Source organism: Bos grunniens, chromosome 15, assembly GCF_055505025.1.
Source record: "Bos grunniens cultivar Pamir isolate PY7600 chromosome 15, Bosgru_T2T1.0, whole genome shotgun sequence".
Taxonomy (NCBI): domain Eukaryota; kingdom Metazoa; phylum Chordata; class Mammalia; order Artiodactyla; family Bovidae; genus Bos; species Bos grunniens.
Window position 1 is genome coordinate 38,430,356 of NC_141179.1, and position 1,098,708 is coordinate 39,529,063.

The following is a 1,098,708-nucleotide window of genomic DNA, read 5'->3' on the forward strand; positions in this document are numbered from 1 at the left end:
TAGGTCATGAATGGTGGGGGAGGAGGCGTGGGTCTAGAGGTCCGCTTGGAAGCTGGGAGGCATCTAAGCCTTGCACTTCCCTGCTCATGCTCAGCGGGGCATCCAGCCCCTCCTTAACCAATGAAGGACCACCCAGCATGACTCCAGGTAGCCGCGGAGGGTGTTGATTGGGAAAATGTATCGTGATCTCACAGAATCTTCTATGAACTTCTTCTAGATCCCTAACTGGGTGGAGAACAGGTACATGGTTAGTAATGATAGCATTCCTTCAAGACTGGAATATGATTCCCATTTCAGAGATAAGTATGTTGAGACTTTACTAGTTTCTAGCCTGCAATCTTATTACCTGGCAAAGTTACAGCTGGAACAGAGCTGAAATCTGTCAAAGTTCCTAGACTTCCACGGCTTTATCTCCACGTGCCCTGCTCTCCTACGCACGCTTCCTGCTGCCTGAATCTGACTCCCTGCTTGGGCACAGAATCATCAACTCTGCTGCGCATTAACCCTGAAGTGCTCTTGGACAGGGGTCTATGGTCAAATCAAGGGGATTCAGGATTCCCTGTAATGTTGGATTCTACCCTACAGAACTAGGAATGGAGTGGGATGCGTGCCTGTTCAAAACCTTTGAAACCGAACAGGTAAAATTAACCGTGACGTCAAATTGTCCTCAAATTCCAACTTACTTTTCCTGTGTTTTTCATTTGTCCTCACCAACCCCACTCTGTGTCCCCTTCCTACCCCCGCCATCAATGACCTCAGTGCAAATACAAGTGGGATGGTACTTCTGGATGCTCCATGTTCTGGATGCAAGTGGTGACATAATCCTCCTGGGGCTCACATCCTTCCCCTCATTGGTTGCCTGGAGCTCCTGGAACCCCCCCTAGACCCAGAGCAGCAGGAATAAAAGCAGCTGCTCGCGCTGGGAGGTTTCAGAGGCATTCAAGTGTCTCCACCACTTCTGCCAGAGTGCCATTGTCCACCGCCAAAGCTACTGCTGCTGCTCCTTCCTCTGCTCCCAGCCACCTGGTGCCGGCTATCAGGTAAGCCCGGAGATTCCTGCTTAGCTGGGATTCTGTTTCTCTTTCTCCCCTTGCTTCCCTCTCTCTCTCCAGTACTTTTTCTTAGCGGATCTCCTCTTGTCTCAACGGCTCTGTCCACTGCTGTCCAGGTCTCTTCGACACACTGCGTTACTCTGCAAGGCTCCTTCCACAGGTAACCCTGAATGGTCTCAGTTTGCAAACTCCCTTCTTCACTCTCCTCATGCCCAGGCTGGCTCCGGTCTCTTTCTCGCGGCTCATGTACTTAGGTCAGTCTGGGATGCTGAAGCTCCCCAGGGCACTGCAGGCTGATCCTGATGCAGGAGTACCTTTATGAAGCCAGTGCTGTCATGGGTCACATTTTATGTCTAGTGGACCAAGGGAAATGCGTTTCAAATCCAGGACAGTGCAGGCAGGTGGGAAACAGGGACAGGTAGCTATTAAACAGAAGCCCTCATTTGTGGGTTCTGGGAATTTTTTTTTTTTGCCAGTTTAAGTCCTGGGTCCCAATTTGAGACTTCCAGATTGATTCTTACTGGTCATATTTATCAATGTGAACAGCTGAGCATTGGAATTTGGTCTTTCAGTTTCTTGGGGATTCCAACAGCAGAAATTTGTCCTTGGGAACTTCCTTCCCCCACCATGTGTAGTAAAAGTCCCACACCAGCAGGACAGTTCTGGGTTGTACAAGCAGGAAACTGGTGGTCACAGGTACTCCCAGTATGTCCTAAGTGTGTACGGTGTTGGTAGGGACCTATAGACCAACATCTTTTCACCCAATTTCCTGCCAGTTTTCTTTGCTAAACCAAGCATTCTACAGGCTTACTGGATCATCTAGTGGTTCACTTAGCTATTGCGAATATGATGGTGAAAGGGAGTGAAATGACCAGCCTGAAACCAGGACAACTGGGAGTTAGAGGCATAGGCAGGAGCAGAGCCCAGGTCTGTGGGCTCACGGAATTTAGACCTGCTACAGGTGGTGACATTCTTTTCTTGCAGAGAGGTATCATGGGGTTCTCGAAGCTGCCCCTCTTTCTGGTCCTCAGCATGCTGATCATCCACCAGGCAGGCATGCTCCAGGCAGCACCATTCAGGTAAGACAGCCCTGCCTGGAGCCCTGTCACTTCCCACAGCCCCTGGAATTATACAATTCTATGTTCTCAATTGTGCTGTGCTGAATCTGGCTCTTATGAGGGGGTGGTAATGTATGAATGTAAACATGTAGATAAGTTTATCATAAATTTTTTATGAGATAAAGATGTATAGCACACAGTTTATAGACATATGATACATTATATTCCTTGCAAATTTCATATACTGTGAACCTCATAGCATTCTTTTGTTGATTTTTACCAGACATTTTTATCTTTAGGAAACCTAGTTACTAGTTTAACCATAATTTGTGCAATGAATTGCATCCTAATTTGCTAATTGCTTTGCCAATAAATGTTATTAAATCTGATATATAAAATCTGATATATATTTTATCTAATTTCTCACCTTCATTCAAATTACATTAAAGTGAAACCATTTTCAGATTTAAATAATTAATAATGGCTATATTTTATACTAAGCTCATAAAATTCCTGAAAATCTAACCATCACCTTTCACAAGTCTATATGATCCACTTGGACCAAGCCACTTCTCTAGGTCACACCAGATCCTAAATCCTGGTGAAGCAGCAATTTTGGATGAACAATGGCCTACGCCCTGTCCATTGAGAGCTGGTTTAGTCACATCTGTAGGGGAAGTCCCAGAATCCAAGAAACTTCATTGCTTATCCTAGAATGAGGACTTTCAGGGACTCAGAGCACCTGTTGCTCTTGTTTCTCCTCCCCAGGTCGGTCTGGAAAAATGGCCTTGTACCAGCTACACTCACTGAGGAGGAATCGTACTTCCTACTGGCCACAATGGTGAAATATTATGTGCAGAAGGCCAGTGAGCTGGAGTATGAAACTGAGGACTTCGGGTAAATCTGTGTATCCCTCTCAGAACATGGCTTACCTTCTCCATTGGCATACCAGGAAGACATATCCTTAAACATGAGATTGGGGGACTTCCTTGGTGGTCTGTGCTTCTGATGCAGGGGGTCCCAGTTTGATCCCTGGGTGGGGAACTCATGAGTTGGCCACATGTTGATCTCACATGTTGGCCAAAAAAATTGAGATTGGGATAGTGCCATAAGTGTCTCTCTCATCTCATAAGCCTTGGATGATTTTTAATTTACACAGAAAAGATGGCTGTTACAGATCTATGTTCTAAGACCAGTGACCCAAACCCCCTTTGTTTTATGATACCCCTGGAAATGTCTACAGGGAGTGATTGTAGTATTTTCCCTAATGCTCTAGGCTTTTCTACTGTGATGATCGTATTTAGCAGAAACATTTAAGGTTCACTGGTGCCTCTCAGAGTAGTAATTTTCCACTGATGGTCCCATGGGGCAGCACCTGCTCTCAACCTCTCACTGACAGATCTTTTCATTTTTCTCCATCCTACAAATCAGCATCATTGCCCAGGAGAGAACCAGTAATGCCGCCACTGGCATGACCCATAAGATGGCAGGCTTCCTGGGCAAATCTGGGAGCAAGATTAAGAGGAACATCATGTCCACCAACATGGCTCCAAAGCCTTTGGCCGGCACCACAGGGATCTTCAGAACCAAGTAGTGAAATAACTCCAGGAAGAAGGTGACCAGCCCAGTACTTCAAATGGCACAGCTGGTGGCTGGGTATTACAGACATGCATGCCACATTCTAACCCTCTCTTGGCCCGTACCTTAAAAAAATCCACAGCAGAGTTGCTGAGCCCAGTGTCTAGATACAGAACAGAGAGTCTCAATATCTGAAATCCCTCTAACTTGGGTTCATTTGTTTTCCAGTGTCTCCTGGTGATACTGAGATCATCTGCCGGGAAACATAGATCCTATTCATTTCAAAACACTGTTCCAGACTTCTCTGGTGATCCAGTAGTTAAGACTGCACACTTCCACTACAGGGGGCAAACGTTCGGGCCCTGGTTGGGGAACTAAGATCCCACATGCTTAAGATCCCTCACTGCAACATGCCACACCATGGTGCAGAAAAAGCAAGCATACAAACAAAAACTGCTCCTTGCAGTTATAATTGTGATTATTCTAGTTTTTGAGTTTGAAAGGCAAAGACCCGACCCTTTGAGAATATTCCCTACAATGTCATCTGGATTCAGAGATAGACTTGGGTTCAAATACTGTGTCCTCTACTATGTCACCATGGGCCAAACCCTCTATAAGCCTGTTTCCCCATTTAACTTGAAGGCAACAATACTAGCTACCTGTTAGCAGCTGAACTCTATTCTTGTAATTTGCAATGAAAGAAACTTGCAGAAAAAATAGCATGGAAGACCCGCATGTATGCATGCTTGATGTTGAAAATGTTCTTTTCCTTGAAGTAAACTGAAGCTAAATGCAAAATAAAATCATTTGCAGTTATCTAGTGTGCATCTTTTAAATATTTGATTCTATGTTCAGTAAATATGATTCATGTCTCATCGGCTTATCTGGCAGAAAATTAGGGCCCTGTCAGCCAACTTTGCCAAGAGGTATTACATCCATTATGAATTCAAACTAACTTAGTCTTCACAGACATATTTTGTCCTTAGAAGTATTTTGATTGTGAGATTTTTTTTAGTGATAATATATCTGACAATGTTTATTAAATGGCAACCAAACCCTTAGTTTAAAACAAACTTAGCCAAAATACACTACATTTCCCTTGTGCTCTAAAGTTAGAATGTCCTTAAAATAACTTTAATATTCTTTAATGTGTGTGTATGCTCAGTCGTGTCTGACTCCTTGCAATCCCATGGACTGTAGCCTGCCAGGCTGCTCTGTCCATGGAATTCTCCAGGTAAGAATACTAGAGTGGGTTGCCATTTCCTATCCCAGGGGATCCTCCCAACCCAGGGATCAAACCTGCACCACTGAGGCACCTGGGAAGCCCAATCTTCTTTAATAAGCATGTTCAGTTTAACCTACTGTTTATTTTGCTTCTTCAAAGTTAACTCTTTTTAGAAGCACAGTCTAAGAATATTTATCAAGATCTTTTGCAAAGCAAGAGTAAAAAGGCTTCAAATTAGGACTTAAGTGACTCTCTGAGCGAGGTTCACAGATTTAAAGAATGGACTTGTTGTGTTCTAGCTCCTTACTCTTCCTACTTGGCACTCAAAGTTCCATAGAAGCCCAGTTGCTTGAGAAGAATTTCAGTAAACTTTGCAGTCAGTATGACTGTGGGGAATACAAGTCCCTGGCTATGAGCTAGTCCCATGCCCCAGACAGCAAATTCTGACCTCCACTGATTACACTTCCTGTGTTATACAGGCTAATAATACTATTTCTTTACATCAGAAAACTTAACTATTTGTAATGATACATCTATTTGTGATTATTTGATTTATGTACACATTCCCCAATAGACTGTAAATACCATGAAAGTGAGGACCATAGCTAGTTTTGCTCACCATTACATCTCCAGCATTTAGTCTAGGAGGTGCTTAATAATTCTGTGATGAATGACTGAAGAAACATGTGCCAAGTCTAGAGCCCAGATTTCTGGTTCCACTGGTGCTGCCTTGCATTACCTTGGATAGAGAATTACATTTCCACTGAGTCTCAGATACCATGTTTGGAAGAGGGTTTTCAGCAAGATGGTCACTAAGTGTTTGTCCATCCACTTTAGACTTCTAATCTCTTTAAACATAAAGGAGGGAAGAGAAGTCGTCCAGATTAGAAAATGGCCCAGTAGGGTGCTGTAGGAGAGGCTGTGGCAGAGGGTGGTTGGCTGAGCATTCCTAGGAAATGGCATAAATGACTCCCGAATGAAGTGTGACCTGTCTACAGCCTTCGGAAAAATTGTGAAAGGATAGAAGTTTCTCACTGAAAACTACTTTTTTCCTTATCAGTTTCTTAAATCCTCATACCCACCACCATCAACATGACCATGCTGACAACTCCAACAGATCAGTGTCCTCTCACCTCCCATTCTGTCCTGACTCTAAAAAAAAAAAAAAAAATGCTAAAATAAACACATTCACATATAAGCGCACTTTTAAGAACTTTTTTTTTTTTTTTAAACACTTTACTCTCCTGCCATTGGGGTCTGCATTTTCCAATTTAAGCTGTTTGGGGGGATGTTTAACTCATACCAATTAAATAGTAAAGACTGAACTTCAGGCATGGTGGGAACTTTTTTTTAGTGGTTTAAGGGAGGCTTTCATAAGCTTCCTCAAATCCCATGCAGAAGTGCCACACTTTACCAGCTTTACCTCACTGCCTGACTCCTAGGAGCATCAACGAAATTCAAGTGCACAAACCCATCCTACATAACACTTTGTTAACAAAATCATCACTTAGGTACCCTTCCAGGGCTGAGACTCTGGTGAGGTATGTGAGGTATTCCCCTTGGGAGCAAATTAAGGGGGCACCAAAAAGCTTAGTAATCAAGGTGATATTTTAATGTTAACACTTTGAAATAAAAATGCAGAAAAAATTCATGATGAACAAGATACCAAGTTTTTAATGAGCCAACATCGGTATTGATTTTTTTTTTTTTTTTTTTGCCTTAGGCTTCAATACAGCTAGGCAATACGACTAGGCATTTGAACTCTTCCTCCCTTCCATTTGGATGAAACACAACTGTGAGTGTACATAATGAAATGTGCCAACAAGGCCCCTTGTGCTGATTGCATCACTGTAGGCTGGGGGAAGGGCTGTTGGGAGGGCACCCAGGGCTCAGACCATGGGAGCAGGCATCCAAGAACTGACAGGGAACCTTCAGAACGTGTCCTGGAGGGAGGCTTCCGAGTTCAAAAAAGAGGCTTCCGCTGGAGCACAGACACTCTTTAAAACCATTACCTGTCTGCACATAGAAACAGCAGAGCCATGTACAGGGTTTTCACATTCTTCAGGCAGCCATTCAGCCCTGCATACTGAAGAAGGGATCTCTGCCGTGAAGCAGTGAAATACTTCATTTCCTGTTCTACCAAACATCCCTGTCCTGATAAAGTCCAGAGACAAACATAATATTGGTTGTTTTCTCTCACTGTAGGAGCAAATGCAGGGAGGGGGGACAAAGAGAGGGCTTTCTCTTCGCTGAGTGCTGAGAGAACACAGTAAACGATGACAGGAAGGATCTGTGTTCTGAGAGACTCTAAGTGAGTCGTGACGACCTCCCACACAGTGTCCCCAAGGGGCAGTGGGGGTGGGGATGAGGCATCTCATCAGTGCTGTTAGTGAGTCAGGCTGCCGTCAAGGCTTCAGCTCTCCTCTGCTAACGTAGGCAGGGGGAAAATGCCAAAGGAGAAATGCTCCTTACTTTACGTGAAAGGGAGAATATTTGGGGAGTGAAAATTGATTATTTTTGAAAATAAATGATGGAAGGGGGCCACTCTTGAACCAAGCACCATACTGCCTAACAGCTGTGGCCAGCCAGACAACACAAGCGGGATGATGTTGGGGAAAGCAGGCAGGGCTGACCTCAGACATCCAGTAGGTGATATGACTCCATTCCTGGTGCTTCTGCATCACTGTGCTCCACCTGCAATGCCAATATCCTCCCTGGGCCATTTCCACCGACCTTTGGTTAGACACTGAGGACTAAGTTTAGAATGGTCACCTAACATATTATTTTTTCCATTTTACTAGAAAGTTATTGATTAATAAGAATTTTAAGGAATCCCTAAAGGTAATATATTAGGCATTTGTAATAGGCAGTAGGTAGATATTCTGTGGCTGGAGATCCTGTGAAACATACAGGACACTGGAGAAGTCCATTTACCAGATAGTAAGCTCAAAACAGTTAAAAAGGAAAACTTAAGGCTAACGAACTACCTAGCTTCCCCTTCAGTGTTCTTGCATCAGAGATACAGAGAGACTAGAAACACTCTCAGAGGACAAGGCTTGCTTAGCAGATGGGGGCCTTTGCTCTTGGCATTCCTTCTTTGGAGTATTTTCCCCATATCTCTTCCCCTGAGTGCCCCTCCATCCCTACCCCTCACCTCCAATATATCCACATCCTAATTCCCAGAACCAGAGTATGTTAGGTTTCACGTCATGGAGCAATAAAATGGAATTAAGGTTGATAAGGGCTTCCCAGGTGGCTTAGAGGGTAAAGAGTCTGCCTGCAGTGTGGGAGACCCAGGTTCGATCCCTGGGTTGATAAACATCTGTCCGTTGAGAAGTGGAGATTATCCTGGATTATTCAGGTCCTAAGTAGAAGAGGCAGGCAGAGAAGGGGGCAGAAGGGTCATTGAGATCCAATGTGCTGCCTTTGAAGATGAAGGAAAGGGAACATGCCTTAAGAAATGTGCATATCCCCTAAAATTTGAAAAAGGCAAGGAAACTAATTCTTCCATAGAGCTTCTAGAAGGAATGCAGGCATACAAACACCTAACTTTTGGCCTCTAAGACCCACTTTGGACTTCTGAGGACAAAAATCTGTAAGACAATAAATTTGTGGTTTTAAGGCACTCTAGTAATTTGTTACAGCAACAGTAGGAAACTAACACATCTTATCATTTGATCTAAGTTCAAATGTCATCTTCTTAAAGAGACTTCTTGACATCTCTCACCTGATAAAGGATTTTCCCATGCCCAAGCACTTTCTATAACACATTTTCATTTTGTCTGCTTATTATTATCTACAATTACTTTACTAATGTGTTTACTACTTTTCCCTTTCACAAGAATGTAAGTTCTAGGAGGGTAGTGGTTTTCTTTTCACATATCATCTCCATTGCTTTGCATACTACTACATGGAAGATACTTAAATAATATCTGCAGTATGAATAAGCCTTAAGCTAACAAGGACCATAACATTCCTGCTACTGCTCAGTCACAAAGGGCAGCTGTTACAAGTGTCTCGTGGCCAGCAAGTCCTGTGTTGCAAGGAACTCCCAATACAAAACAGGAATAGAAGCAGAAATAGCAAACAGAATTTTCCAAGTAGTTAATCAGTTGCTTAATTTTAGGTACCTGGAAGCAAAAAGTTTGAACAGTAAGCACTATCCCTGGACAACTGTAGACCAGACAGCCTTCTGTGACGGCCAAATAGTAACCAGTTGGGGATGATCAGAAAGCTGTGAAAACATATGTAATTCACTCAGGTTGCCTAAATATCATGTAACTACAATTCATAAGGGAATCACATGTAAAAACACCTTATAACGTAAGGACAAAAGGATAAATTAAAAAAGGCCAAATCGTGAGATTACTTTCTTTTTATATTGATAGGTCAATTCTTTAATAGAAATTCTGAAGAGTATCAGCTTCTGCTAAAGACAACAGCGTTGATAATCTCCAGTTGTCTGGTCAGATACAAGCAGACCTGGTTCTTAAAAGGATAGCCACAGAAAGGGCTGGCTGCCAGGGACGTTGGACCCGCCTGCTCCAGTGAGCCGCGCATAAATCAAAAGGGCCGCACACCCTCCCATACCAGAACAAAGCCAGCAGTAACAAACCCGAGGGCCCTACGCTCAGCCAGCCAATGGCCATAGAAATGGGGCGGGACCTCGGGGGTAATGGACCAATAGGATGCGGTGGGGTTGGAGCTCTCCCCGGGTCCTAGGGCAGCGCGGGTTTGCAGCCCCCGCCCCAGGCCATGTGGGAGCCTCACAGCGCCGAGGCGTTCGCGGCAGCCCTCGGCGGGGTCTTCTTCCTGCTTCTCTTCGCCCTGGGGGTCCGCCAGCTGCTGAAGCAGAGACGGCCGTCGGGCTTCCCCCCGGGACCGTCGGGGCTGCCATTTATCGGCAACATCTACTCACTGGCCGCCTCGGCCGAACTCCCCCATGTCTACATGAAAAAACAGAGCCAGGTGTACGGCGAGGTACAGCCGACGGAGGGCCCGCGCCTTCCTCCCCGGGGTAGGGGATGGGGGTGGGAGTCCGATGCTCGTGGTTGCCAGTTGTCGGGACCCTGCTCCGTGTGCGCGCAGCGTGGGAGCAAGCCCGCTTCCTGTGCCAAGGGACAAGGTCCTCAGGCGGCGCCACTGCCGGGGGCTGGGGAAAGGAGAGCCCTGCCCATCCGTGAGCCCCGCCCACACCGACGCCCGCGGAATCTGGGCGGGATTCTCCCGCCCGCGAGGGCGAAGAGGTGCCGCTCCCGCGCATGTGCAGTGGGACCCTGGACCCGCGCCGGACGCCCCGTCGGGCGTCACAGGCGCCGACTTCAACGTTCGTTCCACGCGCCCGGCTTCTCGGGTTCACGGAACCTCACGCTGCGCGCGTAGGTTAGCGTCCCCTTACGGCTTCTGGGGATTTTCAGGGTTGAGTTAATGGTTAATAGGAGGTCGTTGGGTATTTGCATTTGAGAACCGCTGGTCTAGGCGTCTGCTGTGAGGAGGAGCGCAGGTGAAGGACTGTGAAAGAGCGAATGAATTAATGAGTGAAATCAGTGCGGTGTCCCACTGCTGTGCTGTCTACCTGGAGATAGCGCCCTCGCAGCAAACACGGAGCCTCCCTTGCAGTGTGACCTCTCCAGGGCAGGTCTTCTAGTACTTTTTTTCGGCGGGGGAAATTTTGGCGCAGACCTGCTGAGTGACTTGTAGGGTTGCTGCACAGCTGCCAAAAGCAAGAGAAAGGCCAGAGTCCTAGCTTGCCTTGGGAAGAGTGTTCTAACGTGGAGGAGGCAGAAGTTTCCAGAAAACGCCTTGACCCAGCTCAGTTGATTTGTTTTAAATCCTTTCCTTTATAGGAAGCTACTAGCCAGACTCTGATAGGTTCTGTGATGAAGAGGTGAAGAAGGCAGTGTCAACATAAAAAAATGCCTGATGTGAGAGTTGGGAGTTAAATTTTATTTGGGGGCAAAATGAGGACTGCAGCCTGGGAGACAGCACCTCAGATAGCTGTGAGAAGCTGTTCCAGAGGCAACGGGGTAAGGCCGATATTTATGTGACTTTGGTGAAGGGGTTGTTCATGTAATCTGGGCACATATTTTTGCAGAAGGTTTTAGTAGTTGTGAGGAGAGGATGTCACCACGAATGAATTGAGTGCTTTTCTAGAAATGAAGAGATGTTAGAATTGGGTTCATAAATTCAGCTCCTGAAAATAGCAACCTATCTGAAGACCTGTTCTGCCAGTTTTTTGGAATGGAGTGCCTCCTTCCTGGTCTCCATCCTGACTGCCTTCAGGGCATATTGAAGGTCAGCAGGTGCAACAGCACTTGATGTAGAGGTAGATGGCAAGTCCCAATTGGAAGTAGTTGACAGCAGTCACAGCCTGATTTTAGGTAGTTACAGTCCAGTGAGAGAGAAGCATTAATGATCAACCACAAATTGTGTGTGTTGTGAAAAAACAGGACTGTTGGGCAGTTGTGGCATTCAGGTTTGGGGTTACATTCATATTTAAACCAGTTTTTACAAGAATTATTCGAAGTTTCTGCAGTTCACTAATGGTCTCTATCACTATAGGAAGGCTGGACTTAAAGCAAATATATATAATTCTTAGATTTTATTTTCCATCCTCCAGTTCGTGAGTGTATTTGCATGGTTTTCATCAAATGTATTTGATTTCTGGTGTGTTGGTATGAAGTATCATCAGTATTACAGAGAAATCAGAAGATGTGAAAGCACAAGACCAGAGGTTGAGTCCTCTTTCAAAAAAGGTCAACATTTCTTAGGTTCTAGTTGATGTGGTGGTTGAACACTTCAGGCTAATGTTTACCATTTAAAGAGAACTGGGATTTTTTTTACAGCTGATGCATTATCTTTGCTATTGTTACTTGTTTTGCATGATAAATCATTTGTTCTTTTATTCCCTTAAGATTAATTACTGAGACCTTGTACAAGGGCAAGTATCGTACTCAGGCTTAGATCCCCAGATGGCTTAGGCAGAAAATGACTTCTCTTAAGAAAGCCATTCCTGGTTCTTTCTTTCTGGGGAACCCCTATCCCATCTGATGATAAACAATAGAATATATGAATGTGTTGGAAGATTGTCATCTTGGGATAGGTAGCTCTGGTTTAATGGATTTGTGGCACGAATTACCAGTTTTTTTGCTAGTACAACTATTTAAGGCAGCCATGGATCTTTACAGGCTTTCCTGATCGCTTAGTTGGTAAAGAATCCGCCTGCAATGCAGGAGACCTCGGTTCGATTCCTGGGTCAGGAAGATCCCCTGGAGAAGGGATAGGCTACCCAATCCAGTGTTCTTGGGCTTCCCTTGTGACTCAACAGGTAAAGAATCTGCCTGCAACGTGGGAGACCTGGGTTTGATCCCTGGGTTGGGAAGATCTCCTGGAGAAGGGAAAGGCTACCCACTGCAATATTCTGGCCTGAAGGATTCCATGGACAGTATTGTCCATGGGGTTGCAAAGAGTCGGACACAACTGAGCAACTTTCATTTCCACTTTGGATCTTTACAAAGTGGTCTTTTTACTGAAGGTGGTAAAATCAAATAGGACTAACTGTGTTATTATATCCAAGAGTGGAGGGAGAAGAAAATGCAGAAATTGAAAGGATGTATGCATTGAAGAGTAGACATTGTTTGAATAAGTCTATTTTAGACTTAAGTTGAAAACCACCTGAAGTATTAACCCTTTAATCTGATTGTTCTTTATCTTAGTTGTGAAACACCCCTACAGGTCTCTCGTTGTCTTAGAGATATTTTCCAATTATGACAAAGTCTCAGAGTTGGTTTGAGTTTTTAATGTACTATACTTTTCTTGGAAGCGGAAGGAAACTATTATCTTCTATACTTCTAGAAGGTTGTGGAAAGTTTATATGTCTTATAAATAGAACTTATTTTTCTACTATGTTTCATGATGATCTGGAGATGTGTGCTCAGAGAAAGTCATGGACTTTAAAATTGCTTATGAGAAGTGACAATCACTTCAAGTGACAACTACTTTTATGAAGTCTGTGAATTCAATTCTCCTTCGTAATTCTTGAAAGGAAGACAGCCAGTCTTCAAGTCTTATACAGTCATTTTAAAGACATTCTTATATAGAAGTGTACCACACTGAGACTTAACATTACCTTAGAGATCCATCCTGAATGTGTAAGCTTCTGCAGTGACTAATCTTAACCCAGATTTCAGAAGCATTCCCTAGCTAGCAAAACTAGTATGAGGGGTTTTAACAGATTATTTTCAGGTAATGCACATAAGGATAATAAAGTAATTACTTTGAGGCAAGTGGAGTTGACAACCTATAATTTATTTATACAGTAAGCATTTATTGAGATTTATGCAAGGCATTGAATGAGATTTTATGGAGTGTTCGAAGATGAAAGGGATGAAATCACTGAATCAAAAGAGTTTATAATTTAGCCAACAAGCAGAAGATAAGCATTCATATAATGCTTCTGGTTTTTTGTGCCAGTGCTATGTTGCTTCAGTTGTGTCTGACTCTTTGTCTGTAACCCATTGTAACCCACCAGACTCCTCTGTCCATGGCATTTACCAGGGAAAAATACTGGAGTGGGTTGCCATTTCCTACTCCAGGGGATCTTCCTGACCCAGGGAGTGAACCTGTGTCTCCTGCATTGGCAGGCAAGTTCTTTTCCATTAGCGCCACCTTTGGTAGTATTAAATTAAGTGCCATGGGAGCTTTTAAGCATGTGCTGTGGTGATTCAAGGGAAAAAGAGAATGCACCAAGAAAGGCTTCATGGTGGTTGGTCCCTAAAGACTTGGTGGTTTGGACAGTATGGCAGTCAAGGGGGGCATTCCAAATGAGAATACAGCCCAAGCAAATATTGAAAAGTATATGGCAATTACCAGTTTTTATCAAAGGACTTTTTACATTCCTGTTATTAGCACTTAGTCTATAGTGTTGTAAAATATGCTTAAATGTGTTTCTCCACCACTTTTCTTTAATTCAACATATATTTATCAGTTGTTAGCATATGCTATGTACTATCCTAATTGTGGAGATTTAGCAATGAACAAAACAAGTGGAAATCCCTGCTCTTGTGTGGTTTATATTATAGTGATGGAAGGGAGGCAGTGAGCAGGATAGGAACAATGTAAACACAGTAAGTATATAACATGTTAGAGTATAAAGTATAAAATAACTAAATTAGGGTAAGGAAGATGAAGAATACTAGGGGGTGAAATTTTAATGGGTTAGAGCAGGCCTCACTGCAAAAAAGGCATCTGAGAAAATACTGCAAGGAAGTGAAGTAGCAGGCTATGGGAATATCTAGGGGAAGAACATTCCAGGCCAAGGGAACAAGTACTAAGGCCTTGAAGCAGAAATATGCCATGTTGAGAGTCACCTGTAAAGAGACAAGAGGCAATTGAGATCATATAGAGGAGAAATGAAAGATTAGAGTGATGAAGATTACACTAAATGAAAGATTAGTGATGAAACTGGTAAAAAACTGTCATATTTTGTCTGTATTGTTAAGTTGAAACATCATGACGGCTGAGAAGTGATGTGGGGCTTGGGTGAAAAATGGAGTCAACATGGCCAGCTCAGGACTTCCCTGGCTGTCCAGGGGTGAAGAATCTGTACTTCCTCTGCAGAGGGTGCAGATTCAATCTGTAATCAGGGAACTATGATCCAGCATGCTGTATAGTGTGGCTAAAAGAAAAAAAAAAATCCAAAACAACAAACACCATGGGCAGTTTGGGACCTGAATATAGTTTAGGACATCTACCTGGTGTCCCAGAATTACGTGATATATGGAAAATCACACATCTGGTGTTGTAAGTATTGAGTGCTGAAAGTTGAGGAGGCACACAGGAGAAGGATTTTTTCTTTGTATTTACTTAAAATTATGCTTCTGGGAAAAGACTTTAAGACCATCCCCTTACTGCTTTGCAAACTGAAAAGAGCCCCTCCTTTGCTCAGCTGATAATCACTTCCTTTGTACTGAAACTCTCACACTGCCGCTATTGACATACCATTGCTTATGGCAGTCAGTCCACGACTCTTCCCCAAAGTTCCGGGTGTACCTTCTGCTCCGTTAGCAGGGTACATCCTTGTGCCAAAAACTCTTTTGCTCAGTTTGTTGATTCTGTTGCTACTTGGAGGTCTTTATCACTTTTTCTTCTGTAAATACTTCTGTTGAACTTCAGTTCTCTGCTAAGCCTCCATCCCACCCCCCCAAAATTGTGTGAATCATGGCCAAAATCCATTCTGCCTGTTTGCACAAAGATGAGGCTTGACTCAGTATTTTTGGCACTCAAAAACCTTCAGCTAGGGACTTCCATGGTGGTCCAGGGATTGAGAATCCGCTTTCCAATGCAGGGGACATGGGTTTGATCCCTGGTTGGGGAACTAAGATACTGCAGGATAACTACTGCAACAGGAGAAAGCCTGGATGCTGCAGCAAAGAGCCCTGTACACAGCGATGAACAGGGCTATATGGCCAAATTTTTTTTTTTTTTTTTAAGTTCTCAGCCAGTGCCTGAGAGGATGAGGTTAAGCAATCATTGCATCTCACTGATAAGGTAGCACTGTTCCTTCACTGGATTAGGCCCCTATGTGGGGCTAACTAGAATAGAGTACCGGAGGTATGACATTTTAAGGGAACCTGTAGTGAAGCATGTGAGAAACTACAACAAGGAACAGGATGGATATTCCATCTTTTAGCTCAGAGGCAGCCACCTATACCAAAGTGGCAAATGCCTATACTCCAAGGTCAGATACCCTTAGGGCCCTCTGTTAACTTCATGGCATTCAGGGGCCTAAATAAATAAACCAGTGAGTTTCAGTATGTTTTGTTGAGGAAGGGGAAATTTTCCCCTCTGCCCCTCTTGAGTTCTTATGGCTGGACTAAGAATAGAATTGACACAAGACAGAGTAACAGGAGAGAAAGAAACACATTAGAATTCATGCGCATGGAGGTCTCGTAGAAATGGGATGGAGGAAATGACGAAAGCAGGCAGATTTTATATTTTTTAGATAAAGAACCAATAAATTTGCAAAGAATTGACAGGACAAGAAAAACTTTGGTTTTGGGTGCCCAATTAGTGAAGAATCTAAACAGGTCTTGTGATTGGGCAGTAAATTAAAGAAATAACAAGATTTGTTTAAAAAAGGCTTCTCAGCCCCAAATTCCCTGTCTTTGGTAATCGGCAATAAGGAGTCCTAGGGCGATGAAAGTGAAAGTGGAGGGTGAAAAAGTTGGCTTAAAGCTCCACATTGAGAAAACGAAGATCATGGCATCTGGTCCCATCACTTCATGGGAAATAGATGGGGAAACAGTGGAAACAGTGTCAAACTTTATTTTTGGGGGCTCCAAAATCACTGCAGATGGTGACTGCAGCCATGAAATTAAAAGATGCTTACTCCTTGGAAGGAAAGTTATGACCAACCTAGATAGCATATTCAAAAGCAGAGACATTACTTTGCCAAGAAAGGTTTGTCTAGTCTATGGTTTTTCCTGTGGTCATGTATGGATGTGAGAGTTGGACTGTGAAGAAGGCTGAGTGCCGAAGAATTGATGCTTTTGAAGTGTGGTGTTGGAGAAGACTCTTGAGAGTCCCTTGGACTGCAAGGAGATCCAACCAGTCCATTCTGAAGGAGATCAACCCTGAGATTTCTTTGGAAGGAATGATGCTAAAGCTGAAACTCCAGTACTTTGGCCACCTCATGCGAAGAGTTGACTCATTGGAAAAGACTCTGATGCTTGGGGGAATTGGGGGCAGGAGAAGGGGATGACAGAGGATGAGATGGCTGGGTGGCATCACTGACTCAATGGACGTGAGTCTGAGTGAACTCCGGGAGTTGGTGATGGATAGGGAGGCCTGGCGTGCTGTGATTTGTGGGGTCACAAAGAGTCAGACACGACTGAGCGACTGAACTGAACTGAACTGAGGGCTTCCCTGGTGGCTCAGGTGGTAAAGAATCTGCCTGCAGTGCAGGAGACCCAGGTTCAATCCCTGGGTCGGGAAGATCCCTGGAGAAGAAAATGGCAACCCACTCCAGTATTCTTGCCTGGAGAATTCCATGGACAAAGGAGCCTGGTGGGCTACAGTCTGTGGGGCCATAAAGAGCTGGGACATGACTGAGCAACTAACACCAACACAACAACCTCCATATGCAGAGAGTGCACCTTTCACATGAGAGATTTATTTCCTACTTTCAGGGAGATAAAAAGAGAGAGGTGTCCCTCATTTTTATTTATTTTTATTTTGGCTTGCAGGATCTTAGTTCCCTGCCAGGGATCACACCCAGGCCACAGCAATGGCAGTTCCAAGTCCTAACCAGTAGGCCACAAGCGAACTCCCTAGAGTATCCTTTTTGTGTTGGCCATTTCTTCATTAACTTTTAATTCAAAATAATTAATGTGCCATTGAGGCATATTTTGGGATTACATATCCCAGGCCCCAACAAAAGTTGTCTTCAGTTTCAAGTCTCTTGGGCCTTTGACAATCCCCTCCCCTACCTAAACCTAGAATAATAAATGATATATAGATGGAGTCACCTCCTCAATTTTTCTTGGAAATAAACAGAGGTTCTGAGAGATCATTGACTGTTTTGAGTTGGAATGAATTTTAAAAGCGCATATAACTCAAGTATTTCTGATTTTCTATAGCAGCCCCGAAGCCCAAAAACATTAAGGGTTCTATCCAGTGACCTATATCTGTTTAATGGCAAAGCTTAAAGTATAACCCAGACCTCCTCAATCTGGTACTGTTTGCATTACAGCATTTACAAGATTATGTCTTCAGTCATTGAATGTGTAATGAAATCATTGTGCTTGATAGGCACTCTAAACAGTCAACTTGGTAATAAATGCCAGTATTTTCAAGAAATAATAAATACTGAGAGAGCTGGACTTAGTACATGTAGATTTCTCTGGTTATATTTCTCAATATATTTTTCCATTTAAATGTTTTTCTTTTCTTCTCAAAGATCTTCAGTTTGGATCTTGGAGGTATATCAGCTGTGGTTCTAAATGGCTATGATGTAGTAAAGGAATGCCTTGTTCATCAAAGTGAAATTTTTGCAGACAGACCATGTCTTCCTTTATTCATGAAGATGACAAAAATGGGAGGTATGTTTGTTTTCACCTATCTAGTGATTTACTAAACTATTATAAATCGCAGTTCTTATTTTATGTAAATTTATTACATAGTAGTGACTGAACAACTTACTTACAACAACAGACTTAGGGACTGAACAACAACAATCACATAGTAGAGATTGGTTTCTGTTGTACTGATTAATTTATACCGTTCTGTTACAAGTCATGTCTGACTCTGCAACCCCATGGACTGCAGCACGCCAGGCTCCTCTGTCCTCCATTATTTCCTGGAGTTTGTGAAAATTCATGTCTGTTGAATGTGTGATGCTATCTAACCATAACCACCTCATCCTCTGCTGCCCCCTTCTCCTTTTGCCTTCAGTCTTTCCCAGAATCAGGGTCTTTTCCAGTGAATCAGCTCTTCACATCAGGTGACCAAAGTATTGGAGCTTCAACCTGGCGTCAGTCTTTCCAATGAATATTTGGAGTTGATTTCCTTTAGGATTGACTGGTTTGATCTCCTTGCTCTCCAAGGGACTCTCAGAGAGTCTTGCCCAGCACCACAATTTGAAAGCATCAGTTCTTCCGTGCTCAGCCTTCTTTGTGGCCCAACTCTCACATCTATACCTGACTACTGGAAAAAAAGTAGTCAGGCTTAAATTGAAGAAAATAGGGAAAACTGCTAAGACATTGAGGTATGACCTATATCAAATTCCTTATGATTATATAGTGGAGGTGATGAATAGATTAAAGGGATTAAATCTGGTAGACAGAGTGCCTGAAGATTGTGGACAGAAATTCATACTGATTAATAGGAAAGCATTAATTAGTTAATTTAAGTTTTAGAACCTAACATTTGAGGACTTTTAGGCTGTATTACACTCATATTTTACATGCTAATTCTTCTCTTGTAATCTAGTTCTAATAAATACTGTAAATGATGTTTTAAAGAATTAGCACAAGCAGGTTTTGTGAAACAAGTATACATATGTGTGCACACATACTGGAATCAGAAGTATGTTTTAAGCTAGTCTTGAGTGCTTGGTGACATTTTATGATCATTTTACTTCTAAGTTTATAAACCCTGAAACAGCCTTTCTTAACTACTAATTAATATGATATGTAAATGAAGAACTGTACGGTATGTGTGAAGGACTAGTATTCTCTATGGTTTAGTCTTGATCAGTATCAGATGATTATATATTCAACAAGAGAGAAAGGCTGAAAGTTAATGGATGAGAAGAAAGCAACAGAAGACTAACATAGAATGTTGATGTCTATACATCCGTTTTCATAGTTAATAGTATGAGTTTTTATGAACTTCAAAATTTTCCAATTTAACAAGAGCTTCACACTTCATTTCCAAGAAAAATGCAATAGCTTGGTTACATAGACTAAAATATACATAGATTTAAAATGAAGAAGATAAAAAGTAACTATTAAATTGCAAAGCCAATCAACTTGTGCAAAGAAAATACCAACTTAAAAGGCTGAATTATCAGGCCAGGGTATGATGAACCTTGAAAGCAATAGTATAACTAAAAAGCAAATCTCCAACTTCTTAAATACTCTTCTAAGTAATAATTAGACCAAAAAAGAAATTATACCACAAGTATAACAGAAGACCTTTTAGGAAATTATGAAAATGAATGATATGATCAGAATAATATTTAGGATAAAATATATGTTTTTTGGCATCGCCTTTAGTTGGAATGAAAAACATTCCATTAGAATTGGATTGGAATAAAAGCTGACCTTTTCCAGTTGTGTGGCCACTGCTGAGTTTTCCAAATTTGCTGGCATACTGACTGCAGCACTTTCACAGCATTGTCTTTTAGGATTCTAAATAGCTCAACTGGAATTCCATCACCTCCACTAGTTCCTAGTGATGCTTTCTAAGGCCCACTTGCCTTTGCATTCTAGGATGTCTGGCTCTAGGTGAGTGATCACACCATCATGGTTATCTGAGTAATGAATATCTTTTTTGTACAGTTCTTCTGTGTATTCTTGCCACCTCTTCTTAATATCTTCTGCTTCTGTTAGGTCCATACCATTTCTGTACTTTATTGTGCCTATCTTTGCATGAAACGTTCCCTTGGTGTCTCTAATTTTCTTGAAGAGATCTCTAGTCTTTCCCATTCTATTGTTTTCCTCTATTTCTTTCCACTGATCACTGAGGAAGGCTTTCTTATCTCTCCTTGCTATTCTTTGAAACTCTGCATTCAAATGGGTATATCTTTCCTTTTCTCTTTTGTCTTTAGCTTCTTGTCTTTTCACAGTTATTTGTAAGGCCTCCTCAGACAGCCATTTTACTTTTTTGCATTTCTTTTTCTTAGGGATGGTCTTGATCCCTGCCTCCTGTACAGCGTCACGAACCTCTGTCCATAGTTCTGCAGGCACTCTGTCTATCAGATCTCATCCCTTAAATCTATTTCTCACTTCCACTGTATAATCATAAGGGATTTGATTTAGGTCGTACCTGAATGGTCTAGTGATTTTCCCTACTTTCTTCAATTTAAGTCTGAATTTGGCAATAAGGAGTTCATGATCTGAGCCACAGTCAGCTCCTGGTCTTGTTTTTTGCTGACTATATAGAGCTTCTCCATCTTTGGCTGCAAAGAATATAATCAGTCTAATTTCGGTTTTGACCATCTGTCCATGTGTAGTTTTTTCCTGTGTTGTTGGAAGAGGGTGTTTGCCACGACAGTGCGTTCTCTTGGCAAAACTCTGTTAGCCTTTGACCTGCTTCATTTTGTACTCCAAAGCCAAATTTACCTGTTATTCCAGGTGTTTCTTGATTTCCTACTTTTGCATTCCAGTGCCCTATAATGAAAAGGACAACTTTTTTGGGGTGTTAGTTCTAGAAGGTCTTGTAGGTCTTCATAGAACCGTTCAACTTCAGCTTCTTCAGCATTACTGGTTGGGGCATAGACTTGGATTGCTGTGATATTGAATGGTTTGCCTTGGAAATGAACAGAAATCATTCTGTCATTTTTGAGATTGCATCCAAGTACTGCATTTCAGACTCTTTTGATGACTGTGATGGCTACTCCATTGTTCTAGGGGATTCTTGCCCACAGTAGTAGATATAATGGTTATCTGAGTTAAATTCACCCATTCCAGTCTATTTTAGTTCATTGATTCGTAAAATGTCGATGTTAACTCTTACCATATCCTGTTTGACCAATTCCAGTTTGCCTTGATTCATGGACCTAACATTCCAGGTTCCTATGCAATATTGCTCTTTACAGCATTGGACTTTACTTCCATCACCAGTCACATCCACAAATGGGTGTTGTTTTGCTTTGGCTCCGTCTCTTCATTCTTTCTGGAGTTATTTCTCCACTAACACATTCAAGTATGACCTAAATCAAATCCCTTACGATTATACAGTGGAAGTAAGAAATAGATTCAAGGGATTAGATCTGATAGAGTGCCTGATGAACTATGGATGGAGCTTCGTGACATAGTACAGGAGACAGGGATCAAGACCATCCCCAAGAAAAAGAAATGCAAAAAGGCAAAATGGTTGTCTGAGGAGGACTTACAAATAGCTGTGAAAAGAAGAGACATGAAAAGCAAAGGAGAAATGGAAAGATATACCTATTTGAATGCAGAGTTTCAAAGAATAGCAAGGAGAGAAAAGAAAGCCTTCCTCAGTGACCAGTGGGGAAAAACAGAGGAAAACAATAAAATGGGAAAGACTAGAGATCTCTTCAAGAAAATTAGAGACACCAAGGGAACGTTTCATGCGAAGATGGGCACAATAAAGGACAGAAATGGTATGGACCTAACAGAAGTAGAAGATATTAAGAAGAGGTGGCAAGAATACACAGAAGAACTATACAAAAAAGATATTCATGTCCCAGATAACCACGATGGTGTGATCACTCACCTAGAGCCAGACATCCTGGAATGTGAAGACAAGTGGGCCTTAGGAAGCATCACTAGGAACCAGTGGAGGTGATGGAATTCCAGTTGAGCTATTTAGAATCCTAAAAGATGATGCTGTGAAAATGCTGCAGTCAATATACCAGCAAATTTGGAAGTCAGCAGTGGCCACAGGAATGGAAAAAGTCAGTTTTCATTCCAATCCCAAAGAAAGGCAAAGCCAAAGAATGCTCAAACTACCACACAATTGCGCTCATCTCACATGCTAGTAAAGTAATGCTCAAAATTCTCCAAGCCAGACTTTAACAATATGTGAACTGTGAGTTTTCAGATTCAAGCTGGTTTTAGAAAAGGCAGAGGAACCAGAGATCAAATTGTCAATATATGCTGGATGATTGAAAAAGCAAGAGAGTTCAAGAAAAACATCTATTTCTGCTTTATTGACTATGCCAAAGCCTTTGACTGTGTGGATCACAATAAACTGTGGAAAATTCTGAGAGAGATGGAAATACCAGACCACCTAACCTGCCTCTTGAGAAATCTGTATGCAGGTCAGGAAGCAACAGAACTGGACATGGAACAACAGACTGGTTCCAAATAGGAAAAGGAGTGCGTCAAGGCTGTATACTGTCACCCTGCTTATTTAACTTATATGCAGAGTACATCATGAGAAATGCTGGGTTGGAGGAAGCACAAGCTGGAATCAAGAATGCCAGGAGAAATACCAATAACCTCAGATACACAGGTGACACCACCCTTATGGCAGAAAGCAAAGGACTAAAGAGCCTCTTGATGAAAGTGAAAGAGGAGAATGAAAAAGTTGGCTTAAAGCTCAACATTCAGAAACTAAGTTCACAGCATCTGGTCCCATCACTTCAAGGCAAATAGATGGGGAAACAGTGGCAGACTTTATTGTTTTGGGCTCCAAAACCACTCCAGAATGGTGTTTACAGCCATGAAATTAAAAGACGCTTACTCCTTGGCAGGAAAATTGTGACCAATCTAGTCAGCATATTAAAAAGCAGAGATATTACTTTGCCAACAAAGGTCCATCTAGTCAAGGCTATGGTTTTTCCAGTAGTCATGTATGGATGTGACAGGTGGACTATAAAGGAAGCTGAGCACCGAAGAATTGATGTTTTTGAACTGTGGTGATGGTGAAGACTCTTGAGAGTTCCTTAGACTGCAAGGATATCCAGCCAGTCCTTTCTAAAGGAGATCAGTCCTGAGTATTCATTGGAAGGACTGATTCTGAAACTGAAACTCCAGTACTTTGGCCACCTGATGGGAAGCGCTGACTCATTTGAAAGGACCCTAATTCTGGGAAAGATTGAAGGCAGGAGGAGAAGGGGATGACAGAGGATGAGATGGTTGGATGGCATCACCAACTCAAGGGACATGAGTTTAGATAAACTCTGGGAGTTGGTGATGGACAGGGAGGCCTGGCCTGCTGTAGTCCATGGGGTCGCAAAGAGTCAGATACGACTGAGCGACTGAACTGAATTGATCTCCCGTAGCATATTGGGCACCTGCACACCTGGGGAGTTCATCTTTTAGTGTCCTATCCTTTTGCCTTTTCATGCTGTTCATGGGGTTCTCAAGGCAAGAAGAATGCTGAAGTGGTTTGCCATTCCATTTTCCAGTGGACCTTGGTTTGTCAGAACTCTCCACCATGACCCACCCGTTTGGGTGGCCCTACATGGCATGGCTCATAGTCATTGAGTTAGACAAGGCTGGGGTCCATGTGATCAGTTTGGTTAATTTTCTGTGATTGTGGTTTTCATTCTATCTGCCCTCTGATGGATAAGGATCAGAGGCTTATGGAAGCTTCTTGATGGGAGAGACTGACTGAGGGGGAGTCTGGGTCTTGTTTTGATGGGCAGGGCCATGCTCAGTAAATCTTTAATCCAGTTTTCTGTTGATGGGTAGAGCTGTGTTTCCTCCCTGTTGTTTGACCTGAGGCCAAACTATGGTGGAGGTAATGAAGATAATGGCAACCTCCTTCAAAAGGTCCCATGCACTTCTGCATTCAGTGCCCCTGACCCTTAAGCAGGCCACAGTCAACCCAAGCCTCCACCAGAGACTCCTGGACACTCCCAGGCAAGTCTGGGCCAGTCTCTTGTGGGGCCACTGCTCCTTTCTCCTGGGTCCTGGTGCATACAAGGTTCTGTTTGTGCCTGCCAAGAGTCTGTTTCCCCAGTCCTGTGTAAGTTCTGGAGGCACTATGGTGGGGTTAATGGTGACCTCCTCCAAGAGGGCTTATGCCATTCATACCCAGGTCTACTGCACCCAGAGCTCCTGCCCCTGTGGCTGGCCACTGCTGGCCCGTACCTTCGCAGGAGACACTCATACACAGCTCTGGCTCAGTCTCAGTCTCTGTAGCATCTCTGGATCCTGGTGTGCACAAGGTGTGTTTGAGCCCTCTGAGTGTCTCTGGTGCATAAGGGGTTTGATTCTAAACACGATTTCACCCCTCCTACCCTCTTGCTGGGGCTTCTCCTTTGCCCTTGGACATGGGGTATCTTTTTTTGGTGGGATCCAACATTCTCCAGTCGACGGTTGTTCAGCAGTGAGTTGTAGTTTTGGAGTTCTCGCAGGAGAAGATGAGCACACACCCTTCTACTGTGCTATTTTACACCCCTGGAAAGAGTGTAATCCTAAAGAATTTCCAATCCCAAAGAAAGGCAATGCCAAAGAATGTTCAAACTACCACACAATTACAGTCATCTCACATGCTAGCAAAGTAATGCTCAAAATTCTCCAAGCCAGGCTTCAGCAGTACGTGAACCATAAACTTCCAGATGTTCAAGCTGGGTTTAGAAAAGGCAGAGGAACCAGAGATCAAATTGCCAACATCCATTGGATCATCGAAAAAGCAAGAGAGTTCCAGAAAAATAATCTATTTCTGCTTTATTGACTATGCCAAAGCCTTTGACTGTGTGGATCACAACAAACTGTGGAAAATTCTTCAAGAGATGGGAATACCAGACCACCTGACCTGCCTCCTGAGCAATCTGTATGCAGGTCGAGACGCAACAGTTAGAACTGGACACGGAACAACAGACTGTATATTGTCACCCTGCTTATTTAACTTATATGCAGAGTACATCACGTGTAACGCTGAGCTGGATGAAGCACAAGCTGGAATCAAGATTGCCAGGAGAAGTATCAGTAACCTCAGATATGCAGATGACACCATCCTTATGGCAGAAAGCAAAGAAGAACTAAAGAGCCTCTTAATGAAAGTGGAAGAGGAGAGTGAACTCAACATTCAGAAAACTAAGATCATGGCATCCAATCCCATGACTTTATGGCAAATAGATGGGGAAACAGTGCAAACAAAGAGAGTTTATAGTTTGGGCTCCAAAATCACTGCAGATGGTGACTGTAGCCATAAAATTAAAAGACACTTGCTCCTTGGAAGAAAAACTACGACCAATCTAGACAGCATGTTAAAAAGCAAAGACATCACTTTGCCAACAAAGGTCCATCTAGTCAAAGCTATGGTTTTTCCAGTAGTCATGTATGGATGTGAGAGTTGGACCGTAAAGAAAGCTGAGCACTGAAGAATTGATGCTTTTGAACTGTGGGGTTAGAGAAGACTCTTGAGAGTCCCTTTGACTGCAAGGAGATCAAACCAGTTAATCCTAAAGGAAATCAGTCCAGATTCTTTATTGGAAGGACTGATGCTGAAGCTGAAACTCCAATACTTTGGCCACCTGATGGGAAGAACTGACTCATTTGGAAAGACCCTGATTATGGGAAAGATTGAAGGCAGGGGGAGAAGGGGATGACAGAGGATGAGATGGTTGGATGGCATCACTGACTTGATGGACATGAGTTTGAGTAAGCTCTGGGAGTTGGTGATGGACAGGGAGGCCTGGCATGCAGCAGTTCATGGAGTCGCAAAGAGTCAGACAGGACTGAGCGACTGAACTGAACTGTTTTTTGAAACTATAAATTTATAGTTTAGACTATTTTTATCATGAAGAAATAATAAGTATTCACCTTAAGATTTTCAAGGAAATAATAAGAGAAAAAACAGAAAATTAGATGTGGAGTTTTGTTGTTGTTGTGGCCACAGTGTGTAACTTGTAGCATCTTAGTTCCTAACAAGGGATTGAACACAGGCAAACGACAGTGAAAGTGTGGATCAAATTGAACACTGAACTAACCACTAACCACTGAACCACCAGGGAATTCCCTAGATGTGTGATATTAAGATACATGTACACTAAACTCTATATACTCAGAACTGGGAGATCAGATCCACCATAAACCCACTGTTTGAATAGGAAAAAGTGGCCCCTTTTTGGTGGGTTTGGCCCATGCCTAGGCATACAGATTGGCCAGTGTAGGCTTATAATCAGGTTCCTGTGTACCGTCTTATATGTAATTATATGCATATGTTACAAACATGTATCCTATATGCATACATTTCCCTTGGGCTTGCTGTCATCTCAGTGCCTGTGCACTAGTTCTCTACCTGCAGTGATCTTTCCTTGGATATCTGCCTGACTCACTTCCATCCTCTATGCCTTTACTTATGTCACCTTCTCACTGAGTGTTTTCCTGACCACTCTTACGTCTCTTACCTTGCTAAAGAATTTGTTTGACTCTTCTCGGTAGTATGTAAGGTCCATGAGAAAGAGCCATCTTTGCCTCTTTTTTTACTGATATATATATCCCTGGCACTTTAGCTCCAGAAATACATTCATGTTGAGTGAATAGTCATCTGGGAGTATGGGGAAGAAAAGAGAGTATGGAATATAAGATTGTTGCACAGCCTTAAAGACCCTCTTATGTATGGTTAACTTTATCATCAGTTCAGTTCAGTCCAGTCGCTCAGTTGTGTCCGACTCTTTGCAACCCCATGAATCTCAGCACGCCAGGCCTCCCTGTCCATCACCAACTCCCGGAGTTTACTCAGACTCATGTCCATTGAGTCGGTGATGCCATCCAGCCATCTCATCCAATGTCTAAGTTCCAAATTTTGTGCAACAGCTGTTGCACAAAAGTTGTTGAAATGTGAATTATATAGGCACCTCAGGTAGACTAGAGAACATGACGTTTTTCATGATAGGTAGACCTATGTGCCAATTATAAATGAAATTCCAAGTGAACTACATGTTACATAAATATATGTGCCGAGGATATTTTTTTTCTTGATAGTTGATTTAAAGGGAAGATATTCCATAGTACATAGAACAGCAGAGTGTTCTGTGGAGACTCTGAAATTTTAAGGCAAGTAATATTAGAAGTTTGAGTTTCATGTTTGTCTTTTTAGTTTGGGCTGCTATAACAAAAATACATAGAGGATGAGTGGCTTAAACAATAAACATTTATTGTCACAGATCTGGAGGCTAGGAAGTTCAAGATCAAGGTGCTAGCAGAACAGTGTCTAGAAAGAGCCTGCTTCCTATAGACTGTAGACTGCTGTCTTCTCCTGTATCCTCAAAAAACCAAGGGCCATCATCTCCACCCACATCCCTTCTTATAAGGGCACTGAGCTCATTCATGAGGGCTCATGACCTAATATGGCTTCCCTGGAGGCACAGTGGTAAAGAATCTGCCTGCCAGTGCAGGAGACACCAGTTCGATCCCTCAGTCAGGAAGACCCCCTGGAGAAGGAAATTACCCACTCCCATATTCTTGCTGGGAAAATCCCATGGGCAGTGAAGCCTGGCAGGCTACAGTCCATGGGGTCAAAAAGAGTCTGACATGACTTAGCAAATAAACAACAACAAACTCATTCATGAGGGCTCATGACCTAATTACTTCCCAAAGGCCCCACCACCTGATACCATCACACTGGGAACTGGCAGCACGTTCAGTCCTTAGCACCTCCTTTTGGGTTGAGTATTTCCACTACCTCATTCAGGCCATCCTTGCCTCTGCCAGTTATATTATCATGTTACATATGCCTTTCATGGGAGTAATTTGCATTCTAAAATCTAGTCTCTCAAAGCAGAAAATTTCTAATTCTAGAAAGATGATTTTTCAAGTATGTGTTTAGTCCAGAATAAAAAGTTGCCAACAGAACACACAGTCATTTGTCTTTTGTAAAATAGGCTTGTAGTAGAAGTTCAATAATAAAGTCATCCATGCTTACTTCACCCAGGTTCAATTACACAACATAGTTCAGTTTCTTGTGATGGAGATTATAGGTCTTTTCTGCCTGTCCTCAGGGAAGTATAGATAAGTGTATCGGTTTATAGTATTCCATGGCTACTGAGGAGTAAAGAATCGGGCTTGACTGCTGGGTCTAGTTTTAGTTTTATAGAAAATTTGAAGAAGAATGAATAACCATCTTCCCCAACCCCACTCTGCCACCATAGCATTTTTAACTGTTAGATACAGGGATGTAGGACTAATAAAATTTTTTAATAGTTTTATAAAAAGATAATTGGGAGAAAAATTACTAACCATCCCTTTTATTTTATTTTTTTTAGGCTTACTGAATTCCAGATATGGCCGAGGATGGGTTGATCACAGAAAATTAGCTGTAAATAGCTTTCGCTGTTTTGGATATGGCCAGAAATCTTTTGAATCTAAAATCTTAGAAGAAACCAAATTTTTCATTGATGCTGTTGAAACATACAATGGTAGCCCTTTTGACTTAAAACAATTAGTAACAAATGCTGTTTCAAACATAACCAATCTAGTCATTTTTGGAGAACGATTCACTTATGAAGACACTGATTTTCAGCACATGATTGAGTTATTTAGTGAAAATGTGGAACTAGCTGCCAGCGCCACAGTCTTCCTCTATAATGCCTTTCCATGGATTGGCATCTTACCTTTTGGAAAACATCAACAACTGTTTAGAAATGCAGCCGTGGTCTATGACTTTCTGTCTAGGCTTATTGAAAAAGCTTCCATCAACAGAAAACCTCAGTTACCTCAGCATTTTGTTGATGCTTATTTAGATGAGATGGAAAGAAGTAAAAATGACCCATCATCTACTTTCTCCAAAGAAAACCTAATTTTCTCTGTGGGTGAACTCATCATTGCTGGAACTGAAACTACAACTAATGTGCTGCGGTGGGCAGTTCTTTTCATGGCCCTTTATCCTAACATTCAAGGTGAGGATTCTCATCATCTTAAGGTCTGTGCTTACATTTAGGGCTCACACATGTTTTACAGTCTTTGGCTGTATACAAAGCATTTCAGTTAGGAACTCCTGCTATGCTATCCAAAAAGTGAAGTACTGAATAGCTATAAGGTTTTAAAAACTGTTAATTCATGTAAAAACCTCAGATATAAATCTTACAATACCTGTATTATAAATGAGGGAAAAGGCTAAGTGACTGATTTGCCCACTTCCTTCTAGTTCTAAGCCAGAACCTGAACCTTAGTTTTTTGGGAATTTTTGTTTGTTTGTTTGTTTGTTTTGGTTTGATTTTGGTTACACCACGCAACATCCAGAATCTTAGTTCCCCAACCAAGGATTGAACCCATGCCCTCTGCAGTGGAAACATGTAGTCTTTATAGCTGAACTGCCAGGAAAGTCCCAACCCTGGCTTTTTTAAAATTATTATTTATTTTTAATTGAAGGATGATTGTTTTACAATATTGTATTGGTTTCTGCCATACATCAACATGAATCAACCATAGGTATACATATGTCCCCTGCTTCTTGAACCTCCCTCCTAACCTCCCACCCCAGCCCACCTCTCTAGGTTGTTACAGAGCCCAGATTTGAATTCCCACTGACTCTTTACATGTGGTAGTCTATATGTTTCCATACTACTCTCCATTTGTCCCACCCTTTCCTTACCCCCAACCCTGTGCCCACAAGTCTGTTTTCCATGTCTGTGTTTCCATTGAAAGTGAAAGTCACTCAGTTGTGCCCAACTCTTTGTGACTCCATGGACTGTATATAGCCCACTAGGCTCCTCTGTCAATGGAATTGACCAGGCCAGAATACTGGAGTGGGTAGCCATTCCCTTCTCCAGGGGATCTTGCCAACCCAGGGATCAAACCCAGGTCTCCTGCCTTGTGGGCAGATTCTTTACTGTCTGAGCCCCAGGGAAGCCCCTGAGTCCCCATTGCTGCCCTGCACATAGGTTCATCAGAAACATCTTTCTAGATTCCAAATATATGCATTAATATACAATATTTGTTTTTCTCTTTCAGACTTACCTCACTCTGTATAATAGGCTCTAGGTTCATCCACCTCATTAGAACAGACTCAAATATGTTCCTTTTATTCACTGAGTAATATTCCATTGTATGTGTATGTGTGTGTGTATATATATATATCTCTCTCACAACTTTTTCCATTTATCTGTTGATGGATATTTGGGTTATTTCCATGTCTTAGCTATTTTGAATAGTGCTGCAATGAACATTACCATCCCTGGTTTTTTTTTAATTGAAGTTTCTAATGCTTCATTCTTTTCCTTGATGAGAGTAATGTTGTTCTAATTCTAGATGTGTTTAATTTTTATTACCTACGTGTGTTTCACAGCACAGTTACTTGGAGTCTCAGGTACTGGTTGTATAAGATATGTGGCATGTATTTAAGTAGAACTCCCAGATAACGAAAAATCTGAATCTGAATGTACCCATGGCATGTTGGCTGGTTATCTTTTGTTTAATCCTAAAGAGAGTTTACTTTAGATATAATTCTAAGAATTGCATAATAATGGGAACACTTTTTCTCTTACAGGACAAGTTCAGAAAGAGATTGACTTGATTATAGGACCCAGTGGGAAGCCTTCTTGGGATGAAAAGTGCAAAATGCCTTATACCGAGGCAGTTTTGCATGAAGTTTTAAGGTTCTGTAACATAGTGCCATTGGGGATTTTCCATGCAACCTCTGAGGATGCAGTTGTACGTGGTTATTCCATTCCTAAAGGCACAACAGTAATCACAAATCTTTATTCTGTACACTTTGATGAAAAGTATTGGAGAGACCCAGAAATATTCTATCCAGAGCGATTTCTGGACAGCAGTGGACATTTTGCCAAGAAGGAAGCTTTGATTCCCTTTTCCCTAGGTAAGAGAGCTTTTTCACAGGGGCTTAACTTTAGAACAAAGTGTAGTGATGATTCATTATGTGTAACATCTTAATCTGAAGCATTTTGTTGCAGAATTAATATCCCAACTCTGAAAACAGCATTGACTCTTACAGGAGAGAATGGTTTAATTAGATGTCATTAACACCTGTTTCTACTCAAAATAAACAAGGCATAATTTAGCAGCTAGAAAGTAACTGATGAGAAGCTCTGGCTTTTATTGAAAATCTCTTGCTTGTGAATTTTGACTTGTAATCAAAAATTTGTAGAGCTGGAAGTCAGTAACAGGCACCTTGAGAAACTGAGACCCAGGGACAGGAATGGCATCATAATTTAAAGTGAAACTGGAATCTAGCTCTCCTGATTTTTAATGATTATACCTTATTTCCAAAAATATTGCATCTCCTGAGAAAAAGTACATAGATCACAAGACCCATGGAAGATGGCTTGGAGAAATCTTTTCATTGGGGAAGGGTACACATACAGTCATTTGAAATGAAATGAACTTCTCCCGGGTCAATAGAACTAAGTGTTACACCTTAGATCTTTCATGGCATATCTCAGGCTCCGTTGCAAAGGAAGCAGAGACTGGAACTAATGAGCTTACAAAAGTACATGACCTGACAAAAGAAGGTAAAAAATGGGCCCTGGGAACTGAAATGCTAGGGCCCATTTCTATTCTTTGGAGCTTAAGAAAATCCTTTAATAAACATAACTTCCTCTCAGTTCAGTCGCTCAGTCATGTCCAACTCTTTGCGACCCCATGGACCACAGCACACCAGGCCTCTGTGTCCATCACCAACTCCTGGAGTTTACCCAGACTCATGTCCATTGAGTCGGTGATGCCATCCAACCATCTCATCCTCTGTCATCACCTTCTCCTCCCGCTTTCAATCTTTCCCAGCATCAGGGTCTTTTTCAATGAGTCAGCTCTTCCCATCAGGTGCCCCAAATACTGGAGTTTCAGCTTCAACATCAGTCCTTCTAATGAACACTCAGGACTAATCTCCTTTAGGATGGACTGGTTGGATCTCCTTGCAGTCCAAGGGACTCTCAAGAGTCTTCTCCAGTACCACAGTTCAAAACCATCAATTCTTCCTTTGGCCCTCAGCTTTCTTTGTAGTCCAACTCTCACATCCATGCACGACTATTGGAAAAACTGTAGCTTTGATTAGACGGACATTTGTTGGCAAAGTGATGTCTCTGCTTTTTAATATACTGTCTAGGCTGGTCATAACTTTCTTGCCAAGGAGTAAGCGTCTTTTAATATCATGGCTGCAGTCACCATCTACAGTGATTTTGGAGCCCCCAAAAACAAAGTCAGCCACTGTTTCCACTGTTTCCCCATCTACTTGCCGTGAAGTGATGGGACCAGATGCCATGATCTTCGTTTTCTGAATGTTGAGTTTTAAGCCAACTTTTTACTCTCCTCTTTCACTTTCATCAAAAAGCTCTTTAGTTCTTTGCTTTCTGCCATAAAGGTGGTATCATCTGAATATCTAAGGTTATTGATATTTCTCCCGGCAGTCTTGATTCCAGCTTGTGCTTCATCCAGCCGAGTGTTTCTCCTGATGTGCTCTGCATATAAGCTAAATAAACAGGGTGACAATATACAGCCTTGACGTACTCCTTTTCCTATTTGGAACCAGTCTGTTGTTCCATGTCCAGTTCTAACTGTTGCTTCCTGACCTGCATACAGATTTCTCAAGAGGCAGGTCAGGTGATCTGGTATTCCCATCTCTCTCAGAATATTCTCCAGTTTGTTGTGATCCACACAGTCAAAGGCTTTGGCATAGTCAATAAAGCAGAAATAGATGTTTTTCTGGAACTCTCTTGCTTTTTTGATGATGCAGCGGATATTGGCACTTTGATCTCTGGTTCCTCTGCCTTTTCTAAAACCAGCTTGAATGTCTGGAAGTTCACAGTTCACATATTGCTGAAGCCTGGCTTGGAGAATTTTGAGCATTACTTTACTAGCGTGTGAGATGAGTGCAGTTGTGCGGTAGTTTGAGCAGAGTTTTCCAAATTTGCTGACATGTTGAGTGCAGCACTTTCACAGCATCATCTTTTAGGATTTGAAATAGCTCAACTGGAAGCTCCATCACCTCCACTAGCTTTGTTCCTAGTGATGCTTCCTAAGGCCCACTTAACTTCCTCTAACATTCTTTAAATACCAGAGTTCCTGAAAGATATGTATTAAACATAAGTTTTGGTAAATAATTTTAAAAAACCATTATGCCTGCTTTCTGTTTAGGGAGAAGACATTGTCTTGGAGAACAGCTGGCTCGGATGGAAATGTTCCTGTTTTTCACAGCATTGCTTCAGAGGTTTCATTTGCATTTTCCACATGAACTGGTTCCAAATCTGAAGCCCAGGTTAGGCATGACATTGCAACCCCAGCCCTACCTCATCTGTGCAGAAAGACGCTGAAAGTACACAGATGTTTTGTGGAACAAGTTGTTTGCCTCACCCCCAAACCTTATTTAATTCCTGTGTTTGGACAGGAATCACAGCATCATAAAACCAAATGAACAGAGATGTTTCTTTAAAAACATCTACCATAATAATATGCATTAGTGTTAGTCACTCAGTCGTGCCCAACTCTTTGCCACCCCATGGACTGCAGCCCACCAGGCTCCTCTGTCCGTGAGATTTTCCAGGCAAGGATACTGTAGTGGGTTGCCATTTCCTTCTCCAGGGGATCTTCCCAACCCAGGGATCAAACCTGGGTCTCCTGCACTGCAGGCAAATTCATTACCGACTGAGCTACAAGAGAAGCTCAATAATATGCCTTAGCCATTGTTTTTTCCTTATAAGTCTTATGACTTATAAGGTGGAATTATCTGAGGAAAACAGAGGTGCAGTCTATTCTGATTTGCTTCAAATAGCTGCCAGTGCCAGCTCCTTTCTAATCAGGTATTGTCATTAGTAGATTGTGTTACCACACAATCCAGTCCAGTTTCATAGTGGACTAAAGAAATTAGAACCCAAATAAGTGAGTTTGGACTACAGAGGTATTTTATTAGACTCAGTGATAGATGACAGAATATATATTACACAGTATATTTAATATAAAACCTGCTAATACTTTCAAGTCTTACTATAGTTTCATAAGAGTTGTATCATTTTTCCTACATATGAGGGTCCCTATGATATATAATAATGATATGATATTGATAATGATATATAATAATGTATTTAAAAATGACAGGTAGCATGACCTAGATGCTTCATGGTGTAATAAAGATCCTGTTTCTTCATATCCCTCAAGTTTGCTTTCCAGGTGATACTAGCTTTATCTTAAGGCTGGCTTATGGAAGTACATGTTCTTTGCCCATGTCCTTTCAAGATATTGAGCTTGGATTGTTTTTGGGAGAGTAAAGGAGCTTTTCAGATGTTCCCTTAAGACTGTTCTTTGTTTCCCATAGGTCCTAACTAAGCTATGTGTCTACTCATTAACACTATGTCTTGGGACTTCCCTATCGGTCCATTGGTTAAGACTCTGTGGTTCCAATGCAAGGGACACAGGTTCGATCCCTGGTCAGGGAACCAAGATCCCACGTGATATATGGCCAAAAAACCAAAATAAAAACAAAAAACCTGTCTTGTGAACATGAAAGCAACCCAAGTGCCCAGTAATAAATGATTGGATTAATAAAACGTGAGATATATATATGCTATTTATTTTCTTTACCTTGCATCTAAGGAAATGTTGTATTTTTCCCTAATCAAGGTAATGCAAACCTGATGAAAATTATTTAAGTATGTAGATTCACAACTTATTAATGTTAGAAGAGGTCTGATCTCACTTGATGTGCTCATTTTATGGCTAAGGAAGTAGGCATTCAGACAGGGAAATGAAAAGCATGACCCTCTTTCACCTCATCCATGTATTTTTTTAATCCAAACTGTTTATTGGGATGGTTCCTCATTCATCCTGATTCAGAGTGCTTTTAGTGTTTCCATCTGAAGGAACATCCTTTTGTAAGCCTTGTTTTTCCTGCTGTGGGTGGTGGAGTCTTGCTGACTTTGCCAGAGTCCTAGTTAGCACATGGCTAACCATCGTGGTGATCTTCACAGCATTCTGGGCATTTCATATCCATGAGGTAAGAACTGCGACTCTGTACCAGGTGCTTCTTTTTATGTATTCTCTTCTGAAGAGGGATGAAGGGGCTTCTTTGTAAGAGGCACATTCTTGTCAGGAGGTCATCAGACCATCTCTTATTCTTTTTACTCGCACCCAATAATTTATACTATGCTTTATAGTTCATATGAGTGACTGAACTGAACTGAACTTACAGTTCATAAAGTTGTTTTCATACTGTCAGCGCTTGACTCTTTTCAGCCAATTAACTGGTAAAAGTAAAATACTGCAATTTTAGAAAAATATAAATTAACATGAATTTAGTAAGTAATCCATAATGGACAATATTTCTTTTTTGGAACTACATTGTAACAGACTATTGATCTACTATAGTGAGAAGGCCTTCTCTCTGATCAGTCAGTGGTGAGCTACTAACTTAAAATGTTAGAATTCACTTATGGTTTAAGATAGCAACTGAGCATACTTATTTCTTTACAAATGCCACTGAAATAACCATAAGGATAGAAAAAGGGATAAAGGCATTGATGATGGGGTTGGAGGGATATATTAGTGAATCAGCTACTTCCAGGTTCTAAAAGATGGAATGTAAATGGGATAATATTGAAAGAACCACAGATAGGACCATGCATAGACAAAGCCTGAGGTAGAGATGGGAGCTCATTCTTCACAGCTGATTATGGAAAAAGCAAGTAGTGAAGGAGAGTAGTACATAAGGACAGCAAGAGTGGAAAGAAATCATGTTGATGCTCCTGTCCCCACCCTGCTTTCCCTTCTTGTTTGTGCAGTTATAGAATGTGCTCCCAGTGCTAAAGTAAATGTCTAAATAAATTGAGTACTATGTCTGGGAGCTAGTGGTGCTCCTGTATAGGGATTGGAGCTGTCGATTGGCAGCCCCTTAATTTGGTCTGATTTTGGACCTAAAGTTCTACATAATCCAAATGATTAATCAGGTGGGAGGGCAAATTTCAGTCAACCAAGTGATGACTGGGGAGACATCAGCAAAAGGGCTAGTGTTAAGAATTGAAAATATTTAACTATAGTACTAAGACTAAAACAAAGGCTGGAATAAGTGCAACAAAATAATATGTAAAAGTTTATACTCTGACAGTGTGGAAATAATGTATCTTAACAAAAATAAATGAGAGAAAAAAAGGTGGAAAGTAGAATAAATCTCATTGCTTCATGTATAATACTTAGAAGTCAAAGGATATAATTTGACAAATCAAGTAGTAAATGTGTGAGTAAATTTAAGAGTACAAAAGTAAATGGTAGTAATACTGCTTAAAATTGGGTCCTGGAGGACATGGAAGAAGAAAATGTCCATCCTAATTTATTATTCTTAGAAGAGAAGCAGATATTATCCAAACATATTATAAAAAGGTAGAAGCATAAAGATGACCACTAAATCAAAAATACAAGCCCACACACACAAAAAAAATACAAGGCTTCCTAAATGTCAGAACTAAAATTAATATTTTAATAAAGAACAGATTATATGAGAGAACTAAATAGGCTTATCTTACCTATTAAAACCATATTCAAATTGGATCACAGAGATAACTTGATGATATAGTTATGTTGTATATGAGAGACATCTAAAAAAATGATAAAAAGTTAAGAATATAAGGATGAGTAAGGTCATACCAGGCAAATGCAAATAGAAAGCATGACTCATGATCTTAATAAAACGAGGTAGAATTCAAGGCAGAAAGCATAAGCAAGACAAAGAAATTCACTCTTTAATTCTAAAGACTCTGATTCTAGAAGAAGTTATAATAATTATGAATAACTGTTGCACCAAAAAGCAGCATCTTTCATGAAGCAACGATGGCAAGAGGTACAAGGAAAAATGTATGGATGTATAGTAATACTAAGAAACTAACTCACTTCTCTCAACCTAAGACAAAACAAGTGGATCTCAAAAAGTGAAGATAAAGAAGACCTATGCTAAGAATCCCCTGGTTGTTCAGTGGTTAGGGCTCCACTCTTCCACTGCGGGGAGCACAGGTTCAACCCTTTGTTGGGGAACTAAGATCCTGCGTGCCCTAAGTGAGGCAAAAAAAAATAAAGTCGTCTGTACTCCATAATCAGTAAGGTAGAACTGAGGAAAACACATCAAATTTTATATCTGATAATAGAGCATGCCATTTTTATACATGTTGATGAAAATTGACCATGCAATGGATCAAAAGTTGAACTTTGAAAAATTTCAGAAGTATAAATATTACAGATTTCATTATTTGAACATAAGATAATAAGAATGGGTATTAATAACAGAATAATAAAACCAAAAACCAAGATTGCCTTCATATCTTGAAATTAAAATTGTAAAATAATCATTGGACAAGGGGAAAATGCAAACAATAATTGGAGAATTTCTAGAAAACATGATAAAAACATCAGAATCTATGGAATACAGCTGCAGTTGTCTTCAGAAGAAAATTCATGGCCCTATGTACTTGTTTAAATGAAAAAATAAATCTTGAGGATGAGCTAGGCATGCTTTTTTTTAAATTAGAAAAACAGCAGACCAAAGGAAAGTAGAAGGAAGAAATGACGAATTCTGGATAAACAGGAATTAATGAGTTAGACAATAGAAAATAAGACCAACAGGGTGTATCCTTTTTTAAAAAATCCATATGCTAAATCAGGGGTCAACAGTTTTATACTTCACAGGTGAAATCTGGCCCACCATCTGTTTTGTATGACCCCAAGTTAATGGTTTTTACACTTTTACATGCATGGTTAAAAAAAAGAATGGCTGAATGAGGGGAGTTAGGGTAAATGGATCAATATGTGATAAAGCAATATAGGAAAATGTAAATTCTAGCATCTAGATTGTTTAAGGGTATTTCTTCTATAATTCTTTCATCTTTTCTGTTTGAAATTTTTGATAATAAAATATTGGGAGGAACACTACAAACAAAATAATATTTTGTGATAAATGAAAATTTTCTGCATTTCAAATTTAATGTTCATAAAGTTATATCTCTTTCCAGAAAGAGAATTTTAATCATCGTAAGAAATTGATTTGTAGAACTCAATGCAAAGAAGTTTGAAGACCTGAATGAAATGGATAATCTCCATGAAAACATAATTTACCAAAGTCTAGTTTTCATAAGAGAAAAAGTTGCCAAAGATGACCTTCAGAAAACTATTTGAGTTCTTCTAGAGCATAGAATGAAGAAGGAAATGGCAACCCACTCTAGTATTCTTGCCTGGAGAATTCCATGGACAGAGGAGCCTGGCAGGCTACAGTCCATGGGTTGCACAAATCAGACACAACTTAGTGATTAGAGAGAGTGAGAGAGAGCAGAGAAATGAAAAGGAAATTTTTTTTTTTTGGCTGCTCCACTTAGCATATGGAGTCTTAGTTTCCAGATCAGGGATCAACCTGTGTCCCTTGCATTGGAAGCACAGAGTCTCTGAATCACTGGACCACCAGGGAAGTCCCCTGGATGTCAATTTAAATGTTCTAAATAAGTTATGCAGAAGGAAATGGCAACCCACTCCAGTGTTCTTGCCTGGCGAATCCCAGAGACAGAGGAGCCTGGTGGGAGGCCGTCTGTGGGGTCGCACAGAGTCGGACACGACTGAAGTGACTTAGCAGCAGCAGCACCAAGTAAGTTATTAAGAAAGGATCCAGTAGTACACTTAAAAATTAATACATTCCAATTAAGTCGTTACTCTGGGAATATATAATGGTTACAATATTAGAAAATGTTATTATTAATCATTTACAGAGAAAACTCATATGGACAAGCTCATACATACTGAAAAGACATTTGACAAAATTTAGCATTGAGTGAAATACAAATTGATAGAATGAATACATCAATATATACATATATACACCTCTAGGGGACTTCCCTGGTGGTACAGTGGTTAAGACTCTGAGCATAATGCAATGGTGGAGGTTCACTATCTAGTCAGGGAACTGAGATCCCACATGCTTCATGGTGTGACACACACAAAAAACCTATATATATATACCCACACATGCAAACAACATATATATACTATATATATATATATATAGCAAATAGTATATACATTATATATATATAAGTATAATGTGTATTATATATGTTGTTGTTCAGTTGCGCAGTTGTGTCTGACTCTTTGCAACCCCATGGACTGCAGCATGCCAGGCCTCCCTGTCCCTCATCATGTATTATATACACACATTCCAAAACTGATGTGAAAATATTGGAGGGATTCCCGTAAAGTTACAAACAAGAAAATGAGTCCACTTTCACCATTCTGTTTTCACATTGTATTGGAGGTGTTCGCTAGCACAGTAACAACATTAGATTAAGAGACTTTGAGAGAGTAAAACTTTTTATTTGCAGATAATATGACTGTATTCCTGTACAATCTATGAAAAGAAATAGAAAGTAAGATTATTTAATGAAGTAATAGGATATTTGCTGACAAAGGTTCCTATCATCAAAGCTATGATTTTTCCAGTAATCATGTACAGGTGTGAGAATTGGACTAGAAGGAAGGCTGAGCGCCGAAGAATTGATGCTTTTGCACTGTGGTGTTGGAGAAGATTCTTCAGAGTCCCTTGGACAGCAAGGAGATCAAACCAGTCAATCCTAAAGGAACTCAATCCTGAATATTCATCGGAAGGACTGATGCTGAAGCTGAATCTCCAATACTTTGGCCACTTGATGCAAAGAGCTGATTCATTGGAAAAGACCCTGATGCTGGAAAAGATTGAGGGAAGGAGAAGGGGGCAACAGAGGATGAAATGGATGATATCACCGACTCAATGGACATGAGTTTGAGCAAACTCCAGGAGATACTGAAGGACCAGGAATCCTGGTATGCTGTAGTCCATAGGGTCACAAAGAGTCAGCATGACTTAGCAGAATATAAGATTTACATATAAAAAAATCAATAGCTGTTATATATTACAGCAACAATTAGTAGATATATGGAAGAAAAAGTACTATTTTTCAATTTCAAAAAAAAATAAAATACTTGGAATAAACATAATAAACATAAATACTGGAGTGGATAGCCTTTCCCTCCTCTAGGGGATCTTCCCAACCCAGGGATCAAACCCAGGTCTCCCACATTGCAGGCAGACTCTTTACTAGCTGAGCCACCAGGGAAGCCCCTTAGAAACAACAAGAACATGCAAAAGATGAGTGGGGAAAACATTAAAACATTCTTGAAGGAGCTGTCAGGGAGAAAGAAATTTTCCTGTACATTTCTACATTCCTCTTGTATATCTAAGAATTAAATTGAGAGATTAACAAAAAATCAAACAATTTAAAAACATATATATATGGATGGGAGGGGCCTCAGAACACTGAGTATTGCCAAAATGGCTGAAGCCCTCAGGTTAAATACCTTTCTCAGCTAAAGACAGAAGAGGATGATCAAGGTGGGAAAAAGTCAGTTCTGGGAGTTTACCAAGAAAAGCACAATAAACAGGCGAGTGTGGGGCAGATTTAAGTCGTTGACTTCTCCCAAGAGTTTCTGGAGCTTTGTTCATTTTCTGGTACAGAGACACCCTTAAAACTGGAGTTTTCCCTAAACAGTGTAAACTTCACTGAGGTTTTAGAGATTTCCCCAAGTCTGCTGTTTCTCTGAAAATAATCAGCTTAAAACAATATGTCATAGAGATGAATTTTAGGGTGGTAAATTCTGCTGTCCTACAGAGCTAATGAGGAGACTTTGACAACTGAATAAACATGTTCTTGGATAAGAAGACAACACAAAGATGTTGGTTCTCCCTAGGCTAAGGTGTGAATTTAATGAAACCGTGTAGTTTCTTTTATTTTTTTTTTCCATAAAACTAGACAAGCTGTTTCTAAAATTCACATAAAAAGGTAAAAGAATAGCCACAAATAATACCAGTGTGGGGGTTTTACCCCATCAGGTTTTGAAATATACTTTTGAGTTTGGCTAATTAAAATAGTTGTCATGGCATGGATAGAGTTGAAAAGAAAGAAATTCAAGTACATAAAAGAATAATCAAGTCAGTGGAGTAAAGATGGACGTTTTAGTAAATGGTACGACTACTTTTAGTCATTTGGTAACCAGTTAAAACATTTGAACCCATATCCCATGGCATATGCTTGATATTACTACTATAGACTGAAAAAAATGGACAGTCTAAATGTTGAGGATTATGCTTTATTTGGGGTATTACTGAGGATTTAAGCCTTAGATACAGCCTCTTGGAGATAAGGGAGAAGGCAGGATATATTGGAGTTTGCAAAAAGCAAGCAAACAGAAACTCAGTGGTCGAACATTGAACTATTACTGCTAATTAAGGAAAAAGCAGACTTCTGAAGTTAATGAGTTTAGCACTTTTCTGTGTATGGATAGATGCACGTCTGGGCCTATTTAAACTCTTCCTTTGACATGCACCTTAACTCTCTATAGCCAGTATCCTGTTTTTTCTCCATTTAGGGTGTGCACAGTGGTGGTGGTGGGTGGGGGTGGGGTGGGGGGTGGGATAGCTGCTGCAATGGCTGAAGGTTGAATGGCTGTTGCCTCCTTCGTTTACATTCTGTAAACTTTTTTTTTGTTTTGTTTAACATGATTTATCCTGGTGATCTCTCCATATTGCTACATATAAAACTTTTTTATTCTTTATATAGCCTTACATATTCTATTGCAGGATATACTATAGAAACATAAAACACAAAATAAAAACAACAACATAAATCCACTACAAGGCAAACAATAGTATAAGTGGAAACAAGCTGGGAAGAAATAGGCAAATCTTATTGCCAACAAATGGCTAATCTCCCTAATATAAGAACACTGAAGGAAAAGTTTTAATAAATGCATTAGAAAACATTGGTCAGAAAAAAAGAAAAGAAAATGAAGTTGCTCAGTCGTGTCCAATTCTTTGCAACCCCATGGACCCTACCAGGTTCCTCCGTCCATGAGATTTTCCAGGCAAGAGTATTGGAGTGGGTTGCCATTTCCTTCTCCAGGAGATCTTCCCGACCCAGGATTGAACCCAGGTCTCCTGCATTGTAGGCGGACACTTTACTGTCTGAGCCACCAGGGAAGCGTTGGTCAAAGGGCCAGTTATGACAGTTCACATAACATACACCACATTGTAAACATCTAAAAGATAACTAAACCTCACTCAAAAAAAGAAATGCAAATGTAAACTTTACTAAGATAACATATCTCATTTATCATATAGCAAAAATCATAGAACTGTTAGGGGAAACACACTGACTGAAACTGCCCACCTGGCCAGCCACCATGGTAACCATTTGCTTGAGTTATTATGACAGGAGGCCCTTGTAAGGATCACGGAATTAACAAGTCACCAAAAACCGGCAGAATTCAGGAAAGGTCAAAAGGAGACATCTCATGTCCGACCACCAAACAGAATTCTCACTCTCATTCATCTTGGCTGAGCAATGCCTGTACCACCAGGAAGGACCCTGAGTCAGAATAATTGGCCAAAGACAATCTGGAAACTAATCCATTATCATAAAACCTGATGCTGTGAGCCATGTGGCAGAGCAGCTCTTCTGGGTTCCCTTATGCGTCTGCTCTCCACCTGGACACCCTTTCCCAATAAAATCTCTTGCTTTTTCAGTGCATGTGTCCCCTTGGACAATACATTTACGAGTGCTCGCTCTTGGGCCCTGGAAGGCATCCCGCTTCCTGCAATAGAACTTGACAATAATCTCTATTGAGAAGGTAGTGCTGAAACATGCCCTTTCATACGTGGGTGATGAAATTACAAATTCACACACATTTCCTCTGGAAGGGAATTTGGCATTATCTATCAAATAATAGATGTATTTTGCTTTAGAACAGTTCTAATTCTTAGAATCTCTCCTGCAGATACACTTGAACACTTAAGAAGAGACATAAGTGCCAGGTTATTCACTGATGTGTTATTTGTAATAGCAAAAGGGAACAAAAAAGGTCAATGTAACAATACATATCTATCAACAGAGGAATAGTATAGCCTGTAATAGGATATACTATTATAGTAGTAATAACTTTATAGTCAGGAAGTTTTCTTTGGAGTGATCTGTAGAGAGCTCCAGGATAAATCACATTAAAAAAAAAAACAAGGAACAGCAACATACAGAACGTGGTAGCCAACCTCCGAAAATACCCTCAGTGACCCTCACCTGGTCTAATAACCTTGTTAATCACAGCTGGTCAGTGGGAGGGATAGAACGTGATGAAAGTGGTGGTGTATAAATTCTAAGGCTTGTCTAAAAGCATTGCAGCTTTTCACCTTGGTTTCTCTGACTGAGGAAGCCAGCCACCACGCCATGACGACACTCAAGCAAGTCCTGGGGAGAGGCCCATGTGGAGAGAAATTGAGGCCTCCCACCAACAGCCAAAGAATTGATGCCTTTGAACTGTGGTGGTAGAGAAGACTCTTGAGAGTCCCTTGGACAGCAAGGAGATCCAACCAGTCAATTCTAAAGGAGACCAGTCCTGAATATTCTTTGGAAGGACTGATGCTGAAGCTGAAACTCCAATACTTAGGCCACCTGATGTGAAGAACTGACTCCTTGGAAAAGACCCTGATGCTGGGAAAGATTGAAGGCAGGAGGAGAAGGGGATGACAGAGGATGAGATGGCTGGATGGCATCACTGACTCAATGGACATGAGTTTGAGCAAGCTCCAGGAATTGGTGATGGACAGGGAAGCCTGGCGTGCTGCAGTCCATGGGGTCGAAAAGAGTGGGACGCAACTGAGTGACTGAACTGAACTGACCAGTTGCCCAAATCAACTTGCCAACCTGCCAACCACGCAAGTGAGCCAACTTTAAGGAAATAAATTCTCCTTAAACCTTGAGATGCCTGCAGACCTAGCTATCATCTAATTACGAACCCAGGAGAGAGATCCTGAGCCATTTCTAAATTCCTGATTCAAAAACTCGCAATAAATATAGTATCTGGTTTTCATCCACAGTTCCCTGGCTCACAGTTCCCAAAGCCTTGAAGGTTTCCTAAACAACAGGATCAGTGGGAGCAAGTTTTGTTACAGTATTTTGTCTGTTGTCCTCAATTCCTAAAAAAACTCTTCAGAGGCATAAAGGCAAAATGGGTGTCTTGTTATTCATAACAAGCGTTTTTCCACAACAATTGGGTTTATGTTAATGAGGTGATTTTGGACCGCACCTAAGGACTGGGGCTGGTTATCAGGGAACCAAGTTGATTAGAGGGTTGAAACTTCAGCCCCGCCCCCTGGTTACCTAGAAGGAGACAGATTCTGGAGATTGAGTTAATCACCAGTGCCTACAGATTTGATCAACCACACCTGTGTAGTGAAGCCTCCATTAAAAACCCAGAAGGCAGGGTTTCGAAGACTTCCCGGTTGGTAAAGCAGAATGTCTCTAACGGGCTGCTGTACCAGGCTCCAAACTCCAAGAGGACTGAATTTCCTTTGTTGCCCTACGAATCTCTTCATCTGGCTGTTGGCTCCTATGTTTTAATATCTTCAGTAAAAAGCTACTCCGTATGGTGAGTAAATTGGTTTTCTAAGTTCTGTGAGCTGGTCTAGCAAATTGAATCCAAGGAGAGGGTTGTGGGAGTCTGGTTTATAGCTGGTTGGTGAGAAGTACAGGTAACAACGTGGACTTGAGACTGGCATCTGAGGGGGAGAGCTGTTTTGTGGGACTGAGCGCTCAGCTTGTGGGATTTGATGCTATCTCTGGGTAAACAGTGTCTGAGTTGAATTGTAGGACACTCAGGTGCTCTTGGAGAATTGCTCATTGGTGATGTGGGGGAAACCACACTCCTACATAGAAGTTTGTTCCAGAATTTTTTTTTTAGGTTTGATTTAAATAAAACAAGTTTGACATTAAAAATCTAGATTTCTTGTAATATGTTTTTAAAAAATCTAGATTTCTTGTGATATCCATATTTTCAGCTTTTCTTTAAAAAAAGAAGTGACATTTCCATCAATGCTGGGCTGGCATTTTGAATAGCAAAAAACAATTAGAGCTGAACTGTGTTTTTTTACATGATATATACACATGTACTACACAAAGTCCACACCATCGAAGTTCATGTCATTATTTGAACGTTCTGTCTGATCTCATGGGTATTTGAACATGTCCCCCGCACCCAACCTTTAAACATTTAAAGAAAGCTTCCACTTTGGTTCCCCTGTGAATCTTTGCTTCTCCCGGCTAAAATATCATAGGTTCTTTATCTGATTTGGCTCTTATCACTCTTCTCTGGACTTTTAATTTACCAGTGTTCCATTTATTTTATCTGGCTCTTTCAGAATGGGGTGGATGCAGACAGTATATTTTGAGGAATGCAAGTTAAGACACTTTTTGCTTTTTTATTTTTTTCCTTAACCAGAGGAACATAGGTAATTGACAACAGCTTCCAGGGCTGTTATCATGAGAGGGCTTATTAAATCAGCCCTTCTCCATTTTTCTGAAAGCAGTTATTTGAACTTAAATGCAATGAATCATACTAAGTCTTCTTAATGGTGGATATTTTATATCTTTTTGGATCTTCTTTGTCTTCATTCAGGCTGATGATACTGAAACACCTATTAAGGGAAAACAGATCGAGACAAAGCGTTAGCAACCAGATCTCCACTTACACTGTCTGTCTTCCTGATGACATTTAACTGCGAATATCCTCTTTAAAAGCTTTCCTTTGAAAAAGCAAGGACCGCCCTCCCCCCGCCTCCCCGCCCCCTGCCAGCTGGGACTTTTGACTATGTGTGAAGCCTCAAGAGATTTTAAAGTGTGTCTGGGACCCTGAACTTGGGGATCATTTCCAAGCTGAAACTGGTGACAGCAGAATTTGATGCTGTTCTCTGAAAATGCAATGAAAGTGTTAGTCACTCAGTTGTGGCCGACTCTTTGCAACCCCACGGACTGTAGCCCACCAGGCTCCTCTGTCCCTGGGATTCTCCAGGCAAGAATACTGGAGTGGGTTGCCATTTCCTTCTCCAGGGAATCTTCCCGACCCAGAGATGAACCTTGGTCTCCTGCATTGCAGGCAGATTCTGTACCACCTGAGCTGATGGGGAAAAATGCAGTAGAAATTTGTGTATCGATAGTATGTGACAATAGTGCCAAACTTTCTATTTTGAATAATTTAATTCTTTATCTCAGTTCTTTGGGATTTCCTATCAGACAGTAATATCGTCTGTAAATAATGACTGGTATGTTTTGTCCTTTCCAATTTTAATGGATTTTATTTCTTACTGTTTTGGTTAGAACCTCCAGTAGAGTGCTGATGAAAAGTGATGGTGAGCATTCTTGTCTGTTTGAGGGAATGACTGACATTTCATTGTTAAATATGGGACACTGTCATTTCTTTTATGCATACCCCCCAAACTTACGTTTTAGGTTGATATTTTTTCCCTCTCTTCCATTCATCCATTCTTTTTTCATTCCTCTTCTTTTTCTTAAATGATTGACTTTTATTATTTTTTGCATTTATCGAGGTAGTAATTCTTTCTTCTCCTTTAATTGGTTAAAGTGCTTAATTACATTAATAAAAAATTTTTTTGAGGGGGTGCACCAAGCAGCTTGTGGGATCTTAGTTCCCTGAGTAGAGACTGAACCCTGAGCCCATGGCACTCATAACCACTGGACTGCCAGGGAACTTCCCAAATTTTCTGATGTTAATCCTTCTGTGCATAATAGCCCTCTTGGCCTAACTGCCTCCCAAAGGCCCACTTCCAAACATCATCTCACTGGGGATTAGGTTTCAACATATGAATTAGACCCATTGCAATGACCTTTTAGTCCAGCATCTCTTATCTGATAGTTCCTTACTAGTCCAAATTCTTAAGGAGGAATGTGATGGAGTAAAGCTTAATCTATGGGTTAGAATTTGGGTTTGGTGTAAATTCTTGGATCAGTCAACTGTGGCCAGAGGTCATATGGTTCCAAAAAGGTGGTCTAAACCACTGGAGACAATGTTTTCCAGAAAGGAAAGGTAGGCAATCAGACCTTTCTCTTTTCTATCTCTCATTCAATCCCTAAATTGTCTCAGTGTTGTCTTCAGAAGGTTAAGGCGTTGCAGGTATTACTGTCTACCTTTTCCTGCCAAGTTCAGCTATAACAGGTGGACCTTTACAGGCAAACTCTGTCCTGTCCATTTCTGAAATCGATGTATTCAGTGTAAGCGGTATTCAGTGTAATCGATGTATACAGTGTAAGTGTCCAATGTCTGCCAGCAGATGGGGTCTAGAAATTAGTCTGGCACACATAAGCAGAAAGTGTTTGTGTCTACAATATTGGTTTCCCCTCACCACTTACTAGGTCTTTTTTTTTTTTTATAGCCATAGTTAGCATATTTGTTTCATATGTGCAACATAACGATTACATATTTGTATAAGTGCAAGATAATCATCACATCAACCAGGGGAATGACCACAGTCTAACTTTTTCCTCCCAGAAGTCTCCTTACATACTGCAAATAATATGATTCAGTCAGTTCAGTTCAGTCGCTCAGTCGTGTCTGAATCTTTGCGACCCTATGGACCGCAGCACGTCAGGCCTCCCTGTCCATCACCAACTCCCGGAGTTCACCCAAACCCATGTCCATTGAGTCGGTGGTGCCATCCAACCATCTCATCCTCTGTTGTCCCCTTCCCCTCCCACCTTCAGTCTTTCCCACCATCAGGGTCTTTTCCAAGGAGTCAGTTCTTCCCATCAGGTGGCCAAAGTATTGGAGTTCCAGCTTCAGCATCAGTCCTTCCAATAATCTGGACTGATTTCCTTTAGGATTAACTGATTTGATCTTCTTGCAGTCCAAGGGACTCTCAAGAGTCTTCTCCAACACCACAGTTCAAAAGCATCAATTCTTCGGCACTCAGCTTTCTATATAGTTCAACTCTCAAATCCATGTGTGACTACTGGAAAAACCATAGCTTGGATTAGACAGACCTTTGTTGGCAAAGTAATATCTGTGTTTTTTAATATGCTAAGTTGGTCATAGGTTTTCTTCCAAGGAGCAAATGCCTTTTGATTTCATGGCTGTAGTCACCATCTGCAGTGATTTTGGAGCCTAAAAAAGTCTGACACTGTTTCCACTCTTTTCCCATCTATTTGCCATGAAGTGATGGGACTGGATGCCATGATCTTAGTTTTCTGAATGTTGAGCTTTAAGCCAACTTTTTCACTGTCCTTTCACTTTCATCAAGAGGCTCTTTAGTTCTTCTTTACTTTCTGCCATAAGGGTGGTGTCATCTGCATGTCTGAGGTTATTGATTTTCTCCCAGCAATCTTGATTCCAGCTTGTGCTTCTTCCAGCCCAGCATTTCTCATGATGTACTCTGCATATAAGTTAAATAAGCAGGGTGACAATATACAGCCTTGACTTAACTCCTTTCCCTACTTGGAACCAGTCTGTTGTTTCATGTCCAGTTCTAACTGCTGCTTCCTGACCTACATGCAGATTTCTCAAGAGGCAAGTCAGGTGATCTGCTATTCCCATCTCTTTAAGAATTTCCCAGAGTTTGTTGTGGTGTACACAGTCAAAAGCTTTGGTATAGTCAATAAAGCAGATGTTTTTCTGGAACTCTTGCTTTTTCGATGATCCAACGGATGTTGGCAATTTGATCTCTGGTTCTTCTGCCTTTTCTAAATCCATGTGGTTGCCCATGATCAAATGAGCATGAACTTGAGCATATCGACAAGGGATTTTTGTCAGTGACATCTCTGTGTAGCATTTGAGCTGCAACTCCAGTGAGTGTCCTGCCATGTGCACATACTTATCTCTGCTCCTGGGCTGTCCAGTACTTGTAGAAGAAACAGGAGATTCACCTTGTTGGTGTTGAAAATATTTGTTGAATGAGTGAATTAATAATGGATAAACAGTGCTGAGCAGCATCCCTCTTAATGGGAAAGATTATGGACATGAAAAATGTTTCCTGATAAGTGACTCCTGAGAGTCCTGGTTCCCAGAACGGAACAGTGCCAGGAGGTATCAGGCATCGTAATCTCGGCTGCTCTTAACACTCAAGTGGAGGACACCGGAGCCCAGAGGAGGGGTTTGGGACAGAAATTCCCTCTTAAACTAAGTAAGAATATGACTCCAAGAAATCTTTTCAAACACTAGGGCAGAGCAGGGGTGAGGGTGGGAAGACGGGGCAAAGGAAGGATATAGGAAGTAAATGGGGAACTGGTGACCTCTGCCCACAACATCTCCCCTGGGGCCTTTTCTAATTGGAAATCCCACCCTGGAGCCTGAAGCCTGGGTTCTGCAGGTCTCTTTTGCTGCACCTCCTCACCGGGAGTGTCTAGTTAACAAGAAGGATTTGAAGCCTTCAGTGTCTTTCACTTAATACAGCAGCTGGTTTGACACCACTCCATTTAGACAGCTCATTTCTGGTCCTTCATCCCATTAGAGGCAGCCCTTGCTTACCTCCATTTGTCTAAGGAGACTGGGCTTCTTAGAAGACCATTTACTGTAACTTATTCCATTAGAATCAGGAGCAAGAACAGTTTCTGCCATTGTCTGACAGACTAATCCAGGGCACCTAGAGATGGCTATGAATTCAACCCCCCCCCCCAACCCCCCACACCTCCAAGCTTACAGGATTCCCGACCAAGAATCCAGCCCATACCCCCAGCGTGGAAGCACACAGTCCTAACCACAGGAGTGCTCAGGAATTCCTGGCTGTGAATGTTTAACCTGCAGAGTCCCTTTGGGCCGTCAACAGGAAGGGGACAGCAAATGTAGGGGAAAGCAGTTAAGGGGTGTGTCCTGACCGGAGCTTCAGCAGCAGCCCTAGGACAGGGAGGAGGTACCTGAGGAGCAGGTGATAGAAGATGATGGTGGGGGTGACAGGCAGGGTAAGGCGGCAGATCTGGGTGTTCCTCCTTCATGCCCACCCCTCAAGCACTTCTAGTTTATTGGTTCTCAACCTTGGATGCTCACTGGAACCTCGTGGGACTTTTGCAAAATGCTGATACCCAAGTTCCACCCTTTCCTCCACATTCTGATTAAACCGGTCTGGTTTGTAGCCTGGGCATCAGGTTTAGAAAGCTTCCCAGGTGAAGAGCCTGTGAAAGGCTATGAAAGGAAATGAGAACATTTCATAGTAGAGAACTCGAAGGACCCCTCCAGAGCAAGGTTCTCAGGTGTAGCAACAGGCCAAGAGGGAAGGTCATCCACCTACAGTAGTTCCCTGCCAGTTTTCCCGTTTGTCCTCTTCTTTCGCTTTGCGTCATGTGGTCTCTGTCAAGTCTTGTTTTCCTCACCTGTGAAATGGGTGCATGCGTGTGCTCAGCCATGTCTGACTCTTCATGACCCCAAGCACTGTAGCCCACCAGGCTCCTCTGCCCATGGAATTTTCCAGGCAGGAGTACTGGAGTGGGCTATTTCCTTCTCCGGGGGATCTTCCAGACCCAGGGATCGAACTCCACATCTCTTGCATTGGCAGGCAGCTATTTACCACTAGCGCCCTCCTGTTACCATTTTTGACTCTGAAGTTATTTAGGAGCAATTTCTTAAATCTATCCAGCATTCATAGTTTTCAGAGTTCTTTGCTATTTATTTCTAATTAATTGTTTTGTGATCATGGAACATGGTTTGATACATCTTTGAAATTTATTGAAACTTGTTTTATAGACAAGCATGTGGTCAACTTTTTTTTTCTTTACCATTAGGATATTATTAAGGATATTGAATACAGTTCCTGTGGTCAACTTTTATAAATGTTCCTTCAATGTTTAAGAAAATATTCTTTGTTGGATTTGAGGTTCAGTGTATGTCCAACAAATCAAGACTGTTCATTGTGCTATTTTTACTAATTTCTGGTCTATTTAACTTACTGAGTGTTAGGTCTCCTGCTTGAGTTGTAGATTTGTCAATTTTCTCTACCAAAAAAGTTCTACCAACTTTTGATTTATGCATCTTTGAGACTAACAGATAAGTACATTTGTTTTATGTACCTGGTGAATTTCCTCCCTACAAAACAGATGATAATACCTATAAAGATTGTGACAAAAATATACCTACATTATGAGGGTTGTGACAATAATATACCTACATTATAAGGATTGTGATTTAAGCATCTTACATATTTTTTTTATCACATATCGAAGTTATCACTAAGAATAACGCCTAACACATCGTGAGTATGAGAAGATAATGTAGTCTTTTCTGGTTTCCATTGTTGGTGCTGAGAAGTTTGGATACTTTTAAAATTTCTTACTGCTTGTTCACCTTTGTCATTCCATATTTTCTTAAACATTTCATACATCATTATTTTGTATTGTTTTTGATAATTCAATGTATAGTCTGAAGATATTGGGACGTCTAAATCTGCTGTTTCTGCTATTCTTTCTTAAATCTGTTTCCTTGTGTTTGGCTATTTTGTCAAAGTTGTCCAGAGAGAGAGAGAACCAACAGAACACATACACACCTCACTATCACATCCAAAATCTCCTTCTCTGGCATACCCTACCTCTGTGAATGACACTGACAGTTGTCCAGATCAGAAACCTGAAAGTTACTCTCATCATCTTTCTTACCATCACATCCAATTAATTGGGACAAATTGATTCTATGTTTTAAATCTTAAGTCCATTTTGCTTTACTGTTGTCCTACAACCCATCCTAGTCTATCTAGATCACTGAGGTCTCCCCATATCTAATCTTACTCTTCTACTCAACATGGTATGTTAGTTGAATGATCCTCACAAAATGTGAATCTAATTGTCACTTACAGATTAAACTTTATTCCAAAGGGAAATGGGGAAAAATTGAAAGGGTTTTAAGTGTCCTGTTGTGCTTTAAAAGGCCCTTCATGAACCACCTTCTCTCTACCATTCCTTCTTGCACTCTTAAGTCCCAGCTACCCTAAATCTCTTGGCTCCTCCAAGGTGGGTATGCTTTCTCTTCTCCTGGCCTCTACACATGCTGTTATTCTCTGTCCACAAGGCATCACCTCCGAGCTAACTCATTAAGTCTTCAGTTCTCAGCATTAAAATCTCTGGGACACTTTCATCCCTGCTCCACAAAACAGTCACTGCTCCCCCAACCCCCAACAAACACCCTCTAGAGCTGCTGACTGGCCTGGCAGCTACAGTAAAGAATGGCTTGGCTTTACTTACTCATCTCTTGTGTGAAGGTTGTTCCTATGAGATGATACAATATAGACAGAGACTGAAGCAGTGCCAGAATTCCTAGGATTCTTATAAAAATAAGTATAAAAATTTAACAGCATCAGAGTGAGAAGAGCAGAACAGTCTTCAAATCATGAAGTAACTTTAAAAAATAGCCTTTTATGAGAAAAATGTCAGTAAACACACAGATATTATAGCACTACAAGATTATTTATAAGACCAGTGACTTAAAACAGCGAATTCATGATGAAAATGATTCTAATTAAAAAATTAGTCTCATTAATAACCAAAATAGGACCTGCAATACGACTGGCTGCAATTTCTCAAGTAAGATTCCATCTACTAGTGCTGTTTATACTTAACATACACTCACATTCATTTCTTACAATTTATGAATTTAAGTTTCAGGAAGAATACTTTTTTAGTATTTGGGTTATTTTAATATATGTCAATTACTTAGTAAAGGTTAAATAATTTAAAGGTTAACTTAGTTAATGAGTTTTCAGTAATATCATTTAATAGCATAAAAACATGCTGCTTTTGAGAAAATAAAAATATACATTAAAAAACCCAATACAATGTTTTAGTAAAATAGTAAGGAAATTTGTCTCATTATGTACATATGCATGTGTATGAATTTTTATATATATATATATGTACTTTTCAGTAGCAGAAATGTATTTCTGCAGGACAGAAAATGTACTCTAGAAAAACAGAAGCAAAGGATATATACACTGTAAGGGCAAACTCAGTAAATTAGATACAATTTTATTACTCAGTAATGAGGGACCGGTTTACAATGATGTGACAATGGTAGCAAAAATAGTAGGAAGGAGTTCAGCACTCAAAGTATCAAATAAATAAAGCTTAGTGATTCATTAAATATTCTGATATTATACAGGATCAAAACTTTCAACACTTCCATGGGTCCTTAACTGATATCTTTCAGATAGGCTATATAATCTAGATAGTTAAGAAATTGCTTGCTGACATCATACTTTAAAGGAATTACCTGGCACAGGAAACTCTACTCAATACTCTGTAATGACCTATATGGGATAGAACATAAAAGAGTGGGTATATGTATAACTGACTCACTCTGCCATACAGCAGAAACTAACACACTGTTGTAAATCAACCATACGCTAATAAAAATTAATTTTAAAAAAGGAGTTATCTTGGAAAACAAAAAATGTTACATAACTTATTTTCCAAAGCCACATGGATTCAAAATATAATATGGTCTCTTAAGAATAATGGAAAATATTGGCCTACCATCTTGCTATCATTCTGGCTTGTACTTTATATATTCAAAAATTTTTCACAACCAGGGTATATATCTGGACCCTAGCAAGTTTATAAACATTGTAAATATGGTTCATTGAATTATCTTAATATGCTTTTGTGTAAATGGTATTACCAAAATATTTAATACTTTTAATATAAAAATTAAATAAGTACTTCCATCATTTACTTTATCTCAGAAACTAGACTTGTAGTTGGGCTCCAGATGTACTGAGTAGTCATAGGTCATTTCTGTTGTGTAGTCTCAAGGCAAAAGGAGATTAACAGAAAGATGAACATGGGTTTTATAGTAACTAAACACATGACACCCAAGATAGGGATCTAAAGATTAAGCACATATTCAATTACTTATTCAACATGTGACCTTTAGAGCACACACTATTTCATTTGTTATCTTTGATACGATTAATTGCATCTGATTTTTGTAGTAAGGCAAAAGACAGACATCTCCTTTTCCTTGGCTTTAATTAGTCTCAAATTCAAGAAGAGAGAATAATGCTTGTTTCATAAAAGGTTAACGTCAATATTAGGACAGGTTTTTGTTTTTCTTCTGACAAATTTGTGTTTATATTAAACTCAGTGTTTACAAATACTAATCCTGAGCAAGAGTAAAAATAAGAACAGTTTTGACTAAAGAATAAAATTCCTTCATTGTTAAACCTAAACAGCTTTAAAATTCAACCATGGAATATAAAATTGATAAGACTGGAATTCAGACTTCAGATGTCCATGGCAAACCTGAATACTCTGAGAAAGAACATACACGTAGTAGTAGATTTAAAAACAAAACAGTAAAAAGCATCAAAAATTGATGCACCTGGGTTTTGTTAAATATAACAAAGGTTACTCAGTCCTTCATGGATAAACCTAGCTGGAGAACACCGAACAGTGTACTGCATTAAACAGACCCCTCAGGAAGGCAACACTGGATTTCTCTTTTTAGATAGACAAGAGACTGCTCCTCCCCACCTCCCCCAAAACAGTCAAAGACATAAAAGACACATTTGGAAATACAATATGAATGAATCCTGTTTTGTGGGGCTTTTTGTTTGGGGGTTTTTTGTTTGTTTTTGGCTGTGCTGTGCGGCTTGCAGGATCTTAGTTCCCTGGCCAGGGACTGAACTCAAGCAGAGATTAAACCTGGGCCATAGCAGTGAAGGCGCCGAGTGGAATTCCCTTGTTGTTTTTTCTTTTTTTTAAATCATGTCTTTAAGAAAGCAGAAAGTTGGCCACTTAGGAAACTACAGTGAATTACTTGAGTTTTTAGGTACAGCTCCTGCCTCATGAACAATAAAAGCCTTCTACTCAGCAAAGCAGTATTATGACAAAGTATTTATACACCAGTAAAAGCACTGAGTATGGGCTTGGCAATACAAGTCAACTGAAACCAAGCTCTTAAGGATACTTTTCGTCCGTGTGGTGAAAAAGCGCATGGGAGTGGGAAACGCTGGCACAGCAAGGATCCTCTCACAGTGTTAGGGCCTGTCGACCTAGGAGCGGTCAGTTCCAAGTCAGGGTGGTGAGCACTGGGCAATGACATCGACATATGGCATGGCCCAAGGCACTTCTTCAACATGCCTTTTCTTTTATTCCAGCTGTCTCTCTTCCTCTTCATCTGCTTCTTCAATGACCTGAATCTCATCTCCTTGAGGTAAGGAAGAATTCTCCATCTGCAGTTTATTCCCATCAGCTTTACATTTCTCTTCTTCCTCTATGATTTCCTTCCATATCTTGTGGTTTTCGGTGAGATGGTGCATTAGCTGACAAAATATTTGCCGTCTGCCTTTCCGTCTTTGTGGTTCTGTGAAATTTAACACATGTGTATTCTAATCATAGCAATATGATTCAATCATTCAATAAATATCTGAGCGCCTGTTACATCCCAGGCATTTATTTACGCACTGGGTTTAAAGTTATAGTAAGATTAAAATAATCTCTGCACCATGGGGCTCTCCTTCTAGTGGGAAGACCTAGATAAGCAAAGAAGCAAGACACTCGTGTGTTGGATAGTGTTAAGTATTATGGATAAAAATAAGTTAAGGTATTAGGGAAGATGGTGGGGGTGGGAGTTGTGGGGCGAAAGGAGGATAGTATTGAAATTTCAAATGATAATAATGCAAAGTTAAAAACCATCCTTCTAAGGGATTTTTTTAAAATGTGTTGAATTAAACACAATTATCAAAATTTTGGTGAGCATAAATAATTTTTACAAGTCAACTTTCCCAAGATGACATCAGATGGTAATGCCATACAATTACTCTTCACTATGCTACTCCTGAATACAAGGTAGGGTGGGGAAAAGTTCTTTTATTATCTTGTTCCACGCTATGTTATCTGTTCTGATTTATATAGCATGCTTGGGAAACAAAAAAAACAGCTAGATATAATTTAAATCCTACATTAAAGAGCAAATAACTAGTTTAATTTATAGTTGCAAAGGTGACAATGTCTTTTTCATCTTCCATTTACACTCGTTGGTTTATATTGCTTTATATAGAAAAACTATGAATTACAATTTGGTACTTCAAAGCCATAATGCTATAAAGCTTGGTTTTCCTCAGAGTCAAAAGAGTATATATTTTCCTCTTCTCCCAACTGGGTTGAATGAGCTATTCCCAAGTCTATATGAAGGGTATGTTAACAGGAGTGCATGGTGTGAGAAGGGGTCAGGCAAAGGAGGACTAGTCCTTGAGACCAGCCACCTCACCTAAGTTCAGATTTGGCAACAGCTCCATCATGCGTGCACAGGCAGAGCCTGCTGAAGAGCACTGGCTGGAGGACAGCATCTCCAGCGACGCTGCTTTAACTCAGAATGCTTGTTGTATGATAGCATTCACATGGTGCCCAAGCAGTAGCTACTCAAACCAAGATTATTCAGTCTGCACACTTAGATAGTACTTAAGATATAACTACTGTATCTTTAAAAGGAAAGACCCAAATCCAAATTAAATGGACATTTGCAATTAACAACATTAAAGAAACGACAGTATCCCTATATTCTTACTAGGATTTAGATTGTCCTCTATTTCTTCATCCTCTGTATCTAATTCTTCAGCATCTTCTTCCTCATAACAACTTTGAGTATCATCGTCCTCTTCTGATTCTATCCACTGACCCGGTAGCAGACCAGCAGCGTCATAGGAGTTACACAGGGGACCCACTATGTGGGTGATAAAAGATTCCTGGAGTTTTGCTAGTTGAGGAGAAGAACGATCCATGAAGGGACTGATGGGCAAACCAAGATTTGCTTCTTCATCTCCCTGATCATATGAAAAAGGAAAGTACATCTTTAACTGCTGAGAGAACCACTGAGCTTTGTTGTTAAAATTTACCTTGAGGTTTTTTTAATCAAGAACAGTCTAACTCAAAATAATTTTTAGAAAGAAGTATCAATGAAAATTACTCTGTCATTCCAACTATAAAACTTTTTCTACTATTTGAAAAATCCTAAACAAGACTTTATTCTCACACTCCCAGTCAACCAGTATGGTTGATATACAGGCAGCAAGAAAAATATACATCTTTTCAACTAAGTTAAGCAAATAGTTATGAACAAATCAAAATTATACTACTAGAATATATAAATTCTATATAAATTGTCAAAATTCTATAGTATCAGACATAGATCCTTTTTCCCCTAGGGGGGAGATGGTATAATAGAAACATTTTTTGTTGCAGTTGTACCTCAAATGTAGAGTTGACTTTTCTAATGCTTTTCAACATCTCCCTTTTTTTTGTAACAGCAGAACCCTTTAATGAATCTAAATTAGAATATGTAAAACAGAAAGAGGTAGAGCAATTGTGTTTGAGGTGAGGATTTGCCCCAACTGCCTGGCCGGCGATCTGTGGTCCCCAGGGCTCTGGAGAGCACAGCTGGAGATCAGACACATGATTACAGAACCTCCTTTGCTGCCTACAGCCTGTGTGGTGCTGGGCCAGCTCTATGCCTAATTCACGTGTAAGATGTGAATAATCATCTACAGGGTTGCTATAGGATGACAAGCAGTATATATTGAGCACGGTGCCGAGCAGTCCTCAAACAGTAGTAACAATATTAACATTTTAGTGCCGAGTATCTGAACTGGTGGAGGGTGAATACTCTTCACAGTGCACAAGTTCTGTAGGCAAGCAGTGCGTATCTGTGCTGAGCCAACACAATCCTGAGGAGACAACCAGAAACTGTCCTGAGATTAAAAAACTTACATGGCTTTGTTTCCTGTGAGGATGAACATTAATAATATTTAAAAAATGTATCTAGGTGGGTTTATTCATAGGATTCTACAGTTTCGTACATCTGACTTTTAAATAGGAGTTTGGTTTTTCTAAGCCCATGGCATGTAATGGGCTTTTTGCAACCTCTTGGAATTCTCCAGGCAAGAATACTGGAGTGAGTAGCCTTTCCCTTCTCCAGGGGATCTTCCCAAGGATCGAAGCCAGGTCTCCCGCCTTGCAGGAGGATTCTTTACAAGCTGAGCCACAAGGGAAGCCCAAGAATACTGGAGTGGGTAGCCTATCCCTTCTCCAGAGGATCTTCCTGCATTGCAGGTGGATTATTTACCAACTGAGCTATCAAGGAAGCCTGATGTAATGGCTATAAAAGTAAAAATAAAGACAGTATAATGAAATTAATAAAAAAAAAAAGGTTGAGCAAGGTTAGAAATTTGCATCCGTATCTAAAGAAAGCTGAATAGCATAACAAGACAGAAGGAAATCTGATGGTTTTGATGAGGGCTGACTTCCTATATACATTTAACCTTCATGACCACTGTGTGTTAGGGTTATCAAGTATATCATTTTTCTCCTTTGACACAGGAATAATGAAACTTAGAAAGATTAAGTGAAACTGTCTGAAATATTGTTTTCTTGTGTGACCTGGAATTATAATATTTTATTGAGCACTTATGTGTCAGAAAACTGTTCTAAGAACTTGACATGTATTAATTCACTTAATCCACAAAGCAACCTTATGAGGTAGGTACCATCAATATTCCTGTTTTCTCAATGAGGAAATTGAGGCACAGAGAGGTTAAGTAACTTACCCAAGGTCACATTGCTGGTAAGGAAGAAGAGCCAGGATTCAACCTCAGGCATGGCTTCCAAGTTTGCTTAATAAGAATTAATCTCTATACTTTAAAGATATATTATAAAATGCATCTAAATGAAATTATCTCATTTTCTTTCACTGAATTAGTGGATTTTCTAAAATGGGCATTTTCTACCACTTTATTACTAATGTTTGTACAGATAATATAAAGACAGAATTTTCCCTAGCATAAAATTCTTTTGTGAATATGAACTGAAGCCTGAGGCAGTCTTCAATTATCTCTGAGAATGAGGATAGGAATATGCAAACCACTATACATACTGCAATCTACAAATTAAATATTTATAACTTTATTTCTTAAAATTATACATAATTTAGTTCAAATGTATCAGTGAAAATTATTCTAAGATTATTACTAAGATTTTACTAATCTGTTTTCATAATTACACAGTATGGTATTTTGTTAACTTGTAAACAGCACAGTATACACTATTTTATTGGGATGTTTAGCTAAGGTAGATGAAAGACATGGTACATTTGCTGGTCACTCAGTACAGTCTGGGTGTGACAAGATGTAACAGATATGTGCATGGTTTGTAAGTATGCAGTGCATCACTCCTACCAGAGTAGCAACTCATGGTGAGAAAGCCATGACCCAGAAGTTTTACTTGGTAAACCTCTTGATCTTTCTTGATCAGGGTCTAGTAAGGATTCCCAAGGAATACAATTCCAGTTAAGAGTATGTATTTGTTATTTTGTATTTGAGATAATGTAACATTAGACTTGTGGGGAAATCAGTATTTTTCTACAGTGTAGGGAGCCTCAAAATTGTACAAAAAAATAGGTGAAGACTGCAAAATAGTAGGATCATTTTAAAGACAACATTTAAAAACCCATGAGAAAACAGCATGTTGATATCTTAGAACCCTGAAAGCCACTGAGTGACTACTTTGTCCCCATTTCTAGCTCTGATTTCTTACCCTTTGCCAGGACTTTGATCCTACATAACCCATCAACCCAGTTGATATTTCTAAGGCAGTCTTTCTATAGCAGGTTGAAAATGGCTTGATACTTTAAAAATACAGTCTAAATATATGCTGAATCAACTAAACAGCTTCTTTTGGAAATAAATTATGCTTAGGTTATATAGGTTTTCAAGGTTGAAAGGGATCTTGGAATCATAATGTAGTCTTCCCTTAGCTCTAGACTGGAGTATATTCAACCTACTCCAGATTGACAATAAGCTATTACTTTTTTTTTTTTTAACTTCTGTCTTTCAATTTTAGCAACAAAGGCAAAGGAGCTGAGACAATATTAAAAGCAGAGCAAATGCAACAATTTCTAACCATTTTTGGTTAAAGCAACTCATTTCAAGTATTTAATGTAGCTGTCCAAATCCAAAAGGCAGTGTCTTCAGATGACAGCTCTTAAAAGTCCCAACAATCCCATGTTTCAACTTACCTGCTCATAAAATTCATTGACAATGCCTTCTGTCCATTTCAAATGCAAGTCTCGAACTTTGGTTGGGCCATTAATATCTGCCAGTTTGATGCACACCTGGCACACTAAGAGGCGATCATTTTCATTACTCCATTCTATACCGTTACTATTTACATCATTGGCCTATCATTGGAAAAACAGAATTATTGTAGGTACTGAGGGCACAAGAGTCTGTTTTTTGTTTTGTTTATTTTTGGCTGCGCTGTTTGGCTTGTGGTATCTTAGTTCCCTGATTAGGGTTTGAATCCTCACCCATGGCAGTGAAAGCATGGAGTCCTAACCACTGGACTGCCAGGGAATTCCCCAACTTTTGTTTTTTACTGGATTATCTTAAAACTGTTTCCTGTCCTCTGGACAGGAAGGAATTTCAATAAATGTTTCTTTTGTTTGTGCCATGACATGTACCTGTATGGGTTAAATTTCTCTTTGAAGTGTCATTTACAGCTTTGTTTCAGTGGAAGTAGAGCACTGTATTATACAAGCAGAACAAACCATGAGTTTCAATATTTGTGATTACTGCAGAAAATTATAATTTGTGTATATTGTATACTGTACATATTAGTATATATGACATAAAATATATATGTATATGCAAAAGCAAATCATATAAGAATTGTAACTATTTGTCTCAGAAAGGCATGCTTAAGGATCTAACTGCAAAAGGCACAGTGATATAGCTGAAAGAATACAAGTCTTAAAAGCTGATCTCTATGGTTCTAAATCCTGCCTTAGTATGATTTACCAATCATTGAGTAATGCTGGAAAAATTACTTGAGCTCTTTGAGTCTATCTTTCTTCATCTATAAAATAGGAAAAATAATATCAATCTAGTTGTATTGCCTGAGGATTAATGAATGAAAAATGCACAGTTCATAGTAAACGCTAACATTGTTATTTAAATAAATGGTAGTTATCAGGCAAATTACCATGCCTTTCAAGAACTCAAATTTCTCTTGTAAGAAATAAAGTGAGAGGGCCAGATTAGTGACTTTGGAACTGTACTGTAATATTAGATTTTTAGTGGCATCCACCATCCTCCCTCCTTTTTTTTTTGGCTGTGCTGCATGACTTGAGGGATCTTAGTTCCCTAGCAGATTGAACCTGGACCTCCTGGGAATTCCCTGGCATCCACCCATTTTGTTAAAGGAACTCTATGTAGACCACCACCACAGAAAACAGTTAAAAGAAAGGCGAGCTCTTAAGATTGAAAGTATGTAGTCTAGGGAATTCCCTGGTAGTCCAGTGGTTAGGACTCTGCTTTCACTGCCAAGGCCTGGGTTCAATCCCTGCTCAGGGAACTAAGATCTGCAAGCTGTTCCCCATGTGTCACTCATGTGACATTTTCCTGAGACTACAAACAGATATCTCTGAGGAACACAGATTCCAAAGTTTTGGGCTAATCTTTCACCTGTAAAAAGAACTTCTGTTTACTTACTATGACTTAAGCGTTTAAATGAATTTTAAGTAAAAATAAAAATTAAATTAATAGAGCTACACAGCTATGAAGTAAGTTTAAAGGCAAACTGATATTGTGCTGATTTTTTTTTCATAAATTTTTCATAAAAATTTTCATAAATTTTTTTTTCATTTATCAATATCACAACAGTGACATATACAGGCCTCCTTCCAGGAGGTTAAGTGTGTACTCCTTTGACACCCAGCCCCTCTACCCTGAAGGTAACACCTTCCTTTAGGGCAAGGATGTTATCAAGAAAACAATGGTTTCCTGCCTGCAAAATACGGGGCCTCTTTCCCTCAGGAATCTAAAGCAGTGGTTCTCAACGGTTTTTCACCCCAACCTCTGAGGGATACAACACGCTCCCATTAGTACCACCATCACACAATGGCAGTGATCGATTCCATGGTGAATGTGAGCTCTGTGAGGACAGCAACTTCAGCCTGTTTATGCCTTATTCTTAACTAGGATGACTGCACGCAGTGGGCAGTCCTAATAGACAGCAATTCAATGAGTGCTTCATTCTCAAGTACTTCTCCATTCCCACACCAGCCAGTTAAACACTTCACAACATAGAGAAGGGAAACAGGTACAGCAAAGCAGGAATAACTGGCTTCTTAGAAACACATATTTAATTTCATAAAATGCCTTTCTTGGCACTGTGCATAACTTTCTCAAATCTGTCCCTGAAAGCTTCAACTGACATAATTGGAAATGTCACAAGCAATCGTTATTTTTGGACATGTTATAATTTTTTTAATATTGGCATATATATTGTCTTACCAGATTTATCATGACTTCATGAGTGATATTCTGACTTAATGTTAAAAAAATACCTTTTGTCAGTAACATCGACAATAATTTCTGCTTTGAAACCAGGAATTAATTTGCATAACAAACCTTGGCATTGAATTCAGCAAGGAAATCAAAATGCTTTTTAAGATCTGTGGCAAGGATTGCTTCTATGACTAAAAAACGAAAGCGCTTGAATTCCACATTGTCAAGATTAAGAAGGAAGTTGTATTCTGGACGAGAAAGATATAGAGTCCAGGCTGATGCAGCGTGATGATTTTCCAAAACAGATCTGTCGTTGTATAAGACTGCCTAAAAAGGAACAAGAAAAATGAGGCAGGCATCTCAAAAGATATTGAACTTTAGTAATAAACAGAGTTAGGATCATGTTGGAAGAATACAATGAGTATCTATTACATGCCAGGCATTTTAATACTTGTGTAGAAGGGTTGATAATTTGATAAAGGATTAGACTGAAGTGCAAAGAGGATAAGGTACACTTTTCCAGCATTCATAGCTAGTAAGTGAAAGGGTAATTTGTCTCCAAGGTTCATCTTCCTTGCAGACACCATGCTGCCTACCAAGAGATATAAAGTTGATATTTGAGGTCTGCTTCCTTAAAGCAGTGAAACTTCTCAGATAAAGCTTCTGTAAATAAAACCATCAGGGACAGAGAGAGCAGGTTTCGGGATATATTACTATTCTTTAGTTAGCATGGAATGAATGGTGGTGGTGACTTAAGGAGAGGAACCCAGAATATTCTGTGCATGGTGAGCTGGAGACCCGTAAGTATGAGAAAGGCACATCCTATACTCCCAGCTGACACAGGACCTGGGAGTCAGAGAAGTATCAAACAGGTAAAAGCACAAATCCTCTGTCCAAGTGGTGTAGATCTAGGCACTGTATTTCCCATTTCACTTCAGTGGAAGACCCTGAGGTACCTCCTCAGTAGTCTAGGATTTGGGAATATAGATTCTAAAAATCACTGGATTACAGAATTTTTAAAGCTTCTTCCATCTCTCACAAGTAAAAGTTTTTTAAAATTATTAAATATGCATGGTAATTAAGATGTTTAATTTGCTTCTGTTTTATGTATTGTTTTCTTTTTCCTTTTTGGCCACAAGGCATGTGGGGTCTTAGGTCTGACCTGGGATCGAACCCCCACACCTCTGCATTGGAAAGGGAAGTCTTAACCCCTGGACTGCCAGGGAAGTCCCCCAAGCATAGTAATTATTAAAAGAACTCTTATAGCTAGTGCTAAAGGCTGAGAATAAAAAATAAAAACACTGTCCCTATTTTCATAGCACTTTCTAATGGAAAAAGACAGATAAGAATATTGTATAATCTCAGCTACAATGCATATTCTGAGCCTAATTAGGTCATTTTACAGATCTGTAAAAATTAATTATAGTCTAGATATAAACATAGATATTTACCATTTGATTTTTTTTAAAACATCATTTGATTTTAATGTTAGCAGTGATGATTTAAACTTTGGGTCACAAAAAGGTTGAAAAAAATATATGTCCATCAGTGGGTGAATAGATAAAGAAGATGCAATATATATACACAGAGTGGAGTATTTGTTAGCCATGAGAAAGAAGGGCATCCTAGCCTGGATGGACCTTGACAACAATATGCTAAGTGAGATAAGTTAGACAGAAAAAGACAAATGCTGGTATCACTTATGTTTAATCTAAAACTGAACTCTATTTACAGTAGAACTAGGTGGTTACAAGAAGATGGGGAAATTGGGAGACAGTGGTCTAAGGGCACAAACATGCATTCAGAAGATGCATGGGACTTCCTTGACGGTCCAGTGGCTAAGACTCCATGCTCCCAATGCAGGGAGCACAGAATGAGATCCCCATGCCACAACTAAAGATCCTGTATGCTGCAACGAAGATCAAAGATCCTGTGTGCATTTACTGTACAGCACAGGGAACTACAGTCAAAATCTTGTAAGAGCCCTATAATGGAAAACGATCTGAAAAATAATATATGTGGTTCATGTATAACTGAATCACCTTGCTGAAACATTGTAAGTCAACTATACTTCAATAAAATTTATGTATTATGGAATAAAAAAAAAGATCCTGTGGGCAGCAACTAAGAATTAGCACAGCCAAGTAAATAAATATATATATTTTAAAGTTGAATAAGTTCTGGAGATCTAATGTACAGCATTGTGATTATACAATCCTATATTATGAACTAAAAAGTTGCTAAAGACTAGATTTTAAATATTCTTACCACACACACCAAGAAGTTAATTATGTGATGTGACGGAGGTGTTAGCTATTGCTCTGGTGGTAATCATATTACAATATACGTGTCAAATTTAAACACTGAACATGTTCAACGTCAAAGACTTGCTAAGAAGTCAACTTACATATAAAAGTGATTTAACTAACTCATGTTTAAATCCAATAAAGACTGATAAATGATCAGAACAACTCTGTTCATGAAGAAGTAATCAAACTCCCAGGTCAATAAACCACAGTGCATAATGAGTGTCCTATAAAGCTACTGGACTTAAACTCTCAGTTAATGAGATCAGTTAAAAAAACAAGAAAACAAAAACCAGTAGTTCAGAATTCCTGCAGCATCCAAATTGCCCTTTGACATTACCAAAGAAATATAAAATTGAGGATGGAAAGAAATCTGAATCAATATTAGAATCTAGATATAATCACAATACTAGAAGCTTTAAAGACATGGTAAACATGGGAATGGATTGAGGAAAGGCCATCTAAGTCATCGCCTAAGAAGGAAAAACCCACCTGGAGAAGAAGGGGACGGAGGCCTCTCCTGGACCCCAGTGAACAGACTGACTACCTCATGGCTTTGTGGAGGCAAGAATCATGGAGCAGTAAGGAAGAGGCAGATTCTACTTTAGGAAGAACACTGGATGGTCACACACATAGCAACAAGCAAAGCTTAACTTCAGGGAGGAAAACATTCCAAGTAAAACAGATAATGAATGAAGCCTCAGCTGGCTTTTACTGAGGGCACCTTGACAACTAGAAAATGAAGACCGTTTCCCCCCTAATTCAGAGCTGCAGTAACTTACATTCTTTGAATTTTTGCTAAAGCAACTTGCTACCTGCTTTCTCTAACTATGAATCTTCCTTATCTCCACAAGTAAATTTCTTCTCTAACATGGTAAAGCAATTTAGTTGGTCATAAAGTTTACTTTTACCCAGAGTCAAAAAGATTTGAAATGGAATGAGGTTTAATACAAAAGGATGGGGTTAATCTTAACAAATAATAAATACTTTTCAATAAATGAGCAAAAAGAAAAACCCATCAGACATAAACACTTAGATCAAACAGGAAGCTGTGACAAATCTGAACAAATGTCTCCTGTTGAACCACAAGAAAAAGGAGACGTTAAAGTAAATCTCTAGGTCACAGTCGTAAGATTATAAGAAGGTATTTTAATCTTTCTGAAGTGAAGAATCTTGGATTAAGAAGGACTGTTTTCATTAAAAAACGAATATTCCTAACTGAAAAGAAAATCCAATAGAGGCAGTAAACAAATTAGGTGCAGCAGAAAACAATGCAGCTACTTTTTTTTTTTTTTAAGAAGTGCTTCTCTTTAAAGAAACAGTTTTGATGAGCAGCTTCCATCTAGGGACTCCTTTACCCTCAAGCTCTGCGTCCTAAGATCTCTGGTGATCCTGTGTCTTCTAAGGCCCTTGTCATAGTTTATCACCCTTGTTTTGCCTCAAACACTTTTTTATGTACCTTTCTCAGATAGGATGGATGGAACATGATTTTTTTAAATCTTTGTATACCTTAGACTCTTTATTTTGCTCTTAACACTCAACTGTAGCTTAGCTGGATACAGAACTCTTAACTTGAAAATAATCCTTCTATGCCAGCACCATCTCCTCCCCTGTTTTACATTTTTCCTAGCTTTTATGTTATAATCATCTCTCTTTTACACACACACACTTGTTGGTTTTTTCTTTACTAGAATGTGAGTTCCATATGAGCAGAATGTATTTTTTGCCTGTTTTGTTCAACAGTATTGCCTAGAATAGTGCCTGTCCTTCAGTATGCATTTCATAGCCTTGTGTATGTTTTACTGCTAAGTCTCTTTAATTGGGAAGGATGAGTAGGAGGCCTGTTAATGTGGGTGGGGCTTGTTTACCCAGCAGGTTTTGCTTTGGAATTACCAGTGTGATTTCCAAAATGAGAAGGATTTACTCTGGAGTACTAAATCTCTTCTGGCCATTTCCTTCAGTATTTAAGAGATGTGTTTTCTGCCTAGAAGTGAATAGATAAGTCACGGTAGCCTTACTTTAAGGTGTATGGTGTATGTTATATGGGAGAGGTGTGTGTGTGTATATGTATGTGTGTGAGAGGTGTGTGTGCATGTGTGTAGCAGACAAGGGCAATGGCATCAGGAGTCACCAGGGTTCCACTCAAACCTTGGCTTCCTTTCTAGTGTATTTTAATATCATTATATTTGCCCACATGATTTTCATTTTCCAAAAACAGTATGAAATTCTTTAACTTACTGGTGATAATATCCTTCTGCCTACTCCTCTCTGTTGTAATGCATTTTATCTTTTATTATTATTTTGATCAGGAGGAAAGGGGGGGAAACGTACCTGCTTAGTTGCCATCTTGATCCATATTTGGGAGGACAAATGTTTATGACTGTCTCAGATCTATAGTTCTCAGTATTGTTTCCTTTGACCCCAAATCAAAATGTTTTGGCCAACTGCACTGGCAAAAAAGTTCGTTCAGTTTTAAGTACAAATAAAAGACATATATTTCATTTTCACCAAGAACTTTATTGAATGTGTTCACTAACTGAACAAACTTTTTGGCCAATCCAACTCAAACGGTAATATCTCAATCACTAATCAGCATCTTCCAGCCATCCATTCATTTGAAAATAGCTCAGAAATCTCTTATAATTTTAATACTGATGTCCCTCCAGGATAAACTTGACTGAATGTTTCCCCTTCTATGGCAGGGATTCAAAATAGTCTTCCTAAGTCTTCCCACACACTTCCTTACCATGAGAAAGGAGAATGCTTGGTCCTATTGGTGGTATTATGCCCTATTGTCCCTTTTTATCATACACCAGAGAAATAATATCTTTCACTAATTATGGCCTGATTAGACTTATTGAGCTTCCTAAAATGAGAGAGACTGCTTTATTACCTAATAAACAGGTTAAGCCTCACGTTTTCACAAGAGTCCTTATCTCATAGGCACTGGCTGAAGAAGGTCTGGTGAACCTCATTACTTGGGGAACAATAGAGTATATTTCAGACAAGCTTAGCAGCCCAGCAGAGCAAAGAAATTAGGCATCCTTCAACATTCAGTATATGTTTCCTGAATGCCTTTTGTGTGCTAGGCATCATTCTAGGTATTAGGGAATAAAAGAAAAATGTCTGGCCTCATAGAAATTCATATTCCACTAAAATATACACAACAAAATACATAGTATGCTAAAGGGTCGCTGCTGTGGAAAAAACAGAGGAGGAACATAACGAGTGTCATGGAGGAGCTTTTGAAATTTTAGGTGGAAGGAAGTCACAAAGGGATCTTTATAGATGTGTAGGGAAGGAGCACTGCGGGCGAGAGAACAGAAGGAGGCCAGGTTCTCAGAAAGGGAGTGTGCCTGGGACACAGGAGGAAATAGCAAGGAACCCAGTGAGGCTAGACCTGAGTGAGTTTAAAAAGAGAACTAATGGGGGCTAAGTCGTGTAGGACCTTCTGAGCCACTGTAATGACTGTCTTTTACTAGGAGTGAGGGTTCAGGGCAGAACAGGGCCCCTCTGGCTGCTGTGTGTTGAACCCGGACTGAAGAGCATCAGGAAGTAAGCGCAGAGACCAGGGAAAAGGCTATACTTTTTCACAGCTGAACTCTCTGATCAATTTCCTTTTCATTCCGGCCCTTCTCACTGCTTCATCTCTTGGCTGTCCTTAACAATGAGAGTTTAGAAATAACACATAGTTATTGACAGTGTCTAGACTTTATGTTTGTATTTTGTTCAGGACAACAGTTTTGAGTACATATAAATTATTGAATACATTCATGTGTCATTGTTTTAAACTATCTGCAATGCAAGACAAACAACACTAGAATTCACTGACTTGTAATAGCCTTGAAGAAGAGGTAATACACAAGTCTGACTCACCTATACTCAATGCTGATCAAGAGAGAATGAAAGTAGAGAGTGGAATAGAATAGTAAATAATTTCTGTCTACGTGATAATCTGATCCAGCAGAAAACTTCCCAAATATTATCTCTTTTTACCCATACTCACATCAGGTACATATTTTGAGGTTCAGAAAGTAAGGGTTAATTGCCTAATGTCACACAGCCAATAGTGGGTAACCAGAAATCAAGCGCAGGTCTCTCCATCCCAAGACTAGTACTTTTTCTATTGTGCCAGTCTGTGACTTGCTATAGAACTAGGATTTTCAAAGATTATGAAGTGCTAGGCTAGAGAAAATGGGCATCTGATTCTTGCAGAGTGGGATTGCAAATGAGGAAATGTGCTTATAAGTGGGTTCAGTTCAGTTCAGTCGCTCAGTCATGTCCGACTCTTTGCAACCCCATGAATCGCAGGACGCCAGGCCTCCCTGTCCATCACGAACTCCCGGAGTTCACTCAGACTCACGTCCATCAAGTCAGTGATGCCATCCAGCCATCTCATCCTCTGTCGTCCCCTTCTCCTCCTGCCCCCAATATAAGTGGGTAATATCTCCCAAAGCAATTCTTAGAAAGTGGAAAAACATTAATATCTAGATTGAAATTCATCTAAAAGTTACCTGGAAATCATGAGCTATGAATAAAATCTAATTAGAGAAAATGAATTACCTAGCACTTTTAATTTTCTCTCTCTCTCTGCATCCTATTCTTGTTCTGGCTAGAGAAACTATCTCCTATATTTTAAGTGCTGGAGTGTGTGAAAGAAAGAGAAATGAGAAGAGGAACAGGGAGAATGGCTATAAAAGATGAAAGAATCAGAACTGAGGTTTGAACGTAGAGCAACAAAGTGAGGAAGTAAGACGAATTCAGTAAACAATATTGACAACTTGCTCTTTGTAAGCCAGGCAGGCAGGCAGAAATACAAAGCTGACATTTCAGGAATCATCTGCCTAAACAAAAACTCACAACCATACTTTGTTTTTGTTTTTTAGTTGCTAAGTCATCACACTAAATTCTGCTTAAAACCAAGCACAGCCATCCCTCAGTATCTTCAGGGAATTGGTTCTAGGACCCCTGCAGATGCTCATATAAAATATATATAAAGTAATGCAGTATTTTCATATAACCTACGCACATCCACTGTATACTTTAAATCTTCTCTAGATTACTTATAATACCTAATACAATGTAAATAGTTACTAGTATGCAGTAAATTTAAGTTTTGCTTTTTGGAACTTTCTGGAATTTTTAAAATTTTCAAATATTTTTGATCTGCAGTTGATTGAATCCAGGGAGGCAGAACTCCTGGATATGGAGGGCTGCCTGTATTTAGTTCCAAGTCCTAATATTTAAAGCTATTACAATTACAGCATCCATTTGTTGGAAACTCCTACCTCTTATGCAAATTGTGACCCTAAAGAAATCTTGCACCTTATCAACTGTACTGAATTCAAAAACAATGTACTAGAAGATTTTTTACATATATGAATATATGCTGAGCTAAGAGAATGCATATTATGGCATGTCTTAGAGGATAACAAAAATAATAACAATTCTCAGTTATTACAGTTTTTAGGCATATGAAGGATATGGCTAGAAGGAAGAGTAAGTCTTAACAGCTAGTCAAAATCTTACCAATTTGATCAAAGGCAAAGATACTGACAGCACAGGACTCCAGAATTTTATAAAAACAGTGAATTATTCTTTCAGGAATATTTTTATTTATCTTCCAGTTGAATATCTTTCCCTAACTCTTTAGCACATGTCATATCAACGTGTTTTATCCAACGGCAAAATGCTTCAACTGAAGAATGGTGTGCAAAGGGGAATGTAGCCTGGCTGTAAAATCTCAGCATCATTCCTCAGACTTTCTGAAAGTTATCTCCTACCTGAGGGGCATTGGTAGCCACTAGGAACGCATTTGTCCGTCCCGGGTGGTCGTAGTCATGCATGGCAGCTGCCACATACAGAGCCATCAGTTCCAGCGCAGGAATGTTTGAAGATAGACAGCCATAGCTCTCATCTGGAATCGAGCAGCTCCTCGATGAAATGTAAGCAATTCGCTCAGGGTTAATTGCTGAGGAACAAGCAAAATGAAAGAGCATTACATATAAAATCCTTATAGTGAGGCTAAAAGGAGCTTCCCAAAGGTAATATGATCATCTTATTTGTTGACTTACCTAAGAAATACTCTCTAAACATGGACATAAAATAGTATGCTATTTCCAACATACATGCTAACAGAGAGGAGCAGTGTTAAACACAACATGACAGGATTCTCATGATGCTCTGTTAACTCAAGCTAGTGGTGATCTTTAGAAACCTCTGATTTTCTAAACTTTTGTTATTTAAAGGTTAAACATAATGGCCAGAGTAATAGGAAAAAACAATCTAGAGAATAAAATTACATGAAACACTATAGAGACTTAGGAACTTAATATATTAACAAAGCAAGCATTTCAACATACATGCTTTTCAAATCTTACCCAAATAGATTTCCTTTCATTTGTAACCCTGACTACACTACTTCCTCTTCTTTTCCCTTCCATGAAGCCCCTTATAAAATACTGTAAAGAAAAACTCTGAAAACTGAAAAGGTATGGAAAACTGAGGAGTGAGCCAGTCAGTATAATTCTTTGTATCTTCTAGTTAGAAACAATAATTTTACTCTCAGCACTGTGCTTTTGATGTCCTTAACACCTTACCATTTGTATCTCCTTTTTTGGTAATTTGGTGGCTATACCTATTTAGATGGTCACTCAAATTGTTATTGCTAAAGGTATCTTAAAGTATTAAGAAGGAAATAATAAAGTATATTGTGAGTAGACAGCAAAGAAAGCCACAAAGATATCAGAGAGATACAAATTTTCATTGGTTGTGTTCAGCAGGGGAAACAGAATAATGTCCTGGCTTGTCAAAGTCCAAAAGGGCTTTATCATGATTTAGTTCATTTAATATTTTCAATCACAAGGGTTTTTTAACATAATAACTTAAATACACAATACTGATAGTTATAAAGATACCTAATTATTTTCATGCTGTTTATATTTTGCACCTAAATTGAGTTTTAGAATTCCCCACACTAGAGCTTCTTTTAAAAATAAAAAGTAAAAACAAGATACTTAAATGTATGAATAAAGATATATTTAAACATTCAAGTTTCTAACAAGATTTAAATTACCAATATCAGAGTGAAAACTTTAATTTTTTCTGCATTATATGCATTCTGTAGTGCCCCTAGAATTTAGAATATATATATAAAATATAAAAAAATGCAAAAAATCCTTTTTATATACTTACAATTGACATATTAGGATCTTAATACATTAGTCTGTGTATGTTTAATCTGAAATTACTAGTATAAAAAAAATACATGGCAAGACAACTAAATGGCCAGACAACTAGACATAAGTACTGAAGATTCCGTTTAAAAGGAGGCCTCGGAAAAAGGCATTAGAGACTGAAAAGGAAGAGGCAGAACTATCTCTATTTGTAAATGACATGATTCTGTATACAGAAAGATCCTAAGAAATCCACTGGAAAAGTATTAAACTAAAAATGAGATCATAAAGGTTGCAGGGTACTAGATCAATATGCAAAAAATCCATTTTATTTCTCCACACTAGGGATAAATAATCAAAAAATGAACCCAAGAAAGCAATTCCATTTATACTAGCTTCAAAGAGAATAAAATACTTAGGAGTGAATTTCACAAAAGAAGTGAAAAACCAGTATCCTGAAAAATAAAAAACTTTGTTGAAAGAAATTAAAGAAGACAAATAAGTAGAAAAATATCCATGCTCATGGTTCAGGAGACTTAATATTGTTAAGATAGCAATACTCCCTCAAATGATCTATGGTTCAACATACTCCTGTCAATGTCCCAGCTGGCTTTTTTGTACAAGAGATATATAAACTGGCCCTAAAATTCATATGGAAATGAAAGAGATCCAGATTAGCCAAAACAATCTTGAAAAAGAATAATTTTGAAGTTTACTACAAAGCTTTAGTAACAAAAGATTGTGTGGTAATGACATAAGGATAGGTACATAGATTAATGGAACAGAACTGAGTCCAGAAATAAATCCTTATACTTACGGTCAACTGATTTTTGGATAAGGGAGCCAAGACCTTGTTGAGAGCCAACTATGCTTTGCATGATACAAGGCACTTTCATACATGTTGTTTCACTTAATGCCACATCTTAAAAGGCAGAAATGATTTTGTAACGTTTAAGAACCAATCATGTAGAATACATAAAGAAATTTTTTCAACAAATGGTGCCAAGACAACTAGATTTCCATATGCTAAAGATGAATGTTAGACCTCTTCCTTACTTCATCCCCTCAAATTAGTTTTAGTGGATCCTAGACCTAAACTATGAAACTCTTAGAGCACTATGAAACCCTTAGAAGAAAACATAGTAAATCTTCATGACCTCAAGTTACACAAACCCTTTGTAGATATGACACCAAAAGCATGAGCAATGAAAGAAAAAATTAGTTAAATTAAACTTCATCAAAATTGAAAACTTTATGCTTTGATTGTTGTCATTCAGTCTCTCAGTCAAGTCTGACTCTGTGAACTCATGGACTGCAGCACACCAGGCTCCCCTGTCCCACACCATCTCCCAGAGCTTGCTTAAACTCATGTCCATTTAGCTGGTGATGCCATCCAACCATCTCATCCTCTGTCATCCCCTTCTCCTCCTGCCTGCAGTCTTTCCCAGCATCAGGGTCTTTTCTAATGAGTTGGCTCTTCACATCAGGTGGCCAAAATATTGCGGCTTCAGCATCAGTCCTTCCAATGAATATTCAGGACTGATTTCCTTTAGGATTAACTGGTTTGATCTCCTTGCAGTCCAAGGGACTCTCAAGAGTCTTCTCCAACACCACAGTCCAAAAGCATCAATTCTTTGGCTCTCAGCTTTCTTTATGGTTCAAGTGTCACGTCCATACATGACTACTGGAAAAACCATAGCTTTGACTAGACAGATCTTTATTAGCCAAGTAATGTCTCCGCTTTTTAATATGCTGTCTAGGTTTGTCATAGCTTATCTTCCAAGGAGCAAGCTTCTTTTAATTTTATGTCTGCAGTCACCATCTGCAGTGATTTTTGGAGCCAAAGAAAATAAAGTCTGTCACTGTTTCCATTGTTTCCCCATCTATTTGCCATGAAGTGATGGGACTGGATGCCATGATCTTATGCTTTGATAGACATCGTCAAAAAAGTGCAAAGATAACACAATGTGAGAAAATAGCAGCAAATCATAAATTTAATAAGACACTTGTATCCAGAACATATAAAAAACTTTTACAACTCAATAATGAAAAGACAAATGACAAAATTTTTAAATGGACAAAGGACAAATATACATATGACCTAAAAAACATGAAAAGATGCTCAACATCATTAGCTATTAGAAAAATGTGAATCAAAAAATCCACAGTGAGATACCACTTCACACCAACCATAGAATGGCTATCAAGAAGACAGATAATGATAAATGGCAGATAAATTAATATTAATTTATTATAATAATAAATTGGGATCTTCATACACCGCATGTGGGAATGTAAAATAGTGCAACCATTTTGGAAAAGAGTTTGGCAGTTCCTCCAAATGTTAATCACAGAGTCACCTTATGACCCAGCAATTCCATAAAACTAGGTAGATGGCCAAGAGAAATGAAAACATAAACCCACACAAAAGCTGGTAGATGAATATTCATAGCAGCATTTATTCACAACCGCCCCAAAGTGAAAGGAACCCACACTTCCAGTAGGTATACCTACATCAGTAAATTCAGAAAGATCAACCATTACCTTCCTTTGTCTTGATGTAACACTTAAAATCCATTCCCATATATGTTCCTCAGGTTTCTGCCAATATAAATTTAGGAAATTATTTTGGTATTCAGACTTAGATTGTGGCAGATCTGAGTTTAATTATGGATCACAAAGAAATGAGAGGTGGTGGGACTAGGTTTAGAGGTGAACTAGCATAAACCTACAAGTCAAGAATCTCAGGTGAGGTTGTTACCAGGTCTTCAGGCAACCAACATAAGGTGAAATGATTGTTTTTCAGCATGGAGGTACAGCAAGATATGAGGGGTTCAGGGTAATCAGATTTATTGAAATCGACTCAAATATTCTTCCAATTATAAGGGTCCTTTCTTTTCCAATCAATACCACAGCTCTGACATAAGAGGCCTAGTTGAGGCCATGAACTCAACTTGCATTGAATTTCAGGTAACTTCAGGATCAAACTTCGGATTATGTTTTCAGAAGTTACGATCCTCCTACTATAATAATTAAGAATTTTTTTTTAATTAAAAAATCTAATTATTTTTGTCTGCGCTGGTTCTTCACTGGTACTCAGGCCTTTCTCTAGTTGTGGTGAGCAGGGGCTACCCTCTAGTTGCAGTGCTCCAGCTTCTTGCAGTGGCTCCTCTTTTTGTGGAGCACAGGCGGTAGAGGGTGTGTGCTTCCATAGCTGCGTCAGGTGGGCTTAGCAGTTGCAGCTGCTGGGCTCTAAAGCACAGGCTCAGTAGTCGTGGCACACAGGCCTAAGTTGTTTGGCGGCATGTGGGACCCCTTCTGGATCAGGGATCAAACTCAAGTCTCCTGCACTGGCAGGTGGATTCTTTACCACTTAGCCACCAGAAAAGTCAAGGAATTCTTTTAACTATCTGGTTCTCTAACCATTCATTAAAACTCTAAACTTGTTATTTCTTTTTTTATTGAAATATAATTAACGTGAAACACTGTGTAAATCTAAGGTATACAATGTGTTCATTTGATATATTTGTATACTGCAATATGATTACCACCTGTAGCATCAGCTAACACCTCTACGACACCACATAATTATCATTTCTTTTCCTGGGATGAGGTCAATTAAGATCTAGTCTCTCAGCAACTTTGAACTTTATAAGGTAGTATTTATGACTATAACCACTATGCTGTGCATTAGCTCTCCAGGACTTATTTATCTACGAGCTCCAAGTTTGTAACCTTAAACAACATATCCCCAATTCCCTCACCCCCAGCCTCTGGTAACCACCATTACATTCTCTGTTTTTACAAGTTCAGCATTTTTATATTCCATATGTAACTGACATCATAAAGTATTTGTCTGATACTTCATTTAGCATAATGCCCTTAAGGCCCATCTGCTGCAAATGGCAGGATTTCCTCCTGTCTCATGGCTGAATAATATTCCATTGTGTGTACATGTACACACACACACACACATCTTTATCCATTCATGGATTATTTTCATGTCTTGGCTATTATGAATAATGCAGTAATAAATATGGAAGTGCATATATCTCTTCAAACTTCTATTTTCATTTCCTTTGGATATATACCCAGAAATTGCTCCTTCACATGATAGTTCTACTTTATTTTTTTGAGAAATAAAAATCTCAATACTACTGTTCACAGTGGCTGAACCAACCTGTCTTCCCTTTAACAGTGCACAAGCGTTCCCTTATATCCACATCTTGGCCGAAACTTGCCTCTTGTCTTGATGACAGCCATTCTAACAAGTGTGAGGTGATAGCCCACTGTGGTTTTGATTTGTGTTTCTCTGCCCATTGTTTAAAAATTGGATTTTTTGGGGTATTAAGTTGTATAAGTTCTTTATGTATGTTCGATATTAACCCCTTATACTCAGTATATGAACTACAAATATTTACTCCCATTCTGCAGGTTGCCTTTTCATTTTTAAAATTGTTTCCTTTGCTGTGTAGAAGCTTTTTAGTTTGATGCAGTCCCACTTGTTTATTTTTGCTTTTGTTGCTGTTACTTTTGGTGTCATAGTCATTTTTTCTATTCTCTACTGTAGTCAGAATAAAGCAGTGCATTTCATAGTCCTTATAGTCTTTGTTTCTACCACAGTTTTCCATTTCAGCAGCTACTTGGTTTTCCAAAGAAAACTCTTTCTACATATACTTTATTCCATAATATTGTATAAGGACTTATAATATTGCTAGTAAGAACTCAGAAGGAAGTGAGGAGCACAGAAAACAAGACACTGCCTTAGGGAATACTCAAATCCTCTTGAACAGGGTGATGGTGGAAAACTTCTGTTAAGGACACTGCCAAGAACCCACCATTGGAAACTAAGGAAAAGGGTGATTGTTAATATAGCAGCAGAAAGCTTGGTTGCACTGTATTCATGGAAGACAAAACATGTAGACAATGAACTTAGATATTTAGCTGAGGAGATTTCCAAGGAAAGTATTAAAGACAAGCCTGCTAACTTACTGTTTGAAATAAAATGTAAGAGGAGAGTGAGGAAGAATTGCTAAGCAAGAAGGTAAACCTGGGAAATCCTCAACCTGTCCAGACTGCACAAAATACGAGGAGAGATTCACCATCAGGAATGTGTACTCTGGACAGAAAACCAAGGTTGTAGTTGTACCGCTTTTTGCTAATTCCTTTGAAGGATGAAAAGGTCAGGGTCAGAGACATACTTGAAGCTGCTATGCTGCTGTCTTTGAAGAAGGGGCCATTAGCCATGGAATGCAGGTGGCTTGGGTAAGTTGGAGGAGGCAAGGAAACATTCTTCACTGGGGATTCCAGGAAGAAAACAGTCCTGCTGACACCTGGATTTTAGCCCAGTTGAATGATTTTCAGACTTCTGGATCCAGAATAATAAGTTAATAAATCTGTATTTTGTTTTTGACCACACCACATGGTATGTGGGATCTTAATTCCCTGACTAGGGATCACAGAGTCCTAACCACTTTGGCAGGGAATCCCCCAAATTTGTATCATTTTAAGCCACTAAGTCTGTAGTAATTTGTTACAGGAGCCATAGGAAAATAATACAGATTTTGGCACTTGGAAGTAGAGTGTTGCTGTAACAAATATCTAAAAATGTGGAGGTAGCTTTGGAATTGGCTAGTGAGTGAAGGCTGGAAAAATTCTGAACAGTATGATAGAAACCAATAAAAGACATTAATTAATATATTCAAGAAGTTCACTGAACCCCCAAGTAAGATGAATACAAAGAATATAACCTGAGTGTACCATGCACAAAATGCTAAAAACCAAAAGCAAAAAGAAAAGGGACATGGTACCATTAAGGAGAAATAAACTTACGGCTGATTTGTCAACAGATATTATAGATGTCCGAAGATATAATGATATCTACAAATGTGCTGGAATAAGGATGCATTCTTCTAGGATAAAATAAATACATCTACAAACAAAAAGGCTGAAGAAAACAATCTCTGATGGAAGCACAGAACTACTGGAAAGAAGGAAGATCAGTATGAAAGTAAATATGGATGGCAGAGAAAAATGAATCAGTGACATCTGGCAAATCCATCAAACAATGGTGTAGTCCTTTAGACTAAACCACCAAAGAATGTGAAGAAGTGGCTAAGACTGAGACCTTTACACTGATTAGTATGATAACAATTCTCAGGCATTTGTAACTGAGCAAATTCTGTCCTGATTTGTGTGTATTTCTTACTGGAGTAATTCTCCTCTCTTTTTTTCAATGTTTTAAGATTTTGGCTGCAGAGCTTTCAGGATCTCAGTTCCCTGATCAGGGATTGAACCCAAGCCATGACAGTAAAAGCACTAGATAGAGGTTTCCTCCCCTCTTTTATAAACTAGAATAAAAGAGCTGTGAATGTTACAATTCATCACATTTGCATCAATACAGTTATATTTATGATAAGGAAACAAAATTTGAATGTTAACAATTTTTTTTTTAATATCACTGTTTAAATACTTATGTGAAGCTTTTAAACATGTCCCCCATCTGTTGGGAATGTTACATGTTTTAAATTTGCATGATATACCTAAAACAGAAAAAATAAGAACTGAAAGAAAAGCAAAACAGATTATCATCATATTCAGGATATTGGCTGTCTCAGTGAAGAACCAGCAGGGTGGGACACAGAAAAGAAACATGGTAAATTGAGTAGTATTGAATCTTCAAACGGGTAGTAAGTTTCCCAATTTGCATTCATCAAAATTTACATAATACTTTATATATACCCCTGGTGGCTCAGACAATAAAGCATCTGCCTACAATGCGGGAGACCTGGGTTCAATCCCTGGGTTGGGAAGATCTCCTGGAGAAGGGATGGCAACCCACTCCAGTATTCTTGCCTGAAAAATCCCATGGACAGAGGAACCTGGTAGGCTACAGTCCATGGGGTCGCAGTCAGTCAGACATGACTGAGAGATTTCCCATTCACTTTATTATAACAAAGGTGGCTTAATAAAAATGCTAAGAGAACAGAGATAATGAAATGAGATAGTTTGATTTATAATGCCTAATGAAATACTTTAAGGAAAGATTAGTAGAAGGGAGTACCTGTTTCATTTCCTGCTCCATGATCACTGTGGATCTCCTGTAGGCCAGGAATGGGCCGTGTTGTCAGATACCAAACAGCATGTAGGACGTCTGTGGCATGTATACGATTGTGATCTAAAGTCACCAAAATGTTTTATAAAAATGGTTATTTTGTTATTTTTAACATAGGACATTTTAAAAAGTACTTTCTAGTCTCACTGTATCCTCCTAAATAAAACATATGGCTTAGAATAATTTCCAACAATTAGGTTTTTGTTTCATCTTATTTTGTCGTTTCTTTCACATATACTATGAAAACATAGTACAGGGATCAAAGAAAAGGCATCATTCCGGGGCTAACTTACTTAAGGTTACTTTTGCTTGTTTTTGGACCATGCCATTTGGCTTGCAGGATCTAGTTCCCGGAGCAGGGATGGAACCCATGACCCCCGCAGAGGAAGCACGGAGTCCTAACCACTAAGTCTAGCAGGCGCCAGGGAAGTCCCCAGAGACTCATCTTAACCAGTATATCCTAACTGGACGTGACAGTGAAGACTCCTCACCATGGCTTTCTTTTTCTCATTCCTTTCTTTTTCCCATTCCTCTGATCTTGAAGTACACCTTAAAGTATCATCTTATTCCATTTGTAAAATTCAGCCACTTTTCAAAATACATACTTTGTGATAATTATAGTACATATAATGCACGTTAAACTATTAAGCATCATTATTATTAATGAATCATGCCAATTTAAGAATAATTGGCTATTTCTCCAAAGAATGTTCCCCTGGAGGTTAAGTGTAGAATGAATCATAAAGAAAATTGTATTTTTTTCTACTATAAAATTAAAATTCTATTTTATCATAAAATCAAATTGCCATTAAAAATTATTCCACAAGTCAGGACACAGTTAAAAAATTCTGTGGGTAAATTTTAAACATTTTAAAATAAGAAATTTAGGAAACTCATGACAATATTACCAAACATCTGAAATGATAAGGTATTCATATAAATAATTAACACAGAAAACTTATACTATATAATTACATGAAAAAGCAGACTATAAATAAGGTATTAATAGTATGATTCACTTCATAAAAAATAAGTATATGTATAAGAAAAAGTCTTGAAGGATATATACTAAAATGTTAACAGCAGTCAATTAACTCTGGGTTGGAGGATGTAGATCTTCTTTTTAAATTACTATTTTTCAATTCTTCCAAACATGCAATTTAAAAAGTGTTTAAGGGACCATCTAAAGGGAGTTTACAAGGAATTTCAAAACCAGTATTATTTCAAGTTAAATAATATATAATACTTACAAGGAATGTCTCGATAACCATTTTCTAAAGCATGAAAGTAGTTCATGAATTGTAGAGTGGGAATTTTAAATATCTCCAATAAGCCAGTGTCTTGAAATAAGGTATACACAACCTAAATGTCAATTAAAAGAAAGTACACTTTAAAAATCAGAATTTCTATTTCTAGTTGAGTATAATGTTTTTTGATTTGCATTGGCAAAGCTAACTATGTACATGTCTCTAACTTAATAATTTATTAAAAATTTTCCTACAATGATTTCTTTCCAAAACATGAAGGAAGATACTACCCCAAAGCCCTTGAAAACCAGAGAACGATTACCATATCATATCCCAGTTTTAAAAATTTTCCACTCTTCCCTTCAGCTTTTCAGTCATAATTTATTGAAGGGCTTATGAATTGTATTCTAGTATAGCCCTAGGCGTTAAAGAGATGTCAGAACAATATATTTATCACATTTCTGACCCTAAATTACTCAACATGCTGCTGCTGCTAATTCGCTTCAGTCGTGTCCGACTCCGTGCGACCCCATAGACGGCAGCCCACCAGGCTCCCCCGTCCCTGGGATTCTCCAGGCAAGAACACTGGAGTGGGTTGCCATTTCCTTCTCCAATGCATGAAAGTGAAAAGTGAAAGTGAAGTCGCTCAGTTGTGTCTGACTCTTAGCAACCCCATGGACGGCAGCCTACCAGGCTCCTCCGTCCATGGGATTTTCCAGGCAAGAGTAATGGAGTGCCTTGCCATTGCCTTCTCTGACTCAACGTGATAAATTATGTTTTTTTTTTCACATATTTTATCCTTGTGTTCTCTCATTTCATTAATAAGATACTTTGGAGTTAATGACAGTGCTATTTCAGGAAGATTAATCTGACCCTGTTGTGTAGACCCATAAGGAAGAACCTTGAGTCTGGGTGGTAAAATGGAAGTATTTTTCCATGGTTCTAGCATGAAGTGGACCACCTGGCCTTGGGTAAAGCCCAGGGAAAGGGAAAGTGAAGTCGCTCAGTCGTGTCTGACTCTTTGTGACCCCATGAACCGTAACCTACCAGGCTCCTCTGTCCGTGGGATTTTCCAGGCAAGAGTACTGGAGTGGGTTGCCATTTCTTTCTCCAGGGGATCTTCCCAACCCAGGGATTGAACCTGGGTCTCCCACACTGTAGGCACATGCTTTTACTGTCTGAGCCACCAGGACAGGGAGGACAGGTGAAAAAGATGAAGCCTAAGGAACACTGGACTGTATGAAAACAAGCTGGAATCAAGATTGCTGGGAGAAATACCAATAACCTTAGATATGCAGATGACACCATCCTTATGGCAGAAAGTGAAGAAGAACTAAAAAGCCACTTGATGAAAGTGAAAGTGGAGAGTGAAAAAGTTGGCTTAAAGCTCAACATTCAGAAAACGAAAATCATGGCATCTGGTCCCATCACTTCATGGGAAATAGATGGGGAAACAGTGGAAACAGTGTTAGACTTTATTTTTCTGGGCTCCAAAATCACTGCAGATGGTGACTGCAGCCATGAAATTAAAAGACACTTACTCCTTGGACAGAAAGTTATGACCAACCTAGATAGCATATTCAAAAGCAGAGACATTACTTTGCCAACAAAGGTTCGTCTAGTCAAGGCTATGGTTTTTCCTGTGGTCATGTATGGATGTGAGAATTGGACTGTGAAGAAGGCTGAGCACCGAAGGATTGATGCTTTTCAAGTGTGGTGTTGGAGAAGACTCTTGAGAGTCCCTTGGACTGCAAGGAGATCCAACCAGTCCATCCGAAAGGAGATCAGTCCTGGGTGTTCATTGGAAGGACTGATGTTGAAGCTGAAACTCCAAATTTTGGTCACCTGATGTGAAGAGCTGACTCATTTGAAAAGACCCTGATGTTAGGAAAGATTGAAGGCAGGAGGAGAAGGGGACAACAGAGGATGAGGTGGTTGGATGGCATCACTGACTCAATGGACATGAGTTTGGGTAAACTCCAGGAGTTGGTGATGGACAGGGAGGGCTGTCGTGCTGTCGTTCATGGGGTCTCAAAGAGTTGGACACGACTGAGCGACTGAACTGAACTGAAGTTTCAGTCCAAAGAGCTAGATCACCTTTCATGTCCTTTTAAATGTTAAGATTCAATAAAAAGTGAACCTTTATTACTTCTTTAGTATAAATTAAACCCCATTATTATGAACAATTAAACTACTTTTCATATATACATAAATTATAAGTACCTTATATTAATAGGAAAGTTATGACCAACCTAGATAGCATATTCAAAAGCAGACGTTACTTTGCCAACAAAGGTCCATCTAATCAAGGCTATGGTTTTTCCTGTGGTCATGTATGGATGTGAGAGTTGGACTGTGAAGAAGGCTGAGCGCTGAAGAATTGATGCTTTTGAACTGTGGTGTTGGAGAAGACTCTTGAGAGTCCCTTGGACTGCAAGGAGATACAACCAGTCTATTCTGAAGGAGATCAGCCCTGGGATTTCTTCGGAAGGAATGATGCTAAAGCTGAAACTCCAGCACTTTGGCCACCTCATGCGAAGAGTTGACTCATTGGAAAAGACTCTGATGATGGGAGGGATTGGGGGCAGGAGGAGAAGGGGACGACAGAGGATGAGATGGCTGGATGGCATCACTGACTCGATGGACGTGAGTCTGAGTGAACTCCGGGAGTTGGTGATGGACAGGGAGGCCTGGCGTGCTGCGATTCATGGGGTCGCAAAGAGTCGGACACGACTGAGCAACTGATCTGATCTGATTTGATATATTAATAGATTGTGCTTATATATATATATATATATGGCTTTACATATTATAGGTTTCTCTTTTCAAATTTTCTACTGAAAACTTTATTTGTGAAAAAAAAAATTCAATGAATAATGTTGAACTTATATGTAAACCAATATTATAATCTTTAGAATTTGCTTTTTATAAAGATTCACGGAAAAATTAAAGCAGTAGAGATGTGAAACAAACCTGACTGAGGATCCTTCCTGATTTCTCTCCCATCTTTTCTACAAGTTCAAAAATTTGAAAATTCCAGTTACTCATATTTTCTATTAATGAGTCATAATCTTCTATTAAAATCAGATCCTGTGATGCTTCTTGTTCAATCTGTATATGTAGGGGGAAAAAACAAACCAACTTAACCTTACCTTTTATAAATATTGTTGTATCCAGAGCTAAATGAGAACACTTAAAAATGAATAAAAAATGGTCAATATTATTTTTTATAACGGTTATTCTTAAATATAAACATGTCTTCTAGGCATCAAAAGACTTACTGGTCATTATACTACTTTTATAAATAAAAATATTTTATTTCCAAAAGACTACACAAATCTAAAATTTATCATTTTCATTTTGGAAGTTAAAGAGATCACGGGATAACAGAGAGAAACTTAGATCCTTATACTGACATTTGTTACTAGGATAACTTCTCAAAAGAAATGGATGGATTTTTTCCCCCTAAAAAGCTTGAATTTTGAAAAAAAAATTAAGAAAAAAATGTCCTATGATTTAGTAGATTATTTTCATTGTTTTTAATGACTGCACATACTTTATTGTCTCAGTTTAACATATATAATGAAAATATTAGCACAGAAAATAATATATTGACTATAAAACTAAAGAAATGTGTTCATTTAAAAGTGAATGCACTCAGTTCTAGGATGATGAATTTTAACGTAACTTTTTTAAATTCAAGGTTTTCCTTTTTTTTTTATTTTTATTTTATATTGGAATATAGTTAATTTTCACTGTTGTGTTAGTTTCAGATGTATGGCAAAGTAATTCAGTTATACATACACATATATCTATTCTTTTTCAGATTCTTATCTCATATAGGTTATTACAGAATATTGAGTCGAGTTCCCTGTGCTATACTTTAGGTCTTTGTTGTTTATTTTATATATAGTAGTCTGTATATGTTAATCCCAAACCCCTCATTTATTTAAAGAAATTTTTCTTTCAGGTGTCACAGCGACTTTTCAGTAAAAACTTTAAGAAAATTATTGTATTAAAAACCTTGTGCTGGGCAAAAAATAATAAACTTAGTACTAACTAATAATATATTTCACCTTAACATAATCATATTGAAAGTTTATCTTTTACATTTGGTTGCTCTTCATTCTGTGCTGCTGCTTTTAGGTGATTTTCACCTTCCCAAAGTAATTTTCTGCCGTCTCTGTTCTCTGTTTCCACTTCTTGTTGAGCTTCGGTAAGGTTGAATGATGCTTTTGAGAAAATGGTATTGTCTTCGCCACCTTTCCAAACATATATAAAGTAATAAACAAGAATAAAACTTGTCCTATATGAACAACTTTATAAGAAAAGTTTGTAAAAAATATTCGGATAAATTGAACCATACTGGCATTCAATCTAAGCTGACACAATTAAGTTGTACCTTGCTGGACCATTTGGCGTAGGTACCTTGTGCTCAGGCCATGTTTCACCTGATACAGCTACTCATGGATGAAAGAGATGTGTGAATATTCACTGTAAAAATGAGAAACTGAAAATGGCAGTCCCTCTCAATAGGAATTTTTTTAAAACCAATTTCAAGTAAACAATTTCTAATACTTGAAATTATTTGAGTTTTGGATATGAAAATTCTAAAGTCATAATTATGGATGAGATTAAGGCACATCTAAAAATTAAAACAATGTCATGAATTATTTCTTTACTAATGTCATTAATAATGTTCTTTTCCCCAAATTGCATGGAAATGGGATGTAGCATTGGTAGCTAACAGCATTCATTCATATGCAAAAAAATATTCATACTCATTCTATATGTAATAGATAAACAGGAAACTTTCCCCAAACCCATCAACAGTAAAATAAATAAACTGTAGTGTATTCACACAATTGAACACTGCAGAGCAAAAAGAATAAACTACAATCATAAACATCAATATAGTTTTTAAAAATACAGTATCAAATGAAGGAAGACAGACACAGGTATACTCTGTGATTCTCTTTATGAAAAATTAAAAAACATATCAAAATGATACACATGAATACTGAAAGACAGGATAAACATTATCTTTGGGGGAGCAATTCCTGGAAGCAGGCATGGGAGGAATTTCTGAGGTGCTGGTAATATTTTATGGATCTGGGTGCTGATTATATATGTATATTAGATGTATGAAAATTTACCAAGCCACAAACTTCAGATTTACTTATTTTTCAACATGTAGGGATTTTTTTTAATAAAAGTTTTTTTTTAAGTGTTTTTCAGAGCACTCATTTGAGTTGACTTTCAGAAAAACTAGGCTTATTTATTCATTTATTTTTATTGAAGTACAGGTGATTTACAAGGTTTGTTAATTTCTGCTGTAAAGCGCAGTGATTGTTATTCATATATATATATATATTCTTTACTTTCTTAATTTTTTAAATAAAAAAAAATTTTTTTGGCCCAGCAGCATGCAGGATTTTAGCTCCTCCAAAAGGGATCGAATCTGCAGCCCCTGCAGTGGAAGTACAGCGTCCTAAAACACTGGACTGCCAGGGAAGTCCTGCATTCTTTTACAGTCCTCTTTGCCATTATGATTTACCATAAGACATTGAATATAGTTCTCTGTGCTATTCACCAGGACCTTGTTATTTACCCATTCTATAGAGAATCCTTTGCACATCTGCTAATCCCTACCTCCCACTTCATCTCTACCCCAAACCCCTCCCTCCTGGCAACCAAAAGTCTGTTCTCTATACATGACTATCTAGTTTTAAAACGTTCACATCACCTCAAAAGGGGTTTCCCAGGTGGGGCTAGGTGGTTAAAGAACCCGCCTGCCAATGCAGGAGACAGAAGAGATGCGGGTTCGGGAAGATCCCTTGGAGGAGGGCATGGCAACCCACTCTAGTATTCGTGCCTGGAGAATCCCATGGACACTGTAGCCTGGTGGGCTACAGTCAGTCCATGGGGTCATAAAGAGTTGGACACGACTAAAGTGACTTCAAAAAATATCCTCATGCCTATTTACATGCCTTATTCTCAGGCAACTGCTATTCCAATTATTGTCACTATAAATTTGCATTTTCTAGAATTTCATATAAATAGAATCAAACAGTGTTTTATCTTTTTAGTTTGGTTTTCTTCACTTAAAATAATGTTTTAAAATTTATCCACATAGCAGCATATATCAGAAGTTTGTTCTTTTTTTGTTAATTAGAATCCTACAATATTTATTCAGTTACAAGTTGATGAACATTTGGGTCATTTCCAGTTTAGCACTATCATGAATAAAGATGTCATAAGCAGACACAATCCTGTCTTTTGAGTGCTCTTATTTTTTCTGAGTAAATTCTTATCCTTGTTAGTGCTGGGTAATATGGTAAATTTATGTCTTATTTTTCTGTTGGTTTGTGTTTTGGTTTTTTTTTTTTGGCTGCGCCACACAGCATGCGGTATCTTAGTTTCCCGATCAGGGATCAAACCTGTGAACCTCTGGACCACCAGGGAAGTCTCTATGTCTAACTTTTAAAGAAACTGTCAAAATGTTTCCCGAAGAGGGTTTATTTTAACATTTTATATTTCCATCAGCAATGCACAAGGTTCCAATTTCTCTGCATTTTTGCCAACACATGGCATTGTCTATCTTTTTGATCATGCCTGTTCTAGTTTACTGGTATCTCAGTATAATACTAATTTGCATTTCCCTAATGACATTAATCATTTTTTCATGTATTTACTACCCGTTCTCTATATCCTTCATATCCTTCACCAAAAGTCTTTCAACACAAAATATAAAATCTTTTGCTTGTGTTTTAATTGAGTTAGTTGATTTCTTACTATTGAGCTTTAAAAATTATATATCACAGATATAAGACCTTTATCAGATGTATAACTGCAAATTTTTCTCCCAATCTGTGGTTTGTCTTTCATTTTGTTACTGGTATCTTTTGAAGTGGAAATAAGTTTTGAAACCAGGTAGTATCAGTCCTCCAAATTTGTTGTTTTTCCAAATTGTTTTGACTTTTAGGTCATTTGTATTTCCATGTAAATTTTAACACCAACTTGTCGATTTCTACTTAAAAAAAAAAAAAGCCTTGTGGAATTTGATCAGAATTTGGATGAATTTATAGATCAATTTGGAAGAACAGCCCTGTTCAAAGTACTGTTTTTTCCAATCTGTTTGCGGAATTTGATCAGAATTCGGATGAATTTATAGATCAATTTGGAAGAACAGCCCTGTTGAAAGTACTGTTTTTTCCAATCTGTTTGCTATTGCAATGTCTCTCAATTTATTTAGACTTTAATTTTTCTCAACAATCTTTTATAAATCTATTTTTGTGTTAAATTTATTCTAACTTTATTCTTTTTGATACTGTTGTAAGTGGAATTTTTTTGTAATTTTATTTATTTTTGGCTGCATTGGTTCTTCGTTGCTAAGTGCCTCTGGTTTTGGAGTGTGGGGGCTACTCTCTCTAGTTGCAGCGCATGATCTTCTCATTGAAGTGGCTTCTCTTGCTTCAGTAGCTGTGGCACATGGGCTTAGCTTCCCTGTGGCATGTGGAATCCTCCTGGACCGGGCATTGAACCTGTGTACCCCTCACTGGCCAGGGAATTCCCGTGGTGTAGTTGTAAAGAATCTGCCTGGAATGCAGGAGACCCAGGTTTGATCTCTGGGTTGGGAGGATCCCCTGGAGGAGAAAATGGCAACCCACTCCAGTATTCTTGCCTGGAAAATTCCATGGATACAGGAGCCTGTAGGGCTACAGTCCATGGGGTTACAAAGAGTTGGACACAACTGAGCACGCACACACACACACCCTCACTGGCAGGTGGACGGACGGACACACACACACACACACACCCCCCCACAAACACCACCCACACACACACACCCCCTCAGTGGCAGGTGGAGTCTTGACCACTGGACCAAGAGGGAAGTCGTAGAAAGGTTTTCTTAATTTCAGTTTATGAGGGTTCATTTCTGGTATATAGAAATACAGTTGATTTTGTACATGATTTTGTCTCTTGTGACTCTGTGTGTGTGTGTATTCTTTGGAATTTTTTAACAAATGATCTGTGAATAAGAAGAGTTTTATTTATTTCCATTCAGGATTTCCTAATTTTTTTATCTTTCTAGAAATTTTCCTGGCTAGAACCTCCAGTACTATATTGAATAGAAGTGTTTAAAGCAAAAATCTTTCTTTTATTCTTGATCCTAGTGGGAAAGCATCAGTCTTTTTCCAGGAAGGATGATGTTAAACTTGTGTTTCTTTCAAAGATGCCCTTAATCAGGTTGACGAACTTTCCTAATACTATGTGTTTTCATCATGAAAGAGTGTTGGATTTTGTCAAATGTTTTTTGTGCATCTATTTAATTATCATGTGACTTCCCCCCCTCTTTATGGGGCGTATTACATTAATTAATTTTCAAATGCTATACCACCCCTGCATTCCTGGTATAAATACCAATGTCATGAATATGACATTTTATATGCTGCAAGATTCAGTGTGCTAGTATTTTGCTAAGGATATTGGCAATGTTAGTCTCTAGTTGTCTTGTCTTGTGATGCTTTTGTCTGGTTATGGTGTCAGAATAATTCTGGTTTTATTTATAGAATGAGTTGGGAAGTTTGCCCTACTGTTTTTGGAAGTATGTGAAGGATTGGTCTTCTTTGTTGTTGTTTTTTAATCTTTTAAAATGTAAACCCCCAAAACTATTATATTGTATACTACGGAAGGGTGAGTTTCAAAGTACGGGAAGAGACTGATATTCACCTGTAACCCCTGAAAGAGCCCATCTATTTCTGGTTTACCTTTATTCTTAAGATGCAGTACTGCAGAGTTCACCAAGTTAATCCTGTCATGGCAGCCTTTCAACTCGACTCTTTATCTCCGTAGTCCCACGAAGCTACCAAAAGGGACTGTTTGTTCTATCAGTACTGGCCCCTCTGGAAGCAGCAAACACCTTTTGGTAGCCCCAAACTCGAGACTCATTTCCTTAGTCTCTATTCTCCTCCAGGTCTTACACTGGATATTCTGAGGAGCCTATGAGTTCTTCAGTGGCTTCAAGCAGATTGTTGTTGCTAATATTAATAGTTTGTAACTTTTCTAGCCACCTTCAGGAGGTATGTTGCTCTGAGTTACCTAGTTAACTATTACTGGATGCTTGAGTCATCAGTGTTTTAAAATTATAAAACAACTGTAATTTTATCACCAACAATATTCCTTTTTTGAGGGTACGTTTCAGAATGATATAACTGACTAAATTTTAAAACAACTTGTTTGTGTAATTATTAAAATGTATGCAAACCCGAGCTTACATAATGCAATTTAAATTTCAATGTTAATATAATTTCACTATTTATGAAGCCTAACCGTAACATAAGACTATGTTAATTTATACAGCACATTTTTACCCTTCAAAATACTTTCACCATCTATTATTTATAATTTGCTAATAACTCCTCTGTAAAGTAGACAAAACATTGTAATCTTCGTTTTAAAGATGGATATCTTAACTCATTTATTCATTTTAAAAACAATGTTAAGATTGTTCTTAAAGTTAAAGACATATGACTTTTGCAGTCTCACCTGACTTTTCCCTGTGGCAGTCTGTACCAGACTCTGGTTCAGATGCTGAATCATATTTCAGTATTTGATGTCCACAGCTTGTAAAATAAAACAGGTAAATATGTATATATGACAAATGAGACAATTTTTGTTTTTATCTAAATACAGTCAGAAAATCTGTTTCTTTTTAAACTGTAAGATCCCAACTGCAAAATACCCTAATATTACAATCTCTCTATAAACTTAATAGGCTTTATCCTAGAAAACATCTTTGTCCCTGTGAAGGAAATAACATATTTTGAAAGTAACCCTGGGATTGGAGGTAAACACCATCGTAAAAGCAGAAATGAAAATGAACACCAAATGAACTGGTTACTGTAAGTAAGTACTAAATTAGTGCATAAAATTATTAGTACTAAAATAATTTTCATACATTTACTGATATCTTATGATGGATAAAATACCATTATATTTCCCCTTAGATGGAGATCATTTAGCTGGGAAATGAATAATAGCAGTGAAATGAAAAAAAAATTGTTTAGAATAAAAACTACTAGATGAAGAAAAGGATATAGTATTAATCATCTAGTTATAATACAGAACTAGAAAACTAGGAGTACTTTATTAAAATAACCTATATTTTGAAACCATAAACATCTGGGAAACTTACCTGTTACATAAATTGCTATCAGAATTTCTAAGCTGCTGATAAAAATCTGGTGAATTGGGTGTACTGCTCAGAGATTTGTGTAAAATGACAGGTGGTTTAGTAAGAAATTCAGCAGTATCAGGAAATTCTATAGGTGATCGGTTAGCTGGAGAGCCAGCAGACACTGGTCCATGACTGGGTGAATTCATGCTTGGTAAACCACCTTAAAAATTGAAAGAGAAGAAAGAGATATTATGTATGCATGTATCTGTTTATTGTCTATGTTTGGGTACTTATAAAGAGCATTCCCCTTCTTTAAAGAAAGCAAAGCATTTACAATTAAATGATAAAACTACATTTCTACATGGAGCTATCATCAAGACATTCTACGAATTCCGGCAGAATATAGACTATATTTGTTATCATCAATGACCGTGGAATAAGCACCCTGTGGCAGGATGACACATAATAGTAAATACTAAGAGTACGAGGAAAACGTACATAATAATGATAATAACATGTGTACACGATAATGTGTGGCACAGATTTTCCTAATCCATATTGATCTTCATCTGTCACATTTTGTGTCCCTACCAGCCTGATTATCCATTTTTACCATCTTTACTGTATTGTTTCAATACAATAAAATTCATTTTTATTTTGGAAACAGAGTTCTTAGTAGCACTAAGCAAGCTGAGCATGATAAAATTATATGAGCATATGATAAAATTATATAAACACAACAGCAGATCCCTTAAATAAAATCTACATCTTTCCGAGCTCGTTCATTCATTCAACAAGTATTTGAGAGCCTATTATATGCTGGAAAATGTGCTGGGTTTCACAGCAGAGAAAAAGATGCCATCCCTAAAAAAGGCTAGTGGAAAATACAAACAAGTGCTAAGTGAGTGCTAAAATAAGAGGGAAAAAGTGCTTCAGAAATACATCCCTAATCCTGTTGATTTATTCAAGAGCCTTTGCTAGGTGCCTTGAACTAAGGGTGTATCTGGAGAAGTGTAGGTAGATTTAAAACTTTATTTCAAAAAAAAGATTTAAGTAAAGTGAGAATCAGAGAAGAAAGCAAATAACAGTTATTAAGGTATCATGGTATTTTCAGACACAGTTACAGATGTGTGTGATGGTTAATTTTGTGTGTCAACTTGGCTGGGCTATCATGCACAGTTGTTTGGTTAAAATCTAGTCTAGATGTTGCTGTGAAGGTATTTTTCAGATGTGATTATCACTAGACTGAATAAAGCAGATAACCCATTGCTATGTGGGTTGGCCCCATTCAATGTGTTGAAGGCCTTAAGAAAAAAAAACTGAGCCCCTCCAGAGAGGAAGGAATTTTGCTTTCAGATTGCCTTCAGAGTCAAGACTGCAATACTGACTCCTGCTACAATTTCCAGGTTGGCAGCCTGCCCTAATAGTTTTGGACCTGGCAATCTGCCAAGCCAATGCCCATCCATCAGTCAATCACTGTCCCCCTCTCCAATATATGTGTGTGTATGTATGGCTATATACACATGCACAAACATCCTGTTCTGTTTTTCTGGAAAACCCTGACAAATACAATGTGTGTTCTTTTATTTAATCTTCATAATAACCCTGTGTATTAAACAGCATTTGCATTTTACATATGCAGGGCTGCCGCTGCTGTTCTATCAAACTGACCTGTTTAGAGGCTCCTATAATTTCATATAATGTTAGGGCTGAAAAAAAGATTTTTATAAATAATCTAGTCAAACACTTAAATGTTTCAGAAGAAGAAACTGAGGACTAGAGAGGGGAACTATCTTGCCTGCCAAAATAATGTTAGTTATTAACTGGAGACTAAAGTTCCAATTTTCAGCATTCTTTTCTCTAATTATACTGCTGCTGCTGCTAAGTTGCTTCAGTCGTGTCCAACTCTGTGCGACTCCATAGACAGCAGCCCACGAGGCTCCGCCATCCCTGGGATTCTCCTAGTGAGTGTCCAAAACTCTGACAAACAGGCTGAGAAGAATAAAGGATAAACTAATTTTAGGGTAGAAATTTGATATAATGTAGAAAAGCTTTTGAGGAGGACAGAATGGTACTGAAAACCCTTAGCAACCCTTAAGAAATACTTTCTACAATACAGAGTCACCATTTTTATTCTAAACCTTTTAAACTGTGAAATATAACGTACAGAAAAGTTATAACAGGAATGCTCACCACTCAGGCTAAAATATAAAACATGGCCAGAGATCAGAAACCCATGTCCAGTATCTAATTCTCAGTCCTTTCATTAAAGGAAAGCATTACTTTGACATTATGGTACTGTTTTTCTTGTCTTTCTTTATATTTGTACCACATATATATCTCTTTAACAATTTAGATTAGTTTTGCACTTTCTTTGAACTTTGTAAATGGAATCAGGCAGTATAAATGCTTTTATGCCTTGCTTACTTTACTCAACATTTTTAAAAGATATTTCACATGTTCACTCATTTTGAATGACATATAAAATTGTATGTATGAATATAGCACAATTTTATTTCTCTATTCAAGTACTGAACTGCCAAATTGTCTTCCAAAGTAACAGTAGCATTTTACTTTCCCATCAATGATGTATGAGTGTTCCTACTTCTGAATATTTTTCCAATTCTTGTTAAACTGCCTTGAGAATTATAGACACCATAGTGGGTGTGAAGTCATGGTTCACTGTGGTTTTGATTTGCATTTCCCTAATGACTAATAATGCTGAGTATCTTTTCATGTGGGTAAGGGCCACTGGTATAACTCCTCTGGAGAAACATCTATTCAAATCTTTCACCAATTTTTTAGTGAGATCATTTGTGTTTTTATTACTGAGTTGTAAGATGTCTTCTGAAAGACTCTGGCCACCTGATGCGAAGAACTGACTCACTGGAAAAGACCCTGATGCTGAGAAAGATCAAAGGAGGGAGGAGAAGGGGACAACAGAGGATGAGATGGTTGGATGGCATCACCGACTCAATGGACATGAGTTTGAGCAAGCTCTGAGAGTTGGTGATGGACAGAGAAGCCTGGCATGCTGCAGCCCATGGGGTTGCAAAGAGTCGGACATGCCTGAGCAACTGAACTGAAGACATCTTTGTCTATTCTGAATACACAAGTTCATTTTCAAATTATAGTTTGCAAATATTTTCTCCCATCTTATGGATTGTCTTCTCACTTTCTTTAGGTGTCTTTTGAAGTGCAAATGTTTTTAATTTTAATGAATTCCTATTATAAATTTTTTTCATTCATGCACTGTACTTTTGGTGTCATATCTAAGAATATCCAAAGTCACAAAGATTTTCTCTTATGTTTTCTTTTACAAGTTTTATGGTTTCATACTTACATTTGAGTTTATGAGCATTTTAGGTTAATTTTTGAGTATGATGACAGATATGGTTCAAATTCACTCTTTTTCATATGTGTATCTATCCAGGTGTCCCAGCATCATTTATTAAAAACACTATTCCTTCCCCACTGGATTACTGTGGCACGCTGGCTGAAAATCAGTTGACCGTGTAAGGGTTTATTTCTGGACTCTCAATTCTACTCCATTGATTTGGAATATCCTTAGGCCAGTGTCACTGTCAATCAGTGTCTTGATAACCACAGCTTGGTAGCAAGTTTAAATTTATAAGTGTGAATGAATCTCCATTTTTTTTTTCTTTTTTACTAAAGATTGTTTTGGCTACTCTGGGTCCCTTGAATTCTGACATGAATTTTAGGATCAGCTTGTCAAATTTCTGCAAAGAAGCCAGCACAGATTTTGTTAAGGATTGTACTAAGTTTAGAACAATTTGAGGACTATTGCCCTCTTAACACCACCAAGTCTTCTGATCCATGAATATGGGATATCTTTCCATTTATCTGGGAATTCCCTGACAGGACTGCACACGTCCACTGCTGGGGGCTCAGGTTCAGTCTCTGGATGAGGAACTAAGATCCCACATGCTGTGCAGTACCAACAACAAAATCATATTTGGGTCTTCTTTAATTTCAACGTTTTATAGTTTTCAGTGTACAAGTCTTGCACTGTTTTGCTAAATTTATCCCAAAGCATTTTATTCTTTTTGATGCTAACTTTAAATGGAATTCTTAATTTCAGTTTTGCACTGTTCATTGCTAGTATATAGAAATGTAACTGATTTTTGCATACAGATTTTGTATCCTGCCACACTGATTAATTTGTCTATTTGTTGTAATAGGTTTTAAGGAATTTCTTAGGATTTATAAATATAGGATGATGTTGTCTGCAAATAGTTTTACATCTTCCTTTCATTTGTTTTTACCTAAACTTCTCAGGGTAGACCTCTAACCCAATATTGAGTAGAAGTGATGACTATTTTATAATTATTTAAATTATTTTATAATTTTATCATATAATTTCTAGTTCTTTAAATTCGTTCTTTAGTGAGATATTGTTGTCATACTCTTCTTACTTTATGGTTTCCTTAAGTTCTTTAAAGATATAATGGTAGCAAATTCAAAGCCACTGCTAAATCCAAACTCCAAGCTCACTCAGGGAAATTCTGTTGGCTGTTTTTCATTGTCTACATGGCAAAAAATTCCTGTTTCTTTGCATGCTTCATAATTTTTTTTTAATTGAAAACTGGACATTTTAGATACTATACTGTAACAATTCTAGTATCAGATCTCTCCCACCCTCAAGGTTTATGTGGCTTATTTTGTATTTGTTCATTTTATTTCTGACTATTCATTGAGTGATCTCCTGAACTCATAATGTAGATTTTTTTTCACTGAGGTGTGTAGCCACTGAGTGCTCTGATGCCTTTTTTCCCCCTTTCCTCTTTGATTTATGCTTGACTTCTTAGAGTCACCCGTGGGTCAGTATGATTTAGTTGAGACAGAAAATTTCTTTAAATGTCTTGCCTATGTGTCGTCATCTATTGATGAGAATATGTTTGAAAAGTTACAACTTCAAATTTCCAGGCAGTTTACAAAACAGCTTTAGCTTTTACTTCCTGCTTGTGCAGCACTTCAAGGTCAGCTACAGGTGGAGCCACCAGGGCCTTCTTTCACAGATCTTTCCTGAGCATGTGCACAGCCCTGAAAATGTGCTCAGCCTAGTAGATCTTCAGGAATATACCAGAGCTTTTCACTTTCCTGTGGTCATCTAGTGTCCAGGATTTCCTTTTAAATTTCCAGTCAGTTCTTGTTTGCCTCAGCTGATATCACAGCTTTACCCACTCAAAATGTTACTGGCAGAGGGTGTGGGTGTTTTTTGTTGCTGTTATTTTTCTGAAGAGCTGAGCTCTCAGTCAAATGAATTATCCACAACAACCTGGGAACAAGGACTTTTTCCAGTGAGTTTGGACAAAACATTTACTGTACTCTCAGGTTGTTGCTTTTAATGCAGTTTTTAAAGAGGTCAGACTCTAATGACTGCAAAGCTAGTGGCTTTTAGCTGTAGTACCACCGAGCTGGGGAGAGAGGGTTTGGGAACTGCTTTCAATTAAATTGTCACAGAACCCAATGCCTCACCAAGGTTCAGTAGTTAGTTTCTCTTGTACAGATGATTTCTAGTGTGTTCTCTGGCCTTTGTTAACTTCCAAAATTCTGCAACAGTTTAGTTTTTTGCTCCTATTTTTGTCCCTGGTGGCTCAGATGGTAAAGAATCTATCTGCAGTGCAGGAGACCCAGGTTTGATTCCTGGGTCAGGAAGATCCCCTAGAGGAGGGCATGGCAACCCACTCCAGTATTCTTGCTTGGAGAATTCCATGGACAGAGGAGCCTGGTGGGCTACAGTCCATGGGGTAGCAAAGAGCTGGACACGACTGAGCAACTAACACTTTTTTTATTTGACTGTCACACTGGATATTACAGTGTACATCTTTGAAGTATTAGTTTCTTTTAAGTTTAAGAACTTTTTAGTACTTTTCAATCACTGCTAGTATATCCAATGTACCCCTTTCCCCACCCTTTATGCCATTGTTTCCATATACTTCTTTATACATTATGCAAACTGCAGGGAGTCATTGTTTTCATGCACCCACATATTTAGGCTTCCCAGTGCTTTTCATTCATTCCTGCAGATCCATGCTTCAATGTGGATCACTTTCCTCCTTCCTAAAGAACTTTCTTTGCTAAATTCTCAGTAGTGCACATCTACAAGCAATACATTTTACCTTTTTTTGTATAAAAAAACTTGTTATTTCACCTTAAATTTTAAAGGATATCTTCACTGGATAAAGAATTTCAGGTTGGCAATTTTTGTTTTTGCAATACTTTAAATATGCCATTTCATCATCTTTGGTGACTATAGTTAATAATACTGTATTGTGTATTTGAAAGTTAAGAGAATAGATCTTGAAAGTTCTCATCACAAGAAAAAAACTTGTAACTATGGTGACAGATGTTAAGTAGACTCATTATGGTGATCATTTTATAGTATATACAAACATCAAATCATTTTGTTGTACACCTAAAACAATATGTCAATTAACAGCCCCCACCTCACCCCCAAAGATTCTATTAAGGGTGGCTTATTAGGATATATCTTCCCTGATGGCTCAAATGGTAAAGCGTCTGCCTACAATGCGGGAGACCCTGGGTTTGATTCCTGGTCAGGAAGATCCTCTGGAGAAGGAAATGGCAACCCACTCCAGTACTCTTGCTTGGAAAATCCCACAGATGGAGGAGCCTGGTTACAGTCCATGGGGTCGCAAAGAGTTGGACACGAATGAGCGACTTTGCTTTCACTTTGCTTTGTTTTGGTTTATTAGGATATAGGATACAGTCAGGATTTTTCCTACTCTCATATTAAGTTTTTTTTTTCTCCCTCTACAATGACCATGCTACAAAAGAATGCCCTTTACTGAGGGTTTTCCTTTGTTCTTTGTCTACAACTATTCAGGTTAAATAGTTCTATATTTTATCCCTGAATCCTTAGTGTCTAACAAAGTTCCTGATACATAGTATATGTTCAAAAATTAACGAATGAGCAAATTGTCAACTAATAGCCAACCCAAACTGCTTAGTTTTATGTTAACTCAGAACACATAAAATGGTATTCAAAATTAGCTATGAATGTTGTTCTTCAGTTGCTAAGTCGTGTCCGACTCTTTGCGACCCCGTGAACTGCAGCACACCACGCTTTCCTGTCCTTCACTATCTCCCAGAGTTTGCTCAAGCTCATGTAAATTGAGTCAGTGATGCCATCCAACCATCTCATCTATGAATAGGTAATTAAAACCCTGTTCTCAGCTAAGAATAGTTTCTGTTCGTATCTGAGAAAATATATTCTCAGCTATTAATAGGTAATGAAAAGTTTGCACTACCATATAGTTTGAGACCTCCCATATTTAAGTCACAAAGAATGATTTCTTACCAGCTCTTCTTAGACCTACATGGTGAGTTAACGATACAGATGATGACCTTTGCTTCGGGACTGTCAGTAGATTTGAACTAAAAGGCCCATTTAGATAGCATCCTTGACTAAAAGGGAAAGATAACAGGTTAAGATTTTTAAAAACATGAAAAATTCATTTTTTCCTTATGGTCTTCAATTCATTAGCAAATATCTGCTTATACATCCAGAGTAAACCAGGCACCAGCAAACTTTTCTGTAAAGAACCGAGTAGTAACTACTTTGGACTTTGCAGGCCATAAGGTCTCTGCAATTACTCAATTCTGCCACTGCGATATAAAAACAGCCTTAACCAATGATAAACAAATGAGTATAATCATGGTTTTCAATATAATTTTATTGACAAAAAAACAGGTATGGGCCTCATTAGATCCATAGGCTGTAATTTGCTGAACCCTGGAAAGAAGCAGGTTATCCGTATCACTGGATTTCACCAGTGACTGGTGAAATACACTTCAGAGTCAAAGATTTCTGATTCAATAGGTCTGGGAAAAGGTCACAGATTGGCATGTCTGACAAGTGCTTAGGTGGTCCAGGGACCTCACTGACAATTACTGACCTAAAACATACAGTTTTTCACCATCTTCTGCTCCCCTTCTGCACAGATAATTGATTGCCCATTAACACAGTCATATCCTGTAACTGAAATATTTATTGTAGGTTTTAGGGTTCTTATGAAGAAATTAAATATAGGTGAGCAATCACAGTATACCAATTGATATATAAAATGCATTTTAAGATTACATATTTTAAAGCCCTTGGCCGAGGGCCATACATATAGTACTTCCTTTCTTAGATATTCACTAGCCTGTTTTCTTCTGTTAGTCAACGCTGATGTGGGCAATTTGCCACAGGATTAAGAACAAATCTCGAGTCTTTATTTTTCACTCAACATTTTGTTAGTATAGGCTGAGTTCTCAGTAAGCTTCCCCCTCCCTCCAACTCCATTTTTTGTGTACTCCCATACCCTTACTCAAGAAAGATCTATTTTTCTGTGACCTTAGAGGTTTTTGTCCATGTCTGTTACTATATATATCCATACCATATTACAGTTTCAGTGTTCACAGATTCTTATGCCTCACTAACTTGTGAATTCCTTTCAGGGGCCATAAGATACACCTCTTCATTCAGTTGTGGATACAGCACAGTCAGTGCCTGGTAAAGGTGTTCAGGAGACATTACTGGATTAAATGAATGATCTTGTCTTTAGATTGCTATTCTCACTTTTCAAGAGAACAGATCTTTTCTCTCTCCAGTTCTGAGTGAACGGACTCTTTCGCTAACTCCTGCTTTGGGGCTTTCTTTGGGCCTTTTTCTCTAAATCTAGTTTGTCTTATAATCTTATGAGAGAAAAAAATTCTGGATAACAAACAGAAGGCTTGTAAAAACAGTTGGCAACCAATTTATCAACAGAAAAATTTTCGTGAATAAAAATTATAAAAATAATAGCACTATTTTAAATATTACGTATCATCCATTATTTTAGGTAATTTGCATACTTCATCTCTTTTAGTCATCTGAACCACTTTGTTATTAGATAAGAAACCTGAGGCTTTGAGAGGCTTAGTACTGTGTTAAGCTAAAATTCACAGTGGCAGAGATAAAATTCAACTTCAAATTTCTCTGACTCTTAAATTTCTCTGACTCTGAAGTGTATGCTCTTTCCACAAGACAATTCTGATGTTATTTTTGTGTGTTTCTCCATCTGTTAAAATTAGAGGTTTAGAATAAAGAACTTCTACGATAACATCTAGCCTCTGCTGCTGCTGCTGCTAAGTCGCTTCAGTAGTGTCCGACTCTGTGTGACCCCATAGATGGCCTCCTACCAGGCTCCTCTGACCCTGGGATTCTCCAAGCAAGAACACTGGAGTGGGTTGCCATTTCCTTCTCCACTAGATTTTGTAATTTTTTTGCTCAAGCTAATAGTAATAATAATTTGTTCACAGCATTTAAAAAAGAGTCAGTATGTACATAATAACACTCAATAAACTCATCTCCCTACCAGTGTGCAATCATTCTTTGTATTTGAATATTCATTGCCTTCAAAAGGAGTGGGAGAGATGGGGAAAGAAGAGTAGCAATGCCACCCAGGGCAATATTCAAATAGAACAATCTGTGTACTCTACCAACACCTACTTCCTTATTAATATTCAAAACAAAGACAGGTTTTTCTCCTTCACAGAAGAGCCTTGAAGCACACTCCCTAGTCTTCTACCTGAACGGGGGGCGAGGAGGGGGTGTCTTCTAGTAATTAAAATGGTTAGTTGTTTAGAATTGAGAAGTATAGGTCAAATTACAGGTTTTCAGCTCAGTTCCATAATCATCCCATTAATTCTTTGCCTAAAACCAGATAAATATTTACTGTAATAAGATATATAAAACAATACTGAAGAAAATAGAGGGCAAGATAGGCTAGGAGTCCCAGTGATTATTAATAGTTGGCAGGAAGATGATTAAAGTCAGAATTACATTGCAAGAGATGTCAAATGTTATGGTCATAGAGTTAAACCATATATTAACAGCTGATTTCTAAGACAATCAATGCAAATTACCTTGACAAGGTTTATATCACTTCATGTATTATTATTTTTTAAGTAGCTGTAAAAACTTGTTGGCTGTACAATGTCCAGATTTTGCAGAGTCATTATCTTAAGAACTGAGTGGGATGACACCAGTTAGCTGTCTTGAATCTCTGCAGTTCAAATAGGGTCCAGGCTTTAGTATAATTCGCTAATAAATTATGAGACACATAATTGAGAAGCTGGTTCCCAAGTACATTATTTAGGGGACATACTATTGCCAGGCAACATTATTAGGTTTAATTAAAGAGCACTTTCCATGATGAATGATGAATCAGAATAGGTTAAAGGCAAGCCTCTTTCTTTGGTGTGGGAGTACCTACAGCTGATAGCCCTCAAAGTTTTGGTATGGGATTTGCCTGTGTTTCCCCAGGGAAAATCTGTTCAAAGGAAATGGGCTGTGAGCTCTGAATTTGTACCGTCTGTCCACAGGGAGGGTCTGGGTCCCAGCAGTCCATGGACAACAGTTCAGCCAAGCTTTCAACTCTAGATACTAACGCTGTGCCTGGATAATTCAACTGTCAGCTAACTCAAAACATAAATTCAACCTTGCTGGAATTTCCTGACCAGCAAAACTTCATCCTACGTCTGAAACTGAAGCAGAAAACAGTATCCAGTGTCATGTGGATAGCATACTCCTGCAGGATACTTGTTAAGCAGCTTTTTATCTTCAAAGATCTAATGTAATCCCAAACTCTTCACAGTAGTCCAGCAGGTCTCAGAAGGGTCGTAATGTCTAAAACAGGTAGGAAATGAAAATTTCCATGAAAGAGCAAAGAAAATGTGTTAAGGAGACTCAGAGGCAAAACAGATTACTTTTCCTTAGAGAACAAAGGAGGGGGTGTCAGGGTGTTACTCTGTAGCTGTGACATCTGAGCCCAGTCTTTAAGGACACACAGAAGTAAGGGTGAGAGGTCTATTCTAGGTAGAGGGGCACACATGTGCACAGAGGGAATATCAAACAGTTTAACTTGCCTGGAGTTTCAGATAAATGAAAGTGATACTGGAGTTATTCTAGTGTTAAAAAGTAATGGCCTTCTTAATTAACCTCTCAAGTACTCTCCGAGATGAACAGTGGCAAGAAGAATAGGTAACACAGCGGCTGTTCAACTAGAACTACCTCTTCTTATGTTTTGCCTAGTATACCTATCACAAAGTTTATAATACTTTTTTTTTTTTCTCCAGGCAAAGCATTAAAAAAAAAAAAAAAAGCAAAATTAAGTCCTGTATTACACTTTACACAAATAAGGCAGCTAAAAAGTATAATTCAGCTTAATTTTCTAAGGGAGTGAAACTAAAAAAGTTTTACGAGAAAACTTCAATGAAGTTTCCTCTTCAAGGAAGTGTCTTCTTTAAGGAAGACTCTAACACAACTTATGTGCCTGTTATTTTCATGTAGAGAGCTCCCCAAACCATTTTTCTACTCCTCTTTGAGGGACTGCTCATCTATCTCTGTTTAATTTTTCTAAGTAAGGGTGTAGCTTTGTCATGAGGGATTAACAGAATTTCAAATCTCAGGCTAGGAATTGGGACAGTATTCTACAGGCACGATAAAGGTTCAAAAACTTAATGATTAGAAGAAACAATAACAATTTTTTGTTATTATTTATATATGTTATATGTTATTTATTTATGTTATTTATATATATGTTATATATATAACATATATATATATGTTATATGTTGTTATTCGTATGTAATTATGAAACAAAATTACAATTTTGTTTAAGGACAATTTGTGGTGGAAGGTAGAAGATGGATTGGGTAGTGAAGAATATTAGAAATGGGAAGGATAATTCAACAGCCCACATAAGCAATAATGAAAGCATGAAATAATGTAGGCAAAGTGATAAAGGGAAAAGGGAACAGAATGGTAACAAGCTTTGGAGATTAGACGTGACAGCTGTTATCTGTAGAGTAAGGCAACAGGATGTAAAGACAACACCAAGGTTTTCTAGGTAGATCAGTTTTGTAAGCAACCACAAAACGAGAGGATTACAGCCAGCACTGTGCCAGGAAATGAGGACAGAATAACAGTAACAGAGGGAAAAGCAGCCGGAGAGATGAGAAATGAGGTTTCAGACACAGTTTCAGGGAACAAGAGGTTCAATATTTACATCATGTTGAAATCATGGGCAGGGTCATTTAAAATCATAGAGAAGCTTATGATCAGAATGTAGAGCTACATTCATATCAAAACCAGGAAATGTGCTCTCCATTCTGGAGCACTCTAATAAATTTGAAACAAATGCCTCATGAGTTCAGTCACAAGCCTGTTAGTTCTGTGCTTCTAAAACCTGAAGGTCCCCAAACAAAACGTCACCATACATTAAAGATCTATAGCTATGCGGTCTAATACGGTTGCCGTTTGGGTCTGTATGACAGCTGAGTATGGCTCTTTGTATTTTAACTAATTAAAATCAAATCAACTTTAAATTAAGTTCCTTAGTCATGATAGACACATTTCAAGTGATCAACAGACACACATACCTGGCGGCAACCAAACTGGACACACAGCTATAAAACATTCCCATCGTGACATCTCTACTGGACAGCACTGATCCAGAGACTTGAATTTCAAAAGGAAGAGGCTTGTAAATGCTTCACATGTTCCCCTTTACCCTATGTTCAGAGTACACTTAGAGATTCATTACAGAGCAGCTTCAGCTTCTGCACCCTAGAAAAATTCCTTCTAACCTCGCCTCTTTAAAGGAGATGTTTCATAATACCACCAATTACTTTATACTTTAAAGTTCTAAATCTTTTATGAGGCATAATAATTTTGTTCTAATGAATATTAAGTAAATATATTGAATCTGCCTGCATTTACCTTTAATTCTGAGATATGTTCATATAAAAATTAGTTTTCCTTGGACCATGTTTCTATTTTATTATCGATTATGTGGAGGCAGTAGGATAAAAATAACCTTAACTCAATGTATCAGACATTTAATTTTAAAAGCGTTGCTGTTACGTCAGTGTGACGGAAAGATGAAAAAATAGAATCATTTTCATCATTCTTTCTTAAACTCAAAACTATTCTCAAGATGATGTCTCCCAGGGTTAAGAAATACCTGTCGTATTTTCAGTTCCTAACGTCATTTATTTCGTCATATCCTGCTTCCGTTATAAAAAAAAAACAAACAAACAACAGCAACAAAAACTATTATCATGTTTAAGCTCTGGGCAAGCTTTGGACCAAAGCTCATTTTCCTGTGACGTTCTCTTCACACTTGAATCCATTCTTGTTTTATATATCATTTCACTGTTTTTCTTTTACAAAAATGCAGTTTCATTTAGTTGAACGTATTGCAGAAGATTCAAATTAATAAATCACAGAAGAATCTGGAAAATTACAATTCTCTGATATTTCATATATAAAATGCTAATACAGTTGAACAGAAATAGCTCTGATCCAACACTGCCACCTACTGTTTCAAATGTGTAACTACACAGATCAAGTTATTAAAGACCAACACATGCTCAGTCCTAAAAGAATGGTTTAATAGGAAATTTACATTGATTACAATTTTATTAACTATGGTTATATAACTGACTACATAGACGCCTATAACTCACACAGGAGATAAATATCTGTCCTGGCCATTAAAAGGCAAAGTACCGAATCCTTTGTTTGCAGAGTAAATGGATATGCTTACATTCAGAAGATCAGGTCCTGCTATCTCCCAGCCTCACCTGGCTGTAGTTACCGACGCACTTCCTTTGCAGGATAAGCACTGCTTAGTTCCAGATAAATCCTCAACAGGATACGGAATGTATTAGTAGTCTTAATTCCCCAGTAGGAAAGGGCTTGAAAGTGTCCTGCTACCGATATACTTCACGTCTGAGGCAGCATCTGGGGTGAACCTTGGGGGTGCTCCTGCTTTCACAAGTCAGAAACTATTGACCGACATGAAAACTCAGCCGTGGATGACGACTGCCTCTAACTTGGCCACCTCTACCGTGGCTTTCCCAGTTTCACATCTAAAACCGATTCTCGTTTTCTTACACTGCCTCCCTGGTTCATGTTCTTAGGTCTCCAGCATGCTTTGTACCCAACTTGCCTGTTTTGGGTGGAGAAGGCAGATTACCTTCTTTTTAAGGATCAGTTTCTCTACCAGGCCACGTTACAAACCATGCTGTCCTATACCTAAAACATTTCCAGGGTTCCTTTAGGCTTTCAGAATTATTTCACACTTCATTCACAGAAACAGAGTGGCTGTAAGAGATTCAGGCTTCTTGAAAACGCTCTGGGATTTTACCTTAAAATGCCAAATTCTTGGTGAGGCCGTTTGCCATTATTGCGTTCCCACCTTGGAGAAGTCTGGTCGATAGGTGGCAGACCTGAGGTTCCCGAGCTCCTCCTCAGATGTGGGGTTGGTAAACTATTCCTACTGTTCAGCCCCTGTTGAATAATTTAACAGTGGTTAAAATTGTTACCCTTTAACATGCTGTAAATGTGATGCTAAAGATGGTACATGAAAATATCAGTACAAAGTACAACTAATCCTTGAACAACTTGGGAGTTAGGGGCACCAATATCCTTCATGCAGTTGAATATCCAGGTGTCATTTACAGCGGGCCCTCCCTACATGTTCTTCCTCCATATCTGAGATTCTACATCCATGGATTCCACCAACCGCAGATGGTGTAGAACTGTAGTATTTACTACTGAAAAAGATACTGCACACAAGCGGGCCCACACAGTTCAAACCCACATCATTCAGGGAGCAACTGTACATTTTTAGCATGTATAGGAGAAGCAGAATGAATATGTTTTACTCCAAATATCACATTCTATACTGCTCTTTTATTTACCTTCCTCCTATTTAAAAATTGGTTTCTGAATTCCTGATAGTTTAACCAAAATTTTTTTCTTTTGTACATTTTATTCATAGTTTTATGAGAAATAAGCAACTGACAATTTTAAAAGTAGATGTACCCTGAAAAAACTACTTTTAGAGGCCAAGCTTAGAATCGGGGATGAGCCCTATTTCCTAAATCTTTTGTATTTTAAGTACAATGCTAATGTACATAGAGGCTAAACTGCAGAGTTCTGAGCTTCTGAATTAATGACTACATTAAATTCAGAACACCTTTCACATTAAGAATATTTATCCTAATTTTTGAAAATATTCTCTGGTTAATCCAAATGTTAACCCAGAATATTCCATTTTTGACCACTCTGAATAGGTTTTTTAGTGAAATTGACATAAAACCGTTTCTGCTTCTTATGAATTTCCCCTATGAGCAGACATGAAACCATCTCAGAGAGATAAATATGTCTTATATTTAAGTTTTCCCAAGGATGTTGATTTTATAAAGATTCAGTGTTAGTTACATTTACACTGAAAAAAATGTTTATGTAACATGTTAGTTACATTTACATTGAAAAAGTTGTTTATGTACCATCCTTTCTGACTATAATTTAGGTCCATATAATCTTTCTTAGTTCTTATCATGCATATAAGATATTTACTTTAAATCATCTCTTCTAAGTCCCTTTTCTTTACTTTTTTCATAAATGCTTTTGCTCTTTTAAGTAACACCAGGCTTTTTATATTCTTTTCCAAAGCAGAGATAAAGTAGATATGAAATTTAAGTAAGAAGTTAAAAGAACACAAAGAAAAGAAATAAGGGTTACTTCCTGATTCTTCTGTGACTTATTTCTATCAGTAAATTGGAGTACTGAAATAAACCTGATTACCTAGATTTCGTTCAGGAAATGAGGCAATTAGGCATCCTGTTTGTTTAAAATGCTTCTAAAATGTACAAGTACACTTTTCTACATAGTAAACATAGTAACAAACAGAATACTGATATCAATGTGATTTTTAAAATTTCTTTGCCTGGCTGCATGGCTTGCAGGATCTCAGTTCTCCAACCAGAGACTGAACCCCAGCCACAGTAGTGAAAGCCTGGAATTCTAACCACGAGGCTGCCAGTGAACTCCCTCAATGCAATTTTTATGCCTAACAGTTTTAAGAATTATTACTTTTTAAAATTACTATTTGAAACCTCAAATGCCAATGGAAAATATAAAGGAAGAGCAACATACCAAATGAAAACCATTAATAACTCAAAATGTATTAATTATTTTATTGATGAAGTTATTGCTATCCCTATTTGATGCTGTGATTAATCCTTTTCTCATGGGTAGAGTGCTTTAAAAAAAATGTGTGTAACTACCATTGGGTTTTGAATAAGGCAGCTGCTATTCTATACACTTTAAAAATAGAGCATCACAACTACTTATGATCCAGATTTGTGATCAATAATTACCAAAATTTTGCCCTAATCAGGCTTACTTAATTTTTCAACATTTCTATATAACAATGCTGAGAATTAACAAAATGAATTGATGATCAAAGTCTCCAAAAACTATATTTAACTTTTTCTAAACTCTGTATACACTATTACAATGAAAATTAACTGATTGGAATTTCATCTTCTCTTAGTTTCTTTAACCAGTAGAACAAAGCAGTTAAAATAATCTCTAATATTTCTATTTTTAAAGTTTTATGATATTAACTACAGGTAAAGGTATCAATTTGACTATTGATAGCCAAATAAAAGAATTAAAAGCACTCTGAACATGCATAATATATACCTATTTAGAATAGTACTTATTATTTTCTAAAGGAAATCCTATTTTGAGTCAGTGATATTTAAAGAAAAATCAATCCCATGTCTAGTGATGGAAAAATCAGTGCCTATTGGGCTACAGTAATCTTCAGTGGGTAGGTAGAGAGTTCCAAAAAATGTGAAAATCAGTTTAATGCTATGGAATTTCATGACTATTATAATGATCGTTTTTTTTTTTTTTATTGGTCCAAAAAGAATTCCTGGTTTCCAAAAAATAAAATAGATTAATGACACAATTTGACTACTAGTTTGCTGTACAGCCTGAAAATAAATTTTCCTTCTGTTCTCTGCTTCTTAAAGATAATAAAAAATAGTTGTTACCAATGAAGTTATAACTGCTAATTACAGTAATATTATTCAGAATGAAAACTGAAAGCTTGCTTCATACTGAACTATTTGAAATTATAACTACCTCTGAAGTCCCAAGCAACTCAATGTACTATAAAGGAACCCAGCCCTTTAAAAAGAAATTCTATTTTATCTAAGATTTAAAGGAGCAGTTTTAATTCAAAAACATTATTAAACATGATAAATAGGGCTGGCTGATTATTGTATTTTGACCTTGTGAAGTTTTCGATCTCCTTTCTCAGCGGGGTCCTCTATCTCAGAGCAGGGATAAAATCCAGGAAATGGTGTGAGGGGATTCATCTTTGGCCTACAGGAGCCTGAGAAAGCACCCATCAAGCTACTGATACTCCGTAGGGAAGCAATGACTTGTGGAGGAAGGGTGGGGTCAACCAGAAGATCTGACACCATATTGCGAGCCTCATTTAGCACTGAAAGATCAACTCCACTTCCACCTCCAGAAATCTAGAAAAGAAAAAAAAAAAACAAGACATAAAATAACATATTTGTTAGACACAAAATTAAAAAAAAAAACTTTAAATCAAAGTCCATCTAACAATAGCTTAAGTAATTGAATCCTATTAAATATTAATTTTCACTTATTTGGACATAGCATAAATGATATAAGCAGTATGATTCTAAGCTTAAAATTTTGATGAAGTATATAACAGATATTGTGAACTTTAATTTTTTTCTACATTATTCATTAGTATATCTCATGTGGTATCAAAGGAGACAGTGATAAACTGAACTGAATGGTTAATACGGAAGGAATAACATGAGGCTGAGTCCTGAAGAATAGACAGAAAATACATTTTTCTTAATTTATAAATGTTTCATTGATAAATACATATACTTTTACTTTTCAAAAATACATATGTATTATGTTCAACTCAATTACCCACAGAAATCAGTGCTCTGGTGATCAGAATAGTGAATTAAATGTTACTTCTGTTGTTTTATTGCACCTTGAATTTACGTTTGGGTGTGTTTATAGTTCGTAACTATTCATAGTATCTGTTGAGTTCACAGTTATGTATCCTCACCACATTTTTAAATTGAGAAGTGTTATGAAAGTTAGACCAATAATTAGCTTAATAATGTATTTGCTCTTTGAGGAATTCTTTTTTCTTAAGTATTATTTTGTATTACTTTATTTTAAAACATTCCCCATTATTGGGCCATAGCTCAGCTATTTCTAGTCTTTATAAGCGAACACCTCTCTTAATACGTCACTGTAGATAATTAAGCATATTTCTGATAGATAGCTTCCCGTTAACTTGAACTACTGAAGCAAAGTAAATGAACATGTTAAAACCACTATAAAACTACCCTCACATATGTTGGTCAAACCAGTATTTCCACAAATTGTATACAACAGTATCTGTTTTCCCACACTCTAAGAAATCTGTTGTCATTTGACTTGGGTGTTCCTTTATAGGCCGTGTGTCATTTCTCTCTGGCCGCTTCCAACATATTTTCTTTGCTTTTAATTTTCAAAAGTTTAATTAACATATTTTACAGAAGATTTGTTTTGGGGGGGGGGGAAACACTGATACTATTTGAGATTCACTCAGCTTTTAAATATATACATATATTTATTTATTTATTTATTTGGCTACACCAGGTCCTAGTTTCAGTATGCAGTATCTTTGGTTGCGGAGTGCAAACTCTTAGTTACGGCATGTCGGATCTGTTTCCCTGACCAGGGATTGAACCCAGACTCCCTGCACTGGAGTGCGGTGTTTTAGCCCCTGGGCCATCCAGGAAGTCCCTGCTCAGCTTCTTCAATTTGCAGAATTACATCTTTTGCAAAATTTGGGAAGTTTTCAGCTATTATTTCTTCAGATACTTTTTCAAACTCACTCTTTCTCCTGCTCAGACACAGATGATTATGAATCCAGGTGCTTAAGATTTTGTTCATTTTGCTTTAATTTCCATTATTGCATTTTGTAGCTCTATAAGCTTCCTCCCCCCTTTTTTGGTAACTTCTATTTTCTTTTTTTCCTGAGATTTTCTATTTCATTTACTTGTTTCAAAAGATTTGTAACTGCTTATTAAGACATTTTTATGATGGCCACTTTAAAATTCCTCAGTTCAGTTCAGTCATTCAGTTGTGCCTGACTCTTTGCGACCCCACGAACCACAGCACACCAGGCCTCCCTGTCCATCACCAACTGCCAGAGTCTACCCAAACCCATGTCCATTAAGTCAGTGATGGCATCCAACCATCTCATCCTCTGTCATCCCCTTCTCCTCCTGCCCCCAATCCCTCCCAGCATCAGAGTCTTTTCCAATGAGTCGATTCTCCGCATGAGGTGGCCAAAGTACTAGAGTTTCAGCTTTAACATCATTCCTTCCAAAGAAATCCCAAGGCTGATCTCCTTTAGAATGGACTGGTTGGATCTCCTTGCAGTCCAAGGGACTCTCAAGAGTCTTCTCCAACACCACAGTTTAAAAGCATCAATTCTTCGGTGCTCAGCTTTCTTTATCGTCCAACTCTCGCATCCATACATGACCACAGGAAAAACCACAGCCTTGACTAGACGGACCTTTGTTGACAAAGTAATATCTCTGCTTTTTAATATCCTGTATAGGTTGGTCATAACTTTCCTTCCAAGGAGTAAGCATCTTTTAATTTCATGGCTGCAGTCACCATCTGCAGTGATTTTGCGGCCCAAAAAAATAAAGTCTGACACTGTTTCCACTGTTTTCCCATCTATTTGCCATGAAGTGATGAGACCTGATGCCATGATCTTAGTTTTCTGAATGTTGGCTTTAAGCCAACTTTTTCACTCTCCTCTTTTCACTTTCATCAAGAGGCTTTTTAGTTCTTCTTCAATTTCTGCCATAAGGGTGGTGTCATCTGCGTATCTGAGGTTATTGATATTTCTCCCGGCAATCTTGATTCCGGCTTCTGTTTCATCCAGCCCAGCGTTTCTCATGATGTACTCTGCATAGAAGTTAAATAAGCAGGGTGACAGTATACAGCCTTGACGTACTCCTTTTCCTATTTGGAACCAGCCTATTGTTCCATGTCCAGTTCTAACTGTTGCTTCCTGAGCTGCATACAGATTTCTCAAGAGGCAGGTCAGGTAGTCTGGTATTCCCATCTCTTTCAGAATTTTCCACAGTTTATTGTGATACACACAGTCAAAGGCTTTAGCGTAGTCAATAAAGCAGAAATAGATGTTTTTCTGGAACTCTCTTGCTTTTTCAATGATCCAACAGATGTTGGCAATTTGATCTCTGGTTCCTCTGCCTTTTCTAAAACCAGCTTGAACATCTGGAAGTTCATGATTCACATACTGCTGGAGCCTGGCTTGGAGAATTTTGAGCATTACTTTGCTAGCATGTGAGATGAGTGCAATTGTGTGGTAGTTTGAGCATCCTTTGGCATTGCCTTTCTTTGGGATTGGAATGAAAACTGACCTTTTCCAGTCCTGTGGCCACTGCTGAGTCTTCCAAATTTGCTGACATATTGAGTGCAGCACTTTCACAGCATCATCTTTTAGGATTTGAAATAGCTCAACTGGAATTCCATCACCTCCACTAGCTTTGTTCGTAGTGATGCTTTCTAAGGCCCACTTGACTTCACATTCCAGGATGTCTGGCTCTAGGTGAGTGATCACACCATCGTGCTTATCTGGGTCGTGAAGATCTTTTTTGTACAGTTCTTCTGTGTATTCTTGCCATCTCTTCTTAATATCTTCTGCTTCTGTTAGGTCCATACCATTTCTGTCCTTTATTGAGCCCATCTTTGCATGAAATGTTCCCTTGGTATCTCTAATTTTCTTGAAGAGATCTCTAGTCTTTCCCATTCTATTGTTTTCCTCTATTTCTTTGCATTGATCACTGAGGAAGGCTTTTTTATCTCTCCTTGCTGTTCTTTGGACCTCTGCATTCAAATGGGTATATCTTTCCATTTCTCCTTTGCTTTTTGCTTCTCTTCTTCTCACAGCTATTTGTAAGGTCTCCTCAGACAGCCATTTTGCTTTTTTGCATTTCTTTTTCTTGGGGATGGTCTTGATTCCTATCTCCTGTACAATGTCACGAACCTCCATCCATAGTTCCTCAGGCACTCTGTCTATCAGATCTAGTCCCTTAAATCTATTATAATTTCTACTCAGTTTCAAATCTGATTCATCTTGGTGTTAATAATTGATTGTCTTTTCTCACTCAAGTTGTAAGTTTCCTGGTTCTTGATATGACAGGTGATTTTCAAAATTCTTGTCAATATTTTGGTAACTATGCTAGAAGACTCTGGGTCCTATTTACACCTTTTATAGTAAGAGGTGATCTTTCTGTTTAGGTTTAGTACTATGTCCTATACTGCTTTTTTCAGGCTGTAGTTCTAATGAAATTTAATTTTCAGGGCATTCACAGTGGTATTTTTAGTCTGCTTGATTTCCTTCTGGTTCCACCAGGGCTGGTGCCTAGGGGTGGGAGTTGCAATGTGAGAGACCTGGGTTTGATTTGACCCCTGGGTTGGGAAGATCCCCTGGAGAAGGGCATGGCTGCCCACTCCAGCATTTTGGCCTGGATAACTCCACAGACAGAGGAGCCTGGCAAGCTACAGTCTATGGGGTCGAAAAGAGTCAGCCACGACTGAGGAACTCCCCAGGTTGGGCTATCTACTGCAAAGTCGGGGAAGGGAGTCTGCAGGTCACAGGACAAAGAGCACTTTCTGGGCCGGGCACCTGTGTTGGGGAGACCTGGCCACCCCCTGCCTTGCTGGGGAAGGAGAGTCTCATGCTTAGTAGAGAATGAGCATACTTCTCTGGCCACTTCATATGAATGGAGTTCCAGATCAATTTGCCCTTGGTGTTGTTGGCAAGACTCATTCAGTTTTGAAGAAAGGAAGAGCCTACCAGCATCACAGTCTGTGGCTAGGTTGGAAGTCTACATTACCTTTTGCTGTTGGGTGACGGTTATAAGATATCCTATCACAGGTAGGGGTGTGTGGGAGGGGGGGAGTGTAATATATATATATATATATGTTATATATTTAAAAAAAGAAAAGAGCAGTACAAAATAAGGTTGGAGAAGCATGTTGGAACCAATATTTGAGAACATCAGATTCTAGAATAAGGAATATGGACGATGGAAAGTCACAGATTTTGAGCAGGCCAGAGAGAAACACAGCAAGAAAAAGAGAAAGGAAGTGATGGAGGGCACTGAAAAGAATGCACTACTTATGATGTTAAAACCCGACAAATGTGAACGAGCATTCCAGCATACAGGCTAGCACGTGCAAATCTGCGGAGGCAGAAGCCTGTCTGGCTAGTTTGAGGAATAACAAAGAGGCCAGTGTAGCAGGGGCAGAGTAAATGAAAAAGAATGCGTAGATGAAGTCAGAGAACTAAAAGGGAGGAAAGGAAGGGACCTTATTGTGCAGGGTCTTTTAAGTCCGTGATTAGGACTTTAGTTTTTATTTTGGGTGAGATTGCAGCATAGTGAGCAAGAGACTGACATGACCTGATTTATTTCCAATCGAACTGAATATTCAAAGTATTTGTTATAATTTTAAGTTTAACTTAAATTATTTCCCATCAGCTTATATATTTGGCAAACTCTTGTTTTTGTACACAGAGTCAAGAATAAATTCTACATTTTACCAGTTATTGCGGGAGTGGAGGGGGGCGCACATAGGTGGCTGTGTGTCCCTGTAAATGCTAAAATATTTGCGATATGACCCTTAATAGGAAAAAACTTGTTAACTCCTAACTTATGCTATAATTTCAGAGATGCTTAGTGTTTATTATTATTGAAATTAATATAATATTAGCTTATAAAATCCCTTATGATTATACAGTGGAAGTGAGAAATAGATTTAAGAGCCTAGATCTGATAGAGTGCCTGATGAACTATGGAATGAGGTTCATGACACTGTACAGGAGACAGGGATCAAGACCATCCCCATGGAAAAGAAATGCAAAAAAGCAAAATGGCTGTCTGGGGAGGCCTTGCAAATACCTGTGAAAAGAAGAGAGGCGAAAAGCAAATGAGAAAAGGAAAGATATAAACATCTGAATGCAGAGTTACAAAGAATAGCAAGAAGAGATAAGAAAGCCTTCTTCAGTGATCAATGCAAAGAAATAGAGAACAAGAGAATGGGAAAGACTAGAGATCTCTTCAAGAAAATTAGAGATACCAAAGGAACATTTCATGCAAAGATGGGCTCAATAAAGGACAGAAATGGTATGGACCTAACAGAAGCAGAAGATATTAAGAAGAGATGACAAGAATACACAGAAGAACTGTACAAAAAAGATCTTCATGACCCAGATAAGCACGATGGTGTGATCACTGATCTAGAGCCAGAAATCCTGGAATGTGAAGTCAAGTGGGCCTTAGAAAGCATCACTGCGAACAAAGCTAGTGGAGGTGATAGAATTCCAGTTGAGCTATTCCAAATCCTGAAAGATGATGCTAAAGTGCTGCACTCAATATGCCAGCAAATTTGGAAAACTCAGCAGTGGCCACAGGACTGGAAAAGGTCAGTTTTCATTCCAGTCCCAAAGAAAGGCAATGCCAAAGAATGCTCAAACTACCACATAATTGCACTCATCTCACACACTAGTAAAGTAATGCTCAAAATTCTCCAAGCCAGGCTTCAGCAATATGTGAACCGTGAACTTCCTGATGTTCAAGCTGGTTTTAGAAAAGGCAGAGGAACCAGAGATCAAATTGCCAACATCCGCTGGATCATGGCAAAAGCAAGAGAGTTCCAGAAAAACATCTATTTCTGCTTTATTGACTATGCCAAAGCCTTTGACTGTGTGGATCACAATAAACTGTGGAAAATTCTGAAAGAGATGGGAATACCAGACCACCTGATCTGCCTCTTGAGAAATTTGTATGCAGGTCAGGAAGCAACAGTTAGAACTGGACGTGGAAGAACTGACTGTTTCCAAATAGGAAAAGGAGTATGTCAAGGCTGTATATTGTCACCCTGTTTATTTAACTATTATGCAGAGTACATCACGAGAAAGGCTGGACTGGAAGAAACACAAGCTGGAATCAAGATTGCTGGGAGAAATATCAATAACCTCAGATATGCAGATGACACCACCCTTATGGCAGAAAGTGAAGAACTAAAAAGCCTCTTGACGAAAGTGAAAGTGGAGAGTGAAAAAGTTGGCTTAAAGCTCAGCATTCAGAAAACGAAGATCATGGCATCCGGTCCCATCACTTCAAGGGAAATAGATGGGAAAACAGTGGAAACAGTGTCAGACTTTATTTTTCTGGGCTCCAAAATCTCTGCAGATGGTGACTACAGCCATGAAATTAAAAGACGCTTACTCCTTGGAAGGAAAGTTATGACCAACCTAGATAGCATATTCAAAAGCAGAGACATTACTTTGCCAACAAAGGTTCATCTAATCAAGGCTGTGGTTTTTCCTGTGGTCATGTATGGATGTGAGAGTTGGACTGTGAAGAAGGCTGAGTGCCGAAGAATTGATGCTTTTGAAGTGTGGTGTTGGAGAAGACTCTTTAGAGTCCCTTGGACTGCCAGGAGATCCAACCAGTCCATTCTGAAGGAGATCGGCCCTGGGATTTCTTTGGAGGGAATGATGCTAAAGCTGAAGCTCCAGTACTTTGGCCACCTCATGTGAAGAGTTGACTCATTGGGAAAGACTCTGATGCTGGGAGGGATTGGGGGCAAGAGGAGAAGGGGATGACAGAGGATGAGATGGCTGGATGGCATCACTGACTTGATGGACGTGAGTCTCAGTGAACTCTGGGAGTTGGTGATGGACAGGGAGGCCTGGTGTGCTGCGATTCATGGGGTCACAAAGAGTCGGACACAACTGAGCGACTGATCTGATCTGATCTGATGTACCAGGCTCATATTATTTTAATCACCCCTCTGGAGGAACTGGTATTATTCAAAATTTATAGATGAGGAAATAGGTTCATAGTGACTTAAGTGGCTTGCCTATTTTTCAGCTGGGAGGGACTAGTTTGTATCAGACCAACTCTACTGCCTAGAACAACTAATCTAGAAAAGCCAAAATACACCAGAAATGTATCCATTTCAGGGCATCAAAACAGAGTCAAGCAGCCAGGGCTTGAAAAAATAGCCGTCTATGGGGTCACACAGAGTTGGACACAAATGAAGAGACTTAGCAGCAGCCCCAGCAGCAGAGAAGAGATTGAAGTGAACTGAACCCAATATTCTGTGCTACTTTCTCCTTTCAAGGAATTTGCTACTGATTCATAACTGACACAGGGCAGAGAAGATGAGAAGCAGAGAAGTTAAGAGGCTAGGAAATAGCATAGAGCTCTCTATAGTCTCAAGGGGCTGGGAGACCAAATATGGAATTTAGGGTTATAAAGACAGAGAGCTTTAAACGCTTCCAAGCAAGATCCCAGAGAGAAGAGGAGAACAAAGATGCAAGCCTGAATTTGAAGCTGCCTTCCCCGCTGGAGATATTTGCCAATTTGTAAACAGAGGCCAAAAGATAGAGAAACCAAACAGAAATCCTCAAAAAGATTTCTATTTTGAAAGTAAAATAAAGCTGTCAGCAGTCTCAATGCTGGAGGGAACAAAACCAAAGAGTTCCGAGAACACTATGAACAAAAGAAACAAGAAAAGACAGAAAGCCTGAATAGTCCTAAAACTTTAAGAAACTTAATAATTTAAAACTTGTCCATAAGAAAGCTCCAAACTGAGATAGCTTCACCAGAGTATTCTTCCAAAGGAAGAAATGAAACCCATCTTACTAGACTCATTTAGATAACAGAAAAAAAGTGGGGGGAATTTCCCACCTTATCTTATGAGGCCAGTATAACCTTTATGCCAAAAACATGATAAAAACAATAATCATAAGGCCAACTCTCATGTAAGCATGAATTCAAAGTATTAATAAATAAAATCCAGTGATATATATTTTTAAAAAGAAAACAGTTCTTGATCAAATTTTCTTTATCTGGGAATCCAGGGATGGTTCAACACAGGCCCATAATTAATTTACCACATTAATAGAAAAAAATGGGGGAAAATTCAGGGATCATCTCAATAGACACAGAAAAAGCATCTGATAGAATTCTAGACCCATTTCTGACTTAGAAGAAAAAAGTTTTTGGTGAACTGGGATTAGGATGGAACTTCATTAATCTGATAAAGGGTACCTATATTAAACATTAGTGGTGAGCATGTTGAATATTTTTTCCCTGAAGTCATGATGAGGACAAGGCTATCTACTAGTATCACTTCTATTCAACACTGCATTAGAAATCCTAAACCATATAGTTATGCAAGAAAAGCCTCATATGATTGGAAATAATAAGCCTGTCTTTATTCATTGATGACATTATTATATCCCTAAAGACTCTAAAAGGATCCTCAGACAAGCTATTAGAATTAATAAGTAAATTTAGCAAGGACACTGGATACATGGGTCAATATATAAAAATCAATTAAACTCCCATGGGGCAGCACAAGTGGTTAAAAACATGGAATTTCTAAAAATTGCTACCTTTTACATTTTTCAACTTTAAAAATTAAATATCAAAGAACAAATCTAACAAAATAGATGCATGACACCTGCACTGGAAACATTATTAAGATAAACGATGACTCAGATAAGTGAAGGAATATACCATTTTCATGTATTGAAAGCCTCAGTATTATAAAGATGTAAATTCTCCTCATAGTGATCTATAGAGTCAATAAAATCTCAGTCGAAATCCTAGTATATTTTTTTGGATATGGAAATTTTCAAGTTTATTAAAGAATAGCCAAGATAATTTTGAGGAATAACAAAGCTAGAGAACTTACACTATTATAAAGTTATAGTAATTAAAATAACGAGTCCGGTATCAGTGTTTCAGGAGAGACAAATTGACAAACAGAATAGAAAGTCCTGAAACAAATCTACATTTTGTCACTTAAAAGACAAAGGTGATAGTACAGTGCAAAGAAGAAAGATATATTTTTTTCAATAACTGGAAGTGGATCAATTAGATAACCATGTGGAAAAAAGCTGTCTTGATACATAAACCACAATACAGAAAAATCAATTCTAGATGTATTACAGATCTAAAAATGGAAAGTAGAACAATAAAACTGCTAGGAGGTAACAGGAGAGGGTAGACACCGCCCAGGGAGTAAACAAGATGTTCTTACGTAGGACACATACAAAAAACACTAAATAAAAAGGAAATAAGTTGACATAAAAGGAAATGATTGATGAATAGTGTTTTCAATAAGACACCATGATAAGCTACAGACAGGGAGAAGATTTCTTAAGGAATACTCATGTCCAAAATACATAAAGAACTCCTACTGATCACTAAGTAAAATGTAGATAATTGCTGGGAAAAAAATGGAGAAAAGATCTTCACCAGAGGATATCTGAGTAGCAAATTAACATGAAAAGATTCTCAACCTGATGAGCCATCAATGAAATGCAAATATTAAAACTACAATAAGATACTCTTCAACAGCTACCAGAATGATTTAAAACACACTACCAAGTGTTGACAAAGATGTGGATCAACTGGAAACATCTATATACTGCTGATGGCTGGGAGAAGTGATACAGTCTCTTTGGAAAATTATCTTGTGCTTCCTACTAAAACTGAACATATACATGCATACCCCCCCTCTAACATCCAACAAAAGACATCAAGAATATTCCAGCAGCATAGCTTGAAATAGACAAAAAACTGAAAAATAAATGTCAGTCTACTATAGACTAGATGAATTGATTGTATATTCATTCAATAAAACACTAAATGGGATAAGAGTGGGTGAATTACTACTACGCATAACAACAAATTAATCTTACAGAAAAATTTTGAAGTAAAACAGAAAACACATATGAGTGATTCCATTTACTTACAATTCAGAAAAAGACTAAGTTGTGATGACAGAAATCAGTATTGAAATAACACCTGGGAAAAGCTGATGACTAGGCAGGGGGCTTTTGGGGTGCTGAATTCATCTGAAAAATGGTCACATGTATATATTCACTCTGAGAAAATTCATCAAGTTGCACAGTTGTGACTTGTGCACTTTTATACATGAGTGTTACACTTCAAATTTTTTCTTTTTTTCGCCATGCTGCGTGGCCTACCGTATCTTTAATTCCTCGACCAGGGATCAAACTCGAGACCAGGACAGTAAAAACGCCAAGTTCTAACCACCAGACTGCCAGGGAATCCCCTACATTTCGATTTTTTTTTTTTAAAGGACTATTCGAAAGGAAAAGAGAGGTAGAAGAAATAAAATTCTGTGGGACTACCAGCCCATGTGTGAACCATCACTGCTTACTTATCTTTAGATTTTAGCAGTAATTTAGATACTCTTTTCCTGGAGAAGGAAATACCAACCCACTTCAGTATTCTTGCCTGGAAAACTCCATGGACAGAGGAGCCTGGTGGGGTCCATGGGGTCGCAAAGAGTCGCCCACGACTGAGTGACTGACTGAGCACATAGATACTCTTTTCATTGGAAACTGAGAATCTTGGTGGACATGACTGAGGCAAAGGCCACTATTTAGGTCAAGAAACCCCAGTCCCTTTTATTTAACAGGTCAGATGTAGCCTTCCTCACTTCACCTGACTAACAGTTACATCAGAGAATATAGGCTGTTGTGATTATGCCATTTATTGTTTAAAAATAAGACTCAACCATTCAAAGGGGTGTTCATTTTTCAAAGTGTTATGTTTGAACAACATTAAGTAAATAGATGTGATAAATAGTTAATGTTTCCGTACACACGTATGACAAGGATTTGATATTTATTAATGTTTATCTGTTAGTATAAAAAAACATCAGGTTTCAAAATAGCATATGGAATATAATATTACCATTTTTGTACTAAAATTATATAAACTATACATTTCAGTACACTGGAAAACTAGGAAAAGATCTATAAAGATATATATCAAAAGTTAACAAAGTTATTCCTTGATGTTTGATTTTCCTTTGTTCTCCTACACGTCTATTTTCAGTTTCACTGATACCAACATAAAGTGATGAAAAATCTTTAAAAAAGTCCATTTTGTATGATTCCATATGTGTATATCTATCTATATATATACATTTCATAAATAAAACTAATTTCTGGGAGTACGGATAGGGATTTTCTTTGGAGACATACGTAATGACTAGAATGGTACACAAGCGAGGCTTGTAGGACGCTGGTAATGTTCTATTTTTTGTTATGGGTACTAGTTACATGGGAACTTTAATTTGTGAAAATTCATTCATCTGTGCAGTTTTCTATTGATAAGCCCAGACTGTACCAGCAACATTTAAAAAGTAACTATATATGTTTGGTTACTGATCATTTTCTTTTCCTTTGCAATTAAAATTTATTTTTAAAAAATCTACCTAAATGAAGTTTTGGTTATTTTAATTCAGCTAAAGAAAAATCTTACGGCATAGAAATCTTCTGAATGTAATTTTATATGTCAAAAATTTGATTACAGATGTTAATTATTAGTGATATCATTTATATTTACCTGATAGTGAGGTTTATACCACTGCTTTAAATCCCAATCCCAAAGAATCATCTGAAAGAAAAAATAAATAAAAGAATTCATTTAGTTATAAAATGGAGCATCTTCAATTACAGATACAAAAACAGCTTAAATTTTGGGAGAGAAATTGGGGACGTGAGAATAAAAATGATCTCTAGATGGAATATTTCATTAATGACACAATCTGTGATTGAAAAAGCAAGACAGTCAGAATAAAGTCACTAAACTAAGCTATATTAACCTTTAAAATATCTATTACCACAGAACCAAAAATATAAATCCAAAATCACATCCATTTACTAAAAATACACGTAAAATGAGAAATCACCGCTCTCCCCCCTTCCCACCTTCTCCAAAGGCTCATAATTTGTCATTTTAAACCAGTGTCAGTAGGTGGTGCTACTTCCCTAGCAACAAGGCTCTGTTGTCCAAAGCACCTTTAAAAAGCTTGCCTGGGGTTTACATAAAGCATAAAAGAGTGGATTTATAAAAAGTTACACACAACCCTTTTGATTCACAGATTTAATTAGTTTCCCTGTTTCTCTTCTTTATAGATTATCAATAATAACTTCTTAGTACTAGACTAGTTTTTTCCTGCCCGTCTCTTCCTAGCAGGCTGTGGGGCTACTTCCCCATCCAACAGTCACTGCTCAAGGAGACAAAATTAGCTCAAATTTGGCAAGCTATAGCTGCTAACTATGATTAAAGCTAATTTCTTTTAAATTTACTTAAATTGATAAATAAGTTTCTTCCTTTTGCCTAAATAACTGATGTAATGACAATTTTCTACATAGCTTTGAACCCTAACCGTGAACATGAGCCTAGTTAATTTGTAATCCAATCACACAATTTCTATGTACTAAAATATTTGTTTCTAGTCATAAGGCTCCTGATGCAAAAGATCTTAAAATGTTATTTCTTCTTTCATTGGTCCAATATTTCATTTAGGAGTTGACAGAATTTTTTTGTAAAGGTACAAATAATTTAGGCTTGGTAAGCCACATAAGGTCTCCATGGCATATTCTTTGCTTTTTGTTTTACAATCCTTTAAAATGAAAAAAACAAATATTCTTAGCTCTGTGGCCACACACAAAAGGTTGCTAGCAGGATTTGGTTAGTGGGCTACAGCTTGGTGACCCCCTTTAAAAATCATTATTTGTCATTATCACCAACTTTTTGTCAACATCCTTGCAGAAGGTCATCTCTTGCCAGTGAAGAGAAACATATTTCTTCCCAAAGAAAATCCAGACATACTACAATCGCTTACAAAATTCATGGACTAGTACCTGCAAAATTGCTATGGTACAGCAACATGAAAAGAATTTACTATATATTAGTAGACTCATCAAATTTACACAGTATTTTATACAGTCCTAAGTGTGGTCCTCATAGAATTGCTTCAGGCTGTGATTTAAGCAGCATACAAAGACATTAATTAATGCAGTTTAAGACACTAATAACTTCCTAAGAACATTCACATTAAGATTAGAGTAACCTAAAATCCCTAAGTTTCTTGTATACTTGTCATAAAATGTAGTAGAAGTGTTAGTTGCTCAGTCATGTCTGACTCTATGACCCCATGGACTGTAGCCTGCCAGGCTCCTCCATCCATGGAATTCTCCAGGCAAAAATACTGGAGTGGGTTGCCATTCCCTTCTCCAGGGCATCTTCCTGACCCAGAGATGGAACCTGGGTCTCTTGCATTGCAGGCAGATTCTTTACCATCTGAGCCACCAGGGAATACATGTTCCATTTGCATGCTATGGTTACACAACTGGCTTTTTAGTCCCAAGTGCAATACCTTACTTCAGTTCTGATTTTAGCCTGTCCAAATTTCTTGGGAGAGTGGAATGCTGACTAGCCTATTTACCATTCTATTTACTATTTACCAATAAAAATTACCAAATTTACAAATTGTCATCATCATGACATTTGTAAATCTGATGTTTCCTTAAATTCACCAAAAAAAAAGTACAGAGTGGACAGGAATGAAGACAGGACCACCGGTTGGGTCACTAAAGATTACCTATGAGAGCTGTGTCTGAGTCTGCAAACTTGCCTAACATGCTATTGTCCAATCCATACTCCCACATTTCTTCTACAAGGGTACCATCAAATGGTGACATACCTGTGCCTCATTTCTCCTCATCAGTCTGAGTAGAAGTTGATTTCTTGCTAACTCCAGCATACTTTCATCATGAGGGTTTCTTAACATTCCTTGTTTCCCACCTACTACTCTGGTTTTGAATAAACTCTTGAGCAGTAGCTCAGTCTTATTTGCAGTCACTTTCTCTGTGATCAAAAATACATTTGCCAAAAAGCAGCAGGTCTTAGTCTAAAATCCCCTGCATATTAGGAACTGAAGACTGACTTCTGTGTAAACTGGACAAGTAGAATATTAGTGATTTTGAGAAAACAAAATTTCTGCCTAAGTAGTAGAAGATGTATGATCAGGAATCATACAGCTACAGCAAGACACATCTTAGAGCAGAGTTACTCAATGTGTGGTCCACAATAAAACAGTACAGAAATGAAGAGTAAATGTTTAGAGATGTTTATACCAATTTGATATAAAATTTGATATTTCATGTTATTTGAATATTGCTTTTATCTGTTGAATTTGCATTCTTGGCATTGTGTTACACCTTATGTCGCCAATCAAAAAAATAAATGGCTCAAAATTGGTTTCCTAAAGCTCAAGGTACTAACAAAAACAGTAACATAAATAACTCCCAATAAATGTTAAGCCTAAATCAAGAACAATACTCTAATACAAACTCACTACAAATCTGTGGGTGTGATAATACCACACAAAACCATAAAAGCAAAAATATTACTAAACTATACAACCAGCTAAAAACTGGAATTTTTTTTTTTTTAGACTGCATGTTATCTACTTTGAAACTTTTATGACAGTCACGCAAAATGTGAAGCCTTTTTGGTAAACCAGTAGAACTTTTCCAGAACAATCACATAAAGCTTTCTTATATGAAACTGAAGATTTCTGTTCCTAAAATAGAAGTGACATAAACTGGAGGCACCATTCAGATTCTGTGCTCCCCAAAGGAAAAGCATATAAAGAAGATAAACTATTGCCAAGAGATGTGTAAAATTAGCCACACAGATGATAAACTTTATGCTGGAAGAGAGAACAGACCAAAAAATCTCCAAAATGTATTTACTATGCAACACTTTGGAACATCACAGAACTGAAAAGGCATATAAGGTAAAAGTAATTACTGTCATATTTGTACATAGCAAATACTTTAGGGGCTTTCCTGGTGGCTCAAATGGTAACAGAGTCTGCCTACGGTACAGGAGACCTGAGTTCAATCTCTGGGTCAGGAAGATCCTTGGAGAAGGGACTGACAACCCTTCCAGTATTCTTGCCTGGAGAATCCCGTGGACGGAGGAGCCTGGTGAGCTACAGTCCGTGGGGTTGCAAAGAGTAAATGCACACATGGGGTGAATCTAGACCAGTTCTTGGTTTATGTTCAATACACACAACAGACGATGGGGGGCAACCTTTTTATCATTGAAAAACCCATACTACAAAATAGGATTTTTTTCCTATTTAATCATTATTTTGTGAACTATGATACAGACTTGGAAATGTGCTGGAATTAGTTCTCAATCAGTTATTGCACATCAAAGAAGAGCCTGGCTAAACAATGAGAATATCTCTTAACTGCAGATCTATCACTGCTTTATTCACAGAAAACGGCTGGTGGTTAAAACACACACGCTGGGCACGATTCAGTGGTAGAGAAATAGTGTAAGAGTAAATGCATTCAATGTTTGGCCACACAAAGTACATCTTTTCGGTGTGCTGTGGGAAAATGCAGTGCAAATAAAAACTATAAATAGCAGATAGAAGTATTTTTTGCAATAAAATGCAAAGAGCTTCTATTTCTCAAGTTTTTAACCATGACAATGCCCATTAACTTAGCAACAGACACAGCCTCAAAAGTAATCTTCAGTGAGAAATCTCTTTATGATTACAGGGTCCATGTTGAATTTCAGTATTCAGAATCAACGTCAAAAAAACTACTTGCTGCATTCCACTGTAAATTACAATTTTGCTTTAATTTTTTCAATTTAAGAAAATAGAGAAAAGAATCTGGTTGGATATACAGATTGTGTTATATAGGTTGTGAATCTACAACACACAACCGATTTACTCATCAGTGAGCTAAAACAAATATCTTTAATATTGCAAACAATGTTCACTAATTTCATTTTTAAAAACTGAGTCATTTTAATGCATTTATTTAATACTGGTAGGTAACCGCCACACATACTGAATACACAGTGGATGGTGCATGAATATTAAAAGTTTAAGAAACATTGGTAGAAGCATTCATTCCTCCAAAATAACACATAGCTCTTTTACAATTTTACTTCCAAGTAGCCAATATATGTTCTATATCAATTGTTCCAAAGTCAGCAAAACCTAAACTTCACTCTCAATACCAAAGGAAATCCTATAAATATATATAAGGATAAATAATTCAAATATTATTAAATTTTGAATCAAGTGAAAAAAGAGTTTTAGTGACTATGGTATGTTCTCAAAACATGGTTCTATTATATGATAAGACGTCATTTCATGAAAGTGAAGTGAAAGTGAAGTCGCTCAGTCATGTCCGACCCTCAGCGACCCCACGGACTGCAGCCTTCCAGGCTCCTCCGTCCATGGGATTTTCCAGGCAAGAGTACTGGAGTGGGGTGCCATTGCCTTCTCCACATTTCATGAAAGGATTAATTTTAATTGCTGTTTTTAGGAGCTTCCAGTACTCCATTTGTCTCTTTCCATCTAAATTCAAATATTACACAGTATCAGAAATTAGTATTTTCACACACTGTAGACATCTGTTCAAAAATACTTTTAAAAACAGTATTTTCAATTTAAGTAACATATGAGATACCTATTATTAAAAAAAATTCTTTTAGTTGATTTGATAAAGTAAATCCAAAACTGTGCTTTTATAAACTCAGCTTTTCTTTGTGGTTAAAAAGTTGAATCCTGATAAAAGTTTCTGTTTGAATATGTTTGTAAGTCCAACATGCTTTACAGAGCTCTATGAAACCACCAACACCACAGTGAAACATCAGCAGCACAACCAGGAGATGTTATCAGGTTCAATTACGTCAATGAGGTTTTACTTCATTGTTCCCTAATGTAGCCAAGAAGAAAAACATATATGTGTCCTCAAGTTAAGCTTACAGAACTGTGACATTTATGTGAAATTTGAAAGATTAGCTATTATGTAACAGCTGTGAATTAACTGTTAAAACATACTTTATTTTCAGCATTTTTCACTTGAGCTTTGTGTATAAATCTAGGTTAATTTCTCAAATTTCAGTACTTTCAACTTTTTCTGTGCCTTTCAACTTTAGGCCCATTTAACTATGTTTATTGACCATAAACCAAAAACATAAAATAAATGGACACCCTAAAAAGCTAAACTAAAACTGTACAACTGTACTTTCTAATAGTCTAAAGTGCAACGACAGTCATCTTGACCCCTGCATGACAAATAAAGGCCCCAGTCAGAAAACCTGAGAATAAGGGCAAGAAAAAAAGGGTGTGTGTGTCTCTCCTGTGTGGTGGGGTGGAAACCTGAGAATAAGGGCCAAAAAAGGGGGGGGCGGGGTGTATGGTGGGGGTGGAGACTAGTATTACTTGGAAACTAGCCTCATTTGCTATCCTTACCAATCAATCAAAACATACGACTACAGCTGTGGTGATTGAGCCTGCACTCTGTGCACCAGCACCGTCGGCCGCCTAATACACCATGGCTTCTTTAATCTTCACTAGAATTCTTTGTGGTAAGCCTATTTCCCCATTTTACAAATGACACAACAGAGACTAAAAAGGTGAAGTACCCTGCCCAGAGTCACATGACTAGTAAGTGGCAGAGACAGAAATTAAATTCAGATCTGTCTCATTGCAAAGCTTTTTAAGGATTCTTAAACTTTATGCTAAACGATCTTTTTTTTTTTCCCACTTTGTATCGGGGTATAGCTGATTAACAATATTGTGACAGTCTCAGGTGAACAACGAAGGAAGTCAGCCATACATATGCACGTATTATGCTACACCATCCTATATTATCAGCACTACTATGTGCTAGTAATATGGCAGGTGCTTGGCAGCCATGTGGAATCACAACAATTGTGCAAGTAACCCCATTTATATATGGAGAAGTTAAGGCTTAGTGATTATACTAATTATTCTCCATTTGCCTCTCAGATCCCTTCTTTGTCCTCCTCTCCATGATGGGAAGGCTGACCCCGACACTCTGCATCTCCCAAGCTGCCATGCAGTTGACTTCTACTTAGGTTGGAAGATGATGGCAGGAAACTGGAGTGTGGGAGGAGAGGAAAATGGTTGTGCCCTTTCTGCTGCCTCCATGACTACAGCTCTTAATCAGTTGGTCTTCCCTTCCCAACTTCAGCTGTGACTCTGGAAACACTATTTCCATCCTTGCTCTATCAGCCTCAGGTGAGGTAACAGCTTTCTAGTGTTACTAGCTCTCGAGCTGCCTAACCATCCCTTGATCACCCTCTTAGGCTTGTTCCTTCTCTTAAGGTTTATTTGAACCACCTTGGAGTGAATTCCATTAATATTTCTTGCAATCCTAAATACAGGGACATTGTGAACCAAGTTCTATCAGGTGTCAGCTAGTAAACTGCAGTGGAGAAGGCGATGGCACCCCACTCCAGTATCTTGCCTGGAGAATCCCAGGGACGGGGGAGCCTGGTGGGCTGCCGTCTATGGGGTCGCACAGAGTCGGACACGACTGAAGCGACTTAGCAGCAGTAGCAGCAGTAAATTGCAGAGCGAGTATCTGAACTCAGATTTATCGCCCTTCAAATTTTATTCTCTTTCTACTACTATGCTGAAAGGATAATTATTTAAGCTTTTAATGAGATTTCTTTCCAAAAATAATAAAAAAAGATCATCAAATCATCAGATTACCCTCCAATACTTGATCCCGTATTTCCTGCATTTCATTCTGTTAGTACAGTTGAACTTGCTGAGCTCTAGTCAATGACTCACTTTTCCATAAATGGTCTAGATCCAATCTGCTGGTACCTGCATCTTGCTTCAGAAGTGTCCGACTCTTTGCAACTCCATGGACTGTAGCTCATCAGGCTTCCTCTGTCCGTAGGATTCTCCAGGCAAGAATACTGGAGTAGGCTGCCATGCCCTCCTCCATGGGTTTGATCCCAAGATCCAATCCAGGTGTCCACCTGAGAATGCTTCACAAGCAGCTCTCTCCCTCGCTCTTCCATCATTTTTTCTCTCTACTAAATCATTGCCATTATTCCCGTTAGACTGCAAACATGCCGCAATTTCTCACCTCTCACACACACACACACTTTTTCATGATCTTACACTCAGCCTGTATCCCATTTCTTTGCTCCCATTTATAGCAGAGTTCCTCAAGGGTAATGTTTACTTTTTGTTTCCAATTATTCTCCTATAATTCTCTCTGAGCTATACTAGGTGGTCCTTGAACATGCCAGGCCACTCCAATGAAGATTTTTTCCTAAAGCTGTACTGATAATTCAGAATTTATAACATAGCACTTAAAGTGTACATGTAAGTTTGGGCTTTTTTCTCAAAAGTTCCAAACTAGAAACAACAATATTTAAAGGGATGGTACAAATATAGGTTGAGTGGGAAAAATATGAAGTACTGAAGTCATAGAATGTTTGAAAAAGAGCTTTAATCTTTAAAAGTACCAACTAAAACATTTATAGCCTATTGATCTTATGAGACTTGTTTTTATCATTTGATGTTCTTAAATTGAATTAAAACACCTACTTTATTTTTAATCTTTCAGAATCATTTTAAAACAGTTTAACACACCAAGGTCTCATTAGCTGTGCTAAGGGAATTCAAGCACAGAGAGTCATTTTCTAAATGTACGAAATAGCATCTATCTTATCAGTATTCTTAATCTCTTATCCACTCTAGATGTTTTCAAGTTTTTACCTACCTGCTTCTCTTCTAGACCCGTGTTCTTCTAGATGTATAACTTGGTACGTACCTCAACTAGTTTCTCTACCCTATCGTTAGGCAGAATTCTATCTCCATCTCAGACATGGTCTCTACATTCCTACTGAGAGATACATATTCTGGGGAGAATGTACCAAAAATAACTGAAAAAAAAAAGGAATTGCAAGCCTATAACTTCCGTTTTTCCCCCTAATGTGAATAGTGTTTTCCTTTTAAGTTACTGTATAATTTTACAGTATATAAGTTACTGTATAATTTTCCTTTTAAGTTACACCTGGGGCTTCCCCAGGTGGCTCAGTGGTAAAAATTCCACTTGCCAATGCAGGAGATGTGGGTTCAATCCCTGGTCTAGGAAGATGCTCTGGAGAAGAAAGTGGCAACCCACTCCAGTATTCGTGCCTGGGAAATCCCATGAACAGAAGAGCCTAGTGGGCTACAGTCCATGTGGTCACAAAGAGTCAGACACAACTCAGTTGCTGAACAACAACAAAAATAATTTTTCAGTATAGTTTAAGCAAAAGATTAAATTAACAATAGCTAATATTAAAAGACCTTACTAAAACATGTAACAATTCAGGATCACATGGTGGTGGTGGTTTAGTCGCTAAGTCATGTTCGACTCTTGCAACCCCGTGGACTGTAGCCTGCCAGGCTCCTCTGTCCATGGGTTTCTCCAGGCAAGAATACTGGAGTGAGTTGCCATTTCTTTCTCCATCAGGATCACATGAGGAATGTCTTAATAAATATTTTTACGAACAAGAGCAAAAGAGAAAAAAACGTTCCACACCTCAATAGGAATATGCTACAAACTCGACTGTGATTTGGAAAAAAAATTGGGAAATCACAGTGGCCTTCTGGGGATTTAAGGTTGATCTAAGATCAACCTAAAATCTAAAGACATGTTCCTCTATACTCTATGCCAGAGCCCAGGCTCTCAAACACTTTACTGTACTACTTCTCAGCTACTAAGCAGGCTACATTGCTCTGCTCCTCCCCGCCCCCACATCAACTCTATACTGCTCACAGAGCTGAAAGATCCACAAACTGCACAGACATTCAAGAAAAACAAAGGAACTATCTAGTCCTAGGCAGGCATACCCCCTGCCTAACAAAGCAAATATAACAGATTGTTTTTTTTTTTTTTTCTGTGATTGCCCGTTATAACTTATCTGAGAACAGATATAGTTTAAACTTAAGAATGATGAACCAACCAGACACCACCAGTCTTACTGGTAAAATAATTATATATATATATATATATATGGAAAATAAAATAACATGCAAATTCTCTGCTGGAAGTCCCTATGTTTAGGAATTCTCCTTGACTCTCCTGATATTTAGGACTCTAATGTTTATGCAGACACATAAGCTTTGTATTCCCAAACAACACAATGGAGAATCCCAATGGTATTTCGCCATGAGCAGAGAGTGTATTTCGCCAATAATGTGTAATCTTTGCCCCAAGAGGAGTACTTGAAGAGGGTTAGAATACTGCTGTAGGAAAAAATCTAGAAATTCCCTCTAAGGGTTCAGCTTCAGGCTTTGATACCCTCTTGCAATCTGCCCACTCCACCCTGTCTTCGATCATTAGAACTATCAGTGCCCAGAACTATGGGCCCAGAAACCATTCAGATTATGGAGATTTCCCGTCTTCAAACATGTCCAGCCCATTTGGAGAGAGGGTGGAAATCATTGTAGGTAATAGCTAAATATTGTTTGGGTAATGCATTTTAAAGAGAACAAATGGTGACTTTTAATCAGTCTCAAGTCTTTTAGAGTCCTCAAATTCCTACCTCATTGCAACTAAAAGTAAAACCTAGTTGAAGGGGGGAGGCAACCTCAAGTATGGCAAACCATAGGCAACAAAAGAGGCTCTGAAAACCTTGTGTTTACTACATTAGGTACTCTGTGGGAGCCTAATTTAGATATACAGGTATTATTACCTTCAACCTATGAGATCACTTTTTATAAATAATTAAAGTAACTCGTTGAGTGAATAAATGACTCACTTTTTAGTTCCTCCTTCCTCTTCCCCATAACAATTCAATTCGATCTAGATGTTTCTGATTTTTTGCCATAACCGTATTTTCAGATTTTTATCATATCAGGCCTTGATCACTTTCAACAGCTTCCCATCAATTTTATCTACTTTATACAGTAAAATCAAACTTCAAAGCCATATATTATGGTACGCTCCTGTTAGAAATATTCAGAGTATATTTGAACTTAGGGGAATTTAGAAGTTAAGTCCAGTGTTCTCATTTTACAGATAAAGAAAACAAGGACCAGAGTAATTAAGTGATTTTTCTTTGTCTTTCCTACTCTCTGCCTAAAATCACTCAACTAAAAACATCTACCTGTAAGCAGTCAAGTAAAACAAAGGAACTATTTGGTTTTAAATGAGACAAGTCTTCCCCTAAGGATTTGTTGTTGCTGTAGCTCAGTTGCTAAGTCACACTGGACTCTGCAATCCCATGGACGTAGCACGCCAGGCTCTTCTGTCCTCCACTATCTCCTGGAGTTTGCTCAAATTCATGTACATTGAGTTAGTGATTCTATCTCATTCTCTGCCACCCCTTCTCCTTTTATAATTCTACCAACTCATCTTTCCAACCAAATTCACATATGATTATCTCCCCAAACCCACGGGGGAAAATCTAACAACAAAAATCTGCTTACCACTTTCTACATCTGAGTTAAACCTTCCCAATTTCCTTGGTTCCTATTCTCTACTTCCTATTTCTTAATCTCTTAATGTAGCTGACCACTTAAAAGAAATACTTAAAGGCTACAATGGAGGAATTCTTTAATAAAGTTTTTTGAAAGTAGCAACTGGAAGTTCCTTTAGAAAGCCACAATCATGACTTAGATTATTCAATATGAACTACCACATTGCCAATATAATAAAGATTCAGGACCACAAACAAAGAACTCTTATTCTGTCAAATGGCTACATCTCCAAAACATAAGGGACATTTTATATAAAAAGGACTATATAGGAAAGTAGACAGGTATATGTAAGAATATTTTCTGGGCTTCCCTGGTGGTCCAGTGGTTAAGAATCTGCCTTGCAATGCGAAGGATGCAAAGGACACTGGTTTGATCCCTGGTCTGTGAAGATCCCACATGCTGGGGAGCAACAGTCCGTGCGCCACAACTACTGAGCCAGCGCTGCAGCTACTGAAGCCGGCGTGCCTAGAGCCTGTGCTCTGCAACCAGAGAAGCCACTGCAATGAGAAGCCCACACACTGCAACGAAGACCCACCTTAGCCAAAAACATAAAAATAAACAAACCTATTTTTTTAAGTGTTTTCTTACCACTTGTTTATATAACTTGTCATGGGTAAAACTTTAAGTAACAGAGATACATTTACTAGGCCTTTTTCTGTGTTTTATTTATTTTTTTTTTAGAACTGGGGTTTCCTTGGTGGCTCAGATGGTAAGAGTCTGCCTGCAATGCAGAAGACCGGGGTTGGATTCCTGGATTGGGAAGATCCCCTGGAGAAGGGAATGGCTGCTCACTCCAGTATTTCACTGCAGAATTCCATGGACAAAGGAGCCTAGAGGGTGACAGTCCATGGGATCACAAAGAGTCAGACATGATTGAGAAACTAACATTTTCATTTTTTCTTTCACCACTGGTTTATATAACTTCTCAGGGGTAAAATTTTAAGTAACAGAGATACATTTACTATGCCCTTTCTTGCCTTTTTTCTTTTTTTTTAAAGAACAGATTATTAAATTTAGGAGGTAGAAGTATTAAAGAAAATTATAAAAAGCATCAAAGTAGATTTTAATTAACCAAGAAACTTAAAAATGTATACTAAAAAAACTATTTTTCCACTTAATATTAAATTTTACCGCTTTTCATTTGGCATTTTTATCAGTCAGGTGGAAATTACTCAAGTTGGCAGCAGTTTATTTGAGTGAACAAGTTTAGTCATGATAACAGATAAAAATTAAGCAAAGATAATAGCCCCATAGTGACTTGATATGAAAATGGAACCTCTAGTCAAAAAAAAAAAAAAAAAATCAGATTTCCCCAGGGATCATCAAAGTATCCCACAGTATCCCAAACATATGAAACAAAATGTACTAAAAGTTTTATGCTTTGCATAGGGAAAATGACTTTAATACCTTTTAAATACAGAGATAAATTTAACACATTTAAATAAAAATTTTACCAAGAGACCACTAAACACTAATTTTCCATGTATAAAATCATGAAAATCTGGAAACTAATTTAAATTAGCTAATACTGCAATGTAACATGGATCAGCTAAAGAAACCGACAGATCAAAAGCAAGTTTCAAATAACTCTAGAGACCCTATCTAAAAACTCAGAGCAACTATTGACTCTTTTGTTTGCTATCAATTTATTTTCAAACATGAAGCCTTCTGACAGTGCTGCACAAATAATACTCACCATTAGTTACTCCAACTGGCAAAGAAAAGGGAACCGACTGTTATATTAAGGTCTACCAATGATCAATATATTAGTAACAATTTAAAAAGACTTCTTAACTATCTGTCCCCCTGCCCCCTCCCCCAATTAATGGTTACTCACTCATTAGGGGACAAACGCACACAACCTAGCATTCTGCTGAGATTACTGAGTCCAGCACAATGGGAAATGGTGCTATTTTTTGACCATGAACCTATTACAAAATAAACTAACCTACTCTTTTTTGTAGCTGATAGTTAATGAACTCAGCTCGATAAACTATCAGCCTGGCAACATGGAGTCAGGACAGGCACTATTTACTGATTCACCAACTATTAAATAAATCAGATGCAAATTATGCACCTTCAGCCTCTAGGAGGACAAGGTCATCCCACCATCTAGCAAAGTGAGCACCTAGCACATAAGAGTTGCTTAATAAATACTTGTAGAAAGAATTAACCTGTAACTTGTCACATTAGTTATTATTTATTTTTGGTTGCACTGGGTCTTCACTGCTGTGCCTGCATGCTTTATCTAGTTGTGGTGAGCAGGGGCTACTCTTCACTGCAGTACGTGGGCTTCTCATGGTGGTGGCTTCTCCTGTTGCCGAGCATGGGCTCCAGGGCATGTGGGCTTCAGTAGTTGCAGCACATAGGCTCTAGAGCACACGATCTCTAGCTGTGGTGCTGGGCTTAGCTGCTCTGCAGCATGTGAAATCTTCTCCGACCAAGGATCGAACCCATGTCCCCTGAACTGGCAGGTGGATTCTTATCCACTATACCACCATGAAAGTCCCACTTTTCCCATTTTATAAGTTTGAAATTTTGATTATGTAGCCTATTAATGCTAATAGTAGCTAAATATTTAGCGAGAGCTTGCTTACCATATGACATGCTGTCCTCATTTTTACAATTAATCACGGCTGCAAGAGACGAAACTGACCAAGTTTACATGACAGGTGAGTGGCAGAGCAAGAACTCAAACTGGTCTTTCTACCTACAAGATCCAGAATTTTAGTAACAATATGTCACTGGAATATTTGTAATTCATTATCATACTAAGAATCTCTACTATATAAGTCTCTCTTATCCCACAGCAAAGATCAGTTTACAAAAATATGAAAGTAAATGGGACTTCCCTGTTGATCCAGTGGCTAAGACTCCAGGCTCCCAATGCAGGGGGCCTGGGTTCAATCCCTGGTCAGGGAACAGGAGGTCCCACATGCTACAACTAAGAGAATCTCCTGCTGTAACTAAGATCCTGCCTGCTGCAATGAAGACCAAAGATCCCAAGTGCCAAACTAAGACTCGATGCAGCCAAAGAAATAAGTAAATAAATTTTTAGAATGTGAAAGTAAAGAATTTTCAAATGATAAATAATTATAATACATTACTTGCCTTCCTGGCATATAGTACTTGGTCTACTGCTGAAGCTGAGTTCTTAATCACTAAAAACAACATTTGCTTCTATTAGAGAACAGAACAACTTTATGCAATAGAAGAAAGAGCCTGCTGCTGCTGCTGCTAAGTCGCTTCAGTCCGACTCTATGCGACCCCATAGACGGCAGCCCACCAGGCTCCGCCTTCCCTGGGATTCTCCAGGCAAGAACACTGGAGTGGGTTGCCATTTCCTTCTCCAATGCATGAAAGTGAAAAGTGAAAAGGAAGTCGCTCAGTTGTGTCTGACTCTTCGCGACGCCATGGACTGCAGCCTACCAGGCTCCTGCGCCCATGGGATTTTCCAGGCAAGAGTACTGGAGTGGGGTGCCATCGCCTTCTCCTAGAAAACCAGGGGCTAAGCTATTTTGTTCCAGATGCCAGCATACAAAAGAATGCACTATCTTAAACCTGTTGTGAATATAAAATTAAGAATGTACTTTATAAAACATAAAGCACTACAGAAAATGCTCAGAAAATGGTATTTTCTGATTTTAATTGATTTTAATTGAATATAATTTCATCTGTTTATATGCTATTGTCCAAAATACATGTTGCCTAGATTGCTCACACTTAAGACTATGTTAGCGTGCATTGCTGTATAAACAATTTTGCTCCCTATGCTGAATATTCTCTATTTGTCCCTTCAGATCCACTCTCTAAATGGCAGTTTTCTCTCAGGAGGCTGAGCATTTTGGACTGCATCAAAAGGTTGTCATCTGGCTTTTCATGGGGGACTACAGGAGGCACCAGCAGGAGAGGAGAGGGCAGGAGGAGAGTGAGGCCGAGGTATTTGTAGGTGAGGATACCATCAGCTCCCTCTGAGACAGCACAGGCTCACAGTAGCTCAATTCCTCCTCTAAAGCTGCAGCTCCTGTGAGGGACCTTCTTCTGTATCTCCCAGAGTTTTATCCCTTGTCTCTTCAGGCAGTAGTAAGGGTTATTTCCGTTACCTCTCTTCACACTTTTACAAATTAAAGTGAAAGTGTTAGTCACTCAGTTGTGTCCGTCTCTTTTCAACCCCTTGGACTGTATGCAGCTTGCCAGGTTCCTCTGTCCATGGAATTCTCCAGGCAAGAACACTGGAGTGGGTAGCCGTTCCCTTCTCCAGGGTATCTTCCCAACCCAGGGCTTGAACCTGGGTCTCCTGCATTGCAGGCAGATTCTTTACCATCTGAGCCACCAGGGAAACCCCCTTCCTCGGTTGGTGGGTAATGCCAAGCGGCAACGCCACTGCTGGTCACCCACACCCCGAACCGGACAGGCCAGGTTCCTGCTATAAATAGTTCTTTATTAAATGATCCTGTGGTGGTGGTTTAGTCGCTAAGTCATGTCCAACTCTTGTGACTCCATGAACTATAGCCTGCCAGGCTCCAGGGAAGAATACTGGAGTGGGTTGCCATTTCCTTCTCCAGGGGATCTTCCCGATCCAGGAATCGAACCTGAGTCTGCTGCACTGCAGGCAGATTCTTTACCAACTGAGCTATGAGGGAAATCCTATAATGATCCTCAGTTATTCCATTTTAGTGTGCCATTTGTTTCTCCCTAAAACCATGGCTGATGTACTACCCTACATCATGTGATTTAGGCACTGTTTTTCATAATTCTCCTTTAATATCCTTAGCACCCAGCATGAACACCTGCATATAAAGTATACTAGAAAGGATACTAGACAGAAAATAAGAATATCTTACTTCTGTTTTTACTTCTACCAATGACTAGCGTCCACTAAATCAAAGAAGTTGGATTAAATGGTAAAGTCTGTTCCAGAAATGATGTCTTTTTTTTTTTTTTTTTCTATACTGACAGCTGAAACCTCACCAATAGACTTTTGTGTTTGGATAATAATGAGAATACTTAAAAACAAATGAGTAATTGTTTAGCACTTTTTATTTAAAGGGCCAGAGAGTAAATATATTAGACTTTGTAAGCCAAAAAGCAAAATCAAAAGCTACTATGTAGGGCTTCTATAACTACAAACATATTGCTACAGTTGAAGTTTTTGTAATGAAGTTCTGCCCATGGGAAGAATGAAATGAATCTGGAAGGAGCATTTCATTTAATTGGGACTCCTTTATATAGTTGCTTTTCCCTATCCTCAACATCAGTGTCACCTGTTAATGTTCATCTGTAATGATCTTATATATGTCACCTTTGAAAATTTCTTTTCATACAGACAGGGACTGGCAAATATTGGTACCAGCCCACAAACAAGTGATTTTAATTGAATATAATCATTACTTTAAAGGTATTTATAGAATTATATTAGGGTAACTGTACAAAAAAGATCTTCACAACCCAGATAATCACGATGGTGTGATCACTCACCTAGAGCCAGACATCCTGGAATGCAAAGTCAAGTGGGCCTTAGGAAGCATCACTACAAACAAAGCTAGTGGAGGTGATGGAATTCCAGTTGAGCTATTTCAAATCCTAAAAGATGATGCTGTAAAAATGCTGCAGTCAATATGTCAGCAAATTTGGGAAACTCAGCAGTGCCCACAGGACTGGAAAAGGTCAATTTTCATTCCAATCCCAAAGAAAGGCAATGCCAAAGAATGCTCAAATTATCGCACAATTGCACTCATCTCACACACTAGTAAAGTAATGCTCAAAATTCTCCAAGCCAGACTTCAACAATACGTGAACCATGAACTTCAGATGTTCAAGCTGGTTTTAGAAAGGGCAGAGGAACCAGAGATCAAATTGCCAACATCCTCTGGATCATCAAAAAAGCAAGAGAGTTCCAGAAAAACATCTATTTCTGCTTTATTGACTATGCCAAAGCCTTTGACTGTGTGGATCACAACAAACCCCGTAAAATTCTTCAAGAGATGGGAATACCAGACCACCTGACCTGCCTCTTGAGAAACTTGTATGTAGGTCAGGAAGCAACAGTTAGAACTGGACATGGAACAACAGACTGGTTCCAATTAGGGAAAGGAGTACATCAAGGCTGTATACTGTCACCCTGCTTATTTAACTTCTATGCAGAGTACATCATGAGAAACGCTGGGCTGGATGAAGCATAAGCTAGAATCATGATTGCCGGGAGAAACAGCAATAACCTCAGATATGCAGACGACACCACCCTTATGGCAGAAAGTGAAGAAGAACTAAAGAGCCTCTTGATGAAAGTGAAAGAGGAGAGTGAAAAAGTTGGCTTAAAACTCAACATTCAGAAAACTAAGATCATGACATCTGGTCCCATCACTTCATGGCAAATAGATGGGGAAACAATGGAAGAAGTTATAGGCTTTATTTTGGGGGCTCCAAAATCACTGCAGATGGTGATTACAGCCATGAAATTAAAAGAAGCTTATTCCTTGGAAGAAAAGTTATGACCAACCTAGACAGCATATTCAAAAGCAGAGACATTACTTTGCCAACAAAGGTCCATCTAGTTAAAGCTATGGTCTTTCCAGTAGTCATGTATGGATGTGAGAGTTGGACTATAAAGAAAGCTGAATGCCGAAGAATTGATGCTTTTGAACTGTGGTGTTGGAGAAGACTCTTGAGAGTCCCTTGGACTACAAGGAGATCCAACCAGTCCATCCTAGAGGAGATCAGTCCTGAATATTCATTGGAAGGACTGATGCTGAAGCTGTAACTCCAATACTTTGGCCACCTGAAGCGAAGAACTGACTCACTGGACAGGACCCGATGCTGGGAAAGATTGAGGGCAGGAGGAGAAGGGGATGACAGAGGATGAGATTGTTGGATGGCATCTCCAACTCAACCGACATGAATTTGAGTAAACTCTGGGAGTTGGTGATGGACAGGGAGGCCTGGCATGCTGCAGTCCATGGGGTTGCAAAGAGTCAGACATGACTGAGCAACTGAACTGAACTGAAATGACTGGACATTGCAGAAAATATTATCTTTCTATGGAAAACAGTAATAAATATGAGGAAATTTTTAAGTCAATTTTATTGACCAGTTTCATATTTATAAACCGGCTTCTTTTATTACGCTAAAAAAGTAAAAACAATATGGGGCCAGATGGTGGCCCCTGCTCCCCTCCGATCCCCTAAAAGGGATAAATTCAGACATCATTCTATTTTCAACTAAATTAGCTCTATCACTTAAACACAGGGGCATAAAAATAACAATACTTCTCTGGCAGAGAATGCTGAAGATAGGGGATGAATAGCTAGCTTAACATTTACCTAAGGAAATCAAAGCTATTGGATTCTTAAACAATTTTCAACTTTACTAAAGAAATCAGAATTGGCATCTGAGAATATGTCAACTTTAAACACCCAATAACTCAATTTATGAACCAAGGATTCAATAATGTCAAATGTTATTATTCCTGAAGAGATTTCATTTTTAAAAAATCCACCATTGAGAGCATCCAATTTTATTTTGACTTTAAAATTCAAGTATTTGTTTACATTTCTACCTTTTAGACTTTTTGATGGCAAGATGCCTTCCTTACTTATCCTCAGTCACTAACAAAGTACATGGTTCATGGAAGGCACTCTAAAGAAATAGAGAATGGATAAGGGAGTAAATAAAAGCCAGCTATCAAGGTGTGCCTAAGAAAACTGTGACCTGCTGAAATGTTTACAAAAACATCATCTTCTTGACATGAAATTTTTGCAGACTTTGGAAGCGTCTCCTTCAAATATCCTCACACAAATCACTAAACATTCAGAGAAAGTGCTGGTTTGGCATTGTGGCTCAGACAGTAAAGTGTCTGCCTGCAATGCAGGAAACCTGGGTTCGATCCCTGGGTTGGGAAGATCCCCTGGAGAAGGAAATGGCAACCCACTCCAGTACTCTTGCCTAGAAAATCCCATGGATGGAGGAGCCCGGTAGGCTACAGTCCATGGGGTCTCAAAGAGTCAGACATGACTGAGCAACTTCACTTCACTTTTCACTACTTGATTTTTAAAATAAAGCTGTTACAATACTCAGAAAGTCATCCAGCACAAATTTTACTCCATATGTTCGAGTGAAAGGCAAGCGAAAAAGTAAGTTAGTGTGATAGCTTTTCTAAGAATGCAAGTTTCACTGGTGCTGGTTAGGAAACATTCATATTTGGGATATACACCATGATCATTATCCCTACGTAACAATATTACATCAATACCACCTTACCATAATTAACAACCATTTATTGAAAACTACTATGTGAGATCTCGTATACCAGGAAACACACACATAGATACACAGTGGCTAAACAAATGCAGAACTCACTTTATCATACTTAATATAATCCCACAGTGCCACTCTGATTTTCCCTAGTCTTCTCTTTTCCTTAAATATTTTCATCTGTGCCACTGGCAGATCTATGATCTGTGCTCCCTCTTTCCTCTTAACTTTCTTTGCTGCTGCTGCTAAGTCGCTTCAGTTGTGTCTGACTCTGTGCGACCCCATAGACAGAAGCCCATCAGGCTCCCCCGTCCCTGGGATTCTCCAGGCAAGAACACTGGAGTGGGTTGCCATTTCCTTCTCTAATGCATGAAAGTGAAAAGTGAAAGGGAAGTTGCTCAGTCGTGTCTGACTCTTACTGACCCCATGGACTACAGCCTACCAGGGTCCTCCATCCATGGGATTTTCCAGGCAAGAGTGCTGGAGTGGGGTGCTATTGCCTTCTCTGTAACTTTCTTTAACTAGCCATAAAATAAAATGATTTTAAAATATGTACTGAAGAAAACTCCATGGATATTCGCTTCAGGATAAAACCACCTGAGCTGAAACTTTTATATTTCTCCCTCCAAAGAACTAAATTCCTTTTCCATTGTGTTAATAGTCAGCTGATCTTTCCTGTGACCCCATGTCTCAAAGATAAGGGAAAAAAAGGTGGGGCTTGGGAAACAGGGATTTAGGTTCCTGACAAAAGACAATTATGTTTGTCTCCCAAACATTACCATTCCTAATATCTGGGCTCCAAATAGTTTATCAGATAAGCTTTAATCATTGAATAAGAGTCCCAAGGCAATGGGATAAATGAGAGCAGAAAGGACAGTTCAGAATGTGAAAATTCAATAGACCATATTAAAACACTAGACAGCTTTCAGAGGAAGAAGGAACAGAACAGAGAAAAAAGAAGAAAGAATGGGGCAGGAGGGGGGAAAAAAAGACAGAAGCCTTTGTATTGCACAGACAGACAATAAGGGTCCAGTGCTAACCAGAACCAAGAAGCAAATGTAAACAGTGCGATCGCCATAGAGAGAAAGTTTAGACAGTCATATGTGACTCCTTAAATTTAAGAAAACATTTCAAATTTATCACAGAAAACAGAGCCATGATTCCACAGCAGAAAATTCAAGGAAGGGATGAACTTTAACAGAGCTAGGAAAAGAAATTTAAATTGACCAGTACATTCAAAAAGGCCAAACCTCAAAATCATCTATGACTTGTAAAATACAAGAGACATCAAAAGGGACTTTTCTGCTGTTAGAACTTATCTCAGAAAGTATTTTAATCCTAACAGAGAAAGCAAAACTCTGCCTCCTAGATTGTCCCATTTTTCTGTGTCAGGGATTGAAAAGATGTGAGCTAACATTGTAATGCTGGAACTAAAGCCCAGTACAGGTAAGTTCAATTTCCCTGTAAAGATGAATTACAGTCAAAGGATATGGAGAGAACTAACACATGAGGTCATTTCTAACTGAAGGATTCTAGAAACAAACAAATGTAATTTTCTTCTGAAAGGGAAAAGAAGAGAAAAAAACAACGGATTCCATAAAATGTAAAAGATAATTGTAGCTGGGACCACTGGCACCCCATGTCACAGCTCCTCAGCCCACTTCTGGTCATGGCCGTGGTGTCCTGGGAAAACTCATATTAACAGAATGCTGATTTACTGATTTATTGATTTTTATTATTTTGGCTGTACCATACGGCATGTGAGATCTTAGTTCCCTGATCAGGGACTGAACCTGTCTGTGACCTGCAGTGGAAGCCTGGAGTCTTAACCACTGGACCAACTGCCAGGGAAGTCCCCAGAAAACCACTTTAAACATGCATTAGCTCATCTTCCCATTTTCCCATCTCAGGGCTTTCAATGGCACTACACTGGGCCACTCAGCCTGTGAGCAAGCAGGTTAACTCCCCCAGGTTGAGGAGGGAGAGCAACCCTCAACTAACAAAAAGCAACAGTGGGAATTTCCTGACCATCCAGTGGTTAGGATTCCACGGATCCACTTCAGGGGGGCCTGGATTTGATCCCTGGATCTGATCTGATCAGGCAACTAGGATCCCACAAACCAAGTGGCACAGCCCAAAAAACCTGATTGGCATTCTGAACACTCTTCAGGAAATCCCAGCATAATCTAGTCCTGGTAATACATTCATATATGGGCTTTTCCTCCTTCCTTGTTTCACTCTCCTCTACTTCCTTCCAATTCCACTCCCACTCTCAAATTAAACTGACCACTCCACATCCTCGTCTTAGTCTTGATTTCTAAAGGAACCCAACACAAATAATGAAGCTGATATTAATGGATCAAAAACAAGATTTAAGGAATGAATTGCAAGAAATTAGGTGAAAAAGCAGGGATCAGAAATTTATATCAAGTCACTAGAAAAATGAATGACAGTCTCTTTTTGGACAAGATTTACTGTTAGATGGCAGATCAAAGAAGTGAGGCAGGTAAATTGTTCATTTCTCAAATCTGATCAAAATGGGGAAGTATGAATTTTATAGCACTATAATATAAATTAATAATTGTTCGAACTTAACGGTACTGCAGGTCAACTTGAAGAGACATAGCTACTGCAACACCTGTAATATTCTAATAGCATGTACGGTATAAAATAATGGGTTCCACATATGAACCCACAGACAACTGCCAGGAGTGCTATAAAATCACTAGGTGCAGAGTCAGTATTTCTAAGTGTGAGGTAGGACCGCAGAGTCTGTTTTTTACAGTTCCTCAGCTGATTCTGATGGGCACCAGGTGTGGCAATCTGTGATACAAAAGGTTTGCTTATCATATTTGTGGATGACAAAAACAAAGAGCAGAGAATACAATAATAGTAACTCAGAAATTATAAAGACTAGGACAGGCTGGCTCAAAAGATAGACTCTGGAGAAACTTGACTAATAAAATATCCAAATCCATGGATTCCCTGAATTCTGTTCATGGTCTGTGCCCCTGGTAGAGGCCATCTGAAAGACATTCTCAGTGATAGAGAAGGACAGTGTGACACATGAGGAATGACTGAAGGAGTTAGACATTTTTAATCTAGCAGAGAAATTTCAGCAATGAAGACCAAAACAGAGGGGCCACAAAAGCTGTCCTCAAATATTTCACAACTGTTATGAGGAAGGCAGTTTAGGGTATTCTTTACAGCCTCTAAGAAATCTAGGGCCAATGACTTAAAAAGAAAGAAACACAGGGAGACAGACTTTGCTTCACTATAAGCATTTCCTTTTAATTGGTTAATGATATTCAAAAATGAGATGTATCATCTTCAGAAGGACTGAGTTATTCACCATTGGCTCTGTCCTTGCAGAAGCTAGTATATTATTTAGGTATGTGTTCAAGAAAAGTAAGACTAGATGATCTTTTACTTCCTTCCTAACTTGAATATTCTATTGCTTTATGTATATACTAACCCAGATGGAAAACAAGTCATATAAAAAGCTCCTTGTATCATAGGTAAGTCTTTAAGCATTTATAACGTTAGCTTTTCTTTTAGTACTATCAGTGTAGTATAGATATTTCAAATGATGAAGAAAATTACCACTTTCATTTCACTTTAACTATACTGTAGTTAATACAGGCAGGTGCCTGGAGGCTGTCCAAAGCCATAATGAATGATATTAAGAGAGAGAGAGAGAAAGAGAAGTGAAAAAAATCAGATGGTAAGAATTTCATTGTTAATAATTTTTCCCATTTTAAAATTATTAAAGAATAAATGTAATAACCATCTATTTGGGTCAGAATTTAAATAATTACTCATAAGAAGTTCTATGTAAAAACAGAATTCTTAGCTCACTTTTATGTTAAAATAAGCAGTTATTTTACATAAGTGAATATTGTTATACAAAAGTCAAGCTAATATAAATTAATTATGTGATACCTGAAAGAATATTTATTTGAGTTCTAAAATCACCTCTGTACTGAAAAGCCTTTCTATTTCTGAGAAAGATTTTTAAAATACACAGAAAAAGTGTTAGTGTTTTAATTCATGGATGCTGCTTCTTCAGGCCACCTGCTTCAAATCAAAACAGCTACTAATGGTAAACTGAGATTGTGACCAATCTATGATCAATATGAAGCATAACAGCTACATAACCAAGAGAAGAATAAGTTGCAGAACAGCTACCCATTATAAAACCAATTCTGAAGTCTGAGGTCCAATATGAATAATATGGCTCTAAAATAATATTGTCTGAAGTAATTCTTAGCATTTTAAAACATAATTTTAAACTATGTGATCTAATCTTATTAATATTTCAGGTCTGTGTAAACTGATAATATAATTTATAATATGACACTGTTAAAGAAACTGTTATGTTACATATTGTAAATAAAGTATGGCCCCTTCATAGAAACAAAAAATTTGACAGAAAATATCAAGAACAGAGCTATAAAGGAGCAGAGTTTTCAAATACTATTGAAACTATGTTGGAATCAATTCAAACTTAATTGTTATGAGATGGGTAACAACTAAGGAAAAAACAATACAAAAAAAATCCAGAAAAAGATGGGAAGGCATCAAACCAGTACACGAGAAAATATCGATTAAAAGCAAAAGAAGGCACAGTGGAGAAATCTAGCAGGGAAAATGTATAAGGAAATAGAGGATTTGAACCACATTGTAAATCAACTAGACTTAACAGGTATGTACAGTACAACACACACAAAACTGTACACAGAACATATCCTAGGATGAGTCAAATATGTTAGGACACAAAACAAGTCTCAGTAAATTTAAAACAACTGAAATTATACAAAGTATGTTCTCTGAACAATGGAATGCAACTAGAAATCAAGAACAAGGACAACTGGAAAATTCACAAATATCTGAAAATTAAACAATATATTCTTAAATGGGTCAAAAGAAGAAATTACAAGTAAAGTTAGAAAATATTTTGAGGCAAATAAAAATGAAAACAACATTCTAAAACCTAAAACAGTGTTCAGAGAGAAATTTATAGCAGTAAATGCTTACATTAAAAAAAAAGAGAGAGAGAAAGATCACAAATCAAAAAGCTAACAGAGTAACTTCAACTCAAGAAGTAGCAGAAATAAAGTAATAATAAAGATTAAAATGGAGCTAAAGCAGAGAACAGAAAAGCAATACAATGAATCAACAAAACCAAAAGTTGGTTTCTTTTTTATCAAAATAAATTTGGTACATTTTTTAGTTAGGCTGACCAAGAAAAATCAGGAGGAAATTTGAACTGCTAAAGTCTAAAAAGAGTAGGGCCATTACTACAGATATGACAAGTAAAAAGAATCGTAAGAAAATGCTATGAATTCTATGTTGTTACCTTTTAGTCTCTAAGTCATATCTGACTCTCTTGCAACCCATAAATTAAATAACACAGGTGATATATGGCCAAATTCCTAAAAAAAAAAAAAAAAAAAAAAACTATCAAAACTGACTCTAGAAGAAATTCTTCAGAAAATCTGAACAAATCTACAAGAGATTCAATCAGGAATCAAAAACCTCGGAACAAAAGTAAAGCTTAGGACAAGATGGCCTCAGTGATGAATTTTACCTGACTTAAAAATTTAACACGAGTTCTCAAACTTTTCTGAAAAAGTGGAAGATGCAACAGCTAGTACACGGATCCAAGGGGCCAATCTGTTGCAACTATGCATGTGAGCCCATGCTGATTCCACTACCTCCTCTCTCAGGTACTCAAAATCCATGTTTTTCATCTTTTCAGAAAGAGACTAATGCCAAACAAATACATTTATTGTTTGTGGAACCCATTTTTCCTCCCTCTGAAAATCAGAGTACTGTGTACCTGTCTCCAGCATTTGAGAACTTTCCTCATTCTCTACAGTGCCTCCAAGAAAAATAAAGGCTTTTGTTTGCTAATCTCTTTTGTAAATTCTCTCCATACCCTGGGACAAAATCCATCTGTATTAGGATGTTTGACTATGTCTGTGAATAACCACATACTCTCCTATAATCTTCACTGATCTGAGACTTCAGTTCCCTTAGGGCAACTCTAGTTCCACCCTTTACAGTTAGAAAGTAGATCACTCTCCTTGCCAAAAAAATACTGAAATAAAATGTGTATAAAAGAGAGCTCATTTTCTTTATGATCTGAAAGCCTTACAAAATCTGCCGCAAGCAGCAATCCTGTATCCTCTTTAAAATTCTTGCTTTACACAGACACTCCCAAAGATGACTGCACTTCAACAAGCTTTTACCAACCCTTGGGGCTCTTGCGTCCTTTTATACTTCAAGCTATCTCTTATGTGCTCTTACTGAGCATCTTTTGCTCATTTAGTCTGTCAGACTGTGTTCTGTGCCTTGTTTCCAAGGCTATCCTCACCCTAGCTCTTGTACTCCAGTCACGGGCACACCCTACCAACACCCAGTCTCAGGGCATCAAGCCTAGATTAAAGGCTTAGCCCTCATTTGGAAGGGACAAGAACACAGATAAAACTAGATTAAAGCCTAAAGTGAAGTCGCTCAGTCGTGTCCAACTCTTTGTGATCAAGTGGACTGTAGTCTGGCAGGTCCTCCATCCATGGGATTTCCAAGGCAAGAATACTGGAGCGGTGCCACCTCCTTCTCCAGGGGATCTTCCCAACCCAGAGATAGAACCGAAGTCTCCTGCATTTCAGGCAGACTCTTCACCGCCTGAGCCACCAGGAAAGCCCATCAAAACGAGATTATCTATTTTCTACTATCTTTCTTCAGTATATCCCTATCTTTGATAAATTTTAAAAGGCTCTCTGCCAAATCCTGAATATATACCCCAAAAGCATATGGTGAGCCTAATGCAGTGCTGTCCAATAAAAGTTTTTTTCTTCATTATGGAAATGTTTTATCTAATTTGATTGCCATCAGCCATGTATAATTACTGTGCATTTGAAATGTGACTAGTGTGACTGAGGGATCAGATTTTAAAATTTTAATTAGTTTTTAATCGAAGTTGCACAGCTCTTTCTGGCTAGCCTGACAACTACTGTGTGGCCATCTCTTCTAAATAGTGCAAGTAAAGTGCTTTCTTTCACCTTGTAGTTCTAGACAATATCCCCTTATTTTTCCACTCTGTTCACCAGAAGATCTAACATTCTATTTAGGATAAATCTAGTAATATTTTTTAAAGTTTTTAAAAGCAACTTTTTCATCTATCCCCTTTCTTTCTTCTTAGTCCTGCTTCATAACCTCAAAACAGGAAATGTTAACAGTTATCATATAGCTTCAAAGTTCCTAGTTTTCCCCTTCCTCCTTTGCATCACATTCCTCTACTCCCTATTTCCCTAACATTGGCTCTGTACCCCCTGGATTTTGTTCTATCTAGGAACTTTTCACCTTCCTTCAAATTGGAGTACAGAGGTATGATTCTCAATGCCATCGCCTTCTTTTCAAGTACTGCAGTCAGTTCACATTTATCATACACTCATCTGAATGTTTTCCTTTGTTTGACAAAAAAGAAAAATGTGATATCTCTGGAAATTAGTACAATAGTCCAATAAAGTTCCATACACCTTGAATGAAGTTGAAATTTCAATGACAACTCTAATTACTGTCTTCTGGATTACCATCGATACCAATCTCAAGGGCAAAGTACCCAATCACTTCTGACTTTTCAGGTTTAGTAGTATGTCAAGTACAGCACAGGAACTCTGGTAAGTTTTGCTAAATAAAAAGAGCATCAGTGACAATGAATCAAGAACATGGACTTTAGAGTCAGGACTGAGTTCAAGTCCTAGATCTGCCACTTACTAAATACATGATTACAAGTAAGTTATTTAAAATATTCTTATGTTTATTCATCTAGAGGAGAGATAATAATAGTTTATACTTTCTATCAAAAAGATCTAGCACACTTCTTTGGTGTACTGTACCTTGAAAAAAAAAATCTCTCACAGCAAAGTTACCTCCAAGAATTATTGTGAAGGAGTAAATGAAGTAGCGTCTGCAAAGCACTTAACACAGCGCTGGGAATGTATTTCTGCTAGACATTTTAATTGTTATCATCCTTCTAACTACTGTGTTTTCTCTTTCTGGCCAGGCATATGGTTTGGTTCTTATTAACAAATACCATAATACAAGTAATATAGTCTCCCGGACATAGTTACCAGACCATAAACTGCCCAACTACAAGAAAATGTATCATTTAACTATTATTCAAATTTTTCCCACCTTCTAGAGTCTCTTATAAAAGTACATTCAATTTATGGACAACTTTTGAAGAAGTATTTTAAAGCTCTGAAGTCAATGTTGAGGAGACTGGCAAATACACTATGAAAAATTACTGCCAAACAACAAAAATGTGAGGTAGAAAAGTGGGCTGACACTAGAAAGGAGCACAGTATACAGTAAATACTACTGAAATACAAAATGATTTTCATAACAGAAAAAATATGGACAAAATTATTATTATTATCTTTTCTTCATTATTATAATACTTTGGGAGTACCTATAAGTGTCTCAGGCAAAAGATATCTAAGCAGTTACAGGCCAGGAGTAGACAGGGGAAAAGCACTGGGCTAAGATTCAAGAGAATACTTTTGAGTCCATGTTTTACCACATACTTGCACCATCTTCACCTTTCTGGCTTTTAACTTTTTTGTCCATAAAACAAAGGAAAAGACTATCAGAGGTCCCCAAACATCATGAGAATCACTTAAGAAACCTTTTAAAAAGTACAAATCTCTAGACTGAGCCTACTGAATCAGAACTCTCTGGGAGCAGGTACAGGGAAATAGCGTTTTTAAATGCAACTCAGTTAATTCTGAGGTGCAGCCGCTGGGGACCAGTGTACTAGAAAGCTAAGATTCCCTTCTACGTCTAAATTCCATAGTTTGTACACTTCTGCTTTCTTCGTTTTGATTTTCTGATAGCAAGACCTATCAGAAATTTACTCAAAATAGCTAGTCTAGCAATACTGCTAAGATTAGATGAAGCTGATCTCCCATCTCATGCCTTCTGCATGCACAGAAGTCACAGTATAACAGATGAAGGCACTTCAGAGGAGACCTGGATCTACATACTGGCCATGGGGCCTTGGGGAAGTCATATAACCTCTATATATTACGTTTCTCATCTGCAGGGTGCTACTGGACTAAAATGAGAATACTGTACTAGGAAATCTCTTATACATATTATAAGAGTTTAGTATTTAGTATATTAATATTCTAAGTTCTCTGTAACCATGAAAAATATAGTGTATATTGTGGTTATTAAACTTAAGTATGTATATAATACAATTTAAAGGTTTTTCAGTAGAAATGTTAAATTTACAGTGTTTAATCTATGTTTCTAAAAATACATTGTTGCAAATTTAACAGTCTATAAATTATAAATGTAAGAATCTAGTTAGGTAATAATAGATTTTGAAATCCAATGAAAGGCAATCTGCACTGTAATAACTGAAGAATAGAAATTCTAATCCCAGCAAGAAACACTAACTAGGAATATTACTGAGTTTAGCATCGATTCTGATTGCCTGAAGTACAAATGCTAATACCCAAATTGCTTATGGATGGACAAAACTATAATTTTAGGAAAAGTAAAAATGACAATGACAAAATCCAGAGTATGTGTTCTACCCTAAAATTTTCTAATGGAAAATTGGATCAACAGCAACAAAAAAGATACCCCAGGGTACAGTTTCAAAAGCCAATATTTTTTATCCTAGCCATAATATAGATTCATTTGCTTATTGTTAGTTTCTTTCCTGGATGAATGCCTACTGACTGTCTAAAAGACAGAGTAATGACCAACACGTGTTTCAAGAAAACAGAATTGCCAAGAACTGAGGAAGGTCAGATATATTACATCAGAAGTGAACTTTCTTCCACAATGGCACAATACAAGCATGAACGCCATACGTCAGAGAGAACAGTAAATGCGAGGCATCTTTGTCACTTGCTTTTCTTTTTAAAGAAGGAGGCTGGAACAAAAAACTGACTTGGTTTTCACATCTTAGTATTTTTTTTAACCAAGAACAAACAGCGGAAGAGAGAGTTTCTTGTGATTCACTACCATTGCCAAACCTTTTACATTCCTGTTTCTTCCGTTTCATGCCTTTTTTTTTGGCTTTCTTCATTATACCCTCTTGGTTTATGGTACCACAGCCTGTTCCACGGGCCTCCCAGGGACACCCTTGGGTGCTGTTTATTTAACCCATACACTTAAAACTAATTTTAAATTTCTCCTCTGTAATAACAATTCTTCCTAATTAACCTGTAAATTATTCTTGCCATAATTACCTTGCGTTTAACTTTAATTACAATGAAAGGCAGAGACAAAGAAAGAACTTGGATTATTAGTCAAACAATTTATCCAGACCCTACAATGAAGACAAATGAAATGCCAAAGAAAACCTATAGTTCTTAGAAAGCTAAAGTGTTAGTCACTCAGTTGTGTTCTTTGCAATCTCACGGACTGTAGCCTGCCAGGCTCCTCCATCCATGGGATTTTCCAGGCAAGAATACTGTAGTGAGTTGCCATTTCCTTCTCCAGGGGATCTTCCTGACCCAAGGATTGAACCTTGGCCTTCTGCATTGCAGGCAGACTCTTTACTGTCTGAGCCACTGGAGAAGCCCAGTGAAAGCTAAAAGGTGCATTAATAAATATCTGAACATATTCTACAACATTTAAAATATACTTCTTCAAACAAAAGTGCTCACTGTAATTGATGCATAATTATGTCACAATTACAAAACCAAAAGGTTGATAAAAATTAGGTGGGATAAAATTCGGGGGCAAAGGTCGAAAGATTTTCTGAACTTCTTTATAAGTACTTCTATCTTCCTCATTCTCCTGCAGCTACATTATTATCATTTTTTAAACTATCACATTTAATGTGTTAAGGGGCAGGAAAAGTAAGACAGTAATATTCTAGGCTTTGTGCCATATATATTCTTTCTTGTTGCTGTTGCTTTGAACATTCCTTTAAAAATTTAAGAACCACTCTTAGTTCACAGGCAGTACAAAAAGAAGCCAAATCTTGGATCTAGCCCAAGAGTTGTAGTTTGCTAATCCCAGTGTTACTATATGCCTATTACAATTCTAAGGATCTATAAATATTAAATCATTCTAGTAATCCTGTGAGGTTGGTGCAATTATTATCATCATCTCCATTTCAAAGCAGGGGCAACTGGGGTATAGAACTTGCCCAAGGTCACAGAACCAAGTAAATGATGGAGCTGAGATTCACATCTGGGCAGATTGGCTCCTATTCTCTATAGATTCTCTGTGTACTTTCTCTATTACAAAGGACTTAAGAGTATAAAATGTAGGAATTGATGCCAATTCAGAAACCTTCCTGTTAATAAAGAAAGGAACTGTCATACTGACCAACCCCTTCTACTTCCAGAGATTTTTAAAAAATGTCACAATCAGACTGGAATTCAACTTTCAGCAATACTGGATAAGAGAAGACAACAGAACCTTCCAATCTCTGAAGAACAGCAATGTCAAACAACTTAAAAACTATACATATACTATGTAATCAAGTCTAGGGGTGAATAAAGTCATGTTCAAGCATGCAAGAATTCAGAAAGCATACTTTCATACAGTCTTTCTTCAAAGGTTCCTTGAGAATGTACTTTAGCACAATGAAGGAATACACTGAGCAAGAGAAAAACAGTTCAATTATTATGGAAGTTCAAAGGAAGAAGAAGTTGTTTTTAAGGAAGAAGGTTAAGTAGGATCTGATTACTCCAGAAAAAAAGGGGGTTGGGGGGAGGAAAGGGATGAAAATACCGGAATGGGGGAGGGTAGTGAGAGCAGTGGAAGGACAGCTCATTTCAGACAGGGGCCATCTCTTGGTTATCCCTGTGGATTGCTCTTTGGTTAAAAAGGATCAAAATTAGCATCTGAGTAAAGTCCTTCTCAAATTGCAGTTCTAAAACAACACAGATTTTGTTAAGATCATCTAGGAGGTTTCTAACGTTTTCATGCTTTTTAACATGTTTATATTACTTTTGTATATGAAATGTATCAAACTAATCAAATTTTGTTAATAGCTGTCACTTTACCAGAATCAAGAAAGGCAACACATTCTTAGCATTTATTCTAGATAACAGGCGAGGAATCAGCAGGGGGGCCAAGTAGTCAAAGTTCTTTGAAACTTACTTAGCCTCTTTGTACCTCAGTTTCCTCATCTGTAGAACAGAGTTAAACAGATAACAGTAGCAGCAGCAATGCAATAAAGAGTATGGCTTTCCCAGAGTTGACTTCAAATCTTGGCTCTGCTACTTAAACAGCTGTGTGACCCTGGAAAAAGTTTTAACTTTGCCTAGTCATCTGTAAAAATGGAGCTAATTTTGTAATCAATTTCAAAGGACTTAAAATTAAGGACGATAACAGGTATAAATCACTTAACATAGTGTTTGTGTTTAAGCACAAAGTGTTCAGTAGATATTATTGATCTATACTGCCAATGCAGTTTAAATACATACATTGTCCTCCCACCCCAAAGCTTTACAGTCTGGATCTAACAATAAAAGTTACAAAAATTGAGCATACTGAGAAAATTCATTTGTTTTAGTAGCGCCCAAATAGCCAGCAGATATTATAGAAAAATTAAATGGATTAACCTCAACACCTCTACTGTAATACTCACACAATTAATTTTCAAGCTTTTTGTCTGTGGCAGTCAACCACGGAAACCAGATAATAAGACTATTGTGCCTTGAAGTCCAAAACAAACATTAGTTGGAAAAAATTAAGGCATTTATTCTAGAAATTCTAATATCCATACTGTATAGAAGTTACCCCTAGGCTTAGTATGATTCCTAACTAAAAAAAAAAAAAAAAATCACAAATACAGTGATGTCCTCTTGGGATAATCAACATATCTGATCTGCAGGTGTTTGAGTACTGGCTAAAGGAAAACTTAACAGCCAATTCTTTCCGTTGCAATGGTGAATGGAATTGTTTCCTTAATTTCTCTTTCTGTTTTCTCATTATTAGTGTATAGGAATGCAAGGGATTTCTGTGTGTTGATTTTATATCCTGCAACTTTACTATAATCATTGATTAGTTCTAGTAATTTTCTGGTGGAGTCTTTAGGGTTTTCTATGTAGAGGATCATGTCATCTGCAAACAGTGAGAGTTTTACTTCTTCTTTTCCAATTTGGATTCCTTTTATTTCTTTTTCTGCTCTGATTGCTGTGGCCAGAACTTCCAAAACTATGTTGAATAGTAATGGTGAGAGTGGGCACCCTTGTCTTGTTCCTGACTTTAGAGGAAATGCTTTCAATTTGTCACCATTGAGGATAATGTTTGCTGTGGGTTTGTCATATATAGCTTTTATTATGTTGAGGTATGTTCCTTCTATTCCTGCTTTCTGGAGAGTTTTGATCATAAATGGATGTTGAATTTTGTCAAAGGCTTTCTCTGCATCTATTGAGATAATTATATGGTTTTTATTTTTCAATTTGTTAATGTGGTGTGTTACATTGATTGATTTGCGCATATTGAAGAATCCTTGCATCCCTGGGATAAAGCCCACTTGGTCATGGTGTATGATCTTTTTAATGTGTTGTTGGATTCTGATTGCTAGAATTTTGTTAAGGATTTTTGCATCTATGTTCATCAGTGATATTGGCCTGTAGTTTTCTTTTTTTGTGGCATCTTTGTCAGGTTTTGGTATTAGGGTGGTGGTGGCCTCATAGAATGAGTTTGCAAGTTTACCTTCCTCTGCAATTTTCTGGAAGAGTTTGAGCAGGAAAGGTGTTAGCTCTTCTCTAAATTTTTGGTAGAATTCAGCTGTGAAGCTGTCTGGACCTGGGGTTTTGTTTGCTGGAAGATTTTTGATTACAGTTTCAATTTCCGTGCTTGTGATGGGTCTGTTAAGATTTTCTATTTCTTCCTGGTCGAGTTTTGGAAAGTTGTACTTTTCTAAGAATTTGTCCATTTCTTCCCCATTGTCCATTTTATTGGCATATAATTGTTGATAGTAGTCTCTTATGATCCTTTGTATTTCTGTGTTGTCTGTTGTGATCTCTCCATTTTCATTTCTAATTTTATTGATTTGACTTTTCTCCCTTTGTTTCTTGATGAGTCTGGCTAATGGTCTGTCAATTTTATTTATCCTTTCAAAGAACCAGCTTTTGGCTTTGTTGATTTTTGCTACGGTCTCTTTTGTTTCTTTTGCATTTATTTCTGCCCTAATTTTTAAGATTTCTTTCCTTCTATTAACCCTGGCATTCTTCATTTCTTCCTTTTCTAGTTGCTTTAGGTATAGAGTTAGGTTATTTATTTGACTTTTTTCTTGTTTCTTGAGGTATGCCTGTACTGCTATGAACTTTCCCCTTAGGACTGCTTTTACAGTGTCCCACAGGTTTTGGGTTGTTGTGTTTTCATTTTCATTCATTTTTATGTAAATTTTGATTTCTTTTTCGATTTCTTCTGTGATTTGTTGGTTATTCAACAGTGTGTTGTTCAGCCTCCATATGTTGGAATTTTTAATAGTTTTTCTCCTGTAATTGAGATCTAATCTTACTGCATTGTGGTCAGAAAAGATGCTGGGAATGATTTCAATTTTTTTGAATTTACCAAGGCTAGATTTATGGCCCAGGATGTGATCTATCCTGGAGAAGGTTCCATGAGCACTTGAGAAAAAGGTGAAATTCATTGTTTTGGGATGAAATGTCCTATAGATATCAATTAGGCCTAACTGGTCTATTGTATCATTTAAAGTTTTAACCTGAAATATTTTAAATTGTTCTCTTTGATTTGGCAAATACATGATCCATCCTAATATATTTTCTTTAATAGCTGTATTTTTTAATATAATTATTTTCCTCTCAAAACTATTTAACCATTAAAAATGACACTAAAAAAGGCCTCAAATTACAAATAGCTCTTCAGAGGATATTTAATCTGACCTACTCGTCACATCCAACTATTCTTGAGCCATGGTTTTCAACCTAGGTGCCCCAATAAAGTACAGTCACTCAAACCCCATCCATCCTCTGACATGCTGTTTGAGCATTAACAATTCTTACTAACAATGGAAACATTCAGCACAGTTAGGTACCAGTATGTAATCTAGATAGAAGAAAAAAATATTTCTTAGTAAGCTTTTTTATTATTTTTATCTTATCTCCTTTTACTTGCCCCTCTGCTTGCCCAGCTTTTGACAAACCGTCTCCTTTGCTTAACGTGAACATGTGAGACACACGCCTGTCTCAGAACCAATGCACTTGTTCTTAAATGTTCTTCTTCAAGATACTTGCATGTCTCCCTCGCAAACCTCTTTTAGGTCTTTTTTTTGCTCAGATGTCAACTTCCTAGGAAGGTCTTCCTCAACTATCCTGTTTAAAATTACAACTCCCCTCTCCACCCTCAGAACTCTCTTTTTACCTTTCCTTACTTAATTTTGACCATGGCCCTCACTTATCAACAGCTGACCATTATTAGTTTTCACCTTTATTTTCTGTCTTCTTCTACTAGGTGGCTCAGACGGTAAAGTGTCTGTCTACAATGTGGGAGACCTGGGTTCAATCCCTGGGTCGGGAAGATCCCTTGAAGAAGGAAATGGCAATCCACTCCAGTACTATTGCCTGGAAAATCCCATGGACAGAGGAGCCTGGTAGGCTACAGTCCATGGGGTCGCAAAGAGTTGGACACGACTAAGCGACTTCACTTTCTTTCTTTCTACTAGTATATCGGAGAAGGTGATGGCACCCCACTCCAGTACTCTTGCCTGGAAAATCCCATGGACAGAGGAGCCTGGTAGGCTGCAGTCCATGGGGTCGCTAAGAGTCGGACACGACTGAGCGACTTCACTTTCACTTTTCACTTTCATGCATTGGAGAAGGAAATGACAACCCATTCCAGTGTTCTTGCCTGGAGAATCCCAGGGATGGGGGAGCCTGGTGGGCTGCCATCTATGGGGTCGCACAGAGTTGGACACAACTGAAGCGACTTAGCAGTAGCAGCAGCTACTAGCATAAGGCCATTGAGGGCAGTTCCTTTATGGGAACTAAATTACAGCCAGATGGCTAAATAGCACCATACAGAAAAGCATTTCTACTAAGGAAAAAAAAGTAATAATATTGAAATAATAGTACATTATCAAAAAAAAAAAAACCATTAAAACATGCTCTGACTTAGTTATATACCAAAAAGTCCTTAAATAAAGTACATAATCACTATTTAGAAGACTGATCTGAAAGAAATCATTTTTCCTCTATATATGTCAATTTCCACATCTATAAAATTGACATTATAAGGGTGTCATAAGGATAAAATCAAAGTAAAAGGCTTTAAAAGTTTACAAACTATACAAAAGTAAAGTGACAGTAGTGGGGTATAATCAAGAGTTACTATTCAGAATAGGAACAAAATTCTAAACATAAAACCCATTTGAGAAATTCTCTACATTTCTTATCTGAGAAACGCTACATGTGAGAAATTCTCTTCCTGATGATTGTTGAGAAATTCTATATTTGAGAAATTCTCTACCTCAGAATTTGAGCATTTCCCTACCTGATGAATTCTGATGGCCCGCAGAGTTCACTTGCCCTCTACACAACCTGAAAACGTCAGACATTCACTTCCCAATCATTTCTGGAGTTATGGTATTAGCATATGTCTTTAAATCAACTACTCAGAAACACACATCAGGGCCTTAAATTGGGGGGATAATGATACAGTGGGGGGGAACATTAGAGAATCCATTCTGGAGACAGACGGAAACTGGTGATAGCAACACCAAGGTTCTGACATAACAGTGTCAGAGCTAACAAGTAACATTTGTGAGTTAGGATAATTAAGGTGCAGTAAGTAGTCACTGTTGGTGGCAGCCATACATATATTCATCAGATGAATGCTGTGCTGTGATTTGGGGCTGTAGTCCTGTCTGCTGCTGTGCAACTTCTCTTTATTTTTGTCCTTTTTTTGAGACTAGTTTTCCAGATTTCCCAGGGACTCTCTGAGCTGCTCTATATTCTTTCAGCATTTCTTTTTCAGTTTTTAAAACAGTCAAAATTGACTTCTGTTAGTAACAAATAATAGAATGTTTCAGTAGAACTTTTGGCTTACAAATTAAAATATAAAAAACTGTAAAATCTTGGTATTTCACTATGTAGTAGTTAATTTCTGCAACCAAGATGGAATAATACAGGGGGCAGTGAAAAATATGACTCAGTTTTACTAAAGCAATATTTATCATTATATAAATCTGAGAAACTACAACTAGCCAGGTTCCACCCAGGCTAGAACTTTATTGCTTTTGGTCAGAGGTCACTGGGGAAATAAGCACAATGCGATCTTTGAAATGTTATAAAATATAAAAAAGGAGTAAACACAGAAGTAAATTAATTATTCCCGTCTCTTGAAGAATTTTCCACAGTTTGTTGTGATCTACACAGTGAAAGGCTTTGGCGTAATCAATAAAGCAGAGAAAGATGTTTTTCTGGTATTCTCTTGCTTTTTCGATGATCCAACAGATGTTGGCAGTTTGATCTCTGGTTCCTCTGCCTTTTCTAAATCCAGTTTAACGTGCAAGTTCACGATTCACGTACTGTTGAAGCCTGGCTTGGAGAATTTTGAGTATTACTTTGCTAGCGTGCGGTCGCAAAGAGTCGGACATGACTGAGCAACTGAACTGAACTGAGATTAATTATATTCAAATTAATTTCAAAAAGAATCATCAAATTAATACATTACTATCATTTTATTTGGAATTCCTAAAACAACTGAACTATGATCATCAATAAAAGGCTTGATGCTTTCTTATTTATCTACAACAGTCAAGGATGCATTTGCTATTGGCGTTCTAAGGTAAATGCTAAAGAAAATATCTCCAAGAAACACTTATTATGCCCTTATCTAAAACTATATCAGAAGTAAAAGGGAAGGTTGTCTAACTTAGGAGCTCCTACAGAAGATAAATGAACTGGGTGGAGATAAAGATAAGATTGTTCATGAGTTATCTTCAGTATGGTAGTGAGCATGATCTGGAGTCACACTGCTATAAAAATGTCTGGGCTGTGGAAAAATATCAATGACCATACATATTTGAGACATTTACTTTAATTACTTTTAAGTATTCTATATCACTGACAGATAAGGCAGATATGCAACTCGAAAAGATATGCATCTATGAAAAGACTTGTAAGCATATTTAGAAGTAGTGTCGTATCTTGATGTTTATGATAACTACATGACTAAAATTTAAATATCATAGAAATTCTGCTATTACATAAAATAATTTTCTGCTTAGCAAGGTCAAAGAACAACTCCATGAAGCAAGAGTATAGTATCAAATAGCTCTGGATTTTAATTCTAATTCTACCTGTGTTGATAAAGATCAAGATAATCTTTGTAACATCAGTTTCCTCATCTTTAAAAGGTAACTGATTAATACTTACCCTACAAGAGTTTTGTGAGAATTAAATGAGATAATGTAGGTAAAAACCCTACCACTGAGTTTCTAAGAGTGTAAGAGATGCTCAAAAAAATATTACTTCCTCTTTCTTTTCTCTGATCCTCCTAACTTTTCTCCACTGCCTCTGGCATTCTTTATATTGCTAACATGAAAAGAAAAAAAAATGAAGTCAGCCAGTCATGTCCAACTCTTTGTGACCCCATGGACTGTAGCCTGCCAGGCTCCTCTGTCCACGTGATTTTCCAGGCAAGAATACTGGAGTGGGTTGCCATTTCCTTCTCCAGGGGATATTCCCAACCCAAGGATCAAACCCAGGTCTCCCGCATTGCAGGCAGACTCCTTACCATCTGAGCCACCAGGGAAAAGTACTGTCTAAATCTAGGTTCTTACAGTTTCTTCACAATGGTAGCAGTAAAACTATTTTAAATTTTAAATGTGACTTTCATAAAAACACAAAAATTTATTTAAACAAACTTTAGCCTTTCAATATTAGGACATCATCATCATTTTATCAGCCACATTTGATTTGGCCAATGACCTGAAATGAGTAAACTTAATTCATAATTTAAAATTTTAAATTCTAATTCTAAAATAATTCCAAAATTAAATTCTTAAAATCTCTTTATCTTTCATTAAACACATTACTAATTATCTTATAAAATCTACTCATATATTATAAACTCTACTGTAGGCATGTTGATAAGACCCTTCTGTATTAGATAAATGAAAGAAATGTGTAGAACTATCACATAAACAGTTCCAACATTCTTTTTCAATGATGCCTATGAGTATGCTCTTTATCACTGTCAAAATGGAATGTCATGAATCCAAAAGAGTATGTTTAAGAAGTGTGAACTTGATAATGGCTACTCTGACATTCTGGAAATTTTAAGTCTTGTAAGGTTAATTAAATTACTCACAGAATAAATAGTGCTTATTCATATAAGCACAAATAAATATAAAATTAAAGTTCATAGCTAACAGAGGTAGGCCAAAAAAGATACAGGGAAAGAAATGAGATTTAGGAAACAAGTCTATCTGATTAGTAAATTTTATTCCAGTCATTATTTAATTAAATGTTTCATCTATCTCTGAAACCTGATTATTGTAAAAATAATGGAATTACCAATAACCCAGTCCAAAACATGAATTCATATAACAGACATAAAGGGAGAGGAGGAGAATTCTTGACTACCAAAACGTTTAACCAAAGGCATAAATGTTTAACATACTTGAAGACACTTTCTTTGTTAAGGTAGAGACAGATTAGCGTAGTGCCTAAGAGCAAAAGCTCTCCGACAATACTGACAGTCACTTCCTAATTGTATAATCTTGAGGAAATTAGTTCAAGCTTTCTGCACCTCATATTCCTGGATCCTCTGTCTAGAATAATAATAGCACCTGTCTCCCAGGGTTGTTTTGAAATACTAACTCAATAAACACATGAAAATCTCTTCAAAATATCCCATGTACACAGTAAATAATACACATTAGCATCTTATTACGATCACTACTACTCCTGTTGACACTTGAAAGTATCTATGATGGCTATGCAATGCAATAAAATCATCAAGCAAAGCAAACAGCTGGAAAAGCTTAATTTACTAATGAATTATCACTTAAAGAAACAGAAAGCATTTATCAAGGACTCTAATGAAATGAAGAAAGAAAAAGTACCTTGGTAAATAGAAGGTTTAGGGAGGAAGCTGCTGCTGCTGCTAAGTCGCTTCAGTTGTATCCGACTCTGTGCGACCCCACAGACGGCAGCCCACCAGGCTCCCCCGTCCCTGGGATTCTCCAGGCAAGAACACTGGAGTGGGTTGCCATTTCCTTCTCCAATGCGTGAAAGTGAAAAGTGAAAGTGAAGTCGTGTCGTGTCCTACTCCTAGCAACCCCATGGACTGCAGCCTACCAGGCCCCTCCGTCCATGGGATTTTCCAGGCAAGTGTACTGGAGTGGGTTGCCATTGCCTTCTCCGGGGGAGGAAGCTAGGTTCTTGCAAAAAGACATTATAAGCAAATGCACCAGTTAACTGATGACAGCTCAACTTCAATCCAAGAGAAGACGGATGGATCCCAAGACGAGAAATGGATAGGAAATGTTTAAGCCCTCCCATGCTTTCATTTCCTTCCTTCAGTGATCTCCCAATTCTCTGTTCCCCTTCACAGCAAGACTCCTCGAAGGACTTTTCTACTTGTCTCTTTCTACTTCTTGACCTTTATTCCGGCCACTAAAATCTCACTTCTGCCCCAACCATCCCACTGAAATAAGTCCTGAAGCCCACAAAACAGGCTTCGCCTTGTCAAATTCAATGGTTAAATTCACAAACCTCATCTTGGTCACCCTCTCAGTATCATTCAACACAGCTGTATCCTTAGAATATTTCCTCTCTCTGTTTCATTGATGTTTCTTTTCTGGTATTCCTAATTTCCTGGGTTCTTCTATTCTGCTTTATAAGTGCAAAGGTAGCCCACAGCTTAAATCTGGGTCCCCTGTTCTGCTATGGCTATACAGTGCCCCTTGATAATCTCCTATGGTTTTAAAAAACCATCTCTATGCTACTCCTAAATTTACATTTCAGCACTGAACTCTCCCCTGAGCACTAGACTTAAATATTCATTCATTCAACAAATTTGTATTGAACTCACACATTATGCACCCGGCATTATTACAGGCTACTGGGATACAGAGATAAATCAGAAAAGGTCTCTGAATTTTAGATAGGGAAAAAGATAATAAACAAATGTGTGTCTGTGTGGGGTGGGTGGTAAGTGGAATGAAGAAAAATAAAGTGGCTTATGGAAATATAGAATGATAGGCAGTCATGAAGAGATGGTCAGGAAAAACCTCTCTTACAAGGTTACACCTGAACAGAAATTGGTATGAAATGAGAACAAGGTCTATGGAAATATACAGGAAGAGCATCGAAGAGGAAGAAACAGCAAATGTAAATACCCTAAATTCAAGAATAATGCTGATACTCTGAAGTAGAGTGAAAATGCATCTGAATGTGAGGTGAGAAAAGCAGAATGTGACCAGGTCTAATAGAGCATTATAGCCATGGTACAGTGTTTAAACTTGACAGGGAGAAAGACTGGAGTACTTAATCAAGGAAGTGACATTGTAAGATATTCATTTTCAAAAGACCACTCTGGCTGCAATGTGCCAGACAGATTACATGGGGACATGACTGCTGCTGGGAGGACACAGAAGAGGTTAGTGTAACTGTCTAGGTAGGGAGAACTGGTGATTTCCACTGAAGAGATAGTATCAGTAATCAAAGTAATCAGATTGGGCATGTATTTTAAAGAGAGTTGTCAGCAGTTATTCTAAGAGACTGAATATGGGATTTAAGACAAACAGAAGGAATAAAGAATGACTGACGAACTGCGTGAATGATGGTGCTATCTACTAGCCGGAAGCAGTCACTGTCACCCACTTGGCTCTCAGATACCTCAAAAGTAGCAGGCTAAATGAAAGTTCTTTATCTACCTCAAAAACCTTGTTCCTCTTTCAATCTTCCCCATCTCAGATGCTTCCACATAATCCCTTTCTATTTCCTTCTAGCACTTGTCCCTATCTGAATTATTTAGTTTACTTATATACTGTCCTCTATAGTGCAAGCTCTAAGAGGGTAAAGACATTGATGGTTTTGTCCACCGCCATACCCTAGATCCTATAATATTGCCTGATACATAGCAGGCACTCAAATATTCATTGAATGGATGAGTAAAGGAGTGAAAGAACCTCCTACCCTCTCTTTGTATTCTCTTTGGTTAGCCAGTTAATATGGAGCACCCCAATTTCTAGATTCTCCTCTCACTAGCTTTCACAAGGTATTCTTACCTAACACTTTAATCTCCATCTATTTGCCCATTTTTTGAACATTTTTACCTCTAGGCCAGAGTTCTTTGAAATCCAACCTAGTATATGTTTCTTAAGATTTCAACATGGATGAATCAATGGTATGTCAAATTCAGCAAGAGAGCTAACTAGTGAGCTCAAATTCAGTAAAAGCTACCTAGTGAACTCTAACTAGTTTGCCACCAAGCCTGTCCCACTTCCAATATTCTGTATCCTAATAAACAGCATCACCATCCATCCAGATAGGCAAGTCAGAAATATTTCAGTCATCCTTGATACCTCCTCCCCCAGCCCCTGGTAATCAATCTATCACCAAGTCCTGTGGACTTTATCTTGCAACCGTTTTTCAAATCTATTTCCTTTTCTGAAAAGACGTTCACCATCACCCTAATCCATCTTCTTTAGCTGAATTATTGAAATACTTCCTAATAATCTCCCCACAGTTACTTTGGTAACAGTACAATCTAATTGTCCGTATTTCAGCTACAATCATCTTTTCAAAAGAAAGCCTTAACATCTACTACATAAAACTTTTCAAAAGCTTCTCAGACCTCTTAGGGAGAATAACAATATGCCACCCGCCAAGGCTGGCCAGCCTAGCCCGTGCACATATTTCTGGCCTAATTTCACATCATTCTTCTTTTTGCTTTCTGTGCTACAACCACATCAGTCTTCTTTCAGCTCCTAAGCATGTCATTACTCACCTGCAACAGGCCTGTATTTCTATTAAAGAATCTCCCTGTTTCAGTTTATTTATTAAAGAATCTCCCTGTACTCAGTTTCATAGCACTTCCCTCAGGCTGTAAATACTTATTTTACTGATGTCTGTTTCTTTCACAAGATTATAAATGCTGTGAGAGCAGAGATTGTGTCTCACTTTCTTCACCACTGCATCTCCAGCATCCGCCAAAATTTAAGAATTCCTCAGATGCTCAGGCCATGGATTTCTGAACCTGAGAAGTTCTCTGATGGCAGTATGGTACACTGACTGGCTAAACTACAGTCAAAAGGCTTTGGATTTAAATCCCAAATGCATCTGTCCTTGTAACTTTAGGAAAGTTACTTAATCTCTTAAAGCCTGAAGTACCTCATGGGATTCTGTGAGGATCAAATACATACTGCACATAGGATGCTTAGCATAGTTTCTGACACACAGAAAAAGTTCACTATATGTTAGCTACTATTAGCTATTTTTCATTCATTCAAATAGCCATTTAGGTTGGCGAATTTAAGTACCTTATTTTTACCTTTTTCTAACTTATATTACCTTAAACTAAATTCAATATATTTTCATAAATAATTTTTTAAGTTTAGAAAATTATATCTATTCAACATTTAATACCAAGTACCTGCATCCTCAAAAAAAAAATCACAGCATAATAAACATATAGTAAATATATATTAGTTATCTCCTCTGGGGAAAAAATGTTATGCCAAACTGAGCAGCTTGAAACAAACTTTTTTTTTTTTAATCTCATAGCTTTGGGTAAATAATTTGAAAATGGCCCAGCTGAGTGTCTGGCTCCAGTTCTCATGAAGTTGTAGTCAAGCTGTCAGCCAAGACTGCAGTCATCTTGACTCAAAAGAGCTAAAAGATCTGCTCCTAAGCTCTTCACATAGTCGCTGGCAGACTTTAGGTCTTCAAAAATTTTTAACGAGATCTGATGTAAGCAATATGATGAAAATGTCTCCCATCATTTATAAAATTGTTATGAAATTATGCCACCCATTATGCTATTCAACATCCCCTATAAAAATTCAGTAAATTTCTGTTTCATCTTATAGAAGTTTTTCTCTTGACAAAATGGCATATGTCTTTTTACTATTCAAAGGTGTTATTTTTTATTGGATTTCTCTTTTTATTCTGATCGTTGGTATAGATAAATTTTTTGGTCAAACTTAATCTCCACCTAGACTTTTATAGACTCTTCTTCCCCTCCTGTCCTTATTCTGTCTTCTTTTATTATATGGCTCTTTCATCATCATTTTAATAATTCCATTATTAGTATATCACTTAACACTCACATACAGTATTTGGTATTAGGAAGAGTATATGTAATCAACTATTAAATTATTAACTAGTTTTTAATAGAGTTGATAATCTCAAATTTTATTTATGAAACCACCAAAAAAATTCAGTTCAGTTCAGTCGCTCAGTCATGTCCGACTCTGCGACCCCATGAATTGCAGCACACCAGGCCTCCCTGTCCATCACTAACTCCTGGAGTTCACCCAAACTCATGTCCATCGAGTCGGTGATGCCATCCAGCCATCTCATCCTCTGTCGTCCCCTTCTCCTCCTGCTCCCAATCCTTCCCAGCATCAGAGTCTTTTCCAAAGAGTCAAGTCTTCACATGAGGTGGCCAAAGTACTGGAGTTTCAGCTTTAGCATCAGTCCTTCCAAAGAACACCCAGGACTGATCTCCTTCAGAATGGACTGGTTGGATCTCCTTGCAGTCCAAGGGACTCTCAAGAGTCTTCTCCAACACCACAGTTCAAAAGCATCAATTCTTTGGTGCTCAGCTTTCTTCACAGTCCAACTTTCACATCCATACATGACTACTGGAAAAACCATAGCCGTGACTAGATAGACCTTTGTTGACAAAGTAATGTCTCTGCTTTTCAATATGCTATCTAGGTTGGTCATAACTTTCCTTCCAAGGAGTCAGCGTCCTTTAATTTCATGGCTGCAATCACCATCTGCAGTGATTTTGGAGCCCCAAAAAATAAAGTCTGACACTGTTTCCACTGTTTCCCCATCTATTTCCCATGAAGTGATGGGACCAAATGCCATGATCTTCGTTTTCTGAATGCTGAGCTTTAAGCCAACTTTTTAACTCTCCTCTTTCACTTTCATCAAGAGGCTTTTTAATTCCTTTTCACTTTCGGCTATAAGGGTGGTGTCATCTGCATATCTGAGGTTATTGATATTTCTCCTGGCAATCTTCATTCCAGCTTGTGCTTCTTCCAGCCCAGCGTTTCTCATGATGTACTCTGCATATAAGTTAAATAAGCAGGGTGACAATATATGGCCTTGACATACTCCTTTTCCTATTTGGAACCAGTCTGTTGTTCCATGTCCAGTTCTAACTGTTGCTTCCTGACCCGCATATAGTTTTATCAAGAGGCAGATCAGGTGGTCTGGTATTCCCATCTCTTTCAGAATTTTCCACAGTTTATTGTGATCCACACAGTCAAAGGCTTTGGCATAGTCAATAAAGCAGAAATAGATGTTTTTCTGGAACTCTCTTGCTTTTTCCATGATCCAGAGGATGTTGGCAATTTGATCTCTGGTTCCTCTGCTTTTTCTAAAACCAGCTTGAACATCTGGAATTTCATGGTTCACGTATTGCTGAAGCCTGGCTTGGAGAATTTTGAGCATTATTTTACTAGCGTGTGACATGAGTGCAACTGTGTGGTAGTTTGAGCATTCTTTGGCATTGCCTTTCTTTGGGATTGGAATGAAAACTGACCTTTTCTAGTCCTGTGGCCATTGCTGAGTTTTCCAAATTAGCTGACATATTGAGTGCAGCACTTTCACAGCATCATCTTCCAGGATTTGAAATAGCTCAACTGGAATTCCATCACCTGCACTAGCTTTGTTCCTAGTGATGCTTTCTAAGGCCCAAATACACTTAAAATAATATTCTATTTTTAAAATGTGTTTACTTTAACCATATGTGAGTGAAAACACTATCTGGTCAGCCCTTTCAATACCATACAGCTAAAAACATGTCAAAACTGTTTAAGCTCTATAAGCATGCTGTCCCATACAACAGCCACTAGCCATATGTAACAATTTAATCAAAATTAAACTTAAAATTCCATTTCTTAACCATACTCGCCAAAATTCAAGGGCTCAATAATAAACATGAATTACAAAGTAATATACATCTTTCTGTAACTTAGATCCACAAATAGAGAAGCAAGCTCTTCACATCCATACATGACTACTAGAAAAACCATAGCCTTGACTAGACAGACCTTTGTTGGCAAAGTAATCTCTCTGCTTTTGAATATGCTATCTAGGTTGGTCATAACTAGCACCACACACATACATACTCTCACACATTTACAGTCTCTCTGAATCTAACTGTCTCTTCCCCTGGACTAGAATCTCTTCCCTAGTCCCTTGTCAAAGTAATGAAAAATTATCACAGGTTAGATTACCTAGGATGCTGAGAAAGTAGGCTTTCTCTTTAGTCAATAATCAAACCACCTGCTACAGTCATTAAAAGTTGCACACACATAACCACCACCACCAGCACCATCCAGTACTACCCAGCTTGTGGTAAAACGTGTTTTCCCACAACTCTTCTGAAATACAAAACAGCAGTAGAAACACCCTGAAATCTAGCCAAATTGTATTACTTGAGATTGCTTCCATCACATGCTATTTCCTCTGCTGAAAGTGTTTTTCTTTACCATCTTTACCTAATGAAATCTTGCTATATAAGACTTTATAGACCTTAAAACACTGATAGTCGGCACAAGATATTTAATATATAATGCTTTGAGTAACAGATATTTGTATGAATGTAATTGGCCTAAAGACTATTTCTTGCATTTTTGTATTTATCATGGTGTCCTACATATAAACTGGTGATCAAATTTTTTAATAAATACTAAATGAAGCAAGTCTATGTGCCTGACAGTAAAGGATCTCAATATCATTCTTTCGTACAACTTCATGAGGCATTAAAGGAATCATAGGACAATCTCTAGTATGGTCAAAGTATTTTTAAGACACTATGCTTTATGACATTATTTAAACCTGACATTAGCAGGAGGACCTGTATGTAATTATACATACAATCTATTTCAAATCCTAAAAGATGATGCTATGAAAGTGCTGCACTCAATATCCAAGCAAATTTGGAAAACTCAGCAATGGACACAGGACTGGAAAAGGTCAGTTTTCATTCCAATCCCAAAGAAAGGCAATGCCAAAGAATGCTCAAACTACTGCAAATTGCATTCATCTCACATGCTAGTAAAGTCATGCTCAAAATTCTCCAAGCCAGGCTTCAACAGTATGTGATCCATGAACTTCCAGATGTTCAAGCTGGATTTAGAAAAGGCAGAGGAACCAGAGATCAAATTGCCAACATCCGCTGGATCACTGAAAAAGCGAGAGAGTTCCAGAAAAACATCTATTTCTGCTTTATTGACTATGCCAAAACTTTTGACTGTGTGGATCACAACAAACTGTGGAAAATTCTTAAAGTGATGGGAATACCAGACCACCTTACCTGCCTCCTGAGCAATCTGTATTCATGTCAAGAAACAACAGGTAGAAATGGACATGAAACAGACCGGTTCCAAACAGGAAAAGGAGTATGTCAAGGCTGTATATTGTCACCCTGCTTATTTAACTTATATGGAGGGTACACCATGAGAAATGCTGGGCTGGAAGAAGCACAAGCTGGAATCAAGATTGCCGGGAGAAATATCAATAACCTCAGATATGCAGATGACACCACAGAAAGCAAAGAACTAAAGAGCCTCTTGATGAAAGTGAAAGAGGAGAGTTAAAAAGTTGGCTTAAAACTCAACATTCAGAAAACGAAGATCATGGCATCTGGTCCTATCACTTCATGGGAAACAGATGGGGAAACAGTGGAAACAGTGTCAGACTTTATATTTTGGGTCTCCAAGGTCACTGCAGATGGTGATTGCAGCCATGAAATTAAAAGACGCTTACTTCTTGGAAGAAAAGTTATGACCAACCTAGACAGCATATTGAAAAGCAGAGACATTACTTTGCTAACAAAGGTCCATCTAGTCAAAGCTATGGTTTTTCCAGTAGTCATATATGGATGTGAGAATTGGACTACAAAGAAAGTTGAGTGCTGAAGAATTGATGCTTTTGAACTGTGGTGTTGGAGAAGACTCTTGAGAGTCCCTTGGACAGCAAGGAGATCCAACCAGTCCGTTCTGAAGGAAATCAGTCCTGAATATTCATTGGAAGGACTGTTGCTGAAGCTGAAACACCAATACGTTGGCCACCTGATGCAGAGAACTCACTCATTTGAAAAGACCCTGATGCTGGGAAAGACTGAAGGCGGGAGGACAAGGGGATGACAAAGGATGAGATGGTTGGATGGCATCACTGACTCAATGGACATGAGTTTGAGTGAGCTGCAGAAGTTGGTGATGGACAGGGAGGCCTGGCGTGCTGCAGTCCATGGGGTTGCAAAAAGTTGGACACGATTGAGCGACTGAACTGAACTTGTATGTAATTCTCCTATGCAACCAGTTGCAAAGGAGATTAGTTGTCAATCCACAGGACTATTATCTACTTTTAAAACACATCTCTTGCACACCCACGTAAACCACTTTTCCAATCTTGGGTAAAACTGAAATGCAAACACACATAAAGAAGCCAGAAGTACACATGGTAGAAGTTTTTGCACTATACTCTAGACACAGCGATCCTAAGACTTGCAACATGACTAAATTTTTTCTTGTTTCTCAGCTTAAAGCATTTCTATCACTCCAAGTATTCAGTGTGCAGCATGATTTTAAAGGAAATAATTTTCTTCCCTAACCTGTTCTCAGGTTCTAATCAAACTGCAGATTTGCATGTGGCCATATTATGATCCTTGGCCCCTATTCAGACCGACTATTCCAGTTGAGAACACAAAGAGCATTTTTACCAGCTGTGAATGCTGACACTGATTCATTACCGTTCTGGTCCTCTCGCCTGCATTCTGGTCATGCCTTAACTTCAGACAGGTTAGGCCCTGCTCACTCTATCTATGGCAACCCACTCCAGTATTCTTGCCTGGAGAATCCCAGGGACGGAGGAGCCGTGCGCTGCCGTCTATGGGATCACACAGAGTTGGACACAAGTGAAGCGACTTAGCACCAGCAGCAGCACTCTACCTGAGAGTCTTAAAAAGCAAAATCAGTAAAGAACCAAGATACGAAAAGCTGCAAATGAAATTTTATCCCCTTTTGACCATTATATTTTTAATCAGCGCTTATAAACGTGGCTAAGTTTCTAATTAAAATCATACTGCAATTTTTCTTTGCAAGTTTAAATAGAAATTTACTTTAAATATGGTATTCTCTGTAGCATCACTAGAAAGAATCATGTGACAAGAAAAACATCTTAAACTCAGGAATATTCCCTTAAAAAATTATAATTTTATGTCTTTCCCCAGGCATTTATCCTCCATTTAATGGTCTGTCAAACACCAGTTTCTGAATATTCAACATGGAAACAATAAAGGTAGCTCTTTGAGCAAGAAAAATTATTGGGACAAATAATATCATTATTCTACCCATCAGAACTCTGCATTGCAAGTGACAGAAAGCTAACTCAAGCCACATTAAGCCCCCCAAAAAAGACATTAGTGGCTTATAAAGCTGGGCAGAAACTGGCATAGTTCTGAAAGAAAAACTATAGAAAGGAGGGCCTCAAAAAATGGGAGTAGGTCTCCTTTGGTTGGTTGGTGTGTGTGTCTCTCCCTAACCACCCTCCCCCCACACTCAACTCTTATCCCTGATAGCGTCTCCTTAGCTTTATCATTTAAGCAGAACTTAAAGCACATGTAATGAGTAATGTGCCCACCTCTTTGATGGTTGGGAGGGCTAGGGTAGGGGGAGAATGGGTGGCCAAGATTCATTTCTAAAAGAGGGGTTGGGTTGAAGGGAATATCCTGAGGAACCCAAAACAATTAATTAATCAAAAAATTCAGCACCACACCCATGCCAGATGTCACACTAGACCTTTACATATGGTATTTCCGTGGAAGGCTCACAATAACATCATCAGAGTGGTATTACCATATCCATTCTCTAGATGAGGAGACTAAGGTTCAGAAAGCTTAAGTAACCAGTAAAAGTCCTGATTTAAAAGCAGGACTAATTCCAAGTCATATGTATACTCATTAACCTTTTCTATAATGTCGTCCCAAATGTCTTCCAAATCAGAAACGGACAGTGATACATTGTACATTGCAACCTCTCACCAAGGGAGCTTGAACTATAAATGCAGGTACTGTTTTACTTTTAGAGGGATTCCTCTAAGTCAGGCAAGATTAAAGATACTGTGAAACCATAAACAGGAATAATATAATTAAGGACATATATCCAAATAGTAGGGCTTCTCTGATGGCTCAGATGGTAAAAAATACGCCTGCAACGCAAGACACCCAGGTTCAAACCCTGGGTCAGGAAGATCCCCTGGAGAAAGGAATGGCAACCCACTCCAATATTCTTGCCTGGAGAATTCCATGGTCAGAGAAGCCTTGCCAGCTACAGTCCATGGGGTCACAAAGAGTCAGTCATGACTGAGCAATTAACATTTCCACTTTCATTCAAATAGTAAGGATGTGAAAGTTAGCCAGGAGGAGGGAAAAAGGGTATTTTATCACCATTATTCTTATAAGTAATGCTCAAAATTCTCCAAGCCAAGCTTCAACAGTATGTGAACTGTGAACTTCCAGATGTTCAAGCTGGATTTAGAAAAGGCAGAGGAACCAGAGATCAAATTGCCAATATCCGTTGGATCATCAAAAAAGCAAGAGTTCCAGAAAAACATCTACTTCTGTTTTATTGACTACACCAAAGCCTTTGACTGTGTGGATCACAACAAACTGTGGAAAATTCTTAAAGAGATGGGAACACCAAACCACCTGACCTGCCTCCTAAGCAATCTGTATGTAGGTCAAGAAGCAACAGTTAGAAATGGACATGGAACAACAGACTGGTTCCAAATTGGGAAATGAGTACATCAAGGCTATGTATTGTCACCCTGCTTATTTAACTTGTATGCAGAGTACATCATGAGAAATGCTGGACTGGATGAAGCACAAGCTGGAATCAAGATTGCTGGAAGAAATATCAATCACCTCAGATATGCAGATGACATCACACTTAAGGCAGAAAGCAAAGAACTAAAGAGACTCTTGATGAAAGTGAAACAGGAGAGTGAAAAAGCTGGCTTAAAATTGAACATTCAGAAAACTAGGCATGGCACCTGGTCCCATCACTTCATGGCAAATAGATGGGAAAACAATGGAAACGGTGACAGACTTTATTTTGGGGGCTCCAAAACCACTGCAGATGGTAACTGAAGCCATGAAATTATAAGACACTTGCTCCTTGGAAGAAAGTTATGACCAACCTAAACAGCATATTAAAAAGCAGAGACATTACCATCAAAGGTCCATCTAGTCAAAGCTATGGTTTTTCCAGCAGTCTTGTATGGATGTGAGAGTTGGACTATAAAGAAAGCTGAGCACCGAAGAATTGCTGCATTTGAACTGTGGTGCTGGAGAAGACTCTTGAGAGTCCCTTGAACAGCAAGGAGATCCAACCAGTCTGTCCTGAAGGAAATCAGTCCTGAATAGTCATTGGAAGGACTGCTGCTGAAGCTGAAACTCCAATACTCTGGCCACCTGATGTGAAGAACTGACTCACTGGAAAAGACCCTGATGCTGGGAGAGATTGAAGGCAGGAAGAGAAGGGGACGACAGAGGATGAGATGGTTGGATGGCATCACCGACTCAATGGACATGAGTTTGAGTAAGCTCCGGGAGTTGATGTTGGACAGGGAAGCCTGGCGTGCTGCAGTCCATGGGGTCGCAAAGAGTCAGACACGACTGAGCAACTGAAGTGATTCTTGTATACAACTAAGAACAAAAAAAAAAATGCCCAATATGAGGAGGGTAATAGGAAGCCCCATAATAAAGCTATGTCATAAAGTACACAGGAAAAAAGAGAAACGTATTATATGAAAAGCAACAGCACAGAAACTTATCTTCTTAACTTTGGCACAAGCTGAAGGTGTGTGTTGGGGGGCAAATAACTCTGCTTCAGATCTGAAACACCATCCAGAACTAACAGACTTGTAATCGGAATTCATACTACTAGTGCAGTTCAAATACTCAACCACTAAATTTAATTTAAAATGGTCTCAGGTTGCTAGGACCCCAGGCAATGCCAGAAGCAAACACAAATCTTTTATGCAAAAACTGACTTTCAACCCACACTGACACTGATTGTCAGATACCATCGATTGTAATGCACATCCAGATTCCAGAATTTTTAACACATCGGGGTTGGGGGGAGAGGTGAATATTAAAATAAATGAGGTACGAAAAGACTGGAAACAACACACTCTACAGTGGTAGCATTTAAATGAAAATTTACTTCCAAATTCATTTTCTCCAATTCTGAACTCTCTAGCCAATTCCTTCCAATTCCCCAATCTCACCTCACTACCCCTACTACCACACAAACTTTTTGCACTTTCTTCACAGTCCTAACATGTAGTCCATAACCAGTCTTTCTCAATTCAAGATTCTAAAAATATTTAGTTTGTAACACAATAGTTAATACCTGCTACTCATAGTAGCCATACTGTTCTTCATGAGAAACTCTGTGAACAGAATTAGTAGCATTTCTGACAATACAGCTAGATTTTGGAATTATTTCTCCCTACTTAGTACATGTTAATACTCTCAACTCAATGGACATGAATTTGAGCAAACTGTGGGAGATAGTGAAGGACAGGGAAGCCTGGCGTTTTGCAGTCCATGGGGCCACAAAGAGGTGGACACGACTTAGTGACTGAACCACAATAACTTGCTACATAATAAAATACCACTGATCAAAAATCTTTTGAGTTTATAAAAAAGATCTTTGGGTTTATAAACAGCTCATCTTCATTAAAAAATCTTTAATCCATTTTAAAAACACTTTATTTGAACATAACTGCAACCTTACAGAAGAGTTGCAAAACAAGATTTAATTCACAGAAGCCCTGTTTGTCCTTTACCTGGACCTGTCTATTGTTAATATTTTGTCCCATTTGTTTTATCATATACACTCTCTTGCATGCTTACTCTATTTTTTTCCTCTTGAAATTTTTAAGAGAAAAGTTCTTATATCATACCCTCTATCCCTAAATTCTTCACTGTAAATTTGTAAGAATAGGGATATTCTCTTACATAACCATACAGTTAACGTCAGAAAAATCAACACTGCTAAATGCTTTTATCAAATCTACTGCCCTATTCTAATTTTGTCAACCAGCCCAATAGTATTCTGTATTTTTTATTAATAGTATCAGATTGCTTGATCCAATCTATAAAATTTAAATCCATTTTAATAATTCATTTAAAAACTATATTAACTATATTTAATGACAGATAAAGTCTATACTGAGAAGTCTAAAATTGTACTTATTGTTATTTGAATTACATGAACTTTAGCTTGCATATAAAACTACTAAAATAAATATTATTAATTTTAATTGCTTTAGCTCATTCATGGCCTGTATTAATTTTCTAACAACTATGATGAGCACTGTGCTACTTATCTTTGAAATTAAATGTAAAATTCAAATTCTGCCATGTAAGTATTTATAAATATGACACAAGGGCCTAAAAAAATAATGAAAATAATTGGTACTTTTGCCATAACCCAAAATATTTTATCACTAAAATTTACCTATTTACTGTCAACTCTTCTTTTTTGTGCATTAGCTAGAATATGAAGGGAAAGTACTAGAACACAAACGTGGGGCATATAAACTGTTGCTACTATTTTGAAGGACCACTTGGCAACTGCTCTAAAACTTTTAAAGGCATATGCCTAAGGATAAACTTATACAAGATGCAAGTACACAAATTATAAGAAACTGGAAGCACCTTTATCAATAGAAGCCAGGTCAATACATTACACTATATTTAAAGAATGGACTACCATGCAGCTACTATAAAAAAACAAGATGGGTCTATGAAAGACACCTATAATAAATGTTAAGTGACAAAAATGTTGTATAACAGTACTGCAGGTCTTATATATGTAAAAAGAGAAAGGAAGGGAGGACATACTATATATGTAAATTTACATACACAAACACATGCTTACATGTGTTTACATAAGCATATGAAATTCTAGAAGGAAACACAAGGACCTGTTAGCAATGTTCATATCTGGGGAATAAGACTGGAAAGTAAAAGTCAGGAACTTTTACTTTCCATTTTACATCTTATTCTACTTTTTAAATTGCTAATCAAAAGCAGAGTTGTTTATATTTTTTAATCTGTGACAATTTTTTAAATATCAAAAGTAAACTAGCAATCACAACTGAAAGTGAAATAAAAAGAATTATCACCTGCTAGGAATAACATAAAACTGTATTTTTTCATATTCTAATTCTAGTCTCCAATGCAGAAGGGGAAATTAGCAGTTGCTGCACACACAGCCAATATTTTTCTATTATTATCTTTCTAGTAATTATCAATGGCACAAAATTTCTAGATGGCTGACCAGAGCAAAGGATACTTGTGGCCTATGGCCCTAAAAGAGAAAAATTACCTACCAACATGACAGAAGTTAAATTTATAAGGAAAAACTTGAACAAGTCAGCCAGTCCCTTCATAAAATCCATGATATTCAACTAAATTATCAAGTTGAATGAAGTAAAGAGTGACTTATTCACTATTCACTAGTAACTATTTAGTCACTATTCCAGTGACTGAAAGATTAACGCAATTCCTCAAAGTACATTCCCTGGAGAAGGAAATGGCAACCCACTCCAGTATTCTTGCCTGGAGAACTCCATGGGCAGAGGAGCCTGGTAGGCTACAGTCCATGTGGTCGCACAGAATCAGACACGACTGAGCGACTTCGTTTTCACTTTTCAAAGTACATTAATCCAAAATAAAAAATTACTAGCAAACTGCATAGTTGGTAATTCTATATAAATATGAAAGGTTCATATCTTGTAATAGCATTCATAAAACATGAACCAAAATTATTAATACTCATGTATGTGTCTAGATCTATTAGACTCCATTATATACATTTGTTGTCGTTTAGTTGCTAAGTTTTTTCTTTTGTGACCCCATGGATTGTAGCCTGCCAGGCTTCTCTGTCCATGGGATTTCCCAGGCAAGAATGGAGTAGGTTGCTATTTCCTTTTCCAGGGGATCTTCCTGACCCAGGGATTGAACCTGCCATCTCCTGCACTGGCAGGCAGGTTCTTTATCACTAAGTCACCAGGGAAGCCTTGTGTATATATACATCCACATATAAAAACATATTTATGTAGTTATATAACAAATACATATATAAATAATGGAAGGAAAAGGTGCTATATATACAAGTTTTCTCCTCCACTGCTTTTAAAACAATTTTTATAACCTGTTATTTCACTAAAAAGAAGCCAGGAATCAGTCAGGCCTGGTTTATCTCCAGAGACTATAAAATTAACAATTATTTCTTTTATTATACTTCCAAATCCCCAATAAAAACCTTTGTGGATATTTTTTTGGTTTCCTAAAAGCCACATTGTTAATATCAACCACATGTTTTCCATTCTTTTTTTTGTTAGTGACATCAAAGTTCACAGAGTACAAAATGATTCCCAGGGCTATATGTGAAATACATGTCCCTGCCTATCTTTACACCCTGTCTCCTTTATCACTCTTACACTCAATCATTATCCTTCAGCAATACTCATTTTCTAAAGTATTCAAATACACCAAGCCCATCAAGCCTGAGAAGTAGTTGCACTCCTATTCCCACTAAGCAGAAAATCCATCTCCAGTTCTTCATGAGACTATCTCCTCATCATTCGAGCCTCAGCTCAAATGTCCTCTTCTTACAAAGGACTTTTATAACCATGGAGTATAAATTAGTCCTTCCAGGCACACTCTACCCCACCATCCTATTTTATTTTCTTCTCAGGACTTATCACACTATTTCAAGCTGTCTTGTTCTTTTATGTATTATTTTTCCAATCATTTTTCCCCAGTATTTTCCTCAACAATGATTTCTAAGCCTTGTGACAGCAGGAATCTTGACTATCTTCTTCATTGTGATATCCCCAGTATCTGGTACACAGTAGTTACGCAATATGTATTTGCTAGATGATTGAATTAGGGAGAAATCAATCTTGCCACTACATTCTCTCAGATGTTGGCAATATAATCTAATATAGCATCCACCAAAATGTGAAAATATATGTATATGAAAACCACAATTATGTCTTTACAGCTATTTTGAAATCTATGAAAATGACCAATTCTAAAAAATGAATGAATATTGCTCCTGTCTAAATGATCATTACATAAACCTAATACACTGGCAACAAATATAATTTAAAACCCCAATCATATATATGATCTAAAATTTACAATATATTTTGTTTCTTTGAAAGTGTCATTACCAACATTTTTCTTTAAACTACATTATATTGCTTAGTAACACATATATTAAAATAGCCATAGTGAGATACAGAAGTTTTGCTTTTGATATGATCATGATGATGGTACGTAAACGTTTGTTGAGTAGTTACTATGTGCCACCACCTTAAACACATTAGCTCGTCTAATCCTTACATCACACTAGGAGTTGCAGTACTATTACCGTTGTCATTTTACAAATGAGAAAACTGAGAAAGCGGGCTTAATTTATCTAAGGTCACTTAGTAAATTACAAATTCAATCTACCTTCTTAACTGAAAAACAGATGTTAAGAATTAAGAACATGTAATACTTTAAAAGATAAGTCAGTTTATTGAGCCTTTAGTTTCAGGTATTATATATAATGTAGTTTGATTTTCATTCATTTAACTCAATTAAAAATTATTTACATTAAGTGTGAGCCTAGATCAATATCCGAATTTGACTTGCACTGCCATCATCAATAAGAAGGAAAGGGAGGGGAGAGAAGAGGTGGAGGAGGAGAAACAAGGAGGGAGGGCAATTACTGCTAGCAAGTATAATGCACACCATTTCCAGGGCAACTGTCAAAGTCCTGGACTGCCTGATTCAGCCCTTCTGCCTCTGTTTACAATCGCTTTATCAGTCTAAAAACATGGTCACTGCATCCTGTTTTGTACAGCAGTTAATTCAACATATACAAAAGGGTATTTAACCTTTTTTTTTTTTAATAAGCTCAACATGAAAGATCTGAAATAGTTAGTATCCACATATTTCTTTGGAGAAGGCAATGGCACCCCACTTTAGTACTCTTGCCTGGAGAATCCCATGAATGGAGGAGCCTGGCGGGCTGCAGTCCATGGGGTTGCCAGGAGTCGGACACGATTGAGCGACTTCACATTCACTTTTGAGTTTTCTGCTTTGGAGAAGGAAATGGCAACCCACTCCAGTGTTCTTGCCTGGAGAATCCCAGGGACGGCAGAGCCTGGTGGGCTGCCGTCTATGGGGTCACACAGAGTCAGACACGACTGAAGTGACGCTGCACATATTTTTTAAACAGTACACAGTTTTCACCTTATTACTATATAAGTAATAAAAACATTCCCAGTATTATACAACAGGATGCAATTGTAACATACACTTAAAATACATGCTATATCAACATTCAGTTAAAGGTTAAATTATTTCATTTCTAAATGAGCCAAGACCATACATATACTTTCTCCATAGTAAATATTACACATTCAACCATGAACACTGTAGTTTAACCACGAACATGGATTTGAAGTCACAAAATAAAAGCCAGAAGCTACAATTTCATCCCCCAAGTTGTTTTTGCCTGTTTTATTCTCTGGTTTCAGACTACATGTTAGGACTGTTTTGTTCTGTAGTATTTAAAAGCTACAATTCCCCGTTTGTTTATTTTTGGTTTGTTTTAGAAGAGGAAGCCCTATAGTAAAGATTCTATGCACACAGTGCACTTACACAAAGTTAAAAACAGAAGTTATAATCTTTCTTGAAATGTAATTCTGATTTTCAAATTTTAACACAAACTAAACTGTTAGTATAAACCCATAATGGTAAAGTAATAAATAAAAACTGAAAAGGACACATAATTATATACTACGATAATTGGACAAGAATACAAGATTGTCCAATCCAGTGCCACTTTTCTTAAATTCAAACTTATTGAAGTAAAAATTACTTATAGGTGTTTAAAATGTTCAGTGTGATGGTATTTGGCAAATACTGTATAACTGTGTAATTATCACCAAAATTAAGATATGACTATTTCCATTACCAACATAAGTTCCCTCAAATTCCTCTACATTCAATTCCCCCTACTGATGGCCCTAGGCAGCAGATGTTTTGTGACACTGTAAATTATTTTCATTTTCTAGGATTTTATATAACTGAATTATACAGCACTTATTACTTTGTATATGGCTTCTTCCATTTAGCATGCTGTTTTAGTGATTTGAGATTCACATGTTATATGTATTCATAATTCATACCCATTTATTAATGAGTAATATATTATGACAAACCTAGATAGCATATTAAAAAGCAGAGACATTACTTAGCCAACAAAGGTCTGTCTAGTCAAGGCTATGGTTTTTCCAGTAGTCATGTATGGATGTGAGAGTTGGACGATAAAGAAAGCTGAGCACCGAAGAATTGATGCTTTTGAACTGTGGTGTTGGAGAAGACTCTTGAGAGTCCCTTGGACTGCAAGGAGATCCAACCAGTCCATCCTAATGGAGATCAGTCCTGGGATTTCTTTGGAAGGACTGATGCTGAAGCTTAAACTCCAGTACTTTGGCCACCTCATGCGAAGAGTTGACTCATTGGAAAAGACCCTGATGCTGGGAGGGATTGGGGGCAGGAGGAGAAGGGGACGACAGAGGATGAGATGGCTGGATGGCATCACCCACTCGATGCATAAGAGTTTCGGTGAACTCCAGGAGTTGGTGGTGGACAGGGAGGCCTGGCATGCTGCAATTCATGGGGTCGCAAAGACTCAGACATGACTGAGCGACTGAACTGAACTGAACTGAGTATATTTTATTATAGGGATATACTACAATTTGTTTACCCACTCACCTGTGATGAACATTTGGATTGTTTCTAAGGTAGGGCTTTTACAAACAAAAGTGCTACAAATTCACATGAATAAGTTTTTCTGTGGATATATGTTTTCATTTCTCTTCATTAAATACCACAGAGAGAACTCCAAAATCATATGCTAAATTGCCAAATATTTTCTAATGGAATGTACACTTTTACATTCCCAGCAGCAGTATTTACATTTTTTGCCTAATTTTAATTTGATGTTTTCTTTTTATTGAATTATAAGAAATCTTTAAAAGTACTGGATAGAAGTCATTTATCAGACTTAGTATAAATATTTTTCCCAAGCTAGTGCTTATCTTTTCATTTTCTACTGATAGCTTTCAAAGAAAAGTGGTTAATCATAATGAAGTCTAGTTAATTTTTTTGTTTTTTTTTTTATATTCAGAATTTTTTTCTAGATGTTTTATAGTTTTGTTTTTTTAATTTTGGTCTATAACTCTTTTTGTTGTGTATGGTATGAAGGAAGACTCAGTGTTTATTTCCACACTGGGCTCCCCCACCCAGATTAGCCAGCCAGTTGTTTCAGGACATTTATTGAAAAGACTATAACTTCCTCCTTTAAGTGCCCTGGCACCTCTGCCAAAAGTCAATTGACCTTTTAGAAATGTGGGTCTATTTCTGGACACTCAATTCTATTCTATTGATCCATAATGTCTGTCTTATTACTACTACCACACTGTATTTAAATAAACCTTGAAACCAGGCAGTTTAAACTATGTCCTTTTTAAAACTGCTTTATTAATTTGTCTTTTCATGTAAATATATATATATATATATTTTTTTTTTTTTTTGGCTAGCACACAATATATTGGATCTTAGAGCTCCAACGAAGGATCTAACCCATGACCCCTGAAGTGGAAGCATGGAGTCTTAACCACTGGATTGCCAGGGAAGTCTCAAAAATTTTTGCATTAGACTATCAATAACTTTTCATACTGTTCAGAGATACCAAAGGAACATTTCATGCAAAGATAAGCTCGATAAAGGACAGAAATGGTATGGACCTAACAGAAGCAGAAGATATTAAGAAGAGATGGCAAGAATACACAGAAGAACTGTACAAAAAAGATCTTCACGACCCAGATAATCACGATGGTGTGATCACTCACCTAGAGCCAGACATCCTGGAATGTGAAGTCAAGTGGGCCTTAGAAAGCATCACTACGAACAAAGCTAGTGGAGGTGATGGAATTCCAATTGAGCTATTCCAAATCCTGAAAGATGATGCTGTGAAAGTGCTTCACTCAATATGCCAGCAAATTTGGAAAACTCAGCAGTGGCCACAGGACTGGAAAAAGTCAGTTTTCATTCCAATCCCAAAGAAAGGCAAAGCCAAAGAATGCTCAAACTACTGCACAATTGCACTCATCTCACACGCTAGTAAAGTAATGCTCAAAATTCTCCAAGCCAGGCTTCAGCAATATGTGAACCGTGAACTTCCTGATGTTCAAGCTGGTTTTAGAAAAGGCAGAGGAACCAGAGATCAAAGTGCCAACATCTGCTGGATCATGGAAAAAGCAAGAGAGTTCCAGAAAAACATCTATTTCTGCTTTATTGACTATGCCAAAGCCTTTGACTGTGTGGATCACAAGAAACTGTGGAAAATTCTGAAAGAGATGGGAATACCAGACCACCTGATCTGCCTCTTGAGAAACCTGTATGCAGGTCAGGAAGCAACAGTTAGAACTGGACATGGAACAACAGACTGGTTCCAAACAGGAAAAGGAGTATGTCAAGGCTGTATACTGTCACCCTGTTTATTTAACTTATATGCAAAGTACATCATGAGAAATGCTGGACTGGAAGAAACACAAGCTGGAATCAAGATTGCCGGGAGAAATCTCAATAACCTCAGATATGCAGATAACACCACCCTTATGGCAGAAAGTGAAGAGGAACTCAAAAGCCTCTTGATTTGGGAGAATGGCATTGAAATATGTGTAATATCATATATGGAACGAGTCGCCAGTCCAGGTTCGGTGCACGATACTGGATGCTTGGGGCTGGTGCACTGGGATGACCCAGAGGGATGGTATGGGGACGAGGGAGGAGGGTTCAGGATGGGGAACACATGTATACCTGTGGCGGATTCATTTCGATATTTGGCAAACCAATACAATATTGTAAAGTTTAAAAATAAAATAAAATTTAAAAATAAAATAAAATAAATGACCATTAAGCTAAAAAAAAAAAAAAGCCTCTTGATGAAAGTGAAAGTGGAGAGTTAAAAAGTTGGCTTAAAGCTAAACATTCAGAAAATGAAGATCATGGCATCCAGTCCTACCACTTCATGGGAATAGATGGGGAAACAGTGGAAACAGTGTCAGACTTTATTTTTCTGGGCTCCAAAATCACTACAGATGGTGACTGCAGCCATGAAATTAAAAGACGCTTACTCCTTGGAAGGAAAGTTATGACCAACCTAGACAGCATATTCAAAAGCAGAGACATTACTTTGCCAACAAAGGTCCATCTAGTCAAGGCTATGGTTTTTCCTGTGGTCATGTATGGATGTGAGAATTGGACTGTGAAGAAGGCTGAGCGCTGAAGAATTGATGCTTCTGAACTGTGGTGTTGGAGAAGACTCTTGAGAGTCCCTTGGACTGCAAGGAGCTCCAACCAGTCCATTCTGAAGGAGATCAGCCCTGGGATTTCTTTGGAAGGACTGATGCTAAAGCTGAAGCTCCAGTACTTTGGCCACCTGATGCAAAGAGTTGACTCACTGGAAAAGACTCTGATGCTGGGAGGGATTGGGGGCAGGAGGAGAAGGGGACGACAGAGGATGAGATGGCTGGATGGCATCACCGACTCGATGGACATGAGTCTGAGTGAACTCCAGGAGCTGGTGATGGACAGGGAGGCCTGGCGTGCTGTGATTCATGGGGTCACAAAGAGTCGGACACGACTGAGCAACTGATCTGATCTGATCAATAACTTTACAAAAAGACTCCTGAAGTTTGTATTAAAATTTCACTGAATGCACAGATCAATTTGTAACTCAGTGTTTCTTAATCTCTATCCATACATTAGAATTATCTGGGCACATCAAAAGATAACTCAAGCCTAGCTAGACCCCCATCCCAAACCAATCAAATCAGTAGGTTCTAATATGTAGTTATGATTCAGAAATGCTGATTTAATCTTTCAGAGAGAATGATTTCATTAAAATTAAAGATATTTGAGACTACAAAGAACTTTTTTGTCACAAATATTACTGGCGTGTAATTAGAAACTGGGATACCCATTTAAAAATTAATTTCCATTTGTTAGACTACAGATCTAATATTTAGATAAGACCTAAGTTAAATATCAAGCCCCTGGTCATCAAGCCAAACTTAAAAAAGAAAAAATTGGGGGGAGGGGGGACTTCCCTGGTGGTCCAGACTCTGAGTTTCCAATGCAGGTTTCCCAGGTTTAATCCCTGGTCAGGGAACTAGATCTCACATGCCACAACTAAAAGGTCCTGCATGCTACAACTAAGACCTTGTGCAGACAAATACATTTTTTTTTAAAAGAAGAAATCTGGAAATTTTTCAGAAGATATTTGAGGAAGAAAAACTCCAGAGAAAAAAAAACCCTGACAATCAAGAATTTTATGTCTTGGTAAAATATCATTCAAGAGTGAGAGTTAAACAAAAAAACTTTCAGACACACAAAAAGAGCTTATACTAGCTGAACCTAACTAAAAGATATTTCTATATGAGAAAGAAAAATATTAAAACAGAAGGAAGGAGAGTGGCACACACACAAAAAATACTACTAGCCCCGAACTCAGCAGTTCAAACACGCATTTCAGGAACAACTAACCCCAATTTTGTACAAACTGTTTCAGATTACAGAAAAAGAGGTAACACTCACCAACTTTTTTCATAAGTATAGTGCCACCCTGACATCAAAATCAGATGAGAAGAGACATTAAAAGAAAAGAACATTAAATGCTAAAATATCTTATGCAAATAGACACAAAATTCTCAATAAAATATTACCAAACTAAACAGCAAAGTAGAGGAGAAAAACCAATATAAGCTTAGCTGCCTTGGTATCAACAAGTGGTGGCAAGTCTCCTAAAATGTAATTAAATAAAATATCTTGGCATTAAGAAAAGGAAGAGAAGAGAAAAAACAGCACATCAAGACCTAGTTGGGTTTACCACAGTATTGCAAGAATTGCAAGTATATTTTTCTTTATACTTTTCCATAAGTTTGAAACACTATATGTCATAATTTTTTTTAAGCTCCAAAGGGGTGGTAATCCTCAGATAAAAAAGATTGAAACCTAAATAATGTCCATAGTAGGGAAAAAGAATAGGAAATCAATTTACTCACAGAACCCTCCAAATACTTAGAACTTGAAGATCTCAATGCCACAGAATGTTGGGGTAAGACTTCCCACTAAAATCTTGGGAGTTTGATTGAAAACCTACATATTCATACTAATTAAGATGCTACCTCCATCATGCTCAGTCAAGCCATTACTTCCCTTCAGACTGACAGACAAGAATGTTGGTCTCTGGAGGAATTCTACAGAGACCAGACATCTAGAGAAATTCTGCATTTGGTATCAGCAGTAGAAAGCAGACGTGACATAGCATACTGATACAGGCCAAAAGTAACAGGTAGTTAACCTCACCAGGAGCAACTTTAACCAACAAGGGACAGATTTTGGTAGATAAACTGCTCAGTTTTCCTGCACCTCAGATAGACAAGTCTGTGGTTATTACGCTCTAAACCACCAAGGAAATGTTTGATATTTACACTGTCCCATATGGTAGCCACTAGCTGCAAGTGGCTATTGTGCACTTGAGATGTGGCTAGTGTGAACAAAAACTGAATTTTAAATTTTATTTAAGTAATTTAATATTAAATAACAACACGTGACAGCACAGAGTCTGAGAGTCTCTAGTAATACTGAATCCTTAGCTGTGCCCACAGTGGTAACCTACTCAATCAATATACTCTTTACTATTAAACAGTTTTCCTCTTGTACTGTCTCACTTCCCCATTCTCTCTGATTATAATTCCTGGAATCATCTCCCTATCTTAAGAGTCTGCTTTTGCGAGACTAAGACTATAAGGATCTGATGAAAGCTTCCTGTAGAAAGGCAAAGATTAAATTGAGCCACAAGAAATTAGGAAACGACAGGAAAAAGAAACAGAACAAATCATCAATAAACTGTTATTAATAATCTCAGAGATAAAAGTAGATATTCTATGAAACAAAAATGTAATATTAAAATGGGAACAGAGAATAAGAAAGCTCTAGGAGAAATTAAAACCATGGCAAAAAAATTTTATAAGTCAGTGGAAGGATGAGAAGATAAAGTGAAAGACAGTAAGAAAAACAAAAATCCTAACAGTTGTACTTTGGAAGAAAAAAAAAAAGATTTAAAAAAATTATGCAATTAACCCAAGAGATACAATGTCCAAATAGGAGAAACAATGGCAAATTAATAGTAAATCCAGAAAGAAAGAATTGAAAAGAAGAAAAAAAAGAGAAATTATTAAAAAACTACAGGAAATTTTCCCAAAATTAAAAGATACCAATCTCCTAAATTAAAAAAAAATATATATCAGCACATGACTGAAAAAAAGACGGGCTAAGGCACAATATAACAAAAGTTCTGAAGACCAAGATAAAGAAAATCCTAAAAGCTTCCAGAGAAAAATCAAGATTAGTTTCAGACTCTTTAACAGTAACAGTGGATGCTTTTTTAAAAAGTAGACTTAATTTAACAGTAAATAATATTTTTATAATCTGAGAATGTAAATACCAAAAACAGATTTTAAAATTGGGACATAGCTATAGTAAAAGAATGGAATAAGAGTAAAAGGGGAGGACTCTGAAACCTAAAATCTCAATTACATACACGAATTACTTAAGTCAAGAAATTGGCAGAAGAGGCATATTATTTTTAATTATGTAGATAAATACCACAAGAAATAATGAAAAGAATTAGGAGTGATTATGTCTGAGGAGCAGAACTGGAGAGAGGGGAAGAATTAGAGAGGGGACTGCAATTTTTCATGTTAATCTTTTAGTGCTATTTGGTTTTTTAACCATGTGTATGTATTACTTTGGATGAAACAAAAATGTACTATAAAAGCAGAACAAAAATTTTATGCTAAAATGGTTCAAGTTTTTGAAACTATTTTTGATTATCAGTTGTAAAGAGATGGTATAATAACTGGAATCCAAAGATAATTGCAACACAGGAAATATCTACTACTCATTTTAGACATTTCGTTTAGTAAAACTTAAGAAAATGCTAACAGGAAATATAGTTAAAACTATTCATTTGTGCTAAGGGAAGACAGAATATGAATAAACCCATTTATTTTTGCCATTAAAATACACCAAGAAAATATAATCTGTTGGGAAGATGAAGCCTCATATATGGAGAACGTTAAGCTCTATATATTTTACAAAGTTAATATTAAAACTGGGTACTATCACAAATCAATGAGCTAGACATTCACAGAAATGTTAGGCACATAATCAGCCCTTAGTTTTGTTAACTAAATGACCAAAGGAGATACTCCAAGCAGGGCTCCTAAAAAAAAACAAAGAAAAGCCAGTACAAAAATAAAATTTACCATGGATAATATGCAAATAGCAATTGATAACTTAGTATATATTTAGTCACTTTTAGTTTCAGTTTCATCTCTTTTCCTTTCCAGCTAACCTTTTGCCTTTCACTGTGTCATTTTCCCATAAAATGACAGCCACGATAAAAGAAAGAGAAGAGAATGATGACATCAGAACATTTACGATAGGAGAATAAATTCACTAGTCAAGAGATCTTGCCAGCAATAAAATCACTTGAACTTTACAAGTGAGAACAGAGGTTAAAAGAAAATTTCATTTAGAAGAAAAAATTCACCTGGAATATTAGTGATTTTTCTTTTTATTCAACAAATATTTTAAAAAATAATACCCTAAAATTTTTTCCTAAAAATGAATAAACTGACAAGCCTTTGCTATGAAGTTTTCAAAGCACTGTACTGTGATATTAATTGTGGCAAAAGATTATTACAGTTGTCAGTTCATAAGTAATTCAACATCTAAACATTCCTTTCTAAATTCTCATTTTGACAGCTTACCTGGATAATTTAAAATTTTTTCCTGATTCACAAAGTTATTATAATAAAATCAATCCACTTCCTCTTCTACTATCTCAGAATTTTAATACAACTTTTAGGGCAAGCGTTTCTAATTCCATTAATATACAGAACCTCCAAACTTAAACTTTTATTATTCAGCACAAATAATTAACTATCAAGTCTATTCATTTGGTTTTATATAGAAATCAAATGAAATCCTTCTCATACTAATAATTAACCTCACTAAACATTAGAATCCACATATTAACCAATTAGACCTATAAAATGGCAAAAGAATAAGATGTAAAGTAAAAGACTAGCAGGCCAATACTTTTAACTCTAATATTAAAGGCTACCAAGACTAAAAATAACAGCTATTCCTTTATCTCCCCAATGGTTGTGACCACTGAGAGCAACAGTTGTGTTGCTTTCATAACTACAAGCACCCGGCACAATACCTAATGCTCTCCATCGAATTTTAGTATATGAAAAACTGAATAAATTGTTTATATATTATCTCGATAATATCTATTCCTTTAAATTAAATTTGTGTCTCCATTGTGGGAGGCACCCATAATTAACAAAGATTTTAGAAAGCAATAAATACTACATTTGTCAGCAAAATAATCCCATTAAGATATCAATATCCCAAGTACTAAAACGATTAAATGATCTCTTGGAAAAGCTTTCAGCTCTAAAACTCTGAGATTTCACTACCACAGAATATTTTTCTCCTAAAAAGAATTACCTTCTCTGATATTATTCTTTTGTAAGCTTCACTAAATAACACTTTATGCTTTAAAAATGAGAAAGTGTTTCAAAGGGAGCCAGACTTTCTAATTAACTGGAAACGAGAAAAAATTATTGAGGCTTTCATACGAAGGGAAGAAAATAATGTCACTGGCACAATATAAATTTTAGTGACTAAACAACATTATAACTTGCTGAAAAATCATAAAGGAATCAAGCATTTCCAATACAATTCTAAAAATAAAACAGAAAGTTATAAAATGAGAAGTCATTAATAAATAACTGCTTGAAAACCTAAAGTTTTTAGTGACTGACGAACAAGTACCCCTTTTCATGTATTTTGTGTCCCCTAGAAAGAGGAGATGCTTCTACATGGAATAAAAGTTAACTTTCTTTTTATAAGAAAGGGTCTCTGATGAGAATGCCTGAAGTTGAGGGGAAATAAAGTACTAGATAAGTCTTAAAAACCACCTTATATTTCCTTTGTATAAAGTTTTTTCCCCTATCCTTGGTCCTGTCAGTATAGGATAAGCTGACTCTCTGAACCTATCATATGCAAGGAAATATCTTAACTTCTACAAAGTCAAAGAACTTTTGCCAGGACTATGTGGATTTGGAAAAAGAGGAATTCCAGTAAATTCCAAGTAACCATTTGTTACCACAGAGAAATAAAACTGATTTGTTCAGTTTTGGAATGGACGAGCTTTTCATTGGACAGAGCCAGCTGAGAATTATAAAGCTAAGCTACTTTAACCCACAACCCTCACAAACAGCTAAGAAGCAGTCATCAAGGGTGTGATTCTTAGGCTAGCAGAAAGTACATTTTCAAAAGTTCTTTCAGCTTTCAAAGGAATAACTTCTGTTAATAATATTTCTTAAGACCTCCATATGACCACTTGGTCAGTCACTTTCCTCCATGTACATTATGCATCATAGGTTTTGAAGTAAGACAGATCTAGTTTTTAATAATCAGATCAGTAACTACCAGCTGCCTAATTCTGGTTCCCTAACTATAGAGAAGACAATCATACTCTATATTTTAATGACTACTTCATAAGCTTTATAAGAAAAAAAAAAAAGATGATCTCACAAATTAAAAGTAGCAGAAATCAATCTTACACAACTTTTTTTTTAGCAAATAGTGAAAAAAAGGAAATACTAAGTCATTGTATGAAGCCAGCATGACCCTAAAACCAACACCTGACATGGCCATTATGAGAAATGAAAATTATAGAGCAACGTCTCTCATAAACAGTGATGAAAATTCTAAAAAATTAATAATAATAATTTAGCAAGGCAAATTCAGCAAAATATAATAAAGGATAATACATATGACTAAGTGGGATTTATTCCAAGAAAACAATGTTGTCTCAACATTTGGAAATAAACCACAGTAACTCACCACATTAACAAAATAAAAAAGAGAAATCCTAAGATTATCTCAAACATGCAGAAAAAGTATCTGATAAAATTTAACAGTCATAATTTTAAAAACCTCTTAGCAATCTGGAAATAGAAGGATAATTCCTTAATCTGATCTGTGTTAAGTCGCTACAGTCCTGTCCAACTCTTTGCACCGCTGTGGACTGTAGCCCACCAGGTTCCTCTATCCATGGGATTCTCCAGGCAAGAATACTGGAGTGGACTGTCATTTCCTCCTCCAGTTTATCTTCTCAACCCAGGGACTGAACCCACATCTCTTATGTCTCCTCCACTGGCAGGTGGGTTCTGTACCAGTAGTGCCACCTGGGAAGCCCCTTAATATGATAAAAGGTATCTTTTACACAAAAAAATACACACACATCCTCACCTACAGCTAACATCAATTTTGACGTTTATATACTGACTCTATTCCCCAGAAGTTGGGGAGAAAACAAGATTGTCCACTGTCATCACTCCTATTCAACTTAGTATTGGAGATTCTAGTCATTACAATGAGACAATAAAACAGCAGAAAAGTATAAAGATCAGAAAAAGTAAAACTGTTCTTGCTCACAGATAACATGATTATATACATAGAAAATGCAAAGCAATCTATGAACAAGCAACTACAATGAATAAATGAACCCAGTAAGGTTGTTTTGATACGAGTTTAAGACTTTTCTACTGTATTTCTATAAAGTAACAGCAAACAAATGGAAAATGAAATTTATGAAACAGTATTATATAATAACAAAAGTCAAATAATGAATAAATTTTGCATAAGATAAGTAAGATAACTACACTGAAAAAAAATGAGAAAAAAATTTAAAAATGAAAAGAAATGGGGAAATACACATGGTTCATAGTTTGGAAGATTCAATATTATTATGATAACCAATTCCCCCCCCAATTAATTTATAGGCCCAATTCAATCCTAATCAAAATCCCAGCAAGATGTTTTGTGGAAACTGACAAATCAATCCAAAAATTTATCTGGAGATGCAAAGATCCTAGAATAGCCAAGTTCAAACTTTAACAGGAACAAAGCTAAAGGACTTAACCAAATTTCAACATTTATTATAAAGTGATAGTGTGACAATGGCCAAAGGATGGACAGATATACCAGCGATACTGAGTTCAAACACAAGTCCAGACATATATGGTCACCTGTTATGAAAAAGATGTCACTGAAAATCTGTGTGGAGAAAAGACAGTCTTTTCAATCAAAGGCACTAGAGTTTTGGAAACTAGTATGAAATAACAAAGAACCTTGAGCTCAATTTCACATCATTAACAAAAGTTAATTCAAGGTAGACCACAAAACTAAAAGTCAAAGGTAAAAACTACAAAGCTTCTAGAAGAAAATATAAGAAAATATCTTCATGATCTTCATGTAAGCAAAAATTTTTTTAAATATTCAAAAGGTCACTAAAACTGCTAACTAAAAACTCAAGTTACTAAACTATTAATAGAAAAAAATAAGTTATACTTCATTAAAATTAAGAACTTCTGTTCAGCAAAAGGGGTGCTAGTTCATCCCAAGTGGTGCTAGTGGTAAAGAACCTGCCTGCCAATGCAAGAGACAAAAGAGACACAGGTTCGATCCCTGGGTCAGGAGTATCCCCTGGAGGAGGGCATGGCAATCCCCTCCAGTATTCTTTCCCAAAGTATCCCATGGACAAAGGAGCTTGGTGGGCTACAGTCCATAGGGTTGCAAAGATTTGGACAGATGAAGCGACTTAGCACGCACGCACGCATTCATCAAAAGATATTCATGTTGATGTTTGACTGCCAAACATCAACATGAATATCTTTTGATGAATGCGTGCGTGCGTGCTAAACTCATGCAAAGAGTTGACTCATTGGAAAAGACTCTGATGCTGAGAGGGATTGGGGGCAAGAGGAGAAGGGGACGACAGAGGATGAGATGGCTGGATGACATCACGGACTCGATGGATGTGAGTCTGAGTGAACTCCGGGAGTTGGTGATGGACAGGGAGGCCTGGCATGCTGGGATTCATGGGGTCACAAAGAATCGGACACGAGTGAGCGACTGAACTGAACTGAATGCAACGCAATTCTGTAAAGCAATTATCCTTCAATTAAAAAATAAATTTAAAATAAAAAATATTAAGAGAGCAAACAGATAACCCACAGACCAGAAGATATTACCAGTACGTAAATCCAGAAAAGGTTTTATATCTAGAATTCATAAAGAATATAAAATACTACTATAAAGCAAGTGGGAAAAAAAAAGACAATCCACTGTCAGTAAAAAAAAAAAAAAAAGACAATCCATTTTCTTAAATGGGCAAAAGATCTAGTTAGGAATTTCACAAAAGAGAAAATCCAAATGGCCCATCAATATATAGAAAAGTATTCAAACATCATTAGCGTCCAAGAAATGCAAATTAAAGTGACAATAACACACCACTATCCAACTCATAGAATGGCTACACATTCACTGGAAGTGTTGATTAGAAAGTGGAACAACTGGAACTCGTCATCAACTACTACTGGGTGTGTAAACTGATACAACTCTGGAAAACTACTTGGCACTTAACTGCCAAGAGTCAAACATATACTCACTCTGTGTAAGAATATATACTTATTCTGCATGTGTGCATGTTAAGCTGCTTTAGTCGTGTCCAACTCTTTGCAACCCTAAGGACTGTAGCCTGTTAGGCTCCTCTGTTCATGGGATTCTCCAGGCAAGAATACTGGAGTGTTGCCATTTCCTTCTCCAAGGCATCTTCCTGACCCAGGGATGGAACTCGCAGCTCAATCATTACAGGCAGATTATTTACCACTGAGTCACCTGAGAAGCCTCCAATGATTCTGTAAACCCAACTCCTAGGTATATAGTCAACAAAAATTAATATATGTCCACCAAAAGATGTATAAGAATGTTTACAACAGCTTTATTCGTAAATGTTCCTCCCAAATGGTAGTAACTCAAGTGTCTATAAACTGGAGAATGAATAATACATTTGTACCATACTATACAGAACTGTAATAAACTAGTAATATACTGAACAATATTTTTGGATATTGTAGGTTATTTTCAGCAAATGAAACCAGATATAAAAGATAATGTACTATGTAACAATTTACATGAAATTCAGAAATAGGCCAAACAAATTCATGGAGATAGAACTTAGAATAGTGGTTAATATATGGAGGGAGTAATGTCTCCAAGAATAAACAAAGATTTCTTCTGGTGTGTTTGGAATGTTGTATATTTGGATCTGAGTGGTAATTACATATGTATATACCTATGAAAATATTCATTGAGCAGTATATTTAAGATTAGTGTTATACCTCAATTTAAAATTTCTGTATTCTCTAAATTTTAAAAAAAGCTTCAATCTGGAATTTGGAACTATCTGTAGGAAAAGAAAGCATTTAACAGAGGACTTGGTCAACTCATAACCTATTTGGTTCAAAAAAATGCATATAAAATAAATGGAAATAAAGTCATGCTAAAAAGGAGACTCAACATTTATTGAGAGTCAATAATAACTCAAGCATTGTGCCAAGGCTATACTTGCACATATATACACATACAGAATCTTATTTAAACTCTAACAAAACTTCAGGACAGGTACTATTATTAATAATAATAGAGATAAGAAATTTATGGTGAATAGATGTTGCTCCTATTCAATTTTAAATGGTTTGATCTTCATAAACACATTTTGGTTTGCATAAAATAGGTTTCTAAATATACTGACAAAAAGTGATTTGTTAATATCCCAACTGGCTTTCCTATCACTTTATCTAAATATCCTACCTGGCTTTCCTATCAAATTATCTAAATATCCTCCTTCAATACAATGTCATCTTACTCTCTCTTACTTTTCTTTATGACACACATTGCTATCTGATAATATATGTGCTTATTTGCTTATTTTCTATCTCCCCCACTAGAATGTAGGTTACACGAAGGCAGAGACCTTGGCCATGTTGTTCATAGCTCTCCCCCAGCACCTAGACGCATGTCTGGCATACAGTAGACACCTAATAATACTAGTGGATGGAATGGAAAAGTAGTAATAAATATCCTGACTCTCAATTTGTTCCCTTTTGCATAATATCTATAAAACTAAAAGAAGATGACTGTATTCCATGTCTTTGATAAAAATGTTTATATACCCTTACCAGCAAAAGACTTGATATATATCTTTAATATGGTTGAATCACTTCATACAAACAAGAATTTAGAAGACTGAGTTTAACAGGTTAAACTAATACAGATTATTATTTTCCAATTACGTCACAAATTGTGTTATTCTGGAGCCAACTAAGCAAAGAGCTGACTTCCCTGGTAGCTCAGCGGTAAAGAATCCACCTACCAATGCAAGAAACTCGAGTTGGATCCCTGGGTTGGGAAGACCCCCTGGAGAAGGAAATGGCAACCCACTCCAATATTCCTGCCTGGGAATTCCACGAACAGAGGAGCCTGGTGGGTTACAGTCCATAGCGTTGCAAATCGGACATGACTTTGAGACTGAACATCAAACAACAAAGCACAGAGTAGGTCACAGTTTCAGGAAGAAGTGCTTGGGGCTAGAAAACTAGCATTGTTAATACTCAGCATTAACACAGAGCTAAAACAGTGATAACTATACAACAACTGAAGTCCTCCATTATTTACGAATAGCCAAGATAGGCAAATAACCTAAGTGTCCACTGATGGATGAAGGAGTAGGAACTGTGATACGTGTGTGTGAGTCCATATATCCACAAATAAGCTACAGATTTCAGAGAACAGATTAGTGGTTTGCTACAGTTGGGGCTGTGGGAGTGCACGAAATTGGTGAAGGAGGTCAAAAGTACAAAGATCCAGTTATAAAATAAGTTGTGATTATTTTAATAATACTTTATTGCATATTTTAAAATTTCTGAAAGAGTAAATCTTAAAAGTCTTTGTCATAAGAAAAAAATTTTTTATAACTATATAAGGTGACGGATGTTACCTAGACATTTTTTGCATTAAACACAAGTACTGAATCATTATTTGTACACTTGAAAGTAATATAATGTTATATATCAATTAAATCTCAATTAAAAAAACACTACTTAAGTGTGTAAGGATGAATGTTTGCACCTTCACTGAATTCTGTTTAATGCACTCTCTTGTCTTAACCCCATTTCCTCACCTCTCTGCTCTAGCTACTATCTCTGCTTTGCTTTAACTTCTCTTGCTATTTTCTTTAATTTTTCCTTCTGTGCTATATATGTGTATCTATACATAGACACACACATATATATGCATATATAAATATATATATATATTTATATATATATATATATGGTTCCCTAATAGCTCAGTTGGTAAAGGATCTGCCTGCAACGCAGGAGACCCTGGTTCAATTCCTGGGTAGGGAAGATCCGCTGGAGAAGGGAATGGCTACCCACTCCAGTATTCTGGCCTGAAGAATTCCATGGACTGTACAGTCCATGGGGTCCCAAAGGGTTGGACACAACTGAGTGACTTTCATTTCACACACACACACACACACACATATATATATGTACACCATGTATATATCTTTTCCCTCTCTCTAACATTTTTTTTTTTAATTTGTGGTTGTGCTGGGTCTTTGTTGCTGCAGGGGGGCTTTCTCTAGTTACGGCAACCAGGAGGCTATGCTGCAGTGAACGGGCTTCTCACTGCAGCGGCTTCTCTTGTGGAGTACAGGCTCTAAGGTGCACAGCATTCAGCAGTTGCAGCATGTAGGCTCAGTAACTGTGACTCTCGGGCTCTAGAGCACAGGCTTACTAGTTGTAGTGCACAGGCTTATTTGTGCCACAGCATGTGGGATCTTCTGCGACCCCTAAACCCCTGTCCCCTGCATTGGCAGGTGGATTCTTAGCTACTGTACCATCAGGAAGGCCTCTCTAACATATTTAGATATGCATCTATCTTTGAAGCATACACACACATAAAACTTGCCTGGACCTTGCTTTAACCCCTGCAAAACAGTGTTATTTGACGTACTGCCACTTCCTTCAAAAAGTATACAACCTCCACTCCCTACTCCCAAATTCACATGACCACCAATAACGACCTTTGTCACCAAGTCACACTGCCTTCTGTACGACCTCAATGCATCATTTAAAACAGAACACATCCTCCATCTTTAAACTATCCTCATGACATCCATGACTTTGTGCCTCCCAGGTTTTGTTGGGCCTTGACTTTAAACAATTTAGGGGAACCTCTTTAAGTCAAAAAAGCAAAATTACAAATATGAACTTTGATATAAAGGTGAATACTTATCTAGAATGGGGGGAGAATCACAAGTTTCACTAAAATATAGAAAAATAACATCATAACTCTATCAGTAATAAACTCCCTGACAAACTTCCAGAATACGTCTTCTACATTTTAATTGTATATTTTTCATGAACACTTCTTCGTGTGACAATGATATGTAAGATTTTCTATGATTTTCCATGAGGAGATGGAAATACGTAAGATTTTTCATAAAGAGGCCGATTTAAAAAAAACTTTCTGATGACTAAATCACTACTCACATTTTAGAAAATATTATTTTAGGTTCACAAACTGTTACTAGCAATGTCATAAACTTAGTATTTAGTAAATTTACTGTGTCACAAATTTTAGTATTGTCAAATCTGGGGAAACTTACCTTTGTTTCTTTTCTTTATAAGCTATCAGATTCAAAAGAGTTTGTGTTTCTCTTACCCTATTCACATACTTCTAGTGTCAGATTCTGTAGAATGTGTCTATATCATCTATAATCTCTGGCCTTGCATATTTTTTATAACACTGAGTCAGTACAGTAAGTAACAAGAGCACAGTTGACCCTTGAACAACTGCGGGGCTAATAGTGCCAACCCTCAGAGCCACTGAAAATCTGCATACAATTTACAGTAAGCCCACCATATAGGCAACACCTCATAGCCAGGGTTCCACATCCACGGAGTCAACCAACTGCAGATAGCATAGTACTATAGTTGTTTATTACTAAAAAAAGAAAATCTGCATGTAAGTAAACCCCCACAGTTCAAACCTGAATTATTCAAGAGTCAACTGTATTCCAAATGTCATTCCCTACTACAGCAGAAGGAACAGGAACATTCCTATGCCTAACTATCCTCTGAAGTAATAATGAACCACATAAACATATGCTACCCAAACTAAATGTATCCCCAGTTCAACTTTCCTTTTCCATTAGCTGGATCCCAAAAATACCTATAGGCACTCCAATGCTACATGACATGAGGGAAAATGAAGAATGGGAAGAGACAGCACTCTTCACTTAAAATACTTTACTTTTGGAAAGCCTATAGAAATGTGTGGCCATGTGAACACCTTTCTCCCCAAGTCATAGAAGAAATTTGCACAAGTGGTAAATCTCCCACATCCTACCACTCTTCTTCACGGACTGCTCTGTGACATGCCAACCACTAAACAGAAGTATTTCCCACAATTTTTGCTTTTCTCCTGAAAACCTGCATAATACAGATACTTCCCAAAGTCATGTTGTCCTTAATTTTTTTAATTTCATCTGCACTTCTTTCCCACCTGCGCCACCCCCCGCTCAACATCTCATCTATTCTCAAGCTTCATCTATGACTTAGCAAATAATCCTCACTCTAGAATGTAGTGACTAGACTATCAACTCTATGGGAAAGTGATATGTCAGCCTTGTGCTCTGCAGGAAAAAGCCTGACCCCGAGGCATCACACTTCCCCGAGGCCTTCAGGGAAACATACTGAGTAGCTCTGAAAGTTGATCTCTAGACTCATTCTCTTTTCAAGCTTCAAACCTATAATCTTCAATTCAGAGTACTCCAGGGTACTCTGGAGTACTCTGAATTTCATTTTAGTAATACCTTTTAACGGAGAAGGCAATGGCACCCCATTCCAGCACTCTTGCCTGGAAAATCCTATGAACGGAAGAGCCTGGTGGGCTGCAGTTCATGGGGTCACAAAGAGTCGGACACGACTGAGCGACTTCACTTTCACTCTTCATTTTCATGCATTGGAGAAGGAAATGGCAACCCACTCCAGTGTTCTTGCCTGGAGAATCCCAGGGACGGGGCAGCCATCTATGGGGTCGCATAGAGTCGGACATGACAGAAGCTACTTAGCAGCAGCAGCAATACCTTTTAAACTCCTAGTAAAAAATTTTCAGAGTAACATTTAAGAAAATTAAGGCACAATGAAATTATAGGCCTTGTTCAAGAAGAACACAGATTATTCTACTGCTTAAACTTCCCTTTTAAAAATAAGTCACGTAGCTCATAAGCCATACAGACCTAACCTGGAATCACACTCAGTACCCTATACAAGAACACCGTAATTAGAAATGCAAAGCCTAGTGCAAGTTATCAAACATGAACAGATAAAAGACTTTTGAGAAAGAAATCAAATACAATAAATAAGACTAAATATCAATAACTAAATAACAATAAATATGCCTGCATACACGTCTTAAAATTTGTATACAGAATGTACTCAGACAACACAGAGTACATATTCAGTCATGTAGTCCTGCTCCAGTGAAAGACTCCATTGTAAACATACTACTAAAACAAAAGAGTTCCCAAGCAAATAGGACAAACTGCTGACATAAGCGTGGCACTGACGTATCTGTCTATTTGCCTTCAGTTGCTAGGATTCACTGTGTCCATTTTTCTCTAAGCTCTAAAACATGCAACTCTTTGATGTTATGAAGAGTCCATGGTTAAACAAAAAGTTGGCAGAACATTTAACATAAAAAGTATTTCAAATTCAAATCTCTAATTTCTTGAAAATACATTTTCCCTATGGTTAAAAATCAAATGTTAGTGAAATTTGAAATTTCTTTACCAAAAACAGCAACAAAAATCAATTTCAATAAAATGAAATGAAAAGGGAAACTGCATACTTCCAAGTTACTACCACAGAAATAAAATTCTGAATGCAACTATAAAAGAAAATTATCTCCTATTTAGTCAGAAACGTTTTGAACCTGTACAATAAGAGAACTACACATTTTGCGTTACTCAAAACAAGGAAACTATGTAGTGATTTGAGTAAATTCCTAAATTACTCAATTAAGATCCATTTCACCTTTAGAATTATAATCTTAAGATTATAAATGAATGTATTAGACAATAAGTAAAGTGAATTTTATGTAACCTGTATGATCTATGAGTGAAGAGGCGATAAGAAATATGTTTGGTAGGCAAGAAAATAGAAACAGTGGCAACTTTCTGTAGCTCCATAACTATTAATATAATCCTATCTCAAATTATACGTCAGTGGGAAAGCTCCCCCAGGAACTTTCATCTGCTCTTGGTACACCACAGCTGTGATGCATTAGATGGACTTAAACTACTTTTGATTAGCAGCAAAACCAATCAAATTTCCAGGAAACCTTCAGAATTCATTAATATTAAATGAACACAATTCCATTGTTTCTCTAACAGCATTTAACAATATTTCCTCACAGTCCCCACATGGCTTTCTAACTACTAAAATATTTTTCAACTTTTATATTCTTTGGGATACAACTTCCATTTCTATTTAAAAATTCAAATATTTCAAATCAATTCAATATAACTTATTATAAACTTACTATGATTTTTTAATTTAAATAAATATTTGGGAAGTCACAATTAATAATTTTTCTACCAATACAGTCCAAAGGGTCACAAACATTCAGACACAACTTAAGTGAGTGAGCACACGCACACACACCCCACACACACACTACCTATACAAAGTTTTATGTAGTTTTATGTAGTTATTTCACTTGCAAAACCATTTGGCATTATTCAAAACTGAAGCATAGACATAGCCTACCACCTAGAACTCTATCCAGGAAAAACACAGCAAAGAAAAGATAATACACAGGCATCTAATATATGTAGAGAATTGAAATTATATAAAGTTAACTGTAATAAAATTTAAAATTAGACTAGAAATCAACAACAAGAAGATAACAGAAATACTCCAAACACTGAGAAATTAAATAACTTCTAAATAAGCTATAATTCAAAGAGAAAATTTAAAGGAAAATTAGAAAATAATATGAACCAAATAAAAAGTAAGATATAACAGATTAAAATTTATGACATGCAGTTAGAGTAGTCCTTAGAGGGAAAGCTAAAACACTAAATGCCTATATTAATATTAGAAAAGAAGAGAAATCTAAAATCAATAATCTAAGCTTCTGCCTTAAATTAGAAAGAGAACAAAATAAGCCTATAAGCAAGCAGAAAAAAGGTAACAATGATAAAATCACATATCAATGAAAAAGCAACAGGAAAGCAAGAGAAAATTAATAAATTGAATATACAGTTTAAAGCTTTCCACAGAGAAAAAAGGAATCTCTAGTCCCTAATGCTATCACTAGAATATTCTACTAAATACTTAAAGAATAAATAGAACTAATTCTACATATTCTCTTCTGAAAACAAAAAAGGGAATACTTCCCAACTCATACTGGGACATCATTACTCCATACCAAAATCAGACAAAAACAGTACCAAGAAAACTATATACATATCCCTCATGAACATGGATGCAAAAATTCTCAATAAAATACTAACAAATCAAATTCAGCAATGCACAAGAATAATAATACACCAGAACCGAGTGGTACTTAACCCTGTGATGCAAAAGCTGGTTCAATATTCAAAAAACAAGCAATGTAATCCGACAAATTAACAATGTAAAGAAACAAAAAAGACATACTTTATGACCATAACACTTGACACACAAAACTCATTTGACAACATTCAACTTTCAGCAAACTAAGAACAGAAAGAGACTTTTCTAATCTAATAAAGAACAGGCCTGAATTCACTTAATAGATCCTTATTAAGTGCTACGTTAACTACAGCGCTACCTACGGAACTGAGGATAAGGAATGCAAGAGGGATGACACTGCCCCTGTGCTTAAGAAGCTCAACATCTAAACAGGAAGGCAATCACATACTTAACTACAGGCACTTTAACAGTAGCATATATAAAACATTATAAATGTTAAAAAAAAAGGACATTCTATCCAAGGGATCAGAGGGGTAGAGGTAGAAAGTCTACTGAAATAGTCCAAGCCAGTTTTCTCTCACTTGTACAACTGCAACAGCCACCTACCTTTCTGCTTCCACTCTACCGACTCCCCACCAATAGTCGATTAAAAAAAAGCCAGAATAGTAATTTTGAAGCATAAATTATACCATGAAATTGTCTCATGGCTTCCCGTTAGAATGCAGTTAGAAAGAAGTGCAAGTGTCAACATGGTCTACAAGGCCCTATGTGATGCACGTGCTTCTTACCTCTCCTACCACTCTCTACCCAGCCATCTTTCTTACTAACTCCCAAGTATGCCAGGGTCTTTCCCACCACAGGGACCTTATCTTTGCTAGGTCCTTCAGCCCAGAATGTTCTTTCCCCAGAGCTTATGTGACCAGTGCCTTTTCAACATTCATGTGTCAGTTAAAATGTCTCTTCAGAAAGGGTCTCCCTGACGATTTAACCTAAAGCACCACCTCCACCTCCACCACCCTGGCCTATTATTCCATTTTACTTTTTCATGAAATTTAGAATTACCTGAAGTTATTTTACCATGTTTTTATTTTCTGTTTACCTGTGCTACAATTTTTAAGACTCCATTAGAGCAAGAACTTCATGCATCTTGTTCACAGTACTAATCATAGTATCTAGAACAAAACTTGGCACATTTGTATGTGCTCAATAAATATTGCTAAAGAAAGATGACATTTAAGATGGATTAAGGAAGGGGGGAGGGCAGGAGGGATTGACCTTGTCAAGAGGAATAAACAGAGAAGGAGAAAAGGAAATCAACACGGTTTATCCAGTGTTTCAACTTTTACAGACTCTGAAGAATAAAGCTACAGTTGTGAGGTATCCTGAAGATTTTGTTGTGTTTTCATGATGCATTAATATTCTTTCAAACATCCCCAGTCTTTTCTTGAATACTTCGCCTGGCATGCAGATCATTAGCTCATGAAGTAATCAACTCTGATCAACACCTTTAAATGACCAAAAGATTTTCTCATGTTTGTCAAAAAACTGCCTGCTGCTGCTGCTGCTGCTGCTGCTAAGTCGCGTCAGTCGTGTCTGACTCTGTGCGACCCCATAGACACCAGCCCACCAGGCTCCCCCGTCCCTGGAATTCTCCAGGGAAGAACACTGGAGTGGGTTGCCATTTCCTTCTCCAATGCATGAAAGTGAAAAGTGAAAGTGAAGTCGCTCAGTCGTGTCCGACCTCTAGCGACCCCATGGACTGCAGTGCACTAGGCTCCTCTGTCCATGGGATTTTCCAGGCAAGAGTACTGGAGTGGGGTGCCATTGCCTTAATCTCAGTTCTGACCCCAGAAGTTCACATGAAAACAGTAAGTTTAATCCCTATTTTATAGGGCAGGCTTTCAAATATTTGAAGACAAGTAAAACCTCCTAAATATAATTTTTAAAATAGATATTAAGAACATCTCTTGACAGTGCCTGCTGGGCCCTGGGCTAAGCACTTCATATGAATGACTCATTTAATACTCACAACTTCTCTATGGTAAAGTTATGATGACTATGCCTATTTTACTAATGAGAAAACTGAGGCCTGGATTAGGTAATTTGTCCAGGTCATCAAGCTGGAAAATGAATTCTGATGCCAGACTACAAACACAGACAGTCCAATTCCAGAGCCTACATTCTTAACTATTAACCTCACTCTCTAAATGACTCCTGCTGTTTCTACTATTAGGGCTCCTTCACCATGTGCAACACACTCAGATGGCAATGCTAAGGCTCGAAACTTGACTCCATATCTTCTACCTAATGATGAAGGCAACACTGATTCTCATGCATTTATAAAAGCCATGATATAATGTAAATTTAATAACAAAAAAGAGGAAAAGCAGTGTAAAAATTAATGTTTCCCTGCAAATACTACCCATTTTTATGGCCTACTATTCCTCTTTGTTCAGCACAGACTCCAAACTGAAATACTTTCCATTTTCAGAGCACAATTTTTATTTCACTACTTCTCTACCGTTGTTTTCATGATTTTCTCTTCCTAAGCAGCTATTCCACTTCTGCAGAGAATGGTATATACTGTGTTTTTCATTTTAAAATTTTATTTACTTATTTATTTTTGGCCACGCCTCGCAGCATGCAGGATCTTAGTTCCCTGGCCAGGGATTGAACCCATGCCCCCTGAGTGGAAGTGCAGAGTCTTAACCAATTGAATCACCAGGGAAGTCCTCTACTATGCTTTTAAAAAGCCAGTTGTGCTGGGTATATTTCATTTGCCCCTCCAGAGCCATTCTCCATTTTTCTCCACTCTGTTGTCTGTCCCCAGAAGGCTGTCCTGAATAGACTATAATAACAGTCTCCTTTGCCCAGTCTTTTGGGTAAATTCAGCCAATGGAGACAGGAAAAGAATGAGCGAGGAGTAATGTCACCTCTAGTTAGTAATCTACCAGAAGCCAAAGCTTCTATTCAAATGCCCTCACAGTCTTGACAATAACCTCCTATTCCTGCCCTTACGTGTCCAAAGGCTGTGATAGCTACCTACTGTTGCTCACTAGATACTTCATTATCCCATGTCAGCTTCCCTTAACCCTTCCCACACTTCTATAAATCACTCCTATGGTAAGCTCTCCCAAGTTTACCTATTTGAGTATATCATCTATTTTCTGCCAAGGACCTCACTGACACATCACCACTCTTTGCCTACACCTTCTCTGTTTATACTTCCTTTATAGCACTTTTTTTTCCCTGCGCTAGATTTATCTTTGACTCTCCCAAATCATTAATTTCTTACCTGTAGTAGGCACTGAATGAATGTTTCAAGAGTAAATGGGGGTAGTGGGGAGCATTCCTGGTGGCTCAGTGGTCAAGAGTCCACCTGCCAATGTAGGAGACATGGGATCCCATTTGCTGCAGAGAAACTAACCCTGTGGCCACAGCTACTAAGCTGTGCTCTAGAGCCTGGGAGCTGCAACTACTGAGCCCCTGTGCTGCAGCTACTGAGTCTGTGCTCTGCAACAAGAGAAGCCATCGCAACGAGAAGCCCACATACTGCAGTGAAGAGCGGCCCCCACTTGCTCAAATAGAGAAAAAGCCCTCGCAGCAATGAAGACCCAGACAGCCAAAAACAAATAAAATTATTTTTAAAAGAATAAATGGGGGGACATAACATTAAAAAATCAAAAGAACAATACTTCATGACATAAAAAAAATACAAAAGCCAAATTTCAGTTTCTATAAAGATTCAAAGACAAGAAAGCTAATCTATTAGGATAAAGGTCAGAATCGTGGACATTTCTGGATGTGGCGATTAACTGGGCAAGAACACAAGGGAGCCACCTATGGTGCTGAAAATGCTCCTTATTTTAATCTGAGTAGTAATAATATAGGTATATACGTATACGAAGTTTTGTTGAGCTGTACACCTAACATTTGTTCACTTTACAGTATGTACAGTAGACCTCACTAAAAAAGAAAAGGAAAAATAAATCTATATGTGGCTGCTTATGTTGAATCAATACGGCTAACACCTCATTTATCCAGAGATTCTTTATTAAAACAAGCAAAAAAGGTCTCTGAACAGACAAAATAGATGTTACAAAGTCCATACACTTTATCCATGAGAAAGACTTTCAGGCCTTTTCATCCTTACATTTACACCCAATTCCAATTAGCTTGGTTAACTAGCTTCCTGACCTACTATTGATAATCAGTAGCAAATTGGAAAGGTAGGGAGGATGTGTGTTAAAGATTGATAAGTGAGAAATAACAGCGAACAATAAGCAAGCAAGCAAAATAACCTTTAAAGAGCAGGTAAAAACTCAAGATACAAAAAAGTCTGAGATCACTTACTATATGGCAAGGAGACTTTATAAAGCACTTAAGGCATCTTTCTATCACAGCACAGTAAGAGAAACAGTGTAAAATGAAAACTCTTACTTTTTAGGGAAATAATGAACTATTTTCATCAAGATCTGTCAGTAAGCAGAAACAGGGGGAAACATATGAGAAACAGTCACATTAAAAATGCTTTTAAACTAATCACCTGTAAAAAGATAAATGTCAGTTACCAGGCATAAATGTACTTAGTTTAAAATAACCACATCTCTGGAGCTTGCTAAATAATTACAACTAATAATTTACTATCATCTTCCTCTTTGGTTTCCCTGGTGGCTCAGAGGGTAAAGCATCTGCCTGCAACGTAGGAGACCTGGGTTCGAGCCCTGGGTGGGGAAGATCCCCTGGAGAAGGAAATGCAACCCACACCAGTATTCTTGCCTGGAAAACCCCATGGACAGAGAAGCCTGGTGGGCTACAGTCAATGGAGTCGCAGAGAGTTGGACACGACTGAGTGACTTCACTTTCACTTTCCTCTTTGGCAAACTATAAAAACTAGCAGATTTGTATGCAAAGTTCTCCCTAGAAATTTTTTTTAAAGTGCATCTAAGCACTGAAAGTTTCCCTTCTATCAACACTGGTTAACTGAGAACCATTCAAACCAAATTTTAAGCATTTTTTGTAAGCCATATCTGAAAAACTAACATCAAAGTTGTTTATAGCACTACTGAACCACTCCAATGTCACTTCAAATCACCACTGTAAGCCACTTCTTTTTTTAAGAGGGAATTCCTACCCATAAGGTCTACATTAGTCTCCCAGCTCTGAATGTTCTACACTTCACTTACAAACTCTGTCACTCCTAAAGCAATCCCTCCCCTGGCTAGAGAAGATTACTGCTGGGTTCTGTGATTTCAAGAATGTATTTTTTAGGAATTCTCCTCCTCTTGCTATTTTCGACAACGGTATTATAAGTGTGTGCCTGTGTGTTAGTAGCTCAGTCATGTCCAACTCTTTGCAACCCCGTGGACTGTGGCTCACCAGTCTCTTCTGTCCATGGAATTCTCCAGGCAAGAATACTAGAGTGGGTTTCCATTCCCTTCTCCAGGAGATCTTCCCAACCCAGGAATCAAACCTAGGTCTCCCATATTGCAAGCAGACTCTTTACCATCTGAATAACCAGGGAAGCCCTGGAATTATTAGTAGTATCCAGCGACTAGGAAAAAATAATGCCATGTTAAGTGATAAAAAGAAGAGTATTTAATGCAGTAATTCAATGCAATAACCTATTTGGTATATGCCAAGCACAGGGCATACATAAATGAATGAAAAACTATCTGTGCATTTAAAGAAGGCAAGAAAGAGGCAAGAAAGACCTGTCAACAAATATATTCAGTGTTAAGAACAATAGTAGGTGAACACTGAGAAGGAAGTGACTCAGTTTTGTCAAGAGAAGGAAAAAAAAGAACAAAAGTAAAATCTGTAGCAGTTTTAAAATTAAGTACATGCCATGCAACTATGTGAAAAACTACAGTAGCAAAAATGAGGCCATGCAAAATTTAAAATACTTGTTGCATAAAATGTGTTAGGGTTACAAATGGCTTTTCCTATTTTCATGTTGAAAGGCAATGCCTTGTCCTCAATCCTACGAGTTTCTGTGAGTTGGAATTTCCCCTAAACTTTCTAACCTCTGTGTGCTTAGTCACCCAGTCATGTCCAGCTCTTTGCAATCCCATGGCCTGGAGCCTGCCAGGGTCCTCTGTCCATGGGGATTCTCTAGGCAAGAATACTGGAGTGGGTTGCCATGCCCTCCTCCAGGGGATCTTCCCAACCCAGGGATCAAACCCAAGTCTCCCGCATTGCAGGAGGATTCCTTACTGTCTGAGCCACCAAGGGAGCCAAGAATGATGGAGTGGATAGCCTATCCTTTCTCCAGGGGATCTTCCTGACCCAGGAATTGAACCAGGGTTTCCTGCATTGGAGGCAGATTCTTTACCAGCTAAGCTACCAGGGAAGCCCCTGGCCTCTCGCTATTCCCTCACTATTTTTCTCCTAGAAGAATAGTAACTTACATAATTGGTAAGTTTAGACTAAAGAATTACTTAAGCATAATTCTACCTGTTGCTTTTTTGCTCTTGGGGGCCTACCTGCTAGCTGGAAGTAATTCTCAAGTGCTCCTCCACAGATGGGCTCTCCTAGCAAGCAGGGAGGATGTTCCTGGCCCTGTCCTGCCTGTGTGCAGGTATATCTATTTAGCTCTAGGCTTTATGACTAGAAAGCAAAACTGCCTGCATACATAACCTATGTCCTGCAACATGAGCTTTATCAGGAATAAAGGTGGTATTCTGATCTCTCATCTGTCACTCTTTTCTCAGTTTGTTCAGAATTTGGGAAAGAAATGTGGGTTTTATTTATTGAGACCCCTCAGACACAACTAAATTACAGTGTCTTCTCATTTAAAATAAAACCTTCACTTTCATCTTATACTAAGCAGCTGGGTGTAATATATGCACATGATTCTTCTTCAAAGACCTCATCATTCCTAGCAGAACTTTTGTCTTAGCAATGTTTGCTGAAGCAATAAATTTTCAAATAGTAAAGCTCATTCGTTATGGTGCTTGTGTGCTCAGTCACTTCAGTCATGTCCGACTCTTTGTGACCCTATGAACTGTAGCCCACCAGGCTCCTCAGTCCATGGGATTCTCCAGGCAAGAATACTAGAGTGGGTTGCCGTGCCCTCCTTCAGGGGATCTTCCCTGCCCAGGGAAACCCACATCTCCTGTGTCTCCTGCATTGCAGGGAGATTCATTACCACTGAACCACTTAATTTACAACAAAAGCAAACTATAAAATGACGTATAAAGTAGTAAATAAGGTGTTCACTATGTGTATGTAGGTATTTTCCCCCTAGCAAAAAATATTTTTCCATATATTTGTAAAAATTCACATCCATAATTATTTCTGTCTGCTTTAAACCATTACCATGTAAGTAATGAAAGATCTTTAGGGAACTTTAAAAGGTAGAACAGAGTGTTAAATTGAAGAAGCAGTAAAGCTCAGTGCCTAATGACTGGAGGGCTGGAGGAATCACTTTTTTTATACAGTTTCTCTTCCTTCTGTTCGATCATCTGTTGTCTATCTCTTATCAGCCCTGGGGTGGGGCTGCATAACTGTCAGCATGCTTAGCAGACAGTGAGCTATAAAGCAAGAATTATGAGTGAAGGCATTTGTTTGAAGTTCCAGTGTACCTCCAACCCCAAAGTGACAAACTGGAACAAAAGTTTAAGTGACAAAAATGAGGGCTGCAGTAGCTGACAGATTCTTCATCTGGTAGACCAAAGGTTCTTAACCTTTAACTCTGAAACTTCAAAAGATAAGAAGCCCCAATTATCCCTTTTAATCGCTTTTAAACTCATCACTTGCATCTTTGTTGTCCTAATAATAAACAACTGCTAAAAGATTTTTCCCCATATAATCCCTTATGCACAGCCTTTTTACTCAACACAGGCTGCAAAAGGAGTTCCAGGACAATAAAAAGCATTGTCTGAAAAATATAAATTTCAATTAACCTTACCACTGATTTATTGCCAACATTCGCTGGATCATCAAAAAAGCAAGAGTTTCAGAAAAACATCTATGTCTGCTTTATTGACTATGCCAAAGCACTTGACCATGTGGATCACAATAAACTGTGGAAAACTCTTAAAGAGACAGGAATACCAGACCTGACCTGCCTCTTGAGAAACCTATATGCAGGTCAGAAAGCAACAGCTAGAACTGGACATGGAACAACAGGCTGGGTCCAAATAGGAAAAGGAGTACGTCAAAGCTGTATATTGTCACCCTGCTTATTTAACTTATATGCAGAGTACATCATGAGAAACGCTGGGCTGGATGAAGCACAAGCTGGAATCAAGATTGCCAAGAGAAATATCAATAACCTCAGATATGCAGATGATACCACCCTTATGGCAGAAATTGAAGAAGAACTAAAGAGCCTCTTGATGAAAGTGAAAGAGGAGAGTGAAAAAGTTGGCTTGAAGCTCAACATTCAGAAAACTAAGATCATGGCATCTGGTCCCATCAGATCAGATCAGATCAGTCCCATCACTTCATGGCAAATAGATGGGGAAACAGTGGAAACAGTGGCTGACTTTATTTTCTTGGGTTCCAAAATCACTGCAGATGGTGACTGAAGCCACGAAATTAAAAGACGCTTATTCCTTGGAGTGTTGTGTCTTTTGTTAACAAAGTACAACAAACCTTTGTTGACAAAGTAATGTCTAGTCAAGGCTATGGTTTTTCCAGTAGTCATGTATGGATGTGAGAGTTGGACTATAAAGAAAGCTGAGTGCAGAAGAACTGATGCTTCTAAACTGTGGTGTTGAAGACTCTTGAGAGTCCCTTGGACTGCAAGGAGATCCAACCATTCCATCTTTAAGGAAATCAGTCCTGGGTGTTCATTGGAAGGACTGATGTTGAAGCTGAAACTCCAATATTTTGGCCACCTGATGCGAAGAGCTGACTCATTTGAAAAGGCCCTGCTATTGGGAAAGACTGAAGGCAGGAGGAGAAGGGGACGACAGAGAATGAGATGGATGGATGGCATCACCGACTCAATGGACGGGAGTCTGAGTGAACTCCAGGAGTTGGTGATGGACAGGGAGGCCTGGAGTGCTGCGGTTCATGGGGTCATAAAGAGTCAGACACGACTGAGCGACTGAACTGAACTACCATTGATTTTAAAGTAATCTGGCATAAAGTACCAAGCAGTTCAATAATGAAAATTTTAACTATAATAACAACACTAATATTGCATGGCATCCTTGCCAGGTGCCAGACACTGTTTCAAGAACTTCACAAGTTAAGATCATGGCATCTGGTCCCATGATTTCTTGGCAAATAGATGGGGAAAATGTGGAAACAGTGACAGATTTCATTTTCTTGGGCTCCAAAACCACTGCAGACAGTGACTGAAGCCACGAAATTAAAAGACACTTGCTCCTTGGAAGAAAAGCGATGACAAACCTAGACAGAGTATTAAAAAGCAGAACCATCGCATTGCTGACAAAGGTCCGTCTAGTCAAAGCTATGGTTTTTCCAGTAGTCATGTATGGATGTGAGAGCTGGATCAGAAAGAAGGCTGAGCACCAAAGAATTGATGCTTTCCAACTGTGGTACTAGAGAAGACCCTTGGGAATCCCTTGGACAGCAAGGAGATCAAACAAGTTAATCTTAAAGGAAATCAAATGTGAATATTCATTGGAAGGACTGATGCTAAAGCCGAAGCTCCAGTACTTTGACTACTTGATGCGAACAGTTGACTTATTGGAAACGACCCTGATGCTGGGAAAGATTGAGGGCAAGAGGAGGAGGAGGCAACAGAGGATGAGATGCTTGAATGGCATCACTGACTCAATAGACAAGAGTTTGAGTAAACTCAGGGAAATAGTGAAGGATAGGAAGCCTGGCATGCTGCAGTTCATGGGTCAAAAACAGTCAGATACAACTTAGCTACCAAACAACAACAACAGGTTATTAACTCATTTAATCCTCACAACACCACCTCACATCAGTGAGACAGATGCTTTTATTACATCCAGCTTATACCTGGGGAAACTGAAGTACAGAGAAGTTAATATTTTGCCTAATATCCTGGAAATACCCTCTGGCATCCAGAGATGCCATTTAAACTCTGAAGTCGTCTGGCTTCAGCATTGTACAACACATCTTATTGTTAATGAGAACTCCAAAGACAGTAGGGAATGGAGACCCATCTCCACCTAGAGTTCTTTCCTTTACTCAAGATCAACATGAACTATCAAGAGAAATGACAGTAAGAGTAAATACAATAATAGATAACCACTGTCAATTCCAAAATATACTATGAGAAATACTAAATAGAGATGTTTGATCCCTGTTGTCAGGAAGGTTACATCTCATTTGGACATAGCAAGTATGCACATGAGAAAACATGCATTAATCAAGAAAACCAAGCTCTTTGTCATTTCTCCTAAAGCAGGTGCTTCTCCCAAACTGCCTACATTGACTAACAATACCACTCACCTTTCAGACAGCCAGAGATGAAATATCTTCAGACCTCTCTTTCTTCATATGAAAATGTTCATACTTCTCTGTGTCTCCACTGCAGTATTCTCACTATAGAGAGAAGACTCTCAGGGCATCTCACTATTCTCATTTTTCCTTCCAAGGTAAAGGCTATTTTTTTCTAGTTACAGTTCTGGCTTGTTTTCCCCTCACAAATTTGGCGCTGTGAGTAATGTTTCAGGACATCAAGGCTACTTAATTTTACCTATATATTTATCACTAGCATTCCTTCTTGATTTCAGTTCTTCCTGTCTGAAGTATGTGTACTTTTGCTGGTTAAAAAAAAAAAAAAAACCTCAGTTTTTATTTCTCTTTCTAGAAGATTTTACTGGGCATTTACTAGTTTGACAGCCATTTTCCTTCAGCACATGACAAGTAACAGTCAACTGTTTTCTGGCTTCCATTCTGTTATTAATAAGTCATCTTTCAGTGTAATTGCTGTTCATTTTTTTTGGTAAGCAACTTCTCTTTTCTCTCTGCTCTCTTTTAGAACTTCTCTTCTGTGTGTGTTCTGAATTCTGCAACGAAGGCATCTAAGGGTGGATTTCTTTTTCTTTGTTCTGCTGGGATTCAGTGGGCTTTCTGGATATCAGCTGGTATTTTTCATCAGTTCTGTAAAGTTCTATTTTACAGCCATCATCTCTTCAGATATTGCCTGTTCTCCCTTTTATTATCTCCTTTTGGAACTTCAGTTAAATTCATGTTAAACTTTTTATTGTCTAACTTTTTTGATCCCTCTTTATAACTTCATCTATTTTTTTCTCTGCAAAACATTATGGACAATTTCTTTGGATCTATATTCTGATTCACAGGTTCTGTCACTCAACTGCTGTTTAACATGTGCATCAGATTTTAAATCTGTGATAATTTTTTCATCTTTAAAAGTTCTATTTTCAAATCTATATGATTATTCTTTAATCCTCTGTTCTGCAAACATTTCCCCAAGCTTCTATTTCACTTAAGCATATTAAACATGTTTTTGATATCTTATATATAATAGCTCCAAGCTCTGAAACCTTTGTGGGTTTCTTTTGTTGCATACCTTTTTCTGTAGGTTCTTATTCCTAGTGTCCTATTTCTTTGCAAGTTTTGTTCACTTTTTACTATGTACTGCTCAATTTCCTTGGAACTTCATCTGGGGGAATTATCCGATGTCTTAAGAAAATCTGAATTTACTTCTATTTTACTTAGAGAATTTTAATTTATTTCTATTTATCTGAGACCACTTTACATTTTTCACTTAAGGTTCCTAAGTCTACATATGCAGCATTACTTTAGATAAAAAACTAAATAAGTACTCTGATTCTAATTGTATGATATTTTTCTACTTGGGTCACTTCTTTGAGTCTCATTTTTTTATGAGGCTTCCATACACACAAAATTAAATTTGTTTTTTTCCTGTTAATTTGTCTTTTATCAATTGAATTACTAGCTCAGCCAAAGAGCCTACAAGGGAAGAAAAGAAATTTTTTCCTTCCCCATACTACTCCCACTTCTTTTTAGGGATCCAAGATTTTTCTTACTCAGTGATTTCTTTCAAAATATATATTCTAAAATGCTTAAACTTGTAGCTTACTTGTTTCCATTGGTTGAGTTCTTAAGGGCTTGTTATATACTGAAAGTGGCACTTAGCATATTACTTACCTACATTGACTAAACATTTGATATGTGCTCTCTCTCATGCATCCTTTTTGCTGTCCCTCCAATAAGTAATTTCATCCAATTTGTAAAGTTCTAGTCTCTACACATTTACCCACAAACTACGGGGGGTGGTTTGAAAGATCCACCAAGAAACTGAGATTTTTAATACTCTATCCAGTTTCTGACAGGTAAAGAAGATAAAAAAGTCAATAACAACACAGAAGGTATGACAAGGACATTTTACAACTTTATCAACCAGACAGCTAATAAATAGTGTACCTAACAATTGAAAAATGTATTTGTTCAAGCACATAGATTATTTATGAAAACTGGAGAAGGAAATGGCAACCCACTCCAGTGTTCTTGCATGGAGAATCCCAGGGATGGCGGAGCCTGGTGGGCTGCCGTCTATGGGGTCACACAGAGTCGACACAACTGAAGCGACTTAGCAGCAGCAGCAGCAGTAGATCACATGTTAGGCCACATATTTTGCCCACATGACACTTAGATCAGAAATCAACAACAACTAGAAAACTTGCACATGATTAGGATTTTTTCCTAAATAATTGTTAGTCAAAAAGGGAAATCAAAATGAAAATTAGAAAATTCTTTGGACTGAACGATAACCATACTACACACCCAAATTTGTGAAATTCAACTAAAGCAATATTTAGAGAGAAATGTATAACCTTAAATACATACGCTGGAAAAGCGCAAAGTTAAAATGGGCTTAGCATCTCAATTATAAATTTTAAAAAGGAACAAGAGGGAATTCTCCGCAGTCCAGTGTTTAGGACTCCTTACTCTCATCACTGCCAAGGGCCTGGGTTCAATCCCTGGTAAGGGAACTAAGGTCCACAAGCCTTCTAGTGCAGTCAAAAAAAAAAAAGGAACAAGAAAATAAACTCAAAAAGAGAAACAATAAAAGAGCTGATATAAATAAAACAAGTACCAGTCCCAAGAGTTGGTTTTTTAAAAAGATTAGAAAACAAATTTCTAGTAGGATTGATTCAGAAACAAAGAAAAAAGATAGAAAGGATGTTAGGAATGAAAAAGAAGACAAAAAAGCAGATGTTGAACAAAGTAAACATAATAAAAAGATATTATAAAGAAAATAAATTTGACAAGTTATACTAAAATTTCTAGAAAAATACAACTTAAAATTTTCAAAGTCAACTTCTCCTCTAAATTGTTCAAAAGATTTAATTCAATGGCAATCAAAATCCCAATATGAATTTTTGTAGAACCTGAGAAACTTATTCTAAAATTTATATTGAAAAGCAAAGGTCCTAATGTAAATGGCAGATTCTTGAAGAATAAGATGGGGAGAAAAAAATAAGAAGAAGAGGGGACTTACAGTATACTGTCACACTAAGCTATTGTGATTAAGACAGCGTGGTACTAACACAGGGCACGTAAACTAATCAATGAAGCAGAACAGAGAAGCCGGATAGACTCATACACATAGTGAAATTTGATACAGGACAGAGGCAGCACTGCTGATAAATGGAAAATAAACTTTTCAATGAACTGTGTTGATGTAAGTGGGTATATGGGTTAAAAAAGAGCTATATGGGTAAAAAATGAGCTAGGACCTCTGTATCACATTATACATGTAAATCAATTCTAGGTGGATGAAAACTATTTGAAAGGCAAAACTTTAAAACTCTGAAAAAACAACACAAGAGTCTATTCTGACTTCCAATAGGGAAGACATGGAGGGTCTCACACCATTAGAGGGCAAGACTAGTAGCCTTGATAATATTAAAAATTAGAACCTCAGTTTCAAAGACACCATGAAACCTGGAAGAAGATATTTACAACCGAAATAACCAATAAAAGATTATATCCAAAATATATAAAGAACTCATGAACTAAGAAAAAACAAAACTGAATTTTTAAAACAGCGCAAGACATGAACACATAATCCCTGAATAATAAATGCACTCCATAAACATAAAAAATATTCAGCCTTATTAAGTAACTATATAAATGCAAATTAAAATCTCAAAGTAATACACTTCACACTTTACTAGACGAACAAAAATTAAAGTCAGTAAATAGGAATCATTGGTTCAAGGGCATTCTCATTCTCTACTAGCAAAATATAAATTACGTGACCATTCTGAAAAACAATTCAACTTCCCAGAGGGTCTTAGTTTTCTACGGCTATGTGTATGGGTTGAACCCTGTCCCTCAAAAAAGGATATACTGAAGTCCTGACTCTCAGTACCTTAGCATGTGACTTCATTTGGAAATAAGGTCTTTACAGAAGTGATCAGATTAAAATGAGGTGATTAGGATGTAGGCCCTAGTACAATATGACTGGGGTCCTTATAAAAAGGGTAAATTGAGGCAGAGAGACAGGGCACAGAGGGAAGACCGTAAGAAGAGACATGGGGAGAGTGCCATGTGATGAAGGCAGAGGTGGAGTGACAAATCCAAAGGCTGGAAAATGCCAAACATTGCCAGTAAAACCAGCAGAAGGTGGGAGACGGGCATGGCACAGATCCTCCCCTCAGAGTCCTCAGAAGGAGCCAACGCTGGGACAGTCTGACCTTGGCTTTCTAGACTCCAGAACTGTGAGACAATAAGCTTCTGTTATTTAAGCCACTGGGTTTGGGGTGCTTTGGCATAGCAACCCATGCAAACTGTTAGTCGTTAATGCAAACTAATACATTCCGGTAACAAATTACCACAAACTCAGTCACATAAAACGAGTTATCATCTTACAGTTCTGCGGGTCAGAAGTCTGACACAGGTCTCACTAAGTTAAAATCAAAGTGTTGGAAGGGCTGCCGCTTTTGAGGACTTGGAAAAATCCACTTCCCTGTCTCTTCTACCTTCGAGAGCCTGCCTGCTTTCTCTGGCTCCTGGCCTTCTCCCACTGTCAAAGCTAAAGGTAGACTGAGTCTTACACTACATTACCCCAATCCTATTTCCATTGTCCCTTCTCCTCCGATCTCTGCTTTCTTCTTTCATTTTTTAAGGAAGCTGTGATTACATTGGGTCTAAAAAGATAATCCTGGATAATCTCCCCACCTCAGGATCCTTAACTTAATCCTATCTGCAAAGTTTCCTTGCTACATAAGGCAACACACCCACAAATTGCAGGGATTATTACATGGACACCTTTGGGGTGCCATTATTCAGCCAACCACACATAGTGAACTTGAATATGAACATACCTCATTGTTGTTTAGTCGCTAAGTCATGTCTGACTCTTTGAGACCCCATGGACTGTAGCCCACCAGGCTCCTCCGTCCATGGGATTTTCCAGGCAAGAATACTGGAGTGGCTTGCCATTTCGTTCTCCAGGGGATCTTCCCAACGCAGGGATCAAACCCAAGTCTCCTGCATTGGCAGGCACATTCTTTACCACTGAGCCACCAGGAAAGCCTTACAACTTAGCAATTCTAGATGCATGCATGCACCTAGGAGACATTTACCTCATGCGAAGAGTTGACTCATTAGAAAAGACTCTGATTCTGGGAGGGATTGGGGGCAGGAAGAGAAGAGGACGACAGAGGATGAGATGGCTGGATGGCATCACCGACTCGATGGACATGAGTTTGGGTAGACTCCAGGGGTTGGTGATGGTCAGGGAGGCCTGGTGTGCTGCAATTCATGGGGTCGCAAAGAGTTGGACACAACTGAGCAACTGAACTGAACTGAACTGTTTGGTTTTGGAGTCAAAGCAATTATTTTTAAGTCAAGTTTAGCTCATTTACACTGACTGACGTGGCAGATAAGTTTAATCTTAGTTCTTTTCGAGTATAGTGGTACATTTTCTGGTTTTAGAAATGTTAAAAAGCAAAAAAAAAATTTCACAGCAGCATTGTAGATAATAGCAAACAACTGAAAACCACCCACAGGTCCATAAACAGTGGAATGGATAAATTGTATTATGCTCATAAGATGAAATACTATACAGCATTGAAAAATGAACAACATCTATCCACATCAACACGAATGAATCTCAAAAGTTAAGCAAAAAAGTTACAGAAAAATTCATATAGCATGATTCTGTTTGTTAAGGTTCAAAAGCAGACAATAATGACAACATATTATTTCTATTATTTAGTAATAAATAATAATAGAGTCATGTCCAACTCTTTGCAACCCTAAGGAGTATAGCCTGCCAGTCTCCTCTGCTGAAGGGATTTTCCAGGCAAGAATACTGGAGTGGGTAGTCATTCCCTTCTCCAAGGGATCCTCCCAAGCCAGGGATCAAACCCACATCTCCTTTGTCTCTTGCACTGCAGGCAGATCATTTACCACTGAGCCATTGAGGAAGCCTATGTTCAGGGTAGTTATAAAGCCAAGTAAAGGAATGAATAGCAAAAAAAAAAAAAATCAAGATAAATGTATTGTCTCTGGGACAGAGAAAAGGGGATACAAAAGAAGTTAACACAAAGGAAATGAGTGGTAAATACTTGATATTTTTCTTTTTTGTCTTATTTTCTTCCTTAAACCATATTTAAAAAATATATATATATGTACAGTCTTTTATGTATGGCATTTCTCATTAACAAATATAAATGCTGCTGCTGCTGCTAAGTCGCTTCAGTTGTGTCCAACTCTGTGTGACCCCATAGACGGCAGCCCACCAGGCTCCCCCGTCCCTGGGATTCTCCAGCCAAGAACACTAACTTTAAAATATGCTGAAAGCAAGTTTTATAAAATGTAAGGAAGCAACCAAATAATGTACTCTATCTGATAGAGGAGGGAAAAATCTATAAAGATAAGATACCTTCCAGGTAAATCAATACTGGAGAAAAAGTTGTAGGCTATAAAAGAGGAAGTGGGAAATACTCCTCTTCCCCAAATTCCAAGAACAGACTTCCAACAATCTCTTAAATAAACATGAAGCAGCTTGTAAATAATATGGTGAACAATGTTATAAACTGTCAGGAACTGCCCGCAGACAGAGCCCAGCTCTACTGAAGTTCTGCTTGGCTAACACAGCTGTCCAGTTTGTTTTGGTCAAACTGAAAGCCCTTAGGTAAAGCAGGCAACAGTCCATTCACTTCCATTCTTCCTCACCTCCCCTCCTTCCTCAACATACAACGTAAAAAAAGGCTCTGTGGCTGGCCTCTGAAGGCACCTGAGTTTGAGTCCAGCTGCATCCTAATAAGTCACCCTGAAATAACAATATCAGGTACCAAGTTTACCTATGACGTCATCATGAACTATGTGATTTCAAGAGTACCTCCTGTCTCTCACTTCCCTTTCTCTCCCACCACTACCCTCAACCTCTTTTAACCAGGGACACTGTTTATCAAGTAATTGGAGATGGCTGGCAAATTAAGTACAGCCTTGGAAAACCATGACCACAGGCGCATATGCTCTTTATAGCAAGCACTAGGGGAACTTGGAGTCAAGACGAAGCTTCTAGTCCTGAATCCCAATAATATCTCATGTCATAACCTAGAGACAATATTCTTTCTCCAGAGCTGAATTTTTTTCCTTTCTACAAATCTCTTCTCTCTCTTCTCTCTTCTATATCTATATAAACATGCTAATTTCTAGACAAACTTTTCCAGCATGTATAGATTCTTTCTGCTTTAGGAAAGGTTTAAGAAGGCAGGAGAATTCACTAAGGAAACAGGCTGACTTGGTAACTGAAAGAGAACAAGGAAAGAGACTCAGAAAAGGGCCTGCCACTGAGAAGGATTAAAAAAATCAGAGGACAATGAAAAACAAACTTCACTAAACTTGACTGAAGCCAAAGTTTTACTTATGGCTGGCCCTGTTTACCTTCCACTCTGTGTGGGAAAACAAACTATGGAGATGTTACTGTTTCATGTGGTACAATGAAAATATTCTCTCACACATCATCACATCACTGCTCCACAGGACTTGTCAACTTTTATTTTTAAACGCGGCCAACTCTGCTACCACGCAGTTTTGTTCTCAGCTTATACACTTAATTTGAGCATCCCTTTGGTATCGAAAGGCTTCTTAATCTTAACACATTTTAATACATTTCTTAAAGGAGATTTCAATCAGTGTGAATGGTAAAAGCAAAACTCTACATACACATCAGGAACAATAAGCAGTCCTCAAACAGCTAGAGCCATGGATGGATGCAGGGAAAAGGTGTTCCATAAGTTCTAACGGCTTTTTAAAAAAACAAAACACAAGGCTAAAAACAGATTATTACGGGCTGTGCAAGTAAGGGTCAAGGGCATGAACCTTATTCTGTGTACAATGAAAAGCCATAAGAGATTTCTGAAACACAGCAAGTGATTTGATAAAAATCTGTTTTTGAACGATAACTCTGATGGCAAGGTACATATAATATTTACAAAATAAAGCATAAAAAACACTATGTAGGCTGATGTTTCATTGTAAAATATTAACACGAAATTAGAATTGGCCAAATTTCACAGTATTCTTTAAAAAATTCATAGAAGGTTATGCCTTGCAAATTCCTTAGGAGAATAATCACTTAAACTAAAATCTTTTTAAAACCTTCATACTACATGTGTATCCTTTTTCAAATAAAATTAACACTTTAAATAATATTTATGTGCTTTAAGGCCACAGAATTTTAAAATATTTACCTAACCATTTAGAAAGCACTCAGCATTTTAGGTATAGAAAAATATCTCACAAACAGACTAACCTCGTATTTACCTAGTCTATCACACATAAAATGATCTGGTTTACAGCTGAAATCTCCACTGTAGAAAGTATAATTAAAATGACACAGAAATGTAGTTTGTTAAATTCTGGCCAAAGTATCTCATGTAGGCAACTAAAAAAAATTTTTTTTAACTTCCTATTAGTTTCAGCTGAATCTTGGCAAATATACTCCAAACTTAGTGCTTCTTTCCATTAACCCAAGGAGGAACATAGTCAGCAGTAACTAAACAGTAAACCTAACTGTGAAAATCATGTTTTACAAACATGCTATTATGCTTCAATACAGTATCCAACATAACAATCTAAAAGTTAAAAATTACCTAACATCTACTTTCACACAATTAAAAACATTTTTATTGACACGAGTTTTCAATTGCTTTTCAAAGATGTTCATAAAAATGTTTAAATTCGTAAGGAAATGAAGTGTAATAAATTTATCAATCCAAAAATGAATGTCCACATATACGGGTTAAAAGAAAAGTTCTATTAAAAAATACAGACTATTTCTTCATATTTTTCAGTTATCATACCTTGGAAAATATAGGCTAGCAATATCAACATTAAACATTTAAGTAAAACTTCAAGATCTATTAACTTGTGAAGGTTTTTATACTTTCATTTGTAGCTTACAAAAAATGTAAACTAACTACAAGAAATGAGTTCTAGAATTGAAAGGTGGTATAGAATTCATCTACTGGATCCCCTGATTTGACAAGAGACTGAGACTCAGAAAAGCTCACCAACTTTTCCAATATGACGGTAGACCCAAGACTTTACCCTTGAATCTCTATGAATCCAGAGCACTTTCCCCAATATCAGATTCTACCCAAAACTGTTTGTCTCCCTTCATTTTCTGAAATAAGAGAGTGACTTTACAATGATCACATACAAAGTTTGGCACTTTTAAAATTAGAAAATCCCTTAATCTTTTACTTCTATAAAAGTATAGGTTTCCACTTAATTTCTTTCATATAACGTACATGCAAACAAAACCACAGATCCACTGCTGAACTTCAGGAAAAAAGCATAAGTAAAAATTTTCATTATTACAATGTCTGCCAAGTTAAAAACATCTAGTAGTTTCTAGTATTACCAAAAGAATATTATAGTTTGACCCTGAACATTAGCTAACCATATATAAACCCCTGAACTATTAGCATATACTTAAGACCCCCCCAAAAAATGTTCCTATTCATAGTGGAATGTGAAGTGTTTTCTGTACTAATAAAATATGCCTTTTTTTAAAAGCACAAATTGTATTTTCCTCTAATACAAATAACAATTAAAGCTACCTAGCATAACAATGCCACACCTGGTTAACTGTTGAAAAAAGGTTGCTGTGATGGAAAGAGCACCAAACCAGGAATTTTCAATTAATAAGATAACAGCCATAATTCACTACTCCAACACACTACAATTATGTTAAACTGTAATACTACTACGCTCAGGAAAAGTGTCTATCAGTGTAATGAAACTATGTTAAAACACTTTCCTGGTGTTAAAAAATGCAATCTATTCACACAAAGTCAAATGTCCATCCAATGTTATTCCTGTCTATGAAAATAGTTGGTATGACTTTTCTCTACAGTGAATCTTCTTCTGACAATTTTTCTCCTGATACATGTTTTCCTGGGCATTGTCTACTATTATCATTGGTAGTAAACTGAGAAAACAAAAGGCATGATATTTTTTGAACAATTTTTTTTCAAGCATTTGACCAAATACAGACCACAAAAGCGGCCTCTGAAAACACTTTTCAGGAAGCAAGGTGTTTGTCTCTTTGAGCACTACAGATAGTGTAGTAGTTTATAGATTATACTGAAGAGCAAAGAGCAAAAAAAAAAAAAATCAGAATTAGTAACAATAAGAAACTTCTGTTTCAGATATATTAGGTCCCCAGTGTAAGATGTTTCACTAATCAAAAAGTCTGAAAACCAAGGGTATAAACTCCTGCTGCTGCTGCTGCTAAGTCACTTCAGTCGAGTCCAACTCTGTGCGACCCCATAGACTTGCTCATTTAAGCAAACCTCTACATTTATCCTCTTAGCTGCTTAGAAGAAGGCATTGAAAACTGAAAAATCTAGGTTCAAATCCCAGCACTTCCACTGTTAATGATAATGTGTGAAGTTGGGTAATCTCTATAAGCCTCAGTTTGCTCATCTCTAACTTGAGGTTAATGTCATCTATTATACAGTGTCCTTGTGAAGGTTTAAGACAATACAAGTATTTTGCACTTAGTAAAATGCTCAGTGAATAGTAGCTATACTTAGTGAGTTTCTTCCTAATGTAGAACAGGTAAGATTTCCCTAGGCTATCAAAACAAACTCTTTCCCTAATAATGATTTCAATTCCTTAAAAAAAAAAAAAAAGTAAACCTACAGAAAAATAAATTGTAAACGTTTTTGGTATATTTCCAAACATTACTAAGATTAAAGGTTAAATTGTTACAACATTCTCCTAATTATGCAACAAACACACAGGACCACGAGTTAGTCTGTAAAAGATTATATTAGCTTATTACTGCTGAAATTTGGGGTGGGGGTGGGGGAAGAAACCTCTTAAAATTATCCCCAACGGTCTTTTCATCTAAGTTAACAAGTCTCTGTTCCAAAACTCATCACTTTTCTTTTAATTGTAAGACCCAAGATTTGTCCTATTATCAAGAATAATACTGATTATTTAATACCGATTAAAATTCACACATCTATATATTCACTAATTCTAACGGCTGTATGTTATCTTTGAGGGAAACAGCACCATTATTACAGCAACAAATAAACGACACCAGAAGTGTCATAATGTAATTCTTCAAATAATTCACTTCATTCTTCTGAGAACGCATCTACTGCATAAACAATCTCTTTAAAAAGTGTAGCATGCTTAGTCTGCTATTTCATTTCTATTCAAAGATAAATGGTACTTCTGCGTTTTTTTGTTTTTGTTTTTCTAAGCTTCCTGTATTTTAGGAGTTATTTCCAGAATAAAACTTTTTTTTTTTTTTTTTTTTTTACCCTGGAAGTAAACAAGCTTTCAAACGCACTAATTCAATTCGGGAACTGAAGCGATAAAACCGCCCTCCTTTCCTTAGCAAACCTTTCCTTTCTGGAAACATACCTGTTCTCTCGAGATGCAAGGCAACGAAGGTCTCCTGAACATTTTGCAACTGCCATAGTAACCGCCTGAAGTTTCTCCGAATGACACGCAGCTGGACCTCCTCCGGGGTCTGATCACAGGCACTTTTTCTTCTGCGGTACTGGACAACTGAGGTTGCTGGGGAGCTTCCCTGATTTGAAAGAAGTGATCCAACCCCAGGGCCAGCAGGCAGCCGACGCCCCCCACCAGGCAGGACAGCAGGGGCCGGAGGGCTGGAGGCAGCGCCCCAAGGCTGGTGAAGGACACCCACCAGACGAAGCTGGAGAAGAGCAGCACCACGATGCTGTGCCGGAGCCTCCCCGGCTGCGCGAGCGTCAACAAGCCCACGCAGCTCAGCACCAAGAACCACCGGCCCGCCACCGCTGGGGGTGTGTGCGGGACCGGGGCCCCGGCGTCTCCGTCCCCCCGAGACCAGGATTCCCACTGCCCCACCAAGAAGTCCCCCAGGTAACAGCAGGCGGGGAGTGCCAGCAGCCACCAGCAGCCGCCGCCGCTCCGGCCCGGCCCGGCGCCCCGCTTGGTCCGGGTCAAGAAGCAGGTGAGGAAGAAGAAGGCACAGGCGATGCTGAAGAGGGGGCTGAGGCTTTGCGAGCAGACGCTCAGCAAGGTCCGCAACCGGGCGGCCCCAGCAGCCCAGCTCTCGGGCCCCGAGCCGAGCAGCAGGGCGAGGACAAAGGCGGCCAAGGCGCCCAGCAAGAGGCGCGCCCGGGAGAAGGGGGAGCCGCGCCGCGGCTGCTGAGGGGAGGCGGGCGGCGGCAGCAGCAGCTCCACGTTGCAGAAGCGGCAGAGGTGGAAAAAGAAGCCGCGCGGAGGGTCCTGCCGCAGGGGGCTCACGCAGCCCTTCACGTAGCCGTTCCTCACACTCTCGGGGGGCGAGGCGGCCCCGTCCGGCGGCGGCGGGGACCGCATGGCTTTGGCGTCTCGCTCGTCCCTCCTCATGGCCGGGACGCCCGGTGGCCGCGGGGGCTCGGCACGCCCCGCTCGGGCCGCAGCGGCCGCTCGCGCTCCCTCCCGCCTGGCCCCCACGCTCGGAGCGCCCCCCGGCTCGGCGGCGCGTCAGGGCTGCGCCCGCCGCCGCGGCCCGGGGTCCCCGCCGCGCCGGTGGAGGAGCGGCGGGGTCCGGGACATGCTGGCTGAGAAGAGGGGCGGAGGGGGCTCCTCTCCGGGACTTCGGTGGCCGGACCCCGCCCCCCTTCCTGTTACCCCGGGCACTTCTTGGGACTGGAGTGTCCGCGTCGCCTCCCGGCTCCCGCGGGCTGCAACAGTTACCTCTCGGCCCCAGCCTGGTCCGTTGGGCGCGCGAGCGGCGGGCGGGCGCTCCTCCCCCGCCGCTGCCCCGGCCGGGTGCGCGCCCCGCCCGCCCGCCTGCGCGCGCCCGCGCCCCGGCCGGTCCGGCAGCCAAGGGCGCCGCCGCTCCTGCCGGCCGCCTGCCCCATCGCGGGCTGGGGACCCCAGCCGCCTCAGCGTTCCCAGACTGGGGAGAGCGCGGCTTGCTGCCGCCCGGAGACCGATCCAGGTTGGGAGGAATGGGAGGGACCCTTTTCGGATAGAAGGGGGCAAGCCCGCCATCCTGGGATTCCCCCCAGGCGCTCAGGTTCCTTTGGGGTAAGTCACAGACCTCAGGCAGGCTCCGACAGGTTACCACTGGGGGCGTAGGGAAAGAGGGCGCTTATGGTCCCCAAGGGGAGTGCCTAGTAGAGAAACCGAGTTGAGGTGGGGAGGCTACGGGTCCCGCCTTTACCCCCATCCCAGTTTAGGGTGGACCCTTGGGATGTCCAAGCCGAGCTGCGACCTGGTAAGTGCCAGTCCCCACCAAAGTCATGGGGAAGAAGCCTTGATCACTGTGGCTAGGTCTGTCCTTAACAGCAGCGTGGATTCTTGAGCCATGCAGCAGGCCCTTGCAGTGGCTTTTTAGGGAGGAGCACGCACGCCGAGCGCTCCCTGGGAGCATCCTGGTCGGTATTACCGAGTCTGTCTTCCTCAAGAACCATCTTAATAAAGGGAGGAGCTACCGTCCCATCGTCCCTTCACCCTTGCCAAACTACCAGTGGGTCCACATCTGTTTCTGCCTCAGGAAGCATGGAAAATCTGTTGTCGAAAAGATCTTCCCACATTGAAGGCTTTCCACTGTAACTACATATTGGGGGTGGGGGGAATGGGAGGATTAGGAGTTCACTCCAAGACCATTGCCACGTTTGGATCAGTTGGCCGTGAGAGAAGCCAAATAAGATGCTATCTGTGAATTACTGATGAAACTAGCTACATGTGGGAAACACGGACTCGAAAGCGGGAAGAACTGCTGTACGGAAGGGACTGCTCTGGAATCTCACCAATCATAACTATCTTAGTGACTGAACTGTGTTTCCCTCCTCCAAAACTCTCCCTTCCACCTCATGACAGGCCTGCATGTCTCAAAGAGCTAATTCCACATTTTTCCAGGGAGATGTGAAACCTTCCTGTGTGGTAAATCCCACAAACAGGCCCATTTTTCACCAATTAATCTTTGCCCACAGCCAAGACCATTTTTGTATATGGTCATAGTTCACATGCATAGCAGAAATCACAGTGAAATTAGCACAAGAATTGGACCAAGACGAAAAAAGACCAGAATTTTTGTCTGCTTCTTAGATAAAGGAAAAAATATGTAATAGAGTTTTCAAATTGATTACTCAAATGCTTGCCCTAAGAGATAAAAATCCATGGGGTCTTTTTTTCACCAGGACAGTTGAAATTCTTTTTAAAAATATCTCATTTCAACAGAACTCCGCAAATACATTTTTAAATGTATTTAAAAATAAACAGGACTCATCATTACCAAAGAGTAAATTAGGAAGCTTGATGGATACATTTTGAGCTTGTATGGAAGGGCATGGCAAGCTAGTGTCAGCGTCACTGAAATGCCCATTATAAATTCTAATTGGAAATAATAAATTGCTCTGATATAATAAATTCAGATTAAAGTTGTTAATAAATACAGTTGTTATCATTATTACTGTTGTTTTAAAACCTTAGGCTATCATCTGAAGTAGGATAGGCATGGTAATGGAAATAGTGGTAAACTAGAAATCCATTTCATTGTTTCTAGTCATGGCCCAGCCATTCATACCCCAGCATTAAGCAAGTCATGTAACTTTTACAGGCCTCAGTGTCCACAGTTGTAAAGTGAAGCAATTTGATTTTGATGATCTTAAAATCACTTCCAGTTTTAAAAAGCTGTGATTTCTACATGCCAAAAATATATAGGCATTTTTAGGATCCAAGTATTGCTAAGAGTAATAAAGTAAATAAGGCAGAGCACCAAAAAATTGATGCCTTCAAACTGTGTTCCTAGAGAAGACTCCTGAGAGTCCCTTGAACAGCAAGGAGATCAAGCCAGTCAATCTCAAGGGAAATCAACTCTGAATACTCATTGGAGGGACTGAAGCTGAAGCTTCAGTATTTTGGTCATCTGATACGAATAGCCAGCTCATTGGAAAAGTCCCTGATGCTAGAAAAGATTGAGGGCAGAAGGAGAAGAGGGTGTCAGAGGATAAGATGACTGGATTGCATTACCCATGCAATGGACATGAACTTGGGCAAACTAAGAGATGATGAGGGACAGGGAAGCCTGGCATGCCGCAGTCCATGAGATCTCAGAGTCGGACACGACTGGGCGACTGAACAACAACAATTGCTACGAGCAACCTTTGAATTATTCATACCACCAAACTAAAGCAAACTCTGTTGACAAAGATAAAAGGATTTGTATCCAAGGACTATTATCTGGAAAATAAAATGCAAAGTCCTCTTTGTACTTCCCAGTTCTCCTTCTCTGAACCAATTCCAGCACCTGAGAAGATTGCAAAATAAAATGTAAGGACATGCCCAAAGACCATCAGTTAACTTAACTAAAAGTGGAAGTGTTAGTCAGTCAGTTGTGTCAACTCTTTGTGACCCCATGGACTGTAGCCCACCAGGCTCCACTGTACGTGGGATTCTCCAGGCAAGAATACTGGAGAGGGTAGCCATTCCCTTCTCCAGGGGATCTTCCCAACCCAGAGATGGAACCCAGGTCTCCTGCATTGCAGGCAGATTCTTTACCGTCTTAGCCACCAGGGAAGAACGCTTTCACTTACTTAACTAAAAATATGAATCAGCTAGCGATGTTTATAACAACTTCCTTCTCTCTTTACAGTTTTTGTCTGAGATTATTAGTAGGTCACATGTCTTAGAGTTCAAATTATTTATTCTTTTGCCACTATTAAGCAACCAGTAGAATTATTTAGCTCCTGTCTTTGGGTTTAAGAATGTACGAACGTTATCTGTTGTGGAAAAAAAGACCTAAAGTGATAACATGCTTTTGACTTTTCTCAACCATCTCTATCTCAGCCTCATTTTTACCTGACTTTGCCTTCCCTCATGTCTTGACACATAATCTCCCCACTGGACTCATTCTTCCAGTTTACTGATCCCTCACATAGGATCCTGGTGCTTACCACCCAGCTCCTGAGTCCTTCTGGTGCAGTGCAACCCCCGTCTATTTCTGTATTCTGAATAGGAGGTCCTTGCCCTCAAACCCTGAAGACCCAGTTTTCCCATGTGCCCCAGTTTATAGGATGAGAATTTTGTTTTGTTCTCTATATTAGGTCCCCACATCAATAAGCTGCCAATGATGCAATTAATTATGGAAGAACTAAAATCGTGCCTGGCTCGTTCCAGTGTCAGGGCCAAAAGCTCTGCCCATAAACAGTAGTCTACTGGTAAGGACCCGATTGGTGGGCCTTCTAGATGCCACTGCCTGCCCACTTATCTAAGCGTACAGGCACCAAATGAGATGTCCCATTGCTGGGCTCAACCCAAATGTTAGAACACCCAGTTTTTCATGTGGGACCTCTGGGTCTCATTATTCCTTGTTTGGAAATTGCTCTCTGTGTGAATTCTCTTGTTCTGTCCTTTGTCCTCAAGGAAGCCAAAATAACACATGACCTCTTCTTAGGTCTTAGCAACTCCTCCCCACTTCTTCTGTCCTCTGATGAGTCTTAACTCCTCATCCTTATACCTTGTGCTTTCAGTCTCCTTTTTAAAAGAAGACAGGATTTCCTAAACTCTAAAATCCAGATGTAAAGAAAATCCATTTCTAGAGCAGGATTCCCAGAAATTCCCTTCCAAAATTAAAAATTTTAAATGGATCATAGTCCCTACACATATTGGTAATCATATTATCATGGAATATAAGTAGGAAAGGGTGGGTAAAGGTGAATGGATGAGGGCTAAGACTCTATCCAGTCACTATCACTGTTCCATGATCAAGTGAATTCTCAGGTTCTGACTCCTCAGCTCAATTTAAGGAGGAGCCTAAAGATTTGCTAAGAACAGTTGAACAGTAGTAGATAAAGATTATCAGTTCTTTAAGAACTTTTTAAATTACAGTTCTTATTCTGTATTGTCATCTCTCAACCCTAGTTTTCAAATTTCTTCAAAAGAATTGTTATGCAAATAAAAGCAGACTTGTTATTGAAGTGGGCCTCCCTGAAGTGGCTCAGAGGGTAAAGAAACCTCCTGCAATGCAGGAGACCTGGATTTGATCCCTAAGTCGGAAAAATCCCCTGGAGAAGGAAATGGCAACCCACTCCAGTATTCTTGCCTGGAGAATTCTATGAACAGAGAAGACTTGCAGGCTACAGTCAGTCCATGCAGGTCGCAAAAAGTTGGACAAGACTGTGTGACAAACATCGTTATTGAAGTGGAGATGTCCTGGGTCAGAGCCTGACTACTAGCAGGTCTCTGACACCTCCTACTCTGATCTGAAGCCCCTCTTTGGAATTCTTGGGCCAAAAGAAAGGAAGAAAGTAGAGAAGGAGGGAAACAAAGAAGGGAAGGAGGGAGGAAGGGAAAGAAAAGGGAAAAAATTTTGGAAGGGAGGGAGGGAGAGATGGGGGAAAGAAAGAAAGGAAGGGAGAGAGGGAGGAAGGAAAGGAGGAAAGGGGAGGGAGGGAAGAAGGAAGGAAGATTTAAAACCTCTGTAATAGACTGTAAAATGGATCTGAATTGGATTTTGGAAAGTGGTTAGGACTGCGTTCTCTTTCTAAAATGTAACTTTTCAGAATTCAGTAATAAAGCAATCCTAATTTTTCAGGGATAAAGATATAAAGCAGTCTGAAAAAGAAATTTTCATAAATAGCCAGTAAATTAAGCAGTGTCACTGAGATTCCAAATTCCAAAACTAGAACGCTTTCTTAAGATAGGAGAAAACTTTAAAAGGTATTGAAAGAATGAAAGAAATAACATTTTCAAACTTACATTTGAAAACAAGAAGACTGGCTTTTCTCTGGAAAGAAAGGTATATTCTATTCCTATGGTACAGAAAGGTTTGTTCTGTTTTCAATATGCAGTGGCAGTTGCCTAAGTATGTTGCTGCTTCTATTGCTGCTAAGTCGCTTCAGTAGTGTCCGACTCTGTGCGACCCCATAGATGGCAGCCCACCAGGCTCCCCCGTCCCTGGGATTCTCCAGGCAAGAACACTGGAGTGGGTTGCCATTTCCTTCTCCAATGCATGAAAGTGAAAGTGAAGTCGCTCAGTCGTGTCCAACTCTTAGCGACCCCATGGACTGCAGCCTACCAGGCTCCTCCATCCATGGGATTTTCCAGGCCAGAATACTGGAGTGGGGTGCCATTTCCTTCTCCATCTAAGTGTGTTAATACTACCTATTTTCCTTCCAGCTAATACTCATCTCAGAATCTGAACCTCACTTTGACTCACTCTTTAGATCATCTCAACAAGTATTTATTGATTGCCCTCTATATGCAGAGCGTCATGCTAGATGCTAGTCAGAACAATTAAAAACTACTGTAGAAACTTCTAGAAGCTTCCTCAAGATGCAGTTTTATGTGGGAGGTAGGGCCTATGTACATAGATCGTTAAAGAGCACAAGAGAATACATGATTAAAAAAAAAAAAAAAACTTGGGAATGTGCTTGAGAACTATTAAGAAAGGAGAGAGTCATTCTTCTCTGGAGTCTCCCTCCTGTGTGGTCATCTCAGCTCGTTTTCAAGTTTTGTCCTCTCCCCAGTATCTGGATGGCTGTCTTCCTCCCTCTCTCCCCTCTGCCCACCTTCTCTCTCTCATCTCTATATTTAATCCCTCACTTCTTTTCTCTCTCATCTCTATATTTAATCCCTCACTTCTTTTACTTCCTCGGCTCTCCTACGCACCATTCCCTTCTGCCAGCGATGAACCTCTCTCCCGTAATGAATGCATTCATTCATTCAACGTTTATCAAGTGCCTGACATTGTGCTGGGGACTGTGCTAGCTGACAAAGATACAATGATGAAAGATGGGATTCCTTCCCTTCAGGGTTCATGGTGAAAGCTAGAAAAGTAAGTAAGCTCAGTGTACTGAACGAGCTCAGAGGAGGGAAACTAACCCAGACCAAGGGTGGAGTATTGGGCAAGGAGTAATGCTCTTGAGGAATCAGAGAAGGAGATTTTGAGGCTCCGTACTGAAAGATGCCTTCCAGACTTTCCTGGCTCAGACGGTAAAAGCATCTGCTTACAATGCGGGAGACCCGGATTCCATCCCTGGGTCGGGAAGATCCCCTGGCGAAGGAAACGACAACTCACTCCAGTACTCTTGCCTGGAAAATCCCATGGACGGAGAAGCCTGGTAGGCTACAGTCTGTGGGTTCACAAAGAGTCGGACACGACTGAGTGACTTCACTTTCACTTTCATTGAAAGATGAGACATTAACTAAATAAAATAGGAGAAAAGATAGCCTGGACAAAGGAAGCAAGTGAGTTTAAAGTTTTGGAAGAACAGTGCATTGGGCTGGAGTGTAAGATATGAAGCGGGAAAGAACAAAAGTGTAAGGAATTGAGGAGGCTAGAGAGATGGTACGGAGAAGGCAATGGCAACCCACTCCAGTACTCTTGCCTGGAAAATCCCATGGATGGAGGAGCCTGGTAGGCTGCAGTCCATGGGGTCGCTAGGAGTTGGACACGACTGAGCGACTTCACTTTCAGTTTTCACTTTTATGCATTGGAGAAGGAAATGGCAACCCACTCCAGTGTTCTTGCCTGGAGAATCCCAGGGACGGGGGAGCCTGGTGGGCTGCCATCTATGGGGTCGCACAGAGTCGGACACGACTGAAGCGACTTAGCAGCAGCAGCAGCAGCAGAGAGATGGTATGGTCCTAACATGAAACTGGAATTTATTGTTACGATTTGTTATACAAATGTTCCATTTCTATTTGTTTGTTTACATAGTAAAGTCTTCAATATACTCCTCAAACATAAGAATCCTGTCTTAGTCTCCATCCTATGCATAAGCACTCAGTTAATGCTCAAAAATTTTTGAAGTAAAACAATTTACATCAGAGTTTTTTAGTTGCATGCCCTTTGGTTTTTGTTATTGTTTTATTAGTCAATGAGTTTTCACTGAAACTTTTAATACCTGATTTAAAGTTTCCATATTTTTACTGAAAAATATTTTTCTTAACATCCATTTGCACAAAATCAGTAAAAGAACACTTTCTCTTAGATTTATAGAAATTATTAAGCTTGATTTGATTTCCACTATAAGGTAAATGTTTAAGAGATGTGTGGGCGAATTATTTTTTTTTACTCAAGTGATAGTACCTAGATTTCTTTTGCCATGAAAGAATATATTCTACTGCTTTAAGAATTTTCCTTTTTTTATGTCTCCTTTTCAGAGCAACAACTGTATCTATGAAGCAAATCCACTATATTCTTACCAAAAGTAACTGGTCAAAGTATAGACCTGAAACTGTTAATCTGAAATTGCTTGGATTTTTTTTTTTTTTAATTAAACCTAAAGCCCGAATCTTGAACAATAAACAGCAATGCAGACTCTTTCCAAGTTTCCTGTTCCCTCCTTAGACAAGCGGTAGTTTCTTCAGCTCTGGCTATCCCAGCAGATCTGAAGGGTCACAGCCACGACGGTGGCAGCCTACCGTTGACACTGAACTTGTGGTTAATTGTGGAGTTCTGCCACAAAACCACCTCACTACCACAAGCTGGATTCTTGCCCAGGAGGGTGACACACTGCCAGGCTAAGCAACGTACAGGAGGCAGGAAGAGCAAACTGCCTTTTACCCCAGGCAGCCGTTGTTTCTGGATTCCAGTGGAGCCAGAAGTGAGGCACACTAGGAAAATTTAGAAGTATGCTTTCTCCACTAAACCTACTTCAAATGTATTTGTGTTGTTTTTTAAGAGAAGCTCAGAAAGATTCTTCCAATTCATTATCTAGCATCATCAACAAAGGCAAGACTATTCATTACTAAATTTTTCAAAATGAGCATTGGGATTGGAAATAAAATGATTGCTGTTAACTAGTAAGTGAGCCACATACATATGATCACTGCAAAGAGGAGCAAATAATGTGTCTTTGTGTGTGTTGCTAAGCTGCACACTGCAGCAGGGCAGCTCTGGGAATTTTGAAAGTCAGGGCAGCATGCTGCGAGGGAAGGAAACTTTAGAGTCAATCACATCTGGTTACCACTTTGCAGCTGCAGGACCTTGGAAGTTACCTAATGTTTCATGTTACCTGCCTCATCTACAAAATGGGAATAACAGTGTCTACCTCATAGGGTCATCGTTAATCTGTAAAATGACTACCAATGACTAGATGCTTTATAAATGTAAGTTTATTTTTCTTATATCCTATTCTCTTAACATTCTTCATCCTTTCCGGACTTTCCAGGATTCTATCGATGCTGGTTTTTTCCAAGATCCCCAGATTATATCATCTGTTCAACTTGTTTTCAAGAATTCCTTTCAATGCTATATCAATCAACCAGGAATCTGTCTTTCTAACTACACAGATAGATAAATTAGCAGCTCTCTTTCATCACAAGGCAAATGCTATAGGGATTTTATGCTCTATTCTAATTCTTTACTATAAATGCAAACAAATTTAATACATTAATTTTTAAAGGAATGACTACACAGTATTATCATAATTTTATGGGCTTACATATCTGAGAGCCCATTCTGCTAAAAAGATGTTGATTAAGGTCCCATCAGTGATAACATGGAGAAAAAGAAAAAAAAGTCAAACCTTACAACCAGTTTCATCCATAATAACATAAATCACAGTAAAGACAAACATTTTTATTTGCAAAAGTCTATTCATTCAGACTGTGCCAAGCATTGCCCTAGATACTAAAAGTACAAATATGAATAAGCTATAGCCTTTGCCCTCCATTTGGTAGAAGACAAGATATGTAAACATTGTAAACAAGTGCAGCACATATGAAATGCTCTAATATAGCTCTTTAAAAGTATCTGTAGACAAATAGATAAGAAAGCTATATACACATATACACAATGGAATATTACTCAGCTATTAAAAAGAACACATTTGAATCAGTTCTAATGAGGTGGATGAAACTGGAAGGTATTATACAGAGTGAAGTAAGTCAGAAAGAAAAGCACCAATACAGTATATTCGCTTATACATATGGAATTTAGAAAGATGGTAATGATGACCCTATATGCAAGACATCAAACGAGACAGATATAAAGAACAGACTTTTGGACTCTGTGAGAGAAGGCAAGGATGGGATGATTTGAGAGAATAGCATTGAAACATGTATATTACCATATGTGAAATAGATCACCAGTCCAAGTTCAATGCATGAAATGGGGGACTCAGAGCAGGTGCACTGGGACAACCCCAAGGGATGGGATGAGGGAGGTGGGAGGGGGTTCAGGATAGGGGGCACATGTACACCCATGGCTGATTCATGTCAGTGTATGACAAAAACCACCACAATATTGTAAAGTAGCCTCCAATTAAATTAATTTTTAAAAAAAGTATAGTGGTGGTTTGAAGACACACTACCCTGGGTACCAAAGAACACATAGAGGTTTCCCAGGTAGATAAGGAGAAGGTAGAGCATCCACACAGAGCAGCATGTGCAAAGACACGGAGGTGTGAGAGCACAGACACTTTTGGATCTGTTACCAGGTAGGTGTCATTTGGGTTGGAAGGAAGGTGGACATGGAGAAATGAAGCTGGATAGGTGGCTTCCCTGGTGGCTCAGATGGTAAAGAATCTGCCTGCAATGCAGGAGACCCAGGTTCGATCTCTGGATTGGGAAGATCTCCTGGAGAACGGAATGGCATCCCACTCCAGTATTCTTGCCTGGAGAATTCCTGGAGAGGAGCCTGGTGGGCTACAGTCCACAGGGTTGTAAAGAGTCGGACATGACTAAGTGATTAACACTCAGGTAGGTGGAAGTCAAATTATGGGATGCTCTAGAAGCCATCCTGAGAAGATTGGAATTTATTCTGTGAGAGATAAGGAACTTTAAAGGGGTTTGTTTGTTTTGGCGAAGCCGTGCAGCTTGTGGGATCTTAGTTCCCTGACCAGGGATTGAACTCTGGTTCACTGGCAGGAAAAGCCCATGTCCTAACCACTGGGAAGCCAGGGAATTCCCAGGGAACTGTTAAAGGTTTTTAAGCAAGGAACAGGCATGATCGTTTTTTTGGGAAGGGAGGGGCATGATCAATTTTAATTGTACATTTCAAATCTCAATGCTAGCACCACTTGAATAGTTTGGTGGAGTGTGAAACCAAAGCCAGGAAAATCATTTCAGAAACCTTTATAATAGGTCAGAGGGACGATAAAATTCTCTAAGGCAATGGAAGTACATTTGGAAGGAAAGGACTGAATTAGTAGAAAGCAACTACAGACCTTTCAGATCAGTCCCATAGAGGGAAAGGGGGAATTCAATGAGGGTTCCCTAGGTCTAGCCTAGGCGACTACAATATCTTGAAACCATTAACTAGGATAGGAAATATTAGAGTAATCATTGGTAACAGAGATTGTGAATTTCACCTTGAACAGGTTTAAATCCAAGTGGAGATGTTTCTTGGCAGTTGGATATATGAGTTTGAAGCTCAAGATAGCAGTGTGGACTAGAAAGAGAGTTTGAAAGCCTAGAGTATTCAGGCGGAATGGAACCCTGGGAGGGAAATGAGACACCCCCAAGAGAGTATATAGTGTGAGGACAGGATCAGTATCTGAATTCTGAGGAGTATCAGCATATAAAGGACAAAGAGCAAAAGAATTGCTCAAAAGGATGACTGAAAAGGAAGTGGCAAAGTAAGAGAATCAGGCAAGAGTGTTGTCACATATCAAAATAAGGAAGTTGCAATAAGGGGAGACAAAAGACATAAAGTGCCACATCCTAAAAAGATGACAATAAAGTATCCACAAACCATTGTCAACCTTATGTGGAACAGTGGATTGAGGAATAAATTAATACTTATGTTGACATTAAGAAAAGTTTTTTTCTAGAAAGTTTAGCCAAGAAGAAGCTTTACGTTTAATTTTATCATTATCTTTGTTAGTTTTAGCTAAATATACATAGCACACACAGAGAAATGTAAATAGCTTGCTGATACAATATAAAGACCACACACACATTTTCTCCTGTATTAAAAATAATAATTACAGATTTCCCTTAATGGTGTACTTGCAGGTTTCCCTACATTTTTATAAGTAAGTATTATAAACTAGTACTTATTTTGTATTCATTGTGGTGTCCTACAAATAAGGAATAAAAAATCAGACAATGAGGTTACAGATTCTATATTATACAGAAACAAACGTCTAACACAGCTCTGAGAGATTTTTTTTTAAACTAAGCGATTATTATGCAGCTTTAATGAGTAATATGATCTTAGTCTGATTCTTTTTTTTTCTCATATCACTTTGAAGTCAGTGAGAAATCCTTTTTTAAAAAGACTTGGATGATAAGATCATTTAAGTCATCTCATTTAACATTCTTTGTTTAAAATCACAATACTTTCACCACTTCTGGGAATAGTAAACAAGTCACTAAATCCAATGAAAAGCAAGATTTACATCTTGCTTTGCATTTGTATATTTAGAGCATTAAAAAATATATATCTGATTAGATAATTCAGACACAAGGAAGCATATTTAAAGTCCTTTTCCTGCTAAATAACCCAGACTCACTGCAATCCTCCAGTTAACCTAACTTCAGTCTTCAGCAGAATTATGCTTGGCCTGTTACCAGTGACAACTCTCTAGCATGGTTTGGTGCCTTGGAAACTATATTAAATGTAAGTGCAAACTGTGAAAAAATAACAAGAACCCTTATATAAATTCAAGATTTTAATACTGTCTTTTGGGGACATATAATCACATTTGAAAGGATGATAAACATCCACTCAAATATGGACAAGACTTTAAACAAATCAAAACTATGGTTTTTTAACCAGGAAATCTCATGGGTATGGCAGATTTTATTCCTGAGCAACCCCTCCTTTTCACAGGTGAAAAGGTTTACATCAGATTTCCGCTCATTAGAACCTCTCAAATGCCTTCCGCACCAGCAACCCACTTTCTTAAAACAAATACCAGCCAACCAGGAAGCCATGAGTTTTTATTGTGCTATAAAGTAGACCAGACATATCCAAACCTTCATAGGAATGATCCTGACTAAATCATTACTAAAAATAGTTTCAAAATGAACTGTAGGCTCCAAGTTTCTCTAACAACCAAAATTCCTTCATCCTTCATCAACCTCGTTTTCAAGCTCTTTGCTCTTTCAGAGCTACAGTGCAAGCAGTTTCTCTGGCCACATATTCATAATAAGAACTAAAGGGTCCACTTCTATTTGATTACAGGCACATGAGAATTGAGATAATGTTAGCTTCACTCCCTGTAAATATTTACATTTGTCAAAATTCTGTTTCCAATTTTCCCATACACCAGCCGCCTCCAAATTATGAGCTACTTCTTGTAGTATATCATGGGCATAAAAATAGTGTATTTTGCAAAGAATTAAGCCAAATCTTAAACTTGAAAAAATAGATCCCCTTTAATTCCATTCAACAAGTATTTATTAATTTAAGCCTTGTTCCAGTTACCCTTAAGAAATATATGCTGCGCATGTGTGTATGTGTTTGAGGATGGAATCATTTGTCAATGGCCAGTGGGGAACAAGGCCTATACAAATAATTATAATGCAAAAGAGAATACACTAAGAAATAGCCAGAATGCAATAGGGATTAAGAAAGGTGACATGAATTAGGTAGGATTAAAAACCCATCTAAAAGATGGGTTAAGATTTAGAGATGAGAGAGGAGGGCGTTGTAAGAAAGAAAAAGAGCATAAAGGTGAAGAAGTTCACCATTATCAGAACATAAAATGAAGAATGATAAGAAAAAATTTAAAAATTAGGAAACACATATAGCACACCAGGTCCTCTAATCTTCTACCTTTATTCCTTACAACAATCTGAAGGTAGTGATCTTCCCGATCCAGGGATCAAATCTGCATCTCCTGCATTGGCAGGCAGATTCTTTATCACTGAGCCACTAGGGAAGCCCAGTAATAATAATACCCATTTTACATATGGGGAAATCGAGGCACAGAGAAATTAAGTTCTTCAGCAAATATTACTCAGCTAGTAATTGTTGAAGCCAGAATTTTAATATAGGCAGCAGACTCCAAACTCTCTCAGTTCTTTCCATTGTATTGGTGACTATTTAACTTTGATACCCAAAAATCATTTAGATAGACAACTTTTATCCACATGGTAAAAACACAGATTGCTGAACCCCAAACCCCCAAAATTCTGAGTTAGTAAACCCAAGATGAGGTTGTGGAATATGCATTTTCCCCACACACCTCAAGTGATCCAGATGCGGGAACCACAATATCCTGAGACAGACCAGGGCAATATTTAGCAGGATCTAGGTGATGCTATGGAGAAGGCGATGGCACCCCACTCCAGTACTCTTGCCTGGAAAATCCCATGGACGGAGGAGCCTAGTAGGCTGCAGTCCATGGAGTCGCTAAGAGTTGGACACGACTGAGCGACTTCACTTTCACTTTTCACTTTCATGCATTGGAGAAGGAAATGGCAACCCACTCCAGTGTTCTTGCCTGGAGAATCCCAGGGATGGGGGAGCCTGGTGGGCTGCCGTCTATGGGGTCACACAGAGTTGGACACGACTGAAGCGACTTAGCAGCAGCAGCAGCAGGTGATGCTAGTGGTAAAGAACTTGTCTGCCAATGCAGGAGACATGGGTTTGACTCCTGGGTCAGGAAAATCCCCTGGAAGAGGGCATGGCAACCCACTCCAGTATTCCTGCCTGGAGAGTCCCATGGACAGAGGAGCGTGGCGGTCTATAGAGTTGCCAAGAGTCAGTCACAACTAAAGTGACAGCATGCACACACAGAATGGCCTTGAATATACTTAATGATTAGTGTTATGAGATTAATTATATCCCGCTTCAGTTATATGATGAAACCCTAACTCCCAGTGTGACTGTATTTGGAGATAGGACATTAAAAGAGGTAGTTTAGTTAAATAAGATCATAAAAGTGAAACTCCAATCCCAGATGACTGGGCAGCCTCACAAGAAGAGGAAGAGACACCTGGAGTGTGTTTAAACAGAGAAAAGGCCAAGTGAAAATGTGGCAAGAAGAAGACTCTGCAAGCCAAGTGGGAAAGCCTCAGGAGAAACCAACTCAGCCCACATCTTGTTTTGGACTTCTAGTCTCAAGAACTATGAGAGAACAAATTTCTGTTGTTTAAGCCCCTAGTCTGGTGTTTTGTTATGGTAGCCCTAGTAGACTAGCTGTAGTTCAGTCGCCCAGTCGTGTCCAACTCTTTGCGACCCCATGGACTGCAGCACACCAGGCCTCCCTGTCCCTCACTGTCTCCTGGAGTTTGCCCAAGTTGATGTTCATTACATTGGTGATGCCATCCAGCCATCTCATCCTCTGACGCCCTCTTTTCCTTCTGCCCTCAGTCTTTCTCAGCATCAGGGACTTTGCCAAGGAGTCATCTGTTCACATCAGATGACCAAAATACTGGAGCTTCCACTTCAGCATCAGTCCTTCCAGTGAATATTCAGGGTTGATCTCCCGTAAGATTGACTAGTACAAGTAGACTAGTACAAGGAGTTCCACAACTTCTTGCTTCTCTTAAGCTACAAACATCATTCATATATCAGAAGCTGTGCCAAAGATCCCTAATTATCATCACCATCATCAGAGCTGAGGTCTATATGGCATTTTATAGTTTACAAAGTCTTTTCACCTGCTCTGTTGCACTTGAACTTTGCAACAACCTCTAAGGTAAGGCAGACTCAGTAAGGCAACAGGACTGGTGCAGGTTTCTTACAAGTTGTAGGACTGAGTTCAGGACTTCCAATCACAAATCTTAAGCTTCTTTTTCCTATATCACACATATACACACCATCAAGTATGGTTATTATATAAAGGACCCATCTGGGAAAATATCTTTCTTTAGCTTAGAAAGCAAATACCTTTACCCCTATTTTCTAGTAAAGTAAGATATGGTTTTAGGAATTTAAGAGGTGTATTCAAACATAATAGGAAAGATGAGATCAGAATGCTCTCCAAGATTCCTAAGTCTGGTGTTCTCAGATGATCGACTAGGCAATAATATTCTCCCATTTATATGAATTAAGATTATGCTTTTAGGCCTTTATGGCACATACTTTTTGGTGGTTTTCTAGTAATAGGAATATGTTTGCTCAGATAGCAAGGAGATAAATGTGTGTAATACCAGGCTGTACAATGGACTACAGCTTAAGTAATAATAGAAACTAAAAAGAAAAAAAAAAGTGAAAGAGCAGTTAAAGAAGAGGAAGTGACTCCTCTACTTTCATTTTCTTTTGGTAGCACTTCCTTCTTTTTTAGGGTAGTGTAAACAATAAATTGTGAATTAGTGTTCTCAGATGACAATGCAAACATTATATCAACAGTTTGTAAAAGATCCAGTACAAGAAAGTAGGTTCTCTGAGGCTTAATACTCTCTACCATTTTCTTGTTAGAGAAGGTCTTATTTCCCCAATGGCATTATGTTAATTTGTGTCCTCTGAGAAGCAGATGCCAAGATAGAATTAGACATGCAAGAGATTTATTGAGGGAAATGCTGGTGAAGGTAAAGAAAAGACAGCGAAAGGACTGGGGAGAGCCTTCTGACTGGGATGGAAGCCTGACACCAGTGAAAGAGAGGGGAGGAAAGATTGAGGTAGAAGGAGTCTTACTGCAGCACAGCTCTGAGAAAGTTTCAGCCAAGCCAGAGGAGTGTCCTCAAGCCAAAGTCACCTGTTAAAGGAGTCGCTGTATCACAGAAATGGGCTTAGGTTAGTGTACTTTTATCACTGGCTAAGGGAAGCCCAAGGGATGTAATGGCCCCGTGCAAAAACAAGGGTGGATGCAACAGGTGAAGTTTGGGTCCAACGCTGCAGATTTCAGTGGCACAATTTCATGGTTTCCACAGTCCACCCGTACTCTGGATGAATCTGCTTCTCTGTGCAGATCCTCCATGATTCCTGTGGGCCTTTCTTCCTGAGAGAAAACTTAGAAGAAAGTTAGTGAGATGAACCAGAGCTCCATGGCTGCAGTTGGTCTTGGGGCTACAGCTGGTACTCACCCTCTCCCACCTCTATTGTCCTTTCTAAATTCCTATTACTCAGGAACCACCTTGGCAAGTCTTGTTAGCTTACCTCAGGGTGGAACATAAAACCTTCATTCCTGATGGGTAATAGTCCTTGGCAGTCATACCTTTTGCAAGTCAAGGGTGCTGCCCATGCCTATCCATTGGTACAGTGGGCCAAGGGAGTACCTGCTTTCCATACACATTCCTATCCTTGTGTAAAAGCAGCACTACCTTCTCCTGATGATCAGGATGGGTTACTCCTCCCAGAATGACGACTCCTTTTTTTGCGTCCTGGTCTCTGGACACAAGGAATCCAAAGTGCCCTGGCAGGATCCCCAGCTTATACAGTTCATTGAGATACTTGCTCTGTCCCTTGGAGAGTACACCCCTTCTGGGCACCAGAACCGCCAGCCCTGCAGAGCCCAGGATTTCCGGTATAGGCAGCACAGTGGTTTATCAGAAGTAATATAAGGCTATGCCTGATTCCAGAGCTTGGTGTTCATTGTGTTCTTCCTACTGGGGACATGACACCTATAAAGGTCTCTGATTTAGTCCAGATCCCCATGTCATCTACCACAGTGGTGACATCACCCATCCCTGCCCTGAGCTGATACCTATGGCTATATGGATTAGAGGGGGAGAAGGTTCTCATATGAACAGCTGGAGGAGGAGAAATAAAAGCCTGTGCTTTTCTCCAAAAAGATAGCACTGCATCCTTTCAGAGAGTCACTTCAGAGCAGTGCCCTTTTAAAGGCACTGTGTGTATTCCAGTGTTCTGTGAGGTTGGGTGCTTCTATACAGTACAGTATATGATATGGCTGATGAATCCCCACAGTCGTGAGGTCAGGCCTGTACCTCCTTTGAAGTGAAATGCATCACCTGTCCAGATGTTCATTGTGTAGGATTCACACCTGTGAATCAGGCATTCTTTAAGCCTCCAGATTGCAGTGCTGGCAGAGGCAATGCAATCAGGAAAGATAAAACTGTACCCCAAATGAGTATCTATCACTGTGAGGACAACCCACTAAGCTCTTGTAGTTGACTTAGTACTAAGTTCTCAGCTGGTCTTATGAAGAAATAATGATATATCAGCATTTGTCTTTGTTGTTGACAAGTTGGACATTCAGAAGCAGCAGAAGCAAGATTAGCTTCAGTAATGAAAACTCCATGTTACTGAACCCATGCATAGACTGTAAGACTGTCTCTGCTATCATGGCTACTTTGTTCATGTGTCTGTTATGGCAGTTCCAGGATGGCCAATGACAAAAACTAGCTTATGTCCAATAGTCTAGTTATTACATGCTATTCACTTCCCCTTCTATGGTGGATGCTTTCTGTTGAGCTGTAATGTATAATACAAAACTCTTTACGTTCATCTGTGTGTGTGTGTGTGTGTGTGCGCGCGCGCGTGCGTGTATATTAGTAGCTCAGTCTTGTCCAACTCTTTGCGACCCCATAGACTGTAGCCTGCTAGGCTCCTCTGTCCATGGAATTCTCCAGACAAGGATACTGGAGTGGGTTGCCATTTCCTTCTCCAGGATATCTTCCCATCCTATGGATGGAACCCGAGTGCCCTGCATTGCAGGCAGATTCTTTACCATCTGAGCCCCCAGGGAAGCCCTTTATGTTCACCTACATGCCTCTATCTTCTTGTCTCCAATTTTCCCATTTTTTTTCTTTCCAAGCCACTTCCCAAGTCTGCATATACTAGATAGACCACTTCTCATTCCACAAAACAGAAGCTGACTAGGGGTACTGTCTGCAGCTCTGCCCATCAAGAAGATTTCCCCTCGCCACTGTCTCTCAGGGTTATCCTTGAATGTGGCTATAACACAGCCATAGTCCATGTCCAGCCTATACCCACACCCATAAATCAAGCTGGGGCTTTCCCTTCTTGTTTAGCTGCTCATACAGGGTCTCCCACATGGCCCTAGAAGCAAGCTGAGGAAAGGTTCTGTTGCAGCTATGGTGAGTCACATACAGTTTACAGTGTCCTCTGTCTTACTGGCGCTCAGTTCTAAATGCATCATTCCCGTATTAGAATGGACTGCTATTGGACCTATCTGACTTTATGATTTGATATACTCCACAGAACCCAGCTCATAATGGGCAGCCCTGGATCTATAGTCACTTGGTGCCCCATGAAGAAGTCTACCTCTACCAGTCCCAGTATCTCACCGATAGCTATTCCTCAAAAGGCACATAATTCTATGCTACAAAAGGCATGGTCTTGCTCCAGAATCCCAGAGGCTTGCATTGTTATTCTCCCAATGGGGCTTGTCATAAGACACTTCATCTTTCTTACCCCAACACCTCCAACACCATAAGATCTGCTGGACTGTGTGGCCCAAGTGGTGGGACTGTTTGTTCTGCAACGTGGACATTTCCATTCAAAGCTGGCTGATGTCAGTGTCATTCAGTATATGGAGCAGTATTTGTAGATTTGGAATGTGTTGCCTCCAGAACCCAAACAGGCCTACTAGGCACTGTGTTTCCTTTTTCTGTGATTATAAATACAAGATGCAGCAATTTTCTTTTACTTTGGAGTAGAATACCTTGTCATGCTTCTGACCATTAGACCCCTAAATACTTCACTGAAGGTTCAGATTCCTGAATCTTCAGAGAATTTTTATCTTCAACCCTCTGGAACACTGTGTCTTACCAAGGCCTTCAGCACACTTCCGGGCTTAGTTGCTCAGTTGTGTCCAACTCTGCAACCCCCTGAACTGTAGCCTACCAGATTCCTCTGTCCTTGGGATTCTCCAGGCAAGAATACTGGAATGGGTTGCCATGCCCTCCTCCAGGGGATCTTCCCCATCCAGGGACTGAACCCAGGTTTCCCGCATCACAGGCGGATTCTTTACTCTCTGAGCCACCAGGGAAACCCTTCAGCACACTAGCCACCTCTTACTTGTCCTGAACAATCAGCATGATGCCATCAAAATAATGTATTGGTGAGATGTTCTGTGGGATTTCCAGGCAGTCCAGATCTCTTCAGAGTATATTATAACAGAGGGCAGAAAAGTCAATACAGCCCCAAGTCAAAAGCTTAAATGTATATTGTTGTCTGTCCCACAGGAATGTGAACTATTTCTGATCCTCTCTTCTAACTGGAATAGAAAAGAATTCATTCACCATATAGATAGCTACGTACCACAGGCCTGAAGCCTTATTAATATGCTCCATCAGTTATACAATGTCTAGCAAATCAGCTGCAATTAGAACTACTAATTACTTAACCCTGAACTACTAAAAGACAGAGTATTCAGCATTATACATATTTTGTATCTAGAACACTTAGCATTTTGCATACATTCTAGAACATTTGTATCTAGAACACCCAGTACTTTGCATACATTCTGTAAGTATTTTATAAATGATTTAATAAATTGGGAATTGAATTCAAGAAGATGCCTAGGGGTGGGATGAATTGCAAGATTAGGATTGACATGTATACTTTACTATGCATAAAACAGATAACTAATGAGAACCTATTGTATATAGCACAGGGAACTCGACTCGGTGCTCTGTGGTGACCTAAATGGGAAGGAAATCCAAAAAAGAGGGGATATATGTATACATATGGCTGACTCACTTTGCTGTAAAGCAGAAAATGACACAGCAGCATAAAGCAACTATACTCTAATAAAAAAAAAAAAAGTAACATGTTTACATGAAAAAAAAGAAGAAGCCTGCAGGTGTTGATATCAGTTCAGTTCAGTTGCTCAGTCATGTCCGACTCTTTGCGACCCCATGAATCGCAGCACGCCAGGCCTCCCTGTCCATCACCAACTCCTGGAGTTCACCCAAACTCATGTCCATCGAGTCGGTGATGCCATCTAGCCATCTCATTCTCTGTCATCCCCTTCTCCTCCTGCCCCCAATCCCTCCCAGCATCAGAGTCTTTTCCAATGAGTCAACTCTTCGCATGAGGTGGCCAAAGTATTGGAGTTCCAGCTTTAGCATCAGTCCTTCCAGTGAACACCCAGGGCTGATCTCCTTTAGAATGGACTGGTTGGATCTCCTTGCAGTCCAAGGGACTCTCAAGAGTCTTCTCCAACACCACAGTTCAAAACCATTAATTCTTCGGCGCTCAGCTTTCTTCACAGTCCAACTCTCACATCCATACATGACACAGGAAAAACCATAGCCTTGACTAGACGGACCTTTGTTGGCAAAGTAATGTCTCTGCTTTTGAATATGCTGTCTAGGTTGGTCATAACTTTCCTTCCAAGGAGTAAGCGTCTTTTAATTTCATGGCTGCAATCACCCTCTGCAGTGATTTTGGAGCCCAAAAAAATAAAGTCAGCCACTGTTTCCCCATCTATTTCCCATGAAGTGAGGAGACCAGATGCCATGATCTTAGTTTTCTGAATGTTGAGCATTAAGCCAACTTTCTCACTCTCCTCTTTCACTTTCATCAAGAGACTTTTTAGTTCCTCTTCACTTTCTGCCATAAGGGTGGTGTCATCTGCATATCTGAGGTTATTGATATTTCTCCCGGCAATCTTGATTCCAGCTTGTGCTTCTTCCAGCCCAGCGTTTCTCATGATGTACTCTGTATATGTGTTGATTTAGATGAGGTCTAATTCAAATGACCCTGATGCTGGGAAAGATTGAAGGCAGGAGGAGAAGGGGACAACAGAGGACAAGATGGTTGGATGGCATCACCAACTCGATGGACATGAGTTTAAGCAAGCTCTGGGAGATGGTGAGGGACAGGAAGCCTGGCGTGCTGCAGTCCATGGGGTCGCAAAGAGTTGGACACTACTGAGCAACAAACAGCAACCCTAATTCATAGGGTCAGTATGAGGATTAATTAGTTACTAAATGTAAAGCCTTTACAGCATTGCCTGGTGCCTAAAAAGCACATGGTGTACCTCATTAACTTTATTTTCTGGGTCATAGAGAACTAGCATATAGGACAGAGAGTTGTGACATTAGGTTAACTTCTTGACCGATGTTTTAAATGACATGTGACAGATGTGAGTTGCCCTTTAAAATGAAACTGCCTGGAATATTTTTCCTGAGGTGTGAAGTTTCCAAGGAAAATGCAAAAGAAAAATGACCTTAAAGCTATTATAGAAACAGACATTTAACCCAATGGGAGGAAAAAAGGTGGTTGCTGTGTGCCAATGCATTACAAGTGTTGCTCTATTTTAGATAATTTCATGAAGTACTGAAGTTGAAATTCTTGACAAATGTGAAACATGGTCTTAATATGAAATAAATGCACTTGTGCTCACTAGCCATCTCACAAAAATGACCTTTTCCATTACCTAAATGTCTGTTTAAATGCATATATTCACATTTTTCATCTCTGTCAATGTAAGAGCCAATATAGGAAAATGACAAAGTATTATGCCAGAACACAGACAAAACACACACACACACACACACACACTTAGTCTTCATTAGGACAAATATCTCTTTTTGGGGCATAATACTGTGATTAAGCAGACTCAAAGCTATTATCCTCTGGTGTTCGCTTAGTGGTTGAATTTTAAATGATGTTGATGACTCTCAGGGAACTGCCAGGTCTCATTAAACTTTCCCAACAATTGTCACAGCTGTGAAATAATTCCAGGGCTTCTAAGAAAGGATCCACACTTGCTACTTTTAAGAGAGCTAGGAAAAGGGTGTTGGACAAAATACAAACAGGACTTCTTTCACCTACAGAAAGAGCTGAGCTACTATGACACTTTCAGTACCCATTCGCAGTTACCAATATGCCATCTCACAACAAGCAAAGCTCAGACAACTTCAAAACTTAGGAAGTTGCTTTGTTGCTTTATTGCCAATATCTCTGTCCTAACAGTCTTCCAGAAAAAATCACCAGACTGAGTTTATTCCACCAGTGAGTCAGTTGCTTATTAGCACTTTTGACATCCAGATGGTTTGAGACAAAGGCTAAATTGGGGGTAACTCCCAAGTGTAACCAGTGGAAACTCTCTTTTGCTGAGGGACTCTCTTGTCTACTGGGCAGTGGGCCAGAATATGGGTTTCTTTCACAACCTCCCAGCACCACTGTGTCTTTTCTATTACCCTTGAAAATCGTGTCACCTGAGAGGCCAAGAGTTAAACTGGCTGTACTGTCTGAACTGGGAAGTTTGGAAGTAAATCAGAATGGACCAATAGCCTGGATCTGTTTCATGAGTAAACAGAGGAGTTCAGGCTTGAGACCCTATAAAGTAAAGTCAATATTAGTTATAGAGGAAATCCTGTTGTTCTTTCTTCTTTTAGAGTTGCTTTTAAAAAAGTAGAGGTTTCAGTATGTTCTAGTGCTAAAAATACCATTTCTTGCACATACACACCCACACGTGCACCAACACACACACACAAAAGCAAGAATATTTTTAACTGAGCAGAAAAAAAATTGCTATTGTCTTTACTATCAATATTAGGTCCCAGGTGGCACAGTGGTATAGAATTCACCTGCAGTGCAGGAGATGCTGGTGTAATCCCTGGGTAGGGACGATCCTCTCGAGGAGGAAATGGCAACCCACTGCAGTATTCTTGCCTGGAAAATTCCATGTACAGAGGAGCCTGGCGGGCTATGGTCCATGTGGTCGCAGTTGGATACCACTGAGCATGCACACAACACAAGAATTAAGGATGTTTTCCCAATATCCTTCAAGTGTAAAACTTAAAATGCCCCTATTTATGAAATGGGAGATGCTTGTCTAGATTCTGATACTATGTAGTCACCTTATCATAAATATTAAGATAAAGATAAGTGATGTTATTAAAACCCTTTGCTCTGTGTATTAGGCACAAATTTCTCCCAGTACTCATGACCTAAATTGTGTGCAACAAGAGCTGAGCAAGCATTTAAACTTCTAGAATAGCAGGACAATGATTTCTAACCCCTTTGAAGTAGGGACACCCCATCTTGTTTGTTAGATTTCACAACTCTCTCTCCTGACATACTGTCCCCCACAGCCCCAAGAAAAAAAGTTATCAATCTATGATATGGAATTTTTAAATTTTTAAATGAATTGAAATTAATCTTACTTTGCTTCAGGGTTTAATTTTGTTGTTAGTTTTTAAAAAAAAATAATTTCCTCTTCTCTGAAGCCTAAGTCACCTTAAAGCTAGCGCCTGAATTAGCCTCTCTTCTTGCTGTATTCTTACAGCTTTTATATAAATCTATATCACAGTATCTTAATATTGTATTTATTTATTTTTAGATGCACTGGGTCTTAGCTGCCATATGTGAGATCTTTAGTTGCAGCGTGTGAACTCTTAGTTGGAACATGTGGGATCCAGTTCCCTGATCAAAGGTTAAACCTGGGCCCCTTGCATTGGGAGCAGAGTCTTCCCTGGACCACCAAGGAAGTCCCCTTAACACTGTATTTTTCTTGATTAATTTTAAGTCTTTCTCCCTGGTTTACATGCAGGAACCAAATCATGTTCATCTTTTTTTCCCCCAGAATTTCTAGCACAGTGCTAAAACAGCAGATTCAATAAATGTTAGTTAAATGAATTAATAAATGAGCAGTAGTCTTGGAGACAGAAACACACCTAGGGTGTCAAAAACATAAAACAAAAAATCATTACTCTATCTAAAGATGGCTCCATATAAGATCCTCTGTTTTAGAACTCAAATCCAGTGAGAGAATGGGTGGGAAACATTTTACAAACCTGGGTAAATATGGGCAAATGTCACTGGCACTTATTATTTAGTAGCCTTCAGGGAATAGTTTCTAAATCTGTGAGGACAAGAATGAACTTGGCTTACTTCAGTAAGAGGATCATTAAAGGATTAGTAAATGGAAGCAAGATGACATGAAGTTGTCCCATAATATAGTGGCAGTCCAGTTTTGAAAAACTGGGTCTTGCTGAAATCTTTCCCAATTTTTCATTTATGGGCCCTAGTTTATAAATGACCATTTCTTTAGATGCTTAGGTTTTGAATAATTTCATATAGCATTACCAGAGATATGCGTTCCTACGTACAAAATACACAGACTTGATTGGTCAGGGAAACATGTGTTAGTTACATTTGGATAACTACTGAGAGGCTAAAATAACTGCCGCATTTTGAAGGGACCACTGGTAGTAAGCTTCAACAGTTCTGGAAGATGCAGTAAAAATATCAGGGCAATTTGACAAGCTACTGTGATTCAAATAGATGTCAGTGGTAGTCAAAGTCCACAATTATGTCAATGAAACTCGTTTCCATTAGTCAATCAGTAACTAAGGAAATGGTTAATTGAGATACAATCACAAACTAGAAAAACAGGATAAAGAAGTAAAAGGAGAAATCACATTTCTCGAGAGTCACATGCTATCAGAGAGCAAAATCTGATGTCTGGAAGATAAAGCAGGCTGATTTCAAAAATAGAAAGGGAGGCAATGAGGTAGGGTATGAGTAATTCCATCAAAGCAGTGAAACTGGAGCCTTTCTGAACAGTTGATGACGTCCTCGCAGAAGGGAGCTGCCTAAAAACTGCTAGAACGTAACTACTATACACAAGCATAATCTGCCCAAGGTCACACAGCTAGTAAATTGCAAACTGGGTTTTCAAAACCAGGTTGAAGGCCACCAAAATTCAAGTTCTCTTTTTTTCTACACAACGGAAAACCAAGATATATGCCAAGCTGCTAGGCTACGTTGTTTCTTTCTGTTGTCTGATTCCAGTTGCAGAAAAGCCATGGGTAGCAGCAGCAGTAAGTAGGAAGCTTTCCGCTTCTCCAGCTCACCTGTTACGCTCTTTTATTAAAAATAAAAGCCAGGAATTAAAGAGGCTCAGGATGACCTAAGGCCTAGGAGCTGAAACAACTAATTGATTCCTGAGCCAACAACAAATCCTAGTGTGCTGTTAAATGCTTACTTCTGTATTTTCTGGGATTTTTAGCAAAAAATTTGTTTGTTCTTTCACTTAACAAGCAATTATCAACCATGTACTATGTACTAGTCACCCAAGATTCAGAGATGAACAGAGAAAGATTTCTGCTATTAAGAAGAATGTAGGTGAGGCAGGAAGGAAGACGTAGAGACGGACAAGCAAATAATTGCAGCACAATGTAGCACTGATATTGAGAACTGTAAAAAGGAATGTGTATAGGCACATCACATTGAGGGGGAAATATCTCTTTCCAATTCCTGATGTTTCCTTCTAGATGCAAGGGGCTCCACTAGTGTTGTTATTATGTAGTTGCTAATTCGTGTCTGACTCTTTGCGACCCCATGGACTGTAGCCTGCCAGGCTCCTCTGTCCATGGGATTTCTCAGGCAAGAGTACTGGAATGGATTGCCATTTCCTTCTCCAGGGGATCTTTCTGACTCAGGGATCGAATCTGCATCTCTTAAGAATCCTGCACTGAAGGCATATTCTTTACTGCTGAGTCACCAGGGAAGCCCCTAATGTTAATATCCCTAATTTCCTCCACACCTCATCTTTCCTCAGGAAAGGAGAATTTACTCAATCTGATTGATGACTATGAAAAGAGAAGTGGCATGCTTAGGCAAGCTCCCTGTTTATCCCTTCTGTCTGTCTGCCTGTCTGTTATTCTCTCTCTTACTCTTTCTCTGCCTCTCCCTGCAACCAGCCTGCCTGTAAGGAAGATCATTTCTTTGCTCTTTCATGCCCCGAGTTTTCCAGAAACAAGTTCCATATAAGGAAGCGTGTAGAAGTTCAGGACTGCCATCACTAGAAGTTCAGTATTAGAAATCCTTCTTGTTCATAGATATAAATCTCCAACATCAGGTTTATCCATAATAAATGTCTCCCATTTCAAAAGGCAATATATCTGTCACTTAATAACATTCATGTGACTTTGGCCAAATTACTTAACTTCCTTGTGCTCCAATTTCTCCACACACAAAAACGGGACCGAGTATCTACTCACAGACTGTTGTGAAGATTGAGTTCATACATACACAGCTCTTAGAATAGTGCCTATTACAAAAGTGCTCTACCAATGTGAGCTATCGTTGCTATTATCATTATTATTTTGGGCTCCATCTGTCTTAGTCTTTTATTTCTCAATTTGTTGAAAAGTTGGGCAGGAAGGACAAGTGCTACTGATTGGGATCCTCCAAGTCTTACTTCCAACAGTTGTAAAAGTTTAAGAAACCTTATATGGTTTACAGAATCATTGTCCTTTTATTTATACTTCTTGGTTCCCTTATTATGTGAAATCCAAAAGGCTTTATTACTGGATTCCAAATGTCAGGCAAAGGATCTCAGACTTTAGCCCAAGTGAGGCAGAAATTGACAAAGCTAATTGTATCATTTTTCAGTCCCTGCTTTCTGATTTTCCTTTTAAATTTAGACTCTCTTTTCAGCCAGGTTGGCCCCTCTGATCAAGGCAGGCAGGCAGTTGCTTACCTGATTCTCAATGATTCCTGCCAGGTCCTTCAGGTTTTCTATACATCGTAGAGATCCCTCCTCACTCTGGCATCTGCCTGTCCCACTCTGGATTTTGCAAAGCCCTTCTAAGAGAGGAAGGCGCTTCTCTACTTAGTCACAAGGATTCTTTCTCTGGATTCAGACCTGCCCTGAGGAGTCTAATGGAGGAAATGAACAGGTAGGCAAAAATAATTGGAATACAATGTGTCAAATACAGCCAAGGAGATATCTAAATTGTACAAAAGCAGTATAGCAGTCAGGATAGGAAACAGATGGCATACTCAAAAAGAATGATTAAAGAGAGTTTAATAATTTATTTAGAAAATTGTAAGCAGATTTAGGGGTAATTAAGCATCAACATTGAAAAACTGCTCCCACTCCTAGTCCTAAACAGGAAAAGGAAAGGAGCTATTACCAAAATCCAGAAAGACAGCTCTAGCTATAAGGAAGGTTTACCTAACAGGAACTCTTTTGGTAGATTAATGCAGCCCTTGTCAATCCAAGGCCTGGGAGGAAAAGAGGGAGTTAGGGAAATATTACTACAATCTAACTCTCTTCTGCCTTCTGAGCTTCTTCCAGGGCCTCTCATTGTTTAAATCTACCAGAAAGTCAGAAAAAAAAAAACCTGGTTAATGTTGTCGAAAGAGGTCAGCCTCCCAGGGCACAAGATAGATGGAGAATGGTAGAGAGGGTGTCAAAAAGGTCAAGCAAAGAATAGCCCAGCACAGAGAGTAGCGGAACTAACTCTTCCAGAGGACTTCAAAGATAGCCTTTTAGAGGAGGTAATATTTGAGCTACATTCTGAAAGATAAGTAGGGGTTGCTGCTGCTGCAGCTGCTGCTAAGTCGCTTCAGTCATGTCGGACTCTGTGCGACCCCATAGACAGCAGCCCACCAGGCTCCCCCGTCCCTGGGATTCTCCAGGAAAGAGCACTGGAGTGGGTTGCCATCTCCTTCTCCAATGCATGAAAGTGAAAAGTGAAAGGGAAGTCGCTCGGTCATGTCCAACTCTTAGCGACTCCATGGACTGCAGCCTACCAGGCTCCTCCGTCCGTGGGATTTTCCAGGCAAAAGAGTACTGGAGTGGGGTGCCATTGCTTTCTCCCATATTCAGAAGCATGTGGATATAAAAGCAGTGTGCACAGTATATGTAGGCAAGCAGTCCCATGTGGTAGAAAGACATAATATTTGTGGAGACATGGGCCTGAAAAGAACATTTAGGACCAGATTACAAAAATTCTTAAAGGCCGTGCTATATAATCGGACTCAATCCTGTAGTTAGTCAGGATCCATTCAAAGACTTTCAGAGAGATAGAGACTGACATGAATGTATTTAAGTCAGAAAAAGATAACTTTAATGTCAGTAGAGAGGATAGAGTAGAGTATTGAGAAACCAGAAGCAGGAAGATCATTTTGGAGGCTCAGGCAAGATAAGGGTGAATGGCACTTAAAGCAGTGGCAAGGCTGATGAAGCAAAGAATCTGTTCTGAAGATAAAATTAACAGAATTTGAAGACCTGTTAAAATAACTACGGGAGTGCCAATGAAGATAGTTCTAAATGAGCATCCAATTTCTCGTTTGAGGAACTAGATATCAGTAGATGGTGGTTCTATTCAAGAAGACTAGGCTTGTAGGAGACTACATAGAGTTCAAGCTTTGTACACACAGCGTTTGTGGGCTTGTGGAGCACTAGCTGGGAAATGTCTGGTTGGCAATGAATAAAAGCTGGCTAGGAGTCTAGAGGGAGACTTGGGAGTTTGGAGAATACAGATACACAGTTTGGAGAACAACAATTTCTTTTTTGTAACCTATATGAAGTATTGCCACCAGATTTTTCTCAACTTCTGAAACTAACACAGGAAAAAATGTAACTCATCGTGTAATGAAGTAAATCACAATGAGAATCAAATAATCCATTGCTGATGCTCCTTGCCATGGGAAGCATTTTTCATTTGCTCATTAGTGATAGAAACTCATAACTGAGACTTGCATGGTAGTTTAGCAGTGTTCTTTACTAAACAAACAAACAACCCTCAGTTTTGAAAACTGACTACTATTTGCTTCTTAAGTTTAAACTAATTTATTTTGTAAATAAATTCTAAGTTTCTCGTAACAGCTTCATTTTATTATATGAACTCATATTTCATGACTTGCAATTGTTCTTCAATTGAGGCATTTGGTAATACAGTGCCCAGAAAAAGTGCTTTCCCTCATAGCAGGTACATAATAAATATTTACTGAGTGAATGGATGGTAGATGGATAAATGAAAGCAATAGTTTATATTAATGTTGATTTTGTTAGAAGTTGTGTGTATGTAAAAATCATAATCGAGGGAGAACTAGAAACTGTCTGGTTTTGCTTCATCAGTGGAAGAAAGTCAGAATTAGATAATTCCCCGTTTCTCTTTTGTGTCCAGCTGCCTTAACCACCTCACCTAAGAAGGACTGAAATACTTCTCTTCCAGTTCTTTGCTGTGTTAAATGATTATTGATATAGAGTCTCACAATTTTACTTCTTTGGTATAATTCCAGCATAATTTCTTAGAAATACTGTTTTAATTATCTGAAACCAGTGGAAGTCTACCATTAATAGCACACTCTGAGGCACATGTAAAACCAATTGATTTTTTTAAAAGTTTTTCTTTTACATTTGAGTAGAGTTAACTAACAATGTGTTAGTTTCAGGTGTCCAGCAAAGAGATTCAGTTATACATATACATATACATATACATGTACCTTTTTTTTTCGAATTCTTTTATCTTTTTCCGTTGTTGCATAACATTGAGCAGAGTTCCCTGTACTATACAGCAGGTCCTTGTTGGTTATCCACTTTAAATTGAATAGTGTGTACACGCCAGTCCCAAACTCCCTAACTGTCCTTCCCCCTTCCCTTCCCCTTACTTCCCTAATCATAATCTCATTCTCTGTGAGTCTGAAACCTGTGAGTTGAATTTTGACTTCTAACTTTACACATGATGACAGTGTGACTTAATCTACAAATCAAAAATTGCTGAATTTGGACTTCCGTGGTGGTCCAGTGGTTAAGACTGTGCTGCCAATGCAGAGGCATGGGTTTGATCCCCGATCAGGGAACTAAGATCCCACATACATTCAGTGAGGCCAAAAGATTTTTTTGTTAATGTTAAATTATTGCCTAAACTCTATTTTCTTAAAATCCTCTTCAAAATTTTATTTAAAATAACTTAGAAACAACTTTCTGCTTGTGAAATTTGGAGTGAGTCATTAATACACTTCACAACCATGTCCCTTTTCCTACCTTCATCTTAGTGTGGTTTCTTTGTTTTCAGTGGATACTATCAACCCTGAACCTTTTATCACTCATCCACCCAGCCCTCCCAGTCCCTGTAACAAGTAGAAAGATTTCTTTCCAACTGCTGCCTCTCTAAAGAATGAAGTGCAGATACATGCAGGCTAAAGAAAGCTGGATCTCAAGTTAAATCATTACACAGCCAGGCACCCACAGATCATCTGATTTCTGGGTAAACAGAGCCTACCTCTAAATGAGTTAAAGGTAACAGGAAGATGTAGGAATATTGAAGATGCTTGACAAACTTTATCTTTCACTGAATACACTGAGTTTCACTGAATACACTGAATAAGTACATGTACTTAATATGTCTCTCCTATAGGGTACAGTCCATGTCCTCATCGTCTATGTATTTTTCTCAGCACCCAGCACAATAATAGCAGTTGCCAGTGGAATAAACTGATAAACTGTTCCATACATAATTTTTCCTTCTTTCTAAATTTTTTGCATTGTCCACTTTTTCTTTAATGAATATAAATTGCTTGCATAATAAAAATAATGAAAAGTCCCCAAACTATTTTTAATGTGTTTATTTTTATATGGACCTGTGGTATTATACATAGTGTATATATATATATATATTTGCACACACATATGATTGTACTTACAATAAAAGAAAGTAAAAGAAGAGTTTAAAACTGACTTGTGAGTCTGTACATAACACATTTTCAACAACATATGATAATTTGATAGTTACAGAATAGTTAAATACCGAATATGTATTTGTATTATTTTAAAAGATGGCTAACAAAAACTGAAATGAAGGTTTTGGTTGTTTTCTTATGACACAACTGGGTGAAAAGCAGAACTACACAGAAGTTTCATAATAGAACTCCAAACTACATCAGGCTGGTTCACTGTCAGGTTTTGTTACATTCCCCCTAACTCAACCCAGACTCCCTGAGGCTGGCAAACAGGGCAAAGTTTGAGTCAAAACCACACCCTTCCTTTGAGCTTTGGGGATACACTTAGAATTCTGGGAGAAACCAAAAGAAACAGCAGTGTCTTCTTCCAGATGTGGCCAGCCTGTCACTTTCAGTGTTTATTAAATAAATTTCAGACTCAGCCCAATAACTAAAGACAGTTGCCTACAAGGAGAAGGAGGGGAGGGCAGGAGAATCCTAAAGTTCTGTTCCACTCTGAATAAGGTGTGGATATTGTAAGATTCTTTAGGAGAGGGAGCAGTTTGGAAGGAGGCAGGGTGAGGAGGGATGGAAGGAGGAAGGGATGTGAGGAGGGAGGGAGAGATGGGAGGAGGGAGAGAGGAACCAATGAGGACAGTGTGGCATAACCAAAGATTAGGATTAACCCAGTTCTGTGGTCCTGAGATCTGAGAAAAAACTTGACCAAATCATGTTCACTTGTCTGGGGGCTGTTTCCATGTCTGAAGTAGGTTGTATTCATAGATGAGCATTAAAAGGACAATGTAGGCATAGGGGTTTACTCTTTTTTGGGGGGGGAGGCGGTTACTGTTAAAAAAAAAAACCTCTAAATAATCCAGTATTGTAGAATTTGCTATTATGTATAATTTTCTATTATTTATGCTCCTAATTTATAATTTTTTAATTTACAATTTTCTATTATTTATAGTTTTCCCCTTTAGCTATTCCTATAAATAATGAACTGGAAAATAATTTTCATCTCAATATTTTAATTCTTTTTCTATTTATAATAGTCAACATTCATGGAGCTCTAACCCCTTTTCAGGCACTATGCTGAGTATTTTACATAGTTTCATAGGGTAACACTTGCTCCTCACTCCTGATATTGCCGTCCATATGGGAGAACATCCATTAGAGTAATTGTCCATGCCTGAATACACTGATTACTTCCCAGGAGAGGATAAGCAACTTTGATGAGTTTGGGATGAGACTCGGGGCACATGACAAAGACCAAATATAATTGATGGTCCTTGTTGTTTCTTTCCTCTTCCCCGTTCTCTTTCACATAGTCCAGTCTGCAAAAAAACATGTGTTCTGGTCTGCTCTCAGTGAGGCTAGCAGCAGAGCAGTACAGGTCCTACCCCTGTAAGTTTGGGAAGAGACAATGACAAGTCTTAAGTCCAGACCCTAGGTTTCATATTGACCTATTAGGAAACTGTCTCCTGGGAATATTATGCAGCTCAGAAAGGTGAAGGTAAGCATTTCTTTGCTTCAGGCAAACACAGTACATAGATTTCATGTCTCCCTATTAGAGATCCCACAAAGCAAAACTTAGAGGACTGTGTAAGAAAAACACATGTCTGGGCCAGAAAACAAAAACAGAGACAAAATTAAAAGTGTGTAAGAAAACAGAAGAAAGGAGAGGCTCAAATTCAGCAAACAACCCTAGCTTTACTATAAGCTGAGAACGAAAGGCAGCAATCTAAAATCAGGTTGAACCGTTACAAATTCAGATGAGTCTTTCTGAAAAATAACAGCAGAACAGAGGAAGGCAATGTAACACGAGGTGTCTGCTCTCTTGCTGCAGAAAAAGATGTTGCTGAAAGAAATGCTGCTGAAGGCTTGTGACATTCCAAGGGAAAGACAAGGTCTTCAGGAGGACTTAAGATAGGTAATAGAAACTCCCTAGACCCATAGGGGTACAGGTTCCAAAAGCAGTTTTAGTTCAGGTCACTGCTGAGGGTGATTATCCTGTTGAAACAATTGTAGGAAGCAAGAGGAAGTCATCCAGAGGAGGCAAGAGGTGAAGGCAACAAGCCCTGTGCATTGAGATTGAAGTGCTGTTCATAAGAGAGCATGTAGGCTATGTGAGGAGATAAAGCCCCACTCTTGAGCGTGGGATCCTAGAGCCATGAGACTCAATGGGAAAGGGGAAAGTAAGAGGTTTTGAATACATTTGACAGGAAGGAATGGTACTTCAATGTAAAACCTACTGATGGGAACTGACATCATGTGAAAAGTTTTAAATGTTTTTAGAAGCCAGAAGTATTGCAAATGTCGCTCCCTGAGAAAGGAGATCTGGCTCTTCCTTCCACATCAGAACTGAGAAATTAACCTCTTGATGGGTGATTTCTCCCAATTGAGTTTAAGCTCACATTTTCTCAACTCCAAAAATTTGGAAGTGACAGCCATCAAACTGTATATAGAAACCCAACTACTTATCACCCCTCTCACTGCTTTCACTTGGTCCAAGCCACAATCCTGTCTTCCCTAGATTATTCCAATAGCTTCCTAAATGATCTTCCTGCTTTGGTACTTGGTCCTTAGAGTCTCTTCTCAACCCAGCATCCAGGTGATCTTCTCAGTTCAAGTCAATATTCTGCTCTGACCACTCCAGTGGCTTCCAGATCAGACTGAATGCTCACATGGCTCCACATGTCTGGCTCTCTGTGTCCCTCTAATTTCATCTTTTATCACTTTTCATCGCCTTGCTCCCTAAACTCCATCCACACAGCCCTCCTTGTTTTTAAACATGCCAGGAACACTCCTGCCTCCCACCTTTCAATTTTCTCTGCCCTTAAGAATCTCTCTGTAGATTAACCCCAGGGCTTGCTCTTTAACATCTTCTAGGTTTTTATTCAAAATTGCCTTCCCTGACTATCCTAGCTAAATTTCTAATCCCCTCCCAACATGTCACTAACATGTTACATATTTACTTATTTACCTCATTTAGAGAATGTCTTCCCCAGTAGAATGCAGTTTTGCTCCATGAAGGCAAGGACTTTTCTGTTTCATTCACTGCTAGAATACCTCCAGGAACTTAGTAGGCATTCAATAATTATTTGTGATGTGAATGAATGAATCTTAGTGAGACAGAAATCCTGATTATTTTCATCTATTCACCTTGATTTGGGTACCTTTGATAGAGTCTTTGGCCTCATTAAGTGATGTGATCTGGGAGCATATTTTCCTGTGGTAACATTATGATCTAAGGATTAGTTTGCTTTATAAATTGTATAGTTTTTGAGCTAAGACTCTTTTAATCTGTATGTTCTAGGAATTCTTTGGACTTTTTATAGGAGTCGGGATCATGAAGACAAATTCTAATTTTGGGTTCTTGAAGGAACCATATCGATTTCAGGTGATTCGGTGCTGAGGGGACACACCCACATATCTGCTTTCTCTTGACTAAGATTAAGAGGATAGGAAAATGAGAGGAAATAAATTTTGGATTTTAATGTTTTTAACTTTAACTCATAAAGTTAAGAGAATTTGATCTAGGGTTTTAATCCTTTTGGACTTTAACTTATTTGGACTTCACTTCCAAGAAGGGGGAATCTAATTTTTTTTAAATATAATTTCTCCATAGAATTTGATTATGGGATGTGAAGTATCTTATTGTTAGGATGTTATTTGGAGTATTTTTATGTCATCACTTGGTACCATTGTGGAATCCCTAATGAGCTATATGCATACTATAGCCATGAACATGCACTGCTCAGATCTCCATCTGCAGGAAGTTCGATGGACTGACAGTCTCTGGATCCACCACCATGTTTACACTAAGGCCAGCTTTCCAACCAGCTACTCCCAGCCAACAGCTGAGGATGGTTAGAGTATTAAACAAAGTAGGTTGGGAAATAAGTAAAGAATTTATTTTCATCCTGGGGCACAAGGTCACCTTTAAGTTAATTTATTTAATGTACTCATCTGGCCTGTTTCAGAACATTCTAGGGTAGAAGCAACACTATGGACCTGGGATATACCAGGAGGACCCATAGAAGAGCATGACTAACTCCTCTGATGAAATAACCCTATGAAAGTAAGAACTGTACTGTCCTGAAAATCTGCTCATCTTTTCCCCTCAAGGGCACAGCCAAAGAGTCTGGTTGATTATAAGTTAAATGGTCAAGCCCAGTGGATTAAGAGAACAAATGTCTGGGAAATGTTTAGGGGTACAACTTTCTTCCTCTTATTCTGATGTTTTCATTTTAGAAGGAGCTTCACTAATGTAATACCCTTTGTCCACTCTCTGTCGACCCCTGTTTCCTTCCACAGGGAAAGAGGGAGTGGTTTTCTTCCTGATGAGTTAGAATAATTTTTAAATGCTTCTCTCTGCCCCTTCCTGTTTCATTTTAACTTGGGATCCACAGACAGCACGCCCTCTATCCTGTTCCTTCATGCTGTAGGATTGCAGTGTTGGGCTCCTGTGGGGCGGGGTTGTGGGGGACAAGCAGGTTCCACTGGGGTTGCATGTGGGAAAGCCTATGATGGTGATACATCTAAGCCACATATTCAATCCTGGTCTGTAGAAGTTTAGCAGGTGATACTTTCATCACCATCTGTCTTCTTTTCTGCCCCATAATTGGTGCTGAACTCTGGTATGGAGATGGATTATATATATTATATCTTTCCCTTTTTATCTAGGAGGAAACCGAGATACAGTGAGATGAGCAATATTCTCAAGATCATACAGCTAACAAGTGGCAGAGTAACAATTCAAGGAAAGGTCGAGTCCTTAGCTTCTATGCTTTCTCATTTTGTCATTTCTTATTATAGTTCTATTTCCATGATGAAAGTTTTTGATACACATGAATTAGAAACATTAAACTAGTGAGTACATTAGTAGTGTTGGTAAGATTTGGTTCTGTCATCTTGCATTTATTTATCTGGATTATTTTGAAACTCTAAATTGTAACATTTGAAATCTCTCACTGAATGTCTTGACAAATATTTCCGAAGAGGTTATTTGAAGGAAAACATACCTTCTAATTATCTTGTTCTCACATGCTGACCTCTAGCACAGGACAAGGAGTGAACCAAAATTGTGTTTTCCCCCAGTATTTTCATCTTTGTATTGGGAACCTGGAAAGGCTTGATTTAGGTATTTCAAGCAGCCTGAACATAATAGTCGAGGAATTAGAATTACAATGATAAAGAATTAATCTTAAAATTCAAGCAAAATTCATCAAACTTATATATCTATTCCACACTTTCTAGGCATTCACTCCTGGTCCTTGGTTCTGTTTTTCTGGATTGTTCTATTGTCTGTAAAGCACTGTTGATTTATGCAGTGATTTGAATATTTTCTTTAAACCTATTTTATAAAAATAAGTGGAAAGCAGAAAAATAAAATGCTAATACTTAGGACTATTCAAGTAAGACAAAGATGGAAATAATTAGGCATGCTACAAGCAGCACGTATTTGGCCTCAATTAAATTCTTATTGGATTTACACTGGTCAACTGTTTAATTACAAATGCAAGAAACAAATTTTAAGCATTTTTTTCAAAATGCAAAGATGTAGTGGCAGATGTAGATCCATAAAAGTATGAATTGGAAATCAGTATCAAGAAATATTTCAGGAGACTTCTCCACAGAGTTGGACATAACTAAGGGTGCCACATGCTTCCCTGGTAGTCTAGGAGTTACGACTCCATGAGTCCAGTGCCGGGGGCACAGGTTCCACCCATGATGTGGGAACTAAGATCCCACATGCAGCCAAAAAAAAAAAAAAGAGGAAAGATAATTCTAAAAGGAAGAAGAAATTTGCAAAGAGAATTTTTAGTTCTATAGCTCGGTTAACAGGGATCGAGGTTGTGACTTGATTCCTATATGAGGGGAAAAAGATGAATATTTAAGTTTCTCTTGAGTAAGTCAGTGCATGATCTGGTGTTTGATTCCCCACAAGTCCCCTGAAAAATTGCTTCTGGCAAGTCCTTCCCAACATTAAAATACATTTCTTCTGACCAAGCTGAGAGAGCTAGAATTTAAAGACGGACATTATTTTAGGAAACTCATTCTGATGTACATTTGGTGTTTAAATTATATGTAGAATGTCTGGTACGGGGTTAGAACCCTTGATAAAGTGCTCACAGTGAGAAAGCTTAGTCAGTTTCATCTGTTTGATGAAACTTGATGCTTCTGCTCCTCCTTTCCCTCTTGCCATCAGGCTGCCTCGCCATCCAAGGTGAAAAGAGGGAGGTGAATAGGAACTAAGGGGCAGGAAATGTCTTGCCTGACTGGCACCAAGGGACTCTGGCACTGGTTTTCTTTAGCTGTGGCAAAATGTTTAAAGCTCTTTCTTCTGGCTGATGTTCAAAGCTGACTATTCTTCTCATGGGTGGTTTCACGGGCACTTTGGAGGCTCCCACATTGAACTGCCTGTCCTGTGGGTAAAACATTTGCTTCCATCGGCTGACTTATGCTTCCTCCCACAGCAGTGGGAACCAGGTGAACCAACCCTCTGTTTGGGTCACTTCACAATTCTAAGGATAACTCTTGAGTGAAATTTGAAATGGGTCCAGGTCGGCTCTCTTCAGCTGAACCCACGTGGAATCCATGAGAAACGCCATCTTTGTCCCTGCTTTCAGTGTACTCAACGCAGGCTGCATTCTGTCTTTCTCTTTCTCTGCACTTTAGACCAACATCTTCAGCTTCTTGTCTTGTCTATCCAAGCTTGTTTATTTAAACTTTATCACCACCTCATCCATTGCAAATATGGCTACTCCAAGTATAAGCATAATTTCCTATTCCCCCTTCCAAAAAAATGTAGGGTCACACTATAAGCATTTTGTAGATTATAAACTTATAAGACAATAACAATTACATAGATAAGATGACAAAATATAAAATCATATTAATATTATAGTTACAGTATATAAACATTGTTTACAGCATAATTAATTATAATTATGTATATAATTATAAAATATAAAATTTTATGTATAAACAAGTTTCAATAACTATCATTCTTTCATGGCTTTGAAGGGAGCTGGAAAGCCTGGCACAGAGCTCCCTGCTTAATGAATGTACCAAGTCAAGGATGAAAGTATGAAACAAGGTCCACTCTTTTCTCCCAAACAAATGTCCCAGAGGTGGTGATGAATAAGACAACTTTCTGTGCTGCTCTCAAATAACTTGATGATAGCTGAGCCTTTTCATTGCCTAAGACAGCTTTGCCCAAGTGCCCATTTCTGGGAAATCATTTCCATCATAGTAAATGGGATTCCCTGTCCAATAAACCGTTAGCAGTTGGTGGGTTCCTCCATCCTGTGGGGTCCTCCGCCTCTGGTAGGACGTATCTAAATGACAGATGTGCCCACAAAGGTGGTCTCCTTGAGCCTGAGGGAGAACCCACTTACCTAATTGTGCTATGCAGGGTGTGAAGCGTGCAACTATACAGCTAGAGTGAGCCACCAGTGCTCCATACTGAAAATGAGAGGCTTTACTAAAATGTAGGTAGAAGTGAAAGGTGGGGAATTGTGACCAGTGAGGGAATCAGTTTCACTATGTTTTTCTGACTGCAAGCCCTTCACATGCTATTCCTTTTTTTTTTTTTTTTCCGGTTGTTCTGGGTTTTCGTTGCTGTGAGCAGGCCTTCTCCAGTGGTCAGTGGGGGCTTCTCTTCATTGCAGTGTGCGGGCTTCTCATTGCGGTGGCTTCTTTTGTTGCAGAGTACAGGCTCTAGCGCACACCGGCTTTACTACTTGCCACACACAGCCTAAGTATTTGTGGCATACAGGCTTAGTTGCTCCAAAGCATGTGGAACCTTCCCGGATCAGGGATCAGACCTGTGTCCCCTGAATTGGCAGATGGATTCTTATCCACTGTACCACCAGGGAAGTCCCACCGGATATTCTTATGCATGATTACTTGGGACAAACATTGACAGGTCTGGTTTAGCGTAATGGTTATGTACACAGATGTTGGGAGGTAGGTAACTTGGATTTTAATTCTCACACCTCTACTTAGTAAATGTGAAGCCTTGGACAAACTATCTGAGCAAGTACATGGAATAAAGGTAGGAGTACTCACTTCTGCTCCTTAATGAGATCTAAAAATCCACTGAAATCAGACTCTGAAGCCCATAGTTGTCAAATAACTTTGCAGGGAGCATGTAGACAGGGTTATCTGGGCAAAGAGACACCACCTGCCACTTTCTATTTTTATTGAGTCTCCATTCCTCCAGAGTAACCAACAACTCTCTAGATGCATCTGACAGGATATGCTTCTTCTCTAGGCTGTGTCTGGGGACTCTTAGGCAAGAATACAGGCAGAAAGTCTCATGTTTTGGGGTGGAAGGACAGAAGGCATTGTGGATTTCAAGTGGGAATTTCACAAGACCCACGGACAGCCATGCAACTGGCGGCATCCAGAGATGAGGACCTAGTGTAGGAACGGGAAGGATCCCTACAGCTCCTGGCTACAGTTGTTTGGAGCTCTTTACTCCAGTCTTACACTACTCACCTGACAGCTACTCTCCTCATATCTTTTCCAACAAAGTCCCGCTTTGACCAATTTAGCAGCAATCTTTGAGCTGGCACTGGCCCTCTCCTCTGTTGCAACACTGTGCAAACCACAGGCATAACAGGCCCAGCCCCTCGTCCCTGAAGCAGTCAACTGACAGCCACCTGAAATGGGGAATCATAGCTGAAACTCTGCCTGGCACAATGCTCCTCCCTGGAAATGAGTGACTTATTTCCTTATCTAAAACTGATCCCTTTAATATGCCCCCCAGGTTAGCCAGTTTAAAAAAAAAAAAAGTGGTACCTAAGAGAATAAGGAATAATCTCTTTTTCTGCTCTACCATTCTCATTATTGTTAACTCTGTCTAGTTCCAAGCATCACAGGCACACCCAACAATACCTCCCCAAGTGTCTCTTTTCCATGAACAGGCAAACCTTTCCCAGAAGCCCCCAAATAGACTCATCTTTAATGTCTCACTGACCAGAATTGCATAAGGTGACTGATTCATTTCTACACCATTCATGGACGAGGAGAGTGATTGGCTTAAGGAAGCACAAGACTGAGTGAAAAGGGTAAATTACAAGGGGAAACATGTTAGAAAGAGGAAGAAAGAGAACAGATGATGAGTAAACAATGCCAGTGTCTACTCCTCCTCCACAAAGGATCTGCAGGCTCCTCTGTGTTATAAACCAAACTTAACTTTCTGCTGCCTTACTTACTCAGTCCAACATACTGAACAGTCATAGATTTTGCTGAAAGAAAGGTGATCTTGTGCCTTACACTTAGGAGGACTATGTTTTGGTTTTTTGGTCTTGCCTGGATCTTGTTCTCCTCTATTGCTTTTTTGACAGTAACCCTGGACTGCCTTTGCTTTCCTATTGAGAAGACTTTTATCCCATATCTCTGAGGCTTATTAGGCCACAGGGGATTACAACAGAGTTATATGTTATTGATCTGTAAATAAAGCTCTACCAACTTTCCAGGCAAATGGGTCAGAAACTTTTTGGAAACATTTCCAAAATACATCCATGAAACTCTAGGAATATGCCACAAAAAAAAGAGGATTCTGCGGTCAAGTAGTTTGAGCAATGTTGAATATGGTTTCATTTTCTTGTAGATTGCAGACTGAGAGGCTCTGAGAAGTCCTGCAGTTAAATAAACTGACTCTGAGTTCTGGAATCAAACTGCATATTTTCTGGGCTCTGTCACTTTCTAGCTGTGCAAGCTCTTTAAACCTCTGTTACTTGAGAAAAAGAGGGTCTAGTAATGGGGGTTTCTGGGAGAAAGAGGTGAGATAATCCATGTGAAGCCTTTAGCACAGATCTTTTCAGTCATTTAACCTGACTACCTACTGTGTGTCGAGGTCCCAGGTCTTTCTAATGGAGGAGGGAGAGGACAGAAAATAAAAAATAAATAAATAGAATGATTTCAGATGATGATGAATACTATGAGTAAAATAAAACATGATGATGTTATTGATACAAAGTGTAACTAGGATGAGAATGGTAGTTTTAGATGGGAGGGTGAGATAATGCATTTCTGAAGAAAGCATTTTATTTCAGATCTGATATAAGAAAAAGACTGGAGTCCTTTAACATTTATTCATTCATTCACTCAACAAATATTTACTGAGCACCAACAATCTTTCCCTGATAGCTCAGTTGGTAAAGTATCCGCCTGTAATTCAGGAGACCCCAGTTCAATTCCTGGGTCGGGAAGATCCGCTGGAGAAGGGATACGTTACCCACTCCAGTATTCGTGAGCTTCCCTTGTGGTTCAGCTGGTAAAGAATCCGCCTACAATGCGCATAGACCTGGGTCTGATCCCTGGGTTGGGAAGATCCCCTGGAGAAGGGAAAGGCTACCCACTCTGGTATTCTGGCCTAGAGAATTCCACGGACTGTATAGTCCATGGGGTGGCAAAGAGTCAGACATGACTGAGCGACTTTTACTTTCACTTTTCAACTATGTTTCAGGAATGTTTTAGGCACTGAAAATAGAGCAATAAACAAAATTAGATAAGAATATCTGCTCTGAGGTTTCCCCGGTGGCCCAATGGTTAAGAATCCGCCTTGTAATGCAGGGGACAAGGGTTTGATCCCTGGTTTGGGAAGATCCCACACACAGAGGAGCAACTAAATCCTTGCACTCCAAATACTGAGCCTGTGCTCTAGAGTCAGAGAACTGCGACTTCTGAGCCTATGTGCTGTAACTCCTGAACCCACAAGCCTTAGGACCCATGCTTTGCAATAAAAGAAGCCATTGCAATGAGAAGCCCATCCACTGCAATGGAGAGTAGGCCCCCGCTTGCTGCAATTAGAGAAAGCCCCAAGTACAGCAATGAAGACCCATCACAGCCAAAAGGTAAAATAAATAAATTAATTAAATAAGTACATTAATAAATTCTTTTTTTTTTTTTTTTTTAAAGAATATCTGCCCTAACAGAGCTCACATTCTGGTACAGGAAAATAAAAAGAAATATATGTAGTGTGCAACCTGGTAGCTAAGTGCTATGGGGAAAAGCAGAAAAGGGGGGAAAAGAATAGTTAATTTTAGCTTTAAAGTTTAAAGGGGTTTCAAGGATCCCTCATTGAACATGTAAACACATAAGCAAAGGATGACCTGAAACAGATGAGGATGTGGCCATGCAGAAACCTGGGGGAAGATAATTCCAGCTGAAAGAAACCAGGTCGTGGGGCAAGAGTGTGCTTAACATATTCAAGGAATAGCAAATGGGTTAGAATGCCTAAAAGGAGAGTAAGTAAAAGAGTGGTAAAAATAATAATAATAATAACAGGTGCCAGATTATGTAAGGATAAGCAAAAGTCTGAAGTGAAATTCTTTCAGGCAGAAGAAACGGCAACCGTGAAAGTCCTCAATCAGAACCAAAGTTGGCCTGTTCAAGCTAAAAACTGTGACTGATAAAGCTGAAGCACACTGAGCAAGGGGAAGAGCTGATATGAGGTCCAAGAATTCATCTGGGTCAGATGAACCTCAGGCTATAAACATAGGCCAATGCAAAGAATTTACATATACAAATATGTGTATATATATATTCTAAGTACATTGAAAAAATAGCTATGACGGTTGTTATTCATGAAATACTATTCTGTTGCATAGATTGAGAAATGCTGCCTTAGAGCCAGTTTTAACTCACTCTTTTGCTCATCCCATATCAACCAATCACCAAGTGTCATGAGTTATACCACAACAGAAGAATCAGAGGAACTTGCTAAAAGGCCTCCAAACTCTCTTGTACTATTTCTTAAGTTACAGTTAGATCAAATCATTTCTCTCCTCAAATTTTTCTATTGATATTTTTACTTGTAGAATCAAATCCATGTCCATAAACTGGCAAGGATTTCAAGGTCTTCCTCGAGGTATCTGTTGACAAATTCCCATTAAAGGCATTAAATGGCATTAAATTGTAGTGAGTGTACATGCCTGATCAGAGCTTATTCCATTCCCTCAGCCTGAGCTCGCCTTCCCTGTGTTTGTTGCTTGTTGAATGTCTTCTCTTCTTTCAGAACCAGCAGAGTTCCCACTCCTCTGAAGTTCTGTCTGATACCCCTGGGCAGAGTCAGCACCTCACTCCTTCAGCCACGTACCATAAATGTCATCCGTGCCTCTGTTTGCTGTGTTCATCAGATTGCTTTTTTTGTAGACTTAGTTATCACTTCTCTCACTCCCATTAGACTGTAAGCACACTGAAAGCAAAGTCTTTATTTTTTCATCATTTTTTTTTCTAGAACCAGTGCCTAGAACAATTGCTAGTGTGTGGCAGGTGCTCAATAAGCTGCTGATGAAACAAAATGCAGAGGACTTCCCTGGTGGTCTAGTGGTTAAGAATCCGCCTGCCAATGCAGGCGACATGGGTTCTATTCTTGCTCTGGGAAGATTCCACGTGTGGTGGAGCAACTAAACCACGCACCGAGAAAGCCTGTGCTCCGCAACAAGAGACGCCACTGCAATGGAAAGCCTGAGCACCGCAACTAGAGAATAACCCTTGCTGACTGCAGCTAGAGGAAAGCCCAGGCAGCAACGAAGACCCAGCACAGCCAAAAATCAATACATTTTTTTCAGACTTTGTCTTTTTAAATATTTTTTATTTTTTGGCTGTGTTGAGTCTTTGTTGCTGCCAATGGGCTTTCTTTAGTTGCACAGAGTGGGGGCTACTCTCTAGCTGCGGTACTCAGGCTTCTCTTTGTGTTGGCTTCTCGCTGCGGAGCACAAGCTCTAGGTGTGCTTCGGTAGTTATGGCTCATGGGCTCAGCAGTGTGGTGCGTGGGCTTAGGTGCCCTGTGGCATGTGGGATCTTCCCAGACCAGGGATTGATGCCATGTCCCCTGCATTGCAAAGTGGATTCTTAACCACTGGACCACGATGGAATCCCTAATACTTTTTTAAAAAATAAAATAAAAATACAAGGTAGGATGTGACAAACACCTTTATGTAAGCACTAGGACATAAAGAGAATAATGGCATGACCATATTGTCAAGGAGTTTATAAATCCATAATAGCTGCTACCATTGATTGAATCCTAACTACAGTGCAGGTGTGCCGTTTAACACTCAAAGCAACACAATGAGGTAGGTGTTCTAACTTGCAGTTTACAGAATGAGGTTAAACGGCGTGTCCAAGTTCATAGAATAAACAACAGGATTCAAGCTTAGATCCCTCCAGCTTCCAAGCCTGTGCTCTTTTCTCTATACATTGTATCAATTGGGATCTAGCCAGGAAAATAAACAGGGCTTTCAGAGGAAGGGACATTTTTTTTTCTTACAAAGGATTAGTTACACAGATGAATGGAGGAGTGAAGAAACCAAATAGGGAATGGTGAAGCAGCCCAGAGATTTAGCAGAATCCAGAGGTCGTTCCCCTTGCTGTATGAGTGATTCTGGGAGAAGGCAATGTTACCAGAGCCCAGAAGCCTGGGCTGTCAGGCAGAGGCAGCTAGAACCACGGTGGGGACCTGCCCAAGGGAGAGCTGGGGCCAGGAAGGGAGGGGCTGTCCACCAGGACCCTGCCAGATTCCACAGGAAGCAGGGAAAGAAAGAGCGAGAACTCCCCTGGCTTCTCCCTTCCTCTGCTTCCAGTCTTTCCCGGTGCTTCTTATTGCTTTAACCTATCAAGAATCAAAGAACAAGAGAGCCTGTGAGAGCAGAGCCTGGGCAGGGTGGGGGTGGGCCTGAGACCAGGGCAAGCATGTTCTCTCCACCCGAAATGAAAAGAAATAGTATTTAACAGGGGGCTGGGCGGGCTATCGTCCATGGGGTGGCAAAGAGACAGAAAAGACTGAGCAACTAAATAGTAACAACAAAGGATGAGTGGCAGTGATTTTAAGCAAATTCAAAAGAAAGCGAAATTAACAGTGGCTGCAGTAGCAAGGGAGAGACCCCCCAGAAGGAGGAAGGCACACTGATTCTTAAAGAAAGGGAGAATTCCTGTAGGCAAAGAAAAGAGAGAAGGCATTCTTGAAGAAGGAACCACTTAAGCATTTTCCTGCAGGTAAAGAATGCTATTCAGTCTTTCAAAAAAATCTTCCTTCTCAGCAAAAACTATATATATGTGCACATTGTCAAGAATCAGATCAGATCAGTCTCTCAGTTGTGTCCGACTCTTTGCGACCCCATGAATCGCAGCACGCCAGGCCTCCCTGTCCATCACCAACTCCCGGAGTTCACTCAGACTCATGTCCATCGAGTCAGTGATGCCATCCAGCCATCTCATCCTCTGTCGTCCCCTTCTCCTCTTGCCCCCAATCCCTCCCAGCATCAGAGTCTTTTCTAATGAGTCAACTCTTTGCATGAGGTGGCCAAAGTACTGGAGTTTCAGCTTTAGCATCATTCCTTCCAAAGAAATCCCAGGGCTGATCTCCTTCAGAATGGACTGGTTGGAGCTCCTTGCAGTCCAAGGGACTCTCAAGAGTCTTCTCCAACACCACAGTTCAAAAGCATCAATTCTTTGGCACTCAGCCTTCTTCACAGTCCAATTCTCACATCCATACATGACCACAGGAAAAACCATGGTCTTGACTAGACAAACCTTTGTTGGCAAAGTAATGTCTCTGCTTTTGAATATGCTATCTAGGTTGGTCATAAATTTCCTTCCAAGGAGTAAGCATCTTTTAATTTCATGGCTGCAGTCACCATCTGTAGTGATTTCGGAGCCCAGAAAAATAAAGAATAATGAAAACCAAACACATACACACCATCCAGGCTTAGGAAGTAATAACACCATCATCTGCAGTTTATTTTTTAAAATATTTATGGTTTAAAAAACACATATGCATACACATATCTGTGTATGTATATATGATAACATTTACTATTATAGCCATTTTTTAATTGTACCTTAAAAAAGTGTGTATTCATACAATTCAGTGGCATTAATTACATTGACATTGTTGTGCAGCCATCACCACTGTCTGTTTCTGAAACTTTTTCATCACTCCAGGAATCTCTGTAGTCATTAAGGAATAACTGTAGCCCTTGTCTCCACGTGCACTGTTAATTAATTTACTTTAAAATATATTTAGGGAGTTCCCTGGTACCCTGGAGAAGGCAACAGCACCCCACTCCAGTACTCTTGCCTGGGAAATCCCATGGATGGAGGAGCCTGGTAGGCTGCAGTCCATGGAGTCGCTAAGAGTTGGACGCGACTGAGCGACTTCACTTTCACTTTTCACTTTCATGCATTGGAGAAGGAAATGGCAACCCACTCCAGTGTTCTTGCCTGGAGAATCCCAGGGATGGGGGAGCCTGGTGGGGTGCCGTCTATGGGGTCGCACAGAGTCAGACACGACTGAAGCGACTTAGCAGCAGCAGTAGCAGCTGGTACCCTAGTGGTTAGGATTCCAGGCTTTCACTGCTGTGGCTTGGGTTCAGTCTCTGGTTGGGGAACTGAGATTCTGAAAGCCACATGGCACAGTCAAAATAATAATGATGATAGTAAAACATATTTAAAAATAAGATGGATGAATGGATAGGTAGAGGGATGTTAATGGATGGATAAACATGGTAATGAAATGTTAAGAGATATATAGTCATGTATAATAAAATGCTAATGCTAAGATCTAGGAGGTGATGGATTTATAAGTTTTTTTCAACTTTCTTATATGTTTGAAATTTTCTCAGTGAAACTGGGGGGAGGTGGAGGTGGATTTCATGCTTGGGCCTCAGCCCCAGACATTCTCATTTAATTGGTTGTGCTTGGGCCTGGATGATTTCAGTGTGTGTTGCCAGGGTTGAGGACCACTGCATAAGTACGAGACAGCAAAAGAGACACTGATGTATAGAACAGTCTTATGGACTCTGTGGGAGAGGGAGAGGGTGGGAAGATTTGGGAGAATGGCATTGAAACATGTAAAATATCATGTAAGAAACGAGTTGCCAGTCCAGGTTCGATGCACGATACTGGATGCTTGGGGCTAGAGCACTGGGATGACCCAGAGGGATGGTATGGGGAGGGAGGAGGGAGGAGGGTTCAGGATGGGGAACACATGTATACCTGTGGCGGATTCATTTTGATATTTGGCAAAACTAATACAATTATGTAAAGTTTAAAAATAAAATAAAATTAGGGAAAAAAAAATTTTTTTTAATAAAAAATAAAAGCATGCTGTGGGATCCCAGAGCCAGGGTGAGCAGAAATTAGCATGGGATAAGCAGGAGAGGTTCTCATGGTAAGTACACTGGGGTGGTTTGCCGTTCTCTCCTCCAGTGGATCACGTTTTGTCAAAACTCTCCGCCATGACCCGTCTGTCTTGGGTGACCCTACACGGCATGGCTCATAGCTTCATCGAGTTACTAAAGCCCCTTTGCCACAACGCGGCAGTGATCCATGAAGGGAGGAGAGTGAAAGAGCTAGCTTAAAACCAAGTATTAAGAAAACTAAGATCATGGCATCCAGCCCCATTACTTCATGGCAAATAGAGGGGGAGAAGGTGGAAGTAGTAACAGATTTCCTCTTCTTGGGCTCTAAAATCACTGCTAATGGTGACTTCAGTCATGAAATCAGAAGATGTTTGCTTCTTGGCAGGAAAGCTATGACAAACCTAGACAGTGTGCTGAAAAGCAGAGACATTACTCTGCCAACAAAGGTCCGTATAGTCAAGGCTATTGTCTCCCCAGTGGTCACGCACGGTTGTAAGAATGGGAACAGAAGGCAGAATACCAAAGAATTGATGCCTTCGAACTGTGGTGCTGGAGAAGACTCCTGAGAGTCCCTTGGCCAGCAAGGAGATCAAACCAGTCAATCCTAAGGAAAATCAACCCTAAATACTTATTGGAACGACTGATACTGAAGTCGAAACTCCAGTATTTTGGTTATCTGATGCGAACAGCTGACTCATTGGAAAAGTCCCTGATGCTGGGCAAGACTGAGAGCAGCAGAAGAGGGCATCAGAGGATGAGATGCCTGGATGGCATCACTGATGCAATGGACATAAACTTGGGCAAACTTTGGGAGATGGTGAGGGACAGAGAGGCCTGGTATGCTGCAATCCATGGGGTTGCAAAGAGTTGGGCAACTGAACAGCAACAAGCAGGAGAAGTGGAAAGAGAGGAGAAATTTCTGGGTGCATAACAGAGGTGGGGCATCCAGGCGGAGCTCTTAAGTACTTTCTGTGGCTGGATAGCCGGATGGGCCAGTTCCATGTGAAGGAGGCAAAGCAGCTGCTCAGTAGGCCACTGAGAACATGGGATCAATCGGCGTTTTCCTGAGTTCTTTATATGGAACTAAGCAGTTTATACTTACACATTTACGTTTGCATGATTCATCATTTGCAACATTTCCTATAGCTTTAACTAAAAGCTAAGATACTTTAAGCATGTGAGCCCCCTTTAGCCCTTAAGAAGTATAAGTTCCATTTTCAACACATGTAAACATACATTTTCATGTTTTACTAACTCATCTTTAAACAATTTTCATGGAGGTGAAGAGATGAGTCTGTTGAAGCAAAAAGAAAATGTTGTAGCCTGGGTCACCTTGGGCTCGTGTGTCGGGACAGGGAGAAGAAGAGACAACTAGTCCTGGGTAAGATAGGGGCCCGTGAAGGAGCCTAGCTGTCAGGCTTGGAAATTTCACAACTTCAAAGAAGCTTCCCTACCCCAATTAATCAGTAATAATTGTCCCTCCCTGGAAAACTGATATCTGCACTACCCAGTTAAAGTATGCCCTCTGCAGTAGTACAAATATTTCCTGTAACCCTTCTTCCACTCCCAGGTATTTTAAGTCTTATTCTGGGGGTTGTGGTGGTGTGGAAGGTTGTCTCCGCAGTAAATGACTCCAATCCATTTAACCATTTAACCATGTGAAAGGAGTCAGGAACACTAACATCTGATCCCTTGTCATGGGACCCTAGCCTGGCTCAGTACAGGTGCCAGCTGGAGGCAGATCAGGGCCCAAAGGCAGAGGCAGAATGGCATATGAGGAAGAAGATCAAAGGTCAGTCTCAGAGCAGCTGTATCACAGGTGAGATCTAAGGGGAAACTGCCAGACTAAAAGCAGGAAGCAAACAGAAGTTCAGGAGCCAGAGGAATGCAAGAGCACATCGGGAAGCGGTGTGCACGACAGCAAGAGGATCAGAACTTCGGCTATGAATGAGGCTCATTCTTTTGGGGAACTCACCCCGTGGAGCTTGGGTGAGCAGGAAGGAGTTAGGAAATGCGGGGTCGGACGATCTTTACACACAAAACAAAGACCAAAAAATGTACGAAAAAATCAGACCATGTTATCGCACGGCCTATTAGCAGATGTTCATTTGGATGACCCTGAGCCACCCAGAAGAGGTTAAATGTGATGCCTCCCATTTAAAAAGGGAAGTGTAGAAAACATTTTGGAAAACACTGCAAATAATATGGCTAAAAAGAAAAGAAAAAAAAAAAGAGGTCTTTTTACCCTGGAAGGGTAACCTTCAGCTGCCAGGAAAATTCACATATGTGTAATCCCACACTGTCCCCATAAATCTAGGTAGCTATGGCAGTAATTCAGAAAAGTGGAGACATAGCTTTTTAAATTTAGATGCTTCCACTCTTCAACTTTAGGTTTCTCCGCTTTTCCTAGCTAGGTGACAGCTATTTTCCTTTCTCCCTCATTGTGGACTCATAAGGTATATTAGCATTCTTTTATAGCTTTGATCCTATGTAGAAATTTGGAAAACTTTCAAGGAAGGACTACAAGGAGCTAGCATAACTCATGGGCTTATTCGCTATGGCTAGAGACCTGTGACTCTGTACTTGGCCCCTCTGCGTTCCATCACTGAGGAGGAGAGAGAATGGAAGGGTTCGGGGGAGGTAGGAGAACAGAGCCCTGAGGCCATATGGAGTAGAAGAGAAGAGCCCCCGAGGAAAGAGGCTGCTGTGTCCAGAAGTAGAAGTGTGGGAAAGAATGTCTGGCAGATACCCACCACAATCTATCAAACTCTCACAGGTAATGAGGGAAATAGCAGGGACCTGCACCCACGTTTGTCTCTCTGTAAATGTGGTGTTTTCCCCCCCTTTCTATTGCTGTGTCTCCTTTGCTGGGGAAAACATTTACAATTGCTGCCAAACTCCTGGTCTGCCTTCCCTCCTACCCTGCTCTTACCCCCAGCCTGGAGTCTGCTTGGTGGAAATGTAGCATATAATGGGCCCAGAGTTAATCATCTGCAGCTTTCCCCTGATAAGTCACAGTGTGCTTTGCTGCGCTCCTTCCAAGAGTCAACAGCATGTGGGGATGTGCTAAGGGTGGCCTATGGCATTCAGAGCGCTGGCCCAGATGGGAGGCAGTGTGCTGCGGAGGCTATCTGAACACCACCATCTGGAGTGCCTCCATTGCCCTGAAGGCACTTGTCTCCAATGGACACAGCTTAGAGATGCCAAAAAACGAGCCAAGTTTGCTGGATGGACAAATGGCCTGACGTCAGTGGAATTTGCTCATAATTTGGGCCTCATGTGTGATGTACTGTCTGAACTCAAAGGGCTATCAAAACACTCACGGAGGAAGAGGAGAAGTAAAAAGAAAGAGTGGAGGGAAAGGAGGAGGAGAAAGAGGAGTACGAAGTGTGAAAATAGGTGGATGAGAAGAAGGAGAAAGAGGAGATTTAGGACACAGCCAGGAGCTGTGGCAGGACAGGTTCAGCTTTTGACTCCTGGGGCCAACGGTCCCTGTTAGTTTGTTGAAGGCATTGGTGCCAAATAAAACATGGCCTTTTAAAGCACTGAATTACGTGAGTGCAGAGCTGTTAAAATCAGTGTAGCAAAAATCCAGCTGGGTTTGGCCAGTGCCGCAAAGTACAGAATGATGATCGCTTGTTCTGCCAAGACCCACGCTTCCCCAGACGTGGTGGCCTGAGCAGAATTATTTGAATATATGTCCATTCTTTAAAACAAGGAATGTTCTATTAAGAAATAGACATCTGTTGTTTCTGTTATTTTTTTCTTGCTCTAGGTCTAGAGACGGATTTATTAGGAAGCTTCCGAGCCTTTCAGTTGCATGGGTCCCAGGAAGTGCTGGGAGACTCTAGGAGTTACAGAGTGTTGCAGAAGGGGAGCAAAAGCCACGTAACAATCAAGAAGCATTTAAATATAAGCATTGCTGGGAAATTGCCTAAACAGACCTCAGCAGAAAAGAACTGAATCGCTCACATTTCAGTAATTTTTTGCGACTTATTTCCTCATTCTAAACAAAGTTCACTTTCAAAAATTTTTGTATTTTCAAAAATACAAAATTTTGTATTTCAAAATGTATTTTCAAAATTTTGTATTTCAAAATGTATTTTGCGTTTCAAAAATACAAAAATTTTTGTGTTATTTTTATTGAGGAAAGACTGAAAATTTTGAAGCATCAGGCTCCACAAAACCTGAATGTGTCCCTGTCTGCTTCCATTGCTTTTCTACTGGTCACCACACCTTAATTTGTCTTTGTGGAAAGGCCGTACTAGTCATTCAGTGGTTATGCACAGATCCAGGCCTAGACAAAAAGAGAGGAAGTGATTTGTTTAGGAATAAGCATATGATCCAATTTGGGCTAGTCAGAATCGAGCCCAGACTTTTTCTCTTTTGTTGGCTGCATCAGGTCTTTAGTTTTGGCATGTGGGATCTAGTTCCCTGACCAGGGATCCACTCTGGGTCTCTGCATTGAGAGTATGAAGTCTTAGCCACTGGACCGCAAGCAAAGTCCCTTGCTAGATCTTTCTATCATGGTTGTTAAGTTGTGGAAATGAAAGTCTGACACTGCATTTTGCTTCTACAAAATGAACTTGCCTGAGAATAAAATTAGTAGATAAAGGCAGAGCTGAGAAATTCAAAAGAAGCCAAGTCCTCATCAGTTCAGTTCAGTCACTCAGTCGTGTCTGACTCTTTGCAAGTCCATGGACTGCAGCACACCAGACTTCCCTGTCCATCAGCAACCCCCAGAGCTTGCTCAAACTCAGTTTCATTGAGTCGGTGATGCCATCCAACCATCTCATCCTCTGTCATCCCCTTCTCCTGCCTTCAGTCTTTCCCAGCATCAGGGTTTTTTCCAATGAATCAGTTCTTCGCATCGGTGGCCAAAGTATTGGAGCTTCAGCTTCAGTATCAGTCTTTCTAATGAATATTTAGGACTGATTTCCTTTAGGATGGACTGGTTGGATCTCCTTGCAGTCCAAGGGACTCTCAAGAGTCTTCTTCAACACCACAGTTCAAAAGCATCAATTCTTTGGCACTCAGCTTTCTTTATAGTCCAACTCTCACATCCATATCTGACTACTGGAAAAACCATAGCTTTAACTAGATGGACTTTGTTGGCAAAGTAATGTCTCTGCTTTTTAATATGCTGTCTTGGTTGGTCACAGCTTTTCTTCCAAAGAGCAAGCATCTTTTAGTTTCATGGCTGCAGTCACCATCTGCAGTGATTTTGGAGCCCCCAAAAATAAAGTCTCTCACTGTTTCCATTGTTTCCCCATCTATTTGCCATGAAGTGATGGGACCAGATGCCATGATTTTAGTTGTCTGAATGTGGAATTTTAAGCCAGCTTTTTCACTCTCCTCTTTCACTTTCATTAAGAGGCTCTTTAGTTCTTCTTTGCTTTTTGCCATAAAGGTGGTGTCATCTGTGTATCTGAGGTTATTGATATTTCTCTGGCAATCTTGATCCCAGCTTGTGCTTCATCCAGCCTGGCATTTCTGATGATGTACTCTGCATATAAGTAAAATAAGCCTTGACATACTCCTTTCCCAATTTGGTTTTTCCCCTGAAACCAGCTATATTGAAGCTAATATACATAACCTTGGGTTTTTCAGATAGACAAGTTAATTAAGCCCTCTTTTTTGCTTCAGCCAGTTAGAGCTGGGTTTCTGTCATTTGTATCTGAAAGAGTCTTGACTAATACAGGTCCCGATGTACTAGAAAAAAAAACTACTAGTTCAGAAGATGGTTCATTACTGTATTTGCCTCTTTTCCCTTCCAGCTTTATTAAGATATAATTGACATATATCATTGGGTCACATGCAAGTACCTCATGTGAAATGATTCCCACAATATGGTTAGTTACATTCACCACCTCAAATAATTACAATTTTTTTGTACTTGCCTCTTAATAGTTATAATAATAGATAATGCTTATTGATCATTCTTATTAAGGGCTTATGTATCCTTCTGAGGTATGCACTATTCTTATCAAACCCATTTCACTAAAGAGGAATCTGAGGCACAGAGAAGTTAAGTGATTTGTCCAACTGGCCCACTAGCATTAAAACAAATATCTCAGACTTCAAGCTATGTTGACCTAGTCCTTTCATTTTTTCAGCAAATATTTATTGAGGACCTGCTAGGCATGGGGATTTAGGGATGAGTATGACATGGTTCTTTCCTAAAGCCTTCAAAGTATTGGAAGGAGGTTGGATAGGAGACAAGGTCAACAATTCCCATGAATGAAGTGACGTGGAGTCACAGTCGAGGGAGGTGCCAACTCATGGAAGGGAGCAGGGAGGGTTGTTAATGAAGGATGGCAGATGAGGTGCAAAGAAAACAGGTCTTGAGGTGCCAGCAGGAATTACCAGGCAGAGAAGAGGATTCCAAGCAGTTGGAACAGCGTGTTCAAGGCTAGAAATGCAATAAAGGACATGATTTGTTTGGGAAATAGCAAGAACTTTGTTGTGGCAGAAGACAGTTTTTGAGAGAAAGTGATGAGAGATGAATCTAAAAATTTAGAGACCAACTCATGAAGTGTTATGAGGAGGAACGTTGGATTTATCCAGTATTCCTAGGGATCAACCGAAAGATCTCAAGCAGAGAGTGACATGATTACATTTATATTTCCGACAGATCACATTAGACAACAGTGTTACTGCTTTGTCGTCATCAGTCCCTTTTGTGCAGCCCTGCTTTTTGAATTTGAGGTTCTTCAGGTTAATCTAAATTTTAGCTTCCACGACCACGACCACTGTTGTCATATTTCTCTTTCCTCAATGAGCAGTGTACCCTGAAGGTTCCTTCACCAATCAGCCAGGGTTACAGCATCCTTTCAGAGAAGCAATTCCCAGCCATCTGTGGAGAGGTATATCACTTTCACTTGATGTGTGTTTTCTTAACACATACATATGTCTTTGTGATACACTGCCCTCTGGCCCTGAGATTCTGATAGACCTGAGATTTGGGAAGATGCGTGGGGGTTGATTGGAGAGACTAGCATCTTGAAAAAGTTCATTCTTTTAAAGAGTGGGGGGTCGGGGCACGTCCCTGATGGTCCAGTGATTTAGAATGCAGCTTGCAATGCAGGGGATGTAAGTTCGATCCCTGATCGGAGAACTAAGATCCCACATGCTGTGGAGCAACTAGGCCTGTGTGCTGCAAATACTGAACCCTTGTGCTCCAGGAACCACAACTAGACAGTCCATGAGCCACAATGAAAGATTCCACATGAGGCACCAAAGCTCCCGTGTGGTGCTGCAACTAAGACCTGATACAGCCAAAAAAAAAAAAAGAAGAATGGGGATCTGGCCATGGGAATAAGTGTCTAATAAGCTCTCAGTTCTGTGGTTCTAATTAAAACATTACAAAATCTTCATGACTATATGAATAATGATAACCTCGGTAGATGGTTCAATGGCAGCCCCCCAAAACTTATGTCCATGTCCTTGTATCTGGCCCCCTGATTTGGAAAGAGTCTTTGAAGTTGTAATTAAGGATACTGAGATGAGATCAGCCTGATGAATGTCCTCATAAGAGACAGAAGAGAAGAAGACAGGGACCAAGAAGAAGGAAGAGATTGAAGCAATATAGCACAAGCCAAAGAATGTCTGGAACCCCCAGAAGCTGAAAGAGGAAAGGAAGTCTTCTCCCCCAGAGCCTTCAGAAGAAGTGTGGCCCTGCCAACACCTTGATTTCAGACTTCCGGCCTCCAGAATGATGAGAAAATAAACAAGCTGGTAGTTGTTTTACCACCTGGTTCGTGATCATTTGTTACAGCATGCTTAGGAAACTTGGACAGTTTCTTTTTAATAAGTTGTACATGAAAGTCACTTTTCAGAGGGAAGACAAGTTTCAAAACTTCTACCATTCTATAAATGGTAGAATGCAAATGAATTTGGGCAAGTTAACAATCTCTCTGAGCCAATTTTCTCCACCTAAAAGCATGGAAATAGTAATCATGTCATCACAGAGTGTTTAGATCAGCAGTCCCCAACCTTTTTGGCATCAGGCACCAGTTTCATAGAAGACAATTTTTCAATGGACCTAGGTGGGGGTAGGGAGATATTTTCAAGCTGATTCAAGTGCATTACATTTACTGTGTGTTTTATTTCTATGACTTATTACATTGGCTCCATTTCAGATCATTAGGCATTAGTTCCCAGAGGTTGGGGACCCCTGGTTTAGATTATTAAATGAAATAAATGATACCCAGCAGACAATTAGCCAAAAAAAAACAACACCACAGGTGCTCAAAGATTTATCCATTTGAGAATAGGACCCAACACATACTACACAGACATCCTGGTGAAACAAGGACTCTCAGGAGAGAGCCGAGATGGTTCGCATACAGAGTCCTGGCCTATGTCAGAGTCACGTTTGCATGTAACCACTTAGACCCATCTGGTGTCAGCTCTTGCTCTCACCAGCTAACCACTGCCCTCTCCCTCAACCTTCTCTACTTCCTGTTTACGTAGATTGCCGCTTCCTGGCCAAGGGAGCTGAACAGTTTCAGCCAGACTGCTTTTCCCCTGGACCTATGCCAAGACTACCTTCTCTGCTTTCCTTCGTTTCATTCTGTTTTCTTCTTGTTTTAGAAGCTGTCGCATTAATGAGGACAGATTGCTTGCGGCTCTGAGCAATCCACAGCAAAGCAGTTGCTCCTCTTCCTGGCTGTTGGACTGAATCAGATGGACATGAGAGAAAAACATAGCAGGAATTACATAGCCATGAAGAAATTGGTCCAGCCCTGCTTGCCTCAGCCTCTTCAGGCTATTGATACTGAGGCTTTTTTCATTCAGCTGTGCGGGTCACAATGCCTCCACTCCCAGGCCTAGCCCTGACCTGTTTGTGTGAAGCTGTCCTGACCACAGTTGGCAGGACAGCAGTGAGTCGAACTTGACCAGAACACCAGGGTGGGAGGCTGCTGAGAGAATCTAATTTGCAATTCTCAATGTGAAATAAATGTCCAAATTATCTGAGAGGCTCTTTCAAAACAGAAAACAAACAAACATTTAAAACTGGAGGATAGGCATGGGTATTTTAGGGGAAAAAAAAAAAGGCAGGTGAAAATGATTTCCCCCACAATTCCAGGTTATCATTCTTTTTAAAAAATTAATTAATGTATTTATTTTTGGCTGCACCGAGTTTTTGTCGTTGCGTGCAGGCTTCTCTCTAGCTGCAGTGAGCAGGGGCGACTTTCTTGTTGCAATGTAAGCTTCTCACTGCGGTGGCTTCTCCTGCTGCGGAGCATGGGCTCTAGGGGGCTCAGGCTTCAGTCGTTGCGGCACTTTGGCTTAGCTGCCCGGTGGCATGTGGAATCTTCCTGGACCAGGAATCGAAACTATATCCCCTGCATTGGCAGACAGATTCTTATCTACTGGACCATCAAGGAAGTCCCAGGTTTATCATTTTTAACACAGGAGATGAGAACATGGCCTCTCATCTGACTGGATTCAAATGTTAGCTTTGCCACCAATGAGCTGTGTGACATTGCACATGTTACTTAACTTCCCTGTGCCTCAATTTCCTTTTCTGTAAAATAGTAATAATACCTCCCTTCACTCATAAAAAAGGAATCAATGAGTTGACAAGTTAAGAGCACTTAGGCTCTATAAGTGTTTGCTAGTATTAGCATTACTTTTATGTTGCTTTTATTGATCTGCTTGAGAAAGAGGAAGTTGATAGACTATGAAATGCTTTAATGAGTTATTTGAAGATGATGCAGGTAGAGGAGGTGGTGGAGTTCAGGGTACGACAGTGGAAGTGGAGGTAGTGGAAGCTGAACAGAAGACTGTCATTGGAAGGACAAAGTTTGGAGTAGTAGTAAAGCAATTACTGTCTGGAACTAGAGTGCCTGAGTTGAGATCTTGCTTTCTGTACTCAATAGCAGAACAACCACCAGCAGACCTGTTTCCTCATCTATAAAATGGAGATGGTAATAACAGTGATCAATCTTGTAGGACTGTCATGGAATTCAATGAGTTAATACAGGATATGTTCATTTCTTAGACTAGTGATTGGCACAGAGCAAGTGTTAACTCTTATCCTTAACGTTTTAAGTGGAGATGAGAAGGTCAAAGAACTGAGGGACCAATTGTTAGCTGGACACTGGCATCGTCTGAGATGATGGCAAGGTTTGAGGTAAGCAAGAACACCGTGAGCCTGTTCACATGAATGAGTGTTCAATAATCAAGTGAGATGACTAGGAGGCTGGTAATAAATCTGTAAGGAGGAGGAGCATGCCCAGAGCCAAATGTACTGGCCTCCAAGTGGCTGAGTCTTTCACAAGAGTGTGGAAACGCTTACAGGGAGCAAAGAGGACCCTAACATCATATCCTGGCCCTGAAATGAGCAAATAAATGAAGGCCAAGAGGTAGAGGGAGCTGTCAGAGAACAGGCTGAGGTTATAGGAGAGTTTCCTGCCTAGGGAGGGACAGTCCAGATGGAGTGAGAGGAGTCGGGAAGGTGGAGAAAGGAAGGGAAGATCACATTTGCTATGCATCACAGTGAAAGTTCTATGGACCTTAAATGGTCTAGACCAGCACTGTTCACTAGAATGTCAAGCAGTCATGGAAATGTTCTGTATCCCCACTGTCTGATACAGTAGGCCTATGCGGCTACTGAGCCCTTGAAATGAAGCCTGTGTAATCAGTGTTCTTCAACAATCACTGAGGGATTTGAAGATGCAGAATCCCAGGCCCCACTTTCATACACTGAATTAGAATCTCTGCACTTTGGCCCAAGGCTTTATCCCAGAGATCCCCAGGTATACAGCCAAGTTTAGACCGTGCTGCAAGATCTAAGGAGGCTGGAAAAAATGGGAATCCTTGTGGGTTAAATAAAGGAATGGCTATCATATAAGGTCTGATTTGAGAAGTTTTAAACCTTTTATTCTGAGTGACTCTGATACTTTTTACTTTGAAACTGGCTTGGTTGATACAAGAAAATTTAAAACTAAAAGAGTATAACAGTAGAGAAAATCATATTATGTTAAAGGTTAATACATACTAGTGTTCCTATTGACTGGCAGGTTCTTACCACTACCACCACCCTGGGTTGGGAAGTGCCACCCTGAAGGGGGGCATGGCAACTGCTCCAGTATTCCTGCCTAGAGAATTCCATGGACAGAGGAGCCTGGCGGGCTCCTGTCCACAGGGTCGCAAAGAGTCAGAGAGAACTGAAGCAACACACGCGTGCATATACTAGGGTTTCTATTAGGGAAGAATCAACTACTTGAGAAGAAATATTTTAATAACTGCTAGAATCCAAAAGTGAGATTGGAAATCCTTTCGTGTAAAAGAGAAGGTGAATTTGAGATTTGGAGGGCCCCCTGGGATGGAAAAAATTAGGGAAGAGAAAGAAGAAGGGAAAGAAGTTATGCAAGATGGTGATAGGTTAAGCTCATACAATGTAACAGCAGCACCCCCCCACACACACACACCAAAAGAAGTCAAATATAGTTCCCCAAATTACAGATATTCATTGAGCATGTTATTTAGCCTCTCTGTGCCTCAGTTTCATCCTCTGTAAAACAATGGTAATATTACTTACCGCTTTGTAAAACCTACAGACTTTTTGGTTGGGGTTAACTGTTGAGCTTACAGCTCAACATTAAGAAAACTAAGATCATGGCATTTGGTCCCATCACTTCATGGGAAATAGATGGGGAAACAGTGGAAACAGTGTCAGACTTTATGTTTTTGGGCTCCAAAATCACTGCAGATGGTGATTGCAGCCATGAAATTAAAAGACGCTTACTCCTTGGAAGGAAAGTTATGACCAACCTAGATAGCATATTAAAAAGCAGAGACATTACTTTGCCAACAAAGGTCTGTCCAGTCAAGGCTATGGTTTTTCCAGTGGTCATGTATGGATGTGAGAGTTGGACTGTGAAGAAAGCTGAGCGCCAAAGAATTGATGCTTTTGAACTGTGGTGTTGGAGAAGACTTTTGAGAGTCCCTTGGACTGCAAGGAAATCCAACCAGTCCATCCTAAAGGAGATCAGTCCTGGGTGTTCTTTGGAAGGACTGATGCTAAAGCTGAAACTCCAATATTTTGGCCACCTCATGTGAAGAGTTGACTCATTGGAAAAGACCCTGATGCTGGGAGGGACTGGGGGAGGAGGACAAGGGGATGACAGAGGACGAGATGGCTGGATGGCATCACCGACTCGATGGACGTGAGTCTGAGTGAACTCCGGGAGTTGGTGATGGACAGGGAGGCCTGGCGTGCTGCAATTCATGGGGTTGCAAAGAGTCGGACACAACTGAGCGACTGAACTGAACTGACTGAACTGGTGAAAGCACTGTGTTTTCTAGCTCTTGGGAAAACAGGTTGGTAAATTAGAACCAGTACGATTAAATACAGAAACCTGGGGGCAGAGTCAGGAGACTACTAGCTTCTGAAAATTCCCCCAAATCTGAGGAAAGTTGTGTGTTCCCACAGTGTAGAATCAAGTGATTGAGGTGATTTCATTGGGCTCATTAATCAGGGAGGCCTCAGCTTTCATCTGGGTCACAGCAAGAAAGAAAGCAAAACATAAAATGGCCTGTGGCTCCTGCTGATAGAATTCCCGGAACTTTAGGCTGGTTGCGTGAGCCACTGTCCACTCACAGACCTCTCTGCTTACCTAGTGGTTATCTGGGGCTGGTCTGTTTTTGTTTTTTTTAATTGGAGTATAATTGCTTTACAATATTGTGTTAGTTCCTGCTGTACAACGAAGTGAATCAGCTGCACATATACATAGATCCCCTCTCTCTTGAACCTCCCTCCCACCCACCCACCCAACCTATCCTCCAGGTCCTCACAGTCTGTTTGCTGTCCTGTGTTTTCACCATCTTCTCTTCATCACCAGAATGGTCTCGTCACTTCTGACCTCGGGTCTTATCATCCCCCAACAAGGGATGTCACAAGAAAGTATGTAGATAAGTGCTCTCATCCTAGAGTCTAAGAATTTAGGGAAGGGAGTCAGCAGTGTGGCCCTCGGTGGTTAGGTGTCTGATTTGCCCTTGAAGGAGGCCAGATTAGGCAGGCAGGGCCTTAGGAAAAGTGGGGCCCAGGCGGGAGGAATAGTTTTGGGGAGCAGAGGTGTAGAGTTGCCCAGACAGTTGGAATATAACCAGGACAGAGGTGAAAAGCAAATATATTCCAGGAATATATGTCAGAGATTGAACCTTAGAAGTCAAATCCACATTAAGTTCAAGGAATAAGGGATAGTCAAACATGGAAGAAGGGGCCCAGTTTTAGAAGCAACTAAATACAGGAACACAGCAAAGACGGGGCCAAGGCAGAATGTCTGAAAGGAATGGGATTTCTAGCCATAGTGCTAGGCTACCTGTGGCTAAGTTAACCTCTCCTCAGTGAGGGATAGAGGTTGCCCTGCATGTGGAAACATACCTTTTTATGTACATGTGGTAAGATACACATAAGACTTACTACGTTAACTATTTTTAGTGTGTGTTCAATGGCATAGAGTTCAGTCAAAATTTAGTGCAATATTACCAGTCTCCATCCTCAGAGTTTTTGCATCATGCTTTATTGACTATGCCAAAGGCTTTGACTGTGTGGATCACAATAAACTGTGGAAAATTCTGAAAGAGATGGAAATACCAGGCCACCTGACCTGCCTCTTGAGAAATCTGTATGCAGGTCAGGAAGCAACAGTTAGAACTGGACATGGAACAACAGACTGGTTCCAAATAGGAAAAGGAGTACGTCAAGGCTGTATATTGTCACCCTGCTTATTTAACTTAAATGCAGAGTACATCATGAGAAACGCTGGGCTTGAAGAAGCACAAGCTGGAATCAAGATTGCCAGAGAAATATCAATAACCTAAGATATGCAGATGATACCACCCTTATGGCAGAAATTGAAGAAGAACTAAAGAGACTCTTGATGAAAGTGAAAGAGGAGAGTGAAAAAGTTGGCTTAAAGCTCAACATTCAGAAAACGAAGATCATGGCATCTGGTCCCATCACTTCATGGCAAACAGAAGGGGAAACAGTAGAAACAGTGGCTGACTTTATTTTGGGGGGCTCTAAAATCACTGCAGATGGTGACTGCAGCCATGAAATTAAAAGACACTTACTCCTTGGAGGGAAAGTTATGACCAACCTAGACAGCATATTAAAAAGCAGAGACATTACTTTGCCAACACAGGTGCATCTAGTCAAGGCTATGGTTTTTCCAGTGGTCATGTATGGATGTGAGAGTTGGACTATAAAGAAAGCTGAGCGCCAAAATATTGATGCTTTTGAACTGTGGTGTTGAAGAAGACTCTTGAGAGTTCCTTGGACTGCAAGGAGATCCAACCAGTCCATCCTAAAAGAGATCAGTCCTGAGTGTTCATTGGAAGGACTGATGTTGAAGCTGAAACTCCAATACTTTGGTCACCTGATGTGAAGAGCTAACTCATTTGAAAAGACCCTGATGCTGGGAAAGATTGAGGGTGGGAGTAGAAGGGGACAACAGAGGATGAGATGGTTGGATTGCATCACCAACTCAATGGATATGAGTTTGGGTGAACTCCAGGAGTTGGTGATGGACAGGGAGGCCTGGCGTGCTGCGGTCCATGGGATCACAAAGAGTCAGCAGGACTGAGCGACTGAACTGAACTGAAGTGAATCTGAAACTTTGTACACATTAAACAACAACTCCCCATTTCCTGCTCCCTCCTGCCCCTTGTAGCCACTGTTCTACTTTCTGTTTCTATGAATTTCATGCATCTGTGCTGCATGCTAACTCGGTTCAGTCATGCCCGACTCTGTGTAACCCTATGGGCTGTAGCCGCCAGGCTCCTCTGTCCATGGAGTTTCCAGGCTAGAACACTGGAGTGAGTTGCCATGACCTCCTCCAGGGGATCTTCCCGACCAAGGGATTGAACCTGCATCTCTAATGTCTCTTGCATTGACAGGCGGGCTCTTTAACACTAGCACAACCTAGGAAGTGCAGCTCATCCAGCACTTCAAATAAGTGGAATGATACAATATTTTTCCGTTTATGATACATATTTTTAAAATATCCCCTCGAAGTTCCTAAGGAACATGTCATACATTCCCTGGGTCATGTCTCAACTAGATCTGCAAGTAAACCAGCCACCTGCCGCTTATCCACCACTGGTTCTGATTTTCCCTTTGAGGAAGATGAGTGCAGTCAAGAGGAAGGTATCTGCCTTCTTTCCATTGTGTTTGCTGGTGCTGCCAATTTGCCTCCTCTGCCCTCCAACCTTGATCACTACTCCCAGTGTTAGCTCTGTTTAACTGCACCACAGCCCTCTTTAACCCCAAAGTGGAATGAAGTTGCCGTTCTAAAGAGTGAAACATTTTTCAACAAACCTTAGGTAGTCTGGCATCTAAACACGTGTGTCTCACTTGTTTCTCACCCTGTGATACCATCTACCTCAGCCTGCCTCACCTGCCTGGTGTGTGCCCACAGTGAAACGGATATCCCCTTCTGCTACCCACTACCACTCTGTTCTCACCTACATCCTGCTCTGCTTTCTCAGCACCTCTGCCCTCCCCCTGGGATTAGGGCCTATTTCATCATTCCCTCTCTATTCAGAGTTACCATCTGTCTAGGGTCTCAATCATTAGTTCCCATGGTCGTTATTATCCTTTATCCTGGAAGGTCTAAGAGTCTTCATGTAGGACTTCCGTGGTGGCCCAGTAGTTAAGAATCCATCTGCCAATGCAAAGGACACAGGTTCAGTCCTGGTTCAGGAAGATCCCACATGCCACTCAGGGCCACTAAGCCCATGCCCCTCAACTACTGAGCTTGTGCTCTAAAACCCATGAGCTGCAACTGCTGAACCCAGTGCCACAACTACCAAAGCACATACACCCTAGAGCCCGTGCTCCACAGAGAAGCCCAAGCACCACGACTAGAGAGCAGCCCCTGATCACCACAACTAGAGAAAGCCCGTGCACAGCCATGATGATCCAGCACCAAGGTAAATAAATACACAAATATAATAAGTAAACTATAAAAGTTTGTAAACAGCCCTCATGCAATCAGACCCCTGGTGGCAGCACTGACCTCCCAGAACTCTCAAGGTGACATGCAGTTGAGCCTCACCATGATCCTTGGAACTCATGAATTTTTGAAAGAGATAAAGGAGGGGCAAGTTGAAGAGTATGGTTCAATGACCAGACCCTATCAGAGGGCTTTGCTGAAAGGCTATTGCCAACTATAGAGGGTCAAAAACTATCCTCAGGGTCTGAAAGTGAACACTGAACAGGAGGAAAGTATATTTTGCTTTGACAAAATCAGATCCTAACTGCTTCGTCTACTAGGTGGGTGACTTTCGAAAATGATTTAATCTGGATAACCCACAGTTTTCTTATTTGAAAAATTGAAAAATATAGTACATAGCATATAGGGTCTATCCTATATAGATTCATATTGGCTGTGAGAAACAGAAATATAAACAGTTTCAACAATATTCTTTTGTTTTTCTTTCACACCAAAGTGTGTGTAGTTTCTGAAGTAGAAACTCCAGAGTTGTTCCACAGTGTCCTCAGGGACCCAGGGCCACTTCACTGCTCTCCATACCTTCTGTGTGGCCTCATGGTCCTCGATTGTGACTAGACTGGCAACCATTGCATCTGTCTTCCATGAAGCAGACTGGACAAAGGGATGAAGAAAGGGTAAAGGGCATGTACCATCTGTCTTTTAAAGAAAATTGCCAGAAGCTGCCATACACTATTTCTGCTTATATCTCATTGACAAGAATGTAGTCACACAATCACATCTAAGCTGCAAGGGAGGCTGGGAAATTCCAGGCAGCCTTGTGCACAGCTAAAAATCAGGAATCCTATGGCCATGAATGAGGAACAAGGTGGGTTTGGTAGGGGGGTGGCATTCTGAGGCTCTGTTACATGAGTTACTTATTGTAAAGATTAATGTACTCCATCAATAAATGTTGGCTATTTTTAATAGACTTCCTTGAGGGATTACTAAGGAGTAACTCAGGGAAGCAGAAATAAGAGTGTCGCCAAGTGAAGGGGCTTCCCAGGTAGCTCAGACGATAAAGTATCTGCCTGCAATGCAGGAGACCTGTGTTCGATCTCTGGGTCGGGAAGATCCCCACATAAAGAGAAGATGTACCTTTCATTTTACCCTTTGTTAAGATAATGACTCACCCAGACATTGTAGCCTATGAGGTGCTAACTTAAAATTTTCAAAGTTGTTATCTCCTTCATTTCACAGGGCTCTGCTCACTTTGAAAGTATCTTATTGACTCACTCTGAGCCAACCAGTGTCATGTCTAGGCAGACTCTCAGAATATCTTTGATATCAATATCAAAAGATCCGTGTAAAGACCCGGGTCCAATTCCTGGTAGGGAAGATCCCCTGGCGAAGGAAATGCAACCCACTCCAGTATTCTTGCCTGGTGAATCCCATGGACAGAGGAGCCTGCAGGCTATATGGCCTTGGGGTCACAAGAGTTGGACATGACTTAGCGACTAAACCACCACCACTACATTCCTCCCACAGCCTCTGACCACATTTAGTGGATGATCAAGGCACTGGAAGAATTGACCGATTAGCTGGGCATAACTAGGACAGAATTCTGGAACTGTAGGGATGTGGAGGTCAGATTCCAGTCTCATAGCCTTTAAGAGTCTATGTTAGCAGAACTACGTCCCATCTTTTCCTGTGGAAATATTACATTGAATCCCAATATATAAAACTGGTAACAGTAGAGCTGGTCTGATTAAAGGTGGGGAGAGCCCAAAACCCAGTCCACTCTTCTTGCCTCTTACCAAACACCTTCAATCCTGACATGTAGACTCCCTGAGTATCTCCAAGAAGCTCCAGGGCTTGTTCCACTAACCTCAGTTTGAATGTCCTTATTCTGATCTATTCTCTTGCTTTAAGAGCTGGTCATGTGAAAGGGAAAGGAAAAAGTTTAAGAGTCAGACAGTCCAGGTGTCACACGTTGAGTTATTACTAGTTATGTGACTCTCGGGCCTCAATTTTCACATTTGTAAAATGGAGTTGATGAAAGCTGCTTTCCTGCGTTCTAATAAGATTTACAGTGAGTTTATGAATATAAAGTTCCCAGCACAATGCAGCTTCTCAATAAATGCTAGATCCGTTTCTTTTCCCTCCCTTTAAGGTAGGATGATAGCTAGCACATCTTCAACATAGTTTAACATCTTTTCCCCACCACACTGAGCACTGTGCGTGTAGATGAGTGTGCCTTTATGCATGTGTCCAGAAACATACAGGTCACCAATGGAGAGTTTTCAGTACTGGCAGCTAATGATTATTGCAGTCCATGAAAACTGTCCTCAGGCATTAATTAAGTTAATGAAAGTGCTATCAGATAAGACTGGGATAGCATAGAATGAACAAATCGGCTTCTTATGTTTGTATTTTTTTTTTTCCCACAACGTGTGGCATGTGGAATCTTAATTCCCCTACAAGGGGCTGAACCTGTGGCCCCTTCAGTGGAAGCAGGGCCTGAACCACTGGATCACCCTTGGAGTCTTAACTACTGGGCTACCACTGGAAATCCCTGTTTGAAAATTTTAATAAAAAAAATTGAATCTACTAGTGTTAGCCTGGCTATCACAATAAAGAATATGAATGTTTTTGAAGAAATAAAGAATAATTTCTCCTACCCACCTATTTGGGCACAGCAGTCAGAGCACCCTCATGCTCAGTATAAGGCACTTTGGATCACTTTATATAAAAGTGAAGGGGAGGACTGGAGGGTCTCCAGTCAGGCTAGAGACCAGCACCTTAGTATGGAATTCATGAATCCCAGCACAAAGAGGATGGCTCAGGCCTGGCATCCAAGGGAGCTTACTCATTCTAGAATCAGAGAGCAGGGCGCAGTGAGTAATGGCTGCTGAAAGCAGAATGATGGCCCCCAAAGACATCCACATGCTGTCTCTGGAACCTATGGATATGTAATATGACATGGCAAGTGGGAATTCTGGAATTAAGGCAAGGTTGCAAATGGAATTAAGGTTGCTAATTGGCTGACCTCAAAATAAGGAGAGTATCCTGTATTACTCAGGTGGGCCCAATGTAATCATAGGGTCTTGAGTGTGGAAGAGGAAGAATCAGAAGAACATGTGTTGATGGAAGCAGATGTGAAGACTCAACCTGCCATTGCTGGCTTTAAAGATGGAAGGGGGCCATAAACCAAGAACTGCAGGTGGTCTTTAGAAGCTGGAAAAGGTAAGGAAACATTGCCCCCTCTAAGGCCTCTACAAAGGAAGAAAACCCTGATGACACCTTGATTTTAGCCCAGTGAGATCCATTTTGGTTTTCTAAACTGCAGAACTCTAAGGTAATGAATTTGTGTTGTTTAAGCCACCAAGGTTGTAATAATTTGACACAGAAGCAGTTGAAAACTAATACAATGGGTGATGGGCAAACGCTGGGAGATTCCACAAGGCAGTGGTAGGAGGGATGCATCTGTGAGCCCAGCTGTGGGAAACAAGTATCACAGAAGCCGGGGAGGTGAAGCCCAGTGTGTCAAGGCTTACAAGAGCTTCATAGCCATCGCTCTGGGCCATTGGTTCATTTCTTGGGTAAGTTGGAGATGGCCACTCCTTACCCCTTCAAGCCTGCTGAAGTAGGGCAAGAGGAAATACGGGCATACTTTTCCAAAGTGAGCCTTCAGTGCCTTTTTTAATCAGTCACCAAATGATCTCAGGAATGAATGATCTCCAGAGGCCCCACTCTGGTCCCTGCTGGGCAATCCTGCGGGTGTCCTGACACTTCCACAGTCAGGATTGCTTCTCAGACTCAGGCTCACGTGTCCCTGTGAGTACCTGTCTTGCTCTTACAGATTCTTCAAAATTCTGTACATTTTGCTTTCATTCTCAGAGCTGAGAAGAAAAGGAAATATCTCACCAGGTGTAAGAAAATACCACAAGATGGTAGTATTATGAATAATAGCAATAGATAACATTTGAGTTTCCTAAGCACACTTCACAAAAACATCACAGACCTCACTTCTTTTAATGATTGTGAGAATCATAATCCAATAGAGTGCATACCATTAATATCTGCATCTTATACATAAAAGAACTAAAATCCAGAGAGATTAAGGAGCCTGCCCCAAACTACAGACCTAGAACATGGTAACTCAGTTCAGTCTTATTCCAAAGCCCATGCCTTTAGGTACTTTATCACAGTCCCCCAAGGCCTTGAGTACCACACTGCTCCAGAACCCACTGCAGAGTGGGAAGCCCCAGCTTCCTGTGGTCCTCCCAATACCACGACAGAGATTTTGACTGAAAACCACTTCCAATAATAAAATAATAAACCTGGTTCAGATATCTAATGTACTTTCAACTCTCCCATTCCACACTGGTGCACTGAGTGACTTTCCCTTCCTAGGCTCCCGGTCAAATATATCCATGTCTCCCCGGGCTAACTTCCTTTTCCCTATCTCCTCACAAACCACATCTGCTATGTGTAAGAGAAAGGAAACAGGAGCTGGGGAGAGGAAGATGAATTGGGCAGGTAGAGGGCTAAGAGTCCTGAGCCCTGTGTGAGAATGGGCAACACTGGTGCCCACAGACTAGAAGCTGAAGGCTGGAGTCCTTTCAGTTCAGTTCAGTTCAGTCACTCAGTCGTGTCCGACTCTTTGCGACCCCATGAACCACAGCGTGCCAGGCCTCCCTGTCCATCACCAACTCCCGGAGTTCACCCAAACCCATGTCCATCAAGCCATTTCATCCTCTGTCGTCCCCTTCTCCTCCAGCCCCCAATCCCTCCCAGCATCAGGGTCTTTTCCAATGAGTCAACTCTTCGCATGAGGTGGCCAAAGTACTGGAGTTTCAGCTTTAGCATCATTCCTTCCAAAGAACACCCAGGGCTGATCTCCTTTAGAATGGACTGGTTGGATCTCCTTGCAGTCCAAGGGACTCTCAAGAGTCTTCTCCAACACTAGTTCAGAGTTAAGACGAGCTCCCAGGCAGCATACCCCATGCCTCCTCTTCCCTGTACGCCTTGACCCCATTCCTGCTTGGGTTTCTCAAATCCATCTTACCAGAGGTAAAGAGGTAATCCATAGGAGAGAACATGAAGAGAAATGAAGAAAAGAGGCAGAGAGATTCAGTCAAATGCTTCTCTATTCAGTTTCATGTACAGTTTCTTGACTGCTTACCCCCAAAACCTCCTCCTCAGCTGAAAAGCTCCACCCCTGCTATATTGGCCCCTGCTTCTTGCCAGTAAGGATTCCATTCTGTCACTGGCCCATGTCAGAGCTCATTCTCCCTAGGAAAAATAGATGGCAATCTAAGAGGCCAGGCATTCACTGAACAAAATCATGAGGAACATTTAGCCAAAAGTGTTCTAGGCACAGGTGATAGAAAGATGAACAAGAAGGCTGTTTCCATCAAAATGAATCTTTCAGGAACAGTCTTAACTATGTAAAGGAATCCAGAAAGCCTTTCCAAAGCAGAGTCAGCCAGACACTCAGAGCTACCTTAAGGGTCTAGGCTTTGAAACAGAGTGAAACTCAGTATAAACTCTAAAATTCCTTAAATTAAGCCTGGAGGCTTGGACCCTCTAAGTGTATGCTTTTTTTTTTTTTTTGAGTATAATTGCTTTAAATGGTGTGGTAGTTTATGTATACATATATCCCCTCCCTCTTGAGCCTCCCTCCTACCTCCCTCATCGCACCCGTCTAGGTCATCGCAGAAGAGCAAGCTGAGCTCCCTGTGCTATACAGCAGCTTCCCACCAGCTATTCTACACATGGTAGTGTATACATATATGTCAGTCTTACTCTGTCAACTCATCCCACCCTCCCCTTCAAACCCCCATGTTCACAAATGTGTTCTCTATGTCTGCATCTCTATTCCTGCCCTGAAAATAGGTGATCAATACCATATTCCAGATTCCATATATATGTATTAATATATGATATTTGTTTTTCTCTTTCAGACTTAACTCTGTATGATGGATAGACTCTAGGTTCATTCACATCACTACAAGTGTATGCTTGATCTTATAAGAACACAGGTCATCATACAAGGAAGATAAAAGTTTCATCATAGATGCCAACTCTGATGGACTGGTAGTGATTGCCTGGAGTCTTGTGTTAAAAATCAGGAAACTCCATTTGGGCTCCAGCAGGAAAACGGGTTGTGATAGAGCAGCCATGTCAGCCACATATATTTAAGGAATGGTGATGGTAAATGTGCTATGATTATGATGTGTTTTTCACAGTTGTTTCATACCTGTTCATTTCCCACCTAGGCAACAAGATGTAGGGAAAGCAACGTCATAGAGTAGAAGGAGCACCGGAAGCTGAGCAGAAGAGCTTTTCTTTCTCTTCTGAAAGGGTGGGATGAAATGAGCACAGGTGTCTAGAATCAGAGAGGCAAGACTTTGCAGCTGGGCTCTCCACGCTCCTGTAAGTTGTCGGATCCTACACATATCACAGTTGATTCTTGTTTTTCACGGTAGTTATGTTCTGTAAATCTCTGCAAACACTGAATTAGTAATATGAAACTATTACTCATAGGGGAAATATAGGGTTAGGTTCTCGCAAGTCTCCAGTGAAACATTTTCACAACCAATCAATATATAACTGTATAACTTTATTTTATGTACGCTTCTGCTTGCGTGTGTGAGAGCTCAGTTGCTCAGTCGTGTCTGAGTCTTTGCAACCCCACAGACTGCAGCCTGCCAAGCTCCTCTGTCGATGGAATTTTCCAGGCAAGAATACTGGAGTGAGCTGCCATGGCCTCCTCCAGGGGATCTTCACAACCCAGGGATTGCACCTGTGTCTTCTGTGTCTCCTGCATTGGCAGGTGGATTCTTTACTACTAGCACGTGGAAAGCCCTTGGAAAGCCCATGGGAAGCCCATGCTTCTGCTTAAAGGCACCTTATTAAACATGTATTATTGACTCATTAACATTGACCCCACAGCCAACAGCACTGTAATTCGTGCCTGAACAAAGCTCATCTAAAACGTTTCCTCTGTAAGGCATATCACAGCTGCTTGTACTTATGAACACTAGGTAGCACTTTAACAATATGATTAGAGGCCATTTTAAACAGTAAAATCACAAATAAACAGCACAAAAAAGTGAAAAATGTGGTGCTAACTAAATTACAAAAGGGAAACTTATTTACAGCATACGAGCTGACACAAGAAGGGAGAGCGTCGCCTTGCTTGCCTCAGCTGGGAATGTGCAAGTTGGAGAAATCAGTTTTTTCACTGCCCTGCGCTGTCTGGGAATGACTAAAGTGCCAAGAGGATTGATTTGGGCTTACAAATAAATTTTAGTGAGTAAGAAAATTTGCAAATATGGAACCCACAAATAATGAAGACAGACTGTACTTATCCTCTGTGAACCTCAGTGATGATAGTACCTCCTTCACACTGCAGATTAAATAAGAGAAGGTACATAAAGTGCTTCACATGATTCCACTTAGCTCTTCTTTATTCAAAATAGTCACATTCACCTTTTGTACCTTGTCTGCCATGCTCAATCTGCAGAGAATAGTAGATACTATGTGATTTCCTGACAATATGCCATCTTTATCCCTGGAGCATAAATCAAAAATTACTCGGTGTCTGTCAACAAATGAATGATAAGAAGATGTGGAATATGTATATACAATGTAATATGTCAGTCATTAAAAAGAATGAAAAGTTGCCATTTGCAATAATGTAGATGGACCTAGCGGAGAAGGCAATGGCACCCCACTCCAGCACTCTTGTCTGGAAAATCCCATGGATGGAGGAGCCTGGAAGGCTGCAGTCCATGGGGTCGCTGAGGGTCAGACACGACTGAGCGACTTCACTTTCACTTTTCACTTTCGTGAATTGGGGAAGGAAATGGCAACCCACTCCAGTGTTCTTGCCTGGAGAATCCCAGGGACGGGGGACCCTGGTGGGCTGCCATCTATGGGGCCGCACAGAGTCGGACATGACTGAATCGACTTAGCAGCAGCAACAGCAGCAGATGGACCTAGAGGGTACTATGCTTAGTGATACGTCAAACACAAACTCTTTGTTGTCTCTTATATGTAGAATCTAAAAAAAAATAAAAGAATGAATATAACAAAACAAAAACAAACTCACAGATATAGAAAATAAACTAGTGGTTACAAATGGGGAGGAGGGGGGTTTAAGACAACAGTATGTGGTTAAGAGATACAAACTACTGTGTATAAAATAGATAAATAAGGATATACTGTACAGCACAAGGAATTACAGCCATTATTTTATAATAACTTTAAATAGAGTATAATGTATAAAAATACTGAATCACTAAGCTGTACACCTGTAACTAATGTAATATTGTAAATCAACTATACTTCAACTTAAAAAAAAAAAGAAAAGAGGATATTTTGAACATCTAAAGGAGGTATTCTGGGGACACTAAAATGCAGGGGTCAGCCTAGCCAGGACACCTGGGGATGGGACTGAAAAAGGAAAATTACATATAGTCCCAGCTCGAACACAGTGGCACCATCTGCCATCATCTGCTCCTCTCTGATCCTCTGCTATACTTCTCAGCTTCTCTCAGCAGACAGGTTTCCTCTGCTTTTTCTGGCTTCCTAACACCTTCATAGTTTTGGCTCATGTGTGGTTCTGGCTCCCATGAGTCGGTTCCTGCCTGACTTCATGTGGCTGGTGCACACACCTGTAGTCTTTGCCTGTCTAGCACCATCCTCCCACTTCTGGTAACAGAGTAGCTGACTGTACATGAGGTTCCAGGATTCGCATGTGACCCAGGCCTGGTCATTGACTCTGTCTCTCCTGAGAATTTGGTGCTTCCTCGGTTATCTTCTATTACGTCTGTCATTAGTCTGTGTATCTTTTGGCTGCCTCCTGGTTTTTGTTTGCTCAGAGCATTTGTTTATTCATGGTTTCTGCTTACTCATGAGGTCTGGATACTGCCTTCTCTCCATGTCTGCTCTCACTGAGGATGATGGTAATGATGATTTTTGTCTCCCCAATTCTGATTCCTGGAAGAAAAAAATCACTGGCACAGTTAATTGTCATTTATTTGGACAAAACTTTCATGCCAGGACACCCTAAAGGCTAATGCCCAGCTTACTGCTCAGCTGCTCCCAGGTAAGGCACCTGTCATTGTCCAACAAGCTTGACAGGACTGTAGAGGTAAGAAGGGTGTATATGGTATTAAAAGTGGTCACCTATGTTTAAAAATTTATATCAAGCCGGTTATCCAGATACCTATCCTTTTCTGTCACCCCAAATCCAATCTATGAAGAAATTCTATTATCTGTACTTTCAAAATATGTTTAGAATCTGAACCCTTCTCACCTTTCCCACTTCAATCGCTTTGCTCCAAACTACACTGCCTCTCACTTGCATCGTTTCAGTAGTTACTTGCTTCTGTACATAACCCATTCCCAACATAGCAGCCAGAGTGATTCTTTTTTTTTTTTTTTTGGCTGCGCTGGGCCTGAGTTGCAGCATGTGGGAGCTTTAGCTGTGGCACACAAACTCTTAGTTGCAGCATGAAGGATTGAGTTCCCTGATCAGGGATTGAACCTGGGCCCCCTGCATTGGGAGCATGGAGTCTTAGCTACTGGACCACCAGGGAAGTCGCCCAGGGTGATTCTTTTAAACCTAAATCAGTTCATGTCATTCCTTTGCTTCATATACGGCAACAGCCCCCCATCTAACCAGAGCAAGAGCTAAAGACCTAGCCCTCATTATACGCTGACCTCATTGCTACCACTTTCCCCCTTGCTCATTCTGCTTCAGCCACACTTGCTTTTCCTCTTGCTTTTTTTCCTTTTTCCTGCTTGCTTTTCCTCTAATATTCCAAACATGCTCCCACCATAGGGCCTTTGCTCTAGCTGCCCCATCTGTCTGAGGCACACTTCCTACATTTACTGACTTGACTAACTCCTTTTGGTCTTTACTCAATCTCACTCTCTCCACAAGGCCTGTCTGACCAATCTATTCAATACTCTAACTATAGTATTAAATGCATTATGGTAAGTTCTGCAGTAGTAAATACTATGCGTGTTTGAGTGTGTGCTCAGTCACTTCAGTCGTGTTCGACTCTTTGCAACCCCATGGACCATAGCCCACCAGGCTCCTCTGTCCATGGGGATTCTCCAGGCAAGAATACTACAGTGGGTTGCCATGCTTTCCTCCAGGGGATCTTCCTGATCCAGGGATCGAATACGTATCTCCTGCATCTCCTTCATGGCAGGCAGATTCTTTACCACTGAGCCACTGGGGAAGCCCGTAGTAAATACTATATATGAAAGTGAAAGTTGCTCAGTCATGTCCGACTCTTTGCGACCCCATGGACTATACAGTATATGTGTATATACCATATATAGTTCCCCACGTATCCATTCCCTCTTACTCGGCTGTACTTTTTGTTTCTGCACTTATCACTTTCTTAATGCGGGAGACGGAGAAGGCAATGGCACCCCACTCCAGTACTCTTGCCTAGAAAATCCCATGGACGGAGGAGCCTGGTAGGCTGCATTCCATGGGGTTGCTAAGAGTTGGACACGACTGAGCGACTTCACTTTCACGCATTGGAGAAGGAAATGGCAACCCACTCCAGTGTTCTTGCCTGGAGAATCCCAGGGACGGGGAAGCCTGGTGGGCTGCCGTCTCTGGGGTGGCACAGAGTCGGACACAACTGAAATGTAGTAGTAATAATGTGTGAGAACTGGGTTCAATCCCTGGGTTGGGAAGATCCCCTGGAGAAGGGATAGGCTACCCACTCCAGTATTCTAGTCTGGAGAATTCCATGGACTATATAGTCCATGGGGTCACAAAGAGTCGGGCACGACTGAGTGACTTTCACTTCACATATAAATTACACTCATTATTTATTAGCTGTCTCCTCCTGCTAAAATGTAAGCTCCACAAAAACAGAACTCTTTGTCTATTTTGTTCCCTTATGTACTAAGAATTTAGAACAGTGCCTGGCCCAAGCACTCCAAAAATATTTGCTGAATTGAATTGAATTCCTCAGGAGGAAGCTATAAATATGGTAGGCACACTAAGGCTTTTCTATGCAATATAAAATATCTCTTTCAGTGAAATTTATACATACATGTGTACATATCAGTAAAGAGAAATGTCTGTGTTCAATAATCTAAGTTCCCATTCAAGAATCTAGAAAAAGTGCAAAATAAACCCAAAGCAAAAAAGAAGGGAATAACAAAGAGAAGAAATCAATGAATTTGAAAGAAATACTATGAACAGCTCTATGCACATAACTTTGACAACTTAGATGAAATGAACCAGTTCCTTGAAAAACACAAACTAACACAACTCACCCCATATGAAGTAGGTCATTTGAATAGCACTATTAAAGAAAATAATACTATTAATGAAATTCATTACTTGCCTATCAGAATGGGTAAAATAAAAAGTAAGGATGCACAGAAACCAGACCACTCATACATCATGGGTGGGACTACAAAATGGAAAGGCCACTTTGGAAAACAGTTTTGAGAACTAAATATGCAACCACCTTACAATCAAGCAACTGCCCGCCTGGGTGTAAATGCCAGAGAAATTTTATATTCCCACAAAAATCTGTACATTAATGTTTATAGCAGCTTTATTTGAGTAGCCAAAAGCTGGAAACCCTGATGTACTTCAAGGGGTGAATGTTTAAACAAATTGGGTGTATCCATTCATGGAATATTCAACGATAACGAAAGAATGCATTATTGATACATGTAAAATCTGGATCAATCTCCAGAGAATTATGCTAAGTAAGAAAAGCAAAAATTACATAGTGTATGATTCCATTTGCAGAACATTCTTGAAATGATAGAATCATAGAGATGGAGAACAAACTGATGGCTGCCAGAGGTAATAGCCTGGGCTGGAGTGAGGAGAGTGACAGAAAGGTGAGTATGGTTATAACAGGGCAACATAGAGATCCACCTGGTGATGAAAATGTTCCATATCAATACAAATCTCCTAGTTGTGACACTGAACTATACTTTTGCATGATGTTAACAGTAGGGGAAAATGGGTGTTATTAGTCAGGGTTCTCTTGAAAAACAGAGCCAGTAAGATATATAGATATAGATTATAGATACAGATATAGAAATAGACACAGACATAGAAGCAGACATAGACACAGACAAAGATATATAGATATATAAGAAGAGATTTATTGTAGGAACTGGTTCACACGGTTGTGGAAACTGAAAGTCCCATGATCTGCTGTCAGCAAGACAGAGAACCAGGAAACCCAGTGGTATAATTCAGGCCAAGTACTAAGGCCTGAGAACCAGGAAGGTCAATAGTGCAAGTACAAGTTCAAAGGCCTGAGAATCAGGAGACCAATAGTGTAAGCCTCAATGTTAGTCCCAAGTGCCAAGAACCAGGAGCACCAAGGTCCGAGGGCAGGAGAAGACGCATGTCCCAGCTCAAGTAAACTAATTTACCCTTCCTCACCCTTCTTTCACCTTCTTTTTCTATTCAGGCTCTCAATGGATTGGATGATGCCCACCTGCATTGGTAAGGATGATCTTTTTTACTTAGTCAAATGATTCAAATGCTAATAGTTTCTGGAAATACACTCCTAGACACACCTAGAAATAATACCTTACCAACTATCGGGCATCCCTTAGCCCCATCAAGTTGATATATAAAATTAACTACACACTGGGTAAAAGATAAAAGGGATCATTCTGTATTATTTCTTACAACTGCATGTGAATTTATAATTATCTGAAATAAAAGATGAAATTTAAAAATATATTTTAAGATACCATGGACTGCATTTAATAATAGCTATTTGCGGGGTAAGGGAGAAAGAGAAATACTTTATTAAATTTAATCACTTATTGTAAAACTGTATCTCATTTTAGAAATGTCATAATGTGGAGAAAGATACATCTTAGAAACTAGGAAATATATTAAATGTGCATGTTTATTTGTATAATTAATTATATACTTCAGACATAGGAAACCACTTGGAAGTAAAAATAACCAAAATAACAGCAACCAACTGTAAATGGTAAGATTTTAGACATTCTCTCTCTTTTTTTAAGCTTATCTGCATTGTCTCATTTTTCTACAATGAACATGTATTACTTGTATAATTTTCAAAGCACAGTGTATTTTTTTCACAGCATATTTTTAGGACATGACTTAGCTCAGCCCTTAATCTATTGCTCAAAAACTTACAACCAATCCCCAAATAGTTTTTCAGTCTATTCACATCATAAAAATCAGTATCTCCCAAAGCTGCCCAGACAACTGTAATCATTGGAAATGGGTGCTGTTGAAAGCAAAGGTCTGTACTGCCTGTGCCTTCAGAGGGCTTAAGGACATGGATTTGGTTCCAGTACAGATCAATTAACCTGGCTTATTCATAGAGGAGAACGTAAAGGTACACCGCCCACATGATTCACAAGGGCCAGGCACTACTCAAACATCATCCACAAGAGACACAAACATGTGAAAGCAAACAGGCGATGCAAATCCATCTCTGCTAAGCAGCCCTTCTCACACTGGGCAATTCCTCATTTCCTCAAATGGCCAGCAGAAAACATAAGCAGATTTAAAAATAGTTGTCACAATCAACAGCCAGAAACTAAGGTGTAAAAAAGCAGTCACATTTGCAACCAAACACCAAATCCCCATTATTTACCTACAATACTCACACACACACAGACACCAAGAGCTGTAAAGAAAACTACACAATCCTAATAACACATTGAAAGAAAACCAGGCTAGATGGAGAGCTATTTCTGCTCATAATTGGAAAGACTAGACAAATGATATGGTCATACTTCCCATTCACAAATTTGATGCAATGCTAATTAATGAGGCATCTTCTGTGGTGGCTCAGTGGTAAAGAATCCACCTGCCAATTCAGGAGACGTGGGTTCAATCGCTGGGTCGGGAAGATCCCCTGGAGAAGGAAATGGCAACCCACTCCAGTATTCTTGCCTGGGAAATCCCATGGACAGAGAAACCTGGCAGGCTACAGTCCATGGGGTCACAAAGAGTTGGACACAATTGAGTGACTGAGCATGCAAATCACAAGTTGTTTCTCGCATGAGCAAGTATCCACCTCTGGTCCAAAAACCACGTCCAGGGCATGGCTGTTATCAGCAGATGGTCTGTCACCCCAGACTTTCTGTTGCAGCTGAGACTAGAAAAACTCAGAAGCTGGTGGGGTTTAGGGGTCGAGAGGATTGACAGTTGAGGAAGGACTACAAAGAGATTTGAGCAGAGTCAACCCAAACACACAAAGAGCAAGAGCTGAAATCAGAAGTCCAGAAAGAAATCAGTGACAGGTAGTCAGCCGTGGGAACCAACGGCGTTGAAAGCCAAAGACAGTTGCAGTCACAGCGAGTAGATTCCAGAAACAGAACTGAGACAGACTGGGACAAAAGTGGGCATTTCAGAAATGTCAAGGGGTAGCTATGCAGAGATGTGCTTACAAAGAGGTCCGAACACTGTTATTACAGTCACATTAAAGGGCTTCCCAAGTGGTGCTAGTGGTAAAGGACCTGTCTGCCAATGCAGGAGATATAAAAGACTCGCGTTTGATTTCTGGGTCGGGAAGATCCTCTGGAGGAGGGCATGGCAACCCTCTCCAGTATTCTTGCCTGGAGAATCCCATGGACAGAGAAGCTTGGCAGGCTATGGTCTAAGAGTCGGACATGACTGAAGCAACTTAGCACACACAAAGGACTGAGAGCAGTCGTTTATCTGAGTTTGCCCCTAATCTGCTCCTTTTTATTTTCTTAGTAATTATCTTTTATCTTATGATTAATATTTTTCTTAATTTTATCTGCAGAGCTTCTCTTTTTTTTTAAGCATTGAAGTGATGTGTCCTTTGTAATATAACATATATTAGAATTTATTGATAAAAGGCAAGAAAAATATAAAGCTCATCTGTAATTCAATCATCCAAGGCTAACCATCCAGACCTTTTTTTAATGCCTCTGTATTCATATGCACATATCTATGTTCATATGCACATTTTAAAATTTTAATTGGAGGATAATTGCTGTATAATGTTGTATTAATTTCTGCTGTACAACAATATGAACCAGGTCTATGTATACATATATCTCTTCCCTCTAAAGCCTCCCTCCCACCTACCCACCATATGCACATATTTTAAAGCCAAAATTACTTCAGTTCTTAAAGGGATGTAAGAGGGAAGAATCTGATAATACTATATTTTTTTAAAAAGTAGACCTATTGATAAAATTGGAAATTTCAGAAATAAATTTGAACCTACCTACACAGCAAGTTAAAACATGAAAAATATGGTGAAATAAGTGACAAATAAATGAATCTCTGTTAAACAATACAGGAGAAACTAGATAACATTTAAAAGACTCTAATTACACTTGATTTCAGCTAAAAGGCCAAAAAACAATTATCATAATTTCTACTATGCCACAATAGATTTGGAGGTATTAAATAACTTAACAGAAATCTATTGTCATTTGAAGATAAAAAGTTTACAGATTATGATAACATACCTTTCCTAACAGAAATAATATATCAATTTTAAAATATCAAAACATTTAAAGAAATTATTAATGGGTTTTGTGCTATAAAACACAAAGCAAACTATTTAATTAAAAAGTGAATTTAAGATAAAGAGCAATGGAATGAGAAACTGCTGAAAATAAATGTCAAATAAAGTTTGCTGTCTATAATACATAAGGGACTGATAAAAATATGAAAGACCAGTCTCCTTTTTTAGAGAGATAAATAGCCAAAAGATATAAATAACACAAAATACAAAAGGTAAAAAACATTTGAGAAAACTCTTTGCCTCACTAAATAATTAAGGAAACTGAATTTAAAACAATGATGAGGTAAAAATTCTTTCTACTACCAAAAGTAAGAAAAAAACAGTGTTAAGAGTTTAAGAATTGGTAAGCAGACACTTGAACATTGCTGCAGTATTGAAAATTAGGAAAATCTTTCTTAAAAGCAACCTTGGTAATAGAGCTTTTAATCCCATTATGGGAGTAAAAAAGGGAGATTTTTTAAGATATTTTTTATACTTGTACTACTTATTATTGTGAAAAACCAGATATAAGTCATATGCTCCAAACAGAGACATTAACTCATTATAACATTGATAAATTAATATGGTAGAATATTGAATTACTAATAAAAATAATAAATCTATGAACAAACTATATTAATGGAGATAAACATATATTTAAATAGAATGAAAATAACTTCTTGATATGAATATGTAAACATTATGTCTATACAACAATGAAGGTTTTTAAAGTAATCAGAATCTTATAAATGGTGGATATTTTAGAATAAAGGCATTCTTTGTACTTTTTGTTCATCCATCTGGAATTTTTTTGCTTGGATCAACTCAAAGTTTGGTTAGATATACATGAAACCACAATATATACACTTTTCAATGAATTTTCCCAGATAAGCAACTACAACAGCTGGCAGATGATATATCACAATTTTCTGCCCTCCTCCAACCTATCCCCATTCTAGAACTCCTTGGAAAAGCTGAGATTTAGAATGGAAATGCCTACCAGTTAGTCAGTTATTCCTAGCTCTCTCCTCCGGGACTCAGATACTCATTCTCCTACCTGCTGTCAGAGTTCATTGACAGCCCTCAGATGAATGTCTCTCCAAGTATTGCTCTCCCTCAACTGAAGAAAGCTACCTTGCCCAAGGTCATGCTCCTTTCTTTGGGTGTAGCCACTAATAATTAGTGGCCAGTGATGGAGGGCTGGATATTTATTTGGCCACACTCACTTGCCTCACGGATTGGCACCCTATGGGCTCCTATGGAAGCCTTTGATGCAACTGTATCTCTCTTATTTCTTCCTCTGTTCAACCCACTACTAAGAGAGACCAACACCAAGTCCTCGATATGGCGCCATTCTTCCAGGAGACCAACCAACAACTTGATGGCAAGTTGACTATACTGGAAGGGGCCGTGATTAATTTTGACTGGAATGAATATATATTTAGGGTATAGGTATGCCTTTCCCATCCTCAGGGCCTCAGTCAGCACCACTATTTGAAGGCATAGGGATGGAGTGCTTGATCTACCAACACAGAATCCTGTAATATTTTGATTGAACCCAGGAACCCATTTCAAACAGAGAAGGTGCAACATGACCGATGACCTTGGAATCCATTCTTTCTGTTTCATACCACACTATACAGAAGTTGTCAACTTGACAGTGACAAAATGGCCTTTTAAAGGTGCAGCTGCAGTACCACTTTGGAGGTGATACCTTCCAACGATGGAGTGATATCTTCCAAGATGCAGCATATACCATAAATCAACAACTATTATATTAATATCTGACTGTATTCTCAATAGATATAATACATGGCTCTGAAATCCAAGGGAAGGAAATAGGAGAGGTTCTGGCTTCTGCTTATCACTCACAGTGACTAATTGTGGCATTTACACTTCCTGTCCCAGCAACACTGGAGTCTGTGTTTGGAGGCCCTGGTGATTGACTGAGTAATTTTTTGCACAATTTTTATGGTAAATGGAGTAGCCACAGCCCGAGAAGGACATGGTAACCAGGGGCCCACCACATAAGATGCTTATATGACAGTGCTGAAGGTGAGGGAAATGAAAATGGTTTGTATAGCAGGGAGACAATGAGTATAAATTGCAAACTTCAGATGAGATCGCGTGCATTCAGGGTGGTATGGCTGTAGACAAATTGCAACCTTCAGACCAGAAGCAGCACCAGGGGCTCTAGTTTATCCACTAACCTTCCTCTTGTAGATCTCCCCACGAACATAGACCAAGCAGAATCCTGGAGGAGCTGTTCCCACTGTTATCATAGTGAAAGTGAGTGGACACAGTGCAAATGGTTGGCTGTAATGGATGCTGTGGTATGTTACTCAGATCTTCTTCCTGAATTGAGGCAATCATTCCCTCAGCTGCTAGTAATATTGGCAGCCGATGGCTCTCAGATGGGTCTCTCTTCCGGATACTGTCCTCAGTTGAAGAGAGTCACGTTGTCCAAGCTCATAGGCAGCCTACAACTAATGACTGGTCCATGCCCAAGTATGAATGCCAGTCCTCTTTGAGCCAAGGCAGGACAGAGGTCCTCAGAGGATTGGTGGGCTGACCTTTGTGGTGACCACTCTGCCATCCTTCTATGCAGTCCTACTTCCTGCACTCTTTGCTGGTATTGAATCCCTGGGAACTCTCCAGAAAGCTTCCTGCATGTGAATATCTACCTCAGAGTCAGTTTCTAGGGGACTCAGTGTGCAACAGTTCATTGTTTTTTTGTTTTGTTTTGTTTTGTTTTAACAGAAAAGGTTATCTATCCACAAGTCTTTGCGTGATCATCATATAGGCGTTAAGAATCCCTGGGTGATCTGTATCTGGAAAGTACATTTGCCTCACCAGCAACACTGACACTATTTCCTCTCCTTTTGAGACTGTTTTCCTGGGGCTCCTTTGTATGTGCAGAATGCTAGACGCAATCAGGAAGACTTACAGTTCCGCTTCTATCTAAAGGTCATTTCCTTTCTTCTTCTGCTCTCTGGTTGTGTCAGTCTCTGAGCTTCTCTATCCCATCTTTCCAGGAAGCCACTGGTTCCACTATCTGGCACTTTCTCACTCCACTCACAGTCAAATAAGTTCTAGATGCGGACAGAGTTGTGGGAATCTCCACAGGGTCACCAGGAGGAGGGGAACTTAAGTTCTTCTAGCTGGCGGTCACCATCTTGTTTTTCTGTTTCTTTCCTTTGCTTCCATAGCTTTTCTCTCTTGATCAGAGAGTTAAATCACTTACTTACTCCACTGTATCTTTTTTTTTTTTAGGAATGATGTTTTATTTATTCCTTTAGCCTCCCCGAGTAATATGTGGGATCTTAGTCCCTTGATCAGGGATCAAACCTTGCCCCCTGCATTGCAAGCACAGTCTAAACAGGACTGACAGGGAAGTCCCTTACTCCACTATATCTTCAAATCCCTCTGTCTGCTATGATTCAATACCTTTTTGTTGTAAATCTCCGCATCACACTTTAAAATTTTATTATTATTATTATTGTAGTATTACACCTTAAGGGCTTCCCCAGTGGCTCAGCAGGTAAAGAATCCACCTGCAATGCAGGAGACTCAAGAGACATGGGTTCCATCCCTGGGTCAGGAAGATCCCCTGGAGTAGGAAATGGCAACCCATTCCAGTACTCTTGCCTGGGAAATCCCATGGACAGAAGAGCTTGGGGTTGCAAAGTTGGACACGACTGAGCCACACATATATATACATATTACACTTTAAAAGTTCTGAAAGACAAAGCTACAAATGAAAATGAAGCTTTTTACTTCTTCGTTCTTTCTTTCTTTCCTTCTTCCTTTCAGGATATTTCAGCTTGTGTACCAACTCTGAGTCATCTCTTAAGGGAAGCTAGGCTATATATACTTAAACTTACTTAATGTTATTAATGTGACTGTAATCTAAAAAAAGATGCACAACATGAAAGTTGTGAATTATGTTTTATTTGGGGCAAAATGAGGACTGCTGCCTGGAAAATAGCACTTCAGATAGCTCTGAGTCCATGTGTGTGCGTGCTAAATCACTTCAGTCATGTCCAATTCTTTGTGACCCCTGGACTATAGCCACCAGGTTCCTCTGTCCATGGGATTCTCCAGGTAAGATACTAGAGTGGGTTGCTATTCCCTCCTCCAAGGGATCTTCCCAACCCAGGGATCAAACCCGCATCTCCTAAGTCTCCTGCATTGGCTGGTGGGTTCTTTACCACTAGCACCACCTAGGAAGCCTGATAGCTCTGAGAGACTACTCCAAAGAGGTAGTAGAGGAAAGCCAATATGTAAGATTTTGGTGAAGAGGGGAGTTCAGTGCAATCAAGCACTTACTTTATCAGAGGTTTTCTGCTAGTCACAAAGAGCTGATGTCATCATGAAGGGATTTAGAGCTTTTCTAGATAGGGGGAGATGCAAAGACTAGGATCATGAACACGGTTCCTGAAACTATCTAACTATCTAAAGACCTGTTCCATGAGTTTCCCTGGAACACAGAGTGCCTCAGTCTCCACTCTGAACTCCCTTCAGGGTATATCTAAGGTCAACAACTGCAGTAGCACAGGGCTCAATCTCCACAGAGGCAGATGGCAAATGCCCTTGGCAAGTGCCAGTTTGTAGATGACACAACATTAGGGACACAACCATTTCTTCTTGAGAAGGCCCTAGGGGCCAAACTTGGCAGCAAATTACAGGTCTATCTGTAGTACATCCCACTGGGACAACAACCCAGAGCTCTTGCCCTGAGATGGAAAGTATATTAACAGCCTTCTCCTTGTGTAGGAAGGTCTCTAAGTTTTGTAAAGGCCCACTATGTTTACTTTAGTAAAGTGAAATGTCCCTAAACAGTAGATTTCTATCAACCAATCAGTCCTCAAAGGATGACTGGACAGGGAAGCTGGAAATCATAACTCAGCCCCCTTCCCAGCGACTCCTTTAAGACATCAGGGTGCACTTCTAAATTAAGAGTCACATAAAATTGAAACTTCTCCATCCTCACATTGCTGTTGACCTTAGTCCTAAAGCCTGGACACACTTCTTAACTTTTCTACAACCTCCAGATCTCTGACCTTGAAATCATTCTTCATATATAGCCTTGATTCTCCCTCAGGACATAGGTTGAGATCAACAGAGGGAACTACTGCTCCTCTTCATCATATTATTTCAAAGCACTGTCTTTTTAAGTGGAGAACCATGTAGAAAGTAGACAAAGATTGTGACTTTGGATATGATTATTCCTCTGGTTGCAGAGACTCTCTTGCTTTTGTTCATCTTTTGTATTCTACCATGGGCACCATTTCTCTGACTTTGCCTTCAAACTTTTGTTTTGGTCCTGAGTCAAAATTCAGGCTCCCTCATATGGGACAAATCAAATAAAGCTGAAAAAAGGAAGATAAATTGCACCACAGAACCCTGGAAACTTCTGAAATTGAAGGCACCAAGTGACTCTGAGGATGGGAATGTGGCGTGTGAATGGAAAGAAAAGATTATTTGAATGTCTTTATAACCATCCGTTAGATCCCTGAGTGAGTGAGTGAAGTCGCTCAGTCGTGTCCGACTCTTTGTGACCCCATGGACTGTAGCCCGCCAGGCTCCTCTGTCCATGAGATCTTCTAGGCAAGGATACTGGAGTGGGTTGCCATTTCCTCCTCCAGGGGATCTATATAACTCAGGGATCAAACCCACACCTGCTGTGTCTTCTGCATTGCAGGTGGATTCTTCTCCACTGGGCCACCAGGAAAGCCCTTACAAAGGTTACCTGGAAGAAGTCAGGCAGTTTCTCTTGAGAGGCTGGGTCAAAGGTTCTTTGCCTGGTGCATGAGACCTAGCTGAAGACAGGGGGATTAGATGGAGGTCTCTATAAGGAATGATGAGCTCCCTGCAGCCCCACTCTCCAGCCTTTTTCCCCTAATACTCTCTAGAAGCCAGGTTCATAAACTCCCATGTAAAAAGATTTCTTTGACTGGCTGACTAACCAGCCTAAGAGAAAATATCTATAAATAAGGACATTTGAAGGTACCTTCCACTGCCCCACCCCCAAACGTGACACTACTGCAAAGCTCAACAGTCCAATACACTCCGCACATTCACAGAAGGGGCATTTAAGTGCCTCACTCTTAAATATGAATAGGCAGCCATTTATGAAAAATCGCAAATGTAAATACAAACAAAAAGAGTTCAGAGGGAGACAATAATGGTGGAAATAAAAGAAACTGTCAAGCACTAAAATGAGCGCCCTTAGAGAAGTATGGGAAAATGAAATAAGAACAGTATGCCATTTAAAAACAAAGCAAAACAAAAACAGGGACAGTAAGGAAGGGGCAATCGGGGAACTAGAAAGAGCTCCAGAAAGTAAAAATATGATGGGACTTCCCTGGCAACCCAGTGATTAAGGCCCCATGCTCCCATTCCAGGGGGTGCAGGTTCCATCCTTGGTCAGGAAACTAAGACCCCCTATGCTGTGTGGCATGCCACACAACCCTCCAATAAAAAAGAAAAGAAAAAAATATGATAGCAGATTTAAAAATTCAATTGAAGAGTTAGAAGACAAAGAAAATCTCCAAGGCGGGGGAAAAGGAAAGATAAGAAGAAAATCAGATCAGTTTAAATGATTCAACAACTGATTCAAAAGTTCTAGGGTGAACAGAAAAAAATGGAGGGGAGGAAATTCCTAAAATAAAAATATACATGATAATTTCTCAAAACTGAAGGAAACATATTTTCAGATCAAAAGGGCCCACAGTGTTAAAGTTCATTTTGTACAGTGGGCAAGAAAAGACCCTAATCTAAGGTGGATCATCATGGAACTACAGAATGTTAGGAAGAAAAGGAAGATCTCAAAACCTTCCAGAGAGGAGAAAAATAATCTTCCAGTCCCACAGGAGGTACCTAGTGTCAAACTCTCAATAGCAATATGGAAAGCTAGAAGACAGAGAAGCAATGTATTTAAAATTCTGAGGGAAAATTATTTCCAACCTAGAATTCTATACCCAGACTATCCATTTAAATGTGCTGCTAAAATAAAAGCATTTCAAACATGCGGGTCCTAAAAAACAATTTACCTTTCATGAACTTTTTCTCAGGAATCCATTGCAGGATGTGTTCCACCAAACAAAGTGAGCAAAACCAAGAGGAAAATATGAGTTCCAGGAAACAAGAGACCCAGTGAAAGAGAGATGTAGAGAGAATTCTCAAAATGATGAAAAAGGGAAGTCACAGAATGACAACTGGGCAGCCAGCCTGGAGAGCAACAAGCCCAGACTGAAGCTGGACGATGAAAAGCTCCAGGATGACATCCAGAAGAGACGTCTGTGAGAAAACAAGCAAAACGGATAGAGTGAGAGATTTATAATTCTGTCGGAGGGCTTAGGCAGAAATTAGTGACTGCTCTATGGAAACAGAAGTTAAAAAAAGACAATTATTAACCTAAGGGAAAACAAAATGACTATATAAGACACAAAGTGGACAGCAAGCAGTTCACCTGTGAGCAATATTTCCATAGGCATAATAATGTAAACACTGAAAATGGGTTTAATCAAAATTGTGATATTATTACAATGGAAGGATAGTTATAGGTGAAGGGTGTGTGTTACAGAGAGTACTGTAAGAAAACAAAATTCTACTCTCCATAATAAGTAATCAGGAAATAGTGCTTAAAGTGAAAAGCCAAGTGAAAAAAAAAACACGAGCGCCAGATGAAAGAGGTAAAAGATGTGACCTTAGCTGGTCCACAGAGTGGGAATCAGAAGTGGGGAGGAGGGGGCAAAGGGACTGTCGTTTTGTTTTGTTGCTTTTGGTAAAAGCCTTGTGTTTGACTTTTTATGCTCTCTGATTTTTTAAAAAGACTAAAGCAAAAAGAAATAAGTTAGGGAGGAAATGAGGGAGAAGAGAAAATAAGGGTAGAAAAATAAGATGAAGTCAGAAGTACAACAACATTAGATCCAGTGCACATCACTGCTAAAGATAGGCTGAAAATTGGGTTCTGAGCTTTTTAGCAGCCAGCACAAAGTGGGAAATGTAATCACTTATACAGTTTCACAATGTCCAAGAGATAAAAACAAACCACTTAGTCAGGAGAAATATATCTATTCCTGGTACTGAGATCTGAGAGGCGGTTTTCCCATCTGTCCTCCTAAAGAGGACACCATGTGACGCAGTGAACCACATCCTCATAACTTGCCTACAGTAGATACAATAGGTTTATAGAGCTATTTCTTATCATATCTTTCAACATGGTTTCATGGTAAAATGCCAATGCAAAGTTCAGTAAAATCAACTCTGTGAGGAGATAAAAACTGGTTCACTTCAGAGAGACAATAAAGCACATTGGCTAGTGTGTGGGCCTGGGTTCCAAATGCATCTCTTAAAAAAGTTACTCAACTACTCTGTCAGTTTTCTCATCTATAAAATGGGGCATAAATCATCTCCTAGGAGTTTGTGAGGTTTAAATAAGTGTATCCTTGTGAAGTACTTAAAGCAATGCCTGGCATATATAAGCACTCAAAAAAAAAAAAAAAGAGCTATTATTCAGAGAGAAAAAATTTAATGGATCTTACATGTTAACACCATAGTAAAAAAAAAAAAGCAGTGTGGTATCGGTGAAGAGACAGATAGACAGAGCTTTTGGAGTAGTACAGGGAAATAGACTCACATAAGCAAGGCCAAGTGATCTTCAACAAAGCTGCATAACAACTCGATGGGGGAAAGATAGCCTTTTCAACAAATGGTACTAGAGCAATTGGACATTCACAGGCAAAGAAATGAACTTCAACTGAAGTTCACCTTATCCAAAAATAACTCAAAATGAATCATCGATTTAAATGTAAAATGTCAAACTACAATACTATTAGATGAAAACAAAGCACAAAGTTTCTGGAACCTAGGACTAGGTGAAGAGCTCTTCGACATGACACTGAAAGCATAAGCCATAAGAGAAAATTTGATAAGTTGGACTCATCAAACTTTAAAATGTTTTGCTCTGCAACACATCCTCCTAAGAGAATAAAAAGACAAGACACAGAATGGGAAAATGTGTTTGCAAACCAAAAAGCATTACAAAAGTATTGCAAACCAAATATCTTCAAAGGACCATGAAGTGAAGTCTCTCAGTCGTGTCCAACTCTGCGACCACACGGACTGCAGCCTGCCAGGCTCCTCCATCCTTAGGATTTTCCAGGCAAGAATACTAGAGTGTGTTGCCATTTCCTTCTCCAAAGGACCATAAAGAACTCTCAAAAATCAATAGTAAGAAAAAACAATCCAATTAGAAAAAGGGCAAAAGAGAAGAGGTATTTCTATAAAGGTGATATATAGGTAGTAAATAAAAATGTGTTCAATATTATTAGCCACTGCTGCTGCTGCTAAGTCGCTTCAGTTGTGTCCGACTCTGTGCGACCCCATAGATGGCAGCCCACCAGACTCCCCAGTCCCTGGGATTCTCCAGGCAAGAACACTGGAGTGGGTTGCCATTTCCTTCTTCAATGCATGAGAGTGAAAAGTGAAAGTGAAGTCGCTCAGTCGTGTCTGACTCTTAGCGACCCCATGGACTGCAGCCTACCATGCTCCTCCATTCATGGGATTTTCCAGGCAAGAGTACTGGAGTGGGGTGCCATCGCCTTCTCCAATTAGCCACTAGGGAAATGCAAAACTAAAATCACGATGAAACATCTTCATATATCTATAAAAATGGCTAAAATGAAAATAGTGACAAAACCAAATGCTGACAGAACAACTGGTTCTATTATATATCGCTGGTAGTAAAGTTAAATGGTTTAGCTAATCTGCAAAATAGTTCGGCAATTTCTTGAAAAACTAAACATATACTTACCACATGACCCAGCAATCACTCCCCTGGGCATTTATACAGAGAAGTGAGAATTTAAGTCCACGCAAAACATACACAGAAATGTTTCCCGTATGTTTATTTGTAATAGGCTAAAATTGGAAACAACCCAAATATCCTTCAGTGGGTGACTAGTTAAGATAAATACCTCCAAATCATGGAATATTCCTCAGCAATAAGAAGAAACAAACTGTCGATACATGCAACAACCTGGATGGATCTTGAAAGAATTATACTGAGTAAAAAGAAGCCAATCTCAAAAGGTTGCATAATGTATGATTCCATCTACATAGCATGCTAAAGATGATAAAATTATAGAGATGGAGGATAGATTAGTGGTTCTAGGAATTTGGATTGGGGGAGGGGAGGAGCATAGGAATGACAATAAAGGGAGTAGATGAGGGATCTCTGTGATGATAAAATAGTTCTATATCTTCATTGGTGATTGTGGTTACATTAATCTACTTTCTGAAATGTGGGGGGAAATATAGGGAGGACAAAATAACACTTACACTTTAGCAAATCACTCTGCCAAAACGACACTGAACGAGAAAAGCCACTTTATTAATTTGCAATGAACAATGAATGTCCCAACAACAGGTCACATCCATGTGGCTAGTCCTTTCTCCCTTCTTTAAAACAGACATTCAAGATTCTAATTAGACTGTTGTTTGGTGAACCTGGAAGCAGAACCAGAGGTATTAGGAGAATTCAATGTTTAAAAGGGACATCCTGTCTTAGCCTGATGTAGCAATCCTACAACAGGGATACTCAGGTCATGCTAAGGGAGCTGGAAACACTGGAAATTCATTGGCTATAATTCCCTGGATACATGTTCACTTTGAGAATGTTCTTGCCAGTAGAACTGCAATAATCAGAGGCATTTGGCTGGGACCTTCTCTCCCAGGAGAGCACTTGCATGAACACCACCCCCATTTGTCCTAGAGACTGTCCTTTCTCTATGCTTCCACAACCTCTTCCATAAAATAACAAGTCAGTCCTCCTGGTGAATGACACATGTCTCCCCTGGATGATTTTGCATGGATTTGTTCCAATCAATTGTACTTAAGTGTGTGCTTAGTTGCTCAGTCGTGTCGACTCTTTGGGACCCCATGAATTGTAGTCCACCAGGCTCCTCTGTCCATGGGGATTCTCCAGGCAAGAATATTGGAGTGGGTTGACATGTCTTTCTCGAGGGATCTTGCCAATCCAGGGATGGAACCCAGGTGTCTCACATTACAGGCAGATTTTTTACTGTCTAAGCCACCAAGGAAGCCCAAGAATACTAGAGAGGGTAGCCTATCCCTTCTCCAGGGGATCTTCCCAACCCAGGAATCGAACCGGGGTCTTCTGCATGACAGGTAGATTCTTTACCAGCTGAGCTATCAGGGAAGACCAATCAATTGCATAGGGGCTTTAAATTGAATTCTCAAAAAGTGTTGGTTGCTCAGTCATGTCTGACTCTTTGTGACCCCATGGACTGTAGCCCGCTAGGCTCCTCTGTCCATGGGATTCTCCAGGCAAGGATACTGGGGTGGGTTGCCGTTCCCTTCTTCAGGGGATCTTCCTGACCCAGGGATCGAACCTGGGTCTCCTGCACTGCAGGCAGATTCTTTGCTGTCTGAGCCACCCTCAGACGGTAATTTGAATTCTCAAAGAGTCATAAAATTTCTTTGTTCTTGGATTAACCTTCCTGTACCCATCACAGGAAGGTTCATCAGTGTCTGATGAACTATGGAATGAGGTTCGTGACATTGTACAAGAGACAGGGATCAAGACCATCCCCATGGAAAAGAAATGCAAAAAAAGCAAAATGGCTGTCTGGGGAGGCCTTACAAATAGCTGTGAAAAGAAAAGAAATGAAAAGCAAAGGAGAAAAAGAAAGATATAAGCATCTGAATGCAGAGTTCCAAAGAATAGCAAGAAGAGATAAGAAAGCCTTCTTCAGCCATCAATGCAAAGAAATAGAGGAAAACAACAGAATGGGAAAGACTAGAGATCTCTTCAAGAAAATTAGAGATACCAAGGGAACATTTCATGCAAAGATGGGCTTGATAAAGGACAGAAATGGTATGGACCTAACAGAAGCAGAAGATATTAAGAAGAGATGGCAAGAATACACAGAAGAACTGTACAAAAAAGATCTTCACGACCCAGATAATCACAACGGTGTGATCACTGACCTAGAGCCAGACATCCCGGAATGTGAAGTCAAGTGGGCATTAGAAAGCATCACTATGAACAAAGCTAGTGGAGATGATGGAATTCCAGTTGAGCTGTTTCAAATCCTAAAGGATGATGCTGTGAAAGTGCTTCACTCAATATGCCAGCAAATTTGGAAAACTCAGCAGTGGCCACAGGACTGGAAAAGGTCAGTTTTCATTCCAACCCCAAAGAAAGGCAATGCCAAAGAATGCTCAAACTACCGCATAATTGCCCTCATCTCACACGCTAGTAAAGTAATGCTCAAAATTCTCCAATCCAGGCTTCAGCAATATGTGAACCATGAACTTCCTGATGTTCAAGCTGGTTTTAGAAAAGGCAGAGGAACCAGAGATCAAATTGCCAACATCCGCTGGATCATGGAAAAAGCAAGAGAGTTCCAGAAAAACATCTATTTCTGCATTATTGACTATGCCAAAGCCTTTGACTGTGTGGATCACAATAAACTGTGGAAAATTCTGAAAGAGATGGGAATACCAGAACACCTGATCTGCCTCTTGAGAAATTTGTATGCAGGTCAGGAAGCAACAGTTAGAACTGGACATGGAACAACAGACTGGTTCCAAATAGGAAAAGGAGTACGTCAAGGCTGTATATTGTCACTCTGCTTATTTAACTTATATGCAGAGTACATCATGAGAAACACTGGACTGGAAGAAGCACAAGCTGGAATCAAGATTGCCGGGAGAAATCTCAATAACCTCAGATATGCAGATGACACCACCCTTATGGCAGAAAGTGAAGAGGAACTCAAAAGCCTCTTGATGAAAGTGAAAGTGGAGAGTGAAAAAGTTGGCTTAAAGCTCAATATTCAGAAAACGAAGATCATGGCATCTGGTCCCATCACTTCATGGGAAATAGATGGGGAAACAGTAGAAACAGTGTCAGACTTTAATTTTGGGGGCTCCAAAATCACTGCAGATGGTGACTGCAGCCATGAAATTAAAAGACGTTGACTCCTTGGAAGGAAAGTTATGACCAACCTAGATAGCATATTCAAAAGCAGAGACATGACTTTGCCAACAAAGATCCATCTAGTGAAGGCTATGATTTTTCCTGTGGTCATGTATGGATGTGAGAGTTGGACTGTGAAGAAGGCTGAGTGCCGAAGAATTGATGCTTTTGAACTGTGGTGTTGGAGAAGACTCTTGAGAGTCCCTTGGACTGCAAGGAGATCCAACCAGTCCATTCTGAAGGAGATCAGCCCTGGGATTTCTTTGGAAGGAATGATGCTAAAGCTGAAACTCCAGTACTTTGGCCACCCCATGCGAAGAGTTGACTCATTAGAAAATACTCTAATGCTGGGAGGGACTGGGGGCAGGAGGAGAAGGGGACGACAGAGGATGAGATGGTTGGATGGCATCACTGACTCGATGGACGTGAGTCTGGGTGAACTCCAGAAGTTGGTGATGGACAGGGAGGCCTGGCGTGCTGTGATTCATGGGGTCGAAAAGAGTCGGACATGACTGAGCGACTGAACTGAACTGAACCCATCACATCCCGATAGTGGTGTATATAAAACTAATAAGATCTTCAATGTGAAATTCTAAATATCAGAAGCATCTAAGAACTTCCCTGGAAGTTCAGTGTAAGACTCTGCACTTCCAGTACAGGGGTCACTGATTCAATACCTTGTCAGGGAATTAAGAACTCACAGGCTTTGGGTGTGGCAAAAAAAGTTAACATTGTATTTGATGAAAAAGAAATTTAAAAAAGAGAAATATCAGAAGCATCTAAACAAAGATATTATCTTAATGTAAAAATAATTATACATTTAAAATTACAAAATCATTGCCACTGTTGAAGAATAGTTATTTGTTTCTCACAGCATGCTTGTTGATGGGTGAGATTTGCTGGATGCAAATGATCCAATAATAATGTCACCGAAATCAGATTTTTAGGGTTGAGTGTACACTGTTCTGTATAGAGTGGTCTCACTCTAAAAGTTCCGTGAGTATTTATGTTTTGGTGGGTAATAATATCTTTCTGGATTATTGTATGTGTGCTGTGTTGAGATATGTAATCCTCAACATATCGTAATCTAGTTTGGGTTTCCCAGGTGGCAGTAGGGGTAGAGAACCCACCTGCCAATGCAGGAGACGTAAGAGACTCAAGTTTGATCCCTAGGTTGGGAAGATCCCCTGGAAGAAGAAGTGTTAACTCACTCTAATATGCTCGTCTGGAGAATCCCATGGACAGAGGAGCTTGGTGGGCTACAGGCTATGGGGTTGAAAAAAGTCAGACATAACTGAAGCGACAGCGTGCACACAGGAAAAGACAGGCAAGTCCATGGCATTTCCTCCCACTCTGCAGAGAAATAATGGACATCCTAGTGAAAGTACTGTACTCTGAATTTGCAAAATGTTTAAAAGCAATTTTTCAGACTAATACAACACTGTAATGCAAATATACACCAATAAAAAAAAATTTTTTAAGCAATCTTTTTGGTAATTCTTCACTTATATATCTATATTTACATCAAGAATTATTACAGTGTTACTATTTTAAAAGAGAATAAGAAAATAATAATAATTAGATTTCAAGGTCATTTTTTTTCTATAAAAAGTTTAACAAATTACATAACCCATGGCAGCAAGAATAAAATTCAGACTGACTTGCTCCCTCAAACTTTGTTTGGTTACCTTGTATTCTCTAGTATCCTCTGCTTGTCTTATTTCTCTTTTCAATCTTTTTTTTCTTCTTTAGTTTTGTTTAAATGGTACAAGCAGGTTATTCATCATTACTAATAAGTTCTCCCCAGTCTTAATTCATTATGTTCGGGAAAGTCAGAGAAAACACTAGCCTCATGAATAATTTTTTAATATCTTTATCTATCAAGATAAATGCATATGCTTTAGTATCTTAGGACTTCTGGAGTAATTCCAGTATAATTTTAGGATTCCAAAGCAGTGTATGAGAAAATGAAATTAACAAAAAATTCACCTCAACTGGTTTGGAAATAAACTTAGCATAATGTTTCTATCAAGTTGTGCTGTTTTATTTTTATCTGATTCCTTGACTATGTAGCACATGAATGTTTATGAAATACATGAATATATTTACTTTGAGTTTTGCTTTCCTCCAGCTTATGCATAACAACCCTTTTTTATTTATGTAAACTTGAAATAATAATAATAAGCTAGCTGTGTTCAGCTCTGTCCTTTAAGATGAACAGATGCAGTCACAGCCCCAGAGGGTGGTCATATGGTCTCCACTGCCTCTCAGCATTATAAAAAGTGAAGATTGTGCTCAGAATCTGTTCAGATGACCATTTCACCCAAGACACATATTTGTTAAAAGACAGAATACCAGGCATTAGAGGACTGTGAGGCTTAGAATTAACATGTTTAGTTTTGCAAAGACAAAAAAAAAAAAAGATCCAGTCCCATGTATTATTGTCACCTACTGACTCCATCCTCCTGCATGAGGACAGAATCTGTTCTTGTCTTCATGGCCAGACCTTCAGCCTTACACAACTCCATCACACTCATTTGGCAGAAAGGATCAAAGGACACGGATTATTGCCTACATGTTGTATGAAGTGGCAAGAACACCTCTTTAGGTTTAGTTTTCACTTCTGGAAATGATCAGATCAGATTACTGCACATAATGGGGCTCATTCTAAGAAGCTCCAGTGAGATTTAGAAGCCTTTCAGTCCACTTATCCCAATGCTTACAGTTCCTGTTTCACTGTGGATGAAATAATAAATACTGAACAACAGAAGTTGATCCCCATTTGGAGGATTTTATTCAGTTAAACAAAAGTTGTGCAGATCCCAGGCAATGAATTTCATGTTAAAATTCACAGCAACCCATAGGTACATTTCAATGAAAGCCATACACATTATATCTTTTCCACTACTAATTCTGTGATGAGTCTAACTGAAAAACAGCAACCACAAACATCAACATTGGGGTTTTTTATAATCAGTATTTTTCTTTTAGCAACATAGTAGATCTAGGACTGATAGGGACCTATCACAGAGTAATACCGAAACATTTTTGGTATACTAAACTTTAACATTGTGTAGCAAATATCTTCTTCTTTTTTTTTTTTTAGTAAGTATCTTCTAAAGAAAACATTATATTTGATCTCTTAACCAATATAGGCTGTGTGAGGGGAAGTAGTTCAACATAAGTTATTACAGTCTCTAACTTAGTATTTTTATACTTCATTTGATATTTGAGTATTTTTAACATATTTGTGGCTTATAATAGGCATTTGTTTACGTTTTTGGTTACTCATGTTATATATGCCTATCCATAAGATAATGTGTGTATCTATATGATATGTATACCCAGTGGTGCGGGGGTAAGTCAGCCCTTCAAATAAGACCTGGTTTATTGCCTTTGCCAATTTTCTTGCTGAAAATACTCCCACCATGGCCAATTTCAAGCTACCAATATGATGATATTGAATGTGGAGTTGGGAAGAGATGTGAACATTTGCTTCCAGCATACCACTGTATCTATATGTGTGTGTGCCTGTGTGTGTACACATGTAAATATACACATAGATATGTAAATATACACACTTGTGTGGATAAGTATGTATACACCACACAAACACATATACATCTACACACACAACTAACAGGGCTATGGAGTAGTAAGGAAGACTGAATCCAGGGCAATCCCACTTTTACTGCTCACTGGTTACTGGAACTTGGACAAATCACTTAACTTTCTGTGTCTGTTTTCTCTTTTTCATAAAGAACATAATAATAGGGAACCACTGACCAAAATTACCTGCCTTAGCCAGGCATGATAATAACCGCTAGTATGAGGGGATCCTGATAAGGAACACAGTGCTGCTGCCAGAAACTAACCAGGAGAATTACAGAGAGTCCAAAAGAAGGGAGAAGAGACCAGCCCATGATATGTCCGGCCAACCTCTTAGAAACCTTGCCCTGGAAACCATCTTGACTGAGGAAGGACCTTGAATTGGACCATATATGGCCATGGGCAAGATGACTGACCAGAGACAGCCCAGAAAGCTAACCGCAGTACTGGAAAACCTGAGACTGAGCCGCCCGGCAGTGCAGTTCTCCTGGGTTCCCTTACCCTGCTGGTCTCTGCCTACCTGGATGTCCCTTCCAATAAAGTCTTTTGCTTTGTCAGCACATGTGTCTCCTCAGACAGTTCATTTCCAAATGTTAGACAAGAGCCCACCCACTCTGAGGCCCTGGCAGGAGTCCCCTCATGATGGTGGTGGTGGTTTAGTCACCAAGTCATGTCTGACTCTCTAGACACCGTGGACTGTAGCCCACCAGGCTCCTCTGTCCATGGGATTCCCCAGGCAAGAATACTGGAGTGAGTTGACATTTCCTTCTCCAGGGGATCTTCCAGACCCAGGGATCAAACCCTGCCTCTCCTGCATTGCATGTAGATTCTTTACCACTGAGCCAACTAGGGGGCAGCCCTTATTAGTGTCTTAAGCTGCATTAATTAATGTCTTTAGAGTGTATGCTGGTTAAATCACAACCTGAAAGTAGGCATGTTATAAAGGTTAAGTAAATTAACATATGTCAAGTGCTATTAACAGTAACACTTAAGTGCTCTATATCAGCTATAATTATGGTTGTTGCTATTTATATCTATAAATAACCGTGTATACATACAGTGATGTTGCTGCTGCTAAGTCACTTCAGTCGTGTCCGACTCTGTGTGACCCCATAGATGTCAGCCCACCAGGCTCTGCCGTCCCTGGGATTCTCCAGGTAAGAACACTGGAGTGGGTTGCCATTTCCTTCTCCAATGAATGAAAGTGAAAAGTGAAAGTGAAGTCACTCAGTCGTGTCCGACTCTTAGCGACCCCATGGACTGCAGCCTACCAGGCTCCTCCACCCATGGGATTTTCCGGGCAACAGTACTGGAGTGGGGTGCCATTGCCTTCTCCGTATAGTGATGTATAGTGATGTTAGGATTCACCAAAAGCAGCCGATACTCCACCTCCCTTTCCTTACTCCCCAACCTCTGCCCCATCTCCCCGCTCCTGCCAGTTGTAGGTTCAGGCTAGCCTTCCTTGTAGGGACTAAGTTCTGTCTCAATCAGAATCAGCATATCTTTAGACCTGAGGCAGGAGCTATTCTGTTACCAAGTCTCAAGTTGTCTGTCTTACCTACTTGTCCCTCTCTATCAGTCCCTGGAGAGCTCCGCTTAATGGACCATTACCGTGAGTATTTGGCTACCTACCTTTACTCCCCCGAGTCTTTGAGCTCATCGGGTTGCTTCTCTTCTATGGTTTCTGACTGGCAGCTTGCCCTGATTCTTGTTCTGGATGAGAATCTGAGTCTATGGACCTTGACTGCTGGGTTCAAACCACATGACTTTGCTATGGAAAGTCATGGAATCCTGACCAGTGATCTTGTTCTGGACCTTCCCCAATCCCTATCCATTTTTACTGCACTTACGATTCACTTGATCTGGTGGCCATTCAACCTGGGTTTTCCAGATGGTGTCAGTTTTAGATATTCTGTTCCTCTGACTCTAGTGTTTTGGTATACAAAGTATGTTGCCCAGAGAATTATTGATGCCAGAAAAAAAAAAAACTATAAAACACCACAGTCAAAACATGTCCTTTTAAAAAATTCAGAAGATATGATTAGGGTTTGTCTAACTTTTTAATAAGTTCCAGTACTCAAGTGACCATCAGTCTTAATGCCCAATCCCAAACCATGGTCTAGGTTCTATGACTATTATCAGGCAGTGCTATATTGCATGGTGGAGGTGCTCTGGAAGGAAGATGCAGTTAAGAAGAGGGCCCAAAAACCTCCTTGTCCCCGGTTTCAAATAATAGCAGGCATGTCACATTCCTATTTTAAAAAATTATTTACTTGATCTGTGTGTAATCATCTGATATTTATTGTTGTTTGAATAGAATGAGGACAAACAACTTGTCTTTGTTTTCCTGCATTCTACCTCTTAGCAACCACATGTTTACCAGCAGCTATCTCTTAAGATGGCATGCCCTGGTAAGCATCCCTCTAAATTAAAAAGTGGCTAAATTTCTTTAAAATATAAAATTAGTGATTTTAGCTTAGTTACCTCACTCTACTTCCAGCAAATTCAATCTCTGCTGGCAGCTTTTCTGCCTCGCTAGGTTTTTAAAACCAAATTCTTAAAAATATTCCCTCTGAGAAAACGTCAAACTCCACCAAACAACAATTAGTTTTCTAAATCAATGTCTTCTATTGAAATATAATAATTACAATATCATTTGGTAGCAGTAGTGTATATAAGTTGTATGGACAGTGGTGGTAGTTGTGTGAGTGGGGCAGGAATGAAATGGGTAGGGAAGGGTTATAGTTAAAATCCTTTTTACTCTTTAGAAACTTCCATGCAAGCAACAATTGGGTCCCTCTCTTTTTAGAATTGACTCACTCTAGCAATTTAAGTCGGAGAAGGCAATGGCACCCCACTCCAGTACTCTTGCCTGGAAAATCCCATAGATGGAGGAGCCTGGTAGGCTGCAGTCCCTGGGGTCGCTAGGAGACGGACACAACTGAGCAACTTCACTTTGACTTTTCACTTTTCACTTTCATGCATTGGAGAAGGAAATGGAAACCCACTCCAGTGTTCTTGCCTGGAGAATCCCAGGGATCGGGGAGCCGGGTAGGCTGCCATCTATGGGGTCGCAGAGAGTCAGACACGACTGCAGCGACTTAGCAGCAGCAGCAGCAATTTAAGTAAAACTCATTCTTTTCTACTTAATCCTCTTCATTAAGGGGGTGGGGGATTGTAGCATTAGACAAAGAACTGCGCTAAGTCAGGAGAAACAGATTTTAAACCAGTTTTCTCACTAATTCTTTTGATGGATCCCCAGGAGGTCCATTCCATCCATAGACAGAATTCAGGGTGTCTGTGAATTTTAAAGGGAAAAAAATTACATCATTATTTTCATTGCTGTCTAATTGAAATTCACCATTTCCTTCAAGAGTTCTCCCAATTCTGCCTACCATTCATATCCTACCATTTGTAGGCTTAAATTTGCCACATAGTCCTTTGATTATTAATGTAGACAAGAAACCACAGAGTATTAGCAGTACTTAAGGATTTTTGCCAAGAGAAGTCAGACATTTCTTACTGCTTTCACATTTGTTGCAGATATCTGAACCTACCATATCTATTCATCACTACGTCAAAATTATGGTACTGAATAGATTTGCTGTTCCTCAGTGATCAGTGCAAAGAAATAGAGGGAAACAATAGAATTGGAAAGACTAGAGATCTCTTCAAGAAAATTAGAGATACCAAGGGAACATTTCACGCAAAGATGGGCACAATAAAGGACAGAAATGGTATGGATCTAACAGAAGCAGAAGATATTAAGAAGAGGTGGCAAGAATACACAGAAGAACTATACAAAAAAGACCTTCATGACCCGGATAACCACAGCGGTGTGATCACTCACCTAGAGCCAGGCATCCTGGAATGTGAAGTCAAGTGGACCTTAGGAAGCATCACTATGAACAAAGCTAGTGGAGGTGATGGAATTTCAGTTGAGCTATTTCAAATCCTAAAGGATGATGCTGTGAAAGTGCTGCACTCAATATGCCAGCAAATTTGGAAAACTCAGCTGTGGCCACAGGACTGGAAAAGGTCAGTTTTCATTCAATCCCAAAGAAGGGCAATGCCAAAGAATCAAACTACCGCACAATTGCATTCATCTCACACTTTAGTAAAGTAATGCTCAAAATTCTCCAAGCCAGACTTCAACACTATGTGAACTGTGAAATTCCAGATGTTCAAGCTGGTTTTAGAAAAGGCAGAGGAACCAGAGATCAAATTGCCAACATCTGTTGGATCATCGAAAAAGCAAGAGAGTTCCAGAAAAGCATCTACTTCTGCTTTATTGACTATGCCAAAGCCTTTGACTGTGTGGATCACAACAAACTGGAAAATTCTGAAAGAGATGTGAATACCAGACCACCTGACCTACCTCTTGAGAAATCTGTATACAGGTCAAGAAGCAACAGTTAGAACTGGACATGGAACAACAGACTGGTTCCAAATCGGGGAAGGAGTGTGTCAAGCTGTATACTGTCACCCTGCTTATTTAACTTATATGCAGGGTACATCATACGAAATGCCAGGCTGGATGAAGCACAAGCTGGAATCAAGACTGCCGGAGAAATAGCAATAACCTGAGATATGCAGATGACACCACCCTTGTGGCAGAGAGTAAAGAAGAACTAAAGAGCCTTTGACGAAAGTGAAAGAGGAGAGTGAAAAAGTTGGCTTAAAGTTCAACATTCAGAAAACTAAGATCTGGCATCCAGTCCCATCACTTCATGGCAAATAAATGGGGAAAGTATGGAAACAGTGACAGACTTTATTTTGGGGGGCTCCAAAATCACTGCAGATGGTGACTGCAGCCATGAAATTAAAAGACACTTGCTCCTTGGAAGAAAAGTTATGACTAACCTAGACAGCATATTAAAAAGCAGAGACATTACTTCGTCAACAAAGGTCCGTCCAGTCAAGGCTATGGTTTTTCCAGTAGTCATGTATGGATGTGAGAGTTGGACTATAAAGAAAGCTAAGTGCAGAAGAATTGATGCTTTTGAGCTGTGGTGTTGGAGAAGACTCTTGAGAGTCCCTTGGACTGCAAGGAGATCCAACCAGTCCATCCTAAAGGAAATCAGTCCTGAATATTCATTGGAAGGACTGATGCTGAAGCTGAAACTCCAATACTTTGGCCACCTGATGGGAAGAACTGACACATTTGAAAAGACCCTGATGCTGGGAAAGATTGAAGGCGCGAGGAGAAGGGGACGACAGAGGATGAGATGGTTGGATGGCATCACTGATTCAATGGATATGAGTTTGAGTAAACTCCAGGAGTTGGTGATGGACCAGGAAGCCTGCGTGCTGAAGTCCATGGGGTCGCAAAGAGTCGGACACGACTGAGGCACTGAACCGACTGACTGACTGAACAGACTTGCTGTTAAACATCTTATAATTTAGCATGTTAACAAAGAAGCACATATATTGCTACCATATCAGCTATTTATTTTTAATATTCTGATAACTGTATTTTGAAAGAATTGGCTTCCTTTGGATTCTTACATATATTATTTATTTTTAAAAATACTTGCTTTCTCTATCATCTCTCTCTCCTTTTATATAGGCAGGGGGCTGTACTGGTCTTCATTGCTGTGCACAGGCTTTTCTCTAGTTCTGGCTAGCGGGGATTTCTCTTGCTGTGCAGCACAGGCTCTAGGCAAATGGGCTTCAGCTTAGTTGTGGTACATGGGCTTGGTGGCTCCCTGGCATGTAGAATCTTCCCATACTAAGGATTGCACCTGTGTCCCTTACTGGCAGGTTCTTATCCACTGTACCACCAGGGAAATCACTGTATTTTATTTTTTTAGACATCTTTGTTGAGATAAAAATTATATAACATAAAATTCACCCATTTAAAGTGCATGTACAATTCAAAGGCTTTAATATAATCACAGACTTATGCAGCCATCACTATAATCTAAGTTTAGAATAGTTTCACCACAAGAAGAAACTCATACTCAGTAGCAGTCACCACCTACTCTTTTCCTCTCTGTTCCCCAGCCCTCGCAACCACCAATATACTTTCTGTCTTTATAAATTTCTCTATTCTGGACCTTTCATATAAATGGAATCATGCAATATGAGTCCTTTGTCACTGTTTTCTTTTACTTAGCATGTTTCTAAGGTTCACCTAAGTTGTATCATGTATCAGGACTCCAATTCCTTTTTATTGCCATCTGATATTTCACTGCATGGCTATACCATATTTTGTTTATTCATATTGATGGACATTTAGGTTGTTTCTACTTTTCAATCAGCATGAATAATAGCTGAAATGCTATGAGCATTCACAAATGTTTGTGTAGATTATATGCTGTGTTTTCATTTTTAATGGGTTTAAACCTGTGTTCTCAGTCACTAAGTTGTGTTCAATTCCTTGAGACCCCATAGACTGTAGCCCACCAGGCTCCTCTGTCTGTGGGATTTTCCAGGCAAGAATACTAGAGTATGTTGCCATTTCCTCTTCCAGGGGATCTTCCTGAACCCATGCCTGCACTGACAGGCAGATTCTTTACCACTTGAGCCACCTGGAAAGCCCAGGTTTATACCTAGGAGTGAAATTGCTTGGTCACATGTTCAGCCTTTTGAAGAATTGCCAAACTGTTTTCCAATGTGGTTGCACCATTCTAGCTCATCATTAGCAGTGTTTGAGGGTTCAAATTTCACAATATCCTCTCCAACTCATTATTGCATGCTTTTTGATTACAGCTATCCTAAGGGGTGTGAAGTGGTTTTGTTTTGAATTTCCCTAATAGTTAATGACGCTGAGCACTTTTTCACATGGTTAACAGGCCGTGAGTCATAGTATGTCTTCTTTGGATAAATGCCCATTTATATCTTTTACCCATTCTTTAATTGGATTGTCTTTAATTATTGAGCTGCCAGAGTTCTTTATATATTCTGGCTATAAGTCCCTTATTAGATCTAATTTTTCTTAAGAGAAAAAAAAGAAAAATGAGAGAATAAAAGAATAGACAGACTTAGAAAAATCTAGACCTTTGTGTCATTATTTGATAGTCTCTGTACATGAACCAATAAATCCTCCTTATTGTTTAAAAAATGAAACGTTAGGTTCTAAAATTAGACTACAGTGATGGTTGTATAGTTCTGTAAATATGCCAAACCTGTGCATATCTTAAATAGACAAATTTTATGGGCTTCCCTGGTAGCTCAGATGGTAAAGAATCCGCCTGCCATGCAGGAGACCCACATTCTGTCCTTGGGTCAGGAAGATCCTCTGCTGGGGGAAATGGCAACCCACTCCAGTATTCTTGCCTGGGAAATCCCATGGACAGAGGAGCCTGAGAGGCTACAATCCATGGGGTTGTAAAGAGTCAGCAGACACATTGAGCAACTAACAAATACAAAAACAAAATGGCATGGGAATTAAATTTCAATAAAACTGCTAGTCCCTTGGACTGCAAGGAGATCCAACCAGGCCATCCTAAAGGAAATCAGTCCTGGGTGTTCATTGGGAGGACTGATGCTGAGGCTGAAACTCCAATACTTTGGCCACCTCATGGGAAGAGTTGACTCATTGGAAAAGACCCTGATTGCTGGGAGGGATTGGGGGCAGGAGGAGAAGGGGATGACAGAGGATGAGATGGCTGGATGGCATCACCAACTCTATGCACATGAGTTTGGGCGAACTCCAGGAGTTGGTGATGGACAGGGAGGCCTGGCGTGCTGTGATTCATGGGGTTGCAAAGAGTTGGACACGACTGAGCGACTGAACTGAACTGAACTGAAAAAGACTAAAGAAACCGTTGCCCAATCTACATTCATAAGGTTTAATTTTATGTTTTCTTCTTAGAATTGCATTGTTTTAGCTCTTATGTTTATGTTTTTGATCCATTTTTAATTAATTTTTCTACATGATTTAAGAAAGGGGGTCCAACTTCATGTACATTATTTGACATGCTTAAAAAGATTCTGAAAGGGAATCACAGGCTTCACCAGACTGACAAGGTGGTCCATAGCACAGAAAAAGGGAGGCATCTTTGCTCTAAAATTGACTATACCCTTGTTTCTCTGGGTCTCAGTTTCTTCCCCTGTAAAACTCATGGATGGGGTTGAATTGGGAAGTCCCTTTCAGTTCTGTGGTGCTCTTAACTATGTACACCTCATGGAGATCAATGATTCTTTTCTCAAGAAAATACCTGTATATGACACCAGTTGCTTCTAAGTTTATTTAAAAGGAAGCCATTGTCTGGCAATCCAGGGAGGGCTCAGTCAGAGCTCTGGAAAGTGTTTTAAGGGGTAGAGGTGACACATAGGGGAAGGAAATGTTTTCTATTGAAAAGCAGTCAATTGCCTTCAACAAGTTGCCAACAAACTGGGAAAAGGCTTTTTCTTTTTTTTTTTTTTGCTCTGGTTTCAGTTGAATGCCAACTTTCGGAAGGTAAAGGGGCTAGATTAAAGGGTCACAAACACGACCAAATGAGGGAGGAAGTTTTTTTCTAGGAAGTTAGCAGGAGAGATGCCATACATGCAAATAAGATGCCATAACTGAAGTCATTAAAGGAAAATCAGGAAAATACATTCAAATCTTTGCTTTCACAATTGTAAAGGGACTTCTACAGTTTTACAATCGTTCTTCCATATTCCTTACCTTAAAAAAAATGTTTTAAACATGGTATGAAGGGTCTTAAGTATATATTGGTTGGGGCTTTTTCAAAATTAGTTAATTAATTAATTGATTATGAGATAAATTATTGGAATTTTTAAAAGCTTTAACATCAGTTTTTTAAGCTCTTTGATCATTGTCTACATGCATTGCAGTTTTTCCGGGAATCTATGTCCACGCAATGGAACTACAGATCATAATAATTACAAAAAGTAAGAAAATGTTTTTAAAAATCCATTAAATATGGAATTTTAAAAAGATTATAGGACACTTGCAGAACAACTAGCATAGTCTCCTGAGATTTGTATGTTACCTACCCAAATGCATGCTGCTGCTGCTGCTAAGTCGCTTCAGTCGTGTCCGACTCTGTGCAACCCCATAGACGGCAGCCGACCAGGCTCCCCTGTCCCTGGGATTCTCCAGGCAAGAACACTGGAGTGGGTTGCCATTTCCTTCTCCAATGCATGACAGTGAAAAGTGAAAGTGAAATCGCTCAGTCATGTCCGACTCTTAGCGACCCCATGGACTTCAGCCTACCAGGCTCCTCCGTCCATGGGATTTTCCAGGCAAGAGTATTGGAGTGGGGTGCCATCGCCTTCTCCGACCCCAATGCATAGAGCACACTAAATTCTCTATGTTTCCACTAATTTGCAAATCTTTTGTTGACATCCATTTAAATGAACAGTAACATTTATCAAGGATGGGGAAAATATCCTTAGGAGCTTGAATGTCAGGACTTACACTTTCCCTCTCCCCAGCACCTTTTCCTCAGGCTCTTCCCGCTTCCAAGAAGGACCAACAATGTGGGGAAGAAGAGTGTGGCCAGAAAGGAAGTAGGGTCAGAGCTCCAGAGCCCTGCCAATTAGTCAAAGGTCAGCACAGAAGGGACTGTCTGTGAGAGGACAAGGAAGCTGGCGTCTCTCAAGCCAGCTGAACTGGTCAGCAGCCAGTCTCGGTTTCTTCGGCCAGAGTGGAGTCCCCACGGTTTTATGTGGCACCATAAGGAAAAAATGCTCTGTAGAATAGGGTCTAGCTTCACCTTTTTAGGTGAATAGAGGGTTTCAGCTGGGGGTCAAGAGACAGAGGACAGAGAAGACCCTACTGATATTCGCTGCCTCAGAAACTTACAGACTTATTTGTAAAGACTGAAACTAGTAAAGACTGCTTATTAGCATAGAACAAAAATTATGAAATCTGGTCAAAGGGTTGTATGCAAAGATGCCATTTTTTTGTACATGTACTCTCATGGTGATGGGGAAAATAGTGAAAAACACAGCATTCTAATTAGGGGGAAAAACTATTGTTTTTCATAAATTCATAACATTTCTCATGCCAACCATTTTCTTTTGGCACTAGAACACAGGAATGACGCTCCCAAGTTTTTGCCCCTCTCCTCAAAATGAAAAGGGAAGTAAAATTGTTTTCTCAGGAACAAAATGCACATTTCAAAAAAAGAGCATTAAACTAACATCAGATGACTTATTCTAAACTATGTCCCCCTTTAATTGGACTTTTCTTCAGATTTACTGTGGGCTCCCCTAGTGGCTTAGACGGTAAAGCGTCTGTCTGCAATGCAGGAGACCCGGGTTTGATTCAGATTTACTAAGAGAAAAAGTTGATCTCTAAACTCCATGTGTTTTTTTTTTCTCACATATACTTTCTCATGCAAGTAGCATTTTACTGTTCTGTGAAAATCCCGTTGCAATCTGTCAGTTATCAGTATCAGTCATTAGACATTTATGTTCAGAAGTGATGGACCTTTTTGTTCTTTCTGCATTTAGATGACCTCAGCCTATTTTCTGAGTAATGATATCCTATCCCCACTGGGGACAAATCTCTCCTAAATGCTTGTCTAGCTCACTACATTTTTCACAGAAAGAAGAGTCCTGAGGGCTTGATCCAATGGGGAGGAATTGCCCAAACTGGCCTGAGACAACATAGCTGGATGGCGAGTCCTTATTTTCATCATCTTAGTTGCAAAGAGACAAGGTCATGGCCTGCAAACACAATCTTGTGCATTTGAGAGCCAGGCAAATGCAGAGAAGCAAGTGGGATAGTTGAAACCAGGGGAATGAAGGTCTGAACAGAGCTGGGGAGATGGAGAGGGTCAAGGGAAAGGTTTCAGTTCTAAAGTCACAAATGCAAAGCCAGTGCCAGAGAGGTCTTTCATGTCAACTCTTGAGAGAGGTTCTGTTGCTCAGAGGAGCCACCCAGCACTCCAGGCTAAACACTGCAAAGCACCAGATAGATCAGATCTATTTTTATTCTCTCTTTTATATACTTTATTTTCATCTCAGTACTCTATGTTTTTTTTTAATCCTTTCATTCTTCCTTCTGTGAGTTCCTGTTTTTAATCTCTATCCTCTACAGCTCTAAGCTCTTTTTCGGACTTTTGCTGTTCTTTTTTACTTTTTTTCCTTTTTTCACATAGTCTCATGTGGAAACTGGGTCTTTATGTTGGCCTGGATTTCTCAGGTCTCTAATCAACTCTGTGGAAAGTGGAATAGCTTGGCAACAGGCATAATAATAATAATTAAAAATAACAGTGAGCATAGAACCAAGAAATGAGATTCAAAAATAAGGAGACTCATATAGGCTTTCGGAAATAAGAAAATACCTATTCTTGCCAACAGAGAAGCACCCTTACAAATCAGTTAATAACATGTCTCTATGTGCAGGAAAGCAAAACCATAGGGAAAGTCTGCCTTCAGGTGTAACGTTTGCTTTGTGCATTACCTCCTGGTGAAATTCCCACGTATAAACAAACCTCTGAAAACCCAAGACGAGAACAATTGCTGCCACTAGTAAGACTTCCAAGGATACTTTTAAAACACAGAGTAGGTTTGTTTTTCTGGCACAACTGCTTCAGAGAACTTCTCTTAAATCCATTCACGGTCATGGTATATCTTCCATTTATGCACTCTTGTTTGCTGAACTTAAGTCTTGTGAACAAGTTATTTAACAAAAAATACTTTTCAAAATTACCCACACCTTGAACAGCAGGACTGCTGTGTGTCTACTCATGCTCTGGAGAGGCACAAGTCAGGTATTGGGTGTGGGCACAGGACAAACCGCATGGTCTGCTTTGGCAGCCCTGACCTCACCTGCAGGCTGCCCACACACACTCCCTTCCAAACGGTGCTCCTCTGATGCCAATTGGCTGACTGAGCTACTGTGGGCAGGAGCCTATGGGAGGGGAGGGAGGAGGGGATGTGGATAAAAATTTTATAAAGTAAACTTCAAGCTTAAAACTTGATTTACCCTTTCAGTCCAAATCACAGTGGAGGTCCCAACTCTTCTTAAACATCTTGGACACTGAAGAGTTAATAGGGTATGGAAGCTGGTGCAGCTGGGGGCTGTCATCCAAGGCCAGCAGCAGGAAGGGCTTGGTTCTGGCCAGGCTACAGACAGGCCATCTGGATGCAGGGAAGGCCTAGAATGCCAGGGGCAGCTTTTCTTTTTGGTGTTCGGCTTCATTAAGTTCAGCCTGGGGAGAGTCTGTCTGGTTTAAGACCTAAACCGAGAGTCTTCTTTGAACAAGGATTTGATATTTTGAATTTTATATAAAACCAACACCCACTACATATACTCTTGGTAAAGAAGGTCATGAAACACAACGTCTCTGGATAATAACTTTTTAAAAAGGATGTAGACGAGATTCAGTCGACTTACAAATAGAAACTACGTGTAGTCTTTAAATAATTTCGCTAAGAACAGATAAATCGGGGCAGGTTATCTAAAAAAAAATATTATTTTTTTGTATAATATCACTCTGTGAGTCTTATGAAAAATTCTTTCACTGTTTGTTCTGTAGTTCACTTGAAAAAAGCAATCTCACCACATTGAAATAAAAAATTATTTTATTTTTGTTTTATATTTAACTATACAACATTTGGCATAATGGTAGTGTGGTCCAGTTGTAATTCCTTTCACAGGAAATTTTTCTTTACTAAAATTGAGAAAAACAAACCTCTGCAGGGAAATTATAACAACTTCCTACTCTATATCACTCATGAACATACACTCTGTTTGGAAACCACCCTCTTTAAGAGATATGATCTATCCTTCTCGAGCTATGGCAGACTGTGTTGGCTTTGTCTGTGATATTCTTAACAATTAAAGGAAAAGGTGAATGTAAATTCACTCGGACAAAACAAAGCAGGAAAGAGAAAATTATCCTTAAGAAAATTCTTACCTTAAGGGAAAGAAAATGCACGTATCTTTCTGGGTGGGGAAAGATGAGGGGGAGGGCAAGGGATGGGTGGAGATTTTTTCTCTCCAAGGCATTAATTGCCACCTAGCAGCAGAGAAGAGAATTGCACACATAACTTTGGACTTCAATTCTAGAAAACATCGGTTTTAAAGGGTACATTACTTTTATTGGAGCTTCTCTGGTGGCTCAGATGGTAAGGAATCTGCCTGCAATGAGGGAGGTCTGGGCTCGATCCCTGGGTCAGGAAGATCCCCTGGAAAGGGAATGGCTACCCACTCTAGTATTCTTGCTGGAGAATTCCATGGACAGAGGAGCCAGGGGGTTGCAGAGTCAGACTCAGTGACTAACACTTGCATTTACTTTTATTATGACCAGTATCTAAGAAATTATTAGCCTACTTACTGGTAGACTATGGATTGATTTTTTTTCTCTCTTGTAGGGAGGAAAGAAAAAGAGATGCAACTAGTGAAAAATTTTGCCTTATTTATAAGAATACACTTTTCATCCTAAAATGTCTCTATTCTTTTGTTTCTCAATGGTTACCCTTGCCACCTCAGCAATAGGTCAAAGGAAAAGAAATTCTGAAGCCATTCTGACACTAAAAAACTGCTAGTTTTGGCCCATTAAAGGAAGAAATGCCTGTTTTTAATATAGAAAGTGGCTTTCCAAACAATCTCAGGGTGATTTCTATGAAAATAAGATCAGAATGTATTTTATTTTGCTAGGGCAATAAGAGGTTATTTATTTTGAGAATTAAAAGACATTTTTAATGAAAGATGAAATAATTTTCAGATCAAATGATTATTCAAATGTGTTAAAGAAGAGCGTCCTTATTTCAAACTTCACTAACCATGTTTTTATTTTTAGAGCAGTCAGTCATACTGAATGCCAAAGCTTACAAGGAGAGCCTCTATAATTGTGTTTCATAGATCTTAGCAGCTAAATAAAAATACCTAAAATTTTTCAAATCAGATTGAAGCAAAATTAAACAGTTCAAAGGACTTAAAAAACAAGGTGAAAAAACTCAGCTTTACTCATGGCTAAAAGTACATCTTACTTAAGATATTAGATATGAGGGGAGGGAGTGGCTTACTATATACTTTCAATTTATCACTTTTTATGCAGATAAATAGCAGGCATTGCCACTATATTGATTATATGATCATATTATCACTAAGGTAGTCAGCAACATTTTAGAAGACAATGCTGGTTTAAAAAGTAATAATAATCATCACTAATATTTTCTGAGTATTTACCATGTGCCAGGCAGTGTACTAAACACTTTAGATGAGAAATTCACTTGGATGAGAAATTCACTTGGTCATCACAATAATCATAAAAGATACTGACCAATATTATCTCAATTTTGTAGCTTTAAGCAACAACAACAAAACAAAGGTTCAGAGAGGTAAAATAAGTCACTGAAGGTCTCAGAGCTTATAAGTAGCTAGGCTTAAATACAAACCTGTTTGCCTTAAAAATTGAAATGCTCCAGGCTTCAGTTTTTGGAATTCTTTTCTATCCACTCTCACTTCAATGTCACGGCTCTGAATACTTCTCTACGATGATCACTCACAATTTTGTATCTCCAGCCTGGACCGCTCCACTAAACTCCAACTCATGTGCCAACTAACAATTTCATGTCTCCATTAGAATGTCTAGTAGATATTCCAGACTTGAAATATGCAAAACTATAGTCATCATCTTTTCCCCAAAACCTACTCCTCCTATCTATTCTTTGTTGAATTTTTTAAAGTATTTATTTACTTATTTATTTATTTGGCTGTGCCAGGTCTTAGTTGCGGCCTATGGGATCTTTAGTTGTAGCACGCTAACTCTTTAGCTGTGGCATGTGGGATCTAGTTCCCCGATCAGGGATGGAACCGGGGCCCCCAGCATTTCGAGGGCAGAGTATTAGTCACTGGACCACCAGGGAAGTCCCTTCTTTGTTGCATTTCATTGCAACTTCTTTATTCCATTTACTCAGGCCCAATACGTAAGCCATTTTGAAACTTCTTTTTCTTTTACATGTCACAGCCAGTCCATTAGCAAAGCACTGTTGGCTCTGTCTTCAGAATATACCCTGAATCCAGCTGCTTCCTACAATCTCACCATTACAACTTTGGTTCAAGCCATTGTCATCGCTTGCTTAGATTACTGTAGTAGCCTTGTTCTTGTTAACCTGCTTGGCCCCCTCTAGTCTGTTTTCAACACAAAGGTTGGGATAATTCTTTCAAAATGTCAATCCTGAAATATCTGTGTTCAAAATCTTCTAGTAGCTTTCTATCTCACTCAGAGTTAAAGTCCTCACCGTAGCCTACAGGCCCTATATCAGTAGCCCCTAGCCCATCTCCTCTTTGATTTCACCTCATAACATTCTAACTCAGGGATGTTTGTCTGTTTTGTTTACTGAGGTATTCTTAGCACCATAGTAACAATGTTTGGCATATAGTAAGGTAAACGACAAATATCTATTGAACGAAAAAGAAATATCTGACTCTAGGACTTGTCCTTTCCGTAATTCCTTTCTATGAGTACATTGGTGGCTTTGCAAGTTGAAGGTCACTGTCCGGATCATCCCGAGTAGCTCTTGTAGCAGAGCAGCACTTGTGGACCAAGAGAAAAAACATTTTGGTCTCTTGGGGTTCCAATGACTTTTAGCTCCTTTAAGCGGGATTTAAGGATTTGGCTCAGGGTATATCCTGATTTTTAACCAGCAGGTACAAAATTGATCAGTAAGGGTATTTTGCAGAAAGAATAGGCCAGAAAAGCACATTACTTCTCTGTTTAAAAACCATTATTGGTCACTTCAGGATTTTTTAGAATTAAACAAAAGTAAATTTGAATATGAGCCAAGTTGAAACTTTCCTATGGACATGTAACATTCATCGTTACTCAACTGTCCAGATGACATTCTGTAACAATTGCTTAATTTCCGGAAAAAAAATGTTCTAAATAACTCAAGTATGCCAATGGCTTTTGTACAGGCCTCTCTTTTGGTCACACACACTGAGGAGGAAAATTGTATTATACACTTTAGACAGAATTCTAAAGTGTTATTCTTCTAAATTATATCTTTTAATTTCAATTTGCTATATTCCAAGTTTTAGCTATTATCAGAAGAGAGCTTTAACTTCTGAGCATCTATTTTTTTTAAAAAATTAAAAAGTTGTAGTAGATACAGAGAAGGCTACCTTCAGAGTGAGCCATCTAAAAGTCTATCAAATGTTGGTTAAATAAATTATGATGCATTCATATGATGGAATACCTTATGGTTATACAGACATTTAAAAGCATGTGACATGAAGAAATGTTTGTGGTGTCATGTGCAAATTAAAAATAAGCATATATAATTGTATACAAATTTCTGTGGCAGTTAATTTTGTTGAGGTACTAATTCTATGTTTTCTCCTATCTCCTTACTTCTTTTCTTTTTTTTGGCAGCACAGTGTGGCATGTGGAACGTCCCCCACCAAGGATCGAACCCCTACTTCTTGACCACATCCAGGCAGCTATCCAGACCCCAGATTCCTGTAAGGCAAACAGCAAAAGCTGCATGGAGACAACAAAGGCTCACTCTGTCTTTTGAAATGAGAAGTTGGTGGTGGGGGGGAATAAATGCCTTTGAGGGTGACATGGAAGACAGATTCCTCAAGATTTAGGAGATGGAAGCCTGTAAGTTGAGCGAACAGCTAAGACTCCTATCTTACTCTGTGACAAAACCTCAGAGAGGAACACTGCACCCAGGGGTGCAGTGGATGGCAAATTCACTTACTTGTTTCCAGACTCTTGAGTTCTAAAGGTGGTAAAAAGAATATTGGAGTCAACAGACCTGAAGGGAAGATGGCACAAAAAGGAATCTCAGCAGTAAATCAATGTGGATGGATGACCAAATAATTTGAGGTAATTCCAGGTATTTCCACAATGATTAAGACCCTTGTACAATCCTGGATGGAGAGGAAATGCTCAATAATAATGGAGGTTGACTTTCCCACCAGCATGGTAGGACGAGAATTCAGTTAGACTCATGTTGACCTAAAAAAAAAAAAGGCAGTATTTCTTTCTATGGAATGAGTCATACTCCACAACATGCATATGCACACAGAGACATTGTATGCATATTATAAATATTGGAAAATGTATCATCAGGACAATTTCCCTCCCTTCTTTTAGACATTTATATAGGGCAAAAAATGACTAAATTTCTAATAGTAATTTTCTCTACCTCGTGGATTAAATGGGGTTATTTCTCATACTGTTTGCATTTGAAAAAATAAATGTTTATTCCTCTTATTATTGGAAAAGTGTAAAACCAACTGTAAGCTGAGTTTTTCCCCTGTACTTTTGAGTAGGGAGCAAACAGGAAAGGGTATATGTCACAGTTTTAGGTTCTGTTTTCCAGCTATTTCAGAGCCACCAGTATTAATGTGCCTAGAAGTATGGCAAAAACTAAATATCAAGAAAAAACAACAGATTTTTTTCTCACATTAAAAAAAAGTGTTGTATACCTCCTGCACCCTGTAAAAACCAAAAATATTATTCTATCTGTCAGGTTCCAGCAAGAAACAGATGACACACTTGAAAAGGGCAACTGAAGAGAATATAAGCAGAACGTGAGCAAGAAAACAGCAAGAGATGACGCAGTACCACTGCCAACGTGTGGCCAATGTAGAAGGAGAAAGGGTAATAAATACACTGGTCTCTCTCCTACTGCCTTCTGATCTTTTGCTAGTGCTCTCCATCAGATTCCCTCATAGCTCGGTTGGTCAAGAATCTGCCTGCAATGTAAGAGACCCGGTTCGATCCCTGGGTTGGGAAGATCCCCTGGAGAAGAGAAAGACTACTCACTCCAGTACTCTGGCCTGGAGAATTCCATGGACTGTATAGACCATGGGGTCGCAAAGAGTCAGAAACGACTGAGCAATTTTCACTTACTTCACTCACTCACTCCATCAGCTGAGCTCAACCAGAAGGCAGAAGGGAATAAAACTTGGGGAAGTAACCCATAAAGGGTAGGAGCAGCAGAGAATATCTAGCATGGTGAAATTAAAGTGCAAGCAATTCTGTCATTTTGCTATTAATATTTGCAAATGCAAAGATTTCTGCTAGAAGAGTACTAGAAACAGTTTGGGACTTCAATCTTTGAATTTATGCAATATATGCAATAGATATATGCATAGATAAGGAATATATGCAATAGATTTGAAATTATTATTACTGCTTTCCTGGTGGCTCAGACGGTAAAGAATCCACCTGCAGTGTGGGAGACCTAGGTTTGAACCCTGGGTCAGAAAGATCCCCTGGAGAAGGGAATGGCTACCCACTCCAGTATTCTTGCCTGGAGAATTCCATGAACAGAGGAGCATGGTGGGCTAAGTCCATGAGGTCACAAGGAGTCAGATATGACTGAGCCACTAACACACTACTGCTAAAGTACTCTTATTCATCCATGAATTCTAAACTTTATTGAAATATAACACAGTTCCTGTCCTCTGCAGGCTTGATTTAATAGATGGAGACAAACTGTAAGTAAATAAATACTATTGTTAATGTGTGTAGCAGGATGTTAAAATGGGATTCTTTCTGTTTCAGTTTTGGCTGAGGCTCTAAAGAAAGTAAACTATCCCCACATTCCACAGTAAAGTGGAAGACCATGAAAATTAGAAATTTTAAAAAGGATGGAGGCTGTTTTTGCCATTTTAAATTGTCTATTGACTTCCTTACTGCATGTCTAGGGAAAGAGGCTTTAGTGGAAATCAGATATATGACCCCTAAGCGGAGTGTCATAGTGGATTAGCGTCTGGCTCATATCTGAGGAACCCATTCATTCAATACTTATAGAATATTTATTAAGTATTCTTAATACTTAATGCTGCTGCTAAGTCGCTTCAGTCGTGTCTGACTCTGTGCGACCCCATAGACGGCAGCCCACCAGGCTCCCCCGTCCCTGGGATTCTCCAGGCAAGAACACTGGAGTGGGTTGCCATTTCCTTCTCCAATGCATGAAAGTGAAAAAGTGAAAGTGAAGTCGCTCTGTCGTGCCCGACTCTTAGCAACCCCAAGGACTGCAGCCTTCCAGGCTCCTCCGTCCATGGGATTTTCTAGGCAAGAGTACTGGAGTTGGGTGCCATTGCCTTCTCCGCTTAACACTTAATAGTATTCACTATTCTAGGCACAGGTGACTTTAGAGGTGATTTGTTCACCTCTGTCATTTAAATCCTCTGCCTTCATGGAGGTAACATTGTAGGGGAATCTAGTCAAGGCTGTGGTTTTTCCTGTGGTCATGTATGGATGTGAGAGTTGGACTGTGAAGAAAGCTGAGTGCCAAAGAATTGATGCTTTTGAACTGTGGTGTTGGAGAAGACTCTTGAGAGTCCCTTGGACTGCAAGGAGATCCAACCAGTCCATTCTGAAGGAGATTAGCCCTGGGATTTCTTTGGAAGGAATGATGCTAAAGCTGAAACTCCAGTACTTTGGTCACCCCATGCGAAGAGTTGACTCATTGGAAAAGACTCTGATGCTGGGAGGGATTGGGGGCAGGAGGAGAAGGGGATGACAGAGGATGAGATGGCTGGATGGCATCACTGACTTGATGGACGTGAGTCTGAGTGAACTCCGGGAGTTGGTGATGGACAGGGAGGCCTGGCGTGCTGCGATTCATGGGGTCGCAAAGAGTCGGACTGAGCGACTGAACTGAACTGAGGCAGAAAGAAATTTTGATTGGCTGTGAAGATGAGTTTTTAATTTGGAAATGTTTGTAGTCCCAGAAATGTGAGGCAAAGCCATTCTGTGGGTGTTTCGTTGAGTCAGATATGGGCTACCAGAGAGGGGTCAAGTGGAAGCATGAGGAATCCTCCAGAGAAAGAAGCTAGAGGTGTACACCTCAGATGCTTTAGACCAAATGACATGTATTTACCCAAGTGCAAGTAAGAGATTTGAGCATTTGCTCACTGGGGATGGAAATGTTTCCAAAGAACTCATAAAGTAAAGAGTCAAGTGCAAACACCTGCTAAGCTCAGAGAGCATCAACAGAACTGTACTAGTCTTGCTAAGAACTCTCTTGCCATTTCCTGTATTTCGTCTTGGAAGAAGTAAGGCAACTGAGTTGGTGGTGGTGGTTGGAGGGGCATGAAGAGAGATTTTAGATTGGGACATAGGAAGTCAATCATTCCCCTTTAACCATGGCAAGCTCAAGCTGGCAGACGAGGAGAGGGGCATTCTAGAAAACATATTGATATAACTTTTCTTCTTTGCTATTTAGCAGTATTTATCATGATTGAAAATTTAGGTTTCCTTTGAACTGCAACTCTATTTCTATGAATTCATCATAAAGAGTTAATCAGGAAACTACACAAAATGTGTGCATGTACAAAAAGCAACAGTTAGAACTGGACATGGAACAACAGACTGGTTCCAAATCAGGAAATAAGTACGTCAAGGCTGTATATTGTCACCCTGCTTATTTAACTTATTTGCAGAGTACATCATGAGAAACGCTGGGCTGGATGAAGCACAAGCTGGAATCAAGATTGCTGGGAGAAATATCAATAACCTCAGATATGCAGATGACACCACCCTTATGGCAGAAAGTAAAGAAGAACTAAAGAGCCTTTGATGAAAGTGAAAGAGGAGAGTGAAAAAGTTGGCTTAAAACTCAACATTCAGAAAACTAAGATCATGGCATCTGGTCCCATCACTTCATGGCAAATAGATGGGGAAACGATGGAAACAGTGACAGACTTTATTTTGGGGGGCTCCAAAATCACTGCAGATAGTGACTGCAGCCATGAAATTAAAAGACGCTTGCTCCTCAGAAGAAAAGTTATGACCAACCTAGACAACATATTAAAAAGCAGAGACATTACTTTGTCAACAAATGTCTGTCTAGTCAAAGCTATGGTTTTTCCAGTAGTCATGCATGGATGATCATGTATGGATGTGAGAGTTGGACTATAAAGAAAGCTGAGCAACAAAGAATTGATGCTTTTGAACTGTCGTGTTGGAGAAGACTCTTGAGAGTCCCTTGGATTGCAAGGAAATCCAACCAGTCCATCCTAAAGGAGATCAGTCCTGAATATTCATTGGAAGGACTGATACTGAAGCTGAAACTCCAATACTTTGGCCACCTGATGGGAAGAACTGACTCATTTGAAAAAACCCTGATGCTGGGAAAGATTGAAGGCGGGAGGAGAAGGGGACGACAGAGGATGAGATGGTTGGATGGCATCACTGACTCGATGGACATGAGTTTGAGTAAACTCCAGGAGTTGGTGATGGACAGGAAGGCCTGGCGTGCTACAGTCCATGGGGTCGAAAAGAATCAGACACGACTGAGTGACTGAACTGAACTGAACGAGAATATTCATTATAGTATTTTTACAGTAGCAAAAACTTGGAGATAATTTAATTTCCCACCCATGGTGGTGGTGGTTGGTGGTTTAGTCGCTAAGTCGTGTCTAACTCTTGTGACCCAGTGGACTGTAGCCCGCCAGACTCCTCTGTCCAGGGGATTTCCCAGGCAAGAACACTGGAGTGGGTTGACATTTCCTTCTCTAGGGACTCTTCCCCAAGCAGCTACTGAACTGGGTCTCCTGCATTGCAGCAGATTCTTTACCAGTAACTGAGCCACCAGGGAAGCCCAGAGTTATGTAAATTATTGTATTTCCACACAACCGAATACTACACAATTATTTTAAATTATGAATATGAAAGATGACCATACTTTTTTATATCTAGTATAGAAGTTTATCATTATTTTGCTTGTTAAAAAGTTATATAATACATACATGTGAGGCATGTCAATACACAGAGATATGTAGAAAAGAATTGTCAAAATTTTTATGTGCTAAATAATTTTAAGCACCCATTCAACATTCATTATTCACCCATTTAACATTATTTATTAAGCTCTTATGTGGTAGGCTTTATGCTAGGTGCTGGGAAAACAAAAGAAAGCAATCTTTCAATTTAATCTACTAAATTTACAGTGACTTTGAAAAATGACAACAAGCAATATTGGTGAATTTAAGAAAGGGATCACTCATATACAGTGGTTGAGAATACATTTTGGTAAAACATTTCTCCAGAGCAATTTAGTACTTTTCATAAAAGCTTTAGAAATATCCATTTCATTTGACCCTACAATTCCATTTTCAGGAATTTATTCTATAAAAAGGAGTACAGATGTGTATACAAAAGATATGTCATAAATAAGCTGCTTGGGAGAGGGGTAACCTAAATATTAAACACTAGGAATTTGGGTAAATAAAATATCCAGTGCATAATACTAGGGAGTCATGTTTAACCTAGAAAATGTTTAACATGAAAAAATGTCCAAAATATATAAGTGGCAAGGTTTAAAAAAAGAGTCTGATACTAAATTGCTGGGAACTTGAGCAAATCACTTAAGTGAGCTGAGTCTCTTCTTCATCTGCAAAGCTTAGATACTTAAGGACCCTCTCAACTCTTCCCTTATATGACTCTAGGTATCCATCCTTTCTTTTTTATAAAGAAAGTGTCATCATTTGTGGTTCACTTGGTAAAGAATCCGCCTGCAATGCAGGAGACCTGGTTTCGATCCCTGGGTTGGAACGATCCCCTGGAGAAGGGAAAGGCTATCCACTCCAGTATTTCGGCCTAGAGAATCCCATGGTCTGTATAGTCCATGGGGTCGCAAAGAGTCGAACACGACTGAGCGACTTCACTTCACTTCAAGTCATCATTGGCAGTCAGTAAATGTTAGGTTGGCAGCTGATTGCACAACTGTCCTAAACTATTTCAGGATTTACTAAAAGATGCTCACAAAAGAGAAAATACGTGTTTTGGAAGAAAATGTCCACCTTTTCCCTTAGTTGCCTAATCTTTCAGCATCGTGCTTGGTTTTGAAGGTACAGAAAGACACTGGCGCCCTCAAAGAGTGTAAAGTCTCTTGGGGTGAAGCCAATAATAATGTTAAAAAGATTGATGATAACAAATCCTTGAAACATGAGTTCTCCAAGGAGTAGGAGAAAGGATTCCAAAGTAGAAAGAAAAGCACGTTCACAAACAAGATAGAGGGAGAGGATGGTTGGCACAAAAACGGACCATTATTTGTGGCCTTTCTTTCAGTATCGTTCTTCTCACGTTACACAACACCTCATATATCGCTTAAGGGGAGACTGAGCCACACACTCGATCACCTGTAGTCTCTGGTGCATCTGGTCAGGCCGGTGAGAAACTGACAGGAGTCAGCAACACGCAGGTAACTTCCCCAAGAACCCAAGAAGGGGTACTTGGTAGCTGCGGCCCAGCAGCTCCTAGCTCCCGCGGGCACTCCTGGCCCAAGGTTTCCAGCCAATCTCAGTTCCTCTAGCTTCCCAGGCCTCTCCCACTTCTGAGCCACCCGAGAGCTCTGAGGGCGGGGGAGCAAGGGAAGCCTATCGATATCTCTGGAATAAACTATTCTACCCTGCGCCGCCGCTGCCAAAATCCGCAGTCTTCTCTGTAGATCGCCGAGCGGAAGCTTCGGCAGTGCTGTTCCATCCGCAGGTTTGCAGGAGGCCGAAGCCGGGCTCGCGCCGGAACCATGGTGGGTTGGATTCCGAGCTTAGGCAGGGTTGGAGAAGAGGTCCGCGGCTGGGGGGTTAGGGGGAGCTTCTTCTCATGCCTTCCTTAGAGCGGTCCGGGGCCATGGGACTTGGGAACTGTAGCCGACGGGCTGGTTCAGGCGGTGATTCAGCATCTCCGGCCTGGCCGGGAGAGTGGAGGTCGGTAGTCTGCTGCCGGTGCGACCTTTCCCTGGGGTTTGTTTCGCTTTCCACCGGGCCTTGAACAGTATCTTCTCGGTCTTCCAGCCAATTTCGCTCCTCAGGTTCCTTCAGTCGAGTAGATTCCGAGCAGTCCAGAGAGGGCCCTAGTGGTCTGTGTGGGAGAAAGGAAAAATAGGGACTTAACTTCAGACTTCCTTGTACTGCCAAGTGCGGACTTGATTCCAGGGTTTGGGTTGCTGCCGGGACCGCGTTCATTTTCTTGGCGGGTCCCTGTGCAGTCTTTTTCTTAGAGCTGTGTCAGAAAAAGCCCTTTTCAATCACTTTGTCTAGTCACCTGATATTACAAATGAGTGAACCGAAGCTGATATTAGTGATGAAATCAGGGTTATAGTATAGAGCTCAGGGATTCCAGGCCTGTGCCTGCCTTCCAGCGCTCAGCCTTCTCACCCCCATGATTAGTCTCCCAAGTACTGTGCTGGACTTGTTTTAATATCGTCTTTAAAGCAGTAATGGGTCTGTTTTTATGGCAATGTGTGTCCACTTCTGACTTCCTGGGGACATTCTTGTGTTCTCATTCAGTATGAATGAATGAAAGGCACGTTCAGTATGTGCCTTTACATATTCAGTATGAATGTTTTAAGTGCAGTGAAGGTTCAAAGATAAATCAGACATATCCCAAATCGTAGTATGAGGCAGAAAAGGAAGTGAAGATAAAGAACTGGTGGGAGTGTGTTTTGAGATTTGGGGAGAAAAGATGGAGAAGATTTCAAGAGGTAGACATTTGAGCTGACTTAAGAAAAGGTAAAGTAGGGTCTGATATAAGGGAAGAATATTAGCAAAGATAGAAAGGAAAGTGGACACATAGGAACTTTAGTAATTGACTGAACCCAAAGCAAGTACTATGAACAGTGTTAGATCTGCAAGACTGGTTGGGAAGCTAGGTACCATCTAGATCCACCCAGCCCCACCCCCGACCCCCCCCATCTCCTTATAAATGTAAAATTGGCTTGCAGCTGATTACAGTAGTAATCTTCCAATGAGACTGCAATAACAGCTTTTCCTTAATGCTGGATGGAGGGAGATGAGAGAACATTTTTTAATGATAGAGCTTGTTAAGATTTTGAATTTGTAATGTTCTTGTGTTAATAGGTCTTTTTTCATTTACTTTCAGTTTCGCAACCAGTATGACAATGATGTCACTGTTTGGAGCCCTCAGGTAAAATGTTTTATATTACTCCTGTGAAGTGACTTTTGGTGACTGCAGTGTGTTCAGAAGCTTATGGGATTATAGGAAGCGAGAAAATGGAATATAATCATTTTATACGTTCCTGAAACCTAAGTTTATTATTAAAGTCAGTCTTCTAGTTTTAAGAAACAGCATTTGAGGTGTAACTATGCCTACTTGAGATTTGGGATTGCTAAATTATTTTAAATACGTAAAAGGGTCTTATAATGACTAAGGTTTTTTGTTTTTGTTTTTGTTTTCATTTTAGGGCAGAATTCATCAAATTGAATATGCAATGGAAGCTGTCAAACAAGGTTCAGCCACAGTTGGTCTGAAATCAAAAACTCATGCAGTGTTGGTTGCATTGAAGGTAAGTAAAGCAATAAATATATCTTCCTCCCTAGAAAACACTGTAAAATGTTAGTTTCACTATATAAATAATAAAATTATAAACTTACTCTTTTGTCTTAAATGATGTTTCTATTTAGAGAGCACAGTCAGAACTTGCAGCTCATCAGAAAAAAATTCTCCATGTTGATAACCATATTGGTATCTCAATTGCGGGACTTACTGCTGATGCTCGACTATTATGGTGAGTATGATCCTGGAAAACAAAAGAAACATCCCTTTTGATTCATAATTGATTACATATCTAGAAACAATCCAGATATTTTAGGAAGTTATCTGCTAGCGTGTTTATAAGTTAAGATTGTTAATACCTTAATGGATTCGGGCTCAGTTACTAAGTATTCCATTTCTTGATCACTGTAGCAGTAATTAATAGGATTAACCACATTAACATTAATGCTTTTTAGAAGTCATTGAATAATGTATTACTTGTTAACTCAGTATATATAGTTTGATGTTAGATCTGAGAAGAGCGTGACACTTCAGGTTTCTGAAGGATCAGCTGAACCACCCTTGCTGTCTTTAATATACCAGTATTCATTTGACATTTATTTTTTGCAAAGCTCAATACTGGATACAAAGAGTATACAAAGGTGAATCAGACATAGATCTCATCTTTTAGGAGCTTAAAATCTAGTAGAATATCTGTAATACAAGGTAGAAAGTGGAGAGCAACAGGTATATTTCTTTGGAGGGGGTAGGGAATAAAGAGTATTTCCAGTTGAGAGGCATAGATGAAGAGCTGGGGCTTTGGGATCACACAGTCTTTAATTCCCACTTTTAACACTCAATCTGATATTGCTCTAGTTACTCAAACTCTCAATTTTTGTAGTATTTTTTTCTAAGATTATTGATAAATAGCCTAACATGTAGAACACTTCATACAGCATCTTTCAGTGTATGTGTTGGTAAGTGGGAGGTAGTTAGCCACAAGTAATCTCTTGTCTGTGATTTAATTAAGAAAGGAGGAATATAAACACCAAGGACAGTTAATAATGCTGATGTTTAAAATTTTCAAGTTATTTGGTGAGTTCCCTGCTCTCTTAGGTCAGCAATATAGTGACTACATTAGTGTTTTCTGTTAGCTGTTGAAAATATATATTGCATTGTCAAACATTGTACTTAACCCAATCTTTCAAAAATATTGTCACATGTAATCATTTAAAAGCTTTATTAGATATTTTACATTGTTTATTGCACTAAATCTTTGAAATTTCATGTATATTTTGTACTGAAGATACATCTTAATTCGGACTAGCCACTTTTTCAGTGCTCAGTAGTCACATGTTATTAATACCTGCCATATTGAGCAATGCAGTGTTAGACAGCCTTGGGAAAGGAACTTAAGTGAAAGTAGTGAACAACTAGCTTGCTTATGGCAGCCAACATTTGATCATCGGATGTGACACACACATAAACTAGACAGAGCAATATGAAAGAAAAGTTTATCCTCTTGGCTTTAATAGTTAGGTCTGAATTTTCTTTTCCCCAGTGTTGCATTTGCTTGCATCTTGTTGGATTTAAGAGACTTAACAGTGTAGTGTCTCCTCTAGAGTACTGCTATGGATAGAAGTAACATTGACAGGAACATGTTAACAGCGCCCTAGTATGGATTCAGTTTCTTCTGTTTGTTCTATTGGGGAAATTTTTGTCAGCTTTCAAGGAAAAAAGCAAAGTTATTCTTTTTGCTAGCTCAAGACATGGAATTAAGACAGTCTTGTTGACAGTGGGAAGGGTAAGAGAAGAGAGATTGCTCTTTTCCTATTGTGCAGCCTTTTCTTCTCTGTTCTGTAAAGTGCTCTGAGGCAAAGGTTATCTAGAGCTAAGAAACGTATAGTCACAAACTTAGGTAAAATTGTGAAAACTTTAAGGTTAGTCACTTTCAATAATAGAACATTTAAAATATAGAGATTTGATAGAAAAATGCATCCTTGTCATTATATATTTATGGTTCCATTGTATGGTTGTAATTCATGTAAACATCTGGAAGAAAGCAAAAAGAAACCAAATTACTTTGTTTGATTAGAATGACTCTGTGATTTGAGTTTTTCTTGTTTCTTTTTCAGTAATTTTATGCGCCAGGAGTGTTTGGATTCCAGATTTGTATTTGACAGACCTCTTCCTGTGTCTCGTCTTGTATCTCTAATTGGAAGCAGTATCCTTTTTATTTATGCATTTATTGTAGCATTTATGGATGTAGACTTTAAAGGGTCTTGATACTTTATTGTTATGTTACTTATTAGGAATATGATATATAACATAGGTAAGATTGTGCAAACTTTAAGTTGAGTCACTTTTCAGTAAAAGAATGCTTAAAGTCTTTAGAAGGAGAGTTGTAGGGAGTTTTACTATGGAAGAATAGATTCTAAATGAGTTGGGTTTTTCTTTTTATCAGCCTTTATAGATAAGCAATTAATATGTTCCAGATATAGATAAGCCTAATTTCATAAAAAACTGAGCATCAATTTTAGAAGAGATTTAATGTTTGTTTATTGGTGGTTATAGATGCTCCCCCTAAATCCTTGTCCCTTATATCCAAAATGAATGAAATTCTCTATACCAGAAAAGATCATCTTGCTAGCACTCACTTCGGGTTTGGTGGATAGTCAAACATCTTTTAACACTAAGCCAAAGAAATATTTGTTTTATTTTCTTCTTCTTGGGATAGTGGATTATGCAGCAATTAAAAAAACCAAAACTCTTTGTTGATAATGTTTAATTTGAAATTAAAGACAGTACTTTACTTCTTGTTAGAACAAACTCTTTGACTAGTTTAAGAAACCCAGATACCAACACAGCGATATGGCCGGAGACCATATGGTGTTGGGCTGCTCATTGCTGGTTATGATGTAAGTTCATAGAGTATTGTTATATTTTAATGATTTTTTTTTTTGAAACTAACAAATTTTCTAATTTTTAGCTCAATCAGAGTCGAGAATTATGCAATGTATTTTTCTTCTATTTGTAGGATATGGGTCCTCACATTTTCCAGACTTGTCCATCTGCTAACTATTTTGACTGCAGAGCTATGTCCATTGGAGCCCGATCTCAATCAGCTCGTACTTACTTGGAGAGACATATGTCAGAGTTTATGGAGTGTAAGTAGTTTTTCTTTTTTGCCCTCCTAGTCTTTATATAGTGAATAAACACAGTATCCTACATGAAAAAAAGCTCTACTTTTCTTAAAAAGATTAAGCCCATGAAGTGTATATTACTTCTGCCATATATACTAGTTTTTACTTTCTCTGTCTACCAGGGTAGTTTCAGTCACTGATCGAACTTTTTCAAAATATAACTATGTATTCCTTACCTTGAAGATTTTTTATTCAATTGGTCTGAAGTTTTGTCCCAGCCAGAGTTGAGAGCCACTGTACTAGTTACTACTTGTAAATTCTGTTTACAGCTTTTATTTTTCTGTGATTCTTATTTTTAGCCACATAGACATTTCTGCAATAAGTAGTCCATAAATAAATAAATCAGTTTAGTTGTGAGAAAGAAAAGAAAAAGATGTAACGTGATGATAGGGCAGGTTTTCAAATGGTTTGCTTATGCCAGGATCTTAGATTTTAACACATGCTTTTTATGCATCAAGGTAATCATGCACCCACTGCCCCGCCCCGCCCCCCAGCATTCTGTTGTGATGTATTGCATTCATTGACTTTTTTTTTTAATTTATTTTTCTATTGATGGATAATTGCTTTACAGATTTTTGTTGTTTTCTGTCAAACCTCAACATGAATCAGCCATAGGTATACATATATCCCTTCCCTTTTGAACCTCCCTCCCATCTCCCACCCCATCCCACCCCTCTAGATTGACGCAGAGCCCCTGTTTGAGTTTCCTGAGCCATACAGCAAATTCCTGTTGCCTATCTCTTTTACATATGGTAATGTAAGTTGCCATGTTACTCTTTCCATACATCTCACCCTCTCCTCCCTTCTCCCCATGTCCATAAGTCTGTTTCTCCATTGCTGCCCTGAAAATAAATTCTTCAGTACCATTTTTCTAGATTCTGTGTATATGCTTTAGAATAAAATATTTATCTTTCTCTTTCTTACTCACTTCACTCTGTATAATAGGTTCTAGGTTCATCCACCTCATTAGAATGAACTCAAATTTGTTCTTTTTTATGGCTGAGTAATATTCCACTGTGTATATATATCACAACTTCTTTATCCATTCATCTGTCAGTGGACATCTAGGTTGCTTCCATGTTCTAGCTATTGTGAATAGTGCTGCAGTGAACAGTGGGATACATGTGTCTTTTTCAATTTTGGTTTCCTCAGGGTATATGCCTAGGAGTGGGATTGCTGGGTCATATGGTGGTTTTATTCCTAGTTTTGTAAGGAATCTCCATACCGTCTTCCATAGTGGCTGTTTCAATTTACATCCCCACCAACAGTGCAAGAACATTCCCTTTTCTCCACACCCTCTCCAGCATTTATTGTTTGTAGACTTTTGATGATGGCCATTCTGACCAGCAGAAAAGACAATGGCACTCCACTCCAGTACTCTTGCCTGGCAAATCCCATAGACGGAGGAGCCTGGTAGGCTTCAGTCCATGGGGTCATGAAGAGTCAGACACGGCTGAGCGACTTCACTTTCACTTTTCACTTTCGTGCATTGGAGAAGGAAATGGCAACCCACTCCAGTGTTCTTGCCTGGAGAATCCTAGGGACAACGGAGCCTGGTGGGCTGCTGTCTATGGGGTCGCACAGAGTCGGATATGACTGAAGCGACTTAGCAGCAGCAGCAGCAGCATTCTGACCAGTGTGAGGTGATATCTCATTGTAGTTTTGATTTGCATTTCTTTAATAATGACTGATGTTGAGCATCTTTTCATATGTTTGTTAGAAGACATCTGTATGTCTTCTTTGGAGAAGTGTCTGTTTAAGTCTTTTTCCTACTTTTTGATTGGGTTGTTTGTTTTTCTGGCATTGAGTTGTATGAGCTGCTTGTATATTTTGGAAAATAATCCTTTGTCAGTTGTTTCATTTGCTATTATTTTCTCCCATTCTGAGGGTTGTCTTTTCACCTTGCTTATAGTTCTCTTTGCTATGCAAAAGCTTTTAAGTTTAATCAGGTCCCCCTTGTTTACTTTTGTTTTTATTTCTGTTACACTAGGAGGTGGGTCATAGAGGATCTTGCTTTGATTTATGTCATCGAGTGTTCTGCCTAGCATTCATTGACTTTTGAATGTTCAGCCAGCTTTGCATTCCTGGGACAAATCCTTCTTGGTCATGATGTATAACATAAATTATATATACGTAAAATGTTTATGGAAACATAAACATTGCTGGATTTAGTTTGCTGATACTTTGTTGAGGTTTTTGTGTGTTTGTTAATCAGGGGTACTGATCTGTAGTTTTACTTTCTTCTGGTAGCTCTGTATAGTTTTGGTATCAGGGCAATACTGACCACATACAAGCAATTGGAGACTCTTTTATAAAGAGCAAATACAGTGACAAACATTTCACAGAGTACATTTTACAAAACTTTGAGCTGTAAAATCCTGATTTGTATCTTAACTTAGCATAAGAAAAGGGTAACTTTAGTAACAAAAATCATGCATTCGTTCTCTCATTAAACAATAGCAATCTAATTACTATTAGGAGATTATATGGCCAAACATTAGACTTTTTTTTATTATGATATATTTAGTGTGTGACTAAAACCATGATTTCAGACTATAGACCTGACAAATAAATAAAGGAAGCCTAGCATGAAAACAGAATTAAGAAATAATTGTTAATTTATTATATTTAGGCAATTTGAATGAACTGGTTAAGCATGGTCTGCGTGCCTTACGGGAAACCCTTCCTGCAGAACAGGACCTGACTACAAAGGTAAGTATCACATTTTCCAATTGGGGATACTAACATTATAGTTTAATCATTTATTATACAAATGTAAGTAATAGAGGTGTGTATACTTACAGTTCTTTAATTTGTAAGATGGTTTCCTTGGCTCATTCTTTCTCTTTAAGGTATTCAGTAAATGACTGATTTTGAAATGATTTTTAAATATTTCTTTTTGGTATAAAGCAATAAAACATATAATTCTGTTGCAGAATGTCTTTCATCAAGAGATAGGAATATCTTTGTATTTTTAATATACATTGAGCACCAATCACATGCAGGCAGTAGGCATGGAGAAAATATAATGCATACAACAAACATCTTGGCATTCCTGGGACATACATCCAGTTGGGCAAAGAGAGACAGTGTACCCACAAGTAGATTATTTAGGATATTAGAATATGATAAATACTTAGAAAAAATAAAACAGGTTTAAAAGGAGAAAGAATGGCCAATAGGGTATAAGAAGGAGACATGGTGGGTATAATTTAACATAGAGTGGTGAGAGATGGTCTCACTGAGAAAGTGAAATTTGAGGGAAAGATCTAAAAGAGTTGAGTGAGTGAGCTATGCATATGGGGCCTTGAGTTCAGAATGTTGCTAGTATTCAACATAAGGAGGCCAGTTGTGTTGGAGTCAGTAATCAAGAGGAGAAGAAGGAATAGTCAGAGAGGTAATGGAGGCCACATAGCATATGTCCTGTAAACATTGTAGGTACTTTGGATTTTACTCTTGAGTTTGAGCAGAGCAATACTGTGGCTTGATGTAGATTTTAAAAGTCACTCACGTTGCCATTTTGAGAGGGGGCATGGGTGGAAATAGTTTCAAGGCTGTTACAGTAATTCAGGTGATAGACTGTGGTAGATTAGAACAGAGTCATAGAGTTGGAGATGATGAGAAGTGGTTCGATTTTGCATATGTTTTGAAATTAGAACCAGAAAGGTTTGCTAGCGAATTGGTTGTGAGGTGTGAGTTTAAAAAATGCCTTTAGCATTTTTGCCTGATTAGAGGAAGGATAGACATGATTTACTGAGATGGATGAGACATTTGGAGGAACAGAAGATCAGGCAGTTAGTTTAGAACATACAAAATTTGAAATGCCTTTTGTGTGTCCATTTGGTGATACAGAATAAGTGATTATTGGATGTTCACCCCCTAGTGTTTGGTGGAGATTGGTTTATCCTAGAACTAAAGTTTTGAGGTCTTTGTGTAAAAATGGTATTTAGAGACTGGCCAGGATTTGATTTCTGAAAGATTAGAATAAGTTTGAAGACAAGTTTGAAGACTTGGTCAAGGGTACTCTATCCTTTAGAGATTAGAAGGTGAGAGTAGGAATCAGCAAAAAGGGACTGAGAAATATGCCAGGGAGGTAGGAGAAAAACATGGAAAATGAGGCATCTTTAAAAGGAAATGAAGAAACTTCAGTCATCCATTGGCATCAGTGGTGGGGGGTTAGTTCCAGAATCCCCTACCATGGATCCCTAAATCCAAGGGTGCTCAAGTCCCTTATGTAAAATGATGTCATACTTGCATATAGTCTATACACAATCCTCCTGTGTACCTGAAATTATCTCTAGATTGCCTGTGTCACCTAATACAATGTAAATGCATGTAAATAGTTGTAATTGCAATATAAGTGCTGTGTAAACAGTTGCCAGGGCACAGCAAATTTAAGTTTTGCTATTCAGAACTTTCTGGAATTTTTTTCCCCAAATATTTTTGATCCATGGTTGGTTGAACCCACAACTAACAAATGAAGAACCCACCAGTAGAGAGGTGAACTGACTTTTAAGGAGAAGAGCGTGAAACATTGCCAATAGGCCATGAAAGATGTGGACTGAGAATTAACATTTCGATTAGCAGTGATGTTACTGAAACTTGACTAGACAGTCTTAATGGAATGGAGAGGAAAAGTGTGCTAGGAATAGAGTCAGGAGAAAAAGAGAGAAATTGGAGACAGCTCTTTGGAGGAGACTTTCTGTTACGGGTCCAGAGAAAGAGGGTGGTGGTTGGTAGAGAATGTAGTGGAAAAAAAAGGGGTTTTGTTTTGGTTTTTTAAGATGGGAGAGATTACAATAGTTGGCTGCATGGTTATAAAAATAATCCAATATCAAGAAAAAGATTTATGGAACTTCCCTGGTGGTCCAGTGGTTAAGACTGCACTCCAGTGCGGGGGGCATGGGTTCCATCTCTGGTTGGAGAACTAAAGTCCTGCATGCTACATAGTGCAGAAGTAAATAAATAAATAAACAAGTAAAGATGTGCACTAAGTAGATTAAACATCATTATTAAGGGAAAAAAAGATAAAAACATCTATATAGGATAAAAATGAGAATTGCTGGACCAATCACCAACAGCACCTAGCTGAAAAGGTAGGCTTCAGAGAGGACTGGGGCTCTTCATTCCCAGTAACACGAAGGGAGAGAATCTAGGGATATAGATATAGGAAAGATTGGATACTATGGGAGCTTATGAACATTCTCTTCTGATTGCTTCTGTTTTCTCAGTTGATTAGAAACAAGGTTTTGAGCTGCAAGAGAAATGGAGAATGTTAGAAAGAGTTGTCCAGGGAAGGGGAGATTGAATGATCTAGAAACTTGTATCATACAACAACTAAAGGTCTCCTTGAGGTTAATGATCACTAGAGAGATCAGTTACCATATTAAAAAATACGTTTTGTTATGATTGGGTTATTAATAGTTAATATGTGTATGAAGACTTTATAACCTGTATAATCTTTTTAAACAGCATTTCCTATCATAAAAATAATTTTCTTTCAAAAAAATTAGGAAAGTACATTAAAGTGTATTATATTGTTTTTATTTGTTTGTTTTAAAAATACCTATAATGCCATCACTCCAAGATGACTGTCTTTTAAATTCGGGGTATACAGTTGACTGTTGGCATTTACAACTTGGAAAGTTTGCTCAGGTATCTGGCTTTCTCATTTTACATTTTTATTGAATCATAGAGAATGCCCTATATATCCTTAATGTCTCAAGTTCTCACTGAAATTTTAATCTTATGGGAGCTCTACTGTACTGGTTAGCATTCACTGAACATTTTAAGAGTTGCTTTTTAATTTTTCCATGTAGAACATGGTTCTAAGTCCCCTAAACTCAATATTTTAGAACCCAAAATTTATTTCCCTAAGAACCATTATGTCTTAACTTATAGAAGGAACAAATTTAATTATTTCTTAGAATGTAGGCTTTACCTCTCAGATGGTAAAGAATGAAGGCTTACTTCCTAGCAAATGATTTGTTTCCTCACACTGGTCTTCACATTCTGACTGTGAGCCAAGTTGCAAATTTCTAGGTGACACAGACCTTCAGGATTGTTCGTGGTTATCAAAAGTGAATATTAAATCTGCAGATTACAAAAGTTTACTAGTTTTCTTCTTTTTTTCCCTGTTTTTTTTGTCTCATTCAAGTGCTGTACAAATTTTTATTCAACTTTTTTCTTTTTATCATAAGCATTTTTCCAACCTAAATTCTCTTGATTTTTAATTTTTACCTTTTTTTCCCCTTCAGAATGTTTCCATTGGAATTGTTGGTAAAGACTTGGAGTTTACGATTTATGATGATGATGATGTGTCTCCATTCCTGGAAGGTCTGGAAGAAAGACCACAGAGAAAGGCACAGGTATATAACTAATTATAACCAAGAGACTAATTCTATTGTAAATTGCTATTCCTACCACAACTGTGTAAATCTACTGTTTTTGTCTTTAATTTTTGAGATAGGCTCATAATTCATGTGGCAGTAGGAAAACTAAGAACTAATACTGAGGGGTTCAGTGATCTCTATAAAACACAAAAAGGCTGATTTGGTTCTCTTTTGTAGCTTCTCAGTTCTGTGTGTTGAGGGTTCAGTTAGATGGTTCTTTGGCTCATGTCACTTCGGGTATCTCAAACATTACAGTCAGTTGAGGAGATAGGGCTGGAACATCCGAGATGGCTTTACTCATGTGTCTTCTTTACTCACATTTGCCAGGTATCTTGGAGGGACAGCTAGAAGGATGGCTGGGCCTCTGTCCATGTAGTCTCAGGGCCTCTCCTTCACCAGAGTGTCTCTGGCAGGAAGCAGCTCAGAGGTTGCAAAAGTTCAAAAGCTCAGAAGCGCAAGCTGCCAGGCATTCTTAAGGCTGAGGCCCAGAACTGGCACAGCATTTCCTCTTTACATTCTGTTGGTTAAGGCAAGTCATAGGGCTAGCCGAGATTCTATCAGAGGTGGGACTGAGAGAAAACTCACTGGTGACCAGCTTGGGAAACTAAGTTGACTCTTCACAAATATTGAGAAAAGGATCAAGAAGTACTGGTGAATCTCAGGTTAAATACTGGCCTTTTTTGTCAAAATTTGAATACACATTTGCTTTTATAGGTGCTTATTTAATAGCTGTGTAATTGGGGAAAAAAGTACAGAAATTTCTTCTACAGCATGAATTCTTTTTTTAACTTGAAAAAGATGTTGGTATTTGGAGCAGTAAGATTTGCATTATTTAACTGCTGTTGGAAACAGTGCAGGATAGTACCTCACAGCTGCTTTGTTGGAAAATATTCTTGCTGTGTTTATTAGTGCTAAGGAGGAAAAGAATGTCTAAAGTGTGCTGGTTCTATTTTTAAGGCTAGTAGTGATAAGAAAAGCCTTTATTCTTAAGCACAACAAAGTATGATGAAATGCTGGAATTGTTCATTGCTTTTTATTATGTAATATTTGTGAGTAAAAGTGTATATTGGTTAAGTGTTCTTTTTACATACTTTCTTTTTTCTTCCTCTCTTAAGCCTACTCAACCTGCTGATGAACCTGCAGAAAAGGCTGATGAACCAATGGAACATTAAACAATAAACCAGTCTATATATGTATTGTCGTACATGTAAGAATGCAGGAGCACATTCTGATGACAGTAATCTACACTTTGAACCAAAAGATGCAGAATGGTGGGATAGAATGGTATGTTTTAGGAATCAGTTCAGATGTGAGTTTTTCCTAAGCTGCCACCAAAACCATATAATTGGGTTCATTTTTCTTTAAGAGGGCCTCTATAATCATTTTCTAGAAAGTATAGTTCTCTCTACTAATGTTTTTATATGAAGAACATAGTGTCTTTGTGGTTTTAAAGACAACTGTGAAATAAAATTGTTTCACCTGCTGATGTATTGGGGTTTTTGCTTTTTAAGTAGCTTCAACTGTAAATAGTAGTCTGTGATTACAGCTGTGTCATCATCATATGTGGTCACCATGTTTGCCAATTAAATTGCCTTGTTTTTAGTGACAGGAAAAATATTACCTCTTACATATAACAGCCTTATACTAACACCCCAGCGAATAGACTGGCTGCATGAGAAACCCATGGAGGTTTGGTCCAGAATACTGATTTTTAGAGTTTAACCTTGGAGATTCCTAGTAAAACCTAAGAAAAAACCACTTTCTAATAATAGTAGTGGGAAGATTATTAACATGGGAATGATTTTTCATTACAACCAGCAGATGGCAGTAGTAGTATCTGTGGTCTCAGTGTAGGGAATTTTTGCAAAAATCAGTTCAATTCAGTTCAGTTGCTCAGTCGTGTCCAACTCTTTTCGACCCCATGGACTGCAGCACACCAGGCCTCCCTGTCTATCACCAACTCCCAGAGCTTACTCAAACTCATGTCCATTGAGTTGGTAATACCATCCAACCAACCCATCTTCTGTCGTACCCTTCTTCCTCCTTCAATCTTGCTCAGCATCAGGGTCTTTTCCAATAAAAAGTCAGTTCTTCACATCAGGTGGCCAAAGTATTGGAGCTTCAGCATCAGTCCTTCCAATGAATATTCAGGACTGATTTCCTTTAGGATGGACTGGTTGGATCTCCTTGCAGTCCAAGGGACTCTGAAGAGTCTTCTCCAACACCACAGTTCAAAAGCATCAATTTTTCGGTGCTCAGCTTTCTTTATAGTCCAACTCTCACATCCATACATGACTACTTGAAAAACCATAGCTTTGACTAGATGGACCTTTGTTGGCAAAGTAATGTCTCTGCTTTTTAATATGCTGTCTAGGTTGGTCATAGGTTTTCTTCCAAGGAGCAAGCATCTTTTAATTTCATGGCTGCAGTCACCATCTGCAGTGATTTTGGAGCCCAAAAAAACTGAAGTCTCTTACTGTTTCCCATCTATTTTCCATGAAGCGATGGGACTGGATGCCATGATCTTAGTTTTCTGAATATTGAGTTTTAAGCCAACTTTTTCACTCTCCTCTTTCACTTTGATCAAGAGACTCTTTAGTTCTTCTTCGCTTTCTGCCATAAGGGTGGTGTCATCTGCATATCTCAGGTTATTGATACTTCTCCCAGCAATCTTGATTCCAGATTGTGCTTCATCCAGCCTGGCATTTCGCATGATGTACTTTACATATAAGTTGAATAAGCAGGGTGATGATATACAGCCTTGACATACTCCTTTCCTGATTTGGAAACAGTTTGTTGTTCCATGGCTAGTTCTAACTGTTGCTTCTTGACTTGCATACAGATTTCTCAGGAGGCAGGTCAGGTGGTATAATATTCCCATCTCTAAGAATTTTCCACAGTTTGTTGTGATCCACACAGTCAAAGGCTTTCGCGTAGTCAATAAAAATAGCAAAACGGAAATTTTAATCTCAAACCATCATTTCCTCATATCCTGCCCGGCCCTACTTTAGCATAATCTTTAGCCTGCCTTCCATTATGCCTATGAACTGTGTATGTAAATACTGAGTACAATTTTTATCTTAGATCATACAAAATGAAATTAGAGGAAATCTGTTTTAAAAAAACAAAGCCAGGGACTTCCCTGGAGGTCCTCTGGTTAGGCCTCCACACTTCCCCTTAGGGGAGGCAGGTTCAGTCTCTGGTCAGGGAACTAACATCCCACAAACCCTGTGGCATAGCCAAAAAATAAAAGACAAAGCCTGTAATCCAGAATTTTACTGCTCAGAAGCCCAAAGGAGTTATTTTCTGAGATTCATATCTTTCTAGAGAGGAACAGTTGATTCATAGATAGGCAACTTGGATTTTAGACTTAATTCTACTGATTAGCTGCTTTTGACTTTGAACAGTTGACTTAACCCTGCTTTAGGGAAATCCTTTGGAGAATTATTGCAAAGGTTAAGTGGGAAAATTTATGTGAATCTTAATAGGTTTAACTCTTTTGTGACTTCTTGAAGGGAGAGTGGTAAGAGAAACTCTGGCATCCTTGTTGAAGGAATGAAAAGTGAAAATGTTAATTGCTCAGTCATGTCTGACTCTTTTTGACCCCATGGACTGTAGTTCGCCAGGCTCCTCTGTCCATGGAATTCTCCAGGCAAGAATACCAGAGTAGGTAGCCATTCCCTTTTCCAGGGGAACTGCCTGACCCAGGGATCAAACCCAGGGATCAAACCCAGGTCTCCTACATTGCAGACAGATTCTTTACCATCTGAGCCACCAGGGAAGTCCGCCTATAACTAAATACAGGAATGTGGAGATGTTGGTCTCCACTCTGGAATCAGCTTCAAGAGCCTGCCATTTGAGCTTGCAATGAGCCCACCAGTGCCATTTGACCTACAATGAAGTTGTGTCAAGCTCATGAAACACACAAAACAGAAAGGGAGTCATTCCACCTGTCTCCAGACTTAGTGGGTGTACTCATCTGTATTGTACTTTGCGAGAAATTTTAGTAATTTTTTTCAGTATGTAATTTTAGTCTGGTACACTGACTTTAGAACTTAAAATCCTCCCCACCCCAATAAGATTCAGTTCTATTTGTACAGAGTTCACTTTGATGCCTTTTCATGTTTTATCCAGTGTGTGATACTCAGTCATTCCATTTAGTCTGTTAAATAATGAAATTCTTAATAATATCTTCATAAAACCTATCACTTTGATATAAAGATAACATTTAATTCACTTTGAATTTATTCAGTTCAGTTCAGTCGCTCAGTCGTGTCCGACTCTTTGCAACCCCATGAATTTGCCCCCGGAGGCACTCCAGGCCTCCCTGTCCATCACCAACTCCCAGAGTTCACCCAAACTCATGTGCATAGAGTCAGTGATGCCATCCAGCCATCTCATCCTCTGTCGTCCCCTTCTCCTCCTGCCCCCCAATCCCTCCCAGCATCAGGGTCTTTTCCAATGAGTCAACTCTTTGCATGAGGTGGCCAAAGTATTGGAGTTTCAGTCTCAGCATCAGTCCTTCCAATGAACACCCAGGACTGGTCTCCTTTAGGATGGACTGCATATGTGCATCTTTGAAGAACTGGAATAGTTAAAAATAAGATGCAGTGAAGTGGGTAACATGATTCATCCCAGTTTTTTCAGTATTGAACCATTTTGTGATTTGGGGGACAAGTCCCTTTTCTCTAGGCCTTGATTTTCTAGATGTCTAAAATTTTCAATTCTTATATGACAGGTTCTTGCTCTCAATTTATAATTTAAAAAGCATTCAAAATGATATATGCTAGATAAAAAGAAGTCCCAAAACAAAGTGCATGTTATAACAAGTGAGGAAGAATTAGGCTCTATAAGATCCTGATACCTGTTAATAAACTCTGTATTTAATACACAATGGAATATTACTCAGCTATTAAAAAGAATGCATTTGAATCAGTTCTAGTGAGGTGGATGAAACTGGAGCCTATTATACAGAGTTAAGTAAGTCAGAAAGAAAAACACCAATACAGTATAATAATGCATATATGTGGAATTTAGAAAGATGGTAACGGTGACCCTATATGCGAGACAGCAAAAGTAACACAGATGCAAAGAACAGACTTTCGGACTCTGTGGGAGGTGAGGTTGGGATGATTTGAGAGAATAGCATTGAAACATGTATATTACCATATGTGAAACAGATCAGCAGTCCAGGTTGAATGCATGAGACAGGGCACTCAGGGCCGGTGCACTGGGATGACCCTGAGGGATGGGATGGGGAGGGAGGTGGGAGGGGGGTTCAGGATGGGGAACACATGTGCACTGCTGATTCATGTCAATGTATGGCAAAAACCACTACAATATTATAATTAGCCTCCAATTTAAGTTAATTTAAAAAATATATACAATAAGGTATATACACTGGCAATGACAATTTTCAGCGCAGACTCAAACTGCTGAGCTTTTGTTACTGCTAAGTTTAGTTTTTAATGCCTTATGGGTCATTTCATGCTGATAGATTGCCACTTCTTGAGAAGTGGACTTGGAAACCAGATAACTGCATTTGTGAAAATTCCATATTAAAAATAAAGACAGAAATGGAATAACTTGTTGCACACATAGCTTGGGTTGATCTCAAGGGAATTAACCTTAAGTGAAAAACAAAGCCAAACTAAAAGGTTACATTGTGAAATGACAAAATTACATACATGGGGACCAGGTTAGTAGTATCCAGGGGTTAAGGAGGGAAGGGATAGTGACAAAAAGATGGTAGGAGGGAGCTCTGTAATGGAATTATTAGTGGTGATCATATGAATCTTAGCATGATATAATTGCCCAGAACTAAATACAGAATGAGTACACGTAAAACTGGTAAAGTATGAATGAGGACTGAATTGTATCAGTGTCAGTTTCCTGGATTAGATATTGTACTATAGCTATACAAGATTTTTTTTTTTTTTTTTTTTACAATTGAAAGAATCTAGATGAAGAATATATGGGATCTCAAGAAAAATAGTTTTAATAAAATGAATAATGGGTTTGAGGAGCACATGGCTTTTGTGATATATTTTGGATTCTCAATTTACTTTTTGTCTGATGGTTCTAGAAAGAACAAACCTCAAAATATCTGGATTATGGATCAGATCAGATCAGATCAGTCGCTCAGTCGTGTCCGACTCTTTGCGACCCCATGAATCGCAGCACGCCAGGCCTCCCTGTCCATCACCAACTCCCGGAGTTCACTCAGACTCACGTCCATCGAGTCAGTGATGCCATCCAGCCATCTCATCCTCTGTCGTCCCCTTCTCCTCTTGCCCCCAATCCCTCCCAGCATCAGTCTTTTCCAATGAGTCAACTCTTCGCATGAGGTGGCCAAAGTACTAGAGTTTCAGCTTTAGCATTATTCCTTCCAAAGAAATCCCAGGGCTGATCTCCTTCAGAATGCACTGGTTGGATATCCTTGCAGTCCAAGGGACTCTCAAGAGTCTTCAACACCACAGTTCAAAAGCATCAATTCTTTGGCACTCAGCCTTCTTCACAGTCCAACTCTCACATCCATACATGACCACAGGAAAAACCATAGCCTTGACTAGACAAACCTTTGTTGGCAAAGTAATGTCTCTGCTTTTAAATATGCTATCTAGGTTGGTCATAACTTTCCTTCCAGGGAGTAAGTGTCTTAATTTCATGGCTGCAGTCACCATCTGCAGTGATTCAGGAGCCCAGAAAAATAAAGTCTGACACTGTTTCCACTGTTTCCCCATTTATTTCCCATGAAGTGATGGGACCAGATGCCATGATCTTTGTTTTCTGAATTTTGAGCTTTAAGCCAACTTTTTCACTCTCCACTTTCACTTTCATCAAGAGGCTTTTTAGTTCCTCTTCACTTTCTGCCGTAAGGGTGGTGTCATCTGCATATCTGAGGTTATTGATATTTCTCCCGGCAATCTTGATTCCAGCTTGTGTTTCTTCCAGTCCATAGAGAGGCACTATTTGTGTTCTATCTCCCGGAGGTGAGCTTGTTTATGTCAGGTTCTGTCAGGTCTTTGTATTCACAGTATTTTGCGTAAGGCCTCAAAGAAGTTTTTATTATTAATGATTGGTCGGAAAATCCTCTTTGGGGGATGGGGGGAGGTGGGAAGGGTGAGGATGTGGAACCTTAAATGTGCAAAATCGGAGGTACTATGGCTGATTGTAGCTGTAACAATTAGGTCTTTGGAAACAGGTAAAATCCTTTAAAACAGTGACTATCAATCTCCCTTTATGCATAAAAAAATTTAATCTAGATTCTTCTAAAGGATCATGAAAGGGACCTTTACTAAACAAAGACCAGAAATCATAACCAGTGCGACTTTGATGTTCAAGGAACTCCAGCCTAACTGCAGAGGCAGAGGCGTTAAGAACTGAAACGGATCTTCATACAATCTAGTGTCTCTTGGAAGAACTTAAGTTACTTCCTCAAATTGTATTTAGTTACTTTCCAAGTTTATTCGTGGGTGAGTTAGAAAGGGGATTCCAGCTCCCAGGATAGCATTCTTTCCCACTAGGCCGTCAGTCCTATAAAATGTTCTTGAGTCCAAGCACTCCCTGTCCTACACTGGCTGCTGTGGAGTTTCTGGCTGAAAATACAATTTCTAAGTAGTGTTTAAATGACCTCAACGCCTAATTCAGGCTTGCAGGGAAAACTTAGCTTGTGTTTCCAGTCTCCTCTTCCGCCTAAAGCAGCCGACGCTAAGAAAACAGGAAGAGACTTTTAAAGTTCGGAACTAGAAATGCTTGCGACGCACTCGGAACGCGCAGGCGCAGGACGGAGAGGGCTTGTCCTCTCTGAGTTGCCGTAGGGGCTAGGTGGCTGCGGCCTGGGTCGGCTCCCCACCCCCTTCCACGTCAGCGGAGGACTCTGCGGATCCGCCGCCGCCGCTGCTGCGGGTTGGAGCCGGAGTCTACGGTTCCGCTGTTGCCCCAGCTGCTGCCCCTCGGAGTCAGGTAACGGCCTACAAGCCCCCTCATCTTGGAGGCGCTCCCTGGGCTGGGCAAAGTTGGAGGAACTGGACTCTAGCGGGGAGATTCGGAAGCGACTAGGCCGCTAGCGTCCGGGCCTGGCGAAGTGGAGTGCAGGGCTGGGAAGCTCTGAGCGGGCCGCCCCATCCTGGCCTGCCTACTGGCCCGGGGTCTTCTCCCTCCCAGGCCCCTGGGGCTCGCCATTCCCGGCCGGGGCTTCCTTTGCTGGAGGGAAGGAACGGGGAAGGGACGTGGGGGTGCAGAGCACCAGTTGAGGGACTCCTGGTCCACAGAGTCGGGTCGCATGGGTGAACGTATTAAAGCGCTGTAAGGGTTTTAAGCAGAGTAGTTTTGCCCGGGCTCTTTTTAACTTGAGAAGTTCCGATTGTGTATTATGTTTAAAAATCACTTTTATATAGTGATGGGGTGGGGCTGGGGGACTTGTCACTGTATTGTGGGCTTTAATTCTGCAGTACAGCTTTCTAGACTCTGGGCGGGGTTGTGGGGTGGGAGATAATGTAACTTAGGCTAAGGCTGACAAGTGTGTGTTTTAATACATCAGGATTTATTTCTATGCAAAGTAATATAGATTGACTCTCCCCGTCTAATGCTGTAAAATTCATAAGCTAAGCTGAATGAACTTTAGACAGAAAAGATCACTATAGTTACTGGTTTTGTTTTTATTTTGTTTTATCAGTTGTAATATATTTATATTTCTTTTTCTAGGTTTTTTTTTTTGGCATCTGTTATCTTTAAATCTTGTATCGAGAGTAGGCTGTAACCGGGAACCATGACGGCTGCGGAGAACGTCTGCTATACGTTAATTAACGTGCCAATGGATTCAGAACCACCGTCTGAAATTAGCTTAAAAAATGATCTAGGTAAATGTTGGTAATATTTTGAAAATGAAAGTAAAAAGTTCACTTGCATTTCAAGTTCCTTTATAATTAGAAATACTTATTTTTTTTTTTAAAGATCTCTTCAATAAAACTTTGTCTTGCTAAAAATGAAAATTTGTTACTTTAGGCGTGCAGTATTGGTTTTTGGAAATAAAAGAACATCTCAGCTTAGCTTATATCATGGTGCTGATACTGCTGCTGCTAAGCTGCTTCAGTTGGTTGTGTCCGATTATGTGCGACCCCATAGACGGCAGCCTACCAGCCTCCCCTGTCCCTGGGATTCTCCAGGCAAGAACACTGGAGTGGGTGCCATTGCCTTCTCCGTAGATCATGGTGGGCTATATCAGCTAAATACATGTAGTGGTTTAGTTTTTAGCTATTCCTTAAGATAACATAGTGGCTTGTTTAAATGTAGCCGACAGTTCTCTGTAGATAACAGATTGAGAGTGTGTATTAGAATGTTTTAATTTCCATGTGCACTTAGCTTCATATTATGTGGCTTGTTTTTTTTGTTTTACTGCCTGTTGAACAAATGAAGTCAACACTGGAACATATATATGTTTTCTCAGAAACACTTAAGCTTTTGATTTTTAAAGCATTTATGCAAAGAAGAAAACAAAAACGTTATTTCTGAATGTTAAAAGTGTGTACTGTATCTCCTTTTTGTGAGTGATTCTGTCAAAAATTTTTTAAAGTAATGCACATTCCAAGATAATAATTCTTGCTTAATTGAACTAATAAAAATAAGTTTTACTTAAACTGATAACTACCGTTTAAAACAGACTAGAGGGAAAATTATGCTTCAAATCTTGATAGTGTCTTTTAGAAGATAATTTACAGGTTGAAAGGAGATGATATTTTAGTTGCATGTTCCTGCTTTTAATCAGCAGTAATGGAATACCTTGTGATTTTAGGTTACATAATATTCGGTTTCTATTGAGGCCTATTTCTAGAGAAGGAAAAATAAATATTTTTTTATGGCATTTAAGCTGATCTTCGTTTACAAAAGCCACACATACTGTATTTCCTTTTTTCCCCTATATTAATGTAAGAGAGTAGAATGGAATAAAAATTGAATAAACTTTCATTACTTTTTTTTTCTAATTTCAAAATCTTCAAATTTTCATAATTTAAAGGTTTTTCACTTTTAAACCCCCAAATACTTAAGTTTATTGGTGGATGATAAGGTAAAGGACAAACTTGTCCTTAACTGTAAAAATACTCTTTTCTTAACTATACTTCACCTACCAAGTAAATAAATAAGTAGTGTTGAATTTTACGTTTATTTTTTACTGAATTTCAATGGAGTTGAGATGAAAAGATTTAGAAATAGTTTTCAGTTTGAATAACAAATAGTTTTGTTTGGTGAAACACTGATATGCTTTAATTTCACTTTACCTTTGATCACTGGATATGAGCCCTGATGACTCTACATTTCCTGGAGTATATTTTGGTGAATTAAATTGGTATTTAAAACTCTGTTTTTCATAAAAGAGAAGAAGCTTTGAAAATTTTGAGGATGTGAAAAGAAGCATTCTTCACCTCAATTTGAATTGTTATAATAAATGGAAATAAGGATTGGGGAACTTGAAATAAATGGTGTTGATTTTTTTCAAGTTTACTAATAAACTTACTTTTAAAACTTTTAAACCTTTAGTTACAAATGGATTTTTCAGGATTTTCCCTGGTAGTCCAGTGGCTAAGATTGCATGCTCACAATGCAGAGGGGGCTGGGTTTGATCCCTGATCAGGGGACTAGATCCCATCTTGCAACTAAGAGTTCACATGCTGCAACTAAGACTCAGAGCAGCCAAATGAATAAATACATAGTAAAAAAAAAAAAGAAAAAACTGAAGGTATGCCCAGATTAATGCTTAACTTCATCCTTTTACATTTGTTCATTTCTTGATTTGATATGGCACACAGTTTTTTGTGTTTTTTTTTCCATGTGTAGCAGGAGATATAATACTGTGAAGCATGGAGAGATGCATAAGAAGTTAGTCTGTTTTAAACAAAAATATTGACACTTATAAGACTTCCCTGGTGGCTCAGATGGTGAAGAATCTGCCTGCAATATGGGAAACCTGGCTTTTAATTCCTGGATCAGGAAGATCCCCTAGAAAAGGGAATGGCAACCCATGCCAATATTCTTGCTTGGAGAATTCTATGGACACAGGAGCCTGGCAAGCTGCCATGCATGGGGCTGCAAAGAGTTGGGCAGTCGGGCACAACTGAGCATAACACTTTTTCACTTCACATTGACACTTACGGTATAACTTTGGCAGTAACCCTCACTGTGTTCGATTCTTTTAAAGACATTATTTGTTTATTTTTGGTTGCACTGGGTCTTCGTTGCTTAGGCTTTCTATGGCTGTGGGGAGGTTGGGATGGCGGCTGCTCTTGGTTGCTGTGTGCTGGCTTTTCCCTATAGTGGCTTCTCTTGACAAGCATGGACTCTAGCCACACTGGCTTCAGTAGTTGTGGCTCACAAGCCCTAGAACTTGGGCTCAGAAGTTGTGGCTCAGGCTTAGTTGCTCTGAGACTTGTGGAATCTTCCTGGACCAGGGTTCGAACCCGTGTCCCCTGCATTGGCAGGTGAATTCTTATCCATTATACCATGGGGGAGTCCTGTGTTGCATTTTTAATGCATACCTTAAATTCATCAGTATTCAGTATATTGTCTCTTAACGTTTCTGCCTTCAAATTTTGGATCCAGAAGATTTTAACCATAAATTCTTCAGTATGCAATAATGATGTGAAATTATAGATTGTTTTGCATAACATAGAGCACTTATTTTTAGGTTAAGTAACAGTAAACTAACATCTTAAATGTGTCATCCTTAATAATAAATAATGGTTGCTGATCCAGTACATTTTAACTTTCCTCCAATTTTTTAGGTAATTTCTCAAAGATTCTGAAGTTTTATAATCTGTAGAAATATGATGAGATTTTGGAATTAATCTAGTGTGTTAATTCCCAACTTTTCCGAGTTTGAGGTTCTTCCTAATGTTAAAAAAGGTCACTTATCCCCATCCCCACCCTTCATAATAGTGACTGTAACTTTGGTTTAGAAAATAGGTACTGACTAAAAGCTACTTTGAATTCCAAAGCACATAATGTATCTGTTTACATTTTGAAAAATAGCTACAGGTGTGTTTGAGATACACATTTTTTGGTACACCTATAGATTCATGGCTTCCACATTAACTCCATTGGTTTGGGGTCAAAGATCTAATCCAGTGCTTTTCTATTATATGTAAAGAATCATGAGGTTCAGAGATAAATGACTATAAAATCATACAGCTTGTTTTTGGCAGAGCCAGGTGGAAAACCCTTGTCACTTGGGTTGGTACCTTTATTACTATTGCTGCTGATAAAGTGAGAACATATTTTATTTTGTTAATTGCTTTTAAAATTATCTGAGGAATTTTCTTTTAAAATAATTGTGCTTTTAAAAAAATGTTGGTTTTTTTTTTTTTTAATCAGAAAAAGGAGACGTGAAGTCAAAGACTGAAGCTTTGAAGAAAGTAATCATTATGATTCTGAATGGTGAAAAACTTCCTGGACTTCTGATGACCATCATTCGTTTTGTGCTACCTCTTCAGGATCATACCATCAAAAAATTACTTCTGGTATTTTGGGAAATTGTTCCTAAAACAACTCCAGATGGGAGGCTTTTACATGAAATGATCCTTGTTTGTGATGCATATAGAAAGGTAAACCAAACCGTAATTATTTCCAAATATTGCTTTGATTTTTAAATAATTGTAAAGTTGGTGGTGTGGGCTCTGTTTTAATTTTTAAAATTAAATCTCAGAAATGTAAGTTTTAGATTTGAGCAGAAGTTGTAAAAAGTTATTGTGAAAAGTTTTATTGTTGCTTTTTTCCAGTTACTGTCCATGCATTTTTATGTGTTATTAATAAAAAACAGCGACACATAGAATATAAGACATTGATGTGATAAGTAAAAATTGCTTTAATCTATAGGAGTCTGATGGAAATTGTATAATAATCTAGGTGTTTGTCCTGAAACCTACTTCCTAATTTTTTTTTTATTGAAAAATTTTGTATTTAAACGTTGTGGTTTTTTGTAAAATACTGGACTCAGCATTTCATATTTGATTTTTATATCAGGATCTTCAGCATCCTAATGAATTTATTCGAGGATCAACTCTTCGTTTTCTTTGCAAGTTGAAAGAGGCAGAATTACTGGAACCTTTAATGCCAGCTATCCGTGCTTGTTTGGAGCATCGACACAGCTATGTTAGAAGAAATGCTGTTTTGGCCATCTATACTATCTATAGGTAAACAAAGGTCCTCCTTTGGCTTACTTCTATATGGACTGTTTAGTCTTTCAGACCAGAAGAAGTTTCAGAGTGGTTCCTTACAGATTTTATGTACCTTGCAAATATGTTTTGATTAGCCTGAACATTTTTCCTTATTATCATTAAGTTGTTAACATTGAAAAGTCAAAAAGATCTGGCAACACCAGGTCCTGGTTTCTGCATGACAGTAATCTGCTGGAAGTGAATGGCAGGGGCCCCGTTTAAACAGGTTGTATGCTGTCCAGTTTACATCTCTACCTGTCTTTCTCAATTTTAGTACTCCAACCCAAGCTAATTAATTTATTGACTTGCTTAGCCCATAACTTTGAGGTTTTGACCTTATTTTAGAATTCTCTTTTTGTGGGATGTGGGTCTTTTCTTTTTATACTTAGAGGCCTTAAGGAGAAAACCTTTTAATAGGAAGGGTTGCAGTTCTCAGCTGATTCCTGTTCTTAGAAAACTGAAAATTTTGGACTTTAAAAAGCAGTTCTAAAAAGGCAGTTTTAAAGTTTGAACTTTAAAAGAGTGAGTTAGTAGGCTGGAATGCTTGGTTTTTACAGTCACTGGTGTCAGTCTATTTAGAATTAGGATGTAATTTATATAAACATCTTTGTACTTTAATAGTCAATAATTTAGTAATTTCACAGTTCTTTCACTGTTATATTGGACTTTGCTATCTGTTCAGGAAGGTGGTAGTCTGGTTAATAATGTAGAGTTCTTTGAAAGTTATCATTACAGATTACACAGATTTCAGAATTTAAACTTACAGTACACACAAAAAAATTATAATGTTTATAGGACAACTGGAAATTTGAACAGTCTATATGATGATAGTAAGAAATTATTAGTTTTTACTACATGATAATGTTAGTTTAAAAAGAAAGTTCTTAATTTTAGAGAAGCATACTGATACATTTACAGAAGAAATGTTAAGTGGTCTGGGATTTGTTTCAGAATAATATGGGAGGAGAGGAAGTGAGACATAGGTGAAACCAAAATGATTATGAATTAATTATTGTTAAAGTTAAGGGGAAAAAAAAGCTAGGGGATGGTTTTTATTAAGCAGGTGTTCATTGTTCTGTATACTACAAACACTTCTAAGTTTTCAAAGTAAAAAGTAGATAAATACAGTGCATAAATAATAAAATTGAAGGGACTATTTCTTCTCCAATAATTCTTTTTTTTTTTTTAATATTTTAAAAAATTTGTAAAGGATTGGCCACTGGAAAAAAAAAAAAAAAAATTTGTATGGCTGCATGGAAGCTTAGCTGCAGCATGTGGAATCTTTAGTTGTAGCATGTGGGATCTAGCTCCCTGACCTGGGATTGAACACTGGCCCCCCTCCATTGCAAGCACAGAGTCTTAGCCACTGGGCCACCAGAGAAGTCCCTCCAATAATCCTTAATGTAGGATCTTTCAGTACCTCAAGGTTGTCATTATGAGCATCAATATTATAGCCCTAAAGTATATGAAAGAGAATTATTAGAGCTGTCCAGTTGATAGATAGCGTGTTGAATAAATCAGCTTTCTCTAATTTGAACTAAAAAACAATTCGATAAATAGATGAAGATATAAATTTCTGATTCATCCTCACAATTTTCTAATTGATTTAAAGTTTAAAAAAGCAAAACAATTAATAGTGGTATAAGGTTTGATAAAGGTTAATTTTGGTAGAGTCCAGAGAGTTACTAAATATGAATATTACCTGTTTTATTTGAAGAAACTTTGAACATCTTATACCGGATGCTCCTGAATTGATCCATGATTTCCTGGTGAATGAGAAGGATGCAAGTTGCAAAAGAAATGCATTTATGATGCTAATTCATGCAGATCAGGTGAAGTACTTTTAAAAAAATACTTTTATGACTATTTAAATGAGAATTAAAGATATTACAGACACAAGTTTTTAGTAATTTTGTTTGTAGTACATATGATTTGTATTATTTTGATTTTTTTAGATTTTTGAATTTAATTTATATAAAAACAGAGTTTAAAAAATTCGTTTTGTGGTATATTGCTTATGTATGTGTTCTTTTCTTTTTTTAAGTAAACACCAGACAGACATTTTTAATAACAGCCATTTTACAGTTCTTCCAGATTGAAATTATTGTTGCCATATGCTTTGGCACCCAGGTTTGGGGCTTTATTTTTCCTTCTGTTGGTAAAGATCTAAAATTGTTTAATAGAGAAAAACAGAAGTTCTTTATAGGGTCTGTCCTGAGCCATAGCTTTGAAAGAGGGTGGACTTCAATGTAGATGTATGTTTTTGTTAGGCTTTTCAAACTTCGTAAGTAAATGTCAGCCCTATATCCAGCTCTGCTGGTAATTAAAGTTTATTCTTCTGCTGCTTAGCAGAGATTCTGCACACATTGGTGGCATTTAATCTTGGAACTTTTGCCATCCAGTATTTATTATCAAAATATGCATGAAGACTGAAAAATAATGGACTCTATCCATTCTTCTGAAATCTAGATGCTATCATTTTATCTTTGTAAACAAGATTATAAGAATGCTGCTTATTTAGGCCACAGAGTTTTGTCCTTTTGTACAGTGGTTTTATTGACCTGTGTGTTTGGTATTATGCTATTTACCTACATAATTAGAATTTGAATAAAATTTATTGATACTTTTACTGTAGAGATGTTGATGAGACCATAGGTATGTTCTCTATGTTACATAGTAAGGGTGTGAGAATCAGATTTTTATTTTAGGTCTCAGAAATAGGAATAACTGTACTCATAGGCAATTGGTTTGTTTAGGTTGTGTAGATACCCCGAATCAGGTAATACATAGTGTTTTTCTCCTTAGTTTTGCTGCTATAAAATTCTTGACGCTAGATTTGTGGCCCATTTCTATTAATAGAAAATATATTTGACTTTGTATCTTTTATTTATGTGTTAACCGTTATTTTTTTCCTTCAATTAATTTTTCTTTGCCCTGATTTCCTCATTTGTTTTAGGTTTAGTTGTGTATGTTTTTTAAAGTTCTTTAAGTCCTTTTATTGAATGAGGTTGAGTTTGATAAATATATTCTTAATTTTTCAGGATCGAGCTTTGGATTACCTAAGTACTTGTATTGATCAAGTTCAGACATTTGGAGATATTCTTCAGTTGGTTATTGTTGAACTAATTTATAAGGTAAAACTAATCTATAATGGGTAAAATTAAGAGTTTGAGATAAGGTTAAACAATCTTGAGGGCACAACTTAATTGATGGGGTAACATGTTTTAACAGTAGAAATATTCTGCAGCATGGCCTATTAAAGTCTTCCCTACCCCCTTTGGTTTGTCATATTTTCCAAATTCTTCCATTCTTTCTAAATCTCCATAAAGAATTCTGGAAAAATTCATGGTTTGACCCAATACATATGTGAAGAAATTGTGGTGTACTGCTCAGTCACTGAATTGACTGTGAATTAGGCTTTGAACTAAAAGTCAAGATCTTTTTTTGAATACATACCCAACTACTTTGGAAATCTAAAGACAAATGAAAAAAAATCTTAAATATATTTTTGTTCCTTGTTTGTAAAAGAGAATAGAAAGATTTTAAATATGTTAATATGACATTTTATGCCATTGACTCACAGGAATTTTAAAACTTGATCAGAGATTTGGGTTTTAAAATGAAGTACTTTATTGACAACATTTTAATTCAATATATCCTTCAAAATATCGATTGTATCTTAATATTCTGAGAAAATAAAAGATGCAGTAACATCCAGTTTTACTATTAATACCATTGGAGGCCAACAAAAATATATGTTAGGAATGACTTTTATTGCATAGAATGGCATGGACATAATACATAGCGGACCCTGCTAACTCATTACATCCTCTTTGCTTCTGCAGGAAAGAGGCCTCTTTCAACACAGGGTATCCAGTCATTTTGAATTGACATTTAAGATGAAGCCAGAACTATGAATATTACATATGTAAATATATAAATGTAATTCATCTGTATGGTTTAGGGATGCCACTGAGATTCTCAAAAGTAGGAGTTCTCTGCTGTCCAATGACTTCTTTGTCTAGTAGGGTCCAGGTTGTAGTAAGAGGAAAGAGGTTTTGAGTCTTAGTGGAGTAATAGAGATTTGACTGTGTACATTTTAGAAAAATCTAACAAATGCTAACTTCAAAAGAGAAAAAATAAGAAATATTTACTTCACAGGTAAAAGTGTTAAGATACATTTAGAATGGAATAGAAAATGTTAATTGTCTTCTCAACATTGAATATGGTCCCAAATAATAAGTACAATAGTAGTACTTGAAAAAGAAGTGCTCTTGCTTTATTAAAAAGCTAGTATTTTTCTATTATTATCTATTGAAATTCATATAATACATCATGTTTACCTTTTTGATGTGACATCCAGAATAGAAATGTAGGACCAAATTTAATACCTGTTACAGTATGCATGTTAGTTACTTGGTTAATGTCTTGTGTATAGTGTGCATGTCTTTAATTATAAGCCATCCGAAAATCTTTTATGAAAAAGTGGAAATATAAATTATTATTGAATGAATGAGTAGCTGTAACAGTTGGTTATTTGAAGTAAAATCTATTTCTTCCTGAAATTACCAGTGTTGTATCACGGTGTCTCATCCTGCATTGGCCGACATCTCTTAGCTTTCAAATGAAGAAAACTATGGCAACCCACTCCAGTGTTCCTGCCTGGAAAATCCCAGGGACGGGGAAGTCTGGTGAGCTGCTGTCTATGGGGTCGCACAGAGTCGGACATGACTGAAGCGACTTAGCAGCAGCAGCATATCCCATAAGCTGACATCTGTCTTTAAGAATGTGTTTGAAAGCACGTGTTCCTGAATTCAGTTGAAACCTGTGTTTTCTTCTCCAGGTCTGTCATGCTAATCCATCAGAAAGGGCTCGTTTCATTCGCTGCATCTATAACTTACTACAGTCATCTAGCCCTGCTGTGAAATACGAAGCTGCTGGAACATTAGTAACACTCTCTAGTGCACCTACTGCCATCAAGGTCCTGTCCTTTTTTGTGTGTCTGTGTGCCAGTTAGACGATAGATATGCTGTCTTCTCACTTTTGATTTAGTGACGTTACAATCAACTACAAATTTTAGAAAATTCTTTGATTTCCAATGTAGTCCAACCTTCTTTTCTTACTTTTTGCTTTCGTATGTATATAAAAAGTAAAAGTGACAGAATAGCAGTATTTTTAGTTTCTGAAACTGGTATTTTAAGATCTCCACCCTATACTTCAGTCACATTAAGAACTAGATCTGGGGAAATCGATGCTGAATCCTAAATGACGGACCCTAAAAAGGTTCCAGTGAATGTTTTCAATAATGAAATATTTTAACGTACTCTCTCAAGACTATGTGAGGAACCCTACTCTATTCATAGAATGAATTATTGTAAAAACCCAGATTGTACAAATAGGGGAATTTAGTGCTTTTACCACCAATACTTAAAAAATTCTTTTTAATGTATTATTTTGAAATAATTTTAAACTTACAGAAAAGTTGCAAAAATAGGTCAAAGTTCCCATTACCCTTCACCCAGCTTCCCATGATGTTCATGTCTTGCATAACAATTGTGTAGTTGTCAAAATTAAAATTACCATTGGAACAATATTGTTAACTAAACTATAGACTTTATTCAAATTTCACCAGTTATCCTACTAAAGTTCATTCTCTGTCCCAGAATTCAGTCCAGGATCCCATGTAACACTAAGTTATCATGTGTTACTGTCCTCCAGTCTGTGACAGTTCCTCAGCCTTTCCTTGTTTTTCATGACATTGATACTTTTGAAGAGTACTGGGTCAGTTTGTTTGTAAAATATCTCTTAATTTTGGTTTGTCTGGCATTTTCTCCTCATTAGTTTAATGTGCAAATATTTTAGGGAAATACCACAGAAGTGGTACACCATTCTCAGTGTATCCTATCCTACATGATACTGATATACCTTATTACTGGTGATGTTAACCTTGATCATTCGATTAAGGTGGTCTCTGTCAGGTTTCTCTACTGTTGACTTATGATTTTTCCTTTTGTAATCAATAAATATCTTGAGAACATACTTAGAAACTGTGCAAATACCCTATTTCTCCTCAGACTTATACCCAACTAGTTTTAGCACGTATCAGTAGATCTTTCCTACAGCAGTTTCTATTATATTCTAATGGTGATTTTTTGTTAGCCTCATTCTACACTTATTATTTGGAGTTCTGCAGGGAGGAGCTGTCCATTCTCCTTCATCCCTTCTTCCCTCCCTCGCTGTCTCCTTTCCTTCTTTCCTTCCTTTTCTTCTTTATATCAGTATGGATGTTTCATTCTATGGATTATAATCTAATATTATTATTTTGTTGATCAAATTGTCCTAGCTTTAGTCATTAGGAGCTCTTTCAGATTTCTTTGTCCTTTGCTTTTAATGACTCAGAGCCATCTTTATATTCTTGATTTTTTCTGTTCTATAATGCAAGTGGGTTAGAGTTTGTACCTAAACTAAAAGTTGCTCAGTAGCTAAACTGTTTGGGATTCTCTATCTGCTTTTTTCTGCCTTATTCCTTAGGTTCAGCCCTTAATTTTTGGCTGTTAATGAGGGTTCCTACCTGTAACAGCCTCTTCTCATCCTTTTAATTTGTGATGCTTCCAATTTTTTGTAATTTAAAAAAATAATGAAATTTGTTAGAACTTGGGTAGTAGAGGGACACATTCCTCTGAGAAAAATGCATAAATTTTCAGTGCAGGATAGTGAATGTATTTTGGCTTCTTGGAGGCTTTACTATTTTCAGATTCTATGTTTAAGATAGATGAATGTATTCTTAAAATGTATTTCTTTTTTTTACATAGGCTGCTGCTCAGTGTTACATTGATTTAATTATTAAGGAGAGTGACAACAATGTAAAGCTTATAGTTCTAGATCGATTGATAGAATTAAAAGAACATCCTGCTCATGAACGAGTACTACAGGTAAATATTTTTGAAACAGAGAAATCCTAAATAGAATCTTCTTACAAATTGAAATAATTCCCAATACTTTTCATCTTGGTTAGCTTAAATGCTTGGAGATTTTGGCAGTTTAAATTTTGGTCAACTAAGGTATAACTCTTGAAGCAGCGTAGCCTTTTGTGGTATTGTCTTTGTTATTAAAAGGAATTTCTAACATGAATTAATGTGTTACCTTTTATCTTTTCTATTTGTACTGCACTTGGTGTTCTTACCAGTAGAGATATATTTGTTTTAGTTTTAATTTACGTTTTTTGCAAAGTAATTAACACCAACTGAGAATGAAAGATGATTAGATTCTAGAAAATTATCAATATACCTGTTTAATCTGTGACAATGATTATTGTAAAACTAAAGCCCCATGATAAAAATAAAGCTACATTCAATGCTGATCCTGGATCAGAGTAACAACAAAAACATTTTCCAAAAGGACATTATTGGGACAGTTGGAGAAATGTGAATGCAAACTCTGTATTAGTTAATAGTATCGTTAATCAGTGTTAAGTTCTCTAAATTTTATAATTGTGTTATATACGAAATTTTTCTTATTCTTGGGTATACAGTGAAACGTTTAGGAGTATAGAGAATAAGACACAGCAAATGTGAGCTATTAACAACTGGTATGTATAAGTGAAGGTTATAGAGGAGTTTATCCTTAAAAATTTTAGAACATTTTTATCAGAATTTTTTAAAAATATAAAGTTTTAAAGAAGTGAAATATTTTGTTTTGCTATATTTAAAAATATTTGCTATAGAATTTTAAGTATACTTCTTTAAAATATTAGTTTCCTACAGAGCCAAAATAACATTACCACACTTAACAAAATTGTTAATGAATCATCCAGTTTTCCCAGATATTCTTAAAACACCCTTTTCGTTTGATTTTTCCTATTTATAGCCATACATCACACTTGGTTGTGATGTATGTAATTGTCATGTGTGGTTCCTTAAGTCTCTTAATTTGAGCAGTATCGTTTTTTCAGAACACTGACTTGTTCGAGAGACTCCTTCTGGATGTATCTGGTTACTTTTTTCGGTGTCATTTAGCTGGTTGCTCTGACTTCTGTATTTCCTATAAACTGCACGTTTGAGCTAAAGCTTGACAGAGTCAGAGTAAACATGTTCAGTTTGAATGCATCATATGTGATATTACATACTTCATGTTGCCTTACATCAGGCAACTCAAATTATCTGTTTTGTCCAACAGTAGTGATTTTATTATTGATCATAGAATTAAGGTCATGATAGAACCCTCTATTCTACAGTTAAGATTTTCTTCTTGTGACCAGAAATACTGATATTAATTCTAGATTATTTCTGTTCTTTTTTAGGATCTGGTTATGGACATCCTAAGAGTTTTGAGCACACCAGACTTAGAAGTACGCAAGAAGACCCTGCAGTTAGCACTGGATCTTGTCTCCTCTAGGAATGTTGAAGAGGTAAAACAAAATTCTGACAGCACTTTGTAAGCCATGAAGCCAAACATGATGTCATTCTCACTTATTTTTGCTTTGTTCTACAGCTGGTTATTGTCCTTAAGAAGGAAGTAATTAAAACAAATAATGTGTCAGAGCATGAAGATACTGACAAATACAGACAACTCCTTGTGCGAACATTGCATTCCTGTTCTGTCCGATTTCCAGATATGGCTGCAAATGTTATTCCTGTGGTATGTAATTTCAGTGATCTTAATTTTGAAATTCTCTAAAAATAAGAATTAGGAAATTTTAGTTATTTGACAGTTAAATTCTAGAAATCTCAGCTTTTTATAATCACTAAATCTCATGGTCAGAAGAGATCTTTGTCTGCTACTAAGCTCAAAAGGATAAGAACTCTGACTTCTTTCTCTCACATCTTCACTGAAAAAACAACAACAAAAAATAATGACAAATATACCTCCATATTATAACTCATGTTTGTTGGTGGTGGTTTAGTTGGTAAGTCGTGTCCGACTCTTGTGACCCCATGGACTGTCTGCCAGGTTCCTTTGTCTATGGGATTCTCCAGGCAAGAGTACTGAAGTGGGTTGCTGTTTCCTTCTCAGGGGATCTTCCCAATCCAGGGATCGCACCCAGGTCTCCTGCATTGTAGGCAGATTCTTTACCAACTGAGCTATGAGTGAAGCCCTTAATGTTTGTTACTATTACCTATAGTAAAATATTCTGTGTATATAAATCAATCAGTAGGGCAAATAAGTTTCTTTCAGATAATCAATTAAGATAATCTCTTAAATTTGAAGGATTTAGAGGAAAAACTAGCATACCAAGAATGTTTTTCTTTCTGTCATTGTCAGACAAATGAGGTATGTTATTGTAATTTGAAATTTTGACTTTGAGTTCTGAATTTTCTCTAAAGTGATTTTACTTTTAGTTACAACTTTGTGTGTCTGCAGTTAATTTATTTTGAATTGTGGATTTCCAGCTTCAGTTTTTGTTTTTTTTGGTTATGCTGGGCCTTCGTTGCTGCACATGGGCTTTCTCTAGTTGCAGCGAGCAGGGGCTACTCTAGTCGTCGTGTGTGGGCTTCTCATTGCAGTGGCTTCTCTTGTCGCAGCACAGACTCTAGGGTGATGGGCCTCAGTAGTTGCGGTGCACGGGCTTGGTTGCTCCAGGGCATGTGGATCTTCCTGGACCCCTGGACCAGGAATCAAACCTGTGTCTCCTGTGCTGGCAGGTGGATTCTTATCCACTGGACTAGCAGGGAAGTCCTCTAGCTTCAGTTTTATCATGTGTTTTGTAATAAACTTCGCTGCAGGTAAACTGAAGAGTCATCATGCCTTTGTTTACATAATGGGACTTGTCTCTCAACTTACATTTTGCTGTGTATTTGAGAAGTATTGTTTATTTTCTTTGTAAACTTGTTCAGTTTACTTATTAACCTTAGGTAATAGGTAATTTTCTTTCTGAAAATGTGTAATTGCTATCCCTTTTTATTATTCTTTTAGTTAATGGAATTTCTCAGTGACAGTAATGAAGCAGCAGCTGCAGATGTTTTGGAGTTTGTTCGTGAAGCCATTCAGCGCTTTGATAACCTGAGAATGCTTATTGTTGAGAAGATGCTTGAAGTCTTTCATGCTATCAAATCTGTCAAGTAGGTTTAAAATCTGTTTAAATGTAAAGTTAAGCATTTTACCAATTTCTGTCTTTAAGGGTAAGTTCATAGAAAATATAAGACAGGAGAGCTGTCTTAAAACAGTTAAGACAAAATGAGACAAAATAAATGTCAGAAACATGTCACCCCTACTCTCACTCTTAGTGAATCCATAATCTATCAGCAAAAAAATTTTTGGTAGGTAGGTATGATTTAGATAGGTTTCTCCATTTTCATTTCCTCTAAAGCATCATAAATTCTAAAGTGACTAAGAAACATATTTTTATTTATTTGTTTTGTTATGTACCTTGACCAAGTGGGCTTATTACAGGGATGCAAGACTAGTTAAAAAAATTCAATCTATGTAATCCACCATATTAACAAGGGAAAGAATTACCCCCACCCTCCACCCCAGCACATAAAGCAAAACTATTAGAGCTAATAAATGAGCTCAAGATTGCAGCTTACAAGATCAGTATTAAGTATCAATTGCATTTTATACACTTGCAAGGAATAATCTGATAAGGCAAATATTTTTAAAAGGTATTATTTTGGGGATACCATTATTATTTATATTCCCTCTTTAGCATTTACTGAAGTGGAGGATTGAAAATAACAGCCTAAATCTGTTATGTTTCCCTTCAGATAGCCTTTGCTAATGAGAAAGGACTATTGCAGCTGAGTTTGCTTCATTTAAATCACCTGATGGATTGTAGTAGCCTTGCCTTATATCTGCCTGTATAGAAAAGAAGGGAGTACAATGTTGGTTTTATGATATGAAAATGTATTGAGATTTATGGAAGTGAGAAAGATTTGTTTCCTTTCTGGAAAAAAAAAATCATGTCAAAGTTTAGCTTTTGGCAGCCATAACCTCTTAGGGTTTCAGTTTCTAGAATTTTTTTGGAATAAATTTAATGAAAATCTTAGGGAAAAGATGACTGAAGACTTAATTCACTTCAACATTTTTAACTAGAAAATTGTTGCTTGCTTTTATTTGAGGTTTTTTTTGTTGTTGTTTTGATTCTCTGCATTCCTTCCTTTTTCATTGGTCTATTTGGCATCCCTGCCTCTTCAGTGAATTACTTTTTATATAAAAATAATACATACTTTTAATAGTGGTAGGTTATAAAATCAAATTTACCTTAAATTCTGTCTGAAATGAAAGACAACACATGTCTGGGAAACATTTGGGTATTTTATTTTTTAAACTCCTGGGTTTACCAGTTGTAGAATGTTCCTAAATAAAAACACTTACTTTCCTTTTAATTCTTGTGACTTCAGGAGAAAATCAAAGAAACTTAGTGTCTTGTTATATTCTTTCTTAACATTTCATCCATAGTCCCTTGGAACTGCAGAATATTTTTTTCTTCCTTAAGCTTAAACTCACAAAAAAAGATCACTGCTTCAAAATTTGTTAGCCGAGTCAGTTCTTCGTAACTTGTATTCTTGCCTTAGGATTTACCGAGGAGCATTGTGGATCCTGGGAGAATACTGTAGTACCAAGGAAGACATTCAGAGTGTGATGACTGAGGTCCGCAGGTCCCTTGGGGAGGTATGTTTTACTTTAATAAATGCTAGTTTATGTGGTGATTTTTATTTTAGTAAATCTGACTTTTATGTGGTGATTTACTTTTGTGTTTTTATTTACTAGTGTTTGGGCTAAAGAACATTGAAAAAATTTTAATTACCTAGATAATTAAGCCTCTGGTCAATGGGAAATTAGGGGAGTTGTCCTCCCCTGCATTGATAACACATGTTCTTTTATCTGTAGTATTTACCATTCTGGATAAAATTTTATTTGAACAAAAGGTTATATATTTTAAAAAAGGAAAAAGAATTGTAAAACTCTGCTTAATCCTCTGTGTTATAAAAAAAAAGAATTCTTGTAAGAACAGGGCTGACTTTAGAATACCTATTTATGTACTAAAACTGGCAGCATTTTCCTCATCTAAACAAGCCCATATAGTAGAATAGAAAGGACAGTGCTTGTTAGGAACCTGGATTCCAGTCTTGCTTCTGCCAGTAATAACTCTGGGACTTTGGATATAATTTCCTTAACCTGACTGGACATCAAGTTTTTCATCTATATAATAAGGTCGGTAGATAATGATTGACGACTCCTGGAGCTCATAAATTAGATGATAGACTGGTATTATGGAGAAGGCAGTGGCAACCCACTACAGTACTCTTGCCTGGAAAATCCCATGGATGGAGGAGCCTGGTAGGCTGCAGCCCATGGGGTTGCTAAGAGTCGGACACAACTGAACGACTTCACTTTCACTTTTCATTTTCATGCATTGGAGAAGGAAATGGCAACCCACTCCAGTGTTCTTGCCTGGAGAATCCCAGGAACGGCGGAGCCTGGTGGGCTGCCGTCTATGGGGTCACACAGAGTAGGACACGACTGAAGTGACTTAGCAGCAGCAGACTGGTATTAAGAAATAAATGCATAGTATCTACTTGGTTTAAAAGAGAGGAAGTTGGGTGACTTCCCTGGCATTCCAGTGGTTAAGACTCCACACTTCCTATGCAGGGAGTGCAGGTTCAATCCCTGATTGGGGAAGAATTATTGGATATTTAAATATGTTTGGCTTCCTACTGATATTTGATGTTTCCTTTTGATTTTTAGATCCCAATTGTAGAGTCAGAGATTAAAAAAGAAGCTGGTGAATTAAAACCTGAAGAAGAAATAACTGTGGGTCCAGTTCAGAAATTGGTAACTGAGATGGGCACCTATGCAACTCAGAGTGCCCTTAGCAGTTCTAGACCAACCAAGAAAGAGGAAGAAAGGTAATTTGCAGCACCTGGGACCTGCGAGCTATACTTCTGTGTATAAAACAGTCAGAGGACTTCTTTCTCTTATTAGTTTACTCTTTTGATCCAAATAGAAATCTTCACTATTTAAGATACTTGGAAGGAAAAGGATGTTTAAGTTCTTTCTTCCAGAAATTGTGTTAATAGTTTTAATTCTCTGCTCCTAATAAATATTCTCATTGAACTGTGTTCTATTTAAACTAAGATTACTTTACTCACATAGAAAATACTAAGTGGAGGTAACTAATGATATTTGAGTTTTATTTCCAAATAACATTTGGAAAACATATTTTCAAGATTTTGCACTTCTGATTGATGGAAAAAAATTTGATGTTTTCCTCCATATTTGCTCTCCAATTATATAGTGAAGATGATGAAAATTTTGACGATGTCTAAAATTTTAATGGTTACTATGTATTAGGCATTGTACTAAATAAATAGCTTGTCTCTGATAGTCTTTGACAGTATTCTGTTGATTAGCCACATTTCATAGAGGAGGAATTTGAGGCTTAAAGAGGTTTGGAACTACCCAAAGGGATGCAATAAATGAATATACACCTTTAACAGTTTTCTGTTTATTTATTTAGCTCTTTTAACATTGCAGATGTGTTAAAGCCATGTATTTTTTAAAATCTTTTTCCTTTTTTATTCTGAGAGGTAAAGAGGGAGCTAGTGGAGATTTTTATCATCGAAGGGTGGCAGTGAGAGTATGAAATAGGCTTCCTTGAGTCATTTGTACAAAAGCTGCATGCTGCTTAAGAAGTTGGTGGGTTTCATTTGCCTTGATTGCTTTGCAGACCTCCCCTAAGAGGATTCCTTCTGGATGGAGATTTCTTTGTTGCTGCCTCCCTTGCCACAACTCTGACCAAGATTGCCTTGCGCTATGTGGCTTTGGTTCAGGAGAAGAAAAAGCAAAATGTAAGTTCATTTATTCTACATTTACCTAAAATGAGTATTGAGTGCCTGCTATATGCATTGAACAGTGAGGACCCAAAAGTGAATGAATGCTTAATTCCTGTCATAAAAGAGCTTATGCTTTAAATGGGGAAATGGACACAGTAATATAATGAAATATAGATATATAGTATAATGATTGTAAAATTGACATAGTAATGTAATAACAACACAGTATGATTAGTCCAGTGGAAGTGATACATGGGTTTATGAAGTTATTTCTGATTGCTGGGATTAGTCAGAGCCCAGTGAAGGAAATGCCTGTCTCTCTAGCATCTTCATCCTGCCAGTCATAGTCTGTTTTATCCTAGAAATGCCTCTTAAATATATTCCCATTTTTGCAGTTCATACCTTCTTCGTGGCTTCTGACCATTCTGACTATATACTCATTTACAATAATGTACTGTCGTTCTACCCAACCACTACTGCCATCCTTTATGTTATTGTCCTATATTTTATTTCTGCGTGTCATTTAATCAACACTGTGATGCGTTATTATTATTTTTCCTTTAAATAGTCAGTTATCTTTTATGTATATATGTACCATTTCTTTCCCTTTTCTTATTTACCTAGTGACCAGACTCATGTTGGGAAGGGATATACTTGCAAGTTTTAAGTAATTGAGAGTTGGAAACAGGACACAGTTCAAGTACCTTTTTGGGTTTTGTGTTTTTTTTTTTCATTTTTGCTTTGTTTATTTTCATATTTTTCTTCATGGTAAAATACATGTAACATAAAGTTTACCATTTAAACTATTTTTAAGTGTACTGTTCAGTGTTGTGAGTACATTCAAATTGTTAGCCATTACCACTATCCCTCTCCAGAACTTTTTCATCATCCCAAACTGGAAATAACCAGCAAACAATAACCCCATATTCCCTCGCCTAGTCCTTGGCCACCACCATTCTGCTTTTCTGCCTCTATAAATTTGCCTGTTCTACACACCTATTATAAATGGAATTATACAATATTTGTCCTTCAGTGACAGGCTTATTTCATTTAGCATAATGTTTTCAAGGTTCATTTGAATGATAGTGTTGTCAGAACTTCTTTCTTGTTTCAGGCCGTCTAATATTCTGCTGTTACTGTTTATCCATTCATCCATATAAATAGTCAGTTTTCTTCTAAATATTTTTTAATGAGAAAAAAGTTATACTTACAGTGTTTTTAATTTTTTTGTATACATGCAGATTTCTATCTGATATTTTCTTCCTGCCTGAAGAAGTTGATTATTCTTATAATGCAGGTCTGCTGAAGATGAATTCTCTCAGCTTTCATTTGCCTGAAAAAAATCTTTGCTTTCATTAAAAAAAAAATCACTTTGTGGTAAAACTGAGTGTTTTTTATTTTATTTTTATTCATATCTTTTTCACATTGTTAAAATAAGGAGTGATGTAATGAAAATTAATGAGAAAAAAATCAGTCATGGTTAAAACACTGAAGTACAAATCTTGTTAATATTGTAGTGGAGATAGAAACATCAAAAATAGGATTCCATTCAGTTCAGTTCAGGTCAACAAAAACCTTTCCTCAGAAAGAGTTTATTATGACTTTTATCTTTGAAACACTTTTTCCCTAGTAGTGATCATTTTGTGTTTTACCATATTGTAGTTTCACTTAACTTTATAACATTTTCCCTATGCTCTTCTAAACCCTTCCTAATCATAATAATATTTAATAGTTCCATAATAATCCATTAGATTCTTTCATGTAGTCAAACCTCCATATAATAAGACACTTTATTTTTAGATTAGGGATTTTTGAAGGATTTTTTTTTTTTCCTCATTTCAAGTAAGAGTTTTCTGAAGTATATTTCTTTTTTTTTTCTTCTAATTTTATTTTATTTTTAAACTTTACAATATTGTATTGGTTTTGCCAAATATCAAAATGAATCCGCCACAGGTATACTCCCCATCCTGAACCCTCCTCCCTCCCCATACCATCCCTCTGGGTCGTCCCAGTGCGCCAGCCCCAAGCATCCTGTATCATGCATCGAACCTGGACTGGTGACTCGTTTCATATATGATATTATACATATTTCAATGCCATTCTCCCAAATCATCCCACCCTCTCCCTCTCCCACAGAGTCCAAAAGACTGTTCTATACATCAGTGTCTCTTTTGCTGTCTCGTATACAGGGTTATTGTTACCATCTGTCTAAATTCCATATATATGTGTTAGTATACTGTATTGGTGTTTTTCTTTCTGGCTTACTTCACTCTGTATAATAGGCTCCAGTTTCATCCACCTCATTAGAACTGATTCAAATGTATTCTTTTTAATGGCTGAGTAATACTCCATTGTGTATATGTACCACAGCTTTCTTATCCATTCATCTATGCAAACTAGTACAGCCACTATGGAGAACAGTGTGGAGATTCCTTTAAAAATTGGAAATAGAACTGCCTTATGATCCAGCAATCCCACTGCTGGGCGTACACACTGAGGAAACCAGAATTGAAAGAGACACGTATGGGGAGGGGGGAGAGAGGAGGGTTCAAAAAAAAAAAGTAAATAAAAAAAATATATATATATAAAAAAAAAAAAAGACACAGGTGTACCCCAATGTTCATCACAGCACTGTTTATAATAGCAAGGATTTTTTAAAAAAATTTCCATCATATAGCTTTCCTCCTAAATCCATAAATAAGATTCAGAGGATCAGGTAAATTATAAGATGTGTTATCTCTTTTAATCATTTACTTTTATTTATGAGGAATAACTTACTTTGTAATTCTCTGAGGGCCCTTATTTATTTATTTAGGTCTTGTCTGTTCTTTAAATTATGCTTCTTAAAAATCTCCAACATTTTATGCCTTGGTTCTGCAAGTTGGGAGAGCGTTTCCTGGAATCTGTTTAAGAGAACCAGCTTTCTGGTAACATACTAGTTCAAGAAATTTGCCACCTTTGGTACAAGGCAGAAGGAGGTTTGGTTGTTCATCACCATGCTGTCTTGGCTTTCCTTCATTTATGGCTTTTCCAACACTCTTCATTTCTTAATGTAGATCTGACTTTCTCTCTGGTATCGTACACCTTTTGCCTAAAGAATTTGCTTTAACTTCTCTTGTAGTGCAGATCTGTTGACAGTTAATTCTTTAGGTTTTTGATTGTCTGAAAAAGCCTTTATTTCTCCTTCAGTTTTGAAAGATATCTTTGAGGTATAGCGTTCTCGGTTGACAGTTTTTTCTTTTAGCACTGTAAAGATGTTGCTTCACTGTTCTCTGGCTTTCAGTACTATCAAGATGTTGCTCTTGTGCCTCTTTGTGGAGTGTGTCCTGTTTTCCTTCAGCTGGTTTTGGATTTTCTCCTTATCACTATAATTATAATTTCAGGTTTCAGTCATTTGATTAGGATATGCTTTAGTGTGATTTTCTTTATGTTTCCTTTGGTTATGGTTCATTGAGCTTCTTGAATATGTGGTTTTATAGTTTTTATCAAATATGAGAAATTTTTGGTTATTATTTCTTTAGCTACCTTTTTCTGTCTCCCCTTCTCTTTCCTTCTAGAGACCATATCTGGACACAAAGGATTATTACATTTATCCTTCCCAGGCTTCTGATAATTTTTTCATATCTGTATGCTGATCACAATGTGTAGATACATTTACATCACAATGGTGGAAAACAGTACAGAAAACCAAGGGACCGGTCTAGGTTAAAAGGGGCTCAAGAGAATAATAATCAAATAAAATGTATGAACCTGGTCTTGGATTTAAAAAAAAAAATTTTTGTGACAATTAGGAAGATTTAATTGAATTTGGAGTGTAGTAGATATAGTTGGGAATTGTTACATTTCTTAGGTGAGATAATGATACTATGATTATCCAGGAAACTGTCCTGAATCAAGAGATGTTTGCTAAAGCACTTATGAAGTAAAGATTCTTGCTTTCATACGTTAAGCCAAAAAAATTGTTGTTGTTGTTTAGTTGCTAAGTCAGAAGTCTGACTCTTTGTGACACCATGGACTGTAGACCACCAGGCTCTTCTGTCCGTGGGATTTCCTAGGCTAAAATACTGGAATGGGTTGCCATTTCCTTCTCCAAGGGAACTTCCCAACCCAGAGATTGAATCCCCACCTCCTGCATTGCAGGCAGATTCTTTACCATTGAGCCACCTCAGAAGCCCAAGTCAAAAAAATAAATGTACATATATGGTTAGAATAAGAACACAGTTTTGGCAGAATATTAACAATTGGTGAAGTGTATCATTCTTGGGCTCCAAAATCAATGCAGACAGTGACTGCAGCTACAAGATTAGAAAGACACTTGCTCCTGAAGAATAGCTATGACACACCTAGACAGTGTATTAAAAAGCAAAGACATCACTTTGCCAACAAAGGTTGGCAAAGCAGTTCATGGGGTCACACAGAGTCAGACATGACTTGGAGACTGAACAGTAACAAAAAATCATTCTTTTAACTTTCCGAAGTTGGAAAGTGTGAGAGAAAATAGTTTTAAAATCTCTACTCAATCAGTTGGGGGTTAATGAAGGTTTTAGAGGATGGCAGGAAGGAGAAGGGTGTAAAAAAATAAAATCTAAAATATTCAGGTTAAGTGATATTAGGTTTAATTTCTTGGATTTTGAGTTATATTAAAGTGACATTATTGCATTTGGAGAAGCCTGACAATAAATAAACCATTTCTTTCCTTGTCTAGTCTTTTGTTGCTGAAGCAATGTTGCTCATGGCCACTATCCTACATTTGGGAAAATCCTCTCTTCCTAAGAAGCCGATTACAGACGATGATGTAGATCGAATCTCCTTGTGCCTCAAGGTCTTATCTGAATGTTCACCTTTAATGAATGACATTTTCAATAAGGAATGCAGACAGTCCCTTTCTCACATGTTATCTGCTAAACTTGAAGAAGAAAAATTATCCCAAAAGGTAAGGTATATACATGATAAAGGCATAAAAGTGCTTTGTGTTCTTTGTTGTTGATTTTTCAGTTCTCATGTGTGAGGAGTGTCTATGTTGAAGGCCTCCAAAAAGCTATCTTTTTTTCCCAAATTAATGAGAGTTGGTATATTGTTTTTGCAACACAGAAAGAATCTGAAAAGAGGAATGTGACAGTACAGCCTGATGACCCCATTTCCTTCATGCAACTAACTGCAAAGAATGAAATGAACTGCAAGGAAGATCAGTTTCAGCTGAGTTTGCTGGCAGCAATGGGTAACACACAGAGAAAAGAAGCTGCAGATCCCCTAGCATCTAAACTTAACAAGGTAACGATATATCAAATACACCAGTGGATTATTTAAATTGGCTGCTTAAGAAAGTACTAATCAAGAATTTGTTTGTCCTGCTATTTACTGTAAAAGAAAAATAACTAGTACAGGATATTTTTTTGTCCTTACTGTGATTGATAGGTTCATTAAACGTGAATTGAAACTCAGTGGAACCTGATACTTTTCTATATGCTAGTACTATTAGTCCTGTGGCTGATTTCATAACTTGTTCCAGTTGTGTGTCAAATTACCGTAAACTAAAACATTGAGCCAAGGGATCCTGAGAGGTTAACTAGAGCTTTTAAAACGTAGAACACTAGCCTCCTCCTCCACACCCTGCCCTCAGTTTCTCCTGTCCCCTGCTACTTTAAACAGTGCAACTCCACTTTTATATTCTTAATGTATTGAGTTCCATATAAGATTTCATTAGGAAAATTATTCTTATATCTCTCTTTTCTCAAATATTAAATTTACACATCCATGACCTAGTTTAATCCTTCCTCTGTTAGATAAGTAAACAGTCTCAAATTGATTTTTTTGCCCAAGGTAAGATTAGTGGCAGAATAGGAACTACTAAAACACTTTCTCCCTTAAAATTGGTAATTGATATTGACAGTATTACAGTTATAAAATTTTTTCACTTTGTTTTTTGAAATTGTGGTAAAATTTACATAAAATCAAATTTACTCTCTTAACTTACTTAAATATATATATATATCAGTTGATTTGGCTGCATCAGGTCTCAGTTATGACACTTGCTTAGTTGCCCTGCAACATAAGAGATCTTAGTTGCCTGACCGGGGATCAAACCTTCATCTCCTGCATTGCAAGGTGGATTCTTGACCACTGGACTCCCAGAGAAATCCCCTCTTAACTGTTTTTAAGTGTCCAGTTCAGTGGCATTAAGTACATTGACATTATTATGTAACTATCAGCACCATCTATCCCCTGAACTATTTTCATTTTTCAAAACTGAAACTCTATGCCCATGAAACAATATTTCCCCATTCCCATCTTGCCTCAGCCCTTGGTAGTCACATTCTACTTTTTATCCCAGTAAATTTGACTATGCCGGGTACCTTACATTAGTGTAATCATACAATTTCATCCTTTTGTGACTGGTTTCTTAGTTCATTTAGCCTAATGTCTTCAAGGTTCATCCAGTTTGTAACGTGTCAGAATTTCCTTTCCTTTCAAGGCTAAATATATACCACATTTTGTTTATCTGTTCATCTGTTGATGGACACTTGGGTTGCTTCAAACTTTTGGTTGTTGTGAGTAATGCTGCCATGAAGGTGGATGTTTGGATATCTCTTTGAGGTCTACTTTCGTTTGTGTTAAACCCAGAAATGGAATTGCTGGATAGTATAGTGATTCTGCTTTAGTATTTTGAGGACTGCTGTACTGTTCCATGTAGCAAGCTGCACTGTTTTACATTCCAACCTTCAATGCAGAAGGGGTTCTGATTTCTCCATCTTCTTGCCAACACTTACTTTTCATTTCTGTTATAATAACGATCCTAATGGGTATGAAGTGACATTTTGTTTTACTTTTGATTTGCATTTCCCTAGTGATTAGTAATGTTGGATGTAATGTCTACTCAAGTCCTTTGAGAGTGATTTTAATCTGGTTGATTGTTTTCTATATGTTGAGTTGTAGGATTTCTTTATGTATTCTGGATACAAGTCGCTTATCAGATGTATGATTTACAAATATTTTCTTCCATTCTCTGGGTTGCCTTTTCACTGTGTTAATAATGTTCTTGGATGCACAAAAGTTTGTGATTTTTGATGTAGTCTAATTTACCTATTTTTTTCTTTTGCTGCCTAAGTTTTTGGTGAAATGTTATGTTTTACATTTTTAAAATATTATATATACTCTGGATTTTTCTTTTCTTTATTTTTTTTTTTATGGAGTCACAAAGAGTCGAACACGACTGAGCAACTGAACTGAACTGGATGTTCTTTTAAAAGTTTTGGTGGGGGTACATCTAAAAATTTATCTTCATGGAATTACAAGAATTTCTTGCTTGTAATTATTTTTCCCGAGTTTAAGTAACAACCAGTGAGTGTATGTGCTGAGGAATTTAACTGAAAATCTGTTCAAATCTATTCAGTTCCTAAGTTGAGATAATGTTTAATGTATTTGCTGAACATATTTAACATAGTAATGTGTAAGTTTCAATTACCATGTCTAAATTATAAAAGAATTTTATTATACCCATTTCGAATGACTGGTTTAATCTAAGTACATCTGTTAATCACCTAACATCCCTAGTCATTTGGCTAAGATATATTTGATTGTCTCAGTCATTTGATTGTTTTTGCCTGACAGGTTACCCAGTTGACAGGTTTCTCAGACCCTGTGTATGCAGAAGCCTATGTTCATGTCAACCAGTATGACATCGTCCTGGATGTACTTGTTGTGAACCAAACCAGTGACACCTTGCAGAACTGCACGTTAGAATTAGCTACTCTGGGTAAGGAAAGTTACCATAAAGGGAAAGTTTTATTATATGGTAAATCTTTATAACAGGTTACTAAGAGACATGTACAAGTTTTAGTATAAGAATTCTCTTGAGCTCTTTGTGACATTTTGAATCAAGTCTTAGTTTCTGAGCCTCTGTGATACTTTCTTATGCTTATGTTCTTTGGTACTACTAGATAGGTTCATTCAGTGAGCTTGATCTAACATATGTCAGTTTTTTAAAATATACATAAGAACTGCTTATATTACAGATTCACCAGATAGCTTAGTTAGTTTCAATTGCCTTAGTGCAGAACAAGGTATTTTCTGAGTTCATAACTAAATACATACCCCATGTGTGGCCAAAGTAATACATCATCACATTTAGCAATGTGAGTTTTTTTCCTTCTTCTTAATAAAGACACATTTACGCATCTGGCTTTGAAGTTGGAAAATACAAATTGTAAATAGGAACAGTGCACTTTCCCTACAAAGTTCTATATGACTTAAGCAAGAGTTAAGAGGCTTTAAGAAATCAAGGGAGAACATAGTTCTGCCCTGTCTTCGTCAGCATAGCTTGAGTCCTACATAAAGAACTGATTCTTTCTTCAGGTTGGTTTATCTTTCTTTGTAATGGAGTGTACAGTTTAAGACTTAAGCTTTTTGAAAAGTTTGTATCCATTCACTGAAATAAAATGGTATGCCCCAAATACAACCCCCCCCACACACATAAACGAATTTAAATATACGATTATTCTGAGAAGCCTATTACCTTTTAAAAGAAAATGTGCATATTGATGTGAATAATAGTGTTAAATGATTTTTTTTATCCTCATATTTGAATCATAATCCTTCTTTTATTCCTTGTTTTACCAGAAACTATTGAGCTGTATTTTAAGGTTTTATGATTGGAGAGGTTAATATGTATGTCTTTTTAGCCACATCTAAATTTTTTTTCAGGGGACTTGAAACTTGTGGAAAAGCCGTCTCCTTTGACTCTTGCTCCTCATGATTTTGCAAATATTAAAGCTAATGTCAAAGTAGCATCAACAGAAAATGGAATAATTTTTGGTAATATAGGTAAGGAATTGTTTTATAGCCTGTGATGTTTGGATGTTTTTATTAAGGAATTTCTGTAATGAGCAGCTGTGTGACATTTCTTGAGGACAGGACTTGAATCCATTCATTTATTGATTTATGGGACATCTGCTGTGCTATTCAGGGTTGTACTATGTTCTGGATGTACAGAAATGAGAGTCACTGTCCTCAAACTGTCAAGCAAGAGGAGAAGAATAAGTAATATAAAGTTACAATACAGTATGCTAAGAGCTAGGGTATATACTATGTGCTTTGGGATCATAGGGGGAAAATGCTAACTATGGAAGGCTTTATAAAGGAGGAAGGAATGTTATCAACCGTTGAACTAAGTCTAGAACTGTGCACAGGTGTTTGTTTCCAAGCCACCTAGGGATTAGCGTGCACAAAGATATTTAGTCAATAAGCTCTCTTTTTTAAAAAAGCAGTTTCTGTGGTAGGAACAAAAAAATCTCTGTCCTCAATAGCTTCTAGTTCAGTAAGGGAAATAGATAATGTACAGTACACAATGTTAAGCGCTGTGACAGAAGCCTGTGCTGGTGAAGTGGAAGTCTATGCAGAGATTCAGTTATTTCTCGCAGAGTGGTGGGGGGTTGGGAGGAGAGGCTTTGTGGAGGAGCTGAAGCTCAAGTGGGGTTTTGAAAGATCAGTACTTGGTCTACAGACAGAGATTCAGTTGAATCAAATGCAAGTAGTTTGATATACCTGGAGTTGAGAGTGGCCTAGAGCCTGATGGTAGAAAAGAGTGAGGTTGAGAAGGTTAGTGGCAGCTGTACTATACTTGTCATGCTAAGAATTTCAGACTTGATCCTGGATATAAAGAGGAGCCATTAAGGAACTATTGGTGAATCACATGATTAAATATTTCTATGGCAGCGCTAAAGAAGACTGGAAGAGGCAGGAAGGTTAGCTAGTAGACTTGCAGTAGCCCAGGTGAGAGATGACAGAGAGTTTGAACCAGCACAGTAATGGCCAGGATGAAGAGAAGGGCTGAATATAACAGATATTAAGGGGGTAGAATGTCCAGGACATGGTTATTGATTTAACAGTAAGTGGCTAGAGCAACCCTCAGATTTCCTTCTTGGGTGTATTGGGTTGGTGTTTATGTTAATCACTGAAATGGAATACAGGAGAGAAGGACTGAGAGATGTAATAAATTAAACGGTCTTTAAGTTACTGAAGGGCAGTTTGAGATGAGCCTGGAACTTAACAGAAGGTCTAAAGTAGAGATGAATATTTGTTTTTAAACCATAGAAATGGAAGAAATTAACTAAAGAGGGCATAAAGAGTTAGAGAGGGGAGATTTGAAAACTGAATCCAAGAGAACAAGAATATTAAAAGCTGTTCAGAGTTTTTTATTCAGAGCAATATTAAAAGAAGGAGAAGCCTGTAAAGGAAGTGTGGTTAGAGAAGTAAGGAAAAATCTTGAAGATGTGTCCAAAGCTGCAGAAGATCTACAAGAAAGGTCCTTTAGGTTACCTATCAGTGATAGTAGAACATTGCTTACGGAGTGTCTTGGGCAGTAGTGGTAGGTTCAGGGCTACATTGGACTTGGAGAAATAAAGACAGTGAGTGTAGATCACTCTGAGTGTAGGACCTTGGTTTTGATAAGATTGAGAGGGGGCAGTAGCCAGACAAGAAGTAAAGGATGAGAGATTTTTTTTTGAAGATGAGAGAGCCTTGACTATGTTCATAAACTCTAGTGGAAGAAAATCAGTATGAAGGTAAAGACATTAAGAGTAAAAGAGGTGATGACTGATGGAGTGAGGTCCTAAACCAAAGCAGGCATCACGGATGGCAGCAAGTATTAACCTTGAAGAGAAGAGGCAGCAAAAGTGAGGTGGTGAAAGTTGATAAGTTGATTCAGAGAAAAATACATTTATTTTTAGACGTGGGGCTGAAAATTAAAGGAAGTTATTCTTGGTAAGCTTGCTGCTGCTGCTGCTCAGTCGCTTCAGTCGTGTCTGACTCTGTGCGACCCCATAGATGGCAGCCCACCAGGCTCCCCTGTCCCTGGGATTCTCCAGGCAAGAACACTGGAGTGGGTTGCCATTTCCTTCTCCAATGCATGAAGGTGAAAAGTGAAAGTGAAGTCTCTCAGTCGTGTCCAACCCTTAGCAACCCCATGGACTGCAGCCCACCAGGCTCCTGCGTCCATGGGATCTTCCAGGCAAGAGTACTGGAGTGGGGTGCCATTGCCTTATACTGTGGGAACACTATTACCTGTATATCTTTCCACAGTGTCTATAACACATTGCAACTGCTATGTAAGCACTCATTGACTGAATCCTGGCCTCTGCCACTTAACCAGTTTTGTGACCTTGAGCAACTTAACTTTTCTGTTTTTGTTTCTCCATAAGATGGAAAGTAATAATACTGTAACTTGGGATTAATGGGAATATTAAATAAGTAATTAATTTGTAAAACATACACAATAGAGCTCAGTATTGAGTAAGCAGAACTATTTGCTAATATCATAGTTGTTATTTGGAAATATGAAAACTTTTAAATTAAAATTTGCCTTTGGTGATTGGGAATCTTTTTAAATTGCAGTTTATGATGTCTCTGGAGCAGCAAGTGACAGAAATTGTGTGGTCCTCAGTGATATTCACATTGACATCATGGACTATATCCAGCCTGCAACTTGTACTGATGCCGAATTCCGTCAGATGTGGGCTGAATTTGAATGGGAAAACAAAGTTAGTCCTTAAACTCCTTATCTTTCTTTTTGGCTAGTGTTGAGGGATTCTTTGATAAAATTAATCCCAGATGTGAAAAGCAAAGTCTTTCAGTATCTATGCTTACAAATTAGCCTTAACTGGAAAGCATGCAACTGGTTTGGTTAATTTACTGTTGTAAATTGGTGAGAGTAACAGTTCTATAATTAATCTAATTGTTCAAGACATTATAAACAATGTTCCATCCCTGTGTGTATGAATAGAAACTTACCATTGCATCAGTATCCGATAGAAGCTTTGCAAAGTCAGTGGCTTGCTAGCGAACTTTGTTCCTATGAGCCTTGATTTTTATTAGAACTATTTTATGTACAGCATGTTGACGGTCTATGAAGTTATCTGTACTCGAAAGTTCTGATACCAGCCTACAGTTTGTTGGATTTTGTAGATGTCATTTACTTTTCATTGCCCACCCTTTCCCCTTAAGTACTTGGAAGGAGGTTTTAATAGGACACATAAGTGATTGTTTTATCAGCCCCAAGATAAGAAATTCATAGCTTTCTCTCTGTTAAAAGTATAATCTCTTGACTTTTTTTCCTCTTCCTCTGTACAGGTGACAGTTAACACAAATATAGTTGATTTAAATGACTATTTACAGCACATATTAAAGTCAACCAACATGAAATGCCTCACTCCAGAGAAGGTAAGATTTGCCTGGGTACTTCTTAACTCTGATACAGAGTAATGGTAGATTCTTGGCTTTCTTGTATTTTCTGTAGTATATTGTGTTTTTACTTAGCCTGAGAAAAGCAGTGTCATTCTGGACTAGTTAGAAAAAACTATACCGTAGAATGTGTGAATCTGCTTACTGCTTTCTACTGAAATAGGAGCAGTATCTGCTTGTCCCTAGAGCAGTGACCCAACTAAATAGTCAGATTGACTTTTCTTTTCAGTCTTCTCCCTTTTAACTAAAAACTTTATTCCAGAGTGTACTAGATTAGAAAATGTCCATGACCTCTTCTTTTGATTCTGATTGTGGGTCAGAATATATCTGATCAAGTATGGAATTGTTAATGTATTCTGATTTTTTGCTATGTTTGTGTATGTATGAAAAAAAGACTAGAGAAAAAGACCAAAAACTGAAGCTGAGAATGTAAGGAAGTTTTCTTTATAAAATTTCTGCTAATGTTGTGGTAGTGATTTAATCAGTGAAAGAATACTGCCAGACCAAGTCAAGTAGGCTTTAATTCATGTTAGTCTATTCAACAGATAGTGAGTCTGATAAATACTCTATGCCCGATACTCTGTGAGCTGCTGGATATACAATAATGAAGAAAATAAAAATAGTCTCTTCATAGAGCTTAAGGTCTGGTGTAGGAGGCAGTCAAACAACTCTAAACAAAGAATATAGAAATGCAAATTAGGATAAGTGCTGTTTCTTTAAGATCAAGTTTATCGAGATACAGACAACAGTAAAGCTCACACATTTTACATGTATAGTTCTGCGAGTATCAACAGGTTCATACAGTCATGTATGAATAAGTGGTGAATAAGCTGCTTTAAGTGGTGATAATTTACCTGTGCTGTTTAGTCTTGCTTATGTGTAGTTCTCTAGTATTAAGTTTATCCCAAATTTCTTGCAGGCACTTTCTGGTTACTGTGGCTTTATGGCAGCCAACCTCTATGCTCGTTCCATATTTGGAGAAGATGCACTTGCAAACGTTAGCATTGAAAAGCCGATACAACAGGGACCAGAGGCCCCTGTTACTGGCCACATAAGAATCCGTGCAAAGAGTCAGGTAACGGTTGCTTTTTTTGAGATGGTCTCTGAACTGAATACAAAGAGAAAGAATCTGTGTCTCTCTCATTTCTATATATAGTGTCCTCTGGCATACTAGTGTTTTGTGCATTGCTAGTGCTCAGTTGCTCACTTGTGTCTGACTCTTTGCAACCCCGTGGACTGTAGCCTGCCAGGCTCCTCTGTCCGTGTGATTTTCCAGGCAAGAATACTGGAGTGAGTTGCCATTCCCTTCTCTGGGGGTCTTCCCGACCCAAAGATTGAACCCACATTTCCTTCATTGGCAGGTGGATTCTTTACCACTGAGCTACGTGGGATGCCAACCATCTTATGTAAAGTCCATTTAAATATACAATTTTATATACTTTCATCTCAATTCTGTAAATTTTTATCCCTTTAACCTTTGTTTTCATTTGGGATCCAATCAACAAGCTTGGTCTTAGAGAGAGGAGTTTTATAAGTTTTTTTTTTTTCTTTTTCCCTGTCCATTTTAGTGACCTTTGTATAAAAAGTTCTGGCATCTCCAGAGTGAGATTGAGCTGAGGAGTTCTTGCCCTTTGGTCTAACTGTTGCCCCAATAATTACTGGTCAAATATCTCAGTGCAAATTTTTGTAGCCTCTTAAATGCATATTTTAAAACTGGGTAAATAGAACAGACGTGTTTGGCTGTTAATGTTGGGGACCAGTGGGGGTCCCTTTTGGCCCATTTAACCTCAGGTGGGGTATAATATCAAATCTTGCTTTAATCACATAAATGCCCATTTTATTTATCCCATTTTAAATAACCACTAAAGATGTCTTTATTCTTGTGAAATAACTCTTCCTAAAAAAAAACCTCTACCTTGTTGGAAATTATAGCCAGTCTTTACTTACAGACTTTTATTGTTGACATTAGATGCTTATATATATGTATATATATACAATTCTTGTATTTATAATATATATTATTCATATCTATAATATATATTTATAATATAATTATATATTTGTTTTAATATTTATAACGATATATTATTTATATCTATAATATATACTATTTTAATATTTCTAATAATATATATCATATATATGATCTAATACAACCTCATTCTGGCTCAGACGGCAAAGAATCTGCCTGCAATGCAGGAGACCTGGGTTTGATCCCTGGGTCAGGAAGATCCCCTAGAGGAGGGCATGGCAGCCCACTCCATTATTCTTGCCTGGAGAATCCCCATGGACAGAAGAGCCTGGCGGGCCACAATCCATGGGGTCTCAAAGAGTCGGACACAACTAAGCGACTAAGCACACACACATATTTATAATAACCATACTTGGTAAAGAATACACCTGCAGTGCAGGAAACCCCAGTTTGATTCCTGGGTCGAGAAGATCTGCTAGAGAAGGGATAGGCTACCCACTTCAGTATTCTTGGGCTTCCCTGGGGCTCTTGGGCTTCCCTGGGGCTCAGCTGGTAAAGAAGCTGCCTGCAGTGCAGGAGACCTGGATTTGATCCCTGGGTTGGGAAGATGAGAAGGGAAAGGCTACCCACTCCCATATTCTGGCCTGGAGAATTCCATGGACTGTATAGTCCATGGGGTCACAAAGAGTCAGACATGACTAAGCAACTTTCGCTTTCACTTTTCACTCTTGAAATATAACTGCTTCCTTTAATAAATGGCCCACCTTTTGGGTCTGTCATTCTGGTTTATTTGCAGTCAGATTAATTCCTGTGGAGTGTTTGTGAATGTATTCTTTAGTTTTTTGAAATCTAGTGACTCTGTCAATCTAGCACTACAAGTACTTAACCAAGTGAAGCTTTGTTGAGTCTTTTTGTACATCCTAGTTTCAGTGTTGGTTGGTATCATTGAGTGGGGGCTTGGTAAGATGGAATAACCTACTGATTACATACGGTTTTAATAATTATGTATAAACATCTTCATTCTTTCTTACAGGGAATGGCCTTAAGTCTTGGAGATAAAATCAACTTGTCTCAGAAGAAAAATAGTATATAAGAATAAACAAAAAAGTCTTTGCAGCTTTACAGTTAAAATCTAGGTATGGGCTTACTGGACTCCAACATCTTTTGTACTCTTTTTGTGCTTTGTGTTATATAGAATCTGAGTTCATGCTGAATGCATTCCAGCCAATAATTTATAGCCTTTCCCTTAAATCAAGATTGATTTTAAAATTATAGTTTGTCTTTTGTCTTAACAGTTTTGAATGCTGTCCTCAAAGTATATAATGTTTCTCACATGTATCAAGACCATTTTCACAGTACAATAAACAGATCTATTCCTAAGTCTGTTGTCGTTTTATGAATAAATGTGTAATTACATAATTTTAGTTATGTAACAATGAATTTCTTTTAGTTGCATTATAGATTTCTATTATAAATTTAAATTGCTGTTTGAGTTGTGAATATATGAACTTTTTTAAGAGAATTTAAAGATACAGTGATATGAAATGAGATAGGCCTTGATTTACTTGATTAATGGTTGCTGCTGCTGCTGCTGCTGCTAAGTCGCTTCAGTCGTGTCCGACTCTGTGCGACCCCATAGACGGCAGCCCACCAGGCTCCCCCGTCCCTGGGATTCTCCAGGGAAGAACAATGGAGTGGGTTGCCATTTCCTTCTCCAGATTAATGGTTACTGACTTAATATTCTGACATCAGTTTATCTAAAAAATGCCTCATCGTGTTCTAAAGGGCTTTTCTCTGAAATTTAGGTTCTAGAAGAAAGTATCAAATACCTTGAGAAAACAGATCCATGTTCATTTTATCTTTTAATTAATTTTTATTGGCGTGTAATTGATTTACAATGTTGTGTTAGTTTCTGTTGTACAACAAAGTGAATCAGCTGTATGTGTACATATATCCCCTTTTTTTTAAGATTTTCTTCCCATTTAAGTCACCACAGAGCATTGAATAGAGTTTCCTGTGCTATACAGTAGGTGCTCATTAGTTGTCTATTTTATGCATAGTAGTCTATATATATATATATTCCAGTCTCTCCATACTCCCACTCCCCTCTTCCCCTTTGGTATCCATATGTTTGTTCTTTACGTCTGTGTGTCTATTTCTGCTTTGCAAATAAGTTCATCTGTAAAAATTTTTCTAGACTCCACATATAAGTGACGTTGTATGATATTTATTTTTCTGACTTCACTCTATATGACAGTCTCTGGGTCCATCCATGTCTCTGAAAGTGGCACAGTTTTGTTCCTTTTTATGGCTCATATTCCATTATATATGTGTATCACATACTTTTTATCCATTCCTCTGTTGATGAACGTTTAGGTTGCTTCCATGTCCTGGCTATTGTAGACAGTGCTGCAGTGAACATTAGGGTACATATATAGTTCTAAATTACTGTTTTCTCCAGGTATATGTCCAGGAGTGGGATTGCTGGGTCATGTAGTAGTTCTGTTTTTAGCTTTTTAAGGAATGTCCACACTGTTCTCCGAAGTAGCTGTACCAACTTACACTCCCACCAACAGTGTAGGAAGGTTCCCTTTTCGACATACCCTCTGCAGCATTTATCGTTTGTAGATTTTTTGATAATGGCCATTCTGAGCAGTGTGAGGTGATGACCTCATTGTAGTTTTGATTTGCATTTCTTTAATAATTGGTAATGTTGAGTGAACATTTTTTTCATGTGTTTGTTGGCCATCTGTATCCATCTTCATTTTAAAAAGAGGATTATAAACTGCCTAAAATAAACATACTATTCTTAATTATTCTGAATCATAGTGAAAAGCAGATAATCCAAAATAGATTTTTAATCTTCACATTTAGCTTTGGGTGTTCCTTTATGTTTGTCAGGAATTAAGTTGCTTCCAGCCAGCCAGTTACTGAAGCTGCACTGGGAGCATTCAACTCCAGAGGATTCAGAGAGCTGTCCTGTTTCCATGTTGCCTCTGTGCCTCACCTTCTCCTCCCTTTTCTCTCATTTTATGCCAGGGCTGGGCACCATCCCCAGGATGATTCTAAATGCCTTTGTGAGCTGAGTTCAGTTCCCTCAGGTCAGATTGTGTTGTTCTTTTGGCCCTTGCTTTCCTTGGGGATGACTGAGATAGTCTGCTCTTTTACCTAAGTCTGAACATTAAACTATTACACTTTGCCTTCCAGCTAAGATTCAGGCTGCATTCAGGATGAGTCCATAGATCAGGTCTGTGAAAGAGTGAAAGCGGCATCTCCTATTTCAGCACTTGAGTGAGAATGAAATGATTTGTTTGAAGTGTGAAGGAGACGGATACATCGTATGATGTCAGAAACTTTGAAGCCACTTGCTTTTTTAATCAAATGAACCAGGGGGTCATAGGGCATTTGAGATTCCAGAACACCAAGATCTCAAAGCAGAGTCAGTGGCTACCAAATAGGAAAGATACTGGGAATGCTAAAAAGGGATCAGGTGGGTGCAGTGTCCAGCGTTAGAGATTTGTGATGAGAGCAGAACAACTGATGCAGTTTCGGATTAAATCATTTCCCAGGCTCTGTTCCCATGAATATTAGTTTCCTTGATGCCATTAGATATTATGAGAGAAAAGGGATTCCACAGTCAAGTCAGTTTGGAAAAGCTTTATATTGTTCTGTATTGGTGTTTCACCACCCACATTAGCATACTGAAAATGTTGAGAGGTCCTTCAGTAAAGTTTGGTTTAACCCAGCATATCTTAATCTTATATAACCAGGGAATCCTTTTTCTATAGAACACCTATTGATGATAACACAGGACAGGAAAAGTGGCTTAGCACATTAAAGATTTTGGTTTTGTGTTCACAACCATGATTTCATGTTAAATCTCAAGGGTTTATCTTTCTGTATGTCCAAAAATATATCTCTGTTGATACGCTCAGAAAATTGTCTAACACTCTGGTCAATTTTCTTGGGCTAAAATTGGTTCACATGGCCATTTTCTTAAATTCATAAATAAGGAGAACAAAAGAGAAAAAAGTTAAAACAGTTGTCAGATATCGATACTACATTAAGATATTTATACTTTATTAGCATTTTATTGGTTTTGTGCCTTTACTAAATGTAAATTGAGTGGGATAGCACTGTTTAGAAAAGCTGTTTACATTGTGCTCTCAGTTGGGATTTAAAATACACTTTATATGCTCACATTTCTTTGCATTGTTCATGTAAGAAGGCTTTTTCAATAGAACGGGAAAGACTAGAGATCTCTTCAAGAAAACTGGAGATATCAAGGGAACTTTTCATGCAAAGATGGACGAAATAAAGGACAGAAATGGTAAGGACCTAGCAGAAACAGAAGATCTTACAAAGAGATGGCAGGAATGTGCAGAACTAGACCAAAAAAAGGCCTTAATGATAACCACAATGGTGTGGTCAGTCACCTACAATAAACATCCTGAGAGAAACAGAAGATCTTACAAAGAGATGGCAGGAATGCACAGAAGAACTATACAAAAAAAGGTCTTAATGATAACCACGATACTGTGGTCAGTCACCTACAGTAAACATCCTGAAATGTGAAGTCAAATGGGCCTTAGGAAGCATCACTACAAACAAAGCTAGTGGAGGTGATGGAATTCCAGTTGAGCTATTTCAAATCCTAAAAGATGATGCTGTTAAATTGCTGGATTTAATTAATGTGTCAGCAAATTTGGAAAACTCAGCAAATAGCCCAGAGGTAAAGAATCTGCCTGCAATGCAGAAGATGCAGGAGGTGTGGGTTCGATTCCTGGGTGGGGAAGATCCCCTGGAGGAGGAGGCAACCCACTCCAGTATTCTTTCCTGGAGAATCCCAAGGAAAGAGGAGCCTGGCATTCTACAGTCCAAGGGGTTGCAAAGAATCAGACGTGACTAAGTAACTGAGCATGTACCTTAGTGGCTATAGGACTGGAAAAGGTCAGTTTTCATTCCAGTCCCAAAGGGCACTACCAAAGAATGTTCAAACTACCATATAATTCGCTCATTTCACATACTAGCAAAGTAATATTCAAAGTCCTTCAAGCTAGGCTTTTCAATAGTACATAAACCAAGGACTCCTAGATATACAAGCTGGGTTTAGAAAATATAGGAACCAGAGATCAAATTGACAACATCCATTGGATCATAGAAGAAGCTAGAGAATTCCAGAAAAACATCTGCTTGATTGACTGTGCTCAAGCCTTTGACTGTGTGGATCACAACAAACTGGAAAACTCTTCAAGAGATGGGAGTACCAGACCACCTTACCTGTCTCCTGAGAATCCTGTATGCAGGACAAGAAGCAACAGAACCAGAAATGGACAATGGACTTGTTCAAGATTGGGAAAGGAGTATGTCAAGACTGTATATTGTCACCCTGTTTATTATCTGACATGCAGAGTACATCATCCAGCCGGGTTGGATGAGGTACAATCTAGAATCAGGATTTCCGGGAGAAACATCAACCTGAGATATGCAGATGATACCACCAATGGCAGAAAGCAAAGCGGAACTGAAGAGCCTCTTGAGGGTGAAAGAAGAGTGAAAAAGCTGGCTTAAAACTCAAATACAAAAACCTAAGATCATGGCATCCACTTCCATCACTTGATGACAAGGAGATGGGGGAAAAGTGGGAACAGTGACAGATTTTCTTTACTTGGGCTCAAAAATCACTGTGGACAGTGCCCGCATCCACAAAATTAAAAGGTGCTCCTTGGAAGGAAAGCTATAACAAACCTAGATAGCATATTAAAAAGCGGAGACATCACTTTGCTGACAAAGGTCCATATGGTTTTTCCAGTAGTCTTGTACAGATGTGAGAGTTGGACCATAAAGAAGGCTGAGGGCCAAAGAATTGTTGTTTTTGAACTGTGGTGTTGGAGAAGACTCTTGAGAGTCCCTTGGACAGCAAGGAGATCCAACCAGTTCATCCTAAAGGAAATCAGTCCTGAATATTCACTGGAAGGACTGATGCTGAAGCTGAATCTCCAGTACTTTGGCCCCCTGATGCGAAGAGCCAGCTCATTAGAAAAGACATTTATGCTGGGAAGATTGAGGGCAGGAGGAGAAGGGAGCAACAGGGTGAGATGGTTAGGTAGCATTATCTACTCAATGGACATGAGCTTAAGGAAACTCCAGGAGATGGTGACGGACAAGGAAGCCTGGCGTGCTGCAGTCCATGGGGTCTCAGAGTGGGGCAAGACTTAAATAACAGCAATGCTCACATTATAAAATATCATATAATTAGGACCATAATATCTAGTAAGAGGATAAGCAAAGTATCTGATACCAGGTAAGAGCTTAATATATAAATGTATTGAGTAAGTGTGTAAATCTTACAAGAAAATTAAATGGCCTTGATATTTTGCTGTCTTGACACTAGAGGGAGCCATGTGCAGTTACTTTCATTTTGGGATTAGAAGAGATTGGAGTTTAGTTTTTTATACAAAGAAAAACCAATATAATTTTTTTTTATTAGCAAGGAGATTGATATTTGTGATATTTTGCTAGCTGTGAAAAAATTTTCCACTTGATTTGTAAATAATATAGAAAACAAAGGAATTTGTTTTAGGATACCTAAAGTGACAGACGGAGAAGGCAACGGCAAGCCACTCCAGTACTCTTGCCTAGAAAATCCCATGGATAGAGGAGCCTGGTGGGCTGCAGTCCATGGGGTCCCTAGGAGTCGGATGCAACTGAGCGACTTCACTTTCACTTTTCACTTTCACACAATGGAGAAGGCAATGGCAACCCACTCCAGTGTTCTTGCCTGGAGAATCCCAGGGACAGCGGAGCCTGGTGGGTTGCTGTCTAGGGGGTCGCACAGAGTTGGACATGACTGAAGCGACTTGGCAGCAGTAGCAGCAGCAGTAGCAAAGTGACAGAACCAAAATTATTTTTTAAATATGTATTTATTTATTTGGCTGTAATGGGTCTTAATTGCAGCAAATAGGATGTAGTTCTCTGAAAGGAAGAAGTGGAAGTGATAATCGCTCAGTTGTGTCCAACTCTGCGACTCCATGAATTGTAGCCCATCAAACCCAGGCCCCTAGGCCTGGGAGCGCAGAGTCCCGGCCACTGGACCACCAGGGAAGTCCCCAAAATATTTTTGAAAACTCAAATAACATCAAGTATGAAGTATCTGTGTTATATATTGGATAAAGTAAGTAGTTCTACTGGTGACCTTTTTCTTCCACACTGGAGAATGTCCCTTAGCTTATAATTTATATCCTTTCCCTCAAACCAAGATCAAGTTTACAATTACAGTCTTTTGTCCTAATAGTTCTGAGTGCTGTCCTCAAAGTAGGGTCAGGCATATCATCTCCCTGCCTTACAGTCCTCTCCAGACTCTGTTATCTTTTCCCATCCTTGAACATCACTCTCTACCCTCAGGAATCTCAGGAGCCTGACGTGGTAACCAGCTACAGTGCAGAAGTTCAGTTTAGAATCAGAAGAAGTGTAGAATCCTGTCTGAATGTACTTGTTTTGTGGTCTTAGACAATCATGAATAGCTAATTTATTGAGTGCTTACATGTGTCAGGCATAGCACTGAGTGCTTTTTCAGTGGCATATATAACCCCTCAGTGACCCTTATCAGGCACATATTATTAAAATCATCATTTACAGATGATGATTACAGTCATAAGAGAGGGTGTTACATCCTATCAAGGTTTAATTTTAAGAGTCAACTCAGGTATAAAGCCTTCTGACACAAGAACCTTGCAACTAGTCATACATTGACACTACTGCCTCATCTCTTTGTGCTTCAGTGTCCTCATTTGTGAGATGCTTATAATATCTGGAGCTTCCCTGGTGGCTCAGACAGTAAAGAATCTGCCTGCAATGCAAGGGACCTGGGTTTGATCCCTGAATCTGGAAGATTGCCTAGGAAAGGGAACGGCTACCCACTCCAGTATTCTTGCCTAGAGAATTTCATGGACAGGAGCCTGGCAGGCTACGAATAGGAGCCTGGCAGTTCACAAAGACTCGGACACAACAGAACGACTAAAACTTTCACACTTTCACTAAAATGTCTATTTCATAGAATTGATGTGAGGGATGAAATCATAGATTGTATTATACATTAGCACATAGTAGATGTTAATAAGTATTCACTCTTATTTCTTTCCCCATTCACATTCCTTACACTACAGAAAAGACTGAAACCTATTCTTCAAACTATCTTCATACCTCCCTCAGAATTTAAATACTAATTATGTACTCTGTTTGAATGCTTTTTTTTTCTTTTCTTAACATCAGAAACTTACTTAGAAGAAGCTTCATTTCTCAAGAATTCTTTATAATAGTATTCATCATGTCAGTTTTTTAATTAGCTTTAGCACTTTTGCATATAAACTGTTGTTTTCACACTTAAATGAAACTGTCACAACCCATACACCTCATGTGATAGATGGTCTTTGATGAACATACTGGTTTTATTTGCTTTCAGGATGATAGTAGAATGATTAACAACTGAGTACAGAAATATGTGCAGCTAGATCACAGTAACAATTATTTAGAATTGCTCGCTTGGATCAAAAGTCACTTCTGATAATTGACCACTTTCTCTTGTTTTCTCTATCTAGCATGACAATCTCTTTGATTAAGAAGTTAGTTATACAGTGACAAAAGCAGGCAAGTGGGATTGTGCCTTTTATCTGATTCTGTATATAATTGTGGGATTCTGAGAAAACTATGTATTTTTGATTATAAACCCAACAAAATACACAAAGTAAATGCAGCATGGTGGGCTGAAACACCCCTAAATGAGATTCTTCCTAAATTGAATCTCAGTTCTCTAACTTTCTGAAAATTGATGTATCTATTTGGGTCTATCTCTTTATCTGTAAAATGAAATAATGAAATAATAACTGACTCCAGAGTTTCTAGTTCAAAAAATTCATACTAAGAAGCCTTGTGTTTTTACATATACTTGTCAACAAACCTTGTAAATCAACTGGGATATCAGTTCTGTTCAGTTCAGTCGCTCAGTCGTGTCCGACTCTTTGCAACCCCATGAATCACAGCACACCAGGCCTCCCTGTCCATCACCAACTCCTGGAGTCTACCCAAACCCATGTCCATTGAGTCGGTGATGCCATCCAGCCATCTCATCCTCTGTCATCCCCTTCTCCTCCTGCCCCCAATCCTTCCCAGCATTAGGGTCTTTTCCACTGAGTCAACTCTTCACATGAGGTGGCCAAATTATTGGAGTTTCAGCTTCAACATCAGTCCTTCCAATGAACACCCAGGACTGATCTCCTTTAGGATGGACTGGTTGGATCTCCTTGCAGTCCAAGGGACTCTCAAGAATCTTTTCCAACACCACAGTTTAAAAAGCATCAATTCTTCAGCTCTTAGCTTTCTTTATAGTCCAACTACATCCATACATGAGTACTGGAAAAACCATAGCTTTGACTAGATGAACCTGTGTTGGCAAAGTAATGTCTCTGCTGTTTAATATGCTGTCTAGGTTGGTCATAAATTTTCTTCCAAGGAGCAAGTGTTGTTTAATTTCATGTCACATTTCATCTGCAGTGATTTTGGAGCCCAAAAGCATAAAGTCTGTCACTGTTTCCACTGTTTCCCCATCTATTTCCCATGAAGTGATGGGACCAGAAGCCATGATCTTAGTTTTCTGAATGCTGAGTTTTAAACCAACTTTTTCACTCTCCTCTTTCACTTTTATCAAGAGGCTCTTTAGTTCTTCTTCGCTTTCTGCCAAAAGGGTGGTGTCATCTGCATGTCTGAGGTTACTGAGATTTCTCTCAGCAATCTTGATTCCAGCTTGTGCTTCATCCAGCCCAGCATTTCTCATGATGTACTCTGCATATAAGTTAAATAAGCAGGGTGACAATATACAGCCTTGACGTACTCCTTTTCCTATGTGGAACCAGTCTGTTGTTCCATGTCCAGTTCTAACTGTTGCTTCCTGACCTGCATACAGATTTCTCAAGAGGCAGGTCAGGTCATCTGGTATTCCCATCTCTTAAGAATTATCCACAGTTTGCTGTGATCCACACAGTCAGAGGCTTTAGCATATTCTATAAAGCAGAAATAGATGTTTTTCTGGAACTTTCTTGCTTTTTCAGTGATCCAATGGATGTTGGCAATTTGATCTCTGGTTCCTCTGCCTTTTCTAAATCCAGCTTGAACATCTGGAAGTTCACGGTTCACATACTGTTGAAACCTGACTTGGAGAATTTTGCGCATTACTTTAATAGCATGTGAGATGAGTGCAATTGTGCAGTAGTTTGAGCATTCTTTGGCATTGGCTTTCTTTGGGATTGAAATGAAAACTAAACTTCTCCAGTCCTGTGGCCACTGGTAAATTTTCCAAATTTGCTGGCATATTGAATGCAGCACTTTCACAGCATCATCTTTTAGGATTTGAAATAGCTCCACTGGAATTCCATCACCTCCACTAGCTTTGTTTGTAGTGATGCTTCCTAAGGCCCACTTGACTTCACATTTTAGGACGTCTGCCTCTAGGTAAGTGATCATACCGTCATGACTATCTGGGTCATGAAGATCTTTTTTGTGTAGTTCTGTATATTCTTACCACCTCTTCTTAATATCTTCTGCTTCTGTTAGGTCCATACCATTTCTGTCCTTTATTGTGCCCATCTTTGCATGAAATGTTCCCTTGGTATCTCTAATTTTCTTGAAGAGATCTCTAGTCTTTCCCATTTTATTGTTTTCTTCTATTTTTTTGCACTGATCGCTGAGGAAGGCTTTCTTATCTCTCCTTGCTATCTTTGGAACTCTGCATTCAAATGGGTATATCTTTCCTTTTCTCCTTTGCTTTTCGATCCTCTTCTTTTCTCAGCTATTTTTAAGGCCTCCTTGGACAGCTGTTTTGCTTTTTTGTATTTCTTTTTCTTGGGGATGGCCTTGATCCCTGTCTCCTGTACAGTGTCAGGAACCTCTGTCCATTGTTCTTCAGGCACTCTGTCTATCAGATCTAATGCCTTGAATCCATTTCTCTCCTCCACTGTATAATTGTAAGGGATTTGGTTTAGGTCACACCTGAACGGTCTAGTGGTTTTCCCTACTTTCTTCAATTTAAGTCTGAATTTGGCAATAAGGAGTTCATGATCTGAACCACAGTATAGAGCTTCTCCATCTTTGGCTGCAAAGAATATATAATCAATCTGATTTCAGTGTTGAGTATCTCATGATGTCCATGTGTAAAGTCTTCTCTTGTGTTGTTGGAAGAAGGTGTTTGCTATGACCAATGCATTCTCTTGGCAAAACACTATTAGCCTTTGCCCTGCTTTATTCTGTACTCTAAGGCCAAATTTGCCTGTTACACAAGGTGTTTCTTGACTTCCTACTTTTACATTCCAGTCCCCTATAATGAAAAGGACATCTTTTTTGGGTGTTAGTTCTAGAAAGTCTTGTAGATCTTTATAGAACTGTTCAGCTTCTTCAGCGTTACTGGTCGGGGCATAGACTTGGATTACTGTGACATTGAATGGTTTGCCTTGGAAATGAACAGAGATCATTCTTTTGTTTTTGAAATTGCATCCAAGTACTGCATTTCAGACTCTTTTGTTGACTCTGATGGCTACTCCATTTCTTCTAAGGGATTCTTGCCCACAGTAGTAGATATAATGGTCATCTGAGTTAAATTCACCTATTTAAGTGAATGGGTGAATCCATTTAAGTTCACTGATTCCTAAAATGTCGACGTTCACTCTTGCCATCTCCTGTTTGACCACTTCCAGTTTGCCCCGATTCATGGACCTAACATTGCAGGTTCCTATGCTCTTAACAGCATCAGACTTTGCTTCTATCACCAGTCACATCCGCATCAGGGTTTTGTTTTTGCCTTGGCTTCTTCTCTTCATTCTTTCTGGAGTTATTTCTCCACTGATCTCCAGTAGCATATTGGGTACCTAACGACCTGGGGAGTTCATCTTTCATTGTCCTATCTTTTTGCCTTTTCCTACTGTTCATAGGGTTCTCAAGGCAAGAATACTGAATTGGTTTGCCGTTCCCTTCTCCAGTGGACCACATTTTGTTAGAACTCTCCACCATGACCTGTCCATCTTAGGTGGCCCTACAGGGCATGTCTCATAGTTTCATGAGACAAGGGTATGGTCCATGTGATCTGATTGATTAGTTTTCTGTGATTGTGGTTTTCAGTCTGTGTGCATGATGGTGAAGGATGAAGAAAACAAAACAACCAATGGGATGACAGCCATGAGGTTTGTATGTCAAGGAGACCCAAGCCTCTCTGTTCTCTTGAATCTGGGGTCTCTTCTGAGTTGTGGGGCTTCACATGAAGAAACTTCACATTCTGCTTGTCTCTTGCTAGGATGCTGTCTCCTAGAATATCAGGAGCATTGGTGTCAGAACACATTTCCCAGGGAAGTGAGAGGCATAGATTCAAAACCAAGTCTTTTGGCTTGCTTTCTCATGTGGTACTCAAAGATGACCCTGTATCTATGAACGCCCTCTGTGCTCTGCCACATAAATTGCTTCTGCTGCATATTATCCACTTATCTTGCTCCTAAGAAAATAATTGAGTACTTTCCTGTCTGTGGTCACCAGAGAGAAATTTAGAAGTAAGCAAATAACCCTCCCTTCATTACTGGTAGTTGAACATCTCTTATAGTTACTGTGTTTTTAAAGTAAAGTTTAAGATAAACATATACAAGCATCATGGTTTGGTAAAGTTAACATACTTGGATTCAAAAGACTTGGTTTTGAATCTAGATGAAGCTGAAGGTCTTTTTAGGCACCATGATGGAGATGGAGCCCTGAAGAGGTCACCTGCTCACTGGGGCAGGAATCTGACCTGATATAGATGCATGTGTCTTTGGCCATCAATATTAGATGGTTGCTGTAGAGAACAGCATTTTAGAGGAGAACTTTTAATGAAAAGTTGAATGTCACTGAAGGCTGGAACAGTCATATTAATCTGCTTTTACATATGCTTCAGGGAGAAGGCAATGGCAACCCACTCCAGTACTCTTGCCTGGAAAATCCCATGGACGGAGCAGCCTGGTGGGCTACCATCTATGGGGTCGCACAGAGTCAGACGTGACTGAAACGACTTAGCAGCAACAGCAGCAGCCCTCTAATGGAGAAGGATAAGAGGCTTATGGAAGCTTCCTGATGGGAGAGACTGACTAAGAGGGAAATTGGGTCTTGTTCTGATGGGAGGGGCCATGCTCAGTAAATCTTTAATCCAATTTTCTGTTGATGGGTGGAGCTGTGTTCCCTCCCTGTTATTTACCAGGGGCCAAACTATGGTGGAGGTAATGAAGATAATGGCGACCTCCTTCAAAAGGTCCCATGCAGGCACTGCTACACTCAGTGCCTCCAACCCTGCAGCAGGCCACCACCGACCCACACCTCTGCTGGAGACTCCTGGGCAAGTCTGGGTCAGTCTCTTGTGGGGTCACTGCTCCTTTCTGCTGGGTCCTGGTGCACACGAGTTTCTCTTTGTGCCCTCCAAGAGTCTGTTTACCCAGTCCTGTGTAAGTTCTGGTGGCTCTATGGTGGGGTTAATGGTGACCTCCTCCAAGAGAGCTTAAGCCATACCCAAGTCTGCTGCCCCCAGAGCCCCTGCCCCTGCAGTAGTCCACTGCTGACCCATCCCTCCACAGGAGACACTGAACCACAGTTCTGTCTCAGTCTCTGTGGGGTCTCTGGGTCCTGGGGCACACAAGGTTTGTTTGAGCCCTCTGAGCCTCTCTGGCAGGAATGGGGTTTGATTCTAAATGCGAATTCGCCCCTCCTACCATCTTGCTGGGGCTTCTCCTTTGCCCTTGGACGTGGCATATCTCCTCGCAGCTGCTCCAGCGATGCACAGCCACCACTCCAGCGCCTACCGCTTGCTGGCTATTACCCAGAGATGCCTCAAAATCCACATTATGAAGTGAAACTTATGTTACCGCTCAGACTTGTTCCTCTGCTGAGTCTCTGGTTAGTTATGCTAGAAACCCAGTAGTCACTGTTAGCTCTATCTCCACCCCTTATATCCCATCAGACATCAAGCCCAGTGTTCTCCCTTCCTCAGTATTTTTCTCATCTTTTTTCCCCACTCCTATTGCCATTGCTCTGGTTTAGACTTTCATCATCTTTATTGTGTTCTGTTACACTGGCCCAACTATAAACTTCACAAATGATTCTAAATTGAAAGCTGACACTGCAGTCCTGACCATACACAACAGTAGCTATGTGATTCTTTGACCTGGTCAGACCTTTCCCTGGTAATAACATTTTGGAAGACATAACTTAAAAAAGAAAAAAACATGTCCAAAAACTTTGACATTATAAAAAAACATTATAAATAATGAAAATTTAAAATGTTGAGACACCCTAAAATGAATATTGATAAGCAAATGGTGTTAAGTATATGATGTGTACCAGAGTCCCCAGTAGATAAGTAGATAAATATTTATTGAGTAACCAAATGAGTGAAGCCTGTAGCTATAGAGATAACAGTAGCCATAAGAGATAACAGGTTGTGGATATGAAGTGTTAGGTGGGAAAGGAAGGGGTAAATTATGAGTTTGGGATTAACGTATACACCCTATTATGTATAAAATAGATAATCAACAGGTACCTACTGTATAGCACAGAGAATTCTACTCAGTATTTTGTAATAACTTGAAAGGGAAAAGACTCTGAAAAAGAATTCTTAATATATATTCATATCTTCCCTTCCCAGGGATCGAACCCAGGTTTCCCGCATTGTAGGCAGATGCTTCCTGGCTATTATATATAGGGAAGCCTATATATTCATGTATTTATGTATAACTGAATCATTGTATTATTACCTGAAACTAACACAATGTAGTAAGTCAACTATGCTTCAGTTAAAAAAAAGAGTGTTAGATGAGAAAAAAGACCCCACTCTCTAAGAATGTCTCCTATATTGAGACGAATCAGGGTGTGTCATGGATATACTGCCTGTCTCTCTCTGAAGGTGAATAAAAAATCAAAATATCACATCAGTCATGTCAGTGGTACCTCTTGAAAATAAATGCTGTTTACTGCCTCAAATCACTGGGTGTGCCTAAGATATTTCATTAGCTGGGGTCCCTTATTCTAGCTCTTGTGATTTTTAGATCTGTAATCTTGATGTCTTAAAACCCACCCGGAGAGCTAGCATCTCCTTGTAAGTGAACACTGCATTCTCCTATAAAGAGGGTGGGGACTGAATCTTACCACATGGGGCTTCACCAGCCAGAATGTGGGGGAAATGCTATGTGGTTCAAAAAGTCTGTCCAGAAAATTTTCTGAACTCTGCTAAGCTATGCATATAGTTTCTTAAAGCCCAACAACATAAAGTGAATTTAATTAGTTGTAACCAAAATGTTCTTTCTATGAGGTTATTTAAGGTCATACTTTTTCTTTCCTAATGACCCCATGCTTTGAGTAAAAGTATGATTATTACTCATGCTTTGAGTAAAGGTATGACTGTTAAGAGCTTATTTTCAAACATATCTGCTAGTACACTATAATTCACAAGCTGGACCAGTGTATTCCCACAGCTAATATCAAATAATGGTAGTCTTTTTTTTCCAGGCCCAAGAAAATTTGATAGAAGTTTGTCAATTTTATGTTTCTTCTCCATAAATGTTAAAACCAGCTCCCAAATTTTAAAGTAATAAGCATTAGAGGAGTGTTTGAGCTTCCCTGGTGGCTCAGATAGTAAAGAATCTGCCTGCAACGTGGGAGACCTGGGTTCGATCCCTGGGTTGGGAAGATCCCCTAGAGAAGGGAAAGGCTATCTGCTCCAGGATTCTGGCCTACAGCATTCCATGGACTATATAGTCTGCGGGGTTGCAGAGTCAGACACAACTGAGTGACTTTCACTTTTCACTTTCAGGGGAGTGTTTGGCTAGCTGAATGTTCTTGATCTAATAACTTGTCTTTGTGACCATTTGTGCTCACGGTGGCTTTTTATTTTCTGCTAGTAAATTGTTTCTTGTTCATCAAATTGAATTAAATGTGTCACCATCATGGTGGCAACAAAGGACAACTTGATTTCTAGATGCTCCACCACTGGCCTAGGTGTCTATGTGAAATGTAACTTATAAACTCAAGATGTTATTATGTAACTCACGCAGATTGTATACTCACAGGCGCTATTCAATGAAAATAAGTCTTGGTAAATGGAAGAATAAACCCAAGTTCAAGTAGTCCCTGGCTTATGCCTTTAACATAAAGAACTTTGGAAAAGCCATGGAAGAATGTGCCCTGGTCTGGGGCACTCAACCTGAAGTAAGATTTTCCTCTTATTTCCCCAGCCTAAGCCATAAGGCAGGGCATTACCAAGACCCTTGGGTTCTGACTGTAATACCTGTTGTAAGTGCTGTTCATTATCTTGAAGTTACGGAGGATGAGATACAATTTGGTGAGTATTTTAAGAATACCCAATCAAGGACTATTTGACAAGCTATGAGAACACAGAAAACTATCAGAGGAAAGTCAAGAAAATTTTCACAGAGATGACATTTGAAGTAAGCCTTGGAAAGCATAAATTTGCCTGCTGAATGTCAGGTAAGGAATGGGAAGAAAGTATGGGGAAACTATCCAGCCACAGAACAACTGGATAAGTCACAGACATGCATAGCACAGAAAGGCAACTCCTATTCAACGTAAAGTGTGTTGGGGGCAGGTGGTGAGACTGGAAATGGTAAATAAGGATCCAGTTGTGAAGGCTGAGGCCTTTGAATTTCATCTTGCAGGGAATGAAGTACTGAGAATTTTAAGAAAGCAAGTGAAACGATCAGATTTGCATTTAGGAAGACCTCTGGCTACTGTTTGGAGAATAGTTTGGGGGTGTAGGAGACCAGTTAGGAGCCTGTCATATGAGTCAAATTACAAAATTATTATGACAGAATGAGAGGTGGAGAGTGGGATAGTGGTGGGGGCAGGTAGAAGCCTTTTTTAAAAAAAAATTATAGGTTTGCCTAAGGGCAAAAGTTGCTCTGGTAAGTTAGGTTGGGTTGCCAAACCTGCTTTTCCTCATATATAAAGTGAAAATGATTATCATTACCCTTCCCATTCAAAAGGGTTACTGAAATTGCAATGAAATAAAATATATAAAGGTGTGGACAAATGAGTGGTGGAGTGGTTATCAGTAGTGTTTTATCTCTTAAAAAAAAAAAGTATTTCTTTTTGGCTGCATCAGGTCTTAGTTGTTGCATGCAGGCTCCGGAGTTGCAGCATATGGGCTCAGAAGTTGCAGTGCATGGGCTTAGTCACCCCACGGCATTTGGGATCTTAGTTCGCCAACCAGGGATTGAACCTGTGTCACCTGCATTGGAAGTCAAATTCTTAACCACTAGACCACCAGGGAAGTCCCCGTTAAATAGTATTTTCGTTGTGATCTTCATCCACAGCGCATATACCATGGGGCTGGGTGATGTGAAATTGCCTCTTTTATGGGCTTAAAAAAAAAACTACTAATAGCAATGTCATGTGATTCAACCTAATAGTTTGTGGATTACTTAGTTTTTCCTGTTACTTCCTGCCTGCTTTTAGGCCATATTATTGCCTTCTCTCTCTGTCTGTCTCTCTCTCTTTTTTTTTTTTTAAAGATGAGCAATACATTTCATCAAGGGGATTTCCAGGAATGCTAGGGAGGCAAGTGTGGTAGAAAGAGTGCAGCCTTTGGAGTCAAGTAAACCTGGAATCAGATTTTCCTCTGTAATTTATTAACTGTGGTCTTGGGCAAGTCAGTCTGCTTCAGCCTAATTTTTTTTCTTCTGGAAATGGAAATAAATAATGCCTGCCTTGCAGGGTTATTAAATGAGAAAATTCATTCCTTGTTTGTGGCATGTAAAAAGTGTTGAATAAAAGTCTCAGCTCTTCCCTCCATACCCTCTCTTCCTTGGTCCTACTTGTTCACAGAGAGTGTGGCATAGAACTCTAGGTACCTGCTTCTTTGTGTCCCAGAAAAGCTGTTACAGCTGTCTACCAGGAATTTTGGTGTGTGTGAAAATTTTTCAGTTGTCATAACTTCAGGCCAAAACCTTTTAAATGAAGTGACCATTTAAACTATCAAACATCATTCCATGGGATTACTTTAGTGCATGATTTGTGTCAAATTTTTCCGGAATGCCACAAGCCTCATCACTTTTCACATCATTCAGGAAATTACTCATTTAGCCCACAGTTCCAATAAACTCATACATACAGGCTGTGTCATATTCCCCCGGAAGTGTCACCTTTTTTTTCTTTTAATATGATAACTGCTGTGCAAAGGAAGTAGTATTTATTTCCTTATATTCCTGACTCTGAATCCAACCCCAAAACGTAAACTCACAATTGCTGACCCTCCTTATTTCTAGGTTCCAGTAGCACAACTAGATTTCTGCCTCAGTTCCCTTGCTTAATATTTTTGTTCCCTGATGAGTTTTGCTTTTGCATTAATTGAGTTTTTTTTTTTAGTTGAGCTTCTTCTTTATGCAAGACTATTCTTGTGACAGCTTGTATATGGTGAACAAGACAGAAAAATCTTTGCATTCATGAGTTTACATTTTTGTGCCAAAAATCAAATAAGATGTTTTCAGAGTGGATGAGTGTTACCAAGGAAGTAAATAGGCTAATGGGGTTGATAGAGCCTGGTAGATGGAGAATAACTTAGAAAGGTTGTCAGAGAAGTAAGGAGGTAAGAAGACCCTGAGGTGGAAATGAATTTGGCATATTTTGAGGAACCAAATGGCTGCTTTTGTTTTTGCTTTTTTGCATTAGAAGGATGACATGGCAGAAGATGCAGTAGGAGAAATAGACAGGGAAGAGACAAAAATTATTTTTTGAGCTCTGGCCTCAAGTCCCCTGGAGGGTTGGATTCTGCATCTAGACACTCCCAAGACCTTCCTTTAAACCAGAAGTGTGCTATCTGGGAGTATGCTGTGACTGCCAACCTGGGTCCATCTCTATTGCATAGATTCTGGCTGCCTTGCCCGACTCCCTTAAATTTGCCCCTGGCTTAAATCAAGCCAGTGTCCTTGATTCTCTACTATGTGATGGCCTTTTTTGAACTTAAAAATTAACTGCTGTTAAACAATGTCTGCTCACTGAAGACAGAAAATGAATAAAGGCAAAATTTTTAAAAATTGTCCACAATCTCACTACCCAGAGATAAATACTGGTTAGCACTTTGAGACATAACATTTCAGATATGTATTTATTTCTATATATTTATTCAAAAAATGGTCATAATGTGATCTCTTTATATGAATGATATAAATTTCTATATCAGCAAGTCAATGTCTGCATCTGCATCACTTTAATTTCAGTCACTACTGTGATGATCAACCACAATTGATTCAACTCATTCACTGTTTTAAGAACTAATTAAGTTATAATTATGACAATCATAGTAGTTAATACACATTAGGAATGCTGGTAAATTTTACACATATCATTTTTGAGTTAAAGAATGTGAAGTGGCTTGTCTCACACCACACAGATGAAAAGTGGCAGTGCTGAAGAAGAGGTGACATCTGCTAAGCAGGTACTGCTGGCTAGGCGTGGTGCTAGTCTCAGCAGGAAGACAGCTTCTGCTATTTTCCTTCAGCCTCACAAGGTAGAACTCTGTAACCCTTCAGCAACCATAGTGGGGGATAGGCACCTGGATGCCCATTCCCACCAAGACTGCACGTAATCAAGGTGTTGTTAGGAGGATGGATGCTAGACAGCCAAAATTTGGCAGTCCTTATTCCCATGCCTTATGATGCAGTCCAGTCCCATATTCTGCTGCCCCTCCAAGAGGACTCCCCCACCCTAAGGCCCTCATCTCTTACCTTCTCTGAGGCTCTGAGGCTCTTACATTCTCTATAAAATAGATAGACCATGGCTTTTATTACTGTTGACTATTAAACAGGAATAGGACCCACGTTTCCAAGAATGAGGCTGGTCATCTTCAGTGCCCTTTGAAGAAGTGAGAAGGGGACCAGCAGTGTTTGGGAACTAAAAGACTGAGGAGGAAGGGAACCAGGCAAGATCTGGTTTTTCCTCAAGGTTATTGAAGGAAACAGTGAAGGGAGAAGGGATGTGCTTGACAAGTCATGATTGCTTTAATGCCCTGCTGGTTTCCTGGGGAAACTACTCAAGATTTGACCTCCTGGCCTCTCATTGGTTCCCACATCAGGGCAGGGCAGTCAGCCAGTAACAGGCATCATCAGGCAATTGAGAAGAGGCTAGGAGGTGGAAACAAGCAGGATGCCTCATGTCTGGAGGATCTGAGCTGTACCTTTGCACCCTAACAGCACATTGCAAAGGGACTAAGCAAAGACGGTGTTGTTCCCATGGCAGCCAGGCCCTTAGCAAAACAGAGAATAAGATCCTGGGTGGAACAAAAGAGGCTTTTTTCTCTGGGAGGTAGCACAGAACTGCTTGTTTGTGGCCCTGGGTTCTAGTGGGGTCTCCATCACTAACTTACTGGGCATGGCATATCCTCTTCCCTAGCTTAATCTTCAAGACCCAGCTCACATGCCACTTCTACTATAAAGCTCTCTCAGGCTGTCCCTAGTTCTTTTTTTTTTTTTTTCTGTGCTCACACTATACTCTCTATTCCACTATTATACCAGGTAGCACAACTTAACATGTTACTGTGTCTGTCTTCTTCATTAGTCTGTGAACTCCAGCAGTATGGATTGTGTCTGATCCACCTTAATATCCCTTTTCCAGCTCAGTAACTGACATAGGATTAGTGCTCAGTGAGGTTTCTTGAATAAATGAACCTGTAAAATGGAGATAGCCTTTGTCCTGCCTTCCTCCCATGATGTTCTAAAAGTTAAGAATTACAAACTTTTGTCCACATGCTACCATTAACTCACTGGGCAATAATGATAATAACAGCTCATAAGTGGACAGCGCTTTACAGGTTACAGTGCGGTTTTGCATCCAATCATGTATTCAATCCTCACAGTAAGCCAGTTATGACACTATCGTTTCACAAATGGAAAAACTGAGCTCCAGGAGGTGAAATAACTAGCTAAGGCTGATTAACTAGCAAGCAGTGGGGCCATAAATGGAACTCTGATCTCTAATCCAGAGCTTGCCCTCTCATTATTACACATTGCTGCTTTTACTTTCACCGTTGGAAGAACCCTTGATCCATTGTAAAACAAACAGACAAAAAGCTGTCCTGTAAACTGTAAGTTCATGGCAGTTTACTTGGCTCTCAAGACCATGCCTCCCCAATGTCCTCTTCCAATCTCTTGATTAAAAACTGCCTATTTTCTCATATTCCACTGGAGCCTCCACTCCCCATTGATACTAACCTACCACCACGCTTCTGTCACATGCAAAATTATTTCCTTTGAGACTTATGCCATCCAGTTCAGCCCATCAGACACTCTGTCTTGGGACCTCCACTCTTGAATGAATGATCCAAGAATGGAAGGAATGAGGGGAGGACCTGTCTTTGAGACTCATGCCATTTATGCTATCTTTGCAGTGGTTATCTTTTGACCACTTCTGTCCCTAAATTCTCTACTTCAAGTCCTGCCATCACCCAGGTGATTTCACTATGTGAAGATATTTAACACTCTAGCCTCTTTCTTTCTTAATATTGGCAACAATAACCACCACTTCACAGCCACAGTTATATCTTGGGCCTTCTCTGGACCTGGAGCCATTCCACTTAAGCTATCTTAAGGTCTAGTATACTATCATCTCCTGACTCCCCAGCTCTCTCACTTTCACTCCCACCGTACCTCCCCCTTGACATCCAGAATACCACCGGGCTTTTGTCCTCACGATCTTCTCCCTAGTCCCTCACTCCCCTTAATATTTCCTTTTCTTCCCTACGCTGCCTAGATCTGATAATGCTGCATGAAAACCAGCCTTATTTCCCTCCTGTCAACACACCGATTCTGAAAACCCTAAACTTGTGTCAGTCCAATCATCCAACCCTATATGTGGGCTGCTGAGTTCAACCAGGCAGATTGGCTCTGAAACAATTCTGTGCTCTTTACCCCTGATGGGGCATTCAGAGGTATTGTAATCGTGGTTATCTCTTCAAAGTTGTTGTTGTCTCTTATGCACCAGGCAATGTGCTGCATGTTAAACACATAACAGTAGCTAGAAACAACAGACGCAGTGTCTGCCTTCATGGAATTACAGTGTAGAGGAGAGACACTTTGTCCTCTATATATAAATGTATAATTACGGTTGCAAAGAGTGCTGCAAAGGAAAAAACTCCAAACAAGAATGTACTACAGGAAGAGCTACCCTAGTCTGAAGGGTCAGGAAAGACCTTCCTGAGAAAGGAACATTTAATTTCAGACCTAAAGGAAGGGCTCAAATGAGCATAGTGGAAGCAGCGGAAGCAGAATGGAAGGGGTTTCCAGGTAGAAGGAGGGGAATCTGTGAAGGACCTGAGACAAGAAAGAGGAAGCGAATGAAAGGTGACCTTGTAAGGATGTACAGAGGGAATTGAGGGCAAGGTTGGAAAAGTCAAGGTGAGCCATATCTTTGGGCCATTTTAAGGATTTTTGAAACAGTGGGGTTTTGTGGGTTTTTAGGGCCTTATGCAGAAGATGGCACTATCTGATTTCCCTTGTCTTTTAAAAAAGGTCAACCCACTAGTAGTATGTTAGAAGGGTTGAGTGCAGGTAAGTAAACCAGATAAGAAGCTATCATAGTTGTCCAGTCGAGGGCTGATGGCTTATTGGAGATAGATTTGAGAACACTCTCCAGACTCCAGAATGCTCACAACCTGCCTTTATTCCTCCCGCCAGCACCACTGCTAGTACCACTTTTATCAGTTGACTTGCCTCCTACTTCTTCAGTTCAGTTCAGTTCAGTCACTCACTTAGGAAACTAAAAATATCAGGTGTGAGCTTCCTCAGTTTCCTGCCTGTACACCCACATATTAGCTCTCTACACTTCCTTCTCTTCCTTCCTGCCAATCTCAAAGAAAGAGGGCCACGTGTTCTTTCTGAAGCCCATCATTCCCTCTTCCACCTTATCCAGGACCAATAACAGGCTCCATTGTTTATCTACACCTGTCCTGTAAACAAACTCAATTCTCTGGAAATCAGAAGAACAAAAATACACGCATTGCCTGCCACCCAAGCTACTACCTTATCTCCTTCCTTCCCTTTATAACACATTTTATATAGTCTACACTGCCTATATCAGGGATAGTGGTGCTCACCCCATATTCCAGCTCCTTTGACTGGGACTAGTATCTCATTCTGGACCAAAGCAGAGAGCAGCTGACATGTGACCTTCCAATTGACTCTTCAATGACTGGGACAATTGTGGAGGGGGTTCTGTCTTCTAAAAGTTAAAACTTCAAGCTCCTAAGTGACCATGTGGAGCATTCCACCCAGGACATGGAGCATAAGAAAGAAGCAATGTAAGGCGCTGAAATTTGAGGGTAGGTTCTTGCTACCGCAGAGCCTAGCCTAACAAATACATTTACTGCCTCTACCTCCTCATTTCCCATGTGTTTTTTTAAAAATTATGTTATTTGTTTATACTTTCAGCTCTCAGACTCCTCCTATCCATTGATATTTTACTCAGATGAATGCCACAACAATTCTTTTATTGCTTAATTGTGTAATTTGATTTCTCTGTTATCGTATGACCTAGTTGGCTATACCCTTCTTGAAGCTTCTACTCTTCTGGCTATGGTAGTAGCATCCCTTGGTTTTCCTCCAGTTTCTCTAGAACATAGGTTTTGGAAGTCAGCTTTTTTCTAACATTATCAAAGGGAGTAGAATGGCTCTTATCAAGTCAAAACCCCACTTAAAAGGCTTCTATGGCTTTCCAAATCTACATTTATTAAGCTGACAGTTGAGACCCTCAGTGATTTAGCCACAGTCTTGTCTTTCCAGCCTTAACTTCAAGTCTTCTTTGCATAACTTATACTTTATCCAATACAAGCTTAATGAGCTCTCCTCCTCTTTGACTTTCATCATGCATCTGTCATATGTCTCAGTCCTGGTTTCTTCTATCAAACAACCTAGATATGTATGCAAAGATACTGGTACAAGGATTGCTTATAATAACAAAATATTGGAAATGACCTAAATGTCTATCTCTAAGCAACTGCGTAAACAGGTTATAGTAAATTCATGCAGTGTATACTATGATGTTAGTAATGATATACAGTCATGGAAATTGTTCACAATTTATTAAATACATAAAAGCAATGAAGTATACATCATCTGATATTTATTCAAATACATAGAAAATATCTGGGAAAGTATCTGGAAGTGTCAAAATGTTAATGATCACAAGTGACAAGAAAATCAATAAATTAGGCTTCTTTCAAATGTTAAAACTTTTGATTTCCATAGTCACCATGAAGAAAGTGAAAAGAAAAACCACAGAATGTGAGAAAATGTTTGCAAATCATTTATCTGATAGGGGACTTGTAAGTAAAATATATAAAGAACTCTTACAACTCAGCAATAAAAAGACAACCCAATTAAAAGTGGACAAAGGATCCAAATCAGCATTGCTCCAAAAAAGATATAGGAATGGCTGATAAGCACATGAAAATATGGTCAATATCATTAGACATCAGGGAAATGCAAAACAAAACTACATGAGACACCACATTACACCCACGAGAAAAAATCAAAGGACAGATTATAACAAGTGTTAACAAGGATTTGGAGAAACTGGAATCCTCATATACCACTGGTAGGAGTGTAAATGGTGCTGCTGCTTTGGAGAACAGTCTGGCAGATCCTCAATAAGTTAAACATCAAGTTACCATATGACCCAGTGATTCCATTTGTAAGTGTAAATCCAAGAGAAATGAACACATATCCACACAAAAGCTTGTATATGGATGTTCACAGCAATATTATTCATAATAGCCAAAAAGTAGAAACAACCTAAATGTCCATCAACATAGATAAGCAAAATATGGCATATCCACACAATAGAATATTATTCAGTAATAAAAAGAAATGAATTCATGATACAGAGTATAGCTTGGATGAACCTTGAAAACATTATGCAAAATAAAAGAAGTCAGTCACAAAATACCACATGTTGTAAGATTCCATTTATATGAAAGGTCCAAAATAGGCAAATCTGTAGAAATAGGAAGTACATTCATGGTATTCTAAGGCTGAGTGTAGAGGACCACTGAGGGTCAACAGGAAGTGACTGCTAATGGGTACAGAGTTTCTTCTGGGAGATGAAAATGTTCTAAATCCGTGATGATGATTGCACAACTCTGAATACACTAAAAACCATTGAACTGTACAGTTTACATGGGCAAACTATATGGAATATGAATTCATCTCAGTAAAGCTGTTTTAACTTAAAGATGTTAATGGTATTGCTTTTATAAAGTTTGGAAAAGGGTAGCAGCATCAGTAGCGAAAAGGAGAGAAAAGTTAATAAAAAAAAAAACTAACATACAGCTCTGGCTTAAGCAAAAGCAAAAGTGTGCGAGTAAGGAATTTATTGGAAGGCTACTGGGATAATTCATTCACAGAATTCAATGAATTACCAAATAACCAAATCTTGGTAGGAGAGGAATGAGGGCAGCTCTGATCATTTTGACGGTCCAAGTTTCAAATTCCCAGAAGAGTATATGATTGTCTCAGCTTGGATTAGGTGTCTGTCCCTGGATCAGTCAACTTTGGGTGAAGGGAAAAGGATCAAATAGCAAGGACCTGATTACAAGAGGCCTTCACTTGTGTACCTGATCATTTGCACAGTAAGAGGACAACAGCTGTAAGTGGGGCAGATAAACAGACACAAAGTGGTGCTTAATAAAAGTAAGTTAAAAAGCAGGGTCCAGAACCGTTTGTATAGTGAGACTCATTTTGTTTGACTAAAAATTCATAAACTGTGAAAACAGGACCCAGGCAGGTGACATATATGAGTGTTACAAACAAGCCTAAGACATGCGAGGACTGTAGCAAACTATAAAGAGGGTCCCACACCTAAAAGGACCGAACACGACTCCGTTCCAGCTGGTTTTGTCCTGCTGGAATGCAAGTCCAGCGTTGCCAGATCTTTGGATTTTTCAAGTAAAGCCAAACACTTGATTTTTGTGTGAAATTTCCTGAGTTTAAAAATACTCTGGGGGCCAAAACCAAAAATCTCTACTGGCTCTGTCTGTCTGCAGGTTTCCAGTTTGCAACTTCTATTCTACACATTTGTGTATAAACAGAAAGTGTTTAAGACAGATCTGAGTATGTACATGCTGTGTGATCTTGAATAAGTTATTTTCCCTTAACAAGTAAAATGGGGGAAATAATTGCAACCTTCATGGCAAATAAATGGGGAAACAATGGAAACAGTGACAGACTTTATTTTGGGAGGCTCCAGAATCACTGCAGATGGTGACTGCAGCCATGAAATGAAAAGACACTTGCTCCTTGGAAGAAAAGCTATGACTAACCTAGATAGCATATTAAAAAGCAGAGACATTACTTTGCTGACACTGGTCCATCTAGTCAAGGCTATGATTTTTCCAGTAGTCATGTATGGATGTGACAGTTGGATGTAAAGAAAGCTGAGTGCCAAAGAATTGACACTTTTGAACTTTGGTGTCGGAGAAGACTCTTGAGAGTTCTTTGGACTGCAAAAAGATCCAACCAGTCCATCCTAAAGAAAATCAGTCCTGAATATTCACTGGAAGGACTGATGCTGAAGCTGAAACTCCAATACTTTGGCCACCTGATGGGAAGAACTGACTCATTGGAAAAGACTCTGATGCTGGGAAAAGTTGAAGACAGGAGGAGAAGGGGATAACAGAGGAAGAGATGGTTGGATGGCATCACTGACTCAATGGTCATGAGTTTGAGCAAGTTCCAGGAGTTAGTGAAGGACAGGGAAACCTGGTGTGCTGCAATCCATGGGATTGCAGAGTCAGATATGACAGTGACTGAACTGAACTGAATTCCAACCTTCAGAGTTGCATCCATGAGTTAATATAAAATGTTTAAGAGTTTTCAATTAAAGGTTGTGGTTTGAATGTACACACATAATTTTGCTCCCTCCTGAGCATGAGCGTGTGTGTGCTCAGTAATGTCTGACCCCATGGACTGTAGCCTGCCAGGCTCCTCTGTCCACTAAAACCACAGTAAAGAGATTTAGAGTAACAGAGATTCTCAAGGATAGTGGGGAAAGGAGAGGAGACAGCAGCAATAAAAATTTGGAATCTGGAAAGCAGATGGACAAGTAGTAAACTAACTTGGCAGATTTAAGAAGCAGAATCATACACATAAAGAGGGAAAAACAGAGAACCAGCTGGCTCTATACCACAGACTCTTCTGAAGCTCAGGAACTGAGGAGAAATAAAGTGGGAAATAAATTTAGGAAAATTGATTGAACATTGCCTATGAAATGGATTTTTAGAGTCTCCTGCATATTTTATCCCCCTGAGTAACTGTCTTTATCCAGTCTAGTGGAAGACTGAAGAGTTATTGTCCAGAAAGGATTTTTTAAAAAGAAGAGGAGTCCCCGTATTAAGGGATGTGTGGGGTAGTGTGGCCTGATACGTGTTTACTGAAGGCTGAATGCTGAGACTTCCCAGCTCTCTTTCCCTTCCTGGCTCCTAGAAGGCAAGCAGCCAGGTTATCTACCCTCTGAACAGATTATTAAAACATTTTTTGAAGGATCTGATCCGTCAAAGGAGAAACAAATAGAGCTACTGACATTGGGGGCTCCCCGACAAATGACCGAGTCAGATCATCCCACAGTGAAACTTCAACAAGTCTCACCCATGTGCTCAAAGCTTCAGATCTATTTTATGTCCTGTCTTCAACAAGAGCAGATAATCAATGATTAACAAACATCTGAGTAAAACCTCTAACAGGAATGATAAAGACCAAAGCCAACAAGCAGATGAAAGTGAAAGGAAAGAAAAGTAACGCAGGAAAAGGAAAACTTCTAAATCACTATCAATATGCTCAAAGAGATAAGAGATGGACTTTCCTTGCAGGTTTTCAATAAAGCAATATTCAAAGAACAACACAGGGCCTGTGAAAACTAAAACCATGATAGCAGAAATGAAAAATTCAATAGGAAGATGAGAAGTTAAAATTGAAAAATATCTCTGAGGAAGTAAAGGGAAATTTCAGAGAGATGGAAGGTGGGAGATGGAAGATAAGAAATTTAAAGGACAAGTCCACAATTCTGACATTCCAACAACAGGCAAAGAACAGGAATAATTGAGGCAAGGAATCAAAAGAAATAATTCAAGGGATTTTCCCAGAACTTAAGGACTTATTTAACTTATATGCAGAGTACATCATGAGAAACACTGGGCTGGATGAAGCACAAGCTGGAATGAAGACTGCCAGGAGAAATATCAATAACCTCAGATACGCAGATGACACCACCCTAATGGCAGAAAGCAAAGAACTAAAGAGCCTCTTGAAGAAAGTGAAAGAGGAGAGTGAAAAAGTTGGCTTAAAACTCAACATTCAGAAAACTAAGATCATGGCATCTGCATCACTTCATGGCAAATAAATGGGGAAACAGTGGAAAAAGTGACAGACTTTATTTTGGAGGGCTCCAAAATCACTGCAGATGGTGACTGCAGCCATGAAATTAAAAGATGCTTGCTCCTTGGAAGAAAAGCTATGACCAACATAGACAGCATTTTAAAAAGCAGAGACATTACTTTTCCAACAGAGGTGTGTCTAGTCAAGGCTATGGTTTTTCCAGTAGTCATGTATGGATGAGAGAGTTGGACTCTAAAGAAAGCTAAGCACTGAAGAATTGATGCTTTTGAACTGTGGTGTTGTAGAAGACTTGAGAGCCCTTTGGACTGCAAGGAGATCCAACCAGTCCATCCTAAAGGAAATCAGTCCTGAATATTCATTGGATGCTGAATGATGCTGATGCTGAAGCTGAAACTCCAATACTTTGGCCACCTGATGCGAAGAACTGACTCATTTGAAAAGACCCTGATGCTGGGGAAGATTGAAGGCAGGAGGAGAAGGGGATGACAGGGGATGAGATGGTTGGATGGCATCACTGACTCAGTGGACATGAGTTTGAGTAAACTCCGGGAATTGGTGATAGACAGGGAGGCCTGGTGTGCTGCAGTCCATGGGGTCACCAAGAGTTGGGCATGACTGAGTGACTGAACTGAACTGAAGGACTCATTTTCCCAGAATGAAGGGACTCACAGAGTACTCAGCACATTGACTGAAAATACATTCATGTGTGGCAGTTGGTGAAATTCAGAACATCGTTGTGTAATTTCAGATTCTAAAAGCTTCCAGAAAGTAAAAATAGGTTATACACACTCAGGAATCAGAATGGCTTCAGAATTCATAGCAGCAACATTGGAAGCCAGAGTGGAACGAAGAACTGCTTTAAAAATTCTGTAGGCCAATAGTTTCTGACTGAGAATTCTATACCTTATCAAACTATAATCAAGTGTGAGGATAGAATAAAGACATTTTAAATGCACCCTTTCTCATCAAAATAAGAAATACTAAACCAATAAAACAGAAGTTCCAACAAGAAGAGATGAAGAGCACATGAAAGGTGACAGGAGAAGTCCTAGGAGGACAGCTTTGCACCAGCTGTAGAGTACAAGCAGTCCTGATGAGAGCAAGGTGATTCAAAAGGGGAACATTGTGGGCTCTCACTGGGCTAAAACAAGTGAAACCACTGCTACGTGTGATCTCCCAAATAAGGGTGTAAACCAAAAAAGAGGAAGAATTGTAACCCAATTCTAGGCAGCAGGGACTCCAACTCAGGAAAAGTTAACAGCAAAAATAAAAAGAACTCCCAGGATGACAGGAAAGGATAGTCCAGGGAGATCTGAGCATGAGGACTAGAGTGCAAACAGTTACCATGGGAAAAGGATGGTTTCCAGGAGTGTCTTCAAGAGAAAAATTCAAACTGATAGTTTTCCTGATGCCATTGACCATGAGGAATACTATAGTGAAAGATTTTTGGAAGTTTTCAGAAGAGTTGTTGTTGTTCAGTCGCTCAGTCGTATCCGACTCTTTGTGACCCCATGGACTGCAGCACGCCAGGCCTCCTTGTCCATCACCAACCCGGAGTTTACTCAAACTCATGTCCATGAGTCAGTGATGCCATCCAAGCATCTCATCCTCTGTTGTTCCTTCTCCTCCTGCTTCTATCTTTCCCAGCATCAGGATCTGTTCCAATAAGTCAGCTCTTTGCATCAGGTAGACAAAGTATTGGAGCTTCACCTTCATTATCAGTCCTTCTGATGAATATTCAGGACTGATTTCCTTTAGGATGGACTGGTTGGAACTCCTTGCAGTCCAAAGGGCTCTCAAGAGTCTTCTCCAACACCACAGTTTAAAAGCATCAATTCTTTGGTGCTCAGCCTTCTTTAAGGTCCAATGCTTACATTTATAAGTGACTACTGGAAAAACCATAGCTTTGACTAGACAGACCTCTATTGGCAAAGTAAATGTCTCTGCTTTTTAATACACTGTCTACGTTTGTCATAACTTTTCTTCAGAAGAATTAGCTGTAGGTAATAATTACAAAGAAACTTAAGCAAATGAAAAAATCAAGGCAATTGTTAAGTTTAGGAAAAGCAAAAGTAAGAAAAAGTATATAATTTTGGTGTACTTCAATGATCAGTAGTAAATTGTATTTGCATAGGCATAATAATATATCAATGACTTCTGATTGGGAGTCATACAATGGGAGTCTCCCATTGTATTGGGAGAATGAGAGAGAAAAAACAGAAGGGATAGAGGTGTAGACAGCTAAATCCTGATAAAAGGGAGTCACTACACTATGTCTAAAATTGATTAATCAAAAGATAGCAATAAGGACATATTTAGGAAAACAGATTTATACATACCAGAAGAAACAGCTAAGAGCCTAAAATGGTTGTTTCTGGAGAAGGAGGGGTAGAGGAATGGGGAGGGGAGAGGCAGGCAAGGGATTATTATTCTACATTAGGTGTTTCTGAAGCGTGGGATTGGCAGGGAAAGGATTTTGTTTACCACTTTATATTCTCTGTACTATTCAAATTTTTTATGTTAAGTATATATTACTTTTATAAACATAATAGAAAATAATAAAACCAACATGCCATCCTTGTTTTCTGCCTTCTTGGGAATATCATCTCCAGGCTTTTGAGATACCAAGGAAGTTCTCACCATCAGCAGTGTCAAGACCTTTCCATGGGCTGTCATCTTTAAGCCTGAATGACAGTAAGGTGGTGACTCTGTGGGTGCCACACTGTGGATTCTCTTCTCAAGAGCCCATCTCAGCTTTTAGCATACTCCTATCTTCATGCCATCTCCGAGGGGCAGGAAGCTCTCGCCGGCCCCTTGGTCTCTCTCACAACCAAGTTAGCCACAGTGCTGCATACCAAAGAGCCTTTATCAGGCCATGTCCTGCTATGCAGTGTGTTTCTCTACTTTGAAGTTCTCTCCTCCTACCCTCATCATGTCTCCACTGGACAATCTTTTCAATTTTTGTACTCCCGCCCTCCCCCAGATCCTGGGATAGATATTTCCTGGAGCATAGTAATGTAATAGTCACTAGTTAAGTTTGTGTTTGGACCACGCAGAGAAAACACCCTGAAGTCAGCTTTGACATTTACAGTGTATGATTAAAAGCTGGAGGATGTCAGCAAACCTACTCAACCTTTGTCCAAGACAAAGACATTTTCCTATTAGAACAAGAAACAACTCTGCCCTCCACCATGGAGGAAGTGTGTGTTAGTTGCTCAGTCATGTGTCCGACCATTTGCGACCCATGGACTGTAACCTGCTAGGCTTCTGTCAATGGGATTTTCCAGGCAAGAATACTGGAGTGGGTTGCCATTTCCTTCTCCAGGGGATCTTCCCGATCCGGGGATCCAACCTGGGTCTCTGACACAGCAGGCAGACTCCTTACGGCTTGAGCCACGAGGGAAGACTCTGTCTACCTAGGCTCTTTACTATACAAATAGTCTTGAAAAGATAGTCTGGAACAAAATGGATACAAGATGTTGCAGAAATGCAAAGGAGAATTGTCTCCTAAAACTGACCCGTAGAGACAGTGAGACACATATTTGTTGTTTCAAGCCATTAAGGTTTGGAGTAATTTGTTTCATGGAAATAGATTTGTTGTTGTTCAGTCGCTAAATTATGTCTGACTCTTTGTGACCCTATGGACTGCAGCATGCCAGGCTTCCCTGTCCTTCACTATCTCCCAGTTTGCTCAAACTCATGTCCACTGAGTCAATGATGCCATCCAACTATCTCATCATCTGTCAATCTGTTGCCCCCTTCTCCTCCTGCCTCAATCTTTCCCAGCATCAGGGTCTTTTCCAACGAATTGGCTCTTAGCATCAGGTGGTTAAAGTATTGGAGTTTCAGCTTCAGCATCAGTCCTTCTAGCGAATATTCAGAGTTGATTTCCTTTAGGATTGACTGGTTTGATCTCCCTGCAGTCCAAAGGACTCTCAAGAGTCCTATCCAATGCCACAGTTCAAAAGCATCAATTCTTTGGCACTCAACTTCTTTATGGTCCAGCTCTCACATCTGTACTTGACTACTAGAAAAAACATAGCTTTGACTATACAGATCTTTGTTGGCAAAGTGATATCTCTGCTTTTTAATACACTCATATATTTTTATTTCTAGTACTCTTTATTCCCTTCTGTAGATCTAGATTTCCATCTGGTATGATGTACCTTTTGCCGGAATATTTCCTTTAACCTTTTTCCTAGTGCTAGTTTGCCAGTAATGACTTTTTTCCAACTTTTTTGTGTCCAAAAGTTTTTATTTCTTCTTTGTTCTCTTTGAAGCAGCTTTCAGTTCAGTTCAGTTCAGTCGCTCAGTCATGTCCGACTCTCTGTGACCCCATGGACTGCAGCATGCCAGGCCTCTCTGTCCATCACCAACTCCCCGAGTTTACTCAAACTCATGTCCATTGAGTCGGTAATGCCATCCAACCTTCTCATCCTCTGTTGTCCCCTTCTCCTCCCACCTTTACTCTTTCCCAGCATCAGGGTCTTTTCAAATAAGTCAGTTCTTTGCATCAGATGGCCAAAGTATTGGAGTTTCAGCTTCAGCATCAGTCCTTCCAATGAATATTCAGGACTGATTTCCTTTAGGATGGACTGGTTGGATCTCCTTGCAGTCCAAGGGACTCTCAAGCGTCTTCTCCAACACCACAGTTCAAAAGCATCAATTCTTTGGTGCTCAGCTTTCTTTAGAGTCCAACTCTCACATCCATACATGACTACTGGAAAAACCAAAGCTTTGACTAGATGGACCTCTGTTGGAAAAGTAATGTCTCTGCTTTTTAAAATGCTGTCTATGTTGGTCATAGTTTTTCTTCCAAGGAGCAAGCATCTTTTAATTTCATGGCTGCAGTCACCATCTGCAGTGATTTTGGAGCCCCCCAAAATAAAGTCTGTCACTTTTTCCATTGTTTCCCCATTTACTTGCCATGAAGTGATGGGACTGGACACCATGATCTTAGTTTTCTGAATGTTGAATTTTAAGCCAACTTTTTCACTCTCCTCTTTCACTTTCATCAAGAGGCTCTTTAGTTCTTCTTTGCTTTCTGCCATAAAGGTGGTGTCATCTGCATATCTGAGGTTATTGATATTTCTCCTGGCGATCTTGATTCCAGCTTGTGCTTCATCCAGTCTAGCATTTCTCATGATGTACTCTGCATATAAGTTAAATAAACAGGGTGACAAATAAGCAGGGTGAAACAGCTTTACTGAGGTATAATTTACATACTTCAAAATCCATCTATTGGAAATGTAAAATTTTAATGATTTGATATATCAGTAGACTTGTGCAACCATAACCATAATCTAATTTTAGAACATTTCCCATCACTTTAAGAAGTTCCTCAATGTCCATTTAATCATTAATCTCCACTTCCACCTCAGACCTAGGCAACCACTTAATCTACTTTCTATCCCTTCAAGTTTGTTCTTTCTAGATATTGCAGATGTAGGGAATCATATCTGTAGTTTTTGCTTCTGGCTTCTTTCACTTAGCATGTTTTTGAGGTTCATCCATGTTGTGGCATGTGTCAATAGTTTATTCCTTGCAAATATTAAGATTCCATTACACGGATATGCAATATCCATGTAATAAATAATGTATGGATACATTTTACTTATTGACCAATTGGTGAACATTTTGATTGTTTCCTTTTGGGGCATTATGAATAATATTGCTATGAAAATTTGCATACATGTCTTTGTGTGGACATAAGTTTTCATCTATCTTGGGTAGCTTTATAGAAGTGGATTTTCTGTGTCATATGGGTAAGTTTGTGCTACACTTTTAAGAAACTGACAAATTATTTTCCACAGCGCTTGTACCATTTTGCATTCCCACCAGCAATGCCGAGCGTGTCAATTTCTGTGTGTCCTCACCAACACTTGGTGTTGTGTGCATTTTTTATTATTGCCCTTCTGATAGGTATTTCATTGGCATCTCACTGTGGTTTTAATTTACACACCGTTGACAAATGATACTAAGCATCTTTTCATGTGCTCATCAGCCATTTGTTTGTCTTCTTTGGTAAAACGTCTTAAAATTTTTGCCAATTTTAAAATTGGCTTGTTTTTCTTTTTATTATTGATTGTAAGAGTTCTTCATATATTTTAGATACAGGCTCTTTGTCAGGTGTATTATTTGCAATGTTTTATCCCAACCTATGGCTGTCTCTTCATTTTCTTAATGGCTGCTTTGAGGCACGAAAGGGCTTTTTTTGTTTTTTTGTTTTTTTTGATGAAGTCAAATTTATTAATTTTTCTTTAAGTTCAAGATTTTAGTGTCATGTCTAAAAACTTTATCTAATCCAAGGTCAAGAAGATTTTCTCTTTACATTTGCTTTTAGAGGTCTTACAATGTTAGCTCTTATATCTAGGTATATGATCCATTTGAAATTAATTTTGTATACTGTGTAAAGTAAGCATCTGAGTAATTTTTTTGTATGTGGATAGTCAGTTGTCTTGGTTCCCATGGTGGTTCAGTGATAAAGAATCTGTTTGGCAATGCAGGAGACACAGGTTCCATTCCTGTTGGAAAGTTCCCTTGGAGAAGGAAATGGCAACCCACTCCAGTATTCTTGGCTGGAAAGTTCCATGGACAAAGGAGCCTGGAGGATTACAGTCCACAGGGTCTCAAAAGAGTCCAACATGACTTAGCCACCATGGAAGCCTAGACGACTGAATATAGTCTATACTTAGGAGACTGCAGGAGTGTAAACATAACTTTTATATGTACTGGGATACCAAAAAGTATATGTGACTTGCTTTATTGAGATACTCATTTTATTGTGGTGATGTGGAACTGAACTTGCAATATTTCTGAGGTATGTCCGTATTTTCTTACTCAAAATTTCATATATTTTGTCTTGTTTATAATTGTTTTAGGCAAGAGGTTAAGTCCAATGCCTGTTACTCCATCTTAGCTGGAAAGTTGTCTATTCCAATAGCCTCCTAAATTTTCCCCAGGTCTTCTCTCTCATTGTTCGAATTTGGTACACAGTCATTAGATTTGTCCTGGACTATTTAGATAACACACATAAAAAATATATTAAAAACTCCCATAATTCCCCTATAGTAATAACTCTGGTTAGTGTTTTGTGTATTTCATATTTCCTTCCAGTTTTCTATCTTCTGTTTTCGCATGGTTTTACATCAATCTTTCCTTTACTTGACTTCTTTCTAGCCCTTGACTTAATGATCAATCCCTCATTTAAAAATTTTTGTTCATTATTAGCTTCTAGAGTATCCCTTTCTCTAGGCTCTTTTTCAACACTTCAAAACCCTAAGAATACTCCCTCCCTCTCTCCTTACAAATTCTTCCTCCTCTATGTACCCTTAACTACTGACTTCTTTCTCTTTTCTCTTCTCACTCAATATCCACATTCTCCTTGAGTGATCTCATCTCTTACCCTTGACTTCAGTTGTCAATCATCTGCTTATGACTCACAAATTTATTAATGTATTTCCAGATCTCTCTCTGCAGTACTCCAGACCTATATAGCCAATGGCCTAATGTACATCTCTAGTCAATGTCCCAAACAGAACTCATTATCTTCCTCCACAACCGAATCTGCCTCTTGGTTCCATCCCAGTGAATGGTACTGATGTCCGCCTTTCTTCCCATGTTAGAACCAGAGAAGCCATGCTTGACTGTCCTTTCTTTTTCTTAACCCCATACATTTAATGGAGGCACTTAATTCTTGACTAGTTTATCTCCTAAATATCTCCTTTCTTCACACCTGTGGCCTGGTTTTCCCACATTTCTGTTATTCACATCTTCGTTGTCTCTCACCTGAGCTACAGCGGCATCCTTTTTATCTGGTCTCTGGAGAAGCTCTGTATGCACTGTGATCTTTCTGTGCACCAATTACACCATGTCACTCTCTTGTTTAAAGAACACCAGTGGTTCCCCATCATTTATAGGATAAAACCTTTAGCTTAGTATTGAATATGTACAGGCTCTTCACAGTCTGCCTCCAGATTCCTTTTTAGCCTCCTGCTCCTCCCAGACACATTTTTCCCAAATGCAGCATCCCTTCTACCTCTTTACATGCTCTTCTTTCTGTCTGGAAAGTTCTTCCCAATTTTCTCTGTTTGACAAATGCCTTCTGATATTTCAAGATATAGCTTAAGTGCCCACTTCTTCAGTGAATCTTTCCTGGAACCATTCAAAAAACCCATCCTGTCGCGCCCTGGCAGTTCCTTCACTCAGCTATCACTGCACTAGTCACAGTGGCCTGAGGTCATGCATTTACATCTATTTCTCCTACTAGACTGTGTTCTTCAAAAGCAGTGGCCATCTTACTCCCTATTATGTACTTATCTCTCTAGCAAGGGCTCAGTATAATAGTACAGATAAGTATTCAGTAAAGTAAGTGCACACACCGAACACGCAAGAGCACTCAGTAAATGTTTGTATCATACTGTTTCCTAACTGAGATCCACAACAGGCTTTGGAGGGCCCCTTGAGCTTTCTATATTGTATGTGAAATTAAGTATTTTCCTAAAAAGAAGATCCATTCTAGTCAAGAGATTTTCAGAGGGCGTCTGAATTCACCCGAATTTAAGTACTTCTACCAGGAAGTTGTTTTCAGAAACCTGAATCTCAGTTCAGAGCTTCAACTTCACCTTCGGAATGAGGTGACTTCTACAGCTACTCACGTCACTCCGTTCTGGAGTGAGGAGAGAGCTGGAGCTGGGTGTTTGCAGAAAGTCTGTGTCCCCATCGCAGACCAGGACATGCAGAAAGTTGACTTCTCAAGGCACTGTACTCCCCTCTCTCATGTTCTTGAGCACACATACCAGAATGAATGCAAACTCAAAATTCAAATGCGAATGCATCGCACACACCCACAAACATGCAGCCAGGCACACACAAACACATTCATCTGCACGCACACAGATACACACGGTCGCACAAATCGGCCGCCTACAAATAGGGGGCCTGAGTGGCTCACAGCCTGGCCCACCCCTGCTCCATATGTAGCCACACATGCACATACACAGCCACGCATGTGAGAATCACAGGACCTGGCTCCTGCCCTCCCCACTGCAAAGAGCAAGCGCTGGCCCTGGCATCGGGCCCAGGGAGACAGCCGAGTGGAGCCATCTGTCAAGCTGAGGTTCCTGCGCCGCCCATCCTGCCTGAGCTCAGACGCTCGGCATGCCGAGCATGCAGGCTCGCTATTCTCTCTGGCTGAATCATGCTGAGTGAGCTGGCCCCGCCAGAGTTTATCAAATCAGAACAGAATTTTGGCAAAACAGATGACTTGTGAGCTTGGCATTTGTGGGCCTGGGAGGCGGAGACCGGTAGGGGGAGGAAGGAGGAGTGGAGGTGAGGAGAGAGGAAAATTACTTGTCAACACAGAGAGATGGTGGAGAAGAGAGTTCAAGAGGCAGTATGGCAGGCAGACTTCGGTACTAGATGTAAAGTCAAAAAACTGGATTCAGATTCCAGCTCTGGCTTGTAAGAGCCACGCCACTTTGAACATGTTAAATTGCCTCTTTGAGCTTTGGTTTATTCTATAAAATTGACCTAATAAAATTGCCTCACTCACAGCGTTGACAACAGGGTTTTATGAGATAGGACATATCAACATATCAAGTGCACAGTGTGCCTGGCACTTGGTGACACTTAAGAAATGATGATTGTAGTCAGAGAAAGGGAGAATTTCAACAGATCAAGCAGCCCAGCAGCCCAGTCTGACCAGCCCTTTGGATTCACCATCCCATCCCCACTGGGCCTGGGTACCCCAGGGGGGGTTCCAGTCTTCATCTGAAAACCAAATGCCCGACGACTTCCCTGGTGGTCCTGTGGTTGACTTCACCTTCTAATGCAAGGGGTATTGGTTTGATCCCTGGTAGGGGAGGTAAGATCCCACACCTCGGGGCCAGAATACCAAAACATGACACAGAAGCAACATGGTAACAAATTCAATAAAGGCTCTAAAATGGTCCACATCAAAAAATCTTATATAAAAAAAGTTCACTAATCCACATCGCACCCCACTGGCTTCTTGCATTTCTTCCTACTATTCCTCACACTCACCTCCTGAATCTCAGAATTAACACTGCCCCTCTGATCGTCACCTTCACTTCTGTACATCCCCATGGGGCTGCTTCTCCCTCTGGCTCCTCAGTCTATGGGGCTCCCACCATCCCCATTATCTGATTTGGGTAATAGTCACAAAGATAGTAGCAATACATGGAATTTATTGAACACTCACTTGTGTGCCAGAGATTTGCAGAGTAAATTTAATTTAACCCTCCTGACAACCTTGTAATGTAAATATTATTATTATTCCCATTTTGCAACTGAAGAAACTGAGGTGCCAAAAGATTGTTATCTGCCCGATGTAAGACACTGACTGCAAGTCACACTGTTGTCTCTTATACTGCGAGGAGACACTGGCAATTAAACCACGTTACACAACTAAGATGCTTTGGTGCAGAGATGTTTGAAATAAGAAGGTAAGGGGTGGGGAGCATACATTACAGAATTAATGAAGTGCAGTAGTCATATTAGAGCCAGGATTTGACCTCTGGAAGTCTGTCTGACTCTAGGGCTTGCACCACACCATACTGCCCTCAAACTCCCGTTTATGGAGCCCTCTATGGAACAGACATTGTGCTAAATTCTTTTTTTTTTTTTAATTTTTTTCTGGCTGTCCTGGGTTTTTGTTGCTGCTGGGGTTTTCTCTAGTTGTCCTGAGTAGGGGCCATCCTCTAGCTGTGGTGCGTGAGCTTCCCGTTGCAGTGGCTTTTCTTGTTGTGGAGCACGGGCTCTAGAGCACAGGTTCATGAGTTGTGACACATGGATTTAGTGGCTCCGCAGCCTCTGGGATCTTCCTGTATCAGGGGTCAAACCCATGTCTCCCACATTAGCCCTCAGACTTGCTGCCACTGAGCTACCAGGGAAGCCCATGCTCAGTTCTTAATAGGCATTACATGACCTCATTCAGACCTTATTAACCATCCTATGAGGTAGGCACTGTACTCCACTTCATTTCGCAGATGAGGAAACTAAAGCTCTGAGAAGTTACACCATTTGTCTAAGGTATCGCCTTTGACTGTGTGGATCACAATAAACTGTGGAAAATTCTTCAAGAGATGGGAATACCAGACCACCTGACCTGCCTCTTGAGAAATTTGTATGCAGGTCAGAAAGCAACAGTTAGAACTGGACATGGAACAACAGACTGGTTCCAAATAGGAAAAGGAGTACGTCAAGGCTGTATATTGTCACCCTGCTTATTTAACTTCTATGCAGAGTACATCATGAGAAACGCTGGACTGGAAGAAACACAAGCTGGAATCAAGATTGCCGGGAGAAATATCAATAACTTCAGATATGCAGATGACACCACCCTTATGGCAGAAAGTGAAGAGGAACTCAAAAGCCTCTTGATGAAAGTGAAAAGTGGAGAGTGAAAAAGTTGGCTTAAAGCTCAACATTCAGAAAATGAAGATCATGGCATCCGGTCCCACCACTTCATGGGAAATAGATGGGGAAACAGTGTCAGACTTTATTTTTTGGGGCTCCAAAATCACTGCAGATGGTGACTGCAGCCATGAAATTAAAAGACGCTTACTCCTTGGAAGGAAAGTTATGACCAACCTAGACAGCATATTCAAAAGCAGAGACATTACTTTGCCAACAAAGGTCCGTCTAGTCAAGGCTATGGTTTTTCCTGTGGTCATGTATGGATGTGAGAGTTGGACTGTGAAGAAGGCTGAGCACCGAAGAATTGATGCTTTTGAACTGTGGTGTTGGAGAAGATTCTTGATAGTCCCTTGGACTGCAAGGAGATCCAACCAGTCCATTCTAAAGGAGATCAGCCCTGGGATTTCTTTGGAAGGAATGATGCTAAAGCTGAAACTCCAGTACTTTGGCCACCTCATGCGAAGAGCTGACTCATTGGAAAAGACTCTGATGCTGGGAGGGATTGGGGGCAGGAGGAGAAGAGGACAACAGAGGATGAGATGGCTGGATGGCATCACTGACTTGATGGACGTGAGTCTGAGTGAACTCTGGGAGTTGGTGAGGGACAGGGAGGCCTGGCGTGCTGAGATTCATGGGGTCACAAAGAGTCGGACAAGACTGAGCGACTGATCTGATCTGATCACCATAAGTTATAAAATTAAGATTCAAAACTAGGTCTGTCTGATTCGAACCTTTGCTCTGTATTTTTGCTCTCACCACATAGCATGCAAGGTTTTAGTTCCCCAACCAGGAATTGAACCCATGCCATGCCCCCTGCAGTGGAAGAGTGGACTCTTACCACCGGACCACCAGGGAAGTCCCCAGAGTCTTTGCTCTTAACCATCGTGTGAGTCAGATGCCTTTTCTTAGCCTGGAGGGGTGCACCCAGTTCCCTCCAAAGATCCCCTTGGAGCCTCTGGAGCTGAGTCACAGCCTTAGACTTGGTTTTGCGGTGGTGGGTGCTAGGTCTGTGGGAGGTACTGTCCTGGACTGGAGGGCAGAGCACTGGTGTCCTGTGCTGCTCTGCCTCTGGGTGGCATGACCTCTCTGCAAGCCCTTCTGCACTGGGCCTTGGTTACCCCACTGGTAGTGTGGGGAGAATAATCCTTCTCCTGGACTTTAGTCTTCTTGGGACTTCCCTGGTGTTCAGTAGCTAAGACTCCACCGGCCCACTGCAGGGGGCATGGGTTTGATCCCTGGTTGGGGAACTGTTAATAAGATTCTGCATGCTGTGTGGTGTAGCCACACACACACACAAATTAGTATTCTCTTTGAATTCAAAACAGAAGAAATCTTGCATAAAAGATTAGTGCGTCAGCAGACCATCATCTGTAGATCTAGCCCCCAACTAAATTCCAGAATTTTAGTTCCCCCGATTTCCCACCAAACCAGGGACATCTCCAAAGGATCACCACCTCCCTTCCTTTGTTCACCCCTTTCTATGTATCTGAAAGACCTTCTTCTCTTCGCCTAACACAGTAACACCAATGCTTTAAGGTCTAGTTCATAGACTTCCCTCCAGAAGATGCCCCTGGACAGCTTTCCTTGAAGTGGCTCATTTCTCCTGCCTCATCTTTGACTATAAGCTCTTAAGACATGTAGCGCTCACTTGTTATGTCATTATGAATGTATAGCACATCTCCTCTCCGGAGGACATGCGTTGGTTTTTCTTCTCCCTCTTTTGATAACAGCAGCTTGATTTCCCCCTGCCTCTTCCTCAGGCTTCTTCACATACGCCTTTCTCTTTTTCTCTCTTTCTCTGCCTCATATATTGATTACCATCATAGTGGTTATGAATGCAGGCTCTGAACTCTAATTTTGGTTCTGCCACTTACTACCCATATGATCTTGGGCAAAGTCACTTATATCTTACAGATAAGGACGTAGTGTTATTTGCTTCATTAGATTGTTGAGAACATTAAATGGATTACAGATTTAATTAAATTTGGGCCTGGCACAAGGTAGTGCTCAGGAAGTGTTAGCTGCTGTTATTTTTATTATCATAGTTAAGAACCTTTAAGCACCAAGAAACAGAAAATCTAACTCAAACTGGCACAAACAGTAAGGAGATTCTTCATCTTCTATAATAGGAAGGCTTTAAGTAGATCAGGCTCCAGGCATGGAATAATCAGGCTCTGACTCTGCTTTTCTGCAGTTCTAGCTCTGCCCTCTCCTTTGTGCTGGCTTTGTCTGTAGCCTGGCTTCCCTCATTGTCTAAGGATGGCCGTGTCACTGTGTCCTGAATAACTGTGACAACATGCTTCCTTGTTCACATCCATCACAACAGAGACCAAACCTCCTCCCCCTCAACAGAAATATAAATCCCTTCTTTCAATCTGCTTAGGCCAGTTTAAGTTATACTTGTGCCTGCCCCTGGACCAATGACAGTGACCAGGAGGATTCCCTGTGTTGATTGGCTTAAGCCTGGCTTCTTGAACCAGTCGCTGATAAGTGAGGTTGAGTTGCCAGGATCGGCTTAGTCTAATTGGGATCTGGAATTAGAAATGGAGTCCAGCTTTCTCTTGATCATGTGGTTGCATCCTGGAAAGTGGGGAGGGTTTCTGTTAGAAAGAGTGGAAGAATATCTGGATGTTGGCTGGACAACCAACGGCATCCTTTGCAGTGATAGCTATTTCGCTGTTTGCATGCTAGTTCACATGGGTCTCCTCGGGCCTTTGCTCAAAAGGCTCCTTTCTAGTGAAGTCCTTTTTGACCACGAGGTCAGTTACCTAAAGACACACACACTCCCACCTTACCTGAATTAACACTCTTGCACTCCTCTCCCCTGCACTTCCTAGCTCCCTCACCCTGTATTAGTTTTAGCTAAAAACTTCCCACTACCTGGTACACGGTGTACTTCTGGCTTAATTTGTCTGTTATGCCCTTCTAGAAAACAAAACTCCACGAGGGTAAAGATTTTGGTTTGTTCAGTGCTGTGTTTCTAGTACCTAGAAGAATCCTGGCCCATAGTAGATACACAGTAACAGTTTGTTGAATGAATAAATGATTCTGGCCTGACCTACAGGCCTCTGCTCTTCCCCAGAGACTATCCCCTCTTGGGGGTCCTTTCTTCTCCCCCTTTTCTTTCTCTCCATCTATTCCCTCCTCATCTGTCTCCCTGTCCCTCTAACATCCATCTGTGAAGCCGGCTGGCATTTGTAATTTTGTTTTCCTTCTGCACAGTATTGATTATAAATCTTTTCCTTTTCTCTTTCATGCTAATGATTACCTCTCATTCTCTACATGCAAAATGTTAAATAATTTGTGTTCAAATAAAATTAGAAAATCTAAATGGCCTTTCCAGCTGGCAAAGAATTAAGACATGGCAACTCATTTTTTTTTTAGAACTACATTTATTTTTTTACACTTGTTGTAAATACACTGTGTATTTACAGAAACGCATATAAAGTGTTTCCCTGTAGATCCTTCTGAGTCGACTCTTCCATGGCTTCCTAAATTTGTATTCTCTCTGAAGTCTCCTTTGGTATAAATATTAAACAAATTTGTAAACCCCATATGAATTTACTGATGATAGTCTTTAATGTACCGGCCTAAAGTGCTTAAGGGTTTAATTGAGTTCAGAACTAACAAAACACACGATGAAACATTGAATAGGAAAATCTGTAATGAAATGAGGAAAGGAAAGCAGCTACCAACAAATCTGCCTTGTCTTTCGTGGAAAAAAAATTTTCCACTCTTCAAAGAATATTAGAAATGTCTTTCACTGAACTGTAGTAATAGTTTGAAATACTCTCCCTGCTCCATGATCGAAGCTTCAGATCAAAGCATATACCAAAAGCCAACTGGGAAACACTTTTCTTTTTAGCTTCCTTGAGAGGAATCAGAGGTGGTGTCTGCTACGATGCTTTGTCTTCAAAGGTTCAATAGACTCATGTTCTCCGGTTAACAGGTAAGACCTCCTACGTTCCATTCACAGTGATTCTCCTGTTTCCAGGACCTCTATCAGCACTCCAGGACGGTGCTGCCATAGTCCACAGGGTCCAAACTGTATCAGAGACATTTTTTAAAGTAATACTTTCTGATGCTGAAATGAAGTGTCAATGTCTGGGGTTAGGTTTTTTTCCTTTTTGGAAGTGTGTTCTATGATACAGATGAGTTCTACATCTATTGCTGAGCAAATATGCCAGTTATTTGTCAATGAGACATTTTCCAAAGAGTATGGCTATAAGCAATCTTACATTACTCAGAAACATCTCTAAATGGTGCCTCCAGTGTATATCCAGGACAGATATCATACAGGATCTCTTCAGATTTTCCTTTTTAACATGAGGATCTGGTAAAAAATCCAGTTAGTGCAGGAAATGTGGAGTACTTTTCATTAGCTGAGAGCGAGTTCAGGTTGCAAAAAATTCCACTTGGGTCAGGATTCAGATTTGGGTTTAGATTCTGCTAGCTTCATGACTGTGGACGAGTTACCTAATTTTTTTTTTTTCCACATTGCTTGGCATATGGGATCCTAGTTCCCCACCCAGGGACTGAACCTGCACGTCCTGCATTGGAAGTATGGAGTGCCAACTGCAAGACTGCCAGGGAAGTCCCTACCTAACTTAAAAAAAAAAAAATTTTGTTTTGCTAATTTAAGTGTAGTTAATTTACAATGTTGTGTTAGTTTCTGGTGCACAAAGTATACCAGTTATACATATATACACACGCACAAAATACTGAGCATAGTTCCCTGTGCTATACAATAGATTAAGCAAATTTTCAAAGAGAAAAATTCTCTGCCTTCCCCCATGCCACCTCTACCATAAAACCTTATGCGTCTAATGAAGGACTTGTAATAGCTGCTGCTGCTGCTGCTAAGTCACTTCAGTCGTGTCCGACTCTGTGCGACGCCACAGACGGTAGCCCACCAGGCTCCCCCGTCCCTGGGATTCTCCAGGCAAGAACACTGGAGTGGGTTGCCATTTCCTTCTCCAATGCATGAAAGTGAAGTTGCTCAGTCGTGTCCGACTCTTAGCGACCTCATGGACTTCAGCCTACCAGGCTCCCCCATCCCTGGGATTCTCCAGGCAAGAACACTGGAGTGGGTTGCCATTTCCTTCTCCAATGCATGAAAGTGAAGTTGCTCAGTCGTGTCCGACTCTTAGCGACCTCATGGACTTCAGCCTACCAGGCTCCTCCATCCATGGGATTTTCCAGGCAAGAGTACTGGAGTGGGGTGCCATTGCCTTCTCTGTTTCTGACTCTAGGATTGGACAAAAGAACAATGATAAAAGTAACAACACATAACACGTATTTGCTCAGAAATTTACAATGAAAACCTGCCCATCATTCTTTTAATTATACAATTAATATATGATCATAAAATATTACTTGTTTAAAATAAAAAGTGAGTCTCTCCATCTTTTCCAATCTTACTCCCAGAGGTAACCACTGTTAATAGATTAGTGTACATTTGTGTATTGTTGATCCTGTTCATGATGCCTACTGTCTTGCTGTGTCTCACTGCACGCACTGTTCGCTGAACCCATGGTAGGCAAGGCACGAGCTAAGAGACTAAAAGAAGACGCGAGGAGCCATAGGAACTGCAGACACATTTATTCTCTCTTGGCTGACACAGCGGCTGTAACAGCAGCCATAACATAACCTCACGTGACACAACACAACCTCCAGGGCTTTCCAGGTGAAACTTATATATGCTTGCAAAACAAAAGTAGCCAGTAGCCAAGTGAGTATCTCGTGACACACATGCGCAGTGCTATGAGTGATCCCAGCTGTCACATAACATTATTCACAACACGTGGGGCAAGAGCAAGAGGCCATAGGGTGAGAGAGCCGGACCACACCATCTTGGCTAATTTGCTCTTTCCCTACACTTTGCCAGATTTTTTCCTTTGCCTACTTAGCATATCCTCTGGAATTTCAATTCTTTCTCCATGATACAGATTGTTGCCAGGAAGCAGCTACCTGGGCTAGGATTACGTTTTCTATACATCCTTGCACCCAGATGTGACCATGCATATCGTTTTTGCCTGTGGAATGTGAGCAGGAAGAACGTGTACCAGTTCTGAGCCAAAACTTTCAGGAAGAGAGTGTGACTTCCACACCCTGTTCTCCTTCGGCCTGCTCTGGGGGCCAACAGAACCACAAGATGAAAGGAACCTCAGTCTTTGAATCACTGACGGGAAAAGGGCCACCTGCCGAACAACCATGAACTTAACGTGAGTGAGAAATGAAATTCTGTTTGGGTCTTTATACATTTGCGGGCTTATTTGTTACAGCCACTGTGTGGTGGGGATTTAGTCACTAAGTCATGTCCGACTCTTGCAACCCCATGGACTCTAGCCCACCAGGCTCCTCTGACAGTGGAATTCTCCAGGCAGTAATACTGGAGTTGCCATTTCCTTTTCCAGGCAATCTTCCTGATTGAAAGAAATCGAATCCATTTCCTCCACTGCAGGCGGACTGTTTACCACTGAGGCACGGGGGAAGGTCGTCGCAGCCACCAACGGTACCATAATTAACACAGCATATACAAACACAAGCCATTTTAAGTTACATTATGTTCACATACACAAAACTTTTAAAAATAGTATCACACATCTGACCATGATGGCTTTCACAGCTGAGAGAGGTCACCTGTGAGATATGGACAGGAGGTGAAGGAGCCGGAGCTGGAAACTGGGCCTTGCAGCCTCGAAGTCTCTGTTCTTTTCAGCGCCCTCATGCCAGCTATAAACTGGCCTTCACCGACCTCTTTGATGGTGTTAACATGCAAGAAGGTGTTATTTGTTAGGCTTCTTTGATGACTCAGAACAGCTGCGCTCCCCTCTGAGGTGGGGGGCGGGTAACCCAGGTAGGCTCTGCCCACCCAGAAGCCTGTGGCTTCCTGCCTTCCTCAGTTCAAGGGTTTCTCAAAGGAAGAGCCTTGAAAACGATCGTATTTCTCAGAAGGCATAGTTTGATTTGACAAGTGCAGGCTGCAAAGAGGGCAGGTGTGTGGGCTTGTGATGACCAGCAGTGAGAGAGGAAGAGCTGCAGCTTGAAAGCCTCCTTCTCCAGACCAACACGAACACCCTGCCGGCCTCAGGGTTTACAACTAGTGAGCTTGTGTCCCCAGAGGGGCCGCCCTCCTCCGGGTTCCAAACACGCCCAAAAGCAAGCTGCAGAAAGCCAGATGGCCTCAGCTCTCATAGGCTTCCAGGAAACCTTGACAGTTCTAAGAAGCCCCCACTTCCTGCCTCCCAGGAGTTGGAGAGGCCCTCACTGGCTGCCCCCTTCCACCCCTGGAAACATTCCCTAAGGGATACCTCCATGTGGACAACTGTTCTTAGAAGCAATGTGGGCAGCAGGAGCGGGTGGGGAAGCAGGCCCCTCAGCTTATCCCCACTTCTCTTGGGCACCCTCCACACACATTTCTCCTAGCTCAGCATCCATCTATCACCTCCAGAACTAAAGACAGGTCCAGAGGTGAGCGCAAGCACCTGATAACTAAAAAGGCACTTCACTGTGGTTGTGAAATCTTTATATATATAATTTATTTATTTGTTTGGTCCCACGGGGTCTTTGTTGCAGTGTGCGGATTTCCCATTGTAGTGGCTTCTCTTGTTGCAGAGGACAGGCTCAGTAGTTGTGGCCCTTGGCCTTAGTTGCTCCACAGCTTCTGGAATCTTCCTGGACCAGGGATCGAACTTGTGTCCTCTGCATTGGCAGATGGATTCCTATCCACTGTACCACCAGGGAAGTCTGTGGGTATGAAATTTAATAAATCAGGGTTTCCCAGTATGGAAGCCAGATAACCTTGGTGGGATATAAAATAATGTTTCCACATAAACACTGGCATTAAATAAGATTTAATTATTTCCCTTTTCACAATTTTTCAACACTTTTGATTACATCAAAAAGAATGTATCTTGGGTGCTAGTAGGTTTTTAACACCTGTCTACTACCAGTAAGACTCATCAGGGGAAAAAAAATGAGAGAATGAAGAAATAGATAATGTCAAACCTAAAATGGGGTTGTAACAACTGATAAAACACATACTAAAATGACATACCAGGAATAAACATTTTATAATGTAATGTAATTTTTTTAAAAGATACCCTTTACAAAAACAACATCATTTTATGCATCTAGAAACAAATCTAACAAAAGCTGTGTTCCCAGGCTTTATCAAGAAAATTGTAAAACTTTAATGAAAAAAAGAAAAGCTAGACAAATTAAAAGATACAGCATGGATAGAAAGAAGACTCAATGTTATAAAGGTGTCAGTTCTCCCAAATGATTTATGGACAGGGTTTTGTTTGTTTGTGTGTGTGTGAAATTTTTCTAGCTGATTCTAAAATGTATTTAAAAGAGCAAAGAAGGCTGATATTTTATGTAATGTGGTCAGGAAAGGCCTTTCTGGGAGATGACTGTGAGGAGTAAGGCCTTCTGGTCAGGTTGAACAAGGCTCTGAAGGTACCAGCTGGCTTGGAACATTTGAAGGATATGCAGGGCTCAGCGTGGCTGGAAAGGACTGAATGAGCAGCAGGAATGAAGTCAGAGAAGGATCCCAGGAACTGGATTGCATGGTCCTTACAGACTGTGGTAAGAGCTCTAGAATTAACTCTGAGACGGAAAGTCCCTAGAGCTTTTTTGAGCAAGGAATGACCCAATCAAAATTTGTTACAATTTTTAAAAATTTTATCATTTATTTCTTTGTTTAAAATTTTTAAATTTTCTGTTGGGGTATAGTTGATTAACAATGTTATGTTAGTTTCAGATACACAGCAAAATGATTCAGTTATACATACACAAAATCGTGTTAAAGATTTTGAAAGGGGCAAAAAAAAGATTTTGAAAGGGTTGGCAATATTCAGTAAACCTGTTTTCAGTGGTATGGAAATGCAGTAATGGAACAACTGAAGGATGTGCATGAATGAATGACTGAAATTTAGGAAAATTCTGCTTTGAATAATTCTTTTTGTCACAGATTTGGTCTTCCTAATTCACTCAGTCCAAACAGAATGGGAAAGGATGGAGGTTTTTAGAGCCAACACTGACAAGTGAGCAGTAGGGCCAGGCCAGGCACAACTCCTCTTTCTGCTCCTTTGGCTCATGGCTGGAACTCTGATTACAGCCTTCAGGGAGTGAGTCCAAAAAGCAGTAACTCTGTCCAGCTCCTGAAAAATATCACTGACTTCCAGACTATTGAGACTTAAAGAAGGCTAAAGGTGAAAGAGACTACAGAGAGAATAACAAAAATAAACTATAGTACGACTAGCATGTCCATAAGGGACCTCTTTATCTTCTCTAAAATATTGTTCCTTTTCTGGCATTCCCTAGTCCAGTAAGGGGCAACACCACTATTTATTCAGTCAGTCATCAAATATTAATTAAGCACGTGTTCTTAGTATTGAATTCACTGTGATGAGCAAAATAGATGCAGTCTCTGCCCTCATGGGGAGAAAGACAATTCAAAAATAAAGAAGTAATTCTTAGAAACAAGTAGGGCCATGTGGTAGAGCAAGGTTACTGCAGGTAGTGGGCAGGCCAAGTGTGGCCCGCTGCCTTTTCTTTGTAAATAATGTTTTATTGGAACACAGCCATGGTCATTTGCTAACATTTTGTCTTGCTGCTATCATGCTACAGTGGGAGAGTTGAGTAGCTACAACAGAAACCATAGGCTTTCAAAGCCTAAAATATTAACTATTTAGCCCTTGACAGAAAGAGTTACCTACCCCTGTGATAGAGGATAATGGACATCTCTTACCAATGTCCTGTGGAACTTTCTGCAGTGATGGAAGTGTTCTCCATCTGTGCTAATGTGGTAGCCAGTAACCACATATAGATATTGAGTACTTGAAATGTGGCTAGTAACCAGGAACTTAAATTTTATCTCATTTAATTAATTTAGATTTAAATTTAAATACACACATATCGCTAGAACAACATTTTGTTGTTGTTGTTCAGTCAGTCACTCAGTTGTGTCTGACTCTTAGCGACCATATGGACTGCAGCATGCCAGGCTTCCCTGTCTTTCACTATCTCCCCGAGTTTGCTCAAACTCACATCCACTGAGTCAGTGATGCCATCCAACCGTCTCATCCTCTGTCGTCCCCTTCTCCTCCTGCCTTCAATCTTTACCAGCATCAGGGTCTTTTCAAATGAGTCAGTTCTTCACATCACATAGCCAAAGTATTGGAGCTTCAGCATCAGCCCTTCCAATTAATATTCAGGGTTGATTTCTTTTAGGGTTGACTGATTTGGTCTCCTTGCTGTCCAAGGGACTCTCAAGAGTCTTCTCCAACACCACACTTTGAAAGCATCAATTCTTTGGGACTCAGCCTTCTTTATGGTCCAAGTCTCACATCAGATCATATAGAACAAAGTAGTTCTATATAATGGTACAGGCCAGAAATGTAGAGTTCTTCCCTGAATCCTCATTTACCCCCCATTGTCACTATTGTTTAGTTGCTAGGTTGTGTCCGACTCTTTTGTGATCACACGGACTGTAGCCCTCCAGGCTCCTCTGTCCATGGGATTTCCCACGCAAGAATAGTGAAGTGGGTTGCCATTTCCTTCTCCAGGGTGTCTTCCCAACCCAGTAATCGAACCCACATCTCCTGCATTGGCAGGTGGGTTCTTTACCACCGAACCAGCAGGGGAGGTACCATTTCTTCCCCATGCTTCTAAATACCTCTAAAATCCCATTAAGCCAATAAAAGTCTAAATCTAAATATATCTTCACCATAATTGCAATTGTGTCCAAATGTGTCCAAGGATACACCAAAGTATGTATCTAATACTTGAAAACTACTACCATTAGTAGTAGTTAATTTATTAAGTGGGGGAGCATGGTGGGCGATCTTACTTTGCTCTTTCAACATTGTCTGTCATTCTATTGACTCATTCTATGTATGAAAAACCCGAGATTAGGCTGTGCTTCATTCTTTTGGTTGTTGGGAATGAAGAAACATTCAATTTATGTCAAGTAATGTGTCTAACACAACTGAGTGCACGCATACACATAATGTGTTTGATGTGAGTAAGAGAGAGAGAGATGGAAAAGGAGACACAATTCCTATTGACTCTAAGGAGAGGACTCTTACTGTTGTTTCGTTGGGCTGTAAATTCTGGAAGGTTGCTCTGAATCTAAAGAGCCTGCTGCTGCTAAGTTGCTTCAGTCATTTCCGACTCTGTACGACCCCATAGACGGCAGCCCACCAGGTTCTGCCGTCCCCGTGATTCTCCAGGCAAGAACACTGGAGTGGGCTGCTATTTCCTTCTCCAATGCATGAAAGTGAAAAATGAAAGTGAAGTCTCTCAGTCACATCCGACTCTTAGCAACCCCATGGACTGCAGCCTACCAGGTTCCTCCGTCCATGGGATTTTCCAGGCAAGAGTACTGGAGTGGGGTGCCATTGCCTTCTCCCTCTAAAGAGCCTAGAGGACCGTAACGACAGACAGGACTGCCATGGCCCTTCATGGCACTGGTCTGTGCCTGTGACTCAGGGAGTCTGCACCTTCATGTCTGCTCCATTGTTTCAATACTGTCGCCATTCATAGCTTCTAATTCTTCCTAATTTCCATTTTCTTACTACTTTTGCCTGCTTATCCTAGTTGCCCCTGGTTTTCTCTAAATCAGAACCTCTGAATGTCTGCTCTTGCTGCTAAATAATTTCATTCTCTAAGTGTTTCTCTGTTTAACTTCCTAAATGGGGGAGATATAGTTATCCCAACTCCTCTTTTTGTGCCATCCCGTTCTGCAGGTCATTGGCCAGCCTGTGGATTTGTTAGACTTGACTTTCTGCTTCCCAGTCAGTTGTGGCCAAAGTGGGGTAGGGTCATGTGGTAGAAAGCAAAGCTATTGCTGGCTGCAGGGACAATAAGAGGAGAGGCTGTGGGTTTAACCGTTGAGTTAGTGGCGTGTTGAAGACCATCCTATAAAGCCCGCACTAGCTGGGACCACCGCTAGGGGCTCGAATCTTGATACTGTGATTCTCTCATGAGGCTTTGGGCCCTGGGTAGCTGAATTCTGTAACCTGAATTGACTCTCCTTACAGCCAGAAGTCCCAGATAGTTGCTTGGTTGGGGCAAATCCATTCCTGTCTCTCTTTCCATCCCCCCAAACTGAGACCTCCCCTATCTGTTCCCCAATTTAGAAGGGCTTCAGCAAGGGAAGGAAGGACATTTGCCCTGTGTGGGGCTCAGAGCCACAGAGAAACACTGCTGTCCCCTGGGAGGAAGCCTGCTGTGGAGGCTGCTAGAGAATTTCTGGTTTTCTGCTTTGGGCCTTAGTAATTCAGGGATGATGTGATAGGAGCCTGAGGGGAGCAGTTTTCAATTTCACCCCTAACAGCATTGGCTTGGGCTCTGAAGCTTGGGCCACCTCTGACTCACAGCTGAGTTAAGGAATTAAATCCACTGCCTCCCAGACTTGGCAAGGGATGGCCATGGGCGGTGGCTGCACAGGCCCTGGGAGTCCCCTAGGCAGGCAGAGTGGGCTGCACTGGGCCATATGCGGGTGGGGTAGAGGGCCTGAAAACTTCATTCCCAGCACACGTTCCCCAGCTGCTCTAAATGCCTAAAATAAGCCAGCAGACCTTCCCTTTACCTTTGGAGTCTTTGATCCCAATCGAAATGCCACTCTGTACTGCTCAAGATGGTCCTCAAAGCTGACCTCAATCCCATGGGCTTTGTGAGTTTTACATCTTTCCTTCTTATTTGGTTTGGAGAAAGAGATAGTGGGACCAGTGGGCGCCTCTGTGTATGTGTGTTGGAAGATGATATGGGAGGTGGAAATGACAGAGGAAACAAGCTCAGAATAGGGGCTGGAGCCTACAGAAGGCAGGTGTACCTTTAATAAAGACCTAGGTCTAATCTTGGCCATGCCGTTAACTCTCTGTGTCCTTCAGCAAACTGCTTAATCTCTCGGGACCTCAGTTTCCTCATTTGCAAAATGAAAGGTTGAGTAAGGAAGTCTCTAAGGGCCTTTCCAGTTCTGAATCATTGAATCTGAAGCAAATGCCTTCTGGAGAGAAAGCCAGTAAGAGTCGGAAGTTTCCACTGGAATCTCTCCTTTTAGGCTTTGAAAGAGTAAGCAGCAGCAGGGACTCATGCCCAGAAAGCTGGAAAACGGGAAAGGTCTTATAGCTAAACTAAGACTGCTCCAGCTTCCAGCCCCAAATTCCAGCACCTGTCGTTTTCACCTCCAATCCAACTGAAAACAATGTGCCTCTTCTTCGAGGCACGTGACTGCTGTCTTCCAGAAAACTCTTAACGACTCTACAAATCTAGAATGTCTGCAACGTGAAGGGCACTCTCTGGAGTTCTGCAGAACACATCGTGCACACAGTGTTAAGCAGCAGCCTCCCACACCATCACAAGTGTGATGTTCCATTTGTGAAGAGGAGATAGAGTAGAAGTCCAGAGCAAGTGATTGCTTTGAAACAAGGGAAGCAAAGTGGCATCCTTCACTCCACTCATACTCCATTGGTGATGACTTAGTCACAAAGCCACATCTAGTTGCGAACTAGCTAGAAAACAGGTGGCCATTTGCCTGGCTTATACCTTCTACTGCTATGAAAGTAGGAGAGAATGAACTGGGCCCAAGCCACGGAGTCCCAGAAAAAAAATTTCTGTATGAATTCTCCCAGTCATCTCTGAGAATGTTGCAGGGTGCATTTCATATATGTTCAAGAATAGGCCCCTCCGTGATTTGGCAACATACATCAAAATTGTAAATGTTCATATCCTTTGAATCAGCATGTCCACTTCTAGGAATTTCTCTGATACATATATTTACCCACATGAGAAATGAAATATGCTCTGTTGGTGAAAGGAAAAGATTAAATAAAATATAATGGTCTCATACAAGGAAGTACCATCTAACTATTTTTTAAATGAGGAAGCTATTTATGTACTGCTATGCAAGAATCTCTTAAGGCCTATTGTTAAATGAATTTTTACAGTGCAGAACAGTAAGTAGAGTATGCTACCATTTTTATAGACTAAAGAACAACCCTTGAACAACATGGGTTGGAACTGAACAGATCCACTTACACAGGAATATTTTTTAATGGTAAAAAATTCTACATGGCCTGTGGTTGGTTGAATCAGAGGACTTAGAGGAACTGTGGATGTGAAGTCCTAACTATATATTATACGTAGATTAACCCCTGCATTGTTCGAGAGTCAACTGTATGCATATTTATGTTTGCTTTTTTGTATTCGTAGGATATCCCTGGAAGAATTCAAAAGACACTAATAATGAGGGTGGGGAGGGAATTGGTTGACTGGATGTCTGGGGTATAAGCTGTTTATTTACTTTTTTATTTGGCTGTGCCGGGTCTTCTCTAGTTGTAGGGGCTACTCTTCGTTGCAGTGCATGGGCTTCTCATTGCAGTTGACTTCTCTTGTTGCGAAGCACAGGCTCTAGGGTGCATGGGCTTCAGTCGTTGCAGAACGTGGGCTCAGTAGTTTCGGTTCCTGGGCTTCAGGGCACAGGCCAGTAGTTGCGGTGCGTGGACTTAGTAGTTTGGCGGCATGTGGGATCTTCCTGGATCAGGGATTGAACCTTGTCTCTTGCACTGGCAGGCGGACTTTTTACCACTGAGCACCAGGGAAGCCCTGAGGTATCTACTTTTTATACTTTTTCATTTATAGTTTTTTATTTAGGACCATGTGAGTACATTGCAGAGACATTACTTTACCAACAAAGGTCTGTATAGTCAAAGCTATGGTTTTTCCAGTACTTGTGTATGAATGTGAGAGTTGGACTCTAAAGAAAGCTGAGCACCGAAGAATTGACGCTTTTGAACTGTGGTGTTGGAGAAAACTCTTGAGAGTCCCTTGGACTGCAAGGAGATCCAACCAGTCCATCCTAAAGGAAATTAGTCCTGAATATTCATTGGAAGGACTGATGCTGAAGCTGAAACTCCAATACTTTGGCCACCTGATGCAAAGAACTGACTCATTTGAAAAGACCCTGATACTGGGAAAGATTAAACGTGGGAGGAGAAGGGGATTACAGAGGATGAGATGGTTGGATGGCATCACCAACTCAATGGACATGAGTTTGAGTAAACTCCGGGAGTTGGTGATGGACAGGGAAGCCTGCGTGCTGCAGTCCATGGGGTCGCAAAGAGTTGGACACGACTGAGCGACTGAACTGAACTGAGCACATTGCTTATTTAGAAGAAGGAAGGAGGGAAAGATGGAGGAGGTAGGTGGAGGAGAAGGAGAGGAGAGGAGAAGACAGGAAAAGACAGGAAGGGAAAAGGGCAGAAAGAAGGGAAGAAGGAAGAAAAGAGAGGGAATAAAGAAAAGAGAGGAAGGAAAGAGAGGGAATAAAGAAAAGAGAGGAAGGAAAGGAGTGAGAATTATTCCAATTCTTTTTCTCTGGCCTTCCTTCCATGCAGCCAAATGGCTGCCCCTCTTATAATGATCCACGAGGTTGCTGCTCCTTGGGCCCAGCTGTCCACTGCTGGCTACGCCTGTCGACTGTGTTTGGGTTTCACAAAGGGCACTGCTCCCCTTTTGGGTTCTCTGGCCCAGATGTGAGACAAGACCTTCTCGTCAATGTCCCATACCCTAGCAAAGACCAGTCTATAATGTTTAAACATAGATGCCTGAAGACTCCAGAAGAAAGAAAGGCAAGAGTAATGAAAAACTGTCATGTCCCATGACTGCACAAACTCAGATTCTTCCTCAAGATCCCCTCCTGTCCATCTCCCTGCTGTGCTCCAGGCCTGGTCCCACCCTGCAGGACCACATCACCAGGACCTCTCCAGGAATGTCCCCACTTCAGAGAGCAAGCCGAACTTGCCCTCCGCCCCAGAGAGAGAAGACAGTTTTCCCTTTACCCCAGTCTACGGGGTGGCTCTCCAGAACTTACTTCTGGCCAAAGGGTTGAATTCCTGCTGGGAAGATTAATGGTGGCAACACCCATTTCCTTCGGAGCTATGCCCTGTGGGCCCATAAGAATGTATTTTGGCCTTATGATTCTCAAAAAACAATCCTAAGAATTTAACTTGACTAGAGGTCCAGTGTCTTGTCAGTGGGCTTTAAGAATCAAATGAAAATCAAATTAAGATATGTAATTTGGGCTATCAATTGCTGACCCGGAGGAAATCCACTAAACTAAGCTGAGTTTCAGTTGGTCTCTTCTCAAGGGCTCCAAAATCCCGGGGTCTAGTCTTTCCCAGCGGAGAAGGCAATGGCACCCCACTCCAGTACTCTTGCCTGGAAAATCCCATGGATGGAGCAGCCTGGTGGGCTACAGTCCATGGGGTCGCTAAGAGTCGGACACGACTGAGCGACTTCACTTTCACTCTTCGCTTTCATGCATTGGAGAAGGAAATGGCAACCCACTCCAGTGTTCTTGCCTTGAGAATCCCAGGGACAGGGAAGCCTGGTTGGGCTGCTGTCTATGGGGTCGCACAGAGTCGGACACGACTGAAGCGACTTAGCAGCAGCAGCACAGTCTTTCCCAGAACCAATTTATTATATAAAGAAACAAAAACAACAGCTAGATCTTAGAAACAGTATTAGAGAAAGGAGAAATATAATGGTACCAAGAGCCTGGGATGACATCACTATGGCTATTGAGCACTACACTTAGCTCTAAGTTTCACCACTATAAGAAAGAATGATGATGGATTGTATGATTGTCCTAGTGTGGTGAGAGGATATTTGTCCACAGACAACAAACTTGTAATTCAAGGAGAAATTCACACAGATTCTTATATAAAGGATAGCAAAAACATAAGCAGTGTCTCCCATGGGAGTGTAGCAAAAACCTCAAGGGAAACACAGGCTGTGCCTGCAGTACTGATTCCAGAATTCAGTGGGGAGGTGGGTAACAAGAAAGAGGGAGGAGAAACGTCTTCAAGGAGGAATCCATGTGGGAAGGCAAGGTGGCGAGGGTGGCCCATGTCCTTTACAGAAATTGCTGTCTGGCCCAGACTAGCAGATTTGAATTGCAGTGTGCTATGCCGACAGCCCCGTGGTATGTGAACCCACAGTGGACACTCTGTTGCCTTCAGCTTCCTTTTTAACAAAACCATGATTTGATTCTGCCATCCACTTTTCCGTCATGCAACCGTGTGCATCAGGGTAAGTGAACCTTGCTCCCAGCTCCAAGGGAGAGGCCTGCCTGACTGGTCTAAAGGCAATCATATGCCTTGCCTATGATGAGTCTAGGAATATGCGTATGACCCAGTTCTGGCCAATGAGAGTGGAGAAGTCTGCTGGAGGATTCTGGGAAGAGTTTTCTTTGTTTCAAAGAAAGGGCCATAGAGAGATGCTCTCTTTTCTTCCTCTGTCTTTTGTGTGATGTCTAGAACTCATCTTGCAATCATCTTGCAAGTTGAAGGATGAAGTCAGTATCGAAGATGACATAGTAAGAGCTGGAAAGAACCAGGATGATTATGACTTTGTTAAGATTCTGGATCAACCAACCTGGGAACCTACCCTACCTCTAAATGTATTGTAAAGCAAATTTCAGTTGGGACTTTAGTCGCTTACAACTGAAAGCACGAACTTGTTGTTTAGTCACTCAGTTGTGTCCGACTCTTTTGCAAGCCCATGGACTGTAGCCAGCCAGGCTCCTCTGTCCATGAGATTTTCCAGGCAAGAGCACTGGACTAGGTTGCTATTCCCTCTCCAGGGGATCTTCCTGACCCAGGGATTGAACCCATGTCTCCTGCATTGCCAGGTGGATTCTTTGTCACTGAGCCACAAGGGAAGCCCAGAAGCACATACTACACAAATATTTATTGGAATGCAACTATTATTAGGTGCTGAGGAAAGAGTTTTAGATGATAACACATTTCTACTTCCATTGTGGTTTTATTGTTTAGTTGCTAAGTCATGTCCAACTCTTCGCTCCTGTGTGGACTGTAGCCCACAAGGCTCCTCTGTACATAGAGTTTATCTTATAGTGGAGCAGGGCTAGACATTCAGACTATTGACTTCACAGCTAATTCTTTAATCATGATATTGTGAAATGATACAAAGGAGAGCATGCGTAAGAGAATCTGACTTTTCCTGAGACTGGCACATTTTTTCTCAGTCTCTGTTACCTGGGCTTTTTTATTTCAGCTGTGCTTCTTGTAAGAAGGTAATTTTCACTGAGGTCTAAGATTTGCTTCTTGTAAGGGCTTGTAGCATCCATTTGGTGACGGCAGGGATAGTCATGGACTTTAAGACCTACAGGACCAGAGCTGACATGCTTCTGTAAAAATTGTGGAGCCTATATTGTGTTCCTTCTTGGATGGAAGGAGTCCAACCTATCATTTGCCTAGGATGAGCAAATCCTATTTCACAGGCCAGCAGTGCCAGGGAAATCCTGAAAAATGAGAGAATGAGGAGAGCTGGGGATAATGCTCAGGGACCTCACAGCAGTGCATGCGTGTGTGCTCAGTCACTCAGTCGTGTCTGACTCTGCAGCCTCATGGACTGTAGCCCACCAGGCTTCTCTGTCCATGAAATTTTCCAGGCAAGAATATTGGAGTGGGTTGCCATTTACTACTCCAGGGGATCTTCTCGACCCAGTGATCAAACCCATGTCTCTTGCAGCTCCTGCATTGGTAGGTGGATTCTTTACTACTGTGCCAGCTGGGAAGCCCCCTTACCGCAGTTCAAGTATTGAATAAATTACAAGCATCAATTAGCAGACTTCTGATTACAAGATAGCAAAATCAAGATCTTTTTCCTCTCCTTCTTGACTCAGAAATTAGCCCACATAAGCAATAAGATCAATAAAAACAGAAACTTCACCAGTGATGACACAGTCTGCACTAGAGAAAGTAGGTGGGGAAAATTGTCTTAAGAAAATGGAGAAAGATCAAGCTACTAGAGCAGGTATCTGGGGTGCCTCACTCACATTTCCTCAGCCCACATCTGATTTCAGCTGCAGCTCAACCTTGTCCTGACTGGGACTTGCATCTTTTCTCTTTTTGCCCTGGAGCTTCTCTGATATTTTGAAAGCTGTTTGGCTCCTGTGCAGTTGAAAGTATGTTTTGGCAGGGCAGAAAATTTATGCTGCTAGGGGTGGCAATCATCAGCCACAGGGGTATCAACAATGGGAAGTGCTCCAGGGCCTAGCACTTGAGGCAGACGGTTCTGAGAAGCAAGGTAAACACATTCCCAGCCCCTACTGACCACAGGTGCAACCTCATAACTCACCCTTATAGTGACCTTTCCTTCTTCTCCTGACTTGTTTTTCTCGTCTTCCTTACTCCTACTTCCTGGAATCATCTCTTAGATGTACGATGTACGTAAGTTCCTGTCTCAGGCCCTGCTTGTGGGAGAAAGCAAACTAAGGCAGAAGGTACTTGTAGAAGGAATGCTGACAAGAAACAAATTGATGTTCCCTGCCCTGCCCTACCATAGAATGTACGCTCAGGAATTGGAAGGGCATCAGAGGCTCCAGAAAGCAGGAATGAGATACTCCAATGAACAAGCCAGCTCTCTGACTATGGGGAAGCTACAGGGAGGCCCTCTATCAATAATCCTGCTCGCTGACAGATTCTAATCAGCATTTTAGTGCCACACTGTTTCTTCCTCCAGAAGAATAGTAACTTTTTTAAAAAACCTTTTGTTTTATATTGGAGTGTAGGCAAATAATGTTATGATAGTTTCAGATGAACAGCAAAGGGACTCTGTCATACATATACATGGATCCATTCTCCCCAAAACTCCCATCTCATCCATAATATTGAGCAGAGTTCTATGTTCTATACAGTAGGTTCTTGTTGGTTATATAGCAGAGTGTACATGTCCATCCCAAGCTCCCTAGCTCTCCTTTCCCCTCATCCATCCTCCTCTCCTCTGCCCCAGCAACCTATCATATATTTCTCCTTTGTTTGACTTAACTTCACTCAGTATGACAATCTCTAGGTGCATCCGTGTTGCTGCAAATGCCATTATTTCAAGAATACCTGCATGTGTGCCTGCTGTCACTGTCATGTCCGACTCTTGGCAACACTATGGACTGTAGCCCGCCAGGCTCCTCTGTCCATGGGATTCTTCAGGCAAGAATACTGGACTGGGTTGCCATACCCTTCTCTAGGGGATCTTCCCGACCCAGGGATGGAACCCGCATCTCTTACATCTCCTGTATTGGCAGGCTGGTTCTTTACCACTGGTGCCACTTGAGAATAGTAATTTTTTAAAAGCAATCTCAAACTTACAGAAAATTTGCAAGTATTGGGTTGGTCAAACAGTTCATTTGAATTTTTCTAAAAACCGTTATGGGAAGACCTGAATGAACTTCTTGGCCAACCCATTATAATATCTGTGTAGGTGTTGGTGGAAACTGATGAATTTCAATACATGAGGAATAACTTTGCTGCTGCTGCTGCTAAGTTGCTTCAGTCGTGTCCGACTCTGTGTGACCCCAGAAACGGCAGCCCACCAGGCTCCCCCATCCCTGGGATTCTCCAGGCAAGAACACGGGAGTGGGTTGCCATTTCCTTCTCCAATGCATGAAAGTGAAAAGTCAAAGTGAAGTCGCTCAGTCGTGTCCGACTCTTCACGACCCCATGGACTGCAGCCCACCAAGCTCCTCCATCCATGGGATTTTCCAGGCAAGAGTACTGGAGTGGGGTGCCATTGCCTTCTCCAGGAATAACTTTAACCCTCTGCTTTATTTGAGAGGAAGGCAATGACATGATGATCCAGCACTACTGAGTCATTTAGCATGTATTTCCTAAAAGCAAGAACTGTCTCCTACTTAACCACAATGCAACCATCAAAATCAAGAACTCAGCACTGACACATTACACCCCTGCGAGTTTCACCAGTTATCCCAATGAGATCATCTACAGAAAAGCTTGCCAGTTCAGAATCACATGTTGCGTTTAGTTATCACGTCTCTTTAGTCTCTTTAATCTGACGCTGTTCTTCCATCTTTCCTTGACTTTCTTGACTTTGACGTGCTTAAAGATTATGGTTCAGTTATTTTGTAAATCGTTGCTCACTTTAGATTCGCCTGACATTCAGGTTCTGCATCTTTGGCAGGAAGGATGCCGTGTTCTCATTGCATCCTATCAGGGGTACTAGGTTTCAATTTGTTCCATCACTAATGATATTCACTTTGCTTACTTGATTAAGGTAGTGTCTGCCAGACTTCGCTACTGAAAAAATTACTCTTTGGTAACTAATAAGTATTTTTATTGTGGTTAAAAAAACCGCAGATAACATAAAATTTGCCATCTCACCACTTTTAAGTGTGTAGCACAGTGGCATTAGCTGTGTGCTCCTTGTTGTGCAATGATCTCTAGATCAAAAGTCTTGCAACACTGAAACTGTCCACTGAGCAACAATTCTCCTTTTAGTAACCAATGAGAATTTTGTGGGAATGTGTTGTAACCATGCAAATATACCATACTTCATCAAGCTTTTAATGTATTTAGTTATCTATCAGTGTGCACTCATTGTTTCTTTATACAATGGATTATTGTCCTTTGACTATCCTTATTTTTTGGATGTGCTAATTATTCAGATTTTGCTGGTGGGGTTCCCTCAAGCTTGCTTCTATGTTCTTTTTACCTGTTTCCATTATCTTTTTTGAACATTTCCTTATTTTCCAGTACAAAAAGAGGTTCAAGGCTCATCTTGTACATTCTCTCATTGAGCCCTGAACTCGACCATTCTTCCAAGGAGCCTTGGTTCCTGTTGGTGGAGAATGGTTTTTAGAAACCAAAACCTGAGTGCTAGGTATGCTTGTTGTGTTTAGGATATCACTTCTTTCAAATCCTAAGAACAGACAGCTAGGGAATATACCTGTATATATTTGTGTGTATGTGTGTGTGTTTATGTTCATATACATTTACGTGTATATTTATTTCTACATATACTGAAACTCATCAATTTCCACCAATTCCTAAACACGACATTCTGGTTTTCTCCCTTTCCATACTCTTAACTGTATACTCTGACAGTGAGAAGCCTTATGGATGTCTAGGATATTCTGTTGAGTGGAAAAAAGAATGTTACAAAATAGTATCCACATTATGAGAGTCTGTTTTTTTTTTTTTTAATGTTTTTATTTATTTTTAGCTGTGCTGGGTCTTCCCTGCTGTGTGGGCTTTTATCTAGTTGCAGCGAGCAGGGGCTACTCTCTAGCTGCTGTGTGTGGGCTTCTCCTGTTTTGAAGCTCGGGCTCTAGGGTGTGGGCTTCAGTAGTTGAGGCCTCCAGACTCTAGAGCGCAGGCTCAGTGGTTGCGGCTCACCAGCTTAGTTGCACGCAGGCGCAGTGGTTGTGGCTCACCAGCTTAGTTGCTGTGTGACATGTGGGATTTTCCCAGATCAGAGATCCAACATGTGTCTCCTGCATTGGCAGGTAGATTCTTTACCACTGAGCCACCGGGGAAGCCTGAGATCCTGTTTTTTAAAGTTAAGAAACCTTGTTTGCTTTGTAAAAAAGAAAAAGTTTAAAGGAATTTTATCAAGCTGCTAGCACTGGTGTTTTTTTCTTAGAAAATTGGAATTATGGGAATTTGCACTTTCTATATTTTATCTGTATGTATGGTATTTAAAGCAAATTTTGCCAGAAGAAGGAATTTTTTACCCATTTTTTGGTTGTGCTATGTGGCTTTGTGGGATCTTGGCTTCCTGACCAGAGATCCAACCTGTGCCCCCTGCAGCAGAAGATCAGGGTCCTAACAACTGGACCACCAAGGAATTCCAAGGAATTATTTTTTTTAATATGATGTTAGTGGCTCTTTTCTTATTGCCCTATAGTTAAAGCTGGGAAAAAACCTAAATGCCTCACCGTCTACAAAGGACAGTCTACATTTAGAAGTATACCCCATGACCTTTGAACTTCTCCTGGGCTTACAAAGAAGGTACAGAATTTGTCTTGCTGCCATCATCTATCACCTCTCTACCACTATACTCTCCTTTCCAAGATACATTAAAACGCAGAGTAGGAAAGACAGTGGAGATTTCTTGAGGGTAGTTGGCTTATGCAGACTAGCATTTCTTCATGATGAGTGGGTTCTTTCTTCTCTACCTGAAGCCTCACACTGGGGCATCAAGGGGGAGCTCCAAAAGAAACATTTGTAGACATTAGAGTCACCTGCAAGAAAAAGAGACCAGAATCCTATACTATAGGTGGACATCTGCGTAGGCAGTGGATTACTGAACTATCTCATGTCTGACTGAGCAAGAGAGAAAGCAGTTGGAGAGGGATGGAAGGTCAGAGTGAAGAAGTGGGGCAGTGGCATAGTCTGCACACCCACTGCTTGGAGCTGAAAGTTTCAGTGAGTTCCCTGAAGGTCAAGTGAATATCATAGAGAGGAGGGGGGCTTGAACCTTTTTTTGTTGTTGTTCTACCTAAGAGGGCCATCCGCTAGACAGGAAACCCCAGCATTAAGAAGCTGTAAAGTATGCTCAGGGTTGATGCTCAAAGTTGGATGGCATGGCTGCTGGTTAATCGGAATATGCACTGGGCGGAAGCACCTTTGACAGCGGCACTGCTACTGTCACCCTGAGAGTGGCCGCTGAGGAGTCTGGAAGAGCGGAGCCCCATCTCCCGTGTCACATGTACTGAGTTTTGTCCACCTGCCTCCCCAGCTCCATTCTCCACCCTCCCCTGCCCTGCTCGCTGGCCTGGGAGGTTTTCTTCTGTGGACATTATCACCAGGCCCCTTTGCCTTCAGGCTTCCATTTGGGTCTGGGCAATAGAAGACACTAGCAGCAGATGAGAGGATGGGAAGAAAGAAAGATATTTATTCCCCTGCCTCAATTCCCTTTCCACTAGGCCACAGTTTTACAATCACTTCCTTATCTTCCTATGGCCACAGCCTTCATGTGGCCCCTCTCCCCTGGTTAACAATTGCTGCCCTATTTGCCTTCCAGATTAGTAGTGGTATAGGCAACCCCCAGTTACCACTGGGTGCTTCAGCAGCCCTGGTTGGCTCCCTTAACCTTGTCTACTCCCTTGCCAATAGTCCTTTCAGTAAAGTCTTTTCAGTCACTCTTTTGAATGTAGTGTCTGTTTCCTGATTGGGCTCTTGACTGATCTGTCAGACCACTTTCTAATGGGGAGGTTCCTACAGTTACCTCCCAAAGAACTCCCACATGATCCCCATGAGAGAGCCTACTTTTAGAAATCTGCCTCCCAGAGGTCATCAATGGCCCATCACTTTCAACCAGAGAAGCAATAATAACCAACAGAGGACTATATCCAGGACCAGTCAAATGAAGACACTGTCTCCTTCCTTCTTGTCCATCCCCAAATACTAGGGACTTAAAGAGGGAAAAGGATTATTAGAGTCTGATTGTGGCCCCATCAAAGTACCCCTCTCATTGCTTGGATTTTAAACCAATTGAGAAATCAGACAAAGATTAAGTAAGATAGTGAGTGACAGTTGCTTAGTCATGCCTGACTCTTTGCAACCCCATGGACTGTAGCCTGCCAGGCTCCTCTGTCCATGGGATTTCCCAGGCAAGCATACTGGAGTGGGTTGCCATTTCCTTCTCCAAGTTAGATAGATGGTAGGCAAAATATCACCTTTTTGGTGATAAAGGCCAAGTTGGGGCATATAGCTTGACAGTGAGAGCCAAATAAGTCTGCTAACTGAACTCCAAAATTGTATAGACTCATCATTCAGTGGAGGAAGTGCTAGTCTGCAGCAGCCTGCAAACATGGGGTGCTGCCAGGAACGACTTAGAACAGGGAGGAGCAGAGGGGAACTCTTGGTCCTTGGAGGCCAGCTCTCACTCAAGGAAAAGGAGAGAAGAACTCACTGAATCAAACATATACAAATCACACATCAGTAAATTATTCCATTTTCTGTGGACAAAATAAATAAATGGAGAATGTCACCCTAGCCAAACTCTCCCACTTTGAAAGAAAACACTGATGCTGGAGAAGCTGTCCCCCTATTGAGGAGAAGAGGCATCTTCACACTAGATTTCACTCCTCTTTTTGTGCTCTAAATAATCAAGGTCTCAACCTATTCTCTTTTTTCCTTTTTTTGGCTGTGCTAAGTCTTTGTTGCTGCATGGGCTCTTCGCTAGTTATGGCAAGCAGGGACTACTCTTCGTTGTGGTGTGCAGGATGCTCATTGCAGTAGCTTCTCTTAATGCAAAGCACAGGCTCAACAGGCTTAGTTGTTCCACAGCTTGTGGGATCTTCCTGGACCACGGATTAAACCCATGTCTCCTGTATTGATAGGTAGGTTCTTTACCACTGAGCCACCAGGGAAGCATAACCCCCTCAACCTAAACTCTTAAACACTTAGTTTGATTCAGTTCAGTTCAGTCACTCAGTCGTGTCCAACTCTTTGCGACCCCATGAATCGCAGCACGCCAGGCCTCCCTGTCCATCACCAACTCCCGGAGTTCACTCAGACTCACGTCCATCCAGCCATCTCATCCTCTGTCGTCCCCTTCTCCCCCTGCCCCCAATCCCTCCCAGCATCAGAGTCTTTTCCAATGAGTCAACTCTTCACATGAGGTGGCCAAAGTACTGGAGTTTCAGCTTTAGCATCATTCCTTCCAAAGAAATCCCAGGGCTGATCTCCTTCAGAATGGACTGGTTGGATCTTCTTGCAGTCCAAGGGACTCTCAAGAGTCTTCTCCAACACCACAGTTCAAAAGCATCAATTCTTCAGTGCTCAGCTTTCTTCACAGTCCAATTCTCACATCCATACATGACCACAGGAAAAACCATAGCCTTGACTAGATGTTAGTTTGATTAAACTTTCTTAACTCCAAATGGATTAAAAACTTGAATGTGAGAGCTAAAAGTGTAAGACTCCTAAAAGAAAACATAAGAATAAATCATCATGACCTTGGGATAGGTAAAGCCTTCTTAGATAAAACACCCAAAGAATAAGAAACCAAGAGGAAAGTAGATAAATTGAATTTCATCAAAATTGAAAACTTTTGTATCTCAAAAGACATAATCAAGAGAGTGAAAAAAAAACCAACCTAAGGAGAGAAAATATTTGCAGATAATATTTCTGATAAGAGACTTGTATTCAGACTATACAAAGAAAACTCACAATTCAATGGTTGAAAGACAAATAACCCAGTTTTTAAAATGGGGCAAAGGATTTGAATAGACATTTTCCCAAAGATATACAAATGGCCCATAATGAAAGGCATTAGAATGGCTATCTATCTGCCTACCTACCTGCCTTTTATTTATCTATCTAGGGACAAAGAGAGGACAACATGGCAGATGAGCAATTTGCAACACAGAGAGCAAAGTTCTACCTCAGAGATTAGCTCTGAATACTACAATACCAGTTAGAGGTGGAGAATCACTGAAGCTTTCATGGAATTGATAATGTTTTGGGTGAGCTTGAAAAGATGTATAGGCATTAACTAAATGAAAAGGGCAGAGAAAAAGCCTTCCTGATAAAGCATACAGAATGGTGAATGCAAAATAAAAAATGAACTTTTGGGAAAAGCTCTGGGCCCAATGTCCACCCTGGACCAATTACCCAATAATGGGGATGAGGAATAGGGTGATGCAGCAGTAATACGGCTTTTGGAAGTAGACCCCTAGAGTGAGACAGATGGTTTCTATAGAGACACCAATACCTCAATATGTGTCCTGCTGGGACTGTGAAGATAAGGGTTAGGTGTTCTGGGCTCTGATGGGATCTGGGCAAAGCTGACAACTCTCCTGTGTCTCTTCCATGTTATACACTCCTGATCCTCCTAAGGTATGTCCCGTTCTCTTTGCTCCCAGTCCAAGTTGTGCTAACAAGGGATGGACAGTGAATGACAGGCCAGGGCAGAGGGCACCCTGAGTCTGCAGAAAGCGGGGAGGCTGAGGGTGCAGCCCCGAGAGAGAGTCTGGCCTGGGGACAATTGGGCTGGCCCCAGAGGAGGCAGAGAAGATCTAGAAGACAGATGCCTAGAGTAAAAGGCACCCTGCTGGGCAGCTCGACTCTGCTTTAGAGTAATTTCCATAAAATTACCACCCCATAGAACTAATGAGGTCATCTGGGAGACAGCCAGGATTTTGCATAATTCTTAGTAGGCCGGTATTAAGTGGAGACCACGACTGATTCCCTGTGTCTTCTGAGAACAATGCAGGCCTGTGGATTAATATCGAAGAAGCAGAGACGGAGGGACATCGGGCAGTCCCCTGTGGGGCAGCCATCCCAAGGGACCCCTAGAATGGCCCTGGGGGAGGAGAGAACTCTAGCTTTTGGAATTCTGCTCCACAATTGTCCTATATCTGAGTCAGGCAGGGTAATGATAGCATCTCCCTAGCTTTAGGCTCCTTTGCTCAGCCTAACATAACACATGTTAGTATAACATATGTTATAAAGTATATGTTTTATATGTTTTAAAATATATGTTTTTATATGTTATAAAATATATGTACATACTCAAGCCTCATTCCATGTTTATAAACCCTCCCTCACCTGCTGCAGTTATTGCATTATCTCTCTACTCCCCTTCACAGTCAGACCTGTAGAGTTTGCATCAAAGTCATGAAAATTTAAACCAGTTTCTTCTCTTCCTAGTTCCTCTGTAGGATTTTACACTCTTTTGGAGTCTTCTTTCATTAGCTTCTAGAAGACCACCCTCTCTGGTTCTCTTTCTACTCTCTGATTTTTCTGAATCCATCTTTTTTACTGAATTCCTTAAATGCTGCTCACACAGACTCTGTCCTTTAGCACCCTTCCCATCTTGCTCTGGGTGAGTTCATCCATTCCTATGATTTTCACCAATCCCTCACATACTGATGACCCCAGCTCCCTATCTCTTTTCTCAGCTTCCAGACTTTGTATCATCCTGCTATCTGGATATACTATGGTCCCCCAACACCGTATGTACACGACTGAGCTGATCATCAGTTTTCTCAAGTCAGCTCCTGTGATGTTCTTCAGCTTAGTTTGTGGTAAGACTCTTTTCCTCAGACACAAAAATAAGAAATCTAAGTAGCATTCTAGCCAATCGATGTGTGTCTAGTGAAATGACAATTTAATGTCTCCAGTGACTTCTATCTACCTTCCTGTCTCACACCCCAATTCCTATCATCACTAACTTGGTTCAGACCTCATCATCTCCTATGTGGATTTTGTAACAGTTTGCTACCAAGTCTCTCTGTTTCTAATCCTTCCCTTCTTTTCCATCCTCCCTGTTATTCTCTAAGTGACTTATCGAAAACAGAAGTCTATGACTCTATCACCTGATTGAAAATCCTTTCATGGCTCACCTTTTCTTGCAGGATAAAATCTAAATTCTTGACTTTGAATCTGTGATGAAGTCATGCCAATGGGACCTGAGGGGAAGTCTGCAGGGGGAGTACTGGGAGAGATTTTCCTCACTACAAAAAAATGGAAGCACAGGAGCCAAGGCTCTTCTTTGGAGATGAAATGTTTGCTTGCAATATCTAGAGATGCTTTGGTTATCTCAACCATGAGAGGACATATTGTGGATTTTGCACACATGCTAAGGAAAGACAGAGCACACTTGGATCCTACTGATATTCATGAGCCACTGAATTAACCCTCCTTGGAAAGGCTTAAGATAACGAATATCCTAATTATTTAAATTATGTTAGTTAGGCTTACTGCTATTTGCAGTTGAAAGCATCCTAACTGATACATTTATAGTATGTTTCCTTTTTATCTTAATAGAGAAAATGCAAAAGTTTTTGTTAAAATGAAGTTTCTATGACCCTTTAAAGAAGAATTAGGTCTGTATCTTCGCTTTGTTCACATTGCAATAGGTACCTTCCTCTGGTGTGGCATTTAGCACACAATTTTTATTTCAGATTTCTTTTAACTTATTCCAGCCAAAGCATTTAGTGCTGCAGTGGATCGCCAAATGCATTCCCAAATTCAGTCTCTTACTTATGCAAGCACAAACTTCCCCACCCGTCAGAGCCATATCTAGCCTGCTTTAGCCCTTAGATCACTGCAAGGAATATAATAATAGCTACTCAGCTACATTCTGTGGGGAGCTGGGTGTCACAGCTCATCTCTGCTGAAACGTCTAGTTATGCTGGACTGGTTGTCATGGAAACACAGCTGATGATGTGAGCATATGGCCTAGAGCCTCTGTCTCTTACATTCCCAGTGAGGGAGGGGAGCTGGTACTTGAGAACAACGTGACAATATCTTATATTATCTGTTGTCTTGTTGAATAGATTGCTGTGGAGAGAGCTGAATTCAGGGGTGCTGTGAGGAATTAGGACTTAGAGAGCTCTGGTTGCTCTGTGAACAGACATTGAGTAAACCTGTGTGCCTAAATGTGTGCAAATTGACGTGTGGAGGGTGAGGAGTGGCACGGAGGATGCAGGGGAACAAGCAGACTGAGTACTCAGTGTGCGCCAGACACTCTCTTATAGCTCATCATAATTGGCATGTTTTGATCGCACAGTAAATGCAACATACTTTACATAATTATTTCATTTAAACTTTGCAACAAACTCATGAAGCTGATTCCATTAGTCTTGCAATTTTTCAGAAAAGGAAATTCAGTAAATAATTGTCTGAAGTCACGCAACTCAGGAGTGATAAGCCCGGACTTGAATCCAGGGTTGTCCATCTCTAAAATTGCTGCAGAAACCTAACTACACACTCTCTCTACTGTGCTAAGTGTTCTGGATATCTTATTTTGCTAAAAAAAAAAATTATTTTGGCAGTAGTGTTCACACCAAGCTTATAAGATATAATACAAGGTGCTTGTCTGAAATACCTGTTCATGACATTATACAGAAGACAGGGATCAAAACCATCCCCATGGAAAAGAAATGCAAAAAAGCAAAATGGCTGTCTGGGGAGGCCTTACAAATAGCTGTGAAAAGAAGACAAGCAAAAAGTAAAGGAGAAAAGGAAAGATATAAGCATCTGAATGCAGAGTTCCAAAGAATACCAAGAAGAGATAAGAAAGCGTTCCTAGGTGATTGATGCAAAGAAATAGAGGAAAACAACAGAATGGGAAAGACTAGAGATCTCTTCAAGAAAATTAGAGATACCAAGGGGACATTTCATGCAAAGATGGCTTGATAAAGGACAGAAATGGTATGGACCTAACAGAAGCAGAAGATATTAAGAAGAGATGGCAAGAATACACAGAAGAACTGTACAAAAAAAGATCTTCATGACCCAGATAATCATGATGGTGTGATCACTCACCTAGAGCCAGACATCCTGGAATGTGAAGTCAACTGGGCCTTAGAAAGCACAAGATGGGGGCCCCTGGATCTGGCATGGCAGAGTACCTCTTTGACAAGCACAGTGAGACACACTGGGACACAGTGAGAGCTAAGCCTCAGGCTGGTTTCCCACAGCCACAGGGGTGACTTCCCTGGTCACCAAGGCAGTACATGCATATTTGGGTTACCTTCATCTTTTCTATAAGTTGTAACAAAACATCTACTTAAGTTCTTTCTTTAGTACCATTCCTTCAAATAAAGTAATTGGGTACCCCCCCCCCAAAAAAAAGAAAGCATCACTACGAACAAAGCTAGTGGAGGTGATGGAATTCCAGTGGAGCTATTTCAAATCCTGAAAGATGATGCTGTGAAAGTGCTGCACTCAATATGCCAGCAAATTTGGAAAACTCAGCAGTGGCCACAGGACTAGAAAATGTCAGTTTTCCATTCCAATCCCAAAGAAAGGCAATGCCAAAGAATGCTCAAACTACCGCACAATTGCACTCATCTCACATGCTAGTAAAGTAATACTCAAAATTCTCCAAGCCAGGCTTCAGCAATATGTGAACCGCGAACTTCCTGATGTTCAAGCTGGTTTTAGAAAAGGCAGAGGAACCAGAGATCAAATTGCCAACATCCGCTGGATCATGGAAAAAACAAGAGAGTTCCAGAAAAACATCTATTTCTGCTTTATTGACTATGCCAAAGCCTTTGACTGTGTGGATCACAATAAACTGTGGAAAATTCTGAAAGAGATGGGAATACAAGACCACCTGACCTGCCTCTTGAGAAATCTGTATGCAGGTCAGGAAGCAACGGTAAGAACTGGACATGGAACAACAGACTGGTTCCAAATAGGAAAAGGAGTACGTCAAGGCTGTATACTGTCACCCTGCTTATTTAACTTCTATGCAGAGTACATCATGAGAAACGCTGGACTGGAAGAAACACAAGCTGGAATCAAGATTGCCGGGAGAAATATCAATAACCTCAGATATGCAGATGACACCACCCTTATGGCAGAAAGTGAAGAGGAACTAAAAAGCCTCTTGATGAAAGTGAAAGAGGAGAGTAAAAAAGTTGGCTTAATGCTCAACATTCAGAAAACAAAGATCATGGCATCTGGTCCCATCACTTCATGGGAAATTGATGGGGAAACAGTATCAGACTTTATTTTTTTGGGCTCCAAAATCACTGCAGATGGTGACTGCAGCCATGAAATTAAAAGACGCTTACTCCTTGGAAGGAAAGTTATGACCAACCTAGATAGCATATTCAAAAGCAGAGACATTACTTTGCCAACAAAGGTCCGTCTAGTCAAGGCTATGGTTTTTCCTGTGGTCATGTATGGATGTGAGAGTTGGACTATGAAGAAGGCTGAACGCCGAAGAATTGATGCTTTTGAACTGTGGTGTTGGAGAAGACTCTTGAGAGTCCCTTGGACTGCAAGGAGATCCAACCAGTCCATTCTGAAGGAGATCAGCTCTGGGATTTCTTTCAAAGGAATAATGCTGAAGCTGAAACTCCAGTACTCTGGCCACCCCATGCGAAGAGTTGACTCATTGGAAAAGACTCTGATGCTGGGAGGGATTGGGGGCAAGAGGAGAAGGGGATGACAGAGGATGAGATGGCTGGATGGCATCAATGACTCGATGGACGTGAGTCTGAGTGAACTCTGGGAGTTGGTGATGGACAGGGAGGCCTGGTGTGCTGTGATTCATGGGGTCACAAAGAGTCGGACACGACTGAGCGACTGAACTGAAACTGAATTGAAAGGTCTTTTGAACTATTAATTATATTATAGTGCAATTTCATAATAATTTAGTGAGGATGTTAAAGTCATTTCCATTTTACAAAGGAAGAGTCTTCAGCTCAGAAAGATGCTCCAAAGTCACATGGCTGGTGGTAACAATGAGTATCATTCAAAGCCTATGCTCTGTCTACTCCCTACCCTGTGTTAAGGTCAGGCAGGCTACCTTTCCCTATCCATTGTAGCTTCTGGTACCATACTAGGTTAACTTCGAAGCCCCCATCTCGCAACTGAGAGGCTTACTCATCTAATTGCCTTCTCAATTTCGCAGGCAAACTTAGTCTTCCCAGATCAAAGTGACCAAAACAACCCCTATCACAACAAGAACACCCAACATAGCTAAAATTGAACTAAAGGTCTTCTTCCCCCAAATCTGTCCCTCTTCTCATACCCCAATCCCCATTGTTGTTCAGTCGGTAAGTCATGTCCAACTCTTTGCGACCCCATGGACTGCAGCACACCAGGCTTCCCTGTCCTTCCCCATCTCCCAGAGTTAACTAAAACTCATGTCCATTGAGTCAGTGATGCCATCCAACCATCCCATCCTCTGTTGTCCCCTTCTCCTCCTACCTTCAATCTTTCCCAGCATCAGGGTCTTTTCCAATGAGTTGGCTCTTTGCATCAGGTGGGCAAAGTATTGGAGCTTCAGCTTCAGCATCAGTCCTTCCAATGAATACTCAGGACTGATTTTCTTTAGGATTGACTGGTTTGATCTCCTTGCTGTCCAAGGGACTCTCGAGAATCTTCTCCAGCACCACAGTTCAAATCCCAGTAGATGGCATTATCATTTACCCTATTACTCATTTCAGTAACTTGGGGTACATGTTTAACATTGCCTCTTCCTTCCCTTTTTCATATCAAAACCACCATTGACTGCTGATGCTTCTATCACATTGGTCTAGTGTCCCCACTACCCCAACCCATGCCATTACCATCCCTTGACTGGACTACTGCATGAACCTCTCAACAGGTGGCCATGCCTCTCTTGTTGTGTCTTTCCAATCCAGTCTTTACTGCAGCAGACTTTCATGATCACTCTTTTGCTTAAATGATTTCCTATAACTCTTTGGAGAATGTCCAAAATCTATTTCATGGCTATTTTGTCATATTATAATCTGTTTTCTACTCTGGTAGCATTCTCTATTTTTCATTCACAGCATCTATCACATTTATGATTAATCATTCGATTAATTATTTGTATGATTATCTGTTAGATGTGTCTCTACATTAGAGTCCAGATCCTTCACTCTAGTCTTCACTCTGCTACCCACTGTTTGTGCATGCTTGAGCAAGAAGCAAGACTACCTCTTTTGTGCCAGTCTGTCTTAGTCTATGACCTCTGGTAAACTCTGGGAAGCTCCTCTGGGAAGAATTCGACTTGAAACCAAGTCTGTCTGACCTCAGAACCTAAATTTCCTAATTTTTGCAACATGACAAGAATTAAAATATATATATATATATATATATCATCGTGCAGATGAGGAAACTAAAGCCCTGAGTGGCAAAGTGATTTCACACAGAGCCAAAGCAAGAACTCTAGCCTGCTGGTGCCTAACCTGGGGATTCTTCCTTCATTCCATGGCCTCCCGAGCAGCAACACCTAGCAGAGGCTAAGGGGAGCTGGAAAGACATTTCCATGTCTACATTGAGTGCTGGCAGCAGGACTGCCAGGCTTAGTGGGGTTTCTGCACCTCTCTTCCCAGCCTGCATCTATATCAGAGCTGAGCCCTGGTTGAGCTCTGCAAGTTGTTCTCACTAGTCTGAGGCCGCACTTCTCACAAGGGCCCTAGTGGGGCATCTGGGTAAGGCAACTTGTCCTCTTCTGGCCCCATGAGACCCACCTGGGCTTCATATATCACTTTGCAGTCCCTGATGATATGTTCCTGAGACCCACATGGGGCTCTGCTAGCTCGTATAGCACCGGGGCCATATTACAAGCAGGCATCCTCTCAGATGGATGGACAAAAGGGGAAAGGGAGCCACTGTAAGAGCCCAGACTAAACAGAGCGCAGAGCACAGAGTGCCTTGCTCCACTGACTCAGCCTCAGCTGGGGGTCCTGGGCTGCCTCCTCTACTGGGCGCTTTCCTCTGGGACACACACTTCCGAGCCCTAGAAACCCTCCCCCTCCTCTGGCTGTTTCTCTTCACCCTGTACAATTCATTCCAAGCTCGCTCACCACCTGCTTGTCAAGAGGTTGAGAAAACTCTGCCTCCACTCCTAGAGTCTGGCACCAATCTCCTGATTCATGGATTGACCCCTCCTGGAGCTCACAGTCTAGGGAAGGAGGCCAGGAGAGAGTACCAGGTGGTTTGGGGAGTCACCCAAATTGCATCAACTCACCTTCTTTCAGAATCAGAAATGAGCACATTATTGGGGCCTTATGGGCACAGCCCTGACTGAGGGGGCAAGCAGGATGGTGTGGGGAGGGACTCAGAGGCAGTGGGTAAAGGGGAGCTAAGGGCGCTGGACTGGAGGGCAGCCTGTCCCTCCCCTCACGTGGGACCCTGGGCAAGTCTGGTCCTTTTGCTAGGCCTCAGTCTCTTCATTATGATCTGCAGCATTGTCTCCAGTGAAAGCTAGGATTTCGAGCAGTGTGGGCATACCATGATGACCTTTGTACAGCATATTAGGGAAAATATATGGCAAGCACTTAAAGGAGTGCTATATTTTTCCTTAGGAAATAATTTTTATTAGACTTGTTTAAAGCATTCATTAGCTGAAAGTACAGGTGGCATAAAGATACAACAAAACACGTGAGGAGGGTATATCAATGACTGCTATTTGAGCAATGTGGATTTAGAGAACATTCTATTTCCCCTAAGTGGTTCCTTTTACATCTTCTCCACTGAAACTCAGAGCTAAATTCAAAACTCAGGCTCAGAAATTATATTGATCTTTATATTAGCCAGTATGTGTTCTCCTCTGCTTTGGATCTAATGATCATTTCTCTGTGGGGCCTTCCGTCGCAAGCTGTGGAAATTGGAAGGCAGTGAAGTATCATAATGTACAAATAACACTCAAAATTAGAGAACTGAAAAGCATTCACCTGATGAACAGGGACTGACATTAACTGGTTTGTGTTTAGTCGATCAGTTGTGTCCGACTATTTGCGACCCCATGGACTAGCCCACCAGGCTCCTCTGTCCATGGGATTTCCGAGGCAAGAATACTGAAGAGGCTTGCCATTCAGGCAGGCAAATTCTTTACCACTGAGCCATCAAGGAAGCCCAGACATTAGCTTCAGTTCAGTGCAGTTCAGTCGCTCAGTTGTGTCCAACTCTTTGCGACCCCATGAATTGCAGCACGCCAGGCCCCCCTGTCCATCACCAACTCCCAGAGTTCACTCAGACTCACATCTGTCGAGTCAGTGGTGCCATCCAGCCGTCTCATCCTCTGTCATCCCCTTCTCCTCCTGCCCCCAATCCCTCCCAGCATCAGAGTCTTTTCCAATGAGTCAGCTCTTCGCATGAATATTGGCCAAAATATTGGAGTTTCAGCTTCAGCATCATTCCTTCCAAAGAAATCCCAGAGCTGATCTCTTTCAGAATGGACTGGTTGGATCTCCTTGCAGTCCAAGGGACTCTCAAGAGTCTTCTCCAACACCACAGTTCAAAAGCATCAATTCTTCGGTGCTCAGCCTTCTTCACAGTCCAACTCTCACATCCATACATGACCACAGGAAAAACCATAGCCTTGACTAGATGGACCTTTGTTGGCAAAGTAATGTCTCTGCTTTTGAATATGCTATCTAGGTTGGTCATAACTTTCCTTCCAAGGAGTAAGCGTCTTTTAATTTCATGGCTGCAGTCACCATCTGCAGTGATTTTGGAGCCCAAAAAAATAAAGTCTGACACTGTTTCCACTGTTTCCCCATCGATTTCCCATGAAGTGATGGGACCAGATGCCATGATCTTTGTTTTCTGAATGTTGAGCTTTAAGCCAACTTTTTTACTCTCCTCTTTCACTTTCATCAAGAGGCTTTTTAGTTCCTCTTCATTTTCTGCCATAAGGGTGGTGTCATCTGCATATCTGAGGTTATTGATATTTTTCCCGGCAATCTTGATTCCAGCTTGTGTTTCTTCCAGTCCAGCGTTTCTCATGATGTACTCTGCATAGAAGTTAAATAAGCAGGGTGACAGTATACAGCCTTGACGAACTCCTTTTCCTATTTGGAACCAGTCTGTTGTTCCATGTCCAGTTCTAACTGTTGCTTCCTGACCTGCATACAGATTTCTCAAGAGGCAGGTCAGGTGGTCTTGTATTCCCATCTCTTTCAGAATTTTCCACAGTTTATTGTGATCCACACAGTCAAAGGCTTTGGCATAGTCAATAAAGCAGAAATAGATGTTTTTCTGGAACTCTCTTGCTTTTTCCATGATCCAGCGGATGTTGGCAATTTGATCTCTGGTTCCTCTGCCTTTTCTAAAACCAGCTTGAACATCAGGAAGTTCACGGTTCACATATTGCTGAAGCCTGGCTTGGAGAATTTTGAGTATTACTTTACTAGCATGTGAGATGAGTGCAATTGTGCGGTAGTTTGAGCATTCTTTGGCATTACCTTTCTTTGGGATTGGAGTGAAAACTGACGTTTTCCAGTCCTGTGGCCACTGCTGAGTTTTCCAAATTTGCTGGCATATTGAGTGCAGCACTTTCACAGCATCATCTTTCAGGATTTGAAATAGCTCCACTGGAATTCCATCACCTCCACTAGCTTTGTTCGTAGTGATGCTTTCTTTTTTTTGGGGGGGGTACCCAATTACTTTATTTGAAGGAATGGTACTAAAGAAAGAACTTAAGTAGATGTTTTGTTACAACTTATAGAAAAGATGAAGGTAACCCAAATATGCATGCACTGCCTTGGTGACCAGGGAAGTCACCCCTGTGGCTGTGGGAAACCAGCCTGAGGCTTAGCTCTCACTGTGTCCTAGGATGTGCTTGTCAAAGAGGTACTCTGCCATGCCAGATCCAGGGGCCCCCTTCTTGCTCACGTTGGTTATGTGGTCACCCAATTCTTTGATGGCTTCCACCTGCTCATTCAGGTAATGAGTCTCAATGAAATCACACAGATGGGGATCATTTTTTTCAGTGGCCAGTTTATACAGTTTCAGTAGTGACTGATTCACCCTTCTCTCCAAGCACAGCGCACATTCCATTGCAGTCAGCCCATTCTCCCAGTCATCACGGTCTGGTTTCTTGATATCCTGAAGGAAGATTCGGCCCCCTCGCTGGTTCTGCAGCTTCATCAGTCTCTCAGTATGTTCCCTCTCCTCATGAGATTGGTGAAGAAAGTATTTGGCAAAGTTCTTCAAAGCTACATCATCACGGTCAAAATAGTACGACATGGACAGGTAGACATAGGAGGCGTAGAGCTCCTGGTTGATCTGGCGGTTGATGGCAGCCTCCGAGTCCTGGTGGTAGTTCTGGCGCACCTGCGAGAGGGATGCGGTCGTCATGGTGGGCGGCTGAAAACGGGCGGTGGTGGTGGCGGTGGCGGCGACGGCCGAGCGGCGCTGGAGCAGTGGCGGGGACCTTGGGCCGGTCGCAGGGCGCTGTCAAGTGGTGACGAGGGCTGGCTCTGAGTGGCCGGCCGGGGTAGGGGAGGTGGGGGAGACGAGCAGCCGGGTTCCATTCAAGCACTGTTGAAGTAGGAAACCGCAGCGACTCTCCGCTAAGACTGTCCGTAGTGATGCTTTCTAAGGCTCAGTTGACTTCACATTCCAGGATGTCTGGCTCTAGGTCAGTGATCACACCATCGTGATTATCTGGGTCGTGAAGATCTTTTTTGTACAGTTCTTCTGTGTATTCTTGCCACCTCTTCTTAATAGCTTAGCCTTCCATAATTTACAAAGGAATTTTCACATATCCTTTCTTACACCATTTTTTGTCTTCATTAATAAGATGCAGAGTTACCTGCTGGGGTAAATATTATCAGTATCCCCATGTCACAGATGGGAAACTGAGGCATGGACCTGCTCATGGTCACATAAGTTGAGAGTCAGATCTGACTCCTGTTTCCATATTTCTTCAGTGTGTGGATGAAAAATTGCCATTTACCATCTGTCCCCACAAGGATTAGTTCACTAGCCACTGTGTCGCTCGCTGACCTTCAGCACACCCTGAAAGGAGTTCAGGGCTCAGATTAGGAATGAAGCACTCTGTGCTCTGGGAAAACCTTACAGAACAGGCCTTCAGATATTTTGGAAAGATTTTATGAGGCCAATTCTTGCATCTTATTATTTCTAGAAAAGCACTAAAATCATTAATGGAGACATCTGCTCCTAGTGACTAGCAGCAACTCTCTTGTGACTAGCAGCAACTCTGCCCAAAAGTGTGGTTGACTACACATACCTGCCTTCACCAAGATCACATATATACTGACCTCCACCCCTATCTCTTCCCAGCAGTTCCTCAGAGCTGAGAGACTGTCTCCCAGACTATAGTCCTCATTTTTCCCCAAGTAAAATTTAGCTCACAGCTCTCGTGTTGTGCTTTTCTTTCTGTTGACAAGTGTCACCATAATTGCTTTGTTTTTGTGTTTGTAAAATTAGATGGCCAGCCCCCTGGGTGGGGATGGAGGGGAGGACTGTAAGGAGGGAAGCAGGCCCTGGGCTCTGAGCTTGCAGCACGTGATCCCCACCTGCCATGTTCACCCCTGCCTTACTGGGGCAGGGCCGGGGGCACCTGGCTGGAGCCCTGCTGGATTTACAGATCGTCTATGAGCTCTGAGTGCTCAAGGCCGCCTTCATTAGGTTGGGGCACCAGCAGAGCCGCTTCCCCTGGTTGGCTGGGCATTTCACATTTAAAGCTTCACACATCTGTGAGCACGGCCTGTCAGCAGCCCGGGTCAGCAGCCTGGAGCTCTTCCAGAGCCACGCATCCAAGTGTGTCCCCACCAGCCTGTGGATGCACTTCCTCTGACCTGCCCAACCCCTCTCCCCGTCCTCTGGTCCTCTCTCTTTACCATTACCTGAATACTTGGCTCTGGGAGCAGTTCCCTGGGTTTCTCCAAGCTCAGGGGCCATAAGAGATGTTGGGAACGGTGGCAATGGTTTCCTAGGCACACAGGCAGTTAGCAGGTTTTTATTTTAAAAAAAAAAAAAAAAGGAGGAGAAATAAAACCCTCCTCCTTGTACCTTCTTAATATTTAAGGGAGGAAAACATGGAAAAAGCATGAAGGAAACATACAGAAACTTTTTCTAATCATCCCTGCCTCCCAACCTAGGACTGACCACTGTTAACATGTTAGCACCTGTCTTTCCTTGTTAATATTTTTTAATGTCTATAATAGCATACATTGTTTTTCCTATAGAAAAAAGAGTGCCAAAATAGTCACTATCTTGTAGGGTTTTGGGGGTTTTGTTTTGTCTTCTTTTTAAAACTTGGCAGTAAATCATTAACATTTTCTGTGCCAACCAATATTCTTTTACAATATGATTTTGAATTGTACAGCATCCTGTTATGGATATATCATAATTTACTTAATCAATACTCTTGTTTGGCATTTCAGAGTCTTCCATTTTTTTCCTCCAATGCTGTGATGAGTATTCAAGACTTATATGTTGATGCATTATCTCTAATTATATTCTTATATTCTTGGAAGCAGTATTGCAGGGTCAGACAAAACACACACATATAAAGTTTTACTCCAGAAGTTCTACAGAGCTTTTAAAACTCAATTTTATTTACTGTAAAAGCAACATTAGAACAGTAATAATGAATTCCTTAAAAGAAATATCATCCACAAATTCCCTTCTCTTACATATCAGTTGGTTTTATTTGCTCATGTTCCTGTCCATATGCAAAGAGGAGTTTTACATGATTGTGTTTATACCTATGTTAGGCTATTACGATTCCCAGGAATCATTCTCACATAGGAAGAACCCCCAGAGAATCTGGCTTTGAATGTAGAAATTCCACAGGATTGGGGGAAATAGAAACTCCACTCTTGGAGGGTGCAGACAAGCTCTTGTGCACCCCAGGACCCAGGGATAATAAAACTATTGGTCCACATTACTCCTGTTTCAGCAGAGTTTTACAGCAAGGCCAGTCAGAGGATGCTGGCCCCTCCCCTGCTCCAGCCAATAGACAGTGTGGAGAGAAAGGGTCATAGAGCCACATGGCACAGAGCATCGTTGTTAGGCTACTCAGCTCAGCAGGTGCTGATTCAGTTCCTTAAAAAATGATAATGGTAATGGAAAAATCTGAAAAAGAAAAAAACATAATATATATGTATATATAAGCAACCAAACAACAATACACATACATACAACATATACACATATAATTTTGCTTATACCTGAAACATTATAAAACAACTATACTCAATTAAAAATAGAAAAGGGATTTGAACTCCTGGGAGACTAAAAATAAAGTGAGTAGCTATTGCAGGTAGCTGGGTTCTTATGTATAGTATAATAACATAGATAAATTATATATTCTAATTTCTGAATTATTATATCATAAGCATATAAAGACATCATGGGCTTCCCTCATGGCTCAGATGATGAAGAATCTGCCTGCAATGCAGGAGACCTGGGTTCAATACCTGGGTTGGGAAGATACCCTGGAGAAGGGAATGGCAACCCACTCCAGTTTTCTTGCCTGGAGATTCCATGGACAGAGGAGTCTGACGGGCTACAGTTCAGGGGGTCGCAAAGAGTCAGACTAGACTGAGCAACTAACACTTTCTCATCACTTCACTTCATTTCATATAAAGACTTCATACTTATCCAACTTAATATGGACATACCAGTTCATCCAGTGGAGAGACTGCAATTTGTTTAAGCCATCTTCTATAGTTAAACATTTAAATTTAGTGGTTTTAAAAACAAAACAAAACCAATTGGAATATTCTGTAATGAACAGCTTATCAGTATATATATTTACTTTTTTTGGATTTTTTTCCTTGCGTGTATCAATTAGTAATGTTTTTAGCAGCAAGGAAAAGATAGCTTCTCCAAATGGCCTTTAAATTAAGGGGTTATATTTCTCATATAATAAGTTATTTGGGGGCAAGTGACTGCTGGCTTTGGATCCCTTGGCCTTTTTTCTCAGGTTCATGCTCTCAGAATGGCTGCTGAGGCTCTAATCATAGCATCAGCATCCAAGGCAGAAAGGAGGAAGAGAGAATATTGGTTCAGGTCTGCATTTTGTTTTTCTCATCCCAGAATTGCCCCTAGTAGATGCAGACTTATGTCTCTCTGGCTAGAATTGTATTACAAGGTCACTCATAAGTGCAAACGAGGCTACAAAACATCTTTGCAACCACTTTATTTGGAGGCAGCAAGGAAGAAAAGAGACAGTAATGTGCATTAAGCCAGCCTTCCCAGTCCTGTCACAAGGGCTTCTCAAATGTGTGGAAGGTTCAGAAACCTTCCGCAAATAACATCTTGCCTGGAAACCTATTTGGAAAGCAGGTTAAAGTGGAGTCGCTTTAGTTGAAGTGAGGATGAGGGCTTACAGCCTTATGTGGTCAGCACCCCATCACCCAGTGGAAGGCATTTCCTGCTTTCCAACTGTCAAGCACCCATATCATCTTGCAGTTCATATCTGAGTTGTATGTTTGGGGGACTCCCCCATATGTGTGGAGACTTGGGAGAGAGTTCCTATCTCCTGCTGAGAAGCCAAAGACCCATATTCCTTCACCCCCACCTCCTGCTTTCTTGCAAAACCCAAGGCATGTGATTTAGGTTCAGGCAATCCGGCATCCTTTCCTATGTCTTTGAATCAGGAGTATGTGACAGTATGGGGGTGATTGAGGTCATTTTCCTCCCAGCAGCAGGGCCACATGCACCGGACTCTGCTTGTTCTGAGATGTGTGGTGTGGTTCCAGCTGCCTAGCCTGCTGGAATTCTCGTTTCCTGACTGTTTTTGGAACCTGGTTGTATAGCTTCCCATTGATTCTGTGAACCTCTGAGTTATTTCAGTGCATTGACTTTTGGCTTAAGATAACCAGGGTTAATTTCTCTTGCTTATAGATCCAAACCCGGATAAAAGCATCCTTTCCTGGTAATCCCACGGACAATTTTGTAGAATTTCTAGGGTTGCAAGGAGCAGAGTTTAAAATCTGCTGTTTTAGGATTAATCCTTTGAACTGGAATTAAGGGACCAAGGTACAATTTAAAGTTTCTTGATAATTATTGCCAAAGAAGGTTCCAAAAGAATTGTGTAAATTTACTTAACCACAAACGCTGCGTATTCTCATTGTTTTATTTTTTTCCTGGTATAATGGCAGGGAAATGACTCCTGTTAATGTTTTAATTTGCACATACTTGAAAATATGAAGCTAAACACATTTCCTTATGTTGACTTATGGTTGTATTTCTATTTATGGAAGAGGTCTATTGATTCAAGCTTTAATTTCTTGATATCAATTTCATATAACTTATATGTTAATTATTTGAATACTTTCTCAAACATTTTCTGTTTTATTTTCCTTTTGTTACTTTTCTTTGTGCAGAAGCTTCACATTTTTACATAGTAAAATCTGTTCATCTTTTCCTTTGCGATTTCTTCTTTTGCTTCAATGCTTGAAAAGTTACTATTCATCCAAAGATCTGATAAATAGTGAGTTCAATTTCCTGCCAGTCTTTCTGTGATTTGGCTTTCATATATTTAACTCTTTTATCTATCAGAGATGTATTTTTGAGTATTGTGTAAAGATATGAATCCAAATGATCACACTGGGTTTTAGATTGATATGCTTTTGTGAATAAGTCAAGTCTCTGGGCTTTTCTTTTGCTTTGTCTTGGGTTTTAATAATACAAAGAATATTGTTCAGGGAGCTGGGGCTTGTTATCGAGAGAAATGTGAGTAAAATAGAGAAAGAACTGTAGACAGTTGAGATAGAAACAGAGAGAGAGGGCACGACTGAAACAGAGACAGAAAAGTTGAAATAGAAATTGAAATAGAGACAAAGAGAAGTGAAGACTCATGGAGAAAAGATGGTCTCTTCAGCAAGTAGTGTTAGCAAAGTTGGACAGCTTCATGTAAACCAATGTAGTTAGAAAATACTCTCACACCAAAACTAAACTCAGAATGGCTTAAAGACTTAAATATAAGACATGACACCATAAAACTCCTAGTAGAGCGCGTAGACCAAACATCATCTGACGTTGTCTGACAACTGTATGAACATCTTCTCTATACCCTCTCTAGCATTTGTTACTTGTATGGACAAATGGAATACTACTCAGCCCTAAAAAAGAATGAAATAATGCCATTTGCAGCAACATGGGTAGACCCAGAAATTATCACACCAAGGGAAGTAAATCAGAAAGAGCAAGACTAAGAGAAAAAAAAAGACTAATGCCAGAGATCACTTATACATGGAGTCTAAAATATGGCACAGATGAACTTATTTATGAAACCGTAACAAACAGACGTAGAAAACAAACTTACAGTTACCAAAGGGGGAAAGGAGCGGGAGAGGTATAAATTAGGGGTTTGGAATTAGCAGATATACACTACTAAATACAAAATAGATAAACAAAAGGACCTAATGTATGGTGCAGGGAACAATACTCAATATCCTATAATAAACCATAGTGGAAAAGAATATGAAAAAAATATGTATACGTATGTATAACTAACTCCCTTTGTTGTACACCAGAAATTAATACAACATTATAAATCAACTATACTTCACTTAAAAAAAGAGAGAGGAAAAAAGAGAAGTGAAAACTCAGAGGGCAAAACATCAAGGAAAAGCAACTGGGATCCAGTGTAGGAGAAGATTTGGATGTCTCTGGCCTGGAGATAGGCTTGGTGACCACTGAGGCTGGGGCACTGACTGGCAGAGGCTCAGACGTTGTCAGGGGGCAGCAGTGGGAGGTCCCCTTCTGCCACAACTACCCCATCCAGCTTTAGTCTGTTTATTGGGAACCCCAATTTCCCCACCGTTCTCCAGTTGGCTCCAGGTCTAGGGAATCTCAGAGGCCTAGGGGAAAAGATCTTTCCTTTCTCCTATTCATAGTCTTCCTTCTCTCTGATCTGGCTTCAGGCAAGCATTCAAAGAAGGATAAGATCCTGAAGACCAGTCATCTAAAATGGGGGCTGTATAGTCTGAATATCTCTGCCTAGTTCTGAAGCCCCATTATTATCTTCATCAGAGAGGTTGAGTAACGGTACCCATCAATAAAAAGCAAATGTGGGATTTGAACCCTGGTCTTATCTAATTCCGAGTCTTGTGCTTCTTCCCCATGCATCAAGATATTGTCTTCTCCAGAAACCCCTTTGTCTCTGCCTATCTATATGTCATCTTCCCCTCACACCAGCCTACAGGGCTATTTCCCACCTCTGATTTCCTATAGCTCAGGCTCACTAGGCACTGAGGCCTTGCTTTTAGGCCTCTCTTTAGTCTTCCCTAAATATTGTGGTATTTTTGTCTTGTCTCTTTAACTGAGTTGTAACCTGGGACTGTATTTTATCCCTTTGGACTTTCTTACGTTACTTCACACTATGCTGCCCAACTATTGGTTCATTCATTCACTTAACAAATGTTTTCTCAGAAACCTCTATGTGCTAGGCACTGTGTGAGAGACTGCAAAGGCAAAACTAAATGTTTGTCAAAAAATATTCTCCAAGTCAGTTGTAATAGATTCCTGCCCTGTAGCACAGCCCCAGCTGCCGGGATGCTGCAGTCACAGAAAGGTATGAACCAACAGCTTCCTTCCTGGTCCCTGTGCTCTAGCTTTGGCCTGAAAATCTGTGTAGAATTGGCTTTGCTGCTGCTCACTAGGGTACCTTCAGGCCTGGACCTTGGGGGTATTGTGACTCCCAAATATGGTCCCTTTTTACTAAGCTCTTATCAAGGTTTGTATCTTCAATAGGTACCTTTTTAAGCTCTGCTGCTGCTGCTAAGTCGCTTCAGTCGTGTCCGACTCTGTGCGACCCCATAGACAGCAGCTGTTAATATACATTTTTTTGACATATTGCAATTTGCAGTTTTGTAGTTTGTAGTTACAATATTTAATTCTAATAATAAATGTGCATGTGAGATGAGTACCTGAGATAACTTTTTCCATATTCATTTTAAAGAAGTTTTTCACTAATTAATTTGCTTTTCTGGATGGATAATATACATTCACGTGGTTTATAATTCAAAAAGTGCCAAAGAGTATATACAAGAATAAGTTTCTTTATATCCTTGTAGAAATAAAAAATCGGTGATTATGGGACTTCCCTTGTGGTCCAGTGGCTAAGACTCTGTGCTCCCAATGTAGGGGGCCTGGGATCCATCCCTGGTTGGGGATGGTCAGGGAACTAGATCCCACATACGTTGTGCTAAGTTGCTTCAGTCGTGTCTGACTCTTTGTGACTGTATGCACTGTAGCCCACCAAGTTCATCTGTCCTTGAGATTCTTTAAGCAAGATTACTGGAGTGGGGTGCCATGCCCTCCTCAAGAGGATATTCAGGACCAAGGGATTGAACCCATATCTCTTAGGTCTCCTGGATTGGCAGGTGGATTCTTTACCACTAGTGTCGCCTGGGAAGCCTCACATCAGATCAGATCAGATCAGTTGCTCAGTTGTGTCCGACTCTTTGCGACGCCATGAATCGTAGCACGCCAGGCCTCCCTGTCCATCACCAACTCCCGGAGTCCACCCAGACTCACGTCCATCGAGTGGGTGATGCCATCCAGCCATCTCATCCTCTGTCGTCCCCTTCTCCTCCTGCCCCCAATCCCTCCCAGCATCAGAGTCTTTTCCAATGAGTCAGGTCTTCACATGAGGTGGCCAAAGTACTGGAGTTTCAGCTTCAGCATCATTCCTTCCAAAGAAATCCCAGGGCTGATCTCCTTCAGAATGGACTGGTTGGATCTCCTTGCAGTCCAAGGGACTCTCAAGAGTCTTCTCCAACACCACAGTTCAAAAGCATCAATTCTTCGGTGCTCAGCCTTCTTCACAGTCCAACTCTCACATCCATACATGACCACAGGAAAAACCATAGCCTTGACTAGCCCATGTGCTGTAGCTAAGAACTTCTCAGGTGGTGGTTTAGTTGCTAAGTCATGTCCAACTCTTGCAAATGCTTGGACTGTAGCCTGTTAGGCAGCTCTGTCCTTGGGATTTTCCAAGCAAGAATACTGGAGTGGGTAGCCATTTCCTTCTTCGGGGGATCTTCCTGACCCAGGGATCAAACCCCGGTCTTCTGCACTACAGGCAGATTCTTTATTGACTGAGCTACCAGGGAAGCCCTGGTAAAGAATGTGCCTGCCAATGCTGGAGATGCAAGAGTGTGGATTCAATCTCTGGGGTGGGAAGATCCCTTGGCATGGGAAATAACAACCTATTCCAGTATTCTTGCCTGGAGGATCCCATAGACAGAGGAGCCTGGCAGGCTACAGTCCACGAGGCCACAAAGAGTCTGACACAACTGAGCCACTGAGCACATCTCCTTGTTTGAATGTACCTTGACTTATTTGATCAGTCTTGAATTAATGCACATTTAAATTGTGTCAATCTCTTGCTATCTGCTATCACAAATGGTGTTTCAGTAAATAACCTCATATATATTATTTTGTACATGAATATACCTGTTAAATAAGTTATTAGAATCAGAATTGATCAGTCAAAGGACATATAAATTTATGTGTGTGTTAGTCACTCAGTCATGCCTGACTCTTTGTGACCCCATGGACCGCAGCCCTCCAAGCTCCTCTGTCCATGGGATTCTCCAGGCAAGAATACTGGAGTAGGTTGCCATGCCCTTCACCAGGCATGTAAATTTATAGTTTTGCTAGATATTGCCCACTCCCAAAGAATGTTTATATGTTGGTTGGTGTTCCCCTAGAAAAGCATATTTCTGCTACAATGATTCTAGTGCAAGTAGTATATTTGGAAGGTTCAGGAAACACCAGAAAGCTGTGGGTGGGGGAGGGTGACACAGGGAAAGGAAGGCAACCATCAAAGGGCTGTATTATGAAGCCAACTACTACAGTGGGTGACTGAAACTTAATCCCACTTGGAAGTGATGAGAAATGGTGCAAAATGCTTGCTTCTGGATTTCCCTACACAAAGATGAGGAAGCTGACTGTCCCAAGAGTCATTGGCTGAAGGCTGCTCTGGGCGCATGGGAGTATAAGATAGGAATAGGGAAGTAGGTATTTCCTTGGTTTGGTTTTCTGGTAGCCAGAACAGACTTCCACAGTTCAGAAAACTCCATCAGGCAGAGATGAAATTCTTGATGTACTGGGTCCTGAGTACATTGAAATTCCAGGATATGGACTGGGTTCAACTAGCAATGAAGGAAAATTAGTTTCCCCTGTCTTTTGCTTCACAGTGTTATCAAATACTTGCCAATTGTATAGGTGAAAAATAATACTAATAAAACCAAAATTAGTGATTGCGTAGTTTTAATTTTCAGGTCCCTTATAATCCACATTGATTTTTAAAATAATTTAAAACTTACCATCTGTCTAACACGTCTCTAAATATAAAGGACTCTAACATGTTCCCGTAAGTCATCACACTCTCATCCTACCCTATAAATAGGTGCTACAGTTATTCTTGTTTTAAAACAATAAAGAGATGAGGAAAGAGGTTTAGTGGCCTGCCCTAAACTACTCAGTTTGTCAGTGGTGGGGATGGGATTTGATGTTAGATTTTCTAGCTGGAAAAACTTTCCTAAATGGGATAAAACAAACCAGCTACTCAACCTCTCAGTTTCTTGATCTGTGGGCTTCCCTGGTGGCTCAGACAGTTAAGAATCTGCCCATGATGCAGAAGACCCGGGTTCAATTCCTGGGTTGTGAAAATCCCCTGGGGAAGGAAATGGCAACCTACTCCAGCATTCTTGCCTGGAAAACTCCATGGACAGAGGGACCTGGCAGGCTACAGTCCATGGGGTCACAAAAAGTCGGACACAACTGAGCAACTAAAACTCACTTCTTGATCTGTAAATCAAAAAGTTGTGAACATCTATTGTTTGAGTCTTTTCAGCATCCATTCTCCATTCTTTGGATAGCATCAATACTATCACCTGGGAATGTGTCAGGATTGCCAGTTCTTGGGTTTTATCTCAGATTTATTAAATCAGAATCTCTTGGGTTGGAGACCAGCAATCTGTTGTTGTTTTTTTTTTTTTAAAAAAAAAACAAGCCCTCCAGGTGATTCTGATTCATGCTGAAGTTTGAAAAACACTGGCTGAGGGGAAGGGAAATAAGTGGAATCTATCTTGCCAACACCAGGGCAAACCCTGCTTAAGACTTGAGTCATATGGGACAAACACAAGCTGAGAGATACGAAGAGGGAAAGAATTCTGATGACAGAATTCTCTGAATGTAGTCATCCTTAAAGTTAGATCAACAGCTGGATCATTTCATTACATGAACCAAAAAATTCTTTTAATTTCAGTTTGAGTTGGATTTCTGTCACTGACAACCAAGCAAGTCCTGACTGTCAGGGAATCATTTATTCCTCCTTGTATTTCCAAGTGGAGAGAATCTCCTTGAGCACTGGTTCTCAAAGTGTGGTCCCCAGATAAGCAACATCAGTATCACCAGGGAACTTGATTAAAAATAAGATATCAGACCCTACAGGAGACCCAGTGAATCAGGGTTCTGGGGGTGGAGCCCAGCAATCTGTGTTTTAATAAGCCCTGCAGGTGATTCTGATGCCCACTGAAATTTGAAAATCACCAGATTAAGGCTCCTAGCCTCTCTCCTCATCCCTTATTCATCCTTCTCCACGAAGAAGGTATGACTTCTACTTAACTATCTACTTGAATTTGGAAGAATGATCTAGGCATGCTCAGTTTAATTCCTCCCTTTGTTTCCTTTGCGAGCCAGCCTAACTAAAGGAGGGCAGTTAATCTATCTTCCCTGTACGTGCTATGAGTTTTATGGAGGGAGAGCTCCATTAGATGAGGCCTGTAGTTTTTCGAGCCCTGCCTGTAACTAACTGGTACATTTATTCTGGGAGCAGTGTAAGCAAGCCTATTTGATGTCTAAGCCATATCCTCCAGTCTATGTCTTATCAGTAATAAAGCTGACCTTTGGATCTCCCTCTGTTGGTTCTCTGTGTCCTACTTCTCAATTGGTTCAAAACTTGGGTGGGGAAGTGGGCTGTTATTTATTGGGTCCCTTAATGCCCAAACACTGAGTAATATAGGAGGCAGAGTAGATCTGTCAAGCCCCTTTCCTCTCTAGCATTTAGGACACCATGTCTTACACTGTTACTCCAGGGCTCCTGAGTTTTCCAAAAAGAAAACCTTGTTTGTTCTGACCAGCCCACTGGTGTTGTAGTTGCAGGAGACAGAAGTATCCCATGCCTATTGGGGAACAGGAAAGACGATTGCAATCACAAAGCATTTCCTTTCAGGTCTCTCCTGAAACTGTAATTCTGTAGGGGCAGGAACAGAGCCTAGAAACCACTGCATTAAAAAACAAAACAAAACACAACTTTGTAGGAGCTGTCTGTTGTTGTTCAGTCATTGAGTTGTGTCCAACTCTTTGAGACCCCTTGGTCTGTAGCCCACCAGACTCCTCTGTCCATGGGATTTCCCAGGCAAGAATACCGGAATAAGGGTTACCATTTCCTTTTCCAAGGAATCTTCCAAGCCCAGAGATCAAACCCAGGTCTCCTGCATTGGCAGGCATATTCTATATCACTGAGCCACCAGAGATGCCCAGGAACTGTCCACCTTGGCTTATTAGCAGGTTCTACCAGCTGTCTAACCTAAATTCATATAGCTGCATTTGAAGTTGTGTCCTTCTGTTCTGGAGGCTAGATATGTCTTGTTGTTTAGTTGCTAAGTCGTGTCCGACTCTTTTTGTGACCCCATGGACTGTAGCCCACCTCTGTCCATGGAATTTTCCAGGCAAGAATACTGGAGTGGGTTGCCATTTCCTTCTCCAGGGATCTTTCCAACCCAGGAATTGAACCCGCATTTCCTGCATTGGCATGCGGATTCTTACTGAGCCACTTGGGAAGTCTGCCCACATCCCCCCAACCAAAACAAATTTCAGCCCACTGCGTTCGCCAGAAATGTCTTAGCTTGTTCAAAAGAAGAGAGAACTTCTCTCTTCTACTCTTTGGTCTTTCCTGAGTTCTTCACAAATCTTTAAAACAGCCATAGTCTCTGTTCTGGTAAGGGGTGTGGGTGAAAGAGAAAGCTGTTTGGAGCCCTATAAACCAGACATGGGTGCTAAGGGAGCTTAGTTTTCAGGGCTCAGTCTCCATTGAGGATCAGGCATGCTTCTCTTTGGAAAGCTGCTGTGGGGAAGAAAGAGAGAAAGCAGCCATCACAGTTCAACCTGAGTGATGGAGGATCACGTAGTATTTTTCTATATATTGACTCTGATTCTCAGTCTTCCTAGAATAGTTAATTCTCCCAGATTATCTAACCACCACTTATTTTTACATTGTTCAATCACATATGTACAGCTATTTTACAGAGTTAGATCCTATATGTACAATTTTGGCTGCTGCTTTGCCCATATCATTAAAGATTGTTCATAAACGTCATCTTATATTTTTCTTGTCTAAAAAGAAATAGACATTGGACTCCATTAATATAAAAAACTTGGGCATCAAACAGTGAAAAGCCACAGAAAATATATTTGAAAATGAAATATCTGATAAGGGTTTGATATCCAGAATATAGAAAGAACTTCTACAACTGAACAACAGAAAAGCAAACAACCTAGTTAAAAAATAGGCATTGACTCAAACAGATACTTCTCCAAAGAATATACACAAATGGCAGGTAAACATGAAAATCTGCTCAATATCATTAGTCATTTTTTGATTTTTAGTTGCTTAGTCGTGTCTGACTCTTCTGCGACCCCGTGGACTATCTCTCCAGGTTCTCCTGTCCGTGGACTTTCCCAGGCAGGAAAACTTGGAGTGGGTTGCCTTTTCCTTCTCTAGGGAATATTCCCAACCTAGGGATAGAACTCACATCTCCAGTATTGCAGGCATATTCTTTTTTTTTTTCTTTTTTTTTTCTTGGAATGGCAAACCACTTTAGTATGCAGGCATATTCTTTACCACTGAGCTACCAGGGAAACCCCATTAGTCATTGCAAGTGAGTGCAAGTGAAGTCACTCAGTCGTGTCCGACTCTTTGCGACCCCATGGACTGTAGCCTACCAGGCTCCTCCGTCCATGGGATTTTCCAGGCAGTAGTACTGGAATGGGTTGCCGTTTCCTTCTCCAGGGGATCTTCCCGACCCAGGGATCGAACCCGGGTCTCCTGCATTGCAGACAGATGCTTTACCCTCTGAGCCAAATGCAAACCAAAACTACAATGAGATACCACTTCACATCTTCTAGGATGGTTATTATTTAAAAAAAAAAGAAAGAAAATAACAAATGTTGATGAAAATGTGGAGAAATTGGAACTCTCACATTGCTGGTGGAAATGTAAAATGGTGTAGCTGCTATGGAAAAACAGTTCGGCAGTTCCTCAAAAAGTTAGACGTAAAATTACCATTTGATCCAGCAATTCCATTCCTAGGCATATACCCAAAAGACTGAAAACAGGAACTCAGGTATTTGTACGTAAATGTTCACAGTGGCATTATTCTTAATAGCCAAAAACTAGAAACAAGACAGAAGTTCATCAACAGAGATGAATGGATGAACAAACAATAGAATATTCACCCAATAGGATATTATTCAGCCCTAAAAAGGAATGAAGCATAAATATGTTCTGCAATAGGCAGGAACCTTGAAACATTATAAATGAAATAAACCAGACACTGAAGGACAAATGTATGATTATGCTTCTATGAAATATCTAAAATAGGAAAATTCATAGAGACAGAAAGATTAGAGGTTATCAGGGGCTGGGGATAGGAGAGAATGGGAAATTGCAAAACAAACCAAAAAAAAGATAAAAGATACAGAAAAATGAAAAGTGGAAAATAACCTAGGATAACTGAATATCCTGCTGTTCTTTCTTTTTGAAAAATTTGTTCATAATGATTAAGTACAAAACTTTGGAGTACAGACCTTATGGGTTCAAACAGACACACTCTGCCATTAAGTAGCTATGTGACACCTCTGTGCCAAAGCTTTTTTTTTTAATACAAACAATAATAGAACCTACTTTAGTTAGTTGATTTGTGGATGAAATTGGGTAATACATTTTAGGTGAGTAGCACAGTGCCAGGCTCATGGTAAATGCTCAGTAATTGGTAGCTTATGGAATTATATATACTGATTTGTATCCTACTCTTCATTTTCCTATATAAATAAAAATTTTTAATGGTTACATAGTACTCTACTATTTTATTCTATATTCTATACTATGGTTATAGCATTATTTATTTAAGTCCCTGATGTTGAATATTTAGGTGGGTTTTGATTTTTAACTATTTAAACACATGCGAGAGCAGACACCCTTGCTTGATTCTTCCTGGCAGCCATGCCTGAGAAGAGTGGTGTGACTTTGGCCCTGGTTAGCCTTGTAGGCTCTTGTGTTCCCAAGGCAGTGCGCTACATTAAGTCAGGTCCCCAGGCTGGGTTCCGAGTTCTAGTCATGCTTCTGCTCTGTCTCTAGGCGATGGTGGTGAGGGCAGTTTTCTATCTGGGACTTTGCTTCCCCATCTATAGAACGAGAGCATTAGAGGGAGTAACCTCAGGATGCTTTTTCTGCTTTGAGGCTCTGTGATTCTCTGATGATCCTCCCCTAAGCTGTGGATTCCTCCGGCTCTGCTCTGGCCTTCCTTAGGGCTGTGTGTGTACACGCTCCAGCCTGTGTTTCAGTTTCTATTCTTAGCAAGGTGATCTTTAAACAAGGAATAGATTTGTGCGTCTGTCTCATCTCAGATGCATGCAGCCCCTGCTGGGTGCAGTCACCAGCCATTCATTCATGTTAGAAGCAGGAGTCCATTAAGGAAGAAAGTGGAGGGTGGCTCTTCCATCAGCCATGATGAGGATTGAATACACTCTGATATGGGGGTTTGTCCCTTTCTGGTCACCAGGCATGGTCTCTATCTGACTCAGCTGTAGATGAGGTCAGGGGAATCCTGGTTTCAGCACCTCCCTCTCTACTCCACCCCCAAATCCTTTCTCTGGGATGGGCCAGGAATGGTATTTCGGCAATGGTTGTTTTTGGAGATGATGAGTAACCAACATTCCAGCTGAAAGGGTCATTGTTTGTTCTGAAAAAAAGAGTGGACATGGATGAGTCTACTCCCCTCCAAGAGTTCCCAGTTGTGGTGGTGTCTCAGAGTCCATTTGGGTATTTAAATACATAAGTTCACATTCTTGGTCTGCAAGTATTCTCTGTTTACCAAGTCTGGGGAGGAGTCTAGGTTCTTCATTTTAAGACACTACAGGGGGCTCAAATGTGCATTCTAGATGGAGAGCTTTGGCATACAGTAGTAGGATTTGCAGACTCTGAAAGGTCACCAAGGCCAGGCAGGTAGCATCCAATGGCTAGGGTGTGATCCAAGAGTGCTGATCACTCTGAAGAACAGGAACACACCTTCTTTCAAGGGCAGCCTGTACTTACCTTTAGCCATTGTCTTATGATAATACTGGCCTGGTGTTGGTAGATAATCCATTTACTTTTTTCAGGAAGAGTTATAAATCTAGATTTGTTTATTAAAAATTCTAAATTCAAATATTGGCAACCAATTCAAAAATGAAAAAAACTTCTAATTGTGGGCCAAAACATATCTGACTCTGATTTAGCCAAATCTGACTCTGAATCTGTCCACCGAAGTCTCTTGGCAAACTTTTAGCCAGACCATCACTCAACTTAAGTCAGAAGAATACAATCAACAGCTCTCTTGATTGGCAGCATCACGTTGTCTCTGTGCTGTGAGGCTCTACGGGATTCTGGATAATATCCAGCTTGGCTTGGGGCAAAGTGCTCTGAGCATAGCAGTCAGGAGACCTATATCCTGCTAACAACTTGCTAGGTGACACTGGGAAGAAATTCTTTCCCTATTCACAGGATTTCTTCTGGTAAGTTAAGGGGGATGATCTCTAGTGTTCTTTCCAAGGTTTTGAGGATTCTTCTAATGAAGATTTATGTATTTACCTATTGTCTTCTAGCTACATGAGAAATAAGTTTTTTAGATTAAGATGAAAGGTCATCTTTAATTGGCATGAATGACAACTGGTTCTTTCTCTGCCAAATATCAATACAATACCAGTGATTTGTTTTTGCAGGGGAATTTCTTTTTGCTGTAGGCTGTTGGGATATTTTCCGAGAGCAAGAAAGCACTTTGGAACAGAAGGTCTATGTGGAGTGAGCATGTGGGCTTCTTGCTTGCTGAACACTTGACTCTGAGTTAAATTTTTTTAAAAAATAAAGGTATAGCATTGATAGGAATATTTTGAAGTAAAAGACATTTCCTTAGTAGCTCAAAGAAAACCCTGCAATTGAATCTTTTATCCTCACAGCTTTGAGATTTAATTCATATGCCATAAAATTCACTTTAAGAAGTATACAATTCAATGTTTTTTAGTGTATTTACAGAATTGTACAACCATCACAGCTATCTAATTCCAGAATATTTTCATATCTCCAAAAAGAAACCCCATACCCATTATTAGTCACAGAGAATTTCCTCCTCAGTCCTGGCAACTACTAATCTACTTTCTGTCTCTCTAGATTTTCCTATCCTGGACCTTTCATACATATGGAATCATATAATATGTGGTCTTTCATGACTGCCTTCTTTCACTTAACATAGTTTTCAAGATTCATCCACGTTGTAACATGTATCAGTACTTCATTCCCTTTTATTGCCAAATAATATTCCATTGTATGAATGCCCTACATTTTATTTATCCGTTCATCAGTTGATGGATAATTAATTCTACTTTTTGGCTATTGTAAATAATGTTGCTATAACCTTACACTTATAGGTTTTTATATTGACATGTTTTAATTTATCTTGTGCATATAACTTAAGGGTGGAACTTCCGGGCTGTATGGCAACTCTGTGTTTAACTTTTTGAGGAAATGCCAGATTGTTTTCCAAAGCAGCAGCACCATTTAACATTCCAACCAGCAGTGTATGAGGCATTCAGTTCCTCTATATACCTGTCAGCATTTGTTGTTATTTTTTTTTTATTATAGTTATCCTAGTGGGTGTTAAGTGGTACCTCATTGTAATTTTGATTCCGTAGCTGAATCTCTTCTTGATTGGCCTGACCTCGGTTATACATCCATCTATCAGCTAATTACTGTGGCCAGTGGAGGTTGATAATCTTAACTGAATTAGGGTAAATCCCTGCAGGTGGGAGTCAGTCACTCCCAAACTACGTAAGGAAAATTAGGAGACACAATGTGAAAGGAAGGAGAAATGGATGCCTGGGAGGCAACAAATACATGGTTTCTACAGGATGGGTTTGCTTTCTTGGTTTCAGTGTTAAAATTGTGCTGTACACAGAGATTGTAGTGGTATAGAATAGGAAGGAAAGAAAATCTTGGTCAGGACTCAGGCAGAGAAGAAGCTCAACAAATAAGCATTGAAATAGATCCTACTGAAAATAAGTTTCTCCCTGAAAACTTTAGTCACTGGACACATATGTGCACACCAGCTTGGATTTATTACCACTTTATCCTCTTCTTCTTTTATTGGTCAAACTATCTTCAGGCCCAGACCCCCCTGAGTGCTCCTTTGCCAGATGCAGAGTCATAAAATACTAAGGAATTTGTTACAATTACTTTGGGATCAACACCTGATTCCCCCAGTCTAAATAGTTGCAAATGGCACAGCTATGCTTTGGCTTCCCAGGTGGCGCAGTGGTAAAAAATCTGCTAGCAAATACAGGAGATGCAAGAGACATGGGTTTGCTCCCTGGGTCAGGAAGACCCTTTGGCATAAGAAAAGGCAACCCACTCCAGTATTCTTACCTGGAAAATTCCATGGACAGAGGAGCCTGGTGTGTTACAGGCCATGAGGTCACAAAGAGTTGGACTTGACTGAGCCCACCCCTCCACACACACACACACACACAGAGACACATAGCTATGTCGTTATTGTTTTTTCCTTTCTTTTGGCTGTGCTGTGTGGCATGTGGGATCTTGGTTCCCCAACCAGGTATTGAACCCATGTATCCTGAATTGGATGAGTGGGGTCTTAACCACTGGACCACCAGGGAAGTCCCTACATGCTTTTCTTTTCTTTTTTCCTCAGGGATTAACTTTCTTTCTTTTGGATATTTTTGAGATTTGATAAGCTTTTCTGATTATCATGTCTTCTTGAAAGGAAAGATTTTGGATTGTATGTTAGAAGGGAAAGCTGCATAAAGAGGACTCATTGATTATCTTTTTGGTCGTGAAAGATTATAGAAAATTTCAGGGCTAGAGAGACACTGAGAGAAGCATAACTAGCCCTTTTTCAGCATTTCCTTGACATGGGTTCTTCTTTCTTTTCTCTTCCCTTTTTTTCTTTCTTTTACATTGCTAATACTGTCTGCATCGTGACTTTTCTGGCTACTACTGCTGTGTAAAACATATCTCCTCCTCTGGAAAAAAGGGGTGCCTAAGACAACCATTGTATCGCACTAACAAAGTTAAAGAGATTTGACAGCTAAATGCAATGCCTGACCCTAGACTGGATTCTGTACTAGAAGGGAAAAAATGCTCTAAAGCACATTATTGAATCAACTGACAAAACTGAAGTATAAATGGTAGACAAAAGTATTCATACCAATGCTAGATTTACTAATGTCGCTATGTACTGTGGTTATCTGAGAGAATATCCTTGTTCTTAGGAGGTGCACACTGAAGCACTTAGGGGTAAAGGGCCATAATGCCTGTAACCTATCCTTAAATAGTTCAAAAATTCATTTAAATGTAAGAATTATATATACACACATACATTTATCATAAAGTACTTTATATTTCGCTGTGCTGGGTCTTTGTTCCAACATTCGGACTTTCTCTATTTGCAGTGAGAGGGGGCAGCTCTCTAGTTGCAGTGCAAGGCTTTCCATTGAGATGACTTCTCTTGTTCTAGAGCATGGGCTTAGTAGTTGTGGTGCTTGTGCTTAGTTCCCCTGAGGCATGTGGAATCCTCCCGGACCAGGTATTAAACCCACGTCCCCTGTACTGGCAGGTGGATTCTTAACCACTGGACCACCAGGGAAGTCCTATCATAAATTAATATAAATAACTATATCATACATATATGAAAGAGAAAAGCAGAGATAGACAGGAGAATGAAGAAGTGGGATAAAATGCTCACATAGTGGAATCTGGGTAATGGCGTATGGGTGTTCTTTATAGACTGAGTGAGTGAGTGAAAGTCACTCAGTTGTGTCTGACTCTTTGCTACCCCATGGACTCTACAGTCCATGGAATTCTCCAGGCCAGAATGCTGGAGTGGGTAGCCTTTCCCTTCTCCAGGGGATCTTCCCAACCCAGGGATCGAACCCAGGTCTCCCACATTGCAGCCACATTTTTTACCAGCTGAGCCACAAGGGAAGCTTGTATTTATAGACTGAAATTATTCCCAAATAAAAAGTTTTAAAATGACAAACAGTTTACTGATTTGTTTTGCACATACTTTTGTAGGTCAGGAAGGGCTGACCTGGGTAGCTCTTTTTTTTTTTTTTTTTTAATGTATTTATTATTGGCTGTGCAGGGTCTTAGTTGCTGCTCAATCTTTTCTGTAGTTGCAGCAGGCAGGGCTACTCTCTAGTGGCAGTGTGCAAGCTTCTCATTGCCGAGGCTTCTCTTGTTGCAGGGCACTGGTTCTAGGGTGCACAGGCTTCAGTAGTTGCGGCTCCCAGGGCTCTAGAGCACCAGCTCAATAGCTGTGGCACATGGGCTTAGTTACTCCATGGCATGTGTGATCTTCCAGGATCACGGTTTGAACCCATGTCTCCTGCATTGGCAAGAGGATACTTTTACCACTAAGCCACCAGGGAAGCCACTGGGTAGCTCTTGCTCGGGGTCTTTCATGCATTTGCAGCCAGATGCTAGTAGGGGCAGCAGTCACCCGAAGGCTGGACAGAGCTGGGGTTAAGGTATCTCACATGGCTGGCAGTTGATGCTGGCTGTCAGCTAGGAGCTCAGTTCAGTTCAGTTGCTCAGTCGGGTCCGACTCTTTGCGATCCCATGGACTGCAGCACGCCAGGCCTCCCTGTCCATCACCAACTCCCAGAGCTTGCTCAAACTCAATGTCCATCGAGTCGGTGATGCCATCCAGTCATCTCATCCTCTTGTCCCCTTCTCCTTCTGCCTTCAATCTTTCCCAGCATCAGGATCTTTTCCAATGAGTCAGTTCTTCACATCAGGTGGCCAAAGTATTGGAGCTTCAGCTTCAGCATCAGTCCTTCCAATGAATATTCAGGACTGATTTCCTTGAGGATTGACTGGTTTGATCTCCTTGGAGTCCAAGGGACTCTCAAGAGTCTTCTTCAACACCACAGTTCCAAAGCATCAATTCTTCGGCACTCAGCCTTTTTTGTCGTCCAACTCTCACATCCATACATGACTACTGGAAAAACCATAGCTTTGACTAGATGGACCTTTGTTGGCAAAGTAATGCCTCTGCTTTTTAATATGCTGTCTAGGTTGGTCATAACTTTTCTTTCAAGGAGCAAGCATCTTTTAATTTCATGTCTGCAGTCACCATCTGCAGTGATTTTGGAGCCCCAAAACATAAAGTCTGTCACTGTTTCCATCATTTCCCCATCTATTTCTCATGAAGTGATGGGACCAGATACCATGATCTTAGTTTTTTGAATGTTGAGTTTTAAGCCAGGCTTTTCACTTTCTTCTTTCACTTTCATCAAGAGGCTCTTTAGTTCCTCTTCACTTTCTGCCATAAGGATGGCGTCATCTGTGTATCTGAGGTTATGGATATTTCTCCTGGCAATCTTGATTCCAGCTTGTGCTTCATCCAGCCTGGCATTTCACATGATATACTCTGCATATAAATTAAATAAGCAGGGTGACAACATACAGCCTTGACGTATAACCTGTTGTTTCATGTCCGGTTCTAACTGTTGCTTTTTGACCTGCATACAGATTTCTCAAGAGGCAGGTAAGGTTGTCTCGTATTCCCATTCCCATCTCTTGAAGGATTTTCCACAGTTTGTTGTGATCTACACAGAGAAAGGTTTTGGCGTAATCAATAAAGCAGATAATTCTCTTGCTTTTTCTATGATCCAACTGATGTTGGCAATTTAATCTCTGGTTCCTCTGCTTTTTCTAAATCCAGCTTGAACAGCTGGAAGCTCATGGTTCTTGTACTGTTGAAGCCTGGCTTGGAGTATTTTGAGCATTTCTTTGCTAACACGTGAGATGAGTGCAATTGTGTGGTAGTTTGAACATTCTTTGGCATTGCCCTTCTTTGGGATTGGAATGAAAATTGACCTAGACTGACTGAGCTAGGAGTTCAGTTGGACGTTTGACTGGCATGCTTACATGTGGCTTCTCTAGCATGGCAACCTCAGGGTAGCAAACTTCTTACATTGTTTCTCCCAGAGTGAGAATCCAAAGAGAACAGGTGGAAGCCGCATGGCCTCTTCTGACCTAGACTTGGAAGGTATACAGCATCATTTCTGCTGCATTCTACTGGTTCCAAGAGAGCCACTGGGTTGTTTCCAGGAACTTGGGGTCATGTTCCAAAACTGCTAGAAATGCTTACATGCTTAACATTCCAGGCACTGTTTTACGTGCTTTATATATATTAACTCATTTGATTCTTACTAAAAAACACCTTGGGCTTCCCTTGTGGCTCAGTTGGTAAAGAATCCGCCTGCAATGCGGGAGACCTGGGTTCGATCCCTGAGTTGGGAAGATCCCCTGGAGAAGGGAAAGGTTACCCACTCCAGTATTCTGGCCTAGAGAATTCCACAGACTGTATAGTTCATGGGGTTGCAAAGAGTCGGACACAACTGAGTGACTCACTTCACGTCAAAAAACACCTTAAGGTAGGTAATCCTACCGTCTTTATTTTAGAGAAAACTGAGGTACAGAAGTTTAGTAAGTTCCATTATGACACCTTTAGTCAAAGGGCTAGGATTTGAATCCAGTCTGGCCCTAGAGCCCACACTGCATTGTATACACCTGTGACTCCTACTACTTTTGGTTAAACTTCTATACACATAGATGCATAGTGAAGGACAGGGAAGCCTGCATTCCTGCAGTCCATCGGGTTGTAAAGAGTCGGACATGACGGAGGGCTGAACACCCCATAGATAAGCAGTTTTCCTTCACAAGCACACTTCCCCAACACAAAATCATGTGACACGTCTTACCTTCTCAGCTCTGACTTTTTCATATGTGGCTTGCTTTCCCTGGAATACTTTTCTTCTGCTTATGTTATTTATTCAGATCTTTTAGGAAGCTTTCCCTGAACACCCACTTGTGGAATGAGTGCTTCTCCTAGGGTCACACTGTGCTTGTGATGCTGGACAACTTGCCTGTGGTCCTGGCTGTTTCCCCATTGGATTCTTAGTTCCCTGAGGGCAGGGACATTATTTTATTCCTAAGTGATTTGTAGCACTGAGCACAGTGCCTGGTGTGTAGTATGTAAATAAGGATAATCTCTTACATTCATACCCCTCATATACAATTACCTCACATTTTTCACATATAAACACAGCCACTAAGGCAAATATATCATGTGCCACATTTAGTCTTGTCTATGCGCCCTCAATCACTGTGATTCAGTCTCTGTGACATTCCTCACACCGCAAGCATATCACACACACAATTATTGTGACAGCTCTCATCTTCAATCACTGTCATGTACTGTTTTCCATACAGTCATGGTCACCATCTGTACTCTTAAAACAGGATATTTATCCTCCTACAAACTGAGTTAAGATGACAACGGCTCTATTTTTCACACACGCCTTCACATACTGTATTTTTCATCCACACAATCCCTGACAATTCCTGACATATACAGTTATGCTCACACACTGTCTGTCTTCTTTCAGCTCCCACACTTTCGCACACACACTCCTCACTCGCACAGGCACACGCGTACACACCCCGCTCAGTCCAGGAACTGGAGGGGCACACCGAGGGGGTCTGAGCCCTACAAGCTCAGCTCCCGAATCTCAGTCCGGGCCAGCGCTGCCCCGCCCCGCCCCACCCCCTCATGCATATGCAGCATCTCGGCCCAGCGGCCCGGCCCCCAGACGGCCATTTGTAGCGGCGCTGGAGGCTGCGTTCGGCAGGCGCTGCGAAGTCGTGTGGAGGAGCGCGCCCCCCGGCCGCCGCAGCCCCTCGCCGTTGCGGTCCCCTAGCTTCTCCGCGCTTCGGGCGGGACCCGACCAGCCCAGGCGCCGCGGTGCCGTCCTGACCGGCCCTCTAGCAGCTCCTGGCGCCCGGGACCCCCGCCCGGCCGCTCGCCCGCAGCCCGCCGGCCGCACACGTCCCCGGAGCCGGGCCTAAGGCGGGCGGCGGCTCGGCGTGGCCGGGCTGGGCTCGGCGGCGTCCCCATGGCCGCGGCCGGCTGGCGGGACGGCTCCGGCCAGGAGAAGTACCGGCTGGTGGTGGTCGGCGGAGGCGGCGTGGGCAAATCGGCGCTCACCATCCAGTTCATCCAGGTACCTGGAGCGGGCCTGCCCAGGGCGCCGGGGCGGCGGCGGCGGGCGGGGGCTCCCGCTACCTGTGGCGGGGCGGCCGCAGGGACCCCGCCCCGGAGGCGCCGCGCAGGCCGGGGTTGCGGGGCGCGGGTCGGCTCTGCCCTCCTCTTCTGCGGTCCGGGCGTCCAGCTCTTGCTTGCCGGGCGCCCAGCTCGGCGTCCCGGGAGTCGGGCTTCTCAGGAATGTGTCCGGGAGGGCGGAGTTGGCAGGGTGGGAAGCGCAGATCCACCTTATCGCTCCGGCCGCGGCCCGAGCTCTTAGGGAGAGGCAGCGCCGCCGCGCCGAGCTTCCTGCCGTGAGGCCGGGGCGCGGGGCGTAGGGCGTGGGGCTGGAGCCCCGCGCGCTGGGTTTCTAGCCGCCCGGGCCGCCTCCTGCACCGTGGGTGCGATCGCGGTGGCAACTTGGCTCCGCGTGGTCTCCGAGCTTCTCCGCGCACGCCGAGCCCGAGCTGCCCGCTTCAAGCGGTGTGTTTCTCTTTGTGTGTGTTTGCGCTTTTCTTTTAAGTAATCTCTTAGGTAATATGTCCGGGGGGGAGTGTGTGATAATACCCCAGGGAAATGGTGGCCTCGAGGAAGTTAAGAATGTTCTCCGATAGGGGTGAGACCATTTCCTGGGAATTCCTGGTGCCTTCCTGCCTCTCGCCGTGCCAAGGTGAAGTTTAGGGTGGGCCAGGCTAGGAGATGACCGACCGAGTCGTGCGTTCTGTGTCAGTTCCAGCCACTGTCTCCCCCACCCCCAGTCCTCTCTGGTTGCTGGAGGCGGAAAGTCGGGTTGTAAAGGAAAGGGAGGTCAAATTCTTGGTTCTTAGGATTTGCTTGTGGTAGGAGGTTTGAGTGATCTTTTTTGGGACTACTAAAGAGAGAAGCTCCGATTTCTCTCTGCTTTTGTCAACCTAAAAGGTGTGGCGTATGTTGGGAGAGAATGAAGGTACAGCGTTGTAACAGGTAACAAAGATACATATCAAGAGTGTTGTTAAAATGCTTGGTGAAATATACCTGTTTGAGCCATTTGCTTTCAGTTGGCATACTTGAATAGCGTATTTCATTTCACTTAATGTATATAGTGACATTAAAATACAGAGTTCTGTGACATAAATGTGATTGTTACCTGTCCAGTTGACTAAATGAGCAATAATTGCTGTTATACCATTTCAAGATATTAAAAACTGCTGCTGAAACCTTTGTATCCAGGAAGAGATGTTTATGTAATGAGCATTTACAGTATACTCGTTAGTGGGTTAAAAAAAATTCACACTGAGTAAGAGGTGAGATTGGCTTTAGTATAGGAGGCTGCAGAATCGGAGATGCTGTCATGTTATTTCTCATGGGGTCGGGAGAGACTTTAAGTAACTGGCAAAGCAAAACAATTTATAGTTAACTTTTTTGGGGAACTGTGCCTAGGGGGAGGTGGAAGGTTGGCTAGGAGAGAGAATAATCCTGGGTTCCTGCATTAATAAATAGAGTTACCTAAAAGATTTAAACCACAATATGTCTTTAGCTTTTTGGATGGGGGTCGGCGAATCCATCTCTATTTGAATCTGTACGTTAATTATTAAGATATTGGAACTTTTTGTTTTGGGAAATAGTATTAGAAACTATTAAAATGACAGTAATTTCTGTTTGCTTAATTTTCTAAATTCATTTGTTAAAGAAGCACTTCCTTTATGAATAGTGATGTACCTAGTTACTCTAGATGGTTTAAAAGAAGTAAAACAGGTGTGAGCTTTGAGTCATGCAGAGTTGAGTGCTAAATCTTGCTCTGTTGTTTATTTACTGGGAGGACATTGCCAATATATTTAGCTTCTCTGAACCTCAATTTTCTTTTCAGTAAAACAGGTCTAATCACACATTCTTCATAATCCTTTGAATTAAGGGACCATCCTTAGCTTTGTATCTAGCGTATACTATGTGCTCCATTAATGATGGCTCTTAGAAGCTTATGTGTACACTTCTGTTAACACATTTAAATGCAAAGGGAGTTCTGAATTGAGGAAAAGTCAGTTTGGGAAGGATTGATAAAAGGACTGTGTAGGCGTGATGGTGGAAAGAGAGGGCAAGAGGTGGGGGGCAGTCATATGCTAGTTTGGAGAGAGGAGGTAGGCAAGGAGGGGAGGGGGATTGGCCCCTTACTTGGGACCAGTGGAAGGGAGGAACATGAGCTCTGACTTTGAAAAGGCTTTCTGGAGAGGTAGAAGAAGCCAGACCTGGATGCAGTCTCAGCTCTACCACTTGCTGCCTGTGTGATCTTAGGCAAATTACTTAACCTTTGGGTACCTTAGTTTTTTCCGACTGTAAGTTGGGGAAATACAAAGTACACTTACAGTTCTGAAAATTAACATCTGTCCAGGGCCTGGAACAATGTCTGGTGCATAGTAAGGCTACAAACATTATCATTATTACTGTGTTAACCTTAGCTTATGGAGCCAAGGTGACTATCATCTATACTTAATAGAACTGCTATTTATTGTCCAGCTCCTGGGAAATTAAAATTCATTGTTATGATGGTCTTGCAGTAGTAATGGAAGGAGAGGAGTCTGCAGAAAGATAATAATCTTAACGGGCAGAAGTCAGTCCTCTTTGTAGGTGATCAGGATGACACAAATCAGTTCTATTTATTTTATAAGGCTCTTGAGATACAGCACTGTTTTTTAGTGTTCAGTATGTGTTTTTCTATTATATAATCTTGAATAGAAAAAATATAATGAAAAAATTTGGGAGTGGAGCACTTAAATCCCAACTTTCTTTAAATTGTTGCCTTATAAAGAGGGCTTCCCTGGTGGCTCAGATGGTAAAGTGTCTGTCTGCAGTGCAGGAGACCTGGGTTTGATCCCTGGGTTGGGAAGATCCCCTGGAGAAGGAAATGGCAGTCCACTCCAGTACTCTTGCCTGGAAAATCTCTTGGATGGAGGAGCCTGGTAGGCTACAGTCTGTGGGGTCACAGAGAGTTGGACATGACTGAGTGACTTCACTTTCTTTCTATGCATATAAAGAGCTACAAAAATTAGGAAATTAAGGCAAGAATTACTTGATTGAGGTGGTTTTCCTCTTTAAAAATGAATGTAACACATCATGAAACATCCATGACTAATAATATAAAATATTATTAAGAATAAATGTGTGTACATGAACTCCTTGTTTCTGTTCGTAGTTTTCTGAAAGTTCTGTTGGAAAATAGAAGCTCTTGATGATGAGTGGACTCTATAGTTAGAAATGATTTTAACATTTTCTAACTGTACAGAGTGAAATGGAGAAGATCTCTGGGTTCTAGGTCTCCCTCCTCAGGTGACTCTGGAGATTCTTAGAGTCTTCTGTAATCTCTTTGGGGCTTTATTTTCTTCTCCTTAAAATATTGGGCTTGGGTGAACAAATCGCCTCCTCACTCCTGTGTGATTGATATTTAGGTAATGAATGCTGATCCCATTTTGAGTTGGGAAAACTTGATGAGTTGGGAGTTGATTTTCAGAAATAATGGAGTAACCATTGTGGTTTCTGGCAACTCTGAGAAAAGACCATACATGTTTTACACGAAAAGAGGAATTTCCCAGCCTCTGTTCTTCATTTAGCATCCTTACTTGTTATTCACAGTTTGTCAGATTTTGAGCTGTGTAGCGGGGGTAGCTGACTTCTCAGGTATCAAGTTTTAGTCAGTCTTACAACCTGTTAGCCTGGACTTGACTCAGATGTTGCTTTTTACGTAATTTATCTTTTGTGCAATCCCCTTCCATTGCTTTTTCCTGGGACAAAGATCTTAGAAGAGATTTCAAGGTACATGCATTTGTGTTAAAGTTAATTGATTTTGGTAAGTTTAGATTCCTGAATTACTATTCTGTTGCTACATCTTGAACATGTGCCCTGCAATTAGAAATCACTTAAAGTAACTTTTATCTAAGAATTTGAAATTATACTGTGTATGGCATTGCAGACTTGATGGACATGAGTGTGAGTAAGCTCTGGGAGTTGGTGATGGACAGAGAAGCCTGGCGTGCTGCAGTCCATGGGTTTGCAGAGGCGACTGAATTGAACTGTGGACTTGTCTTTTAGTGTGAAAATTACTATTCTGCATTTTCAGAGTAGTTTACAAATGAATTCTTAGCATTGAAAAATAAGGTACCCCTCCCTAGTGGTGTTTTACATACTAGAGATTTCCTCATTTTGTTAGGATGAAATGGTTCTGTTGGCAGTTCCTAGATACACATGCTAGGCACTCAAGAAAGAACACCTTCTTTTAGAGAATGACCGCTTTTGTTAGAGAGAAATTCTGACCCAGAGAGTCATAAAACTCATTCTTCTTATTCATTTCTAACCTCTGTGTGTGTGTGTGTGTGTGTGTGTACGCGTGCATGTGCAGATGTGTGCAAGCCTGTGTCTTGTCTTGGAATGGGAAGTCGAAGGAGTTTAGTGGGGATACTTCTGTTGAATGGGTTAAGAGTTCTGCTTTCCCTTGGTATAGTACCATTCGAAGGCAAAATGATGACAGGCATCTGCCTACTGGAATGGGATTTTTAATTCATTTTTATCACTGAAATGTTAAGGGTCTTTCCTAGGCTTTAAAATGAAAGTAGCCTGTTTAATTAAGTGAGGAAAATAAATTGGTAGTGTGAGGAAGGAGAACAGAAAGAGACTTTCTTGAAGCTGTATTATTTAAATTTTTTTTTAAGATTTCTTTTTCAAATTAAATTGATCTCATAAAAGAGAAACAGATTTTGTGATGCTACATGAACTTAGAAGTCTCTTAGGGTATTTGTTTCTTGTTGAAAAGTGATAATGAGTAAAAGACTTTGACTCTACTTGTAAACAACATAGAGTTAATTGTCACTGAATCTTCCTGAATGACCTTGATCTTGAATTAATTTGGCTAGAGCCACCCAGTCTGGCGTTGAGATTGAAACGTCAAGTAATGTCCTTGGTAGGCTTTTGATTTACTTCTGTTTCTCAAAGAAAAATGTCTCTCAGGCCTTTATGAAAAAGACAAAAATACACTTTACTTATTTCTTTGCTTCTTTCAGAACTACATATTTTCTGTGTAGTTCTGAAAGAAGCAAAGAAATATGACTAAAATTGTGCTACTGGAGTTATTTGTAAGTTTTAGTTTCAGCATTTTGTAAAAGCAATATGATTGTTTGTTGGTTATATAACATTAAATAGTTTAATTAAAATATATTTACAGAATTTGTAAATGTTCAGTACTGGATATATGGATATACATGTAGCATGATAGCTGATGTTGCTTTTTAAAAAACCTTTACCCAGTTTTCCCAAATGCTACCATTTTACCATATTTGTTTTATTCCCCCCAAATACAGTTTTTTCCTGAATCATCTGAGTGTAAGTTGAAGACAGTGCCCCTTTATTTTTAGATACTTCCTTGTGTATTTCCTAAATGCAAGGGCACTTGCTTATAGTGTATAACCTAAATCAGAAACTAATATTGATATATTATTAATGTAATGTGCAGAACTTAGATTTTGCCAGTTGTCCAAATAGTGCCCTTTATAGCAAAAGAAAAATCTCAGATTATGCAGTACATTTTGTTTCCGTGTCTTTACTTTGGAACAGTTCTTTCATCTTCATTTTTAAAATGTTTGTTTGGCTGCGTCTGGTGTTGGCTGCAGCATGTATTGATCTTTGTTGCGTCATGTGGGGTCTTTTGTTGCAGCTCAGGTTCTCTAATTGTCTTGAGAGCTCAGTAGTTGGGGTGTGTAGGCTTAGTTGCTCCATGGCAGGTGGAGTCTTAGTTCCTGGACCAGGGATTGAACCCGTGTCCCCTTGCATTGCAAGGCAGATTCTTAACCACTGGACCACCAAGGATGTCCCAAGTCTGTGTGTCTTATGACATGGACATTTTTGAATACAAGTTAGTTATTTATAGAGTTCCTTCAGTTTGAATTTGTTTCTTCATGGTTTCTTCATTCGTTTTGGGCGCAGGCATAGCAGAGGTGTGTTCTCAGAGCGTTATATCAGGAGATATAATCAACATCCAGTTGATTTGACTGGATTCTGTAGTTGATTTGACAGCATAAGTGTTTACCTTTTGACTCACTGCTCCCAAATCAACAAATTTACCCTGGAAATGTACTTCCAGTAGTATTAAAATATAAGTGCATGGGGCCACAGCATTGTTTGTAATGTAAAAAATTAGAAGCAGCCTACAGGATAGAGAGGGGTTGAATGGAATATGGTACATTCACCCAGTAGAGCATTCTGCAGCTATAAAAAGAACTGATGGGAAATGCGTTCCAGGATAAATTGTTCAGTGAAAAATACAAAGTACAAAGGTATTTACTGTATTTGTGATATATTACTTTTAGTGTAGGAAAGAAGAGGAAATAAAATAACAAACTTATTTACTGATTGGGGCAAAAAAGCACAGAAATGGGTAAGTCAGAGGTTAAAGAGATGACTGGTGAGCTCTGTGTGTGGGTAGGGATGAGGGGAAAGGGATTGAGGGCCTCTTCTGAGGATCCTTTTCTGACTCCTGGAACCATGTTTAAGGTTTCACACACTCAGTATATAAACAGCAAACACCAATAAAATCAAAGGTAGAATACTAACAAAACAAATAAACTGAACCTTATTTCAAATGACTAACATAACCATACTGAAGGAGGAAAAGAAAAAAAAAAAGTAACTTTTGAACCCAGCGTTTGGACTATGTCCTCAGGATAAAGATGAACTCTAAACAAACACTGAACTCTGGTTAACAGGCCTTTTCCCCCCCCATCTTCCTCGCAGCAGCATAGGGTTTGCAATTCTGAAACAATTTTCTATACTAGGATTAAGTAGATAAGTAAATGTGTTGTGGAAAATGGGAGCCAAGTTCCTCACAGCCGAAGAAGGGAGTTATAAGTGTGGAAAGGGTGAAGGCTAGGAAGCACTCGATGCAAAGTTGGAATTGAGGACACTGGCATAAAATTGTTAGGGGAAGCACACTGACTGAAACTGCCCACCCTGACCAGACACCGTAATAACCATTTGCGTGAGTTATTTTATGACAGGAGGTCCTGGTAAGGAACAGGAAACTAACAAGGCACCGCCAACCAGAAGAGTTCAGGAAAGGTCAAAAGGGGATACCACGTGTCCGACCACCTCCCAGAATCCTTCTCACTGGCATCCATCTTGGCTGGGCAATGTGTGCACCACAGGAAGGACTCTGAGTCAGTGACTGGCCAAAGAAAACCCAGAGGCTAATCCCATCACTGTAAAGCCCAAACGGCTGTGAACCGTAAGCTGTGATTGCGTGGCAGAGCACTCCTGGGTTCCCTTACCCTACTGCTCTGCCCAGGTGCCCCTTCCCAATAACGTCTCTTGCTTTGTCAGCACGTGGGTCTCCTTGGACAATTCATTTCCAAGTGTTAGACAAGAGCCCACTCTTGGGCCCTGGAAGTGGTTCCCCATCTTAAAACAGAACTCATAGTTTAAAAAGTAAATACTAAGATATAGAAATAGGTGTGTGTGGCTGCTCATACACATATCTATACATCTTTTTTCCAGCTATGTCTGCTGAGAGTGCATGGAAACAGTGACCCCCTATAAGCAGTGAGAACACCTAATGCCAGATCTTGGGTGCTAAATATCATTCTTTAAAGGAACCTTGGAGAAATGACTGATCCCTGGGCTGGGGCAGGGAGAAATAGAAGATGAACTTGGAGCATCTTTACCAGAAAGTAAAGAGGTGCTCAGTGTCAACTACAAATTGTCTCTTGCCAAGAGCATTGCCAGTGACTGAACAAGAAGGGCATTTGCCATCTGCCTCTGTGGAGATTGAACCCTGTGTTCCTGCCACTGTTGACCTTCAACAGCCCCTGAGGGAGTTCAGAGGGAATGAAGTACACTGTGTCCAGGGAATCTGGTGGGACAAGTCTTTAGATAGTTGGATACTTTGAGGAACTGATTTTATGATCCCAGTCCTTGTATCTCCTCATATCTAGAAAAGCACTAAATCTCTTCATTGATGACATCAGATCCTTGTGACTAGCAGAAAACCTTTTGTAAAATGAATGCTTAATGGTATTGAACTCCTGCTTCACCCAAACCTTATATATTGGCCTTCCCCCACTACCTCTTTGGAGCAGTCTCTCAGAGCTATGTGAGGAGCTGCCTTCTGGGCGGCAGTTCTCATTTTGCCCTAAATAAAACTTGACCTGCAGCTCTCAAGTTTGCATCTTTTTTAGTCGACATCAGAAAACAAAATGGTGGTGGCATGTCAAAGAGACAGAGCCAGCCTGGAAGGCCCACTGGCTAACACTGGGATAAGCTAGTGGTAAAGAGCCCGCCTGCCAATGCAGGAGATGTAAGAAACCTGGGTTTGATCCCTGGGTTGGGAAGATCCCCTGGAGGAGGGCAGGGCCACTTGCTTCCAGTATTCTTGCCTGGAGAATCCCATGGACAGAGGAGCTTGGCAGGCTGTGGCCCATGCGGTCACAAAGAGTCAGAAGTGACTGAAGTGACATGCAACTCTGGGATAGTCTCATCATCAAAATAATGATGGTAATTGATTATTGCCCATAAATAAAGAATCTAAGAATCCATAGGGATAAATAAATTAAGGAGGAAGGGAAGTTCTTCCTTAGATTTGATGAGTAAAACATAGAGGAAATGGTGGAATTAGAAAATCAACATTTGGCAGTCAAACAGCTGATTTAAGTAAGAATCATAAATGGATTTAAAAGTAGTGGGTAAAAGTTTGAGAGTAGCTGGATATTAACATAGTCATAAAGTATCTGCCCATAACATATTGTTAATTATCAAGGGGAAACTAATAGCCACATGGACGAAACCTGGCTGATCCCTTGACCAAAGTGATCCAAGTTAATATTTTGACATTGCTTTAGGTAAAGATAATGAGCAGAGTTTTATTCAGTTATGCTAGTGAGATCTGGTCTTCACAGTTACCTTAGCTCTGATTGAAAATAAGCCTGAAGGAACCACATTGAGGCAAAAAGGGAACCAACTTTCTCTCTAAGGAGAAAATTTTTGCTTAATTTTATAGGCAGATGCCTTTTGAGGAAAACGTTGATAGTTAAAGCCAATACAGATTTTGGCCACGATTTTAGCATGATATCCTCACTTTGCACTAATCTTGCCTTTTGCTATGTAGATTTTCCTCCCTTGTGTTGTGTGGTGGATTTGAAAAGTAGATTCTTTCTCTCTCCCTCTCCTTTTTTGTTTTACTACTTGGATTTACCTTAAAATTATTCATGTTCTTTTTTTTTTTATTCATGTTCTTAAACATTTAATTAGAATAGTTGTCTTATTTCTAGTTGTAGAAAATGAGGAATTTAGCAGTTTTGTTTGCTGTTTTCACTCACCCTTTTCATAAATTTCAGTTCAGTTCAGTCGCTCAGTCATGTCTGACTCTTTGTGACCCCATGAACTGCAGCATGCCAGGCCTCCCTGTCCATCACCAACTCCAGGAGTTTACCCAAACCCCTGTCCATTGTGTCGGTGATACCATCCAACCATCTCATCCTCTGTCGTTCCCTTCTCCTCCTGCCCTCAATCTTTCCCAGCATCAGGGTCTTTTCAAATGAGTCAGCTCTTCGCATCAGGTGGCCAAAGTATTGGAGTTTCGGCTTTAGCATCAATCCTTCCAATGAACACCCAGGACTGATATCCTTTAGGATGGGCTGGTTGGATCTCCTGTCCTTAAAGTAACCAAAAGTGTGTGTGACTGCACTGTTTTAAGAGATTGTTTTTTGTCTTTTGCATTTGATTTTGTTATTATAATTGTAATAGTAAATATTGTTGTTCAGTGGCTCAGTTGTGTCCAACTCTTTGTGACCCATAGACTGCAGCCTGCCAGGCTTCTGTCTCCTTCATCTTCTGGAGCTTGCTCAGATTTATGTTCATTGAGTCAGTGATGCTATCCAACCATCCTGCCCTCTCCTTTCTCATTAAGAACTATTGCTTTTATTTGCCATTTCTTACCATTCTAACTAATTTCAGTCCTAACAAGCAATCCTCATGAACAGCTGGTTTTTATTTTGAATTGTTATTTAGAGAACACTTTCAAGTACTTTTAAAATTTAAAGATTAACCTTACATTAATTTTTAAGATTTAATATTAAAATTTTACTTTTGGATGATAAATAATGAGTATAAAATTATTGGGTCCTAAGATTTTTGTATTGAAACAGTTGGAGATATTGCTTTACTTATCTTTCATGTCTTTGCTTTTATCTCACTAGCCTCAAGTTTCTATTCTGCAGGAATAACTTGTTTTCTGTTTGTATGCTTGTAGCCTTCTTTTATCATTGGAAATGGAAACATTTGTCAGGATATGACTGGAAGTATTTCTCTGTTCACTAGTTTTCCCTGAGAAATAATGAAACATTCTCAGGTCTGGGAAAGTTTTCTTCTTCATTTTTGAAGTCATTTTCTCAATTATCTTCTGAAATACCTATTTGTGCATTGATTCTTTGAAATCATTGTTTCATATATTCTTAAGTTAATCAATGAAAAGGCTAAGATAGTTTGTCTCCATTCAAGAATTTGTCACATTTGCCTTCTGTATCACTGAAATTTCTGGATGTCAGATTGAAGTACTCTCTTAAACAGATATAATACCCTTGATATTTCAGTCTTATAGTAATCAGTGGTGATGTTCTTTTGTCTTAAGGCCACATAACTGATATTTTTAAAGCTTGGTACTGCTTAAAGAAAAAATTCTTGCCAGGGAAGGGTTTTTTCTTGAGTGGCAGAATGTGTTTTTTAAATTTATCCTCTTATGATGAGTTGACCTTAGTCATTCTTGGTGTTGGAAGTAAAGAATTGGCTTTGATCTCTTTGCTGTTCAGGGGACTCTCAAGAGTCTTCTCCAGCACCACAATTCAAAAGCATCAGTTCTTCAGTGCTCAGCCTTCTTTGTGGTCCAACTCTCACATCCATACATGACTACTGGAAAAACAATAGCTTTGACTATATGTACCTTTGTTGGCAAAGTAATGTCTCTGCTTTTTAATACACTATTTAGGGTTGTCATAGTTTTCTTTTTTTTTTTTCATTTTCACTTCATTTCGTTTCTTTTTTTTGAAGAATTAGGGATGGTTAAGAGGATAATTTTCAAGTTTATTAATACTTAAAATTTAACCTTTCTCCATTGCGGCAAGTAGAAGAAGCTTTGAAAGATAGTCAGGGGTGTGTGTGTGTCTGTGTGTGAAGCTGCAAAATGCATATCAAGGCAAAGTCTTGTTGTAGGTACAGAAATCAGTACGGCCTAGACTCAAAAGCTGCAGTGCTTGCTTCAGTGTGTGTATGTGTGTGTTGGGGGCGGGGGGGTGGGGCAGCGTGTGCGTATGTAACCTGAAATATGCTTATTTTTATGTTGTATTTTGTATAGATTTTCCCTCACTATTTCATACATAAACTTCTTTTATGCTTTCTCCTTTCTTATGTATGTATTGGCTGTGCTGGGTCTTTGTTGCTGCATGAAGGCTTTCTCTAGTTGTGCCAAGTGGGGCCTGCTGTCTAGCTGTGGAGCACAGACTTCTCATTGTGGTGGCTTCTCTAGCTGCAGAGCACAGGCTCGAGGCTCACCGGCTTCAGTAGTTGTGGCGTGCACAGGTTCTAGAGTGCAGGCTCAGGAGTTGTAGCACATGAGTTTAATTGCCCCGTGGCATGTGGAATCTTCCTGGCTGCTGCTGCTAAGTCGCTTCAGTTGTGTCCGACTCTGTGCAACCCCAGAGACGGCAGCCCACCAGGCTCCCCCATCCCTGGGATTCTCCAGGCAAGAACACTGGAGTGGGTTGCCATTTCCTTCTCCAATGCATGAAAATGAAACGTGAAAGTGAAGTCACTCAGTCGAGTCCGACTCTTCGTGACCCCATGGGCTGCAGCCTACCAGGCTCCTCTGTCCATGGATTTTCCAGGCAAGAGTACTGGGGTGCCATTGCCTTCTCCGGAATCTTCCTGGACCAGGGATCAAACCTGTGTCTCCTGCATTGGCAGTCAGATTTTTAACCATTGGACTACCAGGGAGTCCTCCTTTCTTTAAAAAATGAGAATAATTGCTATTTATTTCTTACAGTACTGCTTTAAGTAACTTCTCTGCTATAATTTATATTTTTAAATGTTTTAAAGGATTCCTAGTAAGAGGTTTTCTAGAATGTTTCTTATATTACCATCGTCATAAAGTCTGTAGTATCCTTAATGACTTTTGAAAAGGCATTATAAGACTGATTTTGCATTATTTGTTTGAAATGAAATGTTGTGCTTTTTATGAATTCTTAGATAATTTTAATTTCAGTTTAGATATCCCCTTAATTTTGATGTGATTTAAATTTAGGGAAGGATTGAGTGGCTCTCTTTCTAAATTCCTAGCTTTGTTGGGCTATGGTCAAAGAATGTGACCTGTAAATTCCCTGTTTTGGAACATTAAGAAGTTTTAATGGACAAACATGCCGTTGATTTTTGTAAATATTCCAAGAACAAGAGAGAAGAATATTTGTAGCTTATAAGGTACAAGGTTTTACATAAATCTGTTCAACTAGAATTTGTTGATTGTGTTATTCAAATCTTCTGTAGCCTTTTTTCTTGAGTATTCTGTGAAATTCTGAAATACGTTGATTAAATTTCCCATGAAAACTATGTTTTAATTTTTTCCTTGCATTTCTAATTTTGCTTTATTTTGTTATCATTATGTGGTATATAAACTGTTAATAATGATTACATCTTTCTTATAAGTAAATAGTATCAGTCTTATGCCAAGTTTTACTTTGAATGTCAACCTATAGTATTAATGTTGCCATTTTGGATTTTTGTTTGTATGCATTTATTTCATTTATACTTGCTATTTTTTTGGTGGCCATTTTATAGTTGTTATTCAGTTTCTAAGTCATGTCTGACTCTTTGTGAGCCCAAGGACTGCAACATGCGAGGATTTCCTGCCCTTCACTATCTCCTGGAGTTTGCTCAGATTCATGTCCAGTGAGTTGATTATCCTATCTAACCATCTAATGGTGGCTCAGTGGTAACGAATCCACTTGGAGTGCAGGAAAATGGGTTCAATCCCTGGGTTGGGAAGATCCCTAAAAAAGGAAATGGCAGGCCGCTCAAATGTTCTTGCCTAGAGAATCCCATGGAGAGAGGAGCCTGGCTGGCTACAGTCCATGGGGTCGCAAAGAGTCTGACATGACCAAAGGGACTTCTCATATCTAATCCACTGCCACCCCCTTCTCCTTTTGCCTTCAGTCTTTCCCAGCATCTTTTGCTTTCAGTCTTTTCCATTGAGTTGACTCTGCATCAGGTGGCCAAAGCATTGGAGCTTCAGCTTCAGCTTCAGCATCAGTCCTTCCAATGAATGTTCAGGGTCGATTTCCTTTAGGATTGACTGGTTTGATCTCTTTGCATTCTAAAAGCGTTTGTAAATAATATGTAATGTGATCCTTAAGAATCAAACCCGAGAGTCCTTGTCTCTTAGTGGAGTTCACCCCATTCACATTTATTGTATGATATGATTACATTATCTGTGAAATAATCTAGGTAAATTTGTTTTGCTCCTTATTCTTTTTATATTCTTTGCTTTTAACCTTTGTTTTTTTTGCAGGCTTAATTTTGTTTCTGTTGCTTTATTTCCCCTGCATTGAGAGTGAAAAATCAGGGATAATTTTTAAATGTAGAGGTTGTTTCTGAGAAACTTGTTCCTTGTGATTGTCTTCATCATAGTCATTAGTAATCTGTGAGATTAAACACCACAGCTGCCAACTTTTTCTTTTTTAAAAAGATGTCCTCAACCTGGAAAAATTCTTACTGCTTATCTGAGAACAGACAGTTTGACACAAAGAATCCTTGCCAGTTAAGATATTTCTTCAGATCTTGTTTTAGCCACTATCTGGCTGTTGGATAAGATAACCATTCTGTGTCTGATTCATTTTGGCATTATTCTTTTAAACTCTATAAACACTGAAATGTTCATAAGTAAAATAAGTGTTTTAGTAGAGAAATTTTATGAGTTTGGAATTTTTGCCTGAATGTCTGCCCTTGGTTGTATTTGTACATCTTATTCTTCATATTTAGAGTGTCATAGACCAGGAGTAACTTTGTTACATAGAAGTAAGCATATGTGTGTGTGTGTGCTTAGTCGCTCAATCGTGTCTGACTCTTTGCAGCCCCATGGACTGTAGCCCGCCAGGCGCCTCTGTCTTTGGGGATTCTCCAGGCAAGACTACTGGACTGGGTTGCCATGCCCTCCTCCAGGGGATCTTCCAGTCCAAGGATTGAACCCAGTTCTCCCTCACTGCAGGCGGATTCTTTACTGTCTGAGCCACTAGGGAAGCCCAAGCATATAGCAGAATATTTATTAGTATTTATTAGTTGCTAATATTGGGTCTTGAACAGGATATAATAAGTTGTTGGGAAAAGGAAGTATCAGGAAAGATGAGTTGTATTTATTATGGTTTTGTAACCACTGGTCACTAAAGAGGCTGTAGAAATAAACTTGTTTTCGATTTTGGGTTTCAAAGTTTCTCTGAAATTAAAAGACTACATGTGACATATATACATTTGAGCTTTAGAATTTTAGTAGTTGATCCATAGCATTCTGTTTTATTGAAAATAATCTTTGTCTCGAGAAGATTTCCTATTTTAATTTCTCTCTGGAAATTCTGACTCAGGAAATGTAAAACAACTTGAGAGTAAGATCTTAAAGATTTATTACTTTTGCCTTGTTTCCTAGTGAGTTTTCTCTTAATGCTTTGGTTAAATGATACATGTGGTTGAGATTACAAGAGTCAGCAATTTGTTAGCTGAAAGGAAAAGAACAGTAAGCAAGGAGTTAGTCAAACTGCAAAGGAAGATTTATAATAGATATAACATTTAAGTTTCAAAAATCTTGTGGAAAAGATATGTAAGTATTTGTGATTTTATCTCTTTTGCTTCTTCTGAAGTTAGGTCAATTAAATAAGGTAGGGAAATTCACCTTATGCATGTATATGCATGTGCACAAGCGTGCACAGGTGTGTATCTTAAACTGAGTAAGGAGTGAATTTAGTTTAGAGAAGGGTTCATTGTTGTTGGAATAAAAAAATGAAGATAAAATTTAAAACAAACGTATAGGTCTGTGATAATTTAATGACTTGGATAATAATAGTAACTCGAGTACTGCATGAATTATTTTCAGATATTGCCATGGTCCATGCCAACAACTTGGTTTAAATTAGCTTCTTTTTAATTGTTATATTACTTAAAGTTAAAAATTCTTATAACCGTTGCAGTGTTTTATGGTACAAGCACTTTCCATTCAGTTGAAAGTTAAGAATGGAGTAGAAACTGGTGAGCTTGCGTGTTAATAATTTACACGTCATCAAATGTTGGGTCTTGGGATTACTTCCTTACCATTATGAAGGTTCTATGATCATAATTTTAGCAGTTGATAAAATAGTATGGAAAAGGTTGTCTTCTGTTATAATGTTAGAGTGTGGTTCTCAACTTTTAGTTTTACATTTTAAAGACACAGACTGCTGTTTTGTTTATTTTTTTTCCTTCCTCATATTTCAAATTATGTATTTAGTTAATTTCCTTATAGCAGATAGTTTCAGGAAGAAGCCATTGGCTGAGCTGATTAGTCAAATAAAGTTGTCTGACATGGGTTACTTTAGTTTGTGGTTTTAGATGAACAGTACGTGGTACACAGCTGTTGCTCCAACAGCTTTGTTCCAGCTGTCTTACTGGCCTGTCACAAAATACCCCACATTCCTTTTTTTTTTAAAATGAAACCGCTTGTAATATTCTATACTTTTTTACTCCATTAAAATGGATCCTGCTCGTTAATTACTTCAATAACTTTTATGTGTATCAATAGCTATTTATTTAAAATGATGCTAACATAGATTATGAGTGACAGATTTAAACCTCTTATTTGTAATGTTTTGTTGTGAATTAAAGTTGGAGTTATAAAATATTTATGCAAGTTGTGTTAAACATTGAAAACGTCACCAAACTTAAAAATGTCCCCAAATAAGTAGTTGTATTTGGATGATGAGATAGGTGTCTTCTGATTTTTTTCTAACCTTTGTTTCTATTATTAAGCTTCAATAGAATTATAAGATGAAAAGCTGTGATTTTGTGTTTATGAAGTTTGTATAGAACCTGTATATTGTATATATTGTATAGAACCTATAAATACAGGTAGACTATTTTTTGTTTTTTATGATCAGGTGGTTGACCTTCATTTTTACTATCTTACTTAGGGTATCTGAATTATAATACTAAGAGTTTCAAGTTTTTGTTTTTTAGTAAGGAGCGAGGACCTGTAACAAGTGTTTTGAATCATAATGACTAATATATATTGAACATTTTCTCTGTTAGATACCATGCTTAAAAGCTTTATAGGCATTGTTTTAATATTTACAATTTATTGTTTCTTTTTTGCAGATATGGAAACTGAGGCTCAGAAGTTAATTAAATTGCTCAAGATCCCACAATAATGACTGAGATGGGACTTGAAGCCATATTTTCTTGGTTACAGAAAACCTAAGGGGGTTTCCCTGGTTACTCAGCAGTAAAGAATCTGCCTGCCAGTGCAGGAAATGTGGGTTTGATTCCTGGGTGGGGAAGATCCCCAGGAGAAGGAAATGGCAATCCACTCCAGTATTCTTGCCTGGGAAATTCCATGGACAGAGGAGCCTGGCAGGCTGTAGTCCATGGGGTCACAAACGAGTTGGATATGACTTAGTGACTAGATAACAACAACAGGGGAACTATGCCCTATTCAGTTCAGTTCAATCGCTCAGTTGTGTCCAACTCTTTGCGACCCCATGAACCGCAGCACGCCTGGCCTCCCTGTCCATTACCAACTCCTGGAGATTGCCTAAACTCGTGTCCACTGAGTCGGTGATGCCATCCAAACATCTCTGTCTCATGTCATCCCCTTCTCCTCCTGCCCTCAATCTTTCCCAGCATCAGGGTCTTTTCAAGTGAGTCAGATCTTCGCATGAGGTAGCCAAAGTATTGGAGTTTCAACTTCAGCATCAGTCTTTCCAATGAACACCCAGGACTTATCTCCTTTAACATGGACTGGTTGGATCTCCTTGCAGTCCAAGGGACTCTCAAGAGTCTTCTCTAACACCACAGTTCAAAAGCATCAATTCTTTGGCACTCAGCTTTCTTTATAGTCCAACTCTCACATCTATACATGACTACTGGAAAAACCATAGCCTTGACTACACTGACCTTTATTGACAAAGTACTGTCTCTGCTCTTTAATATGCTTTCTAGGTTGGTCATAACTTTCCTTCCAAGGAGTAAGCATCTTTTAATTTCATGGCTGCAATCACCATCTGCAGTGATTTTGGAGCCCAAGAAAATAAAGTCTGTCTTCTGTTTCTACTGTTTCCCCATCTATTTGCCGTGAAGTGATGGGACTGGATGCCGTGAGCTTAGTTTTCTGAATGTTGAGCTTTAAGCCAACTTTTTCACTCTCCTCTATGCCCTATCACATAGCCCAAATATAACATTTTATTTAATGAGTTACCTTAATAATGAAGTCTTTAAGTTTTTCTTTGAGTAGGTTCATGAAGCATTTTCTATTTAGTTGAACTTAGGAGACCTGAGATTGAATAGGGAGTGAAGTGTTGTTTATAGTATCTGTCTGCCTCCCTTTTTGCTCTCTTCTGTCTGTCTGTCTGTCAGCAGTTTCCCATTACTGCTACACATGCTCTTCTGGTTCCTGCTCTCCCCCGACTTGGCATCCCCCGACACCTGCCCAGCACCTATTTGAAATTCCTGCTCTCACATGTCTGATCGCACTTAGTTGCAATCTGTGTGAAGTATACATTCATAACTTTTGCTGTATCCTTTACCAAGTGGGCCTTTTTAACCTAATTCTTACTCACCTTTCTAGGTGTGACTCAGGGTTCATCCCAGCCGTTCCTGAGGGAACATCCAGATTGGAGAGGTACTCCTCCCATGTGCTTCCGTAGTATCCTGTGCATTTTCCCCCTGAAGCTGTTGAGTGTAAATCGTGGAAGTAATGCCCCATTAATGTTTGTTACCTAAAGAACAAAAAAGAGAGAGTCTTTTATGTAATGTTAGTATAGTTATCAAAATCAGGATATAATAGTATTATCTAACTTACATTATTGAAACTTCACCAGAAGTTCCAATGTCCTTTATAAATGCAAGAAAGAATCCCCACCCCCACCCCACCCCGGATCCAGTCCAGGATTGCATGTGTTGCATTTTTCATGTCTTTTTAGTCTTAACATTTACTTGTAAAATATCCCACAATTGGTGTCTCAGATGGTAAAGAGTCTGCCTGCAATGCGGGAGACCCGAGTTCTATCCCTGGGTGGGGAAGATCCCCTGGAGAAGGAAATGGCAACCTACTCCAGTATTCTTGCCTGGGAAATCCCATGGACAGAGGGGCCTTGTAGGCTACAGTCCATGTAGTCATGCAGTCACAGAGAGTCGGAGACGACTGAGTGATTTCACTTTCACTCACTTATAGGTTGTCTATTGTTTTCTTATCATTAGAATCAAATTGCGTAGTTTTGGCATAAATACCGTAAAAGAAAGGTGTTTCTTCAGTCCGTCATATTTAGGAGGCAACATTACCCCATAACCGTTGATGTGAAATCTGATTCCTTAGTTAATTGTTGTAAAATTACTGCTGTTCCCTTTGTAATTAATATCTTACGATGGGTAGAGATCCTGAGGCCAGGTTAATACTAGTTATTTTTGAGCTTTTGGAGTTGTGTCTCTGTCTTTCTGGAATACACCTTTCTCCCTTCCTTGTTTCTTGCTTTCTTACTAAACTTGCTGTCTTCAATTTGTGTTTAGTGACAAGAGTGTTTTTTTTTTAAATCCCTTCAAAGAACACTTATATTTTCTTTAGGGGCAAAAAGCCTCAGTACTACATTTTCCTTATTCTTTAGAAGGATCTACACTTTCTTCATGTTGATTTTTTTCATCTATAAAACGAAGTGACTGAAACAAATTATATCTGAGATCCTTTCAGATTCTAAAATACATGAATTTGAAGTTTTAAAAAGTTAGATTGTTATATTCTGTTTGACCTTTTCCACCCTAAGGTTTCTAAAAAATTGTTTTCCTCCTCCTTCCTGTATAACATATAAATGTCTCATTGCTTTGGATTGGCCATGATATTTTTCACACCTCGATAATGTCTCTTCCCAAACTGAAAGACAAAGCGGTGTTCTTGTCTTGGTGGCTTGAGGGTGGGAGTGGGGGCTTATTCCCATAACAGTCAAGAATTAAAGCTGTCATCCATTGGGGTTTTCTGAATTACTTCTTACAAAGAGAAGAAGAAGAAGGAAAAAAAACAGTTGAGTATAATAGGGTTTATTACTTTTAAAACATGATTTATGTATAATTCCTTTTTGAGGGTTTTACAGTTTCTAGTTATTATATCATGATTTCTAAAGAAATGAGAAACTTTATTCACTGTGAAATTTGGAACAGATTATTTAGTTGTAGAAGTTATTGTGTTATAAACAGACTGAGTCAGGTGTTAGTCTAATATTTTTCCTACTTAAAAAGTACTTAAAAATTGAACTATCTTGTGAATTACTAAAATAATTGGCTACACTTTAATTTTTTAAAATAATTCTTCCTTAATTTTTTTTTATCATAACTAGCATTTTATCTTTTGTGATGTTTTACATTTGCATAACTTTTTAGTTTTTGGAGAACTTTTATGTATTGGCTTGTCCAGAAAGTTCGTTGGGTAGGAAAAACCTGAACAAACTTTTTGGTCAACCCAATACATGATATCCTTTTATAGTAGCATCAACCCTTTATGATTGCAAGGCGATATGACATTGTTACAGTCATCATTATTTCCATGGAGGAAAATAAAGGAAATGGAGGCTTAGGAAGAAGTGATTTGCTTAAGGTTCTATGTAGCAGGAAACAGTGAAGCTGGGATTTAAGTTGGTTTTCCTGACTCCTCAAATATAGTGGTATTTCTATAGACCTAGGAATATTAAATTGGAACAAAGATGCCAACACTTACTAGAGGAAACTGAAAAGAGTGATCCATACTCATTTAGTAAATGGATTTCTGTTCTGTGATTGTTACCAGTATGAATCTGATGGTGGCACTGATAAAAGCTAGTGTGGGGCTGGAGCCTTGTATTGGAACCCTCTGTTGAACACGTAGCTTCAGAAGACTGAGGTTAGGTTAACAAGTATCACTGTTATATAAAAATGGCAAACACCAGATTTAGGTATTGATTCCTTTTTGGGTGGGAGGGGCATGGAATGTGACTATGGAGGTACGTATAAGAGTCTACAATCATACTGCTAATGTTTTATTTCCTAAGTTGGGAGGTAAGTATACATAGTCTTAATATTTTTCTTTATAATATTTTCTGAGATATTGTATAGTTACTTAAAAACAAGAATGTGCTCTAAATTGACTTAAGTATGTACTCAGATGGAAACTTTGAACCTTTCATTTGGTGTTCTAGGTATCATGCCTTGGTTGACAAGACACAAGTGTGTTCTTTAGGGGTTTTCCTTCAGGGCGGGAAACTGTTTTTTCCGCCTGTCTATTTAAACAACAAATAAAACTTTGCTATTCTAATTATGTTAAAAAGTTGATAATTGAGATTGTGAGCAAAACTGTTTTGTGTGAATGTGTATGTATAAGTGTATGTGTTTTGATTTGCTTTTAAAATTACTATACCCAGTTGCTGAAGATTTCTCCAAAGCGTATTATCTGATTTCATCTCGGTGGTTACAGGAACTGATGATTCATTTTGCCTTAAATTTCCTGTATGAAGAACTGATACCTTTAACTTTTCCCAGAATAAAATTGTTAAGCTATTAGTAGATACAAAAAAATGAAGGCTCACATACTGTGGTTTTAGGTAGGTGTGAGTAAGGATTAAAAGAAAATCTAGAGTATTATATGCTAGATCTCTGATGTGTGGTATTCTGCTAACATTTTTGCTTATGAAATTTACTGATTTATAATATGGGTAATTCCTGGAGTATTTTCATCAAAAACTGATAATTTGAGGGAGTAGGAATATTTATTTTGAAAATGTGCTTCCCATGTGGTCTTGTGAATGAAAAGGAATCATATTTTCAAGTTTGGATGATTATAGGATTAGAAAAAATGCTGTTGATTGTTGTTCATATGAAAGTGTTGCCTTTATTTTTGGGTACTTCTGCTTTTTGGAGAGGTAAGATGAGAGAAAAGGAATTCTGTGCTCTTCAGTGTAAAAAGTATGTACACTTAGATGTTGATAATTCCCTCAATAAAGAAATTGATTGAAAACATGATAATTAGGGGCATCTTTAGATTTATAGATTACAATATGTGCTTAAGAGGAAGTGGGTGTGGTAGAGTGGGTAAGAATTGGGAGGTTGGGGAAGGTGAAATAAATGCTCTTGTTTTGGAGTTTAGTGATTTGAATGATCTCCTTTTGGGAGTGTTACCTACAAATTAACTCATGATGTAAGTTGGAGGGTCTCTTGGTGATTTTGGTTGAATGTCATGTAAGAACTGGACTCTTATTGATTTTTGGACACTTGAAAAAGTGTTTTGCTTCTAGCATGGTTTAAGTTTACCAGTTTTCTGGTGTCTTCTCATAAGAAGAGCCATTCTTACCATTTTAGAGGCAAGTGGAAATTGTGGTCCATTAAGACTTTTGTAATAGAATTTGGAAGATGTTCTACATGCAAGGATTCTTTTGCCGTTTTTTTTTTTTGTACAAAGGACTCTTAGGATTATGGCGATGCCTCTGGACTCCTCAGAATAGTTTTCTTAAATGTATACTACATAGGTTTATAAAAGAAACTGATTGCCTTGAAATATAATTATTAAAATATTAAAAACAGAAATCTTTTTTAATGCATGTTGAGTGTAAATGCTTTTCTTATTTATAATAGCTGTTACATGAAATATCTGTGATTTCTATTGAAGAGAGTCACAGATACTGCTACTGTGGTTTATTGAGGGAAATGCTAAATTTCTGGTTAGAGATTAATGAAAAAAAATTTCTCCTGTGTTTTTGAAATTTTAATCCCAGGAACCTCTTTTTAATGCAGAATGAATGAATAAATAAAAAAGCAGTTAGAACCAGATGACTGTGGAATTGAGTCTCATATTCTCCACTTACTAGTATCTGTATTTTACTAAGTAAAATATCTTGCTAGTATTTTCTCAACTTTGAGCCTTTGTTTCCTCATCAATATAATGGAGATGGTAATAGTACTTGTGGGAACACCTACAGAATTAAAATTCTACAAGTACTTTACCTTTTTCATCTACTGCCACAGTGACTGGTATTGTCATTCTACCAATTTGAGTGAAGTGTAAAAACCTTTATGTCCCTTTACTCTCCCCTGTTTCAGTTCAGTTCAGTCACTCAGTTGTGTCCAACTCTTTGCGACCCCATGGACTGCAGCACGCCAGGCCTCCCTGTCCAACACCAACTACCGGAGCGTACTCAAACTCATGTCCATTGAGTCGGTGATGCCATCCAACCATCTCATCTCTGTAGTCCCCTTCTCCTCCTGCCTTCAATCTTTTCCAGCATGAGGGTCTTTTCAAATGAGTCAGTTCTTTGCATCAGGTGGCCAAAGTATTGGAGTTTCAGCATCAGTCCTTCCAATGAATATTCAGGACTGATTTCCTTTAGGATGGACTGGTTGGATCTCCTTGCAGTCCAAGGGACTCTCAAGAGTCTTCTCCAACACCACAGTTCAAAAGCGTCAATTCTTCGGTGCTCAGCTTTATTTATAGTCCAACTCTCACATCCACACATGAGTACTGGAAAAACCATAGCTTTGACTAGATGGACCTTTGTTGGCAAAGTAATGTCTCTGCTTTTTAATATGCTGTCTGCTGCTGCTGCTGCTGCTGCTGCTGCTAAGTCGCTTCAGTCATATCCGACTCTGTGCGACCCCACAGACGGCAGCCCACCAGGCTGCCCTGTCCCTGGGATTCTCCAGGCAAGAACACTGGAGTGGGTTGCCATTTCCTTCTCCAGTGCAGGAAAGTGAGAAGTGAAAGTGAAGTCGCTCAGTCGTGTCCGACTCTTAGCGACCCCATGGACTGCAGCCCACCAGGCTCCTCTGTCCATGGGATTTTCCAAGCAAGAGTACTGGAGTGGGGTGCCATTTGGTCATAACTTTTCTTTCAAGGAGCAAGCGTCTTTTAATTTCATGGCTGCAGTCACCATCTGCAGTGATTTTGGAGCCCAAGCATATAAAGTCTGTCTTCTGTTTCCACTGTTTCCCCATCTATTTGCCATGAAGTGATGGGACCAGATGCCATGATCTTAGGTTTCTGAATGTTGAGTTTTAAGCCAACTTTTCACTCTCCTCTTTCGCTGTCATCAAGAGGCTCTTTAGTTCTTCGCTTTCTGCCATAAGGGTGATATCATCTGCATATCTGAGGTTATTGATATTTCTCCTGGCAATCTTGATTCCAGCTTGTGCTTCATCCAGCCCAGTGCTTCTCATGATGTACTCTGCATATAAGTTAAATAAGCAGGGTGACAGTATACAGCCTTGACGTACTCCTTTCCCTATTTGGAACCAGTCTGTTACTCCCCTGTTTATAATATACTAATTTTAAAAACTGCATCAGACCATATTATAATTTTTGTTTCAACTTTCAGGCATATTTTAGAAAACCCAATAGTAAGAAAACCTGTTGTACATGCCCATATTTTTGCTAACAGTTCTTCTTTCCTGAGATTCCTTCTGTTAGTGTTTCTATTTGGTTTAGAGAACTTCTCTAGTCATTCTTTAAGTCTGCTGGTGACAGATTCTTTTGTATTTACTTAATATAAAAGTAAGATGACTTTTTTTGTGGATTGACAGCTCAGCACTTGAAAAATTGTGCCACTTCTGTCTTAATGTTTTCTGATGAGATATTTGCTGTCTTCTGTTCCTCCCTATAGGTTGATGTTTTTCTCTGTCTTCAAGGTTTTTTCTTTGTTTTTAGAAGTTTAATTATGCTGTGTCTTAGTGTGGATTTCTTTGGAGTTTTTACCTTTCTACAGTTTGTTCATCTTCTTAAATTTGTAGATCTGACTTGCCAAATTTGGAGTTTTCAGTTACTTTTTCAAGTACTTTTAAGCCTTGCTATTTTGTCCTCTCCTTCCCAAATGCTGATAATACGAATGTTTTTGGATCTTTTGTTATAGTCTCACAGGAGCTTGAGCCTTCATTTATTTATTTATTTGTTTCCAGCCTATTTCTCTCAGTTTTTCAGATTGGATAATTTTCATAGTCTTATCTTCCAATTAATTGTTATTTCTATCCTTCCACTCTGGTTATTTTGATTATTTTTCAATTTTAAGTTCCCATTTTGTCGTTTTTAACATATTTGTTGCTGACACTTTGATTTTTTTTGCTGAGACTTTTTTTTTTTCCTCCCTGTGTATTTCAAGCATGCTTGTATTGTTGAAACATTTTTATCCAGACAACTTTAATGTCTTTGTCAGATGATTCTAATGCCTCTGTTGTCTTGATGGTGGTGTCTGTTGATTGCATTTTTGTCACTCAGTTTGAGATCGTCCTTGGATTTTCTGTTGAAACCAGACCGTATTTTGTTCTGAGGCTTTGGATCTTAGTCAGACATCAGTGTTAGCTGCCTCTTTGAGGCTGCCCTAGCAGGAGAAGGGAGCTGGAGGGTGCTACCTTACTGCTGCGAGGTGGAGGTGGACATCCAGTTGCCTCTTGAAGGTTCCACTGAAACCTGAGGTGAGGGGAGACACTCCTTATTATTGCTGGGTGGGGGTGGTAGTCCAGTCCGCCCTCATGATCTTCAGTGATGTTCTTGTGGAGTAAGATTCATTACTAGTGCATGGGGATGAAAGTTCTGGCTTCCTACTTGGCCTTCTCTGACACTGTCCAGTGGGGGTTTGGGGTGCTTCCAGTATGGCCTTGAGAATGTGGAATTAATTAATTTCATACATCTCACAGTTACATATTTAAAAAAATTTTTCTGATGATACAAACAATTCTTGTTTCAGAAGAAAAATGGCAACAGGTGAGCAGCAAACAGTTAAACAAAATACAATGTTTTATATTGTCATCCCTTACTGAATAGCTAAAAAAAAACACCACCACTTTAAAATTATCCACTAACAAAGGTTAATAAATGGTTACCTGTTATAAGTTAAAGAAGCAAGGATGTGGGTACTGTCAGATTGCTACTGAAATTGTCAATCAACAAACTGTATTAGTCTTAAATGTCATAAACTTTGACCCAGGAGTTAATTTTCAAGGAATTTTTCCTGATAAAGTAATTTGCTATGAGATATAATGATTTATATACAAAGTTTTGTGACAGGGCTACTTAAAAGATTTTGGAAATAGCCTATATGATCAGTAATAAAGATGGATTAAATAATGGTCCATGTCATTAAAATTAACTTTTAGGAGACTGTTTAACAAGGAGGAAATAGTCATTAAATAGGAGGTAGAAACAGATTATAAAACTGAGCATACAATAGATTTAATTATACTTTGTTTTGTTTTTGGCATTGTGGCTAGGGACCTGGAACTTGAATTTTCTTTAGTGTGGAGATAGATCCAAGTGTTAAGGGGGCCAGAAGCTTAAATGGTTTGGGGGACCCTCTTTAAGAAAGAATACAGAATTGTGTATGCAGGTGAATATTTGTTTAGAATAAGAAAAGAGGCATTCGTATAAATGAAGGACCTCAAAGCCCAGTCTTAACTCATTTTGTGGTGAATCTGCCTCTGCTCTAAAGTATAAAATTTGGTTTATGTACACTGAGACTTCATTAATCTTACTTATATCTTCTGTCCTCTATATTTTTGATTATATGCTGAATTGTTTTTCTAAACTTCTCCCGTGTTTCTAATAATTCTTGCATTGACTTACACTTTTTGTTGTGTAAATAATTTTGTTTCATTAAACTTAATGATATTATAAAATCTCATTATAGCTCTTGCCAAATAAATTTTATCATGTTTAATACTGATGTTTTTATCTTTCTTCTGCTGACTAAATTCGTTGCATTTTTTCGCTTACCCTTTTATTATTAGCCTTCTATTTTTTTCTTTCTTTGGAGCCTCTTCATTTTTTTAAGAAAGCCTTATAAGTTTATTGGAGTTATTTTGGTCTCAGTTTGGCCTCTTTGTATTTTTCTCTCCTTACTTCTGTGTTTGACCTGTGTTGTAGGGTTTTGTTTTTTTCACAGAAACTTTTAAGGAGTAGCATCTAGTTTTACTACTGGTTGTGTGTGTGTTGGGGGGAGGAGGAGGGAGTGTAAATAAAGTTTTCATCCATGAATTTTTTTCTTCTGAGTTGTGGTTGTGAATGTGTGTGAATCTGTGAAGAGTTGGTTGGAAGAGATTAAAATTATGTACTGCAAATTTTTTTTTCCCCTAAAGCATTTAGAGATTCCTTAAGAAGGGGAGAATTCATGTAGCTTGGGTTATGTTGCGTGAATTTGTATTGTCACAATTCAGTTGCAGTTTGATAACTTGTCTTTCAAATGAAATCACGTAAACTCGCCTAGCTTTGTAATCCCCACAGTCCTTTTGGGGTCCTATTAGGGAGTGTGTGTGTGTACATTCAGGCAATGCAAACTTAGGTTGCTTAGCTCTTAGTTGACTGGTGCAAATTAAAAGGCAGTTTTGCTAATACAGATTAAAGTGCTTCCAAACCTTAACACAACATCGCTTGCCTTTCTAGTGTTCGTAATGACAATTTGTATTTGCTCTTTAAACATGTAGGAAGGCCTTGGAACTGATCCCCACTCCCATGGAATAAAGTTAGTAGAAAGAACAAGACTGTTTTACTACCTCTTACTCTGAACAAGACAACTTCCTTTATTTTGCATTTTTGGGTGGTGGTTATAGCACTTGTTTTGAGGTTTGACCACCCTCTCAGTTATTTTTATTTTTTCATGTCGCTTTGAGTATACCCTGTGGTGTTTTAGCTATAATATTTTTAATGAAATTCATGCATGTATATTATGTCTTAAAACATCATTTGTTTTGACTTAATTTGGCTTGTTTTATGCTATCTCTGCTTTATATGAGTTTTTTTTTTAAACAGTTGAATGCTTATTTTTCCACAGCCAAACTCATACTCTTAATAGATTTGCAGTGTTTGTTTTCTCTGTTTAACGTATAAATGATTTAAGATATGACATAAGTTACAACTGCTTGGTTTGCTAAGGGTACCCACCCTTCCACCCACAGCAACTCAGCAGAGTACAGACGTTTTGCCCTTATTGGAAACTATGTCCTAAATTCAGTTAACTCCTAATCTTGTTATGTCAGCTGGAATAAAGGTATAGTAGAACTTTTTCCCCTTAAAATTGTTTTTCTTACCACTGTTTAGCTTTCACAGGGCTTACTGAACAAATTTCAGAATCGGTGAAACTTTGTGAATAATTTGCAATCTTTTTCAAAACTTTAATAGAATTGGAAAACATATATTCCCTGAAATAAGTTTCACTCTCAACAATTGGTGTGGTTGAGTTTAGTCTAGCATGTGCCATAACTTTTTATTTAAAATAGAAGTGTCTTATAAAATAGTTAATAGTTGCATACTTCCTGGCACAGAAATTCAGTATGCAAAATGTTAAAAATTATATAATAGAAGCAGCATATTGAGCTTCCCTGGTGGCTCATATGGTAAAGAATCTGCCTGTAATGCAGGGGCCCTGGGTTCAATCCCTGAGTTGGGATGATCCCTTGGAGAAGGGCACGGCTACTCACTCGAGTATTCTTGTCTGGAGAATCTCATGGACAGAGAAGCCTGGTGGGCTATGATCTATGGGGTCTCAGAGTTGAATATGACTGAGCGACTAACACTTTCACTTTTTTCCCTCATCAGCAGCATATTAGAAGCTATGTTATCCAGTTACGTGTAGTTTTAAATTGTTACTGTTTCTGGCTTTATGAAAAAATAAAGCGTTAGGTGTGTGCCCCGAGCTTTTCAGATTTGCACATCTCCTGTTGAAACCTTCACTGCTATTTTCATGTTCCATGCCATGAGAGAGTGAGGTCACTTTTAATGCTATTCAGGGAATGAAAATCAAAATTTCTTGAAGAGAATCTAATATGTCTGTGTTTTGCTTAATGCTTTCCTGTTACATTCCCAGACAGAGGTCTTAAATTTGAGGAAGTTGTTGAGAGACGCCTGGTGAGATTCTGAACTCCATCTTCCCTCAGAAGGGGATCAATTGCTACTTCTTCCCCAGCCCCCACTCCATTTCATAATTGGACAGTGGTACTTTATGCAAAAATTACATTTTACAAGCCAAACATATATTGGGAGAAGATTCTCTGTTGTATAATAGCAAACATGGACAGTTCTTCCACACACTTAAAAAATGAGGAAATATATCAGGAGACCTAAAAATGCGACCACAGTTTACATAGAAAGCCTCAGTAAATAGAAAAGCACATTATACTCTTGGATGTGAAGATTCAAATTTTTTAGTATGTCAGTACTAGAAATTAATGGCATCCCAAAATAAAAACTGAAAGAATTAAGAAAAAAAGGCTCTACCAGACAGTTAACTCTATTGAGGTAAGTATTAGTGTAAGCTCATTTTGTAGATGAATGAAATGAAGCTCAGAAATCAAGAACTTCTCAAGTCTGTAGAAGCTAGGAAGTAGTTGAAGCAAGGCATCACAAGAAGGTGTTTGAAGGCTCAGATGTAGTAATAGCTAACTCTGTAGTAAGCACTTATATTACTAAACACTGCTGTTCAGGCAAAGTATATATTTTCCCAATTAGAATAGCATCTAAATATACTTAGAATGTCAAAATTTGTGAGACTTTTCTAGGGTGGTTCTAGAGCTAATGCAACCATACAGTTAAGTTCATTTCACATGCTAGCAAGGTTGCGCTGGGGTAGGTTCAAGGTTCCAGCTAGGCTCTAACAGTGTTGTGAACCGAGAACTTCCAGATGTACAGCTGGGTTTAGAAGAGGCAGAGGAACCAGAGATCAAGTTGCCAACATCCATTGGATCATAGAGAAAGCAAGGGGATTCCAGAAAAACATCTGCTTCATTGAATATGCCTTTGACTGTGTGAATCACAACACACTGTGGAAAATTCTTCAAGAGATGGGAATACCAGACCACTTTACCTGTCTCCTGAGAAACCTATATGTGGTTAATAAGCAACAGTTAGAACTGGACATGGAACATCTGACTGGTTCTAAATTGGGAAAGGAGTACAATAAAGCTGTATGTTCTCACCCTACTTATTTAACTTATATGCAGAGTATATCATGTGAAATGGTGGACTGGATGAATCACAAGCTGGAATCAAGATTGCCAGGAGAAATATCAACAACCTCAGATATACAGATGATACTACTGTAATGGTAGAAACTAAAGAGGGAACAAAAGAGCCTCTTGATGAAAGTGAAAGAGGAGAGTGAAAAAGCTGGCTTGAAACTCATCATTGAAAAACTAAGATCTTGGCATGTAGTCCCATTCACTTCATGGCAAATAGAAGGGGAAAATGTGGAAGCAGTGACAGATTTTATTTTCTTCGGCTCCAAAATCACTGTAGACAGTAACTGCAGCCACAAAATTAAAACATGCTTCCTCCTTGGAAGAATAGCTATGACAAACCTAGACAGTGTATTAAAAAGCAGAGACATCACTTTGCAGACAAAGGTCCGTCTAATCAAAGCTATGGTTTTTCTAGTAATCATGTACAGATGCGAGAGTTGGACCATAAAGAAGACTGAGCGCTGAAGAACTGATGCTTTTGAATTGTGCAGGAAGAGACTCTTGAGAGTCCCTTGGACTGCAAGGACATCTAACCAGTCCATCCTAAAGGAAATCAGTCCTGAATGTTCATTGGAAGAACTGATGTTGAAGTTGAAACTCCAATACTTCGGCCATCTGATGTGAAGAGCTGACTCATTTGAAAAGACCCTGATGATGGGAAAGATTGAAGGCAGGAGAAGGGGACGACAGGATGAGATGGCTGGATGGAATCACCAACTCAATGGACATGAGTTTGGGTAAACTCCGGGAGTTGGTGATGGCCAGGGAGGCCTGGTGTGCTGCAGTCCATGGGGTTGCAAAGAACTGGACACAACTGAGTGACTGAATTGAGCTGGACAGCAAGGAGATCAAACCAGTCAATCCTAAGTCATCCCTGAATATTCATTGGAAGGACTGATGCTAAAGTTCTAATACTTTGGCTGCCTGATGCAAACAGCCAACTCCCTGGAAAAGACCCTGATGCTGGGAAAGATTGAAGGCAGGAGGAGAAGGAAGCGGCAGAGGATGAGATGGTTAGATAGCATTACCTACTCAATGAACGTGAATTTGAGCAAACTCTTGGAGATAGTGGAGGACAGAGGAGACTGGTCACAAAGAGTTGGGCACAATTTAGCAACTGAGCAACAACAGCAACAATTTATAACTTTATAAAGGGTCTTACATAATCTCTTCCTCCCAATTTCACTTTTCCCCATGTGCATAAGCAGTTTTTCAGCATCATTTATTGACTATTCTAACCTTCACCTGCTATTCTGCTTCTTTATATACCAAAGTTGATACATATTTTTGGCCTTTTTTTTTTTTCCCCTTATTGCTTCATCAGTTCTGCTCTTTTTATTTATTAATACTTGGCTGCGGTGCATCTTAGTTGCAGCACATGGGCTCTTTTGTTGCGGTGCGTGGGCTTAGTTGCCCCTCAGCACATGAGATCCTAATTCTTGATCAAGGATCAAACCTATGTCCCTGCATTGCATGGTGTAACCACTGGACACCAGGGAAGTCCCTCCACTCTATCTTAATTTCATGAATGGTTAAGATAAGCTTCACTGCTGTGTTCATTCAGTACAAATTTCATTGAGCCCTGGTGGCTTAGTGGTAAAAGAATCCACCTGCCAGTGCAAGAGACATGGGTTTGCTCCCTGATCTGGGAAGATCCCACATGCCACGGAGCATTTAAGCCCATGTGACACAACTATTTAGTCTGTGCTCTGGAGCCCAGGAGCTGCAACTGCTGAGCCCACGTGCCGCAATTGCTGAAGCCCATGCACTCTTGAGCTTGTGCTCCACAGCAGGAGAGGCCACAGCAATGAGAAGAAGCCTGCTTACCGCAAGAGAGTAGCCTGTGCTCACCACAACTAGAGAAAGCCCAGGTGCAGCAACGAAGACCCAGTGTAGCTGAAAATAAACACATAAAGTTATTTAAAAAGTTTCATTGAAAAAATAATTACTGGGCAACTTCTGTGTGCCAGGAACTGTGTAGGTGTTGGGAAAATAGCACTGAACAAAATTCTCACAGAGATCAGTCTTATAAAAAATGTCTTGGATATTTGTCTTGTTTATTTTAGAATTTTAGATTAGCTTGCAGGTTCCATTAAAAATCTGATAGCTTTTAGAAAACTTTAAATTGTATGAGATAAGGGAAATTTTACATTTTGACAGTTTTATCTGTGAACATAGAATGCCTTTGCATTCAGAAGTATCTCCCTCCTTCCCCATCCCCCTCCTCCTTTTTGGCCTTTGATTAAAGCTTTATAGTTTCCATTATCTATAAAGATCTAGAACATATTTTATTAGCTTTATTCCCAGTTAGCTTTATTCTCGGCTATCATATATTTCTCATTTATTCTCAGTTAAAATAACATATCATATATCAGAAGAACATTGCTTTATTGACTATGCCAAAGCCTTTGACTGTGTGGATCACAACAAACTGTGGAAAATTCTTAATGACATGGGAATACCAGACCACCTGACTGCCTCCTGAGAAACCTGTATGCAGGTCAAGAAGCAACAGTGAGAACCAGACATGGAACAACAGACTGGTTCCAAATTGGGAAAGGAGTACATCAAGGCTGTATATTGTCAAGGCTGTGTATTGATTATTTAACTTGTATGCAGAGTATATCATGTGAAATGCCAGGCTGGATGAAGCACAAGCTGAAATCAAGATTGCCAGGAGAAATACCAATAACCTCAGATACACAGATGATACCGCCCTTATGACAGAAAGTGAAGAAGAACTAAAGAGCCTCTTGATGAAAGTGAAAGAGGAGAGTGAAAAAGTTGGCTTAAAACTCAACATTCAGAAACCTAAGACCATGGCATCTGGTCCCATCACTTCGTGGCAAATAGATGGGGAAACAGTGGCTGACTTTATTTTTTTGGGCTCCAAAATCACTGCAGATGGTGACTGCAGCCATGAAATTAAAAAACGTTTGTTCTTGAAAGAAAAGCTATGACCAACCTAGACACTGTATTAAAAAGTAGAGACATTACTTTGCCAACAAAGGTCTGTCTAGTCAAACTTATGGTTTTTCCAGTGGTCATGTATGGATGTGAGAGTTGGACTATAAAGAAAGCTGAGTGCTGAAGAATTGATGCTTTTGAACTGTGGTGTTGGAGAAGACTCTTGAGAGTCCCTTGGACTGCAAGGAGATCCAATCAGTCCATCCTAAAGGAAATCAGTCCTGAATATTCATTGGAAGGACTGATGCTGAAGCTGAATCTCCAATAATTTGGCCACCTGATGCAAAGAACTGTGAGTCATTGGAAAAGACCCTGATGCTGGGAAAGATTGAAGGTGGAAGGAGAAGGGGACAACAGAGGATGAGATGGTTGGATGGCATCACTGACTTGATGGACATGAGTTTGAGCAAGCTCCAGGAGTTGGTGAAGGACAGGGAAGCCTGGCATGCTGCAGTTGGGCTCGCAAAGATTTGGACACAACTGAGCGACTGAACTGAACTGATCATATATTTGCTATTATAAATGATATCATCTGTTTGAACTTTTTCTAATGCTTTGTATATAGAAATGGCTTATTTTTGACTGTGACTTGTGTATATTTAATTGTGTATGCAGATACCTTGCAGAGCTCTAGTTCCCATAATTACTTTTTATATTCTGTAGGATTTTCTATGTGGATAATTGTGTCATGAAATATAGTTGACTTTTGAATGATGCAGATGTTAGGGATGCTTGACCCTACTTGTAGTCAAAAAGGCCTTCCATAAAGGTGGTTTCTCTGTCAACCAACCATGGATCATATTTACTATTAAAAATAGTCACACATAAATGGACCCATCCAGTTCAAACCTGTGGTGTTCAAGGGTCAACTGTAGTGTGTGTATGTGTGTTTAAGAAAGAAATGGAAAATTTTATTCATATGAACCTGAGAATTATAACACAGGAGACAGTCTTTTCAGGAAACTTGAGATACTATTCTAACTGTAATCTGCTGTGTTTTTTTTGAAGTTTGTTTATTTTTTGCCTGCAGTGGGTCCTCACTGCAGTGTGTGGACTTCTCGTGGCATGCAGTCTTTCTCTTGTCGTGGTGCATAGGCTTCTTCTGTTGTGGAGTACAGGCTCTAGAGCGTGCAGGCTCAGTTGTGGCGCAGAGACTTTCCTAGTTGTGGCGCAGAGACTTTCCTAGTTGTGGCACGTGAGCTTAGCTGCCCTGCGGCATGTGGGATCCTAGGTCTCTAACCAGGGATCGAACCCATGTCCCCTGCCTTGAAAGGCAGATTCTTAACCACTGGACCACCAGGGAAGTCTCTGTAATCTACTTTTAGTTCTTATATTTTGTTTTCTTGATTTATTGTATTGGTTACAATCTCCAATATAATGTAACAGTGAACATTCTTTTTTTTTTTAATTGAAATATAGTTGATGTGCAATATTAATGAGTTAAGGTGTACAACAGTGATTTGCAATCTAAAGGTTATATTCCACTTATTTTAAATGTTGGCTGTATGTGTTGCACAGTATATCCACTTAGCTTATTTTATACATAATAGTTTATACCTCTTAATCCCCACCCCCATATTGCCCTCCCTCATTTCTCCTCCCCATTTGTTGTTTTTCAGTCCCTCAGTCACGTCTGACTCTTTGCAACCTCATGGACTGCAGCACGCCAGGCTTCCCTGTACTTCACTATCTCCTGAAGCTTGCTCAAGCTCATGTCCATTGAGTCGGTGATGCTACCCAACCATCTTGTCCTCTCTTGTCCCTTTCTCCTCCTGCCTTCAATCTTTCTCAGCATCAGGGTCTTTTCTAATGAATTGGCTCTTCATATCAGGTGGCCAAAGTATTGGAGATTCAGCATCAGTCCTTCCAATGAATATTCAGGATTGATTTCCTTTAAGATTGTCTGGTTTGATCTCCTTGCAGTCCAAGGGACTCTCAAGGGTCTTCTCTAATACCACAGTTCCAAAGCATCAATTCTTTGGCGCTCAATCTTCTTTATGGTTCGACTCTCACATCCATACATGACCACTGGAAAAACCATAGCCTTGACTAGACGGACCTTTGTTGGCAAAGTAATGTCTGTGGTTTTTAATATGCTGTCTAGTTTGGTCATAGCTTTTCTTCCAAGGAGCAAGTGTCTTAATTTCGTGGCTGCAGTCACCATCTGCAGTGATTTTGGAGCCCAAGAAAATAAAGTCAATACTATTTCCATTGTTTCCCCATCTATTTGCCATGAAGTGATGGGACTGGATGCTATGATCTTAATTTTTTGAATGTTGAGTTTTAAGCTAGCTTTTTCACTCTCCTCTTTCACCTTTGTCAAGAGGCTCTTTAGTTGCTCTTCACTTTCTGCCATAGGGTGGTGTCATCTGCATACCTGAGGTTTATCGATGTTTCTCCTGGCACTCTCTATTCTGGCTTGTGCTTCACCCAGCCTGGCATTTCACATGATGTTCTTTGCATGTAAGTTAAATAAGCAGGGTGACAATATACAGCCTTGACATATGTACTCCTTCCCCAATTTGGAGGCAGTCATTGTTCCTTGTCCTGTTATAACAGCTGCTTCTTGACCTGCATACAGGTTTCTCAGGAGGCAGGTCAGGTGGTCTGGTATTCCCATTTCTTCAAGAATTTTCCACATTTTCTTGTGATCCACAGTCAAAGGCTTTATCATAGTCAGTGAAGCAGAAGTAGATGTTTTTCTGGAATTCTCTTGCTTTTTCTATGATCCAACGGATGTTGGCTATTTGATCTCTGGTTCTTCTGCCTTTTCTAAATCCAGCTTGAATATCTGGAAGTTCTCAGTTGATGTACTTTTGAAGCCTAGCTTGGAGAATTTTGAGCATTACTTTGCTATTGTGTGAAATGAGTGCAATTGTGTGGTAGTTTGAATATTCTTTGACTTTGCCCTTTTTTGGGATTGGAGTGAAAACTGACCTTTTCCAGTTCTGTGGCCACTGCTAAATTTTCCAAATTTGCTGGCATATTGAAGGCAGCACTTTCACAGCATCATCTCTTAGGATTTGAAATAGCTCAGCTGGAATTCCATCACCTCCACTAGCTTTGTTCGTAGTGATGCTTCCTAAGGCCCACTTGAGTTTGCACTCCAGAATGTCTGGCTCTAGATGAATGATCACACCATCGTGGTTGTGTGGTTCATTAAGATCTTTTTTGTATAGTCCTTCTGTGTATTCTTCTCCCCACTGGTTGGTAACTGCTAGTTTGTTCTCTGTATTATGAGTCTGCTGCTGCTGCTTTTGTTTTCAGCCACACCATGTGACATGTAGGATCCTAGTTCCCCAACCAGAGGTTGAACCTGTGCCCCCTGCACTGGCAGGTTAGTCTTAACGGCTGGACCTCCTGGGAAAGTCCCCCTGCTTTTTTTTTTTATTATACTCATTAGTTTGTTTTATTTTTTAGATTCCACATGTAAGTGATCATACAGTATTTGTCTTTATCTGACTTATTTCACTTAGCATAATGCCCTCCAAGTCTGTCTATGTTGCGTCAAATGGCAAATTTCATTCATTTGTATGGCTGTGTGGTATTCTGTTGGATGTGTCTACCACAGCTTCTTTCTTCATTTATCTGTGGGTGGACACTTAGGTTGTCTCTGTATCTTGGCAAGTGTACATAATGCTGCTGTGTATGCATCATTTTGAATTAATGTGTTTGCTTTTTTTGGATGTATACCCAGAAGTCAAATTGATGTATTGCGTGGTAGTTTTACTTTTGGGGGTTTTTGTTTTTGATCGTGCCCTGTGGCTTGTGGGATCTATCTTAGTTCCCTGACCAGGGATTGAACCTGCGCTCCGACAGTGAAAGTGCCAAGTCTTAACCACTAGACCACCTGGGAATTCCCTGCTTTTAGTTTTTTTAAAGAAACCTTCACAATAGTGGACATTCTTATTCTTGATTTTAGAGTTTGGCTGTTTAAAAAATTGTTCTTTGTGGTAGGTTTTAGGTTCCCCCCAATCTCCCATTTTATGAAATTTTTAAGATAAATATGTCATTTTCTCATGCTTTTATTTCTTACAATCATATTGTTTTTCCTTTAATCTGTTCATGTGAATTATATTTGTACTTTTTTTCAAAAGGTCTGTGTATCCTTGTATTCTTGGATTCTTGGGATATATCAGTCATAATGTATATTCTTGTTTGTTTACTTACTATTGGATTCTGTTTGCTAATGTTTTGTTTATGGGTTTAAAATTTTTTTGCATCTATTGCTTTTTAGTGAAGTTGGCCTGTAATTTTCATTTTTCTTAATGTCTCTTTGTCTTTTTTGGTATCATGGCATCATGAGTTGGTAAGTATTTCCTTTTTTGCTGTTCTCTTGAAGAATTTGTGTAATACAGGAATTCCTGCTCCTTGCTTTTACAACTTCTAGACTTGGCTTTTTTGTATATGTGTGGCAAGGTTATTTTTGTTTCTTAGTTTTTCCTCCTCTGTTGGCCCTGTAATTATTGATGCTTCTTAATTACTGTATCCCCAAACAAGCAACTGAAGCTCAGTTTCTTCACTCTGGTCCGATTCTTTGTGACCCTGTGGACTGTAGCCTGCCAGGCTCCTCTGTCCATGGAATTTTTCAGGCTGGAATACTGGAATGGGTTGCCATTTCCTTCTCCAGGGGATATTCCCCACCCAGGGATCGAACCAGTGTCTCCTGAGTCTCCTGCGTTGGCAGGCGGATTCTTTATCTGATGAGCCACCTGGGAAGCTCATAATTACTGTATCCCCAGTCAAGGGTGAGCTCAAGTGAGAGAAGGGAGCATTTATTGACAGGAAAACATAGGAAATGCAGATTTTCAGGAACAAGTCAGAGTTTCAGTTAGATGCTAAACTCTGGGCTAGGAACATGCTGGGAGTGGAAAGGGAGCTGAACCTGAGACTTCTCTATTAAGAGGAGTCCCTCCAACCAGGCCAAAGTGGTCATAGGAGGGCTAAGTTCTTAGCAGATTGACAGCCCCCTGCTTTCCCTGCTCCCCCTGGTTTCTGAAATACGCACTAGCAGAAGATAAAGACAGGGCAGAAATGATAGATTTAGGCTCCACCCACACCCTGGGCAGGATTTCAGATATCTTAATACTTTCTGATCATTCCTCCGAGTGTCAATATAAAGAATGAGGGGCTCCGGTGCCATCCTTGCGTAGTTTGCGGCCACACCCCACCACCCTTCCATGAGGGGAAATTAATGAGAAAATCTAAAATCTTCTCTCAGTTAGTCATGCTAGTAGATGGAGAAACAGTATGGACATTCCCTAATGGGGAATGTATTGTCCATAGAAACAGTATGGACATCCCCTAATGGGGAAAGTATTGATGTGCACTTACTTGTTTACAGTCAGTTTATCTTTTACCATTAAGTTGCTTAAGTTACTATGAAGATTAACACATTTCCAAAAAGTCTTTTCCTATTTTTTGTCATGCTTCTTTTCATAGTTGGTTGTCAGGGTCTTGAGAGATGAATTTTGAAATAAGTTTAAATTATTTGACATTTCTATTTTTGCCAATCCATGTTATTTTATATAAACTGACAGTATATTTAGTTTAGAAAAGTTCTGTTCCTGTGCTTTTAGTGTAAGTCATTGTTATCCAATGTTTTTGCGTAACTTTTTCTGAAAGTTTTTTTTTTTAGTTAAGGGAAATCTCTGGGAATGGGGAATCTCTTTTAACTTTGAAGGCGAAGATCTGCAGAAAGAAACTTTCTACTGCTTTCATTTACAGATTGAAATTAGCTAAATGTGCAAGTAAATAAGTGAAAATTGCCTAAAAGTTCATTAAAAAATTTTGACTGGATTAATTTCCAGTTTCAGTTGACTTCTGACTTTTGATAGAGAGCATGTAGCTCTTGATAAGCATGCAGTCATTCTAGGTATATTGCCACTTAAGAAAACAGCTTTTTAAAAATCTGTTAGAACACGGGAAAAAAAGATCTTGCTCTCTTGTGGTTTTACAGGGTGCCAGAGGTTTAGTTGCTTGTGTGTTTCACTCAGTTGCTTTCTGTTTAATGAGTAAGATCACCACGATGCATCACAACTTTGCAGACTCACTGCAAAGGAAATAGCAGGAGGTAAAATGACCTCAAATGAATGTGACTTTCTTGTGGGATGGGGTGGGTGGGCAGTGCTACAATTAAATAAACAAATTGAACTGTGCAGGAAGACCTTTATTTGTGACTTTGGGGAGGGGGGTGTCATTCCTTGTTTTTTAAAACATTTTCACAATGACTAGTTCATTGTAAATATATAATATAATTACATTGAGGTGTTTAGTATTTTTATAGTCTTATTTTTGTTATCATTTCTTTAGTGAGCTCTTTCTTTTGGGCTGATACTTTACTATTTTGAGCACCTTAAGGTAAGAGAGATGTTAATTCTCACAATATTGGTTGAATGGAACTAACAACTTTTATCTTGTCATGTTGGATTCTTTTACATCTGTTTTTGCTCGTTTATTCTTCAGGTTTCATTGTTTTACTCACACAATAATTTTGCACTCAGAGAAATAAAACTGATATTTGCATCTCTCTACCATAAGCCTTCTGGATAGGATCATGGCCTTTTATCTGTTGAATGTTGGTATGAGATAGTTTGATAATACTTTAAAGGGGATGGAGAAATCCTTCATTATGTATGATAAGCTTGCAGTTATCTGTGCTCTTTCTTAGAAGGCAGAAAGGGAGTCTGGATAGTTTATATCTGTATTTATTGCAATGCGAGTCATGCTTACGTACCTAGGAAAAACTTTGCCTGTTTGCCAGCTTATTGCCAGTGTAAGGGTTGACTGAGGTCTGCGGGGAGAAGCATTTGCGGTCTGGACATTTTGTTCCATAAATATAGACAAAATAGAGGCAATACATTTATTTTGTTTTCTAAAGGTAGCTCTCAGTGTAATGTAGTGGTTTGGGGCATCGAATCGAGCCAGACTGCTTGGAATCAGTCTCCACTCTACCACTAACTGGCCTGTGGCTTTGAGCAAGTTACTTAACCTCGGTCTCCTTTTCCTCACCTGTAAGATGGAGACTGTAATGGGAGTACTTGCCTACTTCATGGACTTCTTGTGAGGTTTCAGTTAATATATGGAAGCACTTAGTGCCTGGCACATAGTAAACTCTATAGAGATATTGTGACTTAAAGTGTACAGACATGTTTCCCCGAAGTAGTTGGAAGTGTGAAGCTTAATTTTTCTAAAAGTCTGATTTATAGTTACTTTTGAATAGCCCCCAAAGTGGAGAATGAAAGAATCAATAAACCCTGTCTTTGGGTTATTACACTGTCTGCCTTCCTGTGGAAATGTCTCTTCTCCCTTAGCTGCTCCATGGCCTGGCTGAGGCTGGGCTCTCTGCTGGGATGACCACAGCAGGGGAGACACAGAGTGCGAGGGCCCCGGCTGGCTGGGTGCAGGAGTCCTGCTCTGAAAGAAGGGTTTTGCTTCTCTCATTAGGGCACCTAATTGAACAAGTGCCATCTCATCTCTGGGCTTGCTAAGTTGCTTCAGTTGTGTCCGACTCTTTGCAACCTTAAGAATTGTAGCCTGCCAGGCTCCTCTATCCATGGAATTCCCTAGGCAAGAATACTGGAGTGTGTTGCCGTGCCCTCCTCCAAGGGATCTTCCTGACCCAGGGATCAAACCCATGTCTCTTACATTGGCAGGCGGAGTCTCTACCACCAGTGCCACCTGGGAAACCCGTTCCTGAGCACTCTAGTGTTAAAAGAAATAAACATCCAAATAGGACTTGGCTAGTGCTTCATTCACCTACTACTTCTCTAGAGTTGACCTTAAAGGAGTTTGCAGAAACAGGGTTTTCCTGTCCTAAAATACAGTTTTAGTCCTAACTGAAGGGGAAAAACATCATGAAAATGTCCTGTTCTTTCTGCTGTCTCCAAAAAGCACCTGATTCTCTTTTAGTAATGCAGTTTATTTTACAGTTGTCCCCCTTTGTACTCTAAAAGCTTTACTATGATTTGTTTTATAGAAGATCAAGAGAAAAAACAGTAAAGTTCTCATCTTCTAAGTTGATAAAAAGGCTTTTTTCCTTAGGTGAAAAAATTACCTGTGAATTTTGGTTTCCCACAAACCAAAACTTTTGTTTCCCACATAATTTAGTAAAATGTCAGTATGAGTTTATTCATGTTGGCTTTAATATTAATAAAGATATTCTGCCTCTTTATAGGTCTGTATTGTCTTTTATAAATAAATCTGTTCCTGGCAAGATGTATAAATTTTAAGAATTTGTGGAACTCCTCATACGACGCCCCCCAGTAAAAGATAGCAATGTCAGATGGTAGAACATTCACCTGGTGTCTGTGCTCCTTTATAGTTCCTTATGCTAAACCTAGTCCAGGGCTTATTGCTTGGAAACTGTAGTATCTTTTCCATCCTAAGACACGTTAAAAATTATTATCCTTGTAATTAGGATGCATCTTCCAGTTGATGGTGTCCTTGAATCAAGAAAAGATTGCACTTGTTTTTTTGTCTTGCCTCCTACTTGACAATGAGTAGACCCCTTAAGTGCAAGAACCCATATTCGTTTATTTTTATCTCCAATGTCTCTTGTGCATTTAGACTCTTGGCTTTTGCTGAACCACAGTGTTGCAGTTTTTAAGATCATCTCAATAAGCATTAAAGTGAGACTTTCATCAGGACACTTTTGCAGGGAGAAACACATCAAAGGAGGGTCTGGTAATTGCTGATAAGTTAAATGCTACTTCTGTTTCCCCTCCTTTGCTCCCCTTCTCTTTCTCTTTTGGTTGATTTCTCTTTTGCTTCCTACTGATGCATACATCACAGACAAAACATTACATTTTTCCTATATCGGTTGCTTTGAGCAGATGCCAGTGACGTGAAAGAGTAAGAATATTATATTTTTATGATATACTGTTATTTTTGGATCATCCTTTGAATATTGTATGGTCCCAAATCACTTTCTCTTATGAAAATGAGGAAATGGGCTAGGGGTAGGTGGGTGGTGTTTAGCGGTATAATGTGTAGGCCCTGGTCATGGAAGAAAGGGCTAGATTTCTTGCTCAAGTCTTGTGCTTTAGAAGAATCCTCTTCTGAATTACCTTTCTTTTGTTATTTTCATTCATTTAAAATTATCTGGTTTATAAATAGCTCTGTGATTATGAGACTTTGGGTTTTCACACCCTTATCATAATAAACCAGATGTTTGGTTGAGAAGGTGAGGTGTATCTTCCCTTTATCTTGCCCCTGAGTACCTTAATTATTGGTCTTGTGAAATCTAGATGTAATCTTGATGCTGAAAGAAACTGCTTAGTGGGTCTAGTTGTTTCCTTAAGTTAAAATTTTATGTGTGGGGAATTAGAAAATTCTGGTCTGAGACCTTAATTGGTATTTTTTCTGAAAGTGACTGCCATGTAAATTTTTTAAATAGGTTTTATTTATTTTTTTTAGAGTTTTAGATTTACAGAAAAATTGAAAAAGTAGAAAGCCTCCATATATTGGTAGTTCCTCATTGTTAACATCTTGTATCATATGGAACATTTGTTTTAATTATTAAACCCACATTGATACATTTTTATTATTTAAAGTCCACACTTCATTCAGGTTTCCATAGTTTTTATTAATACTTCTCTTCTGTTCCAGGATCCCACCAAGATGCCACATTACATTTAGTTTCGTGTTTTGTCAGGCTCCTCTTAGCAGAATTTCTTTGTTTTTGGTGACCTTGGCTATTTTGAGAAGTGCGTGTCAAGTGTTTTTATAGAATACCCCCTGTTGGAATTTGTCTGGTGTTTTCCCCATAAGTAGACTGGGGCTCTGGGTTTTGGGGAGGAAGACCACAAAGGTGAAGTACCACTTTCATCACGTCACATCAAGGGCGCATGCTAATCCCATCACAGCAAGGGCGCACACTGTCAGCAGGGTTTATGACTGTTGATGGTGACCTTGATCATCTGGCTGAGGTAGTGTGTTCGACTTCTTCACCATAAAATTACTCCTCCCCTCTTGCTTTTTCTTCTGTATTCTTTGAAGGGAAGTCATTTTGTGCAGCCCACACTTAGGGTGTGAAGATGCTGTGTAATTTTGAATAAACATATGTAAATGGTGGAGCAGCATAATATCTGGAGTTAGTGAAATTTTTATTTTTAGCAAAAACATCAGTGTTTAAGTAAAACATTAAGGAATGTACCTGCATTCAGAGATTTGGTTTGGAAAAATTTTTTAAGCTATTTTCCTTCTCAGTGTTCCAACCTTTGCTATTGCATCTGTTAGATGTTCCTCTTTAGCTGTTTTTTGTGCTGCCTATTTGATACTTATTTTTGAGAAAATAAAGTGAAAGATATCATTAGTCAAAAACTCTTGAATAAAATTTGTTGATATTTTTATCTTCATCTATTGCTTTTCTACACATAAAAATATTATTTCTAAAATTGAGGGCTTAGTTGATATGTAAATTACGATTAGAGACCAGAACAGTTCAGGACCCAAAATGATCAAGGGAAAGCACCTTGTCGGAAACCCCCATGACAATACAGCTCTCCTCGTAGTTCCCATTTGTGTGTTTCAATTATAAGGCTTATGTTAAAATTAGATCAGAATTTCCACTGTAGACTCTCAATTTCATAGTTGTGTAACTGCCACACAAACTTGATTGTAAACAAAGGCCTATAATGACAGGCCTTATTCAAGCAATTCAAGAAAGGGTTATTCAGCTTGCAGCTGAAAATATATGTCTAGTTTTACATTTCAAGTTGAGAAATTGTGAAGAGGCTTTGATTCTAAAATTTTTTGTACTCTTTCCCAAACTTTCTGCAGTGAAAATCTATTATTTTATAATAAGAAAAAAAACTAAATTGAAAATAATAAAATTAACTTGTTAAAATCTTGGCTTATTATATTTTAAAAGGAATTTGGAAACATAAATCAGTTTACCTTCTTCCACTTTTCATGTTTTGTTAAATAATGGAGGCTTTCAAGTTTAGAGAATGAAAATAGTTATTTTGTGTGTCTGTGTGTATCTTTGCTGTAAGTTGTAGTCCCAGTACTGTGAAGACAGCTCAGTATTTGAGTTCCAATAACTGGTGAGCAGAAGGAAAAAAAAATTCTTCTTTGCCATCCAGTCCTCTGGGTTTAAGAACTCCATACAGAATATAATGAAGAATGGGGTGATCAAATTTTATGGGTCAGTGTATTCCTTTCCTAGCTGCTCTAACACATTTCCACAAACTTTGTAGTTTTAAACAATAGAAATTTATTCTCTCAGAATTCTGGAGGACAAAATCCTCCAATCAAATTGTCCGACGGGGTTGGTTCCAGGGGCCCCGGGGGTGAATCGGTTTCTTGCCTCTCTCCCAGCCTCTGGTGATTTTTGGCAACCCATTGCCATTCGTTGGCTTGTGGATGCCTCACTCTGACCTCTGCCTCCACCTTCAGGTGGTCTTCCCGTCTGGGTCTTCTCTTCTCAAATCTTCTTCTCTTTTCTCTTATAAAGACACAGTCATTGGATTTAAGTCCTGAATGATCTCATCTGGAGATCCTTAACTGAATTGAATCTGCAAAGACCTATTTCCAAATAAGGTCACGTTCACAGATATCAATTGTTAGGAGTTAAATATACCTTTTTGGGTGCTGCAATTCAACCCACTACAGTGAGTAAACCCGTTTCTGAGTTTGCTTATAAGCACTATAGTACACTGTAAATTTGCTGATAACACTGCACTTTTACTTAATGGAATAACAGTCATAGAATCTCACTTATACGCATGTGAATGTGATTCAGAATTTAGCTGCACGCTTGCTTTCTCTTAATGTGGCTTGCAATTGATGTGGCATCTTTCACTGAAATTAGGCTGTACACATACAGACAAGTTATAATTTGTGCCTTTAAATGATGTGAGCAAAGTCTTAAGTTCTGTGAACATAGGCCATTTAGTTCGACTTTTTAAACCTACATATTGGGCATTTTTGTAAGATGAGTGTTTATATGGTTCTTTTTGATATGAATCATGTCTGTCTCCACTTAAAAGAGTTCAAATTTATCCAGTGATCTAGTCTGATTTAAAATTGTGCGCCACAAGGAGGGACTTTATGGAAACTACTGAGAATTGCTGGGTGGATAAATGGGGTTAAATAATCAAAAGTAAGAAGGGTGGTCCTTGGTGTGACTAGACAGAGCCACTTTCTGAGAAGTGCTGACCCAGCCTCCTGGCATGTGGTTGGTTTGGAGAGAAATTCTAAGAGCATTCTGTCCTCCTCCTCTCCCATTTTGAGATATGAAGGTCATGAGGAATTTAGTTCTTATTGTTATTAGGATAAAACAGTAGCAATTCAGGCTCATTCAGATAGTTTTTTAAAGTTTAGTTGTGCTATAGACCCATAGCTATAATATTTGACAGTGTAATTTATAAAAGTACTTCTCCCACGTATTCAGGGGAGTCTTTTTTTGGGGGGGGTTGGTAGTACTTCAAAAATTGTTGCTTTCATTCTACTTGTTTATATATTGTCTCCTACACTAAAATGTAAGTCCCACACGTGTCAGAAACATGTCAGTTTTATTCTCATTCAGGACTATGTCCCAGGTCCAAAGTGGCAAAATTCTTGTTGCATAAATGGACACGCTTGAAACTCATAGACTTACCTCATTCTCTTTCATGGCTGTTTATTCTTCTATAATATAGGTACAATAGGTACTATAATTCATTTAACTGTTCCCTGTTACAACACTTAAGTTATCAAGAGTTTTTCACAAGAACAAAGCTGCCTGAACATCTTGTTTATGTGTATGCATATCTGTATATGTTATCTGTGGTAGCTTGCAATCTTGATATCTTCTGTTTATGGCATGCTTCTGTAAAACTGTTTAGCACATTTTAAAATGTATTGTTGGAATAATTTTCAGGCATAATTGACCCTCTGTGGGACAGATCTTGGCTTAATCTTTTTGAAAGGAACGATCATAACCCTTCTGTGCATTATATATAGTAAGACTGGGAAGGAGCACAATGGCCAGTATAGGATGAGATTAGAGCATCAGAATCTCTAGTGGCTTTCATTTCACTTGGAGTAAAATCCAAAGTCCTTACCAAGACCTTCAAGTTTTTGCCCGCCTCCCTGTGAACTTTGTGAACTTGTTTTGTTTGTTGTACTGTAGCCATGCCAGCCTTCTTGCTGTTCCTCCAGTGTGTTACACTTCCTCTCACCTCACTGCCTTTAAATTCATGTCCTGGTCTACCCCCAGGTAGCAGCATGGCTCATTCCCTCAATTGATCCAAGATTCTCTCAGGTGTCATACTGTCCCTGTCTCCTTCTCAGCCATTGTTTGCAGTATCACATCCTCCTCTCTAGCCCCTGCTACTGTCAGCCCCCGAGTTCTTCAGACTTTTTATCACCTCTGACATGTTAATGTTTGTTGATGGTCATCTGCCAATAAACTGCAAGCCCCCTGAGAGCTAGAATTCTACCCTCAGCTCCTGATGCATTGTAGGTGCTCCACTAGCATCTGTAGATTGAGTGGGTCAGTGAAGCAAGGAAGATTCACGTAGAAGTTTTAAAAGTTTAGTAGAATGTGAGCTGGAAAAGTCATCACGTTCTTTTACTTCTGATTTTGCTTTTGTAGGCTCCTTTTCTGCTCTAAAAGAGATGAGAAATGAAAATGGCGTGTAGGATATTCATAGGTAGCAGTGGATGAAGGGGAAAGGAAATGAAAAAGGAAGTACAACCCAGGCTCTGGGGAGCAAAAATTATAGTCAGAAGTGAGTTGGTCAGCTCCCTGCTTGCTGGGCAGACTTTCTAAGTTTGGAGAGGAAGAGAACCAACTTTCAGATGTCCATTTTGAGCTAGGCAGTGTGCTAAGTACTTTCACCTTCACAGTAGCCCTTTCAAATAAGAATTATTATGGCCATCTTATAGGTCAGAAAATTGAGTTTTAGGAGATTAAATCACCTTTCCCAGATCACATAGGTAATACCTCCGCTTTAAAGTAATGAAACATGATGTCAGTGATGCTATTTGCTGCAAAGCCTACAGCTAGAAAGTAGCAGGAGCCTAGGGCTCATGATCTGATATTGTTATGCCACAAACTTAAAGACATTTTCAATAGCGCCTGCAAATTAGATTTGACACACTGTAGGAGCTAAATATGTCAAAATAAAATTAGAGAGCTGGAAAGAGTCTTTCAAGACATCATGAAGAGGAAATTCCTCATTTACAGCTAAAAGCCAAGAAAGAGGTTGACTCATCTAAGAACATTCATCTGGTTGTCAAGCTGGGACTAGAATCTAGGTTTCCTCACACTCCCGTGCTGTGTCTTTGTTACTTAACGGTTGATATTTAATCTGTCTGGGTCTTTACCCTTGATTCCCTCTTTCATTCACATGTTTCAAGTTTTCAAACCTACAAATTACTTTTCCCTCCCACTCGTGTCTCCCAGCAACCTCTTGTTTTCTACAGGTAATTGAAGTTAACAGTTTCTTGTGTATCTTTCCAGAGATGTTTTATATATGTAAAGCAAATATATAAACTGTGTGTTTATTTAATGACATATCATGGGGTTTACTCCATATTAACAGGTGAAGTCATTTTTCTACTTTTCTTTGTAAAATTGTTTGCATTGAGTGTTTCTTAATTTAGCCAGTCATTTACTGAAGGACATTTTACATTTTTCCAGTTTTTAAAAGTTAAGAACAATTCAATAATGTTATTTTTATACACAAATGTATCAGTAGGATAAATTTCTCTAAGTAAAATTGGTAGATCAAAGAGTATATGTTTTTGTATTTTTTTAATATTACCATACTTAGACCTTTTTTTCTTAACATAGAAATTGAATATTTTCATTTTGAATAAGATTTTTTTTTAACTGTTCTTTCTATTTGACAATAGTTTATAATTGAAAAAAGTAACATTTTAAGAGTAACAGCATTTCTTTTTAAACTGGTACACGCTGTATGCTTTGATGTGAATATCACAGGTTAAAGAAGTATAATGGGCTCGGTATTGCTTTGGAGTCAGACCTGGATTTGGATTTCCACCAGCCTACTGACTTTGTGACCTTTGGCAGGTCACTTAACTGCCGAGTCTCAATGATCCTATCTGTAAAGTGGGAATAACACTAACCTTGTTGTCTAGAACTGCTGTCTTTCATTGATTCTAACTCACACATTGATTCTAACTCACACAGCATTTTAGTACTGACATTGAGATGCTTCATAATGAAAGATGTGCCATAGTTTTAGCAATTTTTTTCATTCTTGGCATATGAAATAATGAGGGTCTTATAACTGATGCTGTCTTAGATTTGATGAAGTAGGGTGATTGCAAATACTGCCACAAGGGAACTGTGCTAGGGCATCCTATAGGCAGAGGAGGTTCAGGGTTGGAGAGGGTGTGGATGGGTGTTAGGGGAGTGGGTTTGGCATTGGAAATTGCAGATCCACCACATAGTGGGAGGAGAGTGCTACTGATTGGAACACAGGAGCAGATATTACCCACAAATGTGATACATAGAAGTTGGAATTGTGGCAGATTGTTGGTAAATAATAGGACTTTGGCCCATGTTTGAGATTTAGGAAATATGGATTAACTTTTGGCAGGAAGACTTTATAAATTAACGTGATTGTTTTAAAGTAGGAAAAAGTTTGACAGACATTTCTCCAAAGATATACAAATGGCCAATAAGCATGTAAAATGATGTTCAGTGTTCCATTGGGGAAATGCCAATCAAAACTGCAAAGAGGGACTTTCCTGATGGTTCAGTGGTTAAGACTCCATGCTTCTACTGCAGAAGGAGCAGGTGTAATCCCCTGGTCAGGGAGCTGAGATCCTCTGTGTCCCACACTGTGGCCAAATAAATATTGCGTTGACAAAAAAGTCCATTTGGGTTTTCCCGTAACATCTTACAAAAAAACCTGAATGAATTCTTTGGCCAACCCAATAAATAAAACAAGTTAATTAAAAAAAAAACAAAACAACACTGTAAAGAGATGACTGCTTTGTACTAGGATGGATAGAATCAAAAAGACACATTTTCAGTAACAAGTAATGATGAGGATCTTGAGAAATGAGAGCCCTTGAACTTTGCTGATGGGAATGTAAATGGAACAGCCACTTTGGGAAACAGTTTGGCAGTTCCTCAAAAAGCTAAACATTAAGTTACCATATGATCCAACCATTCCACTATTAGTATATGCCCAAGAAAAGAACATATGTTCACACAAAAAGATTGTATGTGAATGGTCATAGCAGCATTGTCCATAATAGCCAAAACGTGGAAATGACTCAAATGTCCATTACCTGATGAACAGATAAATACAGTGAGGTATATCCATATGATGGCATATCATCAAAAGGAATGAGAAGTGAAGTACTCACATGTTTCAGCACGGATGAACACTGAAAACATTATGCTAAGTGCAAAAAGCCAGAGACAAATGACCACATATTGTATGATTACATTTATATGAAATGTCCCAAACAGGCAAAGCTATTGAGACAGAAAGTGGATGAGTCATTTAGTGGTCATAGAAATGGCAGGGGATGGGGGAAATGGAAAATGGCTCCTAATGGGTATAGGATTCCTTTTTGGGGTGGTGAAAGGGTTCTGGAATTAGTGATGGTGGCTGCATAACCTGGTAAGTTGATACAAACTAATGAATAGTGTACTTTAAAAGGTGTGAATTTTATGGTAAATGAATTATATCCCAGTAATGGTCTTAAAGGGCTTCCCTGGTGGCTCAGTGGTGAAGAACGCATCTGCCAATGAGAGATGCAGGTTTGATCCCTGGATCAGGAAGATCCCTTGGAGATTTCTCTCCAACTCGAGATTTCTCTCCAACTCCAGATTTCTTGCCTGGGATATGCCATGGACAGAGGAGCCTGGTGAGCTATAGTGCATGGGGTCACAAAAGAGTTGGACATGACTTGGTGACTAAACTATAACAATGCTCTTAAAAACAAGAAAAAGGAGACCCTGGTTCTAGAAAGAGCGTGGGTAACTTAGCAGATCATCAGAATAAGAAAAGAGTTAGAGTAGAAGAAGCCCAATTTAAATGAACTGGAACACCTGTTGATTGGAAAAGTCTGTTAAAAGGGAGAATAAATGGAGATACTGGGGTTTGGGAATGAAAAAGAAGCAATTACGAGCATTGTAGTATTGTGCCAAGGTCAGACAATTAACAAAGCTAACAGTGCTGAGACTCTGAATGTGGACCATGTAATAGTTGAGAATGCTTCTTGCCTAAAGCTGATATGGCCCTGAGGTCTCTGTGGTGGCACTGAGCCTGCAGAGGGGCTCCCAGTGTGGGGAAGACCGGATATGAAGAAGAAAGATGCCGAGATGGCACCCAGGTTAAGCCTGGACAGCTTTGTGCCCCTGGAGGTTAGGAGTTTGTTCATCTAAAATGTCCCGCAGAGGCCAGCACAGTGTTGTTTAGGCAGCTGTGGCCCACATGAGGTTAGAGGTAGGGAAGGCTGACTAACTAGTAGTCATGAGGATGGGAAGGAGGGGTGGGTATGGAAACTCCAGGAGTGCAGGGTTCAGTCAAGGCAAGAACTGAAAGACTAAGAAAAACTTGTTTCTTGGTGTGAAAAAGAGAATGTCTGGGAATTACTCATATTTCCCACGGGGATGATGTGAGGCTTATATAGTTCTCTCTGTTTATCTATTATTCTTGTCTGTGCCAGTAATCATTGTGCTTTTAAAAAATGTTAATTAAAAAATTTCTTTTATTGGAGTATAGTTGGTTTACAGCATTGTGTTAGTTTAAGGTGTTCAGGAAAGTGGGTCAGTTTAAAAATTTTGGTAATTCTTATCCTTAAAACTTTATTTAGGCTTTATATGTTATCTGTATAAGACCACAGTAATTGAGAAATGACAGCAAACACCTATTAAGTTCAGGGAAGTGAAATAAACTTGATCGTACTCTGTGATAGAGGCCACTGGCTTATTGTTGCTCACTGGTTTGTAAATATGCCAACAGTGAGAGATGACCATCTGGTTAGGTAGGCAACCCCTGAGTCGAGCTTGACTTGCATACAAGTGGTTCGTGTGTGTGAATCGTGGCTGTAGCCGTGGCAGGGCTGTGTGCGGCCCTTTTCCTCCTGTTGACAGTTTTCAGAATCACTCACTGGTACTGTGAATGAAAACTGTGTGATCTGATGAAGCTAACCTATTGGGTAGGCAAAGTTGTAGGGTGGTGGGGAGTGGGGAAAGAGGGAAACATTTCTTTTTTCTTCCCTGCTTTTAAAGCCTTGGGTTTGGAAGGATGAAAGCTGTGAAGAGTATAGGGAACTGGCATCATGAAATGGTGGTTTGCCCACCCCTGAATAGTTTTCCCTCCAGAGTCTGAAACTTTTCTTCTTGACCGGTGTTGAAAATGTTCCTAGAGATTGGTTTTGCTCTTGAAAAGAAAAAACGTCTGCAGGGTCAGGGTGAGCTGTCTCATACTGGCAGCATTCTCTAATTTGGACTGATAATTGTCTGCCTAGTACCTCTGGATGAGGAAATCGCTAGTTTTACTTTGAGAGTGGAAGGAACAGTGGGGAGAAAGGCAAGTAGTTTTGTACCTAGAATGTTTTTAGAAGGAGGCTAAAGCCTGGGTAAGAGCGTAGTAATAGGGACTTGGGGCAGAATGAAGAGGCTGGGTGTACATGGGGATGCCCCTTGACAAGCTTTTCCTCCTTTTAAGTGTAGCTTTGGGCTGGCTCTGTACTCTGGGAAAGGAAACAAAACTCCCTTCCCATTTCTTCTTGGGCCAGATGACTCTGCTTCAGAGGTTAGGACTCAGGGTTAACACTGGCTCAGGACCATATTTCAGTGGTAGCTTTTGTGGTCTGGCCTATGGACCTAAACACAGATTGGAACAACTTTTCCCTGGGGAAATAAATGAGCACCAAATAACAGACTTTAGAAGCAAACTTTTGTGATATAACCAGTTTGTAAGTTGACTTTGTACCATACTTTTTGTAGTGCATACCAGGCCTATTCATTGGCAGCCACATACTTCACTTGAGGTGTAGATATCATCACTGAGATTGTACAGAAGTCACATGAAAGGCACGTGGTGGCTCTAGACAGTGAGACAATCAGCACCTTTGACTGAAGTTTTGTTAAAGAGAAGCTAAAAGGAGTGTAGGGTTTAGGGTAGTTTTTATTATTCTGCATTAGCATTCTGGAGGATAAATTATGGAGATCTCTGTAATTATGCATGTTAAGTGAAATGCTGATTTCAGTCAGGAACAAAAATATGTACTCAAGTGCAGGAATATCAAGCACATTGGAAACATTTGACAAAAAAAAATAAGGGAGGATGTTGCAGGGAACAAAGGTTCTCTGTGACTTGACAGCTGCTGTTAAAAAGTGACACCAGGAAGCGCCCGGTCTGGCTTACAGCTGCCTGAAGTTGCTGTAGTCTTCTCTAGTGTTACCAGAGGAATTTGCACCGCTCCTGTTTTAGCAAACAGAGGCCACTGATAGCTAACCAGGACCTTACTGTGCTCTTAGAAATTGATTCCTAGTTCTTCATTATGACCTTCATAATTACTGGGTTTTCCAACAGCAAAATATGTTGAGGCTCTAACCATGTATGTGCAGAGTACCTTGCTTAACACCAAAGAAATTCTTAAAAGCTTGAGACAGGCCTTGGATTCATCAAATCTAGCTGGACACATTTAACAGGGTTTTAACTGGAACTCTAACTTGTTTTAGTTTCTTTGGAAGCCTCAAAGACTGGGAATAAAGCAGTAGTTGCTTGGTGACCCTCATATTTCAAGGACTTGCATAGAAGATGGCCTTAAATTGCTTTTGCACATTTAGCCCATACTTTCCAGGAAGTAAAAGTGTGGAGAATTAAGGGTTCTGAGACAAGGGTATTTTTGGAGAGGAAGCCGTCAGCGGCGTGTTCTTTGCCCTTTCCCGTCTCTACACACCATGGAGTGGAGAGGATGCTTCTCTTAAGCCCCCTTCATTGAAGCCAAATGATGGGGGAAGCTCCAATAGAATCATTCTGAGAGCTTGGCCTGTATCCCCTTGTGTTTGGAGAACATAAAGATTAGTATACGAATCTGTGGACTGATAGCAGAGCAGAGAGAAAGGAAGAGGACTGTTTAGTTAGTAGTATGCACTTTAAAAGACAATAATAGGTTCCCCTGAGTTTCTGGATGGAACCAGATTTAAAAACCTTCTGAAAAGAGACACTGTGTGTCGCAGCCTAGAAGACGATGTCAGTCAGGAGAAGGTGTCCTTCGGAACCCCAAGAATTGAGAGTGTTCCAGGACTTACTCATGTCCTGAGAATTGCACGTGGAGGGTCTCACTTGTGTACTCTTCTGGAAAACCTGCAGGACCTCCTGAGAAAGTTATCATGGGCATCAGCTCTCACTGGTAAGGCCTTGTCAACCTCCCTTATTTCTCTCTACTCCTTCAGCTTCCAACCCCTAAGGAGCCAGGATAGAGGCAGTCTTGTTGGCAGTAGGAAAGATACATAATAATACGGGGAAATTGAAGATGACTGGTCTTAATATCCCTCTGCTGCTACTGCTGCTAAGTGGCTTCAGTTGTGTCCGACTCTGTGCGACCCCATAGACAGCAGCCCACTAGGCTCCCCCGTCCCTGGGATTCTCCAGGCAAGAACACTGGAGTGGGTTGCCATTTCCTTCTCCAGTGCGTGTCTGACTCTTTTCAACCCCATGGACTGCTGCCTACCAGGCTCCTCCGTCCATAGGATTTTCCAGGCAAGAGTACTGGAGTGGGGTGCCATTGCCTTCTCCAAAATTATCCCTCTACCCCAGTCCAATCACAAAACTCTCAGCTCTGTGTAGAACGGAGAGAAAGAAACTTTAATTTTAGATGAGTATTGACTGATGTAATTAAGATGTTGTACTGTGTTGTTGTTTAGTTGATAAGTTGTGTCTGACTCTTTTGCCACCCCATGGACTGCAGCCCACCAGGCTCCTCTGTCCATGGGATTTCCCAGGCAAAAATATTAGAGTGGATTGCTATTTCCTTCTCCAGGGGATCTTCCTGACCCAGGGGTCAAACTCACATCTCCTGAATTGGCAGGTGGATTCTTTACCACTGAGCCACCAGAGAATCCCAAGACGTTGTACTAGACATCTAAATTTTTTTTTTCAGTTTTTGAAATTGAAGTATAATTCGTGTACAGTGTTGTGACAATCTGCTGTATAGCAGAGTGACTCAGATATACACATACATTCTTCTTAAAATATTCTTTTCCATTATAATTTCACACCCTCTTCCAACAACACACGAGGTGACTCTACACATGGACATCACCAGATGGTCAATACTGAAATCAGATTGGTTATATTCTTTGCAGCCGAAGATGGAGAAGCTCTATACAGTCAGCAAAAACAAGACCGGGAGCTGATTGTGCTGAGATCATAAACTCCTTATTGCAAAATTCAGACTTAAATTGAAGAAAGTGGGGAAAACCACTAGGCCATTAAGGTATGACTTAAATCAAATCCCTTATGATTATACAATGGAAGTGACAAATAGATTCAAGGGATTAGATCTGGTAGACAGAATGCCTGAAGAACTATGGACAGAGATTCATAATGTTGTACAGGAGGCAGTGATCACAACTATTGCCAAGAAAATGAAATGCAAAAAGGCAAAGTGGTTGTTTGAGGAGGCCTTACAAATAGCTGAGAAAAGAAGAGAAGCAAAAGGCAAAGGAGAAAGATCAACCCATCTGAATGCAGATGGGTTCACAGAAGAGCAAGCAGTTTCACAGACACACAGAGATAAGAAAACCTTCCTAAATGATCAATGCAAGAAATAGAGGAAAACAATAGAATGAGAAAGACTAGAGATCTCTTCAAGAAAATCAGAGATGCCAAGGGAACATTTCATGCAAAGATGGGCACAATAAAGGATAGAAATGGTATGGACCTAACAGAAGCAGAAGATACTAAGAGGTTGCAAGAATACACGAAAGACCTATATAACAAAGATCTTAGTGACCCAGATAACCATGATGATGTGATCACTCACCTAGAGCCAAACATCTTGAAGTGCGAAGTCAAGTGGGCCTTAGGAAGCATCACTACGAATAAAGTTAGTGGAGGCAATAGAATTCGTGCTAATCTATTTCAAATCCTAAAAGATGATGGTGTGAAAGTGCTTTACTTAATTTGCCAGCAAATTTGGAAAACTCAGCAGTGGCCACAGGACTGGAAAAGGTCAGTTTTCATTCCAATCCCAGAGAAAGACAATGCCAAAGAATGTTCAAACTACCTCACAGTTGCACTTATTTCACATGCTAGCGAAGTAATGCTCAAAATTCTCCAAGCCAGGCTTCAACAGTAAGTGGACTGAGAACTTCCAAATGTTCAAGATGGATTTAGAAAAGGCAAAGGAACCAGAGATCAAATTGCCAACATCCGTTGGGTCATAGAAAAAGCAAGAGAATTCCAGAAAAACATCTACTTCTGCTTCATTGACTACACTAAAGCCTTTGACTGTGTGGATCACAAGAAACTGTGGAAAATTCTTCAAGAGATGGGACTACCAGGCCCACTTTACCTGCTTCCTGAGAAATCTGTATGCAGGTCAAGAAAAAATGGACTGGTTCCAAATTGGGAAAGGAGTACATCAAGGCTGTATATTGTCACCCTGCTTATTTAACTTATATGCAAAGAACATCATGCGAAATGCCGGGCTGGATGACACACAAGCTGGAATCAAGATTGCCAGGAGAAATATCAATAACTTCAGATATGCAGATGATATCACCCTTATGGTAGAAAGCAAAGAAGAACTAGAAAGTCTCTTGATGAAAGAGGAGAGTGAAAAAGTTGGCTTAAAATTCAACATTCAAAAAAGTAAGAACATGGCATCCAGTCCCATCACTTCATGTCGAATAGATGGGGAAACAATGGAAACAATGATGAACTTTATTTTCTTGGGCTCCAAAATCACTGCAGATTTGAAATAAAAAGACACTTGCTCCTTGGAAGAAAAGCTATGACCAACGTAGACAGCATATTAAAAAGCAGACACATTACCAACAAAGGTCCGTCTAGTCAAAGTTACGATTTTTCCAATAGTCATGTATGGATGTGAGAGTTGGTCCCTAAAGAAGGCTGAGCTCCTAAGAATTGATGCTTTGGAACTATGGTGCTGGAGAAGACTCTTGAGAGTCCCTTGGACTGCAAGGAGATCAAACCGGTCAATCCTTAAGGAAATAAAACCTGAATATTCATTGGAAGGACTGATACTGAGCCTGAAGCTCCAATACTTCAGCTACCGGATGGGAAGAGCCGACTCATTAGAAGTCGGGTGATGCTGGGAAAGATTGAAGGCAGGAGAAGGGGATGAGATGACTGAATGGCATCATTGACTCAATGCACATGTGTTTGAACAAGCTCGGAGAGTTGGTGATGGATAGGGAAGCCTGGCGTGCTGCAGTCCATGGGGTTGCAAAAAATCCAACACAATTGAGTGACTGAACAACATCAAATTATGATTTCATAGGATATTGAATATAGTTTCCTATGCTGTACTTTGGGACCTTGTTGATCCATTCTAAATGTAATCGTGTATCTTCCAACGTCAAATTCCCAGCCTTTCTCCTGCCCCCATTTGGCAACCACAAGTCTATAGTCTCTCAGTCTGTTTTTTTTTTTTTTTTAAATGTTTTATTTATTTGGCCACACAGGGTATTAATTGCAGCACACAGGACCTTCGATCTTCATTGCGCCATGAGAAGGAGGTTCTTAGTTGCGGCGTGTGGGATCTAGTTCCCTGACCAGGGGTCGAACGTGGGCCACCTGCATTAGGAGCTCAGAGTCTTAGCCACTGAAACCAGCGTGGAAGCCCCTGTTTCTGTTTTGTATGTAGGTTCATTTGTGCCATAGTTTAGATTCCACATTTAAGCGATATCATATAGTATTTGTCCTTCTCTTTCTGGCTTACTTCACTTAGTGCTATAGTCTCTTGTTGTATTCATGTTGCTGCACGTGGCATTCTTTTTTATGGCGGAGTAGTATTGCATTGTATATATGTACTGCATCTTCTTTATTCATTCACCTGTTGATGGACATTTAGGTTGTTTCTGTGTTTTTTTTGGCTCTTGTGAATAGTGTTGCTATAAACATAGGGATGCATGTATCTTTTTGAATTATAGTTTTGTCTGTGTATATTCCTAGAAGTAGGATTGCTGGATCACATGGTAATTCTATTTTTAGTTTTCTGAGTAACCTCCATACTGTTTTGACAGTGGCTGTACTAACTTACATTCCAACCAACAGTATGGGAGGTTTCCCTTTTCTTCAGACCTCTCCAGTAGTTGTTATTTGTAGACTTTTTAATGATGACCATTCCAACTGGTGTGAAGTGGTACCTCATTGTATTTTTGATTTGCATTTCTCTAATAGTGATATTGAACATCTTTTCGCTTGCTGACTGGCCACCTTAATTATTGAAACCATAATGTTCTTTGGGCTGAAAGTAATTGAAAAGCATTTATAATTGAACGATTAGAAAAAATTAGGAGATTTACCTCAGATCTCATTAAATTGCAAGGAAAAGCTTACCCACAGAAGGGCTTTGAAGAAAGTTTTCTGCTTATAATACACTGAGTTTATTAGCTCAGTGTTTGATTTATACATCCATATGTACACACATTCATATATACTGGGTTTCCTTGGTGGCTCAGGTGGTAAAGAATCTGCCTGCAATGCAGGAGATCCAGGTTCAGTCCCTGGGTTGGGAAGATCCCCTGGAGAAGGGAATGGCTACCCATTCCAGTATTCTTGCCTGGAGAATTTCATGGACAGAGGAGCCTGGTGGGCTGCAGTCCAGGGAGTTGCAAAGAGTTGGACATGACAGAGCGACTAACACATATATACAAACATGAAAAGATGAGCAATTAGGAGGTACACATCTCTAACATCTCTAAGACCCATTTTCTCAACAGAAGAGAGTTGAGAACAAGGCTGATTTAAGGAGGGCATATTCCAGGGCCCACTTCAGGATGAGGGAAAAGGCAAACCAGAAAGGAAGGGGTGAGGGCTGCTCAGAGCTGCCCCAGGGACTGGAGAGGTGCGATCACCAGTGAGGCCGTGTGTGCCGCTCTCCTCTTCCTGCTCATCCTGGCCCACTGTGCCAAGGATCCTGATGTGCAGGGAGGCAGTAGGGTGAATTGGGAAGAGCTGGAGGTGCAAGTCGGACGGACCAGAATACAGTGCTACCCCCTTTACCAGCTGTGGGAAACTGGAGCACCTCATTTAACCTGCCTGAACCTCAGTTTCCTTGACTGTAAGATGGGAATACTAACCGAACCCCAAACCACTTACTTTCTTTTGCAAGGCCTCCAACTCTTTAACCAGAAAATGACCTCAATATGCTCTGAATTCCTCCTACCCTTTAAGGTGAGGATAGTTTGGATTTTCCCAACTTTGAATATACTGTCTTACTGTTAAAAGTTGTGATTTGGAAATATATACATATCAAGCTTTATGTATACCATGTATACAAGGCGGAGGTGAACAGGACCACAAGAAAGGAAAGAATGGAACCGTGTAGTTGTTAGTCTCGGTTTTCCTTGTTTCGTATTTTTCCTGGTACTTTTACTCCTTGTTTTATAGGCCAATAAAGGAATAAAAGATTTGAAATCTTATGAATTATATTAAATAGCAAGAATTCTAAAGCATTCATTAGGATAAGACCTGAACTTAAATCGTAGTTCTCCTTATTAGCTAGCTGGGTGACCTGGAAAAGGTAGTCTGTGCCTCACTTAAAAATTTAAGAGGGAAATACATATCTGAAGAATCTTTAGGAAAAGTTTGTGTGTATCATTTTTAAACTGCATGTCACAAAGCAGATGCTTAATAAATGATGACTCCTGTTATTGATTGAGGATATTTCATTTTTTAAAAAAAAATGGGAGCAGTGGAAGCAGGAATGGAGGATGAGAATGAGTGGGCTTTACCTCCAGAGAGGGTGAGTAGAGCAGGAGTGTTGGCCAGAAAGCCTGGAAACTTGATTTTAGTGCTGGATCCATTTGATCTTTAAACATTAGGCAAGTCCACTCTACCTCTGACAAAAATCTGTCCTCATAGAGCTTGTATTCCAGTCAGGTTGAAGGAATGATGGACAGTAAAAGAGAAAAAATAAAATATAAAGAGAACTACAAGATATTCTGACCAAAAAAAAATCATCAGGTTTCTAGGTGAGTTAGTTGGTCTTGAGTAGAGTGAGGGGAAAGCTTAGGATTAAAAAGGATCTAGTATATTCTTCCTTTGATTTGACCCTTCATGTAGTTCTTAACGTACTACCACCAGATTTAAAAAAAAATTTTTAATAATATATGCAGTGTATAATTATATAGTGATCACTATAATATATTCTTGTATACACATTACCCAGATTCGGGAGTTGTCGAGGTTTTCCCACACTGTTTAACCAGTTTCCTTCCCCTGCTGTCTCCCTTTCCCCTCCTCTTTCTGACCCCGTGAGTTTAGAGGACTCCGAAGAACACTGCTGTGCTCAGAAATGCCCTGGCACTTGTTTACAGCTCCCCAGTGGCACCTCAGGTCTAAGCTCACTGGACTTGAATCAGTGAGCTGGGTTTTCTGAGTTTCCCAAATTCTCCAGGAAATTCATTACCCGTCCCAGGGTGTAGACCAGGCACCGCTCCGTGGCAGTGTTTGGGAATTGCATTTTCACCAGGACCTTGGTGCCTGGAGAGTGACTTGTCACTTCTGCCACTAATTGCAGAAGTTACATCAGCTTATTTTCTTTCCTCCCAGTCCCCTCCTTATCTTCCTTAAGGCAGCTCGTTTGAATGGGAAAAGAATGAAGTGGCAGTTCTCTTAAGTTAAGTAGAGCTTCTATTTATTGTGCGGCAGGAAAAACATCCCTAGCTATCACTATTTGTTATGGTTTGGACAGTCCTACTCAGACCATATTTTATCAGGGAAAATTTCCCTGTCTGAATGGGACAGCTTCCCTAATCTTAAGCTTTTCTCCATAATTCCGAGTAACCCTAAAGAGACTTAGGTCCACATTTGCCCTTCTTATTACCTGGAAGGCATCCCACCTATTGAAAAGAGGTATTCCTTTCTTTCTAGTTGGGATCCTTCTCCATGCATCTTTTCCTGTGATTTCAGGAAAGCGTACTGCTTTCTGCACCTGTGACTCTCACTCCTCCTCTCAGTGGGCTGAACTCTATAGTCCACTGCCCTTCCGGAGCCTCTGCTGTCTTCCACAATGCAAGACTGTATTTTTTCACCTTGTTTTCTGCTACAAAATACCTGTCTGGGGCTGTTGGTAACTTTTTTCAGCCTCAGGGGAGAGACTGTTTTCTCTTCAATTGCTGGGACTCTGTAAGTGAAGGCACACACAGTTACTATGTATTCCTGCAGCATTACCTGCTTACACTTGGTTGCCTTCTGAACAAGCATGTTACTGGCATTTCCTGCTAATTTCTGTTCTTTGGCCAATACCTTTAATACTCCCCATTCCCCTTGTCCCAATTACAACACAGTTGCTAGTTGTGTAAAAAGCAGTGGGTTCCTGTGTAAGTAGGGACCTTGTCCCTGTGCTGTGCTTAGTCGCTCAGTCATGTCTAACTCTTTGCAACCCAATGGACCATAGCCTGCCGGGCTTCTCTGTCCATGGGTTTCTCCAGGCAAGAATACTGGAGTGGGTTGCCACGTCCTCCTCCAGGGGATCTTCCCAACCCAAGGATCGAACCCAAGTCTCTTGCATTGCAGGCGGATTCTTTACCATCTGAGCCACCAGGGATGCCCCATAAATGATTGTTGAACAAGTGAATGAAACCAAGAGCAAGAGCAATCGGCAGAAGGGATTCAGGTAGTGAAGAATACCACTTTGGTGAACAACACACATCAAACTGGAGAGCTTTGTGAACTGTGTAAAGAAAGTGCTGATTCCTAGAAACAACGGGGAACCATTAATATATTTTATAGAGGAGTAGTTTGTACACATACAAAATGCACATATCTTAAATGTACAGCTTGATGAGTTTTTACATATGTGTTATATATACTTGTGTAATTACTGCTGAAGTCCAAAGAAATATTTCCAGAACTTCAGATGGGGAGCTTTTATCTTGATTCACAGCATTTTGGAAAACAAGTCTAGTCTGGTATAACTAGGATTGGAATTACAATAGCCGTTCCTGGTATTAGGTCATGTTTTCAGTTGAATAAAAACTCTAGTTCATACCATTTAACTACATGACAGAACAATACACTGACCAACATTTATTAGTCATCAGTGTGTGTTGGCACTTTATAATCTTTACTTCATTTTATCCTTTCCATGGGGTTGTGTTACTATCCTGTTTTACAGATGCTGAAGGTTAAAGAGGTAATTTGCCTTAGGTTCCACAGCTAGAAAGTAGTAGAGTTAGAATTAAATCCAGCACTCTCCATCACCAGAGACTGATCTCCTGTTGGTGATCTGCTGCCTCAAATATCTGGGACCCAAGTTTAAGTAACAAAAATATTAAGTCTTTGGGATAGGAGGTGATGATTTATCTTTCCTACCTGCACAGGATGAATGCTAGTTTTAGGCGCATTATGACCTGTGGCTTATTAGAATTGTGAGAGGGAAATGGGTCTTTGGTTATGTAACAGAGTAATGTTCCTTAAGATGGATCTCTTATGAGGGGCAATGATGCTTTTAGTGAAGATGGTTCTTTAAAATCTATATATAGCAAGGTCTCTGCAAATTTTGAAAATAGGACATAGCAAAGATGAAATGTAGACCTAAATACCCAGAAATTGCAACAGTTAACTCATATTAAACATTAATGAGTGGGATAAATGCATGCCAGTCTTGGTGAAGAGGCAAAATTCTTATAACATTAAGATTGTATTTCAAGAGCCAAGACATCTAAAGAAAATATGTAACTTCCATAGTCACAGAAAGGAAAAACAATTGTCCTCAGCGTTGCTTAAACCAACAGTCCTCTATATGTGTTATTTTCTTAATTTGGTATCACAATGCAAAGAAACCCATCACAGCGGAAGTCATACATGACTTGAACATTTGAAAAAAATATACTTAATATTTGTCCATTGTGTTTTCAGACAAACTGGGAGGGTCATTTTGGCACATTAAGGGATAACTTGGGAGTCGTCAACGAAGCTTAGGTTTTACAAGATGAAAGCATGGCAGCAAGTGTCAGGTTACTGTGGAGAAACATGTTTCAGGAAACTTAAGATTTAAATACTGTGCTTTATCCAGGTTGTTTGGTGAAAGACTGCTTTCTGTGTTGTTTAGAATAGTGGGTACAAAGAATATGTTGCCAGTTGTATTTACTTTTAGAAGAGATGTGGGTTCCAGAGAGTCAGTTCAAAGATTGTTTTGATATCTGTTTATTTTAAAATGGGGATGGGGTGGTGATGGAAATGGCTTTCTACTCAAAGCCCCTCCTGTTGGTAATTAAAAAAAAAAAAATCAGTTCAGGTCAGTCACACAGTCATGTCTGACTCTTTGCGACCCTATGGACTGTAGCATGCCAGGCTTCCCTATCCATCACCACCCGCCAGAGCTTACTCAGACTCCTGTCCATTGAGTCGGTGATACCATCCAACCATCTCATCCTCTGTTGTCCCCCTTTTCCTCCCACCTTCAATCTTGCCCAGCACCAGAGTCTTTTCAAATGAGTCAGTTCTTGCATCAGGTGGCCAAAGTATTGGGAGTTTCAGCTTCAGCATCAGTCCTTCCAATGAGTATTCAGGACTGATTTCCTTTAGGAGGGACTGGTTGGATCTCCTTGCAGTCTAGGGGACTCTCAAAAGTCTTCTCCAATACCACAGTTCCAAAGCATCAATTCTAAAGCACTCAGCTTTCTTTGTAGTCCAACTCTCATATCCATACATGACTACTGGAAAAACCATAGCTTTGACTAGATGGACGTTTGTTGGTAAAGTAATGTCTCTGCTTTTTAATATGCTCTCTAAGTTGGTTGTAGCTTTTCTTCCAAGGAGTAAGCGTCTTTTAATTTCATGGCTGCAGTCACCATCTGCAGTGATTTTGGAGCCCAGAAAAATAAAGTCTTTCACTGTTGCTATTGTTTCTCCATCTATTTGCCGTGAAGTGATGGGACCAGATGCCATGATCTTTGTTTTCTGAATGTTGAGCTTTAAGCCCACTTTTTCACTCTCCTCTTTCACTTTCATCAAGAGGCTTTTTATTTCCTCTTCACTTTCTGCCATAAGGGTGGTGTCATCTACATATGTGAGGTTATCGATATTTCTCTTGGCAATCTTGATTCCAGCTTTTGCTTCTTCCAGCCCAGCGTTTCTCATGATGTACTCTGCATTTAAGTTAAATGAGCAGGGTGACAATAAACAGCCTTGACATACTCCTTTCCCGATTTGGAACCAGTCTGTTATTTCATGTCCAGTTCTAATTGTTGCTTCTTGACCTGCATACAGATTTCTCAGGAGGCAGGTCAGGTGGTCTTGTATTCCCATATTATTAAGAATTTTCCACAGTTTATTGTGATCCACACAGTCAAAGGCTTTGGTGTAGTCAGTAAAACAGAAGAAGATGTTTTTCTGGAACTCTCTTGCTTTTTTGATGATCCAACTGATGTTGGCCATTTGATCATTTAAATGAAGCCACCAAAAGGGAAATAGAATTACAGCTAAATTCTATATAACTAAAGTTACTCCAAAAATACAAATAAAAAATAGGAAGTATCATTTAAAATTAAAATAAATATGTAAAGTCAGGGTAGCAAGCAGATTAGTCCTTGTCCCCTCCCCCTCTGCCCCCATACGAGGAGTTTCTTTGCTGCCCTGTTCAGAGTGCTTACTTTTAAGTAGCTTTTTGGTTTGTGCACAGCTCACCATGCAGGGTTGTCTCTTCAGAACGATGTGTCCTTGGAGCCAGCAGGTCCAGTTTCCAGGAGCCCTTGCTTGTAGAATGACTGAACACCTTCAGCACTCATTTCTAGCATTAAGCTGCCTTCCTCCAAGTCATCCCTCAGATTTTGTGATGAGTTAGTGGCAAAATAGGCTTTGAGGAGGCCAGTCAAGAGGGAGAGTAAGGGAGACACTCAGAACTGACATCAGTGTCCTAGGCAGTGCCCTTCTGGATGAAGGGGAAATCAGTTGTCTTTTAGATGCGTGTTTCTGGTTTCTTTTTAAAATCTTTTTAAAAGATTGTGAAATGTAATAATCAAACATTAAGTGATTTGCTAGGACTCCTCCCGTCTTCCTCTGCTGCCTTAACTGCCCTCCTTCTGGTGATGACTTCATAAGGTGATGGTTGGGTGGCTTTGCTAACAGAAGAGGAAATAGTTGGAAAACTAACAAAAATATCAGTGAAAGAATAAGTTTGAGATTCATGCAGATTAAAAAAAAATCCTGAAATCATGTCCTTTAGGGTAATACACAAGGCAACTGAAAGGGAACTAAGGCAAGGTGTGAGAAAAGTGAAGAGACGATCAGGCATCGAAGCAGGCAGACTTCGTGTTGTCTCTTTTGTTCCAAAACTGTTACAGTTTGTTCTAAGGACTGATGCCTGCCTTTGGGTTGGAGATAGACCTGAATTACAGCTATAGGTGTGTTTCTAGTTTTTCTGGAACTTGAAATCCAGAGTTTTACTTGTATGTAAGTTAATTACGAAAAATGGAAAAAAACTGCAGTAGAGCTTTTACAGTCTTCTTACATGTTTCAGATGTGAAAATTCAGAGATGTTTAGTATCCTTTCTCCACTTGGAAGCTGCTGTGAATAGATTTCATTCAATAGGGAATTGACATAGTAGGATACACTTTAATACAGTGAAAATATTTTGATGAGTTCTGGGTAAAGTTATGTTGGTACTTGGGCAAGTAAGCATAAATTTTAAAATTATGTTATTTTTCTTACAGTCTTATTTTGTAACGGATTATGATCCAACCATCGAGGATTCCTACACAAAGCAGTGTGTGATAGATGACCGGGCAGCCCGGCTAGACAGTAAGTAAGCTTCTTTTATTTAATGGTTCATGTATCATATTTTTTTAAGTAAGCTTTGAAGTTTTGCTAGGTTAAATACCTACAGTTGAAATGTTAAATGATCTTGAATATAAGTTCATCTTTTTCATTAGTTTTAATTGATGAATCTACATGTTAGCCAATTTAAATGTAATGTAAAACAATAACTGGATTGAGAGCAGGTAAAATTAGTCATGTCACTGTAACTTGTTAAAGTTGGGTTTATTGGGACATTTGGGGAAAAAACAAACGAGGTCTTGGCTCTTCCTGCATTTTGATGAAGGCTAAAACAGGTGAAGTAAATATAGAAAAGCTTCAATATTTGCTAACTTGCTTAGAGTTTATAGCACAGAGGCCTTAGCAAATAGTGTTTTGTGCTTGGTTAAACATTCCACTCCTCCACAAGAGAAAGGGCTGTTCTTTTAACTTGTATGATTCTTTTATTCACAGAGATCAATGAATACCTCAGCACCTGTACATTCAGTATGGTATTGGGGGGTGGGGTGCACCAGCATTTCCTTCTTGAATTTACAGGTATCTTTTTCAGTTCTTTTCATAGAGGAGGTAAACATCCAAGTGACTTCAGAAGTTATCTGACTCTGTCTGCCTATATGAATTTGATATTTATAACCTTGTCATTGCTATGCTAATGTATTCTAACTACGAAATCAACCTGCACTGATGAAGGTAACTCTGCGACTGTCTGCCATTAGAATACATTTGTCTTTAGCATTGAAAATAAAGTACTAAAAGGGGAATGCTGTTTAAAAAATTGTACTAAGTGTGATGTTTTCCAAAGGATTCACAGTAACTGGGCCTGCCCATGTGAGGGAGCCATTTTTGAGAGATGAACACATGAACATCATTACATTTCTTGTTTTTTCTTTAGTTCTGGATACAGCGGGACAAGAGGAATTTGGAGCTATGAGAGAACAGTATATGAGAACTGGCGAGGGTTTCCTTTTGGTCTTTTCAGTCACAGACAGAGGCAGGTTTGTATCAATATTTAACTGTAGATCTCTCCTGTTCATGTCTAGCTCACTGTTCATTAAATTTGCATTCTTGTTTGTATAGGAAAAGGAAAAGTAAGAAAGTACTAAATGGGACGGGGAGTCTGAATTCTGATATTTGACCAAATTAATGAATTTGTTTTTGTTTTTAGTTTTGAAGAAATCTATAAGTTTCAAAGACAGATTCTCAGAGTAAAGGATCGTGATGAGTTTCCAATGATTTTAATTGGTAATAAGGCAGATCTGGATCATCAGAGACAGGTGAGAGGGTTTTGCTCTTGGGAAACCAGTTATTTGTAATTATGGAAGTGAGCAGCTATATTTAATGAGAAAGTGCCGTGATCAAAAACACTGTGCTGAGTGTGGCACGCTGGATTTGATGGGAGTACTATAACAGGTGACAGATTAAAAGGAAGCAGATTTGGGGATATTAAATTTTTACATATTACACAGAACTTCAGTGGACTGTAAACCTGCAGGTATTTTATACCAGCTCCATTCACATGTTATAATTTCTAAGGTAAGACCTACAGCTCTAATTTACATACTCTTAAAATTACCCCTGTGCTGTGCTTAGTCGCTCAGTCGTGTCCGACTCTTTGTGACCCCATGGACTGTAGTCCACCAGGCTCCTCTGTCCATGGAATTCTCCAGGCGAGAATACTGGAGTGGGCTGCCATGCCCTCCTCTAGGGGATCTTCCCAACCTGGGGATCAAACCCAGGTCTCCTGCATTGCAGGAGTATGCTTTACCATCTCGGTCACCCGGGTAGCTTAATTCAGTGTTAATGCTGAATTACCTCATTTAGAGAATGACTTTAATTTAAATGACAGAATTTGAATTTTTCCTAAGTCCTGTTAATCACATGGGCAGCTCTAACTGCCCAATAACCTGCAGGAAAATAATATTTTTAGTATTTCGTTGCAAGCTTATTTATACTCATTTGTTCTTTACCCAATTATTTCACATTTGATTTTTAAAATTTTTGGTATATATTGGCCACTCCTCTTTTTTGTGGCAGAGGGGAACAAGATCAGATGTAAGTTAATGGAGACGCTACGTTATTTAGGTCTTTAGTCTTTACCCCCTCATCTGGAATACAGTTGTTTCAATACTTTCTTAACTTGTGTGCTGGTATTTAAGTTCCATTTTTTTATATGATCTTGGTGTTAACGTAGTCTTTTGTTGGCAGATTTTGTTTGAGAGTGCAGACATCAGGAAAGATGGGTTGACAAACAGCGTTGAGGACAGACTTCCGTTTTATAATTAACCATTATCTAAAACAGAATCTTTGATTCGTGTGCTGTTTGTAAAGTTTTGTTGAAGGTATACCAAATTTTAGACATGAACTTGATAGGATGATACTGTTCTAATGCTAAGTTTAGACATGTTTACCTGGTATAGAATAAATCTTACTGGTACTTCTCTTTCAGATCTGATTTATTATAAAGTTAAGGTGAAAAACATTCTATCTTCATTTCAAACCAGTAAAAGCTGTTGAAAGTAATTTAGGATATGGCATTGATCACATCCCAAAACTTGGAGTAGACAGTCCATCTTTTATAAAAAATTTATATTTTATCTTGAGGTAACCATCTTCTTCAGCATTTCTCAATCTAATTATATTTATTAACTATTGCTCAGTAGGACTTTTTTTAACTGTTCTTCTCAGCCCTTTCTAGTACTAGAAACATTTGTAGATATTGTTGGATCTGAGAACTAATGGCAAAGTAGGTCTGCCGGGAACAGGGGGTTCTTGCTGTATCTAATGCTGGATAGATATATTTCCTGCCCTGGTTTTTCTCAAGCTTTTTCATGGTGGTAACTCCAGTAAAGGAATTAGTTGGCAGGCCTGGGCTGAGCTGGGAGTCTTCTATATGTTTGGCAAGATTAGGGAGAACAGAGGAGGGGAGAGTGTGTCCACCAGAACTAAACAAGTCTTGCCATCGTTAGCTTGGGGGCAGGGAATCAGTATGAATTATTTTTAAGCCATTTATATAGTGAAGATTGCTAGTATTTGGAGTGAGTGTGGTTTCCATCTGTCTGCAGATATTAACATATCATGGTACTTTGGCTTTGTTTTATACCATAGATTTAAAAATTTTTCATCTTAAGTTTTTTTCTTTTTTTAATAAAAGTAATAGAGTCTCAGAGTAAAATAACAACACAGTGATAAGAGAAACAGTATTGGGAATAAGTTTAATATTTTCATCACCTCAAAGATAAGCAGTGAGCTTGAAGTAAGTTCTTTATTTCTGGGCTTTGAAACATATGCGTAGACATTAGTTACTGTGTAAACACTGAAAGGTTCAAATGTATATATGTATCCAAGGGAGAAAAGCAAATGGCTGAAAACTGCTTAATTTTCTGCTCATTCCTATGGGTCTCCTCTCTGAAGGATAGGCACAGAGAGACATCTTATTACTCCCATGCTTTGTCGTCTCTTTTCTAGGTTCCTTCACAGCCACACTCGGGGTGTTAGCTAACTCACTTAAAAGTCACCATCAGTACTCTTATGTGAGGGCCTTTAGTGCCGACTGGAAATCCTCCTCCGTTTCCCTAGTCCATTCATTTCCCACTTGTTTGGATAATTAATACTTACTCTCTCATTCTTAAGTTTATAACACTCCCTCTCCCTCATTCTCAAGATTGATGATGAGTGGTATTTTCCTGAGGAACTTCCACATGTTCCCACCTGCACATGCGCTATCCTAAGTGCACGTGTGCCCCATCAATTTTGCTTCTCCCCACTTGCGTGGATTAACTTCACCTCACTGACCAACCTCTCTGGTAGGCACTGGAGCCCATCCATTCTTTCTCCTGGGCATCACCCTAGCAGTTGTTCCATCCAGGTGTTCCAATTCTCTCCTGCATGATCATTTCCATCAGCCTGAGACATGCTGCAGTGCTCTCATCTTTATAACAAAAAGTAACCATAGCAAAATGGCAACCCACTCCAGTATTCTTGCCTAGAGAATCCTGTGGACAGAGGAGCCTGGTGGGCTGCTATCCATAGGGTCGCATGGAGTCGGATACAACTGAAGCAACTTAGCATGCATGCATGCATTGGAGAAGGAAATGGCAACCCACTCCAGTGTTCTTGCCTGGAGTATCCCAGGGATGGGGGAGCCTGGTGGGCTGCCGTCTATGGGGTCGCACAGAGTTGGACACGACTGAAGCGACTTAGCAGCAGCAGCAGCAGCAACCATAGCAAATGCTAACGTCACGTTCCTCTTTGAGAATGTTTTTCCTCCTCCTCCGAGTAAGCAAAACTCCTTAGAAGTGTTATCTCTACACTCATTCTCTACTTCTTTTCCTTTCTGGCACTGACTGCAGGCATGTAGCACCTGGTCAAGGTCATGGCTTAACGCAGATGTCAGTAACATTTGACACAGATACTCACATTCTCCTTTTTGAAACACTTTACTGAGCTCTGGAGCAGTATTCCCTGCACCTCCTCCCTCCTCCCTTTGTTGATACCTCCTTGTCTCTGTCAGGTGTCTTAGGGCTGAGGCAGACTCTCTCCTAGGCCCTGGGTGTACAAACATACCTTTTGCCTCCTAGCCTTGAGGGCCTTACTCATAGTAGCTGAAATGCTATACTAAAGGTTTCTTATCTTTGAAAACCCTCTTTCGAATTAAAGGTGATGTTCTGTATATCTTGGCATCCTTACTTGCTGTACCAGCTGAACCCAGACAGGCCACAGGCACCCTATAAAAACTTCCCCTTGTTTGGAAATGCTGACTTTTTGGCCGTCTCTTTAGATTCATAGTCACTAACCAGTCTGATTGCCGTCAGTTGCTGGTCAGTTTGTTAATTCCTGCCTTTGTCTTAGGCATGATCCTTTGGACTCTGCTCTAGTTTCTGTGCTGTTTTCCTTACAGAGCAAATGCCATTTCCCTGTGTTCTTTATATGTGGGTCAGCCCTGGGTATCCCTACTACTGCTCCTGAGATTCTGAACCCATCAGGGAGGGGAGATCAGCCAGAAGAGGCTTTGCTGCTTCCTTTTGGCTTCTGTATGTCTCTGGACTTGATTCTTGCATCCCCTATTCATCCAGCTTTTATAGAACACTTTCTAGGCACTGATGACAGAAAAAAAACAAAATCACTGACATAAAAAGAGATCTGTAGAATTTGAATGGCAGTATTAACACATACCTGAGCCCTTAGAGAGACTGATCATTTTGTTTATCCTGTCAAAGGTACAGTAAGAAAATATAGGTAAATGATTTGCTTGCCCTTGCTGAAATATAAACATTATTAAATATGACAGCATATTAATTCTGAAATTTAATACAGCAGCTGTCTGTGGGCTTGGACTGTGAACTTCATGATAGCTCTGATTTCAAGCTCTTTGTCCTTGACTCAGCCTGGTCTAGAAATCAGGAGTTTTTGTCTGTCTCTCTCTCTTTTTTTTTTTCCTTTTGATTTTTCCCCTTTTGCCTCTCCTGGCTTAGTTTCTCCGTTCCTCCTTGTTAAGTGCTTGTCATCAATAATTTGAGAAAGGAGCCCATTTCACCTGTAACAATGTATTACCTCAGTGTGCTTATCCCCGCTCCACCTGTCTGTCGGTACCTTGACCACAGAGTGCCCCTGCATCCTCCCAGGGAAAACAGGCTCCTCCCCACAACAGTCGAGTAAGGGTCTCTTCTGGCTATACGTGTTGCTGCCTTGTCTGCATCTAAAAGGTTTGTAAGCACCATGAGGGCTTCTCAGTTTTGACCACTTTGTTTTGTTCATATTTTATCCTTAGCACATAGAACAAAGTTGCTGAAGGAATGAATCAAGGTATCAGTGAATCAAGATGTGGTATTAAAATGACTACATAATAGATATTTTTGAAAAACAAATTTTGCTTCTGTAAACTTAGGTTGTATTGTAAACTCAGTACAACCCTAAGTATTGCAGATGTTGTAGTCTATTTCTATTAAACCCCATTTGTTTAATAAAATTGCTCTCATCATTCCCATTTTGCTCTTCTTGATTTAAAAATACATGGTGTTAGATAAACTTGTATTGTTGTGGATTTCCACTAAGATTCATCTGTGCCTTTGAACTGAGTTTCACTGGAGGTTTCCAAGTATAAACCTGAATTTCTTGCATCGGGTTCACCTTGGCTGTTTAAAATGAAATATTTCTGGGTAGCACTCAGATCTACCAAAACCAGGCATAGGATTTGGCATCTTTATAAAATTCCCTGGTTGGGGAACCTCCAGGAAATCCTTGTTTATGTGGCTTTCAGTTTTTTGTTGATTTTTGGCTTCACAGTGTTTTGGCTTTGTTCCATATGGTGTTCTTTTTGTCATCTTTTTGCTTTTGTGGCTGTTTTTACTTCTTAACTAAAAGTATGCTCAGTAAGCTCAGAAGCAGCACTATATGTGGTTAGAGATGTCTTGACCAGAAACGTGTGTGTGAACTTTGCTGACCTCAGTTCCTGGAAGATTGATGTGAGACCGTGCTAACAAACAAACAAATGAAGCACATAAACAGTCTTAGCAGTGGGATTTTTTTTTTTTAATCATCTACACTTATTAATTTATTAATTTTTCTTAATTGTATAAAGTTGGGTCATTTTCCTGTTTCCCTCCAGCTGAATATATTGTGTTGGTGGGAGAGGGCAAGGTAGCTTTCTGAGGAGTAATTGAGCAGAAAGAGCAATATTCTTAAGGATGTGTATTTCCCTCCCACAATCAAATTACCTGTATCAGTAAAGAAAGTAATTTATTGAGATTGACATGTCTCAAATATTTATTTTTACCTTACTTCAAAGTAAAAGAAGAGAGGCATAAGTATTTGGTCATGCTCTATTTCCTTAACATATATTTATTGAATAACTGCTATGTGCTCTTCTAGGCTCTGGGTGTACAAAGGCAAGTAGACCTTACAACTTAGCTAAAAATGGCATAATGCTGGGAGAATGAAAAGACAAAACCGAAAATTGTAGTATGTTGACTTTTTTTTGCTAGTCATTAAAGAATGTGATGGTCATTCTGGGATACTGTAAAAACAACAGAAAGTTTTTGATTGCTCAAGTCTTGAATTATTAGTATGAAATGAATTAGTATAGATAGAGTTGGGAGAGAAAGGAGGACATCCCAGGAAGAAGGAACAGAATTTTTAACATGAGGCTCTTTTTGTAGGAAGGAATTTCATGTCAACTTTTCTTAAAAAGGAATTTTCCTTTCTGAATTGGTGGCTCTTTAAAGCTTTCTTTTCATACTTGGCTTCTTACTCATTGTTAATTGCTTGTTTAATTTGATTGATTTATATTTCAAACCATAGGCCTTATGGTACATGTACTGTTGTGAAGGAGGGGCAGAGTAAATTTTAAAACTGTTAAACTTACATATACCAGTGCTGTGTAGAACCTGCCTGCCACTCTTTTGAAATACAACAGGGTATAATCTGTTATAAAGTAATTGTTAGATATATACATGGTAATATAATAGCCTAATGATATTTCACTGAAGGTGCTAACTTTTGTGAATGTAATATTAAATTAGGAGAACAAGCTACATGAAAGGAATGGTTGGAACAATACTTTGAGCTGAAGTAGGGCCAGGAATAATTCATATTCTAATCAGCCAGAGTGGCAAACTCACCTAGAAGTTAATATCTAAAAATTTATTTCAAAAGCAAAGGTGAAGTAAAGACTTCTCCCAGATATACAAAAATGGAAAGAATTTATTACCAGCAGACTTACGTTAAAAGAAATGGAAAAAGAGGAAAACTGTACCAAATGGAAATCTAGATCTATACAAAGAAATGAAGAACACCTTTACCCATTTATGTGGGTAAATATAAATTACTTTTATTATTGTTACTTAAATCTCCTTAAAACATAATGGGATGTTTAAAACAAAAATAGTGTAGGTGGTAATAATAAAACTTATCAGGAGGAAGAAACATACTGTTAAAAGAGTCTTAAACTATACATGGATTGACATTCCATTTGAATTAGACAGAAGTGAAACATGTATAATATAAACTGAAGCAGTTATAAAAATAACATAATACATGCTGCTGCTAAGTCGCTTCAGTCGTGTCCGACTCTGTGCAACCCCATGGACTGCAGCCTACCAGGCTCCTCCATCCATGGGATTTTCCAGGCAACAGTACTGGAGTGGGATGCCATTGCCTTCTCCCAACATAATACATACCGAGTTCATTAGCCAACCAAGATGATAAAATGGAATTGTGAAAACAATACAGCTTATTTAATGCTGGAAGACTAAATGCTTTGTGCCTAAGATCAGAAACAAAAGTATCCCCTTCCCCTGTCGTCTTTGAGGTTCCAGGCAATACGGAAGGGTCAGAAAAAGAGTGAAAATGCATCCACATTAGAAAGAAAGCAACAAAAAACAGATTTATTAACACATGGCATGATTACTTATGTAAAAAGAGTCTGTGGCATTTACATAAATAAAAACAAAAAACACCTAGATCAGTGGATTTAGCATAATTCCAGGGTCTAAGATAAAGGTACAAAAATTATGATTCTGTTTTTGCAGAGAAAAATCTATATCCTTGAAAAAAGATGAGAAGAATGTGGTTCTGTATGGATGAGAGGTTCCTAAATTTTCTATTTTTTCCTTTTTGCTCATCTATAATTTTCTCACCTGTATTTATTATTTTTTTGTGTGTGTGGTAATGGCAGCAGTGAAAGTCTTTTTTAAAAAAATATATATATTTTCAGCCCCACCATATAACTGTAAAATATCAATAATAATAATATTTCAGCCCTCTACATTTAAAACACATACAGGACATTTACTTACATTAAATTAGCATTTTCTTATTCTGACCTGGCATTTATGTGTCATCAGCAAAGCCACCCTTCCATGCTTACCTTCCTTCATTGCCTCGTGTAAGGAAGTCATCATGAGGGTGTGTGGTCCTTGTCATTGTTTTTTCCCCCACGTGTTTATTGGGAGTCTTCCATGTACCAGGTCCTGGGGAGTGCAAATGGGAAGAGGATCATGGCTTCTTGATGCTCGCCCTGCTCTCCAGGTTCCCCTCTTGCTATGTTCTCTCTTGACTTGCTGTATTCTAGCCATTCTAGGCTTTTTCAATTCCTGGAACTTGGAGCATCTTCACACCTGCTATTTCCTTTGTCAAGGATACTTTATTTTAACTCTTAATTTTATACTGGGGTGTAGCTGATTAACCATGTTGTGATAGTTTGAGGTGGACAGTGAGGGGACTCAGCCATACATGTACATGTATCCATTCTCCCCAAACTCCCCTCCCATCTGGCTGCCACATAATGTTGAGCAGAGTTCCATGTGCTGTATAGTAGGATTTGGTTGGTTATCCATTCTAAATATAGCAGCGTGTGTATGTCCATCCCCAATTACCTAACAATCCCTTTCCCTCATCCTCTCCCAAGGCCTTGCAATTATAATGAGTTTGTTCTCTAACTCTGTGAGTGTTTCTGTTCTGTAAATAAGTTCATTTGTATCATTTCTTTTTGGATTCTGCATATAAGAGGGATACTTCTTTACCTTGACTCAACTCCATAGCCTTTGTTTAGTTTCTAACCTGAGTATCACTTCTTCAGGGAGGCTTTTCCTGACCTGCCCAGAAGGGTTATAGACTCTCATATCACTTTGTATACTTCCCAGTACTTATCACTGTTGTGTTGAATACTTTTGAGTAATCACTGGGCTAACATCTTGCCTCTGTCGTGTTCTGAGTTTTTCTGCAGAGCTGGGCTTCAGCAGTATGTGTTAAGCTGTTAAGTCTCTTGGTTCATCTTACGACAGACAAACTTGGTCTCTGGCTGGATTAACAGTGCAGTTGGTGGCCAAACGGTAGATAGAGCAGATTTAATTGTTAATACTGTACCTCAAACACAACTCTTGGAATTTCAGGTAACACAGGAAGAAGGACAGCAGTTAGCACGGCAACTTAAGGTAACATACATGGAGGCGTCAGCAAAGATTAGAATGAATGTAGATCAAGCTTTCCATGAACTTGTCCGGGTTATAAGGTAAGCAGAACACATACCGGAAGTTTGTTTGAATATATTGAATTTGATGGGTAGTCATGCTGTGCTTTTTAAAATAATTAACTGGGGGAAAAAAATCACCATTACATGTTTTTAGTAAGAAGGAGGAAATTGTAGGAGTGATTCTTGGAATCATTTTTGACATAGTATGTTAAAAACTTTAATTATGTGCATATTCTAGTTGTTTCCAAAAAGCCTAATTTTATTGTGTTGAAGTAGAGTACACATAGATTTTGAAAAGAATCAGTGCAGCTTCCAAAGGCAGAGGTGGTGTGAAGGTAGTGAGGACAGCAGCTCACCCTTGAATGGTGACCTTTGTCAGATCCTGTGCTAAGTAAGTGCTTTGTGTGTATTACTGCAGTTCACCACCACCACCCAACAGTGCCCGCACTCTGAGATGAGAAAACAGGCACAGAGAGGTTAAATGATTGGAGCATATTAGGATGGCAGAGCTGGGGCTTAAATCTAGGTCTCTGATTCCAGAGCCTGTGTGTGCTCTTAGCTTCTCACCCATTCCGCCCCCGCCCGGCTACAAGGAAACCAGGCCTTAAGGATTCAACAGTCCCACCGGACACAAAGTATGATATCCACACTTCATAGAGGCTTTCTGTAAGCTGGCCTAGGGGGCCCCTATGATTCAGAAAGTGTTAATGGGTTCCAGGAAGCTTGAGGTGGTGAGTGTGATAGGCTGGAGTTTGTGTGTGTGAGAACAGAGTGCGTTGGTTTAATGGGCAGGGTTTGGTTAGTTTGCTGGTTTGGCCCCTACTTCACCCTCTTTTCTTAGATCTGGTTTCTCTGCTGGTTAGTTTGACAAGTATATGGACCTAGTTCCTGTTAGTTGTACATCTAAGGTGAATTGACATCTGAGCTATGGGCTTCTATTGTACTTTTTTTTTTTAAGCCCCTTTTTAAGACATTGTCTTTGTGGGTTGGGAAAGAGGTGAAGGTTGTCTTTTTGTTTTTTTAGTAATTTGTTAAAACCCAAATTCTGTTGTTTTTTTAAGGAATGTAGAGTTTCAGTTTCTCAAGTTGGAAAAAATTTGAGAAGTGAATAGTGATGTACGACATTGTGAATATATGTAAAGCCACTGCCCTGTACACTTAAGAATGGTTAAGATGATAAATTTGATGTGTATTTTACCGTATGAACCAGTGCTTTTAAAAAAATTTTTATTGCTTTTTTTGAGATATTTTGTCCTTGGTTTCGGTTCTTAGAATTGATCCATGTATATTGGTCAGCCAGGAGTGAGGAAGGGGTATAGGAGACTTTTTTTTGTGCCAGAGACTGTTAGATGTTTGAACATAAACAAAAATCTTCAATCCTTATAGCAAACTGTGATAGGTAGGGTTTTATTATCCCTCCTAAAATAACACAGCTCAGAGAGGAAACTAACTTCTCTAATACAGACTTGTAGCTACAAAGTGGCAGAACCGAGATAGGAATGGCATACCTCATAAGGGCAGATACTCTAGTGATAGGTGTTCCTTCCTAAGGATACCTTGGAGTCATGGAATTTCAAACTGGGAAGGGAACTTAGACCTTGTTGAGTTCAGCGTCTCATCTAATTGAAGACTTGCCCATAAATGAAGCTCAGACAGGTTTGCTTATGCATTTGTGTATCCCTGCCCCCAATGATTGGCTTTGATTCCCTTGTTGAAACTTAACACCGACATGCATATGCACGAAAACCAGATTGGTCCAACAGTAACCTGCATTTGTAGCAATATATTACCAAAAAGACAATTATCTGTAGATTTTTCTGTCTTACAGGAAATTTCAAGAGCAGGAATGTCCTCCTTCACCAGAACCAACACGGAAAGAAAAAGACAAGAAAGGCTGCCATTGTGTCATTTTCTAAGAATCCCTTGAATTTTAGCTACCAACTGCCAGGAAAGCCCTCATCTTCTCCTCCTCTCCTTACAGTTTACATCACGTTGGTACCTTTCTAGCCTTAGATAAATGATCACCGTGGTAGCCTTAGACCAAGAAGCTGGCTAATCCTTTCCATGAAGCTAATCCAATGGTCATTTCAAGACAGATTTAATGGAAACACTAAGGCTGCTTCAAAGATTATCTGATTCCTTTAAAATGTATATCTATATACACAGACACATTCTTTTTTTTTTTTAAAGCTTACTTTTAATAGGGATGAATCAGTTTTGGAATCTAAGCTGTTTGCCAAGCTGAAGTCATCGGTTGTGAAATAACTTTTAACTTCTGGAATCTTATTGCCTACTGTTACTCTAAATAGAAAAACATAGGGAGTTTTTTAAAATGTGAATTTTTGCCTATCTCTAAAAATTTTGATGTCAACTTTAGTTAACCTTAAATACACTGAATTGAATCCACAAACGTGAGACATCTCAGACCTTTCCTGATGCTATAGCCTTTGTTTTCCAGTGGCCAAAATACCAAAATGCCTATTGTATTTATAGGTTAAAAACTGCGTGTAAAGCCTTTGCTATTACTCCTACTCTTAAAGATAATATTCTGTGTAGCCAAATATTTGGACTCATTCTGGACTTAGGCATTTCACTGTTCTTGGCATTTTAATTTAACTCTTTTTCACAGCCATGTTGAGAGTGAAAATAAATAATTTCTGTCTGTCTTCCTTTTCACGTATTTCTGGATAAGGGATTCAAAAAACTGAAACTGTTTTTGTTTGTAATATAAAATATGGAATTGATCTTTCCAGGGTCAGAGATGATTAATGTTTTGCTATATACTTTTATACATTATTTTCTTATCAAACTAGTTAACAAGTATTTTTATATGTTTGTAAGCAAATATGCTTTCACAGCATACCTTGTGTATATGTAAAGATAAGTATTTAATTCTCACTGTTCACTTTTAACTGACAAAGAGAAAAAAAAAAAAGTGAAAACTACAAAAACTGTGGTAGAATCCTACGTGCTGTTCTGGTCCTGGTTGTACCCACCTCTGGCCAGTCACATAGCTACTTAAGAAACCTTCCCAATAGAGTACAACAGGATGAGAATCTGAAATCACTTCCAATATCCCCTACTAGATATTGACTGTCCTATCAAGTAGTAAGTGGTAAAACTTTTAACTGACAAGTAGTGTAACTGTGGATGACTTCTGACTTTGTTTTTTAATTCTGTGGATTGTGTTTAAACAATTCAAAAGTTTGTTCCTGATTTTGAGATACTAAGTGGTATTGCACAGTTGTCACTTTATTGAATGTGTACAACAGTTTCATGAAGTTTATAAAGCGTACCCTTGTATAGCTTCAGGTGCTAGAATTAAAATTGATCTGTTATCACAAGATGATGCTTGAATGACTTGTTATTTTGGTGGTTTGTTGGAGGAAACTTATTTGTAGTTCTGTGCCGTTTCCCTTAGATTTGAATCTAAGATCAGTACTGGTTATTTAGCAGGTGAACTTGGAATCTTGTGTTTTAGTGTTCTGGTGATTTCCTGAATATTTTCTTAAGTCATTGTTTCTTAAATTTTTTCTGTGAAGTGCTCCTGATAGATGCTCAACTGTAGAGAAGAGAGGAGGGTGAATACATCACATACACCCTCTCTGAAGAAGCAAAGCACACAAATTTGTTTGAATGCCTATTAAAATTACTACAGCATTTATTCTGTGGGTTTTGATGCTATAGTACTATCTCATATCCTTGTTAATACTTTCAAGTTGGGGAATTTTTTTTAATTTATCATTTGTAGCTTCAGATAGTAAGAGACTATCTATACAACATTTGTATTTAGTGGGAAGTCTTTATTTTATTCTGAGTAAATGCTTGGTAGCAAAGCAGCCTGGACGTTAAATTTGATTATCTCAATTTACTTTTTTTTTTCCTCTCTGTGCTTCACTTGGATGCCTTTTACTCCTATATATTCAAGTTCCCTAACCTTTTCTTCTGCAGTTGTTCAATCTGCTGTCAATCCCATCCAATGAATTTTTCATTTCAGACCTTACAGTTTTCCTCCTTCTGTAGACCTGCTTTTTGTTTGTTTGTTTAAATATATCTTCTGTTTCTTTCCTCATTATGTTTATGTACTTTTCTTATCCAGCCCCTCTCAGCTGAGTTCCTAGAGAATTGAGTCTAATGCCTTGCCTGTTGTATGTAGTGAATTAACTTCTCTTCTGTGCATCTGGAATGGTTCTAGCTGTGTACCATTCTTGAGATAACTGAGAAAATAATCCCTCAAATAACTTTTTTGTAGTGCTTAATTCTCTTGCAGAACCCTGATTGAGAAAGGCTGCTTTGAATAGTTGAACATAGTTATAATAGCTGTGTGATATCCTTGTCCACTGATCATCTTTTTAATTTTTGAATCTCTTTCTGTTCACTGGTTTTTTCCTCTAGTTATGGTCTCATTTTCCTGCTTCTTCGCATGTCTGTTAAGTTTTTATTAGATGCTGGACATTATGGATTTTATGTTGTTGGGTGCCTAGATTTTGTTGCCTTCATTAAAGATTGTTGGGCTTTGTCCTGGTCGCTGGTTAATCTATGTGTAGTTCAGTTTGATCCTTTCAAGTCTTGTTTTTAAGCTTCATGCAGTCTCAAGTAGCTTTTTTTCCAGGATAGTTTAGCTCCACGACTAAGGTGTGGCCCTTGTGGGGTCTCTACTGAGTGCTCTGTACAATCAGTGAAGACTCTCCAATTTAGCTTGTGGGAAGTCAGACAGTTCCTAGCTACACATGAGCTCTTGACCCAGCTCCTGGGTCATTCTTTCCCTAGCCTCCTCGAGTTTCACCTTATACATGCAAATATTAATATTTAACAAAGCCTCGTTGACCTTCTGCATATTTTTGGAGCTCTTTTTTTTCTCTCTCCCCTCCAGCTTGTCCTGCAGCTTTCAGCTGCTTCAAACTTCCTGATCTCTAGTGTCTGTCTTTTCAGCTCAGGGAAACATTTGTGCCCTGCTTGGAATCCCCTACCCCCTCTGCAGTCTGGAATGTGCCTCTAGGCAGAAAGCCAGGATAATCTTAAGACTTAGTTTATTTGTTTCCCTTCCATCAGGGATTGTGGTCCTGTGCTGCCTGGTGTATGTTTGAAAACAGTTCTTTCACATATTTACTCAGGTTTTCTGATTGTTTAAGGTAGGAGGGTAATATTTGGTTCATGCTATTCCATCACTGAAAGATGAGGTCTTTCCCATTTTATTTCCATCATATAATCAGAGGTGCCTTGTAGCCATAAATCTATGACTTGAAATCTTCTCACAAAGAGTGACCAGTTTCATGGTGTGAATAGTGCTTGTCTGTGTGGTCATTCTTTTCCCTCTCTAGCCAGGAGGCTGGCAGACTTTATCTGTGAAGCATCAGTTAGTAAATATCACTGTGGGGTTTGCAAGCCATGTGGTGTTTGTCCCAGACACTCAACCCTGCCTGCCACTGCAGCACCAAAGCAGCCATAAGCAATCTATAAATGAAAGAATGTGGCTGTGTTCCAATGAAACCTCATTTGTGGACACTGAAATTTGTACTTCATATCATTTTCATTTGTCACGAAATATTAATTTTTTATTTTTTTCAAAAAATTCATTTAAAATTGTAAAAATCATTCTGTACAGATGGCAGAGTGGATATGATCTGTGGCCCATGGTTTGCCAGTCCTGCTCTCTTAACACATTTAACATTTGAGATTATATTCCCAACTTTAGAAGCTCTTAAGTGTGTAGAAATTCTTTCAAACAGGATTTCCTGAATTAACAGTCATGAGTTTCTGCCCTAGGAATTTTCTCCCTATATTGTTTGCTTGGGGCTTTACAATGATCTGTAGTTGGACATTATGGTCTATTGACACACCTCTTACATTGAGGATTCCCTGTATTTAGAGCTTCGGAGTTTTGTAACATAGATTGGTCTTTTACTTTATCCTTTGACTATTAAAATTCAGTGTAACAAAGTTGTATATACTTGAGTTCTAATTTGTTCCTCTTCTAGCTTTTCATCACCACTTGTTTGTTTATTTATTTTTCCCATTCCTATACACAGTGATGCCATTGAACAAATAACTGACAGGTAAATAGGAGAGGATTATAAAGCGATAGGTTTTTGTATCACTTGAACACTTATGGGTACTTAACCAGTGACTGCTTATGAAGTTTCAAAGTACTTTTAGGGGAATAAAAAAAGGCATTTTAATTAAAAAAATTTTTATTATAGTTGATTTACAATGATGTGTTACTTTCAGCTATATAGTGAAGCCATTCAATTTTACATATATTCATTCTTTTTTAGATTCTTTTCTCACACCGGTTATCAGTATTGAGTAGAGTTCCCAGTGCTGTACAATAGGTCCTTGTTGGTTATCTGTCTTAAATATAGTAATGTGTGTATGTTCATCCCAGGCTCCTGATTTATCCCACCTGTGTTTCTCCTTTGATAACTATTAGTTTGTTTTTGAAATCTGTAAGTTTGCTTCTGTTTTGTAAATAAGTTCATTTGTATCATTAAAAAAAATTGGGTTCTGCATGAGTGATACGATATTTGTCTTTTGTCTGATTTACTTCACTTAGTATGATATCTCTGGGCCCATCCATGTTGCTGAAGATGGCTTTATTTCATTCTTTTTATGGCTGAGTAATATTCCATTGTACATATATACAATATATATGTACCCCATCTTCTTTATCCATTCAGCTGTTGATGGACACACAGGTTGCTTCCATGTCTTGGCTTGTAAATATTGCTGCAGTGAACATTGGGATACATGTATCTCTTTTGATTATGGTTTTCTCTAAACCTGTACCCAGGAGTGGGATTGGGATTGCTGGATCATATGATAGTTCTACTTTTAGTTTTTTTAAGGAACCTCCATACTGTTTTCTGAAGTGATTGTATCAGTTTACATTCCCAACAGTAGTATAAGGTTCCCTTTTCTCTATACCCTGTCCAGCATTTATTGTTTGTACACTTTTTGATGATGGCCATTCTGAACTGATGTGGGGTGATACTTCATTTGATTTGCATTTCTCTAATAATTGGTGATGTTGAGCATCTCTTCATGTGCTTTTGTCCCTCTGTATGTCTTCTTTGGAGAAATATCTATTTAGATATGCCCATTTTTTGATTGCATTGTTTTTTGACATGAGCCGCATGAGCTGTTTATATATTTTGGAGATTAATCCCTTGTCAGTCACTTTGTAAATGTTTTCTCTCATTCTTTTGGTTGTCTTTCCATTTTGTATATGGTTTCTTTTGCTATGCAGACACTTTTAATTTGGTCCCATTTGTTTTTGTTTTTATTTTCATTTTGGAGGTGGATCAAAAAATAAATTGCTGTCATTTGTCAAAAGGTGTTCTGCCTATGTTTTTCTCTGAGTTTTATAGTGTCTAGCCTTACATTTAGGTTTTGATCCATTTTGAGTTTATTTTTGTATATGGTATTAGAGAATGTTCTAATTTAATTCTTTCATGTGTAGCTGTCCAGTTTTCTCAGCACCACTTGTTGAAGAGACTCTTTTTCTTCATTGTCTATTCTTGCCTTTGTCATAGATCAATTGACAGTAGATGCATGGATTTATTTCTGGGCGTTTTGTTCAGTTCCATTGATCTATATTTCTGTTTTTGTGCCAGTGTCATACTGTTTTGATGACTGCAGCTTTGTAGTATAGTCAAAAGTCAGGGAGCCTGATTTCCTCCAGTTCCCCTTTTCTTTCTCAAGATTGGGTTTTTTTGTATCTCCATACACATTTAAAACTTTGGGGGTTTTTGTGTCTCCATAAATATTTGGGTTTTTTATGTCTTCATACAAATTTAAATTTTTTTTCATTTTAGTTCTGTGGAGAATGCCATTGGTAATTTGATAGGGATTGTGTTGAATCTGTAGATTACCTTTGGTAGTATACTCATTTTGACAGTATTGCTTTTTCCAATCCAGGAACATGGTATCTTTCCATCTGTTTGTGTCATCTTTGATTTCTTTCATCAACATCTTTCAGTTTCCAGAGTATAAGGTCTTTCCTTCGTTTCTCTTTCTGATCTTTCATAGTTAGTGTATTACAAATGCAGCAGATTTCTGTGTATTAATTTTGTGTCATGCAACTTGACTGAATTTGTGACACGTTCTCACTGTCTTCTGGTAGCCTCTTTAGGATTTTTTGCATATAGTATCATGTCATCTGCAAATAGTGACCGTTTTTACTTCTTTTCCAATTTGGATTCCTTTTATTTCTTTTTTTTTTCTTTGATTGCTGTGGGTAGGACTTCCAAACCTATGTTTAATAAAAATGTTGAGAGTTGAATCCTTGTCTTGTTCCTAATCTTAGAGGAAATGCTTTCAACTTTTGAACATTGAGTATGATGTTAGCTATGAGTTTGTCATATATGGTGTTTGTAATATTAAGGTAGGTTCTCTCTGTGCCCACTTTCTTAGAGAGTTTTTATCCTAAATAGATATTTTTTCAAAAGCTTTCTCTGAATCTCTTGAGATGATCATATGGTTTTTATTCTTCAATTTGTTAATGTATCACACTGGTTTGAAGATACGAAAAATCCTTGCATCCCTGGGATAAATCTCACTTGATCATGATGTAGGATTGTTTTAATGTATTGTTGGATTCGGTTTGCCAGTATTTCTTTTTTTAAAAAATTCATTTATTTTTAATTGAAGAATAATGCTTTACAGTATTGTATTGGTCTATCTGACAGTATTTCATTGAGTATTTTTGCATCTATGTTCATCAATGATATTGGTCTATGATTTTTTTTTTTTTTTTTTGTGGCATCCTTGTCTGGTTTTGTTATCAGGGTGATGGTGGCCTCATAGAATGAGTTTGGGACTATTCCTTCCTCTGCAAGTTTTGAAAGAGTTTCAGAAGGGTAGGTTTTAATTCTTTTCTAAATGTTAGAATTCACCTGTGAAGCCATCTGATCCTGGATTTTTGTTTGTTGAAAAGTTTTTAAATCACGTTTTCAATCTCAGTACTTGAGATAGGTCTGTTCATAGTTTCCGTTTCTTCCTGGTTCAATCTTGGAAGAATGTACCTTTCTAAGAATTTGGCTATTTCTTCTCGGTTGTCTCTTATATTGGCATATAGTTGTAGTTGTCTCTTTTGATGCTTTGTGTTTCTGTGGTGTCACTTGTAACTTTTTTCATTTCTAATTTTATTGATTTTGAGTCCTCTGCCTTTTTTTCCTTGATAAATCTGGCTAAAAGTTATCAATTTGATTTATCTTCTCAAAGAACCAGCTTTTAGTTTCATTGATCTTTGCTATTTTTTTCTTTGTCTTTATTTCATTTATTTCTGTTCTGATCTTTATGATTTCTTTCCTTCTACTAAAGTTGGGTTTTGTTTTTTCCTCTTTCTCTAGTTGCTTTAGGTGTAAGATTAGGTTGTTTGAGGTTTCTCTTTTTTCCTGAGGTAAGATTGTACTGCTCTAAATCTCCTTCTTAGAACTGCTTTTGCTGCATCCCATATGTTTTGTTGGATTGAAGTGTTTCATTATTGTTTGTCTCAGGTATCCTTCCTTGTCTGTTGCAACACCCTTTAAAGTCTATTTTTCTGAAATGAGTTTTGCCACTCCAGCTTTCTTTTGATATCCGTGTGCATGGAATATCTTTTTCTATCTGCTCACTCGGTCTGTATGTGTTGCTAGACCTGAAGTGGGTCTCTTATAGACAGCATATATATGGATTTATTTTTGTGTATCTATTCAGCCAATATGTATCTTTTGATTGGAGCATTTAATCCATTTGCATATGATATGAAGGTTCTTATTACCATTTTGTTAACTGTTTTTGATTTGTTTTTGAAGATCTTTTTCTTCCCTTCCTCTTTTTCTTATGATTTGATGGCTATCTTTAGTGATGTGTTTAGATTGCCTTTTCTTTGGTTTGTATCTATTGTAGGTTTTTTTTTGGTGGTTCCCATGAGGTTTTGATGTAGCAGTTTATATATGAACAAGATTGTTACAAGTTGCTCATCTCTTAATTTCAAATGTATTTTCAGTGTCCTAACTTTGTACTGTTTTTTCCTCATGATTGCTGGTTTTGAATCCATTATTTGTGTGTGAATGATTTTTTAACTTTTTGAGATTCCCCATTCATAATTTTCTTGATTCTAGAAATGAAAATTTTTATTTTTCACATAGAGGAGTTTCTTTAGCATTTGCTGTAGTGCTGGTCTAGTGGTGCTAAATTCTTTAAGCTTTTGCTTATCTGTGAAACTTTTGATTCTCTGTTGAATCTGAACAAGAGCCTTGCTGGGTAGAGTATTCTTGGTTGTAGTTTTTTGCCTTTCATCTCTTTAAATATATCGAGCCATCCTGTCTGACCTGTAGAGTTTCTGCTGAAAAATCAGCTGATAGCCTTATGGGGGTTCCCTTGTGTGTTATTTGTTGCTTTTCCCTTGTTGCTTTTAATATTTTTTCTTTGTCTTTAATTTTTGTGTTTGATTAATGTGTGTCTTGGCATGTTCCTCCTTGAGTTTTATCTTGTATGGGACTCTTTGCACTTCTTGGACTTGAGTATTTCTTCTCTCATGTTAGGAAGTTTTTTACTATAATCTATTCAAGTATTTCTCAGGCCCTTCCTCTCTCTCTTGCTTCTGGGACCCCTGTAACGTGAATGTTGGTGCATTTAATTTTGTCCCTGAGGTCTCTGGGACTGTTGTAGTTTCTTTTCATTCTTTTTTCTTTTTCGTGTTCTGTGGCAGTAATTTCTGCCACTCTTATCTTCCAGCTCACTTACTCATTTTTCTACCTCAGTTATTCTACCATTGATTCCTTCAAGTGTATTTTTCATTCCAGTTATTGTGGTGTTCATCTCTGTTTTTTAAATCTTCCAGCTCTTTATTAAACATCCCTTGTAACTTCTTTGCGCTCATTCTTTTTTAAGATCTTGGATTGTCTTTACTGCCTTTACTCTAAATTATTTTTCACTTAGGTTGCCTATCTCCACTTTGGTTGTTCTTGTGGGGTTGTATCTTGTTTCTTCGTCTGGAATATATTTCTCCGTTGTCTCATTTTGTCTTAGTTTCTGTGTTTGTGGTCTCCTTTCCGCTGGCTGGAGGCTCATAGCTCCTCTTCCTTCTGGTGTCTGCCTGCTGGTGGGTGAGGTTGGTCCGGGGCCTTGTGCAGGCTTCCTGGTGAGAAGGACTGCTGCCTGCCCACTGGTGGTTGGAGCTGGGTCTTGTCCCTCTGGTGGACAGGGCCACGTTAAGGGGTGTGCTTATAGGTGGCTGTGAGCTCAGTGTGGCTTGAGGCACCCTGTCTGCTGATGGGTGGGGCTGTGTTCCTGTCCTGCTGGTTGTCTGGCCTGAGACATGAACCTGAGTAGGGCCAGGTCTTGATGCCAAAATGGTGACCATCAGGAGAGCTCACGCCTGTCAGTATTCTCTGGGGCTTCTGCCACTGGAGCTTGCCTTCCTGCCCCACCATGAGTCCCAGTGGATCTCCAGCTCCTGTGGAGTTACTGCTTTGTGCTGGGTCCCAGTGTACATGAAACCTTATATGTGTCCTGCAGGAGTGAAGTCTCTGTTTCCTCCAGCCCCGCAGACCTCCTGCACTCAAGCCCCTCTGGGCTTCAAAGGTAAATGCTTTGGGAATTCCTCCTCCTGATGCGAGACCCTTAGGACGGAGAGCCTCTCTCTCGTGGGAGAACTTCTGTGATACAATTTTTTTTTCTAATTTGTGGGCCACCCACCTTGTGGGCATGGGATTTGATTATGTCATGAAAGTGTCCCTCCTGCCGTCTCCTTGTGGCTTCTAAAGGCACTTTAATTTGAACATAGATTTTCTGTGCAAGACTTCATTGGGTGTTCTGGGGAATGGATAGATTTCCTTCCTACAAATTACTCAGTGTCTAGTAGGGGAAGATAAAGAGTGACAAAAACAAATGTCAAGACTGTAGACTTAAGGCAGAGTGTGAGGAGTGTGCAAAAGTTGTCAAATCCAGCAGAAGTGATGATTTTATATTCCTCCTAGAAAATCAGAGGGAGCCTAGCTTCTTAATTAGAAGTGATGTTTTTGCTGGAGCTTGATAGATTGTTAGGCTTTGGGGTGGCAAGAGAGGAGTAGAGTGAGATGTGGAAAGGCTGGGGAAAAGCCCAGGCAGAAGCACAGAGTTGGCAGCACACAGGGTGTGTTCTGGGATTGGAACCTTAATCTAAAAGGATTTTAATGCAATTGGGAAAGAATGATGGAGTAGATTGGGCTTGGGTTGTGGAGGGCTTTAAATATAGTGGCCCTTTTGTATATAATGGGGAACCACCGGGCATTCTGAACAGGGATTGCCTGCATCCGGTCTTGTATAGTAAGGATGATGAAGTGTGGATTTAAGGAGGGGTAGTCAGGTAAGAAGTTATTGGAGTCATGGAATCTATTCTTTTTCTGTCTGTTCTGCCACTTTCTCCGAGCCTCTCTGGTCTCGCACCCATGTTATTGCAGTGGCCTGTGAAGTAGTCTTTATTTCCATCTTGCCCCGACACAGCCTTTCTGTCAGTGCAGCCAAAGGGATCTTTTTTAGACTATAAATTTAATGTTACACTGCTGCTTAAAATCTGCCATCCTCTCAGTGCACTTGAAGTAGCATTTGAATCCCTTCCCATAGTGTACAAGGAAATCTTTTGCAGGATCTGTCATCTTCCTGCTTCTCACTTACATTCAAGCTGACTTGCTTTCTCACACCCTAGAACATGCCGAGTGTTTTCCAAATCACTTGCTTCACTCGACTGCTGGAATTAGCTGTTTCACTCTTGCTCATGGCTTAGATGCCACCTTAGAGAGCCCTCTTGGACCACCTCATTCTAGTATCACACTGCCCTGTATTTACTTCATGATACGTACCCACCATGTATAACTTAATATCATAAGTTCTGTGAGGGCAGAACTGTACCTGTTGGGTTTACTGCTTTACCCATGCTGCCTGGCATGTGCTGAAAACCATTTGATGAATGAACAAGGGGCACAGATAGCCTCCTAGTTAGAAGACAGAATATGTGGTGACTGTGGCACGTACATACAGAGTTAGTCCAGGAGGCACAGAGGAATAGGGATTGATGTGTGCAAGAAGAGGCTGGAACTAAAAGCTGCAGATTTGGAATTGATCTATCGTGAGGTAGGAGTGAATTGAGGCAGAAAGTGTGTTTGAGAGAACATCCAGGGTAAAATTTTTTGGGGAAACGAACATTTAGGAAATTAAAAGGCAGAAGAAAGCCAAGAGAAGTAGCCCATAATTGGAAAGACTCAGGAGACTTGTCAGGGAAGTTGAGGGTAGTAAAGAGCTTTGGGTGCTGTGCACGGATTGGGGAATGAGGAGCAGCGCTACGTGTTTAGAGATTGCTGGTGAGTTTGAGAGATTCATTTTGGTCATCTGGTTGTAGTGTGATTGGAGGAAAAGGAAGTGGAGGAAGGAAGCTAAGGTTACCATTCGGAGAAATTTTGTGGCAGAATCAGAGGGTGGTGGGGCAGCTGTCTTGCTTGATAGGATAGGATGTTGGAGGAATAAGAAAATGAGCCAGTGCAGGGCACTCAGTCATAGACATGTAGGTGTGCATGTCTTAGAAGTAGATATTCCCATTTGCGTACGTAAGCCTTGCGAGATTGAGAAGCTTCTGGTTTGCGGGCGGCATTCCTTTCTGACTGATGAGTGAGGATGGCTTAGGGCAGTGCTTCTCAGACTGAGGTGAAGGCCAGTTTAAAAGCAGTTTTTTTTTTAATCTCCACTGTCCTGGATACAGTGTACTAAATAGAATACAAAATATGAACTGTTAGAAAAATAATCATCCTCTGGGCTATTGTGGCAATGTCAAATTAAAAGTTTCTGAATGCTTTTAATTTGTCTTTCGTTGTAGGATGATAATGGTCAGTTTGTGGATGTTTTCAGGCTGCAGTCTCTCTGGGAGTGGCACTAATGCAGTGTGTGAGGAGCAGGAGAACCAGGGATTTTTCATGAGTGGCCCATCTGAGTTCTTACATGGGTTGGTAACTTCCAGGTTAAGATCACCCTGTAGGAGTTACATGCTTACACTAGCCAAAAGAGACTCTTATAAACTCTCAGTGTTGTAGTCTTGAATAAGATGTTGGTCCCTGTCCCTTCTAATACTTAAAATTCTTAATATTTAAAGTAAACTGTCTAAACACAGAACACTTTTAAACTATGAAAATTATTACCTTAAATAGGAGTACCATTAAAATATGAGAACTGTTAGCAGTAAGTTGTAAAGCCAGGAAGAAGGTAAGGACATATTCTGAGATTTATGAAGAATTTAGAGCAATATGAGAAAGTGATAATGAATGCTATCTCCTGTTAGGACATTACGTGGAGTGAAAAGTCTGGGACTGCATTTTTCTCCGATGATAGCTGGGTGAAAGTTTTGCATCTGTATTTTTTTTCCAGGGCATTTTCAGTCCTAAGTGATAGAAATACAGCTCAAGCCAGCTTCAACACAAGGCAGGCATTTCTTGGTGTACAAGGGAGCGAGGGGACTGGTGGGGTAAAACTGGCGTTCAGTGACTCTCCTGCCAGGATACCATCAGGACTCGGTCTCAGGATGGAAACTGGCAAATTGTGGAGGTGGGCAGAGAAATCCTTTGGTGTAAGAAAGCTTGTTACCAAGCCTGAGGCCAGACAAGGTAAAATAACACAGTGGTTTGAACCCAGGCTGCTTTCTCTGCCCAACAGAGCACACTTGATAGTGTGTCTAAAGCAAGGATGCCATTATTTAAATTTGACATTTTAGTACACATCTTTTGCTCACAGATTTCAAAGGATTTAAATTAAAAAAATATCTTCATGCTTGTTAGCATTCAGCTGCTATTTATAGTTTGTTACAGCATCTCTTTTTCAGAAAGGACTATTTTATTTTCATTCAGTCTCCCTATTTTAAGTAAGATGAAAAACTGAATAATTCAGTTATGAAAATTAATAGCACCAAAGAGTAGAATGTCTGCCTTCCTTGATGCTGTGTTGTAATTGGAGATCACACTTTTATGTTTATAATTGTATTTGGAATGTACTGTCCCTTTCTTAAGGACATAAATATTTAACTGCGGGGAAAGGGGGCCGACTGCACAGTCCTAGTACAGTTTAATATTTAATCCTTTAAACTGAAACATGTGGGCTGTTTGTTAGGTCACAGAAGTAATTTGACATTGCAGATTTTTGTGTCTTGACATTTTAGCTGTGGACTTGACCTGGATTGGAGAATTGTGGTCATGTGAGAATGTATAGTATATCCTTACTTCCTGGAATAAGTACAGAGACCTTGACTATGTCTAAAACATGTTTAATATACAAAGTCCCAATTAAAAACAGCACAACATCATTTAATTTTTTTTCAGTTCTGGGTCTGAAGAAGCCCAGGATTTATTTTTATTTGTTACAACAGAGTATCTTCAAATAATGCATCAGCAAGGTGACAGGTGAGTGACCCCATGTCTGATTGGGGAATATATCTCTGATCTTATTTTCATTTTAAAATGTGGATGTAAATTGAAGTCTGAGTGGTTTGGCCTTGATAAAAATACACACAATTATAGTTGTTCTTTGTATGGCAGTTTTTACTGGGTGTCTTATGATATGTTTACTATCTCAAGTGGAAGTCCAAACAAATTTTATTTTGTAGTAAAAAGTCTTTATTTCCAAAAGATTGGTTAACCAGAAAAACTGTAAACCACCTAACACAAGACTTTGGTAAGAAAGAGATTTGACGTTTTGTATAAATTCCCCCTTGTGCAAACAAAAAAGAGTTAACACTTACGTAACAAGAAACATGTTACCCATTCTTATTCATTAACCAGTTGCCTGGTTTTAAGTCTCCAAAATTTGGATTAAAATTTACCCAAACAGGACCAAACAAGAACATGAGATACTAGGGTTGCTTGTCCTTAGAAATTGCCACTCTGTGGAACTTTGATTTTCATGGGTTGGGAGGAAGGATGCATTTAGATAGCTGAGAGTAATGTTGGAAAAGCAAGCAGATTCTATATCAGGGCTTTTTCTTTTGTGCAAATAGAAATTAAACCTCTTATTTATTTATATTTTGTACTGCTTTGTACAAGGGAGGAGAAAGCAGTTCACTTGAAGGATTAAAAAAATAATGTTGGAAACAATTCAGACCCCCAGAAAGCTCAGCAATGGAATAGTGGTCCCTCCAGAATGAGGGTGCAAAAGGCATATCTCTTACTGAGTATGACTGAAATGGATAACAATTGTAAAAAAAAAAAAAAAAAAAAGACCCAACCTTCTGAACACTGAATTAGTTTAAAACACAAAAGACAGACCCAATGAGTTTTTTATTGAATAGTCTCTCTCGTAGTTAGTACAGATTCAAGGCTGTAGCATATATATATATATATATATATATATATAATGTTGTGTTTGGAATATCCTGAAGTATTCAATGCAAATTCTTAAAGTAGTGTATTCAAAGCATTGTATGCATCTCATCCATGGTACATATTTGGATTAAGCACGATAAAGAAGGCCTGCAACAAGAGCAGAACAGTGATTTTAACAGTAAATGAGTGAGTAGAAACTGCTGATGGACTCAAGTTGGTAAAACGTCCTTTTACACTAATCCTTGGTAGTCAGTCTCCCTGAATTTGGTGTGGTTGTGTGTGTGGAAGGGAACGGAAAACCATGACCCTCCCTGTGGTGGTGTCAGAGGACCAGACCCTTGGTGCGGAGGGCTGATGTATGTACGTTTGACTTCCCACCAGATTTTTCTGCTAACTTGATTCTGTGACATTCCTTTCTCCCTGGATTTGTCTTGGTCTCTGAAACACTTTTTCTCTCTACATATAAAATTTTATGACTATAAAAACCCTTTCAAGTTCTAAGATAGTATTTTTGTTGAAGGAATGGCTTGGTGGACTGCAGACAAACTCGGCAGAATGTTTGCATAACTGAAAAAAAGGTTTTCTTGTTAGAAACTGGTTTGCTGATTTAAAAGTCTGTGTTGGAAGGTTTAAAAAAACTCAAGCCTAGGACTGCTCTAGAGGCCAATTTTGCTGCTGTGGTTCTAGTAAGGATCTAGGATCACAAGGTTCCTAAGGCTGGCTTCCTAAGAGAATTATATCCAAAAAAAAAAACCCAAAAGAAGGGAATAATAATTTCTAGACTCAGTATGTTTTACCTCAGGTGTAAGAACTGGTTATATTTTTTTAAAAAAGCAGCCATCATTTTTTTCCTTTGGAGTATCAGGGGTTGAGATACTGGATTCAGAATTTCTCAGTGAAAGAAGAAAAGCCACCCAACATCAGTGCTTCTCTTCATGTTTGCCAGCTGTTTCCCCAAGAACTGTTGATGACTGAGGAGACTCAACAAGGGACCCTAAAGTTCCACTAAATGAGAAGAGACAAGCAAACAGTAGTTTGCTGCAAGAGCAAGCAGGCCACAGGCAAGAATGAGGGGACTCTGCTCTCATTCCCACCCAATCAGGAAAGTCTCCCTGCTGCTGCGCCCTGGCACCGATGCACAGGGTCAGCTGCGGGCACAGCTGCCTCTCCATGTTGGGGAAGCCAGGGTCTCTGTCCTGCCACCCAGGTGGATGCTTGAGAGGGACACGTTCTGTTCAGCACAGGTGACTGGCACTACTCACTTGTGCTGGAGGAGGGCCGGCTAAGGATGAGGGAGCCCCATGCCCCCACCCCCAGTCTGTGCCCACCAAGAAGTGTACAGAAGGGTGGCCGTAGCATCCACAGGACTACTGGGCGGACCCCCCTGCAGAAATGAAAACTAGTGTACACAATTTAAACTGCCTTAAACAAGCAAACAAACGATCCAGCCATTGGTGCCTCTCGGGGTCTAGAGTGCAGCCCTGGGACACGTGTACCCTGGTTAACACGGATGGACGTTGCACGCTCTGATCTCCTTCTTGTCTTTGCAGCTGGTAAACTGGGAGCTTTTGAACCTCTTCTTCACAGTCATGTAGCGTTCCTGGATCCCTCCTCCGCACAGTTTGGTGCATTCTGACCAGGCTGTCCAAGGGCGCATCCTGCAGCCTGAAAGCGTGAGAAGGCCTGATTAGGCCAGCAGACATGGCGGGAAGAACAGGAGACTGAACTCTAGTAAACAACTGTCAAACCTAGGTAGTTGTCTGGACTTCTCTGCTCTGTATGTAATACTTTGTTGAGTTCTCATTAAGTTATTAGAGTTCTTATCACATATGTTAGCTCATAGCTGATTGACTATTAAAATGGTCCATTAATACTTTGCAGCTCTTCCCCATCAAGGAGCAGAGTCTCCTCCACCCCTAGAATCTGGGTTTGGCTGTATGACTTGCTTTTGGCCAATGGGACAAGAGCAAGCATGGCTTGAAAAAAAGCCCTTGGGAACCTTTTCCACCACTGTGTAAGCAAGTGTGGCTATCTGCTGGGGAGACCACGTGGAGAGAGGCCCCAGAAACACAGGCGAGACCCTTCTAGACTTGCCAGCCCTACCTGAGCCACCACCTGACAGCAGCCACTCAAATAAGCCTAAGCTAAACCCCGCAGGAGTCATCCAGCTAAGTCAATCCAAGTAACTACCCTACAGAATCCTGTAAATTTCATTTGTTTTGTAGTGGCTCATTAATGCAGCAACCAGCCAAGGAGCAAGTAACCACTTCCTCTAGTGCTTTGCTGTCCCAAATACTTAGCTTCCCCAGTATCAAGTAAACTCAGGTATAATTGATTATTTTCCCACGTAAACAGACTTGCCTTTCTCAAAGAAAACTTCCCTGACCCCCAAGATTAGGTTAGATCTTAATTAAAAAAAAAAAAAAAGCACTGTGTATATTAGGTTGGTGTGAAGATGATTGCGGTCTTTGCATTGTTGAAGTTTGTCATTTGATACTGGAATGCATTCTAAATAGATGTTATGTCATATGTCATTTTAATGCACATTTCTCAACTTTTTTGTTTTGCTAATGACTTATTACTTGCTATTGATTTTATATTTATATTAGACTATGGAAATGATATTAGACAAAAAGCTATTCCCAGCTATTGTTTCATTGTTTTGCTGATATTGCACTCTTGGCTGGGACCAGCTTATTCAGCAGTGAAGCCCTAAGTGGGATTTTTTTTTTTAGTTTTGGAACTCCTTAAGTTATACTGAAGGAGGGGGACACATAAGCTTTCTCCTTGTCTACAGAGAAAATTTAAACCAGTCTTCGTGCTTCCGTTTTTGCCACCTCCAGACCACTCAACACAGGCCTGTTAAAGTCAGTCTGTTACTTGAAACCTTCACCTGCAGGATCAAGTCCTCAGCAGCCAGTAGACCTTTCCTGTTCTGGTCCCTGTCCTCTGTCTGCAGCCTGGTTTCCTGCCTCCCCACACAGAATACTGTGTGTTCTTCTAGAGCCCACTTACCATTTGAACGTATCTTGTTCTTGGGTATCTCCATGCCTTTGCAGTAACAATGCCTGCTCCCTAGAAACACCCTTCTTTTACTAGCAGACTCCTACAAGACCCATACTGCTTTGACATCTCCCTGAACGCCAGCCCATACTTGGGGGCAGTACCTGGAAACTGGTCCCCGTCCGACTCCTCCCTCAGCTGTTCACTCCTCCGGCTCTCTCGGGCCTCCCTCCAGCGCAGGTTCTGGATGGATGGATTTCGGAGGCATTTCCGGATGCGGCACTTCTTCCGCTGTACAGTCTCTGGGCAGGGTGCGCCTCCAAACTGAGGCTCCATTTGGATCATGCGGGTTCGAATCATGTGTCCTTTCCCACATGACTTGTTACATTCCGACCACTGGGACCACTCTGTGAGCTCACAGTCAATGGCTGGCAAGACACAGATGGGCATGAGTGTATCTCACGTCTGAAACAAGATCTGTATACTTAACTGTTCTTTAACATCTCAACACAAGCCTCTGGAAAATGCAAAGCAGGTACTGCTACCCCATTTTTATGGAAGAAACTGAGGCTCCAGGGGACAGACTGACTATCCAGTCCACATGGTTGGTAAGCAGTGGATGCAGAATTTGTGCCCCAACTGAAACCCACATACTGTGCCCCCTTTATGATTTGAAAAGGCTTTTGGAGGGACTTTAAAGATTAGCTCAGAGCCTTTTGCTCTCTCTAAGCTTCTAGAATGTTGTCAAATTAGCCTCAGGTGGCACACACCAGCTTTCCACAGCCAAGGACCCTGATTCCCTGATGGAAGGCACAGCTCACTGTGCCATTTACCCCTGTGGACTAATCCTAAGGACACTGTGACTTTTGCAGTAAGAGCCAGATAGCGTCTCTTGTTCTCACATCATCCTGGGTCTTATGGTGATCATCAAAACACAGGAGTCAGAGACAGAAAATTCAATAGGGAAGGAGCAAGTGGTGTCATGGCTTATCATGATAACAGATCCAGCCAATTCTCATTAAGCCAGCATCTCACACACATGGAGGAAAGCTAACACCTCTGAGTGATTCTCAGGATGTCTTCTAGGGAGGCAGTTGATTCCAAATTGCACTATCTCTGCAAAGTGGGGGCCAGGCTGGCTGGATCTAGGAAGAACTCATTTTGTTCATGGTCTGCCCTTCTCTCCCTGTGGGAGCTCTGGTAGCTTTCCCATCTACAACATAGGGATAACAATATTTTTCTTATTAGGTTGTGAGAATTGAGTGAAGTAATAATACTCTCAGCCCAGTTCCTGGCCCACAGTGAGTGTTCCATAAATGTTCTTTTTCTTCTCTCTCCATTCACTGGGCCCTGTGGATATAGAGTTTTGTTTAAGTTGGTAATAGAGTCTCACAAGATTCCAGAGCCCCAGCTCCGATGAGCTGTGGAGGCTCACACTTCCTTGGTGGGCTCAGCACTTTGTACTAGTTATATGGTTTAATTCTCAGAGCGGATGAGGGAGAGGGTTGCTAAATAATGTGCTGAGATTTATATAGCCAGTAAGGGACAGAGCTGGGATCTGCCTCTAGGCAGGCAGCCTGAGTAATTGCAAGGGAGAGGAAGCACAGAGGCTGCAAGTGCATTTCAGAGGAAGCCAGAAAAACAGATCCTAGCAAACGAGTCTGACTTTCCACCACCTGAAGAGAAGTTCTCTGGGAAGACTAACCAGAAAAATGGGTTCTCTTCTTAGATAATAAATTCAGCTGGTCATAGAGATTTGAGAGTGGATGAGGGTGGGTATGGGGCTTTTGAGGGCTCTACTTGCTGGCCTGTCTTCATATCAGGGAACCACTGGTTAATGTCCACCTTCTGGTCATGGGTAAATAAAACGGTCACAGGTGGGGAGGAATAGAATTAAAAAATTGGAAAACCCATGGGTCAGACTAGCCTCTAAACTGGGGGAGACGGGGTGAGTGGGGAACTACAAAATTAAGTTTTATTGAACCTGTGCTGTTTTCCATCTAAGTCTCCTGTTTAGACTTAACAGCAGTTTGGGTATCTCATAGACAGTAGTGGGATTCTCCAACCAGCAGTCATACTGCAGGGCCTAGCAATATGAGCAGCGTGCAGGCCTGGTTAGGAGAGGTGGCTCCCAGGAGCGCCAGGACTTACGGCATTCAGGCAGCATGCACTTCTCCACCTGCTCCAGCTCCTCATTACAGTCCCCGAGTTCGGCTAGAGACTTGAGCATCCGCTGGCGGGTCCGCATGCCCTTCCCACAGGTCACGCTGCAGTCGCTCCACTCAGACCACAGGGATAGCAAGCATGGGATGGTGTCTAGAGCAAGAGCCAGGTTTGCCACTGAGAACAGGCTCCCTTTGCTTTCTTTGATCTGGTCCCCCCCTACCCTTTGTCCCCCACTCAGGCCCCTTGAGTAAATTGAAATTGACCAGTGGGTTTAGATAACCCAAGTGACCTTTATGGAGCCAGGAGTGGCTCAGCAAATCACTAACTATTCTTGTCATTCTCCTGCATTTCCCCTGGCCCAGCTGGAGCTCATAATGTGGCTCTGTTATATGAATACACACTTCCCCACTTGAAACACCCTGAGGGTCTAAATAGGGTCTTACTAGAGACAGAAACATTCCACATGCCCCAAGAACCATGTGCTAAAAGATGGGCTCAATGATGTGGTTTTGGACACTTGGGCACTGAAATCCCTAGAATGTACTTGGGTGCATGTGTGCATCTCTGTAGTGATGTGTGGGCCTATGACATTTGTGTGTAGAGCAGATGTATTGCTTTATGGGGCCACAGGCAAGTCCAATAGAACAAGAAGGGGAATGTACAACCTGCCTACATGTATACCCCCTGGAAAAGATACTCTGGGGTCATAAAAAACACAGTTACAGGTGAATGCTATCTAGAGGCCACCAGCTTGCCACCTCAGCATTGCTCCTTCAAAGGAGGTCACTCTCTGGGTCTGGATGATGTCCACACACCCATAGCTTTCATCTTACAGGGGAAGTGCCCTGCCAGGAAGGGGGCCCGTATTTCCCCCTGCACCTGCGCAGCCTCGACAGTAATACCCGTGCTGAGGGCCTCCATCCTCTGCCCCAGCGCCCCCGCCCCCACGCCCACTCACGGCACTCGGGCATCATGCACTTCTCTGCCTGAGATGTCTCAGCCTTGCACATGGAGCCGTCCGCAGGGCTCATCTTGACCATACGGTGCCGCTTCTTCATGCCCATCCCGCAGGTGGCGCTGCACTCGTCCCACTCGCCCCACTCGGTCGTCAGGCAGCTGCTGGGAGCTGGGGAGTCCGGTGGTGTTGGCGGCGGCGCGTCGGCAGCCTCAGCCTCTGAGCCCCCGCACGTCCCACCCCGGCGCCCCACTCACAGCACTCTTCGTTGACCGTGCACTTCTCTGTCTCCTCGGTGGGCAGCGTGCACACGGAGCCGTCCTCTGGGAACTGCTTCACGTACCTCTCCCGGGACCGCGTGCCGGTGCCGCAGGAGATGCTGCAGGGCGACCAGGTGATCCACTCGGACATGGTGCACGTGGAGCCGTCTGCAACACGGAGCGGACACTGCAGCCGTGGCGGCACGCTGCTGGGACTCGCGCCACTGACCGAGCGAGCTCCCCCAAGGGCAGAAATCTATACGGTCAGCTGGTATGCAGGGGGATTTGGGCAACTGAGGACGGAAGCCAACGTAAAGGGCACATATTTTTAAACCAGGAATTGTTCTTTAAAGGAAATATCTTTCTCCAGGTGCATGGAGCACTGGGGATTACTCCTTCACTCGACAATATATTTGAAAGATGTTTGGATGGATAAGAGAGTGATATATGCCTATTTAGTTCTAAAAAAGGATGAGGGATATGAAGTCATCCATCCATCCATTTACTCATGTTAATTAAAATGTACTGGCTGCTTAGTGGTATGTCGGAGAAGGCAATGGCACCCCACTCCAGTACTCCTGCCTGGAAAATCCCATGGATGGAGGAGCATGGTAGGCTGCAGTCCATGGGGTCGCTAAGAGTCGGACAGGACTGAGCAACTTCACTTTCACTTTTCACTTTCATGCATTGGAGAAGGAAATGGCAACCCACTCCAGTGTTCTTGCCTGGAGAATCCCAGGGACGGGGGAGCCTGGTGGGCTGCCGTCTACGGGGTCACACAGAGTCGGACAAGACTGAAGTGACTTAGCATAGCATAGCATAGCATAGCGGTATGTGGTGACTGAGGTTAAAAAGATGTGTATAGTATGGATTTTATTCTTCTCCAGAAAGAGAGATGGGCACATAAACTGGCAATAATTCTAGGTATTGAAAATATGACAGCAGATGTAAGCCCAGGGAATTGGAAGGGGAGAAGCTCCTTGGAGTTCTGGGGTGGATTTTACACAGGAGGGCACTCTGGTTGGGTGGAGAATATCGGTATTTAAGGTGAAGGGACTAGCTCTTGCAACAACCTGTCTGGAGTGTGTTGTGTGTGGCACTGGGAGATGAAGCTAGAAAGAAGGATGGAAATCTCAGCATGAGGCCAGCTTGCACACATCCACAGGAGTGAAGGCTACGTGTTGTTACCGAACCTATGGACAGTGTTGCTGGACAGTGCTGGTGGAAGACAGCTGGAACCCATATTAGACCCAGGGAAATTCTGACATGTCCTTCAGCAAGGATGAACCTAAGGACATTATGCTGAATGAAATAAACCAGTCAAAAAAAAGACAAATACTGTATGATTCCGCTTATATGAGATACCTAGAATTTTCAGTTCTTTAAACGCAGAATGATGGTTGCCATGGGGCTGGGGATCAGGGGACTGGAGAGTTAGTGTTTAATAGGTCTAGAGTTTGTTTTGTGAGATGGAAAGAGTTCTGGAGATGGAGGGTGGTGATGTTTGCATAATTATGTGTGTGTGTGTATATGTAACACCACTCAACTGTATAACTAAAAATCGTTGGTAAATTTGCTGCTGTATACCACCAAATAACAATGACATAGCCCAGCCGTTTTCAGAACTATTGTTACCACCTGGGAGCCACTGGAATTCCTCCCCTCTGGAGGCGATGGTTAAAGACCTCAGCTTCCAGTGTAAGCCTCAGACTGTACACCCATCCCCACCATCTCAACCCCAAGAATGAGAAAGTGCCTCCAGCATTGCTAGGGCTGTCACAACTTGCACCCTGCCTGTGCATGCAGGGTTCACTCCTGGGCACAGACAGCCGTAAGTCACTGTGCAGTGTATCCAGGAGAGCTTGTTTAAGACCGTGCCCTAGGAAGAGCCAAAAAGTGAATGACCCACCAGGGGGCAGTAAGGTCTCTTCAGTTATCCTCAGCTTGGAAGTGGTTTTCTTTCTTCTATAAACCAGCCCAGCCTACCCATTCCTTCTTACTGCCTTGTTGCGCCTCTGAGACACTTAAGATCAGAGCACAGAGTACAGATCTGTTCAGGCAGAGAGAGGATTGTACCTTGGAAGGTGGGCAGCTGGCCTTTGCACAGCAATCAGCACGTGTAGCTTCAGCCAGCATGACATGGGTGGTTGCAGGTGTGTGGTTCAAGCCTGACTTTTTAAAGCCTGACCTTTGACCAGTTACAAGGAAAGAACTGCTGCAATCAGTCCAAAGGCTCTGACGCAAGGAAGTGAGGGCTCTGACCTGGGCTGAGGCAGGCCGTGCATGGATAACAGAATTAGGGCAAGGATCTAGGTTCAGTCTTGGCCAACCTGTTCACCTGCTTCTTAAAAGAAATTGGAGGTAAGGCCCAGAAATAGGCAGCTTGCCTCCTGTAATTTGTCATGTTTACTAGCTCTTCAATAACTTGTGTCTGTTTTCTTGCATGGCTGGGGTGGTCAGTCAATCTCAAGAATTCTTTTGATGTCATGAGACATCTGTGTTCACAGCCCTCAAGATACTGTTGGAGATGAGGGTCGCCCTGGGCAGGCAGTCCCCACTGACAGTCTAGTCAGGGTCATAGTGCCCACTGCGGGCACTGCCAGACCAGGTGGGAGAGGCCGGCATGGCCAGGTAGGACCCCCCTTCCTGAACTGCTCTCAGCCAGCTGCTGGTGGGGTGCCTCCTCACCTTCGTCGCTGCAGCCAGGGCCCATGCAGGGCTGGAAGTCCTGGGTGTCGGGACAGGGGACGCTGAGGTCCAGCTGTGCCTTCAGCATGCGCTGCCGCATCCTCTTGCCTTTGTCGCAGGTGGAGGAGCTGCAGGCGGACCACGGGGACCAGTTGGAGTAGATGCAGGTTTCAGGGGTGTCATCTGGGAAGAGTATGTGAGATGTTTTCCCTGGGAGCCTATGGGAGCTGTGACTGGCCCTCCCCCTGGACAAGTTCACATGGGGACAAGAAAATCCCCGCTGGCTGACCAGCCTTAGGGAGGCGGGGTACTCCTGCGATGCAAGCAGCCATTCACTTCCCTTCAAAAATGATACTTTGGCATCCCACTAATACAAATCGAAGTAACCTCATAGTAAGGAAAGATTCTCCTACTGTCCCTTCTCCTCAACACCCAAACACCAGCCCTCACTTCAGCAGACAGCGTTTCCACACGGATGCAGGCATATCATGGGGCAATTTGGGGAAGCGTAGGCTTTTTCTGTGTTGTTGCTCACCTTCCCAGGATCCCACACACAGTGTAATGATGAGATTAGGGATGGTCAGTGTTCACTGAGCACTTACTGTGTGCCAGCATCATTCTAAGAACTTTATCCGTCCCATCAGTTGTGGTAAGGACCACAACTCCCTAGGAGGCAGGCTCTGTTATTATCCCCATCTTACAGTTGAGGAAATGCAGCGAGGTGGGCTTCTCGCCCAGGGCCCAGGGAGGAGAGCCCAGCTCGTTCAGCTCCAGATGCTGTGAGATACTCTAAGCTGAAGCCAGGGCTGTGCCACTGCCTCCTAACTCTAGGGTCTGGCTGACTTCCCTTGTTGCGGAAGTGATTGGACCACTCCTGCCTCACAGGCTAGTGTGAGAATCATAGTGGAGAGTCATCTGAATCCCATGAAGCCAATGCGGATGCCATTTACATGACACTTTAAAGGCCTGATAGTGTTGAATACATATTCCAGTGTCAAGCCTTCACCATTTCCCTGATACTTTGTGCCTAGCCTTAGCCTTACTTCGATTATCTCCCAAGCAAAATCTTTCTTAAGACAGGGATCATCAAGTCAAAGGGTTTTTCTGTGGCTTTTTAAACATGTTAGCAAATTGCTTTCCCCAAAGATAGTTTATCTTTTATTCCCAATGTATGTTGCCACCCGCAATAAAGGAAGGCAGCTTACCTTCATCTTTCTCTTCTGGAGCCAGGTCCGCTACAATATCGTCGACATTGTCGGGCACAATATTGCACTGTTCCCCCTGCAAAAGGAATTTTAGTTGGAGGGCCCTCATTAGAGAGTGGACTGTATGGGAGAAAGATGAGGGAGGATATAAAATTGAATGCCCACCCTGTGCATAAACCCTAGGCCGTGGCAGAGTTGTAGGCCAACTTTTACAATCTGACTGAAAGAAGAAATGGCAGTAAAGCCACAACTTCCCACTCCTGACCCATGGCTGTGTGCTGTGCTTAGTTGCTCAGTCGTGTCTGACTCTGCAACCCTTTGAACTATAGCCTGCCAGGCTCCTCTGTCCATGGGGATTCTCCAGGCAAAAAACACTGGAATGGGTTGCCATGCCCTCCTCCAGGGGAATCTTCTCAAACCAAGGATCGAACCCATGCCTTCAGCATTGCAGGCAGATTATTTACCGACTGATCCACCAGGGAAGCCCATGGCAGACATTAGTAATTGATTATGGCACTTACCATGAAGCCTAGTTACCTGGAGTAAATCATTTGGTTGAGCATCACATCATTCCTCCATGTTCATTTTGCTTATTTATATCGTAGGGATAATTTGCGTCTAGAAACTCTAAGAGGCCCCGGAATACCACATCCTAAATATACCAGGGACCCCATGATTCTAGAGCAGAAAGGGGTCCAGTCTCCTGATGGGAGGGGTCTGTGCCAGGGTGAGCTGTAACCCAGTACCTTCCGGGCGATTCTCTCGATGACAACTCTGGCTACTTGAGTGATGGATCCACCCTCTGGATCATAAAAAGGACTCTGAGGATGGTCCAGACTGGTCAGGGGTCGGATTTTCTCCTGGGGAATTGTGGGCTTGTTGGGTGACTGCAATGGAAAAAATACACAGATACAGAGTAGGAAATTAACAATTTGATATATGATCAGAACAAAAACCTTGACAGGAACTTAACAAGTACAACTGATATTTATATTTATAGAATTTGGTTCATGCCAAGTGTTATACATGGACATTTGTGGATCTATACTTTCAAATTCTCCTGTGTACACAGTAGGACTAATCCCAGATGAAGATGCCAAGTTTCAGAGAGCCATTTCCAGCTAGGATACAGCTGAACCAGGTTGGCCTGAATCCAGAGTTCTTCCTACTAGACCAGGCATCCATGAATGTTTATCTGCAGAGGGTCAGGTGGTAAATATTTCAGGCTTCATGGCCCATGCTGTGTCTGTTGCAATGAGTCAAATCTGTAGTGAGAAAGCAGCCCCAGACAACATGGGATCAAAATGTGTGAGGCCGGATTCCAAAGCTCCAGGTTTGGTTCCAAACCACAGTTTACCAACATCTGTTCTAGATTGTTCTACCCCTAGTTTTCTGATGGCTCCAGATTTTGATGCAGTTGGTATGCTGGCCGTATCTGAAAAATATTGACAACACGGGAGAATCCAAACTCCTTAGGCTGGCCGTCTGGAAGCCTTGGGAATATGGTCCGGCTTGATGAACATCATCTTCCTTCTGTTCTCCTTCTCTCTCTCTCTCAGCCTCTGTGCCTTTTGCCTGCCATTCCTTTGCTTATCTCTGAACCTCTCTTTAGCAGACCCCCTCCCTGTGCTCTCCTGACCATCTGGACAGGCACTTCCCAGAGCCTGAGTCACACAGCTTGTGAGTACATGATGATGGGACCCTGCAGGGCTCCCCTGCTGGACTGTGAGTTCATCTGGCTCAGAGCCTGAGCCAGCCTCACCCCTGAGGCCAGGGCCCCCAGAACAGGCCCGGGCAGGGAGGTCTGTCACTTGCCACTGCAGGCACGCACACACCTCATAGGTCACCCCGCTGTCGGTGCCCGCGTCCCAGGGAATCAGGTCCTGCACCACCTTCTGGACCCAGCCGCACTCTTTGGTGCACAGATCCTCTGCGGACAGGCCCACGTTCCAGTCGGGGCTGGGGCCCATCATGGTCAGGAAGGACATCAAGTGGCGCGTCCTGTCCACTGAAAATTCAGCCGAGGGTGCTGCTCTCCTAGAAACAAATACGGAGACCGTCACTTTTGGGGCCCTGGGGGTGCATGCTCCGAGGGACATCTGGGCAGACAATGGCTAAAGGATGAGAGAGAGAGAAGGGGGATTCTTGGTCTCCATCTTTGGCCATGGCTGGTTTCTCTCTCTGAGCCCATCCATTGGCCATGCTTGGAGGGAGCCATATGCTACCGCCCTATCCAGTTTTAATGTGTCTTCAGCACTTAACTACTTGTTTATTTTCTTATTTAACTGTTTATTGACTGTCATTCCTTTCTGGAGTATAAGCTCTGGGATAGCAGGGATTCTGTCTTTCTGGCTTTATTTCCAGTGCCTGGCACAGTGTAGATGCTTAACCGATGTTACTGAATAAACGAATGAACAAGTTCTGTAAGCTGGGTGTGCACCCAGCTGCACTGGATGTGAGATGAACGTGACAGATAAAAACTGCATGTGGTGCCCCAAGCCTTTCCTTATACATTCTCAGTGATGCCTCAGAGCACACCTGGGGTAAGGACTGTTGACTCCAACCTATGGATGGGAAAGCTGAGGCTCAGAGGGTTTTGTTATGTGACCTGTCCAAAGTTGCAAAGTGGGAGAATGGAGACCTAAGTCAATCTCAGTTCGAGGTCCGTATTCTTTTCATCATCAATTTCTAAGTTCCCCCACTTTAACTCTCTAGAGCTACATTGTGCCATCAGGGGGACATCTCCCCAGCCTGCTGCCTCATTGCCCTCCAGAGGCTGCTTAGAGCAGGGTGCTGCCTTGGCACCAGAGCTCACCCATCACCTCACAGCTGGTCCCCAGGCCGTTTCCTCCAGTGGGTGAGCAAGGACCCAGTGATAGAGCCAAAGACCTTTGGCTGATGACTGCCAAGCTATGAGAGGCAGTTCTTCAAACACCATCCCTTCATGTTCCCAAGAAGGGGTCCTAGGAGTGGCCAGAGCTGGATGAGACCAAGAAGCATGGTGGGAGAGCTGTGCTCACTCAGCGCACACTTGGTGGCACCGCAACACCATTTTCCCCTCATAACACTCCTGTGGGGTTGGAATTTATTATCTCATTTTGTAGAAAAGAAAGCACACAGAAGTTAATGAGCTCAGAGACGCAGCTGGTGAGGCCGCAGTGTGAAGGCAGCTCTGCCTGACTCTCCCTCACCTCCCAGGCTGCTGGTTGTGGGGAATCCTTGGCTGGGGACCAGCTCGTCTATTCGGTCTGGCTGGCAGCTGTTTGGGGCGTCCCTCTGCTGCTCTGTTTGGGACCAGCTGTTTCTGGCTGCTCTCACCTGGCCCCTGAAAGCGATGACTCCAGGCCTGGCTGGGCTTGGTGGAACTGGGTCCCTTGGGCAGGCCGGATGGGATCAGACCACGAGCAGAGCAGGTGGGAAACCTGGGTGCACACCCCACGCCACCTCTTAGAGCTGTGCATCCTTGAAATGACCAAACCTTTCTGTGCCTCAGTGTCCCAATCTGTAGAATGGGGATTCCCTCTATCATCTACCCCAAAGGGTTATTGTGAGTGTTTAATGAAAACTCACATCCGATCCTTAGCCCAGTGCCTGGCACTTGGCAAAATGTTACTGAGTGAAGCAGCATTGAAGGGTCAGATGGAGATCAGAAAATAGAGGCCAGGCGAGGGAAGCCTTCCTGGATGCACCTCACATTCTAGCCTGATGGCAGTCTAGGTGGAGGGGAGGCACCTGAGTGGAGGAAGAGCCTGGCCTGAGCCTGGCTTTGGCATCAGGTCCCACGTGCCCTCGTCTCCGCTGGGAAAGCTCCTCTTCGGTGGAGCTCTGAGGAGGTGGACCTCCTCCTCAGAGTGTGGTCTGGGACCAGCAGTGTCGGTGTTGGAAGTTGTTGGAAATGCACATAATTGGGCGTCACCCCAGATTTACTTAGAGACTCTGGGGAGGGGGGAGGGTAGGACCCAGCATTTTGTTTTAATAATCCTCTCAATGATTCTAATATGCCTCGAATTTGAGACTCACCGGTCTGCTCATCTTCCAAGCCTCAGGTTCTGAGTCGCCTCTTCCGGGAGCTGTTCTGATCCCCTGCACTGAGGCCGGTGCCCTTGGTCTGCATTTCCACGCTCTCTGTGTAGGTCTCAGCTGTGCCCTTTGGCTGTGATCCCATCCTCACTGTTTGCTCGCCCCCACTAGACTAGGAGCCCGGCAGGCAGGAATCCCAGTGCCAGGTGTCCAGTGGGCCAGCTGAACAGGTGGACGTGTGATGGCGAGCTCCGCTACTTATTAGGGTAGCTCGCTCACTCTTCCAGCCTTGGTTTCCTCATGTGACATCACCCACCTGCCACCTCAAAGGAGATGCTATGTCAGGAAGCCTTTAAAGACTGCTGAAGGCCCCACGGACATAGTCTGCTATTTAGTTAGGCACAAATTGCGGGACCTCGTTTCCTTTTCCCATGTGTACATTTTCTGGCATGTAGGTCATAGCTTTGAGCAGCTTCTTTAAAGACTTGGTATCTACAAGAATTGCAGCCTGGGGAGCTGTGGTATTGCTCACTTAGGGATTAACAGGACGTGTCTGGGGTCTGCCTGGCAGAGAGCATGGGCACGTGGGCAGAGCGGGACTGCTTGGATCTCGAGCCCTCGGGAGTCCAGCAGTGCCTCAGAGGAAGGCTCCTCGGACCGACCACTGCACCTGTTACCTTCCCATCTCCCTGAGCGTGTGCCTGTGGCTCAGGCGAGTCTTTCCTATCCTGCACCCCGTGGATGACGCTACATCATGGCAGCCCAAGAGGACCACAGCGGCTCTGCCCAGAGATCCAGAGCTGGAGAAACCAAACCAACATAAACCAAACCTCGCCTGACCCACCACCCTGATACTCCACCCAGCTGAAGGATGTAACCATCTGAGAACCTTCTGTGTTGTACAAGGTGTATACAAATCATTTTCTGCTAGTGCATTTGGGCCAGATCTGTAACCTGAGTGAGGTATCCTCCAGACCTTGGTAAGTTTCAAGGGATAGGAAGTTCTGGGGCAACCAATCCCTGCACGAAACACCCGGTCATGTGGTAATTGAGTAATATGGTAAATTTGAATGTCTAAAAGTCTGGGGATGGTTTTCTAATACCTTCAGTTGCATCTTGCTTACGTGACATACTCTGGAGGAAATGTTTCCTGTCTCCCCCTCAAATTGCTTAGGTGCACCTTCCCAGAGCATGTTGAACTCACTCTTTCCTTGGAGTTTCTTCTTTCTCTCTGTTCTGGTAGGTTCCAAAAGAGGAAGGGCCATTTTTGTCCTGTTCACAGCTGTACCCCAGGGCCTGGTCTAGAACTCGGCATGCAGTAGGTTCTCCTCAAATGCTTTTTGAAATAAATGAGTTAATCTAGGAAATGAATATAGAGCTCTTGCACTTGCTTTGGCCTTCAGATCTAATTTTAAAGTTACCTCAGAGTATTTATTACTTTTATAATTAAAAATGCTGTTTAAAATAAGGAAATGATAAAAATATATGTGAGTTTTCTTTAGAAAATGCTAGATATGATTGGAATTCTTTAATTCATAATAAAAATTCTTATTCATCTTTTCTTATATTCCATGTCTTCCCATACATAGTGTTTTGTTAATTTGATCTTATTTTTTCTATCTGGGATTTACATTTTTATCACTTTTCTGGGAAAGAGAGTTGTCCTGGCCATACTATGTATCAGAATATATTATAAAGCATGATAATTAAAATGGTGTAATACTCAGGATAAGATGGACTTCCCTGGTGGTCCAGTGGTTAAGAATCTGCCTGCCAGTGTAAGGGGCACAAGTTCGATCCCTGGTCCGGGAAGATTCCTCATGCCTGTGTGCCACAACTAGAGCCCGCGGACCCGAGAGCCTGTTCTCCGTAACAAGAGAAGCCACCATGGTGAGAAGCCTGCACACGGCACACAGAGAAAGCCTGCGTGCGGTGACAAAGACACAGTGCAGCCAAAAATAAATAAATGAAATCTAAATGTAAAATAGAAAAACAGAAATATAAATCAGTGGCCCAGAGTGAAGAGTCCAGAAACTTTAGATAAGGACTCATAAACAACTGAGGGAGAGGACAGATCATGCAGCAAGTGGGGTTGGGGTAACTTAATTGCAGTTTAAAAATATATAGGAGTCACATCTTATATCACACACATCAAATTCCCCCAAACAGCAAAACCTCAGAGTTAAGTAGAAAACAACCAGATCATAGGAAAGAAGTCAAGTGTTCTGATCTGTTAGAGAAACATTAATTTTTTCAGCTTTGAAACTATAAAAGCAATCACAAAAGTAACTAATTGAATAATATACCAACCAAAAATATCTGCATAATGGAAAGAACAATGTTGAAATAGAACGGAAGAATGATGTGCTGGCAAAAAAATGTCTCCCTGTAGTGTGACTGACAAATATTAATGTCTATAGTACAAACAGAGTTCCCAGGTGGTGCAGTGGTAAAGAATCTGCCTGCCAATGCAGGAGATGTGGGTTTGATCCCTGGGTCGGGAAGGTCCCTTGGAGAGGGGCATGGCAACCCACTCCATATTCTTGCCTGGAGAATTCCATGGACAGAGGAGCTTGGTGGGCTACAGTCTATGGGGTCGCAAAGAGTCAGACAGGACTGAGCCACTAAGCATGAGCATAGTACCTACAGAGCTAGTCTAAATCTGTGAAAACAAAACCTGACGATTCTAATAGGTAAGAAAGTTATAAACGGATAATTCATACCAGAAAAATGAAAACACAATGAAGGCATGGAGATATGTTTTGTCTTTTTACATTCAGAGAGGCAGCGTGGTGTGGGGGCGGGGGGAAAGGGGACTGGAAGAAACCGCTAGATGTGGCAGCAGCTTTGACTTCACCTCCCTTTGTAGTTACTAATCTGCAAAATGGGAGCATCCTCAGACCCACCCCAGGGCTTTTAGTGAGGAAACTGCTTATCATCATGACTGGCATTATACTGCTGCTAAGTCGCTTCAGTCGTCTCCGACTCTGTGTGACCCCAGAGATGGCAGCCCACCAGGCTCCCCCGTCCCTGGGATTCTCCAGGCAAGAACACTGGAGTGGGTTGCCATTTCCTTCTCCAATGCATGAAAATGAAAAGTGAAAGTGAAGTCGCTCAGTCATGTCTGACTCTTAGCGACCCCATGGACTGCAGCCTACCAGGCTCCTCCATCCATGGGATTTTCCAGGCAAGAGTACTGGGGTGCCACTGCCTTCTCTGGGCATTATACTATGACTTGGTAAATGCGGATTTATACTATGACTTGGTAAATGCGGATTTCCTTCTCATTCAGCTTTTCTAAACAAAACTTTCAAAAACAAAATGGCAACCCACTCCAGTACTTTTGCCTGGAAAATCCCATGGATGGAGGGGCCTGGTAGGCTGCAGTCCATGGGGTCGCTAGGAGTCGTATACGACTGAACGACTTCACTTTCACTTTTCACTTTCATGCATTGGAGAAGGAAATGGCAACCCACTCCAGTGTTCTTGCCTGGAGAATCCCAGGGACAGGGAGCCTGGTGGGCTGCCGTCTATGGGGTCGCACAGAGTCGGATACGACTAAAGCGACTTAGCAGCAGCATGGTCTTTCTATACCAATCTAGACTTACTATATCAATCTAAGTTACAGATCTGTATCAGTTAGACTCTCGCTGAAGAATTGATGCTTTCGAACTGTGGTGCTGGAGAAGACTCTTGAGAGTCCCTTGGACTGCAAGGAGATCAAATCAGTCAACCCTAAAGGAAATCAACCTTGAATACTCATTGGAAGGATTGTTGCTGAAGCTTTGATACTTGGCCACCTGATGCAAAGAGTTGACTTGTTGGAAAAGACCATGATGCTAGGAAAGATTGAAGGCAAAAGGAGAATGGAGCGGCAGACCATGAGATAGATAGCATCACCAACTCAATGGACATGAATTTGCACAAACTCCAGGAGACACTGAAGGACAGAGGATCCTGGAGTCCATGGGGTCGCAAAGAGTCTGACCAGACTTAGCAACTGAACAACAACCATCAGTGAGACTCAAGTCACATTTTGTCCCTTTTGTTCATTTCAAATAATCTCCAATACAAAGCTTTCAAAGTTGCAGAAACTCAATCTTGACACTAGGTGGCGCCAGAGTCATTCACTAAGTTGAAGTTCTGTGTGGGTGGAGAAATGTTTCCATGAGGTTTCTACCTTGGAAAACTGTATATAACCTGGAGGCATCTAGGGCTCCAGGTCCATCTGGCCCATTTAGATCTACTGTTGGCTTCTCAGGTTCAAAGCCAGTCTTTTTTTACAATCCTGAGGAAATTAGTGGTCTTGGACAGGTTCTCCAGGAGACTGGAGGGCTCTGAAACTTCCAGCCCTGATTTGAGAGAAAGATGCGTCTGGCCCCCTGGGAACCATGACTGAAGTGAGTAAGGGAGCACAGACCCTCCAGAGGCATGATTTTTGGAAAGGGTGAGGACCATGTCTCTATTTAACCTCTCATTTTTCTCGCAAACAGACCTGACTAAACACATGTTAATTAAACAGAATGGCTGGGAATAATTAAGGGGATGATTTACAGGATACATTATAAGAAAGGGAATAAAAATTATTTTTAAAAGATTCAGTAATTCCTAACAGATTAAACTGGAGGAACTGGGTGGTGAAAATTCAGCACTGATTTGAGGAAAGATGGGCATTTTCTACTCTGGTACTGGAGGAACTCATGAAGGACGTGCGTTTTGCTCAGAATTTGTCTTTCCGGTCTCTACCTGTGCTCTGGGCTGTTGGAGCTGCAGCTTGATTTATTGAGCTAAACAAGTCAGCAGCTAATTTGTTCATTCGTGGCTGTCCTTTGAGAAGTGGTCCTGGGGATAAAGATGAAGATCATTGAAAAACAAGTCAGTTTTGCCGGGCAGGACCTCACAAAGTAGGTCACCCTGGCTTTCCACTGGCCCGAGGGAGGCTGGAATCCCATTAACCTCAATCGAGCAGGCTCACAAGGAGGGGCAGGGCTGTTTCTGCAAAGCAAAACTTGGCTGCATGGAGGCTTCCTAATTTGACTTCCTAATGAGATTTGGAAGAGGAAAGGGGAGACTGGGGTATGGGAAAACCAAAGGAAAATTCCTTTCCCTTAACAAGCTGGTGGCATGAGGGCAGAGGCTTTGGGAGTTTGGGGAATCAGTGTTTGCCATGGATCAATCCTGTTTCACTAGGGTCCCAGGAAGTCTGAGGGCTGGGTGAAGGGTGAAAAGGTACCCCCAAATATTTTGTTCAAGTTTTCAGTAAGTCTCCTCTATCTTAAAAAAAAAAAAGCTCCATCGATTCTTTCATCCTCCTGGATCTCCTGCCCAGTCTCTCTTCTTTCACAGCAAACTTTGCAGAAGAGCTGTCTGCACTCACTGATTCCATAACCTCACCTTCTGGTCACATTTCACCCTGTTCCAGGCTGTGTCCCCTCTCCCCATTACTCAGCAGAAAGGATTCCCAGTAAGGTCACTGATGATGTTGATAAATCCAATAGGCATTGTGCAGCTCCAACCTTCCTTAATCTCTTAGTTACCCTGGACACAGCTGGTCACTCTCTCTCTCTCTCTCTTTTTTTTTTTGCTTGGCCACACTGCAAGGCTTGCAGGATCTTAGTTCCCCAACCAGAGGATGAACCCTCGCCCTTGGCAGTGAAAATGTAGAGTCCTAACCACTGGACCATCAGGGAATTCCCCGCTGTCTCCTTGAATGCTTTCTTTCCTTGGTTTCCCTGATACTGAGCTTCCTTCCCTAATCTCTTTGCTACTCTGTTTTTGCTTCCTTTGCAGGCAAGTCCTCCTCAGCAGTCAATGTTAGAGCTCCCTTGGGACTCCCCAGACTCTCATTCTCCGGCTCTCTCTGTCATCCATGTGCTTGGTGTTGATCGTTTCCCACGCCTTGGTGACCCTCAATTTTATATCTCAGTGCAGAATTCTCCCCCTGATGTCTTGTAGTTAACTGTGTTAACACCTCCAATGTCTGGGTACTCTGTGGTGTTCAAGCCATGGGGGACACAGATACCAAGCCCACATTCCCCAAGGAGTGGAAATACTTGATACTCTACCCATGGGCAGTGGGCAGTACACCTCACCTAAGAGGCAGTACCGACTTGTATGACATGACTGGCATGTGGTGGCCAGTAGGTGGGCAGCTCCAAGTGCAAGGCCAGGACCGGGGCTGGACAGGGCGTTGCTACTTACACGTTGAGAGGCTGCCAGGCTGGCCACTGAGCTTTGGCTTTGATGACGGTGAGGACCTCGTCGCTCTGTAAAAAAGGACCACAGGTATTTAGTGAGGAGAGCTGGGCTCAGGGAAAAAGATGGCTTTAACATGGTGACGTTGTCCACCCCACACCCTTACCTGCTGCAGAGGCTCTACCTACCCAGGTGTGGAGACAGCCTGCTCCAGGGTGGGGGCACCCTGGAGTCTTGGCGGTCCTGTGAGGTGGGGCTATGTCCAGGGTGCCTGGTGTGTGCTGAACACCAACAGTCCCACTGAGCCACACCTGAGGTTTCCATCTCAGACCCTTCCCCTTGGGAGCCAGGCTCTGACCTGCCCTCTGGCGGGGATGGCCAGACTGTGTCCAGGCTGGAGGGCAGCTCATGCTCTCCACGTCCAGGCGCTGATGGGTCTGCTCCAGCCACACCTAACCTCGAGGAGCGTCACCCCCACGGCCTCCCTTGCTGTCGAGACTGCACACACTGGATCAGACTCCCTTGGACAAGGAGGGCGAAGAGAAGCCTGAGCCCCACGCTCCTGGGCCACTCATGTTATCCTGCTCTATTTTGCTTTGGGCAGTGTGTAGGGCACTCTTAAAGCTTGAGAACCTAAGAGAATTTTTTGAAGAAGAATCTGATAATTAACATTGGGAAGGAGGGCCTTCATCACCAACATGAGGGAGAAAAATCAGAATGTTGTTAATCTTGCTTAGCTTCACTTCGAGGTTGGTTTGGGTTTTTATTTCAATAACACATTGGGGCTGAGGGTTTCCATATGCTTTTCAAAGAGTAAGTATCCACAGGTGCCCAAATTCAGCTCTGGTGGGGGTTTCCCCAGAGCAGATTCAGCTGATCCCAGAGCCTGCCTTCCCCCGGCCTGGGCCCAGCAGTGCTCAGACAGCACCGTCCATGCTCCACAGAAAAGCCCAGGATGTTACCAGCAGGGACAGGAAGAGCTTTGATGCCGACTGAATGGTCTCTGAATTTCAGGAGGGCGGAGACTAGCTGCACTGGCCCACGGCTCTGCCTCAGTCCTTGGAGTTGTTCCTGGCAGTAGGTACCTAGCACATATTTGGGATGAATTGGTGAACTTCTCCTTAGTTGGTGGGTACCTTGCCCAGAAAATCCCACAGCCCCGAGGAAACTATATACAATGAGGAGGTCAGAGGTGCCTCCAGGCTCAGGCCCAAAGATTATAAAGAGCCTCTGGTTTGGAGCACCTAGTCTATAGCCAGGGAAGGATGGGAGGGTGGGAGATGCCTTAGAGGGGACAGTAACTCAGCTTGGCTTGGGCACCCACTGGGTGGGTGAGGCCCCCAGGGTACCCCCTCTCCCCAGAAGCTCAAAGCCTACTCCAAGCTCAAGCTTCCCTGGTTGGGGGTGGGTCCCGCTTTTGGTCAGAAGAAATACTCTGTGGATATATAAACATCCCCACACTCACAGGTCTGCAGGGAGAGCATTTCCAAGTTCCAACAGAGCGTGTGACACTTCTCCTGGGAGATTGTTTTATTTGTTGACACTGTATCCCTCACTCACTCCTAAGACACATATGCTGAGTGACCAAGGGAAACTGCCCGACGTGAAGTCACGTGTGAGAGGTGACCTGTCTCCTGAAAGCCCAGGCTGGACCCTGTGATCGAGGTTTCCTCGCTCATACGAGGTATGATCAGCTCATACGTGTCCCACACTGAATTCTTTAGCTGCCCCCAGAATACGGCTATTTCTCCAGCAGCCCCACTGAGCACATCCCCAAGCTGCCTGCATCTCTCCACCTCTCACCCCCTCACAGCTGCCAGGCTCCAAGATCCACTGTGTTCACAGTCTTAGCCTCTCTTAAGTCCTTCCATGGTCTCCTCACTAGTTGCCCTGGCTCCAGCATCTTCTTATTTTTCCCCAGACCACCCTCCACATTGGTGCAAAACTGACCACATTCACTGCCTGCCTAAACCCCGCAACAGCTCCCCATAACTTCCATGCTGACTTCCTTTTTCTTTTAAAAGTACGAATTCCTTTATTCCTCATCACAACAGTCTAACAGTAAATGTAGGTTGTATGCTTTTATTTTTACATTTAAGTTATCCTTTTTAGGATATATCTTTCATCAGGACTCTGCCGCATTTAATCCTTGTCCTTCTAGTGAGAGGGTAAAATTGTATATGAATCTTATTCAGAGAACTTGGCTGCTTGTAGCAGACTAAAAGAGCATGGAACTTAGGCAGGAGAGTCCACAAACACATTTAAACTTCTTCCCAGTACAAAAACATCCACTGTTGCTTTTAGAGATAATTTTACAAATCAGAAGGTCTTACAGGATAGTCCAGCTGAAGTGTCAGCAAGTATTTTAAGTAAATCCCAATGACCTGAAATTCAAGTCCAGGCTAGATATTTAGTGTTTTCTTTATTGCAGATATGAAGTCTTTAACCTGAGGTACAGAGTTGTCTTCTAGAATCTGCATGAGGCACAGGGACCTCATTGGCGGTGACATGAGCTGTAGGAGCATCCAGGAAATTGAACACAGGACCCTCCATCATCCTGGCACAGATTGCAGCTCCTACTGCCAACTGTGACCAGCCTCCTTCCACAATAACAAGGTGACTGGTCTGCATGACATTGGTTTCTCTTGTTTCAATGTCCATTGGTCTGATGGTCTGCAAATGTATCAGCTCATACTCAAGTCCCTCTTTAGATAGCACTGCTGAGCTTCTAAGCAGTGGCTGACAGGTCTGGCATGAGAAGCTATGGTTGCACGTGTACCCTGCCTTTCTAGTTTGGCTTTTCCTATAGGGATCAGATAATCTTTTGACTGCGCTCCTGGGGAAGTTCAAAAGGAACTTTATACATCAGTTCACCTCCAGCACCACCACTGGACTTACCCTGAATGGCAGATTTAATAAGTCCTTTTGCATCCTCTGAATTCTAGGGACTGACCGCCTTCAAGCCTGGGAGGTGCTCATACCAGGCAGCAAAGCACTGGGAGTGCTGGGCAGCTACGCCTGCGGGGGCGCCACTGGGCGCCCTGAAGACTAAGGGCACTGGCTGAAGGCCTCCTGATGCGTAACAGGTCTTGGTAGCTGAGTTTATAACCTGGTAAATGGCTTGCATAGAGAAACTGAAGAGCATAAATTCACAAATGGGCCTTAACCCAGCCAGAACTGCACCTACAGCAATTCCAGCAAAACCCGACTCAGATACAGGAGTATCTATGATCCTCTTATCTCCATATTCTTTCCACAGGCCTCAACTAACCCCATCGTACAGGGCAACTTCTTCCCCAAGTAGAAATACCTTCCCAGCTCTTTCCGTCTCCTCCTCCATACCTTGATTTATAGCCTCATGAACTGTTACCTGCAGTGTGGCCAGTGTGGTCTGGGGGAACCCCTCCTCAGCAGACCAGAGACCTGGTCAAGGAGTCTCCGCACCAACCCAGCAACCATGGCCATCCTGACCATGTCCTCTGCCTGCTGCCGAAACCACAGGGATTTCTTAATTCCCAAGTTTCGCCTACATGGCCTGCATCATCTAGTTTTTTCCTGTGATTTTTAATTTCAGAATAATACATGCTTTTTGTGGGAAAATTTAGCATCACAGAAGCACAGTGTAAATGCTGAGCTCTCCACTCTAGCATCTATCCTGCCTTCTGCCACCTCCCTCTCCAGCATGTTACAGTGTGGTACATATCATCCCAGATCTTTTACTATACTTAGGTACAACACGCGTGTGTGTGTGCATGAACATTAGATATGGCCTTTCCCATGAAAACTGCATCATATTGAAATCTCATTCTGCACCATGATTTTTACATTTTCCCCTTACTATCATATCATGAAAAACTTTCCTTGTCGGTACCTGTGACATCAGAGCTTTCCTTTTGTTGATTTTGAGAGTGTTTGAGATTCTCAAACTAGGGTAAGCCAGGTCAAGACTAAGAAAAAGGAAATCCAAGCATGAGATCCAAGTTATGAGATACTGTCTGATGACAGTCCTTTTGCCCTTGAAGAAATACTTTACTAAAAAAAGTAAGGACTTTCCTGGTGGTGCAGTGGATAAGAATCTGCCTGCCCGTGCAGGGGACTTGGATTTGATCCCTGATCTGGGAAGATCCCACATGCTGCGGAGCAACTAAGCCCACGCTCTACAACTGCTAAACCTGTGTGTTCCAGGGCCCACAGGCTACCACAGCTGAAGCTCTCACTCCTGTAGCCTGTGCTCTGCAGCAAGAAGCCACCACAGTGAGAAGCCTGAGCACTGCCACGATGAGTAGCCCTCGCTCCCACAACGAGAGAAAGCCCACATGCAGTAAGGAAGACCCAGTGCAACCAAATAAATAAAAATAATAATAAAAAAAAGTCAATGTGGGTGGAGTTAAGGGGCCACTAGGTTAGCTGGCTGGCCCTGCAGACATACCTCGTATTACAACGAAACCTTGGTTGTCAAATTGCAACTAATGACATTGATTTTGCCTTTGTAGTATATAACTCAGAAATTGTCGAGGCTCTCCATTAGTGTTTATTTATGGTACTGGCATTCTATCTGTACCTTTTAGAGCCATGGAGGCTCCAAGGATGGTTGTCCATGGGTGCAGGCCTTAGAACAGCTTCTTCCTGTCCGCTGTTTCATCTTATGGTTACATACCATCTGCATGTTTGTGTTATCCAATGAAATAAGAGCACAGGAACCATTTGGAAAAATGTATTTGAGAAACTAAACATTTTTCTTTCTTTTTCAAAAAGAATGTTTCATTCATGTATTTATTTTGCTGCACCTGGTCTTAGTTGTGGCATATGAGATCTATTTCCCTAACCAGGGCTCGAACCTGGGCTCCCTGCATCAGGAGTACAGAGTCTTAGCCGCTGGGCCACCAGGGAAGTCCTGACATAGTTTTCTTAAAGTAGAACCAAAGCTTTTCAGGATTGGAGAGAGTCTGGCCTGTTCGCAGCCAAATCCAAGTGCTGTGGAACCTTAGTAAATTGGTGGGAAAGCAAAGCCACACCATTTTTGTTTGTTTTTAATGTATGTGTAGAATTCTATAGCATGGATGTTCTCTTATGTAGCTGGTATTATTGGTGGATATTTGTTTCTATACATGATGCTCTACTGAACACTTGTGAATGTACTTCTTTATAAGTTCCTATGTCATAAATTTCCAAGAATGATCAAACAATGAAGCAAATTGACAATTTTGGTGGCACCTACCAAACTGTCCTCCAAATGTCTGTACCAACTGATACTTCTTCAAGTACGTGTGTGTGCCAGTGTTTTTGCAACTTTGGGCACACTGGATGCTATCAATCTTTTTCATCTTTACTAATCCAGCAGGCAGGAAAGTAGCGTGGTTGCAGACATAAGCCCTAGTTATTATACCTGAATTCAAACCCTGACTGCACCGTGACTAGCTCTGTGTCTTTTAGTGAGACTCTGACTTCCTTTAGCTTTCTCATCTCTGAAATGTTGAGTTAAAAAGTGTGTCTACCGCATAGTGTTGTTAGGGGGACAAAATGACATAATTCAAGTAATGTGCTAATCCTGTGCCTGTATTAGCATCAATACTCGTTACTATTCTTATTCTTTTTTTATTTAGATAAAAAATGTTGATTTTTATTTATTTGGCTGCACTGGGTCTTAGTTGCAACATGGAGGATCTAGTTCCCCGATCAGGGATCAAACCTGGGTCCCCTGCATTGGTAGTGAGAGTCTTAGCCACTGGACCACAAGAAGAGTCCCTATTCTTATTCACATTTAGGCCACGCTGGTATTAGAACCGATTTGTACCACCTGAGTACAGAGAATGGAGTACCCAGGGACAGCTGCAAAGCCGTGAAGCCTCAGGAGAACGTCCCCTTATTTAAAGGTTCATGTAGCTGGGAGAGCCTTGGATGGGGCACTGGGGGACCAGGTATTTTACATTCTGAAGACTGAAGGACCTAAATTCAGAGCAAGCAACCCAAACTTCAGACTTAAATGAAAAACTCCTTTAACAAGTCTCTAAGGCCCAGAAAGGATCTTTTAAGAATCCTTATAGCCCTTATCCATCTCCCACAGGAGTGTTTTCAAACAAAGTATTTCAGGGCACTCACAGTTCACACCTCATCTGCATGATGTTAGCACTTTCCCAGAACTATGCCAATTAAAATAAAAGTCCTCCAAGAAAGGACAGGGTACTCATGTCCACCTTCACAGGGATGCGTTCTCTCATTTTGCTTTTGTAAACATATTGTTATGGTCTTACAGCTGTACTCACACTTCCATCTGCATGAACCAAATGGGAATCACACAGCCTAAATCAGGCCAGGGGCTGAGGTCAGGTTTGGAGAAAGGGGGGTTTGTGGAAACAGGTCTGGGACAGGTCAGAGGCAGAAATCACATGGATATCAAGAGATGTCAAGTCTGAGTAGAGCAGAGAGGCAGAACGTGGCTCTGGCGGGCCAGGGCGGTTTCTCTGAACAAGCCTTACCCCACACTGACCCTCCATGCCCTCCAGAACCAGCTCCAGAAGCAGGAAAGGTCAGTCATCTCATCCACGCTCACAGTAACACGTGAGGCTGTCCCCTCCACCCTGCCTCACCCTTCACCTCCTCTTTGTTCCTATACCTTCCCAGCTCCTATCTTTTGTCTTTGTCTCGCAGTTCTGAACTACAACCTGCTTCCTCATTCTAAGGCCCTCTGATGCTGGGAGGGATTGGGGGCAAGAGGAGAAGGGGACGACAGAGGATGAGATGGCTGGATAGCATCACTGACTCAATGGATGTGAGTCTCAGTGAACTCTGGGAGTTGGTGATGGACAGGGAGGCCTGGTGTGCTGCGATTCATGGGGTCGCAAAGAGTCAGACACGACTGAGTGACTGATCTGATCTGAATGCTCTGGGCAGCACCGAGGCTAAACTTCCTCACCATCGCAGGTCCTTCCCTAGATCAGCAAGAAGAGAAATGGGATGCAATCCACGTCACAGAGCAGAAGGAACGGAAACAAGTAGAAACAAACAATGACCACAGGAATCTGGTTTCTAGGTGCTAGGCACCTTGAGAATTACCTGATATCTAATATCTTGTTCCCTGGAGAAGGAAATGGCAACCCAGTCCAGTATTCATACCTGGTGAACCCCATGGACAGAGGAGCCCGAAGGGCTACTGTCTGTCTATGGGGTTGCAAAGAGTCAGACATGACTGAAGCAACTTAGCATGCAGTATCTCATTAAATTCTTAGGATGCATCCTCAAGGAAGGTATATACTTTTTAATCCTCAGAAACACATTTCTTTGGCCAAATTAGGTACAGGTTAGTCAGTGCAGGTCCAGAGTTCAAACCTCAGCCTGACTCTGGAGACCACGTTTGTCAGCCTGTGAATGCAGGTGGAGGGGGCAGGAGGGTGAGGCTCTCTTGGAAAAGGCCCCACTCCTGCCTCTTGCCCCCAACATTCCCTGCTCTCCTCACCCCCACCGGGCTTCTGCTGTCCTTCAGGGCATGTCCTACTGTACCCTGAGTTCTGAAAATTGCAGCCTCATGGGTGGGGGTGGAGGAGGAGGAGGAAGGATTCTCAAACAGTTTCACGATGCTGTTCATGTTAATGCTGTCCTGAGAACTGCTTCTGCCAAAGAAGGGGGCGGACAGGGTCCTTGAGTTGGAGAGACACCACTGCTACTAAAGGGAAGGGAAGCCGATGACCCTAAATGCGTTTCCCCATGTATCAGCTCGCTTCTTAGGAAAACCTTTGGGAATTGCTACCATTTCCTTCTGCAGATGAGGAAACTGAGGGCCAGGGAGGTCACGTGACTTGTAAAGACCATCTGGTAATCATGGTTCCTATACAGACGTGCCTGACTCCAAAGCTCAAGCTCTTTCCACTTTCCCTCACGATTCCTCCTCTCCAGCTCCCTCTCACCACCGCCCCCCCGCCCCCACCATTTTGCTTGTTTTTCGGTGAGATCATGGCTGCCCCTGGTTGATAGTTTTCTCCACGGAGCCCTTGCTGTGAGGCACAGGGTCACTCGATTCCCTCTGGAAGGGCAGCGCCTGTCATCTTGCGTAAAGACCCAGTGAGCCGTGTTTGGTTCCATTATTTGCTTCTACCCTTTCCCAGAGTTTCCACTAACCACCCATAAAAAATATCAGTCCTGATGGCTTCCACCTCTGAGGGGGACTTTTTCATCCTTGCATGAGTGTCCTCGTGAAGAGCAGCAGGAAATGAGCCTTTTTATGAGGCGATAATGGAGCCAGAAGCATCTTTAAAATCAATTGTGCCTAACACGTCCTCCCATCATTTCAACAGGTTCTGGGTTTAGTGGGTCATAAATAAAAACAGACAGCTCACATTCAGTGAGCTCTACAGTTTGCCCATGGTCTCCTGTGGGCTGTACCATAGTCTTCTGAGGAAGGCAGGCAAGTGGTCCCCCTTTCTCACAGGAAGTGAGTGAGACTCGCCTCTCTCCCTGCCAAAGGTCAGTGCCCAGCTTGTAGTTTCCGTGACCGTCTGACACAGCTGCTCACTCCCTCTGCCTTGAAACACCTTCTGGCCTAGCTCCTGCTGCCTTTTCATTTTCTCCTCACCTCGTTCTTTCTCAGCCTCCTGTGCTGACCCTCTTCATCTTTCTGCAAACACTGAAGTGTCCCTGGCCTCAAGCTCTCCGTGCTCTTCTCTTTTCTAGCCACACTGCCTTAGCGATCTCTCTTGTCCCATGCCTTAAAATATGAGTTACGTATATACTGAAGACGCCTAAACCGCCATCTTCACCTCGTCCCCGCCTCTGAACTCCATCTTGTATACCAGCTGCCTGACACTTTCATCTGGATGTTGAATTGGTATCTCAAATTCAGTGTGTCTGAAACCAAGTTCCTGATCTTCCCCTCCTCAAACCTGTGTGTGTGCTTAGTCACTCAGTTGTGTCCAATTCTTTTGTGACCCTGTGGACAATAGTCCACTAGGCTCCTCTGTCCATGGGCTTCTCTAGGCAACAATATTGGAGTGGGTAGCCATTCCCTTCTCCAGGAGATCTTCTCCACCCAGGCAGCAAACCCAGGTCTCCTGCATTGCAGGCAGATTCTTTACTGTCTGAGCCACCAGGGAAGATGCCCTCCTCTCCAAATCTGGCTTCTCTCATTGTAAACATCGCATTAAATGGCTAAGCCATCCTTCTAGTTTATCAACCTTGATGCTTCTCTCACTCCACATCCGATTCTTCGGCACATCTGTCAACTGCACTTCTAAAATGCATTTTTGAGCCAACAACTGTGTCTCACCATCGTTGGAGCAGGGGCTGGACGGTACCTCCCTGCATCCCTGGCACCATCTTGGTCCAAGCCACGAGGTATCATCATTAACTAGGATTAAATGTGTTGCAACTGCTTCCTGGCTGGTCTCTCTGCCTCTTCCCTCACCTTCTTCCAGGCTCTTCTTCACGCAGTAGCCGCATCATGCCGTTTTTCTTGTCAAAATCCTCTAATGGTATCACGTTGCACAGGAAATGGGGACCTTGGCCATGGCTGCCATGGCCCCTCATGATCTGCTCTGCCTCCCTGTTACCTCACCAGCTTCCTCTTTTATTACTCGCCCTTTTGCTCACTTTGCTCCAGCCACCTGGACATCTCCTCAGATATGCTAGACACACTTAGCACTTACAGATCCCTGAGCCTGGGGAGATGTCCTCTTAGATACTAGAGCACTCGTTCCTCTGCCTCCTCTAGGTCTTTGCTCAAATGTCACCTTCTCAGTGAGGCCTCTGCTGACCACACGATTCAAAATAGCAATTCCCTGCCCCTTCCTCAACCTGGCACCCTGCTCTCACTTTATCTGATTGTCTTTTCTCCATAACATTTGTCACCATCTGGTATACTAAGATACCCTAGAGGAGGGCATGGCAACCCACTCCAGTATTCTTGCCTGGAGAATCCCCATGGACAGAGGAGCCTGGCAGACTACAGTCCATAGGGTTGCGAAGAGTTTGACATGACTGAAGCGACTTAACGCACACAGTATCCTATGCATTTTGCTTTCTTACTTTTTATCTTTTCTACTTTTACTAGAATAGGCATTTTCTATGGGCAAAGGCTTTGTCTATTCTGCTCACTCACTGCTGTACTATCAGTGTTTAGAGTGTGCTCAATCAATCTTTGCTTTTTTTTTTAAGTTTTTTTTTTTGATGTGGACCACTTTTAAAGTCTTCACTGAGTTTGTTACAATATTGTTTCTGTTTTGTTTTGTTTTGTTTTGTTTTTTTGGGCACAAGACAAATGCGATCTTAGTTCCCCAACCAGGGCTCAAACCCACATCCCCTGCATTGGGAGAGATGTCTTAACCTCTGGACCACTAGAGAGGTCCCCGTCTTTGCTGTTTGAATGAGAGGCTGTGATGAGGAAGCGTCTGGTGTCTTTCTGAGTCCCAGGACTCTATGGCACAGTGTGGAGCCAGAGCTGAGTAAAGTGACACCAACAGACATGGGCACTGAGCTAGTGGGCACTGGGTGAGCTGTGGCGAGTGCCAACCAGAGACCTGGCACTAATAAAAGGAAGAGGAAGGGATAGGGCCTCCTTAGGACCCACAGTCAGCTGCAAGGCTCTGAGTCTGCCTCAGATGCACGCCCCAGTGACCTAGGCTGACTGTTTATAAGTGCCGAGAGCCCACCTTGCACCCTGGAAGCTGCTGCCATCATAAGCTACTGTCTGATCAGCTATTTAAAAGCCAGAGAAGGTATCTGAAGCCCATGAACAGACCTGTAAGAAGGTGATGTGGTTTCACAGAAGCATTTCAAATTCAATTTCTTTTTATTTCTTTTCAAACACAGCCTGTAATTCTGATAGGAAAATTGCATAATGCCCGTAGATAATAGTTTTCCCGCAAGATGGTTTTGTGAAAGCAGCTTGGTGTTTCTGATGCAGGAGAGGAAGGGCCCATCAGAGAGAGCTGCCTGGGCCCGCCCACTGCCCTCGCACCCACACCTGTCTCTGGCACTGTGAGGACGGGCATCACCCCATGACCTGAGGGAGAGGCCAGGCTTCTGTGTGCCTCTGTTACCACAGGCATCAATTCAGCTTGTTCTTTGGTGACCAAAGTGCCAATCCTGGGCTTAACCTCCCTTTTGGACTTTCATGTATCCGTTAGGATTATGAAAGTCTGCCTCTCCTCTGATTCAGCAGGGAGCTGAAGGGGTAGATGGAGCCTGTCTGTACTTCCCATCCCAGCCCCTCTTCCCCACCTTCTGCCCTATCTCCAGCACTTAGAAAAACATTAGTGCTGGGGTTGGAGCAGAGAAGTAAAAAAGGGGCCAGGCCAGGAAAGATTCTGACATCAGCCAGGGGAGAGCAGGCTGAGCTGGGCTGTCTGCTTCCAACAGGTGGGGACTCCAAGGAAGTCGGGCTGGAGCCAGGAAGGGAGGAAGAGCCAAGCCAGCACCTATAAGGCAACCTGTAAAGGGCCTTGACCCTAACCCTGCCCCTGGGAGCATCTTGTGGGGTGTGTGTGTGTGTGTGCGTCTCTTAAGTGAAGTGAAAGTGAAGTCGCTCAGTCGTGTCTGACTCTTTGAGACCCCGTGGACTGTATCCTACCAGGTTCCTCCAAACATGGGATTCTACAGGCAAGAATACTGGAGTGGGTTGCCATTTCCTTCTCTAGGGGATCTTCCTGACCCAGGGATCAAACCTGGCTCTCCCGGATTGCAGGCAGATGCTTTACCCTCTGAGCCACCAGGGAAGCCAAAGGTGTAGCATTTGACATCGCTTGCTCCTCTTCCCTGTCTCTCCCTCCCCACCTTCCTCTGAAGACAGTTCCCATCTAGTCCTGGGAGCCATTATGAGGGCAGGGGCTGAACTGTGTTCCCCTCTGTGTCCCCAGCACTGGCTGGTCTGGGGAGTGATACAGGGGATGATTAAGAATGAATAATGGATTAGTTAATTAAACAATTAATTAATGACAAGCTAGAGGAAGTCTCTGGTCTTCACTGCCCTCTCAGGGGTTCTTAGGGGCACCCTTGCAAGTGCTATGAACTTGGATGCTGCTGCAGGGCTTCTGAGTAGACAGTGAGGATTCTGCTGACTATGGTGGGGGAGTAAACTGTAGGAGGGCAGGCAGGACCCAGGGAGGCTGGTCAGGTGACACGGGATCATGAGAGAGCAATGGCAGGGGTGGGAAGATGTCAGATGCAAGACATTATTTTAAAGGAAGAAGCAACAGGATCTGCTGGTGGATTGGACGTGGGGTGTAAAACAGAGGGGTCAAGGATGACTCTGAATGGAGGTGTCATGTAGGCAGTTGGATACATGAGGCTGGGGTTCAATGGAGTAGTCCAGGCAGGAGGTGAATTTGAGTCATTAGTGTATAGGTGTTAGTTCTAGAAGGTCTTGTAGGTCATCATAGAACTGTTCAACTTCAGCTTCTTCAGCATTACTGGTTGGGGCATAGACTTGGATTACTGTGATACTGAATGGTTTGCCTTGGAAATGAACAGAGATCATTCTGTTGTTTCTGAGATTGCATCCAAGGACTGCATTTCAGACTCTTTCGCTGACTATGAGGGCTACTCCATTTCTTCTAAGGGATTCTTGCCCACGGTCATCTGAGTTAAATCCACTCATTCCAGTCCATTTTAGTTTGTTGATTCCTAAAATGTCGATGTTCACTCCTGCCATCTCCTGTTTGACCACTTCCAATTTGCCTTGATTCAGGGACCTAACATTCCAGGTTTGTATGCAATATTGTACTTTACAGCATCAGACTTTACTTCCATCACTGGTCACATCCACACCTGGGTATTGTTTTTGCTTTGACTCTGTCTCTTCATTCTTTCTGGAGTTATTTCTCCACTCTTCTCCAGTAGCGTATTGGGCACCTACCGACCTGGGGAGTTCATCTTTCAGTGTCCTTTCTTTTTGCCTTTTCATACTGTTCATGGGGTTCTCAAGGCAAGAATACTGAAGAGGTTTGCCATTCCCTTCTCCAGTGGACCACATTTTGTCAGAACTCTCCACCACGACCCGTCCATCCTGGGTGGCCCTACACGGCATGACTCATAGTTTCATTGAGTTAGATTAGGCTGTGGTCCATGTGATCAGTTTGATTAGTTTTCTGTGACTGTGGTTTTCATTCTCTCTGCCCTCTGATGGATAAGGATAAGAGGCTTATGGAAGCTTCTTGATGGGAGAGACTGAGTGGGAAACTGGGTCTTGTTCTGATGGGCAGGGCCATAACTCAGTAACTCTTTAATCCAATTTTCTGTTGTTGGGTGGGGCTGTATTCCCTCTCTGTTGTTTGACCTGAAGCCAAACTATGGTGGAGGTAATGAAGTTAATGGCGACCTCCTACAAAAGGTCGGGTGCACGCACTTCCCCAATCAATGCCCCCGACCCTGCAGCAGGCCACTGCAGACCCACACCTCCTCCAGAGACTGGAATGCAAAAGTAGGAAGTCAAGAGATACCTGGAGTAACAGGCAAATTGGGCCTTGGAGTACAAAACAAAGCAGGGCAAAGTCTAACAAGGTTTTGTCAAGAGAACCCACTGGTCATAGCAAACACCCTCTTCCAACAACACCAAGAGAAGACAACACATGGACATTGCCAGATGTCAATACTGAAATCAGATGGATTATATTCTTTGCAGCCAAAGATGGGGAAGCTCTATACAGTCAGCAAAAATAAGACTGGGAGCTAACTGTGGCTCAGATCATGAACTACTTATTTCCAAACTCAGACTTAAATTAAAGAAAGTTGGAAAACACCAGGCCATTCAGGTATGACCTAAATCAAATCCTTTATGATTATACAGTAGAAGTGACAAATATATTCAAGGGATTAGATCTGATAGAGTGCCTGAAGATCTATGGATGGAGGTTTGTGACATTGTACAGTAGGCAGGGATCAAGACCATACCCAAGAAAAAGAATTGCAAAAGGCCTCTGATGAGGCCTTATAAATAGCTGAGAAAAGAAGAGAAGCTAAAGGCAAAGAAGAAAAGGAAAAATATACCCACCTAAATGCAGAGTTCTGAATAGCAAGGAGAGATAAGACAGCCTTCCTAAGTAATCAGTGCAAAGAAATACAGGAAAACAACAGAGTAGGAAAGACTAGAGATCTCTTCAAGAAAATTAGAGATACCAAGGGAACATTTCATGCAAAGATGGGCACAATAAAGGACAGAAATGGTATGGACCTAACAGAAGCAGAAGATATTAAGAAGAGGTGGCAAGAATACACAGAAGAACTTTACAAAAAAAAAAAACCTTCATGACCCAGATAACCATGATGGTGTGATCACTCACCTCGAGCCAGATATCTTGGAATGTGAAGCCAAGTGGGCCTTAGGAAGCATCACTATGAACAAAGCTAGTGGAGGTGATGGAATTCCACTTGAGCTATTTCAAATCCTAAAAGATGATGCTGTGAAAGTGCTACATTCAATATGTCAGCAAATTTGAGAAACTCAGCAGTGGCCACAGGACTGGAAAAGGTCAGTTTTCATTCTAATCCCAAAGAAAGGCAATGCCAAAGAATGCTCAAACTACTGCACAATTGCACTCATCTCACACGCTAGCAAAGTAATGTTCAAAATTCTCCAAGCCAGGCTTCAGCAATATGTGAACCGTGAACTTCCAGACGTTCAAGCTGGTTTTAGAAAAGGCAGAGGAACCAGAGATCAAATTGCCAACATCCATTGGATCACTGAAAAAGCAAGAGAGTTTCAGAAAAACATCTACTTTTGCTTTATTGACTATGCCAAAGCCTTTGACTGTGTGGATCACAATAAACTGTGGAAAATTCTTAAAGAGATGGGAATACCTGACCACCTGACCTGCCACCTGAGAAATTTGTATGCAGGTCAAGAAGCAACTGGACATGTTAGAACTGGACATGGAACAACAGACTGGTTCCAAATTGGGAAAGAAGTACATCAAGGCTGTATACTGTCACTCTTCTGATTTAACTTGTATGCAGAGTACATCACGTGAAATGCCAGGCTGGATGTAGCACACGCTGGAATCAAGATTGCCGGGAGAAATATCAATAACCTCAGATATTCAGAGGACACCATCATTATGGCAGAAAGTGAAGAACTGAAGAGCCTCTTAATGACAGTGAAAGAGTAGGAAAGAGGAGGAAAAAGTGACAGTGAAAGACAGTGAAAGAGGAGGAAAAATTTGGCTTAAAACTCAACATTCAGAAAACTAAGATCGTGGCATCTGGTCCCATCACTTCATGGCAAATAGATGGGGAAACAGTCGAAACAGTGGCTGACTTTATTTTTCTGGGCTCCAAAATCACTGCAGTTGGTGACTGCAGCCATGAAGTTAAAAGACGCTTGCTCCTCAGAAGAAAAGCTATGACCAACCTAGACAACGTACTAAAAAAACAAGACGTTACTTTGCCAACAAAGGTCCGTCTAGTCAAAGCTGTGGTTTTTCCAGTGGTCATGAATGGATGTGAGAGTTGGATGACAAAGAAAGCTGAATGCTGAAGAATTGATGCTTTTGAACTGTGGTGTTGGAGAAGACTCTTGAGAGTGTCTTGGACTGCAAGGAGATCCAACCAGTCAATCCTAAAGGAAGTCAGTCCTGAATATTCACTGGAAGGACTGATGCTGAAGCTGAAACTCCAATACTTTGGCCACCTCATTCGAAGAACTGACTCACTAGAAAAGACCCTGATGCTGGGAAAGATTGAAAGCAGGAGGAGAAGGGGATGACAGAGAATGAGATGGTTGGATGGCATCACCGACTCAATGGACATGAGTTTGAGTAAGCTCTGGGAATTGGTGATGGACAGGGAAGCCTGGTGTGCTGCAGTCCATGGGGTTGCAAAGATTCAGACATGACTGAACTGAACTGAACTGAGTGTATAGGTGCTTGTCAAAGTCAAGAGGCAGAGAACCTGGGCAGTGAGTGTAGATAGACAAGAGGGTGGGAAGAGCCAGAGAGGGAACAGCCAGAGAGACAGGAGGATACTAGAACTTGCCCCCAGGGCCTCTTCCGAGCCCTTGTGCTGCCTCCACTGCCCCTACTCACTGCCCCCAGGTACAGTCCCACACTGCAGCCAGCCCTGGTACCCGCTCACTGCTGCCACCACTGCCCCTCTGGTCACTTCTGGAAATTCAACTGAAGAAAGGGCTTCCTTGATAACTCAATTGGTAAAGAATCCACCTGCAATGCAGGAGACCATGGTTCGATCCCTGGGTCAAGAAGATCCCTTGGAGAAGAGATAGGCTATCCACTCCAGTATTCTTGGGCTTCCCTTGTGGCTTAGCTGGTAAAGAATCCTCCTGCAATGCAGGAGACCTGAGTTTGATCCCTGGGTTGGAAAGATCCCCTGGAGAAGGGAAAGGCTACCCACTCCAGTATTCTGGCCTGAAGAATTTCATGGACTGTATAGTCCAGGGAGTCTCAAAGAGTTGGACATGACTGAGTGACTTTCACTTCACTTTAGGAAAGCCAGTGGAGCCAGCAAGCCCAGACAGCCCTTTTCAGAAAGACAGTTGGCTGGAAGGGAGAAATCAAGTAAAATAGTAGTAGCAGGAAGGACATGTGACTATTTCTTAGAAGATGAGTGACATTAGAGCAAGTTTGCATGGAGGAGGATATCATCCCATAAAACAAGAGAAAGTGTTGTTACAGGAGAGAGAGAGGGGCACTTGTAGGCTTGAGATCCTTAAAAATAACGATGACCCTATATGCGAGACAGAAAAAGAGAAACAGATATAAAGAACAGACTTTTGGACTCTGTGGGAGAAGACGAGGGTGGGATGATTTGAGAGAATAGCATTGAAACATGTATATTACCATATGTGAAATAGATCGCCAGTCCAAGTTCGATGCATGAGACAGGGCATTCAAAGCTGGTGCAGTGGGACAACCCCGAGGGATGGGATGGGGAGGGAGGTAGGAGGGGGGTTCAGGATGGGGAACACATGCACACCCATGGCTGATTTATGTCAATGTATGGCAAAAACCACTACAACATTGTACAGTAGTTAGCCTCCAATTAAAACTAATTAATTAATTAAAAAAAAATAAAAGTACGAAAAACATTAAAAAAAAAAAAAAAAGATTGGGAGAGCTGAGATCCAGACCCAAGGTGGAGGGGGCGGGGGCCTTCCAGCCGTCTCAGAAAGATGGAGGAGGAAGACAGTGGACAACAATTACTGATGCTCAATTACAGGCAGTGCTGGGGGCCAACATGAGGATTCACTCGTCCAGCAAATAACTACTGAGTCCCTACTCTGGGCCAGGCTCAGCTCTGGGTGCCAGAGACAGAGCCCTGAACAAACGAGACACCAACTCAACCCCTGCCCTCATGGAGCTTTCCGCCTAGGGCAGGAGGCGGTCCCAAACAAAGGAACAGTGACAGATTGTATGAGACTTGAGTGGCTCCCTGGAGGGAAAAAGTGTGCGGTGGGGGTGGAGGAATGAGAGGGAGGCCAGACTTGGATGGAGAGGGATGTGGCAATTTTCAGTAGAGATATAGGTGCTAGTGTCTATGTAAAGAACCAGGAAAGAACTCTAACAAGATGAAAATATGCCTTACATTACAAAGTGTAAGGATGAAAGTTTTAGTTGCTCAGTTGTATATGATACTTTGTAACCCATGGACTGTAGCACACCAGGCTGCTCTGTCCATGGAATTCTCCAAGCAAGAATACTGGAGTGGCTTGTCATTTCCTTCTCCAGGGGATCTTCTCAACCCAGGGATTGAAGCTGGGTCTCCTGCATTGCAGGCAGATTCTTTTCCATAAAGTAAGGTCCTTTTCATTATAGAGGACTGGAATGCAAAAGTAGGAAGTCAAGAAACACCTGGAATAACAGGCAAATTTGGCCTTGGAGTACGGAATGAAGCAGGGCAAAGGCTAATAGAGTTTTGCCAAGAGAACGCACTGGTCATAGCAAACACCCTCTTCCAACACCACAAGAGAAGACTCTACACATGGATATCACCAGATGGTCAATATTGAAATCAGGTTGATTATCTTTTTTGCAGCCAAAGATGGAGAAGCTCTATACAGTCAGCAAAAACAAGACCAGGAGCTGACTGTGGCTCAGATCATGAACTCCTTATTGCCAAATTCAGACTGAAATTGGAGAAAGTAGGGAAAACCACTAGACCATTCAGGTATGACCTAAATCAAATCCCTTATGATTATACAGTGGAAGTGAGAAATAGATTTAAGGGCCTAGATCTGATAGATAGAGTGCCTGATGAACTATGGACTGAGGTTCGTGACATTGTACAGGAGACAGGGATCAAGACCACCCCCATGGAAAAGAAATGCAAAAAAGCTAAATGGCTGTCTGAGGAGGCCTTACAAATAGCTGTGGAAAGAAGAGAAGCCAAAAGCAAAGCAGAAAAGGAAAGATATAAGCATCTGAGTGCAGAGTTCCAAAGAATAGCAAGAAGAGATAAGAAAGCCTTCCTCAATGATCAATGCAAAGAAATAGAGGAAGACAACAGAATGGGAAAGACTAGAGATCTCTTCAAGAAAATTAGAGATACCAAGGGAACATTTCATGCAAAGATGGGCTCGATAAAGGACAGAAATGGTATGGACCTAATAGAAGCAGAAGATATTAAGAAGAGATGGCAAGAATACACAGAAGAAGTGTACAAAAAAGATCTTCACGACCCAGATAATCACAGTGATGTGATCACTGACCTAGAGCCAGACATCCTGGAATGTGAAGCCAAGTGGGCCTTAGAAAGCATCACTATGAACAAAGCTAGTGGAGGTGATGGAATTCCAGTTGAGCTATTTCAAATCCTGAAAGATGATGCTGTGAAAGTGCTGCACTCAATATGCCAGCAAAACTGGAAAACTCAGCAGTGGCCACATGACTGGAAAAGGTCAGTGTTCATTCCAATCCCAAAGAAAGGCAATGCCAAAGAATGCTCAAACTACCGCACAATTGCACTCATCTCACACGCTAGTAAAGTAATGCTCAAAATTCTCCAAGCCAGGCTTCAGCAATATGTGAACCGTGAACTTCCTGATGTTCAAGCTGGTTTTAGAAAAGGCAGAGGAATCAGAGATCAAATTGCCAACATCTGCTGGATCATGGAAAAAGCAAGAGAGTTCCAGAAAAACATCTATTTCTGCTTTATTGACTATGCCAAAGCCTTTGACTGTGTGCATCACAATAAACTGTGGAAAATTCTGAAAGAGATGGGAATACCAGACCACCTTACCTGCCTCTTGAGAAACCTATATGCAGGTCAGGAAGCAACAGTTAGAACTGGACATGGAACAACAGACTGGTTCCAAATAGGAAAAGGAGGACATCAAGGCTGTATATTGTCACCTGCTTATTTAACATATATGCAGAGTACATCATAAGAAATGCTGGGCTGGAAGAAGCACAAGCTGGAATCAAGATTGCTGGGAGAAATCTCAATAACCTCAGATATGCAGATGACACCACCCTTATGGCAGAAAGTGAAGAGGAACTAAAAAGCCTCTTGATGAAGGTGAAGGAGGAGAGTGAAAAAGTTGGCTTAAAGCTCAACATTCAGAAAACGAAGATCATGGCATCTGGTCCCATCACTTCATGGGAAATAGATGGGGAAACAGTGGAAACAGTGGCAGACTTTATTTTTCTGGGCTCCAAAATCACTGCAGATGGTGACTGCAGCCATGAAATTAAAAGACGCTTACTCCTTGGAAGGAAAGTTATGACCAACCTAGATAGCATATTCAAAAGCAGAGACGTTACTTTGCCAACAAAGGTCCGTCTAGTCAAGGCTATGGTTTTTCCTGTGGTCATATATGGATGTGAGAGTTGGACTGTGACGAAAGCTGAGCGCTGAAGAATTGATGCTTTTGAACTGTGGTGTTGGAGAAGACTCTTGAGAGTCCCTTGGACTGCAAGGAGATTCAAGCAGTCCATTCTAAAGGAGATCAGTTCTGGGTGTTCATTGGAAGGACTGATGCTGAAGCTGAAACTCCAGTACTTTGGCCACCTCATGCGAAGAGTTGATTCATTGGAAAAGACCCTGATGCTGGGGTGGGGGGGGGTTGGTGGCAGGAGGAGAAGGGGACGACAGAGCATGAGATGGCTGGATGGCATCACTGACTCGATGGACTTGAGTTTGAATAAACTCCGGGAGCTGGTGATGGACAGGGAGGCCTGGCATGCTGCAATTCAAGGGGTTGCAAAGAGTCGGACATGACTGAGCCACTGAACTGAACTGAAGGTCTTCAAAATAAAAAAAATTAACACAACAATATCATAGAAATTTAGAGAGAGAGAAGCAAAAAAAAAAAAAAAAAAACATGTAATCCCTCCATCCTAATTTAGCAGCTATCATCAATGAGTATATTCGTTTCTGTATTTGTGTCTTTGTCACATAGTTGAAATCATAGCTCACACACACATTTTCTTTATCCTTGCCATTTCCTTGTATCATGGGAGCCAGACTATTATACAAATAGATTGCTATACAAGTCATTCTGTGCCTTGCTTTTTAATATAGCATATTTTAGAGATAATCTCACCACCAGCATAACTCTTTTAATGAAGAGCCCAAAGATCACATACAAATATAAAAATAAACATGTATATACTTTTGGTATCTTTTTTTTTTTTCACACCGCTATATAGTATTTTGGGCTCTTTATCTATTTGTATAATAATCTAGTTACAAAGAAATGTAGAGATACAGAAAATATATGTGCATATGCTTATGTGTGCATGTGTGTGTGTGTGTGTGTGTGCGCGCGTGTGCGTGCATGCTTTTATTTCCATTCACCTAAATTATCTCTGGAAGGAACATAAGAGCTTCACAAAGACAAGGTACCTCAGGGGAGAGGAACTGGGCAACCAGGGAGCAAGAACAACTTTTCACAGATTAACCGTGCTCTGCTTTTGAATTTTGAACCATCCAAGTATATTGCCATTAAAAAAAGTCAGGAGGAAAAGCTACTCCAAGGCTGCTCACTGTGGCTTTCTCATCTGGAGAAATACCCACGAAGGCTTTGGAGGGAGCATTTGTGAGACAAGCACGGAGGGCAAATGTGGTGGGAAGGACATCTAGAGGTGGTGGACTGGGAGCCAGGGCAGCAGCCGAGAAGGCGGGAAGAGGGGACAGAAGTGCCCGCAGAGGGACGGAATTGATAAGACATCTGATGGGTTCCTTACTTGACTGTTTTAAAGGCTGTTGGATTTTGTTATCCTTTGGTAGTGTTGTGTAGTTGCCAAGTTGTGTCTGACTCTTTTGAGACCCATGGACTGTATCCCACCAGGCTCCTCTGTCCATGGGATTTCCCAGGCAAGAATACTGGAATGGGTTGTTAAACCTTCTTATTTTTAAAATAAAAGCTGTTTCAAAAAGAAACAAGAATTGATTTGCACACCAACATCTCCCTCTTCTCTCTCCCCTCAGAGACTGTCAGCCGGTTTTGCTGGGTCCTTACATATAATAACATTTTGCTTCATCATCTCCCTCCATCTACTGATTTCCATAAAAAGCTTTCAAATTATTAAGTAATGAAGCTCTAAATGACCTGGAGGAGGGAGAAGCCAGCTGCCTCAAGGTGCTCAGCACGTTAGCATCAAATCAGTTTCCAGAAGTGTCGATCTCTTAAACGGTGCTATTTAAATGCAAAGGAACAGCTTGATCAGCTGTAAAGCTTAACTCTTTTCATTCCTGAGCCCCCCAAATACTCACAGAGGTTTGGGGAGACACTGGGGACGGAAAAGAAATTGTGTGTCTAGTGGACATGGAAGGCGTGTCCCTACCAGGAAATTAGGGTCACACACACACAGCTGGGCTCTGCCAGACTTCCCCTGGTAACAGAAGTTTCCCTGACAGTGAAACTCCCCTTCTAGTTATTACTGTAACATCCTGGAGCAGGGGCTAAAGGCTGGTGTGGTGGAACAAGGCAGACCCAAGTCCATACCTTGGCTCTGCCATTTATGTGCTGTGTTAGTTTGGGGAAGTTGCTCATCCTTTCTGAGCAGATATCTCAGTGTGTAAAACATGTATTTATTGGGTTCCTTCTATAGTCAGAAACTGCACTGGGCAAGGGACATGGGGCCAGTGGATAGGTGACACAATCCTGCTCTTGAGAGGCGTGCCCACTAGTGGGTGAAGATGATGATGGAAAGGCAGCCGTTTAAAATACAGCCATCCCAGGAACTTCTGTGGCAGTCCAGTGGTTAGGACTCTGTACTTTCACTGCTGAGGGTGCGAGTCTGATCCCTGGTTGAGGCAGGAGATAGATGGGCCCCAGGCTGAACTGTCTTCCCTGTAGAAGAAACACCATAATAGCAGGAACTCCATAAAAGCAAGAAGATGGAAGAGGCTGGGCCCTGGCCAAATAAAAGACCACATATTTCCCATTTGTGAAGTTAAGGAGAGCTTCCTGACCACACATGTGCAGAAAGGCTCCTTGGAGGTCAAAAGAGAGGGGGGCGTCACATCACAGTAAGTGACGTCAAGCTGCCCACAGGCCTCTTTGCTAGAATCCATGTTGGCTAAGAGATGTGGAGGCACACATGTGAGGACTTTGAGATAAACCCAACAGGACTCAGGACCAGGCAAAGCAAGATGATTGATCAAAGGAAACTAGGAAGAAAGGCCCCAAAAAAGTGACTCAAACTACCATGAGGGTGTGACGCGCTCTCTGAGCCTGCCAGTATGTCTAGCCACACCTACTCATTTTCCTCCTATTAAACACTTTACTTGTTTCATTGTTTTTCACTGTTTTGTGATAATTAATTTCTACACAGCTGATGGGCCAGGGCCTTGTCACTGGCCCCTGGCGGTCTAGTGGGAGGATGTGGTGCTCTCACTGCTGTGGCCTGACCTCAGTCTCTGGCCAGGAACCCAAATGCTGCTTCAAGCTGATGCAGGCTGAGCCCACGTGAGATCATGGTCAGGGAGCTAGGACCAAGAATGTTTAAATGAAGTCAAGTACAGCCATTTCAGGGGAGCTGCCCTGCGAATCCTGTGTCTCAACCTCTGAACTGGACCAAACCACCAATATTCCAAGCAGTTAGGAAGAATGTTGAAAGGACTGGGTTCACATTTACCTAGTGACCACTTGACCTGAGCCAGGAATCTAGCTTTGCTTGTCAGCACCAATGAACTCTCCTTAAAAGTAACTTTCTTCTTTTTTTCCAACAAAAGCCCTGATTCTCTCTCTTATAATTAGGACACTATTTGGGTTTCTACCTGAATCTGTATATCCCAAATTGTAATTCTCTGATCCTAAGTAAATGCTGTGCCTCTTGAGTCAATTTCTTGTTTTTGAGGTTGACGCTGTGCCTCGGGCATAGGGCAGTGGACACAGCAACACAGACCCAACTCTTGTGGGGTGTGTCCTCTAGTGGGTTAATAGTAACCTGTGAGGACTGAGTGAGATAAATGTAAGTAAAGGGCAAGGTGAATGAAAAGGAAAAGAGAAGTCATGATTACTTAGTTATATTTGAATGTCTCCACCCCCGCTTCTTTCAGTGGAATCTCCCACTTCTGCCTAATCCACCTTTCTGCCTAATCTCCTAGTTACCTGCCATGCCCAGCTTCTTTTCAAGACTTGTGAGTCCCTTTGCCTGGCATGTCCTTATCTTGGCCCCCTCGAGCAACTCCTCCATGGAAAAAGTCTTCCTTACTTTTTTGAGTAGAAACTTACCTCTTTAGGGTGTACAACATAATGTTTGCCCATAGTAAAACATGATAGACATAGTAAATGATCATTGCAGTCAGGCTGATTAACCTATTCATCTCCTCACATAGGTGTCTTTCTTTGTCAGTCATGAGAGCAGCTGAAATCTACTCTAAGCAAATTTCCAGCATATAAAATAGTACTGTTGACGACAGTTATCATGTCGTACATTGTATCTCAAGATTAATTCACCCTACATGTTGAGACATCCAGCTGCAACTCTGTGTCTTTGAACCAGCATCTCCCCATTTCTCTACCCCCTTGCCTCTGGCAACTCCTTTTTGATGGCCACAGATTCTCAGATCATCCTTTTCCATGACTTTAATCATGTGATTATCTGCTCACTTCACGTGCTTACTTATGTGTCTTTCCTCCAGAAGGTGTCTAGTAAAGCACCCATCTCACAGTAGATGCTTGATCAGATATACTGAGTGAATGTTTAACAAATGAAAGTATTTATTCCCAAATGCTACATGTGAAATACGAGAAGATCTAGAAATTATTACTGCCACCTAGAAGCAGTCATAGAACTTTGAGATTTTCATGCCATGGACCTGTTACAGGTTTATGTATTAATTCACAGCAGTATAGTAACTGGATGCTTCTCGACATTCTTCTTTCTCAGAGTGAGGTCTGAGCAGCCCTACAGATCTGTGAAGATGTTTTTGGGGTCTCTTAGTTCTCTATGGGAATGTAAACATGTTTTATTTTTATGATAATTTAAAAAAATCAATTCAAGAATATTACAGGGACTTTCCTGATGGTCTTGTGGTTAAGATTTTGCGTTTCAATGTAGGGGGTTGTGGATTCCATCCCTGGTTGGGGAGTTAAGATCCCACATGTCTCAAGGCCAAAAAACAAAAACATAAAACAGAAGCGATATTGTAACAAATTCAATAAAGACTTTTTAAAACAGTGGTCCACATTTAAACAAATTAAAAAAAAAAGACTATGATAGATGATCTTGAAGATCTTATAATGAAGCACTGGCTGGCAATTCCAGTAGCCAGGCTGCATTTGAGTTTACGTATATTGCTGCTCCCTCCAACTTGACTGTGGGCTAGTGTAGTGGACTGTCTTTCTCTGCCCAGGTCCCTCTTCAGCTGCTGGGAAAGATGCTAAAAGGTAGCCCTTAGCTGTCAGTTCTTTTGGAGAGATTGTGCTGCTTGGATAAAACTGCTTCATGTGATGCTGGCAGAGGCCTTCCGTGGGCCTACAACTCAACTTCTCCCTCTGCCTGTTTCTGCTTCGTCCTGTTCCATTCCACAGGAGTGGTTCCCAAGAGCATTCCCTGACAACTTCAGCTAATCTTGACTCAGCCTGTTGCCCAGAGAACCCAGCTGCTATAGTCAGTGGCTAAAAAGATAGACAGAGTTAACAAGTCAATGACATTCTCACCAGGTAAAGCCCAAATGACGTGTGTGATGTCGGCAGATGGAGAGCAGTGGGAGCAGTGAGTGAGGCCAGAGGACCAGAGCTAGTGCACAGGTTCACCAAATCCCGAATGCCCATGGCAGGGTAGTCAGCATCAAATCTAGATTGTGAACAGTCATTTAATTTCAGCAAACGGCATCACCCACTGCACTAAAGCAATACTCCTAATTAGCATTTAAAAAGGTTTGTAGCTTTGTATGTATTATTATTATTGTTATTTTGCTTTTATAGTCACGGGAGAGCTATAAGCATAGGGAGTTAATATCTAGTTATCTTTGCCCATACTTAAATAATGATATAATGAAAATAATTATAATTTAACCCTAAGGGTTTATGAGCTTATATGTGCTCCTTAAAAGAGGTCCATACATTACTCCAGTTTGGAAATTCTCCAATTTTGCAACAGCATGCTATGAAGAACTTTTCGATTTTGGAGGCTCTGAGGTTTAACTGTGCAACCTTGGATATATTATTATGTGGGCCTTGATTTTCTTATCTCTAAAATGGGCTAGTGAGATCTACTTTATAGGCTGCTTGCAAGATATAAATGAGCTATCATTGAATATAGAATGCTTGCACAATTCCTGATACTCAGTAAGTGCTTAATAAATGGCAACCGGCAGGAGAGGCCTAACAGTTAAGAAAGCACTTCTTTCCATGCCCTTTCCAAACTGGAGAAACTCTGCTGTATGCCTCCATCCCTGGAAGACAGCAAGAAGATCCAGTTTTAGGAAAGTGACTTCCAACAGGGAGTCAGAGTTAAGTTTGTTTAAAAGCTAGCCAGCAAGCAAGCAGTAAAGCCCAACGGCCTCAAGTGAAAGATCAAAACTAAAAAGCATGGTTTGAAAGGATACCTGCACCCTAATGTTCACAGTAGCACTGTTCACAATAATCAAGACACGGAAGCAACCCAAATGTCCACTGACAGAGGAATGGCCAAAGGAGATGTGGTATTTACATACAATGGAATATTAGCTATAAAATGAATGAAATGTCATTTGCAACAACATGGATGAACCTAGAGATTGTCATACTGAGGGAAGTAAGTCAGACTGAGAAGATGAAATACGGTATGACATCACTTATATATGGAATCTAAAAAAAATGATGCAAATGTATTTACAAAACAGATTCGCAGACTTACAGCAAACTTACACTTACCAGGGGGGAGGGGGGAGTAAGGGACAGTTAGGGGGTTTGGGACTGACATGTGCACACTGCTGTATTTTAAATAGATAACCAACAAGGACCTACTGTACAGCACAGGGACCTCTGCTCAACATTATGTAACAACTTAAATGTGAAAAGAATTTGCAAAAAACAAAAGATACATGTATACGTATAACTGAATCACTTTGCTTTATACCTGAAACGAACATAACATGGTTAGTCAACTACCCTCCAATATGAAGTAAAAAGGTATTTTCTGAAAAACATAAAAATATTCCCTAAAATAAAAAAACAATAAAGCAAAGCTAAGAAGAGCTATGGCCTAGATTTAAATTCAGAGAATTTTACATTCAAGGACCACTCAATCAATGAAATAAATATATTTCAATAAATAAATATTCCTGTGGTAGGCTAATTAATGCCCCCCCACCCCCACCCCCCCCCACCAAAAAATACACAGTTTCTAATCCTGGGAAACTTTAGATGCTGCTTTTTATGTCCAAAAGGACTTTGCAGATGTGATTAATGACCATGAGATGAAGAGATTATTCTGGACTTACAGAGTGGGCCCTAAATCTAAATGTCCTTAGGAGAGGGACACACAGAGAGTTTGATTACAGAAGATGAGATGGTGAGAACAGAAGCAGAGACTGGAGCGATGTGGCCATGAGCCAAGGGATGCCAGCAGCCACCGGTATCCTAGAAAGGATGAAAAGCCTCCTGGAGCCTCCTGAAGAAGTTAAGGTGGCCAACACCCTGATACTGAGACTCATTTTGAACTTCTGACCTCCAGAACTGTAAGAGAATAAACTTGTGTTGCCTTAAGCCACTAAATTTATGATAATTTACTACCGCAACAATCAGAACTAATATAACTCCTATGGGCCCTACTTTGCCCTTTCAACTAGTGAGTCTAATGAGAATGAAATAACTAAGACCAGTCAGTAGAAGGGAGGAGTGGAAGGGGCAGTTAGGTTCTAAACTGCCGATCTGAATCCTGTCTCTCCATATTGTAGAAGGGAGGAGTGGAAGGGGCACAGTTAGGTTCTAAACTGCTGATCTGAATCCTGTCTCTCCATATTCTGGCTGCGTGACCTCAAGCCCATCAGTCAGCTTTTCTGAGCCTCACTTCCCTCATTTCTAAAATGGGACCAATGTTAACTCACATTGTGAGGACTAAATATTTATGAACCATAAATTTATGTGAACAATTTTCATTATTATTGTTTTAGAAAATTCCAAAATGAAGATTATAATCAAGATGCCACCTCTTTGGAAGATGGCCTGATGAAGTGTACAAGGCACATCTAAAGATGTACACTGGGCTTAGGCCATGGCTTTGGAGCATAGTGCTAGAATATCTCAGCTCTTAGACCTCTGTCTGTAGTTCCTGCTGAATTTCACCATTTGGCCCATGTGCAACCCCTTACTTTTACAAGCCAGGCTGAGTGTGGAGATATTGTCACTTAGGTGTCTCTCTGATGTGATGTTTTATTTTCTTTAAAAAGAAAATATCGATAATCTAATCATCTCTAACTATTGGGCAATTTTTCTGTACTTCTTGTTTCCTGAAGGATAAATCATGGAAATAATTCATTTCCATGTTCAGCTTGAAGCCGTAACAATAAAAACAACTATTATTTTTCAAACTCAAGACCACTTACACATCTCCAGTCCATCTTCATGAGCATAGCACAATTTTCCAAAGCAGAAGGGAGAAAATAAATAGCTGAGAAGTTTGAAGCTGGATCCTGTCAATGATTTTTTTTTTTTAACCATTTGTAATTCAGTTGAGCATTTCTTTACTCAGGTAGTAAGGAAAGAATTGCTGTTTTGACAGAAACTATGTGTAGTTTTCATATGAAAAACTTTTATAATGGGTTTTCCTTATTACAAAAGTGTGTTCATTGTAGATCATCTAGAAAATGGAGAAAGAGGGAAAGAATAATATAAAAACAACCAGTAATCCCACCACCCACTGATAACGACTGCTACTTTTTCCATTTTAAGCCGAAAAAATCCACTTCAGTGTGCTGGAGTGTGACATTTATGGAATCACCAAAGCTGCTTAGTTCCAATGATAATAGGAGCCTGGATTCTATCTTCTTCCATGTAGGTGGGCCATGCTGTGAGTGAGTAGACCTGGCCTAATAAAACTCACAGCCTGTGTTCAGAAATCATAGGGAACTGCTTCCATCAGCTGCACTACAGAAAGGGTCCCCCTCCAAGCCTTTATATTAGTGTAAGAGCCTTCTAACTTCCATTTTATTTTCCCACTCCCTCCTCCAATCCATCATGGGGCCCCTTCTAAAGCATTCATTTGACCAGGCTACTCTACTTTTTGAAATTCTTCCTCTGCCTCTAGGAATAAAGTCCACATTTTTTTTAGCATGGAACACAAAGCGTCATACTTTGTCACTGCTCACTCCTCCAGCCTCCCGTCCATCCTTCATCCTCAACTTTATCCTCCTCACCAAACCAGCCATCAGGTTCTGGGTGGATAGGTACCACACTGGATATATTACATACATTATCTCATCTCTATGCCAACAGTCCAATAAGATGGGCTTGATGGATGAGGAAACTGAGGCTCAGAGAACCCAACAATTCTCTCCTTTGCACACAGCTAATAATCAGAGGAGCCAGAATCTGAGCCCAAGGTCCTCTGATGTCAAAGTATCAGGTGCCTGATACTTTGTATCTGATGCCTAAGTATCAGGATGGTTTTAGAAAAGGCAGAGGAACCAGAGATCAAATTGCCAACATCCAATGGATCATTGAAAAAGCAAAGGAGTTCCAGAAAAACATCTATTTCTGCTTTATTGACTATGCCAAAGCCTTTGACTGTGTGCTTCACAATACACTGTAGAAAATTCTTCAAGAGATGGGAATACCAGACCACTTTACCTGCCTCTTGAGAAACCTGTATGCAGGTCAGGAAGCAACAGTTAGAACTGGACATGGAACAACAGACTGGTTCCAAATAAGAAAAGGAGTATGTCAAGGTTGTATATTGTCATCCTGCTTATTTAACTTATATGCAGAGTACATCATGAGAAACGCTGAGCTGGAAGAAGCACAACCTGGAATCAAGATTGCTGGGAGAAATATCAATAACCTCAGATATGCAGATGACACCACCCTTATGGCAGAAAGTGAAGAAGAATTAAAGAGCTTCTTGATGAAAGTGAAAGAGGAGAGTGAAAAAGTGGGCTTAAAGCTCAACATGCAGAAAACTAATATCATGGCATCTGGTCCCATCACTTCATGGCAGATAGATCGGGAAAAAGTGGAAATAGTGGCTGACTTTATTTTTCTGGGCTCCAAAATCACTGCAGATGGTAATTGCAGCCATGAAATTAAAAGACACTTACTCCTTGGAAGGAAAGTTATGACCAACCTAGACAGCATATTAAAAAGCAGAGACATTACTTTGCCAACAAAGGTCTGTCTACTCAAGGCTATGGTTTTTCCAGTGGTCATGTATGGATGTGAGAGTTGGACTATAAAGAAAGCTGAGTACTGAAGAATTGATGCTTTTGAACTGTGGTGTTGGAGAAGACTCTTGAGAGTCCCTTGGACTGCAAGGAGATCCAACCAGTCCATCCTGAAGGAAATCAATCAGTCCTGGGTGTTCATTGGAAGGACTGATGTTGAAGCTGAAGCTCCAATACTTTGGCCACCTCATGCGAAGAGCTGACTCATTGGAAAGGACCCTGATGCTGGGAAAGATTGAGGGCGGGAGGAGAAGGGGACGATGGAGGATGAGATGGTTGGATGGCATCATCGACTCGATGGACAGGGGTTTGGGTGGACTCCAGGAGCTGGTGATGGACAGGGAGGCCTGGTGTGCTGTGGTTCATGGGGTTGCAAAGAGTTGGACATGACTGAGTGACTGAACTGAACTGAAGTGATCAGGATACCTGTTGCTTATAGTTTCTACTGAATTGCTTATAGTTTCTAAGCTAGATATGCTTTATTTCAAGCTTTCATACCTTTGTATAAACAACCATCTCCTGAGGTGTCTTTAGCCCTTTCTCACCTAGATAATGCCTCCTTGTCCATTAGAATGGAGCTCAAGGCTTCACTTTGGTGTAACTGTTCCTTCTCTGTGCTTCCAGGGTATCCTATGTTGACCTCAGTCATGGGACCTACCTCAATGAACTGCATTTGAGGGCTTGCGTGTGTGCTAAGTTGCTTCAGTGGAGTCTGACTCTGCAGTTACCCTTGTCCATATCAAGTATTCCTTCCTCCCACTTCCAGTGCCTCAAGGGGCTGCAGCTGTGTCTTGCTGTTGTCTAGTCGCTCAGTCATGTCTGGATCTTTGTGACTCCATGAACTGCAGCACACCAGGCTTCCCTGTTCTTCACCATCTCCCTGAGTTTGCTCAAACTCACATCCACTGAGTCAGTGATGCCATCCAACCATCTCATCCTCTGTCACCCCCTTCTCTTCTTGCCCTCAATCTTTTCTGGCATCAGGGAATTTTCCAAAGAGTTGGCTCTTCACATCAGGTGGCCAAAGTACTGGAGCTTCAGCATTAGCATCAATCCTTCCAGTGAATATTCAGGATTGTCATTCATTGGTATATCCCTCTACCTGCTTCTCTAGCCCAAGATTTGGCACAAGGAAGATAATAAATGTTTGTTTAATAAATGAATGAATAAGCAGCAGCTTCTAGAGCCTTTAGATAGGCTTCAACTGATCAAAACTTGATTTGCTTATAATATTCCCGCCACAAGCGGCTCAGAGAAATAAGGCAAATGACACCCAGAAAAAGCTCTTCTCTGCCAGATCTCTTGCTGGACTGGAGCCAGAAAACAGAGCCCATCATTTGTAACTAACTGCGGATCCTCAGTGTGCAGAAGGGAGCTGGTCTTCCCGATCTTTTTTTGTTACGTTTAATCCTTGTCACCTAGCTCTTTTGTGATCCAGATAAGGTCAAGTGGCAGATGAAATGAAACAGAATATGCCACCCTGAAATATGCCTCTCTGGCATAAGGATTATTTTGAGAAACCACAGACACAGGAGAAGCTTTGAAAACAGAGTAGAGGTTACCCTTTTGTAAGAGAAATTTGCATTAGAAAGGGAAGAGCGCTGTTACTAGAGATCACTTTTCCACCTGAGGACTGATGTGCATGGCAGCACAGATTCTGTTTACCATACCTCTCCTCTTCTCATCTTCCTGTGAGCTGTCTCTCTCCCCTTTGAAGGCCCCAGACCCTTATCCTTTTCCTTGATTCAGGATAACAAATATATAAGCCTCAATTACCTGGCTGCCTTTTGAGTCTCAAATCTTTCTGGGGCCCCCGTTATGTAAGTACACGTATACCCATGTATGTGATTAAAATTGTTTTTTTTTCCCCCTGCTAATCTGTCTTTTATTATGTAAAGGGGGAGTCTCAGCCAAGAACCTAGAAAGGTAGAGGGAAAACTATTTTTCCTCCTTTGCAGAGGGGAGGAAATTCTTGGCTGGCTTTGAAAATTCTTGAGAAGCAAAGAACAGAAAGCAGAAGGGATAAAACTGTGTCCAGCATCTATACAGATTGGGATGGGGAGTTGGCAGGCTAGGGGACTGGAGGTGAAAGTGGAGACAGGACCGAGGGAACTCTCACTTAATTTTCACATTCACAAAAGCCTCAGATTATAGAGTCTGGCATGATCTCCAGAGTCACAGAGACGCACCAATAGAACTGAATGAAGAAGCTCTTCTTAAAACTTTTAACATTTCCCACTACTGACTGACCCCATCAATGGTGAAGTACTAATGAATATTTTTATAACTCTTGTAAATTATCTTGAGATTAACACGGTTCCATTGCATGAAAGTTTTGTATTAAAGCAATACTCCAATTTTGTCAATCCTGTTATAGCATCTTCTCCACTTTCTAATATACCAAGAGCTTTTATAAAAAATGGAAGTAATGACTTCTGAGTGGCCCTGGCTGTGTGAGGATCTGAGTGAGACCTCTACACCTTGGGCAGTAGTTTGGTTTTGAGGGATAAGTAAAGGCTGGTGGCACAATAATGGATCGGATTTTTCTGACTCATGAGAGTTGATTATATACATCTCTTTCCAACTCTGTGTTCAGCAACATCACACAAGTAGCTTGACATTGGCTGCATTGGGAGTATTTATACCATGGAAATCTGCAAACACTACAAACCAGGGTTTTCTCTTTCTCCAAAGAACCAACTGCTAATCATTTACTAGCCCATCCTTGGTGGCAGTGGGCAGCCTTAAGCTGGAGGCCAGTGGTATTTTTCTGACCTAAGGATGGTGAATACGAGGGAGGAAGAACTCAGGACACTCACTGGGTGTCAAGATATAGATCCATGGGCAAGGGCTGTGTGTCAGTGCTCCCCGAACTGGTTGTGCTTCAGAATTCGCTGAAGACTTTCCCAGTTTACTGATGTTCAAGTCCGACCTCAGAGCTACTGAATTCAAATCTCTGGGTGGGGCACAGAAAGTTTCTAAATGTTCTCAAAATGATTATGGTCAATGAAATGGCATATGGGGATCTTTGCTGTCTGTCTCAAGACACTAAGGCACCGCAAGAAGATGATAAGGTGCAATTTCTGAGGACACAGATTTCTTAAACAGGTCTCCTGTCTCTTCACATAAGGCCTGTGTCACCTCTCATAGTTCGATGGGATCTGGGTTATGATGGTGACAAAGAGAATGATACAGGGCCCGAACAAGGAAGAGATTGGAATGTTATGAGGAAAGTGTGCTTTGAAAAGATTTTTTTTTTTTTGAGTGCTTACATAAAGCTTTGCCAGACAATATTCCTCTTGAGTTTATCCATTGTATCACCTGCTACTGAGTTCCTGATGGACTTCACAGGGTAATAAAATATCTTATGAGGCCGAAATAACTCCAGTTTCCATTGCAGCTGAAAGTAATCTTAGTTCCAGCAAAAACTGCTGACTTGGGTTGGAGAAGACAGTGATCTCAAGGCCAAAATCTTCAATGAGGGCTGGCAGTGACCAGAAAGTTGGTTGGTAGCAGAGACCAGGGGGACAGAGGCTGAGGAGCCTTAAAGGAGCATGGTTTTTTCCATAAGGTGGGGTGTGAGGAGGTGTTGGAAACAAGATAAAGCCTGACCCGTCATTCTGCTTTGAGTTATGTAAGATGCAGGGGGACAAATGCCCTTCCGTTGGGAGGCTGGGAAGGCTCACATAGAGACCAGGTTTTTTATTAGGGGGAGATGGAGGGAGAGTTGTGTGATGAGGTTATGGATGTCAAGGAGTTCTGGAGGACACATTAGGACCCTCCAGGTATTTCCCACTGCTTAAAAGTGTCAGGAGGTCTCCCCAGAGTGGGATCTGGATTTCCCCACCATGGTTGTCCTGCCATATATTGTATATCAGTTGGATCATTTATCACACTGCATTGTAATTTTTAAAAACTGGGTTTATGTTCTGTCCAAATTCCAGGTGCAGTGAAAACAGCCTAAGTCTTGAAATGTGACAGGTCTAGGTTTGAATTCCAATTCTTTTTTTCTAGCTGTGAAGTTTTTGGCAAGTCATTTCACCCATCTGATCCTCAGTTTATTCATATATAAAATGAGTACAGTGACTCTATCTACTTTTGAGTTGCAATGGAGAATAAATCAGATATTGTCTGGAAGATTCCACTGTATTGTCTCCAATAGGCTCCAATAATACTTAGCCCTTCCTCCTTGACTAAATCATCTTTGGTTCTTCATGGCCTGACACCATTCATGGTTTCATGAAGGTGCACAAAATATGTTGGTAGATTATGAGCTGGTTAAAGGAATGAATGGGTAAGTGAATAAATGAATTAATTAATTAATGCTAATTTTAAGAAAGATAGGTTATTGCAAACATTGAAAGTTGAAAGGACTCATCCATGGCGGAAAGAACTTCTCTTGCAATTCAAGTATTTAGCCCAGACCAGATCCTCTGTCCTATTCTGAGGTCAGGGCCATTCCTTTGTCCTGACCTTGGCATAATGAGCCATGAAAAGCTTGTAGCTTTTTTTTTTTTTTCTATTTTAATCCTTCTCTCCATTTAATGGGCTATATTTTCTCTGGAAACAGTAGGGTGAACATCACCAAGATAATGGGTAATAACATTAACATTACCACCACTGGCATGATCTAGATATTATTCAATTAAAGTAATAACTCCTAATGCAGGATGAATTGCTTTTATCTTGAAAATCTAATTCAGCCATCATATTCAGCTCACCATCATATTCAGATGACAGAAATTACCTTTAAGTCATAGATCTGCAATGTGATATTGAAATGGAATTCTAATTATATTTTATGATGTTATATTATAGATGTTTTTAAGGTCGGAGTGTGTAGCTTGTCATGTTTTCATTTTCTATCCCAGGCAATTTAAAATCCTTTTCATATATATAATGAACAAAAATTAGAAAAGTTGGGGAGCAAAATCACTTCAAAGAAGTGCTTAAAACAACCTAACAGTGTCACCTCTGTGAAGGCAATAATAAAAAGGACTATCACTGTTACTTAACTTTAATAGTGCTTTCTGAAGACAGAGATGTGGAAGAACAGTCACCTTCCCATAGCGGAATTCAAGAGCTTTGTCACCTAGGATGTTGGCTGGACCATGTCCAGAGTATACCTCTCCTTTCCTGGCCCAGCACCTTGATTTTGGTGGTATGTGCAGAGGGGATCAACCAGAGGAAATGGTTCCTACTACCCAAATTGTCAAGATGTAGAAGAAATACTCAACAGTGAGAAATAGGACAGTCAAAAGGACTTTATTTATCTATGAGGGCTTGGGTCTGAGCCACCAGCCCTGGGTCGGGAAGATCCCTTGGAGAACGGAATGGCAACCCTCTCCAGTATTCTTGTCTGGAGGATACCAAGGACAGAGGAGTCTGGCTGGCTACAGTCCATGGGGCCGCAGAGTTGGACACTACTTGCATACACACAGATACATGAGTGCTTTGGTAGCACCACATCCATATGTTGTCAAGACTTTTTGAGAAGCCATAATCTTAACAGAATATGAAAAGGAAAAAAGATATGACACTGAAAGATGAACTTCCCAGGTCAGTTCAGTTCAGTTGATCAGTTGTGCTCAACTCTTTGAGACCCCATGGACTGCAGCATGCCAGGATTCCCTGTCCATCACCAACTCCTGGAGCTTGCTCATACTCATGTCCATCGAGTTGGTGATGCCATCCAACCGTCTCATCCTCTGTCCTCTTCTCTTCCTGCCTTCAATTTTCCCAGCATCAGGGTCTTTTTCAGTGAACCAGTTCTTCACATCAGGTGGCCAAGTATTGCAGTTTCAGCTTCAGCATCAGTCCTTCCAATGAATATTCAGGACTGATTTCCTTTAGGATTGACTGGTTTAATCTCCTTGTGGTCCAAGGGATTCTCAAAAGTCTTCTCCAACACCACAGTTCAAAAGCATCAGTTCTTTGGTGCTCAGCTTTCTTTATGGTCCATATCTCACATCCATGCATGACTACTGGAAAAACCATAGTTTAGACTAGATGGACCTTTGTTGGCAAAGTAATGTCCCTGCTTTTTAACATGCTGTCTAGGTTGGTCGTAGCTTTTCTTATAAGGAGTGTCTTTTAATTTCATGGCTTATCACCATCTGCAGTGATTTTGGAGCTCAAGAAAATAAAGTTTCTCACTGTTTCCATTGTTTCCCCATCTATTTGCCATGAAGTGATGCTAATGGAGGTGACAGAATTCCAGTTGAGCTGTTTCAAACCTGAAAGATGATGCTGTGAAAGTCCTGCACTCAATATGCCAGCAAATTTGAAAAACTCAGCAGTGGCCACAGGACTGGAAAAGGTCAGTTTTCATTGCAATCCCAAAGAAAGGCAATGCCAAAGAGTGCTCAAATTACTGCACAATTGCGCTCATCTCACACGCTAGTAAAGTAATGCTCAAAATTCTCCAAGCCAGGCTTCAGCAATACATGAACCATGAACTTCCAGATGTTCAAGCTGGTTTTAGAAAAGGCAGAGGAATCAGAGATCAAATTGCCAACATCTGATGGATCATGAAAAAGCAAGAGAGTTCCAGAAAAACATCTATTTCTGCTTTATTGACTATGCCAAAGCCTTTGACTGTGTGGATCACAATAAACTGTGGAAAATTCTGAAAGAGATGGGAATACCAGACCACCTGACCTGCCTCTTGAGAAACCTATATGCGGTCAGGAAGCAACAGTTAGAACTGGACATGGAACAACAGACTGGTTCCAAATAGGAAAAGGAGTACGTCAAGGCTGTATATTGTCACCCTGCTTATTTAACTTATATGCAGAGTACATCATGAGAAACGCTGGGCTGGAAGAAGCACAAGCTGGAATCAAGATTGCCAGGAGAAATATCAATAATCTCAGATATGCAGATGACACCACCCTTATGGCAGAAAATGAAGAGGAACTCAAAAGCCTCTTGATGAAAGTGAAAGTGGAGAGTGAAAAAGTGGGCCTAAAGCTCAACATTCAGAAAACGAAGATCATGGCATCCGGTCCCATCACTTCATGGGAAATAGATGGGGAAACAGTGGAAACAGTGTCAGATGTTATTTTTTTGGGCTCCAAAATCACTGCAGATGGTGACTGCAGCCATGAAATTAAAAGACACTTACCCCTTGGAAGGAAAGTTATGACCAACCTAGATAGCATATACAAAAGCAGAGACATTGCTTTGCCAACAAAGGTCCGTCTAGTCCAGGCTATGGTTTTTCCAGTGGTCATGTATGGATGTGAGAGTTGGACTGTGAAGAAAGCTGAGTGCTGAAGAATTGACGCTTTTGAACTGTGGTGTTGGAGAAGACTCTTGAGAGTCCCTTGGACTGCAAGGAGATCTAACCAATCCATTGGACTGCAAGGAGATCCAACCAGTCCATTCTAAAGGAGATCAGTCCTGGGTGTTCTTTGGAAGGAATGATGCTAAAGCTGAAACTCCAGTACTTTGGCCACCTCATGCGAAGAGTTGACTCATTGGAAAAGACTCTGATGCTGGGAGGGATTGGGGGCAGGAGGAGAAGGGGACGACAGAGGATGGCTGGATGGCATCACCGACTCGATGGACGTTGAGTTTGAGTGAACTCTGGGAGTTGGTGATGGACAGGGAGGCCTGGAATGCTGCAATTCATGGGGTCACAAAGAGTCGGACACAACTGAGCAACTGAACTGAACTGAACTTATGGGATCAGAGATGCCATGATCTTCATTTTCTGAATGTTGAGTTTTAAGCTAGCTTTTTCACTTTCTAATTTCACTTTCATCAAGAGGCTCTCTAGTTTCTCTTTGCTTTCTGCCATTAGGGTGGTGTCATCTGCATATCTGATGACCAAGATCAGTAGGTGCCCAATATACTACTGGAGGAGAGTGGAGAAATAGCTCCAGAAGGAATGAAAAGGCAGAGCCAAAGTGGAAACAACGTCCAGTTGTGGATGTGTTTGGTGGTGAAAGTAAAGTCTGATGCTGTAAAGAACAATATTGCATAGGCACTTGGAATGTTAGGTCCATGAATCAAGGTAAATTGGAAGCGTTCAAACAGGAGATGGCAAGAGTGAGCATCGACATTTTAGGAATCAGTGAACTAAAATGGACTGGAAAGGGGGAATTTAATCCATATGATCATTATATCTACTACTGTGGGCAAGAATCCCTTAGAACAAATGGAGTAGCCCTCATAGTCAACAAAAGAGTCTGAAATGCAGTACTTGGATGCAATCTCAAAAATGACAGAATGATCTCTGTTCATTTCCAAGGCAAACCATTCAATATCATAGTAATCCAAGTCTATACCCCAGACACTAATACCAAAGAAGCTGAAGTTGAATGGTTCTATGAAGACCTACAAGACCTTCTAGAATGAACATCCCCAAAAGATGTCCTTTTTATCATAGGGGACTGGAATGCAAAAGTAGGAAGTCAAGAGATACCAGGAGTAACTGGTGTTACTGACCTTAGAGTACAGAATGAAGCAGGGCAAAGGTGAACAGAGTTTTGCCAAGAGAACGCACTGGTCATAGCAAACACCCTCTTCCAACAACACAAGAGAAGACTCTACACGTGGACACCACCAGATGGTCAACACTGAAATCAGATTGATTATATTCTTTGCAGCCAAAGATGGAGAAGTTCTATACAGTCAGCAAAAACAAGACCAAGAGCTGACTATGGCTCAGGTCATGATCTCCTTATTGCAAAATTCAGACTTAAATTGAAGAAAGTAGGGAAAACCACTAGGCAATAAGCAAGGTAATGCTCAAATTTCTCCAAGCCAGGCTTCAACAGTATGTGAACTGAGAAATTCCAGATGTTCAACCTGGATTTACAAAAGGCAGAGGAACAGAGATCAAATTGCCAACATCTGTTGAATCAGAGAAAACAAGAGAATTCCAGAAAGACATCTACTTCTGCTTCATTGACTACGCTAAAGCCTTTGACCGGGTAGATCACAACAAACTGTGGAAAATTCTTAAAGAGATGGGGAAAATTCTTAAAGAGCTGAGCGCTGAAGAACTGATGCTTTTGAACTGTGGTGTTGGAGAAGACCCTTGAGAGTCCCTTGGACTGCAAGGAGATCCAACCAGTCAATCCTAAAGGAAATCAGCCCTGAATATGCATTGGAATGACTGATTCTGAAGCTCCAATACTTTGGCCACCTGATGTTAAGAACTGACTCATTGGAAAAGACTGTGATGCTGGGAAAGATTGAAGGCAGGAGGAGAAGAGGACGACAGGATGAGATGGTTGGATGGCATCACCAAGTCCATGCACATGAGTTTGAGCAAGCTCCAGGAGATGGTGAAGGACAGGGAAGCCTGGCATGCTGCAGTCCATGGTCTCACAAAGAATCAGACACGACTGAGCGACTGAACAACAACAACATATCTTAACAGAATTTTGCCTGGGAAGCATGTAGTTGAAGCAAGGGGGTATAGCCAAATGGTTTTAATGGATGGAGTCATGGAGCTCTTTTAGTCAAATGTATTCACCTCCATTAGAAGGACAGACTAGCTTTGTAGTAGCCATCATGTCAGCTGGCTACTCTTTTGAGGCAAGAAGACCTTCACAAATTCCTTCTCTTTAACCACCCTCTTTCCAGAGGCCATGCTAGAAACTCCCTCTTATCTACATCTTCCTTCAGCCAGGCTAAAATGCCATACAAATAGGTGGCACCTCTACAATATATATTTGACTTTAGAGGACACATCCCAGTTGTGATGATTGGAATTTGGACATCACTCGCTCACAAGTAAATCTCAGGGGTCCTTCTGCACTGGTTCTGAACTCCTTCAGCTCTTATGGGGTGCCTGCCTGCTCTCAGACAGTGGTCCCTCACCTTGCCTGATACATACTGCCCATCCTTTCAGTTAGGCAGAGAGGCTAGGACTTGGATAGCTTTGCCTTCACAGTCTGAATTTAACTGTTAAAGTTTTCTAGCAAAGGATGAATTTTCCTGCTGTTTTTCAATAAAGTTGAACACGACCATTAAAGGTAGGCACATGGCAGAGAGAAAGAAATAGGAAGGTGCCATAAATTGATGTGTTGAAGAAGAAATCTGTATTTATTTGTGTTCTTCAAAATGGCATCCAGCACAGATGGCAGTGAGCTGGGGACAGGCTTGGGAGCAGGGTAACTTTCTGCACCCACACAGCAGGAACAGCCCTAGGAGGTGGGAACGATTCAGGGAAAGCCCCAGGGGAGGGCAGCTTCCTCCTCAGCTGAGATGGGGCTCAGTTGCCACCCTTCCCACCTGGTGCTTCATTCATTTCCCACAGCCCAGAGCAGAATTCAGCCTTCCGCTGTTGAGAAACAGCAAAGTTATTCTATCCAAACTGTCGACAGACAGAGCTCATTTCCACCTCGCCTGCAACTGGGAAAACAAATTACGATAGAGAAAAGAAATGGATGTTTGCAGTGTGTTTTGCTGGGCTGTTCCTAATCTGTCCTGAGACCATCACACAGCCTTGCTTGTGGCACTGAACCAAGCCGATGGATGGAGGAGGCATGGCTTGGGTCACATTTCACAGGTCCCTAGGCAATCCCGTTGCCCAGTTGTCACCAGGGCCAGGAATATATTGGCTGCCAGGCCATGCCTAGCACCCGAATGCTCCTGGAACAAATGTCAGTCTGATCCAGGACTGACGCCTCACTTATCCCCCACCCATTTATTAGGTGTCTACTATGTGGACCAGGTGCTGGGAACACAGAGATGATTAAGACACTGTGGTTCCTGACCTCAAGGAGCTCGTATTTTATCAGGGGGACAGATAGCGCAATGATGACAAGCCAGAGAGATATGAACCCCTGAGGCTATGGCGCAGTAAGAAGGAAGTATTCATTCTTTCTGAAGTGGCTGAGTTCCCACCAGCTATTTCACACACTGCTTGACAGAGACAGGAAGCAGACCCTTTGGGGGAAGAAGAGAGAACCCAGGAGGGAGGAGGGTGTCAAATAATTGGCTTTCCCAAGTATTACCTTCCATCTCCTTGTAAGGAATGGTTCTGAGAGCCACACATGTCACAGATGGGACTAAGTCAGGAAGACTCTGGGGCTCTCATCAAACAAAACAAAAGAGGGCACGTCTGTGTGTGCACAGCACAAATTACTAGTTGTAGTGCAATGTGGATGAGAAATATCACATTTTCCATTTCTTGAACATCTAGGCTAGGGGTTTGCAAGCTGTAGTGTGGGTTAGAGTCACCAGGGGGCTTGTTAAAACAGACTGCTGGAGAGCTGTCCCCCAAATTTCTGACTCAGTGGGTTTGGGATGGGGTCTGGGGAGAATCTGCATTTCTAACAAGTGCCCAAGGGCCAACCACTGACCTAGATAGTTCCTGTCACATAAGGATAAATGGAAGTTACGAATGGCATTAGGCACTGTGCTTAGTGCTTTAATACACCAGCTAATTTAACCCTCATAATAGCACTATATTGCAGAAATTATACTATATCATTCTGTTATACACGAGAAAATGGAGACTCATAGATCTCAATATTTGCCTAGGGTTACAGAACTAATAAGTGGCAGGGATGAGATTTAAACCTCAGCATTTTTGAGTGGAGAACCCATGTTTTTCTGTTAGTTTATTCTCCCTCTTAACTAGAGAAACATTTTTTCTTCCTTTTTTTAATATATAGAAACTAAAGAGACGTGACTATAAATAAGTGAATTCTAGAGTCATAATACCCTTATTCCATTTCAAATACATCCCCAAATATATTATTGTGATTGTACCACAAGAGACAGTGACAAGACCATTTATTTCTTGAAAATCATTGTGAAAATATTTGAGAGAGTAGGAGCTGGCAGTGCCCTGAGCCCAAGGAGCCTCCTAAGCCAGCAGCCATCAATCCTCTTTTAAAAGTAATGGAGCACATTTTGTTAAATAAAAGTATATTCAGAAGCACAATATATAAGCAGACAGAAACTTTCAGTCTTATGAAATAGATGGTGGTGCTGGCAGAAACGAGCACTTGAGCACTGTGGGCAGAAACTGAGATCTCTTCCCACAGAAGCATCAGCTCTGATGCAAACAAGAGAATCATCCACCTGCTTTGTAGTAGGATGCAAAAGTGGATCTGTGAGTTGCTCAGAAGCAGGAAGAAGGCAGAAGCAACCCCAGTGACCACCCTGGACACATGTCCCCTTCTCCTAGGAAGTGCTTTACCAATACTCTAGGGAGGTGGGGTTGGTTGGTTAGATAGGGTTGTGGAGAGGCCTGCCTCATAGGAATGATTTTAGCACTAGTTAGATCTGCTTCATATTTATGGTTGATAAACTGTTTAGTGAACTATTTAGTTCATTTCTTGTCAACTGATTCTTCTGTAGTCTCTGTGAAGTTGAGTAGGATACCACATCAGATATGTCTAAAGAACAGGGCTCACCACCAAGCAAGCCCAACTGAAAATTACCATTTCTAGGCAGTGAGAGATTCATGTAAGCAGCCACTCTTCATAGGGGTAGTCTCTGCACATTATTTGCTTCTGCTTGGATGAGTGGCTCAGTTCTTACCGTGTGTTCAGAGTTTCCTATGACTTACTACCCAGGTTCGATAAGAAGACCCTCTGCACATATGGACTTCCTTGGTGGCTCAGCAGTAAAGAATCCACCTGCCAATGCAGGAGATTCAGGAGACTTGGGTTCAATCCCTAGGTGGGGAAGATCTTCTGGAAAAGGAAAGGGCAACCCACACCAGTATTCTTGCCTCAGAAATCCCATGAACAGAGAAGCCTGGTGGGTTACAGTCCATGGGGTTGCAAAGAGTTGGGCATGACTGAGCAATCAAACACCACACTGTGCTTATAGGACTGATTCATAAACCACCTCCAGATATTAACTTTATTATTTAGATCAGAATCTCATCCACCATCACCTATTTCTACTTGAGACATCAAGAGATACCAAGAACCAACCAATACTCATGCCCTCCATCTTCCATATGGTAATAACTTGCAGTCAGGTGCAGCCATGTGGCTAACATTTAGCCAATGTGATACAAACTTTTGGATCATTTTTTTTTTTTTTTTTTTTTTTTGCGGGTTAAGCTTTATCTGGGGCAAAATGAGGACTGCAGCCCATGGGGCAGCACCTCAGATGGCTCTGAGAAACTGCTCCAAAAAGGCAGTGGGGTAAGGTCAATATATATAAGATTTTGGTGAAGGGGAATTCAATGAAATCAAACACTTATTTTACAAGAGGTTTTCTGGTAGCCACGAAGATCTGATGTCATCATGAAGGGATTTAGTACGTTTCTAGATATTAGGAGATGCAAGGATTGAAAATGAAAGTGTTAGTTGCTCAGTTGTGTCCAACTCTTTGCTACCCCATGGACTGTAGCCTGTCAGGCTCCCCTGTAGGGATCATAAAATCTGTTTCTGAAAATATCCAACTATCTAAATACCTGTCCCACCAGATTCCCTGGAGCACAGAGTGCCTCTCTCCACCCTGAACTCCCTCAAGGGGTGTTGAAGATCAATAGCTGCAGCAGCACAAGGTTCAATCTCCACAGAGGCAGATGGCAAATGCCCTTGTTGTTCAGTCACTGGCAACGCTCTAAGTGCCAATTTGTAGTTGACAGGGCCCCCTTGTGATCATAAATTCTACCATACTTGGCGAGGCATTTCATAATCATTTTGTCCCGAGTTGCTAGGAAGGCTCATTCCCAGTTCTGAAGAAGGGTTCTGCTGATAGGCCATTCAATGTGCTATTCATGGACTAGGTCTTCATAGTCAAAGATCTCTGGATACCTGTCTTCAAGTTATGGTCCAGGAAAATATTCACTCTCATTGCTGCTGCTAAGTCACTTCAGTCGTGTCCGACTCTGTGCGACCCCATAGATGGCAGCCCACCAGCCTCCCCCATCCCTGGGATTCTCCAGGTAATAACACTGGAGTGGGTTGCCATTTCCTTCTCCAATGCATGAAAGTGAAAAGTGAAAGTGAAGTCGCTCAGTCATGTCCGACCCTCAGCGACCCCATGGACTGCAGCCCACCAGGCTCCTCCGTCCACTCTCATTGCATCTTCCCATATCTGGAGTCACACTATTACAATCATTGATCACGTATCAAGCTATACATTTGATTAACAGCTCAAGTCTAGTTATCAGTTTTCATTGGAGGCTCAGTCATACACTTGGTAATAAAAGAGACAATAATTTTGTAAAACAGGTAAACTACAAATAATATAGCTAATAACATTAGTGAAATTATAAGTCAATATTTCAGCTGTGAGCCTCCCACACCAAACCAGTTTTTTAAAAAGACCATAAAGACTAGGGAATGGGTCACTTAAGGCGGAAATCTGATTTCTCATATGGTTCACCATGTGTGTTACATTAAAGGATTCATCAGGTATGAAAACACAGCATTCAGTTTGAATTATGGAAGAGGTGCCTCCCTGAGATGCTACAAGGATGCCAAGGGCCAGGCAGTTTGTAGCACTGCTTTTCTCATCGTAGAGATCTCAGAGTTCAGTAAACTAATAGCTTGGTTACTATCATTTGAAACTTATTGAGTGAAAGTTGTTAAGGCTTCACTATGGCCAATTCATCCTCCAATCCCAATGAAGACAAAAAATAGCTGCTAAATGGTCATACCAGTAGAATACAGATGTCTTGACTCATTGAGCTCACATTAATGTTAGATTGGCTCCAGTTACCTCTAATTGGCTATGTATATGACCGTGAGTTCACGGGAATCCCAGGCTACACCTTTCTATCAAGAATAGATAGAACAGGACTGAATTCTCTTCTTTTTTTTTTAAATTTTATTTTTAAACTTTACATAATTGTATTAGTTTTCTCTTCTAAAATAAACTTCCTAGAAGGTATCTAATCAGAGCCCTGGAGGGGAGAAATTCAACAAGGTAACCCAGGAGTACTAGACACAGGTAATTGGCCACAAACCCAACTGGATCATCTTTTTAAAGAAGCTGTTTGCCCTCTGTTTTCATCCCCTCTTCATTTCCTGCTGTTTGGGAAGAAGTAACTAGAGCACCTGTCTTGGACCCAGATGTGGGAGCCATGTGCAGAGCTTGGTGGAAACAAACCACCAACGTTGTGTTACTCCTGTTATGTGTGAGGGAAGGAAACTTCTATCTGATTTAAATCTCCATATCTTTGCTTTCTTTATTACAACGGCTTAGGTTTTATCTTATGTGTGGACCCAAGATGACCAAGTTCTCCACTGTTCCCATTACATAAGATGTGGGGGCCTGCGCCCCTCCTCTTGAATGCAGGGATATTTGTGATGTCTTTGGCCAATTTCAGAGCCCATGCCTTAAGAAACAGGCAGCTTCTACTTTCTGTCTTTTGGAACACTCTTTTGGAAACCCTGAACTAATCATATAAGAGGTTTGACTCCCTGAGACCACCACTCCGGAGGCCATGTGCAGGCACTGTAGTTGACAGTCTCAGGCTTCCAAAAAACCCTCCAAGGTCCCAGACATATGCAGGGTACCATCTTGGACTCTTTAGACCAGCCTATTTGTTGAATGAAAATCATGAATAACCTGATCAAGAGTACTCTGAGCAGAAGAAATTAGCCAGGTTGTCATGAGGAAGACAATGTGTGGAACTGCTATACTGACCTTGTGGCTATGAAGAGAGCCATTGGTGACACTTTAAAAATGGAATTATTTATAATAACCAAGATATGGACACAATCTAAGTGTCCATCAACAGATGAATGGACATGGTGTGGTTGTTGTTCAGTTGCCCAGTTGTGTCCGACTCTTTGTGACCCCATGGACGGCAGCACACCTGACCTCTCTGTCCCTCACCATCTCCCAAAGTTTGCCCAAGTTCATGTCCATTGCACTGGTGATGCCATCCAGCCATCTCATCCTGACATCCTCTTCTCCTTCTGCCCTCAATCTTGCCCAGCATCAGTGACTTTTCCAAAGAGTCAGGTGTTTGTATCAGAGAGCAAAATACTGGAGTTTCAGCTTCAGCATCAGTACTTCCCATGAGTATTCAGGGTTGATTTTCCTTCAGATTGACTGGTTTGATCTCCTTGCAGTCCAAGGGACTCTCAGGAGTCTTCTCCAGAACCACAGTTTGAAGGTATCAATTCTTCGGTGTTCCGGCTTCTTTATGGTCCAGGTCTCAAAACCATGTGACCACTGGGAAGACCATAGCCTTGACTATACGGGCCTTTGTGAGCAGAGTAATGTCTTTGCTTTTCAAGACACTGTCTAGGTTTGTCATAGCTTTCCTGCCAAGAGGCAAATGTCGTCTGATTTCATGGTTGCAGTCACCATCCGCAGTGAGTTTAGAGCCCAAGAAGAGGAAATCTGTCACTACTTCCACATTTCCCCCCTCTATTTGCCATGAAATAATGGGGCTAGATGTCATAATCTTAGTTTTCTTTTTTAATATTTAGTTTTAAGCTGGCTCTTTCACTCCCCTCCTTCAGCCTCAAGAGGCTCCTTTAGTTTCTCTTCACTTTCTGCCATTAGAGTGGGTTCATCTGTGTATCTGAGGTTGTTGATGTTTCTCCCACCTATCTTGATTCCAGCATGTAACTTATCCAGCCCAGCATTTCTCATGATGTGCTCAGCGTATAGATTAAACAGAGTGATAGCAGACAGCCCTGCTGTACTCCTTTCTCAATCTTGCACCAATCAGTTGTTCACACCGGGTTCTAACTGTTGCTTCTTGACCCACATACAGTTTTCTCAGGAGACAGGTAAGATGGTCTGGTATTCCTATCTCTTTAAGAGCTTGCCACAATTTATTATGATCCCTACAGTCAAAGATTTTGGCCTAGTAGATGAAACAGAGGTAGATGTTTTTCTGGAATTCCCTAGCTTTCTCTATGATCCAGCGAATCTTGGCAATTTGATTGCTGGTTCCTCTTCCTTTTCTAAACCCAGCTTAGACATATGGAAGTTCTTGGTTTGCATCATGCTTAAGCCTAGTATGCAAGATTTTAAGCATGACCTTACTAGCATGGGAGATGAGTGTGATTGTCCGATGCTAGCACATTCTTTAGTACTATCCTTCTTGGGAATTAGGGTGAAGATTGACCTTTTCCAGTCCTGTGGCCACTGCTGGGTCTTCCAGATTTGCTGACATATTGAATGCAGCACCTTGATGGCATCATCCTTTAGGGTTTTGAATAGTTCTACTAGAATTTTGTCGCATCCACTAGCTTTATTAACAGCTGTGCTTTCTAAGGCCCATTTGACTTCGCTTTCCAGAATATCTGGCTCTGGGTGGCTGACCACACCATCGTAGTAATCTGGTTCATTTAGATCTTTTTTGCATAGTTCTTCCATGTATACTTTCCATCTCTTCTTGATCTCTTCAGCATCTACTTGGTCCCTACTGTTTTTGTCTTTATTGTGCCCATTTTAGGCAAAATGTTCCCTTGATATCTCCAATTTTCCAGAAAAGACCTCTAGTCCTTCCCCTTCTGTTGTTTTCTTCTAGTTTTATACACTGTTCGTTGAGGAAGAACTTCTTATCTCTCCATGCTGTTCTTTGGAAATCTGCATTTAGTTGGATATATCTTTCCCTTTCTCCCTTGCTTTTTGCTTCTCTTCTTTCTTTAGCTATTTGTAAGGCCTCCTCAGATAACCACTTTGCCTTCTTGCTTTTCTTTTTCTTTGGGATGGTTTTGTTCGCTGCCTCCTGTACACATCATGGGCCTCCATCCATAGTTCTTCAGGCATACTATTTACAAGTTCTAATCCCTTGAATCTATTCATTACCTCCACTGCATGTTCATAGGGGGCTTGATTTAAGTCGTACCTGGCTGGCACAGTGGTTTTCCCTGCTTTCTTTAGTTTAAACCTGAATTTTGCTGTGAGAAGCTGATGATCTGAGCCATAGTCAGGTTCATGCCTTTCTTTTTTTTTTGCTGACTGTATACAGTTTCTCCTTCTTCAGCTACAAAGAATGTAATCAATTTGATTTCAGTATTGGCCGTTTGGTGAAGTCCATGTGTAAAGTCATCTCTTGTGTTGTTGAAAAAGGGTATTTGCTATGACCAGTGTATTCTCTTGGCAGCCTTTGCCCTGCTTCATTTTGTTCTCCAAGGCCAAACTTGCCTGTTTCTCCAGGTATTTCTTGATTTCCTACTTTTGCATTCTAATCCCCAATGATGAATAGAACATTTCTTTTTTTTTTCCGGTGTCAGTTCTAGGAGGTTTTCTAGGTCTTCAGAGAACTGATCAGCTTCTTCAGCACTGGTGGTAGGGGCATAGACTTGGATTACTGTGATGTTGAATGGCTTGCCTTGGAAATGAACCGAGATCATTCTGTCATTTTTGAGGTTGCACCCAAGTACTGCATTTCTGACTCTTGTTGATTTTGAGGGCTACTCCATTTCTTCTATGGGATTCTTGCCCACAGTAGTAGATATAATGGTCATTTGAATTAAATTCACCCATTCCAGTTCATTTTAGTTCACTGGTTCCTAAGATGTCGATGTTTATTCTCACCATCTCCTGCTTGACCACATCCACCACATTCATGTTAGGTCCATGAATCAAGGTAAATTGGATGTGGTAAGTGTATATATATGTGTATATACTATATATATAGTATGCTATATATATAGTATAGTATAGTATACAGTATATATATAGTATAGTATAGTATACAGTATATATATAGTATAGTATAGTATACAGTATATATATAGTATAGTATAGTATACAGTATATATATAGTATAGTATAGTATACAGTATATATATAGTATAGTATAGTATACAGTATATATATAGTATAGTATAGTATACAGTATATATATAGTATAGTATAGTATACAGTATATATAGTATAGTATAGTATACAGTATATATATAGTATAGTATAGTATACAGTATATATATAGTATAGTATAGTATACAGTATATATATAGTATAGTATAGTATACAGTATATATATAGTATAGTATAGTATACAGTATATATATAGTATAGTATAGTATACAGTATATATATAGTATAGTATAGTATACAGTATATATATAGTATAGTATAGTATACAGTATATATATAGTATAGTATAGTATACAGTATATATATAGTATAGTATAGTATACAGTATATATAGTATAGTATAGTATACAGTATATATATAGTATAGTATAGTATACAGTATATATATAGTATAGTATAGTATACAGTATATATATAGTATAGTATAGTATACAGTATATATATAGTATAGTATAGTATACAGTATATATATAGTATAGTATAGTATACAGTATATATATAGTATAGTATAGTATACAGTATATATATAGTATAGTATGCTATATATATGTAGCACATATATATGCTACACATATACCACTATATTTGAAAGAATCTGCCTGCAATGTGAGAGACCCTGGGTTGGGAAGATCCCCTGGAGAAGAGAATGGCTACCCACTCCAGTATTCTTGCCTCTAGGATTCCATGGACAGAGGAGCCTTGGTGGGCTACAGTCTATGCACCCAAGTACGAGTGCATAGTACTCGTGTCCGTGCAAAGACTCGGACACGACTGAGCGACTAACACTTTCACATATACCACTATATATATATATATATATATATATATACACATATATATATATGAAGTTTTGCCATTTTCAATAACATGGGTGGACTTGGAGGGTATTATGCTTAGTGAAATGTTAGAGAAAGACAAACACTATATGTCATCACTTATATGGAGAATCTAAAAAAATAAAACAAACTAGTGAATATAATAAAACAGAAACACGTTCACAAATATAGACAACAAACTAGTGGTTACCAGTGGAAAGAGGGAAAGGGGAGGGGCAATAGAGGGGTAGGGGATTATGAGGTACAAACTACTCTGTTGTACTATGAGGATATATTGTACAGTACAGGGAATATAGTCAAAATTTTCTAATAACTATAAGTAGGGTACTGGCTTTAAAAATTGTGAATCACTATGTTGTACATCTGAAACTTATATAATATTATAAACTAACTATACTGCAATTTAAAAAATGGCAGAGTGGAAAGATGTAAGTGTCCTAGTCTCTGATGACATCGATGAATCCCTGTTTTACTGCCTGTCTCCAGATTTCTCACTTAGTATGCTGTGTGTGTGTGTGCTCAGTCATGTCTGACTCTTTGAAGCCCCATGGACTGTAGCCCACCAGGCTCCTCTGCCCATGGAATTTTCTGAGCAAAAATACTGGAGTGGGGTACCATTTCCTATTCTAGGGGATCTTCCCGCCCCAGGGATCAAACCTGTGTCTCTTGCGTCTCCTGCATTGGTACGCAGATTCTTTACCACTAGTGCCACCTGGGAAGCCCCCTCACTTAGTGAGATACTATAGATTCATATTGTTTAAGCCACTTCAAGTTTTGTTACTTATTGGTGATGGAATTCTAAAAAACATATCCCCCCACATCCTAACTCTGAGAAGGAGTTTGTTATAGGGACAAGAGGATTTGGCTAGGCTTGAAACTATACTCTGACTTCTTTAATAAAATTGCCAGTTGGGAATGATGCAAGGGTTCAACCAGCATGACTGATTTATCCTGAGGTAGTCTTCTGAGGTTCTCTTAGAACTTAATGTACAACCTCCAGTTATTCCAGCCTGGTGATTGGCAGAGAAGATGGAATTCCATGGCACACCATCTCACCTGCTTCCCCTTCCTCTCCCTTCATCTCACCTGGGGCCAGAGAGTGAAGGAGAAGCTGGACTCTACCCCCATGACTCCTGGATGGGTAATGAAGGGAGTTCTTCCAGCATCTTCCTTAGTGTAAGGTTGGTCTGGCTAGGGATTGGGGCTCTAAGGGGAGAGGATTGGAGTTGACATTTCTTCCCTCAAGACAACATGGAAGACAAAGCTAAAACTCAAGGAAGAGCACAGAACCAAAACGTCAAGAAGATTAGCTTTAAGCCAAACTTTGGAGTTTGTCATATTGAGAAGGGCCAGAGGCCATCTAGGAGAGAGGACTTGGGACTGAAAAGTGCAATGAGGGAAAGGCAAGCCAACACAGGTGAATCAGACACGTGTTTGTGTGCTTGTGGGCACACACGTGGCCAGCAGAATAGCAAGGATAGCTGCTTGTGTTTGCTGACATCTGGGGCATGGGTGCACTGGGAGGCTCTCCTAAAAGTATCTGAGGTAACACCTGCTCCTAGGAAGCCTATTTATGCCCCAAAATCCAATCTAAACGCAACCTGATTGTGAAATCCTTGCAGATCCATCCAATGGGTCTGCGCTCTTCCAGGGTGTGGCTTATAACCTAATGATAACATTTACTTCAATTTCCATTGTATTATAGCCAGTCAAGTATTTGGCCATTTCCTCAACTGGATGGAAGGACTTCTGAAGGCAGGGATTATTCCTTAATTCTTCCCTCATAGCCTATGTCACAGTGATTTGTACTTAGAAAGTGATTAATAAATTTCTTTTAATTACTATTGTCAACCTTTTGGCTTGTTTTTTTTTTTTTGTATTGACATATATAAACAGATTAGCAATGTTTTTTCAGTAGTACATTTTTTCTAAATGACAGAATAAACAGAGAAATTCATCACAAAGGCACCAAGATAAATCTTAAGCAGAAGAGTTAAACATATTTAAGAAAAAAGAGGATAGGAAACAAGAGAGGGATTCGGAGGCTGAAAATTTCTCTGTCTTAGAAAACAGCTTCAGGCAAATGAATGCCCTCAGAAAACTTTATGGGCCTTTTTGCACAAAGTGGTTTCTGATCATTTCCCTACAGTGTCTTATTTGGACACAGAGTTTCATTTATTAATCAAACATAATTGGGCTTCATTTCAGAAGGATGAACAAAGCCTGTTTTGTGGTCCTATTCAAAAGCTGGGTTTAGTCTGGGTCACAGTGTTTGTCAGCGTCTGTTTCCAGGCGCTGAGGGGTTGGATGCTGCAGCAGGACAATTGGGGCTCCGTTGGTCAATTTCCTACTCCCCAGAGCCCTTGAAAGGGCCTCTCCTCGGCTTTGGAGCTGTGTTCACTGACTCTGAATATAAGGCCTGCACCTCCACACCCACTCAGCACGCAGGGTCCAGCTGGCCCCTTATCAACTATGTCATTTCCCACAGCACTGGCCCTTCTTCTACTGAGCTGGCCTTAAACCCCAGCTCAGATACCCAGGGACCAGAGCTGGTGCTTTTTTTTTTTTCTCAAAACCTTCAGTGCTTATGAGTTGCTTCTGAAAATACTGAAGAGACCCTGAAAAATAGCCCATGCAAATATAGTTTGGAACAAAAGAGAAAGGAGACAATATTAGAAAAGAGAACATGTTATATCTTCTAATTATTGGGGACAGGCACTGTGCTATGAACTTTACATATATTATCTGTAATCCTAAGAGCAACCTGAGAGGCAAGTAACCTGACACCTACTTACAGGGAAAATGACGTCAGAAGTTAAGTTAGTGCGACAAACACAGAGCTAAATTAGTGGTGAAAGCTGATGAGAGTTCAGGTCTGATCTAACATGTGAAATACAAAAAGATCAAACTACTTACATGGGAATCAGGTCAGATCAGATCAGATCAGTCGCTCAGTCATGTCCGACTCTTTGCGACCCCATGAATCGCAGCACGCCAGGCCTCCCTGTCCATCACCAACTCCCGGAGTTCACTCAGACTCACATCCATCGAGTCAGTGATGCCATCCAGCCATCTCATCCTCTGTCGTCCCCTTCTCCTCCTATCCCCAATCCCTCCCAGCATCAGAATCTTTTCCAATGAGTCAACTCTTCACATGAGGTGGCCAAAGTACTGGAGTTTCAGCTTTAGCATCATTCCTTCCAAAGAAATCCCAGGGCTGATCTCCTTCAGAATGGACTGGTTGGATCTCCTTGCAGTCCAAGGGACTCTCAAGAGTCTTCTCCAACACCACAGTTCAAAAGCATCAATTCTTCAGCACTCAGCCTTCTACAAGCTAATTGACTAAAAGACTCGGTATGTGTGTGTGTGTGTGTTAGTCACTCAGTCATGGCTGACTCTTTGCGACCCCATGGACTGTAGCTCACCAGGCTCCTCTGTCCATGGAATCTCCAGGAAAGAATACTGGAGTGGGTTGCCATTCCCTTCTGCAGGGGATCTTTCCAACCCAGGGATTGAACCCAGGTCTCCCGCATTGCAGGCACCGTCTTTATCATCTGAGCCACCTGGGAAGCCCACAAGCCTCAATATTTTGGTGATATTTTGTAACACAAGTATGAAATATCCCAAGTGAAATAATGAGGTAGGAAACTCTATTAAATCAGTAACAGAGAAGGAAATTTCAAAAAAATTTCACAATACCCCCCAAAAGCATGGCAACCAGACTTAATGAATTCCTTTAAACTCCTAAAGAACAGATGATTTACAAGCTGTGCTAACTGTATCAAAACACTGATGAGTCTGGACTTGACCTAATATTCTACTTGACTAATTTGATCTTAAGGTTACTCTAGGGATACAGGCAAAAAAATCAGTAGAAAAAAAATCTATTAACATTAGATAATACAACTCATCTCAATATATATCCAAAGAGAGATTGACAAAATCTTTATTTTCAGTAAAATAAAATCACTACCTTAACTTGATAAGCATACCTATTTAAAATCATGAACCAGTAATGGAATGATACTAAAAGCTTTTCTTTCAAAGATAGGCCCAAATCAAGAACACTACTACCATCAAAAGTAATTAGACCAATTGCAAAAATTATAAAGAACAATAACTGCTAGAAAAGAAGAGAAAAATATTTATAAAGACTTTGCTGTAGACGTGGAACTAAATCAAGTTTAGAAAGGGGACAGATTTGGTTTTCAAATAAAAAATCAGTAGCATTATTATATGCAATATATTACTATATACTCTGTACACTGCATTATTATACACAAGCAGTAAACAGCTAGAAATCATATATGTACAATGATGTAGAACATAAGATACTAAGAATGCACGCAATGACTTAAGTACAAAGACAACGTAATTTAAATCAAAATCACTACTTTTCTCAGACTTTGGCAAAATGATTTCACCACTTTTTAGGCAAATAAAATGGAAAGAACGTGAGAGGATATTTTGAGAAAGAAGACCTCTGATTGGAGACGACTAGCACTATAAATTCTATATATATTACAAAGGAAAAAAAAAAAACTCTGTATCTCTGACAATTTGATATATGATGAATTAAGGCAGAAGTTATTGAAATACCATTTATATCTAAACATGTACCAAATATGCTCAAATGAGTAAGAGTCAATATCCATTTTTTAATCCGTAGAACAACCAAATGAAAGAAGACCCAAGGTTGCAACAGCTCTTGGGAACTACAAAAAATGAACTATGAAGGCCTTTCAAAGGCTTGAAGCAACCGGAGGAACAGCAGTGGAAGAGATCAAAAGATTCAACTGATTAATGTTTAACATATCTTAATCATAAAGATACAAGATGTGAAAGAAAAAGAGTATATTGAGAAAAAATTTGCCTCAAAATAGTACAATCAAAAACATATAAGGAACTTGCTAAAATCAACATGAGCATGTTTATTTTCAGAAAAGTCGTAGGTAGGAGGATAGTCAATGCAGCATTATTTCTAAGAGTATAAAGCAAAACGTTTGAAGTAATGCAAGACTTGAGTAAATTAGAATCAATCAACTTAAAATTTTTTCACTTAAAACAGTAACTATAAAAGATATGTCTTGCATGGTGGAAAAATACTTATGGTCTGGTGTTAAGTGAAGAGAGGAAATAGAAAATGGTGTGGGCAACATGACTGCAACTGCATAAAAACAAGGATGAGTGTGCTCCAGACCTGGAAAGGAGTTCATAAAAATGAGCACAGCTGTTACAGGACTGGTTTGGGGGTGAGTTTTGAGTTGTAAACTCAAATGACAACAGGGATAAGGCAGATGGGGATAATAGACAAAATACTAAGTGATGGGGACTACGGTGAACTGAAGAGAGGCTCAGTCAAAGGCATTCAGGGAAAAAAAAAAAGCAACCAAAACTGAAACACAAAACATGTAGACACTTAGATTTTAAGGAACCTTTTTGATTGCAGCAAAGGGTGCGGGGCCCAGGGCCACAGCTCTTCCAGCCAGACTCCATGGAGACCTCTCCCTCAGAGGTGCTCATGGAGGAGTTTGAAAGCCCTGGGCAACAGGAAGCTTCAGAAGGATATTGAGTGGGAAAGTGACTCAGACAGATTAGGAGGGTCACACTATGCATATTTAAGAGACCATTATTGTCGGTGAGCCTTCAGCTCGGGACGACTGTACAAAATTTCTGTTGATGTTCTTGTGATCATTATTTTTACAGAAAAGAAATTCAGATCCAAACAGAAGCACTTAAAGGAAGTCATGATCTTTGTTAACACAGAGTTCCTTGAGTTGGTTATAGATTGTGGCTCTGGCTCTGTATCTTTGAATTCCTTCTGAATAGAGCTGTTTGGGAAAACGCCAAGGTGCTATCTAGTGGTGAGTTACATAGGTACGCCTCCATCCATCAAATATTTATCGAGCTCCCACTGTATGCCAAGCCCCAGAGGAAGAGAGAGGAAGAAAGAAATCAGACCCAGACTCTGTTTTCCACAAGTGTACAGACTGGTCCAAGATTCAGACACACATCATAATTCCATTTGCATCAATCAGCACATATGCAAACAACTGTGAGAATAGGGCTGATTGCTGAGAATGCAGGAAGAGTAGCACTCAAAAGGCAAAATTTGAACCGAATCTTTAAACAAGAGTACAGACCTACCCGGCAGAGAGGAGAGAAGGGAGAAAAAGCCAGGCAGAGGTCACAGAAGCGAGTCTTGACAAAGAGAAAGGAACCTTGCCAGAAGTGACTGGACTATAAGTGTGCCCTGGGGGGATGTCTAAGAGGTAGATAGGATACAGAACACTGAGGATTTGCCTAGATTTTATCCTCTAAAGTGTTAGTCGCTCAGTTGTGTCTGACTCTTTGTGACCCCACGAACTGTAGCCCGCCAGGCTCCTTTGGGAAATCCATGGGATTCCCCAGGCAAGAATACTGGAGCAGGTTGCCATTTCCCTCCCCAGGGATCTTCCTGATCCAGGGATTGAACCTGGGTCTCCTGCATTGCAGGCAGGTTCTAGGCTTTTCAAACTTGTTTCTAATTCACAAGACTCTTTGTTGAAAGTCCTACTTGGAAGCAAAGTCCACCTTGCAGAACAGATGAAAGAACTCTGATAGAGCAGAAGGCTTGGGACTGAGAACCCACCCCTGCCCCTCAGACCCCCAAGCCTTAACTTGATGCCCTACAAAGCAATTGTAAAATCACAGCTGTAGACCATAGGAGTCACACAAGAATTTCAGACAGGGAATGACTCAATCAGATTGGGCAGGGTTGAGGTATGAGAAATTTAAAAGACTGCTATGGAGAAGGCAATGGCACCCCACTCCAGTACTCTTGCCTGGAAAATCCCATGAATGGAGGAGCCTGGTAGGCTGCAGTCCATGGGGTCGTGAAGAGTCGAACACGACTGAGCGACTTCACTTTCTCTTTTCACTTTCATGCATTGGAGAAGGAAATGGCAACCCACTCCGTGTTCTTGCCTGGAGAATCCCAGGGATGGGGGAGCCTGGTGAGCTGCCGTCTATGGGGTCGCACAGAGTCGGACACGACTGAAGCGACTTAGCAGCAGTAGCAGCTTAGCATCATACTGAAGATAAGCCCTTGGCAGTAACAACCTTGGATTTCTTATTTCATTGTCTTTGTACCTGAGCTGCTAAGCATTATGGATTTGGGGCTTCCTTGCTATCCTGCTGGAATGACTGCTCCAATTTTTGAAAAGTGGAGAGGAAAAGTCCTCTATATTAATGCCTCCTTGATGCCAGGGACTCAAAAGTAATGTGTTGCTGGACATTGCACATTCTGGCCAATCTTTTCTTTTTTATAAAAATCTCTGGGCTGAGGTAGTGAATTTCATATTCATTCATAGAATCTGGGCAACAAGGGATCCGAACGTCACCTTCTTCCCCAGCCCTCTCTGAGGTGTGAATCTCCTCTTTGAGCCAGCGGGCACTCTAAAATGACCTGGGTTTATGTTGGCTGGGAGCAGGCTTAGGAGTTTACAAATTTGTTTTCTTTAAAAGCTCAAATTCTCCATCTGCTGCCTCCATTCTGGGTGACTGTGAGTGACTGGGTGTCTGGCACAGTGCTTTTTGGACTGGACATCTTGATGTATGGTCATCCTCTCTTAAGGACATTTACATCACATGTTTCTCTTTCAGAGGATAAAATATGACGATGCCTTTCAATAAAGCAGGTGCCGCTGCTTCTTGCCAAATCCTGCCTTGGGTATTAAAAGCAGCCCAACTAACAGCAAGACCCGGCAAGTGCCAGCAGCTATGTGCCTGTGTGTGGGGGTGATAGAGCCAAAGCAAATATCTTGCTGGAGAGGTGATTAGGTGATATTAAATGTCAAGCTCTCAATGAATTACTCTCAGAGGTTTCATAAAAGAGAAGCATGGTCTTGTTTCTATTGCTGCTGTGTCAAACAAAAACATTTTTTGGTCTTCTTCTCTTGCAGAGAAATATAACCACTGGCTTCTGATTTTAGATGCATTCTAAGGAGTTAGAGGAGAGAACAACCTCCTGATCAGGAGTTCTTGGGCCCTGGTGGAGTGAATGAGGAGAGTTTCCGGGCCTTGAGAGCTGCCTTTAGTTTGTCTCCTGTAGTCTGGCATTTATCTTTTTGCTGTGCTGAAGGGTAGATCGAGGCTAATTAGAGACACTTAGCATGAACACAGCGGAGAGTGACGGCACCGCAGCGTCCAGATGAGTCAGTAGAGAGCAGTGCCAACACCTCTGCTTGACTCTGCCCGGTGTAATCAGTGATATGGCGGAGCCCACAGTGAGATGGCCTTGAAACCTGCATTAAAGGAAAGATTACCCTCTGAGAGCTGAATGAGTCAAATAATCGATGATATTAGCCACCTGCAGAAATCGTGGCGAAAGATGGATGTTTCCCTAAGGGTTAAGCAGGAAGAACAGGATCCCGCATGATTGAAAGCGAAAGAAACTGAAGGCTAATCAGTGAGTTTGGCTCAAAAGGGAGAACAGATTAGCTGAGGGCCGTGGGGGAAGTTGTGGGGGCGGGGGCTGCTGCATCAACTTGACAAACAGTCCTGGAGACGGACCTCAGTACAGTGTGCTCCAGCCTGGGCAAGCATGCACCCGGCTCTGGGGGCGTGAGAATCCTCACCACTAGACGATGTCATCCCCCTCCTTTCCCACCCTTCTTCCTTATTTTCATTCACCACAGAGGCTTTGAGCACAGCTCTGGCCCACATACTGTCCTAGGCATGAGAGGGGTGCGAGGAATAGGACAGAAAAGTCCTTGTGTTCATGGAAGCTGCACAAAACAATAAACCAAGGTACAAGATCATTTCAGAGAGTAATATGTACTCAGAAGAAAATCTAAAGGGTGCCTGGGGAAAGGGAGAGAAGGACTTTCTGCAGAAAGGATGCGAGGCAAATAGCTTCCCCAGCCTCACCCTGTCTGAATGACGGAGGCTTGGAGACTCCCTCCCTCCCTTTGCTGGGATGCACGCTGATGACAGAGGCTGCTGTGCAGGTCCTCACATCCTGAGAAAAGGATGCTCCGAAGAGCAGATGGGAGTGCTGGCTTGCTGGCTAGAGAATTCCCTCACTGTGAATGGAAAATCTACATCTGGTGCAGGCATGAGGCTTCGAGGAGGCTGGGCTGCCTGACACACAGCAGACACTCAATGTCATTTATGATCATTCCCATTGCATGATGTTCTGAGAGCCCTCCGATGCCCCAATGGGTGTCTCTTTTTTTTTTATTTCATAAAACATTTTATTTTATTAATAAGTTAAACTATATATGATTTTATCTTATCTTATATATATTTAAGTGTTTATATTGATTTATATAAATGATGTTTGTTTATTGGTTAAATAGTACTTAATTTGTTAATTTAAAACATGTATAGTTTTCAATGAGATAAATTAGAAAATTCTGATAGAAATGTTTCCACCAATGCATGTCTCTTCATTGATTGACATTTGTAAACGGATAATATCTTTGCCTCACGCTTGATTCCTGCACTGTTCAATTAGAGCTCTCAATTTAGGATTATTCCATATTAGAATCTAATCTTGCGAGAAAATCACATTTAAGGGAAATTCATTCCATTTAAGCTATCTTTTCGAACAAGTCAATCTGATGAAGAATTTATCCATTTTGTAGGTGAAGGAATAATCTTGTAGCTTAATTATAAGAAAATGAGCTAAACATATTAGAAAAAATAGTTTCTCTATTATCTCATTATCTAAGTTCTCAGTGAATTTGTTGTTTCTCCTTTATTAGAATTCACTACAACAGATCAGATCAGTCGCTCAGTCATGTCCGACTCTTTGCGACCCCATGAATCGCAGCACGCCAGGCCTCCCTGTCCATCACCAACTCCCGCAGTTCACTCAGAATCACGTCCATCGAGTCAGTGATGCCATCCAGCCATCTCATCCTATGTCGTCCCCTTCTCCTCCTGCCCCCAATCCCTCCCAGCATCAGAGTCTTTTCCAATGAGTCAACTCTTCCCATGAGGTGGCCAAAGTACTGGAGTTTCAGCTTTAGCATCATTCCTTCCAAAGAAATCCCAGGGCTGATCTCTTTCAGAATGGACTGGTTGGATCTCCTTGCAGTCCAAGGGAGTCTCAAGAGTCTTCTCCAATACCACAGTTCAAAAGCATCAGTTCTTCGGCGCTCAGCCTTCTTCACAGTCCAACTCTCACATCGATACATGACCACGGGAAAAACCATAGCCTTGACTAGATGGACCTTTGTTGGCAAAGCAATGTCTCTGCTTTTGAATATGCTATCTAGGTTGGTCATAACTTTCCTTCCAAGGTGTAAGCGTCTTTTAAGTTCATGGCTGCAGTCACCATCTGCAGTGATTTTGGAGCCCAGAAAAATAAAGTCTGCCACTGTTTCCACTGTTTCCCCATCTATTTCCCATGAAGTGGTGGGACCAGATGCCATGATCTTCGTTTTCTGAAGTTGAGCTTTAAGCCAACTTTTTCAGTCTTCACTTTCACTTTCATCAAGAGGCTTTTGAGTTCCTCTTCACTTTCTGCCATAAGGGTGGTGTCATCTGCATATCTGAGGTTATTGAGATTTCTCCCAGCAATCTTGATTCAAGCTTGTGTTTCTTCCAGTCCAGCGTTTCTCATGATGTACTCTGCATATAAGTTAAATAAGCAGGGTGACAATATACAGCCTTGACGAACCCCTTTTCCTATTTGGAACCAGTCTGTTGTTCCATGTCCAGTTCTAACTGTTGCTTCCTGACCTGCATACAAATTTCTCAAGAGGCAGATCAGGTGGTCTGGTATTCCCATCCCTTGAAGAATTTTCCACAGTTTATTGTGATCCACACAGTCAAAGGCTTTGGCATAGTCAATAAAGCAGAAATAGATGTTTTTCTGGAATTCTCTTGCTTTTTCTATGATCCAGCGGATGTTGGCAATTTGATCTCTGATTCCTCTGCCTTTTCTAAAACCAGCTTGAACATCAGGAAGTTCACGGTTCACATATTGCTGAAGCCTGGCTTGGAGAATTTTGAGCATTACTTTACTAGCGTGTGAGATGAGTACACTTGTACGGTAGTTTGAGCATTCTTTGGCATTGCCTTTCTTTGGGATTGGAATGAAAACTGACCTTTTCCAGTCCTGTGGCCACTGCTGAGCTTTCCAAATTTGCTGGCATATTGAGTGCAGCACTTTCACAGCATCATCTTTCAGGATTTGGAATAGCTCAACTGGAATTCCATCACCTCCACTAGCTTTGTTCGTAGTGATGCTTTCTAAGGCCCACTTGACTTCACATTCCAGTATGTCTGGCTCTAGGTCAGTGATCACACCATCGTGATTATCTACGTGATAGTCACCTACTAATGAAGCCATAACTTAATATTGGGTATATTAGATTTTGTCCTTATAATAATAATCATTTCTTAAATCCTTATGTGTTTTTTTTTTTACTTATATTTACTAAGTTGTAAATATATCATTTAAAATTCATAATAATAGTATGGAGTTGGTAGTTTTATGATCCCCATTTGATAGATGAGGAAATTGAGGCTTCAAAAAGTTGGGTAACTTTTCAGAGGTGCCAAAGCCAGATAGTAAGTGGCCACGAGGGATTCAAACACAGATTTGTTTCATCTCAGAGCCCACACTCTCAGCCACCATCCTGTAGAGTACCCTCTTTTAGAATCTGGGAACACTACAGATTTCCATGAATCCTTCATATAACTTTAAAGCAAATCACCAGAAATGAGAATAAAAAATCAGCCAAAAGATCTTTTTCATAAAGACTTTTCAAATACATGAAGTCAAGAGTAAAACCTCATAGAAGTTATTAAATGGATGCTAAAAATGTTTTCTTTTCTATGGCTTTGATGGAAAGGAAATGACTATAACTCCAATTTTACACCTTTTCTTCCTTCTTCTCTTCCTTTCATAAACATCAAATATTGGCAAATTCCCAAGATGCAAAACACTATGCAAGGCACTGAGGTCTTAAAAATTAATAATGCAAAGTCTCAGGTCTCAAAGAGATAATATTCTAGTGCACAAGGAAAGTTATACCATTGAGTGTGCTATTAATTTGAAATAAGCATGGAGCCATAAATGAGCTTAGGGGAGGAACTTAGTCTCTATCTTTATGTAAGATAGAGACTAGGGATGTGGATGGAGCATGGATGACTTCCTGGAAGTGATGGTTCTTGAGCTGTGTCTTGAAGACGCTAACTGTATAATGAGAGGTGGGGGAAAGCATTCAAGGAAAAGACAGCAGTGTGTGCAAAGACGCAGGGGTGGCAAGCTGTTGCAGGATGAGCTGTAAGCAGCTTGGAGGCTGGTGCACGGGGCACATGTGGTGACTGGGAGGGAATGAGGCTTGAGATGTGGACAGGACAGACTAGGGAGAGACATGTAAGCAAGTTCAGGGACCTTAGGTTTTATGCTGTAAGCCAGAGATTCTCCACAGGGAACTCAAACACTCCAGAGTGATGAGGTTAGCAGCATCGAAGGTAGGGGAGCCAGCTTACCATGGACATGATGAGAATCACCCAGAACCTAGCTGAGTAAATGGAGCTCAAAATCCTGCATGTGTGTGAGCAAGCGCACCAGCAGGACAAAAAGGTGAACAATCACTGCTGAGAATAATGGGAAAGCAGCGGTGAATTTAAGCAAAAGAGTGACACGATCAAAATTGTGTTTGCTGCTGCTAAGTCACTTCAGTTGTGTCCAACTCTGTGCGACCCCATAGATGTCAGCCCACCAGGCTCCCCCATCCCTGGAATTCTCCAGGCAAGGACACTGGAGTGGGCTGCCATTTCCTTCTCCAATGCAGGAAAGTGAAAAGTGAAAGTGAAGTCGCTCAATTGTGTCCGATTCTTTGCGACCCCAAGGACTGCAGCCCACCAGGCTCCTCTGTCCATGGGATTTTCCAGGCAAGACTTTAGAGAGCCCTTTTTAGGGCTTCCCTGGTGGACCAGTGGTTACGATTTCACCTTTCAATGCAAGGGGTGAAAGTTCAATCCTTGGTTGGGGAGCTAAGATCTCACATGCCTGGCAGCCAAAAAACAAAACACAAAACAGAAGCAATATTGTAACAAAGTCAATGAAGACTTTAAAAATGGTCCACATTAAAAAATTTCAAAAAAAAAAATGTCTTTCTAGCAGAAGTATGGAACATGACTTACGAGGGGTCAGAGTGGGGCAAGGGGAGCATGAAAAGAGGCAGGAAGTGAGGATGGAGGAAGGGGAGAAGCTGTGAGGTTATTGCAGTAGTCCAGGCAAGAGGTGATGAGGCCCTAATCAGGGAAGAGGCAGAAGAGAGGAAGAGATGGATCCAAGAAATAGTTCAGGATTTGGAGCTACTGTCCCAAGGTTGTCAGCTATTGTGGGTGTGAAGGAGAGGAGGGGGTTTGAATTGACCACTTGATATCTGGATTGAACACCTGGGGCAGTGCTATTATGAAGGGAATTTTTGTATAGAGCAGAGTAACTGTGAAGACATTGGGGGAACAAAGTTATCCTGCCTGCCCTAAGAGGTATATGGAAAGCTAGCACCTATATGCCCCCTAATGTATCTAAGGAGAAGGCGATGGCACCCCACTCCAGCACTCTTGCCTGGAGAATCCCATGGATGGAGGAGCCTGGTAGGCTACAGTCCATCGGGTCGCTAAGAGTCGGACACAACTGAGAGACTTCACTTTCACGTTTCACTTTCATGCATTGGAGAAGGAAATGGCAACCCACTCCAGTGTTCTTGCCTGGAGAATCCCAGGGACAGAGGAGCCTGTTGGGCTGCTGCACAGAGTCGGACACGACTGATGTGACTTAGCAGCAGCAGCAGCAGCAACATATCTAAATGGACTGAGTATTTTCACCTAATTGTTACCTTCAGATCAAGCTTATGCACTATTTATTTCTGGATCACACATGCCCAGCCCTGGGCTGACACTTAGGTTCATAGTAAATTTGTATGGAAGGAACCCTTCCTTCCCCCCTCCGCCACCCCAAAAAAGTAGTAGATTTTGTTATGAGTTTTTATGCTGGAAGAGTCATTACTGATATCAGTGAGATATTTGATTAAGTGTGAAAACTGAAACAAAATTCACTGAAGTCCTGAGACTAATTTTAGCTGGATTCCTGGTTGCCTTTTGGAAATCTCTTTATTGCCTTGCTTGTGACAGTTTTACAAATAAAACAGAGCATCTTTTCTCCTTTAAGTTTCAGCTTTCAAATGAAGTGCAAAAAAGCAAATGTAGCAAATTACCAAATAAATAATTTCATTTCGAAACAGGCTTTGTGTACACAAAGTTACATAAAGTAGCTTTAAAAAACGAATGCCTTTAAATGGAGACTTGACATTACTGCATTGGTACCTAGGAGTGCTAGAGCTGTAGCATGCCCACCTTGTGAAGCCGTGCCCAGGAGTGCGCTGGGGCCCCTTCCAGGAACACCAGCATGGAAGACACCACCTTTACTCAAAGCCATGTGTATGGGGACTTGATTAGGCAAGACTCGATTTCAATCCAGCAGACATCCACTAAGCACCTATCACGCTTGTTGTTGTTCAGCTGCTAAGTCGTGTCTGACTCTTTGCGACCCCATGGACTGCAGTATGCCAGGCCTCCCTGTCCCTATCTCCCGGAATTTGCCAAGTGAGAGTTGGACCATAGAGAAGGCAGAGTGCTGAAGAATTGATGCTTTTGAACTGTGGTGCTGGAGAAGACTCTTGAGAATCCCTTGGACTGCAAGGAGATCAAACCAGTCAATCTTATAGGAAATCAACCCTGAATACTCATTGGAAGGACTGAAGCTGAAGCTGAAGCTCCAATACTTTTGGCCACCTGGTTTGAACAGCTGACTCATTGGAAAAGACCCTGATGCTGGGAAAGATTGAAGGCAGGAGGAGAAGAGGGCAACAGAGGATGAGATGGTTGGATGGCATCACCAATTCAATGGACATGAACTTGGGCAAACCTATCATGCTAGATTCTGGTCTATTAGCTTTCATACATATCATCTTTAAAACAAATCTGTTAACATTTATCCAACTTATAAAGCCTCAGTATTACAATAGTATAAAGTACAATGGAATATTGTACAATAAAATATTGCTCAGCCATAAAAAGAAAGAAATAATGCAATTTGCAGCAACATGGATGGCCCTAGAGATTACCATACTATTGGGAAGCTGTTGACCAAAATCACCCACCCCTGGGCAGGTCCCTTACAACAGGAGGTCCCAGTAAGGAACATGGTGCTGCCACCAAAAACCAAGCAGGAGAATTTGGGAGAGGCCAAGAGAGGGAGAGGCCCAACCTTCCAGAGTCCTTCTTCCTGAAATCCACCTTGGCTAAGAGATACATGCCCCATCAGGAAGGACCCTGAGGCAGACTATGGGCCAAGAAAGATGATTGGCCAGAGACAAGCTGGAAACTAATTCCATCATCAGAACCTGAGACTGTGAGCCACATGGCAGAGTAGTTCTCCTGAGTTCCCTTACTCCTTGCTCTCCACCAAGGCGCCCCTTCCCAATAGAGTCTCTTGCTTTCTCAGCACGTGTGTCTCCCCAGACGATTCATTTCCAAGTGTTGGACAAGGGCCCACACTTGGGCCCTGGAAGGGGTCCCCTTTCCTCTAACAATATTAAGTCAAGTAATCCAGACAGAGAAAAGCAAATATCATATTATATCACTTACACATAGACTCTAAAACAATGATACAAATGAACTTATTTACAAGATAGAAATAGACCCACAGACATAGAAAATAAATTTATGGCTAACAAGGAGGAGAGGGAAGGCATAAATTATGAGTTTGGGATTAACAGATACACACTATTATATATAAAATAAACAACAAGGACCTACTATATAGCACAGAGAACTTATTCAGTATCTTGTAATAACTTATAATGGAAAAGACCCTGAAAAAGCATATATATATATATATATATATATATACACACACACATAAACGGAATCAATTTGCTGATAGTTGAAACCCTATAAATAAACTATACTTCAATAAAAATAGAATAAAATCGGATGGAGTACACACATTAGGTAAGCACCCACCTTTGGTTCCAGCTTCAAAGTGAGAGCTGTCTCTCTAAAGCCAAGAGGTTTTTAAACCCAGTCATCTGCATTTGTACTTTCCTTCCTTCCACTCAGCTCAGTGATTTTCAAACTTGAATGTGCTCAAGAACTCAAGGTCATACACATAAAACCACATATTCTGTACTTAATAGGTGATTTCAGGGACTTTAAGGACAATTATGACTATGTGTGATTTTTTACTTTATGCACCAATTTTAGAGCCTGACCTTCACCCATGCAGGGATGCTCCTGTCATCATTCTAGTTTTCTGCAGGGTGGCATGGGAAGTTAATTAAACAATTGGCTTAAACTCCATTTTTAAGCAGAATTGGAAGGCTAGGAGCCTTGTGATGCTAGTTTGGAGAAAACACCACCTATCCCCACAAAGGGAGACTGAGCTCTCAACGTATGGGGCACCAGTTTGATCCCTAGTCAGGGAACTAAGATCCTGCATCCTACATGGATGTTGCAGCCAAAAGCAAACCAACCAACCAAAAAATCAACCCAGATCCTTAAATCCTTATTCTGGGTAACATACTTCAATGCGGCCACACTCACACTGGCCTTTCTACTGTCCCTGTACGCCGTTGACTCTGACTTCACAGCCCACTAAAACCTGCAAGTTATTTTTACGCCCCAGACTGTTCTCTGATCTTGTAATCTGCGCTCTTGTTCTGGGGCCCAAGTGTGGGCCTGAGGTTTCACCCTCAACCACAAAGCATTATAATCATGAACTGACTGACCTGCACCATGAAGAAACCCATGGGGTCACAGTGTGTTTGATTGTGGGCTTTGGCTGTATTATCTTTAATGATTCCAGCTTTTGTCCTTTGACTCCAGGCTTTTTTCCACTCACTTTTGTCTTCACTATTAATAGCCCACAGTCTTTTAACTCATAAATAACTTTCATCTCATTAGAGAGCTGAAAGTCTGACATTTTTATCACAAGGTATCTTCAGATTTATTTGTGATCAAATAGAAATGACTTCATTAAGTGCTCTGCCAGGCTGATTGATCAGAAACAGCCAGTTTTTGAACTTTGTACGGCATCTATTAGAAGCGTAATTTAGCACTTGAATATAAATTTTTATATTTTCGTCATTTTAAAGAGGGCAGAGTACATACTTTAGAGAAAAGCATTTTTTCTAGCTACTTAGCAGCAGCATGTGGTGAAGCAGCTAAGTCAAATGACAACACGTACAGCAAGCATCATTAATTTCCACCCCTCTTGTTCACCACGGAAGACATTTCAATACCTCAGTGACTTGGCTGACAAGGGCTATCATGTAAACATTTCACGTAGACTGCCCCCTCTAGTGTTTTCAAGGATTCAAACATGCTTTCCTGTCTTTTGTCATTCATTACAGGGAGAATAAATATTTATTTTAGGAGTATCTTTAAACACAGGATTTCCCTCTAAAATAACACATACATTAATAAAAGAAAAAAAAAAAACAGTTATCAATCTGGAATTATCACTGGAGCCAATGTTTCACCCTAAATAATTTTAGAAGAATGCCTTTACTTTCAGTTTGATAACAACTAACTCACTTGGAAGCTAATTTAATTATGATGTAATTAGCTTACCAGAGGAGAAAAGAAGACAAAATAGATATCTTTGCAATTGGTATTTTGTAATGAACAAAGTGAGTGAGTAAATTGCATACATTTATTATGCTGGCCAAGGCAGTCCCTGTGTCTGTGGATTAGACCTGGATTCTCCTCCTTTCTCACTGCTTTTTAGCAGTTTTCTACAAGGTTGGCTGTGGGTGTTTCCCCTTGGAAATCTATCCTGAAGCTTTGAGCTGGCCCTAAACTTTAACCTTTAGTGGCTGACATTTGCCATTGAAGTTTAATTGGCATTTATCACTTTAGCTGAAGGATACTGAGGACTGGCAGATTACTGTTAAAGCCCAATGGTATACAATTCATCAGTACCCACATGAAGAGGGATCTAGAGCTTTTGCTAAATACCCTAGAGTTCACCTATGGGACGGTTTCCTAGGCATATTCTGCCGCACCAGTGAGGGGTGGGCTTGAGGCTTCCCAGGTGGCACTAGTGGTGAAGAATTCACCTGTCAAAGCAGGAGACATAAGAGATGTGGGTTTGATCCCTGGGTTGGGAAGATCCCCTGGAGGAAGGCATGGCAACCTACTCCAGTATTCTCGCCTGGAGACTCTGGTCAGAGGAGCCTGGTGGGTGATGGTCAATAGGATCACAGCATCGGACATGACTGAAATGACTTAGCGGCAGCAGAAGCAGTGAGGGGTGGGTGGGGAGACACTGGAGACAGGTCAAATTCATCCTTAACCCAAAGGCCTAGAACCACTGACCTGTGCTGGGCAGTGGGATGAGGGGGCTCAGAAGGGGCTGCATGTAGTAACTCATTCTTCTTGAGCGATCTCAATAGGCCTGAAGAACTTTCCCAAGGAGGTTCCTTGGGCAGGCTCTGCAGTAACTCAGCTTCAATAGAAGCTCAACAGGGTTCCTTTCGTAAACTGCTGTCTTTTGGAAGCACTGCTTTGACTCTTATAGACACCAGAGCACCACTCAGGTAAGCAGGAAATTTGGAAAGCCACTAATGGCCACTGCTGTCAAAGACTTTTTGTGGGAATCCTCTGCGGAGATCCTGTGATGAACAAGGCCTCACTGTCTGGGCCGCCTTGCTGTGGGTCTCCTCAAGTATCAGAGAGGATGGGACAGATCAATGGGATATTTTAGAATCTCCTCACCAGGAAGAGAAAGGAACAGTTTTTCATCAGGACAGGGATGCGGTAGGAAACCCCAGTGGTACCCAGTTTAGGACAGATACCTTGAATTATTTCACCCAGTAGATTCTTATTTGAGGACATTGCCTGAGTAGCAATGAGATTCTGGACATGCATTTCCCCTATTTACCACCTTCTCACATAGATGGGGCCTCCCTGGTGGCGCTAGTGGTAAAGAACCCGCCCGTTAATGCAAGAGATGAAAGAGATGAGGGCTAGATCCCTGGGTCGGGAAGATCCCCTGGAAGAGAGCACAGCCATCCACTCAAGTATTCTTGTCTGGAGAATCCCAGGGACAGAGGAGCCTGGCGGGCTGTTGTCCTTAGGATCCCAAAGAGTTGGACATGACTGAAGCAATTTAGCACAGTACACAGCATACAGACAGATCAATATCCTCTGTCTCTTCTTTTAGGGTTTGAGATAACACACAGCTTATTCTTACGAGAAAAATCTGAGACCAGATCCCTAACCAACACTCCCTCAGGGCTTCCAGATACCATCCCTCCCCATGCTTTGGAGACAGTGTCCCCCTCTGCTTGCCTGATAAAGACCAGCAGGTGGTAGCGGGGGGTGGGAGAGCACCCTCCTTCCCAAGCATCTCAAGCAGCAGCCTTTTAGGGACAAGACACACCAAATGTCAGTTCACTTAGAGTAAGCATTAAGGTCACGTAAAGTGAAATGAATCACCATGCCTTCTATTTCTGAGACAAGCAGGGCCTAGTCTTGTGCAGTGAAAAGGCCTTATTGTAAAAGCCTTCACTCTGTACTGCTCACCCAGTGGGGTTGATTGAGAAAAAGAAATGTGCTTTCAGGAAGCAGAACTGAGAGCTCATTTCTTCCCTTCACACCTACAATGGTTTTCACTGCTCTCCACAGTTAGGTATAAAACTAGGACCATGGACTGAGCTAAATAAGTAAGCAATGTGGTAGGCACTAGCAGGGTTTCCCCAGTGGCTCAGTGGTGAAGAATCTGCCTGCCAATCCAGGAGATGCAGATTCGATCCCTAGACTGGGAAGATCCCCTGGAGAAAGAAATGGCAACCCACTTCAGTATTCTTGCCTAGGAAATCCCAAGGACAGAGGAGCCTGGCGGGCTACAGTCCATAGGTTGCAAGAGAGTCAGACATGACTTAGTGACTAAACAATACCACCACTAGCCTCAAAAGTCCTGGAACAGGATGACATGTATGTATGTAGGCATGCAAGTATATATTCTTACCTCAATGCCTCCTGGGCCTTGAACATGTTTACAAGCTATTGCTGATGAAGTTCAGAGTGTGATGTCTTTAAGGTTGGGGTGGTGTGGCAATGGCAGTGATGCTAAGCCCTTCTAAGTAGACCCCATCCTTGTGGAACCATCCTGATCATTTCCTAGGCCTTGTTGCCAGCCCTTCTTTCTCCAGTCTTGGAATTTCAGGGTCCCCCTGCTCTTGCCTTGTTTGTGACTTCACATATTGTTGACACTACTTTTCCTCTATGCTTGTAGCACTCAGTTCAGTTCAGCTGCTCAGTCATGTCCGACTTCTTGTGACCCCGTGGACTGCAACATGCCAAGCTTCCTTGTCCATCACCAATTCCCAGAGCTTACTCAAACTCATGTCCATTCGTGTTGGTGATGCCATCCAACCATCTCATCCTCTGTTGTCCCCTTCTCCTCCCGCCTTCAATCTTTCCCAGCATCAGGGTCTTTTCCAAAGAGTCGGTTCTTTGATGAGGTGGCCAAAGTATTGGCGTTTCAGCTTCAGCATCAGTCCTTCCAATGAATATTCAGGACTGATTTCCTTTAGGATGGACTGGTTGGATCTCCTTGCAGTCCAAGGGACTCCTTGCAGTCTAAGGGACTCTTAGTGCTTGTAGCACTGGCACCGTTGAAATTCTTCTCCAGTGTCTGACCTCAACTGTGTCCAGAATTTGGCTTCACTACTCTTTTTTTTTTGCAGCCAACAGTCCAGAGACTTACTCTGCTGGGGCATAAGTTTAGGCTTTGTTTTCCATGTTGTCATTTATCTGGCTTTTGTTTAGTAGCTATAGGCATTCCACTTCAGTTTCTTCAAATGCCCGTAGTGAGCCGGTGGGCATCGATTTGGATGCCTTTCGTCTACTTTGTGAATTCCTTCAGTTTCATCTATTTGAATATTCTTCATCACCAGCATCTCTGGTTTGATTCTTTACCTCGGCTATGAATTTTCATTTTATCCTTTGACTTGGATTTCTGGCCTTGATCTTGATGCTGGGTCTCCTTCCTTTGGGGCATCCAGTCCCACCCACTATCCAAACACTGCATCCTCTGTTGAGAAGCACCTCTCTCCCAAGTCCTGTCTTTGTCCTAGGATACCTGTCCTGGCAGGGTCTTGTTTGCCTGACTTTCATCAGCTGCCTGTGTGATTTGGAGGAGGGATGCAGTGCCTGAGAATGCCTGGACAACGATCTGATGAAAGGCCTTTGCGGTCACCCTTTCTGCTCGAGTCCTCTGTGCCACCTTGAGCTGCTGGTGCATCATAAGGCAGAGCAACAGAGCAGCCTCTGGGGTCCTTTCTTTCTTGCTTCCCTTCCTACGTAGGGAACAGAAGACTTACCTTCCTCCTGTACACAAGGAGGTCCTTAAAATGTTGACCCTGTAACCGACATCCTATGAGCCATCTATTTTGGTCAAGGAAGGCACTGGGACAGGATCGTGAATGTGAGAGACCCCGCCCTAGCAGAGCCCCAGTAAGACAGGATTCCATCTTCAGCAACTACCCACCCCGCCCACTTCCGGCCAAATAATAATATTTCAACTTCCTAATGACACACTGTAAAAATACCCTCAGCTTGCTACTAACATTTTATCCGCATCGTTACCTACCAGGTCCCAAGTAGGAGAAGGCTTCATTTCCAATTAACTAAAAGAAATGTATAACTCCCTCATGATACCTTGTCTTTTACCCACAGTTCACTACTAACATTTTCAACGCGTGTTTTTTAATTTTGTTGTTCATCTTCACAACTAAACACATGGTTGCCTGGCTTATGTCCAATGACTTCTGATACTCATGTTACTCTGCTTTCAGCATGCCTCATAAAGTCTTCTATTTTCTCAAGTATAACATGTGCTTATAAGACCCTTACTGCTTATTATTTTTGTCCTTTTGGTTTCCCAGTTTTTATTAAGCCAATAAGCGCAAGATATAATGAAATCCTCAAATAATGGTACAAACACTGCTGTACAAACTGTGTAGCTGGCTGGCATTTGATGTTCAAAAGGCAGTTTAGAGGGGTCAGTATTTAATGTACCAAAGTGAAGGTTATTCAAAAGCTGAATGTATGAAAAATACAGGACAGCTTGCATCTTGACTGCCTCTTGTCTGACCATTATGGCTTTCATAATCGGCACGATTTTTGGCAAAAAAGATTTCCAGCTGTTTCGAGTCACAGATGTATCCTTTTCTGCGCTGTTCTAAAAATATGTAGAGGCTGTTTCCTTAAGTTTTAAATCAGAATTCTCTTGATAGAGTTTTGCTTTGATTTGGCATCTCTTGGCTCAGGACTATTTGAAAGAGTGAACTGGATGCTAACTGACCCTGGAAGACATTCCTGGAGCCAAAAAGTTATTCAGCCCTTGCCGTCTCTTCCATTCCATTTATTATTTCACAATGTGTGCGCTCCGTCCTGGACGTTCACGAAGAGCACAATGTGCCTGCCCATTCACACACTGTGCAGGGCGCTCCCCTCGTGCCCGGGTTATTGGATTAAACACAACAACGCATGTCAGGGGTCAAGCATGATGCTGGCTTCTTAACTGGCCTGCAACGAGTCAGAAGTAACAGAGCCGATAATAACAAAGCCCGTGGAGAGGTAATTAAAAAATAAGTGCTAATGGCCAATAAACATACAGAAGTGTGAGATACTCAACATTTTGATGAGTCAGGGGGATGTGAATTAAAACAGTAATAGCTTTGTCTATAAGACCAGCAATAGTAAAAAAAAAAAAAAAAAAAGACAGGAACTTAGAGCACTGGTGAGGAAGAAGGGAGAAGGGCATCACCTGGGGTTGGCTGGTGCATGAATGTGTGTAATATGTGGGAAGCAACTTGCTAATGCCTATTACAATTGAAGAAGATACACACACTGACTAACTAGTACTGCTTTTGGGAATCTATTATAAATAAATGATAACACAGCTCTGTAGGCTTACTTGTGTGTGTGTGTGTGTGTGTATGTGTATGTATATATGTATATATCATATACTTGTAGATGTTTACCACATAATTGTTTATAACAACAGCACAAAACCTGAAAACAAGCGAAACAATCAGGGAATGTTTGAATAAAGTATGGACCTTCCATTGAATGGAATACTAATCAGCTATTAAAAATAATGAGGTAGGTTTACTTAATAATAATATATTAAGTAAAATAAGAAAATTGTGAGGACTAATAAGTTTCTGTTTCTCCAAGAAATGTCTGGGTATACAGATGGATAGACAGCTGCATTTGCATTACGTTTAAGGAAAAGCTGGGAAGGATCTAATACACTAATCCATTAAGGTTCGTTACCACTTCTGGGGTTTGGAAGGTAGGATGGCAAAGAAGAGAAGTTCTTTTCTTTTTTTTTTAAATGTATACAAAGTGGTGGGATTGTGTTTCTTTGCTTTTTGTTTTTCACCATTAATTAAACAACACCCAAAAAAGGAAAGGAGGAGGAGGAGGAGGAGGAGGAGGACAGGCCAGACAGACCAGCATAAGCTGTCTTCCTATCTCTAGAGCTCAGGACAGTATTCCGACACAGTAGATGCTGAGTAAGTATGGAGTTGAAATATTGATTCAAGCAGGAAAACAACATTAAAAAGAGGTTATTACCCTATTTACTTAAAAAAAAAAAATGCCCATAATTCGTGCTGCAAAGGAAAGAGGCCTGCGCTCAAGGCTGCTGGGAGTGAGGCCAGGATAGGACTGGGCACAGCTTGTTCTGTGCTCTGCTAGGAGGTTCACGGGGGGTCTCACCATATGTTGGATGGGGGCTGCTCAGAGTCCAGATGTGGGAGCTATCAGGAAAAGCCCAGCTGTGAAATTATCCTCAGAGTTGAAAGCCCTGAAGCCAAAAGCTCCCTGGTGTCTGCCAAAAAGTTAAGAAATTGCAAAACGCACATAATTCTACAAACTGAAGAGAAACCAAATGCTCTCCCTCCTAGTCGTTATCAAATGACGTTCCAGCTCACAAGATAGACGTAGAACAAGAGATTGTACTCAACTTTTTCCCTTTTTAACCAGTGAAATGTCTGTGTTTCTAACTTCATGGATGCTAACTTAGAAACGATGTGGTCTCACACAATTCCAGTCCTCTCTTGAAGGATTTCACAAAGCAATCAAGGCTCTGAGACTCAGATTCAAGTGTTTGTGGGCTTTAAATAACCTTTAACATCTAAGTCCTTGTCTCCTCCCGGCCCATCGTTAAGTTTATTTGGATGAACAAATTTTGAACGCCTGAGAAAATACTTTAGCTTAGAAGGACACGGCAAACTGTGTTGGAAATAATAGGGGCAAGTTGGAAGTGGGACCACAGTAGGGATGTGAGGCGGGGGCAGGGAAAAGGAAGGCGCATTTTTAAGGCAGCCATGGGTGATGCAAAGAGAGCTGAGCCCAAGGATACCAGTCTGCCGTGGAGAGAACTTTTGTGTTTCTGAGGAAAAGAGCTGAGAGGCTGAGGCAGCTGGGTGCGAAGCTTAAGGCTGTGTGGTGCACTCTGGCATGAAGCCCCCATGTGCCCAGATGGCAGACTCTGAGAAGAGGTGACAGAATTGTTGGTCTGTGGGCTGGAGGGAAGCCCTGTAGAGGAGAGGGCTTGGCTAATGAAATGAAGAGAGGAATACGTTTGATCCTGGATGGACTTGACTCTTTTTAAAAACACTGTTCTGAGCTCTGTATTGAATACTGATGTAAAAAGCATATCTAAGGCATGAGCTGACTGCAAAATCATCCACTTCTGGATGTCCCGTTTGCTTCTAGTTTTTCACTATTAACTACCCATGTGGTGAATTTTTGTGCACGATGATGCTCTTCCTGTATCGAGGACAATTTCCTAAGAATAGATTCTGAGAAGTGGAACAACTGGGTCAAAGGATCTGAACATTTTTATGTGTCTTAATACACAGCAGAAAGCATCTGGGAAGCCAAATTGCTTTCCAAAGGGTTGGTTGAACTCAATCATTTTTATTTCAAACAAGATTTTATGGGTGATTATGCAGGGCTTTTAATGAGATGTTTGGATAAGAAATGATGGTACAAAAACTGACATTTATTCTGTGCTAATCATAGCCTTTCTATCCACTGTCTTCTTTAATCTTCACAATAACCCTGAGAGGCAGACATTATTATCCCTATTTGGCAGATGAGGAGACAGGTTCAGAGAGACTGAATACTCTTCCAAGACCATGTGGTTAACTTTGGTGACAGAGCCACTGTTTGAACACAGGCCTGTCTGACTTCTGGGCAGAGCCCAGAAGCTTAGTGCCTGAAGTTTCCCTCCAAATCATGCTGCCTCCACTGGTTTTAAGAACACAGTCCAAGAACGATGAAGCACCTGATGCATTCTGGGCCCTGAAGATCTATGAAGCCATAAACGGATTCTTTACAGATAGATAATACTCTTGTTGACAATATTTATTTCAGAAGAAATGTATTTTATTTCACAGTGAAATGAGTTTATTTTCACAGTGAACTCACAGATAAAGAGTTCCTTATGATCATATTCTATTTCCATCACAGTTACCTTAATTCAGACCCTTGTTGCCTTGCCCTGAACCACAAAATTAGCTGCAAAGTGTACCCTTTACCTGCAACTTCTCCACCATCCAAGATGGAAATGGGAAGAGTGTCCTGAACTGTATGCCAAAATTCACCTTCCAAAAATGTGGGTTTTGATCATATTGTTGTTGTTTAATCGCTACGTCGTGTCTGATTCTTTGCGACCCTGTGGACTGTAGCCCTCCAGGCTCCTCTGTCCAGGGGATTCTCCAGGCAAGAATACTGGACTGGGTTACCATTTCCTCCTCCAGGGGATCTTCCTGACCCAGGGATTGAACCCACGTCTCCTGCATGACAGGTTGATTCTTTACCATTGAGCCACCTGGGAAGCCCTTTGATCGTATTGTTCCTCATGATTATAATCATCTTGAAACCTTCACTGGCTCCCTTTGTCAATAGGGTCAAATATAAGAAATGTGGCTGCTGAAGTCTTCTGGATCTAACCTGACTGCCCCACCAATAATCCCTGTGTCACATCCCTGGTGGCCCAGGTTTGCTGCAGGATGGAGTGTGTGACAGTGTCTAAGCTTCTAAGGGTTGACTAGAGTAAAACACCCTATCCAAGGGTAACCAAAGAGGAAAGAACCAATGGGGTGGGTTAGACAATAAGGGGCTGTATTATCTACCTAGTGGTTAGGGATCAGGCTCCAGGGTCAGACAGCTTGGGATTCAAATTCTGACTCTACCATTTACGAGCGATGCGACGTTGGACCTTCTCATCTTAAGCACTCATATGCCCACAAAGGCCCACATAAGTGTTAGCTTTGATTCTATAGGCTTGAGTTGGAATTGCGAAATGAACCTCTGAGGTCAAACACTAGAATCAAGTTCTCAGGGTCTGAGTAGGGGTGGAAATGGAAGCAAGGTTAGGAGTCTAGCTGAGTTGGGATGGCAAAAGGCAGGGAGGCAGTGAGAGGGAGGGGGTGATGGGCAAAAGACATGGCCAGGATTGGAGCTTGTTTTTAGGTTAGAGCATGTGGCATAGGTATGTAGGGCTTGTTTAAAGGCATAGAGTCAGAACAAATATCATTCACAATTTCTCACTACATCCATGCTCTGCTCTTCCTACTGGCCCCCACCCCCAACTTTCTCTGAATACCCCATTGCCTATCGGTCCATCCATTGTTATATAACTTATCATTCCTGGAATGTTTCCCCCCATCCCCTGACCTACCAGCCCAATCCCATCTGTCCTCCAAGACTCAGAAGAAAACTCTAGTATTCTCCACAGCCTTGCTAAAGCCTCATTCTACCCTTCCCCCACCAGCTAGAGCCCAACCCTCCCTGGTTCGTATTCTTCTGGCAATGATTCTTTTCACAATTCACTTGGCAATTAATCACATACTGTCTCGTGATGTGCTTACTGTTGTTGGCTTAAACAGATAAAAATATCTTCTATGCCTGTTTAACTTGTCACATGTGTCTGGCTTGCCTTTCTGAAGGGGAGTCCAAAGAACAAGCCAGGAATCACTAAATAGGGGAGAGCTCCTTGAAGAAAGAAGTAATAATAACAATCAGAGAGAAAGAATACACTTTTCAAACTCATTTTGCATGTATTATTTCATTTGATCTTCATACAACCTGGAGAGGTACATATTCTTATTAGGATTTATTCCCCAGCTTAATAATCTTTGTTGACTATCAGATCAAGTGCAACATCTGGCACTGAAAACTCCCTGGTCTTCCTGCTGTTGTGTCAGATCAATTGGACTGGTATAAAAAAATAAGAATGCTTTGCCATGTGAACCTCAGCTCCTAACTAAGGAAGTGGTCTGATAAGAAAGGGCATTGATTAGTCCAAGTCCAAATGTGTATCAGCAGAGACCACAGAACCACCACGAAGACAGAGGTACGGATTGGGGAGGCCCAGGATGGCTCTTCCTGGCTGGCCTCGGCCAAGGGCTTGCCCAGTGCCCTGTTTTGGAGAGACTGACATTTAATCCAACTTCTTTTTGTAGTGATTACTGTATGCTATTTGTGGTGACTGTATACATTTTAATCTCTTTGGTAAACTGAATATAATTCATTCTGCCTTACAGTTTCAGGTTTTGCCAACACCATTGCTGTCGTTACCCTCTCTGCTGTAAGGACTGTTAAATTACTCACTGACTGGTCAGAATCCTGATGTCTGTGATGGGCAGGTCACAAAACACATCTCTTTACAGATGAGTCTGTACAGAACATGCTCCTGTTTGTAGCGCCCACCGCCGAAACACACACACGCTTCCACAGACATTGTTCTAGGAAGGCAGTATCCATTAGCATGACTGCCATGACACCATCACCAGTGAAATATCACCCAAGGAAGAATGAACGGGATTCATGAAAACCAAAGCTCTAAGCACTGCAGACAGTTAAATCTGAAGCAGCAGAAGGCTAGATTCAAACCCAGAATTGAACTCTGAACAAGCCCCTGATCTGTTGTAAGATGGTTGTAAGATTCCATAGGTAAATTATGAGATCAGCCAAGTCTGCCTGAGAAATACTCTTTAAGAGAAAGAGGTGGTGGCACAGAACTTGCCCAACTGAGAGCAAAGGGAGCAAAAACAGTTCATACAGATGCTGGATGATAAAGGCTGATATTCCATGAGCAAAACTGACAGCTTAACTCTGCAATCAATAGCAAGGAACAATGGCAACAATATCTAAGAGAAAATGATCAGTGACCAAGTGGGGGTTCCAGGTAGACCCTGTGACAAAGAGAGTGTGTGATACTATGTTTGCTTGATGGGAATAATCCAGTCAAAGTATGTACTCTGCATTGGCATTACTCTTATGTCGAAGTGGGAATGCCTCAGGGCTAAGAGAATTGTGGGAGATTTGTGTGACCCTTCAAGGATTCCCTTTCTCACATATGAGAACTGGCTGTGAATGCGGGTGGGACGGAGTGGGCTGGTGGAGGGTCTGGGCTCTCCCTGGTGTGCCCTTCTGCTGATTCGAGCATCTGAAACTCTTGTCCTCCATGGGCCCTGAGTGCTGGAGGATGGGTGGCCCTCTCAAAGATGAGTGACAAGATTCAGCCACGCGCTGCATGGACCAGAGCTTGCAGAGACCCCAGAGGATGGCAGGACAAACGGGCCCGTTGTTTTCTTATCTTGCCTGGCTGGCTCTCAGGATGTCCTGGGTAGAGAGCAGTCTTGGGGTGAGAGAGGTGCCAGCAGAGCAGGGCTGGTGTGTAACTCTGAGAGAATCACAGTAGTTTTGGGGAAAGCCTGCTCAGACCTGGGAACACAAAGGAATGGGTCGGTGCAGCTGTGGTTTGCACCATGACAGCCTTAACACACCTGTACTCACAAGATGATGTCACCCTACCTGGCTGGTGACAACTCTCATATTTCTCATGAGAGGAAGAAGCAATCCTTGAGCCTAGCTCTCAATCACTCAACCATTTGATGTTTCCAAGGTAATAGCAATTAATGATGATTGGAACAGTTATGAGTCATTAATCTATCAATTAATAAACTAATCTCTTGCCTCATTCCACAAAGGATCTGAGGCAGGGATTATTAGTAACATTTATCATGGTAACAGAGAAAACAATGATAGCATCACAAGGAGCCTGGACAAACGGTAATTGCAATCATGATTGTCATAGCTGTACATTGGGAGATGGATGCAAGTTCAATGACTGTTTGGAGAAAGAATTTATGTTGATAGATCAGTGAGGAATGAGGCTTGGAAGAGGGATCTGTAAGTGAGTAGGGGTGACATAGGTGGAAGATTGCCAGGGATTAAGATGGGTTGACCTGACTGGGAAATGAAATCATTATTTTGTTGAGTGTTTCAGTTCTGGGCAATGGACTTAATGCTTCACGCAACACCATCTCATCTAATTCACCAATGAGCCTGCATACTCCTTGTTTACGGAGGGGGAAATAGAATCACCTCAAGAGTTGCAGAGCCACTGAATCACCTTTGGAACTGTAAACAACTCCTTTTCATGGTATTGTCTTCTGTTGGATCTAATTTGTCTTGAGTTAAGGCTTAAGTACGCCCTTCTGAGGGCAGCAGATATGTGGTTTCAGAGCCACAAAAGTTATGCAGATTCCACCCAAGACCTCATGTGGCGACATCAGGGGACATTGCCTATCCCACCTGTAGAGCATGTCATCTTCTGTAAGCACCAATTACATTCATTACTGTGTTTGATCCACACAATGAACTGTGAGCAGGTAAATATTATTATGATCCCTGTGTATAGTTGAGGACTCTGAGGATCAGAGTGTTCAAGTTCCCCAAACCAGTAAGTGGTGAAAAGAGGCTAACAGTTGAAATCCCAACTCCACAACTTGGCAACTGGGTGACCTTGGGCGCTTTACTTACCCTCTCTGAGCCTGTTTTCCCATCTGTAGGGGAGATAATAAGACACTGCTCACAGGACTGTTATAGGGATTAATGCCTTACCCAGAACTTAGCAGATGTCTAATAAATTCATTCAATAGTCTAATAAATGTTCATTCCTTCTCACTACCCTTCTTTTAACTCTAAAGTTAGAGGACTGGGACAGAGCAACCACTAACTATGATACTCAGGATAATAAGAGAGAAAACTTACTGGCTCTAATTAGATCTTAAAAACATTTCAACTATGGTGTCATATTAACCAGACATTGTGTCTGCTAGCAATACTTAACAGTTCAAGTGAGATTTTTTGTGCAGTAAAGGGTCTATACCTGTAATTGCACAGAAAGCTGTGTTCCACGAACATTGCTAAGCAGGAGAGGGGAAAAATAGCTCTTCTTCGGCTCCTTCTGCAAGGAATACTGAGACAATCTAATTAGCATGCCCGGTGTCTCCAAAATTGAATTCAACCTAAGAGTGTGCTATTAAAGGCTCCCACATTAGACAGGAAAGTAATTTGAAATGACTGAGCTATCTGCACAAACACCTTAATGTTACTCTAATGGGCCCAGAAAAAGGATGACATCAAATATAGTTAAAAGGAACTTAAGTTTAATTGCTGCCTAATAAAATTATTAGTACATTTCCCTAACCATTAAGCCATTTCACAGTCATGGATAAGATGTTGCAATTTGATAAATGATCAAACATACCTTGCTGCCGTAGGTCCTTGTTTATTTTGTCATGATCTTCCTGTGCTGAAATGTTAGTTTGGATGCTGACTAATTGCTGGTCTCTCCCCACTTGGACTTGTTTGTGGACTTGGCCCTTGCCAAGAGGAGCCAAAGGACACAAAGTTTTACTCCCCACTTGGCATCTGAAATGACACCTTCAAGATGAAGCCCTTTCTACTCTTTAGTGAGCGGTACCTCTTCTAAGAGCCCTGGAGTGTGTTGACCTGGTGGGTCACTGCTAGTCTAGATGACACCTTTGTGAAAATTAGGAAAGAAGTCCCCTATGGAAGGTCAAATTAGAAAAAGGAAGCCCTTTGGGGACACTCAGCTTGACAAGCAGAGAGGAGCCTGGATTTTAGCCCCCATTTCTACCCTCAGTTGGGTGCCTGTGCACAGTGCACACACTGCACAACTGCGCGTGTCAGAGCAGAAAAACGAGGCCCTTGACACTGGAGGCTTCCAAGCAGAAGTCGGTGACTGACTACTAAGAATGCGAAGCAGTGGCTTCTAGCACTGAATGAACACTTGGACTGAGGGACCAGTGTTTAGAGGTTATACCTAATGTCTGATTAGCGTTGATCGTGTATAAGGATGAAGAGGTGGGGATTAGAATTTGGGCCTCACATTCTGAAGTCCTTTCTGATTTAGTCTTGCTGAGCTGTCTTCTACAGCTCCCTGTGGGAAGATTTTTGGCTTGAAAGTGAGTAAGCTTCCCCTCACACATGCCTACTTATATGTGATTTTAAAGGATTAGTGAACTTGGAATGTGAGTGAATAACTATCGCAAACAACAATGTATGGAAATAAGGGACAGACAACAAGGGGTATAGAAAAGGGAGACAAGAGAGCAAGTATGGGAGTCAAAGCAGAACATAGATGTTTCTAGACCCTTCCAGAGACCCACAGCAACTAACAAAGCACTATTTTTTAGCGTTCATGGTCGGCTCATGGATAGAAGCACTCCATTTCCCAGATGTCTCTTGAAAGTTCTAATTTTATCCTGTTCAACACACCATTGCCCTTCTGTTTGAAAGCAAGTAATTTTGTGGATTAAAGACCTAAATGTAAGGCCAGATATGAGAAACCTCCTAGAGGAAAACACAGGCAGGGCACTCTTTGACAAAAATCACAGCAGTATTTTTTGGATCCATCTCCTAAAGCAAAGGGAATAAAAGCAAAAATAAACAAATAGGACCTAATTAAACTTAAAAGGTTTTGCTCAGCAAAGGAAACCATCCACAAAATGAAAAGATAACCTACTGAGTGGGAGAAAATATTTGCAAATGATAATAACCTATCAGGGGCTAATATCCAACATATGTAAACAGCTTATATAACTCAACATCAAAAACCAGGTAACCTGATTTAAAAACGGGCATAAGAACTGAATATACATTTTCCCAAAAAGGACAAGCACATAGCCAACAGACAAATGGAAAGACGCTTAACATAGCTAGTCATGAGGGAAACACCAATCAAAACCACCAAGAGATGCCACCCTACATCTGTCAGAATGCCTCTCATCAAAAAGAACAGAAATAATGAACGTTGGTGAGGATGAGGAAAAAAGGGAACCCTTTTACACTGATGGTGGGATGTAAATTGGTATAGCCACTGTGGAAAATAGTATAGAGATTTGTCCAAAAAACTAAATATAGAACTACTACATGATTCAGCAATTCTACTTCTGGGTATATATCCAAAAAAATACAAAAACAGTAATTTGAAAAGATATATGTACTCCAGTGGTTATGTTGGGCTTCCCAGATGGCTCAGTGGTAAAGAATCCACCTGCCAATGCCAGAGACACAAGAGACATGGGTTCAATCCCTGGGTCAGGAAGATCCCTTGGAGTAGGAAATGGCAACCTACTCCAGTATTCTTGCCTGGAAACTTCCATGGACCTAGGAGCCTGGCAGGCTACAGTTCATGGGATTGCAGAGAGTTGGACACGACTGAGCCACTAGGCACACATGTTTACAGCAGCATTATTTACAATAACCATGATATGGAAACAACTTAACTGTTCATCAACAGATGAATGGGTAAAGAAGATGTATGTATGTAAAGAAGATGAATGTATGCATGTATAATGCTACGTGAAATAAGTCAGACAGAAAGAGACAAATACTGTATGATGTCACTTATATATGGAATCTAGAGACTACAACAAACTGGTGACCATAACTAAAAAGAAGCAGACGCTCAGATATAGGGAACAGACTAGTGGTTACCGGTGGGAAGAGGGAAGTGGGAGGGGTAATATAGTAGCAGGGGATTAACAGGAACCAACTATCAGATATAAAATAAGCTACAAGGATATCCTGTACCACATGGGGAATATAGACAACATTTTATAACTATACATGGAGCATAACCTTTAAAAATCGTAAACCACTGTATTGTACACCTGTAACATAACATTGCACAGCAACTTATACTTCAATAAAATGCATAAACAAGGGGAAAACATAAAATTAAGTACTTTTGCAAATGAACAAATCTAAATTTAATTTCATTTAAAACAATCTTATGAGCATTATAATTATAAAGAAATAGAAATGAGGAGGAAAATCCTTTGTCAGACAAGAAGTATCATTTTAGCAAATGCACTGCAATCAAGAGAGGGGAAGAGAGTTATCATGTACTGAACTCACCCAGTGCCAAGCAAGATTTAATTATTCTCTTTGCAGAGGTTAGAAAACTGGAGCCAGTTAACTGGGGTCACTCAGCTCATACATGGAAGAGCTAGGTTTTGACCCCAGGTCTGTGTGACCACAGGCCCTTGGACAGCTTCCACTCCACACTTATTTCCAGGGACAGTCACTCATGTTCTAATCCGTTCTCATTTTCTCCATCCTGCCAACCCCCTGAGGTCTTACTCCCTGCTAGGCTTTCTACTCAACTTGCCATAAAACTTTTATAGGCGAGAAAGTTACAGCTTTCTGGCTGGAAAGGTGGTTGGAGGAAATGGATGGACCCTGCCTGCTGACTTCCTGCTATCAGGCAGTGGAACCTGCATTGTCAAAAAGGGCTCCCAGCTGTTTAACGCTGAGCTCCAAAAAGACTAACCCACTACAGAAGTGGAAATGACACGTACTCCTTCTCTTTGTAGTGGAGAAGCCATCTGCTGTAGCTCTCTTCCCATGTGCTAGTGGCCTTTATACTCAATTGTGCAGGGAATCCAGTGGAGAATTTCCTTAGATCTGAAACCAGCCTTTGGACAGAAACCATTTTTCTTCTGGAGTTCGTGTTTACAGGAGAGGTCATGACCCCAGTGATTTCCAGCTGATAGCTACCTGGGGACAGCACAGGGCCAGATTTACTTCTGACAACTGGTGCCTTGTCCAGGGCACATGGCTGGGGAGGGCTTGAACTGAAGGGAAGTTTATTTCATCATGAATGTTCATTGCCTGGCTCAAACCTAAATACAGATGTACTTGTTTGTACATTTATTTATTCATTGATTCAAAATATGAATGAAGGCCTGAAGTGCACCAAGTGCTGGGGGGAAAAAATAAAGAAATCAAAGAAAATCAAGCCACATGTTCTTTCTGCTTCTGAGGAGTTCACACAGTGGTGGGGGTAGGGAGGCAAATGAGTGCCTCTCATTTATTCATTCATTCAGTGAACACTTACTGTGTGTCAGCTCCTGGAGTTACAAAGATAAAGATACAGCCCCTGCCCTCAGGGTCTCTCAGTCTGTTAGGGTAGACATAGTGAAGCGTAGTAGGCATCAGTTTAGAGGCAAAATCAGGATGCTATGGGAGTTCGGGGCAGGAGTATCTATGTTAAGCAGGTGCTAAGAGGAGACTTCTTAGAGAAGGTGATATATTAGGGTTTGAAGGAGTTGGCCAGATGAAAGGAGTAGGGGAATGCACACTCCAGGTAGTTCAGTTCAGTTCAGTCGCTCAGTCATGTCCAACTCTTTGCGACCCCATGAATCGCAGCACGCCAGGCCTCCCTGTCCATCACCAACTCTGAGTCAGAGTTCACTCAGACTCATGTCCATCGAGTCAGTGATGCCATCCAGCCATCTCATCCTCTGTCGTCCCCTTTTCCTCCTGCCAAAGTACTGGAGTTTCAGCGTTAGCATCATTCCTTCCAAAGAAATCCCAGGGCTGATCTCCTTCAGAATGGACTGGTTGGATCTCCTTGCAGTCCAAAGGAACTGCAAAGGCAAAGATAACAAAGGGGCTGGGGCAGAACATGAAATATCTTTGAAAGACACTCCAGAAGCCTAGTATTGCCAAAGCAGAGAATGTGTGTCTGTGTGATGAGTAAGGGCTTGGTGGTGAGGATGAAGGTAGGTAAAGAGGAAGACGGGGCTGATTACAAACAGTTCTGTGTATCACACTGATTAATTTCAGTTCATCTTGAAAACTTTGAAGAACTGGGGAGAAATTTTAAGTAAAAGATTTAGGATGATTAGTTTGTTCTGGTTTGCCCAGGACTGTCCTGAGTTTAAAACTCAAAGATCCACATCCTAGGAACCTCTTCAGTCCTGGGCAAAGTAGGATGGTTGATCACCCTATAGGAGAAGGACAAGAAAGATCACCATGAAATCCTCATGGAGGTGCAATGAAGGGGGCAAGATGGGAGGGGGTAAGGATGCATTAATTTCATTCATGAAGAAACCATGTGTGGATCAAGACAGTTAGCAGTAAGGACCAAAAGGAGGGAATGAATCTGGAACAGGAAGTAGAGACAACGAAATTTAATCACATTTTCATTTGGGCAGGGGGAGGAGGAAAGAACAGAGTCTAATTTGAATCGCTATTCTCTGACTAGTTGATCGATTAGCATCAGGAGATTTTTTAAAAATGTTACTGAATATGCAAAGAAAAGTAAATTATACCCATGATGCTCCTTCTATGACTAGGCAACATCCTGAGTGCTTTAAATAAAGTATTTCATTTAAATGCATAACAAGTATTACCTAGGAGAATGTTAATTCTCCTCCAGGGTACAGATGAGGAAACTGGGCTCACAGAGCCCAAGTACCTTCCTCAAAGTCTGGCATTCCAGCACTGGCATTCCCAGGCAGATATGTCTCACCTAAAGTCTCTGCTCTTTCAATCCCTACCTCCTCACCACCAACCACCACTCCTACTGCAGAGCAGGGCAAGGCAGAGGAAGTGGCAACTGAGCTGAGCTTTGCTGGAAGAGACTATTTATCCAAATGGAAAAGGAGAGAGAAGAAACCAGCTTGGGCTGTCTTTGGCTCTGTCTCTATGGGACAATAAAAAAACACTGCATGTCAGAGTTCCTTTTATGCAGAACACATACTATGGTGAGATGCTATCTCATATCTGGACCAGCTCAATGCATTTTAATTGCCCAAGTAAAATAAACTGAATGATGCTTTCTTTCTATCTTCTGATCTGCTTGCAAACCCCAATGGCTTGCCAAGAGTTCCCAATATAGAGCTAAGTTGTGGCTCTGAATGGACTGAAAAAAGATCTTTGTAAGTAAAGACCACCACACTTTGGGTTTTTTAATCTTCCTTTCGGGAAGTCTTTTGTTTCAGGACAATGAACTGGGATAAAAGTGCTGTACTCCTGTAGACATAATTAAAATGGAAGCAGCTTTCCTCTTCCTCAGCGATTCAAGTCATTGAAATTAATCATCATTGGGCCAGTCTAGCAGGCTGCCAGGAGAAGGCAATGGCACCTCACTCCAGTACTCTTGCCTGGAAAATCCCATGGACAGAGGAGCCTGGTAGGCTATAGTCCATGGGGTTGCTAAGAGTTGGCACGACAGAGCGACTTCACTTTCACTTTTCACTTTCATGCATTGGAGAAAGAAATGGCAACCCACTCCAGTGTTCTTGCCTGGAGAATCCCAGGGACGGGGGAGCCTGGTGGGCTGCCATCTATGGGGTCGCACAGAGTCGGACACGACTGAAGTGACTTAGCAGCAGCAGCAGCAGGCTGCCACGGTCTCTATAGGAAAAGCACCTCAAGGTGTCTGCTGCAGCAGCTGCAATTAAAATCTGTTGAGCAATGGGATAAAATGAACCAGACCATTGCCACAATCACAGAGGCACTGGAAAAAGAGGGGTATGTAATTAACAGATAACTTGAAATGAGGCTCGGGCTTCATGCAGATTGATACTCAGTGCATTTCTACGAGAACCATCTGATGGTGAAAAATTACTTTATCAGCTCCTGCTGTGACTTATTTAGGCATTTATTTTATATATATTACCGACTTCTTGTGGATAATGGTTCAGTCAATAGAAAGATCAATAACCTCACATATGCAGATGACACCACTCCAATGGCAAAAAGCAAAGAGGAACTAAAGAGCCTCTTGATGAAGGTGAAAGAGGAGAGTGAAGAAGTTGGCTTAAAACTCAACATTCAAAAACTAAGATCATGGCATCTGGTCCCATCACTTCATGGCAAATAGATGGGGAAAAAATGGAAACAGTGACAGAACTTTATTTTCTCAGGCTCCAAAATCACTACGGATGGTGACTGCAGCCATGAAATTAAAAAATGCTGCTCCTTGGAAGAAAAACTATGACAAACCTAGACAGTGAACTGAAAAGCAGAGACTACACTTTGCAGACAAAGGTCTGTCTAGTCAAAGCTATGGTTTTCCCAGCAGTCATGTATGGATGTGAGAGTTGGACCATGAAGAAGGCTGAGCGCCAAAGAACTGATGCTTTTGAACTGTGGTGCTGGAGAAGACCCTTGAGAGTCCCTTGGACTGCAAGGAAATCAAACCAGTCAGTCCCAAAGGATGTCAACCCTGAAGGGTTGTTCACTGGAACATTGGACTGATGCCGAAGCTCCAATACTTTGGCCACCTGATGCGAAAAGCCAACTCATTGGAAAAGGCCCTGATGCTAGGCAGGAGGAGAAGAGGATAACAGATGAGAGGGCTGGATGGCATCACCAACTCTATGAACATAGAGTTTGAGCAAACTCTGGGAGATATTGAAGACTGACGTGCTTCAGTCCATGGGGTTGCAAAGAGTTGGACACAACTGAATGAACAGCAACAACAAATTTCCTTGCAGAGTATCTAACAATTGAACCCAAGCAACAAAATAAACAGGCTTATTTCATGTTTTCCACCTGTGGGGTGAATATGAGGATTGCTTGTAGGATAAGACCAAGTTTGTGTAGGGTTTTGTTTTGACTTCTAAACCCGCATTTAATAAAAAAAAAATTGTATATAGAAGACAGTAATCTATGAGAACAAAGTACTCTTCCCCAATCACTTGAGACCAAAGTGTGTGTTTTAACACAATGTAGTCAAGAAAAAGTCAGAGACTCTTCCTTGTAAATACACTTCACATGACAATTACCTTGAAAGGGAATAAGAAACAAGTATCTCAACCTCTGAAACACTTTTGGAATTCTTACCTATGTCAGGAATAGATCTGACTGCATATAACTTGGGCTTCCCAGGTGGTGCTAGTGGTAAAAAACCTGCCTGCCAAAGTAGAAGATTTAAGAACACAGATTCGATCCCTGGGTCAGAAAGATCCCCTGGAGAAGGGCATGGCAACCCACTTAAGTATTCTTGCCTGGAGAATCCCATGGAGAGATGAAGCCTGGCAGGCTAACCCTATAGACTGTAGCCTGCCAGGCTTCATCTAAAGCGACTTAGCACACACGCATGCTATAACTTAGAGGCCTCAAATATCATAGCTTAAAACAAGAATAAAAGTTAATTTTTCTCTTACGTAAAATAAGTTTGTAGGTGGAGAGTCTGAGGGACAAAAAGGGACCAGCTCTCTCCTTTTAAATACTCTTTCAGGAAATTGCACACACTTTTTTTCCTGTTCATCTCATTGGTTCAAATTTAGTTTCAAGGCCCTGGCTGATGCAAGGGAAGCTGGGAAGTGTAATCTTTATTCTGGGTGGCCATGTATCCAGCCAACAATTGGTATTCTGATACTAAAAGGTGAGGGATGATAGACAATGGGTGACACATTAGCTTACTTGGTTTCTGTTTCTGTGTGGCGGCTTAAGTTTATCCATGAGCTTTGCCTGAGTTTTTGGCATTTCAGTACAGCCAGTAAGTCCTTCCTGGGTAACAGTTATTCCAATGAACAAATCTGTTTCCAGAGTTAATGGTTAACAATGGCTGCAGCTGTGGTTCTCCTGCCCTGTCCACTCAATCCCATGGGTGCCAGGTAAAATGCTAACATTTTAACAAAGCTTTTCCAAAAGTCATGCTATTTAGCCCTAAAGAGTAATCATCAGGTTAGGCGCAAAGAGCTGGTTACTGCTGTTATGTGTAGGGGGCAGAGTTCTCAGGAAATAGCTTCCTCCCAATGTGAAGGGCTTTAGAGTATAAGCTCCCCACCACTCCCATTAACAAGGGGGCATCTGTGCTGGGAAAAGGAGCCTTTGTGGATGTGGGCTGTTGCTAAGGGGGCAGAGGCAACTGGGGGTCCCATTTTCAGGATTAAATATAGAGGGTAACAGCTCAAGGAAATTTTGGCTCTCATCACAGCAAGGGCATGAAGAATGGTAGCTCAGGAACCAGAATTCAAATGTGTTGTTTCTGGAACTTCTGTCGTTTTTCTTTCTTTGTGAGTTTTTCTCTTACTCTATGTTACCATAGTGATCACAGTAAAATCCTCCAATCACAAAGAGCTCACAAGGATGTCTTCAGGATCAATGAATAAAGAGGAAGCTTAGGATGACGGAACCCTGTGCTTTGCCAGGTTCTGGTAGGGGAGAGAATTAAGAGGACTAGAGAAAAGGAAAGCATCAACTCCCGAATTCATCACCAACTCCCAAGTTCTGGGACAAGGGATGCAGTCAGTGTATGTAACAGTGTGGGTTCTGATGACTTGAACTTGAAGTCTGCATCCATCATTACTATCTATAACCCTTTGGGCAAGTCATTTCATTCCTTTGAGTCTCATTTTCCTCAAGTATAAAACAAGGATAATAGTACCACTTAATAGGGTTGTGAAGATTCAATGAAATGATCCACATAAAGTTGTGAGAATCTGGCCCTTGGTAACACACATAAAGTTCACTGTCATTATTAAACTTAGGCAGTATTACAGGTTGCTGAAAAAGCTATTTTCAATCATTCTGAAATTGTGCCAATGCATGTGAGGAGTGGTGGCAAGGAAGGTGAGTTCAAAGAGACACAGATTCAACCCAAGCCTGAACAAAATGGGTTGTACTCATTAGCAGTACTGGAGAAACTTTCTTAACAATCTGCCACTCAAGCTCCTTGCAGGACTCAGCAATGCCTGCCATTCCCCTGTAGTGGTGCCGACAGAGACCACAGCATGCTGATGCTTCAGCTGCATGCTACGCTGGCTGCAGCAGCACACTTAATGCTCTTGCAGTAGAGCTGTATGTTGACTGAGAGGAAGTTGAGTTAGTTCCCAAACCTCATGTCACTTATTCTTATATATATTTTTTGAAATTGATAAGAAATGAGTGAGAAAAGGAAGATGTTATTTTATGACTGTTTTGAAAGGCAAGTTGCTAAAAATACTGTATAATTAGGTGAAGGCAAGATAACTGCTAAATATTGGGAAAGGTTGTAAAAACTAGGGATTCTGCACTCAGATTGCTTTGCAAGTATCTTTAAATTATAGATTCACTTTCATAAAGTCTAAACTGGAAATCAAGGCTGAGTTTTGGGAGTGATTTATCTTTGCAACTGAAGATTTAGATGACATGATTTAAGTTAAGCTCTCTCTCATACTCATTTTTAATTTTTATAGTCTCTGCTTTAACACAATCTGTTTTAGGTGACAGTAATCAACTTTTACTCCTAACTGAGCTGAATCAGAGGGTATTTACCACACTAGACATTTCTATCTATGTATTAGCTGATGATCAATATATAGTCAACATAGCTCATTCTATATATTCAGCAAAATATTTCTTATTTTAATATAATTTCTTTTCAAAGCCATCAAGAAAATCTTTAAAAATTCCTGATTTATATCTAGTCACAAACATTGAGAAAAGTGACACAATTTCACAACTTCTTAGAAGTAAGAATAAATCAGTGTCATACTAGTTGACTACTATAAAATATTATTTATTTTAAATCCATAAAGGTTTTAAAATTATTGTACGCGTTTAAATATTTGGAAAAACCAAAACCCAATTTTCAGACTTCCCTGGTGGTCCAGTGGTTAAGAAGCCACCTGCTAAAGCAGTGGATACGGGTTGGACTCCTGGTCTAGGGAGATCCCACATGCCGTGGGGCAGCTAAACCCACCACCACAGCTACTGGAGCCCAAGTGCCCCAGGGCCTGTGCTCTGCGACAAGGGAAGCCTGCGCAGCGCAACTAGAGAGCAGCCCCCGCTCAGTGCAATGAGAGCAAGCCTGCAAGCAGCGAGGAAGACCGAGCGCAGCCAATAGTAAGTAAAATAAAGAAAAAATTCTCTTCTCAGTTATAATGACATACTTGGCAAATCTGTCCCTCACATGCACTGTTGTTCAGTCACTCAGTTGCGTCTGACTTTTTGCGACTCCATGAGTTGCATCACACCAGGCTTCCCTGTCCTTCACTATCTCCTGGAGCACGGGGCATCAGTGTACTGGGCACCAATAAATCAGGAAGCAAAACTCCAAGGCAACTAGACTGAGTTCAAATTCAGGAGCAGGTGGTTCCTTTATGTGAGTAAGGCACTGCACACAGAAAAAGGGTGCTTTGATTCGCAGGAGACAGACATCAACTCAGAGGAAATTCTGCCAAAGTACCAGAGCATTATAAGCCCCTTTCACACCACAGAATTTTGCCAAGACACTCATGTTGAAGGAAGTCACACCTGGTGTAATACTGTATTTTCCAATATAACTAAGGAATGGAAACAAATAGCAAATATAATTTATGCAGCAAATATAACGGAAAAGGGCATGTTGAACAACTGCAGGTGAAAAGACATAGAGTTCCCCACTTCAGCACACTAGTCTTGACGCCAGAAAGTGAGGCTTGGTTGCAGACAAAGGATCAGAATGATGTCAGAGACACAGCTTATACTAGCGAGACAAACCCAAATGCTTAAAGAGATTCTAGGTTCACCTCCAACAATACTTGTATCAGACCAACAACCTGCCAAGAACAACTAGAAAAGTCAGATAAGACACAACAAAACAACTGGGTTTAAAGTGCTGGAGAGCTCTCAGTGCAGCCAGGACTTGGAGGCTGAGGTCGGGGAGAGAAGGGAATGCACAGAAGTGAGTCAGATATTCCGAGCTGCTTCCCCCTCCAGGTACTGGGTGTTTCCTCAGCCATACCAGGCTGGGAGGCTGAGAAGCTGAGCAGAACTTCTGGCAATCTCACAGGACTGCAGAGGAAAAATGAGTCAACATCCTGGAGGGAAAGGTGGGAGAGAGAAGGGAGCCCCCCAGTCGGTGCTGCCTTCCTTCTGTGGTAGTTGCTGATTTGTAAGGGTCACAGCATAGAAAGCTTGCAAATCTGAGTAGAAGGGAGTAGCCAAGAGGTTGAACAGAGCTTTCAGCAGCCTCATATTTCAAGAAAATTCAACCAGAAGGCATGAAGGTCCCCAGGCTTTCAGTTAGGGCCTCAGAAGAGCTACAGTCTCAGAGCTGGGGTGAACCATAACTAAAGCAGCTCTCACAAAGGCTGACATTCAACTTCACAACCGTCCAACTCAAGACGATTAAAGTGATCTGCCCTACTCTAATTGCCTGCTACAAGTAGAAGTAGACCTCTGAAGGAAGGCAATGTCATCCAGAGTCTCTGCAATTGTTCATACACAATGTCTGACATTCAGTTAAAAGATTATCAGATGTATAAGGAAATGATCAAAGAAAAAAGACAACAGGATAAGATCCAGATATTATAGTTCTCAAAGCTAGATTTTAACAAAACAGTGATTCATATGTTTCAGAAGCAGAAATTGTAATAGAAAATTTTAACAACAAACTGAAATTTGTAGAAAGGATTGAGTGAAAATTCTAGAACTGACAAATATGATAACTGGAATTAAGAACTAACAGGTTTAACGGTTAGCTTAGGCCAGAAGAAGAGAGGATTAGGGGATATACAGACTAAAGTCTGGAAGGAAAAGAGATGGATCATATAAGGAAAAAAGCCTAACAAACATATGAGAAATGATGGCAAAATTTAACATGTATGTAATTGGAGTCCCAGATAAAGGGGAGAGAGAAAGTTTGGGTAGAATCAATCTTTGAAGAAATACTTGTCAGAATTTTCCCAAACTGACAAAAGATATGAAACCACGGATTCAAAAAGTGTTACGAAACCCCCAAAGAACAAATTAAATATATACAAACAAAACGACATCTCAGCATATAGTATAAGTACTTAAAACCAGAGACAAAGATAAAATCTTAAATATTGCCATAGAAAAAGACATATAAACTTCACAGGAGCAAAGTGAGACTGACATCCGACTTCTCAATGAAAGTCAGTGACCAAGGAATCACGTTTTTAAATACCAAAAGAAAAATAGCTGCCAACTTAGTTTTTAAAAAAGAACCTTTAAAAACAAAGGCATCGAACCTGGACTGGCGATCTGTTTCACATATGATAATATACATGTTCCAATGCTATTCTCTCAGATAATATTCACATATTATCATATGTGAAACAGATCGCCAGTCCAGGTTTGATGCATGAGACAGGGTGCTCAGGGCTGATGCACTGGGACAACCCAGAGGGATGAAATGGGGAAGGAGGTGGGAGGGGGGTTCAGGATGGGGAACACATGTACCCCCATGGCGGATTCATGTCAATGTATGGCAAAAACCACTACAATATTGTAAAGTAATTAGCCTCCAATTAAAATTAAAAAAAAAAAAAGGCAAAAGAAAGACATTTCTAGACAAACACAAACTGAGGGAATCTTTGCTTACAAATTCTCTTTAAAAGCAATGCTAATTTTTAAGTTTTTCTCCTGTAATTGTGGTCTAATCTTACTGCATTGTGGTCAGAAAAGATGCTTGGAATGATTTCAATTTTTTGAATTTACCAAGGCTAGATTTATGACCCAGGATGTGATCTATCCTGGAGAAGATTCCGTGTGCACTTGAGAAAAAGGTGAAATTCATTGTTTTGGGGTGAAATGTCCTATAGATATCAATTAGGTCTAACTGGTCTATGGCATCATTTAAAGTTTGTGTTTCCTTGTTAGTTTTCTGTTTAGTTGATCTATCCATAAGTGTGAGTGGGGTATTAAAGTCTCCCACTATTATTGTGTTATTGTTACTTTCCCCTTTCATACTTGTCAGCATTTGTCTTACATATTGCAGTGCTCCTATGTTGGGTGTATATATATTTATAATTGTTATATCTTCTTCTTGGATTGAATAAACAAATGGGACCTAATTAAAATTAAAAGCTTCTGCACAATAAAGGAAACTATAAGCAAGGTGAAAAGACAGCCTTCAGAATGGGAGAAAATAGTAGCAAATGAAGCAACTGACAAACAACTAATCTCAAAAATATACAAGCAACTCCTGCAGCTCAATTCCAGAAAAATAAATGACCCAATCAAAAAATGGGCCAAAGAACTAAACAGATTTCTCCAAAGAAGACATACAGATGGCTAACAAACACATGAAAAGATGCTCAACATCACTCATTATCAGAGAAATGCAAATCAAAACCACAATGAGGTACCATTTCACGCCAGTCAGAATGGCTGCGATCCAAAAGTCTACAAGCAATAAATGCTGAAGAGGGTGTGGAGAAAAGGGAACCCTCTTACACTGTTGGTGGGAATGCAAACTAGTACAGCCACTATGGAGTACAGTGTGGATATTCCTTAAAAAAACTGTAAATAGAACTGCCATATGACCCAGCAATCCCACTGCTGGGCATACACACTGAGGAAACCAGAAGGGAAAGAGACACGTGTACCCCAATGTTCATTGCAGCACTGTTTATAATAGCCAGGACATGGAAGCAACCTAGATGTCCATCAGCAGATGAATGGATAAGAAAGCAGTGGTACATATACACAATGGAGTATTACTCAGCCATTAAAAAGAATACATTTGAATCAGTTCTAATGAGGTGGATGAAACTGGAGCCTATTATACAGAGTGAAGCAAGCCAGAAAGAAAAACACCAATACAGTATACTAACGTATATATATATGGAATTTAGAAAGATGGTAACGATAACCCTGTATGCAAGACAGCAAAAGAGACACAGATGTATAGAACAGTCTTTTGGACTCTTTGGGAGAGGGAGAGGGTGGGATGATTAGGGAGAATGGCACTGAAACATGTATAATATCATATGTGAAACGAATTGCCAGTCCAGGTTCGATGCAGGATACAGGATGCTTGGGGCTGGTGCACTGGGATGACCCAGAGGGATGGTACGGGGAGGGAGGTGGGAGAGGGGGTTCAGGATGGGGAACACATGTACACCCGTGGCGAATTCATGTTGATGTATGGCAAAACCAATACAATATTGTAAAGTAATTAGCCTCCAATTAAAAGAAATAAATTTAAATTAAAAAAAAAAGGCAGGAGAGGAAAACGTCTCACAAGAGCTGTGTCTTAGGTAGAAGAACACACCACTGCTAATCATAGCTAGATGGGAAAACTGAGGACCCTGATCCCACTGTTATCCTGCCCCCTGATCTCCTGCTGGTGTGTCCTTTGGAAGATCTCATCCAAAAGCCACAGAACAAGGGAGGCTGGTGATGGAGTCTAAAGAGGTGGGCCTCCTGGACTACAGAGCAGGGAGGAGCCAGGTGGAGCGTAGATCTGGGAAGGGGGTGTAGTCAGAGTCAGAGAACATGCATCAGAATAAACACTCTTGTCTTGTCCAAAAAAAAAAACAAAAAACAAACCAATGCTAAAGATGTAAAGAAATGGTCCCTGAAGGAAAACGGAAATGTAAAAAGAAATAAAGAGCAGAAAGAGTTAATATGGGGGTGATGCTCAGTGAATACTGACTGTACAAAACAATATGAATTTAGCTTTGCAGTATTAAATATGTGTAAAATTCATTACTTGGCAACAATAATACTTAAAGTGTCACTGGAGTGAAAAGAATTCAAATAGTCTAAGGTCCTTGCATTGTCCTGGAAGTAGCAAAAGTATATTAGATGCTAACATACTGGACTCCAGTGAGTCAGGATGCACGTTGTAAAGAATGCCAAACTCCTTGGGGGCTGGATAATAAAATAAATGTCTGGTGCAGGCCATACACCCACCCTGCAACAGACACTGCTGCTGTCTTAGGCCCCATTTTGGAGGCTTTGGAGTTCACCTCAGTCCCACTTCTTTGCGGTTAGGATTGTACATTCTATGTACTTGATAAATAAACATGAACGCTTATATGCATGTATATTTGCTCAAGTTTGGGGTCACTATAATTGGAAGGGATGAGTTTTAGATGAACAGCAAACCGATTTGAAAAAGAAAACCCTTTGGACATCGGTATAGAGGAAAACTTCATTTTGAAATCCCCAATCATGCTTGCACTCATGATCCCAGATCATCAGCCAGATGAGCACACCTTTTATATTTGCATTGATTCTTGAGTATATTCTGCAGAGTTCATTACATTTTAAAGAATAATCTTGCACCAGATAACACATACATACCTGTCAGTGCTTATTGGTTAAATGTATGCATTTACGAAACCTATGGAATACTTAGTACACCAAGTAAATAATCTCCTCTTCCCTATCCTCCCCTTCCCCTAACAAAAAATCTCAATAAGAACCTGATGTGTTACTCTGTATGGCTATTTTGAAAAAGATTCCAGTTCCCCCATCACTCCCCCAGAATGCTGCTTTCAAGAGCTGTGGTTCCCAATGAACAGGCTGCTCCAATATACAAGGATCAATGTCCTTTGGGACAGCATTGGCTTGCTAGTTAATAGACATTTGATTTTCTTTACCCATTGATTAATGAAGCAGTTATTTTGCCATTGAATAGGAAGATAATTAAGAACTACTATAACTGGAGCCTACTGGGAATGGGTTGTAGTTTGGAGAACTGGTGGTAGCTGTGGAGACAAGGAGGTGGGAAGGCTGGCTTTGCTTATAGCAGCCTTTCTGGCAGGGAACCTAGGGCTAAAGTGTTCTGCTTAATTCAATAGACACTTATTAAGGTATTATGAGCTGTATGTGAAGCCCTACTGGGGAGAGGAAGGGGGGTGTCCAATGCAGAGCCTGGCTCAGCTGGAAGCCTGTGCTGTACTAGTTCTTCCAGAGGCACCCCCGCTTGCCCGCCCCCGTAATATGAGGCAGGGAAGGGGCCAAAGTGTTATGCAGGGTGTCTGGAAGATCAGAGGCAGAAACTACATGTACTTGGAACTAGGAAAGGCATCAAAGCAGAGTGGGCTATGTGAGGCTGGGTGGAATTCTGGCAGATACAGATGGGGAACGAAAGTCTTAAAAGGATGGAGAAATAACATGAGGAAAAGCAAAAACAACAGTAAAAAAGAAAGAACTCAAAATTTCAGTACTCTTGATTTGTAGCTGTGTGACCTTGGACTAGCTGTGTGACCTAACTTTTCTGGGCTTTGCTTTTCTCATCTGGAACATGAAATCAATAATAACTACCTCTATAGAGTTGCTGTGAAGTTTCACTGAAATAGGTTAGTCTGTCAGGAATCTACCATGCCACCTGGCACAGGGTAGACACTCAGTAAATGGAGGCTATAAGCCACAAGAGAATGAAAAATAACTGAAAGACTGAAAGAATCATCTGCCTTCCTTCTTCAAGCCTTCCTCTTCTGGGATAAAGCTCTGCTTTGGGGGTTTTCTGCCTAAATGAACTGAGTTCTTGAGCCCTTTCAGGGTGAGCTCTATGTCTTCTGCACTTGTGTCTGCCTTCCTGATTCCCTCAGGGCACAGCCCATTGTAGATGCACAGGAAACCTTCCTGGAGAAAACGAGTGGATGAACATGTCCATTCTACTCCATCTCCTAACCCTTTCCCATCACTTAGTTTCATGAAGGTATCACACACCTCTGCACAGCCTGGTGTGCCCTTCCCTTTTCTCTACCCAGCAAACTCTCTTCCTCCCTCAAAATTCAGCTCATGATTGGTAAGGTCCTTCATTCAGGATGGAATTGGTCAGAACGGATACTTCCTCCTTAGTACCACTTAGTACACAACTCTACCATAACATGCAGCTTGTCAGCTTGTAATTGCTCGCTCTTTCCTCTTATAAACCTCATTGGCTACGTGGTGTCAAGGGGACATAATGGGATAATGCAGAGGCAAAACTGAGAAGCCAGCAGAATCTCTTCCATGAGATGGGGCTCCTGTGCCTTCTTTTTTTGCTTATCTGTGTCTATCCTAAGGAAAAATTGATATGCTTACATAGTTACAGAACAGCTGGAAGCGTGACATATGACTTAACAATTTCCATAGCTTAGTGCGTATACTATGGAGTTTTAGGGACCATTTGATTCCTTTCCTTCTCTGAAATAAGGATTTTAAGTTTTGCGTGGGGTAGACAGCACGCTACAATACAGGGGGATGACATGATGTGTCTTCCACACTCGGTCTTCTATCCCACATCTGTGCTTCTAGAGCCTGGCATGGGGTCTTCCCTCAGTGCCTCGCACACAATAGATGTCAATACTTATTTGTTGAATGAACGAATACCCTTGTGCCTGGTCACTTCCCTGCTCAGAAATCCTCAATGGCCGCCCTATTCCTACTGGTCTGTTTGTAACCTCAGCAGTGGCAGCCTGGTACTCGAGTTTGCTCATGAGGCGACCCCAACCTCCCTTTACAGGCCTGTTTCCTACTCCCTTATGCCATACATCACTCACTGCAGGCAAGCTGGACACCAGGGAGGTGGCTCTTGGCTCAGCAGAGGGCATCTTTGATGGACTAGGAGAACTTATTTGTATGGGGAATACCTTCATGATGAGAGAGCTGAAGAACTGAATGGATGGGAGGGACAGCCCACAGATGCTCTGACCAGGAGTGGGAAGTGAACAACACTTTCTCAAAACAGACCCAAAGGTCAGAAGTAGAGGTGGCTGGGGATACAGTTCTCAGGACAGTTACCCAATTCAGCCAAAGGGCATGAACTGGCTGCATTCCTAACATGCTCAACTCTTGACTCCATCATCACACAAACAAGGCAACAATAAAAATTGCTATCCTGGTGCTGATGGTCCAGCAAGACAAGAAAGGAGCTAATACTTTTTGAGTATCAAGATTTACTGAGTTTAATGCTGCTTATGAAATCTCAGGTCCCTGAGGCCAGGGAAGGCTCTGCTCTGTGTCCCCCATGTGCCTTAGACCTGACTTTTCTGGTCCAAGTTGCACTGTGTTGTAGTCACCTATGTCTATGTCAATCAAGAGTCCTTGAGCTGCTTAAGGACAAGTATTTTCTCAAACATGGTGTTTGACATTGAACGAATGAATGAAGTCTATACAAGGTACATACACCTTTTTTACCACTAGATGGCAAATATTCATTGGACAATTTACGCTAAACTGTCTCAGTTTGGTGAAAACTAGCTAAGTTTTTCAGTACATACAACAAGATGAAGTTTTCAGGGCTGTCTATGCCTCCTCTCTTTTAGCAGAGAGCGGAGAAAGTTCTAGAATGGAAGCCAAGTGTCCTTGGGCAAGACTCTGTGTTGTCATTGGCATTTGGGCAAGTCACATATATTTCCCAAGCCTCAGTTTTATTATTTAAAAAAATCTATGGACTGTGGTAACTTCAGATAAACATTTATTATTATCTGTGATATTTCAGGCCCTGACACCAGTACTGGAGGTAAAGATGATTTAAAAATACTCCTTGCCTCTAGGACCATGCTTCTCAACTCTAGTAAAAGACCAAATCTGTTGCAGACTGTACCCACATTCTGATTTTTTAATTATTAGAGTCGTTGGATGTCGTTAAATTGCTATTTCTAAATGTTTATTCTTAAACTTTGGGGCTTCCCAGGCGGTACAGTGGTAAAGAACCCACCTGCCAATGTAGGAGATGCAAAAGATATGAGTTCGATGCCTGGGTCAGAAAGATCCCTTGGCGTAGGAAATGGCAACCCACTTCAGTATTCTTGCCTGGAAAATTCAACGGGCAGTGGAGCCTGGCAGGCTACAGTCCATGGGGTTGCAAAGAGTTGGACATAACTGAGCAACTGAGCACAGAGTCTTAACTCCTGGATGTAGCACATCGCAAACTGACTACAAATGTCCTGTGAGCAGGCCCTTGTCCGCAGGCACACACTCAGGAGGGAGGCTCACACAGCGTCTGCAGGACTCAGGCCTGTGAGTGGGGACAAGCCTCAGACAAGGGCCCTTCTCCGCGGGCACACACTCAGGAGGGAGGCTCACATCAGCCTCTGCAGGACTCAGGCCTGTGAGTGGGGACAAGCCTCAGACAATGGCCCTTGTCCACAGGGCACACACTCAGGAGGGGGGCTCACACCAGCCTCTGCAGGACTCAGGCCTGTGAGTGGGGACAAGCCTCAGACAACGGCCCTTGTCCGCAGGCACACACTCAGGAGGGGGGCTCACACCAGCTTCTGCAGGACTCAGGCCTGTGAATGGGGACAAGCCTCAGACAAGGGCCCTTGTCCGCAGGCACACACTCAGGAGGAGGGCTCACACCAGCCTCTGCAGGACTCAGGCCTGTGAATGGGGACAAGCCTCAGACAAGGGCCCTTGTCCGCAGGCACACAGTCAGGAGGAGGGCTCACACCAGCCTCTGCAGGACTCAGGCCTGTGAGTGGGGACAAGCCTCAGACAAGGGCCCTTCTTTGCAGGGCATTAAGCACTCACAGCGCATAGGACCACTATCTTGTAGTTTTGGAGGTGAAGGGGGCAGAGATCTGAGATCACTTCTAGAGTCTTTCTAGAGAAAGTTCTGGCCAGTCCTCTCTGATCCTGAAGATATGAGGCCCTCCTAGGCCTTGTGGCTGCCAGCACACCAGATGAGGCTTCAGGCACTTTGCAGTCCTTCCCTCACTGTCTGGGCTTCCTGGATCTTTCAGTTTGTGGCCTCATCCCTCAGACCTAAGGCTAAGCATCAACTCTGACCTTTGCTTTCTCCCTTGGCCGTGATTCACACTTTTTCTCTGAGTCAACTACTTTTGGCCACCAGGATTAAAAATCTTTACCTCTGCCCAGCACAGTCCTTGGAACCACGTCTTCAATGGGATTTGGGGGCATACTGGTACCAGGTGGGCCTGACACTGTGAATAGAGTCTAGACGAGCTCTTAGCACCAGGATAAGAATAATCCACCAAGAACACACAATGTACTTTCTTATGTGGTGTCTTTTAAATATTCCTAAGCTTCACGGTTTGGCTTATTTATTATTTCAAATACAAAATAATCACTTTCCTGAACAGATATTTTGTACCATGTACCCAAAGACACAGTACAAAATTCTCATCTAATCTATCCTTCCCATCTCCAGGCTCTCAGGTCCCTACCCCACAGGCAACCACTATTTATAGCCTTACATGCCCTTCAAAAGATGTAAGGGTATATCTTGTGATACCACAAGTGAAATACACTAGAAATACTCTGCTGCAATCTCTTTTTTAACCAAATGATTTGCCTTGATCATGTTTAATCTCAACTTCTCATTTTTAAAAAACTGGTCCCCTATTAATAGATATTTAAGTTTTTCTACTTTTTCTGTTATACACAGTGTTCAGTAGGTAGCATGCGCCTACATGTGAGTATATCTGTGTATGTAAGTTTCTGGATAGGAAGTACGAGTCAGAGAAATGTGCCCTCCACAGAACTGTGCCAATCAGCACTGCCACAATTAGCATATTACTGTGTCTGTTTTTTCACACTTCTGTCAACATATGATTATCAAAAGTCCAATAGATCAAAAATTATAGCTCTGTGGAATAAATATGCATTTCCATAATCATAAATGAGATTAAACGTCTTTTAAAATATCTTAAAACGTATGCATTTTGATCATTTTTAGAAACTGGTTTGTTGTTCTTTAAAAATTGAACCATATGAGCTCCTTACACATTACAGAAATTAGCCCTTTGTTTATTGTATGGACTACAAACATTTCCCACACTTTGTCTTTCACCTTTAAAATGTTTAAATATTTTCCACAATAAAAAACATGCTTGTAGTTTATCAATCTTTTCTTTTATGCCCTCTGAGTTTTGTGACATGCTTGGAAGGGATTTTGCTCTAGATTATAAAATGATTTCATCATGTTTCTTCTAATGTTTTTAAATCTTCAGTTTAAAATATTTAAGTCTTTGATAAATTTGGACTTTATTTTGGTTTAAGGATTGAAGTATGGAGCAAATTGCATTTTTCCATGACTTTCAGTTGTGACAATACCATTTATAAAATTCATCTTTTTCCAAGAGACAGAAAATTATATCTTTTTCTTACACTTAATTTAAAATAAATTTGTGTCTTTTTTTGACTTCCTATTATATTTTATTGATCTATTTATCCATATATTAGTGTCACACAGTTTTATTTAATGTAGTTTTATAATTTAGCTTTTAATATCTGGTTTGGCAGTCTTCTCTACTTACTGCCTCTTCCCCACCCCTATCGTTGTCTTTCAGACATTTTCTGGTTACTCTTGACTATTTAGTTTTTCATTTCCATAGAATCAGCCTGTTTAATTTTAAAAATCATGTTTTGGGGGAAGCACAGTAAATATATAGGCTAAGTTTGGAATACTGATCTTTTTGCAATATTCACTTACTAAAGTTTTCTTTGCTAATTTAGATAACATCTTTAACAGGTAACATGCATGTGTACAGCAGTACAAAAGGGCATATAGTGAAATGTGAATACACCTCTCAGATCTGACCCCTACTCTCCCAGTTTGCTCTAGAGACATTGAGCTTCTGACATGTATACATAGAGATATTCTATGCATATAAAATTCTATTTGTGCAAATAATCATTTGACTCTAACCCACCTGTGTCTTCCCCAGATGGCAGCTAGCTAGAGACACTCTTCTGTTTTTCCCCACCTGGTAAATATACCAGGGATCCCTCTATACCAGTACATATAGATCTGCCTTGCTCCTTAGGAGCTGCATGGTATTTGACTACATAGAAGCAGCCAGAATTTTCAATATGCCACCTATTGATTAAAAAATAGCTTCTTTCCATCTCTTATTTTCATAAACAATGTTGTGGTAAGTATTCTTCCTCACATACCTTGTGTGAGAATATTTCTGAAGGACAAATTCCTAGATACAGAATTACTATGTCAGGGTATAAAGAAAATGTACACACAATAGTGTAAATACACTCAACACTACAGAACTATACACTTAAAAATGGTTAACATAGTATTATGTCATGTGGGCTTTTTTGGTCATGATAAGAAAGAAAATGTACAATTTTTGATAGCTATTGCCAAATTGTCTCTAAATCTTGACAATTTATTATTTCCCCATTTAAATTTGCCTTCTGTTTGCAATATTTTGGCTCAGTTGCTATAAAAATAGATTTTCAGGAAGTTAAATAATCTATAAGTTCTGAATAAAACCATCCCCCATTTCTTCCATAGAGAGATTCTCAGAAAAATTTCCAGGGATTGATGATGCTCTGATGTGAAGCTGTGGAAGTCAGGAAATGCTGCTAAGAGCAGGACTCTGCCTCCTTGTAGCAAAGGCAGCCTGTTCCAGTTTTATTAAAGAACATGGATCACTGAATCACTTTGGCTGCTTGTCCTACTGTGATTTAGATTTCTTTGAAGACTCAACTGAAAGAAAACAAGAGGTTTCATATGACTGAAGTCCCACCTTTCAAATGATGTTCTAATTTCTGTATCAAGTGTCTGTGACTGAGAATCTTTATTTAACTTCTTTCCCACCCACCCCTAGTACCACTTTATTCCTATCAACCACAAGTGCCCACTTACACACTCCATGGAGTTAAGCCTTGAATGAGGTTGTGAAGGACAAAAGAGGTATGGATAACAGTATTAATGTAACCCCCCCAAAATTAGGCACCTGGGGACTGTGTGCAGCAGAGTAACAACCTAAAGTTTCTACCCAATCTGATTCCAAGAAGGCTTGAAAAGCACTGCAGGTCTTTACTAAATGTATCTTGAGGAGCCAACAGAGGGTTAATTACATCACACAATCTTCTGCAAAGTGCACTGCTAAAAATTCTCTTTAGATGTCTCTTCTTTGAGAAATCAAATTTACTAAAAGTCTTCTTTGGACCTTTCTTTTTAATCTATATTTCCAATCCAAATGGCAGTTGCTCATATATGTCTCTTCTCACACTTTAACATTCTAATTCTGGCCCAGCTTACTGGCCTTACTTCCCCCCTCACTTCTTTTTCCCTGGTCTACTCTCTCTAGCAGCTTTTATTTAGCACAGTTTACCTCTCCTATCAGTTGCATTCCCACCCAATGAAACCAAAGCATCTTCTTAGAAGATGGGAGGACAAGTGGATTACAAATCCTCCAAATTTATTTTTTTTGGGGTCCTAATACTAAGAGTACAATTGGGTCATACTTCAGGCACTGCATGTGTATTATTCCATAACCAATATATGGAGTTCATATCCTCAAGATTGCTGTTGTTGTTCAGTCATTAAGTTGTGACCAACTCTTAGCGACCCCATGGGCTGCAGCACACCAGGCTTCCCTGTTCTCTTCTGTCTCCTGGAGTTTGCTTAAGTTCATGTCCACGATTACCATTTTGGAAATGAAAAATCTAAGGCTCCTTGAGGTCAGGTGATCTACTCAAGGTCAAAGACTTAGGGACCATGTCTACTTGCCCTGTACTGTTTTCATGGCTCTTAAGCAGGTAAATGCAATGCAATGTAGGAGTACATGATCTTGACTGTGCCCTTCACCACCGTAACCTTTCTCTGATCTCTATTTCTCCAAATCCTTATGTTTAGGTCTAGGAATATCCCCAGGTCTGTCCTCAATGGCTGAACCAATCTCTAGACCCAGTATTTTGCATCCAATTGGCTTAGCTCTGTGTCCTAAGGTTCTATTGATCTGTTCTTTGTGCTGAGCTGCTGTTCTCTTTCGTGCTCCTCCCCGATACCCTTCCCCAAACTTTGGTTCTTGTCTGGGTTTCGATGACTTGGTCTACTTCTTGCCAATCTACTCCTGCTGCCCTGAAATGTTAATCAATTTACCTTCTACTGTCAATTCCTTTGTTAGTAAAAACTGCCCTACCAACCACACCTGTATGGAATTATACTCTGTGATTCTTTACATGCGGGACAACTGCTGATTAGAGTAGATAGATATCTGATGCAGGGGGCACCCATGCACAGACTCTCCAATGATCAAGCTGTCTTTCTGGTATTTCAACTGAGAGTTACCTAACACCACTCTGGCTATGAAAAGCCAAGGAAGAAAGTCATATAGCCACCATTTGCGGCCATGTGCAGTATAAGTAAGAGGAGATAGCAGATCTATTGAGAAAGGGTAGTACAAGAAATTTACATAGAAGAGCATAGAAAAGACCATGTGACTCTAGGTGGTGGAGCAGGGTGGGGAGGGGAGGTCATCAGTGGTTCTCTCAGCCTGATGTCTTCTGGTTACAGCTCTCAGAGGCTTTTTTGCACTCAGTACTAACATGTGTTCTTCTGAGTTCTATTCATTCCCTACAGTAAACTTTCCTTTGTTCTTGAGTTAGTTTTAACAGGTTTCTGTTACTTACAATTAAGAGACTTCACCAAACTCACAGATACGGAGAACAAAGTAGTGGTTACCAGTGGGCAGTGGTGGTGGGGCAAAGGGGTGGGGAACGGGAGGTACAAACTATTGCATATAAGATAGGCTCAAGGAGGTATTGTAATAACATGGGGAATATTGCCAATGTTTTGTAACAGTAAATGGAAAGTAACCCTTAAAATTGTATGTATAAAAACAGAGACTTCACTAGGCCACCTCCCTCCTTGGGTTGGGAGCTTTGTCTGCATTTCTAACCCCCAGCAGATATCACATAGCAAATGGGAAAAGCTCCTGTTCTGGGCTGCCTCGAGGCCTTGTTCTGGAGGTGGCCTTGAACTAGCTATTATGGGCATCCAGGTGGGCATTCAGATAAAGCTGTTCCAAGGAAAAAGAAGAACATGTGCACAGGAGTAGAGTTGGAATGAGCTTGGAGTTTGTTGTGGCTCCTGTTTTATATGAGGGTGTGATTATTGTCCTCAAATAGTACAGGGTCAACTTTGGGACGGAGAGCTAGGGCTCTCAGGAGGTGACATTGTTAAGCAGGGGTGGGAGGGGCAGGTGGGGGCAGGGGATGGCAAAGAAGTGGTATCCTCCTTTCAGGCTGGGGACTGACCTGATGCAAGTGAACCTTTAGAATCATTAACTTTTGTAGCTCCTACAGGGGCTCTTCCCTTTCCTGGTTAGGAATTGGAGACCAAGAATGAAGACAGGATAACGACAGGTAACGTTTAGTAAGTGCTTTCTACAGGGCAGGGTCTGCTCCAAGCGCTGTGCACACATCAGCTCCATTAGTCCTCACTGCAACTCAGTGAGGTTGGCATATTATCACACTCATCTCATGGAAGGGGAACCCAAGGCACAGAGGCTGAGTAACCTGTGCAACATCACACATTATGTAACACCTGGAACTAGCGTTTGTACCCAGGAATCTTGATTCAGAGCTAATGCTTTTAGCTACTATATGGTGCTGTTTCTCACAAGCACTAAAAATCATTGGAACTCAATTATTATAAATAAAAGGTGGTAATGTGTGTGTGTGTGTGACTTTTTCAGTCAGACAAGGTAACGTCATAATCCATGGAAAATATCAGGAATCAGGCAATGGCTTCAATTTTAATTAGAGGAAGTGACCATAAGTTTAGAAAATCAAAAATCAGAAAAAATAAAAGTTTGGTAGGCATCTTTTTTCTCTAATGATTTAAAGAAGATGAGAAAAGAAAATTCTCAGACTCTTTCTACCAGTTTCCAGAGCCTTATAAATTCTTTCAACTTTAAAGAAAAAGGACGTCAGCTTGTTTATTGATTCTTGTGCCATAGGTAGTGTGGTAATCCTGGTGGCAGGTTTAAGGAATATGCCAAAGTGAGGCCTCCTGAAGGTGAAATAATCAATGTCTATGTGAGGGTCCACCATCATCCGACCTCTTACAGTCAGGAAAGTTTCAAATTTGAGAAATATGAAAGTTGGAGTGTTTTTTTTTTCTAGCATTTTCTTTTCATGATGAGTGCCCAGTGCACGGTTTTATGCAAGAGGCTGTTGCCAGGGATGCTCCAGGTCTCTGCTCAAAACCTGTCAACCCTCACCTTTAGCAGCAGTGAACATAAATCTTTAAGTTAAAGGGCTGAGATAAGAAAGGAAGCTACAAACAAACCCAGCTGGACCAAGATGGCAGTGAATTAGACCTCCAGCAGAGCCCGGGTCTCATTACCAGCTGATTTTACTATATTTGCATATTAAATAACACAACTGGCAGCCATGACTTGACATCAAGGACCAAAAAGAATAAAAGGGGATGGCACCCCAATCCCTGGAAAGGGTCCTGCACTTTCTCCAATGGATTAATGCATATACCTCCCCCTCATTAGCCTTGCTCCTCCTCCCTTTGTCTTACTTTTTAAAATTAAATCCCCCTGGCCAGGTGTGTGAGAAGTTAACTTGTCAACCTTAGCTCCCAATTCTCCATTCTCTAGCCCCTGAATAAAGCTTGTGCTGTGTGGCTCTCAGCTTACTTGAACCAGAACAACCAGAGTGGAAAATGAGCCCTCCTTGCCAAGGCAGAGCGCTAGCGCCCAACCAGGGCACTAAAGTCCATATGACTTAATTTGTCATTTGTTAATGACTGCCAAAGAATGTTCAAACTACTGCACAATTGCACTCATCTCACACGCTAGTAAAGTAATGCTCAAAATTCTCCAAGCCAGGCTTCAACAGTACGTGAACGGTGAACTTCCAAATGTTCAAGCTGGATTTAGAAAAGGCAGAGGAACCAGAGATCAAATTGCCAACATCCGTTGAATCATTGAAAAAGCAAGAGAGTTACAGAAAAACATCTACTTCTGCTTTATTGACTACGCCAAAGCCTTTGACTGTGTGGATCACAACAAACTATGGAAAATAATTAAAAAGATGGGAATACCAGACCACCTTACCTGCCTCCTGAGAAACCTGTATGGCGGTCAAAAAGCAACAGTTAGAACTGGACATGGAACAACAGACTGGTTCAAAACTGGGAAAGGAGTATGTCAAGGCTATATATTGTCACCTGCTTATTTAACTTATATGCAGAGTACATCATGCGAAATGCCGGGCTGGATGAAGCACAAGCTGGAATCAAGATTGCCAGGAGAAACATCAATAACCTCAGATATGCAGGTGACACCACCCTTATGACAGAAAGCAAAGAGGAATTAAGGGCCTCTTGATGAATGTGAAAGAGGAGAGTGAAAAAGCTGGCTTAAAACTCAACATTCAAAAAATGAAGATCATGGTACCCAGTACATCATTTCATGGCAAATAGATGGGGAAACGATGGAAGCTGTGAGAGACTTTATTTTTTTGGGCTCCAAAATCACTGTAGATGGTGACTGCAGCCATGAAATTAAAAGATGTTTGTTCCTTGGAAGAAAAGCTAGGACAAACCTAGACAGCACATTAAAAAGCAGAGACATTACTTTGCCAACAAAGGTCTATCTAGTCAAACTATGGTTTTTCCAGTAGTCATGTATGGATGTGAGAGTTGGACTATAAAGAAAGCTGAGCACCGAAGAATTGATGCTTTTGAACTGTGGTGTTGGAAAAGCCTCTTGAGAATCCTTTGGACTGCAAGGAGATCAAACCAGTCAATCCTAAGGAAATCAGTACTGAATATTCATTGGAAGGACTGATGCTGAAGCTGAAACTCCAATACTTTGGTCACCTGATGCGAAGAACTGACTCATTGGAAAAGACCGTGATGCTGAGAAAGATTGAAGGCATGAAGAGAAGGGGATGACAGAGGATGAGATGGTTAGATGGCATCACCAACTTGATGGACATGAATTTGAGCAAGCTCTGGGAGTTGGTGATGGACAGGGAAGCCTGGCGTGCAACAGTCCATGGGGTTGCAAAGAGTTGGACATGACTGAGCGACTGAACTAAATGACTTAATAGGGCTTCCCTTTATGGATCAGCTGTAGAAGAATCTGCCTGCAATATAGGAGACATGGGTTTGATCCCTGGGTCAGGAAGATCCCTTGGAGAAGGAGACAGCAATCCACTCGAGTATTCCTGCTTGGAGAATTGCATGGACAGGGAAGATTGGCTGTCCTGGGCTTGCAAAGAATTGGACACCACTTAGCAACTAAACACAACAACAATGACTTAGTAAGACATTTATTTTGTGTGTCAGTTCACCAATTCAGACACTGGCTGAGCACCTACTGTGTGTGAGACAGTGTATGAAGTGCTGGAGATACTTGGTGGACATCAGGAGGCAGGAAAGACTGAGTTGATGCAAAAAGTCTCCTTCCTACTACAAACACATAGACATGTTAGACAAATATAGCAGGTGGAAGTTTCAAAAATACAAAAGGGTGTCTAGAAAAATTCCCTGGATGCCAGAGAGGAGGAGAAAAGTCTAACCCAAAACTGTGAGCAGAACTGATGCCTGGGACTGGGCCCAGGGTATGGTCCCAGGAGCTAGAGGTTTTAAAATCATGCAGGGCAAGAAGAGGAGGTCTTAAGCTAGTGTTATGTGTAGTGTTAGTGTTATGTATAGTGTTATGTGTAGTGTTAGGTGACATGGGGGAAGACAACCCTGCCTCAAGCAGCATATTTTGAAGGACTCTCCTTTTTGTGAATGGCAATAAGAAAATCCTCTGTCAGTCATTTGAGGGGGGGTGGGTGGCAAGGAAGGTTGCTCTCATCCAGGTCCTTGAATGAAAATTCACCTTCACTAAATAGAAGCCCCAGCCTGTCCCATGTGTAAGTGCAGGCCACTGGCCTGGCAGTGGGCAACCTGAAGCTTAGAAATGACATCAAAACTGGGGTGGAAAGACAAAAAATACAATCTCCCTTTAAGCAGAGAACACAACTTGAGCATAGAGGACTCTCACAGGAAACGAAGAAAAATACCCACTGAAGATGAGCAAACAATCCAAAGTCAATCAAGGACACTAGCGATGGGGAGAGTGGGCAAGTTCAATTCAAAGGAACATTTGTCCCTAAGACCCTGAGGTAACAGAATAATCCCAGTAAGACAATTAGACATGTTTAAAATGGAAGAGATTAAAAGAAACCATAATGAAGCAACAGAATGAGTAAGAACAGAGCAGAGAGGAAAATCATCAAGTCCCCACCTTCCAGGGACACAGAACATGCTTGGGAGATGGAGAAGGAATGAAGCAGGGACCATCCTGTCTAGGAGAAGGACCGCACAGGGAGCTGCAGTTGCTCCAGGAAGGGGCGCCAGACCTAGCCTGCCCAGACGGAGAGGCCGGGAAACACATGTCTAACACGTCTGCAGGGAAAGTGGACCCAGAGAACGGCACATTCAACAGCTGCACAGTCTAATGTCTGCATTTCCTCAGCTGTTGCAGAGATTCTCCTAAAGAATCTAAGTACATTTTAAGGAAATAGTAATTTATGTATGTACCTCTCCCTCCCAATCTTTGAATCTCTCCAGCGTGGAGACAATGTGTCCTTCATGCACATGGAGCCACACTCCCCCTCACTCATTCTTCTCTTGCCACACAAGTCTTCTCTCAGTTCTTCCAGGATAATAAGCTCTCTTCTACTTCTGCGTCTTTGCACATGCTGTCGTCACCATCTAGAGTGATGTTTTACCGATGCTTTTCTTTTGGGGCTCAGCTTAATGGGTATCCCTCACAGAGACCTTCCCTGACCACCTTACTAATAAGGTCCCTTCCTACTAATGTGTTTTTTTTTTTTTTAATGCCACTCTTTGTTGGTTTATTTTCTTACTTTAATTTATAATTATTTAACCATTCCCCCCTGCCCCTTTGTTTCCTCCATTAGAATGTAGACTCCCTGAAGGCAGGGAATGATCTCATCGCTGCCGGATATCCAATGCCTGGCATTTATTTAGTAGGTGTTCAGTAAAATTATCAAATGAATTAATCTATGCAGGAAACAATTATGAAACAATTAACACTATACCCACTCAGAGGATACAGAGATGGAGAACATGGATTTCTGAACTTTGCAGTTTAGTGAAGGAGAGATATCAAACAAGAACTTGCAGTAAATGTGATGATGGTGATGACGGGGGAGGCACCCGGTGTTGTGGGAGCATCAGGCCAGGGGACAGATTTGCATAGAATTTGGGAAGGCTTCCAGGAAGAGCAACATTTAAGCTGAGTTCTGAAGTATAAACAGGAGTTCACCAGTTGAAAGGGAGCTGGAAGATGTTCTAGACTGACAGAAGGCCCAGATGAAAGAGAGGTATGGCTTTTGGAGAATATGAAAGAGGTTTTGCACTGGTTCAGCTTAGAGCTGCAGCAAGCAATAAGATGGGGCCAGATCATGGAGGGTTTTTAAGCTATGATAAAGAGTTTGGACTTTTTTCTGGGGTCAATTAGGAGCCATTAAACATCCTAATTGGGAGAGTGGCATAATCCAATGGACATTTTTTATAAAATGGCTGTGGGGCAATGTGAATAATAGGAAGAGGGCTGGAGGCAGGGAGGTCAGTCGGCTAGCGCAATAATCCAGGCAAGAGATGAGGATGTTTTAAATGGAGGCGTGGTACTGAGGAAGTGACCTGGAGGCATTTAGGAGAGAAGGCAGAAGAAGTTGGGATGGGGGCAGAATCAAGGGTGATGCCCAAGTTTCTAGCATGAGTAACATGGTGAAGGGGGCACCATCTTTGGGCCACATACACCTTGTACACATGCCATAGATGTATACTTGATGAAATAAAAATGGTCTTAGTCAACATTTTCATAATGATGAATATTCATCAGTTCACTTTCGGGTCCTGGGTCTGCCTGCAGGTGTGATCTACCATTCCCTACTGCCTCCACCTGTCTTGAGGTTACTCATCTGTGACCTGCCAGGCTAGGCTTCTCTCGGTATTCCTAATCCACCATCCCCACCAGGACCCATTTGCCTCTGTCTCCTGCTAGGAAGTGTGCCTTGTGCCCTTCCCCCACTATCTCTGGCCACAAGTGTCATGGATGCCAATAATGCTGCTGTAACTTTTCATTAATTTTCTTGGTGTTTTGTAGCTATAGGGACATTGAAATTTATGCTCAATAATATTACAGTTTCCCACTACTAATGGGATTATTATTTTTGTTCATTTGTGTTTGAAAGCCATTAGCATGAGATTTACCTTCAACAATATCTGCTGTGATTTTTAATGCCCTTGAAACTTGCAGCGAGTGATAGGTCTATAATAAGAGAAATGCTAGGAAGCATATAAATGTCTTTCTTGGGAAAAGAGGCCTTTTTATTTTCATCCTGGTTGGACTCGGGTTCTTTGATATAGCAGTTGGTGGGATATAAGGTATTAAAGGCTGAGAACACTGTGTTAGTTTGTAGATGTGTTCAAACAAGTTCCTGGTTATTCAGGGGACACTTTCATATTCTAGGAGGATTCATATTCTTGTTCCTTTTTTATGTTGTTTCTTACCTGGCTTACAGAAAAATAAATTGTGTGCTTTCAGGGAACAATATTTAGAACCATGAGTTGCTTGAAAGCGAAGGGACCCTGAAATCACTTTATCTGTCTGACTTTTCTAGGAGCTGGGCTGCTGGATGCACTGCTGAGCAGAGCTATGGAAATAGGCTTATTTCAGAGGCTGGAGAGGGGAGTTTCTCGGTGGGGCGAGGAAGGTGGGTAGAGAGGGCCAGTCTCACGAGTGTGTGACCTGTGCAGATTGTTAGGGCCCTGTGCTGTGAAATTCAAGTGCCACCATCTTGAAATTCTTAAGTTTTGAACAAAGGACCTCCCATTTTCACTATGCCCTGCAAATGATTTATTTGGTACTAATGTAGGCTTTGGAGCCAGGTGGACTTGGGTTCAAGTTCTGGAATTCTCAAGCTATTGACTGTGCCTCCATTATCCTTATTAGAAAAACTGGGGAATTAATATTGTCTTCTCCAACTAGAGGTGAGAGCTAAAAGTCCATGGTTAGCATCCAGGGAACCTGACAGACATTAGGACGTGCTCAGTGGGATTTTTAACTTTCATGTGCAGTACCCATAATTAAATATTATTATGACTTAATGTCAGGAACACTAGCCAGCTGGGAGAACCAGACATTGTCTGCGTGTACAAAAGCTAATCCCAGGTGTGCTGGTCAGGAGCACACCAAGCAAAGAACATTTTCCTAAGAGGAGACAGAAGGCAGGAGGTCCATTCATCCGTTGTCAGCCTTCTTACTGCTATGACACATGACTGATCATGTTCTCCAGCACAGTGTGGTCTCAGTTTCTCAGAAAACCTGCATGCTTCCCTTCTCTCCAGAAGTCCCTCAAGCTAGCCAATGAGTGACACGGGCATTATTATGAAGATGCCCTTGATCTTGATCTAATTAATTTGCAAACTTTAGTTTCAGCTACTATTTATAACAAATGGTTTTTCAACATATGACACAACAGAACTTGGCAGGCCATATATCACAATTCCATGCTTGAGAATCAGGACCCCAGACAAGGTATTTCCCCTCCATGACAGCCTGGACAGATGAGGACCAGTATGGAGCCCTTCATGACTTTGTAGATGAATGTGGCTGTGCTGTAGCCTAAATGAGCAATACCAGTGACTAGGCATGGCAGCCAGAGTCGGAGAAACACCAAGTCATTGGTAAGATAAACTCGTGATGAATAGCGCACTATCTTGAAATGCTGGGTTAAACAATTTTTTCTGAAAATGGAGAAAGGCTTTAAATCAAATTAATGAGAAACATAAGCTAATTCCTGGGTGTTTTTGGATGCTGGGCCAAAAGAATTCCTCAGAGGATTATAGCAGGAATCAGGTGGCCTTTGCTGTGTTCAGTTTAGGGTCTGTGGGAGCTTGGAGGCCAGATGGTAGACATCAGGGGGAAGGACTGGGGGCCTCAGCTCTGCGTGCCCTGCTGCACATACACACACCGTGAGACACAGGGCCCCCTGTACGGGCTCAGGAGACATGGGGCAGGAGCCCAGACAGGGCAGCAGCCTCACAGTGGCCTGTGCTGGAAACGACCACATTCCCAGCATGCTTGGCTCTTTCCTCCCTTCCCCCTGTACACTTATGAGCAGTGAGATGTGGTTCGCTACCCAGCTCTCTGAGGCCCAAAGGGCTTTTGTGGGTAGTGATGGCCAAAGCTGGACTGTCTCCTCCCCACAGTTCAGCCTGTGAATGGCCTTCAACAAACCACAGCTCTTCTTTCAAGATCCCTCATCAACCTCTTTCTAGTGCTTTTGATGATGGATGATGGTACTTCCCAACGAATAGAAAAGAATGGTAGACTATTTCTCCCTTATCCCTCATTTTTGTGAAAGGGGTCCTAGATAATACCTGACTCCTGGGCCCGCATGAGATGGTACACTGTATCAATACATTAAAGATCTTCAGCTTCTAATGATTTTGATTAATTACTGACTAGTTTATCAAATACCTCAAGACATAGGGGCAAAAACCATCTGTCAATAAACAAATGTTTCTTTTTGGAAATGGTGATTTTAGCTTCGTGTAAATGTCACTCCCCCAACCCTCTCACAAATCAAAATAACCCACCACACTGACCCTCAGGAGAACAAAGATGTGATATTCCAACAATGCAGCCATAGCAACAGCTTTTAGCACAAGCTCGAGAAACAACAAATGCAGTCAGGGAAGATGTGAGACAACAAGACGAACATTTGTGCCTGTGTCTTCAACTGAACATAAGCATTCTGAAACTCAGCAAATAGATTTCACTTCCTACAGTACCAATTTTCCAGCACATTGTCCTATAAGTTTTGAGTCCCTGGGAAAGAAAGCTAAAGGATGCTTGAGGGCATGTCTGAGTTTTAGACATTCTGGGATTATTTTTCTTACCTGTTGTCGAATTTCCTCCTCCATTTTCACTGGAGAGCCCAATTCTGCAACCTGTTTGACGCCTTCGCTTGCATATCCTCCATACTCCCAGAGCACGTAATTCTTGGAGTGGGATCCGCCGATGATTGCAGACCAGTGATTGGCCCGACCTGGAAAAGCCAATTAGATGTAGGTATCAGTGTGGCTGTGGCTAAAACACAAGTCTCTTCAGGGATGGGGAGGTGTAATTGGACAAGGATCCAACCTGTGTTGGCTAAGCACCTGCTCTGTGTTAGGTCCTGTGCTATTCTGGGATGAGTAAGACAGTCCCTGTAAGCAAGTAAGTCTTGGGCATATGCAGACAGGGCAATGGGTAGATGTCTAAACAGGAGACAGAGCTGGCCCAGAATGATGACTCCTGTCTGAAAGAATCTCAGAGAAGAAGAAAGTTGAGAGACGGTTTAAATGCTGAGCAGATTTGTAAGACAGAACAGAGAGGAACGACTATTTCTGGCAGACTCAGAAACATTAAGTCACATTGTGTGTTTGGGGAGCCATAAGTAATTTAGCATTGCTGTGTCACAGAGTGTCAAGGGGAGAGTTGGGAAATGAGGCCAGGGAAGTGGGAAGGAGCCTGCCCATGGAGAACCTTGTTCTAAATGCTTCAGGAGTTCAGATGTCATTTTAAAGGGTCTGAAACCATTGAAGGGTTCTGAGCAGGGGAATGACACAATCACATTTGAATTTTAGATAAATCATCCAGATAGCAGTGTGAAGGATGAATCAGTGTGGGCAAAATTGGAATGTGGAGCTGGGGAGGTGGGCACCGAGCAAAAGGTAAAGGGAGTGAGTAGGAAATTAGGCTTAATCATTCCTGGGAATAAGCACTGCTGGTTTTTGCTGGCTTTTATGTACCTTCCAAGGTGAGGGACAGGCAGGCTAGCCATGTGAAAGGATGGGCGAGGTGGTTTGGATACAAGGACATGACTAGTCCACAGTGGTTTGCTGAGGATCACCCAGGATAATGACTGCAGTCATTATCCTGCAGATTATGACACAGAGGGAGAACAGAATAATGTCTGGGCAGGACCAAGGCAGAACTTGGCCTGAGGATTTTTCAAAGTCTCAAGGGGGAGGAAAAAGAGGAGAGAAAAGTCATCACCAACACCACGCCAGATTTATTTTTGCACATGATGAATATAAATACATATATATTGATTACTGGGCTTCCCGGGAGGCACTAGTGGGAAAGAACCCGTCTGCCAATGCAGGAGACATCAGAGACCCAGGTTAAATCTGTGGGTCGGGAAGATCCCCTGGAGGACGAAATGGCAACCCGCTCCAGTGTTCTTCTTGCCTGGCAAATTCCATGGACAGAGGAGCCTGGCAGGCTACAGTCCATGGGGTCACAGAGTCGGACATGACTGAAGTGACTTAGCACGCACGCACGCACACGTGCATACTGATTACTGTTACATACAATTCGTTATAATGTTGGCTCAGTTGTCTGCTATTCTTTGGCTGGGTTTTTAAAATCTCCAGTTTAGGAATATTTTGGGGCACAGCAAAGAGGGAAACTTGAACTGGTTGGATCCAACTGATGTTTGCTGCTTCCAACCCTCTGGCTCAGGGTGGGCAGACCTTTCCACTCTACCCCCCACTACTTACGAAAGTGATTCTGAACAGGACTGAATCTCGTTCACATCTCCCACCTGCTACTCCAGGGCCCTCTGCTCCAGGGGCGCATCAGGAGCGTGGGCACAAAGCTACCTGCCTGGTCTGCTGAGAGATGACATGATCCAGGCAGACAACATCACCATGTGGGTCTGCCCAGCTGCTGGCTTATTGTTTCCCGTACATTAGGGAAATGCTAACACTGTGTTTGTCCATCGCATCCCTAGAGAAGACAGATGGAGGTGTTGCCAGCCATTTCTCTAATTTACTTCCTGATTGGGAAGCATGCTCTGGTTATCATCTAGGCCAAGAGCACTGCTTGTGTAGGGGCAAGGGTCAGAATCAGTCATGATGTTTGGTTCATGGTATGAACACAGGGAGACCAGTTCCAGTATCTCACTTATCCCCTGTTCTGTTTCACCAAAATATCCCCTTGTTCCAGACCCATTCTACGTGTAATTTCATACCTCAGTGGCTTAGCACATGCTGTTCCCTCTGTGCTTTCCTCATCTGGGCCACTCATTCCTCTTTCCTGTTCTACCCAGAAGCCTCCCAAGACCTCCCCCTAGAATGATTTAAACCTTTGTCTTTTGTCTCCCCTTAGCCAGATCACATTTTAAAAACTGGAAGTATAGTTGGTTTACAATATTATATTAGCTTCAGATATACAACACACTGATTCAACATTTTCATAGTTATTAAAAAATAATGGCTATATTTTTCTGTGCTGTACAATAGACACTTCTTGCTTACCTATTTCGGGTATCTTAATCCCTATCTTACCCATCCCCTTTCCTTTCCCCACTACCAGTGTGTTCTATCAGCATAGACCATATTTACGATCCCCACTCCATGTGTGTTCTCCCACTAGATTGTAGGCTCCCTGAGGAAGGCTGTCTTCAGCACTGTATGCCCAGGTGCCCAGCCCTGAGCCTGATGCACTGTGGATGCTTAGCACTTATTCCCTGAAGCATTTCATCCAAATAATCAGATACAAAGGGGTCAGTGTACGTGCTAGAAGAATTGGGCAGCAGGCTTGCACAGATTTGATTCAATGTGATTAAATTCAAGTCTCAGTTCAGCAGACTTCCCAACTCCTACTGGGCTAAAGCGCTCAGCTCTTCTGCAGGCTGTTAAAAAATAAACACGGAACAACAACAAAAAAGAAAGGCCTGGGTCTCAGAGCCGGCAGACAGGGATTCAGGTTCCGGCACTGACACTTACTACCTGTGGAAACTTGGCCAAATTCCAATTACTTTATTTCCCTGATTCGTAGCTCATTCTTTTGTAATTCAAGGATGATAATGCCTGCCTTATCGACCTGTTATAAGAATTAAATGCAATTTTTAACATAATGACATAATATATGTGCAATCACTGGCACACAATAGACTCTCAATAAAGATGGTTTCTTCCTTCCCTGGTTGTTTGGGAGGGTACAAAAATGAGTAAAATATGAACCTGCCTTTGATTCAATATAAGAGATAAGAAATACATAATGCGAACTAAGGTAAGAGGATAGGAACAAGCACAATCACAGCGGGATGAGGGGACAGGCCAGATGGCTCTTTCTGATTTATTCATTGGACTTCCATTTACTAGGTGCCAAGCACTGTGGCAGGCCCGGGGCACTGACAGGACTTGGACGTGGTGCTTGTCCTGGAGGGACTCACAGCCTCGGGGAGGGGAAATGGATGGGTCAGCAGATTACCTACAATCAAGCATGGTCAGAGTTCTAGACACAAGAACACGGAACACAGGAGATGGAGTAGCTAACTCCAAATTCAGGGATTCAGAGTCTAAATGCACGTTTACAGAGAAACAAGTACCTCAAGAATGAGATGTCTTACTCTTGACTAAAATGTCAGAGTATCAGTTCAGCCTTCTAGTCAACACAGTTGTTGGTTTTCTGCAATGGTCTTGCAACATACCACATTTATTTAAATTTTAGGACCTTGAATGACATTAACCACATAATAGATATTTCACAAGGCACTAGGCTAGGGTAAGGGGGCAGACTGCATCCTTCCTGGGGATACAAGGCAGGCACTCATGGGACAATGTGCACTGTTAGAAATAACAAGGAATTCAGGTGAGTGGCAGTCACATATGGGCAGGATGGCTTGGGGGGAGGGCCACAGTGCAGAAGACCAAGGCTCCAGACCTCCATTCGTGACCATGAATCAGTTATTCCATCTCTCAGAGCCTCAGTTCACCTTTTAAAAATAGAATAATTACTAGACTGGACTGTTTCTCAGAGTTGTGCAAATTAATAGGACCGGCCTGGGAGAGAACTATAAAAACTTTAAAGAACTGGACAAAACAAAGTCTCTGTGTTTGTAAAGACAGAAAGCACAGGGGCATCCACAAGAAGCAGAGGAGCAAGGACACTCCCGCCTTGGAAGGAGACTCCCGTGGGAAAACTGGCAGGACAGGAGGAGCAGGAATTCTATTAAAAATAGATGAGATCTATTTTTAGGGTCAGGAAGATCTCCTGGAGTAGGAAATGGCAACCCACTCCAGTATTCTTGCCTGGAGAATTCCATGAATAGAGGAGTCTGGCGGGCTATCGTTCATGGAATTGCAAAGAGTTGGACACGACTGAGTGACTAACACACAGGTGTTAGGCACAACGCTTTCCTAGGTGTAACCCTCGTTACAACTTCACTGTCATCCTACAGATGAAGAGATGTTAAGGAACCTACCTAAGCTCACAGAGGAGCTAGCAAGAGGGCCAAGTTGGGGTTCAAATCCAAGTTCACCGGCCCTAAAACACATGCTCTTTTCCTGAGAAGTCAGGAAATGGAGACTATTTAGTGGAATAGAGAGTTAGAAGACAAAGAGATAAGATGAAAAACAAAGGCAGGGCCAGGTTGTGGAGAGTGATGCGTGCCCACTGTGGCAACTGGCATCAGGAGAGAGAGAAATATAACGGAAATTTTCTTCTGGCAAGAATGACATAACAACAACAGTTTACACGTATGGAGTCATTACTACATGACAGGAACTGTGCCAAGGACTTGACCGATATTGTCACATGAAATACTCAAGAAAGAAAAGTCTTTTTTTCAAACCTAATAAAATTGTTTAGTAGCTCAAATATATAATGGAGAGACATAATTGTGAGCTTGCTTTATAATCTGTTATAACATTATGTCAATGGGAAAAAATGCTTTCTGAGATTCAAACAATGAACTAAATTTAACAAAGAACTCCCTTCATGAAAGTGAAAGTGAAAAGTCTCTCAGTCGTGTCTGATTCTTTGCGACCCCATGAATTACACAGTCCATGGAATTCTCCAGGCCAGAATACTGGAGTGGGTAGCATATCCCTTCTTCAGAGGATCTTCCCAACCCAGGGATTGGACCAAGGTCTCCTGCATTGCAGGCGGATTCTTTACCAGCTGAGCCCAAGGGAAGCTCAAGAATACTGGAGTGGGTAGCCGACCCCTTCTCCAGCGGATCTTCCCAACCCAGGAATTGAACCAGGGTCTCCTGCATTGCAGGCGGATTCTTTACCAACTGAACTACCAGGGAAAATTCAACTCCCTTCATAGCAAATATTTATTTAAAAGAACTTTTATGACATATTCAGACATTAGGAAATTTTTTTTTTTTTTTTTTTTGGCTGCACTGGGTCTTAATTGTGGCATGTGGAATCTAGCTTCCTGACCAGGGATTGAACCCAGGGCCCCTGCATTGGGAGCTCAGAGTCTTAGCCATTGGACCACCAGGGAATTCCTAGGAAATTCTCATATGTAGCATATGCTTTTAAATTAATCAAAAAAGAAATTTCTTTCTTTTTTTTTTTTGGATACAAGTGCTATCTCAATTTCCACTTTTCACATGAGGAAACTTAAAGAGATGAAATGAGTTAACCCCAGATCACCAGAGCAGATGCTGGGATTCAAAGTTGGGTCTATCTAGTGCCAGAGCCCACCTCTCCCCCACCCACTACTTCACATCTTTGGAAGCACATGCCAGCCAGAGGGAGGACAGAGAGCCCAAGGGTGAAGAGACCAAACAGGAGATCCATCACCATCCCTGGCTGAGTTGTGTATGGCCTGGCTTAGGAGAGGAAACGGGAACATGGGAGCAGATGTGTGAGCCAGTAAAATCAGGGAGGACTGGACAGTCTACAGGGGTCAGCTTGGTGAAGTAAAAAGCTCCAGTTTTTGCATCAAACATGTGTGTATTCCAGTCTCCAATCTGAAACTTTCTAGACTGAATAAGTTAGTCAGTCACTCTCAACTCAGTCTCCTCATCTGTAAAGTAGGGATATTGACATGACCAGCCTCCTAGTGCCTTTCTGAGGCTGATGTCCATGAATTAAAGACAGTTAACACATGAAAACAAGAAGGCAATGGCACCCCACTCTGGTACTCTTGCCTGGAGAATCCCATGGACGGAAGAGCCTGGTAGGCTGCAGTCCATGGGGTCGCGAAGAGTTAGACACAACTGAGCGACTTCCCTTTCACTTTTCACTTTCATGCATTGGAGAAGGAAACGGCAACCCACTCCAGTGTTCTTGCCTGGAGAATCCCAGAGATGCGGGAGCCTGGTGGGCTGCCGTCTATGGGGTCGCATAGATTTGAACACGACTGAAATGACTTAGCAGCAGCACCAGCAGCAACACATAAAATGGGCTCAAAAGATACCAGCTAGTCAAATTAAATCTGAATGTGGTGGGTCAAAGCCAGAAAAGCTTCTGGAAGCCATGGGACCAAAGGGAATCGGATTTGGAGATAGGTTAGCAGTTTGACCTTAGAAAGCATCACTACGAACAAAGCTAGTGGAGGTGATAGAATTCCAGTTGAGCTATTTCAAATCCTGAAAGATGATGCTGTGAAAGTGCTGCACTCAATATGCTAGCAAATTTGGAAAACTCAGCAGTTGCCACAGGACTGGAAAAGGTCAGTTTTCATTCCAATCCCAAAGAAAGGCAATGCCAAAGAATGCTCAAACTACCACACAATTGCACTCATCTCACACGCTAGAAAAGTAATGCTCAAAATTCTCCAAGCCAGGCTTCAGCAATACGTGAACTATGACCTTCCAGATGTTCAAGCTGGTTTTAGGAAAGGCAGAGGAACCAGAGATCAAAATGACAACATCCGCTGGATCATCGAAAAAGCAAGAGAGTTCCAGAAAAACATCTATTTCTACTTTATTGACTATGCCAAAGCCTTTGACTGTGTGCATCACAATAAACTGTGGAAAATTCTGAAAGAGATGGGAATACCAGAACACCTGACCTGCCTCTTGAGAAACCTATATGCAGGTCAGGAAGCAACAGTTAGAACTGGACATGGAACAACAGACTGGTTCCAAATAGGAAAAGGAGTACGACAAGGCTGTATATTGTCACCCTGCTTATTTAACATATATGCAGAGTACATCATGAGAAATGCTGGGTAGGAAGAAACACAAGCTGGAATCAAGATTGCTGGGAGAAATATCAATAACCTCAGATATGCAGATGACACCACCCTTATGGCAGAAAGTGAAGAGGAACTAAAAAGCCTCTTGATGAAAATGAAAGAGGAGAGTGAAAAAGTTGGCTTAAAGCTCAACATTCAAAAAACGAAGATCATGGCATCTGGTCCCATCACTTCATGGAAATACATGGGGAAATAATGGAAACAGTGCCAGACTTTATTTTTGGGGGCTCCAAAATCACTGCAGATGGTGACTGCAGCCACGAAATTAAAAGATGCTTACTCCTTGGAAGGAACGTTATGACCAACCCTGACAGCATATTAAAAAGCAGAGACATTACTTTGCTAACAAAGGTCCGACTAGTCAAGGCTATGGTTTTTCCAGTGGTCATGTATGGATGTGAGAGTTGGACTGTGAAGAAAGCTGAGCACTGAAGAATTGATGCTTTTGAACTGTGGTGTTGGAGAAGACTCTTGAGAGTCCCTTGGACTGCAAGGAGATCCTACCAGTCCATTCTAAAGGAGATCAGTCCTGGGTGTTCATTGGAAGGACTGGTGCTAAAGCTGAAACTCCAATACTTTGGCCACCTCATGCGAAGAGCTGACTCATTGGAAAAGACTCTGATGCTGGGAGGGATTGGGGGCAGGAGGAGAAGGGGACGACAGAGTATGAGATGGCTGGATGGCATCACCGACTCGTTGGTCATGGGTTTGGGTGAACTCTGGGAGTAGGTGATGGACAGGGAGGCCTGGCATGCTGCAATTCATGGGGTCGCAAAGAGTCAGACACAACTGAGCAACTGAACTGAACTAGCAGTTTGAACTAGAACTGGTGGGAAGAGACGACAGGAATGTTAGATGCAGGAAACTGAGTCTGAAAAAAATGGTAGGGAGTCATCTAAATGGGACACCGTTGTCTGGGGCTGGCAGCATGAGGTGCTAAGCAGACCCCAGTTAGTTGGGACACAGACAAGTTTATCCTCCATTCTCCAGGAAATAAGGGATGAGAGGGAGAGAGGCTCCAGGTATCAGGAGGTCTGGGGAGAAGGGGACAAAGTAAATGCTCATGACTTTCTTAAAGGAACACTCAGTGAGACCACCACTGGGGTTCCTAGTTAACACTTGGGCTTCATCCTCAGGGTAAAGGCAGGAAAACAGACACTATCAGCAACTCTTTGACTCTCAAGTAAAGCCACAGCTCCTTGGTTTAGCCAGCCTCTCTCTGGCTCCAGCAGCTGGGTCTAGATGGTTACTCCCAGTAGCTTGGATGGGGCATAGATGTGACAGAGGCAGGTGGAAAGCTGGGAGGAAATGATTAGACATGTGAGTCTGAGATATTGCTACCTAGCCAGGTGTGTGCATCAGCCTGAAAAGCCACTCCAGAAGGACATAGGTGCACTCATCTTACTTCTGACATCTTTTCTGCTGTCAGCACTAGGTGGTAAATTATGGGATTCACAATGATGCCTAGAAGCCTAGTGCTGATGAAAGAAGAACCATGTCTGGCCTTTTGTCTGGTGTAGGAGGAGGCATGTTGCACAGTAGATGGATTCTTCGAGGTGTTCTGCATATCCAGTGACAGCCCAGATTTCCTAGACTGCTTTGCCAGTGGCTGCATTTCCTTGCCAATCTCAATCCTGCAGAAGCCAACCATTCATTTTCTTGACACTCATTCATAGCTTCACTGGAGAATGTTTTGCAACCTTGAGGACTAGTTTGCTACAACCTCCTGTTATCCACTCTCAGTCTCACCAATCATATCTTAGCAAATCTTTGGGAACTGGTTAGACTCATACAGAATTTGTTATTATAGCTACAGCACAGTTCCTCTGCTTTCTAAGTACTAGCCTCCTCTCCCCATCTACTCTTAATAGATGGCTCTGTCACTTAACTTTCCTGAGAAGACCAACATCAACCCACCCAGACTTACCCAGGTGCCACCTGGCCAGTGATCAATAGAAAAGCACTGTTGCCCTGCCAACCCTGCTCATAAACCTTGTCTTGGCTCTCACTTCCCTCTTGCCCTGGCTCTTCTCACCCTGAGCTCAGTTCCAGAATCTGCCTGGTTTCTGACCCTTTGGATTTGGCCATAGAACGTGGCTCCTCTAGATTTGCTGCTGGACACTGCCTAGGACATAGCCTGTACTTGCCCTCTGGCTCTTCTTGCTCTTGGGTGCTTCATGAACTCACTCTGATCAAGCTGTTCTGGTTTTTATGATCCCATCTCAGTAGAGCCGCCTGGAAAAAACCCTGCATGGGGAGATCTGTTACTAAGGACAGAAATTCATCAACTTTCTATCATTCTGCCTTCTTTACTTAGCTAGTGTTTTTTCCTTCCTTAAGCTCTTAAGATAGTATCATTTTTCTGTTCCAGGAAAACATGTAGGCAATTGATTACATTCTTTTGTATTTCCCCTAGGACCTCCAATAATAATATTCTATTCTATTAACTAATCAAATGAACATTTACTAGGCAAATATTATGTACTAACTCAGCAATCAGTAAGCTGCAGCTCACTGCCTATTTTTGTCCCAATAAAGTTTTATATTTCATGTATTATTTATGTATTGTTTATGGCTGCTTTCATGATATAATAGTTTTAGTCAAGAGGTTACAACAGAGACCATCTGGCCTGCAAACCCTGAAACAGTTATTATCTGATCCTTTATTGGGCACCCCTGGTGACTCAGACGGTGAATAATCTGCCGGCAATGTGGGAGATCTGGGTTCCATCCCTGGGTCGGGAAGATCCCCTGCAGAAGCCAAAGGCTGCCCACCCCAGTATTCTTGCCTGGAAAATTCCATGGACACTGGAGCTTGGCAAGCTACGGTCCAAAAGTTTCCTAAAATGTGTGCTAGGTCATGGTGACTCTGCAAAGAATCAGATTTGATCCCATCTTTGAAACGTTCGGTGTGGAGGGTAAGATTGAGGGCACAAAGGACAGGTCATAATGGGCAATTACAATAAAATGTGGGCAATATAGCTTTGATAAAGGCAAAATCAGAGTGTTCTACAAGCGCAAATAAAGGGACTTAAACCCGGACTGTACCAGAGAAGGCTTCCTGGAGGAGACGGCAATTGAGCTCCATTCTGAAGGATAAGTAGGAGTTAAGAAAGGCAATTAGTGGGTAAAAGGGAGGGTGTTTTTTGCAGAGGGATCAGTATGTTCCAAAGTGAAGCCAGAGACACAACAAAAACCAAAAGGAGGTCAAGGCATTCTGTATGTGTGTCTCTGTGAGTGTTTGTAAGAAAGGGCTTATCAGTAATGAAGCCCATCAGCTAGGCAGACCTTGAAGAGATATGAATGTCTTCATAGTAAGTTTTTTATTTTATCCTGAAAGCGGTATGAAGGAGAGAATAAGATATTCCTGTCTACAGATAACTCCCAAATCTATATATGCTCATGCAACTTATGCTTCTGACTCTGATGTAGTAAATAGCACTGGACTAGCCCTCTGGACATAAGTTACTATAAAACTGGACAAAATATGGGCTTTCCTGATAGCTCAGATGGTTAAGAATCTGCCTGCAATACAGAAGGCCCTGGTTCAATTCCTGGATCAGGAAGACCTCCGGGCAAAAGGATAGGCTACCAACTCCAGTATTCTTGGGCTTCCCTGGTGGCTCAGATGGTAAAGAATCCACCTGCAATGCTGGAGACCTGAGTTTGATCCCTGGTTTGGGAAGATCCTCTGGAGGAGGGCATGGCAACCCACTCCAGTATTCTTGCCTGGAGAATCCCCAAGGACAGAGGAACCTGATGGGCAAAATATATGAAGCACCAGTTTTCAGAAAAGGACTCTGATCCCTGAGAAAAGGGAAACACAAACAACAGGTGTGACCTAGACATTTTCTAGTCTGTGATGCAGGAAAGTAGAGCACAACAACCGGAATGGCAATCTGGCTAAATTGACAGGAAGCTGAGGCTGCTGAGATAGATAGGATTTACTGGTAAAAATACCAATAAGGGAGGGAGCTGCACAGCGAAGTTCAGAAATATGCATAAAAGTCCACTTAAATCTGTCACGAAACACTAAGCTGCACGTGTGCAGGGGGGGACTTCAAAGGCCTAGGAGAGAACAGCTACTGACAAGCTAAGAGCTGAATGGCAGTTCCAGAGATCACACAATGCTAGAGATGTAGGAATTCCAATCACCCATATTAAAGGGACTTTGCTAACCATTCAGGATGTTCAAGTGAGACTCTAGAAAAGCCACATATTAGGAGTAAAATGACATTATACCCAGAGCAAGGACTAGACTAAAGCTAACAAGGCTTAGAAAACAAGCCTTGAAAGAGAATTAAGCAGGTCTATCACTAAAACTGTCAAATTAAAACTCCATCTCTCTAAAGAAAGAGAACAAATCCACTCAACAACATATCACCTACAATGTCTATCATACAATCAAAAGTTGTTCAGGAGCAGGAAAATATGATTATAACCATGAAAAAAAAATAGAAAAAAAAGTTCCTGAGATGACAGATACATTGGGATTATCATATGAGGACTTTAAAACATCTATTATCAATATGTTCAAGAATTTTAGGAGAAGATAGACTTAATAAGTAAACAAATGGAGACCCTCAGCAGAGAAAGAGAAGCTATTTTGAAAAACCCCATGGAAATTCTAGAACTGAAAAATATACCTGTATATATGACATGGCAAAGGAAAAGATATGTAGACTAAAAAATAGGGTAATAGAAACAATTCAAAATGAAGCACAGAGAAAAAATTTTGAAAAAAATAAAGTGGAGTCTCAGCAATCTTTAGAACAACAACTAGTTTAACATAAAGTTATCTGGAGTCTCAGAAGGAGATGATAGAGAAATTGAGTTATAAAATATTTATTTAAATGCCTGAAAATTTCACAAATTTGATGAAAAATATCAACCTACAGATCCAAGAAGCTCAATAAACTCAAAACACAATTGGTAGGAATGCAAACTAGTACAGCCACTATGGAGAACAGTGTGGAGATTCCTTAAAAAACTGGAAATAGAACTGCCTTATGATCCAGCAATCCCACTGCTGGGCATACACACTGAGGAAACCAGAATTGAAAGAGACACATGTACCCCAATGTTCATCACAGCACTGTTTATAACAGCCAGGACATGGAAGCAACCTAGATGTCCATCAACAGATGAATGGATAAGAAAGCCGTGGTACATATACACAATGGAGTATTACTCAGCCATTAAAAAGAATACATTTGAATCAGTTCTAATGAGGTGGATGAAACTGGAGCCTATTATACAGAGTGAAGTAAGCCAGAAAGAAAAACACTAATACAGTATACTAACGCATATATATAGAATTTAGAAAGATGGTAACAATAACCCTGTGTATGAGACAGCAAAAGAGACACTGATGTATAGAACAGTCTTTTGGACTCTGTGGGAGAGGGAGAGGGTGGGATGGGAGAATGGCATTGAAATGTGTATAATATCATATATGAAATGAGTCGCCAATCCAGGTTCAATGCACCATACTGGATGCTTGGGGCTGGTGCACAGGGATGACCCAGAGGGATGGTATGGGAGGGTTCAGGATGGGGAACACACATATATCTGTGGCAGATTCATTTTGATATATGGCAAAACCAATACAATATTGTAAATTTAAAAAATAAAATAAAAATATAAAAAGAAAATCAAAACACAATTGAAGCAAAGAAAATTACACCTAGGTACGTCACAATCAGTTGATGATACCTAGAAATCATCAAGGTCCTAGAAGATAGCTGGATTTTCTAACTGGCTGCGGGCAGCTTAGTTGTTGTTGCAGTGGCAGTCAGCACTGGGAGGGTGTAGATGCTCAACAGGTGGTGGAGTAAATGGTGGGAAAATGGCAACAGACTGAGGCAGATACACAGACAGAAGTTCCCAGGGGCAGCCAGTAAAGTCCCTGACATTAGTTTGCAGTCAGGGTTCAGGTTCCACCTTTTGCAGTCAGAGTGGGAGACTTAAAAGGTGCTGAGAGAGAAGCAGTGACCAAAGAAGCCTCTCTGTTCTGAGCCTCAGGGGCACATGGCAGGGACATCTTGAGTGTGAAGACAATTTAAGAGCCCAGAGATGAGCCCCGAGAAACTTGGGGTCTGGACTGGGAGTGAAGGATCTTTAGCAACTGCCTGCCTCATGTAGGAATTGCCTTAGCAACAGGAAAATTGTAATGATCGTTAATATTTAGTGAGACTTTACTATGTGCTTTGTATATTGTTATTTATTTAATCTTTGAGACAAGCCCATTTTATAGACTAGGAAGTTAAAGCATAGAAGCATTAAATGACTTGCTCAGAGTTATCCAGTTGGTTAAGTGGTAGAACCAGGATTTGGACCCAGGCAGGCTCACTCTACAGATGCTCTAAGTGAATTTTTCTGTGAAGATGGAATTGTTCCATAGTCTGCTGTCCAACATGGTAGCCCCTTGACAGAGTGCATATTGAATGCTTGAAATTTTATATAATTTTAATCCACTAAAATAGCTATGTGTATCTAGTGGTTATGACATTAGACAGCACAGCTGGAGAATCCTGGATAGGTCTGATGGTCTTGGACAGGTCTGCTAAGTAAAAGGACCACCTGTGCAAGTAGCCACTCTCAGAAGTGGAGACGAGAGGACAGGCCTTACTGGCAGCTCTCACAGCTGTGAATCACACATGGCAGGAAGAACCTGTCCTTGAACTAAGATTTGGCTTGCGGCAGTCGCATCTGATGCTCCGTATCACATCCTCTCCATCTACCTCCGACTTCAGCCACAATGGTCGGCAGATGTGAGTACACACTCATGCTTTCAGTGAATGTCCACCTCAAGTGTACTGTGCCTCTTTCCATTTACTGCCTTATTCCTTCTCTGAAGCACTGAGTGCCTGCTTGGGCAGCAATCAAGTGTCTGGAAGACCAGGGAAGTTAGTGCTCCTAGAGACAAAACTCAGCCTACAGAGTCATGGGAGCTTGTGGACAATTCTGGAAGGTGGATAATTCTGGAAGGCATTCTGTATACTTTTCAGAGGTGCACTGATGCCAGTGACCTCAAAATGCACTCCTAGGTAGATTTCCGTCTCCTGCCCTACCATTATCCCTCAACTCCTTCACTCTTGCTTCCAGCATCATCATTTTTGTAAACCATCTGCACCAAAGTCCATGCCTCAGGCTCTGCTTTGGAGGAAGTTGATACATGGCCCTCTCAACTAAGACTGTGTGTCTGGGCCTGGAGATTCATTCAAGTCTGGAGATTAGACAAGAGCTATCTAGGGCTGCTCCTCTCATTTCTGTAAGCAGAGTAGTTTCATAGATGATCTTTCATCACCCCTCTACCCAAAGCTACAGATGTTGTTTCCATTGTCATCATCACTGTTGCCATTGCTACCATTATCATTAAAACCTTTACGATTTATTGAGCACACTCCCTGCCTCATGTACTTCACAGGCATTAGCTAACATCCTTCTGTTCTCACTGTGCTCATACTCGGGAGGTCCATTACCACCTCCGTGTTATGGATGAGGGAACTGAGCTGCTGGTAAGCAGCAGAGCTAGGCCTATCACCTGGTCTACCAAGGCTGTGCCCTTTCTACTCCACTGGGCATCCAAAGCCCGAGCCAAGTCCAGAGTTATTTAAGGGGTCACTCTAGTGTCACCCATGCCTGTCACCATGGGAACAAATAAGGTGGTGCCTATCCAGTGGCTCTGACAACACTGGGGTTTATTGGCTCTTGGCCTTCTTTAAACTCAGCCTTTCCCACCCATATTTCTGAACTTCTGATTCTTGACTTATTTAGTGACAGATTTTATTTTCTTGGGCCCCACAGTCACTGAGGATAGTGACTGGACCCACAGAATTAAAAGATGCTTGTTTCTTGGAAGAAAAGCTATGACCAACCTAGGCAGTGTATTAAAAAACAGAGTCATCACTTTGCCAACAAAGGTCTGTATAGTCAGTGCTATGGTTCTTTCAGTAGTCATGTATGGATGTGAGAGGTGGATCATAAAGAAAGCTGAGTGCTAAAGAAGTGATGCTTTCAAACTGTGGTGTTGGAGAAGACTCTTGAGAGTCCCCTGGACTGCAAGGAGATCCAACCGTCAATTGTAAAGGAAATCAACCCTGAATATCCATTGGAAGGACTGATGTCCTTCCAATACTTTGGCCACCTGAGGTGAGGAGTCGATTCATTGGAAAAGACCCTGAAGCTGAGAAAGATTGAGGGCAAAAAGAGAAGGGGCTGACAGAAGACGAAACTATTGGATGGCATTACCGACTTGACGAACGTGAGTTTGAGCAAACTTTGGGAGTTAGTGAAGGACAAGAAAGTCTGGCGTACTGTGGTTCATGGAGTCACAAAGAGTCAGACATGACTTAGCGACTGAACAAAAACAACAAAGCCTAGCCAATCACCTGATTTTCATCTCAGAGGTAAATAACATAACCTCAGGGCACCCGCAAACTCCCATCCCCATTGCTATTCTAAAGGCTAAAGGTTTATTGTGCATTGACAAATAGCACTGGGGTTAAATTCCTAGAAAGAAGAACTTTATTTAAAAGTGTCCTTCCAAGCTGTCTTTTTTACATAAACATTGTTATATATGGGAGAGAGGCTGTATTCCTGGACAACTTCCAAATGTTTAATACACCATTTACACCTGAGTTTGAAGCCCTGCATAAGGAATTATAGCACTTTGGATGATAAATTCCAGTTATGTTTACCTAATTTTAAAAATCTAGGAGCTTGTATCGGAGAAGGCAATGGCACCCCACTCCAGTACTCTTGCCTGGAAAATCCCATGAACGGGGGAGCCTGGTAGGCTGTAGTCAATGGGGTCGCTCAGAGTCGGACACGACTGAGCGACTTCACTTTCACTTTTCACTTTCATGCATTGCAGAAGGAAATGGCATCCCACTCCAGTGTTCTTGCCTGGAGAATCCCAGGGACAGGGGAGCCTGGTGGGCTGCCGTCTATGGGGTCGCACAGAGTCGGACACGACTGAAGCAACTAGGGGGGAGCAGCAGCAGCAGCAGCAGCAGGAGCTTGTATGTAAAAACTCAGCTGGAGCAGTAAATAACTCTGCTTTGTTTTTTAGAGTATAACCAAAAAATGGATTCTTCTATATCCATTAGCTCATCTTTCAGATTTAAGTCTCAACTGTCAGATAAACCCTGTAAGCAAGTAACCCAAAGTTCTTCTGGGTTCGAAAAGTTTTTAGGCAACAGAGAGAAGAGGTAGTGAGAAAGAGGAATTACTGAGCATACACTTGTATCAGGTACTTTCACATGTATCATCTAATTTGCTTTTCAGTTCCATTTCATTGATGAGGAAACAGGCTTGGTGAGGATCTTTAACTTGTCAGTGGATACATTACCTATGAGTGGTTAAGCAGGATTTGGGTTGTACTGCTTTGTCTTTGGGAAGAGTTCTTCTTCTGCCAGTGGCAGAGAGCTTGGAAGCTCTTGGGAATGTTTGTTAAGTTAATAATAGAAGCAAACTCTATTGAGCCAGTTTATATATAGGAAGATAGAGGAGTCAGGATGGGTAAAAAAAATTCTACCTCAAAACTGAAGATAAAAATGAAGATAAGAGTCCAGTACTTTCATGACCGTAGATGCAATACCTCGAACAAAAATATTAGCAAACTCTATATCCAAGTATTTAGAAAAGGATACCATATCACAATGCAGTGTTTATTCCATGAATACCAGTATAGTTTAACATTCAATAATTCACCACATTAACAGAAAAAATTTATGAATATTTACATAGATATAGAAATATTTTATGTGCAGCAAAATGGCTGTCTGAGGAGGCCTTACAAATAGCTTTGGAAAGAAGAGAAGCCAAAAGCAAAGGAGAAAAGGAAAAATATACCCATTTGAATGCAGAGTTCCAAAGAATAGCAAGGAGAGATAAGAAAGCCTTTCTCAGCAATCAGTGCAAAGAAATACAGGAAAACAATAGAATGGGAAAGACTAGAGATCTCTTCAAGAAAATTAGAGATACCAAGGGAACATTTCATGCAAAGATGGGCTCGATAAAGGACAGAAATGGTATGGACCTGACAAAAGCAGAAGATATTAAGAAGAGGTGGCAAGAATACACAGAACCGTACAAAAAAGATCTTCATGACCCAGTTAATTACGATGGTGTGATCACTCACCTAGAGCCAGACATCCTGGAATGTGAAGTCAAGTGGGCCTTAGAAAGCATCACTACAAACAAAGCTAGTGGAGGTGATGGAATTCCAGTTGAGCTATTTCAAATCCTGAAAGATGATGCTGTGAAAGTGCTGCACTCAATATGCTAGCAAATTTGGAAAACTCAGCAGTGGCCACAGGACTGGAAAAGGTCAGTTTTCATTCCAATCCCAAAGAAAGGCAATGCCAAGGAATGTTCAACTACCGCACAATTGCACTCATCTCACACGCTAGTAAAGTAATGCTCAAAATTCTCCAAGCCAGGCTTCAGCAATATGTGAACCATGAACTTCCAGATCTTCAAGCTGGTTTTAGAAAAGGCAGAGGAACCAGAGATCAAATTGCCAACATCTGATGGATCATCGAAAAAGCAAGAGAGTTCCAGAAAAACATCTATTTCTGCTTTATTGACTATGCCAAAGCCTTTGACTGTGTGCATCACAATAAACTGTGGAAAATTCTGAAAGAATTGGGAATACCAGACCACCTGACCTGCCTCTTGAGAAACCTGTATGCAGGTCAAGAAGCAATAGTTAGAACTGGACATGGAACAACAGACTGGTTCCAAATAGGAAAAGGAGTACATCAAAGCTGTATATTGTCACCCTGCTTATTTAACATATATGAAGAATACATCACGTGAAATGCTGGGCTAGAAGAAGCACAAGCTGGAATCAAGATTGCTGGGAGAAATATCAATAACCTCAAATATGCAGATGATACCACTCTTATGGCAGAAAGTGAAGAGGAACTAAAGAGCCTCTTGAAAGTGAAAGAGGAGAGTGAAAAAGTGGGCTTAAAGCTCAACATTCAGAAAACGAAGATCATGGCTTCTGGTTCCATCACTTCATGGCAAATAGATGGGGAAACAGTGGAAACAGTGTCAGACTTTATTTTTTTTGGCTCCAAAATCACTGCAGATGGTGACTGTAGCCATGAAATTAAAAGACGCTTACTTCTTGGAAGGAAAGTTATGACCAACCCCTTCAGCATATTAAAAAGTGGAGACATACTTTGCCAACAAAGGTCTAGTCAAGGCTATGGTTTTTCCAGTAGTCATGTATGGATGTGAGAGTTGGACTATAAAGAAAGCTGAGAGCCAAAGAATTGATGCTTTTGAACTGTGATGTTTGAGAAGACTCTTGAGAGTCCCTTGAACTGCAAGGAGATCCAACCAGTCTATCCTAAAGGAGATCAGTCCTGGGTGTTTATTGGAAGGTCTGATGTTGAAGCTGAAACTCCAATACTTTGGCCACATGTTGCGAAGAGCTGACTCATTTGAAAAGATCCTGATGTTGGGAAAGATTGAGGGCAGGAGGAGAAGGGGACGACAGAGGATGAGATGGTTGGATGGCATCACCGACTCAATGGACATGAGTTTGGGTAAACTCTGGGAGTTGGTGTTGGACAGGGAGGTATGGCATGCTGCGATTCATGGAGTCGCAAAGAGTCGGACATGACTGAGTGACTGAACTGAACTGATAGAAATATTTGATTATATTCAATAGCATTCATGATAAATAAAAATCTCAAGGAACTTAGAAGGGAACTGTCTTTACCTAATAAAAATAAACAACAGCAAAAAAAAAAAAAGATATGACAAAGTAATACTTAATAATGAGATAGTAAAATCTTTTTCTACAAGACTGGGAACAAAACAAGAATGCCCACTCTCACCATTTCTACCCAACATTGTACTGGAGGTTCTAGCCAGTACAATAAGGCAAGAAAGACAAAAAGAAAGCATAAGAATTGGAAAGGAATTGTTGGGAGAAGATACAACTGTGTATATAAAAATTTCACAATAACCTATCTATAAACAAATAGAAATAATAGGTACATTTAGCAAGGTCTCCAGCTACTAACTCAATACATAGAATTGATTTAATGTCTATATACCAGTGACAAATAAAAAAAAAAAGTTTTAAAACCTATTATTTATAATATAATAAAATTTAAAAAAATAGTGAAAAGTAAGATCTCTTTTTTATAGGGAGGTATAAAACACTATTGAGTGAACTTAGAGTAAAGCTAACTAGAGTACTTTAACATATTTGGTGATTAGAAGAGTCAATACTGCAAAGTTGTCATATCTCCCTTAATTTGCCCATTTATTCAATATGAATGCAATAAAAATACTAGCAGGTTTTTACAAAATGAAAATTGAGGTCATTCATGATTCTAAAATTTAGCAAAAGACCAAAAACAGCCAAAATAATCTTGGAGAAGAACAAAGCTGGAGAAATAACACTTCCAGATCTGAAAGACAGATGAACATATCAATGACTAGAGTTCAAAAACAGATTCACAAATACACAGTCCCTTACTGTACGACAAGGTGACACTAATGCAGTAAGGGAAGGATGGGCGTTCCAGTAAACGACTTTTTGGGAGAAAAAAAGAAAAGAATCTCGACCCCTACCTTATACCATACACAAATTCAATTACAGATCAATTCAACATCTAGACATGAAAAGTAAAAACAATAAAGCTTTTAGAAGAGAACATGAACAAAGTCTTCATGACTTTGAAGTAGGCAAAGATTTCTTAAATGAGACACAAAAATTGTTAACTATGAAGAAAAAAAGATCAGTTTGATTACATTAAAATTAAAACCTCTGTTGATCAAAAAATTAGCAAAGAAAGCAAGCCACAGAATGTATTACATGTACAAAGGACTCATATCTATTATATATATATACACATACATATATGTGTGTGTGTACATGTGTATGTGTATGTATATGTGTGTGTGTATATACATATATAAAATCCTTACATAGCAATAAGAAAAAGGCAGACAACTCAATAGAAAAAAAATGGTCAAAAGGCCTGAATAGGCACTTCAGATTATCCAAATGACCAATAATAACATAGTAGTCAAAATCAAAGAATTCAAATTAAAATTGCAAAGTGATAACAACACATACACTAGATAGCTAAAATGAAAAAAAGGCCAACAATATTGGATGTTGGCAAAGATATAGGTTCATCAGACCCCTCTAGTTGTGAAAAATTACTTAACAATATCTGCTAAAGCTAGGCTACATATCTTATGACCCAGTAATTCCACTCCTAGAATATAACCAACAGAAATACATCCATTTACTAGAAGACATGCACTAGACTGCATATATAGCACTATCCATAATAGCCCCAAACTTGAAACTCCCCTAACGCTCATCCATAACAGGATGCATAAGTAAAATGCAGTATATTCATACAATGGAATACTATACAGCTGCAGAAAAGAACAAACTAAAATTATATACCACCATATGGATGAATCTTACAACTATTAATATAAAGCTGAACAAAAGAAGCCAGACACAAAAGATTACACACTGAAAAATTCTAATTATAAAAAGTTTAAAAACAGGAAAAATTAGTCTATAAGTCAAGATGGTGGTTGCCCTTGCTTGGTGGAGTAGTGACTGGAAGGGGACAAAACAGATGCTTCAGGAATCCTAGTAATTTTCTGGGTTTTTGTGCTGTTAACATAAATGTGTTCAAATAAATGGGAACCTGTGATCTATACACTTTAGATTTACCCACCTTTTTGTATGTATGTTTTGATTAAAAGTTTTCTTTAAAAAAAGAAAATGTGAAGATAGAAGCTGTGTTAACCTTTCCATTCTTATCTCTCAAGACCCATTGTGGACTATCCGGGGCTTGACTGCATTGTATAGAAATCAGAAGTTTAATGCTCAATGTAACAGGGATGGTGAAAGGGAAATTACAGAGATGACCTGAGTTTGTTAGAGGTGTGGGTGTGACCCAGCACATTTTAAAGATCAGAGGTCATGTGCTCTGGACCAGGAACTCAGCCTGCATGGATCCATTAGCTCATACCTATACAAAGTTCATATCTTTATTTTAGGATTTGACCTGTCAGGGAGGAAGCTTGATAGAGAGTTTGGTTCACCTTAATTCAACAAATACTCACTGGTTTGTGTTATGCTCTAAACCCTATGCAAGGTCCTGGTGATTCTGAGCCAAACCAGACAAGGGCCCTGCCCTGTCTCAGCATATTAGGGGGATGGAACATGTAAACAGGCAGTTACAGGGCAGCACAGGAGAGTCATGTTGGGATAACTGAAGGTGGGAGCAGAAAGGAGGAGAGGTGCTAATCTAGTTTGGGGAATTGAAGAAGGCTTTTTGAGGCAATGAGGGTTTATGCTGAGAACAAAAGGGTGGCCAGTATTCAGCCAGGTGAATGGCGTGTAGGCAAACAGAGTGCTGCAAGTCCCCCCAAAAAACAGCCTGTGCAAAGAAGGTACAGAGATCACACTGAGCAGGGTGCTACTGGAAACATAAGATGGACGTGGAGCCAAGAATAAATTTCTGAGGGGCAGGAGATGAGATTGGTATGGTCCCAGTGAATGGAGTCCTATTGAAGAATCTGTATTTTAGCCCAGTGTGATGTAATTAAATCCTGGCTTTAGCCTAGCTGGGACCTGTGACCCTGGGCAAGTCCCTTCCGTTTCTCCAGTATAGAACTTTTGTTAGTTCTGTCTTGAGTGCTAGCTTTCCCACCAATGCTTTTTAAAAATACATAAAGAAATGACTTTGTTTTCAGTTTTAAAGGCCTGCACATAGTAGGTATGTGCAGGACAGTTGGTTGACTGACAAGAGTCCAGGGCCCTGTAGTGAAGGAGGATAGCATCTTAAGATTTATCATTTAGAAACGCAAAAGCTGGCTCAGACCCATGCCCACAACCATGTCCTGGCAGCTGAGGACACTGCAAAGGCAACAATCAGGATGGAAAATTCCCCTTTCCAAGTTCCTGAAACCTGGAGCCCAAGGTGGCAGCTGGGGGCCTATTATTCCCTGGCGTGCTGGCGAAATGGAAGAATTCTGTTTGTGCAATTCTAAACAGGAGTCTGTTTTCTCTTGATGAAGAGGGATAGTTTATGATTAGAGGGATATTTCCTTAGTGGTGGTGGTGCTTTTTTCTTTTTTTAAACTTATTAGAGATTAAATTATTGCGGTAAGGGGTAGCAGGAATTCTTTGACTTGATAAGGTCTGGCTTACTAGTTCTCCCTTGGAGGGAATAAGGGCTGAACAACTTATTCATTGCTTGAACAAATTTCAAGGGTACTGTCAGAATCAAAACCAGAGCAGGCAGATGAGCTTAAATATAAGACAGAGAGACTGTTGGTGGAGGTGAGCCAGCAGACCAAGGATCTCCTGGTAATAGGAGAGACCAGGGACACTGGGCATTGGGCAGGTCTGGCAGGTCTAAGACACTGAATTCCAGGGTTTGGAAGGATTGGTAGAAGCAAGGGTTGGAGGAGCAAAGATAGGGTCTCACTGGGGAGCAGGGCAACATTAAGGGCAAGGTCAACTGGATAGTAGTCAGTCCTTAGATACCTATGGAATCAATGAATTCCTGATGACTGAGACTCAACTCTGAGACCTGGGGCCAAGGCAAGAGCTGGATCACAAGAAATGAATTATAACAACAGCTAACAATTATATAACAATTTGCACCAGGCACTCTTCTAAGTTCTTTACATATATTAACTCATTTCATCCTCACAAGTCCTGAGACGCTGGCCTTGTTATCATTCCCACTTGACAGATGAGAAAAGTGAGACACAGAGAGATTAATTAAGTGCAAGCTTCAGTATGGCTCCAGTGTCCACACACTTGCCATTAGATGAGATGGCTTTGTTAGAACTGGGACAATGATGGGGTGCTACGCACTTCTAAAATTCTTCCAACAGGGAAAATCTCTGTTGGAGATTTTGTTGGAGTCCCAAGGGTTGGACTGAGTCTTAAAGGTCCTCAGTAAGCTCAATTTTCAGGAGCACTTTTGGTCTGTAAGCTTTATTTTTTGGTGAATTATTCTCCAAGCATATAATTTCTAGCAAATCTAAGACCTTGGCCTGCCAGCTTTTTGCTTTCTTCTGCAAGTTTTGGCCCAACAGCTGCCAGGATAGGGAACTAATTTCTCACTTTGGCTGACAGAAATATCTGACTGACAATCTCTCAGTTTGTGCCTCTGGCATAGAAGGAGTGTGAGCCATTTTCCCAGGGTTGTGTGTTCAGAACTCAAACTGACATCACAATACTATTAACTAGTTTCCACGTCCTTTGGTTGAAAATCCATGTCGCTTTGTCAGCCAAAACGGGCATTTCAAGACAGAGTTGAGACGTTGCTCTAATTCGTGTAGCCTCAGTAAGTAGTAATGAAGAAGAAGATCCTCAGAAGTTGGGTTGAAGAGGCATTTTATTGCTTCATTTCCAACATGAAACCCAAGAATCCTTACAAATTGTTTGGGAGGATGTTTGGCAGGAATGCAGTGGCTGGCACAACATACACAGCAATCCCAGTCATGATCATGAATAGTTAGCCTCATTTGGCATAAACAATTCTTCAGGGTATATTTTCAACTCATTGTTTGGAAAACTTAAGCATGTAAATGCTATTAGCTTCAGTGGAGTTTCATGTGCACAATTCTGGTAAATTTATAAAGATTTTTTTAGAACATAGACATTCCCTTTTCCTATGATTGTTCTAAGTAGTTAGAAAGTTTTCTTAAAAATGGGGACTTTGTGCAGCAAGCCCACTGACAATGTGTCTTGAGCACTAATCACATATCAGATACCATGCTGAAGCTAGGGATACAATGATGGTCCCAATTAATTCTAATGTGTTTCTCCAAAGTCTATCATAAAACCCTTATAAAAGATGAAGAAAAAGCAAGGAGGACACAGGAAATAGAAGATAAGGAAAAGAATCACATAGGAAATTTGTCCAGTGTTATTTCTATTATTCATAGTATCTCAAAGATGCTAATTGTATGCCCTATGGTTGAAGATAATGAGAGATACTTTCCCAGATCTTATAAAGGAAGCAGAATGCATTTAACTTAGATTTTAGAGAGGGTTTAGACTCTGTCCTGTGTGACATTCATTACAAGGGAGGGAGTGGACTCCAGGAGTCCAGTTCATCCATCTGATACTGATAAAAGTCCACTCTGTTTTGTATAGGCTGGGAGATCATAGCATAGTTCTGAGCAAGACATGATCCTTGCCCTCAGGGAACTGAGAGTCTAGTACAGGAGACAGAGTGATAAATAATTTTTGCCAGTTAGGATCTTCTTCCTGATGTAGGAGTGGACAGAATGCTGTTGGAGGCCACAGGAAGAGATAATTCTTTCCTCTGTCTTTGAGATGAAAGACATGACTGTCTTTCCTGCCCACAGAAAAAAAGAAAATTATTCCTATTTTCAGATGCTCAGAGGAGGTCAGTTTCTACCCTCCTCAGCCCCTTTCAGGTTTTTTTTTGACTGTCTACCATGTGCCAGGCATTTTGCTGGGCACTGGATGTACAGTGATGAGCAATGGGTAGTGACGGTTCCTATAAGCTATCCTTTAGAAGGAAAGAAAGCAAATTTAATTAAACAAATAATTATGGACCAGCCTCATGTTATGTGTATAGGAATCACAGAGCATAGAAATACAAATACATATGAATGAAAACATATAAAAATAGAAATAAAATCCCTTATACATAAATTGTTCATGCAAATTCCCCCTCTTCACAATTAAAAAGAATTGCCTGGAATATTACTCAGCCACAAAAATGAATGAATTTGAGTCAGTTGTAGTGAGGTAGATGAACCTGGAGCCTATTATACAGAGTGATATAATTCAGAAAGAGAAAAGCAAATATCCTACATTAATGCTTATACACGGAATCTAGAAAAATGGTACTGATGAACCTGCTTCCAGGGCAGGAATAGAGATGCAGATGCAGAGAAGGGACTTGTGGACACAGTGGAGGAAGGAGAGGGTGGCACAAATTGAGAGAGTAGCATTGACTTTTATATACTACCTACCATGTGTGAATAGCTAGTGGGAATAGATAGCTAGTGGGAAGCTACTGCATAGCACAGGGAACTCAGCTCGGTGCTCTGTGATACCCTAGAGGGGTGGGACGGAGGCTCACGAGGGAGGGGACAGATGTATATTTACACCTGACTAAAAGCCTCTTGATGAAAGTGAAAGAGGAGAGTGAAAAGTTGGCTTAAAGCTCAACATTCAGAAAACGAAGATCATGGAATCTGGTCCCATCACTTCATGGGAAATAGATGGGGAAACAGTGGAAACAGTGTCAGACTTTATTTTTTGGGGCTCCAAAATCACTGCAGATGGTGATTGCAGACATGAAATTAAAAGATGCTTACTCCTTGGAAGGAAAGTTATGTCCAACCTAGATAGCATATTGAAAAGCAGAGACATTACTTTGCCAACAGAGGTTCGTCTAGTCAAGGCTATGGTTTTTCCTGTGGTCATGTATGGATGTGAGAGTTGGACTGTGAAGAAGGCTGAGTGCCGAAGAATTGATGCTTTTGAACTGTGGTGTTGGAGAAGACTTTTGAAAGTCCCTTGGACTGCAAGGAGATCCAACCAGTCCATTCTGAAGGAGATCAGCCCTGGGATTTCTCTGGAAGGAATGATGCTAAAGCTGAAACTCTAGTACTTTGGCCACCTCATGTGAAGAGTTGACTCATTGGAAAAGACTCTGATGCTGGGAGGGATTGGGGGCAGGAGGAGAAGGGGACGACAGAGGATGAGATAGCTGGATGGCATCACTGACTTGATGAACATGAGTCTGAATGAACTCTGGGAGTTGGTAACGGACAGGGAGGCCTGGCGTGCTGTGATTCAGGGGGTCGCAAAGAGTCAGACATGACTGAGCGACTGAACTGAACTGAATGTTATTGTACAGCAGAAACTAATAACATTGTAAAGCAATTATCCTCCTATTAAAAAAAGTTAAGAGAATGCCCAACATTAGAATAAATCTCTAGGTCTAGGTCTCCCAAAAAACAATGCAAAACAATAAACCAAACCAAAAAAAAAAGAATATCAAGAATCATAATTTCAGAGTTGGTGACTGACTGAGTTTTAAACTGTGTTTCTGTGATTGGCGCATAGCTGTACCACTTCAGAGCTGGATTTAAAAAGCAGTCTTAATCCTTTGTGAGGATGCATTTTGAATTCTGTAGAACTTTAAATTAAATGACTATCTAGAAGAACATATCTCTAGGGGAACCTGTAGCAGTCCCACTAAACAATAAATAATTAGAAGGGTATAAAGCGTTGTACAGGGCCTTTGAGAACCAGATCCAGTCTGGTGTGGGTTATCAGGAAAGACTTCCTTGAAGAAGTGATGGTCTAGGCTGAAGTAAGAAGGCTGAGTAAGACCTGGCTTGGCAAAGAGAGAAGCGAACAGGACTCAGCTCAACAATTCAGCTGATTTCCTTATCTCATCCAACTTTGCTTCTGTCTGTTGCTCAGGCCCTAGTATAATTTGAGGCAGAGTCTACCTAAGAATTGCTTATGCATATCTGGGGAGGCAGGAAGGGGAGAGAGAAACGGTAGAAAAACCAAGAAAAACTAGTCTTAGCCAACAGAAATCACAGAGCACATAAATCTCAAAGTCTGTTTACTTCCCTTAGTTGATTTACAAAAATACAAGTCAGTAAATACTAACCTGTCATTAAAATTAGCTGACTAGTTCCATGTGCTTGCCTGGCTGATTGTGAAATGTGTGTTGCATTTGTTATTAAATTCCTTTCAGAGGGGGAAATGTCACAAAGGCAAACTCTAATTCCTCATTGCTGGTGAGGCTATCCATAGAATGACATCTTTTTGAATGACATCTTTTGTAAAATGTCTTTTAATTTTAAAATTAGGGCCATGCATCTTTAGTGGTGTTTGTAAAGTTAGAAATGATAAAATAGCAACATACCTGAAAATCAGCCTTCCATCCATTTGGGACAAGAAGGAAATTCAGGTGCTAGGTCAGAACTTCAGCAAATTCTCACTGCATTATGGAAGCCAATCCAATGAGAGGACTCATCTAAGATGTCAACCCAAGATCAGAGCTAAATCCTTAAAGACTGAGAATTTGTGTGGGTGTGACAACAGGTCTAGAAATAAGCGCATTATAGTCACAGCTAACACAACATTTGCTGTGGGTCTGATATTGAGCTAGGGCCCTTTAAAATCTCATTGTAGAGAAAAAAATGACTAACACTTTGTGAACCCTCACTATATGCCAAGCCTGTTTCAAGAACTGTAAGAATACTAACTCATCTAACCCTATAATAACTCAGACATGTAGATTAATGGTTTTACTATGTGATGGTTGGATGTCATCACCAACTCAATGGACATGAGTTTGAGCAAATTCTGGGGGATAATGAAGGACAGGGAAGTCTACGGGGTCACAAAGAGTTGGACACAAGTCAGCAGCTGAACAGCAGCAACAATGCAAAATCAGAGCTTAGAGGTCAGTTGGTGTCTTTCCCAAGGTCTTACGATTATTGTATGAAGGAGCTTAGCTTTGAACCCAGGCCATCTTCAAAGCAGCTTCACTAGGTAGATGCTTTGATTATCTCAGGTTTTCAGGTAAGGAGACTGAGGTGCAGAGGCTAAGCAAGTTTTCTAAGGTCCTATAACAAGGCTCAGATTCCATACTTCAAGTTGGATCTAACTTCCAAGGCCACGATCATTCAGACTGTACATGTAGGTTTTACCTTTCTGTAGAGTGCTCACCACTGGTCACTGTTTTTTTTTTCTCGGGGCAAGAGAACCTGGAGTATCATGTTTCTCTCACCTCAGAAATGCTCTCTTTCCCCACTCTCAAATTGCTCTGATATTTGGTGTTGAGGTTTGGTATTCCAGTAAGAACCCATTTTCCCCACCTTCCTTGCTTTAGCATATTTTTCTGGCTTTTAGATTCCACTTTAAAAGCTGACCATCTTTCATTTTTTATCTACTGAGCTCACCTTCAGGATACAGATAAAAGTTTAAGAGGGAGGCAGAATTAGTCCAGGAGCTAGGTAGCCACTCAGGTCTGCAGGCGAGAAAGCTTTATCTAAAAAACTCAGTCAGTGGAGCAAAGATGGAAGCAGAGACTTAAAAAGCAGAGCCAAATGAATCCGTGTCGGCTGTAGCAGAGACAGCCGGACAGATGTACAGCTCTCTTCAAAGGTTGCTTAGGGACCCAATAACCCTGCAAAGACTGTGCCCTGCATCTCAATGTGGGTGGGCGGATAAAGGAACATTATTCCTCCTCTTCCTCTTGGTTTTCCCAGGGTAAGTGCAACAAAGCAAATGCAATTTGCATTCAATGTCTGAAAGCCACTCACATCTGTAAACACTAAGGGTCCCAGGCAGCAACACCCTCCAGAAAGCCCCTTAGCCCCATTTCAAGGAGCCAGATGTGAAGAGAAAGCCTTCTGCTTGCCATTGTTCTTTCCACTTGAGCTGCAAGACCCCGGGAAGCGCCATGTGCGGGGAACACATGGCACATTTTGCTCTTAAATTGAATCAAGCTTATTATGTTAGAGAGAGTTTAATTAAACTCTTGCTGGCGGTTGTGAAAAAGGTTAGCTTCCTCCCAGGCCTTTCTTTAAGTGTTCTCTGCAGGTAGCACACACGTTCTCCTTCCAGCAGAAGGTCATTAGGACCCTATGATTATGCACAGACTCTGGAAGTTTCCAAGAGGTTCTGGGAGCATTTGACTCATAACTTATTTAATCAATCAACTCGGTGGTACAGTAAAGGGATTATAACTATCCTCCGCCCTGATCACAGATGACTGGCTTTACTGCTGGGCCACCCATACTAATCCTTTTCACTCAATAAGGCAGTGTGATGCCCTACACCCTTTGTCCTCATATGTTTGTGCTTTCACTCTGAATTTAACTGAGGCTAGGGAAAAGCTGCAAGTATTTCTTTGTATTCATGCTTTACTTCTAGCCCCGAACAGTAGAGTTCTTGCAAATTGGGAGGGATGTGTGCCAGGACTGTAGTGCCTGGCACAGACCTTTGCAGAAACTTCACTTGTGATTATAAATAGTTGGCCTTTCTTAGCATAAACAATTCTTGTGGGTATATTTTTCAACTCTTGTTGTTCGGAAAACTTAAGTACATAAAGGCCATTAGCTTTAGCAGGGTTTTGTGTGCAAATTCCTGGGTAACCATACATAATGCTGTTGTTTAATGAACTTTGTCTATCCACTCTCCCACAATTTCATAAACCTTTATGGAGTTCAGAATATTTTCATGCAAAGGGAAAATTAAATCTTTATTATCAAAGTATGCTTTTCTTAGAATCACGACACAGGAACTGGCAAACAGGTTTGAAGGAAATATTAAATGAAAAATGCATGGGTTCGTGTCAAGCTTAAATGTTAATCACATCCATTTTGCCAGGGAAACTGGTAGCATTAGAGCTTACATAATAATTGATCCATGACTTGCCAATGAATCCAATCTCTCTTCCTGCTCAAATCAGTTCAAAACAGGTGACTATGTAAGCTACATGAATGAGATGCAGGAGTCATGTGCTTTTAAAACCACTATCCAGCAGGCATAAGTGGCAAGCAAGTTATCAATAAATTAACTTATCCTTTCAGTGGTAATGGGACTTTACCTTGACAGATAAAAAGAAAGCAATACTTTATATAATACATAATTTTGAATGGTCAACCCAATATAGGTGTCTTATTTACAAAAGGATATGCCCAAGAAATATAGTTTGTGAACTTTCAGGAAGAGGCAGAGTGAGAGGCTGTGAACCTTCTGATTTCAAGTCCATCCAGGTGGCGCTAGTGGTAAAGAACTCACCTGCCAATGCAGGAGACATAAGAGATGCAGGTTGGATCCCTGGATCAGGAAGATCCCCTGCAGGAGGACATGGCAACCCACTCCAGTATTCTTACTTGGAAAATCCCATGGACAAAGGAGCCTGGCGGTCCACAGTCCAAAGGGTCTCACAGAGTCATATACATTTGAGCACAGACAGAGTCATAATTATCACAAGAAACATAAGGAAAAATGAGCAAAAGGAGGGGGGGAGTGATTTTGAACTATTAAGAATATTTAATAGTATGAAAGGAGATATGTGAATTAAGAACCTGGATGCAGGGGGAAGTGGGATTAGGGGCTGTGGAATCAGTAAACCATGAAATGAAATGAAAATCAAAACAGGATTTAGAGAACAGTTGCAATCTATTTTTTAAATGTGGGAGAATGATATTACACTTATTTCAGGAAAGCTCATTATGGGAGGGAGAGGAGAGAAGAAGTCAACAATGATATATAGGTAAAGGTGGAACTGAATGCTATTGCAAACTAAACAGAAAATGAACTAGGAGAAAATATGCAGAGCGTGAAGGATACGAAAAGATGAGGAGGATGGACTTAGAGAACGGAGCACTCTGGGAAAGACAGGAGTTCCTAGAGAAAGGTAAGAAATAAATAGGAGTAAACTGAGGATATGCCTACATACAACAGATGCTCTGAACAGATTTGTGGAATGAATGAGCAAACAACAAATAACAATAACAACCACAAAAAATCAAAGATTAAAAAAAATCTGCTAGAAGAAAAATATTACCACAAATAAAATAGTTGAAGGTATAAATACAGCCCTATTTCAGATCCCATTTTAAAAATGAGATCAGCATGCATCATTAAATATTTTATCTCTAAGAAAAAAAGAAAGTACTCTGTAAGGAGCTGGATTACAGATTTCATGTAAAGGAATAGAATTCATAAGTGAATATGAAGTATATGTCATTCATTGTAATGAAAAACCATGTGTAAACCACAGCATTAAAAACAGTATACTTTGGGTTTTTATCCAAGTAAGTTGTTATCCAAAGGCAAAGACTCCATAGGCTTTTGAGTCTTAAGGAGTTTAATTACCAACTAATGAAGAATTTTGGCTTTAAAAGTTACTTCCAAAAGATATCTGATCTTAGCAGACAGACATGAAAAAAAAATGATGCTGTTAAAAGTATAAGAAATCCTGAATTAGTAAGTACCTATTGAAGAGATAAGTAAATAAGAACAATAATTAGGAAGAAATATTCGTGATAGGATTAGGGAATTAGGAGAATTGTTTAAATAAATATAAATTAAAATAAATAAGTTAAATGAGTAGTAAGTTAAATTTCTTTGGAAGGAATGATGCTAAAGCTGAAACTCCAGTACTTTGGCCACCTCATGCGAAGAGCTGACTCATTGGAAAAGACTCTGATGCTGGGAGGGATTGGGGGCAGGAGGAGAAGGGGATGACAGAGGATAAGATGGCTGGATGGCATCACTGACTTGATGGACGTGAGTCTGAGTGAACTCCGGGAGTTGGTGATGGACAGGGAGGCCTGGCATGCTGCGATTCATGGGGTCGCAAAGAGTCGGACAGGACTGAGTGACTGAACTGAACTGAACTGAAGTTAAATAAATGGAAAATGCAAGTGAGAAAGGAGTTGAAAAAAACAAAAAACTGCAAAGGTTTCCCATAAAAATGAATCAAAAATATACAATTCTATTAAGAAATGGATGTAGTGATAAAACAGAATATCTTGTTGTTTATATTAAGTTGATAGTTAATTGAATAGAAAAGAAGATTGTTGCCAGAGGGAATAAAAATAAACAAAAGTAAAACCAAGAACATGCATTGTCTATATAACACCAAAGAAATCTAAAAAAAATTTATTTGTAAAAATTGAGGTCAAGATGTATGGAGAGAATAACATGGAAACTTACATTACCATATGTAAAATAGACAGCCAATGGGAATTTGTTGTATGACTCAGGGAACTCAAACAGGGGCTCTGTATCAACCTAGAGGGGTGGGATGGGGAGAGAGATGGGAGGGAGGTTCAAGAGGGAGGGGACATATGTATGCCTACGGCTGATTCATTTTGATATTTGGCAGAAAACAACAAAATTCTGTAAAGCAATTATCTTTCAATTAAAAAATAAAAAAACTGAGGGGTAGAAAGTTAGAATGGCAGAACATATACTGAATAAGACTAAAATAATTGTAAATTTAAACAATCATATGGGAAGCAAACCAACAAAGAAGCAAACACCTCTCTTGGCCTAAACAACAAAACACTTCCAATTGGATTAATGCAATGATTTACCAGGAAACTTTTAAAAAGACTTAGGAAGGCTAAAAGTAAAAAAAAATAAATTAAAAAGACACTAAAAAGATAAATTAAAGTGAAGGAAAAGCAGGTGGGATGTCAGATACAGTTTAAGGCAAAGGTTATTCAGGGAAGCTAATTATGTTAATTATGTGACGGTGGAAGTCAGAGTTAATAATGAAACCTATGATGTCACAATATTATGTTTGTAGGGCCCAAAGAAGATAGCAACAAACAGAAAACAAAGACTGTTAAATTCAAAGAGAAATTATAAGTACACAATTGAAAATCAAGGTATCAATACCCCATTGTTGCTGCTAAGTCACTTCAGTCGTGTCCGACTCTGTGCGACGCCATAGATGGCAGCCCACCAGGCTCCCCCGTCCCTGGGATTCTCCAGGCAAGAACACTGGAGTGGGTTGCCATTTCCTTCTCCAAGGCATGAAAGTGAAAAGTGAAAGTGAAATCGCTCAGTCGTGTCCCACTCTTAGCGACCCCATGGACTACAGCCTACCAGGCTCCTCCATCCATGGGATTTTCCAGGCAAGAGTACTCGAGTGGGGTGCCATTGCCTTCTCCGTCAATACCCCATTACCAGAATATAAAAAATTGGGAAGAAAATGATAAGGTAATAGAATAAAGAATCTGAAAAACATAGGTAAATTTACCACAGTATCGCAGTAAGAACAGATATTGCCAAGAATTAAAATGAACGACAAAACAACAACGGAGTCTGGAAGTTTATTGCTAGTTCCTGATGAGATGGCAGATTAGCATACATACTCTTCATTCCTCTTAATTCAACCCTGGGAAACTTCAGAAACAGAGGGAAGCACAGATTCAGGGAACTAACAGAGCACTGAGACAAAGGAGAGAGCAAAGGCTGTCCTGACAGAAGGTGGGAATGGGGTGGGAGGTGACCTGACCCAGGAGTCCTCTTCCTTCCTTTGACTTGTTGGTGGGGGGAAGGACTGCGGGGGGAGCTGTTGGAGTTCTCTTATTCCACCCCTTCTGACATTGCCAAGAGAGGGCCGTTACTTGTCCTGCAATCCAGATGTTTGCAGCAGCATGCAAGCTCTCTTCCTGTCCACAGTCACAATACTCTCAGGGCAGCAGAAAGCTCTTCTCAAGGGAAGAAGAGGTGAAGGGGGCTTCTCCATCCCCTCCCTCTCCAGATTCACAGAGCTTGGAATTAGAACATAAAGAGATCCTGTCTTTCTATTTCTGCTTTTCGTTGAGTGTCCAGATGAAGATCGGTGGTAGAGTCTGCCTGCAAAGCGGGAGACCCGGGTTCGATCCTTGGTTGGGAAGGTCCCCTGGAGGAGGAAATGGCAACCCACCCCAGTATTCTTGCCTGGAGAATCCCACGGACAGAGGAGACTGGCAGGCTACAGTCCATGGGGTTGCAAAGAGTTGGACACAACTGAGCGACTTCACTTACTTATTAATTTATCTAGTGGAATGCAAGCAAATGGAGGAATTGATAGCCGTGATGTGGGACTTAATCTTTCTTCCCTGGTCTCGTTTTTTTTCTTTCCCTTAAACACATCTGAAGAGATACCACCTAGAATTTGGCCCTTTCCCATCAAATACTAATAGGCCTAATGATTAAATCACCAGAGAAACAAGACCATCTGCCACAAAAACTACATATCAAAGGGTACAACTAGGAAAAGTGAAAGCAAAGTGAACACTAACTGCAACAGCTGGACCAAAAATTTAATGTAAGCATAATACCTACCCTCAAAAGCATAGTGGGAATGTTGTAATAGAATGCAAATTCAAGAAGTAAAGAAAAAGAACCAAATGTAAATTGGGTGCTAAACAGATATTTGTAACAAATATTTGTTGGTGTCCCTGCCAAAGATGCATGACCTGAACCTAATTGTGAGGAAACATCAGACAACCCCAAATTGAGAGAGTCTATAAAAGAACTGCCTGGTACTCAAAAAATGTCACTGTCATAAAATTAAAAGGACTAAGGAACTGTTCCAGATTAAAGGAGGCTAAAGACATCTGACAGGTAAATGCAATGTGTGATCCTGGCTCGAATCCAGCACCAGACGTTGTATTAATATTTTTCCTTTGCTACAGAGCAGTACTGTCCACTGTGGGCGCCACTGGCCACATGCAGCTACTGAATAATTGAAATGAGGCTAGTCTGAGTTGACAAGTGCTGTAATTAAAAAATACACACTGGTTTTTAGTATGAAAGAAGAATGTAAGCCATCTCAATTATAATTTTTATGTTAATTACATGTTGGAATGATATTATTTTGGCTATACTGGCTTAAATACAATTTAATATTAAGATTAATTTCACTTGCTTTTTACTTTTTAATGTAGATACTAGAACATTTAAATTACATTTCTAGCTCATTTTTATGTCTTGCATAATATTGATATCATATAGTACTGCCATAAAGAACATTAGAAGTACAATTAGTGTACTTTGAACAAGGTATGAAGATTAGAAAATAGTATTTTTATCAATATTAAATATAAATGTACTGTAATTTTGTAAGAGAATGTGCTCATTCTTAAGAAATGCACACTGAAGTATTTAGAGGTAAAGGGGCAAGCATGCTGTCTGCCGCTTATTCTCAAAAGTTTAGAAAGACATAAAATGTATATATATTTATGCAGAGAGAATGATAAAGCAAATGTAAAATGTTGGCAATTACAGAATCTGAGTGAAAGATAAGGAGTTCTGTGTACCATCTTTGCAACTTTTATATCAATTTGAAATTATTTCAAAATAAAGGTCTACAAAAACCACTCCCACATGATGGTTAAAATAAGCAGTACAGTAACAGGGATAAAAAGCAGGGTGGTTAGCACTGAAGAAGGAGATGTGGGGAAGGAGAGTGAGAAACATGCTCCCACGATGTGGCAGAAAGTCTGAAGAGAGAGAAATTTAAAGTAAAACCTAGGTGACATGGGGATGAGTCAAAGTAACAACATCTTGGTCACTGGAGGCTCAGAAAGTGAGAAAACAGGAGAGGCAATATTTGGAGAAAAATAAATCTCCCAGAATTAAAGGAAGAGGAAAGATGTCATATGTAAAGAAATCATAGAATGGTAAAACATTTTTCAAAAAGAAAAAAAAATCCACTTAGTCATGTTCATAGTGAAAATTAAGGAATTTAGTATTAAGATTATCAAAGATATATTTTAAAAAATTGAAATGCACAAAGAGTAGATCACGTGGATAAATAAAAAATCAGGTTGACATTGGACTTAACAGTGGAATATAAGAATCCAGTATTTTACAGTATTAAAGAAAAGGTTTTTGAACTTAGGTCACAGATGGAGCCATATGCTATTTAAATGTGAGAGCATGATAAAAATATTCTCAGGTCCATCAAAAACTTTAGGGGGTTTGCCTTGCAAAGACCTGCTATGGAAAAACTTGTAAGAAATACTCAATATGAAAAACACTAAAAAGCCACAGCGATCAAAACTTTAGTGAAGATTATGTTTGTATAAAAAAGCAATGACTAAAGAAAAAATCCATAGGCTATTACTTATATGTGGAATTTAAAGTATGACGCAAATGAACCTGTCTATGAAAAAGAAAAAGAATCACAGAGAGAATAGACCGGAGTTGAGGGAGGGATGGATTGGCAGATGTAAGCTATTGTATACGAAACAGATAAACAACAAGGTCTTACTATATAGCATGGAAAACTATATTCAATAGCCTCTGATAAATTGTAATGGAAAAGAATATAAAAACAAAATGTACATATGAATAACTGAAACACTTAAATCAACTCACTTCAGTAAAAAAAAGAAAATATCTGTAATAATTCAGAAATAAAGTTCTAGAAAATAATCAGTATGAAGTGTGTATTTGTGTACAGGGATCACAGAGACCAAAGGAAAGAGAGCATGCTAATGTTCTTGTTTTTGTTCAGGGAAGATATTAGGATAAAAATGTTTACAAAATCAATAGAAGTAAATAGATATAAGCATGTGTCTTAAATGAAAGGCAACCACCATAAGAACCAAAAAATGAGTCCAATAACTTTAAAGCCATCAGCAAAAAACTTGACTCAGGGAGCAGAAAGAAGTCATTTCAGAAAATAGAAGATGGCAGAAAAAATTTTAACGTGACTGTAATCACAATAACTGTGGGATAGATGTGATGGAACAAAATAAAGCCAGAGGGACCTCGCATGGACCAGAGATGCTCATGTGCCGTAAATGAACATATCCCTTGGGACCTGGGATGGACTAAGCTAAAATAAAGCTTTCTAGAGTAAACATATATGAGGTTACTAAAAAAATACAAAACTCTGTAAATATAGAAAAGTAGAGATTACCTATCACATACTCTCTTATCAAAACAAAAAAAAAACTTTCAACAAAAAGGTGATCCGGAAAGAAACTCAACTAGGACATGGAGATGACAAGAGGGGATCTCTATCCCGACCAGGACTCTGGGCTGAACAAAAGTTCTTCCCCTGAGAATTTATAACCACGAACTTGCAGTTTGATGGTGTTCTATTGCTGTGTAGTTCTTGAGTTGCTCTAAAGAGGTCTGATCTTTTGTTACTCATTTATCTGAACACCCATTGCTCTTCAGGGTTGTCCCTCTCCCAATTATTCTAAGCTTTCATGATGTTGTGTTGAGCACTTTTTCATTCATTGTGCTGAACATGTGGTTCTGCTCCTGTGCTCCGTACTATGAATGGGCTTGGGCCTTCTGCACTATCTGCTGTGCAGGTACTGGGTTGGCCAAAACATTCATTCGAGTTTTTCTGTTAAGATGCTATGGAAAAACCCGAGTGAATGTTTCGGCCAACTCAATACTTAGGATTCATCTTTCCCTGCTCTTCTTGGCAGTTGCCATTTGTCTATGGTCTTTTATTTTCCCTTAGTGATATTTCTTGCATGGTGTGGCCCTCTTCTCTTATCTTTTTGGATACATATATATTCACCTAGTGTTATTTTTATGGAATTTGAGGAAAGGTCAAAGATTAATATGTGCATTCAACCTGCTTGTTTATGGGAAGATGAGATTGTTTTTTCTTCTCTTCTCTCAAAGCATACTCCAGTGAGTTGTTGCTGTAAGACTCCCCAAAGAGATGGAGGGAAGGGAGGAGAAGAGAGAGAAAAAGCTATTTAATCTATTCTCTCTGCTCCTTCTTTACTGAAACAGCATATCATGACACATGTGCTTGGTACCGAATTCTATTTCCTGGTGACATACTTCGTTCGTGACTCAGCCTAGTGGTGGCACAGCTGGGAAGCTCTGATGGGCACCGTTACTCAGCTCAGAAAGAGATTTCCCAGTGATGATGGGAAGTAGAATTATTGTTTATTGAATGTTGAATTATTTCTGAAGTTAGATCAAGAGAAGGGGGCTGTGATCCACATTGGGCTCATTGTTGCTACAGGCACTGGGCTAAGGAAATCCACAAATGGTCTTATTTTTAAATGGGAAGGAACTCTGCAAGCTAAATGTCATAAAGCTGACAATTCTTCCCAAAGTAATTTGATGATTTAATACAATCCCACTTAAAATTCTGACAGGATCCTTTACAGAACTTGATAAAAATGATTTCACAATCATTTATAAAAATGGAAAGACAATATTGAGGAATATTTTAAGATGAAAGAGTTACCTCCATCTCCAAGCCAGAGACTGGCTTGTGAGTTCTGATGCTTCTCCCTCCCACTTCTCCACATCTAATCCATGGCAGAGTCTCCTTCTAAAAGGGAACTCAAACCCATTCATTCTCTCCATCACCACATCCACTGCCTTAGCCCAAGATACCATCATCATTGCAGTATCTTCCTTACCCATCTTCCCTTATACCTCCTGCCCCTTTCAATGTGCTCACCCCTCAGCAGCAATATAAAGTACCCCTCCTCTCTCCTGCCACAACCTCATCAGTGATTTTTCATTGTTCATCTCCCTCCTTGCTTTCTTCCTTGCTCATTTCATAACTGCTACTCATCATTCATCCATTCATCAGCACTATTTATTGAGAGGCTTTCAATGTGCCAGATAATGACCTCAGCCCTGGGAAGGTAATGAGCAAAATCAGGCTTGATTTCTGCCAACACCCCAGTCACCAGTGGCTGACTTTAAAGACAAAGGATAATAAATATGAAAAAATTCAAATGTGTAATTAAATCAATGCCAGTTTAAAATAAGATTAATCTTTTATAACCATTAATTGGCTAAACCCAGTGGAGAAAGTGATACTGGATGCTGAAGAGGCTGGGAGAAACAGATACATGTATTCATTACTGTTAACATGGTGAACTGATACAAATGTTTTGGAGAGGCATCTGGCAAAAAGTTTCAAGAGCCAAAAAATGTCCATATCCTTTAATCCGGAAGTCTTACTCTTTGGAAATTATTTCAAGGAAATAATTCAAAGAAAGGTGGAAGAATGAAGGAAGAGTTGAAGAAGAAAGTATTTTATTGTAGAACTTTCTATATTAGCAAAAGACCTAACATCGCTTAAATGCTCAATAAAAGAGCAGTTGGATAAGTGACTTAGAAAAGCTGTTATAAATTATGACTATGGAAACCAAATCAAATGCGAAGAGTAGGACGTGATGTGTTCAAAGGTGATGTAGAGACTCTGCATACAGGTGACTATATGAAGAAATGAAAGAAGTTGCCAAGTTTAACAGTGGTGGTGATTCATGTGACTGGATTTAAGAATTAATAATTTGTAAAAATTAAATGACCAATGGAAAAGATGGCTGAGTTTCATGCTGAAATTAACTTTGATTCCATAGAGTATTCCAGTGGCCATGTTTATATTCTAGACAATCTGTTGCCATATGAAAAAAATTGGCTCTTGGAAAAAATGTTACTTTTGTCAACATATATTTGTCAAACGGTATTAAAATCAATGTTACATCAAAAATGAGGGAAGTTATGCAGTTGACATTATCAAGGGAAATTACAGAGTCTCTGTGGGGTAGAAGCATTTGTCAAAAACCCAGATACTGTGCTCAGAGCAAGAAAGCAAAGAGACTCAGCACCTGTTAGGCAACTCCCAATTCCCTGGGGAAGAGTGGGCATATCTCCAGCCTCTGAGACATCCCTACACGGTAATGCTGCCTATTCACCAGGTTCCTGTAAAGAACAAATGCTCCTGGAGCACTGCAGACTTGCAGTACCGAGGACAGACACTGGGGGCATGCCCTTTTCCTAACACTGAATCCAGAGCTCTGACTTCTAACCTAGGATCTCTGCAGCCCAGGTCTTTGTACAGTGGGACCACGCTGTTCAGAATTTGGTAGCAGTTGAGACCATGGTGGTATAGCAGGGCCTTATTAAAAGATGCTTTGTGAATGAGATATGTAATTTTACTGCAGAGGAGAGAAGACCACCTTGTGGTAGCCACAGAGGAAGGCAAAAGGGAATCAGAAGATCTGAGCTTTGATTTTAGTTCTGAACTCTCTCTGGCTATGTGATCTAAGCCCTTAATTGTGTGTGTGTGTGTGTGTTTGGATTTTTTTTCCCACTAAAAAATTAGAAGGTAAAACTTGCATGATCCAGGTTTCAAATGGATTTCTAGAAACCACCCACTTAGGAGTGTTTTAAAAAGATTTCAGTCAGCCAAATAAATGAACTAATGATTGAATGAATTAAAAAAAAAAAAAGGATTTTACTATTTCCAGATGGCCAGCAGTGATCTATGGCATTGCGATTGGAGGGAATGCCAGAGATCATTTATACCATCTTCCTGCCTTCCTCATCTCAGGCTTAATTCCTCTATGAGACAGAGGCATCATAGATACAGAGAATACTCTGTCCTCCAAGAGAGGGAACCCCCAGAAACAGCATTTGGAGCAAACCATTTTGAATAATGATTGAGAAGAGCTACCTGCAGATGTGGCCCACCACAACAGATGGCTGAAAGCCACGTGGACAAGTTCCCAAGGACAACTGAAGGACAGCCCTCTTACGCTGCTATCTAATCCTATTGCAGACATTCTCAAGCACGATTACAGACCCCCGAGACCACGCCTCACCTCCAGCCCTTTCAGAGGGATCTATGAGGTGAAAACTACTTTCATAATAATACTTAGACAAAATTTTCTTTTTGCCGTGTGTCAACATTAACACTGATGTGGCAAAAGCAATTGCAAGTAAAACTCCTGGCAGTCAGTGACGGTGAAGGCAGTGGCCTTGAACTATATTAATCATAAATGTATTCCTTACCACCAGGGACTAGCCCTAAACAACAACCCCAAAAGTCAGTTTCACTAAGGAATAGCCTTGATGAAACAATATACGTTATTCATGTTATTAACTCTCTACCTTTAAGTACACATGTTTTTTTTTATTCTGCATGACTAATTGGGAAAAACACATGAAGCCTTTTTGCTGTATATTAAATAAAAGCACTTGTACAATTGCTTGAGGTGCAAGTTGGACACTTTCATTGTCATAAAACATCATTTTTACTTGAAAGAATGAATGACAAATTATGGTTATTCAGACTTGAGAATTTGGCATACATTTTCTTAAAAAATGAAATGAGCCTGTCACTTCAAGAAAGACCTGATGGTATTTGTTGCCAATGATAAAATCTGAGGTTTCAAGCAAAGCTTAGGCTCTTGGGAAGCTTGTATCCACTGCCATGAATTTGATAGCTTTCCAATACATTAACACTTTACTGATGAGATTGGAAATGATCTTAACAAATGTGACTTTTGATGTGGCATAAAGAAATGTTTCAGTATCTGGATTATCTGCAAAACTCAGTAAACCAATATTTTTCAAATGACCAATAGATGATGTTACAAAATCATTCATTTGTGAAAGATTCATTGAAAGTACAAGGGAAAGCAACACATTTTAATGTAACAGAGTACAAGTTCACTGATGTGGTTTCTCATTCCACATTGTAATTCTCCTTTAAGAAACTACCATTTGCAGAGTTTGAGTGTAACATCAAATAAGATTATCTGTAATTATCTGAAAAGGCTATTTAAATATGCTTCTCATTTCCAATTACATATCTGTGTGAGACAGAATTTTCTTCATATACTTAAGCCAAAAAAAAAAAGATATGACACAACAGGTTAAATGCAGAGGCCAGTATGAGGATCCAGGTGTCTTCCATTAAACCAGGTATTAAAGAGACTTGCAAAAATGTAAAACAATGACATCTTTTTCACTGAATTTCTTTTGTTTGGACAATACAGCTATTTTCATAAAATATGTTGACATGTAATAAGCTAATCATTGTTAATTCATTATGTTACTTTTTAAAATTAACTAATAAGTGATATTTTAAAATATCTGTTTTAATTTTTGAGGTGGTGAATATTGAGACACAATCCATCTAAACAAAAGCATGTTGAAGTTCTCAATAATTTTTAAGCCTGTATAAGAAACCCTGAAATTAAAAAGCTTGAGAACTGCTGCTCAGAGATGCATGCAGAGAAAGTGGAATTTGGGATGAGTAATTAATGAAAAGAGGAGAACTTGTCATGTATCAGTTTGCAACATTGCTGAAAAGTGTCATGACTAAATTGGGCTTAACAGCCAGGGTTGGTTATGAAGACAGAATCGTCCCTGGAGGGGTAAAATGAAAGTCATCTATGACTTAAGACTGGCAGAAATCACTTCTGTGCATATTGAATTCTCAAGTTCCCAGTTAGACCCAGTTATTCTCAAGGGCACCTCTCTAATTTGCTCCAGTGCCCTTAGTGTCCAAGTTCACCCCTTTCCCTGCTCAGTACTGACCACCATGACTAATGTGGGCTACAAATCTGCCTCCTGGGCCATGGTGCATGCCACTCTGATTCCACCTACAGTACCCAGGACTCAGGAAGGCCAAAGGCACTTGCAGGCACTAAGAATGAAAGATGAGCGTGTTGTGGCTCTTGTCCTGGAGGACTTCTCAGTGTGGTGGAGAAGAAAAGCTCCTGAAGAAATAATTATGGTATGATGTGATAAATGCTTTTCTGAGCATAGTGACACATTTTCTTCCAATCAAAAATGAGGACACACTCTGACCTCTGACTATGGAAGTGTCCTCAGGGATCTGGAACACATGTCTGCTTATACATGTATTAAGAAATTCCCAAAAAACTCCACAGAAATTCTTTGTAGATTTGTACTTGATTTGGCCCAAAGACCCAGAAACAATGGTTTGTACCCTTTTAAAAAAATTCTGGGAAATAACCAGTGTCAGAATAGAAAAGGGCAAGAAGTGCCATAGGATTACAAAAGATGGGTAATGAGCCCCTAACATTTTATTTCCTCTGGGTTAGTGGATGGGAGACACTAGAGGAAATTTTTTCCATCATACTGTTGAGTGGCTTTTTTCCCCTCAGGCAGAGTCCAAGATTGTTCACACAGGTCTCTCACACCAGCTGAATCAGATCAAGAGTCAGAAGAATGAACTAGTATGAAGCTTCTAAGATTGCAAGCCTTGATTACATGTGGGTAAAATTAAACAACAAGGCTCTTGATCTGCCAAGAAATGCTGGAGTCCCCTCTGGGTGGGCTGTTTGGGGACCATGGAGGTTCTGGTCTGGACTGGGTCTTCTTAAGTCCTAATCATGTACCCTTTGCCTCCGCCCCTTCCTTTGAGGCTGACCTAAATCCCCCTTTTTAGTCCCTTTCTGCAGCGTCCCTGTTCTTTCCCAGCTGTGGCAACCCCAGAGTGAAGTGAACAAGAATGAAACACACAATGAGCAGAAAAAGCATGCTCAGTACCACACACAGACATCCTGCCACCCACAGAGAGAATGGGGGACACTGCGTCTCAAAGGCGATCCAAACAGAAGGCAGGACGAGGAACCTGACAAAACTCTTCTGCATCTTGGATCCACTACCATTAACCATTTATTCTGAGGGTTCTACAACTGCTGATTCAACCAACCATGGGTCATAAACATCTGGGGAAAAAATTCCAGAAAGTCTTAAAAAACGAAACTTGAATTTGCCACACAATAGCTATTGACCCAGCATTTACAATGTATTTACAACTATTTACATTGTATCAGGTATTGTAAGTAATCTAGAGATGATTTAAAGTATATGGGAGGATCTGCACATGTCATTTTATTGAAGGGACTGAGCATTCATGGATTTTGATATCCATGGGGTTATTGGAACCAGTCTGTCTTGAATACCGAGGGATGATTGTACTTGCATTGGACTAGGAGTAAATCATGATGTCTCTGTGGTTTCCAGTAAATTCATCCACAAAAGCAAGTTATTTTGATGATGAAATGACACATACATGAGAATTCTCACCACATAATAAGTTCACTATTCATGGTTATAATTTTCATATCATTTGTGTGGTTAATTAATGTCTCTCTCCCCATTAAAGAAGGGTTGTGTCTTGTTTTATTCACTGTTATAAATATATCTAAAGTTTAGCACAGCATTTGACACACATTAGGCATTTGATGAGACAATTGTTTGATAAAAAGGAGTGGTAGGGTCCTGGTTAAGTGTCTACTCTAAAACAACAAGTTTGGGGTTGCCTGACAACTCTTATGGATTGGTATTGGCTACCTGGAGCATGGTGCCATAAGGATTCTAAGGTGGTATCTGATATATCACCTGATGCACACTCTGGTTGAGGATGTTGAATATTTGTTGACCTTGGTTTATGAAGTCAAGGTTTGTTTTGCCAGCTCTTCCAGCACAAATAGGCCAGTTGTATGAATACAGTCACTTTAAGAGAACTGAGGTGACCAACTATCTGGCCTGAAGATAAACAGCATGACCTCAGGAATATTTTTTAAAATCACAGATAAGAAAACACTTAGAATAATGCTATGCAAAGAAGCTGAATGCGTACCACTGTGATATCTGCCTGTCTCAATGAATTCACTTATTTGCAATGTGTTTCATGAATGAGTAAGTAAGCAGCATCAGCTCGTGTACCCCACAATCAGACAGAACTTTGTAAGACCCTCTCCCCCAGCCCATAAAATAGCTGTTCTACTCACGAGGGTAATCCTTTGGGTGTGTCTTCTCAGACCAGTTCCCATAAAATGTGAGCCTGTACTTAGCAGTTCCACAGGCGCAGCAGTCTAGGATTGGTTTGTCAGTCACCCCATCAAATGTGGAATCTGAAAGAGTCCAGAAAGTCACAAAATTAGGAAGCAACTGTGAGTCATTTATAAGGCAGTAACATCTTGGTCTCATCCTGTCTTAATGCTTGGGAAAAGAATGTGAAATGCAGTTTGTGCATGTGTGTGTGCTCAGTCACTACTCGGTCATGTCCAACTCAGTGACCCCATGAACTGTAGCCCGCCAGGCTCCTCTGTCCATGGGATTTTCCCAGCAAGAATACAGGAGTGGGTTGCTGGTCCCTTCTCTAGAGGATCTTCCTGAACCAGGGATTGGACGTGCATCTCCTGCATTGGCAGGCAGATGCTTTAACACTGATTCACCTAGGAATCAAACTGCAGTTCTTACTGATTACTAATTCAGAACCAGGTCCAGCTATAACAGATTTTACTTAACTCTAAGGATGATCACTATATTTTCCAAATTAAAAATAAATCAGAACTTTTGCTCTAATAATGTGAGGAGACCTATGGGACAAATAACATAGAATATTTGGGATGGAGGCTATCTTGGTAAAGTTTATTGTTATCCTTTCTGGACCCGAATCTCTTTTCCCATCCCTCCCACAATAGGATTTCTCCACCAGATTTCAAGAGGAATATGCATGTGTGTGTGTGTTTCCTAAGGAATATTCTCTGGGGCCAAACTGCCAGGACAAGAAGGAAAAGCTTTGAAGGAGAGCAATGAGAACAAGCAGAGAGACATAAGGAATGCTGAAAATTATTTCTAAAAAATTATGCATATGCAGTCATATCACTTCTTATCAAGCTTTCAGAGACTTCACTGGGAGGGTTGGGCATTTGGGAATATGTTCATAAGTTCAGGTTTACTTCTGAGCATAGAAACAGCTGGGAAAAACTCGAGATTCCCTCTCCGCCCCCACGTTTAGCTGTGAATAGCTGATAAGTGGAAAAAAAGAGATTACCTGAATAAATTCAGTATTTCTGATTGTCAGGCCCACATCCCTAACCGTGCATTGTTGCTTTTAGTCTGTTCTGCTTCCTGCAAGACGAAAACAATGTCTACAGACGCAACTTGCTTCAGCTGCTTTTCCTGTGGTTCCTCAGGAGATATTAACATGAATGTTCTCCCTCTTTTTCTTTTGCAAGTTGGACATTTAATCTTAACTATTATATAAAGAGCAGCAAAAGAGAGTTTAAAAATCTTTTTGAGAGTTAGGAAGAGCATTTTACAAGTCTTCCTTATGGAATTCACTGAGTTCTTTTGGTTTGAATATGCAAAATCAGCAATAGGTGAAATAAGAGAATTCTGGGTTCGAGGATAGAGACAAAAGTATGGGATACTGTAATAATCACCGCATTGCAGAGAGTCCTCGTATGTGTTGATTCCTTTCCATATACTGTCTCATTTAATCCCGGCAATCCTAGGACATCAGGACTTTGGTTAAGCCCATTTTAGGATCATAAAACTAACGCACATTAGTTAACCAGCCCAAAGTCACTGAGTTGATGGGTGGTGCAGGCAGAACTGGAACCCAGGTCTTTTTTGAATCTCAGCCCATACTCACTCTGAACCTGTATACCATATCACTGCAGGAAAGACCTTCTGCTGGACAGGTTTGCATAAACACCAGTGGGAGAAATCTGTGTGTTTCTCATTTAGCTTTTTCAAACAAAGAATGGTGCATTAAAAAAAAATACTTATCTACAGAGCTCCATGATCTCTAAATAGCCCTAAAGAAGAGATCTGAAACCACCCCAAATAGAAATCATTGTTTGGCTACTTTTTGTACACTAGGAAGAGGCAAGAGCATTGTGTGTGTTAGAAGCAAGCTTCCCACTTCCCTATGTACACGAAGTCCAGGTCTGATTGCTGTGTGAGCCACTTTGATACTTAAGGGACAAGCGCTATTGACTATATTTCAGAAAAGTTGGCATAAATGAGTAACTCCTAAAGGTTTTTCCTTTTCACATTTCCATTATGATCACCTATGTTTTAAAAAGACTAAATTAGTTTTGAAAAAAGGATTCAGAGCTAAGAGATACATGCTGGGGTTTCAGTTGTAACTACTAGGCACTGTTAAATGAAGCAGCAATAATTTCTCAAAGAACCAAAATGACGCAAACTGGTAGCTCCACTTTATCGAAAGGGCTTTCTGATATAAGCAGTGAACTTAAAGATACATCCAGGGGTTCAAGGGAAAGCACTTATAATAAACACTTTGGAATTCCAAAGAAAAAGAAGCTTCCATTGAAAAAATAAATTTTTAAGTTTGAAAATAAAAACAGACATGCTGTTTTCTACTGAGGAAAAGCCCACTGAAAACGAATCAGGTTTTCTTTCTTTTTTTTTTTTTTTTTTAAACTAGTCAAGTGAATCAGGTTTTCAAAGGGCAGTGATAGCAAGTGTTAACTTACCCCTCTTCTCCTAACCTCATGCTATGCTATGCTAGGTCATTTCAGTCGTGTCCAACTCTGTGTGACCCCAGAGATGGCAGCTCCCCAGGCTCTGCCGTCCCTGGGATTCTCCAGGCAAGAACACTGGAGTGGGTTGCCATTTCCTTCTCCAATGCATGAAAGTGAAAAGTGAAAGTGAAGTCGCTCAGTCATGTCTGACTCTTAGCGACCCCATGGACTACAGCCTACCAGGCTCCTCTGTCCAGCGGATTTTCCAGGCAAGAGTACTGGAGTGAGGTGCCATTGCCTTCTCCGAGGGCGTGCCTAATACCCTTGGTAACTTGAAACTTGAAGTTGGTAACTTGAAACCCTATAGCATCTCTCAAGCTATACTGCCCCCCTCATTTCTACTCTTAATACCAGCTTCCTTTTCTACTCTTATCTTATTCTTTTTTTGGTGGGGCGAGGGGGGGTTGGGGAGGGCTGCACTGGGTCTTGTGTGAGGCACATAGGATCTTGTCCCCCGACCAGGAGGAAACCTGGGAACCTCTAGCACTGGCAGCATGCAGTCTTAACTGGACCACCAGGCAAGTCTCTCTGGTCTTATTTTTGTTTCTCTTCCCTTGCTGATTATTCCTTCTCTATCTACGTTTTTTCTCATCTCTGCTTCTCCCTTCACCTTTTCCTCTTTCTCCCTTGTCGGTGACATGGTCTTAAAGTGAGCATATGTGTGCATTTGTTTATTATAGGTCACCTTTTGGAATATTTTATGTTTCTGCTTTTAATTGTAAGTAACTTAATGTTTCATGCCTCTTTTGAAAAATAACTACCTATTTTCTGCCCCAGCTCACCCATAGGGAGACCTAGGTTTTGATCTGCCCAAAGCAACAACCCAAGCTACTGAACTGGGAGATAGCACTTTGGTAGAAATGCAATGGTTAGGGCACTGGCTTCTAGGTTCAAACTGTGACCTCCTCATGAGCTGTCTGATGCTGAGTGAGCTATTTAAACTTTTCATGGCTCAGGCTTCTCATCTGTAAAATAGGGATGATGTAATCCACATAGGATTCTGGTGCTGATGACATGATTAAGGCGTGTGAAGTACTTAGAATGGTGCCTGGCATACAACAAGCACAAATAAATTCGCTATTATTATTTTCCTAGAGGACATTTACCAGCTTCTCTTTTTCTTAGTAGCTTATGATTTGCTAGAAATAGAATGATTTCTTCTCAAACCATGATAGACCAATTTCTTCTCAAACTGTGAATGGCTCTAATGGTAAATAAAAAGTCTGCACAAATTAATAGAAAAGAGAGCATGAAGATGTACAATTTCAGCACACTTTCCACTTTTATTTAGTTCTTTAATGACTTCTAACACATTTAGATGTTTAAAATCTTAATTTTTCATGGTAGATTAAAAAATAAGCCCTGGGATGTTGATAACAATAGCCAACATACACACATATATAATAAATAATTGTATGTATGTGTATGTACGAGCATATATATGTGTATGTACATGTATATATACACACATGTACATATATGTATGTTTACTATGTACTAGGAGGCATGGTAGGTACTATACATTCCACTGTCATGGAGGACTGAAGGTAACCACTGATTGCGTGCATGCCTGTGTGCTAAGGATGCCTGCACATCCAAGGACCAGATCCTTAGACGAGGTGAGGGTCAAAATCAAAGCCCCCTTGGCATTCCTGTTCCCTAGAGAAAATCCGCTCATCCTGCCTGGGTGCCCCACAAGTTCCTGCTAGTGATTATTCCAGAAAACCATTACAGACTTTTTAGAGGCACACAATTGTGTGTTCCTTAATTAAGTCCTGTGAATTATTCCAAGGAATCTCTTCAGAATAATCACTGTTTCACAAAAATAACGAGACGACGACACCAATATAAGGTATATTATCTCCTACCCAGGGAATCAAGCTGAGTAATTAGAGTTTAAGGCAGATCCAATTATCCACAGCACACAGCTAGATTAAAAATTGGAACTACGTGAGGAAGCAGAACCCAGAGGAACTCAGAAAACCAACTGCCTTAATTCCTGCGGTTGAATGCTTAGACTGACTGAGCCAACTTCCATTTATCCGGTCCTCTCCAGTCCACACATCTAGACCTTCTTACCTTGTTCACAAAGTTTCTTGGTCAGAGAGCCTTCATCTTGAAAATAAATGATGCGTTTCTGTACGATGCTAGCCCTGTGGGGAAAGAAGACACACACATGATGAGGAGGGCAAGTCTGGGGGACCTCAGATTTCCGCTGGTCCACCTACAGCTGTGTGGCTTTGAGGGCATGCCCTCAACTCATGTGGCTTGGTTTCTTCAGTGGAAAACTGGTATTAATAATAATAGCTACCTCCTAGGATTGCTATGAGATCTAAGGTAAGAACTCTTATGTCAAGAGTTCAGCATACACTTAGAAACCACTCAATAAATGTTAGTTATTGTGGGGATGTTGGTGGTACTCATATTATTGTTAAGGTAGGAAAGTGAACTAACAGCATTTTCAGTAACTTTTCTCAATGGTTCATTTACTCTAGTTTTATATCAAACTATTGAGGCCATTTATAGATCAAGCAAATTCAAATCAGGGAAGCATGTCAAATTCTCTTCCTGAAGGGGGAAAAAAACCTCAAAAATATATTTTGATTTGTTCTGAAAATGTCATTCTATATCTTTCCTGAAAGTCTAGACGAAACTGTCTCTTACATTCTGAACAAAGACAACTTCAGCTGTTACATCTCTCTTAAACATGTCAAACTCAAACACAGTATCTTAGAATTTGGAAAGATATTCTGAGGTTGAAAAATGACTTGATTTGGCCAGCATATATTTTCTCTTTAATCTAGGATTGCACAGACATACTACGTCTCCTTTTACCCACTCAACTGTTGATTTTCAGCTGCCCTTGAAGAGCCCTGAAACCCAGTGTTCCAGCAATTTGAAAAGTCTACAGCACAGTAGACTTGAGACAGTGCCTGTGGATCTCGGGCCATTTCTATTGATTTTCTTCAGCCATGCTACTCAATCAAAAGGCAATTTTCACTTTGATTTGCCCTATTTAACAGATAAAGGGAGCTCTTGACTCCACCACAGCTGACCACACTGAACCAGGGAAAGTCACACAAGCTGCCTCATGTCACATGATTTCAAACCCAGGAAGGGCCCATGTATGCAGGGATCTGCTGAGCAGAGTCAGTTTTCTCAATGGTCTGGGCCTATGCCAAATGGCTTTCCAAAGAAATATCTACTCTATCCCCAGTCTTACACAAAAGAATAAAATTGAGGCCAGCCTACTGATGTCTTTTACAGTCTGTCCCACCCCAAGAGAGAAGAGATGTTGAAATAAATGAATGAAATATACTTCCTGTTGACACAAAGCTACTGTGAATATTTATCCATTCTGTTGACCATCAAGCAGAAAGTTTTTTCAGGCCAAGAGAACACTCTGGAGAACATTCACCCCAAAGTAAAAAAAAAAAAAAAAGGCTTCTGTTAGCTGGAGCATCCTACCACTTTGAGAAGGCCTCAAGGAGCCCTGAGGCGGGCAAGGAGTAGGCCTAGTGGGAAATATCCCAGGTCCCACCTTCCTGCTGCAACCATTTCAACTTAACCTAACTCATTTCAACCCATTTGTCTTCCTGTTGTATCTGCTGGTGTATTTTCAACAGTGAGAATTTGGAAAGAATATTTTGAGGTTGAAAAATGACTTGCTTTTGGCCAGCATATAGCAGATAATTTCTGGAGGTGTGCTTAGCAAACAGGCACTGGACAGGGAGGGACACTGTCATAAACAAGACATATGGGGCCACTTCCCATTCTCAGAGTTGGCAGAATAGTGGCAAGAAAGTATCAAACAAACAAATCCTCAGGTAGCCAATGGAGACGTCCACAGGGTATGAGAGAGTGTAACACAGGGGATCCTGACCAAGCCAGGAAAGGCTCCTCCCAGAAAAGGTGGCTGTGCTTAGATTTCAGTGAGTATAAGCTAATTAGACAAGTGGGATGGAGGAGCAAAGATGAGGGCATCCTTTGTAAGATCCTTCATGTGGGGAGGGCTGTGGCTTGGTGAGCCAGGGAGGTGTGAGATGAGCTGGGAAGGTGGGCAGGGCCAAATCACCCAGAGCCGTGCAAGGAGATGGCATTTTACTCCAAGCTTGATGAGAAGTCTTTGAGGAATTTGCCCTGAGGAGTGAGATGATCCGGTTTGCCCTTTTAAAAGAGCATTTGAGCCAAAAAGTAAAAACGGATTTGTGTGGGGTTGTAGTATACAGAGCTCCCATGCAAATAAAATTTCGTTTCAATAAAATTCTCTTGATAAAATGATTTGAAAACACCTGATCTACAGGATAAAATATTAACCTACCATGGTATTCAAGGCTTTTCATAAAAAACTTCTCCCAAACACCTCCTAGCTTTATTTGTTGGCATTTTGTGCCACGCTCCCTGGGTGCCAGACTGTGACAAGTTTATCCCTCCTTCTCTGAACATTTCTTTCACTCCACACTCCCTTACCTGTGCTATTTCCTCTCCCAGAATCTCCCATCACCTGTCTCTGCGAGAGTCTGTAACAGACACTCTGAATTGTCTTCCTCCCTATGATTTAAAGGTGAGGTTTCCCTGGTGGCTCAGTGGTAAAGAATCCACCTGCAATGCAGGAGACACAGGTTCGATTCCTTAGTCAGGAAGAACCCCTGGAGACAGAAATGGCAATCCATTCTAGTGTTCTTGCCTGGGAAATCCCATGGACAGAGGAGCCTGGCAGGCTACAGACCATGGGATCACAAAAGAGCTGGAGATGACTGAGCAACAACAACAACAACATGATTTAATGTCAGAAAAAAATGATCCTTAGAAAAATTACATCACTCGCAGATTTTCCAAAACTATAAATTATAAATTATAATTATAAATTTATTGAGGGGCCAGAAATAGAAAAATAAATTTTCTTTAAGCTATGTCTGTTTCTTTCAAGACTTGTTTTATAAAGTCAAGGTGGCCCTCTTTTTGATAACAGCTGTAACTTCCGAGCCCTTGTTTTGTGCCACTCATTGTGCTAGGGAGGTCCTTCATGTGCATTATCTTATGCTTTACATATACTGCTGCTGCTGGTGCTGCTGCCAAGTCACTTCAGTTGTGTCTGACTCTGTGCGACCCCATAGATGGAAGCCCACAAGGCTCCCCCGTCCCTGGGATTCTCCAGGCGAGAATACTGGAGTGGGTTGCCATTTCCTTCTTCAATGCATTACAGGTCCTCAAATTCTTTATCAAAACACTTGGGCTAGATGTGTTCCTGAGTTCAGGGTTTTTCAGCTATTAGAAAGTGAAGATGGCAATAGGCTGTTAACAACTCCATGACCAAACACATCCATCTTCTGCAGCAAAATATTTGAGTATTCATTCTAAGAGAGTAAATAAAATCTATAAACAGTTTCATATCAGTTTAGGTCAAGTTCAGCAAACTTATCAAAATGCTCTTATTTTAAGAGGGATTAAGATGAGGGTTTGTGTTACTTTCATTCTAATCTTATGGGTGAGGATGACTGAGATGCCGGGAGGTTAAGTAACATGCTCAAGGTTTTGAAGCCTTTCATCTACTGCCAAAGCCCATGGTCTGTCTGAGACTCAGAGTGCTTATAAGGATTAAAGATGATTACGAATAAAGAGTATAACTGCACTCTGAGGAAAGTACTCTTATAAAACGTAACCTCAGATTGATTTGGGGGGGATGTATTTTAGGATCTCATGGCGCACACAGTGGAGATCTGAGACTTCGGTGGGTCTCCACGGAGCCTGGGTCATGATAACATGAAGCTCTCCATAAAAATGCAAGGATACATCCCTATTCCCAAACTGAGCCAACCCTCTGGACCATGCACTTTGGATTTCAAACTCTGTGCAGATCCAATGAGGGATACAAGGCTTGTTCTGATCAGGCCCTGGTGGTCTAGCCTTATCTCTGTCCAGTGTCTCCTGAGCCCCTACCCAAACCATATCCCAAATCTGTCTTCATGATCTCACATTCTGGGCCCCTGTCCATGAGACTCCTCTGTCCATCCTCACAATTCTTCAATATAAACCACACACACACCCCCCTCAATTACCTAACATACTCAACCAAGATGTTACTTAGAATGATGTCTGGTCTGCAAGCTCTTCCTATGAGAGCTAAAACCCCTTGGGCTAATCCTACCCCAGCACTTACTGACCTATTATAATTGCCTGTTCACTTTTCTATCTCCTGTGCTAGTATAAGCTTCCCAGGAGCAGGAACTGTATCTTACTTATCTCTATAGATGCTAGTACTGTTGCAGCCCTGGGATTCAAATAGAAGGAAGGATGTTTGGAAAGGAAAGAGGCCATGATGAAGGTCTCAGTAGGTAGACACAGGGACGTGTAACTCAGGAAAGATATGAGGAAGGTGAGGAGGATGGATATGGGAATCACTGGGGCAGAAGTCAGGGTCAAAGCTTTTAGAGTGGCTGACGTCACCCAGGAAGAAAGTGTGGGGAGTGAGAAGAGAGTCTAGCTGAGTTCAGAACTCTGAAGGCCAACATTCACCCACAGATACACCAGCAGAGACCAAGACATTGGAAAACTTGGTTGCAGGAGATGTTTCTTTTTATTCCTCATTTGGTCAACTCCTGGGAGAATTTTATATTCTGAGAAAATACATTTCATTTCGAGCCTGTTCCCATCAGAAGTATAAAACTCAGCAGAGATTTATAAATCATATTATAGTTCAGAAAAATAATAGCTTCACAAGATGAGAATGCTGTTGGTAAGAATCCCCTTAGCATTTCAAAATGACAAACTTCTCCCATTCTGTGTTGCAATTTGGCAGTCCTGTTGCATAGCATTTATATACTGATATACTGAATGCTCTCTTATCATGAAAGAGCATGTTAAGGAAATCTAAATTAAATTTCTCAGTATGTTAGCTTCTCAAACTTTAAAATATTGAGGTTCCAAATAACTTACTAATCATTTCCAAAGTTTTCCTTTAAACCTAAAGTGGAACCTTTCCAGAAATGCCATCCTGAATGCTCGGTGCTCGGTTCTTTTTCTATCTGAAGAGTTTCTTCATTTGCTGTTGGGGAACTGGCCTGCTGGAGTGAAGTTGGAATTGGCTAAGTTGGAGGTTTTCTGCCTAGTACTGAAAAGGCCTGGGGTCCCTGTTCTCACTGAAAAGGACAGGGAGACCTCAAAAACTGAAGAATGTGGGTGAGTTCAGGCCACAAAATGAATGAAAAATACACATGAACCCTCAGTGGCTGGGTCACTGCCATGGAGGTGTAATTTATGTAAGGTCCTTACGACAGGCACGTTGCACAAAGTAAATATTCAGTAGTGGTAGCTGTTATCATTGTTGCTGCTAAAGCACCAGCCCCTAACAAAGTGCCTGACACATAAACGTACTTAATCAACAGAAGCTATTATGATGATTGATGTCAGGCCCATCTCCTTTGCTTATGCAGAGAAGAGGGAGAGTGTTATCTTGCTCAACAGCTTCAGGCAGAGATAATGAATGACTCCAAGGAAGTTCAGGTTCGCAGTCTCCAGACCGCAACATTTGCCAACCCTCTTCCCAGTTCCAGTAAAATCCCTGTTACTGAACGTTTCTTGGAATACTTTACAAAATTTGCCTCTGATCTCAGGGATATTTTCCATAGAAGTGATCCAGCTTATAACACACAACATCTACTTCCTTTTACCAATGACTGAACAACTCTGTGGGAGGATGTAGGAATAAAATATTGAAGCATAGCATTGGTAACATCATCAGGAACTGAGGGTAACAGTCTTATTTTACTTTGCAAGGATGCCAAGTGCTAATCTGATCATGGTCTCATGTTACTCAGCAAATATTTACAGAAGCTGGGTGCATTCCATGATCCAGACTCTTACCAAACTTTTATATGCTTTATGTGGCTCACGGGGAATGGAGCTGTGTCCAGGAGTTAACAGGCTTCCTGGCAGCTCATGGCAATGTGCTCATGGGAGAAGAACAGTGAAAGCTTATCTGTAGGGCTTTATCTATGGCACACACAAGGACTCCATGGTTGTCCAACACTAAGGTCACAAAGCTATAGATTTGGAGACTGTTATAATTGTCTACCATGACTGCAAATGACCAAATCTAGTAAATTATAGAAAGAGCTAGCTGCCAGGAGATTGAGTTTCAGTTCAGTTGCTCAGTCGTGTTCGACTCTTTGCAATCCCATGAACCGCAGCACGCCAGGCCTCCCTGTCCATCATCAACTCCCAGAGCCTACCCAAACTCATGTCCGTTGAGTCTGTGATGCCATCCAACCATCTCATCCTCGTTGTCCCCTTCTCCTCCTGCCCTCAATCTTTCCCAGCATCAGGGTCTTTTCAAATGAGTCAACTCTTTGCATCAGGTGGCCAAAGTACTGGAGTTTCAGCTTCAACATCAGTCCTTCCAAAGAACACCCAGGACTGATCTCCTTTAGGATGGACTGGTTGGATCTCTTGCAGTCCAAGAGACTCTCAAGAGTCTTCTCCAACACCACAGTTCAAAAGCATCAATTCTTCGGTGCTCAGCTTTCTTTATAGTCCAATTCTCACATCTATACATGACTACTGGAAAAACCATAGCCTTGACTAGATGGACCTTTGTTGGCAAAGTAATGTCTCTGCTTTTTAATATGCTTTCTAGGTTGGTCATATCTTTCCTTCCAAGGAGTAAGCGTCTGTTAATTTCATGGCTGCAGTCACCATCTGCAGTGATTTTGGAGCCCCCCAAAACAAAATCAGCCGCTGTTTCCACTGTTTCCCCATCTATTTGCCATGAAGTGATGGGACCAGATGCCATGATCTTCGTTTTCTGAATGTTGAGCTTTAGGCCCACTTTTTCACTCTCCTCTTTCACTTTCATCAAGAGGCTCTTTAGTTCTTCTTCACTTTGTACCATAAGGGTGGTGTCATCTGCATATCTGAGGTTATTGATATTTCTCCTGGCAATCTTGATTCCAGCTTGTGCTTCTTCCAGCCTAGTGTTTCTCATGATGTACTCTGCATATAAGTTAAATAAGCAGGGTGACAATATACAGCCTTGATGTACTCCTTGTCCTATTTGGAACCAGTCTGTTGTTCCATGTCCAGTTCTAACTGTTGCTTCCTGACCTGCATACAGGTTTCTCAAGAGGCAGGTCAGGTGGTCTGGTATTCCCATCTCTTTCAGAATTTTCCACAGTTTTATTCCTGCGTAATTAGCACTCATTCATCAAACACTCACTGAGCACTTATTTTGTATCAGGAATTTTTCTAGGAGCTGAAATTTCAAAGAAAAAGAAGAGATGGTGTCTTCCAGTATGGACCTTCTAGTCCAGTAGGGAAAAAGAGATAGAAAAAGGAAACAGGAAATCAGTGTTGAGCGCAATAAAGGAGAAGCCACAGCATGCAGAAGAGCTGTAACTAACTTCACCTTGGCAAAGCTGTAAGAGGAGTCAATGAGTCTGAAGGTCTGAATTGTCAGAGGGACAGTGAAAACAGAGAATCTAAGAGACTCATCATAGAAAAATTTATAAGCACTAAGTAACTTACTGGATCTGGGATAGAAAGAGAAGGTTGAGTACAAGATGTTTTATTTATTTTTTCTTTATTTAACAGTTAAACATGCTTCCAAGTGCTTCATAAATATAAATTCATATAAAACTCCCCCAAACTCCATGAAGTAGGCACTAATATTATCCCTGTTTTACAGAAGAGAAAACAGAGACAGAGGAAGGTAAGTTAACTGACTCCCCATAGACAAACCCCAATGACTAGATGGAGGATTAGTGATGCCAGTGACTGAAACAAAAGACAGAAAGGGCAAGGAAGAATTTTGTTCTTTTAATTTTTGGAATTTCTATTAAGCTAATTGTAGCTTTACATGCAACCATAAGAAATAATAGAGAGGTTGCACACTTCGCCTAGTTGTCCCTGGTGGTAATATTTAGCAAAACTTCAGTATAATATTACAACTAGGATATTGACCAGGTTTGAGACTGGACATAAAATTGGTGCCACAGGATTAGATGAGGACCAGATCATGCCATTCTAAAGAAACTACACCTATGGCAAACTGGCACACGCCAAGACAGAATATTCCCAAATGACTCTCAGGACACATCGTATGTTAGAACCCTAATTGGAGAATCATCTACAGGTGCTCTGGTGACCAGGCAGGGGGCCATTCCTGGCTGGGACAAGATGATGGTAGAGGTGGAGTTGGGGGAATTATTTGCAGGAATAACTTGGAAAGATAGCACTAGAACTGGCCTTGAAGTCCAAGAGGCTCATTCTATAACCAAGGATGAGTTCTTGGCAGGCGTTAGAGGTGCACACCTGAACGAGTTCCTCAGCAGGTCCACCACCCATGTGTTTTGAAGCAATGCTGCTATCTGCTCTGGGGACTTCTTCACCTAAATCAAGGGAATCCGCTCCATACTGTGCTGCATGTACACCTGAAGCTTAGGTCATGACCAGAATCTGGTTAAGACGTCAGTTAGGTTCTTAACAAGACTATAATCCATCCCCAACCTTGTATAGCCATTGGATTTCTAGAGTTTGTTGATGCACAGTACTGGACAAAGTTGCATCTACAAAATCCTAGTTCTGATTTTAACAAAAATCAGAGGAAATCTAGTGTTAGCACTCAGTTTAGTTCTTCTTAGAATGACCCAGAGGATAACAAACTTATTATGACTCCATTTTCTCTTATTATTGTCCAGTTTTAGACCTCATCTTTATCATGTATCTTGTCAATATTATTACTCTAGCACTTTAAATTTTACCCCTAAAAATCCAATGGAGAAGTAATAATGAGGAATTGACTTTCATACCATAAGAGAGACGTAAAAAGAATAAAACTAATTATGTTTTTAGAGAAACTAATTTAGATGTGAGAGTCTTTAAAACCAGACAGGCATTCATCGATTCCCATTTTTATTTGACAGAGTGGAGGCCATGAAGCTGTGTTAGGAACTGGAGGTACAAAGATGAACCAGACATAGTACAGATGACACCAAATAGTGGACAGCCTGAGAGATGTGAATCGGAAAACGCTGCGTAGCAAGCGGTAGATTCTACCCAATATCTGCTCCTTTCTTCTGCCATCCTTGCAGAACCCTCATTTTGATTCACATGTAGCCTCAGTAACATAAGAGAGGGTTATCAGCACAGGGTTGGAGGGGGTGGGAGGAGAACTTCTGAGAAAGTTTTGCTTAAATTTGCATAAAAGAAATTAATGAGCCACTGTCCTTTCTTTGTCCAGTGTTGATCACAAACAATGCATGAAACAAGACAGCCATTTTGTGACCAATAGGAAAAGACCAAGAAAATCCAGAGACCCTGGAGACTGCACTGGGGAACCACGGAAGAGATTAGTTAGGATTGGGGCCAGGGATGTTTTGGTCAGAGTCTGGGAGAAGAACACTCCAGATAAGGCCTTAAAAGAGGGCTTGAATTTGGTGGGTGGGAGGTTATGCTCCCTTTGCTAGAACTTTCCATGGGGTGCAGAGGACAGACACCACGCAATGACTAGGAAGAAAGCAGCAGGCTTGCAGGACACTCCAGTCTGAAGAGACGTGGCTTCAAATGGGAGGAGTTGGGGGGATAGGCAGCATGGGTGGGAGTTCGATAGGAAAACACAGGCAAGGGAAATATTCCTTTTTCTCTGGACGGAGTGTTCCTACACCTATAAGCTGTGGCTGAGGCAACAGTAGAAATTTAGGGGTACCTGCTGAATCAGTGGCTAGAAACTTTTCATCTGTTGGAAAAATCTTAAAAAAACTCACATAGATCAAATAGACTGCAGAATGTAGTCCCAGTTGTGGAAGCTTTTTCAGGCCATTCTGGTTAATAATCAGGACCATTTTTCATCCTTTAATTGTTTGATATCAAACTATCTATTTTTTTCCCACATCTTTTGATACTCAGTATCTTTCTTAACCTTTCAAAGAGATCTAGATCTAAACCTTGAGGCTGGGGAAAGATAATCTCTCACAACACACCTTTAGGCCCCAAATTTGTTTTCTCCTAAGGGTACAAAAGGGCTTCTCTGGTAGCTCAGTGGTAAAGAAATCCACCTGCAGTGCAGGAGACACAGGAGACTTGGGTTCAATCCCTGGGTTGGGAAGATGCCTGGAGATGGAAATCACAGTCCACTCCAGTATTCTTGCCTGGAGAATCCCATGGACAGAGGAGCCTGGTGGGGTACAGTCCATAGGGTCGCAAAGAGTTGGACATGACTGAAGCAACTGAGCATGCAAGCATGCACTCAAAGGTGCAAAAACAGAGTTTGATGTCCCTGAAAAATTACTTTTCCCCCCCTAATAAGTCTTAGCATGTTTTCCAGCATTTTATAATATTATTACTGGTACCCAGGGTATTACTAGTCAAGGGACAACTGACAGTTCACCATTTCTGTAACACTGTTGGATCCATGATTCTATTGTATAATGTCTCATACGTTTAAACTGCGAATCAGTGTTTGTCTCACTTTCCCCTCCAATTTCTCCATGTCTGTAAGCTCTCACCAGACTGTGAGCCCCTCTGGCCCCTGGACTGTGTCTTATTCATCATCATATACCTGGAATCTAACAGAGGATCTGGCCAAGACTTACACCTGGGTTTCTTAATCTGGGATTTGCAGACCAGATTCAGGATGATGAAATTTTTTGTGATATGCACAAGTGCATCTTTCTGGTTGAGAGTTCATAGCTTTCATCTGCTTCTCAAAGGGGTTCCTGACCTTGAAACCTTTAAGAACTACTATTAGGTCTGCAATGAATGATAGTAGATATGTGAAATGGCATAACTGTCATTCCATTTCATTAAATCTCCAACTAAGATATAGGCTTTTTTTTTTTTTTTCTAAAGATGAGGGTTAAATTTTCATCCCAAGCACCCAAGGTTTCAACTACTTTCTCTCCAGACTATGTTATTTTCTGAAATAGAATCTGTCTTGGCTAAAAAACAAGAAATAGAAAGTGAAGCATTGCTCCTGGGCTCCTCAAGTGTTTCTTTCAGAGGCTGGATGCTCTGTGTAGGGCATCTGTTCAGTTCAGTTGCTCAGTCAAGTCTGACTCTTTGTGATCCCATGGACTGCAGCACGCCAAGCTTCCCTGTCCATCACCAACTCCCGGAGCTTGCTCAAACTCATGTCCATTGAGTTGGTGATGCCATCCAACCATCTCATCCTCTGTCATCCTCATCTCCTCCTGCCTTCAATCTTTCCCAGCATCAGGCTCCTTTCTAATGAGTCAGTTCTTTGCATCAGGTGGCCAAAGTATTGGCATTTCAGCTTCAGCCTCAGTCCTCCCAGTGAATATTCAGGACTGAGTTAATCAAATAATCACTCCAGCCTGAGGAAGAGGAAGTGCTGCCTCACCAAAAGCTTCCTCCTGGCTAGTTCACACAAGTCACTATTCTCTGAAGTTGGTCCCACTCTGCCGCGGCCACAGCCGCCTCCCCTTTCTGTGGGTGCCTTTAAGGTAGGGTGGACAGCGTGGTTTCTCAGATGTAAGGAAACAATCCAGGTGACACAGCAGAGAGCTTAAGTACAGGCTACCTGACCTCCTTTCTGTTCTTTAGGGAGCCTCCCTGTCACCTAGGTTTTCTGTTGTGAAGCTGGGAGCTTCTAGGACAGTAGCAGACCTGTGGGTTGGGACATGCTCCCTCCTCTTGACAGGGTTAGGGAGGGTGTGGAGGGTGGTTATGATTCTCAGCTAGGGATTCGTGGTTCATGAAGGGGTTGCAAAGGATTCTTGAACCCCTAGGAAAAAGTGTATGTACATTGTGAGCATGTGCATTGCTTGGGGGGAGAGATGGTGTAAGAGCCACTGCTCTAAGGTAGCAGTCAGGACCTTCATGCCTGTTAGTTCACTTTCAGGTGCCCCTCCTGCCCCCACTGGAAGGACACGCATGGAAGAGCAAATGAAGGATTCCCTGTACAGTTACTATAGAAACCATCTAACAAGTTTCCTCTTCTTGCCAACCCACCCAATTTACCTGCACTCAGCTAGAAGGTGAACCACCATCTTCAGCACATTACTAGGCAGCAGTGGTACCATAGTCCTAATTACCCCATCTCCATATCAGCCCCACCCCACCCCACGCCAGCACAGACTCTGACACAGAGCAGATCCTCTCTAAACAAAGGTTCCCCTCTCACTTATAGATCACAGTCTGAGCTCTTGGCTAAACACCCACAATCCAGAACACCAGGACGCAGGCTGCCTTCTAAGTCTGACACCCCCCTCCCCCTCCCCCAACACTTTTGCCAACCACCTGAACTCGGCCTTGCCTTTTCACTGTTTGTCACACAAACATGTGTGTGACATGCTACTCAAAACAGGAATGTACTTCCGCCTCTGCTCTGCCCAATCACACCATCTCATGGCCTCTAGAGAGACTCATTGGCCAGAAGCTTCAGAGTGACCTCCTCTGGGCTCCTTGAACACCACTGATCTTTGCCATCCACTTGGTGTTCAGGCACTGGGTACTCTTGATGTTTGCTTGAACTTTAATAACTTGCATTGCCATTTAACTTATTGTGAGCTTACATTTTGGACTTCTGACTAAATGCTGAGCTTTTTCAGGGAAAGGGTCTTGCTGCAGCCTCGAGGCCCCTCGAGCTTGAGGGGCCTTTCATGCAGGACACACTGAAGATGTGCTGTTCTGATATGTTTTCATGGACTGACTTGACCTGTAATTTAATACCCTATGGCCACAATCTGGCAAGAAGCACAAACTCCTCTGTACTAGCAGAACCACCCAGTGTTCTGGGTGAGCAGCAATGACTGGTCTGAGTCATGAAATATTTCCCATCGCATAAAGACCAGTTAAGTCTGCTTTACTTTATTCAAGCTCGGCTGATAGCAACTGCTGTTCTCAGAACCATTTGGGTTGAATTCAAAATCCCTTCACAAGGCTGGGAATCAACAGGAAGATGGTATGTCTGCCAGGAGGTTAAGCCCGGGACAGCACTTTCTTTATGGAAAAGAAAGTTGCTGATTACATGATGCACTGCTCTTTGCTCATCCCGCGATTTGACTCTTTAAAAGAAAGTCACCCATAGGACTTACATTTTGACTCACTCCAGATTTGTCCCACGTTATTTCTTTTCAACATCTGCACCCCTGTTGTAGCATCTGACCTCATTCTTATGTCACATGAGCTCATCAGAGGTAAACCATGATCATCTGGACCCCCACAGAGCTTGAGAGGAACAACATGAGACCACAGGAAGCCACAGAATCTGGGCTCGATTTGTCCTGTTTCCTAGCCTTTCTCATGGAAAATATGTTCAGAGATAAGTTAAAGGAAGAAAGGGAGGGAGGGAGAAAGTGACAGAAAGAAAGGAAGAAAGACACAAGAGTTTTAACTTTTTGAGTAAAAAAAAAATGTGAAAGAGAAGTTATGGCACCTCATTTTAATGCAGAGCAGAATACGAGTGACCAAGTTTTGTTTTGTTTTTTTCAACATGGCAAAAAAAAAAAAAAATTTCTACTGAAACTTCCCTGGAAATCCAGTGGTTAACACTCCACACTTCCAAGGCAGGGGCACAGGTTTAATATCTAGTTGGGGAACTAAGATACCACATGCCACATGGCACAGACAAAACAAAGTTCTACCAACGCTTGATGTGGGAGACTTAGGAGTGATCATGGAGCATGTTAGTCCATGTTAAACAAAGTACTGAAAACCTTTTTTCCTTCAAGCAGGCGAGGAGTACATTAAGACCCAACGAGTTGATAAAAATATCTATCCTAAAGGTGAACGACTAAAGATAGGTCGTTAAGGTGATAGGGCAGTCACATTTATGTGTTGCACGTCTTGCAGATGTGAGGAAGTTGCACTTGACAGCTTGTGTTCCTAGTAAACGCTTCAGTTCAGTTCAGTTCAGTCGCTCCGTCGTGTCCGACTCTTTGCGACCCCATGAATCGCAGCACGCCAGGCCTCCCTGTCCATCACCAACTCCCGGAGTTCACTCAGACTCACGTCCATCGAGTCAGTGATGCCATCCAGCCACCTCATCCTCTGTCATCCCCTTCTCCTCCTGTCCCCAATCCCTCCCAGCATCAGAGTCTTTTCCAATGAGTCAACTCTTCGCATGAGGTGGCCAAAGTAAACACTTAGACCTTCACAAATTAGGGACAGAAGTCACAGTGGACATGGAGCGGAAAGAGAGGGAGGTGGAGGAAAACTTCCATTTCTTCATCTCTTAAAGGAACAAGAGTAAAACCAGACAGTCACTGATGAGTTTGCCACTAGGTGAGTTTGTGCCACCAGATTGGAATGTATACTTTACTACCTTTCCGGATGGCTCCGTGTCAAGGATGCTTCTGATAATGAAGATACATGTCAAGGAAGATCACTTCCTTGACAGAATCCTTATCCTAGGAGGATATTTGGTAATGATCTTTTGGAAATGATAGTTTGCACTGTATTTATTACTCTCCCACCACCCACCCTGTGCATCCAAATGTATCAATATGAACAGTGTTTCTTTTGATTGACATAACTAGTCTTGAAAATCTGTAATTCAACTTGCTCCTGACTTGGATTCTTCTCTGTTCAAGCTGCCCTAGAGATGACCAGGAGTCCCTTGTGGCCTAAGGTCTAAGGTCACTGACTGGCCCAGTTTAGGATGATATTATACTGTATTGTCAATGTCAACTGCATTGGGAAAAGCTAATAAATCCTGGCCTTCCATGTGTCTGGTACCACCCTTAGGAAGGCCAAATCAGTCCTTTGATCCATAAACTGTTATGATTTGTGCAACGTATTTTTCTGAAACCAACAAACTGCAACTGATTGAACTGGGGATGAACACAGGGGTCAAAGGCAACCATACATGCACTGGACATGAAGGATGCTGGCTGCTTCTGAGCTGCTCCCCTGCTAATTCTGCCAAGTAGTTCAATATGCATATTCAATGTGCATATAAAATAATGCAAACTGGCCTCTTTGAATTGTCTTTCGAAAAAAAAACAGTCAGACAAATTAAGAGATGATGGGTCACTTTCACAGGTCTCGGTACAGAGCAATGGACAATTGCTCGGAGCATTTTTCTGCTCCTCTCTGGAGCCTGTGGCATAATCCCATGGTGACCCAGCAGGGCTGTGGCCGATACAATGACCTGACTTGCCACGCTATTCCCCCACACCCCTGCATTTTTGTGATAAACTGAAGGTCGGCTACGCCTGAGGAGTACTACATAGAAACCTGCAGTTAGCAACGTTTCCATTTGGATCCCGTAGGGTTCTTTTGGTTGTTGTCAGGGCTCATCAGCATAAACATGAAGTTGTTTTGATTTGCTACTGTCTCTCCTCTATCAGAAAACTGTTATTAGGAAAATTGCATTAATTAGCAACAGCTGAAGGGAGGACCAGCTATTTTGGAGCTGCAGCTGCAAGTCTTTTTGCAATCCGACTATTGCCTAAATTTTAACAATTAACAGAATAAATAGTCTCTGAATGTATTTAATCATGTTAATTTTGTTTTCCTCTATTTGTATTACTGTTTAGGCCTCTTATTTAATGTACATTAAAAATTCTAATACCATTAGCATGCTTTAAAGCATAACCTCAGCTATCCTAATCTTGTATGATTTACTAGAAGTGATATGTTGTTTAGCTTAATGCTAATTTTTAACTTTATGAGGAACAATTGAGAATTAATTAAATCTTACCCCAAAAGTTGGCCTGTTGAATAAGATATTTGCTTGAACTGAAAGTCTTGTTTCATAGCCATTTGAGGTAAGAGAATAGGATGGATAGATGGAAGGACAGATTGATGGATGATGGAAGGAGAGAAGGAAGACTAAATGGATAGAATAGAGTGAGAGAGACAGGATAACAGACACACCCATACATAAAAAACTGGGTTTAAACCTTCTAAACGCTAATCCCACTTATTCATTTATTTTCATTATAATCAGCATGATAAAGACACAGTATAACAGAAAGACCTTTATAGTCAAGCAGGTCAGGTTATTTTCTGGATCTCTCTCTTTACTGTGGCCTAGGTGAATTACAGCCCTGAGATCCAGTTTTCTGCCCTACAAATTAGGGTTAATATCTACCCTTGTGAGAATTAATGAGTTCAGCCAGTATGGAAAGTTTCTGGCATGAAATAAAAGCTTGAAAAATATGGTCTTCCTTTCTTCTACTTTAAACCTTATGTTGCTATTTAACTTCTCATGTACTTGTTCCTTTTCTACCCAACTAGAGAGTTAATGAAATCCTTATTAAATAGAGACCTTTTTTTGCTCATCCCTGAAACTACCCACAGGGCACTGCATAGTGACTAGGGCCCGCTGGATGTTGGTACCTATTCTCCAATGTTAGCGCACAGCCTAGATTTTTATCAGCTTGTATAACAATGACTAACATCTACTGAGTGCTGACTGTGTGCCAGGTACTCCACAGTAGCATTTTATAGACTTCAAGTGTTCTCAGTCCTGGTTACTCTTTAAAGTCATTTGGGGGAGCTTTTAAAAAGTGTTGACACCCTGATTCCATCCTAGTCCAAGGAGATCAGATTTCGAGGAGAGGGAGGATGCAGAACACAGGTGATTTTGCAAAGCTGCTCGGATGACGACTCCATTTTGCAGCCAGGGTTGAGAATCACTGATACATTATCTGGTTTAATTCTCCCACCTATGAGGTAGGTACTATTATTATCTCCTTTGCAGTAAAAAGCCAAGGTAGAGAGGGACCAAGTACTTGCACATGTTTATACAACTCTTAAGCAGTGGAGTCAGGATTGGAAACCCAGTGAGGTTGACTCCACAACCCATAGCTCTCTCCCAACTCCTGTTTACAAGGAAATCTCAAGCCAAAACTATGGGGCAAAGATAGAATACATAAGCGTCCTAAGTGTTATACGGTGATTCTGATCATCAGAATGGGTTAAAAATGGGTGTAAACACAGAAAATCTTTTCTATTTCAAAAGTGGAGAACAGGTTCCTATCTTGACTTTTACACTCAGAGTCTCTGTGACCCATTTCAAATCACATTACCTCTGTGAGCCTTAACCTTCCACCGTGAAAAGGATGTTACCTTTCCAAGAGTACTGAGAAGGTGCTCTGATGATCTTCCCAACCCAGGGATCGAACCTGGGTCTTCTGCATTGTAGGCAAATGCTTTACCATCTGAGCCACCCTAAACTATTTTAAAATTGAAAAGAGATACTTCCCACCCCCTAGCTCCTTACCCTCATTTTATAGGAAAGACACCAGGTTCAGATTGGGTAGAGCCAAGACTCCAACCTTGACCTGTCTGACCCCAGAGCCCCTCTGCAACAGGCAAACTGCCTAATATAATGTAATCAGTTGAGAACCAGCTTGAAAAATGTTATTAGCAACAAAATCTGTGGGGATTGTGGAGGTGTGTGAAAGTTAGGCCTTTCCATAAAGAGCTAGTTTTGAGATGGCCATGGTAGCGGCTACTGGGGGGTGAGTTCTTATCCCCTCCCACACTAACCCCCTCACCTCACCAGCCTCAACCAGTAACCCTTGGCTGTGTTCCGGGGCTCAAGTGAACATAGAAAGGCAGCGTGTTCCAAAGACAGCCTGGCATTGAAGGGTTTCAGGTAAAATCCTCCAGCCAGTCCCTCAGCGTTTGTCTCTCTTCTTCCCTCCCCGATACCTGGCACAAGCCCAGCACATAGTAGGTGCTCATGAAATGTTTGTCCATTGAATGATTGATCCCTGGGCAGGGGGGCAGTAGTGGGAGGTGGAGGGCAATGAAAGATACTCTGACCCTCCTTCCCTCTGAGGCCAAGTGCCACCTACAGCATCACATACAAACGGGCCTTTTATACCTTGGTCTCACTCAGTCATGGTTTCCATCCTAAACCACTCATCTTGACTCATCTTTGTCTTGTTTCCTCCCTTGTGACTGCCTTTTCCAGTGGGGACCTTTGGGCCTGATCCTCAGCAGCCCCCCTCCTTTTTTTTTTATTTGACCCCTCCTGCCCTCCTCTACTATGAGCTGCTCTGGCTCTGCTGCCATGCAGGGTACAACCATCAGCTGGTCCAGCCCAGGGTCCAGGTTTACCTGGCCCCATGGTAGGTTTCACAAGGCTGCTGACCATACAGGCGTGGGAAGGCAGCGAGTAGGGTGAGAGGGGAGCGGACCTGAGTGGGTAAGATGCATCCACAGACCAGAGTTCATAAGCCTCTCCCCTGTTCACCCTCCCCAGTTAGAAAACTAATAAGGCTCACAAGCCCCGTTTATAAAAGACAGTCCTCACAAGAATTCAGCCTCAGTAAAGAGCTACTCACACACTGTGGCAGAGACTTAAATGTAAGGCCAGAAACTATAAAGCTCTTATAGAAAACACAGGCCGTATACTCTTTGATATAAATCACAGCAAGATTCTTTCTGACTCACCACCTAGATTAACGGAAATAAAAACAAAAATAAACAAATGGGACCTAGCTTGTGCACAGCAAAGGAAATTATAAACAAGATGAAAAGACAACCCTAGGAATAGGAGAAAATAATTGCAAATGAAGCAACTGACAAAGGGTTAATCTCCAAAATATATAAACAGTTCATACAGCTCAATATCAGAAAAAAAACCACCCGATCAAAAAATGGGCAGAAGACTGAAACATACATTTCTCCAAAGAAGACCTATAAATGACAATAAACACATGAAAAGATGCTCAACATCACTTGTTATTAGAGAAATGCAAATCAAAACTACTAAGAGATATTACCTCATGCTAGTCAGAATGGTCATCATCAAAAAATCTACAAATAATAAATGCTGGAGAGAACGTGGAGATAAGGAAACCCTCCTGCACTGTTGGTGGGAATGTATTAATAAACTGATATAGCCATATATATATCAATAACCTCAGATATGCAGATGACACCACCCTTATGGCAGAAAGTGAAGAGGAACTCAAAAGCCTCTTGATGAAAGTGAAAGAGGAGAGTGAAAAAGTGGGCTTAAAGCTCAACATTCAGAAAACGAAGATCATGGCATCTGGTCCCATCACTTCATGGGAAATAGATGGGGAAAGTGTGGAAACAGTGTCAGACTTTATTTTTCTGGGCTCCAAAATCACTGCAGATGGTGACTGCAGCCATGAAAATAAAAGATGCTTACTCCTTGGAAGGAAAGTTATGACCAACCTAGAAAGCATATTGAAAAGCAGAGACATTACTTTGCCAACAAAGGTCCGTCTAGTCAAGGCTATGGTTTTTCCAGTGGTCATGTATGGATGTGAGAGTTGGACTGTGAAGAAAGCTGAGTGCCGAAGAATTGATGCTTTTGAATTGTGGTATTGGAGAAGACTCTTGAGAGTCCCTTGGACTGCAAGGAGATCCAACCAGTCCATTCTAAAGGAGATCGGCCCTGGGTGGTCTTTGGAAGGAATGATGCTAAAGCTGAAACTCTAGTACTTTGGCCACTTCATGCGAAGAGTTGACTCATTGGAAAAGACTTTGATGCTGGGAGGGATTGGGGGCAGGAGGAGAAGGGGACGACAGAGGATGAGATGGCTGGATGGCATCACTGACTCGATGGACGTGAGTCTGAGTGAACTCTGGGAATTGGTGATGGACAGGGAGGCCTGGCGTGCTGCAATTCATGGGGTTGCAGAGAGTCAGACACGACTGAGCGACTGAACTGAATATATGTATATATTATATATATATATATATGCATATATATAATCTATGTACATATATATGTATATTATATATACTGTATATACATTATATATATTGCATATATATAACATATATTATAATATATAATATATGTTATATATTATATTATATATATTATACATATATATAATTATGTATAATATATATCTCAGGGTATATGCCAAGCAGTAGGATTGCTGGGTCACATGATAGATTTTTCCCCAGATTTCTTTTTCTAAGGAGTCTCCATACTGTTTTCCAGTTTATTAATACATTATATATATTGCATATAATTATTAATATATAATTATAATATGTTATATATTATATATATGCAATATATATAATGTATTAATAAACTGGAAAACAGTATGGAGATTCCTTAGAAAAAGAAATCTGGGGAAAATATCTATCATGTGACCCAGCAATCCTACTGCTTGGCATATACCCTGAGAAAACCACAATCGTAAAAGACACACGTACCCCAGTGTTCACTGCAGTAATATTTGCAATAGCCAGGACATGGAAGCAACTTGATGCCCATAAATAAAGAAGTTTGGTACATTTATACAATGGACTATTACTCAGCCATAAAATGAACAAATTTGAGTCAGTTGTAGTGAGGTGGATAAACCTAGAGCCTCTGAGACAGAGTGAAGTAAGTCAGAAAGAGAAAACAAGCATCGGGTATTAAGACATATAGAGAGAATCTAGGAAAATGGTACTGATGAACCTGGTAGAGAGTGGACTGTAGACACAGCAGGGGAGGGGAGGGTGGGATGAACTGAGAAAGTAGCACTGACATAATACACTATCATATGTAAAACATAGTGGGAAGTTGCTAAATAACCCAGGGATCTCAGCCTGGCACTCTGATGACCTAGACGAGTTGGGGAGAGGTGGGAGATGTAGGAGGGAAGGGATATATATATATATATATATATATATATATATTTATATATAATTATGACTGATTTGTGTTGTTCTACAGCAGAAACCAACACAAAATTCTAAGCAGCTTTCCACCAATTAAAACATAATAAAAATTTTTAAAAAGGAAAATAAAAGCTTGGGCTGCAGAGTTAGACTGGGATTCAAATGCCAGTGTCACTACTTATGATGTTGGGCAAGTTGAGCCTTAGCTTCCTCGCCATAAAATGGGAGAGTGGTATTTTCTTTGTATACAGAGTTTCTGGCATACATTTCGGCTATTATTATTACTGTCATTAAAAAAATTAGAGCAACACTCAGCTGAATGCTCAAAGGAGGGATGTTTTGGGAAAAAGAAAGGAAGGAAGGAGAGAAAGAAAGAAAGACAAGCAGGATAAAGAAAAGAAGAAAAGCAAAGAAAAACAATCACATTTCTTGAGTGCCAGCCACCTCTGACCCAGGCACACTTCTTCCTACTCCGCCATCAGGACCACATTCAGGTTCTCAAACGCCCCTTGCTTTACCTGGCCTCAGGACACTCCCACACAAGTTTCCTCTGCTCTGGTTTTCTGTCAGCTCACAAGTTGATCTCTTTGGACCTTCTGCACCACCTCAGACTAGGCTGGGTTCTCTCCCTTTCAGCCCTGTGCTCTTCCCATGCGTGCTGCCCAGTGATGGGTCCATCCATTCCCCGTGACCCCTGCCACCACAAGCAAAGCTGTGCTCTGCATCCTTGGCGCCTGGCATGGTTCCTCCGAGGAATCTGCGCCGCTACTGTGAAGAAGTCAAGGAATAAAAGGATACCCCAGCCTCTCAGACCTAACAAGTCCTGGCCAGTCTTCTTGATTGAGCCCAATCAATGTCTTCTCTAATGGCAGAAAGCAAAAAAGAACTAAAGAGTCTCTTGATAAAAAGTGAAAGAGGACAGTGAAAAAATCTGGCTTAAAACTCAACATTCAAAAAACTAAGATCATGACATCCAGTGACAGAGGATGAGATGGTTGGATGGCGTCATCGACTCTGTGGACATAAGTTTGAGCGAACTCTGGGAGACAGTGAAGGAACAGGGAAGCCTGGCGTGCTGCAGCCCATGAGGTCACAAAGAGTTGGACACAATTGAGCGACTGAACAACAACATCTTCTCATCCTCACCTTAGTCCAACCTTCTGGGAGGAAGAAACCAGGAAGAAAATGGAAAAAGAAGAAAGAAGAGAAGGAAAGGTACAAAGGCAGTTCTCTTTCCTTTAGCTCCTCCTGCCTTTGAGCCGAGTCTGTTTAATTTGAAACTATTTCAACCTTAAAAAAAAAATTCCAAAACAGTACAAAGAACTTTTTTCCTCTGAAGCATTTGAAAGTAAGTGGTTGACATGATATCCAATCACCTTGAGTACTTTCATGTTTTCCCTGCAAACAAAGATATTCTCTTATGTAACCACAATGTAACAGTAAGACTCAGGAAGTTAACATTAATACACCTAATCCTCAAACCCTATTCAAGTTTTGACAATTGTTCTTCTATGCCCAGAAGGTCTTATGCAGAATCACAGCACTGCCTTTGGATTATATTTACTATGCCTTCTTCAATCTGGAGCAGTTCCTCAGGGTTTCCTTGACTTCTTTGACTTTGAAAGTTCTGAAGATTACATTTCGGTAAAGGTTGTGCACCTGGAGCAGGAATATCACAGAAATGACGCTGTGTTCTTCTCACTGCATCCTGTCGGGGGCACGAAATTTAAATTCAGATTTGTCCCATTACAGGTGTCTGCTGAACTCCTCCATTCTAACACTCCTGGCTTTCTCTTTGTAAGTTAATATTTTGAGGGCAGGTATTTTGAGATTATATAAACATCCTGTTCTTTATCAGACTTTCCGATTATGCATTCATTTATTTAGCTAGCATAGGTCTGTATGTATCTCGCTTGCCCTCTAATTTCTCATTTTATTTAATGGGTTGTAAGCTGTTACTACCACAACTCTACGGGAACTAGGCTACTGTATATTTGTGCTTGGTCTTCCTCTTGTCTCAGTGTTATATTTTCATTTTTATTTTCCCAGACTTGATTTTTTAAAACTTTAACATGACTATTTTGTTTTATGTTTTTCTTAACGCTGCTTCTTAGTCTTTATGGAAATTGGCAAGAAGCAAAGGGAAACGAGATTCAGTGAGACTGAAACTTAACAGTTTTTAAGCTCAAAAAACCATTTATAATTTTTGTCCTAAATGCCAGAAACTGGAATTCACTTCTAGGCGTGAACCACTTCTTTTGTCTTAGAGACATTTTTGTGATAATCTTCATTGTATTACAAATGTAAAGCAATAATAATGACAATGATAGTAATATAGCCTTGTACAGAGTTGCTTCTGGGCCAGACACTGTTCTAAACACTTCATATATATTAAGTTATCTAACCCTCAAGCAATCCTATAAGGCAGATACTATTATTATCCCCGCTGGACAGGAGAGGCATCTGAAGTATGCAGAGTTTAACGACTTGCCTGATGTCATTTCTAAGAGGTGGAGTCAGGACTCAGTTTCAGACTGTCTGACCTGAAACCATCTTCGTAACTACAATGTCAAATGAACTAAACCAGAGGGAAATTGGGTCTGGATTTGGGTCAAGTGGGACTCATACGGGGCACTCTCTTGAGGGGGAACTAAATTGGCTCTTGATGTTGGGAAGAGAGCCTGATGCCCACCAAGTGTTAGAGCAGTGAAACCCCAAGGATGATCTTGGGCTTCTGGGCCCTGAGAACAGCTAAATCTATAAGCCAGTGACATAGGGCCTCTGTGTTACGATTCTCGTCTCTGACTCCCCAGGCTTTTAACAACATCTTACTACCACTGTTGCTTAGCCTTAGCTGGGATGTGAGGTATTGAGGGATGGGCTCCATGAGTGGAGGAAAGGCAGGGAAGCAGTGGCTGGAGGAGTCTAGACTCAGGTAACCAAGTGGCAAGCAACAGGTCAGAGCTTTTGATACCATAATAATCGTCCTAAAGAAAGTGAAAGTCGCTTAGTTGTGCCTCTTTGCAACCCCGTGAACTATGCAGTCCATGGAATTCTCCAGGCCAGAATATTGGCGTGGGTAGCCTTCCCTTCTCCAGGGGATCTTCCCAACCCAGGAATCGAGCCCAGGTCTCCCTCATTGCAGGTGGATTCTTTACCAGCTGAGCCACAAGGGAAGCTCAAGAATACTAGAGTGAGTAGCCTATCTCTTCTCCAGTGGATCTCCCTGACCTAGGAATCAAAAGGAGGTCTCCTGCATTGCAGGTGGATTCTCTACCAACTGAGCTATTAGGGGAGCCCAATAATTGTTCTAGTTCAGTTCAGTTGCTCAGTCATGTTTGACTCTTTGCAACCCCATGAATTGCAGCATGCCAGGCCTCCCTGTCCATCACCAACTCTCGGAGTTCACTCAAACTCACATCCATTGAGTCAGTGATGCCATCCAGCCATCTCATTCTCTGTCATCCCCTTCTCCTCCTGCCCCCAATTCCTCCCAGCATCAGAGTCTTTTCCAATGAGTCAACTCTTTACATGAGGTGGCCAAAGTACTGGAGTTTCAGCTTTAGCATCATTCCTTCCAAAGAACACCCAGGACTGATCTCCTTTAGAATGGACTGGTTGGATTTCCTGATTCCCTCAAATTCTTGGGTGGTCAACCTGGCAGAAACTTAATCTTTCTATGTGTGTGCGTGTGTGTTAGTCACTGAGTCGTGTCTGACTCTTTGTGACCCCATGGACCCACAAGGCTCCTCTGCCCATGGGATTCTCCAGGGAAGAATATGGGAGTGAGTTGCCATTCCCTTCTCCAGCGGATCTTCCTGACCAGAGATTGAACCTGGGTCTCCTGCATTGCAGGCAGATTCTTTACCATCTGAGCCGCCAGGGATTTGTTCCTGATTAATCATCTGCAAACAATATTTTCCATTTAAAGAAATGGGGGTCACCCTTTGAGGAGTCAGACTTGGCCCTCAGGGAGCACATCTCTGGTTCTGTTGAGAGCATCCTGTTATTTCGAGCAGTACTGGGTTAGGCTGTGGATCATTCTCTATCCAACCATGACTTAAGAGCTGGGATCCAGGATACCTGCCAACTTTATTGTTGGGGTGGGCTCCTCTTGTATAGCACACATCACAACTGTTGACTGAGGAAGCAGGCAAGGTGAGCCTTTCTTCTCCCCATACGGAGAAATGCAGTGAGTGTGTGATTGCATCTGAGTCCCAGCAACAGAGGCCTTGTCGGTTAGGGACTGGGGGCCTGTGACTAGATACATGATAGATGATACAGAGTAGGACCCAAACTCAAAAAAAGTGAGGGTAGAGGAATCAGATCCAGGAAGTGGGTTTGCATAGTGACACAGCTGATGTGAAGGAAGATTCTTCCCAGCGATGTGGACTGGAACAGTGGGGCCTTTTCAAGGACGTTCTGACTCATCCAATTTCTACATGGAGCCACAGATGTATTTAATTTTATACACTGAGACCGATCTGCACACTGTGAGGACGCACGAATCCAGCTGCCTGAGCCCCATAAGCATGGTAGAGATGGGAGAGTGAGTGGGAGACCCTGGCTGTCATTCCAGGGGCTCCGCTCTTGCCAGCTTCCTGGTTCCACGGCCACAAGACAGGCCTCAGCCTCGCACCTTTCATCTGGGGTTACAGCCCAGTGATGGATCACCACCACTCCTCGATTTTCTCTTGCACTCTGGAAGGCTTTTCTGGGTAGCTGGGACTGTTGTTCAGAGTCTAGGTGTGATTCCCGCAAGACAGCCTCTGACTTTAGGAAAGAAAAAAAAAAAAAAAAGGACTCTGGACCACATAAGATGACAGTTAACCAGTCCTGCACCCCAAACTGCAATTAGAGCAATTCTGATGTCATCAGTAATCATATCGATTTATGTTTTGAAAAGAAACCAAATGATGAATAAAATGATTTTTTCTGTTTCTGCTTTCCCTTCTCTTTCTCCTCAAAAATTGGCAATAACACTAAAGTCAAATTAAACATCTGTTTGAAAAATAAGCCCAAGTGCTGATGACAGCTGCCCTGGACTACAATGCACCACAGCTGTCAAACCCTAAATTAACAATGATTTTCATTTACGAACAGCACAGAACTAAGATATTATAGAGCTTTTTCTCCTCTATTTTCCTGGCTTCCAGGGGCTGTTAAATGCAAAATGTTACGGAGATACCCAAAGAAAAATGTAGCTGAAATCAACCTACAATAATTAATCATGGAAGGAGAGGGGGTGTTCTTCTTGTTGTTTAGTTGCTAAGTCATGTCTGACTCTTCTGCAGACTCTTCTGCCTCCCCACAGACTGTAGCCCACCAGGCTTCTCTGTTCATGGGGTTTCCTAGGCAAGAATATTGGAGTGGGTTGCCATATCCTCTCCAGGGGATCATCTTGACCCAGTGATTGAATCCACGTCTCCTGCCTTGCAAGCAAATTCTTTACCACTGAGCCACCAGGAAAGCCCTTCTTTCTTCTTACTTAATCTCATTTCTTCATTGGCTTTAGTTTGGGTGTTCTTTGTAGCAATCAGGCTTGCAGGAAGGCAAATAGTTCAAGGAGAATTCTTTGATTAGTGGTTGCAAATGAATGGTGATGATCTATGAAGAAATGTCATCTTCTACAGCACAGAGGACCCTCTGCCCATTTTTCTAGAGCTGTTTGTGTCTTCAGTGGACTTCAGCCCACGCTTCTTCCAGATGACTAGGTATATGACTTTGTTACCCTGTGGTTACATGCTGGGTCTAAAAGATCTATCTAATCAAGCCATTTTGGTGACAGGATAAAATATGCCAACCTGTTTTACACTTACTTCATGAGATCTACCAAGACGGCAGAGTAGAAAGAGCCTGAGCTCACCTTCTAGCATGGGCACACCAAAATCACAACTATTTTCAGAACAACTATCAGTGAAAAAGACCAGAACATACCAGAAAAGAACTTCTACAGTTAAAGACATGAAGAAGGAGCCACAAGCAGATGGGTAGGAGGGGCAAACTCATGACAAAGCCCCGTACCCCCAGATAGGCAGATAATTATACTGGAGAACATTGACAATGCAGAGGTTCTCCCACCATTTCCACCTCCACTGTCTCGTGAGAGTTCTGAGCCCTGCAACACGCTCCCCACCCCAGGGTCCCTGCATTGAGAAGACGAGCCCCCAGAGCATTTGGCCCTGAAAGACAGTGGGGCTTGATTTCAGGAGCCCCAGGGACTGGGTGAAACAGAGACTCCAGTCCTTAAGTGTGCACACAAGATCCTATGAGCTCCAGGTCCCAGGGCAAAAGCAACTAATTTGATAGGAGCCTGGGTCAGACCTACCTGCTGGTTTTGGAGCGTCTCCTAGAAGGGGTGGAGGGACTGTGGCTCACCTTAGGGACAGAGACACTGGCAGCAGCTATTCTTGGGAGCTACTTCTATCATGTGGATGTGGGTGCTGGTTGGGGTGCTGGGTGATGCTGCTGCTGCTGCTAAGTTGCTTCAGTCGTGTCCGACTCTGTGCGACCCCAGAGATGGCAGCCCAACAGGCTCCCCCGTCCCAGGGATTCTCCAGGAAAGAACACTGGAGTGGGTTGCCATTTCCTTCTCCAATGCATGAAAGTGAAAAGTGAAAGTGAAGTCGCTCAGTACTGTCCGACTCTTAGTGACCCCAGGGACTGCAGCCTACCAAGCTCCTCCATCCATGGGATTTTCCAGGCAAGAGTACTGAAGTGGGGTGCCATTGCCTTCTCCGGGTTGATGCTGGTGGTGCCTTTTTGAAATCTACCTCCAGTTCATTAGCCCAATAGCCTACAGGTGCTGAGATGCCTCAAGCCAAGCAATTAACTGGGGGAAAGGAGAGACACAGCCCCACCCATCAGCAGACAGGCTGCCTAAAGATCTCCTGAGCACACAGCTGTCTCTGAACACAGCACAGCCCTACAGAAGGCCCAGGACCTAGCTCCAGCCACCAGAGGAACCAGTCCTGGAATCCTCTGGTCCCTGGCCCTGCCCTCAGGAAGCTTGCATTAGCCTCTAGACTAGCCTCATCCACCAAGTGGCAGACACCAGAAAACCACAGTCCTGCAGTGGAGTCTGTGGACCCAGCCTATAGCAGGCTATGCCCTGGGAGGTCTGGGCTCCTGTCCTGCCCACCAGCAGGCCAATACACTTACTTTATGACCCCAAGAGACAAAGTAGGTTTGAAACCATCTCTTTGTCCTCTTCTACCCTTGTCCCAGAGTCATCACTGTCCTTCCCAGGTATGGGGTGAGGCTCAGGAGTGGAGCAACACATCTCTTGTATATTCCCTGGTTAAAAAAATATATATGTGGATTGAAAGGTTAATGTAGGTCTTATAACATCTGGTGATTTTTCACTGTTGCATAAATGTTTCCATCTTTATTTTGTGACCATTTCATGCCAAACATGTTCACAGGGACAAACAAATTGTGGCATATACATGTAATGGAATGTTATACAGATATATAAAGGAATGAAGTACCAACACATGTTATAATATACATGAGCCTCAAAAACATTATGTAAATGAAAAAAATCAGAGGCAAAAGATCACGTACTGCATGATTCCATTTATATGAGTGGAATTTACTGAGATAGGCAAATCCATAGAGACAGCATACAGATTGGTGGTTGCCAGGGGCTGAGGAGAGGAGAATGAAGTTCACTGCTTACGGGTAAAGGGTTTTACTGTGGAGAACCAGAAACATTTTGGAGCTAGATAGAGGTGGTGGTTGTACAACACTGTGCATGTACCACATGCTGCCAAATTGATGACTTCAAAATGGTTAATTTTGCGACGTGAATTTAATTCCAACTTTTTAAATGTCCCCAAGGTCTAAACGTCATGTTTTGATCTCACTGTGATCAGGATCCAAAGTACCTTGGCGAGCCCTGCTCCATCAGTGAGAGAGGAGTGGGACTGGCCTTGCTGCCTGGGCTCTGGGCCCTGGTCCACGTGTACTTGTGCATCCCCCCCACTCCCCGCCCCGAGTCGCGGTCACACCACCACCCCCTGCAGTGTGGGTTTCTGTGTTCCATCTGAGCCTCAGTTTGCTGCTGTGCCTAGAGCGGCTCTTCAGCATATACTTCCTGTTTAATTCTTCCCATTTCCTCCCTGGGAGCTGGATCCTACACGTGGGACTCCAGCTGCTGAATGAAATTCTGCCACCACTGGACTGTTCCCCTGCAACCACGCCACCACCAGCCTCCCAGCAAGCCCTGGCATCTGGATTCCACCTGTTGGGTGGTAGTCTTGGAGTATCTAGGTTTTCCTGAACCAAGCACATACTGCCTTTTAACCACAGCTTTGGTCTCTAACTGTTCTCCCAAGAACCAACACTTCCACGGGTCTGGGGTTTCCCACCCCCTTTTCTGTTGATTCTTTGCTTCCACCCCTAGTTAGCATTGCTGAGGTCCTTCCTAGTCAGCCTCAAGGGAGAGTCACTCTATTTTATGACAAAAGAGCCCATAGTTCTTCTCAATACCTAATGCCAAAAAAAACTGTAGAGTAAGCTGCACTTCAGCCACATCAGGTCCTTCTAACCCTGCCAGCTGCCTGTAAATCATACAGAGAGTCATCACATGTGGGTTTTGTGATATTTCCTTCCAAGACAAAAAGAGTTGGTGAAGCTGAAGTTACATGAAGTTACAAAGTATTATGAGCTCTGGCTATTTCCTCCTAATACTCATCCTCCCTTCCCACTAACAAGATTCTGTCTTGCCAGGTCCCTGGGTTTGTTTTCCATTTTCTAAATGACATTTAGTTTCTTCACTTTGGAAACAGTATCCGCACACCACCCCTCAACTGGACAGGCAGTCCTCTGCCCCTGGTTTACAGGAGGGACTCTGCCCCTTCAGGCTTCACAGGCCAACTGAGGCAGAAGGCAGGGGTGTGGGGGTCAATGTAGCTTGGTGGTGATTAGTTAACAATAAGGACTTTGGAGTTGATGGAAGTGGGTTAAAAACCCAGTCCCATCACTTAACTGCTTTATTATCCTGAATACAAACTCTCTAAACCTTCGTTTTCTCATCAAGAAAATGGGAATAGTATTATGAAGACCCCACGGGGCTTTTATGAAGATTAAGTAAGATAAGGCATGCAATGCACCTAGCATAGTTCTTGGCATAAATATAAGCTACTTACACTATTATTCACACTAAGTGATGCATTGAGCATTGCTATACACCTCTTCACATCCTCTCATCCCAACTCTGACTCCATCCTCTGTTGCAGTGAGCAGCTCTGTCCATGTCAGTGGATGGTACACACCTTGTCCGTGTAGCGTACCTCTTGCTTCCTGTCCCAGAGCTTCTCTGATGCTGCAGTGCATGTTCAGAATCTGATGAATATTCACATAAGTGCAGCCCAGAATTGCAGGGCATTAATGCTTGTGGGGCTACCCTTGATGAGTGGAGAATAATGACTTTCGCCTTCATTCCAGGGCACACAGTTCTGAGATACATGTCATAAGGCTTTTCAAAAAGTCCTAGAGGATCAAGTATCATCTAGGACAGGTTAACAACATTTGATCAAATAAACCCACAACCCTCTGCCCCTCCTCCTCCCCAGAATCACTTCCCTAATAAACTGCCTAAACACAAGACTTTGTCCCAGCTGGGCTTTTAGGAGAGCCCAGGCCAGGAATTGCTTGCATTCCTAGCACTGGGGATACATTAGAGCAGGGGTCAGTACACTGTTTACTAAAAGGCTCCATTTAAAAATTATTTTAGCCTTTGTAGGCTATTTGGTCTCTATTGCAACTTCTTGATACAGCTGCTGTAGGATGAAAGCGGCCCTAAACAATACATAAATGAATGAACCTGGTTGTGCTCCAATAAGACTTCCTTTATAAAAACAGGCAGTGGGCCAGATACGGCCCACAGACTGTGGTCTGCCAACTCCTGTATTAGGACCACGAAGATGAGTACAATTGACCCCCTCCTCTGTGAAGCTCACAGCCTTGGGTGAGAGGAGGAACACCTAGAAATGGACTGCAAAGGTGTGTGGAAACGTCACTAGGCACCTTGGACGCCATGCTAAGGAATTTTGGCTTTATACTTTGGTGATGGGAACACTGATGGTGGTCTCAGATATTATAGTAGCTGCATCTGGGAACGGGTTATTTCACTGGCAAGCAATGAAGTGCTTGTTTTTAACATTTCTGTGAAACCTTGTCCTGCCAGAGGGCTGCCTTCTCTGCTCCTCCAGCACCCTAAGTGATACTTCCATGAGCAAACTTCCCATCAGACAGCTAAGTTCCCTTATCTCATACCTTTGAGGCCAGACACGTCTCAGAATTCAAAATATTTTTGGATTTCAGAAAGATAATATTTTTCATATATTTTGTAACATCCTCATTAGGGTCTGGGGCAGCAGCAAATACATTAATACTCACACTGAAAAGCTATAAGTAACTTGAATTCAGCTCAAGGCAGGCTTGGGCCCTAAAAGAGTTAGGAAAACATCTTCCTATTTTAGAACTTTTTGGATTTCAGAAACGCAGATGAAGGACTATGGACTTGATATGTGTTTCACCACTGACTGTGACACCCTCAGAGATAGCCTCTGTGTCCTCATTGACTGCATGCAGGAGGTGCTCAATAAATGTTAGAGAGTGAGCAGACAAGAATGGCAGAACAGTGTTCATGGAGGGATTCAGGGGAAGAAGAGGCTGGTCAGTGACTCTGGTAAGGGACAGAGGGAGACTTTAGTGCTCTGATCAGGATTCTAGACTTGATCTAGAAGGTGATGGAGGGCCCCCTTCAAGTTTGATGTGTAAGTGGTGTTGCTCAGCTGTGTATGAGGACAGCAATTCTTATGCCAGTGTGAGGAAGATCACAGGGAGGAGCTAGGGGAACAGTACAAGGTTCCTGCAACAGTGAGACAAGAAGTGTCCGTGAATAAGGCAGCAAATGTAAAGCTAGTGAAGGAAAGAAGAGACAGACCTCGCAGATGATGATGATGTTGGAGAGGTAGCTGCAGTTGAACTTGGCCTATCTGAGATGGTAGAGTGCAGTACTCAGATAGCAGATGCTTCTGTTTAAATTCCAGCTCTGTCACTTACCCTGTGACCTTGAGCAAGTTACTTAACCTCTCGGTACCTTGGAGTCCTCCTCAGTATCCTGTTCATGGGGTTGCTCTGAGGATTAAATAAGTATTTGTAATGTACCCAAAGCAGGGCTTGGTGCTGGGCTGTTATTACTGCCTACCACCAATCATTGTTTTATGAAGTTGAACTCCCCAAATGGTTTACCAAGTGACTGTCTCCTTCAGAGTAAGGCAACCCACATCTCAGACCCTCCAAGGAGGTGACAAGTGAGTGTCATAAATCTAGTAATAAAGCTATGGAAAGAGAGGATCACTTCAAGGGACAAACTTTTATCAGACTTAAGGGCATAGGACTTCCCTCTGATGGGGTCTGTAAACATCTATTCACAGAGGCTTTTTCTTTCAGTCAGTCACTACTTTCCTATAACAGTTTGCAGTACTGTAGCATGCCAGGGAAACTAAGTGCCGGGTCATTCATTTGCAGGGAGAAAGCTAGTAAGAATGCCTGGAAAACCTGTAATTTAGAAATGTTCAAATCTTTGCATCCAAATAAAAAAGAAACGGTGTCAGGTTTGTGCCAAAAGGAAAGTCATAATTGCTCAGTGCTTCCCTTCCCAGCCCTCCTGGGCAACGGAACATAATCAGCTAAGTGGGCTTCAGAACTGTCATCTACAGAAACTGAGCAGACTGTGCCACTTATACTACTGAGCCACCTTCTCCCAGGAATATTACCCAAACAGAGTAAGGCAAAAGCCCATTTTTCCAAGTGAGGGCTCTGCAACAAAGTTAGCATCTCCTCTTTCATATTTCCTGAATTCTGCTGCCAGATTGAAGCATCCTTACTAACTTTTTTAGTGAACTTTCCTCCCAGCATGTCAGTCCAGAGTTTAATACTCACTAATGGCTCCCTTACTCCTTTTGAATCAAGATCAACCTCTTTATCTTGATACCGAAGAACTTCTATGATTTAGCAGTGGATCTTGGCCCACAAAGACCTTCTAATTTCACCAAGTCTGTCTGTTTACTGTCACCCAGAACTACCATATTTACTCTCCGCTCCAACTTCTCAGAGCAGTTTTCCCCCTGTTCACCCCCTTCACTTGGAATGACCTCTTCCCTTCTGTCCATTTACCCAAACCCTACTACTTTCTTCAACATATCAACTAACCTTTCTAAGGACTTCTGGTGCTCCCATTATTACATTCTTCATGCATCTACTTTCTGACTAACCAAGTTTAATTTGTCCCCAGTTCATGTCTGTTTTAGATTCATTAACTTTTGCATACACATTTTTATTTATACCACAACTAGATTTCAGCATAGTGTCTTGGAAGTCAGGAGCCTTGTTTATACTCTGAGACTTTCTCAGTGCTGGTCAACTCGGGGTACCTAGTATATGTACAGTGGATACTGATTGGGTGACTGGTTTTCCCAACACCACCTTCCACATGAAAAAGAAGGAAACTTTCTCAGCTAGACAACTTGAGTGTTTCTCAACTTGAGTCAAGGCATCAGTTTGAATCCTGTACTTCCCATTATACTAAAAAGAAACTATAATAGTATTCCCCTTAAAATCAGGAATAAGCATGAATGCCACCATTTAATATTGTACTAGAGGTGACAGATAATCAACTAAAACATGAAAAAGGAACAAAGGTATATTTATGACTTCCCAAAAGAATGAAAAAAGAAGCCATTAGAACTATCAAGAGAGTTCAGCACTGCCTAAACTCAGACTCAAGGTACAGGAATCAATAGCTTTCCTAAACATAAGCAATCAATGATTAGAAAGTTTAATAGGAAAATAGAGCCCATTCGCAAGAGCAATAAAACTATAAAATATCTATGCCTGGGGGGAGGAAGCCTCATAAGAATGTGCAATCTAAATGAAGAAAAATTACATTAGTTTCCTGAAGGACATAAAAGACCTGAATAGGAGATATTCCATATTTCTAATGGGGAAAACATCGTAAGGATGCTATATATGGGAACATGTTGTAGGGTTTGCAATACCATTCAAAATCCCAATATAAGTTTCTATTAAACACAATAAACTCATTTTACAATTTGTCTGGAATTATGAATCTGCTTGAATAGCCATGAACATTTTGAACCAGAAGATTAATGAGCAATGACTTGCTATCAAAACATCAAATAAAACTGTGCTATGAAATGGTATGGGTTTTGCGCAGGAATAGATAAAAAGATCAACAGAACAGAACGGATCTGTATAAAAATTTCATATTTGATAAAGTAGCACTTCAAACAATTGAGGAAAGGACAAGCTATTTGACAAACGAATGTGCAACAATGACCAAGCCATTTTGAGAGAAATAAGTAGACTTTGATTTCTCATCTGTGCTGGCCAGCTCTGGTCTGCCCTTCCAGCCACCTTCTGCATCCTTCCACACCCTGATCTTTGCTGGAGAGGAGAATCTGCGTGGACTCTAGCAATGGGCTCTGTTGTCCTCATAGTTGAAGCCAAGGGCAAAAGGGAAAACTGATAGGGAATCAAGGTTGGGGTCCCTGTGGGGTCACCTCAGGCTAGTAGCTTCCCTTATTCAAAGGTTTTAGCTCCTGGGAGGTGGTGGTCTTTTCTGTTTATTCTGTGTCCTCCCCTTATCCCTTTAGGCCTGGGCGCTAAAGGCTCTTCCCACTTCTCTTTCGGCCACACCATTGGCTTCCCAGGTGGCTCAGATGGTGAAGAATCTGCCTGCAACAGGAGACCCGGGTTTGATCCCTGGGTCAGGAGATCCCCTGGAGAAGGTAATGGCAACCCACTCCAGTATTCTTGCCTGGAGAATTCCAAGAGGAACTTGGCAGGCTACAGTCCATGCGATCAGAAAGATTTGGACATGACTGAGCAACTAACACTTTCATCATAAATGGACCCCTGATTCAACTGACCTTTTGGCACTTCTGCTGAGTGTGCCTTTTATCTTCTGTTGAGGCCTACTGATACCATATTATTCACAAAAGTAAATTCCAAGAAGATTAAAGACCTAAATTTATTTTTAAACCTATAAAAATATTAATAATATGGGGATATATTTATAACCTTGGCTGTGTAGGAAGATTATTTTTAGACAGTATACAAATTAAAATTAATAAGTGAAGAAATAGATATATTTGATTAAAATCAAAATTTCAAATTTCTGGATGATGAAAGCAAAGTTAATTATGATGATGAAAGCAAAGAAAGGTAGAAATATCTGAAATTTATAACAAATTGTTATTATCTGTACTGTATAAGGATCAATTTTAAGCATAAATGTATAAAATTATTTATTTATAGACATATATATAACATTTATATATTTTATATAAAATATGTAATATAAAATATATTTTATACATAATATACAAATATATTTTATATATAAATATACAGAAATATATGTGCTGTGTGCTTAGTTGCTCAGTCATGTCCGACTCTTTGCAAATCCATGTACTGCAGCCTGCCAGGCTCCTCTGTCCTTGGGGATTCTCCAGGCAAGAATATTGGAGTCAGTTGGCATGCCCTCTTCCAAGGGATCTTCCCAACTCAGGCATAAAACCCAGGTCTCTCGCATTGCAGGTGAATCTTTACCGACTGAGCCACCAGATATATATATAAACATCAATTTTAAAAAGAAACTATCAGAAAAGTGGACAAGGATGCGAATGGCCATTTGCAGAAAAGAGAAATGGAATAAATATTTGAAAAGATTCTAATATTACTAGTAATTGGGAAAATAAAAATTACCAGAAAATGTTACTTTTAACTATCAGATTGGCAGAACTTTAAAGAATGATAAACATCAAGCGTTGTTAAGCAAGTAAGGAAACAAATTCTCTTGTTCACATCAGGGAGAGTGTTTAAGTTGGCAAGCTTTTTAGAAGAAAATCTGGCAGCGTCTATTAAAATTATAAATGTGTATCCCTTATGATCCTACTTCTTGGCAGCTACCATGGACAAAAACTTGCATATTTGCTCAAGCAGGCATATATAAGGACGTTTATTATAGCATTATTTGTAATTGTAAAAGACTGGAAACAATCTAAATGTCCATCAACTATGGAATAATTAAAACATTTTCACAGTAGATTATATGCAACAGTTTAAAAAGAGAGATAAACCCATATGTTCTGACCTGGAAATATCTCTAATACATTTTATTTAGTTAAAATCAAGTTCAGGACATCATGCAGACCATGATACCATTTATATAAAGGGTACTTATATGTTTATTTATATATTAATACATATAAATGCACACATTAAAGTCTAACAAATACACACCAAATTGATATCTATTGCTACTTTTGGGTAGAAGACTGTGGGATTTATTGGGAGAAATGTCAGGGATTTTTCACTTTTTCTGTATTCTCTATTTTTCTGTATTTCACTATTTTCTATACCGTGTGACATTTTTCAATGTGAATATATTTACATCTCACCTATAAAATCATTATTTCTTTAGTGAGTGGCTGTAGGTTATATTTAATTCCTTCATAAAAAGATGAAAGGAAGAACATGGGGCTTTAGCATTAAATGGACATGCACCTTCAAGAAACTGCCTAATTCACTGGGACTTGTGACCTCCTGCATGAAAAGGGGAAGCCTATTGTGAACATTAAGTTAGACAAAAACTGCTAGATGTGTAGCTGAGTTCAGAGTAGACAGAAAGTGTTGGTTGCCCCTTTCTCTCTCCTCCATTGGCCTCTGAGAACCTTGAGGGCCAAGATCTTAATCTCAGCTGCCTGTGTAATATTGACACCTGTGCAAACAGAAGTTCAGTTACATTTACTGAAAGAGCAAGTGACTGAACAAGCCACATTTGTTCAATGTTAATTTACAGACATATGTTCACATATGTTCATTTTTAATGTAAACAAGGAGATGCCTTTCTGGCTTCCAATAGGAAGATCAAACACTTTTGGCTTGTGAGAACAGTAAATCAAAGAAAACCAGACATCTATGCCAAAGGGATAGAGTTTTAGAGAAAGTGAAAGTGAAAGTTGCTCAGTCATGTCCGACTCTTTGCAATTCCATGGACTATACAGTCCATGCATGGAATTCGCCAGCCCATAATCCCGGAGTGGGTAGCCTTTCCCTTCTCTAGAGGATCTTCCCAACCCAGGGATCGAACTCAGGTCTCCCACATTGCAGGCAGATTCTTAACCAGCTGAGCCACCAGGGAAGCCCAAGAATACTGGAGTGGGTAGCCTATTCCTTTTCCAGTGGATCTTCCCGACCCAGAAATAGGACCTGGGTCTCCCGCATTGCAGGCAGATTCTTTACCAGCAAAGCTACCAGGGAAGCCTTTTGAGCAAGAAGATTCATCAGGTAGATCTAATGTTGGAGAGCCCCAGGCTCTGTGGAGTCATAGGGCTGCCATGGACAGGGGCATGGGTATGGAAAGCCAGGTTGAGAACCCGGTCTCCAGCCTAAGAGGCTGAATGAATACACTAATGGACAAAGGCCAGGCTGTATATAACAATGACAAAAAACTCTGACCCCCAGCCTCTGCAGCAAATGGTCTAGGAAGCCAAACCACAGCCTCTGCAGCCATTAGCCCAGCATGGTTAGGACTTGGTCAGTGATGCCAACTCTCGAATTCTTGCCCCCACTGCCTCCTCTATTTCCAGCTCAGGACCAGTCAGAGAAAGCCAAATATGTTCTCCAAACCAACCACGTCAGATGCTTCATTTCTAGTTAGCCCGCTCTCGACTTCCCCACACCAAATATCTCCAGTCAGAAACTACCTAAATCTTTTGTTTTGTTTTGTTTTTTTCACTATAAAGCTTTCCCACTCCTCACTTGTCTTTGAGTCTCTGCCAAATTCTAGTGATGGCAGCTGACTTCCCTTGCTATAGAGCAACCTCTGAATAAATAGTTTCTGTTCTCATTTCAGTGGTCTTCATTTATTTCTACAAGGCCTTCTCCCACATTGCAGCTAGATACTAGATACATGTTATATATGGAGTTTATAGTTATATATAAATTCTACTGCTAAATTTAAAAAATCACTAACGTAGATTAATGCCAAAAGTCAAATTTCTCAAGGAATGTGAGAAAAGATGCTCAGCTTGCATTAAACTAAAGAAAACAATGATATCCATACAGATGGTAGCAAAGCCAGGCCAAATCCAGGGCTGAGTCTGGATAATGGACAGAGGCTCCAGATATCTGTATGTGTGTGTGTGTGTGTGTGTGTTTCCCCCCATAATCCAGGCACAGTTGGATCAAGAAACTTCAATGACTACAGAGCCTAAGAAAAATGCCTCCTTATCAGTCTCTTCTCAGGACCAGGCTGGACTTGTAAGTCTTAAGAAATGTTCTCCTGCCAGAGTTTCAAACAAGTGAACCAAATACATACATAATGCCTTGGGGGATCTGAAGAAGTGGAAGATGGTTGGGAAGTTTCCAGCTCCTAACTCCAGGAAAAAGTGTTTCTTGGATGCTGGCATTGGAGCCTTGGCCATCTACCCATGACGATTGGCCTTCTGAAATCCTAAACCCCCAGTATCACTCTATATAGCCTTTAAATATATTTAAAATATGGTATTTAAAATAGGTGATAACTGCATTTCTCAAACTGCTGAATGTTAATAGATGTCTCGGCAAAAAAGGAACTTTGCAGTCAAGTTTGGGAAATGTTGGGTGAAACCAAGTTAAACAGATTTCTTTTTGGCAGGACTTTGCAAAACCTTCAATATGTTAATATATGTTGTGAATCGGCAAGAAGGGGATATATAGCATACAGAATTCTCCAAACTTATTTAACCATAGAAATTGATTTCCTGCCCACTTGTTTACATCTCCCTGAACATCATTCTATGACATACAACTTTGGAAACACAGGTTTGAGATAATGCTGCCTTTCAGAGGAAAACCACTGACTGGCTAATACTTCTCATCACCTATTGTGACTCGCCTAAAGGAGGATCAAGGGCCCCAGAGAAGTGGTGCAAGAGGGTATTTTTAATGGGAGAAGGAAGATGACAGGATTATGAAGCTGAGCCTGGGCCCAATGGAGGTTATATTCAGGTCTCAGTCCGCTTAGCACAGTTTAAGGATATGGAGCATTAAATTCAAGATGGAGGAAGCCAAAAATTATCCTCAGCAGGGCTGTAATTTTTCTTAACCAGCCGGTGGATCATTATCTCCAGGAAGATAGTGATCAGAAGATCACTGTATGGGAAAAGCACTGATACTTTTTATAGCACTTTAGCAAAGATGGTCCGTTTTAGAGTCAAGATAATGGAGGGCAGAGAGATGATACAACTTGTCTGAGACCCCAGAAAAGCCACTTTTCCTTCTGCAACCACACCATGAGCCACCAAGGGAAGGGGAATGAAGAGTTCTGAGGATTCCACGTTCACTTACTTTAGAATTACGCAGCCAGTTCCTGCAGGTGGCGCTATCCAGAACACCTGGATCCGCGTCCGCCTCCGTGGGGTGCTTTCTGTGACCGCAACGGGGCAATTACTCATAAACTGTGTTTCTTCTTCATCTATGATCTGTGGAGAACCGGTGGAAAATAAACACGTTAAAAGGCAATGTCACTTTGGGAAGTTGTCGTGTTGACAATTCCTTAATTTTAGTTTTAAATCTGTCATTTTCTGTTAGCAGTTCTATATCTCCAGGACACCAGAATACTGCCTGGCACAGAATCCCATTCAATGTTTGTTCATTTAACATAAAGACAAGAGTATAGCTCAGGTTCTCTTCTCTCTGGGACCAGGATCTTATGTCAGCACTTTGAGGGACAGACCACTAGGTGATGATCTTGCTCATTGATTACAATAACCTGGGTTCCTGTTCAGGGAAGGTGGAGGGTGGGGAAGAGAGAATCCAAAGCAAGCACTATATACCTAGACTTCATGATTCAATCTTATAACTTGAAATTAAAATGTTAAAAGAAACTCCCCCATTTTGGAGGAAGTATCCCAAAGTACAGAAAGTCACCCAGTTTTATGCACTTCTGCAGCATTTCCTTTCTTTATTTGTGTTCTCTCAAGTCAGCCATCAAGGTTTTCCATGACATTGCAGAAAAGCTGGTAGTCATCCCCATCCCTCAAAGCCGTTTTCACCATTTCTCCTGCTTGCTTCCGGGTCTGCTGCCAGGATTTGCCTATCCCTCTCATAAAACCACAGACAATTTGACCTGGAAGGGTCTTTTGGGGAAAATCATCTAAGTCCAATGGGTCTTAAGTGCCAACCCCAGTTGATTGGTAGTAGCCTGGAGAATCCCAGGGACGGGGTAGCCCGGTGGGCTGCCATCTCTGGGGTCGCACAGAGTTGGACATGACTGAAGCGACTTAGCAGCAGCAGCAGGCTGTATCATGAGTAGTGTTAATATTAAGAGATAACATTTACTGAGTGTTTAGTATAGGCTAGGCACTAAGCTTCGGAGAAGGCAATGACATCCCACTCCAGTACTCTTGCCTGGAAAATCCCATGGATGGAGGAGCCTGGTAGGCTGCAGTCCATGGGGTCACTAAGAGTCAGACAAGACTGAGAGACTTCACTTTCACTTTTCACTTTCATGCATTGGAGAAGGAAATGGCAACCCACTCCAGTGTCCTTGCCTGGAGAATCCCAGGGACAGGGAGCCTGGTGGGCTGCCGTCTATGGGGTCGCACAGAGTCAGACACGACTGAAGCGACTTAGCAGCAGCAGGCACTAAGCTGAGTACTTTATATGAATTATTCATTAAATTTTCAAATACAATTTAGTGAGACTATATCCATATTGTATTTATTTTACTTAAAAACATTTTTTAAAAATTCCTCTTCTTTAGGAAAGCAGTTAAAAAATTGTCATATTATATATTTTCATCACTTCTCTCTCTTCCTTATTTACTACTCACTCATAAGAATTTTATATATGTTCTTTTGAATATATATATATACATATTCAGTTCAGTCACTCAGTCGTGTCCGACTCTTTGCGACCCCATGAATTGCAGCACAACAGGCCTCCCTGTCCATCACCAACTCCCAGAGTTCACCCAAACCCATGTCCATTGAGTCAGTGATGCCATCCAACCATCTCATCCTCTGTTGTCCCCTTATCCTCCTGCCCCCAATCCCTCCCAGCATCAGAGTCTTTTCCAATGAGTCAATTCTTTGCATGAGATGGCCAAAGTATTGGAATTTCAGCTTTAGCATCAGTCCTTCCAAAGAACACCTAGGATTGATCTCCTTTAGGATGGACTGGTTGGATCTCCTTGCAGTCCAAGGGACTCTCGAGTCTTCTCCCAACACCACACTTCAAAAGCATCAATTCTTTGGCGCTCAGCTTTCTTCACAGTCCAACTCTCACATCCGTACATGACCACTGGAAAAACCATAGCCTTGACTAGATGGACCTTTGTTGGCAAAGTAATGTCTCTGCTTTTGAATATGCTATCTAGGTTGGTCATAACTTTCCTTCCAAGGAGTAAACGTCTTTTAATTTCATGGCTGCAGTCACCATCTGCAATGATTTTGGAGCCCCATAAATTAAAGTCTGACACTGTTTCCACTGTTTCCCCATCTATTTCCCATGAAGTGATGGGACCAGATGCCATGATCTTCGTTTTCTGAATGTTGAGCTTTAAGCCCGCTTTTTCACTCTCCTCTTTCACTTTCATCAAGAGGCTTTTGAGTTCCTCTTCACTTTCTGCCATAAGGGTGGAGTCATCTGCATATCTGAGGTTATTGATATTTCTCCCGGCAATCTTGATTCCAGCTTTTGCTTCTTCCAGCCCAGTGTTTCTCATTATGTACTCTGCATATGTTATGTATGTATAATTTATTTGAAATTACATAGAGTTGTTTTGTATTTTAATATTTCTGTCACATAATCTTTTTTCCCCCAAATGTTTTATTTTGTATTGTTACAGCCAATTAACAAGCAATGTTGTGATAGTTTCAGGTGAACAGCGAAGGGAAGAAGGGACTCAACCACACATAAACAGATACCCATTTCCCCCCAGACGCCCCTCCCATCCAGGCTGCCACATAACATCGAGCAGAGTTCCACGTGCCATATAGTTCACTTAATCTTAGTATGTCAGTTTTACTACATGTGAATGTAACACTGATACTGCCTGCTGCCTAGTACTCCACTGAAAGCATAGACCACATTTTACTCACCATTATCCCACTGAGGGGCACTGAGCTGACTTCCAGCTCTTTTCCTCCACAAACATTACTGTAATGCAAATCCTCAAGTTGCTCTGCTTTTGAACCTACATGAGAGTTTCTCAGTAATATAAACCATGTAGTGGAACTGTTGGTTGTGAGGTTGTGGGTCTAGCCATATTAATTTTACAAGTGGTACCAGATTGTTCTGCAAAATGGGTATACCTATTTTTATTTTACAAGCTATGCACATCTGTTTCCATTTCCCCCTATCCTCACTAGTACTTGTGATTACTGGACTTTCCAATTGTTTCCAATCTGATATAAAATAGTAGCATGTTTTCATTTAATACTAGCCATTGAGCATTGCTTTATAAATTTATCAGGGTTCTTCTGGGAATTGCCAGCTCAGAATCTTTACCAATGGATTTTTCTCTTTTTGTCGGTTTGTAGGACTTTCTCGGTATGAATTGCTCATCGTTGACAAACATCTTTGTGTCACCCAGCTGTTTATCTTACACTTGGAATTCTTTAATAACTTTTATCTAGTCAAATTTATCAATTCTTTTCCTATGGCTTGCACTTTTTTGGTCTTGCCTAAAAAACTGAGATCAGAAAGACATTCTCTAGTATTTTCTTTCATAAGTTTTGTAACTTCATTTTCACACAGGTCTTAAATCCATTTAGAATTTGCTTTTTAATATCATGGTGTAGAGATCCAAATCTATTTTCTCCATACTGTGAGCTACTTTTTAAAAAGTTAATTAATTTTTTAGAGTAGTTTTAAGTTCACAGCAAAAGTACAGGGAGTTCCCGTATATCCCATTCCCATACATGCCTAACCTTCCCCATTATCAACATCAGGCACCAGAGTGGCACATTTGTTACAACTGATACATCATCACTCAAAGTCCATAGTTTACATTACTGTTCACTCTTGGTTTTGTATATTCTATGGGTTTTGACAAATGTATAATAATATATATCCACCATTGTAGTATTGTATTGATTAATTTCACTGCCTTAAAAGTCCTCTGTGCTCTGCCTGTTCATCCCTTCCTTTCCCCAATCCCTGGCAATTATTAAACTTTTGTTGTAATTTTTATGAGTTTCAGGAGGTTTTTTTGTTGATCTTTCAGATTTTCTTTGTAGACAATCATGTTGTCTGCAAACAAACACAGTTTTATTTCTTCCTTTCAAATCTGTATCTTTCATTTCCTTATTTGTTACATTACCTAGGATATCCAGTATGATGTTGAAAAGTAATGGTGACAGGAGACATCCTTGCCTTGTTCTTGACCTTTGCAGGAAAGTCTCAAGTTTCTTACCAATAAGTATGATATTAAGTATATGTTATTTGTATGCTCTTTATCACGTTAAGGACCTTTATCTCTATTCATAGTTTGCTGAGAGTTTTTATCATGAATGGATGTTAGATTTCATTCAATGTTTTTCCTGCATCTATTGATGTGATCATGTGATTTTTCTTCTTTTGCCTGTTGATGTGATAGATTATATTACTTGATTTTTCAAGTGTTGAGCCAGCCTTGTATGACTGGGATAAATCCCACTTGGTTATGGTGTCTATTCTTTTCACATACTGTTGTATTTGATTTTCTAATATTTTACTGAGGAATTTTGCATCTTTGTCCATGAGAGATATAGGTTTGCAATTTTCCTTTTCCTGCAATGTCTTTGTCTATTTTTGGTATTAGGGTGACACTGGCCTCAGAGAATGAGTTAGGAAGTAGAAAATTGGTATAATTTCTTCCTTAAATGTTTGTGGAATTCATCAGTGAACCTGTCTCAGTCTGGTGCTTTCTGTTTTGGAAGGATTTTATTATTGATTCAATTTCTTTAAAAAATTTTTTTCTACTTTCTTTATTTTTCTATTTCTTATTTTGTGAGTTTTGGCAAATTGTGTCTTTCAAGGAATTGGTCCATTTCATCTAGGTCATCAAAATTGTGAACATTCATAACATACCTTTATTATTCTTTTAGTGGTCATGGGATCTGTAGTGATGTCCCTTCTTTCATTTCTAATATTAGTAGTTTGTGTCTTCTCTGGTTTTTGTTCAGTTAGCCTGTCTAAGGGCTTATCAATCTTATTGATCTTTTCAAGAGCCAGCTTTTTGGTTTTGTTGATTTTCTCTGATTTTTTTTCAATTTCATTGATTTATGCTTTAATTTTTTAAATTATTTTTTCCTCCTTATTTTATATATTTTTCTTTTCTTTCTTTAGTTTCCTAAAGTGGAAGCTTAGATTATTGATTTAAAGTTTTTCTGCTTTTCTATGGAGAAGGCAATGGCCCCCCACTCCAGTACTCTTGCCTGGAAAATCCCATGGATGGAGGAACCTGGTAGGCTGCAGTCCATGGGGCCACTAAGAATCAGACACGACTGAGCGACTTCACTTTCACTTTTCACTTTCATGCATTGGAGAAGGAAATGGCAACCCACTCCAGTGTCCTTGCCTGGAGAATCCCAGGGGTCGGGGAGCCTGGTGGGCTGACGTCTATGGGGTCGCACAGAGTCGGACACGACTGAAGTGACTTAGCGGCACAGCTGCTTTTCTAATATGTACATTCAATGATACAAATTTCTCTTACGTGCTGCTTTCATTGCATTGTGCAGATTTTAAGTTGCATTTTCACTTTCATTTAGTTCACAATATTTTAAAATTTCTTCTGAAATTTCTTCTTTGACTCGTGTGTCGGTTAAAAATGTGTGGTTTAATCGCCAAGTATTTGAGGATTTTACAGTTACCTTTCTGTTATTGATGTCTAGTTAATTCTACTGTGGTTTGAGAGCAGATATTGTATGATTTCTATCCTTTTAAAATTTGCTAACATGTGTCTTATGACCCAAAATGTGATCTATCTTATTGAATGTTCAATGTGAGCTGGAGAACAATATGTCATCTGCTATTGTTGAATAAAGTAGTCTATAGATGTCAATTAGATCCAGTTGATTGATGGCACTGTTTAGCTGAACTATGTCCTTACTGATTTTCTGTCTGCTACATCTGTCCATTTCAGATAGAGGGGGATCAACATCTACAACTGTGACAGTGAACTTATCTAAATCGATAGTATTTGCAGTTCTATCAGTTTTTAGCTCACATATTTTGCCATTGGTATATATGGCAAAAAAATCACCACATGAGTCTAGTTAACATCAGTCACCATCCACAGTTATACAATTTTTTCTTGTGATAAGAAATTTTAAGATTTACTCTCTTAACAACTTTTGAATATGCAACACAGTACTATTAACTGGAGTTGTAACGGTCTTGATTTTGATCCACTGACAATCTTTTAATTCGTATATTCAGACCACTAACGATTCAGGTGACTATTGATATAGGCAGATTAATATTTACCATATTTGTTGCTTTGTTTTTTGTTCCTGTTTGTCTTCCACACTTTTTCTATACTTCTGGTTTTAACTGAGAATTTTACATAATTCTATCTTTTCTTTCTCAGCATATCGGTTGTTCTGGAGTTTTCAGTAGATGTTTACAACTAATCCAAGTTTACTTTCAAATATCACTATACTGCTTCAACGGAGAAGGCAATGGCAACCCACTCCAGTACTCTTGCCTGGAAAATCCAATGGGCAGAGGAGCCAGGTAGGCTGTAGTCCATGGGGTCGAGAAGAGTCGGACACGACTGAGCGACTTCACTTTCACTTTTCACTTTCATGCATTGGAGAAGGAAATGGCAACCCACTCCAGTGTTCTTGCCTGGAGAATCCCAGGGATGGGGGAGCTTGGTGGGCTGCCGTCTATGGGGTTGCACAGAGTCGAACACAATTGAAGCGACTTAGCAGCAGCAGCAGCAACAGCATACTGCTTCAAAGATATTACAAGTGCCTTGTAATAACAAAATACTCCTAATTCCTTCCTTCTTTCACTTCTATCATTGCTTCCAATCATTTCACTTACACATAAACATATATAAGCACATATAGACATAAATATATATAATTAAATACATCATTGCTATTATTTTGAATAAATTATGTTAGATCAATTAAGAAAAATTAAAAAATTTATTTTACCTTAATTTATTCCTTCTTTATAAAGATCTGAGTTCCTGACCTATGTTATTTTTCTTCTCTCTAAAGAATTTTAAACTTTCTTGCAAGGTGGGGCTACTGGTGACAAATTCCCGTTTTTTTGTTTTTGTCTGAAGAAGAATTTTTATCTTTTTCAATTTTGAAGAATAATTTCATAGGGTATTGAGTTCTGAATTGGTGGCTTTTTTCTCAACACATTAAATATTTCACCCCACTCTTTTCTTATTTGCATGGTTTCTGAGAAGTAGGACATAATTGCTATCTCTGTTCCTCTGTAGGTAAGGTGTTTTTTCCTTCTGGTTTCTTTCAATACTTTTTTTATCTTTAATTTTCTATAGTTTGAAAATGATATGCTTGGATATAGTTTTGTTTTTTTTTTTTTGGCATTTATTGTTCTTGGTATTCTCTGAGCTTCCTGGATCTCTGGTTTTGTGTCTGATACTAATTTGAGGAAATTCTTAGTCATTATTGTCTCAAATATTTTTTCTGTCCTTTCTTCTCCTGGTATTCCTATTATACATATGTTATGCCTTTTGTAGTTTTCTCACAGTATTTGTATTGGGTTTGTTTGCCAGAAAGTTTGTTTGCCGTTTTCCAGCTCACCTTACAGAAAAGGCTGAGTTAACTTTTTGGCCAGCCTAATATATTCTGTTCTGTTTTTTTCAATCTTTGTTCTCTTTTTTTTCAATTTTAGTACTTTTTGTTGCTATATCCTCAAGCTCACAGATTCCTCAGCTGTGTCCAGTCTCCTAGTAAGTCCATCAAAGGCATTTTTCATTTCTGTTACAAAATTTTTGATGTCTAGCATTTCTTTTCAGTTTTCCTTAGGATTTCCATCTCTGCTTACATTACCTGTTTCTGCATGCTGTCCACTTTATCCATTAGAGCCCTTAGCATATTAATCATTGTTGTTTCAAATTCCCAGTCTGATAATTCCAATATCCCTGCTGTGTCCGTTTCTGATGCATTCTCTATCTCTTCAAAAGTGTTTTTTTGCCTTTGGTTTGCCTTTTAATATTTTATTGCAAGGTGCACACGATGTGCTGGGTAGAAGGAACTGAAGTGAGTAGGCTTTTAGCAACACGTAGACACACCTTGTGTTTTTAAAACTAATACAATTATGTAAAGTTTAAAAATAAAATAAAATTTAAAAAAAATAATAAAGTAAAAAATAAAAAAAATAAAAATAAAAATTGGAGGATAATTGCTTTACAATATTGTGGTAGACTCTGCCACACATCAGGGTAAATCAGTCATAATTATATATATATATCCCTTCCCTCTTGGCCCTCCCCTCACCATAAGATAAACCTTGCTTTATTGTGGCTCTACTTTATTGCATTTCACAGACACTGCATTTTGTATAAGTTGAGGGTTTGTGGCAACACTGCATTGTCAGATGATGGTTATCATTTTTTAGAAGTACTTTAAAATTAAAGGCAAGTCTTTTTTAGACATAATGCTATTGCACACTTAATAGACTATAGTATATTGTAAACATAACTTTTATATGCCCTGAGATACCAAAAATTTCATGTGATTAGATTTATTGCAATCTCTACTTTATTGCAGTGGTCTGGAACTGAACCAATAATATCTCTGAAGGATGCTTGTATTAAGGTGTCAGGGAGAGGAAGTGTTCTATGGTCTCACTCTTTTGGTGACTTGTACCCCTGGACTGTGAATTTCACATGTGCGTCTCAGCTTCCCCCCACTGCTTAGGTGGGACTGGATGGCTGGAGTTGTATATTTCCCTTCCCCCAGATAGGCTCTGGTAAAATATCTTCTGAGAGCAAGGACTTGTTAAGAAGAACAGAATGCTCTGGTGTCTTTAAAAATAGTTCCTTTTCTGCTCCCCTTGCCAGAAGCATGAAGAGACTTTTCTCTGATATTCACTTTATGCACTTACTAGAGCTCCTGTAGGGGAAACCCATAAAAGTTATTCCCCCTCCCCACCAATGACTAGGGATCTCTGGAGTTTCTAACTCTCAGACCTGTCTATATTGAGCCTCAAGCAATTCATCCATTATAGTTCAGGCTTTCCTACTTTGACAGGTGCAGGTTTCTGCTCTGGGAGGTTGTGATTCTCCACATCCTCCATCTACCTCTCCAGTTCGAGGGCAGCAGTTTTCCCTGTGGCCGTACTTCTCTCATGGATCTACAAAGAATTTTTGATTTTTCTGTTTAATCAGCATTTTATTTGTTAGGATGGAGCTGCTGCTGCTGCTAAGTCGCTTCAGTCATGTCCAACTCTGTGCGACCCCATAGATGGCAGCCCACCAGGCTTCCCTGTCCCTAGGATTCTCTAGGCAACAACAATGGAGTGAGTTGCCATTTCCTTCTCCAATGCATGAAAGTGAAAAGTGAAAGTGAAGTCGCTCAGTTGTGTCTGACTCTTATCGACCCCATGGACTGCAGCCTATCAGGCTCCTCCGTCCATGGAATTTTCCAGGCAAGAGTACTGGAGTGGGTTGCCATTGCCTTCTCCAGTGACTTCTAAACTCCTTACATGTGGGCCTAGAAGCTGAAAGTCCATACTGTAATCTACTTTTAACACCACTTAATCCATCTTTCCTCCACTTTGTGATGCTACTTTTGTCATGTAAAGAGTGACCATGAAATTTATTGTCCAAACAAGGATGAACAAGTTTGTTATTGATAATTATGCTGTGACAACTGCCAAAACTGGAACTTTCCCAGGCAAATGGGGCATACGTTCAACTTAATAATATACCAGGTTCCCAAATACTGACATTATTATTAAGCAGTCTACTCTGGTTCCTCTTCCCCAAAGCATTGTAATATATTTTAATATCTTCATTCCTTGTTCTTCATTATCAACACTGTGTAATCTCTTTGTGCATCTTTATTTCTTCATAAATGGCATAAATACACTAAAAACTCCTTTGCTTCTCTGTCATTTTATCTTCCTGATGTGATAAAACCCCAGCCACTCATGCCTGTGCAGTTCAGTGCTCCTGGACAAAGTCATGTAATGACGCCAATTGTCTCCTATATTAATCTGACTCCTAGCCTCAGGTCTGCCCTGGACCCCGCTGTATATATCTGGTAAACCATTACCTTTCCACTGTCAACAACAATGATTTCAAATCTCCACTCTCTCCAAATCTCTTCTTTCACTCTTATTGTATTACCTTGCCTCTTACTTGATAGAAAAACAGAAGTTATAAGATTTAAAGTCCTTCACTTTCCCTTCTGTATCTACCCTGTCCTTTTTCATTCTTGTTGTAACAGAGGAACCTCACTTCACTTTCATCTCTGCTCTCATCCATCTTCCTAACTCTAACAATTACCCCATTTCTCTCCTCCAGATTCAACATTCGTCCCAGCCGAATCATTCCCATTAATTTTGTAAGCACATTTGAGTCTTTCCTGTTGAAAAAATCAAGACACCTTCACTTAACTCTTCCTCTGCCTCCAGATATGGTATTTTCTCTTCTTTTCATCACAATAAGTAAATTGAATGAATTGGCCATACCGCCAGTCTTCACCTCCTGTTCATTCTTCTCATCCTAGTCTGGGGTGCTTGGGGGGTACCTCATACTACTAACACAGCTCTAGCTAAGGCCATCAGTGGTTTCTGCAGTGCTTCACCAACTAGATCTACATAGACCTTCTTGACTGTCCTCCCACGGTTTCTCTGTCAGCTCCCCCTTGCCCTCTCCCCACCTCCACTTTCCTATTCACTGTCTCTACTTTCTTTGGCTGCTGATCCTCCTCTACTGACCTTTAAACTTGAAATTACTCAAAGCTCAGCCCTAACTCTCCTATTCCGACTTTAGCCCTTCTCTGTAGGTGACCTCATTCAACTCATAGCATTGCTACCTAAGTGTGTATGATTCACGTGTTTATATTTCCAGTCCTAGCCACTTCTCTGAGCTCAAGTATGTATCTCCAAACTTCTATCTGCTACTTGTACTACCTCTTGGTTAAAAATCTCCAAACTTCTATCTGCTACTTGTACTACCTCTTGGTTAAAACATATGTCAAATCCACCTTGGCAACAACTAATTTATCTTCCCTCTAACCTGGTCCTGCTCCAAGCGTGCAAGTCAGAAATGCAGGGTGTCACCCTTGGCTCTTCCCTCTGTCTCACCCTTCATATCCAAATGCTGTCCATGTTAGCTTCCAAATGTCTCTTGAACTCCTACTACCATCCCCATTACTACCATAGACTACTATCCTTACTACTTCAGACTAAGGTACATCGTTTTTAACCTGAACTAATAGAAAATTATCCTAACTGGTCTCCATACATCTTCTCTTGCCTTTCTTCAATTTGTTCTCTGTACTATAAGCCAGAGTTATCTTTTAAAAGCACAAGTATATTATCTTCCTCCTTAGAACAGTTCAACAGCTTTCCATTGTTTCCAGAATCAAGACTGAAATCCTTAAGAGTCAAGTCCCCGCCTTCCCACCTCTCCAGCCTCATGCCATCTCCCTGCTCGCTTTCTGCACTTGGCTATTCTCATCTTGTGATTTCTCTTGCAAAAGCCTGGTCAATTACTTTTCCCTTCTTCTTCCTTCCCTTCCTCCCTTTATCTCAGCTCACTCATCCATCTCAATGAAAAATCTTCTCTGTCTTCTTTCGTTGTGGCAATTTTTCCTCTTATGTGTTCTCATATATCATCCCTCTCCCTTCAGACATTTCAGCACTTCTAATTTTGATAGCATTTGTTTGAGTTCTTAACTAACATCTACTTCTCTGATAATCTGTAAGCTACATGAGGGAAGGCATTCTGTCTCTTGCTTTTTATCTTTGCCTGTTTCCTCAGCACTTAGCACCATGCCTGATGCCTAAGAGGTGTGCACTGAAGATCTAGGTATTCTGCCTCTTCCCTTTAATTGTGGGATGGCTGTACATCCTGGCTGCAGTATCTGTCTTTACTCCCTATTCAGACAACTCCCTGGATATCCTTCTGACTTTAGATTTTGTTTTTCTAGATGATTATTAATAGCCTTGATAATATTAATAGTTTTCATTTTTGACCACTTTCTATTACCTAAGGACTTTACATATATGATTTCCATTGTCTTCCAATAATTAAGCACTATTAATCAAGATTTCTGGGAGAAATACCAATAACCTCAGATATGCAAATGACACTACTCTTATGGTAGAAAGTGAAGAGGAACTAGAGAGTCTCTTGATGGAAGTGAAAGAGGAGAGTGAAAAAGCTGGCTTAAAACTCAACATTCAAAAAATGAAGATCATGGCATCTGGTCCCATCACTTCATGGCAAATAGATGGGGAAACAATGACACTTGATTTTCTCGGGCTCCAAAATCACTGCAGATGGTGACTGCAGCCATGAAATTAAAAGATGCTTGCTCCTTGGAAGAAAAGTTATGACCAACCTAGACAGTGTATTAAAAAGCAGAGACATTACTTTGCCAACAAAGGTCTGTCTAGTCAAAGCTATGGTTTTCCAGTAGTCATGTATGGATGTGAGAGTTGAACCATAAAGAAAACTGAGCACTAGAGAATTGATGCTTTTGAACTGTGGTGTTGGAGAAGACTCCTGAGAGTTCCTTGGACTGCAAGGAGATCAAACCAGTCAATCCTAAGGGAAGTCTGTTCTGAATCTTCATTGGAAGTACTGATGCTGACGCTGAAGCTCCAATACTTTGGCCACCTGATGCAAAGAACTGACTCATTAGAAAAGACTCTGATGCTGGGAAAGATTGAAGGCAGGAGGAGAAGGGGGCAACAGAGGATGAGATGGTTGGATGGCATCCCTGACTTGATGGACATGAGTCTGAGCAAGCTTCAGGAGTTGGTGATGGACAGGGAAGACTGGCGTGATGCAGTCCATGGGGTTGTAAAGAGTTGGACATGACTAAGTGACTAGACTGACTGAAGCCTATTCTTGAGGAAACTACTGTCATGCATATGGATGAAATAACCTGTTCAAATCCCACAGTGGTGGAGCCAGGGTTTGCCCTCAGCCACATCTGCTCTAAAGCCCTTGCTCTTTTCGCTACACCACTGTTAGGTTCTTCCTAATAGTGTCATGTTAAGTAAGGATTTCTCTCGAGCCAAGTTGAGTCTTGTGGAACCACCCATACTGGACTAGCCCACAACAACTAAACACCCCACTCCAACACATACACATAAGTACTTGGTAAATGTAATTCTGCTTCTTATTTTCTTAAAGGGCATTTAGATTCCCTTCTGCAGCTTTGTTGGTATAAGTGTAAATTTCCCACATTGAGATTGTCTTGGAATTGCACAGTTGATCTCCCTGAGACCCCCTCTACTGGTGGTTACGGAGAAATTTTCCAGGTACTTTTAACCTTAAATCTTTAAACTTCTTGAGAGGGTTCTGGGTGACTATATTGGGAAAGCCAGAGGGAACTAAAATTTAATTAGCACCTACTATGTGCCAGGTACTTAACATGGTCACATCTTTGAATCCTTGATGGGAATAACTATTCACATAGATAAGAAAATAAAAGTCAGAGTGGTCTGGTCTGGATTCTGACTCAGGGATGTCTGAAAGTAAAGCCTGCACCTCTGAAAATATCCCAGTGGGGATAAGACTCAGATCCTTGGCCCAGCACTGAAACAAAGAAGAATGTTTGCCAAGCCATGGAAGCCACCTTAGGCAAATACGATGGTTTATCTACAGCTTCAGTTGCCAGATGGTAGTTGAGATTATTGAGATTGAATAGAAGGGGTTATTTCCTTCAATTCAGAGGATGCTCCCAAAGTTGTTTGTTTTTCAGAAAATATCAGCTTTATCCAACAAACATTGGGCCTATCAAAACTTATTCTTATCCCTTTTCCCACTTTCCAAACATCTCCTCATTTGTCCTGGTCTAGAGAAGACCCACTTTGGTAGCCACCAAATAAAAGAAAGTCACTTAAAAAGGATTCAGCACTTGTTTTGATCTGTATCTTCCCTTCTGAGTACTTGGGACTAGAAAATTAAAACATATTATAATGGGTGGCTGTGTCTGATAGTAGTATTATGGGTGATTCTTGCTTCCTTTCTATGCTTTTTGTAGTTTCTACATTTTCTAAAATGGTGATGTATTGCTTTAAATGAAGAGGTGTCTAATTTTAAAGTGACTTCATTACAACATTCAATGGGTAAAGTTTCTTTTTTTTAAAAAAAAATGTAAGCTAAAATAAATCTTCCCCGGTAAAGTTAAAGTTTAAAGTGACTGGGGAGAGATTTGTAAGTAAGGTAGGCTGCTTGACTCCCTGTGAGAGAGAGAAATTGGGAGATTTGCAACTGGTCTTCACCCAATTAGGTGAGGTAGCCAGGTAAGGTAGACCCAAATTTAGCCAGGTGAACAAGGTTTAATATCCAGAATATTGGGCAACCTATCATTAAGGAAAAATGGTTGGGTATTTTGTCATGAATAGGCCTTTTCAAATATTGGGAACTTTTCATGCTATCTCATTAGCATGACTTTTTAAGGCTTCCAAAACTTTCCAATTACAATCCTGAATCACCTACCATAACCATTTTGAAACCTGTATCATGCGTACCTTTACCCTCATCCTATTTATGGCCTCACTTTCTTTTCAGACTCGCATGCACAATACTTCTTTGCTACGTCTAATTTTGGCTCCCCTCTCAACTCTGACCTGGATTCTCTCTCCTGACATGTTGTCTCACCCTTTCTGGTCTGACAGATGTAATTGTCAGGAGACCAACCCGTATACTATCAAGGTCCTGGATAAAGTCACAAGCTTTCTAAAAAGTGGGTGGACCACGGCAGCGGAACATCCAGGAAAATACTATTCAGAAGTTCTTGTAGTTGGCATCTTCGACGTTTGTCTTCCAAAAGCATAACCCTAGAGATCAGAACTAGTGGTCAGGACCAGGTGTTCAGTTCCCACATGAGAATCATAGACAAGTCAGATAATTGGAACAGGAACCTGGAATGACATCCACAGCAGGAAAATGGTTCCACAAGCATGGCTTGGAGAGGAGTTGGCAGGAGAGGTTAGATTTTTGCATTGGGATAAGAAGGAACTTCTGCCTGGTGGGGTTGGAATTGATATAAAATGTAAGAAAATAACTCCAGAGCCCAGTGGTCAATGCAGGGCACCATGACCAAGGATACCTATCAGAGATTGAGATGAGGAAAGTGGTTGCTTAAGCAGCTGTCCTCAAGTCCTTATTGATCTAGGGAGTAGGTGGTCTGAGTCTGAAGGAAAGGGCAAGTAAATACAAATTGTTAAGTCAGAGAGGGTAAGGGAAATTGACGGTTAGGGACCAGGTTAGAGAATGAGAGAATATACATCCTATTGCATCATCTTATTCATATTTCTTCTCTAGAGGTTTGTGAGAAGTAGCAGGTTCTCAGTATATAGCTAGGTGTTTCCCTAACACCTTAGCCGGATTGTATTAACACAGGAGAAAGATACTCTGTAGAGGAGAAACAAGAATATAGGCATACCTTGGAGATACTGTGGGCTTAGGGTCAGATCTCTCTAATAAAGTGAACATTGCAATAAAGTGAGTCACATGAATATTTTGGCTTGGTACATGAAGGCTGTATATCATCACCCTGCTTATTTAACTTATATGCAGAGTACATCGTGTGAAATGCTGAGCTGGATGAGGCACAAGCTGGAATCAAGATTGCCGGGAGAAATATCAATAACCTCAGATATGCAGAAAGTGAAGAGAAACTAAAGAGCTCTTGAGGAAGCTAAAAGAGGAGAGTGAAAAAGCTAGCTTAAAACTCAACATTCAAAAAACTAAGATCATGGCATCCAGTCCCATCACTTCATGGCAAATAGATGGGGGAACAATGGAAACAGTGACAGGCTTTATTTTCTTGGGCTCCAAAATCACTGCAGATGGTAACTGCAGCCATGAAATTAAAAGATATTTGCTCCTTGCAAGAAAAACTATAACAAACCTAGACAGCATATTAAAAAGCAGAGACATTACTTCACCAACAAAGGTCCATCTAGTCAAAGCTCTGGTTTTTCCAGTAGTCATGTACAGTTGTGAGAGCCGGACAATAAAAATGGCTGAGTACTTAAGAACTGATGCATTCAAATTGTAGTGTTGGAGAAGACCCTTGAGAGTCCCTTGGACAGCAAGGAGAGCAAGTCAGTCAATCCTAAAGGAAATAAACCCTGAATATTCCTTGGAAGGTCTGATGCTAAAGCTGAAGCTCCAATACTTTGGCCACCTGATGCAAAAAACCAACTCACTGGAAAAGACTCCAATGCTGGGAAAGACTGAAGGCAGGAGGAGAAGGGGAAAACAGAAGATAAGATGGTTGGATGGTATCACCAACTTAATGGCCATGAGTTTGAGCAAACTCTGGGAGATGGTGAAGGACAAGAAAGCTTGGCATACTGCAGTCCATGGGGTCACAAAGAATAGGATATTACTGAGTGACTGAACAACAAATAAAAATTATATTTACAATGAAAAATGCTCATCATCACTGATTATTAGAAAAATGCAAATCAAAACTACAGTGAGGTACCACCTCACACCAATTAGAATGGACATCATCAAAAAATGTACAAAAAATAAATGCTGGAGAGGGTGTGCAGAAAAGAGAACCCTACTGCATTGTTTGGGAATGTAAACTGGGGCAGCCAGTATGGAGAACAGTATGAAGTTTCCTTAAAAAACTACAAATAGAGAAACCATATAATCCAGCAATCTTACTTCTGGGAATATACCCAGAAAAGACAAAAACTCTTCCTTCAAAAAGATACCACACCCCATTGTTCATAGGAACATTATTTACAAAAGCCAAGGCATGGACGCAACCTAAACGTCCATCAACAGATGAATGGATAAAGAAGATGAAACACACACACACACCCTGGAATGTACTCAGTCATAAAAAGAATGAAGTAATGCCATTTGCAGCAACATGGACGGACCTAGAGATCATCGTACTAAGTGAAGTCAGTCAGACAAAGAAAGACAAATACCATATGATATTACTTTTATGTGGAATCTAAAAAAAACAATACAAATGAGCTTATTTACAAAACAGAAATAGACTCAAAGACTTAGAAAGCAAACTTATGGTTACCAAAGGGGAGGGGAGGGAGGGATAAGTTAGGAACTTGGGGCTAACATATACAGAATACTATAATAAAATAGGTAACCAACAGTGACCTACCATATAGCACATGATATACAATATCATGTAATAATCTATAAGGGAAAAAGAATCTGAAGAACAGATGTGTATATAACTGAATCAGTTTGCTGTACACCTGAAACTAACATAACATTGTAAATCAAATACACTTCAATAAAAAATTAAATTTAATTTAAAAAAATTTAAAGGTTAAAATTTAAAGAAGAAAAAATTATGTTTATTGTATACTATACTCTATTAAGTGTGCAACAGCATTTTGTAAAAACCCACAATCTATTCATATTTATTAATAATACTTTATTGCTAAAAAATTCTAACCATGTGCACACTGCTATATTTACAATGAATAGCCAACAAGGACTTACTGTATAGCACATGGAATTCTGCTCAGTGTTGTATGGCAGCCTGGATGGGAGGGGAGTTTGGTGGAGAATGGATACGTGTATACATATGGCTGAATCCCTTCACTATTTACCTGAAACTACCACAACATTTTTAATCGGCTCTACCCCAATACAAAATAAAAAGTCTTAAAAAACCTTAACCATCATCTGAGTCTTTTGCAAGTCATAATCTTTTTGCAATAATAACATCAAAGATCAATGATCACAGATCACTACAACAAATACAATAATAATGAAATATTTCAAGAATTACCAAAATGTGACATAGAGACATGAAGTAAGCATATATTGCTATAGAAATGGTGCTGATAGTCTGGCTTGACCCAGGGTTGCTGCGAAACTTCAATTTGTAAAATATACAATGCCTGCTAAGTACAGTAATGTAAAGTGTGGTAAAATGAGGTATGACTATACTTGTTTATTATAGGACAATCAGAAAATGCAAAGAAGCAAAAATTATGAAATAAACAATATTCACAATTCAACTACCCCCAAGACAGTTATTACTATTTGATGTTTATCTTTTCCGAATATACATATACACACAAACATACATGAAATCCTAAAAAAACAGAAGTACACGACACTGTCTTTTTCACTCAACAACACGTTGTGAACGTCCTTCCTTTCTACTCAGTATGTAACTCAACACAGTCCTCTATGGCTGCAGAAGGCCCCATGGTATGGACAGCACACAGTTTACCTAACAAACTTCAGAGTGTTGAATATTTTATTGTTTACAATTTGGGGTTATTGCAATTATCTCTTACAGCTAAATTTCACATCTTTAATTTTCTGAAATTAATGCCCATTATTGTTATTGGATCTGCCCAGGAAGGGACTTTGAAACACTTCAGTAAGATCTGAGAGAGCACCCAAAGAAAATTACCCCAGTCATTAAATCACCCCTTTCCAGTTTCCCATGTATATTTTCTCCAGCTGAAAGTCATGGAATGAAAGATATAATTGCTTTGTCTTTTATGGAAGAGTTTTCAAGACAGATTTTTAAAAATTAAACAATGATTTTACCTTTATGGCTCAATAGAGTTCATTATAGAAAAGTGTACAAAAATAAAAAAGTAAAGGGGAAAATAGTCCCCTACTGGCTCAATAATTTTGGTTTGTTTCCTTCTAGAGTTTCCTCTGTTTATACTTTGAAATTTATACACAGTTGTATTCATAATTTGTGTATAATGTTATCTTATTTTTCCTGTTTGTCCTAGGAGCCTTCACATTTTTCCAGGGTTTTATCAGTTCATCAGAAACATCATTTGAACATCAGTGTTGGCTGTATTACCCTGTATAGCTTTTGACAGTGGTCCCCTCTTCTAGGCTATAAAGATTTAGGACCAAATCTGTTTTCCTTCCTTACAAAGACTGTCACCTCCCAGTTCCTCCCAGTTGTTAGAATCCCTTTCTGCTCTAGCATCTCTTCCAACAGATTATTTTTCATTGTATTCATTTTTTTTTTCTTTTACCCTTTCAGCGTTATTTTTTCTTTCCCAGGGCATGTCCCCCACCTCCCAGACCAGAGAAGCACGTGAGAAGCTGAGGAAGGAGCAGAGGGGAGGTGGCCATGAGCGTCACAGGGGGCCCCTCTGACGTTGCTCTGGGTACACAGCCTTCAATCCACAGAGGTCAAGTTCCAAGAGCTGATGGATGTTTGCTCCCCATGAAAAACAGATTAATTCTGCATGCTACCTGGGTGGTTTCACATTCTGAGAATGAACACAGCAGGCCAAGCTTGGCAACCCTAGCAGGCTAATAACCTGGCCCCCTCCAAACGATATTCTCTAAATATCTGCCAGCATTCATCCAGGGGAGAGGCTGGGTGCTGTGTAGCGGGAGAGGACACGGAAGAATGCTGGTTCAGCACCCACCCACTCGCAGCTCGGCTCCCAGCCCTGAACACACCTTACCCAGCAGCTAAGAGGCCTGGAAGGCAGCCGAGACACCACCCCTTGCCACTTTAGAGCGCCTGGGAGTTTTGCCCCCATCACGAGGCCTGGGAGAGCCAGACAGCCTATCTACTAGGGGTGTGACTCTGGCAAATTCCTTAACCTTTCTTAAGGGGTCTTCTTATCTGTGAAGTGGAGAATAATAACAATACCTTCCTCAATGGGCTGGAAGGGTTTAAATGAATTATAACATATAAAGCAGTTAGAGAAGTTCCTGGCACAAAGCTATTGCTGTTTATTATAATCACAGAGTATTATTTATAATAATAAAATCATTATTATCATCATTCTCATTTCATGCTTGTTCTCAATAATTCTTGTAAAGACCATTTTCTCTATCTCATTACATTTCCAGTGACATTTTAGTGCTTCTTACAAACTGGTATCCTGGCACCAGCCCAGCTGGCTAGCACCTAAATCCAACTTGGCTTGGGAGCCTAGAGTTCAATGGACAGGCTTCCGTGGAACTGGTGTGTGTGTGTGTCTGTGTGTCTGTGTGTCTGTGGGTGTGTGTCTGTGGGTGTGTATAGGGGTCACTGCCCACTTACTCCCCACAGTGTATCCCTTGGTTGAAAAAGAGTCTCATCTTCCATGTGAGGATTGGGAGATGCTGAGAAAGGTTAAGATGGACTTAACCTTTCTGGTCATCAACTGGGTGTAGATAATCCTCAGTAAGAAAACATATATGTCCTTTAGAAAATCCAGGAAGAGAAGAATTCTCCTTTAAAACAGGTGAATTATGTCTCAAGGGATCCTGAGAGAAACCGTGGGGTAGTGGAGGAGTACGATGTGTGGGCTCTGGAGCCGTGCAGACCTGGATCGGATTTCTGTCTTAGTCATTGAATGACCCTGAACAAAGTAACTAACCTTTCTGTGCCTCAGTGTCCTTGTCTGTGAAATGGGTATATCATGCCGATGAAGGAAGATACTCTCTATATACTGCCTAGCAGGGTGCCTGGAACAGTTTATTGTTATTTAGTTGCTAAGTTGTGTCTGACTCTTTGTGACCTCATGAATTATAGCCCACAAGACTCCTCTGTCCACAGGATTTCCCAGGCAAGAATACTGGAGAGAGTGTGTTGCCATTTCCTTCTCCAGATCTTCCCAACCCAGAGATCAAACCCGTGTCTCTTGCACTGGCAGGCAGGTTCTTAACCATCTGAGCCACCAGGGAAGCCACCTAGAACAGTCAGGGGCCCCATAACTGTGACTTCTGAGTTCTTAAAGTGACAACCAGAAAATGAACCCTGAAAGCTCCCTCAGTGTCCACAGCCTAGCAGGTGGGTGATGCACATGTGCAAATAACTTAGAATATTGTCATCTGCAGAATGTATTAATAAAATCCAGGGCATGCAAGAATGCACAGTCATGGCAATAATATCTATTATTTACCCAGTCCCCAGTCCACACTGCATATTCTTGCTAACACTTCTTATCCATTATTTCACATAATCATCCCAATAATCTTGTAAAGTATGAATTATCCCCATTTTACAAATTCAGAAACTGGGACTAGGAAGCAGGAGCTTGGGCTCATGTGCCCCCTGACCCTAAAACTATAGTCCCTATAACCATTGGACCTAACTCACTTCCCTCATCTTCCACTTGGGGAGATGGTGTCAGTTTCAATTTGATGCTAGAAAATCACTCTGATAAATAGGTTTAAACCCATAGAACCATATAGTTGGGGAACATTATACTAGGCAGTCTAATGTCTAAGAAATAAATCAGCCTTTTAAGTTTTATATCGCAATACCATTGAAATGTTTAATAATTATTGCCAGAGAATGGTATAATGCAGTACTAAAGATGAGTAATTGAAAAACCCATCAAGGCAGATGAGGCATCTTCTCACTGAATTGCTCTTCGTTACTTTACATAATTATTTCATTCAGATTTATGATCAGCTCGGCAGCTCTCTATGCAGATTGTCTCTCTTGGCAGCTAGGCCTACTGTGCTGAGAACTTCCAGGATGGACAGAATGTCTCCTGAACACTAATGGGGCTTTCAATGGTTTGACTTCATTTAGCAAAGGACAAAGTTAGGACTGAAAATTGTTTCCTGAGGCCCCTCTGTGTCCCAGTCACTGTGCTGGGGTTTATATGTATTAACCATGCTGGCTCATTGTAAATCTGTAACAGACCTGAGAGGGGACTATGTTTTCCAGCTCACAGAAGAAACCGAGGCTCAGAGAAATAGTGTCACTTAATCAGATTTGCCAGATTCATAGTGAACTCATACCAGGCAGTCTGGCAGCAAGCCAGTGGCCTTTCCACTATACCACCAGCCTCTAGGAAGATGCTGTGTACCCAGAGAAGGCTTAGTTTTTGAAAGAGAATTCTAGTAACGTCAAATGCAGAAAAACAACAACAACACTAATCCCAGTCTGATTTTATTTGCAGCTCTGGCTCCTTAAACATCTGAGTTGATCCTCCACTCTCACCCCTCCCCCTCCTCGTTCCATGATTCTCACAATGTCAGCACCTCCAGGCAGACAGGGATCCAGACCAGTCTCCATCAGGGCCAGCGTTTCCCACGGACTCAGTCTCCCCACCCTGCTCGGATCATCCAAGACTGGGGGCTTTATCAGAGGCGCAAGCTTATCAGCCTACATTTCCTGAGAGCCCACAGACTGGGAATTCTTGGCAAGCACAGTTCACTGGTGAATGTGGACAGATGGCTGGCTGGATGAGACAGGAACCTTTGTTTCTGGTCTCACCCATATGTCAAAGTGGCTCCAAATGAGGTAAAATGGGGAAGGAGGAAGGAATGAAAGGATGGGGCTATCTAACAAGCAGGAAAATAATAATATGATTTTTTTTTAATGTTGCATTTAGAAGGCTTTAAATAGAAAAAGAGGACTCTCCGATTCTGCCCAACCCTAGCATAGGACAATGGCTTTTCTGGCAGACAACTGAGTTTTCTTCATAGTGCCCCAGTCTCTTCCCTGAGTGTGTTCATGATAAGTTACTTCAGTCATGTCTGACTCTTTGCGACCGCGTGGACTGTAGTCTGACAGGCTCCTCTGTCTATGGGATTCTCCAGGCAAGAATACTGGAGTGGGTTGCCATGCCCTCCTCCAGAGAATCTTCCTGACTGAGGGATGGAGACTGCGTCTCTTACATCTCCTGTATTGGCAGGCGGGTTCTTTACCACTAGCATCACCTGGGAAACCCTGATGCTTAGCTGTCCCCTGCTTAAGTCAGCAGAGCACAGGATCCAAGCTATACTCCCCTCCCCACTCCCCCACCTCGAGGATGAGGTAAGGTTCCGCTGAGGGTTATTTCAGAAGAGGATTTAACAGATTCTTGAACATTTTCAATTTCCAGGATATAGAAGCATGTCAAATTTTCCTCCCCTTTTAGCAGGAAAATGGCAGAAATGGTGCATGAACTTAAATCTTACTGAATATGGTACATGTCTGTGACCTTCTCCAGACCTCAGGGAAATGTCAAACTTTAAACTCTATCTTAACACTAACAGTCTCTCTCAAAGAAGAGGATTTATGGTAACTCTAAGTGGTTATTTATCAAACACATCCATTGTGGTTCTCAGTTGGGGGGGTACTGAGCTTTCTCAAAACAAATCAAGTGTCTGAGGAGGATGCATTTTGTCTTCGTGTTCCGGAAGGTGGAGGATTGTGGAGAATACACTGATCAAATCATGCAGACAAGGGTGCAAGACATCCCCCCTCCACTGCCGCTGTAGTGAGGCAATGCAGCAAGGGAGCAAGAGGCTGGCTAGTACTAGCCTGAGAAGAGGAGATTTGAAGAGTTCACTAGCTGATGGGTGACAGGAAGGAGTTCTTCCAGATAATTATTAAAAGTTGAAGGATTGACTGTTGTCCTTCAACACAGTGTATTGTAGGATAAAGAACATTAATGGGAAGGAAGTAGGGCTGGGAAGAACAAAGGGAGAGACTGAAAGAAGCAAAGGAACCCTGGACTGAGTCCTGGCCACAGACTGTGTTAGTGTGTCAGTTTATCACTTTGACCTTCACAGTGATTCTCTGACGGCCCCTGGCTTTCTCAGACACTGTTCCTTCCGCTCATTGCTAAACTAGCTTCTACTTGGTGGTCTCACTCTATATGTCACTCCCTCTGGGAAACCTTCCTGACAACCTCTGTTCAGTTCAGTTCAGTTGCTCAGTTGTGTCCAACTCTTTGCGACCCCATGGACTGCAGCACGCCAGGCCTCCCTGTCCATCACCAACTCCCGGAGCTTACTCAAACTCATGTCCACTGAGTCGGTGATGCCATCCAATCATCTCATCCTCTGTTGTCCCCTTCTCATCCCATCTTCAATCTTCCCCAGCATCAGGGTCTTTTCCAATGAGTCAATTCTTTGCATCAGGGGGCCAAAGTATTGGCATTTCAGCTTCAGCATCAGTCCTTCCAATGCATATTCAGGACTGATCTCCTTTAGGATGGACTGGTTGGATCTCCTTGCAGTCCAAGGGACTCTCAAGAGTCTTCTCCAACACCACAGTTCAAAAGCATCAATTCTTCAGCACTCAGCTTTCTGTAGAGTCCAACTCTCACATCTAAACATGACTACTGGAAAAACCATAGCTTTGATTAGATGGATGTTTGTTGGCAAAGTAATGTTTCTACTTTTTAATATGCTGTCTGGGTTGGTCAAAGCTTTTCTTCCAAGGAGCAAGCATCTTTGAATTTCATGGCTGCAGTCACCATCTGCAGTGATTTTGAAGGCCCCCCCCCCAAAATAAAATCTGTCACTGTTTCCATTGTTTCCCCATCTATTTGCCATGAAGTGATGAGACCGGATGCCACGATCTTAGTTTTTTGAATGTTGAGTTTTAAGCCTATATTAGTCCTACATTAGTTTATCTGCACAGTCAGTCAGGAAAAAAAAATGTAAGACAAGAAGAAGAAATCTACCTAAAGAAACTAAAGACTTATATATGGAAAACTATAGAACACTGATGAAAGAAATCAAAGAGGACACTAATAGATGGAGAAATATATCATGTTCATGGATTGGAAGAATCAATATAGTGAAAATGAGTATACTACCCAAAGCAATTTATAGACTCAATGCAATCCCTATCAAGCTACCAATAGTATTCTTCACAGAGCTAGAACAAATAATTTCACAATTTGTATGGAAATACAAAAAACTGTGAATAGCCAAAGCAATCTTGAAAAAGAAGAATGGAACTGGAGGAATCAACCTGCCTGACTTCAGGCTCTACTACAAAGCCACAGTCATCAAGACAGTATGGTACTGGCACAAAGACAGAAATATAGATCAATGGAACAAAATAGAAAGCCCAGAGATAAATCCACACACCTATGGACACCTTATCTTTGACAAAGGAGGCAAGAATATACAATGGATTAAAGACAATCTCTTTAACAAGTGGTGCTGGGAAAACTGGTCAACCACTTGTAAAAGAATGAAACTAAAACACTTTCTAACACCATACACAAAAATAAACTCAAAATGGATTAAAGATCTAAATGTAAGACCAGAAACTGTAAAACTCCTAGAGGAGAACATAGGCAAAACACTCTCCGACATACATCACAGCAGGATCCTCTATGACCCACCTCCCAGAATATTGGAAATAAAAGCAAAAATAAACAAATGGGACCTAATTAAACTTAAAAGCTCTGCACAACAAAGGAAACTATAAGCAAGGTGAAAAGACAGCCTTCAGAATGGGAGAAAATAATAGAAAATGAAGCAACTGACAACTAATCTCAAAAATATACAAGCAACTCCTACAGCTCAACTCCAGAAAAATAAATGACCCAATCAAAAAATTGGCCAAAGAACTAAATAGACATTTCTCCAAAGAAGACATACAGATGGCTAACCAATACATGAAAAGATGCTCAACATCACTCATTATCAGAGAAATGCAAATCAAAACCACTATGAGGCACCATTTCACGCCAGTCAGAATGGCTGCGAACCAAAGGTCTACAAGCAATAAATGCTGGAGAGGGTGTGGAGAAAAGGGAACCCTCTTACACTGTCAGTGGGAATGCAAACTAGTACAGCCACTATGGAGAACAGTGTGGAGATTCCTTAAAAAACTGGAAATAGAACTGTCATATGACCCAGCAATCCCATTGCTGGGCATACACACTGAGGAAACCAGAAGGGAAAGAGACACGTGTACCCCAATGTTCATCGCAGCACTGTTTATAATAGCCAGGACATGGAAGCAACCTAGATGTCCATCAGCAGATAAGAAAGCTGTGGTACATATATACAATGGAGTATTACTCAGCCATTAAAAAGAATACATTTGAATCAGTTTTAATGAGGTGTATGAAACTGGAGCCTATTATACAGAGTGAAGTAAGCCAGAAAGAAAAACACCAATACAGTATATTAACTCATATATATGGAATTTATAAAGATGGTAACAATAACCCTGTATACAAGACAGCAAAAGAGACACTGATGTACAGAACAGTCTTTTGGACTCTGTGGGAGAGGGAGAGGGTGGGATGATTTGGGAGAATGGCATTGAGACATGTATAATATCATATATGAAACGAGTCGCCAGCCCAGGTTCGATGCACGAAACTGGACGCTTGGGGTGGTCCACTGGGACGACCCAGAGGGATGGTACGGGGAGGAAGGAGGGAGGAGGTTTCAGGATGGGGAACACATGTATACCTGTGGCGGATTCATGTTGATATATGGCAAAACCAATACAATATTGTAAAGTTAAAAAAAAAAGAATGAAAGCATATTTTAACTTGTATTTTGAGCCTCAGAAAAGTAATAAAGTTCCTTCCACTCAGAAGCTCTCTTGTGGGGAAAAGTGATATGAGTGTTTGACTTTGTCATAGATCCAGGATTCAGACTTACCCCTGCAGACCTAGATCCTAGAAGTTTCCAGGGCCACTCTACCCTACTTCAGTGACCCACCATCATGTGGTAGCTCTAGTTTTTTAAGGAACCTCCATACTGTTCTCCAAAGTGACTATACCAATTTACATTCCCACCAATATGGGAATATAAAAAGGAGGAGGGTTCTTTTTTCTCCACAACCTCTCCAGCATTTATTATTTGTAGGTTTTTGACAATGGCCATTCTGACTGGTAACAGTGCATTGTAGTTTTAATTTGCATTTCTTTAATAATTACTTATGTTGAAAGATTCTACTGTATATCACAGGGAACTATATTCAATATCTTGTGATAATCCATAATGAAAAAGAATATAAATATATATATATATGTATAATTGAGTCACTTTGCTATACAGCAGAAATTTAAAACATTGTAAATTCAATAATTGTTTTTAAATTACTGAAAAAAAACCCCCAAAACATAATAAAGAATTCACCACTGCTTTCCTTAGAGTAACTCACAATTAACCCAAAGGATTTCTGAATTGGAAAAACCTCTGAGGCTTCAGACAGCTCTCTCCCATCCCCATTTTCTCTGAATGTCCACTACAATGCTCTCCTCCTTGCTATCTGTCTATGAACTTCCTTTTTATAACACCAAGATTGAGCACCTGCAGAAGGCAACAATAATTCTAAAGGTCTATTGAAAATCTCTATGGTTATTATGGTCATTTTGAAAAAACAAACAAACAAACAAACACAAACTTTTTTCCCCAAAAATTCTGAACTTAAGGAACAGAAGTCCTTCCATAGGAGCTTGCATTTCTCTCCCTGTGACTTTGAGATGTAAATGTTCCACCTGGGCTTCTCCAAAATTATAAAACACTTTAGCAACCTGAATAGACGATTTATTATCCCAACTGTTATTTATAAACTAGTGAGTTTTGCAACCCAGTTGGAAAATGGGCAGAAGATCTAAATATATATTTATCCAAAGAATACATACAGATGGCCAAGAGGCACATGAAAAGATGCTCAATATCACTAATTCTTAGAAAAAAGCAAATCAAAACTACAATGAGGTACCACCTCACACCAGTCAGAATAGAAAGAAAGAAAGAAAGAGATAGTCACTCAGTCGTGTCTGACTCTTTGCAATCCCATGGACTAACTGTAGCCCACCAGGTTCCTCTGTCCATGAGATTTTCCAGGCAAGAATACTGGAGTGGGTTGCAATTTCCTCTTCGATGGGATCAACATGACCCAGAGATCGAACTTGCATCTCCTGTGTCTCCTGCGTTGCAAATGGACTCTTTACTACTAAGCCACCAGGGAAGCCCTTTCAGTCAAGTCAGAATGGCCAGCATCAAAAAGTAAGGTTGACCATTATTTTATATCTACAAATAAAGCATGCTGGAGAGGGTATGGAGAAAAGGGAATCCTCTTACACTGTTGGTAGGAATGTAAACTGGTGAAACCACTATGGAAAACAGTATGGAAGTTCCTCATAAAACTAAAAATAGAGTTACCATATGATCCAGCAATCCCATTCCTGGACATACATCCAGAAAAAATATAATTTAAAAAGACACATCCACCCCTATATTCATATAGAAGTACTATTTACAATAGCCAAGACATAGAAACAACCTAAATATCCACTGATGAATGAATGGATAAAGAAGATGTGGTGCATATATACAATGGAATACTACTCAGTCATAAAAAAGAATGCAATAATGCCATTTGCAGCAACATGGCTAGACCTAGAGATTACTATATTAAGTGAAGTAAGCCAGACAAATATTATATATCACTTGTATGTGGAATCTAAAATAGACACAAATGAAATTATCTATGAAACAGAAATAGACTTACATATTAGAGAACAGATTTGTGGCTGCCCATGGGAAAGGGCACAGTACTGGAAAAAATCAGTTTTCATTCCAGTCCCAAAGGGCAAATGCCTTTGACTGTGTGGATCACAACAAACTGTGGAAAATTCTTAAAGAGATGGGACCACTAGACCACCTTACCTGTCTCCTGAGAAACGGGTAGGCAGTTCAAGAAGCAACAGTTATAACCTTACATGGAACAACAGACTGGTTCAAAATTGGGAAAGGAGTACATCAAGGATATATACTGTCACCCTTCTTATTTAGTTTATATACAGAGAACATCATGCAAAATGCCAAGCTGGATGAACCATAAGCTGGAATCAAGATTTCTGGGAGAAATATCAACAACCTCAGCTATGCAGATATCACTCTAATGGTAAAAAGCAAAGAGGAACTAAAGAGCCTATTGGTGAAGGTGAAAGAAGAGAGTGAAAAGTTGGCTTAAAACTCAATATTCAAAAAGCAAAGATCATGGTATTCAGTCCCATCACTTCATGGCAAATAGATGGGGAAACCAAACAGCAACAGATTTTCTTTTCTTGGGCTCCAAAATCACTGTGGATGGTGACTGCAGCCATGAAATTCAAAGACATTTATTCCTTGGAAGAAAAGCTATGACCAACCTACACAGCATATTAAAAAGTAGAGACATCACTTTGCCAACAAAGGTCCATATAGTCAAAGCTCTGGTTTTTCCAGTAGTTATGTAGGGATGTGAGAAATGGACTGTAAAGAAGACTGAGCACCAAAGAACTGATGCTTTCAAGTTGTGGTGCTGGAGAAGACTCTTGAGAGTCCCTTGGACGGCAAGGAAATCAAACCAGTAGATCCTAAAGGAAATCAGTCCTGAATATTGATCAGAAGGTCAGATACTGAAGTTGAAGCTTCAACACTTGGTCACCTGATGCGAAGAGCTGACTCATTGGAAAAGACCCTGATTCTGGGAAAGATCGAGGACAGGAAGAGAAGGGGATGACAGAGGATGAGATGGTTGGGTAGCATCACCAACTGAATGGACATGGGTTTGAGCAAGCTCTAGGAGATGATGCAGGACAGAGAAGCCTGGTACGCTGCAGTCCATGGGGTTGCAAAGAGTCGGATATGACTTAGGGACTGAACAACAATAACAACATGGGAAGGGAAGAGGGGGAGGGATGGATTGAGAGTTTGGGTTTAGCAGATGCAAAGTACTATATACAGAATGGATAAACAAGATCTTACTTTTAGAACAGGGTACTGTATTCAATATTCTCTGATAAACAATAATAGAAAATAATATATATCTATGTATAACTGAATCACTTTGCTGTTCACAGAAATTAACACATTGTAAATCAACTATATTTCAATAAAATAAATTTTAAAAATGAACTAGTGAGCTTTGTATTGTACCTAATTTCATGATTAAAATTTTAAAATGAAAATTCTGTGTGTATCTGGATGTATGTACATCTATGTATGTACATTATGGTATGTTCCTAGCTCTGGATGATAGTGACAAAATTAATTTGCAAAAGAGTTCTGTTTAAAAGAAGCTAAATAGTACATAAATTATCAGAAATATAATAAAAGCGAACACAAATGAATTTCAGGTTCATGTGATCTGGGAAATTTTCAGTATTAGTATTTGGTATTACAGCTAGTCTAAGTTTCTTGGTTTAATTAATATAGATATGTCTTTAAAGTTATCAGCATAATATATTTATGGTACTTTTTAGGTAGCAAACCTAAAGGTCAAATTTTGCTTTAAAATTTATCAGCAAGAACTATAACTTGGTATGATAATATTTCTATAAGTAAATTAAATGTAAATAAGAGTTTTAACATAAATTCTTTAAGAATAATTATATTTTATGGTATATCTACTTAAAAATGGTTTCCCCAAATCTTTTTGGTAACTAGAAACTTTAGAATCTTGCTAAATTAAGTTAAATTATGGAAATTTATTGAATATCTAGTTCATTCCCAATTAAAATAAGTTGCTGAAACATTAATCACTGAACATAGGTTTTCTTTTAGAGAGAAACTAAAGATATTTGAAATGAGTAATAAGTATGTTTGGTGCCATACAAAGAAATTTTCTATGAGCAAGTACATGATTCTAGACATTCTAATTAGTAAATGCAATTCCTACCAAAATTAATAGAACTTCTAAGTGGGAAAGAAGACAAGGGGCAAACTAAAATGGATATAGAAAATTGTAAAATGTTTGTAGGGGGGGAAATCCAGTCTTTAGAAAGTAATTTTGTGTGTGTTAGAACATGATAAAATTACAATGAATTTAATTAAGTAATTGACTTTTAATATCAAAAGCAAGCTGATGCACAATTAAACTCAGTTTTTTCTCTCTGTTAATAGGACAAAATCTTATTAGGTTATTAGTGTAGTCTTAATGAGGAATTGCACCCAAAAGTTTTGTTCACCTTTAATGTAATCTGTCTAGAATAACAAAGATTCTGTATTTTGTAGCTAAGGCTTTAACAACTATTTAATATTTACCCATAAAATTTTTAATTGTTATTTTGGTTAAATGGATAGCTAAGCATTGTTTCACAATGACCTATGATCCTATTTGACCATCTGTTTTTTTTAAAAGTTTGGTATTTTTGATAAACTTCGCAAAATCGAATTCCATATGAAGTCTTTTGACTTAGAACTAATTTTGAAGTCTAAGATGTTTCAGAGGGCCTGTGAGATATCTCAGAGATGTGTTCTCTCTCCTTATAAAAAGGGAGATGGATTAGGATTATTTGATATGTGAAACTACATAGTAAGCATTGTAAATGAGAAATAATACTAGCTTTATTTATGTTGTGTCTATGTAGCTATATTTTACATATGTTTTAGAAACTATGTGAAATTCTGGAAATCTGATATGTCCTGATATAATATTATCAACCATAATTCCAGTTATTATCTTAAATTGCTTTGTGTCACAGAAATAACCAAATTTCCGTGTTAGTTCTATTATGACAAACTCTCAGATCTTTAATAATGGGCATTTTTAAGTCTTTTGTCACTTATAGACAGTTACTGTTTTATTCTGATGCTTTTACAAATATGCTTAATCTTCAGAGAGATTCATTTCAGGGACTCTGACATTAACCCTAGAATACAGGCTTCTGATGAACTTTCAAATGATACCAATGAACTGGGTAAGAATTATTGAATTCTAATGAAGAAATTGACGGTTTCATAAAATTGCTAATAAGATCAAAAGTTAATTCCACGGGATTGATGAGATTGATTATAATTTTTATGACTTTTTATTTTAACCATTGCAGATTTTTTTTTTTCTTTTCCAGATTTAAGGAAATCTTTTCTGTCAACCTATCTGTGACTTGTGGCAGTTTCACAAAATACACCTTCATAAATGGAAATGGCAACCCACTCCAGTATTATTGCCTGGGAAATCCCATAGACAGATGAGCCTGGCAAACTACAGTCCATGGAGTCACAACAGAGTTGGACACAACTTAGCAACTAAACAATAATAACCATCTTCATAAATAAAGATAAAATATTTATCTTTTTCTCCCTACCCAATCCGTCTGAAATTTGGAAACTCTTAGTGACTATTCTTATTTTCATGGAAATATTTGCATATTCATTTACATAAGTTCAGTAAGAATCTGTTCTCCTTATAACAGGACACAATTGGAAACAATGGTTATTTTTTCAAGGCTTTGACTCCAATGTCTTGTATGAGAGGAACATACATAGACTCAGATATAACCTGGCCCAGCCAGCTTCTTGGACATCATGCCCTGGTGCTCTTAGTCTCCTCTACCACGTGTCTCTTAAACAAGCTTCACTGGAGAGTTTTTGATGGTTCCCTGTGGTTGCCTCCATTCTACATGATCCCACCCAGAGATCTTAAAGAATTAGTAAGGAAAAAAGAGTAAGGAAGAGATTCAGATTTGAAACTTCCATGGCAGCTGGTTTTCCAGGTGAACCAACACAAATATGCTTTTAACTTCACTCCTCACCTTTGTTTCTCAGAGTGCTGCAGGAAAGGGAGACAACCAAGTTAAGGCGTTCTACGGATAAAGTCAAGTGCACATGCGAAATGTGGTCAAGAACTAAATGCACCATTTCTCTTCACCTATTGAAGGATTTCAGTAATTTATAAATTGATTATCTAGATGGTCAGGGAACAGCTATGTGACAGGATTTTTAAACCTGATTTTGTTGCATCCATAGAACAACCCCGTGAAGTAGGTATTATGATCTTATGTTACAGAGGAGGAAACTGAGATTGTGCAGTTAAGCAATTTCCTGAGGAACACACAGCTTTCTCATGGACAGAAACAATATTCTCTCAGCTGTAACTGATCCCAAATCTCCTCTGTCGCATCATCTTCCTTTACTAGGCACATCCTTTCTTCCCAGCAAAAACAGTCCCAGAGAAAACAACAATATATGTATAGAACAATGTATGTATGGGTAAGTGATGATTAAGATACAAAAGTGAGAAAAGGCTGTTTTCCAAGAACACATTTGAAAGTTCCATTTACCTGTGCTAGTTGTAACATCTCAACAAGTTGTTTGTAAATAGTCATTTAATTGGAGCCCCTAGGGCCCTGTACTTGAGAACTCAGCTGGCTGATATTCTGAATTCCTAAACAGACTTAAAAAAAAAAAATACCAAATGTCTTTTGTCCCGAAGCATTCTGTAGTTTAGACTGGTAACCAATTCAAAATCACCCAGAGGTCAATTAGTGTTTTTTGCCTTTCTTCTTTTCTCTTTTGGAACCAGAAGGTCAAACTTCAACAGTGTCACCTGCTGAGCCCCCCGCTGGGCTCTCTTTCTGGATGTGTGTTGCCAAGAGAACAATCCTGCTTTCAACAATAGGAACAACAATCACTGCTTGCACAAAAGATGTGGAGGACAATGGAAGATGTGGGTGAGTTAATTATGTTTCTAGTCATTTTGCTCTTTACAAATAAAGGGCAGGGGTGATCAGTAAGCTTTAGAAAAGCAAGTCATGCTACAGAAGAGAAATGGGTTTCTTAGGAATCCAATAAATGTCCTCTCTCAACAATTTCATTTATATCCGAAATATCCACACAGTTGGGTCCTACGAGGAAGGAGACAGCACCAGAGCGAGAACTGGAAGACACACATCCCAGAGGAACTCACTTAACCTTTCTGGGTCTCTGTTTTCCCGTGTAAAAATGTCTCAATGGCACCGATATCCTCTGCAGTCCTGAACTATGGTTCTGGACTCAGCCTGTTTTGGAAGCACTCAACAGAAAGAGCCAGAGACTGGACTCCATCGCTCTTGGACCTGTTTTCTGCTCATGCTGCCCATGTCCTGGGACTAGCATCCACGCTGATGACTGACAGCCCTCAGGCCTGAACTCTGCTTCTATTCTGTCACTCTTGCCTGAGGTCTACCCTGGGCCTTGTCAGCACAGGACCGCAACATCTTTGAAGTCTTGGTCTATGCAACTTCCTCCTAAATACAACTTCCTGTCTTGCATCCATTCAGTTAATAAATATTTATCACCTGCTTGCCACGTGCCAGATACAATAATATCCAGTGGTGAACAAAACAAATATGGTGCCTGCCTTTGTGTGGCTTATAGTCAGCCAGATGTGAAATACTGTTGGGGAAGAAGGAACTTTCTTCTGCCCTTCTAGATTCTTCTGGCTGGTCTAGGAATTAAATTAACATGAGAAAATAAAACTTTAACAGGAAAAAATCAAACTAGTGTAAAAATATGTATACATGGGAGCCACCAGGAGAACTGAGTATCTCACCAAAATGGCCAAAGCCTTCAGCTGAAATACCATCTTCAGCTAAAAAGAAAAGAGGATGGTGGAGGTAGCAGTTTGGGACTTCAAAGGGGAGGAAGGCAATAGAGATGGAAAAGCAAATGTTTGACAAATAAACAGATCATGAAGAAACAATGGGACATAGAATGGACTCTGATCTTTGAGCCCTGCCAGGAATCCCCATCACCACCCCCGCCCATATTCTTTGTGGATATCTCTGGTAATAGCTCTCTATGTAAATTATTTTAGGTGATTAGGGCGAAGGTCAAGGTTTCTTTCTGAGTCTTTTGTGACTTGATTATGTTGAGCTCAAAATAATCTGCATACCAGAGACATTTTCAGGTGTCAAATTCTGTTTCTGTACAATACTTCTGTTTTAAAGAAATACAGAAATGGGTAAAGTAAAAAGTGAATTGTGCCAATGATTCCACCTCCCAGAAAAAAAGCACTGTTTAACCTTGGGGTCATAATAACTTGCTATTCTGTAACGTCATTTTTTTCTCTTAATATCTTATAAACAGCTTTCTATTTCTATACAGATAGATCTACCATATGGAGAAGGCAATGGCACCCCACTCCAGTACTCTTGCCTGGAAAATCCCATGGACGGAGGAGCCTGGAAGGCTGCAGTCCATGGGGTTGCAAAGAGTCGGACACAACTGAGCGACTTCACTTTCACTTTTCACTTTCATGCATTGGAGAAGGAAATGGCAACCCACTCCAGTGTTCTTGCCTGGAGAATCCCAAGGACGGGGGAGCCTGGTGGGCTGCCGTCTATGGGGTCGCACAGAGTTGGACACGACTGAAGCGACTTAGCAGCAGCAGCAGCAGATCTACCATATATTTTATGTGCCTGATAATAATATGTGCCAGACATATTCTACATATTTCATTTGCATAAACTTCCTTAATTCTTACCATAGCTTTCTGAGTTAGTACTATAATTATCCCATTTTCCAGTCAGGAAAACTGAGAGTCCCAGAGAGTTTTCCAGAGACCCGAGGTCACACAGATGGTGAATGGCAAAGCCAGAATTCAAACCCTGACTGTCAAATTCCAGGACTTCAGCTGTTAGCCACTGTGCCTAGTATTTCAATGCCAAAATGTACCATCACTTGTTTTAATTAATCCCGTATAACGGACATTTAGGTCAATTATCTCTCTTTTATTTTCTATAATAAACAAGGCTGCAATCAACATTTTTGTACCGACATCAGCCTGCTCTGGTTTAATTCTGCCTGTTGGATTAATTTCTAAAAGTAGAATTTCAGAGTTAAAGGGTATGAGCATTTTACATTTTGGTACACGTTGCCAAACTGAAGGAAATGTTGAATTAATTTGCACTCCCACCAACTGCATATGGGAGAAATTCTCATTCTCTTCTCAACCCTTGGCGCCACTGAATCTGCTCTGGCAGTGGCCTCTGTGGCCTTCCTGCTGCCAAATCAGACAGCTCTTTACAGCCTCATCCTGCCCCAGGCTCTGCTATGTGAACCCCTGCAGACAGGCCCTCCTGAAAATTCTTCCTGGGCTTCTCTCTGGGCTCCTCCCTGGCTCTCCTCTCCTTCTATGTCTTTGGCAATCGAAATCTCTTTCCTGTCTGACTGTCATGCATGACTGGAGTCCTGGGTTCTCCCCTGGTCCTCTTCCTGTTCTAAGTGCTCTCCTTCCCTAATGAGGCAGACTTTCTTAACTGCAAGCCCACCAGCCATTCCCTTCTTCCTCACTAAAAGGACCCCATTTTGTTCAAGGCTTAAAGTGTCTATACCCAAAGGATGGGTCATGAACAGTCTAAGTCAATCATGGCTCTCCTCTTCCTGTTCCTTGAGCTCCAGGTGGCCATGTGACCTGGTTCTGGCCAATGAGACACAAGGGGAATCGCCTGGGGAATTCTGGGATTTTTCTTTCTGATCAAGGGATAGAGACCTGTGAGGACAGTAGTTTCCCCACAAAATGAGTTTTCAGACCACATTCCCTCCTATTTGAGGCTTCTCTGATAACTCAGCTGGTAAAGAATCTGCCTGTAATGCTGGAGACCCTGGTTCGATTCCTGGGTTGGGAAGATCCGCTGGAGAAAGCATAGGCTACCCACTCTAGTATTCTGGCCTGGAGAATTCCATGGACAGAGGAGCCTGACAGGCTACAGTCCATGGGGTCTCAAGGAGTCAGACCTGACTCAGCGACTTTCACTTTCTTTCCCTGTTTAGAACATGGGAAGTAAGTATGAGATACTTTGAGCTAGAACAGCCATTTTATAGACAAGGAAAGAAAGACCAAGCGAATCACAGTGACCTGGCATCACCGAACTTCTTAAAGAATGCTGAAGCCACCTATTTTCCAAACTCCTTGGTAAACAATGAAATGAATCTATGAGAGCAGCCTCGATTGTATTCTCTGTATCTTATAGCCAAATATCTCCTACCAGATAAATACTTAATAGTTAACTTACCCTGATGTGCTAATCCCAGGCCCCACCCTTGAGCCTCAGAACTATATTTAATAATAAAAATCAATATTCATTAAGTACCTGCCATGAGCTAAGAACTGTTCTAAATTATACATTTAAACATCATTACAACTCTATAAAGGAAAGGTGCTATTATTATTATTCCCATTTTATTAATGAGAAAACTAAGGTACAAAGGGATTAAGTAACTTGCCCATAGTCATAAATCTCTTAAGAAGCCATGTTATGATTCAAATCAGGGCAGTATAGATTTAGGGTCCATATGCTCACAATATCACACATCCTCTCAGCTACCTGGATGGCACAAGGGACCCTGAATTTAATGTATTACACATGGAGCTCATGCTCCTCCTCCCTCATAAATGGCTTCCTCCTTCAAATGCCTCCTTTGGGTCAGAGGAAAAACCTCAAGTCTCCCTGGATTTTTTTCTCCCCCAGGTCCAGTCAGTTACCACTCACTGACAGAGCTATCTTCTGAACATATTCTCGGTGCCTGGCTTACAGTAAATGAATAATAACTGCTGGCTGCTGTCCCCAGCCTCTTCTTGATAGGGCTGCTCATGCCATCTTGCCTTTCACCATCCAAAACCATCTAGCCCACTGACCTCGCCTGATGCACTGGCCATTCTTTTACTTTGGGCCTTTGAATATATTGTCCCCCTGCTCTGCATGCCCTGCATTATACTCCCTAATTCTTTTATAATTTAACCCAAGTGCCCTGAACACAAGGAGGCCTTCTCATTCCCCTGCTTCCAGGAACTGATCCCCAGGAATGCCCAGCAGTTCATCATCGCTACTCCTATCCCATGGCAGTTTAATGATTGGTTTACTTATCTGACTCCCTCCCCTGTCAACCCCACATTCCCATACCAGGTTATAAGCTCTCAGGAGTAGGATTCTGTATCTCAAACTCAGTTCCTCCTTCTTCCCACTCCCTGCCCTTCTTTTGTTCTCTATCTCAATTCCTGGTATCATTAAACTAGAAACTTCTATACCATCTTTAAACCCCACAGCAAACTTCCCCATCTAAAATGTTGTTTGAGTCTATCTTCTCTCTCTTCCCAAGCGACTAACTGTATGGTTTAAGATCTTAGCCTTAATGACTTTGGCAAAGCTGATTTCTTTTCCATTAGGGACCTAGTAAAGGTTACCTAAGGTTACCTAGGGTTTCCCTGGTGGCTCAGACAGTAAAGAATCCACATGCAATGCTGGAGACCGAGGTTCAGTCACTGAGTCAGGAAGATTCCCTGGAGAAGGAAACGGCAACCCACTCCAGTATTCTGTCCTGGAGAATCCCATGGACAGAAGAGCCTGGTGGGCTACCGTCCATGGGGTTGCAGAGAGTCAGACACAATTGAGGGACTCACACAAAGGTTTTCTATAGAGCTGAAAGGTAAAGCCAGTTGTCTGAAAGGTGGTTCTGATTTGTAAAAAGGCCCTCTGCCTATTTGTAGATTGAATATAGCCTTGCGTTGTCACATTTTACCTCTTTCTATCTACAAATCAGCATCAAGACTCAACTACTCTAAGCAGTACCTTGCCCCAGGGTTGCTTCATAAGAAAAGGTGAGTTAAAGATTTGTTCAGTAGCTCTGGTAAAGCCTTCTTAAAAACCAAAGACAGGTTAATCAATCAGGCAAGCAATCAAAATATAAGACCAAACACAGAATTCAATAATAGTGAGCTGCTCATTCTAAATAGTGTGTGATTCAGGAGTCTGATCAATACATTTCAAAGATGTAACAAGTATAAAAAACAAGGGGCCTAAAAATACTTTGTTGCATTCATTATCAGAATGGACATATTTTCCAAGATACTTAGCTAGTTCTGGCTAATCCAACCATTAACATTTGCAATATGTTGAATAGCAGGCAGAGTTTTGGTGAAAGTCTTTCATTTGAAGGTCCATTTTGTAAATATTTGATGGCTACATAAAACATGCCTGACCTTGCCACTTCCTGGTTTAGACACTTTAGGCAAGTCACTCACCCTCTGATTCTTCATCTGTAAAACTGGATGAGAAGCCAGTTCTGTCTCCAACACGGGGCTATTCAGTTCAATTCATTTCAGTTCAGTCGCTCAGTCGTGTCTGACTCTTTGTGACCCCATGAATTGCAGCATGCCAGGCCTCCCTGTCCATCACCAAGTCCTGGAGTCCACCCAAACCCATGTCCATTGAGTCAGTGATGCCATCCAGCCATCTCATCCTCTGTCGTCCCCTTCTCCTCCCGCCCTCAATCTTTCCCAGTACCAGGGTCTTTTCAAATGAGTCAGCTCTTCGCATCAGGTGGCCAAAGTATTGGAGTTTCAGCTTCAACATCAGTCCTTCCAATGAACACCCAGGACTGATCTCCTTTAGGATGGACTGGTTGGATCTCCTTGCAGTCCAAGGGACTCTCAAGTCTTCTCCAACACCACAGTTCAAAAGCATCAATTCTTCTGCACTCAGCTTTCCTTACAGCCCAACTGTCACATCCATATATGACCAGTGGAAAAACCATAGCCTTGACTAGACAATCTTTGTTGGCAAAGTAAGGTCTCTGCTTTTAATATGCTGAAGGGGTTGGTCATAACTTTCCTTCCAAGAAGTAAGCGTCTTTTAATTTCATGGCTGCAATCACCATCTGCAGTCATTTTGGAGCCCAGAAAAATAAAGTCAGCCACTGTTTCCCCATCTATTTGCCATGAAGTGATGGGACCAGATGCCATGATCTTAGTTTTCTGAATGTTGAGCTTTAAGCCAGCTTTTTCACTCTCCTCTTTCACTTTTATCAAAAGGCTCTTTAGTTCTTCTTTACTTTCTGCCATAAAGGTGGTGTCATCTGCATACCTGAGGTTATTGATATTTCTCCCAGCAATCTTGATTCCAGCTTGTGCTTTCTCCAGCCTGGCATTTCTTATGATATACTCTGCATATAAGTTAAATAAGCAGGGTGACAATATACAGCCTTGACATACTCCTTTTCCTATTCGGAACCAGTCTGCTGTTCCATGTCCAGTTCTAACTGTTGCTTCCTGACCTGCATATAGGTTTCTCAAGAGGCAGGTCAGGTGGTCTGGTATTCCCATCTCTTTCAGAATTTTCCACAGTTTATTGTGATGCACACAGTCAAAGGCTTTGGCATAGTCAATAAAGCAGAAATAGACGTTTTTCTGGAACTCTCTTGCTTTTTCCATGATCCAGCAGATGTTGGCAAGTTGATCTCTGGTTCCTCTGCCTTTTCTAAAACCAGTTTGAACATCTGGAAGTTCACGGTTCACATATTGCTAAAGTCTGGCTTGGAGAATTTTAAGCATTACTTTACTAGCGTGTGAAATGAGTGCAATTGTGTGGTAGTTTGAGCATTCTTTGGCATTGCCTTTCTTTGGGATTGGCTATTATGGAACTCAAATGAGAGGATGAATATGAACATGATTTAAACGCTACTAAGTTATCTAATGGAGAAGGCAATGGCACCCCACTCCAGTACTCTTGCCTGGAAAATCCCATGGACGGAGGAGCCTGGAAGGCTGCAGTCCATGGGGTCGCTGAGGGTCGGACACGACTGAGCGACTTCACTTTCACTTTTCACTTTCATGCATTGGAGACAGAAATGGCAACCCACTCCAGTGTTCTTGCCTGGAGAATCCCAAGGACGGGGGAGCCTGGTGGGCTACTGAATATGGGGTCACACAGAGTCGGACATGACTGAAGCAACTTAGTGGCAGCAAGTCATCTAAGATACATTTTGCAAAAGGGTCAGAACATAGTCAAGCCAGGCAAAAGAGAAGAAAAGCTTTGTTCACAGATCACTAAACAAAAATAGAGATAAGTAAGCTAATTTTAAAATCCTCCAGTTAATGCTTAGTTTAGAAACAATTATAATACTTTTTTAAAAGAAACACACTGATGCTGATTTTTTAAATTGGTATGTTTCATTTTACTTCATTATTGGTTCCCCTTATTAACTAAAGGGTTGAGGATTTTAAAAAATGAGTCTAACTGTTTTTATTTGTGACCTCATTGGCTTACAACTCAATGAAAATGTTTTAAAGAAACATCATTATTTTGGGGCCCTGAATCCAGTTACACTTGGCCATTTGTTCAGTCTCAACTTGAAAAGTGGGTTGTAATATTTTCCTTTATAATTAGTACTCCTGGAAAGTAAAATTAAATTTCTCATCTGAACACAGGAAAATGTAACATGTGCCAGAAGGGCCATTGCCAACAAAAATGGGCCTGACACCAGCACTGAAATGTACTAAAGTCTCCCTCAACACCAGCAATCCATGGGCACCTGCAAAGGTGGTGGAAAGGCTGCCTTGCTAAGCTGCAGTGCCCTATGCCTGTTTCAGAAGTGAAAGTCTGTTGATTTGCTGTCAGCTGTTGCACAATGCACAGAGGTCATGCTGGCCAAAGGCAGCCCCTGGCACTTCCTAAGTGATCCAGAAATGTTGCCTGAGTTGAAATGAAAAAAATAAAATGGCATATTACTTTCTGTGTGAGTCAACACCAAGCTTCCTTTCTTTTCTAATTTAAGTCCCTAAAGCACGACTAAAATGATCATTTTAAAAATTCTATTTTAAAGGCATTAATTTTAGATTAAGCCAGATATGAGCCATCTTAGATTCTTTTTGAACAAGAATATTTCTTTTTTAATATTTCTTTTTTAATGTAAGTATAAAAATATAACAGAAAAAAAAACTACACTGAGAACTTGCTTTAAAGCTTCCGTTAGCAGTAAACGGATGATATGTTCAGTTGACAGCTAATTAGATTGAGAGAAAACATAACCGATGCTCTAGTCACATGCCTCTTTTTCCAAATATATGAATGAATAAGTTGGCTGCTATTTTGATAGTTATGTCTACCTGGATACATATAGTTGTGCTTTCTTGCTGAATGTGTAGCTTGTACAATTGACTCTGTCTGGCAGATCTGTCTCAGCAGTCAAACCCTCTCATAGGTTAGTGCAAGTTGAAAGTGCATAGATCACAGGATCTCCTCACTAGTTTCCTAAACTACTTAGCCTCTTGGTGGTTCAGTTATAGGAATTGTATTAAATGAGATAATGTGTGAAAAGTGCTTACAACATTGTAAGTGTTCCTGTGAAGAGCAGACATTGCTATTACACCCACAGAGAAAACATTCCTGAGGCACTGTTAGTAGTAGGGTACCCACAACAGTAGTATCTGAAGCTGATGTTAGAACAACCTCCCCTCCCTTCCCCTTCGCAGCAAAGGAATAGAAGAAGCAATCAGTCCCAAGATTGGATGACCCCATGGGGTAAGTCATCCACGGCTCAGCCCTCTGGGGACATGTGTACTTTACCCATGAGAATGAAAGGCAGGGACCTGACGCTTCGGAGATCTCTCCTAGAGTCCTGGCAGGGTGGACATTTCTCCAGCTTGCTTGAGCAATTCAGCCAACACAAGTAAAGCCAAAGGTGATCCACAGCCTTCACGTTTCCCAAGAGGCATCCCTAAGACCGCAAACCTCTGATGCACTGCTCAAGAATAGCATGGCTTACTCCCCTCCTAGCAAGAGCTGTTGCTAACCAGCCAACATGGATGCACTCAGAGACATTTCCAATATTCCCTTGTTCTTTGGCAGTGGAAACACAAAGATTTTACTCTTGAGCTTAATTAAGCTTACCCATAGTCACAAGTGTCAATTAACCAAGTCTCTGGAACAGCCATTTACAAATTATCAAAAACTTTAAGCATGTTCATAACCCTTAATATCCCAATTGTAGTTCTGGGAAACAATTTTAATGAACTAATCTAAAACATAAGACTTTTTTGGTCAAATTTTATTTTGAGAATTTATCAGTTTAGTTCAGTCACTTAGTCCTGTCTGCCTCTCTGCGACCCCATGGACTATACTAAGTAAAAAACAAGAAATAATCACCATGCTGTACCTTGATGAGTAAAGGGGAGGTGTACATTCTGTGCATATTAAAAATTATGCCTGTCCAGAATTCTGTTTCTAGAATTTATTCTATAGAGAAGTGAGTATGTGTGTATGCATGAACACACACATATAAACATGCATGTTGGTTGGTACTAGAAAAGAAAGGGAAAGTTAAGTCGCTCAGTCATGTCTGACTCTTTGCCACCCCATGGACTGTAGCCCTCCAGGCTCCTCCGTCCATGGGATTTTCCAGGCAAGAATACTGGAGTGGGTTGCCATTTTCTTCTCCAGGGGATCTTCCAGATCTGGGGATTGAACTCAGATCACCCACATTGCAGGCAGACTCTTCATCCTCTGAGCTACCAGGGAATCCCAGAAAAGAAAGTAAAAACAATTTACATGGCCATTAATAGTAACATTTATAAAATGAAATTTTTTAATTTCATGTACTTCTATATATACCTTTCTTTTACAACAAGCATGTACTAATTTTTATAATTAAACTTATAGTTGAAGAAGCTATTTAAAGAGACCAAAGTAATAAATCTGTGTACCAGGAGGCAGATCTGGTGTTGGGAGGTGGGGATATTGAATGATATCCTCCAAACTGAAAAGGAACTTTGAGACTGAAAAATGAAGGGGGCAACTCCATAAAGTGCAATAACAAAGTTCACCTTGGGTAACTTACACACAGGCAGCAGCCAGAGACATTTGCAGCTGCACTCTGAAAAGCCAAAGTCAAAATCAGAATCTGACTACTATGGAGAGGCATGCCCATGCCAATGGGAACTGGGGAGAGGAAAAGGCTTCCTCCCCTCCCCCTTCCTGGAGGCCTCAGGACCCACTGTCTGGGTCAGCAAAAGGGATTCATTCTTCCAGTTTTCATGTCAGATGAAAGCAAGGGTAAAAGTTGATAGGGAATTTATCTGGCTTAGGCACATCCCTTGTGAGTAGGCTCAGTCACATAGAGGGGGTGGGGGTGGGGGCGGGTAGGACTGGGGGCCTGAGATGGAGCTGACAAAATGGAGTCAGTGTAGTTCTCCCATACACCTATTCTCTGGGAACTGTTGCCTGTGTATGTTCCCCTTAGTTTACAGTTAAAGACAAGGCAGGTGTTCCTCCATTTAATCCCAAAGGCTGAAGTCATGGGGTGCAAATGCCAGGCACTGAGAGTTCACGCCTCCTTCCATGCACTTGGAAGCCCCAGATGATCATTCCTTCCCCATGCGATAGGCCACAGCACCAGACCCTTCTCACAAACCCCAGAGAATCTCCACCAACTGATCAGAACTGATACACAAGACTAAAACCTGCCGTAGTTCTTCACATCTCAGATGCCATTGAGTATAAGAGGCATTGATGACATCTGGGGAGAAGAAATCTTCCATTTCACGTGCACATCAGCTCTAAGTTATGTTCTGACTACCAGATTTAAAATGGAAGTTGTTTTTAGGAGTTGTGGGATGCTGCTGTTGCGTTCCCTGGTCCAAGGCGGCCCTTCTTTTCTTTTCTCGCTCATGGCACTTTTGGCTTGCTGCCATCTTATCTATTGTCAAGAAGTGACAGCACAGATGTGAGTCTGGGGCTGGGCCCACTCGTCCACTCAGCTGGAAGAACAAGAGGATCTGGAAGTTGCTGACAAATTCGGGGTGGCAGGGAGCAGAGGCAGCTTGGGCTGGGAGGTGGGCAGCGGGACCTGGATCTCATACAGAGCTTCTCCCCAGAAGTAACTTCTAATTGGGTTACAGTCAAAAGCTTCAAAAGAAACAGCTTTCCTACATTTCTAGTCTTAATGCTCCCCTTTCTCTTAAGCCCACAGCATCTGCAAACAAGCTTTACTCTTTTTCTGCTCACTACAAAACACCCAAGTAAGAAAACACCCCTCCGGTTTTGGGAGTCGCTGCTCTGTGGGCTTGAGCAAACAAACAACCTCTCTGAATCTGTTTCCTCATCTTTATAATATTTATAAGACTTTTCTCAGAGATGGCTTGTGAAGTTTAAAGTATAACAAAGAGGGTATCCAGTGTAGAGCCTGGCATACAAGGGGTGCTCAATAACTGCTGGCCATTAAGAGTAGAATAATGATAAACATGGCTTCCCTGGTGGATCAGTGATAAAGAATCCGCCTGCCAATGCAGGAGACGCAAGAGATGCGGGTCTGATTCCTGGGTTGAGAAGATCCCCTGGAGGAAGAAATGGCAACCCACTCCAGTATTCTTGCCTGGGAAATCCCATAGACAGAGGAGCCTGGTAGGCTACAGTCCACAGGTTCACAAAGCGTTGGACACAACTTAGTGACTGATCACGCACACACAACAAAGAACACAGTAGGAAACAGAGAAACTAACATATCCTCTGGGGGGCGGGGGTGCTTGACCTGCTGCTGCTGCTGCTGCTGCAAAGTTGCTTCAGTCATGTCCGACTCTGTGCGACCCCACAGACTATGACCTGAATGGAGCCTAAATATGTAAACAAATAACTTTTAAAACTGTTCACATGTCCAGATATTTCAGGATTGTTTCTTACAGTTTACCTTTCCTGGGAATAAGTGCACTGGGATGAGCGTAAAAAATTTAGTAAGGTGAGGTAGACTTCCCCCAGTTGAGTGAGCTGGTTGCTCAAGGGGCAGGTGTATTAAATAGTAGCAATAAGGTCTGGACAAAACTGACACAGCTTCCAGAACTATATTCAAGCCACATATGCCCTAGCAAGAGCCTACTCACCATCCAGAAACCCAGTGAATTTCCAGTTTGGCAGCTGCAAACCCATCAGTGAGTCAGAGAATCCGGGGAAACAATTGTTACTAAGTCCCTTAATTCCTGTCTTTCCCCCACCCCCGAAAAGGCAAAATAGGATTAATTTGCAAGTCTTATTAAGAGAGTAGTTCTAAAATGACTAATTATCATGCTTTTACTAATAGAGTCAGATTTTTTTTAATTCCAGAATCTCATTCTAGGAGAAAAGCTGGCCAAATGCAAGTAGAGTGTGGTGGGCTTGATTTTCTCCGTCTCTGAGCCCACATCCACAGCCCCTGGGGCCTTACTGATAAAACAGACAAGGCTACAGAGAGAGTTTAAAGAACAAGAAGTAGAAGAACTATCTATTTGAAAACCTGCATTATCAGCCTAAGAATTAGCAGAAGTTGTAAGAATGGGCCTCTGGGGCTGCCTCAATCTGTATTCTCAGCCTAAAACTTACGCTGAAGGAGAAGCAAGAACCTAGATTCAGGCTGGAGCAAAGTGATTTAGTAACATGTGTGAAATTACATTTGGAGGATGGGGTTACTGTTAGAAACAGATCTACAGGGAAAAGATGTAGGAAATATCAGATACAGTCATGGGGGACCACTTTTTGCTGGGACAAACACCACCTCTCCAGTAAGGTAGGCTATATAAATAGACATATTTAATATTTAATAACTAGAGAAGAGGACATACAATTTGGTCACCCTTTTATTCAACAAGCATTTATTAACTACCAAGAACTAATTTCTGAGCTGGGCCCTAGGGATTCCAAGATGATTAAAATACACTTTGCCCTTAAGGGGCTTGCAGTCCAGAAGATTAAGGCCAAGAGATGTAAGCAAAAGGGAAATTTACCTGAACCAAGGACAGTAGAGGCCTCTGGGGGCTTGGCTTCCACTGGGGTTTGGGGTTGGGCACTCAGAACAGCAGTGGCTTCACAAAGGAAGTGACCTTGGGCCCAGTCTCAAAAGAAGAGTGAGTGTTCACTAGGCAACATACAGATTGGTTAATGCTTGTTCCTACTTAGAAGGCTGCAGCTTGAGAAGGATGCCCTTATGGAGAAAAGCCTCTTTCCTGAGCACACAGGGTAAATGTAATCTGCATGTCTCCACAGTGAGATCAGACTGGGCACAAATAAGTTGTTCAATAAGGATCAGGTGTTAGTCTGGTTCTTAGATATAACCCTCCAGGGTCAAAAGCTGCCCCACTATGGGGTCACAGGAAACATGCTATCGCACAGCATCAGCTTCCATCTGGGTCGAGTAGCCCCAGGTGAAATGCCAGGGTGGGTGATGGCACCAGCCAGCTGGATTGGTATTCCCAGGCTGCAGTAACTGTTGGTGCCAAGAGGGTTTGTAGCAAGGAGTTTCCAGGTGCAGGGGTTGGGAGTACTGAGTGTTGGACTCCAGAAGGCTGACCAGCAAGCTCTGACTGGTGAGGAAGGGGAAGAGCAACAGCAAATCCCCGCCTTAGGGAGTTGGTGCCCTTTCCGTCCTAGATCCATTTACTGTTTATGACCAGACTCTTGTAAGCACTCTCTAGACAGCATGTCCTTCCGTCTCATTCTTCACATCCTCAGAGAGTCCAGCGATCATCCTTGAGCTTCTTGAACTATATTCAAACCCACAGGGAGGCACAGAGCAGGCCAAGATCTGCTCTGGGGCTTCTGCGCTCCTTACATCCAGCTACCCTAGACTGGAGTCACATTCTGTGCCCAATATCTTGGTCCTGGTCTGTCTTGATCACCCACATTAATTAGGAGTATGTAACTGGTCTTAAGGGCGTCCCATTAAAGAAAGAAATGGTTTGTTACAAGGGGCATCAGGACTTTAAATTAAAGCCAAGATCCTCTTAGAATACCATCCACCAAAGCCATCCTATTTTCCCCTGGCTAGGGGCTGGTTTCACTTGTGATAGACTGAAATGCTGGAAGATGACAAGCCCCAGACAGGTAGACTAGAGAGAGAGCTGTGGTTTAGTGGAAAGAGCACACTTAGCGGTGTAGAATATGACTCCAACTTAATACTGCATCTAGAAAATAGAGATCATCACACCTGGCTCACCTGCTTCCGTGAGTTTGGGTAGCTGTGAACTGATGCAAGATAATCTATTGAGAAACAGGAAACATGAAATGTGATGTTTCCCTACACATGTGCTCACATACATGCACACACCCCTGCTCATGTAAGTTACCTGCTTGGCCTATGTCAACAGGAGCTTTCCTCTTCAGAAAATCTAAATGTTCTCCTTTCTCCCTGAGCCCCTACCCTCCCTCTAGCTCTCCTTCATCTGCACCTGTCCTCACCCTCAGTTTCAGGTCCTTTTTACTCACTTCCTCTACTTCCATTTCCACACTTATCTGTCCAAATCCATCTATCACATCTGTGTCTCTTCCTTTCTAAAAAGAGCCCCGCTAATGCTCTTAATCTCATCCCCCTGTCATCTCCACACGCTAATCCTCTTACATCTCCTGTCTTCCCTGTCTACCATGGTTTCATCAAATGCCTACATCTTAATAGCCAACCTGAACTCTGTCTTGAGCTTCCAATCCAAATTCCCAGCTGACAGTGAACCTCTCCAACTACATCATATGCGGGGCCCTCCAACACCTGCAACACATTCCAACACATGACCTTTCCACTGAACTGCCTCCTCTTCCTGTATCTGATCTCAGCCCCAACCTTATACCTTTATTCACTTATTCCTGCAATACTTGCTTATTGAGTGTCTGTGTGTCAGACAACGTGAAAAGTAGTAGGAATATAACAGCCCTCATCCTCATATGATGGGAAGGATGGACATTAATCAGACAGTCCAATGAGCACAATTACAGCTGCAGAATTTCCTACAAAGGAAAGATGTAAGTTGATGAGAATGTAAGAGCACATAAGGGTGCTAAGGAAAGCTTTTCCAAAAAGCAACTTGCAACATCAACACTGAGATCTGACAACTGAGTAGGCAGTAGGTAGGAGAATATGGGCTGAGTGTTCCAAACAATGAAAAATATTTACTTACAAAGCCCCTGGGGCAGGAGAAAACTTGGAGTATTTATAGGAGACAAGTGTGTCTGGATCCCAGGGAGCAAGGAGGAGATGGTATGAGGAGAGACAACTTGGGACCAGACCTTGCTGGGTCATATAGACTGTTAGGAAATTTGTCTTCCTGAAATTAGTAATAAGTTGACTAGTTTGCCAAGCTCTTCTGTCCATGGAATTTTCCAGGCAAGAATACTGGAGTGGGTTGCCATTCCCTTCTCCAAGCGATCGTCCCAACTCAGGAATTGAACCCAGGTCTTCTGCATTGCAGGCAGATTCTTTACTGTCTGAGTCACCAGGGAAGCCCATTATAAACTGACTACCTTCAATATTTATTGAGCACCTACTATGTATTAGGCACTTTTCTAGATACCGGTGACACAGGGAATACAGCAGATAATGAAACAAAGTCCTGACCTCATGGAGCTGTCATACTGGTCACACAGGCCCCTGAAAGGGTGCTCAGCAGAACCACCGTGAGATGGAAAACTGAGTGAAGGGAGGTCAGGGTGTCCAGGGGAAGATGATGACCAGCTGGACTAAGACTAGGCTGAGAAGGAAAGAAGCTGGTGAATTAGAAAGATACTTAGGAGGTGTAATCAACAGGACTTAGTGATGAATTAGTTGGGCATTGAGTTTCTGTTTATTATGGTATTTTGTTGCTGTTGTTCTTATTGTTTTAAGAAGGGAGATTCAGGGAGGTAAAGTCATAAAACTTGAGCTGAAGGGAAGGATCTAATCAAGAGGAAACAGTTGACTCTGCAAAAGGGAGAAAAGGTTATTGGCCATTTAAGGCTCCTGGGAAGGTAGGCAAGAGTGGTACCCAGAGCTAAAGGAGAGAATTTGGCTTTAGGAGGAGGGAGACAGCACATTATTTTAGTAGGAGGGATAGTGAGGAAAGATGCTGATAGATTTATTAACTTGGTATTGCAAAGTTAATGGAGTTCTGGTCCAGGGATTTGCTTTTTATTCCCTATAGAATAAGAAACAAGGTCCATGATTTAAAAAAAAAAAATGATGTGGAAAGAGGTAGCGAAAGGTGAAAAATTAGAATTAGGGATGTGGGAAATCAGTGTTAGGGATCTGGGACCAAGAACTTTTGAGAGTAATTTAGTCAGGTTGCCAGGCAGGTTGAGAGCCTCCAAGATCAGCATTCCTGAGTGGCTATATATGGTAGGTAGAAAAATATATTCTACCCCTCCTCCAAAATATATTCAATTCCTAATCTCCAAAACCTGTGGATATAAATTTATATGGCAAAATATGTGATTAACTCAAGGATCTTGAAGAGGAGTTTATCCTGGGTTATCTGAGTGGACCCTAAATGCGATCACATGGGTCCTTAACAGAGAAAAGCAGAGCGAGTGTTGACAGAGAGACACAGATGAGAAGGCAACGTGGAAACAGAGGCAGAGGCTGGAGTGATGTGGCCACAAGACAAGACTTCGGGTAGCCACCCAAACCTGGAAGAGACGAGGAACAGGTTCTCCCCAGGAGCCCCCAAAGGGAGTGTAGTCAAGCTGACACCTTCATTTGGGCCTAATAAAACTGATTTTGGAATTTTGGATTCCAGAACTTTGGAAGGATACATTTCTGCTATTTTAAGCCACCAAGTTTGTGGCAATTTGCTACTTCTGTCCTAGGAAACTAATACCATGTCAGTCTCCCAACCTGTACTACAGTGTGACTTTCTCTGCATACAGGGCTCAAGTGCAAGCACAAAAAAAGGGAAGAGATGTGTTCATTCAGGTTGGAGCTTTGCCAGTTGCGTGTAAAGATAAATGATAAGGAAATTCCGGGCTATGGCAGGGGTGTTACTGAGATGATGAGTTTAGGTGAGGAGTGAAACTGAGCAGGACCTTGTGGGAACTTCCCAGATACAAAAGCTATTCCATTTCTCCTATTTCTTATTTGTGGGCAAAGACTTTAGTCTCCTAGGCTTTCCTGAGTTTCAAATAGCAGACTCAAGCAGTTGCTAACTGGAGAAGTGAAGGAATGCTGAAACAAAGGAAAAGCTGTCAGGAAGCTAGTTTATAAGAGACTACTCTGAGCAACTACGTGTCAGTAAAATGGACAACCTAGAAGAAATGGACAAATTAGAACACTATAATCTCCTAAGGCTGAACCACAAAGAAATAGAAAATGCGAACAGACCAATTACTAGTAATGAAATTGAATCAGTAATCTTAAAATTCCCAACAAACAAAAGTCCAGCACCTGATGGCTTCACAGGTGAATTCTACCAAATATTTAGAGAAGAGTTAACACCTATCCTTCTGAAACTATTCCAAAAAACTGCAGAGGCAGGAACACTTCCAAGCTCATTCTATGAGACCAGCATCACTCTGATACCAAAACCAGATATCACACACACACACAAAGAAAATGATAGGCTAGTATCACTGATGAACAGAAATGCAAAAATCCTTAACAAAATACTGGCACATAAAGTCTAACAATACATTAAAAGGAACATACATCATGATCAGGTGGGATTTATACCAGGGATGCAAGAATTTTTAATAGCCACAAGTCAATCAATGTGATATACCACATTAACAAATTTGAGAATAAAAACCATATGATCATCTCAATAGGCACAGAAAAAACTTATGATAAAATTCAACAACCATTTAGGATAAAAACTCTCCAAAAAGTGGGCATGGAGGGAACATACCTCAACATAATAAAGGCCACATATGACAAACTCATCGCTAACATCATACTCAACAGTAAAAAGCTGTTTCCTCTAAGATCAGTAACAAGACAAGGATGCCCACTCTTGCCACTTTTATTCAATTTAACTTTGGAAGTCTTAGTCATGGCAATCAGAGAAGAAAAACAAATAAAAGGAATCAAAATGGGAAAGGAAGAAGTGAAATTGTCACTGTGTGCAGATGACGTGACACTACACATAGAAAATCTTAAAGATACCACCAGAAAACTACTAGAGCTTATCAACAGACTTGGTAAGTTGAAAGATACAAAGTCAATATGCAGAAATCCACTGCATTTCTAGACACTAACAATAAAATATCAGAAAGATAAATCGAGGAATCAGTCCCATTCACCATCACATCCAAAAGAATAAAATAAACCTACCCAAGGAGGCAAAAGACCTGTATTCCAAAAACTGTAAGACACTGATGGGAGAAATTGAAGACAACACAAATAGATGGCAAGCTATACTGTATTCTTGGATTAGTTAGACAAATCAATATTGTTAAAATGACCATACTGCCCAAGGCAATCTATACATTCAATGCAATCCCTATCAAATTATCAATGTCATTTTCCCTCAGAACTAGAACACATTATTCTAAAATTTGTATGGGAACACAAAAGACATCAAATAGCCAAAACAATCTTGGGAAGGAAGAATAGAGCTGAAGGAATCACACATCCTGACTTCATAGTATAATACAAAGCTACGGTAATTAAAACAGTAAGGTACTGGCACAAAAACAGACACAGAGATCAATGAAATAGGACAGAAAGTATGGAAATAAACCTGTGCACTTATGATCAGTTAATTTGTAACAAAGGAGGCCAGAACATATTGAATACAATAAGAAAAAATAGTCTTTTCAATAAGTGGTACAGGAAAAACTGGACAGCTCTATGTAAAAGAATAAAATTAGAACATCTTCTAACACCATATACAAAAATAAAGTCAAAATGGATTAAAGGCCTAAATGTAAGACTGGATACTATAAAACTCCTAGAGCAAACATAGGCAGAACACTCTTTGACATAAATCATAGCAATATTTTTTTGGACCCATCTCCTAGAGTAATGGAAACAAAAGCAAAAAGAAACAAATGGGACCTAATTAAACTTAAAAGCTTCTGCACAGCAACATAAACCATAAACAAAATGAAAGACAACCTATAAGATGGAAGAAAATATTTGCAAACAATGCAACCCATAAGGGCTTAATTTTCAAAATATACAAACAACTCATACAGTTCAAAGTCAAAAAACTGAACAGCCCAATTAAAAAATAAGCAGAAGACCTAAACAGACATTTATCCAAAAAAGACATACAGATGGCCAATAGGCACATGAAAAGATGCTCAGCATCAAAAATCTACAAATTATAAACACTGGAGAGAGTGTGGAGAAAAAGGAACACTTCTACATTGTTAGTGGGAATGTGAATTGGTACAGCCACTATGGAGAACCATCTGGAAGCTCCTTAAAAAACTAAAAATGTAACTACTGCATGATATGATCCAGAAATCCCATTCCTGAGCACATACCCAGAGAAAACCATAATCCAAAAAGATACAGGCACCCAAATGTTCATTGTAACACTATTTACAATAACCAGACATGGAAGCAACCTAAATGTCCATTGATAGAGGAATGGATAAAGAAGATGCGGTACATATATACAATGGACTATTACTCAGTCATAAAAAGAATGAAATAACATCATTCACAGCAACATGGATGGACCTAGAGATTATCATACTAAGCGAAATAAGCCAGAAAAAGACAAGTATCATATCATTTTACTTATATATGGAATCTAAAAAAAAATAATACAAATGAACTTATTAAACAGAAACAGACTCACAAAAATAGGTTTAAAAAAAAAAAAACTGAAAAACTATAGTTTCCAGAAGGGGAAGCAGGGAGAAGGATAAATTAGGAGTTTGGGATTAACATATACACCCAAGTGGTGCTAGTGGTAAAGAACCCGCCTGCCAATGCAGGAGACATAAAAGACATGGCTTCAATACCTGGGCTGGGAATATCCCCTGGAGGAGGGCATGACAACCTACTCCAGTATTCTTGCTTGGAAAATTCCATGGACAGAGGAACCTGGAAGGCTACAGTCCATGGGGTCACAAAGAATCAGACACGACTGAACCAACTTAGCACATTAATATATATAAAATAGATAAACAACAAGGAGTACTGTATAGCACAGAGAACTATATTCAATATTTTGTAACAGTATATAATAGAAAAGAACCTCAAAAGGAATACATATAAATACATATAGGCATAAAGAGAATATATATATATTCTTTTTTAGATTCTTTTCCATTATGTGTATATATATTTGAATCACTGCTGTACACCTGAAACTAATCTAACATGGTAAAATCAACTATAGTTCAACTTAAAAATGTATATATAAAGAAAAACCACTATAGTTCAGCAATAAAGCAGAATCACAGGACTTCCAGTTCCTCCTTCAAGAACATACATAACAATCTGATATGTATCTTTGAGTAGTTTTGCAGAAACTAAGACCCAGGTAGAAGATGTTGACCATCAGTACATAGACCCCAGACTGGCTGGAACCACAGATTGATGATTAAGATTCCTGAAACATCACCCTGTTATCTCAATACTACCCTGGTATCTCAATACCCAGTGAGATTAGATTGACTCTGCTGTATATCAGGTGAGCAGATGCAAGTTCAGTTCAGTAACAAGAGGAGAGAGAAGAGAGGAGAGGGCAGTAGATGGAGAGTGAAGGGCTCGACACACTGGCCATCTACCACCTGGGGCCAAGCATAAAGCCTCAGAGTCCTACTCAGCCCTTCATTTGTTCCTGAATTCAAGTGGTCAAGAACCCTGGCCACCCTTCTCTATAATGTCTGTGACATTCATCTCTTGATGGGTGGGCCTCAATCTCTCACTGGGGTTCTTGCCACAATCTCCTAACCAGCTTTCCTATACCTGATTTTACCTTCTCCAAACTCTTCTAGATTGACAAGAGTTTGCAATGCAAATTTAACTAAGATTTGATTCCCTAGTCTAAAACTCTTCAGTATCCTTCTCCCTTGCCAACAGACATATTTCTGTTCGTGTCTGGTACAAGGATAGGTCTGTAATCCTAAACTGGAATGGAAGGGGATTTAGATTCTGCCTTTCATCATTTTCATCTCGTGCCCCACCCTATGCTCCAGCATCCCGGAATTCCTTGCCATTCCCAGATCACAGCACTCTTTTCCATGCCTCCAATCCTTTGATCATGCTCTCCCCTCTGCCTGGGCCATCCTTTCCTCAGGCTCTGAGATTCATTTAAAGATTAGCTTCTCCTATGCTAACCTAATAATAATTGCTGTGTGTGTGCGTGTGTGTGTGTATCAGTCACTAAGTCGTGTCCAACTCTTTGAGACTCCATGGACTGTAGCCTGCCAGGCTCCTCTGTCCATGGAATTCTCCAGGCAAGAATACTGGAGTGGGTTGCCATTCACTTCTCCAGGGGATTTTCCCGAGCCAGGGATCAAACTCAGGTCTCCTGCATTAAATTAACATGGATTTCAATCCCTGTTCTACTCTTGCTACCTGTGTGATTTTAGCCCTCGAAGCTTCCATATCTTTGTCTGAAATAATGACGAGCTCAAACCTGTAAAGGCAATCAGAGTCCTTGGTGCATAGTCCATTCTTAAGCATTAGTTATCATAACTTTCATAGTCATTACCACTGCACCTTGAGATTATGGACAGTGGGCTTCTGAAGTGCAAAGGAAGGTCCTGTTGGCCTTGTTAAGTAATACAGTTCTTTATTACTGTAATACAGTAATACAGATTCTTTACTGACTAAGCCACCAGGAAAGGCCCCAATAATAATTGCTAATAACTGCTAATATTAAGTCCCCATGTATTAGACATCATGTTACAATCTTTCCCTAGAATTACCTTATTGACTTACCCAATGAAGTAGGTACTATTATTCTTTCATTTTACAAGGAGGAGAAAAACAGGTTTAGAGGGGCCACAGAGTGGAGATGTGGTATCAGGATTCGAACTTGGGTCTCTTAGGCTCTAGAACTGAACTCTCAACACTGTATTACTTAACAAGGCCAACAGGACCTTCCTTTGCACTTCAGAAGCCCACTGTCCATAATCTCAAGGTGCAGTGGTAATGACTATGAAAGTTATGATAACTAATGCTTAAGAATGGACTATGCACCAAGGACTCTGATTGCCTTTACAGGTTTGAGCTCGTCATTATTTCAGACAAAGATATGGAAGCTTCGAGGGCTAAAATCACACAGGTAGCAAGAGTAGAACAGGGATTGAAATCCATGTTAATTTAAAAAGCCATAGTCTGAATTTATCTGCTATCTGTAGCCTAAGGTTTAGAACATGGATGTGAACAGCAAATGTTTAAGTGAAGCATACATGAGCATCATTATCATGAGATGGCACTTAGAGCCATAGCAATAGATGAGTCTGGGTGTAGAGAATGGACAAAAAGGGTCATAGGACTGAGTATGAACAGTGCAACATCTGGGCAGTGAGTCTCATTAAGGGTGATTTTATCCCCTAGGGCTTCCCTGGTGGCTCAGAGCATAAAGAATCTGCCTGCAGTGCAGGCGACCTGGGTTTAATCCCTGGGCCAGGAAGACCCCTTGGAGAAGGGAATGGCTACCCATATGCTTGCCTGGAGAATTCCATGAACAGAGGAGTCTGGTGTGCTACAGTCCATGAGGTCACAAAGAGTCAGACACAACTGAACTACTAACACACACACACAAACACAGGGAACATTTGAGAATGTCTGGTAACATTTTTGATTGTTACAGTTTGTTTGGGGAGGGGTTGCCACAGGCCTCTGGTGGCTAAAAGCCAGGGATGCTGCTAAATGCTCTTCAGTGCACAGCACAGCTGTCCAAAACAAGGAATTATCTGACCCCAATGTCAGTAGTGCCAAGTTTGAGAATCAGAGATCCAGAGGTCAGATAGAAGGGAGAAGCAAATAAAGACACAACCACAGTCAGAAAGGAAAAGACATAAAACCAGAAAGAGATGAAAGGAGAGTGCTTTAGGAAACAAGGAGTGGTGAGCCCTGTCTGATGGAGAAGGATGTATAAGGAAGTGATGGAGGAGAAGTGTCTACTGACAAATGGAGATCACTAAAGGACTGCCAAGAGCCATTTTGGTGGCTAATATGGCTAAATGCATCCTGGTGGAGGCTGAGAAGTGAATGGACAGTGAAGACATGGGGAAAACATGTGTAGGCACAACTCTCTTGAGATCCTTGGTTCCGAAGAGGGGGCAGAGAAATGAGGAAGTGTTGGGAGAGTTATGGGCAGTGGAGTTGCTGGAGGCATTGCTGCCTCCCCAGCCTGGACCTTGAGCAGCCTTTTCAGTGGTACCCTGGTTGCCTCTCCTCATGGCTGGGTGCCTGTTCCCACCTTCCATTGTAAACCTAGGGTTGGCACCCTTGGGGAAATCACACCATCTGTTCACTGAATCCTGTAACCAGACTCTCAAGAGTTGATGGAGTTACAAATCTAGTCTGAAAGTTCTTCCTAGAAATGTGTGTTTTCTAAATGGGGTCTCCCTGTTGCGAGGTGATCTTCTCAGTCCTCAATCTTGTCTGTGCCCCTTTGCAGGTGAACTTGCCTCTGCCTACTAAACATCTGTTGAGCACATTTCAGGCCAGGCTGCAATCAATATGCTTATATATTTATTAAAAAGTGGTCTGTGAAATACCTCTTTCAAATTTACTTAGGTCCTCTGCTCCAACTCCTCATTCACTTAGACGCATAGAAGCAAATTCTCTGGTGGGGCCCCAGAGAGATGCATTATAAACAAGAACCTAGGAAATTCTTATGTTCACTACAATTTGAAAACCACCATTGTACATCATTTCATTTTCGCAATACTTCTGTTAAAGTCAATTATATGGACAGCATCCTGTGTGAACTCTTACTTTCATTTCTTGTTCATACTCAAACTGTTCTGTATTTTCACCAGTTTCTCTTGCCTTCGTCCTGTTTCAAATGAAGAAATATCCCTCCTATCCCTGATTAAACTATGTCCTCTTGAAAAAGTTGCCTTTGATCCAAACTGTTCCTTTCTCCTCTGGTATTTTGATCTATCAACTGATTATATGATGACAATGATGACAGTGGTAGCTACAATGCCTATCATTTATTGATCATTCAGTATGAGCCAGCTACTAACTTTGATGTCTTTTTTATTATTTCATCTGATCTTCAAATGTTTCTTCTTCTTTCTCGTTGTCTGGTATTACTATCATATGTATGTTACACCTTTGAGCATTGTCCCACAGTTGTTAGATATTCTGTTCTGATTTTTCATTCTTTCTGTTTCTCTTTACATTTTAGTGTGCAAGTCTCTACTGAGAAATCTTCAAGCTCATTGATGCTTTCCTTGGCCATGTCCAATCTGCTGGTGAGCTCATCAAAGGCATTATTCATATCTGTTACAATGTTTTTTATTTCTAGCATTTCCTTTGGATTCTTTCTTAGAATTTCGAACTCTTTGCTTACATTACCATTTATTCTTGCATGTTGCCCACTTTTTATTAGAGTCCTTGGCACATTAATCATAGTTATTTTAAATCTAGTCTGGTAATTTCAAAATCTGTCATATCCAAGTCTGGCTCTAATGCTTGTTTTTGTCTCTTCAGGCTGTGCTTTTTTGCTTGGCTTTTAGCATGACTTGTAATTTTTTCGTTGAAAGCCAGACATGATCCATAGGGTAATAAGAACTGAGGCAAATAGGCCTTTAGTGGTGAGGATTTATGTTTATCTGGCCACATATGAGTTAGGCTGTGTGCTTAATGTTTGCTGTGGTGTGGATGTCAGAGGCTTCAATCTCCTCCAGTGACTTGATTTTTGTTTCCCCTATTATCTTTGGTTTTTTCTAGAAATTCCTTAAATAGAGTTTGTGCCTTGGCCCTCTCTTGGTTATAATCCACTGTTATTACACCAAAGTCCTGTTGGTGTTGATGGTAAAGGGTTGGGAAGGGGAAGTAGTCTAGAATCTTATGATTAAATCTCAGGTTTTGTATCCAACCACAGTCTCTGGGATGTGATCTTTAGAAGAGTTTCTTGACCTTTTTTTAATTCCCTTTATGTGAGACAAGAAGGCTAGAGGGGCTGGAGTTGGCTAACTGCCCTTCCTTCAGGTCAGGTAAGGCTCAGAAGAAAGATCTTTGTTAAGACGAATGCTCTGGATATACTATGAAATGGTTACTTCCCCCCTCCCTCTGCCTGAAACTGGAGAGGATCTTTCCGATCTTCACTGTGAGAACCTGGTGGGACTCCTGGAGGTAAAACTCACACATGTGTGGTGCCCCCCAGCACTGAGCTCCTCGGAGTCTACCAGGTTTATCCACACCCAGCGTTCAGCCTGTAGCTACTCATAAGTTACCGTGCGAGTATTCTGATCAGTTATGGTCTCCAGCAGATTCTGTTGCTATTAAGCTGTGATTCTCAGTGTTTCTCATCTCTCCAGTTTGCCGGTGAGGAAGGGCAGTTTGCTTTGTGACCTCAAATCACTGATGGATCTAATTAGACTTGTTTTCAGTTTTTGTGTGTGTGTATGTGAGTACAGGAGCAGTGACTTCTAAGCTCTTCACACGTCACAGCAGAAACTGGAAATCCTTATGTAATCATTGTAAGTCTTTGAATTAGTATTATTCCAAACTAACAGTCAAGGGTAAATTAAGTGACCAAGCTTACGTGGTTCAGTGAAAGATGGAGTGGTTATGTTGCCAGTAAAATAATAAAAATAAACTGGTATTCAGACAAAGTCCTCTTTTAGGATCCAGAAAGACAGTTGCACAAGTACAGGTTGCTTAGGGAAAAGGCCAGGAGATGGGCATGAGCATGAATCTTCATACGAGTACACGTGAATAAGCCTGGAACGTCTTTGAAGCTGACTTTAGGAAGGAAAAGAACTGAGTGGGGGTCAGAATACTTGTCCTTACATGGAGTCAGTATCATTTCATTGTCAAAAAGAGCAAATGGCTTTAGAGCTGAATTCTAAAAGGCACACCTGGGCTTCCCTGGCGGTCCAGTGGTTAAGAATCTACCTACCAATGCAGACGACACAGGTTCAATCCCTGGTCCTGGAAGATTCCACATGCTGTGGGGCAACTAAGACCATGTACCACAGCTACTGAAGCCTGGGAGTGCCAGGGCCTGTGCTCTGCAACAAGAGAAGCCACCACAATGAGAAGCCCACACACCAGAACTAGAGAGTACCCCTGCTTACTGCAACTAGAGAAAGCCTGCACACAGCAGCAAAGACCCAGGGCAGCCCCTCACGAAAAAGCACACTTAGGAAATTGACGGTATTCATTGCCTTCTATGTGCCAGACACTGTGACAGGCGAACAGACACGTGCTGAACAAAACAACGTTCCTACTCTTGTGAATTTGACGTTTCAGTGAGGGAAAATAGCTAACACACCAGCAAGCCCATAACAACCATGTCATGTGGTGATCAGTCAAAAGAAGAAAACCAAACCGGGTAAATGGGATTAAGAGTGATGAGAGTATTGTTTTAATAAAATATGGTTGGAACTGGACTCTGACAAAAATGACCTTTCAGGAGGAAACTGAAAGAAGCGAGGTGGTAGGAGTTATGGCTACCTGGGGGAAGAGTATCCTGGGCAGAGGGAAGAGGAAATACACAGCCCCTGAAGTGTGCATGGTTGGCTTACCTGAGAGTACAGACTCGTTTAATCTGCAGAGACATAGGCTGTGAGGACAGTGATGAACCACATTGGATAAAAGATGCCAAATTTGAAGGATCTTGAAATGCTGAAGAGATGGAACATGTTGAATAATCAATTTATTAAGACAAAACTCTAAGGTCTTGGCCTTGATCATAAGAAGGTAATTGCACAAGAGGGCTTCCCAGATGGCACAGTGGTAAAGAACCCGCCTGCTAACGCAGGAGAGGCAAGAGATGTGGGTTTGAACAGGGAAGATCCCCTGGAGAAGGGAATGGCAACCCACTCCAGTATTTCCAGAATTCTGGAAAAGTCCATGGACAGAGGAGCCTGGCGGGCTACAGTCCATGGAGTCACAAAGAGTTGGATATGACTGAGGTCAGGTGTGAGCACATGCACAGAATTGCACAAGAAGGGGATGTGCAAGTTGGGGTATAGAGACCACATGGGATACAGATGGGGGCTTTCTCAACACCGTGGCCTCCTCCAAATGAAGGAGGGACTAGGGGACATTAGGTATCAACTGGGAGTCAACTGGAGGGACTGTTTTGTGGTCAAGGGGAAAAACCAGACAAAGTAACTTGGCGAAGGTAACATATTCTCTCTAAAAGGAAGCTCTGAGCTAGGCTTCTCTTCAAGTTCCCACATGATCAGCTGTGATAAAAAGTGATATTCTAATATATATCGAGAGCCAAAAATCTCGATATAGAAACTTGGGACTCTATCCCAAGGAAATGGTGGGAAACCTAGAAACACAATGTCCATAAGGGGAGGGATTTTTGTCTGTTTTGTCACAGCTATATTCACACGGCCCAGAAAATGCCTTGAACATAATAGGCTTAGTAAATATTTGTTGCAAATAAGTAAATGAAAAGGTTTTCTTCATAAAAATTATTAATAATATTTTAAAAATTTACCTAAGCATGCTACAATAGGCTATTGTATAAAGAAATTATGATCCATCTGCTCTTTGGATGTAACCATTTTGAAAAGCAAACATGGTTTTACAGGTTTGTAAAACCAGAATTAAGATCTATAAAGTAGTTAGATCTGGAATGGAGAGTCATCATTCTCATTCAAAAAGATGAGAGGATTGCAAGGCCACAGAGTGACTTACTGACATTTTTAAGCTACTTAATACATTCATGATAAAAGTGCTTTGGGGCGATAAACATTACCTATTGTCTGCTAAACAATTCTGTCATGTATTTGCAAATGATTTCCGGAGCTTCAGAAAAATAGATATGGAAACAATGCTAGTTCCCATGCAAGAAAGCATGAGACCAACTAATGCCAGCAAACAAGAGGTAGGGCCAGAAATTCTAGCAGCAGTCATCCATCAATTTGGAAAACATTTATCAGCTGGCCAGTGTGCCAAGCCTTGGTGAGGCCGTGGGAATACAGAGATAGCTGCAGCCTAGCTTCCAGCCTCTTCGCAGACTCTTGCAGGGGAACAGGGATTTAACACATAAGGGCTATAAAGAGTGAAAAGAACTAGAGTTAAAAAAACAAATATTGTATATTAATGTGTATATACATAGAGGCTTCCCTTGTGGCTCAGGCGGTACAGCGTCTGCCTGTAATGCGGGAGACCCAGGTTCGATCTCTGGGTCGGGAAGTTCACCTGGCGAATACTTGCAGGGCAGGAATAGAGGCGCAGACATAGAGAACAGACATGCAGACACAGCGGGGGAAGGAGAGGGCGGGGCGAACTGAGGGAGTAGCGTTGACAAGTATGCATCACTGTGTGTAAAGCAGCTAGCTGGTGGGAACCTGCTGTGCGGCACAGGAAGCTCAGCTCAGTGCTGTGATGACCTAGAGGGGTGGGACTGGGGGGGTGATGGGAGCTTCAGGAGGGAGGGTATGTATGTATACATATGGCTGATTCATGTTGTACGGTAGAAACTAACACAACATTAAAAAAAAATTACACTTTTTTTTTTTTAAAGGGAGATATACCAAGTATCCGAGAGCTCAGAGATGGGGTAGGGGGCACAGAATCTAGATGGGATGAAAGTAAGACATGAGTATCAGGAAACAGAGGCAATGGCATGTGCAGGGCTGAACCCTGGAGGTTGAGGATCTGTGAGACAATAAACCTGGTGTGATCCCTGGAATGACCCAGAAGGGATTTTAGGGAACCAAGTAGTGAACGTATGTCTGTCTCTCATACACTTCTGCCCTGGAGCTACAAGAGATGCTGAATAGAGAAAATGGCATGAACCACAGGTGTTTTGATCCTTGCTCATAGCCATCTACTGGCTCCATGCCTTTTGTCACATTTCTAATTCGCTCAGTGTTACCTTGCCTGTAACATGGGAATGATAATAGTGCCTACCTCAGGGGATGGGTCTGAGACTGACAGGAAATTAATACAGTTACTTATTTTTGTGACAAATAGTTACTGAGCACCTGCTGTGTGGCAGACGCTGAACCCAACACTGGTGATGCAGTTGTGACACAGACAGTCCCTGTTCTTATGAAACTTACAGCCTGGAGGGAGAGAATGGAAGTAAATGAAGCACCAGATCTGTTAGTACCCGGAGGTGACAGTCGTGGTTTCTTCCATCTGCTCATTCCCAGAGGTGTAGAGCATTTGTCAAGGTACAGTTTGAACCCCCTTTTCAGTGAAGCTGTTGTGTGGGAGGAGGTCACTAAGCCAGTAATTGAGTCCAGCCAAACTGCTAGCAGCCACATGGAACAGAATTTTGCTTTTATTTACTGAGTATTACGTGCCCACTGAAATTTTCCATTTTACATTATAGTCAATCATATTACAGTGAAGACAGAATTAAAGAAGGCTGTCTCTCCCCTTATTTGGTAGAGGCTCACAGACAGCTGGTGAGTTATACCTAGGATGAGACATCTGCCACATCTACAGCGGGATAGAGTTTGTGATTCACTAGACACAGAAACACAGAAAGGGCTCTAGGCCGCAGGCTCAGAAGGAAGAGACGCTGATTAAGTCCAGGCACTGTGTTGGGCATTTTACACATAGCTTACCTCATCTGATACTCAAAACAGTCTTTATCAGGCCAATTTCAAAGACAGAGGAACTAAGCAAAAAAAGTGAAAGTGCTAGTCACCCCGTCGTATCTGACGCCTTGTGACCCCATGGACTGTAGTTCACCGGGCACCTCTGTTCATGGACTTCTCCAGCCAAGAATACTAGAGTGGGTTGCCATTCCCTTCTCCAGGGGATCTTCCCAACCCAGGGATCGAATCCATGTTCCCTGCATTGCAGGCAGATTCTTCATCATCTGAGCCACAGGGGAAGCCCTAAGAAGAACTAAGGCTCAGGGAAATTAAGTTGACTTCTTTTCTAAGCTGGTAGAGGTAGAATTTGAGCCCGGGTCTGCAAACTCCCAAACCCATGATCTTTGCAGACACCCACTGTACATTCTAAATAGAAAAGCGAAGCTAGAATTGGAAGAACAATGAGATACGCGGTCCTTTTGGAGGAGGAAGATGAGCCTAAAAATAGCGATGCTTCTTACTGTCATTAATAAACTGTGTGCCCACCTCTGATACTGTGAAATTCTAAATGGCCACCTGTAGAAACAGAAGAGCTGATACATATATGGGTATGTGTGCACACTTAAAATCTGGAAGGAAATATACCCAAATGCTAATAATGGTTATCTCTAGATTATAAAATGACCTATTTTATCATATAAATAAGATAAAATAGTTTATCTTTATTTTATAAATGACTTATTTTATCTTATTTAGCTTCTTTGTGCTCTGAATTCGGAGAAGGCAATGGCATCCCACTCCAGTACTCTTGCCTGGAAAATCCCATGGATGGAGGAGCCTGGAAGGCTGCAGTCCATGGGGTCGCTAAGAGTCGGACACGACTGAGTGATTTCACTTTCACTTTTCACTTTCATGCATTGGAGAAGGAAATGGCAACCCACTCAAGTGTTCTTGCCTGGAGAATCCCAGGGACAGGGGAGCCTAGTGGGCTGCCGTCTATGGGGTCGCACAGAGTCGGACACGACTGAAGTGACTTAGCAGCAGCAGCAGCATGCTCTGTATTTATCATTTCTATAATTTCCATCACAAAACAAGGGTGTGCTCTGTTGAAAGGAATGATGTTCAAGTTCTGATCAGGCATGTGGTCAGGTTCCCAGACTCAGGACTTGCCCATTTAGAAGGAAATTACCTTTTGTCCTTTCTGGTATCAGGAATCAGGGGCCAGGGCTACGGCAGCCTGAGGACCAATATCTGGCCCAGGCACTCACATGCCACACTGCGTCTCATCTTTTTTACAAATGATTTTAAATAGAATTGAAAAAAGAAAAACCAAGTGTTGAAGAAGAGGTCATGACACTGTTTTTTAAATATGTCCTTTTGATGTTTTTTTTTTAGGATCACAGCTCACAGAGGCATCTTACATCCCGTGAGTTCCTGAAGGGAAGGGGCCAGTATACCATGTCATCCATCCTCTGGTTCGTTCATTCATTCATTCGAAAAAACATTTACTGTGCCTTCACTGGGCTCTATACACTTGTCAAAGTAGCTACAGGGAACGACTAGAGCAAGTTTTAAAACAGAGGAAAGAGTGCTCTGTCAACAATTAGGTCTTTACCCAAATGCGCTTCTTCTTAGTATCTCACCCGAGCCACCATTTTAAATGGCATCTATCCATTCCAATAGTTTTCCCCATTACACTTTTTACCTAACACATAAGTATTTATGTTGTATATTGTCTCTAATTCCCTTATACTAAATTATAAGTTCTAAGTATGTACTGAGTTCTACATTTGGTTAGGTGCTTTTCTACTTTAAACTAGTTGAGGGCAGGAATGAAATATTGTTCACTACAACCAAAAATAAGTATTTTAAATGTAACAAATGTCTAGCACTTATTGTTTCTTCATATGAATTTTCTAAAACAAAATTTAGTGTTGGAAAGTAATAAACATGAAACATGGTCTAAACTTAAAAAAAAAAAAAAAAAGAGAGGAAAAAGTAGAGTGGTTTTCACACAAACCCCTGACATTCACCCCTTGTCCACCTGCAAATTTCAACCACCCAAAGAGACAACTCAAAAGTTACTGTCTCAAGAAGACAGAAGACACAGACATGGCCAAGAGGCACATAAAAAGATGCTCAACATCACTGATTATTAGAGAAATGCAAATCAAAACTGCAATGAGGTATCCCCTCCCACCAGTCAGAATGGCCATCATCAAAACATCTACAAATAACAAATACTGGAGAGGATGTGGGGAAAAGAGAACAATTCTACACTATTGGTGGGAAAGTAAATTGGTGCAGTCACTGTGGAGAACAGTAGGGAGGTTCCCTAAAAAACTAAAGATAGAGTTAACATACGATCCTGCAATCCCACTCCTGGGCATATATCTGAAAAGGATGGAAACTCTAATTAAAAAAAAAAAAGCACCTCAATATTCATAGCAGCACTATTTATAATAGCCATGACATGGAAGCAACCTAAGTGTCCATCAACAGATGAATGAAGAAAGAAGGAAGATGTGGTATGCACACACAGACACATGAATATTATTTAGCCATAAAAAAACATGAAATAATGGCATTTGCAGCAACATGGATGGGCCTTGAGATTACCTAGAGATTATCATCCTAAGTTAGGTAACTCGGACAAAGACAAATATCATATGATGTCACTTACATGTGGAATCAACATAAATGATGCAAATGAACTTATTTACAAAACAGAAACAGACTAATAGACATAGAAAAAACTTTCTGGTTACCAAAGGAAAAAAGGGGGAGGGATAAGCTAGGAGTTTGGGATTAATAGATACACACTACTATATATAAAATATAGCTATAGCACAGGGAACTATATTTGATATCTTGTAGTAACCTACAATGGAGAAGAATCTGAAAAAGAATATATATACCTGAATCACGCTGCTGTACACCTGAAACTAACACATAATAAATCAACTGTATTTCAATTAAAAAAAGTTTCCATCTCTATAAATATCCTTTCTCTTCTCCCAAATTAGCACTCACTCCTTGCTTCCTACAAATGATTGCTTTCTTATTTGCACACATGCAGCAATTGTAATAGTATGTGCAATATAGTTCTTTCTGTACAAGTCTCTTTATGTTACAGGGAAGAAATGATAGCATTTCCCTAGAGTAGACAGATGAGATCACCCCTGCTACTGCTAAGTCACTTCAGTCGTGTCCGACTCTGTGCGACACCATAGACAGCAGCCTACTAGGCTCCTCTGTCCCTGGGACTCTCCAGGCAAGAACACTGGAGTGGGTTGCCATTTCCTTCTCCAATGCATGAAAGTGAAAATGAAGTCACTCAGTCCCGAGTCCCCGACTCTTAGCGACACCAAGGACTGCAGCCTACCAGGCTCCTCCGTCCATGGGATTTTCCAGGCAAGAGTACTGGAGTGGGGTGCCATTGCCTTCTCCAGAGATCACCCCTATATCCAAGGAAATAAATATCTAGGCTCTCACTGTTTGTGCTCTAACACTGTACCTAACCTACCAAGGTTGAGAAGTTCTACTGGAGATCCTGACCTCCTAACTAACACTATGTACTAGGCCTTAATTATTCATCTCAATATGCTCAGGGCCTAGTAAGTTGCTGTTTACATAGCTGGTAATCAATGCTTTTATTAGCTCATCTCACCTAATATTTATTGAATGTCCACCATGTGCCAGGCACAGTGCTAGTAAAAGAAATACACTAGTGAACAAAATAGATAAGGTCATCCCTACAATTTGGTGGGACGGAGCAATATTAAACAAATAATCTTACAAATACATAAGCTGTAATAACCACTGTGAAGGAAAAGTAGAGTGCTCTGCATGCTATGGAAATATTTGAATAAACAAATGAAGGAAAGTATTGCACATTTTATATGGTAATATTCATTCACCAGAAAGGTATACTCTACAGGAAAAGAAAAAATATTGTGGGCTCTCTGAGGACAGATTAAGAATCCCGTAAGACAATCTAACTCCCCCGTTCATGCTCCTGTGATAATAGCCTGAGATCCTATCTCATGAATGACTCATTCTGAACTTATGGGCAACTAAAAACCCTAAGATACATATGTTGTTTGTTTAATGTGCTACCATAAATCCGAATCACTCTTCTCATACAGCTACAATAGGTTATTTGGATCTAAGCAGGTAACTTGCTGTGTTTCTCCATTAGCTTTTCATCTTGCTAGATTTAGTCTCTCAGTTTGACCTGCCCAAATACTGTCATGCCCAATCCTGATGTGGGAATATTATGTGTCTCTTCACATCAGTGGCTATGGCTACTCTGATGTAATGTTCAAATTCAGGTTGTTGAAGAGAATGCTGAGTGAAAATTTGGGTGAGGCCGAGAGGCAGAAAGCACCTTTGAAATATACATCAAAAACATAAAAATGTCCATATCCTTTGCACTTCTGGGAATCTCTTCTAGTAAACCAATATCAAATAAGGAAAAAAGTTTTATTCAAGAAAATAATTTTTCTCCATTATTTATAGCAGTGAATAGTGATTTAAAAATTCTAATCTTATAAGGGTCACAATTAAGCTTAGGTGAGTGTAACAAGAGGACATTTTCTTATAAACTAAGAGAGAATTCCTAAAAACAGGCTTGCAATAGCATTTTATTTTCAGAAAAGTGTGTTGAATACTCATTGAGCTTCTTACATGGCTCAGAACTCATCAGGCACTAATAAGTATTTATTGTTAATAAAGAGATGATGAAAACATTTTATAAACAGGTGATTAAGAATAGAACATAATTAGTTATCAGAAAATATTTGATTGTATGGTGTTGATAAAGAATATTAGGCACACATTCCTTTTTAAAACGAGGCTTTCTTCCTTTGAATGGCAGCCTATTCCATTAACTAGTTGATGCATACAGGACTTTAAACTAAAGCAATGGCATTACAAATTAGCAGCTTGAATTTTAGTATAAATATGGCACTTAAAATTCTGTCTAATTGAAGTGCCCACTCTGTGAGGGGCTCAGGATGAGGTGCTGGGGTACAGTAGCAAACAAGACTGGCAAAAATCCCTGCCTAGTGGGGCTTACAGCTTAGTGGAAGGGGGCAGGTGATACTCAAGTCAACAAGTAAAATAGATGGTACATCAGGTGGCCAGAAAGGCAGTGGAGTGGAGAGGGATAGGGGATTCAGCCAGGGATAGAAGGGGGAGTGAAGTTCCAAAGAGAGTGATGGGGCGCCCCCCTCTCCCTCCCGGGAAAGGGACGTCTGAGCAGAGAGCCCTGAAGGAGGAGGGAGAAAGTGCTGGGCAGTTGGCTGGGCCACGAACATTCCAGGAAGCAACTTGCTTTGAGCAATACGATTTTAAAGGATTGGGGTTTGACTTCTGTACAGGCAGTCCAGCCGCCGCATTCCTTGTCACTTTCAATTAACCGTGAGTACACCCAGCTAGCTCATCACAAAGGTTCCCATGTCTCTCCCGTCTGGCGGCCAGGGACAGATACCCTCAGCGGTGCCGAAACTGCCACGCTGGACCAGCCGCCGCTGGAAGCAGAGGAGCAGCCCCGCCCCCTTCTCCTCGGCCTCCAGGGTGGCGGTGGGGGCGCTGTAACCCTTAGCCTTCCTCTCCCGACAGCCCCATTCTCTCCCTACTAAGTCTAAAGGGGCATTAATGTTTGCTTTAAAGTTTCTTTTGTACCTAGTGAATCTGTGCGCTGAGTAAGGGCTCTCATTGAGAAGCAAAATCATCACCTCTTAGAGTCACTTTTAGAACTAAGAATGTCATTTCCACCAGAAGTAAAGGATATTAGGATTTCATCATTGATATTAAGTCCTTAAAGCTGGCATATTTGGAGTGAGGGTGTTAACAAAGAAGTACTTCTAAATATTTGTTAATTGCTATGTGTATATATATAATTATATCAGCATTTGTAGTTTCTGATCATCTACTCATGTCTCCACTGATGACTTGCTGACTTCCTGTCATGCCTGTTGATATAAAGCGCAGTGACAAGGAGGATGCTATAAGTTCCATTAGGGTAGGATGATGTCTGTTTTTCTCACTGCTGTATCTCCAGTGCCTACCTTAGTGCCTGGCACAAAGGAGACACTCAATAAATGCTGATCAATAAATGAATGACTTTAAAGATGACAGCTTTGATACAGAGAGAAAATACTTTCATGCTAGAGTGGAAGGGGGCAAGTACAGAGACCACGATGTCTGAAGCAGGAGAGGCAAGATGACATGAGCTATGATTTCTCCCTAACCTCCAAGATACTGGGCACCCAAGTGAACGTGCAAGGCAGGGCAGGGGTGGGGAGATGAATGGGAGAAAACCTCTAAAACAGGATCCCTTCCCCACCCCCTTAAGATGTTAGATTCCTTTGGTCAATTTACTTAGTCCCTTGGAGACTTGGTTTCATCATCTAGAAAATGGGTACAACAATCCTGACTTTACAGGGTTGCTATGAGAGCTAAGTAGGATAAGGAATATAAAGCTCTTGACATAGAGCCTACTGCCATTAAAAAGTTATTATGACTCTCATTTACCAAGGTTTGAATCCCAGCTTTATTGCTTAGAGCTGAATGGTCTTAATAAAGTTACTGGAATCCCTCTGTTGCCACAATTTTCTCATCTGTGAAAAACAGGATAATAATGCTTATCTTGTGGTGTTACTCTGAGGATTAAATCAGTTAAAACATGTAAACCACTTAGAACAGTATCTGGCATGCAAGCATTATTATTGTATGTGAGGCGTTTTTCCTATATGTTTCCAACTTTGATGTTGTTAAGGCTCAAACAACAGATTTGTTGATGTGATGATGGAGTTCTTGCTGGACAGGTTGTATCCTCGTCTCATTTCAACATTAGTTCTCAAACTCGAGTTTGCACCAGATTCATCCTGAAGGCTTGCTGAAACACAAGCTGTGGGGGCCCCACCCTCAGAGCTTCTAATTCAGAAAGTCTGAGTGGGGCTTGAGATTTTTTTTATTTCTAACAAGTTCCCAGATGATGCTGATGCTGGTGGTCCAAAGACCACACTTGGAGAACCACTGTGATATAAAGAAAGGATATCAGAAGCTCTAAGAGAAGAAGGAAAGATGAATACATAGAGAGTTCTGAAACAATCCCCAATTGGAATGAGTTATGGGCACTAGTAGAAAGAACAATTTGTTCATTTATTCATTCAACAGATATTTTCTTACTGCCCAATGTGAGCAGGGCCCTGTATTCACCAACTGGTTTCCAGGACCAAGATTAAGCCAAGCAGAAACAACAGTGAGTTGGAGAAGACTGTCAATTTGCTGAATTAAAATAACATCAAGGAAAGAAACCATGTCCCCACTGGCCTAACTCCGGCATTATTTAGTGTGTGCATGTGTATCAGAATGTACACAAAATTTACCATTTTGACCATTTTTAAATATACAGTTCATGGGATTAAGTACATTCAATATGTTATACTAGCATCATCTCCAGAACGTTTTTCATCTTCCCTAATTGAAACTCCACACATTTTCATCAATAATTCCCTATTTCCCTTTCTCTCACATCTCCTGGCAACCACCATTCTACTTTCTGTTTCTATAAACTTGATGATGAAGCTCATATAAGTGACATCAGACAGTATCTGTCATTTTGTGCCTACTTATTTCATTTAGCATAATGTCAAGGGTCATCCGTATTATAGCATATGTCAGAATGTCCTTTTTTAAAGGTGAATAATATTTCACTGTATGTATACACCACATTTTGTTTATCCATTCATCCACCAATGGATATTTAGATTGTTTCTGCCTTTTGGCTGTCATTAATATTGCTGCTATGAACATGAGTGTGCACATAGCTGTTCAAGTCCCTGCTTTCAACTCTTTTGGGGAATATATTTCTAAGCTTCATTTTAAAGCAGATAAATTTTGTTTTAGTAAATATTAAGATCACATTTCCCATCTCCCACCTCCCCCCCTCCTTTTCCCTTCTTAGAACTTGATCCCTCCTGACACTCAGGTGCCTAGATCTCTCAGCTGCCCCAATCTGATAAATCATTCACACCTCCAAGAACAAGGAAGATACATCTTAGTGCTCTTGTGGGCTGAATGCACGCATGAATCTTCCTTTCTCTATAATGACAACCTTGCTGATGCATTGTCCAAACACACCTATGCCAGGAGCATGGCCAGGACTATAAGGAAGACATTTAGTCACTGGAATCAGACATGTGATAGAGAAGCCTGACCTTACTACTTACTAACCATTTAGGCAAGGGATTTAATTTCTCAAATTTCAATTTCCTGATCTGTGAAATAGGTGTAATAGTTTGGATCTACTTGGTTGCTGATAGAATCAAACTAAGATAAGGTAAAGTAAGATAAACTGAGATAAGGTAAAGCACTTAACCAAGTGCCTGGCATATGGTAAGTACCCAACAAATACAGACTGTATCTGAGTAATTCCTTCAGATACATTCCAAAACAGTTCCTGCCATCTATATCTACAGAAGGACATTACAATGAGCATGGAATTAATGGTCCCACTCAGCCACAAGCCCAGATTCCTAAACACAGGACATTGTCTTTTTCTTTAAGTCACAGGATTCAAAATTACAACCTGCCCATAAGGGGTTAAAGATATCTTTGGACAAGGAAGATATTTTGGGTGCTCCATGGAACCCACAAATTGTACCAGAATCCCCAGCAGCCAGCTATGGGTGTAAGTATTCTTCCTCCGTTGTTGCTTTTTTTTCCCCTCTGAGTTTGCAAATGCCAGATAAAAATGGATTCCAGAACAATGGAAATTTGAGATGAGAAACGGTTACAGCAGATTTGGCCAGGCCTCCTCCTAGGATGGCCCCAGTCCTTCTGGGACGTGTTCTGACAACTCGTTGGCCTCTTTCTAAGCCTCTGAAAAGGGGGTGATGTTCCCGCCACTTCCCTTGGAAGAATGTTGCACAGTGAAATATGACTCACTGTCAGGGCCCTTGCCTTTGAGATTCCCTTTCTTCTCCTGACCCACTTTCGTCTTGCTGCGCCCTTTTGTACAAAGTCAAATGAGGCCTCCTCTGGAGGAGGCTGCTCTGTGAGGACTGACATTTAAAGACCATTACCACCTCTTCAACTCGGCCCTGTTCATTTAGCCAAGCAAAGCATGTTTAATTCTTTTAATCTTCCCTCATAAATCAATCTCTTCGTTCCCTTAATAGTCCTTCTCCTGTGCTTTGAACTCCCTCCAGTCTGGTCATCCTAAGCTCTTGTTCCGTTTACACTTGAGAATTGCCAGTCAAGAAGCGGCTGCACAGGAAAAACAGCCGGATCCTCGCCAGGGTTCTGGAAGTTCTCAGCACACTGGACTGTCTGCTGCCCAATGCACCATGAGCCCCAGAAGAGCCCTGCCTGGAGGCCAAGCCCCACGGCCTTAAGGGAGACTTGAGGCGTCTGCTGCGCACCCTGTTATGGGTCTTTCCATGGCCCTGGCCCACCCGGCCAATGGTCAAGGGAATTGCACAAAAAGCCTGTTCAGATACCCGTCCCGCTCCTTTCCATCAGCCTCCGCAGCACACTCACCTTGCAGCTGGCCTCAACCTACTACAACGATGGAGGACCCTGGGTAAGCCCAGAAGCGTTCTTACCTGGAAGGTCCCAGCATGGTCTTCCTCTTTATCACCCTCTCTGTTTTCTTTGAGGGCGATTAAGGTGAATCCTCTGAAATAGGAGGGAGGGGCAGCCGAAAGCGTCACTGCAAGATAAGAAGAAAGCAGATGATAAGCACAAGAGTCAGCTGCCTTCCATTTGTCAAATGGATAAATGTGAGCCCTCATCAGCATCCCAGACCTGTGGGCTGCAAGGGCAGGTGATGGCGGGAAAGGCTCATTTTGTAGAGTGATGAACTTTCACCCTCGCCACCCAGCCCCCTCTCACATTTCAGAACCTGCTGAAACACCTGAACTGTGATCTTCCTTGGGAATTGTTGAATCAACCAAGCCTGAGATGAACGCTCTTAGTAACCACAATTTGATAAAAATAGGACATGGTCAGCAACTCGTCTTGACAGTTCTCTAATGTTATATACTTCTATAGATTGGCCCAAGACAGACTCAGCTGCTTGCAGCATAAACTCCTTATCAGTTCAGTTTAGTCACTCAGTCCTGTCTGACTCTTTGCGACCCCATGAACTGCAGCACACCAGGCCTCCCTGTCCATCACCAACTCCCGGAGTATACTCAAAATCATGTCCATCGAGTCAGTGATGCCATCCAACTATCTCATATTCTGTCGTCCCCTTCTCCTCCCACCTTCAATCTTTCCCAGCATCAGGGTCTTTTCCAATGAGTCAGTTCTTCGCATCAGGTGGCCAAAATATTGGAGTTTCAGCTTCAGCATCAGTCCTTCCAATGAATATTCATCTCCTTTAGGATGGACTGGTTGGATCTCCTTGTAGTCCAAGTTTCTCTCAAGAGTCTTCTCCAACACCACAGTTCAAAAGCAAAAGTTCATATCACAGTTCAAAATTCTTTGGCGCTCAGCTGTCTTTATAGTCCAACTCTTACATCCATACATGACTATTGGAAAAAACATAGCTTTGACTATGTGGACCTTTGTCAGCAAAGTAATGTCTCTGTTTTTTAATATGCTGTCTAGGTTGGTCATAGCTTTTCTTCCAAGGAGCAGGCGTCTTTTAATTTCATGGCTTTAGTCACCATTTGCAGTGATTTTGAAGCCCAAAGAAATGAAGTCTCACTGTTACCCCATCTATTTGCCATGAAGTGATAGGACCAGATGCCATGATCTTAGCTTTCTGAATGTTGAGCTTTAAGCCAACTTTTTCACTCTCCTCTTTCACTTTCATCAAGAGGCTCTTTAGCTCATTTTTGCTTTCTGCCATAAGGGTAATATCATCTGCATATCTGAGGTTATTGGTATTTCTCCTGGCAATCTTGATTCCAGCATGTGCTTCACCCAGCCCAGCATTTCTCATGATGTACTCTGCTTCTGCTGCTGCTGCTGCATCGCGTCAGTTGTGTCTGACTCTGTGTGACCCCATAGACGGCAGCCCACCAGGCTCCCCCGTCCCTGGGATTCTCCAGGCAAGAACACTGGAGTGGGTTGCCATTTCCTTCTCCAGTGCATGAAAGTGAAAAGTGAAAGTGAAGTCGCTCAGTTGAGTCTGACTCTTCGCGACCCCATGGACTGCAGCCTTCCAGGCTCCTCCATCCATGGGATTTTCCAGGCAAGAGTACTGAAGTGGGGTGCCATTGCCTTCTCCGGATGTACTCTGCATATAAGTTAAATAAGCAGGGTGACAATATACAGTCTTGACGTACTCCTTTCCAATCTGTTGTTCCATGTCCAGTTCTAACTGTTGCTTCCTGATCTGCATACAGATTTCTCAAAAGGCAGGTCAGGTGGTCTGGTATTCCCATCTCTTTAAGAATTTCCCACAGTTTGTAGCAATCCACACAGTCAAAGGCTTTGGCATAGTCAATAAAGCAGAAGTAGATGTTTTTCTGGAACTCTCTTGCTTTTTCAATGATCCAACAGATGTTGGCAATTTGATCTCTGTTTCCTCTGCCCTTTCTAAATCCAGTTTGAACATCTGGAAGTCACAGTTCATGTATTGTTGAAGCCTGGCTTGGAGAATTTAGAGCATTACTTTACTAGTGTGTGAGATGAGTGCAGTTGTGTGGTAGTTTGAACATTCTTTGGCATTGCCTTTCTTTGGGATTGGAATGAAAACTGAGGATGTGGCAAAACACATCTATTTCTTGTGGGCACTCAGCGGGAACATATTCCCAGCCTCCCTTGCAGTTTGTTCTGCTTGTGTCCCAGTCCTGCTGGTGGAAAACATGGACAGACAGGATGAATGCCACTTCCTGCCTGGCCCCTCCAAATTTTCTACATGATTCTCCATCCTTCTTTTCCCATCTCTGCCTGCTGCATGCAGGGGAATCCAGCAGAGGACCCTGATACCCCAGGAGAAGGATTGGAGCCACAAGATGGAAGGAACCTAGGTTTCTGAATAACCACAAAGATTGGCTATTAATGTCTATAAAAGGTCAGATAGAAAGTAAGGAAGAAAGGTTGAGGGGAAAAAAAGACATAATGAAGTAGAGAAGAGCAAAAAATGTGGGGTGCTAAGCAATGGCACCCAGAAACTGATGACTTTGATGTCAAGAGAAAGAACTGAGATCTCTGAGGGATAGACAGATAGCCCCAGAGCAGTCTGAGGTTATCTAGGTTAGGGTGGTGGGCCTTCAAAGCCAACCTACACACTTCTGAAGGAAGGGGAACAGAGAGTAAGAGGCAGACAATAAAGGGGCTGTGCCCATATCACCTCAAATTCCTTTGTGCCCTCGTACGTGGCCCTGGCACTGATGAGCCTTTGCTTCCAGAGGCTGGCTCATTCCTGAAGGACCAGCCTCAGGGCACTGGAGTTTCTCTGCCAAACATGAAAGACCCAGCTCCCTTGCATCAGGTGACGATTCTGAGGACGTGACATCTCTAAATAGCCCTGCAGGATCAGAGCTCACCCGGAGTCACGGCCAGGTGAGGTTTCTTCCTCCCCTGTCCCAGGTCCCTAACCCTTTATTGGCTTCCCCTGGGAGTACTTCCTTTAAGAGTCACTTGCACCCCAGTCATCCTCTGAGGATTTGTTCTGGGTTAAATTGTGTCCTTCTAAAATGTATATTATAAGCCTAACCTCAGGTTTCTGGAAATGTGACCATTTTTGGAAATAGGGTCTTTGCAGATGTAATTAGTCAAGATGAGATCATAATACTGGATTAAGGTGACCCTAAGTCCAAGTGCGTTGGTTCAAGTGCCTATGGCCAATGTCCTTAGACAAAGAAATGCAGAGACACACAGGGAAGAATGACAAGTGATGACAGAAGCAGAGATGGGAGTGAGGCGCCTGCAAGCCAGTGAACGGCAAGGACTGCCGCCAGAGGCTAGGAGAGGCATGAAGAAACTCCTTGGAGCCTCCAAAAGGAAACAGCTCTGACAGCACCTTGAGTTCAGACTTTTTGCCTTGAGAACTGTGAGCAAATATATTTCTGTTGTTTTAAGCCACCGGTTTATGGTACTATACATGGGAACCCTAGGAAATGAATAATACCTGCTTCTGAGGAACCCAACCTAAGCTAGACACGCAGTCTCTGCTGCACAGTCAGTGACTTCAGGCTGCAGCTCAAACTCCATAGACTGATGGGCCCACAGACTCTGTCTCTCCGGGAAGCTCCACCAACCATATTTCCATTCCCTGCTACACCACATTTCAGTCCTGGGACTCTCTCACTGGCAGTTTCCTGAAAAGCCATCATTTCATCCTACAGTATTATTTTTTTCCACTTGGCTATTCATACACCTGGAATGTTCCACCTCCTCCATTCCTGGCAAACTTCTTTAGAAATCAGCTAAATTTTCATCTTTTTTGTAATGTTTCCTTTGACTGCCCCATCAAGACCTGGGTGCTCTTTTCCCTTGGATCTTGTTAAAATTCCAATTGGGAAAGGAGTAAGCTAAGAAAGCTAAGATCATGGCATCTGGTCCCATCACTTCATGGCAAATAGATGGGGATACAGTGGAAACAGTGACAGACTTCATTTCTTTGGGCTCCAAAATCACTGCAGATGGTGACTGAAGCCATGAAATTAAAAAATGCTTGTTCCTTGGAAGAAAAGCTATGACCAACCTAGACAGCATATTAAAAAGCAGAGACATTACTTTACTGACAAGGGTCCAAATAGTCAAAACTATGGTTTTTCCAGTTGTCATATATGGATGTGAGAGTTGGACCATAAAGAAAGCTGAGCGCTAAAGAATTGATGCTTTTGAACTGTGGTGTTGGAGAAGACTCTTGAGAGTCCCTTGGACTGCAAGGAGATCCAACCAGTCAATCCTAAAGGAAATATTCATTGGAAGGACTGATGCTGAAGCTTCAATACTTTGGCCACCTGATGCGAAGAACTGACTCATTGGAAAAGACCCTGATGCTGAGAAAGACTGAAGGCAGGAGGATAAGGGGATAACAGAGGATGAGATGATTGGATGGCATCACTGACTCAATGGACATGAGTTTGAGCAGGCTCCGGGAGTTGGTGATGGACAGGGAAGCCTGGTGTGCTGCAGTTCATGGGTTCGCAAAGAGTCAGACATACTGAGCTACTGAACTGGCTGATACAATGGGCCTAATAACAGTATTTACCTCACCATATCAATGTGAAGCATAAATAATGCATGAAAATCCTTAAAACCATTGTTGGCAGATAACAGATACAATAAATATTAGCTCTTATTATTTATCAGCGATGAAATGATCACATTAAATATTTTGTGTGCAAGTATTTGTTTACCTATTTGTAAGTCCTTCAAAGGTAAGAATCACATCTTAGCCCAGCACAGTGGATAGCAGAGTTGGTATGTAATTATATTTACTGAATCATATTCATGGACTGGTAGATTCAGTGTTGTAAAGATGTCAATTCTTCTCAAACTGATTTATAAATTTAGGGCAACTTACATTAAAATTACAGCATGATTTTGTGATATTGACAAGCCGATTCTAAAATTTATATGTGCAGAGGGCCAAGAATATATAAGGCAACCTGGAGAAAGAAAGGCGAAGTTGGATGACTTATACTACCAGCTATTGAGACAATGCAGCTATAGAAATTAAGCCTGTGTACTATAGCAAGGAAAGAAAAATAGGCCGATTGAATAGTTTGAGGTCCAGATAAAGTTACACAAATACATATAAACTTGATTTATGATTAAGGGTGTACTGCAGAGCAGTGGGGGAAAGAAGATATATTCAGTGACAATTAGGAAACAGTCAGACATGAGGGAGCAACTAACACAACTTTTAAAAGGTACATAAACAGGTGGATCTTGGTCTTTACCTAACATCATACTCAAAATTTCACATGGATTGTAGAGCTAAATGTGAAAAGTGAAACAAAAAGGTTTTAGAAAGTAGCATAAGATGAAACATGAATGATCTTGGCCTGGGAAAGTTTTTTTTTTTTTTTTAATAGAACATTTAAAAACACTGATGATAAACAAGATGTGTAAATGGAATGATAACAATGTCTGTTGATAAACAAAATTTTGATAAGAAAATGTAAGTTATGGTGTGAAAGGAGGTATTGGCAATACATTTAACCAGAAACTTTTATCTAAAATATATAAAGAACTCTCAGAGATCAATAAGAAAAAGATAGACAGCCCAAAGTAAGAAAATAAGCAATTCACATGAACTAATACTTCACAAAAAGTGTTAGTCACTCAGTCATGTCCAGCTGTTTGCGACTGCGTAGACTGTAGCCCACCAGACTCTTCTGTTCATGGAATTCTCCAGACAAGAATACTGGAATGGGTTGCCATTTCCTTCTCCAGAAAATTCACAAAAGAAGGTGCCCAAATGTCCAATAAACATATGAAAAGGCACTCAACCTCATTTGTCAATGGGGAAATACAAATTAAATCCACAGTAAAATACCACTGCATGTCCACCAGACTGAATAACCTTCAAAGGATTAACATTATCGAATGTTCTTAACTGGAACTCTCACACTCAGTTGATGAACTGAAAATGAGCCATCTTCCCTGGAAAACTGTTCCGCAGTATTTACTGAAGCTGAGCTTATACATTCCCTATGACCCAGGACTGCCTCTCCTAAATCAACAGAAATGCAGGCATGTGTGCACCAAATGACACCTACCAGATATTCACAGCAGCATCATTTGTAGTAGAACCTTTCAGTTAAAAATAAACAAATTACTACTACCTACAACAACAGGGATTATCTCACAATCTTAAGTGAAAGTAGACAGACACAAAAGAATACATAAAGTATAATGACATTTATATGAAGTCCCAAACCAGGAAAAGTAATAATCTATGATCCTAGAGGTCAGGCCAGTGCGTTCAAGTGTGGGAAGGGGAGGCAGGGCTGATCTAGGGTGAGGACACAGGAGTGCTTCTGAAGTGCAGGTCCTTCTAGTTCTTGATCTGGGTGCCAGTTGCTTAAGTATATTCAACAAGTGATGATTCACCAAGATGCAAGATTTTGAACTTTTCTGTATTAAAATTTTGTTTTGACAAGAATATTATTAAACAATGTTTCTGAATGATAAGTATGGATCTTTTTGTATATTTGTGCAGAGCACTTAAAGGGCTACCCATAAACAGCTTCCCAGAATGATGCATTCCTGTAGGTTCTAGAAAACTAAGGTTTTACTTTACCTTATTGAATACAGTCCAGAAGATGGAGGCTCTGGAGGCTGCAGTTGGTGTTTCAAGCCATAATTATCAGTGGTTATGACTGTGTTACACTCTGTAATTTGAAGGAAGAGAGGAGATCCCCGTCCCTCTAGTGAGCCCCATTATACGACTCCTCAAAGGAACAAATGCGCAGCGTGTTCTGAGTCCCAGTATTGACTGAAGACAACTGCTTGGCAATAAATAATAGCATCTTCTAATGACTCCTCCCAAGTGCTTCCCGAGAGAGGTCATTAAGAGACCCAGGATATTAAAGAAAAAAGCTTATGAAGGATTAAAATAAAAAAAATTTTAAAGTCCATTTGGAGCCACTCTGTGAGCATATACAGGGAACTGGTTAAAAGCAAAGATTTCAGATTACAGTCCCAGAGCTACCACTTAATAAGTATATGATCTTATTTAACCTCCCTGATACTCATTTTTAAAAAATGGGGTTAATGATATTATCTTTCTTTAGGAATGTAAAGATGACTAAATAAACATTTACCACAGAGCCTGGCATATATATAAAGGATTCAAAATTGTAAAGGATGATGATGGTGGTCTTGGTGATGTTGGGAATGAAGATGATGACCGAAATGATGATGATGATCATAAAGATCATGACACTCAGCAAGCTGATTAACCAAAAAGCTGGTCCTCAGGGTCAATCTCCAGAGGCTGAGTCTCCAGAGAAAAACTAGTAGGTGACAATGGACAACCACTGAGAGGACTGAGGTGGAGATCATTGTCTTTGGGGCTGATAGTCACAGGCCAGGTTCTGCGCAGGTTTGGATAAGTCTTTATAATTGAGTCTTTTTGCAGCTCCTCACACCCTAGAGAGTGAGCCTTATTATGGCCACTCAGCCCCTCCTAACCCCACACAATATAGCCTTTCAACACACTTTTTTCCCCCCTTGAATACTTCTCACCCAATCTCAATTAAATATTTGTGAGTTATTTGTTAAATGCTGGTCTCTTCTAGTAACTTGTACACTTTCTGAGAACACAGACCCATTTTGTCTTGAACTACGTCTCTAGAGACACACCGAGAAAAGACCTAGCCTCTGCCTTCTAGGAGCACACAGTCTAAAAGCTGGGAGAAAAGGCTGCATTGGCAGGTATTTTTATATGATGGGTGTTATCGATGTATGAGTGACGTGCTCTGGGATCCCAGAGGAGGGAACATCTGAGTCTACGGGGGGAGTTAAAGGTGAGTCATGGGGTCGCACAGAATCAGACATGACTGAAGTGACTTAGCAGAAGCAGCACCATGGAGGAAGGGCATTTGACCTGCAAATTAAATGATATATAGGAGTTTGTCCAGTGGACAAGAGGAACAACAGCATCTCAGAGAGAGGGAGAGGCATGGTGGGCCAGCTTTGGCTTTGGAAACTAGAAGTAATTCTGTATTTTATTTGTTGCGAGCTGGGAGGGAAGATATTATAAGAGGCTAGGAGAGTAAGAGGAGAAGCATCTTTGAAACATCTTTAAAGTGTTGCTAACAAGTGTGGATACCACTGTGGAGGTGACAAGAACACAATGGAGGGTTTGAGTTGGGGAATGTCATATTAATTTATGTTTTAGGAAAACCAGGCTGGAAGACGGATTACAACCTTTCCCTAAAAACCAGCTCAGTGGCAAGGGCCTCTCTGGCCTGCCTTGTTTATATGAGGACTTATTTATATGTGATGCTGCACACTGGGGCCTGGCCTCAGATCTCCACCTAAGGTGGAGTTCTCCCTTCCTAAGTATATGAAAACTCCAGTCCCACCTAACTCCCAAAGAACCTTCTGGCTTTCAAATGTTGTCTTGTCAACCCTCTAATATCAACTTCAGTGCATCTGCTATACCCGTTGTCATTACTGGATCTTGTCTAGGCCACTCTCCCCACCTTACCTCTGGGCTTCTGACCCTTCCAGTCCCAACGTCAATGAGAAGATCTTGAACCAGATTCCAGTTCCATTGCAAGGCCAGCCACTGCCATCCACCTGCTCTGTGTTACTGAGATGCCCAGTCTTCACGCCCCACATATCAGCAACAATGAACTTGAGCTGCCGCCTTAACTTGTAACGTGGGGTTGGCTGTAAGGACTGCTGGAGTATTGCATTAGCTATAGTGGTCCCGTCCTGATTCTGCACAACTTGTGGAGCTCTGGACAGCTGTGACTCACATGCCTCACTTAGAAACTGGCAGTTCAGCCCACCTAGCCAGGAGTAGGCAGGAGAAGATGCTGCTGACAGGTTGGCAAATACGATGGCAGGATTACAAATCCTGGGTGAGCAAGGGTGAGCAAGTCATGGGGTGGGGTTGGCTTATTCTGTTCTCTTGGGTGATCTTCCTCAATGAATGCTCCCAACATTCCCAGGGAGAGATGAACTCCCTCCCATTCAAAACTAAAGATCATGCATATTTAAGGTTTTAAGGGCTGTAGATATGGATGTATAATGGATGTAGCTAACAGATCGGGGTTCAAATTCCTGTTTTCTATATGTTGCTGTGCTGTGCTTAGTCACTTGTTGTGTCTGACTCTTTGGGACCCCATGGACTGTAGCTCACCAGGCTCCTCTGCCCATGGGAATTCTCCAGGCAAGAACACTGTAGTGGGTTGCCATGCCCTCTGCTTTCTACGTGTTACCTTGGGCTGATTATTTAACTTCTCATTATCTCAGCTGACAATCTCCTGTAAAATGGCACTAATAGTATTTATATTGTTATTATGACAACTAATTAATGAATGTTTATAATGTGAAGTATTTATAAATTTTGCTAATAAAATATATTTAAAGATAAATGAGTTTCCTCCCCTCTCTAAAAGAGCGATCATCACTATCAGTTCATGCATTTGTCATAAAGACTAAAGGAGATAAGGTATACAAAGTACATTGCAACAACTCAACAGAAGTTCATTCTTTCCCCCATATGCTCCCTCACTGTGGAATAGCTGGGGGCCAGGTGAATGGGTCCTGAGCTTACCAATATGTAGATGGGAAGAGGAATGGATGGGAAGGATGCGCCTGAGGAATCAGAGATATATTAGCCAAGAGAATGCAGCTGGGGATTCAGACTAGGGAAGGAAATTCTAACACATGCTGTCAAAGACACCTGCATCTCCCTTTCCTCTGACCATGTAATCTTTGGGGCTGCAATCACTGTCCCCCTTCTCCCTCCTGAACTATCAAGTCACAGAAGTGACATAGAAGCAATTTACCTCCATATTGTAATGTTTCCCATTCCCCTGGGTATGTGACCTATCAGAACCCTTCCCTGGAATTTTTCAGTTTGGAATTAAAGGGAAAAGCACTTTTCTTTCACTTACAGAACTGATTGAAAGACTTTTCGCTGAAGGTTGTTAACAGTTACCTTCCCTGGCATTCCCTAGAGCAAGTTTATCTGCAGTAAGAAAAACTGTGTCAACACATAAAAATGCAGCCAAGAGATAAAGGATGGAAGGAGAGAGAAGGCAAAAAAAAAAAAGGGGGACTGGGAACAATGGAGAGGAAAGGAAAAGGGAGAGAAAAAGAGAAAGAGAGAGAACTTTGTTTAAGTCCCTAGATCCATTTAAACCTGAAGCCAGATCCACCCTTGGACTTTCCAAATATAGGGCTCAATAATTCTATTTTTGCTTTAGTTAGACTTTGTTCCTGTAACTTGCAGTGGAAAGACTGGACTAATTTGGGAGCAAAGAAAGAAAGTAATTCGACCTAGACTGTAAGATTCATTAACAAGCTAAAGAAACAGTATCTGTAACTAAACCGAGGTGGTTGACCAGCAGGGTGGCAGTTAGTATTCAAATGCCATTGAGGTAACAGAAGATTGGTTGACTTTCAAGCTATTTTAATTGGATGTCAGCTTTTTAGAGAAAGATTTTAAGGCAGGTCAGAATGCTCTGTCCTAAGCCCTGACCTGCTCATCTTTCTTACCAACTTCTTAGACAAAGACTTCTAAGGCTTGCTTGTCAAAATTGTGGATGATCCAAAATTAGATTATGTGAATAGGTCACTCAGTGACAGAATCCAGATTCATAAATGGTTGACAGCTAGCAGGATGGGCTCAAACATGCTGGACTAAGTCTAATGGGGAATCATGTCAAAGCTGATATTCAAGGACTAGTTTCACTAGTCCAGGGAAAGGAGGGCAGCCAGCCTTCCCATCAAATCTCAGGAATTTTTTGCTGGCTGCAAGCTCAGTGTGATTCCAGAGTATGACACAGCTGCCAAAACAGCGAACACGAGACCTGGCAAGCTTAACACAAACACAGTGTCCAGAACAGGGGAGATAATCCTTCCACCACGTTCCCTCCCTATCAGAGCACATCTGGAGTCAAAGGTGCAGGGAATAAGAAACAGGGTCCTACAAAGAACGGTTGAAGAAACAAGCAATTTAATCAGAACTTATGACAGCTGTTTCTCCACAAACACCTCAAGGTCTGCCATATGGCCAAGGGGAAACCTTACTTTGCTGGACTCCAAAAGACAGGCCCCAAACGAAGAGTAGAAGTTACACGTCAGGCAGTCTCTGGCTGCTGAGATGTACACTACGATGCAGTCCATCCTGGCTCAGGCACCGCTCATCTGTGAGTGTTGTCACCTAGAGGAAGCTCACAGCCCTTCCCTCCCACCACTTCACAGCCAAGGCAGGGGAATGCCACCACTGTGTCATCGGTTTTAAGGACATGCCACTGGCCACTGTGTTGACAGTAACAGGACAGGGCCGTGAAGTGACCTGGTGCTAAAGTATGTGGGACTAGGAGGCTGGGGGTAGGGCTTGGAGACATGGGGATGGGGAAGCACAATCACAGGGAAGTCGCCACCTTCTCTTTGTGTCTCATCATCTTGCTTTAAAAAAAGATAGAAAGGATATAGATTTCTGGAATCCAACCTTTTGTTAGGGTGGGGCCAGTGAAGATATATATATATATATATGTGTGTGTGTGTGTGTTTGTATTTAGCTTTTCAAGTGATTCTGACGCATAGCTAGGTTTAGAAACCACGCAAATGACTCCACAAAGTGCTGATTTCAGGGAAAGTCACTTTAATAACTGGTGTCTAGGTCTGAGGGCTCAACAATCCCCTGTGCCCTCTTCTCCAGGTAGTCAGAGTCAGCATCTGAGGCTGGCAGCTGCTTCCCTTTGCTCTCTTGCCTGCTGTCTGTGTGCTCCTCACCTCTGAGCCATCAACAATCCTGCTTTCCACCGTGCACAGGACTGCCAGTCCTTCCCTTCCAACAGCCTTCACCCTGGACCCAGACCATCTGCCGGCCCTCAGGCTCCAGCCAATACCCCCAGGGCACTGAGCATCCTCTCTCTCTGCTGCCACCGCCTGGAGATCCTTGCCATCTGTCCCCATCCCTTGGCCTCACCTCTGTCTGGCAGAGGGAAAAATGCTGTCCCTTCCTTCTATCCAGCTCTCTTAGAGGGAGATCTCACATCTCTCTCTTAGAGGGGTTCTTGGGATTTTAACAACACTTTCATTTTTCTATAAATAATGATTTAGTGCCTGTGAGGGCCACACAATGTTCTGGGTGCTGGCAATAAAGTAGCCAATAAGAAAGGACAAGTCTTTGCTCTCATAAAGCTTGTATTCTAGCTTGAGGAAGCAGGGGATAAACAAGATCATTTCAGAGAGTGGTTCAGGGCTATGAAGAAAATAAAACCAGGCAAAAGTAATGGGGACCATAAATTGGTGGTCAGAGAAGCCTCTTTAAAGAGATGACATCTGAGCTGAGACATAAAAGACAGAGTGAGCCATAGAAAGATCAGGGGGAGGGCATTCTACGCATGGAGAAGAACATATACAAAGGCCCTGGGGTGGAAATGAGCTTGGTGTATTTGGGAAATTCAAAGGGCAGGGTTGCTGCTGTGAGGAGGAGGTACAGAAAGAAGAGGAGGAAAAGAAAATGGAGAGAGAGAAGGAGAGGGGGAAAAGGAAGAAGAGCAGAAGAGGAGAAGCCTCAGAAGAGCGTCCTATAGCGCCAAGAATTCAGGTCTTCCCACTGTTGCATCCGCCCCATCCCCCCACACAGTGTTTTGTGGGCCTTCCCTGTCCTTCCCCCCGCCACCTGGTCTGTGTTTTCAAATATCGGAACTACAACAGTAGACAGGATCCAGGTTATTTCCTATGGGTCTCCTGGACCCCAGCAAATCAGTGGATGTGAGCGGGCCCCTGTTTAAAGTTTCCCTGAACTTTTCATGGCAGTTTTGAGTACTCTGAAAGTTAGAAGCCTTGTCTATGTAGAGCTCAAAAAGGCCTTCTTGGGGTGTTACCTAACTGCTTACTCTTCCTATCCTAGCCTCAACTCCAGCCCAGCCAAGACACCCTGTAAAAACGGGAAACTTTAAATCAGCAAGAGCTAGCCAGCCACACAGAAAGCTTTGTGTGACATGGTGAGCTCTCTGACACAGGTGCTCCAGAGAAGTGCATGTGACTGGAATCAGACACAATTGCACACCATCAGATTACAAACAGAGAGAGGAAATAATACTTGAGATCATTTGGGCCACTTGCCACTTCATGCTCACTCATGCACATACATGTATTCACATGCCTGAGTGAGCATGAGCTGGGGCTCTTGGTTCTCTCAGTTCATCAGATGGTGAGTATTTCGTACTTGTCACGTCAGTGTCTAAGGACGAGCAAACCAATGGTTTTGTACAGTATTCAACCAAGGAAACACTGGTCTCTTCCAATGTTGGAGGGAAAAGTAGATGCTGGACTTCCTGAGAAATATCAGTATGTTTCTATTCCCCACTAACAAAACTATCTGCAGGGACACATAAATAAGGCTAGTTTGAATCTAGTATCCATGTGATCATTTATGTACAATTGCAAAGGATTTGTAAGGAGTAATTTTCACTTATGTGATTTTTGCTTTCCATAATGACTCTTGAATCTAACCCTCAAGTAAGATAGGACTCTTCTCTTGAAAAAAACACATGTATGTATATATAGAATATATGTAGAATATATGCATATATAGATTCACCATGTTGTACACCTTAAACTAACAACATTGTAAATCAACTATATCAATTAAAAACTTTGACATCAGAAAATTTAGTAAATTCCATAGCAAATTAAGAGCACTTATTTTAAAATTAATCTTAATAAAACAATACCAGATCAATGGGGTCTGATTTGAGGGAAATTATCCATTAAGAGGATGAAAATTATATTCTTCATTAAGACTTTTAAACTCTAAAAAAATGTAAATTCGTTCTTTTTCATTCTAAGTGTATATCCCAGTGAAGTTTTTCTTTCCTCCTTTCCCCTTCCTCTCTTTCTTCTTCCCCCTCTTCTCTTTTTTCCTCTCCCTCTCTTGCATTTTCTTGCTTTACCAACTTCTTCCTCTTCCTTTCTTTCCTTGCTGCTTACTCCTTTACTGAGGAAGAGGGTGAGACAGACAAGCTACTCTGACATATTGGCCCCTTTTTTCTTCTCCGTATGAACCCTATCAGCACATCACATGCAAACACACACACACACACACACACACATACACGCCCCAACACTCCTTCCCTTTACTGATTCACACACCATTGAGAAACAGACAGGTCACCTAGATGACCTGTCACTGAGTAAGAGAATGTGACACATTATTTTTCCAGGGGAAATTCATTTTACTTGTTAATAAGTGTCCAGTAGAAACAAATGACAGAGAAGGCAATGGCACCCCACTCCAGTACTTTTGCCTGGAAAATGCCATGGATGGAGGAGCCTGGAAGGCTGCAGTCCATGGGGTCACTAGGAGTCAGGCATGACTGAGCGACTTCACTTTCACTTTTCACTTTCATGCATTGGAGAAGGGAATGGCAATCCACTCCAGTGTTCTTGCCTAGAGAATCCCAGGGATGGGTGAGCCTGGTGGGCTGCCGTCTATGGGGTCACACAGAGTCGGACACGACTGAAGCGACTTAGCAGCAGCAACGGCAGAAACAAATGAAAAACAAGTAAAATTAATTTCAACTATATTTTATTTAGCCCGCATATGCAATTATTGGGGCTTCCCTGGTGGCTCAGTGGTACAAAGATTCTGCCTGCCAAGCAGGAGATGCAGGTTCAATCCCTGGGTCAGGAAGATTCCCTGGAGAAGGAAATGGCAACCCACTCCAGTGTTCTTGCCCAGAAAATCCCATGAACAAAGGAGTCAGGTGGCCTACAGTCCATGCGGTCGAGTTGGACATGACTTAGCAACTAAGCAACAACAATTATCATTTCAACATGTTATCAATACAAAATATTGTTAACGAGAAGTTTATTATTTTTCTAATACTAATTATTCAACAACCAGTGTGTGTCTTACATGTATAGCACAGCTTAATTTGGACTAGCCATGTTTCAGGTACTGTGACTTGTGGCTACTTCTGGGCTGTAGAGCGCTAAAAGAGGCAGAGCAACAAGACAGAAGGAACCTGGGTTCCTGGGTAGACACGTGGAGCAAACTGCCCATCACCATGGACTTTCCATTTCATTTCAGTCACTCAGTTGTGTCCGACTCTTTGAGACCCCATGAACCACAACACGCCAGGCCTCCCTGTCCATCACCAGCTCCCGGAGTCCACCCAAACCCATGTCCATCGAGTCAGTGATGCCATCCAACCATCTCATCCTCTGTCATCCCCTTCTCCTCCTGCTCTCAATCTTTCCCAGCATTTCTTCTCATTTAAAATATTGTATTTTCTGGTCTTTTTGTAATGAACTTAGCCTGTATCCTGATTAATACAAGATGGCTAAAGTTTTTTCCTCTACAGAAATTGGTATTGATCTACATCTGTCATTCTATGTATAATAAGCAAACAGCATGTTTGTGAACATACCAACAATTATAATCTCTTGTTCCAGTTCAGTCAGCCAGCTGGAGAAGGACAACTTAACTTGTATAGGTAAGTACTCAAGTTTTAAACCTTGAAAAATTTCAATTTATATGCTTTCATTTTTTGTATGCTCTGACTTTTGTGTATCATCAAACTCAAAGGAACAAGCCCCACAACAATTAAGCATTTATATATGTATACATCTTTTTAATTTTTATTATTGATTTGAACTAAATACTTATAAAAAGAGAGCAAAAGTTAAAAATTAAAGTTATATAATAAAAAGAAAAAAGGAAACAAGAGAGTCACTTATAAATAATTACAATATCATCAGCAGTGCTTAATTCTAAAAAACCACTACATACAAAGTTTATTTAAAAGACCTCATCCAGCTTAAGTTTTTCATATTCTATGTATATACTTTTCAAACATATAATTTTACCGACATGGTAATATAATATCTGCATGTAAAAATAAAACAAGAGTCAAATTAAGGTTTTTCTCTTTTCAATTTGTTTCTGTCCCCACAAACAAAAGGAATTGGCCAAAGTCTGGCAAGTTTCTTCATGTTTCTAAATTAATCCTTTGGCTTATGGGCAAATGCAATACTGAAATCCACAAGAAGAAAAAAAGCAAATGTAAATAAGGACCCATCACTTCAGACTTAGTGTCCCAAGATATGTCAGTTATTATCTTGATTTGTTGTTGCTGTTTTCCTTCAACAAAGACACACCACCCAGAAGGCTGAGGGTAGCTGGGTGAATTCATTCCACTAATTCGTTTTATTGAGTCAGTATAGAAAACTAGTTAAGAGTACAGATTTAGCAGTTAGACATCCCTTAGTTTGTATCCTTACTCCACTGATTATTGAGGCTTAGTGTCCTCATCTGTAAAATAAAAATAGTAAATTGCCCCAAAGTACAGGAAGGAATATGTGAAATGAGTAGGAAGCACTTAACACAATGTCTCATCCAGTGTTAGCTGCCAAGTATTTTTCTATTTCCAAAATAAATAATGATCTCACAGCATTATATTTATGTGTATGTATGTGTGTGCATGTGTGTATATATATAATATATCCTACTGTATGACAGTTTCTTTTGACATGGATTATTTCTAATTCTCACAGCTACACTAGGACGGTGGGAGAAGCTGGCTCATTTTACAGGTGGAGAAACTGTGGCTCAGAAAGGTAAAGTGGCCTGCCTGTGGTCACACAGTGGCTATGTGACTGAGCCAGAGTGGAAACAGACCCAGCCAACATCAAAGCCTGTGTTCTTTCTACCAGGTGGAGATGGGACACTCTGGGACACACATTCTTATGGCAGTGTGTGCCTCAGAGTGAGAGAAAGCAAGAGAAGGCAAAGCAGCTTTGGAGGTCTCCAAACCTCCCTGTTTAGAATAAATCCCTTAATTATGCTGGACAAGCTTTTGAAATCTCGCCTGGACATTCTTTCCCCATCAAGTTCCTTGAAATTCCCCTTTAAAGAGCATCTAGGAAAAGCCACTCTCATTAGCCAGGGTCTGGCTTTATTTTCCTAATAAACAGACATTTGGACAGACAAAAGAGTCTCTTATTTTCAATCAATTCTTGAACATTTCAGCTGATTTTCTTCTATTTGGCTTGAAATTGTGATCTGGGAATGACTGGTCCTGCAAATTGTCCTCCTATAAGGGAAGCCCCTTGAGGATCCTCAACTTGTTATTTTTAATCACTGTAATCTCTTTTTCAAAGGAGGCCATGGTCAGAAACAGAGCAAGCCTTTCAGAGCCTTCTAAAGCACAATTATTGCAGAGGGAGTGGTATTGAGGAGAAGAGGGAGGGAGGGTAGAGATGTGGGAGAGAGGAGGCAGTCAATATAGTGCTAACAACTTGGGAAAAGGCTGAATCATCATCTCAATTGGATCCTGACTGTTGAGAAAAAACCCCATGTTTCAATTTTTTTTTTTCAATAGTGACCATTTTACTCCAGTCTAGAAAATCTAAACGATATGCTGAGATGGGAGGGTGGGAGTAGGGGCATGGAGAGTGGAAGCTCTGTGGGGATAAACTAGAATCCCGAGGACAAAGGTTTGAGGCAGGAAAACAGGCCATTGATTCCAAAGATTGTGAGGGGCCCTAATTCAGTAAAAAATAAAAAAGCAAACAGAACACCAGGGGAATGTTAATTTCCACAGCCCTAAGTCAATACCCAGAGCAGAATGTATTAGATTTACTTCTAACGTAACTATTCTAAGAAAGTATAAGCCAACAGAAAACGTCACAAACCAGGCCAGTGCCCTTTTCTTCCTAACTTTGAGTGGCGGAATCAGGTTTGCTAATCCGAAGTATTGACTCAGAAGGTATTAGCCTGGTTCCTGCAAGATCTTTCTTGCAAGATCTCTCAGCCACCAGAAAAGAGGTAAGATGATTGCCCACCAACAGCCTGAGTCGGACATCACAGTTGAAGACTAACATTGTAGGCTGGCATAACCTATAAGGTGAAAGTCTAGTCCCAGTTTTCACCTGCTGTCCATGGATACTTAGGCCATCATGGAACCCCTCTGTTCATGTGAATCCCAGATGCATCTCTGTCTCAGTGCTGGGATCCCTCACTGCCAGTGCTCAGCCAAACTGGGAGGATTCATGTGGGAATAGAGACCCAGTAGGACCCTTGGGCTGCAGGCTAGCCTCGATTATCCCCAAAAGAAATTCTCCTGATCCTAAACTAGTAATAGTCTTAAGCAAGCCTCCTAATAAGGAGAAACCATTCATGCACTCACTCATTCAATTATTTCATGAGCACCAGGTAACTGGCATCCACTGGTAGACTGGCTTGAAGGAGTGCAGAGAAAGCCTACTTTTAAACACACACACGTGGCAGAAACAAAATGAACCTGACCGTGCACATCCCTCCATTATTAAACCATTTGGGCCTCAAAGACAACTCAAACTAATATATACTGGGAACCCACTGTACCTCAGGCACGCTCATCTTTATGCACTCATTTACTCCCTAAGACCGCCCAGGGTAGCTAGACAAACATCTGTTTTCAATAACTGGGAAACAGGATCCGAGAAATTAAAGGACTTGTACAAGGTCACACAGCTACTAAACCCGGGACTGACTGCGGAGCCACCTCTTTCGCTGCCACGTGGAGCTGAGGCAGTTTTCTCAGGGATCTCAGGTCCTCGGTTTGGGGGAGGGCTGAAGAGGCCAGTGGGGTTACGCCCACTTCCCTCCAGTCCACGGAGAGGACTGGCTGTTTCCCAGCTGGGGGGAAGAGGCTGCGACCGCATGTAGGTTCGGCTTGCTGGGCAGCCGGCCAACCCGCTGCCAGCTCCCTGGGGGCCGGGCTCGGTGTCCTCCACCCCACCCCCATCCTTCCGGGCCGAGTATCCCCCACCCCTCCTAGCCGTGCGGGCTTGCAAGGGCTACCCGCCAGGCATAGAGCCGGTCCACAAGCGGACTACGCTCTGGGTAGCTCCAGGCGGAGAGAATCGGGAACACAAACCCAGGAAAATGGGAGAAGCCTTCTGGGAAAGGTGGTCCCTGGTTCTGGTCGCCTGTGTGACCCGGGCTCCAGCTGGCACTACCCCGAACTTTCTCCAATGTTGCCCCCATAGCTTCCTCTCGCGACGCTTAGGAACGGGGAAAGTGGGGATGGAAGGGCGGTGGCTGTGGGCCCGTTTGCCCCACGAGTGCCCCAAAGCCCCTCTCTTCCTTGCTTAGCCCCAGAATTGACCTATGAAGGGCCCGGGGTGAAGGGACACGTGCTCTGTCACTCCCCGCCCACGGGGCCCCCGATGAGGCTAGGCAGGCTTCCTTCCCTGCCTGATGTCCTGGCTCCTGACTGGAGAACGGCAGGGAAAAGATGTATGGGGACCTGACCCGGCTTAAGAAAGGGGCTCTGGGCTCTGGGCATGGCGTCAGGGGTCTTCAGGTTTGTGCTGGTCGAGCTGCCTGTCAGGCCCGGGAGGCGCTCACTTGCTTTGGACATACCCTCTCTGCGCTCTCGAAAGCCAGCTGTCAGCTGAGGAGCTTAGAGACCGCTTTTCTGCGGGTACTGAGACTCGGGGTTGCGGGAGCAGCTCTGGCCTCCAGGGAGCAGACCTCAGGAATCTGGGCTTCCCTTTCCGTCTTGATTGGATTCCCCTCCCCTGTTTGAAACTACCTAGAGCTCTCAGTCCACTGGGAGCCTGTCCTAGAAATACAGGGTCTTCTCCCTCGCCTGGGACCGTCAAAGAATAATTTGGAGTTCTTTCCAGGCAACCTTCCGAAAAGCTTTGGGCTCTTCTCCTCTCCTCCCCCCCGCCTTAGGACCAGTTAGGGGAGAAGCCCAAGTCCCTTCTCTTGTAGGAATCCGTCCGGGGAAGCTGGAATGACCGTCCCACTGGGGGCCAGTCTGTGAAAAGCTGGTTTCCTCTTCTTCAGGGTTGGGAGTGGGGAAAACTGGAATCACCACCCTGCCTAGGACCCGACTAAAAGAAGCCAGGGTCCCCTCGACCCCAGAGACGGATCTGGAGAAAGGCGAGTCGCCACCGCTCTCCTGGAACCGGCCGGGGTAGAAGCCAGGCCAGAGTGACGTGTCGCTCAGCTTCGACCCACACCCGGGAACCACGCTTCGGACTTGGGGGCTGCATCTCCTGGCTGCGGCCCCGCGACGGTGCCGGACACTGGCTCGGAGCTAAAAGGATAGGGCATCCAGGACAGAAGGGCCCTCGGCGGGCTGCGCTGGCACGGTGCGCCTGGGAACCGTGCGCCCTCCTCCGGCACTGCGCGGTCGGCGCCCTCCGGGGGCCAGGTCCCGCGCCCCCAACACCACGGCCGGCCACTTACCGCGGTAGCTGGTTCCCGGCTTATAGAAGTCGGGGTCGCCCTCCACGCGGAGGCTGAACTCGGTGTAGCCCTCACGCCGCGTGCCCTGGACGCGCAGGATGCGGCTGCAGTAGCCCTCTGACTTGGGCACTTTGTCCAGGGTCTCGTCGGAGAAGGCCAGCGCCACCGCCAGGGGCAGCGCCAGGGCCAGCAGCGCTGGACCCCGGCTCAGCCTCAGGAGCACCGGGGACAGCCTCATCCTCGCGGGCCCCCAACTTTGTGCCCTGGCCGCTGGCTCTCGCCGCACGACTCCTGCCCGAAGGGGTCCCCGCGGAAACGAGACCTGGCAGAGCCCAGGCGGGGAGCGGAGCTCCGAGCCGGTGCTGGCGACCGGGAGACCGTGCTGCCTGGGCTTGGCGGCTGCCGAGCTGCGCTGCGCTGAGCAGAGCCGAGCAAGCCGAGCAGCGCGAGGAAGGGAGGGCGGCGGCGAAGGAGGAGGAGGAGGGAGGGCTGATTTTGCCCAGATCCCCAGCGCAGCGCTGTTTTGTTTCTGAGCTGGCGATTAGCGGCGCGGTGGTGTTTATTTTGCGACGCTGAATTCCCAGGGTCTGGCGAGGAAATCATAGGGTCCAGGGACACTGCGGGCTCTGTGCCACCACGAGGCTGCCACCCCAACCCGCGGACCCTATGGAGGCGGGTGCTCCAAGGAGGGATAGACTGAGAACTAACTTTTGTTGCACACCTACTCTGTGCCATATTCTAATGTACTGTCTATAGCTTATAAGATAAAGTCAAGCCTGTATCTGCTGATACTTTTTAAGTTGACCTGTCTTTAAGTCAAGAAATGTGTCTTAATAGTAGGCTTCCCTGGTGGCTCAGATGGTAAAGAATCTGCCTGCAACGCAGGAGACCTGTGTTCAACCCCTGGATTGGGAAGATCTCCTGTAAAAGGAAATGGCAATCCACTGCTATATTCTTGCTGGGAGAATTCCATTGACAGAGGAGCCTGGCAGGCTACAGTCCTTGGGGTTGCAAAGGGTCAGCCCCAACTAGCGACTATCATTCACCTCTGTTCATGGCCATATTCTGGGAGGTTTACTTACATCTGCTCACCTTCTCCACTCTCACTGCTTAGAATAAATGTGACATTACTTTCATTCATTTTACAAAGGAGCAAACTGAGGCTTTTGACCAGTCAAGTCAGGGTCAGATGCCATGGCTATCTGACTTTATTGCCCTTCTCATAGCGTGTTGGAACAGGTCAGACTGATGGATGGAAAGGAGCAAGAATGATTCATCCATTGGCCCCTGTAGGTACAGTGCTACGGCTTGTAATACTTTTGGCAATTCCTGAAAATGGTCTCTTTAAAATCAAAAGAAAAAAAAATTTAGATCTAATAAAATATTTTACTATATAGTACTAATTTATTTATATTTCGATTTACACAGTCATAAAATATAATGTTTACTGTTGTTTTATGAAGGAAGAAGCCCACAAAGACAAAAGTGCCTAGAGCCCAGGGAAGTTCTCATAGAGCCCTGGAAAGAGATTTTGAAAGTTTCAAAGAAAAGCTTGTGTTTTCTTGGCTTAGACTTTAGTTTAGGTTCCCAGTCCCCAGTGACAGATGTTTGGAGAGGAGTTGAGCCTGAGTGCTCACTGGCCAGAGCCTCAGGCACCAACCTCAAAGCCAAACAGAGAAAGCCAGGTGCAAGAATCTCCCCCAGTGTTTCCTTGGGCACAGACCTGAATCAAACATTAGTCCTAGAGCCTATTAAACAGAGTGAAGTAAGTCAGATGGAGAAAACAAATATATTAACAAATATATATAAGGAATCTAGAAAGACGGTACTGATGAACCTATTTTCAGGACAGCAATGGAAACGCAGACATAGAGAGCAGACTTGTGGACACATTGGGGGAAGGAGAGAGTGGGATGAATTGAGAGAGTAAGGCTGAAACATATACATTACCATATGTAAGACAGACAGCCAGTGGGAGTCTGCTGTATTACACAGGGAGTTCAACCTGGTGCTGTGACAGCCTAGAGGAATGGAATGGGGTGGGAGGTGGGAAGGAGGTTCAAGAGGGAGGGGACATATATATACCTATGGCTGATTCATGCTGATGTATGGCAGAAACCAATACAATGTTGTAAAGCAATCATCTTCCTATTAAAAAGCAAACAAACAAAAAATTAGGCCTGCCACTCACCCACTGTGAGACTTGAGCAAGTTATTTAACCTCTCCAAGCTTCAGATTCCTGCTCAGAAAGGGTGCATGTACACCTGTGGGCTAATATAGCCTTTCTCTAGAGGGTGCTAGAGTTAAATGACATTTAACATTCTTATCATTCAGAAAACTAAGATCATGGCATCCAGTCCCAAGACAGGAGGAGAAGGGGACAACAGAGGATGAGATGGTTGGATGGCATCACCGACTCAATGGACATGAGTTTGGGCAAGCTCTGGGAGTTGGTGATGGACAGGGAAGCCTGGCGTGCTGCAGTCCATGGGGTCACAGAGTCAAATATGACTGAACTTAACTGAGAGTTAAAAGAAATGAGGCATACAAAATACTGGGCCTGACCTCCACCCCCAGGCTCAACAGTTGGACCTGGCCCTGGGTATCACACTAATGGAGATCAGGTCTGTCCTGGGGATGCTGGTAATGCCTCTGCCTGCCCTCACTGTGCTCAAGCATCCTAAGCACTCTCAGAAGCTTTGGTTAAGCACCCTCTCCTTCTCCTGGGCTGTCAACACACCTCAAGAGCCTGCATTTAAAAAGCAATCATCTTTGCTTTCCAGGTCAAGTTTTTCTCTTTGACATCACAAACAGCCCAGAGGAGCCATCTGCATTGGAGGCCTCCATTCCTCCTCGCCTGCCCCCAATCCACGTGCTGGACTCTCCCTGCCATGATTAAGAGGGCACCTTCTCTCAGAGGTCCTCTGGCAGTGCCCCTTGGCAGAAGCCAATTATGCTCTTTCCTCAGCCTGACTCTCCTTGACCCTTAGCGGCACCTGCTCCAGCTAGCAGCCTTCCTTTACAGAGTTGACATTCAGATTCACTTCTGCGTCCTGAGTGAATTATCTCCATCGTGGCTGGACTGGCTCAGGTTTCATGTAGACTCCACAGTGCACAGTTCCGTGCACCCACCAAGCTGTCCTTGAGTTCAGATTTGGGGCCAACTCTGTGCTGAGTAGTGGATTCCAGAGGGAACAAAAATTCATTCATTCATGCATGTCCAATGTGCTCCACATGCTCTCTATGGGACACATGACAAATAAATTACTAGCCTTTGTGGATTTTACAATCTAGGGGAGAGGCAGATATTTTAAATACATAGTTACAGGAATCTTTTCCAATTACAATGGTGACATACACACTACAAACTAAATTGTTCAGGAGAGTGTAGCCGATCTTATCTCAGAGGACAGGAAACTACCAAAATAAAGAAAATGTGGCTCCTGTCTTCATGGAGCTTATTTTACATCCCAGAGCTCAATTGTGTGTTCTTGAAAGTCTTTTCATCTAAATCAGCATATTCAAATCTACAGGGAGGTGGGCGGAAATGGAGCAGGGAGGGAGAGAATAGTTTAACTTCTCTTTCAACATTGACAGGAAAACCGCTTGAGGTAGGAGGCCCCATCCCCTCTGCTGTTTTTCAGATTGCTGTTGTTTAGTCGCTAGGTGGTGTCTTACTCTTTTGCAACCCCTTGGACTGTAGCTACCAGACTCCTCTGTCCATGGGATTTCCCAGGCAAACATACTGGAGTGGGTTGCCATTGCCTGCTCCAGGGGATCTTCCTGACCCTGGGATTGAATCTGCCTCTCCTGTATTGGCAGGTAGATTCTTTACCGCTGAGCCACCAAGGAAGCCCCTATTTTCCTATAGAATTTACTGTCTGGGTGAAAGTGAAAGTCGCTCAGTTGTGTCCAACTCTTCTTGACCCCATGGACTGTTGGAGTGGGTAGCCGTTCTGTTCTCCAGGGAATCTTTCCAACCCAGGGATCGAACCCAGGTCTCCTGCATTGCAGGTGGATTCTTTACCAGCTGAGCCACAGGGAAGCTCAAGAATACTGGAGTGGGTAGCCTATCCCTTCTCCAGCAGATCTTCCCAACCCAGGAATTGAACTGGGGCCTCCAGCATTGCAGGCGGACTCTTTACCAACTGAGCTATCAGGGAAGCCCCTTACTGTCTGGGTACCAAAGCTAATAAGGAAGAAAAGAACCAGGATTCAAAACAAGCCTCAACATCAAAATGGGGTTCTTTCCTCTATGCAGTGGTGACCCCAGCATTGGGGGTACTGCAGCAGGTGCCAAGCAGCCCATGGAGCTGCAGTTCCTCTCCCGAAGCTAAACTTCCCTAACCCGGCTCTACTGTCCGGTCAGACCACCGTGCTCTCTCTGTAGATTCAATCCATCAGCAAGTCACTGGTTTCCAATTCCCTCTAATATGTGTCCATTTTTTGCCATCTCCTCTGGTACCACACCAGTCTGAGCTGTCATCATCTCTCAGCCTCCTAACTGGGCTGCCCATGTCTACTCTTTCTCTCCTCCAGTGCATCTTCTGAACTGAAGTCTGAGTGATCCTTTTTAAAATGCAGACTAGAATGTCAATCCCTCAGTTAAAATCCTTTTCCACTGGCTTTTTGGGGTTCTCAAAACAAAGAATCTTTAATGTGGCCTCTGAGGCTCTGCTTGATCTGCCTCTCAAGGCCATGCGCCCCTTCTCTCATGATCTCTGGCCACCATGGCTTTTCAGTTTTATGAACTTTTGTCTGTGTGGTTCTCTCTGCCTAGAATCCAGTGCTTTTGTCTCCCCCACCCACCGTCCTCTCCCAACCAACTTCTACGCATCCTTCAGATCTCAGCGCAAAACTGCTTCCCCAGAGAAGTCCTTCCAGATTTCCCTGAATAGGTCCTGCCCCTCTTTATATGCTCTCCTGGAACTTGATATCTTCTTCTTAATAGTCTCAAGATTTATAATTATCTTCCCTTCTCCAGGGGATCTTCCCAATGCAGGGATCGAACCTAGGTTTCCCACATTGCAGGCAGATTCTTTATCAGCCACCAGGGAAATGTTGTGTTATAATCATATGGTCACTTTTATGTTTGACTTTTACATTTGGTGTTTGTTCACTGTCTGTCTCCATCACTAGATTCCAGTATCCATAAGGACTGGTACTGTCTCTGGGGCTCACCACTGTGTCCTCCATGCACATCATGGTGCCTGGCTCCATAAGTATTTGTTCTGTGAATAACAGCCTCCCAGGACCCTCTGATGCAGCCCAGGTTCTTCAAGTGAACTTCAAGGCCCTCCATGATCTGGTCATAGATTCCAGACTGAGCTCTCAGTGCTCCCCAGCTGGATCCCCTGTATTCCCCATTTCAGAATTGGCAAACTTTGCTTATAGCTTTCCCATCACCTAGGATGTCTTCCCTTCTTCTGCCCATTGAAATTCTCTTCTTCTCCATGGAATGAAGTCTTGCAGTCTCTCCTCCGGACTTCAGTATAACTTGTGAGAAGAAAGTTTCTTATTTTGACTATTGCGTTCAGTAGATTGTTGTAAACTGTCTCGTATGTCTATGTCTCATCTTCTAGCAATGAATCCAGTTTACTTTCTGTTTAATTTCCTGTTCAGATGTTTCGTTCTGTTGTAAAATACACTGGACTTCAAGAAATCTCTTTCCAGTTTTGTAGCCTAAGGCAGAGCTGATGTTAGTTGCTAGGGTGTTGCTAGGGAAAGTCATTTAGCCAGGGCAGATAATTAACTTTATCAGTGTGTGTGGGTAGGTCACAGAAGAGAAGAGCTGGGGGCTCCACTTCTCTAAGAGAGAAAAAAAAGAGAAAAACCTCCTTTGATTGGTAAGAGGTGAGATCAGCCTCTCTTTTTTTCTAAGAAGGGAAAAAGAAGTTTCTAGATTATTGTTTTTCTGAGTATGGTCATTGAAACACAAGCATCAAATGTTTGCTCTCAAATGCAAATTCCAAAACCCCATCCCAGACCTATTGAATCTGCACTTTGAACAAATTTAAACTGCTGTTTAGGGAACCGCAGCTTATAATTCAGACCTGAGGTGCAAGGCTTCCTTCTGGCTTTCCCACGTTCCGGCTGTGAAGCTGAGTGGTCTTGGGAGCTCACAGTTCCTGTCTAAATTGCTTATGTACAAACTGGGAAAAAGTAATACCTACCCTGCCTACTGCCTGGGGTTTTGAGAAATAAACAAGTAACTGAGATAACAATTTATAAACTTCAAAGTGATTCACAAAAAAAATTAGTATTGTTATTAATATAGAACAAGAATCCAGAAATGTTATGTCTTTGTTCCTATAACTCATAGAGGTATACTCAGAAATTTTATGGAAAGATGTTTTTAGAAAAAGAAAGTAAGTGGACAATGAACAAAGAAAGCTGAATTGTCCTGAAGAAAAGTCCAGAAACTGTCCACAGGAAGCCAGTAGGTTCTGAGTCCAAGTTATGGACAGTGAATATAAAAATACAACTTTTTAAAATTCTAAAAGCAAAAAATATTAACTGAAGAGAGATTTATCCAGCATCTGTTATGTTCCAAGCATTAGTCAAATTGTATATAATTACGCTACCTTTGGAATTTTGAAGTTCACTGGCTCCATCCTACAATGCCACCCAAGGTATGAGTTCTTCCATTCACCTGATCTCTCCAGTTCTTTGGTCTCCATTCAGTTTTACCTTACCTATTTTTCACTGCTTCATCCAGACCAGCATCCTAGAAGAGCCTTCAAAAGTCCCTCTCACTTGAAAGCTCACAATATCGAGTTTACACTCCTTCATCCTCCGTCATCCTACCTCCGTCAGCTATAGCCTCAGTCACTCCCTGCAGACACAAAGAACTCTGCAAGTGGCTCACTGGCTTCAGGCCCATCCTCACTCATGCTATTGTTTTTAGAAACTAGAAAGTCTTTAATGATACTCAGCCACCCCTCTAACCCCCTCTTTTCAAGAGAGCTGGGGTCCTTCCATATCAGCAGCCCTCCCCTGCAGAAATATCCTCAGCTTTGGAAATAATGGCTCCCAATGGTCCTCTTTCATTCCACTCTCAGCGGTCCCATTGCATCACTCCCTTGCTTGACCCCTCTGTCATTGAGACCTCCAATTGCTTAATCAGTTCTGATTTTCCCAGCCCATCTTGTTGGCAGTTCCTTCCCCATCCAATCTGGACATCATGCTTAACCATTTTAACCATATCCTCACCAACGCACTTCATTAGGTCACCTTTTTTATTTTTCAAGATCAACTAAGAACAATGGAACTATCCCCGACTTCTGAATTCTGCTGCAAAAAAACATGGTAACTCTTCCAATGGCTGTTCTAGATACTCATGAATTCTACTCTCAACCAAAGTTCTTCATTTCCTTTCCTATCCTTCAGAGTGCTTTCTCTCTTCCTTCTCGTCCTTGTTGTGTTTTAGGCCTGTTGTATCAGCCTTGCTGTTCTCACTCTTTGGGGGATAACCTGGTCTCTGATTCCACCCTCAAAGAAAGGCTATTAGGCATGAATGTCCTCAAACTGCTGTCTCCTCTATCATCAAACCAAACTCTGGTGAAACCCAAGTTCAGTTCTTGCCTTAAAAGAAGGGATTTCACGCTTCCATTCTTCCAAGACTCACCCCCTGCTTGTGTTCATGTCCTTATTCTCTCCTGCCTTCTGCTGAACACTTATCTGGTTATGACCCCCTGTCTGGCTTGCCCATAGTTCAGTTTCCCTTTCTGTCTGCATTCTCAGCTTGCAGACCTAGGTGAGTCTCTCCCATCTGGGATGGGGGTAGGAGCAGAGGGCCGGGTTGAGGTGGCACTGGGCATGACACTGATCCTTTCATTGCCCTCCTTGCCCTCTCCAGCTGTTCTCTCAATATGCCCCAGAGCCAGACTTTCAAAAGAGTTGTTCTTCCTTGCTGTCTCTGCTCTCTCAGTTTCCATTCATTTTTCCTTGCAGGGAACTTTGGCAACAGCTCACAAGTCTTTTTGAAACTGTTCCAACAGAGGTCACATAAGACCTCCTCATCATAGCCTTTGTGTGAACTGAAGTAGACAAAAGCCATCAGTAAGGTCCCTGTCATTGTACAGCTGAATGGAAGTTCATCACTGGAAGAAGTTAAAGAGAAGCACACAGTATATGTGTGTATGGGGTGGGGTGGTGGGGGGCCTTTTCTAAGATGTAGACCTGGTCCCAGTCTGGAGATGTCTCAGTCTCCCTACTTTGGCTTTCTAATTAGAGAGGGTATCATGTATGAATGCAGTACCATCTATGCCAGGTACAGCTGTGGGCAGCTCCCAAGAACAAACTCTTGCAAATTCAGTCATGTCCAGAACGTGGACACAGACCACATTTCCCCTGTGGCTTGCTTGCTATAAATCTAGCAACCTGGACCAAGTGCAGCCACCTTTTCGAAGTTCTGAAACTTCAGAATTTGGACCACATGACCATGGCACACTACTGCCACCTGGTGGCAGTAAACTGAACGTGCAGCAATAGTCAGTCGGCACTCATAAGGTCACCTCCTTGGGTCTATGGTAGACTAGACAGTTTGCTCTTTGAGAAAGTCACTGAATAATGAGTCAAACATCCTTCCACTGTGTTTAGAATAATGTGTCTGCATGAACTATGTGTTTAATGAATTTTTATGAAATTCAACCTTTTCATTCAACAAACATTTATTGATTAACTGGGAGGAAAGTGATACAGAGACAACACAAAATTCCTGCCTTCAAAAAGCTGCAGAGACAGATAAAGCAAATATTTCTAAGATGAAAAACCGGATAGTATTATTGAAATCACGGAGCAGAGTGACTAATTCTGCTTGGGGTGAGAGCCCAGGAAAAGGTAACATTTGAAAAGCCACTCAACACCTCCTTGAAAGATAGATAAGGACTTGCCAATTGGACAAGGGGACTAGGCATTGTAGCAGAGGGAACAGCTAGTACAAAGACAGAGAGGTGTGAAAAGGCAGGCTGTGTCCTTGGGGTGACAGAATGACCTTTTCAGTGGCACCAGATAAAGATGGATGGTTGGTGACAGTTTGGGGGCAGGCACATATGGCATCAGTCCAGAGAAGGGCCATGGCTAAAGCTGGACAGGAAGGAATGACATGAAGTGTTGTTGAGGAGGTAGGGTGAATAGGACTAGGTACATGGTGATGTGCAGAGGGGACAAGGGAGTCAGGGATGACTATGAGGGCTCTCACACGGGCCATGTGAGGGATGTCAGTGGTAGTATAATTTCCTGAGATAATGAATTCAAGAAGGGAAACCATGGGCTGGTAGGGATAGTGGATGGTATGAGATGATTGATATAAACTAAAAAAAAAAAACTGACTTGAAACTCAACATTCAAAAAATTAATGTCCAGTCCTATCACTTCATGGCAAACAGATGGGTAAAATGTGGAAATAGTGACAGACTATTTTCTTGGGCTCCCAATCACTGCAGAGAGTGACTACAGCCATGAAATTAAAAGATGCTTGCTCCTTGGAAGAAAAAATATGACAAACCTAGACAGCGTATTAAAAAGCAGAGGCATCACTCTTTGACAAAGGTCCATCTAGTCAAAGCTATGATTTTTCCAGTAGTCACGTATGGATATGAGAGTTGGACCATAAAGAAGGCTGAGCACCAAAGAATTGATGTTTTCAAACTGTGGTGCTGGGGAAGACTCTTGAGAGTCCCTTGGACACCACGGAGATCAAACCAGTACATCCTAAAGGAAACAACCCTGAATATTCATTGGAAGGACTGATGCTAAAGCTGAAGCTCTAATACTTTGCCACCTGATGTGAAGAGCCGACTCACTGGAAAAGACTCTGATGCTGGGAAAGATGGAGGGCAGGAGGAGAAGGGGACGGCAGAGGATGAGATGGCTGGATGGCATCACCGACTTGATGGATACAAGTCTAAGCAAACTCTGGGAGAGAGTGAAGGATAGGGAAACCTGGCATCCTGCAGTCCATGGAGTCTCAGAGTGGGACATGACTTAGTGATTAAACAACAACAATAACAAGAGGCCTTTCAGTGGGGGGTGTACAGCAGACTATCAGAGGCAATAGGTCTCCAGCCCAGATGACTGATGGGAGCTGGGGGCCTGGGAGTTGTTAGGGTTCTGTGTCCACAGTTCCATGTGAAAGATTCTCATAACTTAGCTGTCCTGTGTTGCTCTCTCTCTGTTTTGTGCTCTGATTTCCAAACCAACAGATCAATTTGATACCCTTGCTAGCATGCTAATGGAAAGAATAATCTTCTTGTGTCCTCTATGAGGCTCATCAAATGACATATGTGGATATTCACAATGGTGTCCTAGGATGAACCAAAGAAGTGGATTCTAGACTCTATAACCTAGCAGGTACCCGTGGTCTTGGGGAGTTTCCAGGGCTTACAGATTGGCAGCTCCTCTGCTCACACATAAGACTAGACTGGAGAAAGTCATTGAGAGAAAAAAGTAGAGGAGAAAATGGATTCACATCCTTATAGGAAGACAAGAGAGAAGGAGAAGGAAGAAGGAGAAGACACAGTAAAAGACAACACAGCCTGAGAGAAGATGACAGAAGTGGCCAGAAAGGGTATGTAATGCATAAGGGAATATATAGGAGTAACCAAAACAGGGCAGAAGAAAAGATGCTCCCCTCCTCCTCCCACCATAATGAAGTTTCTGTGTGCTACAAATGAAAAAAAAAAAAAAAGGCTTTCTTTGTCTTCCAATTAGCTGTGGCCCAAGTTTTGCACCTCTCCCAATCTGGAAAATATAATTGCTGAAGTGTCAGGTTTATGGATTGGGTTGTGGTTCTAAATAAGCTGCATCCAACTGTTACTTTGTATGCAGAGCCCAAAGAGCTAGGACCTAGAAAAAAGTCCCCAGAACATAATTCAGCTCCAAATTATTTCTCTTAGAACATTGGAACCATGTCTGTTGGTCTGAGCAGTAAGAGGGAGTAAGAATAGAACACAATTTATTCATTCATCAGACTGTGGCGACATTGACAAATTTCAGCCCTTTCTCAGATCCCTGAAGGACAGGAGGGCACACCTGTCCTGTAATAATCACAGTGGACAGTCGTCACATGCTTACAATGAGCCAGGCAGTGGTGATCTAAATGCTCCACATGTATGGACTCATGTAATCCTCGTAACAATCTGGGTGAATTTATTACCTCCATTTTTCAGATGAGTAAACTGAGGCATAGAGAAGTTAGGTGACTGGCTCATCCACAGTCACGATCTATTTGAGAGCCCACAAAGATCTGCAAGACACATTTCAGGGCCAATTAAGAAAGACATGAGGTACCATTTCACACCAGTCAGAATGGCTGCGATCCAAAAGTCTACAAATAATAAATGCTGGAGAGGGTGTGGAGAAAAGGGAACCCTCTTACACTGTTGGTGGGAATGCAAACTAGTACAGCCACTATGGAGAACAGTGTGGAGATTCCTTAAAAAACTGGAAATAGAACTGCCTTATGATCCAGCAATCCCACTGCTGGGCATACACACTGAGGAAACCAGAAGGGAAAGAGACACGTGTACCCCAATGTTCATCGCAGCACTGTTTATAATAGCCAGGACATGGAAGCAACCTAGATGCCCATCAGCAGATGAATGGATAAGAAAGCTGTGGTACATATACACAATGGAGTATTACTCAGCCATTAAAAAGAATACATTTGAATCAGTTCTAATGAAGTGGATGAAACTGGAGCCTATTATACAGAGTGAAGTAAGCCAGAAAGAAAAACACCAATACAGTATACTAACGCATATATATGGAAGAAAGACAAATGATCTCTGTGTTCCTCGCACAGGGGGAGAAATCCGTGGGCAAACAGTGAGACTTGATGGAGGGGGTCAGATTTAGAGGGATGAGGGAGAAAGGCACCCTGAGTAGCACTGACTATAGAAGCACAGAGCAGTGGCACAGTGGTGAGGGGGCTATCTGGCCTGGGGCAGAAGGTCTGTAGCAGGGAGCCATGAGGGAAGTTGCTGTGAGAGGAGCAGAGCTGCGCTGAGCCTGCGGTGTTGGAGTTTCTCTTGAGAAGATTCAAATGTGAAATGGATTTTCTTTGTCAACGCAGTGCATTTAATGCAGTGATATGAGAGCCAGAATACAGAGTGCACTCATTCATCAAGCTCCATTAACTCAATAAACTTACATTTCAGTTTTGTCTCTATTCCTTCATTCTTCTTAATAAGTCCTGGTATGTGGGATGCTGACCTTTTAGAAAGGTTCTTATGCTAATTGTCAGTCCTCTTCCTTGTCCTGAAAAACACAGCTCAAATGGCATCTCTGAGAAGCCTTCACCAACACCCCAGGCAGGGTTATCGCTCCTGTGTGCAGCAGGCTCTGTGTGCATAACGCCTGCAGCGCTTATCCCGCGGGACTACTATCTGTATACGCATCTTATCTCTCACAAGACCCCAAGGTCCTTAAAAGGCACCACTGTTTACTTTGTACCGCTTTTACCTTGCCCGGTGCCCCACACAGAGTATACACTCAGTGTCTGTTGAATGAATAAAGAAAAATAGATGAAGGAATGGATGAGTGGCCACCATCATAATTGGAAGGAATCTATAGGATGATCTTGTTCAAGCATTTCTTTCTTTTATGAACTCTGTAAGTCAATTATCTCCCTACAACCTTAGTTGATATTACAGTAGCCTAGTTATTTTTTGCCTTCATAACACTCATCACAAACTGTGATTATCTGATGTGCTTGTTCATTCTCTTTGCTAAGTCGCTTCAGTCATGTCTGACTCTGTGTGACCCCATAGACGGCAGCCCACCAGGCTCCTCCGTCCCTGGGATTCTCCAGGCAAGAACACTGGAGTGGGTTGCCATTTCCTTCTCCAATTGTTCATTCTCTTAGGACGGTGTAAACTTCATGAGTGCAGGCAGCCCACCTGTTCTGCTCACTATTGTATCGACAGTTCTTCCACATAATGGGACTCTAAGTAAATGTTCTAGGGATATTGATGAATAAAAGAATGAATGTCACAGCTCCAGTTAACTGCTCAGATTCTTTTTGGATCTCTCAAGTGAAGAAAAACTCCTTCCCATTCTTTTAGACAACTCTATTAGGAAAATTTTCTTTCTATTGAAATAAGAACTACTTCCCTAGGATTCTCATAGAATAAGCTTAAGTCTCTTCCAAGAAGCAGACTATGGTGATTTTTAAATATGTCTGCACATTTTTTGATATTTCTTTCCTCACAAGGGAGGGTTTAATTTCCCTCCCTTTAAGGGTGAGCTGGACCCTGTGACTCACTTCTAAGTGTTAGAAGTGACAGTCTGACAGTCGTGTCTGACTCTTTGTGACCCCATGGACTGTAGCCCACCAGTCTCCCCTGTCCATGGCGAGAAGACTCACTCCTAATGACTAGGCTAACACAGAACTTAAGGAGTGTGGTTTCAGAGATGAGGTCCTGAAGGGACTTGTCCTTGCTCTCTCAATAGCTCAATCTGGGTGATGTTAGTTGCCACTGCATGAAGGCACTCATGCGGCCCTATGGAGAGACGCACAAAACAGGAACAGAAGCCTCCTGCTCTGTGAATGAGCTGTCTTGGAAGTGAATCTTCTAACCCCAGTCAAGCCTTCAGATGACTGCAGCCCCTACTGACATTCTGCTTGTAACCTCATAAGAGATCCCAAGATAGAGCCACTTCTGAATTTCCAACCTAGAGAAACCATAAAATAATACATGTTGTTTTAAGCCACTGAGTTTTGATATAGTTTGTTACACATCAAAAGATAACTAATACATAGTTTTTAGAGCATATTCTGAGAATTACCGTGTTGTAGTCTTTTCTTCTCTTTTCCAGGTTAGACACGGTTTCTGAACCCCATACCCCCCCTCTCCTTTCTCCCAGGAGCATATTACAGCTTGTCACAAACACAGAAAGCCTGGCACTCAACCTGAATACAGAATTTAAGGTCTGGCTGTGCTATCCAAGAAGAGACTCTATCCTCCCTACCTAAATGTGCCCACACCATGCTATTAATTTACATTGACTTCCCCCCTCGTTTTATTAGGAAAATTTTCAAACATACAAAAATGTTGAAAGAATTTTACAATTAACATCCATATATCCACGACTAGATTCCACACCGAACATTTTACTACACTTGCTTTAGCACAAATCCATCTATACAGTCCATGGAGTTCTCTAGGCCAGAATACTGGAGTGGGTAGCTGTTCCCTTCTCCAGGGGATCTTCCCAACCCAGGAACTGAACCGGGATCTCCTGCATTGCAGGCAGATTCTTTACCACCTGAGCCACCAGGGAATCCCATCTATTACCCTACCAGTCCATCGGTGCTTTTTATTTGTTTAATGCATTTCCAAGTAAGTTAAAAACATCCACATACACCTTTCTGCCAAATAAAATCTCCAAATCCTTTCTTACTTGCTTCCTCCCCCAACCTATTTCTTACCTATCTCATGCTTGGTCCTGAAATACAGTTCTGTTTACATTTACTCGCATAGAAAAACAGAATTACACAGGGAAAATACAATAGGCTTTGAAGGTAAGTATGAGATGGCTGGTTGGCATCACTGACTCGATGGACGTGAGTCTGAGTGAACTCCGGGAGTTGGTGATGGACAGGGAGGCCTGGCGTGCTGCAATTCATGGGGTCGCAGAGTCGGACACGACTGAGCAACTGAACTGAACTGATGCCAGGATAAGACTAATTCTTTCACTTCCAGCTCTGTGGCATTAGGCAAGTGACTCAACTTCTTGGAATCTTGGTTTTTTTCATCTGTAAAATGAAAAGGATAAGAAGACCTACTTTGCAGAACTCTTCACAGGGTGAGAGTATCTATGGAAAACATTTAGTGTCCTATTTGGCAGGCAGAAGATATTTAATAAATGATAGCTAAGATTATTTAGGGGCTTCCCTGGTGGCTCTGTATCTTCCCAGGTGGCTCAGTGATAAAGAATCTGCCTGCCGACACAGAAGACCTGGGTTTGATCCCTGAGTCAGGAAGATCCCCTGGAGGAGGAAATGGCAACCCACTCCAGCATTCTTCCCTGGGAAATCCCATGGACAGAGGAACTTGGCAGGCTATAGTCCATAAGGTCGCAAAAGAGTTGGACATGACTTAGTGACTAAACAACGACCACCTTATTTAGTCCACCATTCCAGCCCACATGTATAATTTTGGATTCTTACTCTATCATCCAGATTTACACCATCAAGTCTGTAGACTATGTATATGTCTGCTAGATCCTCATCCCAGAAGTTAATGTGAAGCATGACTGGGACAAGGACTGAATCTTCTGTCAGTTACAAATACTGTTATTATTAATAAGTCTGATACTAATTGGAATAATACAACACAGTCCTACAAGCTATTGCTTAGAGAGCTGACATGAACTATTCATTAGTAGTCTTTTGAGTCTTTCAACCGGTTGTAAATCTACCTTACTCTGCTGTCACTCCATCCATATTTCTCCTTATTATCTATAAGGATGTTCCAAGTGACTTCATTAAATGCCTTGCTGATAATGAACACATTTGCTACATGTCTCATCTTTCCTTTTTCTATCAGCTTACTAACAAACTCATTAGAGAAGAGTTATATGCTTGGAAATTTCTTTGCACATTCATGGTAGTACCTAGGAATCAACTTTTTTTTTTTTTTTTTATGTTTAAACTTGTTGGAGAAACTACTACTGTAACCAGGACCCTTCTCTCCTTCATTGACCAATCCCTGGTCTTTTGAGAGGAAGGGAGTAATGTACCCAACTAAAAAAAACTACATTCTCCACTTGTTTCAGATACTAGTGGGCCATCTGACACATTGAGACCCATGAGATATAGGTGCAAATTGCTGGGTAGAGCTTTGGGGGAAAGCCCCTTAAAGGGTTGGGCTGGAAGAGATGGCAGCATCAACTTGCTCATCTTCCCCTTCTTTCTGCCTGGTACACAGAAACTTACGCTAGTCATGGAACAGCCGTCTTGGGACCGTGAGGGGACAGTGAGGGAAAGGCCAAGTGAATCTCAGAGAGTAAGTACTGATATCCTTGAGCAGCTAAACTGATGCCTGCCTCAGGACTGCTCATGGAATGAGAAAACTAGGTTTCTAAATTGGTTAAGCTAGCCTTTAAGCGTTTTGATTCTAACAGACAAATGTGCTTCCTAGTGATACATCTATCTTGGGATTCTGACCAAATGCACACCACCACTCTAGAGCTTGAAGATTCCATCTTCTTCCAAGATGCAGAATCAAGATGCTGTCTGACAATTTTCTGATTTCCAGCACCACTGAATTCTGCACAATTCCACCATCAACATGCCAGTGATTTTGTTGGCAACTTGTCTTCATGCCCAGCTACGTAATTTATTTGGTCCAGGAACCTTGGCCTCATTTGGAGCAGTTGTTTTCCAATACATTTTTTGGACTTCAGATCTCCTATGCCAATATTGGTTTCACCCTCTCCAGCCCAAACAGCATACTCATAGACAGAGACGGAAGCCAAGCTCCATTTTCTCTCTGTCGTCCACTTGCCTCCCCACTCCTTCAGCCACAAACACTGAGCCCTGCCCTCAATATCCTTCTAGAAAGAAGAAAAAGTCTGTTTTGTTAATCTTGACATTTCTTGCACGTCTCTGCTCAGTTTGGTCTCCAAACTTTCTTACACAATTCCCAATATATGTTTGCAGATGGAATGAAAGCATCTAAGATATGAACAAACTAATGAATTCAATCAACCATGGAAATACAACAGGGAGTTCTCAGTCATTCAGAGTGCAGGCGCGGCTTGGGGTTTTGTTTGTGCTGTATGTACAGAGCGGACTGACTGCACCTCTTGACCATATTTGTGTAGTCACATTCACCATTCAGAAACACTGGGGAGCCTTAGCAGGATGTATTTGGAAAACAATTGACAACAGAAGTAATTGCCTGAATTTATTATTTCCTGGGTGAGCCATCTCTCTGCCAGGCTGAATCCAAATTCCTTCTCTGCTTTTGCCTTCTAACTAGTTTTCTAGGAGCAGAGGATGGTTCCCTCAAACTCAATCAGAAATACACTAAATGACTTATTAGCATTCTGTATATTAAAGGTCCTCATAATCTCTAATTTCAGAAAATACATGTATTAAGCAGGTCTCTTTTTGTTGTGTGAAATAGAGCAGGGAATGACAAACTTTTTCAGGTAATGAGTATTTCCAGCTTTATAGGTTGTATGGTCTCCATCACAACTCAACTCTGCCATCATTAGCATGAAAGCAGCAATAGACAACAAATAAGCTAGTGAGTGTGGCTGTGTCCCAATAAAGCTTTGTTGGACACTGAAACTTGAATTTCATGTAATTTTCATAGCACATGAAACAGCTCTTCTTTTGACTTTTTTCAACCATTTAAGGACGCCAAAACCATTCTTAGCTTCTGAAGCAGAAGATTGGATTTGACTCTCAGATCAGAGTTTGCTGATCCCTGAAACAGAGATAGTCTTAAGGCTGGTTCAAGAAAAGGGTTTCCTTCTATTAAGCTGTAGCAAGAAGTCAAGGGAACTGGAAAAGGGAAGTAGAAAGCTGTCAGGACTTCAGTTTACATTATATCAGAGGGTCTCTCCTTGAGGCTTCTCTGCATTGCTCAGAACTTTGACTCATTCTCTTAAGTCCAACCAGCTACTCTTCTGCATTCAGAGCCTCCAAAGATAAATCAACAGACAATCCAACTTTGTGGAACACATAGAACAAAACTGGTTTGCACAAGGCATTATGGGGCACAACAGGAAGTTAGGAGCTCAATAGCCAAGTTGATGCCATGGTGGTCAGAGGTCTGAGGAAAGTGTAGAAGGTTTGGAATGGTCTGTGTAGAGAAGGAGATAGGAATCAGACAGAAGAAACAAAAAACCTCCTGCATATCATTGAAGGCTGAAATGATGTTGGACAAGGGAGCCTGGTGGGCTGCCGTCTACGGCGTCGCAGCAGCAGATGTATAAATTTGGTTGCCTTTGGAAACAAGTGATAGAGAATCTCAAATCAGTTTAAGCACTAAGTTCACTGCTGCTGCTGCTAAGTCACTTCAGTCGTGTCCGACTCTGTGTGACCCCACAGACGGCAGCCCACCAGGCTCCCTCATCCCTGGGATTCTCCAGGCAAGAACACTGGAGTTCACTAGAAGGCAAGTTTCCTAAGTGCAGGAAATCTATCCATCTTGTTCACTGCTCTGGCCCCAGTTCCTAGGACAATAGCAGTTGCATACATAGTAGGCATCCAGTAAATGTGTTGAATGAGCAAACGAATGATCTCTCATAACAGGAAATGAACTCCAGGTTTGTTTAACCCAGAAGTTCATTGCCATCATCAAGGACTCAAATTCAAAAGTCTATTTTTTGGGTAAGTAGTCTTTGGTTTCAGGCTAGTTTTTCATGATTGCAAGATGGCCACTACCATTCTGGTCATTATAACCAGATCCCAAAATGCCCAGCAGAATGAGAAGTTATCTATTCCATGAGTCTCTTTTAAGAGTGAGCAAAAAACCTTTTTCAGAAGCCTCAGCAAACTTCCTCTCAGTTCTATTGACCAGAAACATATCACATACCAGTGTCTAAATTAAACACTGGCAGGGGTAATGGGACCTCTCTGATCAACTTAGACCACTAGTTCTGTGAATAATTTTGTGCCTCCTTCCCCTGCCCGCCAGGGGACATTGGCAATGTTTTAAGACATATATTATTGTCTTGAGTGGGGAGAGGGTTGCTGGCATCTAGTAAGTAGAAGCCAGGGATGCTGCTAAACCACCCTACAATGCATAAGTCAGCCTCTACCACAAGAAAAAAGTATCCAATTTAAAATATCATTAGTGACACAGATGTAGAGAACAGACTTGTAGACACAGAGGAGGAGAGGGTGGGATGTATTGAGAGCGTAGCACTGACATATTAGAATGCACACCACCATGTGTAAAATAGAGAGCTAATGGGAAGCTGCTCCATAACACAGGGGACCCGGTGCTCTATGATACCCTAGAGGGGTGGAGGGAGACTCAAGAGAGAGGAGATTTATGGATGACTGGTGCATGTTGTTGGATGGCAGAAACCAATACAACCTCAGAAAGCAATTTATCCTCCAATTAAAACAAAATACCAGTAGTGTTGTCGTGGAGAAACTCTGGTTTAGAACAGATTCTTCTCTTGGAGCTGGGGTGGGAGCTACTTTTCTTAAAACCTATGGCCAGGGAGGAGCAGAAAATCTGTATGAAGATAGGCTCTATAAGGCAAGAGAGAGTAAAAAAGAGGTAGAGAAATGGGGAGAAATGGATGTCAGGTAGGCAATGAGCTGAGTCCACACCAGAGGGATGGACTGGATTTTTCTACTTTAGCAGAGGACCCCAGCAGTCTTTGGAAAGACTTTTTTCTTTAAAGAAATGCAAAGCAAGGAGTTCCTCCCTTCTATAAACAAAATAAAGAGTTCCTGCCTTTTTGGACAAAATAAAAATTGTAACCTGACTGCCATTCACCAGTTCAGTTAACTACACAGGTGGAAAGATTAGGAAGAACTGATGTTCATTGATCACCTACTGTGAATGCCAACGTGGGAGCAGCTAAGATATACAGAAGCCACACCAGACACTTACACAGTTAATTCTATGTCATTCTCAACTCCATGGCAAGGCATGAATTTCCGTGTGTATTTTCTAGATGACACCCAAGGTGATCTCCCTGTAAGTCAGAGAGCTAGAATTCTCCATCTCATTCTGTGCTTGAAACCTCTTCTCTGAGTTTAGGGTGGGGCAGGAGACGCAGCATTTTCAGCACAGCTACAGAGAGCTACACGTGCTGACCCCTGCCCTCTGCTGCCTTATAGCCTACAGCCTCTCCCAGGGGCCAACAGGCTGGGTCAGAACCCCTCTGGAGAAGCAATCTCCCTTGCCAGAGATCTGCCTTTTTAATGTCTTCCAAGGTCCAGGAGAATCTCCCCATCTGAAACTCTGTGACTTAAACGATTTCTTTAGAGATGTTTCTTCCTCCTCCCTCCTTAGCACATACTCAGCTTTGACATCATTCTGCTTTCTCTGATCGGGGTGGGGGGCGGGGGTGCAAACCAGGAGTGATGGTAAAATAGAACCAAAATTTTTCTGAAGTTTTCCTGGAAGACAGTTTTCAGCCATTAGAGAATGTCCACCTATTTGCTGTTGAAAATCTTCCCTGAGAGGCCCCCTCTGACTGCCTGGGATTAGGATTCAGCCTGGGTCTCTCCTGGCAAATGTGCTGGAGAGAGAGAAGGGGCCCGGCCTCAGCTGTCCAAACAGAGGGGAGCTGAATGCTTTTGTCCTTGACAAGGCCGCTGAGCACCATGGTGATTTTCTGCTCTCACCCACGGGTGTTACAAAGGCTCTCTCCCTCCCTTTCTTCCCTCCGACTCTTGTGTTTGATTTGGAAAGAGGAGGGGCCTGTGGTAGGTAGGCTGCAGGTTTGGGACTGGGTCTTCCAACGTTCTAACAAGAAAGGAAAGGGGACGTAATGATTATGCATGCTGGGTCCCATCGAAGTGTGTGATTCGACCCTTGTGGGAAATGCAGCAGTGTGCTGCTGCTTTTACTATGATTTGGGGGCACATTCTTACAACAAAAATTGTACTCAATGGAAAATCAGGAGCTTTTGATGCAATTCTTCGGGCTTGAATTATCTCACCTATAATAAGCCTCACTTCATAGGGTCAGGGTAGGAAATCAAATGAAATATAAGTTTCTAGGTTCAAAATATGAAGTTATATAGGTTTCTTGGCAAATTCATTTGTATCGAGGTTTCCTGATTGGGGCTCAGTATCACACAACTCATTGAGATATTTTCCTGGCGTGCCCCTATGTTAGTGATCTTTTATATCAAAAGATATAAAAGTGGTTTGCTGTATTAACAAACCACCACATAATATGGCATCCACCATTTTAATTACCCATGATTCTATGGGTCAGTGAATTAGGCTGGGTGCAGGTGGGTGGTTCCATGTTGTTTTTGCCTGGGGATCACTTCATGCAGCTGCATTCCTGTGGTGGCAACGTTCTGTAAATGGGATGGTCTGAGAGGACTTCCCTCATGTTGGTGCTGGCTGTCGACTGGGCTAGCCTCCAGAAGGCTAGCCTGGGCTTTGTTTGGTAGATGGGTTCCAAAAGCAGCAAGAGAGAAGGCAAGCACCAATGTGCAAGCCCAAGCTTCAGTTTTCCTCACAGTTGCTAAGGTCTGTAGATGTGAGGAAGTCACAGGGAGTCAGCGGGGGTGGGAGGGAGGGTGGGGGAAGCCTAGTTCCCTGGAGCCATTCCTGTCACGGTCTGCCAGTCCCCTTCTTCCTGGACATCCTCTGCTTCTCACCAGATCTCCCAGAAGTACACTAGCTGTTCGACGGATGTAAACCTCAGTTACAAAACAGTTTGGCTGAACTCAGCATCACTTTGTAGAACCTCCCCACCCCTTCTTCCTGGATGATGGAAATTTAAATTTAATCTTTAGTTGCCAAGTTCCAGAGTTGGGGAGGCATTTTCTGCTCCAGGTTGTCACCTCTCAATGATGGCATTTATGGGATGTTCTGGCTCTTCAATGAAAGATCCATGCAGCCACCTTGTGGTCTGGCCACCAGCAGCTACTTTTCTGTCCCTTTGTGGCTCACGTAATTTTTCCACCACTGCTACTCCCACTGGGCTGTGGGAGTCAGGTGGCAACTGTTTGAGGCCCTCTCCAACATACTAGACAGCTGTTTCCTTTCTGAGATCTTTTGGGTTCCAGCTAGGAAACAAGACAGTGGGGGGGGGGGTTCCATCTTCATTTCCTCCAGTTTTCTGGAGCATATACCCTACCCTGAGCTCAGTCTGACTGAAGGTTAAACAAAAGCCCCTTCTTCAGAGATCCATCATGTTCACGCACTTATCCTTTCCCTCCTAGCTTCCCCACTCAGGGACTCTTTTTAGTCAGAGGTAAGCTTGGCCCGGCTTTCTCATCTGTCCCTCATCTACTGTTCAAGCCCAGAATTCTCCATTCCTCCTGAGCACTAGCTTTCTTCACTCAGAAGAAGGTACTGGAATTGAGGGAATGGAGTTTTATTTTGGTCTGTATGGTCCTTCTTTGGCCCATAAGACCCAAAGGGCCTTATGTTAAAACATAAAGGGCCATGCCAAGATTGGGTTAATTACTCTGGCGAATGACTGAAGAAGAGGCAAAGGTATACACTACTGCATATAAAACAGATAACTAATGAGAACCTACTCTATAACACAGGGAACTCTATTCAATGCTCTGTGGTCACCTAAATGGGAAGAAAATTAAAAAAAAAAAAAGAGGGGATATAAGAATACATAGAGCTAATTCACTTTGCTGCACAGCAGAAACTAACACAACATTGTTAAGCAACTATACTCCAATAAAAATTATAAAAAAGAGGCAAAGGAAGCATTTACTGAGTACATATGTTCAAGGCATTAGACCAGATTCTTTTATAGGATTCAACTATTATTTTATCATGGGCTTCCCAGGTGGTGCTAGTTGCAGAGAACCCTGTCAATGCAGAACCCTCCTGCTAATGCATCTCTTTAGGCCAATGCAGGAGACCTAAGAAACTCAGGTTCCATCCCTGGGTTGGGAAGATCCCCTGGAGGAAGAAATGGTAACCTACTCTAGTATTCTTGCCTGGAGAATCCGCATGGACAGAGGAGCCTGGCAGGCTACATTCCATGGGGTCGCAAAGAGTCAGACACAACTGAAGCTACTTAGCATGCAGCACATTATATTATAATAGCCCCACAAGTAGGTATTAGTATCCTTGTTTTGAAGGACAAGGAATGTAGAGCTCAGAATGCTCATGCACCTTGACTGAAGCCACAGAGCCAGTCAATGGCAGAGACAGACCTTGATCTGAGATTGTCAGAGCAAACAAAACATCTTTCCAACATCCTGCAGCCAACGTAGGTAGATGACAGAGTGTTCTCACGGTGCACAGATTCCGTAAGTTATAAATACCTCCAGGTCTCTGAGCTGTCTCTCTTTTCTGGGCTGGGTATGCAAACCAAGAAGGGATGGAAACTCTGATGTATGGTTGCGTTGTCATGCATTAATGTGTGAGAATCCCTGACGTGTGAGTTCAGCCCTGGGAAATGGAAGTAGCACAGCATCCCCCCTGTGAGTTGTGCTTCTTAGTGGGGGAGATAATTAACCCTCCGGGGCTCCAATGTCCCCCTCATCTCTAGGATCGTCAACAGCCACACGCTTGCCCATGCGATGTCTCTCCAAACCCATCCTCCACTCACAGCCCTCAGCAATGGCCGGCCTGTCCCTCTTTGTTTAAGAGGTACTAACGACATTTCCATTCAGCACATCTTTTAGTAAATGTCCTGACAGCTTTACTGCCTTGGCTTCTTTACGGGGCAGTGGAAGAGCGAGAGCAGGAGAAAATCAATAGCAGGCAATGCAGGGGGCAGGAGAATGCTTCCTGCCTCTGCCCCGGCTCCCCTTCACTGGCCCCTGCCCCCACTGCAGTCAGAGCTAACAGCACTCAGGTTTAAAAGCGTGCTGCCCAAGACCTGCAGGGCATCAAGAATGGAGCTGACCAGCTCTACAGAGACTACAGGGAAAGGTCATGACCACAGATTTATTTGCTCAGGACTTCCAGGCTGCTGAGAAGGGACTTGGGCTTTGGCCTGGGATGATGAAGAAAGAGTCTTTGGAACAAAATGGTTGGCCCCTCCTTCCAGAAGGAATAGAGTGAGGATGTAAGAGAGACAGCCGTATCCTTTGAGGCAGGAGTGATGGGATGGCTGGTCAGCAAGAAGCCATGACAGGTGACAAAGCTAGGCTGACACTCTTTAGAGAGCCGAGTGGTCTACTGGAAGGCCGACAGTTTCTCCATGCTGGCTCTCCACATCAGGATGGGACTACTTTCTACTTTAAGTAGCATCCTTGGCGGACAAATGAGCCCCCGCTCCACCCGGATCCCCTCTGTAGACACAGCATCCTAGTGCCTGAGGTGTTGAGTGCAACCCTGAAGCTGAGCCAGCCCCAGGGGAAAGATAGCAAACTGAGAGATGGCTGGGAGAAGAGTAAATAGTAGCCTATAACCCCTTCTTAAGCAGAACTCCCAAGAGAAGAAAGTAATTTCCATCATGGCGTTATGATGAATTCCCAGGCAGCCCTATTGCTGTGTGCTGAATGAATAAGTGACTGTTAAGTGGAATCGCCCTTTTGTGACTGTCTACTGCAAATTTCCTGCCAAAGGGCTGTGCCAGCTTACATTGTCACAGGAAATGGGACCTGCTTCCCTATAGACTTGGGTATTCTTCTTTTAAACAATTTTGCCTGAGTTAATACCATTCTCATTTTAATTTGCATTTCTTTGCTTATTAGTGAGGCTAAATGCTATTTTCCCAGATTTGTGTTCCTTTTTGAGAGACTGTCTAACCTGATTATGAAAATGGTGGAGAGAAGTTCCCTTGAGACACCAGGGAGAAAAGAGGAAGGGTAAGAAAGGATAAAGGAAAGACTGGAGAAAGAGAAAGCTCCTTAGACTAAAGTTGGAGTAGGACGAAACACACAGAATCTGGAGTCACTCCCCCCAGTTTCCCATTTCAACTGCAACTCTACCACTTTATACGTATGTGACCTTGGGCAAATCACTTAATTTTACCCATAAAATAGATAATAGTTCTTGATTCATAAGATATTATAAAGATTAAATAAATTAATGTATGAAAAGTACCTCAGTTAACAATAAAAAAGTACCTCAGCTTAACAATTACTATAATAATTATAAATACATAATTGCTATACATATAAATATATAATTTTTAAATACATTTGTTTTGCTATTAATATAATTATCCAAGCACTAACCTAGGCAGTTTGCACAGGTGCCTAAGATATAATAATAAAGCAGCAAGACAACGAGTGGAGAATCTGAAACTGGACACACCTGGAAATGAGTCTTGAATCTGCTAAATACTTACTATGTTATCTAAACACTTAAAGATTCCATTTTCTCATTTATTAAGTCTGAATAAAAATAACTAGCTAGCAGAATGTATGCAAAAATTAACTAGCATAGGCAAGAGCCCTCAGCACAGTGCCTGGCAAGTATGAGTTGAAGTTGTAGTAGTTGGAATTGCAACTAATATTCAGAAAGTGTTGTTGTGCCAGACAGTGTGTTTAAAACCCTGCATGTATCTTATTTTAATAATTATGAAACATTGTGAAGTAGGTGTTATATCCACTTTGTATTGGGTTGGCCAAAAAGTGTGTTCAGGTTTTTAAGTACTAGCCTACTGGAAAACCAAGTGAGCCTTATTGCCAACTCAACAGATATGCTAACCGAAGCTTAAATAGAACTACATGACTTGTGCTAGGTCACATACCTTACAAGGGACAAGAGTTAGAATTTGAACCTCAAACTCTTTCACTGTCTCCACATATTTTCAGTAACCTTCTTCATAAGCACTTTTAAAAATTATTGTAATTCTTACTATTGCAATATTCCATCTTTGGGTTTCCCACTTGTCACATAGAATCACTGTTGGCTACGTCTGTCTTCCTCTCTAGATCATGAACCCCTGGAGTCTTCTCTTGTCTCTGTTCCCATAGTCCTCTCCCATAGTCCCTAGCGCAGTGCCCACCCCCAAGGACACGGTCCATCTTGTTGAATGTGCACAGTCTTCCTAGCCTACCATCCCGCTTCCATGCCAGTCCTTCTCCGCACAGCCTGGGTCCCGCACTCCCTTTCTGCACACTCTGCTCCCAGCTTGCACCCACAACCATTCCACCTGCAGCAACACCTGGCCCAGTTGTAGCCCCATGTTCTAGGGCTCAGCCCCACCCCCTCACTGCTGCCCCGCAGACTGAGGTGCCCCCTCACTCCAGCTCTGCTGACAGCTTCTGCCTCTATCCCTATCTTCTGCTCGCCTGCCTGGCGCTTTCTGTGTGTCCCCAGCCCACTTCCACGGTAGAGGAGAAGAGACAACCTTAACGCTCTGGGGCATTCTCGTTCACCTTGCTGGCACTTGGGCTAGTGCCTGGGGCCAGGGTTACAATGCCAACCCCAAGGATGTGCCAGTTAAGAGGATATTTCAATAGCTTTCATCTCAAGCCCAGTGAAGTGAACATCCTACAAGTACTAGGGAAGCCAACTAGGAAGGATGCATTCAACTGACTCTAATTCTATCGATTGACATTTTATATCTCAGACTTAATGGCTACATAGCCTTTATACTTAAAATGAAATCTATCTCAGCAGCACTTATTGGGGTGCCAGCTTCATGCCCTATGTGTGTAGGCTACTCGGATGACAGTGATTAAAAACACCTAGTCCTTGTTCTTGGGCGGCTCTCGTTCACCTGGTCCAAATTCAGATTGGTTCAAGTTCATTGTGGTGCTAGTTGTCTTATACATAATTATATTTTACTTATAGGTTTTTATTTTTAAAAAATCCCCTGGAGACCCATACCATCTGCCTGGATTACCTTTCTAGCACTTCACTCAGTGCCATGAACCTGAAGACAATTAATATAAGCTCTTTGATGATATGAACTTCCTGGAAGCTTCAGGCATTTTCTTTCAGTCATCCTAGCTGGTGTGTTAATGTGATAATAGGTTGGCTGATTTTTATGTGAGTCTTAATTACTCGTCAGATGTCCAACTTGAAATTCAATTCCATTTACACCAACCATATGACCTTGGGCAGGTTGTTTAACCTTTCTGAACCTCAGTTTCCTCATCTGTTAAAATAGAAATAATAAAACCAACCATGCAGGTTTGATGTGATAATTAAATTAAATAGAATTCTAGCCAGAAGGTTATAAATATCCCTAAAATTTTATTCGGTTAATTTTTTTCCAGCACCTACTGTGGTCTGGATTCTGTACTAGTCCCTGGGAATTCTAAGAGAAAGATGCATAGTCCTGTCCATCACCACCCCCTACCCTACCAGCTAAAATCCACAAGCTGGTGAAGAGAGACTGAGGTAAGCAAGAAGTTAAGATGCAGATAGATCTCTAAGAGAAGTTCTTCAGAGACAGAAGGGAATCAATATTTATGAAGCATTGACTATTTGAGTGTGAGGGACCCTCCAGAAAATCACTGTGGTGTGTTTGTATGTGGGTTTCTCATTTTGGACTTTGCCTTCTCTGTGGCTGGGTTCCCTGAATGTCTGACTTTCCTGCAACAAGTACAGAGAAGCCAATCTTGATTCTTCTTCCCTCCAGAGCAACCGCATCCCCAAGAACAGCAGGGAATGCTGATGGCCACTTAACACATTCAGAAACCATCAGCCAAATCCGGGGCCAGATAAATATGCAGAGAAAGTCTCCCTGTTGACCATTCCCCTGAATGTTTTTCCCAGCCCTGTTGTCTCTTGCTGCCCAGTAACCCGTTGCTGTGGGAGACAAGTGTACTTAGTGTGACAAGTCACACTGCACCCTGAGCCTCCCCAATCCCATGTCAAGCTGACCCTAATGCACCAGCAACTCCCAAGTTATGGAGGACAGAACACAATTATGTTGAAATGCATCACACATTTCTATGAGCTCTCCTCTTGCATAATGTTATTGCCTTCTCCGCTCCTTGCAGGAACCTGCAGAGGCATGGATCTTCCTAGGCTAATACCTCTATGGATGCCTGGGTTGGTTCCTTTGTTGCTACCCCTATCTCCTGGGTGTCAGGTTCCAAACTCACCCCAATATCAGCCTAGATGGGCCCCTTTCTTGATGAGACAAGAGACACTTAAAGAATATAAATCACTGTGCTGCATTAGGCTTCCCAGCAGCTCTGGAGATGGAGGGAGAAGACATAAGCAGAGGCCAGCTTTTAAGACTTTGGTTGTTAATATCAATAGATAGAATTCACATAAAAGGAGGCAAACAAGCTTAGCTCTCTGCAGTTTAGCCTGACTGTTTCAAATTGCAACAATTGGCAGCCTTTATATATCACGTGCCCTTGTAATGGTTTGCTTACAGAGTTTATTAAGGACAATACAATAACTTATGAGGAGGGCTTAGAAATAGCTGAGGAAAGAAGAGAAGTGAAAGGCAAAAGAGAAGAGGAAAGATATATCCATCCGAATGCACAGTTCTAAACAATAACAAGGAGAAATAGGACAGCCATCCTAAGTGATCGATGCAATGAAATAGAGGAAAACAATATAATGGGAAAGACTAGAGATCTCTTCAAGAAAATGAGAGATACCAAGGGAACATTTCATGCAAAGATGGGCACAATAAAGGACAGAAATGGTTTGGACCTAACAGAAGCAGAAGATATTAAGAAGAGGTGGCAAGAATACACAGAACTATACAAAAAAAGGTCTCATTTCCCAGATAAACACCACCATGTGATAACTCACTTCAAGCCAGACATCCTGGAGTGCAAAGTCAACTGGGTCTTAGAAAGCATCACTACAAAAAAAGCTAGTGAAGGTGATGGAATTCCAGCTGTGCTGTTTCAAATCCTAAAAGATGATGCCATGAAAGTGCTGTACTCAATATGCCAGCAAATTTGGAAACCAGCAGTGGCCACAGGACTGAAAAAAGTCCAGGATTGGAATCTTCATCCCAATCCTAAAGAAAGGTAATGCCAAAGAATGTTCAAACTAGCACACAATTGTGCTCATCTCACATGCTAGCAAATTAATACTCAAAATTCTCCAAGCAAGGCTTCAACAGAACATGAACCATGAACTTTCAGATGTTCAAGCTGGATTTAGAAAAGGCAGAGGAACCAGAGATCAAATTGCCAATATCTGTTGGATCATAGAAAAAGCAAGAGAATTTCAGAGAGACATCTACTTCTGCTTCATTGACTACACCAAAGCCTTCAACTGTGTGGATCACAACAAACTGTGGGAAATTCTTCAAGAGATGGGAACACCAGACCACCTTACCTGCCTCCTGAGAAACCTATATGCAAGTCAAGAAGCAAGAGTTAGAACCAGACATGGTACAACAGACTGGTTCCAAACTGGGAAAGAAGTACATCAAGACTGTATATTTTCACTCTGTTTATTTAACTTATATGCAGAATACATCATGCAAAATGCCAGGCTGGATGAAGCACAAGCTGGAATCAAGATTGCTGGGAGACATATCAATAACCTCAGATATGCAGATGACACCACCTTCATGGCAGAAAGCTAGAACTAAAGAGCCTCTTGATGAAAGTGAAAGAGGAGAGTGAAAAAGCTGGCTTAAAACTCAACATTCAAAAAATGAAGATCATGGCATCTGATCCCATCAGATCAGATCAGATCAGATCAGTCGCTCAGTCCTGTCCGACTCTTTGCGACCCCATGAATCGTAGCACGCCAGGCCTCCCTGTCCATCACCAACTCCTGGAGTTCACTCAGACTCACGTCCATCGAGTCAGTGATGCCATCCAGCCATCTCATCCTCTGTCATCCCCTTCTCCTCCTGCCCCCAATCCCTCCCAGCATCAGAGTCTTTTCCAATGAGTCAACTCTTCCCATGAGGTGGCCAAAGTACTGGAGTTTCAGCTTGAGCATCATTCCTTCCAAAGAAATCTCAGGGCTGATCTCCTTCAGAATGGACTGGTTGGATCTCCCTGCAGTCCAAGGGACTCTCAAGAGTCTTCTCCAACCACTTCATGGCAAATAGATGGGGAAACAATGGAAAGAGGGACAGACTTTATTTTCTTGGGCTCCAAAATCACTGTAGATGGTTACTGCAGCCATAAAACTAAAAGATGCTTGCTCCTTGGAAGAAAAGCTATGACCAACCTAGATAACATTAAAAAGCAGAGACATTACTTTGCCAACCAAGGTATGTATAGTCAAAGCTATGGTTTTTCTGGTAGTCATGTATGGGTGTAAGAGTTGGACAATAAAGAAAGCTGAGTGCCGAAGAATTGATGCTTTTGAATTGTGATGTTGGAGAAGACTCTTGAGAGTCCCTTAGACTTCAAGGAGAGCCAGCTGCTCAGTTCTAAAGGAAATCGGTCTTGAATTTCATTGGAAGGACTGAAGCTGAAGCTCCAATACTTTGGCCACTTGATGCCAACAACTGACTCATTGGAAAAGACCCTGATACTGGGAAAGATTGAAGGCAGGAGAAGAAGGGGGCAACAGAGGATGAGATGGTTGAAAGACCATCACTGACTCAATGGACATGAGTTTGAGCAAGCTCCAGGAGTTGGTGATGAACAGGGAAGCCTGGCATGCTGCAGTCCATGAGGTTTCAAGGAGTTGGACACAACTGAGCAACAGAACTGAACTACAAGTCAAGCACCTGATGTATGTTTGTTTCATTTAATGCGCTGATGTAAGCACTTGGATTAGCCCCTTTGCAGGTTAGGCATCTGAGGTTTAAAAAGTGTGATTCTTTTTGTCCAAGTCACAGTTGGGGAGGCAGCATTCAAACCCAGGATGTCTACCTTCAGATGACACACTCAACTCTTGCATGATATTGATGTTAGAGAAGCAGCCTGCTGCTGCTGCTAAGTCACTTCAGTCATGTCCGACTCTGTGGGAACCCATAGATGGCAGCCCACCAGGCTCCCCTGTCCCTGGGATTCTCCAGGCAAGAACACTGGATCGGGTTGCCATTTCCTTCTCCAATGCATGAAAGGAAAAGTGAAAGTGAAGTTGCTCAGTTGTGTCTGACTCTTAGCGACCCCATGGACTGCAGCCTACCAGACTCCTCCATCCATGAGATTTTCCAGGCAAGAGTACTTGAGTGGGGTGCCATTGCCTTCTCTGAGAAAAGCAGCCTAGGAGCATGATATGGTGATCAGGACCACCCAGCTCTGCCACTTACCACCTGCATGGCCTTGAGCAGCTTAATTAAATCCTCTATAAAATGGTGATGATAATAATATCTACCTCATATTGTAGCAGTAATAGTCAAGGGTTTAATATACATAAAATATTTAGCACCATCCTTGGCACAGGGGCTTCCCTGGTGTCTCAGCTGGTAAAGAATCTGCCTGCAATGCAGGAGACCTGGGTTTGATCTCTGGCTCGGGAAGATCCCCTGGAGAAGTGAATGGCAACCCACTCCAGTATTCTTGTCTGGAGAATTTCATGGACAGAGAATCCTGGTAGGCTACAGTCCATGGGGTCACAAAGAATCTGACACAACTGAATGACTAACACTTTGACTTTTTGGCACAGAATAAGGATTCAATACCTGTTAGTTATTTTTATAAACAGTAAGTCCCTCCAAGTTAAGGGCTTAATCTCAGTCCTCTTTGAATCTAAAGCATAGTACCAAGTACATAATAGAACTGGATTCAATATTACTGGAATAAAATTTTAAGGGATTAAGCATTATAGAAAAGGGCTATAATTAAACAGTTTTTATGAGTGTCTTATTATTATAAAATGCTGTCATTTAGTTTAATTTGGTATAAGATCTCTGAGTTAAAACGGCAAGAAATTTTGACCCAACAATTATACTCCTAGGTATGTACTCAAGAGAAACGAAAGCACGTGTCCACACAAAAACTTGTATGTGATTGTATATAGCAGTGTTATGACGGTTGGAAAGGGGAAAATAACCCAACTGTTCATATCAAAGATTGAATGGATAAACAAAATGTGGTATAGCCATACAATGGAATATCACTCAGGCAGAAACAGGAATGAAGGGCCCTTAAGTGCTACAACATGCATGAACCTTGAAAACATTATGCTAAATCAAAGAACCAATCATTACAGACCACATCTTATAAAATCCCATTTATGTGACGTGTCTAGGAAAGGCAAATCTATAGAGACAGAAACTAGATTAACCATTACTTGGGACTAGGAGGATGAGGGTTTGGGTGAGAGTGATAACTGAAGGGTATGGGGTTTCTTTGGAGGGGGTGAAATTAAAATGTTCTAAAACTGACTGTGGTGATGGTGTCACAACTCTGTGAATATATGAAAAACTATTGAATACTACACTTTAAATGGGTGAATTGTATGTGAATTCTATTTCAATAGATAAAGCTGTTACCAAAGAAAAATCAATAAATTCATGTCTCCACATCAGAAACTCAACACCACTGAGTTGCTCAGTCTTAACTAAGTTTCCTATTCTGCCCATGCATGGATTCAGGCAGCCTCAGCCTGCACCATATACACATATCCCACAATATACAATATACCCGCACAATGTGTATCCTCACCAAGGAAGACTTCTCTGGTGGCTCAGATGGTAAAGAATCTGCCTGCAATGCAGAAGACCTGGGTTAGCAAGATCCCCTGGAGAGGGGAATGGCTACCCACTCCAGTATTCTGGCCTGGAGAATTTCATGGACATAAGAACCTGGAGGGCTACAACCTGTAGGGTTGTAAAGAGTCGGACATGACTGAGTGACTAACACAAGGAAGACCAAGGGGATAAGAAAAGACCAAATGCCTGTCATTATTTAAGGTGAAACGGGAAAAATTAACAATTATTTTTATATTCTGGTCCAGCTGCCCCTCAGATGCTTCTTTTTAATTTTGTCTCCTGTACAGCTCTGTTGGGCAGGATGAAAAGCTGATGACCTGGTCAAACCAATGCAGAAGTACAAGGTGTCAAGTGAAGCTGCAGCCTGATCTTCCCAAATTAAATGCAAGCTCCAAAGCCAGAAATCAAGGGTAGAAAGTCTAAATATCAAGTCTATTAATCATTTGCAAGCCACTTCCCTCCATGATTTTGTCTGAGAAACAAACAAAAACCCAGTGGTCTGGCATACTCACTGCATCCTTTGTTTTAATGATGTTTTTCAAAACTTGAGCAAATTGCTGATGGAGAAGAGAGAAGTCAGGATTCTAATTAAGCTGTCCCAGTTTAAAAAGTTGTAGAAAATTGCCAACAGGATTGCAAACCTATAGGTATATACAAGCGTAAACAGAGGAGAAATGATGTTTGGAATTCATGAGCGTCACTAGGAAGGTCTGTAATTACAGCTGAGACTGAAATGTAATTTTATCACTTGGAGATCTTGTTCTTTGCTCTACTTTTCACCAGTGATGCTCTATATAGATATACTCATAAGGGAAAAACCTTAGGCAGAAGGCAAAAAAGAAAAATTACATTTTCCCTTTTCCTGAGAACTTTTATTACCGTTAATTCAAACTCAAATAAATATTTATTCAGGTAGTAGTATTGAGATTTACAGATGAAATGCTGCCTTCACTAAATAAGGAGTATTGACTTTTGTTGAGTGTCCTCAGCTACTCACAAATTTCAGTTCATTTAATCCATTCAGCTACCCTAATGAGGCCAGTACTATTGATTATTACCTAATTTTGACTATTATTAAATTATATTTTCCAGATAAAGTAAGACAGAGAGAAGTAGCCTGTCCTGGATTGTGGGCCTAGCGTAAATGATAGAGCTGAGATTTAAACCCCGTTGGACTCTAGAGCCGTGTTTGTAATAATTTATTCTGTCTATCCAATAAACAGTCCTTAATTTTACTCTTGATGCTTCTACTCTGAAAAGCTGAACATGTGAGAACATTGGAAAGAAATATGATTGTGTGCAATATCATTTTTTTTTTCCTATGTGTTACCATTTTCCTTACTTAATACATGGTTATTGGGTAGCTTCTGGGTGCAAGGCAGTGTCCTTAGCTAGCCTCAAGGTGAGATATGCCTCCGGGACTCACCTACGTTATTCTCCTGGCCCACACGCCCTGCCCTCCCCTTCCTCTGCATCACCTGCTCCACTTGTCAGGGGCCAGCTTAAAACATCACTTCTCAAACAAGCTCTTTTTGACTTCCCCTTCACTCGCTCCTCTGTTATATATTCACTTATCTCTTACACTTTTCCTTTGTAACACTTTCCAAGTTTATAAGCAGATGTGCTTTCCCAGCTAGAAGGCAAGTTCCCTGAAGGCAGAGTGGGTGTCTGGCTTGCTCACTACTGTTTCTTTTGTGATCGGCAGAGAACTTGCTTTGTTCATATTGAACAGCAAATGAATAGAGGAAAGGATGAGACATCGGCCGTGCCCTTGTACTGCTTACGTTTTTGGCAGAGTCACACACAAGTGCACACCTACAAGGAAGGAGAGGGATGTAGAAGGAGAAGGAGCTCAGAGAAGGGACTTTTCAAAGTTACGACATTTGATCTGGCCCTTGGAGGAGGGGCTGGCATTTCAGATGAAGAAAAGCCAAGAACAAACCTCAGATCCCAGCGAGCACAACCTGCTGAGTAAATTGCTGTGGTGTATTATACTTATTTAGAAAATAAAGTAAGAAAAGAGTGAAACAGCAAATGTTGCTTTCCTTTCCCCTGAAATCATTTAGGTGTAGACTGTCTTTGGGGACCTAAAAACCAATGGAATTGCTTAGCTTGAAAATAGCTGTCTTCACACACTGATGAAAATTATAGAAGCCAAGATACAATATATAACATGTGCCTTTGACCCAGATACCATCCCTCACTGAGAGGAAAAAGAGCCATGAATTTCTGAGAAGAAATGGGTTAGGTGTCTCCTTTGTTTTCCTGTCTCTCCATTTCCTATTCTCAGTGAGGAGCGTGAGATTGCAGAATTTCTCAGCCAAGTCGTGAACAGTCTCTTAAAAACCAGTCTGTCACTTTTTAAGCTCAAAATCAATAGAAGAAATCACACAAAGATCAATAGATTTGACTCCATAAAAATTAAAAACTAGTCTATATCAAAACTCACAAAACCTACATGAAAGGCAAACTGTAAACAGAAAAATATTCGCCACAACTATGATGGCAGATCAACTCTAGTCCAGTTCACACACACCAACTGTTTGTTCCTGTGTAACTGGAGCTATCAGCTGCAGGGCGCTTCAGAGCTCAGTTACAGCGTTGGTTCTTACGGGGATCTGCTGAGAGAAGGATGTACCGACGGACCACGCCCGTGCACTGTTGTAAGAGCACAAGGAACTCTGGGGAAAGTGTACACAACGCAGCCTGAGGTTCATGGAAGTTTCCTGAAGGGTGTCCTCGGACTGATGAAAGTGGAGGAGAACTTATGAGGGGGAGAGGTGCAGTGTATTTAAAGCAATGAGAAAACTGGGTGAAGACCGAGGGATGTGAGACTACTTGGTGTGTGGTATTGGGAGTGGTTACAAATTCTTCAGGGTTCTGGAATGAAGTAAAATGTTGAGAGTGATGGGGATGAAACTGGACAGATAAACAGGACTACTTTTTAAGTAAAAGTTTATACTTTGTCCTATAGCTGACAGAACACCATCGAAGCATATAACAAAGACCTGGACAGAGTGATGTTAAAAGTCAGTCTCACAGGTCAAGGAACTAGTTAGGATTGCATAGAGTTCATGGCGCAAGCGCTTTAAATTGGTGCGTGCAGTGAGGTGGGGATTTTGAAGTGAGATTTGAGCACACTCAGTTTTAATGATTTAACTGCTGATTCACAGCCTCACCTTGCAGGAGTTGATATTTTCTGGAGCAGCCAACTAAATTATGCTTGCTTGGTCTCAGGATGGTTGATCATAGGCACAGGAAAGTGTGCCTGATCCGAGACTTAACATAGGAACAGGAAGTTGGGTTGGTTTCAGTGCAGAAACCTACTCGATGCTGTCTTGCTTCAGCACCCTACTCCCAACCCAACCCACCATCTTCATGATATTTTTGGGTGAATAAGTCTGACTTTTTTTTACAAATGCATTTGGGAAATGGCATTATTGTGACCCTGACATGGCCCGATTTCATGAAACAAGTGGGCTGTAGAATTAGACCAACAGCTATGGACAGAGAGTAAGGCTTCCTGCACTGTGGATGAGGTAGTTTCCACGGGCAGTAAAAGGAGTGCTGACCTCAAGATGAAGGGAGTAAACTGGTGCCTTGGGGAGACATAGTGGGATCCTTTGGGGATAGTTTAACTTTTTGTTCTTTTCCCATAGATCATCTGAGTCGTTTTTGGGGAACTAGTAAACATTTTCTTTCCTTTATTGAGATAACTTTTGGACATCCCAACATGGAGCTTTGAAAGTGAGATCTTAGGAATTAGAGGTTTGAGCAGTAAAAAGAAAGGCAGTCTTTGCAACATGATTCATCCACTGATGCCAGGATGGGAAGGTGGCATGAAGGTGAGAAAGGACCAGAGAACCAGAGATGGGAGAGGCAGGAAGTGTGCACCAGGTCTAAACAGCTGTCGCAAAGAGGCCAAGAACAAGCTCCTCCCCTTTCCCCAAATACATTAGAGGAAGGCTGAGCTTGAGAATGGCAAGCTGACACTTGCGTTGCCTTTGTATTACTAGAGAAAGTATAAAAAATGTGAAAACCAAAATGAGATCTTTTGAAAAAAAGTTATTCTAATTCTGCTTATATTTTATGCAGTAAGGCAGAAAGAACTAGATTAAAATGAGCAAGAATAGCCTACAAGATCCTTAATTGATAAAGGATGAAGAACTCATTTAATTGGTGACTGTCTTGAATAATATGCACTGGAAAGTGTATAATCTAAAGCAGCACACAAGAAAAATAACCAAGGAAATAAGAAGTAGTCAAGAAATGTTCCATAAATTAAATCATAGTTTGAAAGGATAAAGTCATGTTAACACTCATTACCATATTTTAATTTCATGGTGATTAAAATTATAATGTAGCATGTATTACCACTTAATTGATCTGCCAACATCAAGTATTTGCAAGGATTTTTTTGTTGTTGTTCTCCGAAGTCATAAACTATCTATTGTTTGCTGCATAATTTTGGAAGTAATTTCAAACTATAAATATTTCTCTTTATTAAAATTCTCAGGAAATTAGAGCCTCAATAACTACTTATTTATATTTGCTTTGGCAAGAGGCCAGGACATTCGTTTTCTTATATTTTGAATTCTATAAGATTAAAGTGCTAAAGAATATTGTATATTAATCTTCTTGCCTCCTTTTATGACAGCTTTACAGCTTAATAGCAATGTTCAGATATCTAAGGGTGACTAGCTAAGCTGTGTCCCTTTAAAACTGGGTTTTTTTCTCTGATAGAAAGCATTTGCTTGTAGAGGATGCAAACTCACCTCATTGCCAAGCCTTGTACCTTTCCAGCACCTGGTCAGCCTGCCCAGCATGAAGCTGTCCCTTGCTGACGCTGCTCCAGAGACCAGGCAATTCTTAGGGCTTTCACCTAATTTGAGTAGCCCTACCTCAAACGCAGCCCTTGGTGAGATGACGTCCTTGTGTTGGCCCGTTGCTGCAGCCTGCCCTTGATCCTTCATGATGCAGCCACTTGTAGCTGCTTTTAGTTCATCCCTCATCAGTGCATCTGTGCCAGGCCACCCTGGTTCTGGTGGAGTAAATGGGACACATATGTCACTTTGGAGCCTCATGAGTCTCTTCAGATAAAAATAGACTTGGAAAACTGCAAAACCTTCCTAATACTTTAGGAAGTATTTAGTATTTAGGAAAGTAGACAATACTTTCCTAATGATTCCTGACTTTTTGGACACCCCACTGCCCTGATTAATGGTCATTCAGATTGACCACCTGGCATAGCTCACTGTCAAAATTAAATAGGACATTTTTCAAAAGTCAGATGCTGTCTTTTGTAGGTAAAATCCCGGTGTGCATGCGTGTGCACACGCTAATGACAGTTAGGTATGCAGGCTAATGATAGGTATGCTAATGACAGTTACAGACTCAGTATCTGAGTCCTAAAATTAATTGGCCTCTACATGCATGTTCTCCAGTACCATTATTCTTAGGACTTATAAAAACCAGTCATTATAATTACTTCTCAAAATGGTTAGACTAAGGCTGGCCAAATATTTTAAGCTAGCTGGAAGTGGAGAAATGCTTTGTAGAGATCTTTGGCATGAACCATCCAGAGGTTAAGAAAAGAGGGGAAGGCAACAGAAACAGCCTGTTTTACGTCGTTACAGGCTATGAGCAGAGAAATTCACTTTCAGTGCTGAGATTTTAGTATGAGTTTGAATCACACCCCCTTACATCTTTTTAAATTTATTTATTTTTAATCGAAAGATAATTGTTTTGCAATATTGTGCTGGTTTCTGCCATACATCAACATGAATCAGCCATAGGTATACATATGTCCTCTCCCTCTTGAACCTCCCCGCCACACCATATCCTACCACTCTAGGTTATCACCATTAAATACCTAAATGTAAGACCAGAACCTATAAAGCTCTTAGAGGAAAACTTAAGCAGAATACTCTATGACATAAATCACAGCAAGATCCTCTATGACCCACCTCCTAGAGTAATGGAAATAAAAACAGAAAAACAAATGAGACCTAATTAAACTTAAAGGCGTTTGTATAGCAATTGAAACTATAAACAAGGTGAAATCACAGCCCTCAGAACGGGAGAAAATTCATTTTAAAAAAATCTGGCTCTGATAGGGTTTTTAGTTGAGCATAGATAACACTCATACAGAAGAACACCAACCGTGGTTATACAGCAGTGAAGGAATACGTGATTGTAAGAAACTGAAACCTATCCAACATTACACAAAACCAAAGGAGAACTTATTGGAAGCAGATAGGGTATCCCTCTCAGATCCCATGGGCAAAAAGTATAGCCGGAGGGTCAGTGTAAATGAAGGTCAGGACCCAAAGTTAAGGGCTATACAGCCCCTCAACTCTTGCCTGCATAGGTCAACTCTGACGGTCTCATAAACAGAGCCCAAATGCCACGCCACCTGACCTCCAAGTTCCAGCATCTCAGTCTGAGTCTCTTAAGATCAAGTGAGAGGGAAGAAGAGAATTGAGCTGGTCACTGGACAGCTGATGGACTGAACCCTTCTGGGCCAACTGGCTCCAATCTTTGAGTGAGACAGTTTTAAGCAGACTGGTATCTCAGCAAGGTTGATCAATGCCTCTGTAATCAGCAAGATCTCTGGTCAAGAGGAGCCCTGTGGCACCCCACCTTGGGACTTACTTAAAGGGGAAAGAGTAGGAATGGCTATTATGGAGATTCATGTATTTCATAAAGCACCAATGGGAGGCATATTTCCTGAGGTTTGGGATCAGAAAATCTAAAGACTGTAGAGACCAATTCTAGCCTTAGATTGAGGATAAAAACAGAACTGCCCCGCCCCATTTGAGACTTTGAAAAATAGGAAGTTACCAGGTTAAGGTCACAGACCAGGAGGACAGATACCGGAAGAGGAATAAGGAATCAAAGGGATACTTAAATCATCGTCTCAGCATGAGACATATATCCTCTCATTTAATCCTTACAACAAATTTCCCTTGCAGTTAGAGGTGGCACAGAGTAGTAATGACACATCCAGCTTATGGAGTCTGAATGCCTGGGTTCAAATTCTAATCTTGCCACTTACTAATGTTAGAACCTTCTAGTTCTAACCTTCTAGACGAACCTTAGGGCTCATCATATTTCTTGTATCACCTGAATTCCTCACCTGCAAAATCCTGGTCAATGATTAGCTCCAACTCAACTGCTTACTCTGGGCTTAAACAAGATTGAGGCGGGAGAAGAGACAAAAGAAAGTGAATTAACATTTGCGGAGTAATCTAATTAGGAGCCAAAGCCTGTATGTCTTAAGATCTTGGTAAATTCTCAACTCTTCAGATACATTCTGAGATCCTAGCTTCACCTCTCTTCCTCTGTTCCCTCAGCTCTTCCAATTATTCTCATTGTTATCTTGGCAGCTCAGAGGAATATTCTAGTAACATAGATCTGATCGTGCCTCTGCTTTAGGCTTGGTGGATCCTCATTATCTACAAAAGTAAATCCTCACCCTTGAGTTAGGCAGTACAGTCCTTCCCCAATAATCATCTCCCTCACCAGTGTTTTTCTAGCCTCGTATTATGATCCCCACCCCCTCTGCCCTGCCCCTCTTCCAGCCACCCCAATGGCATTATTCTCATATCTCCATTTGTATGTTTTTACATATATAATTCTCTTTGCTTTAATTGTTCTCTCTCTTTTGGCAAAATTCCATCAGTTATTTAAGATCTAGATCAAATGTTCATGAATTCATCCAGGCATTACTTGATCCCTCTTATAAATCCAAATGTACCTATATTATAGTACATACAGTCCACCTCTGTATCCATGGGGGGCATTGGTTCCAGGACCCCCTGCAGATACCAAAATTCAGAGATGCTCAAGTCCCTTGTATAAAATGGCATAATACAGTTGCCAACCTGCCCCCCCCAAATTGAGAAGGGTTCATTGCAAATGCACCATCTAATTTTTGCAAATTTCTTTTGATAGCTGAGATGCTTTGCCCCCAAAAGGTCAAATTACCATCCTAGTATCCTCAGGGACTGCAGAATCTGCATCAGTATGATGCCTGTAGGCCTGATAAATCTTTTCCAAAAGTTCAAATGGATACTCATTTGGTTTTTGCTGAATTTCTTGAATTTCATTCAAACTCTTTTGCTTTGGCTCCCCTTTTCAAAGCCTTACCAAGATGCACTTGTGGGAATGCAAATAGGGCATCTTACTTGAGGTCCCAATTTGGTTCAGATGTAGGTAATGCCAAGTGGGCTTCAGGTGCACCATTTGGGTCTGTTAGGTGGAGCTGGCATGTTTCTTCCCTGGTCTTATCAATGACCATTCTCCTTTCATCTCTTGTAAGCATTATTTTGAGAAGAATGTGTATGCCTGCCCATGAAGGGTGGTAGGGAGCACCACTTCTATTAAGCTTTTGGAGAGACTCCTCCCTATAAGAAGGGTCACCATCTTTCCAATTAAACAAGTCTGAGAAACCTAGCAGGCTGGCCATGTGCCTTTAGGCCCCCTATGAGATAGCCACATAAGAGAAATGGCCCTACCCCAGGAGTGGCTTATGGTCCAGATCAGGTGCCCTGACAGCTCTTGGACACTCCAGGCCAGTCCCCGTGTTCCAGGGACTGACACTGGATTGTCCAACTGGTCCCTATAATGAACTCCCTTTGGCATGTCTTCACACTCCAATCCTGGTTTTTAAGATTTCATTGCTGTATTTTCTTTCCTTCCTGAGCCCCCGTGTCAGGAACTGGGGCTGGATAGGAATGGCAAGAGGTCAGAGTGGTGGATATACTGGTGTAGCAGAGCAGAGGGACAGCTAGCTCAGCTGAAGGAGTTAAGGTTTAAGGCAACAACCCCCCTTGCCCATTCCCTTCCTTTTCTCACTTTCCCTGATGTATAATAATAGCACAAATGCTTGCACACAGAGGATTTTGGCATTCTTCCCTACTTTTTCACAGATTAGGTCTAATTGCGGGATTGTATAGAGCCACTCAAAGGCCGCCATCCCTCAGGATTTTATTGTGAAACCATAAATAGCAACTGATTTTCTCTAATCATTTTGCTTAGGCATCAACCAACAGGACTGGATTCTAGGCTGGAGCTTTTGGTGGAACCAAGTGGGGCCTTTCGCTTCTCCCTGGGAATGTCCAACTCTCGGACAAGAGCAAACAGGTGTTCTTTTCCTCTTGTTCTTCCATTTAACATCAGTAAAGATTTTAAATATCACAAAAGTGATTTGGCTGTAAATGGTGAAAAGGCACCAAAGCAAAATGGACCAAAAAACTCAAAGAACAAACAGAAAACCCTAAATAAACCCTCAAGTGTGGTTTTGGGATTTTACATATACCAACGACACCGGAGAACACAATCAATGTAATTAACACAGCATGGGTGGCAACGTGGCGCAGAGAGTCCCAGGATAAACCTGACTAACCCCCTAGTGGAGATCTGAACAGGTACTGTGGCCACAGACCCTTTTTCTTCTCCTTAGTCATGGGTTCATAGCTGTAATCAGAACACTTATCTAAATTGTGGCTCAAGGATTTTAGAGATAGTTGAAACTTCCTTCAATTTTTAAAGACAAACAAAACAAATAGTTCAAATAAATGCTAGCATCCAAAGAAACAAACAAATCAGTTCACAACACAAAACAAATTAGCTTATTCCAGAGAAAAAGCCCCAGAAAGAAAACACGCTTTCTGGTTGTACACACTGGAGTGACTTACCCTATTGCATTGAGCCCGTCGACTACCAAATGCTGATCCCTTATTCCAGCTGCCATGTACTGGGGCAGCCAGTGCTGCTGTAGGGAATTCTAAAGGGCAGATCCTCAAGACAAGTGGTCCCAGCAGCTGGTAGGGCCTTACTGGAAAATTCCCTAACCAGGGTTGGCTGTCCACAAGCAGTTAGTCTCCTGGCTGGCTCTACCAAAGTTTTTTACTGAGTCCAAGCTTATACTGGTCTGATCTGATACTGGTCACTGCACGATGGACCAATAAATCAAGAGATGAGTTGTTGGGACAAGGAATTGCGACTTGATTTGGAAAGCCAGCAGACCCAGAAGATGACGCTCTAGTGTCCCAAAGAACCATGTTTCCGGAGTTAGGAATCAGGCTTCTTTTACACTGAAGGAGGAGGGGCTAAAGTTCTGGTTCCGGCCAGACTCCGGAAAGGGATGTGTTAATTTCTTCTTGCCTGCAACCATTCACAGGTGGGCCTGGTCAGGATGATTCCTGTGAGCTTAACAAGTTTATTTTAACTTAATGTTCATTACCTGTGAGGCAGGCCTCCCAGAGCTACAGGCTATTATGCATAATTTAAGTGTATAGGTAACATCCCTTTAGGATTTCTGGTGGCTTAGTGGTAAAGAATCTGTCTGCCAGTGTAGGAGAAGGGGGTTCATTTCCTGGGTCAGGAAGATCCCCTGAAGAAGGAAATGGCAACCCACACCAATATTCTCACCTGAAAAATCCCATGGACAGAGGAATCTGGAGGACTACAGCCCATAGGACTGTGAAAAAGTTGGACATGACTTAGTGACTAAACAACAAAACATCCCTTTAGTGATTAACTAGAAATAGAATACAAGGATTCTTACCTATTACATTCCCTCTAGTTGAAGCTTGTTCATGTTTAGACACAGAAGAAATTATGGAATGTTGTTGCTGTGGAAACAAACTTAGAAAATGACTTTCTTTTCTCCTTTATATAAATGTAAGAGTCATATCTCATGGCTAAGCTGAATACGAATAATTATACAATGGCATTGAAAGCATCAAGCTTTCTCCTAAGGTGCTCTGCAGCAGTCAGTTATGCAGACCACAGAACAGGCTCCACGTGCCACTCTAGCATATAATCTTTCTGACTTTGATGCACAGTCACTGGGTTAAATATTATTTTCAGTGTACTCTACAATGAAATTACTGCATTTCAGTGAATTTCTGTTTGGGGATTTAAGGTATTTTAAAATCACAGAGTATAACAATTTTTCAAGAGAAAAAAACCACTTACCTGTTATTTTTAAAAGTTCGTTTCAAAAGCCTCTATTTTGTTTTATGTATTTGGGATCAGCCCACATGGAAAGGTTCTCTTAAGAGTCTATAGAAATATTTTCCCTTTCCTCCTGCGTACTCCTACAAGAAAGCTAAAAAGTAATAACAAAATACATTTTGTGATTTCTCTTTGTGGAATGATTCTTTGTCTGACCACCTTTTCTGCTGACGAATTAATTACTTTACTGGAAGGAACACTGGAAATGTTACTTTTTGTCGCCATAATTGATCAAAAGACCATTTTCATGTATTAAAACCTCCACGTACTAGCTGATCTCTGTGGTTTCATAGTTTGACTTTTACCATGTTGATAACTTTCCTGGTTCTCAATCTGAGCTGCAGCAGCAGCCCAAATATCTTTGCCTCAAAAGTCTTAAAAATGGGAAATTTCTCATTTCAACCCATGTTTAAGATGTTGCATGATCTAGCAGTAAAAAAAAAAAAAAAAAACTTCATGGTAGCATTCAGACTTTCTCACATGCTTTTGTACAACAGGTGTTCCTCATGGAATAAGTGTGTAACTCACATGTAAGCAGACTTGACATAGGATCACAAGGTGAGAGCTGGGAAATGCCTCTGGTTGTCTAATCAATGGATTCTGGAGAAAACTGACAAGATAAAGCCCAATTCCCAGGGTTGTTAAATAGATAAACTAAATAGTGCATGTGGACATTGCAGAGTCCTTAGGGTTCAGGGCCCTTCACTCTGCATGCTCTATACTAGCCCTGGGGGTGTGTGTGTGTGTGTATGTGTTCTAAATATATTTCTGATTTCACGCATGACTTTCAGATCCATGCAGCTGTTACCTTGAACACAATACACAAAAACTAAACTCACTTTTGGCTTTTGCAAACCAGTTTCCCTTCCTGAACCTCCATATTGGTAAGTGCCCTGCCATCTACCCAGGTGCCCAGTCCAGAAAGGGAGCTGGGCATCCCAGTTCCCTTCCCACCCTAGCTCTCTGTTTATTTCCAAACCTAACTGGACCCCACCCCACTTACTTTCCTCCATTTTTTCCCACTGCCTTGGTTAAGGCTGCCCATCTCTCTCTCCTGAGTTCCTGCAACAGATTCTGGCTGGGCCTCCCACCCTCAGTCTTGCCTTTTTGTTCAGTCTTCATGGCAGCCAGAGATCTGCCTCTAAAACACTCACCTTCTCTCCTTTAACCACGTTCATTTTCTCCTCTAGTCTAATCTCCTTATGATCCATTTTTTCTCTGGTCACTCTACAGTCTCTTCTTTATCCACCTCCCTTACATCCCATTCCAGCCATACTGAGCATCTTTTAGTTTCCCCCACACACATCATTTCTCTTACCTCCAGGTCTTTGTACTCAGACTTTGCAACAGGGTCAAGACTGGGAGTTGTTATTAAGCTATTTATGCTGTTTATTATATATCTTCCCATTGGAAGGTAAGCTCCAATAGATGGAGCAACTTTTTCTTTTTTGTTCAATAATAAATTCCCAGAGCCTAGTACGGGCTTCCCAGGTGGCACTAGTGGTAAAGAACCCATGTGCCAATGCAGGAGACATAAGAGACTCAGATTCAATTCCTGGGTTGGGAAGATTCCCTGGAGAAGGGCATGGCAACCCACTCAAGTATTCTTGCCTGGAGAATCGCATGGACAGAGGAACCTGGCAGGCTACAGTCCACAGGGTCACAAAGAGTTAGACACGACTGAAGTGACTTAGCATGCAAGCAGAGCTTAGTATGGTTCCTAACTATTATGGACTAAATGTCTATATCCATCCCCTCCAAGTTCATATGTTGAGCTCTAATCCACCCCTACCACTGTGATGTTTTTAGAAGGAAAGATCTTTGGCGGGTAACTAGGATTCATTCCTTTATTTCAGTTGCTCTTTGCGACCCCATGGACTGCAGCACATCAGGCTTCCCTGTTCATCACCAACCCCCAGAGCTTGCTCAAACTCATGTCCATCAAGTTGGTGATGCCATCCAACCATCTGATCCTCTGTTGTCCCCTTCTCCTCCCGCCTTCAATCTTTTCCAGCATCAGGGTCTTTCCAAATGAGTCAGTTCTTCACATCAGGTGGCCAAAGTATTGGAGTTTCAGCTTCAGCATCAGTCCTTCCAATGAATATTCAGGACTGATTTCCTTCAGGATTGACTGGTTTGATCTCTTTGCAGTCCAAGGGACTCTCAGGAGTCTTCTCCAACACCACAGTTCAAAAGCATCAATTCTTCAGCACTCAGCTTTATTTATAGTCCAACTCTCACATCCATACATGACTACTGGAAAAATCACAGCTTTGACTAGATGGACCTTTGTCAGAAAATAATGTCTTTGCTTTTTAATGGTGTCTAGGTTGGTTTTAGAAAAGGCAGAGGAACCAGAGATCAAATTGCCAACATCCGCTAGATCATCAAAAAAGCAAGAGAGTTCCAGAAAAACATCTATTTCTGCTTTATTGACTATGCCAAAGCCTTTGACTGTGTGGATCACAAGAAACTGTGGAAAATTCTGAAAGAGATGGGAATACCAGACCACCTGACCTGCCTCTTGAGAAACCTATATGCAGGTCAGGAAGCAACAGTTAGAACTGGACATGGAACAACAGACTAGTTCCAAATAGGAAAAGGAGTACATCAAGGCTGTATGTTGTCACCCTGCTTATTTAACTTCTATGCAGAGTACATCATGAGAAACGCTGGGCTAGAGGAAGCACAAGCTGGAATCAAGATTGCCGGGAGAAATATCAATAACCTCAGATATGCAGATGACACCACCCTTATGGCAGAAAGTGAAGAGGAACTAAAAAGCCTCTTGATGAAAGTGAAAGTGGAGAGAGAAAAAGTTGGCTTAAAGCTCAACATTCAGAAAACTAAGATCATGGCTTGTGGTCCCATCACTTCATGGCAGATAGATGGGGAAACAGTGGAAACAATGTCAGACTTTATTTCTTGGGGCTCCAAAATCACTGCAGATGGTGATTGCAGCCATGAAATTAAAAGACACTTACTCCTTGGAAGAAAAGTTATGACCAACCCCTTCAGCATATTAAAAAGCAGGGACATTACTTTGCCAACAAAGGTCCATCTAGTCAAGGCTATGATTTTTCCAGTGCTCATGTATGGATGTGAGAGTTGGACTATGAAGAAGGCTGAGCACCGAAGAATTGATGCTTTTGAACTGTGGTGTTGGAGAAGACTGTTGAGAGTCCCTTGGACTGCAGGGAGATCCAACCAGTCCATTCTGAAGGAGATCAGCCCTGGGATTTCTTTGGAAGGAATGATGCTAAAGCTGAAACTCCAATACTTTGGCCACCTCATGGGAAGAGTTGACTCACTGGAAAAGACTCTGATGCTGGGAGTGATTGGGGGCAGGAGGAGAGGGGATGACAGAGGATGAGATGGCTGGATGCATCACTGACTCGATGGACACAAGTCTGAGTGAACTCTGGGAGTTGGTAATGGACAGGGAGGCCTGTTGTGCTGCGATTCATGGGGTCGCAAAGAGTCAGACACGATTGAGCAAACTGAAATTAACTGAACTGAACTGAGGTTGGTCATGGTTTTTCTTCCAAGGAGCACAAGTATCTTTTAATTTCATGGCTGTAGTCACCATCTGCAGTGATTTTGGAGCCCAAAACAATAAAGTCTTTCACCCTTTCCATTGTTTCCCCATCTATTTGCCATGAAGTGATGGGACCACATGCCATGATCTTAGTTTCTGAATGCTGAGTTTTAAGCCAACTTTTTCACTCTCTTCTTTCACTTTCATCAAGAGGCTCTTCAGTTCTTCTTCACTTTCTGCCATAAGGGTGGTGTCATCTGCATATCTGAGGTTATTGATATTTCTCCCAGCAATCTTGATTCCAGCTTGTGCTTCATCCAGCCCAGCATTTTGCATGGTGTACTCTGCATAGAAGTTAAATAAGCAGGGTGACAGTATACAGCCTTGATGTTCTCCTCTCCCAATTTGGAACCAGTCTGTTGTTCCATGTCCGGTTCGAACTGTTGCTTCTTGACTTGCATACAAATTTGTCAGGAGGCAGGTAAGGTGGTCTGGCATTCCCATCTCTTTAAGAATTTTCCACAGTTTCTTGTGATCCACACAGTCAAAGACTTTGGTGTAGTCAACAAAGCAGAAGTAAATGTTTTTCTGGTATTCTCTTGCTTTTTTGATTATCCAACAGATGTTGGCAATTTGATCTCTGGTTCCTCTGCCTTTTCTAAATCCAGCTTGAAAATATGGAATTTCACGGTTCACATACCCTGGCTTGGAGAATTTTGAGCATTACTTTGCTAGCATGTGAGATGAGTGCAATTGTGCAGTAGTTTGAACATTCTTTGACAATGCCTTTCTTTGGGATTGGAATGAAAACTGACTTTTTCCAGTCCTGTGGCCACTGCTGAGTTTTCCAAACTCTAACTACGATTAAATGAGGTCATATTGGTGGAGTCCTCACAAATGGGATCAGTGTCCTTGTAAGAGTTAGAAGAGAGCTTGCTTTTTCTGTTCTTTGCCATGTGACTATGTTGGCAGTTTGCCACCTGGAAAGGCACCCTCACCAGATCTGATTGTGCTGGCACCCTGAGCTCAGACTTCTAGTCTCCAAAACTGTGAGAAATAAATTTCTGTTGTTTATAAGGCATTAGATTTGTGATATTATTTTATGGTAGCCAGAACAAAGATATCAACACAAAACAAAGATATCAACACAAAGATATCAACACAAAACTCAGTCAATGTTTCCTGAATGAATAAGTGATCTTGTAGCAAAAATGAAGATGGAAGAAACCTCACCCAGAATTCCCCAAATCTGGATAATCATGGTGCAGTACAAAGATCAGATTCTGTCAGGCAAATCTCTCTAGCTCTATGACCTAGGGTGATTAATTTAACCTTGAGACACTTTTCTCATTTGGTGACATGAAGATAAGATAGCTCACAAGGTTGTTGTGGGTTAATTGCTATAAATGGCTTTAGCCATACTGCGGGTTGGCCCTCAATAAATATTCAATTCTCAAATCTTGGTTTCACAAAGACTACTGGAAGCCATAAAAACTTGGCCAAGCTAGAAAGCCTTATCTAAAACAGGCCTCAGATGAAGAAACTCAGGAATTACACTATGTGGTATACGGAGCTTGTTTTCATGAAAGTGCTACAGCTCTTACTGGGAGGAACAGGGTTTATTGTGAGGGTCAACTGAAAAGTCTGTTCTTGTAAATAGTTGCTCAAGGCATGGTCTCCTTGAGGAATTGGGAGCATGAACTTCCCTTGCCCCTTATTTCCCCCAACTGGCTGGGAAGTGTTTATTTGAGACATTGTTTATTGAGCTTGGAGTACCGTGGCTCGCCCCCTTGCATAATGCCTAATAGCTGTGCATTGATGTATAAAATTCCTTCAGCTTCTGTGTGGCTAAAAGTCTTTCAAGAGGTTTAGAGTGAGAAGGGAGTCATCATGGAAGAACTGGGCCATGCAAGAGAGAGGTCAATGTTTCCAGAGAAATGAAATGAAAAGGCAGGTTTGCCCAGTGCTTATGATAATCAAGGCAAAATAAAATGCAGTCCTCTTCTAATGTGAGCTTACAAGGGTACATGTGTGGGGTGATGTTCACAGACACACTGCAAGGGCACTGATGTTTACTGATACTGCAGCAGATGGGACATGGAAGGAACTGACATATCATCTCAGAATCACAGCCTAACGCAGATCAACGAAACCTTAGGAATCCTTTGTTTTGAAGACCCGGAAAATGAAGTACTCACAGGCTGTGACTGCACACTGCTGATAGGGAGCAGAAAGGCAACCAGACCCTAGCCTTTGGAGTCTCAGGCCTCAGCCCTTTTTAGCGCAGGGTGCTTACCGCAAGGAAAGAGAGGTTGAGAAAGCTGACTTCAGTTTTCAGTGAAATTGTTAAGGTTTTCTCCAGGGTCAGATTAAAATGACATAAAGAAACCTATTGTGTAGCACATGGAGCTCTGATCAGTGTATGTGGCAGCCTGGATGAGGGGGGATTGGGGGGTGAGAATGGATACATATATATGTATGACTGAGTCCCTTTGCAGTTCACTTCAAACTTTCACAACATTGTTAATTGGCTATATCCCAATACAAAATAAAAAGTTAAAAATGAATAAATAAATAAAAGGACCTAAAATAGCTCAGCAATTAATACATGAGATAATGTATATGAAAGTTTATTATAAAGTATAAAATATTCTCTTAATAAATAAAATGGTCTGACCAGATGGATATAATCATAGAGTATTACAGGTCACATTTTGATGACAATCAAAGTGATTTTACCTGCTTTGTCAGCTGTTCCATTGTTTCTTTGTTGCTGACTCCAGAGGAGGTAACTTATGGATCGCAAATTTATACAAGAAAAGTATGTAGGAAAATTAATTTGTGCACAGTGTTTTTTATTAAAATGTTTTCAATTATAAAAAGGATGCATAAATATATCACTATAGGACACTGGGGGAAATGCAGAAAAATATAAAAGAAGCAATAAAAATTACCTACAAAACTACCTTTGGAAAAATTCAATTAAAATATTAGTGTATTTTTTTCCTGAAAGATTGCTATCCTGTAAGTATACACTGTGCGTGCTCAGTCGCTCAGCCATGTCTGACTCTTGGCGACCCTATGAGCTATATATAGCACACCAGGTTCCTCTGTCCACGGGATTCTCCAGGCAAGGATACTGGAGTGGGTTGCCATGCCCTCCTCCAGGGGATCTTCCTGACCCAGGGATCGAACACAAATCTCTTATGTCTCCTGCATTGGCAGGCAGGTTCTTTACCACTTTCACCATCTGGGAAGCCCATACACTGTACATGCAGTTTAAAATTCAATCTTCAAACAATATTATTTAGTGACTTTTTTCCATTAGTCTCCAAAGAATACTATAATTGATGGTATATTATTTCTTTATAATAGAGCTAATTTATTTATCCATCCATTTATGTTTCCACATTTATCTTGTTACCAAATTTTCACTTTTATAAATATTTCTGACATCAAAGCACTGCTTCTTTGACCACACTTCTGGTTTTCATCCTTCCTAGAACAGATTCCTAGAAGTTGGATTATTAGATCAAAGATTATGACAATTTTTAAAATTCCTCATAAGGATCACTCAATTGCTTTTCAGAGACTGTGATCTATTTATACTTGTACCAGCACTGTGTATAAACATACATCTCACCACATCCTTGGCAGCATTATCATATAAAATAGTTGACAGTGGGTGAAAAGTTGATGAGAAATAGGATATTTGGATGAACTCAAAATAAATTCCCACAAGATACTTAATAACTATAAAAGAAAAATAACAACTTTACAGAAGAGAAAACTTGCAGACACCACATTAACAGAGATACAACTGAGCTTCATCAACGACGGGACAAGGACTTTCCTGGCGGTCCAGTGGCTAAGACTCTGAACTCCCAATGCAGGGACTTTTACTTATAGATAAGTAAATATATTTTTAAAAAATTATGGTACAACTGGCATCATGTTCCTCACAAGAGGATGCAAGAAAAAGGACACGTTATTTCTGAGATATTCCCGCCCAAAATGCATTGCTGTTCAGTCATTAAGTCGTGTCCAATTCTTTGTGACCCCATGAACTGCAGCATGTCAGGTTTCCTGTCCTTCACTAATTTCTGGAATTTGCTCAAACTCATGTCCATCGAGCCAGTGATGCCATTCAACTGTCTCATCCTCTGTCATCCCCTTCTTGTCCTGCCCTCCATCTCTCCCAGCATCAGGGTCTTTTCCAATGAGTTGGCTCGTCACATCAGGTGACCAAATTATTGGAGCTTCAGCATCAGTCCTTCCAAATATTCAGGGTTGGTTTCCTTTGGATTGACTGGTTTGATCTCCTTGTTGCCCAAGGGACTATCAAGAGTCTTCTCCTGCACCACAATTTGAAGGTATCAATTCTTCAGGGTTCAGCCTTCTTTATGGTCCAACTCTCACATCCATTCATGACTACTGGAAAAACCATAGCTTTGACTATCTGGACCTTTGTTGGCAAAGTGATATCTTTGCTTTTTAATACACTGTCTAGGTTTATCATAGCTTTCCTTCCAAGGAGCAAATGTCTTCTAATTTCATGGCTGCAGTCACCATCCACAGTGATTTTGGAGCTCAAGAAAATAAAATCAAAACGTATAACCTAAATCGAATCATGAGAAAACATCAGATAAACCAAAACTAGGAGACATTCAACACAATAAATGATCTGTATTCATCAAAAATGCCAGTGTCATGGGAGTTAATGTTTTCTCATTTCTATTGTTGTTTAACTCTGACCGGCCCCCCCCCCCCACTATATTTTGTAGGAGTATTGCTAGCACAGAGGAAAGCTACTGGATTTGCACATTTTTCTTGTATGCTACCATTTTACTTATGAATTAATGTTAAGAGCTTTCAGTTAATTTCTCTGCATTTTTTTTTGACTTTTCCTTTCCAATAATTTTACCTTTTATTTCTGTCTGATGTCTTATAGCACCAGATAAAATTTCTTCAATAGTGCCACATAATAATATGGATATCCAGCATTTCTGCTTCTTCCTGGTTTTAATGGGAATGTTTCTGATTTCAACATTAAGGATGATACAGGCTGTCAATATGAGATACTATAGATTAAAGAGAGTATCTTCCTATTCCTAGATTTCTATGAAGATGGATTTTTTTAAATCAAGCATGAATGTGGAATTCATCTGAACTAATTTTTGTTGTCTATTAAGTCTATCATAGAGTTTTTCTTACTGAGATTGTTGAACTGATGCCATTACATTAATACATTTTGCCAGTGTAAATCTATTTTTGCTTCCTGGAATAAAGCTGGTATAGTTGTGGCAAATAATTCTCTTAGTACTTCATTCTGCAATTATATATATTTTTCCTTTTGCACAAGCTAGAATCAAGATTGCTGGGAGAAATATCAATACCCTCAGATAGGCAGAAGATACCACCCTTATGGGGGAAAAGGCAATGGACGGAGGAGCCTGGTAGGCTGCAGTCCATGAGGTCGCTAGGAGTCAGATACGACTGAGTGACTTCACTTTCACTTTTCACTTTCATGCATTGGAGAAGGAAATGGCAACCCACTCCAGTGTTCTTGCCTGGAGAATCCCAGGGATGGGGGAGCCTTGTGGGCTGCCATCTATGGGGTCACACAGAGTCGGACACAACTGAAGCAACTTGGCAAGCAGCAGCAGCCACCCTTATGGCAGAAAGCGAAGAAGAACTAGAATGAAAGAGGGACTTGATGAAAGTGAAAGAAGAGAGTGAAAAAGTTGGCTTAAAACTCAACATTCAGAAAACAAAGATCACGGCATCTTGTCCCATTACTTCATGGCAAATAGATGGGGAAACAGTGACAGACTTTATTTTTCTGGGCTCCAAAATCACTGCAGATGGTGACTGCAGCCATGAAATTAAAACACGCTTAGTCCTTGGAAGAAAAGCTATGACCAACATAGACAGCTTATTAAAAAGCAGAGACATTACTTTGCCAACAAAGGTCCATCTAGTCAAAGCTTTGGTTTTTCCAGTAGTCACATATGCATATGAGAGTTGGACTTAAAGAAAGCTGAGCGCCAAAAAATTGATGCTTTTGAACTGTGGTGTTGGAGAAGACTCTTGAGAGTCAACCTGGACAGCAAGAAGATCCAACCAGTCCATCCTAAAGGAAATCAGTCCTGAATATTCATTGGAAGGACTGATGCTGAAGCTGAAACTCCAATACTTTGGCCACCTGATGCTAAGAACTGACTCATTGGAAAAGACCCTGATGCTGGGAAAGACAGAAGGCAGGAGGAGAAGGGGACGACAGGTTGAGATGGTTGGATGGCTCAATGGATGTGACTTTGACTCAATGGATGTGAGTTTGAGCAAGCTCCGGGAGTCAGTGATGGACAGGGAGGCCTGGTGTGCTGCAGTCCATGGGGTCGCAAAGAGTTGGACACAACTGAGTGACTGAACTGAACTGAGCTTCCTTTTGCAACTCTGTGGTGGATTTGTACTGTATCAGCTTAGTTTAGCTAGGACTGTTTCCAGAATTCCCTTCTGTGCATACTTCTGGGTTAGCTGGAACACAAGAGACAATCATGTGAAATTGGGAAGGGGAAGTGAAGTGGGACCCATACCCTCATACACTCATAGGTCAGAGCCAGGCACAAGGCACTGATGGTACTCAGTGCTGTCACTGCTCTGCAGGCTCTCCTGAATGGGGGCAGGGGACAACAGCTAAGTCACAGCACCCCAAGTTCCTAGTGGCCAACATCTTCAGCTTCCCTGACTCCTGGGCCATCTATCTTTGTTGTTGTTGTTGAGTCACTCAGTCGTGTCCAACTCTGCCACTCCATGGGCTGCAGCACACCAGACTTCCCTGCACTTTACTATCTCCCAGAGTTTGCTCAAACTCATGTTCATTGAGTCAGTGATGCCATCCAACCCTCTTATCCTCTGTCACCCCTTTCTCCTCTTGCCCTCTATCTTTTCCAGCATCAATCTTTTCCAGTGAGTCAGCTTTTTGTATGGTAGCCAAAGTATTGGAGGTTCAGTATCTGAACTTCCAATGAATATTCACGTTTGATTTCCTTTAGAATTTACCAATTTGATCTCCTGCTGTCCAAGGGACTCTCAAGAGTCTTCTCCAGAACAATTCCAAAGCATCAATTCTTCAGTGCTGAGCCTTCTCTATGGTCCAACTCTCACATCCATATATGACTACTGGAAAAACCATAGCTGCTTTTTAATATGCTACCTAGGTTTGTCATAGCTTTTCCTCCAAGAAGCAAGCATCTTTTAATTTCGTGATTATAGTCACTGTCTTCAGTGACTTTGGAGCCCAGGAAAATAAAATCTGTCACTGTTTGCACTTTTTCCTCATCTATTTGTCATAAAGTGATGGGACTAAATGCCAAGATCTTGGTTTTTTGAATGTTGAGTTTCAAGTCAGCTTTTTCATTCTCCTCTTTCACCTTCATTAGGAGGCTAATTCCTCTTTGCTTTCTGCCCTAGGGTGATATCATCTGCATATCTGAGGTTGTTGATATTTCTCTTGGCAAACTTGATTACAGCTTGTGGTTCATTCAGCCCAGTATTTTGCATGATGTACTCTGCATAGAAGTTAAATAAGCAGGGTGACAATAGACATCTTGATGTGCTCCATGCAACTGTGACCATTGGCAAGGATTGGTTTCTTGCAATTGCAGATTTCCTGAAAGCTATCCAGAACCTGAGTGCTGTCAGTCATCTTCCCTGGCTTTGCTTCTCTGCTTCTTCCAAAGAGGTGTGTGTGTTTGTATGTGTGTGTCACCCCATAGTTTTTCAAGCATACATTCCCTGTCCTAAATCATGTTCTATCTAAAATACCCAGAGTACTTCTTCCTAACCAATGCCTAATACAATAATTAGATGGAAATTTAAAAACCTGAATGTACAATAATGATTTTTCATTAATTTTTTCTATACCAAAAGATTCATTCTGAGGTTGTCAATTTTATTAGCAGGACATTCTTTCTGTATTTATGATACACTGGACTATTATTTTTATTTATTTGCTTTTAAAAAATTCTTTTAAAAAATTAAATTTGTCGGAGAAGGCAATGGCAACCCACTCCAGTGTTCTTGCCTGGAGAATCCCAAGGACGGCGGAGCCTGGTGGGCTGCCGGCTCTGGGGTCGCACAGAGTTGGACACGACTGAAGCGATTCAGCAGTAGCAGCAGTAGCAGTGTCTCTGAGCCTTGTCTCTGGCGAGAAAAGAGTCTCCTCTAAGAATCTTAAACCTTAGACTTAGCCCTGTTTGAATTTTTAGTTTGAATTAAACTGCAAATGGGGTCTAAGAGCTATCAGAAATAGGACTTAAAGTAAAAAAGTGGTCTTCAGCCATCAGTAACCCTAGAATAACTGCCAAAACCAAAAATATCTTGGGAGGGATGTACCTTCAACCCCAGAAGCAAAAGAAAACCACACCACAGCTCTGAGCAGATGAGCTGAAGTCTTTAATGCAAAATATACACACAGGGATTTCCCTGGTGGTCCAGTGGTTAAAACGCTGTGCTTTCAATGCAGGAACCTGAGTTCAATCCCTGGTCAGGGAACTGGATCATGCATCCTGCAACTACGGGAACCCACGCACTGCAACAAATATCCCGAGTGCTGCAGCTAAGACCCAGCACAGCCAAATAAATGATAAATAGATAAACATTTTTAAAAAACAGAAAACAAAATACACACCAATACTAATATGCACACACTCAGAAGAAACAATGTATCATGAGAAAGGATCAGACTGATTCTTTAGGAAGATTCTAGACCCTCAGAATTTGTTATGATAGAACTATTGAACAGAGACTTTAAAATGTGGATGATTAAAAAAAAAAAAAGGAAGTATAAAGGGAAGAAACACAATCCTGGGAAATTGTGGGGAAAAGTTATTATTTTAAAAATAAAAACACACAGTAAAAAAGTCACTGACACTAAACAAAGCGTAAACATCAAACAGACAGGTAAGTAATAGAATTAACAAAGTTGAGAGGAATAGTGAACTAGAAAAAAGATCTGGGGAAATTGCCCTGTTGCCACCCAAGAAAATATATAGGTGGAAAATCTGAAGAAAGATTAGAAACATGGAATGTTTCTAGAATGTGACTGTCCAACATAACATAAAACCTATAAAAACATTATTAAAAGAAAAACAGAATGTAGAAGAGGCAGTATCTGAAAAAAATAATAGCTGAGAATCCCACGATACACACCACAGTCTCCCACCTACACCCCCAGCTCGCCCAGCTACAGCCCGACTTCACCAAAGTACACCCCAACCAGTCCTTCCTATAGCCCCAGCTCACCAGAGTACACCCCCACCTCCCCCAAGTACTCACCTACCAGCCCCAAATATTCACCCACCTCCCCCAAGTACTCACCTACCAGCCCTACCTACTCACCCACCACCCCAAAATACTCACCCACATCGCCTACTTACTCACCAACCTCTCCTGTCTACACCCCAACCTCCCCCAAGTACTCACCCACCAGCCCCACCTACTCCCCCATGTCCCCCAAAGGCTCTACTTACTCGCCCACCTCCCCCGGCTACTCGCCCACCAGCCCCACCTATAGCCTCACCAGTCCAGCCATCAGCCCGGATGACAGTGATGACAAGAACTGAGGGTGAGCTGTGTGCAGGGGCACCTGGCTAGGTGGAGGGCGGCCTTGAGGTACCCTGCCGCTCCACTCCCCTGTGGGGTACAGCCCCAGTCTGGCTCCCTTGTACATAGCTCCTTGTGACCGTCCCCTGTTGAGGTTCCAGACCCATTTCTGCTGGGGATTTTGTTTTGTTCTCTACTTGCGCTATTGCAGAACCCACTCACCCTCTGTGGTGGTCTCCTTCCTGCCCCACTACCCAAGGCCTGTCCCCAAATCAGACATCCTTCTCGCTGTGGCTTGATTGGGGATAAAGGGTATTTTCACTTCTTAGGGGTAGGTCCAGCTCTGGGTCGTCACATCTGATCCTCGGGAAGAACAAAGCGAAAGCTGCCTTTTGTCTGTTATTTTATTTTTTGAACTTTAAATAAAGTTTACTAGTTTTGACCCCCCCAAAAAATAAATTAATTAAAAGTTAAATTTGCCAGAGGTTTTGTTTCTATTTTCAGAATCTGTTCTTTGATTTTTATATCTTTAGAAATATGTATTTAGCTGCCTGCATCAGAAAATGCAACTAACAGTAACTTCAACAAATAGGCATTGATTTTTCTAACATAACAATGAGCTCGGAGGTAGATGGTTGCTAGCATTATTTAGCTCCTCAACAGTACGGTCAGGCATCCAGACTCACTCTGCTTTTTCAATTCACTGTCCCTAGCCACTGAATTCCCTCCTGGTGTTTGTGACTTCCTGGTTACAAGATGACTATTATGTCAGACATCAGAGATACATTCAAGGCAGAAAATGTGGTCAGGGAAAGGGAAAAGAGAAAGCATTGAACCAGCTCTGTCAGTACCGCTTTGTATCATTAAAGCAAGAGCGCTCCAAGAAGCTCCCTCAACTGTCTTCCACTGATAACCTCAGTGATAAGATTTTACATGACCTCTTCTACCTACAAAGAGTCCTAAGAAGTTACTTAATTCACTCCCTAGCTTCTATAGAAGAAGGCAAGAGAAAACAAAGTTGGGAAAAATCACCCTACTGTCTCCACTACATATATCAACATCATGATGTTTGTTTCTGCTTCTTTATCATTTATCTTGCTGTTTTCTAAGTTGAGTCAAAGAAGAAGGTTTATTTATTTTATTTTGCTGTTGTTAAACAATGAGTTCCTTTTATGCTATGAATTTTCCTATGAGGATAGCTTTGACAACACACCATGGGTTTTGATTTAATGAGCTCTCATTGCAATTTTCTAAATGGCCTATAATTGTACCATTGATTTCCTTTCTTAATGACAGTTTTTGCCTGTTTGTTTGTTTAGAAGAGTGAGTTTCACTTCCATAAGGTTGAGAGCTTTATCTTTAAACTTTTTTTCTTGATTTCTAGATTTATTGCATTTTAGGCAGAGAAGGTAGTTATTATTAGAATTTCTATTTTTTGAGATGTATTGAACTTTTCTTTGTGGTTTAATACAAGTTCAGTTTGGTAAATTTTTCTCAAACATTTTACTAAATGGTAGATTTTTGTTTATAGTATACATTATAATATGTATGTATTCAAATTCTCTATAATCTCAGTTTTTGAATTTTTAGTTGGAAAATAATTGTTTTACAATATTGTGTTGGTTTCTGCTTTACAACAACATGAATCAGCTATAAGTATGCATGTATCCCCTCCCTCTTGAGCCTCCCTCCCACCCCTGCATAACCCCAATTTTGTGAGAGTATTTTTGGTTCTAATTTGTCTGCAGAAAAAGTATTAGTTGCACGGTTGTGTCCAACTCTGCAACCCCATAGACTGTAGCCCACCAGGCTCCTCTGTTCATGAGACTCTCCAGGCAAGAATACTGGAGTGGGTTGCCATGCCCTCCTCCAGGGGATGTTCCCAACCCAGGGAACGAACCCAAGTCTCCTGCAGAAGTCACCCCCAAATTATGCAACTACCAGTTTCTTCTTATGTTTGTAATCATAGTCTCTCTATGCCTCAGTTTCCTCATCTGCAGAATGGAAGAAATAATATTTCCTACTTCACAGAGCTGTTGAGAGGGTTAAACGATTTAATTTCATGTGAAATGCTTGGATCAGTACCTTTCACAAGGTCAGCATTCAATAAGTGTCATTAAAGTAATCAAACAAGGAGGCCATTAGCCTGACTTGGCTCTAATGCCTTGTTAGCCTTCAAAAGAAAACCAAAACCTATGTCAGCAGCAGTCCCTCGAGGATAAGAAAAATAATCAATCACAAAAGTGAAAGAGTCTTTCCCAAGCAATGTGACTGCTGAAGCTATGGCCGACCAACCAGTTTCCCTGTTTTGTTTTGCATCTTCTCTATAAAGTTCTTGCCCCTGGCTCCTGTCAGTGGATTACTAACCACTTCTAGTTTGGCATTGCCCAATTCCAATCAACTTTTGCTCAAATAAACTCAAATTTTTAATATGTCTCAGTTTATCTTTCAACAATGTTAAATACTATTATTATTATTGTTTCCAGTCTAGCAGGCTTGCTCTGTTTCTAATAACAGAGCAGGGTAGGACAGGATCGATATTCTCAAGCCAATTTCATTGGCATTGAAGTTAGTGTTAATTAGTCCCAGATTCCAGCAGCGGTTTGTCAGTCCTAGTCTGCAGTTGTTTAAATGCATTTCTGACATTTTCTCTGCTTCATGGACTTTTATTGGGAGGTTGGAAGAGGTTATGTCAAGGGTTACTAGCCAACCACCTTTTAAACCAGAACACTTGTATCTGATTTTTAAAATAACCTGCTTCAATGTGATTCAAGTTAGGCGGAGATTGCTGCTATAATTCAATTGCCATAAAGAAATAACCATTAAGGCACTTTTCAGCCCTGACTGGGCACTTTCTTAATGGCCTCAAAAGACTTTGGTGAAATATTTCAGCGATTCTTTCTGTTCTTATCAGGAGTTCATTTGAGAATTTAGGTCCCTTTTTCTTCACATGTCATGAATTTCAACACTATCTTTCTGAATTGTATCTGATCTATTCTCTAAAACCAATCATAGAATCATCTCTAAAATAGCATCCTTACCTCAATGAGAGCTCCCTTTTAAAAATAAGTCTGACAGGCATCATGCATTTTAAATTGAACGTAGACGGCAAAAGCAGCCCTCATCCATTAGCTCAAATGACCTTTGAACAACCCAGGAAAGAATAAGAATAAGACCATAAATCGAAGAAGACTCTAATCCTGGCTGGGGCTTAGTGTTCCTATCAACCCAAGAGTGAAGATAGCAATCATGCATAACATGGGAATTTTATGTTTGCACCTAAAATCAACCTCCTATAATGGAAAGAGCACCTGAGTCAGAAGATAGGGGTCAGAAGGTAGGGACTGAAGCTGTGATTTCAAAAGATACTCTGTTACTTGACTTTCCATACTGTCACTTCTCTTGTTTATAAAACGAGGAGAGTGTCCCAGGCCATACCACCTTCAAGACTATCTTTTCCCGCCCTCAGAGAGGTTATGGTTAGTGGAGGGACTGTAGGAGAAAAATGGTAGGGTGGGTGAGCTTCGGAAATTTAGGATTTAAGTACCAGCTCCACCCACTTATTAACTTTAATTTTAAGCAAATTATTTGTGTTCTTGGTGTTTCAGCTTCCTCATCTATAAAATGCGGGATGATAATAGCATTTAAATCATAGGGTGTTATGAGGATTAAATAAAATAATGTACATCAAGGTCTTAGCTCAGTTCCTGGCACGAGGGAAGCACTCAACAAATGGTATATATGATACTCAAACGTGACTGGTTCTCTTTGAACAGCCTTTGATTTGTCCCCTAAGCCCACCACAAGGCCAGACTTAGTAGTTTGCCCCTGACTCCTATCGTCCCTTCCCCCAAAATAGACCAGCTCCAAAGAATCGACAAAAAATGTTAATGAAGATCTCATGGAGACCCAAAGGAAGGGGCAAAATAATAATAACAACTGCTGCTGCTGCGTAGTCGCTTCAGTTGTGTCCAACTCTGTGCAACCCCGTAGACGGCAGCCCACCAGGCTCCCCCATCCCTGGGATTCTCCAGGCAAGAACACTGGAGTGGGTTGCCATTTCCTTCTCCAATGCATGATAGTGAAAAGTGAAAGTGAAGTCGCTCAGTCGTCTCGGACTCAGCGACCCCATGGACTGCAGCCCACCAGGCTCCTCCTGTACATGGGATTTTCCAGGCAAGAGTACTGGAGTGGGGTGCCATTGCCTTCTCCGAATAATAACAACTAAATGGTATTGATTCTTAGTATGTTTTAAGCATGGTGCTGACTACTTCCCATGAATGATTTCATTTCCTTCCATACAATATAGCAACATATAAGCCAGTTTTTTCTTGGATATTTTAATTTTTGTGTGTGTGTAGCCTCTTCTCTTTAGAAGAAGAACTACTTTCTGAGAAGTCTTTTTTTGTCAAGGCACTGAAACTTCCCTCTATTGCCCTAAGCAATTCAGTTTTCCCATCAGGTTTGTACACCCCATTCAGTAAACCCCATGCGAGCCAGGAAATCTGACTGCTTTTCTTCTCTAATTCATGCTGCCCAGGAACATCTCAGTTCACCTCATGATGCTCGTAGGGAGCCAGGACTGGTGGGCCCCATCACCCCGTGCAGTCAGGAAGAGTGGCTAGATTTCAGTCTTGCTCGCAGTTTATCTCCTGTGCCTGACACAGTGCCTGACACACAGGAGGTCATTTGTAAATATTTCTGGAATGAACAAATGTGTGATCAAACTAAAATATAACAAAAGTCAGAATGAACAAATGTTTAACAAAGGAATGGTGATGTGCTGTGGAAAACAGACTGAGAGCTTGTGGGAAACTTTCATGGAGAAGACAGGATTTGACCTTGAAAGTTGAGTTGGCTTTTAATAAGCAGAGACTAGGAACGAGAACATTTCAAATAAAGGGAGCTGTGCAATAGCACAGGTACAAAAGAGTATGTGATTTGTTCAGTGTAGAGAAATAGAATGAAAAGTCTGTATCATGGAGGTTCAGTGCCTGAACCGTCAGGGCAGCCAGACAGGGCACAGTCAGAGGTGGGGCTGGAAGCTTGTGGAAGGCAGCTCAAAGGAAGAGCTCCAACACCGTGTTCAGGAGTTTGCTTTATCTGTCGGCAGCAGGGGAACTCTACCACTGAGAGTTTCTGAGGAGACTCGCTTGCTCAGATGTGTCCTTTTAAAAAGATGACTCTGCTGAGGAGGGTTTGGGCGTAGGCAGAGACTGGACAGCCAGACTAGAGATGGGATGGCAGTGCACACGGGTGAGCACGTCTCTCCACAAGTCTTCAAGGCCCCCTCCTCAAGGGAAATTTGTCTGGAGTGGTGCTTCTGCTCCCAGCAGATCTGGGAACATGTTTGCCACATGTGCTGTGCTAAGTCACTTCAGTCGTGTCTGACTCTTTGTGACCCTGTGGACTGTAGCCTGCCAGGCTCCTCTGTCCATGGGATTCTCCAGGCAAGAACATGGGAGTGGGCTGCCATTTCTTTCTCCAGGGATATTTGCCATATTTAAGAAATAGGGTTGTGTCCTCCATGTTCTTTGTAGATATTTTAAATGCAAGGTCATAGAGAGAAAGTTAATTAACATAGAAAAAATACCGTAGATATTAATTCTTCTAATCAAGGCTAACAAGTCTGCCTAAATGGGATGGAGAGGGGTGAGTATTTCATAAATCCAAGTCTGAGAAAAGAAAAGGGAGGAAGAGAGCACTCTTCAGATCCCATGAGCCTCTCCACTGCTCTCTTCAGAACTGTCACTTTTTCCAACAGATGGCTGTGTTATTAATTTTTTTGACAGTTTCTAATATAGACTCTTGAGAGTTCCTTGGACTGCAAGGAGATCCAACCAGTCCATCCTAAAGGAGACCAGTCCTGGGTGTTCATTGGAAGGAATGATGCTAAAGCTGAAACTCCAGTACTTTGGCCACCTTATGCAAAGAGCTGACTCCTTGGAAAAGACTCTGATGCTGGGAGGGACTGGGGGCAGGAGGAGAAGAGGACAACAGAGGATGAGATGGCTGGATGGCATCACTGACTCGATGGACGTGAATCTGAGTGAACTCCAGGAGTTGGTGATGGACAGGGAGGCCTGGCGTGCTGTGATTCATGGGGCCGCCAAGAGTTGGACACCACTGAGCGACTGAACTGCACTGACTGAATATATTCCGAGAATGTACAGCATTCCAAACAATACGGCCCATCGGTCCCTCTGTGGGGCCAGCCTCTCCTTCTGAAGCCATGGCCACTGTCACGTGTCTACTCATAGCCACCACATAGTTTTCCTCCATAATCACTTTTTGAAATATGTATAATATCATATATGAAATGAGTCACCAGTCCAGGTTCGATGCACGATACTGGATGCTTGGGGCTGGTGCAATGGGACGACCCAGAGGGATGGTATGGGGAGGGAGGAGAGAGGAGGGTTCAGGATGGGGAACACATGTATACCTGTGGCAGATTCATTTTGATATATGGCAAAACCAATACAATATTGTAAAGTTAAATAAAATAAAATTTTAAAAAAATATATAAAGAAAAAAAAAGAAAAAAAATTTTATATGGACTATTTTTTAAAAGTCTTTATTGAGTTTGTTACAATACCGCTACTGTTTTACATTTTGCTTTTTTGGCTGCAAGGCATGTGGAATCTTAAGTCCCCGACAAGGGAATTGAACCCACACCCCCTGCATTGGAAGGCAAAGTCTTAACCATTGGATTGCCAGGGAAATCCCTCCATAATCATTTTTTATTTACCATTGCTCTACACAAATTTAAATCTCTGGTTAATTCTGATATCATATAATCACCATAAAATTTTACCCTACTCCCACTGCAATTTTAAACATTATCTCACGCCCATTCAAAGGCATGTTAAAAAGCATCAAGAGTAGAGGGTAGGAGGGGCTCAACATTAAGACACAATATAGCAACAAAGCCTACAGCAGTTTGAGATTGGTTGGGTATGGAGATAACAGATCAGGAAACAGTCGAAGATGATTTATATTTTTGAGCTGGCATCCTGGAAGGATGCTATTATTTGTTAGAAATAGTACTGGGAATTGGGGTACTATTATTTAGTATTTAGCCAGAAAACCAGGGTCTACCACAATCCTTTTTCAAACCATAGCCACCTATTTTGAAGTTACCAAGAGAGAAGACACACACACACACACAGAACAAATAAAATAACAAAATAGAGCAGGTAAAGGATTCTGCCCAGTTTTCCTGCTCCTTCCTCCCTCACAGCCCAGACTCAGGTTTCAACTCTTGCTGCTTTGATCACATGGTGGAAAGAAGCCAGAAAGAGACTGATACAAGACAGCTAGGCTGGTTGCTGGCCCTTACCACTTTAGACGTGTAGAAGGAAGAAACAGATAAGAGACAAGTAGTCAGATCTGCTTAGGTGGAGAAAGCCCTGGGTCAGCAAAAAAGTTTTGCCCTACAGAGAAAGCAAAACAATAGAGAAAGTTCCACCCATACCTTTTTAAGTAGAGGTTGGCAAAGTGTGGTTCAAATAGGGCCCATTGCTTGTTTTCATATGACTCACAAGCTAAGAATGATTTTTATATTCTTTAATGACTGGAAAAAATTAAAAGAAGAATAATATTTCATGGCAAGTGAAAATTATATAAAATTTGAACTTTAATGTCTGTACATAAAATGTTATTGGAACACAGCCATGCCCATTCGATTACCTATTGTCAATGATTGTTTTTAGCTTCAACAGAGAGGATCATAGCCCACAAAACCTAACTTAATTATTATCTGGCCCTTTATAGAAAAAGTTCGCCAGTCCCTGTTCTTGAGTTATAGTGATGTCTCCCAAGTAAATAGGGCCTGATTAGATTTTAAAATCTAACCCATGCATATCAATTTCTCCTCTCTGGGAGAAGCAAGGAAGAGCTTGGAAAAAGGACAGAGGAGCTCTGTATTCCTTCCTTTAAAGGAAACCGTACCCCAGGGTTGGAACACTGGGGAAAGAGCATGTTTTGAGGTGGCAGACTGTATATGTAGTTTGAGGTGTCTGGAACAACGAGGAGGTGACTGGACCTCTCAGCTTGGGTCTCAGGAAGCGGAGCTGGTGATCAAGACCTTGACATGTCTGCAGAAGAATAGGGAAGCCAAGGAAAAGCTTTCCCAGGGAGAACATAGACGGGCAAGAAGAGAGCTTACTAGAGTTGCCAGGTAAAATATTTATTTGCTAAATCTGGCCAGCCTATTGGGGAAAGAACTGAAATTTGAAATCTGGATAGAAGAGGAAGGGCCAGAAGGGGAACAGCAAAGGGAAAGTCAGAGGAGTGGGAGAAGAACCCTAAAAGCTCCTAAAAGTGGGAGGCATTTGTGATCTTCGGCAGTTTGGTTGGAACAGTGGGGGCAGGAGCCATTAGATGGAAAAGAGAAACTATGAATATAGAGTCTAAGATATACAGCTTCAGGGGTTTATTTTTATTTTTTTCAGTTAATTTTTATTAGAGTATAGTTGATTTACAATATGTGTTAGTTTCTGCTGTACAGCAAAGGGAATTCGTTATACATATACATACATATACTCTTTTTAGATTCTATTCCCATATGGGTCACCATAGAGCACTGAATAGAGTTCCCTGTGCCATACAGTAGGTCCTTATTAGTTATCTGTTTTGTATACAGTAGTGTGTATATGTAAAATAGATAACTTACCTTAGAAATTATCTATCATCAGAGCTTACAATGGCTTCTGAAGTGACTTTGCTTTTTGCTTTAAATACTTCATAATTAGATCTAACTCACTCATCCAGGGTATGTCACTCCAGTAGTCAGTCACCTTAAAGAACTCTTTGTAGAAATTTTACCCTGGTGGATAATAATAGTGATAATAAAAATAATAATGATGATGAGGTTAAGGAGGAGAGGGAGGATAACAATAGCCAACACTAGAATAGCATTTACTCAGTGAACACACTGTTCCAAGTGGAAGATACAGACCGACCCCCATGTGAAAAGTTGACTGGCGTCTTCTTGGCGATGGAAACAGTAGTCATGCCCAACATGAGTTGAATTCTTATATGTCAAGCACTACGCAAAGCATTTTATTTGCACAGTGATGGAATACTTGATGAGGTGAGAGTGCTAAGGAGATAAAAGATACAAGTCAAAAGAAAAGAGCCAGATGAAATGCATTTTCCCTGGGCAAGAGTAAGGACACCCCTTCCTCTGTGCCAGGGGTCTGAGAAGAAAGGATGAGCACAGGCACGCTGTGGCATCACAGAGGGGAGGCTCAGAGTGTTGAGCTTAGTGGCTTCATGTCTCAGGGAATAAGGAGGTTTTCTCACCTGCTATGAGTGAGGGGTGCTTCTGTGTTAGATCAAACTCTGGGACACTAATACATTCTAAGGAGAAATTACTGAATATGGCTGATAGGTTTTGCTTCTATAGCCATGAACAAGAAGTAATCACATAGACCAAAGGAAGGAGTATCTGGTTTTCAGTAACATATTACAAGGCCAGGCAGCCACCACTTCTGCACTCACGGTTCATGCCCAGGCCCCTCACAAATGTATCCAGCCAACTCTGTGGACAATGCCCACATCCTTGGATCAGTTTCAGTCTCCCATCTGGCCTCATATTCCTTGGGCCCATTTCAGCCTCCAGAAAGCTGGGTACATAATGCTGGACTCGGTCTTGAAGCAGACCAACATAAAAATGTGGCCATGATTCCCTATTGGGTACCTGAAAGCTCTGATGCTCCCCCAGGGGTCCCTCCCTCGTCCATTCACAGCATGAAGTTGGCCACCTTGAGACATGTGTTCAGTAGCAAAAGAAGTCCAGGGGGAGGCAAGCCCAACCTTCCCTTGGAAACAAACTAATGCCGCTGAAACCCATCTTTACATCATGCTCTTTTTGTCGGGAACCTATCATTTCATTCATAACTTTGGGAAGATAATTACAGCATGCTAGCAAGAGACAACTTGATGAATAACTGTTTATTTTCAAAGGAGACATATTTCATGCACTGGCTGCATAATGGGGTCGGGAGCATAGCAGGCTGTCATCATGTTTTCTGTGTCATTTAACTGCCTGGCAGGGTTCTACATGGGAAACGGAAAATCTCCTTATGACAGATAATATAATATCTTTGGCCTTGTTCAGAAACCACATTTTGGAGGCAGGATTTCTAAGTATCTTAATGTTGTTCGTCAAACAGTCTATGTCAGCTTTGTCTTATTTCTTCTCCTCCTTCAGATTCTGCCCCACCCCAGGACCCAGCACAGTCCCCACATGATAGGCCTCAAAGGAAGTAGAGTTATAACTGTTGAGTACCTGAGCTAATCTTCATTTTGTGTTGACTGAAGATCAAATCCAGGACCGAGAATCAACCCCTGCCCCACCCATTGCACAGAGGTTTTGAAGACACTGAGAACATTGTATATAATATAGCCACATAAATAACAAACTTAAAGTTTAGGCCAGAAAATATAGGAACTACATAATATTAATAGCTCACATTTATTGAGTGCTGACTAACAGTCTGCTATCCTTTACATGGATTACTCAATGAATCCTTGCAAAACACTTATGAGGTAGATAAAATCAATATCTGTTGTGTAGATGAGGAAATTACAGAGCTAGTTAAAAAAAAAAGTCATTCAGCTAGAATTCAAGCTCAGGGTGTGAATCTGAGGTGTAAGTGCCTTACCAGAAGGTGTGTTTCTCACTGCGGTAGATGCTGTAGTGTGCTACCCAGATCCCACATATGCCTCACAGACGTTAAGCCACCCATCCAATGATCAGTGCAAGTGGGAGGATAAAGGCCCAGCCCCTTGCTCCAATTCAAGACAACTCTGAAACACCATCTGAGACACAGGGCTCTCCAAGAACTGGCTGACACGTTTTATGTGATTGTATTGCAGTTTCCCCTCTGATATGACAGTCCTGCTTCTTCCCCCAACCCACCACCCCCAGTCCCCACAGGTCTTACTAACAAGAGGACATCCCAATACATTTCCTGAACAGAGATCTCCATCTCAGAGTGCGCTTCCCCAGGAAAACTGGTCTGCCACACTCATGATTCATGATTCAGCAGAAAAATTAAAGCACGATGTTTGGGCTGCAGAACTGCACCTGATTATAAAGGGAAGCTGCCAATGTACTTCTGAATTTTCTGACAATCAAAGAAAAAGATGGACACATGAGAACTGAACCAAGTTTCCAGGGATACTCTTACATGCATGCTTGCAGTACCTGGGAGATCTAGAGGATGGGAAGACCAGGAGGCTGACCTCCTGCTTTCCTGGTGGACCCAGGAGAGGTTGCTGCTTTTAGCACAGATTTATTGCCCTTCTAGAGATTTTCTGGCAAGGATAAGTATTTTCCCACGGGACACATGTAGGCTAAACTCAAGAAGAGTAGCCCAGGGTCCTAACATCTGACTGGAGGGCAAGGAGTTTACCACCCAGAAAAAAAGATACATGTCCCTTGGGGGGAAGATAAATTTGAACAAGAAGAGTCTAACAGCAAACTGCAGAAGGGTTGAGAGAACACCCCAGAAGGGAATCAGTTTGCATTCTCAGTCGCGTCTGACTCTTTGCAACCCCATGGACGGTAGCCTGCCAGGCTCCTCTGTCCATGGGATTTTCCAGGCAAGAATACTGAAGTGAGTTGCCATGCCCTCCTCCATGGGATCTTCCTGACTCCGGGATCAAACCTGCATCTCCTGTATCTCTTGCACTGCAGGCAGATTCCTTGCCATTTGAGCCATGCTGAGCTTCTCTCCAGAAGGGAATCAGATCCGATCAGATCAGTCGCTCAGTCGTGTCCGACTCTTTGCGACCCCATGAACTGCAGCATGCCAGGCCTCCCTGTCCATCACCAACTCCTGGAGTTCACACAGACTCATGTCCATCGAGTCAGTGATGCCATCCAGCCATCTCATCCTCTGTCGTCCCCTTCTCCTCCTGCCCCCAATCCCTCCCAGCATCAGAGTCTTTTTCAATGAGTCAACTCTTTGCATGAGGTGGCCAAAGTACTGGAGTTTCAGCTTTAGGTTAGTTCAAACATTACCAGGCCCAAAGAGCCTGATATCAGAGAAGACCATACACTTCAAGTAAGACTCTTCCACCAACTTCACCTCTCTCCACCTGAGGAGAGTGGATAGCCCTGGGCAGAGAAGCAGGGATGCAGCCACACCACCATCCTCTTTCCCGTTACAGTCTCCCACCCTAAAGTCAGCCCCAGCTAGGGGGAAGAGAAGGAGAAGACACTGAGTTAAATTACCATTAGAATTTGGGACTGAACATTCTAACTACTAAATTAGACTGTGTTTGCAATTTAAAGTGACCTAGGAATAACTATTATCTGAGAGTGAGCAGAGTAATTGTGTGCTTGCTCAAGATTTCATCCCAGGCAGAGGGAGATTTATTCCCACTAAATAAATTGCAAAAGGGTGTGGGAGACAAAAAAGAAAATTGTGTTTTGATTACACCACCAGTGGGGCTTGTCTAGCATCCCAGTTACATCTGAGCTGGCTTCCAGTTCTTGCGTAGGGGGAGGGATATTTGCATATTTCCTAGGGAACTTGGGAACTGAGGGAGGCCAAGTGAGCAAAACTGGGGAAGTAGTACCCTGGGGAGAGGGGCAAGAAGGGCCAGAATCCAATTGTCCTGCAGGGAGGAGCTTCAGAGATTGAGGGCTGGCACTGCCTTCTGCCTGCTCTGGCAATGGAAACTGACCTGGGGAGCATCAGAGGATACCAGGGGTTAGCTCATGCCAGGCAGGATCTCCAACAGGTGCCTTGGAGCACCCATGCTTATTGCAAGGCTGGGGGAGAAAGTACCATGTGAGAGGATGGTACCATCTGAAATATGCCATCCCTCTCCCCATGTACACGCACACACACACGTACCCACTTCTGCTTATATCTTTCATTTTTCCTGCAAGCCGTTATTTGTAGGAAGCAAGGTGGAGAGAGAATGCTAAAGGAGGCGGGAGGGCTAAGGGTTATTGTGGCTGTTGAGCTAATGTGTGTGTGTGTTTTGCATGCTGTTCCTTCTGCCTGTAACACCTGCTGAACCAATCAGGGTCCCGACAGGAGACAGATGGCCAACTCAAAATAGTATAATTCAAGGAGGGTCTTCTTGCAGGGGGCCTTTTCAAAGGTGTGGATGCAGGGGAAGTACAGGGGATTTGTGCCTAGGGCACCCTACCCTTAGGCCCAAAGAGACCAGCAATGAAGGAGGGAGGGGTTCCTGGAAGCAGGTCACCCCACACATTTGTGGGAGCATGATAAGAACACTTGGAGGCCTCCCAAACCACATGTCTAAATATTTGAAAGTCATAACTCAAACTAAAAAACTGCTAAATGAAATATATTCTATCTGTTGACTCTGGCAAATAAACCTTTAGAGCAACCTGGGAGACTGGGGTTTGAATTTAGAAGCCCCCCACCACCCAGAGTTCTGTGCAGGGACAACATGGCAGAAGGGGAACATCTGGGCCTGAGCCCCCCATAGCCCACCCTCTTCTCTCCTCATCCTTGCCACTGCCTATAACCATGGGTGACCTCATGCATACAGTGGACACCCCAGCCTTCCCAGCCATGCTGTGCCTGTGACCCACACACATGCACCACACAGCCTCTAGCCAAGCGCTGAGCCTCAGGCTCAGAACGCTGCTGGTGTGGTCCAAACTCTAGAAGAATGGTGAGATGCCAGCACACAAAATAGAGGGGCAGGGCCTCACGGACCTTGGGCAGTGGGGCAGCTGGAGGAGGACCGGAACACTAAAGCATGGTGTCCATGGCAGGGGCCTCTCTTGAGGGTCAAAGGGCAGCACTGCTGGAGAGGGAACACAGGACCCAACCGGTCCCCCATCCCCGAGGCAATGCCACAGGGATGAAGACAGGGTCTGGGAGCCCTGAAGCCTGACCTCATGCTCCTCTCTCCCTTTGATTCCCCGAGGAGCTAGGGCTTCCCTGACAGTGGGACAGGAGGCAGGGTGTGGGGGAAAAGTGGTGGATTCCCAGGTGGTCAGCCCCCAGGGGCACAAAGCAGGAAGGAGGAGGATGAAGACTGGGTCTGGAAGACAACGAGCCCTCTGTCTCCCCCGTTCCTCTAGTTAACTTCTGCTCAAGCTTTAAACACCAACTCCAGTGTGAATCTCTCAAGAAAACCTACCTGGCCTCCATAGCTATAGCAAGTCTCTGCCCTTAGGTGGCCCATGCCTGCCTGCCCTTGTCCTTCACAGCCTTCACTGAAGTTTCTGTTATATGTGTGGTTATTTTATTAATGGCAGTATCCCTACCAGTCCACAAGCTCCACGAGGACAGGGACTGGGACGGTTCAGGTGTTGCTCTATCCACTCCCTGACGCAGGCCTGGCACGTGGGGGGTTCCTGCTGTTCTATTCATGGTCCTCCCCACTTTGCTGGGGGAGGGAGAGTGGCATTCAAGGGAACACAGAGAACATATGATGACAGTAACACACATGTATGCACTCACACACACATACATACACACACAGGCACATACACAAGAACTTGGAAGTGAGCCTTTGAGGGTTAAAATTCAGATTCTTGTACAACTGATTAGAACCATCATCAGCTTATACTGGAAGGACTGATGCTGAAGCTCCAATACTTTGGCCACCTGATTTGAAGAGCCGACTCATTAGAAAAGACTGATGTTGGGAAAGATTGAAGGCAAGAGAAGGGGATGAAAGAGGATGAGATGGTTGGATAGCATCACCAACTCAATGGACATGAGTTTGAGGAAACTCCAGGAAAATGGTGAAGGACAGGGAAGCCTGGCGTGCTGTGGTTCTTGGGGTTGCAAAGAGTCAGACGTAACTTAGTGACTGAACAATGACAACAAGCATCAGCTTAATGAGCCAGTATAGCTCCTGGATCCAGATAAGAATTTAAGGAAAGTATGGTCACATTTAGAGAAAGCAGTTGTTTAAGCACAGAGAGAGGTGCTCTCCAAACGGTGCCCAGAAGAAACAGTCCCCAGCTCGACCAGGTAACACCTAAGCCACTGGACAGGGCTGTCCTCCCTGGGGAAATAAGAGCATCAGTTTTTTAGGCCCTGATGCCATTAAAATTTTAAATTCCATAGCTACCTTGTCCTGTTCCCATGCGCACAAGCAGTCATCCAGTAATTTGGCTCATATGGAGCTGGCCAGTCAGGTCCACACAATGATGGGTTCGTCCATCATGAGCATTGCTCATATAAATTAGTGAATTGGTGTTCTGATTTTATTCCCACTTCTTAGAGAGTTTGTTAGCATGGGTGGGCATTCCCAAGCCTCTGGAATGTCCTCTGGTGAACTCACAGGACAATACCCAGGAGAGAAGCAGCCACACAAACCTAGCCATGGAGAGTTTTTTTCTTCTATGAAAAAGAAATAATGGTATTTTCAAAGGGTCTAACATTTATCAAGGGGAAGAAGGAGGCGTATAGAGTTGGGTGCAAATAGAAATGGTTTTGATTTTTCATTTTTCCTTTGCCTTCTCCAGACCTAAATTGTCTTTCCAGCTAGAATACATAGTAGCAGAGAAATTCAGGGCAGGCTGAGGTGACAGTGCTCTGAGGAGGGGCAGTGGCTGAGAAGGTGCTGGGGTCAGAGCAAGGGATGGAGAGCGGCTTGACGTGAGGCCCCCGAGGCAGTTCAGTGCGAATGTAGAGTAAAGTCATTACTGATAGAAGATCTAAGGTCATAGTGTGCACCAGGGACATGGAGAAAAGCCAGGAGGAACTGAAAAATCAGCGTGGGGGAAGTCAGGAAGGAGACAGCGTGAAGTATGAAGAGTGACCTCTTTTGAAAAGCTCAAATATTTTGGTCTCTCACAGCAATTCGATTTTTATAGAAATATACAGGCTAAATGCAGTGTGGTATCCTGGATTGACTCTTGGAACAGTAAAAGAATACCAGTGAAAAACCTGGTGAAAACTGCACAGTCTGTACTTTAGTTAACTTTTATGTGCCAATGCTAATTTCTTAGTTTTGGCAAAGGTATCACTGGTACAGGTGTTAACGTTAGGGAGAACTGGTTAAAGGGTATATGGGAACTCTGTGTTTACAACTTTTCTATAAATCTAAAATTATTCAAAATAATATGTTATAAAATGTATAAAGACCTATATGTTTTTTAGCTCAGGAAAGTTTTCTTCAACGTGCCATTGATTATTGTTTCTATTTTAATTGTTTTCTTAATCAAGAATTTTTATTATTCTTAGATTGGATCTCATTTTTCCACTTTTCATAGCCATCATATCATCCTTTATTATTTTCATCTCTTCATTCTTTTCCCTCCGAATCCTGGGAGACCCTCTGAAATTTGCTCTCCACATCACTGATCTGATTTTCTGCAGTGCTGCTGCTTCTGCTTGTCAGTCCTCTACTCCTACATTTTTAATTTCTTTGTAATTCATTTTTATCCCATTCATCTTTGTTTACACCTGCTCCAGCTGTATTTTAATCACAGACTATCTTCTACTGTCACTGTATGCTGCTGTTTCGCAGAAGCCAGGGGTCTTTACCTTCCAGCAGACATCTATCCCACATGACACTGACGGGGATGCTGTCTCTCATCGCCTTTAATGACTGGCCCTTTGCTATCTGCTTACAGTGCACAGAAAAACACACTAACAGTACGAACATACACGGTGCTCAAGCTGTGTCTGTGATACTTGCTTTTGCAATTTGCATTGATGACAATTTGAAATTCTTGAACAAAATTCCAGAAGACCTGTATCCTCTGAGTAATGCAGAAATAAAAAAAAAATAAATCACAAATAAAGGACCCATCACTGCCCGGCTAAAGCTTGACACTCTATAATGTTAAAAAGAAAAACCCATTAGCAATGGGGCCTTATTATTAGAAGATACTTCATAGGAAATGAGAGTGTGATTATGTAGCACCAGGAATTGGATCAGGAAAAAAAAATCCTTACTATGATTATGCTTCTATGTAAAAAATTATATTTCTGCTACTGTGTATCTGATAGAGAGGGTATTGTTTAGTGTTTGAGATGTTATTCCTTTGGACTCTAAATGGATAAAATTTACCTTTGTGAGTAGGAAATAGGGTACTCATCCTGTAGAGTGTTTCTTTGTGTTTGCATCACCCACCAGAGGCTTGCTCATCAGCTGAGAAGAGAGCAAGACCAAGCACTCAGAGACAAGAATAAAGGGAGTGCTGGTGGAGAAATAGGTCATAGGTCATTTTCCCTGGAGGCTCAGGGATGTCTGAGAGGCAGGCTTGGGTGTGGTGGAAAGAGCCCAGCACATGCGCAGCAGGGAAGACATGCAAGCAAACCTTCAGTGCCAGAAGCCATGAAGTTAGAATAAAAGAAACAACTGTAAAACAGCGTTTCCTAAGTCTATCTTTATGCTGCATGCGCTTTCTATAATCTTTCCTTTTTGTTCTTATTATTTAGTAAAGTTTTTGGAGGGATTCAGATTGTCTTAAAAGATATTCCATTTCTGCAAGGCCCATCTTGAAAGCTGGTGGTGGCACCCCCAGCAGATTAGACAGTGGCAACAGCGTGAGCCAAGCGGGAGCCCCTCTAAAGGAGAGAGAATCTAGGAGCGAGGGGAGGGGCATTCACTCACCAGAGACCCTCGCTGCCATACCCCACTCTTTGTTTCAACAAGTGGCCCGTCTTGAGATGGCTCTCGGGTAGACATGTCATGTCCTGCCCAGTTTCAGACTTGCTCCCCGCTGCTGTTTCTGCCCTTTGCAGAACCTCAGAGGAATCCACCTGCCTGCCAAGAACCAGTCCCTCTTGCTTCCTGAGCCACCAATAATAGAAATCACTGAGATCATCTGAAACTGAAGAACATTCCTGTCCTTTGTTGGATAAAAGATTTGCTTAATTAAGAAAAGAGTTCAATAAGTTCTAGAACCTGCTTTGCATTTTTAAAGCACTTAATCCACCACACACATTCTGTTTTAGTAAAGTTGGATCTCAATCTTTTATCTTAAATAAATGGATCTGACAGGATGCTACACTTTCAGATTAAGGATTTCAGCCATAGGCATGGAAATTTCCTTCACCCAGTGACATCTTCTAGGCTTCTATATTTTCCTCCAACAAAGTTGAATTACTGCAATTCAGGCTCAGGAATCATCCTGACCAGCCCTGACCTCAGCAAAATCCCAAGAGGAGTCACTAATATTTATAGAACTCTTGCTATTTGCCAGACATTCCTTTAAGTGCTTTATGTGCAACAATAAACAAGGAGGGAGGATGTTATCATGAAGAGAAAGACAAGAGAGAAACTGCGAAGTTGGATAAATTGGCTCAAATCCCCACTCTGCCACTTACATCGCCTGTGTAATTCGGTAAATTTTCATTTTATATCTCAGTTTCCTTCTCTGTGAAAAGGAGCTGATAGTAATACTTGCTCTCGTGATGATTAAGAGAAATAACATTTGGAAAGAATACCTGGCACATGACCAGGGTCTTTCTCCTCTGCTTCTTCCTGATGGAAGCATAAGTGTAGCAGAATGTGAGCAGTTTGACCTACAACACTACCAAATGCAGTGGTTGGTTGTCTACCTTCCAATAAATGGTCTCATTAATTTTCTGGCAAAGAGGGAAGAGAAGAGCTGGCCACTTGCCAGGGCTAATGGAGTCATTTTGTAGGCTCTGTGGCTTGTTATCGATGAATGAAACCCTTACCCACCATTACTCTGTGGGGCAGCACAATTCAAATTAGATGGAATGATGTGAGCCTAGCACCCAAGGGTGTGGGGAAGTATTGATCCTAGACGTGAACCCTCTGAGGTCAGAGGTCTGGTTTTGCAGATACAGCCTCCAAATGAGAATGTCAGCTGCTTCAGGGTCAGCCCTTGTGTTCTATGACTGCTGCTGCTGTCACTAACTATACCATGTTGCTGCTCCAACCCTCCTGCCTCGTTTTAGAAAAACTTTTTATTTCATATTAGGGTATAGCCTAACATAACAAATAATGTTATGTCAGTTTTAGGTGAAGAGCAAAGGGACTCAGCCATACGTATACACGTATCCAATCTTCCTCAAACCCCACTCCCTTTCAGGCTGGGCATAACATTGAGCAGAGTTCCTTGTCCTATACACTAAATCCTTGTTAGCTATCCATTTTAAACATAGCAGTGTGTACATGTCCGTCCCCAGCTCCCTAATTATCCCTTTCTCCCATCCTTCCCCCCATCAACCATAAGTTTGTTCTCTAAGTCTGTGAGTGTCTTTCTGTTTTGTAAGTTCATTTGTATTTCTTTTTAGATTCCACATATAAGGGATGTCATAAGATATTTCTCCTTCTCTGTCTGACTTACTTCACTCAATATGACAATCTCTAGGTCCATCCAGGTTGCTACAAATGGCATTATTTCATTCATTTTAATGCTTGAGTAATACTCCATTCTATATATGTACCATATCTTCTTTATCTATTCTTCTGTCAATGGACATTTGCTTTGGACAGGTTGCTTTCAAGTCTTGGTCACGGTAAACAGTGCTGCAATGAACATTGGTCCACCCTACCAGCCTCTTGATGGCCAGAGATTGGTCACACCCACCACGAGAATTTCTCCAGACTTCCCTCATATCTAGGCTTGCCTGTACCTGGCTGGTTCAATTGTGGGAGGGAAAGGAGAGGTTCTTCTGTTGATAGTCAAAAGACCATTTCATGAACATTTTCCAAAATAACTGGCTCAGATCAGTTCAATTGCTCACTTGTGTCCAACTCTTTGCAACCCCATGGACTGCAGCACATAAAGCTTCCCTGTCCATCACCAACTCCTGGAGCTTGCTCAAACTCATGTCCGTCAAGTTGGTGATACCAACCAACCATCTCATCCTCTGTCATCTCCTCCTCCTGCTTTCAATCTTTCTCAGAATTAGGGTCTTTTCTAATGAGTGGGCTCTTTGCATTAGGGAACCAATGAATTGGAGTTTCAGCTTCAGCATCAGTCCTTCCAATGAATATTCAGGACTGATTTCCTTTAGGATTGACTGGTTTGATCTCTTTGCTGTCCAAGGGACTCTCAAGAGTCTTCTCCAACACCACAGTTCAAAAGCATCAGTTCTTTGGTGCTCAGCTTTCTTTATGGCCCAACTCTCACGTCCATACATGACTACTGGAAAAACCATAGCTTTGACTAGATGGACTGTTGTTGGCAAAGTAATGTCTCTGGTGTTCAATATACTGTCTAGGTAAATAAAAAATAATTGGCTATAAGACCTACAAGACCTTCTAGAAGTAACACCCTCAAAAGATGTCCTTTTCATTATAGGGGACTGGAAGGCAAAAGTAGGAAGTCAAGAAACACCTGGAGTAACAGGCAAATTTGACCTTGGAGTATGGAATGAATCAGGGCAAAGGCTAATAAAGTTCTGCCAAGAGAACCCACTGGTCATAGCAAACACCCTCTTCCAACAACACAAGAAAAGACTCTACACATGGACATCACCAGATGGTCGACAATGAAATCAGATTGATTATATTCCTTGAAGCCAAAGATGGAGAAGCTCTATACAGTCAGCAAAAACAAGACCGGGAGCTGACTGTGGCTCGGATCACGAACTCCTTATTACCAAATTCAGACTGAAATTGAAGAAAGTGGAGAAAACCACTAGACCATTCAGGTATGACCTAAATCAAATCCCTTATGACTATACAGTGGAAGTGAGAAATAGATTTAAGGGATTAGATCTGATAGACAGAGTCCTGATGAACTGTGGATGAAGGTTCATGACATTGTACAAGAGACAGGAATCAAGACCATCCCCAAGAAAAAGAAATGCAAAAAAGCAAAATGGCTGTCTGAGGAGGCCTTACAAATAGCTGTGAAAAGAAGGGAAGTGAAAAGTAAAGGAGTAAAGGAAAGATATACCCATTTGAATGCAGAGTTTCAAAGAATACCAAGGGGAGATAAGAAAGCCTTCCTCAGCGATCAATGCAAAGAAATAGAGGAAAACAATAGAATGGGAAAAACTAGAGAGCTATTCAAGAAAATCAGAGATACCAAGGGAACATTTCATGCAAAGATAGGCTCAATAAAGGACAGAGATTGTAGGAACCTAACAGAAGCAGAAGATATTAAGAAGAGGTGGCAAGAATACACAGAACTGTACAAAAAAGATCTTCATGACCCAGATAACCACAATGGTGTGATCACTGACCTAGAGCCAGACATCCTGGAATGTGAAGTCAAGTGGGCCTTAGAAAGCATCACTATGACCAAAGCTAGTGGAGGTGCTGGAATTCTAGTTGAGCTATTTCAAATCCTGAAAGATAATGCTGTGAAAGTGCTGCACTCAATATGGAGTGCAAATTTGGAAATTTGGAAAACTCAGCAGTGGACACAGGACTGGAAAAGGTCAGTTTTCATTCCAATCCCAAAGAAAGGCAATGCCAAAGAATGCTTAAACTTCCACGCAATTGCACTCATCTCACACGCTAGCAAAGTAATGCTCAAAATTCTCCAAGCCAGGCTTTAGCAATACATGAACCGTGAACTTCCAGATGTTCAAGCTGGTTTTAGAAAAGGCAGAGGAACAAGAGATCAAATTGCCAACATCCGCTGGATCATGGATACAGCAAGAGAGTTCCAGGAAAAAACATCTATTTCTGCTTTATTGACTATGCCAAAGCCTTTGACTGTGTGGATCACAATAAACTGTGGAAAATTCTGAAAGATATGGGAATACCAGATCACCTGACCTGCCTCTTGAGAAATCTGTATGCAGGTCAGGAACAACAGTTAGAACTGGACATGGAAGAACAGACTGGTTCCAAATAGGAAAAGGAGTATGTCAAGGATATATATTGTCACCCTGCTTATTTAACTTATATGCAGAGTACATCATGAGAAATGCTGGGCTGGAAGAAGCACAAGCTGGAATCAAGATTGCCAGGAGAAATATCAATAACCTCAGATATGCAGATGACTCCACCCTTATGGTAGAAAGTGAAGAAGAACTAAAGAGCCTCTTGACGAAAGTGAAAGAGGAGAGTGAAAAAATTTGCTTAAAGCTCAACATTCAGAAAACGAAGATCATGGCATCCGGTCCCATCACTTCATGGCAAATAGACGGGGAAACAGTGGAAACAGTGGCTGACTTTATTTTTTTGGGCTCCAAAATCACTGCAGATGGTGACTGCAGCCATGAGATTAAAAGACGCTTACTCCTTAGAAATAAAGTTATGACCAACCTAGGCAGCGTATTAAAAAGCAGAGACATTACTTTGCCAACAAAGGTCTGTCTAGTCAAGGCTATGGTTTTTCCAGTGGTCATGTATGGATGTGAGAGTTGGACTGTGAAGAAAGCTGAGCGCCGAAGAATTGATGCTTTTGAACTGTGGTGTTGGAGAAGACTCTTGAGAGTCCCTTGGACTGCATGGACCAGTCCATGCTAAAGGAGATCAGTTCTGGGTGTTTTTGGAAGGACTGATGTTGAAGCTGAAACTCCAATACTTTGGCACCTCATGCGAAGAGTTGACTCATGAAAAGACTGTGATGCTGGGAAAGATTGAAGGCAGGTGGAGAAGGGGACGACAGAGGATGGGATGGTTGGGTGGCATCACTGACTCAATGGACATAGGTTCGGGTGGACTCCGGGAGTTGGTGATGGATAGGGAGGCCTGGCGTGCTGCGATTCTTGGGGTCGCAAAGAGTCGGACACGACTGAGCAACTGAACTGAACTGAACTGAACTGACATGGATATTTACCTCTTCAGAGAAAAATCCCACCCAGTCCACCTGATTCTGGCCTATTTTTATGTTCCCACAAGATACCCACAAGCCCCATGGCATGCATTTCCCATTGTCACTTTCAGTCTCTTCTGGGACCTCCTTGAGCCCACACTCTAAAATGAGAACCACATGCACTTGACTCTGGGTGCATCCATCAGCCTCTAAGGACCCCCAGTCTCCAGTCTGTGTCCACTAGGAGCTAGTGATTAGGGTGTCCAGTTTAATCTGGTTTAACTGGGTTTCATGCTCCTGTGCTATATTCATTGACCAAGCTGAGAGGTCTCAGTCTCCTTTTAAATACTAGACTCTGTTCATGCACTTGCTTATAACTAAACAATGCTTTAGTGTTGCTTTTTACAGAAGGCTTATTTTTTCCTTAGGGCATTGCATTTTATATTCAATGCATCACACAATCTATTTTGAAAAATGATTTTCAAAATTTTTTCTATAAGTTCTATAAAATATTCAAGCAAAAGTACTTAGCAAGTGCTAAAAGAATGTAGTACTTACTCTTTCCCTTTCCTAGCAAATGCTGCTCCCTGGTATTAATAACTTTAACTTGGTGTATATCTTTCTAAACTTTTTCCTACAGCTATAGTTTCATATTACCAATTAAAGAGTATACATACATATATAGCCTATTTCATAAAACATATTCTTCTGTCTCCTTGAGCATTTTAAACATCCTTATTTTAAACACTTGCATAATATTCTGATAAGTGGACATATCTTAATTAGCCATTTACCAAGTGTCAGTAAATTGGTCATTTCCAATTTTTCATGATAAATAATGCTATGTTCAACATCTTCATGCAATTTTTTTTTCATTTAAGATAATTTACTTTGGTTCAATTCCTGTAAGTGGAATTATTTAGTAAAAGAGTATGAACAAGCTAAAGAAGCAATTTATAATTTAATGAGAGGAAAATAAGAAAAACATATAGCCAAGCAATGCATTTGGTTAAATAAATGGTAGTTTGTCTATATAATTAAATATGATGAAATCATTAAAAATTATGTTGCGGAAGAACATTTAATATCATGGCAAAGTTTCCACTATACAGCAATTTGTAAAACAAATTACAGAACTTTCTATGTAATTTGTATGAGAACATTTTAATAATAAAAATATATCTGAATAGAATTTATATGAGAATACCAAGGCACAAGAATACCACTTCAGCAATTCTTGCCTTGAGAATCCCTGAACAGTATCAAAAGGTAAAAAGATATGACACTGAAAAGAACTCCCCAGATCGGTAGTTACCTAATATGCTACTGGAGAAGGGTGGAGAAATAGTTCCAGAAGGAATGAAGAGGCTGAGCCAAAGTGGAAACAATACCCAGTTGTGGGTGTGTCTGGTGGTGAAAGTAAAGTCTGATGCTGTAAAGAATAATATTGCATAGGAAACTGGAACGTTAGATCCATGAATCAAGGTAAATTGAAAGTGGTCAAACAGGGATGGCAAGAGTAAACATCGACATTTAAGGAATCAGCCCACTAAAATGCACCAGAATGGGTGAATTTAATTCAGATGACCATTATATCTACTACTATGGGCAAGGAATTGATGCTTTTGAACTGTGGTTTTGGAGAAGACTCTTGAGAGTCCCTTGGACTGCAAGGAAATCCAACCAGTCCATTCTGAAGGAGATCAGCCCTGGGATTTCTTTGGAAGGAATGATGTTAAAGCTGAAACTCCAGTACTTTGGCCACCTCATGCGAAGAGTTGACTCATTGGAAAAGACTCTGATGCTGGGAGGGATTGAGGGCAGAAGGAGAAGGGGACGACGGAGGATGAGATGGCTGGATGGTATCAATGACTCGATGGACGTGAGTCTGAGTGAACTCCGGGAGTTGGTGATGGACAGGGAGGCCTGGCGTGCTGTGATTCATGGGGTCGCAAAGAGTCGGACACGACTAAGTGACTGATCTGATCTGATCTGATGGGCAAGAATCCATAGTACAAATGGAGTGACCCTCCATTTGTACAAATGGAGTAGCCCTCATAGTCAACAAGAGTCTGAAGTGCAGTACTTGGATACAATCTCAAAAATGACAGAATGGTCTCTGTTCATTTCTAGGAAAATCATTCAATATCAGAGTAATCCAAGTCTACACCCCAACCACTAATGCCAAAAAGCTGAAGTTGAACTGTTCTATGAAGACCTACAAGACCTTCTAGAACTAACACTAAAAAAAGATGTCTTTTTCATCATAGGGGACTGGAATGAAAAAGTAGCAAGTCAAGAGATGCCTGAAGTAACAGGCAAGTTTGGCCTTGGAATACAAAATGAAGCAGGGCAACCCAAGAGAACAAGCTGGTCATAGCAAACACCCTCTTCCAACCAGAAAAGAGACGACTCTACACATAGACATCACCAGATGGTCAATACAGAAATCAGATTGATTTTATTCTCTGCAGCCAAACATAGGGAAGTTCTATACAGTCAATAAAAATAAGACCGGGAGCTGACTGTGGCTCAGATCATGAACACATAATTGACAAATTCAGAATTAAAATGAAAGTAGGGAAAACCTCTAAACCATTCAGATATGACCTAAATCAAATCCCTTATAATTATACAGTGGAAGTGACAAATAGATTAAAGGGATTAGATCTGATAGACAGAATGCCTGAAGAACTATAGCTGCTGCTGCTGCTGCTAAGTCGCTTCAGTCGTGTCCAACTCTGTGCAACCCCATAGACGGCAGCCCACAAAGCTCCTCTGTCCCTGGGATTCTCCAGGCAAGAACACTGGAGTGGGTTGCCATTTCTTCTCCTAGGAAGAACTATAGATGGAAGTTCATAACATTGTACAGGAGGTGGTGATCAAAACCATCCCCAAGAAGAAGAAATGTAAGAAGAAAAAATGGTTCTCTGAGGAGGCCTTAAAAATAGCTGAGAAAAGAAGATAAGTGAAAGGCAAAAGAGAAAAGGAAAGATATATCCATCTAAATGCAGAGTTACAAAGACTAGCAAGGAGAGATCCTAAGTGATCAGTGCAAAGAAATAGAGGAAAACAATAGAATGGGAAAGACTAGAGATCTCTTCAAGAAAATTCAAGATACCAAGGGAATATTTCATGCAAAGATGGGCACAATCAAGGACAGGAATAGTATGGACCTAACAAAAGCAGAAGATATTAAGAAGAGGTGGCAAGAATACACAGAAGAACTAGAACTATATAAAAAAGATCTTCATGACCCAGATAACTACGATGGTGTGATCACTCACCTAGAGCCAGACATCTTAGAGTGCAAAGTTAACTGGGCCTTAGGAGGCATCACTACGAACAAAGCTAGTGGAGGTGATGGAATTCCAGTTGAGCTATTTCAAATTGTAAAAGATGATGCTGTGAAAGTGTTGCATTCACTATGCCAGCAAATTTGGAAAACTCAGCAGTGGCCACAGAACTGGAAAAGGTCAGTTTTCATTCCAATCCCAAAGGAAGGCAATGCCAAAGAATGTTCAAACCACCACACAATTGCATTCATTTCAGACACTACCAAAGTAATGCTCAAAATTCTTCAAGCTAGACTTCAAGAGTATGTGAACTAAGAACTTCCTGATGTTCAAGCTGGATTTAGAAAAGGCAGCAGAACCAGAGATCAAATTGCCAACATTTGCTGATCATAGAGAAAGCAAGAGAATTCCAGAAAAACATCTACTTCTGCTTCACTGAATGCAGTAAAGCCTTTGACTGTGTGGATCACAACAAACTGTGAAAAATTCTTAAAGAGATGGGAATACCAGCCCACCTTACCTGCCTCCTGAGAAACCTGCATGCAGGTCAAGAAGCAACAGTTAGAACTGGACATGGAACAATGGACTTGTTCCAAATTAGGAAAGGAGTATGTCATAGCTGTTTATTGTCACCCTGCTTATTTAACTTATATGCAGAGTACATCATGCAAAGTACTGGGCTGGATGAAGCACAAGCAGGAATCAAGACTGTTGGGAGACATATCAATAACCACAGATATGCAGATGACACCACCCTTATGGCAGAAAGTGAAGAGGAACTAAAGAGCCTCTTGATGAAGGTGAAATAAGAGAGTTAAAAAGCTGGGGAAATGATGGAAACAGTGACAGACTTTATTTTCTTGAGCTCCAAAATCATTGCAGATGGTGACTGCAGCCATGAAATTAAAAGACGCTTGCTACTGGAAGAAAAGCTATGACCTAGCAGCATATTAAAAAGCAGAGACATTACTTTGCCAACAAAGGTCCGTCTAGTCAAACCTATGACTAGTCATGTATGGATGTGAGAGTTGGAGCATAAAGAAGGCTGAGCACTGAAGAACTTGATGCTCTTGAACTGTGGTGTTGGAGAAAACTCTTGGGAGTCTCCTGGACTGCAAGGAGATCAAACCAGTAAATCCTAAAGGAAATCAGTCCTGAATACTCATGGGAAGGACTGATGCTGAAGCTGAAGCTCCAATACCTTGAACACCTGACATGAAGAGTAGACTCATTAGAAAAGACCCTGATGCTGGGAAAGATTGAAGGCAGGAGTAGAAGGGATGACAGAGGACGAGATGGTTGGATGGCATCACTGGGTGATGGTGAAAGACAGGGAAGCCTGGCATGCTGCCAGCCTTGGGGTTGCAAAGAGTTGGACATGACTGAATGACTGAAAAACAACAACCAGTTCTCAAGAACAGACAAGACAATCTTGAAGAACAAAATTGGACGGTTCACACTACCAGAAATGAAGACTTATGGTAAAGCCACTGTGATTAAGGTGGCATAGAATTGATGAAAGAATTGTTTTTTTAAAAAACAGAACATAGTTTAGTTTGATCATTCAAAGCATAAATGTGATAAAATAATCATTCTGATTTTAACCAAGTAGGGATGTATGTTATAAAAACACACTTTTGAGAAACTATGCTAAAGGTAAACCTGAAAAACAAATCTCAAATTTTAAGAATATTTAGATTTCGTTTCTACTCCTGATGGTTAATACCAAAAATGCACATATTTCAGAAAATCAAATATAATTTTTTTCTACAGCAGTGTTCATTTCAAAAACTATTACTTAGTAAGTTATTTGCAGAACAAAACTCCTGAAGTGTTTTAATTATTTAAAGTGGAACAAGAAGAAAATGTAGTAACAGGATATATATGTCAAATGTGATTGAAATAAATATATTTTAAATAAAAAATAAATAAATACAAAAAATAAAAAACAGAGCAGAGGTCATATAGTTTTTCTGAAAGCACAAGATAGTAAAAACTATTTAGACTTTGCAAGTCATATGATCTCTCACAACAACCCAAACCTGCTGTTGTAGCCTGAAAGTAGCCAGTACACGGGTTATGGCTGCATTACAACAGAACTTCATTTACAAAAAGAGGCAGCTGGTCTGAGTTTATCTATCTCTTGTCAGAGAATTCAGAAATAGAGCTGTGTGTGTTCCTGTCACTTGTGACAAAGCTGGGACTGAAATGCAATGGGAAAGGATAGTTTTTTTAAAATACATTATATACATCCACTTGGCTCTCCTATTGAAAAACTGAAATTTGATTCTTACCTCACATAATATATAAATTCCATCTCAATTATAGACATGAATGTGAAAAATCAAATGATAAAGCTTCCAGAAAATAATATAGGAGAATATATTCATGACCTTATGGTAGAAAAAGTTTTCTTAGATAAGACACAAAAAGCATTAACCATAAAGGAAATGAAAAAAGACTAGTATACAGGGCTATATTAAAATCATGAACTTTTTCTTCATCAAAAGGTGTCAGAAAGCTACATGTAAGTGAAAGGGAATTTATATTCATAAACTATTAAAAAATAACTACAAATCAATTTTCTTAAAAATAGAAAGAAAATCAACCCAGCAGTAAAATAGGCAAGAGACACAGACACTTGACAAAAAGAGAATATCCAAATAGTCAATCAATATCTAAAAAGATGTTTTCCGGTGGTCCAGGGGTTAAGACTCTATGTCCCCAATGCAGGGGCCTCAGGTTCGATCCCTGGTCAGGGAACTAAAATCCCACATGCCATGTGGCACTGACAAAAGATTAAGAGAAAAAAATTTTTAATAAAATAAAAAGATGTTAAGCTTTATTATCCATCAGGGAAATGCAAATTTAAAAGATAATGATGTAGAACATCAAGAGTTCATCCCTAACTGGCGATGTGGAATAACTGCTGATACTCTCAAACTCTGCTGAGCAATAAATGGTACAAACCCCTTAGAAAGATCTAATAAAGTTGAGCGTATTCATACCTATGACCCAGAAATTCCACTCCTGGGTTTGCACCTAAGAGAGATGCTTACGCATGCACGTCAAAAAGATATGCATAAGGATGTTCACAGTTACATTATTCATAATAGCCTCAAAGTGGAAACAACTCAAATGTCCCTAAATATTAGAATAAAGAAACTGTAGAATATTCATACAATGCAAACTACACAACAATACTATTCCAATGAATGAATTCTATTTCACACAATGATTTCCACATTCATAATTTGCATAAAAGAAGCCAGATACTAAAGATTAAAAACAGGCAAAACCAACTCATGGCCATAAAAGTTGGGATATTGAGAGAGTAGTCAGTAATTGGGGTGTGCATGAGAGGGAGTTTGGGTTCCTTGTAATATTCTATTTATTGCTCTGGGGGGCACTTATCTGGATTATTCATTCTGTGATAACTCATTAAGATTTATGTTTATGACAGATATGTTTTCTGTATATATGTCATACTTTAATTTTTCTAAAAGTTTGTTAAAAATATATCTAAGTAGAAACAGAATTAAGGCAATTGCCATTGATGGACAGGGAGGCCTGGCGTGCTGCGGTTCATGGGATCGCAGAGTCGGACACAACCAAGCAACTGAACTGAACTGAACTGAAAACTGACAAGTCAAGAGACGAAGGTAAAAGTGTATTTTTGTCCTTAGCAGCACTGTCCAGTACAAGTTTCTATGAAAATGGAAATGTTCTATTTCTGCTCTGTCCAGCATGAGTACATGTGACTACTGAGTATTTGAAAGCAGCTAGTGAGATTAAGAACCTAAATTTTTATATTTATGTAGTTTTAATTAATTTTAATTAAAAGAGTTATATGTGATTAGTAGTCAGCATACTGGACAGCTTTGACACTAGTGGTAAAGAACCCGCCTGCCAATTCAGGAGACGCAAGAGACTTGGGTTCAATTCCTGGGTCAGGAAGATTCCCTGGAGAAGGAAATGGCAACCCACTCCAGTATTCTTGCCAGAAAACCCCATGGACAGTGGAGCCTGGCAGGCTACAGTCCATGGGATTGCAAAGTCAGACATGACTGAGCACATGTGCATGCACACACACAAACACACATGCTGGACATCACAGAACATGAGTCATGGAGGTAACCAACACAGGAAGCAGAATCCACCAAAATACGTTCTTCCTGGGAAGTGGCTCAGTATGAAGAGGTTGAGATGCAGCCAAGTTACTTTTTATCCTAAACTTTTCTATACCGTTTGATGTGTAACTATCTGTATGCATTCCTTAGAAATTAAGATTTAATTTTAACAAAGAAAGAAAGCTTGAAGCATACACTTAAAACTGCTAAAAATGGTTTCTCTTTGGGTGGTGGGATTTATGGTGACTTTTCTTCATTTCAAAAAAATTCTCCATTTTCTAAAATGCTTACCATAAGCACACATGAAAAAAAGAAAAAAAGAATAAATCAAAAGTTAAAATTAAATACTGACAACAAATCAGAAAATTCTTTAGGGGCCTATCTATATTTGTACTATTAAGGCAATAATGTGTGTAATGAGAATTTATGGCAGGTCTTAGTTTTTCTTTTCAATGTTTAATATCTAAACATGCTGGCTAAGCAGCAATTTCACATAAAGCATGTCAGATTTCTGCTGTTCTCTACTTCCTCATAAGGTGCACAGATGGTTGAACTGGGGCTGAATCAACAATGTAGAATTCCGTATGGCCCACCCTCAGAATATGACTTGAGCATGTATCTTAGGAGGAACAGCTTTGTTTTCCTACTGCACTGTCTTATAGCTCAGTATGAAGGATTTCTAAAGCCTAGATTAACATGTTTGGGGTAAAGACCACTATAGGTGCTCTGTAGGTCCCCCAAACCCAGCATGCCCAAACCAACTGCATCCCTCTTTCACACCCAAACTTACATTGTTCACAGACGCAGTCTCCTTGTACTTCCCTTGTGTACCCACCCAAGCAGCCCAACTAGAAACCTGGAAGTCTGCATTCAGCTTACAGCACCTGCATTCCCGTCCAGGACCTTGTGCCCCAGGCTGTCCAAACCACTCCTTCTCCCCTGCTCATTCCTGTTCTGTGCACCTCTGCTTTCGCACATGGTGTTTCTTAGCTAGAATATCTTTCTTCCTTTTTTTTTTGTTTTGGCTTTTAACCTGTCATCCTTCAAGGTGTCTTTTCCTCTTAAAATCCTCTTATGCTAGATATAAGAGTAGAGGATACAGGTCCACAATCCTAAGTGAAACTGCTCAACCTTTAGCACCCACTCAAAGGCCAGTCATATGACCTGTCCTCTAGTCACAGCTGTTGGGACAGGGTGGGTACATGTTATCAGGCTGAGTACTCAACCAAGGGAGACCCGCTCATAAGCTCTCCTACACTCTGTTGCAAAATTTAAATTCGGAAATGGGTGACTCTTTTGGCATGTGAATTATACCTCAATAAAGTTATTTTTAAAAAATTAAATAGAAGACCTCCCTGATAGTCCAGTGGTTAAGAATCTGCCTGCCAGTGCAGGGAACGTAGTTTCAATCCCTGGTCTGGGAAGATTCCACACGCTGGAGAGCAACTAGGCCTGTGGGCCATAACTACACGCTCTAGAGCCCAAGCTCTGCAACAAGAGAAGATACCACAATAAGAAATTCAAGCACCACCACCAGAGAGTAGCCCTGCTCACTGCAGCTAGAGAAAGTCCTCGTGTAGCAACATAGACCCAGTGCAGCCAAAAATAAGAAATCAAAAAATTAAATAGAAACTGAAATACTGAAGCATCTGCTAGTGAGAATTGAGACTGAAAACCTGGAAGCAGATTTTGGTGCAAAGGAACCATCCTGACTGTGCATAGGCCAGAAAGAGTTCTGATGAAGCAGAATCCTGACTAAAAGAAGGCAGCCAGGAGTGAGAAGGGGAGATGCTAAGAGAGAGGCCACAAGACTCCAGGAGAGATGGAGACAGCAACATAGAGGAGCCTCAACTACCCACAATTTTCCATTCACAGTCGCGGTTCCTGGGTTTCCAAGGAGAGAGGATGGCGGTTAGTAACTGCCTCCTTTTATGATGAAGTAATTTGACCTGAAACTAAAGGAAGTTGGTGAGAACAACTTACCACGTTACACAAAGTGAGCTCGGCTCTCTCTCCTGTGCGCTCTCACAGCCTTTTTTTTTTTAATTAAAAAATGTTTTTAAACTTTTATTTTGTATTTGGATTTAGCTGATTAACAATGCTGTGATAGTTTCAGGTAAGCAGTGAAGGGACTCAGCCAAACATACACATGTATCCATTCTCCTCCAAACTCCCCTCCCATCCAGGCTGCCACATAACACTGAGCAGAGTTCCCTGTGCTGTACAGTAGGATCTTGTTGGTTATCCATTTTAAATATAGCAGTGTGTACATGTCCATCCCAAACTCCCTAACTATCCCTTCCCTACTTCCTTCCCCTAGTCAACCATAAGTTTGTTCTCTAAGTCTTCTCACAGCCTTTTGATGTTGCATTTTTTTAAATGTGCTTATGGAAAATGTACTTTCGTTGGAAAGAATGTGGCTCTGAAGTCAGACAGTCCTGGGTTTTAACCTTGACTCCCAACTCCAGTACTCTTGCCTGGAAAATCCCATGGACGGAGGAGCTTGGTAGGCTGCAGTCCATGGGGTGGCTCAGAGTTGGACACGACTGAGCGACTTCACTTTCACTTTTTACTTTCATGCATTGGAGAAGGAAATGGCAACCCACTCCAGTGTTCTTGCCTGGAGAGTCCCAGGGACGGGGGAGCCTGGTGGGCTGCTGTCTATGGGGTCACACAGGGTCGGACATGACTGAAGTGACTTAGCAGCAGCATGACTTTACAAACTCTGAAAATTTGGGCATATGATTTTCTTTAGGTCTTTTCCTCTCATCTGTGAAATTGGAAGAATGCTGATTGTGAAGATTTATGAAGATAATATAGGAAACACTGATGACAGTGCCCAGATCCTAAAAGGTGCTCAATAAACGTCAACCTAATTCCTTTCCCCTAGCTCCCTCACTGGCTGGTGAGCTGGTAGCAGAGACTGTGTCTTGTTCCCTTGGGCTGCCACCCTGGCATCCAGCACATTTCCTGATAGATAGAAAATATTCACCATATAGTTTTTCATTTAATAGTTAAAATCCATACAAGTACATGTTCCATCTTGGTAGGATTGTCATATTTATCAAATAACAATACAGGTTCCCAGCTAAGTTTGAATTTCTACAAACAATTTTTACAGTACATATTTCCACTAAAAATTATTTGTTGCTTATCTGAAAATCAAATTTAACTGAACTTCCTATATTTTTTCTGGCAACTCTACATCCTGGCTATCAATCAACACATTCTGTTGATAGGTACCAGGCATTTATGTCTCCAAACTCACTTTTATTTTTTTTGGAAAGGAAAAAGGAATTCGATAAGTACAATACCTTTTCTAACTATGTGATTCCCATTAATGAGTCCTTAGGGATAGGAGAAAATTTGGACATTATCTTGTGTGTGGACCACACAAAGCAACCTGTCCCGGAGAATCCTGATTTGCCCTGCATCCTGTGGTAATTAAATAACAGGTGGTAGCTCCCCTTTCCGGAGAAGGCAATGGCACCCCACTCCAGTACTCTTGCCTGGAAAATCCCATGGATGGAGGAGCCTGGTAGGCTGCAGTCCATGGGGTCACAAAGAGTTGGACACGACTGAGTGACTTCACTTTCACTTTTCACTTTCATGCATTGGAGAAGGAAATGGCAACCCACTCCAGTGTTCTTGCCTGGAGAATCCCAGGGACGGGGGAGCCTGGTGGGCTGCCGTCTATGGGGTCGCACAGAGTCGGACACGACTGAAGTGACAGCAGCAGCAGCAGCTCCCCTTTCATTCTCACAAGTGACCCAGCGTGGAGGATATGATACGATATGGCCTCCTGTATGCCAGGTACGGCACCTGGACATCAGCCCATGTTGTCTGACACCAGCAGGTTCTGAAACCTGCTTCATAAAGCGTTGCACCCAGGTCTCTCGTCCTACCATGCTTCTCTGCCACTTCACCCATAAGGAAACCAGCGCCCAGGAACTGACATACCTTGTTGGCAGTGACTGCCCCGTCCAGCTTGCCACTGCCCCTGTGTTATAGGACAGCTACCAACCCTTTGTTCAGGCCCGTCTGTCTCTTTCCTTCACTCTCTCCTTGCCTCCCATCTTCTCTGCATTTCTATACTGTACCTGTCCCTCTTTTTCTCTCCCTGGGCTGTGTCATCAGCCTTCTCTTAAGCTCAACCCTGCCACTTCTTGATTAGCTCTTGACACCACTGGACTCCCCACTCAAATACCTCTCCCTCCATGCTAAGACCTGCCGTTCATTGGCCGATGTCCGAGAAAACCACTTTACGTGCATCGCTTTGTTTAATCTTCACCAGAACCTGCAGGAGGCACCGTCCCCCTCCCCACTGCTCAAGGTCAGCTTCAGTCCCAAATCTGAGCTTTTGACTACAATAGGCAGCATGGCCCTGTGTTCCTAACGTGGAGTACACCCCTGGTGCTGTGCTATTTTTCTGTGCGAATGTGAATTCTATAAGTGCAACTCTGTGGGTACACTTGAAGGGAGTGGCAGATGCAGAGGCGGGGGTCAGAGTGAATAACAATAATAGTTGTCCACACTGAGCTGTGACAAGTGTTCTCAGAGCCTTCACGCACGACCTCACTTAACTCTCTCAGCCACCCTGTGAGATAAACAGCGTCATGCTGCTTGTTTCATGAAAGAGGACACAGGACTCAGGGTTACCAGGCACAGGTCTTTTGTTACTAAGGCCTAGGCAGTGTCTAAGGTGCTGCATGGGATGCTCCATATGACGTTGCTTTTTTATAATATTTATTTACCTTATTTGTTTGGCTGCCTTGGGTCTTAGTTGCGGCATGCGGGACCTTTCATTATAGTGTACAGACTCCCTAGTTGTGGCACGTGAGGTCAGTAGTTGCATGACAGGGGCTTAGTTGTTCCGGGACATGTGGGATCTTATTTCCCTGACTAGGGATCGAACCGGTGTTTCCTGCATTGCAAGGTGGATTCCTTATTACTGGACTACCTGGGAAGTCCCCAGATGATGTTGTTTTTGGAACATGCCCCGTGGGCCAAAAGGGAAGATCACTGCAGGTGAAAATGGGAAGGATCCTGATAAGAACACTTGGAAATGTCCCTTCGAGATGCCTCTAGGCCTGGAAAGACTCCTGGAAGGGGCGCATCTGCTGATGTGCACCTCCCTCATCAGAGGATCTGTCCCCCGACCTAATGCCATCACAGATTGTCCTCCTGTTCACTTTTTTCCCCTCAACTTTGTAAATATTCAGAACAGGTGGACCTAAATAAGAACAAATGCTATTTAATTTGAACCTGAACTTCTGCCTCACAGACCAATGCTTTAGACAGTCCATGAGGAAAAACAATTATCACACTCCAGCTAGCACAGGCCCTGGCTTACGAAGAGCATCAGTGCCACAATAGTCTATTGGCAAAGAGATGGGGGGTTTGAAAAAAATCAATTTTGTTAAAAATAAACAAACTATAATTCTACCTTCCTGATGAGAGAACATTCATTTCCAAGGCAAATGAATAATGGTGTGACATTTTACTCCCCAGAAATGATTCCAGAGTCATCTTAAACATGTGTTACCTAAGACCAGATGTCTTGGCATGATATTCATCATGTCATGCAGACGTGCCCCTTTGGTCTGTCTCTGTCAACCGTTCCTCTCTTATTACCTGCCTCTTCCTTGTAGGAACCTTGGCTCCAGCAGCCATTAGCCACATTCCAGGGTCCACTTTCCTGATCATTCTTCAAGACTCAGTACAGCCATCGCCATGTCCACAAGATCTTCCAGACTCTTCTTCAGTGCTTTCCTGGGATCTAGTGCGTCATTCCCCCAACAATGCAGGCATCACATTAATGAAATCGTTTTGCTTCTCTATGCTGTCTTAGTCCATTTAGGTTGTTATAGCAAAACTATCATAAACTGGGTGACTTATACCAACAAACATTTATTTCTCATCGTTCTGAAGGCTGAGAAGTCCCAGATCGAGGTGCTGACAGATTCAGTATCTCGTGGGGGCAGGCTTCCCCATAGGTGGCTGTCCTTTTGCTGCGACTTCACATGGCAGAAGGAGCAGAAGAGAGCTTTCTGGGGGCTCTTTTACAAGGGCACTACTCCCATTCTGCCCTTAGGACCTAATCACCTCCCAAAGGCCCCATCTCTCATCCCCTTGGGCATTATGTTTTCAGCATACAAATTCGGAGGGACCACACAACATTCAGACTAACATTTAGGCAGCATTACAGTGTGCCAGGATGACGCTGAAAGAGCTTTTGCATATATCAGAATACTCGGTCTTCACAATAGTCTCAGGAAGTAGGTATAATCTTTATATTCCCATCTTACATATAAGACAATTGGGGCACAAAGAAGGAAAGCAAGTTTATCAAGGTCAACAGCTTGTAACAGGCAGACTTCAACCAAGAGGCCTGACTCTGGAGTCTACATACCCAACATTATCCTCTATTTTTCTGTCTCTTTAATAAAGCGATCGGACCCAGGGCCAATAGAAAGTGCTTAATAAATGTAAAATGAAATCAGCAAATGGATGAACCCTATTTCTTGGTTCCCCAGTGGTCCTGGGCTGCTGTGTATAACATCTACTTCTCTGACATGGCTACCAGCATTCCAAGCCCTTGGACTAGAGGCAGAGAAGAGTGGCTAGTGGCTTCCAGGCTTGGTTCCGAGGAAAGTGGCCTTTCCTGGCGTGTGGGCAGATCCTAGTTTGGCATGGATGCCCCTTGATCTTTAAAAGAATGTCTGCTTCCCCTGAAACAGGTAAATTGCTTCAGGGAATGACAGGTTACTCCTCACTCTCAAGATAGAAACTGTTCTTCCATCCCAGAATGAGTTAGTTGGAAAAAACTGATTTCACGCTTTGCTGAGTCTGATTGTCCTTGAACACAAGCGCATTATCTGCCTGCCTGCGCCGGCTAAGTGCACGGGCTGCTGGGCTGTGGTTCAGGGGGTGCGGCAGGGCCCTTCATGGGCAGAAATCTTGGATCTTGAGGCTGGACTGGTCCCCCAGGAGCTTAGGAAGACCAGAGGCATCCGGCAGGCCGTTTTTCTGGGGATAACAGTACTTTCTTGCCCTTGACTCTCCCGTGCCTTCCTTTTCCCCCCCGTTTTTCTCCAGGGGCTGCAGACCTGTTTTCCCAGCTGCCTGCCTTAAGGCCTTTCGCCCTTGGTTGCTCCGTTGGCCCATCAGCCTTAATATGCCTGCAAGGGCACTTTCCTCCCCAAATCTGCTTTGCTTGTGTTCCCATTAACGTCACCTTCAGGCAGCCAGTCCCTAAGCCATGAGTTGCCTAGATTCTATCCTCCATTGTAGGAGAAGGCAATGGCAACCCACTCCAGTACCCCTGCCTGGAAAATCCCATGGACAGAGGAGCCTGGTAGGCTGCAGTCCATGGGGTCACTAAGAGTTGGGCAGGACTGAGTGACTTCACTTTCCCTTTTCACTTTCATGCATTGGAGAAGGAAATGGCAACCCACTCCAGTGTTCTTGCCTGGAGAATCCAAGGGACGCTGGAGCCTGGTGGGCTGCCGTCTCTGGGGTCGCACAGAGTTGGACACGACTGAAGTGACTTAGCAGCAGCATCCTCCATTGTATGGATTTCCTGTCCCCTGCCCCCGCCATGTCCCCTTGATGCAGACATTTTAACTTTAATGTGTGGCCCCAGGTTCCTTGCCTTCAGCCCCCAGAAACATGACGACATTTGTCCTTTGCTGAACAAATGGCCTTGTTGCCTAGAACCTTCCAAAGAAGTGTCGCCGACCCCCTCCAGAGAACAAGTGTGTGACAGAGCCCTGCTGGAGTGTGTGCCTGGCCTGGGCTGCAGTGCGTGTGATCAAGGACAGTCAGGCAAGACAGTGAAATCAAATCTAGGCAGCCTAATGGTCAGCCCAGGGTTAAGTGGGGTTGAGGATCCAGCTCAGGTAGGGAGAGGGAAGAAGGGAAGCAGATGGAGGAGGAAAAACAAACAGAAGTCGTCCAACCCACCCTGGGGAGTGAAGGGGGTGTGGGGGCGGGAGGAGTTCCTCTGACAAAGGAGAGAGCTCTTTCTAATGAATTTGGCATGTTAAAAGGAAAGCTTTTTTCAGAGCTTCTTTGGATATCTTTGGATGAGGTTCATGAAAAGATGGCAAAATTCAGCAGAGCCCCTTAATGAATCTGGAATGTACAAAGGGATATACAGAGGGAGTCCAAGGTTTGTGGGTAGAGAGTGAATAGCCTAAGTGTTCTCAGTGATAAATTAGTAGGAAATTTGTGGTTTGGGCAGGGACCTGGCAGTATGGGAGGGGAGGAGAAGGTTCTCAAGACCGAGAGCAAAGAAGATGAGAGCAAGACCTGGAGAGAAATTGGCCAGCAGGAGATTTCCCAAGACAGAGACCTGGGTGATCTAGATGCTGACAAGTAAGACATGATTGGAGGCTGTGATCTCTAATGTGGGGTGCTCAAATCTGCCTGGCACCCCCAAACCGTACAGGAAAGCCTACCCTGTAAAAGGTCATGTGTTGATAGTAACCTGGAGAGAAATGGAGAAAATTGGGGTGACACATGAAATGGAGAAAAGAGATGTCAGAGGACGTAAGCTATGGAGTAGAGATCAACAATCCCAAATAGGTAGGAACCTGGAGAGAGAAGCTGGATGCTGTGTTTCTCTTCATAAATGGGATGAAGCTGGGGTCATTTGCACCCGTTAAAGGATGAAGATGGTTCAGCAGCTTGGAGGACTGGGAACACCCAGCTAGCTAACATCTGCATTAAATTACTGGCCAGAAGAAGAAGAGTTGAAGCCAAGAGCACTAGATTTAAGCCTGAAGGAGATTTTTAAAAATTAGGTGTCTGTGGCTATAGGAGTTATTGGCAGTGACCAACACAGGCCTCAGGCAAAATAGAGAAGAAAGCAGATTCCTAGCAACCCCTCCAGAGAACTGAGCAAGCCCTGTGATGCTCTGTGGCTGGGTTAAGAAAGTGGGATAAATAGGGTCCAAAGAGGGATGAATGTGCTGGAGGTGATGGGTGGGAGGGGTGGAGAGGGATGTAGTGAGAAAGTTCAACCAGTTTCTTCGCATCCGTTCTTGGGGTTGAGCAAGCATGGATTTTACTTTGCCACCCTCCGAATGATGGAACCCCCAGTGAACTCTGCCTGTGTTCTGTATTCCTGGAACTCTCAGGCCCATTGACAAAGCCCAGTTCCTGGCAGAAAGACTGCTAGTGGAAACCCAGGTATCCATATGCCCCAGCCCCAGTCCGCCACTTCCACATGCAAATCATACTTCCTAAACAGCTCATCTGCCTCCGCATTTTCCTCTGAACACTCCTTCCTACGCCTGCTCCTCCAGGACCTGTTGTCACGGGGCCCGATACACTGTCTTTACTCTGGTTAGGTCTCAGGCTTCCCTCCAAGAGTTGGGCACATGCCACTGGCACTCCATAAATGCTTATCAGGTCAGGAGCCAAGCTCTTGTACTCGATATCCCGCTACACACACACACACACACACACACACACACACACACACGCACACAGACGTTTTCTAACTTCTAGGATAGTTCCCTTTCCTTAAAAGAGCAAGTCTCTTACAGTTTCACACAAGTGTTAGTCGTTCAGTCGTGTCCGACTCTTTGCAACCCCATGGACTATAGCCCACCAGATTCCTCTGTTCATGGAATGCTCCAGGCAAGAATACTGGAGTGGGTTGCCATTTGCTTCTCCAGGGGATCTTCTGGATGCATTACAGGCAGATTTTTTACCAGCTGAGTCACCAGAGAAGCCCCATATTTAAATATACAAGTTAACATTCCAACACGGGAGAACCAGGGAACTTTACTGTGTGTTGCTGAGACCTCACAGTGCTATTACCTGACCCTACAGCTTTGCACGGATGGAAACCAGAGAGCCAGCCAGCTCCACCACAGTGGATGGCGTAGCTGTCTCTAAGGTGGAAGCTGTTCCTTCCAGAGGCTGCTGAGAAGCCGACCTTCTTTTTGCCTTCTTTTCTCCATCACCTTCCTCTCTTCCTGCCGCTCTTCTTCCCACATCAGATCCTTATTTATTCACATTTGCTACAACATCAGGCACTCAGGCACTGTATTAGGCTCTTATCTCGAATCATCCTCATCACCACCCTCTGATATGGGTACCAGTATCCCCACCTTTATAGAGGTTAAGAAACTTGTTCAAGCCCAGAGCTAGAGAGCAGCCATTCTCTATGCTTTTATGTTTGCAATTTTTTTTTTATATGAACCATTTTTAAAGTCTTTATTGAATTTGTTACAATATGGCTTCTGCTTTATGTTTTGGCTTTTTGGCCAGGAGGCATGCAGAATCCTAGTTCCCCAACCAAGGATCAAACCTGCACCCCCTGCACTAGAAGGCAAAGTCCCAGCCATGGGACCACCAAGGAAGTCCCCCAGCCATTCTCTCTGTTTACAAAGCCCCTGCTCTCCTGGGTTGCCTTTCATCTGGGCCAGGTGCATCTGGCCAGTTGCTTATCTTTATTCTCTCCAGTCTCTCTTACACAAAGCCTCGTTAGCCAGCTGCCTCTTTTGATCCCCTCCCTTAATTCAGAATCTGTTAGATCAAGTTTCTTTCCTATTTCTGGTGTCACTTATGGAAAACACTGATCACTTTCTACCAGAAAATGTATTATGGTCCTTGACAAATTTGTTATTTAAATTTAAAATAACTGAAATGTATTTTGACCCTTAACAAATTGCTCTTCAATTTTATATCTGCCTCCATGCTGCAGTCATAGCTGGAAGAGCAGGGACCAAATCAAATTCATCTGTGTCACTTTCAAAATGCCTTACCCAGAGATGGGCACAAAGGACATTCAGGTGATATTTCTGAGCAAAGGGCAATAGCAGAGTACAGAGTATGGGCTCTATAGACAAATAGTCCTGGGTCTGAGTCTACTGAACCACATCCAGCTCTGTGATCTTGAGCAAGAAGCTCACGTTTCTGAATCCCAGCTTTCAAAATGAAGAGAATGAGAGTCCCCACTGATGCTGTAAAGAAATGCACATAAAGTGGTTAGCACACTATCACCACAGGAAGTGCTAAATAGATGGTGGCTACTGGGAGTGATGGGGCTGGGGGCGGTGTGATCGATACAGGCCTCTGCCTGTCTCTGACCTTTTCAGTTCAGTTCAGTTCAGTTCAGTCGCTCAGTCGTGTCCAACTCTTTGCGACCCCATGAACTGCAGCATGCCAGGCCTCCCATTCCATCACCAACTCCCGGAGTTCACTCAAACTCACATCCATCGAGTCAGTGATGGCATCCAGCCATCTCATCCTCTGTCGTCCCCTTCTCCTCCTGCTCCCAATCACTCCCAGCATCAGAGTTTTTTCCAATGAGTCAACTCTTCGCATGAGGTGGCCAAAGTACTGGAGTTTCAGCTTTAGAATCATTCCTTCCAAAGAAATCCCAGGGCTGATCTCCTTCAGAATGGACTGGTTGGATCTCCTTGGAGTCCAAGGGACTCTCAACAGTCTTCTCCAACACCACAGTTCAAAAGCATCAATTCTTCGTCGCTCAGCCTTCTTCACAGTCCAACTCTCACATCCGTACATGACCACTGGAAAAACCATAGCCTTGAGTAGACAGACCTTTTTTGGCAAAGTAATGTCTCTGCTTTTGAATATGCTATCTAGGTTGGTCATAACTTTCCGTCCAAGGAGTAAGCGTCTTTTAATTTCATGGCTGTAATCACCATCTGCAGTGATTTTGGAGCCCAAAAATATAAAGTCTGACACTATTTCCACTGCTTCCCCATCTATTTCCCATGAAGTGATGAGACCAGATGCCATGATCTTCGTTTTCTGAATGTTGAGCTTTAAGCCCACTTTTTCACTCTCCTCTTTCACCTTCATCAAGAGGCTTTTTAGTTCCTCTTCACTTTCTGCCATAAGGGTGGTGTCATCTGCATATCTGAGGTTATTGATATTTCTCCCAGCAACCTTGATTCCAGCTTGTGCTTCTTCCAGTCCAGCATTTCTCATGATGTACTCTGCATAGAAGTTAAATAAGCAGGGTGACAATATACAGCCTTGATGTACTCCTTTTCCATTTGGAACCAGTCTGTTGTTCCATGTCCAGTTCTAACTGTTGCTTCCTGACCTGCATATAGGCTTCTCAAGAGGCAGGTCAGGTGGTCTGGTATTCCCATCTCTTTCAGAATTTTCCACAGTTTATTGTGATGCACACAGTCAAAGGCTTTGGCATAGTCAATAAAGCAGAAATAGATGTTTTTCTGGAACTCTTTTGCTTTTTCGATGATCCAGCGGATGTTGGCAACTTGATCTCTGGTTCTTCTGCCTTTTCTAAAACCAGCTTGAACATCTGGAACTTCATGGTTCACATATTGTTGAAGCCTGGCTTGGAGAATTTTGAGCATTACTTTACTAGCGTGTGAGATGAGTGCAATTGTGCAGTAGTTTGAGCATTCTTTGGCATTGCCTTTCTTTGGGATTGGAATGAAAACTGACCTTTTCCAGTCCTGTGGCCACTGCTGAGTTTTCCAAATTTGCTGGCATATTGAGTGCAGCACTTTCACAGCATCATCTTTCAGGATTTGGAATAGCTCAACTGGAATTCCATCACCTCCACTAGCTTTGTTCATAGTGATGCTTTCTAAGGCCCACTTGACTTCACATTTCAGGATGTCTGGCTCTAGGTCAGTGATCACACCATCGTGGTTATCTGGGTCGTAAAGATCTTTTTTGTACAGTTCTTCTGTGTATTCTTGCCACCTCTTCTTAATATCTTCTGCTTCTGTTAGGTCCATACCATTTCTGTCCTTTATCAAGCCCATCTTTGCATGAAATGTTCCCTTGGTATCTCTAATTTTCTTGAAGAGATCTCTAGTCTTTCCCATTCTGTTGTTTTCCTCAATTTCTTTGCATTGATTGCTGAGGATGGCTTTCTTATCTCTTCTTGTTATTCTTTGGAACTCTGCATTCAGATGCGTAATCTTTCCTTTTCTCCTTTGCTTTTCGCTTCTCTTCTTTTCACAGCTATTTGTAAGGCCTCCTCAGACAGCCATTTTGCTTTTTTGCGTTTCTTTTCCATGGGGATGGTCTTGATCCCTGTCTTCTGTACAATGTCATGAACCTCAGTCCATAGTTCATCAGGCACTCTATCTATCAGATCTAGGCCCTTAAATCTATTTCTCACTTCCACTGTATAATCATAAGGGATTTGATTTAGGTCATACCTGAACTTCCTGATGTTCAAGCTGGTTTTAGAAAAGGCAGAGGAACCAGAGATCAAATTGCCAACATCCGCTGGATCATGGAAAAAGCAAGAGAGTTCCAGAAAAACATCTATTTCTGCTTTACTGACTATGCCAAAGCCTTTGACTGTGTGGATCACAATAAACTGTGGAAAATTCTGAAAGAGATGGGAATACCAGACCACCTGATCTGCGTCTTGAGAAATTTGTATGCAGGTCAGGAAGCAACAGTTAGAACTGGACATGGAACAACAGACTGGTTCCAAATGGAAAAGGAGTACGTCAAGGCTGTATATTGTCACCCTGCTTATTTAACTTATATGCAGAGTACATCATGAGAAACACTGGACTGGAAGAAGCACAAGCTGGAATCAAGATTGCTGGGAGAAATATCAATAACCTCAGATATGCAGATGACACCACCCTTATGGCAGAAAGTGAAGAGGAACTAAAAAGCCTCTTGATGAAAGTGAAAGAGGAGAGTGAAAAAGTGGGCTTAAAGCTCAACATTCAGAAAACGAAGATCATGGCATCTGGTCCCATCACTTCACAGGAAATAGATAGGGAAACAGTGGAAACAGTGTCAGACTTTATTTTTCTGGGCTCCAAAATCACTGCAGATGGTGATTGCAGCCATGAAATTAAAAGACGCTTACTCCTTGGACGGAAAGTTATGACCAACCTAGATAGCATATTCAAAAGCAGAGACATTACTTTGCCAACAAAGGTTCGTCTAGTCAAGGCTATGGTTTTTCCAGTGGTCATGTATGGATGTGAGAGTTGGACTGTGAAGAAAGCTGAGCACCGAAGAATTGATGCTTTTGAACTGTGGTGTTGGAGAAAACTCTTGAGAATCCCTTGGACTGCAAGGAGATCCAAGCAGTCCATTCTGAAGATCAGTCCTGGGTGTTCTTTGGAAGGAATGATGCTAAAGCTGAAACTCCAGTACTTTGGCCACCTCATGCGAAGAGTTGACTCATTGGAAAAGACTCTGATGCTGGGAGTGATTGGGGGCAGGAGGAGAAGGGGACGACAGAGGATGAGATGGCTGGATGGCATCACTGACTTGATGGACATGAGTCTCAGTGAACTCCGGAAGTTGGTGTTGGACGGGGTGCCCTGGCATGCTGTGATTCATGGGGTCGCAAAGAGTCGGACACAACTCAGCAACTGATCTGATATGATCTGATACCTGCATGGTCTGGTTGTTTTCCCTACTTTCTTCAATTTAAGTCTGAATTTGGCAATAAGGAGTTCATGATCTGAGCCACAGTCAGCTCCCGGTCTTGTTTTTGCTGACTGTATAGAGCTTCTCCATCTTTGGCTGCAAAGAATATAATCAATCTGATTTCAGTGTTGACCATCTGGTGATGTCCATGTGTAGAGTCTTCTCTTGTGTTGTTCGAAGAGGGTGTTTGCTATGACCAGTGCATTCTCTTGGCCAAACTCTATTAGCCTTTTCCCTGCTTCATTCCGTATTCCAAGGCCAAATTGGCCTGTTACTCCAGGTGTTTCTTGACTTCCTACTTTTGCATTCCAGTCCCCTATAATGAAAAGGACATCTTTTTTGGGTGTTAGTTCTAAAAGGTCTTGTAGGTCTTCACAGAACCGTTCAACTTCAGCTTCTTCAGCGTTACTGGTTGGGGCATAGACTTGGATTACTGTGATATTGAATGGTTTGCCTTGGAAAGGAACAGAGATCATTCTGTCATTTTTGAGATTGCATCCAAGTACTGCATTTCAGACTCTTCTGTTGACCATGATGGCTACTCCATTTCTTCTAAGGGATTCCTGCCTGCAGTAGTAGATATAATGGTCATCTGAGTTAAATTCACCCATTCCAGTCCATTGTAGTTCGCTGATTCCTAGAATGTCGACATTTACTCTTGCCATCTCCTGTTTGACCGCTTCCAATTTGCCTTGATTCATGGACCTAACATTCCAGGTTCCTATGGAATTTTGCTCTTTACAGCATTGGACCTTGCTTCTATCACCAGTCACATCCATAACTGGGTATTGTTTTTGCTTTGGCTCCATCCCTTCATTCTTTCTGGAGTTATTTCTCCACTGATCTCCAGTAACATATTGGGGACCTACCGATCTGGGGAGTTCCTCTTTCAGTATCCTATCATTTTGCCTTTTCATACTGTTCATGGGGTTCTCAAGGCAAAAATACTGAAGTGGCTTGCCATTCCCTTCTCCAGTGGATCACATTCTGTCAGACCTCTCCACCATGCCTGCCCATCTTGGGTGGCCCCACAGGCATGGCTTAGTTTCATTTAGTTAGACAAGGCTGTGGTCCATGTGATTAGATTGACTAGTTTTCTGTGATTATGGTTTCAGTGTGTCTGCCCTCTGATGCCCTCTCAGAACACCTACTGTCTTACTTGGATTTCTCTTACCTTAGACATGGGGTATCTCTTCACAGCTGCTCCAGCAAAGCACAGCTGCTGCTCCTTACCTTGGACTAGGGGTATCTCCTCACCGCTGCCTCTCCTGACCTTGAACATGGAGTAGCTCCTCTGACCTTTTACAATCATCCAGTGTAGCCACCCAAACCTCCCAGGCCTATTAGTGGCAATTCCTTTTGACCTGAGTGTTCCCACCGTGCTGTAACCCTGACTCTATTCTCCAAATGTATTCACTAGTCTCTATATTCAGCCTTCTGATTCCAATCCTGCCTCACCCTTGGCACATGGATTGTGTGTTTGGTTTCCAGTATTTGACTTGTGGACATTCCCTTATGGCTGTGGGCTTGGATGGGTCCTTTGTTTTTTCCCAAAGCTTTGGATCTGACCCTGCCCTAGGTCCAACCAAAGGCCACCTAACCTGCCATCACTCTTCCCATCTCCTGGTCACACTCATCCCATTAAAACAGAGAAAGAAGGAAGGAATAAGGGTGAGTAGGAGGGAGGGTGGGAGAAGGGAGAAAAGCATTAAAGAAGAAAAGTCTTTAGCTAGACTCCCCTAACTCTTCTCTGGATTTTTTCATTAATGTCTAAACTAGTATTGCTGCTTCTAACCTTATTTTCATCCAATTCACCATCCAGGTAGTCACTGAAATAACAACAGCTAGCAGGTATTAATCATGTGTTACATGCATGACAAGTTCAATTCAAAGCACTTTGTGAACGCTAATTCATTTGATGCTCGATACCAGCAAGTAAACAGAAATGGTAAGTTCATTTTAATGATGAAGAAACTCGCATTCGCTTGCCCACTTACTTGAGCACCTTGACCAAGTACAGCTAGTAAAGAGCCAAGATTCCCGACAGAACGATCATTCAAGACGAACCTGGCTGCTGTCTTTGCATAAGACTGTAAGCACATCTCGGAGAAGGCAATAGCACCCCACTCCAGTACTCTTGCCTGGAAAATTCCATGGATGGAGAAGTCTGGTGGGCTGCAGTCCATGGGGTCGCTAAGAGTCAGACACGACTGAGCGACTTCACTTTCACTTTTCACTTTCATGCATTGGAGAAGGAAATGGCAACCCACTCCAGTGTTCTTGCCTGGAGAATTCCAGAGATGGCAGAGCCTGGTGGGCTGCCGTCTCTGGGGTCGCACAGAGTCAGACACGACTGAAGCGACTTAGCAGCAGCAGCAGCAGCAGTAAGCACATCGAGATGTAGGTGGCCTTTGAGGCAGCCTATTCAGATCTGGCTACAACCTGGGACTTGTGGATTTGGGATAGGAACAATGTTTGTGTGAGGGTGTCCTCTACTCCCTTGCATAAATTTTTCCTCAAAGAGCACCTAAAACCTGAGAGGCCCTTAAGTGAGGAAAAACTCAAAAGTCCCATCCCGATACACATTCCCAACAGCGGGTCCCCACAGGTCAAGACTCTCACTCACCTTCATGTCTCCCTTGCACTCTGACCCAGCACTGTGCCTGCCCCAAGGCATGCTATACACACGTGGTATTATTCAGCCTGATCTCTCCAGGTTGTACTGAGAATCTCATGAAATAATATCTAAGTGTCTCATAAAATGTTGAGTGTGTCTCAAATAAAATGCGTTATCATTATCATTATTGCTTCTCAAAAAAATCTGATTATTTGAAAGGCTACTGAAGAATTTTCACACCATTGGCAAAGGCAAGGAGGCACACAGCCATGCAGAGTTTCTTTGGAAGGGGTCAAATTGTGGTTTGAAGGCCTCTTTATGGTCTAAATTCTGCTTTTCTTGCTCAGATTGCATGGCAAAAGTGCAGCCTGGGGGGTCCTGTTTGTGGCAGAGCCATTTGGAGCCCACCCTCTGGACCGGGTGCTCATTCCTTGACTTTGGTGGATAAACAAACCCGGGAGACTGAGTAGCCAGTATGGGTGTTTGTTTAGAGCAGTTGAGGAAACATTCCCAGCCCAGAAGACACAGCTGGGATGGCTGTCAGAACAACCCAGGCCTCTGGGAAAAGGCAAGGCTTAGCCCAGCAAACACAGCCTCGGCCTGGCTTGACCTCCAGATGCCACGTGTCACCTCTGGTGGGAAAATAAATAGTCCCCTTGTCTGGAATGTGTGCCCCTTCTCTCGTGGAACATGGGAAACAGCCAGCAATTGTGGGAGGGGAAGCCTGTCTGCAAGCTGTCCTCAGAGCAGGAGGGCAGGCCGCCTGCTGGCAGAATGGCTATTGTCTCCCCAGTGGGCACGCTCGTCCCTCAGCCCCCCAAGATTCGGGCTCTAGGCTTCCGGATGGGCCAGGGCTGCTGTCCACGCTGTTCTGTAAGGTGGGGTTAAGGGGTAAAGGGAGATAGTTTACTTTGGTTAGAAACAGCAGCATGACTTATATGAAGACTATGGACAGGAAAACACAAACATCATATGATATCACTTACTTATGAAATCTAAAAAAAAAGATATAAAGGAACTTATATACAAAACAGAAAAATAGACCCACAGGCGGAGAAAGCAAACTTTCTCAAAGGAGAAAGTGAGGAGGGACAAACTAGAAGGTTGGATTAACAGATACACACTACTGCATTTAAAATAGGTAAGCAATAAGGGCCTACGGTTTAGCACTGAAAACTATTGACATATTCAGTATATTGTAATAACCTATAATGGAAAAGAATCTGAAAAAGAATAAATGTGTATTTGTATAACCAAATCATTTCGCTGTACACCTGAAACACTATAAATCAACTGGAGAGAACCCAGGTCAGGGTGATGAAATGCTCACCTTTAGATCCTGCCTGCTGAGACTTGTTCCCTGGAGCCCTCAGAGTCGTTGAGAAAAGGCAGAATCAGAGGCGGGAGTGAGAAAGCTGGCCTGTGTGGCAGTGAGTTTGCTAAATACGCAGTGAGCAGTGTGGTGCTGCTTTCTTATCCACGAGCTGGGCTCCTGAACCTCTGGGAATGTAGGAGGAAGCAAACAGCTTTCATCTTCAGAACTAAGTTTAATTAACTAATAATGACTTCTAGGAGCCTTTATATTACAAATTGTTCTGATGCTGGCTGCAAGCTCTGTGGGAAAGAGTGGGACAATTGATGAGTAGTACCTGCCGCAAAGTTCAATTGTGAAGTGTTGTCAGAATGCCCACCCTTCTCTGCCATCCCTGCCCTAGCCCCCTTTCCACATGTATCTGGATGGCTGTCAGGGTGTCCCCCTTCCCTCCCCTCCCAACCCCTCCCAGGGCTGACAACTGTCCACCTTCATCCACCTCTTTTCCCACCAGTGAAAATGCACTCCATAGACCAAGCCAAAAAGCTAGATCTTGACATGAACTGCCCTTCTTTCATTTTCCTTCAGATATGGGTAATTTACAAATCCTTCCTGTTCTACTTTCTCAAGATATATTTAATCCCTCTTCCTCCCTTCTCAATCCACACAGCTTTTGTCTTAGCTCACCTCTCACCTTGATAAGTACAGGATCCTTCCAATAGATCTGTCTGACATGGACTTCTTCCCATTTGATTCATCAACCACAACCATCACAAGAGGGATGCTATGAAAGCTTATGTCAAAAAGTAAAGGCTATAAGACTTCAAAACAGAGAGGAAAGACTCTTCAAATGGTGAAAGAGCTATCTGAGATGGCTCCAGGCTCCTTGGACTCCCAGTGTCTAAAATTAATGGTAGTTCTCTGGGTTCCTCGCTCCCTGTACTGTTCACTGCTTGCTCTCTCTTTCTCTCTCTCATCTATCTCTTCCCACCCTTTCTCCATTTTCCTCCTTTTTGCCTTATTAACGGATCTCCTAAATGCCTTCCAAAGCACCTTGTTCAAGTATGTATAGTAACCTGTTCAAAAATCATTATTCTTCAAGCTCTGATGTCTAGGAGAGCAAATACATTCCTCTTGCTCTTCCAGTAGCCTGACTATATCTTCTGGTCATTTGCTCCCGTCTCCAGAAGAGTCAGGTGCCCAGAGGAAGACAAGGCGAAATATGGATGACACTGGCCAATGAGTGGGAAGCTTGTAAGGCTCAGGAGATTCTTTCCTTAGAGCCCTCAGTAGTAGAAACCGCTTGTAGTTTGTTTCAACCAGCTACACAGGGACGATTTCTTCCCTGGAAAAGTATGATGGGCTTCATAGGCATGGAAGAGGAGCACAGCATTTTGTAATAAACGCAACAGATGGTCTTGCCCAGGAGAAAGGGCATTAACCTCGCCCAGTGACTGAGACTTTAAGCTGTCAGAGTACAGCTGGAAGGTCCAAATGAAGATAACCCTTGCAGAGGGCCATGTTCCCCGATTCTGGGGAAGACTTGCGCCACCTACTGGTGAAGGATAAATAAGACAGGTTCCGAGAGCCTTGTTAGGAGAGCCAGGGAGCCAATATACCACTTACAATTTCAACATCTAAAGTGTTGATTTTTAATTAGCAAACATGGGACGTTGTACCTGAGCACTGCACATGGCACTAAAGGTTACAGTCACTTCCAGGGTTTCCAGAGGACTCATGATCTGTTTTGATCATTTTTACTGACTTCTCCAGAAGCATTCTAAAGCAAGAGGAGAGAGAGAAAATGTGGACACCAAGAGGATGCCTGCTGCTGCTGCTGCTGCTTAGTCGCTTCAGTCGTGTCCGACTCTGTGTGACCCCATAGACAGCAGCCCACCAGGCTCCCCCGTCCCTGGGATTCTCCAGGCAAGAACACTGGAGTGGGTTGCCATTTCCTTCTCCAATGCATGAAAGTGAAAAGTGAAAGTGAAGTCGCTCAGTCGTGTCTGACTCTTAGTGACCCCATGAATTGCAGCCTACCAGGCTCCTCTGTCCATGGGATTTTCCAGACAAGAGTGGGGTGGGGTGCCATTGCCTTCTCCAAGGAGATGCCTAGGAAGGGTGATATGCCCAGAAAGGTGTGGGGAAAGATTGGAAGTACTGGGATCCATTAAAAGGCAACTGTAGATGCTTTTTCTTGGTAAGAGTTGAGTGGATTTTTTTATATAATTAAAAATTAATATTTAAAGTACAGAAATACTTTCCCCCTTTAAAAAAATTTCTTTTTAATATTCTTCAGAAAGGCCTTCCCTGTCTCCAGAGACTGGATTAGATGATCCTGGTATGCAAAGTCATCGCCAACTATACTTTCCTTTCCAAGCTCTTCTCGAACTGTTTAATCATGCATCTGTATGTTTCTTCATGTATTTAATATCTATTTCCCCACTAGACTATAAATTCTGGGAGAGCAGAAACAAGTTGCCTGTTCTTCCCTGATTTATACCCAGCACTTAGCACTTGCCTGAAACATAATCTAAACTCAAAGGGGCCGATGATAATGATGGACTTTAAGGTGGGTAGAGGGGAGATAAGACCTGAAAGCATACTTAAGAGTACAAAATGGTAGACTCTATAGACTGAAGGTCTAAATGAAGAAGAATTATTATAGTGTGCTCCAAGAAGGTTGGCAGAAGGTCATGAGAGACATAGAATTGAGATTTTAAGAGGAGGTGTAGCTACTGGTGATGATAAGACCTAAATGAGGACTTCCTTTGTGGTTAAGATTCCACCTGCCAATGCAGGGGACATGAGTTTGATCCCTGATCAGGGAAAATTCCACATTCCGTGGATCAACTAAGCCTTGTGGACCATCCCGCACCACAATTACTAAAGTCTACCTGCCTGGAGTCTGTGCTCTGCAACAAGAGAAGCCACTGTAATGAGAAGCCCATGTACCACACCAGGAGAGTAGCCCTCACCCACCACAACTAGAGAAAGCCCATTTGCAGCAATGAAGACCCAGTGCAGCCAATGATAAAAAAAATAATAATAATGATAAAAATAAAAGAGCTCTTTCAGTTTTGGTACCGACTCAGTTTAGTTCAGTCGCTCAGTCGTGTCCGACTCTTTGTGACCCCATGGACTGCAGCATGCTGCATACTGGTGATGTATAATTTAGGTGATATCACTCCACTCAGATGATGCAGCCCTCTGATGGTTTTGCATTATCCCGACATACATGCAGTGCCTTGTCTTAGCCTTCAGGACCCTACCTGGTCTGGTCCCTGAGCACCCCTCTAAATGCATACCCAAGATCTCCCTCCCTTGTTACACATACAGGCACGCAAACATTCTTTCTGTACCTGGAAAACCCAAGCTTGCTCCCACCTCAGGCCTTTTGCAATTGGTGCCCCTTCTGTGCAGTCTTCTTCCCTTACCGCAGGCCTTCTCCATCAGCTCATTCTGATTTCAGTTTAATATCACCTCCTCAGAGAGACCTCTCTTCTCCTGCAACCGAAAGCCGTCTTCCCGTGACCCTGCTTTATTTCCTCCCGGAGTGTTCATTACTCTGAGATTCTTTCATTTACTTCCTGCTCCTTTCTGCTGGAGCATAGGAGCCAAATGCTCATGGATCTTTCCTGTCTTTGTTCACCTGTTATTTCCAGCATTAGGAATGGAATCTGGCACAAAATAGGTGCTCCATAAATGTTTACCCACTAACTAACTGACTGAATAATGAAAATTTTAAATTTTACCTCTTTTACAGGCTCTGGATAGAGCTGTGCTCAGATTCCTTTGATAGGGTTAGACAGGATGACATATTTTGAAGGAAGAAGCCACTCAGGGTTCTTCAAACAAGACATTTCTCTCTGATGTAAATTATTCTGAATATCATATAACATCTCCAAAAGACCAAAGTTTGCTGATGAGGTAGCTTCTCAGACAACAACTATTTGAGTTCCATAAGGAACTGTCACACAAAACAAAAAGCCACCTACTCTTACCTAAAATAGGTTTGCTTTAATTTTATATGAAAATTTGAGAGTGCCACTGTCTCAGGCACTACTGATGCCTAATGAGATGACTGCACTGGCAGGGACTGTTAGAGTTCCTATCCTGACTGTATTTTTATTGTCAAACTGTATTTCTTAAAATAGAACTCTTTAGGGGAGGAGACTGGGGTGAGATCTCCTGAGTAAGTCTTGCCAGAAAAATTGGGAATGTGAGAAGGGCTGTAGCTATGAACCAGAAGGGGACATTAATGTTTCCTAAATTGTGTTCTAAAGAAGGCTAATTCCCTTTGCTAAAGCAAGAGCAACAAAAGCTGGTTGGCTGTGGTAGAGGGTGAGATCCTGTCAAAATAAATCTGGTCATGTAGGTATTAAGACTAATTTAAACAGGCTTACTTACTGCTGATCCATACATTTGACAGTGTTCCTAGGCTTTGAGGTGACCTACCATATCCATTCTTTTTGGCCTCAAAACTTCCCAATAAACAGCTACAAACACGGGTCATGGTATCAGTGGTAATTGTATGATTCTTTGGTGATAAACTTGGCTTTGACATATTGGAGTGTCAGGACTGAGTAGTGGGTTGTAGAAGCGATAACAGAGGGGTCAATATATATCAAAGAGGGAAGGTGAAAAGCAAAGACATAGCTTTGACATTTTACCTTGAAGGGCAGAGGCTGTAATACTTGAGAGGGAAACGTGGAAAATGTTGGGATTTTAAGCTGACTTCATGCTGGCTAAACCAACCTACCTCACAGAGGCTTTTAAGTCTTCCTCCACTCCCTTTAATTTGTTTGGCTGAAAGCCATTTCTGACAGAAGCATTTCCTTATCTAAGGAGTCATTTTTTGCATTCTATTTTGGTTTGAGGCATATTACTGCTTTCCTTTGATTAGCATAAATTAGGGTAGAAAAGACCATTGCTCTTTCCCTTCAGGTAATTCTAGAACCAAGATGTTCAGGGAGGCAGGGTTGAGCACCAACTCAGTGTTACAAAATATAGTTACAACTGTAAGTTACGTCTATAAATACAGTGTATATGTAGAGTATATCTTCATTGTTTTCTGTTACACCAGAGGATTTCCTAAAAATTCTCTTGAGTGGCCCACAGTTCTTCTGAATATTGACTGCAGTAGTGGTAGGTGGGCAGTTCACTGCAGCTCGGGCAGGAGGTGTGGGTGGACCAGGCAGCCAATTAGTTGCTCATGTGACTTGAATGTTGCTGGGAACATGTGTCTGGGAAGAAAGACTAAGTATGCTGTGGGTACTTCTGACAGACCCTCTTTAACTGGTCTACAAAACCATGGGTACTGATCTCATAGAATGCTGGTCTCAGGGTCTCCTAATAAACTCTGGGGAGAAAATAAGGTAATTATATAATGCAAGATAGAATATAAGTGCCATAGAAAGGATAAAAAAAAATGTATGCAGTTATAAAGAAAAAAGAAATAGTAGGTGATTGGGGGAAGGGAGCAATGGATAAAGATCTCAAGGGCCTTAATGTCTGGATATCCACCTCTAGGGTCAAAGAAAGATGTAGGAAAGAGGCATCGGGTCAGATGGTTCCAGTGTCAGGACAACAGATGCAGTGAACTGATCAAGACAGACTGGGGTAGACTGGACAGCAGAGTACAGAAGGTTGTCAATGACACGGTTCTAATGAGTTCCCAGGACCCACTTTTCATTTGACTGCAGAGGAAGGCAAGCGTAATGGAAGACTTATTTGACTTCAGAGACTTGAAAACAAGTCATATCTATGTTTGAACTCTTACTGTCTATATAACTTCAGCCAAATTATAGAACTTCTTGACTTTCCATTTTTCCAATTACAGAAAGGGTATAATAATACCTTTCAGAGTCATTGTGAAAAATGAAATTGGTGGTTAGAAGGTGCCAGCCCAATGCCTGGCACATCATAGCTATACAATAGTTCCCTTCTGCTCTAGAAGAAAGAACACAGGGCCCATAGAAATTAAGTTTTAAGACCTTGCTACTGCTAAGTTGCTCCAGTTGTGTCTGACTCTGTGCGACCCCATAGACGGCAGTCCACCAGGCTCCCCCTTCCCTGGGATTCTCCAGGCAAGAACAATGGAGTGGGTTGCCATTTCCTTCTCCAATGCAGGAAAGTGAAAAGTGAAAGTGAAGTCGCTCAGTCGTGCCCTACTCTTAGCGACCCCATGGACTGCAGCCTACCAGGCTTCTCCGTCCATGGGATTCTCCAGGCAAGAGTACTGGAGTGGGGTGCCACTGCCTTCTCCATTTAAGATCTTACTTTATATTAAATAAAAAGAAATGCATATGTGAAATATTTCTTGGTGGCATATCACATACACACACAGAAAAGAGTTTTTCAGTTACTACATGCCATGTGATAGCTCAGTTGGTAAAGAATCCGCCTGCAATGTGGGAGACCTGGGTTCGATCCCTGTGTTGTCAAGATCCCCTGGCGAAGGGAACAGCTACCCACTCCAGTATTCTGGCCTGGAGAATTCCATGGACTGTATAGTCCATGGGGTTGCAAAGAGTCAGACACGACTGAGCGACTTTCACACACACATACATACCCAACCATCAAGGTGGTGATTTATGCTATACATCTTGGGTACCAGGAAAAAAAACCTTTGGTGTACCTGGTTTAAGTTCCTCTACTTCCCTGGTGGCTCAAACGGTAAAAAAAATTCTGCCCACAATGTGGGAGACCTGGGTTCAGGCCCTGGATTGGGAAGATTCCCTGAAGAAGGAAACACAACCCACTCCAGTATTCTTGCCTGGAGAACTCCCTGGACAGAGGAACCTGGCAGGCTACAGTCCACAGGATCACAAAGAATCAGACACCACTGAGGAACCAACACTTTCACTTTCACTCAACAATACCAGTTTAATATCTAATAATTCAGTGGTGAGGGTAGGGGTAGACTACAATAGCTAAACAGGAAATGCAGATGAGGTTTTCTTTTATATGACTCAAAATTATATTGCCAATCCTAAAGGTAATAGAGACACCAAGAAGTCAAAAGTGTTATTTGTGAAAAATCAGCGTACATGCAATGGTAAACATTGCTATTATTTCCCAAAAATAACTCAGAAAAAAACCTGAATTCATTGTTTGGGAAAATCTTAGACTTAAGATTTGATTATATTTCTTTAAAAAAGAAAGTACGGTATAATTATACAGATAAAAATGAGTAAATTGCATTCTGTAAAGTAATATTTATTTTTCCTGAGCTATTTCTAAATGAAAGGTAGGTTATAATTGAAGGTGTCTTAAAATCTAGAAAATCTGATATTATCTGATTTAGATCCGGATCCCCTTTGTCATTCCCACCTTCTATTATATTCTATTATATTCACTGCCCCCACACTGATCACACCTATTCACATGACCCTACCACACTCTTGTATTAAAATCAGCCTACTTCTCCCTTTGTCTCTCTGCAGTTGCACACATTTCAGTCTTCAAAGAATAAAGTTGCCACCAACTACATTTTACTTCTAACTTTTGAGGTATCTCTTGGCTATTTCCCTGGGTTGGGAAGATTCCCTGGAGAAGGGAATGGCTACCCACTTCAGTGTTTCAACCTGGAGAATTCCATAGACAGCGGAGCCTGGCAAGCTGCAGTTCTTAGGGTCGCAGAGTCAGACACGACTGAGCAACTACCACTTGGCTATTTAACTCATCTATGTTTACCATGTGAATACATAAAATGACCTACTGTACATGCGATTTCCCCTTGTAGTAGCTATTGCCTTCAGTATTGGATTGAGGAGGACAAATGACAATTTCTGTGTTAATTCTAACTAGGCTGAGCTTCTCCTCATTACTTATAAGCCCCTTTTTTGTTTAAATTTAGTTTCCATATCCTGCTTTCAAATGTCTCTCTGTAGAGTCTAGGGTTAAAAATTCTTCATATTTTCCCACAAAGAAGCAAAAATATGGTTTGCTTCAGATGTTTTTCTCAGAAGTTCTTTGTTTATATAAAATTTTGTTTTAATTGTTTTTAATTAGACTGTTCTTAAGACTTGTGCTTTCATCTAGATACACATGATTTTCTTTGTATTTATAATGCAACTGTTTATTTTATATATACAGTGTATACAGAAATGTGCATTGTATTTGAATCTGTGGTACCTGACTTATGGAGTGAATGTGTGTTTTGAAAAGAGCTCTATCTTCTTCATTCTGCATCTTCAGCTCCTGATAGAATGTCTGTATAATGAGATACTCAGCAAATATTTGCCTGTTGTGGCTGAAAAACAAAAACTAATTTATTTCCAAATATTTAAATTTTTTGGTTAAAAGGCTATATACAACATGAGTCTGAATTTATAAAAAGACACTTTTTTAAAGGTGCCAATGAAGGAGCTCAAGTTGTTCCTGAGAAGTACTATTCTTACACTGGTTCAAGTCACATTTAGAACATTTAAAATATCTCTTGTGAGGGAACATGCTTCACTCTGCTTCAGAAGTCAAGGGAATAACCATTTCCTTTTATATGGGGAGTTGGAAAGATTAAAAAGTCAGAGGTTCCTTCTACTTCCAGAAGCATTCCAATTCGACACTAGAGCTTAATTTTTCATTCCCGTCATGTAGGAAAAACCACCTAGGAAACTACAGAAAGGCAAACTCACACATTCCATTGAATAGGCCTGAGAGTGCTTGTTGAATAATCAAATCAGTTTTGGGGGGGTAAAAAGACCTTTAGGGTTTTGAAGCAGATGTGAGAACATCTGTTAACTCTGGCAAAAGGAAGAAGTGCTGATAATTGCACATCTAAGAGTTTATTTCATTTTAGAAAAGCTAACACCATCCAGGTAACTTAGAAGTCGTGCTTTGTTCACATCACTTGCTTCCCTGTTCCCATAAAACTTCTAAGTGGGAAATTATGTTGACAGAATACAAGATAAAGTACATGCCTTACATTTCAAGTCCAAGAAACTATTACCAGCCTGGGGTCAGAGGTCTACATTGCTGGAAAAGTTCTCAAGTCAGAAGAAGGAGAGAAAGAGCAAAGAACGGTCTTTGAAATATTTAATTTCCATACTTTGATTACAAATTCATGGAAAGCATCAAAATATAAATGGGCATATTGTCATAAAGGCATAAGCCAGTGTCCTATAATACTAGTTTTTATACTTTTCTCTAGTTTAAAATACTCCACAAAATTAAGTTCACAGCATATTCCCATTGATTTACTTCTACCCCTCCCTACTGCTATTCCCTAAATATCCATGGCATCCTTTTCATTTCTTTTTTCTTTTTCTTTTTTTGGCTGTGTTGTGCAGCATGTGGGATCTTAAGCTTCCTGACCAGGGATCAAGCCCACATTCCCTGCATTGGAAATGTGGAGTTTTAACCACTGGACCACTAGGGAGGTCCCCACGGCATCCTTTGAAAGCTTCACATCTCAGTCTGAGACTTGGCAGAGCACGATGGCTCAATTAACATTTGCTGGCTGGGATTGAGTTCTGGGAAAGACAGAGAAGGGATGAAATATACAAGGGAGAGAAAAGCTCCTCGGAATCACAGCTATAGAGCCACAGGGCAGAAGGAAGAAATAGGAATTCATACTTTCTTTCAGAAAGTGTTTTTTGAATACCCTCATGTGAAAACATTGTTCCAGCAACACATCACTGAACAAAACAAACGAGAATTTTCACCCTTGGAGGAGCTTTCCTTCTAGTTACATGAGACAGACAACAAATAATGAAGTAAATTGCATAGGATTTTGAGGGTTTCCCTGGTGGCCCAGATGGTAAAGAATCTGCCTGCCATGTGGGAGACCTAGCTTTGAACCCTGGGTCAAGAAGATTCCCTGGAGAAGGGAATGTTGACCCACTCCAGTATTCTTGCCTGGTGAACTCCATGACAGAGGAGCCTGGTGGGCTATAGTCCCTGGAATTGCAAAGAGTCGGACATGACTGAGCAACTAACACACGTATTTCGAAGGTGACAAGTGATTTGGAAAAAGAAAACAGGGACTGGGAAAGCCAGCCAGGTACAGTTGCAGGTTGAAATTTTAAACAGGTCAAAAGATGTCATGGAGCAGAGACTTGAAGGAGGCAGGGAGTTGGCTTTGTGGGTATCTGGGGGAAGAGTGTTCTAAGCAGAGGAAGAGCCAGTGTGAGGCCTTACAGGAGTGTGCCTGGTACCTTCAAGGAACACAAAGGGGCCCGTGTGGCTGGAGCCAGGGAAAGAAGGGCAGGCAGGAAGAAATACGAAGAGTCTAGGGGCACAAATCCCATAGAGGTTCTTAGGTTGTTGTAACTACCTTGCCTTCACGCTGGTACCCAGGCTGCTCCTTTGTCCTTTAGAAGCAGAGAGGGGGCTAGCAGTGTAAAGCCCCCAGGACAGTACAGAAAGGTTGTGTTGAAAGAGGTGGTGGCCATGCTCTGACTGCCTCCCCTAAATCTGGCCCTTCCCCCAACAGCCTCACCTCTTCCTGGAGCCCTAACTTTTCCCCTCTGTGCTGCCTTCAGCTTTGTGCTTGCTTCTCTCATTTTGCTTTGACATTTTTTTTTACAGGTCATAGAGTGCTGTCTTGTTACCCAAATCCACCTGTATTTTGTTGATTTGCACAGGATTTTTAACCTGGGAATTTGAAATCAAGATTCCATGCTTTTTTTAAAAAATGGGAAGATCCGGTGATACTGGGCCAGTATTCCTTCAAGGTCACAATCTACTGGACCTGAGGAGAGTTGAGGTCCTTCAGGCAGAGGCACTGAGCTTCCAGTTTGACACAGTCTTCGCCACTCCCTGTAGTCTCACGCCCTTCCTCTGGCCTCACTTTGCTCCCCAGCTGGATCTTCACAGGCACTGGACTGTATGAACTTGCCCTGCAGGCCTCCAGTGCCCACCACCATCCACTCCCTTTCCAACAGCTCCCTGACTTTCATTCTTTTGCTTGCAGAGTTTCCTTCTGACATTGGCCTGGCAAGCCTTGACCCTGCTTGCCTCAAGTGGGCAAGTTCTTGACTTCCAACCATCCAAGACTTTGCCTCAGACTCAGTCTTATTGTCTCAAGTTCTGTTGACTTGAATATAGAATTCTTTGTATTCAAGGACCTGGGCTGGAAGGGCTCTGGGAAATCCGAGAGAACCCCAGATCCCCTGTTTGAGGACCACAAACAAAAGTAGAGAAGACGGGTGTTCGGCATTCTTCTAAGAGATACGCTTTTCACCTCCTTGTTCTTTACATCTACATAAGGATGAAAGCCTGCTACACTCCGTTCTCATTTAACTCTCCCAGAGCTCCACACGGGGCCTCGTTTCTTCCAAAAGAAAATGTGGCAGAAAAGACAGCTTTTCTATTTCCTTTCTTCGTAATTAACGTGTCCTTTCGCCAACAGTAAATCTATGGGAACTGAATGACTAATCAAAGCAAAGTTGGCTTCTGAAATGGGGTGGACCTCAGCCTTTCATTTATTTTCCTCTCACCTAATTAGACTTTTAAAAGTAAGCAGAAGGAGGTAAAGGGAAAAGGAAGAAAGGAAGGGAGGAAGAGAGCAGGTGGTCCATGCTTTTCTATCCTACACCCCCTCCAGCCCCTGTGCTCTTCCTCTGTGACCCCTGGAGCCCGTCCTAGACAAGCCTCAGGTTCAGAGTGAGGACGTGGGGATGCTAGTTCCTTCCCTTTTGATTCTCCCTCCTTCTGCCCCTTTATGATGCACCGCAAATAGCCAGACTTGAGACTGAGGAGGCCTTGTGCATGGGAGGTCTCTCTGGTTCTGGAGGGCTGATGGAAGTCCAGCCAGGCCTGAGAAGGAGGGGCAGGAGCTGGCTGCTTGGTTTGGGGGTGCAAGGGGGCCTTGCAGGACAGCCCTGCTTACAGAGGTGGAAAAACAGGATGGTACTGGGAGTGCATTGGAGACTGACTCCACTGTCAGGAGTAAGGAGTGAGAATTTGGTTCAGTGCCCCTTACACTGCACTTCCTGAGTACCTAGGAGGGGAAAAGGTGACTGGAGGAGAGGACATCCTAACATTAGGATATTTAAATGATCCCCAGTTCCTGGCCAGGTGTTGAGTGAATAATGAACTAATCCTTAGGTGACCCATTTGGTAGCTGAAAGCCAACTCCAGAGGCTTTGTCTGTGATGCTCCTTTTAAAATTGCTTTAGTCACAAGCCATGATAAAGCCCATAATGCTCACTGGGTATACCTGACTGGAGAGAATCGGCCTTCACTAAAGAAGCCAAGACAATGAAAAAAGAATCTTTGCTCTTGATTTATGAGCCCCTGGGTTGCATGAGTGCTTCTCTTCAAAGGTTGTGTTTCCCATTTCATGCCCATCATTTTATTTTTTGATATCTGCTTAGAAATAACCTTGTCTTTCAGGTACTTATTTATCCCACATAAACCCTTTGGCCATTTCTAAGAAACCACAGAACTTGGCTCTGACAGCCTTCCTCGAGAGCTGAGCCCTGCCAACACAGCCCGGCACTGCCACCTAGGTTGGCTTGGTATGAAAAGATTTAATGAGCTTTCTCCTGTGGAGGAGTCGGGTGGAATTTATAAAATGGGATCTAATTGGGGCTGAATAAACTCCACTTTACAATTCCTCACACATCAGCCCTCTGTTCATGGGTGACAACTGTCTGCATTTGCTCTGATTTTTAACAGAGCCTGCAGCCCAGGGCCTCAGAAAGAGGCAGCCATGGGTCCCCACGTCACCTTTTGGAGCTGTTAAAGCTCCAGCTGCTGGCCTCCAAGTCACCCTGGGAGAAGCTCCAAACCCTGAGCCCTCGCTCCTGTCTCCTAATAAAGGAATCAGAACTACCAGGGCACACAGATGGAATTTCTGGGCAGAATCAGAAGCTCTCATTTAATGAAGCACTGTGTGTGCTGGTTAATGGCCACACCATGCCCACTGACTTCATGCTGCCTTATCCCTCTTTGGCAAATGGGCTCTACCATTTGATATTGATGGAGGGAACAAAATTAGACCCTTGATAAGTGAAAGTCTGAGACAGCTTAGCTGGAAAACCCAACTCTAGCCCAGGAGATTACCATGGCCCAGGAGAAGGGAATGACAACCCACTCCAGTATTCTTGCCCGGGAAATCCCATGGACAAGTGGGCCACAGTCCATGGGGTTGCAAAGAGTTGGACACGACTGAGCAAATAACAACAACAAGGACCTCTGAGAAAGCCACAGATGCTATTGTTCTTATAATGGGAGAGGGTTTGTTCTCTGGGGAAAGATTGGGAAATGGGAGAGGGTGAATGCATGATTAACCTTGGGAGATTATTTGTATAGAGACACCCAGAGCAAGGAAGGAGGGTGGGGGGAGTTGATTGGGGCTACCTAGGTGACAGGATCTTCCTCTCTCCACTTATGGAAATGGCAGACAAGCCTAGGGTCAGGATGGCAAATAGATTTTATCTCATGTGCCAAGCCAACACATTGGTAATGGCTGCCTGGAAGACTCTATAAAGAAGAATTTCACTCCTCTGTCTAGACTCTGGGAAGAAGTTCCTATGATTGATTAGTTGCCATAGAGACTGATTCTATTTGGAGAAGTTTTACCCCATCACATAGATTGTGAGTTAGGAGATTTTGGGGTGATACCCAATGAATTAGTTGCCTTCTGAGACAGTGGAATATCATTACACGGTACACAGAATTTTTCATGATACGGTCCTACAGGTGGTCCAGCATTGCTTTCCATGCTACTCGCACCTCTAGCTTTATATACCCATCGTGGGTCTCTGAACACAGTTTTGGGCAGACAGGAAATCCAAATTAGAGACTCTTGGAGCTCTACTCCTTCAGAGACCAGGGCAGAAGCCCCCCCTGGCACACTGCAGATGCTGGAGGCCCAGTGCCTGGAGCTCAGATCCTCTGGGAGAGCAGGTGCTGGGGGCAGGGGTGGGGTGCAAAGGGTGGCCCAAGGCAATAATACAAGGTGAGCCATGTTCAACCAGACCCAGCAAAGCCTTCAGACCAGAAAGGACATCAGAAGAGAAGAGTTAACTGGGCAATGAAAAGACCCAGTCCTGTCATTTGAGAAAAGCCATCAGTCAGGTATGGATGGGGCTAAGCTGAACTTTTGGGTGAAGGATAGAGGAAACTAGGTATTTCCCTGAGCAGTGCCCCCTGGAAGAGAGGAACAAGATCCATGTACATGTAATACAGAAGAGGACATGAAGTCTAGGTCCTCAACCCACCCATCACAGTACTCAGCCAAAAGACAACACTGGGCTAGGCTCTGCAGTCCACACCTCAGCTGTGAGACCCACAGGCACATCATTTAAACCCTGAGTTTCAGTCCCTTCATCTATAAAATGGGAACAAGAAGACCAACGCCACAGGGTTACTGCCCACTAGTTTATCCATTCATTGCCAATTGATTATGCACCTGCAAAGTGTCAAGCTCTCAGAGAGTGGCTGGATGAACAAGACACAGTCTCTGCCCTCTAGCTAGGAATTTGGGTACAAAGACTGAAAGTCGTAAAACAAAGACCATAAAGTGAATAATAATGACAGTAAAGAAGACTAACACTGAGCCTGGGATAGAGTAAGCACTGGAGAAAGAGTAGATAAACCTGAATCTGATGAGGGCAGCCTGAGGGTGGCATGGAAGTTATCAGGGAGGGGGAGAAAAGGAGCAGAGACCAGCACATGTTGCTTTGGGGGGAAGGCTATGGATCCCCGTTTTTATCTAAGATGGGGCCACCCTGACGCCAGCTTGTGAGCAATCCCCATCACGCCTCATTCTCTCCCCAAGACCGCAGCAGTTCAGGTCTCTGGGGCCATCCCCCTGGTTCACCCACAAAAGGAGCAGGTCTTGCCTACAACCACCCAGCTATGCCATTCTGAATCACTTTTGAGGGATCCCTTCCCTCTCCTTTGATAGTATGCTCCAGGTAGATTCCTGCTTGGTGTAGGCTCAGGTGTGGTGGCTTTGAGGCTGAGCTGAACCAACAGATATAATATAGATCCTCCTTCCAACAACTGCTCTGCTACAATCACAACTGACCCCAAAGGCAAAATAACCAAATGACATGGAAATAGCAGGCAAAGTGTTCAAATTAACTACCCAGACAAGACTGATAATTCATCTTTTTCACTGGCAGAAAGAACAATGCTTAGAGTTGCTAACACCTACTCGATGCATAAGAAACAAATTTGCCAATCGGTGGATAATCAAATTGTTCTGAATAATCCAATCTAGTGTTTTCCTGCTCCTTCTTCATGCTAATTTATTCTGACATGGCTTTCAATAATGAAAATCTGTTCTTGCAGAATCCATTTCATCGAGATTTTCCATATTAAAATGGAGATGGAAGTGTCATGGAGAATTAGATTACTTGTCCTCATCCGGGTGCCTGGTGTTCCTTGGGAGGGGTATTTGTGTCACCATGGGTAACCAGATGGCAATAATTTGAGAGGTGCAAGTAAACCTTCCTTAGCACACTGGGTGATCATTTTTATAATACTGTTTCCATCTAATTGAAGCCTCTTGCCTGCAAAAATTTAATTTGTTCCTTTCCTTGTGAAATTCGTTCATTTTCAAAGCTTTTTCAGCCCTAATCATCACCACCACAGTGAAAAACTAGTTTAAATAAAGGCCTCAGTGACTAGAACACGTGTTGGTGTCTCACCCCAGAGAAAGAACACTTTGCAGGCTAACACCAGAAACAAACAGATGGGGACTTCCCTGGTGGTCCAGTGGTTAAGACACTGCCTTCCAAGGCAGGGGGTGCAGGTTCGACCCCTGGTCTGGGAGCTAAGATCCCACATGCCTTGAGGCCATGAAACCAAAACTAAATCAAACAAACAACAAAAAACAGAAGCAATATTGTAACAAATTCAATAAAAACTTTTAAAATGGTCCACATTTAAAAATCTTAAAAAAAAAAAAAGAAGGAACAAAACGATGATTTGAAAAAAGTACACTCTGGAAGCACCTGTTAGACATAGGTCCTTGTCTGGTGTGGAAAGAGGGGGCACTGTCATGAACAAGGTACACTTCCCACCCCCAGGAGTCAAGGTCTAGGGTGGGCTTCTCAAACTTCAGTGCATATAAGAATCATCTGAGGAACATGCTAATGGAGTGGGTTTCTGGGATTCACCCTCAGAGATTCTGAATCAGCTGGTGTTCAAGAGATGTTAGTTGCCAATGGCAAAATTTAAATAGTGCATTCTTCATGTCTTCAGGTGGTTTACTTCATGAAACAGTACTAGGTTGGCATCAGTCCCCTTTCTCTAGCACTCCTAAGGAAGATCTTAAATATGATACAGGTGCTCTTTCCAAAAGGTATGTTAACAATGTTTAATTCACATCAAATAATCTATCTCAGTTTGGTTACTGCTATAGAGAGTAGGCATCACCAGAGCTTCCAAGTTCTGATTTTGTTTATTTTTTCTAGTGGAATGTTAGTTTTCATTGATTCTTCAGCACCATTTCCTAAACTCTCCTTCAGGTTTATACCAGTTTGCCTCTTCTAGGATGCATGTATGCTAAATCGCTTCAGTTGTGTCTGACTCTGTGCGACCCTATGGACTGTAGCCTGCCAGGCTCCTCTGTCCATGAGGATTCTCCAGGCAAGAATACTGGAGTGGGTTGCCATGCCCTCCTCCGGGGATTTTCCCAATCCAGGGGTTGAACCTGCCTCTCTGATGTCTCCTGCACTGGCCAGCAGGTTCTTTAGCACTAGGACCACCTGGGGAGTCCATTTCTAGGACACATGTCTAAATATTAATAATAGTACTAAAGCAATAATGCCATGGTAAATATGTACTCACAACTTACTACATGGCAGGAAGTACATGGCGTGTTCTGTCTCATTGAAGTCTCAAAACCACCCCGTGACATAAGCTGGTGTTGCCTCTTGTCTTGGGGTGGGATACCGCATCAGTGGATTATGCAGATTTCCTCAGCTGCACGTGGGGGTGGGGGCATAGCCTGGCCATCTGGGTTTTCTGAGAATCTCTGAACTAGTGACTGACTACTTGGTTTGTCTAGGATTGAAGAGTTTTCTGGAAATCAAGAATTTCTATTTTAAAGCTGGGCTTACTAGGATGGTTTCCCTTTTTCTAGATGAGGCTTTAGTTGTTGTTGTTCCATCACTCCGTTGTGTTTGATTCTTTGCAACTCCATGGACTGCAACAAACCAGGCTTCCCTGTCCTTTACTACTTCCTGGAGCTTGCTCAAACTCATGTGCATTGAGTCAGTGATGCCATCCAACCATCTCATCCTCTGTGGTCCCCTTCTCCTCCTGCCCTCAATCTTTCCCAGCATCAGGGTCTTTTCCAATGAGTCAGCTCTTGGCAACATGTGGTCTAAGTATTAGAGTTTCATCATCAGTCTTTCCAATGAATATTCAGGGTTGAATTTCTTTTAGGACTGACTGATTCAATCTCCTTTCAGTCCAAGGAACTCTCAAGAGTCTTCTCCAGCACCAAAGTGGTTTTAGAGGAGACAGTATCAGTTCAGTCTCTCAGTTGTGTCCGACTCTTTGCGACCCCATGAACCACAGCACGCCAGGTCTCCATCCCTTCAGTCCTAGACATCACCAACTCCCGGAGTTTACCAAACTCATGTCCATTGAGTCAGTGATGCCATCCAACCATCTCATCCTCTCTCGTCCCCTTCTCCTCCTGCCCTCAATCTTTCCCAGCATCAGGGTCTTTTCAAATGAGTCAGCCCTTCACATCAGGTGGCCAAATTATTGGAGTTTCAGCTTCAACATCAGTCCTTCCAATGAACACTCAGGATTAATCTCCTTTAGGATGGACTGGTTGGATCTCCTTGCAGTCCAAGAGACTCTCAAGAGACTTCTTCAACACCACAGTAAAAAAGCATCAATTCTTCGTCGCTCACCTTTCTTTATAGTCCAACTCTCACATCCATACATGACCCCAGGAAAAACCATAGCCTTGAGTAGACAGACCTTTGTTGGCAAAGTAATGTCTCTGCTTTCTAATATGCTGTCTAGGTTGGTCATAACTTTCCTTCCAAGGAGTAAGCGTCTTTTAATTTCATGGCTGCAATTACAATCTGCAGTGATTTTGGAGCCCAGAAAAATAAAGTCTGACACTGTTTCCACTGTTTCCCCATCTATTTCCCATGAAGTGATGGGACCTGATGCCATGATCTTAGTTTTCTGAATGTTGAGCTTTAAGCCAATTTTTTCCACTCTCCTCTTTCACTTTCATCAAGAGGCTCTTTAGTTCTTCTTCACTTTCTGCCATAAGGGTGGTGTCATCTGCATATTGATATTGGTTATTGATATTTCTCCTGGCAATCTTGATTCCAGCTTGTGCTTCTTCCAGCCCAGTGTTTCTCATGATGTACTCTGCATATAAATTAAATAAGCAGGGTGACAATATACAGCTTTGATGTACCCCTTTTCTTATTTGGAACTAGTCTGTTGTTCCATGTCCAGTTCTAACTGTTGCTTCCTAACCTGCATATAGGTTTCTCAAGAGGCAGGTCAGGTGATCTGGTATTCCCATCTCTTGAAGAATTTTCCACAGTTTATTGTGATCCACACAGTCAAAGGCTTTGACATAGTCAATAAAGCAGAAGTAGATGTTTTTCTGGAACTCTCTTGCTTTTTCAACGATCCAGTGGATTGTTGGCAATTTGATCTCTGGTTCCTCTGCCTTTTCTAAAACCAGCTTGAACATCTGGAAGTTCACGGTTCACGGATTGCTTGGAGAATTTTGAGCATTACTTTACTAGCGTGTGAGATGAGTGCAATTGTGCAGTAGTTTGAGCATTCTTTGGCATTGCCTTTCTTTGGGATTGGAATGAAAACTGACCTTTTCTAGTCCTGTGGCCACTGCTGAGTTTTCCAAATTTGCTGGCATACTGAGTGCAGCATTTTCACAGCATCATCTTTTAGGATTTTCAATAGCTCAACTGGAATTCCATCACCTCCACTAGCTTTGTTTGTAGTGATGCTTCCTAAGGCCCACTTGATTCCACATTCTAGGATGTCTGGCTCTAGGAGAGTGATCACACCATCGTGATTAACTAGGTCGTGAAGATCTTTTTTGTACAGTTCTTCTGTGTATTCCTGTCACCTCTTCTTAATATCTTCTGCTTCTGTTAGGTCCATACCATTTCTGTCCTTTATTGAGCCCATCTTTGCAAGAAATGTTTCGTTGGTATCTCTAATTTTCTTGAAGAGATCTCTAGTCTTTCCCATTCTATTGTTTTCCTCTATTTCTTTGCATTGATCGCTGAGGAAGGCTTTCTTATCTCTCATTGGAGAAGACACCATAATCCAAAGAAAAAATGGGTCCAAGTTCTCACTGGGAAACCAAGTCCTCATGAGCCAAAGGGGAATCCAAATCATGTAAACTAAAGAAGCAAGAAGCCAAAAATTGTGGCCCTGAGGTCTGAAAACAAATGTGAGAATGCCAGGTTTGAGTATCTGGCTGTGGTTTAGGACAGTTGCTTAGAACAAGTGCACGTGACTTGCCAGCTAAAGTGTGGTAGACGGAGTGTCAGCTGTATTTAAGCAGCCAGATGCAAGGCAGATATGTTTGATCTCCTGGCCTCCTTTCTCAAGAGATGGTCCTCAGGCTTCTCCAGAAATGCCTGTGGTATCTTGTGTCCCACGGCATTCTGGTGCCATCCTTAGTCCCACCTCTTAATCTCACCTCTCTGAATCTCATAGGAAAAGCAGTGGCAGTGGTGGCAGCTTAATTAATTCACATTGCCTGGGAACATATGGAAAACAGCTTCCTTCTCATCTTTCCAATGGAATGGAGAAAGTTGTCATAGATCCCCTTGGTTTGTACCAGTGCAATGCATCCTGGGTGGTGGTGGGGGTGTCTCTCTGCAATATACGGTAACTGTACAGATATTCTGTCAATAGTAGCATAGTAACTACAGTTAGGATAAATGTAGGGAGAGGCAATATACAGTGGGATTTCTGTTTATTCTATGTTATAATATTACCCTTTTCTGGATTTTCTTATTCTAATTATTTTTAGAAAAAAAAAAAAAAAACCACTTTCTTGACACATAATTCACATTCCATTGCAATTCATCCATTTAAAGTACACAATTTACTGCTTTTTAGTACATCCACAGAGTTGTACAGTCATCACCACAGTCTAACTTTAGAGCACATTCTTCTCCTCTAAATGAAGCGCTGCATCCATTAGCAATCCCTGCCCATTTCCCCCTCCCCAACCCAACTCTTTTTTTAAATTTTTATTAGAGTATAGTTGACTTACAATATTGTGTTAGTTTCTGCTACACACCAAAGTCAATCAGTTATACATATATACATATACACTCTTTTTTTAGAGTCTTTTCCCATATAGGTCACTAAAGAGTATGGAGTAGAGTTCTGTACCATACAGTAGGTCCTTATTAATTATCTAATATTACTCAGTCATTAGAAAAAAGAACCAAAGAATGCTATTTGCAGCAACCTGGATGGACCTAGAGATTGTCCTACTGAGTGAAGTGAGTCAGAGAGATAAAAAACAAATATCGGACAATATCACTTATATATGGGATTCCCCAACTCTTGATTGGGAGTAAAGGAGAGAAAAGGTCTGTCAAAAATCACTAGAAAACAAAGGCAAGCAGTGCTAGAATCAAAACCAAAGCAGAAAGATACACAGAGAAACTTCATCCTAGGTCTATACTGACCGTCTGCATTCCCCACTCCTCCCACTCCCAGAAGTGAACTTGGCCAGTCTGGACTTAAGAGGAACAGCAGGTTGTATTCATTCACCTTTTCAGTGAGTTTTTCCCTGGGCCAAGCCCTGCGAATGCAGCTGACTTTGCTCTCAAGGAGCTCAACAGATGGTGAAACCGAGCAGGACCCTATGTTCCTTGCCACCCATCTCCCACGTCCTCTGCCTGCCTCTTGCCTGTGCGACACTTTAGTCAAAGAATAAGTTTAACCATAAGTTTAAAGAGAAGAGAGTGAGAACATACAAAACCAAAGGAAAACAGTCAAAGGAGACCAAATAATAATAATGCGGCCATTCAGTGTATTCAAAGACCTTTAGTTCTTTCTCAAGGGTTATAGACAATATTCTGGGCTATATCCTGTGAGCTGTATTATAGATACTGAAAGCCCCATGCAGTAGAGAAATAAACTACATGATGACCAGACTGTAGCTGCCATGACATAAGTTCTGAGAATTGGCCTCAAAGAAATGGAAACAAAACAACCCTGGACTGAAGATTAATTATACCTAAAACAACCAACATGACATTGGTCAGACCACCAGTGACCAATGTGACCAACTGTCAGAGCAGACTGTGCCATTTCTGTATGTAGCTCCCTCCTTCTGTCTATAAAAGTTCTTGCCCCACTGGTTGCCAGTGGGTCGGGAGTCAGCCTTTGGACAGATGTCTGCTCTCCTTGCCAGTTGCTGGCATCTGAAAGGAAACAAATTTTTCTTTCCACCATGCTGGCCTGTTTATCGGCTTTGGGGTGGTAAACAGCCAGACTTTACACTTTTTGGTAACAATGGGAGTTTTGGGTTGGAATGAGGGGGACAAAGTGTTATCAGGAGGATAGGGTAGCCTAGAGATATAGCAGGTGGCCACCATGTGGAGAAATCTTGCGTTATGATCAGCTAACACTCAGGGTCACTAAACTTGGACAGAGCAAGGAGCTGATGACACTGTTTGAGCTTTGTATCCAAACAAGCCACTAATATGCTCAGATTTCCTAGGTATTTGACACAACAATTTTATTTTTTTCATTATTTTAAGCTGGGTGTCTACCACTTACAGTCAAAATCAAATGCATTCGAACAAATACACAGACCCAGGCCCTTCCTGCCTCCTTTTCTAAGTATCATCAGAGAGTTTCAAAGTTTGGGATACCTCCCCCCTTGCTATCTGCAGAGTTCAACCCAAATGCTGCCTTTTCCTAACACACTTCTGCCAGTACCAACTGTTCATAAACTCCTTTGGCTATTAGAGAATTTGAAGAGATAAAGATGGAAGGGCAGGTGGGAAGTTAGATAACAAAAGCATGGAAAATGCATGAGCTGTGGGATTAGATGCATATGGACCACTTGCTTTTCTATCCATGCAAAATGGAAATCGTGGTATCTACTTCACAGGCTTGGGCAAGAATTACATGAAATCATGTATGTGAAAGTGCTGACCATGGGGCTTAGAAAACGGTCCAGGGCTCAATTTAAATTAGTCTCCCTGTACCTCTGCCTTCTCCTTGATTAGCATTCATGCGAGAGAGGAATGAGTTTGTGGGATCCCAGGTTAAACAGTTTTAGTCTGTTTTCTCATTTCAGTTACTTATTCAATGTATTATTTCCACAAATGCAAATGAGATGTGATCCCTACCTTCAAGGAGCTCAGAATTATTCACTTAGAAGTGTGTTGCAAGACTTGGAGTGGGTGCGGGAGGGGTAGGAGTGATGGCTGATCCCAGGGACAGTGGAAGAACTTCAGGTCTGTCCCTGAGCGTGTGAACATGATGGGGGTCACCCAGGTGATGCTTTATTGGTAAGCTATGTCGAATAGCTCTGCTAAAGCTTGAAATGTGACTGAATTGTAGTACTATTTGGCCCAGTTGTGTGAATTTTCTCCACCAAGGTTTAGCTGCTGATGGGAGAGGCAGGAAAGCTGATTGGCAAGTTGGGTGCAACGGACACATAAGGGGCTGAGGACCTTGATGATGTAAGTTATAGAATGAACAACAGGGGATGCTGGACTGGGGAGAGAGAGAAACGTGTTATTCACAATAGTACACTTTGTCCAGAAGCTGTCACAGGGTATCACATGGTGGGGACCTGCTGGACTATGAGGGGAGTGGATAACTGGGCACACTAGCCCCTCTGAAATGGGCCAGAAAAACAGTTGGTTGTTTACCAAGAGGGCATCTTGATTGCGGAAAAGCCTCAAGATTTTTCTCTGCCATGAAATATCCACTGAGGCAGCTGCTTAAATAGCCTTGAACTTGGGACAGCTTAGGGGAGGTACTCTCCCTGGTTTCTTCCCATAAGACTTAGCCAGTGCTCAGGATTTAAGCAGAGAGCCAGGAAGAGCTGCAAGACCACAGTGCCCTGTGATAGGTTGCCAACCAAGGAGATGACACCTTGACTTTCTACAAAAGGAAGAGAGAACGGGTTTCTGCTTGAAAGACATTTATTCAGACTTTGATAACCCTTCAGAGGTGGCAGAGGGTGGATCAGGCAGTCACCTAGGGATCAGTGATGCCATCCAGGCAGGAATGAGCTGCTTTAGAACTTGTGGAGGTGGAAGCTTCCCATACCTTCCCGGGGTGGGGGGGCCGGCGGGGCTGTGTTGGGGCACAGGGCCTGAGTCACTCATGACCTTCCCACTCACAACCCAGACAATCACAACAGAGAGTCAAGAACTTGCTGCGATTTCTGGGCAAACTGTGGGCAGAGTGAAGGAGCTGACTTTAAACTAGTGACAAGCAGAATCCTCCATCCTCCGTTCTGTAGGTACTTGAAGGGCTCCAGTTGCTTGAGGCATCATTTTTTGACTTCCTTTGATGCCTCTTTTGAGCAGCATCATGGAGGAATTCCAAGAAATGCTCGGAGTTCCACTGAGGTGAGTTCAGACCTGGCTTCCTTACCTCCTGGGTAAGTGGCTCAAGCTGGCCCAAGTTCCACAGGCTCACTGAGCTTTATTTTCTTCCCCTGGAAAGTGGGGATAACAAAATCATCTTGGAATTGTTGGGAGGCTAGGGTAATTCCCATGGACAGAAGAGCTTGGCAGGCTACAGTCCATGGGGTTGCAAAGAGTCAGGCATGACTGAGTGACTAAGCACAGCACAGCACAGGGTGTTGCCTTAACAGGCTCATAAGTACTGATTCCCTTCCTCCCTGTGGGCGGTTTCCTGAGCACCTGCCCTTTAAGGGAGAAGCAGCAACACTTTCCATACCCCAGGCACAGACAAGAGCATTGTTAATCAACAAGGTAAACAGAAGGAGGGGATTGATTTGTTCTCCTTCTCATACAAAGCTGAGCATGTGGCAGGTTATGGTTTTGAATATTAATACATCTGAAGTGAGAAGAACCACTTATAATAGAAACTGTCTTGCTTGCAAAGATTTATTCCCCATGTAGTTTTTCATGGCTCATAAAAGGTGATGGATGGACGTAATTTTTAGTTTAATTTCTTGCCGTGCAGTTCAGTAATTTTTGAGATAAACTCAAATTACTAAGGATCTGGAACTGTTCAAAGCAATGAGGAGCCATGCATATCTGGTTACACATAGCACACGGCACTCTTAATTTTTCAAGCCAGCCAAAGAAGGGGTGATTAGAAATCCCAGCACACACGTAAACCATGTTATCTTTAAAGTTCACTTCTGCTGTCTCTCAACGCAAACCAAATTCCCTTTAAGAAAATTTTTGTTGGCTCTTTGCAGGGAGTAGGTAGGGACAAGAATAGATAAGGAGGAGCATTTGGGTCTTTTCCGTAGATGTTTTGTGTGTTTTTATAAAAATATATATTTGAATGGTTGTGAAAATGGAAAAGCAGTACTGAAGCTTGTGAAAAAAAAGTTTGGGTTTTAAAATTTATTTAGTTTTGATTTCTCCTATAGGTTTTAAATGTTCATAAGGCAATTGAGAGCCTGACTCCTTTAAGAAATTAGTTACAGAGTAGAGCAAGAAAAATTTGACTTTTAGAATTAATTAGAGCTAAGAACACACAAGGTCAAATGATCAGGATGCAGACCAGCTCCTGAAGTGATTGTTAGAGGCAGTAATGGGCCAAAGGGTAAGTCTTTACAGACCAATTATCTCTGCAAGGTGTAAATAAACAAAAGTGAGATAAATAGAAGCAAATGAGTAAGGTACTAGCCAAATGCAATTAGCATTGTGACAAAGGCTAATTTTTTTAGTAAAGATTTATATTCAATTTTTTAAAAAACAAATACTGCTCTAGATTGTATCTTGCCTTACATGTGTTCCTATTTATTAAACAGTGTTCTGTTAAATAAAATATGCTACTATCCTAAATGGAGGTTCTTTTCATTCTTACAATCTTCCTAACAACAAAGAAAGATAAATATTCTAACAAGCACATATTGTACCCTCTATCATGAACAATAACCTAAACAGAATTCTTTGATACCAATTTCCTTGTGGTGACACTGTGCATGGTCAGAATTACAGTTTTAGACTGGATGACTATAAGATCTTTGCAGCATGCCAGGCAAAGCCAGAGTGTTGAAAATAAAGGGGGTAAAAAAATCTCAATTCAGTGGAAGTCTGGTTTCATGGTTGGAACAGTCTTCAGAGGTTGGAAAATTATGCTGCAATAAAATTGAAAAGACAGAAGGTAATGTTTTAAGAGAAAACTTTGGTGGCAGCTTAAAGTGTCTGTGAGTCCCAAGAACAGGCATTACTTTGGGTATGTTGGCTGCTCTCTAAAACTTCATTGATAGGAAAAGAGCTACAGCCTATAAACTCTCAATAGGGTAGTAGAAACAAGAAGCTAAGACATAAAATAAGATGAGCTACAGTCTTACCAATCTCCATTTAGTTATTTATCATTCTCAGGCTGCTGGTTTAGCAAAAGAATTGAAATAACTTTTAATGAAAGATTCAAAGACCTTAGCATCCTAAAATAAAATAACACCACCAAAAATAACCACGTAATTAAAGGAAGGATATTTGGTCCTTCGTGCAAACTCGAACCTCTCAGGTTTGCCCTCACACTGGGCAAGAGAACCACCTAAAATCAGGTGTTCAATACCTCCAAGGTTTTTGCTCTGAAGCCCCAGGCCTGACCTGGTCCTGATGCTCTGGGCTTCGGACTTTCCCTCCCCTGCACCCCTGTACACATTGCTCTGGCCCCACCCCAGGGCCCTCTGCTCAGCACCACTCCTTTCCTTTGACCTTCAGTCTCTCTCTCAGGTTATCCCTCTGGCTTATTATGCAGGAGGAAATTGATCCAAGATCAAGGAGAGAGATTTAATACAAATCGCTACTGACATGGTACGCCAATTTAAACACTTATTGACTCTAACAAACTATGTTCAGCCAGGCCAAAGCTGCACACTCATTGAAAGCGCTCCTCTTCTCTGCACGCTTGGTAAGGCCCAGATCCCTCATTAGTCAGTGGTACTAACATGGGTGTCAGCTTCCTAATGTCCAGTCTTCACCTGTCTTTTGGTATCACTCAGTTTTAGTCTCTCAGTGTTTCTGGCCTGCCCCTTTCCTCATGGAATAGATTTAGGTTCTGTATATCTCTAGACCAGTGGCTTTCAAATGGTTTTGACCAGAATCCCAGTAAGAAATGCATTCTTAATTACAACCCAGGACAAACACACACACACACATATACACTTCAACAGAAGTTTCATTTAGAAAGAAAAAAGAATGCTTACCTTTACTGCATGGGATGCATGCTTAACATTTTCTATTCCATTTTATTTTATTTTTTAAAAACTTGAGATGCTCTAAATTAATTTCACAGGCCTCTAACAGCATTTGATTTGCCGTTTCAAGAATTCTGATCTTGAAAACTAGACAGTCCTGGTTTTATCTGCTGGGAAGTAGGTTCTTATCAGCATTGTTTTCTTTCTTCAGACTGTCCCACTATAACTGGATGATTCTCAAGATGTTGCTGGACCTTACTAGTTATGTGACTACTGGTTTAAGGGGCATCCTCAGTAAAATGCAAACAATACACACATATACACGCACACCTTTCCTCCATTCTGTTGCTCCCATAGTGTGTCTGGTGGGTCTTTGCAAGTTATAGAATATTCCAAGTTGTCTTGGCCAATAATCAGGAGCAGAGCCTTTGCTGCTTTCAGCCGCCCTGGGTGGTCTACATTCCCCAGATCTTCCCACATGACCCCATGCCTCGTGCTCTACTCCACAAGCTAGACCCTAAGGGAAGTGAGTTTTACGAAGCCATCCAAGGAAAAGATAATCTTTTAACTCCCTGGCAACTTAAACAAGAAAAAAACAGGGCACATGGGTTTTGTAGAGTTGTTGACATAATTCTCATTAACCAATAAAAGGAAACATATTTCATCTGGAGAAATAAAATATTTCCTAGAACACAGAGGAATTAATTGTGTGATATTCTTATATCTTCAGTACACACCAAGATGCATAAAAAACTGCTAGAATCTTATTCTATATATAAAGAGTTCTACAGTATATGCCTTGGTTTTGTCATTATTTATGCAGTTAATGTTTCTAAGTTTATTTTTAATGTGTTCTAGAATTATTCCTGGATTTCCCCAAAGAGCATTTTTTAACAAATTGGCAGAACCGGGTTCTGATAGCCCCTAAGCAACCTTGAAGGAAATTTAACACTTGCTACTTATACTTCCTCACTACACACCCTACTCTTTAACTCCCTGAGCTACAATCTAATTACTTTTTAACCACCTTGACATCAGAGTTCAGGATTTCTCAACTGAACCTCTTTTCTAGGTGATTGTATCAGTCAGGATGCACTGAGTTATGCTAAGAAACAAACAACCATGAAATATTAATGACGTCTAATAATAAGGTTTATATCCCATTCATCCTACATGTGTATATCCCATGGTGGTTGGGAGGTAAGGGGGTGGGGCACTCTGCCATATGCCATCCTCACTCAGGGGCTCTGGTTTGTGGAATCTCCATAACTGGAAGGTCACCTGTCACTCTGACAGGGAGAAAGAGACATGGAAAACTGAACAGCAGCTCTTAGTGTTCTACCTCATAGCAACACATGTCACTTCTGCATTCATTTCACTCGAGAACAAGTCACAGGGACCTTCCTAACATCAAGGGAACGGAAGAAGTACCATCCCACCTTGTGCCCAGGAGAGATACATAAGACATTTCATGCACAGCCTCCCCGCCCCATCAATAGAAGAAACGCCTCTCCTCTGCCTGTCCCCAGCATCTAACTCTGTGGAGCAGTTCTCTTTCTTTAAATTCTCTTCTTCTTTGGCCCTAATCACCTCTTCTGTTAGTCCTTCTATTACCCTTTTTTTCTCTCTCAAAATCTGTGTCCTCCATTATCTGACCTAAAATTTAATTCAGAATGGACCAAAAAAGAACCTAGAAAAATGATCCTACAAAAGTGACCATCTCGTAAGGACACTATCATGTATGAAATAGATAACTAGTGAGAACCTACTGTAAAGGACAGGAAACTCTACTTAGTGCTCTGTGGTGACCTATTTAGGAAGGAAATCCAAAAAAAGGGGATACACGTATATGTATGGCTGATTCACTTTGCTGTTCAACAAAAACTGACACAGCACTGTAAAGCGACTATACTTCAACAAAAAATTTATTAAAGGGTACGAGAGAGATATAGTAGCAACTGGAGGGAGGTAGGAAGGTCCAGATCCAATAGACCAGAGATGTGATCATTCTTCCACATGAGAGTAAGCCCAAGTGAGCAGACTTTTTGTAGGTTTTCTTCACTGCAGTATTCCCAGTGCCTGGACTAGTCCCTAACACATTTAATAAAAGGCAAAGGCGACTCATACCAGCCACACAGTAAAGCAGCAGAAGTGAGGATTTGCACCTGGTGTCTCTGACCCCTGATCCTAGAAGACCAACCTAGGAAAGTGAAAGGGGCGGGGCCTGCGAGGGGAGGGTCAGGAGCTGGAAACCCCTACCCAGCACTGGCTTGCTTTTTCCTTCTTTAAATTAGTGGTTCCCTGGGAGATGGGAGGCAGATAAGGATAACAAAGAGGCATGGGGAAACTACTGGGGGCAATGAGTATGTTTTTTAATCTTAATTAGGTTGATGCTTTTCTATGTATATACATATGTCAAAATTTACTGAACTATATGTTCAGTAAATATGTGCAGCTTTTTATACCTCATGTGTACATGAGGCTGTGAATAAAGAAGCACAGAGTGAACGACTAAGGGAAAAAATGATCATTTCAAAGAGCTACGGCCAAAGTAAATATGCATGAATTTATAAAAAACTCCTTTTTTCCTCCAAGTTCTTTCTTTTTAAAGACATTATTGACCAAAGGATTTTTGCAGAAACTAATACCAGTGGCATTAATATGTCTTCAGTCAATAATGTGTTAATAGACAATACAACCAACTGTCCACAAATCTTACGTGGGAAAATTTATCTAACAGAATAAAAGCTCTAGTACATAAGAATACATGTACATGATATTTATCTTGTCATGGCTTAGAGAAGCAAAAATCTGGGAAGAACCAAAGTGAGGAATTAGGGATATTGCTACACACTTAAAACACTGTAAATCAACCACACTCCAAAAAAAAAAAAAGATTGAAATAGAGCTATCCCTCACTTTCCATGATGTATTGTTAAATGAGAAACACAATTTGCGAATTGCAAACACCAGCACCAACCAAAAAGTTTTAACTATGTGTGTTTGTGTTAAGCACAAAAGAAATACAGAAAGATAATAAAACATGTAGTTAATGTTGATAATCTCTCAAGAGGATTAGAATGGCGGGCAGTGGGAAGAGATTTTTAACCTTCTAAAAATATAGTTTAAGGTGGTTTCATAGATTATAATCATCGATACTGTCATTTTTAATTTAGTAAAGGAAAAGATACGGAACATAAGGAAATACGAATTAAGAGAAACAAAAATAAATCCTGTAATTTCAACACTCTACCCTGCAACATGGCCTTCCACCTGTCCACATTTATTTCATAGCTGCAATTCCAAGGCACATATCAGCTTTTCACTTAACTTCATGTTTTAAATGCTTTTTCTGAGATCGCCCTTCAGTACTTACAAAGATTATTTCCTTTATTTTCACCACCTTGCGAGGGCTAATAAACTACAATTTATCAAGCCACTATTTCAAAGTGTACAACAGGATGATCGTTGCAATACTAGGTCTGTCATCCTAGTTTATGCTTTTAAACATTAATTTTCCTTGAGGGCTCTTTTCTATTATGAATTTTTGATGTAGGAGCAACATTAGTTTCTTCTTTTATTCTAGTATGATTTAGAAGGTAAATATTCTGTTTTAACATTACTCATCATTAACTTCAGACCTTCCACAAATATCCCATGTGCTATAACCATCAATTTATATCTATCTATTCCAGCATAACTTCAGAATTTCTTTTTTGGCAAATAAAGAGCTATATCTTTTGAGGGTTTTCTTCCTTCATGCTTTTTCACTAGTTATCAGCTCAATCTGAGAGTTAATATACCTCTTTTCATGTCTTCTACCGCCTGCTTTCATTCCAACCAAAGTAAAATAAGCATTTACTCTCCTTTTCTTTCTATTTTTTTTTTTGTAAAGTGTGTGGGGAGGGATAAGAATATATATATATGTTTTTTGTTTGTGCATAAGAAACCTCTTTCAGTGGTTCTATCTATTGACTAGATACAGAAATCATCTTACTTGTGGTGAGATGGGGTTGGGAACTAGGTGGATGGGAATAGGGCTGAGGGAATATAGATATTTTATCTACAATGTCTATCTACCATCTCTCAGCTTTGCATTTATCTCTTCAAGATATACTACCTATAAAAATTTCCAGTGGACCCACATTAAGATACTTTCACATTCCTCTACCTCAACTTAAAATGTCTGAAGACAATGAATTGTTTTCAGAATTTTTAAAGAAAGAGATTGATATAAGATGGATATGTCCATTCAATTTACTATTTTTTCATGAAACACATAGGACCTGAAAATTTTTCAGAAATTATACAATTCAAATAGTTATTCTGTTGAAATTATCAGAGAGTTAGATAAGACCCTCTAGAATAATGTTAAGTGGAGAAACGTTTGCTATAAAAATGCATAAATAATGAACAGTGAACCCAGTTATTCCATATAAAATATAACTATTATTTTGAACACCATTTTGAAAGTTAGAAAAATAACCTAAGTGGGGAAAGGTGATTTCTAATACAACCAAGAGTAAATAATAAAGGAGTGACTTCACAGTAAACATCTGTTTCTTACTTACAGCATTCAGTGGTGAGAAACAGGAAACATCCTCACCATCTCTTTGTACACGTTGCTTTGGGGACTGTGTGTATTTGGATCATCTCTGTCTCGTGTTTTACCATTATCATCTCCTAGAGTCGCCATTTTATATTTTAACAGTTTTCCATGATTGTTACCATTGTAGAGCAGAATTCTAAGCTGCTCTGTTTCTTTTCACTACTGCCAATTCCTTGAGATTGACTTGAGGATTGTATTTTACTTTTTATGCAGGTCATAGGAAACAAAGACAAACTAGAAAAAGTCATACAAACAAATGACTACAGCAGTTAACAACAAAAAAAAGGCAACACTAGAGAGATATGTATGGGAATAAAAAGAGGGAGAAAGAGGGAGCAATTCACTCTCCCTGGAGTTGAAAAGGATGGCATTTGATGCTAGCTGAAGATGACCTGGTCCCACATAAGGACACGGGTGGGGAGCATTCTAAGCAGAGGGAACAGCATCTACAAAGATACCATGGCTTGGCTAGGGAGGGAATTGGCAAGAATAATTGCATGAAGAAAGAGACTGTGGATTTTTGTATAATTCAGCTCGAAATGATCTCTACTTGATTGTTCATTCCTTCCAGAAAGATGTCATTTTGTAAGTAAATCAATTCAAAATAAGTATGCTTTAAATTCTAAAAAGACAGCAAATCCTGAGTTCTCTAAGCATGGCTTCAGGATACTTCAAAAACACACCAACATAACATCAACATCTCAGTATGATAAGAGGCAGAAGATGGATTTTTAGCTGTCAGAACTGTGATGGAGCTGTCAGAGTATATGAAATCAGCTACATACATATCATAGGCTTATCCACTCTGGGACAGCATAAAACCTCAAACTTTTTAGCAAGTTAGGAAATGAAAAGAAAGGGAGATGCTGCATGCAGCTTCTCATGGAGGATCCAGCCACTTCCATGTCCAGATTTTCTGTACCTCCTCTCCCCAAATATTTTCTTCTAATGCCAAATGAAATTCTTCTTTCACTAAACAATTTCTCTCCTCTGGGTCTGCACTTAGTACTTGAGTTTTGCTTTTTTTGAAATACTAAAAATCTGAAAAGAAAAAATTAATAAATTTGAGCTGGACTTGCACGGAAAGCCCAGTATTCCTGCCAGAACTTCTGTGAGAGAGAACTACAAGAACTTTGGTTCGGTAATTGGCAATGCCAAGTTAACCTCACTGTACATGCTGATGGGGAGAGAGGTCAGATCTTCTGAAACGTAAATTTTCCCAGCCCACAGCACTGTCCTGCCTACTCTGATGGTGGACCAAGAAGCCAGGGCACTGAGGGTAATTTTGCATGAATAATGCATGATGGCCTGGCATGACTGTAGCTCTTAAGACTGACATTTCTCAGAATAATAATGGGATTGGGTTGTTCCATACATTTCAACTAAATTCAACAAATGTTTATTAAATACTTTGAGCACAGCTGCAAGTCACTGCTCCAGTTGCGTGGCACTTTCTGCAGAGGCTAAGATAAAGACAACTCCAGGTCTGTCCTCAAGAGCTTAAAACCTAAAGAGGGAGATGGAGCAAGTGCATGGACATTCAATAAGATGCAGAAAACACGAACGCCATAGAGAGCTAAGTAAAAGATACCAGTAAGTATCTGTAGAGGTTGAGGATGCCTGAAGAAAATGTCAACTGAGATGGATTTGAAGAATGAGATAGCAACAGTTTTGATCATCAACTACATGCCAGACACTAACATGCAACTTTATAGCTAATCCCCCCAACAGCCCTACCAAATAGATATTGCTATCCCCATTTAACTAATGGGTAAAGTGAGACTTAAGCCACAACTATTTGAGGATAGAACCAAAGCTGAATCCCAGAAATGTCTTTCCCTTTTGCACCAAGCTGACTTTTCCAGGAGTGAAAATGGGAAAGGCCTTCAAGAATAAGGAAACAGCCAAATCAAAGACATGATGGCAGCAAAGGACAAAGTAAGTGATGAAAACATGTGAAACTTGTTATCTAGTTAAACTTGTTGATCCAGTTAAACTTGTAAGAAAGAGTAGAGGTTAGGCTTTGAATGCAGGGTGAGAAGTTTCTATTTGTGTTGGGAATAGGAGTCATGGAGAGTTTAGCCAAAATAACATGCTTGGATTAGTGCTATAGCAAGTGGACCTAGATAAACTGCTCAGGTGAGATGAGAGTGAGAAGAAATTAAAGTTTAAAAGTCCAGAGTTGAGAAGATATCAAACACGGGTGTAGGATGAACCTGCCTGGCTTCCACCTTCACATCACACACACTTATTCCATAGTTGAAGCCACTTGGTGTCTCTCTGCGAACTTAGAGACTCATCTTGTTCTTACAAGAGTCAGTGACCCAGGGGACTGCTTCTAGTACCAGGGCAGAGGGTGACCAGAGGTCAGACAAAGATTCTTGAGGAAATCTCAAAAATATTTCTTGAGAGAAATCTCATGAAAGGCCGTAATTCCTGAAATAACCAAGGAGAGAATCTTGAATCATTTTGGTTTAATATTTAAAGAAAGGATGATTCTGTAGGATAGAGAACTTGAGGAAACCTGAAAAATTCAATATTTAACAAATATGAATATTTAAATTCAAATATATATATTTAAATATAGATAAGTGTATATATATATATAGTCTTGTTTTACATTTAGATAATTTTCATTTGGTTAACTATCTCAGTAGAATATATTAAGATAGTACTTAGGCCAGACATGCATTTATATATTCATTCATTCAGCACATTTACTTAATATTATAAAGAGAATGAAGACAGACATGATAGAAGCTCCCCAGCTCTCCTTGCCTTGACCCTTGTCGTCTTTCCCTCTTTTTCCCTCTTTCCTCTGTATCCCTGCTACCTCCTCCTCCCCAGTCCTTGACTAACAGAGAAGCCGCAGTGTTTTTTTTTAAAAAAAACGTTCTCGAAAGATCTGTTCCAGGGTGGCACCAGTGATCCTGAACAAGAGGCACAGTTCCAAGTACAAGTTTCACAGCCGTTAGTGATGAAAATGACTACCTGAGCCAAACCACAAGGGCACATACCGGTCTTCTCTCCACCCCATAAAACTAACAATCCTTCTTCAACTCTGAGTCACCTGGTCTCAGGAGTTCACTGATGCATGTCAGCTGAGTAAAGCTTTCAGTCTGCTGAGTCACTTAAGCTATTTTCTTCCTTGACCGTCTCTTGTGTAAGTGAGACGCTTCATTAGGGGCTTTATATATATTGACTTGTTTAACCTTCACATAACCCTAAAGTAGAAATAGTGTCACCAGTTTATAGATGTCAATACTGAGGCTTGGGTAGGTTGGTTAATTCACCTAAAGTCAGGACATAGTACAGCCATGGTTTAAACCCTGACCTGCCGATGCCAATCACAGATGCAGACAGAAATATAGAAGCCAGGAGATGGTGGACAGTGGTGTCAGGAAGCTGAGGGAAAAGAAGAGAAGGAAGGAGGGACTACCTGCTGTGTGCCAGACCCTATGAACCTGCTTTCACACACTCTGTCTCCTTTAATCTTCACAAGCCAATAAGGCTTGTGATGTCCAGTTTATAAACAAAAGCATAGAGCTTCAAGACGGCAAGTAACTCATCTGAATTCACACAACCAGGCAGTTAGTTCTCTTAGCTCCTTTCCCACCCACTCACCATGTGCCCCCAGTTGCCCTCCCTACACATACTTTCAGTGACCCCTTCCCAACTTGCTGGCAGCTTCCTCTCTGTTCTCAAGCTCATGAATTTTCAAAGGAAGTGCTCCCTAAATCTTGTACTTCCATCCCTACTTAAGTTACTTCCTTACATTCATTATAGAAAAAATGTATTCACATTTACCACATTCACTTCCTCACCTCCCAGCAACTCATTTCAGCCTGGCTTCTGTCCCTACCACTCCTCTGATTAATCAACTTCTCCAAGGCAATAAAATCAACAGGCTATAGATGGATAGAAAGAAATTTGTTACAAGGACTTGACTCACGACATGATTTTGGAGGCTGAGTTCCCATGATCTGCAAGTTGTGCTGTTCAATCACTCAGTTGTGTCCGACTCTTTGCAACCCCATGGACTGCACTACACCAGGCTTCCCTGTCCTTCACTATCTCCCAGAGCTTGCTCAAACTCATGTCCATTGAGTTGGTGATGCCATCCAACCATCTCATCCTCTGTCACCCCCTTCTCCTCCTGCCCTCAATCTTTCTCAGCATCAGGGTCTTTTCCAATGAGCTGGCTCTCCATATCAGGTGGCCAAAGTATTGGAGTTTCAGCTTCCGCATCAGTCCTTCCAATGAATATTCGAGGTTGATTTCCTTTAGGATTGACTGGTTTGATCCTCTTGCTGTCCAAGGGACTCACAAAAGTGTTCTCCAGCACCACAGTTCGAAAGCATCAGTTCTTCAAGTTGGAGACCTGGAAAGCCAGGTATGCAGCTTCAGTCTGAGGCCTGGGAACCAGGGGGGCAGGGGTGAAAGTCCCCATCCTGGGGCAGTAGAAGACTGACGATCCAGCTTAACACACAAGCAGACACTGAGCTCCTCCCTCCTCATCTTTTCTTCCTTCTATTCCGGCTTTCAACAGGCTGGGTGACGCCCACCCACATTGGGAGGGCAATTAGCTTTACTAGGTCTACCAATTCAGGAGCTAATTTCATCCAGAAACAGCCTTACAGATATATCCAGAATAACATTTAACTGAATATCCAGGCACTTTGTAGCCCAGTCAAGTTGATCCATAAAATTAACGACACAAACCACTAAGGACTCCCTAATGGTCAAATCCAATAGTTGCTTCTCAGTCTCCATCCTTGATGAGGCTCATACGAATTTGATAGTGTTTATGTTGAGTTGAAACATAAAAGAGATGCAAGTGGAACTACCCTGATTGTAGCAGGGGAGAGGGCCTGAGCAAGCCTCCCTTCTTTCTCCTCCCTTTCTGCAGTACTCCCTGAAGCATCTCAGGGGAGCCCTGGAGTCCTGAGGGGCAGAGATTAATGTTATCCTTGAGGGAAAAGAGCTCAGGACTTGACCATTGGCTGACAGGGGTTGGATGCTTGATATCCTCAAATCCCCACCTCTCTAAACCTAAGCAGTAAAGGAAGCCACAGGGTGGATTAATCCTTAGTGGGGCTTTGGCCGGAAGGAAAGGTGAGTTGGCTCGGTGAGTTGACTCAGGTTCAAGGGAGTTGACTGCTGGATAAAACAGAGAGAGACTTGAGAAGCTGACCCCAAAACAAAGTTGAACCAAGAACATGGGTAAGGAAAAACTTTAGGATTTATTCTCAACTTCAAACTCTTAAAAGAAAGCCCACACGAAACAGAAATATAGTCACAGATGTAAACAACCATAAGTTACCAGGGGATAAGGGGCGGGGAGGGATAAATTGAGAGTTTGGGATTGACAAATACAAACTACTATATACAAAATAGATAACATAATAAGGACCCAGTGTATGGCACAGGCAAGTCCACTCAATACTCTGTAATGACCTGGGAAAAGAACCTAAAATAGAGTGGATATATGTATTAACTAATTCACTTCGCTGTACACCTGAAACTAACACAACATTGTAAATCAACTATACTCCGATTTAAAAAAAAGGCCCACACATCAGAGTAACTTACATCCCCAATGGGCTGTGAGTCCTTTGAGGGCAGGGACCAGGGATTCTCAAGGGAAGTTTCATAAACACTTGACGGGTGGACATAAAATTGAAATCCACCCACACGTCACACTCATTTTTCTTTTTCAGTGAAATCACACGGAGCTCTGAGCACACAGCTCTCCACGGGTCTGGAGAGCAGCTAGTGCTGATTTTTCTATATTTATATTAGCCATTTCCAGCCAGTTGCCATGGATATCCAGAAGGTAAGCAAGGTACCCACACAGAGTGAAATTCAACTTTGAAAAATCTTCCACGATTGTAGGAAAGTTTGCTTGTTTGTTGGATAGTTGTTAGAACGATAAAGTTTTACACAGCAGATACTCCGTTTTGCTGTCAGAGGAATGAATACATGAACAGAACGTGTGCTTGGCCTGGGAATTCAGAAAAGACGGCTGTGTGCTTTTCCCTTTTTTTCCTCTTACAAATCTCAGCACCTGTCAGCTGAACTCACACAAATTCAGAGTGAGACACTTTCTCTCCATTTTCCAAATTTTATGACAATGCTATCTATTTCCTGTCAAATTAGCATGCTCCTTTTTACAAGCCTTTTGTTATGTAGATCTATAGATAATTTTAATTCTAGTGTCCTTGTCTTTATTAAACGGATACCCTCTGCTGGATTAAATTGGGTCATAAAAATTGTATCACATTATTTTATGTAGCATAAATATAATATCGTGTGTTCAGTGTACTGTCAAATCTTTGGTGGTAATGAATAATCGACTTTCACTGCCCACTGAGAATGCCGACTGTCCCTCCCTCTCCACAGCTGCGGCTGATACTAGATTATTTTCAAGTTGCACCATCTCCGCTTTCCCCTAAGAATCACCTGGTGAGACAATCACCTATTCTATACCAACCTAATTGTATTATCTTTCAACTGAAAAAAGAAAAAGAACGAAAAAGGAACATAAATCTACAGTTGCCCCCCTCTTTGTTCGTGGCTCAGATTCCCTTATGAGATTTTTCTTAGGCAATAAGAAACTGAATACTTTAAATTTGGAGAAAATATGTGGTCTCTTGGTGAGTGATGGGCCCTAGTTCTTCAGTCTTCAGTGTCCTGAGTTGCTTCTGAGAACAGTGTCCTAATAATCAGGGGTAGCTCCTCATTCACTTAGCCAGGGTCTTCCTGCCCTCAAAGGATTAGAGCCAAGACATAATGAGACAGCGTCCCCAGGAGGACAATTTGGAAATGTCAGAAGCCAGGAAACTGAGTGATTCACAGTTTAGAAGGCTCCAGAGAGGCAAACTGCCCAGGTGAGGCAAGAAATGTCCAATGCCCAGCCTGGCTGTAATCTTTTAATTGGGTAGACATTTCCTAAAAGCAAGAAGCACCACATTCATCCTTAAACTGGGGGGACAGTAGAAAGAGAGGGGTGTGAGGGAGCTCCACTTTCTGAAATAAAAATGGATGTTTAAAGGCCACCATTTGAGAAAACTCTGGGACTCAGTGAAGGACAGGAGAGCCTGGGGTGCTGCAGTCCATGGGGCTGCAAAGAGCCGGGCATGACTTAGCAACTGAACGGTAACAACAACAAAAACTCACCAAAGCTTTCCTTACCCATATCATGAGGGAGACAGGGACTCTGGACCAGAGACCAGGATGGCAAAAATGTTACAGATTTCTTATTTCTGCCGCTCCCACTCTGCCTCCCTGTTGAACTTGCCTGAAATTACTTTGAACACAAAAGGTGCAGATGTTTGTCTTTAAGAGCAGGGAGGAAGCAGGGAACTGGATACACTGCAGCCCACTGTGCATCTGAGACTGGGAAGAGAGGACTGGGAGAAGGCAGTGATGGAAGCTCCAGAAGAGAGAAATGCGGCCAGGACTTTGAGGTTTGCTGTCAGACAAAGAGGAGAAAGTGGGGAGCTGGGCCAGGCCTGAGAAAGCATCCTGGCACAGAGCAGCAGAAAGTCCTGGCCTGAAGCTCCTGGTAGTTCATCTTTCCAATCAGGGAAGGGAGGCCATCCATCATCAAAGAGCTTAGGATTCGAATCTCTGCCTCTGTTGGCTGTGTCGACATGGACCAGTGTCTGCATCACCAGTGTCTGCCTCTGTAAAATGGGCATGATGGTAATTTCAACCTCTTAAGATTATGGTGATTCCTTTTTCCTCCCATTTTCCCCCTGGGATTGATATCAAAATTTCTCAGAAATGTTTAGTTTCCAAAACACGTCTGGGGAAAAAACAAACACAAAAATGAAAAACATTTGGACTCCCTAGATATGGAGAGTCAGCTTGATCTTGTCTCCTCTCTGAAAAACCTTTATTCCAAGAGCTATGTGATGTCCTGCCCTGAGCGGACCCCCTGACAGGGAGGGGTCCTGTGGGGCTCAGAGTTCATATTGTTCATTTCTAAGTTAACCTCTGTTTCATAAAAGGCAACAAACTCATCCTATTCATCTTTAGGACTAGATAGGCTGGCATTTGGATTCTGAAGTCGTAGCATGTTCCCAGACATGGCCTCATCTCACCTGAGTGACTGTTGTAGATGGTGATAATGAAAGAAGGCAGAGTTGTGCTGTAAAAAATAAGCACAGAGATCCAACAGGATGGGAAACAAGCTGCTGTGCACACAAAGCAGAAACAGAGCTGCACTGGCTAGGTAGAAGTGTGTGTGTGTGTGTGTGTGTGTATGTGTGTGTGTGTCTGTGTGTGTGTCTGTGTGTGTGTGTGTGTGATGGAGGGTAGGCATGAGCAGAGATGCCTGGCTACTTCTCCCCACTACACACTAGCTTAATTCAGACCCTCCACCTCTACCTGGACTTTAGCAACAGTCTCTTACAAAGAAATAAAACACAGAACCTCCCATTTTGTGGGGAGGAGGAGGAGACTCTGGCAAGTAAAGGTAGTTGGCCAAAGAGCCCCCACCAAAGTCTCTGATCTCCCATTTGAAAGCACTCCCCTGGCTTTTCCTGCCACTGCCACCATAGAGACTGTGAGAGTTGGGCAGAGGGGTGAAGTACAGCTTTATGGTTCTGGCCCAAGTATGGGCTTAAACTGGTATCCATAGCTTCATTTAGCACAGCTGAGAAAGATGGACATGCCAAGGAAAGGTCACTAAATTCAGAGAGAAAACAGTAAAGAACTAACTCCCCAAATGCAAACTACCTAGAATAACATGATTTCCAGAATTTTTGAGGCTACAGAAATGAACTGCTAGTCCCATAGGAACAGACACAGCCAGGTTTCCAGAGTCCACATGTCAACAAAGGCAGCAGGGAATTCCTGGCCCCAGAGACCAGGCAGACCTCACCAGCCATGACCACATCACTTCCCGCCCAACTTGCAGCCTGGCTCCTTCAACAACACCATTTTGTTGTCCTTCATATAAACTGGGTTCCTGTATATATGCCCTGTATTCTCTCGTTTCCTCTTCAGGTAGGACCAAAAGAGGCCACAGGAACACTTCCCTCACCATTATTTTCCTGTCAATGAAACATACTTCGTCTCTAGGCAATTGACAAGTCTGGTATTGACTGCTAAGTCACTTCAGTTGTGTCCGACTCTGTGCGACCCCATAGACGGCAGCCCACCAGGCTCCCCCCGTCCCTGGGATTCTCCAGGCAAGAACACTGGAGTGGGTTGCCATTTCCTTCTCCAATGCATGAAAGTGAAAAGTGAAAGTGAAGTCGCTCAGTCGTGTCCTACTTTTAGCGACCCCATGGACTGCAGCCTTCCAGGCTCCTCCGTCCGTGGGATTTTCCAGGCAAGAGTACTGGACTGGGGTGCCATTGCCTTCTCCACTGGTATTGACTAGGGTATATCAAAAGACACTTGCTCCTTGGAAGAAAAGCTATGACAAACCTGAAGTTGCTCAGTCGTGTCCGACTCTTTGCGACCCCATGGACTGTAGCCTACCAGGCTTCTCCTCCATGGGATTTTTCAGGCAAGAGTACTGGAGTGGGTTGCCATTTCCTTCTCCAGAGGATCTTCCTGACCCAGGGATTGAATCCAGGTTTCCTGCATTGTAGGCAGATGCTTTTATCCTCTGAGCCACCAGGGAAGCCCTAAGACAGTGTTTTAAAAAGCAGAGACATTACTTTGCTTACAAAGGTCCATATAGTCCAGGCTTTGTTTTTTCCAGTAGTCATGTATGGATGTGAGAATTGGACCATAAAGAAGGCTGATTGCCAAAGAATCAATGCTTTTGAACTGTTGTGCTGGAAAAAACTCTTAAGAGTCCCTTAGACAGTAAGGAGATCAAACCAGTCAATCCTAAAGGAAGTCAATCCTGATATTCATTGGAAGGACTGATGTTGAAGGTCAAACTCCAATACTTTGGCCACCTGATGCAAAGAGATAACTCACTGGAAAAGACCCTAATGCTGGGAAAGACTGAAGGCAGGAGAAGGGAACAGAGGATGAGGTGGTTGGATGCTATCATTGACTCAATGGACATAAGTTTGAGAAACTCCAGGAGAAAGTGAAGGACAGGGAAGCCTGGTGTGCTGAAGTCCATGGGGTCACAAAGAGTCAGACACAACTTAGTGACTGAACAGCAACAATGATGGTATATCACAAGGGGGAGGAAAGAAATGCCAGGAACATGGGAGAGAAAATTGTGGATCAAGCTAATCAAAAGAAATGCCTTGTAGGGATGATAGACTCCTTATCACATTTCAAATGCTAATCTCCAGGGCTTATCTTTATATAGATGTGAGTCATGCTTGATTCTAGGGGCAGTGGGGTGGGGAGTGGTAGGAGTTGGTGGAGATAGGAAGTCCTAATTCATAGGAATCAAAAGAATAAATGGGTTTATGCTTAGACAATTTTTCCTTGGTCAATCCATTCACTTATTTACAATGCTTTCCTCCTTGGGAATCTCCAAAGATGGCTGCTGTAAATGTCTTCCCTCCGTGTACATACACACGGCACTTCACTCATTAAGAAATGAACTTTGTCTTCTCTCACTGAATGTGATCTGAACATATGGCCTGTTTTGACAATAGAATACAGTGAAAGTGACATTCTAGGGCTTTCAAACCCAGGCCTTATGAGAACTAGCAGCTTTCTTGTCCTCCCTCTTAGAAGTTATCTGCTAAAAAAAGGCTGACTACCCTGAGAGAGCCATGCTATGAGGAAGTCCAAACAAGCCAGATAGAGATGCTGTGTGGAGGGTGAGAGATATCTGACCAGCACTCAGTCATCCCAGATGAATAAGTAGACATGCTAATGAATAAGCTATCAGGGACTTTCTGCCCTAGCAGACAACACAAAAAGCAGGACAGTTTTCCACGTAAGCCAAGCTTAGATTATAGAATCATGAGAAATAATATATTATTGTCTTAGGCCATTAAATTTTGGGGTGGCTAGTAGCAATAAAACTGTGGAAAATTCTTAAAGAGATGGGAATACCAGACCACCTTACCTGCCTCCTGAGAAATCTGTAAGCAGGTCAAGAAGCAACAGTTGGAATCAGACATGGAACAACAGACTGGTTCCAAATTGGGAAAGGAGTGCGTCAAGGCTGTATATTGTCACCCTGCTTATTTACCTTATATGCAGAGTACATTGTGCAAAATGCCAGACTGGGTGAAGCACAAGCTGGAATCAAGATTGCCAGGAGAAATATCAATAACTTCAGATACACAGACAACACCACCCTTATGGCAGAAAGCAAAGAAGAACTAAGGAGTCTCTTCATGAAAGTGAAAGAGAAGAGTGAAAAAGCTGGCTTAAAACTCAACATTCAAAAAACTAAGATCATGGCATCCAGTCCCATCTCTTTCATGACAAATAGATGGGAAAACGATGGAAACAGTGACAGACTTCATTTTCTTGGGCTCCAAAAACACTGCAGATGGTGACTGCAGCCATGAAATGAAAAGACACTTGCTCCTTGGAAGAAAAGCTGTGACAAACCCAGATAGCATATTAAAAAGCAGAGACATTACTTTACTGACAAAGGTCTGTCTAGCCAAAGCTATAGTTTTTCCAGTATTCATGTATGGATGTGAGAGTTGGACCATAAAGAAAGCTGAATGCCAAAGAATTGATGCTTTTGAACTGCGGTATTGGAAAAGACCCTTGAGAGTTCCTTGGATTGCAAGGAGATCAAACTAGTCAATCCTAAAAGAAATCAGTCCTGAATAGTCATTGGAAGGACTGATGCTGAAGCTGAAACTCCAATACTTTGACCATCTGATGCGAAGAACTGACTCATTGGAAAAGACCCTGATGCTGGGAAAGATTGAAGGCAAGAGGAGCAGGGGATGACAGAGGATGAGATAGTGGGAGGGCATCACCAACTCAATGGACGTGAGTTTGAGCAAGCTCTGGATGTTGGTGATGGACAGGGAAGCCTGGTGTGCTACAGTCCATGGGGTCGCAAAGAATTGGACTCGATTGAGTGACTGAACTGAACTGAATTGTAGCAATAGAAAACTGAAACACTAGCCTATACCACATCAAGTCATCATTACCTCTGTATCTAGGTATTTTTGTGAGCACTTTTATAATTGTTGTTTTGCCAATGGTTAATCTTTTCAAGTTCTTAATGACAAGGTCAGTGTCTTAAGCATTTCTGATTTAGCAGATGCTCAATAATCCATTTTAGCCAATAAACTAACTAGATGGATGGGTGCAAGAGAGATGACAAATATAGGAGTCCCTTTTCTCAAGAAGCCAAAAGGAATGGTTTAGCTTAGGAGAAGAATACCTTCCTACAACACTTTCCTCTGACATTTCTAACAATATGAAAGAATTTAACACAGAGATACAGAGAATTTGGAATGTGAGTGTGAGTGAGGGAACTCTCGCATCTCAGTCAGCTTCCATTTCATCAGTGATGAAGAATGTACAATCATTTATTGAGGACAACGATGGGACAGGTTGATGATAAGCCATCAGATAGAGAAAGGGCCTGAGACAGATACTGTAAGGAAGACTGACTACCATCAGTCTTCACTACAGGGTTAACTACAAAGGGGAAAATGTTTCTGGGAATATCTGTCTTGGGCAAAGCTTGTTGAAAGCAGCTTCTAAGAGGGAGAATCACCTTCCTATCTAGGAAGAAATAAATAGATCCAAATAAATAAATGAAAGCCTTTCACCTACTAGATAGAGATGGTTAAGATTCAGATTTGAGGAAAATCAGTAGGTTGGCAGATCAGATCAGATCAGATCAGTCGCTCAGTCGTGTCCGACTCTTTGCGACCCCATGAATGGTAGCATGCCAGGCCTCCCTGTCCATCACCAACTCCCAGAGTTCACTCAGACTCACATCCATCGAGTCACTGATGCCATCAAGCCATCTCATCCTCTGTCATCCCCTTCTCCTGCCCCCAATCCCTCCCAGCATCAGAGTCTTTTCCAATGAGTTAACTCTTCGCATGAGGTGGCCAAAGTACTGGAGTTTCAGCTTTAGCATCATTCCTTCCAAAGAAATCCCAGGGCTGATCTCCTTCAGAAAGGACTGATTGGATCTCCCTGCAGTCCAAGGGACTCTCAAGAGTCTTCTCCAACACCACAGTTCAAAAGCATCAATTCTTCCGTGCTTAGCCTTCCTCACAGTCCAACTCTCACACCCATACATGACCACAGGAAAAACCATAGCCTTGACTAGACAAACCTTTGTTGGCAAAGTAATGTCTCTGCTTTTGAATATGCTATCTAGGTTGCTCATAACTTTCCTTCCAAGGAGTAAGCATGAAAAGGCAAAATGATAGGATACTGAAAGAGAAACTCCCCAGGTCAGTAGGTGCCCAATATGCTACTGGAGATCAGTGGAGAAATAACTCCAGAAAGAATGAAGGAATGGAGCCAAAGCAAAAACAATACCCAGCTGTGGATGTGACTGGTGATAGAAGCAAGGTCCGATGCTGTAAAGAGCAATATTGCATAGGAACCTGGAATGTCAGGTCCATGAATCAAGGCAAATTGGAAGTGGTCAAACAAGAGATGGCAAGAGTGAATGTCGACATTCTAGGAATCAGCGAACTGAAATGGACTGGAATGGGTGAATTTAACTCAGATGACCATTATATCTACTACTGTGGGCAGGAATCCCTCAGAAGAAATGGAGTGGCCATCATGGTCAACAAAAGAGTCTGAAATGCAGTATTTGGATGCAATCTCAAAAATGACAGAATGATCTCTGTTCGTTTCCAAGGCAAACCATTCAATATCACAGTAATCCAAGTCTATGCCCCAACCAGTAATGCTGAAGAAGCTGAAGTTGAACGGTTCTATGAAGATCTACAAGACCTTTTAGAACTAACACCCAAAAAAGATGTCCTTTTCATTATAGGGGACTGGAATGCAAAAGTAGGAAGTCAAGAAACACCTGGAGTAACAGGCAAATTTGGCCTTGGAATACGGAATGAAGCAGGGCAAAGACTAATAGAGTTTTGCCAAGAGAATGCACTGGTCATAACAAACACCCTCTTCCAACAACACAAGAGAAGACTCTATACATGGACATCACCAGATGGTCAACACCGAAATCAGATTGATTATATTCTTTGCAGCCAAAGACGGAGAAGCTCTATACAGTCAGCAAAAACAAGACCGGGAGCTGACTGTGGCTCAGACCGTGAACTCCTTATTGCCAAATTCAGACTTAAATTGAAGAAAGTAGGGAAAACCACTAGACCATTCAGGTATGACCTAAATCAAATCCCTTATGATTATACAGTGGAAATGAGAAATAGATTTAAGGGCCTAGATCTGATAGATATAGTGCCTGATGAACTATGGAATGAGGTTGGCAGAAGGGTCAAATTAAAATGCCCAATGAAGTGAATTCATGATTACATTTACAAAAATAATTGCACAATATTTTTGAAATAATAAGACTCAAAGTACTTGGCAAATTTTTAGATGAGGTGAGGCATGCACCATCTGTGTAACATAAATTGTTACCAAATGCTTTCACACATCTCAGTGTTTAAATGTGTCATGAGGTCAACTGGAGGAGATGGTAGGGGCTGGAGATTTTTAAAAATAAATCTTTGCAAATTACTTTGAAAATTAAATGAAAAACAAATGAATAGTAATAACTGCTTATCAAGATTATCACATATTAAAAAAAAAGATTATCACAGATTGTTCAAAAAACCCAACATTTATATGTAGCAGACATGAATTTGTAATCAATGCACTCAGGTAAAGAAGCATCATGTTATCTTTTCTTAATATTTTCTTAAAATTATATTAAATCTGACTCCACCTCCACTAGCTAGTCTCTGTCCCCTACTTTCCCTTAGTGTCTTACATAGTCCAGAACACTGAGAAAAGGATGATTCAGTCACAGTTGATATACCCCTTGTCTGCATCCACATGGTCCCTGGAAGGTGGGAAGTTCCATGGATTGTGCCCCTGGTTTAAAATGCAGTATTAATAGAAAAGTTGAGGTATAACAAGGTCAAAAGATCAGTTTCAATTGCCATTGAAAAAATATTCTGTCAGTTCCCAAGAGAAAAAGCATGCCATGCCACGCAGGGACCACACAGGGAAATACCCATTTTGGTCAGGAGACAGGGGGCAGGGGGAAGGGGAACTGTGTGCAAGAGCCTTTATTATGGTTTCCTCCGGAAGAATCAGGTGAGGCATCTGACCTTCTCAACAAAGCTACCTATGCCTGAACAGCCTCATGCTGCCCTCCCACATCCTTTAGCCCTGTTGCATTTTCATTTTTTCTGGCACTTATTATCTTCTATATAATTTATTAATTATGCTTATTGTTTGCCATCACCCCCTTTCACCATGTACATTTCACAAAAGCAGGAATCTTTCTGTGTCTTCTTCACTGATGTATACCAAGAACCTAGAACAGTTCTGAGGGTTTGGAACCTCAGAGTAGATGCTCAGTAAATATTTGCTAAGTGAATGAATGGTTAGCTGATACTCACACCATGACATGAGTCCTCTTTTCATCCCCATTCATGTAGTAGAGCAGGAACTTGCTAGATCACAGACAAGACAGTGAAGAATTGGGATTAAAGCCTAGTCCATATCCTTCCACATGGGAAATGCCTATGTTTAGTTACCTCATCTTCCTTCAGCCATAGAGAAATATCAATAACCTCAGATATGCAGATGACATCACCCTTATGGCAGAAAGTGAAGAAGAACTAAAGAGCCTCTTAATGAAAGTAGAAGAGGACAGTGAAAAAGTTGGCTTAAAGCTAAACATTCAGAAAATGAAGATCATGGCATCTGGTCCCATCACTTCATTGCAAGTAGATGGGGAAACAATGGAAACAGTGACAGACTGTTATTTTCTTGGGCTCCAAAATCACTGCAGATGGTGACTGTAGCCATGAAATTAAAAAACGCTTGCTCCTTGGAAGAAAAGCTATGACCAACCTAGACAGAATATTAAAAAGCAGAGACATTACTTTGGCAACAAAGGTCCATCTAGTCAAAGCTGTGGTTTTTCCAGTAGTCATGTACGGATGTGAGAGCTGACAAAAAAGAAAGCTGAGCACCAAAGAATTAATGCTTTTGAACTGTGGTGTTGGAGAAGACTCTTGAGAGTCCCTTGGACTGCAAGGAGATCAAACTAGTCAATCCTAAAAGAAATCAGTCCTGAATATTCATTGGAAGGACTGATGCTGAAGCTGAAACTCCAATACTTTGGTCACCTGATGATGTGAAGAACTGACTCATTGGAAAAGACCCTGATGCTGGGAAAGATTAAAGGCAGGAGGAGAAGGGGACGACAGAGGATGAGATGGTTGGATGGCAAAACCAACTCGATGGACATGAGTTTGAGCAAGCTCCGGGAGTTGGTGATAGACAGGGAAGCCTAGTGTGCTGCAATCCATGGGGTCATAAAGAGTCAGACACAACTGAGTGACTGAACTGAACTGAAGAGCATAATTACGGAGATCTTGTTTTTTTAATCAGGGCACATTTCATTAAATTAAAGAAAATGTAAAAATTATGAAAGTGGCCTGAGGCTAGAAACGAGTGAAATGAGTCTCTTGTGTGGTTTGACATCTGGGAAATCTACTTAGTAATCACTTTTGTCTTAATATATCAGTGTCCTAAGAACACATCTTCTTCCTGATTGCTTCTATTTTCACCTAGGATTACTGGATCTGTGCACAAATACACACAAAAGAGGGAAACTGATTAATTCTTTATATTTTTTTTGAAATATTTGTGTTTAATGTTTCTGAATTTGCTCTTCCATCGAATAATCAATGATCAATAAGCATTGTTTCTGTTTTATCAGCAGAGGAACTTATGTCTGAGTTACTTCACTCTGAGAAGTAACTATTTCCCCCCTGGGAAAGACCAGTGAGTCTGAAATTTGACAACCATAAAATGTACCCAAGGCCAAGGCTCACCTTCCTATCCCTCCACTCCCACCAGTCACTAATCCCCTCCATGACTGCTGAACACTGGGTTTGCCCTACCCATCTGTTCTACCTCTGGGGATGGTCTGTAAATGAATAACTAATCAACACATGAAACCCACCCAAATTTATCAAAGGTCTGGCAGGTACCTAAAAAATAGAGTAACTTGATTTCTGGTATTATTATTCACATGAGATAAGGTGGCCCATCTATAAACTATAATGAACTCTCATAACTCCCATAATGCAGTGCTTGACTTGCTTTGGAATTGTAGGCTGTTCCCTGGCTCTATCTCCTTCTAGCCAATAAAGTCCTATAGAGTGGTACATTATCTGACTCCTTTTTATCAATGTAACTAAAACTCCTAAGCCCCACACATAGTAGGTATTCTAAAATTTTTATAATGCTTTATTGGATTGGATCTAAGAAAGAATGAATGAATAATGTAATAGAAGGACATTTATACATAATGCATATAGAAAAAAATTAATTAGTAAGACTGCACCAGGGTTGAATCAACTGTTTCCATGTGTGTGTATGTTAGCTGCTCAGTCGTGTCTGACTCTTTGCATTCCCGTGGACTATAGCCTGCCAGGCTCCTCGTCCACGGAATTCTCCAGGCAAGAATACTGGAGTGTCTTGCCATTTCCTTCTCCAGGGGATCTTTCCAACCCAGGGATTGAACCCGGGTCTCCTGCATTGCAGACAAATTTTTTTTTACCACTGAGCCACCAGGAAAGCCACAACTGTTTCCATACAAAAGACAATACGACATAGGAGAGAGAATTGCATACGAGAGAATTCTGGTCACCAGAGAGACATCCCATGGCCCATAACTGGCAGCCACTGATCTTATTAAACTAATTACAATATCTTGGCAGAAATATTGCTAAAGGAGCTAAGGGGATTTCAGTTCAACGAGCCTGAACATTCTATTCATTGAAAAGGACCAAAATGGAATAGGGCGCCACTGGGGTGGTAAATGTCCTGTCACTTTGAGGTAGTAATAGAATGTCATTTTCTATAGGGCCTCTGCATCAGATAGGGAAATAGACTAAACATGCTGTAAGGTCCCTTCAATCTGTTACTTTAGGAATGAGGCCTTGAGGGGTCTGGGAAGCAGAATATGAATTCTTCTAGAAGCTGCTGCAGGGCTGTGTCCTGGAACAAGCTGGAACCAGAAACCAGAGCCACTCAATGCCCCTCCCAGGGCAGTGACCACATCCCAGGGACTTGCTCCCAGCTGCCATTGCAAGGAGAGACCTGGGCAATGCTGGGTGACCTCATAAGGTGGCTAATTCAAAACCCATGACCATCAAAAAATCCAAAACATTATATAATGTTCAGATGAATTAAGTGCCTGACACATCTTTACATTGTAATACTTTATCCTACCATTCTAGGGTACATATTGCCTGATCACCTCTTCATTTTCTACATGAAAAAGAAAAAGACGGGTCTTTCTTCCCACATGGTTGGTGAAAAACAGAGTTTTAATATTGATATTTTAGGAAAGTTTATTTCAGTTTCACATTTGTTAATGGTAATGTTGTATAAGTTCTTAGGTTTGTTTTAAAATTTGGGAAATCCTCTATAGGAGCTGTAAGATTTCAGTACATTTCAAGCTTTTCTTTTCATGTTTGAACATAAATACTTTTGAATTGACAGCACTCTTTACTTAGTTTTGTTGATATCTTACTGTGTTGGTATATTTTGAGTTTTATATTATCTTCATTAACATTGATGTTTTTGCCAAATTAACAGTGGATTTAATTAATCATGTCTTTTCATTAAGTGGATTATCAAATTTACTGAATTAAATTTTTCTCTTTGTCTTAATGAATAACTACTTTTAGTATAATCTGGAAAATTTTGTCACAATTCATTTCTCAGTATTAAAATAATTTCTATTGATTACATTGTTAATCTTTATTTTTTTAGCCTCACATTCCATTGATTTTTATTTAAATCTTCTTTCTATTCTTTACAAAATATACTCAAAGATGACAAACGACAGCCTTTAAAAATATTTCAAAACAGCAGTCTATAATTTCTCATTCATTTCATTTAAACATTCTAAGATATCTTTCCAAATTGCAGTTACAGTAGCATATTCATAAATTACCAAATACATATTTTCATCAATAGAAGAAAATGTCTATTGTGTAATTATAGTCATATCTACTCTATCATCAAACATTTTCCTGAAAGGATAAAACTACTATTTCGATTTGGCTTCTGTGAAAACTGAATGCTCTGTTTATGATTGTATATATCTGACGATTAGGATTTCCCATAGCCTAGCTCTGATTGCATCTGCTTCTGCTTTTGATTCTTATGTCTATTTCTAATAAAGCCATCAAAGTGATCCTATTAAAAATCAAGTCAGACAATGTCAATCCTTTGCTCAAAATCATCTAATAGATTCATACCTCACTATTGGTAAAACAAAACAAAACAAAAGCCACTAGCTTATAAGACCTTACACAGTCTGGAGCAGTTACTTGTCTGACCTCACCTCTTGTTCTTCCCTTTTCACTTTTATCCGGCTACAGTGGGCTCCTTTTCCTTGTATTCTCCCAGGATTCTCTGCATTAGGGCCATAGCACATCTTTGCCTAAAAGGCTAGTCAGACAGATCCACGGCAAACTCCATCACCTCCTACCCTCCTCTCACTTCACCTCTCACTCCTTCACCTCCTGACTCAGTGATAAAGAATCCACCTGCCAATGCTGGAGACACAGGAAAGATCCAGGAAACATGAGTTAGATCCCTGGGTTTGGAAGATCCCCTGGAGAAGAAAATGGCAACCCACTCCAGTATTCTTGCCTGGGAAATTCCGTGAAGAGAGGATCCTGGTGGGCTACAGTCCATGTGGTTGCAAAGAGTCAGACATGACAGCAATTGAGCACTTCCTCCACTTTTTTTTGTTTTCCCCTAATTCTCATCATCAAAAGTACTATATATCTCTAAGGTCTACATAGGTGTTGAATGAAAAGTAGTAAATAGAGTGAATGAAAAACCAAAAGTCTAGGCATTTTGGTGCTGGTGGGGTAGTTAGATCCAACTTAAATGGAGCCATTCTGAAATATCCTTGCTCATTCTAGGGAAACGTGTTTTATCAAGAATTTGCTCATTCCTTTTCTCAGTCAGCAGATTGACAAGTAGTTAGTGTTTATTCCACATCTAACACTGTCTAGGTACTGAGTATATGATCTCCAACCTCTGAAGCTCATGGCCTCTCAAAAAAGAGAAAGGTTATGATGACAAGTTGATAGGCATCTTGGCACATCACTGCCTGAACATGGATTTACTTAAAACTGAGCAAGCCAGACTCCTGGAAATTTATATTTGGCATATACTATAGCTACATTAGTCCCAAACATACAATTAATAAGACAGCAACAGTATATGCAATGAATTTCCAGTAGGTGTGGAAGATAATAAAGGTTTAAGAAACAATAAATGTCCTAAGTTTCTTTTTAGTCTCAAGTGCTATGTTAATAGCTTTCATTATTGAGATTTGCTGACATCTATATTCCTAAAGGGGGGAGAGACCAGTTGGGCTGGCACTTGGGGTTTTTGGATAGCTTTCAAGCAATCAGATTTAGAATCTTCATCTAAACTGAAATATTCAGAGAACAAGCACATCAACTTTTCAACTCAGGCTGCCACAGAGTTTCAACAGCCTGATCTCACCCTGATCTCACTCAGCCTTTCTCACCCTGATCTCAGATGGTCATATTTTTTTAATACGTACCTCTTTTAATGGGCATGAATTTGAGCAAACTTGAGAGATAGTGAAGGACAGAGGGGCCTAGCATACTGTGGTCCATGGGGTCACAAAGAGTTGGATATGACTTAGTGACTGGAGAACAACAACACATCTTTTAGTACATATTTTGCAAGTTTTAATCATCCCAACTAGAGTGTGGGCAAAGAGAGGGATGGTGTGAGGGAAAGATTCTCACTGTGCAGAAATTTGAAATTAGTGGCTATTCAAACCAAAATTGCCTATATTTCCTCTGAACCTCATAAAAATACAATTCAGAGGAAAAGCATATCACAGTGTCCAGCACACTGTGGGTTCTCAAAAACAAATTATTGAATAAATAAACATTTTCAAAACTGTATTCAGGAGGTATTGCAGGCAGGGCCACACCTGTCCAGGTTGGTAAGTAGAATTGAGAACAGTATGTTGTTTTGACTAAACTTACTTACACTTGCTTTGGTTTGGCTCATTTGATAGCATTGTAATGTAAATATAACATCAAATCCACTAACCTTCTGGAGTCACTTTACTTTTCTTTTTCTTTAAAAAAAAAAAATGTATGTATGTACACACGTATGAGAAGTAAAACAGGCATGAAAGTGAAGTCGCTCAGTCATGTCCAACTCTTTGCGACCCCATGGACTGAAGCCTACCAGGCTCCTCAGTCTATGGAATTTTCCAGGCAAGAGTACTGGAGTGGGTTGCTATTTCCTTCTCCAGGGGATCATCCCAACCCAGGGATTGAATCTGGGTCTCCCACACTGCAGGCAGACGCTTTACCGTTTGAGCCACCAGGGAAGCCCCAAAACAGGCATACAGAAAAGTAAATAAGGGTAGTGGTCCTCCCTTATCCTCAACTTTGCTTTCCATGATTTCAGTTACCTGCAGTCAGTCAACTATGGTCTGAAAACACTAAATGGAAAATTCCAGAAATAAATAATTCATAAGTTTTAAGTTGCAAAGCATTCTGAGACGTGTGATAACACGCCTCACTCTCCTACGGCACCCAGCCTGGGATTCCCAACCATCAGTGTCATTTACTCTTTGGCTATGAACACAGACATCATCTTGGCTGGATGATCCAGGATCACCCAAAACAGGTGATCCTCGTTCTAATGTACCATCAGAAAGTCAGTGGTAACCTAACACTACGTCACAATCTCTATATCATTCTCCTTACTTCATCTCATCATGTGGACCTCAGCTCATGTCATCACTCATATACTCATGAGTCCGATACAATAAGATGTCTTGAGAAAGAGGGAGAGAGAGAGAAACCACATAACTTTTAAAAAAAAACTTTTTACTTTGCATTGGATTAACAAACAGTGTTGTGATAATTTCAGGTGAACAGCAAAGGAAGTTAGTCATACATATACATGTATCCATTATCGCCCAAACTCTCCTCCCATCCAGGCTGCCACATAACATTGAAAGAGTTCTATGTGCCATACAGTAGGTCCTTGTTGGTTATCCATTTTAAATATAGAAGTGTAGGGAGAATGGATACCTGTATATATATATGGCTGAGTCCTTTTGTTATTCACCTGAAACTACCACAACACTGTTAATTAGCTAGAACCCATACCAAATAAAAAGTTTAAAGTTTGGGGCTTTAAAAAAGAAAAAAATAAATATAACATTGTGTACATGTCTATCACAAACTCCCTGTTTTAGTACATTTTTATAACTGTTTCATTTTATCATTAGTTATTGTTGTTAATCTCTTACTGTATCTAATTTATAAATTAGATGTTATCATACATGGCTAGAAAAAACAGTCTATATTGGGTTTGGTACTATCTGAAGTTTCAGGCATCATCCATTGGGGATACAATGACTGATAAAAATGGAGACAATGTACTGATACACAATTGTGATGAAATTATGTCCCCCAGAGATAGGAGGGACTATTGTATGATTAAATGATTTAACATAAAGTAAACAGGTTGTTACCAGCATCCAGGTTAAGAAAGAGAACACTGCCAAAACCCAGGAGCCCTCTCCATGCCCCTTCCCAATTGTAATCTCTTCCTTTCCTCCAAAGGTAACCAGTGTCCTGACGTTGGTAATAATTATTTTCTTTAATTTCTTTTTGGTTTAACCATCTACATATGTATCCTCAAAGTTAACTATAGTTGTGCCTGTTGTTTTAAATTATTAGTGAATGAATTTACATTGTATATCTTCTTCTGTGTCTAGTTTTCCAACTCATTATGTTTGTGAGATACATGCTGTTTTATACAGCTACAATTTATTTATTTTAATTATTGTATATTATATATTTTATTGTATGACTCTACCACTATAATTTCTTGATAATACAAGAGATAATTATGGCTTGGGAATATGACTAATACCGTTGTTGTATATATTCTTATGCATGTCTCCAGGTACACATGTACACACAATTCTGTTGGCTATTGATTGCTGTGGGTTGAATATGATGCCTAAGAAAATATGTCAAAAGCTAACCCCTGGTACCTGTGAATGTGACCTTATTTGGATAAAGATCTTTGAAGATACAGTTAGTTAAAATGAGGCATAATGGTATTAGGGTGGGCCCTGGATCCAATATAACACATGTGTTGTTATAAGAGGGAAAGTTGAACACAGACACAGAGAGAGAGAGAAGATGGCCACATAAATGTGGAGACACGAATGGAAGTCCTGCTGCTGAAAGTCAAGCAATGCCTGGGGCTACCAGACCCTGGAAAAAGCAAGGAAGAATCCTCCCCTAGAGGCTCCAGAGAAAGCATGACCCTGCCAAGACCTTCATTTCTGACATCCAGCTTCCAGAACTGTGAGAGAATACATTTCTGGTTTTAAGTTGCCTCATTTTTGCAACTTGATCAATGGCAGAGCTAAGAAATGAATACAAGTGAAATTACTGGCCTATAAGGTGTGCATATCTTTGGATTTAATAGATAATACAAAACAGCTTCTCAGAATGGCTATATCATTGATCTATATTTCTGTCTTTGTGCCAGTACCATACTGTCTTGATGACTGTGGCTTTGTAGTAGAGCCTGAAGTCAGGCAGGTTGATTCCTCCAGTTCCATTCTTCTTTCTCAAGATTGCTTTGGCTATTTGAGGTTTTTTGTATTTCCATACAAACTGTGAAATTATTTGTTCTAGCTCTGTGAAGAATACCATTGGTAGCTTTATAGGGATTGCATTGAATCTATAGATTGCTTTGGGTAGTATACTCATTTTCAGTATATTGATTCTTCCGATCCATGAACATGGTATATTTCTCCACCTATTAGTGTCCTCTTTGATTTCTTTCATCAATGTTTTATAGTTTTCTATATATAGGTCTTTAGTTTCTTTAGGTAGATATATTCCTAAGTATTTTATTCTTTTCGTTGCAATGGTGAATGGAATTGTCTCCTTAATTTCTCTATTTTCTCATTATTAGTTTATAGGAATGCAAGGGATTTCTGTGTGTTGATTTTATATCCTGCAACTTTACTATATTCATTAATTAGCTCTAGTAATTTTCTGGTAGAGTCTTTAGGGTTTTCTATGTAGAGGAAAAAAAGACAAATTGAAAAATAAAAGCCATATGATTATCTCAATAGATGCAGAGAATGGCTATATCAATTTCTACTCCCACACACAGTTTATAAAAATTTTATTGTTCCACATCTTTGGCAAAACTTAATATTATCCATCTTTTTAATTTTAGCCATTATGGTGGATAGATTCAATTTAGTTCAGTCACTCAGTCATGTCCATCTCTCTGCAACCTCATAGACTGCAGCACACCAGGCCTCCCTGTCCATCACCAACTCCCGGAATTTACTCAAACTCCTGCCTATTGAGTTGGTGATGCCATCCAGCCATCTCATCCTCTGTCATCCCATTCTCCTCCCGCCTTCAATTTTTTCCAGCATCAGGGTCTTTTCAAATGAGTTCTTCGCATCAGGTGGCCAAAGTATTGCAGTTTTAGCTTCAGCATCAGTCCTTTCAATGAATACTCAGGACTGATTTCTTTTAGGATTGACTGGTTGGATCTCCTTGTAGTCCAAGAGACTCTCAAGAGTCTTCTCCAACACCACAGTAAAAACGCATCAATTCTTTGGTGCTCAGCTTTCTTTGTAGTCCAACTCTCACATCCACACATGACTACTGGAAAAATCACAGCTTTGACTAGATGGACTTTTGTAGGCAAAGTAATGTCTCTGCTTTTTAATATGTTGTCTTGGTTGGTCATAACTTTTCTTCCAAGGAGCAAGCATCTTTAATTTCATGGCTGCAGTCACCATCTGCAGTGATTTTGGAGCCCAGAAAAATAAAGTCAGCCACTGTTTCCAATGTTTCACCATCTATTTGCCATGAAGTGATGGGACCAGATGCCATGATCTTAGTTTTCTGAATGTTGAGTTTTAACCCAACTTTTTTACTCTCCTCTTTCACTTTCATCAAGAGGCTCTTTAGTTCTTCTTCACTTTCTGCCATAAGGGTGGTGTCATCTGCATATCTGAGGTTACTGATATTTCTCCCGGCAATCTTGATTCCAGCTTGTGCCTTCTCCAGCCCAGCATTTCTCATGATGTACTTTGCATATAAGTTAAATAAGCAGGGTGACAATATACAGCTTTGACGTACTCCTTTCCTGATTTGGAACCAGTCTGTTGTTCCCAAACAACAGATAGTGGATAGCGGCATCCAACTGTGCCTCTATTTTATATTTTCCTGATTACTACTGGGATTATGTACTTTTTCATTTCTTTTTTTTTTTTTTTTGGTCATTTGGGATAAGCTCTTGTGAGGTGCTTGTTAAACTCTCTTTCTCTGGACTTCCCTGGTGGCTCAGATGGTAAAGCGTCTGCCTACAAAGTGGGAGACCCGGGTTCAATCCCTGGGTTTTCTCTACTGGGTTGTTTGTCTTTTTCTTATTGATGATGATGATGATGATGATGTGTGTGTGTGTGTGTGTGTGTGTGTGTGTGTGTATGTACTCAGTCATGTCCCATTCTATTGCGACCCCATAGACTATAACCTGTCAGGCTTTCCTGTCCATAGGATTCTCCAGGCAAGAATACTGGAGTGGGTTGCCATTTCCTCCTCCAGGGGATCTTCCCAACTCAGGGATCGAACCTGAGTCTCCTGCATCAGCAGGCAGATTCTTTACCACTGAACTATCTGAGTTTGTCCCATAACAAATATATAATCTATAATAGATAATATATCAATAGAAATATATAATCTATATTATTATAAATCCATATCTAGTATATAAACCATACATGAGTAAGGGGCTCATACTCAGAATATGCACCGACTTTCTTTTGATAAGTAGCTCCATGATATATGTTTTTACAATTTTTCAATCCTTTTTTTCATATCCTTTTGTTTTATATACAATTCCTTTAAAGCACATGCCAAATTTTTACAAGTCTAGTAATCTTTGATTTTTAATCACAGTATTTAGTACATTTGTTTTTATTATAATTACCTATATTGGAGGGTTTAAATTACCATTTTACTATTGGTTTTCTCTTTGTCCCACATCATCTTTCTTATTTTTTCTCTTGAAATGTTTTTAATTGTTGTTTTTTGCTCATATCAGTTCTTAAACACTGGATTTATCTCAGTTTTCAAAGTACTAAGCCACTATCTCTTCAAATATTGCTTCCTTCTCATTCTGTCCCTCACTCTCTCCTTCCTGCCTCCTAGAATGTCAATAATATAAATATTAGAAACTATACAGGATATCCTTATACCCTTGTGTCTCTTGTCTTCTACCCTGTTTTTCCTCCTTCTGCCTCTCTGTTTTAATCTAGAGGCTTTCTTTCATTTTATCTTCTGTGCTCTCAGGAACTCTTAAACCTATTCATTGACTCCTTAATTTTGGTTTTGATATCTTTGATATTCATTTGTTCTTTTTCAAATAGCTTTCAATTTTCTGTTAAAACTCTAGATGTTGTATTTTATTCACCATTATTTTAAAGTGTATGTCTGATCATTCTAATATATGAAGCCCTATTCACTCTGCCCATGATAGGTTTTATTTTTATTATTTTGTCTCCTTGTGTCCCTGGCTAGTTTTGGTCCAGTCCATCATGCTGTCTGTACAAAATTGCTGTGAAAATAATTTGTGATATAGATAATCATGTCCTCTTCCTGAGAGAACTGTCATTTGCTGTTTCCAGGAGCTTGGCACTGTGGGTTCACTTTTATCTTCAAGAATTGGGTTAGCAAAATTGAGTTATAGTCTCTGTGAAGGTGAAGGTGAAAGTGAAGTCACTCAGTCGTGTCCGACTCTTTGTGACCCCATGGACTGTAGCCCACCAGGCTCCTCCATCCATGGGATTCTCCAGGCAAGAATACTGGAGTGGGTTAACATTTCCTTCTCCAGGGGATCTTCCCAACCCAGGGATCGAACCCAGGTCTCCTGCATTGGAGGCAGACGTCTAAACCTCTGAGCCACCAGGGAAGCCCTGTGTTATAGTCTCTGTGACAGGTTTTCAAACTCCTTTTCATGTTTATTCCAAAATTCAGGGGCCTAAACCTACAGGGCGGAGGGCTTCTCAAGTTTCCCCCATGCCCAAGAAGTGAGCTGGTTATTTAGCTTTTGTTCAGTTCAGTTCAGTCACTCAGTCATGTCTGACTCTCTGTGACCTCATGGAAGGCAGCACACCAAGCCTCCCTGTCCATCACCAACTCCCAGAGCCTACTCAAACTATCTCCAATGAGTCGGTGATGCCATCCAACCATGTCATCCTCTGTTGTCCCCTTCTCCTCCCACCCTCAATCTTTTCCAGCATCAGGGTCTTTTCAATGAGTCAGTTGTTTGCATCAAGTGGCCAAAGTATTGCAGTTTTAGCTTCAGCATCAGTCTTTCCAATGAATACTCAGGACTGATTTCCCTTAGGATTGACTGGTTGGATCTCCTTGTAGTCCAGGAGACTCTCAAGAGTCTTCTCTAACACCACAGTTCAAAAGCATCAATCCTTTGGCCCTCAGTTTTCTTTATAGTTCAACACTCACATCCATACATGACTATTGGAAAAACCATAGCCTTGACTAGATGGACCTTTGTTGACAAAGTAATGTCTCTGCTTTTTAATATGCTGTCTAGGTTGGTCATAACTTTTCTTCCAAGGAGCAAGCATCTTTTAATTTCATGGCTCCAGTCACCATCTGCAGTGATTTTGGAGCCCCCCCTCCAAAAAAAAAATTAAGTCTGTCACTGTTTCCATTGTTTCCTCATCTATTTGCCATGAAGTGATGGGACTGGATGCCATGATCTTTGTTTTCTGAATGTTGAGTTTTAAGCCAACGTTTTCACTCTCCAATTTCACTTTCATCAAGAAGTTCCTTAGTTCTTCTTCACTTTCTGCCATAAGGGTGATGTCACCTGTGTATCTGAGGTTATTGATATTTCTCCCAGCAAACTTGATTCCAGCTTGTGCTTCTTCCAGCCCAGCATTTCGCATTACTCTGCATATAAGTTAAATAAGCAGGGAGACAATTTACAGCCTTGACATACTCCTTTCCTGATTTGGAACCAGTCTGTTGTCCCATGTCCAGTTCTAACTGTTGCTTCTTGACCTGCATACAGATTTCTCAGGAGGCAGGTCAGATGGTTTGGTATTCCCATCTCTTTTAAGAATTTTCCACAGTTTCTTGTGATCCACACAGTCAAAGGCTTTGGCATAGTCAATAAAGCAGAAATAGATGTTTTTCTGGAACTCTCTTGCTTTCTTGATGATCCAGCAGATGTTGGCAATTTGATCTCTGGTTCCACTGCCTTTTCTAAATCCAGCTTGAACATCTGGAAGTTCACGGTTCACGTATTGTTGAAGCCTGGCTTGGAGAATTTTGAGCATTACTTTGCTAGTGTGTGAGATGAGTGCAATTGTGCTGTAGTTTGAACACTCTTTGGCATTGCCTTTCTTTGGTATTGGAATGAAAACTGACCTTTTCCAGTACTGTGGCCACTGCTGAGTTTTCCAGATTTGCTGGCATATTGAGTGCAGCACTTTCACAGCAGCATCTTTTATGATTTGAAATAGCTCAACTGGAATTCTATCACCTCCACTAGCTTTGTTCATAGTGATCCTTGCTAAGGCCCACTTGACTTCTCATTTCAGGATGTCTTGCTCTAAGTGATCACATGACCACACGATCAAGTGATCACATGATCGTGTTTTCTGGGTCATGAAGATCTAATTTGTATAGTTCTTCTGTGTATTCTTCGGAGAAGGCAATGGCAACCCACTCCAGTACTCTTGCCTGGAAAATCCCATGGACAGAGGAGCCTGGTAGGCTGCAGTCCATGGGTCGCTAAGAGTCGGTTATGACTGAGCAACTTCACTTTGACTTTTCACTTTCATGCATTGGAGAAGGAAATGGCAACGCACTCCAGTGTTCTTGCCTGGAGAATCCCAGGGACGGGGGAGCCTGGTGGGCTGCCGTCTATGGGGTTGCACAGAGTTGGACACGACTGAAGTGACTTAGCATCTGTGTATTCTTGCCACCTCTTCTTAATATCTTCTGCTTCTGTTAGGTCCATACCATTTCTGTTCTTTGTTTTGCTTAACTTTGCATTAAATTTTCCCGTGGTATCTCTGATTTTCTTAAAGAGATCTCTAGTCTTTCCCATTCTATTGTTTTCCTCTATTTCTTTGCATTGATCACGAGGAAGGCTTTCTTATCTCTCCTTGCTATTCTTTGGCACTCTGCATTCAAATGGGTATATCTTTCCTTTTCTTCTTTGCCTTTAGCTTCTCTTCTTTTCTCAGCTATTTGTAAGGTCTATTTAGAAAACTGTTTTACCATTTTGCCTTTCTTTTTCTTGGGGATGGTCTTGATCCCTGCCTCCTGTACAATGTCATGAACCTCTATCCATAGTTCCTTAGGCACTCTGTCTATCAGATCTAATCCCTTGAATCTATTTGTCACTTCCACTGTATAACTGTATGGGATTTGATTTAGGTCATACCTGAATGGCCTAGTGGTTTTCCCTACTTTCTTCAATTTAAGTCTGAATTTGGCAATAAGGAATTCATGATCTGAGCCACAGTCAGCTCCCAGTCTTATTTCTGCTCACTATGTAGAGCTTCTCCATCTTTGGTGCAAAGAATATAATCAATCTGATTTCAGTGTTGACCATCTGGTGATGTCCATGTGTAGAGTCTTCTCTTGTATTGTTTGAAGAGGGTGTTTGCTATGACCAGTGTGTTCTCTTGGCAAAACTCTGTTAGCCTTGACCTGCTTCGATTTGTACTCCAAGGCCAAATTTGCTGTTACTACAGGTAGCTCTTGACTTCCTACTTTTGCATCCCTGTCCCCTATAATGAAAAGGACATCTTTTTTGGGTGTTAATTCCAGAAGGTTTTGTAGGTCTTCTTAGAACCATTCAACTTCACCTTCTTCAGCATTACTGGTCGGGGCATAGACTTGGAATACTGTGATAGTGAATGCTTTTGATTGATATTGAAAGATTTTGTTATTCAGCTTCAAATCCACCCTTGTGTACTCTGCTTTGTGATGTGAGGGCTAAAATTCTGCAAACCACATTGCAAATTGAATAAAACAGTTATTCTGTGATTTTTTATCTTATCACTTATGCCTGTTAAACTCTGATATAATTGTTGTGCTAATAAGTAGTTGTGTGTATATATATTTAATATCCATACTTGACAAAATAAAATCAGCAACCCTATATCTGTCCCTGTTGATTTTTAGTATTTTACTGGGCTACGAAACTAGAAGTCTTGGATTAAAAACATAGTAGACATTGTGGGTCTGGATTTCTGTTGGGTGTTTGGCAAGCTCTTCATGTAGTGCTCATGGCCAAAATGGAGGCAGGATTTGGATACATAGCCTGCAGAGGCAGGGCATCCTGATGGCCATGTTTTCTAACATGTCACCCTGACAACCAAACCTCACACATTCTATGCTTCTTGTAATAACACTCCAAGTCCTTCTGCAAGTGGTTCCCAATCTCTCTCCTTCACCTCATGTCCCATTCTCCTGAGCCTTGGCTTCACTTCCTATTTACGTCCTACATCTGCTCTTTTGGTGGTATTCACATTTAAAAATTGGAACATAATGAGCTAAGTATTCAAATTAAAAGATTAGAACAAAACAAAGTAAAAGAAATGTGATGGAACTAATAAAAGATAAAATGCTAAAAATAATGAATCACAAACAAAATGCCAGCAAAAAATTATAGCTAACCTCAAAACTCTATGAAGTTTGACTAAGAAAAAAATGCAGGACAAATACAGATATCAGGAATGAGGAAAAAAAGATAAAACCATAGCTGTGAAAAAGCAGTAAAAATAATTATAAAATATCTTATAAAATGTTGTCAATATATTGTCAACTCTAGATTAAATGATTTTCCAGCACAATATAAATTACCAAAATTAATTCAAGAAAAGGTAGACTATCTGAATACATTAACAACCACACAAAACACTAGGAAGATTTTTCATAGACCCACCACTCTAAAATGTAAAAATAAGAAAGAATATTAGACCCTGGTTGCTTTATAGACAAGATTTAACTTACCTAACCATCAGGAATACACAGAAGAACTGTACAAAAAAGATCTTCACGACCAAGATAATCATGATGGTATGGTCACTCACCTAGAGCCAGACATCCTGGTATGTGAAGTCAAGTGGGCCTTAGAAAGCATTACTACGAACACAGCCAGTGCAGGTGATGGAATTCCAGTTGAGCTATTTCAAATCCTGAAAGATGATGCTGTGTAAGTGCTGCACTCAATATGCCAGCAAATTTGGAAAACTCAGCAGTGGCCACAGGACTGGAAAAGGTCAGTTTTCATTCCAATCCCAAAGAAAGGCAATGCCAAAGAATGCTCAAACTACCACACAATTGCACTCATCTCACACGCTAGTAAAGTAATGCTTAAAATTCTCCAAGCCAGGCTTCAGCAATACGTGAACATGAACTTCCAGATGTTAAAGCTGGTTTTAGAAAAGGCAGAGGAACCAGAGATCAAATTGCCAACATCCGCTGGATCATAAAAAAAGCAAGAGAGTTCCAGAAAAACATCTATTTCTGCTTTATTGACTATGCCAAAGCCTTTGACTGTGTGGATCACAATAAACTGTGGAAAATTCTGAAAGAGATGGGAATACCAGACAACCTGACCTGCCTCTTGAGAAACCTATATGCAGGTCAGGAAGCAACAGTTAGAACTGGACATGGAACAACAGACTGGTTCCAAATAGGAAAAGGAGTACTTCAAGGCTGTATATTGTCACCCTGCTTATTTAACTTATATGCAGAGTACACCATGAGAAACGCTGGGCTGGAAGAAGCACAAACTGGAATCAAGATTGCCGGGAAAAATATCAATAACCTCAGGTACGCAGATGACATCACCCTTATGGCAGAGAAACAGTAGAAACAGTGTCAGACTTTATTTTTCTGGGCTCCAAAATCACTGTGGATGGTGAGTGCAGCCATGAAATTAAAAGACGCTTACTCCTTGGAAGAAAAGTTATGACCAACCTAGATGGCATATTCAAAAGCAGAGACATTACTTTGCCAACAAAGGTCTGTCTAGTCAAGGCTATGGTTTTTCCAGTGGTCATGTATGGGTGCGAGATTTGGACTGTGAAGAAAGCTGAGCACTGAAGAACTGATGCTTTTGAACTGTGGTGTTGGAAAGACTCTTGAGAGTCCCTTGGACTGCAAGGAGATCCAACCAGTCCATTCTAAAGGAGATCAGTCCTGGGTGTTCCTTGGAAGGAATGATGCTAAAGCTGAAACTCCAATACTTTGGCCACCTCATGCAAAGAGTTGACTCATTGAAAAGGACTCTGATGCTGGGAGGGATTGGGGGCAGGAGGAAAAGGGGATGACAGAGGATAAGATGGATGGACGGCATCACCAATTCGATGGACGTGAGTTTGAGTGAACTCTGGGAGATGGTGATGGACAGGGAGTCCTGGCATGCTGCGATTCATGGGGTCACAAAGAGTCAGACACGACTGAGCGACTGAACTGAACTGAACTGAACCATCAAGGAATATATATTCTACATAAATTATTCAAATTGTTCCATAATATATAAGTGGAAAGTTTCCCAAATCATCTTATAAATCTAACATAAGCTTAATACCAAAGTCTAATTAAATAGCATCAAAAGAAAATAAACCAAGCATGCTTATGAATATGTTTACAAAAATTCTAAAGAATTGGGCATGCTGAAGCCCAAAGTGTGACCAAGAGTGGCTCTTTGCAGAAGGTATAAGTGATGCTTGAATTCATGAGCTAGTGTGCTTATCAGTTAGGTTGAAAAAGAGGAGCAGGCCATGGGCCAAGGGCTAGCTTTTCCCATATCACCACTTCTGACACAGAACTCTGAGAGATACATATACATGTACCCATTCTCCCCAGATTCCCCTCCCATCCAGGCTGCCACATAACGTTGAGCAGGGTTCTATGTTCTATACAGTAGGTCCTTGTTGGTTATCCATTTTAAATATAGCAGTGTGTACATGTCCATCCCAAACTCCCTAGGTATTTCACCCCCCATCCTTCCCCTTGGCAACCATAAATTTGTTCTCTAAGTCTTTATATGCATGTTTGAGTCCCTTCACTGTTCCTCTGAAACTATCACAACATTGTTTGTTAATTGGATATGCTGTGTGCTTAGTCGCTCAGTTGTGTCTGACTCTTGTGACCCCAGAGACTATAACCTGCTAGGCTCCTCTGTCCATGGGATTCTCCAGGCAAGAACACTGAAGTGGGTTGCCATTTCATTCCCTGGAGGCAAAAATCACTGCATCTCCAGTGGATCTTCCCAACCCAGGAACTGAACCCAGGTCTCCCGCATCACAGGGAGACTCCTTAGTGACTGAGCTACAAGGGAAGACCTTAATTGGGTATACCCCAATACAAAATAAGAAGTTTTTAAAAAAACAAAATAATGAACCCACCCATGGTAAAGAAAAAAAAGAATTCTGAGGTATACAAGTGTTCTAAATTTAAACCTGGCCTCCTGGGTTATCATGAAAATATAATTGTCAAAGTAGGAGAAGAGGACATATTTTGCTTAACCATTTATTAGCTTGATTTGTTGCCTTTCAATACTTATTTATATAGTAAGTAAGGCTTCAATTTTCCTCTTTCCCTAACCCCACAAAGTTAAGAGTGAACCAGTCCACCTCTTCTAGATTTGGCACAGGAGAAAAATAATAGCAGACGAATAAATGTAAGTAGATATATATATTTGGCACATATGTGCTTAGATATCTATATATGTGTGCGTGTGTATACACACGCACACATATATATTCCTGGAGAAGGAAATGGCAACCCCCTCCAGTATCCTTGCCTGGAGAATCCCATGGACAGAGGAGCCTGGCGGACTACAGTCCATGGGTTCGCTAAGAGTCGGACATGACTGAAGTGACTTAGCACACACTAGCACATACATATATATGTATGTGTATTCTTCTATTTTTTGAGACACACAGTGAGAATGTGTATGTATACTTGTCTAATAGACTCACAAACCTTTACACATTGCATTCACACAGACACACACATCAACAGAGACATGGAAAAGTGGGAACTTCCAGGTTCAGACTAGATAGAACACTATAAAGTGCTACTGTCCCCCTTCTTTCTCCCTACTAACCTGGAAATGCCAGGACAGTTATAGGGAGAATAACCAAATGCAGAGGCAGGCCCAGAATTCTCACCCCCGGCAGATTGGAGGTTATCAAGTTTTACTACATGAAGGCAGTGACATCCTGAAGCTAATGGAGTCTAAATTTATGAGCGAATGTTAGGGGCCAATATAAAGTGGCTACATGCACACTCTATTCAATACTGCCCTGGGTCATCCTTGCCACAGACTGAGACTGATCAGGTTCTGCCCCATGGTCCTGATTATTATGCCCCTCCCCCAACACATGTGTACTTTCTGTCCAGATGCGATAGCCAGGAAGCCTGAGCTTTTTGCATAGGGATTGTGTCAGGATGACTCCAGGAGCACATTCATCAGGCTGACACCCTAATTGATGTCCACTGTCACTGTTCCAAGGGAAGAAAAGTAATGGAAGGATGAAGACAAAGGCCAGGTAGTGCTTCAACCCAAAAGAGTAGGAATGCCTACTGGAATGGGTACAGATCAGCTGGCTATGCCTTAGGCATCTACTCAATCACCTGTCATGGAAAGTGGCTGTATCAGCTCTTGTATAACAAATCATTCAAAATTCTCAGTGGCTTAAAATCACTGCAGATGGTGATTGCAATCATGAAATTAAAAGACGCTTACTCCTTGGAAGGAAAGTTATGACCAACCTGGATAGCATATTCAAAAGCAGAGACATTACTTTGCCAACAAAGGTCCGTTTAGTCAAGGCTATGGTTTTTCCAGTGGTCATGTATGGATGTGAGAGTTGGACTGTGAAGAAAGCTGAGCACTGAAGAACTGATGCTTTTGAACTGTGGTGTTGGAGAAGACTCTTGAGAGTCCCTTGGACTGCAAGGAGATCCAACCAGTCCATTCTGAAGGAGATCAGCCCTGGGTGTTCTTTGGAAGGACTGATTCTAAAGCTGAAACTCCAGTACTTTGGCCACCTTATGCGAAAAGTTGACTCATTGGAAAAGACTCTGATGCTGGGAGGGATTGGGAGCAGGAGGAGAAGCGGACGACAGAGGATTAGATGGCTGGATGGCATCACCGACTCGATGGACGTGAGTTTGGGTAAACTCCGGGAGTTGGTGATGGACAGGGAGGCCTGGCATGCTGCAATTCATGGGGTTGCAAAGAGTCAGACACAACTGAGCAACTGAACTGAACTGATTCATTTTTGATCACAGATCTGGACATTGGCTAGACATTGGCTGATTAAGCGTAGGCTCTACTCCTTATGTTTCACACCCTCCTCCTGAGCCAGCAAGGTAGCTCTGGCATGTTTTTATTGCAGGGTTGAAAAAACCTCCAGAAAGCTATTGGAAATATGCACAGCCTCTAGGCATGCTAGGCTCGAAATTAGCATGCCACCTCTTCCATCTCCTTCTATGGGCCAAGTCACATAAGAACTTGAAAGTCAAAAGTGGGAATATATATTCTACCTCTCTTGCAAAAGAAATGGCAAAGCCACATGGCAAAGCCACATGGCAAAGCCACATGGCAAGGCCAAAAATAAATTTCAAAAGATTAAAAGCTTACAGAGTATAGTCTCTAGCCACAACAGACAACAAAAACTGAATAGAAATCAGTAACAGTGAAACATCTAGAAAATTCCCCCAAATATTTTGAAATTAAATATCATACTTCTAAATAATCCATTGGTCACCGAAGAAACCACAAGAGAAACTAGGTAATGTTTTAAATGAAAGGTGATGAAAACACAACATATTAAAATATGTTGTGTCCAACATTGCTCAGTCATGTCCAACTCTTTGCGACCCCATAGACTGCAGCACACCAGGCCTCCTTGTCCATCACCAACTCCCAGAGTTTACTCAAACTCCTGTCCATTGAGTCAGTGATGCCGTCCAATTATCTCTTCCTCTGTTGTCCCCTTCTCCTCCCGCCTTCAATCTTTCCTAGCATCAGGGTCTTTTCCAAAGAGTCAGTTCTTTGCATTAAGTAACCAAAGTATTAGAGTTGTGGAATGCTACAAAAACAGTGCTTAGTGTGAAATTATAAATTTAAAAATTAAAGTAGAAAAGGAAAAGAGGCTTAAAGTAAAAAAATCAGAATTTTCACCTAAGAAGTTAAAGTAAAACCAAAGGAAGAGGAGGGAAATAAAAATAAAGATAGAAGTAGAAATAAATGAAATAGAAAACAGACAAACATTAGGAAAAATTAAAAAGTCAAAGTTGATTCTTTGAAATATTATTAAAATTGATAAATCTCTGGTAGGAAAGAATGGAAAGAGAAAGAAAATTCAAATTACCAATATTAAAAAAATGAAAATCAGGAGATATTCTATAGACACTCAAAATTTAATAAGGAAATATGAACACATTTACAGCAATAAACTTGACAGCTTAGATGAAATGGACAAATTATTTGCAAACAACATGCTAAAACTGACTCAAGAAGAGATAAAAAATTTGAATAGCCATGTATCTATTAAGGAAATAGATTTTCCTAAAAAATCTTTTAACATAGATGATCCCAAGCCCAACATCTTAACTGGTGAAGCTTGCCAAACGTTTAAGGTAGATATGATAATCAATCTAACAAAAATTCTTCCAGAAAATAGAAGAGAACACTCCTCAACTCACTTTATGAGGATAGCATTGCTCTCCTAACACAATCAACAAAGATATCATAAGAAAATAAAAGAACAATATAATTCATAAATATAGAAACAAAGTCCTCAACTAAATTTTAGCAAACTACACTGAGGAATACATAAGAAGGATAAAACATTATGACTAAGTGAAGTTTATCCCAAGAATTCAAGGTTGAGTCAATATTTGAAAATATGCAGTACCGTGGGTAAAATAGATAGCTAGTGGGAAGCTGCTATATAACACAGGGAGCCCAGCCTGGTGGCGACCTAGAAGGGTGGGATGGGGGTGGGAAGGCTCAAAAGGGAAGCTGATTCATGCTGTCCTATGGCAGAACCCAACACAACATTGTAAAGCAATTATCCTCCAACTAAAAATAAATTTAAAAAAAAGAAAATCAATTAATATTACCCACAACAGTAATAGAATGTATGGGAGAAATTTCAAAAGATGCAGAAAAAATATTGAAAAAAATCCAACATATGTTGGCAGTGTGTACATTTGATATGATGTGATGAGAGTAGCATTTACCTCTGTTATTCCTCTCCAAAACCCATAACCCTAGCCTAATCATTAGAGAAACATCAAACACATTCCAACTGAGGTATTGGGTTGGGCAAAAGTTTTGTTCCCATTTTTCCATTAGATGCTATGAAAAAACTCAAATGAATTTTTTACCCAACCCAGTACATTCCACAAAATATCCAACCAGCAACTCCTCAAAACTGTCCAACTCATAAAAAACAGGGCAACTCCAAGAAACTGTCACAGAGTATGGTATTCTGCTGGGATGCTGGCACAGTATAAGGACACTGGGCAAAAATGAAGGGAATCTGAATACAGAGTGGGTTTTAGGTGACAGTGTGTCAATCGGTTCATTAACTGTGACTAATGCATGACCCTAATATGAGAAACTGTTTGTGTGATATTTTAAAACTCTCTGTATTACCTGTGCAGTTTTTCTATATATCTGAAACTATTCTAAAATTTAAAAGTTTATTTAAAATAGAGAAATACATGAACATTGACATAGGCTTTATTCATAATAGTGTAAACTGGAAACAGCCCAAAGGTCCATCAACAAGTGAATGGATAAACAAATTATGACATATTCATTTGAGAGCATGTTATATAAAATGGGGCTTCCCAGGTGGCGCGAGTGGTAAAGAACCCTCCTGCCAGTGTAGGAGACGTGGGTTCGATCCCTCGGTCAGGAAGATCCCCTGGAGGAGGAAATGACAAAGCACACCAGAATTCTTGCCTGGGAGATCCCATGGACAGAGGAGCCTGGTGGGCTATGGTCCACAGGGTCACAAAGAGTCGGACATATTTGAGCGACTTAGCATACACTATACAACAACAAAAATGACCAAACTACTCACACACAAAACACGGTTAGTAGAAAGTGATATCTGAAAAAACATATAAAGGAAGGAAGACACTAAATGGCTTCTCATAGGAGGGAAGATACTGAATGCCAAGCAGGACCATTATCTCAGTTTCTGTCATTTCCTCTCCAGTCCTAGGGAGTCAACTCATGGATTAGGGTGCAAAACAAGGGCCTTCTCTGACACCCCTACCAGCAATGAACTTTGTCTCCTTCCTGAATTGCTTCTGCAGTGCTCCAGCCTAGACACTCTTAGTTCCCCTGTGTGAAGGGGAAGCAAGCTTACTCTAATAAGCATTTCCCCCCAAACTTATTGTTGAAGTCCAAACACAGCTCTAAAGCTCCTAAGCAAAAAAAAAAGAAAGAAGTTTTATTTTGATTCTCTTTGCATTTCTGCTACAACAGTCAGATCTGGGACTGTAAGGTTTAGCTTGAGATAAGTTTGGAAATAAAAGAAGGTGGGACTGCAGCGGAAAAGACATGTCGGTTATTGTTTTAAAATATTAACCCACGCTATACACTTCTTGAAATAGAATGTTTCTTTTAACCAGAGTTTACAAAATAAATGTTCTATGTTAGAGAGGGAAAATTAATCTTCCTTAAGGCTTTCCATTCTATGGGCAGACAATATGAGTGGGAGATCCCTAGTTAGCACCCCCTGAGTCCCTTTATGAAGTTGTCAGCACTTTTCATAAGCTACATTTGCTTCTCTTTCTCCCAAGGAGGACTATGGCTCTGGAAACATTCTCAATGGGCAGCTTTGTGTTAATAGAAGAGACAATAAGGCTGTTGTTAATTGCTTCCTATAAACATCCCACTGACCCCCAATATGTCAGACTTCTTCAGCATCCTGAGCTGTAAGCCTCTGATGGGGAATAAGGGTGATAATATTTCAAATATTCCTCATTAAAAAGATAGGAATGAATCTGAAACCAAAACAACCCAACACCTGAAACTAATTTTCTTGAAATCATCATGAGCTTTAATGACAGCTTCATTAATTGAATGAAGTCACATGGGGGCAAAATCATGTTTTCCTTAATGACCTGTCAGGTGATGGATTTCTTTGGTTACTTTATTATGCACATTTTCAAAGGAAGGAAAGAGAAAAAAGGATGAGCTCTGAGTGTCGTATCACAACACAGCTTGACCAAGAGTCCTTCTGGGGTCTCAGTGGTAAGCCAACTTAGAGATGGTAAGGTGGGCTTGGCAGGATAAGGATATCATCACAGGAGCCTTGCTACTCAAAGTGAGATTCAGGAGCCAGCATCACTGGGAAGCTTGCTAGAAATGCAGCATGTCAAGCCTCACCCCAGATCCACTGAATAGAAATCTTCTTTTAACAGATCGCCAGGATCCCCAGGCGATTCTGAGGCACATTAGAGTTTATGAAGGACTGATTGGAAACACAAGATTTGGGAGTCCAATGAACTTAGGTAGGAATTCTAGTTCAACTTAACAGCTGGCTGTAAGTAGTGCATATTAATTACACTGTATTAGCCTCAGTTTTTCATCTGCAAAATAGGCACACTAGTATCTACCTCATGAAATTATGAAGCTTAGACTAAGGAAGCAGTTAGCATTTTTCCAGGCATGCAATCTGCGATGAATAAATGGTAGGTAATAGTACTATTGTGGCTTCTCCTGTGCATTCCAGTTTGGAGAGGAAGTATATTTAACTGAATTGAAATACAAGTTTTACAACTTAATAACCATGTGATCTTGGTTATGTTACCTAACCCCTTTCTGAGCCTCAAATTTTTCACCTGTAAAATGCATATAATTTAAATATCATCTATAGCCACCCAAGAAAAGATAGAGACCAATTACACAGCGTAGACAGGTCATAAAACTTCCCAAGATTTCTGCCACCAAACAGTTGACCCTCTCTGACTCTTGGGCTACATTTCCAGATGCTGTTCTTATTCCTCTCCAAGTCTTTTCTGGTGTGAAGTTCAGACATTTTAACAATTTCCACAATAAATCTGTTTATTCCAGGTGTTTCCTGAGTTGGATGTGTGAGTTCAGTTGCTCAGTTGTGTCCATCTCTTTGCAACCCCATGGGCTATAGCCCGCCAGACTCCTCTGTCCCTGGGATTCTTCAGGCAAGAATACTGGAGTGGGTTGCCATTCCCTACTCCAGGTTATCTTCCTGGCCCAGGGATCGAATCCATGTCTCCTGCATCTCCTGCATTTGCAGGTAGATTCTTTACCACTGAGCCACCTGGGAAGCCTTCATGAGTTGGGTAGAATTTTCTGAAGATTTGGAGAGCAGGTCACAAGGAAGAATCATTATTACATATGGCAGAAACTTATGTCAACTCCCTCGCTCTTTCTTTTTTCTTACCTTCTCTCATGACAACGCCCCTCAGAAATAAGAAAATTCCTTCCCTTGTCATCCAGAAGGAAGCTTCATTTCACCAGATGCAGTGGAACATGAAGTGAGATGTGTGTTCTGATTCCAGTGCCACTAACATCATTTATGCTCTCTGGGTCTCCATTTCTCATCCATGAAACAGTGCAAAAATTTCTCAATCACAGGGGTGCACAAGAACTAAAGATCTCATATTTCAAGGTACTTATCGAGTATATGGTAGGTTGCTGGTTATTAAGCCATGGTTTCTTGGGTCCAGTTCCCCCTTCTCCTCACTCTACTTTCTGATACTGGGGCTGAACCTCTGCAAATGACATTTCTCTTTTGTCAGCTGGCTCCTGGTTAGGCTCTGCCTATCAGGGATGTCACAAGGAACTTGAGGGTGGGAAGACAGAATGGAGACTTTCTCTTTTGTTTGCTTCCTGTTTGTACAGTGTTGTCCCAGCAACACTCTTCCCTTCCCAGCAGCCACTGGTCTCAGCAGCGCAGGTTGTTCTAGTTTGCTGCCCTTCTTCATTTGTTAGAACCAACCTCATTGCATCTGCTCGGAAAGACAGCACCAGCCACCAGTGCTCCTGCTCCGGAGTCAGAGTCCCAGCTCTGAGGAGCCTCTTCTCTGGGCTCTAAGTTCAGAGGCCCAGTTCCACTGGAGCATAACCATTCCCTGAAGACCTGAGTCCCAGATCTGCATGCCCCTTCTGCAAACTTCTAAGATTTAGTAATCCCCAACACCTTCCCTTTCTTCCCCCATCCTTAGGGGTGGCAGCTGCCTCCTGTGGCTGTGACCTTTATGATACCTCAGTTTCCCTTCTTGCCTGCTTAGTTGTCTTGCATCTGGGAAGCAGTTCTCTTCATATTAAATCCTCCCCTCTGAAATGATGGCATGGTTTCTGGCTTCTGACAGGGTCCTATCCAATATGAGAAATATGTAAACGATATTAGCTTCCTTCCAAAAAAACTAAAATGAAATCTATCATCTAAATACCAGGTTTTACCACCAATAAAAAGACACAAAAGGATATGCCTATGGCTTTTGAAAATATTTCCAAAGAAATTTTTCCAAGCTATTTTAGGCTCTGACAGCCCTCTTGGAATAATCCAGAGCATTTGGAACAAAGAGTCAAAACATGTCTCTAGGGAAAGAAATGTAGAGTTAGACATAGCTCCCATGGCAGAGCCGATGCACAATCTAGAGAGATGCCACCTGTGTAGACACCAGTGTAGACAAGGACAGGGAGGAGGTGGTGGAGACAGGGGAGAGTCCCATGAACCAGGTGCAGGCTGTCACATGTCTAGTAGTGAAACGTCATGAACCAAAGTTGAGATGAAAGGGATTCAAAACAACTTGGAAACGGCAGTTTAGATAATGGTACTTGAAAAAAGTCTGAGTTAAGTTAGAAATGCTGAAAAAGTCCGAGTTGACCATGCCTTAATAAGAAGTACTTTGAAGGTGCTGGCCATGACATACAAAACTTGGACTGAAACTTAAAATAGTATTTTGTGTCTACTTAATTAGTAAAGATAAATGGGAAGTCATAGCCCTCGGTGTGAGTGATCTTGTTGGTGCCACGCATGTAAGACCAGATAATAATAGCTAGAAAGAGTCATAGTGATATTCAACTCCTGTGACCCAGTCATCCATCACCAAAAATTAATCCTAAGGAGGCTAGTCAAGAGAATTTTTTAAAATCTGTTTTTGTGAAGATATTCATTTAAGTGTTATGTATGAATAAAATTTAATATCATGTAATTAATAAATTAAAAAGGAATAATTTTAAATGTATTTATATTCACTTGAGGAAGTATTAAGTTTTAAAAATTGTGAAGATACTGTTAAAAAAGGGGGCGGGGATTTTCATGGTGTGACAGCAATTGAAATAAAATCAGGATATAAAACATAGAGGTGATTATAGAAAAGAGTCCCAGAAAGAAGGTTCAGTTATGTTACTCTTTGTTACCACAGGAATGAGCATATGGAGCACTCTGGGAGTCTTGTACTCAGGCATAAGGATTATTTTGAGCTGAAGGCCATTGAAAATAAGCAGATACAAGAAAAGATCTGGAGCTTCCCTGATGGCTCAGTGGTAAAGAATCTGCCTGCCAATGCAGGAGACATGGGTTCAATCCCTGGTCCAGGAAGACCCCACATGCCTCGGAGCAACTAAGCAGGAGCACTACCACTAGTGAGCTTGTGCCCAGAGAGCCTGGGAACCACCACTACCAAAGTACCCGCACCCTAGAGCTTGTGCTCCACAGTGGAAGAAGTCACCACAACAAGAGGCTGGTGCACTGCAGCGAGAGAGTAGCCCCACTCACTGCAACTAGAGAAAGCCCTCATGCAGCAGTGACACCCAGCACAGTCAAAAATAAATAAATAAATAAAATTCATTTTTAAAGGAATGAAAAGATCTATTTGTGTAAAATGCAGGTCAGGAAGCAACAGTTAGAACTGGACATGGAACAACAGACTGCTTCCAAATAGGAAAAGGAGTACGTCAAGGTTGTATATTGTCACCCTGCTTATTTAACTTCTATGCAGAGTACATCATGAGAAACGCTGGACTGGAAGAAGCACAAGCTGGAATCAAGATTGCCGGGAGAAATATCAATAACCTCAGGTATGCAGATGACACCACCTTTATGGCAGAAAGTGAAGAGGAACTAAAAAGCCTCTTGATGAAAGTGAAAGAGGAGAGTGAAAAAGTTGGCTTAAAGCTCAACATTCAGAAAACTAAGATCATGGCATCTGGCCCCATCACTTCATGGGAAAACAGTGGAAACAGTGTCAGACTTTATTTTTGGGGGCTCCAAAATCACTGCAGATGGCAATTGCAGCTATGAAATTAAAAGATGCTTACTCCTTGGAAGGAAAGTTATGACCAACCTAGATAGCATATTCAAAAGCAGAGACATTACTTTGCCAACAAAGGTCCGTCTAGTCAAGGCTATTGTTTTTCCAGTGGTCACGTATGGATGTGAGAGTTGGACTGTGAAGAAAGCTGAGCGCCGAAGAATTGATGCTTTTGAACTGTGGTGTTGGAGAAGACTCTTGAGAGTCCCTTGGACTGCAAGGAGACCCAACCAGTCCATCCTAAAAGAGATCAGTCCTGGGTGTTCATTGGAAGGACTGATGCTTAAGCTGAAACTCCAGTACTTTGGCCACCTCATGCGAAGAGTTGACTCATTGGAAAAGACCCTGATGCTGGGAGGGATTGGAGGCAGGAGGAGAAGGGGACGATGGAGGATGAGATGGCTGGATGGCATCACCGTCAGCACTCGATGGACATGAGTTTGGGTAAACTCCGGGAGTTGGTGATGGACAGGGAGGCTTGGTGTGCTGCGATTCATGGGGTCGCAAAGAGTCGGACATGACTGAGTGACTGAACTGAACTGAGGATATAAAATTTCTCCATATTCTACCAGGAAGGACAAAGGTAATCACCAGAGACAATTTTAACCCTTTATCAACCTGGAGACAACTTTAACCCCTTAAATAGAGGAATCTACAAACTTCACTAACTAGCCTTTATCTACAATTGTGTGCATGCCAAGTTGCTTCAGTCATGTCTGAGTCTTTGCAATGCTATGGACTGTAGCCTGCCAGGCTCCTCTGATGGGATTCTCCAGGCAAGAATACTGGAGTGGGTTGCCATTATCTCCTCTAGGGGATCTTCCCTACCCAGGATCAAACCCATGTCTCCTATGGCTCCTGAATTGCAGGCAGATTCTTGACCGCTGAGCCACCTGGGAAGCCATGTTTTCCTATATATTTGCCTTCCCACAGTTTGTTGCTCCTAAAGACTCAAGGTTATTTTCCTTTGTCTTGTGATAGCTCTAAAAATGTATTGTTCCTTTGCTAAAATGCTGTTTAAGCCTAAATTCTAACCAATCCTTTGAGTTACTGATCTCTGAGTTCTCCCATATGTAAATGTGACACTCTAGTGAATAAATTTCTGCTTTTCTCTTGTTAATCTGTCTTTTGCCAGCCCAAGTCAATCAGTCCTCAGGCACAGAAGTTAAGAGGGTTATTCGAAAGAGAATTATCCTTCCCCTTACCACCCAGTCTCTGATATGTTGTTATGGCAGCCTGAGGTGACTAATACACACTTTTTGCAGCTAGGTCTCTTGAACAAATTGTTTAAGCTGACTGAGTCTCAGCTCCCTTATCTCTAAAACGAAAATGGTAAACTAATGGTAATTCTTACTTTACAGGACTCATGAGGGTGGAATGAACTATACAATTAGCAAATGGAGTTTATTCAAAAGCTCTTTGTAACCTGTGAATTAAAGTAAAATAATAAATATTCCTTCCATGAATGCCCTGGATTAATAAAAGATCAAGATATTTTCAATCATTGCATCAATTTAATTATTGTACTAACCATAATATCTGTCTCTTGGATATATTTTAAATATGTATGTATAATTAACCAATAATCAAAAACTAATTGATCACAGATGTATAAAGGTTTGCCTTTCAAATTCAAGGATGGTAACCAATGCCAATAAAACCATTTGGGGAATTTCTATGTTTTCATTAAAAAAAAAAAGCCCACAGAATTCCAAATATATGAAGTACTCCAAATACAGCCCATATAAGAGATTTCTTTGAAATGCTTAACATCTTTAGACATATGCTGAAACAGGAGTCTTCAACATTCATTTTGTTTTTACTAGTATTTCTGTTACATAGAAATCTTCTAATAATAAGCATGGACAAAGATATTCACATAGAAAATATATTTGTATTACAACTTATATAAATATTCCTTTTATCTTAGGATCTTAAGAGAGTTTCTCAACCATTTTTATCACTGCCCTTAAGGAGCCTGGTAGACATCTTTCTCCCTAATATCCCCAGTGAAATTTTAATGCCACCAATATACTGTGTGTATATATATGTACACACACATACATACATAGAGTATATATACTGCTTAGATATATGTCTGTGCTTTATACACAAAGAATATAAACAAGAACCAATTTCCCTTAGCGTGATAATTGCCCCTGTCAAGAATGAATGACCTTAAGAAGATTCATACATTGAAGCATCTAATTGGTCTTCACAATAAATCTGATAGAAAATGCATTCAATGTGAGACGTGAACCTATTTTGCAGAAGGCATACCTGGACATAAAAAAGGCAAACATAGCCGAAGGCCTGGTTTGAAGGCCAAGCTGTAGTTACCCCCAGGAACTACATATGACTAGCCTTGGAGGGAACTGTCTACTGAGAACTCATCTGCATGAGGAGGCCGAGAGTCTTCTGGGAAGGAACACAAGTTTGGTTTAGAGACAGCGAGCCAGTGGGGGAGGTGAGCAGAGGCCTGAGCCCAGTGTGGAGTCTGTCTATAGACTGCTCTTTAACCCAAGGACTTATGGGTTCCCTGGTGGCTCAGTCAGTAAAGAATCCGCCTGCAATGTGGGAGACCTGGGTTTGATCCCTGGGTTGGGAAGCTCCCCTGGAGAAGGGAACGGCTAACTCCAGTATTCTTGCCTGGAGAATTCCATGGACAGAGGAGCTTGGCAGGCTACAATCCATAGGATCACAAAGAGGCAGACACGGCTGAGCAACTTTCACTACTACTACCAGACTCATGCTGAATCCTAAGGCAAAGGAGCTGTAATGTAAGAGAAATAAAAACTGCAATACCCTACATGCCCTCCCACGGCATACAGAGCAGCAAGGCACCTGCATCACCAGCACAGGGCCTGTGAGTGTACAAGTAGCGAGAGGGCTCTCGTGGCTAATGCAGGTGACTTGTGATATTGTCCTTGTGCCAGTTTCAGCTCCCCTCCGTAGTGGCCTGGGAGCCCTGGCTCACCCTCATATTGCAGTGGATGTTGATATGCCCACAAATAGCATCTAAACATCTTAGCACATCATCCAAGGTGCTTCATGAAAGAGGCTAAGCCTTTCTTTTGCGCTCTGGTGTTAAAGTCAGTGAGACCCAGGTTTAATTAAGCAACTTCCCAGAGATGAGTGGCAGAGCTAAATTCAAACCCACGACTTCTGACTCCTAGTTCTTGTTCTTCTATTACGGCATGTTTTCTGTCTCTGATACTGAAGCAGACTTGGGGGTTGAGGGATAGAACAGTCAACTTGTTTTAAGAAGACCTTTGAGGGGAGAATGGAGATGTTTTGTGCTCACAGAATTGGTATTGGGGAGTGAAGAGGTGGTGTCAGGGACTATCCTTCTACACACCAAGAGGGACACCATCCTTCCCATGGGTGAAGGGCCTGAAGCCTCCTCTAACCTCTACTCACCTGTATTCTCATCCTTCCCCATCCCAGTTCTACAAACACACACACACACAATTTAGGTAAAATCAAAGAAAGACTGAACAAATATCAGTCACCAACTATAATAAAGCTGAACACATTTCCCAGCACAAGTCTGAAGGGACCTGCTTCAGTGAAAAGATCAGGCTTGTGATGAATCCAATAAGTTCAGTTCCAAACAATAAACAGCCATCCTATTTTCCTCATTATGGTAATGATGGATAATAACTTTTGAACTTCCCAAAGAATAAGAAAAACTGAATTTAAAGTAATCTATGAAATTCCCTACATGATCCAGTAATTAGGACTCCTCAGTCATACTGCTAAGGGCCCAGGTTTGATAACCTGGTCAGAGAACTAAGACCCCGCATGCTGCCTGCCATGGTCAAAGAAAAAATAATCTCAATCAACTTTTTGGGTAAAATAACTAAGTTCACTTATATTTGTACTTGTGGTGATCCTTTAACTCATCTTAGATTTTCAAATGGTTTACTCTTTCCCATGGGTAGCATCCCCACGACTGGAATTTGCCTCCACTCAGGAACAGCAATTAATTAAAAACTGACTTGAGCTCAGCAGCCAGTGAACTCAGCTTCAATCCCACCAAGACCAAAGAAACACTTAGGATAAGGCGCTTCTGACTGTGAAAAAGAAAGCACATTTCTTAACAAATGTCACAAAATAATGACCCAAGGGATAGAGCACTTGTGCAAAGCAAGTGCTTGGGGACGTCGTAAGAAATGCTGACATCCTGTAATGCCAGTTTAGGAGTCAAAGCCTAGCAGTATTTCCTCCTGGAACAATTATCTACTTTCTTTGTATGTTTAGGAGACAATTAAGCAAGAACAGAGGAAGATGCTTTCCCCAGGACCCTCAAAGGGTGAGCTGTGTAAAAACAGATTTTAAGGTGGGAAAAATGCCCAGGGAATTCATGCCAAATGGGCCCCCACTCCCAGTGGGTCTGGGCTGGTTTAGACATTTCTCTGCAAGAGAGTAGAAGTTCCTGTTTTTCCCCTCTGGGCACCAGGACTGTGATTCTATGTAGAGACTGGGTTGCTCTCCTAAACGACTTTTTATCAGTCATTGATTCAACAAGTACTTATTGGATGTCTACTCTCTGCCAAGTACTGAGACAAAACTGGCCTAGCTAACATGTTTATTAAGTGCAAGGCCCTGTAGCAACTGCCTTAAATGCGTTACCCAGTTAATCCTCAGGATAATGCTGATCAGTTGCCATTTTCCCCATTTTACAGTTGAAGTCCCTGAAGCCTGGTGAGTCTATGTCATTTGCTCAAGGTCATAGTAATAGTGGTAGAGAGAGGATTCGAATCCAGGCACCCAGCTGGAGAGTCCATGTCCTTAACCATTTTGCCAGAATGAGAACCACCACTTGGAACTATTAAGGATTCAAATATACTAAAACATGATTGTTCCCCATTCTCCCTGTGCCCTGTCAAGGAGCTCAAAGTCCCGAAGAGTGAAAGCAATAATATTTCAATATTCTCTGGTAAGAGCTATTGTCATATGCTGTTCAAGATACGCAGGTGACACCAAATACACAAGTAACAAAAGAAAAAAAGCAACCAACTGGACTTGATCAAAATTAAAACTTTTGTGCTAGAAAGTTAAAAAACAATCCACAGAATGAGAAAATATTTTTGCAAATTATATATCTGTAACATATCTAGAATATATAGATGATTTTATATAAAGAATTAAAGTAAGTTAATGTTAAAAGTGATATATCAAAGGATAAAAAGACAAATAACCCAATCAAAAAGTGAGCAAAGGAACTGAATAGACATCTCACTAAAGGGAATGGCTGAATAAGTACATGAAATGATGCTCAGCATCACTACCCATCAAGGAAGTGTAAGTCAAAACTGCAATGAAATACAACTTCATACCTACTAGGATGGCTACAATAACCTCACACTGGTCAGAAGGGCCATTATCAAAAAAATCTACAAACAATAAATGCTGGAGAGGCTGTGGAAAAAAGGGAACACTCTTATACATTGATGGAAATGTAAATTGATATAGCCACTATGGAGAAGACTATAGAAGTTCTTTAAAAAAAGCTAAAAATGGAATATCATATGACCCTGTGACCCCACTTCTGAGCATTTACACAGAGAAAATAATAATTTAAAAAGATACACGCACCCCAATGTTCACTGAATTATTTACAATAGCCAGGACATGGAAGCAACATAAATGTCCATCAACAGAGGAAAAGATGAAGTTGTGGTACATATATTCAATGGAATATTGCTCAGTTATAAAAAAGGAATGACACTGGGTCATTTGTAGAGAGGTAGATGGAGAAGGCAATGGCACCCCACTCCAGTACTCTTGCCTGGAGAATCCTATGGATGGAGGAGCCTGGAAGGCTGCAGTCCATGGGGTCTCGAAGAGTCGGACACGACTGAGCGACTTCACTTTCACTTTCATGCATTGGAGAAGGAAATGGCAACCCACTCCAGTGTTCTTGCCTGGAGAATCCCAGGGATGGGGGAGCCTGGTGGGCTGCCATCTATGGGGTTGCACAGAGTCGGACACGACTGAAGCGACTTAGCAGCAGCAGATGGACCTAGGGATTGTCATATAGAATTAAGTAAGTCAGGAAGAGAAAAACAAATATCATATATTAACACAAATATGTGGAATCTAGAAAAATGATACAGATGAACCCATATGCAAAGAGAAATAGACACAGATATAAAGAACAAACATATGAACACCAAGGGGGGAAAAGGGAGTGGGATAAATTGGGAGATTGGGATTGGCATATATATGGTACCATGTATAAAATAAATAACTAATGAGAACCTAAAAAATGACATAACAAGTGATGGTGAGGATGTGGAAAAAACAGAGCCCTTATACACTATTAGGTGAAAAATGGTGCAGCTGCTTTAGAAAAACAGTTTGACAATTTCTCAAAAGGTTAAACAGAGTTACCACCTGATTCAGTTTTTGGATACACAAAAACTTGTACGTGAATATTCATAACATATAAACATTCCTATTCATATGCTAGTATTTATGTAGCCAAAAGGTGAAAACAGTGAAAATGTCCATCAAATATTGGATAAAATAGAATAGAATATTATTTGGCAATAAAAAGAAAGGAAGTACTGATATATGCTACAACAAGGATGAAATGTTATTATACGTATTGTATTATTCCATTACATCCATATCCATAAGAGGCAAATCCATAAAGACAGAAAGGAGAATAGTGATTGCTAAAGTTAGAGACAGTCGGAGGAAATGGAGAGTGACTGAGAATTGTACAGCGTTTCCTCTGGGGGAGATAAAAATGCTCTCAAATTAATTGTAGTGATGATTGCATAGCTCTGTGGATATACTAAAAAACCACTGAATTACATATCTTAAATGGGTGAATCATATGGTATGTGAATTATACTTCAATCAACATTAAAAAAAAAAGACACTCTGGTTAACAAACAGAAGGAAGCAATCAGCTGGGAATGACTGCACTGGGCAAGAAGTGCTAGGGTGCCAGTGCGGCGCTGGGTGAGTGGTAATGCAGAGTGAATCGGGTGCAGCTTCTGTTCTCAGCTTGGCCAGTCTTTCCAGATGCAAGGCGAGTTCAGACAGTCGTGAGAACATCAGCATTTGTGGGGCACAGGGTGCGTGAGGCCTACGAGCTCCTGGGAGGGGCATACCTCCCCCAGAAAATAAGGAGCAAGGGGTGTGAGGTCACCTTCAGGGAATGAAACTGAAATAGAGGGTACCCAGTATGAGAGCAAAGAGATGCAGTCTTGAGGAACAGGGTGAGTCCCTGACCTCAAGGCTCACCTGGAACTCATTGCAGGGTATCGCCATACCTACAGCTGCTGCTGCTGCTGCTAAGTCACTTCAGTCGTGTCTGACTCTGTGCAACCCCACAGATGGCAGCCCACCAGGCTCCCCCGTCCCTGGGATTCTCCAGGCAAGAACACGGCAGTGCTCTAAGGCAGCAGTCCCCAACCACCCAGTATGTGGACCAGTATAGTCTGCAGTCTGTTAGGAACCGGGCTGCACAAGAGGAAGTGAGTGGTGGGCAGCAAAACTTCACCTGCTGCTCCCCATCACTCCCCATAGCTGGCATTACCACTTGAGCCATTCCCTCCCATCCCCACCCCTACCCCTACCCCACTCCCTGTTTGTGGAAAAACTGTCTTTTAGGGAACTGGTCCCTGGTGCCAAAACAGTTGGGGACCACTGCTCCAAGGGAATGAATTTGTTCCCCAACATTTGGCAATTCCTGGAGACATTTTTTATTGTCACAACTCAGGGTGGGTAGAGTGCTACTAGCATGTAGTGACAAGGCTCAGGACGGCCACCCAGCAACAAAGAGTTATCTGGTCCAAATGTCAATGGTGCCAATAACTTTGGAAATTCTGATCTAAAGCAAGTAAACATTGCTCATAGGGCAATGATCAGCTAGAGATAAGCTTAGAACAGGGAGACCCACAGAAGCCAACTACAGCAGAAACTATAGGTTGAATAATGTTCCCCAATTAACAAGAGTCCGACACGACTGAGTCCGACGCGACTGAGCGACTTCACTTTCACTTTTCACTTTCATGCATTGGAGAAGGAAATGGCAACCCACTCCAGTGTTCTTGCCTGGAGAATCCCAGGGATGGGGAGTCTGGTGGGCTGCCGTCTATGGGGTTGCACAGAGTCCGACAGGACTGAAGCGACTTAGCAGTAGCAGCAGCCAATTAACAAAAAGATACATTGAAATCCTATCCCCAAGACTTCAGAAAACAATCTTGGAAATAGAGTCATTGTAGATGGGAGAAGGCAATGGCACCCCACTCCAGTACTCTTGCCTGAAAAATCCCATGGACAGAGGAGCCTGGTAGGCTGCAGTCCATGGGGTCGCTAAGAGTAGGACACGACTGAGCGACTTCACTTTCACTTTTCACTTTCATGCATTGGAGGAGGAAATGGCAACCCACTCCAGTGTTCTTGCCTGGAGAATCCCAGGGACGGCGGGGCCTGGTGGGCTGCCATCTATGGGGTCGCACAGAGTCGGACACGACTGAAGCGACTTAGCAGCAGCAGCAGCAGATGTAATTAGTTAAGATGAAATCATACTCACAGGGAGCGCAAACCAGGGCTCTCTGACTACCTAGAGGAATAGGATGGGGTGGAAGGGAGGTTCAAAAGGGAGGGGACATATGTATACCTATGGCTGATTCATGTTGATGTATGGCAGAAACCAACACAATATTGTGAAGCAATTATTCTCCAGTTAAAAATAAATATTTTTTTTAAAAGATGAGATCATACTGGGGTAGAGCAGATCCCTTGACCCAGCATTAGTGGCATCCTCATGAAAAGAGCCGGAGAAAGCAATGGCACCCTACTCCAGTACTCTTGCCTGGAAAATCCCATGGATGGAGGAGCCTGGTTGGCTGCAGTCCATGGGGTCGTGAAGAGTCGGACATGACTGAGCGACTTCACTTTCACTTTTCACTTTCATGCATTGGAGGAGGAAATGGCAACCCACTCCAGTGTTCTTGCCTGGAGAATCCCAGGGACAGGGGAGCCTGGTGGGCTGCCGTCTATGGGGTCCCACAGAGTCGGACACGACTTAAGCGACTTAGCAGCAGCAGCATGAAAAGAGCACCATGTGAAAATGAAGACAGTTATTGGAGTGTTGCATCTACAAGCCAGGGAACATTGAAGAAGAGGTCTAAAATGGGATTCTTTCTCACACCCTCCGAAGGAATCAACCCTGTCAACACTGTGGTTTCAGACTTCTAGATTCCAGAACTGTGAAAGAATACATTTTTGTTGTCTAAGTCACCCAGGGTATGACACTTTGTTACGGCAGTTCCAGCAAACTGACACTTTATCCAGGCACAGTTTATGGGAGACAATGCCTTGGCCAGTAACATCCTGGACTGCCAGACACAAGCAGCATTAAGTCCCTATATGTCCCTTAGTTCTATTTCCAGGCTTACCAAGTTATAGATAATTATGATACTCACTGGCCTTCCCCGGTGGCACTAGTGGTAAAGAATCTGCCTGCCAATGCTGGAGACACAGTAGACACGGGTTTGACCCCTGGGTCAGGAAGATACCCTGGGGAAGGAAATGGTTACCCACTCTAGTATTCTTGCCTGGAGAATCCCATGGGCAGAGGAGCCTGCTGGACTATACAGTCCATGGTGTTGCCAAGAGTTGAACACGACTGAGTAACTAAGCACACACACAACCTTGGAAAATCCAAGTTATTTTCTCAGTTTAAGAAAGAGTATTTGCAGCTGCTGAATTTGTTCTTGGAGCTCCGAGTGGTCCTTTGACAAATTACATTCAAGAGCGCCATCGCCTGGCCAAAGTTTAAAATAAAAAGAAAGTGAAAGAATAAGCAGGTGCCTAGATGGTCTTGTGCCTTTAATCAGCAGCTTAACTACTTAACCATGAAAATGAGCTTCCCCAGGCTAATGAGAAGTGCCCAATTTGCAGAAACCGGGCGTTTATTTTTGTAGCACAATTTTCCAGCTGCCTGAATCCGGAGTCTTTTACCGGGTGTAGCATCTGCTTAAGCTGCGTCATTGGTGTATATAGTTTTGCTTAATGGCCCCTCCTGGATGCTGAGAGGCAGAGCATGAGCTAGGTTTCCTAAGTTTGAATATTAGATTCAGGAAATTTTCTGGGTTCAGCCTATAAGGACCCAGGAATAAGATTCAAGTCTATTTATATTTCAATACTAGACTCAAAAAAAAAAAAATGATAAGGAGAGAGGTTGAAATTTGATGACATTGTGTAAAAGCAAGGAAAATCAATGAGAACAGAAGCAATGTGGTCCAGGGTCAGCACATCCACAGCTATCTATCATTTTGCTCTTTTAAAAAATACAAGTGTTTCTGCAATAATAAGATATATGTGTTCTTTGGAGAGAAGAGAAAAAAAAAAAGACAGTTTCTGCAAAATTGCAAACTAAAAATAATAAGACTTATGGGGAAAAGAGGATTGAGGCAGACAGTTTAAAACTTACACAATTTTGCAACTAGAGCACTAACAAAAGCAGTAACAATCATTATTTTACAATATCAGCAGTTTCAAAAGAATGCTCAGTGCCTAATAAATAAAATATTTTGCAGGAAACAAAAGACTTTGCCTTAAAAAGAAAAAAAGAGAGAGAGAAAGCAATTTGATAGCAGGCTTTGATAGCAGGCAGTATGAGAGAAGCTGTGGTCTTCTGAGTCTTGGAAGTAAGGAAATGCAGGATTGGGGGGTGGGATGGGTGTGGCACTGAGCGGGAAGTATTCCTAGATGACGATTTAGTGAAGGCGTCCAGGAGACAGGGAAAACCATGCACCACACCCACCTCCCTTCTCAGTTTACTGCCACCAGCCATGGTCCTAAACTTTGCTATCATCTTCTGACAGGCTGCAAATATCACCTATGAACCAACACAATTTCCACATTTCACTGCCATCATTCCATTTATCAACCATATTTGAACTAATTTCTGTTAAAATCACTCACAAACACACAAGTGTTACAACAAAACAGACTGAATGTGGGCTGCCTCCCTGGCACACATTTGACAATAACCCCTGCTGAAAGGATGGACCTGTCAGCCCCGCTTCCTCCTCTGGCTCTCTCCCTACAGACTCAGTGTTGGATTCGCAGGTGTCCTCACCTCCTGCTATGGGGGCGCCATCAAAGTTCTGGGCTCCGAGGCTTCAGTTATGTCTGAGGTGCTAACAGGTAGTTAGCAATACAGTATATAGTCGACAATTTTACTTTGGTTACTAGTGAAGGAATCTAGACTCAAACTATCTTAAGAAAAGGATAACGCTTTGCTAACCTAATCCAAAATCCAGGTGTAGATATGGCCTCAGGCTCAGCTGGAGTCAGGTGCTCAAATCTGGTCCCTGTCTCTTTCTCACCTTCACTCTACCCATCTTCTACTTCCCTTGGTGATAGTGTTGTTCTTTTCTAGGCCCTCTTCCACTGATGGCACCTGGATTTTTCAGATCCATAATCCTCCTAGCTAACACCACCAGAGGAAAGAGAAATATCTTTCCCAATAATTTTTGCAAAACAACAGCAGCAAGCAAACAGAAAGGGTCTCACAGACATGGCTTGACACAGTGCTCCCCAGCCTTGCCCTAGTCCACCAGGGATGACCAGAGAATGAAGCCTCTGACTGGCCAGGTCAGATGAAGGGCTGACCCTTGGATGCAGGGGTTGAGTCAGCGCCAGCCAAACCACATGTACTTAGAGAGGGAGCAGTTCCCAAAGGAGGGACAAGTTCGGGGGCAGTTGGCAAGAGCTCTCTAGTCAGGAAGGCCTGGCTCAGGTGCTGTTTTTCTTGGCCGTCCTGTCCTCACAGTGTCCCAGACACACCTGGACCTGAGTCAGTGGTCAGGCGCTCCAGTGCTAGGACTGCTGTCTCAGCTGTGCCTACAAAGTGAACTAGCAGGCAATTGACTGAGATATTTATTCTAGTTTACGCCCCACCCCACCAAGCTGAAGGCAAATGAAAAGGTAAATTTCCCTCCTATCTCTGGAAACACAGACAAGCATTTGTGTCCTAAGTGATCTTCGCCTTGTGAGAGAATTAACAGGGTATTATTTTCTAGGACCTAGCCACCTAGAACCTAGAGCTGGATTGTTCCAGAGAGGAAGTATCCCAAGGACTGAAGAGAGGGAAAACCCCCAAACCAAAAGAGAATTACATTCTCTGAGGCTCAGCCTAGAAGGGAGAACCTGGGTTCATAAATGACCATGACCTTCACCTCACTTAATATCCCTAGGAGGAGATAGACTCAATAACTGTTAGGATTCTTTTTATTGCAAATGACAGAACACACAGCCAAACACACCTAAAGAGGAGAAAAATGATGAGGTTGGGTAACTTGTTTATTACTAAAAAGTGCATGGGTAACTAACTTCAGGTATGGGTTGATCCAGGGATCTAAAATATATCATGAGGACTGTTTCTGTTCATCTCTCAACATTGCATTTCCCTCTCTCCATTGACTTCATTGTCAGAATCCATGTAATGTTCCCCCAGCAGCTATCTCAAACAAACACAAACACTCACCCTGGCTTCTCAACATGTGTGTTTTGTATTAGTCGCCCAGTCGTGTCTGACTTTACGACCCTATGGACTAGAGTCCACCAGGCTCCTCTGTCCATGGAATTCTGCAGGCAAGAATACTGGAGTGGGTAACCATTTCCTTCCCCGGGTATCTTCCTGACCAGGGATCAAACCCAAGTCTCCTGCATTGCAGGCAGATTCTTTACCATCTGAACCACCAGGGAAGTCTAAATATATGTCAATTACTGAGCTAATCACTAAAACCATAGGACATAATACTCTAATTGGCCAGTCACATGCCTCTTCCCTGAAACTGTGAGAACTGGGTACTATAACTGGAAGAAGTCAGGTACGGATGCTGACCAACAAGAAACTACTAGAGGCTCTAAACACTGGGCAGAAGGAACCAAGGCTTAGGTAGGAATCTTGGCAAAGACCTCTGTGCCTGAGCTTGTTTTAATGTGCCCAGAATCTGCTGCTTCTGAATGGATTCAATAGAACATGAGCCAGGAGAACCAAGAGCTGTACCCACCTGCAAAGAGCCTTCTTTGAGGGATACTTATACATAAACCCTCAGGGGTCTTGCATAATCACTGGGCAGGAAACATGCGCACCTAGGCATGCACATGTGTGCACACACACAGGCAATGACAGACTTCACTTTTCTCATTCATTCTGGCAGATAAAGGACTAAGCCAAAAGCTATTTGTTCTGGGCTGTGATGTTTCTAACACTTAAATAACTCCAGTGGATTCATTTTCACCATATAAACTTTGTCTCCAATCTACGGTCTCTTTCCTGTGGTCTCTGAGCAATTACAACTGTATTCCACTCTACTCTCCTCTTACTTCTTTCATCATTTGTAAGTCAACTCTTTCCAGGACTCTTTCACCACCCGGTGCCATATTTCACTCTCACACTTGTCTTTGTTCTGTGTGCAGTCCTGGCTAATCTACAAACTAATCCTAAACTACACAGTCGAAGGAGACACTTATATCCCTTCAAAATGCTTCTTCATTTACATTAGAAAGACTTGGCCAGAGGAGACAGTTGACAGAACTATATATTAAATCATCAGCACCCCTAGCAGGGGCAGCACGGTTTGCAGGCATCAACCCACATCAAGGAGTAGAAAAACATGAATGGACTCAGCCCAAGCACAGGTATGCAGAAAAATGGAGGTTGCAGGGAGGGGTGGGTTGTAATTTGGGACCATGGGGAACTCCTGTGTGAGCAGATGGGACTCACAACAATCAAGATGTGAGATTCTACATTAATTCAGTGTATTTTACACTCTCAGGCAGGTAAGCCAGGGGGATTTAAGGTTACATGGGTAATGTTATCAGTGGCCAGTAAACACTAGGTATGGCCTCTGTGGTCCCCCATCCACCCCTTGACAATAAAAGCCCCTCTAGCCCAAATTCTGTTGTTTTTGTGTTTCGGTCAGAACTCTTAGCATTTTACCTTATTGTCATTGTAGTCCAGCTCTTCCATGTCATACTGTGTATAAAGTGAACATATGTTCTCCATTGCCTGGCAACATGAGAAAAGGCTGATATATGAGGCTAAGTGAATAAGCAAAGATGATGATACTCATTCACTCATTCAACAAATATTTAGTCTAATATGTGCCAGGCACTGTACTGGTTCCAAACCAAATTGTATGTGTTGTATATGTTAATCACTCAGTCATGTCCAACTCTTTGTGACCCCATGAACTATAGCCCACCAGTCTCCTCTGTCCATGGAATTCCAGGCAAGAATACTGGAGTAGGTAGCCATTCCTTTCCCCAGGGGATCTTCCCAGCCCAAGGATCAAAACCAGGTCTCCTGCATTGCAGGCAAATTTTTTACCATCTGAGCCAACAGGGAAAACCATTTATTTAAAAACAAACCTAATAGTAGACCTGATACATCCAGATGATGCATTTTTCCTTCTGTGATTTTACTACTGAGAGAACTAGTACTTGTTACTGACATTAATACATGCACACACACACACACACACACACACAACACACACCAAAGCCTTAACAAGGTCTGGCTAAACATCATAACACCCAGCACAATCTCCTGTTTTCAAATGTCATTCACTCTTAAAATCATGGTTGGACAAGCTGTCCCTCCATACTGAGAATGACCTGGGTCCAGACATAAGCAGAAAAGAAGCACTGCAAAAATAATTCTGTCTCAAGAGAGCTTATACCCTAGTTGGAAAGATAAGAGATACACCTGAAGTAGCTGCTGCTGCTGCTGCTAACTCACTTCAGTCGTGTCCGACTCTGTGGGACCCGAGACGGCAGCCCACCAGGCTCCCCCATCCCTGGGATTCTCCATGCAAGAACACTGGAGTGGGTTGCCATTTCCTTCTCCAATGCATCAAAGTGAAAAGTGAAAGTGAACTTGCTCAGTCATGTCCGACCCTCAGCGACCCCATGGACTGCAGCCTTCCAGGCTCCTCCATCCATGGGATTTTCCAGGTAAGAGTACTGGAGTGGGGTGCCATTGCCTTCTCCACCTGAAGTAGCTACATGTCTTCAAAAGTGACAGACACTTTAGAGTTGGGACACTCAATAGGATTATTTTGTGCAGGGATGGGATCTTGTGACAAGTTTAGTGTCACTTTTGAGCCAAACACTTAATTGTCCTTGCAAGACTTTCAGAATTCTCTTTTCCTCTGGTACAATAACCAGCCACCATTTGTGTTACAGCAACTCCATTACTGTGGGTTCCTGTCTGTCATGAACAGAACCCCCTGCCCACCTGTGATGAACATGTTACAGGAACGAGAAATAAACCTGTTTTTGCTTGAAGACATCAAATGTTGGAGGCTGTTTGTTACCACAGCATAATTTTGGTTATTCTGACTGAAACAGCAAAGAGACAAAATGGTCTAACCTCTAGAGCAGGGGTCCCCATCCTCTGGGATCTAATGACTCATGATCTCAGGTGGAGCTGATATAATAATAATAGAAGTAAAGTGCAGAATAAGTGTAATGTGGTTGAATCACCTCCAAAAACATCCCTTTCACCTGCCCCAGTCCGTGGGAAAATTGCCTTCCAAGAAACCAGTCTCTGGTGCCAAAAAGTTTGGGGACCACTGCATTTTACAGCATAGAGAAGAATATTAAAGAACTGAGACTCTCAAATGCAGTGTTTTTTTTTTTTTTTTTTTAAGAGTTCCCTTCCCAGGTGGCGCTAGTGCTAAAGAACCTGACTGTCCATGCAGGTAGACTTAAGACTCAGGTTTGATCCCTGGGTTGGGAAAATCCCCTGGAGGAGGGCACGGCAACCCACTCCAGTGTTCTTGCCTGGAGAATCCCATGGACAGAGGAGCCTGGCAGGCTGCAGTCCATAGGGTTGCACAGAGTCAAACACTACTGAAGTGATTTAGCATGTATGCACGCCAAACTACAGGCTACAAAACTTGATGTTCACTCTCTACAAGTCTGGAAGGATTAAGTACTGTAAAGAGAAGGGTCTGTGGGGGGATTTCCCTGGTGGCCCAATGGCTAAGACTCCACACTCCCAAGACAGGGGCCTGGATTCAATCCCTGGTTAGAGAACTAGATCCCACATGTTGCAACTAAGACCCAGCACAGTCAAATAAATAAATAAATATTTAAAGAGAGACAGAATGATCTGTGAGCACTTAGAAAAAAAAGCAGAGACCATAAAGAGTCAATGTGGTTTAAAGACAATCACAACCAACTAATTTTAATTTCCTTTGAAGACAGATTTTATGTCAGTCCAGGTTTTGGCAGGTAATTGTGTCCTCATATTAGGATGGCTTTAAAGAGAGTCTTATAAAGAGACTATACACAAAGATGAGCAGATATAGGAAGACCACAAGGAATAGTATAGTACCCTGGGCTAGGACAGTGGGGATGTAACCACCCGAGCCTGAAGGAGTGAGGGTGAGAGGGTAAACCTGGAGCAGAGTGACTGTCTGCAAAGCCACATGACCTGGCCAGCTCAAGTAATCTTGAAATAAGGGACTTGAATACATAACCCAACTCGTCCTTCTCTTTTCCTTCACATTCTTGTCTCCACTGGCCAATCCCAACTGGAAATCCAACCAGAGGACAGGGGGACCATTGATGTAGTCCAGAGAAGTCAGCCTCCTGGGCACAGAGCAGACCAGAGAAGAGTGGAGAGCAGATCTGGAGGGGCAAATAGAAGAAATCCAGCTGAGGGTTACAGGGAAAATTAAATATACATGACGTGCCTAGTCTTGAGTGAGGTACACAGCACACAGTTTATATTCATTGAATAGTGCTATTTAAATGCATGGGGACTTCCCTGGCAGTCCAGTGATTAAGACTCCGCATTCCTAGTGTAGGGGGCATGGTTCAATCCCTGGTCAGGAACTAAGATCCCGCATGCCTCAGGGCACAGTCAATAATTTTTTATTTAAAAATAAACGAATAAAAATGAAATGCACTGGACATACGCCTTTAGGGCCTAGCCCAAACGCCAAGACAGGAAAAGTCCCACTTAAGAGGCTGTTACATGTTTGCAAATCTCTTAGACAGCTGCCTGGCACATACTCAGTATTCAGTTATTAGGGAAGGGAAGAGAATGGAGGTGGAAGAAATGTTATTTTAGTAGTGGTAGTTGATGTTCTTAATATTTATCACCCTTTACTCACCTGTAAAATAATAATAATTTAAGCTCTGCCTACTTCACACGGTTACAATATGGTTTGCGTGAAATAGCGTGTATGAAATAAAAGCTCTTCAGGCTGTAAATATTTGCATAAACAGTGGTTGCCACAGTGATAATAATCCTGATGGCTGCTGTAATATCCTGGCTTATGCCAGGAGCGCCTCCGTAACTAGGCCTCAGGAGCCCAGGCTGCTGCGGGCTGGCTGCGAGCCCAGCCGCTCTTTCCATTGCATCAAACCGACCTCTGGGTCGCCGCCAGGTGGCAGTGGAAGCCCCGCTGCTGTCCCGCGGGGACCCGGGAGCGGGCCCCGCCCTGCGGGGTAAGACGCTGCGCTTCTTCTCCGAGGCACCCAGCATCAAGCACCTTTTGCATCTAGGGCTTGATGCTAGGCACTTTGATTTACCCAAAAAAAGCTTCTAAGATGTGGTCCAGCTTTTAGGAGCTGCTAGTTAACAAAAGAAATAAATCGAGCCCTAAACGACCCGTCCAATAGTGGAGGTCCCAGCAGGGTCAGAGAGGGAGGGGCTGACTGCAGTTGTGGCTTGACCTGCGTGGGAGGGGGCGGGGGGAGGAGCTTCAAGAGGTGTGACTTTTGAGCTGGGTTCTCACGAAGGAGGGCTTCTTTCCGTGGAGAAGCGGAGGGTTGGGAGGGACGTTCTAGGCAAAGGACTAAGCAAGTGCAAGAGAATCTGGTGTATTTGGAAAAGGGGGAGGGCATTTGGAAATTATTGGTAAAGGGGTGGGTGCTATGGGCATTTCGGAGAAGGCAATGGCACCCCACTCCAGTACTCTTGCCTGGAAAATCCCATGGACCGAGGAGCCTGGAAGGCTGCAGTCCATGGGGTCGCTAGGAGTCGGACACGACTGAGCGACTTCACTTTCACTTTCATGCATTGGAGAAGGAAATGGCAACCCACTCCAGTGTTCTTGCCTGGAGAATCCCAGGGATGGGGGGGCCTGGTGGGCTGCGGTCTATGGGGTTGCACAGAGTCGGACACGACTGAAGCGACTTAGCAGCAGCGCAGCAGCAGCAGCTATGGGCATTTAGTGAGCGGTGGCCAGTGAGGTTGAATGTCTCCAAACGTGCAGGATAGTTCTGTATTATGAGGACACGTCCTGCCTGAAATGGCAGCAGCAGCCCCATTGAGAAACTGAGAGTCTGGGTGGGGAAGGAAAACTTCAATGTTAGATATAAGCATGCGGAGAGAGATTAGGGCCAAACAGTAAAGGCTAGGTGCTGGGCTTTGGCCTTCTTGCAGGTTACACAGAGCCATTGAATTCCTTCTCGGCTACAGGGAATGGTTCCCACCATTTCTAAAAGCCAGCAGGCATCCCCACAGAGCTCTGTGGGGAGGTGATGTGGTAGATGTGCCCACATGGTGCTCAGGTGTGCTCCCCAGGCTCACCCTGTTCCCCATGGCTCTCGCTCATACTCCCAGTCATCCTGCCCCTGGCCCCAGAATGATGCCATTCTCCCTTTGAAACTCTGGACTAAGAGTGGATAGAAATAGGCAATTAAAAAACACCTGCCAAATTGAATTCACTTCCAGATGGGGTACACCAACTTAGTGAAACTAAACCCTCATTCCATGTTGCTCATGTATTTTTAGATTGGGTAAAAGAGGGCACAACTAGACTGTCAGAATATTTGCTCCGAGTCTGTGACAAGGGTTTTCATCCCAGGAGCAGGTCAAAGAACTTGTCTGCCAGCTTACCTATCAGCTTGCCTGTTAATCATGATAGGAGATAGTAATTATTAAGCAAGCTACTCTGAGCCAGGCATTGTCCCAATATATTACATACATGATCACATTTCATCGTCATGGTGTCTCAATTTGCAGGTAAGAAAACTTGAGGCTGCTGCTGCTGCATCGCTTCAGTCATGTCCAACTCTGTTCGACCCCATAGACGGCAGCCCACCAGGCTCCCCTGTCCCTGGGATTCTCCAGGCAAGAACACTGGAGTGGGTTGCCATTTCCTTCTCCAATGCATGAAAGTGAAGTCGCTCAGTCGTGTCTGACTCTTATCGACCCCATGGACTGCAGCCCACCAGGCTCCTCCATCCATGGGATTTTCCAGGCAAGAGTACTGGAGTGGGGTGCCATTGCCTTCTCCAGAAAACTGAGGCTAGGAGGGGTAAATGAGTTTCCTAAAGTGCCCAAGTGGAGAACCAGGCCTTGAATCCAGATCTATCTGATTCTAAAGGCCTTTGCCCTTTCCCTTATACCAGCCTGTTTATCTCAGTCACAAAGAAATGGTGGTTTCTTGAAAGGGGGGAAAGGGACCCATGGCCAGATAAGTCCCAGGCAGTGAAGACAGGCATGCTCTCAGCTGCCTGATAGGACAGGTCTGAAGAGGACTGCAATGGGTTGTTCCCTGCACGATGGTGGGAGCGCTTCATGCCCATTACTCTCCAGACCCTCACTCAGTTCAGAACTGGGCCAGAAGAGCTGCAGTATGGAAACAGGAAGGAGAGCAGAGTTTGGGCAGGGTGTTACCCCTCAAAGTTGCCTTGGCCAATTCCTTGCTTTGGTCTGGGGCCTTGGCTGCACGGGAATGTGTTGATTTTGCAGCTGTTCCATAGGGAAAAGAGGAGTCAGAGCCTGTGGAGGCAGCACCTCACAGAAGCACCTCTCCCCCAGGGCACCATAAAGGCCCATAGCTCAGTCACCAGAGCCATTACACAAGCCAGAACCACCACTGGGTGTTTTTCTTTGCCTCCTCCTGGGTGAGGGCCAAGTCTGAGGGCTATTATTCTGCCTGAAGAAACAAAAGAAACTTATAGCTATTGAGATTGGCCTGTGAACAGCTGCTATGGCCTTAAATTCCTTGGATTTGGGGCAAGGAATCAACAGAATAGTCTTTTCATCCATCCATCCATTTATCATCTCCTATTTTCAAGCACTGTGCTTGGCCTCAGTAAATTAGAAAGGAATAGGAATAGTTCAATCCTTAGATTTGGGGGTTGCAATAGAGGGAGACTGAAAATATAAACTCAACGTCCCCAGTTCTTAGCAGCTTATGAATACAAATGGTGGCTCATTCATTCAAGTAACTCACTCAGAGACTTCAATTCCCTGCAGAGTGTCCCTCAAATAATTTCTTGAAGGTTCCAAAGAGTGTTTGACCTACAATCATGAACCACCAACACTCAACCCCAACCCTATAGCCTGCCCTGCTTCTCTCTAGTCCATGTCCTATGTTCTCACAGCTGCACAAGGGACCCTTTACACATCCAGAGATGACAGTGCCCTTTCTGGGGAAGTCATGGCTACTCCAACAAAGGTCTTCCTTACTTTGGGTGAACTTGAGCCCCTCTCCCAACCCTTTGTCCAGGTGTCCATGTGTGAGTCACAACCTGTGCAACCATTCAAGGTAGGGCTGGGTGCCAAGAATGCTCCCCAGACCTCAAGGTCTCAGGGTGACAAAATGATACAGGCCCAGGTCTATGCTGAGGAGAGAACAGCTTCTCCTTACAAATATTTGCACTTTGTTACCTGGGGGCCAGCTAGTGCTGCCAGAGCCTCACAAGGTCTGACTCACCAAGGACTCAAACATTTCAAGGGGCTTGGCAAAGAATAAACACCTCTTCTGTACAGCTCAAATGTCCTCCTGTCTCCCATCTTTCTCAGTTGTCCAATCTCACTCAGTGCTTCCCCCCAAACTACCCTCATGCACATCAGCTCTTGCCAATAGACTCCAAGGGCAGCCCAGTCCACCAATTCCGACTCCCATTCTAGGCTCAGTTAGAATGCTCTTTTGCATAAGTAATTACAATGCAGGGGTAACACAAGCTATCATAGGTGCAAGCACAGAGGAGGAGCATGTAAATCAGACCCGTGTCTTGGAGAAGGAACATCAGAATTGAGTATTAAATAAGGAGTAGGAAAAGTTAAAGGGGAAATAAAGGATAACAAAGGCTTCCCAAGTGGCACTAGTGTGAAGAACCTGCCTGCCAATGCAGGAAATGTGAGAGACACAGGTTCAATCCCTGGGTCAGGAAGATCCCCTGCAGGAGGGCACAGCAACCCACTCCAGTATTCTTGCCTGGAGAATCCCATGGACAGAGGAGTCTGGCTGGCTACAGTGCATAGGGTCGCAAAGAGTTGGACACGACTGAAGCGATTTAGCATGCATGTAAAGGGTAACAAATTCCAGACAGAAATAACAGCGTGAACAAAGTTGCAAATGTCTTGGTGTTGCTGGAGTGTAAAATGCAAGGCAGGGAAGAAGAAAGGAAGCTGGAGGGATTAACAGGAGCCAGATCAAAGATGGCTTTATAGATTGTATTGAGGAGATTGTACTTTAAAGGAGCCATTGAAGGTGTCTAGCAGAGGAGTGCAATGGCACCCCACTCCAGTACTCTTGCCTGGAAAATCCCATGGATGGAGGAGCCTGGTGGGCTGCAGTCCATGGGGTCGCTAAGAGTCAGACACGACTGAGCGACTTCACTTTCACTTTTCACTTTGATGCATTGAAGAAGGAAATGGCAACCCACTCCAGTGTTCTTGCCTGGCGAATCCCAGGGACGGGGGAGCCTCATGGGCTGCCGTCTATGGGGTCGCACAGAGTCAGA

The 1,098,708-nt window shown here is 40.9% G+C and overlaps 7 protein-coding genes, 6 long non-coding RNA genes, 1 other non-coding gene and 2 pseudogenes across 36 annotated transcripts; 11 read left to right on the forward strand and 5 right to left on the reverse strand.

Annotated features, from left to right (window-relative positions):
- Positions 1-593: 593 nt before the first annotated feature.
- On the forward strand, positions 594-3,889 carry LOC147357691 (calcitonin receptor-stimulating peptide 3-like). The gene is made up of 5 exons (XM_086338153.1): positions 594-638; positions 885-1,040; positions 2,037-2,131; positions 2,879-3,007; positions 3,542-3,889. Exons 1-5 carry the CDS (start codon positions 594-596, stop codon positions 3,702-3,704), a joined length of 588 nt encoding a protein of 195 aa, XP_086194279.1. The 3' UTR covers positions 3,705-3,889.
- A 5,399-nt stretch (positions 3,890-9,288) lies between these two features.
- CYP2R1 (cytochrome P450 family 2 subfamily R member 1) lies at positions 9,289-34,557 on the forward strand. Of its 8 annotated transcripts, none has more exons than XM_086339878.1 (6): positions 9,618-9,893; positions 10,760-10,939; positions 17,872-18,013; positions 28,327-28,959; positions 30,549-30,878; positions 33,152-34,557. In XM_086339878.1, exons 2-6 carry the CDS (start codon positions 10,874-10,876, stop codon positions 33,325-33,327), a joined length of 1,347 nt encoding a protein of 448 aa, XP_086196004.1. In that variant the 5' UTR covers positions 9,618-9,893; positions 10,760-10,873; the 3' UTR covers positions 33,328-34,557. The 8 variants fall into 8 exon arrangements, with proteins under 8 accessions (XP_086196002.1, XP_086196003.1, XP_086196004.1 ...); XM_086339879.1 differs by having other exon boundaries at positions 9,639-10,295; XM_086339876.1 differs by lacking the exon at positions 10,760-10,939 and having other exon boundaries at positions 9,289-9,893.
- A 9,593-nt stretch (positions 34,558-44,150) lies between these two features.
- Positions 44,151-94,125, forward strand: LOC147357693 (uncharacterized). 2 transcript variants are annotated; one of them, XR_015142035.1, is made up of 4 exons: positions 44,151-44,485; positions 54,978-55,033; positions 89,780-89,910; positions 93,015-93,438. It is a non-coding gene; the product is annotated as an uncharacterized LOC147357693 (long non-coding RNA). The 2 variants fall into 2 exon arrangements; XR_015142036.1 differs by lacking the exon at positions 54,978-55,033 and having other exon boundaries at positions 44,330-44,485; positions 93,015-94,125.
- On the reverse strand, positions 52,830-220,706 carry PDE3B (phosphodiesterase 3B). 4 transcript variants are annotated; one of them, XR_015142034.1, is made up of 16 exons: positions 219,383-220,706; positions 119,615-119,665; positions 107,351-107,599; positions 104,407-104,549; positions 97,527-97,633; positions 90,200-90,401; positions 89,551-89,627; positions 84,078-84,263; positions 82,975-83,112; positions 80,005-80,116; positions 78,704-78,817; positions 70,249-70,436; positions 62,283-62,486; positions 59,888-60,049; positions 56,387-56,642; positions 52,830-55,183 (listed from the first exon to the last, which is right to left on the reverse strand). XR_015142034.1 is itself a non-coding variant. In XM_086339872.1 (16 exons), the coding sequence occupies exons 1-16, from the start codon at positions 220,358-220,360 to the stop codon at positions 54,969-54,971; spliced, it is 3,348 nt and encodes a 1,115-aa protein (XP_086195998.1). In that variant the 5' UTR covers positions 220,361-220,706; the 3' UTR covers positions 52,830-54,968. The 4 variants fall into 4 exon arrangements, 3 of the variants coding, with proteins under 3 accessions (XP_086195998.1, XP_086195999.1, XP_086196001.1); XM_086339872.1 differs by having other exon boundaries at positions 84,112-84,263; XM_086339873.1 differs by lacking the exon at positions 219,383-220,706 and adding an exon at positions 144,004-144,080 and having other exon boundaries at positions 84,112-84,263.
- On the forward strand, positions 122,514-130,954 carry LOC147357695 (uncharacterized). The gene is made up of 4 exons (XR_015142037.1): positions 122,514-122,858; positions 125,889-126,140; positions 127,623-127,687; positions 130,746-130,954. It is a non-coding gene; the product is annotated as an uncharacterized LOC147357695 (long non-coding RNA).
- A 65,802-nt stretch (positions 220,707-286,508) lies between the features above and the next one.
- On the forward strand, positions 286,509-292,409 carry LOC147357696 (uncharacterized). The gene is made up of 3 exons (XR_015142038.1): positions 286,509-286,542; positions 289,266-289,515; positions 292,228-292,409. It is a non-coding gene; the product is annotated as an uncharacterized LOC147357696 (long non-coding RNA).
- A 2,077-nt stretch (positions 292,410-294,486) lies between these two features.
- LOC147357697 (uncharacterized) lies at positions 294,487-307,337 on the forward strand. Its single transcript, XR_015142039.1, has 3 exons — positions 294,487-295,203; positions 295,788-295,822; positions 305,930-307,337. It is a non-coding gene; the product is annotated as an uncharacterized LOC147357697 (long non-coding RNA).
- A 23,953-nt stretch (positions 307,338-331,290) lies between these two features.
- On the forward strand, positions 331,291-333,027 carry LOC147357698 (uncharacterized). The gene is made up of 2 exons (XR_015142040.1): positions 331,291-332,222; positions 332,872-333,027. It is a non-coding gene; the product is annotated as an uncharacterized LOC147357698 (long non-coding RNA).
- Positions 333,028-335,220: 2,193 nt separating this feature from the next.
- On the forward strand, positions 335,221-351,712 carry PSMA1 (proteasome 20S subunit alpha 1). The gene is made up of 12 exons (XM_086338154.1): positions 335,221-335,245; positions 338,471-338,559; positions 338,806-338,886; positions 340,239-340,283; positions 340,561-340,662; positions 340,781-340,884; positions 342,767-342,855; positions 343,479-343,549; positions 343,669-343,798; positions 346,467-346,546; positions 350,092-350,202; positions 351,342-351,712. Exons 1-12 carry the CDS (start codon positions 335,221-335,223, stop codon positions 351,396-351,398), a joined length of 984 nt encoding a protein of 327 aa, XP_086194280.1. The 3' UTR covers positions 351,399-351,712.
- Positions 351,713-358,089: 6,377 nt separating this feature from the next.
- Positions 358,090-392,795, forward strand: COPB1 (coat protein complex I subunit beta 1). The gene is made up of 22 exons (XM_086339885.1): positions 358,090-358,193; positions 358,934-359,087; positions 362,593-362,822; positions 363,241-363,410; positions 365,152-365,266; positions 366,476-366,568; positions 368,278-368,415; positions 370,247-370,366; positions 371,734-371,841; positions 371,925-372,071; positions 373,347-373,492; positions 374,948-375,044; positions 376,122-376,282; positions 377,104-377,224; positions 381,915-382,142; positions 382,301-382,480; positions 384,818-384,962; positions 385,910-386,029; positions 388,598-388,743; positions 389,333-389,422; positions 390,363-390,518; positions 392,449-392,795. The coding sequence occupies exons 2-22, from the start codon at positions 358,997-358,999 to the stop codon at positions 392,506-392,508; spliced, it is 2,862 nt and encodes a 953-aa protein (XP_086196011.1). The 5' UTR covers positions 358,090-358,193; positions 358,934-358,996; the 3' UTR covers positions 392,509-392,795.
- Positions 392,796-437,130: 44,335 nt separating this feature from the next.
- RRAS2 (RAS related 2) lies at positions 437,131-582,980 on the forward strand. 9 transcript variants are annotated; one of them, XM_086339894.1, is made up of 7 exons: positions 437,131-437,523; positions 556,796-556,883; positions 557,449-557,588; positions 557,791-557,893; positions 558,064-558,172; positions 566,786-566,904; positions 568,677-570,209. In XM_086339894.1, the coding sequence occupies exons 4-7, from the start codon at positions 557,826-557,828 to the stop codon at positions 568,870-568,872; spliced, it is 492 nt and encodes a 163-aa protein (XP_086196020.1). In that variant the 5' UTR covers positions 437,131-437,523; positions 556,796-556,883; positions 557,449-557,588; positions 557,791-557,825; the 3' UTR covers positions 568,873-570,209. The 9 variants fall into 9 exon arrangements, with proteins under 9 accessions (XP_086196020.1, XP_086196017.1, XP_086196018.1 ...); XM_086339897.1 differs by lacking the exon at positions 437,131-437,523 and adding an exon at positions 492,699-492,732 and having other exon boundaries at positions 568,694-570,209; XM_086339891.1 differs by lacking the exon at positions 557,449-557,588 and having other exon boundaries at positions 437,135-437,523.
- Positions 467,973-468,917, reverse strand: LOC147357702 (ferritin heavy chain pseudogene; annotated as a pseudogene). The gene has a single exon (XR_015142041.1). The product of XR_015142041.1 is annotated as a ferritin heavy chain pseudogene (transcript).
- On the reverse strand, positions 582,170-939,886 carry SPON1 (spondin 1). Of its 2 annotated transcripts, none has more exons than XM_086339887.1 (16): positions 939,495-939,886; positions 877,382-877,488; positions 805,359-805,492; positions 766,434-766,507; positions 761,805-761,927; positions 717,596-717,744; positions 603,683-603,747; positions 595,297-595,498; positions 594,208-594,348; positions 593,462-593,537; positions 592,257-592,439; positions 589,566-589,736; positions 589,312-589,479; positions 588,339-588,503; positions 586,352-586,615; positions 582,170-584,849 (listed from the first exon to the last, which is right to left on the reverse strand). In XM_086339887.1, exons 3-16 carry the CDS (start codon positions 805,463-805,465, stop codon positions 584,686-584,688), a joined length of 2,052 nt encoding a protein of 683 aa, XP_086196013.1. In that variant the 5' UTR covers positions 805,466-805,492; positions 877,382-877,488; positions 939,495-939,886; the 3' UTR covers positions 582,170-584,685. The 2 variants fall into 2 exon arrangements, with proteins under 2 accessions (XP_086196013.1, XP_086196012.1); XM_086339886.1 differs by lacking the exon at positions 939,495-939,886 and adding an exon at positions 897,640-899,037.
- On the reverse strand, positions 606,040-607,177 carry LOC147357704 (pyruvate dehydrogenase E1 component subunit beta, mitochondrial pseudogene; annotated as a pseudogene).
- TRNAR-CCU (transfer RNA arginine (anticodon CCU)) lies at positions 608,494-608,566 on the reverse strand. Its single transcript has one exon. It is a non-coding gene; the product is annotated as a tRNA-Arg (tRNA).
- A 98,331-nt stretch (positions 939,887-1,038,217) lies between the features above and the next one.
- On the forward strand, positions 1,038,218-1,042,630 carry LOC147357706 (uncharacterized). 2 transcript variants are annotated; one of them, XR_015142482.1, is made up of 3 exons: positions 1,038,218-1,038,577; positions 1,039,075-1,039,190; positions 1,042,370-1,042,630. It is a non-coding gene; the product is annotated as an uncharacterized LOC147357706 (long non-coding RNA). The 2 variants fall into 2 exon arrangements; XR_015142481.1 differs by lacking the exon at positions 1,042,370-1,042,630 and adding an exon at positions 1,040,700-1,040,914.
- The last annotated feature ends 56,078 nt before the right edge of the window (positions 1,042,631-1,098,708 follow it).

Bases quoted from the DNA above. Each gene is read 5' to 3' on its own strand.
- LOC147357691 (XM_086338153.1), top strand. From the start codon at position 594: ATGGAGTGGGATGCGTGCCTGTTCAAAACCTTTGAAACCGAACAG. The intron at 2,132-2,878 runs GTAAGACAGCCC...TCTCCTCCCCAG, and splicing joins CTCCAGGCAGCACCATTCAG to GTCGGTCTGGAAAAATGGCC. The intron at 3,008-3,541 runs GTAAATCTGTGT...CCTACAAATCAG, and splicing joins TATGAAACTGAGGACTTCGG to CATCATTGCCCAGGAGAGAA.
- CYP2R1 (XM_086339876.1), top strand. From the start codon at position 9,669: ATGTGGGAGCCTCACAGCGCCGAGGCGTTCGCGGCAGCCCTCGGCGGG. The intron at 9,894-17,871 runs GTACAGCCGACG...TTCTTCTCAAAG, and splicing joins AGAGCCAGGTGTACGGCGAG to ATCTTCAGTTTGGATCTTGG. The intron at 18,014-28,326 runs GTATGTTTGTTT...TATTTTTTTTAG, and splicing joins GAAGATGACAAAAATGGGAG to GCTTACTGAATTCCAGATAT.
- PDE3B (XM_086339872.1), bottom strand. From the start codon at position 220,360: ATGAGGAGGGACGAGCGAGACGCCAAAGCCATGCGGTCCCCGCCGCCG. The intron at 104,550-107,350 runs GTCAAAATACAA...ATTATTCAACAG, and splicing joins GAGATCGAAAACTTCACAAG to GGGCTGAACAGTAGGAATAG. The intron at 70,437-78,703 runs GTACTCCCTTCT...CTTGTTCCTCAG, and splicing joins TGGAGCAGGAAATGAAACAG to CAATTAACCCTGAGCGAATT.
- PSMA1 (XM_086338154.1), top strand. From the start codon at position 335,221: ATGACATGTATTTACCCAAGTGCAA. The intron at 342,856-343,478 runs GTATCCTTTTTA...GACTAGTTTAAG, and splicing joins TGTATCTCTAATTGGAAGCA to AAACCCAGATACCAACACAG. The intron at 343,550-343,668 runs GTAAGTTCATAG...TTCTATTTGTAG, and splicing joins TGCTCATTGCTGGTTATGAT to GATATGGGTCCTCACATTTT.
- COPB1 (XM_086339885.1), top strand. From the start codon at position 358,997: ATGACGGCTGCGGAGAACGTCTGCTATACGTTAATTAACGTGCCAATG. The intron at 359,088-362,592 runs GTAAATGTTGGT...TTTTTTAATCAG, and splicing joins TAGCTTAAAAAATGATCTAG to AAAAAGGAGACGTGAAGTCA. The intron at 388,744-389,332 runs GTTAGTCCTTAA...TCCTCTGTACAG, and splicing joins AATTTGAATGGGAAAACAAA to GTGACAGTTAACACAAATAT.
- RRAS2 (XM_086339889.1), top strand. From the start codon at position 492,625: ATGGCCGCGGCCGGCTGGCGGGACGGCTCCGGCCAGGAGAAGTACCGG. The intron at 558,173-566,785 runs GTGAGAGGGTTT...TTGGAATTTCAG, and splicing joins ATCTGGATCATCAGAGACAG to GTAACACAGGAAGAAGGACA. The intron at 566,905-568,693 runs GTAAGCAGAACA...TCTGTCTTACAG, and splicing joins GAACTTGTCCGGGTTATAAG to GAAATTTCAAGAGCAGGAAT.
- SPON1 (XM_086339886.1), bottom strand. From the start codon at position 897,877: ATGAGGCTGTCCCCGGTGCTCCTGAGGCTGAGCCGGGGTCCAGCGCTG. The intron at 805,493-877,381 runs GTAAGAACGCTT...GGTTCTCCACAG, and splicing joins ACCATGCTGGGACCTTCCAG to ATCATAGATGAAGAAGAAAC. The intron at 592,440-593,461 runs GTAAGCTGCCTT...TACTCTTCCCAG, and splicing joins TCCAGAAGAGAAAGATGAAG to ATGACACCCCTGAAACCTGC.